The sequence below is a fragment of the Pieris napi genome, chromosome 9 (assembly GCF_905475465.1).
Source record: "Pieris napi chromosome 9, ilPieNapi1.2, whole genome shotgun sequence".
NCBI classification, from domain to species: domain Eukaryota; kingdom Metazoa; phylum Arthropoda; class Insecta; order Lepidoptera; family Pieridae; genus Pieris; species Pieris napi.
The window spans coordinates 3,433,513-4,532,518 of NC_062242.1; the positions used below are offsets into that span (position 1 = coordinate 3,433,513).

General features: G+C 33.6%; 65 protein-coding genes, 5 long non-coding RNA genes and 1 other non-coding gene across 117 annotated transcripts; 32 read left to right on the top strand and 39 right to left on the bottom strand.

The window, feature by feature from the left end:
* The first annotated feature begins 24,251 nt into the window (after positions 1 to 24,251).
* LOC125052508 lies at positions 24,252 to 25,107 on the top strand. The gene is made up of 2 exons (XR_007117456.1): positions 24,252 to 24,299; positions 24,623 to 25,107. It is a non-coding gene; the product is annotated as an uncharacterized LOC125052508 (long non-coding RNA).
* A 5,792-nt stretch (positions 25,108 to 30,899) lies between these two features.
* LOC125052702 lies at positions 30,900 to 31,587 on the top strand. Its single transcript, XR_007117476.1, has 2 exons — positions 30,900 to 31,271; positions 31,347 to 31,587. It is a non-coding gene; the product is annotated as an uncharacterized LOC125052702 (long non-coding RNA).
* A 19,216-nt stretch (positions 31,588 to 50,803) lies between these two features.
* On the top strand, positions 50,804 to 54,591 carry LOC125052645 (cytochrome P450 6j1-like). Its single transcript, XM_047653598.1, has 5 exons — positions 50,804 to 51,111; positions 51,658 to 51,776; positions 52,510 to 52,609; positions 53,519 to 53,767; positions 54,393 to 54,591. Exons 1-5 carry the CDS (start codon positions 51,042 to 51,044, stop codon positions 54,548 to 54,550), a joined length of 696 nt encoding a protein of 231 aa, XP_047509554.1. The 5' UTR covers positions 50,804 to 51,041; the 3' UTR covers positions 54,551 to 54,591.
* Positions 54,592 to 124,558: 69,967 nt separating this feature from the next.
* Positions 124,559 to 125,909, bottom strand: LOC125052737. The gene is made up of 2 exons (XR_007117483.1): positions 125,487 to 125,909; positions 124,559 to 125,330 (listed from the first exon to the last, which is right to left on the bottom strand). It is a non-coding gene; the product is annotated as an uncharacterized LOC125052737 (long non-coding RNA).
* Positions 125,910 to 153,613: 27,704 nt separating this feature from the next.
* Positions 153,614 to 154,632, bottom strand: LOC125052738 (homeobox protein SIX6-like). The gene has a single exon (XM_047653749.1). It carries the CDS (start codon positions 154,621 to 154,623, stop codon positions 153,805 to 153,807), a length of 819 nt encoding a protein of 272 aa, XP_047509705.1. The 5' UTR covers positions 154,624 to 154,632; the 3' UTR covers positions 153,614 to 153,804.
* Positions 154,633 to 183,963: 29,331 nt separating this feature from the next.
* Positions 183,964 to 197,754, top strand: LOC125052554 (integrator complex subunit 7). Its single transcript, XM_047653470.1, has 17 exons — positions 183,964 to 184,151; positions 184,225 to 184,639; positions 184,768 to 184,880; positions 185,342 to 185,475; positions 185,753 to 185,941; positions 186,238 to 186,392; positions 187,304 to 187,427; positions 188,746 to 188,939; positions 189,594 to 189,782; positions 190,058 to 190,188; positions 191,135 to 191,373; positions 192,749 to 192,897; positions 193,737 to 193,938; positions 194,996 to 195,204; positions 195,734 to 195,815; positions 196,679 to 196,873; positions 197,643 to 197,754. Exons 1-17 carry the CDS (start codon positions 184,064 to 184,066, stop codon positions 197,700 to 197,702), a joined length of 2,868 nt encoding a protein of 955 aa, XP_047509426.1. The 5' UTR covers positions 183,964 to 184,063; the 3' UTR covers positions 197,703 to 197,754.
* Positions 197,755 to 199,403: 1,649 nt separating this feature from the next.
* On the top strand, positions 199,404 to 201,606 carry LOC125052290 (leucine-rich repeat neuronal protein 3-like). Its single transcript, XM_047653036.1, has 2 exons — positions 199,404 to 200,567; positions 200,804 to 201,606. Exons 1-2 carry the CDS (start codon positions 199,459 to 199,461, stop codon positions 201,060 to 201,062), a joined length of 1,368 nt encoding a protein of 455 aa, XP_047508992.1. The 5' UTR covers positions 199,404 to 199,458; the 3' UTR covers positions 201,063 to 201,606.
* A 3,617-nt stretch (positions 201,607 to 205,223) lies between these two features.
* On the bottom strand, positions 205,224 to 211,321 carry LOC125052289 (vang-like protein 1). 2 transcript variants are annotated; one of them, XM_047653035.1, is made up of 6 exons: positions 211,247 to 211,321; positions 210,942 to 211,077; positions 209,545 to 210,516; positions 208,345 to 208,526; positions 207,486 to 207,598; positions 205,224 to 206,293 (listed from the first exon to the last, which is right to left on the bottom strand). In XM_047653035.1, the coding sequence occupies exons 2-6, from the start codon at positions 211,025 to 211,027 to the stop codon at positions 205,985 to 205,987; spliced, it is 1,662 nt and encodes a 553-aa protein (XP_047508991.1). In that variant the 5' UTR covers positions 211,028 to 211,077; positions 211,247 to 211,321; the 3' UTR covers positions 205,224 to 205,984. The 2 variants fall into 2 exon arrangements, with proteins under 2 accessions (XP_047508991.1, XP_047508990.1); XM_047653034.1 differs by having other exon boundaries at positions 211,185 to 211,306.
* Positions 211,322 to 211,995: 674 nt separating this feature from the next.
* LOC125052372 lies at positions 211,996 to 216,496 on the top strand. Its single transcript, XM_047653182.1, has 4 exons — positions 211,996 to 212,585; positions 213,081 to 213,931; positions 214,581 to 214,716; positions 215,143 to 216,496. The coding sequence occupies exons 1-4, from the start codon at positions 212,126 to 212,128 to the stop codon at positions 215,424 to 215,426; spliced, it is 1,731 nt and encodes a 576-aa protein (XP_047509138.1). The 5' UTR covers positions 211,996 to 212,125; the 3' UTR covers positions 215,427 to 216,496.
* Positions 216,497 to 216,552: 56 nt separating this feature from the next.
* On the bottom strand, positions 216,553 to 222,096 carry LOC125052373 (SCY1-like protein 2). Of its 2 annotated transcripts, XM_047653183.1 has the most exons (6): positions 221,823 to 222,095; positions 220,887 to 221,722; positions 219,315 to 219,987; positions 218,955 to 219,174; positions 218,387 to 218,569; positions 216,553 to 217,743 (listed from the first exon to the last, which is right to left on the bottom strand). In XM_047653183.1, the coding sequence occupies exons 1-6, from the start codon at positions 221,947 to 221,949 to the stop codon at positions 217,095 to 217,097; spliced, it is 2,688 nt and encodes an 895-aa protein (XP_047509139.1). In that variant the 5' UTR covers positions 221,950 to 222,095; the 3' UTR covers positions 216,553 to 217,094. The 2 variants fall into 2 exon arrangements, with proteins under 2 accessions (XP_047509139.1, XP_047509140.1); XM_047653184.1 differs by lacking the exons at positions 216,553 to 217,743; positions 218,387 to 218,569 and having other exon boundaries at positions 218,951 to 219,174; positions 221,823 to 222,096.
* Positions 222,097 to 226,184: 4,088 nt separating this feature from the next.
* Positions 226,185 to 226,970, top strand: LOC125052374 (TM2 domain-containing protein CG11103). The gene has a single exon (XM_047653185.1). The coding sequence runs from the start codon at positions 226,305 to 226,307 to the stop codon at positions 226,842 to 226,844; it is 540 nt and encodes a 179-aa protein (XP_047509141.1). The 5' UTR covers positions 226,185 to 226,304; the 3' UTR covers positions 226,845 to 226,970.
* A 287-nt stretch (positions 226,971 to 227,257) lies between these two features.
* LOC125052375 (40S ribosomal protein S13) lies at positions 227,258 to 228,287 on the bottom strand. The gene is made up of 3 exons (XM_047653186.1): positions 228,126 to 228,287; positions 227,848 to 227,975; positions 227,258 to 227,585 (listed from the first exon to the last, which is right to left on the bottom strand). The coding sequence occupies exons 1-3, from the start codon at positions 228,146 to 228,148 to the stop codon at positions 227,281 to 227,283; spliced, it is 456 nt and encodes a 151-aa protein (XP_047509142.1). The 5' UTR covers positions 228,149 to 228,287; the 3' UTR covers positions 227,258 to 227,280.
* A 4,852-nt stretch (positions 228,288 to 233,139) lies between these two features.
* On the bottom strand, positions 233,140 to 235,331 carry LOC125052161 (trafficking protein particle complex subunit 5). The gene is made up of 5 exons (XM_047652784.1): positions 235,025 to 235,331; positions 234,659 to 234,785; positions 234,419 to 234,502; positions 233,830 to 233,928; positions 233,140 to 233,721 (listed from the first exon to the last, which is right to left on the bottom strand). The coding sequence occupies exons 1-5, from the start codon at positions 235,174 to 235,176 to the stop codon at positions 233,623 to 233,625; spliced, it is 561 nt and encodes a 186-aa protein (XP_047508740.1). The 5' UTR covers positions 235,177 to 235,331; the 3' UTR covers positions 233,140 to 233,622.
* Positions 235,332 to 235,835: 504 nt separating this feature from the next.
* On the bottom strand, positions 235,836 to 238,521 carry LOC125052160 (ras-related protein Rab-39B). The gene is made up of 3 exons (XM_047652783.1): positions 238,295 to 238,521; positions 237,875 to 238,226; positions 235,836 to 237,322 (listed from the first exon to the last, which is right to left on the bottom strand). Exons 1-3 carry the CDS (start codon positions 238,400 to 238,402, stop codon positions 237,114 to 237,116), a joined length of 669 nt encoding a protein of 222 aa, XP_047508739.1. The 5' UTR covers positions 238,403 to 238,521; the 3' UTR covers positions 235,836 to 237,113.
* Positions 238,522 to 238,895: 374 nt separating this feature from the next.
* On the top strand, positions 238,896 to 241,374 carry LOC125052162 (THAP domain-containing protein 1-like). Of its 2 annotated transcripts, none has more exons than XM_047652787.1 (4): positions 238,896 to 239,231; positions 239,327 to 239,436; positions 239,841 to 240,033; positions 240,500 to 241,374. In XM_047652787.1, exons 1-4 carry the CDS (start codon positions 239,205 to 239,207, stop codon positions 241,238 to 241,240), a joined length of 1,071 nt encoding a protein of 356 aa, XP_047508743.1. In that variant the 5' UTR covers positions 238,896 to 239,204; the 3' UTR covers positions 241,241 to 241,374. The 2 variants fall into 2 exon arrangements, with proteins under 2 accessions (XP_047508743.1, XP_047508742.1); XM_047652786.1 differs by having other exon boundaries at positions 238,898 to 239,231; positions 239,322 to 239,436.
* A 1,299-nt stretch (positions 241,375 to 242,673) lies between these two features.
* LOC125052270 lies at positions 242,674 to 353,013 on the top strand. Its single transcript, XM_047653003.1, has 14 exons — positions 242,674 to 242,961; positions 276,338 to 276,715; positions 342,377 to 342,511; positions 342,777 to 342,954; positions 343,624 to 343,875; positions 344,561 to 344,809; positions 345,740 to 345,999; positions 346,466 to 346,607; positions 347,103 to 347,243; positions 347,385 to 347,542; positions 347,830 to 347,900; positions 347,972 to 350,655; positions 351,132 to 351,284; positions 351,696 to 353,013. The coding sequence occupies exons 2-14, from the start codon at positions 276,372 to 276,374 to the stop codon at positions 351,948 to 351,950; spliced, it is 5,022 nt and encodes a 1,673-aa protein (XP_047508959.1). The 5' UTR covers positions 242,674 to 242,961; positions 276,338 to 276,371; the 3' UTR covers positions 351,951 to 353,013.
* A 34,140-nt stretch (positions 353,014 to 387,153) lies between these two features.
* Positions 387,154 to 396,580, bottom strand: LOC125052381 (WD and tetratricopeptide repeats protein 1). The gene is made up of 13 exons (XM_047653191.1): positions 396,139 to 396,580; positions 395,951 to 396,062; positions 395,114 to 395,292; positions 394,344 to 394,545; positions 393,906 to 394,032; positions 393,458 to 393,567; positions 392,733 to 392,945; positions 391,544 to 391,671; positions 390,790 to 391,034; positions 389,926 to 390,082; positions 388,850 to 389,018; positions 388,104 to 388,258; positions 387,154 to 387,548 (listed from the first exon to the last, which is right to left on the bottom strand). The coding sequence occupies exons 1-13, from the start codon at positions 396,318 to 396,320 to the stop codon at positions 387,545 to 387,547; spliced, it is 1,983 nt and encodes a 660-aa protein (XP_047509147.1). The 5' UTR covers positions 396,321 to 396,580; the 3' UTR covers positions 387,154 to 387,544.
* Positions 396,581 to 396,793: 213 nt separating this feature from the next.
* On the top strand, positions 396,794 to 399,019 carry LOC125052568 (coiled-coil domain-containing protein 130 homolog). The gene is made up of 4 exons (XM_047653491.1): positions 396,794 to 396,913; positions 397,003 to 397,332; positions 397,655 to 397,915; positions 398,251 to 399,019. The coding sequence occupies exons 2-4, from the start codon at positions 397,021 to 397,023 to the stop codon at positions 398,770 to 398,772; spliced, it is 1,095 nt and encodes a 364-aa protein (XP_047509447.1). The 5' UTR covers positions 396,794 to 396,913; positions 397,003 to 397,020; the 3' UTR covers positions 398,773 to 399,019.
* Positions 399,020 to 400,484: 1,465 nt separating this feature from the next.
* LOC125052244 (vacuolar protein sorting-associated protein 13A-like) lies at positions 400,485 to 436,844 on the bottom strand. 2 transcript variants are annotated; one of them, XM_047652960.1, is made up of 54 exons: positions 436,738 to 436,844; positions 434,710 to 434,872; positions 434,184 to 434,584; positions 433,436 to 433,647; positions 432,987 to 433,161; positions 432,048 to 432,321; positions 431,455 to 431,695; positions 430,752 to 430,882; positions 430,221 to 430,415; positions 429,206 to 429,414; positions 428,820 to 428,964; positions 428,020 to 428,156; positions 427,175 to 427,444; positions 426,626 to 426,804; positions 426,101 to 426,330; positions 425,499 to 425,641; positions 424,987 to 425,121; positions 424,188 to 424,356; positions 423,915 to 424,061; positions 423,424 to 423,549; positions 422,875 to 422,941; positions 422,613 to 422,770; positions 421,875 to 422,082; positions 421,565 to 421,676; positions 420,582 to 420,800; positions 419,931 to 420,124; positions 419,519 to 419,647; positions 418,361 to 418,723; positions 417,450 to 417,724; positions 416,944 to 417,117; positions 416,249 to 416,568; positions 415,911 to 416,049; positions 415,502 to 415,709; positions 415,100 to 415,213; positions 414,927 to 415,014; positions 414,342 to 414,483; positions 413,576 to 413,710; positions 412,997 to 413,199; positions 412,614 to 412,750; positions 412,217 to 412,492; positions 411,520 to 411,683; positions 410,784 to 410,990; positions 410,215 to 410,487; positions 407,238 to 407,369; positions 406,842 to 406,984; positions 405,455 to 406,672; positions 404,964 to 405,156; positions 404,596 to 404,716; positions 404,336 to 404,446; positions 403,501 to 403,524; positions 403,003 to 403,145; positions 402,636 to 402,781; positions 401,683 to 401,809; positions 400,485 to 401,087 (listed from the first exon to the last, which is right to left on the bottom strand). In XM_047652960.1, exons 2-54 carry the CDS (start codon positions 434,848 to 434,850, stop codon positions 400,950 to 400,952), a joined length of 10,461 nt encoding a protein of 3,486 aa, XP_047508916.1. In that variant the 5' UTR covers positions 434,851 to 434,872; positions 436,738 to 436,844; the 3' UTR covers positions 400,485 to 400,949. The 2 variants fall into 2 exon arrangements, with proteins under 2 accessions (XP_047508916.1, XP_047508917.1); XM_047652961.1 differs by lacking the exon at positions 403,501 to 403,524.
* Positions 408,204 to 410,085, top strand: LOC125052245. Its single transcript, XM_047652963.1, has 2 exons — positions 408,204 to 409,116; positions 409,665 to 410,085. Exons 1-2 carry the CDS (start codon positions 408,241 to 408,243, stop codon positions 409,887 to 409,889), a joined length of 1,101 nt encoding a protein of 366 aa, XP_047508919.1. The 5' UTR covers positions 408,204 to 408,240; the 3' UTR covers positions 409,890 to 410,085.
* Positions 429,600 to 429,683, bottom strand: Trnal-uaa. The gene has a single exon. It is a non-coding gene; the product is annotated as a tRNA-Leu (tRNA).
* Positions 436,845 to 437,345: 501 nt separating the features above from the next.
* On the bottom strand, positions 437,346 to 439,154 carry LOC125052247. The gene is made up of 5 exons (XM_047652966.1): positions 439,031 to 439,154; positions 438,579 to 438,638; positions 438,434 to 438,511; positions 438,082 to 438,315; positions 437,346 to 437,598 (listed from the first exon to the last, which is right to left on the bottom strand). The coding sequence occupies exons 1-5, from the start codon at positions 439,073 to 439,075 to the stop codon at positions 437,446 to 437,448; spliced, it is 570 nt and encodes a 189-aa protein (XP_047508922.1). The 5' UTR covers positions 439,076 to 439,154; the 3' UTR covers positions 437,346 to 437,445.
* A 497-nt stretch (positions 439,155 to 439,651) lies between these two features.
* Positions 439,652 to 441,289, bottom strand: LOC125052246 (putative transmembrane protein 183BP). Of its 2 annotated transcripts, none has more exons than XM_047652964.1 (3): positions 441,182 to 441,289; positions 440,450 to 441,030; positions 439,652 to 440,283 (listed from the first exon to the last, which is right to left on the bottom strand). In XM_047652964.1, the coding sequence occupies exons 1-3, from the start codon at positions 441,213 to 441,215 to the stop codon at positions 439,981 to 439,983; spliced, it is 918 nt and encodes a 305-aa protein (XP_047508920.1). In that variant the 5' UTR covers positions 441,216 to 441,289; the 3' UTR covers positions 439,652 to 439,980. The 2 variants fall into 2 exon arrangements, with proteins under 2 accessions (XP_047508920.1, XP_047508921.1); XM_047652965.1 differs by having other exon boundaries at positions 440,148 to 440,283; positions 440,569 to 441,030.
* Positions 441,290 to 444,203: 2,914 nt separating this feature from the next.
* LOC125052177 (liprin-alpha) lies at positions 444,204 to 530,873 on the top strand. 10 transcript variants are annotated; one of them, XM_047652820.1, is made up of 26 exons: positions 444,204 to 444,751; positions 503,747 to 503,848; positions 508,018 to 508,182; positions 509,131 to 509,205; positions 509,846 to 509,950; positions 511,114 to 511,185; positions 511,855 to 512,022; positions 512,298 to 512,417; positions 513,399 to 513,524; positions 514,150 to 514,319; positions 514,656 to 514,812; positions 515,392 to 515,511; positions 516,075 to 516,158; positions 516,543 to 516,698; positions 517,481 to 517,582; positions 517,778 to 517,852; positions 518,658 to 518,836; positions 522,386 to 522,430; positions 522,842 to 523,031; positions 523,581 to 523,720; positions 524,556 to 524,758; positions 525,409 to 525,567; positions 525,807 to 525,921; positions 526,597 to 526,753; positions 527,595 to 527,711; positions 528,051 to 530,873. In XM_047652820.1, the coding sequence occupies exons 1-26, from the start codon at positions 444,503 to 444,505 to the stop codon at positions 528,144 to 528,146; spliced, it is 3,447 nt and encodes a 1,148-aa protein (XP_047508776.1). In that variant the 5' UTR covers positions 444,204 to 444,502; the 3' UTR covers positions 528,147 to 530,873. The 10 variants fall into 10 exon arrangements, with proteins under 10 accessions (XP_047508776.1, XP_047508777.1, XP_047508778.1 ...); XM_047652821.1 differs by having other exon boundaries at positions 518,664 to 518,836; XM_047652828.1 differs by lacking the exon at positions 444,204 to 444,751 and adding an exon at positions 497,902 to 498,134.
* Positions 452,185 to 454,242, top strand: LOC125052181. The gene is made up of 2 exons (XM_047652836.1): positions 452,185 to 452,755; positions 453,487 to 454,242. Exons 1-2 carry the CDS (start codon positions 452,312 to 452,314, stop codon positions 454,225 to 454,227), a joined length of 1,185 nt encoding a protein of 394 aa, XP_047508792.1. The 5' UTR covers positions 452,185 to 452,311; the 3' UTR covers positions 454,228 to 454,242.
* LOC125052182 lies at positions 454,251 to 457,198 on the bottom strand. The gene is made up of 2 exons (XM_047652837.1): positions 456,779 to 457,198; positions 454,251 to 454,791 (listed from the first exon to the last, which is right to left on the bottom strand). The coding sequence occupies exons 1-2, from the start codon at positions 457,127 to 457,129 to the stop codon at positions 454,279 to 454,281; spliced, it is 864 nt and encodes a 287-aa protein (XP_047508793.1). The 5' UTR covers positions 457,130 to 457,198; the 3' UTR covers positions 454,251 to 454,278.
* A 397-nt stretch (positions 530,874 to 531,270) lies between the features above and the next one.
* LOC125052179 (ribosome biogenesis protein BMS1 homolog) lies at positions 531,271 to 534,952 on the bottom strand. Its single transcript, XM_047652830.1, has 2 exons — positions 533,907 to 534,952; positions 531,271 to 533,786 (listed from the first exon to the last, which is right to left on the bottom strand). Exons 1-2 carry the CDS (start codon positions 534,808 to 534,810, stop codon positions 531,322 to 531,324), a joined length of 3,369 nt encoding a protein of 1,122 aa, XP_047508786.1. The 5' UTR covers positions 534,811 to 534,952; the 3' UTR covers positions 531,271 to 531,321.
* Positions 534,953 to 535,046: 94 nt separating this feature from the next.
* On the top strand, positions 535,047 to 557,170 carry LOC125052180 (protein Aster-B-like). 4 transcript variants are annotated; one of them, XM_047652834.1, is made up of 17 exons: positions 535,047 to 535,278; positions 535,680 to 535,790; positions 540,619 to 540,697; positions 541,163 to 541,264; positions 542,682 to 542,835; positions 543,491 to 543,648; positions 544,367 to 544,519; positions 546,931 to 547,029; positions 547,821 to 547,896; positions 548,242 to 548,344; positions 548,868 to 549,024; positions 549,790 to 549,897; positions 551,754 to 551,943; positions 552,601 to 552,717; positions 554,424 to 554,619; positions 554,948 to 555,077; positions 555,289 to 557,170. In XM_047652834.1, the coding sequence occupies exons 1-17, from the start codon at positions 535,235 to 535,237 to the stop codon at positions 555,376 to 555,378; spliced, it is 2,067 nt and encodes a 688-aa protein (XP_047508790.1). In that variant the 5' UTR covers positions 535,047 to 535,234; the 3' UTR covers positions 555,379 to 557,170. The 4 variants fall into 4 exon arrangements, with proteins under 4 accessions (XP_047508790.1, XP_047508789.1, XP_047508787.1 ...); XM_047652833.1 differs by having other exon boundaries at positions 542,685 to 542,835; positions 552,592 to 552,717; XM_047652831.1 differs by having other exon boundaries at positions 535,048 to 535,278; positions 552,592 to 552,717.
* Positions 557,171 to 557,932: 762 nt separating this feature from the next.
* LOC125052184 (ubiquitin-40S ribosomal protein S27a) lies at positions 557,933 to 560,957 on the bottom strand. Its single transcript, XM_047652839.1, has 4 exons — positions 560,844 to 560,957; positions 559,203 to 559,335; positions 558,854 to 559,049; positions 557,933 to 558,159 (listed from the first exon to the last, which is right to left on the bottom strand). Exons 2-4 carry the CDS (start codon positions 559,325 to 559,327, stop codon positions 558,013 to 558,015), a joined length of 468 nt encoding a protein of 155 aa, XP_047508795.1. The 5' UTR covers positions 559,328 to 559,335; positions 560,844 to 560,957; the 3' UTR covers positions 557,933 to 558,012.
* On the bottom strand, positions 559,626 to 560,947 carry LOC125052183 (ribosome biogenesis protein NSA2 homolog). The gene is made up of 2 exons (XM_047652838.1): positions 560,844 to 560,947; positions 559,626 to 560,485 (listed from the first exon to the last, which is right to left on the bottom strand). The coding sequence occupies exon 2, from the start codon at positions 560,463 to 560,465 to the stop codon at positions 559,686 to 559,688; it is 780 nt and encodes a 259-aa protein (XP_047508794.1). The 5' UTR covers positions 560,466 to 560,485; positions 560,844 to 560,947; the 3' UTR covers positions 559,626 to 559,685.
* A 131-nt stretch (positions 560,958 to 561,088) lies between the features above and the next one.
* LOC125052185 lies at positions 561,089 to 561,843 on the top strand. The gene is made up of 2 exons (XR_007117416.1): positions 561,089 to 561,358; positions 561,452 to 561,843. It is a non-coding gene; the product is annotated as an uncharacterized LOC125052185 (long non-coding RNA).
* Positions 561,844 to 563,636: 1,793 nt separating this feature from the next.
* On the top strand, positions 563,637 to 576,778 carry LOC125052432 (E3 ubiquitin-protein ligase Mdm2-like). The gene is made up of 5 exons (XM_047653280.1): positions 563,637 to 563,806; positions 564,445 to 564,507; positions 570,825 to 570,937; positions 572,902 to 573,093; positions 575,632 to 576,778. Exons 1-5 carry the CDS (start codon positions 563,779 to 563,781, stop codon positions 576,286 to 576,288), a joined length of 1,053 nt encoding a protein of 350 aa, XP_047509236.1. The 5' UTR covers positions 563,637 to 563,778; the 3' UTR covers positions 576,289 to 576,778.
* Positions 576,779 to 582,429: 5,651 nt separating this feature from the next.
* On the top strand, positions 582,430 to 595,155 carry LOC125052566 (thymosin beta). Of its 4 annotated transcripts, XM_047653487.1 has the most exons (6): positions 582,430 to 582,591; positions 592,386 to 592,538; positions 592,904 to 593,017; positions 593,557 to 593,670; positions 593,945 to 594,058; positions 594,335 to 595,155. In XM_047653487.1, exons 2-6 carry the CDS (start codon positions 592,397 to 592,399, stop codon positions 594,472 to 594,474), a joined length of 624 nt encoding a protein of 207 aa, XP_047509443.1. In that variant the 5' UTR covers positions 582,430 to 582,591; positions 592,386 to 592,396; the 3' UTR covers positions 594,475 to 595,155. The 4 variants fall into 4 exon arrangements, with proteins under 4 accessions (XP_047509443.1, XP_047509445.1, XP_047509444.1 ...); XM_047653489.1 differs by lacking the exon at positions 593,945 to 594,058; XM_047653488.1 differs by lacking the exon at positions 592,904 to 593,017.
* Positions 595,156 to 595,517: 362 nt separating this feature from the next.
* Positions 595,518 to 609,611, top strand: LOC125052565 (putative bifunctional UDP-N-acetylglucosamine transferase and deubiquitinase ALG13). 5 transcript variants are annotated; one of them, XM_047653485.1, is made up of 16 exons: positions 595,519 to 595,751; positions 595,989 to 596,239; positions 596,314 to 596,411; positions 596,488 to 596,642; positions 596,742 to 596,756; positions 596,823 to 597,272; positions 597,341 to 597,634; positions 597,775 to 597,953; positions 598,563 to 598,658; positions 599,115 to 599,214; positions 599,633 to 599,890; positions 600,428 to 600,570; positions 602,810 to 602,940; positions 603,508 to 603,606; positions 605,610 to 605,749; positions 605,822 to 609,611. In XM_047653485.1, the coding sequence occupies exons 2-16, from the start codon at positions 596,009 to 596,011 to the stop codon at positions 605,968 to 605,970; spliced, it is 2,538 nt and encodes an 845-aa protein (XP_047509441.1). In that variant the 5' UTR covers positions 595,519 to 595,751; positions 595,989 to 596,008; the 3' UTR covers positions 605,971 to 609,611. The 5 variants fall into 5 exon arrangements, with proteins under 5 accessions (XP_047509442.1, XP_047509441.1, XP_047509438.1 ...); XM_047653486.1 differs by lacking the exon at positions 596,742 to 596,756 and having other exon boundaries at positions 595,518 to 595,751; XM_047653482.1 differs by having other exon boundaries at positions 596,742 to 597,272.
* Positions 609,612 to 610,409: 798 nt separating this feature from the next.
* On the top strand, positions 610,410 to 613,822 carry LOC125052250 (regucalcin-like). 2 transcript variants are annotated; one of them, XM_047652970.1, is made up of 5 exons: positions 610,410 to 610,586; positions 610,650 to 610,811; positions 611,248 to 611,454; positions 612,220 to 612,435; positions 613,440 to 613,822. In XM_047652970.1, exons 2-5 carry the CDS (start codon positions 610,655 to 610,657, stop codon positions 613,778 to 613,780), a joined length of 921 nt encoding a protein of 306 aa, XP_047508926.1. In that variant the 5' UTR covers positions 610,410 to 610,586; positions 610,650 to 610,654; the 3' UTR covers positions 613,781 to 613,822. The 2 variants fall into 2 exon arrangements, with proteins under 2 accessions (XP_047508926.1, XP_047508925.1); XM_047652969.1 differs by having other exon boundaries at positions 610,410 to 610,811.
* Positions 613,823 to 614,193: 371 nt separating this feature from the next.
* On the bottom strand, positions 614,194 to 623,745 carry LOC125052253 (regucalcin-like). Of its 3 annotated transcripts, none has more exons than XM_047652972.1 (6): positions 623,622 to 623,745; positions 617,670 to 617,826; positions 617,146 to 617,349; positions 616,087 to 616,302; positions 615,523 to 615,635; positions 614,194 to 614,458 (listed from the first exon to the last, which is right to left on the bottom strand). In XM_047652972.1, exons 2-6 carry the CDS (start codon positions 617,824 to 617,826, stop codon positions 614,234 to 614,236), a joined length of 915 nt encoding a protein of 304 aa, XP_047508928.1. In that variant the 5' UTR covers positions 623,622 to 623,745; the 3' UTR covers positions 614,194 to 614,233. The 3 variants fall into 3 exon arrangements, with proteins under 3 accessions (XP_047508928.1, XP_047508927.1, XP_047508929.1); XM_047652971.1 differs by lacking the exon at positions 623,622 to 623,745 and adding an exon at positions 619,757 to 619,872; XM_047652973.1 differs by lacking the exon at positions 623,622 to 623,745 and adding an exon at positions 618,244 to 618,260.
* LOC125052249 (WD repeat-containing protein 6) lies at positions 623,656 to 627,517 on the bottom strand. Its single transcript, XM_047652968.1, has 5 exons — positions 627,320 to 627,517; positions 626,938 to 627,218; positions 626,679 to 626,861; positions 624,264 to 626,593; positions 623,656 to 623,752 (listed from the first exon to the last, which is right to left on the bottom strand). Exons 1-5 carry the CDS (start codon positions 627,381 to 627,383, stop codon positions 623,674 to 623,676), a joined length of 2,937 nt encoding a protein of 978 aa, XP_047508924.1. The 5' UTR covers positions 627,384 to 627,517; the 3' UTR covers positions 623,656 to 623,673.
* Positions 627,518 to 628,945: 1,428 nt separating this feature from the next.
* LOC125052502 (2-oxoisovalerate dehydrogenase subunit alpha, mitochondrial) lies at positions 628,946 to 633,512 on the bottom strand. Its single transcript, XM_047653390.1, has 8 exons — positions 633,367 to 633,512; positions 632,211 to 632,479; positions 631,280 to 631,536; positions 630,949 to 631,114; positions 630,289 to 630,489; positions 630,042 to 630,160; positions 629,704 to 629,851; positions 628,946 to 629,041 (listed from the first exon to the last, which is right to left on the bottom strand). Exons 1-8 carry the CDS (start codon positions 633,424 to 633,426, stop codon positions 628,963 to 628,965), a joined length of 1,299 nt encoding a protein of 432 aa, XP_047509346.1. The 5' UTR covers positions 633,427 to 633,512; the 3' UTR covers positions 628,946 to 628,962.
* A 2,109-nt stretch (positions 633,513 to 635,621) lies between these two features.
* On the top strand, positions 635,622 to 638,154 carry LOC125052277 (cyclin-K). The gene is made up of 3 exons (XM_047653017.1): positions 635,622 to 636,296; positions 637,235 to 637,421; positions 637,588 to 638,154. Exons 1-3 carry the CDS (start codon positions 635,782 to 635,784, stop codon positions 638,074 to 638,076), a joined length of 1,191 nt encoding a protein of 396 aa, XP_047508973.1. The 5' UTR covers positions 635,622 to 635,781; the 3' UTR covers positions 638,077 to 638,154.
* Positions 638,155 to 638,507: 353 nt separating this feature from the next.
* On the bottom strand, positions 638,508 to 651,714 carry LOC125052276 (tyrosine-protein phosphatase non-receptor type 21). The gene is made up of 10 exons (XM_047653016.1): positions 650,784 to 651,714; positions 649,970 to 650,136; positions 649,078 to 649,282; positions 646,066 to 646,211; positions 644,351 to 645,797; positions 643,747 to 643,965; positions 642,956 to 643,129; positions 642,089 to 642,242; positions 640,145 to 640,317; positions 638,508 to 639,784 (listed from the first exon to the last, which is right to left on the bottom strand). The coding sequence occupies exons 1-10, from the start codon at positions 651,414 to 651,416 to the stop codon at positions 639,656 to 639,658; spliced, it is 3,447 nt and encodes a 1,148-aa protein (XP_047508972.1). The 5' UTR covers positions 651,417 to 651,714; the 3' UTR covers positions 638,508 to 639,655.
* Positions 651,715 to 652,115: 401 nt separating this feature from the next.
* LOC125052170 (oxygen-dependent coproporphyrinogen-III oxidase) lies at positions 652,116 to 656,497 on the bottom strand. 2 transcript variants are annotated; one of them, XM_047652801.1, is made up of 9 exons: positions 656,315 to 656,497; positions 655,734 to 655,962; positions 655,512 to 655,577; positions 655,084 to 655,241; positions 654,346 to 654,476; positions 653,819 to 653,945; positions 653,220 to 653,383; positions 652,530 to 652,699; positions 652,116 to 652,407 (listed from the first exon to the last, which is right to left on the bottom strand). In XM_047652801.1, the coding sequence occupies exons 1-9, from the start codon at positions 656,395 to 656,397 to the stop codon at positions 652,294 to 652,296; spliced, it is 1,242 nt and encodes a 413-aa protein (XP_047508757.1). In that variant the 5' UTR covers positions 656,398 to 656,497; the 3' UTR covers positions 652,116 to 652,293. The 2 variants fall into 2 exon arrangements, with proteins under 2 accessions (XP_047508757.1, XP_047508758.1); XM_047652802.1 differs by lacking the exon at positions 655,512 to 655,577 and having other exon boundaries at positions 656,315 to 656,496.
* A 482-nt stretch (positions 656,498 to 656,979) lies between these two features.
* Positions 656,980 to 798,637, top strand: LOC125052167 (syntaxin-binding protein 5). Of its 7 annotated transcripts, none has more exons than XM_047652793.1 (26): positions 656,981 to 657,633; positions 744,921 to 745,018; positions 761,541 to 761,723; positions 767,205 to 767,339; positions 780,721 to 780,784; positions 781,837 to 782,053; positions 782,252 to 782,327; positions 782,427 to 782,581; positions 783,354 to 783,517; positions 783,957 to 784,087; positions 784,781 to 784,860; positions 785,239 to 785,423; positions 785,894 to 786,004; positions 786,718 to 786,863; positions 787,546 to 787,702; positions 788,652 to 789,351; positions 790,105 to 790,191; positions 792,995 to 793,120; positions 793,529 to 793,651; positions 793,722 to 793,831; positions 793,903 to 794,128; positions 794,217 to 794,325; positions 795,101 to 795,190; positions 796,041 to 796,136; positions 796,361 to 796,485; positions 797,207 to 798,637. In XM_047652793.1, the coding sequence occupies exons 1-26, from the start codon at positions 657,511 to 657,513 to the stop codon at positions 797,455 to 797,457; spliced, it is 4,068 nt and encodes a 1,355-aa protein (XP_047508749.1). In that variant the 5' UTR covers positions 656,981 to 657,510; the 3' UTR covers positions 797,458 to 798,637. The 7 variants fall into 7 exon arrangements, 6 of the variants coding, with proteins under 6 accessions (XP_047508749.1, XP_047508751.1, XP_047508750.1 ...); XM_047652795.1 differs by having other exon boundaries at positions 793,004 to 793,120; XM_047652794.1 differs by having other exon boundaries at positions 785,894 to 785,998.
* On the bottom strand, positions 740,602 to 743,837 carry LOC125052169 (basic juvenile hormone-suppressible protein 1-like). Its single transcript, XM_047652800.1, has 5 exons — positions 743,697 to 743,837; positions 743,338 to 743,471; positions 742,159 to 742,992; positions 741,882 to 742,042; positions 740,602 to 741,683 (listed from the first exon to the last, which is right to left on the bottom strand). Exons 1-5 carry the CDS (start codon positions 743,794 to 743,796, stop codon positions 740,657 to 740,659), a joined length of 2,256 nt encoding a protein of 751 aa, XP_047508756.1. The 5' UTR covers positions 743,797 to 743,837; the 3' UTR covers positions 740,602 to 740,656.
* A 1,962-nt stretch (positions 798,638 to 800,599) lies between the features above and the next one.
* Positions 800,600 to 812,381, bottom strand: LOC125052155 (serine/threonine-protein phosphatase 6 regulatory subunit 1). Of its 4 annotated transcripts, none has more exons than XM_047652775.1 (14): positions 812,157 to 812,381; positions 811,910 to 811,989; positions 811,549 to 811,822; positions 810,515 to 810,682; positions 810,121 to 810,325; positions 809,422 to 810,005; positions 809,048 to 809,112; positions 808,472 to 808,634; positions 807,886 to 807,918; positions 806,042 to 806,100; positions 805,221 to 805,288; positions 804,740 to 804,916; positions 803,910 to 804,370; positions 800,600 to 803,843 (listed from the first exon to the last, which is right to left on the bottom strand). In XM_047652775.1, exons 1-14 carry the CDS (start codon positions 812,214 to 812,216, stop codon positions 803,640 to 803,642), a joined length of 2,601 nt encoding a protein of 866 aa, XP_047508731.1. In that variant the 5' UTR covers positions 812,217 to 812,381; the 3' UTR covers positions 800,600 to 803,639. The 4 variants fall into 4 exon arrangements, with proteins under 4 accessions (XP_047508731.1, XP_047508730.1, XP_047508729.1 ...); XM_047652774.1 differs by having other exon boundaries at positions 800,600 to 803,876; XM_047652773.1 differs by having other exon boundaries at positions 800,600 to 804,364.
* Positions 812,382 to 815,065: 2,684 nt separating this feature from the next.
* LOC125052156 (probable ATP-dependent RNA helicase DDX10) lies at positions 815,066 to 817,841 on the bottom strand. The gene is made up of 3 exons (XM_047652776.1): positions 817,612 to 817,841; positions 815,416 to 817,523; positions 815,066 to 815,264 (listed from the first exon to the last, which is right to left on the bottom strand). Exons 1-3 carry the CDS (start codon positions 817,738 to 817,740, stop codon positions 815,114 to 815,116), a joined length of 2,388 nt encoding a protein of 795 aa, XP_047508732.1. The 5' UTR covers positions 817,741 to 817,841; the 3' UTR covers positions 815,066 to 815,113.
* A 493-nt stretch (positions 817,842 to 818,334) lies between these two features.
* Positions 818,335 to 825,096, top strand: LOC125052157 (cathepsin L). Of its 2 annotated transcripts, none has more exons than XM_047652779.1 (6): positions 818,335 to 818,491; positions 818,838 to 818,954; positions 819,039 to 819,241; positions 821,024 to 821,186; positions 823,524 to 823,928; positions 824,649 to 825,096. In XM_047652779.1, the coding sequence occupies exons 2-6, from the start codon at positions 818,859 to 818,861 to the stop codon at positions 824,808 to 824,810; spliced, it is 1,029 nt and encodes a 342-aa protein (XP_047508735.1). In that variant the 5' UTR covers positions 818,335 to 818,491; positions 818,838 to 818,858; the 3' UTR covers positions 824,811 to 825,096. The 2 variants fall into 2 exon arrangements, with proteins under 2 accessions (XP_047508735.1, XP_047508734.1); XM_047652778.1 differs by having other exon boundaries at positions 818,341 to 818,507.
* A 552-nt stretch (positions 825,097 to 825,648) lies between these two features.
* LOC125052158 (zinc finger C4H2 domain-containing protein) lies at positions 825,649 to 828,690 on the bottom strand. 2 transcript variants are annotated; one of them, XM_047652781.1, is made up of 5 exons: positions 828,511 to 828,690; positions 828,143 to 828,314; positions 827,510 to 827,688; positions 826,683 to 826,766; positions 825,649 to 826,442 (listed from the first exon to the last, which is right to left on the bottom strand). In XM_047652781.1, the coding sequence occupies exons 1-5, from the start codon at positions 828,567 to 828,569 to the stop codon at positions 826,316 to 826,318; spliced, it is 621 nt and encodes a 206-aa protein (XP_047508737.1). In that variant the 5' UTR covers positions 828,570 to 828,690; the 3' UTR covers positions 825,649 to 826,315. The 2 variants fall into 2 exon arrangements, with proteins under 2 accessions (XP_047508737.1, XP_047508736.1); XM_047652780.1 differs by having other exon boundaries at positions 826,644 to 826,766; positions 828,511 to 828,689.
* Positions 828,691 to 830,018: 1,328 nt separating this feature from the next.
* Positions 830,019 to 838,185, top strand: LOC125052154 (PHD and RING finger domain-containing protein 1). Its single transcript, XM_047652771.1, has 9 exons — positions 830,019 to 830,415; positions 830,485 to 830,940; positions 831,152 to 831,247; positions 831,365 to 831,772; positions 831,854 to 832,120; positions 832,262 to 836,519; positions 836,602 to 836,696; positions 837,042 to 837,170; positions 837,704 to 838,185. The coding sequence occupies exons 1-9, from the start codon at positions 830,278 to 830,280 to the stop codon at positions 837,809 to 837,811; spliced, it is 5,955 nt and encodes a 1,984-aa protein (XP_047508727.1). The 5' UTR covers positions 830,019 to 830,277; the 3' UTR covers positions 837,812 to 838,185.
* Positions 838,186 to 838,896: 711 nt separating this feature from the next.
* On the bottom strand, positions 838,897 to 843,755 carry LOC125052577 (lysosomal aspartic protease). Its single transcript, XM_047653502.1, has 7 exons — positions 843,737 to 843,755; positions 843,143 to 843,156; positions 842,962 to 843,035; positions 842,602 to 842,732; positions 841,216 to 841,338; positions 840,460 to 841,139; positions 838,897 to 839,312 (listed from the first exon to the last, which is right to left on the bottom strand). The coding sequence occupies exons 1-7, from the start codon at positions 843,753 to 843,755 to the stop codon at positions 839,151 to 839,153; spliced, it is 1,203 nt and encodes a 400-aa protein (XP_047509458.1). The 3' UTR covers positions 838,897 to 839,150.
* A 514-nt stretch (positions 843,756 to 844,269) lies between these two features.
* Positions 844,270 to 844,849, bottom strand: LOC125052498. Its single transcript, XR_007117454.1, has 2 exons — positions 844,415 to 844,849; positions 844,270 to 844,321 (listed from the first exon to the last, which is right to left on the bottom strand). It is a non-coding gene; the product is annotated as an uncharacterized LOC125052498 (long non-coding RNA).
* Positions 844,850 to 846,799: 1,950 nt separating this feature from the next.
* LOC125052559 lies at positions 846,800 to 853,919 on the bottom strand. Of its 2 annotated transcripts, none has more exons than XM_047653475.1 (7): positions 853,777 to 853,919; positions 853,471 to 853,591; positions 852,668 to 852,873; positions 849,513 to 849,786; positions 848,998 to 849,250; positions 847,618 to 848,159; positions 846,800 to 847,073 (listed from the first exon to the last, which is right to left on the bottom strand). In XM_047653475.1, the coding sequence occupies exons 1-7, from the start codon at positions 853,851 to 853,853 to the stop codon at positions 846,948 to 846,950; spliced, it is 1,599 nt and encodes a 532-aa protein (XP_047509431.1). In that variant the 5' UTR covers positions 853,854 to 853,919; the 3' UTR covers positions 846,800 to 846,947. The 2 variants fall into 2 exon arrangements, with proteins under 2 accessions (XP_047509431.1, XP_047509432.1); XM_047653476.1 differs by having other exon boundaries at positions 853,763 to 853,899.
* A 446-nt stretch (positions 853,920 to 854,365) lies between these two features.
* Positions 854,366 to 862,365, top strand: LOC125052526 (tetraspanin-10-like). The gene is made up of 5 exons (XM_047653423.1): positions 854,366 to 854,688; positions 855,025 to 855,378; positions 855,522 to 855,668; positions 860,672 to 860,979; positions 861,018 to 862,365. Exons 1-4 carry the CDS (start codon positions 854,623 to 854,625, stop codon positions 860,900 to 860,902), a joined length of 798 nt encoding a protein of 265 aa, XP_047509379.1. The 5' UTR covers positions 854,366 to 854,622; the 3' UTR covers positions 860,903 to 860,979; positions 861,018 to 862,365.
* Positions 862,366 to 865,302: 2,937 nt separating this feature from the next.
* LOC125052335 lies at positions 865,303 to 875,261 on the top strand. Its single transcript, XM_047653114.1, has 4 exons — positions 865,303 to 865,659; positions 872,886 to 873,302; positions 873,402 to 873,689; positions 873,881 to 875,261. Exons 1-3 carry the CDS (start codon positions 865,594 to 865,596, stop codon positions 873,684 to 873,686), a joined length of 768 nt encoding a protein of 255 aa, XP_047509070.1. The 5' UTR covers positions 865,303 to 865,593; the 3' UTR covers positions 873,687 to 873,689; positions 873,881 to 875,261.
* A 2-nt stretch (positions 875,262 to 875,263) lies between these two features.
* Positions 875,264 to 878,105, bottom strand: LOC125052336. The gene is made up of 4 exons (XM_047653115.1): positions 877,242 to 878,105; positions 876,954 to 877,163; positions 876,186 to 876,550; positions 875,264 to 875,694 (listed from the first exon to the last, which is right to left on the bottom strand). Exons 1-4 carry the CDS (start codon positions 877,299 to 877,301, stop codon positions 875,598 to 875,600), a joined length of 732 nt encoding a protein of 243 aa, XP_047509071.1. The 5' UTR covers positions 877,302 to 878,105; the 3' UTR covers positions 875,264 to 875,597.
* A 19-nt stretch (positions 878,106 to 878,124) lies between these two features.
* Positions 878,125 to 883,139, bottom strand: LOC125052337 (major facilitator superfamily domain-containing protein 6). Its single transcript, XM_047653117.1, has 6 exons — positions 883,020 to 883,139; positions 880,847 to 881,539; positions 880,102 to 880,627; positions 879,735 to 879,848; positions 879,134 to 879,652; positions 878,125 to 879,056 (listed from the first exon to the last, which is right to left on the bottom strand). The coding sequence occupies exons 1-6, from the start codon at positions 883,109 to 883,111 to the stop codon at positions 878,955 to 878,957; spliced, it is 2,046 nt and encodes a 681-aa protein (XP_047509073.1). The 5' UTR covers positions 883,112 to 883,139; the 3' UTR covers positions 878,125 to 878,954.
* Positions 883,140 to 884,771: 1,632 nt separating this feature from the next.
* LOC125052535 (glutamate receptor ionotropic, kainate 2-like) lies at positions 884,772 to 890,166 on the bottom strand. The gene is made up of 12 exons (XM_047653442.1): positions 890,018 to 890,166; positions 889,787 to 889,953; positions 889,332 to 889,502; positions 888,414 to 889,262; positions 888,113 to 888,176; positions 887,716 to 887,861; positions 887,080 to 887,643; positions 886,709 to 886,794; positions 886,189 to 886,270; positions 885,511 to 885,559; positions 885,310 to 885,425; positions 884,772 to 885,231 (listed from the first exon to the last, which is right to left on the bottom strand). Exons 1-12 carry the CDS (start codon positions 890,112 to 890,114, stop codon positions 884,797 to 884,799), a joined length of 2,826 nt encoding a protein of 941 aa, XP_047509398.1. The 5' UTR covers positions 890,115 to 890,166; the 3' UTR covers positions 884,772 to 884,796.
* Positions 890,167 to 893,178: 3,012 nt separating this feature from the next.
* On the top strand, positions 893,179 to 900,697 carry LOC125052723. Its single transcript, XM_047653720.1, has 4 exons — positions 893,179 to 893,382; positions 894,728 to 894,863; positions 895,987 to 896,114; positions 899,858 to 900,697. The coding sequence occupies exons 1-4, from the start codon at positions 893,372 to 893,374 to the stop codon at positions 900,030 to 900,032; spliced, it is 450 nt and encodes a 149-aa protein (XP_047509676.1). The 5' UTR covers positions 893,179 to 893,371; the 3' UTR covers positions 900,033 to 900,697.
* Positions 900,698 to 943,214: 42,517 nt separating this feature from the next.
* On the bottom strand, positions 943,215 to 990,480 carry LOC125052537. Its single transcript, XM_047653444.1, has 7 exons — positions 990,245 to 990,480; positions 981,195 to 981,400; positions 975,098 to 975,230; positions 954,033 to 954,166; positions 953,321 to 953,440; positions 946,820 to 946,964; positions 943,215 to 944,245 (listed from the first exon to the last, which is right to left on the bottom strand). Exons 1-7 carry the CDS (start codon positions 990,303 to 990,305, stop codon positions 944,160 to 944,162), a joined length of 885 nt encoding a protein of 294 aa, XP_047509400.1. The 5' UTR covers positions 990,306 to 990,480; the 3' UTR covers positions 943,215 to 944,159.
* Positions 990,481 to 1,007,482: 17,002 nt separating this feature from the next.
* Positions 1,007,483 to 1,022,455, bottom strand: LOC125052354 (aminoacylase-1A-like). Its single transcript, XM_047653145.1, has 11 exons — positions 1,022,115 to 1,022,455; positions 1,021,864 to 1,021,995; positions 1,019,652 to 1,019,747; positions 1,017,715 to 1,017,884; positions 1,017,387 to 1,017,558; positions 1,015,589 to 1,015,735; positions 1,012,437 to 1,012,507; positions 1,011,829 to 1,011,945; positions 1,010,302 to 1,010,397; positions 1,009,175 to 1,009,308; positions 1,007,483 to 1,008,506 (listed from the first exon to the last, which is right to left on the bottom strand). Exons 2-11 carry the CDS (start codon positions 1,021,874 to 1,021,876, stop codon positions 1,008,302 to 1,008,304), a joined length of 1,221 nt encoding a protein of 406 aa, XP_047509101.1. The 5' UTR covers positions 1,021,877 to 1,021,995; positions 1,022,115 to 1,022,455; the 3' UTR covers positions 1,007,483 to 1,008,301.
* Positions 1,022,456 to 1,027,271: 4,816 nt separating this feature from the next.
* LOC125052486 (39S ribosomal protein L4, mitochondrial) lies at positions 1,027,272 to 1,028,407 on the top strand. The gene is made up of 2 exons (XM_047653366.1): positions 1,027,272 to 1,028,087; positions 1,028,156 to 1,028,407. The coding sequence occupies exons 1-2, from the start codon at positions 1,027,459 to 1,027,461 to the stop codon at positions 1,028,370 to 1,028,372; spliced, it is 846 nt and encodes a 281-aa protein (XP_047509322.1). The 5' UTR covers positions 1,027,272 to 1,027,458; the 3' UTR covers positions 1,028,373 to 1,028,407.
* A 477-nt stretch (positions 1,028,408 to 1,028,884) lies between these two features.
* LOC125052487 lies at positions 1,028,885 to 1,030,325 on the bottom strand. The gene is made up of 4 exons (XM_047653367.1): positions 1,030,073 to 1,030,325; positions 1,029,613 to 1,029,945; positions 1,029,364 to 1,029,542; positions 1,028,885 to 1,029,074 (listed from the first exon to the last, which is right to left on the bottom strand). The coding sequence occupies exons 1-4, from the start codon at positions 1,030,185 to 1,030,187 to the stop codon at positions 1,029,021 to 1,029,023; spliced, it is 681 nt and encodes a 226-aa protein (XP_047509323.1). The 5' UTR covers positions 1,030,188 to 1,030,325; the 3' UTR covers positions 1,028,885 to 1,029,020.
* Positions 1,030,326 to 1,031,667: 1,342 nt separating this feature from the next.
* LOC125052459 (zinc finger protein 559) lies at positions 1,031,668 to 1,034,173 on the top strand. Of its 7 annotated transcripts, none has more exons than XM_047653314.1 (10): positions 1,031,668 to 1,031,795; positions 1,031,864 to 1,032,085; positions 1,032,232 to 1,032,371; positions 1,032,503 to 1,032,536; positions 1,032,773 to 1,032,804; positions 1,032,900 to 1,033,055; positions 1,033,125 to 1,033,250; positions 1,033,331 to 1,033,442; positions 1,033,541 to 1,033,669; positions 1,033,766 to 1,034,173. In XM_047653314.1, exons 2-10 carry the CDS (start codon positions 1,031,969 to 1,031,971, stop codon positions 1,033,979 to 1,033,981), a joined length of 1,062 nt encoding a protein of 353 aa, XP_047509270.1. In that variant the 5' UTR covers positions 1,031,668 to 1,031,795; positions 1,031,864 to 1,031,968; the 3' UTR covers positions 1,033,982 to 1,034,173. The 7 variants fall into 7 exon arrangements, with proteins under 7 accessions (XP_047509270.1, XP_047509275.1, XP_047509273.1 ...); XM_047653316.1 differs by having other exon boundaries at positions 1,031,669 to 1,031,795; positions 1,033,376 to 1,033,442; XM_047653315.1 differs by having other exon boundaries at positions 1,031,758 to 1,031,775.
* Positions 1,034,111 to 1,034,864, bottom strand: LOC125052460 (NADH dehydrogenase [ubiquinone] 1 subunit C2). Its single transcript, XM_047653322.1, has 3 exons — positions 1,034,616 to 1,034,864; positions 1,034,381 to 1,034,524; positions 1,034,111 to 1,034,243 (listed from the first exon to the last, which is right to left on the bottom strand). Exons 1-3 carry the CDS (start codon positions 1,034,773 to 1,034,775, stop codon positions 1,034,194 to 1,034,196), a joined length of 354 nt encoding a protein of 117 aa, XP_047509278.1. The 5' UTR covers positions 1,034,776 to 1,034,864; the 3' UTR covers positions 1,034,111 to 1,034,193.
* Positions 1,034,865 to 1,035,754: 890 nt separating this feature from the next.
* Positions 1,035,755 to 1,036,642, top strand: LOC125052421 (rRNA-processing protein FCF1 homolog). The gene is made up of 2 exons (XM_047653262.1): positions 1,035,755 to 1,035,912; positions 1,035,987 to 1,036,642. The coding sequence occupies exons 1-2, from the start codon at positions 1,035,910 to 1,035,912 to the stop codon at positions 1,036,596 to 1,036,598; spliced, it is 615 nt and encodes a 204-aa protein (XP_047509218.1). The 5' UTR covers positions 1,035,755 to 1,035,909; the 3' UTR covers positions 1,036,599 to 1,036,642.
* A 202-nt stretch (positions 1,036,643 to 1,036,844) lies between these two features.
* LOC125052420 (DNA methyltransferase 1-associated protein 1) lies at positions 1,036,845 to 1,042,103 on the bottom strand. The gene is made up of 8 exons (XM_047653261.1): positions 1,041,441 to 1,042,103; positions 1,041,128 to 1,041,291; positions 1,040,748 to 1,040,966; positions 1,040,414 to 1,040,545; positions 1,038,365 to 1,038,622; positions 1,037,866 to 1,038,007; positions 1,037,489 to 1,037,643; positions 1,036,845 to 1,037,217 (listed from the first exon to the last, which is right to left on the bottom strand). The coding sequence occupies exons 1-8, from the start codon at positions 1,041,643 to 1,041,645 to the stop codon at positions 1,037,104 to 1,037,106; spliced, it is 1,389 nt and encodes a 462-aa protein (XP_047509217.1). The 5' UTR covers positions 1,041,646 to 1,042,103; the 3' UTR covers positions 1,036,845 to 1,037,103.
* A 1,095-nt stretch (positions 1,042,104 to 1,043,198) lies between these two features.
* On the bottom strand, positions 1,043,199 to 1,047,768 carry LOC125052776 (serine carboxypeptidase-like 51). Its single transcript, XM_047653798.1, has 9 exons — positions 1,047,575 to 1,047,768; positions 1,046,970 to 1,047,193; positions 1,046,799 to 1,046,895; positions 1,046,384 to 1,046,514; positions 1,045,729 to 1,046,026; positions 1,045,360 to 1,045,542; positions 1,044,283 to 1,044,360; positions 1,044,013 to 1,044,167; positions 1,043,199 to 1,043,374 (listed from the first exon to the last, which is right to left on the bottom strand). The coding sequence occupies exons 1-9, from the start codon at positions 1,047,693 to 1,047,695 to the stop codon at positions 1,043,312 to 1,043,314; spliced, it is 1,350 nt and encodes a 449-aa protein (XP_047509754.1). The 5' UTR covers positions 1,047,696 to 1,047,768; the 3' UTR covers positions 1,043,199 to 1,043,311.
* A 2,060-nt stretch (positions 1,047,769 to 1,049,828) lies between these two features.
* Positions 1,049,829 to 1,056,514, bottom strand: LOC125052759 (retinoid-inducible serine carboxypeptidase-like). The gene is made up of 9 exons (XM_047653775.1): positions 1,056,418 to 1,056,514; positions 1,056,110 to 1,056,333; positions 1,055,925 to 1,056,024; positions 1,055,232 to 1,055,362; positions 1,054,516 to 1,054,831; positions 1,053,779 to 1,053,973; positions 1,052,656 to 1,052,733; positions 1,050,783 to 1,050,937; positions 1,049,829 to 1,050,193 (listed from the first exon to the last, which is right to left on the bottom strand). The coding sequence occupies exons 1-9, from the start codon at positions 1,056,467 to 1,056,469 to the stop codon at positions 1,050,131 to 1,050,133; spliced, it is 1,314 nt and encodes a 437-aa protein (XP_047509731.1). The 5' UTR covers positions 1,056,470 to 1,056,514; the 3' UTR covers positions 1,049,829 to 1,050,130.
* Positions 1,056,515 to 1,058,757: 2,243 nt separating this feature from the next.
* Positions 1,058,758 to 1,066,184, top strand: LOC125052448 (facilitated trehalose transporter Tret1-like). The gene is made up of 9 exons (XM_047653300.1): positions 1,058,758 to 1,059,185; positions 1,061,242 to 1,061,377; positions 1,062,092 to 1,062,306; positions 1,062,533 to 1,062,677; positions 1,063,014 to 1,063,152; positions 1,063,332 to 1,063,525; positions 1,063,865 to 1,064,060; positions 1,064,818 to 1,065,001; positions 1,065,248 to 1,066,184. Exons 1-9 carry the CDS (start codon positions 1,059,153 to 1,059,155, stop codon positions 1,065,428 to 1,065,430), a joined length of 1,425 nt encoding a protein of 474 aa, XP_047509256.1. The 5' UTR covers positions 1,058,758 to 1,059,152; the 3' UTR covers positions 1,065,431 to 1,066,184.
* Positions 1,066,185 to 1,073,762: 7,578 nt separating this feature from the next.
* Positions 1,073,763 to 1,094,573, top strand: LOC125052382 (facilitated trehalose transporter Tret1-like). Its single transcript, XM_047653192.1, has 9 exons — positions 1,073,763 to 1,073,904; positions 1,078,051 to 1,078,186; positions 1,078,726 to 1,078,940; positions 1,086,607 to 1,086,751; positions 1,087,870 to 1,088,008; positions 1,088,326 to 1,088,522; positions 1,089,637 to 1,089,832; positions 1,092,059 to 1,092,242; positions 1,092,659 to 1,094,573. Exons 1-9 carry the CDS (start codon positions 1,073,875 to 1,073,877, stop codon positions 1,092,839 to 1,092,841), a joined length of 1,425 nt encoding a protein of 474 aa, XP_047509148.1. The 5' UTR covers positions 1,073,763 to 1,073,874; the 3' UTR covers positions 1,092,842 to 1,094,573.
* LOC125052384 lies at positions 1,081,887 to 1,084,379 on the top strand. Its single transcript, XM_047653194.1, has 2 exons — positions 1,081,887 to 1,082,319; positions 1,083,661 to 1,084,379. Exons 1-2 carry the CDS (start codon positions 1,081,917 to 1,081,919, stop codon positions 1,084,353 to 1,084,355), a joined length of 1,098 nt encoding a protein of 365 aa, XP_047509150.1. The 5' UTR covers positions 1,081,887 to 1,081,916; the 3' UTR covers positions 1,084,356 to 1,084,379.
* LOC125052383 (protein ALP1-like) lies at positions 1,082,554 to 1,084,955 on the bottom strand. Its single transcript, XM_047653193.1, has 2 exons — positions 1,084,370 to 1,084,955; positions 1,082,554 to 1,083,446 (listed from the first exon to the last, which is right to left on the bottom strand). The coding sequence occupies exons 1-2, from the start codon at positions 1,084,657 to 1,084,659 to the stop codon at positions 1,082,564 to 1,082,566; spliced, it is 1,173 nt and encodes a 390-aa protein (XP_047509149.1). The 5' UTR covers positions 1,084,660 to 1,084,955; the 3' UTR covers positions 1,082,554 to 1,082,563.
* Positions 1,094,574 to 1,099,006: the final 4,433 nt, after the last annotated feature.

Genomic DNA, 1,099,006 nt, shown 5'->3' on the forward strand with positions numbered 1-1,099,006 from the left:
ATCTCGGCGAGTGTAGTTTCGAGCACTTTTTGCTCCTAGTCATCATCTACCTACCATCTTGTTCAGCTATGTGATTTTCATTTATAGTCTGTGTTTGCAACGAGATATTTGTATGTAAGATATAGAAAGTCTCGTTTTGAAATGATTTTTTTAAATCAGTACTATAACGTATAGGTTATGTTTAAATAAAAAATAAAAGAGGTTAAACACGCTAAACATCGCCAAGATTGGAACAATTTAGGGGAGGCCTTTGTAGAAGGACAAGCTAATTAAATAAATAAATAACCGTTTGCCGATCGATAAGTATAATAAATATTTTAAGTACATTTAGTTATAACACCCTAAAGGTTCCTCAAAAGATTTTTAGTTATATTATTGCTTTCTTTGATATATATTACATAGTTGGATTAAAATGATTTTATTGTTAACAATCCATTTACTTATTAAATACTTAATTATATGAAAGTATTTGTTTAATGGCGGAAAAAGAACTCTAGGTATATTTAGTAAGTAAGTTAGTTATAAGCTGCTTAAATCTTTCTCAATAAAACCAAAAAATATTTGGCATGTACCTAAGCTAAACAGAATTACAGGATTTAAAAAAAATATATATTTCGTAAAATTTCGTATGAAAAAAAATCATAGGTATTTCAATTCAGCTCGGCTTCGCATAAGTCTTAATCTAATAAGTGAATTAGTTTCAATATTATTGGATTATTATTTTCCATGACTGTCAAACGATTGGCACCTAATCTATATAAATAAAAATGAATCGCAAAATATACCATTATGAGAACTCTGAGGAAGGTTTAGTATGTTCATATTAAGGTGAAAAGAAGTTCTAGAAGAGAGTTCGAGATTAGAAGCTAGTTACCTACTGTATAGATATTATATGCACCTATTAATGGAGAACAGAAGAGAGACCGAGGTGTTTTTTTTAAAATAAAAATTCTAATTCCAGCCAGCCAGCATAGTGGTAGAATTGATTTTTTTATATGATACAAACGCCCAAAAACGGCAGTCATCGAAGCCCGTGGAGCTCCATTTTAGTGGATGCGTTGCCGGCCTTTCAAATTATTTAATTATTAAACCAATTCTAACTTGTGCATATCATAAAAACTAAATAAGTATTTTGTAATCTTTTATGGAAGAATCGTTTTATCTTAAAATAAAACAATAAAATAAAACATGTTTATATGGAACATAAGATACAGGTATCACTTATTCCACGTCATTAAATTTGAATTTGTAGGCATCCCTACTCATCGGCAAAGAAGACAGAGGGTGTAGGCCGAGAGAAAAAGCCGGCGTAAAAAACTCTCGGTACTCTTTTAAAATAGCAAATCATCCAACAACACAACAAACACATTTTTAAACAAATATAGCAAATTAATTAGAAGTAGCGTGTCTAGCACTAGTCCCAGGCCCTTTTATCAACTACATAATCGTTAACTTTATAGTACCTAAGCCTTTTTACACAGCTTTTCTTTAATACATTTCTTAAATTTATTAAAAGGCAGACATAAAAGAGCCTCTGGGATTTTATTAAAGAAGAGTATCCCTTTAAACCAAGTAACAGACCATACAACCTACAGTGACTCTTAATAATATTCATTCCACCGTACCTAGTGATAATTACACAGGTTATATAATCATCAAAACCAACATTGTTAAGCATTTCAACCGTAACTGGTTGGCAGATGTTAATTAAAACGTATCAAAATAAACACATGTTTCAAGTACTTTCTTAATACGCAGATGCCACTGATACTGGGTACAAAAAGTGAGCCGGTTTTTATCTGTGGTCAAGTATTTATGGTCAGTTATTGTCTCTGGTCACGTACGACATTGTGGCATAGACAATGAGATGAGGATGCTGTGTTATTTCAACTGGACCGTGCGTGATTTTATAGGCGTGATTAGTTAGGGCTGCGTATTATTGTTAATTTTTGATAATATTTCTTTTATTTGTAAAGGTAACTTATAAAGAGCAATAATAAAAGTTTAGTAATAGTAGGCATAAGTTTGATTCCGGTTAAAACAGAAGCATAGTGGAGGCAGTAGATAATCAGCACAGGCTGATCATCGAAGCTGTTTAGAAACGTAACCCAATGTAAGAAACCTAATAAAATTAACGTAAAGTTTTTGTCTCACGAGGGGTCATTGACCCTTTTAAATTGTTATACACAATACCTACAGTATTATTATTGAATTATTTGCTTTGCGGCCAGTTTAGTCGACCGCACCTTAACTTGGCAAACGCTACGGTAATGTTCTATTGATCTATGAACATAGACAGAACATAGCAGATACTACTTTAGTATATCCTCAATGTCACCATTATCTATGATCATAATGCACCTTAGGTATGTGGCTGGGCGGAGTTAATGTTAGCCAATCCTGTAAGTGATACCTTACTTCTTCTCAATTCACTGTACACTAATATAACCTATAAATCGTTTAGTATAAAGCACAGTTTCCCATCCGCACCTTTAGGTACTTTTGTAAGCGATACCCCCGTACTGAGTTGACAAAGAAGGTGATTATTGTCTTTGTTACCGTCACATAGAGTTTATTTTCCCATGTCATGTCACTGTAATTGATATGATTCGGGAAAATTGACGTCGTAGTCGTTAGAATTTATGAAGTATATAATGTCCCAACGATTTGTAGGCAAACTTATAATAAATGATGATTCTATACTTATAATAAAGTAAATTTAATTAAGTTTACAGACACAACGATATTATTGTACTGGGTATTGATATAATACGATACATTTGAATAATTATTGGTACAGATAATACAGGAATAGCTACTTAGAAGCTTCGTCGTTAGAACATTGGGTTAGATTTATAGCTGTTCTATTGAAAAATACAATAAATTTCGAAAATAATACGAATTTCCACGTCAAAAAGCTGCAAAGATGCGCGAAGATAATTGAAAATTTCCATCAATTCTAACAAAGTCCGAGTTGGAGCATACTCTATTTTAACGTTTTGTGAGAGGTTAGGCGAAAAAATGGGGGGTCGCACCTGACGGCGGAAGTCATTAGTAAATAGATGGTCACAACGGACCGATAACGCCCCACTCTACCCAAAATTACTTCCCGCATTGTGTACTAAGAATTAAACTGAAAAATGTAGCCCTTACCAAGCTATATTTAAGGTTGAAAGTGCTGTAGCTGACGTATTCGACGCTTCGGAATATCTTGGTAAATTTGTATTAAAAAAGGTCTGACGACACCCCATTGAACTGTATCTATTGTTGAGATCTCTAAAAGATGTCTTTTGAGCTTTCGATTTTTTGTACCTTCAATATTGAACTTACACTAAGTAATTTCCTGTAAAAGCACAATTTTTCGGTTAGATTAAATTGAACGATTACATTATACTCGCTTCTTTAATCTATGAATCTAAAGCAAAATGACAAATATGTATGATTTATAATGTTTTTTGAAGCGTTAATATGAGAGGTAAAGATGACATTTAACCCTCCACGCGCTATCGTCAAATTGTCACGAACGACGGCCCCAACCCGTTCCCACTTATTAACTTACCAAAACCAACAATCGTGATTAAATCGCGCGTGAACTAATAAAATAATAAGACTAGCTGTTCTAACGCTTGATGTAAGACTGGGCTTACATGTCACAGAAATTATTTGATTGGAAGTATTTAATTGCATATAAATTTATTGTAGAATATAAAGTATTGTTTGGTAACCCGTAATAAACATCTCCGTTGCTATTTTTTATCGCTGCTTTATTTATTTATTAATGTTTATTACATCACACATAGTACTAAATCTACGATATATGTTACAAACTCATGTTATCAAAAAAATATTAAAAAATACAATTTGAAAATATAGAAGATAAAGTAAAAATGCAATAAAAAATACCAGAAATTTTTAAGCAAAAAAAAAATATTGGTTGTTTGTAAAGTAGGTTTACGATCGAGATGTTTACGTGATAACGTCTTATTGGTGATATAAGTTTTTGGGAAGTAAGGAATTAATGAAGATAACAATTTTTTCAAATTTTAAATTACATCTATCGTTTTATTCACACTTTTGATGATAAATTTCGGGTGTAAAATGACAAGTTTACTTATTCGACTATGATATACATTTTTCTTCATACATTCACGGAATGACTGGCAGCGCTCGAGATGAGACGGGAGATCGGTCCGTCTCTCTCTCGTTATACCTGCGATCGCGCTCGTGAGGTTTTGGTGTGACACAAGTTTCTGAACATGTCACCCGACTAAAACGATTTTAAAGACGTTATCACGTCAAAAAAAATACCAGCAAAACAGCGAATTCGAGGGTCGAGATAGACACTTAAAAATACTTTCTTCAAAACCGATCAGCCCCCTACCGAATAAATCCAACGAATATACCGAATTAAAAATGAAAGAAAAATATAAATTCACTTAATTGTGCATATGTACTATCCTACCTACGTTATATTAGTAAAAGGCCTCGTAGCCTAGCGGTCTTATAAGATGTCTGCTAGGTAGTTAAGGGTACAGGGATCGATTCCCGGTCGAATTGCAAGTTTACATAACTTTAAATTTGTTCTTTGCCTTTGTAGGTACCGGGCGTTTGCTTAAACCATAAATAGCGGGCTCGCTCGAAATTCCAAGGCATGCTAGTATGTACTTTGGAAAGTAGACTGTGAGGTTTAGAATGTATGTAGTAGTACATTCTGGGCCGAGGTTGGGGATTACATGTGGTCAATATCCATTTCAGTCCCGGTAAAATGCGAGAACGACCCCGGAGCCTTGTAGGAACGACTCGAGGTGGTTTTAGTGGGTATTACTCACCCAGTCTCTGAATAGCAGAGATTCTTTTGGGGGCATCCCCTATGCGCAAATGCATAAACAAAGATTATTGTAAGGTCCTTCATTAAGCAGTTATAAGCAAATATAATTCATTTAAAATTTTCAAAACACGAACAGTATTCATCTCCATGTAGCCCCCTTTCCATAACAAGAGTGTAAACGGTAAGAGGCGAGGGGAGGGGGCATGAATTTCATTACAATTAGCTGCTGTGGTGTATGAATAATTCATTGGCGGGGCCGCGCAGGCCCGACGCAAACATCGAAGGGTTGATTGTCAGATGACCAGTTAGAACTGTTTGGTGGAATTACTTGGGCAGTAATTTGTGTTTGACATCGCTTGATTACAGCCTGGTTTAGATTTAGCTTCATTTGTTTATCAACGATTTAGTAGTTCTATTTGTTTTTGTAACTACCTACTTAATGCATACGCAAACAATCATAGCCAAACGAAATGTTTTAACATTTATAACAAAATGACTCAGAAAATATGTATTACATAAGTTTAATATTATAATAATTTGGTTAATTAACTGATTTAATCGTTTAGAAATTGGTTCAAACCACGATGTACCTACCTACTTAAATTGATTTTAAGAATACAATTTTTTATCTAACAAACTTTCTCATAATCTTATTTATTATCATTACTTACCTACTTTTATTATTAGGTATATAAAAGTAAGTAGAAGCTATATATACAAAACTGAATTATTCCTCTTACACTGGAGCACTCATCAAATTGTATTAAGAAAACAGATTTATTTTCAAAAGCATTAAAACTTATATTTACATATTACATACTATATTTGTTTTCAAATTGTTCCGAATCCACGTAACTATGCTTAGATAAAATGCCGTTTATAATTTTTGATTATATTATTAATTAAGATGATTCTAAATATTATGACTTTTGACTTATTTTCCTATATCTCACCAGATGTTAAGTGATACCTCATGGACGATCATGGACACTCGCACTGCTAGAAGGCTCGCAAGCGCGCTGCCGGGCTTTTAAGAATTTGTACGTTCATTTCTTGAATGACCCTAAGTCGAATAGGTTCGCAAATACTTCAGTGGGCAGCTGGTTCCACATAGTGGTGGTGCGCGGCAGAAATTACCTTAAGAAACGCTCAGTTGTGGAACGACGGACGTCAAGGTGATATGGATGGTATTTTGTATTCTGACTGCAGATATAGAACAACAACAATATACCTATTATAGCAAAACACTGTTCGCGTTGGAGCGAAGCATTTGATTCTAAGTATTATATTTATTACATAGGGCTCCTTGGTAATCTATTAGTGTAATTTTATCTGGTTTGTTGTATGTCAGAGTGTTAGTGTTGACAGTTGGATGTTAATTTGGTTGTCTCCTCGTTTTACAGACTGCAGACGTGTCACCTATAACCTTAAGCGTCAGATTTCATAGACACATATGGTAAGCTTTTGCGTTCTAAATATAAAAATATATTGTATAAGCTTTTAAAGGGGAATATTGGCATATATCTATCTATATATTTACTTACTCTTCACTAACAAAATCCTATGGCTACAACCGTTGGTTGTGATCTCAGATTCCTATTTCATGACGTCGACAATTTGGGTCTCAGGACTCAGAGATGAGAGTTGAATGCTCAACCTACTTTATTTTTTTTGCCAAAACATGAGTAAACTCATAGACTCTTGCGAACGTCAACGTTCTCTTTTCTGTTCTTTCATATTAATAGTCGTTAAGTTAAGTTTACAAATATCATGTCAAGTCATGATGCAAAAGTTCAATAAAAGATAAAAAGGTTCTTCTTTGCGCTTATGATAAGAATAAATAAATGCTTTTTTGAGGTAAAAAGTAATAGCTTATATATAGGATTTCAATACGTCTATGACTTCTATTGCCAGAAGTAAATTACAGTAAAACAAGCGCCATCTGTCATCGAAGCTCATTGAAATAAAAATGTATTGCAAAATAATTTATTAGTCATTTTACCATACAAAGTAATGTACAAACTTCTACAATTCTTATTTAATAAAAGTATTTTATTCGACTTCTAAAGTCTATTCATGAATATGTAAGACTAGAAATGTTACTAAATCAGAGTAAACGCAAATTTTATTGCAATAATTTATGAAGAGTAAAAAGAGCCGGAAAGATACTCGAAAGTCTTTATGTAGGAATTTATTTATTTACAGCAAGTACGGTTTAATAAAAAGTGAAAAAACCTTATTTGGTAGATACATAACTACATAAAAATGGAAGGATTCGAGAAAATCTTTTTAATAGTAAAGTTTGTTTTTTTTTGGAGGTTATGGCCTGGTATCTAGACGTTTAGGCCAAGTCTTGAGTATTTTTATTCGGTTTATTATAATTTCCCCACTGTATTTTTTATGAATTTATATATAGGCACGTAATAGGATCTGTTTTTTAAAATATCACTCAGGCGGCGTGAGGTAAAGTTTGGTTTACTAAAATAAATTGACAGATAATACAAGGAAGATGACGTTTGAAAGGAGCATTTGCTAATTACGCAACTTTAAAAAACTGTTAGGAAAACACAAATTTAAACTAAAACCACTAATATTTTTTATTGCTGTGTAGTATTAAAGAAAATATGGCAGATTATTAATATTTTCTGTAACGTAATCCCTATTCAGTATTGTATGTTGTCTGTGGTAATTATCGTCAAAAAAGCTGACGCCAATTGAATTATCTAAATGGCACCTAAATAGGGTTACCATTTCTGTTTACAATGAAAACATTTCAAAAATATTTTGCGACAAGATGGCTAAATATTATTCTCCATTACAGTGAGACGCGCCTAAGTAAACACTCAGATACACTTCCGTTATTATCTGAATAGTTTTTGCGGTTCAAAATATTATGTTACTGTTATTTTTGTAAAAGTTTTCGGTTTTCTCACGCGCCGGCGCCATGTTTTTACGAAACCATAGACTGAGCTTCTACGTAGATTTACAATAGATAAGCGGAAGATTAAAATTATTCTTGTTTTACTTCTTAGTACAAAGAATACTTACGACATAATGTTCAAATACATAGTATAATTCAGTTTAGAATAATGACCATGTACCTACACGATACACTTACTAAATCTTACATTCACGACTTATCAAAGTTGTTATTTTATCTAGACAAATTGGAATCTTCTACGAAAAAAGAAATCAACAATTCTTATAATGCAACAAACGTATATAACTATTAAAATAAATTAACCGTTACTCATTTAAAAGTAACATTATCCTCCCCCCGTAATCATGACAAGTGAATAAAGTTTGCGTATGCAAAAAAATAATCTGAATTTAATTAAAAGGAAATGAAGTCATCTCGTATAATTACAAGGTGGGCGGTGATGAGCCGTAATGGTAATGAAAAGATGGTCCCGATATAAGTTCGGACACCTGTCGAAATTTTAGCAAACAAAAAATTCGGCTAATGGCGTAATATTGCCACAATCTTACTTACTGACTTAAAAAATAATGATATCTACTAGTATAGGGTAAATATTCTATATATAGGTATCGTAGTCTGTGAATTGAGTCCTTTTATGATCTGTGATTTATTATTGATAAATATCTAATAAAAATAAGAAAAGCTCTGAACTACGTAGACGTGGCTTCGGCCTTTAAAACTACCAAAATTTTTCAATTATTACCAAGAACAAGACCTGGCTGTATGGACTAAAGTCCTTTGCCTTTCCCATTATATAAATAAAAAACATCATTATAAGAATAGCCCTATCTGTGTTTGTCATTGACGTTGCTTTGAGGCGGCAATATAAAATGCATGAAAAATAGACACCGCTATTGTTTTTTTAATTGAAAGATTAGTTAATTTTGTTCTCCAAACATTTAAGTCACCTTAGTTGAATGGTTAAATAAAATATTTTATTGTTATTAAACAATTAGGTATCGTTTAAATGTTAATATGTCGTGTACATAGCTTGTTAATTTTTATTATGTAATATCATTAAGCTCAGTATAGGAAGCACCTGATAGAAGAACGTAAGCAATTGCCTCATTATTTTTAATGTTGCCATATTTGGTGTAGTTATCATTTATTCATAGTGCGCACTCGCTAATGCTTGTAACCCTCTAGGGAATTGTTATGAATACTAAGATTATTAAGCAGATGTGGCAATGGTTGCGTATTAGATTGAGACAGTAACAGTACATTATTTTTTTATTATTTAACTTTGATACTACGTACGATATTTACGTTTTTTTAGAGGTTATACGTATTTATCCTCTTGTGTAGTTCCTAAGTTTGTTGTTTAGTTTATTCAATAAAAGGTGACAGAGAGACAGTATTGAAGCATTGCTTTATACTTCATATTTTCTATCAACGTAATTAAGCTCCCATCTAAATTTAAGTTAACCAGTAAGAACTATCAAATGTTCAAGAACTTGAAAAGGATTTGTGTTTCCTGGCCTTCCTCCATCTGGGCGTCTAGCGGATTTAGTATATCTATATAATATTCAACTCTTTGACAAACCTAACATCATTATCTTATTAGCGACCGTCTATTGTTTTACGAAGTGCTATTTATTGCTGGCATTTGTATATAAATGGCGCGGTAAAGTTATTAGTTAACACCAGTTTTCGCCGACACCTGTAAACTCCTTTTACAGAGTGAGATATTATCAGTGACGTCATTGGAAAGTCATTTGATAAGCTTCGTTTGCGTTGCGAAAGTAAAAAAGAAACGAAATCACGCTATATTTAAATTTGTAACGATAAATTATATTACTACTTTCACATTTGTTCATATTTGGTTGAGTATTTACGTTCTGGTGTATAGATTAATCAAATATCACTAATACAGCGTCACTCCGTGGCTTAGTACCCACTCCACGTAATACACCCTGGATGGATAACCTGTGATTTGTTTAGGGTGGTTACCACAGAAATTATGGCCGAATGATCAGCCGAGACTTAGCGACTTACGGCCGCTTTTATACTCAATCCCAATTTTACTACTAGAGATTGATATTTCAATCCATTAACCGATCGATGGATCGATAGTCTTCTGTTTTTGTGAACCATCTTTGGGAGAACTGATCGGTATTTTTGGCTTGATATTTGTATGAAAATGACAGATCGAATTTTGACATTAATCAATCTAAATTTGAGATCTTCCCATTTTGACCAATTCACGATTGTTGCGGTGTTTTGTTGTACATATATATATATAGCGGATGTCCTTACGTCAGGTTTGTATAGGATTTTGCCATACGGGAAACTAGTCTCGTTTCCGAATCTTATAGCGTGAACTATGACTGTATGTCAAAAGCTCATACAACTTTGACATTCAAGTAACCACATACCCTGTATGTATTTTTTTTATCTAGTTTAGATTTTTTTCCACAAGAATCAGTCTTAGTGTGACTCTCATCCTTGAGATAGGTTCGAAATCCGGATGTGCACCAATGGACTTTCTTGCTCGTACAGTAAAGGAAAAGATTGTGAGGAAACCGGCTTGACTTTAAACTGGAACAAAAGATTTCGAAACAGATTTTCAAAAGAGGTTTCTATAAAGAAATGTATTAGTCCAGAAAAACACTACAATGATGACGTAATCCACTTCCTATTTCTCTATTCCTAGTACTTCTTCGTCTTTTGCTTAAAAAACGGTAAAACATCCGTTTTCGTATTTAAATGGGGAAAACGATTATACCGCGTGTATAGGCACAGGAGGCTGATCACCTTCTTGCCTATTTGATTGACATGAAAGAGATTCAGAATCTGAGGCCCGGACCTAAAAAGGTTGTAGCCTAGCGTTTTATTTTTTTCTTTTACCAGAAAGAGCAATTACTTAGATCAAACAGTTTTGGTTGTATTTTTGTGTTTGTCTGAAGGCGCCTTCAAGCCCGGGCTATATTGTTTTAAAATCGATCTTGTAACACGAGATGATTTATATTTACTCTATTTTAAAGACATGTCAACACGGACGCCTTGCGATCTTTGTATAGGGCTGTTACAAATACTGATTTATATTCATTTTAATACTTAATAAATAAAAATGAATCACTAAGTATATGTTACTAAGCGCAAAACGGCTGGACCAATTCGAGTATTTTTTATATTTCTTGAACTCTGAGGAAGGTTTTAATGGCGGGAAAAATGAAAAAAAAAAATATAGTTTAGTTTTATTTAGTCTTTGGTTTTTATTTCGGTATGTAGCTAATAAAAAGGTAGGCTAAGTAAAAAAATCATATTATAGCGACACTTGATGACAGTTGGCGGGGGCAGTTTTGTTAACTTTGTCAAGGATTTTAATGCAGTTGTTACCAATATAATCACTTATTTATTTATTTATTTAGCTCTCTTAAAATTTATCTTCACTAAAAATTTATGAAATTCAAAATGTGTTTACCATGGGTTGGTGGATTATGAGCGATACGGCCGCCTCTCTTTAGATGTATTACCGTGTCATATAGAGATGTAAAGAGTATTTGATGTATCTAGAACAGTTTCACAACAATTTCCTATGGCAGCAGAGCGAAAGACAAATAGACAATTAAATATTAAGAAGATGAAGTTATAGCTTTATTTAATACTGATGTTCAAATGGTATTAGTGACAGCCCTATTTAGAAATGCGACACGTAGTTTGAAGTAGTTGGAGTTGTTTAAAAACACGCGGACAAACATACGGACATGACAGCCTGTTACTTCCCACGTTGCATTCCCCGAGTGTACTGCACATTCTTCTACTGTATCTTTTTGCGTTATATTAATGTTAATAAATATATTCAAGGCAACATAAATATTAAAATATCAATATAAAGCGATCTCTTTGGTCTCTGTGTCTTCTCTATGGTCGTGTTATTACCCCATGCTTAATTATGGAATTTCGTTTAGTCAAATGGCCTGTTAAAGTATGCAAAATGAAGAGGAATTCCTTTTAACTTAAAGTTCCACAACATTAAAATCTAAATCAATCTTCTATATTGCAATAACCAAGACTATTATGGGAACCATGTTTTTACCCCTTAATAGAAAACGTAATATCAGAGTAAGTAATAAACTAGAGTTTAATGAAGTGTTGATGTTAAGCCACACTCGCAAAACCCAGTATCTATTCTCGCAAATAACCATTTGCTATTATCGACCGACGACAAAAACATAATACCGTAAAAAACAATCAAAAGGCACCGCGGCTTGGATCAGACGCGCCGACTTCGCGACAATTACTCCCCTGCACAGCCAAGGAAACTCATTTTCCAAAGACTACAAGCCAAGCGCTTATTACACTAATACACACAATATTTTCCGACCACACACATACACACAACCTTATTACAAGCGCAATAAAGCCTATAATCACAACATAACAACTTTACCATACAGTTAAAACAAATTGTAACATCTCCTAGCAGCGAGCGCGCATTTGTACTTGACAAAACTCAATTATGACAACGGGTGCTGTATATATATTGTAATAGAGTTGAAATTCGCTTGAACTGTTTATTAAACAGTGGTATAAAGGGAATGGTAATGTAATATCGGCGTGAATCGCACGTCAATCATTTCTCGATCGCGGGCTGACAAAGGAAAAATCCTTTTACGCGAACATGAAGTAACTTACGAATGATCAAAGTGACACATTATACAAACTCCTAGAAAGTTAATTTCGTATAGAATTAGGCGTTTCCCCTTCTTAATCGATTGTCACGCTTTACGCGAGGTTATTGTTTATTAGTAGCTAACGATACATTTTCGAACATTTTTTACTTTTATTCTACAGAATTACATTTGAAAACCACTGTGGTTTGTATTAATGTAACAATAGCAGTCTTGTTTAGGAGCGCGACAAATGCATATAAAAATAGTTTTTCAACTAACTCTTTTGTTGCGTAACGTTAGGTTATCTAATAACTGACCGGGTAGTGCATTTATTAGCCGCGGTAGCAAATTCCTCAACTTTCGCTCCACATAGACGTTGTTTGCTCTCGCTGTACAGAGCCAAACTTGCGTTACAGATCGGGTCTGTAGGTACGTCATGCTCAACTCGTTTTTTATGTCATCTCTTCTCTAGACATGTTTGAGATTTGAGTGCTCTATTGATGCCGTAATCAGTATTCTGTGCCTATGAACCAGAAACAGTTTTTGTTTCGCCAGAGTCTTAGGTGCAACGTTATATTAAATTTCAAATATTTATCCTACGTGTTACCCACGTTCTAAAAACGAATTCCACATCTATTATTCATGGCTACAACTGCATCAAATCTATAATACCGCTATTTCATAGAAAGAAAATTATGCAAATCGAAATGTCGACACTATTGTCCCGCCGCTAATTGATGAAGTACGCCGGATACACCAAGTGTCACCGAATGCCCTCTGAATGCAACCCCAAATGAGCATATAATACACGCGGTGATTGCTCCATAAAATACCACTGGATAAAAGAGCCATTGTAGAGAGGAAACGGAGCAAGGAAGCGTCGTATTGTATGAAATCAAAGCGTACCGAATTGTATGAGTTTCGCGAAAGACGATCGCGATTGCTAGGTGAAATTAGTATATTTCTCGCGTTTCGGCGACGATTCATATGAAATGAATGCAATTGTTTTGGTATGCGAATGATGGAAGTTAATTTAGACGTACAGGATATTGTTCGGGATAAAGCGGGAGAGTAGGATTTCACGCGTTGATAGTATTGTATTGAATTACTTTTTGTGCGAATTTACAGGCTAATGAATTGAACTGATTTGTGTTATAAGGTGATTATAGTCATTATAATTTTCTTAAATCGTTATATTTTTGTAGATTGAGTTATGGTCAAAGACTTTTGACTATAATATTTCTATTCCCACATTCCCTCACTTTTACACCATCACAGCCGCATTACCTAATGTACCTTATGTAGTTAAATGAATTGAATAATATTTATTGATAAAATTTTGTAAATATTAGGCCCTTTTTGTAAATATTATGTATTCTTTTGGATTACAGAATAAATAAATTCCATCATATCTTCGTCTTCCATACTGTGTCTGTCTTACAAAGACCAAACCGATACTTCAACTGCCATTACGTTCTTGACATCGGCAGTTTATTTCATCATATACTATGTACTTAATAACAATTATGCGTTTCTCAACTCTGAACCCTGAGGTAAGACGTTCGGCTTAGGCACCAATGTCCACACATAATTCTTGGTGAAGGTAAATTGTGAGGGGACTAATATTTTAGACTCAAATTTTAATCATTAAAAATTCAATTTTAGATTGAATTTCAATTGGGAAATTAGGTGTACTTATCGAATTATGTAAATCATTAATGATACGAGGGTATCACCCTGCGAATGCACGTGTCTCTGAGCCCTTTGTTAACTTGAACCTCTGTTTTACGACGGCAGAATATTAGTATAGTTAATAATAGTACCTTAAATATTTATTTACACAAATACAGTATTTACAATTTTCTTAACCTATAAAGTAATAATAAAAATAATTAAAAATAAATAAAATTAAAATTAAAACAAATTTAAAAAGTTTGGTCCCTGTGGCAGTGTACCTTTAACGCTGGCAACATTTCCTCGCTGTATTGCGAGACTTATTCTTTGAGCCAGGAAAGTGCCAGCTCTGCGGTCACCGGTACTATCTACCAGGCGCCAACTTAAATCTTTAATAATAGTACGGGAGGTAGCAACGTTTTCGAGAAAGAATTTCAGGTCAGCTGATTTTGTGATATGTCTTCCTTCTTGCACTTCCGGTTAGAGTCTGGGCAATCTGGCTGGCGGTAGCGGTTGCGTTCATTAGTGCGCATCCTATCTGTCCAGGTAATAATCCTGGATTTTAAAAGCATTTTAAGAAGCGTAATTTTTAATTTTTCGTTTTTAAATACGTCTACCTGACATACTTTTTTTATTGCCAGACATTTTTCACGTTGCTAACTATGTGCCAGACGCGATTTTAAGTTTTATTTTTATGAAAATTTCAAAGCATTTTAGAATGTCTGTAATTTTAATATTATGTTATTTAAATATAAGGAAAACTGAAAATGAATTTGCCAGACATTAATTCGGTTGTTAAGTCTTGAATTAAAATGATAAAGTTTTGCAGTATGATGAAGCATTGCATTTTAAGAAGCGTAATTTTTGATTTTTCCTTTTTAAATACGTCTACCTGACATACTTTTTTTATTGCCAGACATTTTTCACGTTGCTAACTATGTGCCAGACGCGATTTTAAGTTTTATTTTTATGAAAATTTCAAAGCATTTTAGAATGTCTGTAATTTTAATATTATGTTATTTAAATATAAGGAAAACTGAAAATGAATTTGCCAGACATTAATTCGGTTGTTAAGTCTTGAATTAAAATGATAAAGTTTTGCAGTATGATGAAGCATTGCATTTTAAGAAGCGTAATTTTTGATTTTTCCTTTTTAAATACGTCTACCTGACATACTTTTTTTATTGCCAGACATTTTTCACGTTGCTAACTATGTGCCAGACGCGATTTTAAGTTTTATTTTTATAAAAATTTCAAAGCATTTTAGAATGTCTGTAATTTTAATACTATGTTATTTAAATATAAGGAAAACTGAAAATGAATTTGCCAGACATTAATTCGGTTGTTAAGTCTTGAATTAAAATGATAAAGTTTTGCAGTATGATGAAGCATTGCATTTTAAGAAGCGTAATTTTTGATTTTTCCTTTTTAAATACGTCTACCTGACATACTTTTTTTATTGCCAGACATTTTTCACGTTGCTAACTATGTGCCAGACGCGATTTTAAGTTTTACTTTTATAAAAATTTCAAAGCATTTTAGAATGTCTGTAATTTTAATATTATGTAATGTATATATAAGAAAAACTGAAAATGAATTTGCCAGACATTAATTCGATTGTTAAGTCTTGAATTAAAATGAAAAAGTATTCACCTTACGCGGAAGTATCAAATAGCGAAAAGAAGGAGTCGTAGGAGGGGTAATCATCGCACGATAGCTAGTGGCAGCTCGACGAGTGAGTGAAGTGTCACGGCGTTTTGTTTATTTTGTGACCAAAAAGTAAAAACATTGTTTATCGCAAGTTTTCATCTGTCTTTGTCTAATGTTCTCTGTTTTCAATCAGGACAGTGTTAATCTACCAGGAGATTATTGTATTTTTGATTTGTAAATAGGATTTGGGTCTAATTCTAGGCATTTTTTTACAATCCCACTTTTCTTTTAAAATTCCGGGTTGGGGTAAGTTGAGTAGCTCAACTAACTCCACGACTTAAACAACTGATGAGTAATGAATCTTTATATTTGTTTGGATGCTTACAAGAGGAGGAGATGTTCTTACACTACTGAATACTTAAATAGTGCTGCAAAGGCTGTCCACGATGAGGAAAAGTGTGAATACCGCCGCAAAAGAATTCGGTATGGGTTGACTTTAAAAAAAATTAAATGAAGGTGATGGTTCATTTATGGGCTATACAACACCGAGGGAAGTATATCCTCCCTCACAGGAGGACTGTTTGAAAAAATACTTGCTACAAATGGAATTTTTCTCCAAAAGACGACCATCGCCTTGCCTAAGAGTGTGCTGCTAAATTTTGCATGAATTATTCATAACTTACATTTAGTAATTAGGACAATTTAAATAAAGTGTTGATTATTAATTTTAATCTAATTTTATATTCCTTTTTATGCTCGTACTACAAGCATTATACTGCAATACTTTTTCATTTTAATTCAAGACTTAACAATCGAATTAATGTCTGGCAAATTCATTTTCAGTTTTTCTTATATTTAAATAACATAATATTAAAATTACAGACATTCTAAAATGCTTTGAAATTTTTATAAAAGTAAAACTTAAAATCGCGTCTGGCACATAGTTAGCAACGTGAAAAATGTCTGGCAATAAAAAAAGTATGTCAGGTAGACGTATTTAAAAAGGAAAAATCAAAAATTACGCTTCTTAAAATGCAATGCTTCATCATACTGCAAAACTTTATCATTTTAATTCAAGACTTAACAACCGAATTAATGTCTGGCAAATTCATTTTCAGTTTTCCTTATATTTAAATAACATAGTATTAAAATTACAGACATTCTAAAATGCTTTGAAATTTTTATAAAAATAAAACTTAAAATCGCGTCTGGCACATAGTTAGCAACGTGAAAAATGTCTGGCAATAAAAAAAGTATGTCAGGTAGACGTATTTAAAAACGAAAAATTTAAAATTACGCTTCTTAAAATGCTTTTAAAATCCAGGATTTTTACCTGGACAGATAGGATGCGCACTAATGAACGCAACCACTACCGCCAGCCAGATTGCCCAGACTCTAACCGGAAGTGCAAGAAGGAAGACATATCACAAAATTAGCTGACCTAAAATTCTTTTTTTTCAAACGTTGCTACCTCCCGTACTATAAGCGCCTGTGCACTTGAACCCCACGGCCCAAGAGTCTCTACTCCAAAGGGAACAAAATTGAAGTTAGAGGAAAGACTCTTATATTTGTGCCGTTTGTTATTTTCTGCCTGCTCTGCGGCTGCGCCAGCTTTTTGGCTTGTCCGAAGGAGATGAGACGGGGCAAAGGTGTCTACACAGGTAGCATCCCATACTAAAGCCCGTCCCATTTTCCAAGGGATCAAAGACATTCCATCTGGCCGCTTGCCATCGTCTCTTGCGATGCCTGTTGGCTCCAAAATTGCTGGAACATTGACGGAGGCAAGAGAGCGGCGTATAATGTCGTTTAGCGCGGCATGGCGAGAAAAACGACCTGCACTCTTTTGGCAGTGTAGGCCATGGTGTCCAAGGCTACTTACTTCAAAACCACAGGGACACTTATGGGGAGTACATATGGGCACTCCTAAGCGGAGGCTGATGGCAATTCGAAGTGATTCAGGGTCTAAAAGGGTGCCAGTGTTTGGCGAAGGATAAGCATTAAGCCAATGCCCAGCTTCCCTAGACCCCACAGCCATCAACCTTGCACGGTCTGTTATTGGAATGTGACCTAATAACTTTTTGAATTCACTTTTGCAAAGAGGATCATCCCAGCTCCTTTGAAAGTTGACGCCAGAAGGCAAACTCAAGCCTGGGTTGGATGCTATCCACACGTTTCTTGCATCTGTTAAATCCGAAAAACCTTAAACCTTTAAACCTCTGTTTTAGATATTTAATAATAAGAATAAGATTTTTGATGACAAAAGCCTTGTATTGTAAATAGATATTGTTCCTATCTCAGATCACACTACAATTTACTTCAACTAATATATTCTTCTATAAGTCATTGTTCTATTCGTTACCTAAGTAAAGAATAGGGGAATGAATTAGATTTAACAAAAGTAGTTTATTTTTTATCGCTGTTTTGCTGATATTTTTTTTTCTTTTTGTATTAAGTGCCAACACATTTCTATAATTTTATTCTATTTTATTGTGCTTGTATTATCTTGTATATGTTTTACTTGTACTTTTTTAATTTCTATTTTTTTTTGTTGTGAAACTTATGTTTACTTTAATTGTCACACATTTTAGATGTAAGATTTTGTAAAATAATTAGTAGATTTAGTACTGTGTGTGATGTCGTAAACTTAATAATTAAATAAATAAATAATCTAGTGAGCAAGCAACTAAGTAAAACAAAAGAGGAACTTGGTAATTAAATAAAAATTTCCAATAAAAACACAACGTCAAACGCAAATTTGAAGCCTATATGAACGAAAGAAAAAAATTAAAACACCTAGGCATTCCCCTTTAGCGAACAGGGCCCCCGGCTCCCGGGGTGTAATTGTCAAATTAGCGACGAGATCAAAGGATTCGGTGATTTGCTTTCTGATAAATGTGATAAGTTTCGCGCCTGATTACTTGTGGGGTGCTCCCGATTCAATACTCTATTGACAGCTGTTTTATAGCATGGATATTTTAAGAGTTGCTTATTGAATTTAGATTAAAAGAAATATCTATAGGTACATTGGAATACACGTTTAGTTTTAGACGATAAATGGGTTGAATGGTATGGGCGAATTATGGAGATGGAAAGTGGTGATCCGCTTACTGTGCCTGACACACGCCGTCGGCTGTTTTGGATCTAAAGCATGCCGGTTTCCTTACGATGTTTTCCTTCACCGCACGATTGCGTACATAAATCGAAATACCATTGGACCACAACTTTTATTCCAGAGAGAAGCAGAAGTACCTAGAATTATGTCTAGAAGAAACTGCTTTTAGCAGTAAGTCTGCGCATTATTATCTTTTTGCTTTAATTAATTTTATTTTTCTCCTGTTTTGTGTTATTGTGATGTAAATAAAGTGTTATTAATCTTATTATTATACACTAACACTAACGTTTAGCAAACACTTGGAGCATGAGATGCAATGAAAAATGATCTAGAAACAGACCCAGAAACCTGAGGCTCAGACCTAAACAGGTTTTTTTTGGTTAATCACTCAAATGGCATTAATACCCTACTATAATCTGTGATGTATATATATCTAGTTTAATCTGTATACCAATTTTCCACTTTAAATTGATTTTATATTCTAATCTTTGAAATATACTGGCGCAAAATATTACGTCAAATAGATCAATCAGGCATAAAGTGATCATCATCATCATCTCAAGTGATGCCGCCGCCCGGACATACTTGCTTATTAAAAAAAAAATGATCACGAAAGGAAAAGGGGATACATATATAAAATGACGCATTGGATTGTCACTGATTTAAAAGTGATATATAGAACAAAGCACATAGACTGTATACATGGACCAATAAATGCATGATCTGTATTAACGGACGAATACAATTTCATCTCGTCCAGTATAATGTCCGGTGGTCCAATGGGTGCTGAGCCAAGATTGCAGGCATCCTGTTGCAGATGAGGATGTAGCCACACCCGCCAGGACACGTCTGTCTTTATTAAAGGCCTCCTGGATAGGGCTACCACTCATTGGAGAACCACGGAAATAAAAATCATTATTATCGCTTCAAATAATATACAGCTATATAAGAGTCTTCATCCAACTTTGATTTTGTTAGAATAGAGGCTTTTGGGCCGTGGGGTTCAAGTGCACAGCTAATTAAAGATTTAAGTTGGCGCCTGGTGGATAGTAGCGGTGACCCCAGAGCTGGTGCTTTCCTCACTCAACGAAAAAGTATCGCAATACAGCGAGGAAATGTTGCCAGCGTTAAAGGTACACTGCCACAGGGACCATACTTTTTAAATTTGTTTTAATTTTCTATTTATCTTAATATATATAAATTACGTGTCACGTTGTTTATCCGCTATGGACTCCTAAACTACCGAACCGATATCAATCAAATCTGCACACCGTGTGTAGTTTGACCCAACTTAAAAGAGAGGATACATCTTACATCTCAATTTATACCCGCAATATTATTTTATTGCAAATTATTTATTAATTATTTGATAGTCACAATTCTAACAGATGGCGCTGTGTTGAAAGTACCCATGACTGGTGTTCTCCTACCTTCCCTTGAATAGTTTGCTACTATGTAATATAAAAAAAACCTTAGCCACAGCAACGCTTGGCCGGTCTGCTAGTCAATTATAAATTATTATGATTATTATGATTATAGGTTAAGAATATAGTAAATACTATATCAACATATACACATACCTATATAATTAAGGCTCTAATTAAACGTAGTTTATCGGGTATTAAAGGAATGATTTATCCTCCCAATTAGTCAGTGTAAGACAGCTCAACAGTTCAGCCGTAATTACGTCCATCCAAATTAATGTTTATTTAAATAACATAAAAACAGTTCTCATCGTTACGGTGTCCGTTCGTCTGTCTGTCCGCCACACAATTAGGCGATCCACGAACAATGACTAAATAAACGATCGTAAACGGAAGCCTCTACGACTGTTTTCTAAAAACATTTTGAATAGTTTAAGAGCTGGTGAAATCTAAATTTTGATTACACTGCCACAGGGGCCAAACTTTTTAAATATGTTTTAAGTTTCTATGTATTAATTAAAGTTATACTTCTTTTGGCGCGTTAGGGAAAAATGATGAGAGTAAATATTATTTTTTTACGATCCGGCGCACACCGTCACAAAAAACCGACACACTTAGCATAACATTTGAAAATAAAAAATGTTCATTTATTTAATTATGTAGTAAGTTTATTTAAAGTTTTAATTAATTAAAGTTTATTTAAATATCACAAAATATTTTTTGTGTACTTACTAGATAATACGTTATAATAAAACTTTAAATGTATTAAATACCTTTTTCTATTGTTAGTGTCGTTTTTTCTACAAATGAAGAATAAGGCGAAAGATAAACAATTTAAAAAAAAATCATCTTGTTACGCCAAAGAAGTATAACTTCTAACGCGTGTACATAAGAAGAAACACGTTTTTTTTTAATTATTATTATTATTACTATGTAGGTTGAGAATATTATAAATACTGTATATTTGTGTGTTGGAAATAAATATAATTAAGCTTCTTAAATAGACTCACTCCATTGGCTGTGCGACCGAAAAGTGTCTTACGAAATGAAAACGTCACCTCCAGCCGGTTGCTGGCTTTCAGCTGCAGCAGGACTCCTTGATAAAAAATACATTAATACCATAACAAAAACTAGTACAAATTGAGCATAATGGACGTAATCGAAGTACATAGTTGAAACTCTTGTACACAAATTGCATGAAAAGTTATTTAACACTCAACATAGACATAATCAAATTTATAAACAAACACTATTAATTTTAATTGTAAATCTTAAATTAGTTATACTCCGTAATCCAACATTTCTGTATATATGTAATTTATAATTTTTAAAGCAAATAACAAATCTGACTCGAACTTTTATTTTCTGTGTTGAAAAGAATTAAAATATGTAACATAAACGTATATTTGCGTTACTAGTACCTACTTACTACTTACACTATTACAACAAAGTTGTACTAAAAGGTTTCAGGTAATAATGATACTATTAACTTTATTAATATTATCATTAAAACAAAGTGCTAGTATTGTATACTTGATCTTTTTGTAATTGTACAGCAGACAACAATGGTACTAATTGTAAAATTATTGTTTCGTGTACACAAATTGACCTTTTTGCATAATTACTACGCAGATTACTAACTAATTATTCAAAATATACTTAATGAATAAAATTTAATTCTTAGTAAAAACATACTACATCTAATCTATACTTTACAATTATTATAATTTAATTTTAATTGATTATAAATAATTACTAATGATGATTGAAAAGGCGCCAAAGCGTTTAACTAATTTTTTTTCATAATAGAAAATTGTCAATGTCAAATTGATCAAAATACATTAGGCTTTTATAACACTAATCCACAGATTTTCAAATAAGTTTACTAAATTATGAAATAAATTATTCATAACACTGAAGTTATGTTTGTTAGAAATCTCATTTGGCCTTACTTTATAATGAGGACTACTTAAATGATCCTAATCCTTGGGATTGATTTGCTCCAGTTCAAACAATTTGTATGACAATACTTGGCGATTAAAAAGAGTGGCGGAAAGTTTCTTGCCAGTTCTTCTTACCCGCTCTACGCCCTTGACTTGCGAACTGGTAGTAAATGTAAATTTACGATTAATTTAACATGACGATTCAAAAGTGTACTTGGTTATCCACTTGAATAAAGATATTTTGAGTTTGAGTTTGAATGGTAACCATGGTAACAAACGCACTGTTTCAGTTCACGTTTTATGGCAAGACCGTTGTCAATCGATACAGAAAATGATTAAAAACTTTTCGTCGACTCTCAGCTTGTTTTGAGGAGTGACGCGCTCACAATGGCCGCGACTGGGCTACCGACGCGCACCGGCGATTATTTTATTATAAAACACTTATTTCTTCGTCATTGTGCTCAGCTGACAGCATGAGTAGTGAGTTTCATATGTCCAAATGTTGTGTCAATTCATTAACAACGGTTATTTTGCTATAAAAACTCCATGTGCCGTAGGGTTATAACGCAATGGAGCGTCGTACCACAGGTTATAACGTTATGTAGGCGAATAATAATTATAAAACCCCGTTTTATTTCTACTTCAAGTCTCCACTAAGAAAAATACAGGCTTTAAATGGGTAAATAACAATTAAAACGAAGTCACAGCTAAGCCTACTGCGTCTGTTTAACCTTTAGACTATTGTCAATCATATTATCTGTAGAACATGAAAATCCAAAACGCATTTCCCGCTGCAAAAATAGGAACGAATTACGAAGAGAACTCAAATTACTACACTCCCTCTCTTTCCAACACTCCAGTAGATGTATTTGCATCCCCGTCTAGCGTTACACAAACTCTGATAAATAAATACAAAGGGCCTAATTGAGTAACTAGTAAAACGAGCATCTCCGTCCCTTCACGATCAATACAATTTATCACAACACTTCCATTTTCAATATCACACAAATTTCAACTTTATTCCTTTACGATAAGGCTGCATATATTTTGTGTAGATGTAAGTGATTTGGTTTTAAAGTAGGGACAATTTCGTTCTCTCAAGTGGTAAGGGACGATGGGGAACTTAATTTGTCAACAATTTTAGATATTTGAATACGTTTCGCTGTTCAATGAGCTTCTGTCAGCTTAAATTGTTTTTTCTTTCTTTTAAATAATTACGTTTGTTTCTTAGCTCGTTAGTCGAGAGAAAAAGTCAATAGGTTCGTATTGATATTGTTTTGTTTCGTTGTTCATTAAAAAATATAGTTAACAAGGAATTTAATTGGTATGAAAAACCTATAATGGACTTCGTTTATATGTGTCATAGCATATCAATATAGACATTGGACACACATGGTACACAGAAAATCCTAACAACAATACAGTCTATCACATAACTATGTGCAATCCCAACTAGACATCATTACTGCGCATTTTGACAGAGCTACGGTTTTCTGTGGTTTTTATATATGTGTGTTATACACCTTTGGGTGCCCTAAATAGGTGTATAGAAGGTATAGAAGCGTTAGCAGGAAGCGAATGGAGTTAGAAAGCCAGGGATAAAAAAATTTGGAATAAGCTTTACCAGTGAAGTGGTTTCGATCAATGATACTGAAAGAAGATAGGAGTCGCAAAAAAATATATATGTACAACAAATGTATTGTTAATGATATTGGAAATAACACAATAATAACCATAATATGGACTTATGATTGTCTGATTATTATTATACTTTGCCTTTAAATAGTTCACAAAACACAACAGTCACTTAAAAATATATAATAGAGGACGTAACTACCTAATAAATAAAATAGTAATAATAAAAAGACAATTAGGGTAAAAGCCGGATACATGCCCCGGTGTTTAAAAAACTATGTTAAGATTATAATTTGTATTGGCGCTTTACTACAATAAGTAGTGACTGCCCTTCAGGCCAAAAGGCCACATAAGCCATCGGAATAGGCCCAAGTGTTTTGTCCGTGTGAGCAAAAATCTTCCGCGCCGAAACTTTGACGGGCGTTATATTTATATTGGTAAGTAATTGCTATTGAATATTTTTATTACTGATCGTGGTTTCAGTCAACTTTTTGTTTCTTTGCATGCATTAGAGTTTAAATTACACTGTTTATCATGTTTTATTGCTAAATAATTTTTATTATGTATCCGCATCAAAAAGGATAGTCGCCCTGCTTACTGTCGCGGATAGTTGCCCCTAGAGTGACTAAACATTTCTTAACAAGCAAAGACGGATTTTATTTTTTTGCTGTTTTTTTGGTGTTTATTCGAATTTACTTTGTCTCTAACTTGTTGTAAATTAAATATATATCTACTTCACAGTTTTATATATTTATTATAGATAAGCAAAATGCCTCATCAACATCAACTGGACAGAAGATAGCTTAACACTTGCCTTCGAAAAATTGAGACAAAGTTGGGATTAAAGCACAACTTTATTAATGAGAGTAAAATGGCTGGACCTCAATGGCTAAAATCCTGATATAACTTTGAGACAAGCTGAGGGTTTATCAATTAAAAGAGCGAAGGGTCTCAACAGAACAGAAGTTGCAAATTTTTTTCAAACTCTTGACAACTATTTTAACTGAGAATAATTTTCTGGATAAGCCAGATAAAATATTTAACATGGATGAAAGCGGTGTCCAACTCAATAATAAAATTGGTAAAGTATTAGCTAAGAAAGGTGCTAAAGCAGTTAAATCAGTTACTTCCGGTGAAAAAGGAGAAAAATTACTGTTGTTTCTTAATATTTCAAATTGTACTTAATAAAATATCTCAGTAAATTATAAAGACTGTTAAATAAATAATAAAGATTACTCTAATTGATATAAATTTATTTCTATCCAAAATAAAAACGCACGAGGCAAGTATCCCCCGAAGCATTTTCTACGCTAGGCTACTATCCGCTATAGTTGGCAACTATCCCTTTTCTGAGAGGTGAAATAAAACAGTATTTATTCAAAACCATTGTTAATTATGTATAAAAATAGGCTTTTATAGAAGATAAAGGACCAATGTAGCGAGATACATACTAAATAATTTTCAGCAAGTTCATATTAAAAAAAAATATAAAGCTTTTTCGAAAAGTGGGGCAACTATCCGGCTTTTCCCTTAAATCAAATGTAAAAAGTGGCAGTGTACCTTTAACGCTGGTAGCACTTCCTCGCCGTATTGCGATACTTATTCGTTGAGCGAGGAAAGCACCAGCTCTGGGGTTACCGGTTCTACCTGGCGCCAACTTAAATCTTTAATTACCGCCTGTGCACTTCGATCACCACGGCCCCTTAGTCTCTACTCTAAAGGAACAAAATCGATGTTGGAGGAAAGATTCTTATTATTATTGTTTGGTAACTCCCTTAATTCAGGATCGATTCCTGATCCTGGTACCACTGTTGCACACGGGCTTATGCCAAGTGAGCACAGTTTAATAATACTGTTTTTTTATGGATGATATAAATGGATTTCGGGAGGTCTAATCATTAGATAGATTTGTGTATTTGTTTTGGGATTATTCCGGTGGTGGACAAAATGATAGGGACTTTGTTAGGTGTTATATCTTGTGTATTGTAGTGTATTACAGTTGCAGATGAGGAAAGGAGAGTCGGAAAGACTTGGAGCGAGGTGAACTACGAGGCTCAAGAACAAACGCGATGGAGCTTCAGTGTGGATGCTCTCTGTCCCATATTTTATCATTAGAGATTAAGTTAATTATAGTGTATTGTTTTGTACGTTAATATGGCTCTATCAAAGTACAACTTTTATTATTATAGAACATGGGGCAAACGGGCAGGAGGCTCATCTGATGTTAAGTGATACCGCCGCCCATGGACACTCTCAATGACAGAGGGCTGTGCGTTTCCGGACTTTTAGGAATAGAAATAATAATAATTATTATTATAATACGCAGTTTATAATTAGAGTTTTTGAGTTTATAATTAATTCCTATATTATAAGTGCAACCTAATCAATGAGGTGTTATTAGTATCTATTATTATTATATCTAGAAGGGAAACGTAAATAAATTTAAAGTCAAAAAAGAAAATCCACTGAAATCTTAATATTTACATTGTATTTGTATTCATGTCATATTGCTAACGATTGCAAAAGTTCACCCCTCTCTGAGAAGTGATTGAGCAAATATCGATGCGACTTTGCCATCGACGCGATGGTGCATACAATATAGACTCAAATGGATCGCATTATTCAACACATAAACAAAATTACAATTAATAATCCAGTTTGCTAAAGCTTTTTTATAGAACAAGGGGCAAACGAGCAGGAAGCTCACCTGATGTTAAGTGATATCCATGGACACTTTCAATGCCAGAGGGAGAGTGCGTTGCCTGCCTTTTAAAAATTGGTACCTATGCTCTTTTCTTGAAGGACCATAAGTCGAATTTCTTCGGAAATAGTTCAGTGGGTAGCTGGTTACAGTGGTGGCGTGCGTGCCCTTAATAACACTCAGTAGTCGAACGGATGTCGACGTGATACGGGTTTCAAAGACAAGTAGGTGATCAGGCTTCTGAGCCTGCCACATGTATATTTTTTGGGTTATAAGACATGCCGATATTTGCCGTAGCAAGTGTTATTTATGCACATCGAAAGATTAATCTACTGGGGCACAACCTTGATTCGAACGCACGACCTCAGAGTCTCAGCCAATGCTCTTATATTAGTACATACAATTCGAATATTTAGGGTTTTGATATTTGACAAAATCATCATTGTTTTAAACGACTTAAATGAATATTGAATTCGATTAGTATTAATATGTGGTAGCTATGAGTCGTGGTATTTACTGGAGTGTTTTGAACATACATATACAACAAACCTTGTCCGCATTATAAACAGGTCCATACTTAATACAATAGAAGCACTAAATAGGCCGACAACATAAACAGTTCACGAACCTATAGTTGATATTGACGCCTACTGTAAATTTTACATCACAGGTAAAATAAAAGGTCAAATTTATTACATACTAATCGTATTTACGGATCAGGACTGCATACTTTCTATGATCATATGTTTTCGAACCAGACAATCAGGCTTATAAGAATACTTGCCAAAATAAACATCATGAATGGATGTTGATGACAATAGTGATAATTTAACTCCTTCCTTGGCGAGTCCTGTAAGGTCTCTGCAGTTAAGCTATGGAATTCACTTCCCGTCCCTATTCGCTTAGCTCCTTCTCTATCTTCCTTAAAATTTCTTCTGTAGAAACATTACCTGTCCACATCGTATCCCTAACTTTCGTACTAACTGACGACTGATCTTAAATTAAATTATCATGATTCATGTGCACTTTCTACTTTTATTTTTCATGTATCCTTTATTAGTTTAGTTTATTATTTGTTCCTGTTTATTTTTTTCCTTAATAACTATAATATGTAATATATATTTTTGGACTTCTTGCCTACCTTATCTAATTTAATAATTTTCACAGTGGTTGCCTGGAAGAGATCGCTCGAAAGCGATACATTTAACTATGATACATTTTTTAATTGTAATGCAACGAAGTGTAAATAAATAAATAATATGATCATTTCTATTTTGGATTTATTGTATTTTTATATCCTTCGTTATTGTCACGTATTTTTGAATAGGTAAATGATGTCGTCTGTCCCATTCCCAATGGTAGCTTCTTAAAATATACCAATATTTCTTATATGTATATAATATGGGAATATATAAAATGTTTCATTTTTTTAGGTTTTATAGTTCTATATCTTGCATAAGCCGACCAGCAGGTAAGCTTTGGCAAGAGAGGGTGGCGTTTCTGGGCGCATAATCAACTCTTTTGCTACGTGTGGACGGAGCCTATACCCTTTGTTGACAGTTCAAACTTGATTTGTTTCGCAAATCTTGCGTGATTGATCAAAATCTTGCTTTGAACATTAAACTGCGATGTGAGGAAATCAATGTTGTGAGGAAATGAAAAGTTACTTGTAAAATTATCGTTAATCTAAATGAAAACTGTCTCCGGCTGCTGGTTATCCACTATATACTTTCATTCCTGGGGTAAAAGATATCCCTTTAGACCCTGAAGGCCGGTAAAATAAACGACCATTCAAAAAGATTCAGAAATATAATTATGTAGCTAAAATTTTTTATATTTGTAATCTATCTATATAGGTAATATTTCCTTTCTCTATATATTAAGGTACCTACATTCGAAATTCCCACGTGAATTTCGAAACAAATGTTAATTTCAAAGCATTTAAAAATCAATTACACTTCAGTGTTTGCCACAGAAACAATTGCCAATCGCTTAGGGTGCAATTCGACTGTGCTGTTTTCTAAATAGGCATAAAACCTTATTGTTTAAAAGTTAAAATCCATTGACGAAGTGCTCCACTAGAGGGCACTTGATACCAACTGCTAACAAACCAAAGGGTTGGTAATTGTTCAATTTATTAAGTCATTTTTCCTCACTTTTTGACTTTAAAGTCGAGATGTTGTGTTTTGTTCCCGATTTTGACTTTGACCACTTCTGATACTCGACATTTAACATCGCATTTCTTTAAAACGTTATATGAATGTATTTTAATTGAAAGGGGTCTTAAAGTAACTTTTCAAGAGGTAGAATAGAGTTTCTGTTGGCGCTTTGAACTTGGTAGCCATTAGTTAAATCGTGAGAAAATTGAAGTACTAGTTTTGTTTTTTTAGCCTTTCCCACGAAAGTTTTGTTTCACGTATGTAATAGAATGCATCTTCCAAATTCGGTTTGTAAAGATCAAGCTAGGAGTTCAGGCACCTCTCATTCGAATTCTCCGCGAATACAACAGAATGAATGCTACTTAATAAGCTTAATATAATCGGTAGTGGGCTAATCAATTTAAAAATAATCGTTACGCACATCTGGTAGAATTTTTAGTTTAATTTTCTATTCTAGAATAGGTACTTATACTGTAGAAAATGTATTATATAAAATATTGCGTCCTTTAATAAATAAATCCGTTTTATTAACGTCAATTGTCATAACATTAAAATACTACTCCATTGTTTTACTATAGAAATTGATAAGTAAGAACATTTTATTAGATAAGTGTAACTTATAAAAATTCTTCATTTATTTAATTTATACAATATTTACAAATTTGTTAACCTACATAGTAATAATAATTGTTAACATCAAATTGTAGTTAAAAATAGAGATTAATTTTTAATAGTTCAGGTCACTGTAAGTGTTTAAGTTTGACATTCGTCCAGTTTTCAAAAGTCTCTCGACCTGTTTTAACAAATGAACAGTTGAACTGTCGTTAAAATATTATTTTGAGAGTTCGTTAGTTTAACTTGCTCTACACTGGAGTGGATAAAAATTCTGGCAGCCTATCTGCTTTGAAAATCTGTTAAAACTTTAGATTATATGAAAAGTCACTAAATGTTATTATTGGAATTCTTGGAATACATCTTATCACTTGCATTTCTTTAACATATTATACTTGCGTACATTTTGCGTATTGTTTGATATCCGATATGGATCATCCCGTATTTCGTATCACCACAACTGAGCGTTTTTTAAGGCAGTTTTTGCCGCGCACTACTACTATGTGAAGCTGCCCACTGCAGTATTTTCGAACCAATTCGATTTAGGACCGTTCAACAAAAGAACGTACCAATTCTTAAAAGGCCAGCAACGCACTCGCGGCATTGAGAGTTTCCATGGTATCACTTAACATCAGGTGAGCCTCCTGCCCGTTTGCCCTCTGTTCTATAAAATAAAATCATTAGCGCAATTCCCCGCAAGAAGCAGGGGTATGTGGGACTCGTCTCACACCATATGTTTTCTATTCACATACTGGGTTAGCAATACCCACTAAATCTCGGGTAGTTCCTAGAACGCCGCGTTTGAGGCTCCGGGGTCGCTCTTGCAGTGTATCAGGGCCGTAGCGACACGGTTTGCATACAACCTTACTTAAGAAATGTACAATATTGTGTATTTGTAAAATGTATGTTATTTACATTTTAAGCTTTTTTTTTCTTAAGTTAAAGTTTGACAGATCTTATTTGACAAATCCATAACTACATCCAAACAAAATAAAAGCAAAAACCCATCAAAGAACGACCATAACCAATCATTGCTCAAGTGTTTATGCAAAAATATTGTATGTTCGCAATTAAAATATCCAAAAAGTGTCGCATAATAGGCACTTATGCATAATTAGCCGAAAATAATAACCAATTTATGTGAGAACAAAAATTTATTGGAGGGTTGTCGTTGTTGTGAGTTTGGATATTAATCTGCACACACTTATGGTATACTGCCAATAGTGGTGTTGCTAGGCTGAGAATAGAAGAAAAATCGTCACTGTCAAGAGTCTTTTATATAATATAGGTACTAGCTGACCCGGCAAACATCGTTTTGTCATGTATAATATAGAAATCTATCTATAATCTATTTTTGTATGCCGTATCATAAAAAAATTAAAAATTAAAATTTACGGGTAAACCCTTAACATTAAGGGGGTTGAAAGATCGATAGTAGCCGATTCTCAGACTTACTGAATATGCAATGAAAAATTCGTAAGAATCGGTCAAGCCGTATGGAGTATGGGAACGAACATTCTGACTCGAGAATTTTATATATACAGAGATTAAAGACAACCGGTCTTACTAATAAAAAATCACTATACATGCGTTATGACAAGGTGATAGTAATTCAGTGAATAGAGCTTGTACAGGGCATAAACTCCTCTTTGACCAATAATCGATGTGTATTGGTTGAATAACAAAACGACCCTTATTTATTGTTACCCTGGCAACCCGCCGTGTTTGATTGACGTTTGATTTAATAATTTTGATACGACTCATAATTCTAATGTAAGTTGTATTTATTTTATCAACCAAAGCAATTATATACACATTTACTCAATATACTAATAACATTTTATTATTTGCAGCTAATATAAACTCCAAAACCTCAGACAAAGAGGACTAGAATTTTACATAAAAAGCCGCGTTCTGCAGTACAAAAGTTAGAAGAGGTTAGTATCAATGTGATAGAGAAAGGACTATTTCATTCAAAATCCCTCAACGATCATACTTAAATAATTTTTTAGGCATCTCAAATAGTGGAAAGTGCCAAACTCCGCAACACGGTAGTGTTCCAGTGTTTCCAGGAAGAGCACGAAACAAAACAAAGGCAGATGGCTGAAACACATGAGCTCAAACAGAAGCGACTCGCCGAAGCTCACGAAAGGGCTAGACAGAAGCATCTTCTAAGGCTCAAATTGTTACAGCAGCAATTAAATAAATAATTATATACTTATAAAAAAAATAAAACCCCCGTTTTAAATGAAATATAACTTTTTATTTATTTCAAGTCCTTAACTATCCACACCTATGTAAATAAAACAGCCTTAAAAATATGTTTCAATAAAAGCAGCTCTAGCAGCTTGTCTAGCCAGATTGCTTGGGGGCGTCTAGGTTGGCCTTGGTTCTTCTGGAGCATTCTCAGTGTCATCAAACGTAACATCCAGGTCTTCTTTGATATCAATAGCAATATTGTGGAGGATTGCCAGTGCTACTATATATAATTTGGCATTTTCTAATGACACTGAGAAGCCATGAAGAAGACACCTAAATCGAAAACCCTCCACCTCTAGTACTCTTTTCGACATCAGCTCGCACTCTGTCACAGATCTTCATAACATACTTCTTTGAAAAGCGGTATTTTGTTTTGAAATCGCCATGCGAAAGTAATAACGGATTGCACCGAGTTTGGTATGTTCTTTGACTTTCCTTGGAGGCGGCAAATCTTCAATCGTATGTATTAGCTGCATACCAATATTATCTAAATCTTCTATTTGATCTATAAAATCTATTTTCAACAAACACAAATATCTACTAACTTAAATCTTTCCTTGAACTAAACAGTCAAAAAATGCTGTCAAACGCGAAATCAGATGAAATTACGCAATTTTTGTCTTATACACCCGTTAAACTAGGCCTCTGCGTTGTATAAGCATTGTACAAGTCTTCATACAAACCAGACACTTGTTATAACAGCAGTATACATCAACCTTGTCAATTCAGACATTATTAGTAACATTTTTCTTATAACAGGCTTATACGATGTGCATAAATCTTTATTAGTAAGGCCGAACATATATAATTAACGTAATAGAAACAGTAATTTATTAAAAGAACCCTTTCTATGAAATTATTAGAAATTTCCGAACCATCTCCACTCTCTAGAAGGTCGGAAACTCTGCTTACTGGCAGTGTTAGTGTTCATAGGTGGTATCACTTAACATCAAGTGAGCCTCTAGCCCGATTGTTCTAGAAAAACTGGAGGAATGAATTAAAATTATAATGAATGGGAGTTGTACGGTTCCTAGGTCATCGGGGAGCTTTAAATAATAAAGGATTTTAGTACCACTCACGTAATACAATAGAATATAAGCTAAATAATGCAATGTTAACTGCTATGTAACAAATGAATGCAATGTTACAGTCGAAGAGAGTTCCTACATCTGGATATAGGTACTCTCGGGGAAACTACCATGATTTAGTTTATTGCTACGTAACGAATGTTTTTTTTATAGAACAGGGGGCAAACGGGCAGGAGGCTCACCTGATGTTAAGTGATACCGCCGCCCATGGACACTATCAATGCCAGAGAGCTCGCGGGTAACGTAACGTAACGTAACAGTTGAAGAGCGTTCCTGCGTCTGGCTATACTCTCGGGGCGTAACTCCCATGATTTAGTTAATTGCTATGTAACGAATGAATGCAATTGAAGAGAGAGCCTGTGTCGGGCTCTTGGGGCGTAAATCCGATTTAGGAAATCGACACGCTTATAAAACTAAGAAAGCCTGAGTGAGCTAGGTGTGGTTAAATAAGCATAAACTTAGTAGAAAATTTCCGAACCAACTTCTCAAGAAAATAGAGTACCAATTATTAAAATGCCGGCAACGCATGAGTGTCCATGGGCGGTATAACTTAACACCAGATGAGCCTCTAAATATAACTATAGGTATAACTGTAAAACCGGTGTAAGAAATTACGGAGTTGACATTTCTACTATAAAAATGTATTTACAAAAGAAAATGCGGAGCAGCGAGCTGACTAACACAGTTAGGCGCGGGTACCGTCAAAAATGCAACTAATTTTAATTGCGATTGTTGATAGAGTCGGTATTATCGCATTATTCCGCATCCCGGCTTCGCCCGGCTCCCCCATTGTTCGTTTTTATAATCTTTACTTTTGTCTCTGCGAAGCGAAGTAAATTACAATTTTGCCGTAAATTAATGTTTTAGTCTAGTAATTAATCATTGCAATATTAACTGATTAAAACTATGTTAGTGACTTGGTTATTCTGGTTATGTTTGAAATAGGTTTTTAAAAATGATTTCCTATTAATTAACCAATACTAAACCATCCGTACGGGTTTTTTAATGCAGTTAGTCCAGGACCCTTACCCTGTAACTTCCAATTACCTAGCGATTCCAACAATAAGTTTGTGTTCCACGCGATTCCAAGGTTGCAACACCAGCGCTACGGATATTGAAAGAACTTCGGAAACAGTATCACTGGCGCTATTTTACAGAGGAAGTTATAGAGACAGGCACTGGAAGAAGAAGCTTTCAGGTGGCTTTCCTCCTGCGTAAGCTACCATTTTCATACATCATACAGGTATCAGATAACTTCATCAGCATAATATGTTGAACTCAATCACAGTGGTTTAGATTGTTTGATGTCAGAACAATATCTCAGAATATTGCTTTGATTCAATTTGGGATGGGATGCTGTTGTTGTGTGTTGAATTCGGAAATTTGTGAAGTGACTGGGTTATCTTTTAATAATAAATAATCATTCTAATACAAGTATTTTTTGTTCATTACCATTTTCAGCCTAAATTAGGAATTATTTTTCACTTTTTAGTTTGATGTGCTTTAAAAGCGTGTTTTTTAGTTTTTTTAAACTATTATTTATTTTTTATTTTTAGTTAAAAAATTTTTTTCGGATTATTGCATTGTCATCGATCTTTGACAGGTGCGCAAAATTTGAATAAAATCTGTCCGTTTAAAGTGGGTCAAAATCGAGTCCGAAAGAGTCGGTCACATACATACATACATACAGGTGAAGCTAATATAAAGCGTGTAAAAAAAGGACATTTAGTTAAGAAGATTTCGAGATCTACATATCCCGCTTGCTTACCAACAAAAAACCCATGTTAAAACTGCAAAATTGATAAATAATAATAACGTATACGTCATAAGTTATTCACTCCGTCAGCAGAGCATAAAATATTACGTTATTTTCTCATTTAGAAGATACCAAACGCAGTAATTGTGTTCGGATTATCGTATCGGGTTACGGGGGTTCGTGCGGGCGACTTTCTATTACATTATGAATAGATTATCTATTTTAGTTCTGGTTTTGTATTTCTTAATGGCCGCTAAATGTTTTTTTTTGTAATATGATGTTAATGTGGTTTATTAATAGGGGCTTTATAAGATAGAATTTATTTATAAAACTTCTGCTATGACTTCTAAATTTGTTGTGTCTTTATTAGATGACATTACATTACGGGTGAATTATGGCGTTTAATAAGTAAAAATAAATCAGTGGCGCTACAACCTTTTTAGGTCTCAGCCTCAGGTTTCTGTATCTGTTTCATGATCATTTGTCAATATAATAGGCTAGTAGGTGATCAGCCTTCTATGTATGACAAACGCAGCTGACTTTTGGGTTAAAGGAAATGTAACGATGCTTTCCTTCACCGTTCGAGCGAATGTTAAATGAGCACATAGAAAGAAAGTTCATCGGTGCACAGCCGGGGGTCGAACCTACGACCTCAGGGATGAGAGCCAACACTGCTCTTAGCAGTAAGTGATAATAATAATAATAATCAATTATAGAGTACATAATATAATTTTGTGAGAAATATATGTAATGTTAAAGTGTATGCTCTGTGTGTTTAAAAAATGTAAGTGATATTTCGATATTATAATTTCCTAGCGTTCTCAAAAGCCAAAGATTTTATTTAAACTATTTAGATTTTAAATTACCTTATAATTTTAACGTTTAGCAAACGTTGTAGGTAGCTTTTGAATTCGGACAAAAATGAAATTAGCGTGTTTCGTTGTCAGGAAGGAGTCGACACAGAGTCGCTTTGTGACTTTAATTGTAGCTGCGGGCGGAGTGAAATTACTTCATACTAAATTGATATACCCAGACGACATTATCTAACTATACTATGGCCCATATTCTATTCATATCTCAATTCATAATATCGTCTTGAGCGTTCTAAATTTTTTTTTATGTGACACGGGACAAATGGGCTGGAGGCTTACCTGATTTTAAGTGATATCGCGCAAAGAGCGTATCTTTACCGCGGACTTAGATACTAAGGGTAAGATTCTGAAACGCGACTGATGAGAAATGTACTGAATTTTGATACACGGGTGTCGTAGTTAAGAGGTTTTTAACATTTGTAACGTTTCTATATTAATTAAAAGTTATGCTCTGCGGTTATAGCCTAAAGCTTCTCTCGGTAAATGGACTTTTAAATGCAAAAAGAATATCAGACATGTATCGCGAAGTTTTCCGTAGATGTTGATGTCCTCTATAAAACTGTAGTACTTTGCTTGCTTGTCAATAGTTTCCGCGTACGCGATTTAGGAATTTTTATGATTATTTTTCACACCGTAGGTTACACTATCGTAATTACATACAGAATAACTTTTTTTAAATATTATTAATTCTATGTTCATCAGGGATAACGTAAGGTACTTATGGTGAAATAATTTTTTGATCAGTCGTGATTTATAGAGCCTGTTTAATGCAAACAAAAAACAATACAATCTTTTCTTTATAATATTATTGTAGAATCTTCATATAGATGAACAGAAAATAAAATCATTTAAATTTCAAGACCCGAGAGCTTCTGAGGTTTTGGTGGGTAAAATCAATCTGGGTCTGAGAGAAGAAAAAATCTTGGTTGTGTAGATTTTTTAAATTCTAATTGGAATGAGGAACATGATATAAAATCCCATATCTCAACATAAACCTTATTATATTACTTGTACCGTAAGTAATACCTCAAAGGGTTCGTTTACGTTGTTCAGAACAAAATAATTAGCTTTTGATCTCGGGATGAATTTCCTTATAATAGAATCTAGCTCGCTAGGAGTCACTCTACGATTAACTTAATTGATTTAAACCAAGATATTTTAGGGATGATGACAATATCTAGAGAAAAGTTAAAAATATGTGTTAATAAACATAACACAGTTGTTGTAGAATGGTTTGTTATGTATTAATCTTCTTATTATATAACATAACATAACATTTATTATTAACGAAACACACACACAGAAACACACAAAATACAGTAGAACCTCGATAAGATAAAGTCCAAGGGAAACACAAAATATTTTATGTTATAGAGGTTTTAAGTTATCAAGGTTCTATGTCAGGTAAAGGCTAATATAGAGGTATGTACATGTTTCTATGTACCCTTCCTCCCATTTTTACTTGAATGCATCAGAAGGATGGAAAATTAAATATGTAATCATATTTATTCACATTACTTACATTACATAAAAATAAAACAACAACTAAAGGTTTAGTCTACTTTGTACTTGTCAAAAAAACTGTGATTTTCTTTTGTTTTAAAAAATTCACTGTTTCTAAATCGATTTGATTTTCAATGAAAAATAGAAAGGAGAATACATTAACACATTAACTTATGATGCAAGTAAGTCGTTGTCACAAAGCTAACCGCCGCAAAGCTTTGAAGAATTTAGATAAAGCAAACAATAGGTAATGTATTGTTTACGTTAACAATACATTACAGTAGTAGTAGTAAACACGTGCAAGCAATAAATACCGAAACCATTTGTTTTGACACTCTTATAAAATGACTCATTCACAAACAATTTTATGTTATAGAGGTTGTGGTAACATTTCTTTTAGTTACTGAGGGCCTATACAGAGATTATTTATTTACGTTATAGAGGTTGCGTATTTTAAGTTATAGAGGTTTTGGGCTCTGATGGGAAGGGAACATAGTATTTTTTGAAGTAACAGAGGTTTTTATGTTACCGAGGTTTACGTTATCGAGGTTCTACTGTAATAATAATAATCAAAAAAGAAAAATAACAAAACCATATGGAAATAACGGAATAAGGTAGGTACATTTTAAGTTTGTAATGTGTGCGCGTTGTGCTTGTAACTGGCATTATGCTGTGGAGCAGACGTGTTCCACAGCATATTTATATATACATAACAAAGACCTTTCGAAAACTCAAGAACAGCGTGATCGATTTTTATGGCTTTTAGTTAGTTGTACAAGTCTCTGTTCAGAATAGCAGAATAACTATAAAAACATTGGAAAATTTATGAAAAATAAGTTTTCCAATACAAAATGTTCATGGCTTTCGTAACTGTCCAACATTAAATGTTCATCCCGTCGAACCGGCAAACTCTCCCCTCTAATCAAAGAACGTATTTAAATAAAGGTTTCGAATCTACAAATTATCCACAATATTCGTATGGCGTATTTTCGATTTGTATAATAATGTCGGTAATGAAAAAGAATGGACATGTATATTGGCTGTCAAATATTTACGCGTTCGTTCAGGCGCGTAGGTATGTCTTTTTGTGTATTAACAATGTAATCACGAAACATATACCTACCTGCTGCCAAGATCAAGGGTTTTTAGAAATAAAAAAAAAAACATAAAAGTAGAAATAATTCAACTAAATTCTTCCTTCACTACATTATTTGACATAAGTATATTATGATTTTCCCATGTATAATAATTATTAATAGTTTTGATGAATAAATTTTCAAGTTAAAATTGTTTGTTAATAAGACAATACACATGTGGACCAAAACCTATTTCATAGTGTGTGGTTAACATTATAATTTTTTACTGATCACACAAACATGGGAAAATCATAAAAAAATATTTTGTTGAAGAAGAATTTAGTTGAATGATTTCTATTTTTCTGTTTTTATTTAACTTTTAAAAACCCTTTTTGCAGCAGGTTTCTATATATGTTTCGTGATTACATTCATAATACACAAGTAAGTGATCTGTGAAGAGCATTGCGTGCATGACATATATGAACCTACGAACTCTTCGGTCAATATGCCTTTAATTAAATTTAAATCTAGATTTAAGAGCTGTCAATTTTTTCCGAATAAACATATTTAACAGCGCACTCGATGACATTATGTCTTGAGATATTAGAATTAGAATTAGAATATGGCTCACTGCTCTTGATCAATAACTAAAGGAAATGAATAATGGAGAAATTAAAACATTGAGTGACCTCACTTGATCAGAGACAGTCGGAGGCGTCACATTGTCACAATAAAGACAATTACGTAATTGAACATCAATAAAGTAAGGTATAGTTCACGTTATCATAAATAATAAAATGTTGGTATGCGTACAGTGAATACACAATAATTTCTTTAAAAAAACCGAAATTTAAGATGGAGCGTTGCCGCCTTCACAGCTTAGTAGGTAATCTATTATAAATAGCGGCTTGAACAGATTTAATTCCCGAACCCGAACCCAAACATAAAAATATGTTATATTTTGGGGATGTTTAATATAATTGGAATTGATATAACATATAGCATCAACGTGCGACTCGCGGACATAGGTTCGATCCCCAGCTGTGCAACAATGGACTTTCTTTCTATATGCGCATTTAGTATTCGCTCGGACGGTGAAGGTTTAAAGGTAGGTTATTAGGTTATTCGGTTAGGAAACAGGTTTGTATAAAGACCCAAAAAAAGTCGACGGCGTGTGTCAGGCACAGCCCTGCGATTCTGTAACTCTGAAAAGGTGGGTGCTTGTAGTTTATTGTTTATTAGAATGCCAAATCATAAAATGACTGCTTCACGACTGATTTGAGAGCGATCGCCGATGCGAAAACCGCTGTTTGAGTTCGAAAAGTGAGTTACAAAATCGCAGGGCTGGAGGCTGATCACCTACTTGCCTATTAGATTGGCAAATGATCATAAAACAGATACAGCAATCTGAAGCCCATACCTCATAGGTTGTAGCGCCACTGATTTTTTTATTTTATATTCATAACATATTTTAAACACACACTTATAATATGTATTTATAAAAATTAAAGTGTAGTCCGCCTCGGCTGTCATTCCTTTCCATTTCCAAACTAAATTCATAAAATCTACTTAATGTGTGTTTAGCTTTACAAAAACATCTGCCAATCGAAGTGAGCTGTCAAGTTAAGACAATGGGCTGTTAGGGCCTCGAGAGGGATGAATTAATTATATCCCAGGACGTCCTGACCCGAGCGGTGAAGGGTTAACGAGTCGTTGAACCGTTTATCGCTTCATAAGTGGGTTGTAATAAAAATATTGATAACAGTTATAAGGAACTTATCGCATTTCATAACTAAGCAATACTCGTTTGTCGAAAAAAACTCCGGGAGTGCGGCAGAAGTGAAAACTTGAATATTAACGTTGTGCATTTTTGATATTTTGGAATGGTTAGGGAATAATTTTGCACGAATTGCTTTAATTATCAGTATAAAAGTACTATCATTTATGTGGTAGAATACAATATTTATTTATTGCGCTATCGTACACAAACATGACAATTTATATTACCTACATTAAATACGCCGCGCCAGCTGTCTACTGTCCATCCGTCTTACGAATTTTCGATCGACGCGAGTTTAACCCATTCCAAAAAAAAGTGTACAACGCCACCGAGGAAGTCACCAGTACAATCTACAGGCGCTAACATAAACCTTTAATTAGTTCTAATGAATATCATATAGCTGCTAAATTACTTGTGAACATCACGATAAATTCAATTTATAATTAGCTTTTCTGCATAAAATAGTTGCATAAAAATTATAGGGAATCATTACAATTGCAGTATTGTTTTAATGAGACATTATTTTTCGAAATCCATAAGTAATGGTCTGCTGTGATCGGGAGGCTGACAGAGTATTTTACTTTTAGAAAAATCATTATATGGACTTAAATGTTCAGACTCTAAAAACTATCAGGATACGAGAACTCTGTTTTTTTGTGATCTGGTAACTTCACAGACTCTATCTTTTTGGTGTCTGGGGATAATTTAATTTATTATGACTCTAATAAACATCTTTAAACAAGCCTATAAATACGTTAATTGATGTTAGAATTACGTAATATATCGTTTAGTGTCGTTTAACGCGTGCGAGGTTGCATTTATCATGCATTCAAGCGAAACATACAATTAACAATGATCTATCATCGTAATATCGAAATTTGAGGCCAGTCCGGTTATTAAGATAAGGGCTGTGTAATTAAAGAAACTTATGCCAGGCCTGGCCTGTAATTACGAGGTGTTAATATAGACGTCTGCAGTAGGGTTGTCATACGGGATTTTAAATGAAACCCGAGGGAGACTTTGTAGGGAAATAAAAAGGATTCAAACTGAAATAAAGTTATACATTTGTTGACTATACACATTATATGGTTTTGGCAGAAATCATTTTATTAAATTATATAAGCATTGACCAATTAGAAATTGAGTGGAATGTTTCAATGCATTTTTTGACGGTCTTTAATAATGTATTTATATAAAACTTAAGACAATTTAATTTACTACAATTATTATTAAGACATTAAAGAGCTCGTTAAAATGAATAACTGCTCTCAGTTATTGGGCATAGACAAATAGCACCTAAGGCAGAGATCATAGACAAAATATCAAATGGACAGCTTAATTAGAGCTATTACTATGGGAACCATGTCGGGAAATAATGTTTGACAAAATGTACAGATTTATTTTATTATAATATTTATTGTTTTCTGGCAATCACAATACAATGTCAAATTCAGGGTTATAAATAAACTAGATATTGCACTAGCGTAGGGGCTTACCTATGAATTTCGGAATAACATCACTGATTTTATATTGAGTTAGACGTTTTCTGCTCTCAGCAATTAGCCTTAGGTTGATGGTACGCAGGATGCACCAAGTAGGGCTAAGGTTTAGGTGCCATAATATATGTAAGGTGAAGATATCCATAGTGAAGAAACTGGCATGACTTATGCAATAGTCGAGTCGAGTGTCAGACACAAAATAATTATCGAAGAAACAGATGAAATCTGATCCCAAGATTTATTATAGATCTTGAGACTACGGATATATACGTAGGTATATTGATTTTATATGAGATATAAATTTAAAAAAATCTTAGTATCAATGGATGGCAAGAGTGAGCAGACACTGTTTTGATAGTGGTGGAGTAAACATCTGCAGGATCAACGTTCCGAATGTTTCGAATGTTACCAATGTATAGCTAATAAACGTATTGAGTTATCTTGAAGTCAATAAATACGGCGCTCCGCCCCCGCCGCAGGCGAAGCCCCAAGTCGTTTAAACCCTTTTGTTACGAAATCGATACACTTCGCTATTTATGATCTTATAAGCGTGTACGATATTGCTTATTTTTTTAAATATCGTCAAGACACCTGCCTCCAAATTAACGGATAACTTTATTGGGGTCATTTAAAACTTAGTAGACATTAATATAATCTATTGCACGATCTCAATTGTAAGTTTCGAATACCCTTGAGAGGTAGACAAAATTCGTAGCAATAACGACCGTTATTCTAAATTCAATTCGGGCTACGTCTTATTGTTCCTACAGAATTTCTTCTAATTAAATTAATACCGCCCAACTTAGTCATAAAAACCTCATAATTGGAGATGTTCAGAATGCCTTAATCCCATTAATTACTCGGAAAACCTCGACGACACGTTTCGGCAAGTTATTATGTGTCACTAAGTGACTCTGTGATGTCTCATTTAGAGATTTCAACTTAATGAACTTTCTTAAAACAATGTTATTAATTCCTCTGTAATTACCCGGTTTTGCCAAAGAGTTGGATATACCAGAATTCTATCCTCGGAATTATTAGCTTTCGCTTGTCAAAAGATAAGATTTTAACGTATAATTTGTATTAGAAATGTTTATTTTATTCACAAAAATACATACACTATCCTTACGACAATGTCAAAAACAAAAATAGTGTTAAATACATAATATACACAATATCGCTACTGTATTTCAGTCTGCCAACATATAAAGATGTCGATAGTGTTGGAGACACGATCGACATCTCTCCAACACTATTTAGTAAGCGCAATGTCTTTGTTAACGGCGATCTATGCAACAGATTGGTCCAGGCCCTTGGTATCGCAAACAACCTTGGTCGTCGTCGTCGCACATAGGCGACAAGGTAGGTATTAGGTACAAAGAAACCGAATTCTTGGAGAACACATGCTCACCACCCCCCGCAAGACGTTAAGTATGTAGGATATCTGCAAGTTGTGTAATATCACGGTGCAAATGATGTATACTTAAAGTAATTCCAGTTTTATGTTACTCTCAAGAAATGTAAAAAAATCAGTGGCGCTACAACCTTTCTAGGTTACCTTTCCAGACTTCTGTATCTGTTTCATGATCACTGTAGGCTAACACTGCTAATATAAAGGTCTTAATTGACAGATAAAACATTTGAGCTAAGCTAGCTAGCCATCGATTGCGATCTTTACACAGATTATAATACCTAATGAAAAAAATAACTGTCACAAAAAATAAGTAATAAAAAAATAGTAATAAATTTGAGTCATAAATATTTAAACTTTGTAATTGTGTGATTTATAAATAACTAAAATAATCACATAATCGCTTCAGACATTGTATAGGTACAATTGTATAAAATACAACTCTTACTGAAATTTTAATAATAGTGACGTCATTTAACAACAAAACCCAATTCACGTGATACAAAAAATCAATGTCGTGATCGCTGAGCCATTGGAAGACACAAGAGCGGTATGAGTGAGTTTCCTTAGATCAACGTAATTTTTTCTTTATATTTCTGACACATACACCTATATAGCTCTGCGACCCAAAATGTGTCTCGACCACTGAGATCTCGAGATCTTCCGCCGTTCCCTGACCCGGACCACATCCAGCCAGTTGCTAAGCAGCGAAATCCTATTATTCAATAAACAAAATTTTACGTTATAAAAGTAAACTTCCTCCTTTGGGTTTATTGAAATCAAAATAACGAGATACAGAGATATATCATAGCTAAGAAAAATGACGCAGAATATAAACTTAATAGATTAACGTTATGCCATTCAATAATTATCTTCTAATTTGTCTTCTTTTCAAATTATTCTCTTGATTTAATGTATTCTATCTTTTGTTATCGTAATAATTGCTTTCATCGTTTAATATGTAGAATTATTAAAGTAAAAATGTCAAGAAATACACCCGCCATGTTATAGTCCTACGGTCGAGTAATTACATACTATAATTATATCAATCTCACACATCGTGACAGCGAATCAAATCATTAACACTTCTTTAATCGTTTCTAATCGACCAATCGAGGCGGCCATTTTGTATAATCGCAGTGAAATGGCGCGATTTTTTTATCGCGGTAAAATTTTATTCTATTTTTAAACACCATGTTAAACTACAATCACTTACGACATCATTGTACGTAATTAAAAATAATTATGTTTAAAATATATAATGAGACAATATTTACATGGAATATTCAAAATAGATTTAAAAAGTGGAATTTACAATTTTTAAATTGGTAAACACACGCAATCAAATTGAATTTTTGAAATGCGAATAAAAAACCAATCATATTTATAATTTTTTTTAATGGCTCTGGCACGGTTTGTGCATAAGCCAGCGTCAAGTATAAGATTTTTATAATTCGTGCTTTTTGCCTTAGAAATTCGACCATGTCCTCCATGTACGGTTTAGTCACTCGCCCGGTACCGCACAACCCTCCCAAAGGCCGAGAACAAATTTAAATTAAATTAAAACTTGCCCTCGAACCGGGAATCGAACCCGGTACCCCTCACCAAGCTGCATATTTATAATTAAAGCCAGTCTTTAAAATTACTGTCACTAACATTTAGACAATTTTCCCTTTGGAACGTTTACGACACAATTGCCAAGCATTATCAAAATCCTTGAATTGCAGATGCTATAACCAGTTCAAAAGGACTAGTAGCAGTACAGCTAGTAGCAAAGATTCCTCCCAATCATTAAGTATAGGGCAATAAATCTAAAAAGGTCTGGAGCCGAAGCGTGTATTATGTTATTACGATGGCGCGCGCGCAAAAAGACGCGCTTATTTGAGTATGCGATGATACAGTACAATTAAAGGGATGGGATCGGCGCATAGCACGCGGGCCCTTCTTGCTAACGCGTTTCAGATTCCAAGGGTTTGGGGTTCCTTGACAAATCTTTGAAATTTTTGTGCTTTTACGCATCGCAAGGCGTCCTTCACGTTTGGATTTTTCAAATTACACTTTGAGTATTATTAAAATGAGCGTCACATATAAAAATGATATTTCAATGGAATTTTATCAATTATTAAATAAAGTTATACTTAAAGTATAACATAATTTACATTAACATTCGCTCGTACGGTAAGAGCTATTACGCACTGTCGACTTGTCGCCAGCGACTCGGTCGCCTCGGCGACCAAAACATAGGCAACTCGGCAGGAGACCAAGCCGAGCGACAGTATTCCAAGTACATTCGTATTTATACGTCCAGTCGTTACGACAGTTGCTCGCAGTGTGAATGCTTCCATTTGAAGCCGTGCTCCTATTGGTCGCCAGCGACCGGCAGTCGCTTGTGTGTCGCCACGACGCGGCGAGTCGTAGACATCTATTTAAACTGTAGAAACTCACAGTCGCCAGCGACCGAGTCGCCGGCGACAAGTCGACAGTGCGTAATAGCTCTAAAGGAAAACATCGTGAGGAAACCGGCATTGCTTAGACCCAAAAGTCGATGGCGTGTGTAAGTCACAAGCTAATCGCCTCAAGTAGGCGTATATGAACAATAGAAAAAGACCAAAAACGGTGTAGTGCCACTGTATTTTTGAAGTAAAATACTTTAGGCGCAAGTGGTTAAAATTTTTACGGAATGTCACAAAGATGTGCAGCGTTTTTGTCAAAGAAAAGGGAGAGAGCGATTGAGATAGAGTGAGAAGGGTGAACTACCTTATATAAATTCTATTTTTAAAATTAAAATTTCGTAAAGAGAATTGAATTTATGAAATATAAGTATTTTATATTTTATGCAAATAATTTATTTAAATCTCAAATGACGAATTGTAAATTAAAATGCCACATTTTTTTATTGTCGAAGAAAAAATAAAAAAAATCTATTGTTTGTATTAATTTTCGACACTTTTAATATTTTAATGACCATTCAATTACTTAAAAGAACCAACCATAACTCGACATTTGTTGACAAGTCAAAAATTGCTACAACTGTTTGCTAAAACATTAATTCTCTCCAAATAAGGACAACTCTATAATGCTAGAACATATGCCTCTTCAGCGTCGCTATGTCGTTGCCAACTAGCAAATTAGCCGTTTAATCAATTGCCTAGTCTCTTTACTAAACAGTGCCTGAAAGATAGTCAAACAGCTAGGCAAATGACTTGGATCGATGACGCTACATTACTTGCCTAGCCTATCCTGTTCATATCTATTAAGTTCTACTTTCTGTCACCTACACCCAATAACACAACACACAACTGTCTATAAAGCATCGGCAAACAACAAATTTGTTCCATGTTTATTATGTGTTCAAAGTCACTTTGACATTCGTGTAAAGTTTTTAAACAATTGTTATCTAGTCTTATTTCCAGACTTAAAATATGTAATGTATCACGCCTATAAGGTCGAATCACTTTTTTCTTTGTTTTGAATTTGCTTTTAAAACAATATAAGCTGCTGCAACGCTTATGAGTCATTAAAAGAGTTGCATGGAGAGGCCCCTTAAGAACAGTAATATGTTACATTTTAAATATATAAAATAACAAAATTTCTTATGTCAGATATTTCAGTATTTTTTCTGTCACATGGTCGTACGAATGGAATTTTATTAGCAGCCAGTTTATTAAATGTTACAAACACTACGGCTAAATTACAATTAGGCTGCTAGTTAAACGGCGCTGTTAAAGAGAATAGGATGTCGATTGAACGGCTAATTAAACTAGTTGGCTGCGACAGCTATATACAGTTTACATTGTAATGCATAAAATATTCATCAGATTGTTTACTTAGAATGTGAGGAAAACAGTCTAACAGATGCTTATCTATATAATTTACAATGTACCAAATGAAGGAATAAATAAAAAAATAATAAGTCTAATAAAAGCCTAGCTGTTTATCTAAATGTGAATTTCGCACTAATTTTGCATTTTTAGTCAATAATTTTCTCTCATAGTTTTTTCACTTAATAAGGTATGGTTCATAAAGCCGTAATATCTCTTAACATACACGTACTATTATTATCCCAGTTTTGTTTATTTTTCTACTAGAAATTGAAGGATATATCTAAATTAAGGTGTTTCAAACTATTGTAGTTACAATACAATGTCCAAAAGCATGCTATATTTGGCAACTAAAAACATCACCGTTACCGTACACAATTTTTTATCAGGATTTTCTTCATTAATTATTTGAATTATAAAACTGTCTGTTAGGCGTGTGTGGCACCGAAATCTAACACCATCTTGTTTACAATTTAAAAAATAGTATGAAAAACACATTATTAATAAAAAGCTGAAGAAATTGTAATCATAAAAAAGACATCGAAGTACTGATTACACTGATTATGTTATGAACATAGTTAAAAAAAAGATGAAAACAAAATTAACGCAAATATATAATTAATATTAATTAGATAATGTAATAATGATTTAAGGAAATAGCTAATAGGTTAGTGGACATCACAGGAGACCGAAGAGCTGGCAGCTACCTCAGACAAATATTTAGTCTAGCTATTCAAAGGGGGAACGCTGCCAGTATCTTCGGAATATTGCCTAAAACGACTCCTTTTAATACTATATTTTACTTATTTTATTGCATTTTTCAAGGTTTTTAAGTAGGTATTACTTGTATATTCTGTAATTTGGTTGTTGTATATTAAATAGATTTAATATCATATATTTTAATAATGTGATTATGTAGTGATAAAAAAAGATAAGGATTGACTATGATGATATGATTGATAATGTAATCTAATAACTAACTTCTATCTAAAATTCTACCTTTTAATTATGTAAGACAAATTTGCACGCCATTATGTGTGTCTAATTATGCGGAATATTTTTGTACCATATTCTTGCACATAAATAAATTATTATTATTATAATTGGTCATTTGTAGCTTTTGGATAGCATCTACTCAGCTTTATGTTCTAACCGCGACCTAAAGCCAACAATATTTGAGCCTTATATGGAGGTCTTTCAATATATGTAAACGCACTGTACGGGCCATTTAAATTCAGCATTTCATCAATCATTGATGTTTTATAGAAAGTTTGATCAATCATTAAACTCACTTTATTATTGCGATAAATCACATATAAATGCCCAAATAGAGAGTACAAGACGAATAGCGAAAGAAAGCTATTTATTGAAAGGTATTTAAAAATTTATAATATCAGTTATACGCAATTACAATACCATGTTAACTTTGTCATTTGTAATGAATTTCATATTCGTTCTATACCAAGAAGTCGTAAATTTTTATAATTAGTTTTTGTTCGTTCATGGCGTACGTATTTACTTATAATAATGCTATTTTTATTGTTTTTAATAATCCTCTTAATTTATTGGAAATTAAAAAAGCATTATAATTATTGGAATAATCGTGGTGTGGTGACTGACACGCCGATTTTATTTCTTGGAAACCTGACATTCTTTTTGAGGAAGGCCAGCTGGGAGTATTTTTATGGATTAAAGCGGTATCAGACTGTTTGCGTGGGCATTTTTTTGGGTTGGCAACCAGCCATCGTGGTGCAGTCAACTGAGCTTGCCAGAAAGGTATTGGTTGAAGATGCAGACTGCTTCCAACATAGATCTGCTCATACAGGATCCCACCAGGATCCGATTGGCGCGAACGGTGTTATGTTGGCCAGGGTAAGTTATTAAATTTTACTTAATAATATATATTTATTACCCTTGCCATGCCTAGATTTAAGTTTCGCATATTATTCATTACGTAATTTGACAAGTGTCGCTAAATGCGCAGAGGACGTTTTACATATGAACATTTGTTTCTTTACCAAAAATGGTATGTTTATAAAAAATATTATACCAAGGACATTACCATATCGGAAAGACTTAACAAGAGTTTATTCTTCTTTTCACCGGAAAAGAAGAATCAAGTTCGTCGTTCAAGAGTGTCGGTACACTCTTGACAGAACGGACGTGATGGCTATGAAGTTGTAGTCTTAGATGGGGCAGATGTGCTTTACGACGTTTTGCCACGGTTGATTACGGTCAACGGTGGAACTACTTATTAGAGGTCATCCTGCTGTACTCATTGAGTGAACCTCCTACGGCTGACTTGTTCTGGTCAGTCCAACGCGTAGGTGACCTCCCGCACGGTCTAGTTTTAATAAGTTTATTACTTAATACTAATAAAGGTTAATTAGTCTTAAAATTTACAGGGCCCACTAAAAAAAGATTTGCAGAAGATTATTAGCCCTTTGCTAACAACCGCTCGTTTGAAGGCGTTCTGTGACGTCATAAATGAAAATGCAATAGAACTTAATAAGAGAATATATCACGAGTGCGTGGATCAAAAGAAGAGATTTCTTTTAAAGGTGTGTTGTTTTTACTACGGTGTTACCGATGTTTGTGAGATTAGTTTTTATTATCTACGTGCCAATGTTATGGACAAATTTAATCACTATAGGTAATCCAAACAATAGACAAAAAATATTATAGAAAATATTAAAATTGTGAAAAAATATAAACCAGTGGCGTTACTACCTTTGTATGAGTGTATCGGTTTCATGATTATTTATAAAAAGGCAAGTAGGTGATCAGCCCCCTGTGCCTGACACACGCCGTCGACTTTTTGGATCTATGGCAAGCCCATATTCTCAAGATGTTTTCCTTAACCGTTCGAACGCATATTAAATGTATATAGTCAGAAAGTCCATTGGTGCACAAGCGGGTATCGAACCTACGGCCTCACGGATAAGTCTTACGCTGAACCTGCTAGCCCCTGCTTTCTGCTCAAAAATTGTGTTGCAGCCTGAAAATATCAATCGAATATTTTATCACACTGGTCAAAACAAGCAAATCTAAAGGCCTATCTATATACCAGAGTTAAAATAGATTATTTATTAGAAAAAGTTTTTATTTTTGTATAGATATGCAGCCTGGCAAAAAATTAAGCATTCAGCCACAGCCGTGACCGGATATCATAATAACTAGTTTTTAACAATATTCATATTTTTATAAAAATTATGCTTCATACTTGATTTGAAAGATTTTACATTTTTTTGCATACCAGTATAATCTAGTGATTTTTTTACGTTTCTATTTTTCATTGTCGGCAGATGAACAAAAATATGAAACAAACAACCTAAAACTAACATAGTATCTAATAATAATAATTAAAAATAGCGAAACTATTTTTCCCAAAAAAAACTAAAACTATATTAATTTTAGGAAATGTTCGTCTTGTTCGCATCTGATACGATTGTAAACACCTTTCTTGGTTTAAAAGTAAGTGCATTACGGGGTGAAAGTACACCCTTGCAGTTTGTCATAGACGAAATGACCTATTGGAGCGGCCCACGCGCACTCGAACTGTTGACAATACAGTTTTTACCTGCATTAGCTGATTTCTTTAGGTTAGTGAAACATTATTTTGGTATAATATATTTTATTACTAGCGGACCCGACAGACGGTGTCCTGCTTGATATTTTAAGCGTTTAGGATATTAAACAAAGTATGAAAATACCGACTTCAGCGCCATCTACCGGGCTGATTTGTGAATCTACACCATCCAGGGCTCCACCCAAACACTTCCAAAAAGTCATTCAAATCGGTCCAGCCGTCTAAGAGGAGTTCAGTGACATACACACGAACAGTAGAATTATATATAAGATATCCTATCTTTTAAGTTAGATCAAACTGCATAGCATGTGAAATCGGTTAAGTAATTTAGGAGTCCATAGCGGACAAACAACGTGACGCGTAATTTATAGATATTAAAAATACATGCAATGTGTATGAGAAATTAGTGGTCTTTTAGATAACCTAACAGGCACGCGATTATACAGATCTGTGACCGAGAAGCTAGGCAGCAGTGTCAGATCTCCCCTTTCCTAAAAAGGGACTTTATTTGCTTAAAATGCTTGGCGTCTCCAGAGCCCAAGCGACAAATACTCCGGAAATATTCTCATAATATTTATGGACAAGTTGGATTCCGTTGGCCGGCGGGACCCGCGTTATCTCTTGTGCCCCTTTTATGGCTGAATTTTTCCAGCTGCAATCTGTTAATGCTGCAAAATTTGTGTTTTAAAGGGAGGACATTTTAAGTCAAATTATTTTTTCTTCTTGTAGTGCCTCTGATCTCCTTTTAAAGGCGATCGTCATGGTTTTTTCTCAGCCATAATATTTTTTTGAACTTCATGAATTCTCCTGGTACACCTGCTGTACAAGAATTTAGCATAATTCATATTACCGCTTTAATATATGTGTAGCACGGATGTTGTACCCTTGGGATCGCGTTGTACAAAAACATAACAATGAAGTTCGAAATGCTGTGAGTACGTACTTGCATTTTATTATAACTATTATTTCAGGCTTAAGTTCTTTTCTGCATATGGGACGAGTTACCTGAAGAATCTTTATAAAAAATTGGTTCAGAACCGTAAAGAGAGAGACATGATAGATACAGACATTATAAGCCATTTCATGAAGTTACAAGAGAATGAGAAGTCAACTAAAGATCCTGGTAATTAAAACTATATGTTTAGCTAAACTACTAAATGTTTCCTAAATATTACTTTAAATTTAAGTATAAAGTAATGTTGCTCGATGGTAATGAAATACAGTTATATTTGAGTGGGAACTGCTTTTGCTTTAGCTGTATTTTTTCTGTCCCAGGGAACCAAGTTGACGAAAACAGTTGGCGAATGAAATTGTAATTTTTAATTTTAACATCAATTATTAATTTTGATATAAACGACAATGATTAAAAAAGTTTTTATAATTACCTACTAATACATATATAAATTCAACTTTTACCACTATACAAATGTAGTAGGTATTAGACTTTTCTTTAAATTAATTATTTATGTCAATTTTAAAGTACTGTGCACTGTATAATACTTCCCATCTAATTTCTCCCACTTTAAATCTTAAGAATATATGTGTCTGTCTCTTTTCCGTTTCATCAACTTTCAAAACACAACGATGTTTCGAAGTTTTCACTTCAAAAAAGAAACTAGAAGTCGAAGTCTATCTTCGTGTTTAATTACGTATTTAAACTTTGTTTCAGTACGTTTTGAGGAGCTAATGACATCTCAACTGGGTACCCTCATTCAAGCAGCCATGTTGAATGGACCAGTAACACTTTGTCATTGCTTGCACGAGTTGGCTTATCATACAGAAGTGCAGGTATTAATCCGACGTTCCCTAAGTCTTCAAGCTTTGCATTCACAGAAGAAATTTTTGTCATAAATATAATATATTGAGTAGCTGCTGCAGTTGTCTTTTGTATTGGTTGTTGTACCCTACCTGCCCCAGTTCTACAAATTAGGGCGATAGGCCAATGTGAGTATGGTTCTTGCTGTGCCAAGGTCCATCCTATATCATTAATAGCCGTTGACGGACTTCAATAGTTGAGCGTGTGGCGGGATGCGGACAAGGCTGCGTTACCTTGTCTTGCCTCGGGCGATTGCTGATAGCGCTATGGAGTTACGCACAGAGACTCCCAAAATTCCCTCCACCGGCAATCGCCCCTAAGGAGGATATGTGCATTACGCACAAAAAACAATTGAAAATAATAACCAGGCTGAACTTAGCTTCTCTTCTTTTCGGTCGTTCTGGAACATTCCTTTAATTTTAGCATTAGAGTGTGTTTTTTGGCTTGTTCTTTTCACTTTTATTAATCTGTAAAATTTGTTATATTAGACCATTTAATGATATTATGAGAAATAAGTATACTTACATTGGCTAAAAAAATCTTTAAAGCATTAGCAAGGAAAGCAATTTCTGAAATTATCGATGTGTTTAATATTATATACTTTATTGAATTTTATTTTTTCTCGACATTATCGTATTGGCATAGTCTATAAGGATACTGTATGTATTTATGTAAATAAATAAATTTTAAACCTTTCGCTTCCAGGACAGACTCCGTAAAGAAGTAAAACAAGGCTTTCGAGAAAAAGATATTCTAGACTATGACAGCATTAATGATATGAAGCTTCTCAACGCAATTTTAACTGGTAACTCTTTGTACATAGGTACAGCAAGAGAAACGTATTCTTTAAAACTAAATCTGTCTTAAACTAAAATACTCTTTCTGTCAAATTGTGTTTAACATGTGATAAAAAGAGACAGAGTACAGCTTTGGTTTTTAAAGGGAGAGAAACGGTTGTTTTATTTTGTAGATTTTATTTATTTATAAGTGTTAATATATGCTTAAAAATACACAAAAATATGACAACACACACATACAATTAGAACATAGAAATTAATTAAAAAAATAGGCCAACAGTAAAAAATTAACAATTATACTTAAGTAATGTCATGACGTTTATTTATGACAGTGGCAGTAGAACTATTTAGGGCCTCATGTATTTTTTCCGTGATCCTTTTTGAAGTTATACCTACTTCTTTTGGCGCGTTAGGGAAAAAGGATGAGAGTAAATTTTTACGATGCGCGCGCCGTCACTAAAAACCGACACCCTGGAGTTAGCTATAGTCAACATTTTAGTTTTTTCTATTGTATTGCCCAATGGGGATCAGCCTATTGTGGTTAAACAGGTCGTCAACGTGGGTCTAAGGCAGGCCGGTTTCGTCATGATATTTTCGTTTATGAGCGAGTGTTGAACGAACGAACTTCTGAAGGGGCACAGAAGTGCGTAGACACACTTTTTCAAAAACTAATGATCCGATTTTCATGGGATCATTAACCTTTCATGGTTGCTCATCTCGATATGACTCTTAGTTCCGAGAAATAAGTAGCATTTAGCACTCATGTTAGGAAGCCTATAGACTTCTTTTGGGTGGGTTAAAGCAGGAGGTAACGGTTGAGGATCTCACACACAAGTCTTAAATCAAATTCATCCATAGCAACCGAATTAAACATCCAAATACAATGTTGCTAACAGCGAAAAAAATCTAAATTTTAGAAACCTTGCGGAAATATCCGACTGTATCCTTTCTAGACAGGATAACTACAAGAAAGTATACACTTAAGGAAAACCTTAGTCTAGATGAAGGTACGCCTGTCTTTGTCAATCTCCCTGCACTTCATCATGATGAGACACTGTTCCCTGAACCCATGAAGTGGTGTCCAGATAGATTTTTGGGCGCCAATACATTTGATAACCGCGACTATTCTTTTTTGCCGTTCGGAGCTGGACCTCGGTCATGTATGGGTAAGTATAAAGTACAATAATAACGTAATTCAATATATGTATGTATATTATAATTTCAATATTTTTTTTGCGTTCGAAATTCAATTCATAACGGTTTCAAATAAAAACTTTTTGGGTAAATTTGTCGAATAACGGGTCCACTTTAAACAGCTCCAAATTTGTTTTACACATTTTCATGACTCGGCAATTTTGTACCATACAATAATGTGGTGGCGCATCCTCTTTAACCCCATAGAAATTAATTAAAACGTCATGATTTGTGAAATGAATGAAAGAAAGTACAAATTTACTAATATCCTAATTCACTGGGAACCGAGACAATATCATTGACATCATGCATGTAATATTATCAGTTTTAAAATTTGTTCAAGGGGGCCCAAGCCAAGCGACTCCTTAATATTTCTTACATACAAGTCGTAAAGAACGATATAAAAAAAAATGAGCTGTTTTAAGGCGGAAAAATTAACGCTTTTTGGTAATACAAACTTCATGTATGTTTCCTGTTAGCAATGAAATTCCTTTTTTAAATTTCTTTACTCAGTTTGACGTGTTCGATGCATCAATTTGACATTCGTAATTCAAATATTACGATACTACGAGTATTTATCTGCTATTTTTTTTTTAGGAAAACGTTTCGGCTTGCTACAGATGAAGATCGCGTTGGCTCATATCATTCAGAAATACAGACTTGAGCCAGATGTGCCCTACATACAAGAATCAGACCCGTACAGCATAGTGTTGGCCCCCAAAAGTGGCGGAAGTGTTAAATTCATACCAATGTAACCTTAAACATACTTGCTTTTAATAAATGGATTAAATATAAATATATTTTTTTTACCAAGGTAAATTTATAAAAATTAAACAAACTTCAATACCTGTTAACCTTAATGGAAACAATATCACTATTTAAATATAGAAATATTTCAGCCAATTATTTTGCAAATCTTCCCAAAACCCACCAAAATTGTGAAAGAACTACCCGCATATGTTATAGAGCCGCGCTTATATTCCAAATACCCGTGTACGGTTCCCGGGTCATCGGGGTGCTTTAAATAATAGAGGATTTAATTTAAATATAAGCGAAATAATGAAATGTGAATTGCCATGTCACGAATGAATGCAATGTTACAGTTGAAGAGAGCCTACGTCTGGCTATACTCTCGGGGCGTAGCTCCGACGATTTAGGAAATCGTCCACGCTTATAAAACTAAGAAGGCCTGAGTGAGCAATATTCACAAACAAGTACGTATAAACAAGATAATGTCAGTTGTTAACTCGCTACAATACATTAGTTCAATAAAGACACTGCAATTATTGCAACATAGTTGCAAGCTTCGGTAATTAATGAAAGAGTAATAGATAATTTATGAATTACCGGGAAACTTATATGTCAAGATCTATTTTTATTCGTATTTTTATGTTTAACATCGTAATAAGGACGGGAATCGAATAGGCCGACATTTAGGGCTTAGGTAACGATGCAAATATGTTAATAATAATAAAAGCCAATAACAAAATACACATTTATATAATTTTAACCTAAGCGATAAGGTTTTAACTACATTTTTTTATAGCATGCTAGTTATTAGCCATCCAGTTGGTCAGTCTTTCGATGTCTTCCGCTTGTTGTTTCCACTCGTCTCAAATGCAAATATCAAATTATAATATATGCCATTGGGTTACGGTTCAGTTAACCTCTTCAACAGACAATTAACTCAATCAACTGTTTGCGAAAAAAATTATTCAATTCATAGGCATCAAACTGTGAACTTTTTTTTTATGGCTCTGGCACGGTTTGTGCATTAGCCAGCGTTAAGTATAAGATTTTTATAATTCGTGCTTTTTGCCTTAGAAATTCGACCATATCCTCCATGTACGGTTTAGGCACTCGCCCGGTACCGCACAACCCTCCCAAAGGCCGAGAACAAATACACGCCGTCGACTTTTTGGGTCTAAGACATGTCGGTTTCCTCACGATGTTTTTCTTTACCGTTCAAGCAAATGTTAAATGCGCACATTGAAAGAAAGTTCCATCGGTGCACAGCCGGGGTTCAAACCTACGACCTCAGGTATGAGTTGCACGCTAAAACCACTAGGCCAACACGGCTCTGGCCAGTAAAATAATTAATATTGCTTTTAAGTTTAAATTTACTGCCAAATTAAGGGCGTAGATTGGACGAGAACAATGGCCAAGAAACTCTTCATCACTCCGCTATATAAGGGAGCTGTAACGTACACATTGCCCCTTGTCTTGAAACAATTAATTATTATTATAAAACTATGAAATACCACGTGTTTTTCCGCCTAAATTCCAAGTCATCTGCAACGAGATTTAGCGCTTTAAGTGTGACTTTCGTATGACAAAACCTGGTTTAGTTTATAGGAAAGTTTTACAATTCGACTTGTACGTTTTTTCAGCGCATATACTAGAACTTAAAATACTCTTTAAAAAAATATTTATATTTAGAAATTTATTTCCAACACACAAATTTACAGTATTTACATTATTCTTAACCTACATAATAATAATAATGATAATAATTAAAAATTAATAAATATAAAATTTAAAAAGTTTGGTCCCTGTGGCAGTGTACCTTTAACGCTGGCAGCATTTCCTCGCTGTATTGCGATACTTATTCGTTGAGCGAGGAAAGCACCAGCTCTGGGGTCACTAGTACTATCTACCAGGTGCCAACTAAAATCTAAGATATTAAGAAAACAACCAATGAGAGGTTCATAATTTCTATCTTTTTTTTTTATATAATAGGGGGGCAAACGAGCTTGCGGGACGACCAAAAAGGGCAGTCTACGCAGCCCATTTTTTTTTTTTGTATATTCTCCATCTGCAATCAGTCATTCACTTTTAGCAAATATGTTGGATGCTTATCTCGTTCGGAGTGTGTCCTCCAGTGAGAACATCTACTCATAATTCTTCACATTATAGAATGTCTTTTCGCTTAAAGCGTTTAACATAGCTCTGCATCGTGAGCTGTCGTGTCGCAGCCCATAGACACCCATTTTTAGTGGGTGCGTTGCCGGCCTTTGAGGGAGGAGTATACTCGCTTTTTGAACATTTGGAGGTCGTATTTCTGAGGGAAGGGAGGATCTTTGTTAAGGACCGAGAATCGACTGCCTGTGCTCGCGCTTGGTATTCATAAGCCTTCCCTTTAATTACTAAGCGTATTAGATAGGCAAAGGTTAGCAATATAGCTTAAATACATAAGGGTAACTGAAGCCGGTAGTAACAATTATAAGTTAAGTATATGCACGTAATAAATGAGACGTCACAGAATACTTAACGAATCATTCCACTTTGTCTTCTAATTAAATGTTATGAAACAAAAACTATGCGCTTGGTGCAAAGTGTAAACGAAATGCGATGACCAATTAATAATCTATTTCAAAAGTAACATTTTCAACATTAAAAAATGAACTTTATTCTACATAATGTTACAATAAAGTTCATTGTTTGTTCAATGTTACAATAACAAAGAATGTTTAGTAAAAAATGAAAGTGTTCTAACCTCCGAACTAGGATTCCATGTGTCGTGGGAATAGTCTCTTACGTGTATTAATAAAATTAAATGTATATATTGAGCTATCAGCTCTCTTAGTTGAAGATAAACACTTCTACAAAAAAATATAGCAAAAGTAACTCCATAAAATGATGAACCCCGGATGGAGGATGGAAGGGTACTACGGAGGCTCTTGGATGAAAACCTCAGAGGCTGGTGAAGGCTAGATGGTCTTGAACAGACTCCAAGCCATTGGAAACACCAACATCATAAACTGGCAAAAATAACAGAACAAGACAAAAATTAGTGGTCACTAAAGCTACAATTAAAATGTTCCGAATACCAGGGTGCCTTTTTTATGACTTTAAAAGTACAATCATTTAGCCAGGGACGTATTTACATAGAAAGATATGCAATCAAAGCTCTCATGTTTCACTGGCCTAGTGGCTTCAGCGTGAGACTCTCATCTCTGAGGTCGTAGGTTCGATCCCCTGCACCATTGGACTTTGTCTATGCATTAAACACTCGCTAAAACGGTGAGCGGTGACCCATAAAGTCGACGGCGTGTGTCAGGCACAGAAGCTGTATTAGAAATAACAAATGATACAGAAATATGAGGCCTAGATCTAAAAGATAGTAGCAGTATTATCTTGTATTAAGTTAGTCTTATTAATTTGATTATATGTATTTATATATTTTAAGAATTTACTTCCACGTAAATTCGTCTTCGTAACAAGGAACAAGTCTTTCATAACCAAATATCTACTTAAGATTATGCTAAAATTCTTTGTAATGTATTGAGGTATTAATTGTGTTTGTTCTTAAGACTGGTCTTTGTTATTGGGCCTCATATTGTGTAAAAGTAGTACGTGGGGTAGGATTGAGTATTCTAAGTTGAGGTCATGAAATCGTTTTTCTTACAACTTATACCACACGCCATCTAGACGACAAAAACTGGAAGGACTGGCCGTAACGGCCGGCGCGGGCGCATCGCCCGCTACGAACCGACTACGTCACAGCTCTATAGAGATATTTCTTAATCGACTGCACATCTATACATAAATATTTATTTTCGTGTCTTCAAAGAAAGTTCAAATTTAATATTCAGAATATTTGGCCAAAAGTATAAATGTTTCTTCGTTTGTAGTATTCTTCTTATGCAGTTTCACTATCAATGTCAGATTGAGAGGTCTGAAGGTCTCGGAACAACAAAGGAGTGGAGTGGCCCCAAATTATTTTCCAAATAAAATGGTCAATATTTTTCAGTCAAATTCCAATAAACAATTTATTGCGAAACGAAAAAATCTATACTTGATAGATTCTTTTATTATTAAAGTGTCTATGGTGGGGGTCCCTCCTTTGTAGAGGCCCAGGTTTCCCTCCTCTAAATCTGGTGCTGTTCACTATATGTGTATTTAACATATATAAAATTTAACACTTGTATGTACAGTCCTATAAAAATAGTATTTATTGTTCAAACTCAAATACATAAACACTTTAAACTGTATACTCTGTTATCTATTAAAAATATTAGATTTTTATTTATTTATAAACACTTCGTTGCAGTAATACAGAAATACAGTACAATTAAAATAATTAAATAAAAAGGAGGGCGACTAGTGGCCTTATCGCTCTCGAGCGATCTCTTTCAGAAAACAATTGTGTGATTTTTTTTTCTTAAACTAGATTAGGTGAGCGCAAGAAGTGCAAAACTACATAAGACATATAGACAAAACTAATGGAAGAAATAAAACCAAGCAATAAAAACATGTAAACAGTGAAATAGATAAAAATAAAAACAAATAAAAAATATGTCTTAATAAAGCAACTATTATACCCGTTTTAATCAGGTTTAACTGCATTTTCCATGTAAATTTCCCCAAGGTTGTGAATTTTTAATGAAATCACTTGCAATTACTCAAATAAGCGCGTATTAATTGCTTTATTGATGAGTTATGAGTGTTAATTAGAGATTACACCGGCTACGCGTTGCGCACGAGTTGACTATACTTTCCAGAAAGGGGGTTACACACATGCAGGAGGTAGTATAATTAAAAATATCTCACCGTTTAGCATTATTTTAAAAGAAAATAAGGATGAGAAAATAATGTATGTCGTGGGCAGCTAGTCTCTTCCATTTGACATATTATCGGTACTTGACATAATAAAATCTAAAAAAAATATATTTTATAATTAAACTATTGAACCACAATAATAATATTTTCCGCTTCAGCATTGGACAGGTGAAGAAAATGTTGTTTAAGATTATTAGTGAATGTATAAAGTTTTGAATACTTAGTGAATATTTTGTTTTTAAAAAAGCGTTTAAAGATGTCTAAATGTGCCAAATTCACTATAAGGCATTTGCATCGTGTATAATTAATAAATAATAAAAACAATCAAGACTTTAATTGCAAATTAAAGATATACATAATACAGTAACAGTCGTTAAAAAAATCAATGACATTTACATATCAATCATCGATCTATAAAATATTTGACAGCAAAACAATATATTAATATGCTTATGTTTTTAATTATAGATTATTCATGTTTAGCAGCCAAATCAGTCCAGTTATTCTCGAGTTTTAGCGAGACAAACGAATTCATTTATATATATATATTATTTTCTGCGCCATCTGTGTTTAGCAATAGGTAACTACAACAAGCTATTTTTAATTATTGTAAAAACTCAAGACCCAGGATGTTGCATATTGAATTATTACTTCATTATTGAGACATTCGGACACTGGATTATTTAAAAATAAGATGTAATAAGACTGTAAATAAGACTAAATTCGTTTTTAGCCTTTAGTTATCGCTTGTTCGCTTTTTCTAAAAGGTGCTGAGTAGCAGATGAAGCGAGAAGTATGTGTTATGAATAAGTAATATTTGACTTAGCCCTTATAATGCCGGTAATTCCATTTAGAGATAATAAGCAAATTAATTCTGTAATTATTTATTTTCAAAAGCCGCTATTGGCTACACAAAAAGCTAATTAAACTTTTTAAGCAAAACGTACACAGTAAACAGTAGTAATACTCTATTTAGTTGAAAAAATTATTTAAAAAGTATACATCTTGTATGACTTTTAATTAACTGATTTAAAAGTAATTTTAATGTTTTAAATCTTTACAATGCTTTTAAAATGCAGTTAAAGTTAGGGTGAGATTCAGAAGCGAGACTTGGCGCGAATATGCATTCCTTTACGTCAAAATTCAATAGATTTTTGACGTAAAGGAATCTGACGCTTAATTTTTATTTTAACGGCATCTTAACAAAAAATACTCGGACATTACTACCTTGAGCCAAGCTACAGGCGGAAATAGTATACAAAGTACTTGATATACTATAATAATGTATTGTCTGTGCAAATGAGTTTCCCGCCGTTTCTCTTGTCATAATTAAGTAACTGTCAATAATTACAGATACTGCAACGTATGATATGTCATGAGATTATAGGTTTGTTTGACATTACTAATACTAAGCGACCTATTAAATTGCATTTGTGTGTGAAATTGTTTTTGTTGTTGGTTAAATTACTAATAATTACCGATGTTTGTACACGCAAAGTATGTAAAACAGGTTTACTCATAATGTGTAAAAAACGCGTATTATTAATCTCATTGGTTGGTTTTTTATGTTTGTTTTTAAAATCGAACTTTGAGTAATAACCTAATCGTGGATTGCATTACCATTTTTTTACTGTTAAGCACACGAAATTATTTAGTCAATTGTTAAGCAATGCATTCCTCTTTTTTACACCTGTCAATTAATTAAAACAATCTCGACACTCTTAGTTTTGAGAAACCAGTCACTCTACAACCCTTTTCTTTTGTAATCCTACTGGTAACATAAATTATATATAACAAAAAACAATTATACTAAAGATATATCCAAAAAGGAATACATTTCCGAAAAGAAAAAATCAATAAAAAATATTAAATAATAATATATAATAATAAATAATAATATTAAATGTATTTATTAATTTTTATAGATTTTGAAATACGTAAGTAATTAGATATTACTTGACTAAGTAAAACCTAATTCGGATGTCAAACTCAAAATATCTTTATTCAAGTGGGTACACCAAGTACACTTTTGAATTGTCAAGTTAAATTAATTGTAAATTTACATTTACTACCAGTTAGCAAGTCAAGGGCGTAGAGCGGGTAAGAAGAACTGGCAAGAAACTTTCCGCCACTCTCTTCTTTTTATCGCCAAGTATTGTCATACAAATTATTTGAACTGGTCTGCTCATGGTACAGGTGATTTAGCGCTATGGATATTCTTAATACTCTTTTTAGATGCCTTTTCTTTATTCCGCGATAGTTTAAACAAATCAAGGCTTAATAGTGGTCGTTTTGGTCGTCCTTAGTCTTGGAATCAGATTCTATTTTGCGATCTATTTTTGCTAACAGCGAGTGGGTTATCAGCCTTCTGTGCACACGCTGTATACTTTTTGGGCCTTAAGTTTCCTCAAAATGTTTTTCTTCACTATACGAGCGAGTGTATAATATAGTATGCTACCGGCAAAATAGCTGACCCGGCAAACGTTGTTTTGCCAAGTATATTATTTCTAGGAAACATTTTATTAGTTCAATAAAAATAACTATCTACTATAATAAAAATAGGGATTTATAATAGAGGGTAACAATTTAGAGTTGTATGTATTTTTGTATGCTGTATCATAAAAAAATATCTAAAAAAAAATTTAGGGTGGTGAAAGATATATACTAAGCGATTCTCAGACATACTGAATATGCATAAAAAAATTCATAAGAATCGGTCGGAATTTCGGAGGAGTATGGGAACGAACATTTTATATATTAGATAATATTATAGCCGGGGTTAGAACGTACGACCAAGCAATGCTCACGCAATAAATAGAATAGCAAATGTAAAATCTATTACAACTGACATTAACAACAATAAATAATTTAATTCATATGATGAACACGATTAGGGTGGGTTCTTTAAACGTAATTTATTAAGAAATATATTAAAAACCTTATTAGTTTGCAGGAAATAGATTGTGATATTGTTTTTTTGTTCAGACATCTGCAGTACTAGAATCTGCAGGTGTATTCAAATGTGCTTCACTTGTTTTATGATTTCTAGGTCTCAATAATTAAATGTGTTTCTTTATACTAAATTCACTCAATTCTCAAAAGGCCAGCAACGCACTTGCGAGACTTCTGGCATTGGGAGCGTCCATGGGTATCACATAACATCAGATAAGCCATCTGCCCGTTTGCCCCCTGTTCTAAAAAAAACATTTTAGGTCATTTACACATTTTAGTAGCAAACTATTCAAGGAAAGCGGTAGGAGAACACCAGTCATGGGGACCACCATGCTTTTTGGTGGTTATGCCATTAAATTGTAGCTTATGTGAAACATTGGTACTTTTAACACAGCGCCATCTGTTAGAATTTTGACTAATGATAAACAAATATTTTGCGGGTATAAATTGAGATGTAAGCTATCTTTTAAGTTGGAACAAAATACACACGGTGTGCAAATTTGATTAAAATCGATTCGGTAGTTTAGGAGTCCATAGCGGACAAACAACGTGACACGTAATTTATATATATTAAGAAGATTATCCTATGAGTTAGTAAATTTTTTTTACAGTTGGTATGTATAAACGAGAACGAGAACTATTACTTTATTATTATTTTCTTTAAACTACCTACCTAATATGATATCGAGTTATTTCGAATGCCATTGATTGTATAGAAGATTACTAACTGTATGTAATCCTATCAAAGAGATAAAAAAATACTATTTTTTTACAACTTAAACTAACACAACTAATACTCATATTAAGAAAAGTTAACTAATCAGTTATTTTATGGGTTCATTAATAAAGCTCTAATAATAATCAAAGAGAATGTGTGAAATAAAAACAATAAGCATTATTATATTATTTCAATATCACAAACATTAATAAATATAAATAAAATAAAATAAAATATTTTTAAAAGGAGTCCCTTTAGGCAAGGTTCCGAAGATACTAGCAGCGTTCCCCCTTTGAATCGCTAGACTTATTCTTTGTCCGAGGTAGCTGCCAGGTCTTCGGTCTCCTGTGATGTCGACTAATCTTTTTGCTATTTCCTTTAAAAAAATATACCTAACGTTATATACATAATTTGAAAGTTATTTACAAAAAATCTGACGTATGGTCACCGGTCGAAGTAGGTGCAAATTGCCGTGACCGATGATATTCTGTAGACGTTGCAATAAATCTGGGTTACTTGAAATCCCGATCGTCACGCTAGCCGCGCTATTTGCATGTCAATATACGACTTGTAGGTTCACTATGATTTTGGTATATAGTGTATTAAACAGCCATGGGTCCAAGAATAGGGGGCGTCCCTGGCAATGGTTCTCCATCAAGCTTAGTGCGCCAAGTGAAGGAAACCTATTAACCATATATTAATACTTGAACATTTTTATTTAATAATAATAATAGTATTTGATTTCTGTTTATACTTAAACACATTTATTGTCTGCGCCCTTTTTTGGCAAAGGCCTCCTGAAAATCCCGCCATTCCCAATCCCAATCCCGCTATTTCCTTAATTTGGTATATCCACCTTCTAAATTGTCTTCCTCTTTTTCGTTTATTGTATATGTATTTAATAAGTTTATGTAGTTGTTTTGTCTTTTGTGTATGTACAATAACATCGACAAATGCCAACATCGTCCATTACATAGAAGGCTCAAGTGGTTGGTGGTGGTAACTATTGTGCTCTCTGGCAGTATGACCTGCACTGTGTAACACGTCTGTTCCACAGCATAATGCTGAGCCAGGGCCAGTTACTACCACAGCGCTCACAAATTACACACTTAAAATAAAAACTGTTCTTTCTTTTTCCGATTATTATTATTATTTTGTGTGTATCTGTGTGTGTGTTTCGTTAGTAACAAGTGTTAAGTCTATGTCTAAGGTCCTTACTGAACTCACCACCTGATGGCAAGAGAACACTCGGTAAAACAAAGCTGCGTTGGTGGGATGGAGTTGTCAAGGACCTCGAAACAATAGGGGTTCGAAGTTAGACGCTACAAGCACGAAATAGATGTCGAAATATGCATGAGGAGTCAAATGCCCACATGGGGAATAGGCATTGATGGTGCTAGTATGTACTGTACATTTTAGTGCCGATTATTGTTACATTTTTATTTTTAGTTGTGTCATACCTTTACAAAAAGAAAATCTTATCTGTGAAACGATTTAAGGATACTCCAATAATTATAACTTGTGTATATTTGTTTTTACATATCTTGTAATTGTGATGTGTGTATAAATAAATAAATACCGTCACTTTCGTTTACGATATGCTTTGAAAAAAGTCCTACTAACATTGTATTTGATGGTCATCGTACTTTGATAGGCGCATTCACTTAGCGCTAAGCAATAATTGATCATTGAGCAACTGTTTTATTGTATAAATCCACTTTGCATACACGTAACAATCGCCTAATCATTGTTTCGTATGAGAACTGTGACATGTTTTAAATATTATTTGCAAAATGATGTACCTATTTGTTTGTATAATAATATACATTTGTCCATTACTTTTCTGTGCGTAATTAATCTTGCTTGTGTGATGTACGGGAAGAGCAGTGTCGGCCTAGTGGCATCAGCGTGCGACTCTCATCCCAGAGGTCGTGGGTTTGAACCCCAGCTGGGCACCATTGGACTGTATTTCTATGCGCATTTAACAAAACCGGCTTGCCTTAGACCCAAAAAGTTTACGGTGTGGGTCAGGCACAGGAAGCTGATCACCTACTTGCATATTAGATTGACAAATCATGAAACATACTTCTGTACCTGTTATGTAAGGAACGAAAATTATTTTTGTACGTTGATCTACATCTTACTGTCAATCACTTTTCAGTTCATATAAAAGTCGACGTAATTAAAATTATGTAGGATCTATAAAGCAAAACCGAAAAACAAAGAAATCTCCATTATGTATAAAGTTCTATAAAGTTTTAAAATTCATATAAAATACATTAATTACTTATTTAAAGCACGTTCTGTGAGCTTTTTCCGCCACCACAATGGACGAGAAATAACTGAGATTCAATCGATCGAAATTTCACGTACGCCCGACTCTTGCCCCCTTTATTTTATGTCTTCATACGCACCGCCGATAGCCCCTAATTACGCCAACACACAAAAACACTAATCGGACTGCTTCATTATCAAAACAAAACAGCGAAACTTCTTTCATAATCAATGAAAAGTTGTACTCTATCCCAATCATCTAAAGTCCTGTTTTCCGTTAAAGGTTATTGTACATACGACGTTTTGTATCTTCAATTCAAATCAAAACAACTCTGAAGCAACCTAAGTTTACAGTGCAGTTGTGAGGCAATTTCAGAAGTATAACTTAGACATTTTAGTATACCTTTAAATAACTTAGTACTTCTGGTGCTTGCAACAATTTTCTTTGGTAAACTCTGATTAAAAGTCCATAGAGATTTGAACTCTAACCGGGTGGAGTACGATAGAAAATTGCTCGAAGTTTTGTATGCACTTAGGATGTTTAGGCATTAATAAAAAGTTTGTCTTGAGAAGCGTTAATGAGCCCAGTCTTCGTCGGATTCTCAGCTATGTTACTGTATCAGCTTTTGTCGGCGCGATACCACTTTTTGCGATGGCAAATGATAACAATAAGCCGTGTTAAGAAGTGGGATGCGAAATTCTACAGAGATAATAAGAAACGTGATAATGTGTTGTTAATTAATTAATGTGCAGAATTGTGTGCGCGGGTTCCGCTTGAAGTTGCCTTTTTTCGATGGTTATCAGGCCCTGCGAGTGAAATGAGCTCGTAGGCAAGCTATACGTTCTGCGTATCTAACATTACATCTACTTAAATGTTAATTACTTAAATTAAGGATACTTTAAATCTTATTTATTATGAATAACGCATATAAAACAATTGAAATATTGACCACGCAAAGTTTACATTTCGGGACACTTTAATTCATTACATGAATTCTGATCTTTCAACGCGATTACAATGTTTGTTACTAATTTTTTTAAATAAATACAACGGCATAAGCCAAGCTCAAAACACCAAATGAAAATACATTTTAATTTTAATATTTTGTAAATGACTCTTGTGTATCCCTTATAAGCTATATAATCTCTTCCTGGTGCTTCCTTCTCGTGCTGAACGAGATCTAATAGTAAATATAATAAAAAATAAAAATGTGTATTCATTATAAGTACATATGCATTACAATGTGTGAGATTTGGGAACCCTTTTAAGTAATAAAATACCTGTTTCAGCTCTTCCACAACAAACTTATTATAAATTCCTTAAAATATAATTTAATTACATCTTTTATTTTATTTATTTTTATTTTTGATTTTTCAACTGTTTTCAACACGCCCGAGTGCATGAATGAGTGTGTGCATGATAGTGAATAAATAGTAAGTGTGCAGAGTCCAAATAATATAATATGGCAGTTACTAGAGAGTCGTGTTTCTCCAGGCATTTTTATTCCTTCCCAGGCCATGAGTAGTCCTTCTTCGTGTAGTTTAAAACATTCTAGGGTTTACCCTAAGCATTAGCGGTAGACTCATCAGGATCCGGCAAAGAGAGTGCCACAATCATACGCAAAAACAGGCTTTCTCTTAGGGAAGTACAGTTATTACTCTAGATATTAAATAGTGACATTTAATTGCAATATTATCGTGTCATTGACCGTACGGCAATAATTGTAGTTCCCAATTTACCAGTAAATAATTATCCATGTCCAAATCGAACGGTTATCGTGTATCGAACCAAATGGAGTTATTTAACATGGCATTATGCGGCCAGAAATCAAGCGTGGGAAATGGGAAATATATATTAATTCTTAAGGTTTTTAGCAGAAGTATTTACACTAAGTAAAACATTGAGCAGTGTTGGCCTAGAGGCTTCAGCGTGCGTAGCTTCGATGCCCGGCTGTGGACCAATTGACTTCCTTTTTATGAGCGCATTTAACATTCGCTCGAATGGTGAAGGAAACATCGTGAGGAAACTGGCTTGTCTTAGACCCAAAAAGTCGACGGCGTGACAGGCATAGGAGGCTGATCACCTACCTATTAGATTGACAAATGATCACGACCTTAAAAAGGTTTTAGTGCCATTTTTTTTATATATTGTTTTGTGACTTTTTTAGAAGGAATCGAAAAAGAGTTACCTATGTAAGTTGCATTGTAATATGTCTTAAGCACATAATAATCTAGAGGAAGAAATTTTGCGCTGCACTATTTATAAAAAGGCACTGCATTGGAGCTGTGAAAATTTTACATGAGAACACGATCTATCGCTAGTTTCGTGGCCACACAACGAGTACGCATGAATACGGTAGGGTTTAATTATGGGACATATTTCAAGTGCACTGTACGTTTGTTTATTTCTTTCGTTAATATGTTTATGACTATCTGGTTCTTCGTGCTTTGAATCTCGGAAACTCAATAATTTACGATAATTATTGGTTAAGACCACGTTTGTATGGCTTTTAATATTTTATATCTTATTTAAAATTTAGCAAGCACAAAAAGCGCGGCCGCAGACGAGGCGGAAAATAATAAACGGCTCAAATGTTGTTTCCACCAACTTTGATTACCTTTGGAGGAGAGACTCTTGGGCTGTTTGGTTCCAGTGCACAGCTAATAAAAGATTTAAGTTGGCACCTGGTAGATATTAACGGTGTGCCGAGCTGGTGCCTCGGTCAACGAATAAGTATTGAATATTTATATTGAACTACTGGACCCGACAGACGTTGTCCTGCATTATATTTCAAGCGATTAGTAAAGCAAAGTATGAAAGTACCGACTGCGGCGCCATCTGGCGGGCTGATTTGTTTCCCAGATCCCCTTGAACACACACAAAAAATTTCATCAAAATCGGTCCAGTCGTTTGAGAGAAGTTCAGTGACATACACACTCACAGGAGAATTATATATATAAAGATATCGAAAATATCGAATATGTTTCCCTGTCACAGAACTTACAAGGGAGGTTCTGAATTCTATGTTAAATAGCTAAACAAATACAGGTATTTGATTTTTTTGAATCGCAATATAGTGAGGAAATGCGGAAAAATTACACGGCGCCAGGATCCTTTTTAAATTTGTTTTAATCTTCTATTTATTGCTTTTTAATTATTATTATTAATTCTATGTACGTAAAGAATATATAAAATGTAGTTTATCGTCAGACTTATTCGGGATTTTTTTGATAAAAGACATATTCATGATGAACTCCACGCCAATGACCACTTACTAGTCTAAGGTAAAGTAAGGTAAGGTAAGGTAAATTCACTGACAATTTTTCTATATGCGCGTATTTTTCTTGGCTTTTGAAGCAGTATACGGTAATTTTGAACTTCAAAACAAGTTTATGTTTTTAAATGGCCGGAAACTCATTTACAACATACACAAAAAACAATTAAAAACAATGTATTTTATTATGTGATATATTTTCTGTCAGTTTACTATCAGCAATTATTACAAGAGACAAATTAATATGGCGCTGCGCACGCGACGGTTCCGGTTCTCATGTGGACGAAATTGTCAAGCAATAAAGTGTAATTAAATATTTTACTGCTAAGTTGTATAACATGTGTGATAAAATAGTCGCATTAAATACATCGCATTTATTGCGTGCAAACATTTCTTTGGAATTGAGTTTAATTACCTAAGTTACCACCATGGCCTATAAAATCGGTTTCATTCGAAGATAATTATTGTTTGGTACAGAAGGCTGATTGCCTACTTGTATATTAAATGCTGTAAAAAAATTGCATTGGATTTAGCTATACAATAAATGTAACCTCCGAAATGAGAAACTTCTACCATTTGTCTTGTACTTAGATTAAATATAAACTTTAATCAATTTAATACTATAACTATCAGGTAGTAAGGGTTAAAATTATGTTTGAATATTGAAGTTCGTTTACAAGTTCTTGCCAGTTCTTCTTGCCCTCTCTACGCCCTTGACTTGCGAACTGGTATTAAATGTAAATTTACAATAAATTTAAATTCTTTTCTGACGTTCGTAATTAGTGTACTAATTACCTACATGAATAAAGTTATTTTGACTTGACTTTGAATTAAGGATCACAAAAGATTTAAAAACTTATCAAACATTTAAATGTTTAAAATAATTGTTTTATGACAAATTAAGAGAGGTGAAATTGTTTGAACACAGAACATTTCTTTAAAACCCTATATGATATTATAAAAAGGTTATCAAAAGAATTGGAAGGACGCAGGCCTTTTATGGTTCATCATAGACTTCTCATATAATTATCAAATCAATGTATTCACAATATTGTAAAAACTATTTTAAAAGAGTAAGTATCGAGTTTCTTGCCCATTCTTCTCCACATGAAACCTTTTGGAAGGGGCAACAAGAGTCATTTTTTTAAAATTGAAAACTTGTAATTTTGAATTTCAAAAGTGCCTTTTTAATAGGCTTAATTGAAATAAATGATTTGACTTTGACTTCGATAATTAAAATTGCATTAAAAACCTGTTTTCAGAAAATTACCTTTTATGAATACAACTCTTAAATTATCAATTTTAATGTTGCAAACATTGTTAACAATTACCAAACCGATTATAATAATATTCATTTCTACTATATCAATACCGTTGGCCCGGTCAATAATACTGTTCGTTCGTATCGTATAAAACTACAAGGGATCGTATCGAGATATCATAATTAACTCAGTTGCGGCGTGTTCAAATTAAATTATGTCGAAAATTAAACGTTAGTGCGCAATAAATCGAGCGTCGCAGGCGCCGCTGTTACGCGTCTCTGATGTATCGATGGACACACCTATTCGATACAGTTTGGGTACAAGATATACGATGTAGCGAGAGCGGGACATGGAGCGTCTCATTATTTATATTGACACTGGAAATTCTTTGATGCAAGCCCGTTTAAGAAAATTCTTTAATTTTCCGCCGTAAAACGCTTACATTTAAAAAAAATTAAATATAGTTTTTTTAGAAAAGCTAGACAACTTAGATTAGTATAAAAAAAAGGAAAATTGTGGGTTTAATGAGGATGTAATACGTACACGAGAGGGTATGCTTAGGTCATGAACAGATGAATTAAAAAACAATAAACAAGTGGAATATACAAGGCAATCATAGATATTGAAATCGGGTTGGGTAGGCCTCGAACATACCTGGACATCGTAGTTGGTACCTCTAGTACCTCCTGGTACTAGAGAAGGTACAGAAGTAGCCATAACCGACGAGCATGCATAGTGAGCCTCCTGCCCGTTTGCCCCTGTTCTATAAAAAAAAACAAAGGTAACAACGTTAAAAAGTCATATTAAATATCTTCACACGTACTACGAGTTATCGCTCTGGGATAATATAACGTTAATCTTGTAACTTGAAGTGCATCCTTTAAAATACAACTTAATCTGCGCCGCTTCCATTGAACGAGTTCATTTGTTTGTTTTTGTATCGAATCAATACGGCTGGCCAACTTTAGTGGCTTATAACTTGATTATGAAACCGTGGTTAAGTTACATAGTAATTTTTTACGTTGAAGAACAAAAGAAAACGAAAAAGATAGTCGTTTTTTTACTTTTTTTAAATTAATAAATATTTGCGGAGGATGCTCTTCCCTCGACTTGGAAGGAACAGTCGAACTTGTGACTGGCCGGTCTGAGGTTCCGAGCAAAAGTAAAAATTTGGCAAGGAATTAAAAAAAATAGACTACTACGGTAAAGACGCTAATGAATACTAGTATTTAATTGTTATTCTCGTGACGTCGAAGTTGTTTAATTCATGTACGACAACTTCGACAATATTTTTTTCCGGGCGGCTTAATTCTACGGCGTTGCATAGAGATGCGGTTTCTATCTGCAACTTCTACCGCTTTTTTCAAGGAGAGTGTACAGAGGACTCGTTCAGATTTAATACCAGCCTTGCGATTCTGTAACTCACATTTCGAACTCGCACAGCGGTTTTCGCAGCAGCGGTCGCGCTCAAATCAGTCGTGAAGCAGTCATTTTACGATTTGGCATTCTGATAAACAATAAACTACAAGCTCCCTCCTTATCAGACTGACGACAGAAAGTCAGTTACAGAATCGCAAGGCTGGAGACGAGTTTCATCATCGGACGTCGAGGTAAAATACGAAATTCCATCCGTATCACCTCGCAGTCCGTCGTTACACAAGTAAGCGTTATTTAAGGCAGTTTTTGCCGCACACCACCACTATGTGGAACCAGCTGCCCACTGAAGTATTTCCGAACCAATTCGACTTAGGGTCCTTCAAGAAAAGAGCGTACCAATTCATAAAAGTCACGAAGAGTGTCCATGGATATCACCTAACACCAGGTGCTCGTTTGCTCTATATAAAAAACGTAATAAACCTTATAATATTTTTATTTATCCTGCTTAATCGTGACTTTTGTAATTGTTGTATTTCTTATTATTTTGTATTGCATCGCAATTCATATATCCGTGAGATTAGCTTTTTAGTTTTTTTTTGTATTATATTAAGGTTTGCTTTTATAAGATTTCGTTATGCGCTTCTTGCACTTTACCAATCATATTTCTTCTTTTTTTTAAGTTTCTTTTCTTAATAAGGCCGCCCGTTGCATCCCTTATATTTTTTTATGTATTATGTTATTTGTTTTTCTATAAATGTAACGAAGTATAAATAAATTTAAAAAAAAACTAACCTAAGACAATGCTCTATGGTAAAGAAGTAATAGTTTAATGCTTTTCTAATGAACGATTATCAACTACCTATTTACCTACACTAAACCATAACAAATTTGTTCGACATCAAAGACCTAGGAATTAGAGTACAACATTGTGTATCAATGTGTATTTTTCATGTTTACCTATAATTATTAACTATTTAGTAATTTATTACGATTGTCCTTGGATTATCTCTATTATTTATGAATTTTTAACCTTTAGCTTTTATTGCTTAATTGACATTTCTCACTTTCGAGCATTACCTAGGTATTAACTATTAACATTTTAAATACATTCTAAATGCCACAGCATTTTTTATTTTTTATTCAGTTTTAAAAACAACTTCGCGGATTGTTTAAGTATTTTAATATCATGGCTTACAAATATACTATTATCTGAATAAATGCTATAATTAATAAAATACAATATGATTTTGTAAATTTAAAAGTCTAATAAACAAGCCGCTTAGGTCCTTTGTGATAGTTACCCCTAATTAAAGATGAATTCAAAACCCATATTATATAATTCCTGGCATGTAAGGCATGATTGTTCTGTTACCAAAAAAAAAAACAATTTGACGCATTGGATTTTAAAAAAATAAAAAATAAAAAGCAGTAAAATAATGCCAAATTTATTTATTTCAAAAACAAACAATTACACTAAAAATATACATAACATTTACAAAAGGCGAAAAAACAATAAAACTTATTCAATACATTTAACTAAGTAATAACTAATTTGGCTGTATTGTGTGATGGTGTAAAAGTGAGGGTATCTACAGGAAGGTTTTTATGTGGGGTATGCTCAAAAGGCAGGTGATTTTGCGCTGTCGCTATTCTTAATATTCCTTTTAACCATATTCCGCGATAGCTTAAAGAAGTCAAGGCGTAAATATTGGTCGTTATATGTTCGGGCTGGCCGATACAAAACTGAGTTTTAAATTTGTGATTATAAATTTCTGTTTTCTTTACTATGCCAAATATTTTCTATTTATATTATAAATTCACTTTTGTAATCTACGTTTATCTATTACTTACTGCTGTAGGTGCAAAAACTTGGCGTTGCGTTCATGTGATGTTCGGATTAATACCTGCGCAGCTCAATTTCATCATCGGACGTCAAGGCAGAATACAAAATACCATCCGTATCACCTCGACGTCCGTCGTTCCACAACCGAGCGTTTCTGCATTTTTGCCGCGCACCACCATTATGTAGAACTAGCTGCCCACTGAATTATTTCGAACCAATTCTAAAAAGCCGCAACGCACTTGCGAGCCTTCTGGCAATCTGAGAGTCCATGAGCGGTATCACTTAACATCAGAAGATCCGCCTGCACACGGCATTAAATAAAACAGCCATTTAATACAGTTGCTTTGTTAGAACAGTCTATTAATCGTAAAATCAAAACTGAATTGGACTTAACTATATACTACTAGGATTACTAGGTACTTGCTATAATAGGCTGTTCTTTGCACTAAACAAAAGATAATTGTACGACCCAACTACCCAAGTGCCTTAAACTAAGAGAAAGGTGCCGCTAATTAAGTGTTTCATCCATATTAGTGCATAGATCTGCAAAATATTGCTGCAAACGTGCGCAACGGTGCAATACAGTAGGCTAAAATGCTGAACAATAATTTTCTGAAGTGGAAGAAATATAGAAACAAAACATACAATGAGCCCATACCAAAATCATCGGAATATGATGATCTCTCAAATCATGCAGACTAAAAACACTAGTTACAAAAAACCTACCATCTTATTCATAACACACACAGTACACAGTTCTAAGTTACTATATTGTATTTTTCATAGTGCTTATGTAATAAAACGAGATTCATATATAAATAATATAGTTAGTAACAACGACAACAACTTGTATCAACAATTTCCACGTTTTCTCCTCTTTTTGGCCCTTTCTTGCCCACTACCTTAAAAACAAAATATTTACTAAGGATTCAAAACTTTATACATTCACTAAAAATCTTAAACTATATCTTCTTCACCTGTCCTATAATGAAACGAAAAATATTGGCATTGTGCAACAATAGTTTAATTATAAAATGTAATTGTTATGTAGAAAATATGTATATCAAGTACCGTTAAAATGTCAAATGGAAGAGACTAGCTGCCCACGACATAGGGAATAATAAGGTCTAGTGCATTTTCTTTTTAAGGTTTTCTTGTGATGTATAATAAAATTTGTTCTTTCTTTCTTACAATGTTTTCCGAACTTTAAGCCCGTGTGTATAGCCATGTTAACGCGCAAGGGCGTATCAGATATAGCGGTCGGCTTACACCTCAAAGGCTTATAGACGATAAGCCACGCAACTATTATGAATTTGCCGGAACGCTTTGCTTATACACCTTGTTATACGAATAATTTAGTTTAATTAAGACGCGATAACAAATAATTATATAGTTTTTTTTCTTAATTTATTTAATTTACAGATAATGAAATCGTAATATGTTTTAAGAAAAGCGCTGTGTTTGTATAAATGTATCCATAGCAGTCTTGTTTAGGAACGCGACAAATTCATATAAAAGTAGTTTTTCAACTAACTTTTTATGTTGGTTAATGTTAGGCTAACTAATAACTGAATGACTTATTTATTTTTAAACGATCGAAAACACGGAAAGTAACAAGTTTTTGTACTAAAGACAAAATTAGGAAATGTAGCTTGATCGGAATAAATTTAAGCAAGCAATATTTATTACTTATAACGCGAGCGGAAATAATAGAGGCGGAAAATAATAATAGGCTCAAATATAAGAGTCTTTCCTCCTACTTTGATTTCGTACCCTCTGGAGTGTGTGGGCCGTGAGTTTCAAGTGCACAGGCGCTTATTAAAGATTTAAGTTGGCGCCCGGTAGATAGTACCGGTGACCCCAGAGTTGGTGCTTTTCTCGCTTAACGAATAAGTATCGCAATACAGCAAGGCTATTCTGCCAGAATTAAAGGTACACTGCCACAGGGACCAAACTTTTTAAATTAGTTTTAATTTTCTATTTATCAATTTTTTAATAATTTTAAATTCTGTATATTTGTGTGTTTGAAATAAATTTTGACGTTATTCCTCCATTTGAAAAACTGCTTTCACATAGATTGTTATACTTATTTCCAATTCATTTTTGCAAGGTAATAGATAAGTAAAACTTTTTTTTTATAGAACAGAGGGCAAACGGGCATGAGGCTCACCTGATGTTAAGTGATACCGCTGCCCACGGACACTCTTAAAGCCAGTAATTTTTTTTACTTACGAAGACTGAGAAGGAATAAACGAACGAACGTTTATTAATTGCATCGAAGAACTAATTACGTACAATGTAATCCATGTCTCTATATGTCGATAATTGATTGCAATTTGTATCGTTTCCTTTGTGTCTATTGTTCGTAACAATGAGTGTGTGTGACAGCTTTCTTTGGATTTACACGAGAAAATCTGGGGCCGTAATACGTAAGATTCAATGTGACAAATAAAGGAAATATTCGTATTTATTTGTAACGAAATTCTAAAACTACTGAATTAAAAAAAACTTTCTTCATATGAATGCTGTGTTATTCTTGAGTTACAGGCCATTTTCATTTTCAAAATATTAAAAGTCCAGTAAAGCTAAGACACGACGATAACAAATATAAGAACAAGTTTTTGGTTTGTGCAGGATTAGGCCTTAAATTGCTGTAATTGTTTCGTAGAAATATCTAATGCATATTAGTGAACCTTCTGTACTTGACATAATATATCGAGATTTTAACATTGACAGAAATATCACTGGTAAACAACCGGGATTCAACACTACGACGTCACGGAGGAGCGACGAGAGTAGCACGCTGATTGAATAGTTACTGGAAATAATGTTTTCTTAAGTTTTTATAATTAAAAAAAAATAAAGGATCAACTTTAATTTTTATTTCCTTATTTTCTTTAATTTTATTAATTTATTTCTCAGGACATTTTCCATATATTACAAGAACTAGACATCTAACAATCCCAATAACTATTCTTGAAACAGAAGCCAGTGACGGTAGCAAGTAATAATAATAATTAGTTAATAATATACATATGTATTTGCCAGTATAGTCTCACATTTTGGAATACTTAAAACCAATCGTAATTCAATAAATATCGACGCTTTTGGAAAAACATTGCTTAGTTTCCTAACAATCTAGACACAACCTCGGTATATGTAGTAATAATATTTGAATCTTTTTATTAAATATGAAAAATCAGGTACGATTGTTTAATCACGCACGCTTGCGGTGCCTACATCCACCCTTAACAATCTGGGACCTAGGATCTTCCAATAGTGACAGCGATACGGTCCCGACGTTTGTTAAAGTTCTCTCAATATCCGTAGCGCTGATGTCGCAATCTGGAATCTTGGAATCACGCGGTAAAAAACACATTGTTGGGACGTAGTAGGTAGCTATGGAAGTTATAGGGGCTCTGTTTTGTGGCAGCTACAGAATAAGTTACCGGTCAAGAGATAAATTTAATAAATAAATAAATTATAAATAAAAAAAATATAATTATAATTAATAAAAAAATAAATTAATTTATCAAGTAAGCCTATGCTAAAAGATGAACAATGAAGATAGCGAATATATTTTACTATGTACGATTTAGTGTTTGTTGTTAAAGCTATATTTTAGTCAGATTATGGATTAACCACAGTGCATACACAGTGGTTAGTTTTGTTATTCACGATTCAGAATCGAGACAGTGAGTCTTCCGTTGGGAGTCCGATTGGTTTTGAGTCTCGAGACTTCATACTACAGGGTATAATTTAATGAATCACCTTATAAATCCCATGCAGCCTTGCTATTCTGTAACTCACTTTTCGAACTCACACAGGGGTATTTGCATCGGCGGTCGCTCTCAAATCAGTCGTGAAGCAGTAATTTTATGATTTGGCATTCTGAAAAGGTGGGAGCTTGTAGTTTATTGTTTACAGAATCGCAAGGCAGGTATTGGACCGGAATCGATCGCGAAAGACACATTTTTATCTTTTGTTTACAATCACAGAGATGGTCAGCAAACGTGGAGACCTTTTGTTTTAAACATATATTGCCTAAGTACGTCTACGTTTAAAAGTTAAATTTATGGTACAGTTACAAAGTGATATTCTAAGTAGCAACTCAGATACACATATAAACAAACTATATATCTTTACAAACTTACTTTTTGTTTTAAAAGGCCGGCAACGCACTGGCGAGCCTTCTGGAAATGTGAGTGCCCATGGCCGGTAACACTTAACATAAGGTAAGCCTCTTGAACGTTACATTAAAAAACCGTTGCCTATAACGCTGTCCGGATATAGCGAATAATATGGAATATTATCCATTCTATATATAAGGTAGCTTCTTAATTGTAATTTGCGTAATCCAAATAAATGTTGATATCGTCCCCTGTCTTGCTCATGGGCAATCACATTGAACTACTACATATCTTTACGCTATTTTAACAACCTAGCAACCTCACCGATCCCAATCTTAAGTATTTGCGGCACCTGCCTCTAATTAAACCGAGAAATGTTTGCACAATAATGCCGCGTATTTCTCACTTGTCTTGCGTTTACCCTAGTGGTTAATCAAACCTGCAGACCGTTGTTCGATGTCCGGATTAAAAGTTCATTTCCAATATTTATAACCTACATCTACATATATAAATTAATCCCTATTTCCATCGGTCACGGCATCACGCGTGAACGGCTGGATCGATTTCGCTAATTCTTTTTTTGTTGTGTATGTAAATGTCAGGAGAAGGTTCTTATGAAATAAAAAGTTAAGAAAATTAGAAAATTTAAGAATACTTAACCACCATACAATTCAAACTTTTTTGATGTAGCCTTATCTATGACATACCATTGACAATGCGTGCTGCAATTATCGTCAAAGAGGATGTAAGGCTAGACCGATTTGAAGATATTTTTTTTGTATGCCTTTGAGTGACGCCCTGGATGGTTTAGATTCATAAATCAGCCCAGCATATGGCGCTGCAGTCTGCAGTGCAGTGCTGCTTGAAATATCATGCAGGGTCCGCTAGTAGTAATAACAATAATTAAAAATTTGATAAATAGAAAATTACATCAAATCCATGACAATGTACCTTTAACGCTGGCAGCAATTCCCCGCTGTATTGCGAGACTTATTCGTTGAGCAAGGAAAGCACCAGCTCTGGGTTACTGGTAATACCAGACGCCAACTTAAATCTTTAATAAGCGCCTTTGCATTTGATCCCCACGGCAAAAGTATCTACCCTAAAGGGACCAGAATCAATTTGTCTTTAATGAACTGAATCGAATACCTTATGATCTCCTGCTGCTTCTAACCTAGGCATGAGTGTAAAAAATAAGATAATATTTAATAATTCTGAACTACGAATAAGGGAACTGCACGGTACTTGAATCATAAAAAGAATGAAACGCCCGTGAGCCCTCAGCCTTTAAACACGGTCCAAACTCAGCGGGAACTCTATTTATGAAGTACCTTTATATCTCGAGAAATTATATAATTATTTTCATTAAATTAAAAAAGAACGTATCCATTCTTAAAATGCCGGCTACGCACTCCTGACCCATCTGGCATTGTCAGTGTTCATGACACTTAACATTGCTGAAGGATTTGTTGCCTTATATGGGATTTTTTTAAATTTATAATAACTATAATTTTTAGGAATTTTGTGTACAAATGAAAGTTTCTCATAATTTATGATATTCTTATACAAAGTATTGACGTTACCAATAAATAGCCTGTCACAATCACTCTGAGGCGAAAGTGATTTTTATTAAATAAGGGTTTGACCCCACTTATCCTAACCAGGACCGAATAGCAATAGTTATGAGTCTTTAGGTGCTCAAACAGATCTCTTTCTCATGAAAGTTCCGTTTGGACAGCTATGTAAGGTTGGAATGTTAGAGGAAACGACAGCGCCTCTCGCTTGATTGTGATTGGTTAACGTCTCTAGTAGTACGTGACAATTAACCTGCCAATGACATTCAACGATATGCGTGTTTTGTCCTTCGTGTTACATGTTCCCCAGGCATAGTTTCATTTGAACACAGAAGTAATTCTACTACATTTAAAGAATTTTGTATTCCCGTACTTCAAAAATCCTACCAAAACTAATATTTCCAACGTTCGGATTTAGCGTAATCCATTTTACCCCGGACCGTCAAGCCAAACCGTGATTTCGGTAACGCCGTTCTGAATATTCAATTTTCCCTACAAAAGCCCACTAAACCTTCCCAGTTTTCATTTAAACCCATCCCTTTTTAATTCAGAATGGAAGATAGAGACGGAAGAGGCATCAAAGTGGACGATTGTTGAAATTTTAATAGACTCGGACTTGATATTCTTTGTGATTTCATAAGGGTTCTGTTGATTAGTTTCACTGAGGCTTTCTTACTTGTTTACGAGGGGGTTGGGGAAGGATTTAGAAGAGGAGGGGGTAAGCTTTGTATAACAATACGTGACCTTATGCAGTTTTATTAAAAAGTAATGTTTTATACACAATTTTTAAAATAAATAAATAAATCACCTAATAAATAATAACCTTTTTAGTTCTGGGCCTCAGATTTCTGCATCTGTTACATGGTCATTAGTCAAGTAAGTACCTGACACACGCAAAAGAGATTTTGGGTTTCCTCACGATGTTTTCCTACACCGTTCTAGCGAATGTAAATGCGTACATAGAATCAAACTCCATTGGTGCACACCTGGGGATCGAACCTACCACCTCAGGGATGAGAGTCGCACACTGATGCCACTAGTGACTAGGCCAACACTGCCCACTACACACATACACCCTTACGAAGATTTAAATAAAATAAAGTAAATTATCACTTTAATTTCAAAACTAGTTAGATATGTATCTATATTTTTTTCGAACTAGTTATATATCAATTTTTATTTTTATATCGAATATAGCACTCTCTTGTTACCCACAACATTAGGAGGGGTTAAAATTTAGACGATTACTAACACCTCGCTTACACGGAGAAACGGTATAATTCTCTTGAGCACTTGGATGTCAACTTGAAAAGGACAACTCCATTATACTTGATATAAGACAATAGCCCTCAACGACCCTCGTTTTACCTTTTAGGGGCCACTACGTTTTGTAAGGTCTCTGGGGGGTAGGCTCTAGTGAAACAATCTTATGAGTTGCGCCTCGGGTGATTAACTGGTGGTTAATTTTTAAGTTTTTTAAAGGGCAGCCTCATCTGATGTTACTCTCAATGGAGCTCTCGAGTGCGTTGTCGGCTTTTTAGCGAGTGCGTTGTCAGCTTCAAGAATCAACCTTGGTAGGTAGAACCCTAAGTCGAATTGGTTTGAAAGTACGTAGGCAGCTGGTTCCACATAGTGGTGGTGCGCGGAGAAACGGCGTTAATATTGTATATCAAAATAGGTTACGTATTCAATACAAAATAAAATAAAATAAAAATAATCAGTGGCATCTACAACCTTTTTAGGTCTGGGCCTCAGATTTTTGTATCTTTTTCTTTATCCTTTTTCAATATAATAGGCAAGTAGGTGATCAGCCTCCAGTGCCTTACACGCGACGACTTTTTGGGTAATAAGAGTGGTAAATAAGAAATGTGGCATCAGCGTGCGACTTGTGTGCGTGCGTCATAAACAAAATGTACCTAAAACATTGTAGACCGGAAGTAGAGATTGTAGAGAAGTACGGAATGGGATGACGGATCTGGGCGTTTCTGCATACGATTTTTTGCATTTTCTGAGAAGATTTACTATGGTAATATATATATATATATTTTTACCATAGGAAAGTAGAGATTTCAACGCACTGAAAGCACATAATTTTTTTGAAAAAAGCTGAAATTTTGACGTCAGAATTTTCGATTGAAAATTAGGGTGTTTTTTCGATATTAATTCAAAATAAGGTGAAAAAATAAGTATTTTTAATCAAATAAATTACAGTATATTTGGGACATAATAAGGTAAGTTTTCACCAAATTTCGTTTAAAAAAATAAATTTTTGTAAAAGATAGAAATAAAAAACCAAAAAGTTGGTTTTTTGAATTTTTCACCTAAATTTTGAGATTATGTGAAAAATCTGCAAATACAAAAGTTGTAGATCTTTTTATTGCCTACAACTTTGCCATTTAACTTTCTTCGATAGGACTTTTAGTTTTGCCGGAAATCGAGATAAACCGTTTTTTACCCTTAAAACTCCCCCCCTGCCCCTTCCCGAGCTCAGATCGACCGTAATTTATTTTTCCTTTCATTTTGATCATATTCCCCTCCTTTTCTAATGGGTTTCATCCTACTGTAATTTTTTTCACTTTTTATTTATTTTAAAGGCTATCTGCACTGGTCTATTGCACGATCTATCTCTCAAGTAAAGCGTTTCAATTAAATCTGTTTCATATTAGCTATTAATGAACACGTTCTTAACCAATTATTTTTTAGAACGTTAAAAGTTTATTTTAATTGTAATAGTTTTGATATCGTAAACGGTTTTATGTAAATTACTTAACTTAAACGGAATTAATAGGACTTGAAAAGAACACCTCCATTATGAAAGTGCGTAAACGACACTTAACACCCCTCGTTGACTCACCCATTGTCGCTAAAACAACCGTATTTGGAACAATATATTTCTGTCCTTAGGGAAATCTTTTAATTTAATAGGATTATTATTATTATGTATACATACTACCAGCCTAAAAGGCTGATGAGCGCGTATATGCGGATTTGGACAAATTATTCAACCTATTTTTAAAAACTATTGTACCTTTAAAAAATTAAATTGACTTCAAATACTTGTCATCTGGGAAATCTTTAAATTAAATAGGATTATTATTATTATGTATACATACTACCAGCCTAAAAGGCTGATGAGCGCGTATATGCGGATTTGGACAAATTATTCAACCTATTTTTAAAAACTATTGTACCTTTAAAAAATTAAATTGACTTCAAATACTTGTCATCTGGGAAATCTTTAAATTAAATAGGATTATTATTATTATGTATACATACTACCAGCCTAAAAGGCTGATGGGCGCGTATATGCGGATTTGGACAAATTATTCAACCTATTTTTAAAAACTATTGTACCTTTAAAAAATTAAATTGACTTCAAATACTTGTCATCTGGGAAATCTTTAAATTAAATAGGATTATTATTATTATGTATACATACTACCAGCCTAAAAGGCTGATGAGCGCGTATATGCGGATTTGGACAAATTATTCAACCTATTTTTAAAAACTATTGTACCTTTAAAAAATTTAATTGACTTCAAATACTTGTCATCTGGGAAATCTTTAAATTAAATAGGATTATTATTATTATGTATACATACTACCAGCCTAAAAGGCTGATGAGCGCGTATATGCGGATTTGGACAAATTATTCAACCTATTTTTAAAAACTATTGTACCTTTAAAAAATTAAATTGACTTCAAATACTTGTCATCTGGGAAATCTTTAAATTAAATAGGATTATTATTATTATGTATACATACTACCAGCCTAAAAGGCTGATGGGCGCGTATATGCGGATTTGGACAAATTATTCAACCTATTTTTAAAAACTATTGTACCTTTAAAAAATTAAATTGACTTCAAATACTTGTCATCTGGGAAATCTTTAAATTAAATAGGATTATTATTATTATGTATACATACTACCAGCCTAAAAGGCTGATGAGCGCGTATATGCGGATTTGGACAAATTATTCAACCTATTTTTAAAAACTATTGTACCTTTAAAAAATTTAATTGACTTCAAATACTTGTCATCTGGGAAATCTTTAAATTAAATAGGATTATTATTATTATGTATACATACTACCAGCCTAAAAGGCTGATGAGCGCGTATATGCGGATTTGGACAAATTATTCAACCTATTTTTAAAAACTATTGTACCTTTAAAAAATTAAATTGACTTCAAATACTTGTCATTTGAAATGTGAAAAATAAGTATATAACAATTTTTATATGTACCAACGACTTTTATTTTAAAACTTGCGCTGCTCCCTAACTTGAAACACAAAATTTAATACACTAAATCATAACACTTAAATATCAACCAAATTCCAAAAATATCTACGTCTTCTTGGTTCAATTAATAGTCTAGTCGACAAGTTGAAAATGGAACAAAATAGAGATACTACTCCTAAAATTATGTGCGATAGCTCATTGGATCCGGAATGACGTCTAGAAAAATGTGCTAAAAGCGTGTATTAGCACATAAAAAATTGCAAAAGTTATAGACCATTAAAGATGAAAAAATAATGGCATTTAGTTTTTTGCCAATATTTAATAAACTATTAATATTTAAGAAATTTCAAATAAAGATTCTGAAAGAAGAGGAAATTTCTAATAAAAAACTCCTGACTCCCAGAACTCTATCTCCATTATTTATAATGTTAATTTAACGCTGAAAATAGGTCTGCGGGTGACATTTTTAGGATTCGCGCGTGGCGTCAAAAGCGACTACGGCACATTAATTAATTTATTTAAGGTATTGAATATTTTTTTTTAAATTTGAAAAAATTATGGTGTGTTCTGAACACTATAATTAATTTATTCCCGTTGAAAATTTTACTTAAAGTTAATTTTTCAACAAGTTAAATAATTGTTAACTAACGAAATTTTCTCGAACGACCGTCTTAATTGTAAGTGAAAAAAAATGTTTAAATAATGGTCGTAAAAATATTTCGCTTCGTAGAGCCTTTCTTACATACATACTTAACAAGATCGTGCCATAAAAGTTAAAAAAATATTTATACTTTGTTTATAACAATTTTTTTACTTAAACAAAAAAATTTTTTTTGTAAATTTTTTGATTATCATGAATATTACTTTTATTTAAAATTAAAAAAAAAAAATTCTATACTTTGTTATATATGGTTGTTTTTGTTAATTTTAGAAGTTTTAGAAAAAAAATAAACCAAAGTTGAATATTTGTTTATAACAAATTGGTAAGTTAATAAACAATAGAATTGTTGATTTAAAAAATTTTTTTTTTCTGTTACTTTATAGAAGACTGTCAATTATGATTTTTAGGAAAAAAAAATTTCTTAACTAATTATTTAAACAATAGAAAATTAAAAAAAACGATTATAAACAATTAAAAATTGTTATTAAGGAAAAACTTTTTTTTTAAAAATCATAAAATTTTTAATGTAATAAAGTTGTGTTAAATTTTTTTTTAAAAATATTGATTTAATCAATTTGTTTAAAAAAAATTTATCAACAAATGGCGGGAATTTTTTTTTTTGCAAATCAATAAATATCTTGTATTAATAAAAAAACGATTATATGATGATTGAGAAAAAAAAAATTTTTTTTAACATCATTACATGGATTTTTAAGTTTTTGTTTAAGTAAAAAAATTGTTATAAACAAAGTATAAATATTTTTTTAACTTTTATGGCACGATCTTGTTAAGTATGTATGTAAGAAAGGCTCTACGAAGCGAAATATTTTTACGACCATTATTTAAACATTTTTTTTCACTTACAATTAAGACGGTCGTTCGAGAAAATTTCGTTAGTTAACAATTATTTAACTTGTTGAAAAATTAACTTTAAGTAAAATTTTCAACGGAAATAAATTAATTATAGTGTTCAGAACACACCATAATTTTTTCAAATTTAAAAAAAAAAATTCAATACCTTAAATAAATTAATTAATGTGCCGTAGTCGCTTTTGACGCCACGCGCGAATCCTAAAAATGTCACCCGCAGACCTATTTTCAGCGTTAAATTAACATTATAAATAGTGGAGATAGAGTTCTGGGAGTCAGGAGTTTTTTATTAGAAATTTCTTAAATATTAATAGTTTATTAAATATTGGCAAAAAACTAAATGCCATTATTTTTTCATCTTTAATGGTCTATAACTTTTGCAATTTTTTATGTGCTAATACACGCTTTTAGCACATTTTTCTAGACGTCATTCCGGATCCAATGAGCTATCGCACATAATTTTAGGAGTAGTATCTCTATTTTGTTCCATTTTCAACTTGTCGACTAGACTATAATAATTACCATGAATTATTTTTTGGTCAAATTGTTTTAGGAAAACTTACGTAGGCATTTGTTTTATTTTATTTATGCTCTCAAACACTACACGTGTTAAATGAGGACAATGAAATACATACTTTTGAAAATGACATCATCACTTCTTTCTTCAAATTTTTGTTTAGATTAATGAAAAAAGGCGCTTTATTGCTGGGCTACGAGTATGCCAAAGATACTTTTCTCATCGATTCTTTTTATGTAAGCGAGAAGATCATCGATTCACTCAAGTAATTCCAAAACAATTCGACTTAGGGTTCTTTAACAAAGTATCGTACCAATTCTTGCAAGGCCGGTAACGCACTTGCGAGCCTACAGGCAATGTAAGTGTCCATAGGCGGCGGTATCACTTTACATCAGATGAGCATCTGCCCGTTTGTCCTCTGTTTATATTAAACAAAAAAGATTATTATCTTTGTCTTACAATCTCTCTCTTTTATCGCCAGCTCATGTATGAGCGTCGTGGTTAACAAGAAAGCGTCTGGACCGGACTATCTGTTTCCACCGGTTTCTGTGCAGAACCTCTCTTATGACAGTGTACAGTTTGAGGACGATGAGTCTTTCACTTGATCGGTCCGTCTGGTTGGTGAACTGCCACGTGATCTTTTGCCTTCTGTGTTACCAACCACGATCAGTTTCTCAAAGTTCTCATCGCCTCTGCGCATTGTATATCGGAAATGAGATACAATTTGCTGTAGCCAAATGGTAGACGATGGAATGGTGGAGTTGAGTCAGGATCGATGTATTGGTTGTTGTGTTGCACACGCAAGAGATTTTTGATCACAGACGAGCCGTTTTCTCCAGGGTATTGCCATACACCGAATGATCAAATTGCGTACCTGGCTTTATGTACTCATACAGTCGGGGTCCAAACGCTCAACCTAATGATTAAAATTCACTCCACTAGCCACTAGAGTAACACTGCTATAACTTCTAGTAGGGCCTACTTAATATAAAAAAAATAAGTGGCGCTACAACCTCTTTAGGTCTTGGCCTCAGATTTCTGAATCTGTTTCATGATCATTTTTAAATCTAATAGCCAAGTAGGTGATCAGCCTCTAGTGCCTGACACACGCCGACGACTTTTTGGCTCTAAGACATGTCGGTTTCCTCACGATGTTTTCCTTCACCATTCGAGCAAATGTTAAATGCGCACATAGAAAGAAAGTCCATTGGTGCACGGTCGGGGATCGAACCTACCACCTCAGGTATGAGAGTCGCACGCTGCAGCCAACACTGCTCTCTACTAAATATAAACCTAGAGTTAAAATGCTTCAATGTAGCTTTGTGTTATATTTGTATTTCCTACTTGTATTGTAATATTTGTCAAATATACTTATATTAGCGCATATTGTGTTTACTCTGCTACTACAAGTCAATCACGGAAACACTTCCGACATTCTCTAATCCCTGGCAAGTGCCAACGATTCGCAGCACACCAAACAGAGGGCCCACTGCTACCACGAAACACTATCGCTAAAATGTCGCTCGATTTGTCATGTACAAATCCTTGTTAAAACGTGTCCTGTATGAGATATATGTTGGAAATCAGTCGTTTTATAACCTAATTGATTTCACTAATAACTTTACATTTATACTACGACTTCAAGTAATTGGTGTAGACCAGATTTATCAACGCATCATTGTTTGAATAGACTTTTCGTTTAATGTAGTGCACAAATGTCGGCGGTTTTACTGCCCATCAAAATTTAACACATATGTAAAATATATTAAATGCACGTGTACTTTTGTATCGCCTACTTAATACATTAATTATTTCTTTTCCACGGCTTTGCGATCACACGAATTTGGTTTGTGCAACGTGGTACAGAGGCCGAGGGCGCTCAACAGAGGGCAGAGGCTTAATCGATTTGTGAGCACTTGCGGTAAATACGCGTCTGATTTTTACGGGTCACTATCGTTCAATGATTTTATTGTTAACAGATTAAATTTGGTATTTATGTTATCTTTGTCTTCTAAATGGAGACGGAATTAAAAAGGTTAATACTGTTAAAGGATCCTATAAACTAAGTATATTTTTATTACTTAATGGGCAGTCAAAGATAAATAAAAGGTAGAAGTATTTATATCAACATAAAATTACAAACTAGCTGCCTGTTGCAAAACTGGACCTTTTTTACAATATTGTCAGACAGACAGATATATAACATTGAATACCTACTAACGAAACACACACACAGAAACATACAAAATAATAGATAATCAAAAAGAAAAAGGACAAAAAATATGGGAAAAAAGAAATAAGGTACTTACAAATTAAGTGTGTAATGTGTGTGTATTGTAGTTGTAACTGGCCTCGGCTCAGCATTATGCTGTGGAGCAGAAGTGATCCACAGCGATGGTCAGTCTGCCAGAGACCATAACAGTTAGTTTGCGCCTCAGACACAAAAAAGGAAAATAATGTTATAATAATAGTAAGTAATAATAAAGTAATAATAGTAGATAAAATAATAATGGTCAAACATAAAATATAATATAAGTATAAGTAAAGTAGTCTTGGAAGATTTGTGTATAAAAGTATTTAGTAAACAAACAAAAATAAGAATAATTGTTACTAAAACTACTATAAGAAATAGATAAATAAACATTATTGGGTGGATTAGAATATATAACATTTTAAACAAGACTGAACGTAGTTTGCCCACCCATATTTGTTGTATCGGTCATATCACTGAGACAGCTTCGTAAAATGTAATCCCGAAGCATACCATAAAAATTAACCAAGATTCTTCATTAACATACAAACAAAGTTGAAATAAATATGATTTATCACAAAAAACAGCTGATCACTGTCCTTATGGTAAAACATAATTGGCATCATAATCTAAAAACATTAACAGACATATAATATCTTATGATAGGTCACGAGTTCGATTCCGGGGCAGGTGGCAGAATGATGTACTCACTGTAAAAGGGCAATAATATTTAATTATGTTGTAAGCATTTTTTACTGTTTTGCAATACAAGTTCGCTGCTTATGAATATTGTATCCTACAGTCGTAAAAAACTACTTGGCACTTGGTTTGCCCTCAGACTAACATTAACTTGATAATAGCGTTATGTACGTCTAGCCTTGCACTGTACAGCACAAAGCAATTTTAAAATTGAATCCCAAATCGTTACTTTAGGGCCTCAAACCTTAAAGAATAGCAACGCACATGCAATCCAGGTGTTGCAGGTGTCAATGACGGTAAGTTCTTAACTCAAAATTATCCACCTGCTTGCCTCACTCTCATACAAAACTCGCAGTGCGTAAAACCATTTCGAGCGCCTTGAAACAGTGGGAAGTTCTCAAAAGAAAATCACTTTTTCCGTTTTGGCAACATTTATTATTCATGCTCCGCAACCAAGTATGATTTTATGTAACCTGTATCACTCATTGATAATATAGCTTTATATTATTGAAAATATTTTTTAAATCCGTTCAGAAGTTTCTTTTTTATTATATTAGTGCAAATAAATATGCTTACGTGCACACAAAATTTTAATTTGCGTTAAATTAAAGTTTTGTAAAATTAAGTTTAGGTTATTCTCAATGTCAAATCTATCTTAAACCTAATGCTAAAATGAGAAACCTATCTTATCTAGTCCTGGAATGCGTGGCTGTGGCTAATCAACGTATAGAAATCCTCGGAGCAGTGAAGTAGCTCCGTGAAGCCTGCGAAGTGTCCAGGAGACTTCGGTGCTTCTGGAAGGAGCTAGGCTGGTTTATTTAGCCAGGACTTTACGCACAACGGACCTAGTGCGAGTCTAAGTGTAAGTGAAACTGAGTCCATCAACCTTTAACCTTTCGTTCATTGTAAACTCAGTTGGTGGCTTAAGACTCTGTCACTGCCCATTTTTCGTCGTAAACTAATCAGGTACTAAATTCCTCTGCATATTAAGTTAGAATGAGTAGATTGGAAACCTATTACCCCTACATTATTTAATCCTTATAAATTAATATTTAAATCATTATGTCCCCCCTATTAATCTCCTCCAGCACACACATTTGCCCGACATTTTCTTTGACAATTTTAGTCCGGAATTTTAACCGGATTTAACTTTTATCCCTGCAGTCGATTCCTCACTTAACTACGAAGTTACAAGACTTTTTATATCTGCGTATGTTTATATATTTTATTCTATTCAACATACAACATTGATAATATCATTCGACATTATCTGACACAAATAGATCGCACATTAATAATGCTCGCCTGTCATCAATAAATTGTTAGAATCGCCCGTGTGAATAAAATATTGAACGATTCAATAATTTTAATAGTAAATGCTGAAAGCTCTATATATAAATCTTTCTAGTATTTGTTTGTTGATTAAAGTTAATCTTGCACAGTGTAGGAATTAAATAGATGGTATTCATATTGATGGTATGAATATAATACTTTCGATACTTGTTGTACGGCCTTGTAACTTCCAATAGCGAATAGCGAATTACGAACTTGCATACAAAAACATTTTGTAATGTTTGTTTTGTTTAATAATTGTTTTGATTGATATTTGTAAGACCTCTACATGTATGTCATGTTTGCCTTAAAGTGCTTGTCACATAAAAAAAAATATTTTGTGTTTGTTTAAACAAATGTTTCAGTGTGCCGAGCGTTGGCAAGCTTTTTATCAATAAAAAAAATTATATTTAATCGGTATCGCTGTCAATATTGTAATTTAAAATGGTTTATATCTTTATTTCTTCAAAAAAACTTAGCCTAAGTAAAAATATAGCTTTTCTTGCTTTACTTTCAAAAGCAAACAAACAATAAATATTTAATAATAATACGAAGATCTTTAACACCTACAGTCCTACACGTAATAGTTAAAAACTGTATGATGGTAGAGTTGTACAGTATATTACTGCACCCTTAGAGTATATGCAATATAATTCTAGAATCAATACGAATAAATATCTTGACGCCAAATGCGAGATTTTTCGAAAAAACTTGTCACAAAAATATTGTTACCACTCGCGACCCGTCTTAAAAGTAGTACATTTACATCAATAAAAACACATTCAAATTAATCTACGATATGAAAGCAATAATCTAGACATAAAGAACCGATGTTCTATGGTGATGTCACTCAGTATTGCAGCTGAGAAGTTCGTCAATGTATTCAATCCGCAATGATCATGTTCCCAGGTACGTACAAGTCACAGCCTTACAAGACTAGCTGTTTATTGTTGCGTATAGACAAGGAATAAACTAGAAATGAACATGGAGAACAATTAATTTTACTCAAATTATCTACTCGTTTAACTAGATTTGTTTTTATTTATAGAAGGCTCATATGATGTTTAGTTTTTTTATTGATAAGAGCTTGCCAACGCTGGATGATACACTGGTAAAAGAACCACAATACACAGTTTTTAATGTGACAAGCACTTATAGGCAAACATAATATACACAAAAAGATAATACAAATATTAAACGAAACAATTAGGTACTAAACGAAACAATTAGTTGAGTTGATGTAAGATGGCCCATGAACCATCTCAATGCCAGAGGGTTAGCGAGTGCGTTGCCGCCCTTTTAAGTACCCTCGTTTCTTGAAGGATCCTAAGTAGAATTGGTTCGGACATACTTCAGTGGGCAGCTGGTTCAACATAGTGGTTGTGCTCACATAAATAGTTTGTAGTATAAGCCTTAATCTATAAATTTGACTCTTTAAAATCCTTTATTGTGTTATCCCTTAATACATATTGTACGAGCCAAGGCTGTACATATTGCTCACTCAGGCTTTCTTAGTTTTATAAGCGTGGATGATTTCCTAAATCGTCAGAGTTACGCCCCGAGAGTATAGCCAGACGCAGGCTCTCTCTTCAACAGTGACATTGTATTCATTTGTTACATAGCAATTAACATTTCATTATTTCGCTTATATTCTGTTGTTGAACGCGAATGGTTAATATAGAGTAAAACTAAAATCCTATATTATTTAAAGCACCCCGATGGAACCGTATATTTTGGTCCTTCGAGCCTCGGATTTAAAAAATATCTAACAAGTTCTAGAAAAATGATCTGCTGTGAACAGCTAAACATGGCTTATTTCAAATTAATAAAAAAAATCATCGTCATCACCATTGAATTCGTAAAGTTTACTACACGAATACTACGTACGTTAAAGTATCTATTTATTTTAATACATTCGTTTTGAATACCATGTTTAACACCTCTCAACACTTGCACCATCCCCGGAGCGATATTAACTGTCATTCGCAAGAATCGTTGATTAATCACAAACAGTCGGACACAGGTGATGACTATATATTTAATTGTGGCCTCACTTATTAAAGCCAGGCTTAATTAAGAGTTTATAAACAGAGAAAGTCGCTTTTTGTTTACACCTCATTTAATTTTAATTTACTAATATATCATATAATGACATATGGTAATGTCTTAATTATTTTAAATGATGAAATCAGTTTTTGGAAACTATTAATTATGTACCTACTTTATTGGTTCAGTTATGCAAGGTAACGTGAAAAAACGGAGAGTAACTGTATTTAAATTAATTTTTCCGTAATTGAGAGATATAATTTTGTGCATCATGCTCTTAATGAGGTTTTTAATTTCTAATCTATCTATTTTGGATTTTTTAATTATTTAAAACAAATTTAAAAGTTGTTGTTAAGCGCCTATCTGGTACCTAATCCGCATTGTTAAGTAAAAAATTGCAAGTAAAAACTAAAATTGGAAGTGTAATATTTTTTGTAAAATGTACGTTCACTATGGTTGTCATGTATTTTATAATAGATTGTAACTTATTATTATTAAAAATGCATTGTATTTGAAGTCGTGTATATTAATTAATTCTAAATTTTCTAAGACAACTTTAGTTTTTTAATTCTTATACCGTATGTTGAAAATCAATACGGCTGGCGTTTGGGGGTAAGTTTCGGAAACACACCCCCAAACGCCAGGAAGCTACACTAGAATAATTAAAAAAGTTACGGCTTAATTATCAATTAACTGGTATATAAAGCATGATATACACAAAAGGTTCAGTTTAAGCAATGATTAAACACTATATATAACCTTCCACTATAGGTTTTCAAAATAAACTGAGAACGACGCCATTCAAATATCAATTATTGGGTGTAACGTTAAACGATTCAACACGCATACTAATTATTTTATTTATCCATCTCCTGCGTTTTTGTTTTCAATGAATGGACTCCTCATTCAACCATTCACTAAGAACGAATGGTTTTGTGAACGATTGAAACACGATATTGGGATAAGACGAGCTAATGTGCGAAATTTAAGACTGAAATCTGATGTTTTAAGTATCCTATTGTGAGATTTATAAAGGCAATGTTGGGTTGTACCCAAATTGGGGCATGGGACATTAATTGATCTTTTGTTTAATCATAACAGCCTTTTAGTGTTTGTGAAACCGTAATGTTTTTTACCTACAGGTAACGAGATCTTCGAGTTAATCACATTCAATTGGGGCGTTATCAACTGGACTGTAGAGGTATATTATATTTATTTGTATTACATTAATTAAAATCTGAGTAGACCGTAATCATTTATCCATAAACCATTTACTACATATTTAGTTTCAATCTACCAAAAACCACTTAAAACCTAAAATAATCAATCTGTGTCCCAAAATCCTTCCAATCTCTCCAAATAATTGCCTCATTCACAACAATAACATACCGTTCATTCACATTTATTCTTCATTCATCGGTCAATCATTCCGTCAGGCTCTATCAACAATTGTCATACACACATTTTCTTTCACACAAACCAATCGTTGTAATAAGCTTCCTACTGGTCAATCTAAATGAAAAATACGACGTAAATCACGAACGAAACGCACAATTTTCACTTGTATTGCTATATTCATAAGGTAAATAATGGCTTCTACTAATAACACTGATTAATAGGTTTATATTGTTACAATGCATCTATGTCCATTGTTTAGCGGTATCACCCGCTGTTTTTCTTACTAATTGGGTGAGAAATCATTTTTGGGATATCGTTCAAGATTGTATTTTGTTTTTATACAGTATCCTACATTTGGCGTCTCTCTATTATTATTTATACAATGTATCTCATTTGTCCAAAGCAGTGATAGCCTAGTAGTTTCAGCGTGCGACTCTCATCCCTGAGGTCGTAGGTTCGATCCCCGGCTGAGCACCAATGGACTTTCTGTCTATGTGCGCATCTAACATTCTCAAGTGGTGAAGGAAAACATAGTGAGGAAACCGGCTTGCCTTAGACCGAATAAGTCAATGGCGTGTGTCGGGCACAGGAGGCTGATCACCTACTTGCCTTTTAGATTGATAAAAGAACATCAATCGGATACAGAAATCTGGGGCACATACCTAAAAATATTGAAGTGCCACTGGTTTTTAATGCTCATTTATAAGCAGTGGTTAAGCTTGTCTCTCTCAACTCTGGTCATAGGTTCGAAGCTTGGCTGTGCAATTCGCGTGCAGTGGAGGATAACTTTGTAAGGTAATCTGGACGTCGACGTAAGCATCAAAGTATCAAAGATAGGTAGGTACAGGGTTGATCCCCTGCCTTTAAAAATAAATTATCAGTGAAGCATATCCATCTGTGCCATGAATTGTACTTTTGTATTTTACTTGGAAAATATCGTGTGGAAACCCATAAACCATAACTTGTAGCGCTGCGTCCGCGCATGTTCTATCAAGAATATATATATCCTTAGAATACGTTGGCCATAAGGCAAAGCTTAGTATAATGTAAGTTCTAAGTTTTAGTAACAGAATGGTGTAACGCAGTGCCCAACCTTGAGTTGGTTGCGTCAGTAAGTTGGCAGTGTTATTAGAAGCCGCTCACATAAGTCAACAGGACACGGGTTTATTTGCGGCAGTCTTTACAATAACCGCGAGGAGAATGGTCTAAGTTACCAACTTCAAAATAATCGATAAGTTGGGCAACTTTCCATTTAAAACTTTAAAGCATTGCTACGGAAACAATCGTTTGCGAAAAGCGTACCGATTCCTTAGATCGTAAACGGAAAGAGCTTTCAAGCAGTATACTTAACATAAGGTGACCCATTTGCACCGTATTCTAAAAATATATATATTCCCATATATTCCTATTAGACATATTTTTTTGTGATATTTAAATAAATTTTATTTAACTAGATAATGCATTATAATAAAACGTTCAATGAATTAAATACCTTTTTCTATTGTTAGTGTCGCTTTTCTACAACCGTAGAATAAGGCGAAAGATAAAATAAAAATGTGCGTGTACTAGTGTACACACGTTAGAAGTGAAACTTCTTTATGACCTTATTTTTCGAAAAATTATCTATATGCAACTAACTTTACAGAAATTGGTTAAATAAAGTTAAATTAGATAAAGTTTAACAAAAGGCTTTTAATATCACAGACTTGAATACAAATAATACAATTATTTCATTTTACCTTATTACCACTAAGATTATTACAGAATTTCATAAATTGTAATATAATTTTTAGTATCATTGTTATAGTTATTATAAATTTTTGTTATTAATGGTTTAGAATCTCTTCGAATCAACCGTGGTAGGGACGAGAAAAAGACGCGCGTAACGGTCAAATGTGACGCGTAACCGAAACATGTGACGCGTAACCGAAAAATGTGACGCGTAACGAAAAAATGTTACACTAAATTTTTTTCCAACCCCGATAAAGAAGTTTCACTTCAAAAATTAAAAAGATTTTTATCTTGTTACGCCAAAGACGTATAACTTCTAACGCGTGGACATAAATACACACACATGTTTTTTTTATCTGTTCGTGTGTGCCTAATGCATTAAATATTTTATTTTATTTTTCTTGTATGTATGTATCAGTGTGCCGAGCGTTATAGTTTATAAATAAATAAATATTCTTATTTGCAGCACGACGATTACACATATATTTATTATAATATTCCAGATTCAACAGCGGTTAATATTTCCCTTAAAACATACGCAACGTCGAGAGAAATGTACTGTATAAAAGGAAATAGTCTCACAAAACATGCATGAGCTTATGCCTTAAACCGCTAAAAGCTACAAAATTAATAATTATGTCCATCAATGTTCGGTAGCAAATTGCCTTTGTCGATTTGCTGGCGAGCGATACTGACAATGGTCCATTTACCATAAACAAACTCAGAATGGCATACTTTAGTACCATTATAATCTATGGCACCCAAACTCTCGCTTGAGAAGTTTGAAAAAGGAACAATTTTAAATTTTTGTAGTGTAATTCCCAAACCGGTGAAAATTAAAACACGATACAAAAGTTTGAATTGATACTAAGCTATTTATTACCTATTTATAAAAATGAGAATAGATTTCTATATAATATATATTAGAAATATTATGAGTAATTTACCATGGAGAGTGTTCAGAGGAGTTGTTCGGATAATACCTGCAGCTGAATTTCATCATCGGACGTCGAGGCAGAATATGTGTTATTTGTGTATTTTTCTATTAAAATTTAAAAAAATGTAAAGGACGAATTTTCTTTGTTAAGACGCCTTTTATATATGAGATTTATATATAGTTATTGAAAATTGAAATGGAAATGGGCTGGTCACATAATAAGAGGTATAGAAAAGTGGAACAAAAAGATCATATATTACCCAAGAAATAAGAAAAGAAAACGAGGTAGACAGTTTCGAAGGTATAGACGAAATAAAATCCGTAACTGGGAAAATTTGGACCAGGAAAGCTCAGAACAGAGCAGAGTGGAAAGAAATGGAGGAGGCCTTTGCCAAAGTTGGGCAAACAGATGGGTTGTCGGTGTCACCGACTCACTAGTGTTATTAGTTTAAGTTTAAAATTATGTAAAAAAAATTCTATCTGAATAAAGGCTTTTATTATTATTATTATACATTTTCATGGTGCGCTATATTTTTTAAGACATACATTGTGAGAAGTTCGTAAGTTGCGGTTTAAATCTCATACAGCTTAATGTGAAGTCAAACGTCGGGCGGTGTACAACGAGCTGCCAATAAATCATCTGCGCCGGCGCAACCCGCCCCCTGATTTAATATTGTCATAATAATAAAAACGTGCGTTAACGCATCTCGGTCAAACAAAATACAGTAGATATGGTAACATCATCGTAAAATACTATTTTTAATTATCAATTCAAGGGATTAATTATAAAATCTATTTAACATGATAGGATACCATGTTAGGAAGAATTGCACAATTGCAAAATGTTTAAATATAATTAACAAGAACGCAATTTTTTATTATTATATTATTACCTATGTTAATTCAGAGATCTGATCTATTACTACGAACTCCCTCTCACTAGACAAGCACTGTGCCCTTAAAATGAATCCTCATCATCATCATCAGCTTTTTTTTGGTCCATTTCTGGACGTAGTCTCTCTCTCTCTCAATCCACTGAGAGCCAGTCAGTCCACCTGGTCGGTGGAAGGCCGCACGGTCCTTTGCCGAGATCTCCATTCAGAGCCTGCGGGTCCATCGGTTCTAGTCAATGTGGTCTGCCCACCGCCATTTATATGATGCTTCTCGCAACAACTTCTGCAAATACATTGAATTTTTATATATTTTAATGTCAAAAATGCTGCCAGCGTTAAAAGTACACTGTTAGGGACCAAATTATTTAAATTTATTTTAATTTTCTTTTTAATAATTTTTATTGTTACTTATTGGGTTAAGAAAATTGTAAATACAAAAAATCTAACATGATTACTTAATTGTTCTTGACTTTAACTTTGATAAAAACAAGTCATATGAAATTGATACAAAACAATTTCTTAAGTCTGTGTTATGCATTACTAGATGCCAGGATTACCACGATATTATATATAAATTTTCTCTTTATTCTGTATACTGTGTTCACATCTGTCGCTTAGTCTTTGGAGCGCATCTTCGTGCACGTTTTATGCCTGATGACCTTTTTTGCTCCACATCGGTAAAGCTTTTGACACCTGCATGATAGCAAGTTTAATTTGCCCCGGGGTGGGTACATCAATAATACTTAGTGTCGCACCAGCCGTAATTAGGGGCTCGATTGATACGTTAGCTTAGAGAAAGTGAAAACTTACCATTTCAAGATGGAAACAGTTCGTGCGTGCTCCTATTTCACCATGCCTCCTGCTGATAGAGGACAAATCTTTGTTTTTAATTTATTTTATTATTATTAATTATTTAAGATGTCATGTGGAACATGGTGTAATGGTTGCTCCTTACAAACATTATGTAAAAAAACTTGGCGATTAAAAAGAGTGGCGGAGAGTTTATTGCCAGTTCTTATCTTCTGTTCTACGCCCTTGATTAGAAAACTGGCAGTAAATGTAAAATTAGAAGCATTCAATAATATTTGACGTTCATAAGTGTGCATTGTGTTACCTATATGAAGAAATGATTTCGATTTTGTTCCGCATGCTAATTTAATTCTTAAATTGCTTTCATAATGAGTAGATAGGTTACGGGTTGTAATTACTTAATTTATAAAGTGAGCTTAGTTCACATTTAGATAATTTTCACAGCAGTGGCGTTTGACCTCAGATTTATTCCATGATTATTTTACTGGATGTAAGTAAGTGCTGGAAGCGAACGCTAAGAATATCGTGCGTTGCGATGCGCACCAATACCTACATCGATCCTGACCCAACCCCGCATACGGACTCGCCTGTCTACCATACAGCGAATTGTACCTTATTTCGTCCATACAATGCGCAGAGGCGATGAGAACTTGGAGAAACTGATCGTGGTTGGTGACACAGAAGACAATGTCACGTGGCCGTTCACAAACCAGATATACCGATCAAGTGTAAGACTATATACCGTCATAAGAGAGGCTAGACAGAAATAGGTGGAAACAGATTGTCCAGATGTTTCCTTTCCGATCACGGCGCTCAGACATGAGCTGCCGACAGAAGAGAGAGAGATAGTTGTCTAACCGTAAAAGTTTGGTTTCATTGTACAATTTTGAAGTTGAGCTTACGAATTATAACGTTTTAACCTCAACTTAGACCTACATGAATAAATGGTTTGAATTAGTGTTAATATAGCCCGTGAGAGAAATAAATTGGCAATACCAGCTGTCCGCAGTCGGACATCAATCAGAGCCGAAGATATCATCTATAATAATTATATTCGGTCGTTTGTCTCGTCTGTTCGTACCGCGGAATGTAAGGACTTGAATTTCACACTCTTGTTATGGCGCGCGTAAAGGATTGTGTAGGTTATAGGCGATTAGCGGGTTAAAAAAATAATTTTTAGCACTCTATTTTTATTTATTGTTTATTATGTATGTTTCTCACTAAGATACCACTACAAGTACTACTTTGAAACGTTTGTAACATTACTGTATATAATCGTTTTGAAGGGCTTTCTAAATCACACATTATTAGGAGACGAAATTAAAAAATTGAAACTGCTGCCCGGTGACGCAATTGTCATAAATAAGCTCTCATGAATTAAAAATTTCATTATGTTAATGAGAATAAAGATTAAAATCAATGGAATGGAAACTCGTTAATATTTAGGTATGTATGTCTTATTTTAAGTATGACTAAGGATTTTAAGATGTCAGAATATGTACGTCAACGGTGCCTGTTGGTGCAAACAATCCGCCGTCCAGTCAGCCAGTCAGTTTCTTCTAGTCTGTGGGAAAATAAAATGTACATTAAATATAATGTACCTAATAAGGTAGAAGAATTTTATCGAATACACATGAGTATGACTTGCATCATTTATTTTATATCAGTCTAGAAACGTATTAGCCATTACAGGAACTATTACAAAAAGAAAGCAGTGCTGGCCTAGTGGCTTCAGCGTGCGACTCTCATTCCTGAGGTTCGATCCCCGGCTGTGCACCAATGGACTTTCTATGTGTGCTAACATTCGCTCGAACGGTGAAAATATTGTCAGGAAACCAGCTTGCCTTAGACCCAAAAAGTCCACGGTGTGTGTCAGAATCTGAGGCCTAGACCTAAAAAGGATAGTGCTGCTGATTTAATATTATAAAAACTACTGAAACATTTATATTTGCCAGTAGCAGTCATAGCTTAATGATATAGCCCGTGAAATCTTTTAAATTGCGCCAACCACAACTAATGACAAGTTTGGGAAAAGCGTTTAGTTGTGGTGAAATTCGTCACACTGAGAAGTGATGATCATTATCAACCGCTATCAATGATATCATATTTTATACCAAGGAATGCTGAGAATTAATTCAAGTGATTCCCTAACTTCCAAGCGTAAAAAACGTTTAATATCTAAAAAAAATGGTGCGTGTACTTATGTACGCGCGTAAGAAGTTATACTTCTTTGGCTTTCTTTATTTTTTTTAAAAATAAATAATTAATAATAAATATCAATTAGCGTTAATAATTTAACAAATTTAATATTTTTATTCAATGATTAATTAATAATAATAATTATTTATTATTTTATTATATTATTAATTCAATTTAATAACTAGGTATATTTCATAACCTTTTAACTAAGTAACAATAGGTCTTTGTGAAAAAGCATTGCTAAATTTCTTTGAAAAAATAATTAAAACTCCTTTATTTGTTTAAAAGGTAAATGACAAATGTCATTATGATCATTCAAAATTCTTGGCATACGAACTTCACGCATATTCTATTTCTTTGTATTTGTAGATTGTCTTATTCCTATCTCGCTCGCGCACGCTATAATCACACTCCCAATTTTGAGTCACAGGTGCGCGCGGATCGTAAAATTTCACTCTCATAAATTTTTCATAACGCGCCTAAAGAAGTATAACTTCAAAAAATATTTGACACTTAAGCTATACCTATAAGAAAGAAACTAAACTTAATTTAAAAAAAAAACTTATAATGACAGAAAAGGTTCTCTTAGAGTTTGATTGTGTCTATTGTGATTAGTCTCTGATGACTATGAACAAAGAGTTGACATTCTTGGCTTTTATACCTAACTGTCCTTTTACAGGTCAATGAACTCGATGACAATAAGAAAGTATTTAGTGATGATTTACTAAACTGACCACTAATTGTTCGCACTGTGAGGTCCGGTTCTCACGATTTATAACTCATTACACATACGTCATTTGAAACTACAATTCTCTATTCAAAAGGTTTCTTTTTAAGCTACGTTCGCTATTTAAAGCAACCAGTGTCCAGCGCGCAAATTCGTTTCCATAGATAAAAGCATAAGATACACATGAACATAGTCTGTGAATAAAAAAATATTTATTCTTAATAAGTATAGATTACTGCATCGTCCTTTGTTCCAATAAAATAACATTAATCAGTCTTGCCTTTGAGTCGCCGCCGGTCACCCGTCGCGTAACACAATACGCCCTCCCGAATTAGACTGTATTGAACGTATTTACGTACCGTCTTACAAGTGGAGGTCAAGATGTCTTTGATCAGACCTTACAACTATTGCCATTTATCGTCTATGGAAAAATTATTTATTTTCAATATATGGTATTTGTAGTATTATTATGTATATGGTAGTATTGTTGTCTTCCTTGTATTTGTATACCTACAAATTATTTTTATGAAATTTATTGTATTTATTGTAGATCTTGTTTAGTTTAAATTTCATATAAAAAAAGGATTAAATGTAAATCTGGTGAAATTTGTCAGTGATATTTTTTTTAATCTGGTTAAATATTATTACTATTTTTGTATTATAAATTAGGTTTAGCACTTCTACACTCTCTACACTCTGCTACTTCTACTTCTTCTACTATTTCCAGTTCTTCTCTTCCGTTCTACGCCCTTGATTTGTGAACTGGCAATAAATGTAAAGTTAGAAGCATTTCATATACATTTCTTTTTTTTTTTGACGATCTTAAGTGTACTTTGTGTTACCTATATGATTAAATGATTTTTGAATTTTACACAACTCTTTATTTACTGTTACAGAGTTTTCTGGAAGAGATCGCTTAGTAGCGATAAAGGTGCCCGTTGCACCATGTTGTTCTTTTTTAAAGTTTATTGTTAATATTTAATGCATATGCAAAAAAGTGTAAATAAATAAATATAGCCAGTTTATAGCACTGTGGTGACGTACGATGAAAAATTTAAAAAAAAGGGTACGTGTACTTATGTACGCGCGTAAGAAGTTATACTTCTTTGGCATTATTAAAAATAGTTTTTGATTGCAAGCAAATAATTAATTACAATTAAATAATCAGAGACTGGAAAAGGAGTCATTATAGTCAATAAAGTTCAGTTTACACTTGAAAAATTAAATAAATATTTATCTATTACTAGCTGGCCTGGCGAACATCGTACCGCCTAATAGTCGATTCTTTATTTTTTTTAAATACTTATTCTGCTATTCGGGACACCGGTCTAGCTAGGATAAAAAAAGAAAGTTGATAAGACAACAAATACATTATGTCAAAAAATAAAAATTTACCTGACCGAAACCCCTCCACTAACACTTGAACTTTATGCTATGGTATTAAAATTCAAATTGACTTTATTGACTTAAACTTGCCACAGGAACCAAACTTTTTAAATTTTTAGTTATTATTATTACTTTGTAGGTTATGAAAAAAAAAGTTTCACCTGTTTTGATATTTCTATTTATACTCTATGGCATGTATATGTTCCATAAGACAATTGCATTACATAGCTATACCAATCAATTTATGTCTGCCGTGCAACTATTCAAGTGATGCAACTGATCAATTAGTTGTAGTGGATATAACGATAACATCTCATTGAAGTTTAAAACTCGTGTAACGAAATGCAATGCACGAATGCAATGCCCCTGGTTACAATAAATATGCGTTATCTTGTCTGTCTCAGTTAAAATAGTATGACATTAGTCGTGTTATGGAAAGCGATCGATATAATAAACATTGTGTCTTGATCCTTTAAATTTCTTCGGAATTCTCAAAATCAGGGATTATTCGGAAATAAATTAAACAAATAAATCTTTCTGAAAGAGGGAATCGAAATAAAGTTTGGTGATACGGCCAAAAATTTTTAGCCTGCCCCTTAGATGCTTAAAAAAAATGCTTGCGTACAAAGTACACACTACACATGTCAGAAGTGAACGAAAATTAATTCCTTCTCACTCTCTCTCAATCGCTCTCAAACGCTCTCTCCCTTTTCTGCGACAAAAACGCTGCACATCTTCATGACGTATCCGTAAAAATTTTACCCTAATGCGCCTAAAGAAGTTTCATTCAAAAATATGAGTCCTTTCATGACAGAGTTGTCCTATCGTAAAGTCACACATTCATGACATTCGTAGACTGATATTTTTCTCACAATGCTGTGCATAAATTATTTAAGTTCACGCACAATTACCTACAATTACACATGCAAATACTTAATTAATATACACTACGGATTCCTATCTAATTAAAATAATATTAGCTATCTAGTTTTCTTTTAATTTCTCGAATGTAAAATGTCATCTAATCCACATTCGCGCCATTTACACTGTCATTCTTGCTAAAATAATTGCTAGCTCCTGCTTAAGCAGCTGCAACTTATTATCTGTGTAATTAAATTTATTATCTACATTTTTAACCTGTAAACTCACCGGAATGTAAAATTTTACTTTAACACATATTTATCGTAGAGATGAACTAATGAAGTCATTAAATACAATTAATTTATAGGTTAATAAGACAACTGTTGCCAATAGTGTTTTTACAGAAACAAAGTATATTGTACAGCTTGTCAGAGACAATATAACTATTTGACAATAACGATTGACAGATTTTAAAATAACGCTTAATTTTTGCCTATTGTTTATAGACATAAAGATTTATATAATACGGAGCTATCAAATATAAATAGAGATTTATTTAATAGAAATCAGGCACTGCAACTCAGCAACCACATTCAACACAAGTGTGCTTTTTTCAAGTTAGGTCCAGAAACCAAAATTTATATACATATTTGATTTAATTAAAACATTTTTAACTTATGAATGAAATGAAAAACTCGATATGGTTTATTAAGAATCATGTTCGACTGGTAGGTTAGCGAATTTTTTATTCAAAATTTTCCCTCCGTTTCAATAACGGGTGGTGGTCAACTCATGCGCAGACGCAAGTAGTGCACCGTAACTTGATACTTTCGGCCCGACGAACACGACAACGCGCGACCACCTGGACCAATCGCTTACAGAGATTTATTTACCTATTTACGCGAAAAAGGGTAATTTCATAATACTACATCAGTTTAGCGTTCTGTCGCGTATAGCATAACCTAACGATTTGGTTTTTGTTTGGAGAGTTATTGTTTTAAAAAAATTGTCTTATTCGATAAATTATAAATACAATTATAAATCTTTGAATGAATGAATATTTTTTCCATGCCAAGACAAAATTATATATTTTAATCTATAAAAAGGAAACATCTTTTTTATCCTTTTTTAAATAATAATATAATACTTTTAATCGTTTAATATTAAAAGTGCTATTTATTTTTATTTTTAATATTTTAGAGTGCCTACCTATTTTACCGACTTTTATAGACATACATTTTATAAATACTTTTAATTGCCAACACTAAGTCTTCACCAAATAGTTGTCATAATGTCAATAATCAATTGATCTCCACAGATAAAAATAGTCCTTCAACTAAACAGCTGACGGCGGGCGTCCTTGATTTAATTGTGCCAAAGAAAGCGATGTAAATTCTTGTAAAAAATCAATCCATTCATAGGACGAGTTTATTTAATGGTGTCGAGTTACTGATCCGCACAAAAAAGTATTCGAGCTGCGGCCGTTTCGCGGTAAAACATGTTATTTATGAAATGCAGCCTCCGCGCGGTCGATGTTATAAGCTTGAGCTTTTCTTTTTCTATACTTTTAATTGTTAGCCCTAGAAGGTTCGTATTAAAGTTTTAAATAATAGTCTAGACTTTTTTCTAGTTTATTTAAATTGACCCACTAACAAGATCCTAAAAGTTTTAATCCGTGAAAACATTATTCATCGCCCGTACATTTTACTTTGTTATTTTTTCTCGGAGGAGGAAGGATTTTTATCAAAATAATAACGGACAAATGGGCAGGAGGCTCACCTGAAGTGAAGTGCTATCGCCGCCCATGGACACTCATATTGCCAGAAGGCTTGCAAGTGCGTTGCCGGTCTTTTAAGTATCGGTACACTCTTTTCTTGAAGGACCCTAGTTCGAATTGGTTCGAAAATACAGCTGGTTCCACATAGTGGTGTTGCGTGGCAAAAACTGCCTCAATAAACGCTCAGTTGTAGTACGGCGGACGTTGAGGTGGAATTTCGTATTCTACTTGACGTCCGATGATGAGACTCAGCTGAGAACCCTCATCTCTACGCAACGCCAAGCGATCAAGTCCCTCAGAAAATGACTGGTCTTAGACGGAATCGCTCTTAAAATAATGAGATAAAAAGGAGGGTAAAATTTACCTGGCGGCCTTATCGCTTTTGAGCTATCTCTTCCTGGATGTTATTTATTTACTTACAGCCCATGCATGGCCAAACTCAGACTAAAAATAACATAAAACTACAATAAAATACAATTATTTACAAAATTGACAGTACATCTCCTATCCCCACCAAGTATACCTACTCTCAAATCACAGTATACTACCCCCCCCCCCCCCCATACGCTTCCCAAATAGGCTCTATGTTTTGCGCTTTCTCCGAACAAAGGGCTGGCCTGTCAAACCACTTACTGAATGCTATCGACTATTGACGTCTTTGTGTGTTTACAGAGTGAGTTCACAATAGCGATCTTATGTACATATTTAATATTATAAACCTTTTTTTTTTCATATTACCATAGCTTAGCTTAGTACTGTTAAATGTATGTATGTTTGTGAATAAATAAATGTGTGACAAGTAATCTAATACAATATTTGAAAATTCACCCGCTTCGTCTTATAACTTGTGCCTGTAATGTGATAGTAGGCGAATTTTCTACACCCTAATTTCTCACCTCATTAAGCAATCTTTTTGCAAAAGCGATACTAAGATCGTCTTATTGTAGCCACCTCTACCGTGAACTGGCATATCGGTTACCGTAATTATTATATTACGGTTAACGCTTCGTTAACTTTACTAAAATATCATGTAACTATTGTAATATTGTTTTTGTTATCACTGTCTACATGTTAATCTTATGTTTTACGTTGCGTGGCTGCAGAATGGCTAATACAAATTCTAAATCCCTTCTCCTTAAGAGAATTGATTCCGAACCCTTCAGAACTGGGTTCACTGATACAGCTGATGATTAACATCGTCAACTGTCTTAAGGAATTCAACAGTTAGTTAACATATGAAAATGGTAAGTTTTTTTGTTATCTGTATTTTTATTTTATTAAAGAAATTATTAATGTTAGCCCTATTACAGTAACAGAAATAATAGAAACCTCCTAACCTGGCATTTTTATAACCTCAGTTTTAAGCATTCTTTAGTATAATGTTGCTTTTTGTATTTCATAACATCTTTTTGTTATATTTTCTATTTATCTTTTTTTACTCTTTATAAAGTTACAACAGTATTCTTATTTTTTAATAAATAGTTATTGTTAGCCCTAGGAGTTCAGGCACCTCTCAGAATTCTGCGGGAATATAACAGACTAAACTACTTGTTCAAAGGGGACTGATAAATTAAGAAAAGCAATGATAAAAGCCTATCTAATACCTAACCCGCATTGTTTAGCAAACATTTACTAGTAACCACTAAAATTAGAAATGTTTTTTTTTTAAATTAATATCTGGATAATTCATGTTCACCGTAATTGTCATGTATTTTAGAATATTAGATTATATCATATTTCTTTATTTATAAGTCCTAAAACAACATGTTGTATGCTTAAAATATACAGCAAAATATGACGTCACAAATTATACATACATATACATACACATCAGTTAGCAACTAACTAAAACTAATTAGAAACGTAAACCTCATTAAGAACGTGATACATAAAATCATTTTTTTTTGTAAAATATATAAATACCTATGTATTTTTATATAGGTACTGTAGAACTTTAATAAATAATGTAAACTCATAAATATCAAGAGATATTTGTTAACGTAAACTTTTTAAAAAGCATATAAAAAAAGAAAAATACCTATAATAGTAATAAGATCTAGATCAACAATTTTCAAACACTACACACATATACACATTAAAAACACGTCGTATTGTCACTATGACACAATTTACGTTTAAAATCATTGATTTTTTCACAGGATCGCATTGAGTCGGCCGCTCAAAGAGCTCGTTAACATTTTTGTGTTCAATTACTGAGCAGTTTACAGAAAAAGTGTGACGCGCCGCCATTATAACGATTCCATCAGGATTGGTAATGTCGAACTAATAACGAAAATCGGTTCACATTGCTTGAGGTTATCGCATCTTCTTTATACAAACCGTCTTCATGTTTATTAGATATCACTTATTTCACGCAAAATTTGAATCGGTAGACATCCCTACTCATCTGCAAAGAAGACAGAGGGTGTAGGCCGAGAGAAAAAGCCGACGTAAAAAACTCTCGGTACTCTTTTAAAATAGCAAATCATCATACAAAATGACTATGTCAAACAACACTTATTTTAAAACAAATATCGCAAATTAATTAGAAGTAGCCTGTCTAGCACTAGTCCCAGGCCCTTTTATCAACTAGATAATCGTTAACTTTATAATAAGCCTTTTTACACAGCTTTTCTTTAATACATTTCTTAAATTTATTAAAAGGCAGAGATATAAGAGCCTCTGGGATTTTATTAAAGAAAAGTATACCTTTACCCAAAAAAATAACTGCTGGTAGTACCTACTAGTACAAATTTTTACATAAAATATAGGTATTATTTATTTAAGCGAAAAAATAAGCCCGGTTGAGATTTTTGGCCTTTTTTGAGCATGTGTATATAATATTTTGACAAATGTATCAATGTTAAACAACTAATTACCACTGCCACAAGGACAAAACTTTTTAAATTTGTTGTAATTTTCTATTTATAAATTTATAATTATTACTAAGGTTAAGAGTATTGTAAATACTGTACATTTGTGTGTTAGAAATAAATAAATTACCACATTTGAAAGTTTGAACAAAGCAATATTTTACCTTACTAGACCCACTAGGACCCAACCGACGTCCTGTACCTACACAAGTTTTAAATTAAAAATGCTCGAGTTTTAGCGAGACAAATGAACAGCAATTAATTTTTAAAGGTAAATTTTAATCACAAATCCTATTATTACACCGCATCCCCTGTTCCACTGGCCTGCATAACGCCCAGGTGTGTGGTAGCCGGAACCAACGAAGCACGCAGATATTGGATAATACGGACACATGATACTTTACACGGTACACGTACTGGAAAGGAAATTGTAACAGTATGCGAATTATGCCAGTGATCATACACAAATATATTGTGTGCATTTTTTATGATAACATAAGACTTTTTCCTAATCTAGTGATTCGATGAAACTTTTATTTATTTGAAATAGGCCAGCTAACAGATTTGCACCTTAACTTACATATCTGAAAGGTAATTTATATAAGGTACAATAATATTAAAAATTAATAATAATCAGGCCTTATTTACTCCTTAAAAAATTCATCTATCTTTACAAAAGATACACACCCTTAAAATTGTATACAGAAATAATTATTTATATTTTTTTTCCAAAGACCTCATACCCAATTGCTTGCGCTTAATAAGCCGTATTAACTCTTTCTGTGGGCACCGACCGAATCTCTGCAGCCGAACCTTGAATGATCGAGTCACTTTTTGACAACCTGGATGCGTCTATATGCACAAAGGCTTTGCACGGTGTTGTCCGTCCCGGAGATCACGAAGTCTGATGTGCTCTGGACATATTTTAGAAGTTTTTTATAGTTCTAGAATCCGAAAAAATATTTTGCAATAACGTGAATTAGCTCTAGGAACACACATGTTGGATAGAGTTTCCGGACAATTATACAAATTATTGACTTTATAGAAGAACAGCTCCTCAATCCACCTCAATCACGTCTCTTTAATTGTAAAATATTTTAATTAATAAGTAATTTTGATAGCATACTCATTATTACAATAATTTCCTTTTAAAACAACCAACTTCTAGGCCCACTGAATATACTGTCAGGCAACTTAAAGCTCATTTTTAGTTAAGGAAGTATGTTTGTATGTTTTTGCTGTGAGCAACAATAATCAAATAAGTACCTATATTTTCTTCTATTTAAATTCAACGCAAACATTATGTAGTGTCTCTAGTGCCAGCAACTTAAAGCTGAGATGGACCCATTTTTTGTTATGAAAATAATTTCATTTCATTTTTTGTGTAAGCAACACTAATCAAATACAAATGTAAATATTTCTGTTTTTTCAAATTACGAATATTATAAAATGAAGTCCTCCAGCCGCGTCCGTCTCTCTCTGTATGAAAGCGTTAAACTACCGGGTCTTTGTATGCTTTACACTAATAGATAGTAAGATTCAACTTCAACTTATACATAGATAGAAATATAATAATAATTGAGTTTGCAAAAAATCTTGCCAAAATACAAGAAATTCATACATGAAGCTATGAACATATGTTATAAAACTTATTTATTTATGTTAGTGCAAAAATACTCTCTTTCAGAGCAATTGCATGCATGTGTATGTTCAACAAACCTTTGAGATATTAGAATGTCGGCTTCTGTGGGAGATAAAGTGTGAGATTCCGGAGAGCGGCTACTGGACTAATTAAATGGAGGCAAAGCGACATTTTATCCGGAAAATCATGATCTTGATATTAAAATCTCGCGTTATAGCCAATCTCGGGATCTTTGAGGAAAGGACGGTACTCATGGCAGTTGAAATATTAATTAGGCGATTTTCTCATTCATTTATTTGATAATAAACGCTGTGTTTGATGGCATGGTGCAAACACTGCGTCTGTTTGATTGATCATCTACTCAATTGCACTACTGTGAAAAGTTTATCGCCGGGAATCAAACACAGCACATGGCTATGGATTTTACGCCATGTACTCAAGCTTTTGGTTTAGTTTTGAAGGTATCCACAACGAAAATGTATAAGTTAAGCAGGAGCAAAAAATTGTAGACACGCAGGCGATTTTTTTACAGTACAGGGCGCAAAGGGACAAGGACTCATCTGATGTTAAGTGGTACCGCCCATGGACACTTTCAATGCCAGAGGGCTCACGAGTGCGTTGCCGACCTTTTAATTGTTACACTCTTTTCTTGAAGGACCCTAAGTCGAATTGGTTTGGAAATACTAAAGGCAGCTGGTTCCACATAGTGGTTGTGCGTAGATTAAAAATTAATTTTAGTAATCAAAAATGTTGCCAAAAACTTCACCGGGACGTGTACAGGTTTACCAGTGCAAAAAAATCCCAAATCGCGTATCCGATACTTGCAGCAGTATCGCATTACCCTGGCAACTCTGAGCCTAATGATCCGTTAACCACACTTGACCACCGGCATAATGCATCCAACAACAAATCTTAAAAAAATAATGAATATAAGTATTGTTTATATCGGCGTATAATTCGTGACTATTATTTTTTAATGTATTATTTTTATCATAGGTTTGAGTAAATGTAGAAAATTGTTTCTTATTAAACTTATTTTGTTTTGCACACTAGCATTACATACCTATAAATCTATAATTGAATTCAATTTATGGTAAAAGAAAACATAGTCAACACTCCGTGGAAAGTAAAAACATTTTTACATTGATCGTTTTGAAATAATATTTGTGTTAAATATATCAAAAACATAAGATATAAGAGGCCAAAAGAAAACGTGAATGCTGCCGGTTGGAGGCAAAAACTTGCGCACGCATTTCACCTTTCAAACGGATAAAAAATTTACGATTATATAATCATATTTAATTTTATTTAAAAGAATGTCTCATTCCTAGCAAAAGCGTCGACAGTTAGCACGCTCATTTCACCTTTCAAACTGAGACAAAAACTACGAATCATACTTATTTTTAGCTACATAGAAGAATAGAAGCATAGAATAACTAAAGGAAAAGAGGTATTTAACACCATCTAATGATATCTATTCCACAGATGACGAGAGATAGTAGGTTGAAATGGAGAAAAATTATTGCAGAATGGTAGCCACGAGATGGAAAAAGGAAAAGAGCAAGAACCAGAAAGAGAAGGGCAGGCGCTATAAAGAGAATAGAAGGCACAACTTGGACAAGAAGAGCTAACATGAGAAAATAATGGAAGCAGCTGGAAGAGCTGCCTATGTGTCATAGGACACGCTGATAACCGAAACCGGCACTGATGATTAGGTTAAGTTATGTTATAAAACTTAAACAAGTGTTTATATATTTATTGTCTGCAATAAAGTCTTTATTATAATAATAATGTCTATTTGACTAATGAGTTAGGTGCAAAAACGTTAATTAGCAGTCTATTTCACTCTAAAATTATTTTTCTTTAGACGAATTTATGCTTCAAATATTATTCTAAGCTTTTTCGTGTTTGTCACCGCAAATCAACAAAGCCGTTGGACTTTGTTTAAACATAAAGTAATCCAATATTATAATTATCTTCAAAATTATCTTCGTAAATAAATATATTAATAGAGATACAATGTTTGTTTCGTTTTAACAATCAGAGACAATTTAATTTAAGTATAAGGTCTAAAAAGTGTACAACAAAACAATTAAACTCAATAAACATGGACTGTTCACTTCAATCCTATTTAAGGCAATACTGACGAGTGACAATTATTTCAAGTACTTATAGACCACAGAGTAATAAATAGTTTGGTAAAGCGGTAATGACATTTTTGTCTACGTAAACAATTAGAATCGTAAAATGTCATTAGAAACGTTTATTACGTTAGAATTAAAATTTGTTTCCTTTTCCATCATTTTAAATTAACTTAAAATACTTAAGTACTGCTGAAGTATTTCCAAACCAATTCAACTTAGGGTCCTACAAGAAAAGATTGTAACATTTTTCAAAAGGCCGGCAACGCACTCGCGAGCCCTCTGGCACTGAGTCCAGTGTTTGTTCTATAATAAAAAATGAAGAGTTTTATAAACACACATTGTTTTATAAACAGTCTAATTACACTATTTTAATCCCACCTATCTCTTTTCATCATACTATAAACATAATTTGACAGATAGAAACGGAAGAGTAAGTTTGAGTAGATTTAGGTAGATTTTTTCAGAAGATAATATTTTTTTTACGAGCAGTGTTGGCCTAGTGGCTTCAGCGTGCGACTTTCATACCTGAGGTCTTAGGTTCGATCCCCGGCTATGCACCAATGGACTTTCTTTCTATGTGCGCATTTAACATTGGCTCGAACGGTGAAGGAAACCGACATGTCGATGGCGTGTGTCAGGCACTGGAGGCTGATCACCTACTTTCCAATTAGATTTAAAAATTATCATGAAACAGATTCAGAAATCTGAGGTCAAGATTTAAAGAGCACTGATTTATTTTTATTTTAATTATTTTTTTTACTCTCTGGAAATTTTTACTCTAGGTCCTAATCTTTTTACTCAACACCAATCGCGTCCAACTAATTAAGTTGTTCGGAAGCTCAAATGTAAACAGCGATGTTTATTCTAACAGATTGACGCCGGCACCCAGTGGCAACATCTCCCCACAAATTGCGTTTTAATTTTTAAACTGACAACACTTATGTTGGGGCGTGTCATCTATTTTAATTCGGTGATTGTGTTCAGGCGACCCTTTGAGATAAATCTTACGCTACGTCAGTTATTTGACACTTCTCTCACTTAACTTAACGCAATATAGCTTTAAACTTGGTGTAAATAAAATATAGACTCTTGTTCGATATTATTGTTATCTTAAATTTATTTATTTAAATTGTTGTACACTCGAAATACGGCTTTTATGAGTTGTTCACATTGAGAAATATGAAAGGAAATTTGATAAAATCCGAAAAAGCGGCAGAAGGCTTAGTGGAGGGAAATACGATCCTATTGCGGATTAAAATCGCGTGAAATATCAAGAGCTGATGTTTCAATCCCCGTTTGCTTGGATTTGGAGTGACGCGACTTACAGCGGATATATTTTAACGTCTTAACAGAGAAACTAAACATTTAAACTTGATAAAATAAGCGAAATTAGACAACAAGAACGAAAACATACATTAAATATTTAGATAAATAAGGATTATATAGTATTAATTATTTAATAACTTTTTAATTTAAACTAAGTAATATGACGATTATATTTGCAAATAGATTAAAACAAAACTAATTTTAAGGCTCGTTCTGACAATGCTCAAATATTTTTAATATTTCCTTAAAAATAACCTAAAACAGATTAACTATAGATATATATCCATCCCGTATCGCTATATCTTTGACGTTAAATCCCTATACTTCTGTATGTCTATGCTGACATACATCTTGATCTGATATTTTGGTCTAAGATAGTGCACTATTTCCTCCTGTTAATTACCCTAAAAGTGTTGATTAATTGTGCACTTAAAAATACAGTCCATTGATGCATAGCTGGGATTGTATAGCAAAACTTTTCAATGCTTGTCACCAGGCTAACACTGGTCTTGAATTTACAATATCAACATTTGTTTTGTTCTAGAAAAATGTGAGGAAACCGGCTTGCCTTAGATCCAAAAAGTCGACGACGGCAAGCACCTACTTGCCTATTAGATTGTAAAATTATCATGAAACATACATCAATCTGAGGCCCACGACTAAAAAGGGTGTTGTGCCACTAGTTTGTGTGTTTGTTTATATATGCTTAATAATAATGTACGTTCAGCGTCGCTGTCAGTGTGGCCACAACTATTAAGCAGAAAGCGGGTAGCACGTTAGCGCGGTGCGTTTTGTCTGTGTGAATTATTAACGCGCGGCTGCAACAACTTCGCTGGGGTTAGCGGAGTCTGTAAATTGAGCAGTTTTTAAATAAACATGCCGCTTACTTGCTCACTTTTATGAAGTTTTTATTGAAAATTAAAAAAAGTTTTGATGCAACGCAGAAGGCGGGTTCTGTCATGAAAATATTAAATGTTATTTATTTACACTTCGTGACGTTATATAAAAATATACGTAAAAGAAGAATGTTACATAAGTTATAAGGCAACGGGTGACTTTGTCGCTAACATGCGATTGCTTCCAGGCAACCCTAGTATGGAACAATAAGAAAGAAACACCTACATATATTTAGTGTTAAATAACATGTAACACTAACTATAACTAAAATAAAGTAAAATCTAAAAAAATATATAATAATATAAACAAATATGTAAAAGCCATTCCAATGGTTAATGAGTCACAATAAATACATATATGTAGCGAAATTACGAGGCAGGAGATAAATAATCAAAAAGAAGATTTTTAAATAAATTTAAAGACTGAGCTAGTCTGATATCAAGAAGTAAGGAGTTTCGAAGCAAGATACTTTTGCTTTAAATAACTTGGAGTTTTAGGATCATAAATAACGTTATAGAGAAGTTGTTAAATGTGCATATTGAGCCGCAATCGAATAGGTAGCCAAGCTTTCTTTGGAACTCCGAAACATGGTCCACATTATAAACCTATTTTCTCATAATGCTTCCAAAATGATTTCAGAGAGTCATGTGAAGAAGCCTGAATCAAAGTGTGTGTGTTTTCCTTCACTGTTCGAGCGAATGTTAAATGCTCACATAGAAAGAAAGTTCATTGGTGCACAGCCGGGGATCGAACTTACAAGTTACAACCAACCGAAAAAGATATATTAATAAGCATTACATATCAATTCGTATACTAAATATAAAACTTTTGTTATTCCGTACCTTTAACTTACAATAATAGCTATTCTACCAGTAAAAACACGCAACAAAGCACATTGATTTATAACAAGACATTATGAATGACCACTTGAAATCCTCCGACATTGTGGCAAAACATATTAAATATTGACAAAGATAGAAAATGCTACTTGTATCTTCAACCCTTTGGAGGACCTCTTCAAATACAAAAGCATAATCGCTATTTGTATTCACTGCTTGAATTAATGTTTGCGTGGGAATGTATTTTTTAATTGCTTTTATTCGCCGATTTGATATTTATAGCAAAAAAGAGTTGCTTTTATTAGGATTTTATCATGTTGGACGTTAACCCTCTAGAATCCCTACAAATAAATAAAAATAGCCTGTATTCATAGACATAACATTTATTACATACGAAAACACACACACATAAACACACAAAATAACAATACTCAAAGAAAAAATAAAATAAGACATCAAAAACAATAAAAATAAAAAAATTTAATTAAAAATTCCCTTTTCCTGTGCAATGTGTGTGTACTGTGGTTGTAATTGGCCCTGGATCAGCATTATGCTGAGGAGCAGAAAGTTCCACAGCGCTGGTCATTCTGCCAGAGACCACAGCAGCTAGTTTGCGCCTCAGTAGCAAAGAAAAATATAAAAAAAAAAATTATAAGTAGAACATAATAATAATAATATTAAAGTTAGTAGTGTGAGTAATGAAAATCGTGTGTAAGGGTACCTATATAGTAAATAAAAAAAAAAAATAATTGTTAATAAGTAGATATTTTTTGTTTTTGTTTTTGTTTTTTGGTTGGTGGTATTCGAGTAATACACAATTAGGATTACATTAAGTCCATGTCATCATGTTTAACATACACGAACTCCGACGCCGTGGTGTGTGTGGTGACTCCGAATTGATGGCCTCCAAATTCTTCAGTTTGTCCCTTATCTTCTCGCGATCCGCTGTCTCTTCTCTTTCATCTTCCCAGGTTTCTGGTGGGTGTCCTCTCTTCTTACTTATACCTATTTATAATAATAGCAAACGCATTTAATTCTTACAAAATATATAATACTCACATAAAATTATAATAATAAAGTTACAAATATAATAAAGTCAACGTGGGTGATAAAAAATAAATATATCAGTGGCGCTAAAGCCATTTTAGGTCTGGGCCTCAGATTTTTGTATGTTTCATGATTATTTGTCAATCTAACAGGCAAGTAGGTGATCACCCTCCTGTGCCTGATACACGCCGTCGACTTTTTGGTTCTAAGGCAAACCGGTTTCCTCACGATGTTTTCCTGAACCGTTGGAGCGAATGTTAAATGCGCACATAGAAAGTCCATTGGTGCACAGCCTTGAATCGAACCTACGACCTCAGGGATGAGAATCGAAGCCAATAGGCCAACACTCAAGCACAAAGGTTGCATTAATTTTGTTTGATTATAATTATGACTTCAAGTTGCAAGTCATGGACATATGCCCGTCAAAATTGAAATGGATTCATTTTTATAAAAAACTTAATATTATTATAACGTTCAACCTGCTGATCGTTAACTCCGTAATTAAGACGAAATAACATATATTTAATTGTATTTATTAGTTATAAATCGTAGTTATCATTAATTTTATATGTTTTAATAACGAATGTCATCGGACCTTAACGTTATTGAAATGTTAAATAACACTGAAAAAGCTAATTTACATTTTAAAGTATTACAGTGTACTTGCTGTTATAACATAATCTGACAATTTATGGATAACCCGACTGATACAGAATGATAAAGCAACCCGCTCTTTTAATTCTATAGATAATAAATATTTATATTTTTTTTATAAAACAGGGGCAAACGGGCAGGAGGCTCATCTGACGTAAAGTGATACAGCTGATGCCTATGGACACTCTCAATATCAGAGGGCTCGCGAGTGCGTTGCCGGTCTTTTAAGAATTTGAACAACTAAAAAAACGACAAAAATCAGTCATTAAAGTAGTTTAGTATTAAACCAACTTCTGGGTTTGCGAGGCTATACGCTCAGGAGGGATGGAAGTCACATTACGAAGCAAGCTCTTCACTGGAGTCCCGACAAAAGGAAACGTGCCCGGCATAACAGACCTGGCAACGAAGCATTATTGCAGAGGCGAAGGAAGCTGGAATGACGTGGAGTGATGTTAAAAGAGCTGCCCGAGGCTGATCCAGCTGGTATTCTACGGATGCCCTATGACCCAACTGAAGGACCAAACCAAATTCTAATACCTGTATTCATTTTTTTAGGTTTTAAGTACAGGGGGCAAACGGGCAGGAGGTTAACCTGATGTTAACGGGTGTGATACGGGTGGATGTTTATAATCTGCCTCGAAACTCAGCTGCAGGTATTAATGCGAACACTGTCAATAGAAGGTGAAGATGATGAATGTAGAAGATGCAGCGGAGACCCCACATCTTTAAGAGAAGAGCTCCGCCCAGATGTGAGAACAGTACCTACTCCATGCGAAATAGGTACTTATTATACATGTCTCAAAATTCAAAATTCAATAATCATTTAATCATATAGGTAACACATTGTACACTTATGACTTGTCAGTAAAGAAATACACATTAATGCTTCTAATTTAGTGCCAGTTCTCAAATCAATCAAGTCAATCAACAAATCAAGTCTCCTCCAGAAATGCGTGGATACACATATATCTCAAGAAATTATTAATCTTGATGAAATGTACGTAGATTGTTGGAACTTGAATCGCAGAGTATAATTTCGAATGACTTTTAGTTTCTAAGAAATTCGTGATACACTTAAGAAATTTAGCATACTTGAATTATAAAACTCTAAGAATAAAAACAAAATAGCAATGGATTGCCGATTTTCTTTAACCATAATATTAGTTTTATATACTTATTGTTCCTAGTCTATAATTACAAGAAACGTCGGAACTACTTCAGGTATAATGCATAACGGTCAGTAGTTTTTATACGTGAACGTCAGGTGCTACTTAATACGTTTTTCGATAAGTGCAAAAAGCATACTCATTAGCAGTGAAATCGTAAATAATCGCAAATACAGATTAAAAATCGATTAAGACGCGGACATTCGATCTTAATTAGGGTTGCCACCCTGCAGTGTAAACCCTCAAACTTCAAAAATAAAATATCAGAATAAAACAAGGGCGAACTAATATACATATTTTAATTGTCATTTAGTAATTTAATTGTGTAAAGAGTCATTGTTTGGCATTGACGGTAAGATTCAGAGACGTTTCGAACTAAATGTTGATTATTAAAAATTCAATAAGCTACTTAAAATTAAAAACATCGAAATAAATGTATTCAATCCTTTTTATATCTAAGAGTAATTCCAACTTTTAAAAGTCTATGTCTTGTTTATTCTAAGTGACATTCTAATTTTAAATATTCTTCTATATTAATACGATATTTTTTTTCGAAATATGTTTTTAAATAAAGCAGCCAGTACTTGCTTAAATTTAAACACCTCTAAGTAGGTTCTATATGAAAACGTTATGCCTAGCTATGGACATAAAAAACATTTGCGGGTTTTAATTATTGACAGCAAGTGAACTTGATCGATAAATCCTAAATGTCTAGTCGCTGGCCTGTCTAATTATTTCAATTTAAAAACATCTGTAAACCACTTCAATACCTCTATTATTTTTAATCGCTGTTTATTTAACACGTAACAGTATATTTTTATCAGTTGGAATTGTACAAAATACGCATAATTTTAATTAGAACGAATTCACTTGACTAAATTGTAATAATTTTGCTAATTTCAGACCACCGATGTAATTATGTTCAAAAGCTACTTCTTTATTATATAGTATTATAAAAAATATTTTATCAGTGATAAAATGTATTTAACTCATTAGTTCAACACTTATTATTTACCTATATTATAATGCGACCTGAAATCTTAAGAAGGAAGAAGTGAGGCCAAATCCTACTGTTCTAATTATTCTGTTTCAAATGTTCGATAGATAATATGAAATAGATTCATAATCCTACGTCAAACTGACAGCGCCATGACTATCGAAACAAAACAATTTGGACAGACAAACAAAAAACAAACAACTTTTTATCGAGACGACTTTATATGGAAATCGATATTAAGACACTGAGATAAAATACTGAATCATCATTGAAAAAATTCTATGACGCCACACGGTAAGGGCATTTCAAAGGGATCCGGGAATTTTGACCACCTTTGAAAAAAAGGGATTCATGTATTTAAAAGTTAATAAAAACAAGACATTATAATTCAGCGAAATAAAAAAACAAATAATAATGAACACTTAACCAATTTTATTTCCATTTTGTAATAAGATTATTTATTTATCATTAACTAGAGATAGCCGTAAAAAATCTACAACGTAATTAGCGTAAAATGGAACAATATCAATTTGGACTCACTATTTGAAAATGGAAATCGTTCCGTTCGATTTTTAAAATGCCCTGTCAATAATCTTTGGAAGATCCCTTACTCCTCACGGTGTAATTACGAGCTAATACTTACCCTGGCTGATTGAATCGGCTGTCCATCGCTGACGTTTCAATCAACGTACTATTGTTTGTATTGTGTGTTTAATATTCTTAGATCGTGTTACAGATATACGTTGCCATGACGTTTACATTTTATAAGATCGATCTTTGGGATTCGAAATTTGAATTGTTTTTGTTGGATTGAGAACGAGTGTTTAATATGTTTTATCTGTTCTTACATCGCATAGTCTGTATGAGTTGAGACGGATTTTCGTGGAACTGATTAAAAAAATTGGTATACACACAAGAGTTTAAGCTCAATAGACTTTATACAGGACTACTTTTATGAGAAATTTGTTTTCAAGATTTCTGTATCTGATTCGTGATCATTAGTCAATCTAATAGGCAAGTAGTAATCAGCCTCCTGTGCCTAACACACGCTGTCAACTATTTGGGTCTAAAGCAAGCCAGGAATCGAACTTGAACTTGGAATCAACCTCAGGGATGAAAGTCGCACTCAGAAGCTACTAGGCCAACACTACTACTAAACCAACCTTCAAAAGACACGTGTATGAATTAAAAAAACTATTCAAAGTTAGAGTGTACCTAATCAAAGACCGGCAACGCACCCACTAAAAATGGATGTCCATGGTCTGTGATGACTGCCTTTATGGGCGTCCCATAAGATCGTTTGTCCCCGTATAACACATACATGACTTAGACCCAAAAAGTCGACGGCGTGTGTCAGGCGCAGATGGCGCTAAAGAGTTTGTAGCGCTGATTTATTTTTATTAAAAAAAATAAGACGTTATAGGAAATTATTACAGAAAACATATTATACTTAAGCATTTATTGAATTATTTGAATAACTAAAGAGTCAGTGTGCGTAACGCCGATACATTGCACTCGATAAAAAAGCAATTAACACTACAAATAAATGTATCCATTACGCACTGCAACAAATATACGCACTCATTGTTATAGTTTTTATTACTTACTTATATCGAGGCTATATTTTCCTCAAATAAAAAGAAATAACACGAAATAGACTCTTCCTGTTGGTACCTAACATTTACAAATCACTTTTTCATCACGAAGCTCTGTCATCAACTGTCAGCCAGTCTCAAAGACAAAGTGTATTACGCACACACACCCATTAACGAACTAATACATTCACGCCTACTTATAGTCTTACACGATTACTTTTTCTTTAAACATTAGTTAAACATGTACTAGTACGTAGCACGGAATACTTGTAATCTAGTTTATAGTGTGGGGACTAGCGATAGATGAATTTTGTCACAACCATATTTCTGTTATGAATAAAGTTTTATTATTATTACAAAATAACCATAATTTAGAAAATAATGATAATTTCGCGTTTATGTAAATAATATTTTTGAAGTGAATATCTTTAGGCGGGTAATTTTTTACGGATGAACCCCAATAATAATAATATGAGCGTCACGAAGATGTGCAGCGTTTTTGTCGAAGAAAAGGGAGAGTGCGATTGAGACCAATTGAGAGAGAGTGAGAAAGGGCGAATGTAACATGAAGCAAATAGCCATGGAGCGAGAGTAAGGAGCAAGCAAGTGAGAAAGATCGAGAGAGAGAACGAGATAGAGCGAATGTCGTATCACGCAGTGTCATTGAGAGAGGTGGGAGAGAGCTATAGTGAGCAAGATTGAGAGATAGAGTAAGGTAGATGGAGAAAAAAACACGCTATTGGTTGATGTATTCGTTTAGTAGTTACATAGTAGAACTTTAGATGGCAATTCTGTCGCATAACGTCTTGTGCAGTAAACGCAGATTTTTATTTATTTTAATTATTGCTTCCAGCAATTCGGCCAGTGTACGCCCGCGCCGTAATTGTACTTTCTTCCTACTAACAGTACGTGAAAATCCAAAATCTGGCCAAGTGACATGCCCTAACTTACCTTACCTCATCTGTCTCTTTCCATCACAGCATATACGTAATTAGACAGAAGGCGGCGAAAGTGTACTTTAAAAATCATTTTCGTTTTTAAAAATAGGTAGGCTTTTTTTAAAGAACATTCTAATTTAATTTATAGATATATTAATTATATAGGGAGCGGGAGAGGAATATTATAGATAACATAGATTTAAAATGACGACTCATTGGTCTAGTGGTTAGTACCCCTGACTGCGAATCCATGGGTCCCGGGTTCGATCCCCGGCTGAGGCGAACATCGATGTGATGAGCATTTGGTGTTGTTCTTAGGTCTTGGGTGTTTAAATATGTATTTATATGTATATCTATCGATAATATGTATATATATCCGTTGCCTAGTACCCATAACACAAGCTTCACCCGCTTCGCATGGGACTAGGTCAATTGATGTGAATTGTCTTTAAAAAAAATTTAAAATTTAAAAAAAAATTGCCGTTATGTTTATGGAATTTATATCTCCTAAGCAAGGATTAATATCCCAGAAAGCCGGTCCATCAATGATGGTAACGGGTCCAATTATACAATTTCCCAGTGAATTAGAGTTGCCAAGTTGAGAGTAGAAAAACAGCCGGAACTGAGTATCAAGCTTAGCATGGTTTTTTAGCGGCTTGTGAGCTGTTCCTTAAGGGGCACAGAGCGGTGCCTAGTTTGTAAAAGTATTTATACTCGACCTTATTTTAATGAGAGAAATATTTAAAAAGAACTGGTTTCTTATTATTAACAATAGTTTCATATTTTTAACAAAAAACACTCAATTTCTCTAAGATGCCATCATGGTTTTCTAACCACCACTAATAATACTTAAATACCACGTGTATGATATCTCCTTTACCAACAAAAAAGAATCTAAATCGGATTACGACGAAGTTATCCGCGAAAATACAAACAAAATATATACGGTAAATCATGGTGCTGAAACTGACTTCCTTATAACTAAGCGATCACTTTCCGGCTACCCAGCATAGCCCTTCTCGTTAACATTCAAGTTTTCTTTAAAAAAAACAAAAAAAAAACGTGTGGCACTCGGGGACTGCCGCGGTTAAGCTATTGCATAATTTTTTTCAACTTATGCAATTATAATTATTTGTATATGCAGTATTTTTTTTTCTTTGATATTAATTCAAGTTTTTTCTTTGATAAATTAATTCAATCTACCACTCTACCATACTCAGACTAACTCGCTTATATAGTCTGTCTCACTCTAACGCGCACCGGCTGCACCGATCTCGTCAGAGAGATACGCAGTATGCGTTCTGTCCCGCTCTAACGCGTATTGGCCGCACCTATATTACGTCATCGTGTGTTAGGTTTTTTCGTTACGGAATTTCTTGATTCGGTCGCCGCGCTCAAAGCCCGTGATAAAATCTATGCAATAGCTTAAAAAACATATTTTATTAGCAAACATAGTTACAACATTCAAACATAGCACAGTACAGTGCTACTAGGCCAACACTGAACTGAACTGACTCACTCTACTGAGTTTCAGATTGAATTAAATAAAGGTTGAACATACAGAACACCGCAAGCGCAGGTTGAATTCTGCATATGGCGTGGCCGTGTTTTTAATGGTGGTAGAGGAGCCGCCGATAAATTACAACGATTACGTCAGCACACCACATAAATAATGTCACTTAACGCCTAGAATATAGTCTTAATAAATATGACTCAATAACGGATATACAATTATATATATAAATAAAAATTAATAGCAAAATGTGTTACTGAGCGCATAACTCAAAGACAGCTTGATTAATATTTTTATTTATTCCTTGAACTCTGACGAAGGTTTTTATGGAGAATAAATGAAAAAAAAATAGTTTTATCTAGTAGGGGAGACCGGGTACAAAAGTAACGGCGGGTCGAAAGTAACAAATGCTCTCTAGATTCATCCAATGGTCGAACACAGCTTCGTCGCCGTCAGGCGATAGCTGAGAGCACCCCCCTCACTTGTAGTTAGTCGCCGCGTACTTCAAGCACTGTTAGATTGTGTGAGAGGATACTAAGTGTTTTTACAAACCAAAAGTAAGTTTTTCGATATTTTGTTATTTAATGTTTACATAGTCGTAAAAGGATGGTAGTAATCTGAATGTTTGCATATCTATTTTTGATTAGATTGATTGTACATTGTTTAAATTTGTTTTTGTTTAGCTCGTTCCGTTCTAAGGTTATATTTCATGTTTCAACAAAAATGAGGAAGGGTACAAAAGTAACATAGTCCTATGGGTACACAAGTAACAAGTTACTTTTGTCCCCGTAATGATTTAATTACCTTTACTCCAACAGAATGCCGCGACAATGCATAAGAACAACTACACGACACATAAGTGTATAGAAAAGCGGCGGATAATTTTTTTTCTGAAAGGTGGCACGATAGTCAAATGGCTGGTAATGAATGGTTGACGGGTTTTTTAAAACGGCACCCGAGCCTCTGTTTGAGATCTCAGAGTTTCAACGAACATAATGTGAGCAAATTTTTTGATAATCATGCTGAGGTAATTGATAGGTACAAATTTGAGCCAAAAGATATCTGGAATATGGATGAGACAGGGGTCCACTGTCCAAAAACTTAGCACGATTGTTGCTCAAAAAGGAACTGAACAAGTAGGTGCAGTAACCTCAGCAGAACGTGGAAGATTAGTAACTGTTGCTGTTGCGATTAATGCTCAAGGAGGACACATACCTCCTTTTTTCGTATTCCCATTGAAACAATTCCAAGACCACATGATACTTGAGGGTCCTGTTGGTTGTGCCGGAGCTGGCAATGCTAGTGGATGGATGCAGAATGCAGAACTTTTACTTTTTACATAAATACTTGTTGATAATAAACAAGTATTACATATAATATTGTATTAATTACCAACCTCTTCTTCTTGTTACTTTCGACCCACAACGTGTTACTTTCGACCTGCCTACGTGGTCGAAAGTAACAACTGACGTTTTTTTTTTAACTCTCTGTTATTCATATAAAACACACCATAGTAAAATAAATTGAGCTGCTAATGTAAAGAACATAAACTGAATTTATATATGGTTATATTAATTTAATGACAATATTAAAACCTAGCCACAAATCAAGTGTGAAGTACAAAGTGTTACTTTTGTACCCGGTCTCCCCTACTAACTGTATGATTCGTGGGTAATCGGGGTTTAAATAGGGGTTTAATGGGGTTTTAATGTTATTTCGCTATATACGAGTATAGTCATACTAAACTAATGTTTATTTTTTTTTTATAAAAACGCTCCCGTTCTGACAGATAACCATAAATATCTTGAGTGCACAATAAGTAAAATTTATAGACGAAACAAAAAACAAACATAAGAAATTAATTAGGAAAATCTAATTTACATAATAAATATACAAAAATTTAATAACTATAGGCACTAACAAATAATAGAACTGTTGAAGATAGTGCCTATATATGATATATGACAGTGATAGACATAGGATGTCTTGCAATACTCTCGGGGCGTAACTCCGACGATTTAGGTAATCGCCACTCTTATAAAACTCAGAAATCCTGATTAAGGAAAATGTACAGCCTTGGCTCATACACTTAGGGTGAGATCTATAGTGCGCACTTAGACTTTGCTCTGACTTAACTATCGAGCTAAGACACAGTCGGTATTTATAGAGCAAACTGCGAATCTCTCCCTAGTGTTGGCTTAGCTTAATCTCAAGTCCACGAAATCGACGACTTACCAAAAACTTTGACTATAAGCCTAACAAAAATAATGGCCCAAAATTTGCTTTACCATCATATCTTTTAATGGACTTTTTATTTTTGTCGGTTTTTAATGAACGGTGTTGCCATTTTGTATCGGAGTTCCATCGACTTTGGGAAAAATAGAATTTGAATTCAAAGAAATTATAAATGATCTTGATAAATACCTATGAAATGCATGAATTAAAATAATTACACATTATTATGGTATTTATTGTTGTTTATTTATATTATTTATGTAATTGTTGAAACCCCATTTTTGAGAAATCTTAAAAATAACTGGTGTGATTTTGTATGTCACCTGGCAGCCCTGGCATATTATAGTGACAACGAAATTCAAACTATAACCTAACCGATGTCTCTCGCTTCACATCTGTTATTTTCGTTTCCCTGAATCTTCTACCATTTATTACCTGACTACCCTAAAAAATTTGAGATAGGATTGGAACATATGAAATTAAAAAATCTGTTAGAAATAGAATTTCTTCAACAAAAATATAAATTAGTATTAGAAATATGTATTACACTTAAATAAAGAATCAGAAAATAAATGATTAAAATGTAACAAGTTTTGTTTTGATATTCTTTATTACCAAACAAATTACCTAGTTAAATTGTGCAATCACAGATTGCCGGAATGCTAGACCTGTAGGAGATCTTTCATTGTTTCTGTGTTACTCAACTTCTGCTGTCAGCAAGATCACCATCATCATAAGCATCCCCTCTCTGTATACCTATATTATGCAATACAGCACAAGCTATAATTATATATAACTAGTATTTGTCAATTTTGACTGTAGTCCTAGCTGTAAACATGGAAATTTCCTTTTTCACACTCCGAAAAACCTTTAAAAAATATGCCTAGTTCTTATTTGAGAATAATTATAAATATTGTCAGCTCTTGTCATTGGATTTAAAAGTGTTGTTAACATGAAGTTAAGTGCTGGATAACCGCTGTCACCTACTAAAACAGGCATTTTCCAAATATCCTGCTGTCGTGTGAACTGCCAGGCCACCTAGTCACTATAGCAAATATTTCCATATCAGGCCCTATTATTGCTTGCACATTTAAAGAAAAATATCCTTTTTTATTTCTGTATGCTTCAGAGTGAGCGATACCTTTGGGTCTATTAATTTTTATATGGGCGCAGTCAATAGCTCCGATTATACTGTTTAGGCCATGGTGAGTATTAGATCTTCCTAATTCTTCAAACTTCGTTTTGGCTGTGTTCATATTTCTTGGAAAATTTACAAATCTAGGAAGTAATTTACTCAACTCTGCAGAGACTTTATTTATAATTAATCGCATTGGCTTATGCTGTTCAGATCACCACACACCATCTGTAATGTCAATAAATTATTATTAGTCACATATATGTTATGTTTCTGAAATACAGAAGACAAAAGTCTTCAACATATTATGTATTTAAAATCATTTGAGAAGAGGTATAATATATCAAATTGAAAAACCATACATATTTATGAACACAATATTACCTGAAAACATCCAGTTGCATTTTTATGCCTTAATGCAATAAGTATTTGCAATTGCGGTAGGTTTGGCGATCCTCTGTTGTTATAAAGTTGCAAGTTTGTAATGATCAGCGTCAGGATCACATTTAATACCGTGTGTTTCAAAATACGGTTCCTTCGTTTGAATTCATTCTCACCGTACAGGATGGAAGGATTTTGGTTGGAAACAGAAACAGAAAAGAGAAAAAGTGGTTTAAAATTTTCAATTGTTGATAGTTTATACAAGTGCTCTGTTGGCTGTTGCTGTTGTCAAAACATTGCGATCCGTTCTACGTAATAAAATTATTGTCATCTTTAAATAATTAATACATTTTCTAAAGGTTACTCGTAAATTTCTAGTTATTGCAATAATAAAATAAATGAATACATAAATAACAATAAATTGAAGATATATGTGTACCGTTTTAGATGTTTAAATATTTGTTATTGTTTACTTTTTTAAAGGATAATAAACAAAGTATTGCATGAAATGAAACATCAATTTGTATTTTGACATTTTCTGTCTTAGCTTGGGCTTAGCTTAATCTAACCGTTAAAATGTCTATAAATACGAAATCATAGTTTAACCTTAGTGTACACTAAGCAAAGTTTTTCGTAAGGTAAGTCTGAGCAAAGTCCAAGTGCGCACTATAGATCTCACCCTTAGGCTTATATTCCGAAAAAGCAAACAGTGTCTATTAGTTCCAATGTTGGTTGGTTTGTACGAAGGTAGGCTAATTAAAATAATCATAATAAGGCGAAAAGAAGTTCGCGTTTTGCTAATCTCTTTCCATTCGGTCAAAGGTTTAAATTTAAATAATATTTATGTCTAGTTTGTACTTAGAGACGTTTATTAATTTTTTTAATTACCTTATATATAAAGAACGGAATACAAACGAAATTAATTGCCCGATTCGTCAGTAAATTTTATTAATTTTGTCTTCAATAGGTACCTACTCGTTATATCTTAAGGCCGATTTACATTATCTTAGTGTTTAGGAGAGTGCTTTAGGATAGTACTTTAATTGAAACATGTAAACGCTACTTGCTTTAGTAAACGCTACGCTAAAGAACTTGCCTTTCAAGTTGTACTAAAGCACTCTCCTAAACACTAAGATAATGTAAATCGGCCTTTAGGGTTAGAACGAGTCGTACTTGACGCTTAATTAACGAATATTACGGCTGATTAATTTTTAATTATGTAATAATTAGCTGCCTTATACTCATACACACCCTCACTTTCACACCATCATACAGCACAGCCGAATTAGGTAGGTATTACGTATTTAATATTTTCGATACGAACCTTTTTGTGTATATAATGTATTCCATCTTTGGATATATGTTTGGTATAACTGTTATGAAATAAATAATTACAACATTTGGAGTGGTACTTTCACTATAATGAAAGTAGAATTGGAAAGTATTTCCACAATTTCCACCGACCTCTGGCGCCTCTCAGCACGATATCTGAGTAATGTCAGAACTTGCGCCCAATACAAATAATGTTCTGATGTACAACCCTGATAACATCAATGGGGCAAGGGTTGGCAACACTCACTAAATTGCAGTACGAAGATTATTTAACAGAGCTGCTGGTTTAATTATTGTAGAACAAACGGGCAGGACGATACCAACAAAGGAAGTGATACCATGGTACCTACGCTCTTTTCTTGAAGGACCCTAAGTAGGATATCTTCGGAAATAGTTCAGTGGGCAGCTGGTTCCACATAGTGATACGAGGCAAAAACTGCGTTAAAAACTGGTTAAACTTAACTCGTATAGTTCAAGAAAGTATAAAATACTTTTTTGGTGTTTTAGTATGATAGAGTGATTCCTGAGGAACGTATAGGTGTACGTTCAAGTATTACGTAGAACATTTTTGGACTTTGAACCCGTTAGTGCGTCGTAACGTTTTTCTGTAACCCCCTAGTAAAGCGGTAGGTGACCATGTTTATTTAAAATTTACAATTATGTGGCGTAAAGAACTGGAAAGTCGCTACAATACCTTTGTTATTAACATATCGAATCATAAGCGGCTAGAAACCAATATAATAGATGTTTGATGGCCTAGTGGCTTCTGCGTGCGACACTTCACAATGGATGGAGCGTTCAAAGCAGCTTTTTACAAATATTTTAGTAGTTCAACATTTGCTAAACACCGGAAGAAAAACGGCTTGTTTTAGATCCAAAAATCGACGACATTATAGGCTGATCACACAAAATTAATCAATTATGTACTAAGTAGTAAGTCTAAGAGGTAGCCGTGACGGTAGATTATTATTGTTATATCAATATAGAGATTATTATAAACAAAATAAATTTAAGAAAATTATTTTTATATTTCGTATCGTAATGAGATTTTTATCAGCCCTAGCAGTCCGTACCCGTCAATCGGCCACAGCGTGCGCCCGCGCCGATATGATTCGCTCCGTGTCAATTTATTAGACCTTCATCAGATTCTTACAAGTATATTTAACAAGTTATCCCTAATACACTTTATATTTGTTTCACGGTCATAAGTTCAAATCAGGAAAATAAAAAAGAAACAGGGTATTACATTAGGTACAAGTTAATCTTAAGGCGTCTTTGGCTAAGTTGGTTTTGCCACGAATGCCTGCTCGTGTAATCTGGAGGTTCTGGGTTCGTTTTCTGGTAAAACAGTTGTATTTTAATAATTCATTACGCCAAAGTAATTTTTAAAATAATCTACGCATTGTATGAAAATATAATTATTTAACTAAATAATGATGATAATTAAAAATTAATAAATAGGAAATTAAAACAATATTTAAAAGTTTTGGTCCCTGCGACAATGTACCTGTAATGATGGCAGCATTTCCTCGCTGTATTGCGATACTCATTCGTTGAGCGGAGAAAGCATCAGTTCTTGGGTCACCGGTGTTATCTACCAGGCGCCAACTTAATTCTTTAATTAGCGCCTGTGCACTTGAACTTCACGGCTCAAGAGTCTCTACTCTAACAAAATCAAAGTTGGAGGAAAGACTCTTATATTTCCTATTCTTTTTTGGGTTTGAATTGTTTTCCTACGAAATGTTATACAGAAATATGTTTGCTCTATTTTAGCACGACCATTTTTGGACAATATTATTATTTTTGTACGCTATTAATAAGCTGAAAGATTATATTATTTGATGATGTTAATTTCTTTAAGAATCCCTCCCGCGTATGAAACCTCATATTCACAATTGTTCCATTTGCGTCGTACGAACACGAATTGTAATTCGCCAATGTATCGGGTTTTAGCTACAATACAATTTATGAAGATGTTGACATTTTCCATCTTACCAAAGAGGGTGGGAGGAATATATAGGGAAGACTGACTTTATTTAGCAGTAGTAAGAATTAAATTTTTTCTTTAGGTATAATATAAAGTTGTCGTTTGTTTAATGTTTAATTTCCGTTTTACTTTTTATCCATTAATGTACTTAATTGACGTATGTTTTCTGTTTCTTCATTTTGTTTATCAATGTAATCTGTTTTGGCTATGGATATTGTCTAATTGTGTTTCTTTATAAAATTACTTATAAATAAATTAATAAAATTTTACCTAAAAGAATCCTGAACCCAAATTACGTCATCAAAGCTATCAAGTTCTCAAACTTTCAAATTAAGTTGTAGACAAAATAAACAATTAGGATTGTCAAAATCGTTACGAATATTCCCATAGACCGGCGGCGAGCAGGCGCCATCTGTCTTGCAATGTCATCCTCCGCAGGGTTACCACTAGCAAAATATGTACTATTTCTTCTCTTACATAATAGACGTTCTTGAAAAAAATTACTAACAGCGATATTAGATTTATGAAAATGTTCGTTTAATTAATATGTCGATATAAAAAAGTATACATATTTATAGGTATATATATATTACGGAACACCTATAAAGACCGACAGTGCTCCCACTAAAATGTGTGTCTATGGACATGTGGGGTCTCTCTGCATCTTTTACCGCATTAAGTTTCACCATCGGACGTCAAGGCAGAATACAAATTACCATCAGTTTCGTGTGACATCTATTGATACTTTGATTTAGCGAGCAGCCTTGCAATTCTGTAACTCACTTTTCGAACTCTCTCAGTGGTATTCGTATCGGCGGTCGCGCTCAAATCAGTTGTGTAGCAGTCATTTTATGATTTGGCATTCTGATAAGGAGGGAGCTTGTAGTTTATTGTTTATCAGAATGCCAAATCGTAAAATGACTGCTTTACGACTGATTTGACCGCGACCGCCGCTGTGAGAACCGCTGTGTGAGTTACAGAATCGCAAGGCAGAACCTAAAGAACAGAGACATCACCAAAATAATAGCCTGTGGTCTGTGGCTTAAGAATACAGATTGCCTAAAAATCACCATATTTAATAACACTTAAACCGCTTTAACTTCCCTCTATAACGATGTGTGAATGTAATTTACATAAATAATTTAATTACCTTAGCTAAACTTATTTATTAAAGCAACAGCCCTATCGTTCCTCACCATTATCTCAGATATTCCCAATATAATTATGTACGAGTTTCGTAAAACATCGCGTTAGCATTTAGTAATTGATTTTCAAATAGGCTTTGTTGCCTAGATTGTTTGAGGATTAGTTAACGTCGCCCCGCCCTCCTTCGCGAAGTGTTTTCTCACATCAGCTATAAAGGTAAATTAAATTAAACATATATAAGCATATCATAGGATGCTACAACTGAGCGCTTTAAGGCAGTTTTTGCCGCGCACCACCACTATGTGAAACCAGCTGGCCACTGAAGTGTTTCCGAACCAATTCGACGTAGGGTCCTTCAAGAAAAGAGCGTACGAATTCTTAAAAGGCCGGCAGCGCGCTTGCGGGCCTTCTGGCATTGAGAGTGTCCATGTGCGGCGGTATGACTTAACATCAGATGAGCCTCCTGCCCGCTTTCCCCCTGTTCTATAGAAAAATGTGTGTTTCTTATATCCGAGCAAACGCAGTTGTCGTACGGTCAAATGTAGGACACGAGTCACTCTGTCATTTGGTTACTTCCAACACCACCTCATGTTGTTCTAAATCCTTCTAAATCCCTTGAGGTCGCTTTCGCATTCTCAGGGATCTCAAGGAGTATAGCCATATACCTTCGTCATAGTGTGTACAACATTTGTGACGGGAGAAAATTACTACTCTTTCAACCCTTTTAGCTCTCTCCTTGCAAGACACGTCGCTTTGTAATCTCTCACTTAAAAGGCTCCTGTAGGATTACCTTCTTGCGTGTCTCCCACTTTCTACAGTCTCCTTCTGTGGCATTACCTACTTGCTTGTCTCTCACTTTCAACAGGCTCCTTCAGTAGGGTTACTTCCTTATAAGAGAATCCTATTAATTTTCACTATGATCGGGCAAGAAAACCCATTTACATGCGTTATGTACGTACATGTTACTTATGTATCTTTATATATTTATATTATATATATCTTTACAATTGGTTCAGGGTTTTGATCTTCACAATTGGTTTCTTTCAATGGGTGATGATATGATTTATATCCATTGCCAACCTCGACACTAATTTAAAACTGCTTCAAAATAAAAAATATTAAAAAGGACAAAGTATTATGAAGTGACATTGAATTAATCCATAATGCCACCTTGCGGCTCTCATTAACAGAAATGGAGTCACGACTCGACTCGACAATAAAAATCGCATTTACACAAAAAAGAAACTTGATTAATGATACGGAGGCAGTTTAGTATAACGTGTGTCGAACATACAGGCAACAAGAATGACTAATACATTTATTCACAATGAAGTGTGAATTAAAGCAGCAACAAAAATTTTACACGGTCTAAAATGTATTCGCTTATAAAGGATCTGTTCCAGACAGCCCATGCTAAAAGAGGGTTAAAAGTAACACAGATCTTAATCAGAAAAACATTACAAATAAAGTACTTAAATTCGCGGACTACAATAGGCACAGGAAGGTAGAAGTATAAGATTGACAAAAGATGCTTCGAGATATGTAAAAGATGTTAAAGAGAAAGACTAATTAAATGGTATATAAGAATATGGAAGCGTATTTCATAGCTTTGTAGTGGATATTACAGAAGAACTAAAAGGAGTGTGAAAGTTAGGAGTGTGAAAGTTAGGAGTGTGAGGTAGTTTTAGGTTTGAAAAGAATAGAATAAAGGTGAAGAATATAAGCATCCAGAGACGAACAGGTGATTACCCAAGCTGCCTACAATATTCACCTTACTGGAATAAAAAATATACATTTATTTGATTCGCGAAAATACATACGCTATCATTACATAAATTAATATTATATACAGTACTAAACCAACTACAAACTGAAAATGTCGGAACTTACGTAGTGTGTCATGAATCCGTCGTTGAACAATTGAAATTATCGTTCATTTATAAATGATATTTCAATTATGTTACAAGTTTATCTACAAATATCCAAATTAATATTTTTATTTATGCAATTAAAGCTTTCTATAAATAAATTTGCTTCGAATTAATACTGTATGTTTTTTCCGTATCACTCTGAAAATTAACGTGTATAACTTTGCACCAAGTCTATCCGGTTCTCTTCGGATTATCTGCATCTGTATGACGCCAGGTTTCATTGGAACGGCCACTATACCGTGTTTATTTAGATAAACTCTTAGGTAGGTACATACCAACTGTTAAACATACAAAACATAGCATTGCATATGTGCAATGTGTAAATAAATATGTGCACAATGATATGATGAGCTGGTACGAGAGACCTGTATGTCTCTTTAGATTCTCACTCAATATAGCTATATGAATGTTGTTGCAGTCATTTTTCGATGAACGATACATTTGTGTTCCGATAAACACCAGTATTTGAATGGATGTGCTTTCTATATAATATGGTTGGTTTCTATAACATATCTGTACATATGTTATGCCTATCGAGGGCTCGCCAGTGCGCCCGCCAAGTCAATGTATTTATTTTAAATATTAAAGATTTGTAATATTGATATGGTTAGTTTAAGATGTTGTTAGGTTAGCTAATTATGTCACAACTTAAGACTGAAGGTTCTCCGACTTGGTTATTTACATGGATCTCACAACTTGGTTTTCTGTAAGTTTTTGTTTTTGATGGCATTACATATATCTTGGAAATATCACATGTTAAGGAACATTATGCATACTACCAAAGACAGACAAATGTAGGCACGAAAGATGGGATTTACTTTATTTAAGGAAAAATGACATCACAAATACAAGATATGTAAAAAAAATATACAAGTTATAATTGAATAAGTCCTCAAATTGTTTCACAAATCATGTTTTTTTTATATAAAAGTATGATAAACAATAATACTAAAGAAATTTAGAATCATTGATTCGCACAACTAATAAATAGTGAAACATAAATAATTTTTAATTTTAGGGTAAATGAAAAGCTTAATATTAACGCGTTATAATTAACGTAATAATTTTACAAGCTATAGCGCTGGGACGCATGCGCATAACGCATATTTCCTATGAATTAGGGAGAAAATGTCACATGAATGACAATTCTATGTTACAAAATGCGTACCAATCAAAAAAATAATCCACTTTTTTATCTAAACTATTCAATAAATTCATATTAAATAATTCCAGAACCCAAACAATCAATTTCAAATATGAAAAATGTCTGGTATTTTAAGTAGTTAATAAAAAACGGTGTTGCAGGCGCCTCGTCGCCTCAACAACATAATAACAGCCTTCCCGAGTGCTTCCGAATAATAGCTAAGGCTTTTTTGTTCGGCTAGAGATGCGTTTTAAAATAAATTATGTCATAGGGATTGTGAGTACTACATAATCATTATATATGGGACTTCAAAGTTTATTATAGAAGTGAAACTTCTTTAGGCGCATGAGGGTATAATTTTTACGGATGAAACGTCACGAAGATGTGCAGCGTTTTTCGAAGAAAAGGGAGAGAGCGATTGAGACCGATTGAGAGAGAGTGAGAAAGGGAGATCGAGAAAAAATATACGCTATTGGTTGACGTTAATATTAGAACTTTAGATGGCAATTCCGTCGCATAACGTAGTGCAGTAAACTCTTACTCACATTATCATAAGCTCATATACAGTGTGTTAACAGTGTGAATATAGATAAAAAATACAAGGAGTGATCATATACTGGTAAATGATCATCTATTGGGGCTTTTACCTTAGTAATAATTAATTTACAAAGAAGTTACACATCTGACATGTGTACTTTGTACGCACGCACTTTTTTATATAGTATCTACGTTTTTATTAAGTCTTTGTATAATCATGGATTTTTTTATTATATAGGTTTCACACTCTTGTACTTCTTCACGATTTATTTTACAGTTTTCATTAATTAAAGTTGCCTGTTGCTTATTAGCTATTAGGTCGCCCGTTACGCCATTTTTTTTTGTTGATATTATCATTTAATTTGTGCAAAAAGTATAATAAGTATATAAAATAATTGTTGTTTAATTTTATGTCCTCAGACAGGAATATTATAGCGAATTTTTTAATAATATTTTAGAAATAAATATATTCTGCTACTCGTAAGTATTATTCTAATGATGAAAGTTGGTATTTGAAGGTCCAGAGGTTTTTGAATTTTTGCGCTACAAACATACAAATCTACTTTATAATATTAGTATAGATTACGAGCATCAATCATAAAAATACTGTACAAATTACGATACCATTTGTGTTTAAACCTTGAATTATAGGTATAGTCATTACTTCAATAAAATCGTATCAATTTAATTTAATAGTCGTAATGCAATGGCCTTGATTAAGACAAGATTAATAAGAATAAGCTTTTAAAAATATAGCTACCTCGCTTGCTAAAGTATAATTAGAAATGTTGTAACTTAATAATAGCAGCCTAAGGAAATTATTGGTGTACGCGCTGACAGACGCCGACGCCGACGCCGACGCTTTACCGCACAAGCGAATGTTAAATGCACACAAAAGTCCATTGTGAACCGACATCAGTGATGAGATACGTTCAAGCCACTAGGCCAGCACTGTTCATTTGCTCTACGGAAACTATAAATAAACCTAAAAATTAAAATGTTATAGTCGATCGAACTATCTATTTATAAACCACAAAATTTTTTCTTTATTGAAATAAAACATCGAATCAAACTTCACTCCACACGTCCGTGTTACTGACCTAAGCGTGCATTGATAATTTTAAATAATACTTTTTATAGGAAAAAGGGCAGACATCGCAGCTCATGGACCATGTTCCATGAGTATATTCTTTTTTTAAACAATTGGAGGCCGTATCTCCCAGGAAAGGCGGCTACCGGTAGTCTATTTCTAATATCACAGTTCAGAAAAGAAAGACTTGTGAACCGTGGGCCGTGGCAGACCATCAAGGTGATGCGAGATCCGGGATCAACCCAAACAACTCTAAACAAAAAACTAACTTAGTGAATCTAAATTATTTCCCGTCAGGCCCACACAGCAACTTAAAATACACATAACTTAAAAGTGAATAAATTCAATGGAAACTTTATCGGCGAAATTTATAAAATAATACACCTGTATAAGTAAGTTTTTCGATTCGCGAAGAGATTGAAACAATAACAGGGGATGAAAAGCGAAATCCTCGGAGACTACGCCCGCCGTCTATTGATTCGATTTGCGGTACACAGCGCAGGGTGTTTGTGACGAGCGCTCGCGATACTTAATAATAATAATAAAAGTCCGTTTAGTTCCATTACATCATCCTAGCTTCCTTCAGTATCTTTGATCAGAACCTTCACGGGTAAAGGCCATGGCTTTATTTATCCTCTCTTCCTGGTAACGCTATTTCTTCTATCGACCTTCTTCTTTCCCTTGGTTCTTTCAATCTTGCGATATTATTAAAAATAAGCTGCTCTGAAGTTTGTTTATCTGGAGGCCACTAGACACCGTTAAGAGATACAATAGTATGTATTTATTTACAAATTATTTATTTATATTATAACGCCTTTTTTCCCGAAAATGTTTCCTACATCGTGAGGAAATCTGTACGCCTTAGATCCAAAAAAGTCAACGGCGTGTGTCAGGCATAGAAGGATTATCACCTATTAAGAGAAAAAAATGTGTTCAATCATTATAAGTTAAGTATGCATTACAATGTGTACGATTGGAAACCCTATTAAGTAAAAAATACCTGTGTCAGTATCCATAATAACTTTTTGTATCTGTCTATTACAATTTTGCTTTTTTTAACTGTTTACAACAATTTCTTTTTACTCTTACGCGGTGCATAAGTGTATGAGTGAGTGCGTGGGTGCATGTGAGTTAATGAATGCGTGTAATGTGGGTGAATATGTGTGTGATGATCACGAAACAGATACAGAAATCTAAAGCAGTACAAAATATAATAAAGAAAGATAAATACAACAATCCAATATTGACAAAACAACTAACTAGTATTTTAAACGAAGTAAATGTCTTTTAATGTTATACGTTGACACAGAAATTAAGATAATCGCTGCCGCTATCGCTAAAGCGCATAACATAAATCTAGTTCTTCGTATTGGATACGAATTGATGGTTATTTGGTTATCAACTTCTTGCGCAGTTCATTCCCGGCGATACAGCCTTGCAGGTTTTGTTTCAGCATAGTTTATTCACTTGTATTCTACTAGTTTTAATGTTTGTATAGGTACCTAAATATGTCAACGCCTGTCATTGTTTACAGTATATAATCTATGGTTTAACTAAGTAAGGCGTTCTCTCTCTTTTTCTGTGGAATCAAAGGCGAAAATACGACGTGTCAATATTCTCTAAACCTATAACAGCGTGTATAAAAATTAATTTATTACATCTTGAAGTGTAGTAAAAATAGATATATACTATGAAGTTGTATATGTATGTCAACATCACAAAAAAGTAATCAAATGACGAACTAGTGACAATTTTTGTCCAATCTCATGGATTTCCGGCGCCGGCTCAGCTTCCCGTTGCCGGAAACTAGACGTCAGAAGCCGCTCGCTCTCGCTAACTCACTCATCGATTTTACTCACCTCTTTGCAGTAATACGTTATGAACCTCCTAACCTCGTACAGTTTGTATCGTTTGTGTATTTTATGGTTCTATTGATATATTAAGTGCTTAATGCAAAAATGATTCACGAAGAGACATTTTTGAAGTTATACTTCTTTAGGCGCGTTATGAAAAATTGATGAGAGTGAAATTTTACGATGCGCGCGCACCGTTACACAAAATTAACAGAATGAAGTTGCCCACGGAAGATGCTACGACATTGGATATAATTTAAAAACAACATTCGAATAAAATTGAATTTATGTTACACGTAAATATTCATTTGTTTAATTTTTCAAATGTAAACTGAACTTTATTGACTAGAATGACTTTCCAGACTTTGATTATTTAATTGTAATTAATTATTTGCTTGCAATCAAAAACTATTTTAAATAATGGCAAAGAAGTATAATAGACCAGTGCAGGTAGCCTTTAAAATAAATAAAAAGTGAAAAAAATTACAGTAGGATGAAACCCATTAGAAAAGGAGGGGAATATGATCAAAATGAAAGGAAAAAGAAATTACGGTCGATCTGAGGTCGGGAAGGGGTAGGGGGGGGAGTTTTAAGGATAAAAAACGGTTTATCTCGATTTCCGGCAAAACTAAAAGTCCTATCGAAGAAAACTAAATGGCAAAGTTGTAGGTCATAAAAAGATCTACAACTTTTGAATTCACACATTTTTCACATAACCTCAAAATTTAGGTGAAAAATTCAAAAAACCAACTTTTTGGTTTTTTATTTCTATCTTTTACAAAAATTTATTTTTTTAAACGAAATTTGGTGAAAACTTACCTTATTATGTCCCAAATATACTGTAATTTATTTGATTAAAAATATTTATTTTTTCACCTTATTTTGAATTAATATCGAAAAAACACCCTAATTTTCAATCGAAAATGCTGACGTCAAAATTTCAGCTTTTTTCAAAAAGTTGATGTGCTATCAGTGCGTTGAAATCTCTACTTTCCTATGGTAAAAAAATATATATATATTACCATAGTAAATCTTCTCAGAAAATGCAAAAAATCGTATGCAGTAACGCCCAGACCCGTCATCCCCTTCCCTACTTCTCTATGAATCTTCTTTAAATTATAATTAGATGCCTATTTATTACTCCCCCCCCTACCCCTTCCCGACCTCAGATCGACCGTAATTTATTTTTCCTTTCATTTTGATCATATTCCCCTGCTTTTCTAATGGGTTTCATCCTACTGTAATTTTTTTTGGTTTCAAAAATTATCGGCACTGGTCTATAACTTCTTATACGCGCGTACATTGCGTTTACTTAACGCACCCTTTTTTTGTACAAACGCTACTTTTTGGAAGTAATAACTAACTTTCCGTCTTGTCAAATATACTTTTTGACAGTATTTCAACCTTTTTATCATGAATGAATTGAAATTTAAAATCCAAAAGCTTTTCAAATTAACTTTTACAGCTTCAAATTATTTTATCATAATTCTTACGATGTTGTGCAGATTACATGCCTTTTTATAAGCATATCTTGTAACCAGATAATATATCCGATAAAATTTGAGTAAAAAGTGATATTTACAAAGGTTATAACTGTAATAATAAATCTTACTTTAAAAAATTCACAATTTACTTATTAAGCACACATAATTGACAATAATTACTGTGTACTAAAAAGAGTATTTAAATAGTAAAATACGATCAGTAATTACACATAATATTGTAAACTATAATTAAGTTTACGCCATGCTAGCTTTGTAGTTGTATTTCTACTCTCCGTAAACCATCTTACAATCTTGCGTAGGACTTGCAAGTAAGAAAAACAACGTGAAAATAGTTCAAACGCTTAACCACTAATCTAAGGCGCTAATGGAAGAACACACAAAATAGTTCTTAATTTTCAGAACATATTTAACATACAACAAATGCTTAATTAGTTAAAACAATCTTTGACTTGTACTGTCTTCGAATCTTAAGGCAGTCTTGGCCGCGCACCATCATGTGGTACCAGCTGCCCACTGAAGTATTTCCGAAGCAATTCGACTTAGGGTCCTTCAAGAAAACAGCGTTCTTCTAGCAATGTGAGTGTCCATGGGCGGGGCGGTATCACTTAACATCAGGTGCCTCGTTTGCCTCTTATTACATCAAAAAAAAATCTTACCCATGTAGATATACTTGTAGACTAAGCCCATGTAGACACAGCACAAGCGACCCTTATGTCAAATCTATAAACAGTCATAGACTACAATTAATAACAAATTATCTTAATAGACATTTATAACTGACATTTAATAAAAATAAACTCGAGCGGTCGTTCAAGTATTAAGTTATAAGACTGGTATGACAAAAAAATCGCACGATTAAATTCAAATCGTTATGCGATACAGAGTGTGGAGGCATTTGCGACCTTTCTGAGCATAATTTTGTAATAAAGCATCATTATAGGTGTTATAAAAACGATACACATTATTCAAACATTGTTTCTGATAATTTAAAGGTCTTATCGAGTTGAGGTTTTTGTTGTCTATTAATGGAAAACTTGAATGCAAAGCGGGACAGGTTTGTGACTTTTTAAAATATTATTAATCTGTTTTATAAAAAATATAGAAAACTGATAGTTTGTATTTATATGTTTTAAAATACTTATATCTTTTTTATTAAATTATAATTAAGTACATTACTCGCATTTGGCATTTTTTGAACCTTTTGAGAGTAATGTTTTTATTTCTTATCTATAACTAACAGAACGTCTTATAATCTGTAAATACAACTAAACGTTTGGGTTTATCTGTGAATGTCAGACCGCGCGTTTTGGACGCTACGGCGCATAAGTTTTGACATTATCAAAATAAAATTCTTATATAATTTAAACGTATTAAGTTTTTGATCATAATACTTTTATATTATCTATAATTCTTTTAAATATAATAGTTAGTTAAAAAGCTTTGTACGAAAACTTACACTTAAATTACTTACTCAGAAGTTTGCTATTAGGCACAAGGTGTTATTCTATAGCGTAGAAGCAATTATGTTATTAAATTATTACGTGAAAGAGTTAATAATCTCTGAATATGGTTTTTATGACAAAAAATATACTGAAGTATTACCATACTTAGAAAATGTGTATGTAAATGCACGTCGAAGCTGTTGCCAATTTAATTGTTGCACCTAGACTAATAGGCGTATAAGAAATAAATTATCTCCCATTTCTGTGTAAAATGTTGTTATAATGGATAAATTGATGAAATAATTTCAAGTTCTCACTTTATAAATTATCTGTAACAAGTAGCCATAGACACCTGTCATCTGCCTTTTCTATGAGAGTATTTCTTATCTGTACTGCAAGTTTCGCGCCTTTTCCACCCTGTTCTCGTAAATAATCCACGAAGCCATAAATTTTATTGATCACACGCATGATTAGATCGTCGATCAAAATAACGTCTATTTTACACACAATTTGTTCTGTCTAGTTTAATAAAAACATATAAGTCCATTTTAGTACGTCAATAATTTTACTCGACATGCTTATAGTTGGGACGTGACGATTGTTTTTATTGTAATATATAATTGGTATCCAGCTGCTTTCTTTAACGACATTAACGCTTTTCTATAACTGTTCTAGTTTCTTTATTTTCCTCAGAGTTTTTTAGGATCTGCATTTACATAATAAAATGAGCTGCATGCGAGTGGCCCGTTTTTTAATAAAGGATTTAATTGAAAGGAGTATTATTTGACGATAAATATCTTTATATGTACATTTTGTTAATTTTCTCAATCATCATCAAATATTCATTTTCATTAAACCAAAACCACACGGCAAATCGGATATTACGTATTATACCAGCAGACGAGTAATTAATGTTATAGTCTATTCTCTCAATAAATATTCAATCTGTGTAATATTTATGGTATAGAGTATAAATGTCGCAATAAGTGTGTAATATCCTGTGCCCGCCGGCTGTAGGGCTGTAGGCTAACGTGCCGCCAACGCCACCCTCTTCTGTTATCTGTAGTCAATCGACATATAAAATAATGAGCCGAGTATTAATAAAAAACACGACCGCACGTTTTCCTATACTGTAAGTTTATAGAGTTGCCGGCTAGGTATATGTTACTCCGTGAGTAATTAAAATTTCAATTCTGACACTATTGAAATACCTAGGCTAAATCAGTTAAATAATTTAAAACTTTGGTCCAGAAATAACCAGGATATTAACAAGAATTGTAATTATCCGTACGGATTATTTAGATTTTCAGGCAAATAAAGAAAGAAAAACCTTTATTACACATTATAAAAAAGGATGTATAGTTAAAAGAGAAAATGTACTAAACGACCCTGTTTTGAGACTTTATATTATAACTAGCTGGTGCCCGCAACTTCGTCTGCGCAGAATTAAAATAATATTCCAAATGATGTAGCGTGAAAGACATATTTCATCTACTTTAAAAACCAGAAGTGATTAAAATGTTTATTTTAATTTAGGAACCAATTTATACTACCAAATATGCATATAAAATAAATTATGTATCAATCTTTACTGTAGTTATGGGTCACTATTTTGGCTATAATGGCTTACACATAAGATAAAGATATATACTGTGGCGGGCTTGTTTGTAGGACTATTTAAGATAAACATTTCCATCATATATTACATATGTGTAACTCTAGCGGTTTTGGCTGCGCACGCCAGAATACCTCGCAGATGGTAGATTTTTTCCTCCTTCCTTGATACTCGTATTTTGGACAATTCACACAATATCTTAATAAATTGTAGCCTATGTGTTATTCTGATGTATAAGCTATATTAATATAAAGTTTCATAAAAAATCCATTTAGTAGTTTTTACGTAAAAGAGTAACAAATATCCATCCATACTTTCGCGTTTATAATATTAGTAGGATAATAAAAAATTATAATCCTTCAGTATTTTTGAGAAAAGTGATGAGTGAAACAAATACAGAGATTTGCTCCATGCCTTCAGGTTGTTGGCTCTCACAAAAAAACTCACTTGCAGGACAATTTGAACTAAATCAAATTGTGAGTAAAGTAGGGTCTGCACTCGAGGAAGATTGATCTTTCCCTCAATGGGCTCGCGGTTATTGAGTTTTCTCGGCAGACAGACGGACCCTCACCAATTATCTTGCTGGAGGTTTTCGGATTTTTATATGTGATATTTTATACTTATTAATAACATACATGGCGAATACAAACCTTTCATTCCTTTTCAAGCTTCAACATTACAAGTAATGTACGCTGAGATTATTTTTATATAATACAGCTGTAAGAAGTATGGAAACACTTACACGATATCCAAAATTAAATAATGTATAAATAAAATCGGAAAAATAAAACATCCAGCTCCCTTTTGGACCCTGAATTACTTTCAATTGCCATCAGCCTACACTTAAGAGAGCCTATATGTACTTCCCAGAAGTGTCCATGTGGCTTTGAAGTTAGTAGACTTGGACACCATGCCTAAAGAGAGCAGGCGGAAAAACATATAGGTACGGCTTACATATAAGTCTTTGTTCCAACTTTGATTTTGATCCCTTTGGAGTGTGTTCTTGTGAGGTTCAAGTGCACAGCTAATTAAAGATTTAAGTTGGCGCCTGGTATATAGTACCGGTGACCCCAGAGCTGGTGCTTTCCTCACTCAACGAATAAGTATCGCAATACAGCTAGGAAATGCTGCCAGTATTATGGTACACTGTCACAAACCAAACTTTTTAAAATTGTTTTAATTTTCAATTTATCCATTTTTAATTATTATTGTTATTACTATGTAGGTTAAGAATATTGTAATCGTTGTATATTTGTGTGTTGAAAATAAAAATATACAAAAATAAAACTTTTTTTCTAGTTACTGAATCTTACCAGAAAGGTACTGTGTTTTATAAATTAAATGACGCCTATATACCACAAGAAATATCTATCTGTATTAAGAAAAAAAGCTTTATTATCGAGGATACGTCATAGAAAGGTTTTACTATTTTTTAATGTGGGGTAAACAATCATACAAACATACAACCATTATTTTAAAGACCCTAACAAAACAGCTATTATTAGCTATTAAGGTGTACTCTTCTACCCTTGTAATTGTAAACTGTAACACGAGAGCCCTCTCTGGGGAAATCGGAAAACCTGTAGACGCCATGACATTCTCGTTAATTGATAATTGTGTATTGTGTGGTTTAAAAATATATGTACTTGTTATTAATTTATTTACATCTAAGCACTAAAACTGCTTCTGAAATAATAGATTTAAAAAAATAACTGACTACTTATGTTCATATTAATATATATTTATATTATGTTTAAACATCCCCAGAACTTCCACAAATATTTCCAAAATAAGTCCAGCCATTCTGGAGATTTAGCAAGACAAATATTATATACCCATATATAAATGAATTGCTATTCGTATAGATAAAAAGAAACACACTTCACACTCTTAAACTTCGTTATAAATCTCTTATACTTTGGACCATTCCCGAACTTCAAGAATTGGGGTGCTAAGTGTTACTTTTCACTCCACCCCTAAAAACTTCACTTGTAGGAGTTAAAGCCCTTAATTCCTACTAAATATTTGTCTAATTCGTCCCTCTAAAGTAGTTTTTAGTAAAAACATCGATTCAAGCGTAATGAACTGCTAAATGCCAATAATAAGTTGTTTTGTTTAGAAAGCTCTCGAAGACAATATTTATTTCTTATGCTTTAAAACCTAACATTGAACACGATTGTAGTTCAAAATCAATATTAATTTGTGCTTTGGCTGGCGCTATATCCATTTTAGGTCTAGGCCTCAGATTTCTATTTCATGATTATTTGTCAATCTAACTGACACACGCCGTCGACTTTTTGGTTCTAAGCGGTTTCCTCACGATGTTTTTCTTCACGGTTCGAGAGAATGTTAAATGAGCAGATAGAAAGTCCTCTCAGGGATGAGAGGCGCACGTTGAAGCAACTAAATTAACACTGCTGTATAAAATAATACAAAAAAATATGACATCACAAAGTTTACACACATACACATCAATTATTAAGGCATACTGAAAATACGATTAATAAGAACGTCCATAATAAAATGGAAATAATAGATAAATTTCTTAAAATTACATGTGTGCTAAACGTACGAGTAGATTTTGCAAGACTAAATACATTTAGAATTATTCTTAACATATGAATAGTGAAAGAATTGACAATTGACAAGCAGGGTACATACAGCAAAGTATTTTTTCTAGTGTATTGATTGAATAAGTCAAACTTACTGTAATAGCTTTGGAATAACAGATACTTACTTACCTACATCAAATTTGCTGCATACCTTGGAAAATTTCGCCTGGACCTTACCCGTACTGAGCTATTTATGAAATTGCCGTCGTGTCTACAAACGTCGCAACAATGACAACATAGGTCTGTCAATTGTCATTGAAATAAAAAACAGTTTCAATTCTATAGTTTATTTATTAAATTTTATAAAAAAGCGATGTTTTGAAGTGTCGTTCTCGCCACAGCTCGTTTATCTTCACTTGAAAAAGTAGACCTAAAAACTACCATGAAATAATAAAATACCCCAGTGATTATGAGACGTCAGCGTAATTTCGGTAAAAAATAGATAACATTTTTGCGTGTTCGTTTGATGGATGGCCGGAATGACACCGATTAATCATAACCACGCCTCGGGCGCAACTTATTATTAACTACTGGGCTTAGGAAATTGTATGAAACAGGTAAACATGAAATTACAGGGTTTTGCGTTGTTTCCTAATGTAATATTTCAAAAAATGTACCAAACAATTAGCCCACCTTTACATAAGCCAATTTACACACTACATCAACCAAAAGTCAGTAAAAAATATTTTATAATATCAAAAGCTCTTGATGAAGATGTTACCAATATCTTACTATTACGCACAATTCATTAAGACTATTTTATAAATTTACTAGCTGCCTTGCGATTCTGTAACTCACTTTTCGAACTCACACAGCGGTTTTCACAGCGGCGGTCGCGCTCAAATCAGTCGTGAAGCAGTCAAAAGTGAGTTACAGAATCGCAAGGCTGCCCCGCGAACTTCGTTCCGCCTTAATACTGAGCTTTCCTTTTTAGTAGCTACAAACCAACATATGGTATATTTTGCTATGCTAACCCATAGAAACTGTATGCGTTCACAATTACAGTAAAATAAAACTTGTTTTTATGTTTATCCGTGCAATTTTTCCAGTGTCTTTTTCTTCATAAAACGCTTTCTAAGGTTAGATGTCTTAGTAATAATTTCTCAATCTTTTCATAAGAAATGAATGTGTAATTGTGTACAGGTAATAAGTACAATTTATTTTGTTAATCTGTGAGATAATTTTATTTATATACGTAGTTTTGTCAACAGATAGCACCACATGCTGATTGCATTCGTAAAATTAATTTATTTATTTATTGTTATTCGATAACTTATCCGATATCTTATTACTTATTCTGCTATTCGGAGCGGAGAAGAATCCATCTTGAGTTATAAGTGGTGTACCTAACGAACACGACTTAGTTTTATATACTCACTTATGTGATATAATAAACCTAACCATAATAAATTCCATTCAAATAAATCCTATCCACGTCACTGGACACTGGCGCCAATTAGTTTTAACACGACAGATAAAAACAAACATAATCGTATAGAAAATGTTGTCAACTAATAAAAATAAAAGGCTGGCTGAATAGAATTATAGCTGAGCACACAGAGAAAAGGAAAAAAGAAAAAGTTTTGAGCTGTCAAATTGCGTGACAGCGCGCGACGGGAACTCGATACAAATGACCGGCAATAGGCCTACGTATAAAAAATTTGGTGAAATAATGTATCGCTTCTGAACAGGATTTAAATCATGAGAACTCTGACAAATTGAGATGTATGTGAATTGCAATATAGCAACATGATTATTCTTGAATGTTCAATACTGTTATAGCTGAAAAGCGCATTATATATTATGATAGTTTAAATTTTTTTTAGTTTGCTTTATTATTTTTTACACGGTCAGAATTTATCTGTAGTGTTGCTCTTATGATGAAAAAAACAGAAAACAAATTCTTAATACTTTACAAATACCTCTTAAATACACTAAATAAAACACAAAAAATAGGCACGAAATACTGTCCAAAGATTCCCGTATATATTTTGTCTAAGACTTTTTAACGCATAATACAGAGTGAACTTTCATTTTTAAATATCTACTATATTTAAATACTTAGAGACGCTTAGAAACTATACGAAATAACAAATAGGTACCTAGTTTTGATTACACTGTATGGTTGATGGTGAGTTGATTAAGATGTATTAGAGTTTAAACAATATGTAAACATTTAATTAGGTCTCATTAACAGACGATTCAACGGTTAATTTACCGCATTTGATATAAAATTAACGGCTTAATCCACGTTGATTTCATACAATTTGCAAAGTATCTAATGTTCATTTAAATATTTAATAATAATTTGAAAATCCCAATGGTACATTTCTATCTGTTGAATTGACATTTCAAGGTAAGGAGGAGAACAGATTGTGTATGTACCATCTAGAAAGACTAATGGAGAATTATTTCCAGTGCGGTAATTGTAGTGGTTTCAGCGTGCGACTCTCATCCCTGAGGACGTAGGTTCGATCCCCGGCTGTGCACTTGCCGTGGAATGGACTTTCTGCCTATGTGCGCATTTAACATTCGCTCGAACGAATCAAAAAGTCGATAGCGTGTGTCAGACACAGGAGGCTGATCACCTACTTGCCTATTAGATTGACAAATGATCATAAAACAGATATCTGAGGCCAGACCTAACAAGGTTGGGGTGCCACTGGTAATAATTGTCATTAGCTTAAATAGGCTAGATTACTGTTTACTTACAATTTAAAGTTACCGCAGAAGTCTCTCATCTTCCTTTTCTTCCATCCACGAATCTATAGAAATCCGCCCGTTCCTAATTAAAGTTCAGATGTGTATACACAACCTACATATAACTAGGGTTATAGGTAAACTAATTAACAAACCGGTCCTAATTAACACTAATCCGTTAGATTGAATATATGCAAATGTCGTATAATGAAGAAATAAGAAAGAAATTCTACAAGTGGACCGACGGCAGAGCAAAAAACCTTACGAACCCGTGATTAACATAAACATTAATTTGCTACTGGTTTCGTCTGTAAATTTCAATACAAAATGAAGCTGTGTTCCTGCTTCCAGTTCAAATAAATTCCTGCAAATGAGAATAAAACCTTTTTCGTTTACTTACATATTATAGAAAAGATTGACACAAGAGCTTGGTGATACTGTGGCGAATATTGTTTTTTTCTATTGCTACTGGCAGTTATGGACGTGGAGGCGTATGTTCAAATGTCAGTTGTCAAAGTCAAAGCAAGACTGATTTTACTTTAAATTTTGAAAGCAAGAACTCACAAGAGCACGAAGTAAAAATCAATCCTGAACGACCTGTAATATCTAATACAAACGACATACCACTTTTCAATTATTTATTTTTCAATGATAAAATTAATGTCTTTTGCCTTTAATTTTTTATTATTAAGACAAAATGTTAGAAAAACAGCTATCACTGTGCAAACGCCGTACATACAAATTGACAGACGATACACTTCCATGCATTATAGTACTCCACGTTATAAGAACCTGATTATTCAACAATTCGAGGAATCCTTGAAAGCAACTGGACCATGTAAGTCATCATGACTAAGTACTGGCCGAGCTGCTACGCCTGTTTAGGTATTTTAGTCTGCATTTGGAAATGGTCGTAGGACATTAAAAAGGTTTTATTTTATTATCTACAGCGTCAACTGTGATCTGTGAAATTTGGAAAATTAAAAATTGTTGAATTGACTGGTTTTTTTGATGTAAAACAGTTTAAAAGGTTGAGATTTAGAAAATTCCCTTCATTTTTCTAACAATAAACTAGGCGTAGAGTAAACGTGCTTTTCTTCTTGTATATTATTTGTGGAGTTATTTCGGGTCTTCTAGATGCTTCTTGAGGTTCTGCTAGAGAGCGCAATTTAATTATTCACTATTAGTAAATATTTTAATTTTTTTTTCTTTTTAATTTGTTCGCTTTTTATATGACAAATCCGTACAGCAGTACCTACCAGCATTCACGCACAACAGACACCTAAGGAGAAAGATCAATTAGTTAACATCATCATTATTTCTTTTGAGTAAACACATGTATATGTTTAATATATATTTTTTTTTTAAGATCGCTATATAATTTTCAATATTCTTGATATGTGAGCAAATTTATTGGACTGCACATGAAGACATAATTCTAGTTCGCTCGGGATGGCGTTTAACAATGAACTTGACTATAACCGCTATTAAAACATCCAAAAAACAGTTATAATTATTATATAGGGATTAATACTGTAATTAACTTAATAATAGTTACGGTTAAATACTTACAAAACTGTATGATCGATGAAGCGTCAGGTTTTTTACAGAATCACTCTGCTTTCCGATCACGTCGGAAGGGTGAATTGAAATCTTGCATTCATAACTTGTTTGTTAAGTAGTTTAATTAGTTGACATTTAAATACTGAAGAAGTTATCGACGTATTCAGAAAATAATTAAAAAGTTCACTTGGTGGAAGATTTTAAAATGTAATGTTCATATGATTCTATGTTGGTAAACACAGTTTTGTTAAAACTGCGTTGATGGGAACATCTGTTTAGCGAATTAAGAATATTGGCGATATATTTCCCTATAAATTTCTAATTCAAAGTAGGTGTATAAGCACAAACCGAAGTATACAAGCAGAAATTTAGTATCAAATAGAAAATCTGTAACATGCGTGAAGCGTGAAAAAACGCCGTTTTCCCATTTTTATGGGAAAATCACAATTAAAAGTGTTTTAAGGTAAGGTAAGCATATTCGCTTCAAACTGATTTTTACAGATTCTTATGTCCATAAATGCAGTGGTAATATTAGGAAAAAAAAATTGTGTCAAATATAAAATCTAATAATGTTTTTGGCAAAATAACTGTAACAATCACATCAATTAAATTCAATATTCAGTGGTTAATAATATGAGGAATATTTGTGAATCTTTTCACATAAGAAAAACAAGTTATATGTTTACGAATATAATTTTATTAACAATGTTACTTTAATGACTGTATTGAAGTCGATATTTACAATTTATATAATACATTTTTACAAATCTCTCCTATATCTAATCTATGCTATATTCAAATGTAATGCATAGTTTCATAAATATTATATAAAATGTTTCGTTTATCATAACAAATAAATTCACAACTTCATTTGCGCGTAGGTAAATCTATGTTATCACAAAGGTAAAAAGCGAGCAAAACAGATCTCCCAAGTAATAAATTTAATATTTACAAACACAGTTTACTTAAACCTCCAGTTTAAGGTATTAGGGTAAGATTAAGCCACATTTTAAACACTGCTAAAAATAAACAAGTCTGGTGTAAATTCGATAAAAACATAGAAATGCTGTGATTGGAGAAACATTAAAATAATCCTTGCGTTTGTCATTGAAATATTAATAATAATAAATCGGTATTAAGGTTAAACCTTTAAAAATTTGTATTTTTCTTTATAACACTGGTATTTTCCGTCAATAAGTAGCCAAGTTCTCAAACGCTTAGTCACAGATGCGCAAACAATTTGTATAAGTTTTCTAGACAAGAATTTTTCTATTACTTCCTAGACAATGTATTCAATTATTAATGCCTTCTTATGAAGCACTTACCGTTGAATTAGACAAAGAAAAAGCGACATAATTACTCGTGGCGCCGATTTATTAAAAACGTTATGATCCAGTCATAAATTAATTTAATATGCGACTCTCATTAATATTGATTAATACCAAATTAGGAGAGATAATTGTAAGGTAATTAGAAGCCATGACATGTTGCATATGTATAATGCAAATATTGGAGTGTTGTTACGCGATTTGTAACCAGGGAGAAAATATCTATGACCTACACTTCCGGTTGTTTCTAAGGTATAGTCTGTGTTGATATAGACTGTATTGACGCTGGTAAAAACGTAATAAACACATTGTTGTTTGTCAATACTGGAATGTTACCTAATCTACGGCGTCTGTGAATTGAATTTAGAAATACATGGCTAAGAAAAATGTCTATAAATAGCTCACTTTGGGAGCAAATACCGTTTGTTTATTTATACCGACATAAGTTTTTAATAAGCTTTTAACGTCGTAGTCGTGAAATTGCAAAATGTGTTCCATAGATTAAATTATTTTACACGCGTATTGTACATGAACTATAATTCATCAACGTTCTGTAGACCGCAATTAGTTTTATTTTAGAAATATTTTAAAACATTATCTACACATGATAAATTAATTCAAAGTTTAAAAAGGAGAATGAAATTGATTTATTATTAAGATTTAGAAGATAATATATACGAAATGACGTAATATAGCACATTTAAACACAATCAATATATGTATAAATAAATGTATATTATTTAAGTGTGGTTCTCACACATTAAGACAAATGACAATTAACCAATGACGACGCAAAAGCGCGCGAAACGTAGGAACAGATAAATTATAAATAATTAGATACTGAATCGAACTATAATTTGATAGTGTATTTATTTTTAAACTCTGGTAATCCCGTGTAAGTTCACGGCAGTTACTTATTAGTATTGTGTTAATGAAATTCTAATTGTTTTATAGACTGATGAACTAGATATAAGTTTACTATAATTAGAATTACATTTTTATAATTTAAAACGTTCTCAAAAATTTGGCGTCTTTTGCTAAAAGGACGCATTAGAACTAAAAGTTTTTTTAGAACTTTAGTAAAATGAACTTAGGCTACTAGCACATCTATCTAATTTCAAGAGCTGTCAAATTTTGTTATTTATTGACATAAGACGAGATTGTGACTTGAGATGCGACCTTTGTAAACTAAATAATGTTGTAATCCGACATAAAATAACATTCTTTTTGATCATATTTTAGTAGGAAAAACTAATATATATATATAGTATACATTCCTTTACGTTCACAATTTAGGGATTAATATTCATAAAACGAGATTGGATAATTTTAATCCTATCTTTACTATATGTGATAAAGAAGACAAACGTTTTGTTCTCATAAAGCTTCATTTTAAATAATTCAAGATTACACTCTCGGATCCCGACAAACGTTCTCCATACTATATAAGGTATCGACTACATTCATTGATACACATAGCTTTATACAATTATTTCCATATATGTAAGCTATTTCGCCGTAAAATAGCATCACGCAGACAAAAACACTTTGTAATTAATTATACACATGGACTGTTTCCGAAAAAAGGAAAATAACGACTCAAAAGTCGCAATGTCTGTTAAAATCTAGATTTTTTCTGTCTAGGGGTATACTATCCAGCACCCTTATATCCAAACAAATTGTTAAGAAAATAAATACTAGATTTTTGTATGGAAACGTATGGTTTTCATACGTTTTCAGGATCCAGGGGAGAGGGTTTGACTTAATCACAAATTTCTAATACAATAACAATATGGACTAATGATTGTCTGCTTGATTAAATAAATTATTATTATTATGTTCGGTAACTGTTTACTTTAGCTCAGTATCGTTTTATGATCCTGGTTACTTGCACATGGGCCTAAGCCAAGTAAACATAGTTTTTTTATATGTTACTATATTGTAGAAATTATAGAATATTTAATATTAGTGTTTTTTGAAAGATGATATAAATGGATTACGGGAGGTCCAATAATTTGATAGCTTTGTGTGACTGTTTTAGGATTGTTCCGGTGGTGGACCAAATGATAGGGACTAAAGATACTTTGTTATGGGGTATTTCGTGATTTTATGAGCTAAAGTTTCTTATTGTGGGTCTTATTACTTATTATTTATTAATAATAATTATTATATAGCTTTTATCAGAGGATATCAACAGAATCTCTATCAAACAAAATATACCTTCATGTCTCCTAGTTCTTCTGATAGAAAAAGAAAATTGATAGTGCGTAACAGTGTGGCACTGGGCCGTGTTCGTAATTTGAGCTAAGGGTAAGATTCAGAGCTGACACAGCGCTAAGACTCTCGTATTTCAAATCCAATAGGTTTATGACACAAATCATACTTAGCACGAATAAACTTTCGCTCTTGAAAAATGCTACTGTAACAGCCAATAGTTTTTTTTAACACCACATCATAGATAAACCATGTTTCTACAATTTTTTTTTGCAAAAAACGTTTAAATTATAAATTAAATTTAATAAATACTTGCCTAATTCTTTAGTTGTTTATAAGTGTTGAACAACGCCTTTTTAACTTTAGTGTGACAGAGTTAGTAGGTAGGTACACGAGTGACTAAACATTAAGGGCGAAAATTTGCGCGAAGTTAACCCTTATGTCAAAATGAAATACATTTCTGACGTAGGTCAGCTTCCCGCTACTAAATCTTACCCTAAGCATTTATTGAAAAAGAAAATTAAACAGATACCTATTTGTTTTATATTTAATTCATAAAATAAATCTGATTGCACCGTGGTCAAGTGTTCTCTAAATATGTGTCTATTTTCAGCACAGCGTACCTAAACACTTTGACAAAAGACTGATTTTGTCTTTTTTAATATACCTAACATAGATCTTGCTATGAGATGGACTTAGTAATGTATAAGTCTATGGATAGTTTATTTTCGATATATTTTTTTTTAGGGTTTCTATTACCTAAGGTACTAAATGCGTAAACTGTGTAAAGGATTTCAACCGGAAAGTTTCAATGAAAATTAAAAATACCTGGTTTTTATACAATAAAATATCCTGATGTTATTATTTGAAAGAAACCTAGTTTTTGAGAAGAAACGAAAAAAATGACCGCCTGCGGCTGTAAAATACATTTTTATATCAAAATAAACTGTTAAATAATGTTTAAAGCATTACCAAAAATGTACTAGTGTAAGTACTATGGCGGTAAAGATACGTTTATTTTTTGACGAAATAGTAAATTAATGTAAAAATAGATAATATACCTACAGTAAGAAAAAAAATCAAGCAAAAAGAATGTTAGAGCTGTAGCTGACACAGATACCTATATAAGTGATTCTATGTGTGTGTGTGTGTGTAGGGTGTACTAAGGTACCGAAACGTCTTTGAAGTCCCCTAGTTGACCTCCTAATCGGAATAAATTTGTATTTGATTTATGCTCTCAAACATCACACAAAACAATCAGACAATTATGAAATATGTCAGAAATAATATATAGGCGTGAGAAGATTACATTAGAACATACGAATCAGGCACAGCACTGACCAGATCAGATGTATTAAATTGCCAAACCATTGTTTCACCGGGAATTGAACCTATGACCCTAATTTATAAAAGTGTTGTCGCGCGTAAACTGAGAACATAGATGTACCTATCTTTATCTACTTGCGAAATGCGAAAGTTTCACTTGTATTGATAAGTCAAATATTAAGTATTGAATTTTATAGACTATGGGAATAATTGAATAAATTCTTTCAAGTCAAAATAAATACTTGGAAATGTGATAAAAGAGGTTTTTTATTTGAAATCGATAAATAAATATTTTACATTTTAAAAAAGAATATATATTGACGTTATCTATTATTGCTTTTTATTTAATAATCATAATTTAGTACCACTCAAGCATACTTTTATAACCAGTAATTAAGACGTTTAATAAGTGTTTCTTCGTTGAAGTCTAGATCTAGGCTTTTAACTTAAATCGCTTAGGAAATAATAGGCCTACAATGTAAATTAAGAAACAATTTATTTAAAAGTTTCATATTATTTTACACCATATCACAGCATTTCTATGTACGAAAAATTTCTAAGAAATTCTCTACAAATAAATAATTACTTAAAAATTTACTTTTCTACAATATTTTCTGACCGTAACGTTCATGCGAAGGATAAAATATATCTACATCTAAATTTACAACTAAAATTTGATATGATAAATAAATTCTTCATTTATTAGGAAAACTCGGTAAAACACAAATAAATGCGTCTGGAAAGATAAAAGGCCTAAAGATAAATAAATCAAGAATTTAAATTTGTAGTCATTGAGACAAATTCCGTTTCTATAATCACGTTTTATCATTATAATACAGTACGTACCTGACGCGGGAGCCTCAAGCACAACACTTCAACAATTAAAACCTATAGTAACTATACAACTCACATCACAAGAATCATCTATTGCATCGTCACTTCACGAGACAAGCGGCGACATTATCACTGTATTTACACTATCAGTCTGACCGCTGGTCACTCTTCGTCCACGTTGATCTCCGAGTCGGCTGAATCTTCGTCGTAAGTCGAGGAAGACGCAAAACCTCTGCCCAGAACTGCGGATCTATTCTTTGCGGCGGCCGCGCGGTCTCTTTGCCGCCGGTTCTTGAACCAGTTACCGACTTGCGTCGGCGTTAACCCCGTCGCCGCGGCTAATTCCCTTTTCTTCGTTGGATTCGGATAAGGATCTTGCAGGTACCACTCCCTCAACAGAGACCTCGTCCTCTCTTTAAAACAGTGCGTTTTTTGCTCGCCATCCCAAATCGTTCTAGGCAGCGGAAACTTCTTCCTGACTCTGTACTTGTCGACTGGACCGAGAGGGCGACCGCGCAATCGTTCCGCTTCTTGGTAATGCGCTTCCAGCCAAAGAGCCTGTAGCTTTGCGTGGCTTGAACGCTGAAATCTATGCCGCTCCAGAATCGAGTAGAGTTCTCTGTGACGTCCGGCGTGAAACGCGACAACCGCTCGCGCTCTGAGGACGGCTTCGCAGCGTTCCAACTCGGCGACATTAGGATGAGCGACGGGTAACGACCACAGGAATCGCGCCAGTCGTTCCACGTCTCCACTCTCTTCCAGGGTCTCACAGACGGTCGCCACTTGAGCGGCACTGAAGGAGAGCGTAGGCAGCGGCAGCAGAGGAGTCGGAGCGGCCAGCTCGAGCGAGGAGATAGAGAGCGGCGGCTCAGTGCAAGCGGGCTCGGCGGCGGCTCGCTCGGGCGCCGCGGGCCCGCGATGCGCCTCCAGGATGCGCGCGTGGAGCGCCGCCGTCGTGGACTCGTCCCAGGAGCCGCGCATCGGTGCGAGTGAGCGCCGAGTCGCGCGCCGTGTGAGCCACCGTCGTCGGGCGACCGTTCGGGGGGCGTTCCGGGCTCGCTCGCGATTGGCTATCGGTTACCGTGGCGGGCCAATCGTCTGCGCGACCGCCCGGGGGCCGTATAGCTTTCAACCGCGGCGCACTACGTATCCGGCGGGCGCGTTTAACGAGGGCGGCGGGGCGAGGCCCCCCGCGCCGCCATGATCCGTCACGCACACCTCCCGCCCGGCGCGCCGTGATCCCCGACGCCTCGCTTCGATAGATTACCTGCAAACCTGCAATTAATAGCCGCCATGTACTCATCCGGGTGGATTACGCGCTTTTATTTGCGCGATGTACTGATCGATATTAATAAACTCTCCGGTTAATGATTCACATCGCTGATTGTCCTAACGGAAACTGAGCGAGAGATTGACATAGCTGTTTCTCAAAAAAACTTTACACATGAAGCAAAAGTTGTCGATCTAAAATTAAGCGGTAACATTAGAGTTTATAACTTAGCCAACGTCAAAGTCTAACATATAAATTATACACTTACCTATCTGTATCTTATCCTACATTTAGATACCTACCTACTACCAGTTCTCAAACGCTGTGATAATAATTTAGTTATTTTGTGATTAACAATAGGTAAGGCAATAGGCAGGTTATAATTTATAAACCTAGTTTAGTAACGCTAAGCAATTTATTATGTTATTGCAAAAACTTTAACCGTTCCTGTACTGTGTTTATTTTATAACCACAGATTAATTTTAACGAAATAATAAATTAGTCGACCAAATCTTGGTTACACTATAAACCTTTTGAACTAAAACTCTAGTATCAAATAGATTCCGTCGCTGTACATCGAGCGAGATTTCACCGTGAAAGCCTTTCCAGAGTATTAAGTTATTGAACGGCAAACCACACCCAGGCACAGGTGGCCCCCACCCCCCGTCCGGGGTATGGGGCACCCCGGGGGCTCGCGTTACTCGCGCACGGATTACATGTATTTTGTTATAATGGATTTTTATTAACTTGAGCGTTATTGTCGGAGCAGAAAGCAAAGGATTTGAAAATAACAAGTCTTCTTGTAATCCGTTGACGCTTTTCCGTGACATTCGCGATTTGTCTTTTGGAGTATTTTGTTTTATACTTATAATGGTTACCTTTATTTTTAAAAGAACAGGGGGTTTTGCGTGGCTGATCCTTATTAAGTAAATGCGGTCCGAACGATATTCCTGCCGTTTAGGCTTTATTTACCCCTTAGTGTTATAAATATTTAATAGTCTATGTAAAATATATATATAAATAAGGCCATTTTAAATGTTATATTTTTGGTTATTGAATTGCTACAGATGATAACATTGTCGTTCAATTTATAGCGAATTAAAGGGTGGTCATAGCAGCTGTTATTAACAAAATACAGACTATACATTTACACCTGGTATTCTACAGGTAAAATATTGTAAATTTAACTCTTGTGACTCGCTTTCCTTACGTTAATACGTAATGAACGTCTAATGTACGTCTAATGATGCTTATTTTAAATTAGAGACTAACAATTAAAGCTATTTTCAATACGCGTCATTAAGTATCAAAATATTGGCGAGTGTAATAAATTTCTGTCAGATTTATTAGGCACACAAAAGGAAAGAAGGAATACAATATAATAGATTGATATATTGATCTGTTTTTGGCAAAAACGAAATCACTATTGATCCACGTAACCATGGCAACAGTAATATTTAATAATATTGTTACGAGCTAGGGGATCGGATAGAAACGCCGTAGATTTCTTCAAGGGTTTATTTTCTAATTAAATTAACGAGGAATTTGTTAACACTAAAAACGACAATTACGCACAAAAATTCACTAAATACACACATAAAATACTGACACTAATTTATCTAATAACACGCACTTCACACAGTACTTGTATTCACTTTTCTTCGCTATATTCGCACTTTGTCACTCCGGTGTTTATCGCTTGGTATCGCATTCAAAACTGAACTAATCGGTCGCGTTTCGGCTCGCTTATATATCCCTGGGAGCGATGTTCGAGAACTCTCTAGGCGGCAGCGCAACTGAGTAGCGATCGCACAATTCTAGAACGTGCGTACTAGCTATCTCTTTCGCACATCGCTCCGTCCTTGTCGTACGGCGTTCTAGAGTGCTCGGACTAGCTTCGAGAAGGTTCTGATCTTCCCTCTCTCTCGCGTATCATTCCGTCCTTGTCCCACACCTAGAAAATTCGTTCTAGAACATTCCTTCATCAAAAGGGTATAACCAGGCCTGAAAACGCCTGAAAACGGGTTTCCTGAAAAGTGTACCATTCGACTACACGTGTTCTGAAACGACCTGAAAAAATGTTTCAGGCTCCTGAAAACTAGGGTAACATTATGTAAATTACGATTTACTAATATGTGATTGACCCTCTCCTGAAACGGTCAGAAATCACATTTCAGCCTGCTGAAAAGTTCTCTAACTAGTGGAAAAATCTAAAAACATTGCAGTCGACCCGTCTTCGTAACACTACCCCCTCCTTAGACATGCTCGTCCCGAGCATCATCACTTTCTTTCACCATTATCTTTTCCCATGGAGACCGAGTTTGCGAATCCTTAATAGCTGCACAAGCTTTACATTTCTTGATCCAGTCTTCAACATCTTCACGATAGTGTATCCAATAAAATATTTCTTTAACCTTCATCAGAGTCCTCTTAACTCCTAAATGTCTCCTCCACTAGACAAGTCAGTATGACACATTTCCAATATGTCGCGAACCTTGGATCTTGGCACAACTAACTGCAAATGATCACCTTGAGCATTTTTCAGTTTGCGACATAACACTCCATTTTGTAGAACTAAACTATCCCATTGAGCCCAGTAACTCTTAGTAGTGGTACTTGTAGCTGCGACTTTACTCCATTGCGGCTTGACAGCTGACGATTTCATCCAATCCAAAATTGGTTTAATGTCACAATCTTCTTGCTGTGCTATCTGCATCTGCATCAATTTTCCACCCCAATCTGAACGAATGGTGTCTGTTCTAAAAGTTCTCACATGGCCAATCTCCCTTCCGTCCTGTTTGTTGACCCTTTCACATAGTCGTTGAGACACATCTGAACTTCTTGTAAGCTCTCTTTCATGTGCAGATAACATGTTCGAAAATTTCTTAAATTGTTCCTCTGCCTTTGATAGGAGTCTTGACAGGGCTTCCTCATAGGCCTCAGTAACTTTACGAACTGCGTTCCACTCTTGTTGATTACAGTCCTGTCCGTCCACATTGATAACTCTACAGACGTCATAACCACTATTTGTAGAGTGTCCTTTTAAGCAAACTTCCTGTTCTCCACACTTAAAGATTCCTTTTTCCAGATCTATTTTACAATTGTACAGCTTCATAAAGTCTAACCCGATTATGCAGTCATCTACTATGTCGGCAAGAACAACCTTGTGTCTGTAAAATCTTCCACCAATCTTGAAGGTTGCGATACCTTCTCCCCGATCGGTTATACGCTGACCTGTAGCTGTAACAAGCTGTACAATTCCTCGAGAAGAGCTTCCATAAAATGACTTCAGAAGTTGGTATCTGATTACAGTTCGTGAAGCTCCGGTATCTAGTGTTAGGTCACACTTAGTTCCATTGACAACTCCGTCGATAACCAAGGTATTCCCGCGTCTAACCTTCACATCACCTCGGAAGTCTTTCTTTGGGCACGAAAACCTCATGTGCCCCACTTCCCCGCAGAGGTAACAGGTTGGTCCACGTTGACACGAGTTTGGTTTTTCCGTGACAGCCCTAATACGGTAAGGTCGAGGATCTTTCCGAATCGCCTCTACCTCCAGCGCATGGGCAAGAGCATCCTTCAGGTTCTTGTGGTGACCAAGATTCACACTAATCCTGACTTCACGATCTCTTATTCCGTCAATGAAGGTTTGCACTAATATCTTGTCTGCTACATCTGGTAAGGATGCGTAGGCTTTTCTTACCAGCTTCTCTATTTCCAGACCCCATTCTTGCAAGCTCTCACTCGGTTGCTGCGCTCTCTCCCGTAATTGAGCCCTATAGACTGGCTCTAAATGTGAGTCCCCATAACGTGACTCCAGAGCATCCAGCAGGCGCGTCAGTGTCACTTTACCTGTCGTGACTTCTAACACGTCCAGGGCTTCGCCTCGCAGTCCCAACATAAGGGCAGCCACAGCCTGTTTATTTTTCCAACCGTTTATCTTGCACAGAGCCTCAAACTGTACCTTGTAGGTGCCCCAAGAAGAAGTACCATTAAAGGTAGGTGCTTCTAGAGTTCCAGACGATTCCACAAATCCTGACATCTTAAGGCACTGAATCTCGTTTTCTAACTCGAACAAGCGTTTCTCCTGTTTAAATAATCTACTTTCCAGGTTTTCAAACTTGGATGTTATCGTCTCAGTCTTCTTTGTCTGCACTCCCTCCGCAGCTGGAGACTCTGCCACAAACTCCTCTTGTTTCTCCCTTGGAGTAATTGGCATTTTTCTATCCCACTTCTGACACCAAAATGTTACGAGCTAGGGGATCGGATAGAAACGCCGTAGATTTCTTCAAGGGTTTATTTTCTAATTAAATTAACGAGGAATTTGTTAACACTAAAAACGACAATTACGCACAAAAATTCACTAAATACACACATAAAATACTGACACTAATTTATCTAATAACACGCACTTCACACAGTACTTGTATTCACTTTTCTTCGCTATATTCGCACTTTGTCACTCCGGTGTTTATCGCTTGGTATCGCATTCAAAACTGAACTAATCGGTCGCGTTTCGGCTCGCTTATATATCCCTGGGAGCGATGTTCGAGAACTCTCTAGGCGGCAGCGCAACTGAGTAGCGATCGCACAATTCTAGAACGTGCGTACTAGCTATCTCTTTCGCACATCGCTCCGTCCTTGTCGTACGGCGTTCTAGAGTGCTCGGACTAGCTTCGAGAAGGTTCTGATCTTCCCTCTCTCTCGCGTATCATTCCGTCCTTGTCCCACACCTAGAAAATTCGTTCTAGAACATTCCTTCATCAAAAGGGTATAACCAGGCCTGAAAACGCCTGAAAACGGGTTTCCTGAAAAGTGTACCATTCGACTACACGTGTTCTGAAACGACCTGAAAAAATGTTTCAGGCTCCTGAAAACTAGGGTAACATTATGTAAATTACGATTTACTAATATGTGATTGACCCTCTCCTGAAACGGTCAGAAATCACATTTCAGCCTGCTGAAAAGTTCTCTAACTAGTGGAAAAATCTAAAAACATTGCAGTCGACCCGTCTTCGTAACAATATTTTCTATCCTACCAGAGACAGGAGTACCCATAACCGACGAGCATGCATGGTAAATGTGAAAGTGGATGAAGGGAGAGTTCGGGACCGTAGCAAATGGTTATCTGTTTATTTATTTATTTACAAAATCTTACGTTATAAGAAAAATAAGACAAGATTTAAGGCACTTGTAGGCAAACCTAACAAACACGAGAGAAACAAATGCATCGATTCATAAATTATAAGATTTATTTCAAAGTGTGAAAGCAACTATGGATATCCAGATAGATCCAGATCCAGGTAGACCTAGATTATCTGCCTACCCTGTGTAAAAAAAAAAATAGATATTTAACTGTAGATATAACAATTTATTTTTTCTTAAAAGTTTGTTTAATGTTTAATTTCAGTTTTCTTTTTTTATCTATTAAGGTACAAGGTTATCGGTACTTAATAGACTTACATTTTATGTTTATTTTTACACAACAATGTAGTCTGATTTAGCGTTTTATATTGTCTAAGTGTTTTATTTTATAAATCAGTGGCGCTACAGCCTTTTTAGTTCTAGGCCTCAGATTTCTGTATCTGTTTCATGATCATTTGTTAATCTAATAGGTCATTCACTTTGTCTGACACAAGCCTTTTTTTGGGTCTAAGGCAAGCCGGTTTCCTAACGATGTTTTTCCTTCACGGTACGAGCGAATGCTAAATGCGCACGTAGAAAGAAAGTCCATTAGTACACAGCCGGGGATCGAACCTACGACACACTAGGCTAACACTGCTTCCAGTAGCTAGTTAGATTACTTATAAATAAATATAACTGGAAATCCAATCATTTTGCTCGCACACCTATGGTAGGGTAACAAAAATTCTTAACAAATAGAATTGTCAAAGTTTACAAATTGAATATTCTAAGATAAACAAAAGCGAATTAATCTAAAAGCCCGTAAGCTGATTTGTGGGGGGCAGAGGGCGAAAATGCTAATTGAGTGTTTTCTTTGGCTTAGTTTCGGATGTGGGAGTTTACATATGGTTACAAGCCGGCAATATATTTTTCGGGTTAACCTCGAGCGGTTTAAGGGACAGACCGGCAATTGTTTAATTGTTCATTTCACAGCATATTTTTTATATAACGGGGCAAACGGGCAGGAGGCTCACCTAATGTTAGGTGATAACGCCCATTGCAAGAGGGCTCGTAAGTGTTCGAAGTGTGCAGCCTTTAAAAAAAACGTGTGTGTACGTACTTAGGTATACGCGTTAGAAGTTTTACTTCTTTGGCGTAACAAAAAAAATCTCTTCAAAAATTGTAGGTATTCTACGTTTTCTAGAAAAAAAACGACACTAACTCAAAAAGGCATTTAATACATTGAAAGTTTTATTATAACGCATTTTCTAGTTAAATAAAATTTATGTAAATATCACCAAAAAAACTTAAACATAAATTGTTGTAATTTTATTTTTGTTAATTTGGATCACATCTTTACCCCTAGTGTTTTTTTTTTGTTTTTATTTACTACGAGGGTTGTAAGCCGTAAGGGATAGATTACGATAAAGCTGGCAATGGTCACTAACATCTTATGTTTTTATTTGTAATATAATGAAGTTTTAATAAAATTATCTTAGTGCTTAATTAAATCATTGAGTTTGTTTTATTTTAATTATTTTACCTGAGATTTTAAGAAAACTTATAAACAATATTTATGGCTGTGCAAATGTTAATACAAAAATATATAAGTCAAATAATAATACACTTAAATTATCAAATTTATCATTTAGTTTAGAAACCAGGTTTGATTTCCAGCGTTAAAACCTCACTATTCAATAAGCGTAAGAAGTGACGCTTTCCTCGCTTTTCGCCGTAATTGGAAATATGATGAAAATGACAAACAACACAAAATTAGTTTCCTTTCACATCACGAACATTATTCAAGCATTGTTGTCGAGGACTAGTCATAAATCATAGACCACACCCTGTAGGTTTTATATCAAACAATGCCACCCTGTATCGATTCAACCCCCGAGGTGGCTGTATACTTTAAGATATGTGTATGGAACCCCCCATCTGTCACAGATTTCTCTATAGGCACAGACTACCACGAAATTTGTTTCGGATACAGGCCTTTCGGATTATAAGCCATGTTCGTAAATAATGCAATCAGAATGTGTTAAATAAAAAAAACATCATTTATAAAAAAACTTTTTTTTTCTATAGCTGAGAGTACAGTTCAATGTTCGTCATACTCACTAAAATGTCGCGCTTATAGTGGCGACCATGCGTCGGTTTGTCCCTCTCCCTACATATAATCCGCAATATGACTTTTGGTGGCCATGCGTCGTGCTCGTGAACGTGCTTGTGGTGACAGATCATGCTAAAACTAGTAAATATTTGCGGCGACGACGACTATTGGTGGCCCTGCATCCTGCTCCTAAACGGGTGCTACTTGTGACTGGTCGTACTTGAACGTATACATTTGTATGTGCGTTGTGTTTTGTATGTTATTTATATTTAACTATTTAACATCTGATGTTAAACGATACCGCCCATGGACACTCACACTTCCAGAAGGCTCTCAATTGCATTGCCGGTCTTGTAAAATTGGTAGGCTCTGTTTTTGAAGGACTCTAAGTCGAATTGGTTCGGAAATACTCTAGTGGGCTGCGCGGCATTGCTAAAGCCAATTCAACCAGGCACTTTACACGTTTTAACCTTCATAACGGTCAACTTCTTACTTCTATTGCCACCTTTTTGTATAGAACAAACAAACGGGCAAAAGGCTCATCTGATGTTAATTGATACCGCATACCGCATATGTCCATTACCCATGGACACTCTCATTGATAGAGGGCTTGCGAGAGCGTCGGCCTTCACGTGGCGGTCGACGCTGATGATAAGCTTTCTGTTACATTCAATATGTCAAGTGAAGCATGTAATGTAATGGCTTAATAGTCCCTTACGTTTGCGGAGACGTTCTCGCCAGTTCTTTTAAGCCCTGGATTTGGGAACTGGCACTAAATTTATTTTTAATATTGACATTGTGACAATAGACAGCTTTAGATAGCGCAATTACATTTTGCTTCTATCCAAAGATTATCGTAAAATATCAAATTATAATCGAAATAGCTTTTCCCCAACAAAAATACACCTAACAAAGGCCTATTTCGGCTAAAATTCGAAGCTCAGATCTAACAATACCCCATAAGACGATTTGAAAGTAAAATGGAGATGCTACTGTATTGCAACATAGTTGAGAATTATTGCTGGCTATAAATTCATGGGAATAATTTCATGGAAAACTCGCTTTTATCACCTGAGTCTCAGAGTTCAGAATCGCGTAATGGTATTCGAAGGACCTTAAGGTTTATTTGTAGGGAAAACAATACGCAATATGTTCGAAGCGCTTTACGATGTATCGTATCGGAGTTAGGGCTTATGATTTGTGTCCTGTCCACCTCGTGGCTACTAACCTCCAACTGTGAACCCTCAAATGTGTCTGAAGTATTTCCGAACCAATTCTTAAATGGCCGGCAACGCACTTGCGAGCCTTCTGGCATTGAGAGTTTCCATGGGTGGCCGTATCACTTGACATTAGATGAGCCTTTTGCCAATTTGCCTAGTCTATAAAAAAAATGTCTTGAGAAATATGCTCGACTCAGAAAAAGTTATTAAAGGTCTTCTAGGCGAGCACTTTTTTTATATATATAGGGGGGCAAACGAGCTTGGGGACGACCAAAAAGGGCAGTCTTCGCAGCCACCCATTTTTAGTGAGGAGTACACTCGATTTTTAAACATTTGGAGGTCGTATCTCTGAGGGAATATCCCCACCGGGAGTCGATTCCACAGTTCGCTAGTTCGCACTTTCTTCGAGGTGACATAAAAAAAACAATGCATGACGTATGAGAGCAATTAACGTCTATCGCGATAACTGACGAAAGAACGTTGAGGTATTTGCTACCGAGGCAAATAAATGGATAACCCTGTCAGTTATTAGGTCACAATAAACAATGTAAAAAGGTGGACCGATCAAGTGAAATAGTCATCGTCGTCAAAACTATACAGTGTTATAAGAGAGGCGCTGGACGCCAGGTGGAAACAGATTGTCCGCTCCAGATGTTTCCTTGCTGACCACGACAGTCAGATATGAGCTACGGACTGAAGAGAGAGAGAGAACATGTTCTTTATGATTGATATTAAAAGCACGCTTATAGTGGACTTTCAATTGTTTATTATTATTAATATTATTTTAACTCGGTATCAACGGGCAGCGATGTCTGTCCTTTTTGGGCGTAGTTTGCCCTATTACTATGTTAATAAAAACTCGTGACTGAATAGTTATAAATATTTTTAAGATATTTAAACTGCTGAATAAATTATGATGAACGTTGCCAAAGAAGATAGGGGAGCGTGGGGCTAGTTGTAACAATTTTAACAAATAATTGAATATCATGAAGTGTATTGGCTAAATTACTACTAAATAAACTTTGATCGATACTCTAACTATTTATCTATGAAGTCTAATCGAAATATTATCAAACCTACAGGCAACTATCTCACAATTATTATTTTTTTGAAAAAAGGGAAGTGTTACAACTTACCCCGTGGTTGGGGCTAGTTGTAACATCTGCTGGAGCAAGTAGTAACAACAAAAATGACACCTTCAATTGTTTAATTTTTTTCACATCTTGGATCATTTTGCTTTGTATATATAACAGAAACTAACTAGGTATTTCTATAATGTGTATTTTATGAAATAGTTAACTGGAAAAAAAAATATAATCAACAAATTAAAGATTTAAGATTTTAACTATCTTTCTTATTCTGTTCTGAAGTATAATATATATAAGGTACTTATATCATGTCATGAAGTATATAAGGTACTTATATCATGTCAACATGGCACTTATTATACATCCATGCAGTCTGTGCTCTGTTCACGTAGTTTTTAAAAGGGCCGTAGACTCCTACATCTCCTACAGGTTGCAAATTGTGGGAGCAATGGGAGGGAAACTATAACATGATAACATTGTTTTCTTTGGCTTTTACGACAACTGCAATATTCACATGTGAGCCATGGTTATCAAGCAGTAACAGAGCTGGCTCTTTCTTGGTAGGTTTCGCGTCTTTGATAACTTGATCTACAAAAATCAAAAATTCTTTATCAGTCATCCAACCTGAAGAATAACCAGCTCCAATGCAATCTTGAGGTCCACCGCGAATGAACATTTCTGAGTATTTAAGCCGGGGAAAAATCATCGGCCGTCAGTAACTTACAGCAATCTGGGGGCAAATTGTAACATGTTACAACAAACCCCGAGGTTTTGTTACAACTAGCCCCTTGATATAGTTCTTAATATTTATCACGATAACTATTAAATCAACTTAGTAATCTTGAAAACTGTTATACAACATCATAAATAGTTATATTTCAGCATAAAATAAAATACATAAAACCTCAAAGCTACGAAAATAGTGAAACTAACCAAAAATTTACGTTAGTAAAATTATAGGTTACCTGTCAACAATAAAGCGTTTGCACACACCCACTCACTGAGCCGCCTGACGGGACCCTGGATGTGGTAAAGTGGCGTGGCACGTTATAAGTTTAAGATTAGGTAAAAAAAAAACGTGAATAAAATTCAAATTCCTATTGAAAAAGGTCTGTTACTATTTACCCCTGTTACAACAAGCCCCACGCTCCCCTACATGAGTTTTATATAGGGGGAATATATCCAAAATGTTTTAAAATATGCAATAATGAAGAAAATCGATTGTTAAGTGACAAAAGTACTTGAAAAGATCATTAAAAACTCCTGTATAACGTATCCAGCATCAATTGGAATTCTACCGCTCGAATGCATCATAAGAATACCAAAAATGAGAGTCAAATCATCGGAGAGGATTAATGTGGAGCCACTAAATCGAATGATCTATGCTATTAAAGTCGCTTTATAACTCGCAAGCCTTGTTTTATTAACCATTCATAGTTCATACAAACTCGATTAATACTACATATTAGGTAAAGCATTTCTCAAATACTGTGTTTTTATTATAATATTAACACTGATTCTGTGGCTGACAGTGCTCAATGCAGGGTGAAAAGGGTGAAAATCAGTGAAACAGACACATGTTCTTCGTAATCAGATATTAATTTATTCACAAAAATGCTAAGCCAAACCAATTATGTCAAAAACCAAAAATAATAAATTATTTCTATAAGCTCACTCTGCGAATATATAAAGACTTCGATAGTGTCAGAGACAGCATTCAGTAGGCAACGTCTTTGTTAACGGGGATCTGTGCATCAGACTGGTTCTGTCCCTTGGTATCACAAACAACCTTGGACTTCGCCCTCTCATATATCCACTTTGTTACACATTCATACATTACACACAATTTGACAGAAACAAATGATTTAGTTAGGTATTAGTTATAGTTAGACTAAATACCTTATATTATAGTAAGGAGCACTGTAAATATCGCTATCGCTTCAGCTTATCGTTATGAGCAGCTCTATTAGTGGACACAAGCTAACCCTTGCATCACGGTTAGTTACGCGGCTCCGGGCGGGTCGGTCCGTTGTAATGGCCCGTGAAATTACCGCAATGCACCCAAATGGCCATGGGACATTCCGGGACATCAAAGTTGTATGAGCTTTGTGATACGCATTTCATTCTGTATTGAATTAGAAAATTTAAAATGTTTACTAAGTTTTTGAGCCGTGCAATTCTCTTGAGGTCATTTCAACTCCGGTCTAATAGTTGCGCAATTATCACGCCGCCAGATAATTTCTCGTGCAAAAACAAGTTATTTATTTATGTATTAAATGCATTTTCTATACTATAAGTTACAATGTAACTGTTCTAGTTACCAACGACTAAGGGTTCTTCAAGAAAAGAGCGTACCAATTCTTTAAAGGCCAATTCTCTGGCAATATTACCTATCTATGGGCGGCGGTATCACTTAACATCAGGTAAATCTTTTGCCCCTATGTTACATAAAGAAAATACATGACAATTATGAACTCAAATTTTACAAAAAATAATTAAAAAACTTAAGTAACAGATAGGCGCTTAACAACGTTTTTTTTAAATTACCAAACCAAATCAGCCAACTACCAAATATATCAAACTCTAAATAGTGTTTATTATTATATGTAGGTACATATGTCGATTTTTTTTTCGCTTAAGGAATAAGTATCGCAATACAGCGAGGAAATTCTAGCACTACACTGCCACAGGGACGTAATAAATATGTACATATATAGTTATAATAAATAAAAAATAATTTTGAATAACATATTATTACTACATAGGTAGGTTAAAAATAAATACATTTGTGTTTTGGAAATAAATTATATGGATTATATTTAAAAAAAGAATTCGTACTCAACATCAACAATTTACCTCACACAGACTATTGAGTAGTTATCTTCAGTGACATACCTCAAAGCTATTTCATTTTCTTACCGAATGTACAATTTACACAACAATGATCATTTTACAATAACCACTCGACAGTACATATTCAAATGGTACAGTTGAGTGGCAATGTGCCATTGTAAGGGAACACCTACGGGGACAAGCACCAAGCCTTCCGCAGTTACGCGTTTTGCTATCACCTCTACTTACTACTTGTGGTATAGGTCATAAGCGATAAGACGTTTTCATATTATAACGTACAGGCTGTGCTCTTACTTTCACCCGCATTCATTTGGTACCACGATTTTCTATAGCATAAAGCTTTTCTCGATAAATAGACTTTTAAATGCAAAAATGTTTTTGCTAGACATATCACAGAATTTTTTGTAGATATTAATGTCTTTCATAAAACTGTAGAAAGTACAAGTTTTCTCTATTGTCAATAGTGTCTGCAGCATACGCGAATTAGGAATTTTAAGTGATTTCATTATTAAGTAGGATTGTAGTGGTGAAAGAAGAAGTCCTGCAGCTTTGTAGCCAATTCAATCATCAAATCTCAAATTATTTCCCCTTTATAGTATTAGTGTTTACCTACAGAAACGGATGGTTTTACTTTCAGTTGAATTTTTATTTATAATCCTACAGCTAACATAAATTATATACAACAAAAAACAATTATACCAAACATAGAATAGGTACATAATATATACAATAAGGTTCAAATATTTACGAAAAGAAAACATTATTAAACACGTAATACCGAATTCAGCTGTGCCGTGTGATGGCGTGAAAGTAATGTGTGTAAGTGGGGAGAGTTTATTTAAATTTACTATACGATTTCTTTAGATATATTTATATTTAAGTACATTCAAAAGTAACAAAAGTACAGTCTAAAATTGATTAAAAACATCTTTTGCGTAAACTGAAACGCAAAATTAAAATATTGTATGGAATTCAGGAGAAATTATCTAGCCTGTTTTTTAAAGAATTCAAAATGTTATTAATACAATACTTATTGTATCCTAGACATAGTTAAATATATATTATAGATCGACAATTAATATAAATATTAGCAAAAGATTATTAAACTATTTAAAATCTATCTCTGATATCTTATACCATACAAAATCATACAATCGCAGACATCCTTTGTTCGGCAGTAGTTTAGCGAAAGCAATTTGGCGTTTTACGCGCGTAGATATGACTCGACACGAATACTTAAACCACAACGATTTTTATATTTAAACGGAATTGAAGATATTTCATTACACAAATAAATAAATAAATTCTTTATTTGCCTTAAAAGTAATACTATGGATGTATTAAAAAACACAAAATCAGCTATATCAAGCATGCAAAAGTCTAATTATAATTAAAAGAAATTGAATTATTTATTATGTTATATTGTTAGTATCTCAAATTTTATAATCTCAACGCAACAACAAATAAGTATCGCAATACAGCGAGAAAATGCTGCCCGCATTAAAGGTAAATAAATTTTCTATTTAGTAATTTTTATTTATTATTATGACTGTACGGTTACTGGGTCATCGGGGATTTTAATTTTATGATTAAAATAAATAATTATTATGTTTTTTTTTTTACTCTATATTAAGCACTCGCGTAGGTACATCAATATAAAATAAGCGAAATAATGAAATGTGAATTGAACGAATTAATGGAAAATATAAACGAAATTTCTTATTTTTAATTGTTTCTTGTTGAATCTCTAATATTGCACGGGCACTGTAGACTGGCTTCTCATCGTTGATAATGTAGCCATAGCTGAACGCATCTTCCTCTCCAAGGGACAGCTAAACTTGATATACCTACCTGTGAAATAAATGTTTTCTTTTTCTTTTGAATTATATCTTCAACAGGCACAATGCTATTCGTATACCAAGATAGTTTCGACAAAATGAACGCAAATCAGGAATGTATGCAAAACAATCCATGGCCAACTAGATAATAGAACAACGTTTGTCATCGATAGATTTACATAGACGTTTAATTGTTTTGATAAATGTCTATTATATAGGTACATTTTTTAAATGAAGTTTTAAGTTTTAGTTTTAAAGTTTTTTTTAAATATATTCAGCAGTCCTTTCCGATAGACTGATGTATGTAAATTCATTATAATATTTAAAATAAGACGAGTGGCTAAGTGGTAGCAAATGGCCGCTAAAGTACAAAAAACAAACTCTTGACATCTCCACTAAGTAAAAAATAATTTTGACGGCGCCTAATGTGCTTTCATTTTAAATAATTACAAATATATTAACTTTCAAATTTTGCATAGCGTTTCAAACTTCGCAGCATACTTCATCTCTGATTATATTGTTTTTTTGTCTCAACTAGTATACAATAGGATAGACAAGGGCATAATATTCAACAGCTACATACTTAGACCTTATATCACTAACAATGCGCTCCGGTTTTGCACGGGCAACCATGACCCGTAAATTTGCAAAGTTGTTTAATAATAATTTCGTAGCACCAATGAGTCTTAAATTCCAGCATAACTTATAAATAAGCGAGACGGAAATATCAATCATTATTCGTTTAGCATGTGTAACTTGGAACACATGTATCACTGTAAGTTGTGGTAAGTCATATTATTAGCTACAGTATTTTACGGTAAATATATATAAATACGGAGTTTATTGCCTGCTCTTCTCTTCCGTTCTACGCCCTTGATTTGAGAACTGGCAGTAAAATTAGAAGCATTTAATGTCTATTTCTTTTTTGACGTTCATAAGTGTACATTGAAGGGGATGAAAAATAGATTTTGTCCGATTCTCAGACGTACTGAATATCCATAAAAAAAACTCGAAAGAATCGGTCTAGCCGTTTCGGAGGAGTATGGTAAGTAACATTGTGACACGAGAAATTTATATATTAGATTACAACGTAGACTTGTTTAATCACGTATTAGATTTTTATTCTTCCCTTTGTGTAGAGTTTATCTTGGGAATATCGACAATATTCATCATCGACCCGTCTATCAGGCCTTGGCCTGGTCAAGCAAGGTCCACCAGCCGGTCCTGCTTTATGTTCCTTTTCTTCCTGTGATTCCCAAGGTTGGGGTCCAGCTCCCGTGCTCAATAATATTCACTAGTATTAATGATATGCAAAACACTTCTAAAACCCGTAAAAATGTATTTTCAAAAGAAAATGCAATCTCAATAAACTCCGGTGGTATGTCAAAACCCTACATTACCGCGAATGTAACCTTTCTTAACTCGCAAAGGAAACCGCACAGTAAAAACTGTGTCACATAAACTAATCAGCGGTTGATGAACGACGACGGGCCCTAATGGCCCCGGTCGCGGCGGCCACAAGCACCTTTTGTTGCGCTGCGGTTACGGGTTAACTCGGGGACATTCATATTTTCTGATCATATGATGGTTCAATGCGTGAAATACTACGTAGTGGCGAAATTTGGTTTGAAATCATATCTTACGAACATAATCATTGGATCTATAACAAGTTGCGTTTCCAATAATTGTTTTTTTCAATACTTAGTAATCGGGGATATAGTCGGAAATAATAGGAGTAGGTACCTAGATAATTGTGAATTGGATTTTACTGTGTTTTTTTATGTAATAGGAGGCAAACGGTCAGGAGGCTTATCTGATGTTAAGTGACATGCCCATGGTCACTCACATTTCCAGAAGTTGCGTTGCAGGCCTTTTAAGAATTGGTACGCCTTTTTTTTGAAGGACTCTCAGTTATTTAATTCTAGTCTAATCTAGTTATTTAATACAAATAAAGACAAATTATTGGAGAGCGTTATTTTCTATATTTAATTTATCATAATTTACATATTTCCCGACCAGAAAAACTCACAAAAACAAACACTTCCAAGTTATTTCTAAGTTAAATCTATCAGTCCATTAATAATTAATTAATATGTAAGCACGGTATTAACAATTTCCCTAAAACAATCCCTCATTTACCCCAGTCGGTTGAAAGGATTAACATTTTCACCACATTATTCCCAATGGCAGCCCCTGTCAGCTGTCAACTGTCAATCACTGACAGGATTTGCGAACCCCATATAACGCGTCTTCTTCTTACATAATGCGATAGAAAAGGAGGAATGTAGTGTTGTTTATGTTATTGAAACAGATTTAAAAATCAGTGAGCATTGGAAAGCGAATTTAATATACTCGTTGGGGTTAGACCAATAGTTTTATAGTGGACATAGATATGTCTATATTATTTTTCTATCATTTGGGTACGATAAGCCTGTAATTAAAATATATCTATACTTAGATGTATATTTAAAAATTCTCCAGAAATAACTCGAATGTGGCACACGTTTTTGCATATTTATTTATTTCATATTTTGTTGAACACTAGCTAGGTACCCTGCGAACTTCGTCTTGCTTTAATATGATTTGTCATTTGACCTACCTTTTAGTACATACATACATATGGAATATTGCTATGCTACCCCATAAAGACTGTTCGCTTTTCCGGAATAAAAACTTAAGTACTAAAAAAAAATGATTTTTTATAACTTCCAATTTTTCTCTATAGAAACCTTTCTCCTTCCTTTAGAGTACAAGGAATAAATACATTTAAAAAAATACTCGATTTGGTCGATCCGTCTTCAAGTTTTGAGCTTAGCAACATATTTTACCAAGGGCCATAACCAGTCTATTGCAGATCCCCGTTATCAAAGTCGCCTACCGAATGCTGTCTCCGACACTATCGACATATTTATATGTTCGCAGAGTGAATTCTCAGTAACGATATTGTGTATATTATATGTTTAATATTATATACTTTATTTTATTTATTCTCGACATTGGCATAGTATGTATGTATTTCTGCAATAAATAAATAATATTTGTGATTCATCACATTCATTTATTTATATAAATTGATGCTATTTATATTATAAACCAATCTGAAACAATGATTAATTCGCCGGTTATAAAAATCACAACCTCCAAAGTATACTACTATAATATGTTACGCTTATTACAGTTTAAATCTTACTAAATATAAAGCAAAGTTTTATTTTGTCAAATTTGACGCACTATAATGTTGTTTTAATATGTTAGAGGGTGAACTAATCACTTGTGGGAGCTTTAGTAAGCTCATCGGTTTACTGAAATAATGTTTATGTTTACTTTAAGCTTATTTACGACATAGGGTCAGTATTAAGACCATAGATTAGGGTGTACGGTATGGAATAATGGAAAAAGTACATTTCAATTTAATTTGCGATACACGCACAACTCGAATACAAAATTGTATTTTTTTAATAATTTCTTTTTATAGAACAGGGGGCAAACGGACAGGAGGGTCACCTGGTTAAGTGATACCACCGCCCATGGACACTCAATGGCAGAGGCTCGCGAGTGCGTTGCCGGCCTTTTACAAATTTGCCCCCCAGAATACTAAGGGCAGCCAGTGCATCAACCACCGACTACTAACTGTTCAGATGATGGACCTGGGCGGATTCTCCACAGCGAAAACGTGTTGTACCCCCCTGGAGTAATCTCTGATTGAACTGCACCTAAATAAATAACACGGAACTTTTAATACGCACGGCACGCATAATTTTTAATTCTTTAAAAAAAAATTCTTTAGAAATTGTACTATTTAATTTATATGTTAATGAACAAGCTTAAATTGTAATAAAACGTGTCTTATAATTCCTTCCTATTAAATAAAATATGTATATAATTACATCGGTATATAATGATATTCCTAAACGTAAAAAAAACACTATCATAGTAAATCTATGAATGCCACCTTTTACACCTAAAATCTCAACACAACCCAGGTGTTTACCAAATACCATAGACAAAGTAATTCAAAGATAATTGAGCACAGACCAGCGATCGCTTTCAGACTGGCCATAGACCATGTCTACAGATCCATGTCTATATTATCTGATATACAAAGCACATCAATACATCGTTTAGTGGGAAATCACTATTGAAAGTTGAGACACTTCTTAAAATTGTACGCTCCACATGTTGTGGTACAGATTATGGGAAAAAGCGTTTATAATTAGGACATTTCTTTAAATGGCATAGTGTCGTGTAACATACAACTTTATTTTACTTAATTTCCAGTAGTTACATCGAAATATCACGTTTTTTTATATTTGGTCACATTTCATAATTAAGACTCATTCAATTGATACATTGCTAGTATTGCGCTCAAAAAAAAATGATGGTGCCACATCCATTTAGGTTTCTTGATATTTATTTGGCTTCTGTTTCGTGATATTTATTTTTTTCTGGTAGGTAGGTAAGTATGTGATCAGCCTTGTGCCTGACACACGCCGTCCCCTTAGGTCTAAGGCATGCCAGTTTCCTCACGGTGTCTTCCTTAAGCGTACGACCTAGTGTTGAAATCGTACATAGGCAGAAAGTGCATTGGTGCACAGACACGGATCAAACCTTCGAGCGCAAGGGATGAAAGTACGCTGAAACGTCTAGACCGATTTAATAATTATACTCAGAACATTTTAGTACCTAATGATAACGAATTGACTCAACGTCGACAAACAACCAAAGACAATTTTCTTACGGGCATAGACAAAATTAAAAGCACTATTTTGATACCATAATTATTTTCAGGTGAAATATTTCAACGCTTCCAGCTGTTACTTAAGCCCCACGCGTGTCCACGCAGTAAGCGGATTGCGAGGCATTAGCTCGGCCGGACGCCTCCACGATCGACAGCCCATTGTGATCCCACTAAGCCGTCAGATTAGACGCCTCTACGTAATCTTCATACCACATTGTTAACGTGGCATAAAAACTGTGTCAGTTTTAACCTTCTTTTTATCTAAAAAGTTTGAGAAGTATTCTCGGACGACATGTCCAAAATCTACTACAAATCATCTATCAACAAGCATCTACTTTTCCCCAGTGTAATTTCGATAAAAACAGTTGCCAACATACCAAACCAGGTTACCACTTTAAGATGTTGTCATTGGAGACTGGTTGAAAATTCATTGACATACCGTTTGCGTTTAAGATATTTAACAATCAGATGGATTGTCCTAACCTTTTAATTGAATTTAATTTTTTTATTACATTTCGTGTACCCTCTGTTTTGGCTAAAATTCACCGATATCCAGATTGAGAATTCTGATAAACGAGCTATCCATAATTGCTCAACCTTTAAAATCAAATTTCCTTTAGTTTTATAATTTATGAATCGATCTATTTTTTTCTCTCTTCGTGTTTGTCTATAAGTTCTTGTCACATTAAATCTTGTATTTCATCTATTTGTCATTCAACTGTCACTTTGACATGTGCATCAATTTGAAGTTTCGGAGACTGAGCTCTGACGCAAAAGACGGTTTAAGTCAGCGAGTCCCCGTTCCTTTTAAATAGGAATAATTTATAGGCCATAAATAAAGGTCAGTGCGAATCACTAATAACCAGATTCCATATTGCACGTTTTATATTAATAAAATAAACAAAGCTTACAAAATTATCAATGTTTAATTGGTCGGAATAACTACATTAACCCGTCACCACCAACTGAAACCTGAGACGATAGCCTCGCGTTACTAACTAAATAAATTATCCCGTTCAATCCCGTTACAATGTTACAATTGATTTGTATCGTTTAACGATGTTTACATGTTAGAATTAAATTTTACAGAAGACTTAAATAACGCGAGAGAATTAGTGCAATTAGAAAATAATACAGTGGCACTTATACATATATCCAGTAGGCAGTCGTTGTACCTCTAGGTCTACGATATGCCTAATGTCTAATGTAATGCCGATTTTTTTTTTGTTTTTATGATGTTTTCCATCATCAAGTGTTAATCGCGCACATAGACAGAGAACTCCATTGTTGCACAGCCGTGATCCGAACGCACGACCTCAGGGTTGAGATGCGGACGCTAGATATTTAGTAACAGAAATATTAATTAATTTATTTATTACCACTTTGTTACCTATACAAAAACATACATACCTATAAAAAATATATAAAAAAGCAGGTTACACAAGTTATAAGGAAATGGGCGGCCTTATCGCTTACTAGCGATTTCTTCCAGGCAACCCCAATATGGAAAAATAAAAAGAAACACCTACAGAGGGTACATTACAAGAAGTGCATAAATGATTAACAAAAAGAAACTCAAAATAACATGTAACTATAACTAAAATAAAATAAAGAAAAAATGAAATATAAATATATAAACAATAATATGTATAAACAAAAATGTTAAAGCTAATCCAAGGGTTAATTGCGTCACAATTAATATAAGTAATATATAAGTAATAGCTTATTACAAGGCAGAAGAAAAATTATCAAAAAGAATGATTTTTAAATAAATTCAAAGACTGAGCTCGTCTGATATTAATAGGTAAGGAATTACATAGCAGGATACTTTGCACAGTAAAGGAGGAGTGATAGAATTTATTTTTTGTAAAATAAAAACAACTAAGGAAATGCTTAGTTGCCATGTAGAACGGATAAATGAGAAGCGGTTAACCAGTAGGATATATTAAGTAACCGTGCGTGGTGAAATCTGGTTGGTTAGGACTAGAGAAGGGACAAGTTAAAAGTACCTACCCAAAACCGAGCATGCATGGTGGAAGTCATGAAAGTGGATGAAGGAACGAGGTATGTGAGGACTGCAGTCAGTGGAGTTCTGTGGCCTCCGCCTACCCCTACAAAGGCGTGATAAAATAAATAAACATTATACTCCGTCAAAGTATTTTACCCACAAATATTCCACATTGACTATTAAATGTAAGATTAATTCCAATGTTTTTAGTATGGTTTCATTAATTCAACCAGAAGGATTTGGTTTAAATGCTCGTGAAATGTGATTTACACCGAAAGCTGGTGTTATTACCCTCAAACAAATGAACAGTAACAGGTGTTACAGAAAAGAAGAGCTGAGATAACATCTATTTCTTTATAAGGTATACAACTATGTACCTACTTATTTTTGTCACACTTTAAGTGTTTATTATTCGGTCAAAGTAAAACTTTTAAAAACGAGAAAAAGTTAAAAAAAACTAACTTTAGATTCACTTGTATAATCATATAACTTATAAGTTTACAGTTTTTTCATATAAATATTAAATAAAATATAAAAATCACTCGGCCATATTCGTAACGGATGCGCCCCGCGGCGCGCGTATCGCTACGTTATTATGTCAACTTCATTGTAAAACGCAATTATGTCGCGCTGAGGGGACGCCATTTTGAACACAGCTAGATACGTATTGACTATTGTTATTAATATTTAAAGGTCTGTTACTGAAGGGTGTGTTAAGAAATTGATAGAATGTGTCTGGGGTTTTTTTACATAAGCTGTGTAGTAAAAAAAATATTTTTGTGGATTTATAAATTACGTAAACCCTTTCCTTTAATACCTACTCCGGTTTAAGGTGAGATTCAGAATCGAGACTTAGGGTGAACAATGACTCCCGTATTATAAAATCCAATACATTTTAGACGTACGTATACAGTCCTTACGTTTCAACCTTTTTTAGGTCTGAGCCTCAGTCTGTTTTATGATAATTTGTCAATCTAATAAGTAAGTAGGTAGGTGATCAGCCTACTGTGCCTGACACACGTCTTCGACTTTTTGGGTCTAAGACGAGCCGGTTTCATCACGATGTTTTCCTTCTCAATCAATAGAAATTCCTGCACAATAAATACAATCTATCTATGCTAAAATACATGACAATTCATTACCTTTAACATAAACTTTACAAGAAATAATAAAAATATTACACTACTACATTATATGAATTCATACAGACAAACATCTACCTCTTTTTATCAATATGAATACCTAAGCCGCATATAAAAAGCTTCAGCTAGTTCAACTACACTAGTAAAACAAATAGTTCTAAATTAAATGCTTTTAAACTGCGCTTACGCATATTCGTAACAAAACAAACAATGTACGAGATTTCGTTGATAGCGAATTCATTATAATGCACTTAAGGTACGTAACTATCCGTTATCGTAAGAGAAATCAGCATTCACACCGAGTTAAATAGTTAATTCTCAAGATATTAATTTATGTATAATGGAAGAGAGAACTAATTCAGATCGTGTAACTCATAGCTTAAGAACCCGTAAACTATTATTTGTATAAATTTTTCTAACAAAATTTTTGTCGTAACAGAAATGGCAAAATTTCTATACCGGCTTACAAAACATTCTGCTGATAAAAGCTGGCATAAACTATAATTAGTGGTAGAAGTATTTTATTCTATAGAGGGCAAACGGACAGAAGGCTCACCTTAAGTCGCCGCCCATGGACACTTGCTCTGCCGAAATGCTCGGAAGGCCGGCGGTTTATTGGTACGATCTTGAAGAACTCTACGAGACCCAATTACTTAAATTTATTTATTATAAATAAATGAAACAGTGGCGCAATAACCTTTTTAGGTCTGGGCCTCATGATCATTTGCCATTCTAATAGGTAAGGCAAGTCTCCCTCTCCACACACACACGCCGTCAACTTTTTGGGTCTAAGGCAAGCCGATGAATATTCATAGAAAGAAAGTCCATTGTTGCACAGACGGGTATCGAACCTACAACCTCAGGGATGAAAGTCGCATGAAGCGACTAGGCCAACACTGCTCTGTACAATTTATTATACAACTCTACATAGTCAAACTTCGAAATATACATACACAAAAATACATAGTAACTGCTGCTCTCAGAGTTGTGTAACGGTGTTTTGTTACAACTAAGCTGTGTTATAAGAGCGTTTATATCTTAAAATCACTAAAAAATAATACATAGGCTTGTGCGTTGTGCGATCTTCATTCGGTTTTAAATGCACTTAGGAAAGAATGCTGTGCTGTGGGCAACAGTTTTTAAATCTATTATCATGAATTATATTCATAGAAATATTTTTTTTAAGTTTTTATGCAATGATTAATATTTATAACTACTCCATGACCGGAGAGACGGCACGGTCTCCACTCCAAAGTAAACAAAATCAGTGTTGTGGGACACATATATATATTTAAGACGTTCATTATTTTTCGCTCTACGCTATGATTTGCTGAGCAGATTTATGATTTTACATTAATTCTAAAGTTAATTTTATGATTACCAAACGCGCTCCGTGGCCCAGTTTTGGCTGGATTATATGTAATATCAAATATGATATATATTGAGACAAATTCAAAACACAAAAAAATCTAAATTATTGATCTGGCCATTCTTGAGTTATAAATGGTGTCTCTGACACGACTTTGTTTTATAGACCTATAAACACCTAGAATACAGAATGAAAAAATCTGTAGGTATGTTATTTATTTGATAATTGATTACTACTATTGAGCTGTAACTAAATTAATTTAGCTAAAACTAAAAAATGTCTTATAGTATAATTTACATGAAGCAGTTGAGAAACTGTCTTTTCATATGCCATTAAAAGAATAGATGTCAAATCATCCGATACGTAGGTACTTAAAATATATCGTAAGCAAATATGCAATCGTAATCTACTAAAGATTTTTTCAATAATTCTATGTAATTTCTTTGATTGTATTTCAAAAATTCCCCTTAATTCAAATAGACATTTCGTATTGTTGAAGAATCATGAAGTATCAAAACCTACCCACAGCATCAACTTACGACATCGGAGGACGGAGACGATCCCAACCCAGAAATATTTCGTACAAAAGTCACCCTTGCAGCAACGAAATAAAGGTTTTTAATCTCTCTGGAGTATCATTATTGTGACCACAAATAGTTTCATATTACTCTTAACTAATTGTTAGTAATAGGATAATTGTTTGGGATAATATTCTTTTCAAAATTGCTTAACGTATAGGTCATAGAACCTTCTTTGTTAGGGATATGTGAATATTTATTTACACTTTATTGCAAATTATAATTTAAAAGATACAAAATACAAAAAGATTAAAAAATGCATATGATTACAAAATTGTTGTATGAATTGAATTTATGTATCAATCAAAACAAATATTACTAAATTATACACATTGTATTTCAAAAGAACTGTATTTGCGTATTTTATATAAAGTGTAATTTTTGCACCCATTTAGTATTTATTTAATATACTTTGGCCCTGAGTTTAGATGTGAGAGAATTCAAATGGATACTTTTATAATTTATCAACTTTATAATATTAGGGTTTTATAAAACAACTAATTAATGTTCGAATTAAGATTAAAAACAAAAATAATAAAAAATTAATCAATTGTCACCAATATCTAAACAACTGTTTCATCTCCGTTAGTTATAACAGCTAATGAATACGGGTTATAGCATTTCGGTAGAAACTATTATACATATAATAGAATAACTATAAGACAAAATATTAACAATAGTCACGAACCGACGCGGCAGTTACAACGTAACGTGCATATTAGTAATTTGATTTATTAGGCACCCCTTGTGCTGGCAGCCATTACGATCAAATGACTTCCCTCTGCGATTGTACAATTTGTTACTGCTTAATGGCTATGTACACGTTTATATAGAAGTGACAGAAGGACCCTTTATACTCTAGAATCACTATTTATGCATTTACACTACTGTCCTTTCTAATCAGTGAGATATTAGAATCGCTAACGCTACACTTATATATGACACAGGAGAGAAATTTGTGTGTAAAATAAAGTGTCCGATGGATATTAATTTCTACTAACAAAGACTAAATCAGTTTTTATATAATTCTAACTATGGTGGGGACGATTGGGAGGAAAATGCTCAAGATAGATATGAAGCCAATTGGAGGAGGCCTATACTCTATAAACGGTCCTTGAAAAAAGTATGTGTATCTTTTGTTACGATGAATGAATGTTTTAAGGAAAAGATTATACCTTATTATTATTATTCATTCTAACTACCGCACTTAATCATTCATTAAATGCCATTCAAAATATCTGTATTACATGCGCAATGAATGTTACCTAATTGCTTGATTCTTGTATTGCATTTGTGAGTAGACTTAATTTCTTGTATTTTAGTTTAAACTAAATAGAAAACATCATGTTTTAATTGTTTATTACAATACTGATTTGGCCGTTCTGACTCTTTTTAGAAATTAGTTCAAAATACCGTATTTCCAAAGCCCTATAAATTATTTTTTTAATATAATCCTTCCCACAATTTAATAATTACGTTTAAGTTTTTAAATAAGGAACACAGCCTGTGTTTTAATCTATTGTTTTACCGCGTATTACTTTACAAAGTTAACGAAAGAGATTGAGGAGGTACACACATAAAACTCTAACACAGCTGAACCGCAATTCTGTCGTGAGACATGGCGTCAACGTTGACACCAGTGGCCAAATAAAAACTAACACCATTTATTGTGTATAGGTATTATGGCGGGATAATTCAGTGCAAATAAATAGCAGGGGTCCCGAATGCCATTGTACCCGTGTCATTGTCACTCATGTTATGTGCTAACTTCACTAATGCTTTTGGGTTTCGTAGTTCGAGAAAATATTTTATTCGAGTCGTCTAATCGGTTTCCATATTTGAAATATTGACGTTGGTCAGAAAAAACATTTATATAAATTAATTTGAATTGAGAAACCGGAAAATTCCGATTATTTTTATATGAACTAGTTGATATTTGCGTAGGATTAAAATATCTAAATTATATTTGCTTGGCTAACGTAGCTTGTGAAATCCAGTCAATAAATTAACGTTGTTAGTAAAGAAAAAAATTGTCTAGTTTTCGTAAGGTTTTAGTTGGACTGTGGAATGTTTTAAAGAAAAAAATCAATGAAACGAATTCGTATGCGGAACCACGACTGTATAACTATCTATTTTTTGTATAAACAAATTGTGTCCTCGTATCGGGATTAGTATAAAATCGGCTCGCAGTGTCGAACAAATATTTGCCTGACACTTGGGCGCATCATAATCGGCACAGCACATGATCACACCTATTATAGCCTAAAAATAATATTGACATGGACAATAGAATTTAAAAAGATAAACTTAATCTATTCAGGCGTTCATATTTTGTAGTTATATTTATTTAAATTAGAAGGTGACGTGAATAGACAATATTCTGTATTTAGTAACATTATACGTATGCTAAATATACTTATTTATATTAGTCTATGGTACTGATCGCCTTTTATTCTTTTAAACGAATATCTCACATATTTTTTTAGCTATATATCTTTATACACCTTATGATAATTAATATCTTATTGTTATAGCATAATCGATTGTAGGTAGGTATATTTATTTTAATGGGGTTACAAAATACAAAAATAATTTTACAAATTGTAACAATCCAACATATCTTCGTGAATCTTGTCTTTACCCCGGTTAACAAAAGGCTATATCAAATCTCAGATAACCCGTGACTAATAACCAAAATACCCATGAATCTTATCATCACACCACAAATCTTTAAAAGGTAACACCCAAAACTAATCCACCCATTCACCATTGTACCTTCAAAACCAGAAGCTTTTAGTGAGAAAAGAAGCGAATTTAAACCTTATTTTATTGTTGTATTTTTTGTACTCATTTGCATTTACGAAATGTTTATTGTCAAATGTTGCCAGACTATTATCATCATGGCCGGATGGTTCGGAGTCCATAACTTGCGTTTTTCACACAATTATAATAGTGACAACACTCTTTTGTTCTTACCCGGAAGGATTTACAGCTTAAGGAGATTATACCAAGATTATGTTAAACAAAGGTCGCATTTAATGATAACATTTTAGTTTTGGTAGTGTTTCTTGCGCAAATGAAAAATTATAGACTTGTTTAATTCCTTATATAATAATACTAGCCGTTTCCCGCCCGCTTCGCTGGGAGAATTAAAATAGGAAATAAATAAAATTTTATGTTTAACTATTATAATTTTTTTCATATTTTTATTATTCTTCTTTTTAATTTTCAAAAATCGAGTTTTTAACAGATGTTGACGTTTTGAGGTTCTAGGAAGCCTCCCCGAATGTTTCCGCGGTGAAGTCCGTATGTATAAATTTTCATAAAAGTAAAACAGCAATAAAAAAAAAAATCGAATCGAATGGCAGTAGTTTCATGTCGATACGATCAGTGGTTTAAGCGTGAAAGAGTCTCAAACGAACACCATTTTTTTTTTATATATATAGATAGATAGATACGTAGATAGTAGAAGAGTAAATTATTTATACAGATCTACTATAATTAAGGCTTAGCCAAATTTTACCTAGGCACTTAAGTCTAGATAAATTTATTATGAGTTGTGTCGTCTATTATTTTGTATAGATTTGTTTTAGGATTTCGTATAAGGGAGACTACATAGTTTAACATTGCTGACAATAAATAAATAATCTTTACAAATTCTTTAAAATGTACATAATATTTACTTTCTAGATAATAATGATAATCCTAGAGAGAATTCAGAGCGATGTCAAAGATTAGCTCAGTGCGGGGCCGGGTGTAATTTCCGTAATGGCGGCATACAGCTCCGGTGACACAGACAGCTGTAATTACGACTGCGACTAAATACCCGATACCAACTAATTTCAGGCTTCCACCTTCACTATGCGCTTGATTGTTTGTTGTTAATTATGTGCTACCTGAATATAAAATAAATATGTGTGAGTGCCACTTCGCTCGAATTTAGATATGTTTAATATTTTTAGCCACCTACACCTATCCAAAGATCTGATTGACAAGACGTATCTAATGTGCCAAAAACAGTGAAATAATGATGGACATGTCTGCTTTTATAAAAGGCTATCTAGTGAAACTCTTAATTGAATAGTACCTAAAATTAAATTAAAAGAAATTAAATTTATTATTACCTATTTAATTTTGTTCGATTTTATAGTGATTTTAGACTTATATAAGTATATATATAAATAACTCACTTTAAAATTCTTAGTATTTGTAGATTAACACCGTTTAGATGTGGAAGTGACATATCCACTTGAAGACTGCTTTTTTATGGAAATATAATTTAGATCTTAATATAATTTAAACATTATCACTAAATTGGTTACATTAGATTTCCATGTTAATCTTCATCATTTTGTAATTTAATAAAAAAATGGTTTGAATATCATGTTTAAATGTATTTTTTTAATGGCTCTGGCACGATTTGTGCATTAGCCAGCGTCAAGTATAGGATTTTTTATAATTCGTGTTTTTTTTAGAAATTCGACCGTGTCCCTCCATGTACGGTTTAGGCACTCGCCCGGTACCGCATAACCCTCCCAAAGGCCGAGAACAATATATTTAAATTAAAACTTGCCCTCGAACCGGGAATCGAACCCGGTACCCCTCACCTAGCTGCCACTTATTAAGACCGCTAGGCTATGAGGCCCCTTTAAATGTATTTTAGCCAAGTTTAAAATATGAACTGTTACATTAAATAGTATTCGAGTATTGTGCGCCATCTAGCGTGTAAATAGAAAAACAATTGTGAAAACTTTACCTAGATGGCTCTTGATAGGATTTTCTTATTGTATTATTCATTTGAATAAATATTGTGGTTTAAAAAGGGTTTACTTGCGTAATTTTGTAAACAAATTTGATCATTTTAAGAAAAAGTCACCTTTTTTTAAAATTGAATTGGATTGTATTCTCAATATTCCTGAGCCTATTGTCTTCTTCGTCTTTCAAATATCAATGTCAAGTATGACTTTAACAAATGCAACTATTTGATAGTTTAGGAAAAGGGATAGATTTGCTTATTATTAATTTGTTGTGTACACAACGATTTTAATATTTATTAGAATTTAGAAAATCCTGTACTGGTATGATTGGTGTTAAAATGAATACATTTAATGATAATGCTGGTGAACCAGAACAAGACGCTAACTCAGCTCTAACAGAGTTAGACAAAGGTCCGAATAACCTTATTTGTTATAAAATACCCGGCTTAAATTTTAACTTACTTTTTAATACATTAATTTACAGGACTTCGGTCTGGAAAAGTTGGTGAACAATGCGAAGCAATCGTCCGTTTCCCCCGGCTGTTTGAAAAATACCCATTTCCAATACTTATCAATTCATCATTCCTAAAACTGTCTGACGTATTTCGTATGGGCAATAACTTCTTAAGGTTATGGGTACTGCGAGTTTGTGAACAAAGTGAAAAGCATTTGGATAAAATATTGAACGTAGATGAGTTTCTAAGGAGAGTGTTTGGTGTGTTACATTCTAATGACCCAGTTGCAAGGGCATTGGCACTTAGGACTTTGGGTGCTGTCGCAGGAATTATACCAGAACGGCAAAATGTACATCACGCCATACGGAGAGGCTTGGAGAGTCATGATAATGTTGAAGTGGATGCTGCTATTTATGCAACAACTAAGTTTGCAGCACACTCTAAGTAAGATAACATAAAATTCAATATTCTTATTATTAAGTTGTGTCTCATCTTTAAGTTTTTAATTAACATGTAAACTCCTTTCATTCAGAACAGCCAAATTTACCTGAGTATTATCCTTTCTTTTACAGTACTTTTGCAGTAGCAATGTGCAATAAGCTTTCAGACATGGTAGAATGTGAGAGTACAGGTGCTGAAAGGCGTGCAAAGCTGGTGAGAGCACTAAGGACTGTACATGGAGGAGGTATCTTAAATTTAATATAACAAGTACTAAAAGATTAGTATTTAATAAAAAGTATTTATTTAAGTAAAATGCAACAAACAACCTTCAGAGTAGTCAAGAGATACATTATGTCAGAAAAACTGTATAGGATTGGTTTGTTTGAAATGTAGTATTGGATTAATATGTACAGTGGAATTCCATGGATAGAGGAGCTTGGTAGTAGCAACCATTTAGCTATTGTGATGTTAAAACCCTTATTGTTCTTGTTATGTCTCTTGAATTTAAAGCATACTTTAGAACAAAATTCATATGGCTATAGCGGCTTTGGATGTAATGCCGAATTGGGTTAGCAACTGTTTTTAGTGCGTTATTTACATTAGTGTTATACATGAAATCCACTGTATTTTTTTTTTACAAATTAATAAAAAGACCTACTGTAAGGAAAGAATACTGTGCAACTAAACAATTCATATTTTTTCCAGCTGTTAGAGCTCAAGGTGTGCTAAAACTTCTGAGATCCTTGTTGGAAAAATTTCCATCCTCAAGTTCTGTTAGAGCGGCTATCACAGCTCTCACTGCTATCGCAGCTGACACTGTAGTTCATGTACCAGACCAGGTAAATTTGAGATCTTACAAACATTTGTAATTCAAAAACTTTGAGATCAACGCGAGTGACTTCTTTATTTATATTAATAGTGTTGAATATATAGCCAGCTGTGTATTCAAAATAAAAATGTAACCAACTAAATTTTATGTTGTTCATTAAGTTCACTTTAGACAACGCCCTCTAGGGGTTAAGATAGGACATTAAGTCAAGTAAATCAAGTTAGTCACTTAACCCAAATGTTGACTTTACGTATACTATATATTCAACTAAGAAAATTATTAACCAGGTCGAGCTCTTATTAAGCCTAGCAATGAATGACCCCCGTTCAGGAGTACGTCGCGCGGCATTGGTGGGTCTTCTAAAATTGGCCGAACACGCAGCTCTATGGTCAGCGGAATCTATACAGGATTTAGTCCGAGCTGCTACGGAGACAAAGGATACAGACCATACTATGTTGTGCTTACAAGTTATGCAGGTGCGTTTATTTGTTAGAATTATTTAGTTAAAAATTAATTGACTCGATAATAAATCTTTTTGTGTGACAAGTGACAATGTCAAGAAGATTTTACTTTTTTTATATTTATATAGACAATATAGAATCATAGCTTAAAAGGTCGAAAGCATCGTGCCAGCAGTTATCAGCTACCAACAGTATTACATTATTGTCGAGGCAGTATATTTATTAAAATGTTTCAAAACAAAAAGTTTCTCGATTTGTTGTTTCATGTGAAACATCGTACAATTATTTATTATTATGTATGGTCTATATAGATTCTAGTCCGTTGTCCGGCGGTGTGTACGGCAGCGGGATGTCCCCGTGCCGGATCTAGTGCCTTACGCCAGTACTGCGCAGACGCCACACTCAGTCTTGACACGCGACACGCTGCTATCGCCGCCGATGTCTTGACCAGGATTGTCGTTCATTGGTATGAATTACTTCAGTCAATATTATAGTAGAAAAACTAATAATATTTAGGCATTACCTTACGCTCAGAAAAGCTCTTTAATTAAAAAAAAAAGTGTGCGTGTACTAGGGAAACTTCTTTATGACCTTATTTTTCGAAAAATGATCTAGGTACTATATGCAACTTTACAGAAATTGGTTAAATAAAAATAAATTAGATAAAGTTTAACAAAAGGCTTTTATTATCATAGACATGAATACAAATACAATTATTTCATTTTAACTTATTACAGATTACTGTACTACTATGTAGAACTAAGATTATTACAGAATTTCATTAATTGTAATAGAATTATTAGTATTACTATCATTGTTATCGTTATTATATATTTTTGTTACTAATGGCTTCGAATCTCTTCGGATCAACCGTGGTAGGGACAAGAAAAAGATGGCGCGTAACCGAAAAATGTGACAAATGTGTGTAAATTTTTTTCCAACGCCGATAAAGAAGTTTCACTTCAAAAGATGGCGCGTAACGGAAAAATGTGACGCGTAACGAAAAAATGTTACACTAAATTTTTTTCCAACCCCGATAAAGAAGTTTCACTTCAAAAATATTTTCCTGCATGGCAATGTATTAAAACGACATTTTGCATTGTAAGTGGATGTCATGTGGAACATGGTGTAATGGCTTGCAGCTCCTTACAAAAGTGTAAAAAAATGGCGATTAAAAAGAGCGGCGGAGAGTTTATTGCCAGTTCTTCTCTTCAGTTCTACGCCCTTGGTTTGAGAACTGGCACTAAATGTAAAGTTAGAAGCATTATATATACATTTCTCTTTTGATGTTTATAAGTGTACATTGTGTTACCTATATGATTAAATGATTTTTGACTTTTGACTATACTAAGTTATAATATATTTGTCTATGAACAGTTACGAAGAAACTTTACCAGTAGAGGGCGCAGATTTAATGTTGGCTCTGGAATCTCTGGTCATATCTACAGGACATGCTCCACAACAGAATATAAGGCCACTGAGGATTGCCTTGCGATGTTTGGTAAGTGGACACCATTTTCATAGCAATTTAGAATTATTTTTTTATTTTTATGGAATATTTTGTTTATACTGTAATTAAAAGAGACAACTGTGCAAAAGACTAAACATGCAATTGACCGCTGGCTTAGTGATTGACATGCAACTATACTCTGATATTTAATTAAGTAGAATTCTGACAGCTATCATTTTTTCACATATCAGAGATGGCAAACCTTTTTAGCTGGGCACATTTTTCAATTTCAATACGAGTCTGAACATCTGAGTCTATACATACATTTTATTGTTAGGTAATGTATCCATATTGTTAAGTGCGGTGCTCCACATTAAAAATGGTTTAAGGAGTGATTATTACGTTCCTTCTTAACGTTGTTTTTCATCACAAACAGTAAAAAACGCACAAGTAAAGATAACATTTTTTTTTAAAAGGTTTACTAAAGCTGGAATTAGCAAGCAGTGATGCCAGCTAAAGAATAAAAAATTGTCCACTTATGAAATGTCAGACGGAATAAAAATTCAGCGTATAGGTATCATTTGCTGTCTACGTTCAGTTAGTCTCCAAGACACAAAAACAAATAAATGCCAGTTAAGGTAGAAATACCGCCGTGGTGGTTATGCGAATTAAAATAGTATATTTTTTTCAAGTATCAAGTCGTGAAATATAATGACGTAACACGTATCAACATAATAATTAAGGTAATTAAGCACTGTTGCATTCACAAATCCAATGTAGCGACACGTACAATCACTTCAATAACGTTACATTCTGAAACGCGCCAACAAAGTTATTCCGGCCGCTAAGAATATGAGCAGTGTTGGCCTAGTGGCTTCAGCGTGCGACTCTCATCCCTGAGGTCGTAGGTTCGATCCCCGGCTGTGAACCTATGGACTTTCTTTCTATGTGCAATTTTAACTTTCGCTCGAACGGTGAAGGAAAACATCGCGATGAAACCGACATGTCTTAGACCCGAAAAGTCGAAAGGCGTGTGTCAGGCACTGGAGGCTGATCACCTAATTGCCTATTAGATCGAAAAATTATCATGAAACAGATTCAGAAATCTGAGGCCTATACCTAAAGAGGTTGTAGCTCCACGGTTTTTTTTTAAAATAATATATACGACCCTTGCCACTTGCACTGGGGCCTTCAAGCCAGTCAGTGCTTCGACTAGTCGATGATCCTATCGTTAGGTCGGAGGAACAGTTCTCCTTCCGCAGACTCACGGTACATATAGGTACTCAGTGAAATCTTATGTCAAGGAATTTCGAGCATTAAGAAAATTGCAAACCAACCAATTTTTTCTTATGATGCTTTAAAATTTTAGGTTCAATTAAGTACGGCGGAACCAATGTTGTACGCAGAGCGAACCGCCGCAGTAGTGGGAGCTCAATTGTCAACGACAAGAGAGGAGGCCGGGGGCAAACGGCAGGTGGCGCTGCTCGAGGCTCTGGCGGCTTTGGCTGGATCGCACTGTGCGCCCGCGCTTCAGTTCTTGCTACCAGCTTTGGAGGCCACTAAGTAAGAATTTATATAAAATATTAACTTTGCAGGATTGTCGATTATTATAATAGATAACTCTAGTTTGCATCATATACGAATAACAACAGTAACGCAAGTAATTACGGATTTTATAATAATAAAAAAAGCAAATAATGGACATCATTTATACATTTTTATTATGTACCTAATCTTACGCGCTATCCCAATTTTTTTAAATTTCAAATAAATATAGCCTATGTTATTCTGGTCTAATCTAGCCCCGTGAGCCCATCTTAGGAAGCGTTCAAGTATTACGTCACGCAATTTTTGGAGTTTATTAAACCCTACCCCCCCCTCCCCCCACGTAGCGCGCCATACCGTTTTTATGTACCCAATAGTAAAACGTTTCGTGACCATCTTAACCTCTCATTTTAACCTCATTAAAAGAAAGCAATCTAATGGTAAAATATTTTTAGACTGCAGTAGTTTTTTGAGTTTCTTCATATTATTAGTATAGATGAGTGTGTTAGTCGGTGAACTCATTCGCCTGGTTTTTAATACCAGTCCTCCATGAACGTAAACGTCACATCGCTTTTTTTAATGTAAAGTAATGGTTAGTATCTCTCATAGATTTTTATTTTTTTGTACTAAAATATTGCTTCCTTATTTACTTTACCGTGTATAATTTTAAAGGGAAGCATCGCTAACTGACCCTTCCTACGATGGTACAACGCTAGTGCTGATCTGCACTGTCCTACTCCAAGAGAGATCCAGAGCTGCCCTCGCTATGAAGTTAAATTCTTCTTGGATGAAGAGGATCCACGATGCTATTACCGGAGCCGATGGCTGGACCAGATATAGGGTTGCAAAAGCGGCGTTAAGGTAATCAAGTTTCAAGTTTATGTATTATATTGAACAAATAAATGTAAAAGCAAACAACTATAACTTAACTATACTTGGCCTTATATATTGGTTGCCATGGTTACGACATTGCTTCCAAACATACAACATGGTAACCATGGTAACAATATCGTAGTAACTAATCTGCATGTTATAAAGCGGTTATATATATGAGCATTTCCCTTTATGAATCTAGAAACTTCTGTTCATTAATCGTATTAAATTATATATATGATTATATTGATGATATTATCCAGATATGGGCACCATAAGCTAGCTGCGGACATATTGAAACGTCTCTCCGAGGAAGCCCCAAGTGAGTCGGCTCAACGCTGGCTTATAGCGCTCTATAGGGCTGCCGCTGCTGATGCTAAACTTTTGGAGGATGGTTAGTATTAGTATTGTTTGAACCCTATCACTCATGTTAATAATAGTTTGGTAATTTCTTTAAAGTCATTTTCATTCATGACCAGTCCATTATTTTTGTAAAACGTTACGATGCGGGGCGGGGATTGAATTACGCATTATTGTTATTATTATTTTCGACTTTCCAGTACTTTACACTACATAATGGTAACTTTTAGGTATAAAGAGTCACTAGGTGGTCACGAAACGTAAAAACTATACTCGGGTACAGTACTGTACTTGGGTACAGAAAAACGTTACGGCGCGTTACAGGAGGGGGGGGGTCCAATTATCTCCAAAAATTGCGTGACATAATACTTGAACGCTCCCTTAATAGTAGTAATTTTTTGTCAAATTTTAAAAGCCGGTTATTTAAATTGTTTTTGTACTTACGTAGTAATTGTAGTCGTTTGAATAAAATTATACCAAGTTGTAAGAAACCTTTAACTGCAGTTACCAGTTCTAGACGCATTAAACAAAAATTCTCGGTCCTTCGAAACGGAATGGTTTCTTAAGCAGCTTACTAAAAGCTAAATTTAAATTATTAAAATAATATAATAGTAACTATAAACTGTTGTATGGGAAAGTACTAAACGGTAGCACCAATACTTGGAAAAAACTATCGTAAATCTTGTGCTAAAAGAACAGTGAACACCCTACTTCATGTTGATTTTTTGTACCACGCCATCTAAGGTTGCGAAATCAGCGTTTCTTCTTTTGGTGCCTCTCCATTATTGAAGCTAGTCTTCTCCTGTGTCACATACAGCAATTTTGCTGCAGTCGCAATACATCCTAACATTAATAGCCATGATATTTTCTTTCTACCACCACAGTTAATTACATGTCATGGCGCAACACGTGGTCCAGGTGGCGTATATTGGTACTGTTTAAAGATGAGAAAAGTATTGTATATGTGGTATATTTTGTAGGCATCAGTGGGTTAGAAGAAGCCAGTGCCGGATGGGAGGCATTCGGCGACGCTGGCCTTTCCACGGGGCGAGGGGGCGTTTGCTCTACGGGCTGTGGGGGTTGTGCCGCTTGTTCTCCTCTGGCTGCAGCCTGGGCCAGTGCGAGGGCAACAGCTTTAATGGCCTTAGCTAGAACAGCTGCGGCCGCAAGGGCCGTTTACACGCAGCCTCCACCGGCTATTGCGCTTGCGCATGCGCAGGTAAGAAACTTAAGCATTGAAACATTTACATTGACAAATGTTATGGTTTGTCATTTTGATTTAAAAAAATTTGACTGCAAAAGCGCATTCTTCAACAATTCCTCGCATCCTTACTTCACATAGATACTGATTGTTGTACTAGCAAGGTATAGTCCTTTTCATGAAAGAAGTCCCCCAGACGCGGCGCTGCAATCGCATGACGTAATGTTGCCATTTATGAGTAAAAAAATTACCTATTTTATTTACATTTAGCAGATGTAATTTATCAAATAATATTATTTTCTGCATACTTCGATGAAACTATATTTCTGTTATGTAAAAAGTATATTTTTATTTACTTATATATTAGCGGTGTTCTACCTACTTACAGGGAAAAGATGAGAAAATAGGGTAAAGAAAAGCAATACAATTTTATATTCAGAGTTTTATTGCATAATTCTTGGGTTACAATTTTTTTCGAAGTACACGCCGCTGTTATACCTTCGTTTGTAATTCTTGTTACAGTTTTCTCTGACACACCTGCAATTAAGTTATGAACAATTAAAATAATAGTAACTTTAAGTTTATAATGCTTATGTAATATGTAATATATGTTTTAATTTCAGTTACCTAGTTTCATCACGTTATGTATTTATTCAATTTTGTCGCAAAAACGAATTTATATCGTAAAAGTCCCATCAATACAGCAAAAAATTATTAAATGGCAACTTTAAAAAGTACCTGTTATGGCGGCAACTCTCTTTTGAACATTGTTTAGTTGTATTAAAACACCTTGATTCTTATGTTCTGCTTCACAGAACTCTTTCACCTTTAATATCATTTCTCGAGCCGAACTTTTTACAACTTTTGGCATTGTAATCAATCTTTAAAATGCACTAAGCTAGTTAAAATTCACAAAAATCTACTACAACAAACGAACTTGATAACTTCGACGAATGACAACATTGCCGACCTGTCAAATTTATTTCCAAAAATCACCGCGGGACTTCTTTCATGAAAAGCACTATAACTGTAAATTAATGTTTCTAAAAGAGTTAAATTCTTTTTTTTAAATGATACTTATTTATTTCGTAACCCTACAGGTAACATTATATATATGTATAACAAAAAAACAATTGTACCAAAAATATAGCCAAAGCTGGAATACATAATATATACAAAAAGGTTTAAACATTTACGAAAAGAAAAAATCAATAAAAAATATTAAATACAGTTAACTCAGTAGTATCTAATTCTGCTATGTTGTGTAATGGTAAAAGAGTGAGCGCTATGGATATTCTAAATACTTTTAAATTAAGCAAATTCCACTATAGCTTTAACAAATCAATACTTTTCATTAAACATCTACGGTTACAATAAAATATATCTCAATCAGGCAGCCCGCGATCCCGCCGCTCGTGCAGGCGCGTGCGTCACAGCGTTACGTCGCGCCGCACGAGCGCTCAACTCTTTAGCGCAACGATACGGCGCCATCTCCCGGACCGCCTTCCACGCTCATCATTCGACACACAGACTGTTCAATATGTATCCTTTTTACAAGAATTACGCGCCCATGGACAAACGTACTGATATTTTGATGTTATAATTAGAAATGAAACGGATATTCGGTAACTATCCGGTAACCGGCCTATCCGGCTCAAACTCAAATACCGGATAAGAAACGAGTACCCGGCTGGATACCAAATAAGAATTCAAAGAATACGACATAAAGATTGAAGGCACTTTTGTTTAACATTGAGAATCATGCATTTTAACTAACGAACTAAAAACTTATACTCAAACTTATGGGCAAATTATTATGAAGACAACAGACGGTTTCGCTTGTCTTCGCATACAAGGCCAGCTTCCGAAAAAGGTATTTCGATATACACTACTGCTTGGCGCTTAAAGGTAAACTTCTTAAAGTTTGGGTATTGTACCCAAACTGACCAACACTTGACTATGTTCTGCCAGATATTCGGCTATCCGGCTTCAAGGTCGGCCGAGTATTCGGTATCCGGCACAACATCTTTCCGTTTCATCTCTAGTTACAAAGTAAAATTAAAAACAAAATGTAACCAGAAATCATAAAATAACATTTACTGAGTGAGATAGAATCATTATTTTTTTAGTTTTATCATAGCAATCATTACTTCATGTTTAGATACTTTATTCAATTATACACGTTACTATTCCTGTTATATAGTTTGCACTCAAAAATTAAAAATAAATCAGTGGTGATACAACCTTTTTAGGTCTGAGTCTCAGATTTTTGTTAATAATTTATCAATTTTTTGTTCATACATACTATTCAACGAACCCCCAAACAATAAACTACTTCTTGACCGTATCTTCTTTATGATATATTTTCCTATCCAAAACAGTTCTCAGTACACGTACAGCCAGTTGGCTCAATTCCTAGAACGGATAACGATGAGCCAAGTGGAAAGACCGGAACTCACTAACAAAGAGCTGAAGCCAACCAGTCTAGAAGAGTCAATAGCTCTGTCTCCATCGGTTGCTCTGGCGGAAATATCTGCCAAGCTTTTTGACAACCCTACCACTGGATCCGGAATTTCGCATAGGGTATATTATACATTTTATTATGTAAATTTATTTTAGAATTATAATTATTATTCTATTTTAATAGCTAGGTTAGCTTTCTTTTGTTCCTATTAAATCGAACACATCTGAATTATTACTTAATAATAATTGTTTTGGGACAAAAGTATATGTAGATATAATGTATACTTTAAACCAGTGGTGGGCAAACTTTTTGAATGGCGGGCCACTAAAGATAAGAACATTTTAAAGAATGGCCAGAATTATAGAAAAAAGCATTAGTGGTAAAGGTGTCGATCAGCATATAAGCTATTAGGGAGCGTTCAAGTATTACGTCACGCAATTTTTGGAGATTATTGACACCCTCCGCCCTCCCCCGTGTAACGCGCCGTAACGTTTTTCTGTACCCAATAGTAAAACGTTTCGTGACCACCCAGTGACTCTTTATAGCTAAAAGTTACCATTATGTGGTGTAAAGTACTGGAAAGTCCAAAATAATATTAACAATAACGCGTAATTCAATCCCCGCCCCGCATCGTAACGTTTTACAAAAGGACCCTTCCCCCAAATTCGTTACGTAATACTTGAACGCTACCTAAGGGATAAAGCAGGACACGAATGTTACAATTCTTCTTTTTACTTTAATAATGAATAATTAAACAAAATTAAAGTTTATCGTACTGTTTGATCAGTCACAGCTGACAATTGAGATCCATCACCTCCGTTGATTCTCATTTTATCATGGTTTGCGCATCGTATCACGCAAAACATAAACTACGTGGCAAGTTTAGCTTCACCTATATTTAATGCATCTGTTATTCTACTAAGAATTTACTTTATGCTTTAGGACCGTCGTAAAGCAAGTTAATATATTAGTTAGTTATTCGTTTAATAGAAAGACTTATAATATATTTATGTAATAAAACCCTGGGCGGGCCGGATTAAAACCCACCACTTGCACTGGTCTAAACACTGTAAAGATATATAAAATTATAATAATAAAATAAAACAAAAGAAGATGCTTAATAAATTGAAACGTCTGTCGGAATCGATCATAATTGATAATAAATTTTACTCGCAGCATCTAGAAGCAGTGATAGCGGCGGTGCGCGCATGTGCAGTGGGTGCAGTGTGGCCACGCTGCGTATGCGCAGGCGGAGGCGCGGCAGCTCTTTGTCGCGTCTCCCTGTCCCCCCCTTGGAGGCCTCCGCCGGCTGATCACGCTGCCACTTTGCCTCTGTCGCACAGGCTGGCCCTGAATTTAGAAGGAGTCATATTGCCACCGCATAGGTAATTCTTTAAAAAAAAATATGATCTGCTCATGCATTTTTTTTATTTTCTTAGCTTAGCATCAGTTCTTGGTGATAGTCCACCCATGAGGTGAATAAAGCCTAGCACGGGAGATTTTCTGTTTATATTGCGCGGGCTTCTTGATTTTTATTTTTTTTGTAACCTTAAAAGTTTCTCAATTGTACTGTTTCATTTATATCTGTTAATTTAATTACCTACGTGAAATTAAGTTAACCGACGAATCTAATATAAGATACCCAAAAAACAGCTTATAATATAATATATTTCTGTACGACGTTGCCACGCCTCGTTTTTGAAATGCGGCAACATTGCAACAGACAAAAAGCGTTGGGCGAAGAAGGTGCTTTTTTGCGTAGCTTATATTAGATTGGTCTATTTACTTAGTTTTACATAGGTAATTTAATTAACAGATAAGTAATAATAATATCAAATATTATTTAACAATAACATTAGCATATTTGTAACCCGATTAACCAAAAATCTTACGTATATATTGTATTTATTTTAGCAACAAGAAGAAACCAATAAGACAAGTCAAAGGCGTACAGATAACCGTGACAGCGACACCGCATCCGCGGACCAATGAAAAGGTATCAAATAAAAATAGCCTGTGTTCGAGTACTACATAATTAGGATTACATTAAATCCATGTGTTTCACATACACGACCGTTTTCCTTCCCCGCTTTCCCTTTTATCACATGCTTCCAGGGCGTCCACTTTTTTTTGGGTTTTTGAAGTAAAACTTCTTTAGGCGCATGAGAGTAAATTTTTTACGAATGAAACGTCACGTGCAGCGTTTTAGTCGAAGAAAAGGGAGATAGCGATTGAGACCGATTGAGAGAGTGAGAAAGGGAGATCGAGAAAAAATACACGCTATTGGTTGATGTATTCGTTTAATAGTTACATAGTAGAACTTTAGATGGCAATTCTGTCGCATAACGTCTTGTGCAGTAAACGCAGATTTTTTTTATTTATATTATCATTAGCTCGTATACAGTGTAAATATAGATATACAAATACACATGATCATCTATTGGGGCTTTTACCTTAGCAATAATTAATTTACAAAGAAGTTTCCTTATGACATGTGTACTTTGTACGCACGCACTTTTTTTTATAAGGTTAGTCTTCTGTGTCTACTCATTAATATATTTTGACAAGGACAGCAGCGTAGAGTAACTGCAAGAGCAGTATTGACAATGGCTTCAGCGTGCAAGCCCAATTCCTAAGGACGTAGGTTCGATCCCGGGCTGTGCACCACTAGACTTTCTGTCCATGTGCGCATTTAACATTCACTTGATCGGTGAAGGAAAACATCGTGAGGAAACCGATTCATGTTAGACCCAATAAGTCGACTTACTTGAGAGGGTAGATCATGTTTGAGAATGTTACCCTTAAGAATTCGTCTAAAATTGCAATATATTCATGAATATTTTATATGTGTAACTTCAGACAGTGGAATTAACAAACATCCCACCAGTGTTGACCGCCGTTCAGACGGTAACACCGATACGTGATTTCTTCTCCGCCCAGCAATTGGTCAGTGTAAACGCGGCCGGGCTCTATACGGTGGCAGTGGAAGCCGCTTTCGTCGACGATAAAGGGGAGTTATGGAATACGGGACCCAGGTCTTCTATTGTCATTAAGGTAGGTACCATGTAATCATTGCTTGGTAATCTCAATATTTTGAAGAGTATTTAAAAAAATTGCCAAGGGTTTAAGTATTACGTCACGCAATTTTTGGAGATTTTTGACACCCCCCCCCCCCCCCCCCCCCATAACGCGCCGTAACGTTTACCTGTACCCAATAGTAAAACGTTTCGTGACCATCTACACCACCTGTTTGTACCTAAAAGTTACCATTATGTGGTGTAAAGTACTGTAAAGACGACGGTAATTACGATAAAGTCTTGTATCTTGAAAGTAACAAAAACTAATTGTAAATCTTTAACAGGCAAACACAGCAGGGTTTAAACTTAAAAACTTTTTCTAACAGTAATCTGAAACCATAAATATGTGATTTAAAAAGCGAGAAAAAATATTGTTTGATTAGTAGACAAAGATTTTGGAAGAGATAGCTCTGTCTATACCAATATTGCGACTCTTTGACGTTGAATTATTATTATTAGAGCGTGTTAATGGTGTGTCATTCCGTAATAGGTAATTTTTGTTCAGTCATAATTTAGGAATCAATACTGTATATATATATAGTATTATTTTTTAACTATCATATATTCTAGTTTATATGCTTAAGTTGTCAAAAATTTATACTTTAAACATGAGAAATAACTATTAAAAAACACGAACGACAAGAACAAAGTTAAAAAAGTTCACCTAAATAACTCTTCTTTTAGAACGGCTTTTATTCATTAATTTAAAAAAAAGCATCGTAATATATAATATTTTTATTTTGCAGGCTCATGAAGATCCAAGTACTAAGGGCAACGCACAGACGACTAGAAGTCGCTTTAATTGAGTTATTATTAGATATACGTTAGTCTTGTGAATAATAAATATTTTTAATCATGTTTTCATGTTTCATGTTTTTATGTATTACAAGAAATTGAACCCCTAGAGTCTAGACTTATTAAACAATTGACTCAAAATGCGTTTGTACTGTACCCAGCGGAAAAATAGTCATCAAACTAAAATCTATTTTATTTAATCCCCTTTTATTCAATACCATTTACAATAAAAAAATTACGTATCAAATGGGTGTGTTTTTTTATTACATACTTAGTCTAGGTTAGTTATTATTAGTGTTTTTAGCGAAAGGCCTCGTCCAGAACTTTTTCCATCCATTTCACTCCAGAAATTCCTATTGTCGTTAGCCCAACGCTTTTGGTCTGTGATCTTAGTTTTTGTCCTGCCCCTTTGTGTTTGGTGAATCTTCACTACTGTCCACTTTGTCAAGTTTCACTCTCCTAAGCAAAAAAAGAAACCAAAACATATCGGCAATTAAAAAAGTAACAGATAAACTTTTTTTTTTCAATATCTTGAAACATAATTACTATTAGCCGAACAATTTGACAAACTGTTCAGCTCAATAATATAAGTGCATTGCATGCTTAGTCGCAGGCACTTACTAGTTCATAATTAAAGCAAAAAGCAGGTAATTCCCTACTAATTAGATCTCATTTTTTAAATCGGACTAATCATGAATATTAATAGGTAGCTTTGACCGTGAACGTATGAGATCATAGATTTAAAAGATTACTATTACGTAATAATTATTAAATGCAGTCTTGATTGTCTAAAGCTACTTTATATAATCTCATTCGGTAATATTTTAATTATGAAATGAAATACAGACTTTTCTTGGCATATTTTATATAAGTACATACTTCTTTAAGAAAATTAAAAAAATATTTTAAAGCACTATTCTCCTAACAAAATGCTTTAAAATATTTTTTTAATTATTAAAGTACAATGTGTCCCAACCAAGGAGGTTTCAATTCAATTTAAGTACACATAATATGTGGTTAGCGCGCTGCGCGCGCAATGCGCTGGTTCCGAGCGAGTAGACTAATAACAGACTTTTTCCATACATACGAATTTGAGTAATATTTTGTTGGATAAAACTTTAGTAGCAAAAATGTTGCGACCCACTGTGAACTACGCGGCATACGATTCCGATTCAAGCAAGCAACTACCCAGCTTCATGCCAGCCAATCAGTTTAGACTGTTCCTGTATCCTCCCTTTAGTTTGGAGGAACTGTTTACCATCCTTTTCCCACAATTCAATAGATATTTGAGGAGAATTAATAGCCTTAGGAATTTTATGATAAATACGAAAGATCCTACGTTTACACAATAGCCTTTGTACTTTAATTTAATAAAATATAACATCAGTTTATCGTCGTTTAGAAAATAAAATAATAATAATACAGAAAATTATGGTATTTCGGTGATATAATTTTTATTAAAGTAATGAAAAATATTTGCACGTTTTTTGTGCATTTATCGCTTTGTGAACAACGAATCGCTCAAGGTTATATTAATTCTCATTTCCTCGATCTAATAAGACAAATATTGCATATTTTTAAATGAAGTGCTTAACCGCAATACTATCAATCAATAAACTTTAATCCTAAAATCGCGTCTCTTTGTTAACAAATAGAGAAATATACGCAAAATATCACTGATAACGGCTATCAGAGGTACGCTGATAAGCAATTTACCTTACAATATCATAACATAGTCGGGCATTGACGAATGACGACCCATATACAATGAATTTATTTACTTGTGCACTCGTTTTTATTGCGTATAGCCATAGAGTCCAAAGTGCAACGATTTGTGACAGTGATTTTTGTGTGTGCCGTGTAAATCATAGTGAAAATGAGGATTTTGGTGAAACAATAGATTGCTCGTACAATCCTAGAATTTTAAAAGACAACTACGACCTCCCGGATACGGTGTATTCTTTAGATTTATCCTGGAATAATTTAACTGCTATATACTCAACGAAAATCTTCAAATCAAATACATTAATTGAATTATTATTAGACAACAATAGAATTACGGAAATTGAAACCACTGCCCTACAATTACCTAAGTTGAAGAAACTCGATTTAAGCAACAACAATTTAAATATTATTGATAAGGAAACTTTTAAAAACATAAACCAATTAGAGTATTTAAACCTTGCCAATAATAAATTTCACACAGTGTCCTCATTATCATTTCATCACCTCGGAGGTCTATCGGAAATTATTCTCGACAACAATGATTTAGGAATAAGCCTGAAAGATAAAAACTTATTTGATAGAAGTGGATACGGGCTGACTCATAAAATTCGATCATTATCAATAAGTGGAATCAACCTAAATACAGTGTACGATAATTTCTTCGTCGACGCATACGATATAAGGAAATTAATCATTTCTAATAATAACATAAGCGCAGTATTTGAACTGCCCATGACACTAGAATACCTGGATTTGTCGGATAATCCAATAAGAGAGATTTCGGGGGAAGATTTTTCTGATGTCCCGGCTTTGAAAGTTTTGCTACTGAATAATTTGTCAATCAATGAAGTACCAGAATTTGTTTTTACGTCATTACGAGGTCTTGTAAACCTGCAACTCGAGAGAAATACAAATTTAACTGATTTTAACGAACTTGCCTTCGGTCAAGATGTCTTAGAAGATGCAGATGATTTTACGTTAGAAAACTTATCCCTAAAGGGCTCTAGACTGACGACTCTTTCTAATAAACTAAGTACTCCCTTTGGACAGCTCGTACATTTGGATTTACAGGGCAACTTGTGGAATTGTGACTGTAGTTTTAAATGGATAAAGAAGCTGCAGATTAATGATAAATATTCAGAGCATTTACGGTACGTGATTGAAGTAATATGTATAGCTAAATGTACTGGTTACCGCTTTTGTAAAACATGGATAAATCTTGTGTTTTATTTCCTGCAAAACAATATGTGTATCGTGTTGAAAGGCATTGAAAAATTATCAGTACAACAGATGTGTCAATTCAATTCACTTTAATTAATAAATTAAAAATAATTTAGGGATTGAATGTGTTAGCTTTCTAAATTACAAACTTAAATATTTTTTTCAGATGCTACACACCACGGCCATTCTTTAATAGTAAAGTAATGGATTTAGAACAAAAGTATTTCGTGTGTACTGTGGAGAGGCATTTGACCGGAATAGCAATCGGCACTATTTCGGCCTGTGTGTTGCTGGCCTTTATTGCTGCGTGGATCTATGTGATGGTGCCCAAACACCAATCAAGAAGTAATTTCATCAAAAATATGTACTCTTCTCCAGGGTACTCGTTATTACCTGTCAATGTGAACCTCAACGATGGACCTTAGCGTATATTTGTTATGAATTTTTGCCACGCAACACTATGTGGAACAAGTTACCACTAAGAAAGTTTAGATGTCTTAGAAGTATTTAAGAGTAGAGCGTATACATGGGGAGCCAGAACAATAATGGGAATATATCATTGACATTACGTGAAATTCTAGTCCATGATATTTATATTGTTTTTCAAACGTTTTTAAATTGTTAATCGCATTGTCTAGTTTCAGTAGGATCAGCTTGTAAACTCCATTGTTACTTGGGTAATGACATAATATATAAATTATTTTTGATAAGTACTGAGTTTTGGGTGATAGGAATTTCTTTTTTTAAGTATTATTAATCCTATTACCATTATTTTGTATTTTGCTATTCACTTCATAGAATGGCAAGTATAAGTTACTAGTTGCGGTGTGATAAAATTAATATCTACCAGATGAAGAAGTCAAGTTCTGTTGGACACAAGATTATAATAACTACCTTACATTTATTGGTATAATCTGCATAAATTCATAAGAATGTATTTATAACTAGATTAATTAAAACTTTATACCTTTTTTTTTTTTTTATAAGTTTTTATCTTGCAATCAGTCAGCTAGACTATGAGCAGATGTGTTGAGAAGTTGAAAACTTTATACCTAAGCATAATATTTCCATAATACATTTTAGTAAATAAAACAAAGTTTAAATTCACTTTATATATTTATAAAATACAAAAGTGTACAAAGTTTACAATTGTATAAAAAACTTGTGCTACATTGAAGGCAAAGATTTGTGCTTATGAAATACATTTGGCCCTAAGTTAGTTCACGTAATATTCGCTTACCATATACTTCAAAGCGGGTCTGTTCAACAATACAATATAAAATTTGTACATTGTAATTTAGACCTTATTACAAAGAAATGAAAGTTTTTCCAATGCCGACAATTAAATCGCTCTGCTTCAAAGGCGATAAACCCAGGCTTTAAAAAAATCTACTTTGGGCCCTTATTAAATATAATATAGTATAGTATAAATAGTGTCGATTTTCCAACCAATTTGACTACACGAATTGTATTCGAACGATTAGTTACAAATATAACCACGGGGCGCTGTTCAAGTTTCATACAAAATTTATCATTATATTGAGTTTATTTGTAAGTTTTCGTGTTGTTCTTGTTAAGGATAATATAACTCCACAATAAGTTGAAGTATGAAACGCTAAGTCAAATTACGACGAAATTTTATGAAATTTAGATTCGCGCACAATAGTAGTTGTAAGTTAGTTAAACTCGTGTTAGAGCTACTAGTAACAATAATACAAGCCTTGATACATTTAATCTCTGGAAACACACAAATACAAAAATTTATTTACCTAAATCTTACATCTATATAAGCAGGCACAAGCGTTTTACAAAAGGCTGCAATTGAGCGTTTGTTTACAATCAGTCGATATAGCCATAGGCATTGTGATACACCATAAAACCGAAACGCAGTATTAATCAAATACAATAGTCATATGAGAAACGTCTGAAGTCTGAAGTTTAACCCTTTAATTCCTAAAAGAAAATCAGTTCGATATTTCTGTCCAATAGGATGCAACTTTTCTAATAGACACGACTTAGATCGGCTTTCTCTGCCTACCCATTAATTGTGCTTTATTTGATAAAACAGACAGTTTAAACAGTGAAATTAGGGAATTTAAATTTAATGAAAAAGGGGGTATTTAACTAATTTTCTAAGATTGAGATTGATTCTTGTCGAGCCATCGGGAAGCGGGTATAAATTTGTACTTAATCGCACTTGGGACCAGTCCAAAAACCACGACACCAAGTCCGAGCTCCAAGGGGCTTGTTAATTCAATCCGCAACTTAAATGACAACGTGGGTACTTGGCATGTTTTTGCCTCGCGACGTTTTTGGTTCTCATCGAGTGTGTACAGTCGCCATAGTGATAGGTATAACGAAGACAGAAGTGCTTTATGAAATTATGGTAATCACTGATATGTAATTTACTTTTAAATGTTAATTAATTCCCAAACAATTATATTTATTGATACAGATTTTGCGTTCTTTGGTCATTTGAGCTTTCTTTAAACAGAGAAACCTTGACTGGGAAATTTTAATTTTATTCCTAGCACTTTAATATATCTACCTACTATTCCACAACCCTTTACACAAACCTCTAAAAACATTGATCCTCGCTTGCACTATGCATAATTCCATAATTTTTTAATATTTTTCGATAGAACAAAATCGCAAATTACTGCAAATCAAAGAGATTAAAATACATAGCGGACTAAAGAAAAAGCAGTGGCGCTAGCTTTTTATTTCTGAATCTGTTTCATGATCATCTGTCAATCTAATAGGCAATTAGGTGAATAATTAAAAAAAAAAGACTTTTTAGACAATTGACGTTTTCCGCTCTATTGTATTTAAATCTCTTTGCTTTAATTACACATTTAATATTGATCTATACATACTTAGCTACAATAAATATAATTATGTACTACGATATGAACTTATAATCTATGTAGCATGGCGGTAATTTTTTGTTGTAAATTATAGAAATAAAAATATACATAATAATCTTAAAAGTTCTGAATGTTTTTTTACCATTGTCGTAACATCGTAGAATTAAATAGCTACTGTAATACAAAAAAAGTTAAGAACTTAACTATTTCCAAAAACAACAGAGATTTCACTTGCCAGAAAATATTTTTCAGAATTTAGTTCCACAGACATAAACAATAGACAAAGTGATCGCTGTCAAATAAGACTGACAAATGCTCGGCCAAACTTGTCATTTGCATTCAAATAAATTTTAATACAAAGAAAAGAATACGCAATAATTGATTTAAATTTAATTTTTTGCAATCATACGTAGTCGGTCCCAAAGTTCTGTCATAAATGGAAATAATGATAAAAACAAAAGTACTGATCAGTTTTTAATGAGTGATATATCAATTCATAGTACATTAATTAATGAATAGAAATAGCATAAAAATATTCGAAATGACCTCCCTTATTTTTAATACAGGCCCTTAAGCGCCGCGGCCAGTGGTCTATCGCAGCACGCACCATATTCATGTCGATTTCAGTCACTGATTTTTTTAAAGACGACTTCAGACTCTCCAAATTTTTATGGGGTGTATCACAGACCTTCCTCTCTAAGACCTGCCAAAATTTATAGTCCAAAGGATTAAGGTCCGGACTGGAGGAAGGCCAATCCTCATGTCTAATTAAGTCGATGTTTTGACGCTCAAACCAGGCTTTAGTGGTCTTGGCTTTGTATGCAGGCGCAGAGTCCTGCTGGAACACGAAGTGATGTCCCGCAAATAGGGTGCTGGACAGGTCTTTGACAAGGCGATCCAAAACCGTCTCTTGGTACACCTTAGCACTGGTTTTGACCCCCTTTTCGCAAAAATGAACCTCAGATAGCCCGTAATAGGATACTCCCAACCAGACCATTACTGATGATGGATGATGTCCATGTTGCACCCTTGGAACTTTATTTTCAGCTTCTTCAGAACTCTTAGCGTACACTGTATCATTCTGTTTATTGTAATTCTCTTCAATATCGAAAATTTTTTCGTCCGTAAAGAGGATATCACGGTGTCGGTTTTTCGCGTACCACTTAAACAACACCCGCGATCTCTTAAGCCTTATTGCTTTTAGACGAGCATTAAGTAAGTTCCCACTCTTTTTTTGTATCCTCGTAGACCAAGATCTTCATTTAAAACCTTTTTTATTGTTTTCCTACTGACACCCATCTGCAAAGCCATCAACTTCTGTTTTCGGACAGAATTTCTTACTATCCGCGCTTTGATAGCTTTGATTACTGCTGGTGTTCTTGCGGAGCGTGGCCGACCAGTTCTTTTCTTGTCCTCAACACAGGAGACTTCAAGGTACCTATCAATAGTACCGTACACAAACCTAAGCGTTATATTCAAATTTTTGAGCAACTTGAAAATGGTACTCGGCGAGTGCCCACAGCGGTGCAACACAACAACAACTATTCGGTCTTCTTTCAATGTCCACTCCATCGTGAAAAATTACGGAAAGTTATTGTTTTTTGTTTTAAAACAATAGTCAAACATTCCAAAATAGAATTCAATAACTTTTTTATAAAATCCTGCTCGAAATTTAGAAATAATGTGCCAGTGACAGAACTTTGGGACCAACTACGTATATTTCAATTAATATCTAATCATTAATATAACTTAGTCTATTCTCTATGTCCAAGTGTTTATAAAGATATGAAGTTACGCTTATAGGCTATCTTATTCATAAAAAGTAAAGCGTCTAATTGCACAAATTTAACGATACTCATCTGTCTCTTTTCAACACAGCTTAAAAACAATATGCCAGAAATAGACGAAAGAGCATTTTAGTCTAAAGAGTGCAATTTGATTGATATATTTACGAATAAGGTAGTTTTATTATATACTAACTACGTAAATTAAGTCTATTCTCTTTTCCTAAATTTGTTCTTGAAGTCTAAGGTCTATAACTAAAATATGACACAAAATATACATTGAGTATAATTGCTATCCATAAGTCTTAAGAATGGCAATAAAACATAAATTATACAAAAGAATATATCGCAATTTGCACTCACTGAGATTCATAATATTTTCAATTGTTTTATGAGTATTAAAAAATTATCGTTACATTTGATATTAAAAAATACAAGAATTAATAAAAATAAATTATATTCTAAAACGAACTGGCAACACCGAACTACAAATACAAGGGTTCGGTATATCCTGTTACAATCTTGTCCTGTCTAAACCTATTTTAATCTTAAATAGTGTGTTTATTCAATACTTCTGGGAATATATTCATTTTACCATAAAATATAGTTCGCATTAAGGAAAAATGACGTCATCAATAAGTTACGTCATCACTGTCATACAAGTCTCATGTCATCTCTAACGCAAATCTCCTCCTGTCAAACGGACGTCTCGCTATTCAGCCTTAATACAAACCGGTTGCTCTTCGGATCGACCACTTCCTCGCTCAAATTAAATTTGGGCATCTGTTTTATGGAACAAATGAGAGAAATATCGCCTTGACGAAGCTGAAATTCGATGTTATCAGCTAAAGGACGGGCCAACAGTTCGTCAGAAATCAGCGACCAGCGCTGCATTGTGCGTGCTTCCTGTTCCGCGGCCAAAACCGGTCCTTCAACTAAAAATGGTTCGAGAAACGCACGCGGAGATGCGTCTTGAGATAAACAACGAGCGAGGTGGGCTAGTACCTGTCGGACAACATTTATGAAACTTTAATATATAATATTGTCTTTGATTAACATAACCTTTACACATTTAAAAAAAAAAGCTTTTACCGGATTAAAGTTATGATTATTATAAATTTACAATTATTTGACATAATTTTAAATTTATCCGACGTTTCGCGTGCTTTACAGCGTGCGTGGTCACGGTGACTGAAGACAAAAGATGTTGAATGTCAAAAAGTATCACAGCTGCAGAGAAAGTTGCATTATCTGTATTTATTTCCCCGGAGTTGGTATCGACTAAAAGATGGAGGGTTTTGGCAATAATGGCTCACGGTGTCCTCTATTTTCGCGGATTGTTTTTACAAATTACAAAACGTCGGATAAATTTAAAATTATGTCAAATAATTGTAAATTTATAATAATACATAACTTTAATCCGGTAAAAGCTTTTTCTTTTTTTAAATATATAATATACGTTAGAAAGACAATTATAAACAGCAATAGAGCTACCACCGTCGGTATAGGTATTCGAGTCTTTGGCCTTTTTGAGTTCAAAACATGCTGGTTGCATGTTTGATCTACTTGATTACATTCATTACACAAATAGATAAGAAATCCATAGTCAGAGAAGGAGTGTCGCGCAAATAGCACTAAACAATGCCAATTTGAATTAAAATTTACTTAAATGTTTTAAGCTTATTTTTTAACAATACAAATTCCGTATTAAACTTCAATAATGTAAAATAAGAAATTACTCTATAAACTGTCTTTTCAATGTAGCACTTGGAATATTTAATAAGTTTAAGAAAGAAATGGGAGGACGAACTGAAACTAATAGCAGGCTACAACTGGAGAAGAGTTGCAAAAGATAGAGAACAGTGGAAAGGGTTAAAGGAGGCCTTTGCCAAGAGACACCCCGAAGTCCGAGATATACTGGAGTGAAAATATATTAAAGTTCATATACATATATAAAATCACAGAGTTTCGGAATTTAAAGAATCGAAAGACTCATCACCAAACTTCCAGACAAAACCTATTTATTATTATTTATATTATACGTATATATTATACATATATTATTTACTATTATACATTTTACTGTAAAAAAATTGATATTTATGAAACACAATAATTTAGGTACATAATTTCTTTTTGACAATCATATGTAAATTCCGATAAATTTGTAAATATTTTGTTCAATTTTGAAACTTACTGAGTCAGCTGAATGTCTCGGTTGTTGTCTTGTAGCTCGGAGGTACTTTTGCAGCGCACGAGCAAGAGATGGGAACACAGCCTGCGCTGCTTCACGGGGTCCTAAAGCCCCACCTGGTGATATAAAAGCATTGCAATCATTTATACGTTCCATAGATATGCAAGTACGCATAGTAATGCAAACGAATCAAGACTCTCTAGATAATTTCAAGGCCGTAAGTGAATTGTGAGTCCTGCCCCGCTTACCGAGGTTCTTTTGACAACCCTTATAAGGAAAAATAATAAAATGAGTTTCTTAAAGATTCTATATCTAAAATAATAATCCAGTGCATCCGTTTTTTTTATCATTTTTATTTCACAGACGAATCGACCAGCCGTTCCACGTCTGACACATGTTGTTGATTTTTGGATTTAAGACAAGTTTTAATCTATATTAAAGTTAGAAATATTTGATAATGCTCAGCATAGGATAATGACTTACATCAAATTATCATAAACTCTAACGACTCTGCAATTTACTTGCCAGAAATATCGAATGATAATAATATGTATTGCAAATAAAAGCGTCTATACACGCCCCTAAAATCAGAGGCAATATCGGGGAAGTGGTGGCAAGCACCCTAGATCGCCTCGTGTGTGGGCAAATCGTACCCTAATTTTTTTATCGACCCTACTGCTACTGCCGATTCGAACTACAAGCTGATTTCATCCCCACCATTGTCAAATCTGTCCAACTTTATCCAGAGACAATGGTTTATCAGCTATTGAAACTAAATTTAAGACTGATTGATATTTTAGAAAGCAGGTCTAAGTTTAGTATGTGGAATCTCTCACAAGCAAAAGAAGATACTGCCACTCACCATTAGCCGACAACCGCACCCTTCTCACATGGGCAAAGGCATCTTCAGCTGCAGTGTGCAAGCGAGCACGTCTCTTGCGCACTCTTCTTTCTCTTTCTGCCTCTTCATAATAGCGCTCGTTGTGGGCAGAACCCGAATCTCTACGACGTCCAGCACTACCAGTACAAGAGCCTGCCCCACTTCTGAAACATTAATAATGATTATCAATATTCAGAAATAAGGAAACCGTTGGTAGTCTGTCTGTTTAATTGATGGATGAGATCGGCAATTGTTTAGAATAACGATCGAAGACTGATCATTTACTTGAGTTAAAATCGATAAAACAAATGCAAAGAAAATGCAACTGAGTTTAAACTTCTAAGGAGAGTGAAATAAATTTCAAAATGTATCCTTTTGATTATGCACAAAATTTTAATGAAGGTATTAAATGTTTTTAAGCGAACATTACACTCACATACTAGGAAGCTTTCAGTAAAAAAGATCTTGGTAATGCTGAGTTTGCTGTAATTGTAAATTTTGTTTGATGAACCTTAACGCCTCAATAGAGCATCAAATACACATTTAAGCTGTTAAAATTGGTTGGCCATCTTTGTCCACCAACCCTAAACAAATATTAATCTGCTGGGAATCTAATCCTGTTGAGACTTGCATTACCAACATGAATACAGAGGCAATATGAAGGTTATTGCCATGCAGTGGCGTAAAAATAGGGCAGGGCTGGCTAAATGCCATGGGCCTTCGACCCAAGAGGGCCCCTGGCCAAGAGATATTATGTTCTATGGATGAATGTGAAGTCTCCAATACGCAATAGCGTGGGGACTACGTACCATTCCCTCTCGCCTAAGAGAGGAGGCCTACGGCTATTAGTGGGACATATACAATGTTTAATTGAGTTCGCTGAAAATCTCGAAGTATATTATAATTAAACTGAGTATGGATGATTTTTATTGATAGGGCCCAATCAAAAGAAATGATATGGGCCCCAGATGGTTTAGTTACACCACCGTTGCCATGTACAATGCGGTAATTTTTATTCAGTGTTTTAGTAATGATTCACATATAACAAATTCAGTGCAATATTTTACAAAAAACCTTAGCAAAGTCATGATCACATTTGTGTATTTTTATATGAAAATGAAAATTTAAATGGAATAAAGAACCATAATTATTGTAAATATCTATCATATTGTCATTGCTTACCTTGGTTGTCCAGTAGATGCATTAGTAGTTGAATCTACTTCATAAAACTTAATACTTGAAGCTGCTTTTCTCTGCGACTTTGATATTGGTATTTTCTCTAAATAAGGGTTATAAATCGGGAACTCTGTGTAATATTTCTGTAATACCCATACTGCGGCTCTTTGAATACTTAACTGTCCAATTGAATAGGACCTACTTTCACCGTCAGGACTTCTTACTATCTTTATATAATACACTGGTTCTAGGTGTCTAATCTCCATTAAAACTACAGCTGTATAATGTATAAAAAGCAGTGTATCAGCAAAACTAGATACATATGACACAAGTGATTTGTAGTCAACAGCTTCCTCACCTACAGCTAGTGCCTTTGTTGCCTCTGTGATTTGAACAATATAGAATAACCAGTAGGAAAATGTGCACACAGATAATATAACAAACATCATAGCTCTAAACACAAATATTCTTGGTAATACTGCATTTCGCGGACGTAAAAACACTGCCCACACCCCAATCGCTAACAAAACTAATTTAAATGCTATAGAAAGAAGAATTCCTTTACATTCCCCAGTACATGATAATAACTGTATTCTTTGACTTGGCTGAATAGCAATATTGTCTGATAATCCAGGAAAAAATCCTATTTTTGGCAACACTACCATAGCTAATGGGCTTACAAAAGAAACAAATGAAAGCCCTAACCCCACTGTAGCGGTAAAATATCTAGAGCAGACAAATCCAAGTCCATTATCTGATTCCATAGGCCAATTGCTAACATCCTCCATTGACCCTGACCCTTCAGATGTATTGCCAGTTACTGCTGTAGTGGTTTCCCCCCAATTCTCATCTTGGGGCAGTATCTGAACTTCTATTACTTCTTGACCATCCCGGCCAATTTCAGGGTTTATATTTACACTGGTTTGGAAAGGTGCCATACTACTATCTATACAGTCTTTTCTTTGTGACTTGGAACTTCTGTAATTAATAAATATTATGCCTTAATTATAGCCTCTATGATATAAATTAGATACAAGTAACTTTGCATATCAAACAATAAAAATGATGTTTGCAACCTATAAGACTATCAGAGAGCAATATGTATATATATCAGTAATTTAATTCAGAAACAGTTGTTTTGCCTGCATTATTAAATCACACAAAAACTAGAAGATGTATTTTAATATGTTGTTGTTTTTGTAGCTACATTACTTAGGCTGAACATGCCGAAATATTCGTTTATTTTATTTAAATTCGTTCTTTAAGAAAATGCACTTACAATGAGTATAAACCAGGAATGTCTAGTTAAATACTCATCCCACGTTTATTATTACTTCATGTTATTCAGAAGCAACAAGACTAATTTATAATTCACACACGATTACACCGTTAAATAAACAAACCTTGTGCTTCTATGTGTATGCTGCCTATGTCTTGAACTCCGCCTAGAGCGGCTGCTCAATTCTGATCTTACAGATTCCGTCTCCATTATACAGGCCAGTCAATCGAGTCTCATCCATCAGCTTATTTCTTTATGACCTGCAATAATTTACCGTGTAATCACATCACGAAATCGGAGCAATTAAAATAACTTCGCGGAAGGGTGATCGTTTTAGGTCTTTTCACAATGAAAATCATTTACATACACATTTTAATTGCGAAAACGGCGATAATCACCACATAATTTATAGTGCAAAGTCTAATTTACCATTTCATTATTGATATTTATTGAATTTTCTATTGAGAGCGTCGTTTACACCCGTCGTCCAGACGGATCACGGAATCATATTGGCATTATCCGTTTAAGTGAAAATTGACGTGAAATATTAACGTCAAATTTTGATATTATCTGCTTACTCACTCTAACTTACTTTAAACCGCATGTCGATCCTTTTTTGCCATGCAGTTACATGGATTTCTAAAATCTTTCTAAATATATCGAATTATATTCGTTCGGAAATTGGTATTTATGAATTTTTAATTTAGTGATTTGGTCATTTTATTATTTAAGATCTTGTTATATAAACAAACCCTACTTTACTGGCACTAATACATATTTCGTTTAAATAAAGTATCAACATCAGTTACTACATACTCCAACATTTGACATTCTGTAAAAATAAAAAGATTGCAATATCATTATTACAAAAAGATTGTTTCATTTATTGTTATATTTTAATATAGTACTATAAATTTTGCTGACTTCGTAATAATTTCAATGTTTTGATAAAATGTACATCGTAAATAATGATAAGTAAACTAAATATACACTAAAATAAGCATGTTATAACTACTGTTTCTTTCTTATTTATTTGGAACCACTCTTATCAACTAACTAACAGGTTCTGAATTCATAATACTACATAAATTTGGTTTTTATCAGTATATTTATTACATACAAAATACTATATAATGTGTGATTCTTATACTACAGTATTTGTCTGTTGGCAATACCGAATTGGCGGCAATTCGAAAAAAATTTAGCACACAGGTTGATTACAGCGAAGATAATGATAAGATAACAACGCGTACTCATAGATTATTTGTTCGGATTTAAGATTCTAGACATGAAGCTATTTTTGTGAAAATGGAAAATCCTGGGACCCGACCAGTGAGGCAAGAGAGGATTGAAGACCTCCATCTGGATAGAGTGGTTGCATCTCAACCTGAAATAGGACCGACTCCTCCAGATGGTGGCTATGGTTGGCTAATAGTCGTCTCAGCAGTAATCTACAATGTGACTGTGCCAAGTATTTTAATGCTTTATGGATTGATTATTTTGAAGTCTTTACGAGAGGAGGATCATGAAGAAGAAGAAAGAATGCGCGTTTGGGACGTAGATGTTGCCTTAGTCCCTATAATATTGACTGTAATCCGTTTATTGTTAGAATCGTGGTGTTGGGCTATCGCGAAAATATTCAACATGCCACGATTTACAGCGCTGGCTGGACTCTGTATGACTGTCGCTGGTGTTCTACTATCAAGCTATGCAACAAGTGTGGACAGTAACGATCATATTGTAAACATATTTGCGGGGATTTCCATTGGTAAGATTATGTTTGACTTTTATTGTTGACTGAATTTTAGCGGTTCCGCTGAAACATTAAAATACTTTAGCTATCCTACCACCAATTAACTCATTACCAACTTAAATCTTGTTTATGAAAGTGAAAATTTATAATACAATAAACTAAAGTAGCATGAAAAATCAACTTTAAGTAAAATATAAATTATTTAGAATAACAATGAATCAGTTCAAGGTGTGAAATATTACGGAAAGGCATTGAATGCGGTAATTTACGACATTGTGGCTGAAGGTCATGTAACACAATATAACAAATTTTATTTACTTTGCAAATATCAATATTTGCTACGTATTAGATATCTAATGATTTTATCTACATTGGATAAAATGTGTCATCGTTTGTTTGTAAAAAGCCTCTGCAACGGCTGAACCAATTTTGATAAAATTCTTCAAATAATATTTATTACAATTCTTGGTAAATTGTTATTTTTGATATATTTATTTTCATTTTTCCCAGGTATCGGTTGCGCCTTAACAGGACAACAAACGGATCTAATCATAACTCACTACTTCCGAGACAAACTTACAATCGCCCAACGTATTGTAAAAGTTGCACCATCTTTAGGAAATGTTCTTATGCCTTTGATGATCGGGTATCTTTGTACAATCTACTCCAGTGATGTAGTTGTCATGATCACTGGAGCAATTCTCATGCAGAACTGTGTTTTCCTCGCCTCATATACACGACCTATTTACATTGAAAGAGTGATTCGAAACACATACAACATGTTACGAGACGCCGTTGAAGACGATGACGAAGTTATCTTCTCAAACCAGAATGAACCCAGAACAGCATCCAATCCAGTATCCACACAAGATGAAGATGCAAATGACGTGGTGGTCTTTAAATCAAATAAAAACGCTAGAGAAATCATGGACCCTGACGTAGAAACGCGGGAAAGCGGTGGGCAGAGATTTTCATCAGATTTCGGCGTGATGTTTGACGGTTCCACTTCTAATCGCTTCTCATCCGACTTTGGCGCTGTTGACGTCAGCAATTACAGCAGAATCAGTGGATATCAGGAGTTGGATAGTATTGACAGGAATAATCCTCAGCCGTTATACCGCGAAACAACTGTGAATGCTCCATCAAATAGCCTCGTTTTTGCCGCAGAAGTATCTCCTGGGTCAGCTCGACGTACTGCGTCATTAAAGAAGAATTTTATAACCGTGATCAATATGGTTCAAGATCTAAACTTCTATTTGTACACTCTGTTACATTTGTGCACAACGTACAGTGTTCTTATACTTAGTGTCTTCTTCCCACTTCTTATGTGGGAAGAAAATCCTACCATGAATATTTGGTCGGTGAGTTGATTTTTCATTTTCTTCAAGTCAAGTCATAATAACTTTATTCATATAGGTAAACAAGTACACTTATGAACGTCAGAAAAGAAGTTAAATTAATACTAAATTTATATTTACTACCAGTTCGCAAGTCTAGGGCGCAGAGCGGGCAAGAAGAACTCGCAAGAAACTTTCCGCCACTCATTTTAATTGCTAAGTTTTGAGTCATACAAATTGTTTGAACTGGAGCAAATCAATCCCAAGGAGTAGGATCATTTCAATATTCATCAAATTTATAAAAAACTTTATTGATTAATTTACGTTTAACGAGAGCTTTGAATTTATTTAGTGATAACTCTCTAATTTCGCTCGGGAGTTTGTTGTAAAAACGAATACAATTTCCATATAAGGAGTGGTTTATCTTCTGGAGCCTGGTTGGTCGTACGCTTAAATTAGTTGTCAGTATTATACTGGTGAAAGTCACCATTTGTTTTAAAACCGTCTATATTTTCTTGTACATACAGTAAGGCTTCAAGAATATATTGACCAGATAGTGTCATAATATTTAGTTCCTAAAACTTAATCGAAACAATAAAAAAAACAGTCAAATGTACCATCAGATATCAATAGTCATTTCGTCAATAGGTTTTTCAAGAAGTTTTTTTTGCAGATATGTTCACTGACTGCAATTGGTCACGCTGCGGCATTGTGCTTCGTCTTTTTATGTATATTTATGCCAAACAATTTAAACGATAAAGCAAAATTATGCACAATTTTTTGTGTTTGTGGTGCAATAGGATTTTATGGTGAGTGCTTATATATTTAAAAAAATGCATCTTTCTTAAAACTTTTATCTTTGTAAAGTACTTATTTTTGTTATTCATATAGTTTTAAAGGCCTTGAAAGTAATTACGCAAACAAAGTAAGCTGCAACATTTTTTTTAAATCTGCAATCCATTTTGTGACGTATTTCTTATTCCTCTATCTGATATAATTCCTCGCGATTTTTAAAAAATATTATTTACTACAGCTATATATAGTATACTTATTTGTGCATAAGATAAATAAATGTTATTGATTTATTGATAGTCGACCTGTAGATTTGAAACGCCTTTGCGTAACCTGTCACGTCTAATTACTTTTTAAATACTAAGACCACAAACTAAAGGAATTTGGAAACAGGATTTTGAAATCATCTACATACTTATTAATCGAAACATTTCACTTTTCAGGTGTTACGCTATCATCAAACAAAAACTACCTTGTCGTATGGTGCATGTTTTCGAGTATTGCCACCGCGACCAGCGGGATTCTACAACAATCTTTATACAATAGTTTCAATAAGTTTGACATAACAGCGACTGTAACCACAGCTAATACTCTAGTTGCGATCGTGATCATGATTTGGGCTGTCGCCTATAGTTATACGTATAGAACTTGTTTCTTCATTGCTAGCTTATTGCAAAGTGGCGCGGCTTGCGTGTTTTTGGTCGCTTCTTTTAGACGGAGGAGATAGACTTCCTCATTACATACACCTCTTGGGGTTTATAAACGTGGATTAAAGATAGTACCGTGACTTTTTACATATAAGAAACATCGTAAAGTTTTATAACAAGGCCGTTTAATTTTAAGTAAGCTTGCTGGAAATTTTTACTTTGTCCCATATATCTCTATGGTCACTAATAGGCCGGGAGATAGTGCCACAAAATAGTGGGTCATTTGTACCAGTATGGCGGTTCTTCAGGGGTGTTATTACGCAATGAAAAAAAGAAAAATGATGGTCATAGCGCTGGTACCGGCGGCCTAGTCGCGTGGGCGTTAGTCGAACTCGTCGGATTAATTAGTGTCAAACGATTTGTTCCACAAAAATTCTAGTACCCCCGAAAAACCGCCATACTGGTACAAATGACCCACTATTTTGTGTCACTATCTCCCGGCCTATAAGGTCTATGGTCAATGACTTGACGGATAAAATGGAGATCATACACTACATACGAGAGTTTAGGCCTGTAAATATAGTTAACAGCGTCATCTAGTTTTTTTAAAAACTGCGCAGTACATTGAGGGAATATAAATGTTTTGCATACCAAAGAGCGTAACCACCAAACGATTTGTCTGTGAATCTTAGCTGAAGATTGATTTGTTATATATTTTTTGTCTATCTTTAATGATTATCGTATTACTAAATTAGAAAGTAACAGATCATTTTATTTATAGCTATTCTTCTAGTAGCTTTTGCTTGTCTATTGCTATTTTATATTAGAAATAAATTATATTACATATGTATAAAATACTATTTGTTAAGAGATCATAATATATTTTTTATAAACAATTACCATCAATTATAATATAACATTAAATACTTACTTCTAAGGATGACTTATAAAACAAAATTTAGGTAATACATAGTATGCGATATCGTACGTAATGATTGTTTCAATAAGTTCTAATATAGCAAGCAGGAAATAAACTATATAATTCATTGTATAGTTATAAACTAATACAAAGCAACGCGATTTCGGAAATATTAAGGCGGCTGAATAATTAAAATATTTTTTTAATCGAAATAAATATTTTTTTATACAATTACGTATTTTTAATACGTTTCTCTAGATTTTTATACCTAACATCAGAATTCAGAAGTGATATCTGGTAGTCTAGCAGTGAATAGTCTTTTTTTCAAACCAACTAAAAACCTCAAAAATAATGATTTAATGCCTTGTTCTTATCTCACATATATAAATGAGAATAACTTAAAATATTTCAGACGTTTCAGACTTGATATGTACAATCATGAACGCAGCCCTCGTCTAGTAATCCAATCTCTTAGGAACGTTACCATAATTTGATTTATTCTATTCCTGTCACCGCTAGACGTTTTGCACCGCGCCATAACAAATTCGTCTTAAATAATTATCTACTAATAATACCACAATAAACAAAACATTACTATAATCTCACTACTCAAAAACTATCATTTTTTTTAGATTGTACGAGGAATGTCAAACTTTTATTTAATACATATCAGTCATTAGATGTGCTAAAATTATAATAAACAATTTATATATTATGGAAATGTGATGTGAAAATTTACCAGTACCTTTCCTTAAAAAAATAATCAGCAAATTTTCGTTAGAACAAACGATACCGTCTTCATATTAAATAAATTATTATCTGTATTTCATTAACCCAATAAATCCATCATTTCATTATTACTAAATTTTTTATCATTACTATTTTTATTTTCATTAGAATTCGGTAAAAGAGATTCAAAGGCGGACCAATCTTGTTTAATATTTGTTTGATTAGTCCATTTATTATTGAAATTACCATTTGGTGGTGGAGAGGATGTTAGAGCTAAGTGATTTTGAAAACCATAAGTCATACTACTCATTGGGGAATTTAAATTTCCCATTGCACCCATTGTATTACTAACAGGACTATTCATTGTATTACCAATTGGGCTACTCATTGTATTACCAATGGGGCTACTCATTGTATTACCAATGGGGCTATTCAGTGTATTACCGATTGGACTAGTAATTGTGTCCCCAACCGGACTCCCAACGGGTTTTCCAATTGGATTGCCCACTTTTCCTATTGGAGATGCACTCATAAAATTATTAGTGCTCATTTGATAGGAATTGTTATTGTGAGTTAAATTAGGATTTAAACTAGATTGTGGTTTCGACAATTGTGTAAGATTAGATTGAAGTAACGAACTGGTTAAATCTACAGCTTTAGGAAGTTGTGGGGGAGGCACAACTTTGGCCGTGGGCATCGTTGGTGCTTGACGTGACATCTTTCGTTGAGTTTCCTGTTGCTGTGCTAACCTAAAAAATATAAAAATACTTATAATGACAAAAAACGCCCGCTAATTATGAGATTTATATACTGCAAACAGTTCGTAGTTATTATTATAGGTACTTTGGTACAGATATCGGAAAACATCTTAAACAAATGACCTTGCCTGCGCAGAAGCGATTTTACGTATCACGGGGAGGAGGGCGGCGGCGGGAGAGATACGTGTCGATCGCGTGATTGGTAAATCAGTTGACGTTTCAGTCCCGCGATGCGCAAACTTTCCTCCACTCCCTTGTTTAATGCTCAAGAAGTTTGCCGGTATCTGTACTTAGGTTTGTTATTATGGTGAAGATGTTTTTTCCGTGTATGTTTTGTACAAGAAATGTTGTACAAAACATGTTAACAAACATTATACTTTCTTTTGTTTCATTTGTATATAAATAAGTTTGTTGGCTTATTCATTGTACACTTATATAGTCCGTAATGTTTCAAAGTGTAATTGTTACTTTGTAATGTATATTATTTTTAAAAATTCCATTATATTTTGGCTTTATAATTTTTTAATCTCATTAATATTTGGTATTATTATTTAGTTATTGTCTTCTTGTTTAATCAATTTTTTACTAAAATATCATTGTACGCTTGATGTTTATTACAGAGATCGTTCCATACCTTTGCTTATCTTCCATACTTAGAGACATTGCATCTTTAAGAGGTGGCAATGCTTCCTTCTCCTGTGGCTTAGAACTAAATGCGAATGGATCTATTCCAAGACCCGAAAACATCTTGTCAATGTCTGTTTGTGGTGTTGGTACTAAGTTGTCTGATGTTGGTGTCAGCGCATGCTCCATTACTCTACAAAAATATTTCCCAATCAATAAAAGATTTTTTTATAAATAATTCTTTCATATCCTGTTAACTTCGCGGGAAAGTAAATAAAGAAGGGATGGACTTTTGGGGTCTCCCAAAAGTCCACTTGTGGTTAGCTGATAACATGTATCAAAAATATGATCGGAACATCAAATCCTCTTAGGCCAATTATGTTCCAATAATGACCAGTCACACAAAAACATAATTTATTAATGACATACACAACTTTGCATAATATTAGGCTGAAATATTTTCATTTCACTTTAAACTAACATGGACTATAGACATGAACAAAACTCATATTACCAAAAATTTTAAATTTCTGATGGGCATTTCTAAATCTACTTGAAATAATGACAAAACAACTTACTTAGATTCCTTCTGTATGGAATTAAGTTGTTCCAGCTTAGTTCTATGCTCAGCCTCCACTTTCGATAACATTTGCTTTACCAAGGACATGAGTGCATTAAATTGATTTAATGTTAAACCATTTTCAACACAAAGTGGTATTAAGAAAGGCAACACCTTTGTGGCCATCACTTCCTTAGTGATACCTAATTTTTTGTGACTTAGAGTTAATTTGTATATACCTGAAATGTAAGAAAAATTATTAATAAATCAAGCCATGTAGTTAATAAAGTTTAGTCAATTTTAAAATTTTGGAATACTCCAACAACCTAATGATTATTTATTATTATAAAAAAAATATTATTTAATGATGACAACTTACCAAGAATCCCCATTAGTACAGCTGGTTCCCGTGAAGGTATTTGAGGCAAGAATGGTATAATTTCATCCAGGACCAGCCATTTATCTAAATGTTCCAATAATTTTCCCAGACATAACAAACAGTTTACTCTAACAGATAAATAATTTGTTTGTAGACATAACTTTTTTATTCTTGGCAATAAAGCATTTTTCATAGCTGGATAATCTATTAAAGATGCAAATGTTGGTAATACCGACAAACATAATTCTTGTATTTGTTGTGCATCAGATTCTAATGCTCGATACAACATTGGAAGGATATCTGTTTTTACTTCCTCACCTGGAGTAAGTTTTAGCAATAGCTCCATTTTTTGCATAAAAATAAGTAATATCTGTATTGGTTCTTGTATTAACATAACAGGTTTCAAAACAGGTAGTATGTATTTGATAAATTCCTCTTTTGTTGAATTTTCTGCGATCAACAAAACATTAGGTAGAATAAAAGGTACCATTGGTGGATTGACAAATTCTTTTGCTAGACATGGCAATATTCTATAAATACATATTCTGTGGGGCATTTTTTGAATAATCTGCGGTAAACCTTTGTAGAATTGAGACTTTTGAAGGTTATCCCATTGAAACAGAGAGTCTAAATAGTTGAGAGTTTTCACACCAACATCTTCAAAATAAGATATCTGTAATTTTAAAAGAATATTTACTAAATGCTAAATTTCCACAACAACATTTCAATGCATTAAATTATTAAATATACTAATAATTTTTTTCCTAAAATATTGATTTGTAAATACAGTAGAACCTCGATAACGTAAACCTCGGTAACATAAAAACCTCTGTTACTTCAAAAAATACTATGTTCCCTTCCCATCAGAGCCCAAAACCTCTATAACTTAAAATACGCAACCTCTATAACGTAAATAAATAATCTCTGTATAGGCCCTCAGTAACTAAAAGAAATGTTTCCACAACCTCTATAACATAAAATTGTTTGTGAATGAGTCATTTTATAAGAGTGTCAAAACAAATGGTTTCGGTATTTATTGCTTGCACGTGTTTACTAATGTATTGTTAACGTAAACAATACATTACCTATTGTTTGCTTTATCTAAATTCTTCAAAGCTTTGCGGCGGTTAGCTTTGTGACAACGACTTACTTGCATCATAAGTTAATGTGTTAACGTATTCTCCTCTCTATTTGTCATTGAAAATCAAATCGATTATAAACAGTGAATTTTTTAAAACAAAAGAAAATCACAGTTTTTTTTAAGTAGACTAAACCTTTAGTTGTTGTTTTATTTTTATGTAATGTAAGTAATGTGAATAAATATGATTAAATATTTAATTTTCCATCCTTCTGATGCATTCAAGTAAAAATGGGAGGAAGGGTACCCTTGATAACTTAAAACCTCGATAACATAAAATATTTTGTGTTTCCCTTGGACTTTATCTTATCGAGGTTCTACTGTATATTAGTAGATTAGATGAAATTATATTAAACTAAAATTATAATACATATATATAATTATTATATTTTTTTTACAAAATTAATAAAATATTTATTTAAACTGTTGCATACCTTTAACAATTGATGAGGATCAGGCCTCAACTCTGGTGTAACATTTAACATAAGTTTTACATATTCTCTTAAGCCTTCTGCTACACATAGAAGCTTTGATGTAGGCAAGTTTCTCAATTCATTTACAAACCTTCTAAATTTAGAATAATCCCCACTGATATTTCCAAGCGGTTGATGCCCAGTGCTATGAATGGTATAGACAAGCATACCCAAAGAAAAAATATCACTGGCTGGAGAATGAGTTGCGGAAAGAATATATTCAGGAGCTAGATAGTCTAAAGATGATTGTGTCAATGCTGGCATAGCCTGGCAGTACTCATTAAAAGGCCAAAATGGTGCTTGTCCTGTAGGACTCTGGTTTGCAATACAAAAATCAAATCCAAATATTTTCCAAGCTCCTTGTTGATTAACTACAATAGATTCAGGACTGATATTGTGATGTAACAACTTTACATCATTGTGTAAAAATGCTAAACCTTCAGCTATTTGCATAAGACCATACTTAATCTCAACTTCATACAGTTTATAGTTAACAAGGTGACTAGGTGTCGGCTGTGGCATGTTATCTGTGTTACCAAGAATGTTTGCTAAGCTAGCAAAAACCGGCTCTGTAGCAAATGCTAAGCTTTCTCTGCTTTCTTCTAAACTATGCTGAACTGTAAGTATTTGAGGATGGCGGAGTTTAGTTAGCTGTAGAATACCCCGTTTCAATATGTCTAACATGATATCCCTGTCTGCTTTTGACCATCTGTCTAATTGTTTCTTTTCAAATACAAAAATCGAAGCCTCCTGCTTAGTTGATTTTTTGTAGCCTGTATAAACCTTCCACAACAGACCTAGAAATAAAAAAAGGAATTCAATTTTCATTTATCAACAATGTCTATTGTATGTATATATATGTGTGTATATCAAATCAGTATATTCTTTACAATGTACCTGGTCCAGCACTTGCGATGTATTGAGTAGCTTCAAATTCTCTAGTCACCGGATTTCCAGGAAGTACACCAGACAATTGAGAAACCGTACTCGAAACAGATGAATAGAACTTATTAAACACCTCCATTGTAGCTAATAACTTTTCACTTTTTCTAGGAATTTAAAGACATTCCAATATAAATAGTGCAACGAGTTCTTACAGGATAAAACCAATACGAAGCACAATCACAAATAACAAGAGTCAAGACTCAAGAGTCTCAAGACAAAAGTAAAATTAAATAAAAAATATGATTGACCACAGACCAGTGATCACAGGATAGGAAGTCTGTTGATGCCTCAAAACTTCAGATTACCTCTGTCATCTGTCCGACCATATTACTGAACAGTGAACAACATTAGCCATTAGCCCATGTCTTGTTACTTATCAAAATCAAAGCAATATGTTTAAAATGTCTGGAAGACGAAGTTAGAATACAGTTTATTATGACTGCTCTGTCTCAGCCAGATGAAAGAATTAGTAACTAGTAAATTATTATAAACACTTAGTAAATTATATTTAAGAAGCAGTAGGGCGTAATCGGAAATGGGAAATTTTGTAAATAAATGTTTTTGCTATCATGAGTTTTATTTATTTCTACCGTATAATTACTATTATTATTATTAATTACTTAAGATGTCATGTGGAACATAGTGAAATGGTTGCAGCTCCTTACAAACGTTGTGTAAAAAAAACATGGCGATTAAAACGAGTGGCGGAGAGTTTATTGCCAGTTCTTCTCTTCCGTTCTACGCCCTTGATTTGAGAACTGGTACTAAATGTAAAATTAGAAGCATTATTGTGCGTTTTCCAATTACAGCACTAGAGCGCATTTTGCGGCATAATGCTCAACGTTGAATGTTCCAACTACAGCAACGCTTCGCACAATTGAGCACTCTCAAAACGAATGCTCTCGAGTCTCGCGTGCTTCTCGCAATAAATACCAACACAGTGACAGAAAATTGACCAGTGTTTTTCTTGAACTTGGCATTTATCGAAATTTTCGTTAGTAAATATTATTTATTGTTGAAAAATTTGTTTCGTCGTAAATTTTGAAAATAATTAAAGTTATTACAAACTGCTAAAAAAAATTAATATAAGTATGGATGAAGGTATAAATAGTTACTCTTTTTATATTCAAATTTATTTTACAGGATTATACTCTTGTAAACATTGCAATGGTTTTGAAAAAGTATATAATTTTTTTAGAAATCATTTAAAAAAAATTACTCAAAACGTAAATGATGTAAACTTCTTACATGAAACTACCTATATATTTTACTGTTAATTTAGCTTGTTAAAACCTTATATTCTTTAAAGGTTTTCTCTTATTTCAGGAAAAAATTGTTAATGAAATAATTTGATTATTAAAATAAGCGTAAAAAGTTTTCAACCAATTATTATTGTTAACCATATTAATGAGGTTGCTAACTCTATTCAGAACATTTTTTTTTCAACACTGACTTAGCGCACTCTGCTGATGCATTTGATAACTAATTCACGTTCCAATTAAGCTTCAATTCGACTGCCGCATTGTGCGGCACTGAGTCGCAAAATGCTCTGTAATTGGAAAACGCACAATATGTATTTCTTTACTGACGAGTCATAAGTGTACAATGTGTTACCTATATGATTAAATGATATTTGAATTTAACATCCCAACGACGGCAAAAGGTCTACCTCCATTTCTTCCACAAATTCCTACTAAGAAAAGATGGAACCCAATATTGGGACATTTTTGCCAATGCAGCAACAAAAAAGCAAAAAAATATAATATTTTAATGCATTATAGTTATAATCATGTTGGGTCCGATAATTTTGATCTATAATAAGATAAATTTACGTGCACGTTAACTGCCCAAAAGCATAAGATTTGTAAATAATCTAATATACCTGCAACAACACAAACCAGTTATAGGATAGGATGAAGTAGGATTATAGTTTTTTTTATTAATATTGTATTATAGGCACATTACTTGGCGTAAAAACATAAACATTAATAATTAGTAACACATTGTAAATTTCTACCGGAATCTCAAGAAAATTGGGAAAATATAATTTATATTTGGGATTAAATGATCTTGATACTGTTTAATTTTCATTTGTCTTTAGAGCCCTGCCTCACCGCTACGCCATGGCCACGTCGCCAGCGACGTCTGGGAGTCTTAAAACTTCATAAATGATGAATAAAAAAATAATCAATTTTTTTATATTTATCGATTTTTTCCTAAATTTTACAACTTTAAAGTTTTAGAATAATAACCAACCACCAAAAAAAATATTAATATACTAACCTCACCTAACCGAACAATAGATAATAATTGATTTTTGGACAACTCCGGGGCTACGGGAAATGCAGCCTCTCCACCCTTGCGTACCAAAGCACAGGCATTATGCAAGCTGTAGTGGCTAAGGCTGGTCGCCGAAGGTGACCAAAAAACCAGAGGCTTGTTACGGTGGGTGGGGGCTGCTCTTCCTCCGCCCCTCCGAGCTTTTTACATACACTCTAGGAGTAGCCCGGGTAGAGCAGACAATTCCATGTGGATAGTGGGATGCTCCGATTCGGTTTTGGGTACTTTTAGGATATTAAATAAGTAAGTAAACACTTTATCCAGTAAGAATTAGATAATACAGAAAGTTGCAAACAATGAAATACAAATACTAATTAGGAAATACGAACGAGTAGGTATCGATACGTTCAAAATTTTCGGAACCCTACACTAATTGAAACGAGAAGTGACGTTTGACATCAATTATTTGTCAAATTTTATTTTTTAATTGCGTGTTATTTGCCAATTTGTATGAAAAGTAAAAATAAATGTAGCTCATGAACCGTAAGTTTCCGGAACCTAAAACTTTGCAAAACGGTTTCTTTTAGTTTGTACTATCTACAGAAAAAAATATGAGCTTTTAAATCGATGGTCCATATTAGAAAATTTATCCTGATGGGAATTTAACATGTTCAATAAGGAAAGCCCCTTTAAGGAAGTCACATTTTAGTACAGAAGAAAAATATAAAATTAGCTCAAAGTATCATAACCACTCAGTCCAACTTACCGTCAACTGTACCACGCAATTTAAAATCAAAGATTGAGTGTGATTTATACCTTCTTTTTCCTTGATTTTACGATAATCATTGAAAATAATATTTATCGCTTGATATCGAAGTGGCTTTTTCTACATTTTCATAAAAACAACAAATTATAGTCCTTTTCATGAAAGAAGTCCCCCAGACGCGGCGCTGCAATCGCATGACGTAATGTTGCCATTTATGAGTAAAAAATTTACCTACTTTATTTACATTTAGCAGATGTAATTTATCAAATAATACTATTTGCATACTTCGATGAAATAATATTTCTGTTATGTAAAAAGTATATTTTTATTTACTTATTTTATCGGTGTTCTACCTACTTACAGGGAAAAGATGAGAAAATAGGGTAAATAAAAACAATACAATTTTTATTCAGAGTTTTAATGCATAATTGTTGAGTTACAATTTTTTTCGAAATACACGCCGCTGTTATACCTTCGTTTGTAATTCTTGTTACAGTTTTCTCTGACACACCTGCAATTAAATTATGAACAATTAAAAATAATAGTAACTTTAAGTTTATAATGCTTATGTAATATATGTTTTAATTTCAGTTACCTAGTTTCATCACGTTATATATTTATTCAATTTTGTCGCAAAAACGAATTTATATCATAAAAGTCCCATCAATACAGCAAAAAATTATTAAATGGCAACTCTAAAAAGTACCTGTTATGGCGCCAACTCTCTTCCGAACATTGTTTAGTGGTATTAAAACACCTTGATTCTTATGTTCCGCTTCACAGAACTCTTTCACCTTTAATATAATTTCTCGAGCCGAACATTTTACAACTTTTGGCATTGTAATCAATCTTCAAAATGCACTAAGCTACTTAAAAAATCACAAAAATCTACCACAACAAACGAACTTGATAACATCGACTAATGACAACATTGCCGACCTGTCAAATTTAGTTCCAAAAATCACCGCGGGACTTCTTTCATGAAAAGCACTATACAACAATTTGTTTGCTTTTTTTTTTTAATCATTCGCCGGGAGAATTTGATTTGACGGTTGACACTTGCCATATGAAACTCTCACTTTTATATGTTTTTTTGGTTTAACTTTTCAGACACTGTTAATTGAACCACAATAAGCGCTTTCAAGACCACCAACTTTAACAATCGACCTTTGTAAAAATTTGTTATTTTTTTAACCTCACGCCGCCAACTTATACTTAGCCGAGTCTAAACGTTAGGTTCCACAGATATCTCATATCCTAGTCTAATCGAATCGTCCTTGGTCTGTCATCTGTGGACACAATCTCGAGAAATCAAATAAAAATAAGTTATGTACGAAATTAAGTTTCAAGTTATTAAGATATAACATGTTTGTATGTAATACAAAAGTATGATTCTACACCAAACTATAACAGTTCTTTTTTCATTTCTTACTCTTACTATAGCTGAAAGTGAGCCATACCTGAAGGAACCATATCGCCCACTAAGTCCACTTGTTAAGTGTAATTTTTTGCCTATAGAATTTCTAGATTGTGATGAGCCAGTAGATCATAAAGGTAACGAAACTGCAAAGAAGGCAGTAAAGCATGGCTGTGTGAAATTCGGAGGTGTTAGATATGAAGATGTGGAGAAAACAAAGGTGCAATGTAAAGCACTAGATGGAATTGAGTGCTATGGAAGCAGGAGTTTTCTTAGGGATGGATTTCCTTGTGTACGATATTCAGGACATTACTTTACAACAACCTTAATTTACAGTATATTACTAGGATTTCTTGGAATGGACAGATTTTGTTTGGGTCAAACAGGTACAGCTGTGGGCAAACTTTTAACATTGGGTGGACTTGGAATTTGGTGGATTGTAGATGTTGTATTATTAATAACTAATAATCTGCATCCAGAAGACGGTAGTAACTGGAACCCATATGTTTAGAAATATATTAACCTAACATCCATCATGTTAGCTATCTTTTATTGTCGACACTTAGAATTAAGCACACACTATATCACTTGTTAATAAGATTTTCTTAATGACTTCAATAAATCATTTTACAGTATACATATTTTTTTCCTACATTCCTTTGGTGACTAAGGCACACCTAACATGATTATGATAAAAGTGGATATATAGCTGTATTAATAGATAAATAATTATTGATATATAGTCTTTGCTCTATTATAACAATATAATATCATAATAAATTTTCAAGATTTATGAGATTGTCGGTAAATATCAGAAATATATTTGGATGTATGTTACAGATACAGTATTATTAAGTATATCAAGTATTTAAGAAAACATTTGAAACTGTCGGAGTTTTCTATTATGATAATTAAAACAACCACTGTAAATTTTACTTTTATTATACTTAAGCCACTAAAGCTGATGCTGTGCTTGATTCGTACTTCCAGTTGGGGGGAAGGACACTCTTGGTCTTATAGTAACGAGCAAGCCTGTGGATTCTAGATTCAACCAGAATAAGCCTGAATTTACTGTCCTTGTCTTTCCTGTTACGTTCCAAGTGCTTCCTCATGGCAACAGCTTTTTTGATTAAGTAGTAAAGGTCTTCTGGTAGATCTGGGGCAAGTCCCATAGCCTTCATAATACGAAGAATCTTTTTACCAGTGACAAACCTGACTTGAGCCACTCCATGGGAATCACGAAGCATAACACCTGAAATTTTAAAAATTAAATGTTTAAAATATATACAATATTACAGAATCAAATTAAGTTAGACTATTGGAAATAAATAGTATCATTTAAAACAGCATAGATAACTAAAATTATATCTGGATTTATATTCCAATATTAAAGATCTATCACAATACACATCCTAATTTAACCTCATTTACAATTAGTATACAATATGTTCCTTAAAACATATAATCTTAATAGGTATTTTAAAGAACACAAAACAAGTAATAACAGCACTCACCAATTTGGGAAGGAGTCAGACCCTTCTTGCCAAACTTGAAAATGTGTTCCTTAACATCTTCAGCGGTTGATTTTAACCAAGTTGGAACGCTGCGACGATAAGGCAACGCTGACTGCGAGATACCCTTGCTGAAATCCAAAATAACTATTGATCAAGACCGCCATGTGTTGATTGCATAGGTTATGTTTTTGTAAAGCTTTTAATACCAATCATACAATAAAAAATTTAATCGGAATTTAAGCCAAACAATCCACTAAGTAAAATAAATGTAAAATTACCCAGGTGCGTGCATACGACCCATGATTGCGGCTTTTTAAAAAATTGCCGTTCTGACAACTACAACAAGGGAAATCAAAAAGATGGTTTCGTTGACGACTTGAAGACCGGAAACCATTAAAACGTTCTATAGTCTTTGGGCAGACATCGGCACAGACTCATGAAAAACACATTAAAGTTATTATAGGTCTACACTCTACCCGAATCTCATAGCATAAAACAAATATAAAAAATAAGATTTTCATAATGTCAAGTGTCATCCGTTAAATCAAAGTACGAGATCTGAGATTTTAAGATTATCTTCTTGTCGAAAAAGCCACTTTCAATTTAAGCGAGAAATATTTTCAATATTTATCGTAAAATAAAGGAAGAAGAAGGTGTAAATCAGCGCAGTGACTATTCATACGGATATCCGTATAAATAGTCACTGCGTTGGCGGCCATTCACGGGCGATCCATCGATACATTTGGCACGCTGTCGATCCAAAACTCGTCCATGAATGTGAAAACACTGTCGGTCCAAATGGATTGGCTCGGCGCGATGGAGTTCCAACTGCGCGAATGTCCATCGCGCCGAGTCAATTGGCGCGGCGCGTATACGCAGGCGGCGCGCTCGTGAATGCGGAAAACCAACGGTCCGGTCGGTCTGAGTCTAACTGCTATCTTCCGCGCAATCACCCTTAAGTGGCGCTGGGAGTCCCGTTACGCCCATGGGCTTGCGGGGGGTTGCGGGATACGCGTCCCGCTCAACGGCGGGACGGTCGTTGGGGCGGGCCTGGAGCGGCCCTGAACCTCGTTTGCGCTGCGGAGCGTCTTCGCTCACGCAGCGCCTCTCCTCTCATGTCGGTGGGGCTGGTGGCGCCCCCCCGTGGCGGCAACGAGCGCGCGCGGGCGCGGTCGTACCACACCGGGTGAGACCCTCGGTTACCCGAGGGAAGCCCAGCGAGGCAGACCAGCGGACGAATCCTCTGCGCGCTCCGAGACGCCGACGGGAGGGGTCCAGCCCTTTTGTCTTGGATGTTGATGTTATAAATGTGTTATTGAGATTCATCTGGTTCCGCGCAAACCAGCTCGCGGCTCGCCTGTGGTCTGGAGGTCGTGTATGGTGCGGGGCGAGGCGCTGGAGGTGCTGGAAGCCTAACAAAACAAACAAAAACGCGATGCAGCATTAGAGGTTTTGCTAAGTTTTTATAAAACCAAATCGCCTAACGCCACTATTGACACAGTAAAAAAGAAACTTCAGGCACTAAGAGCCTCATTCAGGAAAGAGTTTAATAAAGTAAGTACTTCTTCTTCCTATCCGGTGCACTCTTGACAGAGCGGTCGTGACCGCTAGGAAGTAGTTGTAGGGGCAGATGTGATGCGCTTCACGACGTTTTGCTACCTACCGACCTACTACGTTGTTGAATACGCGGTACGCTATTTTTTTTAAAGACAATTCACACCAATTGACCTAGTCCCATGCTAAGCTGGTGAAGCTTGTGGTATGGGTACTAGGCAACTGATATACATACATATTATAGATAGACATATAAATACATATTTAAGCACCCAAAACCTAAGCACAACACCAAATGCTCATCACATCGATGTTCGTCTCAGCCGGGGATCGAACCCGGGACCCATGGATTCGTAGTCAGGGTTACTAACTACTAGACCAATGAGTCGTAGTTTATCGGACCGAGAGTGGTATAAAAAAATAATCCAATTATTAATAAACAAAGGATATTAAATTAATCCTTTGTTTATAATTTAATATACAGGTTGGAATTTATTCATACACTGATTGACTTCTCGTCGTAAATACCGTCACAATAGGGTTAAAAAGAAAACAATAAATACATTATTTATTTATTTATTTCAGGTTAAAGCATCAATGCAATCAGGAGCTGGTACAGATGACATCCATGTTCCAAAATTATGGTACTATGACGAATTAATACTATTAGAACAAGAGACCAAAAAATCAGGCCGATGATTTCACTGAATAACAAACATTACCTGTCGACATCGTTAAAATGATTCATGTGCACTTTTTTATTATTATTAGTATCATTTTTTTTAATGTACCTATCCTTTATTAGTTTAGTTTGTTTTTTTGTGTTCCTGTTTAGTTTCTTTTTCTTTACATGTATTTTTGCACTTTTTGCCTACCTTATGTAATTTAATACATTTTCTTTTGTGGTTGCCTGGAAGAGATCGCTCGAAAGCGATAAGGCCGCCAGTTGCCTTTCCTTTACTTGTAATTTTGTTAAATTTTTATATCATAAAGCAACAAAGTGTAAATAAATAAATAAATAATTGTAACTTGATTTTTATAATAAAGAATATTCATAAATATAACAGTTCTTTTTACTTAATTTCATATAATCCTTAAGAGCAAAAAGAATAGCTTTACATGTATCAGGAATTATCACTCCCAAACGTTGTGGAGAGATAAGTGTAGGAAATTTCAACTCCTCATATGACATGCCCGAAGCTAAGAATCGAAGAGTGGCACTAAGTCGTTCATGAGGACTTATAGCTTCCCTCATATTAGTGTTTTTTTTCTGAATCAGCGGAGTCTCCAGTTCCAAAAGTTTAAAATAGGTAGGTTCATCCATTCGCATATAATTCCTCCAGTCAGTTGGCTCCAAAGTCAATTCCTTCATTAAATTTATGTGAGTGAGTTGCGATCTTTTCAGCAACCAACCAATCCTTACACCACTTTATTTTTTTTTAAACTAGACAAATCGCTATGGTAGATAAATAAAACTCATCTTCTGAATCGAAGTTCATTATGAACACGTCCGGTGCTATCGACGCCTACACTCCAAATGATCAAATGGAACGGCTCGCTGGCGCGTTCGTGAATGGCATGAATTTGGCTCGGCGCGACGTCGAGTATCGAGCCCGTGGCGCGAAAGCCATATGGATCGCCCGTGAATGGCCACCATAATGTTTTGAGAAAATGTTTTGTGAATGTAAACATTTGCAAATCAGCAAGAGAAACCTATAGGGATTTCATTGAATATGCGCAACTGCGTTGTGAATCAGGTCTTTACAATTTGTATAAATACTATTTACAACTATTTGTAATTCATTTTACACAGAAATCACTGTTTAAATTTATCAGAAATTGCAGTCTTGAAGTCTGTTTACTAATTTACAAGCATAGTAGGTACGTCACAGGGACTTGAAGTGTTTGGCGGGTTCTTAAAATTATGAGATTTTGAAGCAATAAGTAAGCAACAGAATTAAGAATAACAATTTGTATAGGTAATAAATAATTGATAATTGGTTTATCTTGGATCCTATTGGATCGTATAGTCGCCAACCGAACATGTAATGATCGCATTGGGTAGTCTATCCATGGTCTATGCCTAACAATTATTTTACTTTTGTCTGTGACCTGCTCCGCACTTCATGGAAAAATTATAACTACAGAATATAGATTTTATGTATTAGATGTCGTTTTGTGTTAAAAATAATGGCTGAACAATACGGAATATCTCAAACGGAATATGAACTTATTAAAAAACAAGCTGCTAGGCGAGCTGAAATGCGTCGTGAATTCCTAAAACAGCGGACAAACCCATTTAAACATGCCGCTGAAGCTGGCTTTGTTGTAAGTTTTATTACGTAATTAGTATTTAATTTATATATATTATGTATTTGAATTAGTGATAATTGGTACCTATGTTATGTTTTTGTTTTAGTTCGACGATGCCCATCAGAGATTTATCTCTATGAAAGTAACGCAATTTGAATATTTCAAACCCAATCGAAGAACTGCTATATTTGGAATTGGAGCTGTTGTTATACCTATGTTTTTGTATGGATTTCTTATTCAAAAAGAACGATCAATTCGAGAAGCAAAATGCCGATCTGGAGAACTTCGGTACAGAGATAGACTATTTAAGCTGTCTTAAGTTGCTGCTGTGATTCAGAAAAATAACTAATTAAAGTAGTTCAAATTTATGTATGTGAATAAAATCTATAGAAGAAAATAACATATTATCTATTTCTTTTAATTCAAGTACTGTACTAAGTTTTGAAAAATAACATAATTTGTTCTATGTTTAAATTTGAATGACATGAAAATGAGTGCATTTTTTTATTGTCAAATGGTTACAATTATTATTAATGAAAGCAAGTTGCTTAATATTTCAAAGATATAATGTGCGACTATGCTTTTTCTGAAATTGAATGTAAAATAATTAAAGCCCAGATTGAAAGAAGAGCTAAATATAGACAAGAATTTTTGAGATTGAGAACTGATCCATGTAAACATTCTCTTGAGTCAGGATTTGTTGTAAGTATTTAGCATGTTCCTCTTATTTAGTTGGAAAGAACAAAAGGAACTATTAAACATATTGACATCAAATGTTGGATGTTCTATGTTTGTGTTGGTGTAAGAAATTTATATATTATTTAAATACTTTTGCTTGTGTATAGTGTTTAAATAATATATTAATTCTGTGTTCCCAGATTATATGGGTTGGATTGAGCTGAGAGGCTTATGTATTATGTTGATAATACTATGAATCACAATTAATTACAGTCTGTGCCACTATCATTTTGTCATAAAACTTGTCCGAGTGTAATTAATTTATATATATTTTTTAGTTTGATGAAGCCCATCAGAGATTTATATCATTGAAAGTAACACAATATGAATTTTTTAAACCCAACCTCCATACGGCTTTGTTTGGAATAGGAGCTGTCATTGTACCTATGTTTTTATATGGCTATCTTATACATAAAGAGCGATCAACTCGCGAAGCAAAGTGCAGATCTGGGGAGCTTCGTTACAGAGACAGACTATTTAAGCTGTCGTAAATTGTTGTTATATACTGAATAAAAATAATGCAGTACAGTAGAAAAAAAATGTAAATAAATTCTACACAAGAAAATATTCTACTTTTCTTTCGACTTAAATAAAGCCTTTTTGTTCTCTATTTAAATTTGAATTTTGCTATTGTGAAATGATCATAATTCTTATCAAACTGATTATATATCTAGAAAGAAAATAAAATTTCAATCAACACTAGAACTGTAATTTTCCCATCTATGGGCATTCAACACAGAGACTCAATTTACAGCTTGATCATACACATGATTATTTCATCTTCATTAAAGCTAAAAACATTTGTGGAAACAGCAGGGAATGCTGCATAAGTTATCTGCATGTTTATGATTACATATGAACTGAATAAAAAAAAAACACCAACCTAATTTAGTATTGGAAATTAAAATATTGGTAGAGAATATTAGATTTGTTAAAAAATATTTTGTTGCACTTGTAATGTTTTTAATATTCTGAATGTCTTAAGAAATAATAATGTAGAATATATTATGTTTTGCAAAATATTATCTATATTATCTTCCTTAGGTCAGTTCCAACTATGACTATGAAGACCTATTTAGTGGTGCTGTCAAAAGTTTTTGGAACTTAAAATTAGTATTTTTTTTCTTAAAATATAAAACATAACAAAGGGGATTATTTTGATTTAAAAAATTATCGGTCATCCAATGACTTGTCCCTCAAAATCACAGCATCATCAAATTTAACCATATATGTTGTGCCTTTATGCCAATGAGCAGTCACTTTAGCAGCCTGAAATTGAAAAAAAAAACAAGTGTATTGTTTATTTACACTATCAGTATGTTAAACTCTGAAATATTTAAATGAGAAAAAAAATCTAAATATTATATAAAAACTTACAAAGCCACTTCTAGTTAAAACTGCTTCAATAATTCCAGCGTTGAAAGATGCACAGTTAAGGGATCCTTTGTCTTTAGGTACACTTATAAATTTATTTACCTGAAACATTTAAATATTAATACAGATTTATTGGTCAAATGTTTAAATTTATCTTAATACTGATAAACAAACTAAAATGTGATGCACATTCAGTTAAAATATTTTTAAAATGCATGAACAATCCTTTGGGTCAGTTGAGAATGGTATCCATATATGTATTGATATAAATCCACTTATATACAAATATTGAATTGCTTTTTTTCTTCAATATATGTAAACTTGTGCTGGAAGCTGATGCTAGAAAAATGCCTCAGAGAGAATTGAAGACAATTTTCAGGCTTGAAAGATTGTAAAAACTAGAACCCAAATACTTTAACTGCTAAACTTTGAAAACTCATAACAATAAAATAACAACAAGCCAATAGGAAATTAGTATCGGAAGAAGTTTGTATTTGAGAAAGCGAGCAGTATTCAATATAAGTTGTACTATAGCCTTGTGAAGCTGCATAATTGTATTTAAGCAAGATCAGTATATTTGTAAACAAGTTACCAGAGCATCCTTTTCAATAATATAGTATGTCCTTTCATCATCATTTGCATGCTCTAACTTATCTGCTTCTTTACCAAATAATACCTAAAAAAAATTGTATTAAGTGTCATGTCATGTTGGTTATGATGAGAGAATTAAAGTAAATAATCTATTTCAAATAGTGTGGCAATGGCTAAAAAATTTAAGGATTAAGAATTAACTGATGCTCTTGGTTTAATTTTATTGCTGCATTTTACATACCTTCCACAGAGTTGATTTAACAAACAATAGCATGTTAAGAAGTTTTATTTCTCGTTTACTATTTCTTTCTCTAACAAAGTATAAATCTAGCAATCTGCTACCAACGTCTTGTCCCATTTCAGACAGTCTGAAAAATTAAAGTTGTTTCATCACAGCATAGTAAACTTAAGCACCCCTAACACTTTACAGTTAAGTTAGTATAGAGTTTAGTAAGCATGGCCACATTTTTAATTTAAGTTACCTACTTTTTGAAAGATCTTTGCCCAAATAATTGCACTATGTTATATGTAACGGATATATATACGTCTTTTTGCAACTCCCAGTGGTTTGGGTTCAACAACTATTTAAAATTTTGTAACTACTTACTTAGTCTGTAATTCCTGTATGGAATGCGAACGATTTTGACTATACTGTACTATTTCTGAAAACAGCAGAGCGTAAATAGCTAGAGAGACTTCGCCTTTTCCTTTACTGAGAGGCTTGTCAAGAATTGATGATTTTGAACGACTAGATGACATTTTATTTGCCTGAACTGGAGTAGGAAGAGGTTTGAAACTTGGTTACAGCAGCAGACCGCTATAGTATCAATTTTAAACAGAATTTTAGGTTTGTATATTGTTCAAAGTTAAACCTTTGGCTCAATTTTAAAACTAATTTGACACTTGAAAGAAATCAGTAAAATGTAAATACCATAACTCGACTGACGGATAGATCCACAGATAGTATAAAAACGAGTCGGATTTTTAAGTTCTATCCGATCTTGAAAATATTAACAATAAAAGAAAATGTAGGTAGTACTAGTAGCGTAAAAAAATATAATCAATCTCAATGTTGTTGTAAATAAAAGTTTCCACAACGACACTTAGCGCAATCTAAGTTTAGAATTTCAAAATCCGGTGCATTTATAACGTACGGGAGTCGGACTAGGCTTCTTGTTTCTGAATCTTACAGTATATCTGCTCCAAGTTGAATCATTAAATTGTTCTTAAGAGAAGAAAACCTATTCTATAAACCAGTAGATTATTCTATACAAGAGACCGATTATGTAATTGATTTATAAGGCTATAAAGGTGTAGTTCATAATACTTTGCTATAAGTCAATTTTATAATAGAAGTGATACAATGGAGTGTAAGTTTTAGCTATTATATGCTAAGAGAACTTAAATGAAACACTAAAAAGGCTTATCTATTTAATAATAACATCATTTCTTTCTTCACTATAAAATAGAATATGTCCATACATGGGACGGTGTCAGAACATACTTATTTTTATATTATACAATTGCATCAATAAAACAATTGTAATGTAAAACACTTTTATTTAATAATTATTTATAAAGACCTGCACCTTTTTGTTACACAATGTATAATTAATTAACACCTTATCAATTATGTATTTGAATTTTTAAATTGTACAATTTGTTCTGTAAGCTTTATTTTTATTTAAATTAATGTAAGGAGTTAACATTTCTTATTTTTGTAAGAGTAAGAACAATTACATATTCACATCTTGCAGTATGATATAAACCATACAGTGATTATAGGGAAACAAATTAAAGCACAACCAATAAAATAAAAAACCTGCTCCAGGGGCAGGCTCGGATTATAGCAACACTGAGAATAGTTGTACTCATGAAAATGGATAGTGTATAAATATTGTAATATAATAAACTCAATCATAAAATAAAGTTTAATTTACAAGAACAGGGATCTGTAATTATTGTTTCTTTTCTATAAATTTACAACATACAGACATGTATGTCCTTTAAGGATAGTTTTGACTTGAATAATTTAACAATCTTCTTTCTTATTAATTTAATAATAATATGACAATGTAAGACTGCAGGTACAAATTTCTACTACATAATGTAGGTTTTATTAGTAATTGTTAAGACTTAAATTTAATTGTGAAGTAAAAATAAATAACAAAAGATCCAACTCTTTGGTTGTTTTGTGGGATTGTGGTAAGTGCTAATAAAATATTTACAAGATTTTGCATTGAATTTGGCATTTTTTTAAAGATTACTGCCAAAAATTTCATTATGTTATATGGTTGTACAATTTTAATTTTAATAAATATAATAGCACAATCTGCTATATTTCAATGAGTGGAAGTCATGTTTCTAGTACACTATGAGCTGTATCAAATACACTACAGAAAATAACAAAATATCATTTAGTAGTTAAAACATTTGTGCCATTTGTAAAAAAGCAGACTATATCAAATGCCTATTGAAAATCTTATTGTATTTGAGATAATGTAATTGTATTAATAGATTATAAGAACATCTAGTTAGTACAGATATACTAGAATGTTCACTATATTTAATTTACTGTGCATCATATCTACATATTTGCCATTATATCACTTAACACCAAATTCTCTTAAAACAGTGGATTACACAAAACCGAAGTTTTAAGTGACTAAGGTTTTTAATTAAATTATTTACAACAATTAGCAGCATGTAGATTGTACAGTTTCTGCTTCAAGAAGGTTAAAGTCCATACCATTTGGTCGATTGAAACCAGATTTTATACCATCCCAGCCATCCTCAACTTTGTATTCACCTGTTTGAATCCGATTGTAAACTTCTTGAGCAACAAGGATAAATGCTTGTTCAACATTTACCCCTGTCTTTGCTGAAGTCTCAACATGATGTAAGCCTATAATAAAATATTAAATAAATGATTAGACACTTACTCTTTAAAATTTAACTGATATTGATAATATTTATTACTAATAATTATTTTTACATATCATAGAACAATATTCTTTAATATATTTTATAAAAATAGTTGGAAGTTCCTAGTAACAAATTAAGTAACCTTCATTCATTTGATTAGTAAGACAAGGTCTTTAAATTTCAAATATTTTACAAGGTTGATTAGATTTGAGTCAAGAAATATATTAATTTGTTGCAAAACAATGGACAGTTGTTTATTCTAAAATTATTATATATACTGTTGTTGATTGCTGAAGTACTTAAACACAAAATACATAGTTCTACATGCAACAGTTCCAAAAAATAATCCCTATCACATAACAAACTAAAAAAAAGGGAACACAATAATTAAGCTTTTAGGTTCAATTATAAATCAAGTTATTCAAAAACATATTTTAATATACCTTTTATTAAAATCTCTTACAATAGCTAGATTTATGATAAAGGATTTCTAATTTAGTATGAGTTAATACATTAGACATTGAATACATACCATTTTCTTCTGCAAACATCCTAGCCTCTTCACAGGAAACCTCCCTGCGTGCACCGTTTTTAGAATCTGTTCCTACAAGATCTACTTTACACCCAACAAGAGCAAATACTGGTCTATGTGGCTCTATGTGACGTTTTGCTTCCATCATCCATAGGGGAATATGCTCAAAGCTCGATCTATTACAAACATCGTAAACTAGAAGAGCGCCCACTGAATTTCTATAATACGATTTCGTTATTGATCTAAATCTTTCTTGACCAGCAGTATCCCACAATTGTAATTTGATTCGCGTACCATCCTGTACTTCAATGATACGCGCAAAGAAATCTACTCCAACGGTGGGATCCGACAACTGAAACATAATGCGTAATTTACATAACAAAATTTCCAAAAAAAAAATATAACAACAAAGGAATTTACCTCAGCAAATTTTCCATCTGTGAAGTATTTAAGAAGCGAACTTTTGCCGACGGTGCTGTCTCCGATTAAAATAAGTCTAAATTGATAGTCGAATATGGGATCAACCATTTTCTAACATGTAATAATAGTGATTCCTTGAGTATTTTACGTATTAACGCAAAAAATATATTAATACTACGAAATTGAACACACACTTGACCACAGATGTAGATAATGTGTACCTTTTACTCCTTTTAGTTTAGTTACTTTGAACACTTGACTTTGACAGTCAGTAAGAATTTAAGATGCTGCAACTGTGGTCTGTGTATCCGCCTGAGTTACCTTAACACAATGTTTTACAATTTATTTTGCATTTTAATTAATTGCTTTAGCCACTAGTCCACCCTATCATCTTTGCTTGGTGGTCGTCAACGTTAATAAAATATTTGGCTAATTACATGTACGTGTAAAATGTATGAAATAAAAATTCTACACGGCCTAAGAAGTAGAAAAAGAACCTAATAGGTACTTCTTAGTCCGTGTATAAACAATCTGCAAGCTGAAATTATAAAAAAAAACAGATAGGGATGCTGTGCAGTACAGATACTGTGCAGTAAATATTATCTGTGATAGAGATCGTTTCACGATAGTTTAACGTTTTCACTTTTCCCAGTCCCCAGACATTGAATAACAATTATATTATTAGCATTCAGGAATATTATTAAACACGCTATAATCCTAATTTTAACATAGAATATTATTATTTATTATATATTGTCTGCTTTTGGGGATATACATGCTTTTTAGTAACTAGCTAAGAATTTGTTAAAACAGTTTCTCCAAAAGTTACTATCCCGCCGATATATTACAACTGATGATAAGAACCAAACAATGAGTTTTACACAAGGATTAGCGAAGATCAAAGAAAACGATGATAAACATAAAACAACTCCAATCGGTAAGTTCTTTCTAACAATAAAATATATACTTGTTTAACATTGGAATTTGTTAAGTCTTAACATAACCTCTATCATATAATTCTTTATAGCGAAGGTGGCACCTGAACTCAAACAGAATAATGATGTTGATACACAAATATCAAAGACTTGCGCTGTTCTAGGTTGTGAGGAATCAAAAAATTTTAATGCCGACTCATTTTTCCCGTAAGTAAACCGCAAAATAATATATCCGATATTGTTTTAATTTGTGTATGTCCTAGATTAAATAATCTTTATAAATAAATGGTATTTCTTTGAAATTAGGGTGATTCATTCAAACTATAACTAATAAATATATTTCGGTAGTTTTATTTTGAAACTTGTACTGAAACTGATTCTTGTTTATACTGCCAATATTTGAAAAATACTTACGATTTTAAATGGACTAACAGAATGGAAACACTCCTTTTGTTGAATTTCCTATAATATACATATATTTTTAGTATACAGCAATAAACACCTACCTAAACAAGCTTAAAAAGAATATTGCATATTTTGTGTTATGCAGGGAATATGTTAATTCAGTCTAACTTTTGTCTTGCTTAAAGCTGATTTACACTGGTTTTTAGCTTTCCTGAAGATGAACACCTAAGACAGATATGGACAGATCTTACTGGAAGGAACAATTGGACACCCACAGATTACTCTTATATTTGTGTTCAACACTTTTCAGTAGATTGTTTTGAATGTGACTCTAATAATGCTGTAGTTCTTATTAATAAGGCAGTACCCTCATTAAAACTACCTAAACATGTTTTAGAGGTGAGTAAAATGTGAGCTATTGTAGTAAATTAATAAACCTTGCATTACATTTTAAATAGCAATCAGAACTTCATTGCTAGTCAGTAAGGGAGGGATCTCCATTATTTCTTGAAGCTACAATATGTATATATAATGTATATTCAGAAAATCTAAATACAGTGGTATTACAAGAGTCAAGTGTCTTTTTCAAAATGTAAAGAAACTTTATTAAAAACAACAATAACAGATGCTTTGAAACAAACAAAGGATGACAATTCATCAAATTATAAATTATGATTTAACAAAACCTACATAAATCATAGTTATTGTCAGTTTACTATATTGCAAGCTATCTAACAACAACAGTATTTACAATTTTGCCTTATGTTATTAATATTTTTTAAGATTGATTTAACTATCCTATAAAAAATTTACATACCTTTTTTATCTTTAGCATACATGATGCTTATAAAAAAAAATGTTTTAGGTTGAATATATTGAAGAAGATTCATTGGACAATGAAGCTGAAGAAGAAGACTACTTGGAAAATGATTATGAAATGGATGTTGATGATTCAGCTTTTGAGAGATCAGGAACAAATGATACAACTGTACAGAAATCAAATGATTACTCTAAAGAAATATCTATAACAAATGGACCAACACATTCCAATAGTAATTCAAATGTAGACATAAAAGAACATTCTGAAATGGAAAAACCCTTTAGCGACATGCAGATTAAACAAAATGTTAAAGTATTAAAACTCTTTACTGAAGTACAAAGAATGCAACGTGAGTCAATTGAAACAAAAAATAAATATAAATATGCCTTGCGCTCATATAAACGTCAAACACGGTTTTTAACAAGGCTTCGTGAAGTAATAGAAATGAAAAAGAAAATTTTAGAACAAAAGAAGAAAAAGAAGTCTCGAATTCTTCTATCATTGCAAGACAAAATAAAAGAAGATACAAGTGGTCTTGTTCTAGCAATGCCAACTAGACACACCGATGACTTAAAGAATTTTGCACTGAGTATTTATAAATATTCTCCGCAGGCCTACATATATATCAGAAATGCTCTTAGAACTCTTTTACCAGGCATTGAAACATTGGATTCATGGATGAATTCAGGCTATGAGCCAAGAAATGTTCTCACTAACAGTAACCTTATAAAAATTACAACAGATTTAAATGAAACGGAAATGAATTGTAAGATTACATTGCGTTAGTTTAACAGTATAGTATGATTTCTAAATATTAAGATATCTTCAATTTTTATTTGTGTCAAGTTTACTTTTAATTCAAGAATAAAATAAATCAAATACACAATGTTCATGTCACATGTATTATATTTTTTCAAGTGTAACCTTTTTTATTTACTAAAATGAATGTAGTGAAAATCCATTCACACCATTTGTTGAATTAAAAAATAATACGAGCCCCAATGCAAAATAGTTTGTCTAGTGTGAAATTTTCTGTGAGATTTTTTCTATATTATTTTCATTATTTTTGTATATCTATATACACGTCGCGTTACTTATGGCATTTTTTAATTATGAACCAATAAACTATTTTAGCTTTTTAAATTTATATTTTATACATATCCTGTTGTGTTAAATGAATGTTAAATTTGAAGAACTTATAAGCAAAATAGTTTGTCTAATTGTTAATAGATTCAAAAGAGTTTGTCTATTGGTGAGTTAAATACGATTATTCTTTCTTTGTACAATCATGTTGCATAGTTTAAATTTGTAAAAGTAATTCTGTGTCTATAAATTCTGGAAATTTCAGTTTTTTTTTTAGTTTTCATAACAATGGGTGGTGGCAATCCCGTGTGTTAAGAGCTTTGAAAGTGAATAGTTTGTGGAGCCGTCTATGCTGGCAAATCAAGTAACCAAATATCTAAAGACTTGATACTTCCCAGGTCTACAGTTCAATCTATCATTCAGCACTATAAAAAGAATAGAACGACTTCTTGTTTGAAGAAAACTGGTCGACCGCGCATCACAAGTGCAGTAGAAAACAGAATCCTGAAGGAAATTATCAAAAATAATCGTCGTACTCGAGCTGGAGAACTAAGTGGTAGACGAACTATTTTGCATCGGGGCTTAATATTAGTATAGAATCATGCGTTTTTTTTAAGAAAAGGACATCTTGATTCCCCCTGAATTTGGGAGCAATCCCCCAAGTTGGTATATGGCATTGCTATGGCTTCTAGGCTCTAGCTTTCCAATCCAAATGTTGATGTACGGGAGTGACATTTACCGCTAAGCTTTGTATTTGAAACCTCCCCCTAGTCTTTACTTAATTTACCTACTATATCAATCAAATCATACTTACTGGGCATAGCCCAATTTCAAGATGATCATATTGTTGCGAGGTTGTGTTAAATTAAAATTATATGTAAATATATAAAGTTTTTACCTTTGCCAAATGCCAACCTTATTTTTTTTTTTTTTTTGGAGTTTATGGCCTGGTATCTAGACCTTTAGGCCAATGCCAACCTTAAATGTTTAATATTCTATAGATGGCGCTGAACCAAATAACAAGCATTAAAATATGTCAATTTTGCTAGGTCAATTGACAGCACGTAGTTATAGTCTGTGGCCGGTATTTTTCTTTGACAGTTGTGACTGTAGTCTGTCAGAGTCAGAGAAGGGTTTTAAATTTTAGTTAGTGCCGCTTTTTCTCTCATGGGTGTTGGTTTACACCTTTTAACGCTCGTTTTGTTCACGAAAATAATTTATCCATCTACCATCTGTTCAAATATTGAGCAAGTTTTGAACAAGAAATCTTCTTAAAAGCGTTAGCCTTCGCATCCAAATATTAAGTACTGAATTATTTTTCTTTGTTATTTAATTTTGTGCCTGTGTTGTGTTTTTTGTTTTTAAAGCAGTGTTGTGAATGGATTTGTTGTAACGCGATTATGAAGGCGTGCGCCTCGCAATAGGTACGTAATCTCGCATATTTTATTTATTGCTCGTAATGTGTGAAGCCTTAGATTTCACCCAGGTATAAACGCGACTGTCGCCGCTAACTGGACTTTCGCATTCGTGATTCCTAAAGCGTAATGCATTCCTTAAAAGTAAGCCACAGACCTTAATAGTCGATCAGTTGCTGGTACGTGTTAAGTTTTATACTACTGAGGTCTTTAACAGTGTATTGTTATTCGCGACATGACCGATTAATTTCTCTTCTGACATTTAAGTCTAAAGGATATAATTTCTACTCTTTAATAGTAGACCTATTGTTTTGATTTTAAAATGAATATACAATATTTTAACATTGCTATCCAACTTATAGGAAGACATTCGATTATATCATTATATCATACGACTTGTTGTGCTTGAATTCACACTAGCATTGGCAAAGTATTATAAAATAACAAAGCCTTATAATTGTACCTAAATGCTTGCGAATTTTTATTGCAACTAAAAAAATTAGAAATTGTCAAAGTTTTGGTATGGTTCTGTGATTAAATTCAGTTAATTCACAAAATTTCATTACGTATGTTCTCAACACATAAGAAATCCTATTCCTCTGCTCAACGTCCATAATACTGCTGCAATTAGCCGTTTATCGGGCTTCCTAACACACCGATGCGTAACATCACGTGTCCATTGATGCCATCAATTTTTACTAGACAAGACCGAATACCTTAGACGTATAAAATTAAGACACAACCCTGTCCTAAATACTATAAAAAACGGTGAGTGACAAACATATAATTCATATCAATTACTACCAACAGATATAAAATTATTGTATAAAAATGCAACGCTGTCAAAAACTGTCTTTATCGTATTGACGTAGGCGATAACTTGGCGAGAATATTGTATCAATTGTAACCATTAAGCAATTTTTTTAAGACTGATCTTTTACAGGGCATGTCGCGTATATCGTATATTAATCGTTTATTCCTTAAACATAACGGTGTGAGCTTATGCCATTTAAATTCGTCCCGGTTAAGATCGTAATGATAACAGAGCTTTGCAGAAACAGTAATTGCTTTAAGAAATATTCGTCATCAGATGTGGTATACTTCGTAACATCTTGGTTGGATTTCGAATTTATTTGTCTTGCAGGAATTTCTTAAAGTTACCAGTTGTTAGAAAAAAATATTTAGTAAATTCCAATGGATGTACGAGTTATATTCATATTTTATGCATTGACGCAGCCTACTTTAATCTGTGTATAGATAAATCAATTGTGTTTGTCTATTGTTGTCACTCTATAGCCTAGGCCGACTTAAATAGTTTTTTTTCGTAACAGCAGTACCTAAATTATAAAAGTCCTCAACAACTTTTTAATACATAATGCTGGGCTATGCAACTAATCAATTCAATGTCTTGCAACTGTAACGGAAAACTAAATGTTTTCCGTTGAAAAAAACATTTACGGATTTTTAGCTTATAATTAAATTACAGTACTTTAATAAACTGATACCTCTTAGTTTATGACGGCCAGATTAGAATTTTCTTTATGATTTCGTGTTCTAGAATTAGCATTTTATGTCGAAAAAAAGAGTTGTCAACATACGAAACTAGGCTGGAGCACTTAAAGATGTTGTCATTGGAGTCGTAGAAAATGTATTGATATGTCGTTTGCGTTTAAGATATTTATGAATCGGGTGGATTGGTCCAACGTTTAAACTAAATTTAAATTTCGTGTGGGCAGGCATCCCCATTTGGCCCTCCTTTCAGAATAACACGTTTAGGCCAAAACTCACCGATATCATATCATTTCTGTTGTTTGTTTTTATAATTTATGAATCGATGTATTTTTTCTCTTCGTGATTATGTTTGCCTATAAGTGCTTGTCCCATTAAATCTTGTATTTTGTTTGTCTTTTGTATTTATGTATCAGAGTGCCGAGCGTTGGCAAGATTTTGTAAATAAAATACTTACCAGATCATGTATTTCAAAGCCGTCTTTTCTATATAAGATTGTATACTTTTAACTATTTCATTTTTACAGCCATGATAAGTTTATGTTGTCTATAATAATTTTATTATGCAATAACCACAACCGTTATGGGACAGGTGATATGCAAATGTTTTTACTATGTTAAACTTTATGTAAAAAGTAACAGAGTCTACTGTCCAGAATATTGCAGCGCCACTATTATTACATCTATTGTATTCTTGAAAAGTCGTGAGAATGGCATAACTTAATGAATTCGCACGCTTTATATAATTTACGAAGTAGTATTGGCGATAAAGGATGTCACCCTTATGACACATGACGGTGGTAATTCTAAATATATTAAATTAAAATATACTAAAAATATACTTATAGCATCTTTCAGATCAGATCTTTTGTCTAAATTATCTTGTTTTATCTGTTCACAAATATTTAGTTCCATTATATAAAAAATAATTTAACATCATTAATAAAGTAAAGTCGTAAAAATAGGTTCTGTTGTTTTATCTATATATATAAAAATGAAACCCGTTTTCCGTTGTCACGACATAACATGAAAACGGCTTGACAGTTTTGTCTGATTCTTTTTTTATAATATTCCTTGAAGTACGAGGATGGTTCTTACGGAGAGAAAATTAAAAAAAATTGAGTAAAAAAGTCTAAAAACAACACTTTTCTATATTCCAATACAAAATATTCGTAATAATATTTAAAGGCAATTTGAACTTTAATACCATACCATAAAGTTCAAGTGTTAGTGGAGGGGTGCCGGGGAGGTAAATGTTTATTTTTTGACATTATGTATTTGTTGTATTATCAACTTTCTTTTTTTTATCTTACTAGCTAGACCGATGTCCCGAATAGCAGAAAAAGTATTAAAAAAAAAAAATAATCGACTGTTAGGCGGTACGATGTTGGCCAGGCCAGCTAGTTATATATAAATTGACTGAATATAACGAAACTAAATATAAAAATAAAATATACCGTGGACGTAACCTTTTAAGATGTGCTAAAGTTTATTTTATTTCCAAATCACGCCTAACGTAAAAAAACACTAAAAATTATTTACACCTAAACTTAACATTAATGTTGCTATATTAGAAGCGAGATCGAGGGCTAAAATTATACGGACGAAAACTAGTAAAAATATTTGGAACGCTGCTTTTATGAAAGTGTTTGACCCTATTGTGAAAGAGTATGGCGGGAACTCTAATTTTAAACACTGTAAAATCCAAAAATATAATCCAACATCCCATATTTTATCTGCCGCCTTAGGTTAAATTTAACCATAGAGACAGTTATCAAAACTGAAACTTCGTACGCCATGCTAAAGCTCATAGTTCCCTAGAGAACCGAGTATACGATACGGAAATTGTTTCAGATGTGTTGCTGATATAGGGTTCATAACTTGTCTATGATTTTTATGTATCTAGCAGAAGTTGTAAGAACAGTGTGTTAGCGTGGTCTCCGTAGTGCAAGTAATTATTAGTCTATGGACATGAATTTTGAGAATATATCTATTATAAACAGACGCTGAAACCTGTCTGTCCTTACAAGATAATTTGGTATGGAAACGTGTTTCAGGTTGGATGATTTTGTGGGAAACCTCCGTGACTTAGTGGTTCAGTCGGTCCTGGTTTCGATTCCCAGCTTAAGTCAGCACAACAAGCCTTATCTTGTTTGTATACATAAAGATTGAAAAGTCTTACAAATACAATTGGCAATATTAATTACTGATTATTTTTTCTGCGATTGTGTCCTGTTAAATAACTGCGACAATACTGTAGCCAAATGTGCAATAATATTCAGATTGTGTAGCTTTCCCAGCCAGATTGCCAAATGCGTTTGCTTTGTTTTGCAGTTTGTTGTTTTAATTACCTCTAAAATTAGATAGGATTTAAAGTTACAAACAGTACCATGTTGAAAATCTAAATTAATTTCGAAAACCTATTCTATTTGTTAAACAAATTACCTGATGTAGCATCTCCTGAGTATTTAATAACCATTCATTTTTTATTTAGACCTATAAACATAATGTATATTATATTATGTATATCATATAAAATGGAAGTGATAAAAAAATGGAAGAAAATTGATGCCAAAACCCATTGTAGCCCCACTGGATGATTGTTATACTACTAAATAAACGCGAAAGTTTGTAAGTGTGGATGGATGTTTGTTACTCTTTCACGTAAAAACTACTGAATGGATTTTAATGAAATTTTACAATCGTATAGCTTAAATACATCAGAATAACACATAGGCTAAAGATATTGTGTGAATTGTCCAAAATATCAAGTGAGTAGGAAAAAGTCAACCATCAGCCACTTAAAACCGCTAGAGTTACACATAATATGTAATGTACATAAATGATGTATGATGGAAATGTTTATCTTAAATAGTCCTACAAAAAATCCGCCACAGTATATAGGTATATCTTATGTGTAAGCCATTATAGTCAAAATAGTGAACCATAACTACAATATAAATTGATAATATCAAATGCACAATTGGTAGTTTAAATTGATTCCTTAATGAAAATATAAACTTTTAACGCTTCTGGTATTTAATGTAATTCATATTATGTCTTTCACGCTACATCATTTGAACAAATATTACTTTTATCTTGCGCAGACGAAGTCGCGGGCAACAGCTAGTTAAGCATAAAGGCTTAGTGGTGTTTGTTTTAACACAACGAATCAAAACTTTGATTGAAAAAGAACGTCTGTCACGTTTGCAGCAAAGGCAATCAATGAAAACCTACCAAAGTAAACCAAGTGACGCCTCGATGAAAAAAATTCCAATCTAGGTATTTTCCGATAGATGTTTGCGGGCAAGATCGATTGTTATAAATAGCCTTCGGTCCCATCGGATCATATCAATTTCTCACAACGCTGCTTCGCCTAACGATCCATATTTTGTATATTGTAATATTATGTACAGTATTTATTGATTGTTTTCGTAATGAACCTATAAAAAATATTAGGTTGGGTAATTTGGGTCTCATAATTGCATTTTTATTGACTGAAAAGATAACATCTACAAATCAAGCACATATAACTTTCGTGTTCACGTACGCCCAAAAAGTAATAAATAAATATACTAGCGGATCCGACAGACGTTGTCCTGCATGATATTTCAAGCGATTAGGATATTAAACAAAGTATGAACTGAGAGACTAATAATATAATCAAACGAAAAATAATTCGGACAGTACGGACTGGGAATCCAACCCAGATAGCTTGGGTACGCGCCAAGAGCCCTACCAAGTAAGCTATCCGAGACTCATACCTGAAAAACCAACTGTTTAGTTGCAGTATAGATAAATAACCTAGATACCGACTGCAGCACCATTTGCCGGGCTGATTTGTGAATCTAAACCATCTAGGGCGCCACTCAACCGCAAAAAAAAATTCAAATCGGTCCAGCCGTTTAAGAGGAGTTCGGTGATATACTGACGTACAGTAGAATTATATGCAGTGTTGGCCTAGTGACGTCACCGTGCGTCTTTCATCCTTGAGGTCGTAGGTTCGATCCCCGGTTGTGCACCAATGGCGCATTTAACGTTCGATTGAACGGTGAAGGAAAAAATCGCGAGGAAACCGGCTTGTCTTAGACCCAAAAAGTCGACGGCGTGTGTCAAGCACAGTAGGTTGATCACCTACCTGCCTATTAGATTGACAAATGATTATGAAACAGATACAGAAATCTGAGGCCCAGACCTAATAAGGTTGTGGCGCCACTGGTTTGTTTTTTTATATTCCTATATATGAAATCATGTATACTTTTATTGACCTAAAACTGAGGTTAGTAAAAGTATTTTATTTGGATGATATTATGTTTAAACAGGAGTAAAAACACACCCAGAAACAAATTTAATTAATAATTGCTGCAATTTTACGCATTTGCGGAACAGTACTTCATGCTTTCCGGCGTTAAATTGTGAATGGATAATAACTCGTTATAAATGGTCTCCTTGCAGTTTTGTTGCAGACATTATTATATTTCACCGTTGTATAAATTTCCTTGAGGAACTTCTTGTTCATGTTCGTACAGTTTCGTTTTGACCATTAAATCATCCTGAATAGTACTAAGTATTATTTCTTCATAATGGTGCTAATATGTTTAATCGTAAGATTGACTGTTAACTTACCTTTAAGATATATATTTATAGATGTAACTATATAATTTACACAATAATATATTAAGAAAAATGATACTTAAGTACACATTCAGAATGGGTAGAAATTTTTTGCATGACTTAACGGGAGAATTGTAGCTTAAAACTCAAAGACACGTCTAACTTATTCGCGGAATTCATAATATTAACGTACCACAGACTGTCGAGGGAATGCAACAGACATTTTGAAATTTAAATTCATATAAAGTCATTACAGAGATTTGCGGGCTACGTAATTACGGTAGACTGCTATATATACTACAACTATGGTATCTACACCGCGCTTTTGTTTTATCTGTGATTAAAATGGCAAATGTTTTTGTTGCCACTTTCATTATTTCTAGCTTTATTTATGTTTAGCCTGTGACCTGATTTCTCCTTGATACTATCTTAACGAAATCGTGACATCGGCCAACTATCGTTTATATACTTGAGCGAGAAATAAGACTTTTCTATTGGGTTCAATTGTGTAGTTAATGTCAGATGCGAATTTTTTTTTTACGAACATTGTCTCTGATTTACCTATAGTGTATCTTGGTTTAAAGGCGAACGAAATACAAACATTGCGTTATATAAATCTTTCCCATCTAAGCGTCCTCATATCTATTAATTAAAAATACATCGTTAAACTGCCGTTAAATTTCGATTCAGCATTCCATCTTAAATGAACCAATGAAAAAATATTTTTCTCAATCGATACTACGGATTGACAGATGCACCCAATGTTTATTTTTATTTATACAAATGAGAGTTACTGAAAGATTAATGGAGAGTGGAGTTGTGGCAAGCGTTGTATGTTTTAAATATATTTGTCGATCGCGTGAAACTAGTTTAAATTAATGTTTTTTCGAATATAGGAACATGAGACACGATCGAATAGCTAAATTTAGCTTTGTATTTATATAGTTATGTATCAATTTTTGCAGCAAAATATGTGTGAAATGACAGCTTATTTTTAATATTATTTTGTAAATACTTTTTAGATGATTCAATCGTATCTATCTATCTTAATCTAGATACTTTCTTAAGCCTGGGTACAATTAAATAAGGATGTAAATGGCGCCGCCATGACAGTTTTCCGTGCCCTTTCTTTTTTATTTTATGCGTCTGGTAACACTTACGACGAGTTGGGTCTATGGGGCACAAATGACGTTTTGTAGCGAAAGAAATTTGACATGAAAGTATTGTTTAGAAACGCATGTTTTAATTGTAAGTTATATAACATATAAAATGCGTTACTTTTGTTATACGAGTATAGCATTAAAAAAAACGTATAAAGAATATTGTTAAGTAACTATGCATGAATTCAATGATTTTGTCTCCTTTATATTTTCCTTTTCCGATTTCCTAAATAGAAAAAAGTTATTTATCAGCAATATTTAATACGCAAATTTTTCTATAAAACTTCCATATTTTTTGTTATTTTATGGCTGGAATTTAATTCATCCACTTCAAGATATTGGTGATATTTTCTAACAAATACTGTGTTAAATTAGGATTTTTTTGCCTTTTATAAATTGCATTCTTGTAGCATGGCAATACGTTTTAGTTCCACACAAAATCGATTTCCGAGTGAGCAGTGTTACAATGTGCAAGAATTGCCACATGTTATTTTGTAACTTTTATTATTTTTCCTAGTTTGTACAGCACATATCAGACATTAATAATGTTGTTTTTAAAATAATGTTTCACATAATTGAAGAATTCTTTTTCTAGATGGTCAAATTAACATTTATTCATTCATATTGGTACACTTATGAACGTCAATATAAAATAGAAATTGGAAGGTCTAAATTTACATTTACTACCAGTTAGAGAGGGCATTAAAATACAGGAAACATCAACAAAAGTATAATTAGCGAACTGTTCCAGGTAACTTTAAGACATTTATTAAAGCTATTTGTCAGGGACAAGGGACACCGAGAACTGAAAGAATATACACTATATATATACCCTATACTATATATATACTAAATCAAAAATGTGTAGTGTATAAACAAACAAAGTAAATATTATCAAATACATCTATATATGTTACGTGTCGAATAATATAGATACCATGTTCAATCGATTAACTTAAAGAACAAAAATAGAAGTTTGTTTTTAGAACCCGAAACACAGCCTTTTAATAGCAATAAAGATTGGCTCATTCTTTAAGAAAATAAACTAATTAGCGTTAAGAAAATGTACATATTCTCATTGTCATACATTGTTCTCCACTCAAGGAAGCGACATCCTGTTTGAGGTGCCTTAACGTCGCAAATAACGTACGAGTAAAGAAAACTCAAATATTTCCTGAGCAAAGAAAGCGAATTGAAAACAGACGGTGTTTGTAGTGGTAGTGTTTTCCAAGTTTTATTTGAACGTATGTCCCGGAATTGCAGTCTTTCATATTTTTATGTTTAACTGCGACAAACAGCACGGAAATATGCATTGTTATTTAAATATCTCTTATTTGCTTTTCGATTGTATGTAGTTGGAAGAAAATTATTGCAGGTAAAAAGTGTGGAGGAGGGAAAGCGTTTACTCCGAACTTAGTAGTGAATCCTTGACCAGTCTCGACTGGCCGACTCGAAGATATATGATCCTTAGATCGAGAAGTTGTAGTCTGTAGATATCCTTATCGGTCGCAATAACTTTGTTAGCGCGTTTCAGGCTATGACGTCATCGCAGTGAGTGTAGGTGTTGCGCGTAACTCTCCATCTATATTTTCGGGTTTGAAATTCTAAACCAGAAACCACCAAAGTGAGTAGACAACCTTGCCTAGGTTTCTTAAAATCTAGATTGTTGATTTTGTCGTTGTTTTTGTAACGCTGCTCAATGACCGTTGCAATGCAAATGCAACTTCCTATTTATGTAATTCGTTACGGCATTCTTTGTACTTTTTATTTCCTTAAGTTTCGACTTTCTAAAAAACTCGAGTTATATAAAGTACATCTTTATTGTAATTTATGAAAATGAGCTGGACCTTGGTTGTGTAAGTGAATGTAAAAACTATAGTCGTCGTATTGGCTCCTAGCTTCGTCCTAAATTGTTTTCTCAAGTTATTTTGATTATGTTAAATTTAAATTTCCAATATAGTTTAGTTCTCTTGATAGTTGTTTGGTATATTTTTTAATTTAAGCTATTTTATTAAATATTCTTTCGTAATATTTATCTTTGTAGACTTATTAATTATAAGCATTATGTTTGTGCACGCCGTCCTCACCTACTATTATAGAGGCCACACATTAGTTGTAATTTGTAAGACTCGTTTCGTTTCTTCCGTGTTTTTCTTATGTGTGTTTGTTTAATAAATAAATAAACCTTAAAGTGGATATTTTTATGTTTAATAATAGTTCTTCAGTTAGTATAGTAAGAGATACTATATGTACAACAAAGTTTTAGATTAGTGACAGAGAATAGAATCGATTCCGTACAAAACTACGTACAAAAGCGTTTCTTAATTTAGTTTAATCAGACCGATAGATATTTTATTTTTATTATTTTTCGCTTGTAAATGACTTAGTAGTAGTATATAACGTTGTATGATTCAAATTAGGAATTTTAAGATGATTTTAATGATACAAATGTATCTAATAGATCAAACAACCTTTTGAGAGTCATCCCTGAACTAAATCCACGTGTATCAAACTATTAATTATCATTATAATGATGCTATCTATAATTAAACAGGTGTTATTTAATTGTAGTAAATTATTTGATTATGAGGCATTAAATTAAAATGTCTATTAATAGTGTCCATTTATATTTTTAAATATTTTAGAATATATAGCTTTGTTATCTATAGAAATAAAAAAAATAATCGCAGAATATGTAGCTCAGCGCGAAACTCAAAGACGGCCCGAGTTTTTTTTATGGAGAGAAAATTTAGTCTGGAAAATCGAACAGTCTCTATGCATATCAAAATATCCATATATTGTTATGTAGCAGCTATAAAGGTAAGCTAAGTAAAAAAAAACATTAAGCCTAAACAAAGTTCGCTGGGGCAGCTAGTGTAAAATATATTTTGTAATCGGACCATTTACTTGTAAAGTTAATTCGTTAAAAAATACAAATCCCCTTTTCATATATATAATAAATAATGGAAGCAGTTCTTCCCATATCCTATCTAGACAAATTTTATGTAGAATACATACGCCTTATGTATGCGTTATGGATGCACTGTTTAATGAAGCTCAATTACAAAAGGGTTATAGAAATCGGTGTTGCTATTAGAAAACTCACTTAACATGTAAATATTGAAATAATGAAATCGATTGCGATACAATCTGACCGCACTTCGCCCTCCATTTATTATTGTTGTAGGAAATAATTATTGTGGCATTTCACGATATTAGATTGTTTAGCATTATTTTGTAATCTAGTTAAGGGTTGGGCTAAAGTGCAGGCTATTTTATACTGTAATTACACAATCGCGGGAGTTTTGTCGGTTATGGAGTATATTTAATATAGTGAAAACCGTTTACGACGACATCGTTTAGAACAACATACCGGTTATATTGACCAAAATCAAAGGCCCCGGCAGAATTATATTGTATTAGGTACTTATAACAACGTCATCGGCTGTTACGACTATCGGTTTTTACGATCAAATATGAGTAGACCCTTCGATGTCGTTATAACAGATTTTGACTGTAGTTAAATTTTTGATTTAATATGATTTTGTGTATGGTATACCCAAGTCATATGTGTTACAGTGCCATATACATTACTTGGCCGGCGTCGGCTGAAATTGGTACTACCGTCGTCATTTTGAAATGTCAGTTTCTTGGTTAATTGGTTAACAAGAAATAATTTTATTTAAATACCAACATCTAATAAAAATCCAACTAACATATATTTATTTTTATTCCATGCATTATTCATAACAATGGCAAATTTTTAATTATCGAACGGTTCTGATTGCAACGTAACTTAGAAGATAGTACAGATAACAAAACCTATCATATCAGTTGTTCCTAAGTTTCTAGCACATTTATTTAAGCCAAGAACTGTATCCAGATACTAGTATACATTGTTTTATTAAGACATTTCAATAAGTTATTAAGTTAGCCTGCATGACTTTAAATTATACCCCTTATAATGGTTAATTTTTATATACTGGCAATACTAATATCCATGACAGCGACGCTCTTACCGGCCAAGAAAAGTATGTGGCACCGTCTCATATTCGTCAATATGTATATATACAGGAGTTTGTGTAGCTAGTTGTGATATTCCGTTTATTGTTAATTTGTTAAGGGTTTGTTAAGGGGAAAGCCCAGCCCTTAGCCTCCTTAAGTATATTTCGTGCTCCTTGCGTCCAACTTCGAACCCTTATTGTTTCGAGGTCCTAGACAACTCCATCCCACCAACATGAGAAACTATAAAGCATTTTGTTTTTTTACCCTTACATGAACGTATGAAATATCGTCTGTCATAATGTTAATTTAAGGTAGAAGTGGGATCGCAAACTATGATAGGCCGTTCAAACAATCCCAAAATAACAACGCATGTAATAAATACACCCCTTAATATTTTCGAGCCCACATATGTATAATCTAATGTATATACATTATACATGGTAATCAAAATTATATCAACAAATTATTATATGATGAGATCATATGAATTATAAAATAATTAATATATTAACTAATTGACGTCGTAAGGAATATATCAAAAGTGTTTTAGTTTGGTTCCAAATAATTTCCATTACTTAACATCAGAAGAGCCCGTTTGCTTCCTGTTCTATTAAAAAAATGTAGATTTTTATTACGATTATTATGAATAACGATTTGGTTGTGTTTTTCAAAGAAAAAGGAAACACGACGAAAGGTAAATAGTGCTGTTGAATTGTACTGACAGATGTTTTAATTTGGAGATCAGAATTGTGACCCAGGAACGTGAACGAATTATTGTTCCAGTACTCGAACTCTGGTTTTAAGCCATGTAACTGTACGTACTGGGAACATATCTTAAAGAGATTGTTAAAATATTAACAATAAGAGAATTGGACAAATATGTAACGTATAACTTAGTTTGCTTATGTAAGTAAGCATGTAAGCTTTATACAAAATAAATACGTAATTTTTCCTCAGTGCAGTTGCGCTAACTCTATAATCTATGACGCTATTGCAGTCAATCACGTCACGTTTCAGATGCGTGACACGGATTGCCCGATGCATATTACGTGTAAAGCTTATCTATTTCTATCTCTAGTTCTGGAATACTCTGAAAATTCACTTGAGATGGCTCAGTAGTCAGTATAATTACTCATATATATATACTAATTACTCCATAACAGTATAAAATACTCACAAAATCACTATGATGCGCCTATATTGTCTTAGACAGATACTTCTTAAAAATAATAAGATATGCACAGTCAAAAAATATTTGTTTCGTAATATATTTAGCCGGTTACACATACATTGTATGTTATAAAGTTTGAACTTTGTAAATATTATTTCTCAATTCCATTCGTGTCAGTGCCCACAGACTACCAGTGTTATCTCCAAAAAGTTTCACTGACAGCGGCTAGATCATAATTAAATAAATTGTTATAATTTTTGTCTTTCGCGTTGCTAATTGTCATAGAGGAAACCGAAATTGTCATTTTCATACAATGTTTCAGTTAGTACATGGTAAGTTTGGTAAGTCTATCCTAGTATCTATCCGCCTTTGGTACTTTATTCGATTTGAATATGGAAACGCGTTTACGAGCCGTTTATCGACGCTCTGTACTGGTAATTTGTGTGGTGTTCTACAATATATTTTTAAATATTTTGTTATTATATTAAAAATCTTAACCGCAACAATATCTCCGCTTACACAAAACCGCAACAAAACAATTTGCTTAAGATGTCAACCGTCAACAAGAAATTCAAGTTCTCAAGTAATTTATAAGCTTCCTCAAAGCGGCAAGAATCTCTGGGCGATAATAATTGGACGCTTGAACACTGTTGGATCCGAAAGTTTTCGTAAAATATTTTAATTGCCCTGAAACAATCGTTTTAATTTCTAAGGTATACCTTGGACAACAGGACAATACACGATGGTTTTATATGATGGAAGTAATATCATAAATTAAAATACAGATTATAATCGCATTTTCTACCTGTGACATTTAAGAACCATAGACTGTAAAGCTTCCGTCAGTAATCAGGTCACGTTCCTTTTTGAAACGCGCGTTAGGACGCGTAGATATATACGTCGAGAAATGCTAAGGTTTTATTCTCGCCTTGGGTGGAATAAACTATCGACTATAGAGAACGCGCCGCACGCGTGTCTATTCATAAACGATTGTATTGCGACCATAAATATCGCGAAATGATTGTGGTGATTGCAGTTGTTGAAATGGAGTCGATATTTCCTTTTGTCTGCTCCTGATATTGAAGTTTGCTGAGTTGCGGGAGTGAAAGCATTAGGCATTGACTTGAGTTTTTATTGCAATATTTCTGTGTACATTTATTGCACTGCAATGCAGTTTAGTACTGACACTAGAATTACACGTGCTTGTAAATTATCTTTTCGTATGCTGTAATCAAACTGTTTATAACTTAACCCAAAAATGGTATCTAAAATACATATAACTTATACATGAAATATTCTCAGTTGTTCTGAAAACGAATATTAACATAACAATTTTCCGTTCTAGTTTAGATTTATATAAAAGCAAGTTTATTGTGTGTTTGCTATGAAATATGCTATAATTTTTCTGAATATATCCAATTTGTGATACCAAGCGAAACTTTCTCGCACCTTTCATAGAATATAAGTACATGCTTTACCCTTGGCCCAGTCTGCTTATAATTTAACGCCTCATTACTGTCTCTTCACAAATGTCTTGAATTTATTTTTAACATTCCAAGAAAGGTTATAAAAGTGTGTTTTAATGTTGAATAGAAAAATTAATTTGTCAAATATTTGATAAAGTTCGGAATTCTTGTTTGTGTTACGAATTAAATTTTGAAGTTATACTTCTTTTGGCGCGTTAGGGAAAAATGATGAGTGTAAATTTTTACGATGCGCGCGCACACCGTCACAAAAAACCGACACCCTGAATAGCATAGTCAACATTTAAAAAAAAATGTCAATTTCTTTAACTATGTAGAATATTTTTTTTGTGATATTTAAATAAACTTTATTTAACTAGATAATGCGTTATAATAAACAATGTATTAAATACCTTTTTTCTACAAACGTAGTATAAGGCGAAAGATAATCTTGTACACCAAAGAAGTATCACTTCTAACGCGTGTACATAGGTACACACACATGTTTTTTTCTGTATGTCCATTTCCAACTTTTCAATAGAACTAAAAGGATGTCTACGTAAACGTAACGATGCGAATACCTTAGCAGTGGTGAGCGAGAGACGTATCTTATCCCGTGTAACAAATGGTACAAGTCTTATCTTGCTACGCCGTAGCTTGCACTACACATAACCTTTTTAAATAAAATTTGATAATCCAATCCACGACTGGAGACTTGTTACCAAGCGTCTTTTGTTGTCAACCACCTTCCATAATTATACGGGTAGTTCGCCTTCCTTTATCAAAACAGACGTAAAGGCTCTATAAAGTATTTACGGAGAGTGACCGATTGCTCAGTTTCTAATCTATATCCCTTCAAGAATTGGCCCTCATAATCCGGGCTTAACTTGTTCCGAAGGTTTCCCTCCTAGACGTAGATTAGTTATTTTACAATCACAGCCTTCACATCACTCTTTAAGGGTATGCAACAATAGTTTTTTTTATAGAACAGGGGGAAAACGGGCAGGTGGCTCATCCGATGCCGCCCATGATCACATTTCAAAAAGGTGTGTTGCCGGCCTTTTAATACGTACGCTTTTGTCCTGAAGGACCTTTAGTTGAATTGGTTCGGAAATACTGGTTCCAAGAAGTGGTTGTGCGCGGCATGATGTGCCTTAAAAAACACTAGGTTAAAAAAACACTAAACACGTCGAAGTGATACGGGTGTAATGTCGTATTCTGCCTCAAAGACCGATGATGAAACTAATTCTATATCACGTAAAATCTCTTTTCTACTTTTGTTTATGTGAATTTAAACTATTTGGTGCCTGGGCCGGAAGATCATTTACATAATTGTTTGTGGTCGTGGTTTATTACCCACTTCCGTTCAAGAATATCAAAGAAGTTATAAAAATGGACAAGGGGGTGAGAATCAATCTAAGATAATTTGTTCACGTTCTGACGATTCAGGTACGAAAGTACCTGAATGGGAATGAAAGGGCAAGGTATAATTTATATCTTTTAAATTGATAATTTCCTGTCCATTAACATATTCATAGATCATACAATTATAAATGAATCTCTGCATATATAGAAGTTAGGATAACATTAAATAATTTTTGTTCGTTCTAAAGAACAACTTAATTTTGATTGTGGCAACTTTCGTTTTACTTCCGGCGGTCGTTAGACATTAAAAATTTGTTCTTGGCGAGGTCCTTTTTGGTGCGAATAATTGCATTAGAAAGTTTGAACGAATTTCTTTGTGTAGATTTTACTTCTTAATTGTTTTTACGAGTTGGAGTAACGCCCTAATTGATTTTTGCAGTAAGACTCTGATCCTTCTTGAACGCGCGTGTTTTAGAAGCTGTCGAAAAGAGTATAATCCTTTATTCCCAATATAGAACGGGGCAGACATTTGCATCTATTCTACTGATCATTTATCTTAGACCCTCTGGACGGAAACAAGTAATTTTCAATTGTTTGGGAGTCGTGACGGCCTTCGCCGATGCTTAAATAAATTAAAAAGTAACACTAATTTAAATCCAATATTAAGAAAGGGCTTAACGTTAGGAAACATGAATATAGGTCAAAGAGAATTAAAAGTAACACGCCGAGTTCTAATCGATCGCTATTTGCATAAATCTACTTCGGTGAACTCGGGAAATGTCAACCTGCAAATTGGTTTTACGAAACCCCTGATTCTAAACGTCTTTATATGTACAGTATTTTTACAAGTAAATTGATGAACGCATACTAAAGTTGTTATTGGAATAACGTTCCGTAGGTAGGTACGCCACTGTCCAAAGACAGCAGTCCCAGGTTCTATTTACAGAGTAAAACATTTTTTTTACCTTCGTAAGCAGGCTTTGAGTCAGACGCATAAATATCTATGGTAGGTAAAGATACTACAATTATAATAGTTACAACTAAAAAGTATAGTAAAGTACAAAAATTGTCTTTTTACTATGCTATAAAAAATTCATCGCGTTTATAATTTCAATCAATTTAATTTAAAAAATTTAAACTACTCCGTAGAGCATGCGATTCACGATTTTATTATTATTACACATTATACGTTTAACAATTTTTGTCTTAGGGATACCCAACCAGGGTAGAATAAATTAGAAGCAAGACGGGACTTATAGTTGGACTACTATCTACTTGCCTTGCGGGGGTAGTGAGCAGCCAAGTGTTTTTCAAGAACTCGGTTTCTTTGTACCTAGGTGATATGTGCGACGCCGAAGGCCAAGGTTGTTTGCGATACCCAGGGCCAGAACCAGTCTGTTGCACAGATTCCAGTGCGTGTGTGTGAGTTTACAATAGCTATATTGTCATATGTATTTAATTATCATATGTATTTAATATTATGTATGTATATTATTTTTGACATTATCGTATTGGCTTAGAACTTTGAGGGTGGTGTGTTTGTATGTATTTTTGCGAATAATTGTAATTAAAATAATTAAAGACGCTTAAATGTAGATTATACTTCAAACAGCTAACATTTATGTTGAGGATAACGCATTAATTTACTTACGATTTGAAAAGGATATTAATGCGTACATATATGTTTTACTTACTATTTAAAAACTTCCTCAAGCTTTCCGAAAAAAGGATTGCACCAAATCCATTTCCCAGTTAGAACTCCCTAATGTTGATCGTGAGCATAGCCCCACTTGAGATAGTTGTGGTAATATATGGGACCTGTCAGCGACCCTCGCTCCATATTCAGGAGGCTCATAATTTCCGGCACTAGGTGAAGATGATATATTTATTCATGCTTAGTATGAAGTACCTACTCATACGTGAAGAGCAGTGCTTGTTATAATGGTATTAAATGTAGTGGTTAAGCAATCTTTATACCAATATCGTGGTTTTGAAATTTTCGGACCAAACATATCGTAGCATTCTTTGTTGGACAATGGATTTAATTCTTTGTGCCTTATGAATACTACCTATTCGCATATTGCAAGTACATAGATGTCTTGAGGATCAAATAGAGAAAATAGGAGCTTAGTAATATTGGCATAGGATAGATTTTTATCAAACAACACCGCCACGGACTCTGTTCACGGCATATTAAATCAGGCGCTTAGCTAAAACTAGATTTATAAAATATAGGTCAATAGTGAGCAACAGTTACCCCGACCGCAGTTAACGAAATAGGGTAACCCAGTTAACCAGAGTTGCCAGTAAGCCGTAAACAGTTAATTGAAAGTAAGTGACGGAGTTTAATAATTGTTTTCGGCATGAAACCTGCTTGTAATTGACCTCTGCTTTATTGCTCACACTTTGTAGAAACGTAGTAAACATATAACGGATTATAAATATAAGAATACTAATAATATAATTTTAGCGACCTTGTTGCCTGGCGTTAACGTCATTGAGCTAATTAATTATTATTATTGCTGACACCCAATATATATACATTATTTTAGATACATAACCAAGCTTAATCTAATACATCAGTGACGGTTTTGGTGATCAGCGTGTCCTGTGACATATAGGCCTCTTCCAGCTGCTTCCATTATTTTCTAATATTAGCTCTTCTTGCCCATGTTGTCTCCTATTCTCTTAATATCGTCTGCCTAACTCTTGCTCTGTCTTCCTCTTTTCCTTTTTCTAGTGTTCTCAATTATAGATAATTTAGAGTGGCGATATAAAATATCTTATTTTCGATTGGGTTTTGAGTGTATGAAATGTTTTGACATTTTTTTGTCATCTCGTTTCTGAGCTGAAAGGGAGTAGCTTGGAGGAGGTGTGTTTGATCGAAAATTCTTTTTACTTTTCTTTTTTTTTAAATAGCTATACTATGTGCGCTGTGGCATGGTGCGGGTGACAGTTGCTCAATTTTTCTTTCAATTTTATTTTATTTGTAGACATTCTGGCTGGGGTAAATTTAAGTTACTACAGTTAATGATTTCATATATTAATCAGTGATAATGTAGCTTTCAAATAGTGAAAGAGTTTTTAAAATCGGTCCAGTTTTTGAGCCAATTCGTTACAAACATACTTACATACAAATCTTTCCTCTTTATAATTATATTTCGTTGTATAGTTGTATATTATTAGTTGTCTAGAAAAACTGCTGTTAGCTGTTTCTTTGTGACGTAAATAAAGTGTTTTGTATTTAATTTGAATAAACTTTTAAAACTGTCTTTAAAACCTAAAGAATTTATGGGTGACATAGATTTAATTTTAGTTTTAGAAATCCAGATCGCTACTTAGTTATAATACCTACAAAATGTTTATGTATTACAACACTCGACTTCAAATAAACCCCAAAGGAAGAGATACTTCAGCATGCAAGTTTTTACTTTATTTTGCTATTTAACGACCAGTACTCGCTACTTTGCTCAAACATATCCTATTTAAAACGGACTGAAACAGAATGTCCAGCGTCCCCAAGGCGGAGGATGTTCCAGTTTAAATAAACTGTAATTACTGCTTGGGGAGTGGGTAGTTGCAACTAGAAAACTTGTACAAATGTAATTAAAAACTTCTCGTTCCCTTTTTTTAGTTCGTAACTAATACTTTTTGCTAACAAGTGGGATCCGAAAGTTGGGTGAGCTTTTTGTTTTTGGAAATATTTCCATATTGTGTTTACTTCGCTGAATTATTTTGAAAAAGACTTTATTCTCGAACGCAAAAATGGTGACATTGAGACTGGCATGAGAAAAGTACAATATAATTTTATACTAAACTAGCAAACTCGGCGAACTCCGTTTCGCCTAGTGTTGCCCAAAATCGGTCTTGGTCTTGCAGTCTTGGTCTTGTTCTTGCGTTTTTGCAAGACCAAGACCAATACCAAGACCGCCTTATTATAGCAAGACCAATACCAAGACTGAACCCTGCAAGACTTGAGCAAGACAATACTTAAGCCTGCAAGACTCTTGCGTCTTGCAGTTAAGACAAACTGAGATTTGGGCGTTATTAAGTAGGTATTTGGTTTCAATCCCGATTTTGAGAAACGTTCCCCAGTATCAAAACCGTAGGTATCACAAATCATAACACTAAACTAAGGGCTGCAGTTGTATTTGTAATTGGCAACGTGCCGCTCGTCTGAAAGCACCCTGAAACGTATTGTATTGATTAGGTAGGTAAGTACTTATTATATTTCAACAATTTATTAAGTAGGTAGCGTGTTAATACTCACAAATCTGTTCCCTAATAACTTTCTAGCAAAGTTCATACCTTGTAGGTATCTACCTATAATAATATGTTATGCTTGTTTATGTCTAATGTGCAGATCTAACGTTAGTACTCGTAGGTTGGTATGTGCTTAAAATTATAGTTAACAAAATTATATAAACATCATGTAGGTGTGAAACTTATGTTTCAAAGTTTATATTATTCTTCTATTTAGCAAAATTTAAAACTAACAGCGAGTCGAGAAGGTCTAGTAACAGTTTCTACGGCAGCCAATACTATGGTACAGACGCCAGCACATCAAGCTACTACAATCTATCAAATTTCTTCAATAGATTTTCAAGTTTATCGCTAAAGAATTAAGATTCAAAGTTGATTGGGGAAATGTGACGTTCTGCGAATAAACTGTTGGTCGGTCGGTGTATTAAATACATACTTATTTGATAATTTACCGACAAAGACGCCGCGGTTTGCAACAAGTGTAACACAGCATTTGACACTGAGCGCCGCATTCGCCGACAAAGAGTACGGACAGAGGCACACAAATTTTTACCTATTTTGGTAGGGTTGGTATAGGAGTATAAAATTAAATGACCTTGAAGATGTCCCAGCAGTAGGTAGGTATAAATTGAATGCTCTGAGTTTTTTTTATTTAAATACATTCTCACACTGGCTTGAATTCGAACACTACAGCGTTAAAAGCTGTCGGGCGAGATGATAATTAATAACTAAGTAGGTATTGCATCTATTGAAATGCGAATATTTTGATTTCGAAATAATCATTGTTAATATCGGTAAATGATAGATAGTGAGTGATACCTAGGTACTAAAATGTGAGCAGCAAGATTGAAAAGTGTATATGCCATGTCAGTGCTTTCAATAAGTTTATTTTAAAAAAGCTCTCTAGTAAGATTTAGAGTTTACCATTCAATTACACACAACATATTATTGAAAAACAAAAATTATGAAAAAGATATTTAGACTGAGTACTTAGGGTCGATTCGACCAAACAAGAGTAAATCTTAATCTTAGAATAAATCGTCAGTTAATCGAGAGTAAATAAATTTTACGTTTTACCAACTACAAATTCTAAGAATAGTGGGCTTATTCGGGAATTGCAACTATACCGCCGTTTCGCACGGAATAACAGCTATTCCTAGAATAATTTAATGGCGTCAGTCAGTCCAATCAGCTGATTTCTGTCATTTCACAAATATGTATTCTGTGTTTTAATTTCAAGTCAACGCAACGCACTAAATTAATAGTCTGGCATTGTATAATGAAACGTTTAAACAATTTAGTATTTATTTATTTATTTTTAGATTTTTTATTTTCTATAATATTAGAATGAAATTCAACTAGGCTCAACAGAAGTTCCTTTTTAGACGAAAGCCTCAAACAAACAAGAAATAAAAACTTTTTGTTGTCGTTTGACACCTGTTAAAAGCTACTTTTTCACACTATAATACGGCAAAATCGAGTTGACATGATGTATGCTCTTACACTGTCCCGTTGTAGAACAACATTTATTTGCCGAGTTTTATTTTCGTTCACCATTTTCTTGCTATTCGCGTATTGTTATTCCTAGCGCAATTATACTATCGATTACGTGGACAAACGACTATGGATTTTCTCGAGATTAAAATCATGGAATAGATTATTTTCTTGGTATAGTTACTCGTGTATAAATTGAAGTTTGGTCGAATCGACCCTTAGGAAATTAGTAGAAAAAATATTCTATCGTGGATACCTAGTTATTAAAAAGTGGATAAACGTTGTGTTTACTTAATTTTATTTTTCTGTGCTAATGCCAACATTGACAACCCCACCAAAATAGGTAAAAATTTAGTCCGCTTCTAGACTTTGTGTTGCCGCCGTCGCTTTCATGTCAAAGGTCGCCGCCACTGCCCATGTTCTAAAGAATAAAATAAGTTTCCGGGTGCTCAGAACGGACGCAAATAGATTATGTTGTCCTCGCAAGGAAGAATGTAGTCGTAAGGATAGGTAGATTTTATAAAAATTGTTGTAAGTAATAAAAATATACCTAGTTTATATTATTACTAGCTGGCCTGGCGAACATCGTACCGCCTAACAGTCGATTCTTTATTTGTTTAAAATACTTATTCTGCTATTCGGGACACCGGTCTAGCTAGTAAGATAAAAAAAGAAAATTGATAAGACAACAAATACATTATGTCAAAAAATAAAAATTTACCTTCCCGGAACCCCTCCACTAACACTTGAACTTTATGCTATGGTATTAAAGTTCAAATTCACTTTTAAGTATTATTACGAATATTTTGTATGGGAATATAGAAGTGTTGTTTTTAGACTGATTCACTCAATTTTATTTTAATTTTTCTCCGTAAGAACCATCTTCGTACTTCAAGGTATATTATTAAAAAAAATCAGACAAATCGGTCAAACCGTTTTCATGTTATGTCGTGACAACGGAAAACGGGTTTCATTTTTATATATATAGATTACCTATTATACCTTTTTAAAGGACATTGCACTGCAAACTTGGAAGTGGGTGATTTTAACAAACTTGAAACGTGGAAAAGCTCCAAATATGAGCGACGTCATATTGCTTTACGCATTTTGTTTTAAAATCATCGAGAATTGCAGTGTCGGTTTATCAACTTCTATCGTACCTACTCTAGTAGCGACTATTGTCTTCAGCGATGATTTACTAAATAAATAAAAATAATCGTCGTGTAGGTACGACGATTATTTTTCTAAGGAATACAATTTTGTTGTAGTAGGTACCTACATCGTTTCTTACTTACACATACTTTAACGACAGTACCTACGTAGCAAAGCGCGCCAGTCACGAGTACGACAAATTGCCTAAAAAATGTACCTACGCACACTGTAATGAAATCTGCTAATCTCAACACAATGCCTGTAGCCTGCCTGCTATTATTGGTTGATGAACATTGTACATTGGTGAATGCTCCAGGATAGCCCGCAAGCCCCCACAAATAGCAATAGGCAAATAGGTATTTGCAAGTCTTGCGAGACTTGCGAGACTCTTGCTGCAAGATCAAGACCAAGACCAAGACTGAGAGCGCAATACCAATACCAAGACCGAGACCAGGTGTATTGACGCAAGACAATACCAAGACTGGCCTAAGTCTCGTCTTGGTCTTGCATTTGGGCAACACTAGTTTCGCCACCAGATGGCTTCGTTTTATGTAACATTTCGTTTGGTGATCCCGCTTTTATGTTGAAATTTTTCCTGAATTGTCTTTGCTATAAACCTCACGGAGCCCGAGACCTTTCCAACGAATGCAAAACCATGGAAATCGGTTCGTGCGTTCTGGAGTTATAGCGTCAGGAAGGAAAACCCGACTTATTTTTATATAGTAGACTAGCTGCCCCCGCGAACTTCGTTTCTCCTTAATGCCTACCTGTTTAGTACATACTAACATGGAACATTTTTCTATGCTACCCCAGAGACTGTTCGGTTTTCCCCGAATGAAAACTTTTAGGTTTTTCTGTGATTTTTCTCTATATAAACCTCATAGTTCAAGTTAAAAGTTCTTAACTAATAAATGAAAATAGGGGTTGATCGTAGAGGGTAGATGAAAATTATGGGTTGTATGCATTTTTGTATGCTGTATCATAAAAAAATTTAAACTTTGTCTAAAAAAATAAAACCAATTTTTTAGGAGTGGACACCCCTTATCACTTAGGGGTTTCGAAATATAGATAGTAGCCGATTCTTCGACTTACTAATGATGCACAAAAAATTTCATAAGAATCGGTCGAGCCTTTTCAGAGGAGTATGGGAACGAACATTGTAACACGAGAATTTTACATATGTATTACACTAGCTGATCCGGCAAACGTCGTTTTGCCATGTATATTATATCTGTTGTCACTCATTCGTTCATATCAGTACGTGAATTTTAGCACCAATTAAATACAAATTTTATCCATTTCTTAAGTTAAGTTAAAACAAGAATGTAACAGGAGTCCTCGAATTATCTCAGATAAGTGCAAAAATATTACTTAATCAGTTATTCACGGGAATTCAGACATTAATCGTCTAATGCTCATAGAATTAAGAAACCCGACAAGGTTGAGGGGTCAAGTGATCCTTTAATAGGTTCATTGTACGAAATGACCTCAAATCTAATTCACGTGCCTTCCTTGCTTTGAAACCGATATGTTACATCAATATATGTTTATTACAGGACGCGGTTCAGAAAACCCTGATTAATTAAATATATGAAATACGAAACATAATTTTATAATTGAATTATTTAAATAGCTTTTTCTAGTTTAGTTCTTAGAGATTTGGTTCGAACTTTTGGAAGGCTCATAACGGGTACGGAAACGTTACTACCGGTAAAAAAGCAGGTGTAGCATCACCTACTATTTTGATTTATTTTATGTAAAACGTTTGATTCGGTATCCTTTTAAAATTGTAAATACACCTAACAAAATCAGGATAATACCAAAAATGCGTAAATTTAAGCTTACAGCGCAGCGCATTGCATATGAATTGTTGCTTCATTAAATTAATAAAATCGCCCTACAGGTCAGAGCTTGCTTGAATTGTCTTATCAGTAATTAAAATTGGTGCTGTATTTGTCAGCGTTATGCATGAGATGTTTTTGTATCCAATTAATGACATTAAAATTCAACGAATACCAGTCCAGTAAAGTAAATTTCGGTATAGTTTTTTTCAATCCGTTGCGCTTTGAATTCTAAAACGCAATAGCTTTCGCTATTGGGAGCAGAGTTACTAGAGTAGTTTTCTTGATGGCATTGCGTTACTCCCTAAGTTCTTTCCTTTTTTGTTAAATACGGCGTTATTTATATTGTAAAGAATCTGTGCTGTCGTTATATGAGAAATGTACGCGGTGTGTATGTGGGTAATGTCGCGCGCCCCTCGTAAACCGTTTTATTGTCCTGAAGCGTAGACGTAGACACGACACTTAAGTAAAATATGTCTCTCTGTAGTAAAATGTGTTTTATTACTCAATTTGGGCGGCTTTTCTTTGGGACGGTAGAATAATAAGTTCTATATCAATAGAAAAGCGACTAGCTTATTTTATTATGTTTTGATCGAGACAATATCGGAATTAAACGATTTTGTTTTTATAGAATTGTTACCGCGTGACATGAATTTTTTTAACCCTTTTTTAAATGATATCTCGGTAAGTGAAAGAAATCTTAAATAGTAACTTAATCTCTTCCATTATTGAAACAAAGAAGGAAAAAACAGTGGCGCTAGAACCTTTTATTTATTTTATTTCGTGATCATTTGTTTTTTTTAATAGGCAAGTAGGACAGTTGTCTGTGACTTAAGCACACCGTGGACTTATTGCTCTATGGCGTGCCGTGCGGTGTCTTTCACCGATGTTTTCCTTTGCCGTACGAGGGAGTGTTAAATGTGCACAACAGAAAGTCCATTGCACAATGCACAGCCAGGGCTCGAACCTACCACAGGGAGTCGCAGACTGAAGCCACTAGGCCAACACTGCTTTTGCCTTATAAATCTTAGAAGAATAAAGAAACGTTACTTTTAGTCTGTACATTTACCTATATAAAAATATATTTATAAATACCCAAGACATAAAGATGATACAGATTTCTTAAAAATACTTGTACATAAATATTTTAGTTATATTACATAATCTATGCCATCAAGATAAACTTGGAATACATAAATACTAAATAGTCCTTTTACTGCACTTTTCATTCAGACCACAGCTGCAGTGGTCTGGTAGCTTTCACTTTCTAGACTCCACTTTCTAGATGTGGTAATATTATAGCAGTGATATAACTGTTATAGGCTACTCTTAAATTATTGTGATAAATGGATTAAATAAATGTTTAATTCGCAGCTACAGACGCATTAATAAATTTTTGTAAATGAATGCCCATATAGTTCTTTGTTATGGGGAGGGAATTTTTGATAGACTAGTCGAAGAGTAAAGAAAAATGCAGTGGTCTTGAAAAACCCTTTACTCGTGAAGAGGTCCGTACAACCAAGGATTGACTAGAATTAAGTTCTTTTATTGAATATAAGGTAATTTTTTTATATTAGTTACATTTTAATTCAAGTTTTTAAATTTTATAGACATTTATCATTTTAGAAACTCTTAATATGTTTTGATAGTAATAGTGAATTTATCAAGTTAAAAATATAACTTTATAACACATTTAATAAAGAATCCTACTGCTCAAACACTAAATACGGTGTATATAAATATATGTTGCGTTGCATATAAAAATGTATTTGTTATTGAGAAGATATTTCTTTGAACTGAGATCTTTCTCTGTACTTGTCTTTCGTACACGCTCATTAAATTATTCTAAACATTTCGTGATATTAGGAAATGGTTATTGGACAAAAAAATTAAACCAGCTCAGATTACATATTAGTGACTATAGAACTTATGACAAATTGTTATTTTTGATTCTGTTTATGTCTTTAAGACCAGAATCCTCCAGGCAAGTTGGCGTCGCAACCTGTGGCGTACCACACATGTAATCAATGTCAAGATTTTTACGTGTTTCTGTTCTGTTGTTTCTTTCTGCATTGCAGTACATTCAAATGCTACAATGAGTCAAAATAACTTTATTCATATAGGTAAACAAGTAGGTACACTTATGAAAGTCAGAAATAAGTTAAATTAATTCTAAATTTACATTTACTACCAGTTCGCAAGTCAAGGGCGTAGAGCGGGCAAGAAGAACTGGCAACTTTCCGCCACTCCCTAAGGGCCTGTTTTTTGATCCGTAGTAAAAAATGGTTTTACCATTTGTTACATTAACTATAGTTAAATGAATAACCATTGGTAAAAACGTAAATGCGTTTTTCAATGCCTTTTTTAACTTTAGTTAATCTTAACAATTTGTCAATTTGTTGCCAGTGCAATGAGCAATGACATCCCAAAAAATGTGGTTCTTTTTTGTGGGGAACATTTATTTTGTATGACAACACTAGACATATTGAGTGAATGAAATCCATTTTTGCCATCTTCATTCGTTATTTGCGCTTTGAAGAGTTTGAAGTGTCAAATTAATCTAAATAACACGATTTAAATAAAGTTGTTTTTCTGTGTTTTAATACGGTTTACACTTTTTACGATACTTAAATATATAAATAACGATGTCCGCAAACAGCCAACGGTCAAATAAGTAAGTACAAACATATTTTCGTGTTATTTATTCCGGTTTATCTTGTGTTTCGTAATAGAAAGTAATACATTTATGTTTTGTTAAAGGGACCATACTGCTAACTTTGCCAAAAAAGAAACTGCCAAACTGGTGATGCTTCTCAAGGATTACACAGTCGTAACCTGCAAACAACTGATCACTGCAGCAATCTACAAAAAGATGCAGCTTGGAAATCTCTGTGACGTTTTCAACTCAGATGGGTCTAGACACCGAAGTGTTAAATTTAATATACATTTAATGAAGGTGTAGGCATATTTTTATATTTATTCTTGTATAGCTGTGTCCTACAACAAAAGGAAAAAATCTTTTAACCCTTTGGAAACAAGGAAGCGGATTATGATCCACACGGATAAAAAAAATGAATTTTTGAAACAAAGACAAATAAGAGAGGATGATTTGTTCAATTTTGCTAAGGAAGAGCATCAAAAACATTTGCTGCACCAATGAGAGGCCCACTAAAAATCCATACTGCATAAAGAGGAGGTGCACCAAAAAGTGATCCAGCAGATGGAAGAAAGGCACAATTAATATATGTAGCAGCAAAAAGAGTTGCATCAAATTGAGGTGAAATGCAAGAAGAAACAATTAGAAAATATTTAATTGCTACTTTAGGGTTTCATGTAAATTTTGTAATGTTTTTTTAATAAAAATGGTTTGTATTTAAGTTATAATTAAACAGTTTATTAATCAAGTCAAATGTTTTATTTATAAATTCTTGTAATAAAGTAGGTAGATGCTAACTCACAAATGTAATAAAAGCCCTAAAGAATATCATAGGTCCCTAACTAATGTGTAGCTGTAGTTTTTAGTATAAGTACATACTTGTGTGTACTTATAATAATTATAAGTTAATATTATTAGTAGTATATAAATAATATTAACTCTAATTCATTATGTATTCTATTGCCTATAATATTAACTTATAATAATTATAAGTTAAGATTATAGGCAATAAAACACATAATGAATTAGTAATATACTTAATTATATACTGCTGCGGTTCTGTAGCTAGTAATGAAGCAAAATAAGTTTGTATGAGCTGCTGTCTATATATACTCTTGTTCTTGTATTTTATTTAATTATAATAATTATAAGTTAATATTATAGGCAATAAAACACATAATGAATTAGTAATATACTTAATTATATACTGCTGCGGTTCTATAGTTAGTAATGAAGCAAAATAGGTTGGTATGAGCTGCTGTCTATATATACTCTTGTTCATTGGCAGTTTAAGATCATTCCCAATTTCAGTAACAATCCAGAGCACTGTTCCCTTCGATATGGGGTAACAGTGACAAAAATCTACATCATCCTAGGTTTCTAATGGCGGATGACATTGCCTAAATATTTTTGGTCACTCATTAACACATTCTCATATAATATTATCGTCTTCTTCATCATCTCATTAATTAAAGTATCTCAATATGTTTAAATTCATCATTAGATAGTAATAAACGTATTTATCATAGTTTGATTTCTGTGACAAACAGCTGTTACTATATAAATTACCAGCGGCCATCTTTTTAACCCTCCAATACTGAGTAGTTAACTTTTTTGACTAATGGTTAGATATTTTACCATTGGATGCTCTTACCACGGATCAAAAAACGCATTTCGCTGATATTTAACTAATAGCAACGATTTTTTACCAATAGTTGAGTTAACTACGGATCAAAAAACCGGCCCTAAATAACACTTTACACATTACTCTTAATAACACTTTAATTTTAATACTTTTCAATAGCCAGTCCAATGTGAGGGAAAGTTTTGTATATATATATAGCCTTTTCCTATTCCTACAAAAGTAAAATGATAGCTGTAAAGGCAAATTGGGTGCTAAAGCTCACGGTAAAGTAAATTTTGTAGGCAGTAAAGGGATTTGAGAGATAATCAAATTTACTAAGTAGATGGGTACATTATAGCGCGTTAGACAAAGCTCAGTCATAATTGAGTTTCGAAATAGTTCGCCGTAAATTAATTAAACAAGTGCTGACAATACTAATTTTAGTTTTAAAGCTATAGAACGCAAGATTAATATTTAGATATAAACGCTTTGCGAGTTACATACATTTATTTTGTGTGATATTACTCAATCTGTATTTTGACCTTTTCTCTTTATAGATCTTGTATTTGAAACGACCTAGAGATTAAACTAGAAATCACCTAACACTCTCTGAGGAATAAATTCTTTAAATGTTTATTTGCATTTCCGACGCTCAACTATTTTCTAGTATAATTATAGATGCCCTATATCTAGATATGTTGCTAAGCGCAAAACTTGTGGACGGGTAGATAATTTTGTTTTTAAAGTTGTTCCTTGAACTCTTGAGGTAGGTTTTTATGGAGACAAAATTTTGAGAAATTGCTCGGAAAAACCTGAAAACCATTTGTTTTTTGCTATAATTCTGAACGCGAAAAGTCACTATGGTAGCATAGTAAAATGTTCCATATGTTGGTATGTAGCTTCTAACAAGGCTAAGTAAAAATCATATTAAGGCGAAACGAAGTTCATGCAGGTAGTACAGAATAAATATGTATCAGAACCTAAAATACTAAAATTTTAAGAAAATAAATTATTATTTTATTTACTGATAACATTGATTTATTAAGAACAGTTTCGACCTAGTGGCTCCAGCGTGCGACTCTCATCCCTGAGGTTATGAGTTCTATCCCCGACTGTGCACCAATAAACTTTCTGTCTGTGTGCGCATTTAACACTCGCTCATATGTGCTTAGACTCAAACCGTCGCCGGCGTGTCAGTTTCAAAAAGCTTACATACTTGGCCATTAGAAAAAGCAATGAAATGTCTGTGTTGTACGATCACGATACAGGTACAGAAATCTGAAGTTCAGATCTAAAAGGTTGTAGAGTCACTGATTTTTTAAAATCTTTTATATATGTCGTTTAATTTAATTTGAGTGTTATTTGTCTTTACTTAAGGTGCATTCAATGTAAGATATATTGCATAAAGTATTATGTACTTTATGTATATATAATACTTTATGTATAACCTGCCACGCACAGCCCAAATCTTCGACAAGTACAAAGTTAGACCCCATAAGGTTGCGTTATTAAATAGCACACGTTACAACCCTACAGAAACTATTTATTTACAAGACCGCTGGTGATCCCAACATCCCGAGACCCGACAATGATGGCCCAAGTTTGACAAACACGTCGCCTTGATGAGTAATCTGATTACATAGAAGATACTATATCTATAGTATAGTATAGCTGTATATATAATGTGTATAGTAGATTAATAGATATGAGTCGAGTTGAAGCTTATGTTAAGATGCCTCCGTAATTTAATTTTTGGATGGGCATTTCTAAAATTTTTAAAAGGACTAGTGGCTGTGAAGTATTTTGACGTATGTCTTGGTATGTCATAAAAGTTACACTATAAGCTACTTTTTCATGCTTGATGGGTAATCTATAATCTAATTACAATTGTATAGTAAAGTAATAGTTGCACCGAATGTAATATACGATTTTTTCGGAACTTAATTCTTGGATGGATAGATACGGCACTTCTTAGCAGTTAGTTTTTCAAAAAGAAAAGTCGGTGATAGTCAAGTGAAAGCATATTTTATTTTTTATGACGTTTTGGCCTTAACATGATATATAAGTTGCATTTTTACTAACTACTGGATTGCATTACGTATGTATTACAATTATTTGAATTTACAATTTATAATTGGAACATTTAACATTCGTCAGCTAAACACCGGCTTTATAAAATATACTGTTACATATAATTTAAACGTTATGAAACCTTCGTCAGTTTGTAAAATTATATAGCTAATGTTAGAAATTTAATTAAAATATTTGGATTGTTTTAAAACAAATTGAATTTCAGCAGTCTGTCTGCTGATTATTCAAATTTATGTTTGGTCGTCGAGAGCTGTTGTGGATTTAACCTGACATTTATTAAAGGATTTTGGAGTTGCTTATTTCATTTCTCTTTTAAGACGTCTTTTTCGTCGTTTATTATGTTTCTGTATTTAATTCCCACAAAGTTTGCGTGTGACAGGTTTCGTTATACACATATTTTTAGGTATAGACTAATTCTAAGTCATATTTATGTAAACATTCTAATTACAAAGCATTTTTTTACTACATAGAAGAAAATGAATCCCATCTGAGATCTCGTCCATAATATCAATGTTAAGTGATGTTTATTAAATGTTAGTTTATTGAAAAGTAAAGCAACTTTAGTGGTAATTTTTACCGAAGGTCATCCCTAGTAATAGTCACTCAGAAGAATGAGAATTTAGCAAATATCATAAATAATAGCACATTAATCAAAACATAGCTTAAATAACATTACAACTACGAGTACTCACCTTTCGAAATACGCACGTAAAAATGACTCGTTCTGAAGAAATAATATTAAAGCGGTTTTCCTCTAACGACCTAAAGAATTTTCCCAAATGCCCCATTGTTGTACAAATTCATACATTCGATGATTGCACGTCGTCTTACCGCCGAAATAACATCACAAATGAGGTCAACGACCCACCTGTCATAACTATTTCTGTCCTTTTTCGAAATACTGTATCTGAGTATTACTATCTCTGTTTTATTTACAAATGGATGTGGATTTGCTATGATTTATGGGTTGGCGAAACCATTGTTTAGGAGAATAGAATTAGATATTGATTTTAACCAAAATAATGTTTTTGTAAATATAATAATCCTCATTCTATTAGTTCGTATTTACTAAACTAGAAACTGCAAATTGAAATATAGGTAAAACAAAATTTACTTTCCTTACATAATCTTATACTAAAAAATACTACTTTTCATATATTGTTGTTAAAAGAAGAAATAATAATAATTATATGGGGCTACAATTCAATATGTGTGTTGGCCTAAGATTGCAAATGTTTCTTTGATCATGATTTGTATCATAGACAAGTAGATGATCAGCCTTGTGTCTGAAACATTTCATCGATTTTTGAATTTGAGACATGCTGTTTTCCCCACTATGTTTTCCGTCACAATACGAGCGAGTGTTGTAGATGCGCAATTACGACTTATAACAGAACTCTGAATAACGAAAGAAATTTAATGAGTCTATAAAATTACCTAACCGTAGGCTTTAACACAGTTTTTTCAAATGCAGTATAAATTATAATAAATGCATCTTATATAAAATTCTCGTCTCACAATTTTCGTTCCCATACTCCTCCGAAACGGCTCAATCGATTCTTATGAATTTTTTTATGCATATTCAGTAAGTCTGAGAATCGGCTACTATCTTTCAAACCCCTAAATGTTATGGGTACATTTTTACTTATATTTTTTTATGAAACAGAATATATAAATACATACAACCCTTCATTTTCACCCCTCTACGAGCAGCCCCTATTTTTTGTATGATAGTTATTTTTATTGAACTAAAAAAATGTTTCCTAGAAATAATATACATGGCAAAACAACGATTGCTTAGCTAGTATAATATATTGTTGTTAATCGATTTTTCGCGTTTTCTACGGAATTTTTTTTACGAGCTTATTTTAGAAACATCGCTACCCATTAAAGGGTGTCACGAGCACTTTGTTATATGGGGAGATAAAAACCTCATATTTTTTCAGGCCGCATTGTTCCCGTAGAATTGTTGTCGATATCTAAATTATTCATGATTTTTCCTGTTTTTCCAGCTGAATGTAAGATTTTTGTGAAAATTCAAATGTTAATAATAAATTGATACGGTTTTATACGGATATATTCGCAATTTAATAAAAGAAGAAAATGTAATTTAAAAAGTATTAAAAAAATATGAAGTACTCTGGTATAGACTCATATTAGGTATGTATGTTTTGATGTTGAATGAATATTTTATATCATTCAAAAACATCCGCCTTCTGTTGTCACACGACAGGCCTAAACAAACATTCCTTAGTTGTGAAAAATGATCTTGGTAAAGAGTACTTCATCGACTTCACGTTCCAGATTCGACGACTAATATAGGACACCGAATATTGTCTGTTCTTTGTTGTACGTCCTGTTTTTCAGCAGCGCTATTTCAAGCCCATATCTATAACTAAATAAACCTTTTTATTTCTATTTAGAAAAATAACCTGTTCAAACGCAATATTTTTGTTTTGCCTGTTAAAAGAACTCCGAAAAAATTAGAGTATAAATGTTAATTATTATAATTATGCGAAAATTTAATAGATAAAGGATTGAAGAATAAAAAAATCACACTTAAAAAGCTTTTGTAACACTTAAAACTTTGTTCGTTATGAGCAAAATAATTGAAATTATTATATAAGATTACTCTTTCCCATTGGTGTAAACTGTCCAAACAAACGTCAACCGAAAATTGTTGGCCATTTTTATTCATATTTCCATGCTCGTGGCGATTAACGTTTGCGAGGGAAGAGTTTTCTTTTTATAGCAATTTCACCGCCGTTTCGACGTATGCGGCCAGTTTTAATCTGTGTTGCCATTTTTGTCTCTAAAACAAGGACTTTTATAGCGCGGCCTTTATAGGATAATTTTGGGAAGAATTTGTACATGATATGAATATAAATGAGATATATTTTGGGCAGAGAAATACTAGATTCTTATTACTTTTAAGTGTAACTTTCTGACCAGCTGTCAACAATAACTTTGTTTTTCAGATCACAATAAACATGGTTCAATGATGTGAAAGCAATGCTGCTGCAGCAGGCGACCCCCTCGCTTGGTCCCAGCGGCACGGCCAGTCCTAAAACCAGACAGAACCCAAACTTTTCCCGACTGAACAGCCCAGTACTAAGTGATGGTAAAGGTAGCCTCAGATTGGGTTCAAACAGTCCAAGTATTGGCACCAGTAGTCCAAAGTTTGGTTATTTGGGTGACAGCCCTTATTTAGGTGCTAGCCCCAAGTATGGAAGCCCAAAATTGGGAGGAAGTCCAAAGGCTTTGGAAGATGAGGCGGCGCTAGAGAGTCTTCAAACGGATCTGAAAGAAGGTTGGACTGTGCACACGGGCAGGGATGGAAGACTTTATTATTGCAAGTAAGTCAATAACTATATTATATGTGTGTTTGTTTTATTCAAGGTTTTGACTAGGTACATTATTTGACTTGCCCCTGCGTGTTCTATCAGATGTCAACTTTAAAAAACTTTAAAATTTTAATCGCTGGGTATAATCCCTTGAAGACCAACCAACTGGAATGCTTAGTTTGTACTATAACAATTTTAATAAAAATAAAAATGTACGTATGAAAACGTCATATTATATATCTATTTACATAACGAAGTTTTTAAAAATTTGACAGCTTGAAACAGAAAAATTAAAAGTTAAAGTAGGTCGCTGTAGTGGATTAAATTTTTCAATAATAAGAGCTTTATAAAAAGCCTTGCAACACAATACAGTTCCAGTGTGTTTCCCGCCATTGTTTAGCATTATACAGCTTAATGCGTAATAATGGAAGTGTTATAAATTATAATATTTGGCCTTATCCAACTTGTTATTTCACTAGAGTTCATTGTGATTATAGTGGTTTATTAAGAGGTTTTTTTCATTTATGAATTTCGGAATTCTTGAAGTTCGTGTTAAAACTTGAGGTAGCGGCAGCTCTTTGTTTTCACAAGGGTACTTCTCTTGTAACTTGCAACATTGTATTTAAGTATAGAATCAGCTTATGAAATAGCTTTTTTTAAATTAAATTATAAATCTTTATTTAAGTTTTGTTTATATGAATATTACCCGTTGATTCAGACAAATATTTGCCTGGAAGCAATCGTAAAGTGCCTGTTAGCGATCAAAGCAGATTTTAAGCGACCTTTTAATTTTTTTTTTTTTTTTGTTAAAGACAATTCATACCAATTGACCTAGTCCCATGCTAAGCTGGTGAAGCTTGTGTTATGGGTACTAGGCAACGGATATACATACATATTATAGATAGATATAAATACATATTTAAACACCCAAGACCTAAGAACAACACCAAATGCTCATCACATCGATGTTCGCCTCAGCCGGGGATCGAACCCGGGACCCATGGATTCGCAGTCAGGGGTACTAACCACTAGACCAATGAGTCGTCAAGTTATCTCATTGTTTAATATATATCGAGGCAGAATACGAAATTCGTCCGTCGTTCCACAACTGAGCACTTTTTACGGCAGTTTTTGCCGTTAACCAGCTGCCCACTGAAATATATCCCAACCAATTCGATTTAGGGTCCTTCAAGATAAGCGTAACAATTCCTAAAAGGCCGGCATCGAACTTCCGAGACTTCTAAACTGTAACTAAGCGTAAGTGTTCATGGGCGGCGGTATCACTTAATATCAGGTGAACCTCCTCCCTGTTTGCCCCCGTACTATATAGTCTTTGGTATTATCGTGTTAAAGTAAAGCTAATGTTAACGAATCTGGGTTTAGTTCGGGCCTCAAGTGTGGTTTGATAAATGTGCCTCAGTAAGCAAATATTTATGCAAAGTGCTGTGAAGTTCCACTTGAGATTTAAAATTGATTTAATTTTTCATGCATACGACGTAATATATGATTAAACCAAGAATATACACCGTAACACTATGAAATCACGATCCAGAAGTAGTGCATTCGAATCCTGGCTGACATCTATGACTGTCCTATTGACTGTCACTTTCGAAAGAGACAGGTGGGACATCTGGAGTTCGACACTGGCATGAGTGTGTCCCGGGATGGGCTATCCGACAAGTTGCTCGAACGCAGATGGAAAAAATCAGCCGTAGAATTGTCGAATATGTCAGTAAGATAACTGGTAATGCCTTACTAGCTCATAAATATCATGAGGATATGACGACGACGGTAGACGCCACCCACCAGACCTAAGTTAAATTAAATAAAGACCCTTTTTAGGAAAGGGGAGATTTAACACTCTCGCGCTGCCTAGTTTCTCGGCCACAGATCTACCTGATCGCGAGTCTGATAGGATACTATGTAGGGGTTGTTAAAATATGTTTTTACAATATCAAAATAGTCTACTTCATACTAATCTGTGTACTACATCTAGTCTGTGTACTATACTAATAAAGTGTCTATTCTCAACCTTGAACCTGCAAGTCATTCGTGTTTTTTAGGGGTAACTTATTATACAAAAAAATACATATAAAAGTACATGTATTTCGTATCACCCGTCGGGTGTCAACGGGACTTCATACCAGTGTTATAAGAGTCGCAGAATTGTGAATAAAGGCTCTTTCATTACGCCGACTGAAACGTTAAACCTGTATTGTACGACGCCTTTGTGCGTCTGAAAAACGATACAGACTAGACACTGGGGGCGTAATCACAGATTAAAGAATACGGTGTAATGACTACAGAAAATAGAAGCGTTTTAAGCACACAAAATAAATAGAAAAAAAAAAAATATCCTTTGAAGTAAATTAAACAAAAAAACATCTTCGTTCACTTTGTAAGCAGATATTATATGTTCCTATGAAAAAAAATTGCCTTGATTATTCTGAAGGATATAAAGGATTGTCTAACGAATTATGATTTTGACTGACGCAGCCCAATATGATCTTCATACCTTCATATAAGTTACACAAGGCTAATAAATAATACAAATATTCCTATTTAATACTTTTTAGTGCATTTTTAATTCAGTTATATTTTTTTAACAATAAACATTTATTGAATTAAAATTAATAATTGATACATTTAAATTATACAACCTTATGGAAACAATATGAATTGTCTAAACTTTACCCTTTAAACTCCAAAACTGTAAATTTTTTGAATCAGTATTGTCTAACGAACAATAGTTTTAGATATTGATTGAAAATTGTTTGTCCTTTCGATTTTAATTATCCAAGGTCGGGAATACACGTGGTACAGTCTCGTTTAAAACACACGTGTGTGTACTCATGTACAAGCGTTAGAAGTCATACTTCTTTGGTGTAACAAGATAAAAAATCTTTTCAAAAAAAAATTTCGCCTTATTCTACGTTTGTAGCAAAAACGATACTAACATTAGAAAAAAAAATAGTATAACTTCAAAAAAACTAAAATGTTGACTATAGCTAACATCAGTGTCACTTTTTTGTGACGGTATGCGGTGTCGGATTTTGTGACGGTGTGCGCGCGCAACCTAAAAATTTACATTCATCATTTTTCTTTAACGCACCAAAAGAAGTATAACTTAAAAAAAATAAACCGCAGCCCGCATATAATAATAGTGTTGTAATTATATTTTCTTATCTAGTTGTCGTTTAATGCTTCTGTTTTGTTAATATACTAGGATATATGAAAGTTTTGCTAAGCTTGGCTTTCCGCCTACATGCTGCCTCACGTTAAGAATATTAATAGCAAGGTTGCGCCGGGCTCATTATACTGCCCGAACTATAGAACAATTCATCATTTACTTGCAAACTACTAACTAGTTTATTAGTTCAACGGGTGTTCATGTAATAATAGCACTTTGTATTGAGATTCACGCCTAAGTAACCTGGCAACCAAAACACCAAGGAACTATCGAGTAGGTACTTCAATACGCTTATTCCATATTTGTATGTTGGGTTCAATCAATGATAGTATAGGAAACAGTGCTATGAAACACTATGTCTTGTAAAAACTATGCAATAATACTACTACCACTTATATTTTCTTTTGTTTTACAATTATTGTCATCTCTTGAGTCTTGAGTATAACTTTAAAAAATCCAAGCATTCCTATAGACGTATTTTTATCTAATACTGCATTCTCCGTAGGCAAATCGAATTAGATATTACCTAAATATCGCTGAAACATAATCTTATAAAAATAGTTATGTTGTTGTACATAAACATTATACTAAAAATATTGCTGTATTGAGAACGCTACGCATTAAAACAACATATAACTAACGGCGCGACGTAAATCAAATATCTTACTACTTGTGCGGATTTGTTTCCATTCCCAATGTAAATAATGTAAATTTTGTATGTTTTTATATTAGTGCAGTTGTATGTTTTTATATTAGTACTTATCAATACTAAAATTATATATTATATAATAGATTACTTCATTATGCCTGATGTACATAGGACTAGTTATTACCAAAAACATTTTATAGTTATTACTTTTTTAGTATTCTGCACAATTATCGAAGGTGGCACGGCAAAAGTTGTTATCAAATAACAAGTGGGACACATTGTCTCCATACCGTGTGAATATTAAAAAAACATTTCATACCTATCATACGCAACAACTTGTTACATAAAAAAAATACTAATTTTTAATATGTCTGCGTAATTGATTGTTATAGGAGTAGGTATTACGAGAATCATCTTGATAAACACCAATTATAGCCTTAATGTTTACTACTCAATTATAAATTATGTGAAAAACATCATATTTGGATGTCATTATTTGTTTATAATCGTATTTAAATACTTCTTTATAGGACTACTTGTGGACTTAATTTATTACTAGTTTTGAATTCATTTTGAATTTAGAACGAAAATAATAGTTTTTGATCTACAGAAATATATTGTAACAGGTAATTAATATAATGGTAGAGAATATAGTTTATAAATATTTGTGCCCATAAAAAAGCTACAAAAATAATCCCGCCTAGTGTAGTTTTAGTAGTGTAGGTGTAGCCTGGATTTACTTAGAAGTAAATATAACTTTAGAAATAATCTCCGGATTTAAAAAGATCGTGCCGTGTAACTATGGAGTTGCGCATATGGCGTGTCGTAACGGATACAGTAGATGGAGTGACGTAAGTCTATTCACTTCTTTTGTTCCGAGTTCGCAGCTCACGTATACAAATTATTCCTTTTTATTTTGTACTTTGTATTAAATTCACACTATATTAAAATATAGTGGAAGTGATGACATACTCGTAGAGAGTGATGGAGCCGGTTGGAGGAGGCCTTTTAAAGGTGCTTGAAGATGTAAAGTTTTGTATTAATATATAGTACAATACAGTGAGGAAATGCCGCCAGCATTAAAGGTACACCGCCACAGGGACCAAATTTGTTTTAATTTTCTATATATATATCAGTTTTTAATTATAATTATTATGTAGGTTAATGTAAAAAATAGTATATTTCTGTGTTGGAAATATCAAATGCAATATATACTATAAATGTGGTTTTATTTAAAAAGTAAACGATTTTATTTAGTACATATAACATACGCTGATCAACCTTGTAGTTGCTAGGAAACCTATTTCAAATACATATTATGTTCTGTTGTTTGGTGTTTTTTTGTAGGAAACTATAAGTTTTATTTCATATGTATGCGATTGTTACGCATCTAAAGTATATATATATATATTTTTGTGCAGTAAATTGTTTGACCTCCGTGGCACACGTGGTATCCGAAAATGAACCAGACCGGTACGAATCCTGGCGATATTATAGTTTTGAGTTGGAACTTATTTTTAATATTTTTCTAAATCTACGATTTTTTAATATAGTTCGTTATATCACAAACTCAAACGTTTCCGGGATGACCTCAATAAACAATTGGAACACATTAAAAAAATATCTGTAAATGCTAAGAGATCATTTGTACGTCATCACAATTGTTCGCCCAATGGTCTTTGTTTAAATACCCTTAGGACCTGTCTCAAGTATATAGTCTGAGGATCTTCTGCATAACGCTGGAATATCGATCAATGTCCCCACTTAACGCGGACTGTTTGTGTAATCTATAGTTGGAATTAATTGAATTTGTGGAATCTAGGATTGTCTTTGGCCTGTGTGAATAGATCTTAGTTAAACGTTTATAAACTACTAACTGCCCCGCGAACTTCGTTCCTCTTTAATGTGATTTTACTTAGCCTACCTTTTTAGTAAATACCAACATGGAACATTTTGCTAAGCTACCCCAGACACTGTTCCGTTTTCTGGAATGAAAACTTTTTAGTTTTTTTTGTTCAATTTTTCTCTATATAAACCTCAGAGTTCAAGTAATAAGATTTTAATTAACAATATAATAATTGTATGCTGTATCATAGAAAAAGAAAAAGAAAATTTTTGGGGACACCCCTTATCACTTAGGGGTTTGAAAGAAAGATAGTAGCCGATTCTCAGACTTACTGAATATGCATAAAAACTTCATAAGAATCGGTCGAGCCGTTTTGGAGGAGTATGGGAAACAAAATTGTGACACGAGAATTTTATATACAGGGTGTCCCAAAAGTCGACGTCAAGTCGAAATTTTCTCATAGGTAATGCCACACCACTTATCAGAAAAAATAAATAAATAAATAAGTCATGTATTTTTGAAGTTATGGATATTTTTTTTTATTCCAGAAAATGCACACCATTTGACAGTTTTTTAATTCCTGTTGTTACAAATATTTACTTTTTGCCAATTTTTTTTCTCTTACGTCATCCCGAATAGTTCACACACACACACACACAATTCACAACTAGTTCGCACTAGTTCAACTGATCGTCCTGAAAAAAAAATGTATTACTCCAGTTTGGCAAGTAGCTTTATACACACTGTATATATAGAGAAGACAATAAATAAATTCTAAAAAAATGGCATTAAAAATGAATCACATTTAAGGCTGTGTAAGCCTAGTGGTTAGGCGATTGTCAACCCTAAAGTGTATTTTGTGCATCAATGGAATTTTCAAAATTCGCAATTAACACGTCCGCTATAATATTGTGAGCTGGAATGCTTTAGACACGAAATTGGTGCAAAATGATCAATTACTTGCCAATAAATAGACACGAAAATAGGGTTTGTAACGCCACTGTGTTATTAATATTATCTACACTAATATTATAAAGAGGTAAAGTTGGTTGTAGGGGTGATCTATGGATCTATTGAAACGATTTTGAAAATTCCTAGGTTTTAACCGTTTACCAAAAAAAAATAACGACGGGTTGCACTCGGGAGTGCCGGCAGAAGTGGAACCTTGAATATTAACGTTGTGCATTTTTGATATTTTGGAATGGTTACTGAATAATTTAATTATCAGTATAAAAGTACTATCATTTAGAATATCAGGTAGAATACAATATTTATTTATTGCGCTACGACACAAACATGACAATTTGTATTACATATAATACGCCGCGCCAGCTGTCTACTCTCCATCCGTCTTACGAATTTTCGATCAAGTCACGTGTCCTGACGCGAGTTTAACATTTTTTTACCCATTCCAAAAAAGTGTACAACGCCGCATGTTTCTAAATTTTATATTAGGTATATAAACAAGTTCTCGCCGCTTCTATCTGTCTGCCTAGTCGCGATAACTACGCATGGAATATATTGCGGTTTTCACCAAAACCTAGAATGATTCATAAGGAATGTTAAGGTATATATTTTTTTTAAAGTTTAAGGTTTTAGGGGTTTACCAGCAATAAATCAAGCCTACCTGCCGATTTGTCTTACATTAAAGACTATAATATAAACTTTAGTGAGTTGGTACCCAAAAACGAAAAAAAGAAAGAAAGGGCAGTATGGAAGGGTCTGGAGGAGGCCTTTGTTGGGATTGGGAAGTTTAATTTTTGTTAATTTATTGTGTGTAAGGAAAAGGAACTTGACCGAAAAAAAAATTTTTTTATACACAATATTTTTTTAAAATTATTTTATTGATATAAATAATGTTTGTTAACCTATTTTTGCTTATATATAACTAACCAAAGTCACTTTTGCTTAGCAAAACTAATTTACATCGGCTTTCGTTTTCAATTACGATGCTACAGATAAAAATGTTATCCACACCGATTAACTATATTATATATTATTACATTTTACTTTCATTAAAATAAACACACTAACTTCATTTGTAATTAAAACATGCTCTTAATTTAAAGTCTAAAGCATACGCCCTTCTGTCCCTTGCCCTAACAAATTGTCTTGCCCAAATTAACTTTTATTTTTAATACACTAATAAAACTTAACATGACAATGAACTCCTTGAGAATATTGTCTTGCCATACATTCTCTTAAAAAATAGATTATCTTAAATACACATGCGTTAACATATAATAAAAATAATAATATATAAACAAATATTTAACATCTGACACTTTATACGGTAGATTGCAGACTATTATTATCACTTAACTTCACTAATAACGATAACATAGTCATGCCATTGTCGCAATATATATTTACAGACCAATCTTTGCAATACACGGCTTTTAAAATTCCTTAAGATTTATTTTTTCGAATTGTATACCAGGTTTAGAGTAATGATAGGGCCGAGCATGACTCGCGTATGTCAAAAACGACTTATAAGTTACCCTTAAAGCCTGCCTATAAAATTAATTCAATAATAATAAAAAACAAAGCTACGATTACCGCCTTCACGCTTCAAGTACTGACCCGTTTAGTATAAATAGGTTTATAATGTTAGCGGTACCTTAGAATAGAATTTTTATTATATCATATTTACTCATTTACAGCGTATTATGTTGTCCACGTATTTGTATTACAGTATATAAGGTTATACAAACGAGACTTTTTTTAAAGAACAGCAAACGGGCAGGAGGCACTTGATGTTAAGTGACACCGCCGCCCATGGACATCCCAATGCCAGAGGGCTCGCGAGTGGGTTGCCTTTTAAAAATTGGTACGCTCTTCTCTTGAAGGACCCTAAGTCGAATTGCTTCTGAAATACTTCAGTGGAAAGCTGGTTCCTTATGGAGGTTGTGCGCGGCAAAAAAACCTTGATTACTGCCGTTCCACAACTGAGCGTTTAGCGTTTTTTCGAAGTATTTCAGAACCAATTCCACTTAGGGGACACAGCACTTAGAGTATCAATTATTAAAAGGTCAGTAACGCACTTGCGAGCGTCCTGGCAGTGTGAGTGGTGGTGTCACTTAACACCAGATGAGCCTTCTGCCCGTTTGTCACCTGTTCTATTAAAAAAAATCGTGGTGAGATAAAATTGATCGCTTACACAAATAATTAATCTATTGCCTTAAGCAAGTCCGCTAACATAATAAAAGCTCGCTGATCACGACCACTGAAGCACTCGAAACATCAGTTATGTATAAATAAATCAGCATTTAGCTTTTAAATAAGGTTTCCTCTACGTGTCTGAAGCGATACTCTATAGCAAGTATAATCATTACTATAATACAGCTTACAGAGACAAACCCCCTCTCGTAAAGATTTAACCGCAGCCCATAAAACCTTCGTTATGCCATTAAATGAATTTCCTTTGCAAATTAAAATTGCCTCATAAAAGTGTTGCCCCGCGAAATTACCGTAGACATCTCTTTAAAGCTACTTTAAGTCGAAAGGAAAATGCTTGCGTGTTTATTTACGATTCTATAAATCATTGAATAAATGTATTATAAATCTTAAATACTTATTGTTTATTTGTCGTAATCGCTCTCACGTTGCAGTTAAATAAAACAGCCATTGAGGTATAAAAGGATAATATAACCAGAAGCTATTCCGACCCAACTCCACGTACGGTGCTACCTGTCTACCATATGCCGACGGATTATTTCTTATTTTGGCCATGAAATTAGGCTATGAGGACTTGGAGAAACTGATAGTGGTTAATAACACAGAAGGTAAAAGAGTTTGCTTATCTTGTCGATGCCGCGCACAAATTATTTATAGAAGTCTATTGAGTATAAGTATGTAGTAATTGTTTAGTCACTTACCCCCTAAATTCGTAATATTAGCGTGTTTAATCAATTCAAAAGGGCATTAAAGATTCATATTAGAATGAGCCTAATAGAATAAAATTGGGATAGCTGATGGCGACGCGTATCTCGTTCGTATATATATATTAAGTTTCTCATGTAAATAAAAGTACATTTTTTTGTAATGAGAAATAAAGTTCTTTAAACATTAAGGCATAATGTTATAAGAGAGGCGCTGTACAGAAACCGGTAGAAACAGATTCTCCGCTCCAAATGTTTCCTTACTGACCACGACGTTCAGATATGAGCTACCGACTGAAGAAAGAGAAAAAATTTAAACAACAAATTCAGTAACCTTCAAGCTATCAAACATGCAGTAAACAGTAATTATCGATCTATTTCTGTGACTAATGAAGATTTTAATTAACTTCATAGGTAAATTGAAATAAGTTCCTAATTACTTCCTTAGACGAACAAATGAATGTTTTAATTACGGACTGCTGACGTTTAGGTTCAGGTCAGACAATGAGATGGTACGCATAATCAGTTGGTCTTAAATGTTAGAATTTTCTTCGTCAGTAATAAAGAAATGGCTTTCTCCAAGCCTCTATTTTCAATAACTATGATGAAGTTAGAAGGAGTTTAATATTGTGTATTTTTAAATACCTATAATAGAAGTTTGAAAACGTAATTAATTTGTATAACAATCGTTTGTGTACCAACGATGTCAGTTTTTTCACAATTTCATTCACACCCGAAGGGACGTTTTACGATATTGTCTACCTTCCTTTTTTTGGATAAATTACCCTTAGTTCATATCTGAATTTGATCTAAATTGATTGATTGAATGAATTTGATCCAAACTCGTTGATTTGTGCCATTTCTATCTAATAACTCACATTTGCTCTAATCTTTGCCCTTTAACTGGGATTGTATGAATTTAAAAAATATTTATAATTCTCTAGAAACTAGTACTAACTAGATCGTGTAGAAGTAATAAAGAAGAAATGTAGTCAATTATTAAGTGTAATTACCAAATTCGTTTGTGTAAGAAAAATATAATTAGCAATATTTCACGTTATTTACGTTTATTATATTTTATAATAGGATTAAAAGCTTAGTTAAGTATGCTTAGAACATATATCTTATTTGTAAAGTTTCAAACAGTAATCAAAAAGGCAGGCCAAGTGAAACTATCCAATAAATTACCCGAATGTCTAGTTTAACTTTTTGGAAGTTAAATCCTAATCCGTACTTACATCTATTTCGTGTGCCGTGCACAGCGGTTTGTATTCATTAGTGCGCGACCAAATCGCCTGGAGAGATCTGATTTACTGCTTAAAAGAATGCCTAGTCTAGCTTCCTTTAAAGGAAAATTCAGATTTTTCAATAATGTTGTGTTAAAAGTGTAAACGCCGTGATTATGTATTATTAATGATTTTAAATTAGCCCTGTCTCTCCGCCCTCGGACAAGCACAAAAGATGGCGCAGAGCAGGCCGAAAATAACTGACTGCAAAAATATAAGTATCTCCTCCGACTTTGATTTTGTTCTCTTTGGAGTCCACTCTTGGGCCGTATCGCAATACAACCAGCATTAAAAGTACACTACCCAGGGACCAAACTTTTTAAATTTTTTTAGTTTTCTATTCATCAATTTTTAATTATTATTAATACTGTATACGTTAAGAATATTGGAAACATTCTATATTTCCTACCAACATATTTTTTAATATAATTTACATATTCTTGAATATACTTATTGTAACAAATTGGATCGTTCGATGTGATACGATGTGTTAGTTAAGCCTCGTATTCATGGTAAACATATGTTTAGTAACACTTTATCAACATAGTTGATGAGCGGCAAGAATGTTGCTGGAAACTTTGTTTAAATCAATGTAAGACACGGCAGTCTGCGTTTAAATGTTGCCCGAGGAAGTAGTGTTGTTGTGTTCTCTGTATCTGATAACATAAGAAAAAGAGATGGTGGGTGCGAAACTATCTTCTGCAAAGAGAAAATTTGATGATATACATATACATATTTCGTTAGGGTTATATTAAGAGCTCGAGAACTTTCTTCAAATGCATCGTTCTTTTTGTTTCTATACTTGTATTCTATAATTGAGGAATCCCATAATAATGGTTTTGATTGAAAGAGTTCTATTATTTGCATTGTTTTATCATTGTTCCACACTACTGCCATGTTTATAAACGGTCGCAAACACGTCCACACACGTCAACAATTGTTGATAACTTGCCGCTCGTTGGGCTAGAAGCCTAGAACTCGTCAACATGCCGTTGTCAACTCTGCAACACGCAGGGTTGCCAGTAACCCCGCAACACGTTGATTTAACATTGTTGCTAAATAAATGTTTACCATGAATACGAGGCTTTACACAACCAACCAAGGACCACACCTTTCCGTAGTTTGTCACAACATGGAGTGATTCCGCTCGATCACTCTGCGTCAATCATCTTGGACTGCTGATCTGATGCATTCATAAAAGCATATTTCTAAAAAAGTGAAAATTAATTCTATAATATATGCTTGTTATTCTAGTTAGCAGTGTGTATCAGTTGGCACCCTCTCTTACAAATTACCTCTAGGTTTAAAGAGATCCGTCCATCTTGATGTAACGAACTTATCCGCTCTCTGCTCAATTACGACTTCTTCTGCCTTTGCTGATTTTAAATTGAATCAGTTTATTTTGAGCAGATCATTGCGATTTACCTTCATTATGAAGGTATTATGCAAAATTAAAAATAAATATTCAGAAGGGAGCTGGGAGTTGTAAATTTCACAATAACAAAGCAGAGCCCGTGACTTTAAATATTAAATAAAATTTAGTAATGTTGCTTTACTTTCTAGATTTCTCTGTCTTAGAATGAATACATTTCGGTTAAGTGGTTTGATCGATGATAAGAAACTGATTGTTGATAAGAAATAATCCCATCTTTTTTCATTATCGAGTATTTAGAACATAAGTTTAACAATTACTCATAAATGACTTCTTATTATGACATTTGCATGCCTGTTATTGTATGGCTGGTTGTGCGGACTTTTCTTGTTATTGTTTTTATTTTATTTTGTACCACTATCATGGCAAATAAAGGATTTATTATTATTATTTATTATTAATTTATTTTTAATTATAATTCAAGCGGTGCAATTATATTTTATATTATTTCTAAATAATTTCTTAGTCTGTTAAAAGGCTAAATATTTTTAGACTGTGTAAAGGCTAAATATTGGTCTATGGTCAAAAAACGGTTTGTACTTTTTTATTACATTTGATAAAGCAAAAGAAAAAACAAAGAAATTGCGATCCAAGATAAAGTATTTATCTTAAGCCTTAAATTGTCCTTTTTGTTGAGGATAAGCCAAGTTAATTAATTTATTTCTTTCGCACAACTTTATTTAAATTTATTTGCGAATTTCTTTAGCCTCGTAATTTAATAGAAACAGGTTAATGTTAATATATTTGTATTGTTCTGTGTGTGAATGCTTATGCTGATAAATATTTATAGAAGAATATATTTTCCAAAAATAAAGGTATCTATTTGAAAGTTGCACATGATGTGGCGAAACTAGCACTGTAATAAGCATCAGCACTGCTTTAGCTAAATTCTAAATAAATTGCTGTAGTGTTTTGATACATACGAGTACTCGTATACGCACATTGATTTACGGGCATGGCGTAACATTTAATACAAGCAAGAGCTTCTGGCTTGCATGACGTTAATACTAATCTTTACTACTTAAATACCATTACCATCCTGTAGGATCACAGTTTTTGTGCATATCTTTGAAGTTATACATCTTTTGGTGCGTTAGGGAAAAATGATGAGAGTAAATTTTTACGATGCGCGCTATATTCAACATTTTATTTTTTTCTATTGTTAGTGTCGTTTTTCCTACAAACGTTGTATAAAATTTTTGAAAAGATTTTTATCTTGTTACGCCAAAGAAGTATAGTAACTTCTAACGCGTGTACATAAGTACACACACGTGTTTTTTTTAAACTAGACTGTATCACGTGTATTCCCGACCTTGGATAATTAAATCGAAAGGACAAACAATTTTTAATCAATATCTAAAAGTATTGATCGCTAGACAATATTGATTCAAAAAAATTACAGACCTTTATACTCTTTGGAGTCTAAAGAGTATAAGGGTTAAAGGGTATCAAGTTTAGACAATTCATATTGTTTCCTAAAATATTATTTTGTATTAAAAATAATGCTATTATTCTTTCAACCTAAATATCTACAATAGAATATTGTTTTTGCGTATAAAAGCCTATTCTGGTTAATAATTTTATCATATTTCGTAAAATTATTATACAAGTAAAACAATGGATAAATTCTACAAAGTTTAGAGTAAACGTAATTTGAATAGTCTATGATATGGGAGGATGGCGTTTGAATATTTATGAGTTAATTATTCTTAGGATTTTCTTCGTTTATATGCAGTTTTAACCCGCTTAGAAGGAATTTAAATCAAGTTTTTGCCGTTGGTAGTATTATATTAGAAAAGTGTTTATGTAAAATTAGGTTAATACTAGACTACAGATCTTGTGTATATCGATAAATATTTGCTTTTGAAATTAGAATCCTAACAGTTGTGATAGTACTTGTTATTGCTATAAATTGCAATATTGCCTATGTTCTATACAATTTGAAAGGCTTTGCTGCTACTTTCTATAGAACCCAGACGTCAATGATTTATAGCTTCCCAAATAAAAAAGTTGTGTTGTATATGACCGAATTATTTTTAAGATTCTAGTACATTGACTACGTTATTTTATGTTTTAATTAAAATAAAATTTACTTTAAACGTTTAATTAATTTTTTTTAAATTATAGTTTTCAGATTTATTTTTGTTACCTATTTCTCATTGTTTTTAATTAATTCATCGGCTTCATCACAAGTTTATTTTCTTGACAATTAAAATTGTAATATGTATTCCGACATTTTGTAATGGCGCGTCTAAACGGGCCATGTTTTGCTGCAATTGATGGCTGCACTGTTGGCAACTAATTGTCCGGCCATTAGAAAAATATTTTAATGCAGCTGATGGCCGAACAATCTATGGCTGGGCAATGTGTTGCAATATGTCTGCAATAGTATGGCCCATGATGCAGACTCCTAAACGGGCTACACAAACCGGCAACAATGGCTGACGAAATCACACTTGTCCCAGCAGCTTATATTGTTTTAAAAAAGAAACAGAAAAAGAAGAGATTGTGGATTCGACCTTACTTAAATAGGCGTGAAACTGTAGACAATTTGAGTCTAGAAATAAGTCTTGATAATAAATTATTCAAGAACTAGAATGTCAAAAGCAGTAATTTTTACGTAGTAATCTAACGTCAAATACAGCTGATCGCAAAACACAGAATAAAGCAACAGGCACACTTCACTCAAAGCAAACGTCATGTCGCGTAGAAAAGGATACACTGTGCCATAACAAAGAGAGTGACTGAAACAACAATAGAACTGGCTGTGCAATATTGCAGTTGAATTCGATAGCCTAGCGATCGTCCGGCCACCCATCGAGGCAATATCGGCCATATGTGGCTATACAAAACATATTTGGCTATATGGCCAGGACATTACTGCAATATTGCATAGTGTGGCTGCTATTGTTTGCAATGTTGCCGGCCATAGTGTTGTAGCCATCAATTGCAGAAAAACATGGCCCGTTTAGACGCGCCATAACGTTTTGTATGATGGCAACATTGTTGGCGACCTATTCTATTATCATTATTATATTATCTGTTCTACTTAGTCAAGACATTTCATTTGATACCCATATTGACGATGTCGTGAAAAGTTTTCATATTGAGGAAGTAGTGGTAAAATATAATCCGCATTTTGTAGCGTCGGCCATCTTGGATTTACAATGATTACCGAATGTATTAAATTTATATTGTCATCAGAACTATAGGTTCCAATTTTTGGATCATTCCGTCAACTGGAAGGGAATGAAAAATCAATTACTAGATTTCTTACAATTACAGAAATCAATCCCAAACAAGGCATGTTAAATATTAACCGCCTGCGATTTACACCATACGCAACTGCTGAGCTTCTAACTAGTTTTCATGTTTGGAATCAATTGAATTTCATGCCGTGGCGCTTGCCTTCATAAAAAGATTTTAATCCGATTGTGGGATGCTGAGCTGACTAGGGGATGGACTGATGAATAAATGAAATGCGGGGCTTATGTTTTAAGTGCGTTTTTTTTACTGATCGTAGATCACCACCCTAGCTTGGTCTAGGCAGTTTTCGGGGTATAGCGATTGCAATTGCGATACAATGTTTTTGAAGTTATACTTCTTTCGGCGAGATGAGGTGTAAATTTTGACGATGCGCGCGCACACCGTCACAGAAAACCGACACCCTAAAGTTAGTCAACATTTTAGTTTTTTCTATTGTTAGTGTCGTTTTTTCTAAAAAACGTAGAATAAAATTTTTAAAAAGATTTTTATCTTGTTACGCCAAAGAAGTATAACTTCTAACGCGTGTACACACACGTTTTTTTTCGAATTAAAAGCTGTTTATAGTAAACAACTAGTAAAACACATTGTAGTACTTCACGCTCATGTTATGTTTTCTATAACGGTAAGGTACCTTTTCTAAGGTGTTTTTGTGGTTGCAAAACAAAGCTTGCTTGTTTTGTTTCCACATACAAATGTGTTTTTCTTTCCCTATTTATATTCGCCAAGAGAAAAGCTCGAAAAGTTTCAAAACTATTAACATAATATCTAGGAATGTTCTATACAGTTTTTCGGTGTGTATTATATAGTGAGGTCAATAGTATGTTAACTTTGTACGAAAATGTAACTTAAAAGAAAAAAAGAAAAAGGAAAGCATATTGGTTTTAAAAGCTGATAATTAACTAAGTTTATTTGTTATACATCACAATTTAAACAAAAGTTGTTATCGCGTAGATGATATGTTGGGATAATTATTTAATTTGAATATGACTCGAGCTTTTAAAATAGATATATAAGGTTAATTTCAGTAAAAAGTTAAAATCCTGTTGAGTGACTTAACAATAATAAATTCATTGATTTTAATAACTCTTGATAAGATACTTTTTTGTTAATTAAAACTTAATAATCACAATCAAATATACAGTACATATTTACAATTTAAAATAGTAATAATAAAATAATGAAAAATTTATAAAAAGAAAATTAAAACAAATTTAAAAAGTTTGGTCCTTTTTTAACTTTTAACTAATGAATAGTTTAATAAGTATAAATGTAAAATTTAATTTACAATATATTTTTATATATGTAATTAATAATTACTGGTTAATATCGCTATATTACATAGAATGAGCATGACCATACAAACTTTGCCAGTTGCTTCGGTAAATGCAAATGCAAGATTAATTCTTCAATTTGGCGTGAGAATAAGCGTTTATACTACGTCTGATTTGGTTAGTGAAATTTGCAAAGTTCGCCCCATCCGTCAAGCTGCTGCCACTAATTCTAGAATGGGAGCTTTGCCTCAAATTGTTCTACACATTTGTATAATTGTTCATATTTTCGTTAATCTCTTGTCTCCTAGTCTTCATTTGTTTTCTTAATCATCCTCTCTTGTAGGTGAGTAGGTCCTTAACTCAGATCATCGCTTTTTGACGACTTTTTCTTCAAATTTGCACCTTCAGTGTTGAGAGTGTCACGTTCAGCTAGGCTAACCATGCCCTCCAAAAAATACTTTAATCGTATTTACATGAATATAATAATCGAGTGGCGCTATAATACTATATATAGCTCTTGGCCTCAGATTGCATCCGCTTCTCTGGTCATTTTTATTTCATAGACAAGTTGGTAGTAGGTCTTCTGTCTGACACGTGTCTTCGATTTTCGAATTTGAGACATGCCGGTTTCCTTACGATGTTTTCCTTCACCGAAGTGTTAGAAGCGAACATACTCGTAGACAGAAAGTCCTTTGGTGCACAGCTGGGGATCGAACCTTAGTGATGAGAGTCGCACGCCGAAGCCACAAGACAACACTGCATAATGTAATTAACAATAATTGTAAATACCTATTCGTATAGTTATTACTTTCATTATTATACTACAAGCTTAACTTACTAAATAATAGTGAATATATTGAGTCAACAAAATACTCGATATAATATCCGTAGATCTCTTTAATATCTTTAGATTAGATTGCGGGTATCGTCTTTTAAATCTAATCATAATAATCGCTTTTATACAACTTCTAATTTTATTAAAAGCTCAATCATTTTGTTTATATTAATATTTTTTAAATCAATTTATTTTTCGGTTTTGAAACATCTTCACTGCTAATAAGAAATATTTGATGCAATACAGATATGTATTCCTTACCCCCACTAGGATATATTTCATTTCATTCATTCAAGCATCAATAATAAGGATATTATATCTTGAAACGGAACTCATTCGAAGTAAATGTATGTCATCTATATATATAAAAGAAAGTCGTGTTTGTTACAACACTTATAACTCGAGAACGGTTGGACCGATTGCCATGGTTTTTGATTTGTTGGATTTGTTTCCGTCCCGAATAGCAGAATAAGCAATAAAATATCGGATAAGTTATCGAATAACAATAAATAAATTAATTAATTTTACGAATGCAAAAACCATATGGTGCCATCTGTTGAAAAAACTACGCATCATTTTACGTCGAATTCATGTCAGTTCAATAAATTCCGATCTTGAGGTGAATGAGGAGATGCAGAACCATGCTTTGATCCTGATAAAAAGATGTTGGATATCAGAAAGTGCTTAACATACAGTATCGCCATATTGACGCTAGAGAGAAGATGCCTAATGTGTAAAACTGCCATTCTTCTTTCGCAATGGCAAGCAATAAAACATTTCTGTATTTGCAAAAGAGTTGTATTAATGTAATACTTAACATTAATGAAATCCTAAAATAAGTTAAATTCAAGTAACAACGATATTATAAGGTTGTAGGGCGGAACGAAGTTAGCCAGGTCAGCTAGTTAATAATAAAGAGGTGTACTTAAATGATGTATTGTATATATATATACAACACAATCTTGCTTTTTAAGCTCGGTCATGATCACCCATCTCACCATGTGTGACAAATGAGCCACGACATTTTCATAAGTGTCTCACTAAGTGTTTCAGTAGCAGTAGGAGTATTAATATAATCTTGTTTTGTTTATGGTATAATTTAAATAAAACTTTTATATGATAAAAATCGGATTGATGGCGCGAAATTATTCCTTTATTCACTTAAAAATGCAAAGACAATCCTGCTGCCATACTAGGATTCTGATAGATGTACCAGAGAGTTGATTCTTTGGGTACGATTCTATCACAGAGTGGCGAAGTCTTGATTACCCTTACACTTGTCTCTGTATTTTCGCTTAAGTCAAAAAGAGGTGATAATGCGTTGGTTTAAGTATTTATGATATTATAATATGCTACAAATTATACGTCGTTTATATATCAAATTCAGCCTACGACTATACACTCTACGCGAAATAAGTAATATTAATCATCTAAATAACAACCCAGCTAGAATTCTGATTAAAAAAATCCTTTTTCAATATCTACCAAAACTCATCAAATAAGTCATAGTTTTGACGTAACGGAAAGCTCACTATTAAAATGAGTAAATAACAATTATATAACAACTTGATTTAATAATTAACTTTGTAAGTATGTTGAAACTTTATAGAAAATCGTCTACTCGCTTGAATTTATAATTGAAATCCATTGTCCATGTGTCATGCATGTTTGCTGTATAAAACATTAAATATGTACTTTTAAATAAACTTTGGCACAAAGCAGTTAAACAAAGTGTTGCCAGCTTTGCTTGTTTCACGATTCGCAAACGTTTAATTAAGAAACCTTCGCGACATACTGTTGTAATTGACATCAATATTAAACTTCACCCGCTGAACCAGCTCTGTTTGTGTTGCCAAGAGACCCTTGTTTATTTGTACCGATTTACGGGTTACATTGTTTATGTTAAATGTCGAAATCATTTGTTTTCGTGTCAAATCATTTACATGAATATTGTCACGTTAGCTACTTAGGGTATCTTTCTATAACAAAATTATGTTTATGTCATTATTTTACTATGGTATTTTAATACAATTGTCGCAGCTGTATATCGACTTAAAATCTATGTTGCTTTGTAACAAAATAAACTCTACGATCTCAAATATATATGTACCAAAGTTTTAAGTTTATATAAGAGCAGTGTTGGCTTAGTGGCTTAATCGTCGACTCTCATTCGGTCGTGCGTTCGAATCATGGCTGTGCACCAAAGGAATTGTCTTTCTATGCCCGCAATAAACACTGGCTCCTAGTGAAGGAAAACATCGTGAGGAAACCTGCACGTCTCAATAACATCGGCATGTGACAGATATAAGGCATAACCTACTTGTATATCTATATATATAAAAGAAAGTCGTGTTTGTTACAACACTTATAACTCGAGAACGGCTGGACCGATTGCCATGGTTTTTGATTTGTTGGATTTGTTTCCGTCCCGAATAGCAGAATAAGCAATAAAATATCTGATAAGTTATCGAATAACAAAAAATTAATTCGAATTCGAACGAATGCAAAAACCATATGGTGCCATCTGTTGACAAAACTACGCATCATTTTACGTCGAATTCGTGTCAGTTCAAGAAATTCCGATCTTGAGGTGAATGGGGAGATGCATAACCATGCTTTGATCCTGATCAAAAGATGTTGGATATCAGAAAGTGCTTAACATGCAGTATCGCCATATTGACGCTAGAGAGAAGATGCCTAATGTGTAAAACTGCCATTCTTCTTCCGCAATGGCAAGCAATAAAACATTTCTGTATTTGCAAAATGTATTAATGTAATACTTAACATGAATGAAATCCTAAAATAAGTTAAATTAAAGTAACAACGATATTATAAGGTTGTAGGGCGGAACGAAGTTAGCCAGGTCAGCTAGTATAAAATAAAAAATATCGAAGTAACGAATGCACTCGGAGGCCAAGACCCATTTAGGGTTGTAGCGCCACAATTATTATTACTGTCTTAATATATATGAGCTGAGAGCTTCCTGGATTATGCACACAATGTTGAACGTAGACAATAGCCATACATATTTTATCATTGATATTGATTATTTCACAGTAAAATCTCTAACAAGCTTTGTGCAAGCGATATTAATTCATCTAGTATTCATTGCATAATTAATGATTCATTTCACATAGTGTAAACGTATCGCTGCTCAGTTGAGATCAATTAAGCGAATGTGTTTACCGTATTGCCAATTAAATATGAGGAGTTCAGTTAAGTAATTAGTTCTGCTAGCGAGTTCGTAATTCTAATTCACTCTTGGATCGAATATGTAGATCAGAATCGATACGTTACAATGTAATTCAGAATAAGCTTCATCGTTATACATGTGCCCTTCAGATATGGATACTCATATCTTAAAAACTTGATTGATTTTGATAAAACTTGGACGATGTATTTGTAGATACTATATTTCAAAAAACTAATTTCTTTATTGAATTCAAAAACCTTAAGAAAAATTTCATGTTGCTGTTGTAGAAAGTATTTTTTGTGTTGAACCCGTAAGGAAAGCGAAAGCTTGGGCGTCCCAGGCAAACCTGTCGCCGTACAGTTGCAGATGAGGCAAAGAGAGCCGGAAAGACTTAGAGCGAGGTGAAATACGAGGCTCAAGACCGTAGGTGGTAGAGACTCACTGTGGACGCGCTCTGCCCCATCTAGGGGTTATAGGACATTAAGAGAAGAGAGTTGACCGTTAGTGGTGATTGTCGTAATACTATTCGGTACAATTGTTTTCGGCACGGATATTATAAGTCACCCTCTGCCCTCATCTTCATGTCCATGAAATAAATAAATGTTTTTTGACTGTCCCATTCATCCAAAACTATTTCATAATTTATATATTCTTTAATTACTTTTTTTAATTTTTTTTTTTATTATAAGTAGATTTGAGAACACTTTTAAGTTAAAAATACCTGTGTCAGGGTTCCCAATTTTTCCGTAACAAAGAAAATACGTTACATATTTAATTACAATTACATTTTTTAACTTTTTAAAACAAATTCTGTATCAAATTAAAATTTACAGTATACGCGACGCGTGCAAACGATTAATTGCATGAGTGAGTGTTTGAGTGAAAAAGTGAGTGTGATGTGTATGAAGTACTCGTAAGAAAGAAAGTTATGTAGAAGGCTCATAAAAAAATATGTTTTCAATTGTAGATTAATTCTTTATCGTAATAATAATTCTACCTGATATTCTGGAATATAATATGTAACTCAGTGCAACATCGTATATTTATTTTTTTCATCTTAAAAAAGCTACCAAACTTTTGTCTTGAACTTGTAAGGATCTTGCCTTTGTTTTTTCAAGATAATTGTTTGAAAACTGAAAATATAAGTTCAAAACTATAACAAATAAACTCGTAAATAATATTACCAGTCACGAACAGTGTATCTGCAAGTTATTGTATTAATATCGGGTTTGGCTCGCTTCCAGCGCCGAGCCCGACTAGCTTATACACTTTGACAACTACTCACTTTCACACCTATGTTTAAGTTAAAACGCCGGTTCTGACTTTTGGGCCATATCCGTTACTTGTTTATTGTAAAGATAAAAGATGTAGGTTTATGGAACCTATATGCGATGGTTCAGCACTAATAGCACTATTAACACTTGTACAGTAATGATAACCAGGAACCATGTTACACCAAACAATCGACAACGTATGTCAGGCATCGAAAGCTTACTATTTGCGTAATCAATATACATTTTATAGTCTTTGAAACGGCCGTGAAAATATACATGTGAGTGTTCATAAATAAAGTTTTAGTGAAATTTTTCAAATGAATACCTTACCAATTGTAAAGCAAAAGTTAATGTGTATAATTGTTTTGTACGCGTATAACTGCAATATAATGTTATATTGGTAGTATTTTCATGCTATAGGCAAGGGTTATAATTGCTTAGTTCTATTGCCTACTATCTATCGCAGAGTCGCCCGCGTGGTTTACGTGTTTTGGCAAGATTTTTTGCGACCTCTTAATAAAAAAATCTTATAATTCAGTCAATTTACATCAAACAATAAAGAATTATATAATAATAATCAGCACATTTAATTTATATCGACATACCCACAACTTAATCCCACTTAAAAACACTTAACCAATAACAACAATAGCTCATAAAATCACGAAATATACAGATCTTAAACATGATATTAGGAGGATGTGGACCCATAACAAAGTATTGATACTTTCGGTTGTCCGGTCAATGGATCAATTTCATTTTGTCCACCACCGGAATAATCCCAAAACAGCAAAACAATAGGATACATTAACTTGTTAGACCTCTGAAACTAATTCATATCATCCTTCAAAAAGCAGTAATATTACTGCAAAGAATAACCCGCAAATTTCTACAAGATAATAACCCATAAAAACTGTGTTCACTTGGCTAAGAGCTTAACGGTGGATCATTAATCCATCCTGAGCTAAACTGAACAGTTACCTATAATAATAACACTTTATTAACATCACAATAACACTAAACAGGACATTACAGGTAATCTCTCTGCTAAAAGCAGTTTTTTACCTAAAGCTTTATCTTACTTAAACTTATCTATTGTTTTGTATACTAGAAAAGTTTAGGAGTTTATCGAATCCATACAGACAGCAGACACGGGATTCATTTTGTAGAATTTAAGAATTTCGTTCGTTATTTCCTACATCGACCCAATTCCTATGCTTAATTTTAAGCTGTAGATTTATTGAGTTTTAGAACTAGAAGTTTGAATCGGTATTGCGAAACCAATATGAAACATGGAAATCTTCCGCGTCAGTACATTGCACAATAGGGATGTCGAAACAACAGTAAAAATTTGTTCATATTATTTATATGACTTTTGTTTGAGTGAAACAATATATATTAGTATTGTTTAGCCGATCTATAATTTCATATAGCCGCTATTGTTATTTTCGTTAAGACCAGTAATAATAAAATAATGATTAATAATTTATTTTTGTTTGTTTTATTAATACTCCGTGTCAAGTATACAGAAGTACAGTACAATTAGGATAATGAAATAAAAAGAAAGACAGGCAGGCGGCCTAACCTATTTCGAGCGATCTCTTGGCAACCACTGTAAAAAAATATATAAGGTGTGCAAAAGTACATAAGACGTATTAGTTACTTAGGCAAAACAAATGAAACAAACAAGCAATTAAAACATATGTAAACAGTGAAAGGGACAATAATAAAACAAGGACTCATGAAAGAGAAAAGTTATACTTCGTTTGGCACGTTAGGGAAAAATGATGAGAGTAAATTTTTACGATGCGCCCGCACACCGTCACAAAAAACCGACACCCTGAAGTTAGCAGACAACATTTTAAAATAAATTTGTGATATTTAAATAAACTTCAATGTATTAAATACCTTTTTTCTATTGTTAGTGTCGTTTTTTCTACAAACGAAAAAGGCATAATAAATAAGGCGAAAGATAACATTTAAAAAAATATTTTTATCTTGTTACGCCAAAGAAGTATAACTTCTAACGCGTGTAGGTACATAAGTACATACAAGCTTTTTTAAGTTAATTTGGTTAGTAAAATTAAACAAGCGCTATCACAAGCAAACATAGCATTAAAATCATTTGTTTCTAGGCTGACCAACTGCTGATTTTAGAATTCGGAAGTTACCTGATAAAAAGTAAAAATGGGGTTAAAGAAACGACAACCCTGTAGTATAACTCAATCGATCACGTAGCAGCAGTTTTGGCTCGTCTAAATCCCTGACCGTATGCAAATTTAATAGTACTAGAAAGCAAAGGCTGCTCCTACCTGTTCTATAATTCAATGCTTCCGCTGATAATACACTTCGGGAAATCGTATTGATTATCGGTTTATGGATTTTAAAATCTAAATTTATTAAAGAAAATTTTTAAAACTCGTAATAACTCATATGAAATATAAGATTTAATCTAAGTTTACAGCTTAGATTGCCATCACTTCTGTGTGTGGAAGGGTATCTCCTAGGAGAAGTTTGTGTGTTAAAGGTAAGGAAAAATAGTTAGAGTTAGATATAGAAAGTCTTTATTACGGTGAAAATGCAATTGGAAACAAGGGGAACTTTGGCCAATTTTGTAAATGTTTAGGTGTGAATATTTGTGTTAGAAAACAGTCATATTTAAAATTCAGCTTTGTACTAAAAGATAGTCTAGACAGCGATGGCTTATCTGACTTCATTAAGGATGTATCAAAGAAGCCGCTGGCGCGAGGCCAAGGGTTCACTCGGGTTGACGTGACCACAGGTGCTCCACGCAAAGCTCATAGATCACTAACATATGTTCTATTTTATTTTTGACAGTTGTTATATAGGAACTCTTTTCATAATTAAATTTTAATTCGATGAAAGACACGTTTATTGGCAAAGTGACATTAAAACATTCACTAGCTATTTGAGGTTTATAGTGAGTTTATAAATGAGAGATTACTGTGTTTCATTAATATTAGGTCCTCACTAAGGACTCCTTACATACTAAATTGGCGTTTTGTATGGAAGGAACAAAAAGCAGATTTTTTATAATATAATATATTTAATTATTCAAAGTACCATTGCTCTCTATGCACTTTTTCCATCATTGATCGACTAAATAAAAAACCATTGGGACGGGAATCAATAAAATCTTTGAAGACTTTTTTTTACCTTGCAAGAAGTTATCCAAATTTCGAAAAAAAAAAAGGTTGTCTGTTGGGACAAGATCCAGGGAGTACGGTGGATGTCAGACATTCCAATTGAAGCTTATCTAATTTGGTAGCAGTCTGTTGTGCAGTTTCAAGCTTTTTCACCTTCCCTTTTTTGAATTTTTTTATAAACAATGTAATGTTACTTTATAAATGCGACTTACGTGTTTAAGTTTTAGTTCAGTAATAAAGCGTTGCACGGATGTTGGGCTTTGAAGAGAATAGCGTACCTTCACATACATCTATAGTCTAAGTCTGAACTTATAAAATTTTCAGTGCAAGCTCGCATAGAAACTCATTTCCTGATTCCAATAACTCGTTCGCTTTTCCACAAACAAGCGACAAAGATTACGCTGCAAATTGAATAGTTGCTATCGGACGAGTTTAGCCTAGAAAGCAACTAAACTTCCTTTTGAATAGTCTTATCTAGGAACTTGTCGCTACTCTGTGTACCGTCAGCAAACAATAACTTAAAGTAAATTGGAAGCGATTTAGAAATGGTTTTAATGGAAATCATGACTTGCACATCGGTTAGTACACCTTATCATTTTAGATTAGTTTATAAAGAGACACTCACTCACTTCGCTGGCGACCCAAAAAATGTCTTGGCGTCGTAAATGAGAATCTTCCAGCGCTTCGCCAATTGCTGGTTTTCAGCTGCAGCTGGTACTCCTCCAGTCGATCTAGAGGTACCTAGACCGATCTACCGACCACTAGGCCGGGTCAGGTAACTACTTTTTCGAAGATAAAATTAATCCTATTTAAAATATATGGTTTAAAAAGAATGATGCGGGAGGTGTGTCATGTTTATTGCTAAAGGAAGTTCGTGAGCGTAGGAATTCAAGTTAATCAAAAAGTGTGTCAATATTGAATTAATCAAAAATTTATATGACTGATTTTGGTTTATATTTGATGGACTAGTTAAGCGTGAACCTTAATACCATATCTGTTGTAATAACAACTAGCAATAATTGTTTAAAACATCCTTTTTTTACGAATAAGTATCGGAATATAGCGAGGAAATACTGCCAGCATTAAAGGAACACTGCCACAGGGACCAAACTTTTTAAATTTGTTTTAGTTTTCTATTTATCTGCTCTTAATTATTATTGAGAATACAATAATTTAAATTATTTGTTGACGGTACAACACAACTGCAGCTAAGCTACGTCAGTCGTCACATTCTATCACTACGACACTACATTTATTTACTTATGATACATGCTACACTATCCTGAATAATATCTAAATTTGTTCCTTATTGTGTTTATTTCTTGATTTATTAATTTCGGTGATGATATTAGATTCTAGACTAGAATATGTCTATCACGCAAAGTTTGCTGTTATTTAATAGAATAGAAATTATCTATGAGCATTAAGTATTTTTATTACGTTTAAATAACGTTGTCTATGGACAGTAGATAAACGCTCGCGAATGCTTTATCGATTTTTGAATAAATTAAACGATAAAGTTTATTTTAACTGAGCATAACATGAAGGTGACTGCTGTAGCCAATAGCGGTTAATAGTAGCGTGTAATTTAGCGTTAGGTTTTCAACTGAAGCTGTATTTTTATATATCTTATAGTCAAACAACACTTGGTCTTTCGCTATTAATAGGTTTTTTTATAATTGTAACTCTATATAGCTGTATATTTGTCGATTCTGTCGGGAACTGAATCCCAGACCCTTCCCACGTTCACTTATCTTAATGGAGGGTGTAATATGCCAAAGTAAATTCCCAGCTAAGTGGCGAGATTATAATATATAGTATCAAAGGATATTAGAGAGCTTCAGAGAGTTCTGCCGCAATAACGGGAGCAGTCCTGACTTTGTGATAATTTTCACTATTTCCCTTATAATGCGTATTAAAGAGGATTTTTTTATATTATTTTCCTTAATAATAATAACTACACCCAATAATTATATAATGAAAAAATACATGTAATAGAAAAAGATTCTATACATCTTCTAATTAATGACATAACAAGCTCAACAATATGTACAAAGAGCTAAACATCTGAATAAATTATTTTGCGCGCTTATATAATCTAAAATTGCATATAAATATTATCTTGACATACCTGAAATGTCGCTCAAAGTAAAATATCCGATACAACCTAATAACCTTGCAAAAACCGAGCAACATTCCCCAAGACAGAGCCGTCGAAGATCAAAAGCTTAGGGCGTATATTAAGAATTTCTCGGTCGTACGTCAAAGCAATTCTCACATTGTCCCAGGACAAAAGACACTTCGTTAAAATATTCAAGGGTCCTCTGAGCGGGCGTTTATAAGCGCAAATTGCTCGGAACTTTTTAAAACAACCTTTTTCGAAGCCTTGCCACCATTTTGTAACACGTCATTTGGGGGCTCAGTCAATAACTAAATACAGTGAGTGATTAGGCTGTTGGCTGTACAAAATTGAGCTTTGACTACATTTTTAACAGATTTTTTTACTCACGATGATAGCATACAGGTATTGTACGCCATTGATATTACTTATATTATACTAGCCTTAATTCGGTTGTGGGTGATGTTATAAAAAGGCTTTGACTTTAAATAAATAGACTATCCAATATAGAACTTTTAGATTCGAACCAAGTAATTCCTGAAATGCTTTTAGACTTAGGTATACTTAAACATCTCATAAAATATTTAGATTTCAATAATAAAAGCTCTACAGATTACGGAATAATAAAAATAAGTTGATGAAGAAAGTGTGGATACAGATACATTAATGATTAAATGTTAGGTTAAACATTCAGTAAATATGTTATACGATACGATACGATATCTCTACGATTGGAATATTTTGTTTAGTTAAAATATTGATAATTACTTTTGAGCCAGGTTATCGGAATTTTATTCTATTTTTAATATGAGAGTCAATTAAAAGTGTTTTCAGTTCAATACGGCGTGTATTTTCACAGACCCGAAACGAACAAATTGGTATGGACCGAAGCCGTCATATTAAATCAATGTGCTACTTGTTAACCTAGTTTTGCTATTAAGCTAGCTTTTGCTTCTGAACTCGTCTGAGCAAATATAAGAAAATATATTTTTTATTTACATTACTAAGTGACAATAATCGATCATGAGATATAAGTATTATACCTACAGTAGGTACTAGCAGCGTATCCCGGCAAGAGTGGTACCTTTTTAAGATAATTTGAAGATAAATATATCTTATTTTATGAGGTATAATACAGCATTCTAATCTTGATAGATTTATGAAATTGTTCCAGTAGTTTTTGAGTTTATTCGTTACAACGAAAATTCAAATCTTTCATATTTATAATATTAGTATAGAAAAGAAACCATAAACGCTTTAATATGAAGTTTTGTAAATCTGTAAGTAATTCTATCTTTTATTTATTTTTGTAATGGATTGGTTGTATTTGAACCGGTTTGGTTGTATTTGATAAATCTAAATGAAACATTATTTTACCGAATGTTTAAAACGATTTAGCAGGTTTGTTTTCAAATCTAATGTAGGAAAAAACTTCAATTCCAATTTTCACTCTTATTTCATTAAATAAATTGTTAAAGAATGTAAGTAAATTCGCATGAAAAATCATTTTTTCGGATGATAAACTCGGCTCTATGTTACGTAACATTATTACTCAAGGTTCTTTAACAAAATAAGACCCTGGATCGACCACTTAATATGACGATACAAATAGAGCTGTAACAATATGTCTAAATAATCAACCGTCAACCACAAGTATGTCAACATGTTACCCGATATGTGTAGAACTAACTAGAGAAACCTCAACTCTATACACCTACTCTAATTTGCAATCCTATGCAAATTCTAACTTGGGTTTAATGTTATGAAGTTCTGTCGTGTTCGACAAATTCTTATTGCCAAAGATTGAGTGCCTTGAACACGCGAATGTCGGGGCGGTGGTAGCAGTTTAGATGAGCCCGTTTGCTTTATATAAAACAGATTGACGTAATATTTTGCACTAGTATATTTCAAAGATTAGAACATAAAATCAATCAAGTGGAAAAATTGTATACAGATTATACTAGATGTCACAGATTGACACGTTATGTATTAATGTCATTGTGATTGTGTGTGTGATTTACCAAAAAAATAAATCAGTGGCGCTACTACCTTTTGTATCTGAGCCTCAGATTTCTGTATCTGTTTCATGATCATTTGTTCAATCTAATAAGCAAGTAGGTGATTAGCTTGAAACACGCTGTCGACTTTTTGGGCCTAAGGCAAGCCCGTTTCCTCACTATGTTTTACTTAACCGATTCAGCGAATGTTAAATGCGCACATAGAAAGTCCATTGGCACAGCTGGGGATAGAACCTACGACCTCATGGATGAGCGTCGCAAGCTGAAACCTCTTAACTGCCATCACTGCTCTTAACTTATGTGTTAAGTTTTACTTAAACATTGCGTTTGCGTGGGAGGTGTTTACATCTTAAATCTGTCAAAATGACCTTTACAAAGTTCAAACATGTGACATAATTCACTAAAAATAATAATCTATAAATAGGAACAACCCTTTGATGAGATATTTCTGGATCACACTCAGCTTGAGTGTGATCCAGAAATATCTCACAAAGCAATTCAAAGGGCGCCCTACACTTCTCAACGGCTAATTGATCTTGTTCAGTGTCTCTTAGAACCACTTAATGTGACTGTATTTCTTTTTTGTATGCGTAGGCTGTGGAGTAATTAATCGGAATGTGTAAATTTTAAATAATAATATTACTAAAATAAATAGTAATCGGCCTGGCCTATCTTTGTGTTCATATAATTTCATAAATTAAACACAGCCACTATATATAAACATTTTTTTTTATATAACGGGGAACGCGGGCAGGAGGCTCATCTGATGTTAATTGATACCGCCGCCCATGGACACACATTGCCAGAAGGCTCGCAAGTGCTTGCTGCCAGCCTTTTAAGAATTGGTACGCTCTTTTCTTGAAGGAGTCTAAGTCGAATTGGTTCGAAAATACTTCATTGGGCAGCTGGTTCCACATGAAAACTGCATTAAGAAACGCTCAGTTGTGGAACGACAGACGCCGAGGTGATACGGATGGTATTTTGTTTGTATCAAAAGAGTTTTTATAACTATAGTATAAGAACAATACTTACGAGTAGTAGGTTTAGATAGAGAATGTATGAATACTTAAATATCAGAAACCGTTTAAAATAAACAAAAATCAACGATTTCTTGTAATAAAACTCTTGTTTCTCTAAGCTATTATAAGTAATAGTTAAAAGGAAATTTGAAATAGCAAAAAGAAAAAGCGTTTTTCTCGAAATTCACGTAATCCTAACGCTTACTCAACACTTTTCATTTACATAAGCTCGAGTTAAAGAAAAAATCTAATTATGTTTTTAACTCAAGCGTTGGACGTTAATTATTTTTAAATGAAATGTTGAAGGGTATTTTTTGCATGTTTTGAACGTTAACGTGTTTAACCCATGACTACCCTCGGTGTAAAGTTTGTGTCTGCATCCTATATGTTCGTGGTAACGTGTTAATTAAATATAATGTCCTGAATGTATTAAAGCTTTAGAGATTAGTATATATAAGTATTACATAAGAAAGCTTTTAAATATTAATAACTGTTATCTGGCTTGAACTTTCCTTCGTGAAACTTTAGAAATATCGACTTTAGGAACAAGCTGAGCTTTTATCTTAAGTCTACACATAAACTTTCCAAGTTCTATAAACTAGCATAAAGATATGAAAACAACTGTTGTAGGTTGTATAAAATATTGAGATGATTTTCTATGCCTCAGGGTAAGATTAAGAGTCGAAACTTGGGCCAATGTATGATTACTATAATGCAATATGTTTTTTACGTATGTTATCCTTATTCTATATGTTATGTAGGATATTACTTGTGGTATTCCAGAAGTTCTGTTGGTATAGATAAAAAAATATTGTAAATTAGTTTGAAAAATGTAATAAGAATAAATCTTATGTAATAGATTAATTAGCGTAGAAGTCAAAGTCAAAAGTAAAGTAAAAAATTTTGAATAAGTCAAGATTAAATTACAACAAATAATTGCCTGTGAATTCGAAAATCAAAATGTATTCATTTAGGTATTTGTTTATCAGTTATGAACATGAAGAAAATTTTATTAAATACTTGTTGCTCTTTTTACCGCTTTTAAAGCCAAAGGCGTGCATTACACAAGAAAACTGGCAGTAAACACTCCGCTAATCTTTTTAATCGCAAACATTTTATTTTACAAGATAAAAGTACATGCTATACATATATATAAAGCGCTATATTAGACGTCCTGTAAACAATACTTTTAATTATACGATGGCGGTAATATTAAAGTCTGGGTGATTTTTCGGATGCGGAAAATATCTTAGAGGACACAATGATTCCCTACTAGGACGATCATTTGCCTGTAACCTGGATCTTTTAGCATGAAAACACGCGGCCAATAGCGTCAAACGTTTTCGCTAGAACAGCGTAGGTATATATCAGTTTTAGACTAGCCGGCAAATAGTCAAAGTCAAAAATCATTTATTCATATAGGTAACACAATGTACACTCATGAACGTCAAAAAAGAAATATACATTAAGTGCCTCTAATTTTACATGTACTGCCAGTTCTAAAATCAAGGGCGTAGAACGGAAGAGAAGAACTAGCAATAAACTCTCCGCCACTCTTTTTAATCGCCGTTGTTTTGCACAACGTTTGTAAGGAGCTGCAACCAATACAACATGTTCCACATGACATCTTTAGTAATTAATAATAATAACATAAAGTAAAAACAAAGATTTGTCCTCTATCAGCAGGAGGCATGGTGAAGTAGGAGCACGAACTTACATTCACGTGGATGGTCCGTAGTCTATATTATACACAATTATTGACATTTACTCTGCAAATATAGGAGAAAAAAATCAGCTTCAGATTGTGCTAAAAATATTTTATAAATATCAGACGCACTTGAGTCTTTATAAAAATTGGTTGTTAGCAAAGAGTTGGAAAAGCATTCATTATAAGGCGCAAAGCCTTTTAACCGCGTTATGAAAAGGACTCTTCCCAAAGGTATACTGACATAATGGTAAACAACACTTTCTCTATACTACAAGTTATAGGTGGTCGCGTTTTAATTTTATCAACAATTCCTCAGGAATTCCAATTTTTTTTGAAACGTAAAAGTACAAAATGCAATATATGATTATAGTTACGTTACCTTACGGATTTAATATTTAGATTACCCTTTGTCATTTTTACACTGCGTTTTCAATACAGCATTGCCATGTGTTAGTTACAATACCACTGTTTTTATAATGATATATTTTTCCTAAATAATTCATTTTCAGGAATTTATAATACATCTACACTCTTCTGATTTGAAATAGTATATCAATTTAATACCTACTAATTAACTTAATTTTTCATAGATGATTGAGTTGTATATGACTAGCTGACCCGGCAAACGTTGTTTTGCCATGTACGTATATATTATTTCTAGGAAACATTTTTTTAGTTCAATAAAAATAACTATCTACCATAATAAAAAATAGGAGTTGATCGTAAAGGGGTGAAAATTAAAGATGTATGTATTCTGTATCATAAAAAATAAAAACTAAAAAATAGTCTAAAAAATAAAAAAAATAAAAAAATATGGCTGGACCCACCCTTAACATTAAGGGGGATGAAAAATAGATGTTGTCTGATTCGCTGACCTAACAGATATGAGATATGCACACAAAATTTCACGAAATCGATCGAGCCATTTCGGACGAGTTTAATTACAAATACCGTGACACGATAATTTTATATATTAGATTATTTATTTATTTATACCGTATACAACATACATAGATAGATACCTCAGAATATCCTCCAGGTTATAGCATTACAGAAGCGCGGAAGGAAGTAAGATAATACTTTCACTATACCATTTTAAAATTTTAATAAAAAGGTCCAAACTTAACCAGCTTTCAGCTTATAACTTGCAACGTACACTAGAGACTCATGCATTCGCTCAAGTACTTATTGCGCGGAGTGGCTTCATTCGACGATAATCATTTCCATCGCCATTCACATTTATGACGTGCCAACTATCAGATCATTCGCGCCGTTCATTTCATAACGCGAATTTACATTTTTTTAATTATAACTGTTTGGGAATACGTAATTAATGGTTAACCGATATCCGTTACCGAGAACTGTTATATAACAAACGTAAGGGTTTATTAACGTGATGAAATACGTAAGAAATGGAGTCTGATTTTTTTTTTTCGATTCACGCTTGGCGCACTCGATATATTGGTACATAAAGAACAAGAAATACAAGATTTAATGTGACACTTATAGCCTATAAATAAATTATAAAAACTAAAGGAAAATTGAAAAAAAAATATCACAAAGTGTAAAAGGAGCAACTAATCCATAGTAACCTCGGTAATTAGAATGGTCAATCTGGACCTCGGCGAATTTTGGCCAAAGCGCGTTCTTCTGAAAATAGGTAGGATTTAAATTTAGTTAAAAGTTTAGGGAAATAAACCTTATTCACAAATATTTTAAGCTCAAAAGATATGTCAATAAATTTTCTACGATTCTCCAATGACAACATCTTAAAGTGCTCTTACCAAGTCCGTATGTCGGCAGATTATTTTTCGAAATGCCACTGGAGAAAAGTAGATGCCAGATCAATATTTTAGATTCTTTTAGCGTATTTAATCTTACTTTGAATAGCAAAACAACTGGGTATTTCTGAATAATATAGTACATCACGTACCGACAGTATTAGACACGTTCTCTCAGACTAGGTGAAAACTTGTTGTATCTGCTTATTTCTAGAACATAATGTTTACGATTTTTTTTCGTGTGGAAATGCTATACCCTCCCGCGTCACGACTGCCTTCTGGTAGAGGGTTATGTGGGACTTGCAACTTGCTTAAAACCCCACGGCGCCACCAGCAATCGCCCTAAGCAGTTACAGTTTAGCCTCCGCCGCGCGATCAGCCGTTGAAACCTCGGCCCTCTATGGCCATGATTGATGTGGAATGGACAGCAAGGGCCTCGTCCTGATTTGTAGAGCTGGCAGCGTGCAGAAGCAGCTTTTGGACGCATTAACCCCTGTTCCCCCGCTGAAGCGTCTGCGTGCCGAGTATTACACAACGCATTGCACGGTGAAACGGCGACGTATAAGAGAAGACCCAAGGTATTGGATCATGATTCATGATCATGACATGGCTTCAGACAAAGATTTTGGTCCGGTAGTTTTTATTTTGAAACTGAAAGAAAATCTTTCAATCTTTGCAGTCGTAATTAATAAATACCCATGTCATCTCCGTACATCCTAAATCCGAAGGGTCTTGAAAAGGTTACCTGTTGATTCTTATTTACGTATTCCGCTGAGCCTCCTCGCCTGACTCGAATGTATTATTAGGTTCATTTGTTTGTCTATTTTCTTATATTATTTTGAAATGTATGATAATGCATCCTTAGGTAAATTATTTAGATTATAGATTAAGGCAACTGTTTTTATGTATATTGCTTTGTTATAAATTTACCCCGAAAGCTAAAGAAATATAATTTCACTCTTATTTAAAGTACTCTTTCTCTTTCTGGCAACGCTGTGATGAAAGAGACAGATGAGTATTTTATTTATTTACACTTCGTTGCAAATAAAAGAAACACAATACATAAACATTATAAGGGATGCAACGGGCGGCCTTATCGCTAATAAGCGATCTCTTCCAGGCAACCCTAGTTAAAGAGAAAAACAAAAAAAAGAAACATGATATATATATATATATATAGAACCTTAATCTAAAGTAATACAAAAGAAAATATTAATAACAGACTAAAAACTTAAAAGCTTATCTTACAAATTCATGAACAGCAATAGTGATGCAAAAGGAAACAAGAATTATACAAGTCACGATTGATCAGGATAGGATAAGGTTAAGAAATGATTATACAGAAGAGTTTTAAAAGATGACAGAGAAGTAGCCAATCGTATGGAGTCGGGCAGCCTATTCCACAACTTAATAGCGGATATCGTGAATGAATTGCCTAAGAAGGATGAAGTGTGGGATGGAATTTCCAATAAACATCTATTAGAAGAGCGTAACATATAGTTAGAAAGACCTAAGAATTTGAAGTGATTTTTGAGATAAGAAGGGGTTTTCGGATTGAAAAGAATTGAGTATAGAAGTTTAAGAAGATGATTTTAGTTAAATCGGTGCAATTTGGCTGATTTATATATTTTTTATAATGTTGGTTGTGTTTTAGTACTATTCTTAGAATCGATAGAATTAAGTAACTATAGTTTTGGTTTGTGTTTTTAATGTATAATTATATTCGTTGTTTCTTGAGCCAATACGAAAAAAAAAGTTTTAGTAAATAAGGATGATATTCATAAACGCGAACGAATATCAAAAATGAACATTTTGACGTTCGATTAATTTTACATAAAAATATGTTAAGTAATAACCTAAGTTTGGATTTGTCATAAAACCCGTTTTAATCTTTGTAATTATTTGGTAGGTTAGTATTTTGAAAATGGCTGAGGTCCAAAAATAGTTTAAATGCTGACAGACTCTTCTACAAACCTAAACCGATGTTGAAAATAGATAGCGAAAACCAACTTCACATAGTTATCTGTGAAATCTACAAGTCACATTACGCCGCGCGATCGGCCTCAACGAATGGGTGGGATGCCAAAAATTTATCGCCCCACTTCGACTCTTGTAAGACGGGTAAATCCCGGTCAGATAGCCAATTTCATTTCAAGCTTAACTTAATAAATGTAACATGATTAATCTCTAAACATTTTCGTTGTAGATATCAATTAAAACAATATACAACCTTTTCATAACTATACGTTGAGAATAATAATTCTGTCCTAGTGAGGACTGCTTTAGGCTTTTTCGTAAAATTAGGTGTACAGTTAACCTCTTGTTAGGGTTTAAGAACGAAATAAGATACTTCTAGAAATGAAACAATAGCATAATATGTCTAAGCGTTTAAAAATATAGCAAGTATGCGGGAATCATATATTGAGAAGTTATGAAAGGTACCTTTTTAATGTAATTCTAAAATAATAATATTCTGCATAATCACGGATTCAAAGTCGAAATTGTGCACAAAGTCCCAAAAGTTCCCCCTAAGTGTCGACGCTGAACTTCTGAAGGTATATTTGTATGTCGCAGCAAAGGAAAAACGCAAAAAAAGTCTGATTCAGTCGACCAAAACCTGTGTCTAGCTTTACACCTTTGATCATACGTCTGGAACTCCAAAATGAAAAACCTGTTAAAACTGGTTTTAGCTCTAAACTCAACAGTACGTAAGGGAAAACTACATTATTGTGTATAAGCGAGCACGAAAGTTCTAGCGAGAGCGATTATAAATAATAATAATTGGTATAAGTTGTATTTACGAAAACTATAGTTACAGAAAATTAAGTTTAATTTCTATGGAATGTTTTAAATTCTTAGTCTCGGTGTTCGTCGGTCGCATTCTAAATATAGAAACAATTAATATGGTGCAACTCAGCTTTAAGTTTCTGTCACCAGCAACACTGATTCAGCGGGGTCTCTTTATCTTGAAGTGACATCAAATCTAATACACATATTAGCCTTGATGGATATGTCGCAGCCAACTAGCTTAATTAGCCGTTCAATTTACAACCGAGCCTTTTAACTAAACGGCGTCGTTTAACTAACGGCCTGAAAGATATAACCTGTCCACAAAGGCTTGCGTAAAGCAAGGTGTCGGCCAACCACTAAAAGTAGGAATTATGTCACTAATGAGCACTAAGTCCAGGAGTCACTCCATATAATATTGTGAATAATCTTATTATTACGTAAGCAGATTTACTGCAATTTATCCCCCCCCCCCCTCTAGCTGACGCTGACAGAAGTAAGCAAAGCGCTCAAAAATAATAGTAAACGTATTAATTTTTTGGTAGGAATTCTCGAAAATGCATTTCGTTTTTAAGTATTGATAATGTGTGTGTGATAAGTAAATAATTACTGTTGACGTAATCACCAAATATGAAAATCAAAGACCCCCCTGCCCCTATAGTGCTTACGTAATACATGAACGGCCAGAATTTATATTGCAAGTATTTAAATCTTAATTGTATTTTATTGTTTTTAGTCTAAGTTTGGCCATTGAGCTGTTAATAAATAAATAAATAAATAAACAGCGTGTTTGTGCGTGTTTTAAACCCTCATTTAGTAGTAATATAGCAACTATTATTGGAGTAGTATTCATATGAAATGTATAACAATTATTTTCTTTTTCAGGTAAGTATCCATTAAAAGTCGATTGGGGCACGTCAGTAAGTAAAGCATTAACTAATTGTGGTTTTTGTGATTAGAATGTAGAACTTCAGTTCCTAAAATATTACATCAATAAATAAGATAATCAGTAATTGAAGAGGCACCGCAAGTATCTCTGCATCTTCTACCACAACTGAGTTTCATTATCGGACGTCAAGGTAGAATACAAAATACCACCCGTATCACCTCGATGTCGGTCGTTCCACAACTGAACGTTTCTTAAGGCAGTTCTTGCCGCGCTCCACCATATGGAACCAGGTGCCCACTGAACTATTTCCGAACCAATTCGACTTAGGGTCCTTCAAGAAAAGAGCGTACCAATTTTTAAAAGGCCGGATAAGCTGATGGCTACCTAAATAAATGACCGATGAAATTTAATGTTTGCTTAAGTAAAATATATATGAATGAAAATACTATCTATTTTAAATCCAGTTTTGACCTGGCGCGTGAATTAATTCAATCCAATCAAATTTTTACCTAACACTTGCGTACACAAATCCGTGCTGTCAACCGCAGCAACTCGACAATTTATTGGCGAATGCTACACGCTCGATATTTATCGTGATATTTGGATCGTGATCCAAAATTACGATGTGTAGTACATGCGTATCACGATCCGTGATACGGATCGCTGGATTTCTAGAAATCTAAAAATCCACGATCCGTATCAATTATCGTCGATAAATATCGAGCGTCTAGTCTCTGCTCGATATTTATCGCGTCAGTATTTATTCTGCCAGCGATGGAAGAGGACGCGCATATATGGAGGCGGAATAATATAGAGAATTCATACTTGTATTAGAAACATTACCTATAAGTATAGGCTGATTTACACGTATTAAGTTGCCAAGTCTTAACTAAATTTTAAGTAACCGTTTACACGTAAAAATACTAAATAATTAGTTAAACTCATTTATTCGCTCAAGATGGACGACCACAGAACAAAATATTATAGGATTTTCTCTTCCTGATTGGGGATTTACTGTATTGTATGCTCCAATACATGATTGTGAAGGTTCTGGGGACTCAACGTAATACGTATTTGAAGAAGGCGAAGGAGTAAAACGGCTACTATTATTCATTGGGGAAGGGGTTCTACTACTGTTCATTAATTGTTGTATACGCATATCGGACAAATAGTTTTGGATATGTTTTTGAGCTTCCAGCGCCGAAAGCAAAAGCATAGCTTTGCAATGACTCCGCCAGCTTATGCTTTTCACTTAAATTTAACTAAATTTTGCCTGTCCAAACGTGTCAAGTGATTAGCCACGCCCACCAACTTAACCGAAAAATAGACAAAATTCTATTCTACCTTGTTTAGTTGCAACTAAATTTTAACTTGCAACTTCTTACTAAATTCACTGTTTACACGGGTTAAGTTACTTAAAATTAAGTTAATATTTAGTAAATTTTTAGTCAACTTAATACGTGTAAATCGGCCATATGGGACACCTCAAATGCAAACTAGGCAAACTACAGAAAATAATTTAAAAAATAACAGATTTGAAACGATCTGGTGCTGCAGCGGAAAATGTTTACAATTCAAAGTCTTGGATATTGATGTATATCAGCATATACTGATAATAATAATAATAATAATGGCAACGCAAGCTTTCTTAATATTGTTACTCATATTGTAACACGAAATGTACGAGTGTACTCAATGAAATTTACCGTCGTACTGACGCGATCCGTATCGAGTGTGTAGTATACTAAAAAAATACAAGATAAATATCACGATAAATATCACGATAATTATCGAGCGTGTAGCATTCGCCATTGAGTTTTATCGCATATTGTGTTAGGCTTTGATGATATTAAAGCAAATTGTTTTTTTTTCTATTGTATATCAGCGTATAAATATGTTAATTTAGTTTCGGTGGCATTTCAGTTATATGTATTTATCTAACATAGCAATTTAATCTGTTGTATTACTATGAAAATTTCAATAAGTGTGAATTTCGTACTCATTAATTACATTTGTAAATTATCTTCACACAGAAAATACTTAACTACAAAGTATATATATATACCTTTTAACTAAGTTATATATATATCAAGGAGAATATAAGGGGTAATTAATATGTTTTTCATGAAGGAAACTTGGGCCTTAATTAACACAAGATTAATTGACTGCTACTAATTAATTAAGAGTTCACGAAAAAATGCTCTCTAGTAAAATGTAGGCACCCTCATCGCTTTAATTGTATAATGTAGGAAATAACTATATAAACGCGAAAGACTAAATACTTTTCGAAATTAGGATACAAAGTAAACATAGGTTAATTTAATAACATTTAAACTTTGCAATGCCAAGCTCGCGAGTGCGTAGACTACGTTATTATAAAATTGCCTTCATAACGGTTATTACAATTTCAATACCTATCATGATTTTCCTCATTGGAGTCGGAAGATTATTTATCCGTCATTTATGAAACTCAAAGAAAATGAAAGCAGACAGAAGCCTTATATTAAATTTTATCGATCCATTTTCAATCTTTAATCAACGACAAAAAATAATACAAATTTTCGCTAGGAACCAGCCACCTACAGGTATTCTTGGCTGATTACTTTTGTCGAGATGAATAATCCGTTGTATTTCGATACTTACAGCCATCTAGCGGTCTATTGCCAATATAAGATTTCATGGAGATAGATGGGCATACATGATACATTAGATCGACAGACGTTGAGTGAGGTCCTGCTGACTCACATGATAAATATACTTCAGATTTCATCTAAATACATTAAGGATTTATAAAACCTATAGGTAGGCTTGTATCTTTGCGGCTACCTGAATTTAATTCTTAGCTCTGAAAGGTGGTGAACTAAATTAGGCTGAGCGGTGTTTGCCGTGACCTAACTAACATACATAACTTATATGTTAAAAGTTTGAATCGTGAAGAAATTTAAATGATAGGTTTTAGGAAGGAGTCACTAGGAAATGGTTAACGAAACAATAAGTAAATTTTCAAAACAATGAAAAAGTGGAATTTAAATTCCATATAATTTTAATAAAGATTTTTCTATATTAATTTAGTGAGATCCTTGCGCTTGATGCACAGAGATTTTATATTGGGTTCCAACGTTGTGTTATATCCAGCTGATTTCGACTGCCCCCCTTAATAATCAAATTTCCCCCCCGTGGGTTGTGGGCCCCACCTTGGGAAACACTGTGCTAGAGTAAAACTACTCAGGTCATGAAACGCCAATTTGCAAATAAAAATTATTGTATTAGCTGGATTTCTTCATGTAATAGAGGTATATTAAAAACTCATGAAGAACGCATATTATGTTTTATATCACAAAAGGTAAATTTTTATTAAATCTTTCCGGACACGAACGTATTATTTACTTCTTTTAGAAGTGGCTTTGTAAGTAACTGAGTCTAATAAATGTTGGTATATATAAAGGGGACATTAAATCGCGCAGACATTTTATCAAATTTAAAAGAGAATTACATATATATTAATATATTCAGGTCCTTCATTATTCATTAATTGGTTTAAATTGTTACAATTGAAATATTACACCAACGTAAAATTGTGTATTTTAAAGAAAAATTGGAACTTTTTACATTGAGATTTATTAGAGGTCTCAGATTTCTGTATCTTTTTCAGGATAATTTGTTTTTTCGTAAGTACATCATCAGCCTTCTGTGCCTGACACACGCGGTCGACTTTTGGGTCTAAAGCATGCCGATTTCTTCATCGTGCGAGCGATTACTAAATGCGGACTTAGACAGAAGGACTCTTTCTTGCCGACTTAAAAATAAGAAGGTTTTCGATGTGTATATTTTGTAGGCATAGTTTGACTTGCACGATTGACATATATATATATATATAGCAAATCAGCCTCATAAAAGCCTTCATTAAACCAATCAATACTTAATGCGTAAAATGTAATTTTTTTAAGCAATAATTAATTACAAAAAACTTATATTTTATAATGTATTTAACGACGGATACATACATAACATATGGTCTCATTATACCTTCAGAAAAGTCGTTTTAAAGCTTTTAGTTTACAGACAACACACTCTCAACAAAAAAGTTTTTAAGTTCATTCGCAACGCTTTAAACATTTTAAAATAACCTAGCCCAAACATTTCTAAAAGGAAAATGTTCAATTATTACTAACTACCAAGAACAAACAACGAAGACAGTGCACTAACTACGGAGTTTATTGTTACTCAGCTCGCCTTTCAAGAGTGTTATGTAACAGACTAACAGACACTCTTAGGATAGATAACGAGTGAGGAACTGTTCAACTTCAACCGGAAGTTTGGTGTGTAAAACCTATACATGAAACTTAACCGTAAATCGTAGTTGCTTTTTATAGCGAATATATTCAAAGCAGTTGACTACGTCACAAGCCATGTATTTTCACTTTTATGAAAACTAACACTATTTTATAAAAAAGATGTAAGATATAAGAGCGCTTTAAATAAAACAGTTGAATAAGACCGATTAAGTTTTTATAAGAGTAAGTCTATAGTGTACAGCAGTGAGTCCCAACCTTTTTTGGTTCATACCCCACCTTATCCTTTCTAAAATTCTTATCAAAACCTACATAATTTTATAAATAATTAAATCGTTTTAGAAAGAATTAGTTTATAGAATTTAGAAACAGTAAGTAAATTTTCAAAACATATAGAAAAAGTCAAATTCTAATGAAAAATATTTTTTTTAATAGCCCCCCTTAACAATAGAATTGCCCTCTTGTGAGGCGAGAGCCCCACTTTGGGAAACACTGGTGAACAGTCTATAGTGAATAGAATTTGACGGCACTAATCACGCAATTAAATCCTCAATACTACTTCCTTTCTTCACTCCACACACTCAAAAGTTTTAGTATAGCATTTGTCGGGACACTGATTAACGGCCGCTTTCTATATTCAATCCCTATCCAATTTTTACTTCTAGAGATTGATATTTCAATCCATTTATCATAAAATACTTTTCTATAACTGATCGATGGATCGTTTTTGTAAAATATCTTTGAATTCGACGGATCTAATTTTGAATATTATAAATCAAAATTTGCGAAAATCTGGAATGGAAATAATTTTAAATTATAGATCAAGTATAGAAAGCGGCCGATATTAAAATCGTGAATTGATGAATTCAATTAAATTCTAAATGATAAAATGCACCTGGCTTGTATGTTTTTGACATAACATTTTTAGTTCTTTCATTCACCAAGTGACGAAAACCCATTTAGCCGTAAAATAAAATATATAGTTTTCACAATTGTGGTTTTGCAAACTATGTTCAGACAGCACGAGTTTTAGACATTAAAACAATAACCTACATTTCATAAAATGGAAAAATACTGGTAAAATCAATTTAGAATCGCGTGTCTGACTATAATAATGTCAATATTGTGCACTCGACTGCAATCCGCCCTAATTATTTGTAGACGGTTGTAGAATGAACTGAGCAGATTCGTTTGGACTATATATCTAGACCTAGATTTTTAAATCTCTCGTTCCTGTACTTACAAGGTGAGTTTTTAATGTTTGAGTATACATTCGATAAGTCAAAAAGTACGCGGAATGGCAGGGTTGGTGGGGGTGAGTTTCCTCATCCAGGTTTTATTTTCATCCTAATCTTTTGAGTTATCAACGAGTAAACAAATAAATCGGGAAGAGACTAGCTACTATGGAAAAAAATTAACATCGTGCCGTTATAAAGTTCCTTACCGAACAAGGAAAGACACCTCAAACCTCTCGACAACCTCGTATTATATATATAGGGTAATTCCGGGGGAGATGGCCGTACGGGAGAGATGGCCCTAGTAACTATAAAACTGTATTATGAAGGAATTATGATGAATAAAACAGTGAATTCGTATAGAACATAAACTTTATTTATTATTCTTATCAAGTATTAACGATACATCACTTTAGACAACGCTAACAATATAATTTTAAACTTAAAAAAAAAACCTACCCTATACGATTTAAGAAAACAAAACCATAATAATTTAAGTATTCGATATAAATCATCTTATTTATAAATGATTTTGTTAGATATTTGGTGTTTAGAAAATTCCAGTTCCTTCCAATGTTTTTTCCTGTTTAATTCCTTACTACCTTGGACTTGAGGGAAATAGTCCTTTCATGGTCCGTTTTGCCTGCCGCCTTCCGTCACATATACAGTGTGCCAACTGCTCTATTTGTATTGTGAGATATTACTAACGTAAATTAAAACGATTAATAAACTTCGCTTCAGCGAGTACACATGCATCATATCCACTGATTATGATATATAACATATGACAATCTATGCAATTACAAATATGAGCAACTAATAAGTATAGTATATCATTAATTACGTTATTATTCTTGAGTTTTAATTATCTTTATTGATGATGATTGAATTTTTAATTTTAGAATAGATTAAATAAAAATAGAATATATTTTTTAAATATTTATTTATATAAGCAGCACTAACAAGTACATAAAAAAAAGAAACAAAAGAAGCAAGTTACACAGATTAGGAGCAATATGTGGCCTGGGTGATAGGGTACGGACGGCGCGGCGTGCACATACTTAATGCGTATAATATATTATGTAATTTATATGTTTACAAAAACAAATATAACAAAGAAATCTAAAAAAATACTAAATTAAACTTTAATCACAAAATAATAAACAATAAATTTTATAGCTATGGAATTTGTAAATAAATAATAAAAATAATTTAACAGGTATATAGAATCTTTATTTCTGTTAAATTTTTTTTTTAGATACCTATAATTAATCTTTTTGCACCTACTATTATCAGTTACTTTAAATTATGTAAAGTAACATAGTTAAACCGTTAGTCGTATCTTTTGAGCTTATTCGGTAAAAATAAAACTATAGCTGTTCATAATTTTTCAAAACAAATTTTATTTACAATATCAAAAACTGTGGTGCATCTTTCAATTGTTTATTATTTACATCGCAAGGTATAGTACAACGAACTAACCGCATTATAATTGCGAATTTTAACTCAAATAATATCGAAATTTGATTTACTTTTCCGTGCGAATTTTGGCAGCACTTTAACATTTACAATTCGCGTATATTTGCATTTCGAACTGGAAATTCAATATGTGAATCTCTCGTGGAAAAAACGATGATGGCGACTAATTTATTTCCTACCACGCAAATTAGTTGATACAGTAACAATAGCATGATTAGTAATCAGTAAAAGTAGGAGAGTATAACATAACCAAAGCAACATTACTTGCTTTATTTAGATTATAGTATTGAAGGAAGAATGACGAAAAGGATGCCAATCGCCATGTCAGTTGGCTTGCGAGTGCGTTGCTGACCTTTTATAACATTTTTCATTCTTTACCTAAAGGTGGCTAACAATTTTTGATTACTACATTCTCCTTCTGTGGACCGATCTGACTTTGACTCTGATGATGCTGTCAGAAAATTCACCTGTACTAAGAAATGGCATATTATAATAAAAAATATTTTATACTTATTTTGAATTATGGAGCTGGTTTAAATTGTTTGACAGAGTAAGATTCAGAGTCGAGTCGAACAAAATCCAATACTTTTCTGACTTACTGTCGCCGCACACGGGCCACACGCCACAGCCACAAACGCCGCCACGAGAAGCTAGAAGCGGCTACAAAGGTAGCTGAAGCGCGCGACAGCCACTTGTGACCGGTGGTCGACACTTCCGGTCGGTGGCTGCTACTTTTTTAACCCTTGCCTGCAGTATCATAATGGACTCTGACGAAGAAGGTTTAATTGCGCTACTTTTGATAAAAAGACGTCGTCGTAGAAGTCGAAACCGTAGTTATTGGATACACAGAAAGACTTTAATGTCTTTCCCCTCACCACGACAGGTCGGTAATCGACAACCATTGAACTATACATGATGAAGCATTTGGCCTCAGTGAAAATATGATGAGGCCATATTCTGGAAAATATTTGGACTTAGACAAAAAAGTTTTCAATTATTATAGGTTAAGCCGTGCCAGACGTTGCATTGAGTGTACCTTCGGCGTACTAGCAAACAAATGGAAAATATTACATCGCCCATTAAACACTTCTGTTCATTTCTCAGAAGACATTGTGAAATCTTGTTGCATTTTGCACAACTTTATTCGCAAAAGGTGAAATCATCCCTTCCATTTTCGTCACACTTTGAAAATAGTGGGTCTCGAAAATATACAAAATACAGGCTGGCCAGTAACACGAGCGTCTACTGCAAGAGATACGTTAAAAGATTATTTTATGAATGAAGGAGCAATACCGTGGCACGAAAATAGAATATAAATATATGGTTTTATATTATTTTATTAAACTTAGCTTCAATGTTCTTTTCTTTGGCAGTTTTATTCGAAAAATTTCCCACAAACAATTCGCAGATTTCTACTCAGGCCTTCACCGTCGACTTCAGGTTAACTGAGGCAAGAGAGAGAGGGGCGCGGAATCGCGCGAGTGGCGTGTGGCGGCTTTTTGTGTCGGCGTTTAGTGGCCGGTGCGAGCCACAAGAAGCAAGATTCGACGATTTGTAGCGTGTGGCCGCCACCGGCGCCAACCGTGTGCGGCGAGTCCATATAAAATGTATGAAAATACAGGAAATATGCCAGTGGCGGCGTTTTGTGGTTGTGGCCGGTGGCCCATGTGCGGGGACCCATAGGGGCGACGTTAGCAACCTTATCATACTTAATGTGTAATTACAAAACTCTTATTCATATGTACAATGTAATAATATATTCTTTTTGATCATTTACCGTTAATAAAGGTATATAAAGTATCACGCACACAGAAAAAATATCACTTTCAGTAATGGACCAAAGTTCACGTGACGGAAAATTCGTTTCCTCTCTAGTAATTAGAGACCCAACTTAATTACGTTTAACCCTTGACGTGGTAAGCAAATTTCAACTTTATCATTGTATTATAGAGTTCAATTTTCGCTAAATTAATGGAAGTTGGATATCGTAGTGGTCTGCAAAATCTGTGTCAGGTGTAAACACTTTCTCAGTTAGTTTTGCGGGTTATATTTGGGTTTAGGGTTTGCAGGGATTTCGTCTAGACGGTAAATTTTGTTCAGGTACCCGAGAACCAGCCAAAAGTAAGGGAAAATCTTTATTACCGGAAAGTGAGGTACTTAATGTATTTGCCTAATGAAAATGGCTAATGTCTATTATTCATTTTTATATGTTAACTATTAACAGCCAAGTAATTATTATCTTACTGGTAGCCAGTACAATAATCGCAAAAGAGGAAGACAATTTATAAGGTGGATAGATGAGATTAAGAACAGCAGGTACATGGCAGAGAGTGGCACTATGCAGACAGAAATGGCGGGATTTGTAGGAGGCCCTTCCCTTAAAGGGCACAAAGGTATCTAGAAAGAATGAGATGATAGAAATATAAATATATTTAAATGTTAAGTATTTGAAATATAAGGCTTTTATTATTAATTATTATGTTAATGAATAAGAAGACAACGATAATTTTCTCTCATAACTTGTAGATATAGTATATCCTGTTGTAACATAGACAAAATTATTCTAAAATAGAAAGGGTCCTTCAAGAAAAGAACGTACCAATTCTTAAAAGGCTGCACTCGTGAGCCCTCTGGCATTGAGAGTGTCCATGGGCGGTGGTATCAATATCAGATAGCCTCCTGACCCTTTGCCCCTGCTCTATAAACAAATATATATATATATATTTACTAATACTATTTTCAACCACCAATACTCCACTTTTCAGTCTGTCGTCATAAATCTCCATTCACCTTCGTACATTAGAAGTTTAAATTAAAAGATTGTTCCAGAATTCACATTCAAAAGTTGTATAAAATACTTTCGTTCCCAATACGCTTAACGATACCCGAGGGAGAAGTAAACTTCATGAAATTCGCTTGGTTTACCTACTGTACTGCCTAAAGTGTACCAGTTATTCAAAGTGATTAAGACAGAATACTTTTTTTTTATATAATAGGGGGGCAAACGAGCTTGCGGGACGACCAAAAAGGGCAGTCTACGCAACCCATAGACACCCATTTTTAGTGGGTGCGTTGCTGGCCTTTGAGGGAGGAGTAGACTCGCTTTTTGAACATTTGGAGGTCGTATCTCTGAGGGAAGACCCCCCCCGGGAGCCGATTTCATAGTTCGCTAGTTCGCAAAAGAAAATGCCTTGTGAAACGGACTGTGGAAGACCTCCAACCATCAAGATGATGCTGGTGAAATTTAGAGGTCGTTCGGCATACATTACATTTTTAATAATCAGTTTTGTTTATAGAAATGATCGGCTGTTTGATTTTTGAATCTACGACCGGTTAATAATAATCGTTCACCGTAAATGTTAATTACGGACCCAGAGAGAAAATTCCAAAAAAAATATAAAAAGAATGGAATTGTTAAGACAGTGCATGTTCAGATAAAATGCAGTGTAACGTCTAATACAAAAATAATCTTTGACTTAAAAATCAAGTTCTATAGACTGCATCAAAGTTATTACTCAACGAAACGAATTCCGATTGAACTTTTGCACTTTATAAAATCTATTTTATTCACTCAAGGATATAACCGCCTCGGGCCGTTATACATTGGATAGAATTAATCTTCAACAAAATATTTATACAGATAGCGATGTTATTTTGCCAATAAAAGTTATAGTTCAGATACAATTTATTAACGAAGGTTTTGAAGGGATATAAGTTAATCGGTTTTATAGAAATACTAGCTGACCCGGCAAACGTTTGTTTTGTATGTATGTAGTATGGGAACGAACATTGTGACACGAGAATTTAGAATATTAGATAATGAAACAGATACAGAACCTCATTACGAGGTGTGGGCTGAAACCCAAACAACATAATATAACTTCGCGAGATTGCCTATGGATACTACCTATTTATAAACATAACCTGCGTATAATTAGGACGTAAATTACATTTTTCAACTGAGGCCCAGAGTTAAAGGGTTAAAGCTGGTCTCTTTATTAGAAGTAAAATAAAACTATTTTATTTTTTTTATTTTATATATACTTAACCTAACTTTTATATATACCTTTCGGGTACTTTTCATACCATTTCGTAATTGGCGAGATACTCACAATCTTAATGAAGTTAAATAAAATTATACATTATTCCTGGAAAACACTAAGCGTTGTTCCAGAAAACTGGAGCAGTCCCGTTTATAGGTAGTCTTTTCACGCACGTCTTATACCGCTTCAGGAATTCGCAGCGACATTTTATTAAAAAATTCTTTTACGCGAAAGGCTTTTGGTAAACTGTTTGTGAAAGTATTTAAATAAAGTACCATTTATGTGATTAAATCCTGAAACTGCACCGTATTCTATGTAGAATACTATCTTAAATATGTCACTTGAAAAACTTGGCGATTAAAAAGAGTGGCGGAGAGTTTATTGCCAGTTCTTCTCTTCCGTTCTACGCCCTTGATTTGAGAACTGGCAGTAAATGTAAAATTAGAAGTATTCAATGTATATTTCTTTTTTGACGTTCATAAGTGTACCTACTTATATGAATAAATGATTTTGAATTTTGAATTTTGTCTAGTAACATAATATAATTATGTTATTGTAGCTTAATGCATTATTATGTATCTGACGCTTTTAAAGGCGACGATACGTAACGTAGACGTAATCTTTAACGTCTCTGTAAAAGATTACGTTAGCATAGAAATAGATAATTTAAAATCATTAAGTTTCTTATATGTGAACCACACGATGTTGTAATTAGCATAGTACCACAAGCTTATTCGTGATCAAAAAAACGTGTTCCTTATAAGAAGTATCCCAATTATGGTCAGCAAATTGACATTCCATTTTTGGACGTCGCCATATTGGGAATTTGGTTTAGCCATTCAAATATTTATCCGAACATTGCTTAGGTTCTTGGTATCGGTGAATTTGACCTTGAATTTGCTTACGAAATCACTTGCAGTCTCTACTCGATTTATGATATACAAAAACTGGATAGTTGCTCTGGACGTATTCTATTTTTTTTATAAATAATAGGTAGGCAAATGAGCCTTATTTTACTATTTAAGGGTGTACGAGTTTATAACATAAAATGTGTTAAACTCGAATGGTTTTATAATTTTTAATTGGTTATTTGATATTTATTAGTTGTTGTAAAAATTTCATATACGTACTTATACCTCTCTTTTTTTAATTAGGTCAACTCAACTAGTTCTTAACCGAAAAATCCAAGTAAAAAGTAGTAATACTAATATTACCTAGACTCAAGCGACAATAACTGGATACTAACTCTCTCTGTTAAACACATGTGACTGTTTGATAGAAAGAGTTGATCATTCTTACCAATAAAAGCGATATGACCCAGTGGCGTCACACAAAATCAGTTGCAGATTCTGCATCTGCTCTTAAATTTTCCTTATATAGTTATAAATCCATATAGAATTTAGACAGAATTCTTGACTTGCAAAAGCTCCTCTTCAATACATAACATATTTTGGCTCTGACCTCCTTTAGCAAAATCGTATCACCAAAAGAGTAAATTTATATTAGAAACGCGCCAGTGTAGATTACATTCTGTATCACTTATTTATGATAAAAATACTTCACATTTGTGATATTTTCGTACAAGAGGCAGGTGAAAAGTGTGATTGGAACAAGATTTTTCGTGGAGTAAAGGTAGTATACTGCCGTAAGTATTGGTCGGTTGTATTGAATAGATTATCTAGGTTTTTCTTATGGCATTATCTAGGTTTACGCAGTTATTGGTCAATGTAGAGTTATTCTATAAGAGCCGTATCAGCTCAACCATCGCTTTACGCATTGATTTTTGAATTGTCGTTACTGATCTCTGAGATGAGCACTTTTTAACCTACATCTTCATTAAAACACGAAATCACATTGCATAAATATAGTTATGTAACTATAACTTTTTATTTCAAGAAACGTATGTTCTGGAAATAATTTATTTCCTGTGAAAAGGCGCAGCCATTAGATAACGTGGGGATGTAAATGCGTGGCTCAGGTTAAGTAATAAGCGAGTAGAGGATATGTTTATAATATTATTAGCCTTTTGAATTTTTTAACGAATTCTAAACAAATTATTCAAAATTAAATACTTCTTCATAATATAGATAATCAGATAAGTACCTTATCTATATATATAAAAATGAAACCCGTTGTCAGGACATAACATGAAAACGGCTTGACCGATTTGTCTGATTCTTTTTTTATAATATTCTTTGAAGTACGAGGATAGTTCTTACGGAGAGGAAAATTGAGTAAAAAAGTCTGAAAATAACACTTTTCTATATTCCCATACAAAATATTTGTAATAATATTTATAAAGGCAATTTGAACTTTAATACCATACCATAAAGTTCAAGTGTTAGTGGAGGGGTTCCGGGAAGGTAAATTTTTTGACATAATTTATTTGTTGTATTTTCAACTTTCTTTTTTTTATCTTACTAGCTAGACCTGTGTCCCGAATAGCAAAATAAGTATTAAAAAAAAAAAAAGAATCGACTGTTAGGCGGTACGATGTTCGCCAGGCCAGCTAGTTATAAGTAAAAAATTATCGGTTAAAACATTACAACAGCACTGATAAAGGAAAATCGATTCATAAAAACTTTGAGTCTTATTTTCGTTCTTAAAATTGTGTCGTCAAAACGGACAAAAACAACATCGTTTTCTAATAAGTTTACATTTATACTCCCTTGTTTTTGAATCCTGAGGTGGTCAGGAATTTTCTATCCGTTTATTGTACATGATAGGATGAAAAAATAATAATATTACAAATTACTTATTAGTGATGCGCTCCGAAAATCGGACTATTTATTTACACTTCGTTGCAGAAACATAATACAATTGACATAATTAAATGAAAAGTGGGCAACTGGCGGCCTTATCGCTTTCGAGCGATCTGTTCCAGGCAACCAGTAACGATTATTGCAGATGTAGATTATTTAACATACCTAATTGAGTTGTTTTAATGAACCAATTTTTCTACGGTCCTATGCCTTGTACCATCTAGACCATGCTCGCGTGTCATCAAATTGACATTTAATTTCCGAGTCGACTTACCGCATATCCACTGTAACGCCCTTTGTTGCTCCAAAAAGACTAAACTTAGAATACAAACCTTCCCCAATAATAGAAATAAAGGCATCGATCATCGTGCTAATACGCTTAGACTACAACAAGGCTTTGTCTTTGTGTTAAATAAGGTAAATATAGTAAGGGATAATATAGTAAATGTCGACAGTGGACTTAAGCCGGTAGTTTCAGTACATTCTAAAATTCATAAAAATATGTTGTTTGTAAATATATTTCTTCTATACACTCACGGCTTTTTCCCGAAGAAATCATGGATCACGGACTTTCTATGGTTCTGACATTCCTCTCTCGCTTTATACACTTTCATGACTATCACCACATACGCTGTTATGGCGGATTTTATATATTTATGATATATTTCTCTCATGTAATATCATCATGTTTTGTTATAGAAAGAATTTTTAATACTGGCTTTTAGTATTTACGTAACAAAACTAGTATATGTATTTGGCATTTCCATTACGTGTTGTTCTACTTCACTAAGAATCCCAATTTTCGCAATTTCTTTTAAGAAACAAACGAGGATAAAAGAAATTCCCTCTACAAAGAATGTAAATTAGATAACCGCCCCATTTCGCTATTACCCCGTTTTTTGGAACTCCAAAGGACTTGAAACAGGTCACAACGCAACGTAACGAGCGCTGACAACGCGACTGACAAAATCCCATTAAATTACGCGAAAACATAACATTCACAAAGAGATGTCACAGAGTGAAGCTTTCAAACAGATGGAACGGTGGAACTATCACGTTCTGAAGGATAAATCTGTATAAAGTTTGATATTGCTCAGTATTTTGTGGTAGGCGTTTCATTTCGCCGTTGATGTATCCAAAACTGGCTACCTATTGTCTATGGATCCCGTAGATGTTGTGAAATGGTTGTAAGTTTGTAGAACTACATACAAACATAGCGCCGTCACTATTATTTCAGCTAAATGCTGTAGAATGACATAAATGAATTAACTTTTGCAAAATTTAATTCGTACACATAAATTAGCTTCTCGAAGGCTATTAAAAATCATATTAAAGGGTCGTTGTATGAAATATCGTAATGGTATTGATAGCATGTCTATAGTAAACAAGAGTTGCTTTCAGTGTCTCCAGGCCCTACACAATGGCACTAGCAAAGAGGGTAGAATTAAATTCTCAGTTGCATTGTGAATGCGCTGGAAAATCTGAGCCTTTGTACGTTTGTAATTACCTGAGACCTGTTATTTATAAAATATTCTGTATGTTTTTCTAACATACCTAAGGTTATAATTAAAGTATTAAGTCTAACAAAACAGTACAATATATATTCTCGCTATGGCGTTGTTAAATTTCAGCTAAAAGTCTCCTCCATTTAGGTAAGTCTCAACAGCAAACTAGTCTGCCTATTATGTATTATGTTAATTTAAAAAGACTACAATGATTTTTCATCCTATTCAGTTAAGAGTTTGTGTAAAGTGTTCTTATTTATTTAAAACCGTATAGCCAAATATTAGCTGAAATGAGTGATATACTTTGATCTTTATGAAATTACATTCTTGCTTAAAGTTATAAAGTATGTAAATGTTTAAAAAAATGACTTACGAATATAATCATTATTTGTATTTTTGTAATATAACTAATAACCTGATGTATGTAACAATAAAACAGCGTATTACAAAGAAATATTGAGAATGGATTCAGTCACCAGTTACAGTAACCAGAAAATTTATTAATCTGCAGCCATCGGGAATACTAACTTCTGAACCAAATTGGATATATTTTCGTGTTCATTATTTTTAGGACAACGTCTAGAAGAAACTAAAACGTGAAAAGTGAGCAAGTAATTAAGACAAAAGTACTAAAGAACCATAATATGTAGACAAAATGTTGGATAATTAATTTACCGAATAGTATGTAAACAGCGATTGTAAATTAGATTTTTTTTTAATGATTGGACAATTCACACCAATTGACCTAGTCCCATGCTAAGCTGGTGAAGCTCGAGTTATGGGTATCAGGCAACGGATATACATACATATTATAGATAGATAGACATATAAATACCTATTTAAACACCCAAGACCTAAGCACAACACCAAATGCTCATCACATCGATGTTTGTCTCAGCCGGGGATCGAACCCTGGACCCATGGATTTGTAGTCAGTGGTACTAACCACTAGACCAATGAGTCGTCTATAATATATCTACTATCGAATAACCGAATTGTATGTGTTTTATATGCTTAAATCTTTTTAATTCCTTCACTTGGTTCGCAGGGTGTCGCAGTCCCTAGAGCGTTGTTAAATCAGTCTGTACCCGGAGGGGCGCGACGCGACACTTCATCGGGAACTTATAGTGAAGAGTTGATTATGTCTATAGCACTTATATGACATTGTCTTTATTTTTCAAAGCGAATTGAGGGAATAATTTCTATATGGGCTTGGTTAGGGTGTTTTTATGAGTTTGTTAGCGACCTTTGTCTTATCGCAAGTACCTACTTCCTGAATAAAGCACAAACTAAGTTACTAATATTATAAATATTGTCTCGATGCAAAAGTGAACGAAATGGTAGCAAACATCTAAACCTAGGGTTTCAATCAAAATCGTTTTACGTATTTTTCTGATAACAAATCATTAACTTAATATTACCAATATATCATATACATGTTGGCTTAGTGTATTCTCCGTGCGACACTCAATATCTGAGTAGGTTTAAACCCCGGTTAGTGCACAAATGGACTTTTAACACTCTCTCGTACGGTGAAGGAAAATATCGTGAGGAAACCGGCATGCTTTAGATCCAAAAAATCGAAGGCGTGTGTCAGACGTAGAAGGCTGCCTTGCCTCTAGTCTAGAAAAAAATACAAAATTCTGAGCCCAGACCTTGTAAATTTACTATACCTATTAAATTTAATATACTACTACTATATTAAATTTAATATACTACTACTATATTAAATTTAATATAATACAGATAACTACTTTTATGCTATATATAACTGACAGTTATTAACTGTTCGGCTTAACATTTAAATACAATATCGGAATTGTCAAAGTTCAATTTTAACATTTGTCGAAATTCCAAACGGTTTTCAACAGAATCAATAAATCTTAATCAGAAGTGGCATTGTTGACAAAATAGCTGTGAAATAGTTGGCTACGTTTTGGAGGCGAGTGTAAAATATTTGATTAGGCCTCCTCTTTGACGTCAGTTAATGGATTTTCAATGTTCGGTCACGTTACCGGTAATATGATGGTGCAATGGTGGAAATGGAACTACTTTTTAGCAATCAATTTCAAATAAATTTTTTATCACACGTGTGACGAATAAAATCGTTTAAATGGAGAGATACGAACCTTAATAGTTAATAAAGTCTATGTATATTATTAGAATTAAATATACAAATTGATAATACTCAGGAACATCAATAAACAAATTCTACTACCAATGCAAGAAATCTCCGCCACTGTTATTAATCGCCAAGTTTCTTAACTCTTTCTAAAGATAAATTTAAATATTTTGTCGATAAAAGTGAAAAAATTGTAGCTCAGTGTGGCGCAATTGCGATGAATTGAGATGATTGAGATGAATAGATAGATACTCTATGCGCGTGTGGTAAAAAGCTTTTAAAATTTCAGTGTCATATGACAGTTTGACACTGACAATTTACTTCTAAAGTTTATATTTTTTAAATAATCATTATTCACTTAATCAGGCCAGTACAGCTGTCAATAAAAGCTAATCCTCTATAATTTAAAAGGTCTTTTGACATCTTATCTATAACATAAGGGTATCCAACATTAGGCACACGCCCAGCCCTTATCCCCGAATCAACAGAGGAAAGAGGCTGAATGGTAAATGGATTGAACGCAAGACGATTTATTTCTAGACCACAGTTTGGAGTCGGAAAGGTTTTCTTAAGAAATTGGTCAAGATTTTATTTAATTGTTTGGGAATTTATAGGAAGCTAATTCTGAGTCGGGTGTTTCTAGCTATAAAGTGCAGCAATTACAGTAAATCTATTAGCTTGGTAAAGTATAGCGATAAAAACATTTACTAGACTTTAAATTAGTCAAAAGTAATTAAAAACTAATATTTTTATATAAATACTTAGCTCACCCGGCAAGTATGTTTTGCCATATCATTAAGGTACCAATAGCGCTACAGAAAATTTTATTTTTGTAAATCATAAAAAATCGTCCAAATTATTAAATATATTTTTGGGCTACAAGGGGTAAAAAAGTATTCCCAGACCTACCGATACTCAAAAGATCAAGTCGAATTTTAAATAATATTAATAATACTAGAAGTAGGCAAAGTTTTACACTGAAACGTTTGGTTAAAACTTTGTAATAGTTATGGAAAGAAATCATTCACGCTGAGTTATAGCATTGAGCTAATCTAAGCTAAGTAATAAGTATCTACTTAGTATCTATAATTCAATCGGAACATATGTTTGTACCAAGTATCAAGGATTCGTTTCAAGTATTAATTGAAGTTTGAATAATAATCCAATTAAACATTCCCTTTATCTGATCCGTATGGAAAAAGTTTTTAACGTAATCGAAACTGTGACAAAATCAGTAAGATTGTCATAATACGTACAAGAAACAGTTTCGTCTGATGACGTGATGTTTTGTAGATTGTAAACCGTCAAGTAAACGAAAAATCGGAACACTTAAAATTTACTAAGAGTCTATCCTTCGCGCGGACATCTAATTTTTTTCATCGTGCCTCTGAAGTGTATGCGCAATGCATGCAAGTAAAAAAAAGCATTCAAATGTTGAAATCAGTCCAGAAGTTTTTGATTTTCTTCGTAACAAACAAACCCTTTCTTCCTACAAATCCTTGAATGATATTCGTATAGAAAACTTAATATTAGAATTGTGTTAAATTGAGTTTTAACTTTTAAGTAATTTAGTTTTAGTATTATATTACATTCGCGTTAAAAACAAAACCAAAGATAAGATAGGTCAATACATTTGAAATACTTTGAAGACATTTGAAATAACAAAAATTAAAAGATCGATCTTAGCATCGCGATATCTCAGGTAACTCTTAGGAAAAAATTGTAATTACCATTTTTGTAGAGAATTTTAAGAGCTACAAAAACATTTTTTGATAAAACTTACCATTTTCGATATAAATTCAAAAAAACCTCAAATTCGGACCTTTGACCCCAAAGAACTTTTGTAGCACACATAGGATCGATGGGGATTTTTTAAACTTTATTTGAAATGGTAAACCCCAGCTCTCCACCAATTTTTGGCTTTCCTGGAATTTTTGTTATTTGACCACTATTTTTATATCTAACTTTAACCTTTATTGTAATAGTCTTTTGCATTTTTATAATATCATAGTATTATTGGCACTGAAAGTTTATACAAATGTGATAACAAACTATACTAATAAATTTAAGCTACAATTGTCATGACAAAATCTCTTACTTGGATTTTTTTTCGTAATCAACAACTCTATATTCTCGTTTCATGCAACTACCGCCATCTAGTGGCAAAAAAATAATCGTATAAAACACTAACTCTTCCATAAAATCCAGTGGAATACAAATAAGGAGTGCTAACCTCATTCCTCCGGCCAGTACTCGGTAGTAACTCAAAGTAGGTTAGCCCAGGTATTTAACTTAGAGTGGATGATGCTTTTAATTGAATTGTATGTAAAAAGCGTGTACTTTGTGGAAATCGTATGTACAGGAATCTTATATATGGAGCATTATCTTTATAAATGAATAATTGTAATTACTATCATTTATTTCTGTTTGAATAGTCGTATTGTGTTCTAACTTTAAATAAGGAACAAACAGGATTATAAATGGAATATTAATGCCTTAATATTGATAATATTGACGTATCCCAGATATTAAACACTATTTTAGACTCAAGAACGAAGACAGAGTTACCCTTGTGTGATTGTACTAATGTTCAAAAAGTATTAAAGGCTTTGTGGACAGTAAACGTATGGAATTCAAGACTTATTGGTGAAACTTTATAATTTAAATTTTTCAGTTTTTAATCGGTGGTTTATAGAGAATACTCGGTTTGGACTCGACCGCCTATCTAGTAGATAGATGTGTTAAATGATAGGTATCAGCTGATAGTTTAACGTGTTTAATGGAGCGAATCGTTCCGTGTCGCCGCTCAGCGGATGTTCGCTATTAATTTATCTGCAGGCTCTTGACCAACCACGGGATAGCACTGGCTAAATATACATATGGGCTATAACGCTAGGAAGATCAGGGTTTCATAACTATTTGCCACTATTTGTCCTTAGTCTATGACCTCTTATCGTATAGCTAAATTACCTTTAGAGATGTTATGATGGTACTCTATTGAAAGAACTTTCCTCGTTAAAACTGTATTTAAATTTCTTTAGGTCGTTGTTATTTCTCTAGATTAAATATTTAAAAATAAGTATATGATTATGTTGTTATTATTCTGTAACAAAGCTCGATTTTTAAGCAGTTTTCTCTAACCATCACGTCCCACTACACACGCGAAAGAGCCTTTATATTTGCTGTCACAAAAATGTAATTATTATTATATGAACAATATTGTTATTAAAAAAAAATAAACAAATAACATCTATGAATATTTTGCCTGCTTAATAGTAGGTATATAAGGAAAGTAAGATGTATTAACAGCTTAATAGGTTTGGTTATTATGTACGATAGTTATGCCGTGGGTCAAACCAATAAAGATTTGTTGCGAGGCAACATATTAATATTTCGGAATTTATGTATGGAAATCTTTAAAACAAAAAAATATAATTATTCTCGTCATTTTTCTTTAAGTAATGTTTATCTTTTAATAATTTTCTATATATAGGTAGCTTATAAGTTCTTCAAGATAAAGTCAAAGTCAAAAATCATTTAATGTCCAAAAAATAAATATATATAGTTATATGCTTCTAACTTTACATTTAGTGCCAGTTCTCAAATCAAGGGAGTCGAACGGAAGAGAAGAACTGGCAATAAACTCTCCGCCACTCTTTTTAATCGCCATGTTTTTTTACACGTTTGTAAGGAGCTGCAACCATTACACCATGTTCCACATGACATCTTTAGTAATTAATAATAATAACATAAATTAAAAACAAAGACTTGTCCTCTACCAACAGGAGGCATGGTGAAATAGGAGCACGCACTTACATTCTCGTGGGAACAGCACGCAAACACATACCTAGTCGAAAAAACTAACGTCACCGCATACACGTATTCAAGTACGTCCAGTCACTACAAGTAGCACCGGGTCACAAGTATGAAGCATGGCCAGCCATTGGCCCCCTCGCCATATTTTAGAGTTTAAGTTTTTTTTAACGTTTAAGCGAGCATGACGATCCTTGAAATGTGAAGTTGGCTACATAAGAAAATAATAATTATACTACTTATACTGAAATAATTTGATACCACATGGATCTGGATATGGATTTATGTGAATCGCGAGATCCAGGACATGATTCGCCGCTAAACGCTTATTGCTTTAGGATAGGTATCAAAGTTTAGAATACCAGTATTTTTTTTATTGGATAAAAAGGGCAGTAATTGCAGGCCATGAACGGCCTTTGAGCGAGGAGTATAAAAGCTCTTTCATTAAACAATTGGAGGTCGTATCTCCCAGGGAAGAGATCCCGCTGGATTTCGTTCCACAAATCGCTAATTGGCAAAAGAAAGCGTCTTGTGAAGCGGACCAGTATAAAATGATCGACTGTTTCAATATTCACTTACCCATAGCCTACGTAAGTAAATGCTTAAGAAATGCGAGTTCGAATTGAAGCTTTCTGTTCAAGTAGGGTATTATAAAATCCAGCAGTTTCATTACAGTCGTCCCGGATGGTTTTATGAAACATTAACCATTGGCCTACATAGCGTTTTCATCTTGAACGAGTAGCAAAACAATGGCTAAATCAGGCTAAATGATCCCGGTCTGGACTGACCTTAATACACCATTGTGAGTCGTACCATATTGCTTGTTTACTTGTTATTGGGATTACAAGGATGATATTTTCTTTTATTATCTGTGATGAGACGCCATTTGTTTTTAATTGACAGAATGTCCTGAGCAATTGTAATATCTTCATTTATTTCTTTATAAGATCGTCTGAGCTTTAAAACAACATAATTAATTGTCTTTAGAGTGATGGAAATAAAAATCATCAATAATTTTGTGGTTTCTTTAGAAAATTCGTTCCAAAAGTTATGACAATTATTCCACTGTAGTAGTTCACTTTCGGAATTATCATTTAGGTTAATTTCGAGACGAAATATTACCCAATGGCCCATTATATTGGCAACTTTTGCGGGGGCCGAGCGCCGTGAACAATAGCAGAATTATCCCAACTTCATAATGGGCTGACCCAGCAGCATTGTTAAAAATTATTATTATTAAATAATCGTTGTATCTTTAAAAGACTGAAAATTTAAATATTGTTTTAGTTTAAAGCTTATAAGAAAAGTTTTAATTATAAAGCCTCGATACGTTCAAGTTGATTGTATTATGTTTTTATTATAATTACTACAAAAATTCTTATGTTCTTATGTTATTAATTATGGTACGTAAACGAGATTTTAGTTAGTTTACAAGGGGGTAGGATTACGGATTAGATAATTATTAAGAAGCAAAGTATTATTTCAAATATTGCACTTTAAATCAGTCAATTTATTTTATATAATTGTTTTGTAATATAAACATTTTGTTTACATAGTACATGTTAACATTACCTTCTTTGGGGCATTTCATAACACCTGAATCTCCAAGATCAGTTAAAAAGAATATTATGTGCGTCATTATAACATATAAAAATTATGTTTTCTGAAATATGAAGTTCAATTTTTTTTTTAAATCACGTTTACTATTAACGTATTCGATATTTTTATAGGTTTTTCCTTCAAACACTCAGTGTTGGCCTAGTGGCTTCAGCGTGCGACTCTCATCCCTGAGGTCGTAGGTTCGATGCCCGGCTGTGCACCAATGGACTTTCTTTCTATGTGTGCATTTAACATTTACTCGAACGGTGAAGGAAAACATTGTGAGGAAACCAATATGTCTTAAAAAAAAGTCGATGGCGTGTGTCAGGCACTGGAGGCTGATCACACCTACTTGCCTATTAGATTGAAAAAAATGATTATGAAACAGATTCAGAAGTCTTAACCCAGACCTAAAGAGGTTGTAGCGCCACTGATTTATTTTTCCTTCAAACTGACTTATAAACTTTCCTGTATAAAGTATGGCAGTTGAAATGGAAAAAAAAGACGACACTCTCCTAAGTAGTCTTAGCGTTTCCGCTAAAAGTCTAGTATGAAATAAAATGCGGAAATATTTCGCAATATTAAAAGTCTCGCTGTAGAGCAATTGAAAAGGACTGGATTTAATTTAAGGACTTCTGAGAGGTCTTCAATTGGTTTTAAGATTTCAAGGGATTCCTAAGTAATTGCCACTTCTGTTGCTTGAATTTAATTCGCACTAAGCTTTTGGAGTTAGAAATAACATTTCTTACTTATATTTGTTGTTTATTTATGACAGCATTCATATTATACATATTATGTGTTTATGTGGTATATCCTAGATATTTCTTCCAGCCTGCCAGCCAGAGCGACCCCGGAGCCCCTGTAACGCGACTTTGTAGGAATTACTCGTGGTGGTTTTAGTGGGTATAGCGCACCCAGTTTCTGGTGTGGGTCAAGTCCCACTTACCCCTGCAACTTTTGGGGCAAGGCATTTCCACCTCAGATATAAAAATGATAAAAGTCTCCAAGACAAATTTTTTTGAGTAAAGATATCATCACGTCATTAGTACTAATTCTCGTCATTCTTTTTACTAATCTTTGTATTTCATGAGATTTTGATTTATTTTATTTAAAAAAAAAAGTCTCACCTGATGTTAAGTGATGGGCGGCGGCCGCCCATGGATGCCAGAGGGCTCGCGAATGCGTTGCCGGCCTTTTAAGAATTGGTTCTTGAAGGACCAATAATAACAGAATAATATCATTACTTTTTATATCACTTGTCTCTTTGGTGCATTATGTATTTAATAGCTTAAACCAAATGATTAATTCGTGACATTTATGTTCTTTCCCTTTGTTGCAGTTGAAAGGATAGTAAAAACAATTGCCGGCAATTAGTTCCGTAATAACAGATTTTGGTCATATTGCGACCAATGCGGTTGCGCTAACTCCGGAAATTGTTTTTGGGGCATTAAATTGCAGTTTAGGTTCGTTTGTATCTATTATATTGGAAACCACAATATGGCATTACACTTCTATATTATGGGTTATTTTGACGCATATACAGTATAATTAAGCTTTTAAGCTTTTAAGTTTTTAGTTTGTTATTAATTTTTTTTGTATTACTTTCGATTAAGATTTCTGCACTTCTCGCACGCATGTTTCTTTTTTCTTTTTTTTTTTTTAAGTTTTTCTCTTAACTAGGGTTGCCTGGAAGAGATCTCTTATTAGCGATAAGGCCGCCCGTTGCATCCCTTATATTTTTTATGTATTTTGTTTCTTGCAACGAAGTGTAAATAAATAAATAATTCAAAATATATAAATAAATTATAGTTTTAAAAAATGTCTCCTAGTCCATACTACATTAGCAAATATTGTATACTGTTGAGCAATGTTAACTTAAGCTCAGTAACCACTAGTGACTCTTTTTTCTGAGGTTCGAATGCCAGCTGTGCACCAATGTACTTTCTGTACGCATTTCGCGTGAAATACTCTTAGAAAACCGGTAGGCCTTAGACCCAAAAAGTTCGGCATGTGTCAGGCACAGAAGGCTGACCGGTGCCCAAGGGTAGCGTGAGACGTTGGATAATTTTAAAATAAAAAATTGATATGAAGTTGTTATTGTTAGTTTACTACACTATTTTAAAGTTTATACATTGTATAATGCTTCTCATTCTCTCCTACGTTAAATCTTCTGAATTTATGTGTCGGTCCCTTTTTACTGTCGCTTTTTCGTTTAATCGACTTTCAAACTTTAATTAATTTTAAAATATTCAAATTTTATCAAAATTGAAGATTGATATTAAACTTAATTTGAAATTGAATTAAAATATTTATTTTAAGAAAAGTCTAATAATATATATATGAAATATATGAAAACTTTTTGAATTATTGTACTTTTGAATTATTGAAATTATCTTAAATATTAAAATAACATTCGTCTCATCATTATCTTGAAACCAAAATTTATGAAGGTTTCACTTCTACACGTTTTTTATTTCATCTTTCTATACTTTTTATCTACTTCATAAAACTTTATATTTTGTCTATACATTAAGTAAAGTAAATTACATAAACCATCCGAACATTGGATTAAATTATACCATATTGAATGAATGAAATATGTGGGTAAACGATTTCATATAAAATAGAGAGGAATTTAGTTATATTGGGATCCCAAAAAGGTTTTTATAGATACGAACCTTATTTGGAACATATTCGCAAGTTAGTAATACTTAAGGAAAATCTTCACGTACACCCTTCCTGATCAATTTGCGCTCTATTCAGTTGTATCGATTCTATTTGTGCTAACGTTGAGGTAATTCGATTTTGATAAAGTTGTAAGGGTCACATTGCGACTGTATTTGTGTACTTTATTTAAAATATATCAGTCAGATAAAATCTTAAGTCTTTTTTTTTAATTTTTTATAAAGACAATTCACACCAATTGACCTAGTCCCATGCTAAGCTGGTGAAGCTTGTGTTATGGGTACTAGGCAACGGATATACATACATATTATAGATAGATAGACATATAAATACATATTTTAACACCCAAGACCTGCACAACACCAAATGCTCATCACATCTATTTTCGTCTCAGCCGGGGATCGAACCCGGGACCCATGGATTTGTAGTCAGGGGTACTAACCACTAGACCAATGAGTCGTCAAGTCTTCCAAGACAGTATCGTAATTAAATAAAATCTAGATTTACATTTATAAAAAGGTACGGACGGATTATAAAAAGTTTTAAATCGCGAGTAAAATATAATCACTTTTCAACTGTATAATTTCCAAGAAGAAACATTTACATTATTTTGAACAAGTCCTATAAAATGTATAAATGTCCCTCTACCGCCCTTAGCCCTTAATAACGACACATAAAGTTTGATATTTTAGGTGTCCTAAAGCTTGAGCTTGAGGGTCTAAACCGGCTCTTAACATTTATGTTTCTTATTTTGATACCTTTTTAAACTACGACGAACGAGTATTCAGATTATCGTTTAAAGTAAAATGTTTTATGTAAATTTAATAATTGAATGGAAATTGTTTGCGTCTTATTCTTCAATTATGTGATTTAGACATCTTCTTTATATATATTTATTTGAGCGTTTATTAGTTACCGTCAGCCTTTCATCAGTTAAGCTTATCACTTAAATTATTGGTAAAGTGAGATTTTAAATGCTAAGGGCGCACAATGAATTGTTGCTGTGAGAGAAAGAAAAAGGACAATAACAACTCGGTAAACTTATTTGTGTCTCTCTCACACCCCTGTTGCAAACCCCCCGATCGTACTGCTACAAGTTACTAATTAGTAAAGTGTCTGTATTTAAAGAACTTAGACTGCTTTAACGTTGGGTAATTGGTATTTGTAACGTTTGTTCTATGACAAAAAAAAACAGATGAGTTTATTACTTGACCGTTGCGAATTCTAAAGAACAATTCGTGTTTGATTCGATAGATTATATTAAATGTAGTTGATTTGTAGGTCTTATATCTAATACCTATATTGCCAAAATCTGCAGTTGTTACAAGGAATTATTATTGACTGATTCTGTATATTACAAAATGTTTGTCATATGTTTTGTACGTATTTTATTTTTTTAAATTATATAATTTATTGAAATTGAAATAAAATGCTTTCTATGGTGACATTCTCAAAGAGCGAATATATAATGTTTCATAATCAAGTCTTGAATAAAAGGCATTTTATTCAAAAAAAACAAGCCGGAGTGGAACAAATCAAAATATTTAAATGCCCAAAATTCTTCTTTTTCGGTTCATGCCTTTGTATTACTATATACACGGATTCAAACTGAAGACAAACCTCGCGTACGACTGTGACGAAAGAACCGACAAAACGGTGGTTTATTTACTGTCGCCTGTCCGACTTTCGAAAGAGCCAGGTGCCGACATGTTTCTTGAGCACAGATCGCAACTGAAAAAGTTCTGCCATAAAATAGTCAAATATGTCACTATGGTAAATAGCACAACGCGGTTCCTGTCGGCCACTCGCCACTCGCCTTTTTAGGAAAGAGGAGATTTGAGACTCCCCTGCTGCCTAGCTTCTCGGCCACAGATCTGCCTGATCGCGTGCCTGATAGGTCATCATCATCTGATCATCCTATAAATAAAAAAAAAACAAAAGTCGATGGTCAGACACATAAAGGCTGATTCACGCTACACCGTGTCTCGACCGGGCCGTGCCCCGGCCGGGGCACGGTCTAACATTAATGATATACTTTTGTATGAAGTAATTCATGCCTGACCGTGGCTCGGCCGTGCCCCGGCCGGGGCACGGCGTTGTAATGTCGGTGGGTATTGTTTCCCGGCTCCGGCACGGTCCGGCTCCGGCACGTCGTAACATGAACGTAGGCGCCCGGGCACCCGCAGAGCAGTCAACGTCAAATCTTAGTGAGGTTAAAAAAAATTTTGTTTTTTTTTTTGACAAAAACAGATATAGTCGTCCAAACACGTACGTGCGTACACCCAAACAGCCCGGTGTAACATGAACCACTGTCCCGGCCGGCGCACGGTGGACGTGTCCCGGCCGACGCCCGGCCCGGTCGCGACACGGTGTACCGTGAATCATCCTTTAGGCTGATCACCATACTTATCTATAAAATAAATTATCATTCTACATGGGATGATTCACATAGATGCTAGTTTTACAATTCATACAAATAAGAAAAGTCTTGAATTTATGTCACTAACACATTCTATTATTTTCCAGTCATATCACGAGAACAGCGAGTTGGCTGCCACCATTGGAGAGCTGGTCCACCGGAGATAGCCGTGGCGATGAAGATGAGCTTCCGTACGGATGGGAGCAGGCTTTGGACAGTAGAGGGAAGCCGTACTATATAAAGTTAGTTGTTTGTAGTAGTAGTTTTGAGGTTGAGAAAAATTAATTTAGTGTCAAATTTTTATACCGATTACTAGTACACGCCTTGCCAAATCTCATAGAAATCGTAGCATACTTATTGCTCATTATTATGTTATATGTATTTTGTACATAGTATATAGCTATAAGCTAGCCCGCTTGAATATATATAATAAAAATTATATTAAAGAATTGATTTAGATGTTATAAGTATTTATACGTAAATTGTATGTAATATTGTACATTGCAGTCACATCAATAAAACCACAACCTATGTTGCGCCCGAGAGCAGATCCAATGAAACACCACCTGCTCCACGTGATGTGGTACTGGAGAGGGATCCTGATCTTGGTTTCGGGTTCGTGGCAGGGTCTGAACGTCCTGTGCTCGTCAGATTCGTTACGGACCACTCCCCTAGTGTTGGAAAGGTAAGCTAGAACGAATATTGTTTATCCGAGAGGTATGCGATCACGCTAAGCTTCTTGATATTCACTACATGAATGGATATATAGGGCGTCCTTGCGCTGCTTCTTTTCTATCTATTTTTTTTTAAATAATTACTAGGTCATTATTTATTTTTATTGCCTATTATAGTCAAGACGAATTGAAGGTTTCACTTGCTTTATACAAATCATACTTAACCCCTGATAATCGGCTGGCGATTACCTTGCTACCAATTACTGTATGTACTGTATTTATAAATTCTTTGAAAATAAAAAGCTAAGCGAAGTTGAAAATGGCGAAACTTTATAGAAAAACGGAAATTCTCTACCGTAGTCACGTAAGTAGTAAGGTGCTCCATAACTGTTCGATTTTCTTAATTATTAAGTAGTGTAGTATATTATTGGAAACATTGCTTCCCTAAGATTAGGTCAATCGTAAAGCAGTCCATAACGTGCCGCCATGAAGCTTTTTTATTTATACATATTTTACAATTACGTCTAACCAGTGGTTGCAACTATGCATGCAGGTTAATTGTCATACATTTTTAAAGTTTAAATAGCGTCAAAATTAGACTAACTTTCCTATATCTATCTATATCTCCGTTAACTATCACAATAGGTTAAACGTAAATCTTCCGAACTTTACATTTTCAGTTGGAACCCGGAGACCAAATCCTGTGCGTCAACGGCGAAGACGTCAGTTTGGCTGCCCGAGAGCATGTCATATCCGCCGTACGCGCCTGCACAGACAAAGTCACTTTACGGGTGTGCCAACCAGCTAGGAGTGGAAACCCAGCACGGAGATCAGCCTTTCTTTCAGCAGCTAAACGAGCCAGACTAAGGGCCCGCCCACCGAGAGTCCGTTTTGCGGATTCAGTACAACTAAATGGAGCGCCGATGTATCCTGTAAGTAACTGAGAGTTTTTCTGTCCAAATTTACTTATAAGAATATCAATCATCGGTCATCGAGGCAGAATACGAAATTCCACCTCGATGTCCGTCGTTCCACAACTGAGCGTTTGATAAAGCAGTTTTTGCCTCGAACCACCACTATGTGGAACCAGCTGCCCACTGAAGTATTTCCGAACCAATTCGATTTAGGGTCCTTTAAGAAAAGAGCGTAAAACAAAAGAGCCCTCTGACATTGAGAATGGAAACTCTCAATGGCAGCGGTATCACTTAACATCAGGGCATCCTGCCCGTTTGCCCCCTGTTCTATAAATTTTTTTTTGTAAAATTAAAAAATCCATTATTCATATAGGTAACTTATGAACAAAATGTACACTTATGAACGTCAAAAAATAGATATATATGAAATGCTTCTAATTTTACATTTACTGCCAGTTCTCAAATCGAAGGCCGTAGAACGGAAGAGAAGAACTGGCAATAAACTCTCCGCCTCTTTTTAATCGTAAAATCACACTACCCTACTACCTATACTTTTAAGGGGAAAAATATGTTCTATTTGTTCCTTATTTTACTATTTAGTCAGTGACACTGTGAACTGTCGAGGACTACCACCAATTCACAAATAAAACGAGTATCTTCTGTAACAAAATTCCGATACTAATAAGCCAAATGTATTTTTCAGCCATCTGCATTCTCCCTAGGCGACCTATGTTTGCCACCGATGGCGAATGTCCTAAAGGTGTTCTTAGAGAATGGTCAAACCAAATCCTTTAAGTACGACGCTACCACTTCAGTAGCTGACGTGGTAACTAGCTTGAAGGATAAGCTCTGCATCACTGCCGAAGAACATTTTAGCCTAGTAGTGGAACACGTGAAGAGTCTAAGACGAAACAAGCTGACGTTGTTGGATCCAAAGGAATCGTTGGCAAGGGTAAATTTTAAAATTGCCATATATAAAATTCTCGTGTTCGTGTTCGTTCCCATACAACTCCGAAACGGCTCGACCGATCTTATGCATTTTCAGAAGGTCTGAGAATCGGATAACATCTATTTTTTATCCCCCTAAATGTTAAGGGTGGTCCCATCCCTAATTTTATTTTTTTATTTTTTATACAAAACTTTTTATTTTATTATGATACAGCATACAAAAATACATACAACCCTTAACTGTCACCCCTCTACGACCAATCACTATTTTGTATTAAAGTAGATAGTTATTTTTATTAAACTAAAAAAATGTTTCCTATAAATAATATACATGGCAAAACGACGTCTGACGGGTTAGCTAGTGATATGTAATTTTGTTAAGAACTGCGCCATCTCGTATAAAGTTTTTAAAACTTTGTATTTAGAAGAAAAAATACACCAAACGTTTATTTAAAATTATGCTTTCCGATATATTTGTTAATCATGGAAGAACGTTATTTTAATAAAATACTATGCGAGCCGTTATACGAGACGCTATTCCTATTAGTTTGACAAGCATACAACCAAATATTGAAATAATTCCAATATCGCTGCCCGATCTGAAAGTAATGTCATGTGAACGTGTGTTTAATAACTCCAAGATGTAATTTTTTTTAAATTGAAATATTAACAAATAACTGAGTTTTAATTATTAGACTGATTCACATAAAGCGGAACATTCTGTTTGACTTGGACATACAATGCGTCGCGGTCGGTCTTAAGTTATATAACAACTTTGTATTATAATTTGTTATCCATAAATTTTAACATAGCCGTGCAGAAATGATATAAAACTTGTTCAAAAATTTACACTTACACGTTTAAGCTCTCGCAAAAAAACTTCTACTTTCAATAATTCAATTATCAATAATAATATTACTTTCAACAATTTCAGATTGCAGCTCGGCCCGGCTCCCACAAGATGCGTTGCCTCTACCGTATTGTGTTTATGCCGACTTCTGCAGCGGAATTAGCCCAAAAAGATCTTGCAGCACTTGACTATCTATACATGCAGAGCTGCAACGACGTAGCTCAGGACAGATTTGCACCAGAATTACAGCCTGAAGTTGCGTTGCGGTTGGCGGCTTTACATATACATCAACATGCGCTGGCGCATAACCTTTCACCGGCTAAGCTCACTGTTAAGAGTGTGGAGTACGTATATTTTGTTATTTATTTCAGACACTGCAGAAATAGTTTAATATTTATATGGTTTGATTCTTTATATAAATTTGGTTTTATTTATGAATTGGGTTATGGGGATATATCATATAATATATATAGCATTGTTAAGAATATAATGTATAAATTATCCATTCACAAAGATATTGAAGATACTTCAAGATTTAAATCTATTTTCAATTTTAGTTAATACCAAAAAAAGACTCACTATAAAATGTATATTATTAAATAAGACTTTTCTTCTAAGACTTAATTTCATTGAAATAATAAATTTTAGTGAGCGACATAACTTTTTTTAGTAAAGCGCCATCTTTAATTCTACGCGTAAAAACAATTAGTTTTTGTAATCTGGTAAAAATTATTATTTCTATTGATGAAATATGACATACAGACATAAAGCAAATTACGTCACAATTATTAGACAATTCTAATTTTCTAGACGGGAATTTGGATTGGAGCGCTTCGTGGCGTGCAGCCTCTTGGAGAGTATGAAAAGGAAGGAGTTGCGACGACTTCTTGCGCACTTTCTTAAGCTGAACTCACAGATGACTGGTGGTCAGAGACAACTTACTCAGTTACAGGTACCTTTCTATGGCTACGAACTTTATTAACTTAAGTGCAAATCCTAAAAACCTAACCAATCATAAAACAAATCACCAACACCTGAAATATGTTCCAAACTATAATAATAAAATATCACTTTATTTTTCACATGAGATCCAATACTTAGATACTTAGATAGAATACACTAATAAATTATTTTATTTTAAGAAAGCATATGATTTTTAACACATTCTCAATCTTTCCCCACTTATCTCTTCTCGTTCTACTAAAGAGCCATCAAATATTCTACTTAAAATATATGTATTTATTTTTTTATTTAATTTTATTTAATTATCACTTCTTCATGTGGCCGCCTAATTCTTAAAATTATTGTATTTTATGACATGTCCAGTCAAAACTGGACGTATAAGGCCGGGCTAAACATTCAAGATATTCTATTGTTACATAATTCACTATGGTAGCTTTTCCATGTGCAAATAATGTTTATATTGATAAATGTTTTGTGTTTCCAGGCGAAATTGCATTACCTGGACATAGTGGGTGGGCTTCCAAGTTACGGCGCCAAATGCTTTAGCAGCAGTCGACCTGAACGAGTGCTCTTGGTCTCACCGAGATTTGGGCTCAGCCAAATTGTCGGGAGAGGAAACTCTGTGGTAAATATTCATTTATTAATTTCACAGAAAAATGGATGACGTCACGTGTTTTAATAAAAAAACTATGAACACTTTACTGTACAAGGTTATATTTATATTTAAGCTAACAATAAAAAAAATGTGTTCCAATTAAAATTTCAGCCACAATCAATAGCGTCTCTGCCAGAAGTGGAGAGCATCCGGGTAAAAAGCGAATACTCTGGAAGTGCCGAAGTGGGAATCTTCTTGCAAAGGGACCGTGTCTTGGCGCTTCTCATGGATGAGAGGGATGCTGAGGAGATGCCGCTGGTTATAGCTGGGTAAGTTTTGTGTACGCTTTATTAACAAGGGTAGGTCATGATTTGGTTGTTACTGCTGCTTTATCCATTTCTCATTTCCCTTGTATTGTTAGTTGCAACAATTTTTTAAAATTATATTAAATATGTTTTGTTCTTTAAAAGTTATAAAAACGAATAAAATGTGATTTCGATGTGTTAATGGTTATATTTTAGTAAGCAAATGAATTTTTTTGGTTAAACCTTAGGTTTTTTATTCAAAATTAAAAATCACCATATGTACTTAGTAATAAATATCTAAAACATTACAGGTACTACAAACTTGCGACTGGTAAAGAACTACATGTGGAACAAGAAAGAGAAATAGTTAATGAAGATATAGGTAAGTGCTTTTATTCACACAACAAAATTATTTTTTGAACTCCAATTTACGAGGTGTTTTATCTTTTTCAGCTCCTCCATATTTATCGCAGCACAATGTTGTCCCCACAAAATGGAATTATCTCAATTATGACGATCCTCTCATTCTCACAAAGAAGCACTTCGCTATATTCACAATGCCTCCGCCATACCATTCCACACCAGAGCAATCGAAATCACTCGACACAAACATGAATTCAAACATCACGAACAGAAACAGTAGCAACAACTCCAGCCCCCTGATGGGTAATAAACCTAACGATTTACATTTCGAAAAGTGTAAACCGAGCGACAGTTTTAGATTATTCGATCCGAACGATACTTGCTTCCTAGACGACGGAATGGGATTCGATCTCCAGAGCGTATTGTCTATGGAACTGTTGGAAAACGCCAACAACCCTCGACTCGTCGAAGCCAAAAACGAAGAAGTGCTCCGACGTGTAGCAGAAATGCAGAAACTAGTCGAAAACTCAGAACAGTATTTGACTGAAAACTGTGATGTTTATAATGAAAACGGTACTTTAAGAGATGAATTAGTAGGTAGGGAAACGAGCGTAGATCAAATCGAAAGCGATACCGAGTCGTGTAATAGTAGAATGTCCGCTGCCGATGATGCTCCTGGTATTCTGAAACATAGTGATTCCTTATTGTTACTCACTGAAACGATTAATCAGGGCTTAAGCGTCCTGAGTGTACCTGATAGTAAAGACACTGCTGACGATTTAACTAGAAGACAGTCGCAAGGTCTCAGCGCCATATTAAATAATTGTGGTTTAACTGATGCTTTATTAGCTCTGAATAATGATATGATTTATTCAGAAAGCGATAATGACTCATCGTATACCCCCACAAGCAGTCCCGTCCGGAAGCATCTCAATAAACCGACCAATAAGGCAGTACGAACTAGTTTTGGTTTGATGAGTCCCGATGTAAGCAGCGCCCAAGACAGTAAAGAACCGAATTTAAAGGAATATTTAAAGCAGCTTAGAGAAAAAAGTAGTAGAGAAGACAATGCTTCTCAACTTCCATTTTTCTACCAAGAATCAGTTGACAACGATGCCGAGCTTATAGATTTAACGTTGATACCTCCACCTCAAACTCCCGACGAATTAGACTGTGCTTCACAAGTGCCTCAAATATTGCCGGTAGTTCCGGCGTCGTTTGCTGACGATAAGGATTGTGTCGACGGTGGTACTTCAAAAACAAATGAGTTAGAGGAATTTATTGCAACGGTCACAGTGCAGCCACCGACCGTTAAAATAACGCCAGCGATAGAACTAACTCCTGAAGAAATTATGTCGTATATCATTCCACCGCCGCCGACAAATGCTTCGGAGCGTGCCAGCTATGTTAATCAGACTGAACTAAAAGAACAGAAGAATGATCACAAAGTTTCGAAAGATGTCAAACCGTCAAATGGGGACGTCACAAAGGGAGCTTTGAGCGTTAGTGAGATTAGAAGTATGTTTTCAGTAAAAACATTAAGCGACGCTAGAAATAGTTTATTGTTAAAGGAGAAGAACAAGCAGTCGAAGTCAGATTCACCGAAGGGGAAAAGGAAAAGTATATCGGGAGATAAGCAAGCCAATGGGAACGCACATATTATTGAATATCCCACAGTCGAAAGGAAAGGTATGTTTTCATGTTGCAGTAAAGATAAAAATAGAAACGAAGATAGCGACGAAACTGAACAAATTGATCGCCAAATCCCTAATTCTGATTCCATGCCTGATGTTTGTGAAGTGAGACCACCTCCCAGAAGAAAAAGCACCGAAATCAAAAAGGCTCCCGAAAGACCACCGAAAACCCCTCCGACGCCAGCTCCCCGACCTAGATCCAATTCCTTGACGTGTGTTAACAACGAGTTAACAGCGGTAGAGATACCGAACAACCACTTTAGTACTTTGAATAATAGAAAGTTAAACTATAAAGTGGTCTGCGATATGAACGCGCCCCAACAAAGTCCGCCCCAAATACCACCTAGATTAGAAAACAAAGTGTTGTCCCCTCCCCCTCCAATAATGTTACCGCCCAAAAAGCCCCCGTTACCCCCCGTCCCTAGTATAGAAGTTTTACGAATGAAAACTTCCCAGAAACTATCACCGGTTCGAAACGTGGAACGGCACGCGAGCATCGGCTCGCCGCACTTTCAAAGGAACCTAAGCACTTACAGAACCCTCGAAATGGAAAGTAGATTGACAGACGATGAATCCCCGATCCGGTCAACCCAAAACTACAGCTCGTTGACACTCCAAAACCGTCACGTGCGATCAAACTCTGAAACTAAAAACACGATTCTAAAAAATAAAGAAATGACGGCGCTATCGCTTTGTTCTCCTCAAATGAATAGGCGATTCAGCAACCGACCTGACCTCCTAAACGGCGCACCGTGCAGCGATCAGCGACTGTTCAGTCCACCTCTATCGGAACGAAAAACCTTTAGAAAAGATAGCGCCAGTCCCACCCCAAAAACCCAGAACCATGTGAGGTTTAAAGATGAAGTAACAGACGACATTCCGACCCCACCATCGCCACCGACGGTCAAGTTTCCAGACTTCAGCGGGGGCAATAACGGGCACGTGTCTATTGAAAATCTCTTGTGTAAAACGGAGGTTGCCGTAGACGGGTTGTTGCAACGGCTGCATCAGGTGGCGCAGAAGTGTTCCCACCAACACGCTCATGGCGGTGGCGAGGATATAGATGAAGTTAAATTTCAGGTAATACATTTACTTAAACAATTTATTATTCCAAATAAAATGTAAACCATAGCTTTTTTCACGATTTATTTATTATTAAGACCGTATGAAATAGGAAATTTTTGAGATTTAAAATGTACGCAGTCATGTTTCGTTTTTTTATAGTTATAACAGTCCATCAGTGTTGTGGATACTCCGTTTTATTTTTGTGCCTGTATAAAGTGCTTATATATTAAGGTAAACAGACCACAACAAGCATAGTTTACTCGCTGTTTGTTGGAGCATATATTACATATTATAATAAATAAATTTCTATCAAGGTAGATCTATTTTTTGTTCACTGGCTGAGTTCACAAGAGGTGCTTCTTATGTTATTAGTTATAAGATCTAGGTAGGTATACATATTTTTTTTTTGTGTAGTTCTTTCGTATTAATAGTAACTGTTAAGATAGAATAATTATGTGGAAATAAATAAATAAATAAAAGTATTTTGGCAGCGTGCTCGCAGCGAGCTGACGTCGTGCGCTGTGTCTCTGGTCGGTACGTCCCGTACACTCGTAGGTGCGTTAGGTTCTGCCAGCGGACCCACTGCCGCCGCTTCCTTGGCGGACTGTTTAGCACCTCTGAGGAGATTGGCTGATCTTGCTCAGGTATGTTAACGGTACACAATCATTTATCATTTTCGTAAAAATTACTCAGTGTTACTATGTTTTGTTTCAGTGTCATGAAAGTGATTTTATGTATGTGTTTGAAAAAGAAAATTGTTTAACACAAAATGTATATTTGCCGTAACGTCAGAAACTAATATATTATAATATACATAAAACAACAAAAATTACACATTAATTTTTTACTCAACTTTACCAGGGAAGAATTGTTATCTTAACTCTATGACCCAGAACAGTGGGGCATAGCTTTAGATTATTTTTGTCCCAACCATGTTTTGTTATGAATAAATAATTATTATTAAATACGGAAATAAGCCCTAAATTTAGTTTTAACTGACCCGTGAGCGACAACATTCCTCGCGGCTTATACTAATTTGTTACGATATATTTTAGGCACTTGGTAGACATACATCATCACCGCTCCAGACACGTAATTTAGTTCTCCGAGTTCACGATGTGACGGCGGCCTTCAAAGACCTGGCAGGAGCTGAAATGGCACAAATAATACACGAGCACAACGCTAAAGCCTCGCAGGGTCACGGACAAGAAAACAGTTCCACCTTAGAAGGACAGTTGGCCTTACGCGCCGAATGCCTCGCTAATGTTCTGGCCACACTGCTCAGAAGCCTACGGGTATTTTCACCGTAAGTGACAGCTGTCAAACGTCATTTTGCGACTACAGATATTAATACCTTCGTGTAACATTAATTTAGATTTTTTATTACCGTTACTAAAATGAGACCAAATAATATAGGTTTATTATAATTATTGTAGGCATTATTTTCGTTAAGTTGTATTGTAAATTTTAACATGTGTTAATATTGTTTACATTAATTTGTTTGGCCTAATGGATACAGCAATACGTGTTTAAATGTTTTTAGTAAAATGTATAGAGTAACGCTGTCTTCCGCGATCATCATTACGTCGATCCACCGGTATTTATCGTAGATGTGTTACCATAGTGAATTATGACCTGTATAACATATCTAAATATAATCTATGATGTATATTTTCTAAACTTTTAGCGCCGAACGGTGACAAACTATCATTCTGACTATATCGTATTATTTGAATCCCATTTGCTTTGAAATTACATCATGCGATGTGTTTAAGTATTGGTGCTATTTTAAGATTTTGTTATTGACAGTGAATTCACCGATCTTTTTTTATGGTCATCTGTCAAGTAAATTTTTTTACGCTTGCAACATTTATTTTACCACTAGTTAGCCAAAGACCTTACGAGTACCTTTATGTATTTCTTGTTCATTCCTTATTCGTTAATTATCATTAAAAGTATTATTACACTGATTACATAATATGAAATAAGAATATCGTGTTAACGATAATAGTACTAATGTATTCCTTATAGAAATGCAATAACATCAATGTTTTATATATTATATTTTGCGTTAAATATACCTACCTAAGTATTATAGAATTAAATAGAACCTGATTTAATTAGGTTTCTTTAAGATCTATTTTTGTGTTTATTTGAAAGTTCTCTACTTTAATGCAATGCCATCTAGGGGCGAAATCTGTTTAAAATAGAATTATTTGATTATGGATTTGTATTTTTTAAATTGTATTTAACGCAAAATAAAGGTTAAATAATATAACAGTTAAGTAAAGTTTACAAGGTAACGTAATATATTACACCAATTTATTTATTGTTTAATATCATAATGCTATCTATGCATTTGATGTAATAAAAATTAATTAAAAAAGTAAGAGTTTTATTTACCTGTCTGTCTGGTCCACGCTCCATTGAGAGAGTTACTTCTATACCCATAAATCAGTGTGGAACTTGAAACCCATTACATATACAATAGAAATTATATTTAAACCTTTTTAGGTTCAGTGATCAGCCTTCTGACTTCTGTCTAGTTCAGTAGATTTACCTCTAGTTTTTTAATCTTGTATAAAGCGGGCCATAGACGGACCGCATGTTACAGTCAAGACCGACTGCAATATGCGGTCGCCGCACGGCGATCTGAAGTTTCCATACTAAATTCATATTCGAAATACACGGACCGCTCGAGCGCATATTACAGTCGGTCTTGACTGCAACATGCGGTCCGTCTATGGCCCGCTTAAGAGATATGGAAAATATATATTCTAAAATAAAGTATATAAATGCGTGTTTAACAATTCAACTCTTTAAAATTCTATTAAAACGATTAACGTACAAAAAAAGTTAAATAAAAACCTACCTACAGCATATTCGCGTAATCCTTAATTAAAGTGGAATAATCAGGCAAGCGCAGTACATTGTACTCGCAATAAAAACTAAGTTTATTACGTTGCATTGCGTTTGTCATCAGGAGGCGCGGGAGTGGATATTCACACGATCCTGCTCGCGGACCGGTCTTAGCGCAAATAGAAAAATAGAACTAGCTCTAATCATGAGATATGCGGTTCTGTACAACTTATGTATCTACTGTTCTCTATTCAAAAATACAAGCGAAGATTTGGATGTAGAGACCTATATTGAATTAGTCATATAAATCCAGTACCTAAAATCCTTATGCTGTCAGTGTCAATTTTTGAAGTTATACTTCTTTTGGCGCGTTAGGGAATAATGATAAGAGTAAATTTTTACGATGCGCGCGCATACCGTCACAAAAAACCGACACCCTGAAGTTAGCTATAGTCAACATTTTAGTTTTTTTGAAGTTATACTTTTTTTTGCGCGTTAGGAAAACATGATGAGAGTTTTTTTTAAATTGTTTGTGTCGTTTTTACTACAAACGTAGAACAAGGCGAAAGATAAAAAAATTTGTTATGATTTTTATCTTGTTACACCAAAGAAGTATAACTTCTAACGTACTAAAAGTACAAACACATTTTTTAAAATAGCGAACTCGAATACTGCTGTTCGCATCTCATCTAGTAATAAGAAAGACGAAGTAAATAATTTTTAATTTATGTAAACATGTTGTTTATTTCATTACTTTGAAAAGGTTGAAATATCTTAGACTTTGACGCTTATGCCTATGCATTAAAATTACATCTTTACTTCTTACAACACATTGTAATTTCACGTTTTACGTTCGTATTAAAATGAAGTACCTATGTCGTTTGATTAAGTGTAATGGGTGCCAATTTTTATTGTTTATATTACTCGCAGAGAACTCTAAACAAGTTGCAAGAGATCTGACTCAGTACAAGATAACTAGATGATCAGAAATAGTTCAGTTATTCGGCGATAATCCACTTCAAGATATTATATGATTCAGTCATAGCCTAGAAGCATAAATGTTTATGTCTATGCCTCTAGCCACATTAATAAAAGAGTAAATATACTCACACAGTCACGTATTGGTGACAACAAATAAATATAATGTTTCACGTTATATGTGATAAAGATAGACGACGCTTGCTGTTTTTTTGTATATGTTGCAAAATGTCTCAAATAACATCTCAACACTATAACCATAGGATGGCTTATTCATGCTTTTCTCGCAGCATAAGGCAAATACGATCCCAGGAACCTCTTCATGCGATATGGAATGCACCCATAGAGGTTTAAGCTTGCATCGTAACTATGGAGCTGACAGTTCGTTGGCAAAGAATGTCGTGATCGGCAAAATAGTTTTGTCGCAGCTTATCTGGTGATATACACAATCATAATAATGTTTACAAATAAGGCGTAAAGTTTGCTGAACTCATAATATATCTTAAAACCAGTTTGCTGTCAATAACATGACACAAAGTATTCAATTATACACCATGACACCATCCATTACTAATATGGGAGCTTCGCCCGTTGCTACTACATTTGTAGATACCGTCAATAAAATACTGAAGTTTTCATGATAATAGATATAGCTTAATTTATATACCATTTTGAAACATCGTATTATCAAACACGTGTGTACTGTGAACGCTAGCGACTAGGTTAGTAGCTCTAGGTTGCAATCGAAATTAATAGATTACAGACTTTTTTGTTTCATCAGATTGACCTTGAAACGATATTGTGAATAATTGCATATACTTACAACAAATTTACTGCAAGTTTAAGAAGATACGAACGAATTTTGTTCTAGTTATTGTAGTAATTAATTGAAATACAATTGTTGTAATTGTTACATACATCGATACAATAAGGTGATGGCATGCCATTTCTGTGTCACTGGTCCGTCATATTTAATTCACAAATGTAGACAGAGCAATAAATGTATAGAGTATTTACATGTATATTGTTTGACACTTTAGATACTGAAAATTATAAAACACTGCTTATCACTAACATCGTAGGGAATGGTAGGGGAAATTATTATTTTTACATATAGCGTAATAAAAAGTAAATCCTCATATGAATGTTAGTAATCGGTAAGTCGTAGAAAGTAAATCAAATTGCATTATGAAACCTAAAACATTTTCAAAGCCCTTACTGATCGGCTTTCAAATTCCTCTAATAATTAATTACTCTGTACAAATTACCTTCTCATTGTGAAAAGGTCAGCGAGCGCTTTAATTAATTAAACTTTTCAAATGCCACGAACGGGACTCGAACTGCGATCGATCGATGACCTTTGATGACTAACAAAAACATCAATTAGAAATTAACGTGACTGAAAAATATCGAACCATATTAAATTGTTAACGTATAGTGTCAATAATTTAACGTCAATTACAAATTCTAGATAAAGTATATTACGGGGTTTCAATATGTGATTATCATATATCATTCAAACCGTGGTTTAATAGGGGGCAAACGAGCCTACGGGACGCCCAAAAAGTGCAGTCATCGGAGCCTATTTACTCATTTTTAGTGAGTTCGTTGCCGCACTTTGTAGGAGGAGTACACTCTAAATAGTTGGAGGTCGTATCTCTTAGGGAAGACCCCCACCGGGAGTCAGCTCCACAGTTCGCTAGTTCGCAAAAGTTCGCCCTTCGCTGAATTTGGTCAAATGGAAGAAGCTGGTAATTGGGGGCACCAGCCCAGAGATGTGAGCAGTATTCCATATGAGGTAGTACGTAGGTATTTGAGCCTTGTAGAGCTGCATACGCACACTGGCTGGATTAATATCTACGATCTAAAGGCAGCTCTGTAATTATACCAGATTTATATTTAAAAATGTTTAAATCTGGTAAAAAAATCTTACATTTTATCCCTATAAATAAAAGAGTAAATTCGGGTTTGTTGGTAAATCTGATGGCAAAAACCCTTTTATTTTAAAATTGACCTAATACATTCTTCGTCCCTCGCTCAGTTTGATGTTTCAAACTATAATCTCTAAGAACTATCTGTTCAAATAGATACTGCTATTTAACCTACTTGCTGCCTTAAAAAAGTTCCGCATGCCTTTAGGCCGACTGGGCGATGGCTTGCACATCGAAATTGCTATATTGGTGCGGTTTATAAGTTCATAATGGCTATAGAGTATAGGAGCTTTGTGTCATACCTTAATACACGGGATTATTTAATTTAATACGGCATAATTATAAGTACTTTATAAATTTTACATTGACTGCCTCCGAAGTTATGGGTTTCAATCTATAGATAACAAATATGTGACTGAAAACAACCCGATACAGAACCTTTTAATACTTTAAATTGTTAAACAACCAGCAATGCCATGGCTTGCAATAAGTCATTGATAGGTTAGGCGGCGGCGGCCGGAGTGCAACGTACTAGTGATGCGAGTTGGGAACCGGTTTCTAATCGCTTAGCTTCCAATCCCCGAGAAAAACTTAGAATAAATGCATTCGAGCCGCGCGACATGTTTAGACCGGGCTGGATTCCTTTATGATTTAAAGGGTTTACCATTGCGTGTGGTTCCCGAGATTTCAAGCTTTTTAAAGTCTGCGATAATTCGACTTCATACATTGCGAAAATTGAATTCGAAAGAATTTTTAAAGTCAAACCCTTTTAATGTTTTTTTTTTTTGTTTTGATTACATGTACACATTGAGGTTTGAAGTATTTATTCTGTAGCTAATTAAAAAACAGGTTTGGTAAACAATCTAAGCCTTTGTTAAGTCAAAATCAAAGTATCCACGTTTCTACGTAGAACTTGACTGTTCATCACCATTCTGTAGATGTAGTTCCTACCTACATGATGATTTTGTTCAAGATAATTATTAAATAGGACTTTTACTATGAAATATAAGTTTTAAGTATATTTATTACGCTAAATAACTTCAAATATCTTTTTAATTTAGGAAATGAATACAATATTATCTGCGGGTTTCAGTCGGGATTGTTAATTCAGCTAATCACTACTTATAAATAAAAATACTTTGATGTATTTTCGATTCTAATTTTTTAAAATCTTATTGGAAAGCATGGAAGTCTGCTCGCCTCAGATAAAAAAGTTTCAGTTGTATCACTTACTTATTCAGTATTGTGTTTTAAATACAGCCTTGGGATTTGAGCGCGACCGCCGATGCGAAAACCGCTGTGAGAGTTTGAAAAGTGAGTTACAGAATCGCAAGGCAGTACTGTGGAACAAAGACACGGGGCCTCCCATTGGAGCGCTACACAATTTTTATCGGTTTATAATTAAACTTATGTTATGTTGGCATTATCCGTTTAATTTTAGTTATTTTTAATCATGGATAGCGTACAAAAACATAAATAACGAATGTTGTTAATGATTGTCCATGCAAATGTATTTATTTTTTAATCTAATCATACCATAAGAGGCATTGTGCAAAAAAGATATTTTCACGTCAGCCTTAACTTGGTAATAATTATTTCCATTAACTACTGTTAATAAAGTAACCATCTCTTTATTGGGATCGTAGACAATCCATTTCTAAACGAATATTATAAAGAGGAAAGATTTGTATGTAAGTATGTTTGTAACGAATTGGCTCAAAAAGCACTGGATCGATTTGAAAAATTCTTTCACAATTGGAATCCTACATTATCACTGATTAATATAGGCAATTGTAAGAAAAAATAATAAGGATCACTACTAATGGTGTAAAAAAAATGTTTACAAAATATATTTCATCGCATGCGCGGCGAAAACTATTGTTGATAGAACAAAAAAAATTAAAAAAAATATTACAGATCATATCAATATCTAAAAAAAATAAAAAAAAAAATGAATGTACGAAGCCGGTACAGGCCGCTATTTCGATTATAAATACGATTAACTTAACTCTGGACTATGTTCCCTAAACCAAAATTTGGGAATGACAATAAGCCTTAACAATATTCTTTAATTGTGATAAATATTTGTCCTGTTTGAGCCACGTATGCACGTATATTTCTAAGCATTTTTAACATGCTATAATGGTATATAAATAGGTGATTAGCTTTCCACAATTTTAATAAACACTTATTGTAAAACAATATATACAAGTTATAATTTTATTAAAGTTAAATATTGTTTAAGTTGGTTGACTAATTTACTTTACTTTATTTCAATAATACAATAATCTGTTAGAAATTGATCTCCATTATACGTGGTCACCCTAAAACAAGAACAAGTCTAGGTACTCTAAGATTAACTTTAACTTTAATACCTAACGTTCTCACGGAGAGGTACTGTGGTCTTCAATGTTTACAGGACCATTTGAAAAATGCGATTTTATATGCAATAATCGAGTTAAGTATTTGGCCTAAATTCATACATTTCATCGCTATAGTCCTAGAAAATATGACAAAATACGAACATTGTAGTCTAAAAATTTATAAAGAAGATAAAAACATGGATTTTATAATTTTGTTTAAATTTTACTAACTTATATATATATATATATAAGGTTCGACAAAAACCGTATATCTTAACAGACCTTCCACTTTGTTCGCGATAATGTAACTATAAAATGTGTATACTATATATCCCCCTATAATTCTTTTAGTACAAGTGTCGTCGTCTAACCTGTGTTTTATTAATATTCACTTTAATCGATAAAGAGATTTATACGTATACATATATGTTTGCAGCAGAATCTTAGACTATTATCTATCCATTATCATGGTCATAGAAAAGCAGAGAATGTATATAGTATAAATTAAATAGAATAATTCATCTATAAAATCCAGGGAACAAGTTGATAATTTATTTCAGTGATTAGTTTTTATTACTTCGCTCCGACTATCTTTTTACGTTGAATCACAAACCGGAACTTAGGGTGAAAATAAACGCAACGTCTGAGCGTTTAAAAAGAACTACTGTATATAATAAAGCATTCAATTAAGAGTATTATTACTTAAATTACAAATAAATAAATAAAATTGGTAGCTTTCATTAATAAGAATATGCATCAGTCGTATAATAAAATAAATAAATCAGTGGCGCTACATCCTCTTTTGGTCTTGGGCCCAGATTTCTGAATCTGTTTCATGATCATTTTTTAAATTTAATAGGCAAGTAGGTGATCAGTCTCCAGTGCCTGACACACGCCGTCGACTTTTTGGGTCTAAGACGGTTTCCTCACGATGTTTTCCTTCACCGTTCGAGCAAATGTTAAATGCGCACATAGAAAGAAAGTCCATTGGTGCACAGCCGGGGATCAAACCTACGTCCTCAGGTATGAGATTCGCACGCTGAAGCCACTAGGCCAGCACTGCATCAGTCGTATAGAAGGAATATTATACGGTTCATGTTGATAAGCAACGAATTAAGTAGTTAACTCTAACCCTATATAACAATCGCTTTGTTGAAAAGTAATGCTTATGTAAAGTTATCCTCGTATGGCATCTCTAGCACTGAATACGAGGCCCTTTAGGCTTTTTTCCAACAGCAACATGTTCCTTAATTTCTCAACTCTTGATCCAGAGGCTGTAAAATCACGGCGAAATAAGGATTATTTTAATTGTCCTTTGAGTGAACTCACAAAAGGTCTGCTTTATGTCAGTTCTTATAAGAAATAATACTGTATATATTATTTACATGGCACAATAGAAAAACAATAACTAACCTTAAAATATAATAACTAAAACATATGATTAAAAGGAGTCCCTTTAGGCAAGGTTCCGAAGACTGGCAGCGTTCTCCCTTTGAATAGCTCTTCGGTCTCCTGTGATGTCGACTAGCCTTTTTGCTATTTCTTTAAAAGGCCTTATTATAAGCGCTAAGACCCCACGGACTCAGGGTCTCGACAAAGAATGGGACGAAATCATATTCGGAGCCTAGACCGCCTACAAGCCACACCAGCTCTGTTGTTGAATTAATTAAAAAATTAAAATCTTTTTGTCTATGTTTGAATTTATTACTGCTTCATGTTGTGTTGTTTTTTCTATGCGTATGAATTGTTTCGTATATGATATAAATGTAATTAGGTGCTGCATTGTAGTAATTTGTAATGGCACATTTTGTTCAAATAAAAAAATACTTGATTTGACATATACAGTGACTGCCCTTGCAAATCCCTATAGTTCATGAGAAGATTACGATATACGAGCTCCTTGGCTGTTTTCCAGCCCGTCAGCCAAAGCCCTTATGCTTAGTGGCGGTTGGCGTTGGTCAGTGAAGTACTTTCGCCGAACGTCGGCATTTCTCCTCAAGGACACACAAACCCGTCTCGTTTTGACGCGCCCGACTGCTCCCGCATTATTTTACACTAATGTTATTATTACCCACCTTTTTAAATTGTTATTGCCTCAATTTTAAGTTTAAATCACATTCCACGAAGTTTGATAATTATTATTAAAAAAATATCGATTAATCTATCGTCAAAACAGGCTGATTTCAAAAGTAGCTAAAGTATGTGTGTATTAATTTATCAATTAATTGATCATTTGATCCTCATTGGTTCAGTAAGTTTAAACATATAACTTCGTATAACATAGTAATGAAGCATAGAGTAAAGCGAATACATAAAATTGCAATCACGACGCCTTCTGAAGCAAGAACCACCATTGCCTTCAATGCATCGAAGACAGACCGCTCCATACCTAAAAAGTACTAATTCTATTTTACAGCAACGTAAATTACACCTAAAACCAATTGCAGAAGGATGGTTTTTTCTTGTAACAGGGTGGTAGATGTGGTGTTCTGAATGAGAATTGCCGCCTGGTCAATAACTGTGGTGGAGCAAAAACGCAAGCAGACTAAGACGACATTCCATCTGGGTTCCACGGGGAACATTAGGTCCAGCGTATGTTAGAATGCCTTTCGATGTGGCATATGAACAGAATTTTTATTTGATGATGGCGAATTCGGTATAATTGCGCGCTAATTTCGGTTGTCTAACTAAAAATGTTTTTATACCAAATACTGCGAATGGCATCAAGTTGTTTAATTTATATTGTAAATTTAAATTGTTTCTTTTATTTGAGACATTGTAATCTATTATATATTTAATATTACGTATTTTCAATTTTCTACACCTACATAGTAATAATATAAATAATTAAAAAGAAAATAAAACAAATTTAAAAAGTTTGGTCCCTATTGCACTGAATCTTTAATGTTACGTAGTTTAGCGTGAAAGATTTTTGTTTTTTTTTAATTTAATACGCGGTTTTGCATCGACGATATTAACATCATATACATATAAATATATTCTTGCCTGTCATACATTTTAATATGATAGTTAACAACAACTACATTATTGTTTAAAATGCTGTGGAAATGCTGCCAGCGTTAAAGGTTTTAAATTCGTTTTAATTTTCTTTTTATTAATTTTTAATTATTAGATATTAATGTTAATACTGTATATTTGATTGTTATGTTTAGGTTTTAAAAAACTATTTATTGTTTAAAATATAATTTAATCTTAATACTAATATAGTAGTGTTTTATTAATTGAAACTGTAACACATTTGTAAACTTTATTTGAAATTACTCAAATACTTCGTAAGCAATTTTATCGACACACATGTCAACATCTTGGATGGAAGTCACATTGATATTTCATTTTGTTATGTTTTGTTTGCATCTAACGCATCAGGAATGGTGTACAAACCATATATGGGGCATGTCAATTTATTGTGCACAAACGCAACGATGGTTCCCACTGCCAGTATCGCGGACAACGACGTCATTTTTTGCTTTTTGTCGTATATTCAGTTTCTTACATATCATGTTTATTGAGCTTTTTGGTATACTAGATGATACCTGAGACTTCTGTATGAAATATCCTGATTATTTGATAATTCACAACTATTCACGTATTTTTCAGCTTACTATTTTATTACAAATAAATTTCGGAAACTAAAGTATTATGCGAATTGCATATTACCATAGGATATCATTTTGTATTTTGAATGTACTTGTTTATTTATTAAATACAGTAATGTAACGAATTTTTGAATTTAGCTAGGTCATAATTAATATACCTAGTACGTAGTATATAGCTTATATATATGTTGCGATTAAAGAACAAATGAAATATTACGATAAAGTATGTGAAAAAACATGGATATTTCATCACTAATAATATTATCAGGTATATTGGATTTGATTATCAAAATCTTGCAACAGTGATAAGTACTAGAAATCTATTCCATAAAGTATGCGATTAAAATCATTGTTCTCCCATTTAAATCTTAAAGGAATTTGACTTTTGTGACTGCGGTGATGTGAGCAACTCTGACTAATTTGCTAATAAAATAATTTAAAAAAAAACATATGTACACGCGTTAGAAGTTATACTTCTTTGGCGTAACAAGATAAAAATATTTTCAAAAAATGTATTCTAAGTTTGTAAAAAACGACACTAACAATAGAAAAAAGGTATTTAATACATTGAAAGTTTTATTATAACGCATTATCTAGTTAAATAAAGATTACTTAAATATAATAAAATGTTGACTAAAGCTAACTTTAGGTTGTCGGTTTTTGTGACGGTGTGCGCGCGCATTGTAAAAATTTACTCTCAAAATTTTACCCTACGCGCCCAAAGAAGTATAACTTCAAAAAAACTACAGGTTCTAAGTCCGGGACTCAGACTTTTGTATCTGTTTCTTAATAGACAAGTGGGTGATAGGCCTGTGCCTGTCTGCATGCCGGTTTCCTCTCAATGTTTTCCTCACCGTACAAGCAAGTGTTAATTGCGCACATAGAATTGGTCTACAGCCGTGATTCGAACGCACGACCTCAGGGTTAAGAGGCTCACGCTCCAGCCACTACACAAGCTATCTGATAATATCTAATAAGACTGGACCTAACAAAACCGGAATATAGTTGCGGATGAATTGTCTTTTCACACTGGACTACAAACGCGACTCTTTGATTACCTCGCGTCTTTGAATCAAGTCGACCAAGAGTGACGGTACCAAGAGTGTACCTTGTCTGTTGGCTATCATTTTTGAAGTGAAACTTCTTTAGAATCGTTGTGATTTCAAACCGGATGCAACGGAAAAAGCGACAGTTAAAAGAGACAGACACAAAAATTAATAGTATTTGGCGTGGGAGAGAGTGAGATAGGAGGCATTATACAGTGTATAAACTTTAAATTAGTGTGTATTTGAACATTTTCTGAAATAAAAAAACAGATTTAATGAAAATTAAATAAGTAAGTCAAGTAAGTAGTTTAATTATAAAATTAGATTATTTACAAATCATTAGTTATAGAAACTTTTTGAAGTGAAAACTTCGTACTACACTTAATTAAAAGTTTATACACTGTATAATGCTTCCTATCTCATTTTCTCCCACGTTGGATCTTGTGAATTTATTTCAAACTTTTATTATTTTAGTTTTTACCAAATTAAAGATTGATATTAAAGTTATAAATAAAAATTTAACATTAAAATATATGTAAATTTTTTTAAAGAAAAGATTACTACATTTAGATAGAGAAAAAGTCTAATTTACATATTTTAATGTGAACCACATGTGAATTGAACACATGATTTTTTTTTTAAATACGGTACTATAATATTTATAATATAATATTTAAAAAAAAATTTATACCTATGTTTTAGTTTAGGCGGGTAATGTGCATATCATCACAGTAAGGTAAATAAAGCAGAATTTTTGGTAGTGCTTCCAATTGTTTCTGTGTTTTTTTGTTTTTTCAAGTCCTATAGTGGAATATTCGGAAAGTACCTATTCGAATAAAAAACTGACAAATGACATTAAACTTACGCCAACTTACTTAGGGAATTTTGTTTTTTTAATATTTTTTGGAGATTAATAAATTGTTATTAGCTGTTGTGCGAAATCTTCACAGTGCAGTTTACTGTTGAAATAAACAAATTAAAATTATACCTAGAATTAGTTGTTGATGGTTTATAAACAAGGCGGTTCGGCAAATTAGTATGAAAAGGCTTTACATCAGAGGGACACATCTAATGTTACAACTATTTATAAAAGATCTAGGATTAATGTATGCGCCCAGTCAGCGGGATGCTGGTGGGAAACTGGTTGAGCGGCAAATTAATTTTTATCATTAATTGCGCTTGACCTGACAGTTTGACCGTTTACAGATACAGTAAAGGATTTATGTTAACCATAGGTACTTAAGGGATTCGAAATTTAAATATCATCTTGTTAACAGTATTTAAAGATGATATAGCTTTTATATATGATACTGTCAAATCAGTTGGCCAAAGTCATTAAGTACATTTTTTCTTCCTAAAAGCAATACCTGCCTACTGTTCTATATTGAATACAATAATTGAAATTTGCTTATATGTCTGGACTTATAGGTTGAATTTTAAATGTACTTTTGCCTTTATTTTATGTAATTATTTTTTAGTTTCATTTCAATGCTTAGTTCTCATTAGGTCCATGTTAGATGGTTAGAGTTAGTATAATTGGAATCTAAGCGGACTTCTTTACAGTGCATTCTATTTTCTTTGCTTCATTTAATCTATCGACCAATAAATATAATTTACTAAAAAAATCGTATACACTGAATGAACAAAATAAAACACCAATCCCAGGGCTGAGACAATTTAATACAAAAACAATTGAGATACTTATACTATTTTTGAATCATAACGATACCGCGATTCAAGGAACCACAGGCGACATCTATTGGTTCAACATAAAACTATAATAATTTAAACATACCGCGATTCAAGGAACCACAGGCGACATCTATTTATTGAACATATAACTATAATCGTTTAAACATACCGCCCACCATGGACAGAATGTACATCACTTCCGCCCACCGTGAATAAACTGTAAACAAGTAATCGTAGTGGACTGTAATAGAGTTTAAAAAGTTCGTACAAGCCTTTCACAGTAGCTAGAAGCGACAACATACCTATTATATTATACAACAACAGAAAAAATAAAAAATAAAAAACAACAACATCAGATTTACCCAAATATCTTACTTCGTCACAGGCAATATACATAATTTGGTTATAGGACGCTTAACGATAACATCCTTACATTTAAGGCTAACAACCCTCGTAATATTGTCCGAACCTGCATGTTTATCCGTTATAATACCTAATAACCATTTTGCTGGAGGAAGATTATCCTCTCGAACTAAAACAATATCACCAACATTCGGTTCTGGTTTTTGATGTGCCCATTTGTAACGTTGCATGAACTGCGTGAGATATTCATTTGACCACCTACGCCAAAAATGCTGCAGCAACTGTTGCGTTAGCTGCCAGCGCTTTAGTGATGAAACCGATGAGGTTTCATAATTGCTGTCCGGCACCAAAACCAATGGCTCGCCGACAAGAAAATGTCCTGGAGTAAGAGGTGTAGGATCTTGTGAGTTCACACTTAATTGTGACAATGGTCTGGAATTGAGACAGGCTTCTATTTGGTACAGAAGAGTGCTCATCTCTTCAAAGGTCAACGTCTGAGTACCTATCACTCGTTTTAGGTGGTGTTTGGTGGATTTTATTCCAGCCTCCCATAATCCACCGAAATGTGGAGCATGAGGTGGAATAAAATGCCATGTTGTTCCATTTGTTGCCAAACTCTCAGCAATTTCTATTGCCAATGATGACTTTTCTTGGGACCACAATGTTTTGAGTTCGCGTGCGGCACCTACAAAATTTGAACCATTATCACTGTATAAGTCAGCGCAATGCCCACGTCTGGCCACGAAACGCTTGAATGCGGCCAAAAATCCTTGCGCTGTAAGGTCGCTTGCAACCTCCAAATGTACTGCTCTAGTTGCCATACACACAAACAAACATACATATCCTTTGTATGCTCGATGGCCTCTACCTTTGGATGTTCTTATTAAAATAGGACCCGCATAATCCAGGCCGCTTCGATGAAAAGGACGAATTGGAGTTACACGTGAAGGAGGTAACTGTCCCATAAGTTGGTCTCTTGCTTGTGCAGCGTATCGTACACATCGAACACAATTTCGAACGAATAATTTTGTACGAGTTTTAATATCTAAAATCCAGTATTTGGACCGAATATAGTTTATCATTAATTGCGGCCCGCCATGCAAAGTTTTTTCATGGGCGTCCGCTATGATCAAGTCGGTAAGATGTGATTTTGACGGCAAAATCACTGGATGTTTTTTGTCTATGTTGAAGTCAGCTCTTTCAAGACGACCACCAACTCGCATGATACTTTCACGATCCAGAAAAGGAGTCAATACGGTAAGTTTACTTTTCTTATAAATTGGTTTATTATTTCTTAAATCATTGATTTCCAGAAAAAAGTACTCATTCTGACATGCTTTTATAATAATATGTAATGCTTGATTTAGTTCTTTATTAGTTAACCATATAGGAAAACTCTCTTCAGGTCGCTTTAATTTGTTTATAAACCTTCTACAGTAAGCAAATACTCTCAATGATTTCCTTAAAGTCGAAAAATTTGTCCAAAAAATGTTTTGACTACTATCCACCACATGGCATGCCTTCACACCTTTTTCTTCTAAATTAGTGTCTGGTATGGGTTTCCTTTCGTAATTGATAACTTTATTTTGTAGCCAGGGGGAACCAGTTCTCCACATTTTCATGTTTACTAAAGCTGATGGTGTCACTCCCCGAGAGGCACAATCTGCTGGATTGTCGGTAGATGAAACATGTGACCACTGAGTTGCGTCTAAAATGTCTAAAATCTCCGAAACACGATTAGCAATGAAAGTTTTCCATCGACTGGGATGGCTACTTAACCAAGCTAGCACAACCGTGGAATCAGTCCAAGCGTGAAGTTTATCCTTTGGTACGTGCAGAACTTCTGCAACTTCTTGTAACAACTTGGCCAGTAAAACAGCTCCACACAGTTCGAGCCTTGGAATACTAACTTGTTTGATTGGTGCTACCCTTGTTTTAGACGTTATCAGATGGACATGAACATTTCCAGAGCCATCAACTACCCGAACATAAATTACAGCAGCATAAGCTTCATTTGAAGCATCGCTAAACCCATGGAGCTCCAGTGTGACATCTGCTTTAGTACTTATCCAGCGTGGGAGTCGAAATTTGGTAAGTTCCAGGAGTTCCTCACGGTAAGTAATCCAATAATCAAGTAAATTATTTGGTAATTCTTGATCCCATCCGATGCCTGAAAGCCACAATTTTTGTATTAATATTTTTGCTTTCACAATTGCTGGAGCTATCCATCCCATTGGGTCGTATAGCCTTGCAATATCCGATATAACCTTTCTTTTTGTTACAGGTATGCTGATTGGAGGTAGTTGCACGGAGTATTCGAAGTCGTCGTTTCGTCGGTTCCAGGTAAGTCCTAAAATTTTAACTATTTCATTTGATTTCAGTTCTACATTAATATCTAAGTCTAAACCTTCTTTATTTATTTCCTTTAGCAGATTTTCATCATTGCTTGACCACTTTTGGAGTTCGAAGCCGCCTGTCTTTAGTAGGTTGGTAATATCGTTAAATAATTGCTTTCCTTCTGAAACTGATTCACACCCAGTAAGCAAATCATCCATGTAAAAATCCTTTAAGATTTTTTCAGATGCGACGGGATACTCTCCTCCTTCATCGTGTGCTACCTGCTGCAAAGTTCGAACTGCAAGGTAAGGAGCAGACGCAGTACCAAAAGTGACACGTAAAAGGCGAAGATGCTGTAAATCTTCTGTAGTGTCTGTGCGCCACACTAAACGTTGATAGTCTACATCTTCTCTTGTTACCCTCACTTGACGGTACATTTTGATTATGTCGGCAACCAGACAAATAGGATGTAGCCTCCATCTTAAAACAATGTGACGTAAGTCAGGCTGTAGCGCCGGTCCGACCATCAAATCACTATTCAGTGATACACTGTTCTGGTCTCGACAGGATGCATCGAAAACAACTCTGAGTTTAGTCGTCGATTTATCAGCTCTAACGACCGCGTGATGAGGTAAGTAAACCGTTTCTTTTTTGTCAATTTCTTCTATAGGTACTAACTCCATATGTCCCAACTTCAAATACTCTGATATTACATCTGTATATGATTTCTTTAAATCTGGTGATTTCAATAAACGCTTTTCTAACATTAAGAATCGTTTAATTGCTATCTCACGTGAATTACCATATTTGCAGCTCGGATCGACATCTCTGAATGGGAGTTTAACGATATAACTTCCTGATGGATCTCGCTTCGTGGTTTCTTTATAGATGTCTTCACATCTTTGTTCTTCATGAGTGAGGTGAGTTCTTTTAAGGTTAAAGTTATCAGACTCAAGTTCCCAAAATTGTTTAAGGTTAAAATCATCATTGTTAATTTGAGTGTGCATTGTTAATATGTTTTCGCAACCCAAACCATGTTGGTTGTGATGATCGTTCTCAATTTTTCCAGATAAGATCCAACCTAGCCTAGTGTTCTGAGCTATTGGTGTTCCTGGTGGTCCTCTCATTAGACCCTCAGCTATGATTTGACAATAGACATCAGCACCAAGCAACATATCAATATGACTTGGTTTGTTGAAATTTGGATCTGCTAACTTCATCCTTGGTAGATTTGGCCACAGATGGACAACGAATTCCTTTACAGGGAGGAATGAAGTTAGTTTTTTAAGAACGTGAGCTGTTACACAAATAGTAAATGATTCATCTTGAATTGATTGCAGATTAATCTGCACTACATATTTGGAATCAAGTGGGGCATTGCCGTCACCTCCAACTCCAGATATGACACTGTTGCTTTTGATTTTCTTTAGCCCCAGCAACTGGACTGCAGACTCCGTAATAAATGAAGCCTGTGAGCCCTGATCTAATAAGGCTCGCAGTGTCATACTTGATCCAGAATTATTGTTGGCCCTTACGAGGGCTGTTGCCAATAGAACTTGTTTTCTGGTATTAGTAAAACAAGTGGTAATATTTTCAATGTTGGTCTCGTCTGGTCTCGATGTTGTTGCCGTTGCAACAACATTGATATCTTCTGGTGATTGGTTGTTAGCTGATACATTATCTGTTGATACACTAGCGTTGTAATGCAAAAGTGAATGGTGTTTTCGTTTGCAAATCTTACACCTGGTGGGCAAACGACACGCCTCAACCGAATGATTAGCACCTAAACAGTTGAAGCATAAGGCGGAACTTTGAACAAACTCACGACGTGCTTTAAGGTTACCCTTAGCAAATTTCTTACAATTTCCTATTTTATGCGTACTATCTGAACAAAAGACACAATTTGATTTTTCCTTAAAAGTTACATGATGAGATTGAGTGCTTTTGACTGGTTTGTTTATTAAAAATTCAAGTGACCTAAACCTTTGCTCTAAAAATTCAAAAAACTGATTTAATGTTGGCAATTCATCTGTTAAATTACAAATTTTAGTTTCCCATAACTCTCTAGACTTAGTATCTAATTTTGAACTTAAAATATATAAAACAATAACATCCCAATTGTCAGTTACTATTCCTATATTTTTCAATGCATTTAAACATTCATTTGTGGTGTCTAGTAATTCTTTAACAGCATTTGAAGATTCGGAAACAATATTCTTTTGAGAAAAAAATCTTTTTAAAATACTATTTGTAATAAATTTCTTATTATTAAAACGTTGTTCTAACATACTCCAACATAGTTCATAATTTTCACTTGTAACCGGCAAATGTCGTAGTAACTGCTCGGCTTCACCGGTCAGGTAACTTTTTAGGTAATGCAACTTTTGGACTGCTTGCAACGATTTGTTGCTGTGTATCAATGACTTAAACAGGTCACGAAACGTGATCCATTGTGAATAGTGGCCAGAAAAAGTAGGTATTGTTATTCTAGGTAATTTTACTTCACTGTTAATGTTGCTTACTACATCACTCGTAACTATAGGGCTATTTTTAAATTTAGTAAGTTTTTCCTTTATATAAATTTTGTATTCACTATATAAATCTTCCGTCTCTCCATATACATCTTTCAAGCTGTACTCCGATTCATCATAATCTTCCTCACCATAGTTACATATCAATTTATTGTGTGTCTCTTCAAATGTTGACCATTGTTTTTCTAATTGTTCCAATCTGGTTTCCAAATAACTTCCTGTAATTCTATCTTTTGGTGTTTTCTTAAAATTTGTATAAGCCCTTTTTATTGTTTTGTTAATATCTTTCTGTACTCTTACAAGTGATTCCATTGTGATTTTTCTAAGTTACACTTGTAAAATTTCCAAGTTCCAAATCGCAAATTCTTCTAAGTGTTTGGTGTACCTAATAATTTCGACTTAGGCAAAATCGGGCATGGATTCCCCGTGGTTAACCACTTTTGCCTTAATTTTTCTAAGTTATTTTACTTGCGTTATTAGACTTCCAATTTGTTAGGCAAAGTTTTAAAGTACTTACAGTTTTAGTCACCTTTACACTTACACACACCACAATCACTTATTTTACACTTTTTATACACTAGGGTTTCCACTCACTGATGTATCCGGCTACGAATGACCATGTACAAGATAAAACACCAATCCCAGGGCTGAGACAATTTAATACAAAAACAATTGAGATACTTATACTATTTTTGAATCATAACGATACCGCGATTCAAGGAACCACAGGCGACATCTATTGGTTCAACATAAAACTATAATAATTTAAACATACCGCGATTCAAGGAACCACAGGCGACATCTATTTATTGAACATATAACTATAATCGTTTAAACACTGAATTTTAAAACAATTGTTCTAAATAAGTTCATTCTTTACTGTTTCTTAACTCTAAGTTTAAGTACAATTTATGTGTCGAGTTGTAAGCTCTTTTGCTCAGTGCACATTTGATATGAACATATATATTATTAACAGTAAAATAACTCTTTAGTTACGAGTTCTGCTATATCAACTCAAAAGATGGCTATTTAGCTGTAATAATTTCTGTGAATAATATGAATATTTCACATTAAGTTACTCGGTAGTACCTGCCATTACTATTATGTTGATGTGAATAGTTGATTACCCGCTTCTTCCATTTATTAATATTTTTTTAAGCAGTGTTGGCCTAGTGCTTCAGCATGGGACTCTCATCTCTGAAGTTGTAGGTTCGATTCTCGGCTGTGCACCAATGGCCTTCCTATGTGCGCATTTAACATTCGCTCGATCAATGAAGGAAAACATCGTGAGGAAACCGGCTTGCCTTAGACCCAAAAAGTCGACAGCCTGTGTCAGACACAGAAGGCTTACCATCTACAGAAATCTGAGGCCCAGACTAAAAAGGTTGTAGTGCTGATAATTAATATTTTTTTAGTATGGTGGAAATTCACCATGAATTAATTCCATTCTGTTTCAGTCATCCACTCCGAAACATTATTCGTTACAAATAGAAACTCTGATCTAAGCACATTACTTAAGTAGTCGACTATGTTATTGTGCGAAACTGATTGATTTCACTTAGGAATTCAACATTTCTAGGTTTTATTTATGATTTGTATAAAACTTATATTGACTCTTATATCTTCATAACTCTAACGAGTCAACACCGTTACTTTGACCGCTTCATTAACTTCCTTAAGATAATCTCTTGATCAAGATGGAAGCTGACTAATACTAAGGTGCGTTGGAAAATTATAAGTGGTTCTACGTTGGTGGTACTAATTTACAAGGGTTTTTATTGCAAAAAAATAATAATTGTTTTTTATTTATTACCTTTACAGTATATCTATAAAATACACAATGTTTTCTTAATGTTCCAGAGATTTTAATGATACGTTTTTATATCTCCTATTTTGTGTGCGTTTATGTTACAATACCTTGGTTGTAGATTTATTTATTTATTTCGTAATCCTACACCTAACAAAAATGATATACATTACCAAAAAAATACACAGACATGGAATAAATAATATTTAGCTACAAAAAGGTTCAAAAATGTACAAACAAACAGTAACAATTATTCAGTACATTTATCTAAGTGATACCTAATTTGGCTATGTTGTGTGATGGTGTGTATGTGGGGTATGCTCATAATAGGTGATTTTACGCTATTATTAGATTCTCTTTAAGTCTATCTGTAGCCAATCTACCATTCTGCGCCTGCAATCCATTCACCAGAAGACACCAGACAATCGGCTTTTTAGATTAATATTTCTTATATTATGAAACTTATAGATTTCACATCCCAAATACAAATTCGGTACCTAGTTAGAAATATCATATAACAGATACATTTTGTACATGCATAGGTAAATGCTTGGTATTGTGGTTATTTAATAACTACGACGCATACCTTCGCAAACTAACGATTTCCAAACAATACGCAACTTGTCTTCTAGCATTGGAAGAAATGACATTCAGTACATTAGCCTGAAAGTTTATTTCGCTACGTCCGGCGTAATTATATGTCCTATGTAGATACCCAGTGCCTAGGGTTTACTTCCAACTTAGTTTTGACTAGCGTTGGCCGCGGTTACACCAACACGTACCGTTCTTTCTAACCGTTTCCGTAAATTCCTAAGTGAATTCTGCTAGTCTCAAGCAATTGTTTCAATTAGGTCGTATTGTTCGATAATTACAAACTGCTTTTAAACTTAGGTCTAAATTACATTTTTGTGTTGATTTTATTTTATTTATTTATACATAGAATAACTCTTAAATACAGACACCTCAATTATGGATACTATGATAAAAATAATGTAGTAGAATAATAATAAAGTCTAACTTAAAATATAGCCAATAAAGTTTTATTTTTATTAAGTATAGTGCCTTGTTGTTCAATAAAGTATTTGCCATCTTTCATGTTCGTCGAGTCAAAAAAGCGACCATTAGTTTTAAAAAACCCTTCTTAATGTTGACCTGGCACTGCATTTGAAATTCAGAAGAGACTAAAAAGGTGAAAATGTGACTGCAAGAGCCAATGGTAACCCGATAAATATTACAATCTTAAAAAAATGGAACAGACTTGACGTCAATATGCGAATTATTGCATTTTTATGAATCTTTCTGACCTTTTAAAATTTATAAATTTAAATTATCGCTGGTTACAGAACCGTATCACATGAACCCTTTTTCTTTGTGTGCATTGGCCCTTGTGTACTTAGGTCTCGCACACACAGCTATATTGTTACGTGAGCGTGTACATACACTCACACAAAGCAACGGCGGGCAACGTCCCTAACTCGAACCAACCAATAGTTATGTTTTATTTATACTTTCTTAGTTCTTGGGTTGTGGGAATAAAATTGTATCTGAGTTTTTTAAACGTGCTTTTAAGCTAAATGTAGTGTAATTTAAATGTATAACGTATACAAAAAAGTATGATGTTTATAGTATCATTTCTTTTTTATTAGTAATTTATTTTATAGTTAATATTTTTATATACCTATGTAATTTTTCGTTTCACAACTGAGCTTTTTCTGATTCTGAAGTATTTCGAAACCAATTCGATTTAGGGTCCTTCATGGAAAAAGCATACCAATTTTAAAGGGCCGGCAACGCACTCCTGTTCCCTATGCCCCATGTTCATTAAAAAAGTATCTTCAAGGGAAAAATTCCAACTAGAAAATTTATCGTGTACGTTATTATTATGCACGGTCAACACGGCATTAGGTTAGGACCGTGTCTGTGACACGTATCCAGAGTCTGTCTGTGTGTGAGTGAGCGGCGCAGGCGCAGGTAACCGGGATCCACGGTGCTGTGCGCGGGAAAGAAGGCGTCCATTTTGAAATATGAAAAATACATTAGAATTTGTGCTCTTAACAGAATCTTAGTGGATATAATAAAAAGTTTCTAACTATAATAGACATAAACCAGTTTCCGGCAGATAATATGCTTTTACGATATAGGTTATTCACGTGGTTGTTTAGATTCGCGTGTGCTCAATCGAGTTACACGGCAAAAAGTAGCGCCAAAATCTCGCAAGAAATTAATTATGGGAAAAAAAGAAAGGGGTGCGCGCGCGGCGCTGGACTGACGTAATTTCTCAGGCGACGTCTGTGAGCGCGCGCAGTGGGCCTACGGACGTCGCGCGACAAACACGTCGCGGCCCCGCAACCCCCTCCATAAATCTCACCCCTAAATTCACTTAGTCAAACGTGAAAAAACAATTTTTCTTGTTATATATATCCCACTAATCCTAGCCCCCCACCCACTGAGTGTTCGCATAGCACCTGTGCCACAGTGCTCGGAGGATTATCGTAAGTTCATTATTTTACTTTACTAATAGTAAGATATTTTTCAAGGCTTTACAAAGAAATTTATTTAATTTTGTATTTTGTCGTTAGTAGTTTTATTAAAAAATTAAAAAAAAAGAAAACACAATTTTTAAATAAATTACGTAAATTATAAATTTCGTAATAATACATACTGATTTTTATTTACGATTTTTGTATATTAAATTAAACACTCGGAAAGAATTAATTATCATCTTGGGGAAATATTTATCGATCAGATTTTATTAACATCGAACTATAGACATTGATAATTGAAACTTTTAAGTGTCGTAGCATGATTTTGTACGATATTCAAACTTTTGCATCCCTTTGCATTGAGGTTCGTTAGTTTCAACATACGTTTGTATTTTATATTGGAGTAATTTATGAGTGATTGTATATTTGCCAAAATGTGCAATTTATCATCGAAATATGCCAGAGCTAGGCAGCGTGGCGAGTAGTGACGCCGTAACACGTCAGCAACCTAACCTAGGCCAACAGGCGTCAGAGGAGGTCATTACACTCGGTCACGGCCGTACACTTTCTAGCTACGAATTATTCTTGTTTAGACTGCGTTCAGGAATTCTAACATAAGCGAGCCTGTCGGAGCGCTCTTTTACCTTTTTTCAAACGAAGGGGTCTATGCTCTATGTACCATTGTGACTATTTATGAGTGCGGTTAAGATGTTGAGTACTCCATACAAATGATTTGCTCGAATACTTTCAGTAAAGCGTGGAACCGAGGCTCGAAGCTCGCGAAGTGTAATAGGCATTTTGATTGGCGGTTAGGTCGTCTGATTAAAGCCAACTATGTAAGGTTTTTGAGTTCAACGAAGATTACTAAGATACAATACAAACTGCGTTACTGATATTTATTGAAGAATCAATATCGTATTAAACTTTTCATCTGTGTCAGAAAAGTATTTAAATAATGCGGCTGGAACCAAAATTCAATTATCTATCGACAATTTATAACAAGGAAGTAGGTATCTTATTAACTTCCAACGTTACCCTAGGTCACTGCTCGGCGCCGGCTATGGCCGCACTTCTACGAATAGGCCCGAAGTCAATGCCAATGTTAACTGTACGCCACTCTCGTAGTATGACTAACTCATTCATAATATTCAACACTTATTTTATCTACGGAATAAATCATAATTGAATTGAAAAAATGACAGCTTAGATGTATTATGTAAGTAATTTTGTAAAGTACGTCCAGTTTGTATTGGAATTTTTATGTAGTTAAGGTTTACAAAAGTTTTATCAATTAAACGCAATGTTATGTTGTATGTCAGTGTTGTTTGAGACCTTGGCAGTGAAATGTCAAACCGGCTGGCGTGTAAGCGTGGCAAGTAGTGATGTAAGAGCATTAATAGCTTGTCGATAAATTTAATGTGTCCAATAAATATTGTAATAAACACTAAAAAAATGTGTTCTGATAAAATAAGTTGTTTAATGACTTGTCAAACACGATTATTAAATTTTAGTATTAAATAAGAAAAGCATAAAGATAAACACATTATTTTAATTTATTAACAAAATAGTTCAGTTCATAACCAGTCTAGAATTAGATAATTAACGTCTTAGTACCCTATAACATGTTAACTTAACGTATAAAGTGGAAAAAAACCCATAATTTTATTAACCAAATTAAATTAAACTTATAATCAAACTGTGATTATCTATAATAAATCTTATGTCATGTGTCACAGTAAAAAGTCCTTAATGTTTTTATCGACAGGCGATGCCGTCACTAGGGAACAAAAACCTGTCTGGTCAGCACGGCCCTACCACCCTAGACAATTCGTTACTAACCCACTCGCACGAACGCGCTTTTTATATCAATTTACAGCTGGTTAACATTAAAAGTCGACGACTTTGGATGGTTTTTGTTCGCAAAACCACTGATCCGTTTGGTATGCAGTTCACATGAACGTTACATGTTTTTACTTGGCTTTGTATTCTTAGAAATCATGGTTCATCTAATAAATTTATAATTATAAGATACGTTGTTACGTTTTTATCCTTATTTTTTGTTTGTCTTTACGAACACGTTTCTTTTCTGTACACATTCTATGGATCAAACAATTTTTTTTAATGACTTTCATTAACTAATTAATTTTCGTCGCACACGTCAAATATTTAACTGTGCTTACCTGCTTTTTAATATTGTTAATTTGATGGATTTTAATAAACTGAAATTATCTAAAACCATTCATCTCTATTCATAAATACGTATAAAGATGGTTCTGGTATTCGCGGTAATAATAATTTTGGCTTGGTTGGCATAGACGACCGATCTGATTTGCTATAAACAAAACCTCTTTTATAGCTGACACGACCTCGTTGACTATATGTTAGTATAAATTCAAAACGTTTTTAAAGTTAATTAATTTTTAGTCCAAATTCATCAAAACCGATTCGACAGTCGAAGTGAAGGTACAGAAAGTGTCGTAATACAAATATTATGTTTATTTTTTATTTTTTTATTCCTAAATGTTCCCTCTCTATAAGGCTTCGGAAGGAAACGCGCCATTTCCTGACCTCTAGATACTCAGGTTTTACATTAGTAACCACATTGGTATAATTTCCTGTTTGCTAAAAACTTACAAAGTATTTGCATATATAGATTCAGTAAAGAACCAAAGGCTACGTATAAATTTTTTTTTTTTACACGAAGGATGTAGTCCTTCCAGTGAGAACTTGGGAAGATTATGGTCCAATTATCAAATGTCTTGTGAGCCTCATTAAATAGCCTCAGCCGTATTAAATATCAAATTTATCATTTATTAACATTAAGTATCCAATCGAATATATAAGTTCATCACAATTAACGTAGCGATTTATGTGTAAAAGCGTAAAATAACCAAGCGTTCTTTAGTTTTTTTAACCGTGTCAGAGATTTACAATTGGACGTGTTCTTAATAAATGTTATTGGGATTTTGATAACAACAGTATACATAAAACTACTTATCGTTAATTTGGGACGAATTCGAAACGTTAGGTCATAAAAATAAAAACGTCTTTTATCGTATCCCAAATACCGTTTTGTTTTATTTCTAACGTTATAAAACTCGGTCTGGGAACGAAATATGTTAAGAATTTTAACTAAAACAGAAAGTTAATTTTGATACGATAAAAAATATACTGTCCCTACTGTGTCCTTGGCGTCAGTTTTCGGACTTCGTAGATAAAGTTAACTGAAAATATCATTGTTTTACTTCGTAACGACAATTTGTCTTACTAGATGGCGCGTTAGGGAAAAATTATGAGAATAAATTTTTAATGATGCGCTCGCACACGTCACAAAAAACGACACGTTTATTTAGTGATGTATAAATAAACTTTATTTAACTAGATAATGCGTGATAATACAACTTTCAATTTTCAACAAACGTAGAATACAATTTTTGAAAAGATTTTTTCCCCATTTTCTTGTTACGCCAAAGAAGTATAACTTCTAGCGCGTGTACATAAGTCCACACACGTTTATTTTTTAAATTATAATGAAGTTAAATGTAGACTTCATGGGTTTACGTATTAATTTAGTCGGCACATGGCGTGTAGCATGGGTTCGTTTCTCGGCGAAAACTGTTTCGATTGATTTAAAGTGTTAACTTGATTTTATAGGGAAGGTTAATAACCTAATTGTCTATAAAAAAGACCCCTTAAATGCCTGCGTCTGTCCAATTAAGGGGTAAAAAACCTTTAACCTACCACTACACCAGTGGTCAGTTACATATAAGGGTGCAACATCCCCAACTAAACAAAACCCATAAAAAGCTATTTTATGAAAAACATATGGCGGATGCAGATGCTCACTAATTTTAACTGTCTCTCAAAATACCTTACATTAGGAATAGAACGTTGCGGTTTCTAACGCGATATTCGCTTTAACACCCAATGGTAACTTTTCATGACATCTATTCTATATAAAACAACGAAATTTGATGATAAAGATTAAGATTAAGATAAGTTTAAGGAAATAAATATTCTGTCAAATTTAATTCTATTATAATCATTAATACCTGTATTTATTGCTAAATTTTGATAATTTGTATGTTACGAATAGTAGTTATATGCGTGTTACTAGTTTATTTAACATTTCTTCTTAATTTTAATTGAAAAATTACTTATTTCATGACATTCCATACAACCCCTTATAATTTGGGCTAAACAAATTTTTAAATTAATACTACATGGGATAATATTAACTTAATCTTGAAAAACGTTGATAATACAATTAATAACCAGCTGTGCCCTGCGGATTCACACAAGTAAGTCGATGAGATATTATAAATCCTATATCCTTTCTCTATAAATGGACTATGGCTATGAGATTAGCGACTACAATCAAACTCTTCAGCTTTATATTAGTATCCCTATGTATAATATCACAAGTAGTGTAACTAAAAAATGCACCCACATAAACTCATTTTAAAACAATGTACTGCCTCTACATTAAGGGTAAAAAGAAACAGTTTTTTCAGTCACGTCTCTGTACCAGTTTAACGTTGTCTTATTTCACAGACGCTATTTCTGAGATCTCTATAAATAGTTTAGATATTATTCTATAAACAATACAGTGTTGTATCGAGGGGCACATTTTTATACTATCCAGTAGGCAAAGTTAGCAAATACTTTAGTCTTTGTAGCCTTGTGTTATTCCTTGTGTCAAATATTAAAAGAGATACAGTATATTTGACATTACAGTAAAATAGGTAAATTCACAAATTACGTAGGTTGTCTAGCAATTTTTTTTGCTACGCGTAAGTAATGAAAATAAGACTTGGGGTTTTATTTTTCGGAAGTAATGAATGATAAATAAATTTTAATTTTTTTAATTTTCTGAAAACTGAAATGAACTGCAGAAGATAGATAGATTTATAGAAAGGAACAATATTGGGTGGGTACTCTAACTTTTCCCAGAGTCACAGGTAACTTCAGTCGGTATTAAATGAAGTCGGAAACGAACTAATTAGCATCGGCATGTAAAGTAATGGGTAGGTGCTTTTAACCCCAGTCTTAAGTTCTTTATTACAATCACAATAAACGTCTTTTGTTTCCATCGCCCCATTACTTGAAAAAATAACAAATGAAGGTTTTTCAATTTATCCAATTTATACTAAACTATGTGTTAACACTAAGGAGATTTGTTTAAAATTATCTAGGAATCTTAGAAACTAAATTTAAATGATATATATTTATTTGTTCAATGTATTCAGTTTTATTTTACCAACTTCTATTACAAATAAAAATTGATTTTTTTTATAATAATATGAAAACAACCAATTGACCTTTTTTAATAGGTCTCACGGGGAAAACATTTAAATTTTATTTTGAAATATATGTTAACCTCGCGTGCAAGATTTCTTTATTGTTATCGAAGCGAAAAAGCAAAGAATATTAAATATGAAATTCCAAGAAACTAAATGCAAGATGGCGTCTAGCTTTAGGAATGCCGCTTCCTTTGGGAAAGCAAAAACAATAGCTGGGAATCTAACTATGCTAATATATTTTTAATGAGAATTACACTTATTAATCGTTACTTGTGCTCTGCTGACAATATTATCACGAACAGAAACATTGAACACGAACTGATTTACTTTAATGATAATTATGAATTTTTATGCAGTTTTAAACGGTCTAGTTTCTTCGCCTATTAGTTTTTCTTGTTCGTAATGTTTTAGACGCTGTTATTCGTGTCTAACATTGACATTAAGAATACATATTTCTATTAACTATATACCTTTTCGCAGAATTTTTAAAATATAGATTATGATAGTTTGAACATAACCCAAAATGATTTGCACGTGTGCTTCGAATGGGTCTTATGACTCGAGCTCTGAATATAAATCATTGCTAAAAAATTAAATTTCGTAACTGCATAAAATCACGTTCTATATATAATCCATGATTGTACAATAGTTCTAGTTTTGATTAGTATATCTATATATTTAAGTCTAAACGGGCACAAACAAAGACCATTCATTAAATATGTAATATAAAAACTATACCAGTATTTTTTCTTAAACATGTGTCTGCTTTTCTTCGTTGCTATGCTTAATTTCTTTAAGCTCAGACAGGAACATCCTTTTTATAATGTTACGTCATTCAGACATGTGGTAGACTGCACTAATATACATATCGGCTTAATAGGGATTCGATATTAACATGGATTATTGGGCAAATACATAATTCCTTGACAATAAAATAACGTGAGAGTAAATGGTCTAAATCAAATGAAGACGGTCTAAACGAGTGGCCCGGTCAGATTCCAACTGGAATGGACTCGCCGACAAAAAGCGACATACCAATATTTGCTCCAAAGGATTCCATTGCACTTGTCGAAAAACAAAGAGACGAAATATAAAAAGACAATCGGGCTGGGAATAAGAATGAGCCGACCTATTCTGGCCGGAATTATGGATTCGAAACACGATGATTCTTTTAGACAGGTTGCATTTGTTTTTACGGTAAATATTCACTTTTTAATACGTAACAGGGTTGTCGACATGTAGAAAATCAACAACAAACATGCATACAAGATTAAAGGCTTTGTGTAAGGAGGAAAATTGAATCACTTTAATCTTTGGATGCATCTTAGTCAGTTCGTCTGATAACACACTCAACATGGTGAAACAATATTATCTCTAACAATAGATTGCTAAAGTCACCGATGAATCCGACCATAAATAAACAAAGTCAGTGGCAGCCCTAACCCACTAATTTGTGTAAAAAAGCAACAAAGAAAGCCCTAGCGCTCCAGTTGAGCAAACGCTCCGCGCCGATGCGCCTGCGCCGCCCCCATTGGCGGCGAGGGACAGAGACGGAAATACTACGCCATTCGGAACTGAAGAGAGCAGATAGGCTGCACGATGCTAGGGTTCCCGAACGGTGATGCTATCCTTTCAGCTCACCATAAGTGAGAAAAGGACAAAACGGCTGCACGGGTTGCGAGGGTTTTCGATCATTGACTTCATTCAAGGTTGTCCGCCGTAATGGTTACTGAAGTGACCTTCAATACTTTCTTTTGAGGTCGAATTACTTACGAAAACTGACCCACTTATTTCACTTTTCCGACCGAATTAATCAGTGTAAGATTGCCGCCAATAAAGCTTGTTGACATAATTTAAATCCAATAACAAAGGCAATTATAATTTTAAAAGAATATCAATCAACTGCGCGAGAATCTTTGTTTTAAAATTATTAAAGTCTGTTGATCGACGTAACTAGCAAACCCTGGTTATCATCGTCAACACGTCAGAAACACGCGTCAACGTTACAAAATTTAACTTTTTTTTTACTTGTGCTTTTTTGCCTTTTAACCGACTTCAAACACGACTTCTAATATACTTATTATTTCATTTTAATTTATTTTATTATTTCTAATCTCACAGATAACGGCGTCTATTCCTGTTGCCGACGAGTACCATCAGGTGAGATAATTATAAATTATTATCACAAAATACAGTAGCTTCACTTGTTTTAAACTATGCGGGCTAGATAAGCGAGACCCCGCTTATCTGACTAAGATAATATTTGACTTTTAAAATTGGGGTAGGTAAGGGCTGTTTGAGGATCTATTCGATTTGTTTTTTTAGATTCTAAAACTCTTTAAAATTCTGTTTAAGCAATGTATAGCCATAACTAATTTTATAATAATCGGGCGAAAGTAATTCCAATTTATACAGCGTTTAAATCGTGGTGGAATTACTATTATATTGATGAGTACCTATATGTTATTGTTTAAGAAATCTATACATCCATATTTGTGTAAAAGATCCTCACATTATAATACAGCCATTGTGCGTAATCCTACTTATGCTAATGAATCATAGAGCTCCATAAAAGCTGTTTAAAATAATATTCATAACGCGCCCCGCTTTTCTAAACATTCCGTACTTACTAAAACAAAGAGACAATAGTTATATACAGCTATGAATTAATAGGAATGTGGATAGACTAAATATTTTTATAACTTATATAAACTTAGACAATTGGACCCACTATCATAAATACCTCGGGTGCAAAGCGCTATAATGAATTATATATACCTTTTAATATAACAACTAACATTGTAGCAAAGAACTGTCAGGGAACTATTGTAGCAAATGACGATCTGCACCTCTAATACCTCCCGGTATAAGTTAAATTTTAAAGAGGTGCCTCTTTAAAATTTAGCTTCGCTAGGAACATACTGGTCTTGAATTGAATTACCTTCATGATGTATTGAATAATAATTTCAGATGAGTATATTTTATTAAGCCCGCATAAGACGCACGTGTAAGGGAAGGGGAAGTTTTGAATTTTTAATGCGTTCCACGAAATAGTAGTTTATGCTTATTTCTTTTACGTTTTAGCGGCTAACCGATAAGTTTATTGAAAGGTTCAAAGTAATTTTTATTATGCGGTTGCACTTAACATAAAATCATTTTCATCCACAGTTTAAAATTCATTTTAACATATCCCTAATGGTAGATTGAAAATCATATGTATATCTGAAGAGCGGAGCTACTGAAAATGCTCGCTGACCTAACATCTATTTTAAGAAAGCCGAGGGCAGTGAATTTAGGTAGGTACCTTTTATAGTGTCTTACCGGATCACTGGTTACAAAGTTATGTAAATGTATACTAAATAACAGAAAACTTAAAAAAAAGGACTCATCAGTTTCGTAGGTATGAAGAACTAAATTGTGCAGTCTGTGCAAAGTTATGATTCCCGTACGACAATTCCTTAATGCCAATATTACCAAATTGTACATTTATTGAGGTATTTATGACCGTTGCATATAATCGAAACATAGCATTATTCATATGACACGATCTCCCTGCACTTCCTTGTTTCACAAAAGTGCTGAGCCAGCCGAGTTCACATAATGATTCATCATAAAACATACGTGGGCGCGCCTACGCAGTAAAGTTGTACAAAATAATAGATCTTATTGGTTAGGACAATAAGAACGACATTTGTATAGACTTATATACGTCCGTAGAATTTCAATGATAGTCACATTACAATGTGCTATCGAAGATTTAATACTTAGATGCTTAATGTATGGACGTCTTTACACGTGGGAGTATGGTATTCTCAAAATGCTGAATGTTTTACTTATATATTTTACTCAAACCAGGGTAAAGAAAGCCTACAATTTTGTTGTAAACTAGATTTTGTAAAACAGATATTTTTCTAAAAGTATGAAAGAATTCGCCTTACAAAATTTTTCGATCAATATTTCTTGGCTGCTTTAAGAATTGAGTAAACTAATGGTATTTTATTTTTTACAGATATGAGGCGTGCTTTGAACTGCACTTGAAGAAACTTGGTTATACGTATTAACGTCTAAGAAGTTCTATTAGGTTATTTATGCACTTGATTATGGTTGATGCCTTAAGGCAATATACATTACGCATTATATGAATTACAGATCAAAGAATATACACGAACCAACTTAGTAAGTATCCTGCTGGGACGCCTCTATAGCGCTATTATGAAGAATCGCTCCACGATACTCCCCTTACTAAGATATCTGTACCTGGGCCTGGTAACTCCACCACCGTTGGCGTTGTCATCGCCAACGGGGGACGAGTTCCTGCTCCTAGATGCGATGTTCTACTAGAGAAAGAGTGTCGAATGCGTGCGTGGAATATATATTAAGTCAACAACGCCAGCAAGCACATCCAAGACCCAAAAATCGAGTACGTGGATCAGAAGGCATGTAAAGAAAAATATCAAGGAAACACACATAAAACTGAGGTCCGTGTTCGAAGCGCTAGTTTTAGAAAAGATTTTTAGATAGTGTGAAAATCTAGCTGATTTGGTTGTTATTGAATAAAGTTTTTTTACAGTAAAATACGTAAAATAAAAGATACTGACAACTTTAATTTTTTCTGCTGCACCGACTTATAAATGAAGAATTTTATAATGCCTTTGAGACTTTGGGATGATTATACTTATCTATTTTTTAATGTAAAGTAGAGAATACGCCGCGATGATGTTGTTATTTTTTATTTATTATAAAATATATTATTATTCCTGCTTCAATTTTGGCTACTTTATCCTATGATAGTAATATAATATTTTAACAAACGTAAAAATATTATATACGAAGTTGGACTTTTTTTGTTGGCATAGCAAATTACGATATTTTTACAATCTCAAATAAAAAATATATACTTTCACCTGACTTGTTACGAACGTGTTTCTTAATCAATTATAACTATCCCGAATTTAACATCAAAAATTCAGGACCATTTTATAATACTTATATAAAAATAAATTATTCTAAGGGTATTTTCTTTTTTTATTTAAGTGTATTTTTGATATGTTTTACTCATTCAAAGAACAAACAATAAATAAGAAAATTCTTTAATCGCTACATTATTATGGTTAATAAACAAAGTATCATTATAGATATCACATAGTCTTCAATACCAAAATAATAATGATTTTAAAAAACAATAACTGCAGTAAATTTCAAAACTCCCAGTTACATATTCGTGTGATGAAATAAACTTTTTATAAATCACGTGTTTTAATTTACACAGCCCTTTTAATACAATTTTACCCTTAAACGCAGACTACATTGCGAAACAATCTTTGAAACTTCAAGCAAGACCATTAAATTATAACATTGTCAACGATACTTCAATATCCAACCAGTCACCAGTTTTACAATTTGAAATTTTCGAGTCTTCCGTGCTCCCTGCGACAATTTCACATATTTGACGTAAACCAATTTCAGTTACACAGTCAAGCCGGACGATATATTTACCAGTACTGCGTGTACAGTGGTACAAGTCATCTTGAATTTTTAAGACATCTAATTAAGCTAGTTTTTGTATGAAAGAAATCATATAGGGAACACGTCTCTCACCAAAGGACTATCTTTAATTTATTATATCGAAAACATTGAATCGTTTATTATATTCTTTACATAACACATCATGTTATGTATAGAATAACACTTGTAGCTAAATGTTAATATTTTGAAATTTAATTTTTAAGTCTTATTTAAAATTGCCGAAATCTTTGCCTAAAAATGACAAAATATCATATTGTTTGCACTATACATAGAAGGTAAACAAAATAAAGATAAAACTCCTTCATCCTCCATCTTTAATGTAAATAAATCTATTTATTATTGACACAATGTTTCATTAAAATTTGTAAGAAAATTAAACAAAAGTATACTTAGAACGTTTCAAGGTTTTCGTTACAATATTGTTATACTAATCCATGAGCTATTAGAAATAGTTTTATTATTTTCACTACTTGTAAATTACATAAACCTACGTCTATGTATATATATATATATTGTGTTAAATTGCATACAACAAATTAATATGGTTTTCTAAAAATTCTTTCTCGTAAACGTACCGCACGGTCATGGCAACACCCAACTATCAGTCTAAAATCAATACACGTCGATGTATAATCAAACACATTTTAGCCATGAATAAATTAAGTAGTACAGAATATTGCAGATAACACAAAATAAATAGATACAGAAATCCGTGTCATTAAAAATTTTCAGTTTTGTGATAGATAAAGGAATGAAACGAGAAGGCTTATTTTATTTGATAATTGGTAATAGAATAAACATATACGCTTATAGCGATTACAAAACGGTCTTCAATGAACATTGAATGGAACGTCTATTGTTTAAAATAAACAACTGTGATTGGTTAAAAGCTGTTGTCCAATCACGCGCGATACGTACCATCCATTTGACCAATCACAATCAAACGAAACGTGTCATCGTTTTGTCTTTCGGTTTCCATTCTCACTTGCCAAGTTTGTGATTGAACACGGAAATGTAAACCTTATTAGTTATGAAATACAGATCAAATTACTCTTACTTAGAAATCCTAACGCTGCTATGGAATCAGAGCTCTTTTACAGTAGGGAGCATATTTTAGACAAATATTAAAATGCCTTAGAAGAGAAAGGATTTAGGAATAAAATAAGAGAAATTCCGAGATTTAGAAAGATTTGTTGCTGACCCTGTTTCATTGATGTCTGCCAAAGAACAACCTTCTGTGTGTATTACCGAAATTTAAAAATAGGATATCACTAATCGAACTCCTCCTTTCTTTAAAATAAAAAAAAACCTTTCTATTTATTTCGTGAAGCAAAACCATATATACTTAGGAATGAACACTGACAAAATAATAGTAAGGATAACAACGAATAATATATTCTTTACATTTATAATAAATTTGCAGGCTATTTTTATAGCTAATGCTGCGTCCAGTATTTACAAATAACAATACTATAGAAGCGTAGAAATAAAAAATGGCGACAAAACTTATTACCTAAAGGTTTTAGGCAACAAAAATAATAGTCTGTTTTTTGTATAATTATTTTTTTCTTTTACTTTTAGGGACATTTCGGTGTATTTATGATATGAAAAATGAGGTACCCGAAAAAAAAAACAATCAATTATTATTATTTTAGTTAAATTAAAAAAAGGTACTTTTAAAGTAAATGGGAATTGCTCAAATTTTCGTGAGCAATTTCCCAGGTGATGGGAAAGTGTATTAAAAAAAATGAAATTTGCTAACTATTATAAAGGGTTTAATGTGTGTATTCTATTTAAGCTATGAGAGCTTGAAGAATTTTTGAATTAGCATTAACACAATAATTTGATGGTACACATTTACTTAATATTTTTTCTACGAAAACTCCACAAAGTGGAGTGGAAACCAACTATAAAATTTTTGCTAAACAATTACAAAAGCTATTAATTGAAGGATCACGATAAGCCACACGTTTCTACAGTATTGTTATTCGAATGTGTCAACATTATGAGCAAATAAATAGTCATTACAATTATTTACATTCGACTCTTATCTTTGACTGTCCTTCTCCTACCTGAAAAATAAATATTTTATTTTAATTTTTTAATACCATTTTTATTTTATTTTAGAAGGCTTTTTTCTCTTAAAAAAAATGGCTGTTTCAAAGAAATCAAAGCTTCATTGTTGATCAATTTATGTAATAAAGTTGGTATTTGTATAATATTTTATTTCCACATAATTATTATATTTAAAGTTACAACTGCGATATGCTATAGAAATACACATACATGTCTTGAATGTGATATCGAAAAAAATAAGTAATATGCAAATTATTTTTATTGGAGATTTCCACTTAGAAAACGACCTTTGATTCAACAAATCGGTTCACTTGTATTATATTATTGTTTTTTGTTACTTGTGATATATGCCCTTTTAATATGCCTTTATAGACAGCTTAATATATCCCTTTTATAATAATAATAATAAACATAATCTATATAAAAATATATAAACCTTCCTTGAATCACTTGGTTATCTAAGTGATCGAAAATCGTTGCCATAACAAAAAAATAATCTTCATAAGAACACCGAAAGTTAAGACGGTTTTATAATAAATTAAAAAACTCACGTGGCACGGCAAACAGGCGACTGGATGTCCCTCTCTGGTCCACCAGCGAAGGAGATGTTGAGCAGCATGGCCTCGAAAGGATCGCTGCGCATGCGCTGCTGATTTACCGCTGATGCTGTGGAACCGTCCACTAATCGACTTTCAGTGTTGCCATCCTGAAACAAAAACATTTTTAATTAGCGTTAATAAAGTACGAAAAACGTTTGATATTCAATGTGTAACGTCACTATAAAATTACGGTTTGCACAGACAACTTGTTTACATATTATTTTACTTTTCTTGTTATATAGGTTTCAATCTATGAATAAAAATATTACTGATAAACTTAAATTAGATGTTACAATCACAATATGATGCAAAGTTGAATTGTGGTTCAAAATGTGTGTAGTAAAACTAATGTTAAATGTATGATATTAATAAACAATTTAAAAAAAATCTACAGTCAAAGCTAAGTTGCAGCTGACGTTCAGCCATTTGGCAAAATTTTGACAAATTATGTAGTATTTTTTCTATACTATATACTGCCACAAGTATAGGGTTTTTTTTAATATAACATTTTTTGAGGAAATAAGTTCGATCTGTTAAAAAATAAGGCCATATTAAGAACGTTGAAATAAAGATTTGTCTTTGCAATCATTACGTCCATTATTATTTCCATAAAAAGGTTACCAAAATCTTGATACCCATAAAACAAAATACTTTAATCCACGTTACAAAGGCCGATTCAGTGTTCCTGGATCATTTACCTCAGGTGCTGGACTCCATAGCCGTACAACTGCTTCGATGCCGCTAGTTGCGAGAAGGAACAATGTGGGATGAGGCTGCACGCAATTCAGAATGGACTCGTCCGCCCGAAGACATCGCACTATGTTGCCCGAACGACGACACCATACGAACATACTGCCGTCATCAGAGCTGGAATAGCAAGGTAAAGTAAAAAAAAAATACGGAATTGCGCGTGTGATTGGTCAATGAAGCGTTTCATTCGTTCATTTTTATGTTTAATATCAAATATTAATTTTGATAAAAACTACAATGATTAAAGTTTTTATAATTAATAATATGTAAATTAGACTTTTCAAAATGTAGTTTAAGCCTTTTCTTTAAATTAATCTCTTATTTAATATTTTGCATGTCTATGTTTATTTTTAATTCAGAAAATGATCAAATACTCAGATCTACCGCCAGATAACGCATACATGTTTTGAATTTAAAATAATATCAAAAACCAAGTGTTGTAAAGATTTAAGCCTTAATTTTATCACTTTATTTGTTCGAACATTCGTATGTAAAATTTATTTTTGTTAATAATACTTGTTGTGTACGAGCCAAGCCTGTACATTTTGCTCAGTGAGGGTTTCTCAGTTTTTTAAGAGCGGCGATTACCTAAATTGTCGGAGTTACGCCCAGAGACTATAGCCAGATGCAGGCACTCTCTTCAGAATTTTATGACCGTAGGATAACATTTCAATTCATAGCATTGTTGTACGTAAGTGATGAAATGAGTTTTGTGTTTGAAGTGAAACTTCTAATGCAACTTCCAAAAAGATTGCGTTAATCGTTTATCGCTCCTAGGGAGGGGGAATAGAAAGAGACAGAGCGAGAGTAAATGCTTCCTATTTTCATTTCCACATAAAGAAGTTTCACTTCCTCCACGCGGAGGGACTCCACGCACTATATTTTTTTAATATTACGGAAGAAAGATGTAAAGTATACCGATTTGAACGTTTATTATAATTAAGATAAGATAGATAAGTATTGCAATACGGCGTTTAAATCAACAAAAGTTCTTTCTATATAATTATAATATATATAAAATTACCCAGCAGCGAGATAGTTGGCATCGGGTCCAAGGAAATTGGCTTCTTTGATGTCTGTGGTCGTATTGCAATGGCCCAAGAAGCGACTGGAATAATCCAACGCGGAACTGCGAAGTTGACGCTCTAAGGCACTTCCTCCTTGGCCTTCTTCATCAGTAGCTGAACAGTTTTATAATTAAATGTTTAGTACTGGTACTTCAATAAACTATTATCACAAAATTTCTGTTTCGTTGATAATTTTAAAGGGAAACGGGTGATTAATTCAATAGGGCAGTTTGATAGGCGAGTCTAATGTAGGGTACATAGGGCAGTTATGCACAATGTGCGTTAAACTAAGCGAAAATAGATTAAGACAGAGTTTCATTAAAATGAATCAGTGAAAAATCAATTGCAGACTTATTTTTTGCAGAACCGTCATTTACCTTATTTGTTAGGTTGAGAATATTGTTCTTTATTTATATACAAAAGGTTGCCAACGCTCGGCACACTGATACATTGGAACATAAAGAAGACATCGATTCATAAAGTATAAAAATGAAAGGTTTAAAATTTTATTACGTTCAACAGTTATCATCTTGATACTTGATATGAAAAAATAAAAGTATATAATTTTGTAAATAAATGAAGTGACGAGCAAATAAGAATTAAAGTAAACGAACATACTAAAATATTAGAATATTATTTTATCATGATACTAAAGTCAAAATAATATAAATCTTTGATTATATTATTTATAATATTTTACATTTATAAATTTTAATTACCTTTACTTTTAGATTTAATTTACAACATAAATCTAACAACGTGAGTAGTGATCAATATAATAGCCTTTTCAAATGAATGATTTAATGAAATAAACAACTTACCCTCATCCGGCTGAGTTTCCATAGACTCTAGAGCTTCTCCAATATCCTTTTGTAATAAGAACACCGCATGACTAGTCGCGTGTTTAGGAAACTTGTCTTTGAAATAAAGCAGGCACTCGTGGGCTTCGCGTGCCCTTTTTAAATCCATCAAGCCTTTCGCGAGGCGGAAGTGAGATTTCACGTGAGTGGAGTCTAGCTTTATGGCTGTGTAACAGTCGCGTATGGCCGCGTATGTGTCGCCGGTCCTAGGAGGTAAGAGGTTTTGAATGGACATAGAAATTTATACTGCGACTAGGAACCGAATTCGTAAGTTACCGATGGTGTATATTTTTTTTTTAAGGTAGGGACACACGCCTTCTATTTTCAGGGTTGCCCTTCGCCTTAGGAGTGAGTAAGTAAGCAGATGTAAAAAAATCCATTCGTGCACATCCCTGATTCGAACGTATAACCTCAAAAGATATAAAACAACATTTTCCGTATCAGCTCGACGTCGCGTCTCCACAATTGAGAGTTTCTTAAGGCAGTTATTGCCGCGCACCACCACTATGTGGAACCAGCTGCCCACTGAAGCATTTCCGAACCAATTCGACTCGGCGTCCTTCAAGAAAAGAGCGTACCAATTTTTAAAAGCTAAAGCGAGCCTTCAGGCAATGAGAGTGAGTGTCCATGGGCGGCGGTATAATTAAATATTAGGTGAGCTTCCTGCCCCTAACCCCCTAATATATAAAAAAAAGAAGAAATAAAAAAAAAATACCATCCTCTTCGCATGAGGGCAGCGGCCCTATTGGAGTAGAGAATGGCACAGTCGGGACACTCGGCTAGCGCCAGATTGTAAAGGGTCACTGCGCCTGAGTAGTTGCTTTTGTTCACGAGATCATTTGCCTGGAATTAAATATATGAATATTTTACTACATTTTTTTCTACGCATTTTTACAGTTTTCCCTAGGAAGGTATCATAGGAAGATATATGACGATTATGGTTGAGGTTACAAAAAAATATCTAAATAGCCTATCATAGCTTTGCACTTTATTAAAGCTGAAGAATATGTTTGGTTGCAGGAACAAAGAACTAGTGATCTGATTTAAAAAAATTGAGTTTTTGAGGTGAAACTTCTCCAGCGTCACGAAGGTGTGCAGCGTTTTTGTCAAAGAAAAGGGAGAGAGTGAGAAAAGGCGAACGTAGCATGAAGCAAATACCCATGGAGCGAGAGTAGGGTCTAGGGAGCAAGCAAGTGAGAAAGATCGAGAGTGAGATAGAGCGAACGTCGCATCACGCGCAGTGACATGGAACGAGAGGTAGGAAAGAGCTATAGTGAGAAAGATTGAGAGCGAGAGAGTATGGGTGATCGAGGAAAAATACACAGTATTCGTTGTTGTATTTGTTTAGTAGTTACATATTAGAACTTTAGATGGCGATTCTGTCGCATAACGTCATTGATTGAGGATTACAGGATTGTATAGTCCATTTCTTGATCATTACAAAGCTACGACCGAACTAACGAGGATGAAACCGTGGGGCAAAGCTAGTATTGAAAATAATGTCTGTTTTCATTGTAAAAATACAAAAAAACACGCTGACGAAATGTAACTGATACATAATACACCAGATGTAACTTAGGTTAAATGAGAAGCTTACCACTGGTTGGTACAAATAATTGGAGAGGTTATTACTTTTAATCAACTAAATTACTTCTTTAAATTTTAAAAAAAAATAATATGTAAAAGATATAGTCCAAATTGCTGTTTAAATCTAATGAAAAAAATCCAAGAATTGTATTTTATTAAATTAAGAATTATATTAAAAAAAATTGTTTTATATCTGTATGAAAAAATGAGTTAAACTGAAATAAAAATTATATACATCTAACAAATAGAACAAACTACACATATACCAGTTTCTCCACGTTTTATTAATAATTATATAATATAACTAAGCAACTCACCGCTTCCTTCATCTGTCTAACGTTATCCGGCAAGTTTTGGTCCACAGTACCATTACCACCGTCCTTTGGCACTGTCCCATTGTTGGTCCCATTTTTAGCCTCACTCGTCCCATTCTTCCCTTTCTCCCCCTCACGATAGCCATGATTGTGTTGAATTATAAAACTCTCTACAAGCACCGGCCGCCGAGAAGAATTTATATCGTATAAGTATACCTGTAATTTAAATTGTTATAAATCCTCAATTTCAGTAGAGACATGATGTGAACATATGGGAACATAGCGCAAGAAGTCATGCTTCAAACTATTAAAAACTTATAAATATTATTTTATATTTTGTTAAAATAGTTGACATAATATTATAAATTTACTAGCTGACCCGGCAAACGTCGTTTTGCCATGTATATTTTTTCTAGGACACATTTTGTTTAGTTCAATAAAAGTATCTCTACTATAATAAAAAATAGGGGTTGATCGTAGAGGATAAATGAAAATTAAGGGTTGTATGTATTTTGTAAAAACAACAAAAATTTTATAAAACATAAAAATAAAAATTTAGGGTGGACACCCCTTATCACTTGGGGTTTGAAAGATTCAAGATTCTCAGACTTACTGAATATGCACAAAAAAATTCATAAGAATCGGTCAAGCCGTTTCGGAGGAGTATGGGAACGAATATTGTGACAAGAGAATTTTATATATTATGTATATAGAGATAGAGATATCACCTGTTCTGAGCCTAAATTGACTAGAAGCTCATTTCCGTCGTGACTGAAGGCGATGTAAGTGGCCGCTTTCTTCGGGAACGTGTGCTCTTGCGGCTCCATTGACAAGTGACCTGACAACACAAATGCGGGTAGTATCAAATTCTGCAAAGGATTTTTCAACTAATAAAGGTAAAATATTAACAGTCGGATATGTCCTTTTTTTAAACAATACCTTCATGACTTAATTGCATATAAACCAATTTATTGTATTGAATCCAAAAAATCACCTATTTATTTTCATGAAAACGATAAAGGAGAAAGAGACAGAGATATGCTATGCCCTGGATCGAACTTAAATATAACTGACGTGATTGTGCAAATCTGAATTTGTGTGAAACCAATTTACAGCGAATTAAAAAAGGCAATAAGATTGTAAAAAACAAACACAAATTTGTGTCTGTATTCTTACCGGGCGCGAAGTACTGCACGGCAGCGCGCGGTATATTGTTATCGGGGTCGCCCTGACCCGCACGGGAACATCGAACGTTCTGACGTTCCCACATTAGGCGAGACATGGGCGCGTTCATTTGAAAGTCCTAATAACGTGACAACATTAATCCACAGAATACATTTATCGTTTGAAAGGGCCCATAGCCATATTTTATGCTAGTATTACCGCTTTCGACTGCTACAATTGTATATTAACATCCAAATTAATCTATAATACATTTTAGGTTTAAAGCCAGACTAATGACCACGTATATTTAGCATGTCTTCCCAAGATCTAGTAAAACTTAAATACTGTTTCTTTCAAGTTTATTTTTAAACAATAAAACATGCCTATTAATATTGCGATGTTTTTTCTGTAATAACGTGAGTAAACTCGTTAAAATTATCTATTACTCACCTGCAACCTTCCAAGTTTTATCATCCTAGTGTCATATAGTCGTACGTAAAAGTCATTAGCACCGACGGCTAACTGATATGGCCGGCGCGGGTTCACAGCCAGACATTTGGCCTCCGCGTACCGACCCATGTGGTTAAGCAAATTGACTAGCACATTACTGCAGTCCGAGTTGCAGCGGTGAGGCATACGGAGATCGTGTTGTCTGGAATAACACATTCCAAAAAATTTATTTTAAAATTTAATTACAACATTATACTTTGGTGTTTTTACACCAATTAGCATTTTAAACATAAGACAATATTGGAAAAAAAATTATCTATTGATTGTCTTATATATTGAATATAATTATGTTTTTACAATGTAAACAGAATAACTGCTTTTAAATTTACTATAATATAACACTTTTAAAATACTTCTGGTCAATCATAATTTTTGTCATTCTTATTACAAATAATTGTAATTCATGAATCCGTGAGATTAGCTTTTAGTTAATTAATTTTTATATTAAGGTGGATAATTCAAAGATTTTTCAGTGTTACTTGTAATTTTGTTTTTGTTGATTTGGTTACGCACTTCTTGCACTTTACCACCAATATTTATTTTTTTATTTTTTTTTGCGTGGAAGAGATTGCTTGTTAGCAATAAGGCTGCCCGTTCCATCCCTTATAATTTTTAAGTTATTTGTTTTTCTGTTAAGGTAACAACATATAAATAATATAGCTATAACCTTTGGGAATATGATCAGCTATAAAGTTAATTAAACTACTCACAAAATCAAACCATCTTCTCCTGCAGACCACAAAAGATGAGGCTTATCAGGGGCAACTGCCAGCCTCTTAACTCTGGCACTGTGGCAGGCACATTCTAAAAGTGATGTACCACCATAAATATTGCGAGCTCTCACTGATGCATCTGCAGCACATGTTGCTACTATGTCCGGCGATAGAAACTGTTAACAATAACATTAAAATAAATACTTAAATGTTATTTTTAAGAAATAAAAAAACAGATTTAGGAATAGTAATGTAGTAAACAAGAATCAATCTCTTGTGGATTCATTGTTAACTCAAAAATATAATTTACTTTAAATATAAATATATTTAAGTATCATATTATGTTTTACTTGATTTAACAAAACACTTTTTTTATATATATGATTTACAATTTATGTGAAATAAAAAGCAATTCAAAAGTAATGTTAATTGTTTTTATATTTTATTATGAAAATTCATATTACCAACTACTTTCAGAAATCAAGTTAAGACAGTAATATGTACAAACTACATGCATACATAATATATAGTATATGACAAATACATACTTTATCTTTGTATTGTACTTTATCAATTATACAATATTTATTGCTTTATAAACAATAAATTATATCTCATACTTAACTTGCATTATTTGAAGGTTTCTTATTAAAGATATTATGCAGAACTTTATAACTAATTATAACATAAAATATGTTTATGAGCTGGTAAAGTTTCAATATGATTTGATTTACAAATTTATATTTTATAAACTATATGAAATGCTCCTCACAAAAATACAATTAAAACAAAAGAAATCACTTGTTATTCTAAATGCATATTAACATCACTGACCTTTACAGAAAATATGTTTCCTGTATGTCCAGTTGTAATATTATGTAGTTGCTTATACCGAAATGGATCCCACAGTATTACATGAAGATCATCGGATGCCGATGCCAGCACACTACGACGCAAATAGAAGAATTAGGCGTATGCCTCTCGAATTTTGCAATTGTTACAGAATGAGAAGAAATACTTACGATCCATCTTTGCTCCATTCTAAGCAGTTTACACAACCCATATGCCCATGGAGCTCTTTTTCTAGACCAAGTCTGTCTACTAAGTTACGGGTGACGGTAAGTCGGCTCTGGAATTTTCTTGATATGCCATCACGTTCTCGAGCGGCGGTAAGTTTCCACAGGGGATCTTCTCGTTTCCCCATATTGTCTTCAATATTAACACCGATTTACCATAACAATGCGAAAGAGTTGTGAACTATCTACGGCTAGATCTATTTTTAGTTTCCAACATCTCACTATCAATTACAAATTAAAAAACATTTCAATTATAAACAGACCAATTGGTTTAAAATAGCTTTACAATAATTATACCTAAAAAGCTAAATGAAAGAGATATTGTCCTATTCAAGATTTTTCTTGTAAAATGTGAAAAGCTAGAACTTGAAGTTGTCAAACTAACAATCAAAGCAATCGTTATACAAAATTATCAAACGTCAAGTTACATGAAACTTCTAAAGCAGTCAAACTTCAAAGTTCAACAGCTGTTTTGTTTTGTTCAAAATTCAAATTGTCAGTTTCAACTTTCAGTTGTTATGTCAAACACCAGCTCATCAGTCATCACTCATGTGTAGAAATTGTTATTGCACTTTGCAGTGCATAAAATATATTTTATTGTATCAATTAGATTACTTAATATTTCAGTACTTGTTTCCTCTGCGCATGTCATCGCATATAAAACTTTATACGTTATCGGAATTCTTGAAACAAAACTTCTAAATACTTCTTGAGAGCACAAGTGAGATTGCTTCTGATTTTCTTATATTTATCAAAAGTTAAATCTTTTTGTAGTATTGATAGAGACTGTAATTATTTATGACTTTGCAGAGAAATTAAACAAACAAAATGGGTGAACGAAAAGGACAAAACCTTTATTATCCTCCTGACTATGACCCTAAGGTTGGAGGATTAAATAAGTTTATGGGTACTCATGCTTTACGAGAGAGGGCCAGAAAATTACACATGGGCATTCTAATAATACGGTTTGAAATGCCATATAATATATGGTGTGAAGGATGTAATAATCATATTGGTATGGGTGTTAGATACAATGCTGAGAAGACAAAAATTGGAATGTACTATAGTACCCCGGTTTATCAATTTCGTATGAAGTGTCACTTATGTGATAATCATTTTGAAATTAAAACTGATCCTGGTGTAAGTATGTTTCTTTTAAATATGATCCTGGTTGCTTATTTACATTATTTAAAAAAGTGATCCAGTGATTAATACATAGACCTTTTACACCTAGCTATATGCTGGTAGTTATTGATTGTTTATCTTATCAGGCAAGGGCAATAATGATAAATCTTCCCTAGGAAGTATACTCATGATCTTTGGAAATTTAAATTATTAATTGAAATCAAGGAAAGTCAGTACTACTTAGCAGCTGATTAAACCATTTAGGTAATAACTGTCATAATCTGTCTAGTGAAGTCACTGATTTAAAGTAAATAAAGTAGTTACTGAAATCTTACAGAACCTAGATTATGTTATTGTGTCTGGGGCTAGACGTCAAGAGAACAGATGGGACCCTACAGAGAATGGCCAGATTGTACCTGAAACCAAGGAAGCACAGAAAAAACTATTTGATGATGCTATGTTCAGGTTAGAACATAAGACTGGAGATGAGGAAGCTAGTAAATTGGATAAACCACGCCTTGGCCGCCTCGTAGGACGGAATGAAAATGTGTGGAAAGATGACTATGATGCCAACTGTGCATTAAGAAGAAAGTTTAGAGTAAGTCTTAAAATTATAAGTACTAATCTAAAACTATAAACATTTGCCATTTCTTATTAATTTAAATATAAATGAGGAATAATTCCACCATGCATTGTTTTCTTCTAAGTTGAATGCTTACTGGTCCATTGAAAACACTCATTGTAGTATGATTATAGTAATTTTTTCCCAATCATTGTTTGTATTTTAAAAATTATTGTTTTAAGTTTTATGAAAATAATAAGAATATTGACATTTTATGTTACTTGCTGATAGTGCCGCTTTCAATAGCTAATAGAATTAAAAACCCAGCACCATATAATTACCGTAAAATAATAATATTTTATAATTTATAGAAGCGAAGAAAAGAACTAGAAGAATCTGCTGTAAATGACAGTTTACTCCTTGCTAAATCATCCCTTGCCATCAATCTGCTACCTGAAAATGAAGATGATAGAAATATGGCTGCCCTACTCTCACTTCGACCCTCTCGCAGTATTGAAGAGAAACAAACAGTCACACAAAACAAAATTATGAATACCCCTGCCCTTCAAAGTAGTAGTGGACTCATAACTAGCTTTGGGGGACTTAAAAAAGAAGAATCCTTAAGTAAACAACCAGTTCTTACAAGAAATAATTTAGGTGTTGTTATAAAAAAAAATAAAGTTGATTTGGATGAAAAACTCAATGTAAAAGAAAGTAGTAGTGTTCATGGTCCTTTAATACAAAATGAAGATGTAAATGTTCAAAAGGATGACATAGGTTTAAATAAGAGAAAAAATGAACAAAATGAGAGGGAATTAGTGGATGGAAAATGCAAGGACAAAGTTTGGTCTTTGGTAGGTGATTATAGTTCAAGTGGAGAAAGTTCAGAGTGACAAAGCCTAGGAATTGAAAAAAAAATAGAGAAATATATGAATTTTAATGGATTTTATTAAATATCCTCAACTCTTTCTGTTATATAAATACTATATGAACATGATGTTCTTTTAACAAAGTTAGTGGATTTGGACTTGGTATTATTAATGATATTAAAGCATATCTATTTTTAACCAAAACCATTTAAGTAACGTATAGACTATAGAGTAGTTTTGGGTACTAAAAATAAAACATTGTTCAATGAAATCTTTTATTTCAATTGCTCATTAAAAAACATATGTTACATCATTAATAATTATAGTCAATGTAAGTCTTTAGACTACACATCGAGAACATGCAACTGCGTATTAACACTTAAAATTATGGATACAAGCTTATAAAATGTTTTTAGAGTGTTTAGCACGATCCTTTTGAAAGTTTCGTCAATTATTCGTATACGTACATTAACGTATTTTCTTTACAATTTGTCCAGATTATTACATGTATTCATTCGAAGGATGCATGTTCGTTCCGTTTAGTTCCAACGGTCGATCCGTTGTTCTTAAGTTTTCCATATAAAAAACTCTTGTTCCTCATTCGATAGCTATTTTCTTTTTTGTTCGTGCTACAGGTTCTGTTCTTTATGTTGTATTTGATCACAAAGTAAAATTACAGATCTACTGACCGACAACCTTAATAATTGTCTTTTTTTATATTTGCATAATTTAAATGTTCATGGAATTATACAGTTTTATTAAAATTTGCAACCAATTACAATTAGGTAAACCATTAATAAAAAAAATAACTGCCAAACTTCTAGCGAGTTGTTCTAAAGTTAAACAAAAAGATAGGCGAAAATTCAACTTTAATAGAATATTGAGTTATTATCATGTTAAATATAATATTAGTTTTTTTTTTTAATTTGGTATAACACATTCGTGACAGCTATAAATAATATATGAAAAATTATTGTTATAAATTAGAGTAAATATTCTATGAAAATAATTTCGTATAAAACATAAATAGCTAAACACATATAAAAATATTCTGTAAGCTTAAACTCAAAGTCAACTAAGCTAACTACATAAAGCTCAGACTGACTAGATATTTTTATCTTAACATATAATATTACACATAAACATGAACGATTAATACCAACTATCCAACTAAACACAACAGCTAATATTTTGTGCTTTAATAACACGACTAGAATAGGAATATTCATTAAAGTGGAAATTAGGCCTGCTTTACCGTTCGATTTGACAGCTATAATATATTTGTATTTTAAATCAAATTAATCTATGGATTGTAGATATGTGTAAAAAATCGTCCATTATAATAGATCCAAAACCAAATGCATTTATGTTAAAGAACCTAAAATATTCCTTACAATGCATAGCATTTGACATTTTATAAATATTTAGCCATGTAAGTAAAATATATGAAGCAAGAAATGGAAGCAAGTTCTTGATAAATAGGACAGAATGGAACCTGGATAAGTAAGGAGGCAAGAATTTCCACTTCCATATCGGCGCTGTAGAATGATAACCTCGTATGTCCAGAGAACCAAACATTACAGGAAACGAAAAAAAAATTTCATTTCGTCAATGTTCGTTAAAATATTATTATGTGTTTTTCTCCATAGTTTTGGATGATAAAAAGTACTTCTTTATTAATAACATAAATAAGTCCTTCATGATTATATCAGTTAAATGACATAAGAGTCTAAGAAAAAAAAAATTTGCCATACGAGGTTTTCATTCTACAGCAATGATATCTAATAATGTAAAGTATATAACTCATTATTACCACATAAATATGATTCTTCTATTGACATTTCGCTACATCTATCCTCGTGCTAATTAATTATAATTGTTAATAATCCAATATACCAAGCTTGGAATAAAATCTATGAAACCATGATGGAATTAAGAAGTGGCGCAAACAGAATTTAAGACGCAGATACGCCCGCAATTACAATGTTCCATTACAGCTTTACAATCTAAGTTTAAAAAATCTTAATGTTCACCAGAGGCGCTGTTACATTTTTCATACAAATAAGCATGTATCATTACAATATAAAAACAAATATGATTACAATGATTAAGATGTTAGCGTGTATACTTCGTCAAACTCACGGCCGTGGTTGGTCAAAACATCGTTGCAACAGTCAAATTCAATTTCGGTTAGTCTTTACTTATTCACTATTGTAGCGCTTGTCTTCCAGGGCTTGTATGAGCGCACACTCAATTTTGCTACGGAGCCAGGTCAATGCTTCAGGGTTATGCATTTCTATAACTTTTTCATCAGTTGAGAAATAACTTACGAGCTCGTCCTGAAAAACAGCATTTATTTAAATAAATCTTGTAAGGAAAGATAATAGATCTAGATGTCAAACCGAACCGGTGAAAGGTTTTGTAAAAAGATATTATCTTAAAAATTTAAATCATGGCTTAATAAATAAAGACCATATTTAGTTACCACAATAAATATATTAAGAGGTGGGCGCTTATGATACCTAAATCTGTCTTAACTGTTTAAACCCAGTCTTCTAACCCAAGTTGACAGGAATAGACAAATTAATACTTAGGGGGCAATTTTATTACAAACGCTTCTATCAAGAACGTTTTTCACACACAACTGAGCGTTTTTCAAGGCACTTTTTTCCGCGCACCACCACTATGTGGAACCAGCTGCCCACTGAAGTATTTCCGAACCAATTCGACTTAGGGTCCTTCAAAAAAAAAAAGAGAGTACAAATTCTTAAAAGGCCGGCAACGCACTCGCGAGCCCTCTGGCATTGAGAGTGTCCATGGGCGGCGGTATCATTTAACATTAGGCGAGCCTCCTCCCCGCTTGCCCCCTGTTCTATAAAGAAAAAAAAAAGAATAAGAACTAAATAGAATGCAATAACATTCGTAGATCGTTACCTGTTTAATATTGAGAATAAGTTTATTGTCTCTTAGTATGGGTACGCCGATTAATTCTTCTAATTTCACGACCCATTCAACTATCCATGAGTTTCTGCCACTACTCAGCCGGACCAGGAATATGTGTCTATATAAATAAATTTCACTGTTAATATTAGTTGAATTATGTAGTTAATAAACAATAAAATATACAGTTTTTCAATTTTTTTAACCTACATAGTAATTATAAAAAATATTAAAATTAATAAAAAGAAAATTAAAACAAATTTAAAAAATTTGGCCCTGTAGCAGTGTTTTTTAACGCTGGCAGCATTTCCTCGCTGTATTGCGATACTTATTCGTTGAGTGAGGAAAGCACCAGCTCTGTGGTCACCGGTACTATCTACCAGGCACCAATTTAAATCTTTAATCAGCGCCTGTGCACTTGAACCCCACGGCGTATCTACTCCAAAGGGAACAAAATCCAATTTGGAGGAAAGACTCTTATATTTGAGCCGTTTATTAGACGGGGCTAATGTGGGCACACAAATAGCATCCCATACCAAAGCCCGTCCCATCTTTCTAGGGATCAACGACACTGAACTATAGCCTAGTCGCGAAGTAAGTTTCATTGTTACTCAGTTTCACCAAGTCAATTGATCCGCTACATTATAGTAATAGATATATATAGTAAATAAGAAGCGGTGCAGTGTCGGCATTTAATATCTAATGCCTTTACTTTACAGTTGCACTGGTGAGTCTCTATAAGGCTGTGGCTTCTGTATATTTTATTGATATCACGGGTATCATTTTTAATCTATAACATTATTTTTTAATGTAGTAGTTAATAGTAAATACAGTAGAAATAGGTTTAAAGTTTGTAATTTATATCCATTTTGACGAACCCAGGAGGCGAGAGGCGATCATAATCATTAACCAGGTGAATGTTTAAACCTTATAAGTTTTATACGTACTGCGTAGTAACGAGCACGGTAGCGAGCGATGTCGGCGAGAGATGTGCGTGCGCCACGTACACGTCCGTTTCTGCGTAATGACCACGGGACAATTGTGCCAAGAGGGCGGCACCGCGGGCTGCTGATGGGCTATATGGTCTAATACCCTAAAAAAGGTAACATAATATCATAGAGATACCTATACTTCTACCTAGACTAATTATAATGTAACTGTTTCATAAGAGTTAACACTTACACGCTATACATTTGTACCACTCTTTTAATTGAAATATTGTATAAACTTAAAACCTTGTATTGGTAAAAAATTTCTGTCAATCACTGTGCTCCCGGTAAAAAGTGTATGAAAATTCTTCTTGAATTTACGAACCTCCAGGGTAGAGCAATCTCGGGGAAGCCTTCGACGAGCAACGAGCCTGCCGCCGGATCTCTCCGCGCACGCTCGCAACGCCGCTTCAGCGCTGTCGACGCCCGTTCGGTGTAAGGCCACACGAGATACTTCTCGGCATATGTCTATACATAAATAATTTTAAAAATCTCAATGTGTTAATATTTTACTTCATTTGCCTCAAATATTACATATGATTGTAGCCACATCTATAATATAAGTATTTAAAATCGGTAGAAATAAAAAGTGTTTTGAGTTTAATATCAATAACAAAAATACGTGCATAAAAAGTGCAATGGTTTATAACTTATCTTTAAAGATGCACAGACCCATCAAAGTACTGACAGTAGATACTGTATTCATTGTGAATTATCGTCAATTTTGGCCTTAAATGTTAGTAAGCTTAATAAACAGTCTTATACTACGATAGTAGTTTTGAATAATCTGTACATAATCACTACAATTAATAATAGTACTTACATCGAACGACAGTACTATCTTCATCTACTCATCCAAAAGATTGAACAGTGAACAAAAACGACACGTTAATGATTACAAGCAAGTGACATTAAAATTGTAATGGTTTATTAGATATAAAGAGTGACCATGCTTTTAGAAGACTAATAAACCATCAACAAAAAAACATTAAATATTCATATCCTTTACATGCATGGAGAAAATTAAATTGTAAGCCAATTTATTTATTTTTAGCTTCGTATGTTCGTTGGTGATTCCTTTTTTTTTTTTTAGACAATTCACACCAATTTACCTAGTCCCATGCAAAGCTGGTGAAGCTTGTGTTATGGGTACTAGGCAACGGATATACATACATATTATACATAGATAGACTTATAAATACATATTTAAACACCCAAGACCTAAGCACAACACTAAATGCTCATCACATCGGTGTTCGTCTCAGCCGGGGATCGAACCCGGGACCCATGGATTCGCAGTCAGGAGTACTAACCACTAGACCAATGAGTTGTCAAAGTTGTTGTTTTATAAGTGACATACACATTACACAATTAGCAGATATACAAACATAGACAAGATTTTATGTAATAATGTTCGTATTGAAAAATCACCGGAAATCACAAATATATTTACAATATTATAATAAAACAACAGACATGCGTGATGTAGGATATAATAATAATTAAAAATATTATGGCGTAGCCGCTTAAAATACTGTTGAAAAAATTACACCCCACGAACACGTAATACTCACTAATAATACAATGCCAATACAGTAATAGAAAATAAGAACATTTAGTTAGTTCAAACCAACTAAAAATCTATTCAAAGTTCTTACCCAACGTAGGTCTTGCAATAACTCCAGTAACGGCAAGTGCAATACTCGCAGGGTTAGTTTTGTTGGCCTCTAGCACAGAGCTCGGCAGGTCATCTATAATTTCTTTGCTGCCTAAAATCAAAAGCAATTTAAATCATTACTTGAAAATCTTTCAATGAGATTTAAAAGTTAAAATAGGTTTGTAAAATCTTTAGATTCTTGATTTTTTTAAATAAAATTAAGATATAGCCAAAATAAATAATACATCTAAATTTACTAACCTAGCGTCGTTTTGATGGATTTATAGGGCGTGGCGAGGGGGGGTGACTCTGCTGCTAGCAGTCGAGTAGCGCCGCTTAGCACAGCTTGAGATGTAGCAGACATCCGACGAGAACAAGAACCCTAAATCAGTTTTGACTGTTGTAATACATAGTTTTGTGTCAGTCACGTATATTTGTATTAGGCTTTCGAATAAATAAATTGAAACACTATATAAATTAAGGGCTAAATAAGGTAAATTACAATTTCCATCATTCTTGTACATTTTAGATTGCTTATTTATATATTCTAATTTAGAAATATATAAACTATAACGCTTTAAATAAATAAAAACAATTCATATTAAGTACATTATTCAAACATTCTTTACCATATACGGTTCATAAAAGTATTTCAAAGCCTTAGTAAAGTCCCCAATGTAGCTGTAAGGATTTCCAAGGATGTTCAGCCCTAAAACAAGTACGTAGAACTGCTGAACAAGCTGCTGCCAGTAGTGACGTGATGCGGCATCCAGTAAAGCTGGTATTGTTATTGGAGCATTTCTTAGCTCTAGGTAGCTCATTCTGTAATAGATGTTAATTATTACTAAAAAATTACAAAATTGAAACTTCTTAAATTATACCAGAGACAGCCATTACAAAGAAACAGATTTCTACATAATGTCGCTAACAAAAGTCAAAATCATTTATTCATATAGGTAACACAATGTACACTTATGAACGTCAAAAAAGAAATATACATTAAATGCTTCTAATTTTACATTTACTGCCAGTTCTCAAATCAAGGGCGTAGAGCGGAAGAGAAGAACTGGCAATAAACTCTCCGCCACTCTTTTTAATTACCAGAAATAACGCTACTTACCTTAAAACGACATCTTTCATGTCACACAAAGATGATCCCCAGGAATTAAACAAATACTCCAATAAATCGCTGTTAAACAACTTCGGTCTGTTTTCCTTCTGAGCTCCAAATCTTCTACTGGGGCTACCTTCATCACCCGTGTACCCTCTAGATGACAAACTAAGGACCAATTTGATCGGTGATAAATGTAAAAACTCGAAAATAACACTCCTTTGAGCATTTGTCTGTCCCTTCACGGCTATGATCGGTAGCGGCATATGAACGAGCGCCAAGTCGGCCCTTAACCTCACCGCTGGCTTTTCATCCACCTTCCAGTGATTCAGTATATCAAAAGCGTGGTTCACGAATCCTCTATCTAAATTCACACAATACTCTTGTATCACAACTTTCAAGTTTTTGTAGATGTCATGGTTTAATGACGGCCGATACTGTTTTAGGAGCTGGACTTCTATACAGGGTTTATCTCTCTTTGATTTTAAATGGGCTGGCAATGTAGCAGGGTATAAGACACTTGGGAACACTGCTTCGTGCAACTGATTATCTATTTGCAGCCTTTGGAGTTTCATATGACAGTAGGTGTAGGTTTCTGACTTGCGCAAGTGTAACCAGACTCCAGGGTTATACGTTCTTCGTAGTTCAGAAAAGAATGGTTTCGTCATTTGCATCTTCTCCAAGTCTATGTGGAGATATTCTTTGAGTTGACATTTCTTTTGCTCGGTTTGGTATTTCTCTTCTATCCAAGCTGTGAGGTCTGGAGCTAACTGTTTCCATTTATTGCTAACGTTGACTTCCCAGCGTGGGAGTGAATCCGATATACTGATATAGGACAGTTCCTTTACTTTGTTATCAGTCGGAACGCAAATGGAAAGACTGACGCTGGACAAGGCCAAGAATACTTCGTAATTGCTTCTTTCAGCGTAAATGCTCATTCTGTATTGATACGCGATACGTTCATCTTGGGCTAATACAAAAACTCTTTGATAACCGTCCATATAAGATATCCAGAACACGACCACCTTATCTTTCCTCATTTTCTTGGTCTTATGTATATGTTCCGGTGGATCGGACATATCGGAGTCGTCACTGCTGGAGGTGGATAGTTCGGGTGATTTGGGAGTAAGTCGTTTAAAAGTGGAAGAAAGCTTAGATGTCACACTACTAGTGACGACATGTGTTGACTGTTTCACAGTGTGAAAACAAACTTTCTCTTCGCCGTAACTGAAAACAAATAATATAAAATTTTCAAGACAATAACAAAATTTATAATCGTAATCTTTTTTTGGCAAAGTTTTGTACCACACATGCTGTGATGAAAACAATAAAAATCGTGATAATAACCTACATCGCGGCCGCAAGATTTTACGTGAAACATGAAAATTGCACTTACCCATCTTGCGAGAAATCAGCGGTGAATCCTTTACCCTTGTTATTGTAAATGTTCCAAATAAGATTTCTTTCCTTTAGGGGATCATCCCAAGTGTACAACATTGATTGGTAGGGACTGAGTAACGCCACTTGCCCCGAATTCATCTGATAAATAAGAGCATTTTTTGAATTTCTCTTTAAAAAGAATCACCTTTTCTTTAAGAATGCATCAATTCAATATATATATATCGTAGTACAAACTACAAGGATAATAAAGCAAACCGCTAACAAAGTAAATTCTGTACATAGGGATTATTTGGTATTGATAGGCAAGCACGAAGGTTCTGTATTAAAGCATTTGGAGTCTCAATAATGAAGCTTTGCGTTTTATTAAAATATAATTTATGTATGAATATACCTGATGTAACTTCAGGAAAAGATCTTCACACAAATTGTCGATGCGTACGGGTGAATCGCCTGCGCGATATGGCTTATACGTGATCGTGAACGGTCGGTCCGTACCACCTGTTACCTCTACGCTGATAGCTGACTGAAAACGGAATAAAATAAAACTCATTATTTTTTGTAATTACTCACGTACTTAGAACAATTTTATTTATATTATAATTTTAAAAATGATTTCTTATAGGTACAATTGGAAACATTAATTAATTTACTACACTTTTTTTATTGATTTAAGTCTTAGATATTTATAAGCACTTCTTCCTTTATTTTATAAAAGACAAAACAAAAAAAATGGCGATTATAATTCAATTAGAATATTCATATGTAATACCACAAGAGCTTCAAAATTATCGGGTATTTCCCGATAGGTTCGTTGCAAACAATTAATATAGTCGTCATGACGACCAGATAATTTTGAAGCTCGAGTGGTATTCGGGGGATTATTTTTCCGACCCAAATGTCGGCCAATATAATTGCACCATGAGACGAAATGTACAGTTAACAAATAAGAATTTCATAATGAATAAAACAACTACTTAATACTTTTCTTGAAGCAACGACCAGAGAAAATTTTCACAAAAAATTTTCAGTATAATACCATGTAGGTTGTACCACGTGACGTCGAATGGTGCAATTCTATTGGCCGACATTAGGGTCGGAAAAATAATCATATAAAAATGCACAACGCTATATAGCTATTACAACAAATGGCCTATATTCACTTTATAATTTACTTCAGAAGTTATTCATTTTTAATAGTTTAATAATCTTTTATTTAACGCAGACAAAGTCGTGAACTTCAACAACTATTATATATTGAATGTTAAATCGTTACATCACTGGACGTCATATTTGTTCAGTTCACCACTAACTTAATTTACAACTTTCGATTACGCACCTATAAGGTTCGGAACGCGGTTTCACTTCCGCTCAGTTTCAGGCGACTTGTGGACAAAATGACGTTAAGGCTGATTATAGTGATATGCGTATTACAAGTGATAACATCGGTAATTTGCAGTGACTACAGACATAATTACACGCGAATTAAAAGGGCGAAATATTATTCTAATCCACCGCCGAGATTTTATAAACTGCCGCCGCCACCTCAACTAGTACGAACTCCATTTTCATACACGCCACCCCCTGAATACATGGACGGGGATCACCCCGCCCGGAAACCTGTAAAGGTAAATAAAAACAAGGAAGGTTTAGGCGATGAAGATTTTAAAAATCTCATACAACATCTATCGAAACAGGATTTTGATAGGATCCTCGAATTGGCAGCGGAAAAAGACAGATATTCGAGACCCTTCGAAAAGAGTCCGAGTAACGCCTATAATAGTGAGCAGGACTTTCAAGTAAACAAAGCGATTCAGTTCCCCGATAGTGACCAAGTAATCCACATAGATGATACGCCACCAAGTAACTTCGTTCAAATCAAATCCACTAACAACATAGGAAGGGATCCATACGTTAAGCCTGATATCAGTCCATACCTAAGTCCAGAAGAATCTCATCAAAATGAACAAATTTCATACTTAAATGGAGTTATTGAACAAGAATTTAATCCTGACGTTATAAATCATGAACCAAACAGTGACTCAAATAGCCATACATTTTATACAAACAGTGACACAATGAAAGAAGAAATATTACCGAAGCCTGATAATTTAAGAGACGTTGCTGATTTCGAAATTTCATACACAAATAATGTGCCTACGATTGTAAAATCAAACTCATATAAATTAGAAAACTTTGCAAATTTGCCCTTAATGAATTACGAAAACTCCAAATTAGAACGTGTTAACTCCTACAACGTTCCACATTACACGGTAAGTTTATAAAGCGTGCCAAAAATTTACTATTATATTTTCTGCGAATAATTTTTCATAAGGTATTTAAGTTTTCTTCTTGATGCGAAAATACATCAAAGTAACAAAAGAACACAGTCGTCTGATGCTTTGTGATAATGAATTTGAAGATATGATTGTACATATTCCTCACTAATATTATAAAGTTTAAAACCTTTTTGAAGTTAAATACTTCTTTTGGCGCGTCACAAAAAACCAACACCCTGAAGTTAGCTATAGTCAACATTTTAGTTTTTTCTATTGCTAGTGTCGTTTTTTCTACAAACGTAGAATAAACTTTTTGTAAAGATTTTTATCTTGTTACGCCAAAGAAGTATAACTACTAACGCGTGAACATAAGTACACATACGTTACATTTTTTTGTTCATCGAATGCGCTAGTTTCAGTAACTACAGCTTGAAGAAAGTTGAGCTGGAATTGAAAAATGTTGGATAGTTTATTTAACGAAGAAAGTTAGGCTACGACGGAATCAACACGCGAGAGACAGCTATAAATAAATTTAATTTCAGGTAACTTCATCCAGAAACCAACAGCCTCATTCACTATCAGCATCGTCATCTTTTTCATCACCCGTACAACCAGCACCTCCAAAATCATTAGCAGCAGAGCAGAGCGATGCCCATCTCAAAGCTACCAAGATCTGGACTCATAAATCTACAGGAACGGCCTATATCCTACACGATGATGGAACCCTGTCTTTGGAGAGACCAATTAGACCGAAACGAAAGTTTTAAGTTATTTATTTATATAAGAATAAAGCTTTAAAATAATAAGATATTTAAAATATAGAATTAAGTAAATTATAGATAATGTTGAAGTATTTTTAAACGATTTGTAATTAAGAAAGGTTTTAGTCCCATACCTATTAAACATTATAAGATTCAAATTATTTAATAATTATATAATAATATCGTATCACTTTAATTATGACTTCCCAGAATATTTTTCAACTGATTGATTCATAAACAATAAAAAGTAAACCAGAAAAGATTTTAATTGGATTAGCATCAATAATAAGCCTTCCAACAGTTTATTTAACTCAAGTAAAGATAAACTTACTCCTTTATCCATCCTCAGAACTGTGAAATGGTTCTCAGCAATAGGAAAGTGTTGCGACACGACCATTGAGTCCCGGAACTTGCAATGCATAGCCATAGAGTCAGATTGTGGCCAAAACGGTGTGCATTGCTGCGGAGCTAAGTCTATCCACAGATCAGCCGTTTCGTTTTCCTCCATGAAACGCAAATGCTTCTTGGTGTCGTTGTAAACAATGAAGTATGGTAAGAGGGTCACGATCTTTGTCAGTTGAGGCGATAGTTCGGATAGGGTCACCTACAATTAAATATATAATATGAAAATAATCTAAAATGAAAAAAAGTGCGTCCTAAAAAATAAAATCTGAATATGTACGAACTTACAGACTGCATTTATCGTGTGAGTGTTTTATATTAAAGTATTTGTACCGAAATAATACATTATTTATCAGTGAAAAAGGGTTTAGGTAGTTCATTTTGTACCTATCACATAAGAAAGAGACTTTCGATTCGTTTATAATAAATAATAATACTGTTTACAACTAACATACACGAATTACTTGGATTAAATAATTGCTTAGCGGAATATCTTACTTGCAGCAATATCCGATAATTGATCTTCCTTTCAGTGTGAGCACAGACTAACAGACCCGGTGACTCTGCATACAATCGCGTAGCTCGCGACCATCCCGACTGATGTGCGCGTACCCGTACTCTTTCACCACGTCGACACAAACGCGATCCACTCTCACACCATAGTAACGGCTCTTCTGTTACTTCGTAGCAAACATCTGATCGACCCTAAACACATAGTAAGCGTATAAAAACGATACAGTTATGCAGGCATTCGGCATCTTTATCCGTCCATATCTCCACGCATTTGCCTCATTCCCTGGAGTTGGAATACGGTTTGGAAGACACAAAAGGCTTTTCATAGTGAATCGCAAAAACGTGAACCTTTGTCCCACATGCGAATATGTGTGACTTCATACTTGAACTAGATAACGAAGATAAATAATAAAATATATAGATGAAGAAAGATCGGCAGTCAATTTAAGTTTGAAACGTGTTCTTAAAGTTCTTACACTTTTTTTAAAATTAGGACCCCTAATAGCCACGCGATCAGGCAGATATATGGCCGAGAAGCTAAGCAGCAGGGCTCGAGTGATGAATACTCCGTAAAATATATTCTCATGATATTTATAAGCTAAGCTAAGTTGGAGCCAGCTGGTCGGCGGGACACCCTCGTCACTTCTTGTACGCATATTCATCTTACTGACATATTAGACAATCCTGTGGCAAACATTTTCACATTATATAAAATGTTTACCTTTATCTGTAGTGGTAATCCAGTTTTATTAATTATCCAATAGGGCGCGTACAACAGTAGCCTCAAAGTGGCGGCTTGCTCTAACCGCGCTCGAATCACGAGTCGTTTATTACCACCCTCCGTCTCACATTCTGTCGTCATACTTATCGTCTTTTCGTTCATATCTAAAAAATACATTAGCATGATCTTATGAACAAAAAAAATGCCAAAAACCAAACCAGTATGTCATAAATTTACAAAGGTGTAAATAAACTTTTTCAAGGCAATATATAACAACATTTTGAGTGCTTTACAGCCGTCGTGGTCATGAAGACGTTTTTAATTTAGAGAAAACGTTAGTTTTTAGTTTAGAGAAAAGTATTAACTAGGGACGAGGGAACATATAACTTGCTATGTTCAATAAAAAATGATAATGAGTATGACGCAATTATCTTTAATTAAATTTTATATTATTTTTTGGAATAATCACCTAACCTTTCAATTTTATATACTTCGTATATCTTTTTACAAAGTTCATATTGAATTTTTAAGAACACGTTCCGAGAAGACGCAAACAAATGACGACGCAGACTTCTAATTTTAAGAAAACAAAAGAGGATTGATTGTTTTTTTCATTATTACGACACATGCTATTAATTGTGTCAAAATTATTGGTACATATAATATATCTTTGAATATTACTATCAAAACCACTTACCAGGTAAATAGGTAAATCCTCCAGTCCAAGGTAAGCCTAAGTAATGAACATCTAATGTGAACCGTATCGGCTTTCCAGGAGGTAACGTATACAAATGCGATTTTTCTCCAGCTTCCAACCTCACTTTTAAGTCTTCCGTATTTTTTTCTGACTTTTCCGTGGCAATTTTGACCTGGGCTTGTAGGGCATGTGGTACCCGGTTGTGTAGTGCCAATGGCGCTACGATGCGTATCAGTAAGTTCGGAATTGATCTATTTATTTTGCTTGACTGGCATCCTGCAATAAATAATTATATTGAAAACGTTGACAGCAATTCATATTGAAAATTAAAACGATTTAAGGAAAAAGAGATTAGCCATGAAATATTAAAAAAAAAACATTATTTAATTAAATTTACCTTCAACAGGCAATACTCTCATAGCAAATACACTGGAATCATTGTCTTCCAACGCTGGACACATTATGTCACGAGGAGTCCCAATGTCATTGATGAGGTCCATCCACCACATACCTTGTGAACTTGCTTTGAAACTTCTAAAACGTAAAAATGACATTTCTATAACCTATACTTTTAAGATTACTCTGGACCAAAAGTGTTTGCAAAAAATTTTATGTTTGGTATTTGTACAAAACTATATAACTCTTACATTTTAATAAATAAATTTTAACGAAGATTTTACAAAGCAATGGAAAAAATTTTACATAACTGGTTGGAATTCTGCTATTAAAAATAATGTAGATTTATTGGTTAATTACGCATTCTACAGAAGAAAAACTTACTCGAAATTAGTAGGTACAACATAGAGTCTACAGTGATAAGCCACGTAAAGAGGAACGTTGAAAGTGTCGTCTGGTGCAATGACGGCAAGGCGTAGAAGTCCGCAGAATGGATTCCTCACTGAGCCCACACATTCTACACCGGCTGCTTCTAGCTCTGATTGTCGGTACAGTAATTCCAAGGCGTAAGACGTTTCGTTGCGAACCTAAGTTAGATTTAATGACGAATTATAATAATATAACATCGTTTCTGTAACAATGTATGATACAAGGCATAGACAAGAATTTCGTATAATCAATTTATTGAATTTGTCTGCATAAACATGATTTATTTCACGACAGTTCGATGACACAAATTTATAACTGTTTTTTTTTACTAAAGAAAACATATTTTCATATGTTAATATTTGGTAAACCTCAGAGCTGGTTTCCTCCTCTAAATGCTGTGTACAGATGTAATTGGACTTCAGGTTTACAAATGTTGTTTAGTGTGTAATAACTGTATGTATTTAACCAATCTGTTTTCTGTTTCTGTACCTTAAATGTAAAAATAAAAATAAAATTCAAATTCAAACATTATACCTGTAAAGGTGATCTAACAACAATCTTCTTGTTGTTGAACTTGGATGTTCTTTCGACAGCAATGTAGTATCGCGTACCGTTTTTACTTGGATGTAAGACATGTAGCTTGGACACCGCACGTTGGGGACATAGAATCTAAAGTGATGCAAGATTTTGTCAACAAATAAATTAAATGAGATAATACCTATTTAGGTTATTGATAAGCAGCTCAATAGTTCGGAAACAGATGTTTTAATGTTGAAGGAAAATAGAGTTTGAAGAGATTATAAGAATCTCCATATTACAAAAATGTTAGCACTGGCCATTTGAATTTAATTTCTTACACAGTATGTGATTTTAAGTTGGAAAAAATCGTCATACAAATTCACTGAAATTCTATCAAATAAAATTAAAAAAATCAGTGGCCCTCCAACTTTTTTAGGTCTGGGCCTCAGATTTCTGTATATGTTTCATGATCATTTGTCAATCTAATAGGCAAGTAATACATCGGTCAGTGATGGGTGATCAGCCACCTGTGCTTGACACACGCAGCGGCCGTCGAGTTTTTGGGTCTATGGCAAACGTTCCTTCACCGTTCGAGTGAATGTTAAATGTGCGTATAGAAAGAAAGTCCATTGGCGCATAGCCGGGGAACGAACCTACGACCTCAGAGATGAGAGTCGCACACTGAAGCCACTAGGCAAAGATCGCTCTATCAAACACAAAATTAATTAATAATAATATAAATTATCTACGAGTATCGTCAACTGAATGAATAGTGACTTACAGTGAGGTTATCGAAGTCCTGAAGTTTGATATGCAGCGTATTGTCTGTAAGTCGTCGATGTAAGGAATCTGCGGTAGGCGGTGCTCCCGGAGAAGTATGAGAGGCCCCACCCACTGCGCTATATCCGAAGCCACCTTCGAAACTGTAATACAGTAATTCTAAATGATTTTTGATTTTCGGGCCTCGAGCGTGAATACTGAATCCAGAAATTCCGTAACGAAAAAACCTTACGCGTTAGAGCGGGACATAACGCATACTGCGTATTCACATCTCTCTGACGAGATCGGTGCAGCCGGTGCGCGTTAGAGTGAGACAGACTATATAGGCGAGTTAGTCTGAGTCTGGTAGAGTGGTAGATTGAATTATTTATCAAAGAAAAAAAATACTGCATAATAATTATAATTGCATAAGTTGAAAAAAAAATGCAATAGCTTTACCGCGGCAGTCCGCGAGTGCCACACTTTTTTTTTTTAATTGTATCGAATATTAGATTATATGGAAAATTTATATCGTAAGCAATTACCATTTTAACCACGAATATTACGACGAAGCGTCAGGAATGTGTAATTCTTATTTATAACTTACCAGTCCCATTCATCACTTATATCCGTCATCTCATGCTTAGACTCCTTTTCCATTTCATCCAGCAAGTCTGCCCCGGATGTATCACAACCTATAAAATTTATGTCTTAAGTATATTTTAACGAATAACAGCTCCACGATATATTCTGCGGGTGATGCATTTCCCACAGCCTTACCTGGAGTGCTAGGTCTGCTGGTATCAAGGTCATAGTCAGCTTCGGCGAGAACTTTATCGTTACCAGTCAAGTCTGTTTCGGTTTTAGTTCTCAGTTGCACTGAGGAACCAGGTCCTGTATACATTATTTGATATATGATATCTGCGATTCAAATTAAAACATGATAAAATGTTTTTCAAAATTGATTTATATAAACATATTTACATTTCATAATTAAAATAAGGCTTAGTGAAATGAAAAATAAGAAAATAAACAAAAATATTCAATTGTTTGTAATTTAATTCGTTTAAACAATTCTTCTTTTTGGCATTTCAAAGTCTTATCAATCACCCTAATACGATTAAAACGCAATATTTGGGGCATACCGAAGGATTACAAGACAATGGTATTCATCAGTATTACCTATATCATTGACGAGCGTCAAACCAGGAGCCACAATTGCAGATACCACAGCCGTTCGGTCCAATACAGCCTCACTAAGTGCTCTAAGCGCACGCGCGGCGGAAGGTCCTAAAGTCACTGAGAGTAGAGATCGGGCTTCCAACACTACGTATGTGCATAGACGATTCTCTTCAGACGTCGACTCCACGCTATCTTCCCTTTCTGGTTCCTAAATTGATACAAACAAAATCAATAAAATATGGAATGTATGTATGAATGACATTACTATTTATTCGACAATTAGAGAGATAAGACAGTTTTCATATTTAATAATTTGATTGGCTTGTTTCATAAAAATGGAATTCGAAATGCGATTATGCTTGGAGTAATTAGTGATTAATACCCTAACATTTTATAGATAAAAATGTACCTGAACTGTAACCGCTTTGTGCTCTTCTTTTTTCTCCTCTCCATCAATGAGAGTTTCAGGCTGCTCTTCTTCTTTATCGCTCTGTTCTGGGGCCGAGGAGTCTTCATCATTGCTGACTTCTTCAGCACTTGATTCACTGCTGTAAATTAATATGTTTTTAATAATTTATATGTCGTATTAATAAGTAATCGTTTAGCTTTTAGACTTGGTTTATTCCTAGCATCGTGAGACAACATGTTAATAAATTCTGTTAGTATTATAAAGTAAAACAACACACCTATTTACAAGATTATTTGTATCTAAATTGTTCTTTTCTTATTATTATTAATAATTCTTACTCCATAAACAAATGTCCCATGGCATCGGACATTTTATCCATCTTCTCTCCTTCGCTGTCCGAATTTGACTCGTCAATATCCAATGCCCTCAAGAACGACACACTGCTAGCTTCAAAGTCAACATTATAGCCCTTATTTTCTTTATCATAAGGACTACGTATAAAAGTCATCTCATTATCTGTATCAGCCTCATCTGCAGACGTCTCTGATCCAAATTCATTGCGTTTTTTGTTCTTTTTCTTTGTTTGTCGGACATGGTCTGATACTGATTCCTCTTGCTCGTTCTGAATCAAACGTGCCGACATTGGGTACGATTTGGCCTAAAAGTATTTATTAAGATTAAGCTATCATTCATTCAGTTATTAGAATTTCCCAAAGGTTCGCTGAGGTAAAGCTTTAAGGAAAAAATTTAAGTGATTTTAATGCATTTTTACATTGGATAACGCACCGGCGGTCAGATTTATAAACAATAAGTATATATGACTCCTAAAAACCTCCACAAACAACAACTTAAACTCACTATGGACATGACATAACATAGAAACAAAAAGTCTTGGAATATTAAAGAAAATGATCATATCAATATGCAAGACTTTATGAAATATCATTTTCATACAAATTTATTTCTTAAGGATTTATATATTTGTTAAATAGATTTGCTTTATCTATATATAAGATATAAAACTCTAACGTACCTGGAATATAGTGGCAATGAGTTCCCAGGCGCTCTGTTTGTTATCTTCTACCACAGGCTCTATAAGCGGCTCCCATACAGACAAATGATCATTATATACACTGGCCTGAAGACGAAGTCCTCCTGACCCACGCGCCTCGCCTGTCCATTCTGATATAGTAAGCTCGGTAGACATCTGTAGAAAAATGGTTTGGTGAAAACGACGGATTTTTATATTACATTTGTGATAATTTCTTTACTTTGTCGCCATAGGTGAATAAAGAAGTTTGAATAATTGTTAGTCATATCAAGAAACATCGACTGCTTGGATGGTTTTTATTCTTCTTTTTTTTCTCATTTGCTATTAGTAATTAGTCTTTTGTAAGGCCTGCTCCACATTGTAAAACATTGAATACTTTAAATCTCATAAGGAATTATATTCCACAGAATAAATAATATAAACACAAACACATATATATAATTATATTCTTATAAACTTCAGAATCTTTGGTAACAAAACTCTCCTACCTTAACCAACAGAACCGGAATCCTTGCAGTCTGTTCAAGTTCAAACATAATGCGCACTATTGGGACAGTAACTACGAATGTCTCTGTAACTTTTCCAGCTGGATACTTTGGCTGTAAGTACGTATCTTCGGTATGAAAGGAGAGGTACGGAGCAACTTTCTTTGGAGCCCAGAGATCCTCGTCATTCTTCTCCGATTGGGGATTATAAGTTGAGAAGTTGAATAGCTCCTTTTCATCCGGGACAGCCAGCTCCGAGGACACTTCTTCGATTATGTCTATAAACAAAAAACGGGCTTTAAAATGTATTAAAAACTAACGACTTATATAATCCACTTAATGAAAAAATGTCAGTATGAACAATATTGCCAAAGTTAAAAATGGCGTTCTGATATTAGAAATTATTCTTTATTTAAAAATTGTTGCTTTAGTATAAGATTCCGATATACAACGACCTTCACCGAGATGCTTATTTAATGAAACGTATTTTATATTTAATTTAATATGTCAATAAATAGAATCCATATGGGTTGCCTAACAAATTTCAGTCCAGAGTATGTTTAATTAATATTAAAAAAAATTTTTTTTTTTTATAATTTGCATGTAGTAAATTTTTTTAATTTTTTTCAATCAATATTTTTAATCAGGGTAGTATTATATATGTATCACTATAACTTTATTTTTTACTAAAGATGTATATATACTTTAGTGTCACATAAAAAATAAACACATAAATAATTAATTGTTTGCATATTCTATGGGCTTTATACTTTCGATTGGTATAGAATTTATCTATTTTATATTTATTGACATATTAAATTAAATATAAAATACGTTTCATTAAATAAGCATCTCGGTGAAGGTCGTTGTATATCGGGATCTTAGACCACTTGTTTATATTCCATCAAACGTACCTAGAACAGTGTGTATTGTGGTCGCTGCGACGTGCATGTTGACTTCCGACACCGACAACTTTACTTTGACCCCTTCCTCGATACTTTTAAAGCTTTTTGAGAATTCAAGGTCACACGGTTTCAGTACTAGCTGGGGTGGAAGATTTTTTAATTTAGATTGTAATTTCGACATAATTTGAAGCCCAGCGAGGGATATTACTAAGGATTCAGTATTGGAGTGGAATGAGTAATCCACGATCAGCTCTGTCCTGAGAAGAAGGGCGTGTCCTTCAGTTTTATTAAGGTCGGTAAAGAACATTATCTCGGGTTGTCGGCATTGTATTGATATTGATAGGCTGGGTCTCTCTTCGGGGGCTGACGTTGCTGTAATCAATAAAAAAATTATCAATTGTTTTTAATACTTAGTTTATACTTTATAACCAAGTAAACAAAAAAGTATATAAAGTAATACTTCTTTAAGTCTAAACAAAAACAAAAACTTATAACAAATCTGTTATAAATGTATTTAAAAGAAAAGTACGTGCGTACAAAGTACACATGTCAGAAGTGAAACTTCCGATACTTAGAGGGAGGGCAAAAAGATATGTTAGGAATTTAATAAATTTAATTGTCATTAAAGTATTAAAATTGTCGAAAATTAACATAAATTATTAATTTAGTTCTTTCATTTATTTCTTCGATAATAAATACACGTAGCATTTTAATTTACAAAAAAATGATAAATAATAATATAATAAAAAGTGTAAAATAATCTACTATATAAAAATAAGTCGGGTTTTCCTTCCTGACGCTATAACTCCAGAACGCACGAACCGATTTCCACGGTTTTGCATTCGTTGGAAACGTCTCGGGCTCCGTGAGGTTTATAGCAAAGAAAATACAGGAAGACTGCTGGCGAAACGGAGTTCGCCGAGTTTGCTAGTAAATAATAAATGTTACGTGATCATTGGTGTTAAATTAAATGCACACATCGAGAGAAAGTCCATCGGTGCACACCCGGGATTCGAACCTACGACCTCAGAAATCAGAGTCGTACGCCGAAGCAACAAGGCCAACACTTCTTACCAACCTACATTTTATACATAATTCGAGATAGGTAAATATAGTATTTTAGTGTATTATATAATATATATATTTATAACTTTGATAATGACATACCCGTAGAATAATAACCGCTGGTAGAATCACTCGAGCTGGGAAACCTTCCAGTTCTGTTATTGTTACCACGGTTAGGCGGATCACCCACGTAGCCATGGTTTACCACGCCACCATCCATGGTTTTATCACCTGTAATAAAATTATGATTATATCGTTAATAAAAATGTTTTATTACTTACTCAAATAATGTACAACCATGATATGTTGATAAAACCAAATATAACTATTTTTGTAGATATACAATTTGTAAATAAAGCTATATTCTCGAGTTTTAGTTTTGTTCTATTCAATACGTTTTCCTAGTGTTCATTCTAAGCCAATTAAATACAGTAACTATGTATATGTAATGTTTTCCCGCGTAAACGTTGATCTTACTAACTATTTTATAAACGATACCTATGTTAAGACTTACCAGGCATAGCGCTGAGAAGAGTCCTGACTAAATTAATCAAGAAGGGTGGAGCCAAGTTCAGTCTCGTCTTTTCCACTCTAAGATCGACGCTAATGGCACGGGACGATCTTCGCACAGAGAGCTCAAGTAACGCAGGCCGCACTACGGCTATTCCACCGGATGAGCGAGATCCACCGCCTTGGGATTGGAAGATTCTACAAGGAATATTTTTTATAAATATTGCATAACGATAAAACATCTATGATTTAAAAATAAAAACTACAACATAACACTTTTAAGTAGGTAGTTATATATAAACGGATCGCTACATTGTAAATAAATTATCTAAAATTAAGTGAAAATGTAGAAAGCTATGAAATTATCAGATTTCCATATAAAGTTCAGATTAATATTATATTAAGATTCTCAAATTTGATTTAAAAGAGATTTATTGTTTCTATAAAAAAAACTAAGAAGAATAATATCATTAGGTCAAATCTTGCCCTAGTTTTTGAAGTGTACAACTCATACAGAGATACGTAAAAGTAACATTTAAATTATACGTAAAAAATCATCTATTGCTATTTTTGAAAAAAATAATTTAAATATATTAATTCCTAAAGTGATATATACAGGTGAAAATGTCATTTTTGTATGGTAAGTATTAGTTACCTTCGTATAGCAATACTTGTATCAGGTCGAATATCCTCAACTAGTAGGCTCTGCAGACTGGCTTTCATCTCAACACTATTGTCTGAAAAGTAATCGAACACGACGGTTGCTTCTCCCGATGTTAATTTCGCTAAGCCATGGTTTAAGTCACGGACTGGAGAACTTAAGACTTCGTCGAGATCTGAGAATAATTTGAGTTCTATTCCTTCTAGGGTGAATCTGAAAAACAAGTGTTCAACAATAAAATATTTAAAACGAGCAAATAATAAATACATAGTAGATTGATGTAAATCAATTTCTATCAAAATTATTACCTAATTTTATAAGCCGCAGATATGTAAATTTTTATAGAAATCAGATAGCATAAGTGCAATATGTTTGAAACTCCGTAATATTTAAATGTAATTAAAAGAAAGCTTTTCAATACTTGTATACCTACCCACACACGAACGATGTATGATAGGGATGAAAAGAATAAATAAAATAAAGAACACGTATCAAGAATAATTAAGGTAACAGATGTTATAATAAAAATAAATAACTTAAGTGGAAATGGGCGGGGCACATGGCAAGAGGAAAAGAAAAGTGGAGAAGGAAAGTTCTAAACTGGTTGCCCAAGGTACAATAAACACAAAAGAGGAAGACAATTTAGAAGACCAAATTAAGGAAATAGCAGGACATGGCAGAGAGAGACACAGTGCAGACAGTATTGGCGGGATTTGGAGAAGGCCTTTGCCAAAAAAGCGCACACAGATATTTAAAAAGATTGAGATGATAGAAATATAAATGTAAATAAGTGTTCTGCGCGTTTTTGGTTGATCATCCTATCCGACGCAACGATAACTAGTATCGCCGGAAATTGAACTATGAGCATATCTTTAAGACACACATGTACAGTTTATAAAGTATAGTTAATAATAACATATACATTTTTTCTACTACTATTCGAGGTAAATTATAAGTTTTGTACAATTAGTCTATACCTTATGACAGATTCCTTGCGCACAGGTTCACCTTGCGCAAAGAAAGCTTGCAACTTTTTAACTTGCTCGTCTGTTGGAGCCAACTCTATAGGCGATGTTGGCACAATCATACCTGCAAGAAATTTTATACAATAATGACATTATGGTAATGAAGTACTCTTTGCCTGAACAACCAGTTATTTCCCAATTCAATAGTATATTAGTCAATAAAACAAGTGTTTTAAGAGTAAAAACAACAAGTGGAGGGATTATATTCATCTTCGTATTAATAGTATTTTTCGAATCGGAATATTGTATGAGGATTACTAACCAATATAATTGCCTTCGCTCAAATTGTCAGTCCATACAGCGAAGAGCGTAGCCAAGTCCTTCTGTCCAATATTAATATTAACGGTATCCATCGTTATATCCGCTTCACACAGAAGTAAGTCTCGATACGCGGCGACGTTTGACACTTGAACGTACCCAATTGTACGTTTTAAGTCACAACGCACTGATATAGATTCTAGGATTGGTTCCTGGAATAATATAAATACTGATATGTCGAGAATAAGATAGACTTATAGCGTTTTTTTTTTATAACTTATAGCCTCTACGCACTCCGTGAGTTAGTTGTTTAAACCTACCTGTGTCTAAGTTACCGAATTATATATATATATATATATTATTCGGTTCACTCAGAGAGAGAGTATATATATATATATATATATATCAGTAGAATGATAGTTGTTTCGCTTAGAAAGCTAATAACAATAAAATTGATGCAAAAATGTGTGGTGCCAACAACATTAAATTTTTTATTTTGGAATTTTTCAAATGAATCGAGAGTTAACGTTATACAAAGAACTTAATATCAGATATTTATGTTTATTAAAACTAGAATATAATACGGCATATAATTAAAGGGCAAATAGATCCACAGAAAACACTATTCAAATTAGATTTCAATTGTAAACAAATTTAAATACTAGTCGATGCAAGCACCTTTTGGGACGTTTTTGTGTTAATTTGAGTAGTAAAACTAGTAAAATATATTAATATCTCGTACCTGAACTTCTAAAGTACCAGCTAAAGTCATGACAGCTCTGGACAGAGTGATATTGTCTAGTTTGAATAAAACGTTGTCTATGACGGGACTCTGAATGGGACTGGAAGCTTCTTGGCTTATATTCACGGTCTTGAAGAAATTCTCTATCATGAGATCACCTGTAAGAGGAAAATTTTAAAAAAATCACTTAAACATGCTAAACTTATATTATTAAAAAAAGGTTAATTGCATAATATTTCCTTATAATTTGAATTGAACATACCTAAGTTGAAAACCAATAAATTAGGCGACGATGGCTTTTGAGGCAGCAACAAAACTGGCGCGTGTATCTGAAATATAAATAATAACATTTAGAATACCGTATACCACATAATACTTAACGTATATCTTTATATATATAATTCTTCTGTGAGTGTGTATGTCACTGAACTTCTCTCAAACGACTGGACCGATTATAATGAAATTTTTTGTGTGTGTTCAACGGGATCTGGGAATGGTTTAGATTCACAAATCAGCCCGCCAGATGGCGCTGCAGTCGGAACTTTCATACTTTGCTTTACTAATCGCTTGAAATATCATGCAGGACAACGTCTGTCGGGTCCACTAGTATATTATAATTCTGGCATCATAATTTTCTCAGCATTAAAAAGTTATCTATAAAACACGCAAAAATATGTTCAAATTAGGAAAAAAATCCCAAAATGCGGAATTTTTTTATTGGAAACGTAACAACATAATATATCTACCAGGCAACAAAGTATAGCAATAAATCTTATTTTACTATGCGTGTGAGAGCGTTAATTAGCCCTACCTCAATAGCCAGACTGACTCTGATGACAGAAGTTCGTAATTCCGCTGCTTGTTCGTGAGCCGCTCTCTCCGCCGCGACAGCCGCTTCAGTCGCCGCCGTAGTAGGTATGAGCAGTTCGAGGAATTGCTGGAAATAGTATTTATTCACTATAATTAAAAGATACAATAACAATGAATAATACAACATATTCAGGATTTATTAATTATTATTAGTTGTTTAATCATATATTAACTTGATAATTTGGAGAGAAATTGTACATCAAATTAAATGCTTGGTGTACCAAGCATTTAATTTGATGTACAATTTCTCTTCTTTGAACAAATTTTATATTAAATGAAAGTCTCCATAGCGACAACATTATTTATAAACACAGCGTTTACAAAGACTTGATGTGTGTGAAAAAAATATTTTATTAAATATAGTCGTTTTTAAACCAGTGTGACATGCACATATTAAAAAAAGTACTCCAATACTCAAAAGAGATTTCATACCTGCAAATTATATATAAGCGAGCAGAACAGCACGATGTGTAGTCGACCTATGTATATACGTAGCTCTGCGCGGGGTCTCGCTTCAACACCACTCGACGAACGTACATATTTCATTTCTAACACTTTGTCTTCGTCTGGCCATACCAACTGAAATTATGCTTATATAAATGTACTAATATTGCAATAGCGCACATTTCATAGACGTTCAATATTATAAAAAATCATCAGTTTCTTGTCGAATCAATAAATAAACAAATATGTTATCAGACTAACCTTCGGATAGAGCGTGGCATCAGATAAATCGTCAGCTTGCAATGATCCAAGGTATAGACGAAAGACAAGTCGATCGTTGGCGCGAAAAACACAGTCACTCTCCAATGCCAAGATTCGCCATTCTACAGCGCCTTCTGTTTGACACGCGCGAATTCGTATACAGGATACCCTAATTTAAAAAAAAGTTGAAATAATAGTAGGTCAAGATTAGGGAGTGATGGAAGCATATCTCCGCCTTCTCGACAGACAGAACAGAGTAAAACAACTGGAGACTATATCGCTAAATCGATAATAAACAATACTTCTAAAGATTAAAATTTTGTATAAAAAAAAGTGTTTATCCTTTATAAACAAGGCAAGATTTGGAAACACTTTAAAGAATAAAATACCAGTGTCAGAGTTTCCAGCTCTTCCACAATAAACTTAATAGTAATTACATTACATTTTTTAACTGTTTACAACACGCGTGTGTGCATGACTCAGTGAGTGAGTGAGTGAGTGAGTATAATGTGTAACTAACTACATGTTAGGTCTTAGAAGCATCTCCAACTCTGCGTAAGGTGTGTTCATAAGCCAGTCATTTAACCGTGTTTATTTAGATCGTGGACGGTGAGCGAGTGTTAACCAGCCTATATAATTTATAATAGATGTAGTCTGCCTGCATAAGTTATATTGCTTAGTATTGTTAAGTTCTTTAATTATGTGTTTTAGTACCAAAGAAGAGAGTAACTTAATAACAAACAAAGGCCTCTTTTAATTAATCTAATAAAAAATAAAATAATATATAAAATAATAGTACCGCATAGAATAACTGAATTTTGTAGCTCCAGGTGGTACGGGCGGGTCAGCCTCAGGTTCCATAAGAAGGTCCCACAATCGTTGTGTCTTTGGCAACACCACGCTTGTTACATTTATAGCGTGACGTTTTTGTATTCTGAAAAAGCGATTTTATAAACAGTATCTAAGATATTGAGAGACAATAAGATATTGAAATGATTATTATATGCGTACAGCAACAGGTTACGCATTTGTATACATCGAAAACTTTGTAGAACGTAAAATTTATGAAACGTGGCATGTGAATTTAAAATTGAGAGTTTGTTTAAACCTTCTTTAGGAATGGATTTACTAAAAATGGCTTGTCTTTCGAAAGCTTTTATTTATTTCAAATGAGAAAAATGTATTTTAAGCTTATTCTTCTTTAGTATATATATATATATAGGGGTACATATTATATGTATAATAGGGCTGTAACATTTCGATACTGTCCATGAAATTTAATTTTTTATAATTCGAGACAGTAGCACTAACTTTCTTTGTATATACTCCAAGTACTTGATCAGCGTGGCCAGAGCCGGGGCATGCGCTAGTATAGAGATGTCTCCCGTATCGGCCACTAACGCATGCTCTACGTTGTGGAAATGAGAGCGGAACTCCGGGCAGTTTGCGCGGACCTAATGAAACATTTTCAAATTTAATCACCACTATATTGCATATTTAGCATTGAATTTAAATTAAAAAATCTTACAAGAATTTAAAATATATTCTAATTTTCAATACATACTAAAGATTTCTTAAATCTAGATTTAAGAGCTGTCGAAACATTTGTTCCACAGAAGAGGTAGTTTACTTGCTTTCGATTAGATTGTATTTTAAGAAATCTTCTGTATTGCTGACTACGACAGGTACTATCTAAAGTCCCAGCAGTAGTTGGTACGTGTTGAAATAAATGCTTAGGGTTATTAAAAGTTAAATAGACAGCTTATAACCTAGTGATTCTGAATTCGATGTACCCTAAGGGCATTTGGTAGACTTAGAAGTCTTTTAATCTATAGATCATAAATTATATATTATATAGGTGTATCTATGCCCTTTGCCTTATTGGGGGGTAGTCTATCAAAGACATTTCATACCTTTCTATAAAGTAAGTTAAACAGCTCTTCACTACTAGTCAACAACTCCAAGTATTGTCCAGTACTGCTGTGGTGCTGCTTATCTGTAAGCAATGCTGATCCAACTGATAATTGTACGGCGGGACCATAGGCCATTAGAGCCACATCAAGACACAGCTTTGTCACGCTTAACATGATGTAGGGTCGGTCCACTTGATCGTTGGATCGGTTGAGATTTATTACAATCTCACCTGAAATAAGTTTTTTTAAATAATCAGCTTCCCGGCATAAGTGGAAATTAAAAGTATATCATAACAAAAAGGAACGGCAAACCATGCGTTTGACGAAACTTGAGCATGATTTTTACTTATCATTAAAAGAGCCTTAACTCAATTAGCCCGAGATTCAAAGCCCTTCATTTTAATCTATGAACAAAAACTAGTCGCTCCATACCCATTTAGGTAAACAATAGACTTTACGTATTCAAACATAATTGAAGAGTAGGTACAGAAAGTAGATCACTAATTCCTAAACTAAAATACATACCAATGATAAATCTTAGAAGCGTCCCAATATTGTTGCTAGGTGATACATTATCGTCGAAGCCGGGAAGGTCCACAGATCGTGCATATTCCTCTACTTCTTCATCACTGATGTCTGCCGGCGGAAGAGATTCGACGGTAGGAGAATGAGAGTGACCGCCGTCCAGTTGGGTTTCTGGTTCTCTAAAGAGTTAATTCACTTTGTTTATTTCAACAAATGAGAACTTAAATATAGGAACAACCAGTGAATTGAAATATATGATATATTTTGATTCTTTATCGGAATTAGCAGATAGTTTAAGCAATTAGATTGCGAGATATTTGCGGAGGATGAAGTTTGCTCCAGCCGAAAGGGAAGATCCCCGATCAGTCTATATGTATTGACCGCCCCAAGGCGTTGGACTTAGGCCGGAATGTCTTTGTTAGCGCGTTTTAGGAGATGACGTCATACCACGCAATTATCATATTTATTAAATGGCTTTAAACCATTCCGGAATAAATATTTCGGATGGAATATAATTGTATCATTAGTGTTAAAAACCTGAACTAATACCTATTCCTCTTGAAATATGCAGAAACGATCTTCCTTCTTAATTTAACCAGCTCTCCATAACCAGGGTCGGCTAGGACCCTGTCCAATTGCAGGGTCTCTACCAAATCTGGATCCAGGAGGTCTTCCGCATAATCGCCAGAATCCATGAAGGATACAGGAACGGTGTTAGGTACAGGAATCGGCAGATTATCGAAGTAGTCCAAAAGAAATCCAATGATCCGATCAGAAATATTTAATTTGAGACTCGACAGTGAAATATTCAATTTGTATCTGTAATAGGATATAATTTTTCAAGTTTTCAAAGTGAACTTTAACAATTTGCGAAAATTCTGAGGTATAGATCTGATTTGACAAAAATAGGCAAGAATCTTGATGAAGTTAAAGAGAACATTCTATTTTATTAATTCGACAGTAATACTGATGGTTCTTCCGGCTCAATAAATGCCTATATCTAGGAGAAATAGAACTTGCGTTGCTATTTGTAACTCCGCTTTTTGACTTGGGGAACGTTCAAGTATTACGTAACGAATTTGGGGGGGGGGGGTTCCTTTTGTAAAACGTTACGATGCGGGGCGGGGATTGAATTACGCGTTATTGTTAATATTATCTTCGATTTACCACCACATAATGGTAACTTTTAGGTGTAAAGAGTCACTAGGTGGCCACGAAACTTTTTAATATCCTTGGGTACAGAAAAACGTTACGGAGCGTTACATGGGGGGTGTCAATAATCTCCAAAAATTGCGTGTCGTAATACTTGAACGCTACCTTGACTGATATTTATTCAAATAACCATGATAATAATTGAATGCATATATTTTATAACTCCGTAATTATTTTCGTACCTCGGAAGAAGTTTATAATCTTTCCTTATACTGGTTGAAAAGACTAATGTGCTCTTAACCCTTGGTACGAGATGATGTTCAGAATCTCCAAGTTTTCTCGACTCTCGCCATGGCTCGTTCCAATCGCAGAATAAAATCTACATTAAACCCAAAATAATTAGAATTTAATTTAAGTACTAATTAATGTGCTCCGTGGTTTCTTCTCCGTCAATACCGTCATAGCGTGATGTTATATAGTCTGAAGACTTCCATAATAAATGAACTATCCAATATTTATTCACACCAGTAGTTCCAAACAAGCAATCTGTTCAACTTTATAACATTAAGCTACATAGTAATAATAATTAAAAATGTATAAATTGAAAATTGAAAAAAAATATATATTAAGCAAGTATACTTATTACAAACTCTAAAACAATTAATCACCAATACTTCTTCGTTATATATAGATATTACATTTATATTACCCACAGCAACGTATAAGTTAAATACAAATTAAATTATTTAAACTACATTGATTAGTAAAACATTGTTTGAATAAAAAAAAATGATTACAATAGACATAAAAAGTTTTAGTAGTGCTTTACAAGCCAAATATTCCATTTTTAGAATTTTTCCATTTGCCTGGAAGACATCGCTTAGTTGCGATAAGGCCGCCTTGTATTTTAACTTAATTGTTATTATTATTTAATTGTGTGCAAAAAGTGTAGATAAAATAAATTCCGATTAGAGAAACACGTAAATTATTACGTTATAACTATCAAACTAATTTGTTTTGGTCACGTTTTCACAAGCCATACCTGGAATGAGCATTCTGCATGGAAACGATCGTATAACTTTTCTTCGAGTTCCATACACGTAGCATCTTCCAGAACTAAGTTCGATGGTTGCAAGTCAGTTTTTATTATGATTCGATTAATATCGATTACCATTAGACGTCCTGGCCTAAAATATAATATTGTCAGTAGCTATATAAATAAGGAGTAGTAATAAACAGTAGCTATATAATAATTATTATAATTTAAAACAAGGAAATAAGACATGTATTTTTAAAAATACAACTTAAAAAAATAATATTAATAAAAAAAATTTATAGATTCCAATAAAATTTGTAATACTTAGAGTTGCAAATAAGTTCTTGGTATTATAATATCTTTGAATTTTACGATTATTCCTTTACACTTACTTATGCATACAACCATGCTCAGGTACAATCACACATGGCCCTTTTACATCCACATTGATGTTAAACACTTTCTTCCTACTAACAGCATAAGTTAAAACCGATTTACTGATATTTCCTGCTTCTTCAATAGCCGTGGTAACTTCTTGTAATAACTCGTCAGAACTCATTGAATGGGTTTGAAAGAAATTAATAAGTTCCGTTATAGCATGCTGAAATGTGTAAATTATAAAGTAAATAAGACTATACAAATAGTGATTCATTCATCTTGTATAAGTTACGTCACTTTTAGGAAAAAAATATTTTCTGTTTCACAAAAATTATGTAAATCAGACGTTTTTTTATGTTAAAAAAAAATTAAAATGAAGAAAAAACTATAAAAAAACCAAACAGAGTTTGTCAGGTGTGGGGTTCGAACCCACGCTCCCTCTCGGGAACCAGAGCTTAAATCTGGTGCCTTAGACCACTCGGCCAACCTGACTTATTAAACGTGCTTGAATAAGGAGTACTTATTATTCAAAAGATAGAAATAATATTAATTTTCTATTTATCAATTATTGTTAATTATTATTATAAGAAAATTGCAAATACTGTATAATTTAATAAATTTACTAAATGTTATTTACTCTATATTCCATACAATCACTCGATAAATGATATTTCTTTTTTTTTATTATTTGTTTTGTAGTCTGTCTGTAATCTACAGATTTTCTACACAATTGTGATAATATACTAATCTATTTATTTAACCTATTCCTGAGTGTGAATACTGTCATGATTTTTTTATTAGCTACATAATCAATATTAATTGAATAAAAGAATTTAAAAAATATTACAGCAATATGCCAACCATTTCTTATTTAGCAAAGTTGTAAGTATTTATATTTGTGATATTTTATTTGTAGGAAAGTGCTAACTAATTAAGTTGTAAGGAGTACCAAATGAACATATAAACATCAAAAATGTTATGGTTGTTTATTTTATATCAGCAATTTCATTAAGTTGAATTAAAACTCACCTCAATATAAACCATCTCTAAAGGTTCCATGAGACAAGTTATTGCCAAATCCGCATGATTATTAATCGGGTTTCTTTCAATGTCCAATGCTAAGGCGGTTCCAAGAGTGTTTTCTCGCGCAGTGACCAATAACTGTACCAACTCGCCATCTGACGACACGCCTTCCACAACTATGTTATCTGCTCGAACTGAAAACTGAACATAAAATTGAAATAATAAGATGTTGATGTTTTTTTTGTTTGCTCTAGTGCTAACTGGTATTATCCGGTTTCGCTCAAATATACACAGAAAGTGATTAAAGTGTAGTCACTTTATAAGTGCCACCTTTGAAGGTCATTTGTTTTAATGCCCAGCACATCAATTATGGTGATACCAAAACTGTAATATGTTCTTCAAGAGAGGCACAAGATGTAGGTACGTTACTTATTTTAAGGCTTTTTCGAGATATTGTCAAATATATACATTCATAAAAAATCAAAATTCCTAGAAAGCTAAATAATAAATATAGTATAGAAATTATATCATAAAAACCTTGTATGCTTTAGCAGACAGTCTTGTTTCGAGAGATGCGAGGAATTGAGTAAGAGTAACCACTAGAACTTCTCTATTCCTGTTCATCAATGTCAATGAGCTATTCGCCAGAGTTAGATTTATTTTGTGCTCTAAAATAGAAAATTGTACTGTTATTTTTAAAGGTAAAGACTCTTAATATAGGAACTACGCAAGAAGATAATGTCAAATTCTGCTGAGATATCTGTCACCTGTCCTACTTGCATTTTCAAAGTTGCGTTGGAGTGGTGGAGGCAATATGGAATCAAAAAATAAGATCGGCGAAACACCCGCTAGGCCCCAGTGTTGCAGGGGTCCATGGGCACAGGTTATAATTTTATTCCAAGTGACCCGCCAGCTCATTTGCCTCCGTGCCATAAAAAAGTACTTAATATCTGTTATAAGCTCCACAAATACCTACTTCCATAGGGCTTTCGCAATACTGAGGCATTTACTGAGTAATACCAAACACCAGTAACCAATAGACTTTTTTGCGTCTGTTTCACTCATAATTTGCTATATATTAAGGCAGGCATCAAGTAAAGTGTATTAGGTATTGGAATTATATACGATCTATGCCTTCTAGACAGTTTTTTTCTTGAAGAAGGTGACATAGTACGTAGACGAAATAAATGTAAATATATATCATCCAAGAAAGTATGATTTTATAATACTCTAATCTTACCAATGCATTGTTTAGATTTCTCCTTATAAGGTTCACCCTCCACATATCCGATCAGCTCACAGACCTTTTTCTTCTCGGGACTTGAGAGATGGCTCCACAATGTTTTATTCCTCTCAGTTTTAACGCAAAGCTCAGCCTTCGACTTGACGCTGTCAACTTCGTTCTCAGAATCTGATAGTGGATTCCACCAATCAAATTCCGTCTCTACCACTTCAATTCTATCGGGCTCTTGGTTGAGAAGCTAAAAAATTTTTTTTTATTAACACTTTATTACACACACATATTTGGTACATATACATTCAGATAACGTAAATTAAAGAAGCAACGGGCAGCCATATCGCTAACAAGCAATCTCTTCCAGGCAACCCTAGTTAGGAAAAAGAAATGCTAAGGGTGCAAAAAGTGCATAACTATATTTAAAAAATAAAATTACAGCCTTCTACAATTACAAAAAATACAAAATTCACGATTAAACTGATGGAAAGGAGGTTATTATTTATATAGAAGACTTTTAAAAGACGTTAGAGAAATTAAGACGTTAACTGAATAATAAACCAGCCGCGGACAAAATAAAACTGTCTTCTTGTCCTTACCTCAAACTTAGCCTGTTCCCTCGCAATAACGACCGATATGATCGGCAAGTTATCCTCACACTTCTGCAAATCCATCTTTAATTCTATATCATTTGGACTTCTCAATAGACTCTTATAAGTTTTCTTATAAATATTGTAGTTTTCCCTGTGCTTTTTGATTGCCGCCCAGGTGTAGGGACGAACACGTTGTTCTAAAACCACGTTGTAGGCATATCTCCACCATTTTTTAATGTTTTTCAGTAATGGTACCCCGGGATGAAGATGTCTATATTTTCTGAGGAATATATATTTAATTAGTGTAAATTAATTTATATATTTTTTCTCTTATCGAGAAAGTTAATAGATCAAATGCTTTTTAAACGCTCCCAGGCCATATAGGTAACACAAAAAGAGGTACAGTGGAATCTCGATAACTCGAATGTCAAGGGAACGGCAAAAAAATCGAGTTAACGAGTTTTCGACTTAACAAGAACTGCGAGTATTTTTCGATGTGTAGAGTCGAATTTGAATAACAATTCAACTTAAGTCTTGTAGTATATTTTTTTTAATGAATGAATTCATTCATTGCACGTGTACAAGACAAAAACAAAAAATTAGAAGCCCCAAACCCGAACATTCATTTTGTTTTTATTGGTATTATTTCGGGGAATTCCAAGTAAGCCGTCATTATATTTTACTACGAGTTATAGAGTATAAATATGTATTATCAATACTTCATAGGGAAATAACAATATGTTCGAGTTACAAAGTTAAATAATTCGAGATACCGGGTATTAGGAGTTCAGCGGAAAGAAATGGCAATTTCTTTCGACTTACTGAGGATTTTGACTTAACGAGGTTCGAGTTATCGGGATTCCACTTTATTGTAATTTAGATTTAGTGCAAAGTCTGCCACCTCGGGCGATATACTGTATCAATAAATTATTGTGTATGATATACCTATTAAGCTGTATTCTTCTAAACGAAGCCAGGAGGTTATCAATCGAAAGATACTGCCGCCTTGACAGCTGTAAAGCGCTGTCTTGAAGCACCGCGTCCACCAAAAGTCGTGGGACTCGCGCCTCGCCAGACCGGTTAATTAGAACCTTTACTTTGCAAGTAACTGGTTTTAAAACTGAAATGAAATCATGATAATGTTCTTTAGGTAATGCATTACCGGATATACTTAACATAGCATATTTTTATACTCATGTAGGGATACTCAATAATATGTATGAAAATTTTGTACAGATTCATTTGTTTTTACTGAATTTGAAGATTTGTAGGTTAACTACAATGGAATTTTACACATTTATTCTGTTTGTTTATTGTCGAATATATGTCTGATTCGTTTAAAATTCTTAAGTTACAGCCATGACTGACGATAAAAATAATATTACAATACTTACGAAACTCAAAGTCCTCCTGATGCATCGAGAATTTGTCTAATCCAGTGAGCATATAATGCTTCCAATTATAATACTGCATCGGCGTTATATGGGCTATCTCCCTGTCATCTAACGCCGTGGCTGTTGGATTCCAGTAGAGAGACATAGATTCAATACGCATCATTTGGTATACCGTGGACGCGTTAGCCGGTGTTACCGCGGGCTTCCATTTGCTGAAAATAATAGTCATGTTGATTGAAATTTATCAATATGGTTTTCATGATTTTACTACGACAATATGATAATGCAGATACTTTTAATTAAAAAGCACTGAGTATAATTCAATATGCATTTATTCTTGATACCATTGTTACAATCTAGATTTGCTATATTTTAAAAACATACTAACTTCTCGTGATTTTTTTGCACCTTTGATATTATCATCATCTTTAGGTCTATCATATATATATTATATAACTCCAAACCGAGCTTTTCCCGTAAAAGACGCACACGCCAAAAAAAAACACTGAACGAAAAAAAACCGACGGGTAATTCCCCGTTCCGTTCGATAGACATGAGCACATTTCTATCGAACATGAGATATTTATTTTAATTAAAAATATCGCCTATTGCTTTCAGAGTGGACTGGGGGCCCTTTGTATCCACGGGGCCCTGAGCTGCAGCTCAAAAAGCCCTTAGGTAGATCCGCCCCTGCTTCTAGGTATTATTTTCGGCGCGTAACTGAACAGTTTTGCGTGACTATACTAACCTATTCGTAGTCTCAATAGACAAACTCTGCAAACACAATCCACACGCAAGCGGCCCATCCTTAGAACTGATGGAGTCTTCATATCTCACGTGCACGTTCCTTATATAAATCTGAAGATTATTTACGATCGCTGTAAATAAATTCTCGAAGAAGTTCTGAGGGCCCTTTAGTATCTCACTCTCAGCCTCTAAATCCTGAAGGATCTTCCGTTTCGCTGCTCTTGTTAGTCGCTTCTCGCGTTCTGGATCGAAATAGCTATTAGATATAGCTGGACCGACTAGTATGAGGACATCCTCTATGTGTACAACCACAGGCTGTGTGTACAGACCCGACCATGGTATTTGTAAATTGATTTTTCCAATTGTACCGATTTTCACATCGATTGGGAGATCTAGTTCATACTGGAATAAGAGCCTTGTTAATTATTTTAACTAATATAAAAGTATATGAATAGTACGTAGCTTAAATCTAAATAGGTATATCTACTTATTTCGTTAATATCAGTACAATTTATGGTATGTCTTACCAGAGCTTCAGGCTTAAGCTTTAATTCGGTTAAATTAACATTTCCACTGAAGATGCCAACATTAAGATTTTCAGTATCGAGGTCTTGGACATATTTGCCCAAGAGCCGATTAAGAATACCGGCCACTGCGCCTTCAAACATAGTTTTGATTAGATTTTCACCGCTGGAAATAATAAACCATTAGAATTATAAAAAAAACATTGAATAAATAGTTCATAATTATTGAAAATCTACATCTAATCCAGACTACATATCAACAGAGAGTAAACTGAATGTTATTAAAGCGTACTATCTCTTATCTGATAAACGAACCGATAATCGAAATGTCAAATATTTAAAGAGTACACGAGCTATTGTTTTAATAAAATTAATCCTTCGTATACATGTATCATCCTAGAATATGCCTCTCAGAATTAATAGGCCGGGTGATAGTGACACAAAATAGTGGGACATTTGTACCAGTATGGAGGCTCTTCAGGGGTCTTATTACGCAGTGAAAAAATAAAAATGATGTTCATAACGCTGGTAGCGGCGGCCTAATCGCGTGGGCGTTAGTCGAACTCGTCGGATTAATTAGGGTGTCAAACGATTGTTCCACAAAAATTCTAGTATTTTCCGATAGTCCATAAAGAAATAAGAGGCGGCAGTGTCATGCCATACTTCTCCGGTGTGACTTACAGCCGACGCGAATGCGTCATGGTACAAATGACCCACTATTTTATTTATTTATTAATTTCTTAATCCTACAGCTAACATAAATATATAATAAAAAAAGTTACATTGAAAATATAGCCAGAGATGGAATACATAATATATTTAACTATAAAAAGGTTCAAAAATTTACAAAAGGAAACATTTTGTGTCTCTCGGTATATAAGGAAAAACTGGAACTTTCCATTCAGTTTCCGTCCTGCCCTTCAGGCGATTGACCACCCCGTGACGGCCCAAGCCGAGGTTCGAGTCTCACAGGAGACGCCCTTGCGCTAGTCGCGGGAAAAACGCTCATTCTGGTCGAGCTACGCTCGCCAAAACAGCCCGAGCTGAGCTGTCAAGGCCCTAAAGGCCAACAGCGAGATCCCTTTCAAAAAAAAAAAAAAAAAAATTCCATTCAGTTGCTTTTACCTTATATACCGGGAGACACAAAATGTTTTAGTATAAAACCAATAACGATCAAAGTAAAAAACCATTTGGACATTCGCTCCCAAGTGGGCAGTAATCACGCGAACTGACTTTAATGTTGGTAGACTTCTAGGCACCTAGATTTGAGATAAAAATTCGTGGAAATATCTAGACTAATTTTGTTATATATATAATCGATTTGTCAGATTATAGAGTACTGCCTAAGACCCCCTTTAGTCCGGATTTTTTTACAAAAGAGTACCTTGTAATTCGACAAATCACAGATCTAATGATAAGATTCTATATGTTATATGTAGATACGTATATGTTCTCTGAAGTACAAATCATACTTCATTATATATTATATAACTAAGCAATCAGTAATAATAAATGATAATAATAATCTTTATTTCAGTCGTGGTGCGTACAAGTTATAACTTCTTCAATAACGTATTAGCGACAATTTTCAATAAATATTCAATAATAAATAATGGACCGTGTCGAATTCCAGGGGGCAGCGGATTAGACAGGGGCCGGATTATCGGGGGTCCACTGTATATATGTATAAATACAAAGACTAACAAATAATAATAAAGTATACTCGTATATATATTTTAAAAATATTTAACGAATATTAATTCTGATGATTAAGGAGGAAACCATTAAAATGGTAATGATCAATTAAGTTAAAGTTCACGGTTTAGGCACGCGCAATATCTGATATTATGTTCCCCATCTCAGGCTAAATATAGATTCAAGACCAAGGACGAACTATCGACCTAAACCTTCAGGACCTAATATAATAAAAAAGGATTAGGATATGCGCATGAAGAAACACCTTGCAATTACTTAATAAGAAGAGAAAATTAAATAGATTGTTCGACTACGAATAAAACACTTGTTACTCACCGCCCGTTACATGACTTTTCCCAAACACTGGAAGATTAAGACCTCTTAATGACGTCAAGACCTCCGGAGGGAACGAATGTTTTTGACATGATATGTCAACCAATATTTAGGTACTGCGGGCTACGCAGAAGCAAATCGAGCGCATGCGTAAAGGCTTCCTAGGTACGGCAACCAGCAAAGCAGATATTTGGGAATTCCGTTATGCATTCCAAGGATTCATCTTTGGTCAATACTTTTATGACGTAATAACTTTAATTATAACTATCGAAGAGTATAATTTCATGTGGTAGGTAATTAAATATTAATAACTCGTATACTTTACTAGACAGTAATTTATAAATGTAGTTTAAAAAAAAAAGGATTGGACGATGGCTATTGACAAATTTAAACAGGAATTTACCCCTACCCTAAGAGTAATATAAAATTCTTTAAAATGGTATATTATATTTTTATATATCTTATATTTTACGTAATATATAGGTAGATGTGTCTTTATCCTTCTGTGTATCATTTTTGTTTAGCTTACAAGCTCACCCAAAACACAAACGCCACTTAGAATAAAATGAATTTAATATATATATATACATGGGTAAATAAAACATCAAACATACAATTCATGTAATTTTAATATGATATAACCTGAACACACTACGAAATATTTTTTGTTACATAATTATTAAAGTTTATAAGTCTATCTCTAACAGCAGTTTATGGTGACCGAGGTAAAGAAAGGCAAGCGTTGCAAGATCCAGTCGGTATCTGAGGTTCAAAGCAATCAGACGGGCAGATGGGACAAGACGCTGCGAATTGACGAGGATACTCGCAATGTGGGGCTGATGACCATTGAGATGCTTCACTGTTCTGTAAATTAAATTATAAAGAAGATAAATAAAGAAAATTATAATAATCAAATTATTTCGTAATATTTTTTTACAAATGATATCAACATTTACCCGATAGAGTGTGACGTAATACGATCATACGACCCTGTATGTATATTATCTCAAATAAAAATATATTAAATACCTTTTTTTAAGTTGTAAGTTTTATTATGTAAAGAGTATAATTTAATCACAACCAATTTTATAGTTAATAATATTTAGTAGGTCTTTTATACCAAAGGTAATTTCTTAGGCAGTATTAATGTTTAAAGAACTTTATTTCTCATTACAAAAAATATTTTTATTTACATGAGAAATTTAATATTATATACAAACGAGATACGTCGCCATCAGCTATCCCAATTTTAGTCTAAGGGGCTCATTCTGATGGGTATCTATAATGCCTTTTTGAATTGATTAAACACGCTAATGTTACGAACCTTAGACGGCAATTACGTATTACCTTTATAAAACTTGCAAGCGCACACTGCATCACATCATATGCAGGACAGCCAAGGTGTATTCCCTGTGCGGGTAGTTCACCACTCAAACAGGTCTCTTTCACATTCTCAATAGGGGCAGACCACGCCGCTTTCTGCTTAGCGAAATCATCAAGGTAGGCCTTTATCTTCGCTTTATCTACATTTTTGCCATCCATCCAACCGGATTTCTCAAAAAGGCATGTCATTCTTGCGCACTAAAATGAGTCAAGCAAAGGAAACTATGAAAAACATTTGACAATCATCAATCGATTTATCCTTAGCTAACGTACAAGACGGTACAACTGTCATACGTTAAATAGTTATGAAACTTACATGGGGAGATTGGACATCTTTACACTGTTCAGCCATTTCTGGTTTTACCACCTTGGGCATGTTAAGGCAGCTGAAAATCTGAAAATGGTTAGAGATTGTACAAAAACACAAATCTAATATTTATTTAAATCAATTCGATACTTACAGCTCTGGGTATAGGCCCACAACGAACTGGTGGAGTCACTGGAGCCTCTGCTTGACATAACTATACAAAATAATTATTGCTTTATTAAGACATAATTAGTCACACTAAAACGCTTTAAAGGTTCCTCTAAATTCTGAGTGCTAGTTTCGATGATTTCTTTCCGAATCTTTGTTCCATTTTAAGGCCAGACATTCCAGTTCCTTCAACGGCCGAGCATAAAAACTATGAGTATTAATTAAGGAAGGAAAATTCCATTGACATACAGTCATGAGTCAGGGTTCAAACGCAAGAAACCTCACGGTTGGGAATTGAATGCAGCATTCGATTCGTAGTTGCAATACTTAATTTATAATAATCTATCTATCTATACTTTAATCAAATAAAATTTGCAGTTTTAAATTTTCAACATAGCAGCATTTAATTATACTTAATAAGATTACAAAAACACATACCTGCAAGCCAACGCAAAATATAGTAAAAATATAGAATAGAAGCATTTTAGGACCGATGTACCGCCTGATTCACCAGATACTAATGTACTGCAATTGTGCTAATGGCTTGATATAGGAATTACACCTAAAAGGTCAGACGTGATTGTCAACGGTACGAAAAACAAACATCTTTAGGATGATTAGACACTCTGCATAATATATATATAACTTTTTACTTAATTTATAACTTTCTTCTACCGTCTTTCCAAATAAATATCTTTGTATGTTAGTAATTACTTTGTAAGATTTCTAATCCTCGTTAATAAATTTAAGCTCAAATAAAAAACCTACTTTAGGTAGTTCAATTTTTAATAATACTCCAAATTTTTCCCACTTTCACCCTAAACAACTTTATTTAACGAATCTTTCGTTTATAGCATACATAAAAAAATTTAGCTGATATGAGGATTTCGAAATATGATCTCTCGTAGACAGCCTAAGAGTTCATTGATCAGTATAAAAATAATAATATTATTTACAATTGACATTGTTATCTAAAGACCACAAAATTAACCAAGTAACAAGAAATATGGATAAAGTTGAATGTAATGACAAAATTAAGTTTGAATAAAACAACACACATACATTTGAAAGAATATTTTTATTACAAAAATTTATAATAATTCTTACAATAATAAGTAATATAAGTATTCTTACTTTACCTAAAATAAACCAAACATTTCTTCTGATGTTTTTTTGCAAAATATAAATCAATGTAACAAAACATTCTTACAACTATTTGAGGAAAATATGACAAATTTTTTTAACTGAGTTGTAGACTAAAGTCAAGACAAACATTCGCCCACACAATAAATTTACTACGTAATTTATATGTCTACAAAGTATCATTCAAAACATTAATTAAAAATCATGTAAGCATGGAACTATTTCTTGTTTATTATACATACCATTTAATCCTCATCAGTCAAATCAAAAAAGTCAACATCTAAAATTGGTGAGGATTCTTCATCTTTCATTAAGGGAGGAGGCTTAACTTCAAAATGTGGATATTTTGGATGCCACCATTCATATATATTCCACTTACAAACTGTGTCCAGTACAACATGACGCAATGCTTGGAAATTTGAAATTGCCTCGGGAGGACTTCTAAAGCCCAGCTGAAGTTTGAGTCCTGGTGACATATATGACAAACAAAAACTTGATAAGGTCATACCCATCAATGGTGGAATGTTGTAGACATGCTTGCTACAAATCTGTAAGAAAATATTATTTCAATTATACAATTCCAAGTTTTTATAATATTAACAATATTAAAATAATAAACTCAGACTACTACTAAAGCAAAAAACGAGTTTAGTAGAGTAAATTTATATATGGTCTACAAAAATAGATTTTTTAACAAAAGTCAGTAAAATTAACCTGAAGAACTATGTTATCTTCTTCAGGATTAGCACAAACCCTGCGTTCATCTTCAAATGTAGTAAGTGGCCTAATTAGGCTCTTCTTAAATTTAATGTATATATTCCAGTACAACTGACCCTTGGAATACCAAACGCTGACACACTTTTGTTTTAACAATGTATGTGGTGGTATTTTAAACGCCTCATACTGTCCAGCTCTTTCTACAAAGTCACCATATGTATAATATAATGCTCTTATTACTCTTTGACGCAATCCATAAGCTCTGTAGGTCTCATCAATATGCAATCTTTCAGGTAAAAGCTTGTGGCCTTTACAGTAACGTCTATATATTGAGTACCAAAAAGATTCTCGTTTAGTTATACAATAAGTTGCTTTGTTGATAGCAGAGAAGGTGGGAATGTCTTTTGGTTCAATAAAAGCAGATATCAAATACCATACAATTTCTGGATAAACTAAACCATTATCAGTTTGAGATTTATGAAGGTTTTTAATTTTCAACTTTTTTTTATCTTTCTCTTCCTCATGAACATTATTGTCTTCATGTTGATTCTCTTTTATCTGCTGAGAAATTGATAATTCTAAAATAAAAAATTACAAAATATGTTAGAAATAGGCAAAAATACAATCCTTTAGAAAAAACCAACATGCAAACCCAAACTTAAAAAACTTTTGCAATTAAAATCAGTGTTATATTTTATTCAAATGAACAAACAGTACACGTACACGTACGTTTGGCCTTTTTTTGTCCTTTTTTCTTTGGCATGACACAGAAGCTCGTAACAAGTTAGAGAAATTTCTAACTGGAATAAAGCAAATTGATATTTAATTGAATAATTGGACTTTAAAGTTCAGATACATAAAACTGATTATAATTTAAAAAAATATTATAGATCACAGAGTACATTACTAGAACTATGAGGGTGATTGGTGGACAGTCAACAGTGAACAGATGAGAGAAGAATAGAGATTACAGACCTAGTACCTACTGGTGCGGCGCTCTATGATCTACAGCTAGTGATGTCACTAATAAATAGGTATAGTCCTTTTCATGAAAGAAGTCCCCCAGACGCGGCGCTGCAATCGCATGACGTAATGTTGCCATTTATGAGTAAAAAATTTACCTATTTTATTTACATTTAGCAGATGTAATTTATCAAATAATATTATTTTCTGCATACTTCGATGAAACAATATTTCTGTTATGTAAAAAGTATATTTTTATTTACTTATATTAGCGGTGTTCTACCTACTTACAGGGAAAAGATGAGAAAATAGGGTAAAGAAAAGCAATCCAATTTTTTTATTTAGAGTTTTATTGCATAATTGTTGGGTTACAATTTTTTTCGAAGTACACTCCGCTGTTATACCTTCTTTTGTAATTCTTGTTACAGTTTTCTCTGACACACCTGCAATTAAATTATGAACAATTAAAAATAATAGTAACTTAAAGTTTATAATGCTTATGTAATATGTAATATATGTTTTAATTTCAGTTACCTAGTTTCATCACGTTATGTGTTTATTCAATTTTGTCGCAAAAACGAATTTATATCATAAAAGTCCCACCAATACAGCAAAATATTATTAAATGGCAACTCTAAAAAGTACCTGTTATGGCGGCAACTCTCTTCCGAACATTGTTTAGTGGTATTAAAACACCTTGATTCTATACACTATATAGTGCTTTTCATGAAAGAAGTCCCGCGGTGATTTTTGGAACTAAATTTGACAGGTCGGCAATGTTGTCATTCGTCGATGTTGTCAAGTTCGTTTGTTGTGGTAGATTTTTGTGAATTTTTAACTAGCTTAGTGCATTTTAAAGATTGAGTACAATGCCAAAAGTTGTAAATAGTTCGGCTCGAGAAATGATATTAAAGGTGAAAGAGTTCTGTGAAGCGGAACATAAGAATCAAGGTGTTTTAATACCACTAAACAATGTTCAGAAGAGAGTTGCCGCCATAACAGGTACTTATTAGAGTTGCCATTTAATAATTTTTTGCTGTATTGATGGGACTTTTATGATATAAATTCGTTTTTTCGACAAAATTGAACAAATACATAACGTGATGAAACTAGGTAACTGAAATTGAAATATATATTACATAAGCATTATAAACATAAAGTTATTATTATTTTTAATTGTTCATAATTTAATTGCAGGTGTGTCAGAGAAAACTGTAACAAGAACTACAAACGAAGGTATAACAGCGGCGTGTACTTCGAAAAAAATTGTAATCCAACAATTATGCAATAAAACTCTGAATAAAAAATTGTATTGCTTTTCTTTACCCTATTTTCTCATCTTTTCCCTGTAAGTAGGTAGAACACCGGTAATATACGTAAATAAAAATATACTTTTTACATAACAGAATATTGTTTCATCGAAGTATGCAGAAAATAATATTTTGATAAATTACATCTGCTAAATGTAAATAAAATAGGTAGGTAAATTTTTTACTCATAAATGGCAACATTACGTTATGCTATTGCAGCGCCGCGTCTGGGCCCTGGGGGACTTCTTTCATGAAAAGGACTATATAGTCAAAGCGTGTGAAAATCTAAATGACTTTTTGACGATTAATATTTTTAAAAGAGTTGAAAGCCAAAAACGATATTATGATTATTATTTACGCTGTATTAAGATATTTTTAAAAATATTTAGTTTTTATTTAATATAATGCATAAGTATGTGATTGTGTCCTATCGTTACTTTTCTAATTAGTTATTACGTCACTATTTCATGTGAACTAGTTTAATACCAATAGGCTATATGACAGTATGGAAAATAAAAGGGTTATTAAGAGTAAACTATATAAAACATTGATTAAAGAGCATTATGGAGTAAAAAAGCTTGAATTAAAATTAAAAATATTATATATTGCTTTTGATTCGTCAGTCACATGACACATTAGTGTCACAGATTAGTTCAATCGACCTGCAACTGTCTAACAATCCTTATACTATCTTGGAGTTTAATTTCGTTGGAAATGTTTTTGATAGAAATAAGAAATGATAATTAATGTAAAAAACTAGTTAACGGGTTTAAAGGCATGGTACTTCATAGGGCCTGGTGCAACGCATTGTTCGTAGAGGACCGTTCTATGGGGTTCTTAAAACTATGACTTTTGAATTTTTTTCAGGTAAATAAAATAAATAACAAAAAATGTTCCGTACACTTAGGTTGGTTGCAAATTTTATACGTGATATGAAATATTATATCGAAAACTTCCCCAAGTTTGCAGAACTTTTGGAATTTTTTTCACGACCAAAACTTATTTTTAACAATGTTCCGGACCGCAGAGCAGGTTGCAAAATTTTATAGTTTGTTTTAATACCACTCCCGACCTTACATCAAAATTTGAAAACTTTTGGAATTATAATGAATTAATTGTCTTGACTGACTGGACTACATGGCTTGTGGCTGTTTCACTTTCTACTATATCATAATAATTAAATATTTTGGCATATAATATTATTATTATTAATAAATAAATAATAATAGGAGGCCTTGGACTGGGTAAAAAATACTGGCTTACTTAAATATAACTTATTAAAAATATTATTCATTTTGTAATCATATCACTTAATTCTCAATGGAAAAAGCGGTCAACTTTATATTAATAAAGTTCTATAAACATTGTTATAATTATTTTTAACTGGATCGATTATTTTTATAATGTATTACAATCTATGACTGTGACAGCCAGAGCCAAATTTTTTACCTATTCTTATTCGACATTCGACTGATTTTTGATGACTGACGTTTAAATTCAAGATGGCAGACATGCCGCTTGAACCGCGATAGTATGGAATCTTAAAATTTTACATTGTAGGTGTGTCTTACTAGATTATCGAACTATAATGCATGCCAAAATATTGACTGAAAGTTTATACGAATATAAAGACAATGTAAAAGAACGCTCGCGTATTTTGTGCGCTAGTTTTAGGTAACATTCGTGCCGAAACTGTAGTAAATTGGTGATTAAATCTTAGCTGGTCATAGTAAGTGTGTCGTGTACGATAGTTTTTCTTGTTTCATGGTAAATTAAAATGTGGAATATGATGTGCGACGTGATGCCTACGATATCTGAAGACAGTATCAGTCAACGGAGTTCTCAATTTTCTGGCGAGGATGCGAACTTCGAGCAACTCATGGTGTCTATGTTAGACGAAAGAGATAAGCTGGTGGAGAGTTTGCGTGAGACACAAGAGCGGTTAGGTGATACAGAAGTACGGCTGAAAGAAGTTGAGAAGGAAAGAGATTCATTGCACCGGCAGATTTCAGCTAATTTACCTCAGGTCAGTGACTGTAAACTATTTTAAGAATACGTCTTTATTCTCGATTTGGATGTTTTAACGACCTTCAATGCAAATGCTAAACTCCTTGTAAAATATTTCGCCCTGTGAGATAACGATATCAATGTAAATGAACTGATTATGTCTGAATGTTGAAAGTATGTTTGCCTTATCAGTGGTTGGTAGTTAAGCAAAGATTTGGCAATTTTACTGCTTAAATTAAATCACTTAAAATTTTAAAAAGCGAATAGTGTTGTACAAATTACTTAGCAGGACTCAGGTTGGAATTTCTTATAGGTCTAAATAATATATTATGCACAATGGACCTTATGAGAGTCTAAGTGTGGAAACTGAGACCACCAACCATTAGGTCTAAATGATAAGTTAATATAAAATTTCATATTTACAATTAATTTAATGAAATAAAAATCGTTTTTAAGGCTCTTATATAAGAGGTTTTATGTTAGATATTGTTTATGAAAATGCAATTATGCTCTAACATCATGACTATCTTCTCTGTTATTGCCAAGGACTTTGTGTTCAGTGTTGTACGAAAGTCAGAAAATGGAACAGTTTCCATACATAATGATATAAACCTTTATTTTTAATTAAGATAAAGAACCTATAAACATTAATAACATCTTATACAAACCTAGTTCTTAAGATACTTATTTACTAATAGAATGTTTGTTACTTATCATTACTTGAAATAAACTTATATTAACATTTACAATCCATGTAAAGCACTTGAAATGTTTATTTATGTAAAATATGCAGGTAAATGATAATAAGACAGTTTCTTTTTAAAATATGGAATCCTTAGTATGTGTTAAATTTATATTTACTAATTATATACACAATAATATTTATATGATAAAGTATTTTTTATTTAATATTAATTAATAAATAGTATAATTAACTAATTATTGGTGTAAGTTAACACCACTTTATCTGTTCCTTGGCTTTCTCATCTACATATTTCAATTATCCATACAGATAACCTTGGATAATTTAAATATGTATTTTTTATAAGGTCCTCCTTTAATTTAGCTTATTAAACAAAGTTGTTCATATACTTATTATAATAAAAAGTAGATGAGAATGAGTTTGCCAAAGCGCACCCTAATATGAATTAGGATTTAAAAAAATATTTAATTTTAATGAGAATATAGTGAGTAGGCTGTAATAGCCAAGTTTCTTCAAAGTAATTCTTATCAGATAAGAATATTTTCAGCATAGGTTCTGTTTGGTTTAGGTTTGCGTTTGCTACAAGCTGTTTTAGTATGATTAGTTAAAAATTATTCAATTATTATTTGTTAGATATATATATATATATATATAAGTTCATATATCAGTAGTTGAACATATTTTTATACAATAAATAAAAAACGTACTATTATTAATTGGCGAAGTAGATATAGTATAAGCAGGTCACGAACCCACTGTCCTCAATCGCAATGTCATTGGCTATGAGTGTCGTGAGAAGACACGGCTGACTGACGACGCACCCAGTCCATTTGCGACAGTGCTTTGATGATTTTTTTAATCAAACGTTATTATAAAAATTAATTTATTATTCATTGCTGAAGTTAAAGAAACCTAATGTAAGTCGTTACCTTAAACATTATAACTAACTATTACTAAGTCTGGTCAATGTTCCTTCGCGAGTTATCTAACGAATGTAAGTTAACATAAAGAGCACGATCACATCCGTGTAACAATAACTCTTTACCCGACACTGGCACAGTTGGCAGGAAACGTGGCTCGTTTGTAATTTCCCACCTAATTTACATCGCGCCGGAATCCAGGGCGGCTTATGAAAGAATATAATCGAAATGTGACAACGCATAAAAGGACTACAAGTGGGACATTTTACTAGCTTTGTAAAGAAACGCTGGAGGCATAATTGGAAATCCTCTTTGTTGTAAATTTGTCTAGGAAAAGAAATAAGATCATCATCAGGTCTTTAATTACATTATTTTTTGATTTGAGACTTTTCATACGAAATGTTTTACGTTTTTGTAAAGAAATCTTCCATACAAAGGTGTTAAAGTTAAATTAACCAGCGCAGTTTTTCCTTGTCATGACAATCGTTGTATTTGACTTTGATTATCTAAATTAGCTGTATCCTTAGGCAAAACATAATTTTACTACCACATCGGAAAAGGGTGAGCCGCAAGTTACAAACTTGTAGCAAAATGTAATCTTGCCTGTCGTAAGATAATCAGGGCGAAACCTTCCTTCAATTTCAAACAAACATTTAATTTATTCGCAAAGATAAAATATTGTGTGTTTTTTTATTCAAGATTAAAAATATATACGTATAAAATATTTCATACGTATTCGTATTGTAACACAATCCAGTATTATCTAAAACGTTAAACCATTTATTTAGGCATAAAATCTCTTATTTAGTTACTGCTAAAAAATGCTCAGAGTTTATATACATATTATTATAATACATTGTTACGATCTATTTTAAAATGAATAAATGTTATTAGAAAGGGAAATAAATGTTGAAGGAATGAATAATTACAATTTTAACGTTCCTGATCTACAATTCTCAATGTTGATCCAAATACGTAACTGAATCACATTCCGAATATCTGTTAATGTTATCGGGAAATTCAGTTTATTGTTTTATTATACCTTGATTCCGTTTTTATTAAATTGTAAAAAATACAACCTTCAACCTAAATAAATTATTTCATCAATCACATTACGCTCTCTTTACTCTTATAATTTCAACTCAGAAAGACCTAATTCTTTAACGCTTTGTACGATCCTGGTTCCATTGTTAATTTTGTGCTTTTGAATAAACCTTTATAGGCGTTCTCAGCTGTATTTATGAGATAAGTTGGATTTAATTCCTACCAAGTAGGTCGTTTCAGCTAGATATCCATTGTAGAAGTATCTTTCTAGAAACGAAATATAGGAATAATTAGCTAATAAATTATGATAAAGCTTCTGCTCTAGCCCAGATCTTACGCGGATTACCTGTCGTATGAAACACGACTCGTTTACATTTCATATCACAGTTTTTATATTTTTAAGTTTGCCTTTATTAATTGACCTTGACAACTGCAAGGAATTAACAAGATGATAATGACTATTAAATCTACATTGTAAATATTTGGTATAAACTAAACAGAATTTCATTAAAGCATTCCAAAACTTTGTTTCGTAAATGCGAATTTAATTTAGATAACGCTAACCACCGTTCTTTGAAGCTCACATGCTTTAGATATAGAGGTGGTATTTATTTAATATCATTATCATATCATGAAGTAATAAGTAGCTTTTCTTCATCTTTTCCTTTCGCATAATGCTTTGATATTTATTCGCAGGATACTATTTAAAATTTCCAAAATGAAAATAATTATTATAACGGGTTATAAAAAATAGACTAAGTCATATTTTCTTCTTCCTCTAGTGCCATCTCCTTGCGAAGGTTGGCGATCATGGCTAGTTTAATTTTGGATGCCGTGCTTCTAACCAATGACCTGGTGCTTAAATCATAATTTCCTTTAAACTAAAAAAGTCTTATTTCCACATTTAGTTTAAAGTTGTCTTTCGTATCTTTCTGATAATTTGTGTGTTTGTTGTGATAAAATGAGACAAAATAGTGCGTGCGGCTATACTACCGTGTAATAAGACCAGATCAGGTTATTCAAGGATGATATAATATAATATAATATTGGTATTATTGTATTAAAAATAATTGGTATTATTGGCAATTGTAAATATACACAGTATAATTATCTTGCCCTTCAATTTAGTACTCTGTTAGAACAACTTTACTTTTCCTTTTTATCTTAAGTCAAGACTACACGATCTAATTATTTTACCTGATTCCGCAACATGTGTAGTAATATCAACGTGGTGTTTACAAGATGGTGTGTTATATTTAAAAGGGCTTTCAGCGCCGGTCGCTGTGGCGACCGCTCTCCTGAATTAATGAGTACCTGCGTCCGCATTAGCGGGCAACACCGAGCGGCTTAGCTTAATGTTAATAATATTTATTCTGTATTCATATCAAAATATTCTGCATGTGGTAAAAATATCTTGCTCTTAAAATCAGGAGTACCAATATTCATCGACTTGTTGAAACTTTTTTAAGCTATTTGAAAACTTTTCCTGAGAATCAAACCTGAGATGGACTTTGAGACCCTATTTTTAGGGTAGGCGTCAATGGCCCCGCCTCGTGTACTGTAAATGAATTGCAACCATAATTATGAATTGGAATGGTTCACAATTATTTAAAGCTTTGAGGTATAAGGGAGCCAAAACAGTTATGGTTTATTTACGAAAACTTGTGGTTATACTCAAAGGTACCATTCAAGATGGTTTACGAACGGCAAATGCTGCGTTTGGGCGTTTTTACCTTTTTCTGATACTCTAAGTTCAAAATAGTAATACTTGAATCCTCAGTCCTACTGTGAGGTAATGTTGCTCTTAAAGTAAAATTTGAAGAAAAAAAGGATTTTTTTATCCTAACAGAAAATAAAAACCTAGCGATTCGAAGAACTCTTCGGCATTGATTTGAAACCTGGAAATATCACTTTCGAATACTTAATTTTATTTTCGGTTGTATACACTTACACAATGTTAATTGTTTTTTCTCAATGATCATACTACTTAATAATGGAACCAAAATCAAAATTCCTGCATATACACAGCACATAATTTATCTTCAATTTCTCGAGCGAAATATTTACTTTGAATTGTGCTAAACGATACGGAAATAATAATTCATGGCTTGTCATTAAATAAACGGAGTTGGGTGGTGCTTCAGAAAAACGTGAAGAGATATTATGATTAAGTATAAATGCAGATAAGGTCACGAGCTCGACATCCTACGCAGGAAGTCTGCTCGGCTCGAGAGGTATTGATTCAGCTATTTATAACCACCGGTCCATCGTGGAACCCTAATTTGTTTGAGCTTCACTGTTAACGTGAAACATTTTGTAATCCATAATTTAACTGAACAAGTATCACGGTGCAACCTTGGTTCAAGAGTATCTTTTCGGTACCTTAATATTAATTTTCATAATTTAGCTTATTCTACCGAAAGACTAGACGTTTATTTAATTAATTACCAATATAACGATACATGAACAACCTGATTATACTATAGATATCATTTTATCATTGTACGTGTGTATGTCACTGAACTCCTCTTAAACGGCTGGACCGATTTGAATGTAATTTTTTTGTATGCCTTTGGAGGGCGCCCTGGAGGGTTTAGATTCACAAATCAGCCCGGCAGATGGCGCTGCAGTCGGTACTTTCATACTTTGTTTAATATCCTAATCGCTTCAAATATCATGCTAACCGCTATTATACATATAAAAAGGGTAAAAAATACATTCTTGGTTTAATGTTTAGTCGCTGTTGAAGTCAGTTTTCATTATAAAAGTATGATTATGTTTTTAAATGAATTAAATATTAATGAATAAATGACTACTTGATATATTATATATATATTATCTGCGTTAAAAAGCTTGCATGTAATTTCATAGAAAAGTGACATAAAAGAGCGTATTCAAATATTACTGAAATGCCATCTGGGAGTCGAGGCACATACAGCGTACAAAAGGATACTCACGGCCTGAATAGGCCTCTGTATGTATTGTGATCTCTATTCGAGGCTTGAAATTAAAATAACTTGGATGTTGCTCTCTTTAAATACTGGAGGTAGCGGTCATCTGATAGGTCACCGGACGTTGTTCCGCTCAGGTAATACTTGTTATTTAAAGTATATAATGTTGTGAGACAAATATGGATTGGGTAATCCCACAATGTTTGGGTATTATCCTCTTATAGACCTGATAAAGTATAGTGTTTTTTTGTAAATTACGACGATTGTTAATTTTTGACGATATAACGTCGAACGAACGACGATTTTTTATGAGTCGTCATACCATAGATTCCATTTTTATATTTTTTTTTATAGAACTGAGGGCAAACGGGCAGGAGGCTCATCTGATGTTAAGTGATACCGCCGCCCATGGACACTCACATTGCCTGGGCTCGGAAGTGCGTTGCCGGCCTTTTAAGAATTGTTCCGCTCTTTTCGTTTCGTGTTCTTCCCACGAGAGTTTAACTGCGTGCTCCTATTGCACCATACCTACTGCTAATAGAGGACATTTTTTTTAGTTTATATATTTTTTTATTGATAAAATTAATGACGCAAAGATGCCATGTGGAACATGGTGTAATGGTTGCAGCTCCTTACAAACATTTTGTAAAACAAAAAACTTGGCGATTAAAAAGAGTGGCGGAGAGTTTATTGCCAGTTCTCCTCCTCCGTACTACGCCCTTGATTTGAGAACTGGCAGTAAATGTAAAATTAGAAGCATTTAATATGTATTTCTTTATTGACGTTCATAAGTGTACATTGTGTTAGCTAAATATATAAATGATTTTGAATTTTCTTGATGGACCCTTCAATGGATGGAGTCGAATTGGTTCGAAAATACATAGGTGGGCAGCTGGTGGTGCGCTGTACTACTGAAATACTGTCATATCCTTGACATTTCTTTGATGCATCGTGATATGAAATCTAACATTGTATTCTGATTTCTGACGTAATACCTGTATATACCGCAAATGTATTGCGGTAAACGTTGAGGTTAATTAAGCGAGATCGAGTGGTTACTACTATCCACTTGCATGTTTATGTAATGTTATTCTAGGTAAAGTAGTATTCCTTTTTTTACCTTCGATGGTTAGCTACTCTGAACCAAAGGGGTTATAATATACAATGACGTTACGTTTCCGTGTTTTGCTTGATTGTGATTGTTGATTCCTCATAGTTCTCATAATTTACACAAAATGTTAAATATCTTACCTATTTCATAGGCAGTTACCCTTACGGTATGATGTCAGATGGTCTATAAAATGGACCGTAGGCGACGTTCGTATTTAGGCTAACGACATGATAACATAGATACTGATCTACTAGCAACTGTCAGTAATAGGTTTGATTTGCTTCTTTTTGAATGAGGTAACATTCTTGTACTCAATTTAAAATATAGTTTAATAGGTAAATCAAATATACGTGACCATGCCATACCATGGTTAACCTGCCCTCATCATTAGTAACGCACTGTTCTTATAATTTAGTTACAAGGCATAGAAGGATCACCATGGTTATAAATGATAAATAAACGGCGGAAATGTGACTCTCATACTAAAATTATGGTCTTGTCAAAGTATTTTGTTATAATTTTAAATTAAAAAAATGCCACAATGATTTAGTATTGGTTATTGTATGAGAAAAATATTTTCATATTGCGTTAATCGAAATAAAATATACTATTATAGATTAGATAAGTCACATTAAAATTAATACAAGTGCAACTAGAGTAGTTGTAGAATCTTGGCTGTTGTCTCAGTAATGGTGTATCCACACATGCCGCCGGCTTATGCCGCCGGGTTACAGACCGCCTTGCCGCTGAATTTGCCGCCGGCTTTACCGCCGGCCTGCAGATGCGGTTGCAATTTTCGCAGTAGTGTTGTGACTTTCGTCGAAGTCAGTAATGTCCGTAGGATTGGAAGATGTTGGACTATGATATAGTTGCGTGTATCGTAAGTGTAGTGTTGTATGTTATTCATAAAAAGAACCGCAAAATCAAACGAAGATATTGGGTCAGACCAAGTCTACGAAATAGGCCTAATGTGTCCCCGATACTTGAAGATTTAAGAAAGGACGACATAAACCGAAGAAATATTCGTTCGAAATTTAACACTTTTCTAAGGATATCTAGTGAAGAATTTGAAATATTACTGAATTTAATTGGACCCATGATATCAAAAACTGACACCCGCTGGAGAAATGCTGTGTCAGCTTCCGATCGACTAGCAATTACTTTGAGATACCTGGCTACAGGAGACTCTTATTTTTCACTCGGTGCACTGTTTAAAGTGTCTCCACAAGCTATTTCTTTAATAATTCCAGAGGTTTGTCAAGCTTTGGTATCTACATTATCCAATTATTTAAGGGTAAGTACAAATATCCGTATATAATAATATAGGTATTAAGAAACAAGATAAGATACGAAACACTGTCATAAGTAGTAAGACAAAAGTCACAGACATACTCACTAGAATAGATAGTTTGAAGTGGAGATGGACTGGGCACATGATACGTGATAAACAAGAAAAGTGGAGCAACATCATAACTGACTGGTACCCTAGAGATGGGAAAAGGAACAGAGGAAGACAAAGCAAGAGATGGGAAGACGAATTAAAATTAACAGCAGGCTCAAAATGGAGAAGGGTTGCAAGAGACAGAGTACAATGGAAATTGTTAGAGGAGGCCTTTGCCAAGAGGCACACTGAACTCACAGATATTTTATAACTTAAAGATAAGAGTCAACCACAAAGTCAAAGAAACAGTTCAGGATAAGAGGCTTATTATTATATTATTATTATTATACAAATATCCGTAACATATTAGGTACTTACAAACTGAACGCCTATATTATAAAACAAAACAGACCACATAAATTCACACAGTTATGGCATGTACCTACAAGACACAAACATTTGAACAAAAAGATTCTTGCCAGGAGAGTTCCCAGGACAACGGTTTCCAAAGTGACGTATCTATTCCTAGTAGAATTTATTATAATATCTATGATTTAATACTGTACCTGGAACTTCACGCATATTTTACATACATTCAACTAGAACTACACACACAAATATCATAAAAAAAAAATATTTTACAGATGCCGAATACACAGGGAGAATGGCTATCAGTGGCTCGGAGTTTCATGCAGAAATGGAATGTACCTAATTGCGTAGGTGCCCTCGATGGGAAACATATACGTATACTATGTCCAAATAATAGCGGTTCTGAGTTTTTTAATTATAAGTCATATTTCAGTATTGTTTTGCTAGCTTTAATCGATGCCAATTATAAATTTTTATACGTGGACATTGGATGTCAGGGCAGAATATCTGATGGTGGAGTACTACGAAATTCAACTTTATTTGATATGATACGAGATGGAACTTTAAATCTGCCACAAGCGATTCCATTACAAGGGAGAAATACACCTGTACCTTTTTATTTCATCGGTGACGATGCTTTCCCCATCTCACAGAATATAATAAAACCATTTTCTGGATATCATGCAAAAGGATCACCTGAGAGGGTTTTTAATTATAGAATTAGTCGCGGGCGCATGGTTGTAGAAGACGCGTTTGGCATTTTATCTAATAAATTCAGAATTTTGCATTCACGCATTGATTTACAAAATGAGAAAGCAAAAATTGTCGTGATGGCTTGTGTGCATCTGCATAATTTTATAAGGAGAAATGAAAGAATTACCGGTGAAGTTTTGAACGAAGAACAACAAAATATTCCCCAGATCGCTCTAAATGTAGAACCAAGTGTAATTAGAAATGAGCTAAAATGTTATTATCTATCGGAACAAGGTCAGCTTCCTTGGCAATATCAAATATAATGTTTGAAGGAAATAAAATATGATTATTCAAATAATTGTTTTATTTAGGAATCATGAACATTTATCAATAATTAATTTTCCTTTTTCTATTACACTATTTTCGGTTAAATTATTTTCCAAGACTTGTAACAGACTGTCACTTGTGTTGACATCTAGGCTATTTTGCATTTCATAGTCTGATTGAACAGAGTAAGAGCGCGAAGTTGAAGGCGATGGTGACATTGATGGCGTTGTAGGTTGGTCTGTGAAGTATCCTGGACGAACATTTTGATAACGAAGAGGCTGAGTAGTATTATTGGTATCAAAATTCATCGAACCCATTCTCATTTCTGCTTCATAGACAATATTCTGGATTTGATGTTGTACTGTACACATCGTGTATTGATCCATCTTCCTCAACTTGCTACTTATATAGTCTGCAAATATAGCAGCATCATCGCGTGGCCTTGCATTAGACGTAATCTCCCTCAGTAATTGCAAAGCATCATCAACTTCAGGTTCTCTCTCTAAATTTCGCTTTCGTGAAGTCCTTTTAGTCTGGGGAGTGATATTATCTTGAGAAGACTGAAAATAAAAAGGAAATCTTATAAATAATTGCAAACAAGCTTCAACATTATACTTTGAATATATCTAATCAGTATGTAAATCCCTACTGTATATATATATTTTCCGCTACTTATTATTTACGTTTCTCATCGTTTAAACCTTCCCTGAACTTCTACAAATATTTCGGGATGAAAATTAGCCAAATCGGTACAGCCGTTCTCGAGTTTGAGCGAGACTAACGAACAGCAATTGATTTTTATTGTATATAGACTAGCTTTCCGCCCGCGGCTTCGCCCGCGTGATTTAGTTTTTCCTGTTCCCGCTCCCCTACACTACCTCTACACTACCCTTACACTAGCCCTACACTATCTCTACACTACCCCTACACTACCACTACGCTACCTACCCGCTGTAAATAAACCTGTGTCTTATAATGTAATAATTCTTATTCCATATTATTATATTACTTAATCTTTGGTTTCCGTTGCTTAGCAACCGTTTGTTATAACTTATTCCCGAGCGCTTATTCCCGAATAATTCGCATTTGGTGATAGTCTAAGATCCCACTGCAGGATTGGTGTGGTTATCGACTTTTTGTTTAAAACCAAATTTTTATGTTTATTTATAATTAAGAGAATATATATTTACTAGGGTGCCTATCAAAATTTGGCCGCCATTATTTTTAATTGATTTTTGGTAAAAAATTTCGTTTATTTATTTTTTTAATAAAATAACGTCTGCATCACGGTAATTAATATGAAGATTCTAAAAAATCACGGGTGCCGTTGCGCACCTGGCCGCACCTCTTTGCAGCCAGGTGTAAACAGGTATGATTTCGATCAATTTATACGTTTATGACCTATTTTTATTAATTATATGTCAAATTGAAGCTAATTTTTTTCTATTAATTATCATATAAAGTTGCTTAATTAAATCTGGCCGCAAATAAGGGTTACTGGCTGTTAAAGATAATAAATATTTAAGGTAGAGTGAAAGAGAGTTAGCGCGTAACATCATTTGTCAGACGAGGACAGCGATTGTCGGCTGTGCGACGCTTTTAAGCTTTAAGGTGATATGATATTTATATTTTTTTTTACGACGAAACAATAACATTAGCGAGCACTTTTGGAATGATACATTATTAAAGTCGAGTACATTGCTTTTTTCGTTACAGAAAAAACACGACTTCATCTTTATCAATTTTATTTTACGTTAATTAATAAAAACATTAACTAACATTCGACGCATGCGCAATGGCTTAAAAGCGTCGCACAGCCGGCAATCGCTGTCCTCGTCTGACAGACTGTAGACGGTAGACTCTTTCACTCTACCTTAAATATTTATTATCTTTAACAGCCAGTAACCCTTATTTGCGGCTAAATTTAATTAAGCAACTTTATAATATGATAATTAATAGAAAAAAATAGCTTCAATTTGACATATAATTAATAAAAATTGGTTATAAACGTATAAATTTATCGAAATCATACCTGTTTACACCTGGCTGCAAAGAGGTGCGGCCAGGTGCGCAACGGCAACCGGGATTTTTTAGAATCTTCATATTAATCACCGTGATGTAGACGTTATTTTATTTAAAAAATAAATAAACGAAATTTTTTACCAAAAATCAATTAAAAATAATGGCGGCCAAATTTTGATAGGCACCCTAGTAAATATATATTCTCTTAATTATAAATAACCATAAAAATTTGGTTTTAAACAAAAAGTCGATGAGCACACCAATCCTGCAGCGGGATCTCGTACTATGAGCGTTATGCCGACTACATAAGGTTCAAATACGAGAGTATGCTCGCCCGCGCTCCGTGGTATTATGTATGGTTACCGGGTTGTAGGTAGTAGGTATCTAATATTAATACGCGAAGCAAAAACTTTGTAACGAAAATATTACTTAATGAAATATGTAGGTACTTATTTTAAATTAATTATGGTCGAATTTCGACCAACTAGTCTACTTAATTATAATAAGAATTTGATGGGTACTTACACTAGGTGTGTGGCTGTTGACGGTTGGTACCGGTGCATTCTTGTCATTAAGAAATGATAACGCCTTATAAGCAAACCATTTCGGCAATTGAACATCATCCCGTCCAGATCCACTCCTTTTAGATTCTTCATATTTGCGTTTTTCTCGAAAATAATGGCTGGATAAATTCTTCAGTTTTCTCTCAATTTCTGATGATGCTATGTAAAACACAGAAGCAATATCCCTAATCGTATCATTTCTTTTGTTGCGATTCTTGAAATCCATGTGCCTTGGGTTCCACAATAGTTCATTTTCTTGATACTTTTCTATTAATAAAAGTACTGCACTATCATCCCAGTTAAATTCTGTCATTTCGTTATTTTTATGAAATGAACAACACTACCACTCGGTATCAAAGCCGCAAGCAAACTGCCGCCGGCAACCTAAAGCCGCGAGTGCCGCAGGTAAAGAATGCATGTGCCGGCGGCATGGCCGGCGGCCTGGCCGCCGGCCGTGCCGCCCGGCATGTGTGGATCCGCCATAAGGAATGCAGTGAATTAATGTGAGCCGAACCGGTTTAACTACGACCTTGTCAAGGCGGTTAGCTTAGAATACACTGATATATAAGCAGTAAGGGACAAGGAATAAAAACGCGATTCTATTTCTAGATTTTTGAAAGAAAGAAAGAGATTTTAGAAATTGAAATCTCATCAGAGACCTAAAATGCTTCCCACTTAAGATTTTAGATTTTCGACATGCACTCGATATGAATGAACCAAGTTCATATTTAAAACACTACTTTTTTGGATGTTCGTTACATTTTATAAATATACAATTAAAATAGTCACTTCATTTACAGCTCCGCCCGCGTCAGTAGTAATTAACGAGATAGGTATTTTTCAGTACATATTATGTCTTGTAGAATTAATTCCCAAGCGACCAAATATACAATTAAAATTACATAGCGAAAAAACAGCAGACACATATACCATATTGTTATCTTAATAAGTTGAATGAAAAAAAAATTCAAAATCGGATGATAGTCTACTAACATACTACATATAACTACTAACATAAAACATAGTCTACTAACATACAACTCAAATGTAGGCTGTGCTGTGTGGTAATATTAAAGCGATAATGGGAACGTAATAGCCTCCGGTATGCTTTCGTTTTATTTATTCTACGGTTACGTTATCGTGGTTTCAAAAATGTTAATTACCTTTACGTTTTTAGAACAAGGATCTAATATTTACACAATTATCTGGTAATTAGAGGTCGTGTTCTGTAATGTTATAATAGAATATTTCCTAATACGCCTAATATACCTAATACTTTACGTATTTAATTTTTTATGTTGTTAAAATTGAGGAGAAAACCATTACCCCTGAGAAAGATTATTTGACCAGGAGTCGGAGAAATTTATAAAAATTATTTCTACTATTTAACTATTACGAATATGTTAAACTTTATTTATTTTTAGCCTCATATTATTTCCTAATACAAAAATATCTAATTATCCTATGTGTTAGTAAATATTTTTTTTACAGTTAGGAACCCTCTCCGGTAAAGGCCTCCTCCAAGTCTTGCCATCTTTCACTATCCCGAGCTATTTGCATCCATTGAGGACCCGCGCTTTTTTTGATATCATCACCCCATCGAGCGTAGGGTCTGCCTCTGTATCGTTTGCCTGGTGGGCCTCTCCATGTAGTTACTGTTTTCGTCCACCTATGATCTGTGAGGCGCGCTACATGACCCGCCACATCCACTTCAGTTTTTTATCTTATTTTTATGTGTCTTATCTTGTATACCTTTTTAATATTTAGCATGCTCCTTTCCATACCTCTTTGACTTGTATTTATATTGTTTTTTGTTTTATTTGTACATTTCCATGTTTGGCATGCATTTTAAACTAAAATATTATTAATATTAATACAAGCTCAAATCATGCCGGCGACGTTATGTCTAGTCCACATTCTCTATAATGGGAAAATCGAGCTAGCTACTTTATGCTGTAGTGGATGAACCGGTTTTGATGAATTTTGTTCGCTACTTTGAAATGCAGATATTTTAAGACTGGTGAGAATTGTTAGGTTTTTTTTGTAAGGAAATTCCGTTGACACCCCATCAAAAAGATTGAGCAGTTAATCAAGGAAATTAAGAGATTTAGTATTTGTGATATTTCTTGCCTCCTTTCACCTCTATCTCTTCCTTTCTCTTACATTATGTAACACTGATAATAGAAAGCAAAAGAAGCCTTTTTTAAGATTGCTATTGTTAGTATTAAAATTCATTCTATATCATTCACATTTATTCACAGACAATTAAGCAATATTTTTCTGTAAATATCTTATATGATTTATATTCTGCGAAAGCTACTATTATATGTAGATAAAATAGATATATATAGAGTAAGCCCTTATTATTTTTGAAGTTATACTTCTTTAGGCGCGTTATGAAAATTTGATGAGAGTGAAATTTTACGATGCGCGCGCACCTATGACACAAAATTCGGAGTGTGATTATAGCGTGCGCAATCTACAAAAGAAATAGAATATAAGCTAACTTCACGCATATTCTATTTCTTAGCTTAGCAGCTTAACAAGAATTTTGAATATCCATGACAATTGACATCTGACATTGACATTTACCTTTTAAACAAATATAGGAGTTTGAATTATTGTTTAAAATAAAAGATTATCTATGTATCTAGTTATTTTCATTATACAAGTGCGAATTTTATATGTGCGTCTGAATTATAATCAGAAGTGATTTAAATTTAATATCTAAATCAAAACTAATTAATATGATAAAATATTTGTGAAAAAACTGTGCCAACCTTCCTGAGTGCTTCAATACAATTGAGGTTAACTATCCGTAGGTATTATCGAGTATTATTGTTGATTAAAACTGAAACATGAACCATTATTCATTGCTTATGTTTATTGCGTTTGTTACAGCAACGTTTTAGAAATATTCTATATATCAATAATTGAGAACAAAGATTTAAGCACGAATACTAATAAGGAGAAAATGAAGGCTTGGAGCGATATAACAGAGAAGTAAACATTTTAATAAGTACCTGCATCTCAAAAAAATGACCACATTATTTAATCAAAACATGTAATTTTTCAGATTTAATCTAGCAAATATAAGGACAAGAGACAAAAAACAATTGATGAATCAGTGGAAGTGCACTAAATTGAATACAAAAAAAGAGTTGTCATCTTATCGCCGTGAAACATCTAAAACTGGAGGTGGAACAAAGCCACCATCACCTTCTCGAGACACAATGGATATGGCAGAGATGATACCGCAACGGTTTGAAGTAGATTTCAATGAATTTGATTGTGATGGTGTCGAGGTAGGAATGTTAATTATAAATATGATGTATGGTGATGTTCAAGGTTCAACCTTTCAAGCATAGGCATATGCTCACAACAGTACTTTATTCCCCTACAGGTATTTAGAGATATTGTAATACCTCAAAACATCCATGTTGCACTTGTAGTACCGAAACTCTGTCCAGCCAGAAGTGAGCCCATTCCCACTTATAATGGACAGTGGGTATAATACACCTTAATACCTGAGTGCGAACCACTCACCATGATACTTAAATTAATAGATGTTATTTATATATTTCAGGATATTACAAATAAAATCATTTTGGAAACAATTGATATCCCAAAAGCCAACAATGACAAGGTAATAAATCAGTTTTGACATAACTTGAATACTAAAAAAGCCAAACAAAGGTGTGCACAACAGTGACAACATAACTTAACAATTTCATTATTTTGTAGGATTAAAGAAAGGTTAAAGAAAATCATGTCGAACTGAACAACAAGAATCCCCAAACAACTCCAAAGAAACCTACAAGGAAGACACCGGTATTATATTTAAATTATCTCTATCTCTAAATAGAATAAAAGAAAGTTGCTATTCAGGTCTGTAGCATGTGCTACAAATTATATTATTAACACATTTATATAATTATATTAATATAAATGTGTTTTAAAAAATTTATAATATGAATTATAAAAAAATTTAAGTTTTGCATGGACAGAGCTTAAATTAATATTCTCTTATTTGTTGCAGAAAGCAAGTAGTAGTTTTAGTTTTGGAGAAGCCTCGTAGATGCACAACCAAGTAATGATTAATTTAAAATTACAAACCGAAATTCTGATGAAGACAGTCACTTAAAAATAAATAGTATAATGAAATAAAAATGTTTTAAAGATAAATAGTGTTTTATTTGTTTAATGTAAGAGAATAATAATAAATATTTATTTAATTAATTTTTCAAATGTAAACTGAACTTTATTGACTTTAATGACTCCTTTTCCAGTCTTTGATTATTTAATTGTAATTAATTATTTGCATGCAATCAAAAACTATTTTTAATAATGCCAAAGAAGTATAACTTCTTACGCGCGTACATAAGTACACGCACCCTTTTTTATTAAGTTCTCTTTATAAAAAGTTGTAAAAGCGAGCCATTATTAAAAACAAGTGCTGTAAAAACAAGGACTGTGTAGTATATTTTTTGTGTTCTGTTGCTGAAGACTTGAGACTTCCCATAATGTTCGCTTAGAATGCTCCCTTTGTTTCTGTTATGTAGACCGAGAGATAGATTAAGGATCGCTGTACATGGTTATTCATGAATTAAATTACAGTGTAAAATCTTTATAACGTTATTCGATATAACGTAAAAATTGTTTACATTTGTTTGATTTAACACAAAACCCATACATTAATGCACTCTATAACGCAACAGCTATTCCCTATAACGAAGAAATATTTTCATATTTAGACATCAACCTACTTAAGTGTAATTGTTTTTATAATCAGCTTACAAAACTAACTATTTGAGGTGCTGTTATTTCTAATAAAGACACCTGAGTTCATAAACACCCGTCTAGCCTTTGTTATTGTTAATTGCACGCACCACCGTCACCTATCGTGTATTATCAGTTGTAAACAAACTTTTAAACTGTCAAGATGGTCAGTAAAAGAAAAGCGTTATGTGTTTAGAATAATTTACATATTTATAGTAATAAAATTAGAAATTATTGTTATTGATTAAATTTGGTTGAAAAAAATGCTCGGTCCCTTGAAATTCGTTAAAAAGAGTTTACACTGTATTTAATTAAATTTTATTTACATATTTAAAAGTAGTAAAAAGCATATTTTTATAAGAATTTACTTCCCTTCCCTAAAAAATTATTAGTACCGTGTAAAATCCAGTTCTAGACCCATTATAACAAAAGTAAAACGTATTTTCTCCATAGTGAAATATCTTTCACTGCTCTCAGTCTAGTCACGTTTACAGCTGTGTCCGGACTACGGATATGGGTTGTTGGAAACGTTTTTTTAAGTAGGAAAACTAAACGGGTTGTTATTGCACTTTAAACATCAGTGTTTTTTACATTGTATAGAATTAAAACGAGTTTTAAAACTTATGGTAAACTAACTTTGTTTCTGCTTCATATAATGTTTTTTACTAAGCCTACCTTTTTAGTAGCTAAATACCAACATGGAACATTTATGCAAAATACATGCAATCTTTTTCTTCATTAAACCTACCTCAAAATTCAATGAATCAATTAAATAATAATTACTCTAATTGGTGCAGTAGTCTTTTAGTTTTGAGCTTGGCAACATACTTTGCGATTCATTTTATCTATAAGGTAAATATCAATTATTTCTATTTCAGAGGTTGTCTAAATCAAGACATATTATTTATGACTTTTAGTTATTTGTATACCTTATATATTGTATGAGCCAGATACACTTCAGCGTATTAATCATAGGATGTTACGTCGGGAATCGAATAAACGACATATACCAAGTGCTTAGTGTTGCCCAAATGCAAGACCAAGACGAGACTTAGGCCAGTCTTGGTATTGTCTTGCGTCAATACACCTGGTCTCGGTCTTGGTATTGGTATTGCGCTCTCAGTCTTGGTCTTGGTCTTGATCTTGCAGCAAGAGTCTCGCAAGTCTCGCAAGACTTGCAAATACCTATTAGCCTATTGCTATTTGTGGGGGCTTGCGGGCTATCCTGGAGCATTCACCAATGTACAATGTTCATCAACCAATAATAGCAGGCAGGCTACAGGCAGTGTGTTGAGATTAGCAGATTTCATAAAAGTGTGCGTAGGTAGGTTTTTTTAGGCAATTTGTCGTACTCGTGACTGGCGCGCTTTGCTACGTAGGTACTGTCGTTAAAGTATGTGTAAGTAAGAAACGATGTAGGTACCTACTACATCAAAATTGTATTCCTTAGAAAAATAATCGTCGTACCTACACGACGATTATTTTTATTTATTTAGTTAATCATCTCTGAAGACAATAGTCGCTACTAGAGTAAGTACGATAGAAGTTGATAAACCGACAATGCAAATCTCGATTTTTGGAAGTGTGTGATTTTAAAACAAAATGCGTAAAGCAATATGACGTCGCTCATATTTGGAGCTTTTCCACGTTTCAAGTTTGTTTAAACAAGTTCAAGTTTGTTGTTTGTTGTTTGTGTAAAGGTATAATAGGTAATAATAATATAATCTAGGTTAATTTTTATTACTTACAATTTTTTTAATAAAATCTACCTATCCTTCCGACTACATTCTTCCTTGCGAGAACAACATAATCTATTTGGGTCCGTTCATAGCACCCGGAAACTTATTTTATTCTTTAGAACATGGGCAGTGGCGGCGACCTTTGACATGAAAGCGACGGCGGCAACACAAAGTCTAGAAGCGGACTAAATTTTTACCTATTTTGGTGGGGTTGTCAATGTTGGCATTAGCACAGAAAAATAAAATTAAGTAAACAAAACGTTTATCCACTTTTTAATAACTCGGTATCCACGATAGAATATTTTTTCTTCTTATTTCCTAAGTACTCAGTCTAAATATCTTTTTCATAATTTTTGTTTTTCAATAATTTGTTGTGTGTAATTGAATGGTAAACTCTAAATCTTACTAGAGAGCTTTTTTAAAATAAACTTATTGAAAGCACTGACATGGCATATACATTTTTCAATCTTACTGCTCACATTTTAGTACCTAGGTATATCACTCACTATCTATCATTTACCGATATTAACAATGATTATTTCGAAATCAAAATATTCGCAATTCAATAGATGCAATACCTACTTAGTTATTAGGTAATTATCATCTCGCCCGACAGCTTTTAACGCTGTAGTGTTCGAATTCAAGCCAGTGTGAGAATGTATTTAAATAAAAGAAACTCAGAGCATTCAATTTATACCTACCTACTGCTGGGACATCTTCAAGGTCATTTAAGGCCAACCAACCCTACCAAAATAGGTAAAAATTTGTGTGCTTCTGTCCGTACTCTTTGTCGGCGAATGCGGCGCTCAAACAGTGTCAAATGCTGTGATACACTTGTTGCAAACCACGGCGTCTTTGTCGGTAAATTATCAAATAAGTAGGTATATAATACACCGACCGACCAACAGTTTATTCGCAGAACGTCACATTTCCCCAATCAACTTTGAACCTTAATTCCTTAGCGATAAACTTGAAAATCTGTTGAAGAAATTTGATAGATTATTTTTATTAGTAGCTTGATGTGCTGGCGTCTGTACCATAATATTGGGTGCTGTAGAAACTGTTACTAGACCTACTCGACTCGCTGTTAGTTTTAATTTAACCTACATGATGTTTATATAATTTTGTTAGCTATAGTTTTAAGCACATACCAACCTACGAGTACTAACGTTAGATCTGCACATTAGACATAAACAAGCATAACATATTATTATAGGTAGATACCTACAAGTAATGAACGTTGCTATAAAGTTATTCTAGGTAAATTTTATCACATGGGATGGTGGGAACAGATTTGTGAGTATTAACACGCTACTTAATAAATTGTTGAAATATAATAAGTACTTACCTACCTAATCAATACAATACGTTTCAGGGTGCTTTCAGACGAGCGGCACGTTGCCAACTGCAGCCCTTAGTTTAGTGTTAGGATATGTGATACCTACGGTTTTGATACTGGGGAACGTTTCTCAAAATCGGGATTGAAACCAAATACCTACTTAATAACGCCCAAATCTCAGTTTGTCTTAACTGCAAGACGCAAGAGTCTTGCAGGCTTAAGTATTGTCTTGCTCAAGTCTTGCAGGGTTCAGTCTTGGTATTGGTCTTGCTATAATAAGGCGGTCTTGGTATTGGTCTTGGTCTCGCGGAAACGCAAGAACAAGACCAAGACTGCAAGACCAAGACCGATTTTGGGCAACACTACAAGTGCTTCACAACTCTAGCTATAGAGTATATGCTTATTTATTTAAATACGCTAACAAGCACTACTTACTGTATACTTAAAATCATTATAAATGTACTTTATTATAAAATGGCTTTTATTTAAATAAATAACGTTGTATAGGGTGTCTCAGTAAGAGTGCACTTTTTAAAATTGTAATATTTTTGGTTTTCCTGCAAGTGGCAACTCTGAAATTTGACAGGTATCATCTCTGTTTATTCCGATTATTAAAAATGGAGCGCTTTTCGAAAGAACAACTCGTTATAATTGTGAAAACTCATTACAAAAGTAACGCTGAAAACGCTCGCAAACTTCACCAAATTTTCAGCCGAGAAAGTGCACCTAATGTGTCAACCATTCGAAAAGTGGTCAAAAAATTTGAAGAAACTGGGTCAATTAGGTATGGGTAATAAGAATCCTTTGCGTCAACGTACCGGTCGGTCCCTTGAAAACATTGCTGCTGTAAACGAGAGTGTCGCCGAATACCCGAAAACATCAATTCGACTTAGCAAATTTTGACTAAAGACCTTCATGCGTACAAGATTCAGTTAACTCAGGAGCTCAAACCAGCAGACAAAGGAAGGCACCGGCAATTTGCTCAATGAGTAATGGAGCAAAGGGAAGTCAATGCCAATTTTTCGAAAAAAGTCATTTTCTCCGATGCACAGAACACATTATCTCACGAAATTCTGATGTCAACTAGCCACCAAGATCGTGCGATTTAACACCGTGGATTTTTTCTTTGGGGTTTTGTGAAATCTCGAGTTTATGCGAATAAACCCGAAACCATTCCTGAGCTCAAATCGAAAATCCAACGCGTCATCGGTGAGATACAGCCACATCTCTGTGAAAAAGTCATGGAAATTTTCATGAAAAGTGTAATGGCCTGCCGTCGGAGCCGTGGAGGCCATTTGCCGGATATTTTATTCCATACTTAATCGGAACATGTCTTCTTTACAATACAATAAAAATTTCAAAACTCTGTCATAAAATACTTGTCTATATTTAAAAATGAAAAAGTGCACTCTTACTGAGACACCCCATATAATATCCAAATTGTTCGTTGCATCGAACTATAGACATAGCCATTTTAAAATCGTATTAGCGCCCCTACCGGGAATTTGTTGAAACATGTTTTGTAGCCTTACGCGAAACCTTAGTTGAGAGAGCAACAGCAAATGTTTCCACTACCCTTACATAGATGGCGCGGTAAATGATATCACAGTTCACGAAATATGTTAAGCAATCGTGGTTATTTTTTTATGTCACTAAATAAGTATATATAATATTGTTATCTTATTAATAAAACTGCCATTTTCATTTATTATACACAAAAATTTTACCCATTTAATATAATTTGCTGCTCATTATTGAATGAGCTTTTCCACAATTTTTCAAGACGATTTTTGCCGTGTACCACTATTTGAAACCAGCTGCCCACTGTAGTATATCCGAACCAATTTGACTTAGGGTCCTTCAAGATAAAAACGTACTAATTTTAAAAGGCCAACGCACTTGCACAAGCCTTCTGGCAGTGTCCACATCAGGTGACTCCGGCCTGTTAGCCCCCTATGAATAAAAAAATACTGCCCACTTTTTCTGTCGAACTTATCAAATATGCATTTTTGAATTTTAGCTTTCGAAACAAATACAACCCCCTAGTTAAACCTATACAATTTTTTTATAATCCAATCACATTTTCAAATATATTTAAATGAAGACGTAAGCACAGAAATATGTTATACTTGCTTCCTAACAGTTAAAATAAACTATAAATTATGATTATATTATGCGATGATGTGTTAACAATATTAGTCGTCAGTGGTATCTATTAACGGATACTAATGTAAACATTGTTTTATGATCGATAAAATGTAGATAAAGCTTTCAATATACGAAGCTTATGGAATAAAATATTTTTTTTACAAAGTAACATAGTAGATGGTGGCATCATAATATCAGATTTAGTCATTATAATCTGGTATTTACGCAACATTTATGTCATATTTTTAAATACATTAGTTTACTACTGATGATACCGTTAAGATAACATTTCGTGTTTAGGAGATTTCTTTTTCACATTATGGCACAAAAATAATACATTCAGTATTATTCGTTAATTATTAAAATGTATTATTCGCTTCGCACTACGTCTACGAAGAATTTTTGATGCATGAACATTTAGTGAAGTGAAAAAGCCCGCCGAGTTATTATTTAAAGATGCCAAAAACACACACCTTACATCTGGCAATACGTATTTATAAAGTTATTTTTATATGTGCACACGCATGAGTTCATTCATTTTTGTTGCTTGTCTATTTTTAGTATTCTGTTGACGGCAGCGGACAGAAACAAGCAGTGCGTAGGCGACTGTGACCGTGTCTATTCTGTTTGATCTATAATGACAAGTATTAGATGTGTTCTATATGTTGTCATGTAATTGGTTTCTTGGAATGTTTTATACATAGTTATGTAGCTAATTATTTGTCGTTGATGGATTTTTTGTGTATTAGATTTAAATAGATATGTTCATGTACATTGTTTTACTAAGTAGGTACATATATCTACGAAGTATAAAAAGGATTTATTGAGAAATATTTATAGGGATTCTATTAGGAAAATAAGTGAAATTATAGATTTTAGATAGAATCACTTTAAATACTCAACATCACATTTTTGTGAATCGTAAACAGAAAGCAAAGATGACACGAAGTAATAATGAAACAATCTTGTTGAGTGGTCATACTATAGGTTCAGGCCACAAGTTAGGTAGATTTGGGCAACGATTGTTCGTTGTTTATAGTACAAGTCGACGAACCGGACGATTTATTTGATTGTCAGCCAGCGTAAACAAATACGCATAGATCTTCAACAAATTCTCAAGGGAGTTCGTCTTCTTGACTCAACTAAACCGTAGTTGGGTGATTTCTAACGACCGATTGACTGCGGTTTGTTCGTTAGTGTAACTTGAAGATTTAATTAATTAAAAATTATTTTGTATCACAGTAGTTTATACTTGTGGTGACTGGTCGGACTTGAATGCGGTGATGTTAGTTCTTTAGACTATGATTTTCGTGTTGTCCCACGAGAATGTAAGTGTGTGCTCACCTCCTATTTCACCATGCCTCCTTCTAATAGAGGCAAAATCTTTGTTTTTAATTTATTTAGTTTATTGCCAGCTCTTCCGTTCTACGCACTTGATTTGAGAGCTGGCAGTAAATGTAAAATTGGAATCATTTCATTTTTATTTCTTTTGTGACGTTCATAAGTGTACTATTGTGTTACATATATGAATAAACGATTTTAACTTTGACTTTATTCTGTATTACTTTATAGCTTATAGTTATAGCATTCAACTAAGTAGAAAACAATAGGTTCCCATAGAACTGTTTCTCGTCTGTAATATAATAATAAATAATACCTACTTGTAAGTTAAACTTTTAATTTGTAAGTTGTTTCTATTTCTATGTTTATATTAATAGAACCGTAATACGAAGATAAAAAAATAAATAATTAAATTTTAAAATTAACGTGGTAGGTATATTAATTAGGCTCAGGAAAAATTAGTTAAAGTACAAAAGCTTAACTACTTCTGGATACAATTGTCATTAGTGCTAACTAAATCCCAATTTACGATTTGAGCTCTTGGCACGGTTATGTCTGCAGCTTTTTACTGTTTTTTTAAATACTTTAATGCTTGAAATGTAATGTATTTTTAATTTAATTTCTGATCTGTGTTATGAACGTTATCTTCATATATTTTGAGACTGGCTCGTAAAATCTTTAGTGGTTGTAAATCTTGTACTGCTTTACAAGAACTTTTTGAGAACACTCGTAGTTTTAAGTACTGTCTCTATGTACCAAAAGATTCATCTAAGCGTGTCGTTGCAAAATATATCTAGTATTATTATACCTATAATAATTTTATGCTAATTTCAGTTTTTATATCGCACTTATTTTTTTTCTCTATATTGGAAATATTTTGTTCGATAACAATATTATAGCGATCGGCTATTTTTTATATAAAAAAACGCACTAATGATAAACTGCTATACAGTAACAGTGAGTAGAAACTTTAGGTTTCACAAATTTAAAATGTGTCGTAAAAGGAAAGTATGAACAAGTTAATTTACCTTTTGATTTCGCTAATAAGCACAATTATTTTATAACATACAGCATACCGTGTCTTGCAAAATATAGATTTATCTGATGCATAGTGGAAGAGGCTCAATCATTGCGGGCTGATTTGCAGGCTTTGTATCGTGAGTATGACCTCAGCCGATGCAGCCCGCAATACCACAGTTGCTTCTTCCACTGATCGGCGCTCTAAATTAAAATACTTTTCTAATAAAAGAATGCCACAAATCTATAAAATAAACTTGTCTTCCTCAACTAGAGTGTCAAGATAACTTTTCATATATGTTCCTATTAAAAAGCATGTTTTAATCCTTATAAAATCCATCAACTCTCAAAGGATCCATTAGGCTCACTTTCTTTGGTTGTTGTGAAGTAATGGGCGTCTGAGATGAATTTTGATAACGTCTCGGCTCCCCAGCACGATCTACGCTCATTGGAAATTTCATACATAAGCCTATTTATCGGAGAGGCATCGGAAAGATTACCCGGTTCGCCATTGTGTGCCATGAATCATTGACTAACCTAGGCTTATCTAGGAGGTCGCGTATGTTTTCGAAGATCGTTCCTAGAATACACCTTAATGTTAGCCGTTATAAATAAATAATAATCCTGTGGCGCTACAACCCTTACAACTCTCAGATTGCATACGTTTCTGTCTGACACATGTCGTTATGTTTGGATTTTGAGACATGCTGATTTACTCACGATGTTTTCCTTTATGGTAGGGGAGCCCAAGAGGGGATTTCGGGATTTACTAAAGCGCGGCAGATTAATATATAGGGGGATACCTTGTACCCGGTTAAGTACCTCCACAAAATATGAGGCCCATATATAAAGCCGCACGTGAAGGAGACAGGATCAGTTTAGTAAAAAAAAATTGACCATCAGAAATTCCCGAGCGCATCAGATTAAGGTAGGGTGAGTTAATTACATCCTAAAAAGTGTATATTCCACTAATCTGACAATTTGAGAGTGACGGAAAAAAAGGGGAGGGCAACAAAGTTGTAAAAAAAAAACGTCATCTCGACATTCTCGAGCGTAGCTAATTTTTTTTTTATTTTGAAGGAAATAATTCAAGAATAATGAAAAATATATAATCTGACGATTTCCGCAAGCCGAAATAACAAAAATTCGTCGATAAAGTTAAATGCGTGCAGCTGCGTGATGCCTACATTTCCTTAAACCGATCGGAATCTACTAAACGGCGTTCTAAATATTTCCCTCAAAATTTCATTTCCTGTGAATTTGAACCGATTCGGACCGATAGATTTTGAGAAATTTTGAAAAATCTTAAAACAATAAGAAATATTTTTTTTTAAAGTGGTTTCTTTATCGATCAACTTCAAAAACTAATCCGCCTTTCAGCTTGAAAAACCACGTCGATCGCCACCAAGCTGGTCAAAAGCGGTTGATTTGTTCGAGAGATATCGTACACGAAAGAAACCCGAAAAAGTGATTTTTCGGGATTACTCCGAAATTTGTGGTTCGATCAATTAAAATTGCAAAATTATTTATGAGGATGATAAAACTGCGTCGAATGCCGCCAACCGCGTGAAAATTGCTTGATCCATTCAAAAGTTATTGCGGTTTGAAAATTCCAAAAATAGTGTTCTATGAAACTTCTATCAGACTTTCGAGCTGGGAGAGCTCAAATGCATAGAAATGTTATTTCTTTGAACTCAGCGAGCTCAAAATATCAATTTTAAGCGCCCAGGAATGGAATTAGCGGGAAGTTGCAGGGATGGATGGCCCTTTAGGTGAACCGTTTTTCTATTTTTTTTTTGGCAGATCAGGTGAATCCCTCTAGATAATCGTCAGATTATGAGACAGTACGTTTAGAACATAAAGATGAACCACATATATCTTAATCTGACGCGCTTGAGTATTTCAAAATTGCGATTTTTTTTGCAAATTAAGAAAATAGCTGTGGGTTTGCGTCCCATCGAAATCGTCAGATTAGTGAATGAGAGCTTTTTTTTGGTGCACTTAACACTCCCTTAGAAAATCAGACGCGCTCGATAATTTTTTTTTTTTTTAATTTTCAACCCTTAAATACAACCACCCGCATCATGCAAACGATCAGATTAACATACGTACATTATTAAAAATACGTAGGGCATAGATGCTATCAATATCTGACGCGCTCGAGGATGTCCATGCAACAGTTTTTTTTTACATATTTAACTATCTATAGCCGCTTCCCCCACCGATGAAAAGGAATTTATCATATAACATTTTTTTCTTCTTTTTATCTAAGCTGTGCATCCCAATAGGTCTCTACGACGCTCGAGTAAATCCCCATTTAGCATCGTGGGCTCCCCTACCATTACCGTACGATCGAGTATTAATGTCTATTGGTACACAAATGGGGTTCGAACCTACGATCCTAGGGAATTGTACGCTAAAGCGACTAGGCCAACAGACAACTCTATTGTTTATTATTTTTAAATAAACAATAGTTTTAAATTTAAAAAAAGTAGTCAGAAACAGAAGGTTGATCACCGGCTTGCTTATTAGATTTTTTTTTATCCCCAATCAGATAATCTCATACACAGACCTAAAATTTGGCGCCACTGGTTTTTATTTTCTCCTTAGCGAATTTTTTTACACACATAACAATTATTGAAGCATTGGGTGCAACAAGGGCGTTCGGTACCTAAAGCCCGTTTTGATGTTATTACATTAAAACATGCACAGAGCCATCAAGTTTCGTATCCCAAAAACTCGTTACGATCAGCCGCTTCCAGATGGAGTAGGAATCATTAATTTCGAAGGTGGCGCTACGCCCTTGTTGCGTAGATAACAAAAGTGCGTTTAAATTCGAACACGTAAAACCTTATTAATATAAAAAATTACTGAAACGAGTGATTCAAGTGACTTAAGATCAGATGCTGGCCAGAGTGAACATTTGCTCCCCAAAATAAGGGAAAAAAGAAGGTTATGAATGTAAACTTGTGGAAAAGAAATGTTCGAAAGTTAAAGATAAGTTTCGGTGAGGAATACACATCAGCTCTAGGAAAGAAGGTTTAGAAAGGTGGTTAAACATTTTACCACGTGTTGTTCCAAAAAATGTTGTATTAACCTCGATTAAAATACATAGAGATTTTTTTTATGATTTTTGGAAAATAGGTGAAAAAGCGCAGCAAGATACCCTCTTAATGTCGTGGTTAGAAGAAGTGTTAAAGTTGAGAGAATGTTGGGCCTGACAAGTTGAAACGAGATAATCAATGCAAATACTTTTTCCTCCTGGAAAAGGCCAGTTGCAGCTAATTCCCTTCAGTCTAGTGAATATTTTGATAAATGTGATTAAACACACGAAAGCCAGAAAAAAAATTAAGAAAGTTGAATATTTAAACGGTGATTGTAATAAATACACATCAATAACTTACTTTTAATTTAAAATAATTACATAAGTATTCAAATTGTTATTTATTTTCCCTAAAAATCAATGGAGAAATTAACGTCCTATGTGTTTTACCAGTTGGGTGCAACAAGGGCGGATAACGCAATAAAAAAAACGATGATATTACGATGTTTCTGATTGCTTTAAAATAGTTATAATACCTTAATATTTTTGCTTAATCATACGACTAACAAATAATAAAGTTAATGTAAGTCAAATTATAAGTATTAAAATAATATAAGACATTAAAACTTTCAATATCAATTTTCTCGAAACTCTATTTTACAACATACGCCCTTGTTGCACCCAATGCTTCATTATTTACATTTAAACCTCATTTATATACTCCTCACGTAACGGGTCCTATTAATTATAGTAAATAATACAAATACTATAGAACATTAAGTAAACTAGTCTAGATGGCTTAATTAAAACCTAAACGCTTTCAATGGGTATTTAAGCAATAAAATGAACTGCTCTCTCCAAAGGCCAGTAAAGACAAGAAGCTGGCATGGGGCCGATTTATTTCATAGACCATTTACTTCCACGCTCGCCACTTATCCCAATTTATGTGTATTACGCTACAACCCAAATCCTAGGCAAACTCACTAAAATAACGACGATGGAAATAATTATAATATACTAGCTGACCTGGCAAACGTCGTTTTGCCATGTATATCATTTATAAAAAGTAGGGGTTGATCGTAGAGGGGTGAAAATTAGGGGTTGTATGTATTTTTTAATGCTGTATCATAAAAAAATAGAAATTAAAAATTTTGTCTAAAAAATAAAAAAATAAAATTTAGGGGGATGAAAAATAGATGTTGGCCGATTCTCATAGATACCGGATAAGCACAAAAAATTTCATCAAAACGGTCAAGCCGTTTCGGAGGAGTATGGCAACGAAAACTGTGACACGAGAATTTTATATATTAGATTTAAAATACGTGATGAACAAATTATTTAGGCCTAACTACTATATTCAGAAATTAATTAGAATTGAAATTTAAGTTTTTATTTAACAAAAATTATTTTATCTCTAACAAAGTAATTACTTAGTGCTTCCAACATAAGAAATATGGAGGCACAACTTTCAATATCATTATGTTAGAAGGGAAATGATTGTGGAGTCCGACTACCTTATTCGATTACTGAGTCAAAGAGCGGCCGAATTTATATTTATAAATTCATTAATCAACGGTGTAATTAACAAATGGTTTATATTAAGTATTATTTGAGTGTACAATCGATTGAATAAGACATTTCGATGTACTAAATATTAATTAAAGCTTTCTCTAATAGAAAGCTATAGTTATTGTTACAGTAGGTTAGCATATAATAATTATTTCGACTTCAAAAAAACAGACGATTATTGATTCGATTTTTTGTGGAATGTATGTGCTAAATTAGCTATAGATATGAATTTGAGTATATCGGAGTTATTCACACTGCCTGTAAATACAAATGGTCCAATCAGTGTACATTTTCACGGAAGGGCAGTTATCTAAACTTGGAGTCACGTATGGGGAAGTTAAAGGAAAATGAAGTCAAAAAGTTTTAAGTCTATTTAATTTAATACCAATTCAGTAAACTAGGGTTTTATTATTATTATTAGGTATTTTTTTTAATATAAAATGCTTCTTTCAAGATTTATTTGTATTCATATTACATCTTTACTAGGTATACTTTTATTTATAACCTGATTATTATAATTGATCTCGAAACTATTGACACATTGTTCGGAACTGTTTTCAGCTGAAATCAGTTTTTAAATTGATGTTATTCTTATCAGTAATTTAAGAAAAGGCCGGCAACGTACTTGCGAGCCTTCTATCAATGTGAGTGTCCATGGGCGGTGGTATCGCTTAACATCAGGTGAGCCTCCTGCCCGTTTGCCTTCTATTCAATAAAAAAAGGCCTCAATTGAAAATTTTGTCCTTTTTAATCTCGTATCTCACCGTAGATTGGTGAGAGACTAAATACTTTAACAAATTCAGGCTTTAAAAATCATAGACGAGTCCGACACGATTTAGCTAATACTATTATTGTTGTTGATGGTTCAAGTTTTTTATTTATTGGCCAGCTGCATATATAACATAAGTAAAAATCTTGCTTACAAAAACGTAAAAGTAATAAAGTACACCTTAACACAGCATGCTGGTAATAAAGTAGTTTTAAATATAAATGCGAAAAAGAAATCAAGCTTAGTTATAAAAAATGAAAAATAATATGAAAGTTTAACGAGCTAGTTTAATTTAGTAACCTAATTATACGAAGTAATTTATATATTATATTTCATACCAACTAATTTATAAACGAATAGATCTCCTATATAATTTTGGAACCATTATAGCTGTTTGAAGGTTATAGTTATGATTACATATGCTTTAAAAATCCTTGGCGATCGGAGAACCAGTTTCTCTCCTCTATGTACTTTGTGTGTGTATCTCAATGTACTTTGTTTTACATGAATATATATTTTTAATAAGGTATAAGAGATCCCTCGAAAGCCAAAAGCCGCCCGCTGCTCTCCTTGTTATGTAATAATTCTAGTCATACTGATTTTTGCAATAAAATGTTAAATTATTTTTATTATTATCTCTTACGCTATAAAGTCAGTCTATCAATGCAACACGGGGTGAGTGACCACTCAGAGCCTCGGATAGAAATAAAGGCCCCAATCAAATCAGGAAGGCTGCGGGCAAGGAAGACCTTTCCGCTATTACATCAGATGTGACGATGTGAAACGAAATTTGATCAATATCACTTAGACTAGTCCTTTTACCGTACCGTAGAGTGCTCTAACATCTGTTATCGATTAAGTTTTTGTTTTTAAGTTAAATGTAAGACCGACACTGGCATCAATCTTATTTTAAAACTAGCTGCCCTGGCAAGCGTCGTTTTGCCATGTATATTATTTCTAGGAAACATTTTTTTAGTTCAATAAAAATAACTATCTACTATAATTAAAAATAGGGGATCATCGTAGAGGGGTGACAATTAAATTAATTAAGTTGTATGTATTTTTGTTTGCTGTATCATAAAAAAAAAAAAAATGTTTAGTTTAAAAAATAAAAATTTAGGGGGAACCCTTAACATTTAGGGGGATGAAAAATAGATGTTGTCCGATTCTTAGACTTACTAGATATGCATAAAAAATTTCATAAGAATCGGTCCAGCCGTTTCGGAGGAGTATGGGAACGAACATTGTGACACGAGAATTTTATATATTAGATACTTAATTCCGCGATTCAGTGTTATTACTGAATAAGTTTTTTTACTGTTAACTTTGATAAGGGTTGCCTGAAACAGAGTGCTTAGTTGCATCATGTTATTGTTTTTAAGTTTGTGTAACTTGTGTCTGCAATAATGTAAATGGATTTAAAATATAGGTATCTCCGACTGATTATTTCCACATACCAGGTTTTGAATCAACGACCTTCGGATGAATCGATGCGTGACCGACTGACCTACGGATTAATTTTCTACTTTATCTTTCTCGAAGGGTAGCGTCGTATACTTGCCGTCTTAATCATTCATGAGGCATATTAAATTACTTCAAGAATAATCTATCACATAGATAACAAATACGTTATAAAAATATAGAACATGATATTATGACATAGATTTCTTTAATATATTATTTCTAAAATTAATTTACATTAATCGCGTCTTATATGTATACGAATTATTACTTAATTTGCCTTAAGAACTGTAGTATTATAAAAACCCGACAGATTGTATGTCTAGCATATCGTATTAAAATAAACTGGCATTTAATACCCAAGTAATCTTTATGTACCAATGTTAATTAAGTTCAAAATATAGCAAGCGAACCGTAGTATTAGCCTAGTTGGTGATATCGTAATCCTGTTGCTACACTCGTAGCCCGTAGTAGTGTCTACGGTCGCGACACTGGGCTGACGGCTGCTACGAAATCGCTACGACAATCTTTGTTGTCGTCGTTCGTAACAAAACTTTTTTTGTGATATACAGTTTAAAAATAACAAGTGTACTGACTATTTTATGAAAATATTTATGGTAATATAAAAGCGTTTTCGTGTACGTAATTATCAATAATCTGTGTAGTCGCGTGCAATTTATAACTTCATGGTTATTGACAATGTTGTTTAACGGGAGCCGTATGAAACTTATGAATTGAATTTCGAAATATGTGTATGCAGTGTAAATAGTTCTAATGTGACAATGGTGGAAGGGACATCTCCGGGCGTATTCTTCGCTACTAATAATGGTAACGGTTACCGTCTGTCTGCACGTGGAATCCACACTCTTCAGCTGTTCCTCAGGGAACATGGAGCTGACTGCGTACGTCAGCTTATGCAGGTACGCCGTGTACTAAGATTTAATATGAATTTTTCAAACGAGAAGAAAAATACCTATTTAAAAAATAACATTGATTTTCTTCACTTTCTGAGGCCATACAAAACATCGTGGCAGGTAGCGCTTGCGTTAATTAAAAATGACAAAAATAGACAAATTAAAACTAAAACTCCAATAACAATTCGGAGTTCGCCGCATCGTCGGACCAAAAAGAAACTTGAAGCCTTTTTAATTAAATATATTAATCAATCAATGCTCTGTATTGCCTAAAGATTTTTTTTTTGTTTTTGCAAATAATGTGAGACAATCTTAATATATTTATTATAAATTACGCGTTACGTTGTTTGTCCGGTAGGGACTCCAAAACTACTTAACTGATTTCAATCAAATTTGCACACCGTGTGCAGTTTGATCTTACTTAAAAGATAGGAAGGATAGCTTAATTATTAATCTGAATTTATACCCGCAATATTATTTTATTGCAATTTATTTGTTTATTATTCGACAGTCACAATTCCAACAGATGGCGCTGTGTTGAAAGTACCAACGTTTCACATAAGCTAAAATTTAATGGCATAACCACCAAAAAAGCAATGTCCCTATGACTGGCGTTCTCCTACAGTTTCCCTTGAATAGTTTACTACTCTGTAATATAACAAAAACCTTAGCCGAATCTGCTACTATATGATAAATGATTGAGACAAAGCCCAATTATAGCACGCATTCAAATGAGAAAAGCTTCATATTTTGTGCAACTGTTTACCTACTATTTATTTGTGACGTACATATCCGCTTGACACGTACCGCCAAAGCGTGTACCTGCCTCTGTGTAATGCACACCATAGAATTACATTGTATGTACAACAAGATGACTTACTTGCAAGTTGCTCTTTATACGTCAAAGGCGTTTGTTCCGTGTGAGCGAGTGTAAGTTTGCTAAGAACCGAGATGCAGCTGTGTTAACACTTCAAACCTGACTTTGATCTATCGTGGTAAACTTCGAAACAGTACTGATATAAATATATAAAATATAAGTATAGGTAAAAGCAATATGAGGAGGGAAGTTTTACTTTATTGTTTTAACTCCGTTATATGGGCAAACTTACGGTAAATCAAAAACATTCGATCAAAAAATAGCTCCAAATCATTGTTTTGTAGCACGGCATACGAAATCAAAGTGGTCATGCCGATCGCAAAATTTTGATCTTAAATTAAAATTTTAAGGCAACACAGGAGGTCCAGCGGTGTTAGTAAATTTTACCTAAACAATAATACCATATTATTACGTTTTTGAAAAACTAGTACGATTTTCATTTATTATATATTAAGCCCTACTGCATTTTATAATATGTTAAATACGAAGTTATATAGTGTATAATATAATATATATGTACTTCTCTTTATACAAATAAGAACCGGTATTGGCCTCAACAATACGCTTTGCATAAGCCAGGTTATTTATTATTTGCAATACAAAGTGCAGCTCTGGAAGTAAGAGTTAACTTATGAAATTGTAAATTACCTTGTTATTGTATTGTGAAGGTACGAATTTACTTTGCATGTAAAGAGCCGAGGTTTAACAAGGTATTACTTATAGTGCTATTTGTTTATTGCATTTTTTTATAGAACGATAACGTTAAGTGATAGTGCCCATGGACACTTTCACTGTTAGAAGGCTCGCAAGTGATTTGCCATAGTTTTAAGAATTGGTACGCTGTTCTTGAAGGATCCTAAGTCGAATCTGGTTCCAAATAGTGGTGCGCGGCCTTAAAATATTGCGTCTTTTAAGACAGTTGCCGTGCATCACCACCAGTTGTGGAACGACGTAATATCGGTGGAACTTTGTATTCTGCCTCGACATCCGATGATGAAACTCAGCAGTAAAGCAGCAAACTACCATATCTGTATTCTTAACTATTCGGTTGTATTGTCTTGCGAATATTATATTGTTCATTTTAGGTTAAATAATCTATAGATATATTTTTTTCCGTCTGTTATTTACGTTATACAGCTTTTTTTATTATTATTTTGGACTATCACATTCGAAGCTTAGTCAAATACACGCATAATGTAACTTTTCGGGTGAAAATTGAAAACTCCGAGTCCCCGTTCGTAACAGGACCTCATACACATAGTGTAGCTTTATTTCCTCTTTTAATCATAACTTTTTTTAGATTTAAGAAAAAAATTGCTGTAACTTTTGCACAGTTGGATATAAATGGCTGAATAAATGTGAAACACGTTTCCTAAAATTAAGATTTATCCAACTATCTCGGCTAAAGCCTTATTTTCGTCGTTAAAACTTCCGCATGAAATAACTAACTGTTCTTCTTATAACTTGACGCTTTTTTGTTGCAGGTAAAAGTTACTCCTTCACGAACAAAAGGTAACATAGGAAACGAGTAAGAGTTTCATAATATCCAATGTTGGTAACTTCACTTTAAATTTTATAGATGTTGCAAAGGGAATGAAATTTTGATTTTACATCATTGATAATAATTTTTATAGCGAAAATCAGCCTTTTATGTTAGCTACCCGAAATATTGTTTTTAATAAAACTATTCGGACTATATGCCACGTGCATTAACCACTAAGCCAAGTGATTACAATGTATACAAATTTAATATATTATGTGGTTGAATCACATGTCTAAAGGTTAAATAAAAATGGTTTTATTTTCATTAATTATTTCGCGTGTTTGAGTTCTTATTTGATTAAAAAAATTATCTATATTAGTTATAGCAAAGTAGAGATAACTTTCTTTCATTCGTTTAATGTTATTAAGACCCTTGTTTAAAAAAAAATAAACCTTTATCTTAGACATATTATAATACCTTTTTTTAATCACAATAATTTTTTATTCAATCGTTCTAAAATATTCTCAGAACATCGTAAAATACAGATGATTATAAATGTCTCTAAAATATTCTCGCTCAGCGTTTCTTTAGATTGATATTTTAGCTTACTGACTGTACATTTTTGATATTAACCTTAAATATATTTTTATATTGTTTTGAGTTGAATTGAGTTGTACATATATCTGAATAAATAATTTAAAATAAATACTCATAGATTCTTTTAAAGCTTCCGTCAGCAATTTTTTTTTATTATCACCATTTTAAACTTATTAGCCATGTCTCATAAAGAACACAGTTGTGTTCTTCTCTTGTTCCATGTATATTTAATAGTTTTTTTATCCTGGCTTCTTGATTGTTTAATACTAGAGTCGTTTTCTGTGTGACTGTGCACAGTAAGTCATCGGCTGCCCGGTGACCTCCAAATATCCTTGGCTACTGAAATCGCCGAAGCGAATTAAATAATTCCGGTCGGGTCACTTGCAAAGCGGAATATGTTTGATTTACAAGAAACCTTTCATCTGCAATCGCCTAAGGGCCATTGCTATCGGTTTCACGTATTTCGTATTGAATATCGGCATTTTTCGTTAATTGAGAATTTTTGTACGGACAAAAATGATTTGGAAAAATATTTTTTAAATGTTTTATCTGTCGAGTATTTTTTAACGCGATGCATGTTAGAAAAGTTTGGTAGTAGTCAGGTATATAGTGGCTAGTTTTCTCGTAAATATATATGCAAATAAACATTGATGGTATAAAATAAATTAGCTTCATAGTACTAAATAATGTTCACGGTATGATTGATAGCGTAATAGAGATGAACTGATCGTTATTTGAAGTGATCGGGTTACCTAATGGCCATAAACATTGATAAAGCGCTCATACACGGAGCGCTTCGAAATTCCGTGACACTTTGATTATAAGAATTTAATTATTAATTAATAAATATAGTTTTAAAATATTAACAGATTTTCCAAAATGAAACTCAAAATAACTTTATTCATATAGGTAAATAAGTGCGCTTATGAAGTTAAATTAATTGTAAATTTACATTTATTAGCAGTTCGCAAGACAAGGACGTAGACCGGGAAAGAAGAACTGGCAAGAAACTTTCCGCCACTCTTTTTAATCGCTAAGTTTTTTGAGTCATACAAATTCTTTGAACTGGAGCAAATCAATCCCATGGATTAGGATAATTTAAATATTCGTCAAATTTATAAAAAGCTTTATTGATTAATTTACGTTTAACGAGGGCTTCGAGTTTATTTAGTGACAATTCTCTAATTTCGCTTAGGAGTTGTAAAAACGAATACAATTTCCAAATAAGGAAGCGTTTATCTTCTGGAGCCTGGTTGGTCGTACACTCAAATTAGTTCTGTATCGATATATATATCGATATACTGGTGGAAGTCACCTTTTGTTTTAAAATCGTTTATATATTTTTTTGCTATATCGTTTGTATAGGATATATAGAAGGTGGTTTCCCGCAGTAGTCGCACTAAGTATTCTCCCAGTTTTTACAGTTTAATTTTGACACGTGATATGGTTGGCCAGGACAAGAACAAATTTAATAATAATTGCTCCCGTGCTCTGACCGAAAGCCTACAAAGTAATCTAAAAAGGCAGTACAATATATTTATATAGACATAGACAACTAGGAACGGGTTTTCAAGATTTAAGGTGTTTTTATAGTCAACGACGATTGTTTTATTAACCAGTTCTTTGTTGATTAAACATAAGTGTTTCTTAATTAAGTCGAAAGAAAATTGTAATCGCGAACAATATAGATGTGAAAGACTCACTGACATCAAAAACCAGGAGAAAACTAACAGAAATCTACAAAGTCGCTATAACAACCATGACCTCGACAAAGAAACCGTTTGTCAAAGTGAAGAGGAAGCGCGGCGACAATCAGCCTATTTATATGCCTTCGCCAAACTATTTTTGTTTTTTTCACACTATAAAACAAATGTACAGATATCATTGAAAGTTGGACTTGTTTGTTATTGATTTTGTATAGAAATTGAAAAACATAGGGACACAGTTTGAATTGACATGTCTAAGTAAAAATTTATTTGTGATACTCCGATTGAGTAGTATTAAAGTTATGGAGGTTTACAAAGCTAGCATACCTTACGAAAACAAGATATTAAGAAACACAAAAATATTTGTTGTTTTCAGTCGTTTGATAAGAAAATTTAATTCAGAAATTTTCTACAGACATGAAAATGTTGACATAATTTTTGGCGTAAACAATCAGGTCGTCGACACTGTCAAAAGGCCGCTGACGAGTGGCGCTAGCGTCGCAGGTGCTCTCCAAATGGCCAACCTTTGTTCCTTGCGTCTTTGTTTCCGCGCCTTTTAACATTCAATACCTCACTTAACGTATGTAATAATTGTATTGGGTTTACAGTTGTAGAGTATCTGGTTTGCTAGCATTAATAATTACCTTAGGAAGCGTGAAGCTATGATATTAAATGTTTCTAGTTAAACAATGATTTAAGGAAGCGTTCAAAAGTGAAAACTCTATATTAGCTTCTTGGATATATGGTGAATTAACTTGTATAAATGGCTCGTAATTTTGTTTAACGGCTCTTTGTAAGACACAACAATTATCTGACATCATAATTCTAGATACATTTCCGGCATTTTAATTATCCATTTGTTATGCATGGCTGAAAGTTTTTATAATTAGTCTAACCCAATGGTTTATATACCTATATACTGAATCGAAATGACTCATATTGTCGCCTGATTTAAAAGTTCTAGTAATAAACGCGTTAAAACGTAACCAGGCCTCAGGTTTCAGAGTAAATAGAAAGAATAAATAATAATAAATCATTGATACACAGCCAGTCTATGAACGTATGACGAATGGACATTATGCTAATATCTAAACCAAATAATGCTTTTATTACACTAGGTTAGGAGTTTTTAAATCATTGAATTATTTATAGAGTTTATTTAAAGTGAACTTTAAAGTACCGATTGATATTATTCAGGGCAAACTATTTTATCCAATTATAACCGTCACGACGCGGACAGAAATATGCCACGATTGAATTGAACTTAAGCCAATTTGCACCTAACTTTGACACGTCTAAGTGACAATCTTAACCCAGATTATTTGTTTCATTTATTTTATTGCCACTATTGCTTTTGCATGATACTAAGAATTAGGAATTTCATATGTTTGTTGTTACTGCGATTTTTAAGTACTAAAGCCTTCGTTGTTTTGTAGCGACACCTACAGTCTACGGCTACAATCACTGCGAATACGTTGGAACGCCCAAACGAAGTTATTCCGTCCGCTAATGCCCGCCTTCCACTGCGAGCGGAACGGACCCATTACAAACTCCGCTATACTCGTAACGATGATTTTCATACATTTTTATTTTCATTTCCGTGTGAAACTCGGTCAACTCGCTAACCTCATATGTGACTCTTTTAAATCGCTCTCTCCGCTGCGCTCGTCTCCGCTTTGGTGGAAGCACATGTATGAAAATCATCGTTACGAGTATAACGGAGTATTTAATGGGTCCATTCCGCTCGCAGTGGAAGGCGGGCATAAGGATACCTTTGGGCCGGCCAGTCAGTGGTTCGTCCTCTAGTGAGAGCAACATCTTCCTTCCTCCACAGTTTTATACGCCTTACCCTTAACTCATAGCAGGTCATTTGTCCATCTTGTGGGTGGCCGTCCAACGCTTCGCCGACTGGTCTTCGGCTTCCATTGCAGGATTTTTTAGACCCATATGGTCATCCGTTCTTCGGGCAATGTGCCCCGGCAACTGCCATTTAAGTTTATACGCTTTTTGCTATGTTAGTTACTTTATTTCTTCTACGGATCTCTTCATTTCTAATACGATCGCGTAGAGAAACACCGAGCATAGTCCTCTCCATAACTGGTTGAGCGACGCGAAAGCTATGTACTAGGCTTGAAGTGAGAGACATAAATAGATAAGAGAGATAAATAAATTATATAGTAGAGTACATTTGTATTATATATTTAACAGTATAAAGGCCGATTTACATTATCTTAGTGTTTAGGAGAGTGCTTTAGGATAGTACTTTAGTTGAAACATGTAAACGCTACTTGCTTTAGTAAACGCTTCGCTAAAGAACTTGCCTTTCAAGTTGTACTAAAGCACTCTCCTAAACACTAAGATAATGTAAATCGGCCTTAAGATACTATTCAGAGTATTATTATTAGTGTGAGTAACTTGAAACTTCACTTCATTGTTATATTTCATTGTCTTTAAATATATATAAATGAATTTAGTTAAAATATCTAAGTTCGAGATTAACTTTTTAAATTCACTTCATAGAGTGGATTTCCCTTAGCATCTTTTTTTTAAATTTAGCTACTACTCAGCACTTTGACCAAATGATATAATTCAAAACAGTAAAATTTTAACGGGTAGTTAAAATCTGGTATTTACATCGTGTTTTATTTATTCGAGGACATTTCGCTCACATCGTCAAAGGCACGCAAATTGTCCTCCAGCGCAATCCGCTCAGAAAACCTTAATTACGCGGTAATACTATCATTTCATGAGTATTTTGAAAGCGTAAATTTTACTGAATTTTCGAGTGTTGATGAGTTTCCATTTTGAGTATTGTGCGAAGCTATGGTTCGTCTAGATTGTTTGATTTGTTGACGTGAAATGAATGGAGTTTATGCGAACACATTTTTGGGTTTTTGGAGTTTTATATTTCACTGTTTAAATTGAAACAATGCTTTTATGTAATTTTATGAATTGGAGTGTTTGATTTGAAAAACATTTGTTGATTTTGTATTGAATATTTGAAACTTGAAGCGAATTCAGCTAACTTAGCAACTAATTAACATTTCATTGAACAATTGCAAATAGTTACCTACTCTTGTTATATAAACAATTTCTCCTTTAATGGAAGCATAACTTCGTTTATGCTCATGGAATATAGCGTGCTTATAATCATGATAGTTTCATTATAGATCGACCTATCATGTCCCATTTCACGAATCCATTTCGAAATACCAATATTCCAACTATCTTCGGTCTTCATCTACAGCATATATCGACTTTTTACTTATTCGTCATAAGTTTTATATATTCTTATCGATCAACATTATGTAGAAGAAATACAGTGACAATTCAATACTTAAAGAAAAATGTATCTCACTCTGCATCTTCTACCGCATTTACCATGGAGAGTGTTCAGAGGAGTTGTTCGGATTAATAATACCTGCAGCTGAATTTCATCATCGGACGTCGGGACAGAATACGAAATTCCACCCGTATCACCTCGACGTCCGCCGTTCCACAACTGAGCGTTTTTCAAGGCAGTTTTTGCCGCGCACCACCACTATGTGGAACCAGCTGCCCACTGAAGTATTTCCGAACCAATTCGACTTAGGGTCCTTCAAGAACAGAGCGTACCAATTCTTAAAAGGCCGGCAACGCACTCGCGAGCCCTCTGGCATTGAGAGTGTCCATGGGCGGCGGTATCACTTAATATCAGGTGAGCCTCCTGCCTGTTTGCCCGTTCTATATAAAAAAAATGTAATAAAATGTCAATCCTCCAAAGAGGCCCCATAATTCATGTTTTGGCTGTTACCATCCCTTATAGGACTTAAATATCTTGCTTTTTTGTTACTTAAATCGATATTCTAACATTGAATAATTAGAGTGTAATCAAACGTCTCGATTCACATTTAATCGAAGATTGCAAATAGATACGGTTTCCGAAGCACTACAACGACGACTGGCGGACACACAGAGGACTGATTGAATTTCATCAGATGTAATTTGATAAATCTCACTGCCTCCGTGGCTTAGTGGTTAATGTGCTGGTCGATTTCCGGCGATACAATTGTAAAATACGAAGGCAACTTGTCGTAAATATATAAATAATTAAATAAAAAATAAATAAAAATTTGTTTATTCATTGTAATTAGATACATATGCATTACAATGTGTGAGATATAAAAAGATTATATAAAACAAGCTAACTAATCCAAGCAACCCTAACAAGATAAACATTATACAGTGATAAAGAAGTAGTGTATAAGATTATATAACGTTTGGACAAAGGAAACAATTGTCTTTTTAATTATCTTGTTAGTATTCACAACTAGATGGGCACTGACCACGGTGATCGGTGGATCGTAGACAAAAGTTTTCATGGCGTGGTTTTTCCCTTGTTTTCTCAACTAGCAACTGTAATTATTGGCGTCATCGGGTTATTTACGAATTTGGAAGGGAAATAATGAAAGGTATAAAACATTTTGCCTCGCAAAGCCATCGATCAGCCTTCTCATCTATAAGTGACAAGCTCAATTACCACTTTGGCCGAGCCGGCTGCGATTTGACGACAAATTTTGGTGCTATTGTGTCATTTGTCAGCGGTCAATGTCACAGAATTGTTTCGTGTTTACTTTTATGTGTTCATCTTAAGCTTCCTATAATTACTCGTAGAAATTATTTCATTAAAACCATGACTATACTTTATAAAATTGTTTGTAGATGTTAGGTATTGTAGTTCCTTATACACTCCTCCTATTCAATTTTTGATGTTTATCGGTTGTAATAATAGTATAATCAGAGTTCATTTGGTTAGTAAAACTTAAGGCCTGCGCTTTTCTTCTACTTACATGAGGTTTCCCCATATTTAAAAAAAACTGTTTTGAAAGAAAAAAGGAACCTAAGAATTATCACTTCTTTTTTGTTTTCTCGGGATAAATTCCCAGTAGATCTCAGTGTGAAATGACGTAACCTGTTCTCAAATTGAATACCAACAATTATTGTTAACGCTAGCCACGTAGCGATCGGCAGGAAAGTTAAAAATGAAAGAACTTGGACTCAGGTGCAATAAACGTCATGGATTAACAAAGCCATTCGTTTTGTACGATATTTGTTTTTTCTTTTAGTATTATGCTTAATAACTACAGCTACAGAAAGCTGTCAACCATACTCAAAGACTGCAGATTATACCTAATTATAGTTTAATTAATATAATTATATGTCTCGAAGACTTGTGCAGCTACGTTACGAAGTTTTGGCACAATTAGTTAACGACTGAATTAAGGAAGCATACTACCATACCCTTTAAATGCTAAACTTAGTTAAATAATGGTTGAATATCTTAAGTAACCGATAACTCTTGAATTGATCAGGGGCTTGAGACAATACTACTTTGCGATCGGCGTGACCCAATAACGCCAAACGAATTTGTATGAAAATGGTCACGGGAAATGTCTTAAGGCTCATGGGCATCGTTTTAAGACTAAGCTAAGGCCCTTTATAATATTTAAGTACTTTAAGTTTTATTGGTTTAGCAAAAACAGCTCGACTCCACCAATGCTCATACTTGTAGCATCTAGGAACTTATTTAAAAATTATGAATTTCATATTTTTATTTTCACTACAACGTGTTAAAAGCGAAAGTTATGTGCGACGCACGTTAGCTTATTACGTGCCGTCACGGGTCCCAAATAAAACTCGTGAAACGTGTTCCCTGTACAGTTTTTATGACTGCGTTACAATTGAAACTTGAACAGTTTCATTCCTTACCGTGTTATGTAACCTTTACGTGAGCATAGGCCTGAATTTATTTGTGTACTACCAAATATGGAATTGCCTTATGGCTATCAAAAACTGGCACTTTACGTCTAACGAAAATAAATTACTCAGTTAAACAGACGCAAAATTGTCTTCTTATTTATAAATAAGTTCATATTAATGCGAGTTTTTACTAAAATAAGATTATTTTTTCCTAAGTTACGAATGAAACTTTGTATTCGAAACTTTATAATCGTTAACTTACTTTTCTAAGAACGCGTTTCTTTTGCTTGATTCGCTGAGATCCATATCAATTTTAAGCCCTTTTTACAACTATTAGTATTATGTATAAACAATTAATTAAATATCTATTCGAACGTTCTGATTTAATTAATATATTCGAAGAATATCATTAATATGTAAATTAATAATTTGCCATATTAAATTAGATGTAGATTGATTACCAAGATTTGTTTAGTTTCCCTTACAACCACAGGAGCACATAAGTAGTTTCTATTCTAAGTTCTAACCTCTTTAATTAACATTCTAAGCGGTCTTCATTCCTGCCATTAGCGACCTCTATCGACGGGCTTCTACAACATTAATCAAATACCAACACTGCAGAGTCGTGAACAATACAATACGACATTCCTTCAAAAATTCTCCCCGTTCAATCCTAAACGATATATCATAGTAGCTAAGCTTAGTCTCGTTTTGTGACTCGTTCAGAAATTTTGGTACTAAGCAAATATTCGTAACCTCGTCTGCATTGAAGGTTAAACAGTACGGGTCTGCTCAAACATGTCCTCAATTTTTAATGATCTTTTACCTTTTAACTCAATTTACATAGTTTTTGGATATATAACTATGCTGTGAAATCTGAAATTTTTTTGCCTCAAATCAATTTCTCTTTTTATCTTAATTTTGTGTATTTCTTCCTTCAGCCTGCAAATATACGACATCTAGAAATTAATCATGTCTATATATATATATATATATATATATATATATAAACGTCTAGCATGGCCCGGACTGATTTCAGACGGTTCTTTGTTTTTTTTAGGAAAACTGATCAACTGTCTATGCCTTTCCGAAAATTATAGTTACGCTAGGAATAAACTAAGACAAAGGTAAAATTAAAAAATTCTTCCCTCGATAGCCTTGTTTAATAAAGGCAACCCCTGTTCATTCTACACCTTGCATATCAAGAATCTGATTTTACTGAAATTACTTTTATTTCTTTCCGCCGGCAACTTTCATTGTACATTAAAAACTTGATAAAGTAATTTTATAAGAGAGAGAGAGAGAGTAAATATATCTTTATTAAAATTGACAGAAAACAGGCTCGAAAAAGCTCATATTAATAGAATCTTTATTAGATAAATAATAATTTAAAGTACTGTTTTAGTGTATTTTTGTGTTTTAGGTTATGTATTTTCTTAGCGCTATTTATCTGTTTTGTTTTTATATTTATGTACTGAATCTCTAACCTTGTTCCTATAACGATGGTAACCGGCGCCTCATTATAGCTTATGATGATGCAGAAATAGATGAACACATCTCCCTTATCAAGGGACAGCTTAACTCTAGTGTATATATTTTTATTAATGTCTCATCATACTTCTGTCCATGTGTTGTGTGAGTGTTAAATGTTGTTTGTACATTATTTTATTTTATGTTTAAGATATATTTCGTGTCACTTTTGACTCATAATATAACACTTTACTACAGATTGCAAACTAAGAACTATCGTGTTAAAAGTTATCCTGGAAGACGGGAAAATGAGTATGAAATACTAGTCACGGAATGACAACTTTGGTATTATGTTATACAATGCAAATGTATTAGTTTCGGGAACAAAGCACAAATATGTATTAAAATATGTCATAATTCACAATACAAAATATGCGAATAATTATAAGATACTTTATTTGACGATTGATTTTGATGCCTTGTTCTCGATAGGTTGTTTGCAGTCTAATTAGTTTATTCATTTACGGTTTAAGTTTTGTACAAGTTATGAACAATAGGTATTTTAGGTCTCAGGTAATTTCTAGTATAATGTTTGAAAGCACTCGAAACGCGCGTTTATATACTTTAAATATTTATTAGCTATACTTAATCCTCTTATTTTCTACACATAACTTTGAATCCAAATAAAAAAAGCAACGCGAAACTGAGTCGTTGCAAGTTAGTATAGACTGATACTAAGATACTATTCCTTAGAAAACGTAGATCTAGATAAAAGGCACAAAGTTGCGCTGAATCCGTCACAGCAGCAGTGGGGGCGTCAGATCGGCGGGAAGGCCGCACTGGCCGCCCGCATCGCGCGCCTATCCATATTCAAATTCTATTCTATACAAATAAAAGAAAATATTAACGATTCCTTTGTATCTTAAATATGAATGGTGCCAGTGCTTTGTGAAAGTTATTTACTGTGATTGTGTGATATCATAATTTTTAATTGGTATACGTTTTCATTAGCGTTATGTGATTCTAAGTGATAAACAAGTTACAAGACTTCGTTTGTTAAATTAATGAAAGTAATGGTGTATGTGTAGGTATACCTATTTTATATAGGAGATTAGCAACAGGCACAGCTTTGAGACTTAGAGACTCGTCCCCGGCTTTATGAGGCTAACTATTTAGGTTCAGGACGTTTTATGTCCTTTATATCTCTCCTGTAGCTACTTTGTATGTACGCTACATTAAACATTAAATAAGTTTTGAGCTTTGCATTAAGATTAATGTTATTAGGTTCGTTTTTAAAAGTCGTTCCACTTTACAGAAGATATTTATATGGAGATGATCCTTACAGATTTTTTTTCTCAAAATTTATTTCTATACATCGTATTTATAGTATTTGTTGCCATAATTAATATGTATTTTTGATACATGGCTAAGTACTTCGTAGCGCGTAGAACCTACATGTACGCTACAAGTTGCTACGATTTATCATACTTGCTACGCTTTGCCCGCTACGTTTCATGTGATCAAATACTTCAATTCACTATGGTACAACACATACAACTATACATTTACATTCAGTTAGCTCGCACGCAAACAAATTTATATTCAATTAGCAAAAATAACAACGTTTATCAATTCAAATTAAGATTTAATCAGTAGCTTAAGATGGTCTTGAAGTACGAAATTCGTATAACTATTTGTCTTTCATATCGAATGAATTTGAATTCATAATTAAAACTCAGAATTTGATAAGGTTTGAGAAAATGAATAGCTACAATTGTTATTTAAGAGGAGAGTGTTAGCATTAATTTTAAATCAGTAAGGTTTCTTCGATACAACCTTTATGTTGGCAGAAGGCTCATTTGTTTTATGTATTCCCGTTCTCTTTCGGTAATAGCAATTACATAATTTTATATGACTATAATAACAATATATATAATTAATAAGAATTAACCTTTTTTTAGGTTATATCATCATTATAATTACAAAATTCCTTTTTCGATCCCATATCCTTGCGTGGCTCTGTTCCAATGTAAACTGTTATCGGTGTGGGTCAATAGCATAACGTGGAGACATAAATATCGAATGTTTTGTGTATGGATTTCCCGTGTTATTGCGTTTCTATGGAACAACTAGCCAAGCTTTCACAGCGTTGTAGAGAAATTCTCAGTTGTAATTGATCTATACCTTAGTGCGCCGTACGTTGGTCTGGAAGATTATTTAATAAAGCACAGGACAGCAGACATGTAATATAAAATAATATATTGTTATTAGACCTCGCTACTACGGTACCAATTGGTTATATGCTTTCGTGTGTCGAGGAAAATATAAATATGCTGTTGATAGTTCCTCGGAGTCCGAATTTTTTATACTATAAATGTAATAGTACTACATCCCTGTGAACAACCTTGTCTACTTAAAGAAATTAAGACTCTTTGATGTTTTAATAATACAATACATTCATAATAAATAAGTATTGTAATAATATTACAAATAAAAGATAAATTGGACCACATATAATCCGCGAACAATAGCGGAATTATTATTTAATGTTATTAGCTTTCACTGAACCACGTAATTGAATATACCGCAGCCATTTACCTTAATGTAATACACCTTGCGATCCTGATAAAATTCGTCTTCCGTCACTTCATATTTTCCACTTGTGGCTTAACGATGTTGCCTCCGAGTGCCTATATAACTGATATTGATCTGTGATCAGGCGTTCTACACACATGCGTCGATATAATTTATATAGTATTATATGATCTTTTTTAATCTTTTGTAGGAATTATTTTTTATTCATTATATAAATACAATAAATACCAGCGCCGGTACTCTGTAACTTTCAATAGCGACAGCGATACCGAACCTGACGTTTTTTTTCGTAGCGCTGATGTCGCATTCTTCGCAGGGCAGTGTTGGCCTAGTGGCTTCAGTGGATATTTTCCTTCACCGTTCGAGCGAATGTTAAATGCGCACATAGAAAGAAAGTCCATTGGTGCCCAGACGGGAATCGAACCTACTATCTCAGGAATGAGAGTCGCACGCTGAAGCCACTAGGCCAACACTGCTTTTTAAAGAAATACTATTATTTATTAACAGGTTTCAATATCTTTTGTTTAAACAAGATCCTAATATTTTTCTATGAATAAAACTGTTTAATTATGCTAGAAGTAGCTGAAAACCATTAAACCGTTTCTACAATATGATTGTCATAATCAGTTCTCAAAGTAATTGCTTTTGGAAGTTATTATACCTGCGGGATTAATTACTTCGAACAAGATAAAGAATTGAATGATTAGGCGTTTTAATTATTCATTACAGCAAACGGAAACTAGGCGAAATAGTCAATAGTTTATTTGGTAATACAAAAATCTGTTACGCCGCTACGAGCAAAGCATATAATGAAATAAACAGTATATTACCGTATTTCTTTATTTCCGCTGGTTTATTAAACTGTGCTAATTGCAACTTTCAACTAATAACTAGTTGAAACTTTCAATGCCGGACGCATCTTTATGACTAGCTTCGTAGTTTTTATCATAATAAAAGTTTTAATTTGTATTATTGTACAAAAAAAGGTTTTAAATAAAACAAATGTACATTTTAATGTAATTATGCAAATTGTAATACGAATAAAATACAAAATTACAAAATAGTTAAACTGAATTCGGCATAAGCCTATCTCTTATAAATATTTACGCCGTAGACAAATGTAACTGTAAAAAAAGGCTTTCGTGACCTGTACGTATTTGTCGTACCTTTATGGAAGAATCAAATTCTGTTTTTTAATAGTGCCATCTACAAGGTAATACGCCTTTCAATAAGATTTAAAGAGACAACTATGAACGCATTAATCTAGTGCAGTTTAGCAGTTACTTAAGATGAATCACAAAAATACTTACCTTATTTTCTAGTCCAATCGCTAATTTATTATTATTCTGCCTGAAAATCCGTGTGAAATATGAAGTTTTTTGGAATCTCGTAGGTAAATATCGACACCCCAAGCTACTTTGAATATTTCAACAACGAAATACATCCTCTCTAAGATTAAATTATCAAGTCGTGTCAAGTTCCTCCCTCTCAATAAAAGTTCGACAGCAGAATCACTGCATAAGACATGTGCCACCATGAAATTAAACTTTTATAGGCCACAGACGTATTACATATTTAGAAGGTTATAAACAACTGATTAAAGGTAAAACAATTTTGCTGCCAAATATCAGTATCACACCTTTATAAGCAGTAGAATCTATGCAAAAAATCACTTCGACTCCCGCATTCGTTTTGCTGTGAAAAAATGTACACCGGAAGTTTGTCGAATTCCATGGAAAATTGTGACACAGGCGCCAAAATCCTAGGAATCGAATCGTTAGAACCGAACACAATCCAGCTTAATTTCAATTGCATATTTGGATCGCTTTGTGGTACGCTGGGAACGCAACAAAGCGTGGTATTACCATATTCGCAATTATCACTTCCATTACCGAGTCTTGTCCGCCTCAATTATTCCACAAACAAGTAACGTTTTGTATTCTTCGTGTGTACTTTGCAATAATTATATTTAAACTATAAAGTGCGCTAAAAACCAATCGTTTCTGCTTAATATGTAAATTTAGACGGCAGTCCAATCACATTAGCTTTTAGCTCATTCTACTTGCATATATGAACTTTTAAATTTTATTAAGACCCAAGAAGACAACCTTAAGTATATACATATATGTATTTTAATTCCAACTAGTTCGAAATCTAAACCTTGTTGACGGAAGCCAAACTTTTGTTCATGAAAAATTCAGATCGTCGGTAGTAATAAACGTTGTCTATACCTATTTATTGATGAAACTCGGCAAAGGAAGGCGCAGCTGCTCTTTGCTATCGACTAAACTCTAAACAGGTCAAAGAACAACTTGTTTACTGGGTACCTCTAACTTTTATTTTGGTTCTATCTATCCACAAAAAAAGTGAAGCACTTGTTACTTTCAAATAATGCTTTCACATTTAAAATATGCAAAGTCGCTAGGGAAATATGTCTTTGAATGAACCTCATACAGCACGCTCATCTAAATCCAAAGAAAATTTTGGTACTACGATTGGTCAATACAAAACAACCTTGCAAGAGTGATAGAAATACATCATCTTTCCAAGGCTACAGCCTACAGTCAGGTTGAGGTCTAGCCCGCGGTGTCAACCAAAACGATAAAGTCCGAGTTATGTAAACGAAACCTATTCCGATTTTATTTAAACAAAAGTCTCACAGGTCGAGGTTAGAATTCAATTCACCTTCACATATATCTTGGGGCTTTTAGTAGCTATTTTCGCTTAAAGAACATTCTTCAACAGAAGATATACCTTTTGACAATATGCGTTAAATAGCGGCATAGTTGAAGAGGCTTCTCAAAAGGCCGTTAGTGCAATTATCACTTGTATACCTATCTCGTACAATAACGATTGCATGTCGTCATTTTAAAACGATACTTCTGTTACAATATACTATACTATTGATATATATATATATATATATGATACTTTTTTAAAAGAAAAATTGCATTGAGTGATATAATCTGTACATGATTTTTTTCATCTCGTATTGTGAGAAATATTTGAAGTTCCCTTTTAAACTTTCATATAAAGTGTGAGAGAAATTAGTAAAGTTTATTTATTAAAGTTGGCGAGGTAATTAATTTGAAAACATGGATACCTGAGGCCCCTGTGTCTTCAACTTTTTCGGGATTTCCTTCACAAGTATTTAATAGAAACAGTCCGCGCTTTAATTAGAGGGGTTTGAGAATTGCCTTCAGAATTAATTCCGTGTAAAGTGTATATTTGTTGAAAGTACATCGAAATAGATTTATTTTATACGTTAGGAACTATATAACATATTCTTGTAAATTATTAGAATCTGTATATAAATGATAAATTATGCGAAAGAAATACAAATTTGATTATAACGTGAAGCAAAATAAGCTGTAGTACCACGCTGTTGATGCGGTATTTGCCTAATTAGCCACGGTTCAGTGGCTGTAATCTTCAGGGCGGAGAATTTGTATACCTATTAGATATCTCGAGATTTTTTACAGTCGCAAATTCTCTGAATATAATTGACGCAAATTTACCTTTCGAAAAAGAGGTTTTTTCCTTAAAATAAGTGATTTAAAAAAAAATATCTACTGTAATAGGACTTAAGACTTTTTACTATACACACACTCAGGCCATATCTTAAAATCTAAAAAAAGTAAATTTCTGTAAAAAAATATGAAATTTAAATACATGATTATTTCCTGTAAGTCTATCTAACGATGTTAACGACCGCGACATGGTGTGCAGGCAAAGGAATGTGAGCAATTTACTAACCTAAAAACTTAAAATAACCAAAGTTGTTAACTTAACCGCATCAGTGTAAAACTAACGGATAGTTCAAACTGTCTCGTTTGTTCTTTGTTTGTTAGAGTTCTATGTTTTTCTGATTAAAGCGTGAAATATAGTGATGATATCTTTTATTAGATGAGTAAGAAATAAATAAGTTTTATTGTCCTACAATGGCATATTAAGTTTTTAGTATAGCTTTACTGCTCTCGTCAACAAAAATGTATAATATTAAAAAATCTATAGATCAGACTGTTTCTATGTGCCATTTCGTAAAGTATATTTATTGTATTATACACACATACACACACACACGAATACTTTGCAAACAATAATAATATAGATTTATAAATAATATTCCTTTTGTATTTACAATACTTTCAGTACGTAAATTTCATAAATAAATATCTGCGTGAAAAATGGAGTACATCAGTTCATATTATGAAGCCCAATAAATATCGGTGCAAGCAACACTTGACCCGCTGCGAACTAATTGCGTGTGAAAACTGTTCAGTTAGGGCTGTTAGCGCACAACTAAGGCTGATTACACCATGTGATGTAATAAATACGCGAATTTGAAGCCTTTAAAAAGTGCCCTGTATCTATTACAAACTATACAGAACCTGGCGCGTTGTTGCGGTTTCTTTGATCTTATCTAGTCTACTAACAAAGAGCTACTAATTAAGATGTTTTTTGGATGATGGAAATTGGCCGACTTATTTGATCAATTGTCAACGGAGCCAAACGTTGCGGTCTTGCAGTCGACGGTCGATTTCTCTCGGACTTTAATTGAAAAAAAAAGAAGGAAAAAGATGAAGGCATAAAGCCACTCGCACTGCAGCTTTTAAACGTTTTTCTTAGCATTGTTTATATAAAGTCCTCGAGCGACGTTTGAACCCGCTGCGCTGCGTTTAACAACCATTGACCATTTCGAATGTATTCACCGACTTAAAACAAAAAGCACGCTGAAAATTTAGCACAGATACATAATTTACAATTCCTTTTATACAGATTCAGTTTAAAACGATGAGGAGAGTCATATTCTATTTTGTGCATTGCTTTTTTTTCTTGTGTTTTGTTGCGTGTTCGCTACAGCTTGGCATACATTATCATATTCATAAACTTAATATAAACCAAAAATAGCGTTGTAACGTAAAGAAGCAATACATTATTTGTATGACATTTTTTTCTAAACTTCTTGAAGCGATTCAGTTTTAGATGAGTTTTTTTGGTCCTGTTAATCGTTAATATCCAGAGTGCCCAACTCCATATTTAGATTCCTAACATCACAGCGTGAATGCAGTTTTTCTAGATTCAACTTGATTCATAATAACTATCTATGTGTACATGTCTCAGACAAACATCTCCTAACATCTTAAGTATTTAATAAGGTTGCGCCGGAATGTTCTTATTAAAAATCCCTTTTTAAAACTTCGTAAGACCCAAGCATTAAATGGGTTATTAGGTTTCGTTCATTCATTGATCGGCAATATTTTACTTGCAGCCTTGGATTTATTATCGTGTGTTTAAATCTGAGTGGGTTGGAAACAGAGGGTATATCTCTAGGGATACATCTGCTTCGTGTCATATCTCTTTCAGTGGGATTTTGAAACGATCCTTATCGCATCGTACTGCTAGGCGGAGATGTAGCTCTTACTATTAACATGTCCCTTTTTTGTTTCAATGCTGTAAATGTAAAAAAAATACTTACTAAAGGTACCTGAAATCTCTCGTCCCCATTCGTTATAAATGCATAAGCAGGAGACAGTACCCCGAATTCCTGTTTTTATTCAGACTCGTCAAATGTCTGCAAAAAGGAGCAAACTTTTTGGATCAAGTCTGCGGTGTCGGACGTTGAATAATGAAGTCCTGAACTACAACAACAGCAATTTCAATCTACTCTTTTGTCGCCATGCTTTTGTTTTAATACACCATTTTACACTTAATTAACTCCGAGCATGTGTTGACCACATGAATGGAAACGGTGAACCCATTGTTGGTGTATAAATATGTTCATTGTAAAGAAAATGTATCTAATCATTGCGCAATGAAAAGATTACTAAGGTTTATTTGTTTCATTTGCATCTCATTAAACTAAATTGTAAGCAAGAATATTATAAACACGCTATCTTAGAATATTGTGTTTGTTTATAAAATTAAAGAACTAGGACAAAAGGCTATACAAAAGACTACTGTAGAATAATTATCAAAAAATACATATAATGTTAAATTTTATTAATTAAAGCTCTATTGTGTCAGTCTGTTGTAAACAATACCATTACTCTGACAAAAACATGACAGGCGGGATAAAGTTCATGTAACAGGAGTGAGTGGAATTTTGACAGAAAACTGTATCATGGTTTCCAAATTGCCCTGCTTTTTTTCGGTAATATCAATTTCAATATTGACGACTCATTGGTCTAGTGGTTAGTACCCCTGACTGCGAATCTATGGGTCCCGGGTTCGATCCCCGGCTGAGGCGAACATCGATGTGATGAGCATTTGGTGTTGTTCTTAGGTCTTGGGTGTTTAAATATGTATTTATATGTATATCTATCTATAATATGTATGTATTTCCGTTGCCTAGTACCCATAACACAAGCTTCACCAGCTTAGCATGGGACTAGGTCAATTGGTGTGAATTGTCTTTAAAAAAAAAAAAAATTACTTTAATAGGATGTTCTAGTTTTGTGATGCTGATTCGTTAGTTAACTGTTATATAAAGTCAAAGTCTATTAATTTTCACACTACGATAATATCACTGCCTATTGTTAATCTCCTAAAAGAACTGTTAAAATGAACATGCAATCAAAAAATCGAAGTTGATATGCGATAGCGTGAAGTGACGTTAAGGGATGATCACTTGCGATGTTGCGCGGCGGCGCGTGCGCACTGCTCGGCGCCCCGTGCTCGCGCAAGAATGGTGCAATTTGTACCTGTCGGCTACACACTGCCCTGCTGCAGGTAACTATAAGATAATGCCCATTAATTAACTTGGTAAGTTATTTGTATAACATTTAGTAAGAATTTTTATTTTTTATCATGTAATTACTATCACACCTTTTAATAAATGTATTTAATATTATTTTTATGTAAATTATGATCTTAACTCAAGAATAAATACTTTGTACGTCTTTAAGCAGAGATAATGTGATTTCAAGATGATATTAAGTTATTTTAAGTTACCTTACCTTACCGAACTAATAAATTTTTCAAACACAACAATCATATAATATAGAAGTATTTTATCATAAACTCGAAAAATTCTTCATGATATGTGCTTGTCTATTTTCTTTCAATAAGACGTCGTGAACTGTTTGCGATATTGAATTAAAACAATAATAGTTGGTCCCGGAATTGCAAAGATTTTATTCCAACTCACGAACAAATATTATCACTTTTATAAGTTTATTTTTATTTCGATAAATACTTGTGTCGACTAACAAGGATAATAAAATTGAATTAAATATAAATTAAATTTAGAGTTTGGTAATCACAAGCAACTGGATATAATATAAATAAAAAATAATGAAATAATATAAATAATTTATCAAAAGAAGCCCAAGCCTAAAGGCAAAACATCGAGAGATAAAAACAGATTCACGAAGGCTTTTTAACCTAGCTAAGAGCTGACTAGGGTCTGATTACAAAATATCTTTACTGTTTCTATGCAAATAAAAGCTTTGTATGTAAAAGTGCGTTATCCGTAGTCGCTAGCGGTCCCTGTAATTGCGCAGAGTGTGTAATTACGACTGCACTCTCCCACTACTGGTGACGTATTAAAATATCGCGCTTTATATAATCTGTTGGAGCTACGGAGATTTTTTTCATTTTTAGTCCATAATAATTAAGCTTAGTCTTTATAAAGGTTTACAGAATTTTTTGACAGTGGTATTTAGTATTTTGCATAAAATAATATCATATGTATTAAAATTGTTGTGTCACATTTCGTATTGAAAATAAAATATTCTTAAAACTACACCACTATTTTTAAATGAAAATAAATGCGTTGGACTTCTTGAAACTTAAACATAAGAAGTCTTTGACATGACAAGATTAATTACTAACCTCGAAATTGTCCTCCATCCTGTGAGCCTCCAAGGCTACGTAAGTTATTAATACGTAGGCCACTGACGTCGAGGCTCAACTCCCATGGGCAGTCGTTATATTTTACTACCCACTATCCTATTAAGGGAGAGGGATATGAGTCACAATGAAAAAGTTTGTATAACGTTCTCAAAATTTTGTTTTTCGTGACATCCTTGAAACATAAGCTTGCGTATGTACCTTTTAGTTTTATGGGAATTTCTTGAATCTTCCTTTGCACTAAAATGTTACTGAACTTACTCTATCTTAAATATTTTATACTAAGTCGAAATAGTGGACACGAAGAATATTTGTGTCTTGGAAATAAGTGTTATTATACAATATACTTACCAAGTAGTGAATATTTAAATTTCAGCATAGCTCCTATCAGAAGCTTCACTTTTTCTTTCACAATCATATTATGATCCTTTTAATCAGCTAATTATTCGAGCTGCCTTGTACCGGTATTTAGATTCCTAATTATTAATCTCCAAATACAGATGAAAGATCGTTACTCTGGGGTTCGTGGATTGGATTACCGGAGGTCATTAGTGATCACTTCTGTATCTAAAGTGGACGACAGCCTAAATCCTATGCCTTCCTGACATGCCTATTAAAAATGTATTGGCTTCGTAAAATGGTATATTAATAATATACCGTATAATTTGGAAAGGAATTTATTATGATATTTAGTTTTTAATAGATATCATTATTGTATTCCCTGTTAACTAAGCTATCAATCTTTACCACATTTTATAAATCTACTCAGAGTAAGCTTCTGCAGTGGAGTATCGCCGAAAATTAAGCCTAATTTTAAAGTTAATTTCGTTTTTTCTTTATCTTATCCTCGGGACACAGATTATTTATATTTTTTCATTTATTTACATGTAGCATACTGTAAAGAAGCTGTTTCGTAAAATATTTTATCATTTAGCGATATAATTTTAGCTGTATAACGCTTAAAGAAAATACTTTTTGACCGGATTGAAGTTATGTATTATTATAAATTTACAACTATTACTACTATTATAAATTAAAATCTCAAGAAAAACAACCCGCGAAAATAGAGGACACCGTGAGCCATTTTTGCCAAAACCCTCCATCTTTTAGTCGATACCAACTCCGGGGAAATAAATACAGATAATGCAACTTTCTCTACAGCTGTGATACTTTTTGACATCCAACACCTTTTGTCTTCAGTCACCGTGATCACGCACGCTGTAAAGCACGCGAAACGTCGGATAAATTTAAAATTATGTTAAATAGTTGTAAATTTATAATAATACATAACTTCAATCCAGTCAAAATGTTTTTTCTTTAAATGTGTAAAAGTTATGTCAATCAAAGACAATACTGTATAACGCTATCTATAATTGAATCATTTAGAAAGACAATGTAATTATTGAATGAAAATACCGTGTAATTTATTCCCAGAAAGGTCAATAAACTTGGCACAGTATCGTTCAGTGAGTAACGTCAACAAGGAGCAAATTGTTCTCAACACGACCGCACTGTGCCAATGGCACATTGTATCGGGCGTAATTATTCAATCTACAGAGCGCTCAAGTTTCATTCGATTAATTTTAATTACTGAAACTGTATCGATTGGTTACGTCCGAATGCAGTTTCTATCATATCATAGTATATGAGTATCATAGTAAAATGCTGATCATCGTTGATAATAAGAAATCTATTAACCACATAAACTATGTTGATATTGTTATATATTATAAATAAATTATCGAAGGAGTGGTTTTTTAAATCGGTTTAAAAAGAGTTAACAATAACTAACTTAGTACCATCGCATCGTTAATCGAGAAGCGTGAAATTTTTGTTCTACTAGATCCGATTTCAAATATGCGAATTCAAAAACACACTCGTCGGTGGGGCGACAGATCTGTAGGCTTATAAAAATGTTATTAGGAACCTCAGCGGGGGCAAAGGCGCGTATGCCCCCTATAGCTCGTCAACCAGTCTCAATTGATATTGCATCGAATATATAGTATAGGAAATTATTATAGCATTACTATTTATTATTAGTTACCAAATCAGCCTCCCACGAAGTCTATAATTCACAATGCGTTGCGGCTAGGATATTTTTATGTTTGCGTCTATAAATTTTGGAAACAAAACAAGATTCTTTCCTTTTTTGAGCTTCTTGACTGGTTTCTTTTGTTTTTGTTTAATTGTTTTTTATATGCGGCTGGCCAAGTCTACTTTTAATATTAAGGGGTTTTCAATCGCAATGTTTTAGTGAATACGGACCGCAAATACATCCGTGGTTGAAACGCACAGAATGAACCTTAGGTTCGATCATCCACATATGAATATAGTGCGGCCTTCTTTTATGAAAATGAGGAGAGGCACCACAACCACAATAAAAAACACCAAGATCTAGCACAAAATAATTATTGTGAAAATGTATAAAATTATATCGTGATTATATTAAGTATTATCGATCTGAAGTTACCTCGACACCCCAGATCTCACAATATCTGCTAAAAACATCTGGTTTCTGAGCACGTAGCGAAGTTAGAAGCAAGTGCCTCACCGTCCGCCAAACTTACCCATTCGACTGAATATATTCCGTATTAGCGACTCTTTGTAATATAGTTCATCCTCATTCTAAACTTATAAGAGAATTGGCTGCCCCCACTCTGTTGTACATTAAAAAATAATTCAAGGATCTCGATATTTCTACGTTCTATGTTAACAGATAGCTTCAAGCAGGAGCATCAATTTCTTAAGGATTCGACTAGACAATTTATTGATTTTCTTTTAAGAAACGATTGTTTTATTTACAAGCTTTAGTAAACACGGAAAATGCATTACCTTTTTTAACTGCAGAAGACAGACTGGAATTTATTACCAACTTTTAATCAATCCTACTTATATAATAACAACAAATTAAGGACATCAGAATTGTATTAGACTACTATAGTCATAATATACTACGTTTTTATAGTCAAACAAATTAAATTTTTTTTTTTAAAGACAATTCACACCAATTGACCTAGTCCCATGCTAAGCTGGTGAAGCTTGTGTTATGGGTACTAGGCAACGGATATAGATACATATTATAGATAGATAAACATATAAATATAACATATTTAAACACCCAAGACCTAAGCACAACACCAAATGCTCATCACATCGATGTTCGTCTCAGCCGGGGATCGAACCCGGGACCCATGGTTTCGCAGTCAGGTGTACTAAACACTAGACCAATGAGTCGTTAAAAATTTAATCAGTACATATTATAATTATAGTTTGGAAACGTAAAATATGAAATTTTTAAGTTGACAGAGAGGCACAGGATGCCCACGTGTATTCCTAGGTTGAGCATGTTTCCTACTCTTTCTCTTCTATGGCCGATCGCGGACGTCGATAACAAAACACACTAGACTTCTTGCAGATCTTATAAATACCTAACTGATTCGATACAGAATCGACTATAAATAGCAAGGCTGTTCCATTGTGACATTGCTATAAATCAACATGGGGAAGTGGTGTAAACTGTGTGTGGGTTTATGTTAAACAGATCAAAGTGAGAGCTCTTGAGTTAGCTGACTGCGTAACCGCGTCTCGTCTGAGGTGTACGGTACAAGATCAGCGTGAGCGATTATTTAAAGCTCGTTGTCACCTTTAATTTTGTCTTTCTATTATTAAATGGGCTCATCAATAAAAGTATGCGTGTTGTCCCACGAGAATGTAAGTGCGTGCTCCTATTTCACCATGCATCCTGCTGATAGAGGACAAATCTTTGTTTTTAAGTTATTTTATTATTATTTATTACTTAAGATGTCATGATGAACATGGTGGAATGGTTGCAGCTCCCTTACAAACGTTGTGTAAAACAAAACTTAGCGATTAAAAAGAGAGGCGGAGAGTTTATTGCCAGTTCTTCTCTTCCGTTCTACGCCCTTGATTTGAGAACTGGCAGTAAATGTAAAATTTGAAGCATTTCATATATATTTTTTTTTTTTTTTTGACGTTCATAAGTATACATTGTTACCTGTATTTTAGTTGAACTGAAATTGTTTACGAAGTCTTTTTTGTGGCACAACAATTACTGTATTTTCTGTTTATAATAAGTAAAGTTATATATATTAATTAATAAACTTTTCAATAATTAAACTAATGACGATGATGAAAAATTATATTATTTCATAGTATTAAAAGAAGTTTTTACTCCTCACTCTAGTCCTAATCTACGCTTATAGTAAGTATAATAAGTTCTAAATTCAGGTTTCATTCATTGAATCGCGTTCGCTAAAACGTGCACCGTGGTATATGTGCAAGCTCACTTCCAGGCCGGAGGCGCTAATTTGACGCTTTGACGTAGAATGCCGAGCGGGCTTCAAGGAAACGCTTTATTTACAAGATAACATTATCATCTTTGTCCCTCTATCCCCTACCGAACTAATTGTAATTAAGCTAAGATAAATCTAACAGAATGAATCGTTTTGTAATTTGATGTTTGTTCACAGGAATTTGCGACGCTTACAAAGGAGTTGAATCAAGCTCGAGAACAGCTTCTAGAGAGAGAAGAGGAGATATCCGAGCTCAAGGCGGAAAGAAACAACACCAGGGTTAGTTCAAACATCTAATACAAGCTAGTAGGCTAAGCATATTAAAAAGGCGAATGCAATATGTCAAAACCCAAAGTTAAAAGCTAAGACAACATTGTATTGAACGCCGTTTCTTTATATAATTGTTAGAAACAGTGAAATAAGAATTACAATAGAATCCTTATACGTTCTGCTATCGTACCTAATTTTCACAAAGAGCAAGTAAAATGAAATATTAATTAATTAATTATAAACTCAACAAACCGTAATCACTAATGATTACATTTATATTAAAACTCCTACAGCAAAATAAGTTTTCTCAGCTTTGCACTTTGCAAGGTAAGTTTAGAGCCAGGTCTCCCATAAAACCGCTGATACGCGTAAATTCCAATCCAACTTGTAATGATTAACGACAATTTAGATCACTATTTCACTGAATAATCCCTAATTCTCGACTAAATTGGATGTCACGACATACTTCTAAGTGAAATTGTAATTACCGTAGTGTATACTGTTCTGAAATAGGCATCACTGTCATGTCATATAGACTGTCAAAGAGAGATAGAGAAGGGTCTAGGTCCCCAAAATGATTAGGCTCCGACTTGATGATAATTATTAAGAATTACATTTTCTATATATCCGAGTTGGAAATGTATGCGTACTTCCGAAAGTAGCAGGGGTATGGGGCTCGTTCACCACAATCACAGCTAGTTAGGTGAGCAGTGCCTAAACCCGCCTAGGTACTTCCAACAATGCCGTATTAAAGAAAAAGGTGTCGAATATCTGCAACTGCAATGTAAAATTGTGATTGATAATCAAGCACCGAGACATAGTATAACCTCCTTATTAAAGCTAAATTAGTCTTACTAATCTAATATTAAAATTCTCGTGTCACAATGTTCCTTCCCATACTCCTCCGAAACGGCTCGACTGATTTTTATGAAATTTATTATGCATATTAGTAAGTCTGAGAATCGGACAACATCTATTTTACATCCCCCTAAATGTTAAGGGTAACCACTAAATTTTTTTAGATTTTTTAAAATTATTTATAGATATTTTTATTTAACTAAAAAATGTTTCCTAGAAATAATATACATGGCATAACAGCGTTTGCCAGGTCAGCTAGTTATTAATAAAATTTAACCAAAACACTATTTGTATAAAGCTGTGTCGTCCTAGTGGCTTCAGCCTACAAGTCTATACCGATGTAGATGGCAGTGTGAGAGTTTGTACTAATATATTTTTAATGATCATGAACGATAAGACCTACCTCCATTGATAAAGCTACATTATTTTTATATGGAACAAACATCCATTCATCGCGAACGAGAACGTTTGTTTCAACGGATATATTTTTGTATGTTAAATTTTATACAAAATAATATATTTTACTAACACTGCTTTAACTAAAATACTTATTCATTATGCAGATAGTAATAATAATGGCGCTACAACACTAAATGGGTTTTGGCCTCAGATTGCATCCGTTTCTTTGATCATTTTTTATTTCATAGACAAGTAGATGAAAAGCCAGAAGGCTTTAACACATGTCATCGATTTTTTAATTTGAGACATGCCGATTTCCTCACGATGTTATTCGTCACCGTACGAGCGAGTGTTAGATGCGCACATAGGCAGCATGTCCTTGGTGAACAGCCGCGGGTCAAACCTACGACCTCAGAGATGAGAATCGCACGCTAAACCTAACACAGCTTTATATAGATAGTGTTTCAGTTAAATTGTATTAACAATTAGTAAGAATGATTTGGTTTTTGGGGGTTATACTGTGCTTGGTAGTGAATCACCATTATAAATTCCAATTGCAGATAACTATACGATTTTATCTTGTAAAATATAAAAGTAAATAATTACTAATAGCAAAAAAAATCTTATATTTTAATTTGCCCAAAATTAGACACAAATTGGACACCATCATATATCTAGGCCCGTATTCTGTCAAATATTTGTTTTCTGTATGATTATTAACATATTTGACAGCAACCTTAGACCTTCTAATTGGGGAAATCTAAAAATAATTTTACATAAGAAAATTTGATGGTAATGTAATGTCCTTATGACTAGGGTTGCCTACATATCTTATTAGCGATAAGGCCGCCAGTTCTGTGTATTGTTTTTAGTTTTATATTTTGTAAATTGTTTTTGTGCAATAAAGTATGAATAAATAAATCAATTAATAAGCTAAATATGGTAAAGCTTTGTCCAATTTTAAAGTGACCGTGTCGTCTTTGGGTCGCAAAATTTTAATTAAATGATACATATTGTGCCGAACTACCAACGATGCCGTTCAGCCGGAATGCTTCGCCGTTTCTGTTTACCCTTCATTGTGACTCAGTGTGTGCAGGCAATTGTTAGCTTCTTATAAATATTCAAATGCTTGCATTATTTAGTTCACTCGTCTAGACTCTACGTCCAATGTCTTACACGGCCGTTTTCTATATGAAAGTCTTGCCATGCATAAAGCAGTAGCGGCTTCATTATTTAACAGCCAAGTCAGCTACGTAGTAGGTAAAATCTCGATTGACTGTGATACGATATTTTTAAAACTTTCATCACAGAATTGATAAAAAAAGAGTAGTCCATGACTTCTGGTTACGTAACTTAACCACGCAGGTTATTAATACATTTTTGCATTTGCTTTTCCGAAATTCGGAGTTATGACCTTCAGCTAAACGCATTTGCGTTTCTAGCTCAAAAACAACAAAAAACTAAATCAGTGGCGCTACAACCGTTTTAGGTCTGGGCCCCAGGTTTCTGTATCTGTTTAATGCTCATTTGTCAATCTAATAGGAAAGTAGGTGATCAGCCTCCAGTCGCACACGCTGTCGACTTTTTGGATCTAAGGCAACCGGTTATCTAACGATTTTTTCCTTCACGGTGCGAGATAATGTTAAATGCGCACATAGATAGAAAGTCCATTGGTGCACAGCCAGGGAACGAACCTACGTCCTCAGTGATAAGACACGCACGCTGAAGCCACTAGGCCAACACTACTCTATAAAAACTACAACCAAAATCCTAATTCATAGGCCAAACTATTATTCTTAAACTTTCCATTACATTAATATAGGTTTTTAAAAACGTACGCTTTCAGTACTTATGTCAGGTTTTAAACGTTTAGGAGTTCAGGACTCGCGCTATTAATTAAAACTAAATGAAAATTAATCTGGAACATCGTTAATTAAGCTTAATCCCTTTAAGGCTCAAAAGTGCCTCAGATACTTTACAAATAAAGAGATTTTAATAGATTATTTCTACTAAAATATAAATGGACAACGAAACTAGTACTGTTTAATCATTTTCGCAAGCCATTTTGTGTTTCCTTAGTAATATTTCGCTTTTGTTAAATTAATTTGTTAAGTTCTTGTTTGTTAGTATTAATACAGAATACTGTTTTATAGTAATTATTTCCTTTAGGGATTGTATACAGAATTCGGCAATATGGCGACTGTTTTGACAACATAAAACCGACCACACCACATCGTACCCAAAAACCTTAGTTTCTTCACCCAACGCTTCGCTCTCAGAGGCCCCTTTCATCTTTACTCAACTTTATACATTCCTTAACAATCTTAAGAACATATTCTTCTTCTGCAACACTAGTTAAATTATAGTAAATGTTATGTAGATTTTTTAACGTCAAGTAACTATCTAAAATCATTAATATGTCAAATGGAAGAGACTTGCAGCCCACGATACAAGTATTCCTAGTGTGGGGGTTTTTCTTCTCTTTAAACTATTCATCCTTTTTATATGCATTATAATTATGTAATCAATTTTTATTCTTTCTTTCTTTCGATGTTTTTTTTTTTCAGAACATTAAACGTTTTAATAGTTAAAGCTTGATTTCTCGCGTTAATGTTAGAAAATTGATACGTGATAAAGACAAAAATTATAGTCGGTGCTATGATATGCTATGATAATGAGTCTGTGCGGAAAACAAATGGTCTTGGGATGTGAGGTCGAAGCTGTGTTATATTACTTTTTTTTTGTTTAATTCGACAGAAATCATCTCGATACTTATTATGAAAAAAAGAATTGTTAGTTCGCATAAGTCGCCCGTTCTCTTTCCACAGTCTAAATTCTGTGATATTTTTCTATACCAAATAAACCTATTTAGGTAATGTAAATATGTGCTTTCGATTTTTCTTATTGAATTTATCTTCCAGCTTCTACTAGAGCACCTAGAATGTCTTGTGTCGCGGCACGAGCGCTCGCTGCGCATGACCGTGGTAAAACGGCAGGCGGCTGCGCAGTCGGGCGTTTCTTCCGAAGTGGAGGTACTGAAAGCGCTCAAGAGTCTCTTCGAACATCACAAGGCGCTCGACGAGAAGGTGAGCTAGAACATTGGTTGATGATCATGTATAATAATTTCATTCGCCACTCAATTGTTACCTTCAAACTATATGTGCGTCGTATCTTCAAACTATAGACCCAACGCTTCATTGGCCGGTATCTTAACGCAGTTTTGTAAATAAAGGCAGAACCATAAGCCTAGTAATCTTTTACTAGAGTATTCATATCGATAAAAAATAAGAATAAATCAGTGGCGCTACAACCTCTTTAGGTCTGAGCCTCAGATTTCTAATTCTGTTTCATGGTCTATTTTAAATCTAATAGGCAAATAGGTGATCAGCCGCCAGTGTCTGACACACGCCGTCGACTTTTTGGGTCTAAGACATGTCGGTTTCCTAACGATGTTTTCCTTCGCCGTTCCAGCGAATGTTAAATGCGCACATAGAAAGAAAGTCTATTGGTGCACAGCCGGGGATCGAACCTACGACCTCAGGGATAAGAGTCGCACTGCTCTATCTCATTTATTCATATCTAGACACTAAGTAGTAAATGCAATACTGAATGTTTGCAGTACATAAAAATTCTTCGACATTTCAATTCAACATCTTAAATGTTGTAATTACAAAATTTGGTTTTTTCTTTATTATTACTATTTATAAGAAATTCGCTAAGTATGTACCGTAAGGTTAACGTAGAATCATATTACAATATTTAAATATAATAAAGTTTTGACCGTGCAGGTCCTATGCGTAAAGTCGTATAACGTTATCTTATTGCACTGAACCAACACAAGTCAGACGCTTGCAATATTCCAAGAATTTAATACTAACACTATTAGAAACTATTGGAATTTAATATTCTCTGTGTTATTATATAATACATAGCGAATTTAGGTTTAATTAATATATTCTTTAATACTGTGACTCTACCTATACAAACTCATATTTGGCAAGCAACAAATTTATATCTACTATATTTATTTTCAGGTTCGAGAGCGATTACGTGTGGCGTTGGAGAGAAATACAGCGCTGGAAGAAGAATTGGCTTTAACCAAAGAAGAAGTGAGTGTTGAATTCTAATGTTTATTAAATTAACGCAAACAAATAATAGAGTTATATGATATGCGGGGCGATTTTTGTAAATTTGGAAGAAAGGGTGTCTCTGTCTTTTGTGCAAGTCTGAGCGACCCATTATGGACAATGGTTACGCAACGGTTACAAAAATCGTTTTTACTAAGATCTTGACTGACCATTTAATATAATGATGTAATTTTTATTCCATCCTCTCCATCTCGACGCCTGGCCTTCCACAACAGCGCTTTTTTAAGGCACTTGCTGCCGCGCACCAACTCTTTGTGGAACCAGCTGCCAGTAAAGGGAATTTTCAAACCGATATGACTTAGGGGCCTTCAAGTCAAGAGTACCATTCCTTGAAAGGTCGGAAACACACCCGCTAGTCCCCCGTGTTGTAGGTTTCCATGGGTGGCGGTTATCACTTTATTCAAAGTGCCTGCTCGTCTGCTTTGGGTCTGTTATTGCAAAAAGTAATAAGTCAAGAAACAGAAAACCTCTATTATAGTTTCTATTGTTGACCTATTTAATTGATGTAACGCCTCATAGTGTAGATTTAACGATATTTCTATGAAAAACGTCTTTTTTATCTGAATTCAAAGTTTTATTTGAAATTGTCTTAATGTTACAGCTGCAACAGTACAAATCATCGTCCGGCCAGGACGACAAACCCAAAGAGAACGGCACCGTCTCGACTGGATCGCCAGAACAGAACGGCGAACCGACACAGACTAAGGTATTAATGGTTCACATGATTGCAGGTTACAGGCAAATAATTGTTAATTTGAAATTAAAGTAACTTAGAATTATTTAATACCTATCAAAGATGTGGGTTGGTGGGGAGAGAAATTTGGGAACAAACATACAACATATAGACACTTTATTTTTACGATTTACCACACGTGTATACGCATTATTCAATCCCTACAATATCACATACGAGTGAGACTGATAAGGTTCTTTTTTAGAAATCGGTTATAAATACACCACTAGATTGTTTCAATTTTCGGTGCTTATTAAATAGACTTAACAAGTCAATCTCCACTTGAGTACTGTCAAATATGACAAAGTTCAAAAAGTAAAAATGTTTTGACAGATCTAAATAGAAGATTTAAGTTTGAGTGTCGTTTTAGAATACGAGCCATAGCCTCAGATTTGTTTATCTGTTTCGTAATCATATAAAGATTTATAAAAATAATTTTATAAGGTACGAATAAAAATCTTAACGATAAAGAAAAGTTTATCGGCTATAATCCTTACAATACATACTACAAACGTGATTGACGTCACAGTTTTTTCTTTTACTATTTTAATGTGTAAACGATTTATTAATTAAAAGGCGTATTTAATGCGGTGTAGACCGGTAAAGTAGCATAGATTACAATTAGAGACTAGACAATTGGTGTTGGTTTTTTTTTTATTAGTTTTAACTTTATGCCAGTTTAAAGTATTTGTGTTGGTTTGTGTCAATTATTTACGGGAGGATCAGACATACAACTCCTAGCTAAAACCCCTTTTAAGTTATATAGGTTGAAAATCATAAACCTGTTCCATGGGCTTAGAATGGTGAAACAAAAATGATTACGGAATTCGTTTGATTTTTATTGGTCCAATCACAGACCCACGACACATGTTCCTTCGTTCCGTTTGACCAATCATAAACAAACCAAATACAACCATCGTTTTTGTGTCACTGGCTCATGTATCGCACATGCGCTGCATATATTTGAATAGGTGGCGCTAACACACACAGACCACAGTCCTATCTGTAAATCAAACGTTGGAACAGTTTTATAATTTGAAACGGAAACATTTGTAGTAAATATAAGAAAATGTCTTTTAGATGGTAATAATTATGTTTATAAATAGTAAATATTTTTATTTTGGTGGTTGGCACAGGAAAGTAGTGTTAACGGTGAGCCGGAGACTGGCAAGAAACTAACTGAGCTACAAAACACGATCGCTAAACAGGTCAGCACCAGGCCTTACTCTACTCATAACCGCATATCTGCACACGCCCTAACATTTACTACTAATTTCATCCTTAAATTATATCATTGTATATCTAAACCTATAGAACGATTGAGTAATGTCCCATATTCAGCAATTTTCTTAATATAGAGGCTAAAGATCTATAAAAAACTTAGATCCATATTTATTGAAGTTGGCTCTTGGTTTAATCTAATATTAACTAAAGTTTAATCAATGAGATTATTTTAACATATATATAACTATACATATACACAGGCACATTAATACTACCATGGTGACTTTGCTGGTAAACATAAGTCATGATAATCATAACACATAAAATGTAGGTATTAGAGTCACCATTGAACATAACTAGCTCACTAATATTCGCTCACCCTGTATAAAGCATGTTCCTGAAACCATCGTTAGAATTTTATAGGATGTATTTTATGTATATAGAGTATTATTTAAAATTAAATATTGAAATTAAGATATTTTCTTAATATAATTTATATAGTATGACAGATAAATATAGTATGCTTCAAAATGTTATTTTCTGAAAATGACGTAATTGCTTTCGTTTTTAGTTTGAGCCTACATATATTATAAGAATCGGTGCTTTTATATTATATAAAAAGCTTTAGTTTTTAATAATTGAATGTGTTATAGTCGGCTGAGTTAAGTTCATGGCAGAGAAGAGTGGCAGAGTTAAACAACAAAATGACCGACCTAGAAGAGAAGTTAACAAAAGGAGAAAAGGAGTTGGCGAAGAAACAAGATGAGTGCTTAAAACTACAGCGGGATCTAAGAGAAAATGTCGCTCAGAAAGAGGACCAGGTATATTCTATACAATTTAGAAAATATAATAATTATGATTAATTTTAAGACCATTCTACATACAGTTTATTAATCTGAACATCGTCAATTTTTTTTCAATAGCAGATGCAAATTATGGATGCTTCATATTAATATAATACCTATAATAAATATATTTGTTGAGTAAGTGTATTTTTTTTAAATCTTAACTAGCTTACTGTGTCGAGAAGGTTACTTTAACTAGACATCCTAAAGGAATAAGTTTATTTTTAAATAAAAAAACATAAAAATTACAGGAAGAAAGAATAGCTACCCTAGAAAAAAGGTACCTCAATGCACAGCGCGAGTCTACGTCACTCCACGACCTGAATGAGAAGTTGGAACAGGAATTACAACACAAGCAAGCCCAGCTTAAGGTAAGCTGTTTGCGGAGCTGATAGACGATTGTGCACTAACATCTGTGAGGTTATAGCAACAGCATTTCAAAAGTCAGTATTGCGCAGGATTTTTTCTATAGTGTACAAGCAAAAATTTAAAATTATGGCAACTTCGATAGTTCAGACATTCATTTCACGGATTTCTGTGTACAAAGAAAATTTAATAAAGAAATTATATATGCAACAATTTCTGAAAAAAATATTGGTTGTTTGTAAAGTAGGTTTACGATCGAGATGTTTACGTGATAACGTCTTATTGGTGATATAAGTTTTTGGGAAGTAAGGAATTAATGAAGATAAAAATTTTTTCAAATTTCAAATTACATCTATCGTTTTATTCACACTTTTGATGATAAATGTCGGGTGTAAAATGACAAGTTTACTTATTCGACTATGATATACATTTTTCTTCATACATTCACGGAATGACTGGCAGCGCTCGAGATGAGACGGGAGATCGGTCCGTCTCTCTCTCGTTATACCTGCGATCGCGCTCGTGAGGTTTTGGTGTGACACAAGTTTCTGAACATGTCACCCGACTAAAACGATTTTAAAGACGTTATCACGTCAAAAAAAAAGTGCGTTTTATAACTACTTGCGAGCGGAGAAAATTTGTTGCGCTATTTCTGTGTTCACGATTAAAGAGTCCAGTAGTAATCCGATTGTGTAAAGTGACAAATTAGTGAATATAACTAGATCCTAACAGCACATGCATGAGCCACGTTATATACAAATACTAGCTCACTCATTAACTCCACATAAATAAACGTGAATTGATGAAAAAGTTGATTCAAAACACACTAATAGAAATCTGTAATACTCTTATTTAGGGCTTAGCTTGCGTGCTTGTTAAATATCCTAATAGTGCGACTCGTTCGAGTGAGCTAGCTATAGTCGTGCCTAGCGCAACCATCACATCCACTATGCCCATGCCACCGCCATGACTTGTCAACATTTCAGCTTCAAGAAGAGAAGATAGCGGCCATCGAGGAGAAGTTGGAGCTGTCCACACAGAAACTGGCCCAGATGTGTTCTCTGCCCGAAATGGAGGAGCAGCTGAAGGCCAGGATGGAAGCTCTCAGCCAGGTGGGTCGTTGACCTTGGATCGTATGGATTAGCATGCCGTAGATTATTTGTAAATTCCTACCAAGTAGCCAAGTTTCTTCGATGTTGTTTCTTTCTAAAGTTCTTGATTTATTCTCTGAATATGTATTTTGTATAACCAACTTATCAATATATTATATTTAATTCTAATTCTACAATTCTAGAATAATCTAGAATAAAAAAAAAGTTATTTCCATATAACAAGGTCAACAGATTATATACTAATGTAGGTTAGACTCACTCCCATTCTTCATGCGCTTCGTCATAGTGATCAAGTCTCGTAACTAAGTGAGGGCTTCGATCATAATTGATGTTTACTAATACTAACAGATACGAATTTAATAAATAATGACTGTTTTTAATTATGTTTGACCTTGAAACAATTTGAACAAATTTAAGAAATATACCTGTTGCTAATAGGAAAATTAATTACTTTATAAGAACTATTCGTATGGTGAATTCGGCAACACAAAAATTCTTTAATAATAATTAGATAATAATATATTTTTTATGTAACGAATGGTTCGTTGTAAACGTATCTAAATTTCGCGGTCTTTTTGTAGCTTGGTATAGATGGGTTTTATATGAAACGTTTCAATCTTTCCAGGCGCAAGAGAGGCATGGCTCCGCTGAAGACAGAATACAGAGGCTTGAGGCGAGTGTTGAGGAAAAGAATGCGGAGCTGATGAGGCTAAACCAGCGGCTGAGGATGAACGAGGAGCACAACACGAGGCTGTCTGCGACGGTGGATAAACTGCTGTCGGAGTCTAATGACAGGTTAGGATTAGCAAGATAATGTCAAAAATGTCATGATTATTTTTGTCTGTTAATTTTATGTTGCTTTCCTTTTTCTAATTTTTTGAAGAGTAAATATATATAAAAAAAACGTCCGATATGAGCTGTCAACATATAAGTGCCAAGAGAAAAGTCTTTTGTTAATTATTTTCCAGCGTACTTTTGTATGTATCAATATAAAACATATAATATTGGCTCATTTGACGCTTATACTTGCCAAATAAATCCCTTAATTGATTGATCCATTGTAACCTGCCAAGTAAACAAATACCCGTAGTTAGGCAGAAGTCATATTTATATGAAACTTTAATTTTATAGATTGCAAGTTCACCTCAAAGAAAGAATGCACGCGCTAGAAGAGAAGAACGCATTGCAGCAAGAGTTAGAGAAGACTCGTAAGTACGCAGATGAATTGCTTCACGAGAAACAGGAGATACTCAAGGAACTCGCCAAGTGGAGGATGGAGACTGAACAGGTATGTACATGTACATTCTGTACATTCAATTCAATTCATTTCAAAAATCATTTAATCATATAGGTAACACATTGTACACTTATGATCGTCAAAAAAAAGAAATGTACCTATATGAAATGCTTCTAACTTCTGAACGGAAGAGATGAACTGGCAATAAACTCTCCGCCACTCTTTTTAATCGCCATGTTTTTTTTTTACACAACGTAAGGAGCTGCAACCATATTCCACGTGACATCTTAAGTAATTAATAATAATAACATAAATTAAAAACAAAGATTTGTCCTCTATCAGCAGGAGGCATGGTGAAATAGAGCACGCACTTACATTCTCGTGGGAACAACACGCAAACACATAATCGAAATATCTAATATCACCGCAAACATGAATTCAAGTACGACCAGTCACCACAAGTAGCACCCGTTCACGAGTATGACGCATGGCCAGCCATCGGCCCCTCGCCATATTTCTTTGTGATAATCTTCGAGACCAAAGACAAATGCTTTAATTCTTTCAAGTATCTTAAAACATTGCACGTTTAAGTCGCGTAATATAAAGGTTTAAACGTAACATTTCTCCCAGCTCAAGCGTCAGATGCTCCAACAAGAGATAGCGTTCAACATTCAACAAACGGACGCCTTGACTCGTTCCTTATCCCCAGCAGCTCCGCAGCCGCCGCCGTCGGGACTCTTCCAGCCCAAGGTATGGAAAACTTAATTTCAGAGCGTCTTTTTCATTTACGTCTACTAATGACTTCTGAAATTTCAGACAAATCTTCGAAATTAAAAAAAAGACTAGTTTTCGTCGTCGTATTGTTTATAAAAAAAAATACAGCACTGTTTAAACATAAGTACTTATCTATCTCTTTTCATCATAGTCAACACAACTTGATAGAAAGAGACGAAAGAGTTCTTAGTTTTAAACACTGCAATTAGACTGCATTAGTTTTTATGAGTAAGTCACTCAGTAACTCTTTAAATTTTATCTTGTACGTTCCTTTGTTTAATTTTATTTCGAATAGGTAAAATAAGTAATCTATAGCCATATTCTAATTCGGATTTCAAGTCATAGTCTCGTCTTGAGTGCTGTCAAATATGTTTTAACAGAAAAATGGTTTGACAGCTCTTGAAATTAGATTTAAGTTTGATTGCCTATAGCCTATTTAGAATAGGCTTGAGTTATGTGATTTTTTTGTTTACTTTTTTTAAATCAATGTAGTGGGACCGAGTAAGTTATTATAAAGTGATGTTATATGTTTATTGCAGTTGGACGGTTCATGGGAGAAACTTCAGCAAGCTCATGTGCTCGCAAGTGTTCAGCAAGGTTTTGATGTTACTAGTGATGCTGAGGTGAGTTTAAATCCTTTGGTTTCAGTACGTTCTCAAAATTCTTCAAACCAATCTTCAAAATATTTATACCGTTAATGAACGTAACTATCTCATACAGCTGAAAAGTTAACGATTATTTTAGAAAATCAAAATCATAGCAATTTTGATATACAATGTGTAGGCCAATCAAAACAAATATTTGTGTATACGTTCCTCTGATTGAGTAAAAAGGATTGACTAAAGTTCCGTTCCGTTTATGCTAGTTAAAATTAAGTATTCATATTTACGTAAAATAAGTTGTGGAAATATAATTCAATATGAAATGTTTTGTTTTACAAAAAGCTCAAGCTTCATTATATACAGACTATTAAAAATGAATAGTTTTATAGAAGCGTTACCTTTCAGAATGATGAGTCTGAAGGGGCTGAAGGTGGGCACACGGATGCTGCTGCCTTGGCTCTCATGCTGCAGGAACAGCTAGACGCCATTAACACGGAGATACGACTCATTCAGGAAGAGAAGCAGAGCACCGAAGCCAGGGCTGAGGAACTGGAGTCTAGGGTAAGTTTTTAAATTGTTAGAAGACTTAACAAATGCAGTGTTGGCCTAGTGGCTTCAGCGTGCGACACCCATCCCTGAGCTCGTAGATTCAAACCCCGGCCGTGCACCAACGGAATTTCTTTCAATGTGCGAATTTAACATTCGCTCGAAAGGTAAAGGAAAACATCGTCAGTGAACCGGCTTGCCTTAGACCCAAAAAGTCGATGGCGTGTGTCAGAGACAGGAGACTGATCACCTACTTGCCTATTAGATTGACAAATGATCATGAAACAGATACAGAAATCTTTTATCCATTTTTTATTTATTTGTATTAAGACGTAACATATAACAGCTCTAGTCTTAACTTTTCTAATCATAATTGGGAGGGTACCTACTTTGTAACTCTTAATTGCGCTTCCAATGATAAAGCTAATAATTAGCAAAATTCAATTACGCCAGGTTTTTATAACACATGATGCAGATTTGTGTCAAGTTGTCTAATGCTAAAAAGACATACGAAATTTGCAAATAAAAAAAAAAGTTGTTCAAACTGTGGCCTGTCTCTTAATGGTTGTTTTTATGTGTTTACGATATCTGTAAACAAAGAATGTCTAATTTCTTTTGTACTAAGTAATAGATTACGTAAAAAAGTGTTAATGTAATACATTACTTATAATTGTATTATCACTCAATAAATGTAAGAACTATTCTTATTTTTTTTTATTTGACGTATAATACAATTTAATTATGATAGCTTTTAATTATTTATGTGTACAATTTGAAAAACGTCTTTGTGTTTCCAGGTTGGCAGCTATGAACATATGAACGTTGTGTCGCGTCGCGCCGAGTCTCCGCCCCCAGCTGCTTCCCCTTCGCACACACATATGCATCACAAGTACCACACTGTAAGTACACACACATGTATAGTAATAATATTTCTTTCCAGCGTTTTGTTAGATTTACTTTTTATTTGAAAAGTAACAAACTATGCCATCAGTGATTACAATAAAAACAATTGAATTTGCGCATGTGGGGAATAGTTATTCATGAATTGGACTATTAAGATCTATAAGTTGTAAAATTATACCGTATGGTGTCAGGCGCCCGCGTCAATGTCACCTGCGCACGCGCACTACCGTGCGGCCATCGCCTCTGAGAGCCTGCCCTCCAGTCAGGTGCGTGCTAACCCTCTATCCTTACACACCCTCACTCCAAATGCTCAAAAGCCTTGACATCCTTGCAGGGATTATCTTGAGCGCTCAAACATAACTTATGCAATAATACTTTGTTTTTGTCTGGAACAATTTAAAGTAATATTGAATCAGCTTGCTATGAGAGCTCCCGATAGTCGCCGCAGTACCCACTCCGAACTCCTAAGCACGATTGTTAATTCTGCACACAGCAAATTATTCCGGCTAAATGTTGATATCTCTTCTAGCGATGATACTTGTGTATACATCTTAAGTATTACGCTTAAGCTTCTGCTACTAAAACGTCGTATATCTTTACTATATGTAGTCTGTATTTGGAAAAGTAATTTCCTATTCTTAGTATTCAAGTAGGATGCTTAGCGTATAGCATAACTATTGGCACGAACTGTATTAAAATTTAGCTTAGGTGTAATATATGTACGTATATTGTATGACTTCTATATTTGCTCATATGTGCTATGTTTATGGTACCGTAGCAATTGTTAAATGGAAGGAAATGCTTAGTAATAAATTTATTTATGTAAAATTTTAGAACCCTAAAATTCTTTTGTGATAAGCTATGTATAATACGCATTTACAATTAATGCATCATCAGCTTATCCAATCCAAAGGAACTTATAACGATTTAATTATAAAAATATCGCTTTTGACTTTATGTTACCCTTTGCTAAACTGAGCTCGCTGATATTGTATCCCATTCAATTGTGTAATAAATGGCCTTTGCACAGAGCTGCAAAATTAAGCAGATATTAGAATAACACCAATACAGTTGCAGCTGTGCGAGGAGGGCGTGGCTGGAGTAGGTGTGGCCGGTGTGGGAATGGGCGGGGTCTGTGAAGGTGCGGAGTCTCCTTTAACGGCGCGTTCGCTACGACTTGAAAGGGCCGCGAGGGCTATTCACGCTGAGCGAGATCGTTTGAGAACGCATTATCCTGCGCCTTATGACTCGTAAGTATTTTTGTGTGTATGTAATAATTATATGTATATTTAAGTAAATACGTTAATGTGGACGTATTTTAGTACGGTCCATGGCGTTACGTTTTGAAATCGGGTCTGTCTGTAACAGTTTTATTGAAAATAACAAATAGTTTAATTAAATAGTATTGTCTTTTATTAACATAACTTTTACACATTTAAAGAAGCACTTTTTTACGTCGTACGTAAAACGTCGGAAATTTTTTTAATTATGTAAAATAATTAATATAAGTTATATAATACATAGCTCAACATGAACCAACATAAAATAACAAAACAAAATACTTCCCCAAGCCGACTGGTCATCGTGGGGAAAAATGACCACGACCCTCTAAAGGAAAAAAATAACACTAACATGAAAAATAACACTAACATGAAAAACAAAGTAAGTGACATCCACATAGCAACTATTAACTGTCGATCTCTTAGAACACCTGAAAAACTCCAAGAACTAGAGCTGGCAATAGAAGAGTTAAAGTGGGATATTATAGGTATTAGCGAAATGCGCAGATTTGGAGAAGGTATAGAAAACCATGGCAAATACGTACTACATTATAAAGGGGAGACGCCCGGGCTGTATGGAGTTGGATTCATGGTGAAAGCAAATCTAGTCAACAACATAGAAGAACTTAGTGGATTCTCGGAACGTATTGCAATCCTTAATATAAAACTGCCCGTGAACGGAGATAAAGAAGAGAGATGGTCTATTATACAGGCATATTCACCAACTGAATCTGATAAAAAAGAGGACGTAAAAACAATTGAGGAATTCTATGAAAATCTCCAAAACGCTATTGATAACGCACACAAAAACGTCATCGTGATGGGAGACTTTAATGGACAAATTGGGATTCAAAATAGTGGGGAAGAAAATACCATAGGAAACTATGGGTATGGAAATAGAAGCAAAAACGGAACAAGACTAGTAAACTTTGCACTGGAAAACAGATTAAGTATTCTAAACAGTTTTTATAAAAGGAAACCATCAAAAAAATGGACATGGATCTCACCCAATGGACAATATAGGAATGAAATCGATTTTATTATGTCTAATAATAGAAAAGCCTTCAAGAACATTTCGATCATAAACAATTTAAACTTCCACACAGACCATAGGATGGTTCGAGTTGCGATGTCAGGAATGTTCAAGAAAACAAGACGATTTCAAAATAAACAATTAGCGGTACAATACTCAGGTGACCCTAAACTATTACTTAATAATCTTCAAACATCTCTAGATGCCGCGGAATTAGAGAAGAAAGAATATCCATCGATACAAGAAAAATACAACCTATTACTAAATCAACTAAAAACAGTAACCAGAAAAACAAACAAAAGTATCAAGAAAGAAGTCTCACTTACAATCAAACAATTATTACAAGAACGAAAAGAACTTTTACGACAAAAGGAAATTAAAGGAAACCGCCAAAGAGTAACAGAAGTAAGCAAAAAGATCAGTGAACAACTTAGGAAAGAAAGAAAAACTAAAAGATCTAATACAATGAAAAGTTACATAGAAAAGACAGGAGGAATAAAAAAGGCATTGAAGGAGTTAAACTACAAAAAGGACTGGATACCAAGTATGAGAAAGAAAGATGGCAATAATACAGGTAAAAGACTCGAAATATTAAAAATCGCTACAGAATTCTACCGAAACTTATACCAAAGTCAAAAAGAGAAAGACACTATAAAAGAAAACGACGAAATAACTAATGAAGAATATATACCGGAAATAATGAAGGAAGAAACCATAAAAGCAATAAATACACAAAAACTCGATAAAGCCCCTGGATCTGATCTTGTTACAAACGAACTTCTAAAAGCAACGTTACCAGTAATCGCTCCAAGACTTACAGATATATTTAATGAAATTATCAAAACGGAAAACATTCCAGAGGATTGGACAAAATCTACAATTATACTACTACATAAAAAAGGTGACAAAGGAGATATAGCAAATTACAGACCAATCAGTTTAATGTCCAATATTTACAAAGTGTTTTCAAAAATAATATTATCTAGAATCACAAACACACTTGAAGAAAATCAACCCAAAGAACAAGCTGGATTCCGTAGACATTTTTCAACAATAGACCACATACACGCCCTTAGACAAATACTCCAGAAATTTAAAGAATATAACAAAATTTACTACATAGGGTTCGTGGATTTCAACAAAGCATTCGACACACTTGAACATAGATTTATCTGGGACGCACTAAAAGATCAAGGCGTACATGCAAAATACATACGGATACTGAAAAACGTATACACAAAAAGCACCGCACAAGTAAAACTAGAATCTATAGGCGAAGAATTTCCGGTTGAGAGAGGTGTACGCCAGGGAGACCCAATTTCACCAAAAATATTTGCAGCAGTTCTGGAAATGATATTCAGAAATCTGGATTGGACGAATAAAGGACTAAATATAAATGGCGAAAATCTGAGTCACCTACGCTTTGCAGACGACCTAATCTTATTTTCGGAAAACCCGAAAACCCTAAAGGAAATGTTGCAACAGTTAGCGGAAGAAAGTAAGAAGGCAGGCCTGTCAATGAACTTATCGAAAACAAAAGTAATGTCTAACTCCTCACAAACAGAGTCCATAACAGTAAATGATGAAGAAATAGAGTATGTAAAGGAGTATGTGTATTTGGGACAGTTAATATCTACTGAGGAATGTATGCAAAAAGAAATAGAAAGAAGAATAACTAATACTTGGAAGAGATATTGGTCACTCAGTGAAGTCATGAAGAACCAGGATATGTCTATGAGGAACAAGAGGAGAATATACAATATGTGTATCTTACCATGCTTACTATATGGGTGCCAAACATGGGCATTGACAGAAGAACAAGCAAGGAAAATAAAAGTTTGTCAGAATGGAATGGAGAGAAGCACAATAGGAATTAAAAGAAAAGACCGAGTTAAACTAAAATGTATCAAAAACAAAACAAAATTTAAGAATGCATACACAACATACAAGTGCTTAAAGTGGAGGTGGGCTGGACATATGATAAGAGAGAAGAAGGAGAAATGGACGAGAATAATAACAGAATGGCAACCACGAGATAGTAAAAGAAACAGAGGCAGACAGACTAGAAGATGGGAGGACGACATCAAAAAAGTGGCGGGCCCAATATGGACGCGCATAGCGAAAAATAGAACAGAGTGGAAATCTTTAGAGGAGGCCTATGTCGAAAGACAAGCTGAAATGTAGAAACGACCGTTTACCGATACCGGATTTATGAAAAGAAAAGAAACTGTTAAAAGTTATAAACGTATTTGTAAGAAAAATTACTGTAAAAATAAGTTCAGCAATAAAGGCTATTTTATTTATTTTATTTTATATAATACATAAATTCAATCCGGTAAAAAAGTGTTTTCTTTAAATTGTTTAAAGTTTTTGAAAAAGTTTAGGAATGCCTTATTGAGGATTAGTCAATACTTAAAAGAATAGTTAGAAATAAAGTAAGAATAATCTTTAGTCACTAATGAAACTATTTGATTCACGCTGCCCAGGAGCTCTATAATGTCTGGAAGTATGGCAAGGATCCCGATGCACAGGTGTTTCTTTTAATAATTTTTATTCCATAACCTTAGACCGACTAACTTATGTGTAAATTATATTTCTCAAAAATATGTTTTATTAGAATAGTATAGATATGTACTGCTATCTGAATTTAAATTTGTATCTCGAGATGTAGATGAACATTGTCAAAAATACTGAACTTGATAAAAAACTTTTATTTTTAAAACCAGGTTAGACCTTCATTAACAAAAGTTAATATTTATATTTTCTCAACAAAGTTTATTTTTCAGGATCGGTACTAACTTAAATAAAAATAAAATAAATAAATCTACATTTTAAAAACGAAACGTATTTAATGTTGATCTATTAATATGAAACATCAATAAAAGTATATTGTATTTGTAAAGTAATAATTGAACGACACTAAATATCCTGTCCCGATATAGCAGCTCAAGCCAAGAGTCCCTCGGCGGTGGCACCAGCACTTGGGGTGGCGGGGCGTCGCCCGGTCTTCCTCGTGGCGTGACATCAGCAGCCTCAGCCGTCTCCATTGCGTCCATGCACCAACAGAAGAAGCGCGGCATTAAGAGCTCTCTGGGAAGATTCTTTAGTAAAAAGGATAAAGCTGGATTGCCGGTGAGTTCAAATAATAAAACGCATAGTTATATTAAAATTTGTTCTAATATTTTTTGTGGTTTATACGAATAAAATAAATCAGTGGCGATAAAACTTTTTTATGTTACATGATAATTTGTCAAGCAAACAGGCAAGTAGGTGATCAGTTCCTGTGCCTGACACACGCCGTCGACTTTTTGTGTCAAAGGTGTTTTCATTCCCCGTTGGAGCGAATCTTAAATGCGCACATAGAAAGAAAGTCTAGTGGTGCACAGCCCGGGATCGAACCTACGTCCTCAGGAATTGGGCTTGCACGCTGAAGCCGTTATGCCAACACTGCTGTTTCTGCGATTTCACATTTAAATATGACTTCTTTATTCGGTCTCATTTACATAACTTTCGAGTACTTTTTTATCGGTCAATAAGTTTTATTAAATGTTCATGATATTTATTGAAATCCATGTCTCACCACTAACTTTTTTTTCCAAAAATCACGCTTACGGGATTAAACTTAGATACAATTCACATTATTATTTTATAATCTATATTCTTAATATAATATATCAACAGGTACAAGGTCAAGGGAGTAGGACTCTATCATCAGTATCTTCGTTAGGTCTGTCGTCGCTGGTCGATGACGACGGTCAGATGTCGCAAAGCGGTATGCAAGCCCCGCTACAGCATGCGGAATACGCTAGAACTAAAACTAAGTAAGTTTCCGTTTCATTGGTATTAGTCAAGAGCATTTCTCACTTATCATAATACATGCTACGATACTTATTCATTTTCTACTAAAACATCTTAACACTAATTCCATATAATAAAGTTTTAATAATAATAATAAGTTTTTATTTGCAAAGAAAGTGGTACATTTAGTTTGATTAATTATAAAAAAAGACCGCACAATCAGCCATATAAAATAGGCTTGCAAATGTAATATCAATTATCATGATGTCATAATTATAAGAACAGTTAAGTATAATTGTTGTCAAAACTTATGATCAAAACCTCTCCCACTATAAAATTGGCACCTTGTCTTTTATTCACCCTCCCCTTGAAATCACTAATATAATAAATAGAATAAGGCCGTCTTTACCGAATGATATGTGATGATATTGCGTTCGTTAGTGCAATCACAGTCAAACACGAATACCACTTTGATAGTAAAACACATTTGCGTTATGTTAGGTACGTCACAATGTTTCCCTTTTTAATATGAGCTACTACGGTAAACCCCCCTATAACGCGGTAAACCCGGACCGCGTTATAGTCAATCGCGTTGTAGGAGTATTCTCGTAAAACCGATTTTTGAACAATTCAAAAACTAGGAACACGAATTTAATAATAAAAAAATCACAACAAACAACACAATAATTATTGACTTGACAAATCATAAATTTCACATAACTTCAGATATCTCCGCGTGATAGGGGGAACTACCGCGTTATATGGGGTACGGAAATAGCGTAATACGAAAAGGGGGGCGTTATAGGGGGATTACTTTTACTTAAAAGTCCAAAAATAAACAAGTTGTAACAATTTCAGAGATCGCGACTACCGTCACGAGTTGTTAGGTGAAGCGATGCGGGCGGGAACACCGTTTGCCCTCTGGAACGGTCCAACTGTGGTCGCCTGGCTGGAGTTGTGGGTGGGGATGCCAGCCTGGTACGTGGCCGCCTGTCGGGCTAACGTCAAGTCCGGGGCTATCATGTCGGCCCTGTCTGACCAGGAGATACAGCGGGAGATTGGTGAGCCACTTTTTGTTAAAAAAAATAAAGTTTGAAGTCTCTCCAGGTATATTGTGTAGTTAATTAGTCACCGGTTAATCAGGTTTTCAGTTTAGGTGTCTGGGTTTTTTTGAGTTGTAGCGCAAATTATGTATGTTTGTGTAAGTATTGTAAATATTTCGTGATATGTAATCGTAATAGAGCAGTAGTGGCTTCAACGTGCGACTCATCCCTGAGGTTTGATCCCTAGCGCTGAAAAACAGAAAGAAATTGAAAGAGTTGGTTTACCATTTAACATTCGCGCGGACGGTGTTGGAAAACATCGTTAGGAAACCGGCTTGCCTTAGACCCAAAAAGTCGACGGTGTGTGTCAGGCACTGGAGACTGATCACCTACCTGTCTGTAAGATTGACAAATGGTCATGAAACAGATACAGAAATCTGAGACCACCAGACCTAAAAAGGTTTTAGCGCCACTGATTTTTTTTATTTAAATATTTCGTAATATACCAAAATATCAGCTTCTGTTAATCACGTGGAATGCATGAATTATTTAAACATATAAATACAAAAGTAATATGAAAGGATATATTATGTATGTTTGTATGTGGCCTATTGTTACTAATACATATAATATACATATTGAAAGTAAAAAATATTTCTAAATTACAGGTATAAGCAACCCTCTACACCGCCTGAAGCTTCGTCTAGCAATCCAAGAGATGGTGTCTCTGACGTCACCCTCTGCCCCAAGAGGCACTGCTTGCGCAGCGCTGGCCTTTGGAGACATGAACCACGAATGGATCGGCAACGTTTGGCTGCCTTCGTTAGGTATAAATCTTCATTAGTAAATTTTCATAGTAATTATTAAAATAGGCCAAAGGTTGATGCCCTTAAAAACACGGTATTTGTTTAAATTCATTGTATCTTCTATTCTTAACGTGCATTTCAGTTTAAATAAACATTTTTGTTTAAGTACCTCACATAGTTTTAGATTTTATTGAATTTTCAATTGAAAAACGAATTATTGATATCTGATGGACGAGTCAATAAAACTTGTAATTTTCCAGGTTTACCCCAGTATAGAACGACGTTCATGGAATGTTTAGTTGACGCTCGTATGTTGGAGCATCTCACTAAAAGGGACTTACGCACGCAACTCAAGATGCTTGACAGTTTTCACAGGTTAGATGTTCAACTAGCAAAAGCTTATAATAGATCAATATAGAATGTTAAAGCTGTTATATATCTGAACGAAAATTTTACATGTTTAAAAGCGGTAACATTTTTTTATTATTATCTTACCGATTTTAATAAATTTAAAATATGAAAATTACTTCAAATACCTGATAGCTGAAAAAGGTAAAAAACAAAACATGTGCTTTGGGAGCGTTCAAGTATAACGTCACGCAATTTTTGGATATTATTGGACCCCCCCCCCCCATGTAACGCGCCGTAACGTTTTTCTGTACCCAATAGTAAAACGTTTCGTGACCACCCAGTGACTCTTTATACCTAAAAGTTACCATTATGTGGTGTAAAGTACTGCATAGTCGAAAATAATATTAACAATAACGCGTTATTCAATCTCCGCCCCGCACCGTAACGTTTTACAAAAGGACCAAAAAATTCGTTACGTAATACTTGAACGCTCCCTTTTCAGAAATTTGTGGATAGACTAATTTTGATAAAACTTGAACTGTTCTCTATTTTGCATATACCTGGTTTAAATCAAGAAAATCTGACCCATATGGCATTTTTTCCGTATACATACAATTACGGAAATTGGCACACGTGTTTGGAATCCAACTTATGTCAAACTGACTACCTTTATAATTGAATTTGGTAATAATATTGCAGGACATCGCTCCATTTCGGTGTGGCGTGTCTTAAGCGCGTGGGTTACTCCGTGCGCGCCTTGGAAGAGCGACGTCGCTCCGCAGAGCATTGCATACGGGACGTACTCGTGTGGACCAACGAGAGGCTGCAACGGTGGCTCACTGCTATTAATCTCAAGGTCAGTTTGAAATTCACATTTTGAATAAAAATCAACAACTCTCGTGATTGATTTTATATCTGTGAACTTCGGATCAGTCTGTGAATGTCGTGCTACGGTTCAGTTGAACTTAATTTATCATTTTATGAAAGTTATACAATGAATACAAAATGAATATTAAATTCACTACTTTTTTGAGATGAGGTAACACAAAATGATTTTTTTTTTGTATATTAAGTATACCTATCTTGATTATTGCTAAGTTAACACAAATACATTTTCTGAACGCACGCACGATATTTTGTGCATAAAACCTTTATTAAAATACGATCGGTAATTTGAGGGGAGAGATAACCGTATCGACGGTATAAACGTTAAATATTTGACAGTTACAAAAACTCATTAATCATGAACCCATACAAAATATATTGGAATTTTTATTTTATTTCGAACAAACCCGAATTTTTTTATATATTAAGATGTAATAAATATAATAACGACTAAATCCATATTCAAAATTCTTTCACTTACATAAATCTATTATCAGCGAATATATAAGGGTTACGAGAAATTAAGCATCTTTTAAAATTTAAATTGTTTACTGGTTAAACGCCCTATATCGAGATTGATCAGAACTATGGGATCCAATTTAATTTTTTATATAAATAATAATGTATAAGTAAAATAGTGGTACATAATTACGAAATAGCACTTTCTGTAAAACGCATTTACATACATACCTATATTTTTTTTTAATATAGAAAAGATAAAACGGAGATACTGTTATTCCGAAGATAACTGAAACTTGCAAATATGATGCTTAAATTTTTGTTATTCTTATTTCTTAATATTTCTCTTATAGGAGTACGCAGCTAACTTATCAGAGAGCGGCGTGCACGGTGCGTTGATCGCGTTGGACGATAACTTTGACGCCAACAGTATGGCGCTTGCGCTGCAGATTCCCACGCAGAATACTCAGGTATGCCGTGTTTACCCAAATTTGTAATTATTTCCTTTGAGCGTTTCATTCGCATTCTTCTCATGACATTATTATTGTTTCATCAATATTTATTCACCAATTAGTATCTTGCATAAACTATCTAAGCTCATTTTCATTTTATTATATTTTTTTTAATTTAACAACCAAGTTTCCTGCCCGTGTTCAGTTCAGTGCTTTATTAGCCGATAAAAATGAACAATCTACCTTGATTGAGACCTATTGTTAAATAATTTTATAATTGACGATTAATAATCACAACATGAATGTTGTGGACTCTGTTAATACATTTTTATAACATGAAATAATTTCCAACTGTAGGCGCGGCAAATCCTAGAAATGGAATTCAACAGTTTACTAGCGAACGGTACGGAGCGTAAGGCGCGGCAACCTCACGAGCACGCGCCTGCCTCCTGACACCACACCATCAACTAAGTGGCGTTCTAACGCTCGTGTGACGTCACAATCGGGGCCTATTAGGAACTGCAAGATCTGATCCCTGAGTGAAATGAGACGCTCGAGGTAATTCTGTCGTGTAGGCGGTTTTGTATATATTGGTCTCCGATTCGTATGGCAACACTGTCGGAAACACTAACTAGTCAATACACTTTGTCCCGATAGTGTTGCCATTGTTAATTATGAAAGGAAATGTGTTTACTGTTGTTATTCGAGCTCTGATATTAAAATAGTTTAAGCCCTATTTTGAACAAAATAGATCAAAAATAATTCGTATTAAGTAAAACTTTCATCTTTACATTTCTAGACACAATACATAATTGTTAAAAGTAAAAAATGGCTTTAGAACTATTTTATATTGGAGCTGAATATCTGAGAGAATAACAATTTTATTTTAAGGTAAAAATTTTATAATTGATGGTTAGCGTGACGCTTTACAATATGTAACGAAGTGCTCTAACGTAGATTTCCTATGTACTTAAATACAAATGTATTCCAATATTTAATGAAAGTTAACTCGCTTAAGCCTTAATAGGATATTCCCGGGAGACGACATTATTTATTTATTTTTAAATTATTTTACATTGGCGCATTGTCTGAGCGTATTTAAGTGTTCTAACATCAAAGTGCCTGGTTAAGGCTACTGTGTATGTACATAGCTAATATTAGTAGATATGTGTATGCTTCTTTATTTTTGGTTTGAATGCAGAGAAAAAATGTTTGAATTTCTAGGAATTTATATTTATTACCAAATAATGCATTCGTACGTATTTAAATACGAGAGTGAGAAAGTACTAGAAAATTGTGTATCACCATTTTAAACGATTTATCCCTGTTATTCTCGCGACACATTCGAAATGTGATAAACATTCTGAAAGTTGTAACCAAATTTGGTAGCGTGAATGATATTATGATACTTATAGACGTTTTTATTTTGAATCGTATTAATCGGTTTTGAAGTGTAATTGGAAGCATACATACATCAGTCGTGTACAGTGTTGACGCGTCATTTTGTAATCTTTTATATCTACGTAGTTAGGACATATTTTGTTAATTGGTAGTACAGACATCACTTTTTTGACCCGGTGTACGCTATTCACAATCAATTCACTTATAATAAATATCCGGAAATAATAAACTTAAAATGTGTAACCTAATGAACGTTTCCAATAAATATATATTCAACTCACCATAGATTATTTAAAAAATGTTTTAGCGTACACCGCCTCAATGAACTAGATAAGTAATATAATGTACTATTGTATAGTTATACTAATATAATTTAACCGAATCTATTGTTGTAAATATGGTTTATACATAGCGTTTATATATCGTAGCAATACCTAGCTAGGATGTGTTCAGACTAGACGTTTGTTTTTATATTGCTTAATTTATTTGTAGACTATTATTTATTAATGCTTCGCATTCGGTAAATGAATACATATTACCTCATATTGTCTTATTCTAACGGTTGTCGAAATATCACAATGTTTTATATGTACCTAAATAGTTGTTTTAGTTGGACTGTCAAGTGCAAAAGTCGTCGAGCAAATTTCACTTTTGTATTTGACTTTACCTGGTTATAGATTTATCGAAACGATATATATTATGAACAGTATTATAATAATTAGAATGTGACCACGCACTAAATAAATTAACTAGATCGACTTGAATTGGCAAATAAAAATTTAAGTTTGGACGCACAATCTTTTAAGTATTAAGTGCAGTAGGGATGTTTCAAAAATTGTCCGTTTTAAAATGTTAGGTGTGTGATGGTATAGATATCCAGTGCACTTACTATGTATTACAGAATAATATCAAAATATATCTGATGGGAATGAAATAGATAGCGATTATTTATTTTAAACTCGCAAATAGTCGACTTTAGTTACTCTAAATCCAGTACCTAAATTTTTTATTTTAATATGTTAGAGAATTGATAGGTGGTCAGGTCACATGTATTAGTGCTATAATATAGTTAAATTGCGGCGGCTAGTCAAATCGTTTCGGAACAGATCGGTTTCAATATCGTTGTGACCGGTTTGAATGAGGGAAAATTGCTCTAGGCGGCGAGCGCGCATATCATTCGAACGTTATAATTTGTGAATCTAGACGCAGCCATTTTTTGTATCGATCCTATCTATAGACAAAATTTCCACCCATTACTTTTTGAATTATATTCAGTACCTCCCACGTAGACGTTAAGAGGTTTATGTAACGAATTGAGGCAATACAGATCCGATAAATCGTTCCTTTCGTGTAGTATCCGAAACTCCACAAGTGCCAACGGACGCAGCTAGATAACAATATTTAGTATATTTTTTGTAATAGTGACATTCCAGACAGAATATGGCTCGCGCAACCAAAGAGTACAGTTACCTTCATAAGGAATTAATGTTATATAGGGTGATAGAAAAATTGTATATAATTTTTGCATGTTATATCGACGGTTAAGGGTACCGCGACGTATCAGACTGTATGCGGTCACATTCCAGGCTTCGTGTGAGTTAGCGCTTCGCCTCCTGTTTAAATTGAAATATTCGAGATATTGGGGCATTCAAGTATTGTATTCAGCTATTGTGTTGACCAATGTAATCTGAACTGTGTAACCTTTGTAAAGACTTACCAACGTGCGATGACTTACGTTATGCATAATGATAAGAGGTAAATACAATTTACACAATATCATAACTTGTTTTATTTACTGTATACTGTGGCTCTATTGAGAAGCGCGGTTCTGTTGAGAAGCACCATTTAATTTATATGTCAAGTTAATAACAGATAAACATGAGAAAACAAAACATTAACATGAAAACTGTAGACACGACGTTGATACTTCACTGTAGAAAGATCAGGGAAAGTGATTTGTGTATAGAGAAACAAAATGCACAAATTGAGGACAAGACTTAAAAGATTTATTTGTAACATGACTGACCCTCTTACAGAAATTACTAGAAAAATAGTAAGTTACGTAAAACCTTTAAATGGCTAAGTATGAATGCAAGTGTGTTAATCTTTATGTTTAATCCTTATAATATATTTTCATACATACAAGATATGATGCAAAAAATAATAAAAACCTATGTATGGAAAACTCATTTACTGAAGTAAGTAACAACAACTTTACATTGAAAGTTTACATTTGTGGTGTTTTCTTACCTGACATTTTACTTATTTGTCTACAAATTTTCTTTTTTAACTCCTTTTGACGTTTGATTTTTCGCCACTCCTCTTCTTCTTTCTGCTTTTTAAACTTGTGTGTTCTCTCCCTTGTCGCTACCTTTTGGTCCTTCTTCTTTTTGTTGTAGTTTGTTTTTATCATGGTCATAACATTTGATACTTTTTGCTCATAAGGATTCTTGATGACCGCTATCCTGTCCTTAAATATATCTTTTTTGTTACTTGTCGATAAGATACTTTTCTTAGGTTTAAACTTATAGGGAAGTCCTTTCTGTAGCTGTTTAGGAATCACTAATGGCTTGAATACTTTAGGTTGTCTTACAATCTCACTATACATGGAATCTGTATTTGCTTCACACTTGATATTATTCTCGCGTTTCAATTGTCCTTTTGTCTTCATTCCTTGCCATGCGTTTTTGTTTCCTATCGGAAGCAGTAAATTGACTACTGGCGCATAAAATTTAGTCACATCTACTTTAAACCAAGTCCGACAGAACACCAAATCACTCATTTGTATTTTATCTTCAAATGTAGCACGAAATGCTCCTTCAGGTTTATTCAGAGCTTTTTTAATCTGTCCTCTAATTCCAGACACAGTTTTTACCCTTGCTCCCTCAAATTTAGCTACTTCTAAGGTACTGGAAAACATGTCTTTTACAAAAGCTGTTTTCTTATAAATCTTTAAGGGTGTCCCAATGAGTTTTAGTTTTTTCATTATTTGGGTAGATTTATTAATTTCGTTCACACTGCCAGTAGCAGCAATTCTAAAGCCCAACCGCTTTATTTCATTGGTGCTATTAGTAACTGTCTGTAGGGCTAGGAACCCGGTGTTCTGTGGTGTGACAGGTCCATAGAAATGCATGTTGCATGTGACATGCTCAGGTGTATATTTTAAATATCTGCATTTTAGATCATCTTCTATTTTTGAATATATTGGTAATGTTTGGAAGCGTCTCCAACCAAGTGAAATAATTAATGGGTCATTGGTTTTTAATATCTTTTTATACCATCTATGTTTTTTGACTTTACAAGATACAAATCCAATATTCTGTTCAGCCATATTTAATGATCCTATCAATATTGGGTAGCTTTCATCAAAATTTGTAACAAATTCTGAAGGCATATTTTTGAATAGCATACGAATATATAGGCCAGGCCTGAATCCTTCCACCTCAACTCTTAGTCCATCATCTAAGTTTTCAAAGACTGATTTATTTAATTCAGATTGTTTTAAAGCTTCAGCTTTAAGGTTTTCATAATAAGAATGATCACCTTTTATTCTATGGTCATCAGGATTATCATATTCTGCATCAAATTTAGCTTTCAATTTTAACTTTTTATCTAATATCTCAGATTTTGATAGGTCGGCTTTTCGTTTTAAGCCTTCATTTGACTTGTCTGTTTCTTCGGCTTCATGTTTTTCTCCAGTTTCTAGATCTTCAAAATCACCAAACATTTCATCATCTCCGTCACTTGCATCATCTAATTTTAGAAGTTCCTCTGCATCTTCATCAGACGATCTTTTCCCAGTTACAAAGCAGTTAATTAAGCTTTCTTTGTTGGTTTCAGTTGTCCAATCTCTAATAACAGGTTTATCAAGAGCATAAAAGAAAGAGCATTCATCTTCATCTAATTGGTCCTTAGCTTTTTGTTTGCTTTTCTGTGAACTAGTTACTTTCTTAAATAAGCCACCAATTTCATCTTCACTGTCTTCATGTGATTCTACAGTATGTTCACTTGTTTTGTTTCCAACTTCAAATTCACCATAAACAAGTTTCATTATATTTTGAGATGTTTTTTGTCGTTCAAAATATGCCATAGTAGCTTTTTCACCTAATTTTTCTTTCCATTTTGAACCAAAGTCTTGTTCATTGTCATCACTACTTTCTTCGTTTTCTTCCTCATTATGGTCATTAGATTTTTCTTCTGTATCTTCAGCTTCAGAGTCGGTAACATTTTCCCAGGGTAACTTGTTCTTTAATTCTTTTTCACTCTGGTCAATACCACTGTCATGATCAGATTCATCACTTTCTAAATCTGTGTTGTCAGAGCTATTGTCATCTGCCTTATTGTGTGATAAATATTCATCATCCTTTATCATATCTGGATATATAACTGCACCACCACTAAATAACTTAAACCCAGTCTCTTGCATCTGTTCATCAACTGTCTCCTTAGTTTCAACAACATTTTTTAAAAGAGATTGCTTCTCATTTGCTTCCTCATCCTCTGCCTTATGTGAATGGGAACCTTTTAGTTCAATGTAAACAGCATCCTTATCATAAACTATTCCACCCACTCCAGAAAATGGTGCATATATTTGTCTTTCTCGTTCCATCAAATGTCGCTTCTTTTGACTGTTTGGTAATGGACATGGGTCAGGTAGATAAGAAAGTTCATTTATTTTCATGTCTCCGACACCTGAAAAACAATATCCAGTTACCAGAAAAAATACTATTGATTATTATTAATGATCATAATATTCTATAAGTCTTTCTTACTGTTAATAATAATAAATTAATAAGTATAAAATTAACTAACCTGCTATATGAACTGTTGAGTCTTTCATTAATGGCACACCTCTGACATATCCATATAAGACTACATCTCGGCTCACTTTAGGATCTTTTCTTATGTTATCTTGGCTGGTAATATCCTCCATTCTATCAGCTAATACATAAGCATGAGTCGTCCTCCAGCTAAGAGCTCTAAACTTCATGACTGAAATAAACCTTGACAGATTTTTTATTTCATTCCGCAAGTATTCCCCATGAATGATACCTGACAAATAAAAGAGCTTTGCTCCTTGATAAACTTCAGTCCAGAAACGATGCTTAAGTGTTTTTTTGGTCATTTTTAGTTTCTTGGGATTTTTTATCATGTCAAGATGGGTTAGAACACCCATAATTTTAGGCATTCCATGAACCTGGCAGATATTTAGAAACTCAAATATTTCCATTTCAAATCCAAAACTTGCATCACATAATAACAGCACTAAATCAGCACACTTGGCAATGTCAATCATAGAATTAACATCATTATTACATTCAATCAACGTTATTCTTCGTTTCTTCGAAGTGACAATCGTAATTGGGCCTTTTGTACTAGTAACATTTGTTTTAATAAAACTTTTGATTAGATTATTTATAAGAGTTGTTTTTCCGACGCGAGGAGGGCCTACAATAGCGACAACGATAGGAGGAGGCTCAAGGGGAGTTTTGTCTACTTGTGGTATGTGCTGTTTTTTGGCTATAACGTCTTCTTTGCGCCGAAACTGCCTTTCAGCTCGCACCACTGATTGAATAGCAAAAGCTTTAGGATTTCTTTGTCGAGCACTTAGGTTAGATTGATCAACTTGATTTTTCTTTTTCTTCTTTTCGGCCTTACGTCCCGCATGTTTAGCCCGATGGGACTTTTTCTTATCGAAAATTGCATCATCTGCCATTATGCTTTACTAGCAAGAAAATTCTAACTTCATTTAAAACTTTTCAAATAGAATTTAAAGCATTTTCAATCACGTGTATTAAAAACAAATTGATCAACAGTTCAACACTACCATGACATTCACTGAATGACTGAAATCTATTTTTATTTCTCATGTCTCGACTCTCAAACCCTCTGTCGTCTGTCAGTTATTACTTCGACATAGCATGGTCCACTGACGTCTGACAATTAGAAAAAAGTAGATTTGATTTGTAAATCGATGCTGAGTGCTTTGTGAGTTTTGTTTTGCAATTTTTTACATCGCGAAAAAGTAGTACATGTTTTAATAGGTATCATAATTTAGATAATGATAATAAGGATAGTAAAAAGTCGCAGCTCACTGAATTACAAATTAAAGAAGCACTAAACACTTTAAATAATTTGAGATGACTTCTTCAGAACTCGAGAGCCGAAACGTAGCTTTATCCGTGTAAGTTCTAAATTTTAATAATTTTTTTAGATTTTTGTGAACATTGTATATATATTTTAAAACTAGTGGAGCACTGCGTTTATTCTCATATACCTATATCTTAGAGATAACAAATAGATGCTCAAGTATGATTTCTTGTTTGCATTGTATTATCATTGCAAATTTTCATTACTAGTTAATTTTTTGATAACGCCCTGGTTACGCCTCTATTGTTGTCTAGTAACAGTTTATAAATATTAAAGTAGAAGTTGACTAATAAACACAGTGAAAGACAATATGTTTATTTCATGTTTATGTGTTTGGGTCATATCAATACCCTATTAAAAATTAACATAAAACTAGGCTCTAAACATGAATTCATACATGGTTTTAAGTTTATGTTTATAAAAAATATTTAACAGGAGAAAATCAGCAGAAAACTTGGTAGTTTCATCTCAAGATGCAATAGGACAAAGTATTAGCCAAGCACTTAGTTTTTCTGGCATAAGCAACAATCAACAACAAGAAAACAGGTAAGATTGTTATTTTGTTATTTTAGAAACAAACTATGATAATTAAGAAAACTGTAACAATAATTCATCAAATGGTTTTTATTTTATACTTTTGAAAATAATAATATTGAATACAATATAAATTATATAAATAATAATAGAAATGTTAAATTATAACAATGCATTTCAATGTGTATGATTTGGGATTGATATATACACTATAAACAAATCCAGACAAATTTTAGTATGGTTGAATGTTTATATATGTGGTCTCAGTTAGCTATATATTCTCTGTAGCAATTGTGATTAGAAACTCTTAATTTTAGTCTGTATGAGCTTTGGTGAACAAATGTTATCCTAGCAATCTTAGAACTTACTCAAAATATCAATGAAGGTTTTGACAATATATTTCATACAAAGTAGATCTAACCTAAATATCCTAGTTTATAGGTTTCAAAACATTGGCGTTATCTTTAAGGTTTGAAAGAGGTTATCATTGATTTTTGTTTTGATATTATTATTATAATATTAACTATTCTCTTACATATGTTTATTTTATAACATAATAACAGATACAATAAAGACATTTGATAGAGAACAATAACACCAAAAAGCCACTAATTTTATTTGCTCTTGTTGTAACTTAATCATATCTTAAGAATTCTGTCCAATAGAGAACATTATTTGTCCTAGTTGGCACACTATACAGGTTCTATCTATATTTTAATGTAAAACTTTGGACTGCTCAGTGGCAATAAATTTACAACAATTACTTTTGCATGTGTTTAATGGCTATTCTTCTTCTGTATTGTCTGTGAATTTGATTTTGCAGTGTATCTTGATACAAATGTCTTGACTTACAAATGTTTGTATTTTGCCACTGTTATCTTTACAGCTCTCTTGATTAGAGTCAGATAAAATAATAATTATTACTCGTGGTTTCGAATAATCGCACGTATTTGCTCATTGTGTTGTCAGAATAAAATACTTAACACGTTAATTGAATTTATAAATACGACGATAAAATTTTAGAGAAATTGACGTACATAATCTTTAATTCATTCCTATGTAAAAGTGTTGCGACATATATATTATATAAATTAAATTAATGTGTGGCTAAGTATCTACTTAAGAAAATGGGTATTAAAGAAATTAGTCGTGATTCTTACCAAGTGCACTATAAGCAAATGGAGACCATGTGGAAAGTTCTTATTACTAGGTAAATCTTGAATTTTAATTTTATATGCATTTCACTGTATAAAAGTGTCTTACTTATCATTTTGTGTTTTTAACATATGCTTATTCATATATATATATCAACACATTACTTGTCGATCTATCTAATGAAAATATCAACAGAAGCAGCTAACTAATTTACATTGATACTGACAGTCTGAAGTTCCAACCAATAATTAAATTAGTAGTTTTAATAACGTTCGTATGATATTACGGACTGCTCGCGATTTTGCCTGCACTCTATGTAGATAGAAAAATACATTCTTTATTCAGTCGTAATTCACAATTTATGTAAAACAAAAAAAAGTTCCTCACGTCAACACTAAAAATAGCATTAACAAATTAAAAAAAAACTAAGGGTGCTGTTTGCCAAGTAGCCTTAGGTAATACTTGACAATACCTTAAGTGCAGTTGGGGAAACTATTTAGAGGCAGTGTTAGTCACGAAGTTGCCTTGAAAAACTGAATGTGTTGGATCTATTGTAACTCTTTTGTTCGTGCTTGAAATAGGTAAGTTTTCTACTGCGATAACCAACCGAACATTGCTGGTTTTGTAGAATCATAACATAAAAAAATCATCTGCGATTCCCAGGCCATTTTAGGCCTATAATAAAATTCACAAAAATCTCTTACTATATTATACTCACCCGTACCACAACACGCCTTACCAAATTTAAACCTTCTGCTTTTAAAGAAACTTAAAGAACATCCAACATATAAATTTTACTTCCATTAAGCAATAACATTTTATAGAGTAGACTGTTGAATACCTCATATGGCGAATATAATAGAATTTTACCAAATCGCTCCGACGTCTCATTATTCTGATGTGGAAACGCAGATATTATTATCGGACAAGGTCGCGCCCAAAAATAATTTGCAAATAACTATCCATGTTTTTGCTAACTGGCCAGTTCTTACAGGTAGTTTGCGTGTGGTGTTGCTTTAATGTTCAAACTTAATAGGTACGAATTTGATTTATGTGTTTATATTAATTACATATGTACATACATGTTTTCTTATATCTGTACTTTGATTTAAGCGTACAGTTTTGCTTACTTATTGTTGTAATTGCATTTAGAATAATTTAAAATTCGAATTATTTGCAAAACAATTTCCGACGCAATTATATTTTTGTTTTTATATAGGTATATAAACCGTACGTAGGTACGTAGAATATCAAATAGCTAAAGAGTAAATTTTTAAGATCCCGTCATCTATGAATAGTATATACAAAAGATTTTAGAAGAAAAGTTTATAGAACAAACTTTATAAAATCTATATATATATAAGGTTTAATTACTCGAATATAAATAACTCTTTTAAAATAAATACAGCCTTACAGTTACGTTTTCTTATAAGGACATGTTTTATTAAATTTTTGAAAATTTTATAAATAGTTCTTGTGTTGAGCTCATCTATGGATTTCCCAGTTATATGGATAGGGTAGACCGAGGCGAATCGGATCACAGGGCGAATCGGATCAAAATAAGAAATGTGTTGATAATTCAAATATCACATTCACATAGAACGCACTCAACCGGCGTTTTGTGTCTCTCCATTTACTGAGCACCTCCCGACATAAGCAGTATTTCGATCGCGCTTGTGGATCAGTGGCAATACCGCTCGTCAGCCACTCGGTTTTTTGTGTGTGTCGCAATTTGGCGCTCATCTAAGGTTACGTACTTACGTTTTCTTTGTGTCATATGACGGATTTGTCTTAAAATTTAACTACATTGGTTTATATTGTTAAGCAAGGTGTTAATATTGAAGAACCAATTCGCTTTTAACTATAATCTTAGAGGTTAACGTCTAAAATATTTATTTCAAAAGTCTTAATTATGGGGCTAATCGGATCATATCCTTAGGGGCGAATTGGATGATACTTTTAAACTGATTTATTACATGTTTGAGGTTATTGATTCATATTTATTTCATGACCACCGGAGAATGGTGTCAAGAAAAAATGAAAGAGGCTGTAAATTAAGTCCAGAACAAAGAGTTGACCTTGCGTAAAGCTGCTTAGAGTTTTTCAGTACCGTTCACGAGCTAACAGAAAAAAAGGACCATAATATATATGTGAATTATGTGCCCATAATTAAAATTGATCTTATTATTATATATTTTTACTGATTCCAAAGTTATTTAACACTATACCTTAAAATTTTGTTATATTTTGTGCACGATCCGATTCACCCCAAGAGTTGGGGCGATTCGGATATTTTCCTTTTTTTAGTTTTTAATAGCTTATTAAGAGAATATATGTATGATTTAATTTTTCAAATATTTATTGCATAGCTAATTGTTACTTCTTACGATTCTATCAATAAAAATAACATTATATAGCACTTTAGTATGATTTACTCAACCTCAAAGAAAAAGTGATCCGATTCGCCTCGGTCTACTATAATTAATGACTTCAATTGAAAGTGGAAATTCATCTTTCAATAATCGTTTATATTTGAAGCAAATATTTTTCATATTCTCAATTAAGATTCAAATCGCGATTTCCAGAAGCGGTGTCGTTAACGCTTGGTTGACTTCTCGGTTACGCAACGTCTCATTACCTTTCTTAAATTTGTTGACTTTTTTCACGAAATGGTCATCATCGAGAATGCTGGTGGCGAGATTTCTTCACATTGTTTTAAACAAAAGATAAATATGACGACAAATTTTAATTCGAGCTTAACCAAACATTAAATTTAACTAATGATTAAAAAGCCCCTTATTTCAACGAAACCTATCTGTTTGTAATAAATATTAATAATAAATAAAAAAAAATTAATGATAGCCGCCCAATTTAAATAAGGTTTGAGCTACCACTGATAATAATATTCAAATCTATAAGTATACAACTGAGTACTATGTAATGGAGGTTTTGGTGTTTTAAGGGAAGGGAACAAAACATTTTTTCGAGATTTGGAGGTTTTTGACTTATCGAGGTTCGACTTAACGAGGTTCTACTGTATAACTTTTTTGTCAGCATTTGAACTACGGTAATCGTAGGTACCAAATTTTAAAACGTCGAACATAAAACCTCCTTTTGTGTTAGTATAGAACTCCGGGTCAATAATAACAATTACAAATCTATATAAAATAATAAAGTCAATTACCTTTGCACGTTTTCTAAATCGATAAGGTTGGCATTGCTTTGTCTACATCTAGAATGTGGTAATAAAATTATTATTAATCTGTGTCCTATAATTCCTTTATCTCATTATGTTTTGTAAACTATTCTGAGCGTTACTTATGTAGGAATTTTGCTATATGATTTTATACTTTATAAAATAACCCAGTTGGCTGTTTTCACTTATCAATGCGGATTACTTCGCAACTGGCCATCATTAAACGGCAGATATCGTGTCTTGATAATTCGTGTTTTAATTTATGACGTCATATTAAAAATTAATATGTAATTACTTAATTATATGACATAAATTTGGTGACGAGAACTGCTGTTTACTGTAAGGCCTTACAGTAATTCTCGAAGAGTCTTCATGTTGGTTCTCTGTCCGTAGGTAATCCTCTTAAGGAATCTGGCACTCCCGTAAGATAGTGACCCTGAATTAACCAAGATACATAATGATAATTAACTTGACTCTCTTACGTTTCAGAAACTTGTCCAGGTCACCTTCTCCATCCCTTCGTATCACTGAGTGCAAGGAAAACCATTTGGACTACGATAATGATGGAGTAAGTGTCTTGTCTTGTAACTTTTGAGTTTATATAAGCATTATAAATATCGATACAATATGCCTCCTTTATATCCCATAGCACACATAAATAGAGAATTTCACTTACAGAATAGAAATAATTTCATCCATCTTACAAATTTTATATATTGTATTTTATTTTAATTTAAAATTAAAATGTAACACTGCTTGAAACAGTAAAAACTGGTTGATCCTTAATTGTAAAATATTTTTTTTTTTCTTTTAGCCTAAAATTATTTCCTGTTACACTGATATTATCCTATGTGTTAGTAAATATTTTCAACAGTTAGTCATCAGGAACCCTCTCCGGTAAACGCCTCCTCCAAGGTTTGGCAACTTTCTCTATCCCGAGCTATTGGCATACATGAGGACCCGCGATTTTTTGATGTCATCATCCCATCGAGCGTAAAATGTAATGACTTTTAATTAATTCGTATTATTACAGAAGAGTGATATTTCAATCAACGTATCAAACATCGCAGCTGGCGATGGTCCACTCTCTGTGGATTTGGGGTTGCCCGCCTCTCTTAAACCTGAATATAACAAGGTAAATATGGAATGTTACAAAAAATCTATCCAAATATATCGCTAAGTAGTTAATCGCAAAAATACTGGAAATACACAATTATATACAACAAAGTTAGCGTACACGCATTATAGCGCTCTTAGTGAAAATAAACTGCTGTTGATTTAATATCAATATTAACCCCGGCAGGCGCGACTTGATCAACTTCCTGTTTTTAAATAAAATTTCTTCAAAAAATATACAAGTGAATATATTACATTATTTACATTAAGACAAGGATTCCTTTCCACTTAAAACTTGTGATTTCTCTAAAACTAATAAAATCCTACATTTCTCAAGGTCCAATGCGTCGTTATTTATTTCATTGAAGTTGTTTCAGTGAAAACGTTTAATTTAAATCGAGTTAACCTGAATCGGTGTCCAAAATGTTTTATATCACACAGAAAAGACCAAAGGCGAATCGTCACTTGTAATTTTTCCATTGGTTGTTTTCTCCTTCACTGTCCAGGGAATCTTGACAATGACATTCAAAAAACCGAACAGAAAACAGGATTAAGTAGTTAGGGGCTAAATCTTTCCAAAAATACAGATTTATTACTAATTGAACAGTTTCAAACACTGCTCAGAATCATCAATTCGTTGTTGTTTTTGATCAACTGTGACCCCGCGTGGCACACACTTTGAACGGAGCTTATCCAATATAGCATATCCAATATATAATTCATCTAGGATATCCAACACGGTCTTAATCTTATCTTAGCTATCTTAATCAACTTCACTTTTCGGTTAAAATTATTTCGTGGACTTTTTTGATGTTTTCGTCGGCCTCTTTGGGGCGTCCACTGCCTCTCTTAAACTCAGCAAACCACTTCTCAGCGGTTGATGTTTCTAGTGCAGAGTACGAATAATGTTTATCGAGCCGAGCCTTGGCTCCAATAGTTGTTTTTTTTTCTGAAAAAACAATGCTTTTTTATCAATTTTATAAACAGACAAATGTTCATTCAGTCAAGTCAGTGTCTTTTGAAGGTTAGGGCTAACTAAAATTCATATTAATTAGCAGCTCCATCTATGTGTCAGCCTACGAACTTTTCAGCCCACCGTTACATTCTCACCCACCTGATCAGCCTCAAACACAACTTTACGTCAGAAGGCGACATCGTCCGCCGTTACTTAATGTACACTCACCTAGGACTAATCTTCTGAAAAATCACATACGTATATATACTCTTATTATTGTCCGTTAAACTGACAAAAGTTTTACTATTTGTTTGCGCAGTATAGTAATTAGTTATTTTTTCATTATAAAATTCTTTAGGTTGTTATTCCTAATTAATTTATGATGTTATATATTTTTTTATTTATTATACATATCTGATAGAACAGTATTGTGTAAATAAATAAATATCTAGGAGTAGTCTAGTAAAATATATATTTGCAGCAGTTATCCAACCCGGGATCCCGTAGTTCGGACGGCAGCGGGCGTGCCAAGAAGAAGAGCTGGTACAATTCCCTTTACCCCACCTACAAGACTAAGTCGGAGGACTTCAAACGACTCTTCAAGGATCTTCCAGACGATGAGAGGCTCATAGTAGGTGCGATATTTATTCGACACATTCGATAGAACCAAAAGCTGCTTTATACAGAGAGGTTGTTATAATTACCTTTATTAGATAGACGAACCTGAGGGTTGAGAATGTGATGCGAACAATGAAAGCGATGATTTGTTTGATTGGTCAACAGTATCTCTAGTCCGACATGATTTGTCCAACGAAGAGAGAAACTCTCGATTTGCGTGGAATTAATATTGTATGGGACTATTTTTAACTTCATTCCATACAAAGTCGCGAGCAGCTAGTCTTTGAAATTTAAATGCTTTTTTAATAACAATAAGCCGCGGTATATATTACATTTGTAGTCTGTACACTTTGTTTTAATTTCTGGTGTTGCTCAAACATTCATATATTGCAAGATGTTTTTTGTTCTTATCTTCTGTATGAAATTCCCTATGTAACTGTCAGCGAAAGACGCGCAAAAAGTTTCACTCACAGAAGAACGGACTTTTTTAGATTTTCTTAATACCCAGTCGCTGCTTTGAATTATTTCTAGGTACCCCTACTATTTCATTCGCCCATTCAATATTCACGAACGTTGCTAAAGGCTGGCTGGGTAAACTTGCCTAAAAATTGGCTTTACAGTCTGTTAAAAGCATGAAATCCAATTTCAGTAAAACATTAACTTATGTTATAGACTACTCGTGTGCAATGCAGCGCGATATTCTTGCTCATGGGAGGTTATATGCGTCCCAGAGTTACCTATGCTTCTATGCCAACATCTTTGGTTGGGAAACCTCTCTGACATTGAGGTGGAAAGATGTCACTGCCATCACTAAGGAGAAGACTGCGCTGGTAAGTGTTTGAGAAGACATAAGGAAAAATCTAATTATTTCGGATTGCTTTCATAATATTTATATGTATACATCTTTATTATTAGTAACTTGACATTTACGAGTTATAAATGATTTAACAAAAAGTTGTTCGGATTAATACCTATGGCTGAGTTTGATCATCAGACGTCGAGGCAGAATACGAAATTTCACCCGCATCACCTCGACGGCCGTCGTCCCACAACTGAGTTTTTTTTATTATGTCGAACCAGCTGCCCACTGAATTATTTCCGAACCAATGCGACTTAGGGTCTTTCGAGAAAAGAGCGTACCAACTCTTGAATGCCGCCAACGCACTCGCGAGCACTCTGGCTTGTCCATGAGCCTCCTGCCCGTTTGCCCCCTGCCCTGCGATTCTGTAACTCACTTTTCGAACTCACACAGCGGTTTTCGCATCGGCGGTCGCTCTTAAATCAGTCGTGAAGCAGTCATTTTATGATTTGGCATTCTGAAAAGGTGGTAGCCTGTAGTTTATTGTTTATCAGAATGCCAAATCATAAAATGACTGCTTCACGACTGATTTAAGAGCGACCGCCGATGCGAAAACCGCTGTGTGAGTTCGAAAAGTGACTTACAGAATCGCAGGGCTGTTCTAAAAAAAACATTATATCCGTGATTAATTTTTATAAAGTATAAGTTGGAAATTCGAAAGTCCATTTACAACTAGTCACATTTCGCAGGTCATTCCAAATGCAATCCTAGTTTGTACGGACTCGGAAAAGAATTTTCTAACATCATTCTCTGGACGGGACAAGGCTTATCTGATGCTGTTTAGGATCTGGCAGAACGCCCTCATGGATCAGCCCCTTACCACAACCGAAATATGGCAGTGGGTGAGTTGTTTATTTTGAATTAGTAAATATTAAGTATATTCTTTGTTTGTGCATTAATTTGTGAATATATTATGCGCCCAAGGCTTTTTGCAAAGTCGAATGAATTTTAGAGTTCGTGCATGTCTTTGTGCTGTTTTTATGATATACGTGAGAAGCTGTTCCAATATTTTTCTTTTTACCAAATGACTAAACCAACTTTTTTATCGGTTGCGATATGTTCTTTATATAAACTTAACTATGCTATAAAACCGATTTAAAAAAATGCGTTGTATCATACTAGATTTAATTTTGATGTGATTTAGAATGTCTTCTATTTGCATAAAAAATTAACTCATAGTTACAACTGCAAAGTAAAGGCGTATTCATTCAACTCCGCTTTCTGATTTCTTATTTGTAATTTATATTATTGGAGGTAGTGCCAGTCTCGAAAAGCCCTAACTCATACATCGACTTGCCGTCTCCACACTGCTCTGTCTTCCCCTTACCTCAGGGCATTAGGGATGTCTTCTTATTTAGTATGATCTAATTGGACAATTACGGCTATGCTGACAACGATGATTTACTATAACATATAACCTTCAATATCTAAGTCTTTCAGTAGTAGCGCTTCTGTCGCATACTAAGAATAACGTTGTACGAAAACTTAATACTGATATCACCAATAGCTACTGAATCTTAAAGTAGGACTCCAGGATTAGACTACTACGTAGTCGGTCCCAAAGTTCTGTCATAAATGGAAATAATGATAGAAACAAAAGTACTGATCAATTTTTAATGAGTGACATATAAATTTATAGTACATTAATTAAGGAATAGAAATAGCATAAACTTATTCAAAATAACCTCCCTTATTTTTAATACAGGCCCTTAAGCGCCGCGGCCAGTCGCCTATCGCAGCACGCACAATATTCATATACTAGGATACAAATAATAGGAATTAATTAAAATAACCATCTACCGTCCTCAAAAACTTTCGCGTTCTCATATAGTGCGCAGTATTGAATTATGTAAAATATTGGAAATTGTGGAATATTTTGTATGTGGCCGACTTGTTTTGATTTTAAACGAATTAGAATTTCAAAACTTGGTCAAACACCTTACGATGAATCACACGACACGAAACAAGGTTTTAAAATATTGTTATATTCATTTGTTTTAAACCAATTACATAAATTTTATATAAATTCGTAATTTATTTTAAGCTAAATTATACATAGATGCGAAGTACTTATTAGAAATAATTTCAAAATCATTGTTGTATAAGAGAAAAAACTCCTGTTTTCTGATAGACTGTTATATTAATAGGTAGTATTTTTCAAACCAGACACAAAATGTAACTTACTTAAATCTCCGGATAGTAACATCTCATTTCTCTTTTTATGCTATACTGATAGCGTCGAAGATTTAGAAAAAAGACATTGTCATCAAAATCGTTTTAGTAGTTTTTGAGATATGGGTATAAGACACATGGGAAGTCAATGCAAAATACCATCCGTATCACTTCGACGTTCCACAACTGAGCGTTTTCTAAGGCAGTTTCCGTACCACAACTATGTGGATCCAGCTGCCCACCGAAGTATTTCCGAACCAATTCGACTTAGGGACCCTACAAACAGCATACCATTTCTTAAAAGGCCGGCAACGCACTTGCGAGCCTCCTAGCAATGTTAGTGTGTGGCGGTGGCACTTAACATCAAGTGATCCTCCTGCCCGTTTGCCTCCTGTTTCATAAAAAAAAACATCGAAGTAAAATGTCTGTTGTAACTAACGTCTTAATTATGAAGTCGGTAATTTTTTAAATGAGTTTTTATAATTTCCAAAATCAACTCATCAACATCTTGATTGTAATGAAAGTAAGAACTTCTTGCTTTCCACTTTGCTTTATGTTTTGTTAATAGGTAATAGGCATTAAAATATATAAACCCATTTTTTATGAAAAATATTACGGCCAGTGTGTCGCGTGAGGTACAGCATTATAAATGTTAACATGGAATCAAGGACGAATGAACATTGAGATTAGTGTGTTGTCTTCTCCTGTATGGGACACGCGTCACTTTCAGTTTTGTTCGGGAATTAAATGTATTTCATTAAAAGTTTATAATCTTATTTAACGCACATTTTGGATACAAATACGTATGTATTAAAGGATATTTGATTACTCTTGGAATCTGGTACCAACGTTAGTCCGCAGGACAGGGCATTCTTTTGTTGGGTGACGGGAAATAATGCGTGTAATATAAATATAATAATACTTATTGGTTCATTCTAGAAGCCTACTGCATTCCATACAAACGAAAACCATACATTGTAAATCCTAGGTAGAGTCTTGGGAGTATCGCGAGCAGTAAATTTGCGTGCGGTACTTGATTAGGTAGAATTTCTGATTTAATTAAATATTGGTTTTGTGTTAGGTGCACACGTGCTACGGCGAGGAGCTTGGGTTCGATTCAGACGACGAGGGATACACGCGCGACACTGACGATCCTCAGCCACAACCAGACACCTCAGAGGTATGTCATTTCTACCATTTACCATTGCCAATAAGCAATATTGCTTCATTATTACTTCAAATTGTCGTCTTTCTCTGTGTGTGTTGTGAATTTCTAAATAGATAATTTATCTAAATTAATAACAATTAATTAATATGCCATAAAAACAATTGAACAGGTATAAGGAAGCGTGACTAATATATTATTTAAAAGTATATCAGATATCGTATTTGTTATCACTCACTATAAAAATATTATTTGCCACAATTCACTTCTTGGATTTCTTAATTTACTATCCGAATTATTTGAGGTTGGTATCTTTTAATACATGAATAATGAAAAAGCTTTTTCTTAAATTGTTTGCTTCCTAATTAAAAGTAGTATTTGTATAGCTGTTGTGGACAAATATAGAATATGATTTTGCTTAAGCCATACGATAGTTTATCTACGATAAGTGATTACGGTTAGTGATAATATTTATTTGCAATGAAATCATGAAGATATTCGGACTGCGTAACAGCAATGTAAGCTATCAATTGTAAATTTTCATAAACACTTTTCTTCTCCCGCTGTTATGTTTAGACTTTTTAAAGTCAACTAGATTTATTCCTAAATAAAAATACATTTCTTACAATTAAACAAACTATACTGCATACGTAGAAAAGGATGAACTAAGTATTAAATTGTTTAAGAAATACGAAACTTAATAACATTACTTTACTTTTACTTTTTGTATTAAAGAAGAGACTATGTTTTATATATTTTTAAGATTAAATAAAATATTGTATTTAGTTAAAATATTCGTCTATCAGGAGGCGGTGGATGCGTCGTCTATGGAGCACGATGGGCTGGACGGGAGAGATTTACGAGGATTTACGCCGCCACTTTGTGAGTAATTTTTTTTAATGATTAGATATACACCTATAGTTAAGATACTTTAAAATAGGTATGTGTTGCCTATACAAAACTGCTAAATCTTGATATATTTATTTTTATGGTACATAAACTTAATATTAAAGAGATTAATATATATATAATATACCAACTGGTTTCAGCTACTTATTCTGGTTCTTCAAATACAATGCAATAAAGAATTTCCAAGAGTTATGGAAAATTATATTGTACCATAATTCTTGGTGTTCATAATTGGTTTGTTCTGTTTGAATATATTTTTAATCTTAAGGAGCGTTTGTTTCGTTCTAATGTGTTTTAGAAATAATTTTTATATTTCAGTAAATGGTTCTGGTGAAAGGTTAGCGGTCGATGATCGGGAGGTAGACGCGCTTCCAACAGACATGTCTGACACAAGTGAGAGCGAGCCTGATAGACACCATAAGTATGTATTCACCGATTGATATTAAAATAATCTTTTGAGTTTTTAATATATAATTTAATTGAGGTTTACAGTTTTAATTAAACACATTCTTAAAGGTTTTGAAACTATTTTCTTTTTTATAGAACAGGCGGCAAACGGGCTCACCTGATGTTAAGTGTTACTGCCGCCCATAGACACTTACTTTTCAGAATAATTATACGTACAAATAGTTAACATTACACTCCTTAGTCTTTATCTTTTGATACTCGAATTCTTAAACGTATGTCAAAATTAAATTTCAAGAAAAAGGAAATATTGACTGAAGTATTTCCGAACCAATTCGACTTAGGGTCCTTCAAGAAAAGAGCGTACCAATTCTTAAAAGGCCAGCAACACACTCGCGAGCCTTCTGGCATTGAGAGTGTCCATGGGCGGCGGTATCACTTAACATCAGGTGAGCCTACTGACCGTTTGCCCCTCATTCTATTAAAAAAAATTGAGTTTACGTTTTGATATAATATGACGTTGTTTATTTTATTCGTAGTAATGAAGACGTCGTATGCACGTCAGCTCACACGGGCAAAGTATTGCTGGAGGGCGTCTATCCATTTCACATTGACCAGCTCTTCACGATGATTTTCACCAACTCAAGGTTCCATCTGGAACTGCTGGCTTTGCGAGGCGCCTCTGACTATGTGCAGGTATCGATCAAATATATTTTTCAGCGTACAACAAAACGTGCAATTGAATATTTAAATAATAGTTGGATATTTATGTATAAACTTCGCTGTGTTTGGGACTAAACGGAACACGAACATCGGTTAAAATTTGTGACTATACAAGTTGAATCGTATAACAACGCGTTCGAAGTCTCAAAAACAGAGTACAGTATTGGCGTATACGTATATATACGCACACTTCTTTTTAAACTAAATTTTTAAACTTACACGAAATAATTAAAAAAACATGATTACTAGATACTTGGTGAGTTCAATCAAATCTATACATAAGTAGACTTTCAAATTCAATTAAAATATTCTCGGGTTGTGTGTAAACTAACTCCTCTGAAACAACCAAGCTTAACCAATTTTTAGGAGTTTTTTATATATGTATAAAAAATTCAAGAAAATATGTTGTAAACGCGAATATCGTATTTTTTATACCCCTTAGTAATAATTTGCCCACACACACAAGTTAATAAACTAAACTTCCTAGTAAGTAATGTTTTGTTAGGCAAATTTTTTCTGTCATGTTTAGGAATAAAAAGTCCAATCTAACCTAAAAAGTCATAACTTTAAGTCTCAAGTAGAAAGGCCTTAACATAAGTAAGCAAGTATAATATGTTATCAGGAATTTAGGACCTCTACATGAATCAGTATATATGTTATATATCAATTTTCATCTCATGGCATGTTTTTTAAAATAATTACATTATGTTACAAATTATACGATATCCTTATTTCCAGGCCCCATGGCGGCCGCAGAACAGCGTCAAGTGTCGACAAGTGAGCTATCGGCTTAGTCTCACCTCAGGACCCATCGGGCCTAAAGAAGTTCACGTCACAGAAACACAGGTATTACTTAAATTGTATAAATGCGGCGTTAACGTGTGATTTTCAACTTTATTGACTTGTGTTATACAAACAATTATGTTTCTATCGTGACTGAACAAAGACAATTAAAGCAAATAGACAAATCATTCCTAAGGAAACGCCGTAACTCTCGTGGTAATTAGAAATTTGACGATGGGTGTCAGAAGCTGTATCAAAGGAATAAATATTTACCTAATTATTCATATCGGCGGCGCATATCGATTTAAAAATCTTTCCTACGGTCTGAGGCCAAGGCGAGGTTGCCAATCTTTAAATAGCGAAAACAACATGCAAGTTCGGCAACGCCGCAAATGTATAAGATGCGACACTTTAAGTATTTGTTGAATTATTCAAAAGCAAAAGAGACCCAAACAATGACGTAAGATATTGCAATTGGTCAATATTAACTTTCATAAAATGGTAATACTATTATCATAACTCATATTTATTACCTTTGTATAGTTTTAGATCTTGGGTTGAAATAACAATATTATTGGTAAATAAATTGATACATATTATTGGAATTGCGAGGATTTTTTTTTATTTGTTGAAACAGTTCTCTATACTAGCTATTATTAATTTATTTAAGATTTTATTGGATAAATCCCTCAAAAATACTCATATTTATACATTAAGGTAATGATTATAACGTATAGAGAAGATGGACCAAACAAAAAATATTTAATAATCATTACATTTTTGCGCAGTAGGCGCTGGATTATTATACATTCTCTAACCATAGTATTATAACATACAATGCTATATCGCATTAAGATGCATTTTTCACGGGACCGAACCGTCGACATGATAGAGTGTGGCTAATGAAAGAAGATAACGAAAAAGCGCGGCAATTAAAAAAAGAATAGTATGGTATCCCTAAAAGTTTGATTTATTTTGTGGATTAAACTGATACTTTTTACATTGATAGTTACTGTATTTCTTTGAAATTAAATATTATACGTATTTAGTATTTTACTATTGATACTTAAAATGACTAGCATTGCATGGAAAACTAAAACTATATTTATTATAAAACACAACTTTATTCGGAATAATAAAATCCTGCGAAAGAAACGAAATATTCTATAAAATAAAACAAAGTTTAGGCTATTATACCTGTTAACTATTCGGAAAAAATATATAATAGAAATAAAAATGAGTATTTTGCATGAAGTATCAAGACAATAAATCATACTAACCTAAGAAATTCAATGACATTCTGTGTTGCCATCCGAAAGTTTTCAAATAATTCAATTATCTTCTTTCATTAGCCAGACTCTACCTACATTTAGTTTCGACGTTTCGACGTCCGTCGTATATTTCTACAATGCCATGAGTGTTGATTATTTATTTTGTTAAGCTTTTTATAATATATAAATAAGTTTATTGGCAGTTCTTCGCTTTCGTCTACGCCCTTGATTTGAGAACTGGCAGTAAATGTAAAATTAGAAGAATTTAATATGTATTTCTTTTTTGACGTTCATAAGTGTACATTGTGTTACCTTTATGAATATCGTTTAACTATTTTGTATGTTTATGTTTTATTGTTGTCTTCTGCCACAGGATAAATGGATTTAGAATTAACTTAGGGCTTATTCTCTGAGATATGCTGAGTACCTCTCTCTATTCTTGACGGCACTTCTACTATTGCTTATTATATTTTTCTTTTTTTTAAAGTTATTATTGTCTCCACTATATTTTTGCGTCCCGTATAAATGTAGTGTTAGAAGAAGAAGATAATTTTTTGCCCGTACATTGAAATGTTTCCATATCGCTACATACGCTGTTCTTTTAGCGTCTCTGTATACAGATTACTCCATTTAATTAAATGTTTTCAGACAATGAACAAATGCTCGAAACCGGGATGTCTGTACTCAATCAACTGTTCAAGCGAAAACACGGGTATACCTTACGCGGATTACTTCAGCGTGGAAGCCCATTATTGCTTGAGACGGGAAGGGGATGGCACACGACTCACAATATACGGCTGGGTTGATTATAAGAAGACCATGTGGCCTATGGTTAAAGGTATTCTAGTGTTTGTAGAGCTTGCTCGTTTTGGTATATGCTAAATTGGTTTTAATGGTCAGTATCGTGTGCCTACATGACTATAAACGTATTGATGTTTTTAATATAGATCGGTATTGTACCAACACTCATATTAAATACATCTTCCAACATAGATGTCTTGTCAATAACTTTAAGCATCCAATAAAACAAAAACTTCACACTGAAGTTTTTCTGAACCAATCCGACTTGGGTCCTTCATGAAAAAACTATATTAATTTTAAAAACAGGCCACGCACTTGCGAACCTCAAGTAGTGTGACTGTCCATGGGCGTCTGTGTGACTTAACTTCTAGCCTGATGAGCCTCCTACCTGTTTGTCTCTGGTTCCATAAAAAATACAAATAAGACGCTATTTTTCAAATGTAAAATAATAATGTTGTAGCTACATTTATAGAGTTTATTTGAAATTAATAACTTCTATAAAACCTTAAAATTATAATCACAAAGTCAAAATCGTATCCGGTTTTGTATCGCCTTCATTAATGAACCTCAAATATCTATCAAATATTTTGTCTATCTAATAAATAAGTAGTTTGAATACATCAGTTGTTGACCTTGACTCTGCGTTGACGAATCATGGTTTTATATATGAATTTGATTTTCGTAGCATTCCTAGAAAAGAACACAATGAACGGTATGGAAGAGTTCTCTCGTAAGCTGGAGACGCAGCTGCGAGCGCAGCTTGCGCCTGCGCCGCCCGCCGCACGCGCACGCAGACGGAGGCGGCATGACGGTTAGTAAACAGGGTTTAGATTGCTCTGTGGACTTATATATTTAGTTGTTGTAAGCCTGAGATATAAGAGATTAAAAAATGATAACGTTTACATACATCGTCGGTATTATTAGTTATTATTATTAAACGTGATTTTACTTTTAGTTATCGGTACAAACCTCCTCCACGACTTGTCGGATACATTTTATCGGATTATTTGCAATATTATCGGGTTACGGGGAATTTAATTTGATGACGTTCCTTTTTTTCAACATGTATTACTATGCTAAGTTGCCATATTTTTTTATTATAATAATATTTTTATTTTATTCCTACGCAAAACAACGAAAAATTATGAGTAATAAATTATATGCTCAATATTTCATATCACAAGGGCTTTGGATCTGTTGAAGGGAACTACGTTAGTCGTATCTCGTATAGCAAAAGCAGGCTAGTACTTATGTCTTTTTATGACATTGTATAATATGTTATTTATTTTTCTTCTTCTAAATGCTTTCCAGTGAAATGTGAGGAAATCTACGGTAAATACTACTGTGTTTACTACTCTTTCCTCGGAAGATAACGCTAGAGAAACAGCATGACAATTCTCGCTAATCATTCATTACAACATATCTAATTTTGTGTGAATCTGTCATTTTATTAAATCTCATGTGGCTCATGTGTTCTGAAATATCTCTTAGTAGATAAGTTACTCAGATTTTTTTCTTTCTTTAGTAACTTATAAATATATAGTAATACTGTCTTTGTTTTCCGCGAATACACTTAAATAAATCTTTAACAGATATATTTAATAGAGAAGATGGTGTTTAAAATCTCTAGCTTTTGGTATTAGTAGAAATGAATTAACACCCCAGATGAGAGAAAAAAACAATAGGGCGGAATAAGTATTTTATGTTAGGAATCAAACTTTTTAAATTTGTTTTAATTTTATTTTTATTATTACTATGTAGGTTAAGAAAATTGCAAATACTGTATTTTTAATTTTTATGTTTAGGATTTATTATCCATTTGTAAATATTATTCTAGCTCTTTATTTCTGTTAATCATCTAATAAATTTGCGTAACCATGCATTAAAGAAGGTTTACTCAAACACAGAGCTCAGTAACAATTATTATGTACTTACAAATACTACGTCATATTATGTTACGCTCTAAGGGTGAGATCTATAGTGCGCACTTAGACTTTGCTCAGACTTAACCACAACCATTCTTTACTTTTTTAAAGGATAATAAAGAAGGTATTGCATGAAATGAAACATCAATTTCTGTCTTAGCTTGAGCTTAGCTTAATCTCACCGTTAAAATGTCTATAAATATACTAAATCATAGTTTAACCTTAGTGTTTTTCGTAAGTAAAGTCTGAGCAAAGTCCAAGTGCGCACTATAGATCTCACCCTAAGTATAAGTTTCATCATGCGAGTACTATTAGCATGATAAATCTTAGTACCTCAGGTTACGTATTAAATATTGTTTTTCAATTGTGACGCAGACAAATTCTAGTAAGCGTACTGTGACACCCATAAATATTGATCACAATACTGAGTATGTAAATTATGTTAAATTAACTTTTCAATTTATAACATATTGGACAATAGTATGTTAATCAAATGACCACAACTGATGATCCGTCATCCGACTTTTTTTTTGTCGTTTTTACCGAATATTTAGTTTCTTGTAATAACGTTGATTTGTCATTCCGTTGCCAGTGTCATCCTCCCCCCTTCCGGTGGTGTCGAGTTCAGTCCCTCTGGGAACGTCTCTTCCGGTTCGGCCCGATGCTGGCTCACGTACCGCGCCCTGGCTGCTCATGTCGCTCGTACTGCTGCTCGCTATCAACGCACTCCTCTACTGGAACCTCTACTACGCCGATAGGACCATCGACTTTGACGATTTACAGACTAGGTACCTACTTACTATTATCTATGAACTGAATTGCGTAATTTTCTTGAGTCTTTGTGCTTTCGAATCAGAAATCATTATTTTTCCACAAGGTAACCAGAACCTCCCAGGTTTTAAATCGATTTATATTTTAAGAACGAGAAAAGAAATTGGGAACATTGACCGTCAAAGTGTCTCCAACACCACCATATAGTTAAAAATTCCTAGATTTTTAATTTCAATTGTTTGACATAAACTGTTGGCAATTTAAAATATATTACAATGGAAAGGTTCTACTTATGCTAAAAACAGTAATAAATTTCTGAAATAACCTGAAAAATTAAATTTCCAGGCTAAGCTCTGCACGTACATCTGAAACGGCAGAATGGTCGGCGCAATTAGCGCGACACACGCTCCGGCAACGACACCAATTACTTGCTTGGCGAGACGCACTCGCGAGGACTGTCGCACATCTCACACAGGTAAGAACAAAATATATATAGATCATAATCTGAGATAATGATTTTGCTTGCCTTGCAATTTAAAATAAATGTTTTATAATTTACAGAATAAATAAATAAATACAGAATCGTAATTAACTAAAAATAATTAATAAATTATATGTTTGTATTCTACATATTTAGGGTATGAAAGTTAGTGACCAGTAATTACTTGTAAATTTAATACCTTCAGACGGAACAAGCGCTATCGAAACTTTTAGAAACAATCAAGCCGGTCTTGGAAAAAGCAGAAGGCGACGACCAAGGACATAAAGAACTGTGAAGGGAATTTAGGAATAAATTAGAGAAAGTGAATTGACAGCTGGACTGCTTTTGAAATGTTTCACGAACTGATTCGTTCGAAATTCCTTATATTTTTAGCGCACACCTGAACGAATCCGTATCTGATTATATTAATCGTAGATAAATTAATTACGTTCTCAAATATGAATGGCCCATATAGTTTTAAAATGTAGGAACGGATCGATGGCCTCTGCCACAAAAGATCCAAAGATAATCAGTTTATATTATGGTAGGCCGTTACTTAAATTGTTCAAGGATTATTCAATAAAAATATTCTTATTGATGTTGACTGTTAAAATTTAAATAATGTTAATTAAATTTTTAAACTGACTACATGTGTACGATACATATTTAAAGTACATATATTCCGCCAAGTTTGTAAACTCACAATTCCATTTTTTTCGAATTACCAATATTTATGTTCTTTATCAAGCCAAAATTGTGATTCCTTTCATCACACAATTTATTTAGCAAGTATTTTTTTATATTACGTCAATAACACTATATTTTGTTTTATAAAAAATATTTTTAATAAGGTGTTTTACGTAAAATGTGATTTGTATAATGTTGGAAATGTTACCGTTTTGTATTATGTTTATGTATATTACAATCTTTTAATGAAATTATATAAGAACTTTAAATTTCGATAGTTATGACTTCTTTGGCACGGTTGAAACGTGTTTAAAACCAGTTTACTTAATATCTATCAGGACATTTATATAGGTAATAGAAGTATGATGTTCTCATATTACTGTTGTATCATATTCACCACTTGACGATGTCAATTTAAAGTTGGATCTTTAGCTTTATTTATTGTAAAATTAGAAATAAGTTATTTTACCTTTATTGATACTTACATTTTAATGACCGTTGCCAATCTCAATTAACTACCGGATATCTTAATAATATAACATTATTTCAATTGATTTGTTGGGTTTAGTTAACTGTGGCTTTGTATCTACCAAAAACTACATCACATTGAATAGCATTTTCCTTAAGCGTTTGCTATCACAAATGTTAAGGTATATATGAGATTTATAAAAATAAAGATAACCTCATTACCCTTACATGTTTTCCCTTAGATGATAATTTAATATAGTTGTACATAAAATCTTAATTTAGTTGTAGTAAAAATGTTCAATGTTGATATTTGAGATAAAAACTATATTTTGTTGTACTAGATCTCCTTGGAAAATGTATATTGGTGCTGTTTTTTTACTTGTGTTTATCAAATTTCGTGCAATTCTCGTACAAAACCCATTAAATTTACCAGTTTAGTTAACAACCTTGTTATTCGAATCCTAAAGCTTTTGCTTCTTGGTACGAGAAAAGTTTTTTTATAAGTATGTTGGGATGTCGAAACATGGTTTTACAAGTAGAATTAAGATAGGACCACTTGAGTGAATCATGTACAAATAGATTTATTTCCAGCTAGTAGCCAAACATTCCAAGTGTCATCCAGTATACAAGTGATATCTGCTAACTCGCAGTGTGCAATAAAATTGTGTAAAATAGTTTTAAATTTGTTAAATATTATATGAATAAAGAGATTTAAGAAAATTTACATAAAAGATATTATTTATAAAGAAATTACAATATACTTTCTATTTCGTCATTAGTAATAACACCATATTTAAAACTATCAGACATGATAATTCCTAATATCTACTAGTTTCTCATTATCTTGCCAAAATTAGATCATTTTGAAAATTGCACAAAATTCATCTAATTTTAAGTTATATTCTCAGTATTGAATAAACTATTTTATGAAATTTTTGAGTTTCTTTAAATAAAACTACCAACTCCAGATTTTTTATTTATTTATGCAATGTATTCCAGGACTGTCTCCACTGTCTCCAGATTTGTAGTTCTGGTCCAAATGGGTTCAACAATTAAGTTTAATGTAAACAGCTTGACTGGTGTCTTGCTTAATAATGATCATAATCACCTACAGGTTTTACTTACCACCTCGTGCACCTATAAAATTACTTTCGATTTTTTGTTAGGTAGTTTAACTTGTTTCTTACTTACAAATTTTCTCCACTGAAAAATTGAGCCAATTTATTACCTTTGTTATGGCCCTACCTAACATAAAAGATTTAAAATTTGTCTCCTAATTGTTGAATAAGGTATGTATAATGTATATGAATTTGAAATGAATAACACAATTGGATCTCGATTCTACAGAACACAGCTTGGTATAACTTGAACTTGCACAAAGTTTTACATCTCTGTCATACCTCCACATACACTCTCACATTTACTCACACTTAGGTCTTACTGAATTGTTATTTAATTGTTGATGATTAAAAATTTATTTATAAATATCAATTTTTTACTTTATACCAAGTGAAGTATAGAGCTGTATGATCACCCACAACACGTTTCCTTAGCGTAGCTTAGGGACTAAAATTTGAAAAATATTCTAACTATATTTTGATTTCAATAAAGATTAATATTATTACTGACGATAAAGTTGGCTCCAACAGTGAACTCACCTCCGCCGCATAGGATATAAAAGAAAAGTCAAAAGCTCCGACACTGTGTCAAGATTTATTCAATCCATCATACACAGCAGTCTGAGTGTTATCTTAAACTAAAATGGGGAAGTGGTCTATTTGTCGTCATCTTTGAAGACCATAGTACTGTGGCACTTGCCGCAGTAATGTCTGTCCTCCATCACGGCCATGAAGACGCCAGCGCCGCATTGTTCGCCCGTGCACTCACGACGGAGACGATGAATCTTGCCATTCTCGTCGACCTGAAATTATATGTAAAATTTATTTTATTTTTCATATAAAACAATGAATTTTGTGTGTCCACTAAATCAGAATATAGATGATATTCTTTTTTAAGCTATTGCATAGATTTTATCGCGGGCTTTGAGCGCGGCGACCGAATTAAGAAATTCCCTATCGAAAAAAACCTTACACATGACGTAATATAGCTCGGCGATAAAATCTATGCAATAGCTTAAAAATACTGCATAAATTAAAAAAAATAAGTCCCCGAGTGCCACACGTTTTTTCATTTTATTGTAATCCGTATATTGCAACTTAACAGTCTCCAAAATAGGTTAATTGTACCTAAACTTTACAGGAATAAAATTTAAATTATGTTGATGCAGGTACATTTTTTTTTTAACTTTTCTTAATATATTTAGGGTCTGTCTCACAATGTATGGATAAAGTACCAAATAGCTATGCAACGCATAAATTATTTGGAAGATAAATTGGGCTATTTGACACTTCATCGGACTCAACTTATGATGGGCTTTATGAGACGAATAGCACTATCTGACAGTCGTGAAACACAACAAGTGTTTATCCTACCAACAAGTAATAAATAGCTAATTTGGAACTTATGTAGAACTTATCCGTACATAGTGAAACAGAACCTTAGCATTGCAGTCATATTTTGTTGATACTTTATCAACAGTAAAAGTTTTCACCTACCTTGTAAAACCTTAAGACGGCTAGTTTGACCTTCTTCTTCTTGTGCTTAATCTTTTTAGGTGTGGAGTAATTCTTCTTCTTGCGCTTTTTGGCTCCTCCTCTCAGCCGCAGTACAAGATGAAGTGTGGACTCCTTCTGGATGTTGTAGTCTGATAGGGTGCGCCCATCTTCTAGCTGCTTACCAGCAAAAATCAACCTTAAAAAAGAAAAAGTAGTTGAGTCCTAACAATTAATATAATCAATAACAAAAAAATTACAATCCAGAAGTATGATTGTTTGTAAATTATATTAGTAGTAGGTATATGCTGAACACTAGGGTTTTTCTATGAAAACTTCTGGTTAAACTCACCTCTGTTGATCAGGAGGGATTCCTTCTTTGTCTTGAATCTTGGCTTTAACATTTTCGATGGTATCCGAGGGTTCAACCTCAAGTGTAATGGTCTTCCCCGTAAGAGTTTTTACGAAGATCTGCATCTTGACGCCTATTAAATTAAAGATGTTTTTAAATAAAGCTAAAAATGTAGGAGTATTTAATTTTAAAAGGGCTATTTTATAAAGAAATATATATTTACATATATTCAATCAAAGGAACAAGGCATGTTTTGTTTAAATACAAGACTTGTAGAAATATTTTTGTAAAGACTAATATATCATAATTCATTCATTTCATTTTTTTGTCTCATTCTGTCAATATCCAGTAAATTTTCGTAAACCTGTTTATTACAGGTTTACGAATCTTACATCTTCAGTAAAGGTAAAGAGAAACTAAAAATTTTTACATTTCAAGATGTTTATTACTGTAATCCAAAATGTAACATTAAATTGATTACAATTAAACCAATAAAATAGCATTAATAACACCATCATTTTCTGGATTGTTTGTCACTTGAGCATATTTTCCCCATACAACTTTACCAGCTTGCGTCACAAGACCAAGTTCAGAGATATTGACTTCTATAACAGTACCCTTTGTAATAACTCCCAAACTTGTGTACATTTGGGAGTTAGGATTCTTCTTGACACCAATAATAGGCAGGCAAAATGTTGCCTTTAGTTCAGGATGTGTTACATGAGCCTTTTTAAACCTTAGTGCCATTGGACGAATAAATCTTTCAAACTTAGGTGGTTTTCTGGTGAAATTCTCTCCAACAAATGTAACTTTAGTGACCATTCGTTTCCAGGCCTTTCTTTTAGACTTTCCTGATTTTAAAACTTTAAAAACTTCAGCATCTGCTTGTGCTCTTACTTTAGGAATAGGCACATCCCATTTACCAGCCTTTTCTTTACGTTTCTGTTTGATCATGTTAGAGAGAACTTTAGCACGATTCTGTACATCTCTGTCAAGCAAATACACAGGCAGTGCCCCTTCCCCAACTTTTTCTGTGTTTTGACGAACATTTTTCTCTTCATGAGCCTTGATTTTCTTTTTCATTTGAATCTTTTCATTGCGACGCTCCTTATTATAAATCTTAGCTTTAATGCCGCGTAGTTTTTGGGCTTTTTCGGCTCGTTTATGAGGTTCACGAGCCTCTCGTTTCCTCTTACGCTCTTCATAGTCAAGTCTCCTACCGTAAAGCTTTTGATGGCGCTCTATATATTCGTTCTGCGGCATTGTGGTTGCTTTATCGGCAACTACAACAATAAATAGTCAACTTGTCAATGTTATAGTGCTCTTATGCGTCAACGTGTAATAACCTCTTCACGGCCTATTTGAAACTAAGCTGAATATGTACGTTAATTTCACTGTAACTAGTTATTTTCGACAGAGAAGAAACAGCAATACAAGACAAAAAGTAAAAAATAAACTATGTAAGAAAGAACACGTGCTCCAAAAAATACAATATAAGGTGGAATTTCCGAAAGTTATTGCATTGTATACCTTAACAACTCAATATTGGTAAACTTGTTAAAAGATATAAATCCGTAAGAAAATATTCACTTAAATGCACATTAATCTACAACTTTAATCTATAAAATTACTAGAACTCACCTTATTCCGTCACCATGCCACAAGAAAAGAATTTTTAAAACATAGACATTAGACTCTAACAGTATAGAGAACGTCCTGGTATAGAGAACAGAACAATGTTACCACAAAATAAAATACTTCAATTTATCGTTGTTCCTTTAGTATATAAAACTAAAGATGCAGTATAATGAACATTGCTTTTTAGTTAATCGCAAAATATCGTATACTCTTTTTTTATTTTTATTGTAGTATAGTATAAAGTATAGGTCTACCAGAAACTGATGGCAAAAATTTTTTTTAAAAATTAGCGATTTTCATATGGCAATAAAAGAAAAATTTCATGTGTCAACTGAAATTTCGAGGAATTGTTTTTGGTTTGGCTTCAAATTTCCTTTAAAAAGTGATGAAAATGTCGAAGAAACCTCTTCGATCGCAAGCAAGACATATTGTTTTCAATGTTTATCAAAGAATAATTGATCAACAAGATGCAGAACATACACAATCATCGATATTGAGCCATGTGCAAGCGTTGACTGGTTAGTAGGAATGACACGACTTGATACTTTGGTTTATGAGATTTTTCGTTTGTATTATATTATGTACTTATACTAAACTTTGGTTTATTTCAGGGGTTTCTTATACTACAAATAAACTTGGATAGTTTTGATTTAGAATTGATCAGAAACAAGATAAATGAGTTTTACACTGTTTCTTTCTCTCAAATAGGGATGAATAGCGAAAATCTTGTGAACACGTAATAAAAATTGAAAATCAGTTCATAGAACAAGATCGGTTAATTGAGATGCAGGAGGAAAGGTTTATTATACATACTACGTTGAAGACTTTTTTTATGGATGTGCAGTATTTGGAACCATTTTCAAGTTCTTAATTAATTAATAAACTCATGAACAGAGTAATTGGAGATTTCATCTAAATTTCAAACCCCACATTCGCCACATTTTCAAAAATTATCATTGGATAAATTTTTATATATTTTGCATGTATCACACACAGAATCAGCCGCTATAAGGAAAAAAAAGTATCAAAACGTTTTACTCCAATTTCCCCAGTATTGCTAGCGTCAATTTCTTTTTTCCCTTTTTGCCATCAGATCCTGGTAGACCTATAGTTTCCGAAATCAAAAAAAGTTAGATAATTTTTTTTAATTTTAAAGATTACTTTTGTTTTATAGCAAATGAAATTAATAGTCATCACTGTATTTAAATTGAATTACTTTCAGCTTTATGAGTATTCTCATTATAAAAAAAATATTACATCATCTAGTTAAAGTAAACTTAGTGTGGGTTAGAATACGTTTGATAAAAAATATAATTTAAAGCATGTCTAAATGATAAAACTAAGATTTATCTTAATATGTGACGATTAGTATTACCAATTGTTTTATTCTAGAAACAAGAAAGGTTCTTAGTTTATATTTAATTGTCTTTTAAATGTTGTGTCAAGTGCTAAGATGTCAGTAGGTATAGTTCTACCGGAAACTCATGGCAAATACGGAAATATAAATTTGTTGTTGGCAATACTGGGGAACTTGGATTTAATGATCTTAATACTGTGTAGTTTTTATTTATGTTTTTAGTAAAAAATAAAAAGAACAAAAATGTTCAATATGGAATATAAGATACAGGTATCACTTATTTTACGTCATTAAATTTGAATAAGTAGACATCCCTACTCATCGGCAAACAAGACAGAGGGTGTAGGCCGAGAGAAAAAAGGCCGGCGTAAAAAACTCTAGATACTCTTTTAAAATAGCAAATCATCAAACAACGCTTATTTTAAAACCAATATCGCAAATTAATAAGAAGTAGCCTGTCTAGCACTAGTCCCAGGCCCTTATATCAACTAGATTATCGTTAACTTTTAAGTAAGCCTTTTTACACAGCTTTTCTTTAATAAATTTATTTAATACGCAGAGATAAAAGAGCTTCTGGGATTTTATTAAAGAAGAGTATCCCTTTTCCTAAAAAAAGGGTGCGTGTACTTATGTACGCGCGTAAGAATTTATACTTCTTTGGCATTATAGAAAAATAGTTTTTGATTGCATGCAAATAATTAATTACAATTAAAAAATCAAAGACTGGAAAAGGAGTCATTATAGTCAATTAAGTTCAGTTTACATTTGAAAAATTAAATAAATAATTATTTATTATTATTCTCTTACATTAAGAATAACATTAGAACATCTCTACCAAACACTAAGATGTATGTTGTAGCTTTGGCAGTATTGCACAATATAAAATTAATAAATTTCTTTGAAAAATCAACCTTAAATTACTTTACCTTCTAATTTATTATATTTCATTTCAATCATACAGATATGTAACTTAAAACCTCATTCAAAACTAGAAAACGATTCCAAGAACTTGTATCCACTTATGTATGTACTTTCCACTTGTATATCTTGTTCTTCATGAGACGATGAAGATGAAGAGGTGTTTATTATAGTATATATTAGTATTTTTAATAGGCACTCATAAATAAACTGGTATATTTTTTTAAATTATTTGACAAAAGTATATATTTTGTATCTGGCCAAAGTAGATAAAAAAATGTTCAGAGATATTTAAAACAGGTTATTGCTAGTTTGGTGCTGGATTAGTATGACAAACGTCCATTGTCGACATTTTATATCGATAAAAATAAGAATATTGATTTCTCTTTCGATAGGCATTAACTATCGCAACTACAAGATATTGTGTTAGCCATAAACTCAAAAAAAACAAGATAATATTTTGAAATAATTATAAACTTCTTAGTCTGTGTAATGTATATTATCTTTGTCTCGAGTCATGTTTAGTAATGGCTGTTTGACAGTTTTATTCATGCCATCAAATCGAACGATAAACCAACTATCTTTTCCCTAACTATTATTTCATTTTAGTGTTAACTAAGTTATAGTGAAGTAAAATTCTATTTTGAACATTGTTTTCATATAATGAATATAACAGCGTCCTACTCCTCAGGTATATATCTTATTTTTTAGTAATGTTATGATTAAAGCTTATGTGTGGAGCCTAAGTATTAATAGTAGTAGCTAAATATTTGCAATGTTGTGCTATAAAGTACAAATTAAAGTTAGCCGCATTTAATTAAAACTTGTCACCATCTAGAGATTGTATAAATTTAGAATGTCTGCCTAAAATTATGTATTAGTGGTTATTATTGTTGTTATTCGTTTTGAAAGCTGGAACCTATATATATATCTGTGCGCGCAATTTATTAGGGCAATATTGTTTCGTTTAGTAAGTGAATATTTTGCTAAACTAAGCTACTTCTAATCGTTTATAAATAAGTAAATATCTTACGATACGAAAAACGGTTGTTTTCAGCAATAAAACGGCTATGACATTTCTGTAGTGTCTTTATATATTGTATCTAGAAATTGTAAAATATGCACATGAACATGTAAGAGTTTTAGATATCTGTATAGGGTGACTTAATCTTGCATACCTTTAAACATTTGCCAGAATATGAAAATCCAAACATCCAAATAAAATGGTCTAAATGGATAACAGACCAAATATGGTTGTAACCGTGTATTTTTAAAATGATGTACTAGAATGCTCTGGGCATTTGACATAACTTTAATATATATTTTTAGAACCTTCATGGAGCAGGCGGTCTTCAACAGAAACAATCTTCAGCATACAAGGAAAAGAAACAGGTATCATTTTTTTTTTTTTGTATTTCGTGTTTTTAGTTTAGGGGCTGGTATAGTAGAGTATCTTAACAACATATTTTCTTGTCTTAGTTTCTAAAAAAACATTTATATTTCTCTGGTTTTTACATAATCTTATTTATTTATAATTGCTTTAAATAAGATTGCATTATATATACTTTACTTGGATAAAATAGATAAGACATAAATATTAAACATTTTATTTTAATGTATAATACAATAACTTTACCAATCCACATATATATATGTATACCTTGACTTTGAAATTGTTTTAAGTTCTTAATCAAGACATTATTTAAAAAAATAATATATACAAATTTTGTGATGTTATGTAACTGAATAAATACCTGTTATTCATAAAGTTAAAACTTTTAATGTAAGTGTAAACTGTAGGTGATATCTATACTCCAAAAGCATGACAGTTGATGGTATGCTAAGAATTTGACTGTAAATATACTTTTTTTTTTATTATTATTCTTAATATAGTATATGACACCCTATTCAATCATATGTACATAAGATTGTGAAATGAGAAATTTTTTCTCATTTAAAAAAAGTGTTATTCTTTACGTTGTATTTTTCACAAAACATATCTTAAATTTGTTGTCTCTATAAGCATCTGCATCCACAGTAAAAGCTGATGAATGTATACTATAACTATTATTTGTGTACTTTAAGCTGAAACTTAGTGGCTGCTACAATTTTATGCTTTTGCTTGCATTTTATTAACTACTTCCATTACTATACTATACTTATAATTTCTATAATCTATGTTGATTTTCTATAAATTCTTTAACTTCTATGTATCCTAATATATTTATCTTTGTTCAAATGTTTCATTCTCGAATCGAATCAAAATCGAATTTCCTGGCTTGTCCATTCAGACTGCAGTGGGGTGTTCGCTAAAAAATAACTTAACATGCTGTATAAAGTCTAAGAGGAAAATGTACACAAAATTTGAAATGTGAGTCAGACAAACGGCGTGTCGTGACTTGTCCAATATTGTAAAAGCGCAGTGTTGTGGCAGTGGCAAAGTTTCGTTTATGCACAGGTCTTTACATGCCCGTACTGCGTATTGCGTAGCAATAAGACTAATTTGAATGACGAATACTGAATAGTCTTGTTAAGTGCGAGTCGTTGTCGTTTTTATTATTGACAAATGTTTATCAGACTTAGGGTCTGTTTCACAATGTACGGATAAGTTCCAAATTAGCTATTTATTACTTATTGGTAGGATAAACACTAATGTTGCGTTTCACGACTGTCAGATAGCGCTATTCGTCACATAAAGTCCATCAAAAGTTATGAGTCCGATGAAGTGTCAAATAGCACAATTTATCTTCCAAATAATTTATGTGTTGCATAGCTATTTGGTACTTTATCCATACATTGTGAAACAGACCCTTAGTGAAAACCCGATACTAGGCTTTCCAACCGTTCTTTAATTTACAGTCATGTTTTTTGCATATTATTGAAAAGATATATATACTTAAAAAATACTAATTAGACTCAACCAATTGTCATTTGTGTATACTATGTTTTTAAAAGGGAGCTAATTATTATCATTAGTTTTTTAAATTGTGAAGTTATTATTTCTTTGTAATATTAAATTTTTTGGATATTTTTATAGATTACTATATCTTATCATCAACGAAAACGAAAGTTGGCAATTCTATCCGTAACCTCAACCAAGCGTAATATAGGGAAATTGGTATTTGTTCAATAAATTGAATATGAGATATATTTATCGTGGTAATATAATAAGAACTTGCGTAAAGTACCTAGATAGCTAATCGAATAACACTGGCAAGCAATACAAGCGTTTTTTTATTTAATCAAGTTTAATATGTTTTTTCGTGAACAGGTTTTGGTAATAAACAATAAGACAATTACAACACTGGTTAAAGGCCGATTCACATGTATCAGTGAAGCCACAGTACCGGCACAGTGCGAAATTTTATTTACCGACGTCCGGAATGTTTGGTATTTGTTTGTTTACAGTATATGTACCTACCTGGAACAAACTGGACATCTGAGATTCATACCGGTTATGAAGTACTTTAATCACTCTAGAAGGATTTTTTTATATAATTTCCAGGCATAACGATTCAATTGAGGTCTTTTCCATTCTGCAAGTGTTAAAAAAACTAATAAATTGTATAATATATAGAATAATTTTGATACACCTGTGAGCAATATTTAACATGAATTGACCTAAGACGGGGCAAGTTAGAATCGAGACAAGGGTTTTAAATTATATTTATTTTAAGTGCCGAAATTAAAAAAGTAAACGTATTATAAGCCATGTATAGTTATTAAATATTATTTTGAGACTTGTATGTTTATAAATAAGAACGTAGAATTTTCTGCCCGCCGATGTTTAGATAATGTTGTCATTTCGGTAATAGACCACAAGCCCATGAACAAAAAATACCTGTGAAATGACCCAACCTGAATTACGCTTAGAAGGCTGTTACTATATCTGAAAATAGCTCTGAGCACTATGCCGTCATTTCTGAGCGGTACATGTGAGTACGTGAGTGAATGGACTTTCTCATGTACAATGGGGGAATTTCGACTAATTATTAATGTACGGCTTTGTTATAAGTGTATAGATGATTAAAAATAAATGTCGAAAAACCTAGTGCCGTACAAAAGTGATGGTGCCGGAAGTCGGTGCAAATTTTTAATTTGACGACAGTTGCAGGAGCAATATAGGTCATTTATTACTGTACGGCATTTGTGTCATTCCTTTTGGACACATATACAGATACTTTACCCGTAAACGCCGTACATATTTCCAGCGGAGCGGTCGAAAGCCAAGGGTCGGAACCCTACCCCTACACCCATATACCCTAAGGTCATTGTAAAATGTACGGCAACATGTTCAAAATATTATTTAACACGGACAATTATGTTTTATAATTATGCCGTCCAAATATTATAGTTAATATTTGTGTAATTAAATATTTATCGAAATTTCAGGATTTACCAAGTTCTTACTGCTGTAAGATCAGAGAATAATGTACGGCAACTTGTTTTTTTACATAATGTTACTAAATATTACCGTTGTACATTATAGCCGTTCATTATAAATGGTAACAAATAAAAATATTATGATAAAAAATATATGAAATTTCCGAAATTTAGATGACTTTTCAAATGCTCCTAGAGTAATATGGGGAGTAATATTTTCAAAGATTATTGTTATTTTATATGTAACAAATATAAATAAACAAAAAAAACCAGATGCCGTACATTTTACTCATTATTCTTTACAGCTGATAAAAACTTCGACGACGTTTGAGGTGTCCCTTAAGGTCATTAATAACTGTACATATCTGAGTATACTACCATAAGGCTGTAAAGTATATTTACAGCCTTATCGTACCAGCAGAGAGAGGTCAAGAAAAAATATTTTTAACAAAAATATATATAATACAGGGCGTCCCAAAGTTATGAGACATGAAGGGAAAGTACCTTAAATATCGCAGATAGGGTATTTTACTAAAAGAAGACTTTATGGTATTTATAAAAGTTAGTAATTCTGCATTCAAAGATTTTTTAAAAACTACTTGCCTCGTCTGGAAATCGAACCGGCTTAAATTAAAAAAAATACACCCCTACTTTTATGATGCCAATCGAAAGAATGGCCAAAACCTCATAACTTTTCTAAAGTAACAGACTCGTAGGGGATTTTTTTAGGCCGAATACGATAGATAATGTTTTTAATTTGATTAAAAAGATATATTCACGCTGTTCCTTTCTTTTAAAATACTATGTTACTTAAGAAGAGTTATTAGTTTTTGGCCATTCTTTCGATTGGCATCATAAAAGTAGGGGTGTTTTTTTTTACATTTAAGTCAGTTCGATTCCCAGACGAGGCAAGTAATTTTTAAAAAATCTTTGAATGCAGAATTAATAACTTTTAAAAATAACATAAAGTCTTCTTTTAGTGAAATACCCTATCTACGATATTTAAGGTACTTTCCCTTCATTTCCCATAACTTTGGGACGCCCTGTATTGGTAGGCGGTGGTAGCGGACTATCGAAAGTGTATGGCATTTATCTTTTATTGAAGATTGTCTAAAGTATTAATAACCTGTGTTATTGCCGTACAGATAAAAGTCACCGGAAAATGACTCTTTTCTGAGAAAAGTAATTTACCCCATACACCTATGTGTTCCACAAAAAATGTACGGCATGCTGGAAAATGTTATCTATTTGTGAAGTACTCTCAAGATCATTTAATTTTATGTTGATTCATATCATCATCACCTATATGCTAATCAGACATATGTTGCGACCCTTGGCTTTCGACCGGTCCGCTGGGAATATGTACGGCGTTTACGGGTAAAGTATCTGTATATGTGTCCAAAAGGAATCACACAAATGCCGTACAGTAATAAATGACCTATATTGCTTCTGCAACTGTCGTCGAATTAAAAATTTGCACCGACTTCCGGCACCATCACTTTTGTACGGCACTAGGTTTTTCGACATTTATTTTTAATCATCTATACACTTATAACAAAGCCGTACATTAATAATTAGTCGAAATTCCCCCATTGTACCTGAGAAAGTCCATTCACTCACGTACTCACATGTACCGCTCAGAAATGACGGCATAGTGCTCAGAGCTATTTTCAGATATAGTAACAGCCTTCTAAGCGTAATTCAGGTTGGGTCATTTCACAGGTATTTTTTGTTCATGGGCTTGTGGTCTATAAGATGATGTTGTCATTTCCCAATTTAAAGTTCAACAACACTAATATCTGGTAATGTTGTCAGATGTCGAGGATATCATGCCGCAGCCTCCTCGGCGCACTGGATCGAGGACTTCGATACAATATTTTAATCTTAACTATCCTGGTGTATCTAGCGAGATATAAAGTTGTTTTATGTTGCTGATTTTCTTATATTAATCATAACTCATGAAAGATGAAACAAAGATTTAATAGAGTATCTCCTATGCAATGACAGGTACTGCTGATATCTGAGCTTGAAGTTGTATAGTAATTCCGAAGTGATCATGTTAAGATATAATATCAAGATCACTTTGACGATCCTACACAACTAAAAATAGTCACAGTTCTGATTATTAGTTAATTATTTATGTGCCAATATCTACGTCGATAATTTATTCATGATTTATACGATAATGACAGCTTCATAGTTAGATAATTTAATTTATTTGTAAACATTAACGATGTTTAACACATACTCTAAGCATACCATCGCTGCCAATGAAATTTTCAAGAATATGTCAGATAAAGATAAAGTAATAGTAGACGTTCTAGGTCTCATTTATAAACCTACTATTGATGTAAAATAAACATTGTTTGGTTGTCTAGAACTATTTTGAATCTTATAGTGCGATTATAAGTAAGACCAAATAGGTATAAAATAAACTTTGTTGAAATGCTCATTATACAATATTATTAATTAGGTACCTGAATAAATTAGCAAGTGGACTAGACAATTCTCAGAATGGGAAATTTGGAAAAGGTCTTGGCGAAGGCCGATGCCTAGATATACGAAATACTGTGGAAAGCTGACAGAATATAATGTAAATATTTATAGAACAGAAAGATAATAGAAATGGTTATAAGAATACTGAAATGTCAAATCGAAAATGTATAAATGATAAATATTTAAAATAGCATGTAAATTGAGAGAAATTATTATTAATAATTTCTCTCGGTTTTAGATACAAAATATTAGTTTTTATGCATAATCTTTAATATTATCATAATTAATAGGTGTGTGTTATGTTCGGTATGGTATGACTAATTGAGCATGAGTTGAGTTTTGATTTTGTCTGTTTAAATTAAATTTTAGTTTTTAACATAGGTTCGTAAGTGTATGTTAGGACAGACAGTGTAAACTCTTTATAACGAATTTCAAGGTTACGTTATAAAGAGTTTACCCTGTATTTTGTATGTATGTGTGACATGTTTTGTATTTGAGATTTTATGTAAAACATTGGCAATAAAAAAAATAAAAAAATGGAAAACAATAAAAATCTATAAAAGGATTTTAAATTGACATTAAAAAAATATTACAGTGGAATATAATAAAAAAATATATTAAAGATTTTTAAACGTCTGATCGTTTAAAGACAATAACAAACAATATTAATAAATCCATAAAAAAAAACAAAAGACAAACATAAAAAAGACGACGCTAATGGGTAATGGCGACATGGACATCGGACGTCTCTTCGTGATTCTGCGAGCGCCATAGACAATGGAACTCTTGTGTGTGATAGACAATATCTTTAGTGTGTATGCTATTTGTAGATTTTGTCCGCGACACGAGCGACACAGACTTCGTCAGCGAGGTCGAATATGAACCCATCACGGACACGGAGGACGACGGACTGAACTCTAGAAACTCTTCTTGCCAGAGTGACGTAAGTAGTCTAGTAATTCTTTTATAAGAGAGCGTTCGAGTATTACGTCACGCAATTTTTGGAGATACATATTTACCCCCTCATGTAGCGTGCCGTAACGTTTTTCTGTATAACCCAATAGTAAAACGTTTCGTGACCACCAAAGTGACTCTTTATACCTAAAAGTTACAATTACGTGGTGTAAAGTACTGGAAAGTCGAAAATAATATTAACAATAACGCGTAATTCAATCCCCGCCCCGCATCGTAACGTTTTACGAAAGGACCCCCCCCATAATTCGTTATGTAATACTTGAACGCTCCCTAACATGAAACTTTAATAATAGAAGCTATTATGTGTGACCCAATGGTCACGTTACACAAACGTTACGTTAACATTAACGTTACGTTATGCATTAGATGGCAATCCATCTAATGCATAACGTAACTTTAAATCTGTGATTCCTTATGTACATAAACTCTGGGAATTCACGTTGTCGTGAAAAAAAGTTAGTTCACTGGTTGTTAGCGGGTTTCGAAAAGAATTTCCCTAGTAAAGAACAAAATATGTAGTTAGAACTTCTCAGAAAAGGTGCAAAAAATTCAAATAGTAAAAGTAAAAAAAAATAGATTTTTAGAGCAAAGTTTTCAAGGTGCTACGATTCTCATGCAACAAATGATCCCTCGAATCCGTTTCTAAAATATATTCAATAGAAAGGTCAGTGACCGTAACTGCAGCGAATATTTACACTTAGGACAAAAAAATCTTGTATGAACTTGTTTAATTCTTTATCAATATAAATACGAATGTCACGATTAAAAATGATTCATTTGATTTCGGATTTTTAAAAGGAAACCATGTCTCTACTACGTGCCTTGATGTTTAGTGTTTATCAGTTTACAAGCGTATAGTTTTTTTTATTATTGCTTAAATATTATATATAGTATAAGATCCCGATATACAACAACCTTCACCGAGATGCTTATTTAATGAAACGTGTTTTATATTTAATTTAATATGTCCATAAATATAAGCCATATGGGTTGCCTAGCAAATTTCAGTCCAGAGTATGTTTAATTAATATTTAAAAAAAAAAATTATTGTATAATTTGCATGTAGTAAATTTTTTTAATTTTTTTCAATCTATATTTTTAATCAGGGTAGTATTATATATGTATCACTATAACTTTCTTTTTTACTAAAGATGTATATATACTTTAGTGTCACATAAAAAATATACACATAAATAATTAATTGATTAAAAACAACCTAACGTTTGCATATTCTATGGGCTTCATACTTTCGATTGGTATAGAATTTATCTAATAATCATACCGGTGAAATATTTAAAAAAATATTTTTTTTTAATATTAAAAAAAATACTCTGGACTGAAATTTGCTAGGCAACCCATATGGCTTATATTTATGGACATATTAAATTAAATATAAAACACGTTTCATTAAATAAGCATCTCGGTGAAGGTCGTTGTATATCGGGATCTTAGACCAATATAAACTAAAAGTACTGAAAAACTAAGAACACAAAGTCGAAAAAGTTTTCCCTGAAAAGCGAATAACAAACTTGTTCAGATTGGTATTTTGCCACAGTGTCTTTAACATTAATGTATTGGATTTTCAAGTTATAAATACTGTTCAAGTACATTTTATAAGTTCGTCCGCCACTACCGTCACGAAGTCACAAAGCGAATTTGTTACTGCTATCTTGCTATAAGAAAATAGGTGATGTGAAAACTAATTTCATGTGGCAGTGATATTTAACAGGGTTTTTACTAACTTCTGCGGTTAGCAAACGCAGGTTCTTAACTTAATAGCAAATGTTACTGTCGTATACGCGTGTACTTCCAATTAAAAAAAAGTCACAGAAATGCATCTTGCTTAATTGTAATAATTGTCTCCTAAAGGGATTGCAGACAATAAAATTGTAAATCCAAATCCTTATTATAATGTTATTTAATTAATTCCAGGATGACATCATAATGACCAAGGTGCTAGAGGTGTCAGTTGGTGACGATGGGGAATTGCAGTTGGCTGACTCTGAGCAGACGGTAACGGACGACAATGATTCGGAGATAGATCTACACGACTACTGGCTGTGTGTGCAGTGCAAGAGCGAAAACAATAACCCCCGGTATCGATACTGCGAGCAATGCTTTAAGGTGAGGAGGGTGATTTTAATCAACTATCGTCACTGTAGAATGATAACCTCGTATGTCAAAAAACCATTATTTTTTTATTCTCAGACTCTTATGTCATTTAACTGATATAATCATGAAGTAAGGACTTATTTATGTTATTAATAAAGAAGTGAAGTACTTTTTACCATCCAAAACTATGGACAAAAAACATAATAATAATATATTGACGAACATTGACGAAATGAAACATTTGAACAACAACAAACGCAATGGAATCGCTATTAGGAGTTATAGAATTCTAGATGATTAAAATAATATTAATATTAGTAATTAATTAACTTTGCTTTAATAAAAGATAGATCATCAAGACTAAATGGTATGTATTACCAATACCACTGTCACCAAACAGAAGTGAACTTCCCCCAGCAGAGGTCATCTATACAGTTTAATTAGTTTAGACGTAATTATTTGAATTTATAGAAGGCTTTCAGGTCAAGTCTGTTTCAGGTCAACTGTCGTTAGTATAAAATGACAGTTGACACACTACCGATATTACAATTGTGGTAATAACAGTATTCTGCTTACTACGGCTCATGTCTTCGGTGTTAATAAATCTCAGTGAGAGAAGAAGCAAGTTTCATCAAAATGTAGTAACGTGTAGCGCTGCAACTCTAAATGAGTCTTGGCTACAGATTGCATTCATTTATTTGGTATTTTTATTTCATAGACAAGAAGGTGATCAGCTTTCTGTTTGACACATGCCATCGATTGCTAAAGTTTGAGACATGTTTCCTCACGATGTTTGCCTACACCGTAGGAGCAAGTGCTCATGCAAAATTCCATTGGAATCACGGCTTGCAAAGCCGTATGCCAAGAACTCAGGGTCGAGGGTGGCATGCTTAAGCCTAAAACTAATCTGCACAGGACCAATGAATGTAATACAGTCTAAACTCTTTATAACGAATTTTAAGGGACCGATCATTTTTAATCGTTATAGAGATGTTTCGTTATAGGAAGAAGAATTAATGTATGGGTATAGGGTTACACGATATAAATTTACCAATTTTTTTTACGTTATACAGAGTTTATCGTTATAACGAATGACGTTATAAAGAGTGTACACTGCATTTGAAAACGAGAGCTCTTAACTCTGAAACTTCCAAAAGCGGTATCGACAGCGATCAGACCTCAATAATGTTTTGTTCCGCGTGATTCAAGGATTGCGAAAATTAAGAGAACTACTCACTATCGCTATTAGAAGTAACAGAGTAAGGGCGCAGGGATAGCATTTATACCCAAACCTTATTAGTAAAAAAATACCATATTGAATGAATGTATTTATCTCTATTATATTATATTCATTTGAGTGTCACATAAAGTATATAATAATAATTTATATTTATTTAAGCTTAGAATCTTGTATATCATAACAAAAACACTGGAAGTCAGAGGAAATACAGAGAGTGATATAACATAATCCTTAATAATGATATAATCCGTCTAGAATTTTGTTTACCATTTTATGGCAGTGGCTAACAATATCTTGCTATATTTTCATAATATGGCTTTATGTATTAATACTACCCATTGATTGTAAAGCAATTACTATTTAAAACTGTATTTCTTACGTCTTATTACCCGCACCGCTTATGACGAAGGTTACCGTAGTTAATTATTTAAACTTTTAAATTTGGCTGTAATTAACTAATATCAGGTAAGGATACAAACATGAATGTATGTATAGGTATGTTATCTAAAGCTCTGGCGGCTTCAAGACATTAATACTTTGTGCTTGTGTAGTGTCTGTGAATAAGCGCGAGACGTGATGCCAAACTGAAATACAATCACAAATACATCACGAAAAGACTGTCCGTCTCTCTCGCGCTCGGTCAAGCTTATGAGTATAAAAGAGACAGTTATTGTTTTTCTTTTGCTACTGTTTATGTTGATCTTTACTGTTTTATATTATTATTATTTTATACATGTTGATCTTTTTTCAAACATTACCAGGGCAATCTCGTGAAATGGTGCACAATGTTTTTAATTATTTTAAGCATCTTAATAAAAACAGTTTAATGAAAAAATGTTATATTTAATTTACATCAGATGCGACTGGGGTTTCTCAATACTGAAAGAATAGTTAGTGAAGTAAAAGTGAAGTGTGTTGAGCTAGATGGAGCTAATGTCGAAAAATGAAAAATTATTTACACGAACTACTCTTTCACGTTCTTGGTCTGGCTTAGAACTTTTGGATCCACCCTCGTATGCACCTAATATTTATATGTATTTGACACATTTTTATTTATTTACAACCCACCCAACCTTACTAAAACCAGAGTGGACTAAAATGTATAGCATGGCAAAAAAATCATATTTGAAACATACTGTATGTGAAATTGCATTAGTGTGAGTACTGTGAACCCGCCAGCTTTCGATAACCGACCTATATAAGGTACAGGGTTTTTATATATAGGTGTATATTTTTTATTTTTGTAATATAGGATTGTTTCCTTTAAAAATATATGATTCATAATGAAATTTTTGACCATATATTTCTAGGTACGTAGAGATTTCTTCCCGCCGAGACCGAAGCGAAAAAACCGCCGTAAGAACCGCTTAGAGACAGATATTCTGCGTCCGCAATCCTCAAACTCAGATATAAACGCTGAAAACGTTCCGGAATCACAGACCAAAAGCGTTACACTTTCGCAAGTAGATCCGACAAATGTTCCGGAACCTTTTCCATGTAGTTCGCAAGATTCCGGCTTCGAGTCGGTTATCAACAGCCAAGACTTGAGCCAAGACGTCAAAATTGATAATTTAAATGCAATACTAGGTAGGAATTTAAAACGACGCGCGGCATCGGCCGATCGGAACCTTAAAAGGTTTAAAGACAGTACAGATTTCGGATCGGTAGTTGATGAAGATGACGTCAAGCCTCTTAATAAAACGACTAGTGATCCAGATGTAAAAATAGAAAGCATGAATGCGCCACAAAATCGTCATTCGTCGACGAATATGGCTATTGCTAGTAGTGATATGAATGATATGTGTATAACTTGCTGTTCAGCCCCTAAATCCGGAGTGTTTGTTCACGGGCGGATAGCGCACATATGCTGTTGTTTTAAATGCGCGGTCAAGGTTTGGAACAACGCCAAAAGGTGTCCGGTTTGCAATTGTAAAGTTAGTAATGTTTTAAGGGCTGTTGTTATGTAACGAAAGCTAGGAAAAGGTTCAAATTATATCTGTGGTAGTTCTTTGCGAAATATTTTTCAATAACCCTTTTGCCTGATTCGAAAAGTGGTATTTAACTATAGTACATAGGTTTTATTTCTAGCCATAGCTTTTCATAACATTAATAACAGATCACTTGACATGTCTTCTGCGTCAATTAATAAAAAAAACGTTGGTTGACCACGTCTATGATTCACTTTTTAACACATGTCATTTGTCACTTATCATCTCACAATTTGCTTTCATAAGTAAATAGATAAGCAAATTCTTCGTTTTCCCTAGTTGCGAACAAATGTGATTTTTTTATCGGCAGTGAAAAGCACCTTTCTTAATGAAGCATCTGCTGCTCAGGGAGCGTTGAAGTATTACGTCACGCAATTTTTGGAGATTATTGACCTTCCCCCCCCCCATGTAACGCACCGTAACGTTTTTCTGGACCCAAGTACAGTACTGTATCCAAGTATAGTAAAACGTTTCGTGACCACCTAGTGACTCTTTATACCTAAAAGTTACCATTATATGGTGTATAAAGTACTGGAAAGTCAAAAATAATATTAACAATAACGCGTAATTCAATCCCCGCCCCGCATCGTAACGTTTTACAAAAGGAAATTTTCGTTACGTAATATTTGAACGCTCCCTCATATATAAACACAAAAATTTACATGTCTTATCTGTTATGAAAAAGAATAATACCATACCGAAATTTGATAGGGCAACGTCCATCCAAAATATATTCATGTAGGTAAACTCTTACTGTAATAGCTTAGTGCGGACGAAGTTCCATACTCTTTGCTTAGCTCTTTGTTTTTTTTACAAGGTGATTTTTAGGAGACTATCAGAAATAGGCAAGCAAAAACATAAGCAATGCACTAATATCTACTCAAATCTACAAAAACCTGGTTAATTTCTAAATTACAAGTAATATCTGTAGAAATGTAATATAAAAAGATAACTGAGAAATGAATCAGTAGGCCAAAAATCTAATATTGCGTTTACTAGTTTAATTTATTAATTCCGTTCTAACTCTTTTGTTTTTTAAAGAACTACAATAGTAAAATGTGTCATTGAAAATCATATAAATTGATAATACTTCTATATTTACTATTGAGTAACCTATTGAGGTTAAAACAAAAATGGGCAATGTTATAGAACTAATGATAAAGGTTATAACATCCCAGAAAACTGAAAATGTTGTTTGATACAATCAACAAATGATACTTATAATCTACTATATGCTTAAAATAATACTATGTCAAGCACACTTCATTAGAAAACATCTTATACTTAATTATAACACCAATTTATTTTATTAGGTGGGTTGACATATAGATGGCGCTACTAGTATTAAATTAATATGATAAGCCCTAACCTTCAAAAGACATATCCTTATCAACTTCACTTTTCGGTTATTTAAAATTATTTTGTGGATTTTTTTGATGTTTTCGTCCGTAACAGCCTCTTTGGGGGGCTTTCACTGTGCCCATCGTCCTCGGTGGTCATTACACCTCGTTCAAACTTAGCAAACCACTTCTCAACTGTGGATTTTCCTGATGCAGCGTCTGAGTAATGTTTATCAAGCCAGACCTTGGCTTCAATAGTATTTCTTCTCCAAAAATCAATGCTTTATTAACACACGAAATTCCTTTTTGTGCATTTTAAGAGAAGAAAAGTTCCTTCAAAGAAAAAATACTGTATATCTCAAACAAATAGTACGCCAGTTGTCAAATTTATATACGTGTCTTTTGAAGATTAGGGCTAACTAAAAATCATATTAATTTAATTCTAGTATCGCCATAATATGTCAGTCAGCCCACCTAAAGATAGAAAACTAAAAGGCAAAGCTGCCACTTTTAACGTATTTTCAAGAACCTAACATTCTGATTAAGCATCTTCAAATTATATTTATTTACCTCTTTGTAAGTGTAGTAGCTTTTGACTACTTTTTTGAGCGAGTGTAGAAATATTTTATAAAATAGTAGTAGTTGCCACTTTCGCAAAGGTTTCATCAATTTTTTTTAACAAAAAATTAAAAAACTTTTTAAAAATAGTTTAGTTCATTTTGTGTTTTTTTTTAACTTTAACAATCGGGTTTTATTTAAAAAAAGTTGTTTTTAGGTAATTAAAATTATAATCTGTAACTTATTTGTAACCACCGAAAAAGAGAGATATATTTTATTTTTACAATACTTAGAATAGTATTAGAATTATATATGTATCTATATTTAATCCCAATTATTTCAGAACTGTAGGGTAATAAATACTTACGGCTTTTTAAGGTTATGGTTTTTTGGAACAGATGTTTCCTATACTATACGGTCACTTGACCAAGCTCTAGTGAATGTCATTCCCATGCCAATTCGCGCCCATATAAAGTAATAAACATGTATATATTGTATATTATATAATATATTTTGTACAGTGGTCATTTACGTAGGCCAAAATAGATGGTAAAATTAAAAATGTATATATAATTCTATATATACATTGATTTCTTTAAGAAATGTAGGATAATCTAGACTTGCAAAAATATCCCAATCATAGACAAAATAATTCTATAAGTTGACGTCAATTGCTATTCATATATATTCCTTACATTTTTAATATCGCTAAATTAGCCAAGCGGAGATTTTCTGAGGAAATTATGCAAATTATTTAACTGTCAATAGAAAATATTCTTGGTCTTATTATATTAATTACGCTTCTATAATTAATACGACTTTCCTAATTAAAAACCCACCAACTTCCTACCGAAAAGAGGATTTAATATTGTTATAATTTCTATTTCTATAAAAATAATATTTATAATATATATATATATATATATTATTGAGGGAACAGGTCACGTGTGAAATGTAAAGTAGTTCTTACGTTTAAACTTGTAATTAACACTAAGCATTAAAAAAAATGATATAGAAAAAAAATAATAAATAATTTTATTTCAGGCAGTTTGTTTTTTATTTAAGAATTCCTTTTGTTAAGTTTATTTAAGTAGTTTATTATTATACTGGATCCAGAACTGATTAATAAGTTATTCGCAACTGCAGCAATACATTTTTGTTTAAAGTATTAAAAGTGCTGAATAAGCTATATTTAGTTCCATGATAACCGACGAGGGACTTTCTGGTAATACTGGTAAGTTTATTAATATCTCATCTAAAACTAGTCTTAAAAGGAGTTCCTCATACCCCATTATTTTTACATCTATTTTATTGGTTTGGGCAGGGATCGTGCTGACGATTAAAAAAAATTGATTTAGTTATCGTCGCTAAAATTAGTGACACTTAAAATTTAGACGAGGTTTTGTAGCTTGTATAATGATAGTTATTACAAATATAGGAATGAGATTGAGAAGTTTAGTTCTGTTTCAAAAAAAAATTGGACTAACTTTAAACACGTGATTTTTACCACACTGAGGGGCAAATTTAACTGACGTCAGAACACCACGGTCACCCTTTTCTGTCGCCAAAGCATTTCTCTTCTAAGAAATATAAAAAACTTTATTCATGAGTCATGACAGTAATATGGTAGTGACGAAGTTCATCTATCGCTATTCGCCCCTGTGTTGTGTAAATTACTACGTGGTACATGGTGCATGTTTAAAATGTACTTATAAACAAACACAAGTCGTACTTAAGTATGCTTGAATGTATGAGTATGTAAATGGATGTGTGTGCGTATAATACACTCTGTGATTGGGAGTGTGGCTGAAAGTTGTTATATTTAAAGTAATGTATGTTCTTAATTTCCCACCGTAAGGTAATAGAACTTTACCAATAAACTGGGATAACTAAAACGCGTGATTTGCGGAATCTTAAAAGATAATTTATTTTAATAAGCATGAATAAATCAGTGCCAGCTTCTTATTTATGAGCCGTACCGTTATCTGACGTTCTACGAAAATGAATTATTTTATTTCACTGAGTATTATTTTTGGATTTGTTATGTATTAAGTAAATAAACTAATATGTGAAAATATAATAGACCTTCTCGAATCTGTATGGATATTTAATAGAAGTGATTTAGCACTAGCTGGGAATACTGAAACTACCTAAAGGTAAAATAACTTTGGAAATCCAGGATCTACTGATGGAGTGTGAAGTTGTTTGTATGCTTATATTTTCTTTATGAGATAAGTATTTGCTAGTCTAGCATAAAGTATATTTATAATTGCCAAATTATATATTTGGATGGATAACGATAGATGTAAATTATTTATATGAATTATGATGGATTTTATTTGGCAAGTGCGTAATCGACTCTTTGTGCCATTGATTTGTCTTTTCCGTATGAGCAACATGCTCATATGGCTCATCTATGACGAAAATGGAAAAAACATCATTTTTCGTTAATTAATATTCGGACGAACGACCGGGGTTGACAATCTCATGCTTAACTTCTAGTCTCATACTGATCAGATTTCAATACCATAATTTTTGTAGAGTCAACCCTACTTAGAGATATCTTTCTGCAATGCTTCCATTTAACAAAACTATAGAAGTTGTAAAGGAGTGATTAATTACTCCTCCTATGAAGAGGCTCTTAACAATATTTAAAAGCCATTTAATAGCTTAACAGTGGCATGTCTGAATAACATTATTTTAAAAGTATTCAACTATGAAAATCGAGTAGGTAACTTAAGAGGATCGTGGAACACTACAGAAAATATAATATTTTTAAATGGAGCAAAGAAGCCTTCGGTACGGCCATAATAGACCATGGACACCCATTTTGCATTTGAGGTAGGGAGATCCTATAATGGTAGCCAACACGGAATGTGTTAACCGTTTACTTTAATTCTGAAAAAATATTTGCTAATCTCTTAACTCTTGACACGTTTTAATTAATAACCTGGAAACTACCCCTCACTATGCCATAATATGTATAGGATTGTGGATTGTAACTTTAGAAACTGATCATTTAAAAAAAAGACTAGCTGACCCGGCAAACGTTGTTATGCCATGTATATTATTTCTAGGAGACATTTTTTAGTTTAATAAAAATAACTATCTACTGTATTATAATAAAAAATAGAGGTTGTACGTAGAGGGGTGAAAATTAGGGGATGTATGTATTTTTGTATGCTGTATCAAAAAAAACAAAACATTTTATCTAAAAAATAAAAATTTTGGAGGACCACCCTTAACATTTAGGGATTTGAAAGATAGTAGCCGATTCTCAAACTTACTGAATATGCATAAAAAAATTCATAGGAATCGGTCGAGTCGTTTTAGAGGAGTATGGGAACGAATATTGTGACACGAGAATTTTATATATTAGATTACGAATGTTAACTCTCTTTCAAATATAGTTGGTACATGAATTATCATTTTTAGAAATCAAGTTTGTTAAGCAATTTGGTCCCTATTAATACGATACAACCTTAATTACATACAAATAATCTACCACGAGTATGTAGTTCGATTCAGGAGAAACTATGTTTCTGACTGGAAAACATTGATTTGTGCAAACACTATCATATAAAGATTTTATTGTTAATGTTTTATTTTTCATTTCTATCTACAATTCTCATTTCTTATTCTTTAAAAGTACGCCACAATTAAACTGTGTTTAATTAATAATAATACTTATTTCAGTACTTATAACATTTTAGAAGCAACTACGAATTTCTCTAAATTTAGCGTGCAGTCTTTTCCACACAGGAAACCTTCGGAAGCGGGGAAGGTTAAGGTCGGCAAAAATCAATGTCGACCGCCGTACTACGCTTAGCATTTAGGCTTTAGCTACTAGTTCGTACTTTGTAGGATGTCTGCGTAGATAGGCACCCTAAGTTACGATTTATTATCTTTGTATGAATAATATTTTTGGCATAAAATTAGATAGCCTCTTAGGTTAAACTTGTAACTGAGCTAACAGTTTATAACAGTTGTTTCGTAGGTATATGGGTATTGAAATATAGGTAAAAAATCGTGTATATCAACGTTGGTATAATATAATAATATGACGCTTGAAATATTAAGACATAATATATTACGCATTTTAGAGCCTTGTATAACAGTAGAGTTGATAGTTGTGTATGTTGTTTTTGTCATTCTTTGTGTTATACGGCGATATCTTCCAATGTGTGCATGAATCATCGATACTGTACTCTGTAGTACATAAGCATAACTAGGTGCGTCGAACTGTCGTGTCTCCGCCGCACCGCGCCACCCCCGATTTATCGGCCCGCACCGCATACTACTGCTGTGTTTCGAGACAGACAGACAGTCGCATTTGGACCGGCAAGCGAAGTGATCGTGATTTTTCTACCTAACCAATTAATAGGTAAGTATTTATATACATATTTTAGTTTATTTTATTAAAATCTTTAAATAAATGTAAATTAATTTATTTTGTAATAAAAAAATATTTTGTAAAAACAACGGGTTTTAAGTTTCACAATCAAAAATTTACAATATTTTCTAAAACTTTATTAAGTATTTTGAGTATTTTAATATTTTTTTCCACAATACGTAAGCTGGTTCGATATGTACGTTGTTTTGTGTCAATTAACGGAACTTATTTTGCCGGGTGGGAGCGGTTGCATGACTTCATCCACACGTACGGTTTTTAAAACAATCTGTCGTTGTTGCGTGTTGCTGTTCGTTTTGTCCAGTGTATGCGTTTCGATAAGTCATCTATAAAACATTCCCTTCAGTATGAGTAATACGAGATGGCCGTGGATCGAGGTTTCTTGACGGTTAACTACTTATATGTACCTACATAAAATATACTGATTAAATAACTAGCAAGTTAAAATTCAGAATGTCCTTTCAATACCCTTTTCGTTATTGAAAGTAGGTGTTTAGTTTAAAAGAAATGTATTTCCGTCAAAACCAATTAAACAATCCGTTTAGGGTGACTTTAGATTAAGGGGGATCGTTAGCAATGAGTGAGTCATAAAATGCTTTCAAATAGACGTTTCCTAGAAGTTACTAAAACAATGTTATAAAAGATAATTAATATATCTAGATCTTTTACGGTTCGTTTCCCATGGTACAAAGTTATGTTAATAAATACAATTACTTCGTCGACTAATAAATGGTCATTCAACTCATCCGAAAAACATTTGTAGTTGGAAATTTCTTCCAAGTTAAAAAAGGATTAAAAGGACTTAAAAGGATAAGTTCGATGTATCAGGTCAGTCTAAAAATAGACATATGACTAACCCAAACACATGCTTGACACATCAAGCTGTTTTAAGAATAACTTAAATATAGAGAAACATCTCAAAATCTCAGACATAGTTAACGTACGTGAGTTTTTACTAATTAGTTATCAAAATACGTGACAAATAGTTAAAACGACATGTTTTTATTCTTTCTTAACAATGAATGAGACTTTGTCATCGATTAAAAATTGCTTAAGATTAGCTCTCCGCAATTATAGGTTTCATTGTGTTTATATAGCTCAGACGAAATTGGAAAAAGTGTGTACGTGATGGGCAGCTATGGTAATAAATATATAAATTTTATAGAAAGAAACGAAGAAAACATTAAAGCCGCTTTCGCCAGTTTCACGCGTCATAGCGTTCTTAAGAGTGATCGCACGTGAAATCTATATTATTGATAATTGCAACGATAGATGTATTGAATTTTACAATATGTATAACTATTTAAATATTTAAAAACATTAACTTGTATACTTAGATATAAAATTCTCTAAATATATTGTGTTAGGTTAATGAGTTCATGTTATGTATTTATATAGTTTTTTTTAAATATTTTTAAGGAGGGGAAAATGTTTTACATACGTGGGAATTGTATTGGATTAGTACAAAAAAATGAACATGTTAAGTATTTCCATTTTAATGCAATTTACATTCTACTATAGACCTTTCAATATGTTTAAAAGTAGCTATTTCTGGTTTTTGAATTTATTAAACTCTATAAGCAATAACACTTTTCTTCAGACATAATAACAAAATGTCCACTTCAACCTAATTGTTTACTAGATGATACCTCAAAACTACATTGTTTTCATCATTTGACATTTTAAAATGCTTATTCAATATAATTTTCCTGTCTTAGATATCAGTCAGTTGAATATGAATCAGAATAATAAACATAACTGTACTAACGGCCTCATTAGCACGTATTATAATCACATTGAAACGGTTAAAGATTTTCTTATTTTATGGGTAATTAAAGTACTTTCAAAACTTTTAATAATAATTACATTTCGGTAATAAATGTTTTTATACAAGTAAAATATCTCTATTGTGTGACTGTTATTATCTGCTCAGACAGGACAGTGGCCTGTGAAAGAGAACCTAAAGGGAAGAAAGGGATGCAAAAGCTTCCCGAATAGAATCGATTGAGAGCAAACAGCCCTAATGCCTAAGGGATACCGGTTTGCGGGGGTGCGTTGCGTACTACGGAACAATACTGTTAAAATAATTGCTTTCATTAAAATATTCCTGTATTAAACTTTATGATTCGTTATAACTTTTGAATAATTAAATATAATTTTCAAAGACTTGTCTAGAACTTCGAATTTATTGTAAATTTCAACTATTTAACTTGATACGGAGATAAAACGCTAATTAGTATCATTAAATTAATTAAATATAAACGCATAAGTATAACGAACTTAGATTTTAAAATGTACGAAGTTTTTTTCTGAACTGCATTAAGAAAACACCCACTATTAATTAATATTTATATAAAATATACATGAAACCTTCAAAAATCAACACAGTAGTAGATTTCTGTCGAAACAAAAGGAAAACCCCTATGTTAATTGAATACATACTAGGCACTTAAGCACATGCTATCTAAAGTCTAAATACCTATATGTAATTCGAATATCCCTCGCAGACACCCCTTCGGTACTCCACTGTGGTCCTGCAGATCGATACGATGCATCGAGGGTGCATTGATAGTATCAAACTGTGTTATGTATTTTTTATAGGTAATACGAGGAAAATAAAAATCTATTTTAGCAGAAATTTTACTGCTTTGATATGAAGGAGACAAATGGATTATTATTAATAACGGTTTCAGCATCTCCTTAATTAAATTGAACCATTAAACGAACATCATCAATTTACACCGAATTTTAGACTAATTAGCCCGTTATAAAGTTAAATAAATAATAAAAACTAGCTAACACGACACCAGCCATCCGTGGTGCTTACTGCTCTTGAAATCTTAATTGCTAGCTCCGCTTGACGCTCCATAAAATTTAAGATGTAATTTTTGATTTGAAGTTGCCTTACATCTTACGTTGCGCTAAAGATGGCGCGGGCGGCGGGGTCAATGACATCGCGTTTGGCGCATTCTAATTCTATTAAAATCATTAATGAGTCACTTTAATGCATTGCATTGATATAAATTACAAGACAAGCCAAAGATGCTTAAGTACATTCATCCTTATTCATTGGAATTTTGTTAGTTTTAGTGAACCAAAGAATCTGAATAGTTAGTTCTATTTGACTCTGGTAGGTACTTAATTATAACCGTCTACGTACCTACTGAACATTTTCATTCAAATATAAATTAATAATAAAATTTAAATAAATAACACACTATACTCACTTATTCATTGAAGTCGTAAACTATGCTGCCTCATATAATGGTCCATTTTGTGTTTATGGCATGTAATATTGACGCTCGCAAAAGTGAGGGGTTTTTCGAATATTCGAATTATCACGTATGAAGCCATTTTAATTTTGTAAATTCCTATGTATCTAACAGTTTAGTTGGGAACTTTATATTAGCAGAAATTAGGCTAACGTCTAATAATATTAATATATAACTAATATGGAATAAGTAACATATTATTAGTAAAAATATTGAATCGTTGAGTGATGTTGACATCCTACTAATAACATCCAATATTAAACTAATTAATAGTTTCTGTCTGGGACGGATTTCTTTTTTAATAGCATTCTTTGTTAATTGTAATTCTATCAGCACACATATTAACATGCATGTATCGTGCTTCGGAAGACGTTTACCTATTTGGTATTATTTCTTTAGTTATATCGAGACAATTCTCCTGTCCTTGCAATTTGATGCGTCAAATCACACTTTGAATGTAAGTGTGCCTTTTCTGTAAGTAAAGAACGTGATAGAATACTAAATCAATTATGTGTATTGAATTAATTATGTATTTTATCGTGATAATTATTAGTCCGTCCTCTTTTATACATTTAAGAAACAATAATTATTTTACAACAGCTGAAATTTCTGTTCTGAGATATTTACGATATGAATTGCAAACATTAATCTATTTTTACCACTGTTTATAACGATGCATATGACACACGTTATTTCGATAAGAGTCTTATCTATTCCCTAAAGAAATTATCGATTGTGCTTATAATTGATAAAGACCTAAGTTGGTTTTGTCGCGAACATTGACTTTACGGTAAGAAAGATTTTTCTTTAAAAACCTTTGTCTTTAAAAACACTTTCATTGTAAAGGTGTAAATGATCCTTTGTTTTAGACCTCTTGCTTAGTTCTTGCGCGTTAAGAATAATACGAAAGGATAACGAATAAGTTGTTTATTAAACCCGTATAAGTGCGCGATATTACTTTTCCTGTTTCGAGTCATCGCACGTCCGCTTGTAATGAACTCCTCAATTCCTGATATTTGATACAGACATGTGTTCAACTACGAAACATTGCATAAGGAATAACTTTTAAAGATAATAAGATACCTTAACATTTGTTGGTCTAGTAGTTAGAAATACATAACATACATCATGTTTTAAAAATGAATGACTAGATATTTTCACTGTCTAATGCTATATTATACCTAGCCCCTTTTTTTGCATAAACACTAGGTATGTGTTAATGGAAGAAAAATTATGGCCTTTAAGTATTCGATAATGTCAAATGCGAGGTAGATTATCTTTCTTTCCAATAATTGCGTTCAAAAGTTCACAACCCTAACCAAATATGGAGAAAAGCTGCGTAGTTGGGTCACCTTGTTGACAGGCTAGCACAAGGCTGGCCGCCATTTTGGTCCTATCATGAGCTGGAATGTGTACTATTTATAGGCACAAGGTCGCGTGGAGATTTGCAGATGACTATAAAATAGAATGCAGTGGGAACTGAATATTTAGATAAATTTAGAATTCCAGTCGGGATATTTAGTCTTCGTCACATATCGATTAAATATATATAGTAATTATTATATTTAGACTTTTTAATTATAATCGTATTTTTTTTCTGTTGATGTTGTCAGTTTAAAGTTTAATAGTAAAAGACGGGATCAATCTGTGCATTCTAAACTCATAAATTTTTTGTTGTCTGGAATTTAACGCATAGCTTCCGACTCCATCAGAGGGTCTACATGACGTATAAATATGTACATTATTAACTAACACACATTTAAAAAAGTGAATTTTTAACAGAAACATATTCGTTAGTAATAGCTTAATTATATTATCAAAAACAAAGGAGTTAATTAAGTTTTTTACATAAATGCTATAATTAAGAAGCATATCAAACATAATAATCTAATTAAGAATTATACCATCCCGGTTAAATTAGAATCTGGATAATGAATACAACAGTATAAATTTTACCTAACGGCATTTTGGGAATAGTCAAAACTTTCATATTATGGTTTTACATTTTTAAATTATATTTTTAACTATGAGTTCGCCCTTTTGTAACGCTTTATTTCGTGTATCTAGATCATAATCTTCACTATAAACTCCTTGGTTAAGCCGTCAATCTCGTCGTAGTCTGTTAAGCCTTCGCGGTGAAATTTTAATAACTTTCTACGCAACCGGGCCCCACAGACTAAATGCTGACTCAGAGTTCACTGTTCGTAATTGATGCGAAGGGGTCTGCAAAAATAAAACCATTAAAAACGCTACGAAGAACATTATGGTTGGCTGTAAAATTTGTGATGTTACTCACTGTCCGTGGTAGAAGTGGATATAATATATTTTTGTATAAGAAAATGTTGAAATTGCCCATAAATATTATCATGGACTGAGAATGGTGAAAAGTGGGTCCAGACCTTTCTGACTATGAATAATTTTATTGTTCCATGCCCGTTTTTATATACAAAGATATGATTCATTGAATACGTATAAAATGTCAATTCCAATAAATATTTCGTATATACTGAGTCATGTTAAGGTCGTTTACCGTGAACAACTCATGAGACGATTAAATAGGAAATTACAAATATTTCCGGTAACATTTCTTTAGCTAAATAAATTAGCTTTAAGATTATTTTATCTCTATACATTCGTGTAAGCTTATAAAAAAATAAAACAACCAAAAATGTTACGAATAAATACTCGTTTTAATTTGTAGTAAATCGTTTACTGGCGCCAATGTCGGCCCAAAAACACGATTACATAAAACGTCGTATTTCAGCATTTATCTGATAATGTATAATCCGAATAAGGATATTGTTAATACTTTTTCTTTTTTTAATTGACTTAACACACTAAAATTCTGACGAAAAACACTACAGCGATAAGTAAATATGGTTTAAATAGTGCTTTAAATTGCAAATAATTTGCTTATTTGGTTAGTTGAGGTTAGTTGAGTTATACTCTTTAGTTACATATTACTTACATTACTGAAGCAACGTTATTAATTTACCAATTTAGAATTTAAAAGATTTACTCTTTTTTCACATATCTACTTTGTTCTGTGGCTGAACCTTTAAAAATTACTGACATGGGGCTCTCACAAGTAACAAGTCTCTGCTTTTCTAATCGGATCTGTGGCATAAAGCTCTACGTTATAAAACGATCGCCATAAGCGAAGAATATAAACTCAACAAAGGTCCCTTATACTGCGACCATATGGCCAGTTGTTAAACTTTTTTAATCTCACGATCAATTTCAAGTCGTACTTGTCTTACCGTTTACGGTTGTGGAAAGGCTGACATAACTGTAGTTGTACAATGCTTAATTTTTAGCGCAACATATGGTCCATGACAGTGTACAGTGTTTGCTTGACGACTTATTGTTTAGTGTTTGCATTATAATGACGTGTTTTCTTTGTGTTTCCGAATTAAATGGTACAAAGGAGGCCTAGTAATTTTCGTACTGGAACTGTCTGTATTATCAGGATACTAAATTGTACCCAGGAGTGCTAATAAAAGAAAAAGTTTTAATTACTTACAATACAAACTTTTAAGAATCTTTGGTCAAATTATTAAAACAAGTGAGTACTCTTGTATTTAAATACTTTTTTTATGTCTTCCAAGTAGGTTACCTACCTACCTATATTTTTAATTATGAAAGGCGCAGAATAAAACTGACAATGCAAAATCTATTGTAATATTTATTTATGTAACAGATCGAATACCCGAAAATATATATAATTTAAATTACATTGTATTTGGGCTTAAAACGGTGTTTTTCGTGATCGCTTAATGTAGTTTTGTCATTATTTGGTTCAGGTTGATTAAAAACTTACGCAAAATTGGAAAGTGCCGTTTTTCTAGAGTTGTTAGATACACGCTATAATAGATTTACAAGTCCATAATAAATCCGGTTAATAATTTACGTCAGTTTTAATAAAACTGAAACTACTTGTATTCGACTGTAAAATATGTTAGTTACTTTATATGCATATACATATGTATATGTAATTATTTTTTAAGACCACTTAAAATATTATTATTTATTAACATATATTTTGCAACATAGTAGCTGTTAACCCTTAGTTTTTGTTTATTAACGCATTTCCGTTGCATAAACGTCACATCCTTGTCAAGTTGTCCATCAATATTTGTTATTCAGACAAGAAATAATCTCAAATGAATTATACCATCTTCATCTATTTTAAGTGATATATTACCCCTGATAACACTTTTATCTTGTAAATGTCGTCATTCATTATACGTCTCAAAGATATTGGAAAAAGTGGGTATATTCTACTCGGTAAAATTACCTACATAGCATACTTAAAATTGCATTAATATTTTTATTACTTAGATATTCTTTTCACATTTTGGGTTATATTATAAACAAGCTGCCCCGGGAACTTCGTTTCGCCTTAAAATGTTCTTTTACTTAACCTTCTTTCCATTTTTCTCCATAAAAACCTTCCTCAGAGTTCAAGGAATAAATAAAAAATACACGAATTGGTCTATTTTCTTCGTGTTTTAAGCTTAGCAACATATACGATGTTATCATATACCAATTAAATATTCCTATATCTATTTGTTGCCGTTCTGAAACATTGCCATTATACATAGAATAAATAAATATTATTTTATTATTCTTTTCCAATTTTCATATCACTTGCAAGTAGCAAGTTAATTTTTATAAAACGCGACGATGTTCTGACGAAAACGCAAAACAATATTTCCAAATACTTTTTGAAAGCAACGTGCCAAAAACATGAATACCGAGCAATTTTGTCGATTCACATTTATAATAGCCATTATTTGCTTTTTTACATTTTTCCCTAGACGAGTCCATTGACTGTCTGCATAAAACATGAATAGGTGATTATTTGTAAAACTGCGCCTCCCTTGTGTCTCCAAACAAAAGACTGTTACCGTGGTGGACCGGATGTATTATAACTTAGTATACATAGGCTTAACCAACAATGTCCGATGTACATTTTGTATTCATGTCACTTGTCTCTCGACGGCGACTAATATTGTGAATTGGAAGTAATTTTTCACCTCGATTTAGCTTAATGAAATTTTAAAACAAATTATTTATATAGACATAAGTATAAATAATTTGTTATAACAAAATAATTTTAAACGATTAAGTCTACTTCAAGAATGCCAAAGAAACTCAGTTCAATTTCTTTATGTGTGTTATTTTGATTTTACATATTATATTCTTCTGCGGCGAGTGTGCATTGCCCCTCACATTAGGTACAGTTATTTCTGCAGAGTTGAACATTCTCAGCTAGATCGTTAACGTTAATTTCCTGAACAACATTTTTATTTAGTAGATGATGCTTTTTGAAATAGTCCCGGTATATTTTCCAAAACACATTCTTCAAAATAGAATGATATCTTTATTCAAATATTTTATTACATCTGTTGTTATTTCAGAGGTAAAGAATAGCGGTTAGCAGAAAGTATTCAATAATTAGACAGATATATTCAATTATCTATATACATATATAAAAATGAAACCCGTTTTCCGTTGTCACGACATAACATGAAAACGGCTTGACCGATTTGGCTGATTTTTTTTTATAATATACCTTGAAGTACGAGGATGGTTCTTACGGAGAAAAATTAAAAAAAAATTGAGTGAAAAAGTCTAAAAACAACACTTTTCTATATTCCCATACAAAATATTCGTAATAATACTTAAAAGTCAATTTGAACTTTAATGCCATAGCATAAAATTCAAGTGTTAGTGGAGGAGTTCCGGGAAGGTAAATTTTTATTTTTTGACATAATGTATTTGTTGTCTTATCAACTTTCTTTTTTATCTTACTAGCTAGACCGGTGTCCCGAATAGTAGAATAAGTATTTTAAACAAATAAAGAATCGACTGTTAGGCGGTACGATGTTCGCCAGGCCAGCTAGTAATAAATAGATTAAAAACTTTACCAAGATGTTTTATTGTCTACGATTTAAACTGAAACTGTCGCTTTTTTAATAATACTACGAGGCAGCACTCATTATATTTTTTCTTAATAAAGTGGTTGTAGTTTCAATGCGTAATCCCCTCGAGCGTCGTCGCCCTCGCTATTCCGAACCCTTCGCAAACCCAAAAGCAAACAGTTATGTGCTATTTCACTCAATAAAACTTTTATATCCTAATATAGTAATGTGCTTCGTTTTCAACTTAACGTATGTACTTACTTATATCCCGTCAATCTTTACTGATATCTTATGAATCTTATTGCATACGTTTTATTATATTTGTTGCCATTGTTATATTGATGAAACGTCTGTTTTTTGGTTGACGTAAATGGATACATATTAATGTATTAACGCCTCACTTATCTAGCTTGCATTAGCTAGATAAGTGTGAGTGAGGTGAGGCTGTGACTTTACGTAGAAGGTAATCTAAAATTTAAAAGAGCATTAGGGAAGCATTAGAGAAATTATCAATATAGGTATTTTGTACACACATTCCAAACTAACAATACGTTGTATTGGTTCACAGATCTCAATAAAATGGCCTGCTCAGTCGACGCCCCATCCCTGAAGGACCTCCCCAAGGTCGCGACAGACCTCAAGAGCCAGCTAGAGGCTTTCAACCCCAGCTGCCTCAAGGACGTGGACACCAATGAGAAAATTGTCCTACCATCTGCAGAAGGTGCAGTTATAAAATTATGACAAAAGCAATCGCAAATAACAAAATTCTTTAATAAAAAAATTAGAACTATGACAAGACACTTCTTATCCTTATATGAATTTAATGTTTTTTATCTTTATTTAAATGGATTTGGAAATCAATTCTATAATACAATATCTAATTACTTTGGTGTGAAAATTTTACGTACTATTTATTTTAAGGTAAAAGTTATTGTCACTTATAAAGTACCTATATATTTTTACAATTTTGAGATTCCTAGAAGAGTATAAGCAGAACAATGTCATACACTATGATAAAAGTGATTTATTCATTCAACAAAGAATTGGTATGTAGTAGAAATATAGGACAAGTACATTTTTAAACAGACGTCGCAAGGGAAAAACAACATACAGCTCTACTTCAGGGAGTTGAACAATTTCGGCCGATCTTACTGAGGAAAACTGAAACGGTTGAGAAAAATGTACTCCCCAACGCGTTAGGTACTCAGCGAGTGAATACCTGCACTCAAAATAACAATCCAATAATCCAAAGTAACTGTCTGTGGAAAATAGCTGCTAATATTACAAATTCGGGCCCATAAAAGAAATGCAATGTATTGTAGGACTATTACGCCTTGTAATAAGGGAGCTATTTTCATTTGAACACGCTTTTATGATTGCAGGACTTAATTTTAGTGTCACAAGAGTTTTGTACCTAATAACAAAAAGTTTTAAAAACCAAAGTTTATCATTTTTAATGTATGCAAGCACATTCAATGTTTTTATTCGCATGAGTTTGAATGTTCGTTATTTTGCAATAACTATTATTGAAATAACTGGCTTTTGAAATCTGAATGTCGCGTATAATAATTAAAAAAATAGCAACACATTATATTACTTATTTTTATAGGATCGATAGCAGTTTGCACAGGCAATTTATGGAATTTGAAAATGCGAACGACTCCCGAAAATTATTAAAAAGCCCATCTTTTTTACTATGAGTCTTTGAATGAATTGAATGTCATTTTGATGCTTTGCAGATGTTGCCACTGAAAAAACTCAAAAGTCCCTATTTGATGGCATTGAAAAATTCGACGCTACCAGGCTGAAACATACTGAAACTAACGAGAAAAACCCACTGCCTGATAAAGATGGTACGATTTTATTCATTTATAAGTTCTAAAAAAACTGTATTGTTATAACTTTTAAATACAAACATTTCAATCAATTAAATAAGCTTTAATTATTAAGCATTTTAAGATAATAAACTATTGCATCTTACAATCTCGTTATCATTAGTTAATTATTTAAGTTTTCTGCTTCAGTTTGCATTGCGCACATAAAATGCATCTGCACATAATTTTAATTTAAAATTTATAAATATTTTTGCCTGTGCTTACACTGCATTGCACGTTGCTTTATAAACAGTTGTAGCTGCCGAGAAAGCGCATCAGAATTTACTTGATGGGGTGGAACATTTCGACAAATCTCAGATGAAGCATACCACGACAGAAGAAAAGAATCTCCTGCCTCCAATTGAAGGTTTAATTCCATGAGCTTTATTTTTATTTTGCGCATGCCTAATTTGGTTTTATTATTTGTACCTAGTATATATAAACATATTTTTGTGTGTCAGCTCCTTTTTATACCTTACTATATTATATTCTTGCATTTGCAATGTACATTATAAATCGTACATTCGTACGATATATTTCATACAATACTCTACAAACAATAATATATTTCAATAATTGTATCATCGACTCCAACAGAAAATAAACTTTATAAGTTGTAAATGTTATTTATAAATTTTTACAGCAATTGAGGCCGAAAAGGAGAAAAATAAGTTTTTGAATGGTATTGAAAACTTCGACCCAACCAAGTTGAAACACACTGAAACCTGTGAGAAGAATCCTCTCCCCACTAAAGACACTATCGAACAGGAGAAGACAGCTTGAACTATCTTCCATCGTATTTATTGCAACTATATCTCGCTAGTATCGCCGTATTTTTAGTAACGATAAGTTAAAATAACGGAACCAGTATTCGAGACCCGCTAAAATTGTGAATATTTCAGTCTTTAAAAAATAAATCCACAGATATTTTGAGTATTCTAAAACTATCATAGATTTTTCCATGAAACTCGAACTGGTTTTCCATTAGATTATAGGAACCGAAATTTTCTACGTCACTTTTAACGATATAAAATAAGTGTATTTTATGAGCATTTGGTTTAATTTATATCAAGACATTGTTAAGATCCTGTACTGATTTTGATTAAGCATAACCACTACACTTACTATTTTATAAATAACTTCTAGTAGTTTATTCACTAATATCTCAAAAAGGTTATTTGGCTCTAATAATAACAATAATTAGGAGTGTAGTCCCCAAAACCATTTTGTGAAGAGGTTTAATGTGTACTGATTCTTTAAAAAAAATTGTACATCAATAGACCTCATTCAAATTTGTTCTATTGTTTTTTATTCAGTAATAACAAGTATTTGATGCTCAACATGTAAGAATAGTAATTTTTTAATGTTTATACTTTTTGTGATGAAAAATATTTATAGTAATGATAATCAACAATTTTTCAATTTTATATAATGCTATGATGCCAATAAATCAATCAATCGAAATTTTGTATGTTTTACAGACGGTGCTTTTTATAAATATAGGTTTTAAAAAAGTGTTTGTTGTTTTATGTCCCTAAAAAAATATATAAGATATGTAACTGAAAAATTAAATTATAGTAAAGTTTGTTTCAGAAATTGATATCGTTGTATTATATGTACACATATATTTTAACATATTATTATACACCTATATGCATTAGTATTCTTATATCATATTGTGACTAAAATCTGTTATGAATGATCATAAGCGAATTTAGTTATGATGCAAAAAAAAATATTTTTTTCACCAACCATAAAAATATATCGATTAAACTAAAATATAATATTGTTTAAACTTAAGTATTAACCATAAGAAATAAAAATTGGCGAAGTAAATGGCAACATTATAGATCACTGCTGAAATTTGAAAAATTTCTCGACCAAGGACCATAGAGAAGATTTAGAGAACTCTATGATGTTTTGATTTTTATTCCCGCCGACCATTGACGGTTGCTTTTGGCAAATGGCACGTGCAATTTTTTCACGCAACGCAAAATAGAACATTTTCGATACCTACTTCAGTCAAGCACTGATGCTTATTGTCGAAATTTATCTATTCGGTAAGTGTTATTCATTATTAAAACATTTTGTTATGTCTTTCTTACGCACGTATTATTTAGACATCAAAACAACGATTTGCATTTAACTACACATAAGGCAACGCTACGATATGGTTTTAAAATACGATGATATGTTTTTATTCTTTGAAAAAATCGATAGGTATGTGATTACGGTTATGTGCTATGACGATAAGTTTCATGTGTTATTATCGTCGTCATTTGTTTGTTTACCTGCAGATAATTAGCATTGTAAACCAATGTCGCCCTCTCCGATTCGATGTCGCGGCCCTTGGAAAATTCAAAAACGCTCGTCTGAGCCTGACCGTTGGCTTGACGAAATGGATTTCTATCGAAAACACACAGCTAGAGACTCTAGTTGTCTTTTTAGGGCAGTTTCTGAAAACATTTTTAACACCCAACATTATTATCAAAAAGTTAGGCTACAATGTATCGAGTTTATGTCCTCTAATCGGCACTTGTTTGAAGGGGTACTTACCTTTATTTTTATTTACGTTTATTACATTTTCTATTACTTGGTTCTTACATATTTTTTATGTTGTAGTCATTAAGTTGTTCTTTTGAGAATTACCTTAAGGAAATGTCCAATGCATCTGCATGGGGTGGTATTGTTGAGTTATCAGCTATGAGCCATCTCTATAGGTAAGAAAATTGTATAAGCTCTCATAGTTATTTAATAATAATAACTTAACATTTAACATCACTGTACATGTTACAGACGAGATTTTACCATTCTTGAAGCAAATAAAGGCCCGCAAACTAACATCTGTAATGGTTATGGTAAAACCATATACCTTTTTTATTCTCCTGACACTAAGCATTTTGATGCTCTTTATAGAAAAGAATTTATAAATAATTCTGCATTCTGCCAATGTAAGTTCCCTTTCTAATATAATATGTTGAGATTTTTTATTTATTCTTACAATTGACAATAATACTCTAAAATATTTTTGTATCCTTTATTGCATACAGCGCTATTGATGTCTGGTAAGATTAATCTATTTAAATTGTTTTATGTATATTTTCTCAATGCTTATAAATTTTTTCACATAGCATTAATATATGAGCTACTGTATGACCGAGTCTACCACTTGGAGGACCTTTACTATGCTGTTGATAAAATGCTTCATGAGAAAGTTACAAATAATCACATTGAATACATGATGCCAGATATGGAACACAAAAAACAAAAAGAAAGAGCAAAAATTTTTATTGAAGAAACTAATACCAAAGATAACAATAGTAATGCGTTATCTCTAAAATGCAAACATCACACTAATGACATTGAGAAAGCTTCATTATTAAAAGAGTCTCTGAGCATTTTTGTGTTCAATAGAAGCCTTATACAGCTTGAGAATGTTTGTTTGAACTGTTTAAATGTCAACAGTGCTAAAGTGCTCCTCGATAATGGTATAACACCATTTCCATATAAAGTAGCTAAAGCTTTGGACCCAGATATATATCGAAACATTGAGTTTGATGTGTGGAGTGAACTAAGAAGAGGTACTAAAAGTTTCACTTTGTGGAATAATATTAAATATATTCTATATTTAGATGAAATGTGTTTACAGAGTTGCGTTTTGGTGCTAGATATTCAGATGGGACGACATTGCAAGTAGGTGTTAAATGCTTGTGTAAATTGGAAGTAGACCAGGATGTTCCCTATCATTGTCACATACAAGAAATGGGGCAAGATGGAGGTCCATGTCTCGTATTTATTGAAGAGTTAGGAGAAAAGAGATTGGTGAATTATGAACAGTTGGAACCGCTTCCAATGGATGAGATTAAGCCTTGGGCACCTCCATATAGATATTCTCGAGCAAACTCGCAGCTTCTCAATCTCAGTCAAATGCTACAGCAAATAGGTGTGTGGCTTCAATTTTTCAAAATCTTAACTTAAAAACTGCTTTGCATTAATTAAAATCTATACTCTTTATCAATTGTGATATCTTAAAAATCTTGAATTTATTTAAAATGTCCATGAGTAATTGCTATAATTGAATAGGCTCTGTCATACGAAAACAAGGTATAAAATCAAGCAAGAAATTGAGGAATGATGATACAAGAATATCTGAAAAAGAAACAAAGTTAGATTGGACTGAAGAAAAAGCTGAAATGACATTTGAGGCCTATAATTATCCACCTTATCAACATTCGGATATCTGTAACTTCCAACCGATGCCAGTTAGTGCGTAGTTAGGAAGTAGTATAGAGTGTAAGCATCACACTTGTTTGTATCGCCTTACAGATGTTTTTTTAAGTTTTCAATGCAATAAATTTTTTTCTATCATCTTATACTTTATTTTTAATTGAGAAGAAAATTAAGAGATTCTATAAAATTTTAATACAATTTTAAAATTCTTAAGCAACAAGTGGAATGCTTATTGAGCTTGAAACCATATCGTAGCAGTTTGTTTAGGCAGTAGCTAGTGTAAAACTGAGATTTACCAAGAGTGCAAGGTATTGTAAAGACAGTATTCCTTAAAATAGTTACGGATTTATATAATATGTTATAATTAGTAGCCTTTCTAGATTAACTAATAGACAGAAAGTAGTAAAACATACACTTAATATACGCTCTTATTGTAAGATTTAGAATCTATATTTACCTTACAGTAAGTACTTATTAGTTTTTTAGTATATATAAATTAAAATAAAGTAGGTATTTTATTGTAAGTAGTATACGGCTCCTAGTAGATTTAGGTTGCAGCTTATGGATTATGCTTTAAAGTTTTGTAATGTAGAATAATGGCAATTGGGATTAGACATAATCATTGTTAAATATATGTTTAGGTTGAAATTGAAACGGTTCCCCTAATGGTGGACATTCGGGCGGCGGGTGCTCCGCCACAGGAGGCCAATGGTTCTTCACCAGACATCCACAATCAGGTTAGTACTTATGTATTCTGTTTTCCGCAAATATTAATTAGTTGAATATGTAATATTAGGTATAATATAGATTTTTACTGATAACTTTACAAACTGCCTTAGACATTTCATAGATTCTAAAAACTACATTATTGTATAATATAACCCTTCTATATATATATATATATATATATATATATATAAATGCAAGAAAATGCCCATCTGGATATAAATTAGCCCCTCATCTTACAGCCAATTAACATCATATTGATTGTGTTGTTTAGTATTTAAGGAAATCATGCTTTCTACTAACTTAATGTTTATTGTTTGTTCTATGACTATTCTATAGATCTGTGTGTCTTAAAATCATAGCCCCAAAGCCCAAAGACACTAGCGTCTCAAAAAATAGTAAGAATTTGGTTTTGTAATAATTAATTTTCTCCAACATTATTAATATAGCACTATGTTAATTTCCAGGTGGGAGGCGCAGGTGATATGGGAAACCAGGCGACACCAACGCCTGTGTCTGTGCGAGCTTCCACGCCTGCAACCACTAACTCACTAACCACTTATTCTGGTAAATATGCAACTTACACAATGATTATCAAAAATTGAATTAAGAATACAAATACACACCATTTTCGTTACATTGATAATAATATATTAGTTCAACAAAGCAATGTACGGTGACTTCGGAACCAAAATACTATTTTGACTTTCCATGCCATGACATTTCCATACTCAACCTTAATGGCAAGTGAGAAAAAATAAATATTGTTTGTGATTATTTTTTATAAATAATTCTTTCTTAGCAATTACGAATATAACAAATGATAATTATAAACCTAATGTAGTGATTAAGTAATGGATATATCATTACTTAAGTATTATAATTTATAAGTATTCGTTATATGCAGTAGTATATAACAGTGTGATAATAATCAATATGCAGTGCTGTTCTATGTATCAATTTCTAAGCAGTAAGCTGTCGATAGGTGTGAACCCGGGTTCAGTCCCACCGTTGGGGACTACGATGCCAGGAAACGTGCCGTACAACTGTGGACAATATATGTGCGGGATGAAGTCTGTCGTCTGGTGCTCGCCCCATTCTCCCCCCCAACCGTTGGCCCCCGGAATGCCGATGGGAGGCATGGGGATGAATGTGCCCCACCCGCCTCCGCCGTTGCCACCCGGTGTGAACCCCCATGTGTTTAAGAGCGTGCATGCCAATGGTTCTGATCTGCCCATGAATGGTAAGTGGTATTATGAGGTGGTTAATTTGCAGAATTTAATGCTCAGATTGGTGTTTGCTTTATACTTATATGTTCTTGTGAATATTCCTCAAAACGATAATAAAAATGTTTATAAGCTATTGCATAGATTTTATCGCGGGCTTTGAGCGCGGAGACCGAATCAAGAAATTCCGTAACGAAAAAAACCTAACACACGATGACGTAAATATAGGTGCGGCCAATACGCGTTAGAGCGGGACAGAACTCATACTGCGTCTCACATCGGTTTAGCGTGATCGGATAGGCGTGTTAGTCTGAGTCTGGTAGAGTGGTAGATTGAATTAATATGAAAAAATGAAATATGAAAAATACTGCAAAAAATAAATAAATAATTATATTGCATAAGTTTATAAAAAATGCTATGCAATAGCTTTACCGCGGTAGTCCCCGAGTGTCACACGTATTTTTTTAAGAGTTACAGACTACGGGCTCTAATCTCTCCATAAACTTAACCCTAATAATATCATGCGTATACAGCAGCTCTTCGTATTTCCGCAGACATAGCAACACTGCGGTACTTCTTCAACCTGGGCGTGGAGTGCATGTGGGCAGCTTACGGGCCTCCCTTGCCGCCGCCCCCGCATCCTCCGCACCCCATGCATCCGCCGCCGAGGCACTACTCGCCTTCTACTCTTGCTCAGGTAAGAGCGACCTACTTAATGATGGTTTTGAGCAAATATTTGTTGGAGATGTGGAGGAAGGAATGCGTATTGTTTATTTATTAGCAAACATACTGAACCACTGCTCGGCCGGCCCGAAGGCCTTTAAAAATGGCTGATGTCGAGAAGTATATATTATATAGAAGCAATTGATATTGATAGCAAAACATATGAATCACCACATGAAATATGCAACTTATTTAATGACTATTTTACCTCACTGCCTACAAAAAATTAAACAAACAATTTGCCAGAAGCCAAAATCCCTCTAAATCATAAAAGTATTTTTCTTTCCCCCATAAATAACACGGATATATTAAAAATTATTACATCACTAAAAAATACAAAATCTACAGGATACGATAATTTAGATACCAAAACAATTAAATCATGCGCTTTATACCTACTTGATCCACTGACATACATAATTAATCTATCGATGGTAGAAGGAATCTTTCCTGAAAAACTAAAAATATCAATTATCAAACCATTACATAAAAAAGGAGCAAAAACACAAATGACTAATTATAGACCAATAACTTTAATTCCCATATTATCTAAAATTTTCGAAAAAGTAATGTATAATAAAATAGAGAATTTCCTTTTATCATACGATATTTTAAAAAAAGAACAATTTGGTTTCAGAAAAAATTGTTCTACCACCCTTGCGTGCTTTTCCCTAGTCAAACAAATTACTGAATGCTTAAATGATAAAATGCTTATAGGTTGTATCTTTCTAGATATGACAAAGGCTTTTGACTTTGTATGTCATGAAAGACTTTTAAAAAAATTAGATTGCTACCTCAAGGCAGTATTTTGGCCCCGCTACTTTTTCTAACATACATAAATGACCTTCCAGATGCTATACACCAGAACTGTATACTATTTGCTGATGACACTACACTTATAATAAAAAGTAAAAAGACTTAAAAAACAACTTAATTAAATCTCTAGACGACGCCATTAACTGGATGAATTCCAATAATCTACAAATAAACATGACCAAAACTAACATAATCCATTTTCAGACATATAACTCTAAAACACAATTAGACTTACAATATAAAAGCAATAAACTAGACATAATGAACGAGTGTGTATTTTTAGGTATAACGATAGATAAATTTTGTAGTTGGAAGGCACATATTGAAAAATTACAGAACAAAATAGACAGTTTTGTTTTTGTGTTAAAACGACTAAGGGAAACTGTTAACCATGCTACGGTATTAGCTGCTTATCATGCATATGTTTCATCTATACTTAGATATGGAATTATAATTTGGGGAAATTCAGTCGAAGTAAATAGGGTATTTAAGGCTCAAAAGAAATGTATTAGAGCAATTTGTGGAGCAAACTGTCTTGATAGTTGCGTACCTTTATTTAAGAAGCTCAAAATTTTATCTCTTCCATGTATTTATATTTTAGAGATATCCTTATTCGTGCAGAGAAACATACATATTTTTAAGTCGAATGTAGAAGTTGAAGTAAGAAGTAGACATGGGATGAAATTGGCTGTGCCAAAAATCAATCTGGAACTGTTTCGGAAAAACAGCTTTTGTATGGCAATTAAAGTCTACAATAAATTACCAAAAGAATTAAAAGATCTTCCGTCTAGATTCTTTAAAAAGCGACTTAGTGAATTACTTTTAGAAAAAATGTACTATTCAATAAATGATTATTTGCATGAAACACCGTAATTGATATAAAGCTAATGATAATGTATATAATATAATAGACTAGATAGTATAAGGATTGACATTGAATAATAATGTGAAATAGTTTAAGACAAATTTGCGCGCCATCGTGTGTGGCAGAATATGCGAACGATTTATGATTGTATCACCTTAACATTTTGTACCATATTCTTGCAAAAAATAAATTATTATTATTATTATTATTATACTCATTGGTCGGAAACACTTCGTTAGCGCGATTTAGGGTATGACGTCATGGTACTGATTGTACAATGTACGTATCGCTACAGAGTTAAAGCGACCTTAAATTACTTATCAGACCACTGATACTAAGAATTTGTGGCATATATAAAAGAGTTGAAAATTTAAGAAAACAACTTTTTGACAAACTAAACACTATAGAAACTAAAGCAACCTTTAAGACTGATCCCCAAACAATTACAGCAAATAAGTTAAAGACGGCTAGTCATTATATTCAGAAATAACGGGTAGTATGTAAAACTTTACATAAAAAATTGATTTTCCAGGACATGCAACAGTTGGCAGTGCAAGACCGTCCTCTCCACGGTGACCCCAATCACAACAAGCACAAGCAAGACAAGAACACCAACATTCAGGGCAAGGGAAATAATGCTCAGAGACCCCTCTTGGGACCGAGGTATACATTTTCATTTCGCATACAGATAACTTTAATTTCAAACACGCAAATAATATAGTTAACTTTTTGAGTAATATATGATCATTTTTTATTTCATAGACAAGTAGGTGATCAGCCTGTTTGACACATGCCATCAATTGTCAAAGTTTGAGACATTTCCTAATGATGTTTGCCTTCACCGTAGGAGCAAGTGCTAATTGCATACATAAAAAGAATTCCATCGCTGAACAGAGACACTAGTTTGCATTTTCGTACCCAAAGCGAAAACTAACATCTCGAAAAAGGCATTCACGACACAATGAATGGAAATAATTCATGAACTTCATAAATAATCAGACGTTTTTAATTGTCTGATGAGTGAATTAACAAAAGGTCTGCTTCACGTCAGTTCCTATACTGTAAAAAATAGTTAGATTTTTGTTAATATTTTAATTTAGTGTTGCTTTTTTCTATGTCGATGTGTTATTTTGTATGCAATGTAAATGTAATAGTTGCCGCATTGGAGTAATCTGTAGGTTATTTTATAAAAAATATAAAAATTAAATTAAAAATAAAAACAAATTATAGATTCAAACGTGGTAACAACCAAGATAATAACCAAAGCCACAACCAAAACAAGGGACACAATAACCAGGGACACATGAATAACAAGGGACCAAACAACCGGTAATATTTTAAATTATTTATTTCAAAATTAGCAATAATAGTTTTCAAGGGTCAAATGTGTCTTATCTTATGTTATTGTTTATTTTATAAAAAACAAATAACATAAATTAGGAATGCAACTCGCGTCCTTATCGCTAACAAGCGATCTCTTCCAGGAAACCCAAGTAAGAAAAAAAATATTCAGGGTGCAAAAAGTTTATAACCAAATCGACAAAAATTAAATCATAGAATTACCAAACTTAATCTAAAATAAAATAAATTAAAAAAAAAAAAAAAAAACTATAAAAAAAAGTTAACCTCACGGTTGAATTACAATGCAATAAATACATAGGAATAAGAAGTCCAAGCAGCTCCGTGTTGGTCCGGCGGATCACCAGTATTTACATTATTCCACTGAGAGTGGGTATCATTTATTGGAATACGCTGGCGATGATCGTAAAAATAGCTATCGAACCAGTCAATAGCCGGCTGAGAAAATTTTATAGAGCGAAGCAGCCCAAGCAGAATCAAAGTCCACAGTATTGAAATCATTGCTGAAGTCAAGAAGAGTGAGAACAGTGAGTTGCTTACCATCTCTTGGCGGACATGGAATAATTGAAGACATGAGTAATAACTTGAAGAAAGGCTGACTAGATAGGTAAGATCACAGCACGACCAACTAGGTCACAGCCGAGATGGTTAGAATGCAACTCTACACTTCGCGGTCAGAGAATTCAGTGAAATTAAAAGATATGAAATTCGGAGATGAAAAGAGATGCGATATTATTGAGAGTCTAAGAGAAAACCAGAGCAGTAGAAGAGATGAAGTGAAAGTTATATAAATTGCTAAAGAAATAATATTCTGTGCCGATCTGCCAACTCCCAAAGTAATAAGGAACTTCCAGATTTCGAGGTGTCGCCATTGGAGGAGTAATGATCTCATCAGAGAACCAGGGAGCAGGTAAATGTTTGAGTTTTAAACATCTCACTGGGGGGTGCTTATCAAAGTGGTTCGTGATTGAAGAGAACAACTCAAATTGGTCGTCGAGAAAAGCTATGTCGATCAAACCACTCCAGTCAATTTCCGATGCATCACCAGACAGGCTTTGATGGTCTATTCCACCAGGCTTCGCTTTAATGAAGAGATAGAGAGAATGCGGTGTGAGAAGGCGACATCAGGAAGTTGCCGAAGAAGTCCATGCTTTGTGATAAAGTGAGGAGAGTAAACAAAAATAAGATCTAAAAGTGAGGGAGTAAGGGAGCGTTCAAGTATTACGTCACGCAATTGACCCCCCCTCATGTAACGCGCCGTAACGTTTTTCTGTACCCAAGAGTAAAACGTTTCGTAACCATCCAGTGACTCTTTATACCTAAAAGTTACCATTATGTAGTGTAAAGTACTGGAAAGTACAAAATAATAATGCGTAATTCAATCCCCGCCCCGCGTCGTAACGTTTTAGAAAAGGCAAATTCGTTACGTAATATTTGAACGCTCCCTAAGACCAGGGATCATAAATCTCGTAGCATTGAGATGTAAGTTTTGTACGTGGTACCTTAGTTTGAATTTATTGTGTTTACTTTGCTTTGCTTGGCTTGGATGTTTCTTTGAAAATCGTATTACGTCTTTTCTATCGTGTGTTTATTTCAGTTTTTGGTTTTTTAATTATTTGAACCGTTTGGCAGCTCACCAAACCAAAATAATCAAATATAAACTGTAGGGATTACGCATTTTCCGAATCTATAGAGAATCCGAATCTATATCGTTATATGGAAAGAAAAGTTTGACCAAGAGAACCAAACTTCATTAATTTCGTCGTTTAATCTCTATAAGTTACGTTAAATTTAATGACTTGACATGTTTATGTATCATCTTTATTAATAACATTAAATCAGTTTTTACTTAAATTCGTTCATCACAAACACGAAAAAAAAAATGTCACAGAGAGATAAAAGAGTACTAAAGTTAAGAGTGAAATTACACTGATTTAGTCTTTATATTTTTGTATACATGGCGTTATTTCCAGCCGCAACTCATACGTGGAAGCCCGCGGGGGTTTCGTCGGCGAAGAAGTTGGTGGGGCCGAGGCCCCTCTGCTCGCTTTCCCCTACGCCCCATACCCCCCGCCGATTTACCCCGTGCCCTACTACCATATTGATGATCCCGGTGAGACATACGTCTTTATTTAAATATGTTTTTTTAATCATCGAATGGAAATATAATGTTATACATTTTCAGGCATGATGGGCATGATGGGCGGCATGGGTGGCATGGGCTACGTGTACGAGGAGGGCATGGAGTTCAGCGTCCAGCCCATGTACGGGGCTCCGACGCCCTACCCCCAGATGCATCCCGCCGCACCCCCACCCGTGCACGAACACAAGTAGACGCCACAGTATAAAGCAGACAGTAACTCCATTAACGCCCTATTACGACCGGTAAAGCGATTTTGCTCTGTGGAATATTATTAGAGATATATTAATCGTATTTTGATGTTTGATGTCTTAAATGTCTATAAAAGGTAATATTGGATATTGTGTAATAATGTATCAATTTTAGCAGGCTAAGTTGTTACAGAAATGACCTTTGTAGAAGAACTCCTGTTTATTTACACGGGTGCCCAAATATACAAAATTCTAGCCTAGCCTATATATTTGTGAGGGAAGTACCCTCAATACTGAAAATAGCAAATTTACTCAAAAGAGCTGCCATTTTTGAACAAAACCAATTGCAATTAATTTGCTTTCCAGGTGATTTAAATATTACTCCTTGTATGAAACTTACTATTTTGAATTTTAAATAAATACATATAAACTTTAGCTTCAGCCGAGCCTACAAAGCACCACTGATGATTGTTTGGCATTTGTATATTTGGGTGATCTTCCTTTCGATGTGTACTTTTAAGAATTAGCATTAACTTTTGGCGTTTAATTGAGTTACTGTTCTGTCTGTAGCTACGGAAGCGACTGAATTTGACAATACAAGACCATTTTTATCAAAATCCAAAATGTCACAATTGTGTGATATCCTACATAATGCTCAATTACAAGACTAGTCCGATTGTCGGGGCTACTTGTACTAAATACAACTATAGGTAAACAATGAAAAGCATATCAGAATTTTTTGTCCAAATTTGTAAAACGTCCGTTATTTATGGTTATTCACATTCCGTCTTTGTGGATTACGCTGTGTATAATCTGTCCTGTTCGATTCCCGGCAAAATAATAAAACCTACCAAAGACAGAAAAAACGGTCAAGCGAGCTTAAAAAATATCATTCCCATTGAGATATGCTTTTATTTGTTTCCATTTAACTGCCACGTACATATCGGACCCTTGGCTATAAATTTTATAATTATTTTATATACAAGTCCTTAGAATTAAACAAAATTTCAAATTCTTATACTCACTTTTGGATCTGATTTTATTAAAAAATTCTTGGAAATTGAGTTCCCGCTCTACAACGATTGTCCATCGAAGATTTGAATTTTGTAATCATTTTTTATTCGGGCACAACTTAATATAAATTCTCTTAAATTTAATAAATCGGTGCGTCCGTAACAATAGGAATTAAAATGTTCCAAATAAATATTTAGGCAAGAAGCTAACTTTCCAAACAAAAATGATAGAACTTAAAAGATATCGATCGGTCAATAATTGTATTATTAATACATGATAGGGTTTTTGTGAAACCACCTGGAGAGGACCCTCTTAATAACGGAGTACGTTTACGTAAATTTAATATTCTTTTTATACGGTACGGAAACCCACTGTAAAACCGATAAATATATCAAATATAAAAGTAATAATTAATTGACGAGGGAAACTAATGCAATTTAGATTGATTATTTATCAAAAATAAGAAAGTAACAAGTATATTTTTTTATTACAATATTTTGTGTTCGTCGAAAATAAAACTTGCCTCCAGGTGGTGTTAAACACCTCCATCCATCCATCGGCAGTCGTATGGGATTACATTTAAGTAATCGTTACCGCACAAGTACTTAATATGTTAAAATGGCTTATAATATTTATCTTTGTATTATTTTCATATATTTTTATCCGTTAGTTACAGGTCTTACATATGTATTTTTATATTAAGATCCCTGATGTCAAGTGGTGCTTCGAAATTCAGGGTTGACAGGGTTTCGAGATATTTTTGTAAAAAATCTAAATTATACATCCTAGATAAGTCGTATCCATTCCTTTATACGGTAAGACAGAGTAGGCTTTATAAGGTCGATATGAATACACACTCGACAAAATGCGAACTGCGTGAGATTGCGACTGGAGTTGGTGGTTTTGGGTAAATTCAAATTTATTTTCGCAATTTTATTGGTTCGTATATGTTCCTAAACCGAGTTATAGATTAAATGAAACTTATATTTCAGGGCTGTCTAAAAAACATTTCATTTCTTTAATGTTTCGTGATGAAAATGCCGTATATTGACGCGCGATTTGTGACAAAAGCTTGTTTTTTTTTCTACCTCATGTTGTACTTTTCGTCTTCCACTTTCTTTTTATTATATTCTGTTTGTGTAAATACTTTACCCAATGTTTTCACGTTTCAACTTACTCTTTATTTATGCTATCTCCGAGAAATGAATCAAAGAAGTATTAACTCCACCTACAGTATTTTTAGACAGCCCCAATTCCTCATACAGCGGTAAAGATAATTTTATTTGAATCTCCCTTTTGATCTCATGAAGCGTGGTTTACGATTTGGTGCTTGGGTAGATGATAAGTGAAACTTTTGGGGTCAAAGTATTATAGGATGCTTCAAATTAAATGTAAAGAAGACAACCCGAGGTGATAGACTTGGATGAAAGCTCAAATTTCATGATTATTTTGACGATTAACTATTTTATGACCCCTGACAAAAACATAAGTTTCCTAATGACATACCTAGTCTTAGCATTTATATAACTGCATTTATTCCTACATTCTTAACATTGTAACGTCAAGCGAAAGTGGATGTACAGTCATTCGTTGCCAAAATATGAGAAAAAGCGCCGTGAATTTATAAAAAGTATTTTTGGAAGGTTTTAAAAGATTTGGCTGTGATTTGGAAGTAAACCGATGGTGAAGGCGTAAGTTTCAATATTTTGGCTGCTATTTTCAAACAACATACTCTTTTAACATTATCGATCTCTCAAAATAAACTCACAAAATTTTTGGTTACGTGTGACAGACATTTTTTTGTCTATTTTATTATGAAGATAATTTTTGTTTAAATAATATTTTTTGTGCAAGGTCAGCAAAACAAGACGGTTTATTTTGAAATATCGATTCAAATAAAATGATTGTTACTCGTTAACAAACATAGCTATGTGTCTATTTAGAGGTAATTGTTAAGTATAAATTTAACTGTGAATTAGTAAATCGTTCGTACAGATGATAGTTTTTTTGACAATATTTTTAACTGATTAAACGTATCTACTAATTCACAACGTATGTAAGGTCTTATTGTAATCTCAATGTGTAAGTGTTGTAATTAGTCTTTAATATAGATGTGAGGTTGTCTGCAAAAACTCCGCCCAATTAGTTGTCATTCGGATTTCAAAGAATTCACAATAATAAATATATTCAGAATATTCCGATATTTTGTTTTACAGTGCGTTGTTAAAAAGAAAAAAAAAGAAAAAAAAAAGTGTAGTGTGATAAATGTCTAAATGAATAAAGTCAGTTTCGATGTCTCAGTATTAGTGTTAAAATTACTAGGAGTTAGAATTTATGTTAGGTGTTAATTAATGTTAATTTTTGTGTAAGATTACCGAAAGTATGAAAGTCAAATAGTCGTAGATGTGCCAATTACTTAGTTGGCGACTGCCATTAAGAACAAAATGATTGTCAATATCGAATAAACAGTGACGCGGTATTTTATGGTTACAAAATTATGTTGTGGATATAGAGTAGTTGTGCTATAAGTATACGATGTGGTTATACAGAGCTCAAAGCTGAAAGTTATTCCGCCTCTGGAATATCGTATTTTTTCCAAATTCCCTTGAATAAAGTATACTGATTTTTTATTGCTTGTTTTATTTTATCCTAATTGTGTTTACTTAATAATAACGTGATTAACAACAATATTAGTCAACGTTGAATGAAGTTGAAAGAAGTTTTGTGTACTTCTTATAAGACCCTTAATATATTTTGGTTTGTTTTTTAAGCATAATGTTAAGAGTCGTATTTTTGAAGTTATACTTCTTTAGGCGCGTTATGAAAAATTTATGAGAGTGAAATTTTACGATGCGCGCGCACCTGTGACACAAAATTGGGAGTGTGATTATAGCGTGCGTGAGCGAGATAGGAATAAGACAATCTACAAGTAAAAAGAAATAGAATATGCGTGAAGTTCGTATGGCAAGAATTTTGAATGATCATAATAACATTTGTCATTTACCTTTTAAACAAATAAAGGAGTTTTAATTATTGACTCCTTTTCCAGTCTTTGATTATTTAATTGTAATTATTAATTATTTGCATGCAATCAAAAACTATTTTTAATAATGCCAAAGAAGTATAACTTCTTACGCGCGTACATAAGTACACGCACCCTTTTTTTTATGGGAGAGAAATGCTGCTCTCTATATGGAAATATCGCCACCTCGGGCCTATTACAACTCGTATTTTAAATACATACCTATAGAAACATTCCTTAATACAACATTGATTTGAAGATAATATTATTTGTTATGTAATAATCTACATGCATAATAATAACCGATACTTAGCATAGCAAAATTTTATGTAATTACGATTATAGGTACATGCAATTGAAGTGGATAGAACAAATCGAAGATGCTTGACCTTGCACGTATCAATGCACTTGAAACTAACCTAACCACTTATGAGTTGGTTACTAACCTTTGGTATCAGTTTTTATCTACTGTTGTCTGGATGTCGGTTAAATACAACGTTGTTTAAGCCGGTATAAATAAATTCAGTGTGCAGATGACATTCGCATTTAATTAAGGTTACTGTGTGGAACTGTTCGTGTAAAGGTAAATTACATTGTAGGTTATAATTTTGTGATCATCACTACAGCTCGTTTTTGGTTCATATAGTAAGAATGTCGGTCAAAGTTAAGAAGATCTCTGAACCTCTAGTGTTAGGAGAGGGCCCGCATTGGGACGAATCACAACAGGCATTGTTCTTTGTTGACATTCTCGACTGCTGCTTGCATAAATATATACCGGCCACCGGCGAGTGGACTAAAGCTAAAATTGGTAAGAACGCGATATTAAGCATTTATTCATCCATTGAACAAACTGAGAAAAACATACAGAAACAATGTGCCGGGCTCATTATTTATGTAAGTCTACCTTATATAGGTAGACTATTCTTATAGCGTTTGAGTGCAATTAGTTTATGCATAAAATAAAATGTTAACATTAATAATAAAACAGTACCTACACAAATTGTTCGGTTAGACCTGACACTGACGACACGAGAGATAATAAAGTAATAAACAATTTTGTTTATTATCTAATTTAAAATATATCTAACAATAAAAAGTATAGTTTTTTCACCAATTATGGTGAACATAGAAGGCGATGAATGTGTAATCACATTCATCTCCTTAGCAGCAGATTACAGTGGTGATTTTTCTGCTTTTAACCACCAGAGGTACAGGCAAAGTAGTAGGTAATTGGTATTTTCCAGATGGTGACAAAGTTGGATTTGTTGTTCCGGTGGAAGGAAGTAAAACCCAATTTATAGTTGGTGTAGAAAAAACATTTAAGATAATTGAATGGGACGGTAAAGCCAATGTTACAAAAGACGTTAAGGTCCTTGGATCTGTTGATCAAGATGTTGATGCTACAAGGATCAATGATGGAAAGGCTGACCCCAGAGGTCGGATCTTTGCTGGTAAATGTTTCTTTGCAGCTACATACTTATAAATTAGTTTAGCACGATTGCAATTTTGATAAATTTTATAATGGTAGAATTGTATTAGGAGTCTATCTTACATATTATCTATAATTATTATAATATGCCTATCCTCAACAACTTAGCTTCTATCATTAAGTATAATTTAAAGCATAAGTACATAATATTACAAGTATCATTAATTAACATAAGATACTGATAACAATAAGTGACAACTTTCAAAGATTATTTGTTTAATATTACGATACTTTTTGTAATAAATTGTGGAATTGCGTACTCGGGTCAACCTAGGATAATAACACTAATTTTGATAAAACAGTTAAGTAAATTCTAAAGGGTAAAAACCGTTTTATAAAAATCATCTGGCGTAACCTTGGTTGTAAATGAACTTGGTATAAGTTATAATAGCTGGACGTTCATAACAGGTTCGTTCCCCAACATCGAATATGGAGCATTAAATGAGCGTATCTCCCTTTTCATTGAATAGTTTTAAAGTTATCATCATAGACCATTTACTTAGACGTTAGTATTGTACGAGTGGAATTTTGGAGGAAAAGCCTAAGAAAATAAAATTCTTTCATTTATTTACAGATTATTATAATTTATGTATTAATTAAATACAGTTTGCAGTTTTAAAAAAATGAAGTTTGGTCTACTGCAACCGATTTCTTGGTTAAAATAAAACTGTCTACTTTTCGCAATAAATACAAACGAATAGAAATCATACATTGTTACTATTTAAAGGTACAATGGGTCAGGATGACCCTCAAGGCGTCATTGCAGAAGGCCAAGGGTCTTTCTACCGGCTTGACAACGATGGAAACATCAAAAAATTATGTAGTGGCATCGGGATTTCTAATGGGCTCGCTTGGAACATTCAAGAAAAGGCTATGTACTACACAGATTCATTGGAGCACAAGATACGGAAATATGATTATAATATTGATACTGGCGATATTTGTGAGTTCCATAATTTTAATAACACAATAATTAATATAAAATACCTCTCAATACTCTGCTACTGCTATACAAAGCACTAGCAGAATCTATTATAACATATGGACTTTCAAGCTATGGGAGAACATGCAAAACTTATCTTAATCAAATATATTCATTACAAATACGTATTTTAAAAGCAATTGCTCCTTTCAAAATAAAATCACAATATAAAGAAGACTATAGAAAGCTATTTGCATTTTTCAAAATTATACCTATACAAGAGAAAGTGCAGCTAGCATTATTAAATGAAAACTACTTTACAGAAAATTACCTTAAAACAACTAAAACTCACTATCACTATACAACACGTAGAAAATTAAAAAACGAATTTCTATTACCAAAATACAATAATTTATTTGGGAAAAAAACATTAGACTATATTATTCCAAATCTATTAAACTCGCTACCAGCTACACTATTTACTAATATAACAAGAAACAATATTAAATTTAAATTAAAAAATTACTTCATAAATCAAACAATTACAAATTATGCATAACAAAAATAAGACATCGTCATTTAATTCATATTCGAATATTGGAACACACCCTGTATTCGAATGAGAATTCTCGTCAAGAACAGGTTTCTTGCATCGGCTAACTGAGGAGCGTCAATGTTTCAATTGGTTTATTAAACGGTTCGTGCAATTTTGATGGTTGAATGGTAAAAATGTTATATTGTATAGTATGTCACTGGCCTATGTATGTAATAAGTTATTTATTTAAATATGTTCGACGACCTGGTGGACAGAAAAACTGTGTCCAGTTTGTGTTTCCACCACACCAACTACTTTCTATTTAAGATCATGTATATGATAAATAAATAAAATAAAATAAAATATGTTTCTCATCGTGAAACGTGGGTTTAAATTTCCATGGTTACGATGTCATCTTTTCAAAGAGAATGGCAACAAATACGGCATTAACAGCTGTCATGTTACAAAATGATTCACTCTTTTTTTTCAGCAAACATGAAATACATATTCGACTTTAAGAAGGCCGGCGTTGAAGGCGCCCCGGATGGCACCACCATCGACACAGACGGCAACTTATGGATTGCAGTCTTTAATGGGTCGTGTGTTATTAAAATCGATCCCCGAACGGGAACTTTGCTACAAAAAGTCCCAATTCCTGCATTGCAAGTAACGTCTGTCATTTTTGGAGGCCCGAACTATGACGTATTGTTTGTGACGTCAGCGAATATTAATGTGGAGGGCAAGCAACAGCCCCCCTCAGCTGGGTGCACTTTTATGGTGACCGGTTTGGGGGTTAAAGGTCTGCCGGGGTACAACTTCAGACTGAAATAATTAATGTTTTTTTTTTGTTTGCACAAATTATAAAAATAAAATTATGGTTACCTAACGTTTATTATTTTGTCAAATAACTTTTGTAGATTTCTAAATCGTAAATCGCCGTTCCACAACTGAGCGTTTTTAAAGGCAGTTTTTGCCGCGCACCACCACTATGTGAAACCAGCTGCCCACTGAATGTATTTCCGAACCAATTCGACTTAAAGTCCTTTAAGAAAACAGCGTACCAATTATTAAAAGGCCGGCAACGCCCTCGAGAGCCCATTGCTTGTCCATGGGCACTTAACAACAGGTGAATCTCCTGCCCGTTTGCCCGTTTGTTCTATAAAAATGTGACCATAGCGTACTTTGTGAAAATTACACGCATTTAGTATAGTAGAACGAATTTCATATATAATAAAACTCAAATATAACAATAAAACAGAAACATATATTGACAAATACTTCAAATTATACTAGCTTAACACTAACATTGGGGTGTCCACGAACCCCGAGGCCCGTGACTTGAAAAGTGGACCCGCAAGGTGGCTTCTGTTCCGTACCCCGGTTCATAGAAGCAGTGGTCACGTAAAGAATGTCCAGGTTCGGACCTCCGAACGTCGCTGAAGTTGTCTGCAGTGCTGGCGTCGGTACTTTTTGGAGCAACTTGCCGGCTTTTGGGTCTATTTTTAGTACCTGTAAATATTAAACTTGTAAATGGAACCGAGTCTCTGTTGGGTACTTATAAAAGTGGTTAAATAAATGATCTATCACAATTTCTGATATTGTGACCCCAAAGTCACGAAAAAATTATAACGAAACAGATATGAGGGCCATATAGGTTGTAGCGCACTGTTTTTTGTTAAATCAGCAGATTTATTTTTGTTACGATAAATTTTCTTGATATTTACTATGAAGTAACAGGCGGCCTGAAAAGTTCGTGGGCTAACAGGCATTCGATAGCGATACAATGATTATAGCGTTCATGCAATTTTTTCGATACCATTTTTATAGTACGATTCGTTATTAGCCTTGTCCAGCGAGCATTTTCTTGATGTCTGAGAACAGGAAAAGGTCGCTGGGGGTCAAATATTTCCAAAAATTGAAATTACGATTGAACAGCTTCAAACACTAATCAGATCAGAATCATCAATTCGTTGTTGTTTTTGATCGATTGTGATCTCGCGCGGCACCCATTTTGAACAGAGTTTTCGCATGTCCAAATAATCATATAGGATATGTCCAACACGTTCCTTTGATATCTTTAGGATCTCAGCTATCTTAATCAACTTTACTGTTCGGTCATCCAAGATTATTTTGTGGACCTGCCAAGCGTTGGCTTCAATAGTATTTTTGTTCGCCAAAAAGCAATGTATTTATATTTTAATTTATTAACACAACAAATTCCTTTTTATCCATTTCCTTCACTCAAAATACTATATCGCACCAACTAATAGTACGACACTTGTATAATTTATACGTGTCTTTTGAAGGTTAGGGCTAACTAAAAATCATATAAATTTAATACTAGTAGCGCCATCTATGTGTCAGTCTACGAACTTTTCAGCGCACCGATTATCACTGCTCTTTTTATGAAAATAACTTTCCAATAGGATTCGGTACCAAGCCCCACAAAAATTTACTTAATAAAAATAATATATTGCTATATTTTTTTTTGCTCCGCGTACGATTCTTTTTCTAAAAATCCTTGTATAAATTTGGTGTCTCAGAAATTGACTTAATTATGATAAATGTGTTACCTGCGTGCCGTCGAAGTTTGCTACCCAGAGGTTTCCATCGGTGTCGATGGTCATCCCATCAACGATACCACCCAGATTATGATCTGCGTACTTGAAGACCAGCCGAGGGTTCGCTGTTATAATGATGAAGAACATTGTTTTAAAACTTAGTTAATTTTAATATTGACGCCTGTCAACTGTCAATATTGCCTTTTTCGCGCGTTTTGATTCATGTATTTGTAACTCGCGTTCTCCAAATAAATTATTTCTAACAGCAGAACAGAGATATAAGATTTATCTCTGCTGCACAACACGGCTCGATGATTCAACGGAGGTTACCAGCTATGTATTATTGGAATTTGATAATATTACAGTATGATGATCTACACAACTTGACAAATGACATCTATCGCAAACCCATCAAAGATTCTTTCTCTGTGACAGTCTAAGTTTCATCAAAATCGGTTCTGTCGTCATTGATATACAACTTACACATAACAGGTAAATAATGCTAACAGATATTTAAGTCCGTTTGTTTTAAACTACATTTGTACTTATTATAAACTAGGTAAAAATAATACTTACATATATCACCTGTCTCAGGGTCCCAGTCGTATCGTCTGATCGCGTACTCAAACGAGTCCGCATAGTAGAACGCCCTATTCTTCTCATCCCAACAGAGACCGTTGGAAATATCCACATTGTCCACCACACGGTTCACCTTTCCATCATGGTCGATGCGGTAAAGGGAACCTTTTTTTAGGTGAAATTTTCCCGGCTCGTATTCGTGGCCCATTGTTCCTGTTTAAGATTTCATTAGGGTCTGTTATTTATTTGTATCGTATAGTATATAGATATATTATATAAAAATACGTATTATACAGGTGTGGCGTGAATATTAGAGTAGCTGCGGGCAGAAGACGATATAATGGTTCAAAAAGTCTTTCAGTTTTCGAGAAATTTGACATGTTTATAAATTCAAAAAAATTACTCTGCCACATTTTCGGTGTCAATACTTCTTGTAATGCCTAAGCTATATATTCTATACTAGACTACCCTCAAATGCATTTTTTTAAACGTATTTTTCTGAAGGGCTATAGCGTCATCTACCCGCAGGTATCATATTATACATTTATTACGAAATACCTTTAATATATATACGTATTTCAGTAGAACGATGATATTACGACTTCCTTGGCAACTTAAGCTATACATATATACTTGAAAAGTACAATTATAAACATCTACTTTGTGCCATTGTAACCATGGCAACGAATTCGGTTTTGTAGTCCGTGTTGGTAATTTTTTACAAGGCGAACCCCTATTACCATTTTTAAATTCAAATCGCAGACTAATACAATAGTGTGAAATGAACATTTGTCGAAACATTAAATCCAGCTGAGTTTTGGCATGTTTTTCTAATTTTAGGACGCGTAAACAATGTTTTACCTAACTTAGCCAAGACATTTAGACAAGTAAATGATAAATCAATTTTAACTTAAGTGCAAAAGAAGTAAAAAGATATGCCGGCAATAAGTTGGAGTTATTGGAAATAATGCAACACGCAGAACTAGACTAACTAGGGCTTCAATTAAATTTAAGAAGAAACTACAAGTACAAGTCGAATTGTAAACTTTTTCTTACCCACAAAGAGTCTTCCTCGGGGATCAGCTTTGGCGTCATTAATCCTATTATCAGGCGAATGTTGATCAATCTCTGCGACTTTCTTAAGTACTCGGGCAGTACCATCTTCACCATCCCACTGTATCACCACCACGTCCCGTTTCAGCCCCACCACAAATTCATCACGTGTACCTTCCACGGGGATTATGAAACCGGGCATGTCAGCTGTAACAGTAGAAAATTCTTTAACATATCATATTTAATTTTGTTTGCAGTAACTATGCCTGTAATAAATCTCGCTGGATATTCTTTTAAACTAAAAAAGTTTAGTCTTTCTAACCAATAGGTTGTTGTAGACAGATTATTTTAGTTTATATTCCCGCTTTTTTTCATTTTTTTGTTAAACATTGTATACATTGTACCAGGTCTTTTCCAGGGTAAAACAATTGAATTTAAAGTCCAAATAAAGGCGAAATAGAAAGAATAAACACGATCGTATTACGTGAATACACACACACACACAGTACTGTCAGATATACACTTACATAGTTTGGAGCTGGTGCATTTGCCAGTGCTGGGATCATACTTATATATGGAACGGTCGAAGATGCTGACAAAGTACAGAGCCTTGTGGTCGTGAGACCAGTGTGGACCCTCTCCCAGCCAAACGGGCGCCGTCACTGCACTTACTTTCACTGACATCTAAAATAAACCATATAAAACATTATTTTTGGATACTTATAACTCGTACCATCGGAGACTAATTAATCGATATAAATAAAAACTAGAAACATATAAGCAATATTTAAAATATAGTCAAAATCTGTTATAAATACATCAAAGGGACTACTTAATGTATTTATCTGTGTTAGAAAACCCTTAACTTTAAACAAATTAAAACAAGGTTAAATTTTCAATAAAATAAACGTATATTATGTAAAGCACAATTCGCGAGCAGAACAATAAGACATAATTTTTAAATTAGTCCTTGCTGTAGCAAGGACAGCGATTACAAATACCATAAGATCATTATTTTATCACAACAATGTTACATTTGCTTTTTAACAAAACATTAATATTGCCCTTAATAAATCGAGGGCAAATAAATCGTTTCCTCACCCTATTTCAACCTAAATAAACTAGAAAGTTACAAAAATACGTTCGCTGGCCAAAGAACGAGCCTCCACAACTAACGTATGGTGTATATGTATGTTATTTATAAACAACCTGACGTCATCACATACTGTCGTATGATGGACATGACGCGTCACTTTTAGTACGCGGAAACTATAAGTGACGAGAGGTAATGCCCACATTATAATGAAGTCTAAATGTTTCTTATAAAATTACGAGAAGTGCTTGATGTCACGTAGAGCATTTCTCGGGAAATTGAACGGGAAACTGAGGTATCTTTTCAGTAATAAGGAAAGAAACCTTCAGATGCAGGGGTGCATGAAGACGAATAAAAAAACATTGAAAACTTATCTTTTACAATTATAACAATACGCTTTTAAAGGCACCGTAAAAAGCCACGCCCATAAACCAATTAGGAAGACGTCCTTGACTGTTGGAGGTTATTGACCGAACACATCTAATTTTGAATAGTATTTTTTTTATTTAACGCATGATTTAAATAATAAACTGGCCAATTTAAAATTAGTATTCTAAAATCGGATTAATGTTTCTCATTTAACAACAATCCACGGCAGATCTTTGGAGGTGTGTCATATTATATTATCGACTACGTACATCTGATACCTTCTTCCTCTTTCCTCTTCTTTTAAAAAACCTTTTTTCATCGTTAAATTTCCACGTCGAAAAAAGATACCATCATCTAAACGAGATATCATCTAAAAAAGTTGGAATTTCTGATAATGATATCTAAAGCTCTATCAATCACATCTTTAATACCACTTATCGATGTAAAATTAAAGTGGTTGTTTTATCATATATTCTAACCTAACTATCTACAGTAATTTTTTGGTATATTAAATTGTTAAAGATAAAAACCGCCGAATATACTTAGTACTTAATATTACAGTTCGAGTTTCTAAGGAGTATATCACAAACGCCATAAACATAATAATCTGATAACTAAATAGTAGTAAATGACTTACGATATCCACTACGTTCTATTTATTACATGAAAGTAATTTTCTTCGACTGATAAAAAACTGTAATTGTTGATAATATTCCGAATCTATTTAGAAGTAGAATAATAATTTAATTCTTAGTTTATTTTTACGTTGCGTCAAAAAGTTAATTAAAGGTACATAACATGATTATCACGAATATTTGCTTTGTACGTTCTTCAATTTCTTTTTATTAAAATGATTTTAGATAATTTTATCTATAAAAAAGTTATAAAATATACAAAATACGACGTTACTTGGTAGTTATGCAGTTCAAACTTGAACTTGTACAAACTTTCACCAAATATACATAGAGCTGATGAACGGGTTACGCACAAAATAACTCTAGTTAGTACAAAACAATCGCTTTCGAACTTTTCAAAGTAGATTTTATCGCAATACGTCATCAGTTTTTACACTAAAAAAGTCTGAAGAAAAGTATTGTCACAACAACCGAGGCTTTTTAGAGATATTTCTAATATCGTGATAAAAATACTCACGTTAACAGGGAGGTATAAGATAACGTGTCGTCGTAAGCTTGGACCGCGTCTGAGTGGTGTTGTGTAATGATTATGTTATATACTGCCACCTGCCAGCTATCTAATCTATGAGATAGATACTGTTAGGGCTGACAGATACAGAAATCGGAGTATTGGGCTGTTCAGACATCATAAAAGAAGATGAATTTTAATCAACCATAAAGTAAATCAATCACACATCGTACATGGTTTAGATGGTGCTAATACAGGATAGTTAACACAAGAATAGAATCCTCAAATATGTTAAATATTTGAAAGCTCGGTTCGTGTATTCTTTAACTTGCCAATGTGTGTTAATTTTTTAGCAAAATGAGTTCAGGGAAAAGTTAAAAATAATTTATTACACATTATTTAATTATGCATTTGTATACATCATTATTTTTTAAAACTATTAAAGTCTCTAAAATAGCGATTGAAATCACAAGATTTTTCCCCCAAGGACACGCCCAATCATGACAGCATAAAGAAACTTCAGCTTTGTATATTACAAATAATATTTACAATAAATTATTCGTTTTTTTATTACATGTTTCAGATATTAAATTTTTAGGTACTTAGAAAAACAGAGTTTTTTTGTATTTTTATTAAGAAAATACCGTGTTAAGATTGTGGTTCTTTTATCAATATTGACTTCATAATCTATTTATTGACGTGCATCAATGTAAGATGCATGCGCAGGTAATATTAACGATAAATCCCATTGCAAATCCGCCGAGGGGATTACAAGACGATTGTTCTAGAGATTTCAATATTTACTGTGTCAACGAATAACGGAGGTCGGCTTTAATTTACTTTAAATGAGCTGAGCTGCGATTAAAGATACATTACCAGTAATTTTCCAAAATTTACAGCAAAAAGATAACATTACATAACTCTGAATGTGAGCATAATTTAATGTATATGTGAACAAAACTTATGCGGAAATTAAAAAAAAATAATACTTGTGCAGAAAACTCATATGCTGAATATGTCAAAAAATATTTAAGGAAAGACGACTCATTGGTTTAATGGTTAGTACCCCTGACTGCGAATCCATGGGTCCCGGGTTCGATCCCCGGCTGAGACGAACATCGTGTTGTGCTTAGGTCTTGGGTGTTTAAATATGTATTTATATGTCTATCTATCTATAATATGTACATACCCATAATACATAATACATATAGTACCCATAATACAAGCTTCACCAGCTTAGCATGGGACTAGGTCAATTGGTGTGAATTGTCCAATAAAAAAAATAAAAACATATTTAAGGAAAGTAATACGCAGTCTTTTGCGATTTACCTTGTACACAGATTTATACCTTTTCCTTGTTTGTTGTGCGTTTGGGAATATTAAGTACCTGAGATTTGCTTTTAGTTTTTACCTTATTAATGTGAATGGAGCGCTGTTATAAGATGGTTGGTGCCTAAACGTAGGTGATTTATTACAGGTTATTAAAATGAAAATTACAATTGCTAATTTATATTTTAAAATACAAATGTTATATATTACGAGTATAATTTTACAGTGTCTATTAGAATTAATTTATACAGTCCCTTATTTTTGAACGCTTTTAGATTTCTACCTTATTTGGAGAACGATAACCCGTGCAGACTTGCATCGAATAAAGTTCATACAAGTTACGCAGAAGTAGAAGTTAGTCTCATGATTAACACGTATTGTCTTACATTTAAAAAATGACAATGGAATTTAGAAGTAATAAAACACGGCCGAAATTAATAATAAATCCAGAACCATTTTTCCATCTAAGATTGGTATTACAATCCGTTTTTTGTATTAAGCATGCTAATAAACTATCTTCGGACTGAGTTTGGTTATCTTAAATAGCAATCCATCTTTGTGAGTACGGATTAAAGACTGACCTCTGTTTGAAAAAGGCAGTTTGTGCGTGTCAATAACCAATCCGTCTACTATGACGTTTGCTTTAATCCGTGTAAACAGTCGTAGATTGCAATCTGACAATTTCGGCAGTTTGCTGTTTGGATTACAAGTTGGTAGAAAGAAGAAATGGCCATGGCATTTATTATTTAGTGACAGCGACGATAGTGATTTGTTGTTGTTATCGGATACTGATAGCGAATCAGAAGACGAACTGCGCGCGGGTTCTCGCAGATTAAAAAGGGTGAACTATATTCAAAAAGTTAATATGCTGGTAAAACTAATATACATACCTATTTACAACAACAAAACGACAGTTTTGTTTAGAAACTTGCCACTTGAGACAAAAATTCAACGTTCCATTCCTTACTAAAATGAACCATTCCTTAATAAAATGAGAGACCTTAAACGTTTTTTATTATTAACAGCCAAAAATATTTGTTACTGTAGGTTGCTTGCAATCTTTCGTCGAATAAACAATCGGATAGCAGATTTGTTTATATTTACAGAAAAATCATTAAGTGATTTTGTGTCTGTCAAGAGCTGAAATTTATTTTCTCGTTTAAAAATTAATGAAAACTTCTTGAAGAAACCTATTTCTACGTGGAAAGAAGGGCGGAGAATTATACAACTTATAGAGCTGTAAAACTTATGCAAGATTTTCATTTTTTAATCACTGCAAAGGAAGAACAAAAACAATTTTTACTATGCTGTGTGCAAGAGTATAGAAATCTATATCCAGACTGTACAAAAAGATCCTCAAAGGAAAATATCCTTGCTAATCTGTAATTTTATGTTCTTTTAATAAATACCTCTACGTCATTTTATGTTCTTTTAAGAAAATACCTATGATCTTATTTTATTTTTTATTATGATCTTTATAAATATTTCATTTTATTTAGTTTAGTTCAGTTTCCAAAATCTTCACGGCTTTGTCGGCACGGGTTCATGTTGACATAGGAAGATAAAATTTTGTATTGAAGTAGGTCTGGGTAGTTTAAAAAGAATTAAGGGGTATGCATTTCGATATTCGAAAAAAAAAATTCACCCATATATGGGACACCCAGTATCTATAGTTAATTATTAGTATTCTAGATAGTAGATAACCAATTCACACCTTAAGGAGGTTGTGTAATAGTATTAAATATAATAATAATATAAACTTAATGTAACTTAAATCACAGTAGTCGAATTAAGGCTATTTATATTTTATTTTATTAAAGAGTTAAATACTCTTATTATGAACCGTAGAGGTCTTTTGAAGTCAGACAAAATACAATATTATCACGAGAGTAAAATATAGCACATTCTGTATTGCTAAAACCAATTTTAGATTGAGAATTTAATTATACTATATTATCTTAATATATATCTATAAATTACGCGTCACGTTGTTTGTCCGCTATGGACTCCTAAACTACTTAACCGATTTCAATCAAATTAGCACACCGTGTGCAGTTTGCACTAACTTAAAAGATAGGATAGCTTACATCTTAATTTATACCCGCAATATTATTTTATTGCAAATTATTTGTTTATTATTTGACAGTCACGATTCTAACAGATGGCGCGGTGTTGAAAGTACAAACGTTTCACATAAGCTACAAAAAAGCATGGTGGTCCCCATGACTGGTGTTCTCCTACGTTACCCTTGATTAGTATACTACTATGTAATATAACAAAAAACTTAGCCACAGCAACGCTTGGCCGAGTCTGCTAGTAATCAAAATATCAATAAGCGGCCTATCCGTGCTTCGCACGGATGGACATAATGATGGCTACGATCGATCCAATAGTTGAGATTATTTGTTACAAACATACAAAAAAACTTCTCTTTATACAGATAACAGATTTAGCAGTAAAATTTAAAAAATAGTTTCCTGAAAACACATCTAGACAAAATTAATTTCAGTGAATTATTTTTGTTTAATATTGTAAAAGCACTTACGTTTCTGTTGATCCAGAAAATCTTGTATTTTTAAATATCTAGTTAGTTAATACTAGTGTGACTGCGGCGGAGGGCGTTGAATCAACATCACCTCCATGCCTTTCCCAAATACACAAACTGTTAATGATGACCTAAAATGAAATAAACTAATAATAGTTACTGGGAGGGCGACCGAAAAGTTATTTTACAGTTTGAAAAACCTCTGGAGTTAATTTTCACAAGCCGTTCTTTTTTCCCTAATTTTCACGAACCCATCAACTCAGAGGATATATGATACTTTTCGTCATATATTTATGTAAATTACGATACAATGTTCTAATAATTTCAGTAATACTGTGTATTCAAAGATTTGCAAAGCATTGTTCGCCCTTTCATTTAGTTAAGTTTTCCATACAAAATTGTAACGTTACTTTTCTATTACCATAGATAGCTATTTGGTTTTACAACACGTAAACCATAGATAAAATCTAAAAATGGACTTAAATAGTAGCTACTACTATTCTAAAATTTTGTCTGTTTTCATTAAAAAAAAAAACAGAAGGCATGGAAATATTTCAACGGATATGTACTAACTTAGTAGTTATAAAGACAAAGAACGAAAGGTTGTTATAGAAGACAACCTAGTGGTTATAAAGTACTTACTTATCACTTTGAAGAAGTTGTATACCCTGTATGTCAGCTACATCGCTAAATACTTGCGACCTAAATTCACACTTGAGTCCATTGAGAAGAGACCATTCAAATACTGTGACTCTTTGGTCTATGGATGCTGATACAAGAAGGTTGTCTACTATTAGCACACCTGTCACTTGAGAGCAATGGCTAGTCTCGCTTGTCCATACCTCCTTCTTTACCACCACACACTCTTCTACAGACATATAATTCAACGACACTGCATTATCATCCCCTCCAGTAGCCATTAAAAAGTCAGTATCAGAAATAATTGCTGTAGCAATACAATTTACCCCAGATTTATGAATTAAATAGTGCTGCTCGTAGTCTTTAATTAATTGTGGCATATCCCAGATATACAAAGAAGCATGTGATGTAGAACATATCAACATTCTTCTTGCGGGCAGTTCTAATAATCTCATCTTTAAAAAACATAAGCCTTTTTCAATGTAATCCACATTATTCATTTCATTATTGTGCAGATTAAACTCTAATGTTCTAATTTTACCATCAGAGCACCCAACAAATATTAAAAACTTCACATTATCTGAGCTCAAAATTTCTAGATCCATCACTCTTGTTTCAGGATCAAAATCAGTTTCACAACCTCTTTTACGACTTTCTGTACGTTCTTTGTCTGTTCCTTTAATCATATGATTCACCAATTCTTCTCCTGAAACTAGAACGCTACCTGCAATCTTCTTAAATAAAATCTTTCGTATACAGATTTGTGCCCGACCACCTGCAGATACCACAAGCAAAGAATTATCATGTAATTCTTTCAACTTTACCGTTCTTATACTGGACAAGTGTCTAAATATTAATTCCTCTTTGAGTTGATTTACAGAGTTTAAACTTGTTATGCGCAAAGTGGTATCTTCACCACCTGATACAAAATATGTTATAGATGTATCTAAAGGATATTTATAAGAATCTAAACAGTTGATTTCTTTTGAGTGTGTTCCAGTAAAAATACTTTTGGACATTATTTTATTTAATTGAAATGTGTGTGAATTTATGTTCGACTCCTTGATATAAATAAATGAAATAAATTCATTAAAATCTTCATTGCTCTTTTGTATGTAGCGTATTACATCCCAGGACCTATGTCCTCCACCACATTGCACTTCTAAAACCTTTATATTATGTACAATATCATATACAATGAAAGTCCGCTCTTGAAAACCACACACATACTTATTATTATTGTCAACAAATCTCTCAACCCAGGGATAATCAAGGTCTCTGCTATACAAATACCTAGTCAAAGAGAAGTATTTTATACATCCATCTCTACCAGTGGTAATAAAGTCAGTATTATTGAGAATTTTTATTGATGTAGGTCCATATCTTCCATGAATGTGCTTAAATGTTTTAATTGGTCCCATTTCTCCTTTAACATATATATGTATGTTACCACATCGGTCACCTGCTATAAGATTGTCTCTATTTATAGCTACTGCTGTCAACCATCGCTCTTTACACTTTGGTAAATTAAATGTGGCAAAGATATCAATTTTATTATCAGCAGTCAAAATAGTTATTCTTCCTAATTCAGCACAAAACACTAAATGGCGGTTTCCTGCCCAGTGCATGGACATTATTTTCCCAACGTCAAGTTTAGTATCTATGATATTATTTATAACATTTTCTTTGCAATTTTCAATAAAGACATCAAATTTTCCTGACATATCTACTACAGCTATAAGTTGTTTACAAGATGAAACACTTAAGAGTTTATAGGTTGTCTCATGATTTAGTTTGAATTCAGTTTTAGTATTAGAATTAGCATTGTAGAAAATTAACTCATTGCAGTCTGTCATAATGACTATATTCCTTTGAGCTGTAAAAGCTAATTTTTTTGGTGATATAATATTCAAATCTAGGCTTAGACAATTTCTATTGTATTCAGTTATAACTGATAAAGGATGAATAATTACTGCACTATCTCCTCCTCCAGTCACTAAGTAATTATCTTCTGCATCTAGTGACCATATACAAGAATTGGTATGGGATGTTACTTTTCTTAGAAGCTTTCCATTAATGTCCCAATAGCAAATAGCTGAATCTTCCCCAACAGAAACAACATAATCACTGATAATACAATTTCTCATGACTCTTGCCCCATGACCATATAACTCATGTAGACATGGTATATTTTCCACATTTGTCCAAGATACCTTAGTGTCAAATGTTTTTTCAATTTGGGATTGAACTTTCCAGATTCTCACTGACCTATCATCTGAAGTAGTTATTATAATTCCTCTTTTGTAGTCACATGTAATTGAAAATATGACACCCTGAAACAGTGATAAACTTAAAAGGTTAAATAATATAATTTAAAAACTTCATTTTATACCACTTACAGTAGAAAATATAGTATACCTTATGCCCTTTTAATGAATAAAATGTTTCTTCATCGGGAAATCTGAGGAGAACCTCAGAAAAAACAGTACCACTTAGTACTAATACATCATCTAGAAGATTAACTAGTAGCCCACAGTATAAAATTGAGTTCTCTATACTCTTATTCTGACTGCACTGCATTTGAAATTCTGTATTCCATGTCTAAAAAGTTTACATTTTGTGATTATATGTAGGTAATTTTTGCAACACTGGCTAATATTTGTATTTTAAATAGTACCTCCACAACATTGTGAGCTGTTAGTACTGCAATAATATTACTAGATTTCCATACAGCTGAATGAACCCAGTCATCACACAATATAGGCATAAAAACGCAATAAAAATCATCCTTCTCAACATCAAGCTCAACAATTGCTATCTGTTTGCCCCCGAAAATTATTAATTTATTGTCCGTTTTTGAAGGAACAATTCCATAGATTTTTTGCCCATTTAACACGCTTAATGTTTGTTTTAATTTGTCAACATCTCTTAAAAATACATGCAAAACACTTCCGATCCCTAAAATTAGAAAAAGAAGATAATTAATATGTTTGCCATGAGAATTTGCCAGCAATATAAAAAATAGGATAGAATAGTATTAAATGTGATCCTCATAATACCTGCTAATACGAACTGTTGGTAAAACTTTACACAAGTAACATCGGTTCGGATAAATGTCGACATTTGAATGGTTAGTTTGGAAGCTTAATATGTTAAACCTTAAAAGTAATAAATCTACAACGTAAGAACACAATAAATATATTGTAACACGGCCAAGGGTAGTAACTACTATAACTATAAGTTATTAGTTATAACTACAACTAGTAAGGACTAACTACTAAGGTATTATTTAGGTACCATAAGTCATAACTTATTAGTTATTATCCGCCACAAGGCAGTGTGCAGTGTGCAGTGTGCACATGTTTTTGACATTGAGTAATAACTAATAATCAATGACATTTGAATTAGTATTATTTGCGTTGACTGTAAACTTTAGACAAAAGTTAAAACTATTGCCATGGTATTAAAAAAAAAAACTTAGACAAAAAGTTGACAAAAACATGAAAATTTTACCTAAAAATTAATTTTTTATTATGTTTCCTAAGACGTCCGAGGTCTGAACAAAATATTCCTGGTTCTCTTATTATGAGACAAACAATGAACAATAATTCTGGCGACTTGCTTGCTTAGACAAAAGTTAAAACTATTGCCATGGTATTAAAAAAAAACTTAGACAAAAAGTTGTAGTTTTTTTTTAATTGCAAACGGAACACATGAAAATTTTACCTAAAAATTAATTTTTTATTATGTTTCCTAAGACGTCCGAGGTCTGAACAAGATATTCCTGGTTCTCTTATTATGAGACAAACAATGAACAATAATTCTGGCGACTTGCTTGCTTAGACAAAAGTTAAAACTATTGCCATGGTATTAAAAAAAAAACTTAGACAAAAAGTTGTAGTTTTTTTTTAAATTGCAAACGGAACACATGAAAATTTTACCTAAAAATTAATTTTTTATTAAGTTTCCTAAGACGTCCGAGGTCTGAACAAGATATTCCTGGTTCTCTTATTATGAGACAAACAATGAACAATAATTCTGGCGACTTGCTTTAGCGCGGTATTAAGTTAGTTTCGGTTTCACACCCTGCCTGCTGGGTGTTGGCACTTGGCAACGATCTCGCAAAGTATTAGGAAAAGGGTCGCTAACTCGAGTTGAACGGAAACGATGAACTCTCATAATGTTCTTCGGACGTCTTAACTCTTATCTATAATTTTCATACAAATATCAATCCAAAAAAAACGGTATTTCCTCCCAAAGATGGTTTACAAAAACAGATGGACTTATCGATCCATCAATCGTTTATTAAATAGTATTTTATAAGAAATGGATTGAAATCATTCTATAGTACTAAAATTGAATTGGGATTGATAGAAATAAAGCAGCCGTTAGAAAACATAATACAAATTTTATTTTTAGGTAAGATTTTCATATTGTGATAATAATTACATAGAAATATTTTTTTTAGTTCATTCTAGTAAGACGCAGGCGGCAAATGACGTCAAGTATTGTGCGATCTGCAAGTCTAATATAATATTGGCGCGGATTAGCACCTTTCGGATTATACCTACATAAATATTTGGGTCGAATGTATTTCAACGAATGTGGTGAGTAATTGTAAAGGGGCAATGCTATAAGTTATTAAATATACAGGGTACACCAATTAATTAAATAAAACTAAAATATAATAGAAGTTTATTTTTTATTCCTTTTGAAAATTATCCAACGGGTAGTGCTCGCCATATTTCTTCAAATGTTCTTCCATTTCCTGCATTTGTTTTCTGAAAATAAAGATTGGATTTGTATATCATTCTTATGGCTGACAACTACTATAACTTCCCTGGCGCAACAACTAGCACTGATATTCAATGTCGAAATTAAGCGATAAGTATGCTTTTGACAAACGGGAGTCAGTCAGCGCTGAGTCGCGACTAATTAATCTTACCCTCAGCCTCGGAAACAATCGAACGTTCGACGATCTTGCTTTGCCGTTTATAACTAACGGACATCCGTAACTAGCTGACATCCAACAGTAGTCAATGTCGTTTATTACAGATTTAAATTATTTCACTATATAGTAAATGAAAAAACGACTCGTTGTCCTACATACCATATCCATTCCTCCATTCAATGATATAATTCGGAATTTTCTGTGGATGGTAAACAATTTCTTCAACCTAAAGGGTGGATCTGGTAGACCTGAAGGCCCCAGTGGCCAAGGCCGAGAACTTGTATACATATATCATTAGAGGTCGGAATAAATTTGTTGGCACGTTACAGGTTTTGACGTCATTGCAGTGATTTTCAGAGGAGGTTTTCAGAAAGTCTGACACAAATATAAAAGTTTAATAATATTTGATATTCAAATGACTTACTGAAGAAAAGTTTGATTGAATTCTTACTACGTATGAGAAAGAGTTGTGTGTGTGAGATGTTCACTTACTGTAATTGAAATGGCTTGTCATAATACACGTCTTCAAACATCTCCTTCCAGTGAGGTTTCTTCTTCTTTTCAGCCTCCTGCATCGTTCTTACGATGAAATTTCGCGAATCTTTAACGAGAGCGTTTTCTGCATCTTCGTTCCACAGTCCTGAATATCATAAAAAATCAAACAGGAGAATTACGTTTTTACTAAAATAATTAAATTTATTATGTATTAGCAAAAGTCATTTTGGCTTATGTTTTTTGCGGATTAATTCATAAATATGAATGCAAACAGCATAATTAGAGACTTAAAGATGTTGTAGTAGTATTACTACTCTTAAAAAATACACCTGTACCTTTTCGTTCCAGATAAAGTCTGAATTTCTGTACGGGATTTTCGTCTGTCGTCCATTTTTGAATTTCCTCTAACGATCTATACGCCGTACTATCGTCTGATGTAGAGTGATGACCCACCCTTGATGGCAAAAAGGAAATATTCGAATGAAATCTTCATTTCTACTTTAAAACGTCATCACAGTTTTATCGACATTAATTATGTAAAAAACATAATATTAATAATGTGTTTAGATTAATTTTCATCACCTGTAGGACATAGCTTCAATAAGTACAGGTTTGTTCTTGAGAGCCATTTCTCTAGCCTTTGTGACCGCGTTGTAGACGGCCAATGTATCAGTTCCGTCCACTCGAATAGTGTGAATTCCCATTGAAGGCCCCCGGGCTGCGATACCGTCCCCGCGATATTGCTCTCTGCTTGGAGTTGAAATCGCGTAACCGTTGTTTCTACTAAAAAATAGAGTATCGAATTGAAATAAAAATCATAATAATATAAAAGATTTCACGATAAGTGTCAAGTGTGTTATGAAATGTTTGTGCCTGCCCGAAGCTGAGAGATATACATGCTAACGATATAACATTTAAAAAAACAATTGTTGTTGTTTTTTTTTACCTGCAGCTGAGTTTCATCATCGGACATCGAGGCAGAATACGAAATTCCACACGTGTCACCTCGACGTCCATCGTTACGCAACTGAGTTTTATGTAAGGCAATTTTTGTCTCGCACCACCACTATGTGGAACCAGCTACCCACTGAAGTATTTCTGCACTCATTCGACTTAGGGTCAAGAAAAGAGCATACCAATTCCTAAAAGGCATTGTGTGTCCATTGTGTATCACTTAACATCAGATGACCCTCTTGCTCCTTTGCCACTGTTCTATAAAAATACATTAATTAGATAGCTTACCAAAATAGGATAACTGGGCACTCAAGCGTAGCTGCGAAGTTAAAGGCGGCAAAAGCATCTCCCTCAGAAGCCGCTCCCTCTCCGAAATAGCAGATGACGCAGCGGTCGTTGTTTGGTGTCCTTTTGAATGCATACGCTGCTCCTACCGCTTGCGGCATTTGTGTTGCTAAAATATATATGTACACAACATATATTATAATAAATATTTTAAGTACTCGCAAATGTCTAACGTTAGTTAAAATTTATTATTATCATTATAATCTTATAGTATAACAATATAAGTTATATCAGTATTAAAAGTTGGTAATTAGAAATAACACACGTTACTCACCTAAAGGGCTGGATATAGTGACTATGTTAAGTTGTTTGCTTCCATAGTGGACTGGCATATGTCTTCCCTTACCAGGATCTTCGTGATTGCCATAGCACTGATTCACAAGTTCTGTCATAGTCATACCGCGGTATAGAAGGACGCCGACCTCTCTGTATTGAGCAAACACAAGGTCTTGTGGTGCTAGGGCGGCTGCACTGCCAAGGTGCATGCCTTCCTCGCCATAGTTTGTCATGTAAAATGATATACGACCCTGTCTGAAATACAACTTGAAAAATTATTATTATACTCATCTTTAGCTTCAATCTTTAAGAGCTTTATCACCGCCTTCTGATTTATGAGATTTGATTTATGTATCAACCAATCGCATCGGTTATTCAAGTTATACTTCTTTAGGCGCGTTAGGTAAAAATTATGAGAGTATTTTTTTACGATGCGCGCGAACACCGTCACACAAAACCGACACCCTGAAGTTAGCTATAGTCAAAAAATTTTTTTTATATTTTTTGATGCGATTTGTACGATATTTAGACAATGTTTCTACAAGAATATTTGTATCATACTTTAGCTATCATAAGCCTCTTGTAACTCACATGTCTACTGAACTCCAACCAATGAACGTGAATTAAATAGTAAATATCAATATGTATAAGTTGCATGGTAAAATAAAAAATATATCAATTTCTTATGTAGAAGTGTATTTTTTGTAATATTTAAATAAACTTCAATTAACTAGATAATAAAACTTTCAATGTATTAAATTATTTTTTTCTATTGTTAGAGTCGTTTTATCTACAAACGTAGAATAAGATTTTTATCTTACTACGCCAAAGAAGTATAACTTCTACGTACAAGTACACACACGTTTTTTTTATATGCTGCCCGACCTAATCACTAAACAATAAATGAAGTATCACACGATATTACTTACCTTTGAGATTCATATAGGATTTTATCCATTTGATTGAGCTGAACCATACTCCTGTACATATTTAGTAAAACCTCTTTATCAAGGTTGGGTTCCTCAGTATTAATTAAAACATCCCCATTGTTGTCAAGCACTCGATATATAGGAATAGGCTCATAACTAGTTTCATTTAAAATTTTCATCTCAGTGACGTAAGGTGCCTTCGCGCCAGGAAATTCAGCGATTTTTCTTCCATTTTGTTGCACTTCCGGTCTGGTGTGAGTTGATAATAACTGTAAGTATTTTTTTTGCAGTTTATTAGTATTTTTGTAGTAGTCTGTAGCCTATCAATCTACTTGTATTGTGAATCTAAGTCATCTAAAGAACTTAAGGTTGCACTAATACTGTATATAATTTCATGGATATCAGTCCTATAGAGCATGTATGTAGGTATGTATTTATAGAGTGCGGATTCAGTTTCCGCACTTAGACGACCATTTGGTCCGTTGGGGGTTTCTTATATAGCATAATTATTAACAATAGTTCAACACTTTAACATCTTCATACCACATCTTATTTTGTCAAAATTTCTAATTCTAAATTTAGCCTATACTAATTGTAACATGTTGCGTATAATATAACATCGAGACAAATTTTGTTATCTATTTGCTCGTAAACCTATAAAATTTAATATATTCAAAAAACATTTCTTTTCAATAGCAGGAAATATGCAAATAATGTATGGCATTACGAAGAATTGGTTACGATTCTTTTCATTAGCATAAAATATGATAAGGTTTAACTATTTTCTTTGTTTCAAAAAAGTTATCTGTCGCTGGAAAATCAGACCTGTTTCCAAGGTAAAGTCGAAAAAGTTGAATGTAATAGGCTGAAAAGAGTAATTATAGTTTTCATAATTAAATTGTATGACGTACACGTACGTGACGTAATTATGTTCACGTCGCAATTAAATAATATCAGCTGTCATTAAGAAAACTTTTTAAATTATAAGATTACGTCTCGCATACTTAAATTTTATCTATTGTAGCTACGATTAAATTACATAATTATTATTTACTTATTTTTCTTATCAAAATCTGATAATTGATAATCCGAGATTTTGCCATAACAAATTTTAAGACCATTTCACTTGGTATATTTTATCAATATTTTTACGTACCCTACTCGATGAACGTAATGCGTGAAATCGTAAAAAACTAACACCACTTCGTAATGCCATTTTTTCTGAAAAAACGTCTCCTATTGATGGTATTTCGAATAAAACTAGTGACTACAAACGTACAAAGCGAAACATTAGCAAGTCTGATAAGGGGCATGCTCTTTATCGCTCTACACAGGGAGGTCAATATTTATCATTCTTTATTTGTATGTTTCTATTAGCTTTATAGATTATATGAAAAATTAAGAGAAATTAAGAAATATTAATGCTGCCTGTAAGATTTTAAGAAGCTTCTTCCACCTGCTACTTTTTAGTGTCGGTATGATCAATAAAAGTGGGCACCACCTTGATTTGCAATATATGTAAATCTGCAATAGGTATTATAAATTTCAGTACGTGGTATGAAACTGCATATTTTTCTTCAAAAACCCCGACTGAAAAAAAATATTGCAACTATGGTTTAAAAAAAAATTGTGCGTGGAGGGACTCCGCGCGGAAGAAGTGAAACCTCGTAAGGTGGAAATCAAAATAGGAAGGGGTAGAAATTGAATTTTAGTGAAATCATAATGTTTCTTTTAAGACAAACTTTATTACATTGCTTACAATTCACAATTGATCCCATTTTTTAATTATCATTTTCTAGTGGAGAAATATCCAAATCTGTAACATTTTCAATGGGATTATGAGAACTAAAGTAAGATTTTTAGGGTAGAAAGTAAAAAGTTTAGAAGTAAGAAAATTACGCATTCACTCTCGCTCTGTCTCTTTCGATTCCCCCTCCCTAGAAGCGTTGAACGTTTAACGCAACAGTGCTTTCATACCCCTTCATGGTAGCGTTAAACGTTTGTCGCATTAGAAGTTTCACTTCAAAACACTATTAGTCAACTATCAATCAGAATCATTTGGCACCTTGACACTTTTTGCTTGAACATATAGAAAAATAATACACATATTAATTGATAACCTGAGGATTTTGTTAAGTCGGTTATAAATATGTCATCACTTTTATTAATAATGAATGTGTCGATATTTTAGTTGCTTCTTTTATCAAAAATACGATCAATCACAGCGAGTCGACTGAAGCTACCGACTGTGCTGGCCATCCAAAAAACGATGAAGCCAAGGTAGAGTGCACCCTATTACTATCTATATTTCAAACTTTTATTCAACCTCCAAACTAGAATATGATATACTTAATAATATTACACACCCTATATTGTCATTGTGTTGTGTGTAATGACATCTTTAAAATATACATACTTAATATAATCTCAAAGCTGGTACATAATCCTAATCAAAATTAAATTACAAAAGTTGAGCTTAAAGAATGTTTAGCCTAAGAAAAATTTATAACTTCCAAAATAAGACTATATTGACTGATAGGCAAAATAAAACCAAAATGCATTGTGCAACACGATTAATTCGGACCTCTCGCGTACTTTTACACTTTTACTTATACATAGATCCTAGGCTATGACCATGACTATAGCGTTTTAAATTAAAGGTTAAACGTTTAAAATTACAATTTACAATATCGATCGAAACGTCATTCTGAAACAAAAAAAAATCATGAGCATCGCATTCTGAATACTAAGGATATGCGATCGAACATCGTAAAATTGATCATATAATTAATTAATGTTGAACAATCCAATATGAGTCACATAAATATATAATCATAATATAGCCTAATTTTGTTGATGATTAAATATTAAACTTTTTTATTGATTGATTCGGTTCTATGACCTAAAAAAAAACACGAATCCTTAACAGTCTTTTCGCTCTGCTCCTGCGCGTCCTGCCAATTTAACCTATGTTAATCTAATAACTAATTGTCATAAATTTCTTGCGTGTACCACAAGCGCCTCTAACGGCGAAAAAAGTAACTATGGTTTTAATTGACCATAGACTATTTACTTATACTAGATCTGTGGTTCATAAGAGTGGCCATATGAAAATTTGTCAATACTACGTTCCCGCCACGACTCATACATTTTATACTTATGTCATATTTATTTACCACACGGATACTCATTACCCATATTAAATATATGAATTAATGAGTGGCCATTTCATGCTTAAATTTGCCTACCATAAACTGGAATAAATGACAACTTACAACCAATTTCACCAATATGGTTATTGTCATATGGAGTGTAGTCAATAATCAAATATAAACCAATCGCTTTTCACCACAGAATAATTTATAGTTTCAATTGTCAGTCTGTCATTCTTTCTGCATTTGTTCTGTTTTCATGGACATGCAGGAACTAGGAAGTTAATTATATGTGCGAGAAACGGCCGATGTTGATATTATTATCGTTTTATTTAAGTAAAATATTTAATACATAAGATTACTAGTGGTTATTAGGCAGTGAAAAGTTTAATATATTTTTATAGTGAATAACTTTAATCATGCCCTATTGGTATTATGATAAAAAAGACTTACTGAACACACCATCATTTCGCGATGGAATTTCAAATGACACAGAAAATCGGTATCGAAAAGAAGGCGCTCGCTTTATCATTGACACAGGATCAAAAATGGACTTGGGTTACAATACCGTTGCTACTGGTGTTGTGTATTTCCACCGCTTTTACATGTTCCATTCATTCAGAACATTCCCCAGATATATAACAGCTTGTTGCTGTCTCTTCCTCGCGGGTAAAGTTGAGGAGACACCAAAGAAGTGCAAAGACATAATTAAAGTTGCCAAATCTTTATTAACTGAACAGAAATTTAGTACATTTGGCGATGACCCAAAGGAAGAGGTGATGACTCTGGAAAGAATCTTGCTGCAAACTATCAAGTTTGACTTGCAAGTGGAGCACCCATATGGGTATCTATTGAAGTATGCTAAGTGCCTTAAAGGAGAAAAGAGCAAGTTACAAAAAATTGTTCAGATGGCTTGGACCTTTGTGAATGATAGGTAAATTTAATTTTTCTATTTAAGCAACTCACTCAACCTACTATGGTTTCATATCAATTAAAACTTAATATTATGAGGAAGTTCAAAAGCAACTTATATATGTTTTAATAAGAGCAGTATTGCCCTGGTGGCTTCAGTATGCAACACTTATCCTTGAGGTAGGTTTGATGATTGACAACATTTGCTTGAACACTGGAGGAAAACATTGTAAGGAAACTGGCTTGCCAAAGAATGATCACCTACTTGCCTATTAGATTGACTATTAAATGATCATGAAACAAATACAGAATGTGAGGCCAAGACCTAAAAAGGTTGTAGTGCAACTGATTTGTTAGTATAAACTATACTAATATTATAAAGCTGAAGAGTGTTTGTTTGGTTGAATATGCTAATATCAGGAACTACTGGTTTAAATAGAATAATTTGTTTTGTGTTGGATAGTTTGTTTATTCAGCAATTCTAAAGGCTATCTATGCAACATCGCACAAACGCTGACAGGAGTAAATCATAAAGTTGTCAGAGTGTTATAAAAGAATGAATTATTTTACCGTATTGAGAACTTCCATTGCTTGCACTGTATAAACAGTTTAAGTAATGCACAAATAATTTTTTCCTTAAGAGTCCTTGGTAGCATATGCTATATGTTAAGTATTACTTATTAATAATATGTTTAAAAAGGCAATAAATTTCAATCTTCGTTAGATTGAAAAAAGTTGCCTTTGAGGTTATTTTAATTCAATGAATATCTTGGGCAAATATTGTACTTAAAATAACTGCATTATAATATTGGCCAAATGCCATGCGCATTTATGATGTCCAGTCGCAAAATTAACACTACACATGGAACCACAACACAACACACACACAAACCACCAAACATGGACAACCACAGAGAACTCTTAGTTAAAAAGAAAAATTAATAATTAAATTACTTTCAGTTTATGCACAACTTTGTGCCTTCAGTGGGAACCAGAAGTTATTGCTGTAGCACTTATGTTCTTAGCAGGAAAACTAAGTAAATTTGAAGTAGTAGATTGGAATGGACGCACGCCTAAACATAATGCTTGGTGGGATATGTTTGTTGAAGACATCTGTATGGAGCTACTTGAAGATATTTGCCATCAGGTACTGAAAATATTTATTCAAGCAAGAAATGCAGAGCACAGATTATTAAATATCTTTCTCACTTTATATGCTATTTTAGCAAATAATAATATTCTTTCTTTTTAAACATAGTTATAACTTTTAAAGGACATAATGTATGAAACAATTTCTTCAAATTTATTTTCAGGTGCTTGATCTATATTCACCGCAAACGCAACCTTCTGCTGCCGACTCACCCCCTCCACAGCTAGTTGCACAGCCTACTATCAGACCTGTGTTAAAAAACGACAAGAAACCCTCTGTTACACCGCCCACTTCCACATCACCTGTCGCCGTTGCTAAACCTGTTGTCACGCCCATCAAAAACGGCTCTGATGTCAAGCCAGAGCCTCCGAAAATGGACATGAGATTTACTTACCCTGGTTACCCTCCAACAATGCCCCCTTATCCGCCCATGTACTCTGCTCCTCCACCATCAATACCACCTCCACGACTGCCATTACCCCCTGGCCCTCCTTTAGCTATATATTCAGAACCACCTCCTGCAAGATTTCCTCCGGTTAATGTTCCTCCTCCCAATTATTATCCCCCTATGCCAACTCGTGCACCTCTGCCCACGAGAGGTCCAATACCACCGGGCCCACCGCCTCCAAGGTCCTATTATCCCCCAGTGTAACAGAGGGATATGTTAAGTTATTATAGCTATATTAACTTACATTCTAATTTTTTACTGAAATACAAGTATAGACTCTTATGGGTATTTCATTTTCCTTTCTTTGTAGGGGAACCCTGATGGTGTAGTTGAAATTATATAAAATATAGCTACACTGACAATAATTGCCTGTACTAATATAAAGAGATGTAAAGTTTGTGACATTGTAGGGGTTTATCTCCACTGAACGGATTGCAAAGTAGGTCAGAAAAGGCAACAAAAAAGCGACAGCATTAATTTAAATTTGTAACCATGGATAGGTTGAATAAAACTACAATATAATCACATATTTTAATCAAACAATTTTACTGAATTTATACATTTAAAATAATACATAAAATTATTGTTAAGGCCTAGTTACATTGAGCAAAAACTATTATAATTTGCGTAAATACTTCAGTTTGTGTAAATGCATATAGCAATGTTTAGATGGATTTTTTGTGAAGTTCTTATTGACTAGTAACGAAATTTATGAAAAATTTAACACTTCAATAGAGTAGACTTTCATACATTTACTATCTTTTATTGTTGTAAGTAAATTTGTGCAGTAGTATATTAAAATGTATCACTATTCATTTTATTTAGAAATTGTTAAATAAATAATAATGACACCTCACGGTAACTGAAAGCTCAATTCAATGGCCTTAACAGTTAGCTGCCCTCGGACTAGATAATAAAAATACATTTGAACACAAATTAATAAGAAATATACAATGTTAACTATACTATAAATTAATAAGTTATTTTTCGGAATACTGATAGGTTAATATATCTAAATATAAAAATGATTCTCACGACAACACAAACTAAAATACGAAAAATTACATACAAATGACAAAAACAGTTTTAATTATATTTAAATGTTAAATAAAAATCAAATGATGCACAGTTTATAAATATTAATAATACAATTAGAAAGGCACATAGGACGATATCAGATCGCGAATAATCTCCGATTTAAGGCACGTAGTTTCACTTAGAGGCTAAAGGGATGTTCCTAGGTATAGAACGCACGTATACGTAAAATTATAAAACCCTGTATCTACCTAATTTACTTTGCAGCCCTTAAAATATTCTAGTGAGCTTTTTGAGTAGATTTTTTGTGTTCAGTTGAAATTAAAGTTCTAGTGTTAGTTAAAATATGGCTGTATACAAGATGTGAATTTAATTAGAAAAATTATGAAAGAGTTTCACTTAAATAGCACATATAGGTTTACAAAAATATACAAACTAGACGAAGATGGCAGCGTCATGTCAGTCCTAAATTATTTTCAATATGACCTAATCAATTATGGCTTAATCATGAGCAAATATACTTATAATGTGTAATAATTTCATTTGATTATTAAATAGAAAATTCATTTTTATTTTATACAAAATAGAAAGAATTTCTTTGTTTATACAAATACTGATTTTAAATTAGATAAAATGCAAGCAGCACAAGCGCCCACATTTAACAGATAATCTATACAAACATGGTATGAAGATTCACTAGACGGCGCCCTTTGAACAAATTCGCCCTTACTTGGCTTTCTGAAACGTTTTATATGAGGCGAGACTGTTTGAGATACATTAAGAGTACTTGATGCAGGAATCTGTATTGGTGGACGTTCTCTATGAGGTTGGCACGCTGTTGGTGCAATACGCTTATCGTTCTCGATATGTCTAATTCCTGAAAGTAACAATTTTAATAATATAAATAACTAGAAATAAGAAATTTTCAAAACATGCAATGTTCTTACCCTAGCACTTTGGTTAATAAGCTAATTTATAAAAATATGTCTATGGTGTACAAGAGACTAACATTGAAAAAACTGCGAATTAATGACATAGTGGGTATAACATTATAATTTGATACTAAAAGCCAGCCTTTTTAAATTAATTTGGGTAGGGTAAGTCCAAACTCTTCAAAAAAGTAGATTTTGACATACGACAGGCATAGTTCGCTCTAAGTCTCGACTCTCAATTTAAGTCGAATAATTAACAGTTCAATATTTATTTACTCTGAGAAAATTCTATAGAAAATATAAACCTGATTTGTGTCAAGCACGTGTAGCAATAAATCTGACGCAAGTGCCACTCCGCTGCGTCCAGCGGCGCGTGCGCACGTCACCACGAGAGGCGCGTTGCGTGACGTCACAGCTGCATCTGCAGTCGATTCTGCTTCGCACGCTAACCGTAGCCCATTTAGCTCGGAGAGGAATTCTTAAACGAAAAAATATTATGCGTACACATAGTTTTTATTTATTTACATGACCTGGATACAAGTTTCAAAAGCAATTTGAATCAGATTCAAACTACTATTAATAAGTATATATTACTTATTAATTTTATATACATAGGTACCATGTGACATGACCGTTAAATGTTTTTTTTCTATTAACAATTAATATTGAAATGATACAAGTATTTCGGACAATTTAATACACACAGCTAATAAAATGTGAAATATCCAAAAAGAAACAATCGCGAACGCAATTCTTTATATTTCACTTGAATAATAATTATAATTATAAATAGTTTTAAAATATACATATATCTATATATATAAAAGAAAGTCGTGTTTGTTACAACACTTTTATAAGTTCTCGAGTTATACTCGAGAACGGCTGGACCGATTGCCATGGTTTTTGATTTGTTGGATTTGTTTCCGTCCCGAATAGCAGAATACATCTTAAAAACAATGAAAACTCGATATGTGTAATGAATACTTAATCATTTCAATAGTTGCTGATTTGTTTATTATATGTCAAACATTTGTTGTCCAATCCTGTCAAATAGTGTAACAACTTTTTTTTATTTGGAGCTTATGGCCTGGTTGCTGAGACCTTTAAGCCACAGTTTTATTTTTTTCTGAAGACATCATGTGTGCGTTCAGAAATTTATTTTTTGTAAAATGTCTACAAAGTTCAGGTACTGTTATATTTGTTTGTTTTAGACATTAATTTTCGAAAATTATTTATTAATTATTTAATTTTTAATTCCCGAAAATAATACCTAAGATTTATTCTACAGTAAAAACATAAACTCATCGGAAAGGAACGGAATTTAGGGAATAAAAAATCAGTTGGTAAAGGTTATAAGATTAAGGAAAAAAAATCTACAGGTTAACAAAAGTGTAAATGTCTTTTTATAGGTTGTCTATGATTTTTCTTGATAAGCTATTCATACGTAGTGGTTATATACTCTTTGAGCTATTGTCTATGTCTCGAATGTTCAGGCACTGTTATTATATTTGGTGGTTTTATGCGAGTGCACATTTTAATAACAATGCCGCGTCCTAGAAGATCTAATATTTCCCAGCGAAGCCGTAATGCAATTAGGCAACGGTATATCGCGAGTCAATTATCTGATGGAGAGCAAAGAAGGGCCTTAATTCGTGCTTCTCAAACACAAGAGCAAAGAGAGGCAGCCCGTGAAACGGCTAGCTTAGAAATGAACAGACTCGAGATGTTTTGGTGGTGCAATGATTTTATTATCAGGCGATTTCCGACAAACACTACCAGTCGTTCCAAGATCTACTGCTGCCGACGAAATAAACGCTTGCCTCAAAGCATCAAATCTGTGGCGATATGTAAAGAAACTTCAACTGTCTGTAAATATGAGAGTTGCATTGTTGAACGATCTATCTGCTGATGATTTCTCGAAGCAAATCCGAGTTTTTTTTTCCCAATCTGCACAACATAGTTTTCAATCATTTTTTTCTGACATGAGTTTGAAGTACTTAACTATTATTATTTTTTTATTTTTTTTTTATTCTCATTCTGTATGTATGTTTTCATCATCATTCATCATAATAAAATACTTTTTTGTTTCTATCTATATAAATATATTATTTTGTATCATTGTTTTACGTTCATCAAAGCCTAAATTAGTTCAGCTAAAAAGTAACACGACATTCATTGACTGTTAGGCGGTACGAAGTTCGCCGGGTCCGCTAGTTTTAAAAATAAATAGCCAGGTATTATGTACATACGAATAAAGCCAGCGACATCAGTATTAGGCGCGTGCTGCGGCCAGCGCGAGTACTGCACGTGCCACAAGTGACGAGCTCGTGCGCCGCGACGTACGCGCACACGTACTGAACCGCCCCATTCGGCACGGGACCATTTGCCACACGATACTTGGAACTAGAATGTTAGAAAAAAATATATATAGAAATAGGTAATAACTATCATCTTTCAAGAAAAGTGTAGCAATCATCTTTCAAGAAAAGTGTAGCAACTTCGGAATCAGGACCCCAACTTGTGAGTGAAAGATATTCCGTTAAGTCAGTTAAAGTAATGCGTGTTGGAGTTGAGAACCGCATCCCATTGCGGATTGGTCTAGAGGATGTAGAAAGCGGTTGTAAATTTGTCTAGCTCGAAAGCGGCATCTGAAACTGGAGGTAAAGAAGAAGACATTACAACCCCGCTTAGCCAGCAGATCAAGCGACGCAAGTGGAAATGGATAGACCACATAGTCCGAAGAGATTCCAATCATATCCTCAAGCAGGCTCTTGATTGGAACCCGCAAGGAAAGGCGTGGCCGTCCCAAGCAAACTTGGCCTCCTAAAGTTGCAGATGAGGCAAAGAGAGCCGGAAAGACTTGGATCGAGGTAAAAACGAGGCTCAAGACCGAAGGCGTTGGAGACACACTGTGGACGCCCTCTGCCCCATCTAGGGGTTATAGGGCTATAAGCATATTGAGTTATATTAGATTGGTGTATATGTATTTATATATTTTCGTACGATAAAAATAAATATGTACACCTGTTTTGATTTATGATAAAAACGGTAATTCGAGAAAAATAATTTTAGTTTTTTTTTCAAAGCAATTGATATGGAAATTAAAATCTCCAAACCTGTCCATAATCCTTGGAGTGATGTTCAGGCGGTAGGTACTGCGGTGAGTCCACATCGACATTGGCAAGGAGACGAGCCCCAACTTGCCACACACACTCCCATACGAGTGCAGCCTGTTCCGAGCCTCCGGATTGAGCTACTACGTAGAATCGCTGGGAGTTACCAACTGTCATCTGAAAGTTGAAATATGGAAATAATCAATACAACATATATTTTTAGAGATTGCGATATTTTATAATTACGGAGTACGAGTACAGTGTATTTATAAAATAAATCATGGAAATACTTTTATTAACAGTCGTTTGATGGTAGCAAGAATCGAAGGTTTGATTATCGCATCTTTTTCGTGACGTAGAAAGAAAATATTTTTCGCGATTTTTATTACTTTATGCTCTTTAGTAGGACAATTCTTCAGATATACCTTAATGAGCACAGAGTAAACTAAATTTAGTATTTGAAAGACATATTTTTTAAAATTTTGATTTATTACTACATACTACATATTTTAGTTTTATGTTTTGACTCCATTCTCGTTACTAAAATTTCAATTATAATAAACGTTTTTTCCGCGTAAATCCTTCGCAGAAATCATCGCAAAACGCGTTTCATTATACAAGGAAATATTAATTGCCTACAATATTTCATATTGAAAGTGCAATGTAACAAAAAATTGTGACAATCATAAAAATTTAAAATTTTCGAAACCGACCATTTTTTATATTTTTTAAACGACATATTTTTTTTTAAAAAGGAATATAAGGTGTTGATAGCAGTTCGGTTTATAACTTACAGTAACATGGGAAGCGTTGATATACCCGTGTGGGTTTTCAGCTGTGGGATGTAGTCGCACTCTGTTATCTTCGTAGGGCAAGGAGTCCCCGTTATTATAAGACGCGTATTGCGCTAACAACGCCGTCTTATATTCTCCCTGCACCTCACGGCCTTTAGGTATTTGTTCGAACGCGAACGATAACTGATCATCACACATTTTACGTTCTAGCAATTGGCACTGGAATTCAAAATAGAGAAGATAAAGAGGCGGTAAGACCGGATAACCAAACATTAGAATAAAACTGTTCAGCCAATTTAAAAGCGATGACCCGCTCGAGTAATGTATGTTAGGTCCTTAATTGCGCTTAAATCAATAAATTGTCACTATGTTAGAAATTCTTATTGTCAATTAAATTTATTCAACAAAACAAGCTGCATGAAAAATGTTATGTACGATTTACTTTAATGTTTCAAAAGTGATGATTAGGCATATGATCCATTTTATAGCTTTTGAAACATCTGTCATATAATAGTATTTGTTATATGATATGACTTGCGATACATTTTGACCGTTAGTTAAAAATTTATTGTCAAATCTCTGTAAACTTTCAATAATAACTCACCAATGTTTCTTTGGTAATACCCGGTGGCAACGGTTGAGTTTTCGGTAGGCCAGTGGACCAGCGATGTTTGTTTGCCTGCTGGCCCGTTTTAGCCCTATCCCGACCCAGCGTAGCGCTCTTTACTTCTGCTTTATTCCCACGCCCCATAAACATTCCCCACCTTCGTCTCTTCTTTTCTTTATTACTATTCTTACTGCCGTCCAGCTCGACACTAGTGCTGTAAGTCGAGTTCATCACCGAACTCGATAGAGCACTGTCCGTTTGCGATGTATCAACTCTGATATCAGGGATACTTATCGATGTAATGTTATCCACCGATTTGCTAATCGTGTTGTTATTCGATATTTTATGCGTCGACAGACTCTGATAAGGTGTCTCGTCATAATCCTTTTCATCTGTTTTTATCGACAACTTATCAATATTTATAGCGTTATCGATGTCTTTGTTAATCGATGGACTGGAGACATTCAGATCTTTGGGCAGACTCGATTCTCGCACACCTTTAATGATATGTGCGTTAACATAATGGCTGTCGTCAATTTTGGGTGTTAAGTTGACGTTGTTGTAGTTATTTATCGCAGGGTGACTGCTGTTTTTCTCGTTTAAACGGCTGATTTCATCTGTTGTGGTTAAGCTTTGTGCTCGTTCGCGGATCTTTTGTTCGCTCTGCCACGGCAGAGGCACGTTTTCATATATCGGTTCTTGTGTTTCGCTGTGTTTGTGCGGTAAGACCAGATGCGTCTGATAGGATATCCGTCTCATAGGCATGGAGTACATTATGTTGCCTCTCTCGTCGTATACCTTCTGTATGTTATCGGAGATGTGGTGTGGGTCCATTATGATGTGAGGATTGGGGTCTAAAACCGAAGGAAGGTTGTTGTAGGTCCCGTGTGTGGCTGGAAGTATGTTCGGGCGGCCGTAGCCGAGGACGTGTCCGGGATTAACGTATCCGAGATACTGCCTATTGAGGGCTGTTCTCGTGGAGACTAGATCGGGACTAGAGCCAGACACGTGGGAGTTGATGTATCCCCGGTGGTAGTTCAGGGCTTGGCTGGCGACGGCTAGGTCAGGGGTAGAGTTTGACGCTAAGCCGTTGGAAGGGTAAGGAGGAGGTGGTTTGTAGACATTGACATAGTGCAGAGCGTGGTCTGCTTGTACGTTAGGATTGAGGGCGATGGGGTAATTGGCGAGATATTTTATGCCGTAAGCATAATCTTCCGCGGGTGGCGGATTGACGGGTCCCGTGTGTCGTGTCACGTCAGGATAGTGGACTCTATGAATGTCGGGATGGGAGCCATAAACCAAAGGCTGGGCGCTGGTGCTGAGGAGTTGGGAGTGGGTGTGGTGGTTCTGGTATCGGAGCTGAGCCTCGGCTCGTTGTTGTTGATACTTTTGTTGTACGGCTGTCTCATAGTCCGGTGCGGGACGGTAAGATGGTAACAAAGCCCTGAAATAATTATTTCAAGCATGACAGCAAATGTATAGACATTTAGTACTTTACTAATTAAAGTAGTTTTACCGCTAACTACTTTAATTAGAAAGTGTTAGTGTTTACAAAATAAACAATGTTTTTTTTATAACAATACATTTTTGTATCTCTATGTTAATGGGAGGAAATTTTGCGATATTTGAAGCAACCATTTTTTGGAGGAGATGAGTTCATGTACTTTTAATACACCACTATCCTACAGAAGCGGTACGGAATAAACATTTACCTGTTCCTGGGCTGCGGACGATTCTCAGCGAGTTCAAGACACGATGTAGAGTGAGCCCGATGTGCGGCGCTCAGCGGTTCAAGGTGGGACGTACTGCCCACCTCTCGCACATCCAACTCTTCACGACTCTCCGACAGACCATGCTCCTAAATATTAAAAAAGAAATAAGTTCAAAAGATCACTATGGAGTGATAAGGCCGCATGTTATACTAAGCCGATGCATTTGCTTCAATCCTGGTATTTCATCGACAACCAGAAATTCATTTGTTTCCAAGATAATTTAATATAATATAGATTGAACTAATACAGTGTTTTACATTTCTTCCACGAGTTGTTTATTTAATATGCACTTCATAAGAACAACACAAGCAATGCGCGTTTCGTTTCAATGAGTAATAACCGTAGCATAAGCAAAAAGTGCATTCACATCGCGGAGATAATTAGCAGCGCCATTGCACTTGACACTCGAACGCGGTTGCAAATAGCACAATTACAATTCTATTCCTGCCAACCAACAGTTTTCGAAACATCATTAATCAGTTATGGCTTGATGGGATCCGATAATAGCAGTTCCATTAGCCTCAATGGTTTCCCATTAAACAGATTAATTTGCGTCTTAAATGATAGTACACAGAAAAGCCTAGTTGCAAGGGATTGGGTGATTATGTGGCTTAAATAAACTGACGGTCAAAGATTCGTATTTTTTTCTACGTACCAGACTTTCCAACCCACAAAAAGACTTCATACAGGACTTGTAATCACAATAATCAAATGAACAATATACGAGACAGAGCGTCTAATCGTGAATAGTTTTTTATCGTGAGCAATTATCACTTTCGCGGTGACGCGATGTTTGTAAACTTTTCTCATGAGAGCGATAAATAACGGATCGTTAATAAAGAAATGTTACACAGATGCTCATTAGTATTGACAAATAGATATTTTACGAATTTTTCTATTGGAAAATATAGAAATTAACCAGTGTTCTATGGGCAAGATTCAGTGAAGTGACTTAAACTAAAAGTATAAGTAACTTCAATATTTCTTGTTACTGTATTGTTAAAACAAGGTTTTATTTTAATCTTAAAAGCGTAATCATACCGAAAATATCTTTGATACAATAAAATCTTATTGATGATTTATTCGAAAGGCATAATGGAGGTCTGAAGAAAGAACATTGGCGATTGAGTTATCTTGAGTATTTATCGTGTTTATCGAAAAGAATGCGGAACGACATGTATATTTCACGCTATCATGTAATGTATTATTAAATGGTGAAAATCATTTACTTAAGTAAATAGTGAAAATAGCTCGTCTTGCATGCAGTGGCATTGATTGACTATGTAATTACCAAGACTTAGCACATTGTTGCGAATTTAATGTATGACAATAATAGAAAACGAAGTGCATTTTATATACATATCACGTAATGAAAATTTTCAATTATGATTCAGATTACTTTTTTCTCTACCGTTATTTTAAATTCCGTGTAGGACGGCGCTGACACTTTACGTCTGTTTCATTGATTTTAATAATCTGTCATCTGTACCTGACACACATGGATTTTTAAATCTAAGTCATAGAAATGTCTTTATGACGTTAACGTCTGTGCACGACCGAGTTCAAGGGTATGTCTATGCTTTCTAACAATCGTATTTCAACTTTTTTTAATTATTTTCACCGATCAATCTCCTTCGCGCCTTCTCCATCTACACGACACTGGCGAAGTACCTTGTGCCCAGTTAGCACAAATAAGACATTTAAAAAAAAAGTTCAAAGGTAACCTGGGGGTGAAAATCGCACGATTACCCACTAAGCATGCTAGTAATGAACAATTTTTTTTTCGACAAAGCTCGTTCTGTTACAGTCACTGTTTATGTATATCCTAAAGAAAGCTACCTACTTTTCATATTGAGAAAAGAGCCAGCAATAAAAACATAAATTACTAAAGGACCGGAAGGCTAATGTACATTGTGTAATAAACCTGCACGACAACACGAGACGCGTGTGAATGCGTAAAAATAAACACATATATGAGTTAGTCCTAATCTCTTAATCTGTTTAGTACCAAACTGGATAAAACTATTAATTCAAGGTTAATTTCTGGCCTAGTGCGGCCCACCTATAAGGCTAATGTGTCAAGATTATAATCGTATAACTGCGGAAGTTAGTGATAACCGCTGGGTTCTGTCAGATGAACGTTTAATGAGACGTGGATAATTAATATTTAGCGTGAGAATATTTTACAGTTCTTACTAACCGATTGTTAATAGATTATGTTTTATTAATGAACTGGCGGCAAAATGTAAGACAAACAACATTCCAAACTAGGCGTTGTCTTTAGTCTTTTAGGTATAAATTACATTTCCGATTACTAGAAATGTGTAAAAATAAAAGATAGATTGATTTATTAATCAGTAATGAGGCTATGTAAGTCAGATAATATTAATCGTCACGTAATTATAAAAATATTGACTTTTATTTTGTAAGTCCGCGGAAAACGTTACGTACTTAAATTGCCGTGTGAGGCCTTTAAATGACATTGAAAATGGATCAATTACCAACGAGTTACAATATTAGAGTAATATAATTGAGATATTATTTTAATTGGTTAAAAGGTTATTTAACAAGAACTATCGGTTACTATATTGTCAGATTTGGTAAATTAGACTCTGAAACTTCAGTCTTGGGCCACTCGTGTATATCACAATTCACAACACTTTATAATGAATAGCGTATCTTAATAATATTTCAGTGCTGCTTGTATTTTTTTCATTAATTTTCGTTAATAAACAGGTCTTTTTCGCCTGAGATACGACTTTTAAGAGTATAGGTATATTGGAATCTTATATTTTCGACATAGGAGTCATGCTTAAATCTAAGCGTTTATCTTTCCTGGGTCGGTTTTCATACGATGTTTTCACTGTCACCACATTGAACGAAAATACCTTGGTGAAAAGATGGGATAGCTCATACACTCAGTGGTCACAATGAACAACGTAATATAGTCACCTGAAACTTAGGTCGGTGCTCGTCTCTGGGAGCACTGAGGGCAGCTTGGTGTCGCATGTAGAACGTATGTTGGTGTACGCACATACGCCACACGTACTTTCCATCCTCTGGTGATGGTAAGGCGAATGAGGCGGACTCGCCTTGCTTCTGGCACTCTATACTAAATGTGCGTTTGTGGTTTATCACATTGGTGATGTCCATCCACCTAAATAATGATTTAATATATTAAAGGAATGTCTGTTCCGAGGATATTCTCCATAGTCGAAGTAAGAATGGTACACCAATTTTTTTTGTGATTGTGGTGAAATTGGAAACGTAAATAAAGTAATAAATTTGCGTTAATATCTGTTAAAGGCAATAAACCTCGAAATGTATAGTACTCGCGTAAACCAAAAGTATTTATTGATTTAAATGAATGGATAATGTTCCATGTAACATTGTTTCAATATTGCTAAGAGACGTACGCTCAATTAACTTGATGAAGTAAGCGTTCAGATCAATCAAGTAAGCAATCAGATTGAACTGCATAAATTTGATATTGTTGGAATTGGATAATATATGAGTATGATGATCTTTTTAGGTTTCCAAGCATGTGTGCTAAAGTTATCATCGAAAGATTTATCATAATCCGTTCGATTCTACGGGAGATATATATACAAAATATATATTATATTAGACTGGCTACCCAAGGCAAAAATAATGTTACACTATTTGAAGTCAGTTTTATATTCTTGAATTTCTCAATAAATATTTACGTGAGTACCATATTACAGTGTTAAACACGATTAATTATGGAAATTATGTTAATTATGTGAACAATTTGTGATCATATAAGCAAAAATACACCAGCAAGGCAGGGGAAACAAATTGTGCTTCCGAAAAGGGAAATTACCTATAAAAGTGTGGCGTATCACTGGTATCCGTTAGTACTCTTATTCCAGTGAGTGAAATGGCGATAGTCACTTCACTCTGGTCCCGCTGGTCCTTGGCAACAAACATTTCTTGTCCATATCCTCGTAATTGCTGGCATGTTGTTATGAACCCTTCTTCTGCCTGAGCCTATTTACATATTTTTATTATAAAATCATCAAAGCAGGTTTCAAAACTAAGCAAGTATAAAAAAGAAAGTATTTAGGTCAAATCAAAATATTTAACAGCAGGCGTTTGTTTCTTTTTTTATTTATTTTTATTAAAAAAACCAAATGGTTATAGTATATATAATGTACATTTAATATTTTAAACATATTTGATGTTTAAAAACTTTGTGTGCTGATTCTACGTTGTAATCTCACTGATAACTGATAAACACATTCACATTTCCCAAGGTGTGCAATCAATGACTAATTATGAGACAACTAAAAAATTGTTAAAATTTAACTTTATCTTACAAATTACCCTCTATTCAAATTATAATGTAAATTAAATTCATAAGATGCAAATTATTAAAATTGCATAAGTAAATTTATAAATAATATATAAAGAAATTAAAGTTATTATAATTAATTTTTATCATTTCAGTAAGTAGTTAAATAGAAAGTTCCATTATAATGCATGTTATCTTTTAAAATGTTAATTTTCCAGACATGTTATGAATACATAATTTTGTCAACATATATCATATTATAGTCAATGTTCAAGTAATATTATTATTTTACATATAGTTAATTTACTACCAGGCCAAGTCAATATTAAAACAGAAATCTTACCTGTGGCATATTATGTAAAGACATATGATGTTGTATTACAGCAGCAGTTAACCACTCCAGACGACCTGTTTCTGCTAAACTACTACTGTCTATAATCTGGCCATTTTCTAACATTTGCTTAGGAAATGTGAGCAAATTCTTTAAATATTCCACAGTATGCCTTTCACGGTCATGATTCCCATATTCAGCTTGTCTGCTATAAGACGCCAAAACCACTGCTTGCTGACAATCACAAATGATCCTGCCCTCTACTAGGTCATTTTTCAATTGTAAGAAGTAATGGTACCTTGTTACTTCATCGGTTATAAGGCTTGTACCAGATATCACATAGTACATGACACGCAAGTAAAGCTGGTGGGCCGAGGAGTACTTCTCTAGCTGCCGCTTGAGAGGCCTGTCTAGTTGAACCCATCGCGGCTGCTGACTGCGGTTTACGTAACGCAAACCAAAGAATTCTGGCTGATTTATTGCCTGTCTTTGGCACACGTTGTCCAGACACTCTTGTCCTGTGCTGTCCACAGACAGGGTACAATCTGCAACACCCCCATCGAGTAGCTCAACACTTATTACAAACAAACTTTTAGATGCAACGTTATATTGTCGCGTCTTCTTCAACTTCAACTTGAAAGGCATCCTCTGACATTAACCGGGGCCAATTAGTAAAAACATCACGAAACTAGCGTTACGTTATACATTTATGGAAAAAGAATGTTTGGAAAAAATGCTTCCGTTATGCGCGACACATATTTTCTATTACTAAGGATATAAGTCAATAAAGTTCTGAAAGCGATGATCTAAAGTAAATTTTACTGTTAGTCACGAATTTGCTGTTATTAATAAAACAGAGAAAAAAAGAATGTAAATAGAAATAATAAAATCAAAATAAAAAATTCACAACATTGCGGCCTTCCAACACTTGTGAATGATGACAAATATGTTATATGAACTTAAACTGTCAACGAATACTTGACGTTGACACAACAATAACGGAAGACAGAAACGGCGGCGTTTTCAAATATTTTACTTTGATTTTAAGACACAAATATATTATATAAACATCATTATAGATAGTTTTTTAACCATTTATTAGAGGACGAATAATTAATAAAGAATTGGCGGTAGATGTTTTCTATAAAACCAATACTTATTTATAACGTTTGATACATCTTATTTTAAATATCTAGACATATTTTAGAAAAATACTATAAGGTTCTTCAAAACTATTATAAGATAAAATTTAAATTTTACAAATTAACCAGAATTAACATTATTATTGAAAAACTGCTACCCTTATTCTAATTGGAATGCAAATAATGTAGTAAACAAATGAAATAAAATCAATATAAATTCTTTATTCTTTTTGTATATTAGATATAATACATATAATTTTCCTCTGATACTGTACAAATCTGATATTCACAACCTTAAACAAATGAATATTTCACAATAAGTAATGTAATGGATTATGATGCTCATAATTGCATGCCTATGAATGCACACATCACAATACCTAAGCAGTAGCTCGGGCTTGTTCTATTTGAAGCCAGTCTCGTGGCTCCTTTAATACCTTCATAAGACTGTGCTCTGGGGTATTTGGTTTAGGTTCATGCATATACTCCCATTTCTAAAAATAAATTTTAAAATGTATAAATTATTATTATTATAACAGACAGAAAATCACTTATATAGGCTTAACAAGATTATATTGAATTTGAGCTGACTAAGTGCATTTAGTTTGAGGCTTACCGCATTCAATGGTAATGACATCAATATGGATTCATATCGCGCTTCAGGAGTGAAAAGGCCAAATTTCGTTCCTCTATCATAGATAAGGTTGAATTCGACGTATCGTCCCCTACGGAGTAACTGCCATTGCCTCTCGTAGTAACCATACGGATCGTCTTTATGCTTTTGTACTAAAACACAAACATTTCTTTTATTTTTTCTAGGCTAGTAGATGATTAGCCATTTTTGCCTACCAATCAGGTCGGTCAGGATCGAATTTTGGTATGCAACAACCTATAGGAAACTTTATTAGTATTAGGGAGCGTTCAAGTAATTTACGCAACGAAATTTGGGGGGGGGGTGGGTCCTTTTGTAAAACGTTACGATGCTGGGCGGGGATTGAATTACGCGTTATTGTTAATATTATTTTCGAATCATTGTACTAAACTTGGGTACAAGAAAACGTTACGGCGCGATACTTGAACGCTCCCTTAAGTATATAATAGATTTCTCTAGTTGTAAGTACTTCAGTAAATACTTTACACCTATAATTAAGGACCAATAATTTTTTTTATGGCAATACACATAGGCTATATATATATATATATATATATATATATATATATATAGTGGACTACATTAAGTAGTCTGATAAAGTTATTACTATTGACCATCATTTTACAAGTTAGAATTATGAAAGTACAATGATACCTAATGGAATGTAACTGGGAATGACAGCCTCAGCGCAAGAGGTAACAAAGTCAAAAGCGCTTTGCTGGTTGGGCTGGTCCACATCGTCAAAGAATATACCACCCACCCCTCGACGCTCGCCTCGGTGAGTTATTGTGAAGTAGTCATCGCACCACTTCTTAAACCTGCCCAAATAAATATACTATTTTCAAATAAAATATGCCATTTTTACTACAATAGTATTTTTTTATTTATTATTTGCCATCTAGCTAAAGACTACACCGCTTGTACTGTATTCTTAGATATAATTTTTCTCTAGGAAACTCACAATCTTATTGGACATTTTTTTTTGCAAACTACTAATTTAATGGAAAAGCAACTCTCAACACGCATTTATCCTTATTTAAAAATATTATAATACCACTACATTATAATAAATATATAAAGCGATAGTAAAATTCGTTATTGTATTTTATTAAAACGTGTAATCAAAATAATGTGGCATAAAATGACTACAGCACGAGTAAACAAACAGTGTTTAATATAAATTTAATATTTACAAAAGTACAAAGGCTAGTAAGTGTTTTGCACTATGCCATAATAGTATAGAATAGGTTTACCTTGCATAATATGTCTTATCATGTCCGTCACAAGCATGCTTTAATGTAAGATGAAAGTGGACAGCATCTTCTTCATTCAGGTAATAAGGTGTCAAATCCGTACCACCACCAAACCACCACTGTACACCTGAAAGACCACCTTATTAATATCATATGATAAAAAAATTAACAGTGGTGTTACAATCCTTGCTTTCTGCCACAATTTCTGTATCTGTTTCGTGATCCTTTTTATTCTTAGTTAGTAAGTAGGTGATCAGAATAAAAATATTTTGGAACACATCCAGAGTCAACAGATCTTATAATGAAAATAATTGAGATATTTTTTTGTAATTATAATAAGGACTTAAAGAGTCAATATTAAATTAGTTCATTAAAATAATTAAGGTTACCTATCATTAAAATAATATTATTAAAAATAACCTTAAACACTAATTATTCGTTTTTAGGTTGCATGTTAGAGCAATATTACCAAGGTCAGAAATATAATTAAATTGTAGTTTTACAATTAATAAAATAGATCAAGATACCATTTTTGTCTTGTACTTCAAAGTATCTGTAGTTAAAGTGTATTGTGGGGACCATTGGGTTACGAGGATGAATAACAGCACTCACTCCAGCTGCAAAGAATGGGAGCTCTTGTCCATCAAAACTTTTTCCCCTGAAATTAAAATTATAATATAAATTTTCCTATTTTATTTTAATAATACATAACTATAGTATATAAACAATATTAACAAGAGAGTCATAATGCCAAATGAAGGTACTCAACATTTGCCGTGCTGATATTGAGTTCTTACAGGTTGCTCGATAGACGAAAAATATGACAATGAGCGCCCCACGCTTTTTCACAATAATACCAGTATTTTTTGTTCATTACCATTTTCAGCCTAAATTAGTAATTATTTTTCACTTTTTAGTTTGATGTTCTTTAAAAGCGAGTTTTATAGTTTTTTTTAACTATATTTATTTTCCACTTTTTAGTCCTAGCAGCTATACGTGTTGTCTCAATTTAATCGTATTGCTTTGTGGACTTAAAAAATTGTCATTGTTTTTTCGAGATAAACCTATGAAATTATTATATTGTCGCTGATTCTTTATAAGTGTACAAAGTTTGAATTAAATCTGTCCGTTTAAAGTGGGTCAAAATCGAGTCCAAAGGATCAGTTACATACATACATACAGGTGAAGCTAATATAAAGCGTGTAAAAAATATATATTTGATAAGGTCAAGATCTTATGAAGATCCCAATCCTCACTAATTTTACCTAGTTCTCATTTGTTGTACTGCAGCTGGAGGCAGTTTTCCAGACACCACAGATATATTTACACCAGCCTTTTCAAACACCCTTCCATCCTGTAGTACACATGTGATTCCCCCACCACCTTCTCTACGAGTCCATCTATCTACTTGAAACTTCGCTTCCTGTAGATTTTAATAAGTATTAAACAATTACTTTTTTTATTCAGGTCAGACTCACTATTCTTCTGATTAATAGTAATATTTTATAATTTATGAAATGCACAATAATGTCCCAAAACCCAGATAGTCAATTATACTAAGACCACTAAATAATATGTTTTTTTTTTAAACTACACCATCCCAATCTTTATCTGTTTCCACTGGCTTAAAAAATCTAGTGGACTAATAATTCTTGCCTCTTTTCCTCAAATATTACTATGTTTAAATGCATACCGGGTATGGCACAAACATGTCACTGTCATAATCTAAGTCTTCATCTCTCTTTTCATCACACCACGCCTACAATAAAAATTAAAAATAGGATTTCTGGTACAACAAACAATGGACCCACTTTTAAAATCTATTAGCATCAATGAAAGATAAATAGAAATTTACGTCACTTTGAGTTGCAACAAACTAGAAACAGGTCATTGTGCCTTTTTTCTCTTTACTCACCTCATCTTCTTCTTTTTCCAATGCTCTACAAAACTCTGATTGAATTCTCATAATAAGTAATTCCATTTGTGTTTTCATATCATCTTGTGTTTTTTCCAAGTGACTGATTGGAGTTATTGGGTCTGCCATATAATTCTTTAATTGTAATATTTCCTTCATTTCTACTTTATTTGCTTTGTGTTGCTTGTAAGCCATGTAGCCAACACCAATCACAGCTGCACAGTACATCCTAAATTCATAACGAAATAATGTAGTCAACCTACTTTTGGAATTAATAACTCAGTCTCATGCAATATCCATAATGAAGGTTAATATATTATGTATCAAAAGTAAAACCAGAAATATAAGAACTCGTTTTTAAGTAGTATTAAAAACTGCGTTGGTATCTTTTATGTGATATGCGTATTTATCTGATAAAGAACGTAGTTTTGCTTAAATCCAAATCTGTTATGCAATTATAACAAATACCATACCAAATAAAATTAGGTAACATAGTACTAAAAATTAAAACATATTGGATAGTTCGACTTTAGGTAGGACTATTTAAATTATTAACTATTTCCATGATCCATTAAACTTACTTTATGTGCCGATCTCTCAGTTTCTTATACCCTTCAACATAAGTGAGGGTTTTAAAACTTCTTATCGCTATTTTAAACGACATACTTGTTATATTTGGGCTGTATCTAGAAAAATGTAAATAGAAATTAAACACAAGGAGTTAGGACTTGTCATACCCATTGACCACAGCCCACAGGTAACAGAACTTATTACTTATAAGCAAACGACAAGACACAGTATAGCAATTAAGCACAGAAGTGAGTAATATGCTAAGTCATCACTCTTACACTGACAATACATATAAATTATCTATTTGACAATGTTGACTTCTGGAGTGTTGAGTGACACATGACAATGACAACTGTTTGTTTATTTGTTTCAACAATAAATTGGGAATAGGGATATTGTATGAAGTGAGGAAAGTGGTTTTATTTTATTTCTCTAAATATATATTCAATAGTATTAAACCCGTCTACTACAACTACGACTACTATACTTCGTTAGATAGATTAAGGCTTCTCATTAGACATTATTTAGCCAAACCAATTCATAATTTTAACATTTAATTAGTGAAGTGTACATATGTATTTGTACTATCTAAAGATTTAAGATAAATAGTGTTAAGTGTAATATCTTATAAAAAGTATTTACTCTGTGGTATTGTGTGTTAACTGCTATAAACCATACCGTGATACCGTCTTTAACAGTTGTCATAACAGCTCTCAGCAATGTCGTCTGTCGGAGTGGTTGCCAGCTTGCGTCCCGCATGAAGACAGGCGTAGTTTGTAGTAATAGTCAATGGGAAAACATGTCTATTGCACTGCGGTATAGTTATCTCTTTCTATTGCACGTTCTTTTGAAGTGATTCGCCAAGTTCGTCTCTTTCTTGCCAATACCCGACCTGCGATAGCTTGTTAGAATTGCCAGTGATTACATTGTGTGCAGTGCGCGTGTGTCGTCGTTTTCATATCGATCGGTAGCCAGACCGCATTGCTGTACATTCCGGAGGCGGTGCCTCGCCTAGTTTTCGTCGCTCCTCGAAGTGACGGACGCGTGTCGGCGTCGGCGGCGGCCCGGACGGCCCTGCGCAGTAACAGCGCGGGAGACAGCGACTCTCTTCTGCCAAATCAGACTCGCTGTCCGCGGCGGACGGCTGTGATGTAGCCGGGGCCGGAAATCGGCCTTCGGACAAAGGAATCGCGATACTCGATTCGCGATGAAGAAGTTCACTTTCAAGGGGGTGCTGGACGGGTTCCGTAGCTCGGTGCAGGCTGCTCCGCGCGGGAACGACCAGGAGATTCAGGAGACGCTGCGACCTGAGCATTTCCAAGTAAAAAAGGTTAGTAATACACTACTACACTCTTCTAGTCTAGACTAGACTGACATACTTATGGAGCTGTTCGCCTGTCGCAGGAAAAGTGAGTCGCGTGCACAATGTTGTGTAAACTTTACAGTCCGTTGACACGACAATAACTCTACGCACTAATGAATTAAGTACGTTTTGAGTTTGTGTTCGAGATTATCTGCATCATGTCATCAATATCAATAAAATTATACGAGTTCGTGGTTCTATTAAGATTACGTCAGTGTTCTTGGCCGTGTCATCTGTTAGCGCAATCAACATAATCTTCTTAATTCTTATCCCAGTTATGTGAAATTTCAGTCGTACAATAAAGCTCGTTGGTTGCAGAATTACGCTGATATTGAACTGATAACAGATAAGATAAATGCACGTAGTTAAAATACGCCAACTGCGTTGTGGTCTTCAATTAGCTTTTTACCTTTTGATGAAGAATATTATATAGAATGTGTAGATTACTAAAGACCTATTAATTGTTAGTAAAAAAGCCATTAAATGTTGGTTCCTAATTTCAGATGACAACACAAAGTTTAGACGTTATCTTGTGATTTCATTCCCTTGCTTTCGCTGGCTTTTTTTTAATTGTCCTTTGCTCGATAACAGCATATCATAATAAAACTAAAGCATATAAGCTATAAACATCGCTGTTCTTAATGAATCGATAATAAAAGGTCTTCAACTGTGATTGCGAGTACCTAATAAAGCAGGAATATCTCGAGAGATAAGTAATTACACCGGCTTAGAATTCCATTAGGCAACTAGGTCAAGGATCACAGTTTTATTGTCCCCTTGACTGAAGGAAAACTTTTAATGGCTTCATACGCAACTTGTTCTCGCGTCCTTTACTTCATAATTATTTAACTTAAAGATCTACTGGAAGTAGATGTAACTACATTTTACCTGTGTCTTCCCTAGTTATTTATTACATTATTGTCGAAATGTTTCATCCAAATATGACGTGTAAAATAAACAGCATTTCCTACTGTTAAAAGAAGAAAATATTTATTGTGCAGTTTTTTCCACAGACTAACGATCGATCGATGCACAAGTTCGCAAAAGTCCTCTTTATAACGAAGACTTCGAGTCAAGTTTCAAAGAGGTTTAACCATTGAATGAAAAAATTCAATATTTTTGTAAATTGGGTGGCCGCCGGCCGGCTATCCAGTTTCAGGAAAATTTGTGTGAAAAATCTTTTGTAACTTATTGCCGGTGCTCAGTAACTTTTTAATTTAACTGTCGGAAATTATTAAGTTGGCCCTTTTTCGTCGCAGCCCATAATAATATTTCTTATCAACTTTTTAATCATGTATTAGATAAAATCAGTAAAAAAATAGCTTTAAATCCACCTATCGGTAACTTTACGATTCATTTATGTATAAAATATTAATATTCATTAAATTGTCATTTTTGGTATCGCAAATACCACGAAAGGGAATTGATGGAATAAAAAGATTAAATGAGTTGTTCGCCATCGTTTACCTATTTTATAAACGTATGTTAAGTAATGTGTGTCAAGTTTAAGATAAATTGTGAGGTTAAATCTAAACACAGAAATCCGTTTTATATAAAACCTTTTGAAGATATGAAGGGCGGTGGCTCGTAATTTCCCTATGTTTTATTTATGCAAGTATCACACACGTACGAGGTAATACAGTTTTACCGGTTGAAGCTGGGTTGAATAATCTAATCTCAATTTTTAAATTTTAAACTGTTCTGTCGGTCAACCTTACATGCGAAACGTAGGCACTATTTTATAATTAAAAATACCAAATAATTTAAAAATATTAAAATCTTAACCAGGACACATATCTCTATATTACATTAGTCAACGAATTACATAGGTTATTAACAAACCTTTTTTAATGTCCGTTGAGTGAACGGATAAAAATTCCGCTATTTGTTAGTGCCTATAATAATTAGTTTTGTTATGTAAATATGATTAAGCTTATTTTTCCTAATTTATTTATTTATTTGCTCATCAGTATTCCTACAACTACTTATTGTACAATATCTAAACAATTACATTATACACAAAAGCCAAAAACTGAATACAAACATAAACATAAAACGCAGTTAACAATTATTACCTACTTAAAAAAATAAATATAATAAATTATAAGATGCATTGATCATTATAATATTAGCATAAAAGTGGAATAACAAAAACTAATTCATTTCTCATGTTTTTTTTAATTTGGTTCGGATTTGTGGATTTTGTAAATAAATAAAGAAAATAATTTATTGGACGACTTTTATAAATTAACGCGTTTACCTAAAGCCAATATTATTTCTTGAGAGCTTGTTGAAGGGATTTCGATGGAACTAGTATTATAAATTAACATAGGCCATTACTTTATTCCAGGCAGGCGAAGTTGCGGAGAGCAGCTAGTAGGTAATAAAGCAAAAAGGGCATGTGAAGTAATGCACATAATATTTTCCAACAATGGCTAGGGCGTACGCTCCAGAAACAAAAATGTACTGTTCTAATTAATTTTTCTTACGACCAAATGTAAGTGGGACGCGGAAAGTTTCGGTCGTATACAAGAAATACAGCTTTAAAAATTTTCAAGTAACGTCTGGGATCTTTTGCAATGGGGCGTCTTGAACAGCTTTGTACTCGGTTTAATTAGGTAGCTGTATTTCGTTCCATCTAGATATTATTCATATTAAAATAGCGAGTGAAAAGCGGTGAAGCGTAAGAAGAAAGTAATTAAAATAATACTTATTTTCACAAAAACTGTCATTATTTTATGCTGTTTCTGACTTTATAGGGTGCTTATAGTTCTTTATACCTTGGAAATGCATTTGCGCATCCCCTGCCCTCAAAAGTTGCAGAGGTATGTGGGACTCGACCCACGCCAAAATCTCTGCTATTCAGAGACTGGGTGGGCAATACCCACTAAAACCACCTCGAGCAGTTCCTACAAAGCCGCGATACAGAGGCTCCGGGGTCGCATACACTACATAGGAGGTAGGAGATGGCATATCTTCTCCTATTTACTCCCCGTCTTCTACCCCTAGGATTCGTCCTAAAGCGTTCCCTCTCTCGTTCTGCTGTCTCTTTCTGTAGCATAAAATGCTCACAGAAGGATACCACTGCATTCCATAGCTCGTCACTGCCGACCATTATTTGTACAACATTAAGCAAGGTTATTACCCACCACAGAATAGTTCTTTATACCTGTATTAATAACTAAAGTATAAATCTTGCACAACAAGTACTCTTTTAGGGGAAAGATGCGTCATGTCTACCTCACAGTTGGTTATTTACTACTAAAAACTATTACAACCATACTCATAATCCCCAATAAATATGTTAGAAATATGTTTTTAGACAGGCTCAATTTGATTACTTCGATTCCAGAGGTTGTTCGAGACACGCTTCATTACATCGAATCCGAATGATGAAAGAGAAAGATGTTGGTCTGCTCAATAAATGTAATAGTATTTTTATCAAGACGTTAAATTCACGGACATTTTAGTTACGAAATAAATGTTTTTTTTATATATTCTATTGTTTTATTATGACATTAATAGTTTATCAACGTGACAATAACCACAATTTTAAAATCTATTAGTGGTTAAACAGGTTTTTGTTTTGATATCTAAATGTTTTACATATGCATATAGCCATATCGTGAATCTTTTTGTTGGTGTCATGAAAAGAGCAGCTACTGGTCATAAAATATAATATTTTTAAAACGTTTCACTTCAATTAATGTTTTGCTACATTGTGAATGGGGTTTTATTAAAATTACTGTTTGGGATTGATTTGTGTAAAACAAAACGAAGGATGACTCTCTTGGAAGACGCCTTAAGTTTTTTGGTCTACCATTAAATATAAGTGAATTAATATTGAAATTTAAGTCAGGTCTCAAACAGAGCATAGCCTAGTCTTTGAACACATCGAGAAGTGGCCATGTCTTTGGCTGTTTTATCTTTAAACCCTTGATTATCTTTGCTAATCATATTATGATTGTTAAGACTAGTTATAAACTCAAACTCAAAATATCTTTATTCAAGTGGGTAACCAAGTACACTTTTGAATCGTCAAGTTAAATTAATCATAAATTTACATTTACTACCAGTTCGCAAGTCAAGGGCGTAGAGCGGGTAAGAAGAACTGGCAAGAAACTTTCCGCCACTCTTTTTAATCGCCAAGTATTATCATACAAATTGTTTGAACTGGAGAAATTTAATCCCAAGGATTAGGATCATTTAAGTAGTCCTCAAATTATATTATATATATTATAGAAACCTTTAAAATATAATTGCGCACATCATATTAGATACAAACATGGAAAGAATCTCCTAGAAAGCTGTTTTTCCTTATCGAGAATGATATTTAAAAGGAAATACATAGTATCAGTTTCATGTCGTTACATTCGTATTTCGGTGTTGAGTTACACAGATCCAATTAACAAAATGAATTTTTACTCGGCTCGATCTCAATCATGATCCGTTTGACAAAGGCTTTGTATTTACTTTGATGTTCCATTCAAAGAGTGTCTCGGATGTTTCTGAGGTCTTGCTTGAGGTTGTAAACAATCTGCAAGTTAGATAATTTAAAGAATTCCGCAAAAGATAAATTTTAATGTATTTCTTTGATCATATTTTAGATTTCTTTGTTCTTTGAAAGAATCCTTTAAGGATAAATTAGACATTAGTAGACGTCTTTACAGGTTAAATATTATCTCTCAACTTGGACACTTACAAAAATAAAGATATAATTAAAGACTTAAGAAATTTTTAACTTTTGTGATTTTCGGAGTTCCACTTTTTTTGACGTATTTGAATTGTTCTTCCTTAATTTTATATCAAATATATTTTAACGTTTAAACTCCTAAAAGACGTAATTTAAGTCTTCGCTTACTTTGCTTAGTTATTCTAATGGTTATAGGGGATTAATTATGCATACGAAATTTAACAACGCTTCCCTTGCAACCGTTTGCTTGCGATAAACATTAAACACCTCTTTATTATAGCAGCCATTACATAAACATAAATTATCCAAGCGCAGTACTTGACTTCATGAATATACATTGTGATAAACCTAGACACTACGGTTCGACTAAGATAATTTTTTGTCTTTATTATTTTGTCGTCGAAAAAACGCTAAAATTGCTTCTGCGCAGTTTAAAAACATGACAACAACATTAATTTATAATAAATAATATATTTAAGTGGTCTATTGCTAATAAGTTAATTTAATAAGTTCATGAGTTGATTAAAACACCGAATTTAAATAAATATCTATTTACGATCTGGTATTTTTAAACTTGTGTCAAGTTCATTGACACACTTATCTTACAATAATCGCAATGTTTAATTGCATTCCCACGGTCAGCATCATTTAATCTTACACCGTGATTTTATTTACGTTACAAAAGTCAAATTTATGTATATTAGTCCTGTCAACCTGTAGTAGAGAATTAAAACTATTTAAGAATGAGCACTGGCTCTTAAAATGCAGTATGTTTTTTTGAGTTTACTAAAAGGAACTAAATCAAGTAGGTACGAATGTAAAATGTACTCATAAAACTAAATAGCTTTTAGGACTAACGATTATTAAAAGCCATTGCATAAAAATTAAGATATAAATAGATAAGTATCAAAATAAACGAACATTTGATTCTGTTTGACCTATAAATTCAAGCGATGAACGCGAACAGAATTCTGATTCAGCTAGAGTTTTTTGCTTGATTTTTGACATGGATTTAGTCTTTCTCTACCCAAGCTTAATGGACTAGTAACGTTGGGATTATTTTTCACAGATGAATGGATTCATTTCCCCGACCATTTCACATTTGGGTCATTCTTCGACGTCATAGTGTCCTTACTATGTCGTTTTTTATATTGCATATATTTTTTTCAATTACATTCTTTAAAAATTTAATACTACATGCTACAAAGTACAAATTGTTTATAGACCTTCAGAAGAATTTGTGAGGTTATGTGTATTTAGGTATTATATCAACCAGCGTACATCGAAATAAATATAGTTCACTATCTATAAGCTTACGAAATTTAAAGCTATAGGTATCTAGATTAATGATTCCTTTATAAATAAGAAATTATAATTCAGGCGCAATTAGTGTGGGATCCATTGAATGTTTCAAATTAGTTTGTTTGATTTATGATAATAATTATATTTATTATACGAAGGATAAGGCCGAAATTATATATAAACACAGAAGGAACGTATAAAATATAATTTAAACATAAAATTGAATGGGAAAAATTTATATATAATCATTCGGTGGATAGTTTGGGTTATTTCGTAAATGGCGAGAAACGTAAAATCATTGGTTAGGTTGACGTCACTGAATCTGACGAGGACTTGTATGGAGTTAGTGGAGGTCATGCCTGCCTGCACAATGGTACATTATCGCTTTTATTGTATTTTATACGTACAAGTTCAAGGCAGTTCCAATTGATCATAAAATAAATTCTAAAATAGTTTACAAATTCACTTTGAATAACTGAATAAAAAAATGGTTTTATCTACCTAATTAAGTTCTTATTACAAACATACAGTGCCGTTTATGAAATGTGTGCAATTGTACAGTATTTTTTAGTAAACACAATAAAGTTACATAGTAAAGTGAATACAACATTCATGTGGCTCGAGTGAGTCATGGAGACATAAACATTAAATTATACACGAATATTCAATAATTCTTAAGAGATGTCGTAATCGGTGACCTCAAATGTGCAATATTACGTAAAAATAGTGGAGCGTTCTATGGTACTAGCCCGAGTAGGTATCTCAGGTACAGTGTTAGTAATATTAGTTATTCCAAAAACTATTGTGTAAATAAACTTATACCGCTCTCAGCCTTAGGCCTCTTTGCTTCAATATATCATGAGTATGGTGGTAATAGAGCAGTGTTGGCCTAGTGGCTTCAGCGTGCGACTGTCATACCTGAGGTCGTAGTTTCGATCCCCGGCTGTGCACCAATGGACTTTCTTTCTATGTGCGCATATAAAATTTGCTCGAACGGTGAAGGAAAACATCGTGATGAAACCGACATGTCTTAAACCCAAAAAGTCGACAGCGTGTGTCAGGCACTGGAGGCTGATCACCTACTTGCCTATTAGATTTAAAAATGATCATGAAACAGATTCCAAAATCTGAGGCCAAGACCTAGAGGTTGTAGCGCCACTGATTATTTATTATTTTATGGTGGTAATGGCTGCAGTTCCTTACAATTTCCTTGTAAACTTTGCGATTAAAAAGTGTTGCGGGGAGTGTTTTGCCAGTTCTGTGTTCGCTCTGCGTCCTTGATAAAGTAGTACATATAAAGAAGAAGAAAAAAACAGAATCGTATTTTTTTAAGTATTGACGTCATACGTGTTACCTATATGAATAAATAAATATCGATTTGATTTGTTCTATAGAAATTTAAACTATGTATAGAGAATTAAAACCAAATTGTTAAAGAGCAAAGGTTTACATTTATGAAATAAGTTTTTCGATACACGCGATAGTCTTCGTAATGCGATGAAAAATGTATAGGTTTCGCTTAAAACCTCGGACGAAATATCACGTTCACGTTGTACAGGTATTGTAGTAGGTATAAAAATGACTTAGAGATTCAATTAGCTTTAATTAAGTTATGATTAAAGCGAAATTTACAGGGCAGGCTTAATACATTTTTATATCTATTTCAGTAGTGAGTTTTTAATACATGTAGGTAGAACTTGGAAACTCTACTGGGAAGTAACGCATATAGAAACATTTTCAATCCTTTAAGAGCACCCGAGAGCCAACTGGCTAAAAGGTTCGTTTGTCACAGCACGTTTGACCTGGTTTCTATATTGAGTAATTACATTTAAAATGTAATAAATAGGCAGGTTAATATATCACAAAGCATTATCATGCACAGTGATTAGCTCGCATCCGCGGACCAAGGCCGCACCGGCCTATGACATGCGATGGAATTAACAATTTCAGTAAAACATTATATCCGAGGGAATTGCTGTGTTAGGATTTAATAAGTTTTATTATGGTTAATAAAAACACTAGTAAATACATCGTTTTATTAATGTTGCGGTAAAGTTTAGGTTATCACTTATTTTCAATTTTTTTTTCTCTCTGTTAAGTTTCTATGATAATATTTTATTAAACTAAATTAATGAGAAATATTTGTCGAAATACATATTAATGTTTTATAGATTTTGATGAGAGTTATCCTTAATATTGTAACTCTTCTAATCGTCACACTTGATTACTTTTTTGTTTCGCTTCGGTTTTCCTTGACGCATTTGAATTTGATTACATTTTTGGTAATAAAATTTTAGTTGGTGTGAGTGTCGTATGCATATTGTGAACCATTAAAAGTATTAAAATAAATGGCGCTACAACCTTTTAGGTCTGGGCCTCAGATTTCTGTATCTGTTTCATTTAGTTATTTGAATATGAGTTATTAAAAAAATTAAGTATTATCATTTAACTAAATAAATACGTTTGGTGCATAATACGTACATTACCTTAGAGCATATAATTAACATTTATATCTTGGTATAAGTAATAGATTTTTATTCCGGTCAGAGCCATCGGGGCCCGGGAGGCAGCGGCCCACGACGGGCGCGTACCTACTGTCTATAATCACATCACACATTTTAATGTACCAAAACGGGGTGGACTTCTAGTTTGTGAAACGACAATATGTATATATATAGGTTTCAACTAGGAGCACTAATTTTATACTGGCATTTAGTGGTACACCCAATCCTGGACCTCAAACTTACACAACAAAAATCTTATTTTTTATTTATTTATCTAAAACATAACATAGCTTAATAAAATTATTCCCTGTTTCATTAGCTCCTATGATTACATTAATCTAGTAGAAAAATGATACTCAACTCTAATTATACCTCATTAGCACTGGCGGCTCGCGGTTTTCTTCAACAGCTCTAGTAAAGTTAAACGAGTATAAAGCTTTATACTTCGAAATAAGCCCGAAAATTAATGTATTCATAGCTTTAGTTCATTTAATCTGAATTAAATTTATGAACACTTTGATGCATTACATACTTGGTACATATTCAATCAGGTAACTTACATTGAGTTTTAATTACAATGGCTGCCTTATTACAAGCGATCTCTTCCAGGCAACCTCAGTCAGAAAAAAAGCTTGTTGTAGAGGTTATATAAACACATTTAATTCTCCATTTTGAGGCTTTTATGCTGGAAATAAATCGAGTGACAGAACTAATGCATCAGGTAGCCTATTCTGTAGATTGACAGAAATATCATTTATCTTCTATTTAAAAAAAATGTTTCTTAGCGCAATACTCGAAGACGGCTGGACCAATTCGTGTGTTTTTTTATTTATTCCTTGAATCCTCTAGAATTATTTTCATGTAATTGTGTCTACTTTATTATATTGTACTATAAGAGTCCTGTATCTGAAGAAAAAATGCAACTACTGCACAAAAATCAACCTATTTCTCAAAACATTTATTTAAAACTAGCTGGCCTGGCGAACATCGTACCGCCTAACAGTCGATTCTTTATTTTTTTTTAAAACTTATTCTGCTATTCGGGACACCGGTCTAGCTAGTAAGACAAAAAAAGAAAGTTGATAATACAACAAATACATTATGTCAAATTTTTAGTAAGTAATTTTTCTCTCCGTAAGAACCATCCTCGTACTTCAAGGAATATTATAAAAAAAGAATCAGACAAATCGGTCAAGCCGTTTTCATGTTATGTCGTGACAACGGAAAACGGGTTTCATTTTTATATATATAGATTATATACTCTTTCCGCCTTATAACGTGGACTAAAGACAGCTGTGCTGTGTGTTACCATAGTTACCATTTACACATGAAAAACTGTCGTGTATAAATAGAATATTTCGTGTGCTATTTAAATTTAAACAATGTCAAAATACTATTTATTTAATACATCACGTCGCGCCGTTGTGCGGTCAACTGATGACAACGAGCCGTGAGCTGTAATTTGTCAAAACGGTTTAATCGTTGGTGATGGTTTGATGTCACATCGCTTATTAATGCAGCTATTGGGTCGAATTTGCCTGACATTTCTTAAAGACTGACAACTTTTATTGCAGGCATCGGCATAGTGATATCCGCTAACTGCCTTATAAAGCTAAAAGTTAACTTGTCTTGAATAACACGATACGAATATAGCAACAGTATTTCGGCGGTTATTACGAACAAAAGCTATCCATTTGTCGTATAAAGAGCACAGTTTCCGACTGCAAATCGAAGCATTATCGTGATATTGGCTACAAACCACAAGAACATTAGCCTCCATCAAAATAATGTGATCTACCCGATCGGAAAAGGTTCTTTGAGAGCGGTTTAATTTTCGGTGGAAATGTTTTTGCGTGAAATGAAATAGACGAGCGAGACGGAGATATGCTATCCCGTTTCCTCTTATGCAGCATTGTCTGTTATCTTACTGAAATGTAGGTCTTCGGGTTATTGTATTAGTTTTGTTGTGATTTGAAAAAAAACCGGTGTAGTCAATTATGGGTCACATGGCTTCTGCAGCTTCAAACGAAACTAAAACTCGAATGTGCGAGACATAATACGCACGCGAAATTTAAACGAATATATTGTAAGAGTTTAAGTCGACAAAATAAATACTGTATTTGTGAACATCATCGTGTTCGTGCCCAAACAGCATACAAAGTTAATACTGACCGATGTATGATATAATAAACTTTTTAATCTAAACCGTAAAATAGAGACAAACTTCATGAGCCAAACTCGTTCTAACATAGAGTAAAAATGCTAAGTTGAATAGCCACATAACTTAGAATAAGGTTTAAGATAAAATCTTCATAAAACATAACCACGGCGCCGTGAATGTCTTCCGACGCTACGTCGGCTTTCAAAAGACCCGTAATCTATACGCTCCAACTAAATGAATGCAGAAATAATACCTATGTTAGCAAACAGCAGCTCTTTCTTGATAATATTTTCTTGATATTAAGGCAGTTCGGCTCGTGAGACCCGCTGTGAAGCGATTCTCGAGTGCGCTTTAAATAACTGCATTTTATTTAAAGCTGGGCTCAGTTTGCTAATATTGTATGGAGGAATATTAAAAAAGGCATTATTAGTTATGAGCTTGGCTTAAGTCTCTTTGCTTCGAGTTATGAAGACTTTTTTTAGATACTTGGAAAAGAGGAAACTAGTACTAAATTAGATTATAAATCAATGCCAGGAATGTTAGTATGATATATAATGTTAATAGAATAGTTATTTAATTAAAGTTGACACTGGCGGTGGATTAGGGAAATAGCTAGTCAGGAAAACACCTGAGGTGGATAGAAAAACGATGTCAATGTGACAAGGGCAACAATAGCGCGGCCGCCGCCCGGGTGAAGGACAGGTCGACCTCCAGCTGTACTAATCTGTGTTTTCGCAAAAAAATTGTCTGTATTTGGTCGTTTAATATATTTACTTCCGATAGAAGGCCGCCTCGGATCTAGAATGTTTATTTAGTATATGTAACGTGCTTTTATACGAAGTAACAGATTTATAGACGGCAAATGCACCTACCTTTTTTAATTACAATTACCGATGTCTTAGATATATTTATAATGTTATCTCACAACGGTAAGGCGAATAACTTCTGTATAGTAAGGATTATCTTAATATATATAAATTACGTGTCACGTTGTTTGTCCGCTATGGACTCCTAAACTACCAGACCGATTTCAATCAAATTTACACACCGTGTGCAGTTTGATGTAACTTAAAAGATAGGATAGCTTACAATTTATACCCGTAATATTATTTTATTGCAAAATATTTTCTAACAGATGGCGCTGTGTTGAAAGTACCAACGTTTCTACTAAGCTACAATTTAATGGCATTACCACCAAAAAAGCATGGTGGTCCCCATGACTGGTGTTCTCTTACCGTTTTCCTTGAATAGGTTACTACTATGTAATATAACTAAAACCTTAGCCACAGCAACGCTTGGCCCGTCTGCTAGTATTTTATAATTTCTTAAACTTACGTTAATGACTATACAACTTATATAATACTCTGACGTGTCGATATACAAATGTCTATATGATGCAGAATAATGATGGTAGGTCATCCCTGCTTGACACACCGGATAAACCTTGTACACAACCCTCCTATCGACCTAGTTTTACCGGTGTTTGAAAAACAATAGACTGCAGTCGAAATGCACATTCCTCGCTTCACGGCGCACCCCTTACTTTTTCGATGAACTAGTATTTTAATTATAGAATGCATAAAATAATGAAATGGGAAAATGTAAAAGATTGCAATGCAGCATATCGATCGCGGGGATGCGACATTATTCATACCTTTAACTAGCCTTTTTAATCAGATATGCTTTTAAAACAGGAGATTATTGCCATTGGAATATTTATAGTATATTCATGTATTTGAAGTCAATGAGGCTTTATGTATATACAAACGCATTACTGTGTTTGTTTTTATGACAAATAATTTTTGTATCCATTAAACCGGAACAAATGTAATTTTTCTGAAAACCGAATCCCAGAAACATCGTCCGCCTTGTAAATCACTAAGGTACGGAGACGGAATACAGTTCCCTTAAACATACAAAAAATAACATACATACATACATATTTATTTTTTCATTTTATTTGAAATAATTTAACTAAAGCTCGGCTAATTCTATGAAATCGTGTTTACGATATGCTGAAAAGCGACAGTTTAGGTAAAACGGTGCAATTAGCCTGATCTAGTTTTTATGAATACGGGGTATATTTATTGCTCACAAATTGTATGAAAAGTGGTAATTCTAATTTTACAGTAAATGGAAAAATCAAAGGATAAAAAACATTCGTACGTCATTTGGAGTAAGATCATTTAATGGACACCGATCACAGCTGATTCGACACAATGGTCATGTAAGTAAAAAGTGGCGTAAAGTATGTGATTGCGGAATGTCACTTCCGTTATCTTTAAGTATGCGCTACACGGTATGAAACGGCGGTTTGAAACTTTGGTTTCAAACCGTGTGGATAGTTGTTTTATGCCAAATTTCGTTTAACCTTGGTACGCCCTTGGCAGCACGCTTTGCGTTGCAAACCGCGACCAAAACCGTTGGTTTGAAACCGTCTAACCGCTTGTTTAAAACCACGCGTTCGGCAGTCATGCTGCGGCGGCGAGCGTAGGCGCACGAACGTGAAGTTATTACCGAATTGCTCGAATTATACAGAGAATTGCCATGTCTTTGGGATATGGATGTGAAAAAAAAATCGATTAAAATTGATTTTTTTACGCGATTTTTATATTTAAAATAATCGATTATTTTTATAATTGAAAATCAATCATAGTCGATTTTTTATCTGCCACCTAGCGACATTATGTTTGGTATTTTATAACCCGGACTTTGAACTATTAGGGATATTCGATATATACAACGATGTTTACAATGCGATACATTGAATCCGATTCTTTGAAGATGTATTGTTTTTTTGTAAAACATCGAAAGGATGATAAAACTATAACTAAAAAGTAAAATAAATTTATTCAGCAGCACAAGACTACATACAATTAAAAATACAACAAAAATACTGCAATGTGCTACTGAAGAAATCGATTATTTAATAATCGATTTTTCATGCTAAAAAAATAATCGATTAATAAAAAATCTATTTTTTTATGCAGAATGTCACATCCCTACGGAGACGTCTTATCAGCGCAACGTTATTTTGGACACTGTTGGTTTTAAACCGTGTAGCCGAAAAGCGCAACTCGCTTTTATTTCGTTTCAAACCGCCGTTTCATACCGTGTAGCACATGCTTTACCCATTAAGTTCGTTTTTTCCTAGTAGTATAAGACCCCGATATACAACGACCTTCACCGAGATGCTTATTTAATGAAACGTATTTTATATTTAATTTAATACGTCAATAAATATAATGGGTATGGGTTGCCTAGCAAATTTCAGTCCAGAGTATGTTTAATTAATTTAAAAAAAATTTTTTTTTTATAATTTGCATGTAGTAAATTTATTGCATTTTTTTCATATTCAATTAAATTAAATATAAATTATCATATTAAATTGAATATAAAATACGTTTCATTAAATAAGCATCTCGGTGAAGGTCGTTGTATATCGGGATCTTAGACCATAGTATGTATTTCTTTGTCCCTTTTGTTCACAAAGAGCGCCATCACAAATTTGGATTTCCATTTTGAAATTGCGACATTCAGTAAGCTTTTGCAACATTATAATAAACTCGAATATATTAATAAATTTACAGACTTTAATTTAATTAGAATTATTGAAACATGATGAAAATTGGATTTAAAAGCATGTTTTGACTATCGATAGTGTTATGTTAAAATTTTAATTAAATATTTGTTGTGATTATATTAGTGAAACTGCGTTGTTAAATTTATCACAATTGATAGCGTACATATTAAAGTAGATTTTATCGCTATACTAATGAACTAATTAAAATTATATTATAAAAGTTTTCATTATTTGTTTATTCCCTGTTAAAAGCCACTTTATAATTCGGGTGTGAATAGCCTGGATGTTATACCAGGAACACTTAAAATATGTAAGTTTTCTTATATATACATAATTTGATTGTTAAGTACCAACGAACTTTACTGTTTTTATTGATTGTTTTTGGCTTAGAATTTTATTTGATGTTTTGCTTTTAAATATTTAGTAGGAGCGTTTTTTAACTTAAAAAAAATATTTTTTGGAATTTACGCAACGTACGTACATTCAAAATTATTTTAATTATTCAATTGTAGCTTATAATAGTTCACAATTTAACACAATTAGGTTTGTCTTACCTAAATTGAATGGTACTACTAATACTTCTTGAGTATCTTGTCTTGAGTCCCGAACCCATAAAATCTCGTAATATTTTCTTAACTTCATATGTGTAAGATAACACATGTCGTTGACCCCGTGATAACAAAAAGAGAAAGTAAAGTGGTCTCGGCACGCAATCATCGACTCTTGGAGGTGGTCCAATAAAGCTAGGTCAAGGTTGTCATTTCACCAACTTCTTATAAGCGAATACTTAAAGGTGCCTTTTATATTAATAAGTGTGCGTACTATTGTTTACGGTAAGAGTAAATATTGTAATGGCGGGTTGAGGAAAAGTTGGAAACTGTTTTATATTTCTTATTTATTGCTTTATCAGCTACTGCTTGGTAGATAAGTCTTATGAAATAAGTCTTTTACACATTTTTATTAAATCTACGTCTGCTTATTAACGTAAAGAATGTAAATTTTTTCATACTCTTTACCTCATTTTTCGTTGTTTGTCCACTATTTTCTTAAATATTTTGTCACTAGTTTAGATTTTCAAAGTTTGTTTGTTGTTTATGCTTCGTACAAAAACATAGTTTGTAGACTTTCATAGGATTCAAATTCAGTTTAATTCAGTTTTAAATGACTTCATATTTAATTTGTTAGGTATACTCGCGTATAAATATAATAAAAGATAATTGAATGTATGCTAATGTAAATTCTAATTCTTAATAATGTTGCCACGGTCTAAAGAGATTCTACGCATGTGTTACCCTGCATTTATTATGCTGCAATTCGTCGTGTTTGCTCGATGCTGTGTCAAGGTTTACTCGTTATTGGGTCACCGTAAAACCTGATGTGGAAAATTAACGAAAGATTCTATAAAAAACTAGAAAGATTATTTTCTGCTTATTGGGCCAATTAATACGTAGAACAGTTATACATGCATAAGAAAGGTAGCTCAAGAATTGCTCGCGAATGCTTCTTCTACAGTTTTATTTCTTTATTGTTTGTTCTTAAAATGCAGACACGTAGATTTTATTTCTCCTCTTATACATCGCTATATACAGGTTATAATATCGTAATATGTAAGACACATATTGCGATATTATAATATGGGTAGATATTTATCCAATTAATATCTAATCTCGCTCATTAATCAAATACCTTCCCTAATTGATGTTATTAAGTTTTCATTCCGTATATATTATAACTTTGATAGTCTGTATTAATATTTTAATGACACAAGCTATTTTGAAATAAAATTAGTCGCATTGAATGAGACCAATTTAATTTTTAAATATTTCTAGAAAGAATGTTTGAAGTCGGTACGTACATGCGTTATATAAACATATTCTTTTTTGTTTCTTGTAATATTATTAGTATAGAGAAAGTTATATGAGTAATATAGGTTGCAGTCCAAACATTTTACCATTGTTTTTGGTAACATAATTAGGGAAAAAATTGGAATTATATTGTTGTCTAAAGTATTCATTTATTTTATATGTACAGCCAGATCTTAATACCTAGAATTAAATGGTTTTTAAAAGTTGAAACAACCAGCTAATTATTTCGTTCCTTGAAAAAGACGTTGAGCGGATTAATGGGAGTGTAACATGTGATTCGGCTGCGATTACTCTATTTTCAACTACTTTCTAGTGGTTCTAGATGACGTCAACTTCTGCTGCTATATTTTAAAAGCAATGGAATAGTGCGAGATATTATATATATGTACATAAAATTGGACCTCGTAAATAACCTTCAGTCTCCATATGTACGCTACGAATAGGGTTTTAACACAACTATATAATCTAATGAATGCATGAGATTGGATATCATAAATATCATCGCAAATACTCAAAAATTCTTATTAATAGTACACAAGTAAGAGTATATTACTATATGCAGACTATTTGTGACGCTGGTAGGCTTTAGGTATTTTAAATAACTGTCACAACTTCATAGAAAGTTAAATTCAAAATTGGAATCTACTTCAAATAATATATACGTACATTTTAAGTGATGAATTAATACTACCTGCGTTTGAAAATGGAACTGCCATAATTTCCGGTTCGAAACCGTCGTGAGTGACATTTTCTATTGCGAAGGAGGTTCGAACCGGGCCCTCACACCTATAACCCACAAATAGCCAGCGTACTCGTCGTTCGGCAAATGGAATCAAATCAATTTACCTTCCCAACTCAATTGGTTGAGCGCGATATTGCTGAATTGCTTTTATTCCCCGTGTTTCTCACTGACTAATGTTGAAGTTTTATTTCTTTTATCAAAGAAAGCTCGGGAGTAATCTTTGTCGCTACTTTTTTGCGGATAAACCACATTATCTTAATGCTATTTTAGTCTGATTTTTGTGTTCTTTGATAAAACGTAGCCAATTTCAAGGAGCGCCACAAATAAAATGAAAAGGCTTGGTAATGAAAAGTTACGGTTGGGTGTGCAAATAAATTCTTATTTTGTTTATCACTTTTGTGTACATTTATTTTAGTTACGTTTAGTATTATCGGTGGCATGTCTGCGGTATTTTGTCTATGATTTGAGGCAATTTAAATATTTACAAGCCCTTTGACATGATTTGATTACTTACATCAAATATTAAATATGGTGCAGACACATTTTTCAGCTTGTTTCATTGATATATTTTTTAAATCAAGGCCGAAATTTGGTTGTGAATGCAGCTTACGATCTATTCTCTTTTCATTGGTTTTATGTAAATTTACTGAAATATAATGATTTTTGTTGAAGTGGTTGAAAAAGTTTCAATAATACACGCGGACGAAGCTGAGGGCGGAAGCTAGTATATTATTTTATTCGTCAACCATTTTATAATGAGAATAATCAGAAACTAACGAAAATATGTTATAGAATAATATACACGTGTGAAAATTACATGAGAACTTAAGAAGGCGCAGTGCTAACCAGATCCCTGCAAACCTAAACCTTCCTAAACAATCGAGAAGCAATTTAATTTGATTGGTTGATTCCATTTAAATGATTAAGTACTGGAATTTATGTTAGAACAATTACTACACACAGTAGACCCGTAATGGGCGAGTGATTTACGAGTTGAGAATTTCAAGCTTAAGATTTTAATCCACCCAACAAGATACAAGTATGTATCAAACAAACTTAAACTTCCGACAGCTGAATGGCATTTGACAGTTTCAGATAATGAAATATAGATTTAGAGCTATCAAGAACCTATCGGCGAATTGATAAGGGTCTATTAGTATTCAACGCGACGAGCGGCAATTTGTTATAGGAGTGTTGCCCACGTTTTCTCTGAAAATAATTGTACGCTTAAATGAAATGCTTTTTTTTTAATTTCGTAATTTTTGTTACGTACTTAACTTTACTAAGAATAGAGGCAAGGCCTCCTTTCCGGAGAACGCGTTTTGGCCGAAATTCACCGATGTCCAGATTGAGGATTCTATTAAACGAGCTGGATCTGGACATCCATAGTTGCTCACCTCAGACTTTGAGAGCGATTTTCGTTTAGTGTTTGCTTAAATTTTTTTTATTGTTTAGATTAATTAATTTTATTACTTCTTGTACCTATGCTATGTTTGCCAGTAAGTGTTTGACACATTGAAAACTGTATTTATTTGTGTTTATTTTTCTTCTGTCAATGTATTAATGTGCCAAGCGTTGGCAAGCTTTTTATAAATAAATAAATAAAGTATGTTAAAATATGTGTTTTTAATTTTGGAACGGAAGCCCGTTGAACTTTGAATATGGCCGGCGGTTACCTTCAGAGCATACAAGTCATCAAAATATGCTCAATATCACATTTCCTGTGAAATAGTGGTACACTGCTCGAGGAGTAAGCGGATTACATGGTATTGTGATGAGCGAGTGGAGGCCCTTAGCAGCTAAGCTGTGTACTGACATACAATAGGCTTGGCCTTGCCGTCTAACGTACTAACCGCAAACCATACACCGCCAAACTCATTGAATCGGGTTTTGGTGTAATTTAACGTTTTAGGCTTTTTGAAATAACCATTATTTTTTAATGATATAAAAAATTTCAACTTCTGTCGTAGCAGTAGTTTTATTGAAAATTAAAAGTAAGGTAAGGCAACAAGTAAAAGAAACATAATCTAAAGCGTTTTAATATTATTATTTATTAAAAATAAATAAATAAATTAGTTGCGCTACAACCTTTTAAGGCCTGGACCTCAGATTTCTGTATCCGTTTCATTTGTAAATTTAATAGGCACGTAGGTGATAAGTTCCTGACTTTGGGTCTAAGGTAAGCCGCTTTCCTCACGATGTTTTCCTTGTCCGTTCGAGCGAATGTTAACTGCGAACTTAGAAAGAAAGTCCATTGGTGCACAGCCGGGGAGCGAAGATACGTTCTCAGAGAGTCCAATATTATTATTAGTAATTATAAAACTCATTATGTTTCACAAGCTTTACAGCGAGTATTTAGTTTTGAACTATATACTTATAAATAATATTAATATAAGGAGTATTAAGCAAACAATATTTTATATTAAACAAGTTTTTTCTAATCTTGTGGTTCGAGAAGATACGATTTTAGCGTTTTAACAAAATGTAACTTATATTAGCGTAATTTGCAAAAATTTGTAACAATTTTCTTCAGAAAGTATTGAAGAAAGATTAAACACAATGTTCGGCTTACAAACTAGACATTTGTAATGATTGAAAGGTGTTTAACTTCTGAGGACCACTTTAAGGAAACTTTGAACAAAACCCGAAAGTTTGCCGCTTTCGCTTCGATAAATCGTCTTATATTCTTAGCTTTGTGACATGAATTTTAATATTGGAACGGTTATTCCATAAATGACATTATTCACTTAAAAGTTACCCTTAAACGTTTAATTGTTATTGGAACAGTGTGTGAAGCCTGCGATTCTTCCTGGGATTGTTCGTACCTCGATTATGCAATGGGTTTTTATATACACAATGAATCAAACAATATTCCATACATGACGGTACGGTGACGCTGATCACCAACTTTCCTATAAATGACGCAGAAATGTAAGAAGACTCGAAATGTATTACCGCGTTGCGACACGCCAATAGTATAGTAATTGTAAATAAAGATATTTTTGCTTTTAACGAATTGCACAAAAACATATATGCAATGAACGAATGTATAAATACCAAATATTGTATGCATTATTAAATTTAACTTAACGAATTCACAAGCACGTCTGCACACTAGTTTGTATAAAAAATAATTTTAAATTGCTGACGCGATTATGCAAATAGCTACGAAAGTGCCCTCAATGCTATGAAAAATATTTTTGTATTACATTTTAGTAGTTGGTCATCTTTCCTGATGACTGTATATTGCGTAAAGGGCCTTTCTGAATATTTTAAAGAAATAAGGTCCATTTTACTGTTAAACTGAAATACTTTATAGCTTTGCATAAATAATGTTAAAACATATAAATTAGCGGTTTTAACATTCCGAAAAGTAGCTTTCTTTATTATTAGGGCCTCGTAAGTGTTATAAACGACCGCAAAAGTCAAGTAATTTTTGTATTCGCCTTAGAAAACAGTATAATTTCGCAATTATTTATTCGACGCACCTAATTAGTTTTCTGTATACGATCAATAATTAATTGTTAGGAGTGACATGGGTTTTGGCGTTTTGGTTAATTGACTACCCCGTTTAATTTATATTCGAAGCAGAACGTCAGCGTTTTGCAATAAGTTTGAAATTGATTTTACGATATTTTTATAGCGAAGCTCGCGTCGCCGCCAGATGGCGACGTTATAATAAAAACCTCTAATGCGTGACTAGCACTTTTAACATAAAAATTGCACGAAATATGTACAGCGCGTCTACAATCTAGTTTACTTTAACTTCGCGAATTGCGCTTCGCTCGGGAAAATATAAAATTGGGTAAAAATTGTTAGATAAACTTTGGTATAATCTTAGTTTATACCTAGAGCGTGTCGGCAATCTTGTACTGACTGACTAAAGATATTATAACAGAAATGTGTTAGCAATAAAGACTATATTAAAGGCCGGAGTTTGATTACTCATTGTGTAACATTTATGAGAAATGTGTATACAATATGGCGCTTAAATTTTCCGCTGAGTGCCTTATTCATAAAATTCTAATTTTATCCTTAATGTCTGAACGTAAAATGAAGGAAAATTATTTACAAGATGCTTAAGGACATGTTCAACCGGGGCGTGTTTTATATATATAATCTTATTTGTTTTATGAAAAAATATTATTTAAATTCTAGAACATATTTTGTTACAGCTACATAATGATACGTTATCTAACACGACGCTAATTCTTTAAGGACTTATTAACTATGGCGACATCTTTCATAAAAAGTCATGTCAAACAGTGTCATGAATATACGAAAAGAAGAAATTTTTTCTCCAAAAATTTCTTCCTAATTTAACTATTATTACTGTTTATCGTGTTCAACACAGCCTTAACAGCTCTCATGGACGTGTACGCGTTTCGGCGATTCTATTACGATATTCGTGTAAAATATAGCCCCTTATAAAACGTGTAATAAAACCCGAGCAAGGTGCCTGCTGGTTTATGTGGACATTTTGTACAAGACATTTTTCTGAGTGAAAAGATATGCTTGAAATGTGACGTACAATGTTAATAAAAATGTTTTTACGTCAGTGCGCGTTTGTTAAAGAAAATATGTTTGTGAAGCACATTTTTTTGAATTTTTTGAAAATGTTCTGTTTCTTAAATATGGTGTTTTATTGACTTTTCTGCATCTTTACCCTTTTTAATTTTACGTTACGTATGAGATTAGGTTTGGTACTAAACAGATATGATCGAATTTAAATTTAAACAAACCGTGCTGTGTCACTTGACATCAGATTAGATAAATTAAAAAAAGACGGCGAGCATGCATGGTGAATATCATACAGGTGAAGGAAGCCAGAGAGGTATATCAGGACACTAGCAAGTGGAGATCCACGATCTTTGCCTATCCTATCTTGCTACCTTCTTACCCTGCCTTGCCTACCTTCGGGATAAAAGTGCGAAAGTAGAAATAGATAAAAAAGATATGCTGCGTCCGTCTTTATATGAATTAACGTCTTTTTTTCTTACTCACTAATTAATATACGTATACATTTGCTAGTATACTTTGATATCAATTTTGTAAATCTCATAATTATTTTAATCTTGACGCATAACTTTCATTACGTATTGCTCATACAAAATGAAGTTCAAGTCAAAAATGGATCTGCTTAGGATTATGGCGAGCCTGAGTATGGCTGTTGATAATGCCCAGTTGTCTTATAAAGAAGATTTATGAGAGAAAGGAATGCGCTGTTGCTACGCGACGCGAATTTAATAACGCCAGCCTCCTCCATGGCGAATGGCTATATCCATTATCACCATGTTATGAAAATATCAAATGGGTGAGCAAATGAAAAATGTAATATGAAAAATTTGTAATGCTTTATTAAGTAGCTCCAAGACATATTTTATTTTAATATATTTATTATGTAAGATTTTTATGGAGTCAGGACTTGTGTAAACCATAGGCAATATTATCGTTTATATTTTTAACAAAGTTCTGATAGATTATATTTGGTAATTTTTTTAATATCCTTTGTAGGATTGACTTAAGAAATCATTCATCATTTTGCATAAACAGTAAACCTATAGCCATGAAATTGGTTTGAATTACCCAAATAGACTTGCAAGCAGCTAAAATGTGTATCCAACGAGTTCAAAGCATAGTGTTTATCAAGCTTTAAGTTTATTCAATGAAAGGATAATTTTATAGCCATAAGTCTTGCGATTTTTGGACATTTAATTTTTGGAAGTAGCAGCCCAATATGTTTTTTAAAAAAATCTTCAGACTTTAGAATCTTATCTATGTATTAAGTTCTAACTTATGTAGTCTTTGCAACGCTATATAAATCGAAGTTACGGCTCTAATATATTGTAAGAAATATCTTTACGAAATCGTTTCCACGAACAATTCATAATAAATGACAGGACAAATCTATTTCTCTTATTGTTGTGATATATGTGGGGATTACGTTGTATTACATTCTATGCGAAACTTATTTCCTGGTTATTACTATATTTAATTATTGGGCGTTTACGTTTTTATTTCCCGGAATTTGTTAGAATAGCTTATTTATATATTTTTAGGGTATAATGCCGATTCATATATTTCACTCAAACGTAGCATGTAGTAACGATTATGAAAATATGTGTTAGGCTGGACTTAAGTTCCTATACAAGCAAGAATTGCTGTGTCAGTGTCTCAGGGTGGACTGCGGGGCGCAGTTGAGAGCTGGAGCACTGAGGCGCGCCGGCCCGTAATAACAATTAGTTATGTAAAACATTAAATTAATGTAATTTTATAATTTTTCTTTCTGAAATGGATTACTTGGCTTGCGATAAAATGTATCGTGTAAATTTCAAAATCATATTGTGTACATTTTTGTCATAAAATGAAAGTGTCAAAAATTGGCTATGTTTGGATTTTTTTCTATCAAGTGAAGTTATTTAAATCGTGTATCGATCTTTCATAATGGATACATAAACTACTGAACTCCACCATATATTTTTTCCATTTGCCCTACTTCAAGAAACGATGACGAAAAATGGAGAGAAACAATATACTTTTTTGGAGTTTGGCGACCAGATAGGTCCTTAATGCGGAATAATGAAGATAAAAGACAATTTAGTTTTAATATATAGTGTACTCTAAATCCAATACGTCTTTGACATACGGGTGACTCCTCTAGCGCTAAGTCTCGTATCTGAATATCATAGTGTGTGTAATAATGTACACTTATATTTTTATACATTAGGGATTTAACAATCTTTTAACTTTTTAAAGGTGATTTGCACAACTCAGGTTCTTTAGTTTTGATTATTTTAACATATTTGTTTGTCATGCATGTCATGCTGCGCCTGTTATTGAGTTTTCTTTTCGATTAATGTGAGTTTTACTATTATATAATATATTTTTGTATAAGCAAGTTAAGTTGTCTTATATAGGAATTTGGACAGACCATAAAATATGTATTTTATTTTGTACAGATATTTTAGTTGCGGGTTTCACGTCCGGACCCTTTTGGACTTCTTATCGAAAATATCGGTAGTAATAGAGCCACAAGGCCGAGCTGCCCCTTGAGACATAATATGATTTGTGGGTCGAGTTGGGATAAGTTGTCTTGAGACGAGCAATGTCGATTGATTTCGTTTAGGTATCTCTGTTTGTTTAGGACTTCCCGAGCCGTTAATATAAAAATAATATAGTTTTAATTTATTTGTACCACGCAGGGTGTATAACGTGGTGGTTATTTTAATTTGATGTTGGTGTAATAGAAGGCCGGCCTGCCTTGACTTGACTGAAAATTTGATAGGTGTGTAGAGGGTATATTGTGGTGTGAGGATTAATGAAATGATAAATGATACAGGACTTCTTTTGGAACATTGTACACCAAATGTCGATAGAAACTAAATATTATTAAAAATATGGTGTAGGCGGTATAGACGAGTGGAAGCTTCTTCTTAACGGGCTCCGCCGATCTCTAGCTTGAGCAGTGCCATACAAATCACCCTACAAGCGCAGTAGTAAACAAAATTATACTTCAACATTTTAAAATAAATTGCTACTTAAAAATCAAATATTATGTCTTTACTCAATATTTTAGATGAAACATCTTCCAAATGAGGAATGTATTGACATCAAAGTCAAGTCAAGTCGTAAGGAGTTTCTCAGATTTCAAAGCATTGGCTGTTCAAGGAAAAAAAGCTTACACGTATATCCTAATGAATATACTTTGCTACTAACGACGATTAGAAAGATTTTGTGATTTTTTAAATATATTTGATGTATTTCCTACTCTTACTTAATCCTAGTCTGTCTGATTCTCTAAAATGTGGTATTGTTGTGTATAACTTATTTGGTTTTATTCTTTAATTATGAATTTAAATCATATCTTCCAGGCGCATCAAAAGTCAACAAGTTAGAAAAGCTTTAGTTACTTTAAATCAATTGTTATACTTCACCTGTTATTTTGAAGTTGTGTTGGCAAAAAATAATACGTTATGTCGAAGTTTATGTATAAAACCAAACCAAAAGTTAAAAGTTATGACTAACAAGTTTAAAACAATATATAACTAATAAAAAAGTTAAAATAACTTCCGGCTGTGTCTGAGCAATATTCTCTTTGTGCAATCTTTGTGTTTCCGCTTCCTTTTGAAGTAATGGTTGCGGTATACTTTGTTTCTTTTGTCTTTCGTTTCGCAACCTTCTTTGAGAATATACAAAATAATTTTTAAACTTAGACAAGCGATGTAATGTTGATCTAGGTGGCATTTTTATACTTTTACTAGCTGCCTCCGCGAACTTTGTTTCTCCTTAATGTTGTTATACTTAGCCTACCATTTTAGTACATACCAACATGGAACATTTTCCTATGCTACCCCGGAGACTATTAGATTTTCCGGAATGAAAAATTTTTAGGCTTTTCTGTGAATTTTTCTCTATATAGTATATGTGAGTTCAAGTCATAAGTTTTTAAAATTACAAACATAAATAGGGGTTGATCGTAGAGAGGTGAAAATTAGGGGTTGTATGTTTTTGGTATGCTGTAATAAAAAAAAATTTTTTTTGTGGTGGACAGTAACAATTTTTTTTATCACTAAGGGGTCTGAAAGATATATAGTAGCCGATTCTCAGACTTACTGAATATGCATAAAAAGTTTCATAAGAATCAGTCGAGCCGTTTAGGAGGAGTATGGGAACGAACATTGTGACACGAGAATTTTATATATTAGATACGGTAAAATTTGTAGTTGTTAATCTCTCAAAATCATAAAATTTGATTTATATGATATCTATTTCGACAGAGGTTATTCTGAAATTTGACCTAGTTAAGATCATTGATTTATTCCCATATATTTTAGAACACTCTCAAGATATTCCCTATAGCAATCAGTATTTCCGTTGGGAAACGAGTTTGGCCTATTGTTTTCTCATTACCCGCCCTTTCATTATTATCCCTAACGAGTTACTTGCTCAGCGTTATTTGAATACAAAATGATACAAGACGAGGGCTTCGAAGACAATTACCCTGCGCCTTAGAGATATGATTAATTATTTATTTGTAAATATTTTCTCCATTCAAATTCGCAAAATTTAATATTTAAACAAAACTCTTGTAGACTGTACTATGTTACTCTAGTTCTAGTATGATTTACTAGCGCCAGGATTAAATATATCAGTCGTTATACGTATATATATGTATTTGTTTCTATAGTATATAAATATGTTTTTTCAATTACGTATTGTTATTGTTGTAAAATTAATATTATTATTATAAAAATCCATTTAAGAACCGTTGTTTAAAATGAAATAATTATGCGTTAGAAAATTTTCTATACATACCTACGTCAGAAGCTTAAGGAAACTCGTAAATGGTGCGTAGACAAGTTGGTAGCTTACTTCTCGTATGCTGCTACATTAAGAAATAGCCGTAGCAACGTCTACGCTATTTATTCTTACAAATAGATTATTTAAGCTATTAATTCACTAGATACGTCATGTAAACAGTGACTAACTTTCAATGTTTAGACATCGCGCTCGCTAGAAGCCCCTTATTGTAGGCGCATCATAAGTCATAACAAATGGTATTGTGTAGACTCTGGTCTGACGTAAAATTCCTGTCTATTGTGAACGTTGCAAAGTAGACTGTATGCATCAACTGTATTGTCATTATGTCGATATTAAGCTGAGCTGTCTGCGCTCACCGATGTTGCGGATGTTCATTGTATTAGAGCTTTACATAGAAACAAAATGAGGCCGAGTCTTGTTATGCCGCCTGAAAAGGAGATAGATGACTTTCAAATACAATCAAACACTAAGGTTGTGAAGGAATCTTGAATAAAGTATTGATAATATCTAGATACTTAGGAATTGTTGGCAAATGGTATTGAAGACATCTATAACGTTGAAATTTCATAAGCTTTATTCAGGAATGTGTTTTATTTCTTTTTTTTTATATAACGGAATATATGTGCCAAAAAAACGTATTAATTATTTATATTTAATTTAGTTTAGGTACTGCCAAAATTAAAACAAATTCGCATATTATCCTCACAATCTCGTGTTTAAAATTGAGATGAGTTTGAAAGTTCTATCACATGCTGAGATATTTAATTACAAATTATGATATTTTTAAACATTATTCATGAATAAATATGAAAAATATACATGTGTCTATACCTACTTATATATTTTTTTTATAATATATCATACATATATTCTTATTCATGTATAAATAAGAAAAATATATATGGGTCTATAATTACGTCTATACTTAAGTATGCATTCATAATTTAAAAACAAAATCACATTTATTCTACAGTACTTTTTTAATTGCAGGTAAGACCAGTTATGAATATATAGCATGAGGTGTGGTAAGTTTATATATTATCTATGTTTTGAAAAATCAAGTTTAGGGATAAATTAATTATATTTCCTTAATTCATCATACTAATTAATTTCTCGTTGTTCCTCATTAAGTATTTTACAATATATAGTAAAGTATGAAATAAGATGTTATTAAAAATCTTATTGGATTTTTACTATAGCATTAATTGCTAATGTCTTATGACAATCCTTCTAAAAACAATATAAGGATTCACGGCATGGATTTAATATAAAGCTTCATCTTAAAATAGGTTGACCCGAAATTTAAGAGTTTATTCTCAATGAAACCATTTACTTTGCAATATTAATGTTTTTGTTTTATGGTTGTAGCCCAATATTAGATTTGGAATAATACGCGATATTAATCTACTTACGATTATGATTTTCCTCATCAAGTTAAATTCGTTAATCATGATAAATGATAGGTAAATAGAATTTACAATGCCCGTGCGGCGCGCCCTAACTCACTTGATTCAATTAAATCATAACGATGTGTTGAGTGATACATGTTAGAAGCTGTGTTGTTAAAACTTAATTATTAACTTGTGATGTAGTTGATGTTTTGCTAGTATATTAGTTTAACATCATGAGTTTTTAAATATTATACACACTTACCGTATCCATAAAGATTGATTCTAATTGCACTCTTTTAACTTCAGTTCTCTAACTCTCCAATCGTGTATTTTCGAAGAAAATTAGCAAGTCCAATGGATTTTTATTATCACCGCAAAACGCACACACACTTATTATACACACCAAAACAAACCTCAACAAGCAAATTATTAGTACATAATGTTCGTCGTATTTGGTGTAATCCGTTATGGATATATTTTTAATTTAAACAAATATTATATTTTTCTAAAACTGTGGATTACCTACTCTTTCATCTGCTCTATTAAGTTTACGGTATGATGAAAACTCACATAATTTAGATATAACGGTTCAATTTGATTCATTTATCGCGATATGGTGTGTGGAAAACAGCATTGCATTTCTGCTTTTTCTACGACAACAACAAGAGCTGTATGTCGTAGGAGAAAGAAAGATGGTTGCAAATGAATTTTTTGGAATATTTTAAACAAATTTTTACCTCGTTTGGAGTACTACTTAATTTAAAAGAAAAATGTTCTATTGGACGATTTCATTTAACAAATTTCTCAAATGGAGTAAAGTCAGCTAACAAATAGTTCGAGGCTGTGTTTATTGCAAGCTATTAACTTAAACGCTGCAGCATTTGTCTGCTTCACTTCACGATTTATGGACCCACTTGTTCATTTACTACTAGATCTTATTGATAATCACCTTGGTTTACGGGAATAACGTGCGAAAATATGGCACATATATTTAGTAGTAACATTTGTATGATCATTAACCACCGATAGACACACATTGACTCGAATATCCATAGATTAATTTACAAAGTTAAAAAAAAGTTTAAGGATCTCATTCGTCTCTTTTCATCACAATTTGACAGAAAGACACGACAAAGTACAACTAAGTTAATGTTTAAAAAAATGCAATTAGACTAATTTGGTTTATAAATAAGTATGTGAAAATTTATCTATTTTCACATCGCAAGAAGGTAAAATGGCGGTGCACAAATATTACGCGCAGAATGGAATGCGGTTATTTTTATAATTTACAGCAAAAATTATATTTTATTGTACGCAAAATAATCGAAAAAAAAGGAAGATACAAACAATGAAATTTGTTGTTTCTAGAACATAAAACATTTTATCTGTCTGTAATCTGACTTCTCCACAAACACTTGATTGAACCTCAGTTTTATTACGACTGTGAACCTGAATTAAGGTTAGCTACTGTTTTATAATACCACAGGACATGAACTCTACATTCGTGCTCCAAATAGCGATAATAAAAACTATATATTACTTCGTATTTTTGTAAATCTCATTATTTAAGAATGCCAGACAAAATGGTCTGTCACATAATATACTGGAATGCAATTTATGGTATGTAACTTCATGCTTTCCTGATGTACTCTGATAACTTTGTATAATTAGTTAATTGAATTTTCGAAGAATTAAAATCTGATGCTAACAATATTGTGGGTTTCACAACTGTTTGTAGAACGTAGACTGTGGAGGTACACAGGTAGTGGTAATCTTATCTCACGCGCGGGCTCACTTTGAGATTGCCTTTGTTTAAATTTACGAGATTAAGCTTTTGTTCGCCCTTCCGCTACCTCACGAAAGCTTATCTTGTGCAAGCTTTTTTGAACTTTTAGGACTATTGGTTTATCTTTATACACTGATGTATTAGGATTACATTTCGTTACTAATTCACACAAGTGAGAAAAATAATTGTACATATGATAACAGTTCATATGTTAGGCCTATTTTTTGTGTTTACAACGCCTCGCTCAAATTGTGTGTTTTAAAGATTTGTAGTGTTTGTGGCTAAAATTATAACTACTCTCCTATATATCATTATCGATTATTGAGGCTAGACACCCTTAAACGTTAATTAAATTCAAAGTTTAGTCAGAATGTGTGCGTAATCAAACATAGGCTTAAGTATTCGAGGTATATTTGCATAAATAATTGAAATAATTTAAGTCGTAAGTCAACTCAAGGAGTAATTTTGCTTTAACTATGTATTAAAGTTGGACAATTTCGGTGAAAACCTTTTCTCAAAGCATTTGGGTCCCACGAGAAATTCGCCTGCTAAGGTATTTGGGCAGATGTGTTGAGAATGAGCGAGCTAAACGGAATTAATTATTAGCTACGGGAATACTGTATAGTTGCACAGTTTACGCGCTTGAAGTGGTTAAATTTTAAAATTTATTATTAATTTATATAATTTTTCTAAACAAACATATTTGTATAAACTAGTCGTGTCTTTTATTTACAGAGATATCATTTATTGGAAAGACAATACAGATTTACAATCAATTGTATAATATCTCTATTTTAAATTAATAGTCTTATTGAATAGATGAATTTATTAAACGAAATAAATTTAATTTTTTTATAAATGTAAAGTTGGACATGACTGACAAGGAAAAAACATTCCATAGCTACATGGTACATCTACGAAAAAACATGTATTTGACAATATTAAAATTTTATGCATTTTGATTTATTTTCATATGGCGTTCTCCCATCCCGTGTCTTTTTAAAATCGATCTGATCTTTAATAAAAAATGTTCCACGTTTTTTATTTTAAATAATTTAATATTGTTCAAAATAGTTTTAGTAGCAATATATATGTCATGTGATAGTGATAATAATGACAAGTTTTTAATTAAAATGACGAGCGAGCGCAAATATGTCGGGAAACGAATAGGTATGAGTGTTTGTGTGGTTTGAATAAACTCACAGCTCAGCGAATACGTTTAATATCTAACCGAATTGAAAATATGCATAGAAGCTTGTGATGTTGCTTTTGACTACTATTTGTTCGATAAATATTGAAGTTATAGTTGCAGGTATAAAGAAAATATAGTTTTAAGCAACCCATATGCAGCGTGGTATTTGATTTTGTTGCGGAGTTTTATATTTTTTTATGTTACTACTACTATTACGAAATTATTGTCAAAACGGTGCAATTAAATTGATATTTTTTATGAATAAATCAATTTTTTTGGTTAAATTTTAACTTAAGGCGAACAGACAAAAAAATAAACAATGAAATCACTTTCCTATTTGGGTGTGGTGGGGGTATACATTAACAGAATATGCAGGCTAAGACCGCAATGTGGTGAACCTGATAAAAATCGATAAAATCGGTAAAATTAATAAAATATATAATTGGTTAATTTGATCAAATGTTTGCTCTTTTGTCAGTTCAGATAATAAATGTTGCTTTTAACTCACATCATTAATAGTTGTCTATTCAGATTCGTTTATTCATAGTTACATGGCAAACATTTCGGTTACCTAAATCTAGCCTTTTTGGCTTATTTCATAGTTGTCTTTGACTGTTTTTAAACGGTGTATAACTCCGTTAATCGTTATACATACTTTTATCTTGCCTTGTTTGGGTCAAATCCAGTAATCTGAAATTGCAAGGCGAGAAAAATTTCTATAAATTCAACTGGTATCATAATAAATTCTATTTACTTACGCAGGTTAAGCGCGCCCAGCGATTGTATTTTGTCTCATCAAGGCCCCTATATTGATGAGGAGAGTGGTGGGATAACTGGACCTAGGACCTAACAAACTATTTTTAAGTGTTTAGTACATCGTCTACATTATTTTCGATAAATATTTTATTTTAAATTAAATACATAATATACCATAGATAACTTAATGATCACCCTCAGCACCGACTAAAATATAGATATAAATGCAAAAAAAAATAATTAAATAAAATGTTCCGAAATATCTACCAACCAGAAGTGATTTTTCGGTATTTTCGGGGTAATAAGCTACTGGGGTCATTGCGTGAGGTCACTCCGTTGACCGCGAGTTATTAGTTAATTGAGCTCGCCAGACGCACGTTGACGAGTTATTTTATGTAGTCACGACAGATATGTTATTTAAAATGTTTCTGTTACTAAATTCTATATAAGTATTGTAAAAAATTGTTTTACTGGCGTTTGTTACAGTCTTCGGTTTGCATTGTTTTCAACTCAAAACAATTGGTGCTTCAGTGGAGATTGAAAATGGAACCTCAAATAAAAGATTTAATACACACTTATGTACGTACATATAACCCCGAAAGTCTCTCGTTTTCCTACAGATGTTCACTTCTTTAAAATAAGTAAATGGCAAGTTTAAGGCATTTAAATCTTGATAAGAAATGTGAGTTCACAAGAAACAAGTTAGAAATGTCTAGGAGCGGTAATGGAGGAAACGTGTTTTCTTGCATAGTTCAGTATACTTCCCTTACTTATTTACTTTGATGTTGTTTTCGCTAGAACGACTGTCTTCTATAAGGTGTAGTGAATGTTTGACTATTGTTATTTTAACTTAAAATGTATTTTAACGAAACAGCTGTACGCGATATTAAGCGCATGATAGTCAAGGTAAATTTGCAGCAAAACTAGCAGAAGCCGAACATTGTTTTATTCTACTAAATTATAAGTGACCACTGAGGTATTTCCGAACTAATTCGACTTAGGGTCCTTCAAGAAAGGGGCATACCAATTCTTAATAGGTCGGCAACGCACCTGCGAGCGGCAACGAGACCCCGAAAAAAAAGACAAAATACAAGATCTAATAAAATGCTTATACATCGAGGTAACATAATGTACGGTTTCAGAATATCCATCTACGATTATTTCCTCTTATCATGTCGCCCAGACGTCGTATCTTGTGCCCAATATAGGATTAATGAGAGCATCGGTGTGGGCGGGACTCGGGGACCATCCTCATATGAGTTATCGCCAAATCAGAAATTTTTCTCGCCTACAGCCACACATTAATTATTTGCTCCCATTTTCTAGCTAATGGTTCTGTGGCAATTTGTTTAGTTCACCGTATAAATCGTTATCATGATAACGATTTATCTACTTTTTGGTATTTTGTATTAAAATAACGGTCGCAACATACTTATAAAGACTATTGCTTTACCTACTAAGGATTACAGATAATGTAATCAAGGCGTATTTATATTCGGTAAGTGTTATTTAAATGTATAGTAGTCACGTAAACCAACAATATTATTTTAATTTATAACAGTTTATATGTGAAATAAAGTCAATGAAAAATATTGCGGCAAAAGTAGAATTGAAGAGAAAAACCTGCAGTGTGGAAAATTCTCTTTTCGAGTGCACGCTGAAATTCAGTTAGTGCATTGGACATTGTGGCCCAATATTCACGAAGGACTGAACGAAATCACAATGGATCATATTTTGCTAGTTTTATCGTTATGCAATCTTTGTTTATGTTTGTTGCTTTTTTTTGCTTTGCACTATTATTACCCGGTGAACTTCCTCCCACCGACATAGTTGTGTAATATGTTATCAAAACTTAACACAAAATATTTATTACATTAAATTCATTATGCAATATGTACATTAAATGATACACGTAATTGTGACCACTTGATAGACATGAATGACATCACAACCAGAGTTTTAAACAAAAATTGAAATCCTGGAAGTTTTTTTTTAAACAGACCAAAGAGATCGGACATTTCAAGATCAAAATTAAACAAAACGGTCCAGCCATTCTCGAGTTTTAGCAAGACAAACGAACAGCAATTAATTTTTATATATGTTGAGACATTTACATTAATTTATAGTTATGTAATTGTAGATATTATACTAAACTGGTTTCCCTTTTTAATGATGGAATTCCCTTTCTTCATCTCCAACTTGAAAAACGTTTTATTTTTAGGTATAATAAATCAAGTATACGTTTGCTAATAAATTTCAATAAAGACGCTGCAAATAAAATATTTACGACTGCATTCTCAACTCTAATTATTATTCTGCTTAGGTGGTATTGAGACTACAATAAATAATTGAGCTTCATAAATATTTTCTTGGAGAAATTTTTAAATTAGATATTATGAAGCTTAATTATAAACCAATATGTATAATACTGAAGTATTGTGTTGGAATTTTCTGTTTGTACTTATGAAATAAGGAATATCAGAGGTTTCTTAAACTGTTTTTCTTTTAATGTTAATTGCATATAATTTTGGAGGTTTTGCAAAAGTATTTAAGTGTTTTATTGAATTAATTTCGGTACGTCTGGAAACAGTTAGGAAATTTAATAAAACTTTATAGCGAAATGAAACTTTACGAATAACAAGAAGGTATCCCCTCTTTGTATAATCTATTTACAAGAAAACTTAACTCGTAGCAGTTTAAAACGCTTAGAAACGTCTGCTCTTACAGCAGTACTTTAATGTGTCTTCATTTATTTATTTATTTATTTATTCTATACATCATCCTAAATAGAAAAAAGTTGGCGTGGTGGAAACACAAACTGGACACAGTTTTTCCGTCCACCAGGTCGTCGAAAATATTTAAATAATTAATCTATTACACACTATTACACACTCAGGCCAGTGACACACTATACAATATAACACCCCCACCAATAAACCATAAAAATTGCACGAACAACATATACCAATTGAAACAATGACGCTCCACAGCCGATGCAAGAAACCTGTTCTTGACGAGAAATTCTCATTCGAATACAGGATGTGTATTCGAATTTACATATTCGAACATGAACTAAATGACGACATCCTACTTTTAGTTATGCATAATTTGTTATTGTTTGACTTATAAAGTAATTTTTTAATTTAAATTTGATATTGTTTCCTGTTACATTAGCAAATAGCGCAGCCGGTAAAGAGTTTAATAGATTTGGAATAATATAGTCTAATGTTTTTTTCCCATATAAATTATTGTATTTTGGTAAAAGAAATTCGTTTTTTAATTTTCTACGTGTTGTATAGTGATAGTGAGTTTTAGTTGTTTTAAGGTAATTGTCTGTAAAGTAGTTTTCATTTAATAATGCTAGCTGCACTTTCTCTTGTATAGGTATAATTTTAAAAAATGCAAATAGCTTTCTATAGTCTTCTTTGTATTGTGATTTTATATTGTAAGGAGCAATTGCTTTTAAAATACGTATTTGTAATGAAAATATTTGATTAAGATAGGTTTTGCATGTTCTCCCATAGCTTGAAAGTCCATATGTTATAATAGATTCTGCTAGTGCTTTGTATAGCAGTAGCAGAGTATTGAGAGGTATTTTATTTTTTATTATAGTGAATTTGGCAAGTATCGCTCTTAGCCTTTCACAGACAGAATTAATATGCATTTTCCAGGACATTCGGTCATCAATTGCAAGCCCCAGGTACCTGTGGCAATGAACCAATTCTAAGGCGTTGCAGTTACAGTTGATGGGGTACGATTTACTGGAATGTGCACAAATGTGGCTGTGCAAGACCAAGTGGGGTGCACGCGCGCCCAGATTGCGACTAGATCGGATATGCATGAACTTTGTTTTACCCGGATTTAGTACAAGTCCCACGTCGTGGGACCATTCAGCCAATGCATCGAAGTCAGCTTGCAGCTTTGTTTCTGCTTCTTGTATGTTAGCCCCAGCGGCTACTAGGCATGTATCGTCTGCAAATTGGAATATCTGGCAATATTTTATTATGTTAGGTAATGTGTTAACGTAGGTAAGGTAATGCAAGGGTCCGATAACTGAGCCCTGAGCCGTACCTTCTGTTATGGATATTGGGAAACTTTCTTCGTTGCACACTTTAACACGATAAGTTCTATCTTGCAGATAGTTTTCACACCACTTGAGCAGGTTTCCTCGTACTCCGCAGTCATTTAGGTTTTGTAGGATTACGCTGTGCCTTAATGTGTCGAATGCCTTACTATAATCAATAAACACTACCAGGACATGATCCTTTTTATTTAAGTGCTTATAAATAAGATCTGTGAATGCGGATAGTAATTGTGTGGTGTTTTTATTTGGTTGAAATCCGTATTGTTTGTTAGAAAGAATATTGTGTTTTTTATAATAACTTTGGATTTGTCCACATATATATTTTTCAATTATTTTGTTGATTGTTGGCAGTATAGTTATTGGACGATAATTATTATAGTTTTTTTTGCTACCATTTTTGTATATTGGTCGTACTATACCTGTTTTTAATAAATTAGGATACTGTCCAGTGTAAATGCTCGTGTTAATAAGATTAGCTATGGCTACGTTTATTTTATTGCATAACATTTTAATGTCTATAGTTCTAATTCTATCTGCGCCTGGAGATTTTTTGTCGTTTAATGATTTTATTATCTTTGCGACAGATTTAGGGTCTGCTGACTGAAATCTCATACTAGTATTTTCTGCTCGCCGGTATAAACTTGTATCCAACAGTGGAATTGCACAGTTGGTTGCAACATTACTGATACTATTGTGGAAGGTAGTTGCAAAATTATTTGCAATATCTTTACACGTAACATTTTGATTTTCAAATGAGTTTTGTATTGCTACGTCAATGGATGTTTTAATTTTTCCTGTTAATTGATTTAATATATCCCATAGATTTTTTAGATTGTTTTTATTAGCTTCTATATTGGTTCTAAGTGTTTTATTTTTAGTTTTATTTATTAATTTATTGACATAATTTCTGGTTTTATTATATTTTTGTTTTAGTATTAAGTTGTTTGTATCTTTTATATATTGAGTAAAAAGTTTATCTCTGTAATGACATGCTTTAATAATTCTATTATTAATCCAATGGTTACTGTTTCGATGAGTGTTAGATTTAAGTTTAACTGTATATTCTGATTTTTTATATGCTTGAGTTATGTTATTTTGTATGAAGTTGTATATACCAATAGGACACGTCATTTCTACTGTCGGCTTCCAATCAATTTGCTCTAGAAGGGTCGTTAATTTATTTTTGTCAATTAATGTTTTATATGTTGGAACATCCTGTAGCTGTGCTTTAGTGCAAGCGAGCACGATCGCTCGATGGTCCGCTAGTTTTGTGCCAACCGCTGCAGTGTATAGGTCGTGTGTTTGGGATCGAGCGTATATGTGATCTATGCATGATTTTGTAACGATTCCTTTGTATAGTTCTGCATGAATCTGAGACAAAAGAATTTCAGCGATTCTCAGTGCAATTTGAGTTTAAAGCGAGCACGATGTAAAGCGCTTTATTTTGTCTTACATGAACGCGTCACTTTGTTACAAACGGATATAACCACGGTCGTTGGGAAGCGAAAATTTGTATATGTTGTTTATGTATATTTAACGATTTTTACGAAACCGTAGTAATGGACACTATCAAAGTAAAAAGAAAACGGATTATTGTGTGAAATAAAACGTAATATCTGATTCTCTTCTTACTAAAGTTACGTTACTGAAAACAAGCATAAATTTGCAAATGAAGGACTTGTTTAAAACAAAAACCCACATGAAAGAAAATTAAAGGTCCTTTGAAGGCCGTACACACATCAACATCGTTTAAAACGAGTAAAAAGAAACGAATAATTTGAACAGTAATTAAAGCTGGCGCGTAAAAGCTTCACAAAGGCGAGTGCTGTGACGTACGCAACCGCACCCCTTGTCGCCCCCGAGAGGGAGGCTGGCGTTGCACGGTGCAGGCCTCGATATATTTAATTCACTGAACTTCTGTTTCAATGCGCATATTAAATGCTGCTTTGGTCAACGGTCGTTGCGGTCGACGCAAAAGCTTATATGCATTAACGTGATATAAATTATAAATGAAATTAAAAAAATATGATTTTAATTAATTTTGATTAACATAATATAAAAATAACAAAACTAAGACAATGAGGTCTAAGTTTTCAATTTCTGTGGATGTTAATCAAAATGCTTAAAAACAGAAAAATGTAGCAAAAGTAATCCGTAATTGTCTCAATCAGTTAATATTTTGTATGATATAATGTATTGTATACACATGAGTGCAATCGTATTTGCTTTGTTGAATTAATATCACTGTTTTAATAACGTACGTATTGAAACAACGATATCATCCTATAAGCTCTCGTAAGCTCATAGGGAGAGCTTCGGTAAATAATTTACGCTTTCATTATTTAACGTATGTTTGTATTGTTTCTGAATATTATTTGTGCTGTATAATATTTTGTTAAAATTGTATTTTGGTTATCATCGATACCTCCATGGAAAGCATATATTCATAAAGTAAAGTAAAACATCATTTAATCAAATAGGTAACAAAATGTACACTTATGACTCGTCAATAAGGAAATACATATTAATGCTTCTAATTTTACATTTATTGCCAGTTCTCAAATCAAGGGCGTAGAACGGAAGAGAAGAACTGGCAATAAACTCTCCGTCACTCTTTTTATCATATAGCATATTTATCTCTATTATATTATTATGTACTTTTTCACACGCTTTATTTTTAGAGTTATACAATTAATATCCTACTTGTATTATCCGAGTTATATATGAGAGATAGATATAATGTTAGAATATTATAACCGTCACGTGGCAATTATTACACACGAAAGTTATTCTGTTGCCTTTTATTAAACTTTATCTGCGTTTTAATAAAACCTGTAAATTTTGTCGTGTAAAATTCTCGGAAAATTAGAAAACTTTTAAGTTGAATTTGTCATTCGAAGCCATTAGCGTAAAAATATCATATGCAGGCTAACTTTGTGACAAATTCGCTGCACCCATCCGCATTTGTGAGAAATGTTCTGTGACTTTGACAAATATCCTATATGTTTGACAAATTATGTTTGATAACGAATGAGGATTGCGTAACTGCAGAAGTTGGAGTTAAAATGTCACGTGTGTATTACGTGACTTTTATGTGTATTAGACAGATACATACAGTATTTTCATTTTTAATATTATTAGGGTTCAAATAAGTTAAAATTAAAAAAAATGTCACTAAAAAAATTCAATAATAAAATCGAAGTCCTCTGAAATTTTATCCTATTTTTCAATGACCGGAGAATACGAAAAAATGATTATGAAATATTTACAGCTAAGCGTGTAGAAATTAAAAACTCTTTGTGCTGGAGTTTGCGGTCCTTTTCACCTTTGTGACATCCCCTAATGTCCGTAATTAACTCGGCAGCGTGCGGGAATTTAGAATTTTACAAATTCGAAAACCTTTGATGCACTTTTGAAACGCGAAAATGAAAATGAAAACACTACTTTTAATTTCGAAAATTGTTTAGAAACGTTACAGTGTTTCAAGTATCTTTAAAAATATTTTTTATTCTGTTGTGTAAATTTAGTTTAGTATTAGGTCTTTATAGACAGAGTCTGTTTTAACTATGATGTTTATTGGTACATTAATAATATAAAATAATTAAGAAATATTTGCTATGAATTTTTCAACAGGCGAATATTTTTAAACTTAAATGCTGATAGCCTTTTCTCATGCAGCATGCTTTTATTATCTTCAATCGTATTTCGATAAACGTAAAGAAAATAAAATATCGATGCCGTCATACCAAAAGTTCATGAAAGAACCTTGACACTTTTTATGTTAGCCTCACAACGTAAAACTTAAAAATAAAGCTTTGAGAGCTTGAGCATTCACGTTCATGGTGGACAGTTTTATCTTTTTTGACATAAAATCAACTCAAATTTTGCATTACAATGAGAGTTACATTCAAGTGCAACTTACGGTCGGAAGTACAGTTTTACTCATTAAAATAATGTAATTCTCAATTTGTTAAAAATTATCATTATACTTTCCAAAGTGAGTATTTGAGGATTGAGTTGTTATACTAAACAACAGCTTTAACGAAAATGAGATACATATAATAATAATATTGGTTAGGTTTAATTTTATCTTTTCTATTGGTTTTTAGAGTATGGTTCGGTTCTAGGAGAAACAATAGTTAGGGCCAGAAAAGAAAAATAAGGAATGGACTTATACCCCATTAGATTGCGGAGTACAGTAAGTCCGTATTCTAGTAGTTTTAACATTTTCAAATCTCAGTTTAGTTTCGTTAAAAATACAGCAATTACCCTATAAAACCGTCCCCGGTTTGCCCCAGGCAGCTTTGTAATGAGCGTGTTTTATCTTAATAGTTTTTATTACGTCGCGTTACCTTTTTCTCGACATGTTTTTAAATTGACTCGCTTTATTAAATATGGTTGTGTGCCCGCCGGGCGCAACTTTCAGAATTCTTACAGAATTTTTACAACATTGTTGATTTATAAGAAGTCTTTCGTGTATTTTTTCAGTGTAATTGAGTGTGTCTTGACAAAAGGAAAATTAGAATGTACCAGACTTTTATAATAGTAATATCGTTTTAAATAAAAACATGAAACATTTTCGATCGAGTAAATCGCCTTTATAAGCTTTCAACGAAAATTAATATTCACTCGTGCAGACATTGATGCCAGTCGATGTGAATAAAATACATTTCTCCGATAAATCAATGTAATAATCTTGTTATTTGTAATTAATTCTGATCAAAAGCGCTTGTAAAGTTGATGAATACTTGGTGCTTAATTAGATGGTAATGAATAGTTTAAAAGTTAAACTTGACTGTTCACAGTTCGGGAGCGGGCGTGACTAAACTAAACTAGTTAGGCTGTACATGAGTCTAGACGAGAACTTAAAATGACAAGAGTATAAGGTTTACAATATACTCGAAACTAAAGTGCTGTCATTAGAAGCAGCGTGTCTTTCATTAAATTTATAAGAAAAGTAGATTTTTTGTATTTTATTCCTTTGCTGTCTGTATACACGATAATTTACAAGAGTTATTTTTCGAAGGCAAACTAGATGATTTAGTGGTGCTACAATCCTATAAGAATTTTGCAGATTGTTTTTTTCTAATACATGACGTAATATTGAGGGAGGGAAAAAGGAAGAATACTTCAAAAGCAAATACCTAACATTAATTCCTATTACGTAATTGAAGACGCGCTGTTTCGTCCTTTCCAACCAATATCCACTCAATTTTCACTTAACTTGATATACGTTATCTAATTTTATTGTCACGTGTGCTTCACATCCTTGTGTCATTTTCTTTATTATTGTCAGGTTCTTTGTAGAATAGCAATTTCAGTGCTCTTTCAATCTGCAGCGATATTACGTTGATAGAACTCCAATGAAGTGCTACATTCGTAACTCCCTCTAATATTATTGTTATATTTTCCTCCTGAGAAATCGTAAATACAAATGGAAATCGGTGTTATGCTACAGTTTAAAGTATTACTCGTGTCTAATGACTGGGTTTTAGTTTGACGTTTGCCTTTCTGAGTTTCACATCGGTTCAAAACGTATTGATACATTAAAGTTATATCACACATATATTCTGTTACCGGGTACCCGAATAGTGAAGACAGCTAATTCCTTTCTAATTCTAACACAAGAGGGGTCTTTTTCATAATACAATACTTTTTCAAATACTTCGTTAATTTTATATTAAGACAATAATTTTATATTAAGACAATAATTTTATATTAAGACAATAATTTTATGATTATGTAAATATAATTTATTTTGTTCATTTATGACTTAAAGACGAAGACCTTAAGTTGAGGCTCAAATTTTAGGTGGTTATGGTATGTGGTTTATTAAGAGTAATATTTATTTTCCAGAAAATAACTGTTAAAATTGGGAGTAAGCTTTCATAAATTTCATTTGGTGAATGATCTCTTGAAACCTTTCAGAACAAAATAGTTCAAACTTGCGTACTCGTAAATCATGCTATAGTGACTTATTTACAACTAATATCATGTTTCTAAAGCAACTACTATTACCGTGATTTGTTCTGCAAGTACTGGGTTACTTATATAGAGGAGTATATAGTCTATTCCCGAGTGTCGTTAAGCACGTACGTACTTGGGTCAGTGACTCACTCACTAGGAGTATAAACAGCGCTCTGCCTAACTTTAAATGGCTTTATATCGTGGCTAACTTTATCTAAGTGTGTTAAATTTCTGCTGTTGTTGGTTGAAATTATGTCTTGCTCTAGAATTAATTGCAGCTTTGGCTTATAGAATTCTCTAAGAAATTCTAAACTTTTATATTGTGTGGAATGATTAACTACATACATGAAAGTAATTACTGGAGCTACCATTTACTTTGAAAATAGACAGTTAACTTTGGAGACGATTATTTTTATTTAAAATATAATTTATTAATTTTATTTGTTTGCGGTAATTTACAAAAGATTTAATCATGATGATTGACTTGCCATCGACAGAGAATCTTTATTTGTTCGTAGTTTATTCGGTTTCCAATAAAATTAAATGTAGTTTTGATTCTATTTACGTTTCGTTTGAACAATTACGAGCAGAGTTTGCCTAGTACTTCAGCGTGCGACTCCCATCTTTGCCCCCATCATCCCCGCATCCCCCGGCTGTTCACCAAGACTTTCTGTCTTTCTGCGCATTTAACGCATTACTCGCTCGTACGGTGAAGGCTGATCACCTATTTGCCTATTAGAAAAATAGAATAAACAGAAATCTGAGGCCCAGACCTAAATGATTGTAGCGCCACTTTTTTGTAACAATCTATGTCTGCAGGAGGTCCTAGCTGGTGATAAAAAATCGTAGTGGTTTTAATTAATGCCGCTTAGTAAAGGCATAATTGTTGGATTATCATATAAGATTCCAAGTGACTTATAATATTAAGATTCTCTTATCTAGGAAAACATCCCTGGGGACTAAAATTTCTAAAGTTAAGGGAAGAAAGTTGGGAACTATATTCAAACATCGTTTAGTTAATGTAACGGACAGCGTGGAGAGCCTCAGGCGTTCGCCATTGAATTATTCATCCCTTCAATTCCTATTTCATTGTAACTGTTCAACGTTTGTCAAAATTCAGTTTTTGCTCAATTTCTCAATGCCCTTTGGCATTTCTAAGCGATCTGTAAGGCATTCAAATACGAGTAATAGCCATAATCAGTAATCCTAATAGTAGATTAAAGATTATAATTGTGTTTACATAGAAGGTGCAATTCAGCTAATTTTATTCTTGATTAAAGTTCTTAGCTTAATTACGATCGAATTAATTAACGATTAAATCTCCAATGAACTTAATTGATTATTTCTAATTATGATCTTAACTCGATCAAGTGTTGATGTTTTAAGAATCCGAAAAAGTTTAAGAATGCCACTCTTGAGATGTTCATAGTTCTTTCGAAATTTTTATCTGTTCTGTTAAACGATATCGTTTTCGTATGGTTTTTATTTATAAAATTTAAAATTCATTACCAGCTAAGTTTTGATCTATGAGACACATTCGGAGATCATAACTTGTACAAAAAAATAGAAGATTTGTTACTTTTATCATTTACATCTTTATTCTACGCCTCTACCATTTTTTACCTTTAATTATTTATGAACGCTTTATATCATTTTTTAAACCGAAAAGTCTCATCGCTGTACGATGGAGGTGAATTTTGATACCTAAATAACGTATATACATACTTAAAGAATGAAGTGGAAATAATTTATTGGAACCCAGATATAAATGCGACATTTAGCGAAATTCAAATAAACTGTGCGATACAAGTATGTATTGATGACAATGATTTAATGATGGCAGCAGCAAATCACTCAAAATATCGAATTATTTAATGTATTAAATTCACGTTTAAAATAAATAATTTAAAGCCTACTCGTAAACCAAAAACAATATGATTTATTTATAATTTTAACATAAGCCATTATTTGAAAGCTTAGTATTGAATATAAAGAGATCCTTAAAAGGCAATCGTTCAGTTTCGATGTGATCGCTAGTAGTGGCTACTCGATATGAGTGCAGTTAACTCACGAAGGACACTTGTTCGTTGTTGTGATCCACTCTCTACGTCGATAATGTCACAATATTTTCTTGCTTTGTGCTATTTGATGATCATGACATTCTTATATAGAACAGACATTACATAAATCTTTGAATATTTATTTATCACCACTTTATTGCACATAACACAATTAATATAGTATAAATATATAACATAGTGCAAAGGACGTTATTATTAAGCGAGTTCTTCCAGCCAACACTGTCAAACATATATTTTTAGATCAAGTTAAGCTTGGAGGATTTAATTTTAAAAAGGTGTAATTGTACTAAAAAAAAAATTACTATTAGAGAAGACAACGTATATAGAGATTATCTTTTAAGTTATGTTTTTTTTTCAAAATTACCAACTGAGACATTACTGAACGTTACAATTAAGGTCTTATCTAATTTATTAAAATAAATTATCCAAACATTTATAAAAATAAATATAATATTAACAAAAAATATGTTTTTGTTTAACTAATATTTTTCTCGGATTGATGCTGTGTTAGTAATAGTGTGTTCCAAGTGATATTGTAAGCCATTTTACTTCTAAACAAGTTTGTAAGGATTATCGCTGATTACTAGTTATTCTCATTCATGATGAGTTTAGTTCGCTTTACGTGTGATACCCACCACTTCTTAAAGGTAAGCTTTTGGAAGGAAGGATCTTAGTGATAATAACATTCCAAATCCTTTTAATATAGAACAAATCATATAGGTCAGAGGTCAGAGGACTTGTATTAAGCGTCAGGGTGATTCATCATCGTCATTAGCTGAATAATTTATGCCTACTGAATTATTAATGAACCTATATTGTATTATAGAGAAAACATACTCGTAAAATGGTAAGACGTACCTAATGTAGAAATTTGGGCAATCTATAAAAACTCAAACTAATAGTTTATTAGTTTATTTCATTTTATATATTAGAATATACGTATATACCTAGCTAAAAAAATAAAAGACAAAGAAAATTCCATTACTAAACGTTTATGGGTTTCGTAGCTGTTAAACATTTAGTGTTCATCCCGACGGTAAACTCTGTCCTCAAATTAAACAACGTATTCGAATCGACAAATATAGAATAATATTAATAATGAAAAAGGATTGTCATACATACATAGGATGAAATAGGGTAGTTCATTGATTTCATTATTTTTGTGTTAATTTCTCTAATAAATTAGTGACATTAAGAAGTTTTCAGGGTCAGCTAGTATTATAATATATTTGATGAGTCACCGTATCGTAAGCGAAAATTTATAAATAAATAAATTTTCGGAGGGAAATGTTGGTAATTCGTCTACGTATTTTTTTACACATTTCAAACACATAATTCAATTCGATTGGAAAGCTACCCAGCAAAATATCAGTTACGTGTCCTAAGGGTACCGGAGCTTATTCAGCGGCTGTTACGTAATATAGAGACCTATAATGTCAATAAATATCGGACCCTCATAAATAACGACCCGCTCTTTAATTATGTTTTTATATGAAAAGTCATTTGAACACGTTTTTGCGGATGATTATTTTTGACCATTTTCGATAAGGTTTTATTAAAGATTTATCGCTTTCGTTTTCGAAATATCAGCGATTCAATAGGTTAAAGATCATGGATCTTTTTACTAAAGCATTAACCTAAGTCGTCGAATTTAGATACATAGGGCCTTATTTCAGAAAATAAAGATAAAAGATACTTTAACAAATAATTTATATTCAAAAAAATTACATTTATTATGAGTGGAAATGAAAGACAATATATTATCAGCCGGTTTTTAATTTTTTTTCACAAAAATCGAGATTTTCGCAATGCGGTCTGGTTATCGCGTTAATTCGGCTTTCCGCAATTTCATCTTTAGCTGGGTGATTTTGTGAGCTCCTGGTGTAATTACATTAAACGATGCGATTTAGAAGGTAAAAATTGTTGGGTATTAGCTTTTTGGGGATTTCCAGGACAAACAAAGTGAAATGTAAGCAAAGTTCCACTTCAGTGTACCCTAATAAAATAATTATTTAGAATATATTTAACGTCTATTTATTGCTTGGATCAGATGGTATGATTTTGGTAGTTTGCTCATTGTACTCGTATTGTAATTAAGAATTCTGTGCCACGGGTAATTAAAATATTGGATATACTTCGTCTAAGTAAATTAAATCTCCTATTCATTATACTGCGAATTAATATAAATCGTTGGAGTCGTAAAATACAACTCTGAAATTAAGAAAATTCTATTTAAAATTTCTGTTATTTTTCCGCTCTAGAACGCACCCGGACGTTGACGTATTTTTCGAAATTGTAATTTTATCTTGAATGAAGTCTCATTTTGTCGTTCAATAGCGGCGCCCAGATCCAATTTGTTCAATAAATAGCTGCTACTAATTCCAGCAATTGAGACAGCGGGGACTCAATAGAACTATTTACGATTAAGTCTTGATTGATTTAAAAGATTTCGAACAAATTCTTTAATTACAATGATTAAAGACGATGTAATTATATAAAACATATTTTATTTTACATAAATATAAAAAAATCTTGGTATTAAACAAATACTTGCTCATTATACGACTACGGCAGCCTACACGATTAACAGAAATCATAGTATATTTGTAAAATTAAGGCTCTTTTGGTTCTTTCGTTTATTAAGACCTGACGTAAAAATTTCTTTTTTTCGTACTCTTCATTTTTTAAGATCTTTCTTATCTTGAAAAACCCTAACCGATACGACGACTTGCTACTCCACATAGCTCTATCCTCGGCTAGTCTAAGGGCACTACGGATGTTGAGTACTATCATTGTCTGATTTGGTCATACACAACGTTTACCGTGAATTTAAAACAAAATACTTATTAAGAAAGATGCAGACGTGGTATGAAACAAGTCTAATTAATTGTAAACATATTTTAACTCTAACGTACAGGATTGTTTTTGCTTTCCAGTACAAATTGGAGTTGACCCAGCCCGGACGGGTAATGCCAAAGTAACTAGGGCTTACCTCCTCCACCATTTGTCTCTAGCAGCGCTGTCAGCGATTTATAGCGCTTTAATGCCGCCGAATATTAGTCCCCTAACGAGCTTTTAAGCAGCTTAGTTGGCTGGAACTGAGGCACTTAGGAGAATGAATACAGGATTACCTGTAGTTGTTTTATTATGAGCTTGTCCGGCAAATTTTAATCATTTTCCCATGACAAAATATGTTTATATCGCAATGTTTATAGTAATATACATTTACAGAATGTATAATCTAGAGAGCTTCAAAGGATGAAGTGTCGCCAGCCGCCAGCATGATTCTAGTTGGTATTTCAATACGACTTTTGTTTAGCAGTTCTCTGCCTGGAGTGGTTTGAATTCCACATAAACGTTTTGAGATTCCCAACGCAATTTCACCTGGAAATTCATATTTTTTTCTGTAATTTTCTAATTATACAATATACGCAAATATCAATTCATTGCCATATCCATGTACCAGTGTATAATGAGAGTCGTTGTTTGTTTACAGGTAAGCAATTAGCCGAGGTTTGTTTGCGACGGCCGTCGCAACTTGCCAACTAATTACAAGTTAGCCAACCGCCCACCACACCGTTCACTGCAAATAAACAAATACCATTTAGGGTAAGACTAATTTGTTTTTAATTATTTTTTATTTTCATGAGGTTTTATTAAAAATGATACACGTAGATATATTCGTATTATGATTTACCCTTTATGCGTACATTAGTAAGGTTGTTTTAGGACTAGGATTAGTAGCAGACCGGTCCTAAATGTAAAGAATAACTTAAACAGTCATCTAAATGCGCAACTGTCTTACACCGGCGCGTTTACCGGCTTCCACCATAAAGAAGATCCCCAAGTAGGTACTTGAACAGGTGTTCAGACTAGGTATATCTTTTGGAGTCAAGTACTAGGCTAGACTACTTATAACATCCAACATAATAGCCACGAATGTTCTACAATACCAACAAAAACACATCAATATATTAAGCGATTTTAGTGTAAATTTATTAACTCGAATTTATATATTTTTTCATCATTTTATTTACATAACATACATTTAAATTTTCTTACAACAATTTGACAAACATTATTGGTAAAATACCTACTCAAGGAAATCGTAAACAAAACGTAATCATGACACGTAAAGAGAAGCCTCCTTGATGTTTACGTAATTATGTTCGCGCGTGAGTTGAGTGATCGCGTTCAATTGATTCTGGTTTCGTGACGTAGCAATGTACCAGTAAAGGTGAATAAGCGGGACTTTCTATAATTCTTACATATTATTATTGTTATATAACTTTTACGATTTTCTGTGAAAAATATACGCGTAATATGGTCCTTGCTTTTCGCGAATACTACACATTAAAATAAAACTACTTTAAGATATAAACGCGAATTTATCCGATCCGGTTATAACATAAAATATAAGACACCAAAAAAGACACAATTAGTACTTTTTGCTAAGCACCAGCGGAATATACATATATAGCAAGTATCAACTTCGCGGCAATAATAACGTTAATATTGCAAAATTTCAGGAGACTCATCATAATATCGAATTGTTATGTGTCAAATTTATTGTAACAGTCTCTCTGACTACGAATGCCAAAAAGCACTCCAAATTTGAAGTTATGTTTGTCAATGATGTTTTTATTCATACATGTTTTTTATTTCACTACATCAATACATTTATGTCATTATAATAATAGTATTCATCTCTCAATAAACATGTTAATATTTACTCTATTTCCATTACCTAGCGGTAAACAGTTGATGTGATACTTGTTATATCGACGTTTGTTTGTAGCTATTTTCGGAAATTCCGTATTCTGATTAGCTAAAGTGCGATGACGAATCTCTGATTACCAACCCGATATAACTATTGTTTCGTCACAACTAAGATACACCAGTTAAAGCTTTGTTGGTAAACATCATCCTAGGCTTATGGATCCGTACTAGTTTCTGAGAAGCTTCCAACCAATAAAAATAGCGTGGAACTTATTTCCTGGTATCACTTTAATGTTTTCAGCAATTCATATATCCTCTGTCTATCGATTTAATGCTTATAATTGAGAGCAAAATTGCTTTGAATACATGCCAAATAGCCCAACTAGCTGCCAATCGTTATATCGATTTATTTTTTAAAGAAAAATATACGATATGCGTTACAAAAGTTAACATTTTTGAGTTAATTTTTTGTTTAATTGAGCTTAACATTTCCTAATTCTATTAATGTGTAATATGTCAGTTCATTTAAAACGATAGAACGAGTCGAATCCAGATTTTTTGTGAATAGGGCAATGTTGAAGGTGAATGGTGTTAGAAGCTACATTAGATCTGATAACTTATGACAGTGCTCGACATATTGTCTCTAGCAAAAATTAACATGACAATTCTTTGTGATGGAATTACAATTTACGGTATACTTTTCAGTTCCGGGCTTAAGATTTCTGTATCCGTCACGTGATCATTTCTAATAGTCAAGTAGGAGATCAAAATTCTGTATCAGACACCGTGGACTTTTTGGGTTTAAGGCATGCCGGTTTCCTCTCTATGTTTTCCTTCACAGTACGAGCCAGTGTTAAATGCGTAAGAAAATCCATTGGTTCACAGCCTGAAGCCTACGACCCTAGGGATGAGAGGCGTACGTTGAAATCACTAATCATACAATTTATGGTAAAACTTGTAAAAAAAAAAATTCAGTTGCTCATTCATGTCTGTTTAATGTGACAACAATTACAACTATAAAACTGTTACAAGGTCTCTTGGTCGAATTTAGTCAAATGCTAGATATTACCGAAATGACACCGTCGCATCGCGCATACTGCAGTACATTTAAAAGGCAAAAATCGCGAGTTTTCTATGAATATGCAACAGCGGAAGTGTGCTGTCTACCTGCGATGCAACGTTGCACTTTTTTTCGCTAAATACGATCTTTTTAAAAGCTTTAGGAATATGTTTAAACTTTGGGAGTGTGCTAATGGATTTTACGAATTAAGGTGTCTGCCCACTATCCCGTAGCAAATGCATAATCTTTATGTAAGTGGCCATAAATATTTACCTGTTTATAGAAATAACAGTGCAGTCTGTAATACATACAGCAGCGTACTCGACAGGAAAAGCTTGGCGGTCAGTCCATTACGCTCTAGCATAATGGACAGTCAAAACCAAGAATAAGGAGATTTAACAAAAAAATACCTAGTATATTAGATACTTGCTAGTTTTCGCTATAATTACAATAAAAATAAATATTTTACTGCACCTTAAAGAAGGAAGTAAGTCTGATCTCAAATGAAGACAAATGTGTAAAGTGTTGAACGAATAATGGGTGGCTGATTTATCTGATCCGAATAAATCCGGTCTTCGAGATGTTGGAAGATAAGTGAAAACGCCGTACTAACGTTCGTGACTTAAAAGCTTTACTTTTAATCCATATATATGACGTGCTACACTATCCTATGTATCTTGCATTGAATATGGGATATTTTTAATGTAATGCTTTAATTAATTGTAAATAAAAAATCTTAGTGAAGTGTAAATAATGTCCGGCGATATAATAATGTAGAGAATATTACAAGTTCAGCCAGAAAAGTTTCTTGAGCACTAGCAAACTAGCGTCTTTCTGTAAGTAAACGTGTTTAGTTGATGCGTAAAATTATCAGCTTTCTGTACCTAAAACACGCCGTCGACTTTTTGGGTCTAAGACACGCCGGATTCGTCACGATACTTTCTTTCATGGTACGAGCACACATAGAAAGAAAAGTAAATTGAGGGATTCAAACCTATCGTAGATAGGCCAACGCTGCTCTTTAAAAAGTCGATGACCTTTTATTAGACAACTGTGTTTTGACACCAAATAAATATTCATTATTAGGTATATGTAACACCAGGTCAATATCAAAAATACCTTCAAACATCCATAATGGAATGAAGTTAACTTTCGCTCAGTTACGCCTCTTAAATACAGTTAGTATTCAGTTTAAAGGTCTTGAAACCCTTCCATTCTTGTCTTTGTCACGCTAATGAATAGATTAATTAGTCGTCATTAGTATCCAGACGTACGACAGACATAAATCAGCCAGTTAGTAGTTGTGCCCTGACTTATTATTAATAGCTCTGAGAGTGAGTCTCGTTTGTGAATAATATGTATACACAATCTGACGCACATTACTGATTCTAATTAAACTACAGCTTCGCTTCAGTGACTTTTAGAGGTAGTTATCAAACCTAGTTATAGCTCAGCATACATACCATATAGAGTCGTTTTATTATGTTTTAATAAGTAGTTATTACATGACATATTTCTGTTTCATTTATCTTTATTTCAGCAATCCGTCTTTCTAGTTTTTCTTCGGATTTTGGATCTAAGAAATGTCGGTTTTCTCATGATGTTTTCCAACAAATTATTCATCTATTCGCTGATAATTCACTGGATAAAATTTACTATGCGTATGTAGAGAAATGTTGAAATGAAGAACCGCCCATACAAAGAAAATATACATTTATACACTTTTTGGAATGCTAGATAAAGCGCCTTTTATGTGATGATATTGTCAGTGTTGTGATATTCACAGTATTGTCATATGATATTTATACTCAATGCACAATATGCAACATTATTCAAATACATTAAAACAACTCCCAAGCATTAATCTATGTAAGTTGTATGTATGTTGCACTGAAATCACATTCAGCAATAGTAAACTGAAGCTCTGTATTGTTTGTAGAAGCCAATGCTGTCTTAGGAATATATTGTTTGTTTTGAAAACATTTCCGATGGCATAGCTCTTATAACAAATTATATTTGCTCTTAATTGTGTAATGAGCAAAATTCAAAACAACTGGCGCGTAACGTCGCGCTTCGTTACAGAATACAGCTTTCTTTGATGTATCAGATTTACAAATTAGGTCACTCAAGATTTTCATTAGTCCACAATTTGCTTAGTACTTAATGATTTGAATATAGACATGTATTGAAAATACCTTCCTACACACTGGGTTGTGTGGTGAGAATGTAAAATGAAAGATAAATGCGTTTGATTGGACAAATATATAAAGGGTTTTTCAACAAGAACTTTGTTTTCTAAAACAAAATAAAACAAAGAATTTAGAGGAAAATGAATAAAATTTTTATTGTATTACAAAGAGAAAAGTTTGGCAATTATGAATGAAAAATGATATCTGGCAAATGTCCACCACGACCACGCTGACAGATGTTGATTCTTTCATCAAAATTTTTAATCACTTTTTGGCAAAATGGAGGGTCTATTTCGTTAATGACATCACGGATTTTGAGTTTTAAGGCTGCAATCGATTCGATTGGCTCCGTATAGACTCTGTCTTTAACATAGCCCCACAAAAAATAATCCAGTGGTGTTAAATCACACGATCTGGCTGGCCACTTAACAGCTGAATTTCGCGAAATTATGCGCTCGGGAAATTTGGTTTGCAATAAATTGATCGTTTCATTGGCTGTGTGACATGTGGCACCGTCCTGTTGAAACCACATTTCAGTGATATCCATGTCATCAATAATAGGCCAAAATTTAGTGGTTAACATCTCGCGATACCGTGATCCATTGACTGTTACCGCATTTCCAGCCTCATCTTCGAAAAAAAACGGCCCAATCACGCCTCCAGACCACATAGTGCACCACACAGTAACACGTTGAGTATGCAAAGCCTTCTCAATAATTGCTTTAGGATTTTCAGAAGCCCAAATGCGACAATTTTGCTTGTTGACGTACCCTGACAAATGAAAATGGGCTTCGTCTGAAAAAATGATTTTTTCAGAAAAACCAGCAGGTTGTTCCTGAATGAACTGAGCGAATCTGCGGCGATTTGAATGGTCGATCAGCTTTAATTCCTGCACCAGTTGAATCTTGTAAGGCTTCAAAGCCAAATCCTTTCGCAAAATTCGCCATGTTGTGCTTTTGGATAACCCCAATTGTTGAGAACGTCGTGAAATTGACAAATTTTGATCTTCTTCAACACTGTGGCTCACGGCGGCGATGTTTTCTGTTGAACGACCCGGTCGAACACGTGTTGGTGTTGGCACATTTTGTACCGAGCCTGTCGACTCAAATTTCGCGACCAAATTCTTAACAGCGGTCTCAGAAGGACGATTATGCTGGCCGAAAATATCACGAATTTTACGAAATGTAACTTTAACAGAACCACCATTTTTATAGTGGATTTGAATTATTTTAATGCGATTTTCGAGCGAAATTGAATTCATTGTAATAATTGCCAAAGCACCTGCTACGAATACCGCCAAAAACTAAATGTCAAAACTATCACGTTCTCGGTGTTGCCACAATTGAAAAACAAACTTCTTGTTGAAATACCCTTTATAATTAGATAACGGCAACGTACTTGCGAGCTCTCAGGCATTCCATGGTCGGCGGTATCACTTAACATCAGATGAGCCTCCTGCCCGATTGGCCCCTGTTGTATAAAAAAAAATTAGAACATGCTATCGTACCGCGTGTCAATGCATGTTAGACGAAAGATATTGTTGACCAATCACCGAAACGCGCCGTCCTTTCTTTTTTATTTAAATTCTCACCCCCTTGATCTTTAATCAGGTACACTAATATGTCAAAAGTAGTAAACCAAACTAGGTAATGAAGAACATAGGTTAAATATATTGAACGTGCGTTTAATCCGAAATGTCTAGTATTGCGGTTTATATTCTGATACAAACATGAATAATGCAGAACCGATATCTTGCTACAAAGCGTAGACATTGCTACAGAATGTAACAAGCTCATCGCACGATGTCTACGCTATGAATAGTATATCAGTGATGTCTACACTTGTTCTACTCGGGAACACGTCAAAGTTACAAAGTTTGCCTTTGTTATAAAGCTGTTACCGTGGAAATTACTTCTCGAATAACAGGATGTTTTAGCTCTTTATACGCTTAAATACGGAAATTAAATTTATGAGTAACTATATACTTAGTAGTTACTATATACTTAGTAGACAAAGCTTAAAGATATTACCGAAATTGTTTTGGCACGGTATTATTATTCACACGTTGTTTAACAAGGTGCGGTGCACACGACAAAGTTATCATGTTTCTCTTTGTCGAGCTTCGAGATAGCTTTGATTGTTTTAGCAACGACGCGGGCTAGAGAAAACATATGTATATCGACTATTTACTTTTGAAATACTAAGGTTATATCAGTTTTAATAGTACGCTAATGTGTGAGTGAATGTGAGTTATGCTTTAGATGTTATATATTTCAATAATACAATAAATGGTTTATGTAGGCCAGTGGTAATAATATATTTATTATTGTTTACCTCAATTCGAGTGGAGCTTCTCGAAGGAATACCTAAATGGATTAAATGGGTATATTCACAAAAGGGTTTGTTTGCCATTACTCAATTTCAACGTTTACATTTCCTTCGAAGCCTCCAACGGCTTTGAAATTAAATTGGCTGAAGAAAATTATTCGGTGCCGATTTTGAGATATTCTGTTGTGTAGATATAATCCTCTTATGTGGGATTCGTAAATTTATTATTTATTAGTTTCAGTATTAAACTCCGACCATAATTGAAATTTAAATGTGGAAATATATTTGATGTTCTATTATTAAAGTTTTGCTGTTAGCAAACCAAAATTCCCACGAACTGTTCCCACACAATTAACAAGCTGCCAGAGTAATAGGGATATAAGGTTCTCTAGTGAATTGCAATTTTAATAATGAAATGGAATGTATTGATAGAGTATATTTTGACCGAATCCGTCCAATTACAGTGACATTAGCGGTATGAGATGAATCTCACTACTAAATGCTACGCTCAGATACAAATATATTACAAATTAATAAGGAGAAAAAGGTTATTATTAAAGATAGATAAAAATATATTCGTCACGCTGAGATCAACAATATAAAAAAGCAATACAGACGACTCCATGAATAATGTTAAATGAAATCTGGAAATGAATTCAGGATTGATGTAAATCGTCAGGTGCTCCGAGTCACGTTTAATTATCGTTTTTCTGCCTTCGTGTCATACTTTTAATAACATGCTACGATCAGCGTAATATTATCATTAATTTACTAATAAATAAATTGTTTCTTGTTAGGGTAACATAATCTTTATAAAATATACGCACGTGAACTAATATAAATTTATTACACAAACATTTTAGGTAATTCTAAAGCAAAACTATAGTAAGATATATAACGAGGTAGGAGAATGTCAAAAGTAGTTTGTTGAAGCTAACAAAGACGTGTAGTTCTCACCTCGTCGCTTTGAAACAATCAGCTTTCTCAAAGTTAGCAACAGCAAACTTCATCTCTGAAATCTCAAATATCCGAGACAGTAGACGATCAAATATTGCGTCTTTAATTAAGATTAAAATGTAAAACTGTTTCAGATCAGGAATTCTATGCCAAATAATAATGAATAAAAATATATATCCTTTCCAGAATTAATATATTTCACAATAGTACATTTTCTCGTTATGAATTTTATGTTCTAATTCTAGGCGCTACGCCGTAGCCACAGCTACGAGGTTACAGTAGTAGTTACCTTCAATCTAAAGAGTTGTCTAACTTATGTCAGCAACTTGTGACTGTTCATTTAAATGCCTCGGGGCTAAAGTTAATCGCTCATAGAGATAAAACTCGTAACTCAATAGTTTATCTGAAAATCATTGCTCTCTTTGTAGCTACGTGATTTTCATGTTACTAGCTTTATATGAACATTCAAAATAAGGTTAATGTGTTATGGGGATCGTAAAGTATGATTTTTGTTTCTTTATTGCCGTTCTGATTTCAAGCCAATGCACATAATTCATTTCCGTGCAGGGTTTAGGAAGACAAAAGGAATAGAGAAAACTTTATTTATTATAATATCTAATACCATATTATATATAGTATTTTTACGAAAACTAAACATGAGTTTAAACACGATCCTATTAAATATTTTGGGAAAATAAGCCCTGATGTAATTTACACTTACCTATTAGAGTACCTACTTACCCACTGCATACATTTGACCATGTTAAACTATGTGAAATATTTCCCTAGAGTTTAACATAGTAACAAAGAGAAGTTATTTCGCTACTTCGACAAGATACTATAATCTGAATTTTGCGGTGCTAAAATATTGAACATAGATAGTCAAACAATATAAAATTTAACGCACGAAATTCTGTGTTGGGTCGATTTTATCTCGTTAGCACTGTCTAATAAATTACTCGCTGTAAATGTTCCCAGAGGGAAGAGAGGGCGTACTTCATGACCCAAGCACAGATGTTTTCTTCGTTTATATATAACCGGTCTTAAAACAATTTACTGACTTTGATCCTAATATAATTGTTTTTACCTGATTAACTCATTATCCTTTTATTGAATTTACTAGTGTTTTATTTGTATAGCTCTTTACTGTAGAATATTATTCAACATATGCGTTTTCTTTACACGTATACAATTGTAGATCTACACCCTCTGTCTTCTTTGCCGATGAGTAGGGATGCCTACAAATTCAAATTTAATGACTTGAAATAAGTGATACATGTATCTTATGTCCCATGATAAACATATTTTATATTGATGTCACTGTTCCTTAATTATTTGATAAACCTTTAACAAATAAATAATATAACAATTTTTTTTTGCCAAGTTGAGAATCCTATCCTATACTACAGCCTTGCTTTGCTCTATCATTTAACAAACTGAATTACGTAGGTAAAAAAAATAATAATTCCATACAAAATTGTATAACTCATTTTTGGTATAAATATAACAACTCCAATTTTGTGCTTGATTAATTATTGCCATGAATCTAAGATGCTTTATGTCGGTATTGAGTATCCAATTATGTATGTCCTTTAGGAATTATTGATGCATTACTCAAGGGATTATATATATATATAGAGTCGAAAATTAATTGACTATATACATATAGCTAGCAAATCTCGTGTTAAACATAGTTGTATTTTAAAACTACTACATCGTTTTGGAAGTAAATAATAATATGCAGTGATTAATTATTGAACGTCATACGGCTATGTTATAGTTTTAGATCGACAAACATGCGGCCTATGGGCTGAAGAGCAAGCATACATTGACACAATAATAATTTAAATTTCACCAAGCAACATTAAATCCGTGAATGCAATTTAGTTTACTGTCTCTCCTCTGTATAACAAATTAACCAACCCGCTTTGAATACAGAAAAGGGATCCATTTCATTCTTTGTAAATCTATCAGGGACAAATAAAATGATCGATGGACTGGGAACAAATCCGAGCCCTGTCGGAGTTTGAAATCGCTGTGATTTATTTCATTAATTTGTTTTCAAAACATCTTTGAAAATATTATGTGACATTTGTCAACTAACTAGTTAAAAATTGTCTTTGAGATTTTGAATAAGCTTGAAAAACAATATGGTTGTTACAAATAACTGATTTTGATAAGGCTTAAAATGTTGGTACGTTTCGTGCAATATAAGCGTTGAATTATTGTATGAACTGATTTTGTAGGTAACCATCAGCGCTGTCCGATTTTACATACAGACCATTTTACGTCAGGGTCTTAAGGCCGATTCACATATATCAGTGAAGCCACAGTTCCGTCAACGTGTCCGCTCAGGTCAGTATCAGTAATACAGTATTACGTCAGTCATTCAATTCACACATGTCTCGGTTTACGGAGCTTCAGTGAAAACGTGTCCGTCGTCAATTAACGTGATTATGGCTCTGTTCAATACTACGGAGCTAGTAATGATAGCTGTTGCTAGACGAAGAAGAAGAATCCGTCCGTGATTGCCGGTGTCGGCACTGAAATTGAGACCACTGTGTCGTCACTGACACTGACAAGTGGGGATGCGTTCATAGAGAATGTATGAAAGAATATTTCGCACTGTGCTGGTACTGTGTCGGAACTGTGGCTTCATTGATATATGTGAATCGGGCTTTACTTTGTCGTAATCATGGTAGAATCACTAGTTGTATGTGAATAAGAAAACTCTCCATTATGAAAATGTTAAATCTTATATCAAGCAAGTGCAATATAGCCTTCCTTGCAAGGTGACGTCAGCTTAGATTTATTGCTAGAGAGAAGTGAGTCAGCGAGTGTCATGCGCCCAGATTCATTGTGCCACGACTATGATTTACTTCGCAATTGCATGAGACATTCATTACTTTGATACTTTCAGTGATGTTACATTAGGTGCTTTACGTTTACTTTAAATATTTACAAGACATAATAAGTTATGCATAAGTGACAAACTAAATTAGTAAGTTATGTTTACATGAAAGACATCCTTGTAATGCTTTGCAAATATTGTTTTGATTACTAAGTCGGTTAGGAGTTTGTTAAATATGTTAGTTGAAAGCAATGTTGGTCTTGTGATTAAGCGTAGGACTATGCCGTGGTCATGCGTTCATATCCGAACATTCACCAATAGATTATTATTTCCTGGTTAATAAATAATATTATGGATTTTTATAATAAATATAATGACAGGCAGAAAATACATTAATATTTAGACATTTTATTAAAAGCATTAAAAAGGATTGGATAAACACTTTCCATGAAACATCTTAAGGCAGTAATATTAGGGTACCTACGTTAATGTCGTTAGTGTGAGTGTGTGAAGAATGATCACCTACTTGTGTGTAAATAAATATCAGAGAAGAAGTCTTATATTCCGTTATAGCGTCACTGGTTGAATAATATTTTTATTCGTAATTGATTAGTTTATAACGAAGGCCAAAGAAAAAAATTATAACTAATAAAATTAAAATTTCTATTATTATTTACGGCTTAACAATCCGATGTTAGTAATGAAAACAAAGAAATTATCTATGAAACGAGGTTCTACAGGGTAATAAACGCTGACACAGTGCAACCTACATCGTGTAATTCCAGTTAGTTGCGAAATGGTTGCTAGGCTGCGTATGATATACGGTTACGTAACGAAGAATTTTGAATATTGACAGTCTCTATGCGCCTAAAACTCTGTGAACATTTTACCATCATTTTATTGAGTGATAGTAGCAGTGTCTCATTTTGACAGGTACTGTCACCCGCATTACACACGTCAGGGGAGTTATGTCAGCACATTTATCATCGAATGTACTCAATCTAACGTTTTAAAGTTGGATACGTTTACGCAAGCGTAGTAGATGATACAAGCATAAATTACTCAAAAATATATGTTATTTCTGAAATCTCCTATGCAATAAGGACCGACTTTGCCTTTAGTTCGCTTTTGTGTGATGTGTACATCAGTCAAAATTAATGTCTTTTCTGCCTGTCATTGTATTCTTTAGAAAAAAATCGTGTTAAATATCTAAGTGCGATTAGTCGTTTTAATAAGCAAAAATATATTCCGAAAAAACTCATTTATTTGTTATCTGTAAACGTTTCTTCGCGTCCAAAGCTTGTTCAGTGCCAAGAAATCTGTCAGATAAACGGGATTATATTGCCAATGATTCGCTACCTGTTGATAAACTTCCAATAAAATCTCGATAACATGATATTTGTATTTATTTCGGAAACTTTTCTTAAGGTATCACCGGTTCATTTTTAAACATTACTATTAATATTCTACTTTAATGAAAGTCATCAGAAGTTAGGTTTAGTGTATTTCTTTGAGGAAGTGTCACCCTTTTATCTGTAACTTATATCCGCCCGTGGTTCTTTTTAAACGTATCTTTCTATCGATATTGCGGATATAAATTAAAAACAGACTTGATGTTTTGCATACCTACCTAAATACATACAAGATTACAATTCAGATTAGCTTTATGTGCACTCGTAGAATTATTGTTAACCCCATGATAAACCGCATTTAATAAGCGAAACAATAGAATTTATCTAAGTTTCGTGTCGGCAGCGATGCCAAATGTTTGGAATTAGGCTGATAGTGCCCTGGCGGTGTGCCAGATTTGGACAGAACCTGCCAGAGGTTGGAACAGGCGAGGCGCACGTGACCGTGTAGCAGGAAAAACGTTTATGAACTAATTCAATTACACGTTTTGCTAAACATTTCAAACAACTTTTGACCAACTTTTTATTTGATTGGGGTAGCGAGTTTTACAAGAGTTGCCGCCTTAATTAAATTTAATTATTTATAACGAACATAGTGAACGTTGCTTATTGAATGTTAAATTGCATAACGATAAATATTCTTCACTAGACAAGGAAACAAATAATTTAGTTGAAGTATTGCTCAATAAATCCGGACGAGGTTCTCCACTTTCATCCACTCAAGAAATGGGACATCCCTGATAGGGAACAATTTACGATATTTATATCTTGCTGTCTAGATATTGCAAAAAGTAACAATAAATATCGATATTCTTTTATGTACTGGTGTACTTAAAATTTTATGAATATATTTCTGTAATGTTTATATACATGCAATATTATTTCTTCGTATTACTTTAATGTTATAAACGTGATTACAACCATATTTTGTGTAGTTTAAGAAATTCCTGAAATCTTAATGTACTTATTATTATATTACTTAATTATTATAATACGCTTATTTCAACATCAGATTATACGTTTTAGTATCAATTGTAAGTGTACCGCTTGGTGCCTTGTTATTGGATGCTCATATATTGACTAAATGGTGCTTAATTTATCTACCCTATATAAGTATTAGTTTTCTATACTAATATTCACACAACTAAAGCTCGCTGACCGTAAAGTAGATATATTCTCGTCACGCGGTCGGAGGCGCAAATAAAAGTTACTCCCACAAGTAGAAGCAAGTTTGCGTTACGCGTAGTTGCGGCCGTTCTGACGATAAAACAAGTTAGTTGGCATGGAAAGGTTGCTTAATTAACCGAGATGGCCTAGAAACCATGTTAGTTCCAGGAAGCAGACCGAGGAAGTAATATTTTGTTTTATAACACATTGTACAAAATCTTATGGAGATGACATAAAACGCAACAAGGCGCATTAAATATAACTTCAATCCTTTATAAAACCTATTAGTTAGCCAATAAAATAAACAGCATTCAGTGTGTTAACTACATTCAATTCATCCCGATTAAACAAAGTAGTAAATTAACATAGCTTTAAAATTATTTTTGAAACAGTGACGGAGACTAATCATCAACAAAACTGCGCCCATTGACGCAACAAAAACTTTATTTATTTACCCACTTATTCATAAAAACTTGGTCTGTTTAATTGCATTATTTTAACTAAAGTACTCATTCGTATCTTTTTGTCAAATTGTATTTATGCTGTGATGAAAAGAGACAAATAAGTACTTCAATTAATACAATAAGTTTTTTTTTTTAAGACAATTCACACCAATTGACCTAGTCCCACGCCAAGCTTGGGAAGCTTGTGTTATGGGTACTAGGCAACGGATATACATATTATAGATAGATAGACATATAAATACATATTTAAACACCCAAGACCTAAGCACAACACTAAATGCTCATCACATCGATGTTCGTCTCGGCCGGGGATCGAACCCGGGACCCATGGATTCGCAGTCAGGGGTACTAACCACTAGACCAATGAGTCGTCTAAATTAAATATGACATCTTCACCAATTCGTATCCCTATCTAACATACAACTTGTGACACTTAATTCATCACGATTAAATCATTAAATATTCAAAGCTCGCATAAATATGCACGTTTTAAAAGTCCATTTAAAATTCCTCACAGAAGTTGCGTTAATCTCCGGTTCGGAGAAGTGTGGTCAGTTAATTATGCACAATACTAAATATAGGGGTTGGTTCGTTATGAGAGATACACGCGTCCGCCGCTCTATTGCATATTTTATGTCGTGTTTAATGCGTAAGGCTTATATTGTAAGGCTGTTGAGTAGTGAGTGTGATACTTTAAATTAAAGATTTGTTACTGACGATGGTTCATTGCCGGTTTTAGGTCTGTAATGTGATTTTAATGAGCCAAAACTTTCGTGTGACAGAGACATGTATGAAAAGACATATGTTTTATGATTGACCGTTTTCTTTATCGTCAATTAATCAACGATATCCTCTAATGGTTCTTCATGAAACATTTTTGAAGTTATACTTCTTTAGGCGCGTTATGAAAATTTGATGAGAGTGAAATTTTACGATGCGCGCGCACCTATGACACAAAATTCGGAGTGTGATTATAGCGTGCGCAATCTACAAAAGAAATAGAATATAAGCTAACTTCACGCATATTCTATTTCTTAGCTTAGCAGCTTAACAAGAATTTTGAATATCCATGACAATTGACATCTGACATTGACATACCTTTTAAACAAATATAGGAGAAGGAGTTTGAATTATTGTTTAAAATAAAAGATTATCTATGTATCTAGTTATTTTCATTATACAAGTGCGAATTTTATATGTGCGTCTGAATTATAATCAGAAGTGATTTAAATTTAATATCTAAATCAAAACTAATTAATATGATAAAATATTTGTGAAAAAACTGTGCCAACCTTTCTGAGTGCTTCAATACAATTGAGGTTAACTATCCGTAGGTATTATCGAGTATTATTGTTGATTAAAACTGAAACATGAACCATTATTCATTGCTTATGTTTATTGCGTTTGTTACAGCAACGTTTTAGAAATATTCTATATATCAATAATTGAGAACAAAGATTTAAGCACGAATACTAATAAGGAGAAAATGAAGGCTTGGAGCGATATAACAGAGAAGTAAACATTTTAATAAGTACCTGCATCTCAAAAAAATGACCACATTATTTAATCAAAACATGTAATTTTTCAGATTTAATCTAGCAAATATAAGGACAAGAGACAAAAAACAATTGATGAATCAGTGGAAGTGCACTAAATTGAATACAAAAAAAGAGTTGTCATCTTATCGCCGTGAAACATCTAAAACTGGAGGTGGAACAAAGCCACCATCACCTTCTCGAGACACAATGGATATGGCAGAGATGATACCGCAACGGTTTGAAGTAGATTTCAATGAATTTGATTGTGATGGTGTCGAGGTAGGAATGTTAATTATAAATATGATGTATGGTGATGTTCAAGGTTCAACCTTTCAAGCATAGGCATATGCTCACAACAGTACTTTATTCCCCTACAGGTAGTTAGAGATATTGTAATACCTCAAAACATCCATGTTGCACTTGTAGTACCGAAACTCTGTCCAGCCAGAAGTGAGCCCATTCCCACTTATAATGGACAGTGGGTATAATACACCTTAATACCTGAGTGCGAACCACTCACCATGATACTTAAATTAATAGATGTTATTTATATATTTCAGGATATTACAAATAAAATCATTTTGGAAACAATTGATATCCCAAAAGCCAACAATGACAAGGTAATAAATCAGTTTTGACATAACTTGAATACTAAAAAAGCCAAACAAAGGTGTGCACAACAGTGACAACATAACTTAACAATTTCATTATTTTGTAGGATTAAAGAAAGGTTAAAGAAAATCATGTCGAACTGAACAACAAGAATCCCCAAACAACTCCAAAGAAACCTACAAGGAAGACACCGGTATTATATTTAAATTATCTCTATCTCTAAATAGAATAAAAGAAAGTTGCTATCCAGGTCTGTAGCATGTGCTACAAATTATATTATTAACACATTTATATAATTATATTAATATAAATGTGTTAAAAAAATTATAATATGAATTATAAAAAAATTTAAGTTTTGCATGGACAGAGCTTAAATTAATATTCTCTTATTTGTTGCAGAAAGCAAGTAGTAGTTTTAGTTTTGGAGAAGCCTCGTAGATGCACAACCAAGAAATGATTAATTTAAAATTACAAACCGAAATTCTGATGAAGACAGTCACTTAAAAATAAATAGTATAATGAAATAAAAATGTTTTAAAGATAAATAGTGTTTTATTTGTTTAATGTAAGAGAATAATAATAAATATTTATTTAATTAATTTTTCAAATGTAAACTGAACTTTATTGACTTTAATGACTCCTTTTCCAGTCTTTGATTATTTAATTGTAATTAATTATTTGCATGCAATCAAAAACTATTTTTAATAATGCCAAAGAAGTATAACTTCTTACGCGCGTACATAAGTACACGCACCCTTTTTTTTTTCTTGTATCGATTTGATTGTCATGGACAGTTGATCATTTTTAAATTATGTTTGATACATGATGTATAATTTTCGGATTTGCAGGAGTGGTGTCTTTAACATTAAAACAATTATGCATAGTTTGAATGTCTTGTTATACGTGGGTAACACTGAAAATGTTTAGAAAATGTAAAACGGCTTAATGTAAAAAGTTGCTAATACTTTAATTGTTTTCGAAGTAATCTCCGTTCCTCTCTACACATGGTCGCATTCGATGGAACCACTGAGAATAGCAGTGGGCCCATTCTTCCTTAGGGGTCTCTTCTATGGCATTTTCGTACGCTTTCACCGACGTTTAATTATCACTATGTACAATACGTTACTTTCGAAGAAAAATCTTATAAGATTTACCCTTATTCGTGGCATCGTTTATTGGGTCACAGCGCCAGTATAGTGAGTGAGTGATCTCATTGTTCGACTATGTCTCAGGACTACAATAGAATGTAACAATTATTAAATCGCAGGTATGTACCCTGGGTAACGTTTGTAAAAATTGAACCGTAAAAGTTGAAATGACCGCAATAAATCAGAATCAAAGGGTATTAACGGACATTTAGCGTTGTCGCGATATTCTCCCTTATTTATGTATTTGCAGTTAAATTTACGTTGTATTCGTGTTACGTAACATTAAAGTACAAGTGTAAAGTACCACCTTTTTAGTATACTGTACACTTTGTATTCAAAAGATAAATTATTGAGTATATTATTATTTTCTATTGCATTTTCAAGACGTGATATTTTAAGAAGTTTAGGTTAATTTTCTTGGGATATGATATTAAGCAACATTTTATATTATAATATATCGTTTCTCTTAATGGTTTTATTGTCAAGAGTCCTAAATACTTAACACTTTGTATTGGGTGGATATGCTATTAAAAAAAAAAAAAAAACCATGGCGATTAAAAAGAGTGGCGGAGAGTTTATTGCCAGTTCTTCTCTTCCGTTCTACGCCCTTGATTTGAGAACTGGCAGTAAATGTAAAATTAGAAGCATTAATATGTATTTCTTTAATGACGAATCACAAGTGTACATTGTGTTACCTACGTGAATAAATGATTTTTGAATTTTATAAACGCCTAACTTAAATATGACTTTATACTAGTTCTATCTGAGCCATAATCACGGAATTGTATGATAGAGGGTATACGAACAAAGCATTGTTGATCTCACATGAGGGTGCTCGTAAAAGTTTTATTATTTTCGCCGGCTCGTTTGCGAGCCTTTGTGATAAGGATGGCCATTGTTCTTATTTGTGATTGCGTTTTGTTTAAGCTTTTTATCGGGTATTGGATATGTTGATTATTACTAGCCATCCAACGCATACGTGTCATCTATATAACATTTAAATGGATACTAATTTATTAGCTTATGTGCTGTACACATCTACTTTAATAAAGTCTCAGCTCTGAAACGATTTAAATAAATAAAAAAATCATTTAACTCAGACCATTAAAAAATCCATATATTGTTAGTAAAGTAATCCTTATAACTATGTTAGTAAAATTAAAATTAAATTTAGCAAAATTATTAAAGACACAAAGAAGAAAACATTTAATTCATATATCTACGTTGATTCGAGGCACCAGGTACACAGGCATGTATATGAACCCAATGTCTCATGTTTTGAGACATTCGGGTTAACCTATAACCATCAGGATATTGTTAGAACTCGCTAACTTAATTGGATAAATATTTTAAAATAAATAAGTTATTTTTGCGAACTGACTGTTTGAAAATTTTTAGTCTTTATAATACACAAATTGATTTTTCTATAGTTAAAATATTGTTTTATTTACTATCAACAGTGTTAGAAAAGTTTCATTCCAGATAATGTTACTTATTCCGCCAAATAGTAGTAATGGAAATACCTAACATCAAATCTTATTGTAGAATTGTTTAAATAAGTATTTGTATTCGGACAACACACTAAGTTTGTAAACATTTCTCTCGAGACCTGCCTTTCTATACCCGACGCTGGGAACATTTTATATTGCTTTTCTTCTTATATACCTATATATAGGGCGTATAATAACAACAAAGTTTTATACTACGCTCTCAACATTTGTAAATTGATACCTCATTACTACTTTGCAATACTACTACTATCTGTTACTTGTATGTTTGAACAAGGGATGAATATCAATTTATTTAATTGTTTACTTTGGTGTCATAAAATATTCTTTTTATGTATAATAATTATTCATGTAAGTTTACGAAAATATAAATAGTAATTACCATTATTTATGTTGCAAACATTACAATCCTCCAGTTAATAAATTCTAACAAGAAATGAAAGTTTTTACTTTGCCCATTACATCGTCATAAATTAAACATCGATTTTTAGTTAGTTAGTTAGTTTACAAGTGTTTCCTGACTTCCCAGAAATGAGTAACAATATTCAACTGCACAGTAGTACAGCATGCTCTTTTTTGCACAGTTCTAGTTTAGGAAAGTTATAATGGACTTGTCAAGAGCAAGTGTTGACGTGCCGCCCGCTCGCAACAACTTTGAAGTACACCCGTTTTGTCAAGGGCCACAACACGGATAAAGATACATTCTAATTACAAATATTTCTCATATACTTGCAAATTTGTACACGTTAGACAAAAATTATTAAGTATAATTGTACGTACTCATTTAAAATGTTAACGTAATTTATCCGTACAATCCTCTAACTTGATGATTGACATGTCACCAAATAAATAAAGACTTATTAATAAAATATAGTGAAATATTTATGCCAAGAGATAATTTATTAAGAATATTATTATTTTATACTGAACTTTCAAGTCGTGATCTTTTAAGAAATTAAGGTTTATTTTCTTGGGCTGTGATATTTAACAACATTTTCTGTGTGCCTCAAAACAATCTATAATCGGTTCCTCTTATTGGGTGAATTGTCAAAGGTACCCGATAAAACCCTTATTTACGCCAATCAGCCTCTTGCTTGTCTTCGTCTCTTTGCGGTGAACTGAGGGATTTATTGCCCTACCCTATTTGTTTTATTTTGCATGTATTTTTTCACGAGTAATAAAAAGTTAGGTTTTATTGGTCCATTGAATTAATGGCACCTTTGTAATTACACGCGCCGCTTGTTCGAATGCGATATGCAAACAAATACAGAATTGTGTTTACTTGTTATTTTTGTTTACATTCTCGTTAAGGGTTTTAAGCTTTTCAGTTATTAAATTTGTAACTGTTATGTGTTTAAAACAGGTATTTTTTTCAATTAAGACAAATTACTCAAATAATACTCGATTAATAGACATATGGAAATCGAAATACGTATTGCGTTGGTTAAAGGTTTTCTTTTCCTGCTATACGGTTCAGTTTAATTAAATTAAATATATTCTGGCCTGAGATCGCTTCTCTTTGAAAGATATATTATAGGCAACAAGGTGATCTCTTTGTACACGTCCTAAATGTACTTAATTTCTTCGCGATGTTTTCCATCATCGTGTACGTGTTATTTGCAAGTACAGAAACGTTCATCGATGACCTTAGGCATATAGCAGTTGCATGTTTAACCACCAGGCTAGCAGTCTTAATTAAATACTTCAAAAGTTATCAGAGATCTTTGGGATATTCAAATAAGTGTATGAATTCAATGAAGTTTTTAGCAAAGCGAGCTTTTAGGCATACTAGCGTTAATATAAGATAGCAGAAATATCGGAACGTTAGCTTTCGCGTTCAGTTTAATCTGGATAATGTCTCGTTGCGGAAAGTGTTCGAGCCCAAATAAAGCGGAACGACCTCGGGGCCTGTTTACACACGTCATGTTTCACCTCTTTGGCTTTACCCTTTTATCAGTGTAGCAAGGTTTTCCCTTCACTAAATGAGAGTGTGTTCTACGAGTCGAGTGATACCCTCTTCAATTTGGGTGATGCAATCCGTACACTGTAGTTTTTTTAAACCAACCAATTAAATAATTAAACGGTTTCGTTTTAATATATATTTAAAATATTTCGTTTATTTAATTCTAATTGTGAGAATGAATTCTAACTACAAGTCGTAGTCGTTTGAGGTATTTGCCGTGAAATATTTTGTAAAACACTGTAAAGACTCCTGAACAATGAAATATTCTAATTATAAAGATTTGCACATTTGCATTCAAAGTCAAAGTCAAATCATTTATTTCAATTAGACCATCTAAAATGGCACTTTTGAACGTCAAAATGTTATTACTTACATTCAAACAACTAAAGAAAACTGTAAGATTTGATATTGAAGTTTGTCTCTATGTAGCAAATAGTAGTAATAAATTAACAGCAAGTAAAAGAACATAACTCACAAACGTTACTTTGTACTAGTTACTAACCTAAGTTTTCTACCATTTCCCTAAGAATGTGACTTTGACAATGTGTGGTTTGTGTTTGACAAAGTTTGTAAATCCATCCAAAAATTTTCTAGATACTTTTACTTTTATTACACATCAACACGGATTACAAGCTATGCATGAACCGGTAGTCATGAATCGAAGCTTTCATCTAACAGGAAGTAGGATTTATGCGATAAGTTTCATAACTCGCTTGGTGCTCTTGAAAGCTTTTAAATCGACATGGAAAATGCACGCTACGCGTTTTTTTATTACTTTTAAATTATTTTGAAATCACTTTAATTGTGGTTCATGTAGATGGATATAATCGTGTTTTAATAATCATCATTTAAAAATTTAACTTCATTGTAACACTGTACTTATACAATTATACATATCGTCAGCTAACAGATACCTTAAACTTAAATCTTCCGATGAAAGTACGGGTTTTTGTGACGGATTGAGACATTTACTTAGTAAAATGCACCTATTGTAGTTTATTCATCCTTAGTATATATATACACGTATCGTCTTTAGTACTCGGCATCCATGAATGAGGTGATTTTCCCAAACCTCTTGAGTAGAGGGCGCCATTATCACCACTCCAACCACTCTCAGATAATTTACTTGATGCTTCATAGCCTCACGGTTTCATAAGATTCCGTTTATAGTCTAATAGTTTTATCCCATTTCAGGTAAGTTACTTATGTATCACGACACAATGGTATTGTAGAATAAGAAGGATTTACAAATGATACATATAATTTTAAATATGTCGGGTTGTCGGCGGTAAAGAGTGTAACATTAATTTGGTATCTCATGCCGTATTTGTTTTTCAAAACTGTATAAAATTATTGACAGCATAATCTTTTGTGTACATTTTGTTAAATACATTAATAACATAATTTGTGAAATGTTTTTGTGTATATATATATGTTATACCACGTAAGCATTTTTTCAAAATATATTATCTCTATTTGTGCAAAAGTAATAAATGGTTTAATAGTATATAGTAATAGATATAACCTCGTGTATGGATGTTGCGTGATTGAAGATATAATTAAAATGGAAACTGTAAATACAATAACGAGGTGGTTAATGGTATGAGGCGTGAAATGAACTGATTCGTTCAACCGTGATAATTGATGTCCGCTCCGATCAGCCGCGACATTATATTATATTTTGCTGCCCTACTGAACTGAAATAGATGGGTTAAAAGGGACAGTGGAAACATTATTTCATACACGTGTCTACAACGGAGCTTTGTAATTAAACAATTTACGGGCTGGGTGCCACGAAAATACTGTTCTGTTTCAGTAAATTTTCGTATGGTCAAAAAAAGGGCTTCGTTGGTTGCACCTAGATGTTAAATCCATCAAGGTGCAATCAGAAATGAAACAATCAGAGTCTATTAGTGTGTAAAAACTCACGTGTACGTCATTTGTATGTGATTCCTCATTTTAAAACATTATTGTGTCACTACAAATTGTTAAAAAGAACCTTATTTTACAATTTACTTTGACAAACTTACTAGACATAAATTTTACAATGAACTTGAATTAAAATAATTTAAATTAGATAAGAGCTTTAAAATACAGTTTATGATTAAAGACATGTTACCATAAGGTGCAATCAACGTTGAAATGAAACAATCAGAGTCTATTAGTGTGTAAAAACGCACGTTTACGTTCAGATATTAAATATATATGGGCTGCCATAAAACATACCTCCGGAACATTTACTATCGGGACGGATTCGATATTTCATAAATAAATGCAACATATTCATATCGTTGGAGTGACTATGAATAAAGAATGAATGAATTATTCACTCTGTCCCTTTATTTCACGGTGAACTTCGGATTTGAATAAATCATTTTGAATAGTTGAGGTTTTTGTTACAGTTAATAAATGATTTGTATAAAACTCCATTAGAATTTGTAGTGAATTACTTTTCTTTTGGGATTTTCATTTATTAACTTTTTAATTGTGTACTGTATAAATAAGCGTTATAGAAGTCATCGTTGTTATGAAGATTCGTGAAGATTTTAATAACCTCAGAGGTGTAAGGAAGAAAAACGAAACAAGGCGAGCCCGGCGTGTGATCTTATTGGTAGTGTGAAGGTAATCTATCATAAGACACACGCGGCTCTCCATGTTACGTTTACAACTACATTGAAATCATCTAGAACTACGGCTCAAACTGCTACAAAGTTGCTACGAATGCTACGCCTTATTTGACTACGCTAATAATGTGCTACGACAGTTCTGCTACGTCGTGCTACGCCTGTATCTGCTAAAATATTTTATTGTTGTATTGGCATATTGAATAAATAAATAAACTCATATTTTATTGTATTTAACAGAATTCCTAAGAGGCTTACCGCCCGTCACTTAAAGTTCCAAGTTTCAATACCGTTCATTTCTACTTAAAGCAACTTTTACGTCCAGGTGTTTTGTATTTTGAATAAACTTTACAGTTTGTGTTTTGTTTGAGTTTAAAATTATTTATGTTTGGATTGGGTACTTCTAAGATGTAAAGTATTTTAGTGAGGTCAGCACAAACCACAATGAAATAACAATCTAAAATAAAGCCTGGAAACAGTTCTCTCGAAATATGCACGGTTAAATTTAATTCGAGTGTCGAGTGCAGTTTATTCAGCCTCATCTCAAAGATCGAATTGTTCGAAGTTGAGCGGTTGAAATTCGAATTGTTTGTGAAGTTCCCGCGGGCGAGCCTTTGATGCTATCGAGACTTACCCAAACTGTCAACAAGGGAACACCTAGTTTTGACATAGCTTTATCTTGAAGCTTTCATAAGCCTCGTTTGAATATTTATTAAACTTAAAATTAATCAACTTTTTATAGAAAGTTTAAAGTGTACAAATCATTGTTGTCAGTGTTGTATTGTTACTTATCAATTTACATAAATGTATAATAAGATCAAATAATTATATTATAGGTTTTTAATGTTTTTATACTGGTATATTGTGGGTTTTTAGCAATAAAATAAAAATAAAATATGTTTACTAAGGAACATAATATAAGATACATGTATCACTTATTCCACGTCATTAAATTTGAATTTGTAGGCATCCCTACTCATCGGCAAAGAAGAAAGAGGGTGTAGGCCGAGAGAAAAAGCCGGCGTAAAAAACTCTCGGTACCTACTCTTTTAAAACAGCAAATCATCAAACAACACTTATTTAAAACAAATATCGCAAATTAATTAGAAGTATCCTGTCTAGCACTAGTCCTAGGCCCTTTTATCAACTAGATAATCGTTGACTTTATAGTAAGCCTTTTTACACAGCTTTTCTTTAATACATTTCTTAAATTTATTGAAAGGCAGAGATAAAAGAGCCTCTGGGATTTTATTAAAGAAGAGTATCCCTTTTCCCAAAAAAGAATTACTAACTTTAGATAGTCTAGTAGTTGATGAATACATTAGGAACCACCTCAAAGGAAGAATAATAATTTTAAGCGTTTAATCGAAACCTCTGTCTGTATGTCATTGCAAACAATAAATTTGTATCTCGATCAGAAATATTAAGAGGCATCGTGACTTCGAAGATTTGTCTGTGTTTGGAATCAGGAAGCTATAACAATACACTTCAGGATAAACAACGAAGCGCCTTTTTAGAGAGCCTGTCTTAGATCTTTTGTCACAAAAGATAGGAAAAACAAGATATTGTGAATGTCTATTTATGTAATATTGGCTATTTTTACTTCGCTATATTTAATTAAACAATCACAGATACCAAAAGACTCTTAATTTCTTTATATAAACTAAATGTTTATACAACTTATGGTAACATGTCTTTAATCATAAACTGTATTTTAAATTCTTTTAATTCAATTTCATTGTAAAATTTGAGCCTAGTACGTTTATCAAAGTAAATTGTAAAATAAGGTTCTTTTTAACAATTTGTAGGGACACAATGATGTATTTAAATGAGTTTATTTTAAATAAAATAATAATTATGCATTGTTTATTGCCGGTAATAAATTTTATCGTAGCGCATTATAAAGTATTTGTCATACTCGTATTTATAAATATGCCACGTAGACGAATGTCCTATAATTGTAGACTGGGTAATGGTTTTTCATTCACCAAAAAATTTAGTAAATTTACAATTTATTTTATAAATTATTGAGTGTGATTTTTCTCTTCGTTACACACATTTGGTTCAAACTGTTCGAAATCACATACAAATGTTGCATTCGAAATGATGTAATCTTGAAATCTGTTCATAATTTAATATGTCACGAGCATACGGCGCTACCTAACCGAAACTGCACCATCCAAATTTGCTATATCTTGTATATATATTCGTCCTTTGTTTAATATTCTGAAGCAGCCATATCTAAATTTAATTCAGATTAGTTAACATCTGTTTTAGTCACACATACTCGCATACATACAACAGTAGCCTTACAACGCTCTAAGGGACGCTTTGCTCATAATTTCATCGAATGAAACATCATTCTAAATTTCTTTATATGGATCACTTTGATAGACGTCGTCGATTTTCAGCTTCACGATGTGTTGTTATGCTCACCATGCTGCTTTCATGGTGAGCATAACAACACATCCCATACTTGGAGAAAAAAATTTAGAGTGAATTTATTACAGTTTAAATTTGCTTATTGCTGCAAACGGTACTTGATATTTATAAGAACCAGATAGGCGTGAGTAATTGCGCCTCGATAAAAAAACTCGATAATCTTTGCTTTATTTATTTCCTTCAATTTTAACCAAAATCGATCTGTACCCGTTATAGTACTAAGACTGTAGTTAAACTTGGTTGTATCTTATCTTAATCTATAATATAAAAATGAATCGCAAAATGTGTTGGTTAGCGCATAACTCAACAACGCCTGGACCAATTTGGCCAATTCTTTTTTTATTTTATTCCTTGAAGTACGAGGATGGTTCTTACGGAGAGTTAAATTTTTTTTTTAAAAATGAGTGAAAAAGTCTAAAAACAACACTTTTCAATATTCTCATACAAAATATTCGTAATAATACTTAATCGTCAATTTGAACTTTAATACCATATCATAAAGTTCAAGTGTTAGTGGAGGGGTTCCGGGAAGGTAAATTTTTATTTTTTGACATAATGTATTTGTTGTCTTATCAACTTTCTTTTTTTTATCTTACTAGCTAGACCGGTGTCCCAAATAGCAGAATAAGTATTTAAAAAAAATGAAGAATCGACTGTTAGGCGGTACGATGTTCGTCAGGCTAGCTAGTGTCATATAAAAATGAGTGGTTCCTAAAGTTCTGTTGATTTATTAGTACCAGCGTAATGGTTTCCAATCGATGAAAAACTCAGTATAATTGGTTTGACATGCGATTTATTATTTTAACAGTATCCAATTAGTATAACGAATTTTCCTTGCAGTCTCGTGTATAATTGTCCCTTACAATCGAAATGTGTCTATATTTCGGCGGAGAACGAGTGGTCACCATGGTAACAGCCAATTAGTGGCGCCACTGTCGCATGAAGTTAATTCTGGGCGTTTGCGTCAACGCTGTGGTTTCGGACCTCGTATGGCGACGCCTTAATTACACTTTGATTTTGATGTTTGAAGATCCTATTTTATGTTTGTTATGACAATGTTTTTTTGTATTACATTGAAAATACGAATGCGAGTATATACTTTTTAAAAGAGAAACTATATTTAAATATTTTATTTGTTTTTACACACCTGTCATTAAGAAATGTTATGTGTTCTATTTGATAACAGAAAAAAGGAAAATTCCTTAGAATCCCAGCAAATAATTCACTTGTAACAAATGAAAAAATTCTGAACGTAATCTATTATGTCTTTTGTTATGAAAAGCAGTTGATGGTCGCTAGTATAAATGGTTAGAATGGTCACATTTTACTTTTTGTTCATGGAAGTGCGAAATCCCTAGAACATAAATCTCTTCTGTCCCGAGCCGGCGTTGACATGACACCGGGGTTATTTATTTTAAAGAAAATACAGTATATCGTTTCAAACAGAAACACTCGCTAACTATCGAAACTGTTTTTCAAAATGTTAACAAAGCCAACCAAAACACGAAGCGTTTTACTTGTGTTCTTTAACTACGTAAATCGTTGGCTCTCATATATATTAGTCATATTTGTTTTTTAACATTCGCTCGAACGGTGAAGTAAAACATCGCGAGGAAACCGGCTTGCCTTAGACCCAAAAAGCCGACGGCGTGTGTCAGGCACAGAAGGCTGCCTTGCCTATTAGATTGACAAATTATCATGAAACAGATACAGAAATCTGAGGCCCAGGCCTAAAAAGGTTGTAGCGCCACTGATTTTTTTTTCTTCATATTTGTCATTAAACATATACTTGGACAGACCACCCCGGACAACCAACAGGCGGCTTAGTCAAAATTGACTTTATGTTATGCATTCCGGCTCATAAAGCCTTGAGAGGGTTTTAGAATGTTATAGAATATCAAATAATTTCAACGTTTTTTTCTTAAAACTTTTCGTTTTCAACTAAGTCTCTTCAAAGCGAAGTAGGCCATTTAAAGTCTATTGTTCTGATTTGGGATTATATATTTTAGTGGCTATTTTTGCGTTTATATTATTTACCACGGTGCATTCAAACTGTACACGTGCGATTTGCTAATATATTTTATTTATGGTTTATGCATTATTTATATATTTATCACATAATAGAAACGCCCGGGCGAGCCCAGCAACATATATTATATAATGTCTTATTTCTCTCATATTCGCTCTAATATTAATAATAATAATATAGCCTTTATATCCCGAAACTCTGTGATCTGTGATATTTAATATATTTTTACAGTATATCTCGGAGTTCGGTGTGCCTCCTGGCAAAGGCCTCATCTAACAATTTCCACTGTTCTCTATCCTTTGCGACTCTTCTCCGGTTGTAGCCTGCTGTTAGTTTGTGTTCGTCCTCGCATCTTTTCCGTTGTCGGCCTCTTCTTCGTTATCCGTCCTCAGGGTACCATTCCGTCTATATTTTGCTCCATGTTTAATAGGAGCTTAGCATATGACCCGTCCATCTCCATTTCATGTATAATTTTCTTATGCCGTGCCGAAGTTTCGCAACTATTGCTATTCTTCATTTGATCTCTTTGTTGGTAATATCAGTTGGAAAGATAATTTGCCCAAGATAAATGTACTCTTCAACATATTCGAGACGTTGGTTATTAAATTTTATTGCGTATGGGATTGAATTTGATAGTAGCTTTGTTTTGCTTGATTTTTATTTGATTACTATTTCATTTATTATGTACACTACTCTAACCTAAAACCGACAATACATACTATAGTAATAGACATACTATTTGGGCACAAACGTAGATGAAAATATTAGAACGTGCCAATTGTACAAAAAAGAAAAGCTGACGGGCATAACGATAAGCGATTACGACAAATAAATCTCCTAAAAGCTTCTTCCCTGTAAATTTATTCATTTTACTTTTTAACTCAAATATCTCTCCGTTGCGCAATTACGAGATGATAAATGTTTAATCTCCAATGACAATTTGCAAAGAAATTTCTTTTTAATATACCAAGCAAAGTACTTTGATATAATGAAGATCTCGTGTTCCTTAAAAGTTTTCGTAATATACCCGAGGGAAACTCGCATAAATAATACGTCGCTTATACTTTGTAAGTAATATTTTCTCATGTTTAAACCCGCTCCGATATTGTATTAAGTAAATATCTTGATAAATTAATACTCGAAGTCCCGCGGCGCTCGGAACTTTGCGTCTTTGAAAAGCTTGTGAAGCTCGGTCCCGTAGTCTTAAGTTTCTTTGCGCGTTACGTATCTAATTTTACGTTGAAGTCTTAAATTATTATAAACTGTATATATAATTTGTATTTTTGCATTATGTTCCTTACTATGTATGTCTGTCTGGACCGCTTATTGGTATTACTTAAGTTTTAATTATACCATATTGTGTAAAATGAAGAACATTTAATGGATATGTTATTTCCTCATTTATTTCATGAAAGTTGTGTGTGAGATAAACATTTGTTCGCTATAATCAAATAAGAACCATGGAAATATTGAAATCTGGTCACATAGTCGCAATAAACTGCCAAGGATGTGATAAAAAGTAAATTCACGGCGGCCGCTATGCTGGTTTCCGCCACTGATTCCCCGGGAGACTAACGGTTTTCTTCTATTGTAAAATACGATCTCTATTATTCTTATTTCTGTATATAGCATTGATATTTAATATTTGTCGGCAATTTTTTGAGCAATGAAGATTTGTATTGATAGATTTTTTTAACATAAAAAAGGGGTTTTTCTCCAGAACAAGGGAAGAGGCCTATCTGGTGTTAGGTAATAGCCCATAGAAACTCTCATCATCATCATATCATCTCACTGTCAGAATACTCGCAAGTGCGTTGAAGTATTTGATAATTATTGAACAATCACTGGGTATGTCATATCAGGGATTCATTTCAAAATCCAATACGGTTATTAAAAAAATAAATAAATAAATTTTGAGGTTACGTGAAAAATATGTAATTTATATAAAAGTTTTACATCTTTTTATTATCTACAACTTTGCCATTTGACTTTTTTCCATAGGACTTTTAGTTTTGCCGGAAATCGAGATAAACCATTATCTATAATCTGTGTCATTTGAATTAGTTGTTTATCGTTTATACTATTAACAGTATTTCCACATTAATATGACATCATTGCTCTCGTTGTTTGATATTATGATATCACTGAATGGCGTCACGCCTGGCGTCGCTTAATTGAGTATTTTATGAACACCAGACGTTATCGTGGCATATGATCTACGTGCTTAAGCTTTTAAAGTTGTCTATTACGTTATATCTTCTGTCTTGAAGGAGCTTTAAAATTCTTATTGTTCTCCACAGTCAAGACTTGTTTATTAAATTTTTAACTGGATTTTTAACCGCTGTAATTAAAAGAGTTATTTAGGTATTTACCCGTATAAACCAAAGATTATAAATTGCGATACTTAAAAGTCGTTATAAATGGGCTGTGCGATTTAGTAAGACTATAAAATTACTTGTCTCATAATCCTAAGCTAATAATAGCAGTTTTTTCATATAATTTTTATTTTTATATTTGTTTTCTCTTATTCTTTAGTGTCCTCTCACTCGAAACATTTTTATGTAACAAGGATATGATTCCACGATATATGGCAATGGCGATGATTAATCCTTATTCAGATGAGAGATTCATTCAATTTTGTAAAATAAGCTTACTGGTTTCGGAAATTTCATACAAATTTAAAATAATTATTTAAGAACACTTTTCTGTAGATCTCTTTTTGCTGAACAAAGTTTTGATGAAATAATTAAAGCTTTTAATATTAAAATTCATTTTCTCTAACTTTCCGCATCAAAAGGCAAAAAGATTAAAAAGCTTAAAACTGTCGACTTTCATGCGTAGACTAGTAGTTAGTCTAAGGCCTTAGTATAATTTTTACGTTAGGTTCGTCAAGTATTAGTACTATAGGTCTACCAGGATCTGATGGCAAAAAGGGAAAAAAGAAATTGACGCTAGCAATACTGGGGAAATTGGAGTAAAACGTTTTGATACTTTTTTTTTTCTTTATAGCGGCTGATTCTGTGTGTGATATATGCAAAATATATAAAAATTTATCCAATGATAATTTTTGAAAATGTGGCGAATGTGGGGTTTGAAATTTAGATGAAAACTCCAATTACTCTGTTCATGAGTTTATTAATTAATTAAGAACTTTAAAATGGTTCCAAATACTGCACATCCATAAAAAAGTCTTCAACGCAGTATTTATAATAAACCTTTCCTCCTGCATCTCAATTAACCGATCTTGTTCTATGAACTTATTTTAAATTTTTATTACATGTTCACAAGATTTTCGCTATTCATCGATCCCTATTTGAGAGAAAGAAACAATGTTAAACTCATTTATCTTGTTCCTGATCAATTCTAAATCAAAACTATCCAAGTTTATTTGTGGTATAAGAAACCCCTGAAATAAACCAATATTTAGTATAAGTACATAATATAATACACACGAAGAATCCCATAAACCAAAGTATCAAGACGTGTCATTCCTACTAACCAGTCAACGCTTGCACATGGCTCAATATCGATGATTGTGTATGTTCTGCATCTTGTTGATCAAGTATTCTTTGATAAACATTGAAAACAATATGTCTTGCTTGCGATCGAAGAGGTTTCTTCGACATTTTCATCACTTTTTAAAGGAAATTTGAAGCCAAACCAAAAACAATTCCTCGAAATTTCAGTTGACAGATTAAATTTTTCTTTTATTGCCATATGAAAATCGCTAATTTTTAAAAAAAAAATTTGCCATCAGATTCTGGTAGACCTATACAATGTTAGTATTTGACAGCTCCAACGCATCGTTTTTTCATAAAATTTTAGTAGTTGACTAACTATACTATACTGTATATGAGCCATATAAAAATGTGTTGTTAATCCTCTTTAGAGAAACAGTTACTGAATATTATAAAGTGCAGTATAACTTTGTTTATCTGAATTAATTGCATTACAATGATAAAAATTTAAAAATCGTAGTTGTATGAAATATATAAGTTGTAGTAAATAAGTAAGTTTTATAAAATATTTTCGTAAAAATACCATGATACATAAGTACAAACATAATATATCAACCTTTTAACTTTAGCATTACAAAAAGCATTCGTTTGTTTCAGGTATTAACACATATTCCAAGAAGGTAAGACTAGCTATGCTGGCACAAGAAGGAGCGTAGTCAAGAGTTAGCGTATAAACATTATTCCTCAAAATTATAGGCGTTCGTTCAAAGAACCTTTAGTATTCCAAAAGTGCCTTCAACGTATATATTGATACCTTACCGGTTATGGTCGACCGCCTGCTTGATTGTCCTATTTCATAAAAAAATAACTACAATAAATTAAATACAATTAATCGGTACTAAGATAAATTTAGTTATACGATCAATTAATCAGCAGCCAACCAGCATCATTAAGTAGCCTTCTTGCAATATCTGAGGCACTGTTGTTAAATATAAGGCCCTATACGTCCCGCACTATTAGCCTTATTCGTCACAATGACTTGTAAGATCGGTACATTAACCACATCTAACACATCACAGTCATTGTTCTATATAACTACTTCTGCTTCGGGTCTCAAATAAGCCGCATTTACTACGTCGTAATACAGACGACATAATATTAAGAAACATAAAACAAGATATTATTATTATTTTTATTCGTCGCAGAGCAGGCGGAAAATAATAAGAGTAAGTAAGTATAACAGTCTTTACTCCTACTTTAAACTTTTGATTTTGTTTCCTTTGGAGTAGAGACTCCAGAGTAGGCCGTAGTGTTCAAGTGAACAGGCGCTAATTAATGATTTAAGTTGGCGCCTAGTAGATAGTACCAGTGCTGGTGCTTTCCTCGCTCAACGAATAAGTATCGCATTACAGCAAGAAAATGCTGCCAGAAATAGAGGTACACAAGGAGCAAAGTTTTTAAATATGTTTTAATTTTCAATAATTTTATTTCATTGATAAATAATTACATTATTATTATTATTACTATGTAGATTAAGAATATTGTAAATACTGTATATTTGTGTGTTGGAAATAAGTATAAATAAATAAATATATTCATGATTACCTTCTGCTTTTTACTTAGGTATAAAGTTTCCGCCATCTTTTATCCAGTCTTCAACTTTATAATATGAAAAAAGTTGAAGCCATAATCTCTGTAAAGCTTATTCATTAAAATATTTATGGAGAAGCGCTTCTATCGCTTGAGAATATCCACCTCATGTCGGTCCCTACATAACCCTCTCACTCAAAAGATTCAAGAGAGCCCTTTCCTGAAGGAGTAAAGCCATACAAAACTACCCAGTTATATTTTAATCTACACAATATTTTGTAATACATTTATAATTATATTTTATACAATATCGTTTAACATGTTTAAAACCAATAAATTATTGCCGAGTTTTTAGTATCTAAGAAACACGCTAAACATAATTACGAGTATATAATATTAACAAAAGATAGTTTGAAGTGTCAGGTGGTAAAGCTGTCAGTTGACGCCTGGACAGTCTAAGCCCGTGATGGATGCGCGCTTCACAGCTGCTACCGTGCTCACATGTGTTAACATATTTTTTATAATTTATAACCCTCTAATCCTATTAGGTTTTTAATAATTTGTGAAAACCTATGTATATTATATTAAAAGTTAAGAAAGTATTACTGGTGGCTAAATCATGCTACTTTCTAAAATTTCTACAAATCATAACAAATTAAATACAATATTTATTTCGCTGTCTTGTAAGCTTGTTTATACTAAATAACTAAATATAATAGAAAGTGAGGCGCCCAGGTAGTTTAATATCTTTGTAAAATTGCAGCAGCATCCGATATTTCAGTTATACTTCAGGAAGTTATCGGGTATTTCAAGGACATCCCGCACGAGTATAACTTCCGAAGAGGGGGAGAGGACGTGTTATCAGTTAATTCCCGACGTGGCATATATTTCACGCCACATTTGTGCCTTATTTACATTTATAGAGCCTGAGTGCATTATTTGTTGTTTCCATTTGGTATAACACAATATCTTAATATATATAAACTAGCTGACCGGGCAAACGTCGTTTTGCCATGTATATCATTTATAATAAAAAATAGGGTTTGATCGGAGAGGGGTGAAAGTTAGGGGTTGTATGTATTTTTTAACGCTGTATCATAAAAAAATAGAAATTAAAAATTTTGTCTAAAAAATAAAATAAAAAATTTAGGGGTGGACTACCCCTAACATTTAGGGGGATGAAAAATAGATGTTGGCCGATTCTCATAGATACCGGATAAGCACAAAAAATTTCATCAAAATCGGTCAAGCCGTTTCGGAGGAGTATGGCAACGAAAACTGTGACACGAGAATTTTATATATTAGATTACGTGTCACGTTGTTTGTCCGCTATGGACTCCTAAACTACCGAACCGATATCAATCAAATTTGCACACCGTGTGTAGTTTGATTTAACTAAAAAGATAATCCTATCTAGCTAGCTATCCAGCTTACATCTCAATTTATACCCGCAATATTATTTTATTGCAAAATATTTGTTTATTATTTGATAGTCACAATTCTGATAGTCACAAAAACAGATGGCGCTGTTTTGAAAGTACCAACGTTTCACATAAGCTACAATTTAATGGCATAACCACCAAAAAAGCATGGTGGTCTCCATGACTGGTGTTCTCCTACCGTTTCCCTTGAATAGTTTGCCACTATGTAATATATCAAAAACCTTAGCCACAGCAACGCTGGGCCGGTCTGCTAGTAGTAGTTTATATATTTCACCAAGTGTTTTGGTTTACAATAAACATGATGATGAAGTCTCTGACAAGGATAATCGATTTTAATTCATTTGTTTCATTTACCAGAGACGTATTCTACAATTTTAATCCGGAGCCAAACAAAGCGCTTATATATTGTTAAGGTGCCGTGTTAATGGATTGTGAGCGACCGTGCTATACAATGCAACTGAAGGAATTGCGGCCCGATCGAGCATAACGCGAGCGTTTGTTGAATAGAGTGCATTCAATCCTTCCTCTCCTCTATACCACCACAGATCGAACTACTTTTGTTTTACTTAATTGGATTTTGCGAGGTTCTATATCTTTTATTTGTAAACGTCCCTGAACAAGCACTGTTAGTTTAGAAGTGAGGTGTAGTTTAACTTTTGTAATTAAAATTTTATTAGCTGACGCCTTTGTTTTTTTTTTAATTTAATCAAAGCTATATTATTGGTTTTAGTTTCACGTGTATAATCGAATTACGTATCGAAAATCTAACAATACATTACTTATGATTCTTACATCTTACAGATATTGTTAACGATGTTGTATATTGGCAACAAGTTATGAACTTGGAAGCAACCAGTGAGCCAACTGTTGCTATGAGCGCCAATCGTTTGACGGATATCAACTTGTTTTTCCTCATTCAATAGAATATTTCCTGATCTCACATTACCCCTATTCCTTATTTATGGTTCAATAAAATCGCTATAAAACCAGTGTTCAGAACAGTCATGACTCATTAATTAACATCCAATTTAATGAGATATTAGATCGAGTTAATTGGAATCATTATATTTTTTATAAAAATATATTCAAAAGTCTTTAGTTTTAATCTGTAATTACGTTCATTTTTAAAGCTTGAATTTATTTATAAAGCTTTTAAGTATAGAAATAGTACAGAACCTTATCTTTCGAAGCTGTACAGCCACACGGCCTTTTCAAATAGAGTTTCCTTTATATTATATACATCGGGGATGTTGTTATCTCGAAGTCGGGAGATTAACCTGTCAACCACAACATGATCAATTCTCCGACTCAGAGTTACTTTGTCACAGATAATACTCTAGCTGACGAATCGTTTTATGACAGATTGAACATTTAACTGCCTTCATATTTAGCAGAAATAGTTGTGTCTTCACAGTTGTTATGCTTTTGTTAGAAGCCCTTTCCACTAAAATATATAAAATGTAATGTAAAATATAGCTTTACCTCTTGCATTTTACATATAATTGAAACGTTAAGCTGTATGTAAAATCAACGTCGATTAACCACAGATAAAAGCATCTGCTAATTAAACCTATTGACCTGAAGTTAACAATAAACGTCTGAACTATGGCCTGTTCTAGAAACAGTGTAAAAAGCAAAGAGACTAGGTGAGAGCAAAATAACTTAACAGCTAGCAGAGCTTGTAATTAAAAATTCCGAAGCTAGTGTACCGGTACTCTAAAAATGGCTCTACAGTCTATTTTACATTCCGATAGCATCCGCCCGATGTGGATGACTCGCCTGATTGGCCCGTGTCGAAATTTAGATCATTTCACATTCAGATGTATGTAGAATTTGGGATCGATTTGCAATTGTGCAAATTGTTGCAAAGATTTATTTTTATCAAGCGTCAAGGTATTCAAGTACATGCTGAATATTATGTAGTCTGCTCAAGTTATTACATAATAGATTTCATTAAAGTAATTTAAAACAAAATAATTAAGAGAGAGAATGGACGATAATAACTGCCATTTAATTTTGATATATAGCCATTTATTCATAAAATTAATAAAGGAATTAATCCCCTTACATTCTCATCATCTTGTCAGCGCTCATCATCATGACGTCCTTGTAGGTCCATTTCATGAACATGTCTTTGTCGTAGTATGTGAGGTCGTCGCGTTTCAAGATCATGTCAGACGTGTCCATATCTTTTACAGAGTTGGATGTACTCATGTCCTTGTAGAAGATCTTAATGTCTGTGAACTTCATGTTGGTAGTAAAGAAGTCGGTCATATCGATTTTTCTGTCGAAGGGGAATCCAAGCGGCATTGTGTCAAAGCATACGGTCCATCGGCAAGCGTGACGGTCCTTCATGACATTGACATCTACGGTTGGTAGCAACATACTAGTGCGTACTGGAGTTACAATTACGAACATCTGCATCTCAACACCGCCAACAGTACCGCGAGGTAAGAGAAGCCTGTGTGGGAATCCGATGCGTGTCTTGTACCAGTAGCTGTCGATAATCTTCTCATACGCTCCTGTGGTGTCGCCTGAGTTGTCGAAGTAACGGCGGGTCCATTCCCTGTCTCCGATAACTCCGTGCATCTCTATGGAGTTGCGGACGATAGTGTTCTTACCAGTCTGAAGTTTGTACAGGAAGCTGTCAATTTCGAGCATGTCATGACGTTTGTCGTTGAAGTTAAGGAGACGACCCATGCAGTCGTATTTGGGTCCAAAGAACACTCTCACGACGGCGTCAATTGCTTTCTCCGATTCGACATCGACGGTTACCTTGAAGGGATGGTGATTAAGACGGCGCATGCGAGCGACGAATGTCATGTCGGATTTCTTCTTCTGGATTTCGGCTTCATCCAAGTAAAGCGCGTTGGTTATGTCGAGATCGTACTCATCCATAAAGGTGACTAGTTTGTCTGTGGTGATGCGGTCTACTCTGACGCCGGGGAAATCTAGTTCATTTCTTGTGTACTTAGGTAAGTACAATTTGAAGAGATCAGCGTGCTCTGTAATTCGCTTCATTACTCTCCAGAAAAGAGGGTCTCGCAGGCAGGTAGTGTACATGTCCAAAGCAGTGGGAATGTATGTGTACCTGAATCAAAAATATAATTAGTATTTACTTTATAATATAGGCTGTTAATAGCAAGAACAATTACCATTATATAACTATCAATATGAAATTATTTATGAGAGAGTATTTTCAATCTTTAAAGATCGAAAGGAGTCTTTTAAATTAGCTTATCTCAATAATACAATGCTTAAAGTAAAAGTTGAATGTTCATAAACATACTTCTCAAAGTTGTAGTTTCCGTAAGATAGAAGCCGTCTAAAGAGGTGCACAACATGAATGACCTTGGCGTCATCATCAACGACACCCAAACCGCCCAGGAGCATTCTTGCGAGGTTCTCAAAGTCTTCGGCCTTCTTCAGCTGGATAACTGTACCATCGCGCTGCAAACAAACAAATTTACATTTTACAAAATATTTAAAATTTTATCTAAATTTAATGTAAAAAGAAATGTGTGCGAAAATTCATCATATATGTTTTATAAATGAAAATTACGTACTTTTTCGATCTTGCCTGTTGTGATACCATCACGGATCATCCTCTCAATGTCGTCCACGTACATTCTATCCTTAAGGTTGTACTTGTTAACCAGCTTGACGTTGTTGGGACGGACTGGCATCTCATCACCAGTATGCAGACGGATCTTCGGCCAGTAGCCTACGTTGTGTTCATCGTCGAATTTAATCATGTCAATGTTGCACATCTTGTTGGTTAAACGCTCAAGCCTGTAACGGGCCAGTAGCTGCTTGTAAGCGTACATGCTGATCTCTCCACGACGCTCTTTTTGTAGGTTGTATGTATCCTTGACCATCCAGTAGGGGTAGCTCATATGCAAGTAGTACATGTAAGTGTTTAAGTCGATGTCCTCAGTAAAGTATGACAAACGATCATCCTTGGAGAGGGTCGTTCTTACTCCTTTACGCCAGTCAATCACTAACAGATTCTTGTCTGTGACTTTGATGCCGTAGTAGTTGAAGATAGCTGGGTCAGTTGCGGCCTTGGACATTTTCAGCATTGAAGCTTTGTTAATGATATGGCTGTCTACGAAGAAGTAGGGGTAGATTTCATATGGAGCAGGAAGAACGACGCCGCGGCAGTCGTGGCGGTGGAAGACTGCGCAAGTCAAGGCGTAGACGAACATACCACCGTTGATGCGTTCCCTAAGGAAGCAAGCTGTTCTGATGAATGTGTCGAAGTCCTTAGCGAAATAGAGCATGCGGAAGGTGACGATTGCCTGGTCCATGTGAAGCGTGTTGGTATGCACGAAGATCTCGCCACGGGGGAGCATACCCATTTTGAATACTTCAATGAAGCGTTTGACGACATCGTCCTTCTATAAAGAAAAAATAGATTTTGTTTAATTACGTTAATTGTCATGCCTATATAGGTACAAATGGAGTTATTATTCTTTATGTTATTAATACAACATATTCTCGTGAGGTACGTAGTGACGAGAGATTGTTTAAGTTTATAAAGTGAAACTAGAATCACGTGGATAAGCAAAATATATAAAAAACACAATTAACCAAAACCGATGTAATATTTTTAAGAATGTATTTTTTTTTTTTTTTAACCGTGGTATATACAAATTTTAATGTAAATTTCAAGTAGTAGTAAGTAAAATAGCTGAAAGTTATATAGATATAACTAAGATAAAGTATAACATGATGGTACTGACCAAGAATTTGTCGAAGTTATCTTCAAGTACAAAGTTCCTAGCTACTTCACGGATGTCATCGTAGACTGTAGGTTGCAGAATGTGGTTCAAGAGCTTCCAGCAGTAGACTTCCTTAGTTTTGATATCAACGTTTACTGAAAATAAAAATAAAACATATTATTACACTTGTTTTTATTCACACCAGGTTATCCATTTAAAATTACACTTCACTAACAAATATATATTTTAAATATTTTTTTTAATTCGGATAATTTTTTTACACTATATATTTAGTTAATATATATTATAATTATTTATCTTTCAATTTTTTTAATAAAATAATAGCGTATCCTATTAAATAATTTTGATAAATTACGTACCTAAGGTATCTTTGCCGATAACGAAATCGTTGTAGTTGGTATCTTTAAGTGCGGAAGCTGTCGCCGCAGCGATCAGAGTCGCCAACACCAAGAACCTCATGCTGCTGCCTGTTCCTGCCGACTATGCCACAATGCTCCACAACGAGCCATTTATACTATTTTTTGTTTTTTATTTATAATAGCTGTATTTACTCTCTCTGGATAACCTCTGACCGTTTGATATTGTTGGCAGGTGATACTAACATAATAAAAATATGCACCCAAGGTGATACTGTCGGGTGCATATCTTTCTACCTAATAGTTATCGTATAATAATAAATATTAATGATAAATTCCTTTAATTCAGATACATTTCTATTTAAACACATTTCGATTTTAATCCTCTTCTGGGCACGCAGATAAGTGTATCTGTGTGCACTTTCTTGACAAAGGCATCTTCCAAATCCCGCCATTCCTCTCTGCACTGTGCCACTCTCTGCCATGTACCACCTGTGGTTTTTTTAATGTGGTCTATCCACCTTCAATGTTGCCTCCCACTTTTTCGTTTGCTGTACCTTGGGCGCTAGTTTAGTAGTTCTTTGCTCCACTTTTCTGTTCCTCTTGCCATGTGCCCCGCCCATTTTAGTTTTTTTATTGTTATTGTAACATACCTTAGTTATTTTTCTTAACGCTGTATTCTTTATTTTATCTCTTCTTTTCTTCCCTATCATACATTGTTACGATTAATTTAACTTGACGATTCACAAGTGTACTTGGTTACCCACTTGAATAAAGATATTTTGAGTTTGAGTTATATTGAACTTTGATACACCTGTAGCCTTGTGTGCTGCGCTTTAGTAGGCGCCCAAGTTTGATATCCATATGTTTGTAAAAGTAGTATACAAGTATTGAAGAGGTTTCTTTTAATCACCAAGCTCGTTTTCTTATTTTTCATGACTTCTATAAGTTATCGTATACATAAAACTTATATTTCTTTAAAAATGCAATACGATTCTCCGACAGTATTCTTGAATTCTACGAGTTCGAGAGTGTATCGTTACTATAAGGTTTAAAATTATTTAAATATTCAATTACCGTGCCTTACTTAGGGCATTGTATATTTATACTTAAGCTAAAGGTACATTATTTAGAGTGCATATACCCTTGAACGATGAAACTAAATATATTGGCTTTTATTAATTAATTTCCATGAACCGTAAAGTAAAGGCTTTTCTTTGTCCACAGACCTTTCGTCATGGATTCCCCTTCTCTCCGACGGCGCTGGCCTGGGACCCCATACAAAAGCTGCTTGCTATTGGCGACAAGAGCGGAAACCTTAGGATGTATCCTTTACTATTTCTAATATGGATGTAATGACGAGGTCAATAATTTTTGACTTGATTTTATATAAGGGTAGATGTTAACAGATGCTAAAATAATAATATATACAAATATATAAATTAATCAATATTCCCCTTAGTCATCGGATCACGCGTGAACTGATGGAACTTTTTCGCCGATTCTTTTTTGTTGTGTTAATTAGTCAAAGGAAGGTTGTTAGGATAGAAACATTGAAGGAAGAGCGCAACATTAAAAAGTTCAGAAAACTGAATGACAATATTAATTTTACGTAACTGACAGTTGTCAGCTATTTACAGAATAAATATAAAAACTAAGCCAAGCTAAGTATAAACTTAGCTTGCATAAAAAATATATTATTATAAAAATAATATATTTTTTATTCATTATACCAATTCAAATTCAATATTTTAAGTAAGACAGATCTGTTCGGCGGTCTGTCGGGTCAGCTAGTAAAATATAGAAACATTCTTGGTATTTCGTGACATTTTAATATGACCTTGAACTTACATTATTACAACGAATTTAATTGTCGAAGGAAAACATTTATATTAGCTACATCGAGATTGTGCTCAAATTACTTTGCTAACTTAATTACCAATTTCTGATGATTGATTGCTAACAAAATTGTCAAAGTTTATTTTAGATCGTAAATACAAATTTAAACATTTATTTTGTATAGCGAAAGCTCAAAGCTCTTCAATGTTTTGTTTATCAACCCTTATCGCAAATAGATAAAACTTATCATAGTCAATACGTTTGAAATAATTCGATGTACTACACTAAGCTGTACCAACATGTCCAAAGGTTGTTCGCCTTCGCCCGCATGGATACAGGAATAATTATTTTGTGAATTCCTTTATAAAAAATATCACCATCAATTTACAAGGTGTATTGACTCTGATTATTTATTATTGTATTGACTCTATTGTTAGCCACGCTTTTGATTCTATTCGATCAATTCTCTGCAGAGGCAATTCACCTTGATCATCCAGATCAGTCCTCGGATGGAAGAGCTATCCTTGGACATCGGCAAAAAAAGTTGAATTAACGTTTCGAATAAACGTCCTCGATTAAAGGTTAAGAACGTCTAAGCGTTATTTTATTTGTTTGACCTTAATAATTAGTAATTACTAAAATTGCATAATAATCACAGAAAATACACTTATGATATTGTTTTAGTTGTAAATTAAAAACAATGTTCAGTACATTCGAGTACAATATTACGATGGCAGTAATTATATACCCGGCTTCAAAATTCAATTTAAAATATTAAATAATTATGTATTTTATATGTTATTTGGTTGTCCAAAGTTGAAGCTAAAGCAAAGAAAAATCATAGAACATAGTTTTAAAGCAACTACTAACTAACTATATTGGTATATTTATAAAAAAGCATAGATATCATATGAGTTTAATTCCAGGTAAAACTATATTCATTCATCGTGTATTTTATTACGAATCAACCTTTAATATGTCAACGTATATTCAAGATATAATTTAGTTACGCGATTCCGGTATAATGCAACCCAGACCTCTGGAAGTACTGCCGGTCGTAGTGGTTACAAAAACTGGCTACAATATTTCTTCTTTCTTTTTTGATACAAATAAGTGTCTATGGTTGAAACAAGCCAAAAGATTTGCAGTTAAAAATTACGTATTAGTAATGCTATGTGCATTTAATCGTATTTGAATGTTTATTTTGAAATTATAAGCAGTATTGTTGAGATGTTTTGTGATCATATGTTCACGAAAATTAGAGTGGATTCGAAAATAATTTTTATAGAGCACATTTTTTTCATAACTGTACCGCTCTTCATGTTGCAATATGCTTAATTTGATAATAATTATGTCATCTTTCGTCATATGTAGTGTTTATAATATGAAAAATTATTACTTTGCCTAAATAAACATACTGGAAACAGATTTTTAATCTACATATTTTCCGCATATACACTGGAAAATATTCATACTAATTGAAGTTTCTTTGTTTCTCATAATTTATTTGTAATCATTTACTAAGTAACAAACGTAGCCTAGTACTACAAGCTTTAGTTAATTGTTTCTTGTCTCATCTACTTTACTGCAAAGTGATAAGGACAAAATATTAAAAAGCTTTAAAATATTCTAAAACAATGTAACAGAACCGCAGTCTTGTTAAAAAAATATGTATGTAGATAACGTAATGTCCACCCCGTGACCTCGAATTCGATTATTACATTGTTGTTAATGTTATCAGTTTGATGTAAGCAATATCGCAGTTGTCCTCGGCAACAGCTGTTCAGAATGTTCGCGAGTACATGGACAATGAACTCTTTGGTAATCTCGACCTTTTGTCGAATTTAATGTATTATTGTAGTATTATTATTGATGTTATTGGAAAGTACTGAGTGTTATATAGATAAGTATAAAATTTTATGTTTATATGAACTATGGATGAACACGGATGCAATGCTGATACAAAATTCAAAGTGCTATAGAGTATAGGGAGAACCGCGGATCCGACGCGCTGCGTCCCGCAATTTTTAAATTTGTAATATCTTCGAAAATATTCATTTATTTTAAATCATATGCTGTAAAGGGCAATGTAGATCTATAGGTATTATACCAACAATGTATTTAAGGTAATTGGATAAGGATTAATGCTGTATTGGTTAAAATCGCTTTGAAAATTAGCCATTATTTGTCGTAAAAAGTAAATGACAAAAAAAATATTGTGGGATATCCATAAGAGGTAGACATACCATCGCAGAGTTTTCTGTAGACCTTTTCAATGTGTACAATACTTAGTACATTATTTTGATAAATCTTGTTGGGTTCGCAATGTAAGCGGAAAAAATGTAGTCACATTAGAAACCTCAAAAATAACAGTATTTCTCCATCCATATTTAATGGATGTTATTATACATATAAACCTTCCTCTTCAATCACTCTATTTAAAAAAAAACGCATCAAAATCCGTTGCGTAGTTTTAAAGATTTGAGCTTACATAGGGACAGAGAAAGCGACTTTGTTTTATACTATGTAGTGATATGGTTTGTTTATATTAATGTAAGCAAGTACATACATCTTCAAAGTAATCATAACATTAAGAGATTTGGTTGGTTAATCTGAAGTGTTTCACAAATATCTTAGTAGTTGAAAAAACATGTATCTACATGTAGTTTGTTACATAGATTTGTTATATAGGTGTAAATTTGCAAATTGACCGTCTTATTTATAAAAACTACGTAAATGACTTAAAGAATTCTCGTTTATTACATAAACGATATTAGAGTAACTATTATATATACGTATTTAAATAATACGTTTATAAGTAAATTCATTAAAACCTTAATGTTTGTTCAATATCTGTACCTACTGCTAATGGTATAATTAATTTTACAACGTTAAATGGCAGAGTGGGTGAAATCTGAGTGACGGGCGAACCCACTAGGCCTATCCATGTCTTTGAGTGAGCATTAAGTACCTTTCATTAATTCGGTTTATCTACATATATATTATATTAATATATCTACATATAATTTTTTTAATATTCCTTTATACTTTTTTATATAAACAGCTAGTTTACTTCAAACACTTAGGGTCCTTTAAGAAAAGAGCGTACCGGTTCTTAAAAGGGCCAGCAACGCACTCGCAAGCCCTCTGGCATGGAGAGTGTTCATAGGCGGCGGTATCACTTAACTTGCCTTGCTTCTATATATAATTCTGTGGTCATAGATTAGACAATGATAAGTACATTCATTCATATATCGAGTATCTCTTATTTTAATAGTGCCTTCAAGATTACTTAATAATATTTAATTGCCACAGAAATATCTTTTTAATAAGAACATGTTTCTTTAAGACAACACTAAGCATGATCAAATACTATTATGTTACCTACCTGTTTTGTAATGTACCTATGTTTTAACAAATAAAATAAATAAATAAAACCATTTCTACTAAGTGATATTCAGTAATCAAAATCTATATATCTATACGGAAGAGCCTACGTTTTTGCAAGTTACCAACTGCTACAGTATATCTACAGTTTCTCGTAGCAATAGTGCTACGAGTGTCTATTGAAAATGTATGCTATTGATTTAGCTCTTGACTTTTATAAAATTATTGAAGTGTTCCATAAATGCGTTTGAATTCTTCGTTCTATTTTAGTCTGATATAAATTATGTAATATTAATCATTGACGTGAAACATACAGTTACAAACTATAAGTTTCTGCTTGGTTATAAAAATAATAAAGAATCTGATACTCGTGTATGCTTAATCACATTACGTCCCAACGACGCAATTACAATTACTCTGCCAATACCCATCCCACAACTCGCAACATCCCAACTTTTTACTATTTGAAATAGAATAATAAAAATATTACTTTATTGCTATTGCTCGCTCGACTTCATTCGCGTGGAAATAGGAAAGCTAAATGATCTAAGCGTACAGATGTTGGAGAAAACTTTGGTACGATGTAAAAGTTTTATTTATATAAAAATAAATCTTCCTCTAATATGACTCTTTTTTAATGAAAACCTTGTTTAGTTCCTCAAAAAATTTAATCATTCCGAGCTTTGGGTGTGATTTTTTATAGTTTATAAAGATTTTGTTCCCATATTCTATAAATATAATTTATTGTTGTTTAACAGGCACTAATTACATTAATTTTCAATCAAGTTACAATAACTTTACGATGTTGAAATTATCCAATAGGTACAAAGTTAATCGTACGTTATTGAAATCAATCTTTTAAAGAGTGAGATTAAATTACGTAGGCCGTTATTAATTACCGAGAAATAAAATTAATTCAGTCATCATAAATTATTCATTCTCTCGCCATTTCACTAATTGAATGAGAATTGTCACTCGAGAATTAAACGATATTATGAAATATTAGTCCGTTTTAAATTTCTTTTAAAAAATTATTTCTTTTTTTGATTTATGCCAGTTTTATACAACTTCTTAAAAGAGGGTAACCTATGTATAAAATGTTTATCGATGTTAATTTGACATAATAGACCAACAGCTACAGCGGATATATAATTTTTCATAGTTGTAGTTAAGTTTAGAATAAATAGCCTTTTAATTTATTTATAGGCGGGATTTGAATCATGTTTTTTTTCTAACTTGTTACGTGTAATTAACGCGAACTTAAAAACAGGCAGACTTTTACTCCAAAGGGTTTAAATGCCTTTTATTTATATATCAGTAAAATATTCAAAATATCTTTTCAGGCTATTCACATAGATTCCGGTACATCTAAGGCTGCGCCGGAAGTAGCTATCTCCGTTCCACTTTCCGCGTAGTAAATCAGCGCTCACTACTCCTCTGGCAACGCGCCACTAGCTATGAATCGTGTCATAATATTGCCATTCATTGATAGCAATGTGATCTAAGTGTCAAAACAGTCTTAAAACTGCTTGAGATATATGTGGTTTAAATACCAATACTAATACTTATTTCTAAATATTTTTTTATTTTTTTGTCATGAGAAATACTGTATCTCTATTCTCTGCCTCTGTGGTAAGGTCTCTGTTGGAAGGTCATCGCGTTGAATTGAACATCATTACGTGAAGGGCATATGACTTATTTATAGTCAATAGTCAAATCTTTTATTCCAATTAGACCACCTAAAATGGCACTTCTGAACATAAAATAAAATATAAAGATGATTCTAGTTGCCCCTTCCAAAAGGTAGAGTCGTGTGGAGAAGAATGGGCGAGAAACTCCACACTTACTCTTTAAAAATAGGTTTTACAATATTTTGTATACATTAGTTAAATAATTATATGTGAAGACAATGTACTCCTAGAATTAAACTACTATTCTTGAATAGGCACAAAGTATTACTTACAAATTAAGCAATGCAGCGGATAGGTCAGTTATTGTATTGTTAGTATACATGTTCCTCACATATTTACAAATATTGATACCGTAGAATATTATACATTAAAGATGATAATAATAAAAAAACAATAAAACAGTGTGATATAAAAATAGAATAATTACAGTTTTATAAAATAAATAAAAAATAACAAAAATATGTATAATTAGATCAGCAACCAATTTGGTTTTGTCAAGACTCTATGATTGTCTTATGGATGTCTTAGAACCAACTTATGATAAAAACAACAATATATTAGATTTAAATATTAGTAATTATGTACTCGTTATTAAATAAATAAAACTAAATTCACGACAATACCACAATTGAAATGCGTCGAATGAAGAACGCAGGACGGCATAATGCGAGCCAACTCACTCTTAGGCACGTATCAGACCGGTGTCAACGTTCGTCGCCAGCTTAGGCTGTCTTGACATGACTTTTTAATTAAGGAGTCGCATAATTAGATTGGGTTTCCTAAGCTTTGATTAGATTTTTAGTTAAATGTAATAATAATAATAATTAAGCATTATGTATTTCTTGAAACTTTTATTCATATTTACGAAACATACACACACTTAAAATTGTATACAAAAATAATTCTATTTTTTTCAAGGACCACTTATAGAGTATAGGCTTCCTCTGCCTCCGTCTGTCTCTATCTTAAGGATTTTTCTCCCAATCTTCTCCACCAACTTCTTTAAGCTCGTTAGCACCCCTCTCTTTCTTTTCCCTATCTCATCAAAATCTACCATAGTTCATGCGAGCGATGTGGGCATTTTTACTTAATTTTTGTTGTAATTGGATAATGAATTAATAATTTTTGTTTTCTTTCTTATTTCTGAACTTCTTATCTCTATATTTTTAGTTGAATATGTGAATGCGAAAAATAAATACAAAACCCTATGATGTTTCTTCTATTTTAGTATCATTTGTATATCACAATTTCCGTTACACTCAGCAACAAAATCAGTACATTACAAAGAGATACTGCGATATAAATGTGCGCCGCAGTAACGTTGAGAGCTTTTACGAGCCGACATTTGACGCCATCTCCGCGCTTTAAATTATTTTAATGATCGGAATTATGAGTTATAAATCTCCCGTCTTTATATGTTTTCGATTATGAGTGTGATATAAGTCATTATTATTACTTTTAGCAAATGCTTTAGATGTGATATGTAGATATGGGATACGTGATAGTACATATTAATTTATAACACAGATATTTAAAAATTTATCTCGTGTAACCTAAAAATGCTCATCAAGCAAATGTATGTCGGAGAATAAAGACATAATTTACGAATGAAATACCTGATTCTCGCAAACGCTAGACTTACAAGTATAATACTAAAGCTATGTAGCATTACTTTTAGATACCTGTTAGATAAGTGTTACGGCCCCACAAGTAAATTTGTGGTTTCGTGATTCATAAAATGTGGAATCCACTATATTAATAAATTTACAGTTGGATTCACTTAATTGTATTTCATAATGATTATTATTATTCTAGTGCAATATTTTCACGTATGTTACATATTCATTGCACTCCCTTTGCCCCGCAAACCCAATACAAGTCACCTCTTACGAAACTACGCTATATAAGGAAAGGGACAAGAGAACCAACAGCTTTTTGATCGGATACCTCATATCGGACCGGTCAAGTCTCAAGTAGTTAAGTTTATTATATAATATATTTATCGTGCACCTAATATCGGGCCGATTAAATAATTGTAATTAGTTAAGTTCATTATTTGTAAAAGTAATTAATTAAAGTAATTTTAATATATTTTGGTTTTTTTTGGAATCCACCGCTGGCCCTCACTTAATTGGCGCAGTCGGTAGGATCGTCGAGTCAGTGCGCGTACCAAGTAATATACTCCGTAGATCGACTACGTAGAGTACGCGAACTAATAAACTATCAAGTTTTAATCGACGATTCACAAGAACCGAGGACAGCGGACCACACACGGCGCATCCAGAAATCGATGACAAAAGGTGCCACCATCGTCGAAATGCATATGTAAGTTACACATTTCTTAACGATTGGTTGTTACATTCCTGTGTGTTCCCAAATCATCCAAAATTTTCCATCCTAGGAAAAACCGGGGAATCGAAGCCCCAAGAGTTGCCTCTCGCATCGAGCTGAGAGATCGCAATAGACATTTAGATTATTTAGAAGATATTTTAGAAGATAACATGGAGCGCGAAGCTTCCCTTGAGAATTTTTCAATTGCACAAGATGCATTATTAGATAGGATTTTAAGAGCTTTAAAATTTGTGCCGAACTTCGACGGAAGTGCGTGTAATTTAACAAGATTTTTGAACTTATGTGACACGTTAGTAGTGACTTATGCCAAACCAAGTCCGGGTAATGATGTTACAAATTTAGCATTAATTAATGGAATTATTAATAAAATAACGGGCGCCGCCGCCAGAGCCCTATCAACAAATGGGGCCCCTCAAAATTGGAGTGGCATAAGAAGCACTCTAATTAATAGCTTCTCAGATCACAGAGATGAGTCTACTCTTTATACTGATTTGTCACAATTAACGCAAGGATCAGATAGCCCACATATATTTTATGAGCGTATACAAAATTTATTGAGTACAATCATTACATATGTAGAAGTTCATGATAAAATTGAGACCACTATTCAGGCTAAACGTAATTTATACAATAGCCTCGCGTTAAAAACGTATCTAAACGGTTTGGAGGAACCTCTGGGCTCACGCATACGATGTATGAGACCAGAAACATTAGAAGTGGCGTTGCAATATGCAAAAGACGAGATGAACATAATTTACTTGCAAAACAAAAATACGAAGAGACAAAATTTTACACCTCAAATATCTAGCTCGCCTACTCTAAAACCTTATAGATACGATATTAATCCACAGTATCAAAAACCTTTTAACTTGCCAAGATTAAATAATGGTCAAAATTTTAACAATAATTCATATAAGCCTCACATGTACCAGCAGCAAGGTCCTTCAAGGACCCAACAAATGTTTAAAGCTTTGCCAAGGTCGAATATGTCTACGGGATTTAGAATTCCACCCCGTCAACCAATACCAATGAAAAATTACCCTCAACCCATGAGTGGTATTAGTCACCCTGCTGCTCGAGTTTTACCACCTACTCAGACTGGACATGACTGGAGGATTCATGGTAATCCACCCCCTAACAATTACTTTAAAACTCGACAGATTAATAATAACGAATTAAATGACCCTTATCTCTATAGCGACTATGACTATGACAATGACGAATATCCATGTGACTTTCAACAATATGACCCTAACTACTTACCATATGACTGTTCAACAGCCGACGAATATAATATAACGGAGTATACTGAACAACCGGAAACCATAAATTCTGAAAACAACGTGCCAGAACCTTCCAAACAGGATTTTCCAAAGGATCGAAAGATAGTTTTCCCCGAATAGAGTTAAATATACAAAATCAAAGACAATTACCATTTATTCAAGTTCTAATTCACCCAGATCTCCCACCATTAAAATTTCTAATCGATACAGGTGCGAATCAATCTTTTATAAGACCCGAAGCTATAGATACTTACTTTCCAAATTTTCCTTTAAACTTCGAACCATTTATTGTTTCAAACGTGCATGCTACTACCAAGAATGATTATACAATATATATACCGTGTTTCAAAGAATTCAAAGACAATGCATGGATAAAATTATTCGTGTATAAATTCCATAATTATTTCGATGGACTAATTGGTTGTGATCTTCTTCAAAAATGGTCGGCAAAAATTGATTTAGAATCTAGAAAATTAATTACGAAGTTTGCATCTAACCCCCTTCATATGTACATGTCCCATAGTGTGAATTTATGCGAAGCTATAATTCCAGCTAATTCTTCGAAATTAATACGTGTGCCTACTTCTATATCCAACGGTGATATATGTATTCAAGATCAAAAAGTCGGGAAATGTTACATAAATGAATGCATAACTACGGCAAATAATCATCACGCAATTTTAGAAATCTCTAATCCCACCAACAGTGATATTATAATTTCTTTGACGGAACCCATTAAAGCTCATATATTTAATGAACAAGTGTCATATGATACTTTTAATAACAATGCCCGAGCTCGCGACGTCTTATCGCGTTTGCGCATAGATCATTTAAACGCAGAGGAGACAGCTAATATAAAAAATATTTGTAGACAGTATTCAGACATTTTTCATCTTGAACACGAACCTTTGACATTTACTAATAAAATCAAACACTGTATTAATACGACCGATGAGTTGCCTGTTCATAGTAAAACCTATAGATATCCATATATACATCGTGACGAGGTTCAAAATCAAATAAAAAACATGTTAGATCAAGGTATAATTAGACCTTCTACCTCCGCATGGAGTGCACCTATATGGATAGTGCCAAAGAAAAGTGACGCATCTGGAAAAGTTAAGTGGCGATTAGTCATTGACTTTCGGAAGTTAAATGATAAAACGATTGACGACAAGTATCCGATTCCAAATATTACAGACGTTCTAGATAAATTAGGTAAATGCCAATATTTCTGTACATTAGATTTGGCTAGTGGCTTCCATCAGGTAGAAATGTCATCCAAGGACATTCACAAAACTGCATTTAGCGTAGAACATGGTCATTACGAATTCCTTCGAATGCCTATGGGTTTAAAAAATTCTCCATCTACTTTTCAACGTGTTATGGACAATGTTCTTCAAGGTCTAGTTAACAAGATATGTGTAATTTATCTCGATGACATTTTAGTGTTTGGTACCTCTCTTCAGGAAATGATGACTAATCTTAAAGAAGTATTTCAGCGCTTAAGAGATTCTAACTTTAAAATCCAAATGGATAAATCCGAATTCCTTAAACGAGAAACCCCTTATTTAGGTCATATAATTACGACCGAAGGTGTTAAACCTAACCCAGATAAGATCAAGGCCATAGCAAATTATCCCATACCAAAAACAACAAAGCAAATTAAAGGTTTTTTAGGACTATTAGGTTACTATAGGAAATTTATTTCTGATTTCGCAAAAATCACTAAACCTCTTACATCATGCCTAAAAAAAGGCGCTACTAATACCTTATCTCCGGAATATATCAAATGTTTCGAACACTGCAAAACTTTATTAATGAATGATCCTATCCTACAGTACCCCGATTTTACAAAAGATTTTATACTAACGACAGACGCATCAAATATAGCATTAGGAGCCGTTTTATCCCAAGGTTCAATAGGTAGCGATAGACCCATAGCATACGCATCCAGGACTCTTAATACTAGTGAACAAAATTATTCAACGATAGAGAAAGAGTTATTAGCCATAGTTTGGGCTACTAAGTATTTCAGGCCATACCTTTTTGGGCGTAAGTTTCGCATTGTCACCGACCATAAGCCTTTGCAATGGCTTATGAATTTAAAGGAGCCAAATTCCCGTTTAACAAGGTGGAAACTAAAACTCGCAGAGTACGATTTTACTGTAATATATAAAAAGGGTAAGTGTAATACGAACGCTGACGCGCTATCGCGTATTGAAATACACAATGACGAAGCTATGTCCTTAATAGTTAATACGTCACGGGACCCGCGTCGTCATAGTACCTCATCGACACTTACAGCAGCCTCACAGAATAGCAAATCTTCCTCATCCACTCTGACAGCACCTGAAACACACGAATTCCAATCACCACAAAGTTTGTCGCATACTGAAACTGCTCATACTAGTTCTGAAAATCCCATTCTTGAGATTCCTATTAGCGATGACCCTTTAAATAAATTCCGCAGACAGATATTAATTAATATAGTTAATCACTTACCTAGAGTGAAGCCCGTCATTAGTAAACCATTCGAAAAATTCTCTCTCATTTCAGTTCAAGTTCATGTAGACAACCTAGAACAAGGAACTATCGACCTCATTAAAAAATATGTTGATCCAAATATCCGTACAGCAATTTTAGTCCAGCCAATAGATAGAATGCTTCACATTGTTCCTATTATTCAAAGAACTTTTAGAAGTTCCTCTATGAAAATATTACTCGTCAAACGGCAAACTGAGAACGTATCAGATTATCTAAACCAACAGGATACTATTAGGAAATATCACGAAGGTAAAACCAACCACCGTGGTATCAATGAAACATATAACTCTTTGTCACAACGTTATTTTTGGCCTAATATGAAATCAGATATAACAGAATATATAAATCGATGTGCGGTATGTAATTGTGCGAAATACGATCGCAACCCAATACAGCAACAGTTTAAAATTGTACCTCCGCCATCAAAACCCTTTGACATGCTACATGTAGATGTATTAACTATAGAACAAGAAAAATATTTAACTTTAATAGACGCATTTTCCAGATATGCACAAGCGTATCGTATAAGTGACTGTACAGCCCCTAATATCGTAAAATCATTGCTAACGTTCATCACCCATCACGGTTCACCGATGTCCTTGACTACTGACCAAGGAACCGAGTTTACGAATCAAGTTGTAACTGAATTTTTACGTCTTCACAAAATACACCATCATAAGATCGCTGCACACACCCCAAATGAAAACGGCATAATAGAACGTTTCCATAGTACTCTCTTAGAACATCTCCGAATATTAAAATTAAAACATAAGAATGAATCTGCCACCAATTTAGTACCTTACGCAATTTTAGCATATAATAGTTCCATACATAGTTTAACTAAATGTAGACCCTATGATTTAATCACTGGACATTACGACCCAAGAGACCCCACTGATTTAAATTTATCCGAACGTTTATTACAACAATATATGCAAAACCATCATAGTAAAATGGATACAGTATATCGACTTATACATGACTCATCGTTCGCCGAACGCGAAGCGATTATGACGCAACGAAATACTCACAGAGAACCCGAAGTACAGTATGAACCCGACCAAGAGATATATGTACGAAATCCGATGGCAGCTAGACAAAAGCTAGCCACGCGCTATACACAAGATAAAGTCATAGCTAACTTACCTATACATATATATACTTCACGCAGACACGGACCGGTAGCGAAATCTAGATTAAAACGACAAAAGACACATAAAGATTCTACTTTGTTACAGGTACCTAATACTGACTCTGACAACCCTAGCCCAAGCGCAAGAAATTCGACTCGACAGCCTTGACAATGGACCTGGCTTATTTCCCTTTAAATTAGGAGATACTAAAATCATTTCTCACCATCATGTTTTCCTGAAAGACATTAACATAGACCTAATAGAACAACAAGTTCTTGACTTGCAGACAAAATTGACTGAAACTATACATAGACTACCGAATGGTTACTCATTACGTTTCAAGAGCCAAACCGATTTTATTAATAATAAATTAAATAAAGTTATGTTACAGTTAAAATCATTCGAACCCGACTCCAGGGTTAAACGAGGCATCATTAATCCATTGGGTACTCTTATCAAGTTTATTTCTGGGAATCTCGATCATAATGACGCTCTGAGATATGAGACAGCTATTCATATTTTAAAATCGAATAATAAAGAATTAACTTCTAGTTTTAATCAACATATTTCACTTTTTAAAGAATATAGCATACAACAAACTCACGTATTAAATAATTTAACAGATAATCAAATAAAATTAAGTAAAGCCCTTAACTATATAATAAACATGTCTAACTCGGACAATCAAAGCGTAATTCGATACTCCCGCCTGTCGCTAATATTCAACATTATAAGCGATAACGTGCAGGAATTATATAATGAGATAATTAGAATAGAAAATATATTAGCTTTTAGTCGCACTATGTCTTTGCACCATTCTATATTAAATATTGATGATTTAAAAATAATGTTAAGAAAATTAAAAAATCTGTATGGCACAGATCAAATTTTAGATTTGGAGATAAGAAACTTTTATGATATAATTAGCTTAGGTTCATATTATATAGACAGGAAAATAGTGGTTGTCCTTAGCTTTCCTATTACCTTACCTTCAATATTCCAACTTTATCGATTGTGTCCTGTACCTAATATACATTCTCAGGTAATTATCCCGTCCTATCCATATGTAGCAACTAATACTAAAGAATTTGTGTACATAGAGACAGAATGTCCGAAGATCAACAGGTGGCACATATGCGAGCAAAAACTACGTCATCAAATGAAGAGTAAAAAGGACTGCATCTACGAAATTATCCATTCTCAAGAAATAGACAAATCATGTTCCTCAACGCCTATTACTATGTATAAAGAAGCTCTTACGGAACTAGACAGTCAGCACTATATAATATCATTCCCAAAACCTACAAAAGTTCAACTCGTCTGTTCCCACGAAAAATATGAAATACTTCACGGCAGCTATTTCGCAACAATACCTAAATCATGTATGCTAAAATCCGCAGAAATTACGGCCACCAACATCGACGACCGAGTTAAAGGAAGCGGTGTCGAAATCATTAATTTTCCTCGAATGGACAACATCATTCAACAAAATCAACCAGGTGTCCAACTTAATTCAATCGATCTCACGAAGTTACACAATATGCAAAATGGAATTACAATGAAAGCACCGGCGGAAACATATGATTCATCAAACATAATATACCACACAACGATTCCTTTGTACTTCGCTATGACCACACTCCTGGGCGCAGCTGTACTTTTCTTCGTACTCCGATATCGCCGAAATACATCTTCGAAGCCGATTTCAAAAACGGATAATAAGAACATGTCTGCGCAAGAACTTCGAGCCGCAACTTTTGCTATAGACATCAATAGCAAATAGTTGCTTATCTTACGGGGGAGATGTTACATATTCATTGCACTCCCTTTGCCCCGCAAACCCAATACAAGTCACCTCTTACGAAACTACGCTATATAAGGAAAGGGACAAGAGAACCAACAGCTTTTTGATCGGATACCTCATATCGGACCGGTCAAGTCTCAAGTAGTTAAGTTTATTATATAATATATTTATCGTGCACCTAATATCGGGCCGATTAAATAATTGTAATTAGTTAAGTTCATTATTTGTAAAAGTAATTAATTAAAGTAATTTTAATATATTTTGGTTTTTTTTGGAATCCACCGCTGGCCCTCACTTAATTCGTATTCCATTATTGTATATAATTAACATATTGTGCATAAGTTTACGAAACTTTCGGGTTACGTTGAACGTGTTTTCATAACGTTTGTTATTAAATTTATTGTGGGACCATCTGTATACGTGCGAGTTAATATGAGTTTCGAATAATTTAGCAATAACCTCTGGGTATTTTGCCTTTTAGATCAACATTGTATAAAGGCCTGTATTCATTTTGATAAGTGATTAGTGCAGCTGATTAAATATAAAATATTAACTAATTTAACTGTTTATTAAAAAAACAATACTTTATTTATTAAATAACAATAATTTATTCTTAGTTTTAGTTTAGTTTCTTTGTAGACATAATGTATAATAGAAAAGAAATGCAATAAGCTACTTTATGGCTAGTAAGCGGGTGATTGAATTCATGGAGATAATACCGAAAAATAGGAGCATTGACAATTACGAGGTGATTAAATTAAATAACTTTAAGTTTTCACATCCTTTTATGGCAACATGTGAGAAAAAAGTTTATTTTGTAATTGTTAACAGTTTATATTACAAATGATACTATACAATCATGATTTTACATACAAAGGTATAACATTGACTATATTCGTCGCAATTTCAAATGCATAGAAGAGTCGTGGCTAACATATTCATACTCGTATTAATAAGATCCTTTGAGTTGCTTTAATTCAATGCTTTACTTCGCAAAAATTAACAATTTCTTGGCCAAATATAACGTACAAAGTAAAATATATCTGTAATCCTTTATTAAATTATTTTTTAACTGAATAAATTTATCTTTAGCTCTCATTTATAGAACAGGAAAAGGCTATATTAGATTGTTCTCCAAGTATAACGTAGAACAATAGTACCGAATGTTTGGTGTTGACAGTATGGGACAAAGCGTTTGATCTTGAACAAGCAGCAATATACAGTGTAAACTGTATTGCAAATTGCACCTCATTGTTCGACCTTATTCGATATTATTTTATTTATAAAAGGTATAAACTGGAGTTTACGTGAAATTGAAGTGGAGAATTTTATTAAAGCCGTCAATTTCCGGGCAGGTCAGTCGAAAGTTGTATTGATGGCCTAAAATGCCATCTTCCTGTTACGTTCTTTGGCCTACTTCACGGGCAACATAGTATATTACTGTTTCGAAATCTATACATTCATAGGTAGGTTTTGGTAGGTGCTGACTAGCTCGAGTCACGTAATCACGTTTTTAAGTAATCGGGACCAACACGGCATGGTGAAGACTAAAAATAAATTTTTAAAGTTGTTAATAAAAGTTTAAGGTAATTTGTAAATTGAGGTCTTTTGTTTTGTGATCCTATAATAATGTTTGTATGTGTAGACTTATTAATTGCAACCAATAATATTTTATATTATTGAGGTCACACATTGGTTGCAAAATGTATAACTTCTATCCTGTTTTTTGTTGGCGCGGCTATTAATAAATAAAAAAATATACTTGTATTATATTAACTAAACCTACGATATTATTCCTGATGAGCACACAGTCTGGGTGGGCCCGGGGTGGATGCGCACGTTCGTCACGACTCCGGGGACGTTGTTCTTCACGCCAAGTTCCTAGTCAACGACGGCGGTCTTGTCACCGCCACCGCCGACGACCAGCTACATCTATGGACATTTCGGCAAAAATCCCCACAGCGTGTACAATCGCTCAAATTTCAAAGAGAACGGTAAGTGTTGTATTTATAAAAAAAAATATTTATTATAAATTTTCGTTCGGGATTTTGACGTAAGTTTCACTACGTAATTTACTCATCAGATATCAACGCTTTAGTTGTTCATATGTAATTTAGTTGTAACAATAATATTACATTTTTTAGAAAAACTGTTTTAAACATGTACCATGTATTAACCAGGTGCTTAAATGTGGAATCTATATTAAGTAGATTCTAATAATCTCCAGTGCCAATTGAGAAAAAATTATCGCAGAAAAGCCGCAACGTATCAATTGTCATATCTAAATTATACGTATGCTTAAAGAGACAATGGGGGTGGTATGTGGAAAAGATGAAACGAAGGGACCCCACTATGCCGCCCTTCGCACGATTAATTGTACGACGGAAACCGCGTCGCTTTACCACAATCCTCTGTTTTATACCCGACGTAGGCTTAGCGTAGAAAGGATCCTCACAAATCCTCGGTAACTGTAGCTTATAAACCGTTTTTACCTCGTTCATTTAATAACAATGCATGTTAAAACGGTATTGATGTTGCTTCATTTAAATTAATAGAGCTTTATCATTTTTGTACTACATATTAAGTTGCCAAGTGAAAAATTACTCACGAAACGATTAAATTCCATTATAAACTTGTAAGTTGTTGTCAATATAGTCAGGTGATATTCCAGGCATTTGCTAGTAACATAGTTCTTATAATTGATGCACAATATTTCTACCTTCACCGATCTTATAAAGTAAAAGATAAAGATAAGTATTTTTAGTGGGAAACATAAACTGAGCGGTGGCTAAGAGCTTCAGCGTGCGACTCTCATCCTTGAGGTCGTATGTTCGATCTCCCGGGCTGTGCACCAATGGACTTGCTTTCTATGTGCGCATTTAACATTCGCTCGAACGGTGAAGGAAAACATCGTGAGGAAAGCGGCTTGCCTTAGACCCAAAAACTGGACGGCAAGTGTCAGGCACAGGAAACTGATCACCTACTTGCCTATTACATTAACAAATGATCATGAAACAGATACATAAATCTGAGGCCCAGACCTATAAAGGTTGTAGCGCCAATGATTTTATTTACATAACCTGAAATGTGGATAGAAATAAGGATATTTCACAGTACAAGTCTCAATAAATAAAGTATACTGCATCGGCAATGTGGAACTTTGCGCTCAAACTTGATAAGTGAATAGAAAATTGTCGCAGTAGCATGGACTTCTTAGCTTTGCATTTCACATTGTACGCCGGGGAATATGACGGTATCGGTTTATTGAAGACTGATTGAATTTTCGTGTTATAATCTTCATTGCTACTTTAAATTCTAAACGAAGTGCAAATGTCTGAAGCGCGTAGGATATTTTTCCGAGGATAGACTAGAATGTTTTTTAGGAGAAAACATAAAAGTTAACGTGAAATAATTAGGTCCAACGTTAGCGAAAAGTACAGACAAGCAATTGAGAAAGTTGTTAAACTAAACTTTTGAATGGTTAACTGTTAAAGTTTTATTAAGACGGACATCTTGAAGAGTGATGTTTGAAGAAAATTATATTGCAGACAATTAAGATATAAACTATAAGTAAAGGAAATTACGGAATACAGTTGAGTATAATTTAGTATAAGTATATTGTAGTCGTGCTGAAAAATAAAAAAAATTATGGAAGATGTATCAATAGAACATTTCATAATTTACGGTCAGTTTTAAAAGGATATTGGAATTGATTACAGACATACAAAAATACAAACCTGTTCTCTTTAAAATGATATTTGATAGTAAACGGATACTATACGGAGATATCATACGAGTAACATTCTTGTAACTGGTATGATATCTCATTCTTGTTACTGATATATGTTCTTTAACTCTAAACTATTTTCCCTTTTTTAATCTTTACGAGTATACTTTGTGTACCTATCTAAACGAGCTCGATCATGTTCTTTGATTACCGTAGAAAACTTGAGCAATAAACGTGGGTGTAGTTTAATTGCAGTCTTTACGAGGAGCTATCCTTTCAGTTCTCGTAGTGGCCTCATCTTAGCGCTTTCTACATAACATTGAAGATGCTGTAAATTTTGAGTAATATTTACTATTTGTATTATGATTATTCATAATGTAATTTAATATGAACAGTACGCATATATACGCATACATTATTTTTATAAGCATTATCGACGTATTAAAATATTTATATATGAGGGAAATGATAATAACTCTCTTATTAGTACAAATGCAAACGTACGCGCTTAATGCCTGAGACTATTACAAAATGAATAATGAAATGTCATGTAAATCACTAGTAAATAGCTTTTTAATACTCGTAATAAATTTTGCATTTCAATAAATATTTTCTTTTTTTTAAATCCGTACAATTTACGTGTCTTGTTTTGGCTTTGCGGTAAATATTATTATTTATACGTTAAATATAAGCTCTCTTGACAATAAAGATATATCTTAAACCTATAACTATTTATTTGATATGAATACGGTTGCATTGTCCATAATCCTATCCTATCATGTCCATATCATTACATGATTAGATTCATTGACACTGAACAAGCTATGGTAATAAAAGTAACATAGACGAATTTAAAGGAAATAATGTTCAACATTAGGTTGAGGCATCTTTCTGGAATTTGCTGTAAAGGTCAGTCAAAAAGTTGTTAAAAGAAATAGGTAGTAGTGTTTAATCATCTAATACCTCCGACGACAACATAGTCGGGGAATTATCTAGAAAATATCATTAAAAATAGTATTAACATTAGATGATTACAGAGATTCAAAAATTGCGCGGGTCACACTTATATGGCTAAAATTTACTTGTATTTTGATTAAAAATCCTCAGTAAAATACTAATAATATATAACATTGTATTTTCTAAGTTTTAGTTGTAGTTAGTATTGGTAGCGCTGTTTAACTGAGCAGGTAACAACTCCGTGAAATAATTCGTATAAAGTGCTTAGATAGGATAATCCACCTTTATCCAATCCACATTTCATTGACGCCATTTGCATACGTGTTGTATAAAATAGGTAATTAACATGTACGGTAACAATACATCTCCCCCATCCCCACACTACATAGAAGGCAGCGATGGCCCACGAGGCCGTAATTACTCGGCCATTGCGTTGAACGGCATCCAGCTTACATTAGTGAGATTTGAAATGTTTTACTGAAAGTGATAATTTTACAACCTTACCTTAATAAAAATACACCTAATAATAGTATTTTTATTACCTATTTATATGTATCTATACCAAGACACACACACACACACATATATAGACAAACCGACTATAAAAAAAGCTATAAGAACAATTCATAATTATTGTAGTATTTTTTTTTCTTGCCGCCGGTGTAACTGATTATTTATTTTACATTATTGCAATAAAATTAATATTGTTGTGATTTTATCAGCTTAATAAACAAATATTGTTGAATAACATCTTACGTATTATTAGGATTAGTAACGTTATTTCATATAATGTAACAATATAACAAACTCTAAAATAACGTGAATTTATACGATATTATATTTCTTCTTATATGAATTTTGAAAGCGCTGACACAAAAAACATTTCGGGAGTCGTTAAATTTTATGGCAAATTTAATCGCTGGTTACTCTAAATTGAGCGTGTGTTAAACCTTAATTTGAAAAACCTTATTTCATTACCATTTTGTAGAAATGACTACTATATAAGGCTAACATTAATTTTAATAACTTTTATAAACCTTCAAAGTGTTATTGAATATAGATGGAAAGATTAAAACTTGCATATTATTTAAAGCTTTCTGAATGAAACTGAACGCATTTAATACTATAGACGCATTTATTGATGACATTTAAAAAAAAATTGATCTTTATTGAATTTTAAATAGGTACGCTAGTTCTAAATGTATTTTTTTTTTTTGTCGCGTAAATCGTGATTGGAATAACCTACCACAAATAAACCTTTATTACTAAAATAGTATTGCGTGAATCAACAATCAAAACTATGAAGGAATGACGCTATTCATCGCCACATTGACTACATTAATAGAGAGATATTTAAGTTAACGTAATTTCTAATGCCACCCGATAACCTATTCGTTTGTTCCAATTACATCAGTTACGCGATAATCGCTTTTCTGTGATTATACGCGTACTGTGACGCCACATGACACACGCGATCCGTTCGTTACCTCGGAGTTACAATTACCGTAACAACTGTCCTTATCGCCGACGGTTTTTACATCTAATTCTTGCAAAATATTTTCGTGCAAATATTGTTTTCATACAAAAACATATTAACAATTGAAATTCAGTAGAACAAAGCGGGCGGATTAATGGATGGGTTCTGGTGAATGAACAATTTCATTTGTTGTTCACGTGGGAACGTGATTGGCTTGAATCACCGACTGACGATCATTTAAATGGGAATTTGTTGGTATTTATTTAAATGTTATGAGTTTTTACTCAATTCCTATTTGATAATTAGTTGTTAATAGATTCACTTTCAACAGTCTTTTAAGTTTCCTATTATATCTGTGTCTTTGTATGACAAAGTTCCAAGTAACAACTAAAATATCCATATTACTACTTAGAAACAAATATTATTTGTGAATTTAGTTGTTTTTCATCAACGAAGTCTAGTTGCTAGCTTACATTATAAACCTAGAACCGATTTAGAATATTAAATTTATCATTTGTTGCTGAGTAATTTGATGAGAATCTCTCAACTTTTCGAATAAAACTAATTCAAATTTGAAAGAATAATCCTGTCATAAAAAGTTTTATCTGGCTGCCAGTCTGCATTAAGTTCAATTATATTAAAGCTTTTATTGCCGAAATTTTAAATAATAATTTATGAATTCTATAACATGTTTTTCCTTAATTCAAATAATTAAAATATGTCAGTGCAATACGTTGGGCGTAAGGGCATATACTTACCTTAGAATTCTAGGTATATAATAAACCTTCGCATGATCATGTGTGATCTAAAGCCAAATCCTCAATTTAGCGCCAGAATCTGTGCGTTTTACGTGTATATACGCGTTTTATAGGTTTCCAATAGATTGAACCGGATAAAATAAACCATTTTCATTTTCCAGCTATGTCACATTCAATGGTTTTACGTGGTTACAAACACATTCAAACGAATGTTCAGCAAATTCAAGAGCAAAAGAGTTTTTTTGAAATATTCGCAGTTTACAAAAAAAATATTTGTTTATAGAAACTTTAAATAATGTAGAAATCAAAAATGTTAAACTATGCTGCAGTTTAAAATCTTGTTCCGAACTCAGAGTTCTAAAGTTTTCTGGCTTAAAATAAAACTTTTGTGTTAAGGAAAATATGGGTAAAAGAAATTCGCTTCGTTTAAAGAAGTGGAATATAATAACATAGTTTTTTTTTAATAGAAAAATTATGGTCTAAAATAATATTAATATTATTATATATTAATTACGTATTACAATATTTATTAAACCTTAATATTCTTTTATTACAGGATAACCTGTCTACATCTGCCGTTGTCTTCAAAATGGATGCATGTTGGCACAGAACGAGGGAACGTGCATGTCGTCAACATCGAGACGTTTGCCCTCAGCGGCTACGTTATAAACTGGAATAAAGCAATCGAAGTGTGAGTAGTAAATGTTGTAATTCACCACTCACACACACTCACGCCGCTGGTTCTAATGGCTTAACCTTCGAAGATGGAGACATCGTTTGCCTTTCTTTATGTCATATATGCGTTTCATTTGATTGTCATTGGTCTTGCGGCGTATGTATTAGAGATGCTATTGACCAATCACAATCAAACGACATGCCATCGTATCGTCTTATCATCTCGCCCCAATAGATTTTTTTATATTGAATTTCATTACAATGTTTAGATGTCTATGTCACAGGCAAAGTATTATAATGATGTAGTTTACAGATGGCAGAAATCAACATTTTCTAATGACTTTTCTGTAGAAATGATAAATTAGTTTATTAAATGGATGTCTAAAGATTTGACGTAGTCGTTAGCCGCAGCTAATTACCCCATTTATTCCCTCTTGCATCATCATCTGCGATTTATCTTTACAGTTAACAATACAAGCACACAATCACAGACTTTCAGTACATTTATAGAAAAAAACTTGAAAATGTGCATCGCTTTATTTGTAACGTTTAATACTATTCTACATAAAACATATGCTACAATTTTTCAAATATGTATATATTTTTAAGTCTTAATATCTATCTTGAGATATAACAAGAGTATTTTTTAACCAACTTTAGAATGTATATAATTATCTTTGAAATTTGAATATCCTTCAAATTTCAAAATTCAAATTTCAATAATAATTCTAATATTTAAGTTCGTATTTGTGTTTCCAAGGCGCCTCCGGTAATTACTTGTTTACGGATTACTTGGAAAATGGCAAAGCTTGAAAAGTTTATACACCCTCGAAATTAATTAATCGAAAAAAATTAAGGAAAGATTTCGACAACAGGTTTTTTAAACGTAGATTATGAAAAGTAATTATAGCTCACAGCCTTCAAACCGGAAGTAAACGACCATAAAATGGCTTCTAGGAAATGTTGTTTGAAGCTTTTTAAAGAGTTTATAGTAGGTCGTAACAGGTTCACAATCTCGTAGCGAGCGCAGCCTCTAGAGGCCATTACTTAGGTCGCGTCATACAGGTTTCAGTTTTTAACAGCATTATGTGATACAAAGTTCTTACGGTACTTCTAAACGATGTTCTAGAGAATTCTTGACGTAGAAACCCTCAAAAACTTTGCTATAATATTAAGACACTTTTTTGAAATTATAAGTGTATAATTTTAATTGTAATCACATTGCAGCAATCTTAGTTATACCGTTATTTTTGGCAATACCAACTTTCCACATTGCTTACTAAGCAAACGAATACCATTTTAACTATCAAATTATACCATGTATAATGTATATAACTAAAGCTGTTTAAATTGTTAAAAAAATAAAATATGTGTATCTTTTGAAATTGTACATTTCTAAAGAACGCGGATGGCGCTACGGCGTAGCGGCTACGTAGCGGGTTTAAGCGTAATGGTTTAATAGCTACAGATAGCGGCGCTCTTCCGGAGTGTAAAACATAATGTTCAATAATGCGTCGCGTGGCCGAACTTTTTACACATTGTGTAGCAAACATTAACGTTTACGAGCTGTCTATGCGACTATCACCCTCATTACCTTAGCACCAACTATTTTTCATAAAAATTTAACAACATATATATTCTATCTTTTTAATAGTGATTTACAATAAAATATATGTTTATAAGTACCTTAAAATAACCTTATCTTAAAGTAGCAACAAATTACAGCTCTTAACTAATTAATCCCGTACAAAGTCTCTTAGCGTCTAATTAGGACAACAAGTAGCGCCCTATACTTACAATAATTACCTCACCTACTTAATTGTCTTAGGCAACGTTAACCCTTTGAACGTCTAATACCATTATAAAGGTAAAAGTTTTATGACAAATTTGGCTTTAGTAATATTGCTATAGTGATAATATTTCATTATGACATCAATTAATTATATTGAAAATCAATCTAAATTATTTTAATAAATATACTAGTTTATCAAGCTAGTTGCTATTATTTCCTACTTATTCTTTATTTTTATTACGTAATTTATAGTTACAGATTTAATTCACTTCTCTGTCGTGTATAATTAGTATTCCATGTCATTTTAAATTTATTTATACCTCCATGAGAATTTAATGGAACATATTTAAAATATATAATACGTAGTACATATATGACGTAGAGACCGGCGTTATATTATGTGCTTGGTCAACCCGAGTTCTACGCCTACTCGCTATGTAACTCGAGCGGTACACGTTAAATATTTATCCCCTTTTAGATTGTTAGGGTTATGCAACACCGGCATTTGCATTCGCCGCTTTCACATGTTCTTATCTCGCTACTTGGTTCATTCGAAACTTAAAAAGTACACTGAAAGTGAATCAAGATGTAGGTTTCTTGTTTGCAAATAAATATATTACATCTGTAGCGTTCTGAAATCGTAGGATCTGTAGAATATTTTTTATTAGTCTAAAGCTATACAGCGAATAAACATAATCAATATGGTTATATTCTAATTGAAAAATAGGCCCTAAGATCAACTCTTTCTGGCCCTAAGATCTAAAATGTGTCAGAATGACCAAACCTCTGAAATGAGAATTTTTAACCACTATCAGTCCTGTATCACATCCCTTCATGTACTGCTAGGTCGTAAAGTGTATAACGAGGGACAGCCAGGCACAAAGTACCAACAAATCCTACGTCATAACCAGATGGCCCATGAATTTGACACATAAAACGAACAACTTGATGCAATACTGTATCGCATCACCATTTAAAGTTTATTTTAAACGTCACTACCATGTATCAATGTTAATATATATGTATGTATGTATGTGTATTATGTTAAATTTTTATATTATAAAGCAACAAAGTGTGAATAAATAAATCAATAAAATTAAATAAATATTTCTTCCTCATACAAATCGCAAAATAATTACACAATATTGATAAAATTATTTATGTTTTAACCGTCCACCACGCTGCGGTTAGATCCCTAACAAGATTCATTAAATTTTCATCAATAATTGCGGCGGCAAATACTTGATTAATTTACAGACCCCCATTAGTATATGATATATTAATTTGTAATTGTATAATTATTATGTAGTGTATGAATATTTAAGACTATTTTGTCGTTTCTATGTGAATATACATTTTCAAAAAAAGTGTTTCCCGTTCTCATTACGCGAAGAGCGCTCTCTTGAAATTGATGCAACTCAATTAGTTGTGGAATAACAAGAGTGTTAATTGGATGCTGTGTCCCGCCGCAGGACAGACGGGACGGGACCAGACAATTAAACTCGTTATTATATACCCGCAAGCCTCGCAGAAATCCTTCAATTGTTACAGTTTCATTGTTGAGAGATTCTATAAGTGAGCAGTGTAAGCGAAAGCTTAATATTTCTAGCGGTGTTTCATTGTCTAACATTTATACGTACAGTAATATAGTACGTATTACTATGTGCGAATCCTCCTTCATATGGAGTTTCTCTATGGTAGGGGAGCCCACGATGCTAAATGGGGATTTACTCGAGCGTCGTAGAGACCTATTGGGATGCAAAGCTTAGATAAAGAGAAGAAAAAAATGTTATATGATAAATTCCTTTTCATCGGTGGGGGAAGCGGCTATAGATAGTTAAATATGTAAAAAAAAACTGTTGCATGGACATCCTCGAGCGCGTCAGATATTGATAGCATCTATGCCCTACGTATTTTTAATAATGTACGTATGTTAATCTGATCGTTTGCATGATGCGGGTGGTTGTATTTAAGGGTTGAAAATTAAAAAAAAAAATTTTTATCGAGCGCGTCAGATTTTCTAAGGGAGTGTTAAGTGCACCAAAAAAAAGCTCTCATTCACTAATCTGACGATTTCGATGGGACGCAAACCCACAGCCATTTTCTTAATTTGCAAAAAAAAATCGCAATTTTGAAATACTCAAGCGCGTCAGATTAAGATATATGTGGTTCATCTTTATGTTCTAAACGTACTGTCTCATAATCTGACGATTATCTAGAGGGATTCGCCTGATCTGACAAAAAAAAATAGAAAAACGGTTCACCTAAAGGGCCATCCCTGCAACTTCCCGCTAATTCCATTCCTGGGCGCTTAAAATTAATATTTTGAGCTCGCTGAGTTCAAAGAAATAACATTTCTATGCATTTGAGCTCTCCAAGCTCGAAAGCCTGATAGAAGTATCATAGAACACTATTTTTGGAATTTTCAAACCGCAATAACTTTTGAATGGATCAAGCAATTTTCACGCGGTTGGCGGCATTCGACGCAGTTTTATCATCCTCATAAGTCATTTTGCAATTTTAATTGATCGAACCACAAATTTCGGAGTAATCCCGAAAAAACACTTTTTCGGGTTTCTTTCGTGTACGATATCTCTCGAACGAATCAACCGCTTTTGACCAGCTTGGTGGCGATCGACGTGGTTTTTCAAGCTCAAAGGCGGATTAGTTTTTGAAGTTGATCGATAAAGAAACCACTTTAAAAAAAATATTTCTTATTTTTTTAAGATTTTTCAAAATTTCTCAAAATCTATCGGTCCGAATCGGTTCAAATTCACAGGAAATGTAATTTTGAGGGAAATATTTAGAACGCCGTTTAGTAGATTCCGATCGGTTTAAGGAAATGTAGGCATCACGCAGCTGCACGCATTTAACTTTATCGACGAATTTTTGTTATTTCGGCTTGCGGAAATCGTCAGATTATATATTTTTCATTATTCTTGAATTATTTCCTTCAAAATAAAAAAAAAATTAGCTACGCTCGAGAATGTCGAGATGACGTTTTTTTTTTACAACTTTGTTGCCCTCCCCTTTTTTTCCGTCACTCTCAAATTGTCAGATTAGTGGAATATACACTTTTTAGGATGTAATTAACTCACCCTACCTTAATCTGACGCGCTCAGGAATTTCTGATGGTCAATTTTTTTTTACTAAACTGATCCTGTCTCCCTCACGTGCGGCCTTATATATGGGCCTCATATTTTGTGGAGGTACTTAACCGGGTACAAGGTATCCCCCTATATATTAATCTGCCGCGCTTTAGTAAATCCCGAAATCCCCTCTTGGGCTCCCCTACCACTAGGTATCTGTTATATTATATTTACGCATATATTTTCTGATGATTTTGTTGGTATATTTCCCATAATGGGAAAAACAACACCCAATATGAAAAATGTAATTATTGTTAATAAGATTGGTAACCTTTGTTCAGATGAACACAATGCATTAATAATATTTATACGTATTTATCACCATAAATTTTTAATTTGCCTCTGCTAATAGCATTAATCCATATTAAAGGTCAAACCTATAACTAGATCAACCCTTTCTCATGCATGCTCTATGTTTAAATTGTTATCTAAGTATAGTTAAATATAATTAAGAAAATAAAAGGTTTTAAAAAAATGCTGTCATATTAAAAAAAAAGGGTGCGTGTACTTATGTACGCGCGTAAGAAGTTATACTTCTTTGGCATTATTAAAAATAGTTTTTGATTGCATGCAAATAATTAATTACAATTAAATAATCAAAGACTGGAAAAGGAGTCATTATAGTCAATTAAGTTTAGTTTACATTTGAAAAATTTAATAAATAATTATTTATTATTATTCTCTTACATTAAGTGTAACATAAATTCTATTTAGTTAAAAGTATATATTATTATATATTTAGAACATCTCTACCAAACACTAAGATGTATGTTGTAGCTTTGGCAGTATTGCACAATATAAAATTAATAAATTTCTTTGACAAAATAATCAAAACTCCTTTATTTGTTTAAAAGGTAAATGACAAATGTCATTATGGTCATTCAAAATTCTTCGCATACGAACTTCACGCATATTTTATTTCTTTTTACATGTAGATTGTCTTATTCCTATCTCGCTCGCGCACGCTATAATCACACTCCCAATTTTGTGTCACAGGTGCGCGCGCATCGTAAAATTTCACTCTCATAAATTTTTCATAACGCGCCTAAAGAAGTATAACTTCAAAAACGGTAAACAATCCGCCTTCTGTGCCTGACACAAAGTATTGATTGCGTACATACATAGATCAATCCATTGGTGCGTATTCGGGGTTCAAACGGCTTATGCTAACGTATAGGTTATTTTATTTATATCTGAAATGCATCATAAAATACCACCATAATATTTCGTCATACCCGTTCCATGGCAGGCTTGACGCTGTAATATCCGGTAAACTTCCGGTTTCAACACTAACATGGTTAGAGCGCCATTCGAGATAAGTATCACGTACGGCTTAACGCGTTGATAGTTGTTTCTAGACTCTTGGCATTCATCCTTTTTTTCGTGAGGACACGGTAACAGCGTAGCCTTGTCCGCATTCAGCCTCTAGCCGTTAATCTCACGGTCCTCTACGGCCACGAATGATGTGGAATGGACCTTGGCTCAGCAGGGGCTATTCACATCGGCCAGTTCGCCCTGTTTTACATTCATCCTATTTGGCATTCATCCGACTGAACTTACTTTTTCTATTTATAAATGGCATGCTGACAAAGTCTTGTTTATAAGAGGGTACTCTACATAAAACGTCTTTAACGGAATTTTGTATACATTGCCTCTTCAGTGAGACATCATGGTACTTTACGATATAGCCTAACTTAAGGGGAAGACACTGTTCTTGTTTTAAATTTGCACTTATAGTGCGGGAGGTAGCAACGTTTGAAAAAAAAGAATTTTAGGTCAGCTGATTTTGTGATATGTCTTCCTTCTTGCACTTCCGGTTAGAGTCTGGGCAATCTGGCTGGCGGTAGTGGTTGCGTTCATTAGTGCGCATCCTATCTGTCCAGGTAAAAATCCTGGATTTTAAAAGCATTTTAAGAAGCGTAATTTTTAATTTTTCGTTTTTAAATACGTCTACCTGACATACTTATTTTATTGCCAGACATTTTTCACGTTGCTAACTATGTGCCAGACGCGATTTTAAGTTTTATTTTTATGAAAATTTCAAAGCATTTTAGAATGTCTGTAATTTTAATATTATGTTATTTAAATATAAGGAAAACTGAAAATGAATTTGCCAGACATTAATTCGGTTGTTAAGTCTTGAATTAAAATGATAAAGTATTGCAGTATGATGAAGCATTGCATTTTAAGAAGCGCAATTTTAGATTTTTCCTTTTTAAATACGTCTACCTGACATACTTTTTTTATTGCCAGACATTTTGCACGTTGTTAACTATGTGCCAGACGCGATTTTAAGTTTTATTTTTATGAAAATTTCAAAGCATTTTAGAATGTCTGTAATTTTAATATTATGTTATTTAAATATAAGGAAAACTGAAAATGAATTTGCCAGACATTAATTCGGTTGTTAAGTCTTGAATTAAAATGATAAAGTATTGCAGTATGATGAAGCATTGCATTTTAAGAAGCGCAATTTTAGATTTTTCCTTTTTAAATACGTCTACCTGACATACTTTTTTTATTGCCAGACATTTTGCACGTTGTTAACTATGTGCCAGACGCGATTTTAAGTTTTATTTTTATGAAAATTTCAAAGCATTTTAGAATGTCTGTAATTTTAATATTATGTTATTTAAATATAAGGAAAACTGAAAATGAATTTGCCAGACATTAATTCGGTTGTTAAGTCTTGAATTAAAATGATAAAGTATTGCAGTATGATGAAGCATTGCATTTTAAGAAGCGCAATTTTAGATTTTTCCTTTTTAAATACGTCTACCTGACATACTTTTATATTGCCAGACATTTTGCACGTTGTTAACTATGTGCCAGACGCGATTTTAAGTTTTATTTTTATGAAAATTTCAAAGCATTTTAGAATGTCTGTAATTTTCATATTATGTTATTTAAATATAAGGAAAACTGAAAATGAATTTGCCAGACATTAATTCGATTGTTAAGTCTTGAATTAAAATGATAAAGTATTGCAGTATGATGAAGCATTGCATTTTAAGAAGCGTAATTTTTGATTTTTCCTTTTTAAATACGTCTACCTGACATACTTTTTTTATTGCCAGACATTTTTCCCATTGTTAACTATGTGCCAGACGCGATTTTAAGTTTTATTTTTATGAAAATTTCAAAGCATTTTAGAATGTCTGTAATTTTAATATTATGTTATTTAAATATAAAAAAACTGAAAATGAATTTGCCAGACATTAATTCGATTGTTAAGCCTTGAATTAAAATGTAAAAGTCATGAAAAGTATTGCAGTATAATGCTTGTAGTACGAGCATAAAAAGGAATATAAAATTTGATTAAAATTAATAATCAACACTTTATTTAAATTGTCCTAATTACTAAATGTAAGTTATGAATAATTAATATTAAGTTTTCAAGTTTTTTTAGCGTATAGTGACGTCACAAAAAAGAGGCATCTTCATAATCATCATCATCATCGTCGCTGTCTTTGTCGGTGTCATTCATATCATCTTCTTGGGAACTTTCGTTATCTTCTAAAACTCTATCTCTATCTCTTAACAATCGAATTAATGTCTGGCAAATTCATTTTCAGTTTTTCTTATATTTAAATAACATAATATTAAAATTACAGACATTCTAAAATGCTTTGAAATTTTTATAAAAATAAAACTTAAAATTGCGTCTGGCACATAGTTAGCAACGCGAAAAATGTCTGGCAATAAAAAAAGTATGTCAGGTAGACGTATTTAAAAAGGAAAAATCAAAAATTACGCTTCTTAAAATGCAATGCTTCATCATACTGCAAAACTTTATCATTTTAATTCAAGACTTAACAATCGAATTAATGTCTGGCAAATTCATTTTCAGTTTTCCTTATATTTAAATTACATAATATTAAAATTACAGACATTCTAAAATGCTTTGAAATTTTCATAAAAATAAAACTTAAAATCGCGTCTGGCACATAGTTAACAATGGGAAAAATGTCTGGCAATAAAAAAAGTATGTCAGGTAGACGTATTTAAAAAGGAAAAATCAAAAATTACGCTTCTTAAAATGCAATGCTTCATCATACTGCAATACTTTATCATTTTAATTCAAGACTTAACAATCGAATTAATGTCTGGCAAATTCATTTTCAGTTTTTCTTATATTTAAATAACATAATATTAAAATTACAGACATTCTAAAATGCTTTGAAATTTTCATAAAAATAAAACTTAAAATCGCGTCTGGCACATAGTTAGCAACGTGCAAAATGTCTGGCAATAAAAAAAGTATGTCAGGTAGACGTATTTAAAAAGGAAAAATCAAAAATTACGCTTCTTAAAATGCAATGCTTCATCATACTGCAATACTTTATCATTTTAATTCAAGACTTAACAATCGAATTAATGTCTGGCAAATTCATTTTCAGTTTTCCTTATATTTAAATAACATAATATTAAAATTACAGACATTCTAAAATGCTTTGAAATTTTCATAAAAATAAAACTTAAAATCGCGTCTGGCACATAGTTAGCAACGTGCAAAATGTCTGGCAATAAAAAAAGTATGTCAGGTAGACGTATTTAAAAAGGAAAAATCAAAAATTACGCTTCTTAAAATGCAATGCTTCATCATACTGCAAAACTTTATCATTTTAATTCAAGACTTAACAATCGAATTAATGTCTGGCAAATTCATTTTCAGTTTTTCTTATATTTAAATAACATAATATTAAAATTACAGACATTCTAAAATGCTTTGAAATTTTTATAAAAATAAGACTTAAAATCGCGTCTGGCACATAGTTAGCAACGTGAAAAATGTCTGGCAATAAAAAAAGTATGTCAGGTAGACGTATTTAAAAAGGAAAAATCAAAAATTACGCTTCTTAAAATGCAATGCTTCATCATACTGCAAAACTTTATCATTTTAATTCAAGACTTAACAATCGAATTAATGTCTGGCAAATTCATTTTCAGTTTTTCTTATATTTAAATAACATAATATTAAAATTACAGACATTCTAAAATGCTTTGAAATTTTTATAAAAATAAGACTTAAAATCGCGTCTGGCACATAGTTAGCAACGTGAAAAATGTCTGGCAATAAAAAAAGTATGTCAGGTAGACGTATTTAAAAAGGAAAAATCAAAAATTACGCTTCTTAAAATGCAATGCTTCATCATACTGCAAAACTTTATCATTTTAATTCAAGACTTAACAACCGAATTAATGTCTGGCAAATTCATTTTCAGTTTTCCTTATATTTAAATAACATAATATTAAAATTACAGACATTCTAAAATGCTTTGAAATTTTCATAAAAATAAAACTTAAAATCGCGTCTGGCACATAGTTAACAACGTGCAAAATGTCTGGCAATAAAAAAAGTATGTCAGGTAGACGTATTTAAAAAGGAAAAATCAAAAATTACGCTTCTTAAAATGCAATGCTTCATCATACTGCAATACTTTATCATTTTAATTCAAGACTTAACAACCGAATTAATGTCTGGCAAATTCATTTTCAGTTTTCCTTATATTTAAATAACATAATATTAAAATTACAGACATTCTAAAATGCTTTGAAATTTTCATAAAAATAAAACTTAAAATCGCGTCTGGCACATAGTTAGCAACGTGAAAAATGTCTGGCAATAAAAAAAGTATGTCAGGTAGACGTATTTAAAAACGAAAAATTAAAAATTACGCTTCTTAAAATGCTTTTAAAATCCAGGATTTTTACCTGGACAGATAGGATGCGCACTAATGAACGCAACCACTACCGCCAGCCAGATTGCCCAGACTCTAACCGGAAGTGCAAGAAGGAAGACATATCACAAAATCAGCTGACCTGAAATTCTTTCTCGAAAACGTTGCTACCTCCCGTACTATTACGACTGTTTAGCATTTAAGACGAACGTGCACTAGACTATTTCAAATGGTTTTGTTCGGTGGTGTCAAGAAGTTGAATAGCCTTGACATTCGCGAATTTATAACATTACTAGCTGGTGCCCGCGACTTTGTCTGCGCAGGATTAAAATAATATTTATCCAAATGATGTAGCGTGAACGACATATTTTATCTACTTTAAATACCAGCGATAAAATTATATATTTTCAGGAAACACTTTATTACTATCAAATGTGCATCTATATATATAAAAGAAAGTCGTGTTTGTTACAACACTTATAACTCGAGAACGGCTGGACCGATTGCCATGGTTTTTGATTTGTTGGATTTGTTTCCGTCCCGAATAGCAGAATAAGCAATAAAATATCGGATAAGTTATCGAATAACAATAAATTAATTAATTAATTTTACGAATGCAAAAACCATATGGTGCCATCTGTTGACAAAACTACGCATCATTTTACGTCGAATTCGTGTCAGTTCAAGAAATTCCGATCTTGAAGTGAATGAGGAGATGCATAACCATACTTTGATCCTGATCAAAAGATGTTGGATATCAGAAAGTGCTTAACATGCAGTATCGCCATATTGACGCTAGAGAGAAGATGCCTAATGTGTAAAACTGCCATACTTCTTTCGCAATGGCAAGCAACAAAACATTTCTGAATTTGCAAAAAAGGTGTATTAATGTAATACTTAACATTAATGAAATCCTAAAATAAGTTAAATTAAAGTAACAACGATATTATAAGGTTGTAGGGCGGAACGAAGTTAGCCAGGTCAGCTAGTTTGAAATAAATTATCAATTTTTTTTGTAGTTATAGTTCACTTTTTCGGCTATAATGGCTTACACATAAGACATAGATATATACTGTGGCTGGCTTTATAGGACTATTTAAGATAAACATTTTCATCATGCGTTACATATGTGTAACTCTAGCGGTTTTGGCAGCGCACGCCAATATAGCTAACAGATGGTAGATTTTTTCCTACTTACTTGATATTTTGTACAATTCACACAATATCTTTATAAATTGTAGCCTATGTGTTATTCTGATGTATAAGCTATAGTTAAGCTAAGTTACAATAAAATCCATTTAGTAGTTTTTACGTGAAAGAGTAATAAACATCCATCCATACTTACAAACTTTCGCGTTTTATAATATTAGTAGGATTTACCTAGTATTTTATCCTAGTATAATCTTTATACATATATACCTATTCAATAACCATTATGTTTAAGTTCAATTCTACACAAGTATCCTTGTCATTTTATACATAACTATTGTATATATCGAAGAGGCTGTCACGTAGTTAATTCAAAATATTAGATCATATTTACGGTCTTGACGTTATGAGAGTAGATTACAAATTTGTCATAAAATATCAATTTGCGTGTTTACGAGATGGCGGCCCCTTGATGGAACAATACTGTCGTAAATCCACAACGCAGCATCACCACATAACAATCACTCTAAAATTGCTTTCATGTGAATGAACCGAGAAATCAACTTCATACATGTTGACGTCTATATATATAGAACTTATACCTTAAAAATATATAACTTAACTAGCTGACCAGCAAACGTGGTTTTGCCATGTATATTATTTCTAGGAAACATTTTTTTAGTTCAATAAAAATAACTATCTACTACAATAAAAAATGGGGTTGATCGTAGAAGGGTGAAAATTGTCTAAAAATAAAAATGTTTTTTTGGGGGTTGACACTTCTTATCACTTAGGGGTTTGAAAGATAGTAGCCGATACGCAGACTCACTGAATATGCATAAAACATTTCATAAGAATCGGTCGAGCCGTTTCGGAGGAACATTGTAACACGAGAATTTTATATATTAGATTAGACAACTGGTGTCGAGATCAGTAAGTTCCACCATCAAACTCCTGAGGTTTATAATATTAAGCATAGAGTAAAAGTAAAAAGGTGAATAAATACAAAAGAGTTAGACACTTGCAATAGACATTTTTAGCTATAAATATTTGCCAAAGCTAATATTTGTTTATGATAGGTTCTTGCCAGAGTAATAGGGCAGTTTCAGTCGGAACGTTTATTCAGTTGTAATTAGTTTGAGAGAGAGCCCGGCGTTCAAATACTCCTAAATACACTACAATTCGCTTCAATGTTGTCTCAGATACCAAATAGTAATTATTATTTATCCGTATTATGTTTATATTTAATTTAGATGTTATGGAATAAAATATAATCTTAATTACACTTATTTAAATGATCCTTTTAGTAATATTGTAAACCTATAAACACTTTCTGTAGGAGTAGTTAGTTATGCGAGCTGTCTTCGCACAATATAATAAGTATTCAAGAATAGGATGCGAAGGGCCTAATGCGAGTGAAGGGCGGTAGCTGTCAACAAGTGGCGCCACGCGGCTGACACTCAACGCCTACTCTATATATAATGATACTTACGAGATTTAGCTGTGTTGTTGTTATTTGAGTTTTTGGTTTATGAACTAAATGCGAAACGGCAGAAGATAATTATTCAAGTAAAGTTTTGGTTTACTTTGATTATGTGTTGATTTTAATCTTCAATTCTTTTTCAGAACTCGACCTAATCATCCCGGGGCGGTGGTAGAAATTATAGACAATCCATTAGACGCTAGCAAGGTAACAATCATGAATCGTTTTAACAACAAACTCCCAAGCGAAATTAGAGAATTATCACTAAGGCTATGATCACATGTAACGCGCGCTGACGTGCGTCAACGCGCAATCAAATTTGAAGAGCGTTCAGATGATGAGCGCTAACGCGCGTTGCGAGAGTACTCGTCAGTCTAGTTCGGTAGAACGTAGAAAATGGACGTGGAAGAGGCTATTATTTTGTGTTTATATTATCAAGAAAAATATAGAAAAAGAAAACGTACACATTGGGTTCACGCATTTTAAAAAAAAAAACAAATTATATTATATTTTTTATACAAATTTGCTATATTCCAACTTGCTGGCCTTTTTTCTACTTCATCGATTAGTAAGTCGATGTCAATATCTTCAATTTCACTCATTTTAAATGCGAGAACAAAATATAATTACAAAAATTAACAAAATTACATGCGATCGCGATGAAAGCGCGCGCTCATCTGAACAGCAAACGGACATTACATTAATATCAAAGTGCGCGTCAACGCGCGATCACCTGCGTCTAGAGACTTTTTCTCTGAGCGCCGCGTTGACGCGCGTTAACGCGCGCTCATGTGAACAGTTGTATGAAAATACCACAATGTCTAGTCGCGCGATTTGAAAACGCGCGTCAAGTTTTTGCCATCTGAACATAGCCTAAAAATTCAAAGCCCTCATTAAACGAAAATTAATTAATAAAGCTTTTTATAAATTTGAGGAATACTTAAATGATCCTAATCCTTGGGATTGATTTGCTCCAGTTCAAACAATTTGTTGACAATACTTGGCGATTAAAAAGAGTGGCGGAAAGTTTCTTGCCAGTTCTTCTTACCCCTTACCTTCTTGACTTGCGAACTGGTAGTAAATGTAAATTCACAATTAATGTAACTTCTTTCTGACGATTCATAAGTGTACTTGTTTACCTATATGAATAAAGATAATTTGAGTTTGAGTTTGAATAATATTTCATTATAACATTTATATTTCTTGACATATCAAGCTAAACATATCAATAATAACAATAAGTTGGTATCATGTTCCAGTTGCTGATAGCGTTCGAAAGCGGGTTAATAGTGGTTTGGGATCTGCGGGCGCGTGCAGCAGAGTGGCGTGGCCACATAGGCTCAGGTATGCCGGGGGATGCTATCCGCGCAGCTGCTTGGCATCATGACGGCAAACTCATGACGGCGCACGCTGATGGCGCCCTCGCCACTTGGACTGTACGAGCTCCCAGACCTATCTCGCTATCTTACCCACATGGTATGTACTGTTCTGCAATATTTAGAATAGTAGTTGATTAGTAATATAAATTATATATACCAACTTCTAATACTTTCGTGAAAAGTTTTTGGATGTGTTATAACATTTGTTTGATTATATAATCATTATAATGAATGAATGATTATGTTATGAATGATTATGAATGGTTATGAATGATTTCTAAAAATTATGTTCCAGCAAAAGCTAACAAAGAAGGTAAACTAGAAGCATGTAAACCTATACACAGGTTGGAATGGAAAACTTCAAAGACGGGGTAAGCAAATTTTTCTGTTGAAAGATTACACAATACGTAATGTAAAGGTAATTTACCTTTTAAATTGAATATTGTTTAACTAGATGTATAACATTACAGCGAGACTCTGGTGATATTTTCGGGCGGGCTACCGACGGATAAAGCGGGCCGGACACACAGCATTACGGTTTTAAATGGCAAATCAACCACAGTACTAGAGATGGAGCACAGCGTTGTTGACTTCGTCACTCTCTGTGAAAGCCCACACGCCGCCGGTATGTCGCCTTTGTTTATCATATATTATTTATATCAGCGAACGTGTATTTAACGAGCTAGATCGGGATATCTACAGACTGTGATTTTTTTATAATTTTTAATAGTTCTCAGCTTGATGTTTTTTTTTCTCCCTGAATATTTGCCTGTCACATCAAAACTGTGTTCTTTTTTATGATTTAATTTTTTTACATACCTATGTATGAGTGTGCCAAGCGTTGAATTTTTTAAATGAATACATAAAAAATCCGTATCAAGTATCTAACCATTCTTCAATCCTCCTCGAATATTAGACGTCTTTTTCTAACGTGTATGAAATTTTGATCTCTAAAAATTTTGTTTTTAAACGTTTGTGTCTAAAAAGTTTTGTTGTGGAGTTTTTTGTACAATAATAAATTGAATTTAATAAGTAATAGTTTCACATTATTGTTTATTTAGGCGTAATTCTTAACAAGTAAATACTAATTAGCGCTTTAACCCCATTTATTTATTAGTAATCTTACAGCTATAAAAAAACATCATATAAAACACTTAGATAAACAATATATATGAAACAAAAAACATAAGTAAGTATACACAAAAAGAAAAAATAAAAGAAAACAGAAATTTAATATTAAGCTAACATATTTTTTTTTAAATCAGGCTTATTATATCATTTTAACATAAGTACTGATTAGTCTTTATGTAATAAGACTGATTTCGTTTTTATGAATTATCATTAATAATTTATGAATTTGAGGAACATATTTTATGTGATCATCCATCGTTTTCCAGAATACCAGGAGCCGTATGCGATAGTGGTGCTCCTGCAGAACGACTTGGTAGTAATTGACCTTCAATCGCCGGGATATCCCTGCTTCGAGAATCCTTATCCAATGGACATTCACGAGTCCCCTGTCACCTGCTGCTCATATTTCGCCGACTGCCCCTCGGACCTGGTGAGAACCCAGTCTATAAATAAATAATAGTCTAGAAATCTTATTACTATTAACTATTAAAATAGTGTAGTAACTTCTATTTTAACAATACTTTAGTCTCTTTCACTCAAATTATTTTTAAGCTGTGATGAAAAGAATCACATCACTACTTTTGTTAACATAGCGTAGGTAATTAGGCAAGTTTATTTTAGTTTAATTATATCTTGGCATAATATTTTATTGGTTTGGGGAAGCCAAACCAATAAAATATTTATTCTTCCTTACTTTACAATAAGATAGTTATGAAATCGAAAACAAATCAATTGTACAATTATTTCTATATTAACAACTGAACCTTACTTGTACAATAAAGGAAAACGTCGTGAGAAGACCGGAAAGAAGACTGTTGCGCCACATTGTTTTTCGACTGTTATATTAAGAAGGTGATTGTAATTTTTAGATCCCAGCATTCTACTCGGTTGGCCGTCAAGGCAATAAGAAGCCAGCTGGCTTCAGCGAAAAATTGTGGCCTGTCGACGGTGGTGAATGGTCACCCGCGTCTTGTTCCTACAGCGAGATCATACTCACTGGGTACGTCCACTCGTCTTTTTTTTTTATCTTAATATATATAAATTATTTATACCCGCAATATTATTTTATTGCAAAATATTTGTGTTGGAAGGTCGTGGTGCTGTCCACATACAATTGTCTATGATGCACTGCATTTAAATTTGGAATATCTTTATTTTATTTTTAGATGTGCGGTGTCAATTATAATAATGTCTTGTATATTTTCTCATACAAGTAAACACAATGTTTTCAAGTATTATTTGCATTTTAATTAATTGCTATAGTCACTAGTCCACCAGTCACAATTCTAACAGATGGCGCTGTGTTGAAAGTACTAACGTTTCACATAAGCTACAATTTAATGGCATAACCACCAAAAAAGCATGGTATGAGGACTGGTGTTCTCCTACCGTTTCCCTTGAATAGTTTGCTTCTATGTAATATAACAAAAATCTTAGCCACAGCAACGCTTGGCCGGCCTGCTAGTATGATTATATTTTTTATACACACGAAATGAAATTATAAAATTTAATAATAGAGACAAAGAAGAAAGTGGTGACGAATAGTCTAAAAAGAAGAGCATGATTAGGTGGTTATAAAGAAATTCACTGGCACAGGAATAATCGTCACTTTTACTAGGGGATTTTGTATTTGTTTTAAGAGAAGGGTGCTTACTTTTTATGATCATTAAAATAATAATAACAAAAATTTCAGACACGCAGACGGCAGTGTAAAATTTTGGGATGCGAGCGCGGGGACTTTACAAATATTATATAAATTAAAATGTGCTAAGGGTGAGTAAACATTATTTTTCAAAACACGGAAGGATAGCACTGATATTATATTTCTTTAACTGGCAGTGTTACTAAAGAATCGATGATGTTAGATGTTTTTCAAGTGGCGGTTGTATTTTTATGAAGGAAAAAAGTCACTTTTATAATAACCATTATTTATGGACATTTCTAAAATATATATTACGAGATTAAACATCTTTTTTTTTTTTTAAGTGTTAAGATTTTACGTGACCATAGGTCGGGACAATTTAAATTGGTGTAATGATTTGTCGCAAAGAGAAGACAATACTTTTATAATAAATGTAAAAAAATAAATTAATGAAATACCTGATTTGACAAGTCTCTTAAGATTTACTGGGATTTTATTTGCATTTTCAGTATTCGAAAGACGGGCAGGCAGCGCGGGTAGCGCGAGCAGCATGGGCGGGAATGAGGAGGACAGCCCGTTGGGCATCCAGCAGGTGGCACTCTGTGCGGAGTCCCGGCGATTATGTGTGGCACTGCCCCACGGCCATGTTCTTCTCTTCAAATTCCGTAAACAAGAACTTACCGCGCAGACGCATGTACGTCTTCCTTAGAACATTAATAAGAATCGAAATATTCATTGTGTCTATAGCTTAACACATTTTTATTTATGGTTTTATAGATGTACGTTATAAAATTTTTAAAAGAAAATTATGGCTAGACTGAAGTACTTCAATAGTTCAGGTCGTTTTCACTTTAATGTTTTTCTGTTGTGTTGTGTGTAATATTTGTAGCTTTCAATTTTTAAATTGTTTGTAACTCAGATTTTTTGGTTAGTAACTTGGTAACCAACACGAAGGTATACAACACAACGATTTCAAAAAAATATCTTTGCCTTTTTTTTAGCTTTATCTTTTTCTATTTTATCACGATTTTCGGGACCTCACCCTGATGTTTTAATGTCATATTAATTTGTGAAGATTTAGATATAAATATGGTATGTCCAGTCTTAATGGATTTATAACAATATACCACTTCGTCGCCTAAAGCAACATCGTACGTATTTCAGGTGTTGGAGATCCCAATAATTAGTGATGCGACAGAAGAGGAGACGTCTCCGGATGTGGAAGGGGCCCGGGGGGCTGGAGCCCGTGACGATCACGAGCCACCAAGGGTACGGGTACGGTTAATCACTTTGATTGTTGTTGTATACTCTTTATACAATTTGGATAATAGCTTTTGTTTAAAAAAGAGTGCCATATTCGTAAGCTTATTTAAGAATTCACAAATAAAATAATATTGTAGGCAAACCTACAATGTTGTAAGATGTATAAGGTCACATTTTCCAACAACACACACAAGTGTCTGTAGTCATTGGATTACCAAAAAAGTGATTACACTTACCGACTTAACTTACTAACTTACTTAACACGGCGACTTCCCTTAGATCTTAATATTAAATATCGCTCATGCGTTTTAAACTTATAAATCACTTTAAATTGTTATAAAATTTGCAAGTTTGTTTATAAATTTGCATTTGTAACATTTATCTATGATGGCCTATGAAAAAGAATTACAAAAATGTGTGTCGGGTATAAAATTAAATTAAAACAGTCCACGTGGTCTTTTTAGAATTAGTGCAATGAAATAACAACAGTTTTAGCTCTGCTTTCATCATTCCATCGTAATTTGCTACCGCAATTACTGTTTACCACCGAGCCGTACTTACACTAATAATAAATCGGTACCACATAACTGATAAACTGTATTAATTATTGTATTCCTATTATTTATTGGACAATCAAATGTCTATAAATAACCCAGATGTTTCCCACGCATATTTAATTGATACCTTCCTAATAACATATGTATAACTAATTGTATTACGTGCAGTCGGCCTGGGGCAGCGTACGCGTGCGTGGTGCATCAGGCACGGGCGGGTCAAGACGTGCGGCTGGCTTCCAGGCTACCCTCGTGGCCTTGCAGCAGGGTCCACCTAACCCAGTCGCTGCACTCACGATCAACTCCTCCTACGGACTGTAAGTATAAAGGCTAATTCTTTAAAAAATATTTATTTATTTACACTTACCTTATATAAAAACATACATACAAAAAATCAGGTTACATAAGTTATTAGGCAACGGGCGGCCTTATCGCTAACAAGCGATTTCTTCCAGGCAACCCTAATATAAAACAATAAAAAGATACACCTACAGAGGATAAAGTACTAGAAGTACATAAATAATTAATAGAAACTCAAACTTAAAATAACATAAAACTACCTAAAACTAAAATAAAGTTAAATCTAAAGAAAACACAAAAAATAATAATTATATATGTAAAAGCTAATCCAAGGGTTAATTGAGTCACAACTAATATATAAAAGTAGTAGCTAATTACGAGGCAGAAGAAAAATCATCAAAAAGAATATTTTTAAATAAATATCATAATATGTTATGGTAACTTGTATGTCCTTCTAACTTGAAGTCTTTTTAGAGTAATATGCATGGTTTGCTATTTTGAAGTCATCCGTCCATCCGGCAGTGGTCTTAAAAACCCACAACACCTTATAAAAAAGCTATTTATTGTCACTGGGTAGACTTTTCTTTCTAAAAAGTACCAAAAATATATTTTTCATTTTATATATATTATCTAATTATTATAGTACTTTTATTCCAATTTTGCCTCACTCTAGAGAAAAGCAATTACGCTGGGTTTCAGAATAGCTTGGGGCGGCGAGAGAGGCGTGGTGGTAGTGGACATGTGGCGCCGCGCAGTGGTAGCAGCGTTGCCTGCACACAGCCTGTACTTGCCCGAACCCAGCCTACGACCCGACAGGCAAGACCGACACGACCGCCGCTCGCCCGAACTCGACCAGGTAACTCACGCTGAACCCAGAACCACACGACCAACGATGATGACGTCATTACATTACGTTTGTTAGGACTCACTGAATACACATTAGATAATGCAGCGATTAAAGTTGAAATACCATTTTTGTATATAAAATCTCTTCTCATTTTTGATACGTCATGTCATGAAGTTCTATGCTTATTAATTGTAAAATTCTCAAACGATGTGAAAATTAGGTGAACATGCTAAAATATTCAGTAATTTTACGATAAAGAATTGTACATATTTATTCATCTATATTGGCCCATTTGAAATGATAGTCAATGTAATGCGTGTAATTAACTCGACGTTTAAGTATTCAGTTGGGATACAAAAAAGCAACAATTCATTCTTGGTTAAGGGTTGGGGTTGCAAAGTATTGCATTAATTAAAATATTTATATTATCTCAGAAAATTATTTAAAATATTTAAAAAGTAACGACATTTTCATATTTTATTTAATTTGCGATTTAATTTTATTAAATTTCTGTTGCAAGTACCAGTGAATTAAGAAAATTCTCTCTGGTTCGCTATCAAACACGACTTAAATAATTTGGATAAATGTGTAGTGCTGATGAGGGTATCTGCTTGTCCAGGTAGAAGAGAGCATGGCATTTAGAACTTCGTTATTAGCTTCACCCACCTCTACCACGCACCATTGTAGCCGCACCGGCTAAATACAACCTATAACAACTTAACAATTAATCACTTTGTATACGACTATTATTTTAGCTCTGTTTCTGTACAAGTAGTTAACGCTGTTCGCTAACGATCATTCCTTAAACAAACATTTATTATCGTCATATATTTTTTGCACATATTTCATAAAGGAATGATCGTTATCCGTCTGTGTGGTGTAGTCTGGAGCAACGCAACCGCACACGTAATATTAATTGTGCGGCAACAACCAAATGATGTGTTCCCTCTCCCTGAAGCTGGAAGAGGCGCCGGTCAGCCCGGAGCCAGCCGAGGAGACTCTGCCCGAACCCAAACTCGACGCCAGGCGGAAATCCACGCCCTGGAAAACATTTAATCTCAAGAGACAGCTTTCTAAAGTCGATCTTAAGCTTAAAGCTGCATTCGCCCCCGTCGACAGCGATGAAACCACCGAAAAGAGTAACTCGCAGTTTTATACTGAACCTCCGGAGAAAGCAGAGAGTGCTCAAGAAAGTAACGATTCGCCGGATGAAGAATCCAATGAAAAACTGTCAGAAGAAGATAAAAGTCAATTACCGTCCCCGCTGCGCGTTTGTTCTGATGTATTCGAGAGGATGCACCGAGAGTTACAAGAAAAAAGGTCGTCCGACGTCTACGACAGAATGCATAAAGAGTTACAAGAACGATGGCAAGATAAAGATCGGCTCGAGTCTTCCCCTGATGTGTCTCCGTCGAAATTGGGAGACGACGATAAAGCTGTCCGACCAGATAACCTTCCGTTATTCGATGACGAGGGAAAACCTACGCGACCGCCTCGACAAAAGAGTAAAAAGAAAGATGATAGAGATCAGAGAGAGCAAAGATTGTTGTCAGTGCCGAACATAAAATATAACAGGCAAGAATCGGTGAAAGATCTGCGAAAGAGACAAGCGAGCCAGCCGGCGCAGTCGTTCGCGGGAAACCTCATGCGACGCTTCAGTAAGTAGCTCGGCACTGCTCACTCACTCACGTCACGGGGTCGGTAGCACTCACGCCATCATGTGCCTTATTATACAGTAGTCTTATGAATGGTAATGGTTTGTTTACTACTAACGTAGATTAATATATAGAATTTTTAACTCTTAGGCCAGCGTAGTTAGCTTCTGCGATAACAAGTTATTGTAAATAAAACAAACTAAACGCCATTTTTAAAATAAAACATTAAATCAGTTTCTAGTATTAAAACACTAAATAATAATTGAAGTTTTGCTTTCCGCTTCTTGTGATTTTTGCGTGTGCTTTTTAATTTTTTGTACATTTTATATAATTTAATATAATTGATTATCTTATATTAAGTAGAATTCAATTTTATGTTAAATATGTATAGTATGTATATGCATATCTATAATTATTTGATAATTACTAGTTATAAACTCACACGTCCGACTCCGCTAGGTAAATGATGTGTGTTTTCTTTCTCAAGGACAAGGACTCATCCGACGAAGACACTAACTGCCTTAGATATCTATTCGCAGATCTTTTCGGTAAATTTAAGTAGTTTAATTACAACATAAATATGTATAGCATAGAGAGTAGGTTTTTACTGTAATCGCTGTTTATTTAAAACGTGTGTAAGCTAAGTAGCGAACCGTAGCTGCACACCGGTAGCCGCTCGTACACGCGCCGAGGCACCGACCGACCGGGCCTCTCGTCTCACTATCGAACCTCCTCTGATCAATGTGAATTCTTCAGGAGACTTTGTAGCGAGCCTCTGCACGAGAAACCAACAGATCAGTGGCGAAACTAACGAAGAAATCGTACAAGTGCCCAACAGAATAGGTATGCATCTATGAATCCGTAAAACTAACGGGGGAAGCTGAATCTTCGTCCATACCACACTAATCCAATAATCTGTACTGTCAATCTGTGGCACCGCGTCCGGGGTCAATGTTTGTCCCGTAACCATTAACACGTCGGTCTGTGTCGGTCTCTCGGTCCCGTCATCCGGAGGGGCAGCGGGGCGCCGGGCGGTGAGCCTGGTATGTGTGTTGTAGATGAACGGGCCGGGCGTCGGCGGGGGCGGCGGGGCATCGGCGGGCGGCGGGGGCGGAGCGGCGTGCCCGACGCGAGTGAGGCGCTCGCGGTCCCAAGGTACCCGCAAACTGCACAAGTGCCTCTCCACCGCGTCCGACGTGTACGCCGCGCCCCCCGCCCCGCAGCACTCTCTGCTCACCACGCGACAGTATTGCAGTTTTGGTAGTACAGTCACCTTATAAGACCGCTCTCGTCTTTCCGTTCTGAAGCAGTCGCAATTTCCTCTTCTTACTTTGTTTTAGTACCCTATTTTTGGTTGAACGCGTCGCTCGATTGATCCGTCGCCTCCGGTCGAATGCGGAATGATACTTTTCGGCCTGAAGACTGCTAACTTTATGAGTTGCGTACGAGTATGTCGCTTCATTAACACCCGAACGACTAATACCATCGATGTTCCTCGACGTGCTACCGTTTTGTCATCAAACGAGCTCGCTTTTCTGTTTGTTTATCTCTGTTATACATGATTTTTTGTTATTTCTGTCTACACTAACTCAACTTATCTACTTGTTTCATTACTAATACTTGTAACATAGTCATAGAAGTTGTTAATCTGAAGGTTTTTTAATGTTCTAGTACATATTATTTATTACCTTCAGCTTCACAACTTTAACAACGATAGTCTTAAAACATTACAGTATCATAATTAAGGATGTAATAAAAAAAAACAAACGGTGAGAACCGTAAAAATTGATAATCAGCTTTATACTCACACGACATGCATGCGTCGAGCTCGTAATTTACATTTTTTGTTTCAACTTTCAGATCGGAATCATGTAATAGGTAAAAAATCATAAAGTTCGTCATAACTATATATACCCGTTAGTTGTCATTCCAAGTAGTAGTCTGTGGTGCTGTTGCCGTGTGTTGTGGCCAGCTGGCGTGCGGCGAGCCCTTCCACCTTCAGGTGCCGGGCGGCGGCTCCCCGCGCCCAGCTGTGGGCAGTGGCCGTGCTTGTAACACTTATTTTGGTTTTTGTCGATACAGAACCAACTATTCCGCAGTCTGTCGCATCCATGGAGTACTTACAAATAATGCAACCGAATGGTATCCGAACACGCATCTGTATTAATACATTTTTGTTATTTTTATTCCATTTTTATTTAATTTTTTGGCACAGTAGGTGGTCGTTATTTTCCTTAGATTCGAAATTGTGGCTGTGTTTTAGCGATGTCTCCTACACTGCACTCGAATTGCACACTATAAAACTGCGGCATGTGTTAGAAAATAAACTAAAAGGTGACTTACTACTAAAAACTATCCTCTTTATATTCTATCACTCGCTCTGTGTACAACTGCCGAAAGAATCTCTTACTTATAAGTTTACTTAACTGTGTGTTGTGCATTTTTGAAGAGGCTTTCCATAATATTAAAGACACGAAAGCATTACTTTAATTCTTTTGCCTTCTCTCTGTGTTAATTTACTTGTTCCAAATAATTTATCATAAGCGGTCATTTTTACTTTTATTTTGCTCTTTTAATATTTTATGAGTAATTAATTATATTTGTACTTTGTCTACGTTTCTAAGGTGGTTGCTTCAAAATATGATCGCAATGAGTATTTTTCGCAATAATTTTATATTTATAGTCGTTGATTAAGTGTATGTTATTTGTTTATTTTTTCTAGCTCGACCACAAAGCAAAAACTTTATATGGCTCGTTTTTGGCTGCCTCTATATTCGACTGTCGTTTTGTCTATGTATGCTTATGGTATTCTCCTTATATGAGCACTAGACGCATGCCGCACTAACAGATGCACGAATTGACTAAAGGGCTTTACATATTTTTTTGTCAGTTGTGAATATATGTTTTCTTTGCACTTGTTTGTCCGTCCACAAACGTGCTTCTTAATAGAGTACAATTAGAGAATGATGAAAATATATAAACTGCAGGTCGGTGTTTAATGTGTATAGCGCATACTCATAACTAAAGTGATGCTTATGTAGCTGTCGCTGGGCGCTGGAGCTTGGGCCTCCGACCACATTCACATACATATTCATAGCAATACCATGTTATGTTGCTCTTAATAAGAATTATTCATGTTTTCTTATGCTGTTTTCGCTATAATCATAACATCCATGTAGTATCTCTATGTTAGTTGAAACCATTTTGTAATCGGAATGCGATTAACTTTCCTCACATCAGGTAGATAAATCTATAATAAATATAAAAACCTGAACTCGTGAACGTTGTGCAAATAAGCTGAGATTGGACGGGCATGCAGTCAAAGTACTCTCATAGCATGTTTCCTTTGTGCGTGATGTTTTTACACCCGACATACCTCTAGCACCCGACGGTGCCTTCAGCTAATTTCACAACTGCACTGAAGTACCAAATCTCATAATTTGTAGATTTTTATTTGGTCCGTCGATGACAGTCGTGATCACGCTAAATCTTTAAATTCTTTTTGTATGAGTTTTAATTGTTGTAAAAATAATAATGATCTTCTGTCACCGACTAAGCTAAGAACTCTTGACCATGAGAATGGTGATGGGTTTTTGGCTGAAGGTGATGTGAGACAAAAGGTTTTATGTGTATTTTGTGTATACGGGTCGCGTAGATAAACTGGACAGTTCGTTTTCGCGGTCTCGCTCCAGCAGCATGTCCAGCCTCGAAAACATCTCGCAAGAAGGCATACAGTGTCTAGCTTTTGCCGACAGTTACATCAAAAAGTCAGGTAATTATCTTATCACCATACCTTTAGTATTTTCCTATTTTCTCTGTATATTTTTTTATATTTGTGAAGTTATAGTTCTTTTGGCGCGTTAGGAAAAAATAAATAGAGTAAATTTTTACGATGCGCGCGCACACCTTCCCAAAACCGAAACCCTCTGGTTAGCATAGTCAACATTTAAAAAAAAATGTCAATTTAATTATGTAGAAATATTTTTGTGTGATATTTAAATAAGCTTTATTTATCTAGATAATGCGTTATTATATAACTTTTAATGTATTAAATACCTTTTTTCTACAAACGTAGAATAAGGCAAAAGATTAAAAAAATTAAAAAGATTTTTATCTTGTTGCGCCACGGAAGTATAATTTCTAACGCGTGTAGATAAGTACACACACATGTTTTTTTTAGATCCTACTTTGTCAGTTCCGACGCTGTGGATAGGAACGACACTTGGATCGGTGATTACCATGACAATCAACCTACCCGAGGCTGATCTGAGGCATACACAGCCCGTCGTCGTATCGACAAGTGGTAAATTCCCTATTAAACTGTTTATTTTTATGTTACATCAATATAAAACTATCATCGTTATACGTTACAGGTGGTCCAATTTTTAGGCTAAAAGGGTCAATATTAACAATGTCTTTTCTCGACTGTAATGGTGCTTTAATCCCATATTCATACGAAAGCTGGAAGGACGATAATAAAGATGTAAGTGTTTCGTAAAACGTTTTCTGTTGCAATACAAATGTGAAGCATGTAATGGCGAATTGTACTTTTAGAGTCGTGAGCGTCGTGAGAGGACCCCGACGAAGCAGAGCTCGTCCGGCAGCGGGCACGGCAGCCATACCAGCCCGATTCCGCAGGAGGCAGCTGACCGACAGTTTGTGGTGGTGGCGTCGGAAAAGCAAGCGCGTGTGGTAGCGTTGCCCAGCCAGAACTGTGTCTATCGCCAACAGATCGTCGAATCCGACTTTGTTGTCAAGGCAGAGATTGTCAGCTTAAAAGGTCATTGATCGCGACTATTAAAATATGGATGTTATATATCAGTATATTATGTGTTATATGTATTTACAAAAAGCGGTGGATGTTACAGATAGTGTGTGCCTTGTATGCTATCTATCGACGGGTCACCTTGTAGCCTACAGTCTGCCTTCGTTGAGGCCACTCCTACACGTTGACTTTTTGCCGCTTTCAGAACTCAGGTGAGACCACGGCAAAGCATTCTTTTTTTTAATGATTTATTCTTTTTATTCTATTCACTTTTTATGTTGACGAAAATTGTTTTTGTCTCTTGAAATTTTTTTTAACCTTTAGACAAGTATAAAAAACAATTTTCTTCAGCCTAATTTATAGAATTAATTACGTTTAACATACTACGCGGCGCGGCCAATCCGAGTGTATCGGTACGCGGTGTCAAATGACAATGGCCAGCTTTGTTATATATTATTTCTATGTAAGAAATATAAAATATAAGGTAATTATTTTAAGCTGTGAACATCAGCGGCACTTATCATTTGGAGCCGCCCGACCGCTCCCGGGCACCTCGATGTTAGCTCAGCTTGGTGCGGGACCGGTCTCGCGACTAACATTTTTAATAATCTTCACTCACCTCGTTATCACTCGTTCCCACCGGTTCTCTGCCAAGCGACAACTTAGACGACCGTAAGGTGCTAGTGGCTGTCGACTTTTTATCACAAACGTAGTCAAAATTTTGCAATCTGTCGAGCACCTCCTGTGCTTTCGAAATTTGGCACACTTTACGTTTTTATTTGAGTTTCGCCGGACGAACCGAACACGACTCTACCCAGTACATGCCCGTCCGAATGACTGTATGACGGAATGACCGTACACGTTGCATGGTGCCCTGCACTCGGTGCCGTGACCCTCGCCACTCACCTGGGGCGGGCGCGCGCTGCTCTCTGGCAGCAGGGAGCAGTGCGCGACGCCCCGTACTGACCATGCCTGTGTTCCTGGTAGCTTCCAGACACAGTCCAAACAGAGGGGTATCGTAGACCCTATGCTCTCCATTTGGGGCCAACAACTCATTGTAAACGAGGACACGGACCAGTAAGTCTCCGTCCATAGCGGAATTGCGTTTCTCATGTACCCGCCGCCATCACTGTGGAGTCGCTCACCGCGACCTCGCCTCCTTTGTTATAGACATGTTAGTGTTTCATGTTACCTCCCCCCTCACTCCACCCTCTACCCGCAGAGCTTTGAGACTCCCCCGCAACCTCCCCGGGGACATGGGCGATAGATACTCGAGATGGTTGTATTTTAAGCTTTTTGATAACTAAATATATGAAACGTTATACTTCAATAACAAAAATAAATTACAGCAATAAGAAATTTACCTCGTGGCTTGTCTCGCTCTAGTCCCGCCATTTGTCTCCATCCAGGAACAGACAGTACACACTCACACTCGTATACACTCTACTCTGTGACACTGTACCCGATCACCAGTCTTTTCTTACATCCTCTTCTCCTTGTCTCACTTTTCTTTGTCTTGAGCATGGTAGCTGGTGCATGAACTTTGTATTTTCTTTATCTTATTTGACTTGGCAGTGTCGATTCATGTTTGCTTCTTAGTTTGTATAGAGATAATGTAATTTTTTTCATTAGTACCAAATCATGGAGACGTAAAAGGTGAGATAATTTAATTTTATATACTGAACTATTATGTTTAAAGTATTCTAAAAAAATATATAGTAATACAGAAAAATATTAGTAATATATAGAGAAAAAAGGGTATAATCTCTTAATTCGTTGAATATCCTATACCTAAATGTTATAATTTTAAAAACTTCACATCATTTTAAACTAAATAGATTTTAACTATATGAAATAAATTATTATAGAAAATATTAGGAACATAATAACAGTGAGTTAGTATACGTAATAGAGTGTTGTGTTCCAGGATAGCGAAGACGTTCTGCTTTAGCAACCGCGGGCATGGACTCTACCTGGCTTCGCCCACTGAAATACAGAAGTTTACTATTGACACGGAGTTTTGGTAAGAGTAACATTCGTTGACTTATGACACCGTATTAACGTGTGGATATAAATTAATATTTTTCATTTAAACACAGTTTTTATTTATTTCTCCGTCTCTGTTGGTTTTTAGTTTTTGTGTCAAAGGTAATACTGTAAATAATGAAAGAATTACCGACCGAACAATGATAAGATGATCTTTAATTTCTTGTGAAATTAACTCGATAATAAATGAAACGGTTTCAGCCAACAATTAACCGAAATGATGGGAGAGTTATTCCTGCCGCGCGACATGCCGGAACCTCCTAAAGAGAGCTTCTTCCGAGGACTTTTTGGTGGTGGAGTTCGGCCACTCGACCGAGAGGAGTTGTGTACGTATTACATACATACTTATTAAACGAAGGGAAATAATATCTCTAATATTATGACAGCGAGTAGAGTAAGTGCTGAGTTTTTGTCGCTTCGCGAGTGTTATACGGCACAAAAACTACGCACGAAGGACAAAGAGCAACTGTTTAACCTATAAACCAGAGTTCCCCAAACCTTTTTGTGTCGTAGACCCCTTGCCATGTTTTTCCGTGTTGGGTAGACCCCCTACTTACCTGATATTGATTTCCAGTAAATTTCTAACTGTAGTGAAGTTTGTTAAAAACTTAAAAACACATGTTAATTCATACATTTATTAATTGAATTTAAATTAAAACTACTCAAAATACAATTTTGTATCTGTTATGTATAATATACGTAGCATCAAATAAAGATAAAATAAAATATAAATAAAATAACATAAGCAATAAATCAATATAATGTATATGTTTTGATATTATAAGATAGTATGATGTAAGTAAATAGGTACTATCAATGTATGTGTTGAGATCCACTATCATGGACCCCCAAATTTTTTTTCACTGATGTAGACCCCTTGCAGGTTGTCATAGACCCCTAGGGGTCGATATAGACCACTTTGGGAATCACTGCTCTAAACTGTACTTGTCGTTGTAATTTAAAGACTTTAATTATTAATATAAACTAATGATTCTCTATCAAGCACCTTGAGTAGTGAGAGATTGTAGCACGTTTGTGAGGTTTCAGTCGGCGAGAGCAGCGGCAAGCCCAACCGCACCGTGGCTAAGCACATCCCCGGCTGCGAGGGTGTGGCGGCTCGAGCATCGGCAGCGACAGGGGAGATAGCGCGGGCGCATCAGCTCGTGGTGGAGCGAGGTGACAAGTTGTCTCAGCTGGAGGACAAGGCCGAGCGCATGAACACGGAGGCCGCGGCCTTCTCGTCGTCGGCGCACCAGCTCATGCTCAAGTACAAGGATAAGAAGTGGTACCAGCTGTGAGCCCCCGGCCCCCGTCGCCCCCCGTCGCGTAGAGCTTAGCGTCCCCGTAGCGCGTCGTAGCGGTAGTCTGTAGAAACACGAACGCACAAAATTTTTCGCTCTCTCCGTCTCCCGTTCGTCGTTAGAGCACGTAGCTCCGATTCCTTCACTCGCGTCCTCGTCGTCGATCGGCGATCTCCTTCCCTCGTCCACTGTACATACCGATCGCATTTCGCGACGTGATATTGTAAATACGAGTCATACACGATATTGTAAACTTTTGTACGATTCCGTAGAGTGACGTCTCTCCGGGCCTCCGTTACGTCGGAGATGTTAGCGTGTAACGTGTTAAAGTATTGCATAAACGTGAGATTATTTAATGTTGCGACTATTAATATTATCGATTTAGCGTATGAATAGATATAATTTTTTATAGATACGGCCGGTCGCCGATACGTCGTCGGCGACTTTGATAGCGATGGCCGTCGTCGGTCTGTATAAAATAATAAATTATAAAATTAAATTATTGAAATACGAATAAATGATTGAAGATGTAAGCATCGGATGACAATAATTGTGTTACATTCCTTGTTGAGATTGAGTTGGCGTTGCCGCACTCGGCACTCGTGTTTCGTTTAGTTATTTTTGAAAGCGCACTTTTCTATATATTTTCGTAAAGGGTATGTTCTTTCGACGCTTGTATATAAAAGTATGCCTTATAAAATATATCTTGAAGTTAATTAGTTAGTATTTTTATAAAGCGCACGTTAGTGATTCGGTAACCAAATACGCTTATGAGCGGTAGCAATACTTTGTACTGCGGAGGGCAGAGGCAGTCATCGGCCGGACCAATCGGTGTCGTGTTGGTGTCGCTAGTTATTTTAGTCTTAATGTAAACCCTAGCCTTGAACTTTCTCTAGACGAGTGACGCTAACGTGTTCGCTCGTTAGTCCCGAGGGGCGTTCGGTCGCCGCTTTCCTTGATTTCCGTGTTTCGTTACTCGTCCTCAGCTGTGTATAAATGTTTGATGCCAAAGTTTACTATTTTGTATATAAGAGTTTTTATTGTTATAATATTTGTAACGTAACATTTTATTTAGTGGATTATATTATAGTCGAATTAGTTCCGCATCCGACGCTAGAGTTACTGATTACGACGTGGAATTATATGAATATGATTGATGATAATGTTCCGAATGATATAATAAGTCAGAATTTATTTTGTTACAATTGCACTTATATTTAGCTGTGTATCTGTCGGTTCCGGGTTTATTTGAAGAGTCAATATTTTCGTATCGTAAATATTTTATGAAGACTTATATACTAAGTAGCTGAATTTTATATAATTGCGTTGATGGTGCGATTAACCTCTCCTTTGTTTTAACTACCTCCCGATCTTTAATGTTACTGCAATGGTACGAAATGTAAGGACAGTGGCTCCGTTGTTACACACAAATGAAATGCTCATTACTTTTATAATTCTGTTCGAATGAGTTTAAAACCACGAAACAACATTTTATAGTTAGTATAATCCAACATTTATTTCAACCCCAGCTGCTACAGAATTAAAGCATAGCAAATTAATGTGATTAAAAAGGTCGTCTCCATTATAAGGTTATACCAGCAAGTAACAAAGCAATTCTAAAACCCTCCATGCTCGTAATAGGTTTTGTTATTTGAAACAATATGTTTGTATACACATTCATTCAATGAATATTGTAGACATTGTATGGTTTAACTTGTTTTCATAATTGTTAATGCGGCTTGAATTGTCATCTCTGGAGTTTCAATCACTGAATGAGGTTTTTGACTACTCAATAAAGTATTGAACGAAGGAAATGAATGTGTATGTTACCTTAAGTCGAGATTTTAAAGTTCCAAGTAACGAAACGACCAATTAATATCACAACAAATTTGCTTTAACTTCTCGCTTATAATGGCAGAAACGTATATATCCCTTACTTAATCAATACTGATTGATTGAGTGACAATTTAATCCCCTAACAAAAACCCAGCGCTAATGTCGTAAACATAGAATGAAAATTATTTATTGGTTTATTTTTATCACAACTTGAAATCAGATGTTTAGTTACTAATTTAAATCAGAGAATTAAATGATCGCAAATGTTGGGACTAAATTAGGTAAAATAAGAATTGTAAATAAACAAGATTGTGGCAAATTATTTCTTGTTACTTGAACTAATTTGTTTAAAGTTTGTGTTAACAGTCACTCCTTAAATACTTGATATCATGACTATACATATTGTACATAATTTATGCTGTTGAATTATTTAGTTTAGTAGATGATTATAATAGTCATTATATATAAATAAAATGAGAATAAAACTATATCATACTATGTTTATTGTTTTATTTTTCTTCGCGTGCAATGGTTCACTTAGATACTGCTATTTTTTAGTTTATCTACACCACCATCAACCCGTGTTGACAAAACTATCGATTCAATTTTGATTTTCTTTTATTCTCTTCAGTTCCATTTTTTTTACTAAAAAAAATCGGTCATTGTCTATGGTTCTATCTATGCATTGTCGGGTCGATTCATTTTAGGGTCGCTGCGCCACCGAAGTATGTAAATATAATTAAACTTTAGTTCTCCGCGGTAAATTCATAAATCATATGAAAAATGTGCATATCGTAAATCCGAGGAATTAGACCATTATTTTGATGCTGAGTTACATTAAAACTACATCTAAGATAAGTGAAATAGATGTGAAGTCATTTTAGTTAAAATTAAACCCGTATTTATTTTGATAAGGTCTTATATCATGTTTACAAAAATCAGTTCAATATTGTAGAATAAAATTTATTTGTACTATAAAAAAGGTGTCAAAGTGAGTTTAAACTATGATGCATCTCTAAACGCAGCGCAAGTAAAAATAGTTCTCAAGGTAAGTTTTCCCATATTTAAATACTTATCGTTAGTGCTACGCTCCTATATGTTGTTACGTAATATTCTATAGGCAATCCTTCCTCGTTAAATGGCCTATCCAAAATCAAAAGCATTTCAATTCCAAGATTGGTTTAGATAATATATTTCTTGACTTCAGACAAGGTTTAAATCCGCTGAATTGGCAGTCGAAAATACGTACATATATGCTGAAAGAAAGCTTAGTTTTTTAATAGGAACTTTAAAAAAACACGTGTTCTCAAACATTACATATATTTGCTGCTTTCGTTTATCTTACATTGCTTACCATTATAATTAAGTGAGTAGTTGGACAGACAAGTTCTGTTGGGTAATAGCTGGTTCATAATACGCTTGACCTCGGGAAGACAATATGAGCGCCATAATGAAAAAAATTGACATTTTAAAAGGAACTGATTAATTTTAGACCCAAAATTAACAATTCGTGTAACCTACAAATGTTAAAAGAATTTCAATACTATAAATAGTCTACGTCCGTAATACAAACAATTAAAAGCAATTTTAGTTGTACTAGTCTTGCGTGATATATGGATTCACCTGAGATACGGATTTTCTGCAAACAGGCTTACTTAATGGTTGTTGTGCAAATATAACGAGAGGTTTTTTTTTATTTAGCTAAAGTTATTATTCTAATAATGTATATTAATGTACAAACATACGTACAGCGCTCATATTATACCTTAAAATTAGCACCTTTCGCTGGACGTCGCGTGCGTGAAGATGCGTCTCTATACAATGAAATACAAATAATATAATTTAACTTCATTTAGGTACTTTATATTAGAAGGCGACTGACGCAGCGACGCCCGTCTAATCACATTCAACTTCATTCACTATTCCCTTAAACAAGTGTAAGTAACGAGTAACTAGTGCGAGTTAACGAGAAAAACCTGTGGGATTTAGATATAATAACTGAAAGGGCGATATGACCTACGCAATACTGAGGGTTTGAAATCGTTAACATGCACTAGGCATCGGCACGTGTGGCCCGTAAATCACAAAATTGTATAAAGGTCACTTAAACCAACAAAAATCTTAATACACATAGCAAGGCTCGGTTTGGAACTAGATACAGTAGCGATATGCATCGGATCTCAAATACACCTTAACTACCTTCGTACTGCTAAAACCGAATCTTCGGTGGATACTGACGTCTACGAATATATACTTAATACATTTCAAACGGACTATATGAAAAACAAGTCTATCTTACACTTTACGATCATAAAATACCACAGATAAAACATTGTTCGGAACAAGCGTCAGACTGTTTGGCAATGTACAAAAGGCTAACGAGCTGATGCAACGATAATAATTTTCAAACGATAAAACAATTTCATATTGCACATTCGTTTAAATTTTTTTCAATATATCACGGCACAAAGGGTGTACTACACCGATACGCAGATATGTAGGAGCGATAACGACAATTAAACTTTACATTTGATATCATAAGCTCAACAATGGGCGTAACAAAATTACCTATAACATTAACAACACAGATGTACCGTGAACTGTTTGTACCTAAATAGGTACAAAATATAATTTTAAAAAGTCGAAGCGACGCCACAGCACGATTCTCTAAATACTATTTAAGAATCAAAAACTTGATCAGGATTACTCTGTAAAACCAATACCGATCTTGACATAAAAATTGTCTGAAATTGGACCTCTTTTACGAAATACAATAATTAGTAGACCTTTCATCGACGCACTGATTCATCTTAGAACTACGTGGGACCAATACAGAATAGGATCGCATCATTATTCAAATTACAGAGTAAGCCAGCAGGTCCAACAATTAAACACAAAAACACAAAGAGTTCTACAGAAACGATAGTATCAGGGGTTTAAACTGTGCAACGAAACGACGAATCGTAAGCCCTGTCTCTGATTGGACTAGTTTGTTTTCGTTTTAGTATGTAATCCCTATTTTTTATTGAACAGCCCTTAACATATTTTTAAATATATGCTAAAGCGATGATCAATTTGGTTTAGGAGAAAGTAAGGCCCAGTTTGGGAGCAAAGTAAAGGACGTGGCATCGATATGTACCTAAACGATATACACGGCGAGATAGGAGCGCCTCAGGAAGCAATCGACTACATAAGGTACAATGTTAAGGCTACGCGTTACACTATTTACGCTACCGTACAAATTGAACACGTATCGACTACTGGCTGGCAGCCGAATTAAAGTTGCCTTTTATCACCGTCACTTGAAACGTTTCGGTCACGAGCGCCGTTCCTTCGAATACTTCATTCGAAGCGGGTTACAGTTATTCATTTCGACTATAGTTATCTTCCGAACGGACCGCTTCAACTCGAACAACAGCTAAACTAATGTCTTACAAAACTTGAGCAATTGAATTCCTTCACGAAGCGCACCACCGACGCCGGTAACCGAAACGTGACCACCGACCATCACTTACAATTTTATATAGGAGGCATTGATACGCATGTATAACCCAGATCGACAGGTATTACTATACAATAATACTGAGCTGTGCTGTATCTGAAAGCAGGTTGCGGCCGTGAGCGCCGAACAATTGTGTCCTCACTTTCACTTACCGAGTATGTTATCTCCCACGATCAAATAACCCTAATATAATTCATCAAAATCTAAGCCTAAAGCCGCACAATTTACATAAATAGTTAATACCGACTTAGATATCAGATTAAGTGGATATTGGAAACTCCATTACTCCATTATACGCATTAAATCAAAATATAAAACGACGCTCACAGCCCATTCGCCATTATTCGTAATGTAAATTTGTATATAATAAAATGGTCCAATAAGTTCCTCAAAAATCTTTAAAATTTTGCACTGTTTTTTACACTGAGGTATCATGAATGTTTCGCATCACGTGGGTGACATTACGATGAAGATCAAATCGAAATTAAGAGATCAAATATTTCATTTAATTAGTAAATAAAACAACTTCACTCGACGTCTCAACTATCGGAAGAACTAATGAATAATAAAACAATAAACAAGCAATATTTATGTGACCTCGTGTCGAGTGTCGCTATCCTCGGGTAAATTGACTTAACTCCATAAGCGAATGTCGCTTAACCGATATTTACAAGCCGCAAGCACCACAACCCTTTAAATCTTCGAAACCGTCTTAAATATACAGTTTAATAAAATTGAGTTTTAACTAGCCAGATGACAGCCTTTACTGGACAGAGCTACGAGTTCGAGAGGAAGGTAAGAGACGGGCGCGAGGCTTCTTGTGATGGGATTTGCGGCGGAATCACCTCTCGGCCGCAGTGAGGTCAGGGCTGTCAACCGCGCTAGATGCCTTGGAATCGTCCACCTCACTCACTATTTTGGTCTCGGAATTGTTCGTCCCAGATACTTCGGTGACAAGATTTACGACTTCATCTGACAATTTGGCGTTTGATTTGCCGATTTCATTTATAATTTGGGTGTCAGTTTTGCCGACTTCATTTATAATTTGGGTGTCAGTTTTGCCGACTTCATTTATAATTTGGGTGTCAGTCTTGCCGACTTCATTTATAATTTCTGTGTCAGATTTCCCAACACTTGACACGTTAGGGTTGACCTCATTGGATACCTTGTCATCATTTTCAAGGTCATTAAACGTAGAATTGCTGACGGATTTTTCAACACTAGTTTTATGAGACGTGACTTCCTCAGTAAATAAAGCATTGGTATCAGGATTGTTGGAGTTCGAGGTTGCGTCAGAATTTCCGAGGGGAGGTTGAACTTCAGTTTTTGGGTCGGTGGTGCTTTCGACGCTGGTGATTATGGTTTGAAGGTCTGATATCGGAGGGTCTGTGGGGGGTAAGGCAGGGGGGAGCTGCGACGCGGTATCGGCGAGCTCGGCTAGGTGATGAGGGGCGAGGCCACTGAGAGCAGAGAGCAAGTTGTGAGTCAGTTCAGCGGTACCGTCCAGCTGCAGTTGATTCAGCTCAGCTTGCAGTTCAGTCATATTGCAATTCTCCTCGCCGCTTTCTGCAACTGATCACATAACACTAAGTTTGAACAACAGAATTATAGAACATCTACTAAATTTAATATGTCCATATTGAATTCGTTTATGACTGTTTAGGAATGTAAAAAGCACAGGCCGCATTACCAAACTAATGTTTTACGAAAGTGATAAGTGATTAACAAAGTATATAAAAAAAAAGATTAAGTTTAACTTGTATGTTTAGAAGAATATCTTAATATATTTTACCTTCTTCATATACAACACCTAGTCCTGATTGGAGTATAACAGAGCCCAAGCCACAGGTATAATGAAACAATTAAAATTTTATAGTAATATAAACCCATCGCGCAAGTGAAGCTGCGATCTGCAACTAGATTTGTATATCACTGACTCACCGTTCTGGTTCCATGGATGGGACTCTTGTGGGGCAAAGGGATCAACGGGGGGCAGACACGTATCACTTCCGAACTGGGCCCAACCCTCGTCTTCAGGGAGGGGCAGGGGGAGGGAAGCTCCTTCCTCACCCTCATTCTTCTCCTCTTCATCTCCCCATCCGGAACTACGCTCCCACGCTGCAATATATACCACTGACTGAGACCTCGACAACATAGAAATGTTTTATCCTTGTAAACGTCGCATTTTTACGCTAAATCTGATTTGTAAAAGAAAATTTAAAATATAATCGATTTGAAACTGCACTAAAGAATACATAGAGAGATGAATATTTAATATATATTTAATTGGAATATTTTTTAGAAGAATAAAAGTCTTCTGTTCTAGGAGACACACTCACCTACGAATATCACGCTAACTCCTAGAAGGGAAACCTGATACATATTTTATTGATGTATTATGAAATAAATTGTATATACTCACGCAAGTCAAGCGCCATCTGCATGCCTTCATCGAAATCCAAAACATTACTGGGGTTGTCCTCCCACAAACTATTACAAACAAATACAGTTTTAGATTTTTATACACTTAGAAAGTTTGGTTTTTCTGAGAGATGAGTGTGCTGTAGAAAATTTGATGACTCGTAGCAGTTACGAATCGTATTTTTAATATAGAAACAGGTTCACACGAACAACACATTTGATATAGTCTATATATAATAGTCTTATTGTGCGTACTTGGAAACGGAAGAAACGTATCATACTGAGGCCTTTAACTATGGTTTTTGGATTCGATTTCAGAAGCACAAAAGCTGACTTTCTTGATAAAAAAAACGTGTGTGTACTTATGTACACGCGTTAAAAGTTATATTTTTTTGGCGTAATAATTTTCTTCGAGCACTTCAGAGGGACGTTTCCCTCTTCGGATAGCATTTTTCTTGTCAATTTTTGGTCTGGTCTCTTCAAATCGAAACGATATAACAAAAACTAATCATGATATTTTACAATAAACACTATGTTCTTTATCACATTGTAACGGGTTTTCTCGTATAGAAATTATTATTTTGGTTTATATAAATATGACTGAAAAACACTACGCCATGACAGACAATGCAACTTGTCGATAAAACAGAGCAAACGCCAACTAGCGGCCCAGACTGTTTTACCGACGTACTTCAAAAATTTTATAGATACAGCCATCTCCATGGCCAATTGTAGTGTTACGGGACATAACAGTAAATTCAGTGACGGCACGCCTTGGTGCATCTGTTCTGCCTACACACTAGTATAGGGGGGTGTACTCACTCATCGCTGTAGTTGTCCGCAGATGGATACTGCGACACGCTTTCCTTGCCAGCCTCCATCTATAAAACACGTTATTAATTTACAATAAACATACATTAATTTAAAAAAATTACTGCTCGTTTATGAGATATTTTGGGAATTTATATGGTATGGTATTATGGTAATTTACTGTACTGTGTACAGATGTATTCAACAGGAGTACCACAGATAAACAAAAATAATAAACAACGCCGTAACAACCTCTTAGTGTGAGCCTCAGATTTCTGTATCTGTTTCGTAATCTTTACATTCTAAATATAGTGCTTTTCATGAAAGAAGTCCCGCGGTGATTTTTGGAACTAAATTTGACAGGTCGGCAATGTTGTCATTCGTCGATGTTATCAAGTTCGTTTGTTGTGGTAGATTTTTGTGAATTTTTAACTAGCTTAATGCATTTTAAAGATTGATTACAATGCCAAAAGTTGTAAAAAGTTCGGCTCGAGAAATGATATTAAAGGTGAAAGAGTTCTGTGAAGCGGAACATAAGAATCAAGGTGTTTTAATACCACAAAAAAATGTTCGGAAGAGAGTTGGCGCCATAACAGGTACTTTTTAGAGTTGCCATTTAATAATTTTTTGCTGTATTGATGGGACTTTTATGATATAAATTCGTTTTTGCGACAAAATTGAATAAATACTTAACGTGATGAAACTAGATAACTGAAATTAAAACATATACTTATTACATATTACATAAGCATTATAAACTTAAAGTTACTATTATTTTTAATTGTTCATAATATAATTGCAGGTGTGTCAGAGAAAACTGTAACAAGAATTACAAACGAAGCGGCGTGTACTTCGAAAAAAATTGTAACCCAACAATTATGCAATAAAACTCTGAATAAAAAATTGTTATGCTTTTCTTTACCCTATTTTCTCATATTTTCCCTGTAAGTAGGTAGAACACCGCTAATATAAGTAAATAAAAATATACTTTTTACATAACAGGAATATTGTTTCATCGAAGTATGCAGAAAATAATTTTATTTGATAAATTACATATGCTAAATGTAAATAAAATAGGTAATTTTTTTACTCATAAATGGCAACATTACGTTATGCGATTGCAGCACCGCGTCTGGGGGACTTCTTTCATGAAAAGGACTATACGTAGACACTTAAGTGTTCAGCCTCCTGTGCCTGACACACGCCGTCGACTTTCTGGGTCTAAGGCATTCCGGTTTTCTCACGATGTTTTTCGAGCGAGTGTTAAATGCGCACATAGACAGTCCGTTGGTGGACAGCCAGGGTTCGAACCTATGAGCTCAGGCATTACGGTTGCACGCTGAAACCACTAAGCCAACACTGCTCAACTAAAAGACTTTACTTTAAGATTCAGTGAACGACATTTTCGCATTCTATGAAGTACTTAAGACACTTCATTCATTACCTTCTAATTCGCGGTAACAAAAGTTATCAGTAGCAATTAATTGAATAATATAATCATTTATTGGGAACAAACAGTCTCCCTATGTAGCGAGAACTGTTTCAGGGCTGTCAGTTCCCAGTTGCATTATATGAACCCAGGTCCATAAAATAAAATTTTCAATTATTTTAGAATACCTAATATTTAGCAAGGTAACCAAAAAATCTGCAATTATCATCACTTTAAACGAAAAAATATTCAAAATACTACATGAATACAAACACATGAACATGAATACACACAAAGTATTCATTATTTTTACATAATTTATTACGTTATTCAAATGCGTTTTAAGTTTTGAGACTGTTTTACACAAAACGAATGAATTGGTGTATATTGCTATTACATGATGAAATAAACTATTATAATAACTTACCTCGTAACATGTCTCCGATGGGTACTCGCCGCCCTGAAAGTTTTATATATGCTTTTAATATATGAAACTTATGGATATTAATAGTTTACTACATAATACTTATAGTCTCTGCCACATGGAGGTAAGTAATAAGTGAAGACCTTACACACATCTGTCGCTTCCTTGACTCTAAACATGCTCGTCACTTATGTGTGCTTTTGACTTGCCCTTTCCCAACGTATTTTGTAAAATGTTTATTTTCTACTTCCGATTACCCTAGTGGCGTAACAATGGGGTGGCAGGGCTGGCAAAGTGTCACGGGCCCCCAACCCAGGAAGGCCTCTGCCCAAGGGATATGTTCTATGGATGAATGTGAAGTCTCCAATACGCATTGGGCTAGCGTGGGGACTACAGACCATTCCCTTTCGCCTAAGAGAGGAGGCCTATGGCCATTAGTGGGACATATACAACGTTGAATATCTCGCAGTTTATTAAAATTAAACTGAGTACAACGTGACGATTTTTACTGCTAGGGCCCCATCAAAAGAATTTGGGCCACGGGCCCCAGATGGTATAGTTACGCCACTGAATTACCCCATATACTTACGAGTGGCGCATCGAGGCGTGTCAGCAGCGGTTGGAGACGGTTCTGCAGAAAGGCATCCCATCGTTCGCGAACTTCGGGTAACGCAAACGAGCCAACGCCCGCCGCCGCCAAAGTACGGCAGGCGACTGTCACGTGACCCATCAAGCTCGACCGACGCGTCGTCCTAATACACAAATTAAGCTAAAAATAAAATCCAAACCAACAAATAACCGCCATGGCTTGGTGGTTAATGACGTACGCGGAGGAATGAACCCCGGCTGTTAAATTATTAAATTTAATAAATAATTATATTAAAACAAATATTGTTACGGGCTTGGCACGTACGCGTACTTGATTTTTTTGTTCATTAGTTGTGATATATTAATATTTTAAAAAATGTGGTTGATCCCGTATTAACATTTGTTAAAACATTATTGATAATAAACATAAGCCGTCCAATTGAGTACATATTTATTATTAAAAGTTACATGGTTGACCTAGTGTATAAAAAAATATGTATAAGATCTTAGTTTTATATTCTATTGCTATCTCTTTGTGGTATACAAACTGTAAAACAAATTATTAAAAAAAACTCACTTCTTATCTTCATTTTCTTCAAAAGTGTCCATAAGCCGGGTCAGCAAGTTGCCTTCTTCCACCAGCTTTTAAATTATAATAAAATTAATCACATTGTAAAATAAATTCAATGAGTATCAAGACTTGTCTGTTGAAAATGAAATATGTCTGTAAACAAAATGGAAAAATCTGAGTAGATGTTTTTTATCTATGGGTTTTATATCTATCCTTTTTGGCCTAGAACCAATAAATGGTAAACAAGGTTCTACAGAACAACAACTTATTTTATCTTGTTCTAAATAAATATTACATTATTGTAACATACAAGTGTAGACATTTTTTTTTTCAGTCTTTAAAGGAATTATCAAAATCATTGTCAGTAAAGGGCTAATTACCTGTACCCAATAGACCGGGGCCTGTGATTTGTTTTGTGATATGTTGTGCAACATCGTGCAGACCTGCGCGTGTAGGAAGTTGTTGTCGGGGAAGGCAAAGAACATGTCAAGCAGCACATCAGGCATGCCCAGTGTCCGCATGACCATGTGCACCATGGGCTCTTGAGTTCCCATGAGCTCTGCCATGAGCGCCACAACCTGGAGGCGCGCCGCTCCCACCCGCCGGCGCCCGCTTGGCCCAATCGCTGGCTCGCGCAATAGATCTTGCTGCAGCAGCCGCAGATGCGGCGTCACATCTCGCAGCTCCACGTCGCACGTATCTTCCAACGGCTGGATGAGCACTCGCAGAAGACGGCAGGCGTTGAACAGCGCGGTGTCGTAGAAGTCCGGGGGACTACAGAAGCAGCCGAGAAGGAGCGCGTTAACCAAGGGCTTGGTGCGTAAGCGGGCGCTCAAGCATCGCGTCGTCCAAGAAGGTTGCCAGTCTTCCCCGGCCCACCTGCCCGCTAAGCCACACGCCAGGGCACTGGCACTGGCCGACGCCGCCACTTGCAGTCGCCGCGTGCGTTCCGTCATCCCCGCGCCTGATTCCACAGTTGATACAGTTATATACTTAGTTTCGCTAAGAGTTGGCTTCATTTATTAATTTCATTAATATAATATATATATAAAACAAAGAAAGTATATATAAGTACATACTATTTTTACTAGAGTCCCCACCGCTGATGGAGTCCTTGTGACTTGCCTCTGCTTTTTCACTCTCCTCGTGCACCCCTTTCTCGACATCATTTTCTGTCTTTTGTTCTATTGGCACAGGTACAGGTGTTGCCTGAATTTCATTGGGCTCATAATCACAGCAAATTATTTGTATAAGATTTTCCAAAAACTCATTTTCAACCAGCCACTGTAAATATTTAAATACATAGAGTTTATTATTCATTATTTGGTTAATAATACCTTTTAAAGACAAAGATATTATCAATCAAAGGAACAAAGTATATAAGCATATGTAAACTAAATTTGGTTTTTTACAAAGCGAGTTCAACAAATCACAATTTCTGACGATTTTACTTTTATAAAAATAAATATGTACCTTTTCAATTATTTCACTAAAAGGCTCCTCAAGATAGAATACAAAATATTTTATGGTATCCGCTATAGCAGAGGTGGCAATGTGTCTTAATAAATTAGGTAAAAAATCCTTCCGAGCCTTAAAGAAGTCCAGGGCTCGTAAACATAATATGTGGTGCAAGTAGCAGTCCTGCAAACAAATGATGTCACATATGATTATATTTTTTACAAGTAGTTTATTTAAATTTATACTAATATTAAAAAGAGGAAACATTTGTGTTTTTGTATGTATTTTTGTAATGTTTTTACTCAAAAACTACTGGACCGATTTCAAAAATTCTTTCACCATTAGAAAGCTGCATCTTAAAAGCTGAATCTAAATTTTCAAAAAAATAGGGATCCCTGATCAAAGTGCAATAATATAAACCAAGGTGTGAAAAAATTATTCATAAAAAAACTGTCATTGCGTGCAATGTGGCCAAAAAAAAATGTTGTACTATAGAAAGTATAAATATCTATAAAAAGATTTTTTTACCCATGGGCCTATCTCGAATAGGAACTCCAAAACATGAAATTATTTTGCTGCCACAAAACAAAACTACATCAATTGTTGTGTATAGGTATGTTCAAAGAAACTTAAGTTCTACAAATAAATCTCATCTCTAATATTATAGAAGAAAGTTTTTCATTTTGAATTTTTGTTTTTATTTTTAACAATTTATAGTAATCAAGCAAAAAATTCCTGGACTGGTTAAAAAAGTTCTTTGATTACCTACTTGAAATCAAGAATTTTTCAATACCAGAATAATAAATATAAGAATATAAAATATAAGAATACCAGAATAAGAAAAATTCTTTAATTTTTAAATTTATTAATGTCGGACATATCTAATAATCTGAAAGGAAGTAATTTAAAACTAAGTAAAATTAAACTTTTAAGATAACAAAAATATATCCATAGTCCGACTTAGTAGACTTTCCACTACCAGGAGATTGATATCTATGTGAGTGAAACCCAAGGCAGAGCTAGAGTCATATAATTGGCTATGAATGTACCTGCATAGGGCTTCTTTTCAGCAATGTTTCAATAGTTCTGCTAAAGTATGATGCTAGCAATGGATTAAGAGGTGGATCCCTATTCAGGAAATCACAAAGTCGATTCATCTGCTTCACATCAATGCACAGACTGGACATCAGGCCAGACAACTGGCTGGTTAGCACTTCACAGGCAATATTTGAATGTCTGTACTGTGTTGTTAATTCTAAATCCTTAGATGGCTCCTCAGTTATTAGGGCAATGAGTTCTGCTAAGATCTCCGGTCTTGTTAGACTGAAATTTTGATACATTATGTATGTAGTAATGAATATTTTCAAATATGAATTAAATTGTTACAAATATAGAAAACCCGATATTTACAATCGTATTAGATCTTTGTTGTCCGCTTTACACTCCTGAAGGATGTCGTCCGCCTCCAGAATTTGTGTTAAAGTTACATTCTGAAACGAAATAAGATACCAGTTTTAATTATAATATACGCGACGGAAGAACTTTTTAATAGATAATAATTACAAATTACGCATTATTTTGCCTATCTCTATAAAAAAATCGTAATAATAAAGACGTGACTGCACATAACCACCAAGACAAACAACAAAACACCGACCTCCTCCTTAAGAAGAAAGTTCAACTGCCTAATAGTCATATAATTAGCGCTCCAAAACATTCTTAATGGTTACTAAGTTAAATTGAAGACACTATAATGAATCCATAAATTTAATGGTATCTATTTCTTTGCAAAATGTTGCAAAACCCAAACGCAGCGCTAAACAAATCAGTAATCTTGAAAGTCCCAAATCCCAACTCCTGTTTCCCATTGCCAGTTGATTTCTGTCGACTGTTAGTTGTCAGCTGTTAAATTCTAATTTTACCTAATGTAAATGTCATATTGGCAGTTGGAAGCATAGTGATGTAATAATAGCTAAAGCATAGAAACTGATATTCTTTATATATATAATTCTTCTGTGAGTGTGTATGGAACTTCTCTCAAACGACTGGACCGATTTTGATGAAATTTTTTGTGTGTGTTCAAGGGGATCTGGGAATGGTTTCAAATCAGCCCGGTAGATGGCGCTGAAGTGGGTACTTTCATACTTTGTTTAATATCCTAATCGCTTGAAATATCAGGACAACGTCTGTTGGGTCCGCTAGTATATTATATTATTCTATGTATCAATTATTGTTATTCTTATCAATTATTATAAACATATTATTCTCACGGAAAGTGATCCAGATTACATGCGCAGGTAGTAAGGACGCGCGCGCTTTTTATCGCGAAGGAGTGTAGTAACGCTTTGTGTATCGATTATAAAAAATGGACTCATTAGGAATCCAGAGGTAGGATCGGATGAACAAAGAGTTAAATATACAGAAGTTAAAAACTAAAAAACATTAATAGTGAAGTTTAGACGATACATAAGAAAGATTAAAGTATATTGGTGGGCACATATTGTAGTAGCTAACGAGCGAAGCCTCCACTCGCCAAAAGCCTCGACTAGGCGCCCTTTAGAGTCTGGAACCGGGTTAAGATTAGTAATAACTAAACTGTCCTTAGGGGGCGTCCATAAATTACGTGAGGTGTTTTTTAAAATTTTCTGTATGGTGAGATGTCGTGAGATTTTATTCAACCCCCTCCCCTAACCTCAATCTCACCTGAGATTTTTCATAATGTGGCTTTCTTACGTAAACGCGTTGGATTGTTATTGTAAAATATAGAAAAAAAATTGCTTCGTGCTTTTATTTACGACTAGTTAAGACTAGTAATCAATATTGCTGAGAGTTTAATTATAAGTGTAATAAAAATATAACAATTCAATGAGGTTTCAAAAACTGCGTCGAATGCCTCCAACCGCGTAAAAATAGGTTCATTTATTCAAAAGTTATCTACTCGTATTGCGATTTGAAAATTCATGAAATTGTGTTTTATCAAACTTCTATCAGACTTTTGAGCTCAAAAGCATTTTATTATACTAATATGGCTTTTTGCTACGATACCTTCGTCTCCTTTTTTTATTATCACTAACTCCCATATAATCAACTTCAAAAAGGAGGGTTTAACCGGATTTGGATATCTTCAATAATTTAGACTTTTTCAATGGTGATCCACCAATTTTCGAAACTAAGTCATATCGCTATGAAGCTTTTTTATTTAAATGACCTGGAATACTCCAGTTTCATCAAAATCGGTGCAGTAGTTTGAGATATGGATATCCAGCCGTTTACATTAGGTCACACAAATGTCTTTGCTCGTGAAATCAAAATGAGATTAACGAATGGCCTTAAAGTTTTGGAAAAATTGGGTTTTGAGCTATCTAGAAAAGAAGTAATTTTTCTCGTGGAACGCTATATTACCACATTAAAGGACGAAGTTCCAGGACCAGATTGGTTCACTTAATTCTGTAAACGTCATGGACTTTCTCTGAAAAAATCGCTTGAACATTGCACAAATAAACATACTGACCCGTACATTATTCCGAAAGAAGGGAACCCCTTTCCTCTCGAACATGGCACAGGCAAATAAAATAGTGATATTTTAACGGCCGTTACTCCAATTCAAAAAAAAATATCCCCTAAATTTTATGATGGGATTCGTGGAAAATTGAGATGGCAAAAGTTTGAGAACGGTAAAATTGATATATAAAAAACAAATAATCAGCTGTATCTTTGTTAAATAAAGGTATTTTTTCCTAGTCAGATGTGAGTTTTCAAGTCACTAAAAGCTATGGACTTAAAACTGTTGACATGACACTTCATTTTAACGATTTTAGAAAAAAATCAATCTTTCCCCGACACGTTTTCATCTTTACCCTATTTCGTAGTCGTATCTTTATTTTTTATTTACCTATTTTCTCTGCTTTAGAACATATTTAACAATATGTTATTGATATGATAGAAAAGTATAGTTTTTGCTAGTTATTGCTTATTAGTATAGGTTAATATTTACGTATTGTTCTGCAAGAGGTACAAACACAACTCTGTTTATCTCATCAAAAAACCCGTTAAATTTTCCCCCCACTCACCTTATATTATTATGTAAGTAACTTAACTAATTTTAGGTTAGATTACTCGAGTTAGGGTTTTTTATACACATAATGATACCTAATACAGTTAAGGTTTACGGATATACTTAACCTATGTATATCCGTCAAAATTTATTATAATGGATTAAGCCATTAAACAGTAAGAAAAAACTAAATAACATTAACAGTAACATTGGTAACAAACGTAGTCGGGACTTTGTCTATGCGCGCATTTAACACACTAATGTGAAGGAAAATATCGCGAGGAAACCGGCGTGCCTGAAGTCTATTGTCTCAGGCACAGAATTTTGTAGTTGGTTATATTTTTTAAAAGCTTTCGAGTGGCCCGAAAAACAGAAAAATCTAGGTACTTATTGTTATCTCACATATTACAAAACATGAATTCAGTTGTACTGTTAACTGTTTAACATAAATAAATTAAAGTAAATTTGATCAAATTTCTGATTGTGGAAAGCAAATAAAGAAACAACAAAAATTAAGATAAAAAAGACATTGTAGTTAATAATATATATATTAACAAACTTTACTTTTTTGCTTTAAGTAACTGCATAGCTAGTAATTCTGCTTCACTAACAGACAGAGATGCTGATATATCTTCAAGTTTTCTTACTTTTCTAGGAATTACACTTTCTTGAACTATGCCTTTGCTCTCCATGAGCTTTCGCTTTGTAGGCCTGTAGGAAAAGTTTTAAAAAGTTAAGTTTTGAAAAGTTCTATCTGCTTTGGCAAACAAACAAAAGACAAAGCTGATTTTACTGTGACTAGAATTTGTTAAAAAAGTAAATACAAATTTTTAAGATGTAGCCTAACCTAGGGAAAACATACCTATGATATTTTTCATCTTCTGATGGACTAGACAGTGAGTCATCTTCAGATTGAGAAGATAATATTTTGCTATCGCTGTCATGTTTTGGCTCATAGACTTTATCTGGATCAGGTAGCCAAGAAAGGTCAGGTCCATCAGATTCTGTCTCAGTTCCAAAATCATCTTTCTCACCATCCTCTTTTTTGTTGCTTTTCAATTTCCTTTTCTGTTCTTTATGCTTTGCTTTGACCTTTTCTCTAAATCTCATTTTGTCAAACTTATCTTCTTCTTGTAAAACTTCTTTGGCTTTTTCTATATCAATTCCACCAACATCTTCATTCTCAAATTGCTTAGCTAATTCTGATTTAACATCTTTTTTCTCGTCATCTATAGCTTCACCATCATCAGTGAATTTTATAGTTGTGTTAACTTTTATTTTCTTTTTAAGAATTTTTTTAGCTACTGCAGCTTTTGTAATGGGCTTCTTTTTCTTAGAAGGTTTGACATCCACAATACTGACTGGTTCAATATCTACATCTTTTTTCTTAACATAAAGAAAGTCATCTTCATCACTATCTGCGTCATTATAAAAACTTAATGTATGGACTTCCTTCTTATTTGATACCACTTTGGGTTTTCCTAGGTCAATTTTGTCTTCTGTATCACTTGCAGGTGTATCATTTCCTGGTTTTAATTTTAATTTTTCAATCATGAAAGCATTTTCTGTTTGCTTTAGATTATCATGAAGAGCTTTGTTCTTCTGGATATTTTGCAAAAATCTTATTCTTGGTGGAATAATCAAGCCAAGTGACTTAGCATATGCATCAGTGTCTAGACAATGGACATTAAATATGTCTTTGTTCTTCATAAGAAACACAGATTTTAAATAACTTACAAAAGCTCTCTGTGCCGTTTGCTTTAGGTCTGTATTATCTGAAAGTAGAGCTTCTATTTTTCGTTGGGGTGACATAATCTTTGAAGGATCTACTGATATTTTGTTAATAGGAATTTTACTATTATTGAGGTCTTCTACAATTCTTTCTTCAGTTGGTAACAACATTAATAAACCTTCTCCTTTACCAAATACACCTCTAGCTGTCCTGCCTGCCCTGTGAATATAAGTTTCTACATTTTCAGGGCAATCATATTGTATAACCCAATTAACTCTAGGAAAATCTAAACCTCTTGAAGCCAAATCTGTTGCAAATAGCACAACATTTGATTTTCTACAGAATTCTTGATAGATTCTTTCTCTTTTTTCCTGGTGAAGTGTGCCATAAAGAGCTAACAAACTAACTCCTGGCCTTAATTTACAAAACAATTCATATGTATATTTCACTTGTTTACATGTTGCCATAAAAACAAGAACCTTTTGTTTCAAGTGGTTTTTAATAAATGACCATAGTATACCCAATTTCTCATCAATCTCACAGACAATAAAACTTTGTTGAAGAGATTCTGGTGTGACAGTATCAGCCTGTTCATGTGGGGCCACATATGTTGGAAATGATAGACTAAGTCTAGCTAAATCTTTAACTGATTTTGTTTGTGTAGCTGAGAACAATAAGGTCTGTCTTTTTGGAGGCAAATTTTCTATAATTGCATTCATAGCAGTCTCAAATCCCATGTCGAGACATCTATCAGCCTCATCCAAAACAAGCATTTGAAGATTACTACAATCAAAGAGGGGATTTTCATCCATATGCTGCAGTAATCTGCCTGGAGAGCAAATAAGTATATTTATTTGGTCCATTCTTTTTTTTTCAAATTTCAAATTTTGACCGCCAATTATTAAACCTGCTGAAAAATCATGGAAATGTCCAATTTTACGAAGTGTTTCATAAATTTGATAGGCTAATTCTCTTGTGGGTGAGATTACAATAGCTCCAACACCATCTAGCCGTGTCCATTTTTTACAGAAAAGTATTTCCAGAATGGGAATTAAAAATGCTAATGTCTTTCCAGAACCAGTCTTTGCAGCCCCTAAAATATCTTTACCTTGTAAAGCATATCCTATGGCCTGTCTTTGAATATCTGTAGGAGCTATGTAATTATTATCTTTTAATCCTCTCAATGTTTTTTGCGACAGTGGCAAGTCTTTAAAAGATTTAATATCTTCAGGAATTATCTAGAATAAATACATGACCTCATATTAAAAAAAATCTTACACTGTATATGAATTCACTACGGCAGGCGTGTGTTCACAATATACTTACTTTATCATATTGGCTCTGTAAATATTGTATAGCAGAATCCTCTTCAACACCCTTTTTCTTTCTAGGTTTAAAAAGTTTGTGTTTTGTTTTCTTTGAATTTCGTTTCTCCATATTATTCTCATTTGTCATATTGAATTCAGAAATAATAAAATATTTATTACAAAATACAAATATTTCAGGACAAAATATATATCAGATACATGAGCACATGTTAATGACAGTTGACAATAATTGACATTTGACAACCTATTGCCTAATCATGGATAATAGCAATTAGCAGCCAGCAGGAGAGAATCAAGAATGAGACAATTTGAATTGAAAGCACAATGCACATGCCTGTTATGGATGTCGTATTATATATTATCTAAGAGCCCTCTAAACTCTTTAGTGTTGAATAACAAGCTTTTTATTAATCAGATTTTATTTTGATAGAATACGTGCGTAAGAGTGCATTGACGCAAAGTAGGCTGAAACCAGCTTTCATTCCCACATATTGTAGGAATTTTAGTTCGCAACTCGCAAGTGACACACTCCACATAACGATTAACGGATATTATTACCTATTTTTTGTTAAATTTGTTTCATTTTTTTTTATGGCAATAGTTTTAACTTTATGCCACAGACTGCCTCCCGTACATTTCTTTTTTAAAAAAGGATGCCATACTTGATAATTGATAAAAGGTTATTTTATCTGTGATGCTGCGTACAATATATTTAAAGGGAAACACTGTGAAAACACAAACAATACGACTTATAAAGCCGAGTTTATAGCACGTCAGTTCTAGATTTTTATTGCTTAATCATCTAATTTAAGAGGAAGAAAAGAATAATTATTTCAGCAACATAATATCATCCGACCGGCCCGATTCTTTGTTGTGGTGTACGTATTTTTTACTGTAAGTTTCTTTACAATGCTAAATATTATGTATTATTAAATTGCCATTACCTATTAAGTTAAAACTTAGATGTATTTTCCTAAACCATCCTTGGTTATTTTCTTTAATTTAGTTAAAAAATCACATTGCAAAATTCTTGATCCGGTTTACAAAGAACTTTGTTTAGCATCTTCAATCGACACACATAACAAAGGAAAACTGCCACTAAATATTATTTAATCTCTTATTTCTGGAATTTGTATATGTGATAAAAATTTAAAAGAATTAACAATTTTTGTAGAAAGGATAGTATTGGAAATTAATAAATTTTTGAATTAATCTTTTTATTAGGTGCTAGAGACGTATACAAACATGAAAGGCGTAGCCTGCGTGTTGCTAGCTGTTGTGGTAGCAGTGAGCTCTGTTAGCTTCTTTGACCTTGTGCGTGAGGAGTGGAATGCCTTCAAGGTATGTAATTCTTTCTAATTTTCCTTAAAATACACACCTTACTCATATAAAGTAGTTGTAACTTTAAAATTTATGTTGAAACAGCTGGAGCATAAGAAGGAGTATGATAGTGAAGTTGAAGACAAGTTCCGAATGAAGATCTTTGCAGAGAACAAACACAAAGTAGCCAAACACAATGCACGCTTTGAACGTGGTCAGGTGACCTACCGCCTCAAGCCGAATAAATACTCTGATATGCTGCACCATGAATTTGTCCACACCATGAATGGCTACAACAGAACACTCAAGTAAGTCTTATTTATTATTTTCTACATTTCATTAATACATAACTACTACCTAGTCTAGCCATAAGTTCTGTTACAAATGAAAAAGCATTTTTTTTAAATGAAGTAATGTAATATTATTAAAGTTTATAACTACATATTTATTAAAGTCTCAGCAAAAAAAAAATCTATTTGAAATGGCCACCTTTGGCTTTTATACAGGCCTCTAATCTGTTTGGCCACAAATCTATGCATTTACACCCTGTTTCCAAGTGAAATTTCGCCACTGCTTGCTCCAAAGATTTTTTAAGAGACTCAATGTCGCCGTGTCGTTTAGAGCAGGCAGTGTCTTCTAAAACTGATCATAATTTGAAGTCTAAAGGGTTGATGATGGACAATCTTCAGCTCTTATAAAGTCCGGAACGTTGGTTTCAAGCCAGGCTTGGGTAGTTTGTGCCTTGTGATCAGGTGCAGAATCCTGCTGGAAAGTCCACATATTTTTAAAAAGTGTATAGCTGAGATGTTTCACGACATGATCCAAGACTGTATCTTGATACACTTTGGCTGAAGTATTTTTAGTTGTAAAGATTGATTTAGGTCATATCCTGTATATCGACGATAAGCACCGAGCTTCAAGTCTTGTTTTATAATACGCGACAGAGTCCTAGCGGGAATCTTCATTTCTCGTGATAAGATTTTTTGCTTCCTAATGGGGTTTCGAGGAATTCTGTTTATAACAGCATAAACAGCCTTAGTAGTTCTAGCAGCATACGGCCGCCCCGATCTTTTCTGGTCTTCGACAGAAGAAGTGTTGTTGTATCTGTCGATAGTACGATATACGAACATACGGCTGATACCAAGCTTTGTGCAAGGCAATCACTGCAATCCTATTTTCTCTAACACCCCATTCCATATTATAATTTGATAATGAATACGAAAAAATATGTGAAATGGCGCAAAATCGAAAGAAGTTTTTAAAATAGTATACGTGTTCCAAATTCAATTAAAAAGTTGAAAAAAAAGTTTTTATGTAACAGTATTTATGGCCAGAGTAATTATATCTTGCTCACCTTTAAAATCAAAAATTTAAAAGTAAACAAAACAATTTGGTTACATGAGATGTCATTGACATTACGAGCACTTAATCTTAGCTTATCAATAATAATAAAAAAAGGTATCATGAAAAGGGCAAAACATTATGTTATCTCTCAACCTTCAATAAATTTGCAGTAAGATTAGTATCCATTATAATACTGAAGGAAACCTAAAATTTAAGCAATAATATTTTACTTTAAATTTATTTTTATGTATCGAACTGAGTGGAGAAACAAAACTCCATATTGTTACTTACTGTCCATCCACTTAATATTTAATTTTCATTTCATTTCATATCCAAAGACGGTTTTGAGTTTCAAACTTTAAAAAAATATAATTCAGGTTTTTAGTTACCTAAAAAAATTTATTAATTTATTAGTGTTAATCATGTGACCAACATTTTCCTTCTAAAGCAATGAAGATAACAAGTGTTTGTTTACTCTCCAATTTTTTTGTGTCGTTCAGATAAGCATTTTAGGTCAATATTTGGTTGCAATCATAAATATTTATTATTATATTATAATATATTATATTATAAACAAAATTGTTTGTTCAAAATATCTTTTGGATAATTTGATTACACCATTTAGTTTGCTATTATACTGTGGCCAAGGGCTGGTTCCCTGGTTTAAATGAGTACTGACTCTCGCAATAATGAAAAAAGTAGGTTGGTAGTGTATCATGGTATTTGAAGTATTATGGCATTCACAGGCACAACAAGGGTCTTTACGGAAAGGGGCGTGATGTTCGCGGCGCGCGCTTCATTGCCCCGGCTAACGTTCAGCTGCCTGAACAAGTGGACTGGCGTCACAAGGGAGCTGTTACAGATGTCAAAGACCAGGGCAAGTGCGGTTCTTGCTGGTCTTTCAGCACCGTAAGTATCTACAAATCACATCCGCACTCACGTTTTAATACCCGCACGTTCAAAAATCACGTAATAAAATATTACGTGACTGTAAACGATTTTTATAAAGATAATTTTATTAATTCAATACTGTTTAAAATCATGCTAATGATAAATATAATATATTAAAATATAATCACAGCTTGGTGATTGTCGTAACTAGGTGAAGGTCAATCAATAAGTTAAAGTAGGTAATAATCCCGATGCAGTTACGTGGATTCGTCTTGCTGTATGAAAAACAACGTGCCTGACTTGCTTGTTTTAATAATTTAATATTAAGTCGGTCGTTGCGTGTTGGCCAAACAATTAAAATTATTGCATCAGCAGTAGGAAGACTCAGGCGTATTCAACTCGACGATAGATATTTGACCTAACAAAGAACAGCTTTATGTTTATTATTTTGAATAATAATATTGACAATAACATGATTCATGCGATAAAGTTCAATTCCGTTTAGCCTAGATACTAATTAAACATATGACCAGATGTAAAATATAATGATCTGAATTATAGAAACAATGAGTGTAATAACCGGTTAGTCATGCTTACCTCGAAATCGACACATCATACCAATCATTATATTATTTATTATATATAGGTACATTTGTTAACACGGTCATACGATGAACTATCTTTATTATTAAGAAAATAACAGAATACTATTCTTTATATTTCGTCGTATTGGTATTAAATATACAGTCAAAATCTATTATAACGACATCGCCTTCGACTAATTATATTTGGTCGTAAAAACCGATAGTCTTAACAGCCGATGAGTTATTAAGTACCTAATACATAGAATTCAGTCGGGAGCTTTGATTTTGGTCTATATAACCGGTATGTATGTTAAGTACTTCTTAATATATAATTCTCAACGATTCCATCGTAAACGGTTTTGACTGCATACCCTTTTTTCTTATACAATACTTCTATATAACGATAATAATCTAAAAATAGTTGATACCACATTACGTCATTGTAGTTTTTCTAACAACAAAAAGTTGTTCGACGGATTCAGTAAAAAATTAAATCTTATGTTATAAACTGCTAACAAAACCTAAGAAGCCCCACTAACTTGCTTATATATACGAGTATGAGGTAAAATGCGATGGTAATGGAAATTACGCAGTTATAAGTTCCGTCTTATGTTTTTCTAATACTGGTTTGGGTTTCGGTGTCATCCACACAAGTGTTTTATTATCAAGTAGGTCAACGTTTCATAAAAACAAGAACGGGCACAAAGAAACATTATTATTGAATAAAGTAATAAACTCTTACAAGGAAACTCGTTCTCAAATATCGGTTTCCGGTTTGTACAACAACAAACCATTCGGTCTAATTTTATACAGAATATACACATAACGTAACATAAAACTCTTTTAAATTTGAATATATTGTACTGATACATGAATATGAATAATATCTTAGAATATCGTATTTTGTTTATTTATTTATTATTAAAAAAAATACAAACCATTGCTACACGGTTTTACTGACGTAACTTATCAGTAACCGTAGGTTGGTTTATTTTGTTTTAATGTTATTAATTAAAAGCATTTTATTTTATACTCTTATTTTTAATTCCGTAGAATTCTGACATCATCATTTTTTGACATATCAGAGATTACAAACCTTTTTGGCTGGGAACATTTTTCAATTATTTCAATACGAGTCTGAACATCTGAGTTATTAGAGAATGTATCCATTTTATGCGGTGCTCCACATAGTCCATTGAAATGTTACATTTTTTAGGCCTAACCTTGCGTTTTTTAGAGGACGCAATTTTATTTTTTTGATGTGTAGGGGGGGTCAATACAAGCTTAACTCCAAGTTTGTGGGGTTGGCGTGCTTGTCCCCCGGCCGCCATCTTGGATAAAGGGGTCCAAAAACCATGTTTTTGGCTATATCTCCTGAACTATCCATCGTACATAAAACTTGCAAAGACACATTTTGTAGCAAACCGCTGTGCCTACAATTATGTTTATGTAACTTTTTATCATAAATCCAAAATTTAAAAAGTTATAAGTAAGGTTAGGTAGGTTTAACCTTTTTGTAGGTAAAACAAAAAAATAGCGACGGACTTTTTTAGTAGCAACATTTCATAAATGGCAGAATTCTACAGAATGAAAAATCAAAGTATAGGTACAATAATTTCTATGTATTAATTATAATATATTGGTTAATGTTTCACTTTTTCTTCAATAAGAATCATTTTCGCATTTGTATTATGGTAATAGTATTCTTAACCTGTATCTAATTATAGTCGGCCGCAAGAAAATAAATTTTCAGAATCTCTAATGTCCACAGACTGGCGCGCTAGAAGGACAACACTTCCGACAGAGCGGATATCTGGTATCTTTATCCGAGCAGAACTTGATCGACTGTTCAGCGTCATACGGCAATAATGGTTGTAACGGAGGACTCATGGACAACGCGTTTAAGTATATCAAGGATAACGGTGGCATCGACACCGAGCGGACTTACCCCTACGAAGCTGTGGATGACAAGTGCCGCTACAACCCTAAGAACTCCGGCGCTGATGATGTAGGCTTTGTTGACGTGCCAGCCGGTGATGAAGAAAAGCTAAAGGCGGCTGTAGCCACCATAGGACCCGTGTCCGTGGCTATCGATGCCTCACAGGAATCTTTCCAGATGTACGCCGACGGTGTCTACTACGACGAGAACTGCTCCTCTGAGAACCTCGACCATGGGGTAATTAATTTATTTGATATAATTTAAATAACAATTTGTCGTTAGCATATTAGCAATAAGTCTATGCGATTTATTCAGTCATGTTCAAATGCCCTTCTCTAGGAACAGCCAAAGACCTAGTATTGTCTTTTATTAACATAACTTTTACACATTCAAAGAAAACACTTTTTTATAAGTTTATAATACACATATATATATATATACATAGCTTCAATCCGTTAAAAAAGGACAATGACCTGTCAGGTTAATGTTTTAAATACTTTAAGGGGAAAAACAATCAGATTGCCCGTCGGAAAAAGGTGGATCTTATCTGTTTTAACCTTTTTACAGAAAAAACTTTGAATTATTTATGTTTTCAAATAATATCTTAGGTTCGTAATGATGATTAAAGCAATGCAATTATAAGTATATAATCGCGTTACGCGATGATGAAATATTACCTTTTGTAAACAAAGTTATTAATTATAAATATCATAACAGTAGATTTAATTTTTTATGGACAATAATATTTTAATAGCCAACATTTTACTATCTAAATAACCGTAAAAGGCGATAAGGAAGTTTTTAAACTAGATTGAACCCTTAACATACTTCATAGGTAAACAATAATAATCGGTGTGATTTAAAACAGAACAGAAAAATCAAATATTAAGTATTGTCCGGGCCATTCGTATTTCTTATCTATTTAAGAGTTTTTGCTAATAGTTTATGTGTGAATAGGTGCTCGTGGTGGGATACGGCACAGACGAGCAAGGTGGCGATTATTGGCTTGTGAAGAACTCTTGGGGCCGCACCTGGGGAGAACTCGGCTACATCAAAATGGCGCGAAACCGCGACAACCACTGCGGCATCGCTTCCGCCGCCTCATACCCTCTTGTTTAATTTTATGCACTATGCAGTACTTCGAGATTAGCTGTAGTGAATAGTGTTATTCGAAATCTACTTGAATCCAGGAGTATTGTATTTGTGTTAAGTTGCAAAAAATACTTTTTATTACTGTGTGATAATTGCATTCTATATTAGTATGTAAGATAATTGTAAATTTTAAGGTAAAAAAATGAGATTCTCTCTAATTATTAGGTTACAATATTATTAGAATGTAAGACAATAACTGTTTAGCTCTCAACACGTATGATAATTTAAGTCTTAATAAAATAATGTTTTGATACTTGTTTTCGTTTCAATTCTATTCCTAGTTAGCTACTGAAAAAAAAAACATTATAACTCAGGCATGGTTTATTAGTTTTGAAGGCCCGTAACCCATTTCATCACCATTAGCGAATGGTGCGTGGGACATATTTTGTGCCTTAAGACTTCCGGGTTATACGCAATGTGGATTATGTATATGCCATGATCAGCTGAAATCTGTTCTGAATCTTTTGTATCTACAATGCTTACACTTACGAGTCCCTCCTCTCTTCGAAAAAGTTTGATATAAATGAAGGAGTAAGATATAATTATTATAACAATAAATATTATTATAACCTTTTAAGTATTATTTGTTATTGAATACAAATAAAACAGTAAATGCGCATTTCATTTAAGTAGGTACGTCTGACCGTTATCATGACCCGACACTTGCCTACACGTGCCGCCGCTGCTGTATATGTATTAACTATGTACATTTACATACCATTATATTAGGTAGAACTAAAATATTTTCTACCATTTAAATTCTTATATAAATTTTGCAAGGGGTCAAAGCAGTAAAAAGCTAGTCCACACTCATATATCGAGATTTAATTTATTATAAATTATTCACATTTAGGTATTTACATCGTAGACCCTTTGACATTTCGGCGTTCCACTTTCTTCATATTTTTAACATACAAAGACTAGAATTTAATGATACTTCACTCACTATAAATTAAAAACATACCCTAAGATAATAAGTATAAATATATGAAGCTGAGATAAATTTAGTGATATTTTCATACTATTTCGCAATTGCATTAAATTGACACAGAAAAAATACTGTAGAAGTCAACCATTTGTTAACTAATCGTTTAATAATTAAGTTAATCAAAAAGGTTTTTTTTATTAGGAGTGACAGGTTTACTTACTAAGAAATCCTAAGTAATAATAAGTACCACTTACTGACTAATTTCCACAATTATGTTATAATATACACAAACACGATTATTATCTTAAAAATGCATCTTAATCAAACAGTAAAACAACAATTCTTTGTGCACACTTAAATATCTGCGTGAATTATCTACAATTGTTAAGTATAGAGAAATGATTTGCTTGGCTTTTCTTTACATTATTACATTACTCTCAGTGAAGTTATATTACCATAGATGAGTAACAACAAAAGATCATAGCAAAGGGCAGTCATGGCGATCTTGATTACTAAATATTTGGCAGAGGGCTGGTGTGAGAGACTATTTCTTCTTCGGCTTCTTGGGATTGCGCGAGCGACTTTTGGCTTTGCAGAGTGGACAGATAGGGGCATTACGGTGAATTTGCTGATGGCATGACAGACATGACTTCATCGGAGGCGGTTGTTGCCTGCAGACATATACACATAACAAAATAATAAATTATTAGTCGTAAATAAGAACAAAGACAAAATCGATTAAATGGGAAATGTAGAAATTTGGTTATTGTATTTTTTTTTATAATTAAAAATATAAGAAGCGTGATTCAGAGGTGGGCAGTGAGTGGAGTGGAAGAGAAGGAAGGAAATGCAACACAATAGACAAGTCAAACCTGAGAGAGACTGTAAGGAAATCTTGTTGGAGAGCAGACCTAAAGGCGGGCGGCGGAGGCGGAGGCTTGCGCGGTGCTGGAGCCACAAACGGAGGCGCACGTACGGGACCCGCAGGAAAGCGGCTGAAATAAAATTTACATTTAAAGTCTTCATTGATAACGGTCAAAAATATGGGGTAAACACTATATAGCGTCGCGAAAGAGACTGCGCTGTTACAGCAAGCTATTGTTGAAGTGAAACTTCTTTAGCGCACGAGAGTAAAATTTTTACGGAACATCACGAAGATGTGCAGCGTTTTTGTCGAAGAAAAGGGAGAGAGCGACTGAGATTGATTGAGAGTGAGAAGGGCGAATTCCCTTGTAGAAATTCTATTTTTAAAATTAAAATTTCATAAAGAGAATTTATATACTTTTATTTTCTGCTAAATACTTAATTGAAATCTCAAATGACGAATTGTACATTAAAATGCCACGTGTTTTTATTATCGAAGAAATAAATTAAAAAAATTAACTTTATAATTTGTATTAATTTTTGACTCGGTTAATATTTTAATGACAATTAAATTAATTAAATTCCTAACATATCTTCCTTTTTCCCTCCCTCAAGTCTCGGATAGCTAAAGTTTTAGATTTGTATACATATGAACAAGACTTAAAAATTAGTTTGCCAAAGAAGTTTCACTTCTGACATGTGTACTTTGTATGCACACTTTTTTTTATATTATAACATTTGTTTAAGTCCAGTTCGGTCGTCAAAGTCCAGTTACTTCAAGTCTGATGTTGCATGGAGTTTACACTGTAAACTATTTTAGCTTTCACAATTATTATAACAAACATATAAGTATGTATACAATGTAGGTACTGACTCAGGAGTTATGGGACTGCCTTCTTCCTCATGCAAGTCAGGGAGGCGGTCGAGACCCAGACACTGACGCCGCAGTAGGTCGACCTCAGCCTTCAATGGACGGTAATCCTCGTGCAACCGTGACGCCGTACTTAGCTTACGAGTCATGCTCTCCTCGGTCTGCTTTATTACTGTCTCCATCTATGAACGTAGCAATTTCAGATTACTATAAAAACATAGATAATTCTACAACTATAAAAGAATGAAGGTAATGCATAAATGACTCACAAAGAGAAATATATTTTGGACAGGAAATACAAACAAGTGGAATGTTAGCAGCTGTTACTGTAATAGACAATCACAAGCTATAGATACAAACCATTGCAATAACAAACACTAGATCCAATGGCCACCTGGTTCTTAAAATAACTCATGACAAAGATGAAGATTCTTCTTTATCTAATAAAATTTAGAATTAAGAAAAGTGTAGTGAAATACTACTACTGGTAAATGTAACTTCAATTGTGTTTTGAGTAATGAGAACTTCCCTAACAATATATTTAATAGGAGATTACTAAAATTAGGTGTTTAAATTTTTAACAACTTTGATAATATTTGAAACATCTATAACTAAAGCTATCAAATCAAAACTAACGGCGTTAATATCGGCATGTATCTGACGTAGCTCCTCAACGTGACTCATCTTCTCCTGTTGTAGCATCTCCATCTCACGCTTGTACTGAGCCAGGCATCTTCCTTCTTGGTCTCCGCTACGGACTTCATTTAAAATACTTCGTTTTAATCGTTCCAGCGTGATCGTCTTGTTTCTATTAAATGTAAGCATAAATTGAACTAAGGCACAATACAACAGCCCGTGTGATCAATACAATTTAGTTTGTTATACAATTTTAAATATGTATTTAGGATGTAATTTTTTACATTGAGAGTAAACTGGAAAGAGTATTGATTGAGTCCACAGGTGTAAAAAAGTAGTAGTATTGCATGCAAGTATTACACGATTACCTGATTTCTTTCATTGCTTCTAATTTGTGATATATTTCTCTTTCGTTTTCAGCTGTCATTCTCTGTGGACTACTGAATATAATAAGTTTATTTGCCTCTAGAACTATTTTAATAATTCGATTTCGAATACAAAATTAATAACAGCCTGAGCTAACCACAGAATACATAATAGATTTGTAATATACAAGCTTCTATGTAAAACAGCCACAGATAAAGTAGAGATACACACATGAGTAAATTATATAAACTAAACTCATTGAATATCGTGAGTCGAGAAATTTGTAATAGTAAAGGATCCCCACTGCTCGATTCTGCAGCGAGCTGATTTTTGATTACATTAATTTTTAATAAATATTGAGGGAGTATGCAATGGTGTAGCGATACGTGCGTCGATTTTATAGCCAAGATAATGACAAGTACCGCTATATAATTATATTTTAAATAATAGTCTAAAGAGAACAAGCGTGGTTATTCGAACAGTTTGGGGCTTGAAACCAAATCACTTTTTGATAGGCGAGGCCACGAACGCTAAAAGAATTTGTATGGGAATGAAATTACCTCTAACCTCACGCTTTATCACGTGATCACTTTCAAAAAGGGCAATAGCGCACTAGCGGCAAGCACCTCTGCCAAAATCATAGCTACATTCGTCAATCGTCAGTGCAGATACAGCGCGCTTTAAATTGGACGTTGAGAAAAAAGCAGTGCTTGTGTATGTTTCAAGTAAGGATCGAAAAACCAAAACAAAAATATCGTGAAAGATTTACAAAGATATTTCACCGACCTTAAGCAATATGATGACAAGTTCATTAATTATTTGCGGATGAGCAAGTCTTCGTTTGAAGAAGTTTTAAGAAAATACGTCACGACTGCCACGGTTAATGTGCGCACACTGGTGTTAATCTACAGTTCAATTTGATCTCAGTGGCTGCAGCGGAGTAGGTGCGCGTGCTTCAAGACAATTTCATAATAATGTATGTTTCTCGCTGGCCGCTGCGATCTGGCCGCTAGTGCGCGTACACCTATGACCTACCACGGGCCGCAGATGCGTCGCTTCGATGTCGTTGGCCGCCGAGGCTCGATGGGGCCGCTGGCCGCGCGTTCCATGGCGATTTCATAATAATGTATATATCTCCCTGGCCTGACCTGGCCGCTAGTGCGCTATTGCTCAGTCTCAAGCCCCTATATTTTTTACTACTCGTCATACAATTACATATTTACAATAATACCTCTATGTTTATACTTTATTTTTTTAAATATTATTTATAAAGATCAAATTTTACGACGGTTTGTTTTTCCACACAGATTCTAATAAGTACTGCGTGTTTAATTTTATCTATAAAAAATATCAATAAAGGACGATACTAGCTCAGAAGCTATTTTAACGCGGTTGAAGAGAAAACGCATATTATGTGGTACGAGTCTGATCGCGGCACTATTTTTTATAAGCTGTGGACAACGGATTATATAGGATACCGTAACATTATCTATAGTTAGTCAAATGGCAATCAAAAAATGGCCGACTGGTCATAAAAGCGGCTTGCTGTCAAAATATTACTATTGAGAATAGTTTTGATATCTTATGATTCACTTAAAAGTATATAAACATATATCACTTTATAGTTTTAATAAATTTAATAACCTGAATGCTTCGCCTTATAGTATATCAATACGTTATCAAATAATTCTGCGAAGGACGTATACACCTTTGCAATTCGATTCGTGTCGTGCTTATTGAAGTTATCTCGTCCTATTTACCGTTCCAAAATGAACGAAGACGGCGGTGATGAGTCGCCACCACGATCCAAGAGAAAGATAAAGAGAGTTATGATAGTCTCTTCTAGTTCCGGGTCGGACAGCGAAGATACCCTTGCTTTGATCAAAACACGTAAAAAAAAGCTCAGGGTAAATATAATTTTTAACTATATAAAAAAAAAATTGGAAACAAAATTAACTGTTTGTAAATCTTTTTAGATTATAAGTGACGACGGGACAAGTGACAGTAGTGGCAGCTCAGTAGTGTGTTCCGCGAGAAGAAACCGCAGCGTACCAAAGCTGAGAGATTCAGAGCTTGACAGTGACTCATCAGTAGGCGCTAGGGTCTGCGATAACATTGCAATGGCATCTACATCCAAACAAACATCTGGTTTTGCATCTGACAGTTCAGAGGGAAACTCTGAGAAATGTTCAATCTGTTTGCTACGCTTTACCAATCAAAAGATTGGTACCCCAATAAATTGTGAACATATATTTTGTTTGGATTGTATTACTGAGTGGTCTAAAAATGTGAATTCATGTCCAGTGGATAGAATAACATTTGAATCAATAGTTGTTAGACGCTGCATTGGTGGAAGTGTGCTCCGGACTGAGCCAGTCAAAGTTATGGAGCGTCGCCCATCTTTTGATATACTTATGGCTACTGTTTGTGAAGTTAGTAATCTTTACTATAAGACTTTTTGAAAAGCACTTAAATGTCTATTTAAAATTGCCTGTTTTAAGGCTATTTTAAATAAGCCTTTTTCAGCATCAATATTGTGAAGTTATTAAAATCCGTATTGAAAATATTTTCATATTCTAAAAGTAATGTTATACATAGTATTTGTTTCTATTAACAGATATTTGTGATGATTTGTTATTTCAGATATGTGCAAGAGCTGACAATGAAGACACAATGTTGTTGTGTGATGGTTGCGATCTTGGCTATCATATGCAATGCCTCACACCACCCCTTACTGAGGTAATTCCGTGCTTTCTTTTTATTTATTGTCAATACTTAGTAATTTGTCTTGTGACCTATCATACCATACAATTGAGTCATGAGTAATGTGTTCAAAATACTTATTAAAATTTGCAGGTTCCAGCTACTGAACAATGGTTTTGTCCAAATTGTGACATTTTTGATGTAATGGACTTTATCGATATAGAAGAAGTAAGTGACCTATTGGATGAAGCATCCGATCTCGGTATGCCAACAGGGCCACGACCGTCTCATCTAAGAACTCATAGGACTAGTCGCAGATCAGGCAGGCAATCTAGTCGAAATAGAAATCCTGCAAGTGATGAACATAATGATGGTAATAGTGTTGAAGATCGACCAAGCACCTCGTCAGGCACAAGAGGACCTTATAGATCTAGGACAAGACTTATTAGACAAAGAAGAAAGAGGACAAATAGAAGAACAAGGAATGTCATTATTGAATATGAAATAGAAGAGAATGGGAATCAACCCATCGCAAGGAAGTTTACAGTTAGAAAGAAAAAGGTATTATTTTCTTGAATCAAGGCAATGGCCTTGTCAGTTCTTAAACTTTAGATATATTCAAAGACTATGTTAAATTTATAGAGACAAAGTAAGCGTCGGCCACGTACTGTGGGCCGTCGTAGTCACGTGCAGCGCAGCGTGCGCGCGCGACTACAATCGCAGAGGGGGACGGCGGAAGCGCACAGTCTGCCCCATCCTCGACTTCGCGACGCTCTCCCCACCCTCGATCTCTTCGGCACGGATCCCCAACTGGACTTGTATTCCGACGATGAGGTCGCCATCTCTGAGGGAGCTTCCACAATGGTCGCCACGCGTCCCACACCCACGATTCTTAATGCATATAGACAGGTGAATCATATATTCAATTCAATATCATATGGCCAATTTATTCCAGTATAATTTTAATACATAATTGAATTTTTACATTCATCAAAACATTAGCTTGTTGAGTTTTTGAATGAGAACATACAATTCCTTCTTTCATTTCAGGCAAGAAGAAAAATGGTTACAATTCCATCTCCACAACATGCATCATCAGCCCCAGATATACTTTCGAGTATATTAGAGAGCCAGTCAATATTTCTTTCTAAAAAATCCATTGTTTCAGTATCTGTTGATGGCAATGTAAACATAAAATTGCAAAAGTCTAAGAGTATAACGCCTAATTTGCAGCAGAAACAGAAGAAGGATGATAAAATTGATTTGTCGAAATATGACGATTACGGTAAGAAAGTACCGTCGTACCCGGGTCAGTCGCGGGGTGGCGGCGGCGGTTGGGGAGGCGGGTACAGGCCTCCCCGCGACCCGCCTCGAGGAGGAGGTCACTGCGGCCGTCCCGCTTACGACAGCTACAGGCAGCCGCCTGGAAGCGTCTATTCGGATAACTATAGGAACAATAATATGCGTCGCAATTCAGAACCGGACTTTTTTGAAAACTTTCCTCGGCGTCCTCATCAGTTTCCTCCGAACGATGAGACCTATTTCGACAGGCAGAGAAGAAACCTCCAGAACGATCAAAATAGACCCCAACACTTTTCCGATAACTATAGACACGATCAAAATCAAGGCAGATTTAGTACGGGTCCGTCGTGGCAACCGTATGGAAACCCTCCGCCGGTGGCTCGCCAAGATGTCCCCCCCGCGACGGCCAGGCATTCGTTTGGCGGCTTCGAGAATCCCCTCGATATGAGAATGGGGCAAGTACCATTTACGCCATCATCGGTTCCATCCTACTCGAGATTGGAATCTGCTGCGAACTCACAACAAAAACCCCAACCGCTGCACCACAGACCCGCAGATTCACAACCGTGTCGGCCTTTTGCACAGCAACCGTCGTCAAATTTTTCCAGATCGGCTGATTTAGAAAAATCTGAAGACGAAAAAAGTGATCCAGGTCTTGTTATTGATACTGAAAAGTATGACCCAACTGAACCCACAAATGATGACGACAGTGGTGAGGATCAAAAATACTCGCCAAAACCGTCTCCAGCCGTGGCTATTGCGGCAGCGCCAACATTCGGACCGGCAGCTGCCTTATCGCCGCCGGCTAAACCTTCGCCATGTGTTGAAAATATCATAGCAGAGATCGACACAAGTAAAATAAATGTGCCACCCAACATTCTAGACAATGCTGTAAGACAAGTATTACAACAACATAGAAACTTAATTGCTTCGCCTGGTGTCACCCATAGCAATGAAAAGAGTGATGAGGACTCGGACGGAGATTGCCCGAACTTTTCTATATACTCTGCGACCAGTGTGCATATAGCTAATAGTTGTGGTGTAGCTGATGAAATAGAGCAAAAGAAACCTCAGCACAATAGTATGGAAGATCTCGTTCAAGAAGATGATGATGTTCCAACACCTGAGGTGGCGTCATCCATAAAGTCTGATAATGAGAACCCCGTTGAGACACCAGATCATCATACAACAAACATTATTTCGGTTCCTGTCTCTAAAACTCCTGCGTCCACTTCTGAATCCAATAGCGTAAAAAGTAAAACTGAAGAAGAGTACAAAGAAAAGGTCTCTAAAAGATGTCCAATAACCACCAGTACTCGAAATCCAATTAAAATCAAACTTAACACGCCTTCACTAATTAAGAGGGTATCCTTATACGACGAAGAAGATAGTAGTCAATGTACAAACGACAAACCAGACAATATGACAGAAGAAAAGATAGATACCGGCACGCACGATAGCGAAACACATGACAAAATCTCAGATGAAAATATTACTGAAAAGCCACTTGTGTTAGAAAATGATGTTTTAATAAAAGAAAAAATAACTTTTACGAAAAACTTGTCAGAAGTCAGCACTACAGAAGCAAGTGAGAATATTAAGAAAGTAAATGAAATAGCATTATATAGTGAAATTAAAGACGATAATGAGAGCCAGGATAATTCTGACAATGAAAAAATAGAAGACATATGCCAAACAGATCTTGACAAACATGAGGACGAGATCCAAGACAAAGAAGATGACGAAAACCTAGAAAAAATGACAGAATCTATTAGCGAGACTGAAGATGAGCGAAGTTACACGCCTTGTTTGGACGAAAACAAACTTAAAGATGCCTCCTTCGAAACGGATAAAGATAAAGCTTTAGAAGGACTAGACACAGAAATGATATCTGAAGAGGAAGAAAATGAAATGTTTTCAGAAAATGAGCGACCGAAATCAGAGCAGTCGGCACCCTCTCCGATCGAAGTCAAACCAGTCGAACAATCGCAACCTGATGTGATAGAGAAGAAGAAAAGTGAGAAGAAAAAGAGTGACGGTCGAGAAGATAAAAAGAAAAAGAAAAAAGATTCTAAAAAAGAAGGGAAAGACAAAAGTAAGAGTAAAAAGAAGGCAGAGGTAGCTTTCAAGAAACTGAGTAAAAGTGGCAAAGAAAGAAATTACAGAGAGAGAGATAAGGACGATAAGAAAAAGAAAGATCGACGATCGTCGAGCGAGCCGCCGGAGTCTAAGAAGAAGCGAAAGGAAAAGCGTAAAGATCTCGAGCGTTATGATGTGCGCACTGTCGTCAGCGAAAAGCGCAGGAAAGTGAAAGATCCGTTCGGTCGAGACGTTTCGCCCCGTGGGCGTTCTCCCTCACGTTCCGTGTCGCTTGAGCCTCTAACGCGTCCGCGTCGCCGCTCTTTATCGCGCGGCCGGCGATCCGTTTCACGAGGACACACGTCTCCTATTAGGAATCGTCGCACCCCGTCACGACCGCGACGATCTCCTATTCGCCGATCGATATCTCCTGTGGGTCTTCGGGAATCACCTCGTCGGCGCTCCGCAGGGCGCATCGGGCGTTCTTCTCCAACGCGCAGAGGGCTCCGGCGTTCGCCCTCCCAACGCTCTCTCACTCCGCGTGTCTCACCGCGGCGCCGTTCTCTGCCTAGGAAGAGACGGCGTCGCTCCGGCTCGCGTCCGCGTCGGAAACGTTCACCATCTCCGAGTCCGCGACGCGCTAACAAAAAGAAAAAGCGTATTCGGTCGGATCGTTCGCCTTCCCGCAGACCCAACAAATCACCGCAAAAATCGCCGCACAGAAAAGTGAGAAGTAGTAGATCGCCTGAGCCGTCTCCGATTCGTCAGATACCTTCACCGTCCATCGATTCGCAACTGCTGTCACCCCGTACGCCGCCCGAGCCGCAACTTCGAGCGCCGTCCGAGGACGTGACGCGGCGAAGACGGCGCGACATCGATCGCCCGCGACGTCGCGTCAGGGACCCGCCCGGCCCGTCCAAGGAAGTCTTCACTTCGGGAGATAACATTTTAGTCAGCGTCAGTTTTAAAGACCAAGAAAGAGGCGAAGAGAGTGAGCGACGACGACGTCGAGAGAACAAACGGGATCGAAGACACCGGCGCCGCAACGCCGCGCCCATCGATACGGAGGCCATCAAGCCGGTCGCCATCATCGACCTTGACCGCTCACCGTTTCGCGAACTGACGCCCTCGCCCAAAAACGTCATAGTTCTCAGCGACAGCGAGCCAGGAGAGCGAGACGCCGCCGAGGAGCGTGAGCCGGCGCCGGAGGCCACGCAGCCTCCGAGCGAACAGCCCTTCGTCGGAGCCGGACCCAAGACCCCGCCCGAGCCGAGCGGACCCGAGCCGACAATGCCGCCGGTCGCCGCCGTAGGTCCGTCGACGGCGCCGCAGACCTCGGAACAGCCCCCGGCGGCGTCGCCTCAGCTGGATCAGCACTCCCCTGACGCATACGACCCTTTCGAGCCGACCCGGTCGGCCTCCGGGTCACCCGGCTCGGCGAGATCGGGCGCGTCCGCAGACGATGCGCCGACGCCGCCGCGAACTCTGATGACACTGGAAGCGGCGCAGCGAACTAATATGTCGGCGGACGAGGTGCTAGACCGGAGGCCGATATCGCCAGCCGAGAAGGTGCTGGCGTTGCTACAATCTACGCGGGACACGTCGCCGGAGCCTCCACCGGGTGAGGCGAACGAGCCGGCAGGGGCCGGAGCTGCGATACCGCAACTGCAGCCCCGTATCGTGCTGCCGTCGCCGACGCGTCCGCCCGCTAAGCTCTTCCCGGGCAAGCCTTCGCCGATCAAGTCCAACCCGGTGAAGCCGATGCAAGCCGTGCGACCCCCGTCCGAAGGGGGCGCCTCACCCTATTCGCCCGGATCGTCAGATTTCGGCGACCTGTTCGAGCCTAGGGACTCGTTCGAGGCGATCCTTCGCGGCCGTCGCGGCAAGAACGCTGCCAAGGTGCCGGTTAAACTCAACAAAAAGAAAGGTAAGGTTAATCGTCGGTTAGCGTAAGTAGTTCCCTCGTCAGATGTCCAGTAGTATATCGACATCTTTCTGTCTTATTTCAGGAAAGACGCAGGTGGGCGTCAAGATAGACGATGAGAACCTGAAGATCTTGGATGAACTGCCGAGTTCTGCGGTCGAAATGCAAGTCAAGAGCAAGGTTAGCAGAAACCTAGTTTACACAAATTAATGTAAAACCATTTTAAATTATAAGTTGAACAGCTTGCCAGTGAGTGGGCTAATATGTGTATTTTAATTTATATGTCATAAGTGTTAGGAGTATCTGTAGTAGTATAGTGTAGTATATGTAGTGTATGTCTTAGCAAGCTGCACTGGGTGAGAATAAATAAACTAACACTACGGATCTTTAAGCTCTAGAATTTTACCCTTACACATAGGTAGTGAATATTTAAACAAAATGTACTTCCTTCCTATTATACAATACTAATAGAAATCATTTCGTACAATCGTTTTAACGATTAGCATATGGATATATAATTTGCAGTTCCTGAAGAAGCTGAATCGTCAAGAGCGCGTGGTAGAAGAAGTGAAGCTGGTGCTGAAGCCGCACTACAACAAAAAGCACGTCACCAAGGACGAATACAAGCACATACTGCGGCGCGCCGTACCCAAGGTACATTGATCGTTATACATTATGAATAATAATCGATATAACTAAGTTCCTTTTCTTTTAAATTCAGTATTCCAGCCGGCATAGGAAACATAGAAATATATTTCTAGTTTCCGTTGACGTGCACGCCACGACAGAATATTTCCTCTTTGTGTCTTGTCGTGAAAAAAAATGCCGAATTGTTCAGACACAAGATATTTTGATGTTGAGATGAGATGAATATTTCCTATTACCAGTTCAATGATGTAGTCATATTCTATGATTATTTAAATTAACATCATCATATGCAATATATATTTGTGTGTGTGTGTGTGTGTGTGTAAATATTTGTAATCTGTAGCTAATTTTAAACAAAAAAACATATTCTGATGGCATTAAGCATGTAGATTTGTCTATGGCAGAGTGAAAACAATAACTGATCAATGAAATACTTTTGTAAGCCGATGATAGTAATTATCTAGAATCTAGATACTTAATGGAAAATTAAGTTACATACATTTCTTTAATAAATGAAATAAATGACGCGGGTGTTTCAGATATGTCACAACAAGACGGGCGAGATCAACCCGGCCAAGATTCAATCCCTTGTGGAGGCCTACGTCAAGAAGTTCAGGAAAAGACGCAAACTGGGCCTTGCCGCCTAACCTTTACACTCGGTTTCATTATTGTAATATAAGTCAGTATAATTTATGTACGACGTTTTAATGTTTTATTATTTAAATGTTACAGATTATTGAATTTATTTATAAAAATTGAGGTCCGAAGGAGCAAAATTATTTGTATAATAGTCTGCATATTCTCCACCGAATGTTAGGGGAATTTATGTATATTAAATTTTGTAATATTACAAGTATTAAGATGTGCGGGCTTCAATAAATTTGTACAAGATTTTTTACACATGAAAATTAAAAATCATTTCAATATTTGTAGAGATTTAGTTCAATTATATTTAGTTAGAAATAAAATTTAAGTTTAGATTAAGGACTAGTAATGTAGAAAATAAATGTTAATGCATAAACAATTATTTTATTTCAAATTAACTTGCGTTATTTTTTTCCCTCACAGCCCAAGTATAGAATATAAAAAGGCCAATCATATGTTTGATACAAATAATGTCGGTTCAAAATAATATAACTTACTAGATAAACCAACAAAATATTTTTTAACGACTGTCTTTGCATCAAGCAAAGCTTGGTCCAAAAACGGGTCATAAGCGAATGCTCTTAATAAAATTGTAACAGATGTTTGTATTAAAGTGTGTTTATATTAAAGTACTAGCTGGCCTGGCGAACATCGTACCGCCTAACATTCGAATCTTTATTTTTTTAAATACTTATCTGCTATTCGGGACACCGGTCTAGCTAGTAAGATAAAAAAGAAAGTTGATAATACAACAAATACATTATGTCAAAAAATAAAAATTTACCTTCCCGGAACCCCTCCACTTGAACTTTATATGTTATTAAAGTTCAAATTGCCTTTAAATATTATTACGAATATTTTGTATGGGAATATAGAAAAGTGTTGTTTTTAGATTTTTTCACTCAATTTTTTTTAATTTTACTCTCCGTAAGATCCATCCTCGTACTTCAAGGAATATTAAAAAAAAAAGAATCAGACAAATCGGTCAAGCCGTTTTCATGTTATGTCGTGACAACGGAAAACGGGTTTCATTTTTATATACATATATGGATATGTATAGGTATATAGGCTATTCACTAAAAAGCTGTTAACTGTTTTAACATTTAATAAAAAGTTTTACTAACTAAACAGATATTTATTTTCAGAAAGACAAGCGAATTGCACTTCTTATGAACGTCACATGCTTGACAAACTCACAGAGATTCAAATCTAAAATTTATTAATATACGAGAACGCTGAATAAAATGTCACATGAAAAGTTACAGTTTCTATACTATATCTTTAGCATTGAAAATAGAGCCTCATGTGTACTAACTAACAATTTTTTATATATTTAGGCCATTACTTGGCCTGTGCAAAGCCAATGGTTTTGTTTTGCATGTCGAATTCGGTGTAATAGCGGCCGATGAACACGTCGCCCAAGATCCATAACGGTCCATTGGGTGGCGGGATGTCCAGTCCCATGAAGCCCGAAAGGCACACCGTCTTGCCGAATTGGGACACCTGTACATACAAAATATTAATTAATAAGCAAAGAGAAATTTAGCTACAGCTTAAACAATATTTTGAATTTTTCATGTTCTGTGAATCCAGTCAAGTAAGTCGGGTATTTAATTGTGATGGGATACAGCTGGATTCAGTTTTGTGCTTGTCGGGTATGAGTGAAGTGGACGATTCATTGGTACCGGCGGATTTATATCACCCACTGCTGTTTGTGGAGACACAACTCTTATTACACCATCAACAGCATAAAAAGCATGTACAATGTTTTGGTTAGAAGTATGTGTAACTTGTCTGTTTGGGCTCCGCATGAAGCTCAATACTGCCTTATGTTGGAGCGTAAATAGAATAAATTTACACAAAACCTTTACAACAGACTGTGTGGCGTCTATCCCTACAATCCTTGAATGTACTCAACATTATTTGTCTTAGGGATGGTGATTGGTGGGGTACAAGTTTTACGTGGGGAAGTGTGCAACCTAAGCGTACACAAAGAACTCGGTTTCTTTGTACCTAAGGGCAATGAGCGACGGCAAAGGCCAAGGCTGTACATTTTGCTCTTTTGCCTGGGGGAGTATGTACGAGCCAAGGCTGTACATTTTACTCGCTCAGGCTTCCTTATTTTATAAGCTTAATTATTCCCTATGTAAGTACGTGCCAGAGCTCGTACATTCCAATCACCTACAAGCGTGATGTTTGTCTTATGTAAGTACGTGTCCTGGCTGTACAGTTTGATCACATATAAGCATGACGATTTCCTAAATCGTCGGAGTCACGCCCCGAGAGTATAGCCCGACGCAGGCACTCTCTTCGACTGTTACTATGCAGTCATTCGTAATTAACTAAGTCATAGGAGTTTCACCCCGGGAGCATAGCCAGACGTAGGCACTCTCTCTGTTTGTTAGATTGCACTTATTATATAGCAATTAACATAATAGTTATTATTTCGCTCATATTCTATTGTATAACGCGAGTGATAAATATAGAGTAAATTCAAATTATTCTATTATTTCGAACCCCTGATGATCCAGGAACCGTACATATACTTTATTATAATTTATTTTTGCTCATTTATTGGCATAGTCTGTAAGGATAATGAATGTATTTCTGTAAATAAATAAATCAATGATGAATAAATAAGACGACTCACTCGTAGGATATAGTCCGTAGGCTGAAGCAGGAAGCGAGCGCCGGCAATGGAGAGCGTGACTGGTGGTAAGCTTGATAGGAGCGAGCAGTCCACGGCGAACTGGCCGAAGGCAATTGGCGTGGCTCCGAGCGCTCGGTTGAGGGCCTCCACATCGCGAGCCGGGCCGGCAATCAACGAGGTGCCCGTGTCAGCGATGGCCTGGCAGCCCCCGCTGCACAGAGACACGTTCCCGCCCTCGAGTCCGTCCATCTGGAATTGCCAGTAGGTGGCACGCGTCAATGGCACGCGTGTGAACCCGCCCGAGTAGTGCGCCGGGTCAGATCCGCCGAGAATGATCTCGCCGCCCTGCGTCGCGCTCGCGTCGCGGTTCAGGTAGAAGGAGAAGATGGGAGCCACGAGCCCTTGCGCCACCATGTTGTCAAAGACGGGCGTCACGCCGTCTACGGCAATGCTGGAGAATGCCATGCCGAGGATGCCATCGAACTTAGCGGCGACGAAGGCTAGCCCTGGCTCCGACATGGCCTCGGCGAACGTCTGGCGGCGCACCGTCAGACCGCCCACCGACACGTCGTCCGTCGATAGGAACCCGGACAACGACCCCGACCCGTACTGGATGGCGAACTCGGTGCCGTTCTTCACGTAGCTCTTCGACTTGCTGCTGTCATACTTGTTGTGGAGCACTGAAATGCGACCTCCAGTTTAGCACTGGGTAAGACACGAAGCGTAAGAAGTGGTCAAACAGTATAGTATACGTACAACAGGCGATGTTAGTGTAGTGACACTTTTTAGATGGCACCCAAAGGTTGGAGGAGCCCGTGTCGAAGACGACCTTAAAGGTCTGGGGTGGGTTGCCGATCGAAATAGGTCCATAGTTTGCGCCTGGAAAATATAATGTTTTTATCTATCTATCTACCCTCTAAGATCAACCCCTATTTTTTATTTGTTAGTTAAGAACTTATAACTTGAAATCTGAGGTATATCTTATATAGAGAAAAATCACAGAAAAACCAAAAAGTTTTCTTTACGGAAAACCGTAGTCTCTGGGTTAACATAGCAAAATGTTCCATGTTCGTATGTACTAAAAGGGCTATGCATTAAGGAGAAACGAAGTTCGCGGGGGCAGCTAGTACCTAGCTACCAGCTTATTATAAAAAAAAATGACTTTGCCTGCCTAATATTACGAATACAGTCTTAGAAATTTAATTTCGTCGGAAACAGTTTTTGTTTGATGAAAAACAATTTAAAATTTGACGTTTGTATACGTGTTCACAGGAATTGTACGTAATAGGGTCTGCTTTGACGCCATCTAGCAGGATGTTTTATTCGAATTTTTAAAGCCAATACTTAACAGAAATTTTAAAAATAAGGTACTAATAAATAATTAGTTTTTAAATTTTTCAAACAGGCTATTCTAGAAGGAATTTAAACAGCTTAACTAGTTCTTAGATTTTTTGTGAAGAAGGAAAGCTTAGGTCTTCTTTCTGTATTTAATATCGAAATTATTTTAATATGGTGGATGGATATAACATGGAAAAACATAAGCCCACTTTTTCTTCAATAATCTTCATCAGACTAAATTGTATTGTATATGTCACTTAATTGGATTACTAACTTATATTGTAACTATAGCTGTGAAGCCTTTGATATGTACCTAATTTGTTTGATATTTAAAGTAAACCAAATGGTAATTTAAAATACTAATAGAATGTTGTTAATATTAATTACAAAATTTGCATAATAATAAACTGATAAAAATTCAATTGTGACAATTATTATAGGAACGGTGAAAAGTAATTACATATTTTTCTTCCAAGAAAGTTAGTTTCATATGGGTTATTGACACCTCAGCATAGAATTGGTCATATGATCCATGAAAAATTTACTTCTACTTATATATTATTGGAACAATGACAAGGAATTGGAAATTAGTCTTATACAAATAAACAAACACAAATAAAGCAGGAGCAATGACAACAACAATGGATAAGACAAAGGTTATCAGTTTTTAACCTTAAACATGACAACAAAAGCGATAATAATTATATTATTACATATATTTGTTATAAATAACATACAAGCATCTTCTATATCATTTTTTTCCTACCAACTGATGGGACTGCTACATAAGCCTTCATAGAATACTTACATCCAAGTAGTTAGACAGAGGCTCTGGAGCAGGACCCCGCGCGGCATATTTGACGCGCGTTACATGTAACTCTGTGCCCACCTCATGCAATTGCTTGCGGACTGACTGAATGCGGTACAGTGGCACTCTAATCGAAATCAATTTTTAATTAAATAACCTTTTTCAGTAAAAGTAGTTCAATAAATTTATTTGTAAGTAAACATGCTCCTAATTTTTTTATGTCTTAATAGCTAGATTTAAAAATTTCTAATACATAAAATTTCTAATATATACGACCAATACTTTTAGCCAATAAGTATCAAATATTTTTACGAAGAAAAAAGCAAAAATCTACATACAGTAAAACATTACGATACCTTTGAAAATCAGCCAAGCAAGTTGCTATAATAGCTAAAAACGCAATCCAAGTCCTAATCATCTTAAGACACAGCTAATCTGAAAAATATTAAATTAAAACTATGATTCACAATTTGAGAGTCTCGGTGCAAAAACTAGAAAATGTGACTAGGAAAAAACAATAATAAACTTTCTACTCACTGCGATGCAAATAGCTGTAGAGTAGACGATCGGTCTGACAAAGAGCGAATCGTTAATGAGTACTACGACAAAAATCAAAGACGAGTAATAATTGTTCCAATATTTGATTATCTAATAGCGGTTCTTAGGTAAGTAGTGTAATTGTAATTGCTAATTGCTAATAAATAATAAAAATTATGTACCTACCGGTTTCAAGCGAAATTCACAAATAATAATTCACCGTAATGACTTATGACATTGACACATGACGTCTTATGATGACTTGACAATAAATTTTACGATCACACCACAGATTGTAAGTACAGTTCTTTATAATGTAGTGGTGACTCAGGTAAGCTAGAGGTTGAGATTCAGACTAAGTAGTAAGTGCTATAACTCCCGTATCTTCAAAATATATTTGACGTACGGGAGATTAATTATATTTCTAAATCACAATACTGAAAAAGAAAGAAGTATGGTCTAGCCGAGGTCTGACATTGATGTCCGTTGTTTAACTGTTATGCATTTTTTCATGTTTAAAATTAAGCACCGCAATACTTAGGATTCTTCAATAATTTTTTTTTATGAAATAATAAAAAGCCGGCTAAAACTAACTTGTTTCTTTTGATCCCATATACGATAGTATATCAGATGCTCTAGTATCTTTAGTTAAAATATTTTGTACATAAAATGCAACTATAGGTCTACCAGGATCTGATGGCAAAAAGGGAAAAAAGAAATTGACGCTAGCAATACTGGGGAAATTGGAGTAAAACGTTTTGATACTTTTTTTTCCTTATAGCGGCTGATTCTGTGTGTGATACATGCAAAATATATAAAAATTTATCCAATGATAATTTTTGAAAATGTGGCGAATGTGGGGTTTGAAATTTAGATGAAAACTCCAATTACTCTGTTCATAAGTTTATTAATTAATAAAGAACTTGAAAATGGTTCCAAATACTGCACATCCATAAAAAAAGTCTTCAACGCAGTATTTATAATAAACCTTTCCTCCTGCATCTCAATTAACCGATCTTGTTCTATGAACTGATTTTCAATTTTTATTACATGTTCACAAGATTTTCGCTATTCATCGATCCGTATTTGAGAGAAAGAAACAGTGCAAAACTCATTTATCTTGTTTCTGATCAATTCTAAATCAAAACTATCCAAGTTTATTTGTAGTATAAGAAACCCCTAAAATAAACCAAAGTTTAGTATAAGTACATAATATAATACACACGAAAAATCCCATAAACCAAAGTATCAAGACGTGGCATTCCTACTAACCAGTCAACGCTTGCACATGGCTCAATATCGATGATTGTGTATGTTCTGCATCTTGTTGATCAAGTATTCTTTGATAAACATTGAAAACAATATGTCTTGCTAGCGATCGAAGAGGTTTCTTCGACATTTTCATCACTTTTTAAAGGAAATTTGAAGCCAAACCAAAAACAAATCCTCGAAATTTCAGTTGACAGATGAAATTTTTCTTTTATTGCCATATGAAAATCGCTAATTTTAAAAAAAAATTTTTGCCATAAGATTCTGGTAGACCTATAAGACTCAACTCACATTGGCACAGAGTCGAAGCGATGCGACGCGTTTGTAACTGGATAACACTGACAATGGCTAAATGCTGATAAGCAACAATTAGGAAATGCAATCCCGATCCCGCGAGATCTCGTGCCAAGTGTTGAGGTTTGTAAGCAGCAGCAAATAAACACGACTCTTTCGGCTACAAATCCTTCGAGTGTTTCTGTGAAATTAGAGCCACGCATCAAAGAGAGAGTTCTATAAGAGTGAGGGAGCAAGAGGCAGCTGTCTACGGTTCGTTTATAATAGCTTACTCACGCTGGTGCCTACCAGTCTGAGAGGACATTTTCAGCTGCTGGATACCTAGGATAGGTATATCTACCTATCTAGAAGTAATATTGGAAATAACTCCTTATTCACCACTGCGTATAAATAATAATAGGAATAGTAATAAGTTATAAGTAATAAATATTTTTCTTCAATATGTCGAATCTTATGGTCTGGTCAGACAGCGGACGGGGCGGGACGGCGACGGGGCGTGGACGTCACACTCCGGGCGTGATGGTCGCGTCGGCCAACCCGCTACACTCGGCGTGATTTCGGTGTTGCCAGATCAGAGGATTACCCCCTAGATTTAGAGGTTTCTCAACCAAGTTAGGGGCACAATAGGGGGAAAGAATAATTGAGGGTTTTTTTTGGGAAATTTCAAAAACACGCCAAATACAGTTTTTTTTCTATTGTATATATATAAATTGAAGTACGAACACATCGTAAGAATAGGATCCGCGTGGTTAACCTTACTAATTGTATGTTCGTTTGAGCTGTCAAAGAACTAAGTGATTTTAATTAAATACAAATTCTAAAATTACATAAATAAAAAATTAATAACATTTTGTGATTTCTCGAGCTTATTGAAACAAGGTGTCCAAATATTTGGAATGTTTACCTTCTTATTTTATAAAATAAAAACTATATGTAAAGATTTTTACTTGGTCCATTAATCTTATATATACATCTATTTCTGTATTGTGCTGTTAAATCTTCTGAATAAATTAATAATAATATTATAAATGACTGATGATGTTAGTTACCACTTTCATTGAGCTCAATTGGATTTCGAAAACTACCCGAGATCTCGCGTGCTTGTAATTCTCAATCCTATGAGATTCCGTAGCGACAATGCTCGCGTGATCGCTACCTGATCAAACAGCTGAAAACACTTATAGATTTTTCTACATTCGTGAATAGTGCTCGCTCGACAGCATACTTTTCGTTACACCTCTAGTAAGTGTGGCTGGCGTTTCATGCGTCACTGCGCCAGAGTAATGTGCGACGTCGCGCTCCACATAACATATTTTCATAATACAAATTTTTACCTTAATAATGAAAATGTAGTCGCCTTAACTCGGTGCCAATGCGAGTTGAGCCTAATTGTGTGTCCAAATAAAAATAACTCTACGCATCGCCTTTTGTAGAGAAACCAGGCTATGATAATGTATTTACATTTATTATGTACAATTCCTTATAATATAACAATTTCTTATAAATTAAAGTTTTACAATTAGATTTTTGTTTTCCGAAATTAAATTGAATTATATACTTCATACAAAATGTCAAATAAAGTACCTAGGCTTTATGAGCTTGCGAGCACAAGTTTCTTTGTCTTGCCAATTATGTATTCAAATTTTATTACACATTGTGTATGTATTATTAATTTAAAATATTTTTCCATTTGCATATAGTCAAAATAGGTTCTATGGTATGTGAAAGTGCAACTATGAAACACGTTTCCTCATCTTTGGTGTGGAAAAAATGGTAAAGGTTATATACAAATGTATATATATTGACTTTTAATTGTCATATTTCCCAACATTTTAAAACCAATAGAAAATGTAGAAACTTTCATTTTTTTTTTTTTTGACGTTCAAAAGTGCCATTTTAGATGGTCTAATTGAAATAAACGATTTGACTTTGACTTTTCTACGATATTCTTCATAATTTTTAACAGGAACTAAATATAACTTAAATTTATAATAACATCATCTCTGATACCAATACACAGCCCTCACAATTTCCATATGTTCACTATTAAATAGTGCCATAAGTAATGTTAGCCACGGGCATTATATTTTCACATACTATGCTTTTAAACATAAGTAATTCTTTCCCCAGGCATGATATCCAACTAAAATGAACTGAAAAGATTGCTCAATGGAGATCAAGCTTTTGTACAAGAATATTTAAGCTTATAAAATTCTGTCTTATGTAAATTCTAATTTGTGTCTCAGCTGGGGGCGTCACGCGCCAGCGCTGGTTGGTATAAAGACTCGTCTCGGGATATAACGCGTACCGAAAATGAATTAATAGACAGTGGTTCGCCTTGGATGATTTCTATGTTGCCGCTATTCGCCTGAAATAAATAGATATTAGTCGTAAAGATTAGAAAGAAGAGAAAATGTATTTTGTTCATCGAAGACTATGCATCTTCTTCGGTCATACTTGTTATTAATAACATTATTATTATTATTATTTTTTATATATAATTGTAAATTGCATGATTGTATTTTTTTAAATCTAGTTTGTTTTTTTTTTTACTTTTAATGTTTAAGTTATTTTCTCTTCATCATTGTAATGTTTCCCTTTAAATGTTGTGCACACTTGTTATTGATGCACATGCATGTATCTTGTTTTCTATGTTATGTGTTCTCTGTAAGTGTTTGTATGTGTTTTGTTAGTGTGCCTTTTAAAATAATATAGATCCATGATTGGAGACCACTTATCAAATTAGACAACAAATGACAGTTTTGAGAGAAATTGTTCCTTGACGTCATTTGGGTTTCTTGTTACAGTGCCAATGCGCTAATCATCAATTTCAATATTAATTACTCAATTATAAAAATCGGTATTGGAACAGTTCCTCTACCGACGGAGAGGAGGCTGAACTATAGACGTACCAGGAATAGCGCAGCTAGCATGAGGTGTGAGGGCTTAGTGGCGTGTGCGCCATAGTGATGTCGTAACAGCGCCGTGAAGGGAGCGGGAGGTGCGGGGGCGGCTGGCGCCGAGCGCAGGACCAGCGCAGCCGTTTGCCGTACGTCAGGCGCATGCGACGTCGCACGCGCTAGGATGCCTTCCCGCCATTTCTGCCAGTCAGACGCCGAGGGATCCGGTGACCGACGCGGCTCGCCGTCGCTCGAGGAACTCTGCTCGAAGAAACCGTCGTCGTCGCTCTCGTCGGGAACAAGGAGGCGTACTCGTCGCAGTTCACCGAGCGTCATATTGAGCGCCGAGCGTGCGGCTTCCTCGGGCCAGCCGCAGAAACCCCCGACGTCGGCGGCGGCGTTGTCCCAGCCCCGGAAAAGGGGCGGCGAAGCTTTCGCGCGTACCCGTAACCGCGTAGCTAACAGCTGCCCACTACGCCGCGCTACCACCCGCTGGATCCAACCCGAAGGGACACTGAACTCGATATCTTCGCCGCGCAGCGCTGTCAGTACCTCTGGATATAATATTTATTTGATTATTTATGGTGGCAAAAGGTTTTTTAGTTTCATTCGTTGTACTCATTGTACACATTATAATAATTCAATAATAAGGAGGCGATCTTTATTCGATCTCTTCTCTTTTAGAAGTGAAACTTCTTTAGAATCGTTGTGATTTCAAACCGGATGCAACGGAAAAAGCGACAGTAAAAAGAAACAGATACATAAATTAATAGGATTTGGCGTGAGAGAGAGTGAGATAGGAGGCATTATACAGTGTATAAACTTTAAATGAGTGTGTATATGAACATTTTCTGAAATAAAAAAACAGATTTGATGAAAATAAGTAAGTCAAGTAAGTAGTTTAATTATAAAATTAGATTATTTATTAATTTTATTTACAAATCATTCGTTATAGAAACTTTTTGAAGTGAAAACTTCGTACTACACTTAATTAAAAGTTTATACACTGTATAATGCTTCCTATCTCATTTTCTCCCACGTTGGATCTTGTGAATTTATTTCAAACTTTTATTATTTTAGTTTTTACCAAATTAAAGATTGATATTAAAGTTATAAATAAAAATTTAACATTAAAATATATTATTTTTTAAAGAAAAGATCCTACATTTAGATAGAGAAAAAGTCTAATTTACATATTTTAATTATAAAAACTTTGTTTTTGAAGGTTTCACTTCTACCACGTGTGAATTGGACACATGATTTTTTTTTAATTCTAGATAAATTTCATCTCTTAACTGACCAATAAAAGTGATACATGAAATTTTATGACAACAGACCTTCCGTTTATTCTAACATTCAGAAACAAACATTTCTGATACACAACTACAATACCTTCACTGATAATCAACTTCGCGCCAGGATCCAAGTCCTGGGTGACATCTATCCGTCTCTTTCTCTCCCGTTTGATGGATGACGGCAGGGGAGTGGAGCAATTGAATGGCGAAGGGGGCAGAAGAGGGGAGGGAGGCGGCGGCGGCAAACTCAGCTGCGGCAGCGTCAACGGCGGCGGCTCACTAGGTGGCGGCGCGCTCGGCGGCGGCAACAATGACGCCCTCTCCTCTAGCTCCTCGAGAAGGAAGCCGCCCTGCGAAACAATGTTTTCAAGTAAAACCTCCAACCTAAGCTTTTATTGATTGTTCGTCTTCAAACATTCCCGCTCAAAAGCATTCACATTTAAATAAAACTCCCTTATCGGATATAAACGCGAGTTAATTACATTTTTTACATCTCTCGAGTTAGCTACTGCGCGATTACATAAAGGAAATAATTCGTTATTTAATAAAGCAATAATGTGAAAAATTACTGTAATTTGATATAAACGTGAAATGTAAGGAATAGACTATTACCGATAATCTCCACGCGACATGGAAGTCGGCGAGCAGGCCAATTGGTTCAGAAGCGTAGTCAGTGAGCTGCGTGTCTGCCGGTGCCAGTGGGCGTGGCTCCAGCTCGATGTAAAGGCGTGGCAACGTGGGAGGCGGTCGAACTGTACCCTCACGCCTTGCCGATGAAGCAGTTTCCAATCGTATGGGCTCAAATGCCTCAACGGCGGCTGCTACCTTCCGTTTTGACGTGCTGCCACCACTCACATCCGCCTCGCCCTCTTCCGGATTGTCCTCGCTGAATTAATATGAATTGTTTTGAATATATATTGATAAAAACAAAACAACATTCATTTCCTTTACTTATCAACTTCTGATACGCTAGACAAAATGTACGACGTGATAAACTTGTTGATTGTTCGTCTGTATTAGTATGAATAAAAAATATTAGATTTACAAAGTATCTACTGTATTAATAATACAATTACAATTTGCTATTGGTAACTGATCAACTGCGGTAACGGCTTAAAAATAAGAAAAAAGAAAGTGCAACGAACCAAATATTAAATAATTCTTAAATAAAAATAAAGTTGAAATCCCATAACCATATTGCATATAGCCCGGTCATTTTAGACAATTGAAATAAAGAAAATTCCGACAAAGCCAAATCTTCGTAGAGACCTTAGGTTTACCACAAGGAATAAAGTGTCAAAAGTCCCCATCAGTCCCATGTGTGCTTAGGGACTTATTCGGGGTCCAAGGTCAAAATTTTAGGTTTTTTGGATTTTTCTCGAAAACGGTAAGTTTTATCCAAAAGTACCTCAGAGCAAAGTTGTAGATCTTAAAATTCTCTATAAAAATAGTCTCTATGATTTTTTCTCTAAGACCCACTATTTCCCAGATATTGCGCTTGTAAGAATCACGTTCTACATAATATGCACACATTTCCTCACCACCTGTGAGGTAGTGTACTCGGCGCGTTTTTTTTAACGTGGTATCCCCGGTTGGCCTATTCCACGAACCTTTCTGACGTTATTTTCAGGAACAATAATTATTTAATAGTATGAAGATTATTGATATGGGTTACTGAGTTTAACTGTCGTTCAAACTTTTTTTTATTACTTTAATCTGACTCATACTCTTCATATTATTCAACTTCAACAATCATGTTTTCTTCAATTTCTTTTTGTTCTTCTTCTTCTCCTTCCTGTTGATAAGCGCTTAGAAATTGTTCAAATGAAGATGAATCAGTTGTCTCTTCATCAAAATCACATGAATCTTCCTCTCTTTTATTTAATTGAACATTTGAGCAAGAGACACCTTGGCAATTGGTACACGCTGGAGAACACTGCAACCCTACTTTTTTACAGCCACATTTGGCACTACAACCTTTCTTGCAATTGCAAAAAATAGTGTTAAGAAGTTTTTCTGGAGCAGGGGGTAGTAAAGTTCGAATCGGTTCCAAAGTATTATTTATCAATTTCCAACCCCAGACTTCAGGGTTCAGTTCATTGCCTTGCTATGTCTGAACTTGATAGTATACTCGAAACAAATGTTGACTAGCAGATGCCGATGTTGGAGGAAGACAAGATAGCTGTACTTGCTTTTTGTTTCGTGTATTATTTACAAATGTTAAATAGCTGTACGTATCTACGCAATCAATTTTTTTTGGAGCTCCATAAACCGCAAGAAGAAACCGAATTCCTTTAGTAATTAGTATTTGAGGTGAAGAATTAATTTCTGTAAATACTTTTGCGCAGTCAATCAAATCATTTTTTTTTTTCAAATAATTTTAATACTGAATTTTTGCCCCTTCTGAACATTTCTGCCGTAGTATCGCATCCGGTCATCGCATGTAAAAATAAAATAAAGTTTTGGCATTTTGGATAAGCTGATAAACTTTTAGAAGAATATATTTCTGTCCGTTGCTGCGCCTTCTCAGGTTATACTAATAATGTATACATAAAAGAGACACGAGTAGGCATTTTTGCTTGCTTGAGTACCTAAATATGTATATACGTGGCATATGTGTGCATACTATGTATAACATGATCCTTACAAGCGCAATATCTGGGAAATAGTGGGTCTTAGAGAAAAAATCATAGAGACCATTTTTATAGAGAATTTTAAGATCTACAACTTTGCTCTGAGGTACTTTTCGATAAAACTTACTGTTTTCGAGAAAAACCCAAAAAACCTAAAATTTTGACCTTTGACCCCGAATAAGTCCCTAAGCTCACATGGGACTTATGGGGACTTTTGACACTTTATTCCTTGTGGTAAACCTAAGGTCTCTACGAAAATTTGGCTTTGTCGGAATTTTCTTTATTTGATCACTATTTTTATGTCTAAAATGACCGGGCTAATAGGGGAATATTTCACTTGCAGTCCAGTTAATTTATCTGAAAGATATACTACCGCAATTTTCTATGAAATAGATTTTAATACATCATCGAGGTTAACCATCATTGTATTATTTTAGTATGACGCAGCAGATATTTACAGCTGTTTTGTTATCAACTTATTTTTATTTCTTTCTAAAAACTAAATATTTCCTATATCATATACACGAATTTCATGTCTATAAGTGTCAGCATAACTATGAGAAGTCCTCAAATACATTTTTTGTATGAGAGTAACCTGTCTTTTAATGACTCGCATACAGAATTACATTGTTAAAATAAATATGAAATCTTGAATCTACCTAGAATACATTTACAAAACAAAAATGCCATTCACAAATTTTAGACACTTGTATTTACTTTAGACTGTTAGGAAGATAATAGCTCACTCAAGGTCAAGTAGTTGACTCAATTTGCATTTGGTAATACTTCTTGTAGTGTTATCAATTGTTACTAAGTTGAAAATAGCTTCTTCATAATTGAATACTGTTTAACAAAAACTGGCCTTCCGCTTTAGATTATTAAAAAAATAGTTGTTACAGGAAAATCTAAGTAGCATGTATTAATTATACAATTTAATTTATATCCATTTTTTCATGAAAATAAATTTGGCATAAGTAATAATTTAGGGAACTAATTAAAATTATAATAAAAAAATATACATATAAAATTGATAACCTTGAATTTGATATAGGTATATCATTTTGTTGTATAACTGGATCACACCAAATTTTATGTCTGCCACAAATCACCATAAGAATTAAAGTATATACTAACAGGGTAGAATTGTTCAGTGCATCAGTGACACGCAGAACATCTTGATAAAGACAGTCAACTTTCCGACTGTATATGTGTGCAGACTGCTGGAGTAGTAATGCAATTTCTGCAAAGTTAGGTGCTACTTCTCCAGCTGGTCCGGGTTCATCGGCTTCAGATGCTTCCAGGGCATGTAAGCCCGCCTCCGTCAGGTATTCCTCCAACAACTGTAAGATATATCACTTTTAAACCTCTTGATGTTAATATTTGTAGCAGTAAAGCTTAGACTGACACTTATAACTACAATGTTATGAAGCTGAATAGGTAGTTTGGTTAACCACACTTATTTGAGAGAATATATGTTTGCGTTGGTTGGTCTCTTTGATAGATTGAATATATAACTTTGTACTACAACATAAAGACTAGTGAAATTGGAGTGGATGCCTAAAAAAATAGGGATTGAACTTGCAAATCACTTCTGATAAGGTTTTAAGTTAAAAGAAAACAAGGAATTGTTTTAGTTTTGAAGCAGAGGTCTAACAACTTGTTATAATAATTAAGGTAAGCGAACAAGAGCTATAATTTAATTCCAATATTTTTGTATAAATCAAGTATTTAGTTATGTTTTTGTTTTGTATTTACAGGATATGCAAAATTTAAATAATTTTTTTATATTTATATGGATATCAGAACAAAAACTGATGTATGAAACAGCTAAAAGTTATCGAATAATTTAAAGAAATCGGGGAAATAAGTTCTTCATTGCATTTTTCTAATAAGATACTAGATAAAGCTTTATTGGCGCGGCGAGACCGCTTAGTTACCGCGCTTAGGTCCGTGTCGAAATTGCGGCGGATATCGCTGATGGGCTTCATCAGCTCCGCAACTATTTGTTCTAGCCTCTGCGAATTCATGCTCCAACGTTTTTGTTTTCTTGATATTTCTCTGAAAACAATGCACTTCTATTGAAAACATCCCTTGATAGCTTTGAAATTGCAGACATAACACTATGTTATCACTAGGGCAAGTGGCGCGAAACACTCTGTCAGGCCTATTTTAATTTTCATCAAGGCTTTGATCACAACTTAAAAATTTATGAGCGCAATACGCTTTTACCTATAAAATCTAACCTTTCTTCGGGATCTGCGTCCATTTTATTACAATAAAATTGTGTGATTAGGAAAAAGGCAATGCAAACGGTGGCCATTTATTTGTTTTCATATGAGATTTTCATGTTACATGTTTGGACGAATGTTACTCTATGGTAGTCATGTTCGCTGTTCGTTCGCGCTTTTGTTCGTGCCACAGAGGTGAAATATGTTTTTCAGCTATGTATGTAAATATTTTTGTTCATTATTTTAAAATAATGGTTAATAATTTAGTGAATAATATATAAAAATAAAGAAGTAAACAGCGTATTAATTTGGAAACCTCAATTTGTGTCTGATTTTATCTGCATTTTTTTTTCATTTTAATATTTTACACGATGACTTTTTTACTTTCCATTCAAATATGTAATGTAAACTTAATTTTAATCTTGTATGGGTACCTGAATTTAGATTTTTTTAGAACCTGTTCAATGCTGCAAGGCTGCAATCATAACAAAAGCAGGGACTTGGGAGAAATACTAACAATGAATACAGAATAGTGAAAAGTCAATATTCTTCCTAAATCCTAATCTGTGACACTGTGAATCTTGAGTTAAATAATAGTTAATATTTAATAATATTTATTTCGAAATCAAAATTTGATACATTAATAATATAAATCACCTACATACAAAATCACTTCAAATATTAATGCTATATATAACTTACACGTTTTACTTACACCAGTATCTGTAATTTTCTGTATGAGTTTCATCAATTAAGAATACCTAAACGCTTCAGTTCATTGGAGTTGCATTGTAAACTATATTTTTGTTTACATATTTATTTAGGACTTTGAGGATTTGAGAGAACGCTTTACAATCAAACATGAGTTTGTCTCGGTGTTACTCCCTAATGAAGTGCTTGCTAATCCTTTTCAATGTAATTTTTTTGGTACGTATGTCGATTAAGCTTTTTTAGTTTTGATATAGAAGCTTTCGAAATTCTGTTTGTCAAACCGATGGTTGTTGGATATTTCAAGTATGTGTTTGGAAAGTGGTTTCACATTTTTATTAGTATATTAATTGTCTACAGTAGTGTTTTTAAGACAAGTGATGATTCTTTACTATATCTATAATATTATTATAAAATAATTTAATACTTTCCATTAGTTATTCTGAAGTGTTCTTCAGCTATCACAACTTAAGAAAATTTATTGCACTTATCGTATCTTATACATTTAATTTGAACATGATAAATATAAATAATAATATATCATAATGTTTTCAGTGTGTTGGTGTTGGGGTGTGTTCGTTTGCAGCATGGGCCTTGTGGGATGGCCGTGGCAGTGAGACAGGATCTGGGAAAGCTGGCCTGTGTGCACTTGCTGCCTGGGGTGCTGTATTGACATTGGGAGCCATAGCAGCACTGGCTGGGGCTGTGCGGGGCTCGGCATCATTGCTAGCGGCCAGTTTCGCATTGCTAGCATTGAGTGCAGTAGCTGAGGGGGCAGCAGCCTGGTGGGGTGCCGCCCATTTGCCGCAGCTGCGTGCTGCACTCGCTGATCGGTTACACCACACAGTGGTGCATGACTACGGTGTGCTGCCGGCACGCACGCAGATCATCGACGCGATACAATCAGGGGTTAGTACTCACTATCAAAACTAGACCATATACATGCGTAGTAACAGTTTCAAATAAAAATTGTTGCAAATCCTTATTGATGATTAAGTTATTATTTATGCGATGAGAAAAGTATTTGTAAATTTTTAGCGTGTGTATTGCAGTTGGAGTGCTGTGGGGCCTCTAGTCCTCGTGACTGGCAGCAGTCTGCATGGGCAGCAGGGGCTGGCTTGGAGCCCGGAGCAGCGGCACTTGATCTTAGCGTTGCAGCTGAGCCCGCCTACTACTATGTGCCGCCTTCTTGCTGCATCGTAAGTATACATACTTACGCGTTTTACAGATTACTAAAGAGTTTTTCATTGTTATATCCTTACATAACTAATAAATATGCAACATGCTCTACTCAAAAAGCACAATAATTAATAGCTAGATTAATACAAAATAATTATAATTATAGGTCTGCTATTAGAAACTTGAAACTTGATGGTTTGTGTCACTTTATTGTCTTAGATAATGAAATTGAAATCAGGAAATTTGGCTTGGTGATTCTTGTGTTGACTATAAAAAATATTGCGAGACATGTTTATAGAACTTTGCACTAAGAATTATTATGAAAAGAAATCTGTGGTTTTGTTTTTTAGTTTGATAATAATAATAATAATAATAAGTCATTTAATCATTTAGGTACAATTTGTACTCTTATGCATGTCAACTCCCCATCTTACAGCGGCACTAGTGCCCACACATTGTCATCGTCTATAAATTCCCGAACAGTGTAATATCCTCCCTTTGTTAGGATTTTCTTGATGCAAAGCTTAAACTCATGTATCGGAAGTTTGGTTACACGGTCCGGAATCTTGTTAAATATCTGTATACATTTCCCCATAAATGAGTGAGCAGTTTTATGAAGTCTGAAAGCTGGAAAATCAAGTCTATTCCTACTTCTTGTGTTTAAATTGTGACAGTCACTGCGCTTTATAAATTTATTAATGTTTTTATAAACGTACATAATATTTTCATACACATATTGGGAGGCAACTGTTAAAATACCAATCTCTTTAAATAATTCTCTTAGCGAGTCACGCGGTTTTAATTTATATATAGCGCGTATTGCTCTTTTTTGTAAAACAAAAATATCTTGAATATCGGCCGCTGAGCCCCACAACAATATACATACCATATGTCATAACACTATGGAAGTAACTGAAGTATACAAGCCTCGCCGTTTCGACATCAGACATCCATCTAATCTTTCTTATCGCAAAAGCAGCCGAACTAAGTCTTGCCGATAGATTTGTAATATGGGGCTTCCATTGCAAACGAGAATCTAGAGTGATCCCTAAAAATACAGTTGAATCAATACATTGAATTATTTCCTCATTAATATTAATGTTTGTACTGACCTGTTTTACGTTAGGCAAAGAAAATCTAATACATTTTGTTTTATTAGAATTTAGTAACAAGTTATTATAAGTAAACCAACACATAACTCGGGAAAGGGCATCATTTACCTCGTCAAAATTTATTGCGTTCCTACTGATTTTAAAAATAAGAGATGTATCATCTGCAAATAATACCGTTTCACATAAGTTATTTATATAAAATGGCAGGTCATTTATGTAGATAAGAAAGAGCAACGGCCCCAATATCGACCCCTGAGGCACACCCATGAGAATAGGAGCTCCTAAAGACTCTGCTTTATTTATAACCACTTTTTGTAATCGGTCACTCAAGTATGAATTTATTATTTTTATTGAGTTTGCTGAGACGCCATAATACTGTAATTTTCCCAATAATGTTTTATGCTCTACACAGTCAAAAGCCTTGGACAGGTCACAGAAGACAGCTAAAGCATCCTGTTTATTTTCCCAGGCATCGAATATTTGCTTCATGAGCTCCACACCCGCATCCGTACTACATCTACCCTTAGTAAAACCGAATTGTCTATCATGAAATAGTTTATTTAATCTAAAATGTGAAAGCAATTGATTATGAATAATTTTTTCAAATATTTTACTTAGAGTTGGTAAAATTGATATAGGGCGGAAATTCGTGGGGTCCGATTTGTCTCCAGGCTTAAATAAAGGAATAATTTTACTATATTTCATGAGATTGGGAAAAACCCCATCATCGATACATCTATTAAAAATAATCGTTAGATAAGGAGAAATATTTCCAATTATTGGTGCTATTACAGCTACTGATATTCCCCATAGATCTTCTGTTTTCTTCTTATTCAACGATCTAAATGCCTTTACAATAGAATCCGTGTTAATTTTATGAAAATCGAATGCACTACTATTTTTATTTGTGCTAGACGTTAAAAGTGAAAGCGCGAATTGCGTAGATGAATTCAGTTTACTAGTGATTCTTGCAGGGATTTCAGAGAAAAAGGACTCCATAGCATTTGCGACCGCTGCATCTTTTTTTATAATTTTGCCATTAATATTAATTTCAAAAGAGCTATCTTTAAATGAAGTTTTACCAGTTTCTTGATTAATAATGTTCCAAGTGGTCTTAATTTTATTGTCCGATTTTTTTATTTTATTACTCAAATAATTTGCCTTTGCTATATTACAAACTTTTTTAAATATTTTTGAATAATTTCTGACATAGTTTATAAGCGACTGCTCAGTAGAAATAGACTTTTCATAATATAGATCATACAATTTTCTTCTACTAACGTAAATACCTGGTGTGGCCCAGTCACAGAATTTCATTTTAGAGTTTAAAGAAACAGTTTTTTGTTTAAATATGCTAGCAAATTCTATGCTTATTTGTTGACATAAATATTCGTATTGCTCATTAGCATCATTTGAATTTTTAAGAAACCTAAGTTTATTCTTAATATTATTTTCAAAAACCTTTAAGCGTTTGTCCGTTATTGGCCTAAAAGTAATTTTTATGTCTTGATTAACCCTATGGCGCTCAACAATGATTTTTTGTCCACTATGATCTGAATCCACCCAGTTAACAATACATTTTTCATATAAAACGCAATCAGAAAAAATGTTATCCAAGCAGGTAGCTGATAGGGGGGTAATCCTAGTTGGTTCAAAGAAAGAATATTGTAGATTGAACGACCCAAATAAATTAGTAAATCTACTTGTATATGTACTAGAAACTAAAATATTTAAATTGAAATCCCCACAGACAACCATCTTTTTGTTATTTTTACTTATAATATTAAGAACATTTTCCATAGAAGACTCAAACAGATCGTAGCTTCCAGAAGGGGGTCTGTATACACACACAATTATAAATTGTTCAAATTCCACACAAGAAATTTCTATCGTTTGTTCAATGGAATGTTTTATTATGTCTAATCTTTCTTTATATTTGATATTGTTTTGTAACATTATTAATGACCCACCTCTAATTGCACATTCCCTAGTAAATGCACTAACAATTTTATAATTTTCAATACAATCTAATAATTCATTTTTTTTTAACCAATGCTCTGTGAGACATAATACATGGATATTCTGACTGTTTAAAAACAAAGAGATTTCTAGATTCTTTCCAGAAAAACCTTGTATATTCTGGTGTACTATTTTAAGGTTGCTAGAGGCCTTCTCTGTTGTCTTATTATTTAATTTAAATATTTAATTTGGGACAAGCATTTATGTGCATCATAGTTAGATTGCTCAATAGGGGCAACTATTTCATGACTAATTTGCTCCAAGGGAGCACTGTTGGAACTCTGCTGCTGTATAAAGGCATTGTCTAACCTAATAATAGAAGACTGCTCAAATAAAGCAGATTTAGCAGCCAAGTTCTTGGCTGAAGTTAGTAAATAAAAGCTTAGCGTTACTGCTAATTGTTTTTTACCAAATTTAGATAGAAACAATCTATCCTTTCTTAAAAAAAAGCTGTTATCAACAAATGACAATTTATTTATGTCAATTATATTTATTTTGTTTGAATAATACGATAAATAGGCTTATTATAGAACATTAATCAAACAACATGTTTCAAGAGCTGTCAAGCTATTTTTAGAAAATATGGGCTTACAATATTTATTGAATAAAATTCAGTATCTTTGACGCGATTATATATTTATAATTGTGAAACCCAAGTTTGCGTTGGCGTGTAGCAATGCTTGTTTTAAAAAATCGCAATTTTTATTCCTTTTGCTACTTATATCCGTAAACAAAATTTATATACACTTCGTTGCCAAGAAATCAGTACAATTAAAATAAAATAAATAATAAGGAGGGCAACAGGCGGCCCTATAGCTTTCAAGCTTTCTCTTCCAGGCAACCATTGTAAAGAAAAATTAAATTAAATGACGTGAGTGTCAAATTAGTCATAAGAATAAAACAAAACATGTAGACAATGAAAAGACAATACAAAGAACACATAAATCACGATAATTTCAGTTAGTTTTAATTAGTAAGAAATTAAGGGATACATATATGTATAGGCTTGTACTGCAGAGATTTAAATGAAAATTCCATAGGATTTCCAAAAGGACTCGCCGAGAAAAAGGAAGAGTTATGTGATGGGATTTCAAGGATTTAGTTTTCAGAAAAGCGTAGGCTATAGCTATGAGCTCCCATGAACTTAAAATCGTTCTGGAGGAGTTTTAGAAGAGGATGGAAAGATTGAGAGATAAGAGATGGAGAGCGTCAGAATCACGCTGCTGACGAATGGTTAACCAGCCAAGCCCCTTACAGAGATGTGGTGGTACTTTATTAAACCAAATACGAAACGTATACAGATATTTGGATACCAGTTTATTAAGCAATTCCTCATTAAGATCAGAAGAGCAAAAATCAGAGTAGTCTAGTAATGGTAGAAGGAGAGAGGTGCCAGTGAGATTTTAGCGCTATTGGGAAGAATTTGAAAAGACATTGAGTTATTCTTGAGGCATCGGTATATGCGGCTAACTTGTTTAATATGCTGCTCCTAGGATAAATTTGGATAAATTAAGAATTATTATTTCAATAATATTTTCCACGAAATTGTATAAAATTTACGAGTACAATACATAGGCATTCTATATATGTCTTCCTTAGAGATAATACAGAGAGAAAACCGTCGCGTCGTTCGGGAATTTAGGTCTATTGTTACCAGTACAGTGCTAATATTACCGTTTTTGTCTGTGGACCACACTGTTACGTCATTGTAGTTCACAGTAATCATATTGATAGTTAACATACAAATATTATAAGTACACATATATTTTCCAATAAATAATAAATATGTAGCAAATAACAACTACATATATTAGTTCTCACAGTCGTCACGTCGATTCTCTATCTGCAAAGTCTCCATTACGTTTTGACTGAATTGTATATTTTTGTTTGAGGATGGGGCGGTTCCGGCCTGCGACGTAGCGCGCCGGGTACCAGCAGCGTCCGGAGGCGGCGTAGGGCTACACGCGGCGGGGTGCGGGGGCCGCGTTTTGACTACTCTAGCCAACGCTGCTCGCGCGCCTCTGCTCGCCGCGGCCACGCTTCTCGTTGCCCATGCGCTGTCGCTCCTGCTCGCGCTTGCCCTTACTCTCCGCGCACATCCCTCGCACAACTATAAAGCGTAAGGCAACTGTTACACTGGCGTATGTACTATACTCAGACGTTTTTACAACTAACGTACAAACTTATACTCCACGAATTACTATAGAAATGTGACTGCGCTCGAGGGGCGTTTTCACCCGTCATACAACCCGTACTCGGACTGATAAAACCTTAATTATCATAATAATAAAACCTTGTTTAATACAAGTGGAATTGAGAACAACAGGGTTTATAAACACTTATTGATTACAAACAGTTATTGTAAGATATTATTTTAATATGTTTTCAGTCGTTGAGCGACTTTAGTGTGTATAGCATAGACACTCTACCCACCGTCACAATGCATTTATTTTGTTCCTATTATAATTAGTTTTATTCAGTAGTCTATGAAACTGAGCACACACACATGTGAACGTAGTGATATTATAGAGCGAGATCCCAAATATTTTCTTACAACTTAAACATATGGTATATGATGAGAAAATAAGAATCTCTGGCGGGATCTTGGACCAATAAAATTAGCATTTAAAAGCACCATACCATGAAAAATATTCATATTTGTAGGTAACTAAACATAATACTATCTAAGTCATGACAAAGTTTTTATATTCACAAACATAATTTATTTATATTAAAATAAATTATAATTAAGTTTATTGATGTAAGGCATTAACCAAAACGTGTGTAGTTTTAATGTTAGACGTAGTTCTTATACAATAATCTTTATATTTAAAAATACTTTTGAACAACATATTATATAGGTACAAACTAAACGATGTCTTATCTCAGTTCACGGATCTGTTTTTGTTTAAAGTTTTTTAAATAAGGTATTCAACCATGATTCCATAACGAACACACTCAGAGTCGTCCATTAAATTATCTGTAATGGTAGATTTTTTTTATTATTACAAATGTAAAGTTTAATTACTGATTAGTTAATGTCTGATGTAAAGAAGAATAGGGCATTCAGAGCACTTTTTATCATCTATCTATGTATAATTTGTTAACCTTTAATGAACGACTTTGAGTACTGTAGTAATTTTACTCGCAAGTGTGTCCATTACACTGCCATTTATTGACTGATTTTTTATATATAATAAATATTTGTGTGTGTCTGTACACGTTCTCGATGTATCGTTTGAGTACAAATTTTTGTTTTTTTTTTTAAATATAGCTTATTTGTAAGATTGTTGAATTACTTTAGAGTTTAATTTTTAACAAGTACGAAAACAGTACTTCGACTGATTCAGTTAAGACTACTTCATTTTGATATTCCATGTGTTTTTTTTTACAATAATATTGATAATAATAATGGTAGCTATTGTTGTCTATTTCATGGTCTATAGTCTATAGCATTTCCACTCACTCCCGAATCTCAGGATAAGAGCGATAAATTAATTTAAGGTATACCATCATCTGGTGCCATGTATTCTTAGTTATATTTATTGTTGTGTTCGGTGTCTTAAAATAAATGAACAAAAAGTGTTGTGTTTGTTTCTTTACTTCTTATATATTGCGATACTATTATTTTTCATCCTATACCAAACTTAAAGACAACTTTCCTTTTAACAATGCAAATAATACTTTTAATATAACCTACAAAGAAGTACATATGGCGCCTGTTAATTGGACATTTCATTTAACTTTCGTGACGTCTGGAACTCAATTGATATTCCATCGCGTGTCGGAAAATATGAAAATGATGTCATGTTAGATCAGCTAACATGCAAATTGAACCTAAGTTAAACGTTACTCAGAATATGTTATTACAGAGGCGATTTATTTTCGAAAACATCTAGCGTGTTATTGCGTTGTATAAAATATTAGGCGCTTACATTACTTGCATTTAATACAAAAATATATACGTCGACTCTCGATAATTTGACACTCGTTAATTTGAATCTCTCGATAATTTGAATAAAATCAATGATAATTGGTCCCTTCGGTAATTTGAAGTTGAAAAAGTATTATCTTGCCAACATGCGATAATTTGAAATCCGGTCTTCCCTACTCTCTATAATATGAAGCGTTTATCATGCACATACCTGTCGTTTGTTTACATACATGCACAGACTTGTCTTGATAAAAATTTGTGAATAAGTGTTATAATAATTGTTAATACATAATAAGAATATAGAAATAATAAGTAACAAATTTTGATCAAATTCTTATTTCCTTCAGTCGCCCCTCCCCCTCGTGGTTATTCAAACACTTGTTATTTTGAACTCTTGATAATTTGAAATTTATCTCTGGTCCCTTGAGTTTCAAATTGTCGAGAGTCGACTTAAGTTTGTAGTATGAATTATATAATATAATCGGTGTTATGATATATCTGATGACAATAGTATTTTTAAAAACACTTCAACTTATTGCACTGGTTACTACATATTTATTACCATTATCTTGGAGATACAACGATATATAGGCTAAATTCGAATCGCAGATAATGAAATAATACAACTTGTGTAACTATAAATAAATAGAACATGAGAGCGTAAGTCTCGCGGTCAAAGATACTAAACTATCTTAGTTTAGTTCGCATAGTTGTGAACGTTACTCTACTGACAATGTTTCTTATTATCAGCACTTTTGATGGCCTAACTATGTATTAAATTGACCTGAAGCTAACATAGCGAGGAGCTATCGCGGGTCATTCAAATATACGTAACAATGAACCATCTGTGGACAAATGAATGCATTTGATGATTGCGAAACTTTGTGACAATCACAGATTGCATCAGTCGTGCTTACTGCTTAGACCTAGCGATGGTAAATGATGACACTACAACAAACACATCAAATTCTCATTTGCGAACTCTGATGTAAGGAGACATTAGGTGTATGGTTGCAACATTCTGCTGACTCTAATAAGAGTCGTGTAACATGTACATTAAATATTATCATTTGTCGCTATTGGATTTAAATAACTTTATATAACGTTGATGCTTGATGACCAAGGGTATAGGTAAATATAAGTATAGTTGTATTATAATTCATTTCCACGTCGAATTGTTAAGAGTTCAGGTTTCTTGAAGTCGGTTAAAATTGTATTTAGAAGTGAACAATGCGCCTATTTGTTATCTATAAGTATCAGTCTTGTTCATAAAATAAAATACTTACTAATAATAACAATTCTTACTTGTAAATCTTACTTTATTTTGGCGTCATTCATTAATAGTCGAAGTGACTATTAGAACAAAACAATTCAATATCTATTTTTAGGCTTACATAAAACGTTTATAAAAAACTGACCCGACCTACGCCATATTTTCCTCCACCGTTTTATAAGTCCACTGGTGCACAGCCGTGATTCGAACACACAACCTCGGAGTTGAGGGTTGCACCCTTAAGAATGAGCCATTGAAAACTTGAATCTAACTTTATCGCATTGGGTCGTCGTCGATATTGGCTAATCAATTTCACCTACAAATTGTGTGAAAACCTTCAACTTTGTAACCAAGCTCGATCATAAGAAAATTTGTCAGTAACAGTTCTTCAGTAGTGATATAACTAAATATATTTTTTGTTGATGTAGGTATTTAAAGTCGTAAGATGATGTGTGGTGTAATTGTAGTTGATTGTGTCGCGATACCGTAGGCAGAGGGTCGCGACTCGCAGCGTCTAATGGTCTTCAATTAGAAGCAATCAGCCCTCGTCTTGAGCTTGTGACACTCGCCGCTCGGCACAAATCAACTGTTGCTTATTGATTCAACTATTTAGGTCAACCGAATTTGTACCTAGTGGCGAGTGGATCAACCGAGCGGTAGCGTAACTGCTACCCACCTGCCGAGGAAGGGACTCAAGGGCTAAACGACCACTGATCGTATTGACTATTCTATAGAAAGCAACAAATAAATTACCTGTATAAGATCGGAATGCGCACGTGTACGGGTTGGAACAGGTTTTTGACTTAGTGTGCGCTGTTTGTTTCTTTGTGTGCCTTTTGAAGATGGCGCAATTTCTACTTGTCGACTGTATAAGATACTGAACTTGAAACTAAATTAAAACCTGTTTAAACTATGATCTGGTAACTTTTATATTCATTGACGAACCAATACAACAAACGCATTATTACCTAAGACCTCAGGTAAGGGCGTAAAGCAGCTGTCGGGTCAGTTATACCGGTCCCTTTTCGGGCGAGTATATATTTTTTAACTCAAATTTATAGTGTATTTGATTATCTTGAGTAAAATTTATTCCACCCAACTTCTATTTATTGAATTATTCGTTAGTATAGTTTTTCTGACCTGATATAAGTGCACGAATGTATACTTTGCGTAGGTGACAACTGACCTTGGTTAAAGCTATTAAATAAAATTCTGCCATTCATTCTTTCAAAGAAACTAACCATTTTTAATTGCTAGTTTGCGTATCTCAGTAGTCATTGTATAATATACAATGACTACTGAGATAGTCAATGGTAAATGGAAGTGTAGCATGAAGCATAAGCAACGGTTTACTGCTACGGTTACCCAACTGAGGTCCGGGACGCAGGACGCACGCTCCGCACCCCCGCTCTTTCTATTCACAAACCGCCCGCTCCAGACGCGCGCCTAGTGTCGACAGTGAAATTCAAAACAAAAAGGTCGTCAGTGCCTTATGAGGCTTGGTGAGTGTCGGGTGTGCGCGTGTTCCCGCTAAGCTAGTAAAGGGTCGCGGCAGGCCCCAATGTGCATTCAGTGAACAGCTAGTGACCGCCAGCTGCTGCGCCGCCATGGGCTGCGCTCGCGGGATTTGCACCTCACAGAGCGTCTTCATCTTTATCAACATCGCTTTTGCAGTAAGTTTAATAACCAACCCCTGTGTTTGCATGTTTAATGATATAATTTTTTTGTGCGTGCAGAGTGAACAACTTTTTTAAAATAAAGAGTAATTGTTTATAATTTCGTAATGAAGACTATTTGCGTAAATAAATTCCTACAATCCCTTATAATACGAATTGATTTACTTGTTTTTTTAAAAAATATTAATAATAATTATAAAGTTAATCGAACTTATTTCTGTTTCATACCGACAAAAATGTCTGCATTCCTGAATAAAAATATGAGTAACGACGGTTCAAGTCATAGCCGAGTTAAGATTTAAGCATAATTCAGTACATGACCTGAAATTTAGACGAGGTCACAGTCGTTTGATTTAGCACTTGTAATGCAATTCCAAAATATTGAGTTCATAATGTAAATATTGTGGTGACGTCAAGCTAAGCTTGATCTCTCGCATAACCTTATGCCCTGCAGCAGCCATACCTTTGATAAGTACTTATTATCATTAGATGTCATATTGTAATATTTCCTTCAATTATAAAATCAATTCACGTAATATCAGAAATTAAACAAACATTTTCTTATGACTTTTGTTTAATGAACAAGAACAGATACCTTTTATATTTAGCAACACAATCTGCTGAAACTTTTCTTTGTATGATTTGTAATGTAATAAATTATTAGAAAATAACTTGCCGTATTTAAAACTAGTTTGATATGGCTCCTTATTTTTGTCGCACACAATTTGAAAATGATCCATACATACATAATATGTATTACCAAGTTGTATTTGGTATCAAGTAGGTACCTTTTTTAAAAAAAAATATTTTGGACTTACAATAATTAGGGTTGCCAGATTTTTTTCAGCCTATAAGGAGCAATTGCTTAAATAGGCAAAAATACGGGAATTAAATTTTTTACCCGGGACAATTAAAAAACAAAATTATATAGTGACAATTTTATTAATATTTTTCCGAGGAGCAAATAATTTTTATTTCTTTAACATATTTATAAAATCAATACAATTATAACCGTAATTAATTAAAAAAGGTCATCAACTCGCTTTCGGTACTGGAAATCCCTTTGATGACTTTCTTTCAAGTTTCAATCGCTCCCATCCTCCCTCTTGCAATCAGAAGTTGTATTAACTACGTATATATTCAGGTTTTTTCTGGTTATTTGGAATTCTTGATACAAGCAATCCATAATTAAATAATTATGGATCTTCTATCTTATAATGTTCCGCAGCTTCTTGGAATTTATTGTATTCAGATTTAAAGTTTAAAAAGAGTACCTTGGAGAGAATATTTTTTTCTGAAAAATCATATCTTTACAACACGTTTTTTTAGTAATTCGTTTGCGTCAGCAGTTAATCCGTGTATTATTTAATTTAGATTTTTAAAGATTTAATAATAAAAAACGGAGCACGGTTCGAATACGGGACAGAGTAAGCATAAAATACGGGACGTCCCGGGAAACACGGGACTTCTGGCAACGCTACTTACAATAGCGAATAACATATTTTGAAATATAAAGTACATAGATATGGATATAGATATACCCTAAAATAGTAAATAATTGCGTTTTTATATACAAGAAAATAAACTGGTGAGTGAAATTCTTATCTTGTTTACTTTCTGCCATCAGTGGATTTCAATTTTCGGTAAGCAATGAATGTACTCCATACACAATATTTTTTGTTCTTGTATTTGTACCATATTTATTGTTGTATTATAGATAATTTATCGCTGATAAACTAAAGTGGCTGAGACGATAAATACGTTATTGTTCGGCAAACTATAAGAATATGTATATGGCCATAAATAATAAATGTTTCATTGATTCATTTGGCCACATAACTTTAATACGGTAATATCTATATTTGGTGTGGTGGTTAATACTACATCAATAATTGTATTCAAAATAACATACATTTTCTTCTAAATTAAATTTTACATACCACTCATCACATATTCTGCCGGCGCTGCTTGGCACTACGTATCTTATTTTTTCTAAAATTAAATATATTTATTTTGTATAATTAAAATCTTAACATTATTGTAAAAACGGCGAAAGAGTTTCCCTCTTGCCGCTTAAATTTTTCCATACACTGTACAACAGGATATTTTTTCCTTGACAGGATTGCTTTCCAATATCAATTGACAGCAACAAAAAATTGGTCTAGTTGGTTAACGATTAACGAGTCTTTTATTCTATTGGAATAGGTACAACTTGAAAAGCAATGGATTCCCTTTGAAGTGCACAATTATAAAATAGTGAAGGTTTACAGAAATTGCTCAAGGTTAAGGATTTTATTTTCTGGCTTCAATGACGTGTGTTTCAAAGAGAAAAGACAACATTTGACAACTGTAATGTTGTAGAGAGAATATTTTGATTTTTTGCTTTTTTGTTTAGAATACTCAAAACTACTATACTCAATTACGTTACAAAATCTATTGTAATTTATTATATAATATAATGAAAGTCTTCTGTATACTATCTGCGGGTAACATATAATGTTTAAAGGTTCCAAAATTTAATAATGTATGAACGTTTCTCTACTATTTGTAAATTCGTCCATACAAGACTGTCATAAGTAAATTTTATGAAATGTTCCGAATGTTTGTTAATAAAATTAAGCGCAATAGAAAAATATATGCCAAAAATGCCCACAGGTTTTCTACTAGGTTTTTGAGTTATGAACGATGAGTGATGATCTAAAGACTTTAAGACTCTTAGTTCAGTATTTTTAGACAAGAGATTCTGGTTTTAAAATTAACCTCATAACAATATAACAATACATATTATGATGTGGTCAGCGCATATTTGCCATGTCATGAAATGGTATTATGTTATTTTGTTCACTTGGTTTTCTTTGAGGTTTTATGTAAAATTTATATTGCAATATAATTAGTCATGAGTAATTACTAATAGCGTCGATGCGATTATCATCGGTCAGCAGAACTTTGCACGTGTGAGTCAATAATTCTTTGAAATTCATATAGTTATTACTATTATTAATGCTCGCTTTACCTGTTTTCGTGTATTTACTTTCAGTTGATATCGTGTATTTATGAGGAGTAAACTTTTTACACAATGTAAAAGAAAATCCAATTTAAAAAAAAATAGGTATAACAGAATTAGTGAAATAAACTATGTTATAAATAGCAATTTATCTTATAACACTTAATCGATTTCTTCATAAAATCGTAATAATATTTATGCACTGAGAGGGGATTTTCTTAATACCTACCTTCCTTAAAGTGTAATAAATTGTACAAGTATGTGTCATCTTGGTGATAATATTTATATTGAGAAAATAAGTTTGTCATAATACAATAATTCTTTAGAGAACCATGTCTGCTGTGCTATATTTAAAAATAGGTTTATGAATATAATCTCAAAAAGATTACAATAATCACTTATATGAGATAACATTTTAGACTTAAAAAGTATTTAGGCCTAGGTGTAGTGCCTGCGCCTGCGCACACTCTCAAATTGTGCTCCCTCTTAAGTAACAACCCAATTTCCATAGTTCTCTAGAATAATCTAAGCGTGGGTAATACAATACATAAAGCATGATTTTGATCAATTAGTTTTGTAACGTTATAATATTACCGTGGGACTTGTTTTTGGGGCAGTGCTCCATATTTTGATCACGTAATTTATGTGAGGTTTTACTAATACGTTATATATTGTATATCGCGTTTTATATGGAATACATCGGATCATACTTCGAAGATAGCCTAGATATATGTTCGATTTGGAAATGCCAGGTTAAAACAGCTATCTAATCTTAGGTTTAGATATTTTTCCATGGTATTTTTGTTGTATAGCTTCACCATTAATTAATTAAGTGTTTGATAAGATGGATTTGTTAATATTTATATAGCTTCCTTAAATATTATATATATAGCTTCTTTATTAGCCTTTAAATATTATATATAGCTTCTTTTTGAAATACTGTGAGGTGATTATACTGAAACCGCGAGTGAAGAACGTTCATATTGGCTTGAGCTTTAAGATTAAGACTGAAAAGATAAAAAATTATGTTATTAGAATTTTTATTTCGATAAGTAACTACAGGAAGTGCGGCCGCCTTTGTTTATAATTAGCATACAACTGCAATTCTTGTTAATGCTAACAATACCTGTCTCATATTGCGAAATTGCAATAGTTCTTGTACCAACGGCTAATATGATTAAATGTTTTAGACGGTGTACGGTAGTCAGTACGTGACTTAATTGGGTATTCGTCGTGTCTACTTATTCCCGCTGCTAAACAGTTACAATCAAGCCTATAGGTACAGCCTTTCACATTTGTATACTTATCTCCCTTCTTTTGGGTTCGTTTTATAACTAAACCCGATTTGCGTATAAATTTTGGGTTACCATAAACATCAAAGAATGATTGATATAACTAACTGTTTCGCATTTGAAAATCTCTCTGTACGACCTTCAAAGACACTGCTATAATTCACATGAATTAAAAGACATTATGAAACGATTTGGCATTATGACGATGTTGGCAAGCCTTTTTAAATTTCGTTTCCTCAAACATAAGAAACTTACGGTTACCAAAGTCCACAGTGTCTTATGACGCAAGTATTTATATTGATTTGTTTTATGCCGCGAGGTTTGGCTTCGCTTTTTGTTAATTGTGACCGGTTTTGGGACATAGCATTTTAAATTGTGATTGACCTGAATTGACCCTATAAAATTTATGTGTAGTGTGTAGTGATTAGTTAACATTTGGTGTTGTAAAATTGTAATGTATAATGTCCCTCTCCATTTCAATTGCGTGGAAACTGAAAAACGTATTTTAAAACGTCTAATCGCACAAATGACAGGAAGCGTGTTTTTATACAAAAGGTAACAAAAAATTGCCAAACTAAATATGCTGAGGCATACAAAAACAATAATAACAAGAACAGTAATATACAGTGTCCTATTACTGAATACAAAGGAATATTATAAATATTATTTAAAATTTACTTAATGCACAGTAATAATACTTTGTTAATTAGGTATTGTAATAGATGCTGAAGATGCATACAGTTTAATACTGAATTAGTCCATAAAACGGATCGAGGCAAGGATATACGAGAAATGTGTAAGCATGAGCTCATTATCAGATTAAGACCTACGAGAATAAAAGTGCGTGCTCCTATTTCACCATGCCTCCTGCTGATAGAGGACAAATCTTTGTTTTTAATTTATTTTATTATGATTAATTAACTATTATTTACTTAAGATGTCATGTGGAACATGGTGTAATGGTTGCAGCTTCTTACAAACATTGTGTAAAACAAAAAACTTGGCGATTAAAAAGAGTGGCGGAGACTTTATTGCCAGTTCTTCTCTTCCGTTATACGCCCTTGAATTGAGAAATTGCAGTAAATTTGAAATTAGAAGCATTTAATATATATTTAGTTATTGACATTCATAAGTGTATATTGTGTTACCTATATGAATAAATTATTTTTATTATTATTATTTATAATAATTATTATTTGATTTTAATTGATTTGAGACCTAAGACCTACCAGACGTTACCATAGTAAACATAGTTTTACAAAGTACTAAATGCTAAGCGAGATATATCAAAGTACTCTTATCTATACGTATTTAGGGTAACCCGAGCATTTGCCCTCAATTTGTAGTCGCACATTTTGAATATAATTTGTCTCGTCTACAAAAAATACTGACATGACATAAGCACTTGATGTAATAAAGATTTTATTATCTGTCTGTACATATCACAAATATATTAAGAATTTGATTATGACACATCAGACTTTATTCTTTGTGTCCTCCACAATAAAGAAGATGCGACGTAAAGTTACGGAACCGGGTCTTTGACCTCACTTGTTAACAACCAGATGAGCACCCAGCCTCCTTCATATATTTCTACTTACTTGAAGTGAGTATTGTGTTCGTCGTTTGACTAATACAGCGATATAATGACTAATTTACAAGCTTATTTAATACTACGTAAGAAATTTTATTGTTCTTGTAAATAGGTATAACATTGTACAAGTTGTACAATTGTAAAGATAGGCTAATTACGATAGTCGTATAATGAATAATTAATTAGTAATTACCGGTTGTCGCTCGGCTGTATTATAACCATATTAATTTCTTTAAATTGTTTTAGTTAGAACTGAAAACTGCAAATTTCATGTAGTTTACGAAAAATAATTTTAAATTACTATAGTGAATAGTCATTACTCAATAGTCATGACTGCTTTAGTGGCGTCTTCTCAGCTTGTCACACGTTTAGTAGGTGTTTAATATGAACAAGAAAAACATTAGAACAAGACGAACATTCCTAAGGCTGAGATATTTAATAAAAATCACAACGAAATACTTATACTATTCTTGAATCAAAACAATACCGCGATTCAAGACTCCACAGGCGACATCTATTTGTTGAACATAAAACTATAATCATTTAAACAAAATGTTCTTTGATTAAAGAAATTATTTTCATTAAATTAGACAAAATTAGGGAGGTTGAAGACGGAGATGATATCGTTAAAAACTGATTTATTATGATATAAAAAGAGTATTCTGTAACATTGTATTGTATATAACTTTGTATTCTGCTTATTATAAACGTTGTTTCTGTAGATACATATTTTCTTGTAAAGATATTTTGGAATATTACTGTATGGTAATGAATCCATTCTTAGTTATTACATATGACAGACATCTTTTGATGAGAACAAGGCTTACTTAAGAACTAACGATTACCTAAATACGACGACTATTTCTTTGGTCTTGATAGCATTGCTGAGCACAATGAGCGTCTGTGTGCCGCCGATATCGCCATGACCCACGTCGTAACACTGCGGTCAGCGTGTTTGGTGAATGACGGCCATTGAAGCGGAAAGTCTCTGCGCTGAGTCAGGGACGCGCGCGCTGCTTCACGCGCGATTACTTGTACAGTCAATAATATATAGGATGCTATTGTTCCAGTGGTTCACTTTTTATAAATAAAAAAAAAGTCCAATCTAGAAATTGTTTGGATTTGTCCTTTCTTTTTGATAACAATCGACTTGACTTTGACAAAGTGTGGCTACAGTGATCCTCCATCGCGCTCGGTCTTTTTAGCAGTTTTATCTCTAGTCTTTCCGGATCTTTTAGCCTCATCTTAGCTGTTATAACATGACATTGAGTGGTAGTCGAAATAATTAGGTGTTTGTAGCCCAAATGTTAACTAATTTAGGATTTTTTGACAGATGTACAGCGGCGCACTGCTGTCGACGGCGGCGCGGCTGGCGTGGGACCCAAGTACATACACATGGTTTCGATTCCTGTGCGCTGCACAATATCGTGTTTCACTGGCGTACGTTCTGGCTGCTGGGTTGTGGCTAGCAGCCCTGGTATACCTGGCAGTTGCGGCCGGTGCCGCGGCTGCAGCTGCACGCCGCCCCGCCGCCGCGTTGCACGCTTATGTGGCGGGTGTATGCGCCTTGGTGCTTAGTGAAGTGGCCTATGGTGCGTGGCTGGTCGCCTCTTTAGCTGCTTGGTGGCGTGCCGCGCCCGAAGCCGAACTGGCGCGCAAAGGCATCGACTTACTACACGATATTAAGCCGGCGCTGCTTGCCGTCGAGCGCTACCGCAATTACGCACAACCTGTTTACAATATGATCGAGGTGAATCTCTTATATTTCAAATTGTATATTATGTTAGGTATATAAATTTTCAACGCAGCTTTATGAAACGTGCCTAAATATCAAGGTGTGGTATTGCAGGAGGTGGAAGCACGCGCCCCGAACAACGCCGTGATAGTGATCGTTTTCGCGGCGCTGGCAGTGGTGCTGCAAGTTGCGGCGGTGGTGGTGGCGCGGCGACTGGCACGCGGAGGAGTCACGGCAGGTCGGCGGTGTGAGCCCAGCGAAGTTGGCGAGGTGGACAGTGACAGCGAGGCCCTGGAAAAAAGCGCGCCATCTGCACCGACCGCGTCCCCGCCGCCACCGCCAGGATGGCACAAATCCGCTAACTTGCGGATGTACACGATATTAGACAAGATTTTCTAGCAGGTTATTACATTTATTTATTGAACCAATAAGCAGATGTGGTCGCCGCTTCTGGGGTACCTACCTAATATACTTCTGAAAGTATTTGTATAAGATTTTTGAGTAGTTCTTTTGTGGTCTAAACATTGCTTCATTAATACTCTCATTTTAATACAAATGGAATGTGGGTTACATGATTTGTTACTAATTTTCAGGAGGAGGGTGAGTCTCGCAAGAGCGTGACTCGTCCTCAGAGAGAGCCTTGCGAGTCGGAGCATGGCGGGTCTGCGAGGGCAGCGGCTGTGCGCGACGCACGGTGGGACGCGGTACACGCGCAGCTGGCTGCCGCCGGCGGACGTCCTGCGCGAGCTCCCACCGCACTCCTCATCCTTCACACAGACCTCTAGCCGTCCTCTGGTTTGGTAAACCTTCTGTGTGAGCGGTAATCGCTCCTTATATACGTACGATGAACGAATTCTTGCCCTATTGTCTTCTCCTATAATTGATTAAGGTGTTATTTCCGTCTTTAATACTACATAATATTATTAATTCACACGTACGCCCTTAATTATGGCACAATACAAGAATTTAACACTTCAATAATTAATAGTGAGAACTAGGAACGAAAGCATTAGCATTAGACAATGCTAATTCTAAATATTTACTTCGATGTTGAATAACGAATTTTTGAATACATATTAGTTAAACAAACGTTTTTTGTTTCATGAATAAACACAAATATGTATGTAGGTATATATATCAAAAATTGGTTATAATTGATTTGTTAATCGATATACGAAGCGGCAGATTTTATGTAATTTTTCATAGAGATCAAGTAGCCCAGCATCCGTAGCATAACGTGCTACTTTGTTCTACAGTTTTTTCAACGAAAATCAATAACGCACACTGCCTCCACTAACGAATTATTCTTACCTATTGTAATATGTGTTTACATTGTATTAAAAATGTTTTGCAATCATAGCAATACTGCGGTTCAACGTGTTTCGGCCAAGTTCCTCAAACATAGTTCCTTCACTCATACCGTTTGTTTTGTAAATTACAGACGGAATGTCGTGGAAGTAACTACATTTGTCGTGTTTTATTCTCTCATATTTCGTAATAAATAAATTGAATGTATTCTACGAAAATACGTTGAAATACGCATGTGTTGCATGAATTGGAACGAACTTAAGCTGTTAAACAGACTGCCATATTATTTATAATATTAAAAGTATTGTTTAAGTAGTAAATAAAGGCGTGAATCGCCAGTGATAACGTATATCTAGCCTAAAAGTTGACTCATATCACCTTTGTATTGCATGTGTTTGTGATTCCTTAGCTGGTAAGTGTTCTGTTACAACGAGTGGTGCTAATATCACTGCATTTTGTACGTAGTATGTTGATACGTAATATTTTATCGTTATACTTACTGGTTTAATAGTAACGTATAGTTAATGTTCTAAAGCACAACGGGAGGTGCAGATTCGCCATGTTCCTTCGTCACCAATTGGTTAAACGCCGGTGATAGACGAAGTGGGAGCGTTCCGGTGCCAAATAGCTTTAAGTTTAGCGAATAGTAAGTAATTTGTTACTAATGGGCCAACAGCAGCATGACTGCACAAATTGGCCCGACGACTTTAACAAATTATGCATTATAAGAAAACTGGTTCATACTAGACAATAAGTAGCGTCATATGTCTTCGAGCTATTAAAATACTTTAACTCAATAAATAAATATTTTTATACCGTTTATTGATTTTAATTTTTGACAATCATAAAATTACAGCTTAACTGTTACTAGTATAACTTAAAATTACTTCATCTTTTATCACTTTATACTTGAACACAGCAGTTTTATTACACGAATATTCATGTCTAAGGAGTGAATGTCCTCGTGCAAATGGCAGTCAAGTGTGGCTGGAGGAAGGGGTCTCAGGTGCAAGCAAGTGGCGCGTCCTCGTTGCGGTCATCATGCAGCAGCCACAGTCTCCCGCCACGGTACACCGCTCGAGACTTTCCTTTGCGACTGCTACCCTCAATGTCAAATATAAATTTAAATTTGATAATTCTGATGCTCAAATGTATGAATGGATTCAAATTTATTGAACATTGAGCCCATTCTAAGTTTATTGAAACTTGGTATAAACAATACTAGATATTATTATTAAGGAAATTATCAAAAGTTGCCTGCCTTTGTCAGGCATAAATGCAGTCGTTTTAAAAAAGACACCCATACATTACAAAAAGTTTTTGAATCTTTCACAACCATACAGCAAAATACTCAACGTATCTCAACCGAAATTTAAATATAAATGACTTTAGAAGATTTATTTTATTGCAAATAAAGCCTTAAGGTGTTGCAACCTACATAATGTCACGGCATTTTATAATAAATATATAAAATGTTCCTATTTGTATGCTAGGATTTTCGTTAAATATACGTTAATGTTTGAATGAATTCATACATTACAATAGACTAATATTATAGATAATGAGGAGATAGATTCCAGTTAACGTTACCTGAGTGGTGTGGAGAGTGTGAGTATTGAAGGAGCGCGGCGTGGTGGGCCAATAGCTGAGATCAGCGCTAACAGTGCTGCTAGCAATTGCAACGTCAATAGCATTACGGCAGCAGCGCTCAGCGCTCGAAGCTGACGCGGCAGATCATCGCGTGCTTCGCGCATCAGTGCGGCCACACGCGCGATCTGGGGTAGTGATGGCCATTGTGCTAACTCTTCCAATAATGGTTGTAAGTGTTCACCTAATGCCGCCGCGCGTCGGACCTCCCGCGCTTGCTCACCCTGCGTCCACTCGGTGGTGCGTGCCCATACCCAGCCTCCACAAGCTGTTTGTGCGATACTGCATGCCACGAGGATTCCAGCGTACTGTACACATAACTCTTACTATCTTACTGACATTTAGCGGTATTCTTCGAATAGTTAAGAACTTTTACACATATTATTTAATCACGTATGTCTATATTTTATTATATATCCAGTATTATTAAACAAAACTAATGTATTCATCGATCATTATAGCGACATAACTTGAACGTTAGCGTTGAATTGAAAAACTAAAATAACTAACAGTTTTGACTATTACTGGATAAATATCAATATAAGTGTTCCATTGAAAAAAAAAGATCTGCTATGTTATCTTATCAGATATTGTAATAATAATTTCAATCTTTGTTGTTGTCTTTTTGTTGAACAACAAATAACTAGGTACTATGTATATAAGTAGGTTACATTATTAGCTATGTATACTTATTAGACGACAAGACTATACCATATAAAGAAGCACGCGACGCAGAGAGCGGCGATGAGATTGTAGTGCAAGAAGTGCAGCGTGACCGGCGATCAGCGTCACAATGGCCAGCGTAGGCAGCAGCACGGCGGTAACACGAAACTCGAGCGGAAAAAGTTCGCGTGCTGGCACATAAAGTGTAGGATCCCAGCATGCACGCAGCCCCGTCAGCAAAACTCCGCCAACCAGCACCTCAAAACGCAAACTACTGTTACTTATTACTGACTTCACCATATGTAGGTACACATCGCAATTATTACGTCAGCTCACCATCAGTAACAAATTGACGTGCAGCAGCAACGCAGGCGCGAGATTGGCACAGCACGCCATCGTCTGGACGGACGGTGTCCGCAGTGGTAGGTGTGACTCATGACTGTTCAGTGTTCACATCTCGTATCTTATCATTAATCGCAAATTATCAGTGCTTTGCCCCGCATTCCTTCCCCCGGAGCGCGTCACTTTTCACATGACACAATTAACTACTCGAAACAATTGAATACATGGTAATAAAAACAAATAAAACACGATGTCAATTTAATCACCTAAATGTTGGCTTATCTCGTCGTACTATCTTGTATGATAAATAAAATCAATCACTCAATTGTTCAACATTTATTTATTAAGATTGAGAGTTATGAAGGTCCGGTGACCGGTGCAAAAATATATAACTGTGCCGCGAGCAGTACACAACGATAAACATCTACGACACATTCAACAAAATTACTTTTTATTATTCCTATTATAGTAATACTATCGCGAAGCACCGCGATCGGCGGCTCCCAACTTCACATCACTGTATGATATGACATCGTAGATACTATTATATATTACACTATACCACAAAGGCCTACAGAATCAGTTTCTCTAATATCTCTTGATATTTAACATCAGAAGGCGCCATAAGATATGCCGTCGTTTTCTAGTGTTTAATACACAATCTGCTTTCTATCAGCGGCAGTACCCAATCTGTTATAAGGTTCGATGTAGGGAATCAAGTAAACAGGTCCATCTCGTATGATGTCTCACTGATGTATTAAATGATGAATCATTTATGAGTGACATCATTATTTTAGAATGTGCGTTAAGACGCTAGCGATTCGGCATTGGGTACATTTACACCCAGTCATAAAATATTGCCTTTTAATATAGCTTTTTATATAAGTATTTTAAAATAGCACATTTAATGGTAACATTAAAATCTATACATATGTAAAGCAACACTTAAGTATCCTATCAGATAATAGGTATAGAATTCTATCTTAATAATATTATACATTTAGTTACATTTTTTCTACGTTCATAATTATAACATTTTTTTAAATAATTTTTAAACATCTTCAATTAATTAGTTTGAGGTTACATTACTATCTAATGTTTATTTAACTACAAAGTAAAGTAGGTATTTCCTTTTTACTTTTTATAGTAAATCGCTATTGAGGTAATATTAAATATTGAAATATATTAAAATACTAACCAAATCTGATTTAATATAAAAAATATGATTACATTATTATATCTGAATTTTAAACAATAAATAAAATGGGATGTGCTGTAGCCGGGTATGCAATCTCGAGTCGAGATCGTTAATTTGAGATCTCGTGGGATAAAGAATTACAATCTCGCGTGGTATTTTCTAGATCTCTGAACCCTAGATATTTAGGAGTGATTTTGGAAATAACTTCTTAAGAAGCTAGCGAGTATCGATACTGGTGTCTGTAACCGAAGTGTAAAAATATACCTACTCATACTCATATAAAGAAATTAACTTTTCTGATACTACAGCCACTTAATCTCGTTAATCCTACGCGATCTTGTCAAAAGTGTCGAGATTGATCTCGCGGGATCGAGTTTGCATACACTAGCTATAGTAAACATTGCCAACATTTGGAATAGAGCACAATAATAAAATAACTATAAATATAATTTTTAACAAGTTGCTACAAAACATGTACGTTTCAGAACTCTCGTGTCCGGCAGTGTCGTTTATCGGTAAGAGCCAGGCTGTTCACTGAGGAAGGGGTTGGCGGGCGACGGTGCAGGAGGACCACCTCCCGGCACGCTTAAGCTCTCCCCGCCACTGTAGTTCTGCAACGAAAACACGGATAAGTAACATACCTATAATGTAGTTAATAATTATACGGATATACTGTATTACACTCTACCTGCGTGGCACCATAGTTGTCATGGTGTGCGAGATCAGAGAGGCGCGTGGACGACAGTGCACGTGGCAGTGGAGCTGAGGGCACCCCGTGTGGTGCTAACACGCCTGCTTCCGCAAAAGCGCGCGCCTCTTCCTCGCTGTCGACGCCGGCACCACCGGCTCCAGTCGCAACGTCACCCGCATCACGGAAGTTAACGAAAGCAAACGCCGCCAGTGCTACTGCACACAGCAATCCGTAGCCGGCAAAGGTACGCGTAGTGCCCCACTTAGCGACGGCGATGCCGCCGATTACAGCGCCACAACCCCGTCCCAGCCCGTGGTGCAGCCCTTGAAGTACACCCTGCGCGGACGAGCGAAGACCCGGAGGAGAGCCGTGTGCAATGTACGAACAACACGCTGCCCACACTGCCGCATGCGTGACCCCCTGTACAAACTCAAACGGTAGCACCCACCAGGGGTCTGACAGCCAGGAAATGTACAAGAACCGCACAACATTGCCGGCTAGCCCCAGACACAGCACCTGCGAAATATTCCGTGTTAATACTTCCTTCAAGAGCTTCCGTAGACCATCGTATTTCAGAGGATAGTCTTAGACCGTTTACCTTTACGTGGCCCATTTGTGTGATGAGCTTAAAGCTGAAGAAATAGGCAAATATTTCCGAAATGTGATTGATGACTGACGCCACCCCGAACAGAGTAGGTGAGCCTCCGATATCCTAAAACGTACATTAGAACGAGGTTTATTACCGGATTGTTACTATGTTTTAATAAAATGAATTAAAACATGTCAATACTATTATGATTATTGAGAGCAAGCTATGTCAACCTGTAATTTCGTTTAAGCATTTTACTTGAAATTGTCACTTTAACGAAAAGTAAGGGATAAATTTGTTGGCTGACCTTTGTTTTAATCTAATAAATTATTACTTATTTAAAGATTGATAGATAATTTCTCTAACACCGCCTTACCTGAAGATGCCAAAAGAGGAACGTAAATATTAGGCCAATGCCGAAGCCCATAAACCAGGCAACGAGTAAAAAGGAGGCAGCCTTGACGTTTTGGAATTGGCGCAGCACGGTGACCCACTCTGGCATCTCGCGGGTGGTCTGCGCAAATACTTTGGCGTGGTGTAGTGGTTGTGGCGGGGGCTGTGGGTCAGGTGCACTCGTATCCAGACCCGGTAGTTGCAGCTGCGCCGCGAGTTGCGCTTGCATTTGTGCCTCTCGAGTTAGCTCGCTAGTTACTATTACCGGCGGTTCAACTTCGTTTTCGAAGCTCGATGGTTCATATTTGAATCGGATCTGGGTGGCGGTTACGAGTGCGGCACCCATAAGTACAGAGAAGGTTGCAAAGCAGATGGTATAATTCTTCTCGTAACGCTGCGGGCCACCGCACGGGTGTGTGCTGAAGGCGGTGCTGTGGTCCAGCGCGATGCCGACGAAGAACATAGCGAGACCCCAACCCAATGACCCGAACATGCGCTGGTGCCCATACCTACCATGAACAATATAATTAATGAAATCGCCAGACAAAACATAACTAGATCGGGCGACTTACACAAATTCGTAAACTAGAAGAAAATCAAAGAGTCTTTAATCAAAAACTCTTATTTATGAAATAAGTTTTAATAAATGTTCAACTTTTCCAAATACAGCAAAAATTTTTATAAAAATCATGATTTGTTTATAAGTTAGTGATAAAAAATATAAAGACCTGTCGGCGTCTTCGCCCAGCAAGGTAATAACCGCTGAGTCGGCGAGTGTGATGGCTGGAGCACTAAAGAACTCTCCGATGACCACGAGAAGCAGGAGCAGGAAGAAGGTCTTCTGAATATTAGGCGTAGTATAAACGATAAAGGAGTGCAGTGGTGTCACCCAGTCTGAATTGGCGGAGGGGTCATAGTTTTCTGCGTCGGAGACGGGCAACGGTGAGCCTGAGCTCGACCCAACAGGTGTACGGAAAGATTGAGGAACCGGCGGAGCGTCCGCGTCGTACCGTGGGGGTGCCAGTACGTAAGCCGAGCTGTTGACCGGTTGAACGCATGCCACTGCGCCTGGCTGTACCCAACTCAGTGGCAATGTGAATATAATCCACGCGCCAAGCGAGGCTAATAGAAGTGTGCGTCCCTTCTGCCAACGGTCTGCGAGTCCCCCCCAGAACGGTGCTGAGAGAAATTCAACAAATGGCCTCGTGCCGATCAGCAGCCCGCATTGCCCGGCATTCATACCCATCTGCTTGAAGTAAACACCCATCAAAGGAAAAAGGGAGCCGAAGGCAGAGTAGAAGAAGAAGTAAAAAGTCTTGACAGTGAGCAGTTCGGGGTCAACAGTGCCGGCGCCACACATCAGCTCTAGTAGGTCGTTACGGCCGCGCACTTTGTGCGTGGCGTCTTTTGGCGCCGGGTACCTGCAATAGATTATTTCTTATAACTTCTTTAGTGTATACAACAGTTTAATTTAGCCATCGCATTGTAACAAGACTTCGTAGATAATATGTTTTTTATTGATGTAACAAGCCGCAAACAGTTTGGAGACTCATATGATGTTAAGTGATACCGTTGCCCATAGACACCCACATTGCCAGAGAGCCAGTGCGTTGTCGCCCTGTTCAGAAATTCCCTTTATAATTTTTTAAATTGACTTTAAAAAAGGAAGCTTTTAGTTTGACCTGTATGTAGGCACGAATATGTGATAGAATAGTTAAAATACGGTAATATTTCCAAGCAAGTGTGCTAAATTGCGTAAGTTTATGTATATTCAATTGGCCAATCATCTTTTGGAAACTTAGTCGAGATGATCCTTCATTTAGATGAGTTTATTTCAGCCATCCAAGATTAATTAATATAGGATCAATAGTGGTTAAGATTGTGTAGTTTAAGTGTATAATGTTGGCATAATTCATGTCGGTATAATTTTCGTAAATTATTGCTTTTATGAAACCTTCTTGGAAAATACCTACCCACTACAATTTTTAAAAAAATATAGTTTATTTTACAGTAGTCAATATTTTTTATAACCTCTAAACTAGTTCAAAACTTATCAAAAATTCCATCACCATTCTAATTATGATTAAGTCAATTAACGCAACTTAGTGATATTATAAGTATGTTAATAAATAATAAATAAATGACTTTTTTATATTGTTTCTGTTTTGTGCACCACACCCCTCACAAAAATATTTGATATTGATAAAGGGCCCTATAAAAACACTTTTTTCACAAGAACAATAGTAGCTAGTACTGAGAACTACTTTACACCCGTTTAAAGTATGTCATTGTAGCACTCTTCTAAGTAGTCTTGACGCCTTTGTGATGACTCTAAAGGAATAGGACTTTTAGTCCGTCCTATTCCTTTACGAATAATGTATTGAATGGGAATAATGTATTATTATTATTTGCATAAAATGAAATCGCGGTAGTACGGTAGGTAGGCTTAAGGCTTCATTGTTAAAAAATAAATTTGTGTAGCTTTTTAGCTATGTTACATGTGGTGTACATGCGCAATTATAAGTGTTGTCCACCTGAAAACGAAGTCAACAAAAGCTTTGGGAAAGATGATGTAAAGTTATACTCATAGATAGTATAATTTCCATATAATACCATTGTGCAAATTGACAAATAAACACACCATGAAGAAAATGTCTTTTAGATATCGTTTAAAACCTAAGTTATAAGTAGATAATATAAATTTATAAACCTACTCATTGCTTATAACAATGACATTGATGACTAAGGTTTAGACAGAGGAATGGAAGAATGTATTTATGAGGTTTCAAGTCAACTGAAAACGAATATCAAGTGGTAAAATGGCGCCCATTTAGGAATTTTTAGCATTAGTAATCAAGTGTGAGGGGTCATTCGGGGGCGGCGGTGGAGCGGCAGGCTCACCTGGTGGTATCGACTTCCCCAAACTCTTCGGGGTTGACGAGGGGCCTCACGGCGGGCGCCGGCCCGGCCACTTCACCTAGCTGCGGCTCCATGGTGCGGCGCGCGACTGCCGCTTTTGGCCGCCGCCTCCCGAAGTGTCTGTCGATAGCGCCGCGCCGCCCAATGCGCCGGCGTGCGCAACCCTGATTACGTCCCTTAGCGACGCTGTCTCTTGCCCGGCTTTTATTATTGACCAACCAGTTTACATAAAAATATTTAGTTAAGATGATACAAGATGTCATTAAAAAGCAGAGATAATCATTGTATTTCAAACTTACCTAATAGGTGTTTAAGTTTCTTTTGTGCCATTTACCCTCTATGCTAAATCCCAATACACATGTAGGGGGTCAGAGTTATTTCATTTATATTTTTATGACTAGGTATGCCATACAGACCTCGCTGGCTAGGAGTTCATTTAAGAAACATCTAACGAAATTGTATCAATAAACCATAATTGTATCGTAGCCTGTGCTTATGCTGTTATATTTAGTGTAGTTGTTGTGTATAGTATTTTTAATGTTTCTTTTTAGTCAATATACGTGTGGGATTTCAAGAAACTACTCTTGCCTCTTAGCAGTAAGACCACTCTTTTACATCTACTGTGAACTTTTTTATTCTTTTTTTTGTGTGTAAATAAAGTGTTTATCATTATCAGTCTTTTGCGTTTAAACTTTAGAGTCAATGTATTTGTAATTTGTTATGGCTAACGATAGAACGTGTGTCTCAGAATCAAACCCGTGTAGGGACCTAGCTCCTAGGGGGCAACCCGCAACTGTTATTACACAGCTACTAATGTTGACGTATGAAACTCAACAACTACTATAAGGGCCTTTACAGCTCAGCTCGGGCTGTTTAGTGTTTTGGCAAGTGTAGCTCGGCCTGATTCCTGAATGGGCGCTTTACCCGCGAATAGCGCAAGGGCGTCTCCTGTGAGACTCGAACCTTGGCTTGGGCGTTGGGCCGTCGCGGAGTGAACAGTCGCCTGAAGGGCAGGACGGACGCTCACTGGACTTGGAGTGAGCGAAGTACGCAGTTAGGTTAGGTTTTTAACCCTAATCTGATTTTGATTTTTATTATAATTGGCCGCGCGGGCGGCTTTTAATTTATTGTTAGCTCCGGTAATTGGATCGTCCGGATCCGTTAGTGTGGGTGTCGGGGCCTCCTACGAGCCTTTTTTGCCGGGAAAGGGTAGTATCGGTCTTATTATTTTTAATATAATCTATATATATAAAAATGAAACCCGTTTTCCGTTGTCACGACATAACATGAAAACGGCTTGACCGATTTGTCTGATTTTTTTTGTTGTGTTTGTAATTGTCAGGAGAAGGTTCTTATAAAAGAAAAAAAGAAAAAAATTGCGCGGAAAATTAGAAAATTTAAGAATACTTAACCACCATACAATTTCGAACTTTTTGATGTAACCTTATGGCGTTTGACATAACATTGACAGAATGCGTGCTGCAAATATCGTCAAAGAGGATGTAAGAAAAATGAATATCGTTTAAAATAAATGCTTCGATCGGAGTTATTATATTGATAATATTATAATATGCGAGCCAGAAAAACAAACAAAGAATGTTGTATAACATAAAGCATTAGAATAATAAACACTTTGTTTCTGAAATATTTTTTAATTAATTATACCAATTTGAAATCAATATTCATAGTTAAAACACGACAACGTCTGTCGGGTCCGCTAGTAAAACAATAAAAAATGATTGACTGTTTATTTAGTACGTCAGCGCGGGGTCGGTGTAGTGTGTCGCGCGAGGCGCATGCTTGCTGTATGCATTGATGAGCGTCGCGCACTGTTTCGTCTGTTCGAGGGTGAGCGCAACCGTTCTCGCCCTTCTTCAGAGCGCACTGATCCTGAGTGAGGTGACGTCGAGCGATCTGAGCCAGGTGACGCAGACGCTAAGCGAGGAGAATCACGCGGAGGAGTGAGAGGTCCGCGTACTGGTTTTTCGGTGAGATCAAGCCGAAACACAAAACGCAGCTCTGCCCAGAAGCTCCTTGAGAAGGGCATGGAGGGGTCTCGTGGATGATGCCATGCTGTCCATGCGAGGTCGCAGCATGACACCACTATGCCCAGAAAGCATCCGACTACCAGCACGAGGAACAGGCCGACAAAGTTACGCATCGACAATTCTTCATTTAAAGTTTCATCATTGGGCTGAAACGTTACAACATATGTCATAAATAAGCGATATGTTTCAATGATGCGAAGGTGAGCATATAAACTAAAAAGCACCTGGCAAGCGCCACCGCCGTGCTTCTCATTCCACCAGCGGTACTTCATCTCGCGGAGAACTCCTGACTCTTGAAGATTAAGCAGTGCCAGGTTCAACGAATGTCGATACGGAGAATCTATAACAATATTATGTCTTATGTTTCGCCTTTAAGCCGCTTGTTATTTGTAGATAGTCTTAAAATGAGCAAGTCAAATTCGTACTTTTTTTCATGGCGATCCCGTAGCCCTTGCTATCCAACTGCTCGCCGACCTATAAGGGTAAAGATTATATTTGTATACAATAAAAAAACATTTAGGTACACATTTAACTTCTATCTATATCTATATCTATATAGATATATAAAAAAAAGTCGTGTAAGTTACACCACTTATAACTTAAGAACGGCTGGACCGATGTGAGTTATCTCTTTGTTTGGTGGATTCTTCTCTGCTCCAAATAGCAGAATAAGTCATAAAATATCGGAAAGTTATTGAATAAATAATAAATTAATTAATTAATTTTACGAATGCAAACAGCATGTGGTGCCATCTGTTGACAAAATTAGCATCATTTTACATTGAATCCGTGTCAGTTCAAGAAATTCTGATCTTGAGGTGAATGAAGAGATAACCAGGCTTTGACCTTGATCGTGTTACTGAGACAAATGTTACCTCGTCAAAAAAATTTGTATATCAGAAAATCCTTTTACATGCAGTATCGCAATATTGAGAACAGAGAGAAGAAGCCTAATGTGTAAAACTGACATTCTTCTTTGGCAATGGCAAGCAATAAAAAAATTCTGTATTTGCAAAAAATAATGTTATTACCTTAATGAAATCTTAAATTAAGTGTAACTAAAGTTAACACGATATTATAAGACTGTTAGGCAGTATTCATACCATGGTGACCTCACAGTTACGCTCAATGGTATACTCGATTGTGGTTGACTCCGCAAAGAAAGCGTAATCCTCTTTTACCACTCTGCAATAAAAATCAGTTATGTTTCTATTTATATATACATAAGAATTACGGCTAACAACGCTTAATAATAATAAAGCTTTATTAGCCATAACAAAACAAAACTAGATATAAGTCACAAGACATTAATACAATACCAAATGAAGGTCTGTTTTAATAAAAAAACCTTATTAAGTACAGTAACATTAAGTAAAATAATAAAATAGTAAAATTATATTCATATGAACCCCCATGAATACAAGCCTGTTCCAAGTATTTCCAGATTTTTCTATCTTTTACTGTCTCCAGCCGTCTTTTACCCATCGCCGCGCTTTCGTCTGCTCATCACAAGGCTGCCCTCAATCTTGTGCCTCGTGTTAAATAATATAGCGTATTTTTACAATACTATATTTATTTCCTAAAGTTAAGAAATATGTGTGTAAATTTAAAATCACACATTACTTAGCAATTCCAGCTTCGTTGGTCTTCGGGTTGTCCTGGTCCTTTATCTTTTGATACATCCTCTGGTACAGCTCGTTATTAGAATACTGTAATAACGAGTACTAAAAAAATTGATTTACAAAAATTCATGTAATTTATTTAAAAAAAAGTAGACAAATGGAGAAAATTATTGGTTATTGAACTTTAGTATTTAATAAACAAGTAAAATTATCATGATAAGATGTACTTAGAATTTTTTTTTTTATATATCTATCCATCTGAAACCTCAGTCATTTGAAATCGTTCTACTATAAAAAATTATATAACTTTTAGAAGACAGAAAAGCTACATCTATTGGATTTGTTAATAATAAAGTTAAAAGAAAGTCTTACCTCGAAGAAGGTGTAGGTGGAACCACCTGCTTTAGCGCCGTAGGTAATGCCAAGCTCGTTATCAGCCAGATCACGCACATCATGGATGACCTCATTGGACGTCTTAGTGCCGAGTAGCGTGGCCAAGTTGGCCGTATATGAATTGACTATAACCAAAGCGAACACCCACCACGCGCTTGCCACGGCTCGCGTGCCATATGCTACCGGCGCGACCTCAGAACCCTGCATTAACACTGCGCCCATGTTGAACCATAACGCGTTTCCTAGCGTGAATTGATTCTCAAGTGCGGGAGGTTCCTCTACACATGGATACGGGTTCTGCCACTCGTCAGGGCACAGCCGTCCCACAGCGTACAGCACCAGGGACGTGCCGAGGTAGGCTAGCACAACGCATAACCACACACCATTTGAAAATGGCAGTAAAAAGGCGAGCATTGCCGGTTCAGGTGCCTTCGGCCGACGGAACATGATGGCAATGCCGAGGTTCATGAACGGCGTCGTGAAGTCCACTGCCTCCTCGCGTTCAGCTGTTATTGTTAGGTCCGTGATCGCGAAATCTATTCCCTGTCGATAGAAGTGATATTAAAGAAAAAAAATATTATAAGAGATTTAGCTCGTGTTAGAAGTAGGTCATACCGGGTCAGTCATGAGGCGATGCATCATGCCATTCCACTGGCCGTTAGTCTTGTTGCGGGAGCCATAGTTACCGTCAGGCTGCTCCACCAGGGTGTAGTTGAATTGCAAGAGCTGAGCCAACCGTTCGATCAGTTCGATGCAAAATCCTACATCACGTAGCATCTTAGTAAAATGGGAAATGATAATTGAGTAGTTTATTGACTCTGACGGGAAACTTTAAAACCAAAAGTTTCCATTTCGTTGAACATTTTATTTATAAACATATTATATGCCTTGCCAAGTGTTGTTTTTTATTATAATACATACCACATTTTTGCAAACGTGTATTTCAATAATTTACTAAAATTCCATGTTTAAACCGATAATAAGTAAAACTAAGTAAATGTTTAAGGAGTACCTTCATAGCGCTCGTTACCCGACAGCCGATCTGCTGATTGTTGCCGCATTACATATGGTTTATTCTGTAATGGACATTAAAAACCTTATTATATATTTTGAATCACATTTTATCGTTTTGTTGTGTTTTTAGAGTTATTTACGTAAAACAGTATATTTGACTCATACCCCAGCATGAAAATAGGTAAGAATTTTTTTAAATAGTAATTGTGTAGTAAATTATGTCAATTGTCTAAATAACCAATGCGGTTGAAACTGATATAAGATAAGGTATGACATAGGTATAAAGATAGGAGATGCACCTCAGCAATTAGGACGACGAAGGTTCGATTAGTCATAGAGTCCGTCGGTGGCGGTGGGGCTGGAGGTCGTGGACGCCACGCCAGGCCTCCGTGCGCTGACCACGTCGCCGCTGTACGCAGTTCACCACCTGGGATCAGTTCCGCGGCTAGCAATGAAACATCTCGCCGCGCTCCCCCTGCGGCCCAGCGCAGCCCAGCCTCACTGCTTGCGCCTTTCCAACCGCGCGACCTGATATAGTTAAGCAGCGTGTCTGCGTGAAATGCGGCAGAGCCGTGCTCACAATCGCCACGCTCGCCGTCGCTCAGCTTAAGTTCGCGTAGAGCAGCTGCAATGATGCGAGCTGCATCGTAAGCCAACACAAGCGCGGTAGTCGGGGCCGCCGCGATCTGCTCAAGTTCCTCCTCGTTGGCCGCTTCGCCGAGTCGCTTCTTGTATTCCTCTTGCCAGACCCGCATTGCCTCAAACACATTTGTTGAGTTCGGTTCAAAGAGCCGCAAAGCGGTAATATTAGCGCCTCCATGGCTGAAATCGTCGAGCGGTAGCGTGTGCAGGTCAAGTGCAGGCAATAGGTATGCGTGACGTTCCGATAATAGCCCAACACGCTGTGCTGCATCTAGCACACGTTTGCTACACTCCGCTTCGCACCATATTATGAACTTATTTGCTCCCCACTTTTTCAAAATCAGCAGCAGATTTCTGAGTGCATCGTCATCTTCCAGAGGCGGTAATTGCCGTGCACGCAGTGTCAGGAGGTCCCGTCGCGTGAGTAGCGGTATTGCTCGGGCACTTCCCTCGTGCAACACTACAGCTTCGCGCCAGCCTTTTGCCACACATAGCTCCGCCACAGCCTGAAAATAATGTTGGTCGGTAGTGAGCGTTGAAGGTTGTGGGTGCTTTGCAAAGGCGATTTTACGCACCGTAGCAAGAACATCGGGATGCGGGAAGAGGTCGAGTGCAGTGGCAAGTGCGTCGAGGTTGCGATGCGGCGAGGGTGCCGTTAACAGCAACAACACACCGGCGCGCACAGCCGCCGCTACACCCTCGTTTCCGCTGACGCCACTGGCCACCGCCTGCGCGCCATCCCTAGCCTGAAAAATATATTATAATATTAGGTATAACAATTTTCATGTCTTGTTACTATTAACAATAAATGTTTGACCTATAGTCTTATCAAAGGAATATAATATAATTTATTTTGGTTATACATAAAAAGGAATGATATATAACCAAAATAAATGATTAATACCAAATTTCGTAGACACATTTTTTTAGAAAGTCCTAGAACGTCGAGTTAATAATATAAGTGTGAAAAAGGTTATTTTTAATTTTAAAGTAAGTTATCATTCCAGTATAAAGTAGGTTTAATGGGTACCTGTAGGCAAATGTGGGTGGACAACGCAAGGGGCTCGTTTGGTTCCACAGGCGCGAGATTAACATTCTGCTGAATTTCGTCACTGTCGATCTCGGCTTCTGCACGTAGCCCCGCATCTAAAGCCGCCGCCAGCCGCGCGCCCAACTCCGGATCGCTCTCTACTACTCCTGTACACAAACTTTTTTTAGTCCACGTACGTATGAGAACGCTCTGCAACTTCTAAATACGCACCGATTTGCAGCGCCTTCGCTCGGGTAATGGCCAATGCAACCACAATCAAAGCAAGCGTTTGCAGCCGGACCTGCAACACGTCATCACCGAATCTCATTATACTGTCTTATGTCGCTTGCTAGTCTGCCCCGCACTTCAGGCGCACGCAAAATATAGAACACGTGCGTGTCGACAGCGTCGTATTATTTTTAGACGACTTGAAAGACGCTGAATGGAATTCATAATCCATTGCAGACAGTAAAAATCGGGTAAAAGAATTGAATTGCAACTCAATTTTTTATTAGTAATCATAACATACAAATATTAAGAAAAGTAAATATAAAAAAAAATTAAAACAAAATCAAAAAGTCCTATTTTTTTTTAACAGATAGTTCATAATAAACGCAAAAGTTTTGCTAGCATTAGAGCATTTGCTAGTTACAGGTTGTGATATTGTCTCAAGGACACTGAGGTCTCATATTTTAGACGTTAAAATTTAAATAAATATTAATGTTTAATTAATAAATTACTGAAAAACAGCACATGAAGTTGGCGCCAGTCCCATCTACTGGACTTATTCTAGTATAGTGTAGGATACATTACAAATAGTTAAACTGCCTATTTTATTATTATTAGGATGTCGTATTATTATGTGGTCCATGTGCATATTATTGAATTTTATTTTTATTTTCAGTTAAATAACACAAAATTACTAGGTAGTAGTTATGTCGAATACATGTTGATTTATGAGGAAGGTAAAAGTATCTCCTTAGAAATAGTTCACGTATCTCAATTAAGAATTTTGATAATTGATTGAAATATTTAGCCAATCTATGAATATAACTCAAGACAATACTTTAATCAGTGGCGTAACTATACCATCTGGGGCCCGTGGCAAATCTTCTTTCGTGGCAATTTTTTTGATGGGGCCCTATCAGTAAAAATCGTCCCTACTCAGTTTAATTTTAATAAACTTTACACGTTGTATATGTCCCACTAATGGCCATAGGCCTCCTCTCTTAGGCGAGAGGGAATGGTCTATAGTCCTCACGTTAGCCCAATGTGTATTGGAGACTTCACATTCATCCATACAACATCTTGGGTCGAAGACCCGTGGAATTTTGCCAGCCCTGCCGCCCTATTGTTTCATTGATTTTGCTATAGACAATTAATTAAATAAGACAGTCTATCGGACGCGGGACGCTCGTTAGTTTTTCTCGACTTACCTACCGCCCAAAAATTCCTTATCATTGAAAGACCAAGTCTAGTTATAAATTAAATAAATGTTAAATTAAAAACCGAGGAAATTAATGAAAAATTTAAATTTGAAACGTTTCTGAACACGAACGTAAAAAGTTGTATTTAAAATAGCGCCATCTATGTCTACCCGCAGGAATTGTCTAACGTTTGGTAGCGGTAAAACTATGTAATTTTCCTTGGGAATAATTGTAATATTCTATGGGTTGTTATTAACATTTATTCTACAATAATAGCATTACTATCCGCTAGATGTCATATATTTTAATGTTTTTGTGACATGTTAAATAGAGGACTCTATTAAATAATTCAATAACAAAGTACTAACCTATACTACTACTATGTACTTGACTTATGTAAGTTCTGAATCATCGCATCAATATTACCGAATGTGGGTTTAGAAGGAAAATGCATGACGTATTTGTTTTGAAAAAAAAAACAAATCGCTTTATATAAATTTTTTATTATCCACTTCATTTCTCTAGCACCAATTCATTAGATCTGAATACCCTGAAGGAGAGAAAGAATTGTTCCAATATGATTCATATTAATAATAAAATAAAATAAAATACATTGGGCAATGTAGCCAAAACATACCTTTGAGCGGTCGTCTGCTGCAAGAAAAGGCTAATCATTTTTCCAGACTGATTGAAAAGTTTATTCTGAGTGTTCAGAAAGCTGAAAAAGCAGATATTGTGGTAGTCAAAGTTTTTTCAGAAGCCGCTAGTGTACCACATACGACACAAGATGAGGAAAATGTGAAGGAAGAATTATATTGTTTATTTGGTGGTGGAAAGGATATTATAGATATTGAAGAAGTAATGAAAACAGAATAAACCTTACAACGTACAGTAGTACAAAAAAATAAATTGAAACAAACTAATATTACACAATTTTTAAATGTTCCAGTGAATAATTATGTGTGCAAATGTTTTTAATAATAAATTAATATAAACTATACACCTGTACGTGTCTTTATCTTTATATTTTGCCTGTTACGACTTCCGAATAAATAAATAAAATGAATCAGTGGCGCTACAACCTCTTTAGGTCTTAGCCTCAGATTTCTGAATCTGTTTCATGATCATTTTTAAATCTAATAGGCAAGTAGGTGATCAGCCTGACACACGCCGTCGACTTTTTGGGTCTAAGACGTGTCGGTTTCCTCACGATGTTTTCCTTCACCGTTCGAGCAAATGTTAAATGCGCACATAAAAGAAAGTCCATTGGTGCACAGCCGGGGATTGAACCTACAACCTCAGCTATGAGAGTCGCACGCTGAAGCCACTAGGCCAACACTGCTCAACGACTTCCGTATATCACGACGAAATCGGTTCCTTCATCGTCGTTTAAATACGCGAAATCCACTGTATGTTATTGCAAGTACAATATTATATAATAACAGTCGTTTACAAGTCCGTTAGACGTGTTAACAGGACTATACAACTTTATTCATACGGATAAAATGTTATATAAGAAACGCCTTGCCTTATTTCTACCTTTATGCGGTGAGTAAAGAAATACGCAGAAGCTGTAAATTGTACCAAAACATTTACCTAATATCTGTATATAACTACCAGGCTTTCTACGTGATTTCTTGTGTAAACAATAATTGTTAATTAGTCTTTTATTACTTAGACCTGTATCACGCTATTGATATTTGCATAATTGATTCAGATATTATTTCAAACGCACTAGCAAACACAATTAATGTACTGAAATTATAGATGTATAATATATTTTTGTAGTTATGCAAGTGTTTTTATAAAGTTATTTTTTTATATATATATATGTTATAGATATATGTTATTGATTAATTTATTATTTACATACAAATAAAATATTAAGAATATTATAGTGGCTGTTCTGCGAAATTTATAATCTATTCCGGAAATCAAACCAAAAACTCGTCTTGGACGATTTCGCTTTTCTCGGCGACATAGGTCTCGGCTAAACGGCGAAATGAGAATGAATACCACTTTCTTGTAATTCATATAATTTGTATGTACACTGTTTACACGTCGAGTTATACTTAGGAGTTGTGAATGAGGATATGCAGAAAATACGCATTTTCAAATTAAGTTTGTTTGTGTTAGCACTTGTTTGTTGCGTTGAACAATGGGAGTCAAGTAAGTATTTTAGCTTCGATAACTAATCTTATATAAATTAACTTAATAAAACTCTTGGCTATATATTTATTTTATTAACCTCAACAATGGTAACACCATACTGTTATGACATCTACTGTTAATACGGCAACGTCTTGTTTCGTTATTAGTTTTTTATAAGTTTCGTTATTATATTAATTTTCCAGATATTACTATATTACAGTTATAGTATATTTACTATATTACATCCTATGCGTATACTGTAATACTTAGATCCGGATATTGGTGTATAACCCGAATTACTTGAGTTTTGATTCCCGGCTAAATAATATTATACGCACATTTGGTAAACACTAACGTTTGGTAAACATATATATATATATAGCCATGTTTAATCAAAGTTTTTATTTATATAAGATAATAGCGAAACATGCGATCTGGGCAGATCCATGGCCGAGCAGCTAAACAGGAGAGTCTACTCTCCCTAAACTCTCCCGAAATATCCTGATGATAATTATAAATTAAGTAATAGGAGAGCCGGAGCCCGCTGGGCGGCAGGACCCGTGGCACCTTTTGTGCTGCCTATATGTCCTTTGTGCTCATAGTGCTCATAGGCAGAATTTTTCCAGCTGCTATCTGTGCTCGAGTATTTCATGCTATAGCGTCAGGGCACACCTGGTTCTTGCGATAGTCGCACAGTCAACAAGTAAATGACCACCACAGTTTGAATGATTCTTTCGTCGCAGTCGAACGCAGGCCTTGTCTTCAGTTTGAATCTGTGTAAATTGTATCCTAAAGCCCCGTGGCCAGTCAGGATCTGCGCATTGTGGGGTGCAAAGTGCCTTATCTTGACCTGTTTGTATACCGCATTCTTTGAAAAACATATTTGTTGTGGCTGTTTCGCCCCCCACATAGCGCTCGTTCCAGGTGTCTTGAGTCTTATAGTCAAATAGATAATCAAAGGTAAGATCAATTATTTTTATCTGTCAGAGGAGCTAAAATTTATATCATTTTCTTACATTTTCATTGTTCAATGTTATACCCATATCAACATAAGGCCGTGTTTAGGCTCTAGAATAATAATTTCATCAGGCAAACTCGGCCACGGCGGCTTATCTTTTGAGACTTGCTTTGTACGAAGGAACTCTATAAAAGCGCGACTATTTGCTTAGGTACACAAGATTCTCTTCTTTCCCTCTAGACCTCATGATGAGAACAGGCACATGACAGACAGCTTTACGTACTCACCCGAGGAACGGGATTGGCTATGTAAATATTTCTATTGAAAATGTATTCCATGCCAAAAAAAGGTTTAAGAAAAAATTATTTTATTGAAATTTATTCCAATTGGATATTTCTTTTGCAGGCTTATAATTTTGCTGGGCTTGCTTATTGGAGTTCTATACTGTATACATATACTTGTTAAGGACTACCAGGCCATCACTGCTGCAAAAGTTTTTCGTCTGATTTTCAAGCGAGATTTGACATCACCAAACTCATATGTAAGGTTTTTACTGTTCAAAAGTTTTTAAGTGTTGCGTAAATCAGTGTGCACTACATGATTAATTTACATAAAACATATTATATACATCAATAATAATATAATTTAATACAATATTTACATAACTCGATGTTTCCAGTATTCTACAGCGTTAGGGCATTCCTAACTAACAACAACTGTATATACAATAATATATATAACAATAATTCAAAAAATTCGCGTTTATATCCGTTGAGGAAATTTAATTTAAATATATTGTACTCGCGTAAACTAAAGATTATGTAATAGTATCAATGCTTTTTATGGATAATTAGAGGACCCGACAGACGGTGTCCTGTTTTAACTATAAATATTGATTTGCTATCATAACAAAAGTCAGGGTTACTTAAAATGGTAGTTAAGTATTCTTATTTTTGTCTTTCATAAGAACCTTCTCCTGACTCAAACACAACAAAAAAAGAATTAGCGAAATCGGCCCAGCCGTTCACGCGTGATGCCGTGACCAAGGGAAATAGGGATTCATTTTTAAATATTAAAATTAATACAGATACAGATTTTAAAGTGCGCGGAAAAAGTATCTGACAGCTATGTATAATTGTGCATCTAAAAACAGTGCGACACAGCTAATGAAAAGAAAAAGAAATATTCCCTATTAGTTAATTATTATCTTTATAATTGGTATCAATTCGACGTGCATTATTTTATCAATATCTTGTTAAAATAAGTACATGCCGCGCTATCGACTCAACTAAACTATTGTGGGTCGCTGTTCAAGTAATTTTTGGGAGATCCATTTGATGTTTTATTTACCCTTTTTACTGTCATTTAATCACGCAAGTAAGGTTGTACGCGAATAAAAATAGAACAATATTTATATTTCTAAGTACCTACGATCTAAATAGATAGTGCTTATAAGTCCAAATAATCTTTTATATCAATGTCTCCAGACTCCTTATTGAAATCGGTCTAAATATATAATAAAAATATGAAAGAGAAAATATTCTATTTCAATTTCTTTAATAAACCCCTGCAAAGACTAGTTGCAGTAGTTTTCCTCGTTATCACAATTACGCAATATTATTGCTGTATAAATTCCACTATACTTAAGAATCTTTTTTTTACAGAAAGCTCATGTGCGTTGGGGGAAAATTCTACAATACGACACAATACAATGCACACGGTACTTGTTCTGTGACCTCGGGGCCAGTGAAATAAAAACCCATTTGAGAGAGGATTTCATCTACATGCTTGCGTAAGCTTTCTGTAATAACTTTATAGCGGGTTGCGCAACCTTCATCTCTTAAGATGCCACCGACTTTTATACATTTCATATCAGTATAAGGTATGATAACATCGTTAAGCTTTCACTAAACAACAAAATAATGGAACTTTATTTAGCCAAATGTACATAAATTTCGTTTCATCCGGTTTTATCCAGCGTGGGTACTGTGTAGAAAAGTCCAGTCATAAATAATATCTAAATTAATTTTTTTTTTTTTTTTTTTTTTTAATATATCACTTTTCTACTCCCCTGCCATTGTGTCCAGGGACCCTTGCACATCACACGTCTCGCGAAAGACGCCCCGGCTACATCTGTAATATTTTTGTTAACAATATTCATGGGCGAGCCGGGACGCAATTCCTCGCGAGACCCGTTCTTGGGGTTTTGTTTGCCGCCTTTATATATTCCACAATTTTTTCGCAGAACCGTTCCAGGCACGATCTGTGCTTTATTAACATGTCCTGTAGGCCGTTACGGTCTACAGTCATCTGCATTTGTTGCTCCAGGTCGTGCCTGGACGATGCGAAAATAGGGCAATGTATGAGCACATGTTCTACTGTTTGTTCTTCATCGCCGCAGTCACATGCTGGGCTTGTCCTAATTTTAAACCTATGAAGGTAATGTGCAAAGGCTCCGTGCCCTGTAAGAATTTGCGCCATCTGGGGTGTGAAACGCTTCTCTTTTATTAATTTGTACGCAGTTCTAACATTTGCGATAAATAATTTTGTAGTTCCAGCTGTTTCACCCCCCAGGTAGCGTTCATTCCATACATCTAGAGTATTTTGCCTTATCTGATGTTTTACATATGACAGGGGGTATGCGGCGTATTCAGGTTTTGACCTTAGTCTTTCCGCCGCTTCTTTTGCTAACGTGTCCGCCCTCTCGTTCCCTGGCGTACCAACGTGCGCCTTTACCCAGAAGAGGCTTATATGAGTTCCTCTTTTGCGGCACTCTTCCAGGCTCCGGCGGATCTCGGCTACCTGGGGATCGAGAGATCGTCCACTCACAATAGCATCTAATGCTGACCTAGAATCACTGTATATTTTAGCGTCACGCTTATTTTTATTTATGTGGCTAGTCGCGTTTCGTAGTGCCGTCAATTCAGCTTGAAAAACTGTGCAGTGGGGCGCCATCTTAATCATCTTGCTATTAATGTTAAAAGTCTAAATTAATGTTAAGATGAAATATATTATAAAAGTACACATTTTGTACGAGGAATAATCAATAAATAGTGATAATTCGATATATTCTTCTTGGAAAGAAAAAAGCCTAGTCATAATGTATAATGATAATAATCAAAATAAATGTCTTTTGTTTTTTTTAAATATAATTCAACTAGCCGTTTCGCGCCCGCATTGCTGGACGAATTAAAATAAATTTTATGTTTCATTATTTTATTTTTTTTCATATTTTTATTATTCTTCTTTTTAACTTCCCGCTAAGAAAATTGAAATATTTCGAAAATCGAGTTTTTAACAGATGTTGACGTTTAGAGGTTCTAGGAAGCCTCTTTTGTTTTTATTAGCGGGAAAATTATTCATAAAAGTAAAACAGAAATAAAAAAATGAAGGAACGTTGGAATTAAAAAAATAAATAGCCATAAACCATCTATCGAAAAATTTCGCATCGAATAGTGGTAGTTTCATGTCGATACGATCAGTGGTTTAAGCGTGAAAGAGCCTCAAACGAACACCATTTTCTTTTTATATATATAGATAGATTGTTTGCTTCGAGTCGAGAATCGGAACGTGTTTTAAAAAATGTTTATTTATTGAAGTTCACGCGGTAATAAAATATATCTACTTTTTACTGGTAACTCTAAACTTGAGAGAATTTCAGCATTGACGGTTATTCTCTATATTCCCCCATGTTGAAAATGTTGAAAATATTGTCTTGGCGGATTGTCGCGTTGCTCTTTGTTTTATAACAGAAGGAAAGATTTCTAAAGGAAGTGGCCATAATATTATACACAATCTCGTCTGATTTATTTCTGCGGTGAGAATTTCACAAAGCTGGGTTTGTTCAACAAGTTCGTGACCGATATTTAGCTCGTTTTTTCTCTGTTTTGTCTGGAAAGCCAAAACGGCTTTAATGATCGAATACCTTAACCATGGAGCATTACGGGGACTGTGTAGTGTGTACGCAGGACAAATAACAAAGTTACGTGACCAAAGCAACGGCATGGCAAACTCACCAAAGTTGTTTTGTATCACCAAGATATCACGCTGTGGACAAGTCTGGAGTTGCGATGGGTGACATACAAGAAGGTGGCTTCGAATCGATGGAACATCCTCCATATTCACCGGATCTAGCTTCTAGTGATATCTACCTATTTCTGCGGTTAAAGGAACGTCTCAGGACCCATAAATTATAAATGATGACTATAAAACATATTAGAGAGATTTTTTAAAAGGGAATTTAGCTTTAGAAAGAAGACATACGAAATGTATAAACCTGAAAGGACTAAGTCGAATAATTGCGTCATACTGATTATCATTTAAGTATATTGAACTTTAATTGAACACAGTTATGTCGGACCCTCGATAAGTAATAGTAAAATTATATAAAATAATACAGACTTTTCAAATATAAACGAGCAAATATAGTAAAAATATTTTCTAGGCTTGTATCATAAAGTAGGCTGAGTCGTTATTCTAACCATTTTTAACATTAAGTTTGCTTAATTTTTCGTGAAATATATGCAAACTTTTAAACCGCCTAGTCAGCACCTATCTACTTGAATTAATTATGCTAAATATCGGTACTGCGTTTTAAATCCACCATAAGATTTTATTAAAACACGGATTTCAAAAATAAGTTTCAAATATCGAATATTAGTTACTAAGGTAACATTGTACGTTGGAGATGTTTGCGTCTAAGTCCTAAGACATGATGGCTTTCTCATTATGTTTCGTTTCACCCTACGAAAAAAATAATTATAAAAGAAAAACCCATTGCTAAACCGGGGCTTAAAGTCACTCAATTAACATACTCTACTTATTATATTATACCTAAGGCCTAGAAATTATATCTTAAACGTAAAGTTAATTCTGTTTCAGGGCGATATTGTTACAAAGACATTCAAAAGTTTGACGCATGCACATTATACTTAACAACATAGGTGGTCTACCAAAATGACCGAAGTTTAAATAGACTCATCAGCTTTAATTAGTTTATAAATGTTAATCTCATAATAGTACTTGGATGCTATTATGCCTTCATATTTAAACAAGAAGACGGCAACATGACCGTTTATTGTCATGAAAATATGAACATGGAATTTCCTTTTAAGACATATTTTGTTTAGGTACCAATGTTTGCGATTCGGATAATTTTGAATGGGGTATTAAACTAACGAAATTGATAGAGAAACTCTTTACTAATATACACGTATATATGTACTATCTATAAATGTAAGTATTATTTGGTTAAGACATTCTCTGCTACAAACGTCTAATGACGTCACTATATACGTAGTTCGATTAAAGTATCTTCATAGCTTTAGTCATTTGAATGACATGTTTGAACAGTGTATTTAGAAACAATTTCTGGTATCACCGGTATCTACCTGTGCAAAAGTACTTAGTAACGAAACAGGAATGCGTTTTTTTTTTATTGTAGGTTATTTACGTGTTTCCATACTTTTAATGTGTATGAATTAGTAGTAGTGTAAGAACTGTGTAGTAGTGTGAAGTTTTGATTGTTCTTTTCAGACTTGAGGCAAGAGAGGAAGATGTCACTGCGTTAGAAGTATTCAAAAACGCATATAACTATGGAAAATCCTCGCGAAAAGAGATCAACGAACCTTGCAGAGCAAAATATTCAGCTTGTCCATTCAAGGTCAACTTATTGTACGAATTCATTCAATATTTACTAAGGATTAGTTAGAACTTTAAATTGTAAATATTCGTAGTTTATTTTAGCTTAAAAATGCTTTTTTTCAACCAAATTTGATATGTAATTTAATATTGGTTTAAAGACAGCTTGCGAATTTCGTGCGTCTTTTTTGCAAACTAAGAAATTACTTAATTCAAAGTAAAGTAAAGATTTTTTTAAATAAAATGACAGTAGTGTAGTGTCATCTAAAAAAGCAGGCGAGAAATTTTTCGATTTATAACATTCAATTCAATTTGCACATTAAGTTATAAATCCTGTAAAGCCATTATTTGTTGTAAATAAATACTAGTTACTTGGCTAAATTTAAATATCTGAACAAAATACATATAATAAATAAACAATTTTTATTCTTGTACCCCTCAATAATATTGTTTTATTCCAAAAGTTAATATTAAGAGGAAATTATGTTACAAAATTGTTATGAGGTCGTAAATAAGTTCATATTAAGCATGATAATAGTACCTACACCGATAAAAGATTTTACAGCGCTTTAAATTTTTATCACTGACTTTTCACGTTCAGTGCAAAAAACAAAATAAATCGAATTTTTATTACTTCATCAAATATGTGCCACCCGGATGCTTAACTATGTATCATTTCACGTAATAAGATTGTGCTTTATTATTGAAACTTAATAAATATAATAGTTGTGTTAATTTATTTCCATATTCGTTTTTGTATTGTTCTGGCAGCCGATTCTCAAAAGATTTAAAATATAGATTTTCGTTTTAAATTTCCAATGTTTCTTCTGTTAAGGTGCGTACAGACTATATAACATAACATGTTATACAACATTGCTATACAACATGTTTCAGATAATGTGGACATTGAATGTTATAATAACATGTTATTGATATGTATGCTAGGACGAACAGAGCATTTACGTTTTTTTGTTTTTCTTTTGTTATTTAAAATGGTTATATAACATTGTTATTCTAATGTGTACAGTATTGTTTTATGTTATAATGTTGCATAACAAGGTTACATAATGTGGACGTGTTATAAAACACAAGTTATATAATATGTTACATAGTCTGTACGCACCCTTAGACATGAGTCTTACAATATTGACACTACACTACACAGTGTACCTGCAGATATTTTTCTAGGTGAAGTTACGAAGGAATTGCGAATCGGTAACCCGATATCATGGAGTGGGCGGCGACCACCCAGCTCCTGTCGAAGTTTACACTTCAAAGTCGACCGTAAAAAGTAAAAATATAAAATTTGCATAACAGTTTATTTTCATAAATTATCAGTAAAACTAGTCTGGAACAAATAAAGTTTAAAATTGCTTGAATAAAGAATACAATTTAAAAATACTTTGATAAAATCGTTGGCGTGTGAAGTTGAGGAAAGCATCTGCTGTGTTATGTAGTGGAACACTAGTGTAAGCGGAACCCCGGCTAGTCTGAGTCATCCACGTCCTAATCTTCCACCCTGGGCCCTGCTGCAGCTAAAACCGTATCATTCGTATAATGTCATCTCGGTTCCTTGTCGTATTTGTGCTATTCATACACGGTAAATACATAGATGTAGGTCAGAGGGTGAGTAAAGTGTACTTACGAGATTCATTTATAAATTTGTAAAATTAAATTCATATGAATATCTCGTCTCCATAAATTATTTACACAAAGGAAATGTTATCTTCATTATTTTAAGGCAAGATAGCGTTTCTGATTTTACCTTTTTTTAGGTATAATGCGGACTCCTGTCACGTTATGGTAAATTCATTGTACCTATAAGGGGCCATCCATAAAGTACGTCACACGAATTTTAGGACTTTTGAACCCCTCCCCCCTTCCTTGTCACAGGTTGTCACATTTTTATAACCCCCCCCCCCCCCCCTCCTGATGTGACGACACACATTTTTTAAATTTATGTATGTATTTAAAAATAATCGTTGTAATAACAAATTTAAACAATTCGCGTAAGGTTGATTTTGCAATAATTTATGCTTGTAACTTATAGAAAGAGACAGAAATAGTGTTTCGGGACACTTTCGAGCGTTACTTTTATTCGAGACTGTGTATCTTGGGTTTTTTGTATATCAATGGTTTTAGTATTTAAAATTTTAACATGTGACCTCACAAAAGTATTGACCCCCCCCATGCCCTTGTCACACGATGTCACACTTCGGTGATACCCTCCCTCCCCATTAACGTGTGACGTACTTTATGGATGGCCCCTAACAATATATTTGCTATGTATCTATAATATTTATCAGATTTGTGGACCGTTGTTCGTATACAATAGTCGGCTATGCCATTAAACAGTAATGCTACAATCATGGCGTTTGCCTCAGATTTCTAAATTTGTTTTACTGGTAATTATTTGGCAAATAGCTCTCGTATCTTCTGGCAAGGTCTTTCTGCAGTTCCTGGCATACGTCGACGATAGTACAAACAAGTTTTAATTGCATACATGTAGATATAAACACTGTTTCAATTTCGGAGAATTTCTGTAATATTGGAAGTAGTTCTACCTCAAGCCATATAAATTGCGTGTGTTGATCCATAATCTTGTATGCCGTATATCGTTCATCATTTTTGAACTGGGATACTCTATGTTCTTGTGAACCCGGTGTAAGAAAATCATTATACCATTTCATAAAAAAAAATCAGTGGCGCTACAACCTCTTTAGGTCTGGGCCTCAGACTGGGTCGTCGACTTTTTGGGTCTTAGACATGTCGGTTTCCTCACGATGTTTTCCTTCACCGTTCGAGCGAATGTTAAATGCGGACATAGAAAGTCCATTGGCGCACAGCCGGGGTTCGAACCTATGACCACGTGGTATACACTGAAGAAATGATACTTCAGCGGGCGTGACAGGTCACGTTATTCTTAATGTTTTTATGTATAGTTAAAAATATGCTTAAATCATAAAAAGTCTACAAATGAGCTTTAATATTATTATTATATTTTCAATAATAAAATCAATACAAATATAGGTGCTCGTAAAATAAATGGAGTTTAAATAAAATAAAAATCTGTTTATACATTTTAAGTACGCATTACAATGTGTAAGATCTAATATTATGATTTGGGTAATAAATGTGATAAATCTTTTATTATGATATGGATAATCTAATATCATCAAATTTAATGCAAATATTTCCGAGAAGATAATTTAAAATAATATACAGTTCAACTTTCTGCCTAAAAGCAAATTCTAGTTCTTGTAAAAATATATTTATTTACATTTCATAGAAGAAGTCTGCATGCTTAATGAGAACAAATATACGTAATATACTTTGCAGCTGTTTCACTATAAATATAAAAGTTATTTTCTTTAAGGCGCTAAGAATGCTGTGTTATACGCTTTGTTTGGAAGTTTCTAGTTTAATAAATATGCTTGTCAAAGTCAATACTAACCATGTATGATATGTAGTTGAAGGATTATTCGGAAATAATTGTATTTAGTTACATCTTATAAGTTACATAAAGTTTTAACAAACAAAAATAGTATATGAGCCTAAGACAAGTAGCAAAATATGAGAATATAATGACTTTTGAGAAAACCTTATAGACTTAAGTATTTTAAAGAGAACCGCTTCAAAGAGTATAAAATCAAAATATTTCGCTTTCATCTTATATAAGAAGGTTTAGGTTACTAAGGCACCGCAAAGTAGAATTATAGAGAAACGTGTGGAAAAGGGGCGAGAATGTAAAACAAAAGACGAAACAATGACGCGTTATATTTGACTGTATTAACATATCTCCGTACCTCTATTCCATTCTACTTCTTCTGTTCTTTTGGTGAGGTGGAATGGAGATTGGCCATCAGTTTGGTGACGCAAGTTTGTCCTGTGCCAGATGCAGCAACACTTCCGCAGTCGCAATACCCACCCACTCTCCTTCTTTACGAAACCATTATTTTTTCCTTATACCAACACGCTATTTACCCTGAATTTTACACCTAGTACACAATTGAATATGGTGGTAGCGGTCATGGCACAACACTTGGTCCAGGTACGCTAATCTAGTCCAATGACAGACATGCAATGCGATCTATCTTCCCTTCTTGGTCATAGGGAATCACAATCAAAGAAACTTTACTACATGTAGGTTAAATCTAAAACACGATCGTAACCTACATATAAATACCAATTTCTACATATCAATTTCTTTATCTTTTACAGACTAATAACTGCGTGCTCATAGCTAAACTTATAAAAAACTAATGGATCTCTTAGCAACACTGAAATTTGGCAACTAGGTTAATAATGTTGAGTATTTCACAGTTAATTTCTATTAACTTAAATTAGAATTACATAACCATGACCCACAATGGGGTTTAAAATAGACAAATTGGCGGAAACACTGACTTTTAAAGAAAAGAAGATCAGAATTAATTTATTACTAATAATTACGTCTCTTATATTTTATTTATATTAATTACGTCTCGAGGATACGTTATGAACAATTAATTCTATCAGGATTTGTCCCGGCTGAGAACGAATCCGTTCAATTCTGACAAATCGAGCAAACGCTTATTACCAGTATTAGACGGGTTTCAATCTCATTAGCGTAAATTAAACACATGATACATTAATCTCTTCTAAAATATATGGCACATTATAAATTAAGTAATGAATTTCTGTTTTAGATGGTTTAAAGCAGGACTTGAACAAAATTAAGAGCCAATATTCTGAGTCAAATCATTTTGGACTGATAAAACTTGTATCAAATCATTACCTACTTCAAAGTCAAGGTAATGATTTGATACAAGTTTTTGAAAAAGCCTTAGTTTTCTTTAAATGTTAAATTAATGTTGTTTATTGGAAAAGTAGTTTCAAGTGATGGAGAGGTTAAGTAGATACTAGACTGCCGTCTCATAAACAAGGAAGTGTAGTGGATAAAAGAACAAATAAAAAGGGATTTACACAGAGCGATAGAGGGTTGCGAATTAACGTACCCATAAAATCCAACAACAAACAACAACTTTTAGTTTAGGTCGGTTTGAAATTTTTCAGAATTTGTCATTTGTCAAGAGCTGTATTGACAGAGTTTGCGATTAATGACTTCACTTGGGACCCACTTACAATTCATACATATTTTTATTTTTCTATTAATTTAAGTTTTTGAGGAAAACGAGGTCAGTTTACTTAATGTTTTTGCCATTTTCTTTATTTTGTCGACGCTTTGACAAACTACAGTATACTTTTTTGTGCTTTAGTTAAAAACGGCGACAAGATGATATTAGAGTAGTGGTTAGTGGTTGACACTTAGCTTAATGGTTTAGGGTGACTAAGGATTCTAAATACTAGGAATGCTAATACTAATAATAGTGCGTTCGAAAACTGTCTGCGCAACAGGAAACTTCAATTAGTGCCGACCGTATACCAAATTTGTATATTAATATACCATGGCCAAGTTGAGATGAAAAACCGATACTCGAAAACCGACATAGTTGCATCACCTATTTGCCTATTAACTAACAAAAAACCAACGATATATGCAAAAATCTAAGCCCATGACTTATAGGACTGGATAGCAATTAAATTATTGTTTTATATGCTATGAAAAAATGCATTTTGAAATTTGACATATATAACGAAATTGAATACACATGTTGCTGCCTTTCTTAGAAGAACAATATCTAGCACCATTCAAACCCGTACGTTACCGACAGGATCTCTCGCACTTGTCTAGAGACGCTTTTTTAATTCAGTGCTTAGATAAACAACCTGAGATGGCTTCTCTCAGTCAGTCTACTGTCTATTATTGTTCAAAGGAAAGCGCGCGTCGTCAAACGACAAACTCTTCCGTACTTGTTTTTATATTTCTAAGGATAATAATTTAACGAGGTTTATGTAGCAGTTGATATTAATTAAGATCTAATTCAACAACTTTTATAAGAGATATAAATTCTTGTAATGTAATTATAAAGTGTTTTCAAGGAAAATGCCGAAAACATAGCCAAAAGGTCACAAGTAATTAATAATGTCACTGGAATTCGTTGCGTGTTGACACAAGATAAAATAGTAGCTTACATCTATAACTATTACATATCTTATTTGTTTATAAACATTGATATTAATAATAGTTGTCGTTAGTAGAGTCTAGCAGTTGTCGCGACTACCTCTGTATCTATTTATTAAGATTTATAGATTCAGAGATACAATTGACATCGGTCGATAGAAGGATCTATGATGCTATAGATAGTACTATCTAACACTGCTTAAATAATCCTACGAACAGATGAGTATCCCTGACAAATTAATAACAACAAAAATATCATCAAATTTCATCAAAATTCATCCTAATAATTTTACATAGTAAGATTTAAGTTTGTTTTTCATAGCCATTGGATAATTGAAATTCCTCCGCCTCCATTATCTTTTAATATAACAATTCTTGAATAGTCCGCGTTGTTCTATGTCTTTAGGTTGTTACAAAAGAATCGATTTCTGATCTTTACATTTAATTTTCGTTAGGAAGTAGGAGTAAATGTTATGTTTAGTGCTTGTTTGTACGTAGTGTTTAGATGGCGATTAGGTGGTGATGGGAATCATGAATTTCTTTATAAGGATATTTGTCATCTGTTATAAGTTTTACAAATAATGAGATTATGATAACATTTGTAACGAATAATCAACAAAGAATAAAATCTAATTAATAAACAATCTTAAACATTATAATCACCGAATACAAACTATTATATACTTTCATACAAATTAATGACTAAAATATCATTAGAGTTAAAGTTACGTTGGAACCTAAAATGGCTACTTTATTCGATATTATGGTTGAATAATCGGTGTAGTTGGAGGTTGGTTGTAGGCCCCTGTTTCTTACAGTTAATTATTACCGATACAGTAAAAGTATTATCGTGATATTATTTAACTATAGTAATTAAAACATTTCTTGATTAAAGAAAATATAATTATATGAAACCTAATATATGCAGCCAGAAGAAGAAAATAGAAATCCATAAAGAAAAGCGCCTAAGTACCTCTTAAATGACACGCAACGTGCTCCGTTTTTCTATAATCAAGTATATAACAAAAACTAAAAGTCAATGTAAATAAATTATGTTGGTAGATAGAGCAATAATCTTATATATTACTGAATAATCTCATACGGTCGTCCTGATTGCAAGAGTAAGCTCGCACCTAAACAAACAATCATGTGTTATGGATGTAATAACATGGTTTCAATCTGTCGCTTATTAGTCGCAAACACATATTAAAATAACGAGATTAATCATCGTTAATTTTGATTCATATTAATAAACAACTTGTATATAAAATCAGATTAACAAAACAACACAACTAAAATGAAATGACAATAGAGTATATATAATTTAATTTATACAATAATAGTACTCAACTTTGTGTTCACTATTCATAAAAAAAGGTGTTGAATGTTAATTGTCAAAGTAAGTTCTGTCTACATTTAGAGGGGGAATATTCGTATAGCTCCTCAAACCTCACTATCCCATTGCTTTTGAGCCAGGTAAGCGACTTCAAAGATCCTTCACGTCTATCATACGGATGGATTAATACAGTTCGTAATACGAGGAGAAAATGTACATCAATGACTACTGTAAAAATATTGCGAATTCAAACAGCGAAAACTAAATTTAATGCTGAATAATACAATAATCTTAGAGTAAATCCTACTTTGATAAAATATAAAACAAGGCTATGCTTTCTTATATTTAAACTTTTAACTTAAAATTCATTTCAATGACAACAAAGTTAAATCTAATTAATTAAGACGCCACATTCTTTTAAAGAAAAGTTAATTTTACTAACTCATTATTTATAGAAAATCACGAAACATATTCATTAGTTATTTAATACAGGACTTCGTAGTGGTGAAGAGTTATTTCCAGAATTACCGCTACGTATCCTAAGATAAACAACATCATTATACTAAACAATATCAGATATTCAGGATGATTGCGGCAATAATTTCTTAAAAAGCCAAAGTTATCGAGAGTGCTGTCTAATAAGCGGAATCTTATGTCAGTCGCTATGTACCCAGCAGCTGAAAATCCCCTTTCAACACTGCTTGGCACCAGCGTGAGTAAGCTATTATAAATGAAGAAGAAAAACTGTAAAAAGCTACCTCTTGCTCCCGACACTTATATAGATTCATCTCTTTTTTATGAAAGAGACTAATCTCGCAGAAACACGTAAAGGACTTTTAGCTGCTCTTAGAGTCTCTTTTAATTCCAATTGAAGAGTCGTGTTGGTTTTAATAACACCAGCATGTGTTAAAATCTTCGTCTTAGTATTTTTATTGCTCCAACAGCAGTGGAGGCGTTTAAAAGGGTATCTGACCAAAATATCAATTATTATATTTTCTATTTATTTCCGTACGATATAATTAGCTAGGCATCTTTATGAAGATATCAAATATAAGAACGCTGCGGTTTCATTTATTGGACGCTCCTTCAGATACGCTTGTTCATCGAAGAGATTAACTTTTCTGATACTACTACCACTTAATTTCGTTAATCCTATGAGATCTCGTCATGTTATGCTTTGGGATTGCATTCCCTAGTGGTAGAATTATTTTGTAATGTTCGTATTAAATCCACTCATCAGTGACTGTGGTTTGCAAATTACAATGCATGACTAATATAATACTTAGGCGTGCTTTATGTTGACTACGGAATCCTCGTAAAGTTCACCTAATGACTGTTTAAAACATTGATACCTGGCCTTTATTACCAAAATTGTTTTAATTTTACTTTGAAATCTAATTGATTTTAAAAGTCTTATTTATTTCGTGTGTTAAAACGCACATGAATTACACAAATACTTTGCGACTGCCGTGATCCACTAACGAACTTAACTCGCCCTTCATCACGTAATTATAGTGTAGGTAATAGTAATGTTTTGGTATTAGCCCTTTGGTTTGACTGTCGTGGACTACGATGAGATTATAAAATGATAGACGATACAATCGCGGTTTTGTTTGATTGCAAATGATCTACAACATATGATGTCCTATACAGACATACGACACGATCCAACTTTTAGTTTGAATGGTTTCAATCACAGAAACGCAACACTCTCACTCCCCGCGCTCAAGGGGAAACTGCATAAAAAGTGATTTGTATCAACAATCTTTATTGCAACATTACTGTACCACGTAATGCGAATTTTATGCATAAGTATTGTATTCTAGCTATGTGAACGGAATCACGTAAAACGGAGAATTATTAGCTCAGCTCCTCTTTCGAAAGTAATTTTATAGTTTCATTTCAGTTCTCATGTAGTATGTTGCATATTCAGTTCAAAGTAAAACATTTTAGCTTGCGAGTATCTAGGTCTTACAAAAGGCAAATATATGACGAAACTTTGTTAGATGATGAAAGGTTCTTACTTGTATGAGTTTATAAACATGGTGACTAAAACTTTTCAATATGTAAAACGTGTTTAATATTCTTCTCCGTATCGTCGTAGAATTATAAAAAAAGTATGGAAAGAAAACTTCCTTAACGTTTCGATTGTTTTAAGGTGGGAACTGACCAACGTTACGAGGTGTAATGTAACATGTAATGTAATGTTACACAGCGAGCATTCGTGCAGTCAGTACGTCGTGTTACGGGGAAACCAGCGAGCAACGAGCCGCTCGTTGCTCGCTTTGAGTGCTCCACCCGGCTGTCGGGTTTTTGGCGAATCCTTTGAGTGTTACGCGGTTCGGTCAGTACGCTCTTTGTCAAAAGTCGTCCCGAGCGCACGCGCGTCGCGATTAATCACACGTCAATCAAACATGGAGTGGAACAAAGAAAAATCTCTGTATTTTTCTATAAAATGGAAGAAAAGAGGAAGTGTTGTGGAACCCAGCTCATCCAGAGCATTTAAATTCAACAGTTCTTCAAAATCGATCGGAGACATGCGTACAAAGTTTTTATACTGTCCAGTAATCATTTGGTTTTTCAAAGTTGCTATCAATGAGAAACCACCACATACGCCTCTGTTTTTAAATAAGTTTGATCTCCAGTAATGTTTTTTCTTCTTCTTAATTTGGATGAAACAATAATTAAGTAGAATCAAAGATACCAACGCGTCCTCACTGTCGGCCATCTCGTGAACACTGGCGGCGAAAGCGGAGCACAGACGTTTGACGAGCATGTTACGCCGATTTTAAAACACAGCGTAACATGCTCGATGCTTTACACGCTCGATGTGAATGCTACATTACACATCGTAACTTTGGTCAGTTCCCACCTTTACAACAGCATTCGTGGCTAGCGAAAACTTACACATTAAATTGACAGATAACGATTAAGGCAAAAACTTTACAGTTATATACGTTTACGGTCCAATTTGTGAAGTTTAATACTAAAAGTGTGTTGAGTGTATATGTAAAAGCATAATCGACAAAAGTCTACGGCGAATGCTACGTATAATAATGTAAATAAATCTTTAATTTCACCATAGCGGAGTGTCATTTGAGAACATGTATGAGTTGTATCACATTTTTTTAAATATTATACATGTATATCCAAACCTGCGCTCGAAACTAAGATAAATAACAAAAATAAAGAGAAAATTAAATACAGTGCACGTTGCTATATAGTTTTCCCTCTTTTTCACATTTTCTTCTTTATTACTTACGAGCGATTCTTACTGTATAATGTATTAACTTTATCTAATTGTGTAATTTTGTATATACGTATAATATGTTATGTTAGGTATGCCCTGTTATTGGTATTTCTACAAAATTATTGACGGACCGATCAATGTATTTTCTCTTTATTAAAGTAACATCGGATGAGAAAATATTGTGAAAAATATTTATAACTAAGCCTGAAAAATAAGTGCTCGCAACAAAAGGCTTTACCTACTAGCCTATAAATAGAAATGAATGCAACAGATGCAGATATCAGAGGTCAAGACAGATACAGGTTGCCCTTTAGGATCCACAACTTCTAAAACTTATGATATTTCTTTTGTCTTGGTGCATATTTGGCCTTTGATGTCAACACCATTTAAACGTAGAATGCTTAATGTCATGCTTGATTTCGAATACAATAAGAATGTCTACTCGTAATCCGGTAAAATATTTAAATGACTTTAAATTCAAACATAAATTTTCCATATCAGACATAATCCAGCTGTATTTTAGAATTTGTTTATATTGAATGACCTGAATCATTTGAAAACACTGATTACGCGACAGTTCGTAATTGGTATGCACATAAATTAACATACTTCATTGGTAATCGAGCGTGCAGTTGCCAATTTATGGTTATGTTAAGGAACGTTAAATTTAATTCTAACGTTAATGTTATAATACAAACATTCATATAAAAGTTGAGGATTTGTAGCGAAAAAGAAACAAAGAATAATTTGATTTCGTCTTTTGTCAACTTTAGTAAATTTTAATAAAATTGTCGGAACGTAATTAATATTAAAGTTTAGTTGTAGAGGTATTGTTCCAAGCACAAGTAAATTTTAATTTAATTTAAGGAAGATTCTTTGTTATTCCTAGAAATAATTTTTTTGAGGTAGAATTATTCAGGTGTCTGAAATTAAAACGTGTGACTTGACTCCTCCATCATCTCTGATGCTCTTGGCAAATTTTTACGTTTTCTAACAATACATTTAGATCTAAACTATTCGGTTTGCGCGTTTTTCGGTAAAAAAAAAATCAGTTGTCTGTAAAGTCGGTTTACTGACGATAGTTGAACGTGTCATCATAAGAAAATACTGATGGAATGGCTGCATTTTTCAAAAGATACTTTTAATTTTATTTGCTTAGTAGATATTTTGTATGGATATAGAGAATGAGGTCTATATCCATACAAAATATCTACAAAAAATCACAATTCAATTGATTGATTACAATATAATACGATATATATTTTATATACAATAAAGATGTCGAACGCGGAGGCCAATTGTGCCTCTTTGTCGCTCGTTCCGCGCTCTCGCATGCACTTAATTAACTTAAATGGAACGCCTCAGAGCGAGGAAACGCCGCATGCGTCATGTTTTTTCGTGCGTGCAGCCGGCTCCATCGAATTATAAGACGTTGTCACGTCAAAAAACACTCGTCGTTACGGGAAGAGATTACTCCACAACACTCTCCTTAAAGCCTCAGCGAGCATCGGGATACTGGGCGTTGACACATGGAATGACGTTCAATTTATTATTCATTTGGAAAGGCTAAATAAATTAGCTTCTAAGAAGCTAGGTGTGCTAGGCGAGATGGTTCACCAGGCGAATTCTATAAAGCGCAAATTCAGCTCCACGTGGAGTACTGTCTGACGTTCCACCCCCCAATACCAGCTCCTTCCATTTGATCGTATTCAACGAAGAGCGATTCGAATCTTCAATGGCCAGTCACTTTCCGAGTGGCTTGATCCCTTAGTGTTGCGTAGAGAGGGGGGTCACTCTTACCGCATTTGTCGTGGAGCGTGTTCGGATTAATACCTGCAGCTCAGTTTTATCACTTTGACGTCCTTCTCTCCTCAAGTGAGCATTTTTGAGGCACTTTTTGCTGCTCACCACCACTTTGTGAAACCATCTGCCGACTGAAGTATATCCAAACCAATAGAACGTACCAATTCCTAAAATGCCGGCACATGCGAGCCTTCTCTAAGTGTTTTTGGGTGGCGGTCATCAGATGAGTCTCCTGCCTGTTTAACCCCTCTTCTATAAAAAATAAAAACTTAGTAGGTGCTAAATTTAAATATTCGTCTTGAATTGTATCGAGGGCGTTTACATAAATTAAACAATAATTGCCACAAATTTGGCCAAATTGCCAAATCACCTTTTTCAATTAAATTTAATCTGTGTAAATTTGGAACACGTTAGCTGTTGTTGAATTTAATATAACCTAATATAATCACATATTACTCAAAAGCTAACGTAAAAACGCTCCTAAGATTTTCTGTGATCATTACTAATTAATTTAAAAATTGAAATATGTAAGGTCAATTTAAAATTAGTAAAGAGAATTCTGTTTTAATTTAAAGGAATATAAGCTTTTGCGATGCATATACATTTTCATGGGACATACGTACGTGTTTTTTAGTCTCTATTACGAATAAAAGTATTTGATTTACACAGCTTTTATCCTACTGTTAATTTATAATAAAATACTACCCAACTGTACCAGAAATATACAAAGATCGTTTTGCTTGCCTTAAGGCGCAAGTGCTATATATTTGCCCAGGAAGTATCTAATCGGGTACCGAATAGTGAATAAAAAAAAAGGGTGCGTGTACTTATGTACGCGCGTAAGAAGTTATACTTCTTTGGCATTATTAAAAATAGTTTTTGATTGCATGCAAATAATTAATTACAATTAAATAATCAAAGACTGGAAAAGGAGTCAATAAAGTTCAGTTTAGGTACATTTGAAAAATTAAATAAATAAATATTTATTATTATTCTCTTACATTAAGTGTAACATAAATTCTATTATCGTAGCATCTTCCGTGGGAAACTTCATTCTGTTAATTTTGTGTCACGGTGCGCGCGTATCGAAAAATTTCATTCTCATCAATTTTTCATAACGCACCTAAAGAAGTATAACTTCAAAAAGCTCTGCATTCTTTGCCGCATCTCTTTACTCTAGCTAACCGGACAAAATCTTATACATACTTACCATATCAATATTACAAATCTTTTATATTTTTGATTTATTTGATTTGTTCCATAATAATTGTATTAATTTGAATTTGAAGCGTTTTGGCTGCTAGAAGGTCGTAGGTAGGTCAGTCATTGAGTGACAAAATTAAGAAAACTGTTTCGTAAAGTACTGGTTCAAATTGGATGAAATTTGAAATATATAGTGTTTATACAATTCCTGCTTTGGAACTGAAAATAGGTTATGTTTCTAGTTTTATCCATAACGAAGTTATAGAGGATCCAACATGGCCCAAACTGCTTCCATAAAAGGAAGGTACGGCCGTGCCAATTCCTTTGCTCGACTTGTCGGGCGTACCTACTGCCGTGCCCCCATATACGTCTAGTCATATAATCCCATAAAAAACTGAAATTAAAAACCACACTCATTTGCTTGTTAATTGGTTTTCAAAAAATCGTTTGAAATTTTACTTTTGCTAAACAATTCTATACAAAAAAATTTACAAGTAGGTACTACGTTTCCACAAAATTGGTATAATTTATATGTATAATCATGTCAGACTTTGCTTTCGTTTGCAGTAGTGGTTTCATTTTATTATTTCAGTTGCAATTTACTGGCATCAATGTGGTTACACTTCAGTAGGCTTAAAGTAAATAATGAAATAAGTGGGAGTTTATCATCCGATAATAAGTTTTATAATAAATTTAAATTTTTATTAAAGTTAAATATATAAAACCCAATGTACACCAAGTTGTATCTTCTTTAGCGGTCTCTGTTTTAACAAGAAAAGTTCATAAACTAAATGGATTTTCTGTTTCGGCACAGTCTCAGTCATAAATGCAAGCCTAAACACACTAAAGATGCACCTTTCATAATTATGAGAAAACTGAGGAAAATGTTCCTCAGTTCCTCATTATCTTGAGATTCGGTTCCATATTTCTGGAATTAATATTGGTTAACATTGCAACAACAAGATCCTTACAATTGAAGTAATGTTAAGTAAAACCTCAGCTTAATCTTACTATTTTAGTACTTACTAAAGACCGAAAACGGATCGAAATATTTATTTCGTGATCAGCAAAATGTTAATCAATAATCTTCACCTTCTAACTCTAAAAATTTCATCATTGTTTATCAAACCCAGTGCCTCCGTACTCAGTAGTAGCTCTTTAGTAGAAGTAATCACTCGTGTGTAAGCTTAATGGTGGTTTAGTACTGCGATGTGCGTTAACCACTGAGCCATTGTATCGGTGTTAAATTATTTAATTAAAATATTAATGATGACAGATGTTACATAAAATACTGCTCAATTCATAATATCTTTTTTCTTCACCGTAGGCACGACTTTGAATTTATTAGATTTCATGTGAACAGAAGCAACATATTCTATAAAAGAAAGAATTAATATTCCTGAAATCTTATTATTATCGTCCTCTTATTACCTCTTATATACCATGAAAAGTTATTACGGATTATTATTAGCCGCATAGTAGTTGGTTGTACTGAAGATGCCGGCGTAAAATCGAGTGTTCATTTAATATTGTATGTATTATCTTTTAACTTTCTCGCTTCTGTTTAATCCGAAGTAATAAGATGATTTTAATTAAATAAATAAAGAAATGCTAAACAATGTCTATTTAATATAAAATCAGTTCGATTCGGAAAATCGGAGTATTTACGAGAATTTAATGCATGCCGTTGACCGAGGATTTATTTGATATCCATTGTAAATAAGACATTTTTTTAATGGATTGATACTAAATAAGTAAAGTTTAGTTGTTTGAAATTACTAAGTAGATTGCAACAAAATTTATTTTGATAGTAGGTAAGAAGAGAGAGAAACGCTCAGAGAAGTGAAACGCTCGGAAGTCAAGACTAGAACGATAATTTATTTAACTTAAATTGTTTTATTTAAAAAAATACTTAAGGCTAACAAAAGATCCCAGTGAAAAATAGAGCTAGCGATGCTGCAGCTACATAAGCATACCAAGCCGTGTAGTAACACAGCACACATTGGTTAAGATTTATTTATGTATCCACGCGATACCTTTGAACATGTCAAAAGTTAACAATCGCAACCAAATGGTTGAATTGAGGATTCTGAATTCGTTATTTATGATTTAAATACAAGTGAACTTAGTGATAATATTTATGTCCCGGTGGTATTCTTTTCCTCTTACCGAACTGAACTTGAACCTATTTGATATTGACGTTGACGTTATTTTTTTATAAGCCCTGTGAAATAGTTTAATAAATTTGCAGCTGACAGTAACGCCATTGCTCCGAGATTTGCTAAACAATCATTATAAGTGAAGTATTTGTAATTATATCTACAACTATACGTAGGTATATATATTTCCCGGTACAAAAAATTATCTTCACCGCATCGCGACTCCAACTCGATCAGTGCGTCATTCAATAAGTATAATTCCCTATTGGACAGTAGTCTAACCAAAAATAATATAATCTCATTTGCTGTTCCAATTTTTAATAAATTTCAACGTAAGCCATAAGCGATAAGGGTATGCCATATAGGAATAAAATTTGGGCAATAATATAAATAGTTTTCTAATAAGAACTTGAAAAGTCCTTGACGTAAATGAAATTGAAATACTATTAAGTGGCAGCTAGGTGAGGGGTATCGGGTTCGATTCCCGGTTCGAGGGCAAGTTTTAATTTAATTTAAATTTGTTCTCGGCCTTTGGGAGGGTTGTGCGGTACCGGGCGAGTGCCTAAACCGTACATGGAGGACACGGTTGAATTTCTAAAGACAAGCACGAATTATAAAAAATCCTATACTTGACGCTGGCTAATGCACAAATCTTACCAGAGCCATAAAACAAAATTTAAAGAGTAATGCGAAAATACAAAATATACTTTAAAAAAGGCTATTAAAGTTGTGAGTTAACAAAAGAAGATGAATGGTTAACCAAATTTAGACATAGGTTAAAATAAAATAATAGAACAATTAATACAGGCTATTCAATTTAGTAGAACTATTAAAACTAAATTAATAAAAATCTAAATAATAACACATAAATAATGTTTTCCAGACAGTCTCAGCTACGGCGACTTTTCAACAACTTTTCTCTGTTGGGACTTCGTATGCAGGAAATATTATATGTTTTTAGAAAGCGGTACAAGTGCACTTTCGCTTCTAAACCTTCTCTTTAAAGCCGCAATGTTACAAAAGCTAGACAACTTCACGTACCGAGGCACGAGGTTCGTTCAAATACTTTTTTGTTTCGAAAATTTTTAATGTTCGTAAATCGTGATCATCATGATCGATAAGGCCGTTACATAAATATGTAGATTATAAAAATAGGTACATACTTAACCCTACAAGGCACCCAGTTCCATATGTGGAACACCGACTTTAATCTTTCCTATAGCTATAAAAAAATTAAATGTAACATCTCTTGCCGTCTTGATAGAAGCTATTGACATTTACCAATGTAGTAATAGGAATCTTTACCTAAAGATGTCGTTCGTCTTTTTGTTCATAGTGCACTCGGTGTGAAATTTGAATGATAGTGATACGTTAGTCATTTCTCTTAATTCAAAAATAAACAATTATTAGATTTTGAACAGTTTTGCTTCGAAAAAAATTCTGTGTGTTATACAAAGTGTATATTTTGCAGAGGTAAGTTGATTTTTTGTAAATCAATAATAAACATATTAGTAAATCATATTTTTATGTCGTTCCACATACGGTACGTTGAGCTTTAGTGTCCGTTTTTACTTATACGTACTTAGGATTTACTTTCTTGACTTTCTTTCTTTTCACTTTGATATTATTGCAGATTATGTCGCGAAGAGGTTAGCGTGATGAAGATATTGATAGATTCTTGAATATTCCTTCTGCGAGTGAAGATGTACTAGATTTTACAGACGCTGAAAGTGATGATGACGTAGAAAAAATTCAGTGCATCCAAAACTTACATCCCAGCCACTTAGTGACGTGGAGACTTCCTTATCTCCGCAGAGCCATCAGTGTTCGTCTCCCGTCAACGATGTAAATACGAATATTGAAAATTATCAGCCAGAAATATCAGACCCTCAGCCTAGTACATCAGGAATGAATACAAGTATGATTACACGATCTCGGGCACCTAGACGATCATCGACCGTGAGCAACGCAATCGGTCTTAGGTCTAGAATCCCTGGCTCTGTGACTGACACCCAAAAAAAAGAGAAGACTCATTTGGAAGAAAACGTCTTTTCAATCACCTCCTTTTACATTTACTGGTAACACAAATTTACAGTCACCGATTATAGACTTCGAAACTCCCCTTCAATATTTTTTATGGTTTTTTGATGATGAGTTACTTCAGCATATTGTAGAATAAATTTTAGATTCCTTCCTAGGGAAATATAAAATAAAAATTAGGACCAGAAAATGGTACTTGAGGCTATTTTATCATCTTCTTGATGTCACACTTATCAATTGCTGGTTACTGTACAGAAGAGTCGGAGAACAACAGCATACGCCAACGCCAATGAAACAGGACTTCAAATTTAACGTAGGGAAAAGTTTATGCTTGTTGTTGGCTATTCATAAACAAAAAGAGAGGTAGACCAAGTTTATCTGATGAAATTGAAAAAAAAGGCAGAAGCGAAACACCTCAATCCTACCGCCTCGTGATGTCAGACGTGATGGGTTTGAGCATTTTCCTGTTTGGGGTAAAAAAAGACAACGATGCAAATTTCCTGGTTGCAAAGGAAAAACATTCCTATCTTGCGACAAATGTCGCGTAGAACTTTGATTAAAAATATATAATAATTTTCTTTAGATCGTTCCATCAATAACAAATTTCTTATATTAGTTATATAATTTTGGTTAATATAAATTGCAATATGTAATAGTAAAAAAGGTAATAGTCAGTTTCTTAAAAATAATAACTCACCAATTAAAAAAAAAAAAAATAGGAAACGATTTACAATACAATTCAATTGTAGTACTTTAATAACAAAAAGTATAGTTAAGGCTCAGTGTACCGTATGTGGAACTCAAATAAAAACTTGATTTTTCCGTAAAATATGGTTTTATTTTTATTTTTATAATTTTTCCCTATCTTCTGATCACTAATTACAACATATAAAGGGTATTTCAACAAGAAGTTTGTTTTTCAATTGTGGCAACACCGAGAACGTGATAGTTTTGACATTTAGTTTTTGGCGGTATTCGTAGCAGGTGCTTTGGCAATTATTACAATGAATTCAATTTCGCTCGAAAATCGCATTAAAATAATTCAAATCCACTATAAAAATGGTGGTTCTGTTAAAGTTACATTTCGTAAAATTCGTGATATTTTCGGCCAGCATAATCGTCCTTCTGAGACCGCTGTTAAGAATTTGGTCGCGAAATTTGAGTCGACAGGCTCGGTACAAAATGTGCCAACACCAACACGTGTTCGACCGGGTCATTCAACAGAAAACATCGCCGCTGTGAGCCACAGTGTTGAAGAAGATCAAAATTTGTCAATTTCACGACGTTCTCAACAATTGGGGTTATCCAAAAGCACAACATGGCGAATTTTGCGAAAGGATTTGGCTTTGAAGCCTTACAAGATTCAACTGGTGCAGGAATTAAAGCTGATCGACCATTCAAATCGCCGCAGATTCGCTCAGTTCATTCAGGAACAACCTGCTGGTTTTTCTGAAAAAATCATTTTTTCAGACGAAGCCCATTTTCATTTGTCAGGGTACGTCAACAAGCAAAATTGTCGCATTTGGGCTTCTGAAAATCCTAAAGCAATTATTGAGAAGGCTTTGCATACTCAACGTGTTACTGTGTGGTGCACTATGTGGTCTGGAGGCGTGATTGGGCCGTTTTTTTTCGAAGATGAGGCTGGAAATGCGGTAACAGTCAATGGATCACGGTATCGCGAGATGTTAACCACTAAATTTTGGCCTATTATTGATGACATGGATATCACTGAAATGTGGTTTCAACAGGACGGTGCCACATGTCACACAGCCAATGAAACGATCAATTTATTGCAAGCCAAATTTCCCGAGCGCATAATTTCGCGAAATTCAGCTGTTAAGTGGCCAGCCAGATCGTGTGATTTAACACCACTGGATTATTTTTTGTGGGGCTATGTTAAAGACAGAGTCTATACGGAGCCAATCGAATCGATTGCAGCCTTAAAACTCAAAATCCGTGATGTCATTAACGAAATTGACCCTCCATTTTGCCAAAAAGTGATTAAAAATTTTGATGAAAGAATCAACATCTGTCAGCGTGGTCGTGGTGGACATTTGCCAGATATCATTTTTCATTCATAATTGCCAAACTTTTCTCTTTGTAATACAATAAAAATTTTATTCATTTTCCTCTAAATTCTTTGTTTTATTTTGTTTTAGAAAACAAAGTTCTTGTTGAAAAACCCTTTATATTTTGTCGCACACTAAAAAAAAATGAGCCTTGTAGGGTTAAATTTAGTATTGAAAAGCAGCAACAGAGTGCAGTATAATATAATTTGTCTTCTATTATGTTACTGATATTGGCTTTCTAATTGTCGGAAAGCAATATTGGTTAAATCTCCAATTACCTAGAATCAGGCATGAATGTTCACAGGCAGCTACAATATTCGAATATTAAATGAAATCATGACGAAGTATTAATAAATAATTAGTATTTATATTTTGTAACTCCGTTACTTTAGGTTATTTTAATATCCTTGTTGGTTGTACTGAACTGTAACTGACTTGTGTCTAGTATGTGTTATTATGTAATTTACACGATTATGTTATAATATATTGTTGTTATTTATCTATCTACGGAGGAGTTTAATTACAAACACCGTGACACGGGAATTTTATATTTTATATATTAAACTAGCGACCCGCCCCGAGTCACGGAATTCACGAGTGATTTGAGAGCGACCGTCGATGCGAAAACCGCTGTGTGAGTTCGAAAAGTGAGTTACAGAATCGCAGGGCTGCCCGTGGACAGCACGCGTTAATTTGGATATTTTGATAAATTTCGCCTGCGTTTGCAATGTAAGCGGAAAAAATTTAATTATTTACGACATCACCTCAGAAACCTCAAAAATAACAGTATTTCTCCACTGTTAATGGATGTTATTATACATATAAACCTTCCTCTTTAATCACTCTTTCTATTTAATAAAACCGAATTAAAATCCGTTGCGTAGTTTTAAAGATTTAAGCATACATAGGGATATAGGGACAGTGAAAGCGAGTTTGTTTTATACTATGTAGGGACTAATAAGCAGCACCATATAAGAATCGTGAAGCATTTGGCAGCAATTTTTTTGTCGCTTTGTTGGTAACATAAAGAACAATATCTGTTAGGTTAATTTTTTATTTGCAAATATTAAATAAACTCATTAAGAAATACAAAAATTATCACTATTGTCGGTTTGAGAATAGAAAACGCTTGATATTGGCTCGACCTATTCAAACGGTCGGTATAATGGGAAAGCTTCTCAAGCTTTTTGCAAATAGACGGGAGCAGGGAATACAATCTCATATTGATTCGGACAATAACGATAATTATAGACTATTTTATTACTACTGATAAAAATACCATTTATAGATAAGAATTTTAATGTTTTTTCTTAATTCCGAAAATAATTTATTACATGCTTGTAGGGTTCCTAGGTTTACAGGTGGTTTATATATTAGAGGATATAATTTTCACTTTATGTTACTATATACTGTTATACGAGTACGCGTATAACAAAATATTGAACTTATGCTAATGCTATGAATTAAAAAGCTATGGTGTGCTAAAGAGAGTGCCTACGTCTAAAAATATTTCCCGGGATTAACTCCGACGTCTTAAGTAATCGCCACGCTTATAAAACTAAGAAAACTTGAGTGAAAAAATTATCCGGCTTTTTTATATGCTAATCTTCAAATCTTGTGTAATTCACTCTCTATATAGTATTACTATACATTGAGGAACAATATACCTACTATAATACGCCGCGCCAGCTGTCTACTCTCCATCCGTCTTACGAAACCTACACAAAATAATTAAAATTAGTATCAAATAATTCAAATAGGAAAATTCAAGTAGCCATTTTTTATTCGCGTCAGTCTGACCAAAACGTTAATAATAAAGCTTTAGACGTTTCGCAAAATTAAACCTTGATGTATTGACTTAAGGTCCAATTCCACATGCATCAATATATTTGAGGAAAGAAACAAATGAATCAAAACCGTAACCACGAAGCACGAATAATAATAGCACGAAGGTTCATAATCTTTTAAAAAAACATCCGTCTTACGAATTTGTCCTAACGCGAGTTTAACATTTTTTATCCATTCCAAAAAGTGCTCAACGCCGCTAAAGAAGTTTTCACTTCAATAACGTAACGGAAATACCTGTCACTTGTTGAAAAGCTTTCGAATACTTAATTAAACGATTTTCACTCCCAGCACATAACTTATGTAGAGCGGTGAGCCGCACGCAGCCCGCGAGTTGGGGGGGCTGAAACGGTTTAATGCCACGTACACTATGAATGGGCAAAATAGGTTATATTGCCTACAAAGGATAGGATTATGTGATGGCAATAACTTGTCCATGTAATAATGCTTTTAAATACTAAGTGAAATGTTTTCCGCTTTTGATAAATTTCTTATGTTGAGGGTTCAGATGCGCTGGGCCTCCTAACCCTCGATTTGGGACGAATTTGTGAATATGTTGGATGATGTTTGTAAAGGTCCTCCGTCAAAGGCCGGAACGCAGCCACTAAAATGGCGATGACTGAGCTTTTTAGGTGTCCCGCAGGGTCTTTTGCCCCCTAAATATATAAAAATGTCTACCTGACCAGCCTTGGCATTCTAATAATCTGTGATTTCAACTCGTAACCTACTTCACATAAGACTATTATCATCTGGATGTATTGCTACAATTTTAGGAATATTCTAGCTTAACAAAAATGCTATCAGTGTCAGCTTAAACGGATTCTATCAACGAATAGACTCGTATCTTAAATTCAAAATGTTACTAAAAGTGGAAAATTATGAAGTACCACTAAGGTTTCCAAAGAAGTTAACAATTTTGTTGTTCAATAGCAAATCTAAAGTCATATGTAAGTTAAATTTTAAATATTGTTTAGGTTTTGAACCTTCAAAGTCCATTCATGAAATATAAAAAAAGTATTAATTTATAATATTTATGAAGTAAATTTTATTTTAAATATTCATAATAAAATTGATAAGTATGTTGGATCAAAAATCAGCTTTCAATTGCTCAAATCTTAATCTACACCATTTCAAGTGATCAAAATTATGAAAAATTTAAATAAATGATAACATTTCGTAAAATAAGATATGGCAATATGACATCTTATTCTTTAATTCAGAAGCAATCAATAATTAAGAATTAGTTATAGCATGTTGACTTCAGCACTAAACACACCCTTATGGGTCTTAGCTATATATTTGTTTCATTAACCAATGTTTTTAAGTACTTGGATTTTTTTGGTCTAAATACAACAGTCTCACATATAGTTTTTATTAAACCTTGCATAGATACTACATTTTTTCCTCGTTGAAAGTTTTATATGTTTTTACAGGTTTCTTCCACCACAATAAAATTCGTACCATTTCTTGATCAAATTTTCAGAGCCTGGACTCGCCAGATTTATTCTCTACTCGATTTTAGAGTCAATATACGAAAACTGCAAAAATACACCCTCGCGAAATACAAAGCGATGAATGAATTATTGCGACGTAGTAAAGCTTTATACACTATACTATTTCATATTCTCCTCAGTCTAACGGGGTTATTAGAGTATTTTTTTGCAAGCATACCAGGAACCAAGCATACCATAGAACCTTCCAGGATAAACTCTGATTGGGAAGCTGACATTTTACCCATTAAAATAATCTTCTGAGCATTTAAGTCCCGTAATTGTTATTTTTATGAATGATTTCTGATGATTTCTAAGGACACTTTCTAAAAACTACACACACATCACAGGAACTATAGAATTTTGTGCTCAGCTGATATAAAATTGAGTACAGTTTCCTATTACCTAAGATAGACGCTATTGTGTCCGCTATAATAAACGGAGGAACTGACTTTGGGAAAATAGAATAGTTTCGCTATAATTGTGTTTTATTATTCATAAAAGGCACTTAAAAACTTTTCCAACGTAATGGGACCGAATGCTAAAATTTTGTCATCAATTATACTTTCTACTACTGCACTGAACTTTGAATATATTTACATAGTAAATGAAAGTAAAGCTCTTAGACGCCTGGTTTTTAAAAAAATACTTTACGATCCTTACAGTGTTATTAAATTACAAAATTTACTCCGCCAACTCGACATTTATTAAGACACAAAAAGTTTCTTTTAAAAAATTCGTAAGTTTTTTTTCTTCCTGCTTAGCAAAGTTTAAACCGACCGACTTGAATAACTATTAGTAGATGGAAATATAGAGTTTAGAGAGATGTTTTCTTGAGCTTTCAATTAAGCGGAAAAGCATCTTTTGTTGGGTTATAAGTGTGCAGCGGTAGTCGCGTGCAGCAGTCCAGTTTATTAAATTATTGACAATATAAAAACATAACAAGACCATAGCAACGCCAACTTTAAATAACGAACTATGACGATATAATATGTATGCAAATTACCAAAGAGTTTCCTCTAATACACCCCCTTGATTTGCATACACATTTAACAACAAATATGTACTAAATAGTCATTACAAAAATATACAGACATGCAATCTTAATCTACACCTAACATTGAGATGCAGCGGTAATGTTTCTGTCTTTGTAAAGCTTTTGTTAGCACATCCGCCGCCATCTCCTCGGTAGACACATACGATAATTGTATGTCAGTATTCTCCCTTAAAACACTTCTTATAAAATAATATTGAATATCGAAATGTTTAGTTCGGGCGTGGAAGACTGGATCCTCCGATAGAAATAAGGCACCTTGATTATCGCAGTACAACACTATGTTCCCGAAATCGCGCAACCCTATCTCTTTCATAAGACTATTCAGGTAAACTGCCTCTTTTATCGCCAAATTTAAACTAATATATTCGGCTTCGCACGTTGAAGTTGCTACGCATTTCTGTTTCTGGGATTTCCATGAAATCGCAGCCCCTCCTAACAAAAAAGCATACCCGGAGTATGACTTCCTATCTATAGGACAATTTGCCCAGTCAGCATCCGAATAACCAATTAAGCTCTTACCTGTTTTTCGATAAATCAGTCCATAATCGGCTGTCCTCTTAAGATAACGAAGTAATCTTTTCACCGCATTCCACTGTATCTGTCCAGGATTATCACAAAACGCTGCTAATCTTGTCACGGCGTGTGTGATATCCGGACGAGTTCCTGCTGAAAGATAAATCAAGCTTCCGATTAATTCTCTATATGGACATTCCTTCTCCAGCGGAATTTGTGAACCATCGGGTCTAAAATTCACCTCCATCGGCGTGGTCACTGTTTCTTTACAATTCTCCATGCCGAATTTTATCATCAAATCATTAATATATTTTTGTTGTGACAGTTTCGTGGCATACTCATTTCTGACAATGTCAATGCCTAAAATATATTTCGCCAGTCCATAGTCTTTTAAATCAAACTCTTTGGAAAGTTCATCTTTGAAAGATTGTATGAGACCTTTATTGCGTGAAACTATCAGTAAATCATCAACATAAACCGCTAAGTATATAGACGTATCAATGGAGTTACCGTCCAAATAGTAGAGACACGGTTCCTTCAAAGACTGTTTAAAATGCATTGACTTCAATTTATTGTCAAGTCTTTTGTTCCATTGACGTCCAGCTTGTTTCAAGCCATACAGTGATTTCTTCAATCGACATACATCTCCACCTGTCTTCAGATCATTTAACATCTTACGAGCCTGCTCTTTTAAGCTTTCGTCTCTTTCTTCTTTAATAATTCTACCTAAGCACTCTGTCAACAATTCTGGAACCTCCATATAAATTTCCTCGTCAAGATATCCATTCAGATATGCAGTATTGATATCCAACTGGTGTATCTCCATGTCTAATTCAACCGCGAGCGCTGTAAGCAGTCTTATCGTGTCTAGTCGGACGACAGGTGAAAAAGTGTTTCGGTAATCGATGCCATATCGTTGACTGTAGCCCTTGGCTACCAACCGTACTTTCTTCTTCTCGGTTTTGTCAACGTTCAGCTTCGTTGTCAATACATATCGGCATCCTACCGCTTTTCGATTTCTCGGCTTTTGAACAATTTCCCATGTTTCATTTTTTACAAGACTTTTGACCTCAGACAATATTGCTTCCTCCCATAGAGCACGTTCAGCGCTACTTAGGGCATCCCCTAAGGAAGTTTCCACAGTCAACGCAACATCCTCAGGTAAAGTTTCTTCTGCACGGCCATTATTATCATTGGGTATCATTTTATAGACCTTCTTAGGTCGGCCAACTTGGCCTTTCTGAAGTTTTGGTCTTCCGGGACCTCTCTTATACGTTACCTCTGTATCAGCTTGCGCTATTTCACTATCTTCCTCATGACATAGAGAAGGTGAACCAAGGGGTGAATCAGTCGTCTCCACGATCATTTCTCGAGTTCCTGAATAAGATGTACTTGGTATTACGTCCACCTCTACATATTTCGGCTTCGGTGTATCAACATCAGCAGAAAATTGATCTAGCTGAAAAGGATCATGAGTAATTGCCGATTTCCTGTCATCATTAGTATCGAGCCTCGTCTTGCAGAATTTCACATCCCTAGCTATAATGGTTTTATGGTCTACTGGTATCCATACCTTATATCCCTTTTGGTTCATTGGATATCCAATAAATATTCCATTGACACTTCTGGCAGCAAATTTGTCCTTGGTTGGACTCTTGTCTAGAACATAAACTTCAGCTCCAAACTTCTGAAGATACTCAATCTTCACTGGAGAGCCAAACCACTTCTCGTACGGAATTGTACCACCCAAACTACTCGTGGGACAACGATTCCTAATATGACATGCCACCAATACAGCATCTCCCCAAAAACCTGCTGAGAGATTAGATGAAAGTAACATACACCTAGCCATTTCAACTAATGTCCTGTTCATTCGTTCTGCTACGCCATTCTGCTGTGGGGTTTGAGGTATAGTCAGCCTTCTTATTATCCCCTCTTGTTTCAGGAATTGATCAAACTTATTATTACAGTATTCTCCACCGTTATCAGTTTGTAAATACTTTATTCTCTTAGCGGTAAGGTTCTCAACATAGCTCTTGTATTCTTTGAAACATTCCAGAACACCACTCTTACTCTTCAGTAAGTAAACTTCGCACCATCTAGTACAATCGTCAATAAACGTGACAAAATATTTTGCACCATCGACAGTTTCATTTCGAATTGGCCCAACTACATCGGAATGGATGATGGACAGTTTTTCGTCACATGGTCCACTCGACTTGGAAAATGGGAAAGAAGTCATCTTACCCTGCACACAATACTTACAGTCGTATAAAATATTTATATTTGACATATCAACTTTAATGCCCACATGACCTAATACTTTTATTAAATCCTTCACATTTAAGTGACCTAAACGTTCGTGCCAGGATAGTAAATCGTTCTTAGTTTCGGAAATCGCAGAAACAGAAGCATGGCCCTCCCGCATATAATAAAGGTTGTTTTTTCGATCTGCTATGAACTTAATATTCCCTTCAGAATCGGTTACATAAGCTGAATCTTTCTTAAAAGTTACATTAAAACCTTTGCTTGTAATTTTAGATACGGAAATTAAGTTGCATCGCAAATCGGGAACATATAAAGTGTCTGATAGTTTTATCGGAACCTCCCCATTCAAACTCACAGTTCCTTTACCTTTTGCAAATGTACTCACATTGGTGGCCAAACTTAACTTACTACTGCAATTTGTCAAGGTGTCAAATTTTCCTTTCGATCTACAAAGGTGCGATGTACACCCACTATGTATGAGCCAGTTTCCTCCACATCCCGAACCAATCACTCCGTTACACTCTGAAACAGATAGAACACATGAGTTAAAATTCTCACTAGCACCTAACTCACTAACACATTTTGAGTCCTGCCTTGTTCCTTTACACGGGCATTCCGAAGCTTTATGCCCAAATTTATGACATCTGTAACATTTAAATTTAAACGCTTGATCCGGTTTATAATTCTGCGGATTTTTAGATGTAGAACTCTTCGTGGTTTTTCTCCTAGCGAACATTGCTGACGACCCCCTCTCTGTCTCCTTCCTTTGCTGTCGCCTAGAGGCATCTTCTTCAAGAATTTTAACTTTCAAAGAATTCGGGTCTGGCAATGAATCTCTAGTCTCCATCGCACATCTAAAGTTCTCATAACTTGGGGGCAGACTATAGAGTAAAATAATAGATGCAAGATCATTATTTATATTTATGTCCATGTCTAGTAACTTTTCTTTGGCTTCAAAGAAGCTTAACAGATATTCACGCATGTCGTCCTCCTCACACATCTTGTGTAATATGAGCTGCTTTAACAGTGTCGCTTTCTTAGCGGGACCCGAAGACGCGAAGATGCTTTCTAATTTGAACCAACATTCTCGCGACGTACTCGTCCCCTTAATGTGTCGTAGCTCACCTGGACTAATTGAGAGAATAATCTCCGCTCTCGCCTTTGCATCCGCCGCTTCCCAAAGCAACGCCTCTGCTGGCTCAGCTGGCTTCTTAATGCTACCATCCACATAGCCCCACACATCGCTCTTGATCAATAGAGCATGGGCCTGGATTCGCCATGAGTCGTAATTATCACGGCTTAGTAATTCTATCCGCACACTCGCCATCGTTACTAGGTTAAGCACTCTAGTTCCCCCTTTTTTTTTTTAATTTACTAGACTGGGCCCATAACCTTTGTTGGGTTATAAGTGTGCAGCGGTAGTCGCGTGCAGCAGTCCAGTTTATTAAATTATTGACAATATAAAAACATAACAAGACCATAGCAACGCCAACTTTAAATAACGAACTATGACGATATAATATGTATGCAAATTACCAAAGAGTTTCCTCTAATATCTTTATGGTTAAGCGGATTAATTTGCGTAATAAATTCCTTTTACAAAAAAATTAACGATTCCAAAATGCACTAGACAATATGAAATAATCAAGGAAAATCTATTGCTTGATCTAACAGAAGAAGAACTAAGAGAATTAAATGTATTGAAGGATAATTAATTTAATTATGTACGAGGTAAGAAAATCATATTAGGCTTTTTTTATAATATTTATCTATCGTATAAGATTTATAATTTAATTTGACTTCATAGTGTATATTTAAATCATCGACACAGCTTAAAAAAACATTAATTTATAAGCGATTAATAATTTCAGTTAATCTTATAAAACCTTTCAGTTTGATGATACTGTTAGGTTTTAGATATGTTATATTGTAACTAGTAGTACTAGGAAGACTGTGACTGCAGTGAATGCTAGTGTTTCAGTTTACATATCTCTCCACCTGGTCAGGTCTTCGACCTTTGGGAATTTCCGTCCTAAATAGCTCAAATGGCTTTGTAATTTGTTGGGTACAGAGTATTTCTCAAAGTGACGACGAAAAATTGGAATTACTTTGGCTCCGGATATTAAAGTGATGGGCTAATACGCTTCGCTGGAATCTCTTCTCGAATGAATTATACTGTTTTGTTATATTTCCTTTGGGCCTTAACAAGTTTTTGGTGGTGATAATGAGCAAGTCATTTCAAATAAAGAGGAAATTGTATGGCAGACATTTTCTTGTAAAGGCGGATGAATTCGTTCTGTTAATCTAGCTTGATCTCTTTGTATGTATACGTATTAGGTAGGTATATGAAATTGGCGTTATATCGAACTAGCCACTTTGACCTCAAATATCTCCTCTTCGGTTAGGAATTCCAAATTCAATTTCGGACAGCTATTTACTCGTGCATTTGTTTTTCTAAAAGTGAAAAATGAAATGAATAATTTCGCAAACCATGATGGAAAAGCTGGCCGCTAAACAACCAAGGCTGGTCAATCGCTCTATGCCACTGCTGCTTCACGATAACGCTAGACAACACTCTGCAAAATCAGACTGCTACCAAATTAGAAGAGCTTTAATTGCCCATACAAAACGCCAATTTCATATGTAAGGACCTAAAATTCTAATTATTACTTACTACTTTTCGCCGTAAATTATTTTAAGTAAACTTTTTTAACATGAATCTGAGCACATGAAGAAAGTTATACTATATTTGACGTAGCTTAGCTTTTTCAAACTGTCCTCGCCTTTTATATATATATGTATTGGGAATTTGAGCACTTTGTGCATAAAAACTTATCCGTTTAACCCTTATAAATTTATGCCTGCCTAATAGCAATTCTAGCCTTCGCGTGTACTCTTGAGTGCCAGGGCTATGTGTTCGCCTACGAATACGGAAGTCTTTGCTCGCTGATACCCCGGTACCTATTGTCTAACAATATCTTCTTTACTCTTCGCCTTTCTATTAAAGTTGAGGGTTTTGGCAAAAAAACTCTCTCGTAATCTGGAACTTAGTGTTACACTAGCATGGTGCGCGAGGTCGGGAGGAGGTGTTGTCTGTTTTAGCAATTCTAGTTATGAACAGAAGAACCGAGTTGCTTAATATGTAGTTGATAGCAGGCTTTCCGGTTTGAATTCAGGAATACCGTGTTTTTTCGGTTTCCGTACGTTCGACGAGCGCAACTAAGTTCTGAGTATGTTTTGATTCCATTTTCCGTAAAATAGTTAATTCGAACAGATTTCTAAACAGGTAAGCACAATGTCAAATATCTTGCACGGACATGGGTTGCGATGAGCTGTGATGTTGACGTATGTTTAGTTCTAGATTTTGAACTAAGTACCTTCAAGGTTTACTGACACGAAAACCTATAAATCATCAATCCCAACACGAAAAATACTAACAACTGAAGTCAGCTATATGAGAAATGAAAATAATTTTAGACTCACGAATTATTCCGTATCAAGACTAGTTACAAACTTGATTTGGGCACCAACATTACAACCTGTATTACTCAAATTAAACCAACATAGATACAATGCGATTAACATATTAAATTGTTAATTGCATTGTATCATTATTTTAAATATGCTATGAGGTTACTTACTTAACAATGTCGACTGATTAAATTTCATTTTTTTTTACTAGATCTTTGGGTTTTCAATATAGTAATAAATTATTACTAGGTATGTCTATAATAGGTAGAGGTTTGCATTATACTTACTGTATACGAACTAGCTTGAGAATATCCAGACCATTTACAAGACTACGCTGCAGAATTCATATTTCCGTAATATTAGTCACCTTAAACAATTTATAACCTCATAAATATTATCATATTTAACCAGACTATTCAGGAAAATATTTGAATTTTAGTTTGGCACATATGCGCCACACATAGTTTTATACAGCAATGTATAGTTTTACATTACATTTATTAAAACGTAAAGAAAATAAAAATAATAAATAATAAAAAATCTTGTATTAAATCTTGTTATAATGCTTTATATTTTGTAGGTTTATCTCTGCGGTCTATTAGGTAGGGGAAAAAGTATTTTCGCATTATAGTATGTATGAACTTGTAGTAAAATCTCTTTGGCTATACTTTTTGTATCTGGCTGGTTTTAATATCATTAAAAGTGGAAATTTTAAAGAAGATAATTCCAAATTCAAAATGGAAAATGTGTGATTTTTATTTATTTTTTGTACTGTCAAGATGAGTGAATCTAATGAAAAAATTCGATACATTTTAAAATTTTACTACAAAAAAGGTAAAAATGCAACGCAAGCCGCGAAAAAAATTGCGATGTTTATGGACCTAGTGCAGAGTCTGTGAGAGTAGCATTAATTTTCAATCCTGAAATTGAAACTTTGATATCAAAGATACACGTCGCTCTGGTCGCCCTATTACGGATAAAATGGATGCCATTTTTGAAAAAGTTGAGCAAGATCGGCATATCAGTAGTAACGACGTAGCTGAAGAACTGGGAATTGACCACAAAACAGTTTTGGCGCATTTGAAAAAAACTGGGTACACAAAAAAGCTCGACATTGGGTACCTCACGAGCTCACTGAAAGAAACCTAATGAACCACTATATACACACAACAATAAATATTCTGACCACTATCAATAGAACCCATTACATCGATAACCATTAAAGTGAAATAAAAATAATTAAAACTCGACTCGAGTTGGAGTTCAACTCTTTTCTATACTTACGAATTACCAGCTTAGTTTGAGAGCTTATTCCGAACACGGACTCTGCTGAGGTTAGACGACACTGAACAAAATTTCAGGAAATTGTAATCTCGTTCGTTAAAAGTTTCACTATGAAAATCGGGGCTGAGCTCAGCCGCGGATATTAAAGTTTATTTTTTTTTTAATTTTAGGATTGTTTCACTGTGTTATTTTTGTCACAGCTCTTGAAAATATTTGTGTTTTATTTATAGCCCTTTGTAATATAATGTCGTTGTTATTAGCTTTCAATCTAATTGGAGGCAAGACTTCTTTGAAGCAGTGAATTTGTGGCTCTAAATTATATAACGTTGGTGATTAGAGTAACGAAGCGAAGTAAACATCTATTGTGTTGAATTGAATGTGTAGTAGCTCCCTTACATTTTCATTGAAATACAAGAATGATTTTATATACTTCTAAATATAAAACGGTTTTTAATATTTTTAGAAACGTCTATGTAGTCATATGAATTTGGTTTATAATATAAACAATAAACTGTAATAAATATATTTTATATTTATATTATATTATATTAATTTTATCTACTACAACATAAAAGTACCTACTTATAGTCACGACAGACAAAACAGAAAATTAAGTGAGAAGTTCTTTTCCCTTACATACAGTAACTTTCCGCGACAGCTGCGTATTACTGTAATACAACTTCGGGAAGCCTAATGACTTTTGGACTTTAACTCGGTATATAAAACAGCCTTAAAATAATTCCAAGAAAGTGGTTATTACTGTTTGCCTAAATTGATTTGGAGATGTCGGTACAGTCCCTAAGTGCTGGAAGACTGCTTCAATACATCCGATCCCTAAAAAAGGCAATTGCTCTGAACGTCCAATTATCGCCTAATAGCTATAACCTCCTTGTTCTCAAAAATAATGAAAACTATTATTAACGGCCAGGTCCTGAGGTATCTGGTGGGCCACCAGCTTACTCGTTTTTATCAGTACGGCTTTCGCCGTGGTCGCTCAGCTGGTGACCTCCTTGTGTGGCACAGAGCACCGTTCTCGAAGCTTCCAGCCTACGCGCTCATCGAAAAATTATCCAATTGGATTTCCAGCTGTCTCACTGACCGCAGCATCAAGGTCGCCATCGACAGACACGTTCATGATTGGCATTGGTACTGATCCAAAACTAGTCGAGAAATACCTGTACAGCTGTTGTAGAGTGTATCCCCGAATGCTACGTCCGAAAAGCAATGTTACTAAATTGAATAATATTGTGGTAGTGCCTTCCCTTGGACATACAAAAGAGTTGGATGCAAAAAGACAGCTTAAAAAATTGGCCTTCGCGGTATGGGCCAATGGGTCTTTACAGTGATGGAACATAGGGCTGGCAGAAATTCCAATGGACATGTTTAGCAATAGACCAAAAGTCGAGTCTTTTGGTCCCTGAAGGGAAGAGGGCCCATTTCATGCCAAATGTGGCAATCTCCACGTTGAGGGACCTGCTTTCCTAAGTTCCCCGCCAATCGCATTGAAGATGATGCTACTTCTTGCTGCTGACCTACAAATAATTACTGGCATTAAATCGTAATATACCCACTTAATATGGAATTTTATATGCGTTAAAAATTACGTTTAAGACAATCTGTTATTATATCTAATATATAAAATTCTCGTATCACAATGTTCGTTCCCATACTAATCCGAAACGGCTTAACCGATTCTTATGAAATTTGTTATATTCAGTAAGTTTGAAAATCGGCTATTATCTATCTTTTAATACCCTAAGTGATAAGGTGTGTCCACCCCAAAAAATTTTATTTTATTTCTTAGACAATTTTTTTTGTTTTTATTATTTTAGGATACACCTTACAAAAACACATACAACCCTTAATTTTCATCTGCCCTCTACGATCAACCCCTATTTTTATTTGTTACTTAAGAACTTATAACTTGAACTCTGAGATTTATTAAGGAAAAACGAAGTTCGCGGGGGCAGCTAATGTAATTCAAACAGCTTAGTGTTACAAGTTAAAATTTACAAATTGCAGTTCAGAATAGTATTTTGTTTTCTGGCGCAACAAAACGCGCCTAACCCAAATAAAAGTTTGTGCACAAAATAAACTGGCAAGTCATCCAACAAATTTCGTGGCGGGAACATTTCTTAACCAAATTCAAGCGAACATTTTAGAAAGACCCCTCCCTACAACTTACGTGAGTTGACATCCAGAAATTGCATCTATAGTGAAATAGGGTTGGCAACTTTAAGAGGAAATCGTACGGGTGTAAAGTAAAAGCAGTATTCGCTTTAAATCGTACTATCACTCTTCACCGAAGCCTCCGTTTGCATGAACAGGAAAGGGACAGCTGCATCTCGGATTTATTATTATTAATATAATATGGGGTATGATTTTTCATATTCCTAAGAATAATAGAAGTCTGAAAACTTACCGTAACTTTGTTTATCATGCTCTTAATGAGGTTTAAGTTTTCATTTAGTTTTGGTTATTATTCTTATTTTATTTTTTATCTTTTTAGTTTAAGTTATTATTGATATTTAATTTTAATTTTATTTTGTGGTTGTTTGTTTCATTTTTTCCTTTGATAGATTGCTTATGTTCTAATGTAATTGATGTGTATGTGTGTAAATTTCTGATGTCATATTTTCTTGTATTTTTTAGACATACACATTGTATAAAGAAATAAATAAATTAGTATGAGTTGGTCTGTGAAATGTTTAGTTTTTAAGTAATTATGAGTTATGTCATTGACGTCTTAAAATAGCCATATGTATGTTATTATATATATTACAAATATAGTCCTATTATAACAACTTTACTGCATAATTTTTATAATAATGCAAAAATAAAAACGTCGAAACGATTCGTCAAGAAAACATCAAATTTCGGATAATTGGTTTCTATTGAAATTTTGATAACTAATTTTCTGAGGTATGATACATACAAAGACAGGTTTAAAGTAAATATATAAGATAGTGCAATCTGTTAACCCTATCCGAACGAGGGTCAGTATAAACTGGTAGATAACAGACACATTCTAGTTCGGAAGACGCGACCAGACGGCGCCAAATTTTATGACTCACTTTTGCCAAAATACCCATTCAATGCATTCGCCACTATTACTACAACCGTTGGGAGATAATAAAAATCACATTACTCGAAACAGACCCACGGTTCTGCAATTCGTCTTGTCACTGAAAATAGTTATACATATACGAGTAAAGAAGCTATTACCCACGCTTTGATCTGAACTAACATAAAGCCAGCCTAAGCGTAGTTTTAGAGTCCCTATCTTTATAAACTTTAAAAGATAATTTTAATGTACCAAGTGGTAGATAATATAAAATGTTTAACTTAAGCCCCTAACCCATACGACGAAAGCTAAGCTATCTTCTTTGCTATAAATGATATGTAGATTTGATATGGACTGCTTTTAAATCGAATTCAATAGATTTTATATAACATTGAATTATCAATTAAGGATCTTTATTTCTACGCGTACGTAATATAGAAAAATACGAAATAAATTATTCAATTATTCAAAGGGTCAATTATTCTCTGAGCGCTCTTTGAAATACCTTGAAATACGCCATTATCCAAATATTTTGGATATGATTTGTCGACCTTTATTTAAATACGAATTAATAATAAATTATTTGCAGGATATTTTACCATATCGACGGGAAGCACAGAACTAAATCTACTAATTATTTCATTTAATACAAAATCTTACATCTAAAATAATTCAGAATTTAGTAAAAGTACTATTATGAAAAAAAATGAACTACAATGGTCAGATTTGTATATTAATAAAGATTTGTGCTATAATGATCAAGCAAATACTTTGAAATATTTTAAGAAGAAAATACCTTTAATAAACAATTGCGCTTTTATTGAATGAAATATTTATTTAAGTGATATTTCTCGCTGTAAATTATATCGAAAGAAGTTCTTCTATTTATAAGATATCGAAAATATCTTGAGACTTGTACCTTACGTACTTACTAATTCAATTGCCTACTTATCTTATAAAACGATAGATTTATTATTAGTTCTTGCGTCTTTTCAAGAATTTTTATGAATGTTTATTTTTTACATACAAATATATTATACCAATCGCTACAGTACCTGGGTATTAGGGGAAACCCGAATTAAAAACCAAATTAGAATTAGAAAGATTAGACATGAGCACTAGACGGTATTTGCATAACGTCCTTATAATATAATTAATATCCACCCACTATTGCAAGAAATATAATAAAATGCTTCATTTTACTACGGTTAATTTGGTAAATTTATTACCCGTAAAAATTAATACATTAAGTGCATTTATTGAGGGGTGAAAATGTTCATTTACGTATGGTTAATACGCGTGAACATATCACATTTAATTTCGCTTTTAAAATCAATCAATATACGATACATGGATGGTAAAGCATTTTCAATAAGCGTCGAAAATTTATAAAATACCTCTACTATTACTACTACTAGACACTCAAACTATAATAGTTAGTTTATACTAAAATTTATAGTGCTTCAATATTGTTTTTTGGCACTAATGTTCACGTTCATTCTTGGTCATTTTCAACTATATATTTACTTTGTAAATGATGATGTGATGATTTTTTAAATAAAAGAAAATTTATTACGGCATGAGAAATGTAATTTAAAGCGCTCCTCACGCTGGTATCGCGGGGAGGAGTATATATGTTAACGTAAAATTGTAAACACCGTTAGATTGTAATCTATCTCGCGAGATTATAAACTGTCGAAAGATTGTGAACCTCAGCTTACTGCTTACAATTTAACGTATTATTATTCGGTAGATTGTACTATACTAACTTAGTTATCATTCAAACTTCTTTGGTCAATTACAGATTAATTTTACTTTCCAACAATTTCATATAACTACCCAATAATAATACGTTAAATTGTAAGCAGTTCGTTGAGGTTCACAATCTTTCGACAGTTTGTAATCTCGCGAGATAGATTACAATCTAACGGTGTTTACAATTTTACGGTGACATATACAATGTTTCAAGTCAGTGTGAAATACGACTTCGAACGGTATTTAGTAGATAATTTTAAATCGGAAGTAAAAAGTTTTGTTTTAGATATATACATTTTGTACAGCCTTTAATCGTGCGATTCACAACTAGGATACCATTCCTACCGTGGCAGTGAACCAATGTAATTCTCTATGTACATTATAAACTTGTAAATTGAGAAATTGCTCGTACAATGACCTGTTAGACCCAATGATCGAAAACATCAGACGTAGAAGACGGATCATCTACCTAAGGAAAATTATCAATTATCAGCCACAACCTTTTCAAACGCAGAATAACAAAAATACACTTTTGATTGTTAATAATTACCCAGTATTTTTAACAATAAAAAGTGTATTAACTATGTTACCAATGTTTTGGACATTAATTTTAGTTATCACATTACCCTTACGGTCATCATATTTGGGATAGGTAGTTCAATGATCTTAGACTGTAGTAACTTTGGCTGACATTAAACATCGTAGTGACCCTAAGAACTAAACACTCGATCGTTTATGTTATTGATAATCTTGTCAACTCCCCTGTGTACCCCATCACCCCATTGGGGTGGCTGACTGGGGAAAAACTTTGCTAGCGCCCAACTACAATATCCATAAAAATATTTGACTCATTCCGTATCGCAATCTTTGTTATTTCCGCAGAAGCGTGAACAGCCCTTGTTGCGCATTGCGGCTCATAGCTGGGGTTGCTATGAGCTGACTTATAAATTGCTTTAATTTAATAGATCGCGACTGCGAAGTGAGGGGTTCACCGCTTTACACTCATTTTTCTCTGGGGACACTATCGTTACATAAATAACCGCGATTTCAAACTCCCAAGCTTTCATTGTAAACTTCCGACTAGATTGATGCGTTTTTGTTTTCTTTAAATTCTCCTTATGGGGTAGTTGCTTTTATAAAGCTATTTATTTTTGAATTACCAAATTTAATTTAACATTTGGTTTCTTAGTCGCAACTAAAAACAAATAAAAATTTGTTGTCATGAATTCTGCTTTTAATTTACATCACGAAATTTATTGTTTCGTCTGTTTTATAAAACTTTTGTACTACACATATGTATTTACTAGAATTCATACAATATTACACACAATGTTTTTTTATGCTTTTAAAAGATTGAATTTAATAATGAGATACAATCTAAAGCCAGAGATGAAATTTTTAAATAAAAGCCTAAAATAAGTCTCGGACACGTTTTGTCACGTTTATTTATTCTCAAAGATACGTGAGATTAGACATTTCGGTTAAATTTTAATACATTTCATATTTAATTCAATAAATGAAATAACTAATATCATATAATTAATATAAGAAACAAAATGTAGGCCATTAGAAAAGCATAATAAACAATAAAGATTTTTATCTGTGTGTGTATTTTTATCTTGATTCTAAACGAATTTCGTCACGGTATTTATAACAAAGCCAAGCTCGGAGCACCATTCAGTGTGTATGATTAAAATCATATCAGGGCATAAATAATGATAAATTACTGTTAAACCATGCTGCTGGTATAAAAGGGAAATCACTCATAAATTTTGATTCCATAATCCTCAACTTAACTTTTAATCGGAAAAGGGATTTAACTTTTAATTGACTGCGAGACTGATACTAGATGTGTATATATCAGAGACAATAAAACGACAATGGCGATACTGTCGCTGCCATTGTCATTTTATTATATCAAAGCCTTGCGATTCTGTAACTCACTTTTCGAACTCTCACAGCGGTTTTCGCAGCGGCGGTCGCGCTCAAATCAGTCGTAAAGCAGTCATTTTACGATATGGCATTCTGAGAAACAATAAACTACAAGCTTCCTCCGCTTGTCAAGACGTAATGTGAAATTGCTTAACAGAATACCATGAGATTCCAAAAATGACGTGAATGACGAAGGGAGCGTTGTTAGTGCGAGGTGAACTCACGGATTAACAGAATCGCACGGCAGAGCTTATAACTTAACAACGTCAAAGTCGAATCAGTTAAAAACCGTTAATAGTAGTGGATTTGATTCGATAGTAATATTAGCACTTTCCTTCAAACCGTTCATTTGTCACTCGTTCTCACGACTGCCGACTATGTAGTTTGTTTGGTTTCGGTCACGGAAGGAACACGAAGTTTCACGAAACTTGTTCATCAGAAATTCGGGTTGCTACTACAGGCACTGTTTGGTTTTTTTTTTTTATAAAACAGGGGGCAAACGGGCAGGAGGCTCACCTGATGCTAAGTGATACCGCCGCCCATGGACACTCTCAATGCCAGAGGGCTCGCGAGTGCGTTGCCGGCCTTTCAGGAATCGGTACGCTCTTTTCATGAAGGACCCTAAGTCGAATTGGTTCGGAAATACCTCAATGGGCAGCTGGTTCCACAAAGTGGTGGTGCGCGGCAAAACTGCCTTGAAAAACGCTCAGTTGTGGAACGGCGGACGTCGAGGTGATACGGGTGGAATTTCGTACTCTGCCTCGACGTCCGATGACGAAACTCAGCTGCAGGTATTAATCCGAACAACTCCTCTGAACACTCTGCATGGTAAATGCGGTAGAAGATGCAGAGTGACCCCACATCTCTACGCAACGCCAAAGGATCAAGCCGCTCGGAAAGGGATTGGTCATCGACGATTCGAACCGCTCTGCGTTGAATACGGTCAAGTGGAAGGAGCTGGTACTGGGGAGCCCCCGCCCAGAGGTGAGAGCAGTACTCCATGTGGGGCCGAATTTGCGCTTTATATAGTTGCATGCGGTGGCCCGGAGTGAAGTATCGTCTCGCCTTGCTGAGCACACCAAGCTTTTTGGAGGCTAATTTAGCCTTTCCCTCCAAGTGACCGCGAAGCTGAACGTCGTTCGATATGTCAACGCCAAGTATTCCAATGCTGGCTGTGGCTTTAAGAAGAGTGTTTTCGAAAAGAGGAGTAGCGACAAAGGGTGTTTTTTAGCGGAAAACGCGCAAATTTGTGTCTTCTTGGGGTTAAATTGGACTAGGTTTAGTCTGCCCCAGTCTGAGACTCCACGTAGTAGAGTTTCGACTTCAGACACAAGTTTGTTCCGGTACTCATCGACAACTGCCCGAGAAATACCTGCCCGGCCAGTGTAAAAAGTATCCCCAGTGCTGTCATCCGCATAGCAATGAATGTTGCTAAGTTGCAACATATCATTGATATGCAGAAGAAACAGGGTCGGGGATAGAACACAGCCTTGTGGGACCCCCGCGTTCACGGGTTTAAGGTCGGAGCATGCTCCGTCGATGACGACCTTGATGCTCCGATCGGCCAGAAAGCTGGAGATCCAATCGCATAATTTCTCGGGTAGCCCATAGGCTGGAAGCTTCGAGAGCAGTGCTCTGTGCCACACCCGATCGAAGGCTTTCGCTATGTCCAAACTAACCGCCAGCGCCTCCCCCTTGGACTCAATTGCCTCTGCCCATCTATGTGTAAGGTATACAAGAAGGTCACCAGCCGAACGACCACGACGAAAGCCGTACTGATAATCGCTAATCAGGTGTTGGCCCTCTAGATACCTCAAGAGCTGGCAGTTAACAATGGATTCCATTATTTTGGAGAACAAGGAGGTTATGGCTATTGGGCGATAGTTGGACGGATAGTTTGGTAAGGTTCTCAATTACCCCTACCCGACAACAAAGGCCTGTTTGAAGTCCCGACATATTTTAACGAATCCGGATGATCCCATCGCAATAGCTAATAACCATTTGAAAGCCGCACAGTTTTTTTAAAGAAATAACCGCCTTAACCGGGGAAGGCGGAGTCCTGCCCTTCAGGCTATTGACGGACATACGAAAATTATAAGTAGCAAGTGTAGTTAAACTTTAACTAACTCGGTTTGACTTTAACTAAAGTCAAACCGAGGGTCGACCTTTCTTCAGGCGACATTAGCCCTTATATAAGTATATTGATTAGTTAATATGTCCGGCAAGTTAGAAAGTTATCTTCTACATACTGTAGAACACAGTACATACGTTATACGGCAAATACACTTCGGAATTAATTTTCTTTGTTTTAAACTCTTGGAAGTAACGTCAAATACCACTAAGTGTTTGCTACAAGGCTCTAGATAAAAGAAAAATAAACATTCAAACCAGACATTGCCAGTTAGAATTATCTATGAATGAAAAACTAATGACCTAAAATATTTTTTTTTAAATATGTCGTAGGTATGTTCTTTTTAAAGTACTCGTAAGTTAAATATTACCAAATTATTTGTCAAACTGTATACTATAGAAACATACATCAGAGAAACACGATATAGGGTAAATAAAAATAATTTGTCTGTATTTCATTTAATGAAACACATAAATTCGGGTTGGCACAACTACGAAGTATGCTTTAACAATCCAAATATAGAGAAGATTTTTTCAGTCATAGAAATTTGTGGAATTTTACATCTATTTCAGTTCAACAGGTATGAATATATACTATCTGATCACAACACCAAGTTTAAGTACATCAGCATTTTACTACTAAACCGTTGTAGAATTTTTTATTTGGGTTAGATAATCAAAACGTGTTCAGTGACATTGTTATAAGGAAAGAAAATTAATAGTAGTATTATTATAATACCGCCTTATTCATTGTTAATAAACTTGTAGCAATTTTCGTCTTAAATATATAAGTATCTTTAATAGTATTATTACTAAAAATTAAATTGTAACTAACCAATTTCGTATACAAACTAATTGTAAATTGAGCGTTGTAAGTGTTTGAGCTGCACTAACAAAGATAGAGTTTAGTTAATTAAAATTTTCTCGCTTGAGAAAAATAAAAAAGAGAGGGAAATTTAGAATTGCATTGAGATAAGGAATGGAAATCTATTTTTATAACAAGATGAAAAGAATGTTTTCATTAAATCTTTGTAAATAAAAATGTAGCGAAACAATTACAACTGAAAAAACAACAATTAGTTTTAATATGAACGTATTCATTCCTTAAAATAAAAATAATTGAAGTATGTCATTCAAGGTGATCGATCGGTGAGTGATTTTCACACACATTGAATCATTAATGTGATGGAGACCGATTTTGAGATAACAGTTGCTAGCAATTACTCGAGCACAAATTCCGACTAAACACTACTACTACTGTATGTTTACTTAAAATTAAGTATTAAAGCTTTTAAATATTTGTTATTGATAACAATCAACTTTCTAAATAAGTGTAAGGTCTATAAAATACAAGAAAGCGTCTATTTAAATAAGAAATTATTATTTAAAATGTACAAAGCAAATTAAAATATAAATGCCGCTGAAAACTAGTCAACTTAGGACTGTTTCACACGTACCACAACCACACCACATCGCAACGACAAAATACGGTCAAGCAGTGGTTATGTGTGAATAGTGTCGCTGCAGCTTTTTGTAGTTGCGTTGTGGTGCCGACAAAATGTCGATGTGGTTGCATTGTCGCCAGTAGTTGCGATGCGGTTACGACCAAACTCATGGAATTCGAAGATGAAACTTTGTCACCTTAGTCAAACGTAGAATGAATGAACCGGGCGAGGGGAAAGCGGCGGGCGCGCACTGTCGTTGCGTCTACGCAACGTTTTGTTTGCGATGTGGTCGGCCACTAGTTCGCAGTGCCTCTGGTGGTCGCGTTGTGGTTGCGATGTGGTCGGTATCACACACACGCTCCAAAACGACTTCAAAATGTGGTACATGTGAATAGTCCTATTCATTATCAAAACAAAATATACGCCCGGCCACGTGGTGTGGTTGTGGTACGTGTGAAAAGGCCCTTAGGGGTTTGTCTCTAGTGTGAGAACTGGCGTCATCAAAATAAATAATAGCGATACTATTACTATACTAGTCACTAGGCCAACGCTGGTTCATAAAAGTCAAATAACGATAATGAAAAATTTCGGTCATGATAATATATGGATTATTATTAATGCATATAACAGACAATATATATACCATTTCAGTACAAACTTTCAGAAAACTATTAGTCCTTACGCAATTGTTTAATATTATTATATACGACTGTAATCAAAAAATGTTCTCGTAGACATGTAAGCAATAATTACTAATAAAGAATTCTTAGTACGATAAATAATACATTTTTTTATAAATAATTAATTATTTGAATACTATCAGATAAGTAAATTTTACGGAATTCACAAAATATGTAGTAAATTCACGTTCGTCGTAATGATAAAAGTTAATTTGTTTTCATATTCAGCATACCATCTACGAATGAAATAACAACAATTCGAGGAATTTATTTTAAAACAAACGCTTGGTATAATATAAAAATATGAAATAACATAACAGCCCTGCGATTCTGTAACTCACTTTTCGAACTCGGTGGGAACTCGTAGTTTATTGTTTATCAGAATGCCAAATCATAAAATGACTGCTTCACGACTGATTTGAGGGCGACCGCGCGCCGATGCGAAAACCGCTGTTTGAGTTCGAAAAGTGAGTTACAGAATCGCAGGGCAGTGTTTCGAATAAAACTGTAAAGGTATCGTAGATAGTGAAACTATTCATCGTGAGTTTAATTTAAAGTTGTAATTTTGATTAGATGCGCCATAAAAGTTTTCTCATTTGAATTTTTAGATCTTATTGCCAAAATCGCTCGGATCTGAATCAGAGAGTGTCGTGGGAAAACTGCCAAATGCCAGTACATACAACCGAGGGCCAAGCTTGTATGTTTGCGTAAATGGTGGTTGTGATTAATAGCTTAATACAATTTCGAATGTGCGTGAAATGGTCTTAAATGCTCTTGAAAAATGATGGTCGCATTGTTTTGTTGGTATTCGGCTCAACAGTTCTATAAATATTTTATGTTTGTATATTATGTTTTAAAACCTGAAAAGTTTTTGGGCTTCTTAATGCTTATGCAAGATAAAGTGGTAGCTTTAGTGACTGACCTCATGCTTTCCAAAATTATATAATAAACCATTTTTTTCGCTCTCTAAAAGCAAAAAAGGTAAAAATCGAAAACTTTACGCGGCGCTTATTAAATGATATTGTACAAAGGGACATAGTGTTTATTATGCAGATTTTTTAATGAATGTTCACAAAAAATACCTTTCATCCTGAAACAGTTATTCGCGTCGTAACCGAATGTAAAAGAAACGGGCAGAACAGAAAATAAAGTGACCTTTTATATATTTTATATGTAACAAAGTAATATTATCCACGTTATTACTTAGTATTTTACAATGGAAATTCATTACCGCCGGCAGTTTATTCCCAGCATTTCTTAAACAAGGAGGTTTTAAGCTTTTATTAGGTTGTGATCAGATAGTTGGTGCCTAGCTACAATTTTTATTAGTATCTATAATTTATCTGATGACATATGTGAAGATCAGTAATATGCATACTTCTCGGTACTCAGTGCTGTATGACATCCCTCCATTTTCGGATCCATCTGAAAAAAATGGAAATACGTTAGTTTCAATTCTTTCTATAATGTGTAATTACAAACCATTACACAAACTACATTCCGATCAATCAAGGAAAGTAATTCAGGTTGGCCACGCAGTCTTTCATCAATCAAAGACCAGGAAAACAAAAGTTAAATAAATTCTTTGTATTAATTATAGAAATGTAGAAATAAATTATTGCAGGTTTGTTTGAGTGTTCAATAGCAGAACTTAGGCCACTGACTATCTTCTTCTTTACGTTAACCATTCACAAACCTAGTCGCTACCATTTCGTTTACCATTATAATAATTACGTGGCGAATAGGAAAAATCCTTCAATTCAATTTACATGGTACGCAATGCGCTACGTTCCGCAATGAAATTACGCAATATGGGCTAATGGATGCATTATTCAAAACTGTGGAACTAAATTGATATCAGGGTAAATTACGGTAAACATGCTTATTAAAACTGAAAATACGAACTTTTACCACAAGTTAATCGTTATCAACCTTCATATTAGAACATAGTGAGTTTATACCATCACTGTGTCCGCGATAAATTGGGTTTTATAACCTACATTTCACAAATGGAATGCTTTTTATGAAATTAAAGCTCAAAAAATCCATTCTGTTTGTGTATGTATCCAGTACCTGTACAAGCAGATAGAATATTGGTGTTTTATGTCCGCTTGCTCTTTTAGGATTTTCAAATGCTCTTATTATGGAATACAGGAAATTCTTTGTGTTCAGTTACTTCAAACGATTCCGCGGAAGATTAACTTGACTCAAAACATAAAACGAAAAAGGGTTTTTGTTAAAAAAAGATAAGCGTTTAAGAATTCTTGGTGAGAACAACAAATATAAATTTGTGCTAATTCCTGAAATGTGATACGCTATTATTTTAGTTTTACAAATAATATGTAACTGACCCATAATAATCTACTTTATTACTTTTAATTAAAGGAATAATATTATAAATTATCTAGGCATACTAATGAGACTAGGTCAGATGCTAACAAATTTAATAATTAATGGCTATAAAAAGATTTCGTAGACTAATCTCTTTCACATAAACGGTAGGTAAAATTATATTTACAAACAACATAGCATTCGATAATTTACAGCCTTACTGCTATTCGGTTAAAAACTACTCTTTATGATAACTTAAGTCATAGGTTCAGAAAACATCTTTTGAACTTTGCTCTTTATGCAAATATTCAATATCCAATAAAAATTAAATACCAATAAAAATCTAACGTTGCGACTTTCGAACGAAGTTTACCTTATAGTGTAGTTTGTAGAGAAAGAAAAAAATTAAATGAGCAATTCCGAAGCGAAATACTTTAAGCGGAGTATTTAAAAAGGTAATCTTTCTAGTTCTAGTTTAAAAGTCTATCGATATGCGTCATTTCACTGAATCTTGAAGCAAATTTAAAATGTGCCTCTAAGTGAACTTATTTTTAGTATGATCGCAAAAAATATAAGGAAACTAAGAATAGTAAACTTTCCGTTATCAGAAATTCTAAAAGACCTAGGTATATCAAAAAAATATTTTTCTTGGGTTTATAAAAAAAGTGAGGATTTAGTCATCCATTGTTCAAACGAACCCATTATATATAATATAACCCATATTTCTATTTAAAAAGCGGCTATAGGAAAACATATTAGAATTCTCTACTGTGTCAAGTAAAAGTAGTAAGCTGTTTCTACGTGCCCAACAAGGAAGGAAAATATCGTGAGCAAACCACGGTATGCTTTAAGCGTAAAGAAAGAAAAGGCGCAGATTGAAAAGACAATGAAACGCTAAAGGCGTATTAAAATACACGCACAAATGTGTGTGTATCATATTATAAAATAAGTATTCACCTGAGTATTTAGGATAGGATAGAGGAATAATTTCATGGACAAGATAGCTTAACGCTATGATGGATTAAACCACAATGATCTATCAAAATGTCAGCTGATGGTGTGTCATACCTTCAATATGTATATGTAGTGCTATCAATTTACGAGTCTATTATAATCTAGATGCACGGAAAAACTTTATAAAAGTACCAACATAAAATAATCATATCTATCATATATTTATCCTGTAAAGTTGGAGTAGCTACTGTTTTAGTAGGTACTGTGAACAGATCTATTATTATATATTATAATCAGTGTTTGTGCTTTCCTACTTGGAATATTGTATATTTTGCAAAAGTACTCTACATCTGCGATAAACGCGCTGATTGAATGCATGTTAGACCAATTGCTTTAGAATTCAGGTAGATAAAACTCGTTAAATAAATCTGTGACGACTAATTTATTTGATCACAGCCAGCACAAAATATAAACACGGACTTACTATTAACACCACACAATTTGGCATCAGGTACTAAATGATTTTAGTGAAGCAAATCACGTAATCCAAAATGGATTTTTTTATATTAATATCTAAGAAAATCATTTTTTTACGAGAAGTATGTACATATTTAATAGGATCAATAAGTTTCATAAAATCTTTTTTTTTGTAGTAGAGTATAGAATATAATAATATGCACACCGAATATTAAGGGTGACGTGGTGTATACTTACTATTAAAAGATATACGATGTATGGGGAAGACGATAGCTTCCCTCGTCTCAGGGAGTGGGGCAATGGTAGTCCCTCCACCTTCTTCCTCAACCACCCTCTCGTGGCTTCTGAAGTATATCGAATATATCGCCGCTGAACACCGGATCTGTTCAAACAAGTTCATATAAAAAATATATCAACACATTGCAATTGTGTATTGATTATATCTAAATATTACATAACAAGTTGCCCACCAATTGACGTGAGTTTTCTCTATAGAAAACAATTAAGTATTTTCTCGACGGAATTGTCAAAAAGTAACCTCGTTTAGTCTGAAACATTTTATAAAAAAGTACCCAATACGATACGTTCCTATTCTTACTTTATATTGTTATTCTTTACCTTACTCGTCTTATTCACTTCGACGTGAATAAGACGTCGGAAGCTACCATGTTACCATGATTACAATGTTACTAAAACTTGGTATCCATGGTAACAAATACCGTAGCGTATTCTACATCCTAAAATAAGATCGAAGTGCATTTTCACATATATACAGTAAATATATGTGCAATGAAATAGTACCAATCATTACATTACATATTTTCGTACTTTAAGTGTAGTAAGTTTTCTTGCTATAACACGGTTCACGAATAGTCTCAAACCATACTTTATGGATAATACTCCAAGTCTAAATAAAGTATGACTCCATAACATTTACATAACATAACTTGGACTATCTTAAAGAAATCTTTTCAGTTAAAACTGAAACGTCTACAATATAACTTAATTAGTACTTGACGCCTTAAAACAGTATTGATTTTGGCTACTACAGCGACTTGATGAAGGTTTTGGTTGAATTCGAATCGATAATTTGGCTGGCTACATTTCTATAATAGGAGAAATTTATTATTGGAAAACTTTTGTCAATATCAAATTTTAAATTGTTAATATTAAATACAACATCAACTACGGTCAACAGACAAATCAAAATCCGATATTCAGTTTCTAATATTCTAATACAAATTGATTAAACTCTGAAAGAGAAAGAGAGTTATTACTATGAGAATATAAAAACACCTTACAACATTGTGACAAATTTGCACTTTCAAATATTACGAAGTTACTAGATTCGTTATCGGGTTGCATGTATTTTTTTCATTTAGATTTATCTCAAGGTTATTATAATTGTTTGTGTAGATACAGAGAGATAGTTGGTCGTTATTGTTACTTCTTATATGATGCTGGAATACACATCCAGATAAACATATAGTACGCATAATACGAATTATGAGAACAAAATGTTGCTATTATACAAATGGTACTGGCAAGCAATTCTAACTCTATTGGGTAAATATTGGGTTGTATTAATTTTAATGAAACATCATTTGCAATAAACCAAAGGATTTTTACCACAAAACGGCTTATCGTGTAAATAATGATGGCGTCCATACCGCTAAAGGTTTCATTTTAATAATGAACTAGCATAACAACAATGTACATATCAATTTCATGAATTTAACTAATATATAGTAAATTAAATACGGAATATTTAATTTCAGCTGTATTACAAAGAACTATTTAATTATTCCTATGTTATGTATTTCAAACTCTCCAACTGTCCGTGGTTTATTAAAACACCAGAGATTCATGAGCACCTCAAAATCAGGACTGTCAAAGAGGAGATAAAGACCTGGAGTATGACATACAGAAAAAGGCTAGAAATGCATCCTAATAAGCTTGCCACGCAACTAACCATACCGGACCTAATAAATAGGCTTAAAAGGCGACAAGTCTAAGTCTTGGTAGACACGGTTGAAAGAGAGGAGCAGTCTCGATGGAGATTTTGCTCTGAACGCCTAACAGCTCTCAACACATCTGATCATAGTCTAGCTGACTGATATATTAGGCTATGATTTCTAAATTATAATAATAATACAATACATTTGCCGTCCGAAATACTTTTTTTAACAAAGTAAGGATTTTCACGCGAATGAAGTCGCAGACAGCAGCGATAATATAAAAACCAGTGTACATTGGTGAGGATTATATTATTAGGTTTTTGGCTTTAATAATTATCAACAGAATCAACAAGTGATTTACATATTTAAGATTATTTTTGCTGGAAGAAGTATCTTTCACAAAAACCAATTCCATAGATGTTTTTATTAAAAATAAACTTACACGTCCAGCAAAAGGCAATTAAAAGCGAAGCGAGTGTTTCAAAGTTTTATTTTCTTTTGAGAGCGCTATCTTGATTAATGGCTTGTTATAGCGCAAAAGAGAATACGTTATTGACTCTTTTAATCTCTAAGTACTAACCTTACATTAGATTTTCTTAAACTTCAACTAGAGGTTGTTAAGCTGCAATAGCTCGTTTGACATATGCTTTCCCAAAACCAGACAAGAATAGACTTTTATAAATTATTAGACACACTTTATAAGATTTTATAAAAACTAGTTGCCCTCACGAACTTCGATTTGCCTTAATATGATCTCTCCATAAAAACTTTCCTCAGAGTTCAAGCAATAATTTAAAAAAAATACTCGAATTGATCCACTCAGCAACATATTCAGCGATTCATTTTTATTGGCATTGATAGATATAAAAACAATATTTGTTCTTCAATAATAATAATGGAATAACAAAAAGGAATATAACACAAATGTCACAAGAAACATACGAAAATCTCGTTTCAAGATCGCGTAAAGGTGGGTACAGACTGGTGAAACGTAACATGCAATGTGTCATGCAATGAAAGAATTTACCGTACACATTGCTGCAATGTATCATGAAAGGTAACACACTTTGTAACAATTTCTCATAGTTTGTACGTCTTGTGCGCGCGAAATGTGCATTTCACGCGCACGCTACGAGCATTACAAGCCGCGCGCGGAGCGATCCGTGATTTGTCGGTTTTTCGAACGAACACAAAGGGGCGCGCGCAGTGTGCGCGGTGCGCCAACGTGGACGGTCGTTTTGAAATCAACACGTGCACGCAACGAACATGGAGGACGACACTGCGTGGAGTGAGGAAAAGGCATTTTGCTTGATAGATGCGTACAGAGTTCGTGAAATTTTGTGGAACCCGCAAAATTAAAACTATTTTAAGAAAAATCTTAAGGTCTTCGGCGTGTTTTCATGAGTTGATGTATTATTAATAATGAAGCACTGATAATCGTCATAGCAAGAACATGGTCTTCGGACTCCATGATTCGTGTGATCTACCGGTTTAAAAACGTGTATCGAAGGGCCGTGTTCGCGGCAGAATGGCGGATCAAGACGAACGCGGGAGGTTCGTAGTGAATGCGCGTTAAGAGCGCGCTATGCGTCCACGCTTGCAGCGAACATGCAATGAAAGGCAGAATAATACATTTCATGTTACGTTTCACCAGTCTGTACCCACCATAAAGACATTCAGACTAAACTGTAGACTATCATGTCTGTTACCATGGTTACCATTTTACATTTATATGATGTAAACGGCATTAGGTTCTGGGACTATACCATGTATCATTCGATAGCGATTACGATTCAAACCACAATGTTGACTTTTTAACTGACTATAAAAACACGAGCAGTGTTGGCCTAGTGGCTTCAGCGTGCAACCCCCATCCTCACCCTGAGGTCGTAGGTTCGATCCTCGGCTGTGCACCACTGGACTTTCTTTCTATGTGCGCATTTAACTTTAGCGGTGAAGGAAAATATGGTGAGGAAACCGGCTTAAAGTCAACGTGTGTCAAGCACAGGAGGCTGATCACCTACTTGCCTATTAGTTAACAAATGATAATGAAACAGATACAGAAATCTGAGGCGCAGACCTAAAAAGGTTGTAGCGCCATTGATTTATTTTATTTTTTTATAAAAAACAACGAGTAGTATCTATTCGGCTTGTAATTTGTTTATATGTTCAAGTTAAGGTCCTATATAGAATAGTCTGTGGACCGATCTAGATGAGAGTTGTCAAATGTTTAGTATTTGCAGCGAGTAGGTCTCATAGATGTGTTAATGAAGGATTTTGTAATAAGACTCATAATTTTCAGGATATTAACTGAAATGGCTCCAACGCGTCTTATATTATCGCGATTATAAGTTGATGGTTTATTAACCTAAATCAATAAACGAAATATGCTTTAAAAAATATGGTATAAATATACTTTAAAAATACCTTGATTGATACATGATCTTCATATTAAATTAATTAACACAAAATTAATTAATACATTTTATTATCTTGGTAATCTAAGATGAATCAACAAAAATAGAAATATTTACTGTAGCGATATCAGCGCTACGGATATTGAGGGAAACTATATTGAAATTTCTTCAAAAAAATTACGGGATTAATATCACTATCGCTATTGGAAGTTACAGATTATCTGTGATGATATTATCTATAGTATTTGACGCAAGTTTCTTCGGCTTAAGCCATGTAATATATTATATTTGATATTCCTACACGTTAACCCAAAAATAGTAGAAATCGTATCGAACTATATAGAACATGGGTTTTGTCTTGCTAAATTAAGGTTAAATTTTAAGCAACTACCTGCATGTTGTGAAGGGATAAACGTGTCCTAGTTACGTATGGTAAGTAGCCGTCACGAGCTGTATAGCCGTCATTTATAGTTTATAGGTCACGATGAAGTCTTACATTAAAAAAGTTATAGCAGACAGAAAATAGAAAGGCTATCATCAAGATGACTGAATTTTTAAAATTGGATACAATTTTAAATTCCGACAATACTAAATGCTTGATTTACGTAAAGCTTCTTAATACAAAAAAATACATTTTATTGTTATTGACATATGATTGACGAGGCGGCTTTTTTATTTTTATGAATTATTGATTATATACATTATGGCTAAGATTAAGTGCTGCGTGTTCATATCCGTTAAGATTTAATGGAAACAAACAGTTTTATATGTGGAAAATAAGTTACACTTTATGTTTACAGAGTAGAGAGAAGGGCTACGACAAATGAGAAACAGACTTGACATAAAAGGCAACTCAAGTCAAAAGGCGCGAAATTGAAATATTACAACAGTATCACGTCGGGGTCACCAAAATGGAGGATGTTCCTCCAGTTCCTCCAATTTAAAGGTAAACAGTCTGCGTCCTCTGAATGACCCAGTGACTTATGTTGAGAAATTGCGGAATAACCTTGTTAACCCATTTCAGGGTATGACGTCATCAAAGCACAGATTGTAGGTGTCGTTACAAATAAGACTCCCATATGTCAAATCCGATACAATTTCGGAACATAAAAGTAACACGTAGTACTAAGTTTTGACGATTACGAAATATGCAATAAAACCTCCTTAAAAATTATACAACTTGACGACTGACAATATCTACTGTAGATATAATCAATCATCATATTCAATTCAATCATTATCATATGGAAAAAAAAATACTTTGACTTTAAATATATTTGGCAAAAAACTATTATAATTAAACTAAATATGAAGTAATATGAATCATGCATTGATTGTTCAGGTAGAAGGAATGTTTTATTACAAAACAAGAGATATTAAAATATCTCCTTACATAACAACAACTAAAACCGGAAGAAACACATTCTAAAACCACCTAATCAAGAAGCCTTCCCACCACGATTGGTCGCCGCGGGAAGATCAGACCTCCAACAAAACCACCAGGCCTCTAACAAAAAAACATAATATTAACAATTATGTTAATTAACTTCTTCTTCTTCTTCTTCTTCGCTATCTCGAAAACAATGGTATTTAATTCCGTTAGATTCTGATCTACAATGTAATTAATAAAGAAACCGTGTTTGCATCAATAAATAAACTGTAAGGTCTCTAGGGAAAAACCATTTGCATGTCTTTCAAGTTGCCATTCCGTCCCACGCTCAATATTTAAGTATGTGATAAGAATTTAACATGAGAGACTTTGATTTTGATATATTAAAGTAAGGTATATATAATATATATAATAATAACTTAATATTTAGTTTACGCGAGTACTACGCATTTAAGTTAAATACATTAATTACAACTAAAAACAATTAAATTAAATATTTCATATTTGTCATTACAACGTATTTTTCACTGGAAAATTATGAAATTTAACTTATTTCAATTTATATTGATATGACCCGTGTTATTAAATTCCTCAAACAGAAACAAAACCTCATAAATGAAATGTTACTAACAATTCAATTGTTTATATATATGTATGTATGTCTATGATGCGAATATCCTTGAGAACCTTTACCCCTAAAGGGCTGATAAGGATGCAAAGTTGTTAAATTAAATATCGATTTTTTTTCTAAAAAATTCTATAAAACCAATGTTTATCCAGATACTAGACAAGAACTTTAAGCCATTTAAATATAATCAGTAAATACTGTCATCATTTCAGATAGTAGTCTAAAACACAATTTAAATCACGCTAAATAGTCTATAAGAGGAATGCATTTTAAACTAGCCAGTTCAATACGGAAGTAAATGGGATTCAAAGGGATTAATCAAGCAATCCTAACACTATGTTTTACCTTTATTTTGCCTCTGACAAAGTGATGTTTTTGTACCACGTATTGCATTGTACTGTACGCAGTCCAAAGGCTGCCGTTTTCACCGCCACCCACCCTATGCCACACGTGCTGTGAAAGTGCCTAAAATATTTTAAAATTGTTAGTGTTTTGTCTATACACCGGGGGTTAGTTTGCTTTCTACCCAACCGTTTTTTATCTTAGTTTAAAAGCAGTACTTTCCTTAATTCGTTAACGTGATCGTACTATTAACCAACATGTTTAGTAATACAAAGAACGTGTCTTAGGGTGACGTGAAAAATCGAGACTTAAGAAGTAAAAATTAAGATTGACTTTGGTATGTCAAAAACGTATGTGAATTTACATACGGGACACGTCCTTCGGAGAAGAACTTGAAACAAAAAACGTACTTTTATTATTCCACACTACAATAATATACATGAAGATAAAACAAGGTTCCTTAATTTTCTAACTCAGGGACACATAAATAACTTCCGTAATATACATGTAAATGGTAAAGGGAAGTTTTATATATAATATATATGGTATTTCATAAATAAATAATAAAAATATTGCGTTATGAAAATTCCCAATACGAATCTTTATTAAAATTTAAGCCTTTGATCACGGAAAATTGGATAAAGCCGAAACCCGAGTCACAATTCGTGCACAAAATAACTTTATTTTCATTTTCTCTGAACCGATAAGTTCTTACCTGCTCGTTGTTGATGAAAAACGAGAGATTAGCTGCCGGCATAGAGTCATGACTTATGCATTCTGCCTTTAGCTTCATCCCAGGGCGATAGTAACGTTTCAAGCCCTTTAATTCTGGATCCGACTTGGGGAGGTCTGAAAAGATTTCACTTGAATTGGTTACATTGTCGACAGTCGATACTAATTAAAAACACATTAATTAATTAATACAACTTTTGTCTAAATTGATTAGTAATTTTTTGTTTGAGCAATAGATGGCGTTAGGCGTGTGCTAAAACGCGATGGCAAAACGAAATCTTAGAAGTATATAACATTTAGGGATTCTTTATTTTATGAAGTTTTCATTGTATAAATCAAGTGTCCCTCTCTAATAATAATAAATAATAAGTTAAATTGTGGTGTGTGTTATTCCGTGATAGGTTTGAGGTCCATGTGATTGTGGTTCCCTGGTTGAAATTCCCGGTACGGGAACCACATGAACATTAAACCTATCACGGAATGACACACACCACAATTTCACTTATTATTTATTATTAAAAGAGAGGGACACATGATTTATACAAAGAAAACTTAACATAATATAAAGTACATAAAAAATAAACAAGTTAAAGAATTCTAATATTATACTAGGTAAATACTTTAATAATTAATCTAAAATCTACAACAATGAAAATAAAGAACTATTATAACATTTGTAATTTAATCAAACTTGCCCCACCATGATGTAATAAAAAAAATCTAAAATCTATTTCTGAAGTATACTTATTTTAATATTAATAGTTTGTTAATTATTGGCAAAAAACGAAATGCCATTTTTTTTTCATCTTTAATTGTTTATAACTTTTGCAATTTTTTATGTGCTAATACACGCTTTTGGCACATTTTTCTAGACGTCATTTCGGATCCAATGAGCTATCGCACATAATTTTAAGAGCATATCTCTATTTTGTACCATTTTCAACTTGTCGACTAGACTAAATACAAATATCATTTATACAAGGATCTTCAAGTTTCGAATTCCACTTATGTCTTTGACTTAAATTGGACAAATATTCTTTAGACCATTGTTGCCAAAATTTTGAAACAACTTTCTGCATGACATTCCATCTTTCTTTAAGATTTACATTAAAATTAATAATTGATGTGTCATCAACAATATTTACAAGAGGTTCACCAATCAAAAAATGACCTGGGGTTAATGGGAGAGGGTCATCTGCTACGTCACTAAGCAATGAAATCGGTCTTGAATTTAAGCAAGCCTCAACCTGTGATAGAACAGTAACCAGTTCTTCATATGTCATTAAATTGTCACCTATTGCCTTGTTCAAATGTGTTTTAACAGACCGCACTCCGGCTTCCCAAATGCCTCCAAAATTTGGTGCTTGTGGTGGAATAAAATGCCACGCTGTAAATTCAGATGTGAGTAATTTTGCAATCTCATCAGGTATGTTTAATTTAGACCGATCAAACATGTCTCTCAATTGTTTAAATCTTCGAAAAGCTGCAACAAAAGCCTTAGAAGTCAAATCAGTGACTAATTCAATATGTATAGCTCGTGTTACCATACATACAAAGAGACAAATATAACTCTTGTAGGTCTTAGCTCCTCGTCCTGGAGAAAATTTTATACCTTAAACAGGCTGCTTTAGAATACCTTAAACAGGTAATACATTTCCGATAGTACTTCTTGACCTGATCTCGAACTCGTACAATCCAATACTTTGAACGAAGAAAGTTTAGCATGATTTGAGGACCGCCATGCAAAGTCTTTTCGTGTGCATCCGAAACTAATAAGTTAGTAAGGTGAGACTTAGCAGGTATAATAATGGGATGTCTTGCATCATAGCTTTCGTTGGACATGCTTATTCGACCGCCTACCCTTAAAATCCCATTATTGTCTAAAATGGGACAAAGAGTGCGTAACACGTTCTTTTTAGGTACTTCTTTTCCATTTGCTATAACTGTTATTTCTTCGCCAAATGCAAATTCTTGCACTTGCTTTATACCAACTTCTAGTGTTTTATTGATTTCTGTGACTGTTATAAATTTAGGTAAGGTTTTTCGATCTTCTTTTCTCATTACAAATCTTCGACAATATGATATTACTCTCAACATTTTTACTAAATTAGAAAATTTACTCCATTCATAATTTTCATTCTTTTCTGCAACATTCATTGAAACTATTTTTTCTTCTTCATTTGTATCACCGATTTCTAAATCTTCAACTTGAATAATCCTGTTTCTTAACCTTTGTATGAATTATTAAACCCTGGGTGACACCTGGGCTCCTCAGATGTATTCGTAACAGGGATAACCTTCACAAAAAAACTAAAAAGAACCCAGCTGACGAAACTTTAGCAGTGACATATAAAAGATACAGAAAATTCTGTAATTCGTTATTAAAAAAGGTTAGGCGTGCACATGAAAGGGATGAAATTAACAAACATAATAAAAATAGTAGGAAACTCTTGGAGACCATTAATAATATTACTCAATACAAAAAACCTAGATCAACATCTACAGAACTTTTGAAAAATTGTAATCCACAAGAAAAAGTAAGCAGTGTAAATTCATTCCTTGCAAATGTGGGGAAAAGCATTGCTACTGGCCTAGGTAATTATAATTGTAATAGCTCCTATGTGATCACTACACCACCCCCATTAAAAAATTCTCTTGTCCTCATGCCCACTGACAAATCAGAAGTAGAGAGCTTGGTGATGAATCTGCGAGATAAATATGCTGTCGGTAACGATATGATATCTAGCCGACTTCTCAAACAACATATCAAAGTTTTGGTACCACCCATCACTTACATATGCAACCTCTCCATCTACCAATCTACAAGAAAGCTCTCATAACGCCTATCTACAAGGGAGGTGACAGAAGCCTTGTAGACAATTATAGGCCCATCTCCTTACTTCCCATCCTGTCCAAAATCTTGGAACGATTATTAAACAGGCGATTGGTTGATTTCCTCGACAAACACAATATTATTTCAGACTCTTAATATGGTTTTCGTTTCGGTAGGTCCACTGATGACGCAGTTCATAGCTTGACCGATTTTAATGTTAGGAATATGGACGGGAGGGAAAAAGTGATTGGTGTCTTCATTGACTTGTGCAAAGCGTTTGACACTGTTTCGGTAGAAATCCTCTTGCACAGAATGGAGAGGTTGGGCTTCAGGGGTATACCTCACCAAATCTTCACGAGTTACATGTCTGAACGCACGCAAGTTGTGAGGTTGGGAGAGTGGACTAGCATCGAGTTACCTGTCACCTTCGGTGTGCCGCAGGGCAGCGTCCAAGGACCCACATTGTTCCTCATTTACATTAATGAATTATGTGGGATGAACCTAAGAAATTGAAAAATTGTGGCCTTTGCTGATGACGCAGCCTTAGTGTTCCATGGTCAAGATTGGTTTGAGGCCTTTCGACATGCTCAGCGGGGCCTGAATTTGGTATCGGATTGGCTACATCGCAGTTCTCTGGCCCTTAACACCGAAAAGACCAAATAAATAAATTGTGGACCTTCCCACCATAGAGTGTGAGACAGTAACTCAAACGGACTCAGACCTCTTGACGCGCAATCAGCTGGGTTTGTTTCAGATAAAACATGACCCCACTGAGAGTATTCCATAATAGAAAGTATTTCTGAGACACGATTACTAACGAAAGTCATCCATTTACTTGGTCCACCTTTAAGCCATGCCAAAACTATTGTTGAATCCGTCCAAACATACAGATCATCTTTAGGTATTTTTATAATTTGACATATTTCGTTAATTAATTTTGATGCTAGTACAGCACCGCGTAGTTCTAGTCGAGGAATAGAAACTTTCTTCTCAATTGGAGCTACCTTTGTTTTCGCGGATACTAATCGAACTTCTATTTTATCATCTGAACTGATTATACGAATGTATACTGCGGCTGAGTAAGCTGAACAAGATGCATCTGAAAATGCATATAATTCAACTCGACTTTTGCGCGTGTAACCTAACCATCTGGGAATTTGTAATTGCTGAATATGAATAAGATCATTTCAAAATTCACTGGACAAAGGATCGTCCCAATGAAGATGTGCCTTCCAAATCTGCTGGATCAAAAGCTTTGCTAATACTACGACTGGTGAAATCCAACCTAGAGGATCATACAAACGGGCAATATTAGGCAAAACTTGTCTTTTTGTTACAGGAAATGTTATTTCTGGTAAAACAACAACATATTCAAAATTATCAGTTTCTCGATTCCACTGGACTCCAAGAACCATTATCATGTTATCTGTTTTAATTGGCAAAGATGTCTCCTCTTTATTGTTTTGCTTTCCAATGTAATGCAATAACTCCTTACTATTGCTTGTCCATTTTTGCAATTGAAAGCCACCAGATGTCATTTAAGCATTCATTTCATCGTATACTTCTTTAGCTTCATCAATAATCTCAGTTCCTGTCATCAAATCATCAACGTAAAAATCAGTATTTGTAATAGACGCTGCCACTGGAAACTTCCTCTTCTCTTCATCTGCCAATCGTTGTAAAGTCTTTACAGCAAGGTACGGAGCACAAGCCGTTCCAAAAGTTAGCGTAAGTAAGCTTATAATGTTCCACAGGCATGTCTGGATGTGGCCTCCATAAAATCCGCTGAAAATTATTTTGCGCAGAATTAATTAATACTTGTCTATACATCTTAACTAAATCAGCAACAATACTAATTCTATGACTTCGCCACCTCATTAAAATATGTCTTAAATCTTGCTGGATTTTCGGTCCAACCATAAGATCGTCATTTAGCGAAACATCATTCATACACTTACTAGATGCATTGAAAACCACGCGCACTTTAGTGGTTTCCTTATCTTCTCATACCACTGCATGGTGAGGAAGATACACTGCAGTACTGTTATCCACTCATCTTCTGCAACTCGAGACATGTGGCCAAGTGTCAAATATTCTTCAATAACTTTTGTATACTCTTCACGTAACCAAAAATTATTAGATAATCTTCTTTCTAACGATACCAATCTTTTCATTGCAATATCCATATACTGTCCATACTGTCATTCTGGATCCTTATTTTCAAATGGAAATGTAACAGTGAACCTTCCATTCTCATTTCTAGTAGTCGTAGCCTCATAAAGTTTTTCACACATTTGCTCTTCCATAGAAAGTCTCTTCTGAATCCTATCTGGTTCAGCCTCTATCTCCCAAAAACGTTTTAAATAATCATCTTCCTGCTCGACTTGCAAATGTAAACTCGTAATTTTATTTATTTATTTATTAACACTTCGTTGCAAAAAACAATAAATCAAACACAATACAAAAAAAATAATAAGGGATGCAACGGGCGGCCTTATCGCTAATAAGCGATCTCTTCCAGGCAACCCTAGTTAAAGAAAAAACTAAAAACAAAGAAACATGATTCGTGCGAGAAGTGCAGAAACAAATGTTATATAAAAAAATACATATATACATAGTACCTTAATCTAAAGTAATACAAAAAAAAAAATATTAACAACAGACTAAAAACTTAAAAGCTAATCTTACAAATACATGGACAGCAAATAGTTATGTAAAAGGAAACATAAGATTTATACAAGTCACGATTGATCAGGATAGGATAAGGTTAAGAAATGTTTATGCAGAAGAGTTTTAAAAGATGATAGAGAGGTAGCCAATCGTACGGAGTCGGGCAGCGTATTCCACAACTTAATGGTGGAGATCGTGAATGAATTGCCTAAGAAGGATGAAGTGTGAGATGGAATTTCCAATAAACATCTATTAGAAGAGCGTAACATATAGTTAGAAGGACCTAAGAATTTAAAGTGATTTTTGAGATAAGAAGGGGTTTTCGGATTGAAAAGAATTGAGTATAGAAGTTGAAGAAGATGAGCGTGACGTCTGAATCGAATAGGTAGCCACCCCAGCTGCCTGCGGAATTTAGACACATGGTCATATTTCCTAAGTCCAAATATGAACCGTATGCAGAAATTCTGCAGGCGTTCGATCTTGTCAAGTAACTCTTCGTTCAAATCAGAGGAGCATGAGTCCGCATAATCGAGAATAGGAAGCAGAAGAGACTGCGCTAACATAGTTTTAGTGCGGATAGGAAGGAAATTAGAAAGACGTTTCAGAGTAAAAGGAGCGGCGTAAAGTTTACGGCTGATCTCCTTTACGTGATGACCCCAGGAAAACGTTTGGTCGAAGAAGACCCCAAGGTTTTTAACAGTCTTATTGAGGGCCAAGGCCACACCGTCAAGGTAAACACCAGGGAGCTGAGCCCATTTAACTCTTGAAATAAAGAAAGGGCTTCCGATGATGATGACTTGACTCTTGGCAGGATTAATTTGAAGACCAAAGTCTTTACTCCAGTTGACTATGTTTTCAAGATCAACATTCATCGCCTGTATTGCAAGAGGAAGCTCATCGAGTGTCGACTGAACGTAGATTTGGAGGTCATCAGCGTAAAGGTGATAACTAGCGGATAGATGTGCAGTCAGGGTATTGATAAAGATAGAAAAAAGAAGAGGTGAAAGAACGCCACCCTGCGGAACACCAGCACTTATATTATTCCACTGAGAGTAAGCATCATTCATTTTAATACGCTGCCGACGACCGTTTAGATAGCTATGAAACCAGTCAATAGCGGATGGACAGATATTCATAGAGCGAAGCAACCCAAGCAGAATTTCAAAGTTCACAGTATTGAAAGCATTGCTAAAGTCAAGCAGAGTGAGAACAGTGAGCTGCCCACCATCCATCCCTCGGCGAATGTCGTCACAAACTTTAACCAATGCCGTAGTCGTGCTATGCCCCGGGCGGAATCCCGATTGGAGAGGGTCTAGAATTGAGTTTTTATTCAGAAATCTGCTAAGCTGCGAGTGTATAAGGCGCTCTAGAGCTTTAGATAGGAATGGTAGAATAGAAATGGGCCGGAAGTCAGAAAAGTTAATGGGATCGGGCCGTTTGGGAATAGGAATAACAAGACTATCCTTCCAAGAAGTAGGGAATTTACCACTAGTAACTGAATAATTAAAAATATGAGTAATAACTTGAAGAATAGCTGGCAAGATAGGTAAGATCATAGCACGACTAACTTCATCACATCCAACAGCATCCGACGAGATAGACTGGATGCAACCCTCCACTTCGCGCTCGGTGAATTCAGTGAAATTAAAAGGCATGAAGTTTGGAGTTGGAAGAGAAGCTAGTTTATTGATTGTCTTCCTAAGAGAAGACTTATCGTGGGCAGGAGAACAGGTGAAGTGAGAGTTAAGGTTGTTTATATCTATTGCTGAAGAAATAACATTCTGTGCCGATCTGCCAATCCCCAAGGTTTTGAGGAACTTCCAGATTTTTGAGGTGTCGCCATTGGATACTGAGTCGTGGATATGTTGCCTTTGAGCATCACGACAGCGAGTATAACAACGATTGCGAACTACTTTATATTTTTCGCGCTCCGCATCAGATTTGGCATTTCTCATTTTAGCTATGGCTCTGTTTTTTTTGTGAATCAATCTTTTAATCTCATCAGAGCAGGTAAATGTTTAAGTTTAACTCGTCTCAATGGGGCGTGCTTATCATAGAGGTTTGTGATGGAAGAAGTGAACAACTCAACTTTGTCGTCGAGGTAAGCTAAGGCGTACAGACCACTCCAGTCAATTTTGGATGCATCACTGAGCAGGCTATCATGGTCGATTCCACCAAAGCTGCGACGCATAACTACCGTGGGCTTCTGCTTGGGTGGCTTCGCCTTAAAGGAGAGATAGAGAAGGTCATGGTGAGAGAAGGCGACAGCAGGAAGTTGCCCATGTTTAGTGACAAGGTGGGGAGAGGAAACAAAAATAAGATCCAAAAGTGACGGAGTAAAACCGGGGACTTTATGCGTAGCGTTAAGATATAAGTTTTGTAGGTTGTAAGAGTGAGTTAAAGAAAGGAGCCGTCTGGAGCGAGAATCATTTTTCAGCAGACATGTGTTAAAGTCACCCATGACTATTGTGTTTTTATATAAGGGAGAAAATTGGTCAATGGTGTCTTCAAAGGAATCAAAGTAGTCCACCGATGATGAAGGGGAATAGAAGACTCCCAGGAGAAGCTTAGAGTTGGATAGAAGAACTTCGATAAGGAGATGCTCGGCTGCATTGCTAGGTGGGGGCTGTGGCGATGAGCTAACGATGGAGAAGGGGATGTGAGAACGTAAGTAAATCGCCACACCACCTCCACGCATGCCGAGTCGGTCATTTCTAATTAAATTGTAACCAGGAAGAGAGTAAGTACCAGAGGAAAGGGAAGGGTTGAACCAAGTTTCAGAAACAAGTATGGCATGGATGTCTTTAGAGGCCAACGTAAGGAGATCTGTGTGATGAGCTGGAACGCTCTGGGCGTTAATGTGTACAACATTGAAGTGCTTAGGAAAGTTTTGAAAAATAGAGGATAAGGTATCATTTAGGGTAGGCGTGGAGGAGTCAATGCTATGGAAGGAGTCACAATCGGACGATTCCAGAGATAAGAAATCAGAGTTATCACTACTGCAATCCATGATTAACAAAAGTATGATAATAAAAAATAAAAATAAAAACTAAAACTAATCTAAAAGTTAAATAAAATCTACACCAAGTATATAAGCGCTTAAACTTTAAAAATAAAAAAAGAAAATAATAAGAAATAAAAAAGATGTTCTTACGATCGCACTCAACCGCTGATATGTAAGGATTAGTACAACAATGATATAGAAGTAGTGAACGTATAACATAGATATACACTGTAAGAATATCTTCTGTAAATCTTAAAGAACTAAAGAGACTAATTATAACTATTTCTAAAAACTGTTTAACAAGAAAATATGTATATCTAGAGGGTTTAATCTGCAATATTGAGAATAAGAATATTCAACTCCAGTACAGCCACTTAACTAAGAGATATCAGCTGTGGCCCATTTTATAGGAAGGCTTCACAGACTACATTCAAGAGTAAATATGTATATACAGTCATTTTCTAGTTAGTGGAGGTGACAGTTGACATACAGTGTGACAGACACTTTTATAGTGGAAAGTTATTGTAAAAGCTTATTATACGAGACTCATTTTATGTTCTGTGGAAATACACATCATCAATTCTTAATTGACACTTGACAACAACAACCTTTGACAGCGTCACATCACGCTAGCTAGTATTTATAATCTGTCAACGGGCTATAATAACAAATAACAATTAGAAATTAATATCATCATAATAACAATTTGTAAACGAAGGTGAAGGTTATAAGATATCAAATAAGTAATAAAAAAAAAGAACTGTTTAACACTTGAAACTCATGACAACAAACCAAGAAAAAGTTGATTATAACCCCAACACACGAAACACCAACACTGTACAAACGGAAGTTATTGACCCTTTCTTGGAGCCTTCTTATTACGGGTCTTGTCTCTTATCAGCTTTGCATCATCAGCTGCGGTCGATGACGGTATGCTGTCCGGAACTGAATCGAGTTCCTTCAGCGAAGAGATGCGGCGAAGTTTTCCATCAGCCCCTATCACTTGTACACGTCCATCGCGAGTCCAACATTTCGAGACGCCAAACCGCTTTCTTGCCTCCATAAATAGCGAGTGTCTTGATTTTGTCAGGAACTCAGACAAGGTTATTCCAGTGCCTTTAAGATTAGTTTTGGCAGCCCAGATCCTTAACTTGTCAGCATGCTCACGAAACTTTATTAATAGAGGCCTAGGCTTGTCATTGGATCTTAATCCCACACGATGGCAACGGGAGAGGCACTGCTCCGTCACATTAGGACACTAAGAGTATGGATATCATATTTGCAATGGAGCCCTGGCTTTCATCCTTTGCTTCATTTACTCCATGCAGCAACAGACACTTTCGCCTACTGCGCATCTCCTGTTCATCCTGCACTCTAAATAGAATCGCCATCTGAGCTTGGAGATTCTCTAGGCAGAATAAAACAGAATTTTTGAAAGCTTCGAATTCCCTAGCAAGCGGAGTTTGTTCCAGTGAGGGGGACCTATTCTGAGTTGCAGTAAGGCGCTGCTGAAACTCTTCCATTCTGGTAGACACCATTTCGGATACATCCCTTAATGACTTTTTAAGATCCTCCATAATAAGGTGAAAGTGAAAAATTCATAGTTAAAAGTTAAATTGAAGGTACCTACTTGAAGAAGTGATTTCCAACTTTAAGTTAATTATAGTTAAATAGAGGATATTATTGAGAAAAAAATAGCGATTGATGTGTGGTGGGACACTAGTTCATCACTGAAACTGTAAGTTATAATGTTTTTACCAAAATACTATTTAATTTAAGAAAAAAATCACGAGACACACCAGTACACGTTTGCACTACCCACAACGTACAGGTATATTCAAATTTTAGCTGTGGAATAAGTATCAGACATTTTTCCCGATAAAACCCAACCAAAGGCCGTATTTTGTGTGATAAGTTTTCCTTTGGGTTGTTTTATTAGGCCATCTAACAATATATTAGGTCCTTACATATGAAATTGGCGTACTGGCCACTTTAATCACGATGTTCTCCTCTTTGGTAAGGAATTCCAAATTCAAATTTGTACAGCTATTTACTCATGTATTTGTGCTTCGATGGCCGTCATTCATTTGTTTTTTTCTTCTGTTTTTTTCTGTTTGCGTCACTCATTTTACAAAATGGAAAACTTAAAGTATCCCAATATTTACGAGTACGAGTTCCGCCGTGGCACTAGTGCTGCGGAATGATGTGTATGGCGGTCATGTTGCAAAAGAAAACACAGTTCGTTTTTGGTTACAACGTTTTCGTTCTGGAAATTTCGACCTGCAGAACAAGCCCCGTGGACGGCCTGAGACCCAAGTTGATAATGAAGTATTGAAGGCTATTGTGGAAGCGGATCCATCGCAAACCACGTCCGAGTTAGCTGCAGGCTGCGGTGTTAGTGATAAAACTGTTTTAATTCACTTGAAGCAAATTGGGAAGATTAAAAAGCTTGAAAGATGGGTACCTCACGAATTGACTGAAGCAAACCGGCAAACGCGCGTCGTCTGAACATTACTGAACCGGCACAATAATGAAGGTATTTTAAACCGAATCATTACCTGTGATGAAAAATGCATTCTTTACGATAATCGGAAGCGCTCAGCGCAATGGTTGGATCCTGGCCAGCCAGCCAAATCCTGCCCCAAGCGAAAATTAACCCCAAAAACCTTGTAAGCGTTTGGTGGACTAGTGCCGGTATTGTTTATTGCAGTTTTCTCAAATCTGGCCAGACTATTACGGCTGATGTCTATTGTAAGCAATTGCAAACCATGATGGAAAAGCTAGCGGCTAAACAACCTAGGCTGGTCAATCGCTCCACGCCACTGCTACTTCACGACAACGCTAGACCACACACTGCACAACAGACGGCTACCAAATTAGAACAGCTTCAATTGGAATGTCTAAGACATCCTCCGTACTCCCCGGACCTTGCTCCAACAGATTACCATTTTTTTCTAAATTCGGACTACTTCTTGCAAGGGAAAAAATTTAACTCTGATGGGGCAGTCCAAATCGCCTTCACAGATTTTATGGAATCCCGTCCGACTGGTTTTTTTAGTAAAGGGATCAATAAACTACCTATGAGATGGCAAAAGTGCATAGAAAACAATGGATCATACTTTGATTAATTAAATATAATATATTTAAAAATATTCGACTTTTTGTTCCTGCCATACAAAACGCCAATTTCATATGTAAGGACCTAATATCTGAGTATACCTCAGCTCCTACCAATAAATCTATTTTACCTGGTACTGTATAACCTGGATCAACTAATTCTAACGTAGAAAGATCCTTCCAATCGGGTAAATCAATTCTGTCACAAGGCAGCATATCAGTGAGTGACCGTAACACGTAAGCATTAACTCGAATTAAGCATTCTGGTCTTGGCGAGATTCTAAATACAATATAACGAAATATTTTACATGCAGTTGACCATCTCCCACACCTGAAACATTACTCTTAACAGATAATTTTTTTAAATTTAATAATTGAGCAGCCGCTTCTGTGATAAACGAAGCTTGCGAGCCTTGATCTAACAAAACCCGCAATATACTCCTATTTCCACTCCTGGACTGCGCCTTGACGACATCTGTTGCCAGAAGCACTGGTTCATTGTGACCTTGACGTTTTGCAAAATTTGCTACAATCGATATACTTGGCACCGGATTCTCTTCTCCGTTTTGAACTTCCTCCAATACATTATTAATGTGTGTGTCACTTCCTTCCTCTCATTATACAGCAAAGTATTATGTCTTCTGCCACATTTCTTACAACATGTCGATTGTCGACATTTATTTACTACGTGAGTCGTTTGTAAGCAATTGTAAAAAAGTCCTTTCGACTGAGCAAAATCTCTTCTTTGTTGAGCAGTACGTAGTCTAAATTGCTTACATAAATTATTAATATAATGACTTTCTCCGCATAAAGGACAACTTAATTCCGTTTTTTTATTATTCTCTTGAACTGCCGCGTGAAAAGTTTTAGGAACTTGTTTTTTCATTTGAAAACGAGGTTCAGGTAATTGTTTTCCAGTCTCAACCATCTCTAGACTCCTAAATCTTCCCTCAAGAAACTCAACAAATTGCGACCATGTTGGCAAATCATCTGACAAATTATTTATGTGATTTTCCCACTGTTTATGTGTTTCTAAATCTATTTTCGAGACTGTCAAATAAATTACAATAGAATCCCAAGAAGCCCATATTATCCAAAGCCTTTAAACAAGAAGTTGTTGTATCTAATAATTGTTTAATTGCTGATGATGATTCACTAATTGCTTTCTGTGAAAATAAAGTCTTTAGGATTGCATTACTATTATATCTTTTTACTAATTGATTCCACGCTTCTTCATAGTTAAGATCTATAGCCGAATAATTTCCTATTAAGTTTAAGGGTTCTCCCACTATACTACTTTTTAAATAATGCAATTTCTGCGCAGGCGATAACTTTTCATTATTATGAATAACAGAACAGAATAAATCATAAAATGTCTGCCATTCACTATATTTTCCAGAAAATGAGGGTAGTTGTATCCGTGGTAATTTTATAACATCTACAGAATGAGCCTTTGTTTGATTTTCCCTACATGTTGAACTCTCAAACTGTTCTAACTTTTCTTTTAAATCTGTCATATATTCAGTATATATTTCTTGGAACGAATCACAAATGTCTTCTTCAAAATACGGAAACGACTTTATTTGCTCTGGAACAGCTATTTGTATTAAATGCTTATGATTATCCATAAATTCCTTCAGCAACTCATCTAAAGTATTTATACGTGTTTGGACATATGCTTTTGTTATTCTCACTCTTGGACTTTTCTTATAATTTGAATGCGCCTTGAATGCAAATCTTAATTTTTTATTATGTTAAAAGCCATTATTTCAATTTAAAATTACGTAGTGTATTATTTAAAATCACTAATGTATTAATTATTTTAATTTACAACACTTCTTTTGTTTTTAATTAGACCAAGATTGGTTGAAATTATTCTAAGTCCATACTATAAAATTTTACAAGTCCAGTTGTCACTAATGAATAAATATTCTAAGACTTTTGCAATTTGCATTAACTCACGAGTCCAAAGTCCATCTCGGGTTTCGGCACCATGAACATAAAACCTATCACGGAATGACACACACCACAATTTCACTTATTATTTATTATTAAAAGAGAGGGACACTTGATTTATAAAGAGAAAACTTCATAAAATTAAGAAACCCTAAATGTTATATAATTCTAAGATGTCGTTATGCTATCGCGTTTTTGCACACGCCTAACGCCATCTATTGCTCAAACAATAAATTACTAATTAATTTAGACAACTGTGCTTTATAAGAACCTTTCGCGTCTTAAACGTTGATTAAATAAGTATAAAATTTATAATATTCTTGATTTTTAAACGAATATATAATTAGTAATAGAAAGTAATTTTAGATAGAAAGATACTTTGTACTGATTTATTTACACGTTTGCTTTTATGAAACATCAATATGTACAAAGTCCTTCCATTAGCAGAAAGCTGCGGCATCTCCAAGGAATTTCAACAAAGTTTTACCATTACTCAGAGTGCTACATGAGATAAAAATCAAATTAAAGAAGAAATGTTTAGCGTAGTAATTCAATGAATTTTAAGGCCTGAGATGAGCGCAAATAGAATAACTTTAATACAGTACTAGGTTCTCAAAAGAAAGTATAATTATAAATTAAATCTTGCCCTCTATTCATGTATGTATAAACTTTATATGAATAAACTAATATTAGGTCCTTACATATGAAATTGACGATTTGTCGTACTGGCCACTCACTGACCTCAAATATCCCCTCTTTGGTTAGGAATTCCAAATTCAATTTTTTACAGCTATTTTTAAAGAACTCTTGCATTATTTTTCGAAAACAATGATTGATTTCATTTTCACATTTTAATTTTTTTTCTTTGCGACACTATTTATAAAATGGAAAAGATGAAATATCGCGTTATTTACGAGTACAAGTTCCACCGTGTCACCAGTGCTGCAGAAACGGCTCGAAGGATTAATTATATAGCGGCGGTGTTGCAAAAGAAAACACAGTGCGTTTTTGGTTTCAACGTATTCGTTCTGGATATTTCGACCTGCAGAACAAGCCCCGTGGACGGCCGGAGACCAAAGTTGATAACGAAGAATTTAAGGCTATTGTGGAAAATCCATCGCAAACTACGTCTGAGTTATCTGCGGTATTAGTATAAAACTGTATTAATCCACTTGAAGCAAATTGGGAAGGTGAAAACGTTTGAAAGGTTGAGTGAAGCAAATCGACAAACGCGCGTCTACTGCTGCGTAATATTACTCAACCGGCACAATAATGAAGGGATTTTAAATCGAATCACCTGTGATGAAAGGTGGATCCTGTACGATAATCGGAAGTGCTCAAATCGTGCCCTAAGCAAAAATTGAGTCCGAAAAAGTTACTTGTAACCGTTTGATGGACTAGTGCCGGTGTCGTTCACTATAACTTTCTTGAATCTGGCTAGACGATTACGAAAGATGTCTATTATCAGCAACTGCAAACCATGATGGAAAAGCTAGCTGCTAAATAACCAAGGCTGGTCAATCGCTCTAGGCCACTTCTGCTTCACGACAACGCTAGACCACACACACAACAGACTGCTACCAAATTAGAGGATCGTCAATTGTAATGTTGAAGACATCCACCGTACTCCGTACTTTTAAATTTGGATAACTTCTTGTAAGTTAAAAAATTCAACTCTGATGGGGCAGTCGAAACCGCCTTCAAATACTTTATTAATTCCCGTCCGAATGTTTTTTTAGTAAAGGGATCAATGAACTACCTATAAAATATGAAAAGTGCATAGATTGCTTTGGTACATACTTTTAATAATTAAATATATTCTATTTAAAAAAATCGAATTTTTGTTCCTCCCATACAAAACGCCAATTTCATATGTAAAGACCTCAAAGAGCTACTGAAAATTTTGCCTTCTTCACTCGAGTCACTTAGCAAGTATGACACATGATAAAATATTATGAATTTAGTTTTTAATTTTATACTTTAGCCAAACAAAAATTAACTATATTAACTATAATGACAAATATTATTAAAGAAACAATTCTACGAAAGCCTTTTTATGATATTTTTAAAAGTGTTCTTATTTTTATATATAAACTAGCGGACCCGACAGACGTTGTCCTGTCTTAACTATGAATATTGATTTCAAATTGGTATAATGAATAAAAAAATATTTCAGAAACAAAGTGTTTATTATTCTAATGCTTTATGTTATACAACATACTTTGTTTGTTTTTCTGGCTCGCATATTATTATATGTATTATCAATATAATAACTCCGATCGAAGCATTTATTTTGAACGATATTAATTTTTCTTACATCCTCTGACGATATTTGCAGCACGCATTCTGTCAATGTTGTGTTATGTCAAACGCCATAAGGTTACACCAAAAAGTTCGAATTGTATGGTGGTTAAGTATTCTTGAATTTTCTAATTTTCCGCGCAATTTTTTTCTTTTTTTCTTTTATAAGAACCTTCTCCTGACAATTACAGACACAACAAAAAAAAATCAGACAAATCGGTCGAGCCGTTTTCATGTGATGTCGTGACAACGGAAAACGGGTTTCATTTTTATATATATAGATTACAAATTTCATGTAAGATTAATAACGATAAACGAGGGACTTTAGACCGATCGGCCAACTTACTTAAAACCAGCCTCTCTTCATTATTTCTAAAGACGCTGGAGAAGCTGGTGCTACGAAGCTGGTGTCCTAATCTAAATTCTTACACTCAAATCATCACGCGTACACATCATGCCAATCAAGAGAACACGCCACAATATTGTGTTTTGTATTGGTATTTCTACTGAAATCAAATCAGCCCACTCTTGGAGCATTTATTGATATAGAAGGCGCCTTTGAAAAATATTAAATTAATGAGCTATACAGTTCACCGTTAATACCACTACGCGAGGTATCGGCAGCAGACGTTTCCCACAATGCGGTGTCCTATCACCGCTACTGTGGAGTCTAGTAGTTAACGAGGCCATAACAGAACTTAATGCTACCAGTCTCTGCACGGGAGGCATATCTATTGCTGATGATATATCTATTTTAGTATCAGGGAAATTTGAAAGCACCAATTTGTGATCTAATGAGGAGGGCCTACAAAGTGATTGAGAGATAGCTACTGAACACGAGCTGTCTATCATGATGATATATGGATGTATTTTGAATTATGGTACAGTAGAATTCAATTTGGCTTTGATTGACCAGCAATAACGTTATAGCAGTCCCCCAGTACTCCTGTTCTGTAACTATTCATATACCTATAGGCATTGTACTAAAAAGTATTTTAATACAATAAAAAGAAGTGTATTTGAAAATAGGTACTACAGTATAATAATAGCGACGAGCGATATAATCTGTGAGCTTTTTGAATGGAAGGAACCTAATCTATAATTAAGGCTATATACTCGTACAAAACTCACCAGTTAGTGGTTTTTGATAACTAGAAATACATTAAATCGAAATAAGTTAGAAAATCATCCAAATTTTGTGCCTATTTATTTGTTACAAAATGTTTATATATTAAACTCTACTATACGTTTTGTATTGTATCACTTAGTGTTACACTGTGAAGTAACTGTAAATGAACTTTTATTGCTTGAATGCTTGGAAATAAGACGCGTTGCACCTATAGAAATACAGAAGCAATATTCCACCCTCCGTCCTTTATAAAGATGGAACTAGCTTTTTAACTGCATATACAAGAGTGTGAATGGGGACAGTTGAAAGTTCGCGACAAATAACTTTGTGTAGCGACTTATCTCAGCGTCAGTAAAGAGTGTTATTTTGTATTTTCCTACTCAAGTATCATGTCATATGGTGTTATTTTGTAGGGTAGTGCAGCTGACATTAAATCGATATTTGTAGTGAAGACTGAAAAAAAATCGTTTATAGTGGCTACAAGCTACAATATTGATATTGTTTTATAGGAAAAGAAACCAAAAACTAAGCAGAAAGGGAAATTATTATAATTAAATAATATATGTACTTACATAAAGTAATACAACATACATAATAATATACAACTTTTTCATGTTCTTTTACCATTTGGAAATCAAATAAAAAAAAAATAATTAAAAAGTTGTCACAACTTTCTTAATGAACTCACAATAATTTTGTTAAACATTAATTGGAAAAGTTGATGGGTCTACTATTTATGGTATTACGTGGGTAACACTGAAAATATTTAGAACTGGCCAGTTAAAAACATTGCTAATGAAAACTTTTTGGATTTCTTTTTTAGAACTCTTTGGTAACCTAATGTAGTATTGCATTCATTTGTCATTTGTTTTTTGTGAATTGGCGGCAAATCTAAAACTCTTGTTATTTTTCTCGCGTGTAGTTTCCCCACCTTTTACTTGAAACTGGCATATAGTTAAAACTATTGCCATAATAAAAAAAAAAAACTCTTGTTACACGTGAAAATAAACATAACGCGAGAAAATTTTCGGTCAATGATTTATTATGACTTTCGTTGAGGGCTTACTCAACAACAAAGCTATGATAGGCTGCGATTAGCATTTCTTAATGAAGCCCCATCTCGTGCCACATCAATAACATAGCAATCTCAATGATGATCCGCGTGAGGGACGTCGTTTAACAGCGACTACTGAAGATAACATCAGTGCTGTGCGACGCATGATAGAGGAAGATAAGGAAGTAACCTATCAGCAGATACGGACCATATATCAGCAGATACCTATGATACGGGAAAGCCTAGGCATTGATATGAGTCAAGTTCAAAAAATATTACACGAATATTTAGGCGTCAGGAAGCTTTGTACCAGGTGGATTCCCCATACTTTAATCGACGACCAGAAACACCTTCGCATGGAATGATTTCCGCCAAATGTTGGATAAGTTCAACGGCGGTGATGAAAGATAAAGAAATATTGCTACGAACCCGAAACCAAAAGACAATCAGCTCAGTGGGTGTTTCCTTTGGAGGATCGGCCAACTAAGATAAAGAAAGGAAGAAGTCAAGAAAAAAAGATTATTGCCTCATTCTTTGGTCGGAAAGGTCATTTCGCGGCAGTTGTGCTAGAAGATGGAAGGACAGTTACTGCAGGCTGGTATGTCAATCGCTGTTTACCCGTTGTCTTGGAAATAATTCGACAGCAGCACCCTTTTCACCACGACAATGCTTCAGCGCACTCCGCACTGTTGAATATTTTACTATGGCAGGTTTATAGAACGAGATAATGTGTCATCCGCCATACAGTCCTGACTTGGCGCCCTGCGACTTTCATTCATTCCCAAGAACTAAAGATAAAATTCGAGGTATTCGCTTTACGCGCCCTGAAGATGCGGTGAAAGCGTACAAATATACCATAGAAGAGACCCCTAAGGAAGAATGGGCGCACTGCTTTTCTCAGTGGTTCCATCGAATGCGACGATGTGTAGAGTGGAACGGAGATTACTTCGAAAAACAAGAAAAGTATTGGCAACTTTCTACATTAAGCCGTTTTTCATTTTCAGTGTTACTTATGTACCAATCATGCTTATTTTTAAAGTACCTATCAATTTTAACCAAGTAGACCTTACCTTAAAGAAAATCTTTGTATTAATATGATATAATTAATTACGCACAACATGAATGCCACCACAATGGGGAACTAATCCCTAGATAAGTCTGTGAATATTGTATATTGATATTCAAATAGGAGCTATGCAATCAATCTCTGTCCCAAGCTATCCGTTTTATGCAGCAAAAACATTCTATTGTCAATAATTGTGTCATATTTTCACAGCAATACCTGGGTCTTGTTTGAGCACTCGATCGTAATGATTATCGTTGAATTGCGTTTTTATCAAACGAAATATATTTTTTAGGTGCTTTGAACATGTTGTTGGGAGACACACGACCACCATCTACACTTACACTAACAAATGGTCCGGGAGTACGTCGCTGGACGTTTAAGAAACGGTACTCTCTTTTATTGAGAAACCCGAGCCGAAGTCGTATTTGAAAGACAATTGAAAAAAAAAACATTTATTCTAAAGCATATTGAATCCTTATTTGGAATTTGTTAGTTTATTTTATTATTTTAAATGCAGGAACATATAGAGCGTTATTAATTTTAGTATGATAAAATAGAAGTCATTAAAACGCATGTACAGAAATGTTTAAATTAATATGAAATATCTCATAGATAAATATGATATCGATACCACTTCTAAAATACAATAATTAAATATGTTGCAGGTTTAATTAGGTTTAGGTTAGTTTATAGATCTCTAAAAGACAATTGAAAAAAAAAATATTCTAAAGCATATTGAATCCTTGTTTGGAATTAGTTAGTTTATTTTATTATTTTAAATGCAGATTAAACATATAGAGCGTTATAAATTTTAGTATGATAAAATAGAAGTCATTAAAACGCATGTACAGAAATGTTTAAATTAATATAGATAAATATGATATCGATACCACTTCTAAAATACAAAAATTCATAAAGTTATCTTAAAATAGTAATAAATAGGCATCTAATTATAATTTAAAGAAGATTCATAGAGAAGTAGGGAAGGGGGTGACGGGTCTGGGCGTTACTGCATACGATTTTTTGCATTTTCTGAGTAAATTTACTATGGTAATATATATATATTTTTTTTTACCATAGGAAAGTAGAGATTTCAACGAACTGAAAGCACACCAACTTTTTGAAAAAAGCTGAAATTTTGACGTCAGAATTTTCGATTGAAAATTAGGGTGTTTTTTCGATATTAATTCAAAATAAGGTGAAAAAATAAATATTTTTAATCAAATAAATTACAGTATATTTGGGATATAATAAGGTAAGTTTTCACCAAATTTCGTTTAAAAAAATAAATTTTTGTAAAAGATAGAAATAAAAAACCAAAAAGTTGGTTTTTTGAATTTTTCACATCAATTTTGAGGTTATGTGAAAAATGTGTGAGTACAAAAGTTGTAGATCTTTTTATGACCTACAACTTTGCCATTTAGTTTTCTTCGATAGGACTTTTAGTTTTGCCGGAAATCGAGATAAACCGTTTTTTACCCTTAAAACTCCCCCCCTTATATTGTAAACAAAGTGGTTTTATTCTGTGATTTAACAGCAAAAAGGTTTAAGTGAATACTCATACTTAACTTTAATAAATTAAGCGCATGTGAATGAATCAGCGTGAATCTAACTTCACTTAGATAATGTGAAGTCCCATGTTAAAAACGTCGTTTAAAAGTCCCTCAGTATGAGATTCAAATAAAATACTTTTTCTTTTACATATTCAAATTTTTTTGAGTGTCGGCTCGTAAAACTTTGTAAGATAAATTTGACTTCAATGTTATACATACATAAACAGCTACAATGAGTTTCATATCACTTTCATTTATACCTACTCTGGTAGGCTGCAAACCTCATTTTGTCAATAGTAGACTGTAGTATTTCTAGATATATAAAAAGCCAAGAATAAAAATAATACTACAAGAATGTCACTTACCCACTATATTTAGAGAGCCATGAACTTGCAACGTAAAAAAGGATGGGGCGTCAGCTGATACTTCACACGTGTATAGGCCGCGTGCTTCTTCTGTCGCCTTTATTGTCAGTTTCTTAGCATCGCTCTCCTCATGCTGAAAAGATAAATACGCTAAAGATAACCTTAAGCAAATAGTCTTGACATAAAATAGTTATTGGTAAATTATTTTTAAAATTTAGTGTAGCTGTTTGCTCTCTAAATGAAAAAATGAGTTCAACTTCTCACATGAAACATTAAACGTATTGTACGTCCTTGTACTATTTTTAACTTTTTAATAACATTCTCAATGCTGTGGGAATTATTTCAAAAAGTCAAATTAACAAAGCCGGAATCCTTTTGTAGTTTTGTACCTAGACAATAAAATTTCATTTTGTCTCAGAATGTATGAGAATAAAATTGAATCGGTATTGTTATTGTTGTCAAGTTGAACTAAAAACTTTTCTAAAATGCAAGCATTTGAAATGATAATCATTTAACTAGCTTTATAGTTCATATTTGGTAATTTTTGTCCTATTGCAAAATCTTAGGCATACAAAATATTAGATTATTGATTAGTACATGCTGGGACACAGCGACAGTGTATTTGCATCCCATACAGCCTCACACACACACAAACAAAATAGAACCTAAAAAAATGCCATAAGCACGAACGAGTTCCAGCTATTAAATTACGCCTGAAAATGTTTGTGACTAGGGTAGGATAACATATTCATATGTATATGAAAGATTTGCAAGCGAGAGTAATGAAACATTAACAAATCTGTCTCCTTCAAAGTGGATAACAATTCTTTGTTCTCGTACAGGGACTTTAGCAAAAACAGCGTCGCATGGTTGGGATATTTTCCATTTTATATTGTGGTTAAATTGTGCTCTGTCTATATAGTAGTATATTTGTGCTACTAGTAAGTAAATACTTTATATAGTATTTAATTTAAGCAGTGTTGGCCGCGTATACGCGCGTATTGGAACCCTGAAGTTGCTTTTTATTGATAATTGTGCACCAATGAATAACCTCCGTCCGCAAGATGACTAAGTTAGGCCGTTTCTCCACTGCTCCGGTCCGGCAAACGTTAATTACCGATCCGATTTAGAAACTCGCAACAGTACTTACGTGCTTCTCCACTACTCCGGCATCCGGTTTTTAACGATCCGATAACTTGCTAGATCGGAACGCGGTGTTTTATTGGTCCAAGTATATCCAAGAGGTTATAAATTATTATTCATAGGTTTATTTATAGTTTCTTGAATTTGAAAGAATCTGGATAACCCGGACCAAACCAAATTATGTTGCTATTTATTTATATTTTTATACTATAGTATTAGTGAACTATTTATTAAGTAGATTTTAATATTTCAAGATAGACAATATAAAAAAAGTAATAAACTAGCCAGGGCAATAAAATATTTAGAATTTAGAACGATTTATTAATAAAATTAAGTATATGGGTTTTAGTTAATATAAGTGTTGCATGATAAATACACAAGTATCGATTATTGTCGGATCGGATATAGTGGAGAAGCGCAATCCGGCCTTCCGATATTTTTCTCATGACTCATTCCGGTATCCGACGTCGGACCGGAGCAGTGGAGAAAGGGCCTAAAAGTTAGCCAAAGTATCTACTGCAAGTCACAATTCCCAAGAAAGACGAAAGCTAGTTTCCCGAGTGTTTTATAGGATTTATATATTGTGTGTATATTACATATAATAACTTTGAATAACATACCAATATAAAGGAGAGATGAACATTGAATTATTATTTCTTTAAAGTTTAACTTATTAGTAATCCACAACTCTAATAATAAAATAAAAATAATATAACCAAAACTGATTACACAATATACCTATACGACGAAGATTAAGTAATAAACGAGACAATGTACTTATAATTTGCCTATTGAGGTGTGTGTGTTGATATACAATACATGTCAGTACATTATTATGATCATAGTTTGTACCAAAATAGGAGATATGAAAGAACGACGACGAGTACTACATTTAAGTTTAATATTTTAAGCAATTCGGAGCAGTCAATATGATTGTTCCCTAAACATTAGGACTGCCATGATTTTCCCTTTAACCAACACGCTGTTTACGCATCTTTCCGTTATTTAATGTTCTCCATAAGTTTTTTCAACATTCCATCAATTAAGAAGTTTCTCGTAAGAGACCTTCCAGCTTCAGCCTATACGATGTATTATTATTATTTAAGTGAATTTACACCTCATCGAATAACCTACCTCATGTTGGAATCACGGTGTTAGTTAGTTAGCATAGCAAATGAATACATAAGGATACGAGAGTATTATTGTACCTAAGGGTATAACAATATTTTAAATTCAGCATGTCTACCGTACATGCATAAACTAATTACACTGTTATATTTGCTACATCAAGCTTGTATTTTGTATAAATAATAGGGACGAAAAAGCTTTGGTTAAGTAAACCCATAGACGTCGGAATATGTTTAGTTTAGTAAGTTCAACTTTATATTGTTATATCTAACAAATTATTAAAAACATGCTGTTTTAAGTAAACAAGCAGACATTTTTGTTACTAAAAATCTAAAATATCAAAACAATAGTTAATGAGTTTTCTGAAACACATACAAAACTTTAATAGGTATTGACCTATTTACCCATGAGTAAATACAATGCATAATGCAAATAAAAAAATATTTTATGCTAGATTATGCTTATTTATTTCATTGTTATGGTCAACTGAAAACTTTATGGTAGTAATTATAAATCTAGATTGTGGGATGATTAAAAATATAAAATATATGAATATTCTTATTTTTACAAAATTCGGTTCTAAGAGTTCTGAAGCAATTTAGTGATTTTCACGCCTTGAAAATATAATACGTTCATTGAGTTGTATTATTATAACTAAGTTGAGAATGACAGTATGTATGATTACAATGTTTTTTTTTCATATAAAATACGGTAACCATAGTAACGAACAAGCTACTTTCATCCAGATTTTATAATCTAAAATGGGAAGGAATCTTCAAGCTCGTCGTTCATAAATCTTGATACGTAGAAGAAAAATTATTTAAGTTCTTTAAGGCAAAGCAAACTTTTCTCTTCCAAGGAATTAGTTGAGGTGACGTATAGCAGCATTTATCTAGTTGAACACAATTGATAGTCTGCCAACTACCAAAGTACCAGCAGCGCATTCACCGCGTGAAACATACCATTATTTTTCATTTCTATGACATTCAAATAGATATATGGGTGAAGATTGTCAAGTTATGATAGATCGCATCCCTACATATTTAGCAGCCTTTTGTCGACTAATATTTTCTTGTAGAATGAATCACATCTAACCTATTTAACAACGCACTTATAAGTCAACGAGCACGCCGGAAATTTAATCCGGCTTGCAGCGTGCCAAGGCATATCGCACAAGTTTTCGGTAAATATTTTGATTTTATTCCTAATGGTGGGTACAGACTGGTGAAACGTAACATGAAATGTATTATTCTGCCTTTCATTGCATGTTCGCTGCAAGCGTGGACGCATAGCGCGCTCTTAACGCGCATTCACTACGAACCTCCCGCGTTCGTCTTGATCCGCCATTCTGCCGCGAACACGGCCCTTCGATACACGTTTTTAAACCGGTAGATCACACGAAGCATGGAGTCCGAAGACCATGTTCTTGCTATGACGATTATCAGTACTTCATTATTGCGTACCAATTGCGAAATAAAATTTTCTTCTTTGTCAACAAAAACAAAATTATCTGTATTTGTATCCATTTCAACACTAACATTAACCGAATAACATTAAAGTTCCAACGGCCGTCGCTCACTGCTGCAAAAACAAACAATATCGATATCACTGCTTTTCCTAATGTATTTGCTTAAAAAACACGCGGTAATGTGATCTAACGTACTAACGTTAGCAAATAAATGTCTCAAGGCGCATTTTTTATAGGCATAACTTTAAGCATATAATTTATAAATTATGAAAATCTTTTATGTGGCTTATATCAATTATCATACACCGGAATTAAAATGAATATAGATTTGTTTCGGGCCATCGAGGGCGTAATTTATAAACCCCATGTCCGTTTTACTAATAATTTTCTTTTATTACACAGATTTAAATGAAGTGTTTTCGGGTATTAAAACAATTTAGTTTTAATAGTAATGGGGAATAATATTTTTCAATATGTCAACCCAAAGGCTAGAGGTAAACGATAAACTATTTTCCAGCTAATGTAATCCGCTAAAATAAAATAATATATGTAAGTAGTTAAACAGCCTTGATATATTTTATATTTAAATATCTAAACAAATATCCGGTTGTGTCCGCAAATTAATTTATGAATATTAAGTATCAGTCACTCATCACTATCATCACACCAGACGCTCATTACGCCAACAAAGTTTATATAGCGACACAAAATTAGTTGTTATTGTGTATGGAATAGCAGTAGTATTCTAATAGATAATATAGGTTCAGTGGTGTCGAACCGCGCAATCTTTGTCATACGTATAATTCTTATTTATCTGTGGCCGCACCTATCATAGCTTCTGTAATGATAGGCTTTGGCGCTGTTTTATGTACTTATTTTTAGACATCATATATGTAGTAGAGGCATATGGATGGGTAATAAAAAAAGCTTTTTTTTTTTCATAAAAAGAAAGAAAGACTAAAAGTCGGTTTCCGTGGTGCATATACTCTCACAAACGTTTTGATACCCTAATTATGCAAGAAGTAAATAACATCAGTTTTAATCAAAACCGTGCAATTAAGCTAATTAAGTATAAACTTAATTGAAAAAGTGCATAAAGTTAGACGCAAGCAGATAAAACATATAAAAAAATGCCCCGACCTAATGCCGGTAAATGACGAATGAGGGTAACCAAAAAAATGCCGGTTAGAGGATATCATAGCTGTGGCGAGCAAGCAATGGACGTTAGTGTCGAAATACCTAAACAAACAAACGAAAATCATTTATTTATGCAGGTAACACAATGTACACTCATGAACGTCAAAAAGAAAGACATATACTTGAATGCTTCTAATTTTACATTTACTGCCAGTTCTCAAATCAAGGGCGTAGAACGGAAGAGAAAAACTGGCAATAAACTTTCCGCCACTCTTTTTAATCGCCAAGTTTTTGTTTTACACAACGTTTGTAAGGAGCTGCAACCATTACACCATGTTCCACCTGACATCTTAAGTAATAAATAATAATACAGTGGCAAAAACATTTCTGAACAAAATTGAACTCATTGCTAGGGCTATCTTCTAGTAGTGTATGGAAAAACGTCGAATCTGCTTGAAAAGTTATCAACAACTCACGTGTTCATACAGTCGCCGATTCCACACTACACAGACGCGACACCCACGACAACACGTAGGCGCTTAGTGTATATAGACTGAGTATAGGTACGGTGTGTCCTATTGTAGTCTAAAACTATCATCACGAGTGTTCGTGTTTGAGTTACTTATAAAAGATTTTTACATAAATTTATTTGATTTTCACATAGATACCTAATCTAACCACACGCGCCACACATAGTTTATGCGTTCTTTTGATTAGCCGTGTCCACACCGAACGATCCATCGCGATCCGATCGCGCGCGGCATGAGGGCGATTCAAATGTGCAGGCGGCACGCGGCAGGGAGCGCGCGTTCCACATCTATGTATTCTTTTAATATCCCTTTACAGGAAGAATAAATATTTATTGGATCCTAATGATATTACATAAATAGTAGGCAAACTACCGACTAGATTGCCTACTATTTGTGATGAACAAAAGTCAAATTGATCTGCAGACAAAGTTCAACTGATTCAGCATGGATCCGCTGGAACGTGTTGGATCAGCCAGTCAGGATCGCAAAAGATTGCTGTTGGATCGGCTTAGTACGATCCACGCTCCACGCATCGCGATCTTGGATCGCGAATCGCGGGATCGCCAATCCTTTTTGGATCGTTCGGTGTGGACGAGGGCGGCTAACGTGTAGAAATTACGTCTTATATTTTCGAAACTTCTAACGTTTTCCAAATGTGTTTTAAATTTTGAAGTAGTTATTATATACTCACGTCAACTTCTATTCCACGCACAGAAAAGACCTTCAAAGGAGGTACGTCTCTTGGTGAGTATCTACAAAACTCCTCTTCGTTTCGATACCATTTAACTTGATATAAATCTTCATTTTCAAGCTCAAATATACATTTAATGACTGCAGGTTTTCCCCTCTCCACGGCGTCTGGTATTACCATGTGTGCATTTCGTAGACATAGTAAACCTGTAAATAATGTTCAAATTAGTTTTTTTGTATTTGAAATTTGTTTTATTATATAACTTGTTCAATTATCACACAGCGTTTAGCGAGATTTAAAATTTTGCTCCCGCGACATGTGAACCAAGAGTTGGCCGATACTAAAATGAAACTTCGAAAATGGTTTACTTCGATGTCTTTACGACTTAAGTCATTCAGAATTAATTACAAAAAACATCGTTCGTTCACAGAAAAAGTATTGCGTAGTTTCAATATATTTCTCATATACCTAGTCCAGCCTTATGGTTAGAACTTATGTTCTGTTACAAATGAAAATGCATTTTTTTTAATGAAGTAATGTAATAAAAAAAAATTATACCTACATGTTTATTAAAGTCTCAGTAAATAAAATAGCCAGCTTTGGTTTTTACACAGGCGTTTAAACTGTTTGGCCACAAATCTATGGATTTACGCAATGTTTCCAATAAAAATTTCGCCACTGCTTGCTCCAAAGATTTTTTTAAGAGAATCAATGTCGCCGTGTCGTTTAGAGCAGGTCGTGTCTTCTAAAACTGTCAATTATTTGATGTCTAAAGGGTTGAGGTCTGGGCTAGATGAGAGCCAGTCTTCAGCTCTTATAAAGTCCGGAACGTTGGTTTCAAGCCAGGCTTGGGTAGTTCGTGCCTTGTGACCAGGTGCAGAATCCTGCTGGAAAGTCCACGATATATTTTTAAATAGTGTATTGCTGAGAGGTTTTCACAACATGATCCAAGACTGTATCTTGATACACTTTGGCTCAAGTTTTCACTCCTTTTTTCTCAAAAATTTAGTTATGTGACTCCTTGATAAGACACGCCCCACCAAACCATCACTGACGCAGGATGATGAGCAGCCTCTTTAGAACTATGAGCGTACACTATATCATTTTGCTTATTGTAGTGGTCTCCAATTGTGCAAATTTTTTCATCGGTAAAGAGGATATTTCTGTGCTTTTCATCTGCGTATCGCAACAGAAGGCGTTTTGATCGATCCACTCTCTTTAATTGTAAAGTTTGATTTGGAGCATGTCCTGTATATCGACGATAAGCACCAAGCTTCAGGTCTCGTTTTATAATAGAGTCCTAGTGGGAATCTTCATTTCTCGCGATAAGATGTTTTGCTTCCTAGGGGTTTTGACGACTTCTGGCATTAGCAGCATTAAGGCTGTTAATGCTGTTACAGCACGCGGCTTTCCCGATCTTTTCTGGTCTTCGACAGACGAAGTGTTGTTGTATATGTTATTAATCTATATATATAAAAGAAAGTCGTGTTTGTTACAACACTTATAACTCGAGAACGGCTGGACCGATTGCCATGGTTTTTGATTTGTTGGATTTGTTTTCGTCCCGAATAGCAGAATAAGCAATAAAATATCGGATAAGTTATCGAATCACAATAAATAAATTAATTAATTTTACGAATGCAAAAACCATATGGTGCCATCTGTTGACAAAACTACGCATCATTTTACGTCGAATCGTGTCAGTTCAAGAAATTCCGATCTTGAGGTGAATGAGGAGATGCATAACCATGCTTTGATCCTGATCAAAAGATGTTGGATATCAGAAAGTGCTTAACATGCAGTATCGCCATATTGACGCTACAGAGAAGATGCCTAATGTGTAAAACTGCCATTCTTCTTTCGCAATGGCAACCAATAAAACATTTCTGTATTTGCAAAAAAGTTGTATTAATGTAATACTTAACATTAATGAAATCCTAAAATAAGTTAAATTAAAGTAACAACGATATTATAAGGTTGTAGGGCGGAACGAAGTTAGCCAGGTCAGCTAGTAGTATGATATACGAACATACGGCTAATAACAAGCTTTTGAAGTGTCTCGAATATGACCCACGGCTCCATACCCACGTTGGGCAAGGCAATCACTGCAATCCTATTTTCTTTAACACCCCATTCTATATTGTAATTTGATAATGAACACGAAAAAATATGTGAAATGGCGCAAAATCGAAAGAAGTTTTTAAAATAATATAATTGACGACTCATTGGTCTAGTGGTTAGTACCCATGACTGCGGATCCATGGGTCCCGGGTTCGATCCCCGGCTGAGACGAACATCGATGTGATGAACATTTGGTGTTGTGCTTAGGTCTTGGGTGTTTAAATATGTATTTATATGTCTATCTATAATATGTATGTATATCCGTTGCCTAGTACCCATAACACAAGCTTCACCAGCTTAGCATGGGACTAGGTCAATTGGTGTGAATTGTCTTTATAAAAAATAAAAAAAAATATGTGTTCCAAATTCAAAATAATTAAAAAGTTGAAAAAATGCTTTTTCATTTGTAACAGAACTTTAGGCCAGACTAGTCTATATATATAAAAATGAAACCCGTTTTTCGTTGTCACGACATAACATGAAAACGGCTTGACCGATTTGTCTGATTTTTCTTTTTGTTGTGTTTTTAATTGTCAGGAGAAGGTTCTTATAAAAGAAAAAAAGAAAAAAATGCGCAGAAAATTAGAAAATTTAAGAATACTTAACCACCATATAATTCGAACTTTTTGATGTAACCTTATGGCGTTTTACATTACATTGACAGAATGCGTGCTGCAAATATCGTCAAAGAGGATGTAAGAAAAATGAATAACGTTTAAAATAAATTCTTCGATCGGAGTTAATAAATAAAGCATTAGTATAATAAACACTTTGTTTCTGTAATATTTTTTAATTAATTATACCAACTTGAAATCAATATTCATAGTTAAGACAGGACAACGTCTGTCGGGTCTACTACGGTTAGTTATAAAAATGAAATGAAAATTTTCTCTTCTTGCAATGATTGTATAATATTGGATTAACAGCATCACACTCTTTTCTCTAATTAATTTCTTTATTCAATCACCAAATAGCGATTTTTATCTTCGGAATTCCAATAAAACTCTTTATTTAAGCGCTGCTAGATTTAGTATGCAAAATTACTCCCTAGTTTATCGTGTGAATAAATTCCTTTACATAGTGAATGATTTCTTTGAAACATGCATTTCGCAACGTCACGTAGTTATTTCGTATTTTAGAATACAACCAGTTTTTTTTACAGACAATCGACTACATATATATATATACGCTTAGGCAGATCGTACAGAAAACCGAAGATACAATTTACTATGCCTAGGGTTTGTAGACTATGAAAATGCGTTCGATCCCATTGAGACGTGCTGTGTTGAGATAGTGATCTCTATGTAGTGACATAGATGCCGTATTTTCATTTTTTTATGAGGTTTCAGACAGTGCGATGTAATATCCCCCAAACTTTTACCGCTGCCATGTAAAATGCCTTCAAACTCTTTTATTGGAACGACCGAGGTCTTATTACTTATAACATTTTAATAATTACACTTAAAAATAATGAAAGAATTTTTATTATTATAACAATAAAGCTTTAAAATCTCGACTGATTTTTATTGATTTATCCTGATTGAATTGTCATAAACGTTGTTGTTGATTGTTTACTTTTGCGATGTTCAGAAATGTATGAACACTGAAATAAATCTCAACTATAGTTTCTTGCCCATTCTTCTCCACACGAAACTACCTTTTGGAAGGGGCAACTAAAATCTTCTGTATTTTGTTTGACGTTCAAAAGTGCCAATTTAGGTGGTCTAATTGAAATAAATGTTTTGACTTTTGACTTTTTATAACCAACTAGCAAACTCGGCGAACTCCGTTTCGCCACCAGATGGCTTCGTTTTATATAACATTTCGTTTGGTGATCCCGCTTTTCTGTTGAAATTTTTCCTGAATTTTCTTTGCTATAAACCTCACGGAGCCCGAGACCTTTCCAACGAATGCAAAACCGTGGAAATCGGTTCGTGCGTTCTGGAGTTATAGCGTCAGGGAGGAAAACCCGACTTATTTTTATATAGTAGATGTGTAGCGACGTACATATACGTATTAAACGAAATTGTGTTTGAAACCTACTTTTTAATTTCAAAACTAAATCTTTATCTCGTATCGCCCCTTAAATAAATTGTATTATAATTATGATTGATATCAAATAAATAATAATAGTGTTTTTAACATTTAGCTTTAGGCCTAATCGTTTATTTTATTAACCTAACATATATGTCTTTATAATTACGTTTCATCACACAATGTAATTGGATCAACTCACGTTAAGAACCTTATTGTAAAAATCATACGTTACGTACATTTTGTAATCTTTACACAAGAGATAATTTGTTACTTTCTTAGATGTAAAGTGGAATGTATAATGTATGTATGGAAATTTTTATTTTATGATGTACGGGTTCTTGTTAAATAAGATCGGACCGACGGGTTTAAAATAAAATGCACTTTTGCAGCAAATAAAATAAATAGTTGTCGTTTTTGTTCAGAGTTCAGTCTAAGAAGACTATACACCTCTTTAGCAAAATTATGTCACATTTATTAATACAAATAGTAGGTACGTTTCTACCCCTTGGTACCGAAGCTACAACCACTACTAACACATCACAAATTTATTCATATTGTATGGGTTATTGCATATCACAACTTTTATAACGTAATGGCCGATTTCCATTATTTTAGTGTTTAGCCATCTTTAAAAATCAAAAAACACGCAAGCGTTTCACGGCACTTATGTACTCTCCTAAAGATTTTACTAAATTACGTGTTAGACCAGTGCAGATAGCCTTTAAAATAAATAAAAAGTGAAAAAAATTACAGTAGGATGAAACCCATTAGAAAAGCAGGGGAATATGATCAAAATGAAAGGAAAAATAAATTACGGTCGATCTGAGGTCGGGAAGGGTAGGGGGGGGAGTTTTAAGGGTAAAAAACGGTTTATCTCGATTTCCGGCAAAACTACAAGTCCTATCGAAGAAAGTTAAATGGCAAAGTTGGAGGTAATAAAAAGATCTAAAACTTTTGTATTCACACATTTTTCACATAACCTCAAAATTTATGTGAAAAATTCAAAAAACCAAGTTTTTGGTTTTTTATTTTTATCTTTAACAAAAATATTTTTTTTTTAACGAAATTTGGTGAAAACTTACCTTTCTATGTCCCAAATACACTGTAATTTATTTGATTAAAAATATTTATTTGTTCACCTTATTTTGAATTAATATCGAAAAAACACCCGTAAGTAAACACAAGTAAGGAAGGGGATGACAGGTCTGGGCGTTACTGCATACGATTTTTTGCGTTTTCTGAGAAGATTTACTATGGTAATATATATAAATTTTTTAACCATAGGAAAGTAGAGATTTCAACGAACTGAAAGCACACTAACTTTTTGAAAAAAGCTGAAATTTTGACGTCAGAATTTTCGATTGAAAATTAGGGTGTTTTTTCGATATTAATTCAAAATAAGGTGAACAAATAAATATTTTTAATCAAATAAATTACAGTGTATTTGGGACATAGAAAGGTAAGTTTTCACCAAATTTCGTTAAAAAAAAAATATTTTTGTTAAAGATAAAAATAAAAAACCAAAAACTTGGTTTTTTGAATTTTTCACATAAATTTTGAGGTTATGTGAAAAATGTGTGAATACAAAAGTTTTAGATCTTTTTATTACCTCCAACTTTGCCATTTAACTTTCTTCGATAGGACTTGTAGTTTTGCCGGAAATCGAGATAAACCGTTTTTTACCCTTAAAACTCCCCCCCCTACCCTTCCCGACCTCAGATCGACCGTAATTTATTTTTCCTTTCATTTTGATCATATTCCCCTGCTTTTCTAATGGGTTTCATCCTACTGTAATTTTTTTAGGTTTCAAAAATTATCGGCACTGGTCTATGTTTACACACAACGAGGGAAGATCTCGGGGGGTGCGCGGCCGCGGGAGGGGTATCACTTGAAACAAAAATAAAAAGCGATTCTATTTTGATTCAACTTGAAAGTCAAGTAGAACCGTACTAAAGCAAGTAGCGTTTACATGTTTCAACTAAAGTACTATCCTAAAGCACTCTCCTAAACACTAAAATAATGTAAATCGGCCTTAAGACTTAATACGGCGCCTGAGGGATCGGCACTCGCAATTGCGGTTACGGCAACAAATCGACTGAGGTCAAAAGGTATGAAGACCGGGACTCTTTTCCCTAACATACCAACTATTACGATATTTCGCTTCTTTTCGCACCAATATTATTATAAGGCCTTTATTGCTAACACCCAGTATAATATATATAAACACTTGTTTAAGTTACATAACCTAACTTTACTGATACGGGTATATCATAAACTCTTTTGCTTGATTTATAATTTGATACATTTTAGTCTATAGTTATTTTGGGCTGGCGATCTGAGTGAGTTGTTGCCCCACATATTTTTATGGTGCCACTGGCGGTATTGTTTTGTACCGGGTTGTGCAGCTCTCTCAAAAATGGTTGAGCTGCATGAGCTATTCGGGGCATGCTTGCCGTCTGCTGGCACAGGCTTGCTCAGATCGATCTGGTTCTTTCTTCCAAAGACCAGTCCAGTAAATACTCTGCATTTGTTATCACAAATTTATTAATTTATTATTGTATTATCTGGACTATAAAAGAGACTAAGACCCCCGAGTTTGTTTCGACATTTCTTCTCAGGGCAGTCAGTTAGGAAATGTCGACTTCATCTAGTTTAGGAAGACATTGTAAAAGTGATTTATATAGTCCTACTTGCAAGAATAAACTATTTCATTTCATTTCATCAGATGTGCCGGTTTTGGTGATCAGCGTGACCTGTGGCACATAGGCCAGCTGCTTGCATTATTTTCGAATGTTAGCTCTTCTTGTCCAAGTTGTATCCTATTATCTTTATATCGTGTGCCCATATCTTTCTCTAACGTCGCATGCAAAAATTATTAATGGAACAATTCATTGTATTTTTATTATATAGAAGTTTGTAATAATTATTGCGAGCAAACGGTTTATCAGATTTGATTCAAATGTTGCAAATCGTTTCAGGTCGCTGAACCCTTACATCTAAAGAAGGGATATGAAGATCATATGGCACTATTTTTTGGAAGTCGGTACTTCGACGTATAAGAGTTTTATGGCCTATTTTGGTCTATAAAGATAGGCTTTAGTAATTCGCAACTTTTTGTGAATTATCTATATAACTGGAACTATAATCATTATTATTATTATATGTATAACACATGCCTCCATATATAGGTTAATAAACCATCTTAATATCGAAAATAACTTTTAATCGGCAATTGTTTCAAGTGTGTCCATAATAATCTGTGAAAAAATTCGTTAACTGAAATCGTTATATAGTTATATCATATAATTATATTACTGTGATAAACACCTTATCAAACGCGTCTTGTCGTTTTTAATTATTTATTTATAAACTTTTCATTACAATAATAAAAGTTTATTTGGCTAAGAATCCTATCAATGTCAAATAAAAATAAACAATGTTGAATTGACCTTTCCATGACCTCAGTAACATAATAACAATAAAATACAAATAATACATAAATTCACAATCCACAGTTCATTTATTTCCAACACACAAATTTACTTAACTTTGTTTCCGGAAACTTACGATTAATATTTCAAAAGAAAATACTTTCTCTAAAACGATAAATAAATGACATAAGGTTTCAGAATTTTCAGGCTTTCCGAGTTTGTGTACCGTTTAAAACCACAATTTTAAGGAAAACGCGACACCTAATTAGAACACTTTTTTTTCTGCCGCAAATTTACCATGCATCTATAACTTTTAGGTACCAAACCAACAATCATCTTAAAATTATCATTTTCAACTGCCCAAATTAGACAATTATCAGTCTGAATCAGTGATTAATAATTATTAAAATATAAACAGCTTTTTGCAAGGTTACTTATATTATTTGGGCAAAAAGTTGTAGAGGAATTCTAATATTATTATTTTTTTGTTAATAGCTTTATTCATACAGGTATCCAAGTACAATTATTAACGTCAACAGCATATTGCATTATTAGTTAAAAGCACTGACTGAGCAGAATTACATCGAATTACAAACATTAGTAATAAACAGGACCTGACGACAGATAGGCCTAGGATATGCGCGTTACGTTTGATTGTGATGTAATTGTTATTGGTACTGCTGATGCGGTATCTAGTCCAATAACCAACACGCGACGGGGACCGACAACTAGATCGTGTCCGATGTCGCATGTGCCACTTCTCATCTCCCAGAGAATTTTTTGAACATCGTTTTTCCCTGTGTTCCTTTAAGGTTTTAAACTAATAATAATAATAGTTATTACAAGTGACAGTTATATATACTATTATAAATAAATAATTGTCTTACTTCTGTTTAGGGAAAATGCTAGTTTGTGTGAGACTGATGCCTGCTAAAGGTAAGAGTACCTGTGTTACAGGTCATCAGGCCTCCACCACTTCCGATCGACGACTACTAACTAAAGCATTTTTAATTTCTCATGAATGAATAGCTTTACAAATCTTATTCAATGATAGTACTAAATAATCATGTTCATATTTTTCCTAACAATTCCATAATATTTATATTTTTGTCAATGTTATTTTCAACCTAGAATAAGAATTAGATTTTCGTACTCGACAGTTTGACAACAACCTTCTTCAAATATATCAATAAAAGGACGATACAAATAAAACAGAAACTAATAAAAAATTAAAGGGAATTTTCATGCAAACCTAGAAACGTTTAATTTCTGCTACAATATGCATTGTATTCAGTTATGGTTGTTATTTTTATTTTGATGCTACAGAATTGTATTTTATTCGGTAAATATATGCTTTGCTTAAATGTATTTTATACCTATACTTTATGTACGAAAGAAGATTCTTATAATATAACTTCATTTTACTACGTGCTATTAGTATATTATAATATTTAATATTACCTTGTGTTGTGAGAAAAAAAATAGCTATTCTTAAAACTACACTTTTATTTGCTGAAAACATTGTTTATTAACTAGTAAACCGTCTCTATCTACTGAGCACAAATTTTCATATATTTATAACCACATTTTATGCACTGTAACGAAATTGTATATTAACATTATTTAAGTTTTGTTAAAGCACTACAAAATCCCTGCGCTACGGCGTAGCGCGTATTGCGACGGTCTCGAGGCGACTAACGCTGTCTACACTGGCCGACGCCGCGTAGCGCAGCGTCACCCTAGAAGCATCGTCTTGTTTAACTCTCAGTTATTAAACACACACATGTGTGTTTATGTTATTGTTTTAGCTAATTATTTAATTACATCAATTTATATCTAAAACAGTTGAATGTTTTTTCATTTCGAACCTTTGATTTTAAAAATATGTTTTAACACAAAAAGTTCTTTCATTAGCAGTTTTGTTTATTCTGCAGTATACTACTACCTAACTTATAACAACATTTAAATTCAGTATAATAAATTCCGAACAGTTAAATCAAAGTCCAAAGACCTTTTTGAAATAGCTAAAGATTTATCTAACTACAGTGAACTAGAAGACATTATCATTTGAATGTAAAAAATTTACCGTCGTGGATTCTGTGACGTAAAAATGTTACGTTTAGCATTCCAACTTTTACAAATATGTATATATATTTTTTGTTATGAATTTGTGTGATAGAGCAGCGTTTTAATCTATGAAGAACCAAGTTGAGTTTTTATAGTATTTCTTCTTTCGGTGGTATAAAAATGAAATAAGTTAAAAATATATAAAAATTCTCAACCCCTTATTCATAAAAAATATAGTAGTCTTATTGCACCGTTTAAACGAAAGTACCTCTGTCCCTTTAACACAATTTGACAAAAAAAAGACGAAAGAGTACTTAAGTTAAAATAGTGCAATTACATCAGTGTAGTGTTTTGTTTTCATGGAAGCATCAATTAAATACATTAAAAAAAGTTAGTAATACAAATACTTTAACGTTAAGAAAACCGTAGGTAAATGAGTTTTATTCTTACTTCCCTTCGAAATTAGAATATAAATTCTGTAATAAAATACGTATTTAATTCAATAAATCGTGAACAATACATAGATACGTAACTGCGCTGGCTTCATTACACGCATATCAATTATCAGGTGATATATTTATATTTCTACTGAATTATTTGGAATAAGTAAAATAGAACTTTGTAAATGTATATTATTTTACCATAAATTAATTTAATTGGTTTCATTAGTTATTTAAATTATAATAATTAATTCTCGTTATTGCTACACAATGCTACTGGGAGGTAATATACTCCTGAAATTATTATAGTTCTGACTCGATCCTAGGATACGTGTTAATCATGTAACCTGTTTTTGTCAATAAATAATATTATTATATCATAGAAAGTATTTGTCCTTTAATGGCGAATTGCGCAGTTTTAGTTTAAGGCTTAAGAACCACGTAAATGTCTACAGTTCTGGCCCTCGGCATCAAGAAGATAACGATAAACTTTCGATAAAATGCTTATTTATTTTGAGCTCGTATTCTTTAGAATCACAGTGTAGTGAAAAGTAAATTAAAACAGTAAAAGCTTTTGTGCTAATGTAGATCGTTATTAAAAGACTGTCGTTTGTATTTTTAAGACAATACATGTGTTAGAATAAAACTGTTTATTAGCCTCTTTATGCAAAATCACTGTATCAACAAAAAAACTTTAACTGTCTGAAATGGTTCTTTACAAACAATAAGGTCATTATTGTAATGATACTTTAATTTCTTATGACTTTTAAAAAGTATAAAATATTTTAAATTACTAAATTTTAACTTAGCTTCATATAATGAAATATTTAATGACATCTTTATATGGAACAAGGTCTACTCTACTTATCACGAATACGTTCGTTTAATGAGGTTCTAATGAGACCGTATATTATGTTAGAAGGACCAGGACTGATTTATATTGATAATATCAAAGATCTTGCAATGTTGATGTTTCTCAGAAGATAGATGTTTGTATCCTATATATATTAAAGTGGCAAGATATGGGTACTACTCGTCTGAGCTCGACTTGAACAGTCAAGCGGTTAATAAACAGACAATTCACATGAAAAATAACTAATAATTTTTACGCAATAATCCTTAGCAAAGACGCTTGGATTTTGCCAAGCTATATAGGCTGTAGCGCAGTGGTGATGTTGGCAAAAGATAGGACAAAGGTATAACTAATTATATAAAAAAATATATATGTTTATGAATAATTCTTAATTAAATTAAAAGAATTATTTTTATATTGAGACTTGTAACCATCACCTAACGAGGTGAGGACAAAATATCTTACATCGATAAAGTATCAAAATGGAAAATGAAATCCAATGATTTAATATGTCGTTATTATTTTGCCTATATTTAATGAGAATCTGTCTCACAAAGCAGCAACATTTACTCGTATATAGTAGTAGGCTGATATGGTCCGATAATAATTTGCCTTTGAAAACAGTTTCTATCATGATATCATTTCAGTCCTTATATATATTGTCTATATAACTATTTTTTTATATTATTAATACAAATTATACGTATATAGATTAATAAATAAAATATTGAGTTATTATTTTGTGTATTAGGTATATTGCATTCTTTCATTACATTAGGATTAGGACTATTTCGCGCTAATATTTGGCCTAAATATAATCGTAATATTACTTTTTCATTTCAAATAACGATTTAGTGACCGAAATCCGCCTCCTTGTAAAAACAATACTTGGACACATATCTTGAAGTTATGTTTCTAGTAGTGTGTCGTTCACTAATTAACAAGGGGATTGTAATATCCCGACCATTTCCATTATACTGTATTTATGTAAATAATTAATATCGATGACGTAAATTCATTGTTTGACCTTACCATTCACAATATACACACGGAATACAATATATTATTACAAAAGTATTTGAAAAATTTATTAGTAAGGCGTGTAAGTTAAAATCAGTATCTCCACGACGAAGGGCCAATTTCTTCGACATCCAATTTTTATTAATTTAAAGAAAATATTCATAATTCTAATAACGCTAACGAAACCACAATTATACAAGAACAGAGTGTCTTTTACTAATTAAATACTGTAATAGTGTTATTGGACACTTGCTTATGTTAAGACAGGAGACAATCCTTTAAAAAAAATATATATTTACCCAAATTCAAACAATAAACACTGTTATTATATACAACCTCTATATATCGTTCTATCTATCATAAATGCCATATATAATTTTAAATAAAAAATTGTGATATATACGTCAGTCAGCCATCTAGATTTTTATCAGTAATGTGAAATTGATTACAGTTACATACAAATCTATTTTTTCTCAGCATAAAATATATGACGCGGAATGAAGCACTGCGAGATTATGAAGCCCATATATATTTAATGTTGGATCATAATATTAGAAAAGCCCGTATGTATGGATGCACCGCCGCAGATAGAAAATCAAATGAAAATCGAATACCTAATAGCTATCAAAGAAAAATTTAATAGAGGAATTTTACGGATTATTTGGTACTCTAGTAACTGAAGAAAAAGAGAATAAACAAGATTATACATAGATTTCTTATTTCCTGTCCTGTTCGTTATTGAAATGCTTTCGAACATTAAATCAAACGATTTTCATTTAAATAACTTAATATAGAGGTTGTGCGGCACGCTGCCAGCGAGTTGGCTTGGGGTTTGATACCACTTAAACTATGAATCCGGTAAATAGATCATATCCCTAAGAGAGGGATTAAAAACCTTTTGATCACATAATCAAACCCTCTATATTAATTACTCCCTACCTTAATGCCTTATGTCTACACGACCTGCGATATGGGGGCTGGAAGTAGGTAAACTAAGAAAAATAAGTTTGGAATTGAAGAGCAATTCTTGTTCCGTAGAAAATGTATAGAAGAAATGCATTAAAACAATTTGTTCCACAACTCTTCTGTCGATTCCGCACTATTTATACCACATCGATAGCCAAGTATGTAGGTAAAATCAGGCGTTCTTCTAATTTATTCTATTGACTTATATATAGAGATGGTAGATTTGCCATGAAACAAATGAACATTGCCAATTTTATATTGCAAATATGTATTTCTAAGCATATTTTTTACAAAATAATATAGGGCGCACTTTTTAAATCTCTGGTACCGTTACCCTCCAAAACCAAAAGATTGTTATGGATGGGGAAATTTTGTCCTATCTACGGTTCCCAGACTTGGAAAATTAGTACTTAACAACGAGAATAACATAATATAATATGAACATATAATTTGATTGAATAGCCAACAGTTTTAAAGTTTTAAGTTTGCATAGTAAGAAAAGCTGGTTGTCTGAAGCATATAATATATAATATAAAAATTTGCTTTAAATTATTACCATGATATTTTTAAGCCTTGAAGTTAACAAATACTCATTTTCATTGTTAAACTCTTTTATTACACAATATAACATAAACCCCTATATATTAACGCAAACAATACGTCAAAACCAAACAATCGAATCTTTCATTCTGAAAGCCTAAAATAACACAGACCAAACGTATGATAACTTTGAAATTCGAAATATGAAGTCCTTTTTTATTTTTAATCGATACGCGAGACCACTCAATTGTATAAATAGCAAGTCACCCGAAAACAAATATATATCAAGGAATAAAAAAGAAAAACCTATTTCTTCTTTTGGATTCTTTAAAGAATAAAACTATTAAATTGTTATTAAAAATTATTTACTTACTTATATACTATACTATTTTGTTATTTACTACTTAACTTATAAATATGTTGTTATTATTATAATTCTTGGGAATTGGTTAAAAAATGAAAATTATTTATCAACAGCCAAGTTCCTATTTATTCCTATTCCAAATCACAAAACTAACTTTTTCTCTCTATGGTAGGGATTATGTACAATAAGGAAAGTGATATATTTATGAAAATATTATGTAAATTGATGAGGGATGAGACTGTTGAAGTTCCAAAATGTTACCGATCATTAATTCTAACAATGACATACAAGTTCAATACAATTCTAGGGAGCGATTACGCTTAGTCAGCCTCTGAGATAGTATTGATTTGTAAGAATAAAAACTGTATAAATTTAAAGTAAACACTTTATGTATTATTTTACATAATTATAAGTTTATAATAATACATAACTTCAATCCGGTAAAAAGGTGTTTTCTTTAAATGAGTAAAAGATATGTTAATAAAAGACAATACTATGTATTAATTTATTCAAAATATAGGAAGAATTAAAGCTAAGTATTTTAATGTAAAAACATGTATTGCCATTTCTGACCAATGTGATCTTCATGTGAAATGTTAACTAACGTATAAAAAAAGCGTTAATATGAGAGAGAAGGTACATGTCAAATGTCAATGTTACATGACGAAATGTACATATGTAAGTAAATGTGCCTTGAGTGCCATTATTAGGTTTTTGTTGTGCATTTGTTTGTTTATTTAATATTACAAATGTTGAGTTATTGTAAAAATACTGACCCTCATAAGTAAATAAACCGGTTATAAATTAAAATATAACCGCTTCAAATTTCCTACGATATTTCGAATTTTATTCTTTCAACAAAAATCCAATAATAACACAGATCAAGTGATTTCAAAGATCGATTTTTTTCAATCACCCCAAGTCCAGGTCGTTGACCCAGTGAATCAGAGATACGGAAGAGATTCCGCGTCGAGTGTGATTGTGGGCGACAGAGTGGCGCCAGCTTCTTTTCATTGATAAACACTTGATAATTTAGCTGCAAGCCCTATATGCTGTACTTATCAAACACTAATACAAAGTATTAGCACTCTATAGATTATTATTTTCAACATAAATTTTATTTCCTTAAAGATAAAATGTGATTTAAAATACATATATATATATGTTACCGGAAATGTATGAAATCTAGCAATTGTATAGGAAATTTATATAATTCCGAAGCTATTTAGGAAATGTATAAAATATTGTTTCGAAAACTATTTAATACATACATGTCCTAGGAAATGTGCACAATTCCAAAGAAATGTATGTAATTCCAATATCGTATTAGGAAATGTATAAAAAGAATGCTTTCTGTAATAAAACACGTTGTTAAAATGAGAATAACAATTTTTATTAGCACTCGTTGAGACAACAACGTTCAGGTAACAGTCATATCGTAAAATATAATAATCTTCATATTATCTTACTAATTAAAGCGTCGTAAATATAATCACGGATTACATACATTTCCGGTAACATATATTTTACATAGCATTTTCTGGCGCTATACGTTTCTCTTCACATTAAATTAAGTAATTAAATATTTAAAAATCGATCCATACCAACCATTATAAACCTTCTAAATATTTTTTTTTATTTCTACTCCCACAAACCTCCCTATTTTGTTTTAGTGAAGCTTAATTTGTTTTGTTAAAATTCGGTGAATGGCCCTGTTTGATTAAGTGCCTACCCACCTATAATAACGGTCCTTAAGATCTACCCACAAACTTTAAAATATACAAATTATGTAATGAAATAACGAAAATATCTACGTATACGTAATACTACTGAAGTAATTTGAAGTATGCACAATTAAACGGTACTCTATGGTCGAATGTAGTGAAAATATATATAAAAATAACTTAAGTCGTAAATATTTTCCGTGCACTTTTAATGTTTTGCTAGCATGACAATGAGGCACAAAATCCCTGTTTATTCCGAATACCTCATTTACAGCGCTCCTTAGATTACAATATTTACTTTTGACATCTGCTATTTACATACATATCTACATAAGTAGTATGTACCTATGTTATACGATCAGTAAGTTTAGTATATAATTTTTTAAGGTTTTTGTTCAAATAATTGTACTAACCAACTAACAATGCCATCTATTATAGATTCGTTATCTATATAGATAACGAATAATGAATTATCAGTACAACTATTTTCACTAACTAATTCAGGGATTGAACCTGAAAGACATACAAATGTAATTTAGGACCTCCTTAAATCTAATGTATCTAATATATCTAATCTAATCTAAAAAAAATGACTGATCGTCATTTAAAATCGATTTGAATAATTTTGATTTCAAGTCAAAGCTAATTCGAGATTGGGGACTCGTGCTCGATAATTGCTGTCAAAATTCATTTTACAGTGTTTAACAGTTTAAATAAAGTTCAGAATTTGTAACAGAGGTCTCTTGAGGCAGAATTTATAGAGCTTTCAATGCTTATTTTCAATATTTCCTATTGTTTGCTCTGACGGAATGGGTCGTCGCCCGAGCAAATATTGGGGGTTGAACTTGTATTCGACACAGACGAGACACAGACTATGTAATCATCCCCTCAGATCTTTATCACTTCATTGAGGGTGAACATACAGTGCTCGGTGCAGAAAATAAAATTTTCCGTCTTGAAATTTTCTTAAAACTTCGATATGAGACGTGATAAAAATTTCTTGTCTGTAACTCGACACATAAAATATTAAATTTTATATAAACCATGTCGGATTAATAAAACCTATTCATGGTGAAGAAGGTACATTAATATATACGCTTGTTCTATATCATATCAGTCTAATCACATTTAAATTAATCATTGCTTAATGGTTGAAACCCAGTTAAATGCTCAGAAAAAAGACACAGAAATTTGTCTGTTCTATAGACATGGACTTCAAATATTTTTATTACAAAAATAATAGATATTTAATTTCTCCAATAAGTGGAGAGGTACGAGTAACTACAGGATAATTTCATTACAATCTTTATTTAATTTTATATTTATATTATATTATTGAAACTAAGCTGTTATTGAATTTCAATGAAATAGGTCACCAATGCAATATACGGTATTATCACGTACGCATATCTCGAGTTCTTACGTTTATGTCTTAATAAAGTGCGTCTCCGGCTTCGATGGCTGGCTTCCATATCAATAAGGGAGAAGAGAATTTAATGAAATTCCTCTTAGAATTCCTTTCCGCTCTTAGGTGGTGAAAATGCCAGTCTTCCACATAAGTATTTAGTCCCAGTTTAAGATAGAATTGAAAATTATTTTCACTCCGATTTTGTAGAATCTTTGTAAATATTGTGCGTAATATTTTCATCAACTTAAATTTACGGAATAAGAACATCTAAAAATGATTACGGGTCATCAAATCTGTTACTAAACTAAACTGGTTTTAGATTGTTTAAAATTATCAAATCAAAATGAATGACTTCATTACTTAACCTTTATAAAAGGCAATTCACTTCCCAGTTGTGGTTAGTCCCCACAAAAGTCATCAAATTTGCATGAAAGCGACCTTATGGCACTTATCAGTGTCCTCCCAAAAGAGAATGTAACATCATAATATTAATATTATATATATATATCAATAAATTAAATTGAATTAAAATCTGCAAAGCCTGCTAGCGTTTGCACTGTAATTTTTAATATGGTAATAGACTATAATAGTAAATAGCATAGACATTAAGTAATTTATAATACGTCCCTTATACATACTTTAATGAATATAAGTATTTTCAAACAATCATGTGCTCAGCAAACGTTTACATAAAGCCTCTTATCTCAAACATATTCACCAACTCCACTTTTCTTTAGTTTGTATATTGTAATGCACTTACTTAAAGTACAATTATTTTTGTATTTATCTTGAGCAGTGTTGTCTAGTGCCTCCATAGTGCGCCTCCCATCCTTGAGGACGTAGGTTCGCACCCCGGCGTGCACCAATGGACTTTCTTTCTATGTTTGCATTTAAAGTTCGCTCAAACGGTGAAGGAAAATATCGTGCCTTAGACCCAAAAAGTCGACGACGTGTGTGAAGCACAGAAGGTTGATCACCTCCTTGCCTATTAGATTTACAAATAAATGATCATGAAACAGATAAAGAAATCTGAGACCCAGACCTAAGAAGATTGTAACGCCACTGATCTATTTATTGTATTTATTTGTTTGATATTCCAGCAATAGTCAGCCACAAGTCAGTTAATAATATCTATGCTAAGTTCACAAAAAGTAGTCCGAATTGTGGTTGCTTAATTTAATAAATGAATGAAACGTCAGACTGCAGCTTTTCCGTGCCATTTGTATGCAGAGAAATTTTCCACGAGGGACCAATTTACTTACAAATATTAAATCTACCTCACAATATACAATTCATTCTTATAATAAACTAATACAATTATTGTCAGTTATTTCCTTACATAACATTATTTGCAACTAGTTTCAGTTGACGAAATTTATTATAGCTTTTCCAAATTATAAATGAACTTTTCTTATTTTAAATACCTATTTACATACTTTTTTCGTATTGTTGGCTTGATCGTGAATCGTGATGTTTAATAATTTACCCCAATGAAGATAATTTTCAATAAAAACGTCATTTGATATATCTAGTTATATTTTCTTACCATCAACCCGATGCAGAGGCTTGCCTTGCTTGCCGAAGACAAGGAGAATGGAGGAAATCATGAGGCGCCACGACCTTCAGAAATGAAGAGCGCAACTGTATTTTCAGTGTTACCTAGGTACAATCACAAGGTTACGATATCACCGCTACGGATATTGGGATACCGAAGTCGATCTTGGATACAAAAACGTGGATATCGGTATCGCTGTCGCTATCGGATGTTTTACAGTACCGTTTTTGGTACAATTTAAAAAATCCACATATTTTCGTTTATAATGTTTAGTTATATATCTTTTCGAAGTTACATTCAATATCTAGAAGGTATGTCTAATTTGAAATAAATATTGAGGAAGACCGAATCCGACACAAAAAACATTACAATATTTCTACCTTACTTAGTCATAAATAAAGAAATATGTTTTTTAGAAGATTCTTTAAAAGGCTTCATAGCCTTGAAACAAAAAGCAGGGTAAATTACTAAAGTACGTATTCAAAGTAACAAATTTAATTAAGCTGCCTTTGTTGAGTTGGTGGTTACTGTAACATATTAAATCGAATGAAATATTTAAAAAAAAACATTTTTATTGTTTCAATTATTTTTTTGATAGTAAAGTAAATTTCATTGAAGAACAAAGTGCTCTTCACATCCCGTTCATATTGCTTTAATAAAATTAATAATTGAAATTGTCATTGTTAACAATGTTAACCAGTAATTATTATTTTTTTATTAATTTAATTCTTCACGTATAAAATATTTTACTGCATACAGTAAATATTGTTATATATCCAAGTTAGCTTTAATTAAACAAAACCAAACTTAAATACTGATTTTTCCAATACTATATATATTTGCCAGTTCTATGTATTGCCAGTTCTTCTCTTCTTATCGGTAAGGAGTATGATTACAATGTATGACTGTATGAAAAACTAAAAGCAAGTACTTAAAGACAATTCTTAACACATTTGAACAATTTATAAAATTTGTAAAATAAGATGTAAAAAATTAGATTAATTAGAGTTTCAGTCGAACATATTTCTTTAATAATAATAATTCATTTGCAAGAATATGGGACAAACATGTTATGGTGGTACAATCTAAAGTTCACATATACATACTTCCACACATAATGGCATGCAAATTTGTCTTAAAGCAATTTTACATACAAGACTATAATGAGATGAGTCATATCATTATAGTCAATTCTTATAAAACAACTCAGCAAGAACACCTAAAAAATATTTTCTTAAATATATTATTATTATTCTATTCATTCTTATGAAACAAAAAAACCGCTTAGTGAGCCGTTACACTTGGCCGGTGGTTATTAAGCCGCTATGAAATCTTAACTATGTAATTGAACTAATTGCACTGGCGCTAACGTGCTTTTAGCGAGTGATATGGCTTAATTAGCTCCACTGTATTTTATTACACCTATACAAGCACAATACAGGAATAGGTTATTATAGTAAAGTAAAGTAAAAAATCATTTAATCATATAGGTAACACAATGTACACTTATGAACGTCAAAAAAAGAAATGTTAGTGCCAGTTCTCAAATCAAGGGCGTAGAACGGAAGGGAAGAACTGGCAATAAACTCTCCGCCACTCTTTTTAATCGCTATCGCCCAAGGTAGGGTTTCAACGCTACACTTAAGACGCAGTAGAGCGAACCTATCCTAATTGTCGATTAGAGTATCTACAGAATTCTCATGTAGGTTGAACAAAAAAAATCAAATCCACAAAAATACCATGGGCTACAGTGGAGCTTACGGGTCATCGATCATTCCAAAACTCAAAGTACAGAGTACAAAATATAGCTAATACAATTAATAGCGGTCTGTGAAACCAACTAATATTTGAAGGCATACGTTACTGAAACACAGCTAGACCCTACGTTACAGTCGGGCGACTGATTAAACTTTAGCAATAACTACCTACACCTGCGGCTTAAAACGTTAAAAACTTGGCGATAGAGCTCGTTATCAATGTTAATTAGGCAAACATTTTGTCTTGTAAAAACAGACGCATAAAGACAGGATATAATTAGTACTGGTTAAAATAATGTCTATTGTTTATTTAAAAAACTTTTAGTTTAGTTTAGTGGTCTTGAAAAACTAATCAAAAATATTTTTAAAGTCTTTGTAAGCACTTAAACTGCGTATTGGTTACTCATACAAAATATAATTATAATGCATATTGAAAAGTGGAAAGAGCAGCGTTGTGGTAGTGGATTAGGCGTGCGACTCTTAACCCTGTGGTCGTGTGTTCGAGTCACGGCTGTGCAACAATTGCTCATACGGTGAAAGCAAACATCGTGAGGAAACCGGCATGTCTATAAATCCCAAAAATCTATGACATACGGCAGGCACAGAAGGCTGATCAAGTACATTGTCAATAAAAACGATCAAAGAAATGGGTGCAATATGCTGCCAATACCCTTGTATCCTATATGGGCGCCACTGGATTATTAATGTAAACCGACGTTTACACAACACCAGGACATTACAATAGAGAAAGCTTCTAAGATGCTTGGTTATGTCCTGAGAAACACTAAAGGATTCCAAAACATCAAAACAAAAATTATATTATACAATAGTCTCATGCGGAGAATACTAGAATACGGTACAGTTGTATAAAGGCCGCAATATGCGACGCATATGTTCCGACTTACAAAAAAGATCACCTCACCGACATCATAAGATTGAGCATTCTGATAAACGAGCTAGGTCTGAATTCTATAATTTGTGCCATTGTGTGTGTAAAATGGTCTAGTTTTTATAATTTAATTGTTTTTTTTTTATTTTATTTTTTTTATTATCTCTTCGTGTATGTTATGTTCGCCTATAAATGCATGTCAAATTAAAAAATGTATATTATTTTTCTTGTATCAGTATGCCGATAGCTTATATAAAGAAATGGTAACCATGCCTACATATACCGTACTCTGTAGTGAGACTTTAATGAGGCCGGACTTGTTAATACATCCAATATTGTTTTTCTCTAAGAATTCGCAAAATTGATGTTGCTTAATTTGATTGCGTATTCCTCGTAATTTGGTACATAATTAAATCATTTTTATTATTCACATCGCTTGTTTTTATTTATGACGATTAAGGTTTAGATAAGTATATGAATAATGGAATAGCTTGAATTAATAAAACGAGCTGGATTTTATTGTATTTTTTCTTAGTTTTACTGTAATTTTACCGTGAAAATACATTCCATATTTTTAATGTTTAAAAATAAATAAATAAAAACTTAAAAGACAATATATAAGATACGAGAACTTTTGACTTCAAAACATCGACCCCGTTAAAAATTAAAAATCCTCGAAATTCCCTGTCATAAACAATGACCACAATAACTTACTTTATCTAGCGCAGTGATTGGTCGATAACGCGTCTTCGGCCTATCGCAGAGCGAAGTCAGATCGCAAGTAAACTTATTCGATCACTTAATTCAATCACCTTACAGAACAAAAGGAATTTCAGCCATTTTAGTTAACAACATTATATATGTACATTACATTTTATATCTTAAAATAATACCTATTGAATAGAATAGAAAGATCTTTATTTCCCTAGTTCTTATGTTACATTATGTCCACAGGTCGATGGTGTATTTGGCCTGTGGGACTGTCAGCTACTTACAAACTACCTGTGTTTGTCTCAGAGAGATCTATATAAGTGTCGTGCAGTGTGCTGTGAGCTTGTTAAATTGTAGGTACAGAATAAATTTATAATGTTGTTATATTATATTGTCTTATCCTACTAAAAGCTACCTATTGAATGCGTTAAAGTCAACAAATATTAAGCTAGGTAATTTTCAAAATTACCTGTTCAGTTATTCATCAGTACCCATTCTTGCATATAAATTAGCGTGTAGCTGATAGCTGTGTTACTTGGGATCTACTAATGGAGCAGAAGACAGTTACTGAAGGGAGCGGCTGTCTCGGATCAAACTTTTTTGACAGGGGTTTTGTGGTCGATTTGATTAGTGTTCCAAGGCGCAGGACACTATCTGTCCAAAACTATTACATTAAAAAAAAACTAGGGTATTAGTTTAATGCAACTATTTTAACCATTGCTATTTTCCCTAAATGTAGATAGACCTTGGACTTGCATCATATAAATTAAACTAAAAATAAATTGATGAAAATTATTGATCATTTCAAGCAGATTTTCATTTAGAACACATCGTTGATTTTCGAGTATGTCAAAACGTATTGCATTTGACATACTTTCCGCAAAATCTCGACACTGAATCTTAATACCGTGAGTTAATTACGCACCTTTAGAAAGAAAACTAGATTGTTGACTCGACTCACCTCTAGAAAATTGTAATACAGCTTTTTTATGAGAACTTCATTGCTCTCTATAATACGTATCTACGTATTATACATACACCAATAGATACGCGTAGTGTATGTTACAGAAAACAACTCTATAGAGAGCTATAAAAGCAATGTATTAGGTTGGGGAAAAAGTCTTTTCGCATTATAGTATGTATGAACTTGTAACAAATCTCTTTGGCTATACTATATGTATCTGGCTGGTTTTGTTATCAAGGAAAGTTGAGATTTTAAAGAAGATAATTCCAAAATCAAATTAGGATAATGTCTGTTTTTTATTTATTTTTCGTACCGTCAAGATGAGTGAATCGAATGAAGAAATTCTATACTTTTTAAAATTTTACTACAAAAAAGGTCAAAATGCAACACAAGCCGCGAAAAAAATTTGCGACGTTAATATGGCCCTATCGCAGTGTCTGTGACAGTAGCACAAATTTGGTTTAAGCGTTTTCAATCCGGAAATTTTGATGTCAAAGATCCAAGTCCCTCTGGTCGCCCTATGACGGATAAAATGGATGCCATTTTTGAAAAAGTGGAGCAAGATCGGCATATCAGTAGTTACGACGTAGCTGAAGAAAGGGGAGTTGACCACAAAACAGTTTTGGCGCATTTGAAAATCATTGGGTACACAAAAAAGCTCAATATTTGGGTACCTCCTTAACTCACTGTAAGAAACTTAATGAACCGTGTACTCATTTTTGGTTCTTTATTACGACTTAATGGAACCAAACCATTTTAGAAGAAGCTGATAACTGATGATGAAAAGTCGATCATGTACGACAAGAACGTGCGAAAAAGGTCGTGGTCAAAGGCCGGTCAGGCTTCACAGACTGTGTCGAAACCCGGGATAACTCGCAACAAGGTGATTCTGTGTGTGTGGTGGGATTGGAAGGCCATTATTCATTATAAGCTGTTACCACCAGGCAGGACCATCGATTCTGAACTCTACTGCGAACAACTGATGAGATTAAAGCAAGAAGTTGAGAGAAAGCGGCCGGAATTAATCACCAGAAGGGGTGTGGTTTTTCATCATGATAACGCTAGACCTTACACATCTTTAGCCACTCAGCAAAAAATAAGAGAGCTTGGCTGGGAGGTGATAATGTATCCGACGTATAGTCCTGACCTTACACCTTCAGATTTCCACCTGTTTCAGTCTCTTCAGAATTCTTTAGGCAGTGTCAGGTTAATATCACAAGAGGTCTGCCAAAACCAATTGTCGCGGTATTTTGATCAGAAGCCCCAAAGTTTCTATAGCAATGGGATCATGTCCCTACCTAAATGATGGCAAAAAGTTATCGAACAAAATGATACCTACATACTTTAGTTAAATGTAAATAAACTATATTAAAAAATGTTTTGAATTTTCTTAAAAAATGCGAAAAAACTTTTTCCCCAACCTATTATTTCGTTTTACACGCCAAAAGTGCACTGTATAATAATTATACGCGTTGCAGACACTGCACTGTAATAGCCCGAGAGTAATTTTCAATTCCAAAGAGATAACATGAAAACACTGTTAATACTTTATTCAATAGGATTTTCTATTTATTCACCGTGCAAATTTTATGCTAGGTAAAAATAAAAGTTTTGCAAATGTAGGGGATATTTTCAAAGCTTTTATTCACACGTAAATCAATACTCGGCCATTTATTTACTTCTCCCATGCCTTTAGTGCAATCATTGATCAGCTTTTTGAGCTTAATTTTTGAGTTTATGACAAGATGGAAGTTTTCTCACATATGGGTCTTTTTCACAGAAGTATTTTCGTCACAGACGAAGGAAAATCTATAACTGCACGATCGAGGTTCAAATGGACGGCTTCAATTACTTTGTGCTTCCTTAAACCTAGTCTAACTTCTCTGTAATTAAAGTAAGCACGTATAGTTTTGGTTAAACTTCACGTATTGATACCTAAATTATACCCCGTATCTCGGTCCTATAAGTTTTCGGCTTTGGAAAATATTAATGATTATCAAATTTCAGTTTTAAACTTTCGAGTTACATTGATATTGGTAATTATTTTTCTTTATAATAGGTATTTAGTTACGGTTTAGTTTAGTACGGAAGATGGTGATCCAAACACAAAATCTAATATGATATGGGATATGATATTATATATAACATGTCATGAGATTTAAGCGAGGATACTGTAATAGAAAATATTTATAAAAGTATTGACGTGTAATTAAATAATATAAATATTATACCGGGTCCACAAACGTCTTTGCTTGACTATGAAATATTTCGATATTGAATTATTATGACGTTATTTATGTCTCGCAAATTTAGTTTTGTATATCTGTGATATACGTATCTAGGACCAACAATTTGTTTATGATAAAAGTGGGTTAAACTCTTGAGTTTAAAATCTATTCGGTGTTATTTAATATTGGTTCATAATAAAAGCAACGTGAAATACCGTGCTTTGTTGGCAATCTTCCAAACCGAACCATGTTATAATATTCGTATATTAAACAGACATTGACCATAGCATTGCAAATTAAATTAAAGCGATGAAAACTACATAATTAATTAATACCAAGATTTCCTTCCTTACAATAACTTAATTAGTACTTTTTTAATTAAGCCTTTTCGCGTTTTTTTAGACAAAACTTGTACACATATTTTTGTAAGATCAAAGTTTTTTTTCATCAACGTTGTCTCAAATATCTAATTATGGTTAAATGTAAGTATCATGTGGGTGGAAATCACGCATTTTCGCGAGAAGACATACTAAAGAGGTAGAAAATCTCCAGGAACTTTATTAGAACTATACTGTTGACTACTTGTTCAGAATCATTTAATTCAGTATCTTAACGGCTCTTTACGGTAGCGGTGACTTTATACTTTACATATATCCACACACACTCACTGCGGCTCTGTGACCCAACCACTTTAATATCCATCGTCTAAATTTCAAGAAAAACACTATCTTTAAATGTAATGACAAACTTTAGTAAAGTGAAATTTAAATACGATATAAATAAATCTAATTTCGTAAATATCTATAATAAATCTATTATTACTGTTGAGTGATGTTGTACCTACTCCAATATTCATTCGATTATTTGAACATCGTCTCGGAACTTTAATCAAGGAAATAAGTATCCATATGACGTGTTGTCATCTAATCGTTAATCGCCTACAATTACTGTTTACTTATCTTAACATTCTGCTTTCATGTCTTATAGTATTATAACTTTATATTTTTATTTTTGGTAAAAACCCTGGTGATTTAAAATGTATTTATTGGCTATAAATTGATTCTTCTCATATGATTTGATTTGAGAAATGGCAATACATGTTAATTTAGAACCATTATTTTTACTGACGTTTATTATTATAAGTGTACTTTAAATTACTTGATATCTAGATTTTAACTTATCTGTTTGGTTCCTAACAAATAAATAAGACACATATTTTTATAGACTTTATTATATAACAATATCCAATTAGAACACTTTAAATATATTTAGTAACATGAGTATGACCTTAACTAAAACAAAACTGAAATAAACTATTAAAAAACAATTTTTATAAAAATATAACATTTGTGCTTAAATTGACAAAACTATAAGAAGCACATTGCGGTGTATCAGCGCAACAAAATATTGAAGTCGATACATTATTACAGAAATGCTTTTTGTACGTTGAATGGCAAAATATACGTAGAATAGAGATTAGAGCCCCATTGCCCAATGGGACTTTGTATGTACTTATAACGATTTATAGCGCATAAGGCAAGATAAATGAAACACAAATGTGAGGTCACATAAACACCATTTTTAGCTTATACAATTATGAATGCAATATAAAATTGTTTATATTGATATGACACCAACAATATATGCAAGGGAATAGTTTCAAAGGACTGACAACTTACTCTAAACCGCGCCGTAAAACTTTCGTACAATCGTGAATATAAGTAGAGCCAATATTAAAATTTTATATACAATAAAATATATTGAATAATAAACGATTGATAAATAGTTTTTAATGAAAACATCTCGAATACAGACGTGCCAAACTAAACCGCATCATATACCCCTAGTAATAGAGCACAATTTTGACAAGCAATGAAATGTCAAAGTATTGTCATTGATAGTAAGCTCTTTTATAAGAGACCCTTTAGATATGAACTTTCCCTATTCCCACAGGCTAAGAAACCCGATAGATACATTATTATAGTACATTTTAAAGTTCACATGTTTTGATGACCTCACACCTCATTCGTGCTTAAGCGTTAGCAACAGCTGGTATAAGCTGTGTATAGATATCGATGCCTTTAAGGAACACGTCTGCCGAGAGGAACTCGTCATGGTCGTGGAGTAAGACCGGCGTATTGTTCATGGGAGAGAATCCCAAGGCGGGTATACCGACCTCCCTCACGTATCGACTGTCAGTACCCCCCGGGAATATGCGGCAAGAAAGTTGGAGTTTCCTGGAATAATTATAATATGAAACATGAAGTACTCCGTCTCTTTTCATCACAGCGTAAATACAATTTGATAGAAAGAGACAAAGCCGTACTATAGTTCGAGTGCAATTTGATTGTTGGAGACTGGTTTAATTTATATGAATAGGTCATTTTATGAGCATGTTCCAGAATATGGAACGTATATCCGGAATACAATACCCGACAAATAATTATAAATCTCTAATTGCACTCTTAACTTAAGTACTCTTTCGTCACTTTCATCACATTATGTTTACACTGTAATGAAATACTTTGCTAATATTTTGTTAGCACTGTGCTATATATTGTATTAAATATTTTAGAAACAAATAGAGTCTATCTTAGTCAGCAATAAAGAAGCATTTTAAATAAATATACACCAACTAGTAAAAATAGTTTGAATGTGAAAGAAAATCTCTCATAATATGAGCAAATTGCTTGAATTAGTAAATAATGTCGGTTTATCAGTTCTTGAGGGCTTGAGACATAATTACTTTTGTGGTGTGACCCACTAACGCTAAATAAATATGTATGGGAATGACATTGGTCACGTGATTTTTATACAAATTCCTATGGCGTTAACGGGTCACGCCTGTCGAAAAGTGATTTTGTCTCAAGACCCTTATAGTGTTAATTTAAAAGGCATAACTTACAATTTGTCAGCCGATTCTTTAAACGCCACCCAGAAGGGATTACTATCATCCAGCTTTGTGCATTCAACTGCAGGATTTTTCTGCTCAAACTCGTACGTCACCCCGTCACCGGCTTCTTTGCACCATTGCTTTATCTACAATATTTATTTATCTATAGAACCTTGACGGCTTTATTATCTCTTTCTTTCAGTTTGTGACAAATAGGTAGAGAGAGCTTTGGTAGGAACGTAGTAAACATTGTAAAGAATAATTTAGTTTTTATAAGAGGGTTGTTATTTGGCAGAATGGTTTCTTGGTAAATACGTTTATGGTTTAGTTAGGACTGATTGAAAATATTGACAAATACATGTATCTTGACTTGACATGATGATTTTTTTATCTGGAACTATTTTATAAGGATATCATATCTAATCTATGAATTTTAGTTTAATTCTAGTGTTAAAGTAGTGCATTGGATTGGACTTGTTTTCAATGCGGCACAAGAAATAAATATCTGTTTAGGGACTAAAATAACTTTTAAATCCCTAGAGAATAAAAGTGATTTGTATTTGGAATGTGGATATTTGAGGAATAACCAAAGAGATCACACAAACGTTGTACGTGGGTAACACTGAACATGTTTAGAACTGGCCAGTTAGAAACATTGCTAATGAAAACTTTTTTTTAATTCAATTTTAGAACTCTTTGGTAACCTAATGTATTGCATTCATTTGTCATTTGTTTTTGTGAATTGGCGGCAAATCTAAAAAGTATTGGCAACTTTCTACATTAAGCCGTTTTTCATTTTCTCAACATTTTCAGTGTTACCTAGGTACAGCGTTACTGGCTGTCAAAAATCCGCGCATAGACCAAATAAAAAAAGTTTCTGTAAAAAACGCGCCAAACTCATTCTATCTTATGTTATTCTTGTTCAAATTTGTCTATTTAAGATTTTATAATGTATGTCTGCTTTAAGTTATTGTAATGGAACAAAAGATAAAATTACTTCATGAGTTGCACTTATTAATCTTATACATAGATGATAAAAAGTAGTGTCCACTTCGGGAGCGCCCAATATTGTGGTTTTTTCGCGTTTTTTTTTTTGTTAAGTAGAATCTATATCAGAAAGAATCAAAAAAATATTTTACCGTATTCTCAAAAGCTTCGTGGTCAACAGTGACGGCGAGGCGACAATCGAACACTATAGACAGCTTCTCGGGGATTACATTGGATTGGATGCCGCCCTGAAGAAGTAATTTTAGATGTAATTAATAAGTAAAAAACAATATTTTTTTTTTGTTATATAGAACGGAGGGCAAACGGGCAGGAGGCTCACCTGATGTTAAGTGATACCGCCGCCCATGGAGATTCTCAATGCCAGAGGGCTCGCGAGTGCGTTGCCGGCCTTTTAAGAATTGGTTCGCTCTTTTCTTGAATATATTATTATTTATATTTACACATTAAAACACCTTTGAACAATCCCTTATTTCCACAGTATTATCTTCACTATTTACAGATAATTGCAAATTAATATATTATGGGTACATTCTTGGCTTCCATAAAACATATATAAACTACATTTATAGTACTTTAATTACCCAGAATATTTTGCTTAATTTTACACTATCAGACAGCGTATAAAAACTAAAGTAATTTGCCTAGATAGGAACACTGTGTAAGACACTTGTGTAATGTTCTTGCTATTTATGAATTGTACAGAATCATAAGTTCTTTTATTTACTGTATAATCCTTTATAATGTAATAAATGTTTTTTTTATATCCATCTCAAAAAATATGAATTTTTGTCAATTGTTGAAGTGAAAACTTCTTTAGCGGCGTTGTACACTTTTTTTGGAATGAGTAAAAAATGTTAAACTCGCGTCAGGACACGTGACCTCATCGAAAATTCGTAAGACGGATGGAGAGTAGACAGCTGGCGCGGAGTATTTACTGTAATATAAATTTTCATGTTCGTGTATGATAGCGCAATAAATAAATATTGTATTCTACCACATCAATTATAGTACTTTTATACTGATAATTAAAGCAATTCGTGTAATTATTCCCTAACCATTCCAAAATATCAAAAATGCACAACGTTAATATTTAGGTTTTCACTTCTGCCGGCACTCCCGGAGTACAACCCGTCGTTTTTTAAATAGTAATCTTACTTTTAAATCTTTTCCCTTTTTAAATTAGTGTGATCCGTCAAGCTTTAAAATTATTAGAACTCGTTTAGTCAGTCAACGTTTGGTTTGTTAACAAACAAACGTGTGTCTTTATGGTATACCGAAGTTCTAATATAAGTATTAAAGTGACAATATCACTTGAAAATTTGTGGTAAAGCGTGACCTTGTCTAGAGGAGTCATTACCCCCAAGGACCTATAGAAGATTGGTCAACAAATAATTTTCCAAATTAAATGAACAATTTTTAAGCTGGAAAATTATTTGTTTAGTTGAGAGCTATGCTTTCTGTTAATACGAACAATATAACCATGTTTATTCAAAGAATTATTGCAGGTAAGGATTTTTTTTTTTTTCGAAGTCTTTTGTGTTCCCCTCCCCTCCCCTGCCTTACATCCTTCCCAATAATATCATATTTTTCATTAATACATTTTTATCATGAATACATTATTTCTGATCAAGCCGAATTAAATAACTAAGGTTACTTACATGAACTTGAGTCAAGTTAATAGTAGTAACATCTCCAATGGTAAGTTTGGGGTTGCTATCCAAAATATTTTTCTGCTCATCCCGAAGGGTCATGAACTTATTGATGATGAAGCGGAGCTGAAATAATTTAAATAAATACATCATGTATCTTAACTAATTGTCCTGACGTCATCATTGCTAACTGGAATTTGTACCTAAACCCAGGACTTAAACCGTATACACAAGTTTGTGTATACAAAAAAAATTGGGATCGTTCTTTACTTCAATACTTTAATATTAAACAAAAGCAATTATTTTATTAAAAATAAAAATTGTGATGATCCCCAGTCCTCAGAAGTTCCGCCGTTGACCTAAATCGGGTATAAACTCATTGTTAACGTTAACAAAATTAAGCGTTTTTCCTTATAAAAAGTGCAATAAAACCACGAATTTCCGGTAAATTAACTTCATGATGAAACGTATCAGGCAATGGCCGATCATGTACTTGCTTATAAAGACAAATTATCAGGGAAAAAACCTGTGACTAAAGCCATGTTATCGTTACTACAACGATATAACAAAAATATAAAAGGAAGTATTAAATTCGAACAACAATATTCATATTTTACCTTTTCACCAGCAGTGTTAGGAAATAACAGTGACGCGTGTCCTGGCTGACCGGTGCAGTGTACGTGAATTTCTGCAAATGAAATTATTATATTGGTCCCAAAAACCAAATATCAATCAGTATCAAAACCTTTCTCATAATAAACTTTTTCAACAATTGGAAGAGATCGCTAACAGATCGTGAAAGCGATAAGGCCTGTTGCCCTCCTAATTATTTAAGTGCTCCAATGTTGTTACTACACTCCTTACAATACCAAAGCCAACATCAATAATATGTTAATTACCGTAACTAGACATGCCTTGGGCCTACCAAGTACGTGAAAATATAAAAAACACAAGAAACACGTTGCGTTCGATCGTGATCGCCGCTTGACAACGCGTATTTGACTAGATCATGTTGACCAATCACAATGTTTTACAGGCCGCAATCGCACCCACTTAAATTGGTGTCCATGGGATGCGATGACTGCTCTTTTTTGGCGTACCGTAGGCTCGTTTGCTGCCCTATCCTATAAAAAAACGACGGGTTGCACTCCGGGAGTGCCGGCAGAAGTGAAAACTTGAATATTAACGTTGTGCATTTTTGATATTTTGGAATGGTTAGGGAATAATTTTTCACTAATTGCTTAAATTATCAGTATAAAAGTACGTGAAATATCATTTATATGGTAGGATACAATATTTATTTCTTGCGCTATCAAAACACACAAACATGACAATTTATATTACATTAAATACGCCGCGCCAGCTGTCTACTCTCCATCCGTCTTACGAATTTTCGATCAGGTGACGTGTCCTGACGCGAGTTTAACATTTTTTTTCCCATTCCAAAAAAAGTGTACAACGCCGCTAAAGAAGTTTTCACTTCCAAAAATCGCAATCGAAGGGACTGCCTTCTTTCGTACATTCTCATCTTCCGGACAGAACTAATAAAATAATAGTGTTGTAATTTTCAATCCATTATTAGAGATTGAAAGACGCGTAGCTGAGTTGTTTTGTAAAAAGACCTTGACGCCAAGGACAACTATTGTGTCCTGACCAATGTCCAGTCTTATAACCTTCGGTGATATTTGTCAGTGGCATTGTCAAGTCAAAGACGTGTTCGAAGACCAAAGAGTCATTGACCTTAGCAATTCAAATTCCTCGGTCTAATACAAACTCTTTACGTACTCAGTCATATATCCCCGTATACCTTCAGATTATAACAGAAATTACCAGCAAATAGATATACGTAGTTGGTCCCAAAGTTCTGTCAATGTCACATTATTTTTAAATTTCGAACATGATTTTATAAAAAAAATATTGCATTATATTTTTGAATGTTTGACTATTGTTTTAAAACAAAAAAACAATCACTTTCCGTAATTTTTCACGATGGAGTGGACATTGAAAGAAAACCGAATAGCTGTTATTGCGTTGCACCGCTGTGGGCACTCTCCGAGTACCATATTCAAGTTGCTCAAAAGTTTGAATATAACGCTTAGGTTTGTGTACCGTACTATTGATAGGTACAATGAAGTCTCCAGTGTTGAGGACAAGAAAAGAACTGGCCGGCCACGCTCCGCAAGAACACCAGCAATAATCAAAGCTATCAAGGCGCGGATAGTAAGAAATCCTGTCCGAAAACAGAAATTGATGGCTTGGCAGATGGGTGTCAATAGGAAAATAGTATAAAAGGTTTTAAATAAAGATCTTGGTCTACGAGCATACAAAAAAAAAGAGTGGGCACTTACTTAATGCTCGTCTAAAAGCAATAAGGCTTAAGAGATCGCGGGTGTTGTTAAAGCAGTACGCGAAAGACCGACACCGTGATATCTTCTTTACGGACGAAAAAAATTTCGATATTGAAGAGAAATACAATAAACAGAATGATAGAGTGTACGCCAGGAGTTCTGAAGAAGCTGGAAATAAAGTTCCGAGGGTGCAACATGGACATCATCCATCATCAGTAATGGTCTGATTAGAAGTGTCCTATTACTGGCCAACTGAGGTTCATTTTTGCGAAAAGGGGGTCAAAACCAGTGCAAAAGTATACGAAGAGACGGTTTTGGATCAGCTTGTCAAAGACCTGCCCAGCACGCTATTTGCGGGACATCACTTCGTGTTCCAGCAGGACTCTGCGCCTTCACACACAGTCAAGACCACTCAAGCCTGGTTTGAGCGTCAAAACATCGACTCAATTAGACATGAGGATTGGCCTTCCTCCAGTCCGGATCTTAATCCTGTGGACTATAAAATTTGGCAGGTCTTAGAGAGGAAGGTCTGTGCTATACCACATAAAAAATTGGAGAATCTGAAGTCATCTTTAAATAAAGCAGTCACTGAAATCGACATAAATATGGTGCGTGCTGCGATAGACGACTGGCCGCGGTGCTTAAGGTCCAGTATTTAAAATAAGGGACGTCATTTCGAATAATTTTATACCATTTCTATTCTCTAATTAATGTACTATAAATTGATATATCACTCATTAAAAAATAATAAGTACTTTTTTTTTTATCATTATTTCCATTTATGACAGAACTTTGGGACCGACTACGTATTTAATGTAACTCAAAAAAAATTAAAAACTCTGGTATCTTTTATTAATAATGGCTTTGTTATTCTACCTTTATATTAAATATATATTATAATAATCAATGAATCTTAGAACTTTAGAATTTATTATAAATATATATGTACTTTGTTATATTTTTTGTATAAATATTCAAAACTGTGCATTATGTTAATGTTTGAATGTGTTTTTGGCTTTTGTATATAAAGGTAATTTTTTGTATATTGTTTAGTGAGTAGCTGTAGGAATACTGCCTTGCGATTCTGTAACTCACTTTTAAACAATAAACTACAAGCTCCCTCCCTATCAGAATGCCAAATCGCAAAATGACTGCTTCACGACTGATTTGAGCGCGGCCGCCGCTACGAAAACCACTGTGCGAGTTCGAAAAGTGAATTACAGAATCGCAAGGCTGTTGAGCAATTAAATAAATTCCATTGGGAGACGGGAGTCATAGAGCTATGTCTCGACTATAAATCTTACCTATTACATATACGTTGTAAAACAAAGTATATTTCAGCCTAATTATAGAGGTTTTGAAATAGTAATAGAATCACATTTAAAATTCAAATTATCTTAAATATTCCATAGATAACTTACGCCAAATGCTCCTTTCTCCGTAGAACAAGACAAACTCGTCGGTGGGACTAGCCATACCCTCGTCTAAGGCGAATGCAACATTCAGAGCTTTGAAATCTTTTGTATGCACAAACTTTTCCATTCCATCTACACCACCGATTTCCTCATCTGTGTCACAATAATTAAATTATTATAGAAAAATTTAACCGTCTTTTAATACCAGCCATCGTTATTTACAGTATTATTTAGGTACCTAGACCTAAATAATTGACACACGCCATCCAAGTACCTAAAGTCCTCTTTGTTCTCATTTTCTGTCTTTACTGCACCCATTACCTAAACACCACTCGGTATCTCTTGCTATATTCAAGTGTAGAAGGAGGAGGAGGAGGACTACAAATAAAAGTGTAAGCACAAGAAGCGTGACCTCGCGTCGGCGGTTGTAAGTCTTTCCTGCAGCGCGGGAGCATAAAGGAATAGTCCCCTCCTCCTATAGCAAGAGACCGAGTGGTGTTTAGGGAATGGGTGCGATAAGGACAGAAAAAGAGAACAGAGTGGGCTAAAGGTACTTTGATGGCGTGAACACAATCATAAATACTGTTATAGTCCAGGGCAAACCGAACACCTCCTTATTGGAAGTCGCTAAAAAATTAACGTTTTTATTTTAATCATGGTCTCAGCATCCATACAACTTCTTCACATTCGAGTAGCCGGCAATATCGCGCCACACAACTCACTGAGGATTTTTTGTATCAAAGAAGTCGCATGGGTCCACCAAGCATCCGCGAGTATACAATGTAAATACAGTCAAAACCGTTTACGACGACATCGTTTAGAACAACATACCGGTTATATTGACCAAAATCAAAGGTCCCGGCTGAATTCTATTGTATTAGGTACTTAATAACGTCATCGGCTGTTACGACTATCGGTTTTTACGACCAAATATGAGTAGTCCCTTCGATGTCGTTATATCAGATTTTGACTGTACGTTAATAGCAATTAGGTAGGAATATAACAAAGCAAAATAAAATAATAATAGTAAATAATTAACAATGCTAAAGCTATAGCGATGAAAGTTTCCAATGGAGTTGCCGAAAATTTCCACAAAGTCATTTATTATCACAGTTTTCTTGTTAACCCGACACAATCTGTTAACATGACCATTAAACAATGAGCACAAACGTGAGACAGACGTGTAAAATGGATTTTTTTTTGTAGTCAAACGTTTACAGCAGTGGATAGGGATTTTAGCAAGCAATTCCGTATGAATATTATTATGCACTTTTCTTGTCAAGCTATTTTTTAAAGATTTAATCTGACTCTATGAATAGATATAGAGAATAAAAGGTTAATGTTAGATGTGATAATAATTAAGGAATTAAATAATTAATTAAGTATAAAATATAATTTCAATAACGAATCAAAGTTCAAGCATGCCGAATTTAGATTAGACATAATATTATTTCGTTTATATTATTGTCGATGGTCATATTTCTGTGATTTTAATAATTTTTAAAGTAAGAATTTTTGTCACACAATATGTCGTCTATTGTCGTCTAAGGCACGCCGGTTTCCTCAGGGATTTCCTTCACCGTTCGACTATATGTATATAAATCGCGAACATTAATTAACATTTAGACTTGACTAGATCTTGAGATTCGCTATACACTAGACAAACACTATTTTCCAATAATGTCGAAGAGTTCGTAAATTTATCAAATATTATTAATAGGCTACTTTTTAATGACACACATGCTTGATTAAAAAAAATTGTATCGAAGATGACAAAGATGATAAAGTACATGTATATAATCACCAGGGACGAAGGATAGATGAAGAGTCCTCTGCAGTTGAACACCAGCTTTTTTCAACTTCCTGACAGCCTCTATGTACTGAATTCCGACGCATTTCATATCCTGTGCACCACGGGCGTATATTTTTCCATCTTTATCTATGTGCCCGCTGAATGGGGGATATGTCCAACTATCCTGTAGTATTTATTATTTAATTAGCTGTAATATATTCTTCATCATAAAAACTTAATGAACTGAAGCTCAACACATACTCATATATTACAACAAGGTCATTGTTTTGTTTCAATATCTCAGATAAAAATTCTTCAATACGAAATAAGTAATCCTTACCTCGAAAACCGGTACAACATCCATATGAGAGTTGAGTAAGACAGACCCAAGTGCTGGCTTTAGCCCCACCCACGTCAACACTACAATCGGCTTTTTGGGTACCATTTCATACACCTTAAAACCTAACCCCAAGCCTTGCGCCTGCTTCTCGAGGAAACTGACACATTCATCTAAAATAAACATTCACTATAATACCGTATGAAAATACCTTAAATTTGGCTGGCATTAAAATGTATAAGATTTGCATTCCAATATTACTTCGGTACTACACCCAAGTACGTAAGATAGATAAATATATTACACCGTAATTGGCCAAATATAAGATAACAAATAATCCTTCTATTTACTCAATTATTCTGCATAATCTATTCATATTTTATTTGATGTGACATAGCAATAGTACGCATAATAATCTTATAGACGAAATAATATACCTATTTTTGAACAGAAAGTAATTGTTTGGTAGTGTAGGGTATGTCACCTATGATACTTAATGTAGAATTGTTATTGCCACAGTGTAGAATGTAGATAAACGTCACAAATTAGATCTCAACATATTTTTTTACGAAAACGATACCATGTTTTATATAAAAACTCACGTCTTCAAGTAGTAATATAGTTCCTTCAAAATAAGGGCAACGCGTAAAACGAAACCACGTGAGAGACGACCAATCCTTTTTTTTCCTCTTTTCAAAACAGACATTGTCATATTGAAATGCAGATTCTCGATCGGTCGCTCGATCCCAAAAAATTTGAATCAAAAGTAATTTTAGATTATAGATTGCGTATAGAAAGCAGCCGTTAACCATCCGACCCTTAATGGGTTTGAGATGTCCATAAATGTTTTCTAATACCGTACGATCAAATTCAATTGGGGATAGACATAAACCACCCTTACCCGCTAGTCAATCACCGCTTTAGCGAGTTATTCATAGCATGAACTTAATAAAATCGAAAGCAGGTCTGAAGTTACGATACGCCATGGTAAAATTAGAAATAGATAATGTTTGTTTTGACTTGTCACCACAGTGATGCCAACTTGAGGTTTTCCACCAATTTAGGGGTATCAAGATATCTAGGGGGTTCTTAGGGGGTACTTTATTCAGGATTTTTTAATAACGCAGATTCTATACAATTTATAAGGCTCAGACCCAACCTACAAAATAGGGAAAAGCTTATATATTACATATTATATAATTTATATCTATGATTATTACATATATATAAATTATATAATATGTAATAATCTCCAAGATCGAAATATCAGCTATTTTATACTATTAAAATGTATTATTAATTCATTATTTTATCGCTTTAACCGAGTGTACAACAAAAACTTTTGGAGTTTTTAATCGATATTCAGGGGTATTAGGAGGAAAATTCTGTAGCAGTTGGCATCACTGTATCGCGAATTGTTTGCAGTAGGTATATGTTTTCAAATAGAAACCTCAAACACAGATATCAATATGACAGCAGCAATTTAAAGTTATCATTCAATTGAGATAACTGAGGGTACATCGTTAATCCTTTCCGACAGTTCTTATCACATCCTATTTATCTATCAGTTACGTATAAGTCACGTTATTCTTAAACCAATGAAGTAGCTGTTTAAAAACTGCCTTCTAGGTTTACTATATTAGGTATAAGTTGGTACCGTAGGATTTATACTGAGTCAAAGAATAATTGTTTGGGATCAGAAGGCACAAGCTAATTACTGGCCTAATACAAATTATTTTTAAACTTTTCAGTACTTTACAATACCGTGGTATATTATATTCCTGTTAATAGTAGAAATAATATTTTTAAAAGAACAATATGTACTACATATATATAATTCAAATTTTAAATTAATAATATGGATACCTACCACAAGTTATTTCGTTAATAAAGGGGAATCATATTGGCATATATTATTTAATTAAAATAACTTAACTTACCGTAATTAATATTAGGCTGAACACTTGGTATTCTTAAATATTCTATAAAGTTAGTGACGGCCGGATTGCTGCTGTAGTCAATGGACATTCTCTTAGCTGTAACAAACTCAATATTTATAAAACACGTCTTACGTCGAGTAAGGTGCGCATGCGACTAGTGTACTAAACAGCGTTGCCAACTCTACGTCTTTTTACGTAGATCTACGTATTTTAGGCCTTTTCTGAAAACCTACGAACTTCAGTCACAGAATCTACGTATTTTTAATCAAATTGAAAATTTTGCACAATATCCAAATTCATTAGGCTGAATAGGCATAATATCTATTACTTTCGAAAAAAAAAAGTTAAAAACAATCAGACCGGGAATGGAGAACTTTAAGAAACACAAATCTACCATTTCAAGAGGATCAGATATTCAAAGCAGATGACTTTTGGCGTCATATTGCCAAAATAAAAAAAATGAGATGCAACTCAGCAGTTTCCCCTCCTAGCCCAATTTACACAAAAGTTATTAACATTACCTCATAGTAGCGCAAATGTTGAACGACGTTTTTCTTTAATAAACTTGATGAAAACTAACATCAGAAACGGACCTCAGTCTACTGAAACCCTCACAGGGTTACATTTTACAAAAAGTGATCTGAAAAGTAATCCTGGGCCAACGCAAGATCATATTAAACTTTTTAATAAAAACATGTACAAATTTAATTTACCAGAAAATAATAATGAATATATTTTTTTTTATTTCCATTTCAAAAAAATAACACTCTTTTTATTCAGTTTTACCAACCCTACCCTCTTCATTTCACTCATAAAAAAAAGTACGTAGATCTACGAACTTTTCCTATACAATTTTTGCTAAATCTACGTAATTGTTTAATCTGACCTACGTAATTTTCAAAATCCGAGTTGGCAACACTGGTACTAAATACTAATTGGTGAGTGTTTAAGTTTGCTAGTAAATAAAACTGTTTAGATATGTTATCAATATTTAAATAAGGTAAGGAGTAAACAGTATTTTTTTGACAACAGTATTGTTTAATAAAGAAATTATTTATAAAGTAAAAGGTTTATGTGGTTTTGCTTGCAAAAAATAAATAATACAAATGATGTCCCGTTATAATAATGTAGATCAAGTGTGGTGAATAAAATATATAATATAAATATTTATTAAAAAGAATTTTTTTTTTTAATAAAAGTTAATATGGAGTATGACGCCATTATCTTTTATTAAATGTTCTTTTATTTTTCGTCATAGTTCACATACAGTTATATACACTTTGGATATCTTTTTTCTAATGCTGAAACTCCCTTTTAAAAATTATTTCATTTTGACTGTTCCTACAAATGATTTCTATTTTTAAGAAAACAAAGTAAATTGATTGCTTTTATTTAATTTACTTTCACACCACAAATGATTGTATTGAAATCTAGTAAGAGATCTATTCCATACAATGGGTCCTGCATTGCGATTATTATAATACTGAATATATAATCATGTTTTTTCATCTTCACATACAAAAATATTATTAAAACATAAAATCAAGTATAGAAATAGGGATACTAAATAGGATTACTAGTACTATAAAAATTATTGTTGTTGGTACATTGTTTTTCACATTTTTATGGTATATATACATATAGGCTGTCCTAAAAAAGAGAGGCAAGCGGTAGTCCAGAGATAGAGCACCCTTAGAGAAACCCGAATAACCCCATGCATCTTCTAGGATATTTTTTCTGTTTTTGGTGAATTACAGAAACACATTAATTAGAACTATATACTATACATATATATACATTTATATGCAATGTTACATAAATAAAATAAAAAATTTAAAGAATTATTATTATTTTAAATATTAATGTATTGTATAAATAATATATTATTATTAAGGTTTTAACTTGGACAATGTTTGAATATCTTTCTTCTGCAGTACAAAATCTGTATTGTCCCACAAAAGAATTACTATTACCCTATTAATATAATTGAAAAAGCTTAGCTTTATTTTTGTCAATAAGGTCATCCAAGCTTAAAAGTTAAGAAGCAAATTTTCCATCAGACACTTGAGATATCTGACACTAGAAAGTTTAATTAGTCCTAATAATATATAATTATTATAATTAACAATTGACATAAATAGTATGTCTTTGCTTGTGGTTTAATGTACACTTGAAAACGGTTCAGGATGGTATGATTAACACATTTACTCACCTTTAGTTGCCATAATTGATTAATTATTATGTTCAACAAATTACAATCAATCTTATTAGTATGTTGTGCTGTAATCGCTTTAGGCAAGTTATTACTTTCCATGAATTTGTTCAGTGATAAAATAGAAATTGTCTGAAAAATAAAATTATCAGCATTAATTTTCTGCCACTACATTATCGTTTCGTATTTTCTTGCGATTTATGATGCACTATATCTAAATATATGTGTTAATGACTTAAGTACAACCATACCTGAGATATAATTTATCATTGCAATATGGTGGATAAAAGTATTTGTTATATTAGGTTCTCCTTACTGCAATGCACTACTTAATGCACTAGAAAAGTAGGGTCATTAGGTGACCTAGTTATGGAAGTCTGCAGTATAAATTTTAAAGTACGAGCACCAAGGAAACTAATCAATATACTTATTATTAAAATTTATTTTCCATATTCTCTTAATTAATAAAAAAAAGATTATAGAATTAATTATATATCACTAATGAATATTTCTAAACTTCAGGAACTATAAATAAGTAAAGCAAATCATCAAAATTTTTGTGCCTCATCATAAAACGTAAAATGTTTTTAATATAAATTCATTGATATTTGATAGTTAGTATTTGGTTGGTACTTGGTAGTTGCCAGTTGGTAGTTGGTACGCGGTAGTGGGCGCCAGTCGCCACGGATATCTGTAAATTATTGTAAATTGTAATCCATTATCAAATATCATGTAGGTATCTGGTATAGTACAAGTAGACGCTTTTACTTTGACAGTTAACATTGACATTTTAGGCTTTAATGTCAACAAAACAACTAAGCCGATGAGGGGGTCTAGCCATATTGGTGTCGAAAAGTATTCTACATACACTACCGCTTTTGCGTAATCGTACTGTCGAAAACGCTTCGTTCGTAGCCAAGAGGCATGTCGATACATTACCGCAAAGTCGACAGCGTAGATGCGAGCTGCTGTTCGTAGCACCTTATTCCGTCATATTGTCTCTGGATTAAATGTATTCCTAATGTCACTTTTATAAACAAATAAAAGTTAAAACTACAATATTATTGTAAATTTGCAATAATTGCAAATTCAAATTATTGGAAGCTGCAAAAGGGACATTAGAATGTCAGCAAGGTCGGAACAATTTTCGATTTAAGTGGAATTTACGGAAGGTGCAAAGTGAATATATGAATTTAATTGCATGTTTAAATTAATTATGGTTTGTTTCATGTTTTCTCAGAAATTTAAGGCTACAAATAAATACAATATTTTGAAATTGCATAATCGCGCTATATAATAATAAGTAGTACTCATACTTTGATATTTTATGGATTTGATCTTACAACTAATCTGCAAAATGAAGAAGCAACATATTTTGTTACCGCTTAGAAGAAACAATAGAAATTGTACTGTGGATTGATAAATAAAGAGTGAAAATAAGGATGACTAGAAGTTGATAAGGAATAGAAGGATAGTCCAAGGAATTAAAAAACAATAGAATAAAAACATAGTGTGAACACTGAAATTAGAGTTTGATTTAAGCTTTAATTAGGTTTGGTGTTTGTGCTTGAACATTTTTAATGTCAATTTGTAAGCAGATTTATATATAAGTGTAGATTTTATTAGTGATTTGCTACTAGTTGGAATTATCTCTGTTTATGTCCAACAAACAATTTCAGTTTATGTTAGAGTCATAAAGGTTTATTGTTTATAATAAATTTATACTTTTAGAAAGTGAGCATCGAAAAGCAGCAAGTAATCAATGAAATGAAAAGAGGGATTAATAAAAATTATAAAATAGAAACTTAGTCTGGTATGAAATTATAACCCTTACTCAACCTTTGATTCCATATTGATGCTCCAACATCTTAGATATAAATCTAATCTAAAAGTTAATATTTATGTCTATTAACTTTTGATTATATTAGTGATTTGCTACTAGTTAATATGTAAATGCAAAATCTGTTTAAGTAAGAAATGAATAAACATTGTATGTTATGTATTTGTCAGTTTTATTTTTGGTAATTTACCTATGTCTTCTTTAGTAGGAAAAGCCATTAAAGTGGTTAACAATATTAGTTTATTTTACAAGAATATACAGATAATGCATATGACCCGTACCTACTAACAGTTAGGAATATTAAACAAATAGGTAGCAAAATAAAAATGTTTCAGTTATGGTTATTTTTTATTAAAATAAGGCACCAAATATCTTCCTTAACATAATGCAGTCTACATAGAAAAATAAGCATATGTAACAACTTATTAAACAATACAGACATTACTACTGAACACACACAGGTGCACCAAATTCAATGCATTACTACCTAATGTAGATGTATTCAATTATTCATATTTATATATGTAGATAATTAACTAATAAATGTAAGTGTTAGTTTGCAGCAATGTCAATATCTTGTTTATGTGCTGTTATATACCAAAAAATTTTCAATTCATAAAACCTAACGTTAGATGTTGTGATGATTTCATAAAATTACTATGATACCTACAGTTACTATGAATACATCCTGGGCGATTAAAAAAACAGTGATTGTTTCCTTAACACAACAATTGTAAATAATAATAGTTTTTTTAAAGATATAATTCTTCCCAAAATCTACAAATCTATTTTGTTTATAATAATATCTCATTAACATTCAAATTGCTGAACTTATTAAGATTAAATATGGAAGAACATAGTTTCAGTTACTGTTTCCTGTTCATGAGGTAATGTTACTTAACCAACCATTATTTCATACTCCACTTGTCTTATTTTTTACATTATTCATAAAATGCTTCATTCCCCATTTTTAGGTACATAATATAACACTTAAATTAATAAAAGATAAGACTAATAAAACTTGTCCATTTGTGGTTTTTTTTAATATTTTTAGTTGTCTTATTTGCTTCTCTTTTTCTGAAAAGAAAATATTTTAGTTAGTACTTTGATCAAATAGAAAACTGACAAACCAAACTGAGATCGGTCCAAGGTTTGTTCAAAAATATACTTAATTTGTCACTTTGCTGCTTATTGTCAATTAAAGTTTTTAATAACCAAACAATGTCAGTAACTCTCAAGGGACTTGAATTCAAACTTCTAATTCATTAACAATATTATAATAACTTCTCTAGTATATTGACTTAGTAAATAATTAAAGAAAATATCTGCTTACCATTACTTAGTATTGCTCACTAGATTTTATATTTCTTAAGTTCATAAAGTATAAATCCACTTTTTTGATTAATTTAAATCAATATTATATCATTATCAGCTTCTATTATAATTACAATAAAATATATTTAGAACTTCTAATTATGTTCATTAGTGACTGCTTTATCATCTGAAATATACAAATAAAATGTACAATAATTTTACTTTGTGATTACATAATATATGCAATATTAAATGGTATATGTATTTTTCAAATTAAAGAACAATTTCATGAACTTACATGCAATATAAATATCAATAAAAGATATCCAATATAAACAGGATTTACCTCTACTAATTTGCTGATTTTATTGATATTTTCATATTTATCTGTGTCTATTATGTTATCCTCGCATTGATTCATAGAAAAACTAAAACTCTTAACTTAAAAATATTAATTCTAGTTTAAATTATTATAATTACACGAGAACGTTAAAAAACGACAGATAACAAATTAAAACCATTTCGTTAAAACGTCCAAAATATGAGATGTTTTTAAAACGGTAGTCATTAAAGATGGCAATAGTTGTACTGAATTATTGCAAACAGCAGCTTTTGAGATCACGCTAAAACATGGCGGAGAAACGCCGTTTTTTCTACACTGCCGAAACATTAATTGGCCGTTGGCTACCGAATAGCGTAAGCGTTAATGTGTGTCTTTTCGTAGCACTGTCATGGCGTCGCTTATTGTATCCCGACTCACGCCTTTAGGGCCTAGGCTACCGACTGTCGACACGAGCTGTCATTTTCATACAAATTTAGTTTTCGACTTTCTACATACACTACTGTTAAGCCATCTTGGCTAGACCCCCAGCTTGCTAAAAAAGCTATAAAGGATGGAGACATTGTCCCATACATTAATTATTGTCATGATTTAGCTGCTCTTCCGAAAACCCATCTTTGGGAGTCATGGAATGATGTTTGGTTGAGAAGCAGCAAGTTCAAAGGCAAACATTATGCTGAAATTCAACCCAGGATCCCCAGTAGACCATGGTTCTTTGAGGTTAAAAGTTCTAAAACTGTCACTTCTATCATTTCCAGAATGCGTTTAGGACATGTTTGTACACCTCATCATTTAGCAAGGCTTCGTATTATTGATAGTAATATTTGTGAGTGTGGAGAAGATATTGGTGACCTTGACCATATTTTCTTCTCTTGTTCCCAATATGACCGTACCTCCTTTCTGAATTCTTTACAATCACTTCATGTTCCGTTTCCGACTAAAATCTCCTGCCTTTTGCTATATCCTTTATTGTATTATCTTCTTTCATAATCTATAATAATATTAAGATGTAATATGTTTATGTACATATTTTATTTTTAACCAGCTTATCCCTTTATTTCCTTTTGATGTCTTTGTTTATTTTTTTTCGCGTGCAGTTTCCCAACCTTTTACTTGAAACTGGCATAAAGTTGAAGCTGTTGCCATAATATTAAAAAAAAAAAAAAAAAAACAACTAAGCGCGCGAATTTTAAATTATTTATTGTCATAACTATCCCATGGAAATTAAGCCTTTCCCATTAGGGGTAAATTAATATCATATCAACCATGAAAATTAAGACACTGGCGAAAGGATGGACTCCTAACTACGTAAGACGTGTTTTCGACCTTTAAAACTACCAAAATTCTCCAATTATTACCAAGAACAAGACCTGGCTGTATGGACTAGTCCTTGCCTTTCCCATTAGGGATAAATTAATATCATCAACCATTATTATACTTGTTCTCCGCGTGTGTAGAAATAAGACATTTCTTCTCTTCTTCTTTGGGTGTTGACCACATCGCTGTGTCCACCAATCAGCAATATATTAAGTACTTTCACCAACTTTAAAACTTTTTCCTCAAAGCTTTATTTATGAAAAATCTATTACTTAATTTTAAACTCGTTGCAATAAATTACTGACCTGTCATTTGAAAGATTTTATAATAGATGTAAAGAAAAACATGTTTTTTCGAAAGAAAAAAATTTTAGTAATTGGGACCATTAATTATATTTATAAATAATAATATGTACATAACTTCATAGCATAATATATATATAAATAAATATAATATATACCATTAGCCACAGATACGTCTCATAAGTCATAAATCGTATACTGTTAACTGTGATAGAGACTAGAGAGTAGTGAGGTCCTTGGCCTAAAGGTCTAGATACCAGGCCATAATCTCCAAAAAAAAAAAAGTTGTGAGGTCCAGAGTGACATTCAGAGAAGAGGTTATAATTTTGTTTTGATTTAACATTAACATATTATTTTTCATATTCGATCATACTATATCCTAAATCTCATTTCATTAATTACGGAATATATGTATATCCAAAGGAAGGAAATAATTTAAACCTAAACATATTTATGAGAACCTGTCCATAATTTCTTAGGCGATGGCGTCTCTGCTTATTAATGCTTTAAAAAAAATTCATATTTCTACTCCTCAAATAAGATCTAGTTTATTTTCATCATCAGCTGTATGTTCGAATACTTTAACTATTACAAAAAAAGATTGGACATATCCCCCTCAATTTACTAAGCCTCGGGAAGTATGGATCGAAAATATGGACACAGTAGAAGAGAAGAAATTGGGACTTTTTGAATTGCATCCTTTAGTGTATGCCGCAACACCTCGTATTGATATAATTCAACGCAATGTAACTTGGCAAAGGAAGTTTCGGTGGGTTTCATGGGCTCACACTAAAACTCGAGCGGAGGTTAGAGGTGGAGGCAAAAAGCCTTGGCCACAGAAAGGACTAGGAAGAGCGCGACATGGTTCAATTAGATCACCTTTGTTTCGTGGCGGTGGTGTCGCACATGGACCAAGAGCAGGAAAAACACACTTTTTCATGTTACCATTTCATTTGCGGATTCACGGCCTCACATCTACATTATCTGCAAAGTTGGCTCAAGATGACTTACATGTTGTTAAAGATTTAGAATTACCATCCGATGATCCAGAATACTTAATTGACCTTATTGAGTCAAGAAATTGGGGTCCATCTGTACTTATTGTTGATGAGTAAGTGTTAGTAATATATATATATATATTAGATTTTTTTCATTATTAACAAAAATATTTTTTTTCAGTACTGATTATGCACCAAGAAATTTAACAGTAGCAAGTGATAGTTTACCACATGTTAACATTATGCCAGTGTATGGTCTCAATGTTTATTCAATGTTGAAACATGATACACTCATTCTGACTCAGTCTGCCGCTGAAAAGATTGAAGGAAGAATACTTCACCTCTTGCATTCTGATACTAAAAAGCAACAGGCTGAATTCAAACTTGATCAAGTATAATGTTTAATATAATGTAAATAAATATATATAGTTTAGCAAGTTGTTTATCTTTTATTTAGGAAAGAACAAATTTTAAAAAGAAGTAAACAAACTTAACACATTTTTAATAGACATTACAGGTATTCTATTATTTTTTAATAATAATATATTAAATCTAACAGTCAGGAAATAAATTAGGCAAATTTGTGATGTAAATCATTAATTAGAGCAAACAAATATCATAATATGATTCTAGTTATTTATTGTCACTACATGTTACTTTTAATTGATAATCCTCATAGGGTAAAAGATAAGCCATATCATACTGACATCCTAGGTTCTACTCCTTTAAAATAATAATTGTTTTAGGTTGGTAGATCCATATCTACCATATTAGCCCATACTACTCATCACCAAAAAATACCTATGTGTTATCAGAAATCAGAATTCAAACAAAAATATTGAGTATGATTTATTTGATATATATACATATTATAGAAAAATCATTAGTTGTAATAATAATAATCATAAGGTAATGCAACAACTTTTTTAATGATTTTAAAGGTGAAGTATATTTTTATTTTACCAACGTTGTTTTGCTTCACATATACTGAACATAATGTGATAATTGTCTTTTTATTATAATAATGTTAATTGTGTATCAGTCAGTCACCTATAGTTTTCTTTTCTGATATGTCTGTCTTCTTGAAATTTGTGGACAACCTAAAACAAAATGCAAAGATTATACTACGAGTTTTGAGATTTAGTCATTTTGTTTTAGTTTATTTAGTTTTGAAATTGTAATAATGGAGAATATGTATGTATAATGTATATATAAAAATGTACTTATTTTAGTGTTTTGTTATCAGAACGGTATCCTATCTTTCCAATTTATTTTTAAAATGAATTGTACCATAGCTCTACATAACTTTTTTATAAAGAATTTTTCAATCAAATCTAATAAACACAAGGTTATTTTGTCCTAACAAATAAGTTAGGACTAACAACTTACTTTACTACAAGGATGTGACTCCACTCCAACCATTTTCTGTCTAATCCTCCACCTTATTTCAGACCAGTTATTCTCTCCAGGTACATTGGGTTTATATTTTTCCCACAATGATGAATAGTAATGATACAAAGATACTGGGTCACATTTCTTTTTTGGCCTGGCTTTAGGAACTTTTATTACTGAAACAACAAATTTTTAATACAAAAATAATAAAGATCAGTTTATAATAAATAAATCCAATTTACTTACAATTTTCAGATAAAGTAGTTGTAGGTTTAGAAGATTCTTTAACACTTCCAGGTTTCTTTTCTATCCTAACACATGAACATGATCTTTGTGCAGGTTTTTCTTCAACCTTTTGTCCCAAAGTTGGTGCAGATTGCACTAGTCTTACAGATAGAGGCTTTCGAGGCCCTTCAAACCCTTTACGACAACATACATGTTTCCCGGTATATGCTTTAGACCGGCTTCGTGAGGAAAAAGTACTAGCACTATGCAATCTTTCTGGACCTTCTTGCTTATCACTACCAAAAGGAGAAAGACTTTTATGTTGCAAATCATATTTTATAAGCTTTTTAAGATCTGAAATTAAAAAAAACTTTTACTATAATCTAAGTTAAGTTGAAAAGTTAAAAATTTATCACGCTCGCATACTTTATTAAAATATAGCAGATTAGCAAAGATAACTATATAAATAAAATATGTTTACCTGTTATAAAATATTTTAGAACTTCACCGCTTATATTATGTATACCTAAATAGTTCAAGTACCTCAGTATTTCTCGGGCATCTAAATGGGAAGTCATATCAATATAATCGTCCATTCTGGTAAATGTATAAAATCGGTAACAGTTTATTTCAATAGAATTAATGATAGAAATATGCCTAGTGCTTGTGTATTAATTGTGTACCAGCTGTCAGAATTCTCTAAATGTTTATGACACTAATACAATCTAGAAAAGGCAATCGGATAGATGAAATTTGAAAATATATAAAAACGGTTAATTCACAGAGTGGGCAGTGCTGCCATCTCCTACAAAATATTCCCTCTAGAACTAGGGATGCTCGATGGTCATCGATCAAACCATTATTTCTGTTTGACATATTTGACAGCGCTCAAGACGAGTTTGTGACTTGAATGAATCGAAGGTAGAGACTCAAATATGTTAGACCAGATTTATAATATGTTATCTGTACTACGTAAATTCTTTTGGACTTCGCAACACAAATATCATAACACAAAAGCATCAATATCGCACAGTAAGAATCTCTATCTCGTTAAAATGTTGAAAGCACAACACAAAAGCGTCAATTATGCACTCTCTCTGGAGTCTCTTCGTAATTGATGATTATGCAGCAAAATTAGCTTTTTTGCAGTAGCTCTCTTTTCAGCAAGAACTAATTACCTTAATTCAAATACTGAACTTATGAATATAAATCGGGTTTTAGAGAAGAAACAGCAAAACGATTTTGAGATTTTCACTTTACAACTTCATTATGTTGTATATAGAGAGAAAAACCTGAAGTCCCTTAAAAAGTTTTTTTACCGTAGTTATGTATAGGTATGTTATCTAAAGCTGGCGGCTTCAACACATTTACACTTTGTGCTTGTGTAGTGTCTGTGAATAAGCGCGAGACGTGATGTCAAACTGTAATACAATCACAAATACATCACGAAAAGACTGTGCGTCTCTCTCGCGCTCGGTCAAGCTTATGAGTATAAAAGAGACAGTTATCGTTTTTCTTTTGCTACTGTTTATGTTGATCTTTACTGTTTTATATTATTATTATTTTATACATGTTGATCTTTTTTCAAACATTACCAGGGCAATCTCGTGAAATGGTGCACAATGTTTTGAATTATTTTAAGCATCTTATTAAAAACAGTTTAATGAAAAAATGTTATATTTAATTTGACATCAGATGCGATTGGGGTTTCTAAGAGGAGTATTGAAAGAATAGTTAGTGAAGTGTGTTGATCTAGATGGAGCTTATGTCAAAAAATGAAAAATTATTTACACAAACTACTCTTATACATTCTTGGTCGGGCTTAGAACTTTTGGATCCACCCTCGTATGCACATAATATTTATATGTATTTGACACATTTTTATTTTTTTACAACCCACCCAACCTTACTAAAACCAGAGTAGACTAAAATATATAGCTTGGAAAAAAGTAATATTTTTAAACATTCTGTATAGTGAAATTGCATTAGTGTGAGCACTGTGAACGCGCCAGCTTTCGATAACCGACCTATACCCAGTGTAGCTTTATATTCTAATAAATTTAATAGATAGCCATTATTATAATAAAATAATATGTCTATAGTTATTGATGTTAGTAACATTAATAAAAAGAAAAAAAGCCAATAAAAGTTTGCTAACGTTGAATAATTTTAACTAACAATATGGTAGATATTTCTTCAGTCAGGTCTGGTTGATCTGGATATAGCTGATTGCTTCTTTTGTAGAGCGCTAATCGCTATCCCATTTCCGCAGATAGTGCCATGATACGAAAGCTGACGGACTGGGTATTGGCTGTCTTAACTCTTATGTCTATGGCATTTAAAAAAATATCTGGATTCTGGTCTTAATTATACGAAAATGAATAATAATTTATGTAGAATATGTTTGGAAAAAGGACTGTTGTCATCTATATTTTTAAAAAACTATAACAATATATACATCCGTGATATGGTACAAATTTGCAGCAATGTTATGGTTTGTAAATCTTAATTCTTTTAGTTTCTTTATATTTTTAGAGAGGATTAAATTTGATGCTTTCTACATTCAATTATGTAAAAAACTTTAAATTTAAATTATAGCGATAAACTACAGTCAGTTTATATATGGATTATTACTTTCAGGTAGAACATAGTGATGGATTATCTGATCAAATTTGTAGTAACTGTATTTACAAATTGGAAATTGCATATCATTTTAAACAAACTAGTGAAAGCTCTGATTTACAAATGAGACAACATTTGGGACTAGAACTGTCAAGAAAGTATGATGGACTTTGAATAAATAATTTAATTTCTTTAAATAAAATCTTAAATTTATTTATTTTAATTTTTTACATTGCAATTAATTCGTACAGAAGTTATTCATCAAACCTGTTAATGTATTTTTTTTCAGATATAAAGATGCCAGTATAATGACTGATCCAATGGTATGTAAATAAAACCACTAGTTTCAACTTATTACTCACACCACAAAAGATGAGAGTTTATCTGTCACATAGACAGAGCTCTGGCAAATATTTCTAATCAGGTAGTGAAAATGATGGTTGAGAATGAGACAGATGTTGAAATCTGTCAAACCTCATCTACTAAAGTTTGGTAGCGCTCACCTTTTATGGTGGGTATTCTACTTATGATTTATGACAAACAAATTTGTTATTTTCAGGTTCTTCAGAAGACTACATTAATAAAGAGATGGTTAATAAATACTTTTTATAGTGAAACTATGAATCTCAGACATGTGTGGTAAAAAGTATTGCACCTAATGAATACTCTATTTAACATTATTACAGTAATAAATGTAAGCCAGAGCAAAGGAAAAGGTGTCGAAGGAAACCAGACTCTGAAAAAATGCGACGTGGCCCGAAACCAAAACCAAAAAAAGTACACAAATGTACTCAATGTCATAAAGAATTCAGATGTCAGACACAACTTGATATGCATGTTAGGTAAAGTGGTTTAATATTCAGTTGATTTTGTTTTTACCTGACGTTTTCATTTTAATTATAATATTTCAGAACACATACTGGGGATAAGCCATTTGGTTGTATGTTTTGCCCTAAACAATTTGCACAAAAACATAATCTCACAATACATTTACGTATACACACAGGGGAAAAACCATATCAATGTGAAATGTGCAGGTAACTACTATTCTTGGTTTCAACGCTACAATAATATGTAAAATAGTAATATATAACCGAAACTGATAAACTTTAAAAAGTTTATTGTTTCAGTGCGTTAGTAAAAAATTAATTTTAACTTTTAGCAAAACATTCTCGACTCAAGGGAATTTATCTGTACACTTAAAAACACATACAGGTCAAAAGGATCATGTAAGTTCAGTAAATCCTCTTTTTAGAATATAGATGTAGCAGTTTTAAAAAAGAAAACAATTATTTAAATCTTGTCTAAACACCAATTTTTTTTAAAGATATGTGAAGTATGTAAAAAGGCATTTGTTACATCAAGTGAATTAAATAGACATATGACAAAACATACAGGTTTTAAAAAATTTAAATGTGATCTGTGTGATAAAGGATTTACCCAAAAAAGAGAATTGGTAAGTTGTTTTATCTGTAAATGTTTTTTTGCTAGTGGTTAGTAATAACTAATCAGAAGAAAACCTTATCACACCTGTATTTTGTCTCATTTACAGAGACTACACAAAATGAGAAAACATACAGTGTCTAATGAAGCAGATGATCAAAGGGATAACTTTAATACAATAGACATTGTTAATGTTGATGATGTTAAAATATTGCCATCAACATCTAAAGATTCCACACATTGTAAGAGTGATGTAAACTTAACCATCAAAAATCAAGGGTTATATTTATTTAGCCACTCAGTATTTGGACAAACTTTAACTTAAGTTCCATTAAGTTCAATAAACTTTGAGCATATAAATAAGTTAAGTAACAGTAGTAAAAAAATGGTGTTTTAATGTTTTATAATTAAATTATAAAGATTAATTTAACTAGAGTATGGAATAAGAAGCACATTATAGTTTGTTTTATTTATTTCAACATTTATGCTAAACAATTATTAAATACATCACTAAATCTGTTTTGGTTTTTTTCACAATTATCTGATAGGCACCCAGGGTTCCAGGATATCTGCAATCTTCTTTCTTTCTAAAGAAAATAAAATTGTGATTTTAGCAATATAAAAATTCAAAACTTTAGATGACCAGTTAAATAACCTTATTTTCTACCACCAGTATAAAATATTAAAGAAATCAGAAATCTTTCATAATAAATACATAACTTACCTGGTACAGGAAAATCTTCAGAGTGCAACTCAATGTAGTGTCTAAAAACGGCATCTTTTTCAGCTAAATAATCATCCCTGTACTTTTGCACGTATGTAAGTAAGCCACACCAGCCAACAGTTGCAATAACATGCTTTTGAATACCTAAAAGTATCAATTATAAATTTCAAATACAAATTTTTGGATTTCTTTCGTCTATACCATAAGGATTTGTTTTTATTATGTAATTGCTCACCACTCATAATAGGTCGACGAGTCCCAAAATTCATGAAAACTCCCGTGCCCAGGCCAAACGCAACTCCCATTATATAAGACCAATATTGATTTAAAAACGGTTTTTTTCTTCCTTCATCACCAAGTTTTAAAAGATCAATAGCTGAAAGCTGGCTGCTCATTTTATTAATACTTCAAGAATTTCTTGTTTAATAGATCTGGAAAGTGGAAAACAGAAAACTGTTTGTTAAATGTTAAGTGTTAACTATAAAGAAATGGCTGTCAGCTGTCATTGTTAGGAAGAGAACAAGCGTAGACACTGCGACATATTTACAATTGTTTATATTCCTGATCTGTGCTGTCTACTTTTTGATCCAGTCGGTGACCAGTGATGCCAACTTGGGTGTTTGCCCGCCAAATTAAGGGGAAATGAAGATGTCCAGGAGTACAATTATTAAAGAAATGTGTTTATTTGATTCTTAAAAACAAAAGTGTGCGTGCGTGCGTACTTATGTACGCGCGTAAGAAGTTATACTTCTTTGGCATTATTAAAAATAGTTTTTGATTGCATGCAAATAATTAATTACAATTAAATACCTTGATTATTTACTGGAAAAGGAGTCATGATAGTCAATAAAAGTTCAGTTTACATTTGAAAAATTAAATAAATAAATATTTATTATTATTCTCTTACATTAAGTGTAACATAAATTCTATTCGAATGTTGTTTTTAAATTATGTCCAATGCCGTAGCATCTTCAGTGGGCAACTTCATTACTGTTAATTTATATTTTTACATTTTTTTTTACATTACTGTTAAACTGTTAATTTTGTGTCACGGTGCGCGCGCATCGTAAAATTTCACTCTCATCCATTTTTCATAACGCGCCTAAAGAAGTATACTTCAAAAATGCAAGATTCTCTAAAATTTATATTAAGCTTCGAATCGAACTAACAAACTAAACTTTGAATTAAGTGGCTATAATTGAAATATATAAAAATGCTATAGTACTCAAAGATCGAAATAACGTCTATTCAACACTACTTGAATGTATTTTCAATGCATATTTAAAATTACCTCTCCAATGAATGTACAACAAAAACTTTAAAACGGGATTTTAATCGATATTTAGGTTATTTAAAGTTGGTCCTGGGGGTAAATTTCTGTAGTTGCTGTTGGCATCACTGTACCGTCGGTGCCTACTGTCTAGTACTTAGTAGTGTGTGTAAATATTTTATATTTTTATAGAGAAATAAACAAAAAGGGGTTATAAAACGTGTGAATTTTTATATCGGTACTAAATAATATTTCTAATATGGTAAGTAAACTGCGATTGTTTACAATGGTTGGTAATAAAATAAAACACTCAAACATCAATTCGTTTTGTTGTAGGGCAAGCAAAAGAAAACTAGAAAGATAGTTGAAAAGAGATTTGCACAAATGAAGAAAATGATAAGCCCCAACGACAGTAGGATAAAGCCAAGTGAACGCAAAGGTTCGTCAAAAAAGAAACCGGACCCACATTCTTTAAAGATACGAGAAGTGCCACAATCGAGTTCAGCTTTATTCTTTCAATATAACACACAGCTTGGCCCTCCCTACCACATCATTATCGATACCAACTTTATTAATTTTTCTATTAAAAATAAGTTAGATATAGTACAAAATATGATGGACTGTTTGTATGCTAAATGTATTCCATACATTACCGATTGTGTATTAGGAGAACTAGAAAAACTTGGACGGAAATACAGAGTAGCCTTAAGAATAATCAAAGACCCTCGATTTGAAAGACTGGGTTGTTTACATAAAGGAACATATGCTGATGACTGTATTGTTCAAAGAGTTACACAACACAAATGTTATATTGTAGCTACTAATGATAAAGACTTAAAAAGACGATTAAGGAAAATACCTGGTGTACCAATCATGTATGTTGCAGATCATAAATATACTATAGAGAGAATGCCTGATGCTTATGGGGCACCAAAAGGTGCAATTTAATTGTTTACTTGCCTAGAGATTAAAGAACTAAGTTATCTTTACTATTCAATGTTTTCATTTAACCATTGTCTTGTCCAAAAGATCATACAGAGATATGTGTATTTTCCAGTGTCCACCCTAAAATTTATAATTGGTAACTCTGCATGGCCCCCAGCTCCCTCTTTATTTACACAGAATCTTTACAAATCATATCAAAACTACTCTTAGTTTTTGCTGGAAACTATCTTAAAAAAAATAAGCAAAGGGGATGTTTTTATATACAGGATTTATTCACATTTTAAGATACTATTAGCAATAATGTGCAAGCCAGAAACATTACTACTGTATAGAAAAAAGAAAGTTCAATATTTCTTTTAATTTATTTTTTTATACTAAGTCACTTCAAAAAATTAATACATTTTCATGATAAGTTTTATAATTGATATAGACAATTGTTCAGAACCAGAAAACAATTTTTTCTTTAAAATATTCAATATATTTTAAAGTTAACATTGTATCATGTATCTTAAATAGTGTTATTCAATGTACTTGGTGAGCCTACGACATCAATTATTTCACCAACAGGTTTTGATTCTCCATCAGTGTTGGTATTGCACAATGATGGTGGTATTGTCAGGGTCTGAAACAGAAATGTTTAAAAGGGTAAAAAATATAATTATGGAAACAAGTTAAAAGTAAAATATCAAATTATGACAACTCATCCTTATTATTAACAAATTACTAAATGCTGAACCTGCCTAACATCAAAAATTACATAAATTAAAAATCTGATAGGACACTAAAGCTAGTTTGATCTGCTAAAAACTTATCTCTAACTTGCAAAAACTTTGAAGTATCGTTTTTTAAACTTGATTTTAAACCTTGGTGCAAAATAATTAGGTATTGCTCACTTTTCCCGGATTTAGCGCTTCATACTGATGCCGCAGTGCTTGCAGTTCAAATTCACATGAAGCCAATGCATTTTTTAAATCCAGTACTAGGGCCAAATCAGACCGCAACTCATTGAAATGCTTACAAATAGCTTCTGTAGGTGTGGGTGCGATATCTGCAATTGTTTGATTAATCAATTTAATTGTATGAACTCTTCTATAGTATTGTGTAGCCTGCAGTGACAATGGTTAGGAATAGACAAGCTTTTTTCCTATATAATTTTTACATACTTAAATAAAAATACATCATATTATGCAAAACTTTACATAATATAATTTGTTATTTTGTCCTTAACATTGAACATGTGAACTAGAATATATATCAATATTATATATACCTATAGACATAAGACGCAATTCCTGTTCTAACGCTTTTGTCTTCCTCTGACCAATTCCAGGAGGTAACTTCATACGCTGAGAGCGTAGCCAAACGCCAGTACCACGAGCCTCGGGAAACTTTATGCCCGCCCATTCTACCGTCTGAAAATTTCTAATTATGTAGGCCTTACAAAACTGAAGCACTATGTATCTATATTTATAATAAAAACAAAAAGCATTATATTTCACCTAAAAATAGTTACTTAGTTCGTTAGTTTAATCTTTATATTAGTATCAGAACCCTCTTTCAAGTTTATAGGAGAAGCCTTCCTTCTTATAAGGTCCAGTTTTTTTTTAAAGTTTAAAACATTGGATACATACTTGCTACATCATCATTTATTTTAAAAAATGCTTAGCCTGATTAGAATCATGATACAAAAAAAGTGAAAAAATTTTAGTATAAAAATTTCAATAGTATGAGTTATAAAAGTCAGATGACTATAATAAATTAAAACATACCACTGCTTCAACAGCGCGAACAGGTCTTTGTTGTGATGATATTTTTTTTTTATGTAACTTTCGGTCATGGCGCCTAGCTATACTAGATGCACTTGTCAGAGTATTGGCCCCATCATTAATGTTTGTTTGGATTATATTATTGCCTCCACTGTCAGCCCGAGATATAAGTTTTTGCAGATCCTGTGTCTTTCTTTCTCTTTCCCGCTTTCTTGCCTCAATCTTCTTTACTTCAGTCAACAGCATTTGTTCTTCATCAATCTAAATCATAACAAGATTCAGGGTTAAAGAGTCACCGAGCCACTCTATAAAATTATTATCTATTTTTATTTACTACTAGCTGGCCTGGCGAACATCGTACCGCCTAACAGTCGATTCTTTATTTGTTTAAAATACTTATTCTGCTATTCGGGACACCGGTCTAGCTAGTAAGATAAAAAAAGAAAATTGATAAGACAACAAATACATTATGTCAAAAAATAAAAATTTACCTTCCCGGAACCCCTCCACTAACACTTGAACTTTATGCTATGGTATTAAAGTTCAAATTCACTTTTAAGTATTATTACGAATATTTTGTATGGGAATATAGAAAAGTGTTGTTTTTAGACTTTTTCACTCAATTTTTTTTAATTTTTCTCCGTAAGAACCAACTTCGTACTTCAAGGTATATTATAAAAAAAAATCAGACAAATCGGTCAAGCCGTTTTCATGTTATGTCGTGACAACGGAAAACGGGTTTCATTTTTATATATATAGATGGTCATAGAATTAGACTTATTAATAAAATCGTATATATATTCTTATGAAATATAATGTATATTAATTAAGTGTGCATTTAGTATTGGGAAACTTTGAAAGCACCTTATGCTATCTCACGGGGTCTTCAGAGTGATCGAGAGATCTTGTACTGAGCATGAGATGTTAGTTCCATCAAAATCAAAACTGATCCTATTTACAAACCTCCTCCTATCCTGGACCTTACAGACTTTTCGAACTCTTCAACACAGAACTAAAACTCAAGGAGGTAATCAAATACTTAGGTGTCATTCAAGACAGCAAACTGCTCTGGAACTAACTCGAATACAAACTAAACCTTCTATCAATACAAAAATAGGCGTCGATACCCCATATCTTAAAATAACGTTATGGCTATACACTGCCGTAATTAGGCCCATACTAACTTATAGAGTTTTTAACAACACCAACAGCAGCGATGGAGACATCCCTGCAAATGGTATCCCTAGACCTCTACATACAGCAGGAGGCAGCACTAGCCGCTGGAAATTCAGTGCGCCTGTGCTAATGGCGAACAACTAACTAATACTTGAGTGTCACAATGCACTGGAGGCAATAACCCTACAGTGGGTCTCTCGGCAATGATGCCGTCTGGCCCGTATCCGCTCCTTCCCTTCCACTTCTCGCAAGTGCGAAACCTGGATCGCCAAAGATCTACAGAACTCCAACATCACCGATGGTCGCGAAACGCGGACTGCAGACAGTCCAAAACGGCTCTGCCAGCAGTTAATCTGCTAATAACAAAGCGACTCAGCCTCAACAAAACAATGATAGGGACAATTACGGGCCACTGTCTCCTTCATAAACATCTTTTTGTCCGCGCGACATATAGGCCCTTGTGCAGAGACTGTATCAGCGCAGAGGAATCAGTCACCCATGTAGTCCTACAGTGGTTCTTTCGGCAACAGACAATGATGCTGCAGACGAGTTTGCAAGGAGGAAAAACAATCTGGCACTACAATAAATTATTTATTACCAGATAACATATTGGTTAATTATGGTTTTGTGAACCAATAAACCAATTCCCTATATAAAAGTAATTATTTTAAACACATTCATTCTAAGATTAAATTTTTAAACTCTTGTAGATAAACTATTTTTTTCATGTAATAGTTACATGAAGTTTTAACTTCATAGTTGATAGGTAAATTACAATTTATCAATATCAATGAATATGAGCTTCAAGTTTTTTCCAACAGGATTTTCAAAAGTTTGCATAGTTATGTAAGACAGTTTTCTTAATTTTAATCTTACTTGTTCTTGAGTCCTTTCAAACAGCCTCTTCAACTGTTCCTTCCTCTTTCTTTCATGGTCTGCATCATAGTGGTACACTCTCTTTTCACCATTCACCATTGTGACTGTATTTGACCAGGGATTTGTTTTGACCTGTTAGTAAAAATCTCAGTGTAGAAGTTGGTGGATGGATAATATATATATTACTGTAAAATTTAATGGCAATTTGAGAATATGATATAATGATGGATAAGTACTGTGTAAGATTACAAGTATACATAGTAATAACTGATATTGAATCAGTTTATATAAAGTAAATGATTGTTGTAAGTCGATTTATTTGTAAATTACATACCTTACTCAAAATTGCACAAATGTTGTAATATCTTTCCTTTAAGTCTTCAACACTTCTATCTCTAAAAGCAGCTTTGTCCCATCTATCATGAATAATAATGAAGCGGAGATCAAATCTTTGACACAAGTCCATTAAATGGTCAGTTTCAGCTTGACTCCAGTCTTCTGATTTCAAGTATTGATTATACTCTGATTCAGAGTATGATGGAATAGATACTTGCTGAAAAGGATGCAAAATTCATTGAGATTTTCACATATCCCAAGGGATTAGGGATTTTTAAAGGGAAGGTTGTAATAAGAGCTGACAGAAATAAGTCTTGCAGGTTACCAATCAGGTAATATTAACTTAAAGTGGAGTGTTACACATAATGTTTACTAGACCTTGTTGAATTGTGCAAAAGGATATTCTTTAGCTTCATCTGCAGCTCTTTTCCAGTGATGAAATACAGCATTGTCTTTCCGAGCTGGGTTTGTAAATGGTGCCCAGGCCCACTTTCTAACTTTCCGCATACCAAGCTTAGCTTTATTTTGTTTGTATGCTTTACCTGATGAAAAATTATTGGCAGTTAAGATTTAACAGATAAATATTCAATTTATAATATACTAAACCAAGCAACTCCAGCTTTTTTTAGTTGCTAACTTTAACATTCCTAAATTCAAGCAGGAAGTTTGTTAACCCAATCTGGATACTTACCAGTATCAGTAGGCAATAAAGGTGGCAATTCCTTGTTATCATTATACAGCAACGCAAACACTTCACGATGCATTCCCTCAGGCCTTCGGACTGCTTTTGCAGTAACATACTTTTTCTTATTTTTATCACCATGTATTATACTATCTTTAGTTATTTCAGATGCACTAGGCTGTTCTATATCTAAGATATCTAGAATATCTGCCATTTTTCCTTAATGCAAACTTTCTGTTACATTTAATTTGTTTTAATCCTTTAACGAATTAATATTCCTGAATTCAGATTTCAATATAAATTAAACTGCTTAAATGATTGGAAAACTGTTATCTTAAGTGATAGCATTTTCTTCCCTTAGCTAAACACAGAGATAAATGACAATTGTTTTTTTTTTTGAAAATTCAAAATACCAATTGGCATTTGAGAAATGACAACGGGGAATGATTCTTGACACTTATTGCCTAATCGCAACGATGTGACATATTCGAGCCCTCTTGTTTTATCTGTAGTTCTTATATTTACATTTGTCTCTATACATTATACATACAACATCCATTTAATGTATGACTAGAAACCGCGTGGAATATTGATCTTTACGTTAAAAATAGTCAAAAACGAATGAGCAATCAGCAAAATGAAATAAAGTACAAAACATACTTTTTTCATGTAGTTGCTCAAAAAGTGGCGTATTGCAGGGACGTATAGCGTTCGGGATGTGGACTATTACATACTCGATCTTTTTTTACCTTAACCGAACTCGTGCGTTCTCTTTCCCAACTGTCAAAATAATGTCTATTAAAAAGAAAAAACCAACCACGAAGTTTTTACTAAAAAAAAATCATAGAAGTTTTTATGATTCATGCAAATATTTCTAAAAAGAAGTTACTAATTTGTTTTAGTATCAGATTTTATGAGTTAGGTTAGGTTTCATATCATTTCATCTCATTAAATTTTATTTTCATTTCATATCAATAAAAAAATTCTACTGAAGACTTGGCTGTATGGGCATAGTTCCCTTTGCCTACCCAGAATGGATTAAGAAAACCAAAAAAAAAATCTCTGCTTATATTCTTTTGCGGTTGGCGCCATTTTCCAAAAATGTGCTTTATTAAATTATTTTGCTTCATTTTTTCGCAACTGTATTAAAAATAGCTGTTCAGTACACGTGCGGATCCGTCAATGCAACTTGTTCCGACTGTCAACCCTCACTTTCGGCTGTGCCTTGGCTCCGGCCTCGGGTAGACATTTGTCGGAAGTCTTTGCAATGTCAGGCTTTCCGTACTCGTAATAAAATATACCATTTTATTTTTCTTTTCTTTGGTTTGACTTATAAATGAAGCTTAGCTCGGAGCAACATAAAGGCTGTGTGTACTTAATTGAGATTCGATATAAAAAAAAAGATCTTCATAATTTCAAGATATAATATTCTCCAAATTATTTACATCTTTTCTTTAAGTAATATGTAAATTGGTTTGAGTTGGAAACAATATTAAGTTTTTTGTTTTATTGAAATGCGAAGAGACGTGTCTGTTATAATTGTATAGCTTATGTCATTAGGAGGGTGTCCAAAAAGTATCTCGCTCCTCTATAATTTTATTTACAAGGCATAGTTCTTTGGCAGTCACCGGCCACGTTTGTGTATCATGATCATTACAGAAAAAATCATAATTTAGTTAGTTCAATACACAACAGATGGTACATACATATTATACATTAAAATATTAAGACATCATTGAGTTTTTTTACATTTCAAGACGCTTATCTTGAGTTTTAGTTAGGTAAAAAAGAGTGAAAATATAAAAAATGCATAATTTTTTGTTTAGATGTTCCACTTTTTTCTTTTTTAGTTTCTTGTTTGGAAATTTGAAAGTAAAAAATTACGATAGTCGAGTTATCCTTTTTAGCATTTTCTTAGTTGCAACAGGATTATCCAAGAGTGTCTGGAAAAAAATATAAATACAGATAATTATATTATGTGATACAACCTTACACCTGCTGCCTAAACTTTATCACATTCTATACTAATTTAAAGTTATTTTGTAGATTACATTATTATATTGTTTGTCGTTTTATTCGTTTCAATTGATTTAGAGTTTGCGAGTCCACTAAGCGAGGATTGTTATGGACTATGTAACATCACGCTATGACTTATATATAAGTCAGCTACATTTATTAGTTCCACGATAGGTATATATCTACCTAAAACTATTTTAAACTAATTATGTAAGATTTTAATAGTTGATCGTTCAATAGTTTTAAATACAATACATCTTATTCATAAATTTATAGACTTTCTAGTATTATATTAAATCGCGTGACTGCTCCAAGCAATATGATGTATGAGTTGTTATAAATAAATTGTATATATATATATAAAGATTTGATATTTAAAAAAAAACTGAGTGATGACTGCAAAAAAATCTTAAGCTGGGCAGCTAAATGAAGATTACGTTTCCATCAATTGCCTAGGAAAAATATATTTTTTAAGTTTAGTGCTAAGGGGTTTTGCCAAAGTTGGATGACGAAGTGGAGGACTGATAAAATTGTATCATCAGAACCCCTCCAAATATATACTTACAGATTGTCCAGCAACGTTAATCCAGTAAAAATTAAGGCGGCTGGATTCACGGAAGTAACCTTCAATTTGTTTGTTGATAATGAGCGTTTGTCTCGCCGCTTGAGTGAACTCAGTATTGCCAGGCCATTTTAAATTATTTATCCATTCCAGTTGCCCTGTATCAGATGACTTATACAGTACCATAAATAGAGAACAAAATACCACGAACGTAATCTAAATCTAAAATATTTTGACCCAAAGTCATATTATTAGATGTTCCATATATCTTACCTGGTGTATTTGCTACTGCGTCAAGATTTCCGTTAAATATTGTTACCGTGACGCTCGTTGAGTTTAAAATTTGCTCCACTGAAATTTAAGTAAAATTATGAAGACGATAACAATGAATAAATAAATAAAATTATAATTTAACATTTTGCTTAAGTATATGACGTCAATTTATTTAACGTTAACATTTTTAAATTTTTTAGTTACCTATGAAATTGGAGATTTATATGAAAATTTTAAAATATACAAAATGTTGTAATATTTTATATCAGTTAATGAAAGTACCGACCCAAACTATTTATAAAAATTTGCCATTTTGCTTGTGCCTTTTACTGTCTGATGAAAGTAGCAATGAAATCAGCGAAAGCGTTTTGTACTGCCTCTCGGGTGTTAAATTTTTTCCACTTAACAAATTGTCAAACTATTGTGTAATGTTTCAAATTTTTGACTATAGGCTGTTATGTACATGTCCGGCACTGATCCACCAGACATTCACCATCATCTTTATATGAGTAATCTTTTTTTAGCGCACTGATTACCTGTACCCGGGCCCACCTACTGAGACGAACGCTTACGGTTGTCCTACAGGATCCACTTTTCATCGATTTAGGATTCCCGACTTTCTATGCCGATTCAGTACAGCTGTGCAACAGTCGACACGTAACGTCGTCTCTCTGTTGGTCGCTTAGTATGTGTGGCACCAACTTATCTAGCTATTCTTCTTAGCTATCTTTCCAATTTGAAGCCTTGGAGTTAGTCATACTCCAATACTTGTTTTTCCACTCAACATTTTCAGTTTTAAAACGATTGAAATAATAATGCACCGTAACGTTATATTGTTCAGTTAATGGATAATATACCGTGCTGCCACCGTGTGTATCATATGTGTATGTATAAAGTGGTAACATACCTACATATAATTAAACTACATTTTCATACAACCCATTGTTGTCATCATATTTCATTACATTTTATGTTGTTTTCTATTAAATACATTCGTTTTTACCCGTTACACATAGAAGTAAGTATAATTTAATTACAATATATGTATGTATAATTTTAAAATATGTAAGTGTTTACCTTTATCAACGTAGTTTTCCATGTAAATAGATCTTAGGGCATATAAAGTAGAGTTCCGGCTCTCATCATAATTTACATTTCCTGATATTCCAAGAGATGGCGCTATGACAGTTTCCATAAATCTTTTCATATCAATATTAGAGGGCACTACTCTTTCGTAATATAAATTTTGACCAAAATAATCTGAAAACACATAACGACTACAGAAAATGTTAATTGATCTTATTATTTATAGAGTTGTCATCTTTGGTACAGAAGGATCACTTGCAAATCAAACATACAATCATTAAAACGGATAAAAAATATAGATGTGAATCTTTATACTCATACAAATTGTTATAATTATTATTATTAATTAGACAACCTAACCTCGTTCAGATTCAGGAGTCAACTTCTCTACAATACGACCTAAATTCGCGGCAATGCTTCCGGCGTTATTGTTAATGACTGATCCCAAGGTTATGAATTGATCGAATGCCTCTTCTAACTTCTGTTCAGAAACTAAAGAGTTCACTGAGTTCGAAAACTCTTCGGTTACAATTCTACCGTCTCCATCAATCATAGCGAGTTCCTCTAAATAAAATCCTAATTTTGTTAGAACAAGTGCTGGTGCAATGATGGGGTTACCCAAAAATAAGCCTTTTAGCTTGTTTTTATAATTTTCATCCTGTAACATAGAAAAGAATTAGTAAAAGATCTGTAGCCGCTAGGCGACTCCAAATAAAACGAAAAACCTAATTTATTATTAAAATGTTAAGTCCTGAAACGAGATTACATGAAGTCACGTGGAACGTACAACCTAGAACTTGGCCCGGAAATTATCAACGGCACTAAGTTAATCCACTATTACGCATTTTTATTTTGAAAATATACGTTGATTCAGAAAGTGATTCTTTAACTTGAACACGCTTTCTACAAAAGATCTTATTGTTTTGAAAAAATAATTTACAGTACGCTGCATTAAGGTATTGTATCTAATCTATCTATCTATCTTAATACATATAATTTTGGACCTTATACTTACGTTTGTCAAACGAATTGTTAAAGGAACTGCTAAATGGGAACCATCACCTTGCTCATATATATATAGAGGTGCATCGCTGTAATTTCCGTTTATGTTATAAAATGACTGAAGTACCTGAACTAAATTGTCCACTGAAAAAGATATCATACACTTGTTATTAAAAACACAAAATTTACATTATGTAAAAATACGTGTAAGAAAAAGCCTAAACTATACTGTCTAAACGTATTTAAAGAAGTAATGCACGTAATGTATACGTTGTAGTTCGATCTTTGACTAGGCCACACACATTTTATGAAATAGCCAAAACTAATTTTAATATCGTATCAGATTCAATTCAGATCAATTTGCCATATCAATAATATGTTTAATTTTTAAATATGGTACCTCTACAAAAACTAAATATAAAGAATACCTAATTTATCCACATTGATGCTGTCTTGTGTATCTTCTGATTTACTATAGCCTGTGCCCACGATGCTATCTACAAATAGCAGGCTGTAATCATTCACCTTTAAAAATGAAGTAAACATTTATAATCACGGCCTCATATGCATTTATAATATATTTGACGATAATCACTAACCAATGAGTCGTTTCTCGCGTTTAAATCGAAGTCCAGAGGCCCGATTTCTCCAAAGTTAAGCAGAAAACTGTGAGGTAGACCAGTAATACTCCCCAAAAATAGAAGGATCGGCTTACTGACACCCGCTTTTGAGGGGAAGAACCACCAGAATATCTCGCCTGTTGCCGGAATTCTTGTAAATGCGGCAGTATATGTAACATTTTCGAATCCCTCACCTTCAAGAACTAAAACAGATAATACAGAAGAACTCAACACCACCAACGATAACGGAAAGATGGTCAAGACTTGCTTAACACCCTACACCGCGATAAGAGAGGCGCTGAACAGCTCTGCTGGCCACGGTACTCAGACATGAGGACTGTGGAGGAAGGGTAGGTAACAGGATACCTTCCATCTAAAAGGAGGATCCGCGACCACTCGAATCACTCACTGCCCGAAGGCCCGAATGGTTGATATCGAAGGCTTGCTTTATACATTATATACGTATACTCAAGTTCGAAAACATTGCGTAAACGCAATTCAGGTTATGACGCCATCGTGCTGTTTGTAGCCGCTGATTGTAGGTCATAAAGTCTACTAATATTTGCTAAGATCGTTTAACTTACTAATTGTAACAATTTCATTCGAATCTGAATCTGAAACTAGCCACCATATTAGAACACCCAGTCCAGCAAGAACTACAACACTGAACACTACGGAAATAGCAATTACGACTTTCTTCGACATTTTATCTTGTTAACACATTTTACATGAATACTCAAAAAGCTATCAACTACTAATTATTTGTGAGAGATAAATATTGTAGCTACTTATCTTTGTAATTATTTATCAGTTGAATAACCTATTTCATTAATCAAGTAACGAGTAGATTATTATATCGATAGTGGAGCTTATTAGGCGATATATTATCACTGTTAGGCAATTAAATAATATGAAAATTATACCTTAGAGTTCATCAAGATAAGGCATTCAGTTTCAGTATCCATGGGCGGTGGTATCACTTACCATCAGGTGAGCCTCTACCGTTTGCACCCTGTTCTATAAAAAATATATGCATATTTATGCTGTAGTTTTGGGTAACGGTAATAGTTTTCATAGAAGTTGATGGGTTACTTTATCTTTGAGATGCTTTTATGGGGTATTTTTTCTCTAAGTAAAAATACGCATCAGAGCCGTTAAGATAGCGATACCGACAGCGAATTCTATTTTAACAAGCAGCTATTGTTTCCTTCGGTTGTGACGCGCTACGGATATTGAGGGAACTACATGGAATTTACATACAAAAACGTAATTTACATACAATTATTTATCCAAATTAATCAAAATTCTTCATTAAATTTTTTTTGTCCAAATTGGAATTCTACGTCTACGTAATTCTTTTCTACTAACAGCATTAACATGAGGACAACGAATTGGTTTACAACATTTTAAGATTTAGTGCACCATCCTTATGGATTAAAAATTCCGTAACAATAATTATTATATTGGCTATATTATTATATACGGACACCTTACTTACAGGAAATAACAACAAAACAATCAGTTTACTGAATAGTCAACAGTCAATGAATTATGCAACATTTTTAAGTAATATCAAACAATATCTTATTAGCGATTTGCGAAACGAGGAAAAAGTAACAAGAAGAATGTTTTTTTCTTAAACTCCGTAATATTACAAATTAACAGGGTATTGGTATTATTTTATAGGGGTCTAGCCATAGTTTATTAAAGTAAGAAATAATTACCTACGTCGAATACATTGCTCAATTTATTATATCGAATAATGAATATGTTAATGAACATATCATTATAAAGTAATCTGATAGGTTTTTATATTAAATTTACCATTTAATTCAACGCAATGCTCTTACTTATATAAAATATTGCACATTTTCACGTGCATTATTGCCTGCCGCCACAGCGACCAACAGCAGTTGGTACAATTGCTGTGGCTGATGCGTTCCGACTACACTAAAATGAATTAAACTTTACATAAAAATATGAATTCAGCTAAATTAAAAAAATAGTGTCTTTTGACTATCATAATTTCAAAAACTTTATTTAATACGTGTCCCATAAGTTTTCTTAAATATTACAACATACATGAAGTATCCTATATAATTTGTATTTTAAGTGTTATTACTTAAAATAAAGCCTTTAAATACATCCCAAACTACTATTCTGATTATAGGAAGTGACTATATTTGTTATATTTTGCATTATGCAGCCGTCAGCAGACGCACAGCCGATGTGATTTTTTTTACACACAACAACAACAATGTCTATTGATATCAATAAATTCTGCAAGCCGAAATGGTGGCAAATGAAACGGTGTTTGCATAAATAAAGTGTCCAGCGATTTGTAAATGGTATAATGTTACATTTGAAAAAAAAACATAGAAATTCCAGAAGATACGATCAGGCATATGGAGTGCAGATTCCGCCTCTCCATCGCGCTCGCAATTTAAGTTGCTGTTTAATCCAATGTAAATATTTCGAAAATGGGCCTGTTAAGTGACGGTCATGTCAGTATTATGACTAGTAAAATCATGAACTACACTGTACGCCTTGGTTGCAGAGGGCATACCCGGTCGCGTAATCATTCGATTATACATAGCTTAGCGGTTTATTAAGATTTCTATGGTCTATGGCTGAGATCAAAAACGTTTGTTTTGTCCCGACTCTGAAGTTTAAGTCTAAACCAAATATTCTGACGAATAATTATAGAAAATAATAGATAATGAATCAGTACGTATTAGTTGATTGTTATAATATAGCCACCATCGTATAGTACTCGATTACTGACGAAACTTGCCTACATGCCAAAAAAAACGCAATAGACTCGGAGGTATGGCTATACGTTCCATATTTAAAGTTTTGAATGACCAAGACTTATATGATATATAAATCTATTAAAAGATAATTATAATGTATAGTACTGTAACTAAATTTTATTTGGGTTTTTCGATAATCAGTAAAATGTGTAATATCATAAATTTTTTATATAATAGAGAGATTATAATGTGTGCATATTTTTTAATTTAATACAGTGAATTAGATAAAGTAGAAACATTTAGATTATCTTGTTTATTTATAATACTTGAAAAGAATCTTATTGTATTAAGTGGGGCAAGGTAAAAATAATACAAGATTTGCGATTTTTAACCGAATGACGTCATGTCTCGCAGAAAAGCGTTTGATCCAGCTGGATTATCTCTTGGTACCTGAAATAAAGATACATAATTGATTTTAAGACCAAAAATACATATATATAAATACATATTCATGTCCATGCACTGGGTCACTAGTTGGCCAAACTGTTTACGGTAGGGAGGCCTGTAGGTGTACCCAACAAACCACCAAAAATATTATTTAAGTAATACAAAACCAAAGCAGCATAAGTCAGGAGTAAAAAAAAGGAAACAAGTCATAAATGCCTACGTCTCACAGAAAAAGGTGTGACTGCACATTTATATATAATTAACTAGCTGATCCGGCAAACGTCGTTTTGCCATGTATATTTAAAAAAAAAATAGGGGTTGATCGTACAGGGGTGACAATTAGGGGTTGTATGTATTTTTTAATGCTGTATCATAAAAAAAATTATTTAAAAATTAAAAAAATTATAATTTAGGGGTGGACTACCCTTAACATTTAGGGGGATGAAAAATAGATGTTGTCCGATTCTCAGACATACTCAACATGCACACAAAATTTCATGAGAATTGGTCAAGCTGTTTCGGAGGAGTTTAACTACAAACACCGCGACACGAGAATTTTATATATTAGATTAAAATTCAATAATATACATACGCTATGTCCGGCCTTGTTAATCCAGAAGAATCTAAAGTTGCCATAACTCTTATAGTATCCTTCTAATTTGTTATTTTCCCATATTGGTTGCCTGGTTGCATTTTTATAATTTTCAGCTCCGGGCCACTTGAGGCGGTCTACCCATAGTATCTGACCTGTCAAATTAAACAAATTGTTTGAGCTGTGTTGCCTTGTGTCTATAGTACGGGAGGTAGCAACGTTTTCGAGAAAGAATTTTAGGTCAGCTGATTTTGTGATATGTCTTCCTTCTTGCACTTTCGGTTAGAGTCTGGGCAATCTGGCTGGCTGAAATTTGCATTTGAAAAACTAAAAAAAAAAACTTAAAATCGCGTCTGGCACATAGTTAGCAATGTGAAAAATGTCTGGCAATAAAAAAAGTATGTCAGGTAGACTAATTTAAAAACGAAAAATTAAAAATTACGCTTCTTAAAATGCTTTTAAAATCCAGGATATGACCTGGACAGATAGGATGCGCACTAAAGAACGCAATAACTACCGCCAGCCAGATTGCCCAGACTCTAACCGAAAGTGCAAGAAGGAAGATATCACAAAATCAGCTGACTTAAAATTCTTTCTTTTCAAACGTTGCTACCTCCCGTACTACTAGGTGCGCGACTCTCAACGGTAAGATCCCGAGTATGAACCAATTTGTGTATGATGATTCGTGCATTTATTATTTACCGTTTTGTGAATAAACGAGATGTTACATGTATAGATAACTTGCATAAATAAAGGATGAGGGTAATTAATTATTTTGCTGACAAGTGAGAACCTATTAAAATCTAATTAAGACTGACCAAAATCTGTAATAATCACAAAGATATTACGGCGGAAGCATGGATTTTTTAACCAAATAATATTATTGTGACTAAACAGTAAGGTTGCTAACGCAACACCGCGTGATCGGAACAGCGCGTACGTGTGAATATGTTAAATAAAGAAAACAAATCATTAGCACTGCTTTTAATCTTATGATATTTCCATTTATACCAGATAATTATTGGTTTTTGTTCATTATTAATATATGGAACATAACTGAATCAGTATAATTACACTTATTAAACTAAAGTACCTCTTTCTGTAAAAATAAAAAATGTGTGTACTAGGTGTACACACGTAAGAAGTGAAACTTCTTTATGATCTTATTTTTCGAAAAATGATCTACTATATGCAACTTAACAAAATTGGTAAAATAAAGTTTAACGAAAGGCTTTTCTTATCATAGACATGAATACAAATACAATTATTTCATTTTACCTTATTACTACTAAGATTATTACAGAATTTCATTAATTGTAATAAAATTATTACTATCATTGTTATCGTTATTATATATTATTTTTGTTATTAATGGCTTCGAATCTCTTCGGATCAACCGTGGTAGGGACAAGAAAAAGATGGCGCGTAACCGCGATTTGCTACAAAATTTCTCCCATACGTCGATAAAGAACTTTCATTCCAACGCCGATAAAGAAGTTTGACTTCAAAAAGCAACATGGCGCGTAACGGAAAAATGTGACGCGTAACGAAAAAAAATTACGCTAAATTTTTTCCAATCCCGATAAAGAAGTTTCACTTCAAAAAAAATGAAAAAAGGCAGATTCTTTTTTATAAATAAGGGGAAACTGTAAACATAAGCAACAAATATAGTAGATAAGTCCATAATATAAAACAAATTCCTTATAAGATTTTTCTTAGTATATTGTTTTGTACAATTTAATTAAACAGTAAACACAAATCGTAAGAATTTATAATCACGTTCTTTGATTCTTCTAAAGACTATACATATAACACACATATATTATTTAGAGTATACATAATAGGTAATAGTAAACATTACAGTAAAACTTACCAGGTGTATCACAAATCAGATCCAAGTTTCCATTATACTTTGTCACAATTATATTAGTTTCGTTTAATAGTTTTTCAACTGAAACATCATGATATTATTGATTACATAAAATATTTGCAAGCGTCCTATGTTATATTAAAAATAATCTTTAATTTCTTATGCAGATAAACAAATATTTGATACATAAAAATATATATCATTTGCAGCTATACATATGTTTTTATAGGACTATTCTTTTCACCGTAAGAAAGATGTTTTATGTTCGGCTGATCGAACTTAGCAGTGCGTTTAAAATATTACTTGCGTGAATCTTAAGTTTTCGTTCTTATGGTGAACATCATATGACTTTTTTTATTATGAAAAATTGGTCGGAAATTTCTGTGAAAAAAAATCGTTTATGGTATTATCGTTTAGTATATTATACATTGGACAACCAAAGAGTCTAAAATACAAAATAAATTTATTGTTTAGTTTATTAACTATCACCTGAGGGTTGTGTTTCTGTTTGAAGTGTATTTTTTTTTAAATGTAAGGTATATTTTTTAATAATGCACAACATTAAAAATGACATTATATTAACAATTTTTAAATTAAAATATAGGCAAAACGAATTAGGTTCACCATATATACGACGAAGATTAAGTACTAACAAAGACCATGTCCTAATATTTTGCCTGTTGAGGTGTGTGTGGGAATGTGCAATGTGCAAATCTATACAATTTCCTTAGTGTTTTCGAACGTGCATATGGATTTTCATTCCATTTATTGTTTAGTTTATATTATGCGTTTCGCCTAAAAATACTTTTATATTACATTTACTTGTATTTATGCGATTTTTGATGTTGTTTTTTGTGTAAGATAACAATAATGTATAAGATTTAATGTTTAATATTTTTTTTTCATTAGCACAAACATCCAGTAGTGTGCTTTTTTGAAGCAAGCCAATATATGGAATAAATAAGCCCTACCCTGTACAGTAACGGACCCAAAATTTATTCCTGAAAAAATTGATAGAATTTTTGCGCGATCAAGTATTACCGCGTACGAGTATAACTCTTAGTACTATAAATAAGCTATAGGGATACCAATAAAAACACAATAAAATGTTTAATGATGTACTTACTGCCGTCAGTCACTGGTTTCATAAAATCGGTACGCAACGTATCAAATACAGCATCTGCTTGTGATCCCCAGACAACTTTTTCTGGTATACTAAGTGCTTGTTTAACTTGTGTATTCATCAACGTCCTGAGGTCATATTGTTGCCGTCCTGGTACTCCATATGATATATCCATTATCATCATATTCTTTAAAAATTCTAAAACAAATTATTATATAAATTTAACATGCTTAACTAACAAAATATATCAAACTACTTGCTTTCTTTTCTATGTTAATCTTATATATAAAATTCTCGTGTCACAATGTTAGTTACCATTAACTCCTCCGAAACGGCTTGACCGATTATTATCAAATTTTATATGCATATTCAGTAGGTCTGAGAATCGGCTACCATCTATTTTTCATACCCCTAAGTGATAAGGGTTTTCCATTCCTAAAATTTTATATGTATTTTTTGGACGAAATTTTAATTTTTTTTTATAATGTGCCTTTAAAAATAATACAGCCCTATTTTTAGTTGCTCTGAGGTTTATTAAAGAGAAAAATTCACAGAAAAACCTAAAAGGTTTTCATTCCAGAAAACCGAACAATTTCTGGGGTAGCATAGGAAAATGTTCCATTTTGGTATGGACTAAACTGGTAGGCTAAGTAAAATAACATTAAGGAGAAACGTAGTTCGCGGCGGCAGCTAGTACTATATAAAATTATAGAGCTAATATTATAGCTTATAAATGTTACCTTCAACTTTTCTAGGAGTGTCCGGTATAGAGTACATTTTTGTTAAAATGTTATAGAAATCAACTCTAGTGGTAGCCCGAAACACTGCTGACTGTGTTCGTGCCCATTGTTGAGTTGATGCGTGGTATTGACCAGCGTTAAATAATCTTTCGGCCTCTCTGGCTTCCCTTTGAATATCTTCATACCCACTTCGATCTACAAGGCCAGCAGCCAGCAACAGAGGACCCCAGGTTAAAGTTGCATCAACGGGAGATATCCAAGCATTACCCATTGCAATTCCTCGCAGGTTAGATCGGATAGTTCCATTTTGTTCAGCCTAGAAGGAAACACCTTTTTTCAATATTAATTCTATACTTATTTTTTTATGGTAAGCATAATCATTTAAGAAGCCGTTTGTTTAAATGATCGACGTGCTTGACAAAGTACCTTTTGAGAACAATATATAATATGTATCTTTTAGACACAAAAGACGAAATTATCGCTGAATACATCTTTATAAATAAAAATATGAATAGCAAAATATATTGCTAAGCGCAAAACTGACGTCTGGAGCAATTCGAGTAATTTTTTTATTCGAGTATTCCTTGAACTCTTGAGGTTTTTGTATGTTTGATCATAGTAAAATGTTCTATAAAAAACATATTAAGGCGAAAAGAAGTTCACGGAAGCAGCTAGTAGAAAAATCAACTAGGTTTACATAGTAATTGATTAATTACTTCTCGCATACGGATACCCATGTCTACGGCCATTTTCCCTCCATAAGACTGTCCGTAAATGTATAGTGGTACTGTTTCAAATTCTGGATGGTTGGTGTAGAAACCTTGCATAAGTTTTACGAAATCTTGTGCTGGAATAAAAACACAATTTTAAATATTGAAGTGAACCTATTATTGTACAAAACTCGACTTCAAAATAGTTTTCAAGTTTCATCTCTTAATAACCAAGGAGATATTATCGTATTTTTAATAGAAAAACTAGGCGAAAATAAAGACTGCAAAAATAATAATATTAAATTTAAACATGTGATTTTATGAGTGTTTATTTTAGTGAAAAAATTTCATTATTAAGAAATTTTCTGGTTCATTTAATGGTTAATATGATTGAAATTAACTAGTCTAGATTTTTCATGATTAGAGTTAAAAGCTATGTGTACTAAAAATTGGTACAAGAATAATAATAATAAGAAATTTAGCTATTAGGTACATGTAAATATCTATAGTTTGACTTTTAATGACTTTACGATTTCGGCTAAGCGATTTAGGAGTATAAACCAATATATATCGAATCAAAAATGTCTTCAATGTCTTAACATTCAAGGTATCCTATATCTTCGTTTTAAAACTTTTGGATGCAGTAGATTTCATCTCGTTTATATTATAAAAGTTTAATTTAAAATGACATGTTATTACCGATTTCGTCATTAGTGGTTGTAAGAAGGCTTAAGTCATCGACGTAACTAAAACCTGTCCCGACCGGATTGTCCAAGAAGATAACATTGAAGTTTTTAATCTAAAAACATAAATACTATCTATAATTCAAATGTATTATTTACAAAATATGAACTTCCTTATACGGAATAGAAATCAAAACCTACCCACGTATAGTTCCTCTCTTGTAAAGACAAATCGAGGGGGCCCAAAATCTCGAAATTTCCTGTAGCTGTGGATGAACCTCCAGGCCCGCCTTGAAGCCAAACTATCAATGGTCTCTCTGTGTAGTGGCTTACGTCGGCCGTGGTATAATATAGCCAATAAAACATATGGGCACCTGTTCTAACTTCCACATACCCGAAGTCTTGTTTGTAATCACCGAACTGAGCTGTAATTATAAAATCATGTGATACATAAATAAACACACATAAAATCAAATAAAATAAAACCCTGATTAGTTATGTTATGTTACCTTGGACATTTTGAAGTAATAAAATTGGAATAAATAACAGATATATCAACATTTTGTATTTAGTTTAAATTCAATACTAAATAGTTGTCGATTAATTGATTTGGAACACGTTTATCTTTGGGCTATCTTATCCGATATATTGGGTAAGAGCTTTTAATTGGTACGCATCGAGAATTGCTAGATAAATAAAAATATATAGATTGAATCTCCGTGGAACATAAATAAATAAAATATTTAATTTTCATAGGTTTTAGGTAATATCTGAATTAACCTTCGTCCTTACATTGGTTTCCTTTCCCATAGAGGCAAGTATTTATCCTACACATAAAGAAATATCCATTGGCGCATGGCCGGGCCGGGGTTTGAACTCACGACAAAAAATTTCATCATCGCCCGCGAAATCCGTATGCTAACACACAAATTGTTTCTGATGTGATTATTGTCATTCAATAATATATTTTGAATTGTTTTCAAATAATTAGCACAATTTTATATACAATTTATATTAAATACCTGTTTATGTTATTATCGCGATACATAAAAAGTGCATTGTGTAATAATTATTTTCACGTGGTTCGAAGGGCGGTTCTCCAAGTCACATGACATTCATACTGATAATGAAGACACATGTTTGAATAAACTTTTAGCGACTCATGACGTTAGTTTACTTTGGGACTCATTTTTTTAGGAAAATTTACATCATTCTAAATGGTAGACCCAACTTACAGTTAATCGCATTTAAAACTCATAAATACATAGAAATTAATATGTTAATAATGTTTTTTGTTATTAAAACTTATCGAAGAACTTCAGAAAACCATTTACAGTACTTGTTATTTACATATACATATATACTACCTTAATAAAATTGTGATGAAATAATTATTGATATCAAACCAGTAGTTTTAGTTTATAACCGTTCAAAAATACAGATCCTTCCTATTTATAAGTTACTTTATGTCATTATATGAAATCATAAAATGCTTTAAATTACATATTATGTTCCTTAAAAGTCAGTCATAAAGTATGTTCGTAGCAGTAGGCTACGTGCCGTAGCGGCATTACGATGTCAATGACACTTGCCCATAGATTAACTTCCACCGAACAATTAATTTATACTACTGAATATTGCACTACTATTGTTCTGCTTTATAGTGTAAAGACTAATTAGAGTGCTTATTTATAAGTTATTTATTAAAATATTTTGTAAAAAAGGTAAATAAAAATCTGAGACATTAAAAACAAGAATATTTCATTGTTTCAAGTTTTTAATTAAAAAAACTTGAAATCTAATTTGTTAATGCCTATTATATTATTTACTTCATTAGGAATTACAACTTCATTCAAATTTTAAATTATCCAATTATTTTCTTAGTAATATTTATTGTGTTTTAACGACCACACTCTATCTTGTCATAAACTAAGTATCGCCATGACTAGCGTCACACGTACTTGTTAATAACAACCTTTTGTCATATAAATAAAGCAATTTAAGACATACATTATCGAATATAATTATTCATAATTTGTAAATGGCACAGTATCGTTGTTGTTTAAAAATAGCAGGAGAAAATTACTACCTTAGACTTAACTCTCCGATAGGCATGACCCATTAATGGCAATCGAATTTGCATCACGTGACTAATCATGACACAATCTCATTCGCATAAAATTTCATTTATTAAATAGCCTTTACTTCACTGTTTAGATTCCCTGCGAAACAACAATTCATTTAAGTTGGAAGGGACAAACAATTCTTCAAGGGCATATTATACGAATAGGTCGTTAGATAAGTTATGCGTCAATTAGCTGAATTTTGACGGACCTAAATCTCATCTCTTGAAGAGTTGAAGAAGTTCACAAGAAACCTAAAGCCGAGCAATAGTTATTTTTTCAAGTGAAGCGGTAGTCTGTAAAACGGTAAAATAAAATAATAAAACGATAAATTTTTCACCTCGTGTTTTGTTTCATATTGCAGCGTGTACCATTATTAGCTGCAGACGTTCTTATAAGTGTTTAAAATATATTTTCAGCAATATAATATTTATACAAAATAATTTAATATATTCGTTGCAAAAAATACAGTGCAAATAAAATAGGTAAATAAAAGGGAGGGCCTTATCGTGACCAGTAGCTTTTATAAGTCTTATTATCCTCCCTCTCTCACAAAGGCTGTACAGTATAATATAGCCATAAATATGATTGTTGTTACTGTTATTTTATTTTTAATATAGAAGTTTGTTTACGCTAAGACTTAATACAAACTTAATTCTCTATACATAATAATAATTGTTATTAACCGAACCTTAATTTTTATGGATTTTTCCAGTTTGTTGGACTACACGTACTTCTCTCATTTAAAAATTCTTCGAAAAATCGATTCCCATTTATTGAATATAATTTAATTGTCGTGATAGTTGTATTTTTCTTCTGGATCTGTTAAATTTAAACGATTTTGTTGAACTCTCAATTACTTGCTTATTTATATTTGTACTTTAAACATTAGCCGCATTAGCAAGTAAATCACTCACATGACAATTGTAAATACTGATTTTTGATTGTGTTCTCTAATCTATAATAACGTGTTTAGCGGTAAACGACTGCAGTCAGCAGCTTAGATCAATACATGACGGACTTGCTGACTCTGGTTGGGAAATAAATTAAGAAATATAAATAAGAATTAAGTGTATAAATTCGGTGTCAATTAAACAGTGATTATAAACTCGTAAAGGACGATGACGAAATTATCAACTGCGTTTTTGAAACAGGTAACTTATTTTTTTATTACTTCGTGAAATAAATTAATTTTTAAGTAACGCGAGTAATACTTCTAAACAAAGTGTTTATTATTCTAATGCTTTATGTACAACAATCTTTTTTTTCTGGCTCGTATATAATTATTTTATATGTATTTTATCAATATAATAACTCCAATTGAAGTATTTGTTTTAAACGATATTCATTTTTCTTACATCCTCTTTGACGATATTTGCAGCACGCATTCTGTCAATGTTATGTCAAACGCCGTAAGGTTACATCAAAAAAGTTTGAATTGTATGGTGGTTAAGTATTCTTATTACATAACAATTTTTTTTTAGCGAAATCGGTAAGGCCGTTCACGCGTGATGCCGTGACCAAGGGAAATAGGGATTCATTTTTAAATATAGATAGATACATTTGATTTTATAGAAATATACAGATTATTGTATATTGTAGAAAGTAAGTTTAAATAAATTAATACATAAATGGTTCAGCGGATTGCTGCGTTATTTTTATTGCTTTTAAATTTGTTTAAGTCCTAAAACACTATGCATCCTTAAAATTGTCACATTCAAAATTTTATACACATTCACATCAATTAAAGTAATCACAAAATTAATCAAATTAATGTAGAAATGCAAAACAAAGAAATATTTATTTAATTAAAAATTCAATATGTTTAACTTACATTAAAGTGTTAAATATTGTAACTATGTCCAAAAAACTGGAAGCGTTCGAGATCTGGGTTTATCGACGAATGCTTAAAATATCTTGCGGTCTGCATACGAAATACAACCGTGCTGAACAGAATGCAGAAGAGGTTAAGAAAAGGAAACTCGAATATTTCGGACACGTCTTACATATCACCAAACTAAACCCGCTCTTTCAACTCATCATACAAGCCAAGGTGTGCAGTGGCAGGTAGATGGAGGCCCGGCCGCAAACGCACGTCTTGGTTGAAAAGTTCAAGCGAAAGCACAAGTCTTCGTTTAGAAGCGCGGCATCAAATTAAAGTAGCCATGATGATCGCCAACCTTCGAAAGGAGAGATAGCACTATAAGAAAAACGTATATTTAATATTTAAATTTCGAGCATTGTAACATGATAGTCTCCTTCAAGAAAGGAGCATCTCGTGATATATATGTCGACAATGCGGCTGAGAACCGTAGTTGTTGTATGGTAGTATGTAGTACGTTCACTACCCTGAAAAATTTCACTATTAAATATTTATATAAGGACAATTAAAAATGTTATATTACAATTTCCCCAAGTTGACAGTCGCCGCATTTTTAAGTACCTTCTAGGTTACCCACTCTATCGAATAGACATAACGTCGATGTAACGGTTAAGGAAAATTCAAGTACTCAAATTGAGATTATCTTAACGCAATTGCGCGCATTCAGAATCACATGATTGATCCACTTCAAATATCCTTTTTATCTGAATGACTTGATTAACAGAATAAGTGGGAAGCTAATCGAGAGATGAGATCTATTGACGCGTCTTATAATATCTTTCGGTATGTCAATCAGTAATAGACTAGATCAGATTATAAAATAGAATAAGTGGCAAATCTGACGTTACGAGCCATATTTAAACATTCCAATTCACCCAAAGGCGAAATATAGATTTCTAATTTATTATAAATATATATTTCGTCAAGTTGTCCTCATATTTGTTGTCATATTATGTAAAGAATTAAGTGCAAACTGTTCTGGTTTGTATAGATAAGTAGACACTAAAAATTGCAGTTTGAGTATTAATTTAAAGTTCCACTTAAAAAAAATTAGAGGTTCTCAAATAATCAGAACTTCCTGCAAGTAAACATTTGGTTTAATGTTATATTATAAAATTGTTGCGTGGTAAATCATTACAAACATCAACCCCGTTTGATCATAGTATTCATGAAAATGCGTGAGTTTTTATTTGTTATTTGGCGGGCTATGAAATGAACTGGCAAAACAGATACTTAACATTAAAATAAAGATGTAAAATTAGAAAAACTTTTAACGTATAAAAATATCAAAAATAACGTTTTTACAACAAGGTATTTTATTTTTTTAGCTATGGCTAACAATCGCTGCATCACTGGCGTTTCTCATCATCGGATTAGTTCGAGGTTACTCTTCATCTGCCCTTCCATCAATAGAGTCACATGACCCTGGTTTAATGCAAACGAGTGAACAAAAGTCCTGGATTGGTATGTAAGCTACTTAATATCATAAAAATATATATAATAAATGAAATACAAATCCCTTAACATTTTAAAGTTCTCAAATTATGTACATACGCTCGCTACTGCTGTATACAATATGTCATAATAGTCATTCAATTTGTAAAGTAGAAAAATTGTAGGAAAACCTTCTACAATTTTTCGCGTAAATAGCAAAATTACTTTTGATTGCCTCATTTCGGAAAATAGAAATAATAGCCATAATTATATCTCTAATACAATCATACTTCTCTGTAAGTGATACATTATGTTTACGTGTTTAAATTTAGATAACAGAACTTATGCCCTTATGAAACGGTTTGCTCCGGTTCGGAAAGCATTATAAAGGCTGATTTGCTATATATATATGGTATATTCTTAAACATAATAATTAAAACTCCTTTATTTGTTTAAAAGGTAAATGTCATTATGGTCATTCAACATTCTAGGCATAGCTGCTAACTTCACGCATATTCTATTTCTTTTTACTTTTTGTCTTATTCCTATCTCGCTCGCGCCGGCTATAATCACACTGATAATGTTGTGTCTCAGGTGCGCGCGCATCGTAAAATTTCACTCTCATCAATTTTTAGCGCCTAAAGAAGTATAACTTCAAAAATAATGACTTCATATGTCCCATCCCCTATTGGGGGTTATGATATTTTAACAAGACTTAAGAAGTTTAATTTTCAAATTGTACAGGTTCAATCACACCTTTGGGGTCATTTCTGGGCAGTTTGTTATCGGGACCTTTAATGCATCATGCGGGTAGAAGACGGACCCTTCAGCTGACAGCACCATTATGGGGAGCTGGATGGCTCATCCTGGGTTTCGCACCTAATTTTCCTATTGTGCTATTGGGAAGGATTATGTCCGGTCTAGGAATCGGCCTAGTGCTCGCACCCACGCAAGTATATGTAAGTTCTCCTTAATCTTAAACGGAAATAAACAACAATAATAAAATGTCGGTAATGTTGAAAACATAGGTTTCAGAAAGCCCAATTGAAAAAGATAAATGTATTAAAGAATTTGATATGATAACGTGATTGTTTTCGATTTCTTATTGACACGTTTCTTCTTCGTTTTGAAATAAATTAGATTATTTTTCTGCTTACTGTATTCGATAAAACTTTTTCACTAAAGGTGAGTGAATGCTGCGACCCTGAGATCCGTGGTCGTCTTGGCTCATTACCTACACTGTCTATGTCCCTGGGAATTCTCATCTCCTACATCGCGGGCAGCTGGCTTTACTGGAGATATCTTGCATTTCTATCCGCCACATTTTGTGGTAAGTGATTTATTTATTGTTAAAGTGAATTATATATTTCTTATGTTACACTGTAACAAATGATATTCAACTCACTTCGTAATTACTCTTGTTACAAATTAAAGTAATAAATAATAAGTACTATACAGAACCTATGGAGAACCAAAAAGGCAAATAAGAGATTTTAAGTAAATATAGATACTAAGCTAAGCTTGGTAGCTACTGCCGGTACATCGACTTAAAATAGTAATTAAAATATAAAATAGTTCTAACTGTATGAGACCTATTTGTAACTATTTCTCTCGAACTCGCCTTCGTGTCTTCATTACACTTTTTACATTCTTTTCTTTTATCCAGCGGCGTTATTCGTGGTTTTGATTCCACTACCCGAGTCACCTGTGTGGTTAGAAACCCAAGGCATAGACAACGAGTATGCCATGAAGTGGCTCCATCTTTCAAAGCATGCTGTGGCTGCTGTCAATGGAGAAACACAGGAGTAAGTTTTCCTATTTATAATATTTTACAGCAGCATACAATTAAGATTTTAAATAACTTCGTGAGACCTATTAATGTGTGGCATCATATAATTTATATTTTATTCTTATAAGAATAAAAAAAAATTATTTTTACTTATCAGTATTATTTAAGTTACACTTAACTAACGTTACTTTTCAGACCTGTAAAAAGTATAAGCGGTAACAGCCTTAAACCAGTAGAAGAACCTCCAAAGAGTTTGTTCACGCGAGAGGTGTTTTTTTCGCCATCAGTAACCAAACCGCTAATTATTGGGTTTGCGTTGTTGTTCCTCCAACAGTTTAGCGGTATCGACACCATCATTTACTTTACTGTAGAAATCTTCCAAAATGCAGGTATGTATACTGTATATATTTGTCGTGGCATCTCCAACTAATTTCGATACGATAAACGATACCTCAAGTTTTTTATTAGCTTATTTAATCGAAATAATTTTAGTAAAGAAATTCGTGCGTTATGTGAAGAAACAAACATGAAGGGATATAATAGGATTACGTATACGATAAGGCAATAAATAATGTGATTTATTAGAGGTTGAGGCAAGAGGTCTTCTATCCTAGACCTGACTGAACAGTCATTACTTATAAAATTAATACACTTTTCAACTGACCAAGTGACGTGTAAAGTTTCTTTGTGTACGAATTTGATTATATATGTCAATATTTTGTTAACAGGCAGCACATTAAACCCAATGACCGCAACTATTATTGTGGGTGCAGTGCAATTGTTTAGCAATGCTATCAGCACAATGTTAGTGGACAGAGCTGGACGAAGGCCATTATTACTACTTTCTTCTATTACAATGTGCGTTTCGATGGTTTCAATGGGAGCCGCTTTTTACTTCGAATTGGAAAAGGCGTCATGGCTAGGGTAAATGGTACTTTTATTATTTTTGTTAAGATTAGAGTAGAATTAGAGAAAGAAAAGAAAAATGAGGAGCGTTATACATTTTTAATTATTTCCTATTTTAAGAGTCTTACCATATATTGAAATTTTAATAATAATAATAACAAAACAGTTACACGAAGCTATTGAATTGTTAGACTTCCCGAAATCAATTTATCAAATATCATCCTTCAAAAAGCAGTTATATTAAATACAGCCAGAATAAACCACAAATTCCAACCTACAAAAAAACTGTGTTGGCTTAGGCCAGTGTGCAACATTACTAGGATCGATTAATTCAATACTAAGTTAAACTAAAGTTACAGTTACTTTTTGTAAAAATATTATCTGTTTTTTACATAATTTATATACGACTATAAAACGTAGGTATTTTGACGGTAGGTTAATATTTATTTCCATGTAATATTTTGCAAGCCGAAGTTTTAACATTAAAATATTTTTTTTGTCTTCCTTTTAATTGCAAAATGCACATCGTCAAATAAACAATGATGATAAATTAATCGGTCAGTTACCTTGATAGGTCGTGACTTAGTGGTTACTTAAACGGCACTTCAAATTAACTCTAAATTTTCAGCTAATATTGATTATTCAGTAAGGTCTGAAGACCTAGATTTTTTGGTACTTTATGTTTATACCGGATTAATTGAACAGAAAAAACAAACGTCGTTATATAAACCTTCTACCGTATAATGAAATTACGCAACGTTTTTTTTGTAATCAGGTATCTTCCCATCATGAGCCTTGTGGTGTTCATGTTGGGATTCTCCCTAGGATTCGGTGGTCTTCCATTCCTACTGCTGGGTGAACTGTTCCCCAAACACTACAGATCGCAGCTGTCTGCAATGGCAAGCGCAGTGAACTTATTGTCCATGTTTGTGGTCCTCAAGTCTTATCACCCGTTAGAGGTATGTGCAAACAAAAAAAATAATTTCGGTAATTATCATGATTTATATTTAATATATAGGAATATATATCACGTTATTTTTATTTAATATGCAATATTTTTTTTAATAATGAAAATTATTTCTTGTATAACAGTTGTGTCCCTGTTTTTTTACACATTGACCTGGATTTTTTTAATTCAATGATACTTGCCAAGCCAGATGTCATATTTTAATTTGTTTTTTTAATTAACAAATTTAACATTGCAGCATATTATAACATCGGCTGGTACATTCTGGATGTACGCAGCTTTCTCTGGGCTAGCGTTCTTCTTCGTCGTGTTCTTCGTCCCTGAGACCAAGGGTAAGTCCCTTGCGGAGATTGAGCAGCACTTCAGAGGTAAAAAACACCAGGAGAGCATTGATTTGCAAAATGTTCAAACGAAATTCTAGATCACTTACTCTTATGAGGATTGAAATGTGAAAAACGCTGTATAATTCCGACCATTCCCAACTCACTTGAGAAATGTTGTTATTTTCCATTGATGATTTCTAAATTATTTAGTTGTGTGATTTAGACAACATGAAACGAGTGCAGTAAAATGTGATATATATTTTTTATGGCGTAACCTAATCTAACATAATCTTTTAACATTTAACATAAGGCTTTTATTTTAAAACATTTTTTTTTTGTATAAACTGCCATTCCATTAGAATTGTTTTTGGTTAACGTGAGTAAAAAGCATTTAAGTAAAACTTCTTTTACTTAACAAAATGCGTTGTTTCCTACTATGTATATACGACATTGATGTTTCGACGTTTGCTTTACAGTGTAAAGATTAATATTAGTCACGTTTTACCCGATAAAGAAGTTTTGTTTAAGTGCATCCCATTTGTTATTTATCAAATTTTTATAATACTAGTATTTATTTTTTAGGATACTAATATTTAACATGCTGTGATATGCATTAGTTCCCTAGTCTTAATATTTAATAGTTGAAGTGTCTTTCAAAAACTGTAAAACCCGTTTAATTCAATTCAAACAAATCAAATAGTTGCACGTATACTATTATAATAAGTCGATTTATTGATGTTGAATTTGTACTTGATACTTAAATCGTTAGATTGTAGCTTGTAAATAAAAGTTTAGGTAGACTGTGTATATAAAAATATTGTATATAACGAGAGATTTGAAACTATGTTATAAAAATAAAGTATGAAATAAAATGAAATGGTGGTCTCTTATTTGTGTTCTTAAAGAACTCCTAGACCAAGTAACTAACACTTGTTGTTTCATTCACATTTTACAAAAAAACCTTTCCCTTTTGCCCTTTCTATTGCGCGCGTATATATATTCTCTAGTTTCGTATGTCATGGCGCACTAGTATACTCGTACACTAGTCTAGTCGACAAGTTGAAAATGGAACAAAATAGAGATACTACTCTTAAAATTATGTGCGATAGCTCATTGGATCCGGAATGACGTCTAGAAAAATGTGCTAAAGCGTGTATTAGCACATAAAAAATTGCAAAAGTTATAGACCATTAAAGATGAAAAAATAATGGCATTTAGTTTTTTGCCAATATTTAATAAACTATTAATATTTAAGAAATTTCAAATAAAGATTCTGAAAGAGGAGGAAATTTCTAATAAAAAACTCTTGACTCTCAGAACTCTATCTCCATTATTTATAATGTTAATTTAACGCTGAAAATAGGTCTGCGGTTGACATTTTTAGGATTCGCGCGTGGCGTCAAAAGCGACTACGGCACATTAATTAATTTATTTAAGGTATTGAATTTTTTTTTTAAATTTGAAAAAATTATGGTGTGTTCTGAACACTATAATTAATTTATTCCCGTTGAAAATTTTACTTAAAGTTAATTTTTCAACAAGTTAAATAATTGTTAACTAACGAAATTTTCTCGAACGACCGTCTTAATTGTAAGTGAAAAAAAATGTTTAAATAATGGTCGTAAAAATATTTCGCTTCGTAGAGCCTTTCTTACATACATAATTAACAAGATCGTGCCATAAAAGTTAAAAAAATATTTATACTTTGTTTATAACAATTTTTTTACTTAAACAAAAACTTAAAAATTCATGTAATGATGTTAAAAAAATATTTTTTTTTCTAAATCATCATATAATCGTTTTTTTATTAATACAAGATATTTATTGATTTGCAAAAAAAAAAATTCCTGCCATTTGTTGATAATTTTTTTTTAAACAAATTGATTAAATCAATATTTAAAAAAAAAAATTTAACACAACTTTATTACATTAAAAATTTTATGATTTAAAAAAAAAAAAGTTTTCCTTAATAACAATTTTTAATTGTTTATAATCGTTTTTTTTAATTTTCTATTGTTTAAATAATTAGTTAAGAATTTTTTTTTTCCTAAAAATCATAATTGACAGTCTTCTATAAAGTAACAGAAAAAAATTTTTTTTTAATCAACAATTCTATTGTTTATTAACTTACCAATTTGTTATAAACAAATATTCAACTTTTATTTATTTTTTTTCTAAAACTTCTAAAATTAACAAAAACAACCATATATAACAAAGTATTATTTAGTATATTTTTTTTGCAAATCAATAAATATCTTGTATTAATAAAAAAACGATTATATGATGATTTAGAAAAAAAAATATTTTTTTAACATCATTACATGAATTTTTAAGTTTTTGTTTAAGTAAAAAAATTGTTATAAACAAAGTATAAATATTTTTTTAACTTTTATGGCACGATCTTGTTAAGTATGTATGTAAGAAAGGCTCTACGAAGCGAAATATTTTTACGACCATTATTTAAACATTTTTTTTCACTTACAATTAAGACGGTCGTTCGAGAAAATTTCGTTAGTTAACAATTATTTAACTTGTTGAAAAATTAACTTTAAGTAAAATTTTCAACGGGAATAAATTAATTATAGTGTTCAGAACACACCATAATTTTTTCAAATTTAAAAAAAAATATTCAATACCTTAAATAAATTAATTAATGTGCCGTAGTCGCTTTTGACGCCACGCGCGAATCCTAAAAATGTCAACCGCAGACCTATTTTCAGCGTTAAATTAACATTATAAATAATGGAGATAGAGTTCTGAGAGTCAGGAGTTTTTTATTAGAAATTTCCTCTTCTTTCAGAATCTTTATTTGAAATTTCTTAAATATTAATAGTTTATTAAATATTGGCAAAAAACTAAATGCCATTATTTTTTCATCTTTAATTGTCTATAACTTTTGCAATTTTTTATGTGCTAATACACGCTTTTAGCACATTTTTCTAGACGTCATTCCGGATCCAATGAGCTATCGCACATAATTTTAAGAGTAGTATCTCTATTTTGTTCCATTTTCAACTTGTCGACTAGACTACACATATTATAGTTAGTAATTATATTTCATTTTAGGCACTTTTCACACAAGCCGTGTACTCCAGTCAAATTACGAAATAAATAAACATGAGCGAACACAGTTTGGGGATTTTGGGGATCGATAGGGGGGTGTATTCTGAGCATAAATTCCAATTTGAGGGGTTGTACTGTGGTCAGCTTAAGGTCATTTCGATGGAAACGCGTTTAATTCGATATCTCGAGAATGGTTAGTGTTAGGCGAAAAATTGTGGAGACCTTTTCTTTCCCAAACAAAATTTACTAACTTTTTTATTTGAAACTTTTTTTTATAACATTAATATTTTTCAACTTATTACTCCCGCAAGGCAAAAATTTTACTTTTCTTTCATTTTTCGTCGTTTTCTCTCCAACCATTCAATTTTATTACATTTTACCGATCATCAAAGTGTAGATCTTTTAATTATGAACAATTTTGTTCTTCACCTTTTTTCCGTAATGCCAATACCTTCGGAGTTATAGATTACTTTACCGAGCGAAATCCACGCCACTCACACACACACACAATAGAACAATATGGCTGTGGCATTATTAAACCCTTCACATGAAAATCTGATGGGCATATTTGATGGACATTTCAGGGCTTAGAATATTATTGTTCATACTAGTATAAGATATACTATATACTAGATATAAGATATTTTATTTCGTGAAAAATTGTATTTCCAACATAAATATACAGTATTTACAATATTCTTAACCAGCATTTTCTTCACGAGGAAAGCACCAGCTCTGGGGTCATCAGTAGTCTATCAGGCGCTAACTTATACATTTAATTAGAATTTTTTCACATAAGATATTCTGACAGTTTTCTTCTTCTCTTTGTCTCTTCAATTGCTGAAGGTTGACATTCAATCTTCGAAATATAATGTTTAAAGAACTTTATTTCTCATTACAAAACATGTATTTTTATTTCCATGAGAAACTTAATATAATATAAATATACGAACGAGATACGCGTCGCCATCAGCTAATTTAGTCAACCCAATTTCAGTCTATTAGGCTAAATATCTCTTTGTCAATCTAAACAGTAGTTAGTATTGTCTTTTATTGACATAACCTTTACACATTTAAAGAAAACACTTTTTAACCGCATTAAAGTTGTGTATTATTATAAATTTACAATTATTTTACATAATGTTAAATTTAACCGACGTTTCGCGTGCTTTAAGACAAAAGAGAAGAAAAAGATTCTTCCCAAGATTGGTACGCGAAGCCATTGAAATTTTTGAACATTTAAAATATGTTACTTAAAAAAACCAAAATTACAACATTTTAAAATTGTACGTGTATTTCAGATTGTGCTAAACAATGTAATTAAATAACTGCATGTGTTTTCTAGTTTTCCTTAACCGTTGGTTGTTGTTAAATTGTAGCTTTGCTCGTTACATAAAGAAGGCGTTTGTTTATAATTAATTGGCTGCCTCCGATATATGTAAGTAACGAGTAATGTATATAAATATCTATATTTTTTGCGTTATATATATACGCATATACGCTTGTATTTTCTTTACATTACATTACAATAATATGTTTGCATACGTCTTTGTAATATGTATATTGTATATACTTACATTTTTTTTTAATTATTTGTGTAGGATATCATTTGTCTTTATCGTTAATACGTCTTGAAGTATAACTATGTCTTTAACTTCTTATTTTTTGTATTCTCTTGTTTATATATCGTTCTGCAGCTGTCTGGCTACAATCGCCAATCGTACATGAATGGTGAGAATATTGTCAATGCCGCATCCGAATTTTGTTTGTTTTCTTTCCTTTTTCGTTTATCCATTTGGTTATGATGTGTTGTAGTCGTCTGGGGGATATCTAAAAAGTCAAAAGTCAAAATCATTTACTCATACAGGTAACGCAATGTACACTTATGAACGTCAAAAATTAGCAAATTTTGTTTCGCCACCTACCATCAGACTTCTATTTATGATCATACAGGGACTGTTGAAAAAATTTTTAGGCTGGTACAAATCGTTTGGCAAAAAAAATTGCTGTGTTTGTTTATATCTCGTCCTTCGCATACCAAATATTTGTTATGTGTAGTCTTTGTTTTTTGCAACCTTTTTTTTAGTGCGTGTCATATCACAAAGTAAAGTTGTCATAATATTTTCAATAGAACAACAATCTGACAAAATCCACCCAAATTCCATATTTTGGGCTATTATTTCTTCATAACTCATATAGCCCTGTAACCGGATCTTACCACAGCCTCGAGCACCTAATATTATATCTATAGGTCCCTTTTTATAGTAAGAACTTTGTTCTCATAACAACTTGATCCAATTCGTTTTTGCCTTTAATTGGCAATTGGTAATCAAATACGCTTAGGGTCTGTTGCACAATATACGGATAAGTTCTACATAAGTTCCAAATTAGCTATTTATTACTTATTGGTAGGATAAACACTATTGTTGCGTTTCACGACTATCAGATAGCACTATTCGTCACATAAAGTCCATCATAAGTTATGAGTCCGATGAATGTCAAATAGCACAATTTATCTTCCAAATAATTTATGTGTTGCATAGCTATTTGGTATTTTATCCATACATTGTGAAACAGACCCTTAGTGTAATGCATCAACCAAGTACGTGACAAATAGACCGCATACGTTATAATTAATAGAAGAAAAAATTATAATATGCTCGTTTTAACATCACATCAACCCATTTGCTCTTAGAAATTAGTCAGGCCATATGTTTTAAACATAAAAAAACATGTTATACACAGAACCATTGTACATTTTACAGTGATAATTTTGATATTTTGCAGACTATCTATAATTAATTTTAATTTTTTATACTATTGTTCGTGTTACGTATGTTCGTTTCATAATTATAATGGCGTTTGTATAATAGTTATGTCTTATCCAAGCTTATTATTATTTTACTATATACAATTGGTTTAATGAGTTAAAGCGTGGACGTAGCAATCTCAATGATGATCCGCGTGAGGGACGTCCTTTAACAGCGACTACTGAAGATAACATCAGTGCTGTGAGACGCATGATAGAGGAAGATAAGACAGTGACCAATCAGCAGATACGGGCAAGCCTAGGCATTGGTATGAGTCAAGTTCAAAAAATATTACATGAACATTTAGGCGTCAGGAAGCTTTGTACCATACTGATTCCCCATACTTTAACCGACGACCAGAAACACCTTCGCATGGACTGGTGTCGACAAATGTTAGATAAGTTCAACGGCGGTGACTCAAATGCTGTATTTGACATCGTCACATGTGATGAAAGCTGGATATATTGCTATGAACCCAAAACTAAAGATAAAATTCGAGGTATTCGCTTTACGAGTCTTGAAGATGCGGTGAAAGCGTACGAAAATGCCATAGAAGAGACCCCCTAAGGAAGAATGGGCCCACTGATTTTCTCGGTGGTTCCATCGAATGCGAAGATGTGAAGACAGGAACGGAGATTACTTCGAAAAACAATAAAAGTATTGGCAACTTTCTACATTAAGCCGTATTTAATTTTCTAAACATTTTCAGTGTTACATAGGTATCGTATATTAGACCAAGCGTATGCTACAAATTAGTAATAATTGTAATTTAATTTCTAAACGATCGGTATAAGAGGTTTTACTAAGTGTATTGTATATTAATAAGTGGTAGCCGTAAGATATTATCTGCTGTATGAAAAATCGGTAATTTATTTTACAATTGATATTCGCCGCCGCCGGATAAATTTTATCAGAAGGAAAAGGCATGACTGTTTTTCACGAGCAAATTAATAACTTTTTGTATTGTCAATTTAAGAACATTTCTAATTTCCTGTTCAATTATACAAGTTAAAAAAATATATTATTCGAAGGTTTGTGTACCGATTACAAATTTTCAGTTCATAATTACCTACATTTAAATCGATTTTATGATTAGCTCACTCAATATATTTTTAGTAAAAAAAACAATAGTATCGAGAAGACAGAACGGATTGTAGTCAGGCCAAATTTAGATAAACCTATGATGTGAACTATCAATATAATTTTATAAACTTCTAATATGGGTGGCCAATTTTTGTTTTTTGTGAAAGTAGCAAAGGAGTGGAACTCCTTGCTCTTAAATCTCTTTTAAATAGTATAACATAGGGTAAACATGGTGAGACTAGTCTTAAACCCACAAAAACAGACAAGATATGTCAGGCATGCTTAATTACCTAATCGCTCATAAAAAACAAAATGACCAAAAAAAGAAGGGAACAGAACGGGCTGTCGCGGCACGGGACTATTATTATTGGTCTCTGATTAAAATATTAAATATCATTGATAAATTTTGTTAGATGGAGGTTAACAACTGATACTGGATTATCTTTGCTTTGTTCTTAACAAGTTAGCATCGACACATGACGTAGACTTATTTTCGTTGTATTTTTTTGTTTTTCGTTGATGTACTCGTAGTTACTACATAAAACAAGTGTATATATTTTAGTTTGCGGATGTTATACAAAAATATTATAATACGTCTATTTATAGCTTTAATATTTTCTCCTCCATCATGTGTGATTTTCGTTTGTTTAAAACAATACAAGATATTTGTTTTTCTTGCTAAGCGATGGCCCAGCGTGAAGTACCATCTATCCAAAAATTAATTTTCCAAAAAAGTAAAAAAATATGCAAAAAGAGAATATAAAATATGTTTTATGGCAAAATTATTAAATTAATTAAAAAGGCCGTTTATTAAAAATACTCTATATCTAATATCAGTAGAATAGAAGTTTAATCAGATTTTTTTTGGTCTGGTTTATTAAAGCATACAAAAGGCGGTCAAATTGAATGGTTAGCACTGAACTGGGATTTATACACAACAAATTAACACCATTAAAATCTCGTATTACCTATTGATATAACCAATTGGTTTATGTAATTACTTAAGATTACAGAAGAATGTAATGGTTTATGTGCAAAGAATTCATTATTATTGAAAGACGAATGGCAGTTTTTGACAAATAAAAAAAGTTGATGGTACAATTAAGAATTAATTTGGGTAGAGTTTTTTTTTATTTACGTAAACGAAGTCGCAGCCATAGACTAGCACTTTTATCATTATTATCTATTTATATTTTGTCAAACATACCTCATATGTTTGAACATATGTACTGTACATAAAACATAATTGAAATGTACAAAAATATTCGAATTAGACCTTTTAAAGCCAGTTAATTCCGTTTCCACGTCGTCAGCATCATATACTAAAAAAATATTAACTTCACTTTGCAAAGATCGCATAATAAATCTGGTTTATTTCTACAAATTGTCTAAATTTGCTCTATCGGGCAAATCACGACTCATATGACGGCTTTGTAGGAGATTTTTGATTGTAAGCACTAGTATAATGTACGACGGAAGTATTTGGGTGCAGTTACAGCGGAGGATCAAGCCAGTGCGGTCTCTCTCTAAATTAAACCGCGAATCAGACATTCCGTGCTATAAGTTATATTGTTTTGAAAACTACAATGAACATTTCACCGGCATTTTTAAAACAGGTATTGTGTATGTTTGGAAACATTATCGCGAACTATAATATATGCATATTTTAAAAGTCTATGAAGTTTTACATAATAGGTTACTATCTTAATATCTTTCAAACAATTAACAAAATTAAGTTATCGCAATTTAATTAATTATTTTAATTTAGAATATAAGTTTATAAACAGGTTAATAAATAATATTAATATCAGTTTTAATTACAAATGTATGAGCTCCAAGTGCTTAGGCACATACAAATCTAACAATATATTATATTACGATTATTACAAAAAGTGATTACTAAGAAAAGCGTGTTAATTTTTTTCGGAATGTAAGATATTATTAGAACATAAGTTGACATTTTAATGTTTTTTACGCGAATATTTTTTATGATAAAACTCACGTTATCGAATTAAAAATTTATCTTTATCAAGTTCTATTATTTTTTTTCTACAAAAAGACTACTTAAAAGTTAGTGGGCTTCCTTATCTTTTGTAATTCTCCAATATCCATTATAGCAATTCAATCGCGTAGACACAAAAAGCTTAGTTCTGGTTCAAGACCGTAACTTCTGCTCTGTTTTTTTTCATAATGATTCAAATAGTTTTCAGTTAAAATAATTGTTTTTTTTTGTATTTAAACGTGAAACCTAAAGGCTTAAATAAAATGTACTATACAAAATAAAAAATGTCGTACATCTTGGCACTCGAAGGTTAACACATAATAGTTTCATTTGGCATGCCGTTTGAGTCGAATACAATTTCACGGCATACTACATTTTTTTTTATAAAAACCTGATAGATGTAATGCAAAGAAATATATATTTGAAAATATATTTATAACTTTTAGTAAAAGGTATTGTTTATTCCCGTTTTTAAACTTTAAAATCCGAAACAAAAATATCTAAACATTCTAGTTTCAATATATGAAAAACCGTTTCTCACTGTAAGAATATATCACAATCTCAATCGATAATACCAAATAAAGTTCAAACATATCTATTTTACAATCAATAACCAAAAAGTAAATACAGACAATATATAATAGCTATTTTGGGGATACCAAAACTTTCTAAACATCTGAGTTAGTCTACTTAAGGATACATTCTGTTAATATTGACCTCAAAATTGGTTAGAAACCGGTTCCTATTCATTTTTATTAGAGAGACCTTGAATTTGAATACAGTTTGTGTTGGGTAACTATCTTTAGGAGTAGGATTATACGTATGCTTGTATGGGTTCTATCTAAAAAACTAGAGTTCAGAGCTAGTAGGTATGTAACAAGTAACTTTTTCGCGTTCTTTGTATCATAAATATGCAACAAGTATATGTTGGATACACCTATTTACTCCAAAAGTTTTCCTTATAAACAAGTTAATTACCTTTTTTTTCTCTGCGCGTATTTGCAATCAGCCCTATCGCTATGAGCGAATCGGAGCTGTGGTTCTGTCAGGTATATCTCATATATCAGGAAGAAGAAGTAAATTATCTATGTGATTTTAATTATTGATGTGCCGACCAACCTTTATTACATTTTATTTTTGTAGTATTGATCTTGTTTACTTAATATGCAAATTATGAATAAATTTAAGATTAAAAATGTACCTTCTATTATTATATGGTCACATGAAACCGGTTAACTATGTCAATTGTACAAAAAAGTGCCTTCACTATGATCAATAAAATGAGGCCTGGCAGCATAGTTTACTACAGATCGTATAGATATATACTTTATTATCTATGACTCATTTAGATGAACTGCAAAACCTTTTTAATTATTAACAACAGTCGTTGTATAAAAACACATGATAAAATGTCATAGAACTACACTACGTAATAAAATGCAAATCACTATTAGCATATTATATAACTTTGTACAAAATATACTTTCATATTATGTCGTATTTACGAGTAGAAGGATTTTATCGTAGACGTGCTATTGACTAGTACAATAAATGAATGAATAAGGAATTCTAAGATCAGTATTGAATTTTCTCTTTGGTTTATGCAAGTACTACTAATTTAAATAATAATTTTTGATTAAACTTACAGTCAGCAGAAGTGTGCTTTAAGTAGAGAAGCGATATAGATTCTCGCTGACTACAATCGCTAAAAGCACCTGAAACGTCGAGTTATATAAATAAAGTAATAAATTCCTGTTTATATTGCGTTAAAGATAGTATTTATCTGTTAAAATGCTTATAAATGCGGCTTTGGTTGGATAGTGGATAGCACGTTATTGCTGATGAAGGCCCAACGCGTTTTGTTTTTCACTTGTTTTCATCTACTTATTTTAATTTAAATCACGATAACTTTGAACACCATTCCCGGAAATTAAAACAAACAATAATTAATGATTAGACGTTAGAACCTTTGAAACCTGACTGCCTTTATTTTGACAAGGTTGTCTTAAATTAATTTTCTTATAACATTTTAAATGTTCTGGATATAAGAAATATATCTAATTAAGTTGATATTTGTTTTAATTTGTATAAGCATAAATAAAATTTAATAGATAAGGAAATACTCTATCAGTTTCGTGAAGGTCAAAACGTCATCCACATTCTCTAAAATGCATTAATATAGGTTCCAATATATTGTAATTGTTAGGATGGTAAATTTTAAGAATTTTACTTACTACAACTAGAATATAGTTATTTTTAATCAATAATAATATTTAATTAATATTGTAATCACATTCATAGAAATTTGAGCTCTAAGCGTAGGTTTTAGAGTCACGATTACAGCTTCCGCATGTCAAATAACATACATTTTTGAAATACGGGATTCATAAGTCTAGACTCGAATATTCTTTTGATATATCTTACTAATAAAATAATATTATTTTTCCTCACAATCTGTAACGCACATGTCTTCAGGTTCACCTTAAGTGTAATTATTTATAATAGCAGTTGTGTAATTGTTTTATTTTGATTCCCACGTTGAATATTTTGTATTGTGTGCAAGATTAATTTAAACTGAGCCGTTTTCCGCTTATATCAGCTTATTCAAGCATATATGTAATTACACCAGATATAGCATGAAAATAACGAATTAAGTTAATGCGACAAGATGCAAGGTATTTTCTATAAATAGAATACAATAACCCTATCAGTATTATGCCCTCTAGAATTATCAAAAAACATATTAATCCAACGAACGACGAATACTTTCCTATACCTGTTCAGGAAAGAAAGAAAATAATGTCACCGTATAGTTTTTTTTATAGTAGGTACACATCGGTCTTGAAAACAGTATATTATATAAGAAATTAAGCAAGATAACCATAATTTTATTAAATCACTATAGTTTTGCATGAACCTTGGATTTTTTACTATAGTTAGTTGGTTACGTACGTATAGGTGCTACATCCTTCTTGCAAGCAATCGCAAACTATCAAACAATCACTGCATGCTACTCGGATGAAACTATTAATAAAATTCCGTTGTCGGTAGTCGTGACAAATGGTCGAAGGAAGTCAACTCCAAGCCTATTTATGATAAATATAAAGAAGAACCGGCTCCATAAATTACAACTAAAAAGCTAAAAATACTTAGGTAGAAAGATTAAAAATGAGTACTTTATTAAAAACTTACAATAAGTCCGATAATAAATCCAAGATCATATTGTGACTTTAGACGAAGACACATTTGTTGTGGATCCAAATTGTATTAATAGCGATATTTAAGATATTTATATTGCACTTTACACGCAGATAAATTAAATTTCATAATTGAAAACAGTTACCTCTATGTTTATTACATATCTTAGGAGCTACTTAGGTTGTGCATTATCTCTTCAATATGTGTTAGTTAATTGTAATGTTATAATTGAGTAATTAATCAACAGCCGATGTCTGTACAATATTCCTCCTTTTATAACATCCTCTTTGTTCCAAATACAAAACAATTGTTATATATTTATGAAGTACGTCGAATAGACTTCTAGTAGTACGAAAAATAGAAGAATTACTACATATTATAGGTTGAAGTACTCGTTTGTATATTTGTATGTGCGGTTTTTTATAGTGTTATTCCTGAGAAAGGTGTTCTGTGTTCTGAGATATAGCAATTATTGGTGAAGTAGTCGCAAAAGATGAGGAAGAATGTAATAATTTTATTATTTTATTAATAGAGCCAAATGTGAGTGTTTATTTATTTACAGTTATGGCTAACAGTAGGTGCCTCTTTGGCGTTTTTAATCATCGGTCTGGTTCGCGGATATACTGCGTCAGCGCTGCCTTCAATAGAACAGTATAATCCTACAATTGTACAACATAGCGAACAAAAGTCATGGACAGGTAAGTTACGATTACTTTGCTTAATGTTAATATTTTACCCTAAATATTTCGTGGCTAAAGTGGGTGAGATGAGGTGAAATTGATTGAATTTGTTAAGATTTGTGAATGAAATGTGGCTAGAAGCTTGGTTGGAAGTTAGCTTAATATATATACACTAGCGGACCCCACAGACGTTGTCCTGCATGATATTTCAAGTGATTAGGATATTAAGCAAAGTATAAAAGTACCGACTGCAGCGCCATCTGCCGGGCTGATTTGTGAATCTAAACCATTCCCAGATCCCCTTGAACACACACAAAAAATTCCATCAAAATCGGTCCAGTCGTTTGAGAGAAGTTCAGTGACATACACACTCACAGAAGAATTATATATATAAAGATTTGAAAGTCTGATAATATGCTATAAAACTATTCAATGTTGTTAAATAATTAAATGTTATTTTGCAGTACATATAGTGACTATTTGATGAAGGTTTGTAAATCAGAATACGTAATTGTTAAATTCTATTTTAGAAGATTAATGGCCAAGTCTTTTTGCAGGTGCAATTGCGTCATTTGGAGCTTTCTTGGGCAGTATGTGCTCTGGACCATTAATGCAACGGGCTGGCCGAAAAAGAGCGCTGAAGCTCACAGCTCCCCTTTGGATTGCCGCATGGATAATTGTTGGTTTTGCACGCATCTTTCCAATCCTGCTACTGGGTAGAATACTCACTGGCTTATGTGTGGGATTTGTATTAGCTCCAGTTCAAGTTTACGTAAGTATGGCATTTTTTTATATTCTTAGTCCTAAGCTATGCTATTTTTACCATCCTAAAACCAAATATAGATTAAAAAAACGTGTGGCACTCGGGGACTGCCGCGGTAAAGCTATTGCATAGCATTTTTTATCAACTTATGCAATTATAATTATTTATTTATGCAGTATGCGTTCTGTCCCACTCTAACGCACCTGCGCTACATCACCGATCACGCCAGACCGATGTGAGACGCAGTATGCGTTGTCCCGCTCTAGCGCGTATTGGCCGCACCTATATTACGTCATCGTGTGTTAGGTTTTTTCGTTACGGAATTTCTTGATTCGGTCGCCGCGCTCAAAGCCTGCGATAAAATCTATGCAATAGCTTAAAAATCTCTCTTTGCCATCTCACTTTGTCGTTATAAATGCCAACCAGTTTTGTAATCAGATAAAGATAAGTAAGTACCGTAATTCTATGTAAATGAAGCGGCGAAAGTCAGATTTATTTAATTTTTTTGCAAATATAACACAAACAATTTCACATCGTATTAGCAAAGGCAATTCATATATTATTAGGTAACAGCTATGTTTGTTTGCATAAAATATTATCGAATTTACAAAGTTTCCAAATAGCCCTCACACATAATCCTTAAATGATGTAAATAGCCTGTGTAAACATGTGTTGAAACTATATTTCGTAACCCGTGCCACTCAACTAGAAAGGAAATTTTTAAACATTAGCATTATGCGTCATAAAAAGTTTTCCAATTTCACTCACCTAATTTGTTTAATATAAACAAGACTATTCTATTAGACTGTCCGTGTCGAGTTGACGGAGACAACAGCATTAGCAAAGACATTAGATAACACTGCTTTGTCTTTTTTTGTTTATGGAATATTTTTGGCAGATATTACTTATGTATTATAAGTACGTTACGTAAATAAACGGTGAACTGATGTTAAATAAGTTCTGGACAGCGTTTAAAACATACATGCTGTCTGGTGTTATTGTTTGTATGAATAAAAGATGTCAATTTTAATCCAGTGATGACTAGCGTCTGAACGGTGAACCGTGACCGGTGAACAAACAAAAACTATCACATCAATCTTATTACATTTATTAACATAACATATACATTATACATATTATATTTTAATTTTTAAAAATTAAATATCAAGATGATTGCTGTCATCACGAAGCGGTGTTGTCGACATAAAAAAAAATTAAACAGGATTGCTTACGACGCGTCGTGACGGCTCTCTTTCAAAAAACATTTCAATCGTAATAAAAATCTTACTTTTTACTTTTAATAGGCAGTGTTCACACTTAGTTGTGATTCAGTCATACAGACATGTATTTATTTGCTATTTTCATTTTATTTATTTATTTATTTATTTATTTATTAAGGAAACTAAACAGATACAAGAAATTTTGAAGAAATATACAAGACTGTAGAATCAGGACAAGTATTATATAGTCTATGTTATCGTCGCTAGTGTATGATCCAAACCGGTTAAAAGTTTAATAGCGTTGGAACTTGAAAGATAAATTATACAATTTATGTAAAAATTATCATAGCATAACTAATAAGTAGGCAGCTATTTAAATAATTAGATATTTTTTTATAACAACATTCACAAGGCAGATTAAACCCCTAATTAGACGGACATATTTCTGTGCCCGTTTCACTGTTTTTTTTATTTATTTATTTGAAAATTCTAAAACAAAGCGTATGCCTAAAAATACAAGAAAACATGACATCACAAAATTAACACACATACACATACACATTAATTACACTAGAACATAAGCAATCCATCAAAGGAAAAAATAAACAAACAACCACAAAAAAAATAAAATAAAACAAAACAAAAAAAAAATAACTACAAGTAAAAAGATAAAAAATAACAATAACAGAAATAAACAAAACTAAATGGAAACTTAAACCACATTAAGAGCCTGCAAAACATAGTTACGGTAAGTTGGTAGACTGTTGTAAGACACATCAATATTTTGTGTTTTTTATTATTTTTGTAAACAGGTCTAAAGGCCTCCTTTTGGGTTTTACCAACAGATGTTTTTTTTAAAACAATGAATTTAATTATCATAATTTTACAAGTTGAATATGCATAATTATATACATATCATTATGTATTCATCATATTGTATGCGTATTATGGGTTAATATATGGGAATAATATATAAACGTAACAAAACAACATGTAATGAAGTTTTGGTTGGTTGCAGGATATGTGTTGTCATATTGTATGACATCCGTTTAAATTTCTATTGTTATTTGGTATAGAGTTTCACCGGTCTATTGGCCAACACGTTACCATAAATTAGAAAGTTTCCAAATATTTCTCGTGCTAAATGTTTAATAGGTAAATTATCCTTTATTTTGCTGACCCTATTCTTTTATATCAAAAGTGTGTTGCCACATGTGACCATAATAGAAACAAGATTACAAGGATCTGTTTAGGAGGCTTTTTTTAAAATATGACCTTAGATCTGATAAAATCACGCATGTGCTTTCCCAAATCCTTATAACGTTTTATTTTTATTCATATCTTGCTATCACCTGACACTTCTGTGATATGTTGTCGTTGTGCAAAAATGTCTCTCTGATCCTCCTTGGCGATAAAAATAGGTCTTCATACCTAAATTCAACAACCCTCTCGCCTTCTATGAAACGAGATCTATTTCACATTTATTACCTTTGCGTGATCAAACTACCTTAGTATCCTATTACGCACTCTTATTATCTAATATATAAAATTCTCGTGTCACAATGTTCGTTCCCATACTCCTCCGAAACGGCTCGACCAATTCTTATGACATTTTTATGCATATTGAGTGAGTCTGAGAATCGGCTATTATCTATCTGACAAACCCCTAAGTGCTCGTTCAGACACGGCGGGAACCGCGCGATTTCAGAATCACATGGAAATCGCGCGGGTCTTATTTGTATGAGTTATTAGAGCTAGTTCAGACATGGCGGAATCCGTGCGGATGCAAATCGCGCGGTTAGACCGCGCGGATCTTATTTACATTAGCGCCTATAAATTCGTTCATACCTGTCCGCGCGGATTGACAAACCGCGCGGCTACCGCCACTCAACCGCTAGAAAATGAATTCGCGCGGTTGCCGCTCGGATCTATTTACTTGACGTACCTAGAGCGCGTTCAGTTGCTCTGCGGAAGCCGCGCGTATCGGACGGTGACAATGGATCGCTTCGACACCGAGCTATTCATCGATGAGGTGGAAAAGAGACCTGCTTTGTGGGACATCCAATGTGCAGAATATTCCAATAAAATTATTAGAAACGGAGCTTGGCAGGAGCTGGTGGATATTTTTGGAGAAAATGAGGATTCTTTGGAAAAAAAGGTTCTTTTTGGTCAGTATGTATTTAATTTTACATTTATCAGGGTAGTTTACATATTTTGTAATTGACAGTCCACCCCAAATAACTAAACTATATAAAAATGTTGTTATTGTGATTGGAGGTAAGTATCGGGCGCGGGAAAAATCTCACGATTCTCACGCACGCAAACACCACGCCTCGCTACTCGCCTCTAGTACTCGCCTCCAGTGAGGTCAACTTCGTTCTATCCGGGTGTCCCTTGACACCTCTCAAGTTTTTATATTTTTGTGTCTTGCCATTCTACACGACCCTCATTTACAAAGTAATTAGCATATTTGTCTCTAATATTTAATGATGACGGTGTACCCCTTCCTGCATGTAATGTATTAAGATTACTCATTGGCCCAGTATATAAAGTATCTTCAAACTGTATACCATCTCTAGTTCTAACAAAATTGTGTAGCACACAACAGGCCTTTATTATGTCTTCGGCAAAGTCTATATTAACGTTTATAGGCCTATGAAAAATGCGCCACTTGTTTGCCAGAATTCCAAAAGTGCATTCAATATAACGTCGAGCTCTTGATAACCTGTAATTAAATATATTTTTTTCGTATGATAGCCCTCTACCTGCATAGGGTCGCATTACAGTTTCGGATAAACCAAACGCTTCATCGCCAACTATGACGTATGGCAATGGCGTAGGATCTGTGTTAGATATTGGTTTAGGTTTTGGTATGTGTAATGACTTTTCTATTAATCTTTTATAAAATACCGAATTTTTAAAAATTGCAGAATCACTACTTTTTCCATATGATCCAATATCTATGAAAGAAAAACAATAGTTACTATCACAAAGTGCCAACAGCACTATGGAAAAAAAAGTTTTGTAATTATAATACAAAGATCCAGAATCATTGGGTTTTGTAATCCTTATATGCTTGCCATCTATGGCGCCAATGCAATTGGGGAAATTTGCATATTTTTCAAAATCTGTAGCTATTTTCTTCCATATATCTTCGCTGGGTTCAGGCATGACATTTTTTGCGACTTTTTCCCACAGAGCTTCACATACTTCACGGACAATTCCTGTAATTGTAGATTTGCCAAGACGAAAGTTGTAATGCAGTTCTCCAAAGGAACAACCAGTACCCAGATATCTGAAACAATATAATCTTGATCTGTATCGTTTTGTTAACAAAGTTGCAAACTTTTCATTTATTAATTATAAGTCGCGGGCACCAGCTAGTTTAAAATAATGAGTGTCAATTATTTTATTTTAAATTTTTCAAATTTTTGAGTGTCTTCAAATATTTGACCGCTCCTGTATTTATAAGTCTACAATTTTGTTAAAAATACTGATTTCTGTTCCAGGTGTAACTTTACAAAAAAAGTGGAAGAATATACGGGATGCTTATAATAAGGAATTCAAGAAAGGCAAATCAATTCCTTCTGGTTCTGGTGCATGTAAAGGTTCAAAATACATGTATTTTGACCGGCTTTCTTTTCTTCAGAAGACAGTAGAAAACAAAGAAACGACATCAAACATACATGAAGCCAAAAATGAAGGAATTCAAAACATTGACCAAAACCAAGATAATTTTGTTAATGCACGTGAAATACAACCAGTACCCAATAAAAGGAAGAAGACTAAAATTACTTCAGAAGAGCGATTGGCTGACATATTAGAAAATAGCATTGAATCAAGGGATAAAATACAGAGACAATTACAAGAAAGTATGTCAAAGCAAGATGATGATGATAAGCTTTTTTGTATGTCATTGTATAAAGAGTTAAAAAAAATTCCAGAAAATAAGCGTTTGGCTACTAAAATTGAATTACTCCAGGTAATACAGAAAGGGCAGAAATTACCAGCGCCTATTCATATCACGAGCCAGCAGAACACGCCTAATGAAGTATTTTGGCAAAACCAACAATATTCAAACCCACAAGGATATTTTACAGGATATTCTACAATCGTACCAGGAGAGTCTCCATCGCCTTTATCATGCAATAGCACTGACGACTCACAGTCTTCTATAGTACAAAACATATATTCTGATGTATAAAATAAATATCTTACCTTAATGTAATCACGAGTTTTTCTTCTGGGGCCACGCTTGACCTCATATGGGTATCATTAGATGCAATTTGTTCACTGATCATTTCTAATAATTCATCAAATGAATTTATCGACATTCTCAAATAATTAAAGAATTTTGGTTCAAAACTTCTTAATTTTGGATATAAAGTCAGAAACTGACCATGGGTGAGCCGATCACGTAATATTGGATGCACCCAATACTGCCGTTTCTTCTTTCTTTCTTTTTTACGGAGCAACAAGTACACACATATTGCTTCTTCGACTTCCATGATTGGACTAGAACGCTGTCACTCTATGCGGATTACGGCACTCCGCATTTACATCCGCGTCTGTCTGAACACTTGCGTTTAGAACCGCGCGATTTGCATCCGCACGGATTCCGCCATGTCTGAACTAGCTCTTAAGTAATCGTTCAGACATACCCGCGCGGTTAATCAAACCGCACGGTTTCCGCAACCCAACCGCCAGAAAATAGAATCGCGATACTCCCGCGCGGTTCTATTACTATGAAGATCTTACTCAGCGTTCATTAGCATTGCGGGCACCGCGCGATTAACACGTCATAACAAGGTCAACTTGAGCACCGTGAGCTCGCTATCGCTTCGACACCGAGTTATTTATTGATGAAGTGGAGAGTTTTTCTTCTGGTAACACGCTTGCCCTCATATGTGTTTCAGAGCTTGAAATATCTTCCCTGATTAGTTCAATGAGTTCTTCAAAAGATTTTATTGACATTCTCAAATAGCCAATAGTGTTACAAATTTACCATGTGTCAGTCGATCCTCTCTGAATCTGCCTTTTCTTTATCAACCACAGACACGTTAGTTACTCTTCGACTTCCATCTTGAAACTGATCGCTAACTAACCGCCAATGTTTGAACAGTCGACATTTTTGCGGTTCAAACCGCACGATCTGACAATCGCGCGGTTCCCGCCGTGTCTGAACGAGTACTAAGTGATAACTCACCCCAAAATAAAATATATATTTTTATAGACAAACATTTTTGTTTTTATTTTTTTATGATATAACATACAAAAATACATACAACCCTTAGTTTTTATCTACTCTCTACGATCAACCCTTATTTGTTATTTGTTAGTTAAGAACTTATAACTTGAAAGCTGAGGTTTATATAGAGTAACATTCACAGAAAAACCTAAAAGTTTTCGTTCCGGAAAATCGAACTGACTCTGGGGTAGCATATGTTCCATGTTGGTACAGTAGTACATAACTAAAAAGGTAGGCTGAGTAAAATCACATTAAGGAGAAACGAAGTTCGCGGGGCACCTGGTATTCTATAAAACATTCAAAAAAATACCGGTAGACATTTATATAAAAACTGATCTTCAGCCGTATAGAAAAACGTTCCTTTATCTTGAATTAATGCTTTGGCATTCTTTAACCACGGAAGTCATTTAGCAAATACTAGTTCTTTTTGCCATTCATTAGACAAAAAAGTTAACAAACGTTTAGTCAAATAAACAATACATGAATGTTCCATTAGTCGTTGTTGATCAAATATGGTATCGGTATTCCAAGGTCTTTGGATATTTATATTTAAATTAAATGATTAGAATATACGGATCAATTTCCTATTTCCAATTCTATCAGAATCCGGAGAAACCTGCCTTGATGTGTTTATACAGTAGTTATTTGTAATTATACTCTGTTTCGTCATTTTTAAGGTTTTATGACACTTATCAGACGATCCCTTACTTTAGCGAAGAAGGGTTACTTACCTATTTACTTTTCCAAGGTAATTTCTTTTCCTACAGCAAATTTTAGTATATTAGTACAGTAGTTTAGGCGTGAAAGCGTTACAGCGTACATGCTGACGATATATATATAATTCCCGACAGACGTCCTGTACCACACGTCTATATAAAAAAAAATAGAATCCATTCGTTCCATCAACCTAATACATTATACGAAAGTTCACCTAAATCTAGGAGTAATTACAATCACACGCACAGAAGATTTCTGTATATAACGAAACATGATGCATGATTATACATTTTATTTAGACCGAGAATCAAAGTAAGTCTTTCATTTAAATCAAGAACTCTGCCACCCCTGAATCGAGTCACTAAATAAGAATCTTGCCCTACGATTCTAGCTAGAAGCATCTCCTCTTTTTATTATTATTATACACAAAAAAACATCATAATTGTTGAATTATTATGATTTGTACAAAAACAAAAAAATATAATTGCAGGTGAGTGAATGCTGCGACCCCGAGATCCGTGGTCGTCTCGGGTCCCTACCTACGCTGTCCATGTCGCTGGGAATCCTCATATCCTACATCGCGGGGAGCTGGCTTTACTGGAGATACCTTGCCTTTCTCTCAGCCACCTTTTGTGGTTCGTTGTATTATTTTCTATATTCGTACGACGTGTGGATCTTCTTCGGTTTTCTCATAGTAAAACATCTCAATAATTGAGCAGATAGAAAGAATATATAGGCGTTGTTGGTGCAGAGCGTTCGAACGCATGACTCTATTACTGTATATATTGTATTCCTTAATGAGCTGCTTCCTTTGATAGGCGAGTAAAAGTTACATAACACCTTGAGGTCATAAAAATAGTCTAGGACGTTTATATTGAAATCAGCAACGGATGTGGGTGACGTGGTCGTCTAATCCAATGAGGTTTAATTTTCTGCTAACTACATTTGGACACTGGTCATAGGTGATTAAAAACTGTTTCTGTACTCAGATATGATTGACTCTTTCATGATACTCATTAATGTTTTATAGTAATTCACTTTAGATGTTACATTTCTAATTCTGAAATTGTGAGTAATCAATAAATAAGTAATAAAATATAATATTTTCGTTATTTTAAAATTAGAACAACAATCGATGTATCGATATATATATATATATATACCGTATAATATTAAGATTATTAATATGTTGCCTGTCAAGCAAACACTGTTGACCGTAGTCAGAAGTTATAATCACATATGCAATGAATGTTTAATGGTTACGTAAGGATGTAGTGTCTGATACTACCGTAAAATGCTTTCTAGATTATATCAGTAGTGTAGTAAAAATTAAGAGCAAATATATAGATTTAAAAAGATCTTAATGTAGAAAGTTAAACTCGTTATAGCAAAAGATAAAAAAATAAATAAAAACCCACGCCAAGGCGCAAGGTAATTGTTATATACTATCAAAATGCCTAAATACACGGCTCTTAAAATTATAGGTGCCCAAATGTTTGCCGGATGTCGCTTCTATTAGTTGTTTATATAACAATTACCCACGCCTTTGCAAAAACGTTTTGTTTTTAATTGCATTGCCAGTATAAAATCTAAATATGTCTTCAACGCCTTGGAAATCCTTAATACCCTGTAGGTTTAGTTCTTAATATTTATTTTATCTATCAATGGCAAAAATAGTTTCTTATTTTTAAACTTACTTTAATGTTTATTATCCGTATATATTAGTATTTCTGATAAAACATTTTTTTTTCAGTGGGTATGTTTGTTGCCCTCCTCCCGTTGCCAGAATCTCCAGTATGGCTTGAAACACAAGGTTTGGACAACAGTGCATCTATGAAGTGGCTTCATCTATCTAAACACGCTGTTGCTAAAGTTAAAGATGGTATACAAGAGTAAGTATCGGTATTATAAATCCTATTTTTATTGAAATGTTAATAATCATATGTGTTATGTATTTATATCTTAAAACCCGTACATGAGAACGATAGAGAAACATTATTGTTCTTATTGCTACTTTATTAATAAATATAGAAGTAGTACTTATATATTATTATAGTAAGATATTAGTTTAATTTATTACTATAATATTTTAAAATAGATATTATTAAAATTACTATTAATCTACGGCCGATCTTACTTAAAAATGTACTTGTAGACCTGATACTGACTAAAATTGGCGTCTTCATTGATATCGTCTGTATCTTTCCAGGCCTGTGAAGAGTATATCCGGCAATTTGAATCCAGTACCTGCAGAGCCTGAACCAAAGAGTCTTTTCACTCGGGAAGTGTTCTTCTCATCTCCCGTGATCAAGCCATTGATAATTGTATTTGCACTACTTTTCTTCCAACAATTTAGTGGTATAGATGCCGTCATTTTCTTCACAGTCGAAATCTTCCAAAAATCAGGTAAATTTTTTTGAACTATAACTATAAAATAACCTTCATTCTTTTTCTCACTAAGCAATTAAATAAAAAAGTACTACATTAGTAACCTATTTGACGGAGTAATTATAGTATAATAATAATATAATTACTCGGTCAATAGGTGTCAGCACCTTTTTGTACCGGCAACTATGTATACCTATGATGTACACTGTACATAAGTAGAAATTAACAGCCTTGGTTCGAAGAAATCTTTTAAAATATGGGCATAGATATTTTGAGCAAAGCGAAATGATCAAATCATTCCCCCATTCAGCTCCAATCATTGAATTCTATGAAATTATCTACTAAAGCTGCTCCGTGCCTTTTAGTTGCCGAGTTGAATTTTGTCATATATCTACTTTTCATTTTCATATATCTATTGAGACTCAAAAATATTTCAAGGAGTAAATTTATACCCGGTAAAAAAAACAACGTAAATCTTGAGTAGGTACATTATTTATAACGAAATTGATGCTATTATAAATTAAGTATTATTTAGTATGTATATTTTAAAGAATAAACATATATAGATAAATCGATACACAATATTAGAGAACTTCTAAAAAACATACACAGTACTTCTAAATAACCGATAAGAATTGGTTTTTAAAGATTAAAAAAACATAATACATTTTTGGAGTAAGGTTTTAGATACAACTAGAATATCAATCAAAGACGTTATTGTCAACGTATCTGATTTATCTTTGTTATTTTGATAAAATGTCAAGAACCTCACTGAGTTTTCATAACAAAGCAAACAAGAGATTTTTAAAATTAGTTTTCGTTTGTGAGATATGTTATTTATTTAATATTTCGTTGAGAAAACGATAAAAAGAGGGTGCTTATCACCCAATTTTAGCTCTCAAATCTAAGGGTATATTCCCAACATCGGTTGCGTATTAATGGATATTATTCAGTGAAAAAAAGGAAATAAAAAAATATGATGTCCTGAGTAAGCTTTTATGATGAGGCAAACATTGTTGTTTAGAAGTAATCATAGAGTACGAAAAATACATTAATTACGGCAATCACACAAGACTTGTGCTTATGATATACCTACTAGGACAGGTTTTTCACGTAATTTATTTTCTGGCAGGTAGCAAATTGGATCCAATGATGGCCACAATAACAGTGGGTGCTGTGCAATTATTCAGCAATGGAATTAGTACAATCCTCGTCGACCGTGCTGGCCGAAGACCGCTGCTCCTGCTCTCAGCAGCGACCATGTCAGTCTCTATGGTTTCCATGGGAGCCTCTTTTTACTTCGAATTCGACCAAAATTCATGGATGGGGTAAGTTTCAATTATATAGTCGTCTCACCCTCATCCCTCACCTCAGCTATATTGCTTGGTGCTCGTAACAGAGACGCACACAAGGCGAATGCTACACGCTCGATATTTATCGTGATATTTGGATCGTAATCCAGAATCACGATGTATAGTACAGGCGTATCACGTATCGTGATACGGATCGCTGGATTTCTAGAAATCTAAAAATCCACGATCTGTATCAATTATCGTCGATAAATATCGAGCGTCTAGGGTATGGTCGATATTTATCGCGTCACTATTAATGCTTTTAGCGATGGAAGAGGACGCGCATATATGGAGGCGGAATAATATAGAGAATTCATAGTTGTATTAGAAACATTACCTATAAGTATAGGACACCTCAAATGCAAAGTAGGCAAACTACAGAAAATAATTTAAAAAATAACAGATTTGAAACGATCTGGTGCTGCAGCGGAAAATGTTTACAATCCAAAGTCTTGGATATTGATATATATCAGCATATACTGATAATAATAATAATAATGGCAACGCAAGCTTTCTTAATATTGTTACTCATATTGTAACACGAAACGTACGAGTGTACTCAATGAAATTTACCGTCCTACTGACGCGATCCGTATTGAGTGTGTAGTATACTACAAAAATACCAGATAAATATCTCGATAAATATCGAGCGTGTAGCATTCGCCCAAGGGATGTCAAATTAAATACCCAGTATCGGTATTATGCTCAGTGAATCGATCGACCAGTCAATAGACTAGTCCATAACGCGGTAGATGACTTGCGAAAGATACTTAAGCTCTTTAGCGCTTTACCTAATTTATTGTTTTTAAAATAGTTTCTTAATTTTTATATTAATTTATTAACATAATAAAAATTAAACAATAATCCATATGGCGGTTTATTTGTAGTTCCTCTTGGTTTGATCCATCGTTGATTTTGTATTTGTAGTTCTTCTTACTATGTAATGTTAACCATATATTTGTGTTTATAATCAAGTTTTACTAAATGTTACGTTATGTTTACTTTTTGTCCAAATATATATTCCATTCTTAGCTATAATTGTTATTTGTAAAGTATGTAAATTATAACGTATAAATGAGTTGTAAGAAAACAAATTAACAAAACATAAAGTCCTTGTATAAACACATTAAGTATTATTTTACTTTAACTGACACAATTCCCAATTTTCCAGACATTGGATTTGTCTGCAAAAACCATTCTTACGACATAACTGCATTATTAGTCTGGGAAACTGTTTGCACTATTTATAGTGAAGTATTAGAATGACAACTTGACATCCTAACTTAGTTTACAGGTTCAATGTACGGAAATATCGTGACTGGCCTTTTAAAAATTAAATGTTAACATAACAGTATTTTTGTGAATACTCGTGAGAATAGGCCAAGGTTGAAAAGTTCTAGTAACATTACTAAATCGTGATAATAATATATGATTGCCTTTAGGTTATTTTTTCGTGCTTGATTGCATAATGGTTTAGCATTTTTTAAGGTCACAGCTAATATTAGTATGTTGTAATATAAAAAATTGTCTATTTTTGCGGCTGATTCCAGTTCAATATGACGTTAAGATTCATATAAAGTCGTTTCGTTGGCGTAGGCGTATTTTTACGCACCTCTTACGGTAATCCCACAGCCACACGAACCGCCGTATTAGCTATTATTTTTTAAAAATAATAACAATCGATTGGCGTAAAATCACAACCTATGATGCATCGCTACTGTCTATATCTTGTATTCATAAACAAAATCTGCTTTGTACATATGCGATGCGATAAAATTTAATAAATAATATAAAACAAAATAAGGTGTAATATATGTTTGTATCAAACACTTTGTCGGATTTAATGCCAACCCAAATCAACCAAGTTTTGATGACAATTGGACCCGATAAGTGAAAAACTATACTCAGAAGGATTGAATGATTGTTGTATAATTGATTGCAGTTATAGATATAATTTGATCAGTTCCTTAACTTTGAACAAAAAGTATTGTGGTTAACTAATTAGAAAAGACGCCATGCGTTCCGGCTAATCTTCAAAAACCTGTTTAAAGATAAATTTAAATTGCAATTAGAGATAATTTATAGTCTACCAATAACCTATAAAAAACCATAATATTTACTTATCATATACAACAAGGTCTGCCCATAGATGGCATCTATATACGGACCTATCAACTAATATGTATTATCGTTTATTTTCAGCTATCTGCCCATTGCAAGTCTGGTAGTTTTCATGTTGGGCTTCTCTCTGGGTTTTGGCGGACTTCCCTTCTTGTTGCTCGGTGAACTCTTTCCCAAGCACTACAGATCACAGCTGTCAGGAATGGCCAGCGCGGTCAATCTGCTCTCCATGTTTTCTGTTATCAAGTCCTATCATGCTCTAGATGTAAGTATTTAGCAAGTATTTTGTAAGTGGTGCATTTTTCTTTTACTTTCTTCGGTTTAATGCACTAGTAATGTCGAGTTATGTAAAGTAACCAACACGTGTTTATATCCCTTTAAGAATTTTTATTTTTAAGAAACCTGTTAGCCAATCAAACCAACACTGGTATTTAATATATGCAATAGAATCTAAGCTTAAGCGTAACGTACTTGAACTTCTGTATGTATGTATTAGGTACATACATGTGCACTTCCCTTCCCTATGTTTTAAAAGTAGAGACTTTTAGGGTCAGGGCCAAATTCACAAATATTTGATTTTGATTAACTTAAATAAAACGTTTGGTGAGAAAAACATTGCAAAACTCTCTTTATTTAAATATGTATATATGTCTTGTGTAAAAAAATGTTTTTTTTTTTCAGCTTGTATTAACTTCAGCCGGTACATTCTGGCTGTATGCAGTATTTTGTGGACTGGCGTTAGTCTTTGTCGCGTTCTTTGTTCCTGAGACTAAAGGAAAGTCCCTCGCGGAGATCGAGCAGCATTTCCGGGGCAATAAGCACCAGGAAACCGTCAGCTTGCAAAATATACAAACAAAATTTTGATATTTGCTTGAAAATAAGCAATTATAGTATTATTTACATGAGTATAATATCAATAACTTACAGTTTTATCGATTTTAAATATATACGTATTTTTATACAAAAATAATCACATCTATTCAGAAGACTGTAAGTTATAGGTAATATATTCACTTCCAATCTCAGTTTGTAACATTACGATGTTGGTTTGTGGAGCTACTATTGAAATAAAATTGACGCCAAAATTATGATGATAAGTTAAGGTTAAGAAACAATTCATAACAAACAAGAAAGAAAAGGTTTGAATCAAAAAGCTTTTGTGTTGTGGTTGTGTGTCACATGTGTAGTGTTATATTTATTCGAATCTGAAAACTGAACTGTTATCTACTAGAATTATTTTTTTAACTAATCCGTAAGTCAAACAAAAGTATGTACAATCAATCGATCATCAATCAATCTATCAAGCGGCTTTACCTGTGATAAATATTTAAATAGTTTAGTAGTATAAAAAACTTATTAAAAAATATGGTTCCTTTTTTTAATGATTGTGCCAAAATGTTTTGTACTAAGAATATGATAGCAATAGGAGTCTTATATTATATGAGTTGTCTAAAATGTCAAGTCATAAGTCAGAAAACACTGGCTCGTACATTCATAAAATTGCGCCGTTTTAACTAAAGTACATACCTAACTCATCATGACGAGAGAATACTTTAGTTTAAAGAGTGCACTTTTTATTTACATTAAGAAGCCTAAGTTAGAGATATTTTAAAGTTTACATCATATATATGTACGCGGAAATCTGGCGCCACTTATCCAACTGAAAAAAAAGAAATTGAAAATCTATCATGCAAGATTAATTTGATAGCATTACATTATATTAACATCGAAGCACCATTGAAAACTATTGTAGCATCAATTTGTATAAATTTCTTTATAATTATATATATTGTAATTTATAAGCATGGTTGGTATGTAATAATTAAAGCTATGGGTTTAAAACTGTCTGGCATTCTTATTCTAGATGAATAAATTTTTGACAATATGGTTGAGATATGGTTTTGTTTTTATCTAGGGACAAAGAGCCTTTTCAATTTTGTTTATTTTTATAAGTTACTATTATCTGCGTGACTTCGCGAAGAAACTGAAAGGCGTTTTATATAAGATAAATCAGAATGCAAGAATCTTTATTTTAACAAGTGTGTACACTATTGAAATGTAATGTAATAAATCTTGGTTTATATGCTACATCCTCATAAGAACCTCGGCCCGCTGTCCACGAGAAAAAGGCACTTATCACCCCTTAAAAATGTTTTGTAATATTAATGCGTGCACATTAAACGTGAAACTTATGATAATAATTATTATATATTTAACATATGAATCCTTCTTGAATTACTTTATCATATCATGAAAATCGCATTAAAATGCGTTGTTTTAAACTCTTTGGATTCTATACTGTGTAATTTCATAATTACCACTTAATAAATAAGGAACAGAATCTTTATAATAATCAATAATATATATCGATAATAATCCCGATATTTATATTTTTTTAAGTTTAGTATATACAAGAAAGATAACTTAAGAGGAATACGGTCAATAAGTCAGTAAAGAATGAAATGTTACTAGATATTTTAATACATATTTATTTTGATACAATTGTCTGTTTAGTTCACCATTAGATTTTGTTATTGTTGGCTGTGTATTGTTATATGTTAATATTTTGAAATAAAATATATCTTTGTCGTGTTTACTTTGTTACAATATTTATGTTACTCAATTATAAATAAGATATTAGGGTGCGGTAGTGGATATTGATTTCACTCGCACTGATAAATGTATAATTGCAGAATATCAGCGAAATCTAGTTAATTTTGGCTCCGGACAGCACTCATTAGGAAAGGTTTTATTGTGGAACCAGCTGTCCACTAAAGTATTTCCCAACCAATTCGACTTAGGGACCTTCAAGAAGCGAAAAGTGAAAAAAATAAGAGAAAAGCGTACCAATTCTTGAAAGGCCGGTAACGCACTCGCGAGCCCTCTGGGATTGAGAGTGTCCATGGCACAATAATGATATCACTTAACATCAGATAAGCCTTCCTACCCATTGGCCGTTGGCATTCTTAAGTTCATTTCTTCAGAGTTTGGGTTAACGTAGGCTTATCATTTCCTATTAACTATTATATTTATGGTCAAATAATCTGATAATGCCTCAAAATACTGGAAAGTTGATGTATGAAAAAGATATTATCCTACTAATATTATAAACGCGAAAGTTTGTAAGTATCTTCACGTAAAAACTACTGAATGGATTTTATTGAAACTTTACAATAATGTAGCTCATACATTAGAATAGCACATGGGCAACAACAACAATTTATAAAGATATTGAGTGAATTGTCCAAAATATCAAGTAAGCAGAAAAAATCTACTATCTACGAGCTATTCTGCCGTGCGCTACCAAAACCGCTAGACTTACATATGTAATGTGTGCTGGAAATGTTTATCTTAAATAGTCCTAGAAAAAAGCCCGCCATAGTATTTATATATATATATATATATATATATATGTCTTATGTGTAAGCCATTATAGCCAATAGTGAACCATAACTACAATAAAAATTGATAACAATTTATTTCATATGCACATTTGGTAGTAATTAATTGATTCCTAAATGAAAAAAGATACTTTTATCGCTTCTGATATTAAAAGTAGATAAAATATCGTTCACGCTATATCATTTAGGCAAATATTATTTTAATCCTGCGCAGACGAAGTCGCGGGCACCAGCTAGTTTATATATATAATTGCTTATGTTGCAAACAGATTGTATAACGTGACCTAATAATATTATTATTTATCTGTATTTGGAGAGAAATAACTTCGACGTTATAAATGAAACTAGGATTTCCTTCTTATTTTATCATATGAATTTATGGTATTCCAATTTATACAGCAATCCTATTTTTCTAAACTTATATTATTAATTCGTTATAGTTTTCAATATTCAATATATGTGTATAATTTTGTTTCGAGAGATGCAACTAAACTATTGCACAAGTTCAAAGCCTAAGATTTAAAATATTACCATTCAATATTGAATATAGACCATTTGCAATGGTTCGTGACATGTGCATCGGTGTCATCCCGACACGAGCACGGCGCACAGTGGGCTGGGATTTCAAAGTTTGGTCTTAAGAGATAAAATGTATATTTTTGGTATCTAGACATATATTTAAAACGTTTTTATTCTTTGAGTTTTTTTTAATTAACTAATAGTTTCGGAGATATAGCAATTTCAAATTTGTATGAAGTCTATGACTTTTTAATTTAGCAATCCATAATAAAAGAAACTTACATATTATGTATAATAAATTGACTAAAGCAAGTATGTATACTTTAAAAAGATCTCTACAAATGTGTAATCAACATTTGTGTAATCAACGTTTGACATTTTTCATCACGTCATAGGGTGGTCACCCTATGACGTCATTTGTTTGTCATCACCACCCTATGACGTCATTTGTTTTGATACTTTTTTTTCTGAGAATCAAGTGATAAGAGCGCAACAACAAATGACGTGTCGTTACCTGATTGGTGCATCGATACTGCACAAATTGTTTTTTAGTGTTTTACACTTTAGTGTTCTATTACCCACCATAATAGACGGACTACCCCATACATATTATTATTTGTCACATAACGTTTGTAAAAATGTTTCAAGATTTAATGACAAACCTTGATCTCTTCGTTATTTTAAAAGTCAGTGGTAGTATTAAAAATAATGATATATTATATAGTGAGATAAAGTCCAAACTCTTAGTCAATTTAAGTGATGAACACGAAAAGTCTTTAAAATCGTTTTGTGCAAAATTTTGTTTTAATTTAAATAGAAGATGGCAAAATGCTCATTGTAAAGGCGATATTTTCAGAACTAAAAATAGCGAATGGCTACAAACAAACGTCATATGGCCAGACTTTATGAATGGTTTAATAAGCAATAATGATGATCGTGCAGAACCAAGTACATCAACTCAGTTTGAGTCCCAAGCAAAAGTTTCTATCGGTGTATCTACTGAACAAAGTCCTAGAAAAAGTGTTAACGAAAAAGACAACAATATATTTCCATCGTATTATCAAGTGCAACATGCGAAAATGGAATGTTATCCATCAAAAAACGCTATCAAAGTGACAGAAACCTCAGCCAAAATAAAGTTACAAGCTCTACTGGATGTAACGACAAGAAGAATAATGCTGCCACTCATCATCGACAGTAAGTATAAGCAACTAACACTTATCAGTAAGTGGGGATTTGATGGTGCTTCTAATCAAGCGAATTACAAGCAAAAAATCCAAACAGACGACGACACTTCAGACAGTCAATTTGATGATTCAAGCATATTCATGGGAAGCTTAGTACCAATCAGATTGGTTTGCGGCGAACAAGTTATCTGGCAAAATGATTCCCCGAATTCATCATATTGGTGTCGTCCAATCTTTTTCGAATTTGTGAAAGAAAACAAAATAACCATATTGCAGGAAAAAAATGCCATTAAGCAAGAAATTGCTGATTTAATGGATACAGAAGTCGGGGAAATAAATATTTCACACTCTTTATTAATGACAATGATAGACGGAAAAGCAACATCAATATTATGTGACACTTCATCTCAGAGATGCGACATTTGTAAAGCCACTCCAAGTGAGATGAATAATTTATCCTTAATTGCGTCAAAACAGACTGATTTAGATCTTTGTAGATACGGATTGTCATCATTGCACATATGGATACGAATGATGGAATGCATTTTGCATATAGCTTACAGATTAACGATAAAGACATGGGCTGTGAAGGGAGACACCAAGTGTATCCTGGAAAGCAAAAAGAAAAACATACAGGATGCTTTTAAAAATAGAATGGGCCTTCTGATTGATGTTGTCAAACAAGGTCATGGCACCACCAATGATGGAAATACCGCTAGAAGATTTTTTGCAAATCCAAACATTACTGCTGAGATAACAGGTGTTAGCGAGAACTTAATAAGGCGGTTTGCAATCATTTTAGAGGCAATTTCATCGTTACATTGATGTAGTCAAATTTCATGATTATGCTCAAGCCACTATGCAACTGTATGTAGACTTATATAGTTGGTATTATATGCCTTCAAGTGTTCATAAAGTTCTAATGCATGGTGCAGCTATAATTGAAAGTTTTAGTCTACTACCAATTGGACAGCTATCTGAAGAAGCTGCTGAAGCTAGAAATAAAGACTTTCGTATGTACCGCCAACACCATTCTAGAAAATGCAGCAGAAAAGCTACAAATGAAGATATTTTAAACAATTTATTGATCAGCTCTGATCCACCATCATCCATTTCAACGAAACGACACAAATTTGGCAGAAAACATAAATCCTTGTCAAAAGAAGCACAAAGTTTGATCATTGAACGGGCAGAGACGTTTGATGATGACGATCAGGAAAATTTTGAAATAGCTAATGTTGATATCCTGGACACTGATTAAATTAAAACAGCTAGTTTGTATTTTTTTTACGTATTTTGTTAGGCTTTAAGGCCTAAGGGGGATACCACTTAGGGTGGTGAGGAATCGAGAACAAATGTTGAAATTGCGACCAAATCGGGGAAAATCGAGACTCGAGAGTAAGCGTAAAAATAGGACAAATATACGTGTTATGCTCATGTAAAGTCAATTACATGAGAAAATTTGAGAATTACGAGATTTTCACTGTTTTTTATTTTTTTCCATACAAAATTAACTTTGAAAATGAATAACTCCGAAAATACTAAGTTATCTGAAAAGTCGATAGTAGTAATAGTTTCTTATAATCAATAGAAAAATCCAACTGAATGATAAAAAATTAAAAAAAATAAACTATTTTTTTTCAAATGCTAAGTCCACTACCGGCCCGTTTCGTTCCACTGTGCGGCGTAAGCGCAGCTGTGTTGTGCAATGCAATATACCTTAATGACTTGGCTCTTATAGCAAATATGTAGCTTCAATCTGTAAGTTTGTTACCTTTTCAATACTGACTTTTTAGCATGATCTAGACATTATTTACAGTTTTCGTATCGGTAGGTTTTTTCAATACGATGATATCAAGCATGTATTCTCCATACAAGATTAAGACGAATCCTATTTGAATGTTTGATGGTCGTCTTTTGTT

Bases quoted from the DNA above. Each gene is read 5' to 3' on its own strand.
- LOC125052738 (XM_047653749.1), bottom strand. From the start codon at position 154,623: ATGCGCGGCTCCTGGGACGAGTCCACGACGGCGGCGCTCCACGCGCGC.
- LOC125052270 (XM_047653003.1), top strand. From the start codon at position 276,372: ATGCTGCTGCAGCAGGCGACCCCCTCGCTTGGTCCCAGCGGCACGGCC. The intron at 342,512-342,776 runs GTTAGTTGTTTG...TGTACATTGCAG, and splicing joins GGGAAGCCGTACTATATAAA to TCACATCAATAAAACCACAA. The intron at 346,608-347,102 runs GTACCTTTCTAT...TTGTGTTTCCAG, and splicing joins GACAACTTACTCAGTTACAG to GCGAAATTGCATTACCTGGA.
- LOC125052645 (XM_047653598.1), top strand. From the start codon at position 51,042: ATGATAGATACAGACATTATAAGCCATTTCATGAAGTTACAAGAGAAT. The intron at 51,112-51,657 runs GTAATTAAAACT...ACTTTGTTTCAG, and splicing joins GAAGTCAACTAAAGATCCTG to TACGTTTTGAGGAGCTAATG. The intron at 52,610-53,518 runs GTAACTCTTTGT...TCTAAATTTTAG, and splicing joins TCTCAACGCAATTTTAACTG to AAACCTTGCGGAAATATCCG.
- LOC125052354 (XM_047653145.1), bottom strand. The intron at 1,015,736-1,017,386 runs GTGATTATATAC...ATTGTGACACAG, and splicing joins TCATCTATCCTTCGTCCCTG to ATGAGGAAATCGGTGGTGTA. The intron at 1,008,507-1,009,174 runs GTAAGTTATGCC...TAATTATTCCAG, and splicing joins AAAGAATCGGCTGACAAATT to GAAACTCCAACTTTCTTGCC.
- LOC125052459 (XM_047653314.1), top strand. From the start codon at position 1,031,969: ATGAATAATAATTTATGTAGAATATGTTTGGAAAAAGGACTGTTGTCA. The intron at 1,032,086-1,032,231 runs GTTTGTAAATCT...TATTACTTTCAG, and splicing joins AAATTTGCAGCAATGTTATG to GTAGAACATAGTGATGGATT. The intron at 1,032,537-1,032,772 runs GTATGTAAATAA...TGTTATTTTCAG, and splicing joins GTATAATGACTGATCCAATG to GTTCTTCAGAAGACTACATT.
- LOC125052167 (XM_047652793.1), top strand. From the start codon at position 657,511: ATGAAGAAGTTCACTTTCAAGGGGGTGCTGGACGGGTTCCGTAGCTCG. The intron at 657,634-744,920 runs GTTAGTAATACA...CTTTGTCCACAG, and splicing joins AGCATTTCCAAGTAAAAAAG to ACCTTTCGTCATGGATTCCC. The intron at 784,861-785,238 runs GTGAGTAAACAT...TTGCATTTTCAG, and splicing joins TAAATTAAAATGTGCTAAGG to TATTCGAAAGACGGGCAGGC.
- LOC125052155 (XM_047652772.1), bottom strand. From the start codon at position 812,216: ATGTTTTGGAGCGCTAATTATATGACTATTAGGCAGTTGAACTTTCTT. The intron at 810,683-811,548 runs GTACATTCATAG...ATTTGTTTGCAG, and splicing joins TGAAAAGAAGCCCTATGCAG to GACTGCTACTTGCACCACAT. The intron at 806,101-807,885 runs GTAAGTTATTAT...CGTGTTTTATAG, and splicing joins CATCGGAGACATGTTACGAG to ATGGAGGCTGGCAAGGAAAG.
- LOC125052162 (XM_047652786.1), top strand. From the start codon at position 239,165: ATGAGTTTTACACAAGGATTAGCGAAGATCAAAGAAAACGATGATAAA. The intron at 239,437-239,840 runs GTAAGTAAACCG...ACTGGTTTTTAG, and splicing joins AATGCCGACTCATTTTTCCC to CTTTCCTGAAGATGAACACC. The intron at 240,034-240,499 runs GTGAGTAAAATG...AAAATGTTTTAG, and splicing joins TACCTAAACATGTTTTAGAG to GTTGAATATATTGAAGAAGA.
- LOC125052432 (XM_047653280.1), top strand. From the start codon at position 563,779: ATGAATATAACAGCGTCCTACTCCTCAG. The intron at 563,807-564,444 runs GTATATATCTTA...ATATATTTTTAG, and splicing joins AACAGCGTCCTACTCCTCAG to AACCTTCATGGAGCAGGCGG. The intron at 564,508-570,824 runs GTATCATTTTTT...TGCTATTTGTAG, and splicing joins CATACAAGGAAAAGAAACAG to ATTTTGTCCGCGACACGAGC.
- LOC125052383 (XM_047653193.1), bottom strand. From the start codon at position 1,084,659: ATGGAAGTCGAAGAAGCAATATGTGTGTACTTGTTGCTCCGTAAAAAA. The intron at 1,083,447-1,084,369 runs GTAAGATATTTA...ATATTGTTTCAG, and splicing joins AAACTCGTGATTACATTAAG to ATATCTGGGTACTGGTTGTT.
- LOC125052375 (XM_047653186.1), bottom strand. From the start codon at position 228,148: ATGGGTCGTATGCACGCACCTGG. The intron at 227,976-228,125 runs GTAATTTTACAT...TTTGGATTTCAG, and splicing joins GGTCGTATGCACGCACCTGG to CAAGGGTATCTCGCAGTCAG. The intron at 227,586-227,847 runs GTGAGTGCTGTT...TTAAAATTTCAG, and splicing joins TCTGACTCCTTCCCAAATTG to GTGTTATGCTTCGTGATTCC.
- LOC125052181 (XM_047652836.1), top strand. From the start codon at position 452,312: ATGTTGGACTATGATATAGTTGCGTGTATCGTAAGTGTAGTGTTGTAT. The intron at 452,756-453,486 runs GTAAGTACAAAT...AATATTTTACAG, and splicing joins CATTATCCAATTATTTAAGG to ATGCCGAATACACAGGGAGA.
- LOC125052180 (XM_047652831.1), top strand. From the start codon at position 535,235: ATGACTTCTTCAGAACTCGAGAGCCGAAACGTAGCTTTATCCGT. The intron at 544,520-546,930 runs GTGAGTTGTTTA...GTTTTGTGTTAG, and splicing joins CAACCGAAATATGGCAGTGG to GTGCACACGTGCTACGGCGA. The intron at 549,898-551,753 runs GTATTACTTAAA...AAATGTTTTCAG, and splicing joins TTCACGTCACAGAAACACAG to ACAATGAACAAATGCTCGAA.
- LOC125052290 (XM_047653036.1), top strand. From the start codon at position 199,459: ATGAATTTATTTACTTGTGCACTCGTTTTTATTGCGTATAGCCATAGA. The intron at 200,568-200,803 runs GTACGTGATTGA...TATTTTTTTCAG, and splicing joins AAATATTCAGAGCATTTACG to ATGCTACACACCACGGCCAT.
- LOC125052250 (XM_047652969.1), top strand. From the start codon at position 610,655: ATGTCGGTCAAAGTTAAGAAGATCTCTGAACCTCTAGTGTTAGGAGAG. The intron at 611,455-612,219 runs GTAAATGTTTCT...TACTATTTAAAG, and splicing joins CAGAGGTCGGATCTTTGCTG to GTACAATGGGTCAGGATGAC. The intron at 612,436-613,439 runs GTGAGTTCCATA...CTTTTTTTTCAG, and splicing joins TATTGATACTGGCGATATTT to CAAACATGAAATACATATTC.
- LOC125052182 (XM_047652837.1), bottom strand. From the start codon at position 457,129: ATGACAGAATTTAACTGGGATGATAGTGCAGTACTTTTATTAATAGAA. The intron at 454,792-456,778 runs GTAAGTACCCAT...TTTTATTTTCAG, and splicing joins TCAACAGCCACACACCTAGT to TCTTCTCAAGATAATATCAC.
- LOC125052336 (XM_047653115.1), bottom strand. From the start codon at position 877,301: ATGGCGTGCTGTGCCAATCTCGCGCCTGCGTTGCTGCTGCACGTCAAT. The intron at 876,551-876,953 runs GTATAGTCTTGT...TTATGTGTACAG, and splicing joins GTCGCGTGCTTCTTTATATG to TACGCTGGAATCCTCGTGGC. The intron at 875,695-876,185 runs GTAACGTTAACT...CATTGAGGGTAG, and splicing joins ACACTCTCCACACCACTCAG to CAGTCGCAAAGGAAAGTCTC.
- LOC125052161 (XM_047652784.1), bottom strand. From the start codon at position 235,176: ATGTCATCTAGTCGTTCAAAATCATCAATTCTTGACAAGCCTCTCAGT. The intron at 234,503-234,658 runs GTATGTAAAATG...AATTTTTTTTAG, and splicing joins TTAAATCAACTCTGTGGAAG to GTATTATTTGGTAAAGAAGC. The intron at 233,929-234,418 runs GTAACTTGTTTA...TAAATGTTTCAG, and splicing joins TTATTGAAAAGGATGCTCTG to GTAAATAAATTTATAAGTGT.
- LOC125052157 (XM_047652779.1), top strand. From the start codon at position 818,859: ATGAAAGGCGTAGCCTGCGTGTTGCTAGCTGTTGTGGTAGCAGTGAGC. The intron at 819,242-821,023 runs GTAAGTCTTATT...TGGCATTCACAG, and splicing joins GGCTACAACAGAACACTCAA to GCACAACAAGGGTCTTTACG. The intron at 823,929-824,648 runs GTAATTAATTTA...ATGTGTGAATAG, and splicing joins CTGAGAACCTCGACCATGGG to GTGCTCGTGGTGGGATACGG.
- LOC125052486 (XM_047653366.1), top strand. From the start codon at position 1,027,459: ATGGCGTCTCTGCTTATTAATGCTTTAAAAAAAATTCATATTTCTACT. The intron at 1,028,088-1,028,155 runs GTAAGTGTTAGT...ATTTTTTTTCAG, and splicing joins TCTGTACTTATTGTTGATGA to TACTGATTATGCACCAAGAA.
- LOC125052502 (XM_047653390.1), bottom strand. From the start codon at position 633,426: ATGGCATTACGAAGTGGTGTTAGTTTTTTACGATTTCACGCATTACGT. The intron at 630,161-630,288 runs GTGATGAAAATT...TTTGCCATCAAG, and splicing joins ATTGAAGCTATGTCCTACAG to GGTGGGTCATCACTCTACAT. The intron at 629,852-630,041 runs GTACAGGTGTAT...TATGATATTCAG, and splicing joins ACTTTATCTGGAACGAAAAG to GACTGTGGAACGAAGATGCA.
- LOC125052246 (XM_047652964.1), bottom strand. From the start codon at position 441,215: ATGCCAAAGAAAAAAGGACAAAAAAAGGCCAAAC. The intron at 441,031-441,181 runs GTACGTGTACGT...TTTTTATTTTAG, and splicing joins AGGACAAAAAAAGGCCAAAC to AATTATCAATTTCTCAGCAG. The intron at 440,284-440,449 runs GTTAATTTTACT...ATTTTCTTACAG, and splicing joins AAGATAACATAGTTCTTCAG to ATTTGTAGCAAGCATGTCTA.
- LOC125052759 (XM_047653775.1), bottom strand. From the start codon at position 1,056,469: ATGTTGATATATCTGTTATTTATTCCAATTTTATTACTTCAAAATGTC. The intron at 1,056,025-1,056,109 runs GTAGGTTTTGAT...TTATGTTTTTAG, and splicing joins AAGAGAGGAACTATACGTGG to ATTAAAAACTTCAATGTTAT. The intron at 1,050,194-1,050,782 runs GTATGTATATTA...TCTTTATTTCAG, and splicing joins TTAACAAGGCCGGACATAGC to GTACCAAGAGATAATCCAGC.
- LOC125052554 (XM_047653470.1), top strand. From the start codon at position 184,064: ATGATTGGTGTTAAAATGAATACATTTAATGATAATGCTGGTGAACCA. The intron at 185,476-185,752 runs GTAAATTTGAGA...ATTATTAACCAG, and splicing joins TAGTTCATGTACCAGACCAG to GTCGAGCTCTTATTAAGCCT. The intron at 190,189-191,134 runs GTTAGTATTAGT...TATATTTTGTAG, and splicing joins TGCTAAACTTTTGGAGGATG to GCATCAGTGGGTTAGAAGAA.
- LOC125052723 (XM_047653720.1), top strand. The intron at 894,864-895,986 runs GTAAGGTTTTTA...TTTTTTTTACAG, and splicing joins TGACATCACCAAACTCATAT to AAAGCTCATGTGCGTTGGGG. The intron at 896,115-899,857 runs GTAAGCTTTCTG...TGTTCTTTTCAG, and splicing joins GATTTCATCTACATGCTTGC to ACTTGAGGCAAGAGAGGAAG.
- LOC125052372 (XM_047653182.1), top strand. From the start codon at position 212,126: ATGGAAAATCCTGGGACCCGACCAGTGAGGCAAGAGAGGATTGAAGAC. The intron at 213,932-214,580 runs GTGAGTTGATTT...TTTTTTTTGCAG, and splicing joins CTACCATGAATATTTGGTCG to ATATGTTCACTGACTGCAAT. The intron at 214,717-215,142 runs GTGAGTGCTTAT...TTCACTTTTCAG, and splicing joins TGGTGCAATAGGATTTTATG to GTGTTACGCTATCATCAAAC.
- LOC125052374 (XM_047653185.1), top strand. From the start codon at position 226,305: ATGATTCTACACCAAACTATAACAGTTCTTTTTTCATTTCTTACTCTT.
- LOC125052487 (XM_047653367.1), bottom strand. From the start codon at position 1,030,187: ATGGACGATTATATTGATATGACTTCCCATTTAGATGCCCGAGAAATA. The intron at 1,029,946-1,030,072 runs GTAAACATATTT...TTTTAATTTCAG, and splicing joins TCTAAAATATTTTATAACAG to ATCTTAAAAAGCTTATAAAA. The intron at 1,029,075-1,029,363 runs GTAAGTTGTTAG...ATTTTGTTTTAG, and splicing joins AGTCACATCCTTGTAGTAAA to GTTGTCCACAAATTTCAAGA.
- LOC125052244 (XM_047652960.1), bottom strand. From the start codon at position 434,850: ATGTTTGAAGGCGCAGTGGCCGGTATTCTTAATCGGCTCTTGGGCAAA. The intron at 412,751-412,996 runs GTAAGTTTTTCT...TTTACGTTTTAG, and splicing joins GTTGTACCTACTAATTTCGA to AAGTTTCAAAGCAAGTTCAC. The intron at 401,810-402,635 runs GTACGTATAAAA...TTATTTATATAG, and splicing joins ACCGTGCTCGTTACTACGCA to ACACATATTCCTGGTCCGGC.
- LOC125052382 (XM_047653192.1), top strand. From the start codon at position 1,073,875: ATGAACATTTCACCGGCATTTTTAAAACAG. The intron at 1,078,187-1,078,725 runs GTAAGTTACGAT...GTCTTTTTGCAG, and splicing joins CGAACAAAAGTCATGGACAG to GTGCAATTGCGTCATTTGGA. The intron at 1,088,009-1,088,325 runs GTAAGTATCGGT...GTATCTTTCCAG, and splicing joins GTTAAAGATGGTATACAAGA to GCCTGTGAAGAGTATATCCG.
- LOC125052169 (XM_047652800.1), bottom strand. From the start codon at position 743,796: ATGAGGTTCTTGGTGTTGGCGACTCTGATCGCTGCGGCGACAGCTTCC. The intron at 743,472-743,696 runs GTACGTAATTTA...TTTTATTTTCAG, and splicing joins TATCGGCAAAGATACCTTAG to TAAACGTTGATATCAAAACT. The intron at 741,684-741,881 runs GTATGTTTATGA...TTTTTGATTCAG, and splicing joins GGAAACTACAACTTTGAGAA to GTACACATACATTCCCACTG.
- LOC125052381 (XM_047653191.1), bottom strand. From the start codon at position 396,320: ATGGGGAAACGAGAAGATCCCCTGTGGAAACTTACCGCCGCTCGAGAA. The intron at 396,063-396,138 runs GTAAGTATTTCT...TTTGCGTCGTAG, and splicing joins GAATGGAGCAAAGATGGATC to TGTGCTGGCATCGGCATCCG. The intron at 393,568-393,905 runs GTAAGAATACAG...TTGTGTTGTCAG, and splicing joins CGTGCAGTACTTCGCGCCCG to GTCACTTGTCAATGGAGCCG.
- LOC125052158 (XM_047652780.1), bottom strand. From the start codon at position 828,569: ATGACAGCTGAAAACGAAAGAGAAATATATCACAAATTAGAAGCAATG. The intron at 827,689-828,142 runs GTTAGTTTTGAT...CTACGTTCATAG, and splicing joins TACATGCCGATATTAACGCC to ATGGAGACAGTAATAAAGCA. The intron at 826,443-826,643 runs GTTTGACTTGTC...ATATGTCTGCAG, and splicing joins TTCCTTACAGTCTCTCTCAG to GCAACAACCGCCTCCGATGA.
- LOC125052184 (XM_047652839.1), bottom strand. From the start codon at position 559,327: ATGCAGATCTTCGTAAAAACTCTTACGGGGAAGACCATTACACTTGAG. The intron at 559,050-559,202 runs GTGAGTTTAACC...TTCTTTTTTAAG, and splicing joins ATCCCTCCTGATCAACAGAG to GTTGATTTTTGCTGGTAAGC. The intron at 558,160-558,853 runs GTAGGTGAAAAC...ATATAATTTCAG, and splicing joins CCGTCTTAAGGTTTTACAAG to GTCGACGAGAATGGCAAGAT.
- LOC125052448 (XM_047653300.1), top strand. From the start codon at position 1,059,153: ATGACGAAATTATCAACTGCGTTTTTGAAACAG. The intron at 1,063,526-1,063,864 runs GTATGTATACTG...TTTTGTTAACAG, and splicing joins AGAAATCTTCCAAAATGCAG to GCAGCACATTAAACCCAATG. The intron at 1,065,002-1,065,247 runs GTATGTGCAAAC...TTAACATTGCAG, and splicing joins AGTCTTATCACCCGTTAGAG to CATATTATAACATCGGCTGG.
- LOC125052460 (XM_047653322.1), bottom strand. From the start codon at position 1,034,775: ATGAGCAGCCAGCTTTCAGCTATTGATCTTTTAAAACTTGGTGATGAA. The intron at 1,034,525-1,034,615 runs GTGAGCAATTAC...TGATACTTTTAG, and splicing joins TCGTCGACCTATTATGAGTG to GTATTCAAAAGCATGTTATT. The intron at 1,034,244-1,034,380 runs GTAAGTTATGTA...TATTTTCTTTAG, and splicing joins TGAAGATTTTCCTGTACCAG to AAAGAAAGAAGATTGCAGAT.
- LOC125052537 (XM_047653444.1), bottom strand. From the start codon at position 990,305: ATGTTTTCAGCAAATAAAAGTGTAGTTTTAAGAATAGCTATTTTTTTT. The intron at 975,231-981,194 runs GTGAGTATATAA...TTATCTTTTCAG, and splicing joins TGCGTGGAATAGAAGTTGAC to CATGAGGAGAGCGATGCTAA. The intron at 946,965-953,320 runs GTAAAACATAGT...TTGTTTGAACAG, and splicing joins TTGTCAGAGGCAAAATAAAG to ATCCGGTGTTCAGCGGCGAT.
- LOC125052249 (XM_047652968.1), bottom strand. From the start codon at position 627,383: ATGTCGACATTTATCCGAACCGATGTTACTTGTGTAAAGTTTTACCAA. The intron at 627,219-627,319 runs GTATTATGAGGA...TTCTAATTTTAG, and splicing joins CCAACAGTTCGTATTAGCAG to GGATCGGAAGTGTTTTGCAT. The intron at 623,753-624,263 runs GTAAGTACTTTA...ATTTCATTTTAG, and splicing joins CAACTTCTTCAAAGTGATAA to GTCATCATTAACAGTTTGTG.
- LOC125052337 (XM_047653117.1), bottom strand. From the start codon at position 883,111: ATGGAGCCGCAGCTAGGTGAAGTGGCCGGGCCGGCGCCCGCCGTGAGG. The intron at 881,540-883,019 runs GTGAGCCTGCCG...AATCTATTGCAG, and splicing joins GGGGAAGTCGATACCACCAG to GTACCCGGCGCCAAAAGACG. The intron at 880,628-880,846 runs GTCTTTATATTT...TGTTCATGGTAG, and splicing joins CTGGGCGAAGACGCCGACAG to GTATGGGCACCAGCGCATGT.
- LOC125052154 (XM_047652771.1), top strand. From the start codon at position 830,278: ATGAACGAAGACGGCGGTGATGAGTCGCCACCACGATCCAAGAGAAAG. The intron at 832,121-832,261 runs GTGAATCATATA...CTTTCATTTCAG, and splicing joins TTCTTAATGCATATAGACAG to GCAAGAAGAAAAATGGTTAC. The intron at 837,171-837,703 runs GTACATTGATCG...CGGGTGTTTCAG, and splicing joins TGCGGCGCGCCGTACCCAAG to ATATGTCACAACAAGACGGG.
- LOC125052277 (XM_047653017.1), top strand. From the start codon at position 635,782: ATGCCCTATTGGTATTATGATAAAAAAGACTTACTGAACACACCATCA. The intron at 636,297-637,234 runs GTAAATTTAATT...AATTACTTTCAG, and splicing joins TGGACCTTTGTGAATGATAG to TTTATGCACAACTTTGTGCC. The intron at 637,422-637,587 runs GTACTGAAAATA...ATTTATTTTCAG, and splicing joins TTGAAGATATTTGCCATCAG to GTGCTTGATCTATATTCACC.
- LOC125052373 (XM_047653183.1), bottom strand. From the start codon at position 221,949: ATGGAGGTGTTTAATAAGTTCTATTCATCTGTTTCGAGTACGGTTTCT. The intron at 221,723-221,822 runs GTACATTGTAAA...TTTTATTTCTAG, and splicing joins CATCGCAAGTGCTGGACCAG to GTCTGTTGTGGAAGGTTTAT. The intron at 218,570-218,954 runs GTAAGTTGTTTT...ATATTTTTGTAG, and splicing joins TCCATACAGAAGGAATCTAA to AGTAATGGAGCATGCGCTGA.
- LOC125052776 (XM_047653798.1), bottom strand. From the start codon at position 1,047,695: ATGTCGAAGAAAGTCGTAATTGCTATTTCCGTAGTGTTCAGTGTTGTA. The intron at 1,044,361-1,045,359 runs GTAAACACTTAC...CTTAAATTTCAG, and splicing joins GGAAAACTACGTTGATAAAG to TGGAGCAAATTTTAAACTCA. The intron at 1,044,168-1,044,282 runs GTAAGATATATG...CATCTGATACAG, and splicing joins CGCAGTAGCAAATACACCAG to GGCAACTGGAATGGATAAAT.
- LOC125052253 (XM_047652972.1), bottom strand. From the start codon at position 617,826: ATGTCAGTGAAAGTAAGTGCAGTGACGGCGCCCGTTTGGCTGGGAGAG. The intron at 617,350-617,669 runs GTAAGTGTATAT...CTACTGTTACAG, and splicing joins ATGCACCAGCTCCAAACTAT to CTGACATGCCCGGTTTCATA. The intron at 615,636-616,086 runs GTAAGTATTATT...TCATTATAACAG, and splicing joins CCCTGAGACAGGTGATATAT to CGAACCCTCGGCTGGTCTTC.
- LOC125052335 (XM_047653114.1), top strand. From the start codon at position 865,594: ATGGGCTGCGCTCGCGGGATTTGCACCTCACAGAGCGTCTTCATCTTT. The intron at 865,660-872,885 runs GTAAGTTTAATA...ATTTTTTGACAG, and splicing joins TTATCAACATCGCTTTTGCA to ATGTACAGCGGCGCACTGCT. The intron at 873,303-873,401 runs GTGAATCTCTTA...GTGGTATTGCAG, and splicing joins CTGTTTACAATATGATCGAG to GAGGTGGAAGCACGCGCCCC.
- LOC125052183 (XM_047652838.1), bottom strand. From the start codon at position 560,465: ATGCCGCAGAACGAATATATAGAGCGCCATCAAAAGCTTTACGGTAGG.
- LOC125052170 (XM_047652801.1), bottom strand. From the start codon at position 656,397: ATGTCGTTTAAAATAGCGATAAGAAGTTTTAAAACCCTCACTTATGTT. The intron at 655,963-656,314 runs GTAAGTTTAATG...TTATGAATTTAG, and splicing joins CTGAGAGATCGGCACATAAA to GATGTACTGTGCAGCTGTGA. The intron at 652,700-653,219 runs GTATCATTGTAC...TTTGTGTTTTAG, and splicing joins TCCCAGTTACATTCCATTAG to TACAAAAGCATAAAGACGAT.
- LOC125052384 (XM_047653194.1), top strand. From the start codon at position 1,081,917: ATGGCGGAATCCGTGCGGATGCAAATCGCGCGGTTAGACCGCGCGGAT. The intron at 1,082,320-1,083,660 runs GTCAGTATGTAT...TTTCTGTTCCAG, and splicing joins GGAAAAAAAGGTTCTTTTTG to GTGTAACTTTACAAAAAAAG.
- LOC125052559 (XM_047653475.1), bottom strand. From the start codon at position 853,853: ATGGCCACCGTTTGCATTGCCTTTTTCCTAATCACACAATTTTATTGT. The intron at 852,874-853,470 runs GTAACTAAGCGG...TATATCTTACAG, and splicing joins TCGACACGGACCTAAGCGCG to TTGTTGGAGGAATACCTGAC. The intron at 849,251-849,512 runs GTAATAGTCTAT...ATTGTTTCGCAG, and splicing joins ATGTCGCGTGGAGATTATCG to GGCGGCTTCCTTCTCGAGGA.
- LOC125052568 (XM_047653491.1), top strand. From the start codon at position 397,021: ATGGGTGAACGAAAAGGACAAAACCTTTATTATCCTCCTGACTATGAC. The intron at 397,333-397,654 runs GTAAGTATGTTT...GAAATCTTACAG, and splicing joins AAATTAAAACTGATCCTGGT to AACCTAGATTATGTTATTGT. The intron at 397,916-398,250 runs GTAAGTCTTAAA...TATAATTTATAG, and splicing joins CATTAAGAAGAAAGTTTAGA to AAGCGAAGAAAAGAACTAGA.
- LOC125052526 (XM_047653423.1), top strand. From the start codon at position 854,623: ATGAGTTTGTCTCGGTGTTACTCCCTAATGAAGTGCTTGCTAATCCTT. The intron at 854,689-855,024 runs GTACGTATGTCG...TAATGTTTTCAG, and splicing joins TTTTCAATGTAATTTTTTTG to TGTGTTGGTGTTGGGGTGTG. The intron at 855,669-860,671 runs GTAAGTATACAT...TTTTTGTTTGAG, and splicing joins TGCCGCCTTCTTGCTGCATC to GATGGGGCGGTTCCGGCCTG.
- LOC125052535 (XM_047653442.1), bottom strand. From the start codon at position 890,114: ATGAGATTCGGTGATGACGTGTTGCAGGTCCGGCTGCAAACGCTTGCT. The intron at 888,177-888,413 runs GTGCATCTCCTA...TGTCCATTACAG, and splicing joins TCGTCGTCCTAATTGCTGAG to AATAAACCATATGTAATGCG. The intron at 887,644-887,715 runs GTATGACCTACT...TTCTATCGACAG, and splicing joins ATCGCCTCATGACTGACCCG to GGAATAGATTTCGCGATCAC.
- LOC125052245 (XM_047652963.1), top strand. From the start codon at position 408,241: ATGACGTTAAGGCTGATTATAGTGATATGCGTATTACAAGTGATAACA. The intron at 409,117-409,664 runs GTAAGTTTATAA...ATTTAATTTCAG, and splicing joins ACAACGTTCCACATTACACG to GTAACTTCATCCAGAAACCA.
- LOC125052179 (XM_047652830.1), bottom strand. From the start codon at position 534,810: ATGGCAGATGATGCAATTTTCGATAAGAAAAAGTCCCATCGGGCTAAA. The intron at 533,787-533,906 runs GTTAGTTAATTT...ATTGTTTTTCAG, and splicing joins CTCAACAGTTCATATAGCAG to GTGTCGGAGACATGAAAATA.
- LOC125052156 (XM_047652776.1), bottom strand. From the start codon at position 817,740: ATGACAAATGAGAATAATATGGAGAAACGAAATTCAAAGAAAACAAAA. The intron at 817,524-817,611 runs GTAAGTATATTG...TATTTATTCTAG, and splicing joins TACAGAGCCAATATGATAAA to ATAATTCCTGAAGATATTAA. The intron at 815,265-815,415 runs GTATGTTTTCCC...CTTTTCCTACAG, and splicing joins GAAGATGAAAAATATCATAG to GCCTACAAAGCGAAAGCTCA.
- LOC125052247 (XM_047652966.1), bottom strand. From the start codon at position 439,075: ATGCTTCTATTCTATATTTTTACTATATTTTGCGTTGGCTTGCAG. The intron at 438,639-439,030 runs GTATGTGTTTTT...TATTTTGTATAG, and splicing joins TATTTTGCGTTGGCTTGCAG to TTATGTCAAGCAGAGGCTCC. The intron at 438,512-438,578 runs GTAAGTATCGAA...AACCATTTTCAG, and splicing joins GTGGGCCTATACCCAGAGCT to ATTTTCAGCTGCCTTAACAT.
- LOC125052160 (XM_047652783.1), bottom strand. From the start codon at position 238,402: ATGGTTGATCCCATATTCGACTATCAATTTAGACTTATTTTAATCGGA. The intron at 238,227-238,294 runs GTAAATTCCTTT...ATTATGTTTCAG, and splicing joins CAGATGGAAAATTTGCTGAG to TTGTCGGATCCCACCGTTGG. The intron at 237,323-237,874 runs GTATGTATTCAA...ATTTTATTATAG, and splicing joins GATGTTTGCAGAAGAAAATG to GCTTACATCATGTTGAGACT.
- LOC125052565 (XM_047653482.1), top strand. From the start codon at position 596,009: ATGTCGCCCTCTCCGATTCGATGTCGCGGCCCTTGGAAAATTCAAAAA. The intron at 598,659-599,114 runs GTTAGTACTTAT...GTTAATTTCCAG, and splicing joins CACCAGACATCCACAATCAG to GTGGGAGGCGCAGGTGATAT. The intron at 600,571-602,809 runs GTAAGAGCGACC...TTGATTTTCCAG, and splicing joins CGCCTTCTACTCTTGCTCAG to GACATGCAACAGTTGGCAGT.
- LOC125052289 (XM_047653035.1), bottom strand. From the start codon at position 211,027: ATGGAGACGGAATCTGTAAGATCAGAATTGAGCAGCCGCTCTAGGCGG. The intron at 207,599-208,344 runs GTGAGTGGCAGT...TTATATCACCAG, and splicing joins GGTGCGGTTGTCGGCTAATG to GTGGGGCTTTAGGACCCCGT. The intron at 206,294-207,485 runs GTAAGTTTCAAA...GTTGTCCGACAG, and splicing joins CGAGACATTCAGCTGACTCA to GTACTAGCCCACCTCGCTCG.
- LOC125052177 (XM_047652820.1), top strand. From the start codon at position 444,503: ATGTGGAATATGATGTGCGACGTGATGCCTACGATATCTGAAGACAGT. The intron at 503,849-508,017 runs GTTAGTTCAAAC...TTTATCTTCCAG, and splicing joins CGGAAAGAAACAACACCAGG to CTTCTACTAGAGCACCTAGA. The intron at 514,320-514,655 runs GTTAGGATTAGC...TTAATTTTATAG, and splicing joins CTGTCGGAGTCTAATGACAG to ATTGCAAGTTCACCTCAAAG.
- LOC125052420 (XM_047653261.1), bottom strand. From the start codon at position 1,041,645: ATGGCAGATATTCTAGATATCTTAGATATAGAACAGCCTAGTGCATCT. The intron at 1,041,292-1,041,440 runs GTAAGTATCCAG...ATTTTTCATCAG, and splicing joins TTTATTGCCTACTGATACTG to GTAAAGCATACAAACAAAAT. The intron at 1,040,967-1,041,127 runs GTCTAGTAAACA...CATCCTTTTCAG, and splicing joins CTTTTGCACAATTCAACAAG to CAAGTATCTATTCCATCATA.
- LOC125052276 (XM_047653016.1), bottom strand. From the start codon at position 651,416: ATGCCTTTCAAGTTGAAGTTGAAGAAGACGCGACAATATAACGTTGCA. The intron at 643,130-643,746 runs GTAAGTTATAAA...TTCAACTTTCAG, and splicing joins TCAACGCTTCCCATGTTACT to ATGACAGTTGGTAACTCCCA. The intron at 639,785-640,144 runs GTTTATATTTTC...TGTTACTTTCAG, and splicing joins ACGTGCTTGACACAAATCAG to GAATTAGACATATCGAGAAC.
- LOC125052566 (XM_047653487.1), top strand. From the start codon at position 592,397: ATGGCCTGCTCAGTCGACGCCCCATCCCTGAAGGACCTCCCCAAGGTC. The intron at 593,018-593,556 runs GTACTCAGCGAG...GATGCTTTGCAG, and splicing joins TGTACTCCCCAACGCGTTAG to ATGTTGCCACTGAAAAAACT. The intron at 594,059-594,334 runs GTTTAATTCCAT...AAATTTTTACAG, and splicing joins TCTCCTGCCTCCAATTGAAG to CAATTGAGGCCGAAAAGGAG.
- LOC125052577 (XM_047653502.1), bottom strand. The intron at 842,733-842,961 runs GTATCGTAATGT...GATTTCGATTAG, and splicing joins TGCTTGGCTGATTTTCAAAG to AGTGCCACTGTACCGCATTC. The intron at 841,339-842,601 runs GTATTCTATGAA...TATATTTTCCAG, and splicing joins GTCTAACTACTTGGATGTAA to GCGCAAACTATGGACCTATT.